Source organism: Somniosus microcephalus, chromosome 7 (genome assembly GCF_052327205.1).
Source record: "Somniosus microcephalus isolate GS21.2 chromosome 7, FLI_Smic_1.0, whole genome shotgun sequence".
In the NCBI taxonomy this organism is placed as follows: Eukaryota; Metazoa; Chordata; class Chondrichthyes; order Squaliformes; family Somniosidae; genus Somniosus; species Somniosus microcephalus.
The window spans coordinates 41,618,530-42,771,962 of record NC_140993.1 but is presented as its reverse complement, the minus strand read 5'-3'; the positions used below and the strand labels follow the sequence as shown (position 1 = coordinate 42,771,962).

Genomic DNA, 1,153,433 nt, shown 5'->3' with positions numbered 1-1,153,433 from the left:
GAGGGTGACGTTCACCGGCGATGCCCCCAGGACCCACAAACAATGTCGTAAAAAATACAACGATCTGACCAGGATTGTGAAGGTGAGTAGCCTTTCCAGTCTCCTCCTCATTCTTGCATGTACACCTGACATGATGGGCAAAGGGAGCTGAAAGTCCTATTGGCCAGCCCTCAGCCAGCAGCATTGGGGCAGTCATGAGCATCACATGGCCATTCGGCACTCTACACTTTGTCCAAGCTATTCCACCATGGGAGGCAGTGCACACTACATCAGGGCTTCACTCTGTCCACGCTATTCCACCATGGGAGGCAGTGCACACTACATCAGGGCTTCACTGCGCACTTACAGCCCGTCCTTTCTCTTGCAGGCTAAAGTAGCGTTTAATCAGCAGGCGAGTGCCAGGGGTGGCCGCGCCAAGCTGCAGAAGCTCACCCGGCTGGAGGAGCGCGTGTGTGTGCTCATGGGAGCCCGTGTGATTGTCCCCACAGCGTGCGGAGTATCCGACCGTCCACTGCCCGGCAATGGTAAGGACCTCGCCTTTTGGCCCTCTCGCGTCGCACTGGCCCATCCGAGCTACCTCCTTTGCCACTGTCCCACCAATGCGCTGAATGCCACCAGTCCTAACTCCCTCACTGACGCCGTCTCCTCACTCTGAAGCTACTCTTGTGCATTCCTGCTTTCAGCTGGTGACGACCAGGACCCTGAAGCTGCCAGTGACAGCACCTCCGACCAGGAGGAGGAGGAGGAGCAAGCCGGACCTTCGGGGGAACAGTCACATCCCGCAGGAGAGGAGGAAATGCTTGACACCTCCTCACTGGACGAGTGCCTGGAGGAACTGTCGCAGGGCAATGCAGCTTCTGGGACCAGTGGCGTCCAGCCACTCAGCAGCCGTGCGCGTGGCCCGCGGCCTTCCCCCCAAAGGGGGGAAGGATCAGAGAGGAGTGCTGCTGATCGGCACACTCGCCGCCACCAACGCGGCAAGGGTCCCCTAGTTCGGCCCCCTCCTCCCCAGCGGGAGAGTCGCGACTCCAGTCCGGACACCTTCACCTCGGAGGAGGTGCGGAAGCTGGATAAGATGGCCGAGGATTCGGACCGGCGCCACACGGAGCTCATGAGCGTGGTGGGGCGCATGCCTGAGGCCATCGAGTCGCTGGCGACCAGTGTGCACGAGTTCGGGGCAGCAACTGCCGCGAGTGGCCGCATGCTGACTGATGCCGTCAAGACCCTGGCGGCTGTGATGCGCGCGCACACCAGGACCACAGGGGCACTCACTGCTGCCACACGCGCTGTCTCAGGCAGGCATCGCCAGGGCAGCCGCCGCACTGGACCATCCCAGCAAGCCGCCCCTTGGCTGATTGTTGCGGATCCTGCAGTGCGGGCCCGGCCGAGTGCCACCGCGCCACAGCACCAGCCAGCGCATCCCAGACGCCAGCTGGCCCACATTGCGCCATCCGTCGCCGCCATTCCCCCACTGGGGCATCAAGGGCAAGCGGCTGCAGCTGATGGTGACCAGGCTCAGGTGCGCCACTCAGCAGACGGCCCCTCGAGGCCCAAACGCCGTGTAGGCCGCCCCCCAGCGGCATCTGGCGGAAGGGCATCTGAGCCTCAGGCGCCTTCCCCCAGCCTCGCAGCAGCCACTGGGCAGAGCTTGCGAAGGAGCAGCAGGCCGGGCAGGGGAGGCAAAAGGCTGGGCAAGGTCTCGCCCTTGCGGGCCACTCAGTAGAGGGTGTGGGCAGCTTTCCTTTTATATGGCGGTGGCCATCTTTATTTTGCCCATGGTTGTGTTATTGGAGGGCTTATTTTTTGCGTTAGGCCGACGTTGAGGCCCGGTTTGAAGAAAGGTGGAGTGACTCCTCCCCAGTTTGTGGGAGTGAGTCGTTTGTTGGGCTTTTTGTGGGGCCCGTTTATTGTTTTTGGGGATTCATGTGGGAAGGGCTTTTCATTTTTGTGTAATAAAAAATTATCTTTATTCATGCAGTCTCCATGGTTGTTCTTCTTAGTGTTTGTTGCCTTCGCCGGCTGAGGGCTTGCGGAGCGGCTGCATTCATCTTCCCTCATGGCCCCTGGCCATTCCCTGACAGGGGGCTTAGAAGTACCGTGTAATAAGGTGGCGTCGTGCGGCCCTTGGCCCTGGTCGCTCCCTCCTGGGAACGTACTCCTGCTCCTCCTCCTCCTCCTCCTCATGCTCCTCCTGCTCCTCCTCCTGAGGTGCTGGTCCAACGTCAGGTGGCAGTGCCTGAGTCCTGCGGATAGCCAGGTTGTGTAGCATGCAGCAAACCACCACAAATTGGGAGACCCGGTCCGGCGAATACTGGAGAGCTCCTCCGGAGTGATCAAGGCAGCGGAACCACTGCTTGAGGACCCCAATAGTTAGCTCGATGATGTTGCGGGTGGTTTGATGGCTCTCGTTGTAGGCCTCTTCAGCAGCGGTCCTGGGCGCGCGGAGCGGGGTCATGAGCCAGGTGCACAAAGGATAGCCTTTGTCCCCGAGTAGCCATCCTCTTGGGGGAGGCTGTGCCTGGAACATGTCATGCACAGTACTCTGCCGCAGGATAAAGGCATCGTGGCTGCTGCCTGGGAAGCTGGCATTGACTGCCATGATGCGCTGCTTGTGGTCACAGACCAGCTGCACATTCAGAGAATGGTAGCCCTTCCTGTTGCGATACTGCTCGCCATGCTCCAGAGGGGCCCGCAAAGCCACATGCGTACAGTCAATGGCGCCCTGCACCAAGGGGAATTCCCCGAGTCTGGAAAATCCCAATGCGCGCTGATGCTGGCTCTCCAGGGCCATGGGGAAGGAGATGAATTGGCTTCTCCTTCTGAACAGTGCTTCGGTCACCTGGCGGATGCAGCGATGCGCGCCGTACTGGGAGATGTTTGCTATGTCCCCAGCAGCGTATTGGAAGGAGCCGGTGGCATAGAAGTTCAATGCCACCGTCACCTTCACTTCCACCGACAGAGACGTCCTGCGCCTGAGCTTTGGCCGCAGATCTCGGCGAAGCAGGTGGCAGATCTCTGCAATCACCTCCTTTCGGAATCGGAGCCTTTTAACACATCGCGCGGCACTCATGTTTAGGTAGGAGCGCTGCTGGCGGTATAGCCTGACTGGGTAAGGCCTACGTGGCCGACGCCTGTAGCCCCCTCTGCCTCTAGCCAGGGCTGCCCCTCTCACAATGCGTCTGCGAGCCCTACGGACATGGAGCTGCAGCTCCGCGTTGGCACCCCATGCAACCCCCATCAAATCCTGGCAAACACTCTAATTTCCAAAAGGCCACTTGCAGCGCTCTGGCCTGAGTCCAAAAATACCTGGCTCTTGCTGCTTGAAACCAGTTAGCTATCCTCCTTGTTGTGTCTCCAGAAATGCGTTGCACAAGAGTGTTTTCTGAAAAAAGGCTGGCCTTTATACTGGAGAGTACGTCCCCTTTAATTTGCGCCCCCCGGGGCCCGCGCTGGTTGTATTGCGTTCCTTTTTCCAAACGCTCCGGCCGTCAGCCGCACAATGGGGCGGTCCGACTGAAGTTTGGAATCGGGGCGCACAAAGGGCGTTGCACGAGGATGTGACGTCATTTTCTGCGCGCGCATCCGGGCGGGCGCTAAACTTTGCGCCGGCGCTAACGGGCAACTTAATTTGGGGCGGGGCGCAAACTGCGCTGCGCCTGGGCGCTACACGCATAGCGCCCGAAAATCACTTCTCTTAAGGCGCTAACTGCTGGCGCAAGCGACTGAAAATCTAGCCCCCTGTTCTTTACGCACGGGAAATTGCCGACCCAAGTTTGAGTCCCAAACTTGTCAGTCTGTTAGGAGCGTGGGGATTCGTTACAAGCTCCATAAAACAATACCAGGAATCCCTGAAACTAGGGAATTGGCATTCAAAATTGCACTGCACGGCCTGCTATGACAAAACAGGACAAGATTATCAGCCAATTTTAAATTTAAAATACCTCCTAACTATTAGACTGCACAGCCCTATAAAGTTACAATTAATCCAGCTGCACCATTACCCAAAAGGTCACAGCATCCATTGTCAGAGAAAGCAGAAAAAGGAATTGAGCCAGTGATGGAATCATTGTTAAAACAGGGAGTTAACGCCGGATAGAATAAAGGTCGTTTGCAACATATCGTTGCCAAAAACTAAAAGAGAAATGAAGCATTTTCTAGGAATGACTGGCTATTGTAGACAATGGATATTGAACTATTCAGAAATAACCAGACATGAGCATGACAAATTTGGAAAATTCGCGGTTACCTGACTTCCTCGGGAACCCAGATTAAAAATGCACAAGAAGTGCAAAATCTTTTACTAGCTATTCAGAGACGTAAACAGATTGCAATTATTAAGTGCCAAGCGCACACGGGGCATTTGGACAAGGTTGCGCTTGGAAACGCTGCTGCAGATAGCGCTGCTAAGTCAGTAGCTATATCAAGTACTGAACGATAAGTTTCAGCCTTCCCTGTTAGGGAAAAGCCAGAGATACCGCAGCCCCCGTCCTTAGATGATGTGCTGACCCATCAAGATAGGGCCAGTTCTGATGAAGTAAAGGAATGGGTTGTTAATCATTGTTTTAAAAAACACTGACAGCTTATGGGTTCATCATGACGGCCGCATGGTGGCACCCAAATCATTACTATCACCAATTGCCCGATGTGTTCATAAATTCACCCATGCGGGCAAAGGGGGGATGGCGGACTATATCCTCAAGACCTGGTATGCACCAGGAATCTCAAAGTTGGCAAAACAAATATGTGAAAATTGTACTATCTGCCAGACCATGAATGCAGGGAAAATAAAGAAGGTACAGTCCGCATCCCACCCAAACCCCATGGGCCCTTTTGTACACTTGCAAATGGATTTTATTGAACTACCTGTGTGTATGAGCTTTAAATATGTATTAGTTATTATTGATATGTTTTCAAGATGGATTGAAGCTTTTCCTTGCAGAAAGAATGACGCTACCACTGTTGCTAAATGTTTATTGAAGGACATTGTACCTCGCTTTGGGTCCCATTTTACGGGAACAGTGATTAAGGAACTATGCAAAGCCTTACAGATTAGCCAGCACCTCCATTGCAGTTATCATCCACAGTCGGCTGAACTAGTGGAAAGATATAACGGGATGCTGAAAAACAAGCTTGCAAAACTGTGTAAAGAAACTGGACTTAAATGGGTTGATTTGTTACCCATAGCTTTAATGACAATGCGGTCTGCTACCAACAGAACTACAGGATTGTCGCCTCACGAGATCGTCATGGGAAGACCACAAAGATTGCCTTTTTCGGCACCTTTAACAGCTAAACAAATGGACATTCATAAAATGGAGGAAGATATGTTGAGTTATTGCATTGCACTAACCAAATGCATTTCTAGTTTCCATCAACAGGTGAAGGAAGCCCAGGTCGATCCCGCTGAAGGAAAGTGCCATACTTTCGAGCCAGGAGATAACGTCTATATAAAAATCTTCAAGCAAAAGAATAGCCTTCAACCCAGATTTGAGGGACCCTTCCAAGTACTCCTGACCACAAACACCGCTGTAAAAGTAAAGGAGCGACCAACATGACGCGTCCCATTGTAAGAAGGCATCAGTCGAAGATAATACACTGCCAAGATGAACTGGATTTGGACTTTAACAAGACTGTTCTCTTTGTCAACGATAATTGAAACTGCCATATTGATTTACCCAGATCCCCTGAAGGGCAAACCATGCATAGAAGAATGTGTACTTTTAAACAGTGATTTATTTTATATTATATGCTATAACGAGACTATGAAGGTTCAGCTTCAGGATCACACTATGCAGGTACCCCCGTATCAACCCCTGAGTCTTAGGATTAGGCAGGATAAGATAGTAGAAGATAGATGGAGTAAGTGCAAATGTAACTACACTTTGACTAAAACTACTACTAAACCACCGGGCGCAGTCGAATGGCCCTATTGGGGACGGTGGAACCTGTCCACAGTACAAAATTTGACTAGTAAAAAAAAATCTGGAAAAGAGAACAAGGAATAGGAATGATGCACCAGATATGGAACAAATTTGAAGCCTATAATAACACCTATTTCATCTGTGGGCATAGAGCATACCCTTGGTTACCACAAAATTGGACTGGGTCATGTTATTTGGGATATGTAGTGCCCTATATACATCATATTTCATCTTTGGATAGCCACCCTGGGACACGAGTAAAACGAGCCATTACAGAAACTGAAAGGTTCTTTACTATAGCATTTCCCTGGTATGGAACAGGGAAGCTAGCAAGAGAATCTATAAACATGGCAGCAGTGTTGGAACAAATAGCCAATGATACTGCTGATGCTCTTAGTGATGTAAACGCAGAAATGGTGGCTATGCGCACTGTTGCTTTACAAAACCGCATGGCTCTGGACTATTTGTTGGCAAAAGAAGGGGGCACATGTGCAATCATAAAAACCGAATGTTGCACCTATATCCCAGATAGCTCAGAAAATATCACCAACCTGGTAAACCACATAAAGGAGGCTGTAGAGAAACTACGTCAACCTGAACCATGGTCCATGTGGGATTGGATTTCAGGATGGGGAGGAGCACTAGGAAAGCAAATTTTGGAAGCCTTAATCGCAATTGTGATGATAATAATTTTAATTAGTTTATTGATTTGTTGTTTAAAATTATTGTGTACAAAAGTCCTTTCCTTATTAACGTCAACTCCTCCAGTACCAATGATGTCTGAATATGAGGATATTAAGGGTGAGACCTTTGATGTAGAGTTTCTTAAACTTAGCGAAATAGATTGTCCTTAGAAAGGACAAAAGGGGGGAATGAGGAAATCTACATGATATAAGGGGTTAATTTCAAGTGCTTGCTGGGTAAAAGTTTTCAGACTTGACACTGGGCAAGTGTTGATGTGTAACTAGAGCTATTGCACGTACTCGAACTACAGCCAAGAACAGATGTCTGCCCACCTAATGAGAATGTAGAAGTGAAATAATGAGTTCCTTTGATGTACCAATGACCTGATAACTTGTGACCGTAAGCAAAGCTAGCCTCCCAATATATGATTAAAGAGGACCTCCGGTTACACGATTCATGCCCTGTTATAGATTAACGGTTGACTTATGTGTCCAGGATCCTTCTGTCAATATGTTATTTCTACCTGATGATTAATCTAAAATGTATCCTGATAGAGGAACAAAGGAATGTCAATCAAACTTGTTTGTTACACTGTATAAATATGGAACGCTTACGCTGTATCATTGGAATAGTAGCCTCACCCCTTGAGTAGAGGTGCTGATTCCCCTTGCAAGAAGTGAAATAAAAGGCCTGTCCGTCTGACGAATCCAAGTGTGTATTGAGTCATTACCCAGAGCTAAGAAGTAAGGCACTTCTACACCCTGCCAGTCAACCAAAGATCCATCCTTAGCCCCTTCCTGTTCCTCATCTACATGTTGCCAATCGGTGACATCATCCGCAGACATTTTCCATTTAGGTGCCAGCTGTGGCTCATTGGTGGAACTCTTGCCTCCGAGTCAGAAGATTGTGGGCTCATAGTGGCACTCCAGGGACTTGAGTACAAAATCTAGGCCGGCACTCCAGTGCAGTACTGAAGTTCAGGGAGGGAACTCCAGAGCTCGGGGCCTACAGCAGAAGGCACAGCCGCTAAAGGTGGGGCAAAGGGAGTGGGGGATGCACAAGATTCCAGAGTTGAAAAAATTGCAGAGTTCTTGGAGTATTGTAGGGGTGGAAGAGATTACAGAGATAGGGAGGGGCGAGTCCATAGAGAAATTTGAACATGATAATGAGAATTTTAAAATTAAGGCATAGGTGGACCTGGAGGCATTGTTGGACAGCAAGTGCAGGAGTGATGGGTGAGGAGGTCATGGTGTGGGTTAGAATACGGGCAGCAGAGTTTTGGATGAAGTCAAGTTTATGGAGGGTGGAAGATGGGAGGTCAGCCAGGAGAACATTGGAATAGTCGAATCTGGAGGTAACAGAGGCATGGATGAGGGTCGCAGCATCAGATAAGCTGAAGCAGGGGCAGAGAAGGGCAATGTTATGGAGATGATAGTGTAAGTGCAGGGTTCCCAAAATTCCCACACTCCCCCAAATTATGGATCAAGGGGCCCTGTTTGGACAGGTTATTAAAACCAGGGTACCCAAAATGGCTTCTGCAGCCTTGTGACCAAACCGACAGGATTTTTAAAGCAAGGTTCTGCAGACAAGCAGGCCCGGAGACTAAACTTAAAATGCAGGAATCTGTGAAAAAGGACTCTCTGGAGCCAGTCAGACAAAGTAAACACAGAATACGCATTCATTCGACTTGGAACAAATCAAGCTAGAATGGGCCTAGAATCAAGGCCATTAGGTTTCTGCATATTTAATCGGTAACAGCTCACAGTAGCCATCAAGTCAGGATGGGGACAATTAAGTCTTATCCATGACAAACAACCAGGACGTCGGGGCCATTAGACCCGGAGACAACCACTCCAAAAGTCGTTAAAGTAAATGGTTGTAATCATTTAAACAAGCTCGCCAAAAGTAAGACAATGGACTGACCTGATTTGGCGCGCAGATAAGGAGTTGACGAACGGGTATAATTGTAGGCCCATCAGTGGTAATGTGTGCACGCTTCGCTTCGCTCCCTGATCTCTTGCTTGTGGCCTCGGCCTGCTGCCGCTTGTACTGGCACCCTGGCCTCATGGTGGGCTCTCTTCTCGCTCCCCGCGCCGCTCAACAACCAAGGACGCACATTACACCGGGGCCAAACGCGGGAGGAGAACGAGACCCGAGTTCAAAACCACACAGGACACACAGGCCACAAATGGGCAGACGAGATGAGACGAGACGAAACGAGACGAAGAAGGTAAACCGATAAAAGCAGAGAAGGGCAACGAAAGACGCAGTGGGAAAATCCAAACGCCTAGTTATAAGCTGGCGTTTGGTGAATAAGTTGGCGTTGCATGCATGAACAGTGCGAATAAGCAGGCGTTCGAAGAGTGGGTGGCAGCGCCCATGACGAATAAACTAGCGTTCGAAGCATGGGTAGTAAAATCTTTCAGATGATAAAGACCGCCAATCGACTCCGACCGTAACATTACCGCCGACGACCGCCCGAGGGAGAAGAAGAAGAAAACCCATCGCGACGAGACGACGACGGTAGCTGAGGAAAAAGGAGGGTGCTTCGCATCAACAACTTCAGCACCGCGCCCTGAGACCACGTGGCGACGGGGTACCCCAAAGGACAGCGGGAGCGGACCTCAAAACTCATAACCGTTAAAGCAACAGGTTTTGGATCGGTGAGCATGAATTCCTGGCCCCTCATAGCTTAATCTAGTTAGGTATAGGGGGTGGGATAAGGATAAGGGGATTGTTTAATGTAGTTGTTTTCCCTCAATGTGCCGTGTGTTCCCCATTCCCATATAAGTGTAATTGTTTATGCCTGTAATTTTCATATCAGTAATTTTCATCAGATTTTTTTATTCTGCTTTTAATAAAATTTTGGTTTTCTTGCACCAAACCACTTGTCTACTCGATTTTCTGTATCGCCGCCTGTACCTAAGTCCGGTGTCTAGAACCCAGGGGTGTGGGAGCGATTCGAACCACTCAAAGGGGACAGTCAGAGGCAAAGCTGGCTGGGCACGACACACTACCCCCTACAATAGTAGGCAGACTTTGTGATAGCGAGGATATGGGGTCGGATGCTCAGCTCAGGGTAAAATAGGATGCTGAGGTTGTGGCCAGTCTGAGACAGTGGCCAGGGAGGGAGATGGAATCGGTGGTGAGTTTGTGGTGTATATATGTGTGTATATATAAATAGAAATTGGGTGAGAGCAAGACTAGGCTCAGCTGTGGATGCTTTCTGTGTTCAAATAGCCTGTCAACTTCCACTATCTAAGGCTCACACATTGAGAAATGGCAATTTAAGCAAGGTACCAGAGGGCTACATGCACCCCTAATACCATATCCCAGGATGTCAATACCTTCAGGAGAAGAAGGGATTAAAAAGTGAGAAAAATGGCAAAAGAAAATACCAGGCAGGGTACAAAGTATTTGAAGAAATAGCCTATATTCTTGTCAAATCTCTCATTTGTCACTGGACATGGAGTAACATGCAATTAGAACAAAGTCCTCCAACCCCCTCAATGCCTATACAGTTGCCAGTCTGAGATCAGTATCTGTAACAACCTGCTTACCTTATAATTGGCATCCATCAATGGTCAGAGGCTTTTAAGGGCTCAGTTTGTGTTGGTTCAGCCGCTGTTCATGACCACCAGTAATTTTCACTGGGGATCTTTGGATCTCCTGCATTAAGTGTGATAGGAACCCTGGAGAAACATCCGTTTATACCATTCCCACCGTTCTTCTGCCAAAGTTACGATGGATATTCAGGGAATCGCTGTGGAAGTTCTAGCCCATAATATGTTCTTATGTTTTTTATAAAACAGAAAACAGAGGTTTGGGAAAAAGATAAAACTAGAGATCGAATGCAGAGAACAAAAGAGGAGAAATGCAGAGAACTAAGAAAGAAAGCAAAAAGTTGAGAGATACAGAAACGGTCAGGCAGATAGAACTGGGCAAACTGAGGCAGACAGCAACAGAAACAATTAGACATGCAGTTAGTCAACAGATAGGGACAGATGGATAGATGAAAAGGAGGACACAGACTGAAAGAGATAAAATAGAAAGAAAGACATGAATTTACAAAATACATGATCACATCTTGCAGGAATATCTCAAAGTGCATCAGATACAATAAATCACTTTGAAGAGCAGTAACTATAGCTATGTAGGCAAATTCAACAGCTCTTTTGCGTAAAGCAATGCCCCACAAACAGCAATGAGATTAATGACAAGTTAATGACAGTTCTGGTCTCCATGTTATAAAAAGGATAGAGAGGCACTGGAGCAGGTGCCATAAAGATTTACTAGAATGATACCAGAACTGAGAGGTTATACCTATCAGGAGAGATTGAACAGGCTGGGGCTCTTTTCTCTTTAAAAGAGAAGACTGAGCGGTAGGTCTTTTAAGCTTATGAAAGGATTCGATAGGGTAGACATAGCGAGGATGTTTCCTCTTGCGGATGAGACCAGAACTAGGGGCCATAAATATAAAATAGTCACCAATAAATCCAATAGGGAATTCAGGAGAAACCTCATTACCGAGAGAGTGGAATGCGCTATCACAAGTAGTTCAGGCGAATAGCATAGATGCATTTAAGTGGAAGCTCGATAAACACATGAGGGAGAAAGGAAAATATGGATACATTGGCCCAGAAATTCGGGTCTCCACGGGTGAGTACACGCTGGGTACTCACCCATAGGCCCAATGGAAGTGCCGGTTTTGTGCATGCACTGCACATGCGCGGGAAACTGGGACTTCTGTTCCCTTGAAAGAAGGGGTTCAGAGGTGGAACGCGTGCGCCAGAGAGGCAGCGCGTGCGCATTGAACTTACGTTTTGTTTCCAGGTTTTTTCGAGAGGGTAAGTCTCCAGGAGTTACACATATAAAAAGCAGGCGCAAGGCCTGCTTTTAACAAGGTAAGTGGTGAATTAATTAAAATTAAAACATTTTTTCCACAGGTTTATTATTTTTAAATACTTTAAATAAAGGTAAGTTTATTTTTAGCCCCGTTAGAAAATGTAATTCATTTTTTCAAAAATTTAAATTATTGTTTAAAATAGTTATTTCATATAATTTATAGTTATTTTAAAAATGTGATTTTTTTTTTAATTTAGTGATTTTTGGGGCTTATAGTATTTATGGTTTTGACAGCTCTTCCTGTCAATTTTATGAATGGGCATTTCCCTGCTACCATTGGCTCTCCATGGCCCACGTGATCTCAGGGGACGCATTGAACTAACGGCGCCCCTGGGATACGCAAGCACTGCGCGCCGGCAGTTGGAGCAGGCCCAGGATCGGAATCCCACGCGGGCCCACAGCTCAATGGCCGGCACGCTAGGTAAGTGCAGGTCGGAGGCTTGCACCCGCGGGAAGCCCCCGACCCGAATTTCTGGGCCATTATTGGGGTTCAATGAAGAAGGGTGGGAGGGGGCTCGCGTGGACCCATTGGGCCTGTTTTTGTGCTATAAATACTTTGTAACTTCGTAATTATTTCAGTGTTGGTTGAACAACTAGAGGACATCAGGTAGACAGAGTATTGATTTAATGTCTCATTTGAAGGATAGCACCTCCAACAGCACTTCTTTAATATTGCACGAAAGTGTCAACATGCATTGCATGCTCTAGTCCTGGAGCAGGCAACGCTTTCTGACTCAGCAGCTAGAATTCTACCAGCCTTAGCCAAGCTGGCAGAGACACCACTGAGACAGAGTCATAGATATAGAGAGAGATAAAGAGCCAAAGAAGATAAGAACATAAGAAGTAGGAGCAGGAGTAGGCCATACGGCCCCTCGGGCCTGCTCCGCCATTCAATAGGATCATGGCTGATCCGAACTTAGACTCACGTCCACTTCCCTGCCTTCTCCCCGTAACCCCTTATTCCCTTATCAGCTAGGAAACTGTCTATCTCTGTTTTAAATTTATTTAATGTCGCAGCTTCCACAGCTCTCTGAGGTAGCAAATTCTATAGATTTACTACCCTCTGAGTGAAGAAGTTTCTCCTCATCTCAGTTTTGAAAGGGCAGCCCCTTATTCTAAGATTATGCCCCCAAGTTCTAGTCTCACCCATCAGTGGAAACATCCTCACTGCATCCACCCGATCAAGCCCCCTCACAATCTTATATGTTTCGATAAGATCGCCTCTCATTCTTCTGAATTCCAATGAGTAGAGGCCCAACCTACTCAACCTTTCCTCATAAGTCAACCCCCTCATCTCCAGAATCAACCGAGTGAACCTTCTCTGAACTGCCTCGAGTGCAAGTATATCTTTTCTTAAATATGGAAACCAAAACTGTACGCAGCATTCCAGGTGTGGCCTCACCAGTACCCTGTATAACTGCAGCAAGACTTCCCTGCTTTTATATTCCATCCCCCTTGCAATAAAAGCCAAGATTCCATTGGCCTTCCTGATCACCTGCTGTACCTGCATACTAACCTTCTGTGTTTCATGCACCAGGACCCCCAGATCCCTTTGTACTGCAGCACTTTGCAGTTTCTCTCCATTTAGATAATAACTTGCTCTTTGATTTTTTCTGCCAAAGTGCATAACCTCACACTTACCAACATTATATTCCATCTGCCAAATTTTTGCCCACTCACTTAGCCTGTCTATGTCCTTTTGCAGGTTTTTTATGTCCTCCTCACTCACTGCTTTCCCTCCCATCTTTGTATCGTCGGCAAACTTGGATACGTTGCACTCGGTCCCTTCCTCCAAATCGTTAATATAGATTGTAAAGAGTTGGGGTCCCAGGACTGGCCCCTGCGGAACACCACTAGTTACTGATTGCCAACCCGAGAATGAACCATTTATCCCAACTCTTTGTTTTCTGTTAGATAGCCAATCTTCCACCCATGCCAGTATATTGCCTCCAATCCCGTGATTTGTTATCTTGTGCAGTAATCTTTTGTGTGGCACCTTGTCAAATGCCTTTTGGAAGTCCAAATACACCACATCCACTGGTTCCCCTTTATCCACCCTGTTTGTTACGTCCTCAAAGAATTCGAGCACATTTGTCAAACATGACTTCCCCTTCGTAAAACCATGCTGACTCTGTCCGATTAAATTATGCTTATTCAAATGTCCTGTTACTGCTTCCTTAATAATGGACTCCAACATTTTACCAACCACAGATTTTAGGCTAACTGGCCTATAGTTTCCAGCCTTTTGTCTGCCTCCCTTTTTAAATAAGGGTGTTACATTAGCAGTTTTCCAATCTGCTGGGACCTTTCCTGAATCCAGGGAGTTTTGGAAAATTACCACCAATGCATCCACAATCCCTACCGCTACTTCTCTCCAGACCCGAGTGTAATGATATCAGCAAATAGTGATGTTATTTGCCTGTTCGATTATGATGCCTTAATAGCATGTTTGCATGTATTGATTACTTATGCCTGACCAGCAGAGGTCATGTGAGAGACAAGCAGTTTGGTTGAGTTTCAGTTTCGTTCTAGATGCATCACAAGCATCTTGTCTCCTGTGAAAGCTGTATAAAAGAGTTGAACAAGCTTTAGATTAAAAGTCATTCTCTTTCATAAATGTCTCGTCATTGAACTCACAAAGAAATTAATACATGGTGTCAGAAGTGATTGAAAGAGATGAAGAGGAAAAATCTGAAGTTAAATCAGCTCTCCACAGATTAGCAAGCCAAAAGAGAACATCGTTACTTACCATTAGAGAATAGCTAACGAAGTGAAAAATGGAAGGTTTACTCCCACCGGTGACGCTTCAGTTGACAGGTAATGTGGCTGAAAATTGGAGGAGATTCAAACAACGTGTAGAGTTGTATTTAGCGGCAATCGGAGCTGACGAGAAAAGTGATAATAAGAAATCGTCAGTGTTCTTACATGTCGTGGGTGATGAAGCGCTGGAGGTGTATAATAACTTCACATTCGCTGCTAATGGAGACAAAATGAAGCTAGATAAAATAATGGAACAGTTTGAGGCCTACTGCATACGTAAACATAATGTGACGTTTGAGAGGCACAGATTTTTCACATGTGTACAGAAAACGGGTGAGACTATTGATCAGTGAGTGACTGAACTGAGAAACAGAAGCAAATCATGTGAATTTGGGGGACTGACAGACTCGCTGATAAAAGACAGACTGGTGTGTGGTATTCCAGATAATGGTCTAAGGGAAAGACTGCTAAGAGAGCAAGATCTAGACCTGGAAAAAGCCATAGCACTGTGTAGGGCTACAGAGACTGTGAAGTTGCAGGCAAAGGAGCTGTTCAGTGACAGTAGCTGCAACGTGGATGCAGTGAGAAAGAACGGATACAAACCGTTCAACAAAAAGAGCGCCAATGTGAAAAAAGAGGCGTGGCCAGCGAACGAAAATGAAAGGGACAATCGAAAGACATGTAGTCGATGCGGTACACAGCATCCACCAAAAAAGTGTCCAGCATATGGTAAAACATGCAATAGTTGCAACAAAAACAACCATTATGCCCGTTGCTGCAAGAGCCAAGTGCAACAAAGCAAGGTCCATGCAGTAGATGAAAGCGACATAGAGGAGTTCTATGTAGATGTTGTGTCTGAAAACAAAAAAGAAGAAAGAGACTGGATGTTGACACTAAAATTGAATGACATACACATTCCATTTAAATTGGATATTGGAGCACAAGTTAATGTGATATCAGAGACTGATTTTAAGAAAATTAGAGCCAGACCAAAGATACATGGAATCAAAGTGAAAGTGACAGGATACTCAGGTACTGATATACCAGTGAAAGGAAGATGCATTGTCAAAGTAACACACAAGGACAGAGAGCACACGCTAGCATTAATCGTGGTGCCAAAGGATGTGCAAGCCATACTAGGTTTAAAAGCCTGTGAGAGACTGAACCTGGTAAAGAGGTTTTTTGTCTGTTTTTTGTTTTTCATACAGACCCCAGCATCTGCAACATTTTGCCCCTTGTGACCCCACCTCATTGTTCTTTGATGTAATGTTTTCCTGACTGATCTGTTTGGACACTATTCACACCTTTGATTGCTGTGATTAGCTCTCTGCCGAGGTGTGATAAATGGCAGTTAGAAAGATTACCTGTAATCATCTGGCATTATTCTCTGACTATATAATCTGTGTCTATAGGCATCTCTCCACTTCACCTGATGAAGGAGCAGTGCTCCGAAAGCTTGTGATTTCAAATAAAGCTGTTGGACTATAACCTGGTGTTGTGTGACTTCTTACATTTGTACACCCCAGTCCAACTCTGGCATCTCCACACCCTGGTAAAGAGAGCCCTCGTTGTGGAAAGCGAAGGAGAGACAGTCTATGATGAACTCATGAAAGAGTACAAAGACCTATTTAAGGGTCTAGGCTGCATTCCAGGAGAACACACGATCAGAGTAGATAAAAGTATGACACCGGTCATACATCCATGCAGAAAAGTTCCGTTTGCTCTTCAAAAGCAACTGAAGGCAGAGTTGGACAGGATGGAAAGCCTGAACGTGATTCAGAAGATAGATGAGCCAACTGAGTGGGTGAGTTCCCTCGTCGTAGTGGACAAAAAGAATGGAAAGCTCAGAATTTGCCTGGATCCAAGAGATCTAAACAGAGCAATAAAGAGAGAGCACTTCAAGCTTCCTACACGTGAGGAAATCATGGCACAGTTTGCAAATGCAAAATATTTCAGCAAGTTAGATGCATCATCAGGATTTGGGCAGATGAAGCTGGATGAAGCAAGTTCAAGACTGTGCACGTTCAACAGTCCATTTGGCAGATACAGATTCCTAAGGTTACCATTTGGCATTGCCTCAGCTCCTGAAGTGTATCACAAAACAATCCATATGATCTATGAGCACCTGGAGGGAGTTGATACATCAATGGATGACATCATAGTATGAGGAACCACGAGAACTGAGCATGACGAGAGACTGAAAAAAGTGCTGGAAGCAACAAGGAAAACAAACCTGAAGCTGAATAGAGAGAAATGCCAGCTCGGGGTGACAGAACTGACATTCGTGGGAGATATCCTTAGCAGTGAGGGCATCTGACCAGATCCCAGAAAGGTGTCCGCCATTGAGAATATGCCAAGGCCACAATGCAAAAAGGACGTGCAGAGGTTTAATGGAATGATCAACTACATGGGTAAATTCATATCCAACCTCTCAGAAAAGATGGCGCCACTGAGAAGACTAACTGAAAAAGAACATAGAATGGGAATGGAATCATGAGCATGAGAAGTCATGGAACGATCTAAAGAAACTGCTCACAGAGGAACCAGTTCTGAGGTTTTATGACCCAGCGAGACCCATCAAGATATCATCAGATGCATCACAGAGTGGGCTCGGTGCCGTTCTTCTGCAACAATATGACTACTGGCAACCTATTGCATATGCATCACGCTCAATGACAGACGTGGAGACGCGATATGCTCAAATAGAAAAGGAGCTGCTCAGCATCACATACGCCTGTGAAAGATTTCACCAGTATGTGGCAGGACAAGCAATCAGTGTAGAGACTGACCATAAGCCCTTGATTGCATTGTTCCAAAAGCCACTAAATAGCTGTCCGCTTAGAATACAAAGAATGATGATCAGGCTGCAACGCTATACACTGAATGTTGCGTACACACCGGGTAAGCTGATGTATACAGCAGACACGTTGTCCAGAGCTGTTGACCCAAGTGAGCCCGCAAACACCACAATGGATGAAAAAGTGAACGCCTACGTGGACATGATCACAAGTGCACTGCCCATAGCAGATGCAAAAATGGAGCTCATAAAGACTGAGACAAACAAAGATGAAACAATAAGACGACTGAGGAAAAGCATCTTGGATGGATGGCCCAACATGAAGCAAGACTGCTCACCTGACATGGCAGAGTACTGGAACTGCAGGGCGGAACTATCAGTGGTCGAAGACATCATCTACAAAGGAAGTAAAATAGTTATCCCAAAGAGTCTGAGAAAAGAGATGTTTAAAAAGATCCATGGAGGACATCTGGGAATCGAAAAGTGTAAGAAAAGAGCACGAGAGGTGATGTACTGGCTACGAGTCAACCAAGATGTGACAAATGAGGTGTCAAACTGCACAATATGCCTGAAATATCGAGCAAGCAATCCGGTAGAACCACTAAAGCCACACCCAGCGCCAGACAGACCTTACCAGAAGGTAGGCGCTGACCTATTCGTATGTCAAGGGAAGGACTATCTTGTAGTCACAGACCATTACTCCCTGTATCCAGAGGTTAGTAGACTGTACACCACCACTGCAGATGCTGTGATAACATGTATGAAAGCCATATTCTCCAGACATGGCGTGGCAAGCGAGGTCTTCACAGACAACGGACCCCAGTTTTACAATGCAAGTTTCCGACACTTTGCCAAAGAGTGGGACTTTGTCCACACAACGTCAAGACCTCACTTTCCACAGTCCAATGGTCTAGTGGAAAAATCGGTCCAGACAGTGAAAAGACTGATGCACAAGGCAAAAGACAGTGGAACTGACTTCTACCAGAGCATGCTTGTATACCGCACAACGCCGCTCGAGTGTGGTATGTCACCAGCCCAACTCCTGATGGGACGTCGGCTAAGGTCAAACCTACCCATCCCGGAGAACCTCTTGAAAACGAAAGAGGGGGAGAAAGTGAGGAAGTTCAAAGAGCAACAGAAAGAAAAGCAAAAGTACTACTATGACAGAGGAACACAAAACCTACCTGAACTCCACACTGGTGACCAAGTAAGGTTCAAAGACAAAACAAACACATGGACTCAGAAGGGAACTGTCCTGAGTGAAGTTCAACCAAGATCATACACCATTCAGACAGATGAGGGTGCTGTTCTGAGAAGAAATCGTCGAGATCTTCTCATGGGACCAGCCACAGCAGGTCAAGAGACTGATACTGTTGAACAACCTGATCACACAGCTGAGAACCAATCATCTGAGGCAACAACTCAGATTCAAGGACAATCAATCAGAAAATCCTCAAGACACGTGAAGCCTCCTGAGAGGCTCATTGAGCAAATTTAAGGACTATTGTTATTGAAGGAAGTAATGTTATCTTATTCTTTCTTCAAGTTCTAGTGTATTGACATATTTCATGTGAACACACAAAGCAAGGTTAAAAAACCTTGATCATGATAATGATAATGTAAGTTCATTAAGTGTTACAGTTAAAATGCAGATTAATACAAAGAAAACATGTTGTTAGTTAAAAGTAATATACTTTTGTTTTAAGAAAGGGAGATGTAATGATATCAGCAAATAGTGATGTTATTTGCCTGTTCAATTATGATGCCTTAATAGCATGTTTGCATGTATTGATTACTTATGCCTGACCAGCAGAGGTCATGTGAGAGACAAGCAGTTTGGTTGAGTTTCAGTTTCGTTCTAGATGCATCACAAGTGATGTAAGAAAAGGAGTCTTACACATCAAGTAACTTTAAGGTAAGCTTTAAGCAACTTACAAACACACTATATACAAGAGAGGTCTTTACCATGCCTCTGGTAGAAGCCTCTTACAATACTGAACAGTCCAGTATTTATACCAGTCCAACAGGAAGTGACATATGACAGGAAGTGAGGTATGTACACAGTTCATAGTTCATAGTTCACAGTTCACAGGAAGTGATGACATAACTTCCCGGAAGCTATTATTGTTATCACATTCTTCCCTCCTGCAGGATTAGGAGGCTGTGGTCTACCTTTTGTTCCGCAGCCGCCGAACGAGGAAGAGTCGCACCCGTTTGGGTTCCCGTCGTAGAGGGTCGCTGGTCCGCTTACATGCGGTTGGCCATTGGTCAGAGTCTGTGTGGCCTGGATTACCCTGTGAAGGGTCGGGGAGATCATGGCTCCGTGTACGAGCCCCAATAGGTTCAAAGTCGGACTGCCTCTGTTCAGAGGGAGGTGCAGAGCTGGTCTGTGGCGGATCAGTACTTTCATGCGCGGTACTGGGAGGGTCGCAACTTTGAGTACGGGGTTCTACCGGCACCAAGCTAGTTGGTGTCCGATCAGGATCCTGGAGAGGGGTACCCGATAGGTCCCAAGAGTTTCCTGGTGAAATGCCATCACCCGATGTCCCACTAGGTCCTGGTGGGCAGGGAGCCAGATCCCGTAATGATACGGTAGATTCTCGGCCGTCGGAATATCGTATGTTTGCATAGGTGGGGTTGGCATCGGTTAGTTCGACTTCGTCTACGAGAGGGTCATTTTTAGACGTCCGAACGTATCTTCGGAGTAATACAGGTCCAGGAGTAGTTAGTCATGATGGGAGTGATGTCCCATGAGATGAGCGACGCTGGAATCCAAAGAACCGCTCATGAGGTGTAGTATTTGTGGCTGTAGAAAGCAGGGACCGTATAGAGTGCAATGCATCCAGAAGCACTGTTTCCCATTGCTGGTCTGGTAGGCCCCGAGATCTTAAAGCGAGACGTACGGAATTCCAGATGATACCGTTATACCTCTCTACCTGCCCATTTCCGATGGTATGGTATGGTGTTGTTTTGCTTGTAGCAATTCCCCGTTCTGAGAGGTAGTCCTTGAGTTCCCTTGACATAAAGGATGGACCCCGATCTGAATGAATATAAGCCGGCATGCCACAGAGAGAAAATACCTGCTCAAGGCAGCAGATTACTGTGGACGCCAGCATATTGGAGCAGGGGAAGGCAAACGGAAAACGTGAATATTCGTCGATCATGGTGAGCAAATATGTGTTCCGAGTTGAAGAGGGCACTGGGCCCTTAAAATCGATGCTAAGTCGTTGCATCGGTTGGGTTGCATGTATGAGTATACCATCTGAGGGGCGGAAGAACTGAGGTTTTAATTCCGCACAAAGCCGGCATTCTGAGCATATTTTCTTTACATCTCCAGTGGAAAAAGGGAGATTCCGTGATCGTACGAAATGTAGCATGCGCGTAACGCCAGGATGACACAATCCATTGTGGACATCCATGAGAGTCGACGACGACATAGTGGAGCAGAATGCCCGTGTGAGGGTGTCCGGGGCCACATTCTCCTTGCCTGGCCGATAGAGAATGGTATAACCAAAAGAGGCCAGTTCCATCCTCCAAAGTTGTATTTTATTATTCTTAATTTTGGTTCGTTTTCGATTATCGAGCATGAAGGCGACTGATCGTTGGTCCGTGATTAATGTAAAGTGCTGGCGAGCTAGAAAATGGTTCCACTTCCGTACTGCCTCTATGATGGCTGTGGCTTCCTTCTCAACCGGAGGATAATGTAGCTCGGCACCTTGTAAGGTCCTGGACATAAATGCTACAGGACGACCTTCCTGATTCAGAGTAGCCGAGATCGCCACCTCCGAGGCATCACATTCAACCACGAAAGGGAGATTCTCATCGATGGAGTGAAGAGCCGCTTTCTCCAACTGTTTTTTGAGAAGGTTAAAGGCTGCAACAGCTGCTGTTCCCAGTGAAAATGATCTAGCATGCAGCAAGGGTTGGATTTTGTCCGAAAAATGAGGAATCCATTTAGCGTAGTATGCAAACAGACCGAGAGCCCGACGTAAAGAAGCCGGATTCTTAGGTGACGGGAGCTCTTGGAGCGGGCGAAGTCTTTCTGGGTCTGGCTTAATGATACCATTGCCTACGCAGTAGCCAAGGATGTTGATGGTTGGTTGCGACTCAACAGATTTGGATTCATTCAGGGTTAAGTTACGGCGATGGAGGGCATCCCGAAATTTTTGGAGGTTGGCGTCGTGTTCCTGTTGATCGTGACCTGCAATGGTAATGTTATCAAGATAGGGAAAAGTATCCCTTAGGTTTTCCTGTTTAACCAGGCCATCCATTGCCCGTTGGAAGACAGCCACTCCATTAGTAACCCCGAATGGGAGGCGACGAAATTGGTACAGCCGTCCATTAGCCTCAAAGGCCGTGTACTGCTTATCTGAGACCTTCAAGGGTACTTGATGATAGGCACTTTTTAAGTCGTAAGTTGAGAACACTTTGTATTCGGCCAGTTTATTAACCATATCATCAATGCATGGCAATGGGTAGGCGTCCAAGTCGGTATATTGATTGATGGTTTGTGAATAATCAATGCATAGTCATTGTTTGTGAGGTTTTAGAGGGTTCTTGACAATGACGACTTGAGCCCGTCAGGGCGATGAACATGGTTCGATGATATCCTCTGCTAGAAGTCGAGAGATTTCAGCCTCAATAAAAGATTGGTCTTCCTGATTAAAGCGCCGTGATTTCGTTATTATTGGTTTGCATCGAGGCGGAATACTGGCAAATAATGAGGGTTCATCCAGTGAAGCTGCTGATAATGCACAAAACGGTAATTTAGACGGTATATTAGAAATAGTAAGACCAGGTTTGGATCCGCCGAACTCAATAGTGAGTTTCTTATGCTGTTTCTGAAAATCCAGCCCTAAGAGGAGATCACTACATAAGTCCTTGAGTACCGAAAGTCGGGTGGAGGGATACATGCGACCATTAAGTGTCATATCAACAATACAAAAGCCGGAGATTCTGGTATTCAGTGATGACTGAGCCATCGCAATTGCCTGGTCCGATGGGAAGACATGTAGTTTCAATTTCGCAACAATCTGTTCCTTAATGAAACTATCAGTACTTCCTGAGTCAATTAAGGCATCTAAGGTATGCCCTTTAATTGAAACTTTTGTAGCTGCATGAGACAGGTTCTGTGGGCAAGCGGCTGTAATTGGTGTCGTTGCACAGAGAGTGGCTAAAACTCTCGGTGTGCTTCTTCGGGAGAGAGCTCGAGAGAAAGCTTGATAGGTCCTAGCTGGAGCATCCTGATAGGCCCTAATTGGGGCAGTTCGGTAGGCCTTAGCTGGATTGGCCCTCGTAGAGGCCCTTGATAGGCAAACTTTAGCAAAGTGTCCTTTTTTTTTGCAATAACTGCAGATTGCATTGCGAGCAGGGCAGGTTTTCCTAGGGTGAAAAGCATCTCCATAAAAGAAGCATTCCCTCCTAGATTGCCAAGAGGCTGCTAAAGTGGGGTCATCCTCCTCTTCATCAGAATTATCAGAATTAGATTCCCCCATGATAGGGTTCACGTGAGACCGCTTGAATTGTCTGGTTGCAGTTACAGCAGCAGATCGAGATCTGGGCAGCTGATAGAGGTCTGCATTTCTCTTTGCCAAATCCAGAGAACAAGCTAGGTCAAAAGCTTTTTGTAGCTCAAGTGTTTTACTTTCTAGTAGACGCTGGCGTATAAATAGAGAGGCAATCCCGCAGATGAAAGCATCACGAATCATTTCTTCGCGGTACAGCTCAGCTGAGGCTGCCTGAAAGTTACAATCTATGCTGAGCCTGCGAAGTTCTATAAGGAATTCGCTAATTGATTCCCCTGGCCCTTGTTGGGCTGTGGCCAGTAGATGTCTAGCATAGACCTCATTTGGAGCCTTGGCATACAGTTTCTTAAGTGCCCGAATCACCTCATCGTAATTATCCCATTCATCAACATATTCGAACACTTTTGGGGTCACATAGTTGATAAGTATCCTCAATCTAGTAGGAGCATCCGCTTCACATTCATCCAGAAAATTCTCAAAGGTACGGTACCAATGCTTCCATACCCTGCCAGCTGCTGGTGTATTCGGGTCCAAGTCCAGACGAATAGGTCTAAGGATTCTCTCCATGATGGGTGGTTCCCTGGATCCTTAACTCCGAGTTTGTCCGAAGGTCTAGTATTTGTGAGTGTAAATATTAAGTTGCTTAAATTGATGTAAGAAAAGGAGTCTTACACATCAAGTAACTTTAAGGTAAGCTTTCAGCAACTTACAAACACACTATATACAAGAGAGGTCTTTACCATGCCTCTGGTAGAAGCCTCTTACAATACTGAACAGTCCAGTATTTATACCAGTCCAACAGGAAGTGACATATGACAGGAAGTGAGGTATGTACACAGTTCATAGTTCATAGTTCACAGTTCACAGGAAGTGATGACATAACTTCCCGGAAGTTATTATTGTTATCACAATAAGCATCTTGTCTCCTGTAAAAGCTGTATAAAAGAGTTGAACAAGCTTTAGATTAAAAGTCATTCTCTTTCATAAATGTCTTGTCATTGAACTCACAAAGAAATTAATACACCTAGGATGTAAGCCATCAGGTCCAGGGGATTTATCCGCCTTTAGTCCCATTATCTTACCGAGTATCACCTCCTTAGTGATTTTAATCGTGTTTAGCTCCTCCCCCCCTATAGCCCCCTGTTTGTCCAGTGTTGGGATATTTTTAGTGTCCTCTACTGTAAAGACTGATACAAAATATTTTTTCAGCGTTTTTGCCATCTCCGTGTTCCCCACCACTAATTTGCCGGTCTCGTCCTCTAAGGGACCAACATTCACTTTAGCCACCCTTTTTCTTTTTATATAACTGTAGAAACTCTTGCTATCTGTTTTTATATTTTTTGCTAGTTTACTTTCATAAGCTATCTTCCCATTCTTAATTAATCTTTTAGTTATTCTTTACTGGCTTTTCAATGCTTCCCAATCTTCTATCCTCCCACTAGATTTGGCTACTTTATATGCCCTTGTTTTCATTCGGATACTATCCTTTATTACTTTACTTAGCCATGGATGGCTGTCTTTTCTTTTATGCCCCTTTTTCCTCACTGGAATATATTTTTCTTGAAAGTTGTGAAATATCTCCTTGAATGTACACAACTGCTCATGTACCGTCTTACACTTTAATCTATTTTCCCAGTCCACTTTAGTCAACTCTGCTCTCATACCTTCATAGTTTCCTTTATTTAAGCTTAGTACGCTGGTTTGAGATCCAACACTCTCACCCTCCAACTGAATTCGGAATTCAACCATGTTATGGTCACTCATTCCAAGGGGATCCTTTACTAGGACATTTTTTATTAATCCTGTCTCATTACATCGGACCAGATCTAAGATTGCCTGCCCCCTGGTTGGTTCAGTTCAAGGAACCCATCCCTAATGCACTCTATGAACTCTACCTCAAGGCTGCCCTGCCCAATTTGATTTGTCCAGTCAATATGAAAGTTAAAATCCCCCATGATTATAGCTGTTCCCTTATTACAAGCCCCAACTATTTCCTGATTTATACTCCGACCAACAGAGTTGCAACTGTTAGGAGGCCTATAGATTATGCCCACTAGTGACTTTTTCCCCTTATTATTCCTTATCTCCACCCAAACTGTTTCACTATCCTGATCCTTTGACCCTTTGACCCAATATCATTTCTCACTATTGCAGTGATTCCATCCTTTATTAACATAGCCACCCCACCTCCCTTTCCTTCCTATCTGTCCTTCCTAATTGTCAAATGCCCCTGGATGTTTAGTTCCCAGTCATGGTCACCTTGCAGCCATGTTTCTGTAATGGCCACCAGATCATACTCATGTGTATTTATTTGTACCGTCAACTCATCTATTTTGTTACGAATGCTGCGTGCATTCAGATAAAGAACTTTTAAATATGTTTTGTGACAATTTATTCCTGCTTTTGCCCCCTTTACTACTCTACCTTTATCTTTATACATTCAGTCCCTTCCTGACACTCTCTGGCTTTTAATTCCCCCACTGCTACCTTGCTCCATTGCCTTCTCCGCTGACATTTTTATTTTTCGCTCTCTTGAAACCTCCCCCCCACTAATTAGTTTAAAGCCCTCTCTACAGCCCTAGTTATTCGATTCACCAGGATTCTAGTCCCAGCACTGGCCAAGTGAAGTCCGTCCCTACGGAACAGCTCTCTCCCATCCCAGTACTGGTGCCAGTGTCCCAAGAAGCAAAACCCATTTCTCCCACACCAGTCTTTGAGCCACGCATTTAACTCTCTGATTTTATTTACCCTAGCCAAATTTGCTCGTGGCTCAGGTAGTAATCCAGAGATTATTACCCTTGTGGTTCTGCTTTTTAATTTGGCCCCTAGCTACTCATACACCCTCAGCAGAACCTCTTTCGTTGTCCTATCTATGTCGTTGGTACCAACATGGACCACGACAACTGGATCCTCCCCCTCCCACTCCATGTTTCTCTCCAGCCCAAAAGAGATGTCCTTAACCCTGGCACCGGGCAGGCAACACAGCCTTCAGGACTCTCGCTCTTGGCTGCAAAGAACTCTATCTATCCCCCTAATGATACTATCCCCTACCACTACAACATTTCTTTTTACTCCCCCCACTTGAATGGCCCCTCGTTCCACGGTGCTGTGGCCAGGTTGCTCATCCTCCCTGCAGTCACTGTCCCTGTCCTCACAGGGAGTAAGAGCCTCGAACCTGTTGGACAAGAGCAAGGGCTGCAGCTCCTCCAACACTACCTCCTTGATCCCCGTACCTGCCTCACTCATAGTCACACCCTCCTGTCCCTGACCACGGAATACATCTGAATTAGTTAATCTAATTGGTGTGACTGCTTCCTGGAACACAGAGTCCAGGTAACTCTCCCCCTCCCTGATGTGTCACAGTGTTTGAAGCTCGGACTCCAGCTCATCAACATGGAGCTGGAGTTCCTCAAGCAGCCAACACTTACTGCAAGTGTGATCACCGTGAACATCAATGGTGTCCACCAGCTCCCACATATTGCAGCAGTAACACATCACCTGCTCTGCCATTCTATGTAATTAATTAAATTTATTATTATTATTTTTAAATACCCTCTACCCCAATTCTAGATGATGAATATCACACCTCTATTTAATTGAACTTACCAACTTATAGAGGTTTAAAAGGGAAGGAAAAGTACTCACCAACCAGCCAATCACCTACCAGCTAGGCTGTGATGTCACTTTGGAATTCTGACCTCCCTTTGGAATGTTGCCTGTGGAACCTGTTTAGGCTGCCTTGCCTCGCTGCTCCGACTCGACACCCGCTGCTGCTCCCGGCTGCCTCGACTGGGCCTCGCCTCGCTGCTCCGCCTCCGCGATGTCTGCTAATCCTGAGACTGGCAGGAAAAACAAGACAAAAACAAAACAAAAACAGCACCTCACACCCCACTTACCCTAACTTTCTCACTTACCCAAACTCTCAAAAGGCACTCTCTGCTGCTAGAGAGACAGACTGAGAAAAACAAAGGAAAACTTGGAGAAATAGGCAAACAGAGAAAAAAGAAAGACTTGCATTTATATACTGTAGCACCTTTCACAACCACCGGACATCCCAAAGCGCTTTACAGCCAATGAAGTACTTTTTGAAGTGTGGTCACTGTTGTAATGTAGGAAATGCGGCAGCCAATTTGCGCACAGCAAGCTCCCACAAACAGCAATGTGATAATGACCAGGTAACCTGTTTTTTAGTGCTGTAGATTGAGGGATAAATATTGGCTAGGACACTGGGGATAACTCCCCGCTCTTCTTCAAAATAGTGCCATGGGGTCTCTTACGTCCACCTGAGAGGTTTAACATCTCTTCCAATAGACAGCACCTCCGACAGTGCAGCACTCCCTCAGCACTGCGCTGGAGTGTCAGCTGGGTCTCTGGAGTGTGACTTGAACCACAATCTTCTGACTCAGAGGTGAGAGTGCTACCAACTGAGCCACTGGCTGACACATAAAAGCACATAAAAGGTGAGAGAACTAAACTGGGGGCGAAAGCAACAAAGGAGGTGAAATTCTTTCTGTCAAGAATTTTAGTGTAAAAGTCAGGAATGAGTACAAGATGGGAAATCTCACTACTCACACTGATAAAGTTATTGGAATTTTATCATCAAAGAGAAGACTGGAGAACAGTGTCAGGAGAAAGGTGAAAAAACAGCAGGGTGAAAGGAATGAGAAAAACTAAAACAAGAGAACAAGTCACCAACAACGTCAGCTCCAGCAGTGACACCTGAGACTCATTACCAATCAGTAATAAACTACTGCTAAACAGATAAGGCCTGAAAACGGGCAAGGGCATCGCGCAGCGCTATGTGCCCACGGTCATTCAGAGTGGTGCAGGCAGCATGCAAAATTCGTGCTGCCTACTCATTCTAATGATTGCAGCGCTGATCTCAGTGCAAAACGTGCTGCTGATTGGCTTGGCGCTGAACAGGGGGCCAATATTGGGTGCAGTCTACTGGCCAATCAAGTTTGGCATAGGCTCCCTGCCCTAGTTAAAGGGGAGGAGCTTTTTTGCAGAAGCAGCTCATTGTGATTGTGAACAGAGCCATGGCCCAACAGCCAAGGGAAAGGGCAAGGAGATTTTCGGATGCGGCACTAGAGGCCTTGGTCCTTGGGGTACAAAGATATCGTGAGGTCCTCCACCCACAGCGGGGCAGGAGGCCTTCAAGCTGAACACCAGAAGGCTGTGGGAGGAGATCGCTGAAGCCGTCATTGCGGCGAGTGTTGTCCCCAGGATCTGGACCCTGTGCCGCAAAATGTTTAATGACCTCACACAAGTGGTCAAGGTCAGTGAATGCATCATCAAGTATCCCACTGTCTGCACCAAAAGCCTCACACACTGCTCAATGCACCACACCCCCATCACTCACCTACCAACAATCTCTACCAAATTACCATTCATACCTCACAATCATAGCTTCACTTCACCCTCACACAATTACCACTGCTGCAAGACTCACATTGTACGCCTTGCACACACTGCCAGCTATTCAACCATGGCAGGCACATCACTCAAACACATTGCACCACACTCACTGATACACTTCCCTTTCTCTTACAGGCAAAGGTGGCTCACAACCACCAGGAGCATGAGCAGACGACTGGAGGGGAAGCCACACTTCAGAACCTCAGGGAGCTAGAGAAAACAGTTCTCAACATAATTGGAAGGACAGTCACAGAGTTCAAGGTGAGCAGTGAAGTTGAAAGCATTGCTGATGATGGCGGTATGCTTATACCTAATCCTTCTTCTCACATCCCACTTCCCCCTCATCCGACAATCTCTTCTCACTTACAAGCTGCTGATGGTGTACACATGGATATCTTGCTTTCCCCCCCTCCCCTCACCACAATCCAATCCTTGTGCATTTCTCCTTTCAGATACCCAAGAACTGGCAGCAGCCCAGCCTGCCCCTGCAGTGATGGAGGAGGACAGTGATAGAGAAGAAGACACACCATCACTGCATCTGACATTTGCAGGCACCAGCTCAGAAACTGGCACTGCGCCTACTTTAGAGGGTAGTATAGAGGCGGGATCTGCTCAGGGTGAGTCACCGGGCACGAGTGGGCTGCAGCCAGGCCAGGAGGAAAGGCTAGCTCGAGTGCTAGCTCCCCGGAGGCCGAGAACTGCACAGACTCAGATGATGACCTCAGTGGAGGGTGATGGGCATGCACACAGAAATGCTTGGTGCAATGGCAAGCCGGCCAGAGAGCCTCTTGTCAGTGTCAAGCAGCATGGAGGACTCTGGCTCCAACATTGCACGGGGCTTTGCATGGAGCCTGGAGTCCATGATTTCCAGGCTAGAAAGCAAGGGCAACTCCACGAGAGACCTTGTGGACTCAGCCATGATGCTGTGTGTGACGGGCTATGTCACAGCTTCCATTGCAGCACAGGCGGAAGCGATCCAATGTCTCAGTGCTGCAGTGGAAGCTGTGACATAGTGATTTACCAGTGTGATAAGGGGCTTGCAAGGTCTCACAGCACTCCAGCAATCTGTCCCCAAACAGATGGCTAGGAATGTTGAGCAGACCATCGGGGTGCTCAAGCAACAGTTCCGCTGCCTTGACCGCACGGGAGGAGCCCTCCGGTACACACCGGAGCGGGTGTCCCATTCCGTGGTGGTCTGCTGCATCCTCCACAACGTGGCCATCATGAGGGTGCAGCCATTGCCACCACGGGTTCTGGGGCCACCTCAGGAGGAGGATGAAGACGAGGAGGATGGGAAGGAAGGGAGGAGGCAGGCAGCAGAACCCCGTGTGACGATGGACGGCAAACTGGGAGATGTTAGCTCTGTCACCTGTTCCAGACTGGAAAGATCCGGTGGAGAAAAAAATGGAGGGCCACAGTGACCTTGAGGGCCACTGGGAGAGCCATCATCACCCTGCTCTGAGGTTGCAGGTCTGGTTGCAGGAGGTAGCAGAGTTCTATGATCACCTCCTTGGTGAAGCGGAGGCTCCTAATACACTGCTCCTGGCTTAGGTGCATGTAGGAGAAGGTGCTCCCTTAAGACCTTAGGTGAGTAAGGCCACCTGCTGAGAGCCCTTCGGCTACTCCTCCTTCTCCCTCTGCGAGCATCTTGCCCTCTTCTTCACTGCCTCCGCTTCAGCTCCCTGTCATACTCAAGCGCAATGGGGACCGGGTGGAAGGAGAGCCAGGGAGAAGCAGGCCCCGGGATGTCGGTACCACGGCGGCTGAAGGTTGTCGGGCAGGAGTGCGGGAAAGGCGGAGCGAGGCGAGAGCGGACCCTATTGTGATGGCACCGATGAAGATGGCTGCCGTCCTTGCGGGCTCCGTGCGTACCAGGCAGCTAAGTGTCCTTTGCTGCTTGGTGCGCTCGGCTCGTTAAGAAAAAAGCATTTCACTGACTGGATTTCACGTGTTGTATTTGGTTATGTGACAAATAAAATTGAAATTGAAATTGAAATTGACTGCAAGTAGATCCCCCATGACTGTGAGCAAGTTGTGTGAGCAGAACCCTATAAATGAGAAACAAGGCGTTCTCCACCTGCAGCAGCACTCCCTGTCACCTCAGCAACTCTAAACAACTCTCGAAAGCTCCAAACAGTAGCACAGAGCCAGCTGAACTGAAAAAGCAAGTCAGCTGCAAGTTGTTGATGATCCCTTTAAATAGCACTGCTGGGGGGTCCGTTCTGCTGCTGAATGCATGGTCAGCTGGTCGTGATTAAGAGAGGGCATTAAATGGAGCGGCGGCATTGAAAATGGCAGATTGTGTGTCAAATCAGCGCTGAACACTCATTGGCATCACGATTTGCCTCATCTAAATGTCTGCAGCGAGCGCAGGCAAGGGCAGCGCTGCCAACCTGCCCAAAATGGCGGCTGCCGCGGGATCCATCGGAAGTGGGCGGCCGCCATTTTTTCTTCCAAACCACCCTTACCATCCTGCGATAAAGGTTCCAATTTAATGGCCACACGGGCAGGGAAAGTAACAGGTATTCCATGAGATTGAGAGACTCAATTACAACTTTGACAAAGGCTCATCATTTTTCATCTCCTGTTATTAAGTTCGTTCAGACAAGTGAAACAGCTGCTCAGTGCCAGCCCGTGATGAGATTTTTTTTTATTATCATATCACAGGTATAACTTCTGCAGTGATAAGTTGTGCGTAGCAGGTTATTTCATGATCCAGAAATAATGGTGACTGCATGACCTTGGGTTATCAGGAGTCATGACCATCGGCAGTATTTTTTTTCTGGAACTGGCTGTTATAAATGAAATAACTGTCGAGGGACAAATGACGGGAGAAATCAGCTCGGGAGACTCACATATTTTAAACGGGTTAACGACTTTGTTCAAATTGCAGAGACAATTACCAAATGATAGAGTCGGGATTTTGATAGAGTAGTTAGGGAGAAGCTGTTTCCACTGGCAGGAGGGTCAGTAACCAGAAGGCCACAGATTTAAAATAATTGGCAAAAAAGCCTTGGGGTAGATGAGAAGTTTTTTTACTCAGCAAGTTGTTATGATCTGGAATGAACTGCCTGAAAAGGCGGTAGAAGCAGATTCAGTCGTAACTTTCAAAAGGGAATTGGATCTCGACTTAAAAAAGGAAAAATTTGCAGGGTTATGGGGAAACAGCGGAGAAGTAGGACTAATTGGGAGCTCTTTCAGAGATCCGGCACACGCACAAGGGGTCAAATGGCCTTCTGTGCTGAATGATTCTACAAGAATTTATGCAAAAAATATTGCACTAAAAATAGGGCAGAGAGGAAATTAAATCCTCAGATTTTTTTGTGCTTTCCATTTGGAAAGTGCCATCTTGAACATTGATTGTGCAATAATCAGAATGGCCTGGATTTTGCGGTCAGCGGTGAACGAACGGCACCAGCCATTCATTACACTTACACTTGCCCAGACTTTCTATGTGCTATTGCACTGGACATTGTCGTTATTTGAAGTCAAGAACAGCACAACACCCTCTTCAGGGCATCTGGAACCTGTGTGAACAGGGCAAGCAACTGCGGATCTCCTTACCCAATCAGATTGAAGAATTATTATTGAGACAAGGGGCTCGATTTTCATCGGGCTTTTGAGGCGGGATTGGAGGCGTGTGGGGGGTTAAAATCATGAAATCAGGGGGGCACAAACCCATCCCGCCCCCAACCCGCCTCCATGCCCATTTCACAGGAGACGTGTACCCGACCTATGCTGGGAGCTGGCTCCCCGAGGCGGGAAGGGGATTAGTGCCAATTAACTGCCTGTTAACAGGTAGTTAACAGGCAGTTTTTGACCTAATCCCTATTTTTAGCCCTGAAGTGAGGGCTGCCCGACGGCCCCAAACCACACCAAGTTAGTGAGGCGGACCGTCGGGCTGAAGGACTTGGAGGGTTCAAGATGTCCAGTGTTCAGGTGAGTGATGGGTGCATGAGTGCAGAGGTAAGTGTGTTTGGTGTGTGTAAAGTGTTTAAATAAGTTTTACTTACCTTTACTTACTAATGCAGGCTTCCTTCCTTCAGATCTCGGGAGTGCCTCATCTCACCGGCACAGAAAGCAGAATGGCCGCGAGCTGTCAAAAGTTGCAGCCTCTGCTTTCTGGTCTGGAGAGATTTCTAAATCAGCCTGAGAGGAAAGAATTAACTTAGAGTACAGATTGTCAGTGTTTGACAGCTTCAAAGAGCTGTCAAACGCTGATATTTCATCTGTCAAAAGCTCTTGACAGATGAAATGTCTGTCTGTGACGTCACCTGTTGCTGGGTGGCACATAATTGGCCTGCTGAGCCCGCTGGGCGGGCTCAACAAGATCAATCAAGGGAAAATCGAGTGGGTTGGCCACAACTCGATGAAGCTGGGATTACAACCCCGAAAGTGGGAGTCCTGCCTCCTACTCGCCTCCATTGATAAAATCCAGCCCAAGCAGTCTAAACCAGGAAGTGTAAATTAGAATAGTTAAGTCAATGCCAAATTATGTACAGAAAGCAAAGTAAAGAAAGAGAAAGGAAGATTGGGATTAAGAGAGAGAGATAAAAGAGACAGAAAGAAAAGTAAAAAACTCAATTTTTTTTATTTTTTTCATATCTCCAATAATAATTAAAATATGAAGGAATGAGACCCTCTAAGAATTTTATACATTTCAATGAGGTCACCTCTCATTCTTCTAAACTCCAGAAAATATAGGCCCATTATACTCAATGGGCTAAAAATTCGGGCGGCTTTACACCACCCATTATGGCGAAATGTAGCAAATAAACGGCGGCCGGTGATGTTTCACCAGCTAGTGGCGGGTCCTGCACTGTCTGCCATTTTTCCGAGGTCCGGCAGCGCTGCTGGTAAGAGCGATGGCCCTGCAAATAATTACGGCGAGGTGATGTCAGTCGGCGTGCAATGCTGACTTACCATCACCTCGGCGAACTTGGACCTTAAAGCTGAGTTCAGCGCTGGGTCCTAAGCTCGCCATGGATACCCAACATTCAGCAGACTCACAGACTCACACATCCTCCAGGTAAGTTTGCATTTAAGATTTTGGACTGGGTTTTTTTTTATTTTATTGAAGTAGTGGCTTGCTGCAATACATAATAAAAGTTTTTTAATTGTGCAGGGAGTGCTGCTCGACACTTGCAAGGCCTCAGATGGTAAAGGAAGGCTTCTGAGAAGACAGAAAATGATGCAAATACTTAGCAGGTCAACCAACATTCATGGCGAGAGAAACAAAGTTCAAGTCTCAGGCATGATGCTGCCTGACCTGCTGAGTATTTCCAGCATTTTATGCTTTTATTTTAGATTTACAGCACCCGCTCGCAGAGGAAAGAGGAAGACGCAGAAGAGGAAGACACAGAAGAGGAAGACACCGAAGAAGAGGAAGCAGAAGAGGAGGAAGCAGAAGGGGAAGAAAGGAAGGATGCAACCCAGACAACCCCTTTCTGACTGGGATATCCGGGATGCAATCATCCACCTGTGGTACCAGTGACCACAACCACAATACCCCTTTCAATATTTGTCCCACACCTTCCCTTCCCTCTGTTACCAACCATCTTGACCACAATGCTGAAATGAAAGCCACCACAAAGCAAACTTTCCAATCCAACTTTATACATATATCCATCCAATATGACATCAAGAAATCAACTCATCACCATTATGCATTCTCTAAGTGATTGTCTTGTGTGTGCCTTTGCATCCTACTGATGTCATGCAGTGCTACCCCAGTGGCTGCAGCATGGCTGGTGGAAGACTGCTGACTTTCAGTAGGGGACACTACAAATGGCCTTGCTGGTCGAGTGATAGTGTTTCTTCTTCTTCTGTTTCTTTACTTTCCTCTCTCCCTTTTTGGCCAACCACTGGCCGGGCAGGCTGCATTTTTTGGGTGTGTGAAATGAGGACGGCACAAGGGTGGAGTTGTGGTGAGGGGAGGGGGGGAAAGTAAGAGGTGCATGCCAGAAGGAGGATAAAGTATGAGGATACCAGCATCTTGTATCCTTTCAGCCCTGCCGCTGACCAAGGGTTCAGCCATTCCCCTGCCAAGAATGGCCAGCACTGTCTCCTCCAAGGGGATGAGGGGAAGCTAGGAATGGGAGGTGTGCCTCGTGATTGGTGCAGATTGTTGGTAGGTGAGTGATTTGGTGGGGTGGGCGAGTCGGGGGAGCCATGCACTGAGAAGCGTCTGAGGTCATGAAGCTTCTTTGGTCACTGGAGCCAGTGGGTGGGAGCGACACTGCTGACAGTGACAGCCTCGGTGATGTGGTTCCACATGAAGTCCGGGTATAATTCTGGTAAATCTACTCTGCACTCCCTCCAAGGCCAATATATCCTTCCTAAGGTGTGGTACCCAGAACTGCTCACAGTACTCCAGGTGTGGTCTAAGCAGGGTTTTGTATAGCTGCAGCATAACTTCTACCCCCTTGTATTCTCGTCCTCTAGATATAAAGGCCAGTATAGCCTTTTTGACTATATTCTGTCCAGGACATTTTAATGATCTATGGACCTGGACCCCCAAGTCTCTTTGGACATTCACTGTTTTTAGCCTTTCACCATTTAGAAAGTACCCTGTGCTATCCTTTTTAGGTCCAAAGTGGATGACCTCACATTTGCCTACATGGAAATCCATTTGCCACAGTTTTGCCCATTCACTTAATCTATTGATAGCCCTTTGTAATTTTATGCTTCCATTTACACTGCCTACAATGCCACCTATCTTTGTGTCATTGGCAAATTTGGATATATGACTTCCTATGCCATCATCTAAGTCATTAATAAACACTGTGAATAGTTGAAGCTCCAACATAGATCCCTGTGCGACACCACTAGTCGCCTCCTGCCAATTTGAGTACCTACCCATTATCCCTACTGCCTGTCTCCTGCCGCTCAGCCAATTTCCTAACCAGCTCAATAATTTGCTCTCAATTCCATGGGCTTCTACCTTAGTTAACAGTTTCTTATTTGGGACTTTATCAAATTACTTCTGGAAGTCCATATAAATAACATCCATAGACAGTCCCCTGTCCACTACTTTAGTCACCTCCTCAAATAATTCAATCAGGTTTGTCAGGCATGGCCTACCTTTCACAAATCCCTGCTGGCTCTCTCTGATCAACTGAAAATTTTCGAGGTGTACAGTCACCCTATCCTTAATTATAGACTCTAGCAATTTCCTGACAACAGATGTTAGGCTAACTGGTCTATAATTCCCTGGTTTCCCTCTCTAACCATTTTTAAATATTGGAGTGACATACGCAATTTTCCAATCTAAAGGAACGGTTCCTGAATTGAGAGAACTTTGGAAGAATATAGTTAGGGCATCTGCAATGTGCTCACCTACTTCCTTCAAAATCCTGGGATGGAAACCATCTGACCCTGGGGATTTGTCACTCTTTAGTGCTATTGTTTTCTTCATTACTGTTATATTACTATTGTAAAAGAGGATATAACCAAGATCTAGCTTTCTGGGAACAAACAAACTTTACCAATCATAAGGGTAAACCCATAAAACATAAGTCATTGTGGGAAGGCATTCTCCGTTCGAGAATGGAGAAACAGAATTGTCAGGTGATTCATGTAAACGGGCATACCACTGGGACAGTACACTCAAAAGGAAACAGTCTTGCAGACGAACAAGCGAAACGTTCAGTCTGCATGACACTCCCTCGAAAGGGGCCTGCCAATATTAGTGTAATCACTAGGGCAGAACAGGCAGCTAATCAGGATGAGGAACTGATTCAGCTATTAGACCCAACAAAACAGAATCCACCAGGATATCCACCAAAGTGCATTTACTCGGAAACCCCTATGGGTATTGTGCTAGTTAAGTTGCCCAAGGGAAACCGAGAAGTACCCCCGAGACACAAACGAGAACAGCTTGTAAAAGAAGCTCATGAGGGCATAGGTCAAGCACACTGTGGTGCCAGAACAACATTCTGCAAATTGACTCCCTTATATTGGTGGCCAGGCATGCGTGGCAAATTGTGAGCCATGCTATTTAACCATTAAGTCATCACTAATTAAGCCACCACCATTGGCTCCTGTGAAAGTTGATGAGCCAATGGGAAAATTCTTTATTGATTTTATTGGACCACTCCCCCCGTCTTTGGGATACAGACATGTTCTCGTTTGTGTAGATGGATGCACTTCCTTCTGCTGGCTGGTCCCCACAAAAACTGTTTCGGAAAACGCACTTGCCAATGCTATTACTGACATAATTACTGTAGCTGGTGCACCCAAAATCTTTGTCTCCAAGGTCTTCAAAGACTACTGCAAACAAAGGGGGATTGGGTTAGAGCACAGCACGCCATGTCATCCGCAATCAGCGAGGCTGGTGGAATGTAAAAACCAGGAAGTAAAAAAGCTATTGGTCAAACTGTTGAGAATCAGGGGAAATAAGTGGACCGCCATCATTCCGGAGATGCAGCTATCACTTAATAATGTACCCGCATCTGTATCAGGGACAGTGTCCCCTAAAACTCCATATTATCTGATGTATGGGGTTGAGATGCATAAACTGCTTACCCATGGTTTTTTTATTGCCTCTACACTCTCTGATTCCTTGACCTGACAGTGACAGTTAGATTTCAAAAAAGAAGTAACAGGGGAGATTCATCGAATTGATCAGAGGATAAGGGAGGCAAATAGGCAGAAAAAATTGAAAAATAAAGCATGGCAACCCATAGTAGGAGAATGGGTACAGGAAAAGAAGTTTGAGCAAAAACCTGGTTTAAGACCTGTTATAAATCTCATCATTCATCAAGAAACTGCTCATGAAATGACGCTGGACGGGCAGCTGGTGGCGCCGTCCAAGGAGTATAAATACTCGGGCGTGGGCCCAGCTTTCCAGGGACATTTTGTAAGACAAGGAACTAGTGAAGTACAACTAGACCTCCATGTTCTGAAACAAGTTGATTAAAGCCTTGCTTTATGCTCAAACCAAGTGGGTAGTGAGTTTTATTACGTCAAGACTGAAGTGGAAAAGCCTGTTCAAATACATTCTGTTATGAACGAAAGAACAGTTAAAATACACATTAATCAGCCGAATGGCAAGCATATTCTTAAAACTGCCTCCATAGACAATCTCAAAAGATGTCCTGCGGGATACCGAAATGGAGGTAATACAAAGGTGCAGTCGTACACTGTGGGCTGGATTTTCATTCAGGAGTCGGGTTGGAGGCGGGACTACAACTTTCGGGGTTATAGTCCCACCTCCATCGAGATGCGGCCAATCCACGCGATTTTAACTTGATTGACCTTGTTGAGCCCGCCCAGCGGGCTCAGCAGGCCAATTAAGGGCCACCTGGCAACAGGTGATGTCACACATTGAAATTTCATCTGTCAAGACGTTTTGACAGATGAAATATCAGTGTTTCACAGCTGTTTGAAGCTGTCAAACACTGACAGTCTTATTTCTAACATGAGCCCTTCTCCACAGACTCAGTTAGAAACCTCTCCTGCACAGACAGCTGCAGGCTGTCACTTTTGACAGTTCGCGGCCATTCTGCTTTCTGTGCCAGTGAGATGAGGGACTCCCCCGAACCTAAAAGAAGGAAGGCTGAAAAGGTAATTTACACTTCTTTAATCACTTTAGACACACCAAACACACTTACCTTTGCATTCATGCACACATCACTCACCTGAACATCAACATCTCGACCCCTCCAAGCCCTTCAACCTGACGGCCCGACTCTTCCAACTTGCCGTGGTTTGGAGCCATCGGGAATCCCACAGTTCAAGCTTAAAAATAGGGATTAGGTCAAAAAATTGGCACTAATCACTTACCGCCTCAGGAAGACGGGTCCCAGTGCGGGGCGGGTACCCGGCTCCTTTGAAACTGGCATGGAGGTGGGTTGGGGGCAGGATGGGGTCGGGACCCCCGATTTCGGGAATTTAACCCCCCGCACGCCTCCAATCCCGACTCCACGTCACACTGAAAATTGAGCCCTGTCTTTCAAGACCCAGCTTGGAGCACGACACAGGAAATGGATGCGATCGAACTACTGACGACGGTCAGCCAGATAGTGTCGCCGACTCCTCCACACTATGCTTGGCAATGCCTCAGGAATTGGATTCGCAAAAAGCCACAACCAAAACAAGTAAAGATCAATGAGTTACTGCAACAAAGGAGGAAAACATTGCGGATGGAGAAGGAATCAACTGAGCTCCTGGCAAGACCTTGATGAAAACAAGAATCTGTCCTCACGCTGAATCAATGGAACAGCGTGTCAAGCTTCAGCCAGTTCCAAATGACATCTCCTTGGCGCATATGAATAACTCACCTCTACGGAACGTACATGTGCCAATTGGACATTCTAAGTACACGTTGTTTCGCTAATTCCATGATAATGGCCCAGAAATTCGGCTCTCCCCGGGTGAGTACGCACGGGGTACTCACCCGTAGGCCGAATGGAATTGCCGGTTTCCTGCATGCACTGCGCATGCGCGGGAAACCGGCACTTCCGATCCTCTGAACGAAGAGGTTCAGAGGTCCAACGCGCGCGCAGGTTTTTGTTTTTTTTACAGGTTTTCCCGGGAGGGTAAGCCTGCAGGATTTACACATTTAAAAAGCAGGCGTAAGGCCTGCTTTTTGCAAGGTAAGTGGTCAATTAATTAAAATTAAAACATTTATTCCACAGGTTTATTATTTTTAAATACTTTAAAGCAAGGTAAGTTTATTTTTAGCCCCGTTATAATATAAAATTATTTTCTTCAAAAATTTAAATTATTGTTTAAAATAGTTATTTAATGTAATTTATAGTTTATTTAAAAAGTGTGATTTAAAAAAAAAATTATTTGAAGGTTTACTGCTATTTTGGGCCGGTAGTATTTATAAGTTTTGACAGGTCTACCTGTCAATCTTATGAATGGGCTTTTCCCTCCTCCGATTGGCTGCCCATGGCTCACGTGATCCCAGGGGACGCATCGCACTAACATCCCCTGGGACACGCAAGCACAGCGCGCCGGCAGCTGGGCCAGGCTCCGGAGCGGAATTCCACGGGGCCCTACAGCTCAACTGCTGGCGCGCAAGGTAAGTGCAGGTCGGGGGCTTGCACCCGCGGGAAGCTCCCGACCCGAATTTCTGGGCCACTTTACATATCATCCTTTTAATTTGTGTTCAATTTAAAATAAGGCAAAACATTGTCCTGTGATGACTTAAAAGGAATTTTCATGTAGCACATGATTAGGCACTTGTGAATCTCGTGAAATTAATGTGCTATTGTAACCTTATTAGTGACATTGACCAAACTCTGTCTTGATGCTCGAGTTCATTTTTTGGTCAAGAGGGGGGTGTGAAGGAATAAGCCATAGAACCTATTCAGAAAAATACACCATTCTATGAAAGAATTCTGGCCTTATTAATACATGACACACTGGGTCTGGAAATCTAGAAACCTAACTATGAAAAAGCTGTGATAGCATTCTGGCTACAGAGATAAGATAGTTGTTGACACTGAATCAATAACCTTATTGAAACAGAAGGTTAAAGGCTCCTGACAGTCTGAACCTTTGGGAACAAGACAATAGTTCACCCTGTACAAGGTGCTCTAATTTACATCTCGTAAAGAAGCACAAACATCTGCCTTCATAAAAATGATGCCAAGTAAAACGCACCTGCTGTTACACCGTTTTTTATGATAAATTTAGAACACCTAGAGGAGAGACATGGTTCTGTAGTGCTACCAGCTGAGGTGACTAAGAATTGCAGGGTTCAGCAGAAAAATAACTAGAGATAATTAGCTTACATCAGCAGAAAACCTTAAAGGAAATACCATTGGAAAAGGGTATAAATATTGAACTCTCAAATGGGATAGTAGACTCACTTTAAAGGGGCAAAGCGATTCTCAACTTCAGAGATGGCTCTGTAAGTCTCCAACTCTTTGTACCTCGGGGATCAAAGATGCTGCATTTGATTTTGGTGGATATCCTGTAGAAAACTAAGAACTGTAAAACTGTAGCAAAGTTAAGGTTTGAGAGTAGGTTCTCTGATAATAGTATTGTAAGCTTTCTTTTTTTGGAACTGTTAATGTTGCGATTGACTCACCAACTGTAAATGATATGTTGGTTCTTTAATAAACCTATATATATTTAGAATTGTCTCACATAATACTTCTGTATCAAACTCGCGAACTCAATCCCTGTACACTCTTTGGTGAGGAGTTGCAGAATTCTGGGGGAGTTTTCCAGACCCTCATAATATCCGGAAAGTTACAGTCTAGCTAAACTTATTAAAAGTGCTGTCTGGAGGACAGTAACATTTTCAGGTTGTTCCTTTCCTTTAGGGAGAGATAGTCTGGACCTTTAGACCCAATTAAGCGTCGTTAGGATTCGGCTACCTCAAACTTTAGTTGAAAGTGAACGTCTGAGGAATACACCTGATCCGGGGTAGCCCTAAAGGGGCAAGGACTAGTAATTATCCCTTCAGGAGGTGCTGTCTTTCGGATGAGAAGTTAAACTGAGGCCCCGTTTGCCCTCTCATTCGGACATAAAAGATCCCATGGCACTAGTCGAAGCAGAGCAGGGGAATTCTTCCCGGTGTCCTGCATAATATATCTCCCTCAACCAACATCACTGAAAGAGATCATCTGGTAATTATCACATGGCTGTTTGTGGGACCTTGCTGTGTGCAAATTGGCTGCTGCATTTCCTACACTACAATTCAAAATTACTTAATTGGCTGTAAAGTGCTTTTGGGCATCCTGAGGTCATGAAAGGCGTGATAGAATTCCAAGTCTGTCTTTCTGTCCTTTTTTCTTTATCCTCAATCCCCCTTCTCTTGAGATGCATCAATTGTTTCTTGAACACATTTATATTGTTTGCTTCATTGACCTTCGCTTAGTGCCTTACTCCACAAATCTGTGACCTTTGTGTAAAAACTTCCAACTGATTTCCTTTTTGCCATTTCCTGCTCTCGCCCTGAACTAGACAATTTCATTCACTTTGCCTCCAATTTCCACCCTTCCCTCACCTTCACATGGTCCATCTCTGACTCTTCCCTTCCCTTCCTCGACTTCACTGTCTCCATTTCTGGGGATAGGTTATTGAAATGAAGAGTAGATTGCCTTTCAAAAGCTAGGCTTTATTAACCTTAAAAAACCAGCAAGTACATGTTGAGCACCCAGTCTCAACCAAACTGTAGAAAACTGAATTTAAGATAGCCACCACAGGTCACATGGAATCAACTAACCAATAAGTTTACAGCATATATCTCAAGGCAGGAAAACAGGCAACCAATTACAATGCTTCTTATAAAACAAGAATAATCACCACATTCACCCCTCCTTTTAAAATATACTTCAACCTAGGTAGCCTTTACAGTTTACAATTAGTTATTTATGACTAGAGCAATACATGTATAATGCCTTCAACAATTTTAAAATTTTACTATTAAATTATTAATTATTTTAAAAGTCCATTTTTAATCGGTCGACCGGATATCTTGTTCATGTTGACCTTCTTAGCCTTGGTGGAGTTCCTTGCCCTCCCACACCAGGAGACACAGAAATATCTTCTGCAGTGAGGCTATCAATATCCCGATTATCAACGGTTTCCGGATTGGAAGTCCCATTAGAAGGTAGACTGGGAGGGTCATGAACATCCATCGGGGGCAGACTAAGAGAATTGTAAGTGCCTGCAATAGGATTGGAAATGTTCGTAGTATCTGTGACGACATCAACATTATCTGAATTATGGCTATTGTTAATGTCCTCAGGAGAGGGCTGGCCACCACAAGGAGCTAAGTCTTTAACTGAAACCGTACTTTCTTTCCCATCTTGGAATCGAATGTGAGCATATTGGGAATTTGCCTCCAATAGCTCCACCTCCTCCACTAAAGGATCATACTTTGACAGTCTAACATGGCATCGGAGCAGCACAGGTCCCTGCATAGTAAGCCATGAAGGTACCGAATATCCCGTAGTGGATCTCCGCGGATAGTTGAAGAGCCTTTCATGGGGGGTCACATTAGTAGCCGTTGAAAGCAATGATCTAATGGAATGCAGGGCATCAGGCAGTACCATTTCCCACTGTGTATTCTTAAGGTTCCGGGATGTCAAAGCCAACATAACTGCCTTCCAGATCACCCAATTGTATCATTCGCACTGTCCATTACCCTGGGGATTATACGGGGTAGTTCTGCTAGTAGAAATTCCCCGACTCTGGAGGTATTCCTTCAACTGGGAAGACATAAAAGAACTTCCCTGATCCAAATGGATATACGCAGGCATCCCAAAGATGACAAAAAGTTGAGTCAGACATTTAATAACTGTAGCAGCTGATGCATCTGCACAAGGAAAAGCAAAAGGGAACCTTGAAAACTCATCCACAACAGTAAATATATACCGATTCTGAGTCGTTGAAGGAAGAGGCCCCTTAAAATCAACGCTCAGGCGTTCAAAAGGAGAAGTAGCCTTTATAAGATGAGCTCGTTGAGGCTTAAAGAAATTCGGTTTACACCGGGCGCAGACAGAGCATGACGAAGTCATCCGCTTGACGTCTTCAACTGAAAAGGGCAAATTCTTACTGCGTACGAAGTGTATCATCCTCGTAACACCAGGATGGCACAAAGCATTATGAAGATTAATAAGCGTATCTCCGTGAAGCACAGAACAATAAGCCCTCGACAGCGCATCAGCGGCAACATTATCCTTCCCCAGACGATAGACTATATCGAAATGGTAGCATGCCAACTCGATCCTCCATCTCATTATTTTATCATTCTTAATCTTTCCGAAATGTTTGACATCAAACATGAAGGACACAGATTTTTGGTCAGTTACTAACGTAAAATGTCGCCCAGATAAATAATGTCTCCATTTACGCAGTGCTTCTACTATTGCGTACGCCTCTTTCTCTATTGATGAATGTCTCTGCTCACTATTGCTCAGAGTACGTGAGAAAAAGGCCACAGGTCTTCCATTTTGGTTTAGGGTAGCCCCAATTGCAAAATCGGAAGCGTCCGTCTCAATCACAAAGGGAACCTGCTCATCAATAGAATGCACAACTGCTCCAAGGATATCCTTTTTAAGATTATCAAAACACATCCTGGCCTCCCATGATAGAGGATATGTCGTAACCTGAATAAGGGGCCGGATCTTCTGCGAGAAGTTTGCAATCCAATTAGAATAATAAGAAAACAGTCCAACAACTCGTTGCAAGGCCTTAGAATTAGTAGGGCAAGGTAAATCAATCAGTGGTCGCAGCCATCCTGGATCTGGTTTAATCTTGTTTCCCGAGATAATATACCCCAGTAAATTTACCTCGGTGGTCGAAAAGATACACTTCTCTTTATTTAAAGTTAAGCCAACTTTTTCCACAACTTGAAGGAATCTTTCTAGGTTAAAATCGTGCTCCACCCTTGATTTGCCACACACCGTGATGTCATCTAAATACGAGAAGGTGTCAGAGAGAGAGTTATCACTTATAAAAGCATCCATTGCCCGTTGAAAACAGGCGACACCGTTAGTAACACCGAATGGTACTCGGCAAAACTGGTACAGCTTTCCGCCAGTTTCAAAGGCCGTATATGGTTTGTCCCTCTTAGCGATAGGAATCTGATGATAAGCACTCTTTAGATCAATAGTGCTAAAAACCTTATATTGAGATACTTTATTGATAAGCTCATCAATCTTAGGCAGGGGGTACGCATCTAATTGAGTATACCTGTTAATAGTTTGAGAGTAGTCTATCACCATTCGTTTCTTATGTCTCTCATTAGTGGTGACAACTACCTGTGCCCGCCAGGGTGAAAAACTAGGTTCAATGATTCCTTCCAATAAAAGACGTTGAACTTCAGAATTAATAAATTCTTTATCCTGACTGCTATACCTTCTTGACTTGGTAGCAATTGGCTTACAATCCGGCATCAAATAGGAAAAAAGTGATAATGGAGAAATGAATAAAGAAGTTAATCCACAAATAGACAAAGGTGGCTTGGTTCCTCCGAAAGAAAGACTGAGGGACTCATGTAATTGAAGCACATCATGACCAATCAAAATGTCCGCACAGAGATTAGGCAGAACAGATAGGCGTATATCAGTATATGTATTACCTAGGAGAATTAATTTCACAAGGCAACAACCAGCTACTTGTGAGGTGAGAGTCGTCTGAGCCATACACACCTGATAGGAAACAGGCGAAATTTTCAAACGCTTCTCCCTCACAAACTGAAGACTTATAAGGCTCTCAGTACTGCCCGTATCTATAAGGGCCTTCACTTCTAACCCATTAACTTGGGCCATAACTATAGCTTTGTTTAGGCCATGGGAAAAGGCGGCAGAAACTGATGCAATAAACGCCCTATCTAAAGACTGAATGGTCGCAGAGGAGGCAACCGATTTGCAAACACGTGCGTAATGACCTCCCTTGCCGCATTTACTACACACAGCCTCCCGGGCAGGGCACTTCAGACGGGGGTGCCGGGCGTTCCCGCAAAAATAACACTTCTGAATCCTAGAGGCAACAGCTGCCGAAGTAGAAACTGTTTCGGAATCTGGCAAACCACTCCTATTAAATCCACGTAACTCCCTTTCATCCGGAACTGCCGAAACCACGGTCACAGGCCGATCAAAAAGAGCATAAGAATCCGAACTTCTCTGAGCCAAATCCAATGTAGAGGCTTGCTCAAAAGCACTCTTAAGATCCAAGATCTTATTTTCTAATAACCGCTGACGAATTGATCTAGACAGTAATCCATTAATAAATGCATTCCGTACCAACTCTTCCCTATGTTCTTCTGCAGACATGGCCTTATAATTACAGTTAGCACCAAGGCGCCGGAGTGCTTGTAAATAAGCATCCAAGGATTCTCCCGCCTGCTGCCTACGGGCAGATAAAAGGTGATGTGCAAATACCTCATTTTTGGGTTTAACAAAAATTTTTTCCAACGTAGCAATAGCCAACTCATAAGTTTCACAGTCCAAAATATACTTATACACATCCGGAGCAATGTAGTTGATTAGTATATCCAACTTATTTAGAGATTGCTGATCCAACACACCCAAAAAGTTTTTAAATGTACGATACCAATGTTTCCATTGATCATCCACTCCTGCAGAATTAGGGTCAGCATTAAATCATTCTGGTCGAAGATATCGTTCCATTATAGCAAAAGGTTAATAAATTGAAATGAAGAGTAGATTGCCTTTCAAAAGCTAGGCTTTATTAACCTTAAAAAACCAGCAAGTACATGTTGAGCACCCAGTCTCAACCAAACTGTAGAAAACTGAATTTAAGATGGCCACCACAGGTCACATGGAATCAACTAACCAATAAGTTTACAGCATATATCTCAAGGCAGGAAAACAGGCAACCAATTACAATGCTTCTTATATAACAAGAATAATCACCACAGTTATTGACCAACATTCACTACAAGCCCACTGACTCCCACAGCTACCTGGACTACACTTCCTCCAACCCCGCCTCCTGTAAGGACTCTATTCCATTCTCCCAGTTTCTCCGTCTCCGCCGCATCTGCTCCGATGATGCCACCTTCCACACCAGTGCTTCCGACATGTCTTCCTTTTTCCTCAACCGAGGATTCCCCTCTACTGTGGTTGACACGGCCCTCGACCGTGTCCGTTCTATCTCCCGCACTTCTGCCCTCACCCCTGCCCCTCCCTCCCGGAACCACGATAGGGTTCCCCTTGTCCTCACCTTTCACCCCACCAGCCTGCACATTCAACGGATCATCCTCCGCCATTTCCGCCACCTCCAAAGTGATCCCACCACCAAACACATCTTCCCCTCCCCTCCCCTTTCAGCATTCCATAAGGACCGCTCCCTCCGAGACACCCTAGCCCACTCCTCTATCACCCCCAGCACCCCTTCCCCTTCCCGTGCAAGCACAGGAGATGTAACACCTGCCCTTATACCTCCCCCCTTCCCACTGTCCAGGGCCCCAAACACCCCTTCCAGGTGAAACAGCGATTTACTTGTACTTCTTGCAATCTACTATACTGTATTCGCTGCTCACGATGTGGTCTCCTCTACATTGGGGAGACCAAACGCAGATTGGGTGGTCGCTTTGCGGAACACCTCCGTTCAGTCCGTAAGGGTGACCCCGAGCTTCCGGTCGCCTGTCATTTTAATTCACCGCCCCATTCCCACTCGGACCTCACCGTCCTCGGCCTCTTACATTGTTCCACGGAAGCTCACCGTAAACTCAAGGAACAGCACCTCATCTTCCGATTAGGCACTTTACATCCTTCCGGAATCAATATCGAGTTCAACAATTTCAGATCATAACCTCGGCCCCTATTACATTTTTACTTATATTTTTTATCCACACCGTTGTTTTGCCCTCTCTCCCCCTTTCTTTCTTTTTTTTTCTCTCTCCCACATGGCAGCTGCCTCCCATTCTGCCAGCGCAGTTCACAACTAAGCTAGCGCTGTCTTTTGTCTCCACTAGTCCTATCACCATCTCGTCTCATTTTGAATACCTCTTAATGTCTCTTCTCTTTTGTTCTCTCCCAGCCTGGCCTCTTAATCTAGTTCATTTCCCTGTGCCTCTTTAGTCTTGACAAAGGGTTTGACCCGAAACGTTGACTCTATTTTCTCTCCACGGATGTTGCCTGGTCTGCTGAGTTTTTCCAGCATTTTCTGTTGTTATTTCCTTTTTTATTAATTGGCTAAAAAGTACTTTGGGACAACCTGAGAATGCAATATAAATGCTTTCTTTACTCCTTCCTCATTTTTATCTTGCACCTCTTAGTTAATGAACTCTTTATCATAGTGGACAATTTGCTTGAACCACCTTTGTCAATTCCCTTCATAATCTTGAAAAAATTCTAGGTTACCTTGTAGCTTCCTCTTTCCCAAGGAAAAAAGCCCAGTATCTTTAATCTTTTGCAGTAACTTAGATCACTAAGTATAAGTTATCAGGTACTCCGACTAAACCTTTAGCCATCAGATAGAAACAGAAACATATAAAAATAGGAGCAGGAGTAGGCCATTCGGCCCTTCGAGCCTGCTCTGCCATTCAACATGATCATGGCTGATCCTCTATCTCAATACCATATTCCCGCTCTCTCCCCATACCCCTTGATGCCTTTTGTGTCTAGAAAACTACCTATCTCCTTCTTAAATATATTCAGTGACTTGGCCTCCACAGCCTACTGTGGTAGAGAATTCCACAGGTTCACCACCCTCTGAGTGAAGATATTTCTCATCTCAGTCCTAAATGTCCTACCCCGTATCCTGAGACTGTGACCCCTCGTTCTAGACCCCCCAGCCAGGGGAAACATCCTCCCTGCATCCAGTCTGTCTAGCCCGATCAGAATTTTATACATTTCAATGAGATCCCCTCTCATTCTTCTAAACTCTAGTGAATACAGGCCTAGTCGATCCAATCTCTCCTCATATGACAGTCCTGCCATCCCAGGAATCAGTCTGGTGAACCTTTGCTGCACTCCCTTTATGGCAAGTATATCCTTTCTTAGGTAAGGAGACCAAAACTGCACACAGTACTCCAGGTGTGGTCTCACCAAGGTCCTGTATAACTGTAGTGAGGCATCCTTGCTCTTGTACTCAAATCCTCTTGCAATGAAGGCCAACATACCATTTGCCTTCCTAACTGCTTGCTGCACCTGCATGTTTGCCTTCAGTGACTGGTGTACAAGGACACCCAGGTCCCTCTGTACATCAACATTTCCCAATCTATCACCATTTAAATAATACTTGTTTTTCCTACCAAAGTGGATAACTTCACATTTATCCACGTTATACTGCATCTGCCATGTATTTGCCCACCCACTCAACTTGTCTAAATTGCCTTGAAGCCTCTTTGCATCCTCCTCATAACTCACAATCTCACCTAGATTTGTGTCGTCAGCAAACGTGGAAATATTACATTTGGCTCCCTCATCCAAATCATTGATATATATTGTGAATAGCTGGCACCCAAGCACTGATTCCTGCAGTACCCCACTAGTCACCGCCTGCCACCCTGAAAAAGACCCATTTATTCCTACTCTCTGTTTCCTGTCTGTTAATCAATTTTCAATCCATGCCAGTATATTACCCCCAATCCCATGTGCTTTAATTTTGCACACTAACCTCTTAGGTGGGACTTTATCAAAGGCCTTCTGAAAATCCAAATACACCACAACCACTTATCTATTCTACCAGTTACATCCTCAATAAACTCTTGTAGGTTTGTCAAACACTATTTCCCTTTCATAAATCCATGTTGACTTTGTCTTATCCCGTTGATATTTTCTAAGTGTCCTGTTATCACATCCTTTATAAGACGCTAGCATTTTCCCTACTACAGGTAGACTATCCTTTATCCGAACTTCCGAAAACCGAAAACCTCTAAAAACCGAAACTTTTTTCGTTCAGCGTAAGTCGTGCGCACGACCCCGACCCCCGCCGACCCCCACCCCCGACCCCCCGCCGACCCCCCCGCCGACGCCGACCCACGCCCCCAACCTCCACCCCTGACCCCCCGCCGACCCCCACCCCCGCCGACCCCCCCGCCGACCCCGACCCCCGCCGACCCCCACCCGGACCCCCCGCCGACCCCCCGCCGAACCCCCCACCCGCCGACCCCCACCCCCGACCCCCCGCCAACCCCCCCGCCAACCCCGACCCCCGCCGACCCCCACCCCGACCCCCCGCCGACCCCCCGCCGACCCCCCCGCCCGCCGACCCCCACCCCCGACCCCCCGCCGACCCCCCGCCAACCCCCTCGCCCGCTGACCCCCACCCCCGACCCCCCGCCGACCCCCCGCCGACCCCGACCCCCGCCGACCCCCACCCCACGCCGACCCCCCCGCCGACCCCCCGCCGACCCACCCCCACCGCCGACCCCCACCCCCTGCCGACCCCCACCCCCGACAAATTTCCCAGTCTTATAAAATACCTTCTGAAATCCGAAATTTTCCGAAAACCGAAACACGGCTGGTCCCGAGGTTTTCGGATAAAGGATAGTCTACCTGTACTGATGTTAGGCTAACCAGTCTGTAGTTCCCTGTTTTCTCTCTCCCTCCTTTTTTAAATAGTGAGGTTACATTTGCCACCCTCCAATCGGCAGATACTGTTCCATAATCTATAGAATTTTGGAAGATGACAACCAATACATCCACTGTTTCCATGGCTACCTCTTTTAGTACTCTGGGATGCAGATTATCAGGCCCTGGGGATTTATCAGCTTTCAGTCCCATTAATTCCTCCAGCACTTTTTTTACTAATACTAATTTATTTTAATTCCTCCTTTTCACTGGACCCTTGGGCCTAGAAATTCACTTTGGGGCGGCCAGCTCGCTCGCGCCCAAAAGTTAGCGCTGGACGGGGAGCCATTAGCGATCGTCAGATATTCAGTGTTTGCGCCCCAATTCGGAACCGGGCGCTATACCAGGGTGTGCCCGCCTCCGCTTGGGACGCTGACACTGAATTTCAGCGCTCTTGGTGCCGCTGCGCCAGCCGCTGCGGAGCGGCAGGCTGCGGTACTGCAGGCCTCCTCCTTCTCTTAAGGGGGAGCTGCCTGCAACGGGGAGATCGCCGCTGGAGAGTGCCGGCAAATGAGCCCGGCACCACGGAGAAGTGCTGGGTTCGCGGAAAGCAGCCGGCAATGCCGCCTGGGGGGGGGTGGAGGAGGCCGGGGAAGGAGGTGCGGGCAGGCGGCCGCCGAAAAAGCGGCCGGCCGCACCTTCCCCTTTAAAGCACCCCACTAAGGCTACAGCACGGCCCCGTTTTCTGGTCGCTGTTTGCGGCCGCTTTGGAGGAGGCGGCCGCTACTAAATATGGGGATCGGGCCGGTTTCGGGGCGGAACTGGGGCACTGCGCACACCGATGACGTCATCGGTGCCGGCGCAGCGCTAACGGCTACCGCCGCCAATACCGCTGCGCTGAATATCAGCGCAAACTCATTTTTGGCGCAGGAGCCCTCTTTAGGCGGTAACTGGCCGCAAAGCTGGCAGCACCTTAATGAATTTCTAGGCCTTGGTTCCCTAGCATTTCTGGAAAGTTATTTGTGTCCTCTTCCGTGAAGACAGAACCAAAGTATTTGTTTAATTGCTCTGCCATTTCCTGTTCCCCATTATAAATTCTCCCGTTTCTGGCTGTAAGGGACCTACATTTGTCTTCACTAATCTTTTTCTTTTTACATACTTGTAGAAGTTTTTACAGTTCGCTTTTATGTTCCTTGCAAGTTTACTCTCATACTCTATTTTTCCCCTCTTAATCAATCTCTTGGTCCTTTTTTGCTGAATTCTATACTACTCCCAATCCTCAGGCTTGCTACTTTTCCTGGCAACTTTATATGACTCCTCTTTGGATCTAATACTATCCTTAATTTCATTTGTTAGCCACAAAAGCTTTTCCTTTTGTGTTTTTGCGCCAGAAAGGAATGTATAACTGTTGCAATTCATGCATTCGTTCTTTAAACGTTAGCCATTGCCTATCCACCATCATGCCTTTTAATGAAGCTCCCCTATCTATCATAGCCAACTCACTCCTCATACCTTCGTAGTTTCCTTTGTTTAGATTTAGGACCCTAGTTTCGGATTGGTATGTTCTTTTTCACCTACCCACATGCAGACACTCCTGGCTAAATATAAACATTTAAAATGAAATTGCAAGCACGTCGAATGGCTCAGTGGGTAACATAGAAACATAGAAACATAGAAGATAGGAGCAGGAGTAGGCCATTCGGCCCCTCGAGCCTGTTCCACCATACAATGCGATCATGGCTGATCATCCAAATTCAGTACCCTGTCCCTGCTTTCTCCCCATATCCCTTGATCCCCTTAGCCTTAAGAAATATATCTAACTCCTTCTTGAATATATTTAATGAATTGGCCTCAACTGTCTTCTGTGGTAGAGAATTCCACAGGTTCATCACTCTCTGGGTGAAGAAATTCCTCCTCATCTCAGTCCTAAATGGCTTACCCCTTATCCTTAGACTGTGACCCCTGGTTCTGGACTCCCCCGCCATCGGGAACAGCCTTCCTGCATCTAGTCTGTCTAGTCCTGTTCGAATGTTATAAGTTTCAATGAGACCCCCTCTCATTCTTCTAAACTCTAGCGAATATAAGGCTAATCGACCCAATCTCTCTTCATATGTCATTCCTGCCATCCCAGGTATCAGTCTGGTGAATCTTCGCTGCACTCCCTCCACGGCAAGAGCATCCTTCCTCAGATAAGGCGACCAAAACTGCACACAATACTCAAGGTGTGGTCTCACCAAGGCCCTGTACAACTGCAGCAAGACATCCTTGCTCTTGTACTCGAATCCTCTCACTACGAAGGCCTTCTTAACCGCCTGCTGCACCTGCATGCGTACCTTCAGCTCCACCCTACATGGCTCTGAACTACAAAGGCCAGACATGTCCTATATTTGACTCTTGGTCTGTGTTGTATGATCTGTTCAGAGCCAGGGCAGCACTGGTGTGCTACAATTGGTCTCAGTGTCCCTCGGTTACGAAATCAGCAAGAATTCCTATTCCTGATCAAATTCCAATGACCCAATGCTGGAAAGCATGTGAGAACATTAAGTGACAGCACCAACCCACTCCTTCTCCCATTCCCAATCGTGCTGGCACACCTATTCCCATTGCCAGCACTTCCTGTCAGAGAGAACTAGGAGCTACAGATAAGGTCTGAAGTTATTCAAGTGAATATTAAGGCCAGAGTGCCTAGTTGAAAGATAAGGCACTATTCAGCGAAGTTGGCTTCATAATTGGACACCCACGCTCACATGTAAAGAATAGGGACTTGGGAGAGGCGGAAGAGAACTTACACTGCCCACTGAACCAAACCTTTGCTTGACTCACTGAACGAGCAAAATAAGAAGAGAGAGGTGAACCAGCAATAATGTCGAGGTTATAATATATTTTGTTCCAGCCATAAAATTTTCTGTTCGAGGACTGTTGCTAGGAACCAGAGTCTCTTAATTCGTTCACCTTTTTCTCAGCATAGTTAAATGTTTTCCAGAGTCCCCATCTATGTTCATGGAATGGCAGTTACTTAGGTAGATTACCTTCAATATATACTGCAAATATATTCAAAAATTGATGCAATATCAGAAATGTTTAAAATCATATTTCTGGTAAACTTTTGCAATCCGTTTCATGAACAAAAATGATTTTTCATATGCTACATTTCTCTGGCAAGGATTTTATTAAATTGAAGAATCTATGTGAAGGGTCAAACCCCATAGTGCAGAACACCATTCACCTTTTCCTCATTTTGGAAAGTATGGATGAACAGCCTGTATCTTGTAGAAGTGAGGTATACCTAATTTAAAATGGTGTTTCTCTGGTTTTCCTGTTTGAACCACCATAGCCAATCAAGATTTTCCCTCAATAGTGATCCTTTTCACACTTTTCAACTTGCTAAGTTGCCTGTAAATTGCATAAATAGTGGACTCTTTCTAAATCTAGGAAAAGTTTGGAGAAGTACCAGAACAACAGCATCCTTCACCCATTGGGATCTCAGTGTGTTGATACAGGGACTGTAACATTACCAGCCACCATCATTGGAATGGGAAGGGGGTGGGGAGGGGGGGGAAACACATTCAACTAATTTACTGAGGACACCAAGAGCTTGGCAGGAGATCATGGATAGCTTGAACTCCAGCTCCAACATCATGGACTAGGAGAAGGTCTGTGTGAAGTTCTACAACCTAAAGAAAGTAAGTAAATTCCCATCTATCTGAAAAGGATTTATTTGGCAGTGCCATTTACAATTGTTAATCAAAATGGCAGCCTTCCGAACACGCTCGGGGTGGGGGAAATCTACCCAAGTGTCTCTCTAAATATGGGACAAATGCTTATTTGGTTGTTGTACTATAAAGTGACAGTCAGTACAATTTATGAATGAATTATACAAAATTTGAAATACTATAATGTGCAGCTGAACAAATTGGCTCTACAAACATTGAATAATGAATGTATTTTTTTGCTGTGCAACAAGTACCCTTACAAAATAAGAAATTAATATTCACACCTACAAATGTCGGAACATGCTCAATTAGCCTTGTTTTTATAAAAACTGTTCTGTCTCAAGGACAAACTATCACAAAAAAAGGGCCACGAAAGCAACAGCTTGTGCAGTCTGCAAGGAGAAAGTCTTAATGGCCCACGAAAGCCAAATTGTACTTTTGCCATTTAAAGTGTGGCGCTAAAAGAGGTCGGGCAACATGATAAACCAGTACTACATCAAACAAGTGTTATGCTGAGCACTATATGTTGCATCAGTGCCTTCATGCACCCATCTCCTGCATCCTAGACCCCATTCCCACTAAACCACTGACCACCCAACTTCCCTCCCTGGGCCCAAGCTATCAGACATTGTAAACATTTTCCTCTCCTCGGGTACTGTCCCTTTCCCTTTAAAATCTGTCGTCATCACCCCTACTTCAAAAAACACACCCTCGACCCCTCTTTTCTTGCAAACTACTACCCCATGTCCAATCTTCCTTATCTCTTCAAAGATCTTAAATGTGTTGTCCCCTCCCAAATGCAAGTCCAACTTTCCTGCAATTCCATGTTTGAATCTCTTCAATCAGGTTTTCATCCATGCACAGCATTGAAATGTCCCTAATTAAAGTCACAAATAATATAGTCTTTGACCATGGTGCAATTTTCCTCTTTGACCATTCTTTTTTTAAATTTGTTTATGGGATGTGGGCGTCGCTGGCAAGGCCAGCATTCATTGCCCATCCCTAATTGCCCTTGAGAAGGGGGTGGTGAGCCACCTTCTTGAACCGCTGCAGTCATTGTGGTGAAGGTACTCCCACAGCGCTGTTAGGTAGGGAGTTCCAGGATTTTGACCCAGCAATGATGAAGGATCGGCAAAGGATGGTGTGTGACTTGGAGGGGAACTTGGAAGTGGTGGTGTTCCCATGCGCCTGCTGCCCTTGTCCTTCTAGGTGGAAGAGGTCGTGGGTTTGGGAGGTGCTGCCGAAGAAGCCTTGGTGAGTTGCTGCTGTGTATCTTGTAGATGGTACACACTGCAGCCACAGTACGCTGGTGGTGGAGGGAGTGAATGTTTAAGGTGGTGGATGGGGTGCCAATCAAGCAGACTGCTTTGTCCTGGATGGTGTCGAGCTCCTTGAGTGTTGTTGGAGCTGCACTCATCCAGGCAAGTGGAGAGTATTCCATCACACTCCTGACTTGTGCCTTGTAGATGGTGGAAAGGCTTTGGGGAGTCAGGAGGTGAGACACTCACCACAGAATACCCAGCCTCTGACCTGCTCTTGTTGCCACAGTATTTATGTGGTTAGTCCAGTTAAGTTTCTGGTCAATGGTGATCCCCAGGATGTTGATGGTGGGGGATTCGGCAATGGTAATGACATTGAATGCAGCCAGCAACATGGTTGACCACACTATCCTCCTCCAATGAATCTTCTCCAATTTCCAGCTCAGTGGGTTTCCTCTCACTTAGTTCCTCTGTTAGCTATCTAATCATAGCCAGAGCATCTCCTGCAATGGCTTCTCCTCCCATCCCATACCATTACATCCACTGTCTCCCAAGGATCTATTCTAGATCATTTCCGCTTCCTCATCGACATGCTGCCTCTTGGTGATATTATCCAAAGACATGTAGTTAGCTTCCACATGAACAACTCCCAGATCGACCCCTCCACCACCTCTTTCGGTCCATCCACTGCCTCTGTACTGTCACACTGCTTGTTCAACATCCAGTCTTGGATGAGCCACAATTTCCTCCAATTAAACATCAGAAAGACTGAAGGCATCATCTTTGATCCCTCCACACACACCCCCTCCGCCCCCCCCCCCACCCCAAACTTGTACCCTTGCACTGATTCCATCCCCTTTCTCAGCCATTGTCTCAGCTTAACCAGACAGTTTGCAACCTCGGTGTCCTACTTGACCCGGAGCTGAGCTTTGGATCTCATATCCTCTCCTTCACAAAGACTGCTGAATACCACCTCCATAACATTGCCCACCTCTGTCTGTTGCGTCCGTGTATAATAAGACACAGACTGCGGAGAATGGTACAACAGGTGTTTACTCAACGTGGCTCACACTGCAACTGCCTGTACAGATTACTACTCAGTGCTATATACAGGTGTGGTCACTGCCGGTACTACAGTATACATGAGCTGTAAAAAGTAGTTCCCCCCTTAAAGGTATATACATTACACTGTCCCTGCCTCAGCCCATCTGCTGAAACATTTTTCCATACCTTTGTCACCTACAGATTACTATTTTAATGTTCTCCTCACTGGTCTTACATCCTCTGTAAACATCAGCTCATCCAAAACTCTGCTGCCCGTATCTTATCTCTCACTGTCCCGATAGTTGGGATCCATCACTCAGGGTCTTCATCCTCCCTATCTCTTTAATCTCCTCCAGCCCTACAACCATCAACCCCCCCAACTCTCCACTCCTCTGACTGTTGAGGGTGTTGTTCTGTTTTTGACTTCAAATGGCCTAAACCCATTGGATTAAAACCATTCTATAAGTAGCCATGGAAGATCACATCAATCATCACTGAAAGAGCCTTTGTCCCTCTGCAGAAGGGATTGACCTCCCTACTGAAAGTCCTTTAGGGGGCTGGATATGCTTTCTAATTTCAATCTGACATCCAGAGCCATTTCATAAAATACTAATTATGTTATAAAGTATTTGCAGCATTTTTCAGCCTCGGATCTAAAAGTAGTCACCAACTTTGTAGTAAGCTTAGATCCACACTCATATGGTACCCAAACAAATTTCAGAGAGGAGTAAACAGCCTTGCATGACAAGTTGCGTGACACAGTCTGAGGATAAGGGGTAAGCCATTTAGGACAGAAATGAGGAGGAATTTCTTCACCCAGAGAGTGGTGAACCTGTGGAATTCTCTACCACAGAAGGCAGTTGAGGCCAGTTCATTAAATATATTCAAGAAGGAGTTGGATATATTTCTTAAGGCTAAAGGGATCAAGGGGTTTGGGGAGAAAGCAGGGACAGGGACTGAGTTTGGATGACCAGCCATGATGGTCAGGGATTCGGCGATGGTAATGCCCCAGATGGCTGTGGAGGCTCAGTCATTGAGCATATTCAAGACAGAGATCGATAAATTTTTGGATATTAAGGGAATCAAGGGATATGGGGATAGTGCAGGAAGGTGGATTTGAGGTAGAAGATTAGCCATGATATTGAATGGCGAAGCAGGCTCGAATTGTTGAATGGCCTACTCCTGCTCCTATTTCTTATGTTCAGAGTCTGATGGCTGATGTCTCAGCTTCCATTGTAACACAAGCAGAAGCCGCCAAACGGAGTGCAGCAGTGGAAGCTCAGAATTCTGTCATACAAGCTCAGACTGCTGCTATCGTGGCTCCGTTTACCAGTGTGGAAAGGGGCTGGCCGAGTGTCACAGCAGTCTAGCAATCTGTCCTCCAGCCAATGGCTAGGAACGCTGAGATGCCGGCCCGTGGCAGTGGCAGTGGCTCCGTGGAGCACAAGCTTGTTGTCCTCTCTCAGGATGACAGCATTCGTCCTATCACCACTGCCTCTCCGCCAGTGCACTTGCTGTTGCCTGTGAGCCAGCCAGCCAAGACTGTTGCTGCCCATGCTGAGGTGGTGCAGTCTGAAGTCAGGCCTTCTAGGCTCAGAGCTGCTCGAGGTCATCCTGCAAGACCATCTGCAGTCTCCCCATGAAAGTCAGCAGCCTTCCACCAGCCGTGCTGCAACAATTGAAGTAGTACTTTGTAGGAGCACTAGGACAGGCAAAGGCACACGCAAGACCAGCACTAAGGGAATACACAAGGGGGATTTGTTTATTTTTTATGTAATATTGGATGGATTGATGTATAATGTTGGAGTGGAATGTTTCTTTTGTGGTGGCTTTTATTTCAGCACTGTGTCCAAGAGGATGCTGTGATGGTCAGTAACAGAGGGAAGGTAAGGTGTGGGACTATTGTTGAATGGGGAATTGGGGTTGTGTTCACTGGTACCGCAGTCAGATGATTCGATCACGAACAGTCCAGACAGAAAGGGGCTGTCTGGGTTGCCTCCTCCTTCCTGCTTCCTCCTCCTCCTCTTCCGCCTCCTCCTCCTCTGCTTCCTCCTCCTCCTCCTCAGCTGGTCGCCGTATGCCTGGTGGTAAGGGCTGTGCCTCATGATGGTGAGGTTGTGCAGCATGCAGCAGACCATGATGAATCTTGAGATACGCTCTGCTGAGTACAGCAGGGCTCCTCCGGAGCGGTCCATGCAGCGGAAGTGTTGTCGAAGGACGCCAATGGTCTGCTCTATCAGATTCCGTGTGGCAGAATGGCTTTCATTGTACGCATGTGACCCACATGTGGTTGGGTTGCGGAGCGGAGTCATGAGCCAGGTGGTCAGCAGATAGCCCTGGTCACCCAGTAGCCATCCTCTGGCTTGTCGTGGTAGCTCAAAGACTGAGGGAACAGCAGACTGGCGCAGAATAAAAGCATCATGACTGCTGCCAGGATACCGGGCATTCACCATCATGATGTGCTGAGCATGGTCGTACACCAACTGCGCATTCAGCGAGTGGTAACCTTTGTGGTTGCAGTGCATCTCAGCATTTATATGCGGCACCCGCAAAGCCACATGCGTGCAGTCGATGGCGCCCTGCACCACGGGGAAGCCCACTATCCTGGCAAAGCCATGTGCACGCTCCTCCTGCTTCATTATTAATGATCTGGACTTGGGTATTCAGGGCATAATTTCAAAGTTTGCAGAGGAAACGAAACTCAGAAATGTAGTGAACAGTGAGGAGCATAATAATAGACTTCAGGAGGACATAGGCAGATTGGAGAAATGAGCAGATGAAATTTAACACAGACAAGTTTGAAGTGATACATTTTGATAGGAAGAATGAGGAGAGACAATATGAACTAAATGGTACAATTGTAAAGGTGGTGCAGAAACAGAGACCTGGGAGTGTATGTATACAAATCTTTGAAGGTGGCAGGACAAATTGAGAAGGCTGTTAAAAAAGCATACGGGATTCTTGGCTTTAATAATTGAGGAATAGAGTACAAAAGCAAGGAAGTTACTCTAAACCTTTATAAAACATTGGTTAGGCCTCAGCCGGAATATTGTGTTCAATTCTGGGCACCACACTTTAGGAAGGATGTCAAGGCCTTGGAGAAGGTGCAGAAGGGATTTGCTAGAATGGTTCCAAGGATGAGGGACATCAGTTATTTGGAGACACTGGAGAAGCTGGGATTGTTCTCCTTTGAGCAGATTAGGTTAAGAGGCGATTTGACAGGTGTTCAAAATCATGAATGGTTTTGATGGAGTAAATAAGGAGAAACTGTTTCCAATGGCAGAAGAGTCGGTAACCATAGGACACAGATTTAAGGTGATTGGCAAAAGAACCATGAGCAAAGAACCAAAAGACACGAGGAAACATTTTTTTACACAGAGAGTTGTGATCTGGAATGCAATGCCTGAAAGGGTGGTGGACGCAAATTCAATAGTAACATTCAAAAGAGAATTGGATCAATACTTGAAGGGAAAAAATTTACAGGGCTATTGGGAAAGAGCAGGGGAGTAGGATTAATTGGATAGTTCTACCAAAGAGCCAGCAGCAGACACGATGGGCCAAATGGCCTTCCTTCTGTGCTGTATCATTCTATAAATCTATGATCTATGGTGTGACAATGTATATTATCACCTTTTAGCTGTTTTAACACATACTTCATTGAGATAGGCAGCACAATCACAGTGTTACATTTCCTATCAAAGTTAGAAGTGTCACGTTCTCCAAGAGAAAACACTGGCAGCATGTTCATTCTTTGACTGCTGTCATCAAGGCCCTATTGTTATTGGAAACAGCAAGGGATGTTACATTGTGTGTGATAAAATACACACAGATAACCAAGCACCTACAATAGCACTGAGCTATTCAAGATGGATAGGTACCTAATCCATATGATTTTCAGTGTTCTGCTGTTAAATAAGGTTTTAGAATGTTTAAAAAATTTAAGAGTGCCTGACAGCATGTTCTAAAATAGAAGGCAGCAGGACATTTCAACGTATTGTTTCTTTCTGAAGTACCTGTAAACCTAATGAGCTCCTGGGAAAGAGACCATGAGAAAATGTGGTTTTGTTGTAAAGGTTTAAGACTGAACAGTGAAATCAAAGTGTGACAGCATTGAAGGTTAGAGCCAAAATATGTACTCATAATGTGGTACACATGATGACGAACCTTTATAAAATACTGGTCCGACCTCAACTGGTGTATTATGTCCAATGCTGGGCACCGCACTTTAGGAAGGATTTGAAGGCTTAGAGAGGGTGCAGAAAAGATTTACGAAAATTATTTCAGGGATGATGGACTTCAGTTACGTGGATAGACTGGAGAAGCTGGGATTTTCTCCTTAAGGCAGAGAAGGTTGAGAGGAGATTTGATAGAGGTGTTCAACATCATGAGGGGTCTAGACAGAGTAGATAGAGAGAAACTGTTCCCATTGGCAGAAGGGTTGAGAACCAGAGGACACAGATTTAAGGTGATTGTCAGAAGAACCAAATGCGACATGAGGAAAAACTTGTTTACGCAGCGAGTGGTTATGATCTGGAATGCACTGCCTGAAAGGATGGTGGAGGCAGATTCAATCGTGGCTTTCAAAAGGGAATTGGATAAGTACCTGAAGGAAAAAACATTTTCAGGGCTACGGGGAAAGGGCGGGGGAGTGGGACTAGCTGAAGTGCTCTTGCAGAGAGCCGGCATGGGCTTGGCGGGCCGAACGGCCTCCTTCTGAGCTGTAACCATTCTATGATTCTATGATAATTCAGGTTCTCCACAACTTGAGTTCCTAATCCCAGCTAGATAACTGTGCGCCTATTGTGAGGGAGGGAATGGTAGCACACTGGTTATAGTTACTGGACCATTAATGCAGAGTCCTGGATGAATGATCTGGAGATGTGAAGTCAAATCCCACCAGAAACAGCTGGGGAATTTAACTTCAGTTAATTAATTGAATAAAAAGCTAGTATCAGTTGGTGACCATGTAACTATCAGATTGTTGTATAAAACCCATCTGGTTCACTAATTTCCTTTAGGGAAGGGAATCTGCCATTCTCACCTGGTCTGGCCTGTACCTGACTCCTAGATCCACCAGTAATGCGGTTGACTTTTAACTGCTCTCTGAAATGGCTTACCAGACTGCTACAACAAAGTCACTGTGGGAGTACCTTCACCACACAGACTGCAGTGCACTCATTCCAAGGGGATCCTTTACTAGGACATTTTTAATTAATCCTGTCTCATTACACAGGACCAAATCTAAGGTTGCTTGCCCCCCTGGTTGGTTCATTTACATACTGCTCAAGAAACCCATCCCTAATACACTCAATGAACTCATCCTCAAGGCTGCCCTGCCCAATTTGATTTGTCCAGTTAATATGATAGTTAAAATCCCCCATAATTATAGCTGTTCCCTTATTACAAGCCTCAACTATTTCCTGATTAATACTCCGTCCAACAGAGTTGCAACTGTTCGGAGGCCTATAGACTATGCCCACTAGTGTTTTTTCCCCTTATTAATCCTTATCTCCACCCAAACTGTTTCACTATCCTGATCCTTTGACCCAATATCATTTCTCTGTATTACAGTGATTCCTTCCTTTATTAACATAGCCACCCCACCTCCCCTTCCTTCCTGCCTGTCCTTCCTGATTGTTAAATAACCTGATATGTTTAATTCCCAGTCATGGTCACACTGCAGCCATGTTTCTGTGATGGCCACAAGATCATACCCATATGTAGTTATTTGTGCCGTTAACTCGTCCATTTTGTTACGGATGCTACGTGCATTCAGATAAAGAACTTTCAAATATGTTTTGTGACACTTAGTTCCTGCTTTTTCCCCTTTTACTACTTTACCTTTTACTCCATACCTTCTGTCCATTCCTGACACGCTCTGGTTTTTAATTCCCCCACTGCTACCTAAGTCTATGACCTTCTCCATTGTCATTTTTATTATTTGCTCTCTAGAAACCTCCCCCCCACTAATTAGTTTAAAGCCCTCTCTACAGCCCTAGTTATATGATTCGCCAGGATTCTAGTCCCAGCACTGGCCAAGTGAAGTCCGTCCCAACGGAACAGCTCCCTCCTGTCCCAGTACTGGTGCCAGTGTCCCAAGAAGCAAAACCCATTTTTCCCACACCAGTCTTTGAGCCACGCATTTAACTCTCTAATTTTATTTATCCTAGCCAAATTCGCTCGTGGCTCAGGTAATAATCCAGAGATTATTACCCTTGAGGTTCTGTTTTTTAATTTGACCCCTAGCTGCTCATACTCCTTTAACAGAACCTTCTTCCTTGTCCCATTTGTCCTGCTTTTTGTGGACAGGACATACCTGGGTAGTTTTCCACATTGTTGGGTAGATTCCAGTGTTGTAGCTGTACCGGAACAGCTTGGTTAGAGGCGTGGCTAGTTTTGGAGCACAAGTCTTCAGCACGACAGCCAGGATGTTGTCAGGGCCCACAGCCTTTGCTGTATCCAGTGCGCTCAGCCGTTTCTTGATATCACGTGGAGTGAATCAAATTGGCTGAAGGCTGACTTCTGTGATGCTGGGAACCTCAGGAGGAGGCCGTGATGGATCATCCACTCGGCACTTCTGGCTGAAGATTGTTGCAAATGCTTCAGCCTTGTCTTTTACACTCACGTACTGGGCTCTACTGAGGATGGGGATATTCATGGAGCCGCCTCCTCCCATTAGTTGTTTAATTGTCCACCACCATTCAGGACTGGATGTGGCAGGACTGCAGAGCTTTGATCTGATCCATTGATTGTGGGATCGCTTAGCTCTGTCTATAGCATGCTGCTTCTGCTGTTTAGCATGCATGCAGTCCTGTGTTGCAGCTTCCCCAGGTTAGCACCTCATTTTTAGGTACACCTGGTGCTGCACCTGGCATGCTCTTCTGTGCTCCTCATTGAACCAGGGTTGGCCCACTGACTTGATGATAATGGTACTGTGAGGGATATGCCGGGCCATGAGGTTACAGATTGTGGTGGAATACAATTCTGCTGCTGCTGATGGCCCATAGCGCCTCATGGATGCCCAGCTTTGAGCTGCTAGATCTGTTCTGAATCTATCCCATTTAGCTCAATGGTAGTGCCAAACAACATGATGGAGGGTGTCCTCAGTGTGAGGATGGGATTTCGTCTCCACAAGGACTGTGTGGTGGCCACTGCTACCAATGCTGTCATAGGCATATGCATTTGCGACAGGACGAGGTCAAGTAGGCTTTTCCCTCGTGTTGGTTCTCTCACCACCTGCCGCAGTCCTAGTCTGGCAGCTATGTCCTTCAGGACTCAGCCAGCTCGGTCAGTAGTGGTGCTACCGAGCCACTCTTGGTGATGGTCATTGAAGTCACCCACCCAGAGTACATTCTGTGCCCTTGCTACTCTCGGTGCTTCTTCCAATGGCGTTCAACCTGAAGGAGTACTGATTCATCAGCTGAGGGAGGGCAGTAGGTGGTAATCAGCAGGAGGTGTCCTTGCCCATGCTTGACCTGAAGTCATGAAACTTCATGGGGTCCGGAGTCAATGTTGAGATCTTCCAGGGGCACTCCCTCCCGACTCTGTACCACTGTACCACCACCTCTGGTGGTTCTGTCCTTCCGCTGGAACAGGACATACCCAGGGATGGTGATGGAGGAGTTTGGGACATTGGCTGAAAGGTATGATTCTGAGAGTATGAATATGTCAGGCTGTTGCTTGACTAGTCTGTATGAGCGCTCTCCTAATTTTGGCACAATTCCCCCAAATGTTAATGAGGAGTGCTTTGCAGGGTCGACTAGTCTGGATGTGCCGTTGTCATGTCTGAATCCGATGCCATGTGGTCCCTCCAGTTTTATTCTTACTATTGTTTTTCGTAGTGGTTGTGTACTGAGAGTCAACCACATTGCTGTGGATCTGGAGTCATATATAGGCCAGACCAGGTAAAGACAGAGGATTTCCTTCCCTAAAGGACATTAGTGATTCAGATGGATTTTTACAACAATCCAATAGTTTCATGGTCACCATTACTGATACTAGCTTTTTATTCCAGATTTATTGAATTTAAATTCCCCAGCTGCCATGGTGGGATTTAAACTCACGTCTCTGGATCATTACTCCAGGCCTTTGGATTACTAGGCCAGTAACATAACCACTATGCTACCTTTCCCTTAATACCTGCTCACATTGCCGTTTGTACTTTTGCCTGGAGGGCTGCCTACCTCCCCCGCCCCCACCCCCACCCCCTTGGTGCATGCTCTTTCCCCTGTTATGCCATCATTAGTTGATCTTCCTGCACACCTAGCCAGTTGAATGAGCTGCTATAAGCAGAATGCACCTCCCCATTAAGAGGTGCAGACTGCCTTTAATTAGTACAGGCTAGCTTTAATTGGTGCTAGCCTCACACAAACTTGGGCCTCCAGCTGAGTGTTCAGCCACTCAGCAGCATGTTCAATGCTGGGCTGAACGCTGCAATCATGGAAATGACCAGGCAGCACAAAGTTTGCATGCTGCCTGCATTCTTCTGAGCGGGTGCGGGTTGATCGCACATCATGATCCCCGGGCCCATTTTTGGGGGCGAGCACATTTCTAGGCCCTTGTTTACTGTTAAATAGACTGTTTGCTGTAAGTCCCGCCCCACCTCCAACTCATTGGCTGGCACAGTGATGTCAATAGACACTCTGGAATTTTGTATTAATGAAGATCAGGAATGTCACTGTGCGAGAATGAAACACTTTTTCTACTTTTCACACCTAATGTCTACATCACACATTCCCAGGCCAGACATAACATGGAGCCAAGTGCAGAGTCAAGCATATTTTCTCCAATAACGTGCCTTCTCTCAGTCCCAGAATAGCACCTCCTACAATGTGACATTTTCATTTCCAATACCAGCTAAAATTGTAGCCTCTCCTATTGAGACTATCACAATGCGTTAAATTGTGTGCTGTTTGGGAGGGGGTTATGCTATGGGTATTTTTTGCACTATGAGATTATTTCCACTAGGAAGGATGCTGAGACTGCTCACATACATTTTGCTTAAGGCCCTTACAAACAGCACACTTTCTTTCAATCAGTCTGGCCTAAAGTCAAATCCAAGTCCCACATTTAGGGGACAATTTTGACTTACCCCCTTCTCCTTATTTTCACAGATTCTCCTTTAGATTTTTCTCTTTTATTATTCTTATAGTCCTTATAGGCCATCTTTTTTATTTTAATTGTTTTTTAACTCTTTCTTTATTCATGGCATCCTGAAACTACTGGCAGATGCATGCATCCTAAACCTTTAAGTAACGACCTGGGGTAACATGTGCACAAATCATTGAAGGTGGCAGGGCAGGTTGAGAAAGTGGTTAAAAAAAGCATACAGGATCCTGGACTTCATAAATAGAGTCATAGGGCAGGAATTTAACTCAGGAATCGGGTTGGAGGCGGGACTACAACTTTCAGGGTTGTAGTCCCGCCTCCATCGAGATGCGGCCAATCCACGCGACTTTAACTTGATTGACCTTGTTGAGCCCGCCCAGTGGGCTCAGCAGGCCAATTAAGGGCCACCCGGCAACAGGTGACATCACAGACTGAAATTTCATCTGTCAAGAGCTTTTGACAGATGAAATATCAGTGTTTCACAGCTGTTTGAAGCTGTCAAACACTGACAATCTTACTTCTAACCTGAGTCCTTCTCCACAAACTCAGTTAGAAATCTCTCCTGCACAGTAAGCTGTCACTTTTGACAGTTCGCAGCCATTCTGCTTTCTGTGCCGGTGAGATGAGGGACTCCCAGAACCTAAAGGAAGGAAGGAAGGCTGAAAATGTAAGAAAAGGTATGTAAAACTTATTTAATCACTTTAGACACACCAAACACACTTACCTTTGCACTCATGCACGCATCACTCACCTCAACACCGACATCTCGACCCCTCCAAGTCCTTCAACCCAACAGCCCACCTCCTCTAACTTGCCGTGGTTTGGAGCCATCGGGAATCCCACACTTCAACATCAAAAATAGGGATTAGGCTAAAAACTGCCTGCTAACTACCTGTTAACAGGCAGTTAATTGGCACTAATCCCTTCCCGTCTCGGGTAGGCGGGTCCCAGTGCGGGGCGGGTACCCGCCTCCTTTGAAACTGGCATGGAGGCGGGTTTGGGTGCGGGAAGGGGTCGGGACCCCTGATTTCGGGATTTTAACCCCCCCCCCCCCCACGCCTCCAATCCCGACTCCATGGCACAATGAAAATCCTGCCCATAGAGTACAAAGCAAGGAATTTATGATGAACCTATATAAACACTGATTTGGGCTCAACTGGAGTATTGTGTCCAATTCTGGGCACCGCACTTTAGGAAGGATGTGAAGGCCTTAGAGAGGGTGCAGAAAAGATTTACGAGAATGATTCCAGGGATGTGGGACTTCAGTTATGTGGATAGACTGGAGAAGCTGGATTTGTTCTCCTTGGAGCAGAGAAGTTTGAGAGGAGATTTGATAGAGGTATTCAAAATCATGATTGGTCTAGACAGAGTAGATAGAGAGAAACTGTTCCCATTGGCAGAAGGGTCGAGAACCAGAGGACACAGATTTAAGGTGATTGGCAAAAGAACCAAAGGCGACATGAGGAAAAACTTTTTTACGCAGCGAGTGGTTAGGGTCTGGAATGCCCTGCCTGAAAGGGTGATGGAGGCAGACTCAATCATGGCTTTCAAAAGGGAATTGGATAAGTACCTGAAGGAAAAAAAATTGCAGGGCTAAGGAGAAAGGGAGAAAGAGAAAGGAGAGTGGGACCAGCTGAAGTGCTCTTGCAGAAAGCCGGCACAGGCTCAACGGGTCGAATGGCCTACTTTTGTGCTGTAAGCATTCTATGATTCTATAATTCTAATTAAAAACAGAGGAGGTCCCAAGGTCAGTCCCTGGGCATTTCACTCAAACTTTGCCCCTATCTCAACATCACTTCCCAAACAATTAACCGTTGCATTCTAACCTTCAACTCACTTTTTGGGAGTAGAAGCCCATATGCATTTCCGCAAGTTTTCAACATTCATCTTACCGGTAAAATATGTAAATAGGGGACCTGTGCTTGTATTAGGACCCTTTTAGGAAATGTGGTGCCTGGGACCTTTTGATTCATTCATTCTTAAGCTTGCCCTGAAAGACATAGTGCAAACATTCAGGAAGCAGGCTGCAGCAGTGATATTTGAAAAGATCCCTGCCTCCATTATGGTAAGTCTCTGCTTTGGCTGAGTTCGGGAGGTTTTTTGTGTGTGCAGAGCTGTTGGAGAGCTGACTTTTGGCTGCAGCTGCCCTGTTTTATTGGAAAAGATAGGAATATATCTGGGATTATCATTGAGGCTGCCAGAGCAGCGGCAAGAGGAGAAGCCAGCATGGCAGCACAGACCTGTGGAGGATCAAAGAAGAGGGCAAAGGAGGTAAGGGCAAAGGAGGCCTTGCAACACACAGGTGTTTTGACACAGGATGTCTTACCTCAACATGACAGAGAGCAGTGTATGAGGAGGCTGCGACTTAACGGGCGAGTCGTCACTGACCAATGTCAGCTGTTGCAGTAGGCTCGAGGGACCATATGGGTTTCTGCTCCTAATTCTTATGTTCTTATGTTATTAATATATATTATTAATGCTATATAAATGCAAGTCTTTCTTTAATTAGAGTCAAACACCAGGGCACGCAAAGCACTGTAAAGGTTACGGTGGCATTTAACATTAAGCATGTGCATTAGAAGGTGTTTGGAAATTGGGTTGAGCAAGGACTACTGTTTGGAAAAGAAGGAAGACTCTACCACAGTAGGACCCTGTAAAAATATCATAAAAATAGTAAACAAAGCACTGGGGTTCATTTCCAGAGGGAGAGAATTGAAAAGCAGAGAAGTTATGTTAAACTTGTATAGAACCTTGGTTAGTCAACACTTAAGAGTTCTGGTCTCCATGTTATAAAAAGGATATAGAGGCACTGTAGAAGGTGCACAAAATATTTACTAGGATGATACCAGAACTAAGAGGTTATTAGGAAAGTTTGAACAGGCTGGGGCAGTTTTGTCTAGAAAAGAGAAGACTGAAAGGTGGAACTAGGGGCCATAAATATGATTGTCACAATAAATCAAATAGGGAATTCAGGAAAAACTTCTTTACCCAGCGAGTGATTAGAAGGTTGAACTCACTATCAGAAGGAGTAGTTCAAGTGAATAGCATAGATGAATTTAAGGGAAACCTAGGTAAACACTTGAAGGAAAAAGGAATAGAAGGATATGTTGATGGGGTTAGATGAAAAAGGTTGAGGAGGCTCGTGTGGAGCATAAACACCTCAATTCACCTGTTGGGCTCAATGACCTGTTTCTGTGCTGTAAATACTATGTAATATTATGGTCATTGCCTGGCACTTGTGTGGCACGAACATTTCTTGCCACTAATCAGCCCAAGCCTGGGTGTTGTCCAGGTCTTGCTGCATGCAGGCATGGACTGCTTTATTCCATATAGAGCTGAACACTTTGCAATCAGCGAAGAGCCCTACCTCTGGCCTTATGATGGAGGGAAGCTCATTGATAAAGCAGCTGTAGTTGGGCCGAGGACACTGCCCTGAGGAACTCCTGGAGCGATGTCCTGGGGCTGAGATGATTGGCCTCCAACAACCACAACCATCTTCCTTTGTGTTAGGTATAACTTCAGCCAGTGGAGAGTTTTCCCCATGATCCCCATTGACTTCAGTTTTACTATGGCTCCTTGGTGGCACACTCAGTCTAATGTTGCGTCGATGTCAAGGGCAGTTACTCTTACTATTGGTTCTGCTTTATCACCATTTTTTAAATATAGGTGGCACCTTGGCTAGTTTCCAACCTAATGGGAGCTATTGGCTGTTCATTGACGCCCTCATACTGCAGGTTAGCACCCCGAACATGGATTGTCACATTTTTCTTTTGCATGCTGAAATCTGCTTGGTTTAAATTTAGTTGGGTGAAGATACATAATAGCTATGTATAGTTCTTGGAGTCAAGAAAGGAGTTAGGGAGAAAAAGGCTCAATTCAAAACCTTCAAGACTTTGAAGAGGTGACTTCCTAATTAAATCTGGCTCTCTTCTTTGCTAACTTTTATGAATGTCAGCAACTAATTTATGATACAATTAGTGTCTGCTGTTTGTCGTACCTTAGCAAACCTAAGCCTATAAATCCTAAAACAATTAATTAAATAAATAAATCTCCACATACAATGATGTCAACCTTTGGATTTCAAACCCATCGCAGAGGTGTTCCAAGAAAACTCAAAGACTGATTGTGTCACTATCAGGAACCATTTAAAAATCAAACTGCTGTAAAGAAATACGATGTCAATTCTTTTGCTTTACTGCTTCAGTTTCTGTTTTTTAATGCTTTGTTAAACCATGAGTGCTAATGATGTAGGGTTAAAAAATTTTAAATGTTAGATATATGCAGCTGGGTTAGTTAGCATCTGAAAAGCAAAATATAGAAAAGTTTTGGGGATAAATCTTTCATCAGACCGCATCAGGAGATTGACTTAGGAACTGATAGTAAGACAGAGCTGAATTAACATTCACAGTCGATGCTTAATCATTCCAAGGTTCATAATAGCATTACCACTGATAACAATTCAGCTCCCTAATAACCTGAGCAATTCCTTCTAGCCTCTAATGCACCCTCATTATTCATACAAAATAATGGGAAGAACAAAGAAAAATGATCTTAATGTTAATTATAATTCTTTGCAACTGATGTATAAAAGGTGCCTGATAGCAATACCCCTTCCGTAAACATTAATCAATGTGTGGGACTAATTAAGGGTAGGCCAGCTTTGCTGAAGAACAGGACAATAGGTCAAGTCTTTCAATCAAGTCTGTCCTCCCATATTATTTTGACTCATTGATATTCTTTTTAAGAAGAATATTGAAAAAAATATCTTATAGCTTTTTGATTTTCTCAATAAAAATGGACAGTCAGGCATATATGTCAATAATAGACATGGAATGAAGCTGAGCATTAAAGAATCACTCAACCGTTACATATGTGTCTTGAAGTTGATTACTGCTATTAAATTATGTAAAATGTTTTAATTATTTATGGATATATTTACTGTTGGATTTTCATACGGAACACGAGGGGATGACCCATCTTGTTTCAAACCATTAAATTTCTGTATTATATTGAGTAAGTTTTTCAAGGCTGCATACCCCCGGTATGGTCTGGCATGCAGCCTGAAGAGGTCGTAAAATCGAGCAAGGAGGGTTGCTGTACACTTTCAGTGGCTCAGTGGGTAGCACTCTTGCCTTTGAGGTCAGAAGGTTGTGGGTTCAAAGTCCCACTCCTGAGACTAAGCTGACATCCCCAGTGCAGCACTGAGAGATTGTTGGATGAGATGTTACACTGAGGCCCTGTCTGCTCTCTCAAGTGGATATGAAAGATCCCAGGGCACTATTTTGAAGAAGAGCAGAGGAGCTCTTCCCCAGAGTCCTGGTCAATATTTATCCCCCCAAGCAACACCATAAAAATCAGACTATGTGGTCATTATCACATTGCCGTTAGTGGGACCTTGTGTGCAAATTGGCTGTCGCATTTCCTACATTACAACAGTGACTACACTTCAAAAGTACCTCATTGGCTGTAAAGTGCTTTGGGACATCCTGAGGTTGTGAAAGGGTCGATCTAAATACAAGTCTTTCTTTCTTGCAATTTTATGAGGTTCAATTTGTGAAAATTGGGCGTTGTGCGACTGATATGCATGAGCCTTGTACTAATATGCAAATGAGGAATTTTTGGTCACAGATCAAATGATACAAGCTTAGCAAACCACCACCTATACCCTTACCCATATAGACTAGATGCATCATTGCTTGACAAGCCGAGGCCTGCTCAGTAGGCTTTTCTAAAGGTGGTGCTTTGCTTTCTTGGCTGCATTTGGAAATTATTATATTTGTTTTACTGCTACCATTTAGAACATTTTGTGTGTCATTGTACATATATCTTGAGGCATCCCTGGTGCTGACCCTTTGCAAACTTTTGCTGTGCTGCACTTCTTAAGCTGCGGAAATCCAAGTACCACTTAAGAAACAAAAACAGAAGTGCAGGAAACACTCAGCAGGTCGGGCAGCATCTGGGGAAGAGAGAAATGCCAGGTTGAGGTTTCAGGTCAATGACCCTTTCATCAGAACTTCTGAGAGTTCTGACTAAAGGTCATTGGCCTGAAACATTAACCTTATATTTTTCTCTTCACCGATGTTGCCTGGCTTGAGTGTTTCCAATATTTTCTGTTAATATTTCAGATTTCCAGCATCCGCAGTATTTTGCTTTTATATACTATTAAATACTGGATGAAGTATCTGTCGACTGGCGAAAAGCAACAATGTTGAACTATAAAAACTACCCAGATCAATCATTATAAAAATGTTTCAAACGACAGCAGTTAAAAACAGTCAAAAAGCCACTGTAGAGCGAAGCTACAAAGGAAGCGCTGTTGGTCATTGCTGCATTGACTGGTTTTTTTTTGTGAATCGAAGAAATGCAATAAAAAAAAGTTATTCTTAATCTCCCTCTATATTTATCTGCCTTTGTGCTTTATCTTTAAAAAAAAACACTGTCCAGAGGGAGGAATATAATGTTCTGCTTTTCGGTTTTGCTTTCACTTTAGTGTAATAGTCACGTCAGAATGTTAAGGTTGCTGGCTGTGTTGTCCTCAGCTCATTTATATGCAGTTCGTGCCGAATTAGAAAGGCATGAATGGCACTCGGATGGAGATACAAGAATTAAAAATATCATTACCGGTCGTTGCCTTCACTCAGAACGGCTCCAAAACTAATGCATCAACGTGTTAAAACAGATCAGCTTGAAAGTTACTACTGACAATATAACTTTACCAAGTAGATGGGGGTGGGGGGCAACAGTCTGAAATTTATTGTTAAAAGTGCAGGTAGAGGTTCTGTGCCGGCAAACAGAAAAGCCAGCTTTGAGAAACTAGAGGCAGTCAGCTGGAGAAGTGAGGCGGAGCTCGTTAGTTTCGTCGCCAGTGAGAGGCGCTGTGCTGTTTTCAACCAAAAGACACACACATTTTATATGTAAATATTTAATAATGGTGCTGATCAATTATTGTGTCTGCAAAGTATAGGCTGTTGTAGTCCTGTTAACTCGTGCGCATCTAGTTTGTACACATCTATTGTGCACCGATTTGTTTAGCCTAAAAAAGAGAATTGTAACTGAATAAAATGAATGATCGGGAAAGTCCTCCCGAGTTCCTGCCATAAAGGTCATGATAACAGCCTGGGAGTTGTGGGACCAAATGCATCTGTTTCCTGCTGATTGCCAATCCAGTCCTGAAACAAGGGCTGCTGTTTTTGTTTGGCCATAATTATAAACATATTGTTGACCCAATATTGGCTCCCCTTATTAAAATATCCCACGCCAACCTTTTGCGAAGTCCAAAACGGGACAAGGAGCTGGGGCCATGCCCTGAGTTCTTAAATTTGAATCGCTGCTGATGAAAACGTATTGAAAATGTTCATTTTAATAATCAGTGACTCCATATCACGAGACTCAGAAGTTGAAAAGTAGTCAATTATTTTCAAAATGAGAATCTGCATTTTAGATATTTCAACAGAACGCATTCCGCCCAAAATGTACCTGGTGGGAGCCCTGTGCTGGTCGCATTGTTCAGTAAAGATTGTTCGATCAAAGTTAAAGGGAGTAGGTGCATGTTGTATCTATGCTTTAATGCGTTCAATCAAGCATGTCTTGTTCAGTAAAGTACCTGTTAAACTGTTCTCCTGAAGTCCGTGTTTTATTGAGGCGCGGACTTTACAGTGGTGACGAGTAAGTTTGAACTCACCTGCAGTGTGGCATCATCTCACGGGGATCTCGCCTGAAAGGAAGGTCCTGGAAGGTCGTAGTCTGAGCAACGGGCGTCGACCGAGGGCAACTGCCCAAAGAATCCATCGGTGTTTGGAGAATTGCAGGAGAGACTGTGGTTCCAGCAAATCGTGCTGGTAGCAGGTAGCGCGGTGACCCTTCGGGACTGCGGCGGGCTCAAGCTCGATCGAGCAGCTCTACAAATCGGGCCGCGCAGCGTCGCCAGGAAAAAGAAAACAAGAGAGAGAGGGTGGAGTGCACAGGGCTCGGTGCTCGAGAACAGGACAGCGAAGAGAAACTAAACGGGGGGGAAGGAAAGCGAGACGCGCCGAAGCTGTGGGTCGCCGCCATTACCCCGTAGAACGCTAGGAGCAGCGTGGCAGTAAGGGGAAGAAGCAAAAGCGTGGGAGGCGCCATTTTATCCCATTGGGGAAGAAGCAAAAGCGCGGGAGGCGCCATTTTAAATCGCCCAAGATGCCGAAAAGTGGCAGTATCACTGCTTTCGACAACGAGGTAGAAGACTGGACCACATATGTAGAAAGAATCAAAGTGTACTGCAAGGCAAATGAGGTGGCCGATGGAAAGAGGGCGTCGGTATTATTTAATCTGATGGGTGCGAATACGTACGGCCTATTGCGGAATTTAATTACCCCTGCTAAACCAATGGAGAAAAGTTTTGAGGAGATTGTTCATATCTTACAGGAACACCTAAGCCCTACACCACTGCTGATAGCAGAAAGATTCAAGTTCCATAAAAGAAACCAGCACAAAGATGAGAGCAATGCTGACTATCTTACGGAACTACGCAAGTTATCGAAGCACTGCCAGTTCGGAGCAGGACTGGCAGACACCTTACGGAATAAGTTTGTCTGCGGGCTCCAGAGTGAAGGAACCCAGAAACGACTACTTTCAAAAAAGGACCTGACGCTAGAACAGGCTTTCAGCGTGGCAGTATCCTATGAAGCAGCAGCACGGGGAGCTGCGGAAATACAACAGAAATCACAAGAATACAGCGCTAACGAAATGGCGTATGGAGCCAAAAAGTGCTATCGCTGCGGCAGAACAACCCATGAGCAGAAGGACTGCTGGTTTAAAGACAAAATATGCAGGCAATGCGGGAAAATGGGACATATAGCAAAAGTCTGCAGGTCGGGAAAGAAGACCAACATGACAAGAACTACTAAGGAACAGTACAGGAAAGTAAAGAAACTGACAGATAGTAGTTCAGAAGATCAGGAGAGTGATAAGGACTCCGGGAGCAGGCGACTAAGTTGTTTAAAGTTACACAACGTGATCGCAAAAGAAGATCACCGAACCATTTGGGTCACCCTCATGATAGCAGGGTCCCCAGTGAAGATGGAATTGGACACAGGATCAGCCCTAACTGTCATGAATCGACGAGACTATGAGCGGCTATTCTCACACATACCCTTAAAGGACACGTCCATTGTATTGAAGACATACACGGAGCAAAAGGTCTACCCCAGAGGAAAAATAAGGGTGCCAGTTGAATATAACGGAAAGGAAACACAGAAACTATACATGTATATACTATGAGATGGGGGACCACCATTATTGGGACGTGAATGGATCCGAAGACTACAATTGGATTGGCATTCCATTCTGGCACTAACTGTGACTGACAAAAAAGATGATGACGTCGCACCTGGACGCCTGTCACAAATTCTATCTGACGCGGAAGAGGTGTTCCAACAAGGACTTGGGACTCTAGAAGGAGTAAAGGCAACCATAAAGATTGAGGATAACGCAACCCCAAAATTTTTCAAGGCCAGACCGGTGCCATACGCGATACGCCCAGCTGTGGAAGCTGAACTGGAGAGTCTGGAGCGTTCGGTGGACTGGAGCGAGTGGGCCACACCCATCGTTCCTGTAATGAAGAAAGCATTGAGCAGCATGCCTGGGGAGCCAAGGAAGGTTCGCATCTGTGGGGACTTCAAGGTGACTGTGAACCCAGTCCTGCACACAGTACAGTATCCGCTTCCGCAGATAGAAGATATTTTCGCCTCACTATCTGGAGGGAAACGTTTTACAAAGATTGACCTGGCTCAAGCGTATCTACAAATGGACGTGGAAGAAGCATCTGGGAAATACCTCACGATAAACACTCACAAAGGCCTTTACCAGTACAATCGACTGGTATTTGGGGTAGCATCGGCCCCGGCTATGTGGCAGAGGGCAATGGAACAAGTCCTGCAAGGGATCCCGGGGACCCAGTGTTATTTGGACGACATCCTGGTTACGGGCGAAAATGACAATGAACACTTTGCCAACTTGGAACAGGTGCTCACGAGATTGCAGGAATATGGGCTACGAGCCAACCGTCCCAAATGCGAGTTCTTCAGGAGACAAATCTCGTATTGTGGCCACATGATTGATGAGGAAGGGTTGCATAAGTCGCCGGACAAGATTGAGGCTGTAGTCAAGGCTCCAGCACCAGAAAATGTGTCGCAACTGAGGTCGTTCCTGGGGTTGGTGAACTACTACCATAAGTTCTTGCCGAATTTATCTACAATTCTGCACCCACTGAACGCCCTCCTTCAAACTGGTGTAACATGGAAATGGAGTGATGAGTGTAAGCGTGCCTTTCAGGAATGTAAATGCCAAATCACTTCAAAAGAAGTATTGGCCCACTACAACCCAACACTACCGATTCGGTCGGCATGTGATGCGTCACCTTACGGCATTGGAGCGGTGCTGTCACACAAATTCCGTGATGGTTCAAAGAGGCCTATAGCCTTTGCATCGCGCTCGCTAACCTCAGCCGATCGTAACTATGCCCAGATTGACAGGTGTAATGATATCAGCAAATAGAGATGGTATTTGCTTGTTCGATTATGATGCCTTAATAGCATGTTTGCATGTATTGATTGCTTGTGCCTGACCAGCAGAGGGCATGTGACCAAGAGAAGCAAGGCAGTTAGTTTTAGTTTCAGTTTCGTTCTAGATGCAACACAAGCATCGTGTCTCCTGTAAAAGCTGTATAAAAGAGTTGAACAAGCTTTAGATTAAAAGTCATTCTCTTTCATAAATGTCTCGTCATTGAACCCACAAAGAAATCAATACATGGTGTCAGAAGAGGATTGAAAGAGATGAAGAGAAAAAATCTGAAGTTAAATCAGCTCTCCACAAATTAGCAAGCCAAAAGAGAACATCGTTACTTACCATTAGAGAATAGCTAATGAAGTGAAAAATGGAAGGTTTACTCTCACCGGCGACGCTTCAGTTGACAGGTAATGTGGCTGAAAATTGGAGGAGATTCAAACAACGTTTAGAGTTGTATTTAGCGGCAATCGGAGCGGACGAGAAAAGTAATAAAAAGAAATCGTCACTGTTCTTACATGTCGTGGGTGATGAAGCGCTGGAGGTGTATAATAACTTCACATTCGCTGTTGATGGAGACAAAATGAAGCTAGATAAAATAATGGAACAGTTTGAGGCCTACTGCATACCTAAACGTAACGTGACGTTTGAGAGGCACAGATTTTTCACATGTGTACAGAAAACAGGTGAGACTATTGATCAGTATGTGACTGAACTGAGAAACAGAAGCAAATCGTGTGAATTTGGGGGACTGACAGACTCGCTGATAAAAGACAGACTGGTGTGTGGTATTCCGAATAATGGTCTAAGGGAAAGACTGCTAAGAGAGCAAGATCTAGACCTGGGAAAAGCCATAGCACTGTGTAGGGCTACAGAGACTGTGAAGTTGCAGGCAAAGGAGCTGTTCAGTGACAATAGCTGCAACGTGGATGCAGTGAGAATGAACGGATACAAACCGTTTAACAAAAAGAGCGCCAATGTGAAAAAAGAGGCGTGGCCAGCGAACGAAAATGAAAGGGACAATCGAAAGACATGTAGTCGATGCGGTACACAGCATACACCAAGAAAGTGTCCAGTATATGGTAAAAAATGCAATAGTTGCAACAAAAACAACCATTATGCCCGTTGCTGTAAGAACCAAGCACAACAAAGCAAGGTCCATGCAGTAGATGAAAGCGGGATAGGGGAGTTCAATGTGGATGTTGTGTCTGAAAACAAAAAAGAAGAAAGAGACTGGATGTTGACACTAAAAGTGAATGACATACATATTCCATTTAAATTGGATACTGGAGCACAAGTTAATGTGATATCAGAGACTGATTTTAAGAAAATTAGACCCAGACCAAAGATACATGGAATGAAAGTGAAAGTGACAGGATACTCAGGTATTGATATACCAGTGAAAGGAAGATACATTGTCAAAGTAACACACAAGGACAGAGAGCACACGTTAGCATTAATCGTGGTGCCAAAGGATGTGCAAGCCATACTAGGTTTAAAAGCCTGTGAGAGACTGAACCTGGTAAAGAGAGTCCTCGTTGTGGAAAGCGAAGGAGAGACAGTCTATGATGAACTGAATGTTGCGTACACACCGGGTAAGCTGATGTATACAGCAGACACGTTGTCCAGAGCTGTTGGCCCAGGAGAGCCCGCAAACACAGTGAAAAGACTGATGTACAAGGCAAAAGACAGTGGAACTGACTTCTACCAGAGCATGCTTGTATACCGCACAACGCCACTCGAGTGTGCTTTGTCACCAGCCCAACTCCTTATGAGACGTCGGCTAAGGTCAAACCTACCCATCCCGGAGAACCTCCTGAAAACAAAAGAGGGGGAGAAAGTGAGGAAGTTCAAAGAACAACAGAAAGAAAAGCAAAAGTACTACTATGACAGAGGAACACAAAACCTACCTGAACTCCACACTGGTGACCAAGTAAGGTTCAAAGACAAAACAAACACATGGACTCAGAAGGGAACTGTCCTGAGTGAAGTTCAACCAAGATCATACACCATTCAGACAGATGAGGGTGCTGTTCTGAGAAGAAATCATCGAGATCTTCTCATGGGACCAGCCACAGCAGGTCAAGAGACTGATACTGTTGAACAACCTGATCACACAGCTGAGAACACATCATCTGAGGCAACAACTCAGATTCAAGGACAATCAATCAGAAAATCCTCAAGACACGTGAAGCCTCCTGAGAGACTCATTGAGCAAATTTAAGGACTATTGTTATAGAAGGAAGTAATGTTATCTTATTCTTTCTTCAAGTTCTAGTGTATTGACATATTTCATGTGAACACACAAAGCAAGGTTAAAAAACCTTGATCATGATAATGATAATGTAAGTTCATTAAGAGTTACAGTTAAAATGCAGATTAATACAAAGAAAACATGTTGTTAGTTAAAAGTAAAATACTTTTGTTTTAAGAAAAGGAGATGTAATGATATCAGCAAATAGAGATGGTATTTGCCTGTTCGATTATGATGCCTTAATAGCATGTTTGCATGTATTGATTGCTTGTGCCTGACCAGCAGAGGGCATGTGACCGAGAGAAGCAAGGCAGTTAGTTTTAGTTTCAGTTTCGTTCTAGATGCAACACAAGCATCGTGTCTCCTGTAAAAGCTGTATAAAAGAGTTGAACAAGCTTTAGATTAAAAGTCATTCTCTTTCATAAATGTCTCGTCATTGAACCCACAAAGAAATCAATACAACAGGGAGGCCCTCAGCCTGGTGTGGGGGGTGAAGAAGTTCAATCACTATCTGCACGGGCAGAAATTCACCCTACTGACTGATCATCAACCCCTGGTCTCAATTTTTAACCCAAAGAAGGGCGTTCCGGTGATAACGGCGCAACGGCTGCAAAGATGGTCACTTTTTCTAGGGGCACATCAGTATGACATAGAGTACAAAGGTACGAAACAACATGGAAACGCTGATGGGCTGTCGCGCCTACCATTGCCTATGGCAGAAGAAGCACCTGCAGTGGACCCTGTGGAGATATTCCATGCGACCATAGTCGAATGTTTGCCTGTTACAAACGCAAGTATTGAGAAGGAAACCCGAAATGACCCGACACTCTCTCGGGTCTATGATTTGACGGTGAAGGGATGGCCAGCATATGGCGACTCACTGTTGCCAGCATCCTCGCAAAGGAGGGAACAGCTGTTAGTGTGCCGGGGAACCTTGATATGTGGATCCCGAGTGGTAATTCCACCCAAGTTGAGAGATAGAGTACTCAATGAGCTTCACGAGGGTCATCTGGGAGGGGTAAAAATGAAGAGCCTAGCCAGGGCGTTTGTGTGGTGGCTGGGAATCGATAAAGAAATCGAGGATATGACCAAGAGATGCACAGGATGCCAGAAGGTCCAAAACGCTCCACCACAGGCCCCGCTACATCCATGGGAGTGGCCCTCATCTCCATGGCAACGGGTACACATTGATTTCGCTGGTCCATTTATGGACTCAATGTTTCTAATCGCTGTGGACGCCCATTCGAAATGGCCAGAGGTCATTAAAATGTCCTCCACCACCACGGAGAAAACTATTGCAGTCCTAAGGACCACCTTCGCCAGGAATGGGTTGCCAGAACAGATCTGTTCCGACAATGGCCCACAGTTTGTGTCTGAGGATTTCCGGAGGTTCCTGAAGAATAATGGGGTGAAACATTACACATCTGCCCCATATCATCCAGCCACAAATGGATTGGCTGAGAGGTTTGTTCAGACCTTTAAAAAAGCCATAAAGGCAATGTATAATGATGACATACCACTGCAACACAAGGTGGATAACTTCCTGTTTGCTTACACATGCGACACATGCAGTAACCAACCAAACTCCAGCCGTACTGTTTTTCAACCGGAGACTAAGATGTCGCTTGGATTTGCTCAAACCAAACATAAGACGAGATGTTGAGGATAAGCAGTTCCAGCACATAAATGAGAAGCCAACCAGGAGCTTCAAGATAGGGCAACCAGTCTTGGCCCGCGACTACCGAACAGAAAAATGGCAGCCAGGCACGATATGCACACAGCAGGGACCACTAATGTACACAGTGGACGTTGGAGAGAGCATCGTGAGACGCCATGCTGACCAGATTCTAGAGTCACAGGAACAAGCCAAACCTGTACCACAAGCATGTGCACCTGGTAATGAGCCCGAAGTACAGATTGCGTCTACCTCAGAAGCAGGGGTATTGGAAGCTGACGAACCAACCAATGACAATGAGCCAGAATTGACTCCACCGCCAGAACAGGATACTCGAGAAAGGCACTATCCAGTCCGGATCAGGAAGCCTCCTCAAAGACTGAACTTATAAATGACTATTTCAGTTGATGTATATATTACTGAGAAAATTGTAATTGTAATTAGTTATTATTTAGTTGTTAAATGAATGTTATGTACTGTTTATCTAAAAGGGGAGGAATTGTTGTGTATGTACCTTTAAGGGAATAACTGGTCTTAGACTGCAGTACTGGCAGTGACCACCCCTGTATAAAAGACCCTAGCAGGCTTCTGTAGTTTCAGTTTCAAGCTGCCTCTTGTTCAGTAAAGTACCTGTTAAACTGTTCTCCTGAAGTCCGTGTATTATTGAGGTGCGGACTTTACAGTAGATACGTCGAATTAAATCAGAGTCAGGCAGACAGGCTTCTAACTGTGATCTTTACTTTATTTGTAAAATGGCTGACTGCAGCTTTCCCGGGTAATTCCCATAATGCAATGCACATTACATTACCGTATTAACTGGTGTTAAAGTCACACATTACATTACCGTATTAACTGGTGTCAAACTCGCAATCAATACACAACAGTGCAATACTGAATAACGTGGCAAGTTTTGATCTAACCACACTTAACCATTTGTGGACTGTATCAAACTAAAAGAAAAAAACAGAAAATGCTGGAAAAACTCAGCAGGCCAGGCAACATCCGTGGAGAGAGAAATAGAGTCAACGTTTCAAGTCGAAACCCTTCGTCAGGACTGAAAAAGCACAGGAAATGAAACAGATTAAAAGGCCAGTTTGGGGGCTGGAAAATGGGGATGAGAGAACAAAAGAGAAGTGAAGAGACATTAAGAGGTATTCAAAATGAGACGAGATGGTGATAGGACTAGTGGAGAGACAAAAGACGGCTCTAGATTAGGTGTGAAATGCGCTGGCAGAAAGAGAGACAGCTGCCATGTGGGAGAGAGAGAAAGGGGGAAGGGCACAAAACAAAGGTGTGGATAAAAAATATAAGTAAAAATGTAATAGGGGCCGAGGTTATGATCTGAAATTGTTGAACTCAATATTGAGTCCGGAAGGCTGTAAAGTGCCTAATCGGAAGATGAGGTGCTGTTCCTCGAGCTTACACTGGGTTTCCGTGGAACAATACAAGAGGCCAAGGACGGTGAGGTCTGAGTGGGAATGGGGCGGTGAATTAAAATGACAGGCGACCGGAAGCTCAGGGTCACCCTTACGGACTGAATGGAGGTGTTCCGCAAAGCGGTCACCCAATCTGCGTTTGGTCTCCCCAATGAAGACCACATCATGAGCAGCGAATACAGTATACTAGATTGCAAGAAGTACACGTAAATCGCTGTTTCACCTGGAAGGGGTGTTTGGGGCCCTGGACAGTGGGAAGGGGGGAGGTATAAGGGCAGGTGTTGCATCTCCTGCGCTTGCATGGGAAGGTGCCGGGCGAAGGGGAATTTTGCTATCGTAAAAGAAAAGAACTATCTGTATACTTAACAGTTAACACCTCAACATAAGGGATACCTTGTGATGAAAGATGTCTATAGCTCATAAATGCCAGTGTGCATAATACTGTAACATTGAAACACAATTTAAATTCTGAAAAAACAGCTGATACTGATATGCAAGCCTACCTAAGGAACAAAATACAGAACACTAAAATAACACACTCCGCAGTGCATCACAGTAAAGGTTCAGGAGGTTCAAGGTTTTGAAGAGCAAGCTGAGCATTGATACCAGGAAATAATTTTGAACACTCTGGGCAATCAACAACCGGAACAGGTTGGCAAGAGTGGTTGAGGCCAGGACACTTCACTCGATCAAGAAACAAATAGATGCTGTAATGGGCTGACATTCTGGGCGGTCGAGCACAAATGCTTTCTTCATCCAAATCTACCTTATGAAAAAAATTGTCCTTGTGACACAAAATGCAATCAATTACACTGAAGTCTCCATCTGAAATCAGACCACTGAAGTTATACAATATGTTTCATGGAAAGATATAAAATGTGAAAACAGTGTATTTTATTTCTCTGTTTGTAATTATAATTCAGTCTTCATTTTATTGCGTTCCCCCCCACCTCCCTTCCACTGTTTAGGTAAGTGTTCTTTCTTCTTAGACCCCTGCTGGTGATGTTCATTCACTTGTACCATTCCAAACCCAATCCATTTTCTAAATCTAACTTTTCAAAAACAACTTGAAAACAAATCACAATTATTAACAGAGGTGAATTCGTATAAAGTCAACATTAGCTTAGGAACGACCACTGCTGATGTTACTAAACGAACACTTAATACGCTCATATTAAATTCCTCGCTCCACTATTTGAACAGAGGTGTTACCCATTTATCTTAAGTAGGTCAACACCTCCAGGAAAATCAGTGAGCGAGAAATTTGATACAATCATGCTAAGCATTTATATGATGACATCAATCACAGTCACTTCCAGCTGTTGTTTTTAACAATACAGAATAGGATTGGGGGCTCTCCTGATGGCTTAGTGGGTGATTGAGCAGTGCCATACAGATCAGGAAGGTGCTGGGTTTGATCATGAGGCCCTGCTGATTTAGTCGATCTCCTTTTGAATAATTGGCATCAGTGTCCCTGGGCTAGACGGAGAAAAAACATCCTGCATTCTCTGTCCTGATCACTGTCCAGTAACCCCCGCTGCGTTTTTCTGTACAAGATGACAGCCAAGAAATTTGTTGGCGCCGCACCTGTTTTACAGACATAAAATGGATGTCTAAGCACTGCACCTGCTATCTGTTCTTCATAGGAAGAGTCATGGTTCAGAGTGGCCAGGGGAAGCAATGGAGTCAGTTGCTAGGGAACAGAGTTTGTGGTGGGGCCTGTCTTCCCAATATTTAATTGAATGAAATTTCTGCTCATCTAGCACTGGATGTCGGACAAGCAGCATGACAAATCAGAGGCAGTGAAGGGATCAGTTTAGGTGTTGGTGAGATACAGCTGGGTGTCGTCCACATACATGTGAAACTTGACATTGTGTTTTCAGATGATGTCGCCGAGAGGCAGTATATAGATAAGAAATGGGAGGGGGCCAAGGTAGATCCTTGGGGGGGTGCTCCAGGGGTAACAGTGTGGGCACAGGAGCGGGAAAATAAGCCATTGCAGGTGATTCTCTGGCTATGTGGATAGATAGGAATGGAACCTAGGCAAGGGCAGTACCACCCAGCTGGACAACGGAGAAGAGGCATTGGAGAAGGGTGGTGTGGTCAATCGTGTCAAAAGTTGCAGACAGGTGGAACAGGATGAGGAGGGATAGTAAAGCATGGTCACAGTCACAAAGGATGCCATTTGTGACTTTCAAAAGGGTCATTTCAGTGCTGTGGCGGGGGCAGAAACCTGTTTGGAAGGTTTCAAGCATGGAGTTAAGGGAAAGGCGAGCACGGACTTGGGTGACAACACTTTCAAGGACTTTGGAGAGGAAAGCGGGGTTGGTGAACATCAGCCCCATCAAAAGTTCCTTAACCTATTAAGGCATAATTACCAAATTAATTCATTCCCCAATTGAAGAATTCTGGGGACATTGTGTGTGTGTTTGAGACACCTTCAATTCAAACAGACATTGCTGCTTTGAAGAAAGTGACCAGAATGAGAGCAGAACTATCAGCAACAATAACTGGCATTGATATAGCACCTTTAACATAGGTAAACATCCCAAGACATTTCACAGATGTGTAAGGAAAAATATAGATGGCAAGCCAAAGAAGGAGGTCGTAGGATGGGTGCCCAAAAACATGCTGAAAGTGGTTAAGAAGGGTCTTTAATGAGGTGGAGGGGTTCAGGGAGAGCATTCTAGAGCATGGAGCCTAGGCTGCTGAAGACATTGTTGCCAATGGTGGGATGAAGGAATGTACAAAATGCCACTGTCAAAGGAATTGAGAGTTAAGGAGGTTACAGAGATAAGGAAGAGTGAGGTCAAGAAGGAATTTAAATATAAGGATGAAAATGTTTAATTTGAGAAGTTGGAGACTGGGAGCCAATGTATATCTGCAAGGGCAGGGGTGATGAGTGAGCGAACTTGGTGTGGGACAGGATATGGGCAGCAGAGTTTTGGATGAGCTGACGTTTACAAAGGTTGAAGGATGAGAAATTTGCCAGGAGAACATTGGAGTCATTGAGGCTGGAAATGACAAACACATGGATGGGGGTTTCAGCAGCAGGTGGGCTGAGGCAGAGATAGGTGATTTTATGGGGGTGGAAATAGACAGTTTTTGTGATAAAGACGATATGGGGTTGGAAGCCTGGATTAGGGTTAAACAAGCCCCCAATGTTCTGAGCAGCCTGCTTGAGCCCGAGACAGTGGCTGGAGAGAAAGATGGAGGCAGTGGTGAGAGTATGAAAATCAAAGTTCAACTTTTTCATGCAAGAGTTTAGACTAGAAGGGCTTTGACTGATAGTAAAGGATATGTATAACATACTCTCAAATAAAGCAATTAATGGTGTGTTGATCAGGCCCTTCATAAAAGAGTTTTGTGAATAACTGGTTATGATTGGGGTTGAGAGTTTAAAAATACCAGTATAGATAAAAAAAATTGAATGCTTTGTGGAACATGATGGATCCTCCGTTGTAGACACTGTGGCCATGAAATTCGATGATGGCCATTCGCCTGTTTACAACAACAAAATCTTGCATTTAAATAGTGCCTTGAACATAGCAAAACATCCCAAGAAGTTTCACCTGAACGGTTATCAGACAAAAATTTGACACCGAGCCATATAAGGAGATATTAGGACAGATGACCAAAAGCCTGGACAAAGAGGTAGGTTTTAACATAGAAACATAGAAGATAGGAGCAGGAGTAGGCCATTCGGCCCCTCGAGCCTGCTCCGTCATTCAATGCGATCATGGCTGATCATCCAAATTCAGTACCCTGTCCCTGCTTTCTCCCCATATCCCTTGATCCCTTTAGCCTCAAGAAATATATCCAACTCCTTCTTGAATATATTTAATGAATTGGCCTCAACTGCCCTGTGTGGCAGAGAATTCCACAGGTTCACCACTCTCTGGATGAAGAAATTCCTCCTAATCTCAGTTCTAAATGGCTTACCCCTTATCCTTAGACTGTGACCCCTGGTTCTGGACTCCCCCGCCATCGGGAACATTCTTCATGCATCTAGTCTATCTAGTCCTGTTAGAATTTTATAAGTTTCAATGAGATCCCCTCTCATTCTTCTAAACTCAAGCGAATATAAGCCTAATCGACCCAATCTCTCCTCATATGTCATTCCTGCCATCCCAGGTATCAGTCTGGTGAATCTTTGCTGCACTCTCTCCATGGCAAGAACATCCTTCCTCAGATAAGGCGACCAAAACTGCACACAATACTCAAGGTGTGGTCTCACCAAGGCCCTGTACAACTGCAGCAAGACATCCTTGCTCCTGTACTCAAATCCTCTCACTATGAAGGCCAACATACCATTTGCCTTCTTAACCGCCTGCTGCACCTGCATGCTTACCTTCAGCGACTGGTGCTCAAGGACACCCAGGTCTCGTTGCACTTCCCCTTCTCCCAATCTATTGCCATTCAGATAATAATCTGTCTTCCTGTTTTTGCCACCAATCTCGCATTTATCCACATTATACAGCATTTGCATTCATGTGCCCAATCACCCAACCTGTCCTGTTTCTCTGCATCCTCCTCACAGCACACAAGCCCACTCAGCTTTGTGTCATCTGCAAACTTGGAGATATTACATCTAGTTCCCTCGTCTAGATAATTTATATATATTGTGAATAGCTGGGGTCCTAGCACCGATCTCTGCAGTACCCCACTAGTCACTGCCTGCCACTCGGAAAAAGACCCGTTTATTCCAACTCTTTGCTTCCTGTCTGCCAACCAGTTCTCTATCCAAGACAGTACCTTACCCCCAATACCATGTGCTTTAACTTTACACGCTAATCTCTTATGCGGGACCTTATCGAAAGCCTTCTGAAAGTCCAAATACACCACATCCACTGGTTCTCTCTTAGCTATTCTACCAGTTACATCCTCAAAAAATTCCAGTAGATTAGTCATGCATGATTTACCTTTTGTAAATCCATGTTGATTTTCTCTGATCCTGTCACTGTTTTCCAAGTGCTCTGCTATTACATCTTTTATAATGGACTCTAGCATTTTCCCTACTACCGATGTCAGGCTTACCAGTCTATAATTCCCCGTTTACTCTCTACCACCCTTTTTAAATAGTGGGGTTACATTAGCTATCCTCCAATTCATGGGAACTGTTCCAGTGTCTATAGAATTTTGGAAGATGACCAGCAATGCATCTACTATTTTTAGGGCGTCTTCATAAGTACCCTAGGATGTAGATTATCAGGCCCTGGGGATTTATCGGCCTTCAACCGCATCAATTGTCCTAACACCATTTCCCTACAAACACTGATTTCATTCAATTCCTCCCTCTCATTAGATCCTATGTTCCCCGACATCTCTGGGAGGTTATTTGTGTCCTCCTTTGTGAAGACAGAACCAAAGTATGTATTTAATTGGTCATCCATTTCTTTGTTCCCCATTATAAATTCCCCTGATTCTGACTGCAAGGGACCTACGCTTGACTTCACCGATCTTTTTCTCTTCTCATATCCATAGAAGCTTTTACAGTCAGTTTTTATGTTCCGAGCAAGCTTACTCTCATAACCTATTTTCCCCCTCTTAATTAATCCCTTTGTCCTCCTTTGCTGAATCCTAAACTGCTCCCAATCCTCAGATTTGCTGCTTTTTCTGGCCAAATTATATGTCCTCTCCTTGAATCTTATGATATCACTAATTTCCCTTGTTAGCCACGGTTGAGTCACCGTTTTTGTTTTATTTTTATGCCAAACAGGGATGAACAAATTCTGTAGTTCATCCATGCGATCTTTAAATGTTTGCCATTGCCTATCCACCGTCAACCCTTTAAGTAACGTTCCCCAATCCATCCTAGCCAAGTTGTGCCTCATACCATCGCAGTTTCCTTTATTTAAATTCAGGACCCTAGTCTCTGAGTCAACTAATTCACTCTCCATTTTAATGAAGAATTCTATCATATTATGATCGCTCCGCCCCAAGGGGCCTCGCACAACAAGTTTGCTAATTAATCCTTTCTCATTACATAATGTAGGGGATGGCGTGTGCTGGTGTTTGGCGCATACGCCCAGTCAGTTATGCCCCTGACTGTTATGTGAGCGGTTCGAATCGTTCCCACACCCCTGGGTTCTAGACACCGGACTTAGGTACAGGGCGGCGGTACAGAGAAGACTCGAGTAGACAGGTGGTTGGATGTAAACAAAACCAAGATTTTATTGAAGAGGAAAAACTGATACAACCTTATGGAAAATTACTAATGTACACTTCTACAGGCGAAAATACAAAAGAAGAATATATATACTTATACAGGGAATGGGGAACACACGGCACATCGAGGGAAAACAACTATCTTAACAATCCCCTTATCTTTATCCCACCCCCTATACCTAACTAGGTTAAGCTATGAGGGGTCAGAACTTCATGCTCACCAATCAAAAGGGTTTCTTGGACTCAAAACAGTGGTTGGGTTCGGGGTTCGCTCTTGGTGCTCTCTGGAGCCTGCCGTCGGCACGTGGCCTCCGAGCGCTGCAAGGGCGTTGTCCAGGTTTGAGTACCCCAAAGTTAAAGTCTCTGTTTGGGTACTTTACCTTGCAGGGGTGATTCTTCGTCGCCAGCCGACAGTTTGAGTTGGTGTGCAGATATTCGAAGGTCGGCTGAGGCTGAAGGCCCAATAATTCGAAGCCTCCCCTCAGTTCATCTCCTCAGTTGGTCTTCTTCGGCTGGTCTTCCTCAGATGGCCCTCCCTCCGGTGGTCTTCCCTCCTCCCCTCGGCGCGTCCCCCCTCGCCTGGCCTGAATTGTCCGTGTCCGCCCGACCCGGTGCCGGGACGATTCCAGATGGAGTGGGGAAAGGCATGGGCAAAGGCCAGGGGGTAAGCGCGGGACGGGGAAGAGCGGCAGCCATGAGGCGAGGGGCCGAAGAGCAGAGAGAGCAGCAACACCAGGACAGCACAGCACACCACACCGATTGCTACCCGGGTGCCTTCAATTATACCCTTCTCGAAAACCCTTATTTGCGCGCCAAATCAGGTTAGTACTTTGTCTTAATTTTGGCGGGCTATTTTAAATAATGGTAGCAATCCATACTAACTGTTTTTTTAGATGGCCGGTAATCGCATCTACCGGCCCGATAATTGACTTGTATTGTCATGAAAGTTCCTTGATGGGCCTGTCCAGCCTCGATGGCTCTGTTAATCTGTTTCCGATAATATATGTAGCCTGCTTGATGGCCTTAACTATAGGCCTAAACTGAATTTAGATTTGTCTCCAATTCGGTCTAATGCATAATTCAGAGTCCTGTCTGGTTCCAAAATATAAAGTCTCTCTTCACAGAAACCTGCAGCTTGGGTTTCGATCCACAAGCTGTCTGTGTTGCAGAGTCCATTTTAAAATCCCACAGGCTTTCTGCCACGAGGCACGGACGCCATCTTGGGTACCCGTTTTGATTTAAAATATCCACGCAGGGTCCCGTTTATTAATGACAGCCTTCGGGGAAATGTAGAAATTTTGCAAATCTTACATTCCGCCCTGTGATACTAAAACTTGCTTGAAATATCATACTTTTAAGGTGACCAAAATTTTTCTGACCCTCCGTAGTCAACCTTCACCTGTAATTAGCTATCTAATATACCCACGACACATGCTCTTCCCATTCCGCGAAAATGTAGTGTACATCAGCATACAGAGAGTAAAATTACAGACTTTACACGCACATCCAAGCATGGAGGGGTCCAACACCCCTGCACCACTTGGTACACATCTCTTTATTAAACCGCGTCACAAAAAAACAACAAAAGAAAAACCTTTATTAAAAATAACAAATACAGAGAAACGACAATCCTTTACTTATAATACAGGGAAAAAACTTAAACCAGTGTATCTCACTCCACCTTTACATAATGTTCCTTCCAAATCCTCTGGTTTCGGAATTCTGACCACCGACCATTTCCCTTACACTGGATACAAACTAAATACAACACTATCCCTAACTGGCAAACCACGAGAATGTGGGAAGCCAGTCTGATCCACGAAGGGACCTCTATATTACTGAAAATGTTCCACCAGGGTGGAGTCACAATATCCCATATCTTAGTCCCTATCTCCATGGTTTTCTGTTCGAGAGTTTAAAAATGCTTCTGTGAAACTATAACGGCTTTGAGTATTTTGGTAAGGTTTTCAGGGAGAGGGGGAATTTCGTAGCCAAAGTGTGCTACGTACTTTTGCAAATTCGTAAAATTCTCCTTCACAGTGAGGTGAACAGTGGAGGGTTCAGGAATGGGGACAATTCACTCCTGGGCCACTTGAACTTCTGCCTCAGGTTTAAAACAGAAACTGCTGTCACTAACCGGACACCAGCTATGCTGTCCATGCTGGTAGTGGGGCGCTCTGGTGTTGACACAATATGTCCCACCTCCTATATATGCTACCTGCGGGGGAATATGGCCTTGTGCCATTGCCTCCATGGTACAATTTATAGGCTTCGCGTCAGCAGCTCTGAACCCACACTGCGGTTTTGAAAAGGCGTTCAAGTGCTGGGGACACAGGATTATGTGCGCTCCCCGACTCCGGCACCCTGAGAGGTCAGTAGCTGTCATAGCATGCTCCCACTTAATGACGTAAGGCGGGATCGCTGTGAAACGAATGTGTGTACCCCCTTGAATGACCCCAATGTTCTCCACCCTGTATACCGGTGCGGGTCGGGCTGTCCTCCCCATGACCAGCATCCTAACTACTACTCCCGTGATAGTGTGGTTGGACAGTTCACAATCCACAGGGACTGGATAGGCTTCGGAGGCTAGCCGGAGTTGGCACGGGCTCAATGCATTCTCAAAAGGGTGAAGGGCTGCGAGGTGCTTGTTGCTAATCCAGGAGGGGACCAAACCTTGTTTTAAATGCCCCGTACAACACGCACACTTCATTCTGTGCAGCCTGGTCAGAAGCATTCCTGTCCTCCCTTATGAGAGCATTTACCATCTTTGCGTGCTTTTCCAACTCGGCTATGATCTCCTTTAAATGGTCCGTCATGGCCTGGTCCTCATGCAACTTCGAGCCCACTACCTTGTTTCATCAAGTAATATCCTTTTTAACTGTGTTTTTAAACCGTTTATCTGGGTCTGCAGCACTATGTCATCCAAGCTGTTGATGACAGGGGACCCAGTATTAAACGCAGTAAAAACATCATTCCATACTCCCCTTCTTTGCCTCCCTGCATTACCCAAAAATCCTCGGTGTGTGGTGTAGCGTTCGGTCTTGTCCACATGGGCAAAATCGAACTCGTAAAACTTCTTGAACATGTCCTTTAATAGGGCCTGGTATAACTGCTCTGTTTCTGTGGGGCACCACTCCGGTAAATGTACCTCGGTGAGATTTAAAATCACGGAGGCTACCGCGTAGTGTACCCCCTGGTACAGCATCTGATCGGTGGGGACTAGTACCAACCCATTCCCTGGTCCCTTGGTGGTGGTGGGGCAATATTCCCTGGATAACCTCGCCACCTGCGCCGTGGGCGGTGGCTTACGGGGGCGGGTTACCAGCTCAGTGGCGTTGACTGGGATCTGGGAATATGGGACCGCACACACCTTCCGGCTGGTATCCCAACTTATCCCCTTCCCGGTGTCGTGCCACTGCCGGTGGAACATAATGGATATGCCTGCGGGGCAGACCATCTCTGACCCTCACATACAGATGTAAATCCCTTGATCTGGTTCCCACCACTTGTCCCAATACACGCCTAGTCCTCCATGTGTCCCGGTAATCGTCTGATGGGTGTTGTTTCCCAACCATTCCCACTCGACTTCGGGGTTCCTCATGTCCTTACTCAACTTTCTGAGCCACCACCACCTATCCAGTGGAATGTGTCCTTTACACGTCAGACATATTCGCTTTCCAACGGTGACGCTGACCCTCGTGGTAACGACTCGTACCCTGGGGCACAGGAGGGAGGCTTCCCCCTACGTGAATCTGGTTTGGCTGGAGTACAGAGACGAATTGGACCCCAGCCATCCTGGCCACCTTCCCTCGTGGACATAAACGGCGGTCTCCTCCGCATCCCGTTCACCGTTCCCATCGATCGCTGGGGGCGCCTTGTCTCCCGAACACCCGTAGATGTGGGAGTCTTGGACGTCGCCCCTCCTCTCCACACTCATCCCAATCAGGGCGAATAGGATTGCGATCCATTCCATTCCGAAAATCTCTCTGCAAAAAGATGTAAAAGAACATGCAGCCAGGTCCCCATGAGATTCTCTGGCTTGGTGAAGCATGGTCGGGTCCCGTGACCTCGACCCAAATATACCCTCTTAACAGACTACTTAACTTAAAACTACCCATCACCTTATTTAGTTTAAAGTATAAACACCCAAACTTAAGCGAAATAATTACACTTTACTTAAAACTTAAACTTAAACTAAAACTATATACATGCGCCGCCCGTCTCCGGGCGGCCAGGCTAATCCCTGGTCGGACTGCGGCTCACCGCTACCCCTGGCGTGACCGCACCGTCCTTGACTGTTGGTCCCTCGCAGCCCGTGGCTGCTGGCTGAGGACCTGTGTCCTTGGACCTTTCCCTGACTCGAGGGGCGGCCCTTGGTAACTGGAGGGCTGGTGACCATGGCTTTCTCTGCTGGGGCGTCCGTGGGGACCTTCTAGGGGCTTTGACGGGTGGGGCTTTCTTGGCCGCTGGGCCTTTAACCCGAACCGCTGTTCCCCCAGGCTTGACCCCTCCCAGACCTGCGCTGGGGGCAGGTAACTTTTCACAGCCTGCTGCCGCGAGCTGAGAGACTCCGCCCCCAGGTCCCATGGCTGGGTCCGGGGCGGGGTTTTCGACCTCAGGTCCCTCCCCCTCGTCTGGATCCCAGAAGAGTGGGGGAGTGTCCTAATTGATGGGCGGGATGGTCCCTCCCTTCAAGCAAGCCACAGCGCCTGCCTCTGCAGTCTGTGAACTCGCTCCTGCTGCAGGCTGAGGATCTTTATCCTCAGACCTTTTTCCAACTGGCTGCTTTCCCCTTTCAGGTGTAAACAGCTTACACTGGTTGATGTGAAACCATTTTGTACGCCGGGGCACCTTCACTGCGTATACCATGGGGCTGGCTTTATCTACAATACTGTAGGGCCCCATGTACAATGGTTCCAAACTACCTACTCGGGCATAATTCCTCACCATAACCTGATCTCCTACCTCCCACTCATGGTGCTTTCTCAGTTCGAGCAGCAATCGGTTACTCCGATGCTGCCTTCCCATGTTCCCAGCCACCTGCTCATGGACCTGCTTCAGGTGCTCAAAGAGGTTTCGGGCGAACCTGTCCCGGTTTACCTCCCTGAGCTGACTCTCCGTGAGCACCGGGGCTAGTACATGGGTGGGGGTCCGCATAACTCTGCCAGTCATTTGCTCGTACGGGGAATAGTCCGTGCTTTTAGACTGGCTGGCCCAAATCCCCATCAAAACCAACGGTAGGACTTCGGCCCACTTACAGGGCGACTCCACCGTTTCCTTTCTTAACCTTTCTTTCAGGGTCCGATTCATGCGTTCTACAATCCCCGATGACTGGGGGTTGTGGGCCACGTGCCATTTCCCTTCAATGCCTAGCAGCATGAGGGTGTTCTGCATCACCTGTCCGGTGAAGTGATTCCCTTGGTCGGACTCCACATACTGTGGTAGCCCCCACCTCGAGAACACTTCCCGGACCAGGATCCTGGCAGTATCCAGAGCTGTGGCAGTTTTACAGGGAAAGGCCTCTACCCACTTGGTAAACACGTCCACCAGGACTAGGCAGTACTTATAGCCTCCCTGGGCGGTGGGCAGGGGCCCGATGCAGTCGACTTGTATCGACTGCCATGGTCCCTCTACCCTCCTGAAGTGTCCCATAGGGACTTTCCTTTTGTGGGGGTCAGGGTTCTTCGCAACACACACAAGACAGCCTGCACAGAACTCGTAGACATCGTCCCTGAGTCCCGGCCACCATCCCGCCTGTTCCACCCATTGCCAGGTGGTCTCAGGCCCGGGGTGTCCTGCTCCTGGACTCTCACGGGCCAGTTGAAGGAATTCCCTCCGGTGCTGCTGCGGCACAACCCACTGTTCCCCCCGGAACAGCATACCCTCTTTAACGGAGAGAGTCGCTGTGCCATACGGACATTCTATCTCCTTTCCCTCAGCTATGGCGCCGAGGACTGCTTTAAGGACAGGGTCTTGGGCTTGAACCGTCTTAAGGTCCGGGGCTAACGCTACCCCTACACTCCCTTGGGTCCCGTCCCTAGCTCTGACCGCCATCATGGGTCTGGACCCAAATGGGTCCCAGAAAGTGCCTGTGCAGGCACCCTCCTTGGCGAGCAAGTCAGCCTGCTGGTTGCCCTGGCTGCGGGGTTCTGTGGAGGAATGAGCCTTCACCTTGTGGATGAAAACCTCCCCTTCCTCCCCCACTGCTGCCAGGATCTTTTCCAGCAGGGGTTTTACTGTGAGGGGTCTCCCATCAGCAGAGGTATATCTGCGGCAGGACCAGATGGCCAGGTACTCCGTACACGAATTGCACATGAACATGCTGTCCAAGCAAATCGTGTAGGGGGTGGGGAAGATTTCGGGGTGTGTAACGACGTACACTACCGTGGACAGTTCAGCCTACTGGGCGCTCATGGTGCTGGGGATCTTAATCGCCAGGGCAATGTTTGCCGCTGGGTCGTAAACTCCACACCCCGTGAGACGCTCGCCAGCAGATACCGTGCTGGAACCGTCCACATAGATTTTGCGGCCTGTGGGATGTATCCCAGCCCGTAAACCTAAGGTTGCTTCCCAAACTCCTTCAATGGAACACCGGTGGGCTGTTCCAGGATATACCATGTTGGCTGCGATCTTTGGCTCACAGAGACCCTTCACCTTCAGATCCATCTGTGAGAGGAGCAAGGTCCAGCGGGCAATGCGAGCACTGCTCACTGTCTCATCCTTGATCCTCCCATCCAGAAGCATCTGGGTGGGTGGGTGATGGGTGAGGAGGGTGATGGGAGAGGTGCCTGTGAAGATCAATGATCTTTTCACAGCCCAATGTGTGGCCAAAAGATGCTGCTCACAATTGGAATAGCTCCTTTCCACATCTGTGAGTATCCTGGAGGAGTAGACCACCGGCCGCAGCCGGCCGTGCCGCTCTTGGAGCAGCACAGCGCTGAGGCTGACCCGCTGGCTGCTACCTCCAGGAAAAACTCTTTCCCCCCATCTATGGCCCCTAAAGCTGGCGCGGTCTGCAAGTCCTTCTTGAGCCTGACAAATGCTGCCTGGCAACCCTCATCCCAAAGCCACTCCACTCCCTTGTGTAGGAGTCGGAGCAGAGGGGCTGCGGTGGCTGCATAGTCCTCAATGAAGTCTCTACAGCACCCGGTTAGCCCTAGGAACGACCTCACACCAGTTACTGTGTTAGGGACCGGTAGTTCTTGTACTGCCTCCCTCCTAGCCTTATCTATGGCCCTTTCTCCAGCGTGCACAGTCAGACCGAGGAATTTCAGCTGCTGCTGGCCGATCTGCACTTTCTTGGGATTTACCTTGAAACCCTTCTGTCCTAACAGCTCCAGCAGTTCGGCCAATAGTGGGCCATGCTCCTCCTTCGAATCAGTGAACAGGAGCAGGTCATCCACATATTGAACCAACTGCCTGGGCTGGCTAAAATCCTTCAAACTGTCGGCCATGCACTGATGGAAAATGCTGGGGCTGTTGTGGAAGCCCTGTGGCAAACAGTTCCACGTGTACTGTTGCCCTTTAAACGTAAAGACAAACTTGTACTGATCCTCCCTCCTTACAGGGATGGACCAAAACCCATTTGAAATATCCAGCACCGTGAAAGTGGTCGCGGATGCTGGAATACTCCCGATGAGGTCAGCAACTGCTGCTACTGTGGGTGCGCAGGCTGGGATGTTGCTATTGAGCACCCGATAGTCTACCGTGGCCCTCCAGGAATTGTCCGGCTTTCTGACCGGCCATAATGGAGAATTCACGTGGGTAGCTATTGGTCTCAGAACTCCCTGCTGCACTAACGAGGACATGGCTGCTTCCATGTCCGGTTCTGCTTCCCTGGGGAAGTTATACTGTTTCTGTGGTCGGGCCATGGGGTCCCCGTCTACGCTGACCTCAAACCCTGTGACCCTCCCGCAGTCGTGTTTGTGAGTGGCAATGTGGCCAGGTGGGCCTGCACAAATGCCTGGAACTCTGGTGGGGTGTTGCTGACCATGAGTCCGAGGTTATAATCCTCTTTGGGCTTCATGGTGCAGAGGGTCCCCTTCCCTTCCTTTCCCGGGATTACTACAACTTCTCCGTTCTTTACTTTGCCTGCCCCCCAAAGGCAGTGATTCCTCAAATCTACTAGGATCCCGTGGCCTACAATAAAGTCGGCTCCCAGGACCCCTCTTCCATCCTCCACGTCCCATTTCATCAGGACACAAGTCCACTTGGAGCAGAGCGGCCCTATCCGAATGGCGAGCGGGATGTAAACCGAGCCAGCCTGTTCCCTACCCGTGAACCCCGATAGACTGTATGGGACCCCGCTGGAGAGAGGCGAGGTGGTGGGGTTAGCTGAGTAGATCATGGTGCGCGATGCCCCCGTGTCCAACAGGTAGGTCCCTGTCACCTTTTCCATCTCCATCTCCCAAAGGGGTCTCCTCCACTCATCATATCGGAGCGAACACAGATAAGCAGGCTGCGCTGGCTCTAGTCACGGCTGTGGGTTGGATAGGGCTGACGGGGTGAGAGCACCGGTGGCGGCTGCTGCTCTCCCCTGGCCAGTCAGGAAGGACCTCATGGTGTCCAAAAGTGACTCGACCTCTGCGGAAGGGGTCCCTACCCCCACCATTTGGGCTGGGACTGTGGGATGCTTTCCCTTGTTATCCTTCCAAGGGAATTTGCACTCCTTCCGCCAGTGACCATCCTTCCCACACCCGTAACAATTGGTCTTGGTGTTGGGGGGTTAATCCCTTCCTGGTGCCACTCCTTTCTACTCTGTACTCCTGGTTTTATCTCATGCACCTTCCCCTTGGTTGGATGTGCATCAGCTCCCCTACCGTTCTTGTAAGCCAGAGTGAGCTGCCTAATTACCGTGAGTTCCGTGGTCTGGGGATCTTTGGCGTCGAACCAGGCTTCTGCCTTGGCCCGGACCTGTGGTAAGCTGTTCGCCACCAGGCAACGGAGCCAATGCATCAGGGAATCCCCGTTCAGGAACGTCCGGCCTGGCATCCCTGGGCAAGCTTTCCGGTACACCGGCCACAGCCGGTCCGCAAAAGCCTGCGGGGTTTCGCCAGAAAGCTGGATCGTCTTCTCCAAGCGGGAGAAGGGACTTCCCTCATCCATCCCCGTGGCCTCTAGAACCGCATCTCTAAACTCCTCATACCCGCTCTGCCCCCTTTTACACTCGTCAGAGAGGGATTGGAGGAGATTACTCTCCAGGGAGAATAACAGCATTTTGGCCTCCTCAGCGTCATCGCAGTCGTTGACGCTGGTGGTCTGCTCTATTTCCCTGAAGTGGATCGAGGGGTCTCCCTTTGCGGAAAGCTTCGGGACATGGCTGACCATGACCCTGAGCTGTTGGGTGTTGAAGGGTAATATGAACTGGTTTTGGAGGGGTCCTTCAATGTCGCCATTGGTGGGTGGGCCGAACCTCCGATGCCGCGCTGGGCACATCGGTCCTGGCTCCGGCCTCTCGGGCGGGGTTTGCTCTACCTCCGCCTCCACCTCTGGCTCCATTTCAGGTTCCACCCCCGGTTCCACCCCCTCTTGCTGCCAAACCTCGCTGAAACTTGGCGCTACCAGTGGCGGCTGTGAGGTCTCCTCTCTCTCAACCGGGTCGTCCCTGGGCACCACCGGTGATGCTGGAACTGTCCTCCCCTCATTCCCCATAAAATCTGCCTGGCCTGCCTTTGGGCTTATGAGGCATACCATGCCTTTTGCCTTCCGGAGGGCCCGGTTCAGATTTTCTATCCTCTCTCTACAGGAGCCGTGGTCTGCCTCCTCAAACCCCTGTTCACTTGCTAGCTTGTAAGCGGCTTTTACCTCCTGTACTTTCTCTTCCTGTTCCGTAATCTGCCTTGCCAAGCGGGCATTTTTCTCCCCCAACCTTAACTCATTTCCCTTGGCCTCGGTGATTGGCACCGTAGGTATTCCAACTGGGCCTTGTGTTCTCCTACTAAATGCACTCTCTCTTGGTTCAAAACCTGCAAAGCTACTAATAACTTCTCCCCTGCGAGAGCCTTATCCTGGATCTCCAGGGCTGACTCCCTTAACTCGACTGCCTGTGCTGCAACGAGCCCGTCCAAGAGCTGGACCTGCTTTTTAAAGCACATCAGCCAAACTGCCTTCTCTAAGGACTTCTTGTGTTCCTTTCCCTCTGTCCACTTAGCTGTTGCATCTATCGGATGGTGATCCACTTCTTAGTGATATTCACCTTGCTAAACACATAATCAGAAATCCTTTCCTCCATCACGGTTCGCTCATCCGAACCATTGTCTACTGTATCGCAACCTTGTTGTTGGTGTCCTGCCGCGGTCACCATTTCTGTAGGGGGTGGTGTGTGGTGGTGTTTGCTGCGTACACCCAGTCAGTTATGCCTCTGACTGTTTTGTGAGCGGTTCGAATCGCTCCCACTTAGGTACAAGGCGGTGGTACAGAGAAGACTCGAGTAGACAGGTGGTTGGATGTAAACAAAACCAAGATTTTATTGAAGAGGAAAAACTGATACAACCTTATGGAAAATTACTAGTGTACACTTCTACAGGCGAAAATACAAAAGAAGAATAACTGTACTTATACAGGGAATGGGGAACACACGGCACATCGAGGGAAAACAACTATCTTAACAATCCCCTTATCTTTATCCCACCCCCTATACCTAACTAGATTAAGCTATGAGGGGCCAGAACTTCATGCTCACCAATCAAAAGGGTTTGTTGGACTCAAAACAGCGGTTGGGTTCGGGGTTCGCTCTTGGTGCTCTCTGGAGCCTGGCATCATCACGTGGTCTCCGAGCGCTGCAAGGGCATTGCCCAGGTTCGAGTACCCCAAAGTTAAAGTCTCTGTTTGGGTACTTTACCTTGCAGGGATGATTCTTCGTCGCCAGCCGACAGTTTGAGCTGGTGTGCAGATATTCGAAGGTCGGCTGAGGCTGAAGGCCCGATAATTCGAAGCCTCCCCTCAGTTCGTCTCCTCAGTTGGTCTTCTTCAGCTGGTCTTCCTCAGGTGGCCTTCCCTCCGGTGGTCTTCCCTCCTCCCCTCGTCGCGTCCTGCCTCGCCTGGCCTGAATTGTCATTGTCCGCCTGACCCGGTGCCGGGGCGATGCCAGATGGAGTGGGGAAAGGCACGGGCAAAGGCCAGGGGGTAAGCGCGGGATGGGGAAAGAGCGGCAGTCACGAGGGCGAGGGGCCGAAGAGCAGAGAGAGCAGTAGCACCAGAACAGCACAGCACACTACACCGATTGCTACCCGGGGGCCTTTAATTATACCCTTCTCGAAAACTCTTATCTGCGCGCCAAATCAGGTTAGCTCTTTGTCTTAATTTTGGCGGGCTATTTTAAATAATGGTAGCAATCCATACTAACTGTTTTTTTAGATGGCCGGTAATTGCATCTACCAGCCCGATAATTGACTTGTATTGTCATGAAAGTTCCTTGATGGGCCTGTCCAGCCTTGATGGCTCTGTTAATCTGTTTCCGATAATATATGTAGACTGCTTGATGGCCTTAACTATAGGCCTAAACTGAATTTAGATTTGTCTCCAATTCGGTCTAATGCATAATTCAGAGTCCTGTCTGGTTCCAAAATACAAAGTCTCTCTTCACAGGAACCTGCAGCTTGGGTTTCGATCCACAAGCTGTCTGCGTTGCAGAGTCCATTTTAAAATCCCACAGGTTTTCTGCCACACGGCATGGACGCCATCTTGGGTACCCCTTTTGATTTAAAATGTCCACGCAGGGTCCCGTTTATTAATAACAGCCTTCGGGGAAATGTAGAAATTTTGCAAATCTTACATTAATACCAAGTCTAAGATGACCTGTTCTCTAGTTGGTTCCTTGACATATTGGTCCAGGAAACCATCCCGTATATACGCTAGGAATTCCTCCTCCACAGTATTGTTACTAATTTGGTTAGCCCAATCTATATGTAGATTAAAGTCACCCATGTGCCCTTATTGCATGCATCTTTAATTTCCCGTTTAATGCCATCCCCAACCTCAGCATTACTGTTTGGGGGTCTGTATACAACTCCCACTAACGTTTTCTGCCCCATGGTATTTCTCAGCTCTGCCCATACAGATTCCACATCATCAGAGCTAATATCCTTCCTTACAATTGTGTTAATCTCCTCTTTAACTAGCAATGCTACCCCACCTCATTTACCTTTTTTCCTGCCCTTCCTGAATATTGAATACCCCTGGATGTTGAATTCCCAGTCTTGGTCACCCTGGAGCCATGTCTCCGTAATCCTAATTATATCATATCTGTTTACATCTATTTGTGCAGCTAATTCATCCACCTTATTACGAATGCTCCTCGCATTAAGACACAAAGCCTTCAGGCTTGATTTTTTAACACTCTTATTCCTTTTAGAATTCTTATTTACTGTGGCCCTGTTTGATTTAAACCCTTGATTTTTCTGCCTTCCACTTTTGCTTTTCTCCTTCCTGTCTTTTGTTTCTATCATTGCTTCCCTTTCCTCTGTCTCCTTGCACAGGTTCCCAACCCCCTGCCATTTTAGTTTAAACCCTCCCCAACAGCACTAGCAAACACTGCCCCTAAGACATCAGTTCCGGTCCTGCCCAGGTTTCCAACTGTCCAGTTTGTACTGGTCCCACCTCCCCCTGAACTGGTTCCAATGTCCCAGGAATTTGAAACTCTCCAACTTGCACCATTCCTCTAGCCATGTATTCATCTGAAATATCCTTCTATTTCTACTCTGACTAGCACGTGGCACTGATAGCAATCCTGAGATTACTACCTCCTAACTCCCTATATTCAGCTTTTAGGACCTCATCCCATTTTTTACCTATATCATTGGTACCTATATGCACCATGACAACTGGCTGTTCACCCTCCCCCTCCAGAATGCCCTGCAGCCACCCCGAGACATCCTTGACCCTTGCACCAGAGAGGCAACATACCATCCTGGAGTCTCGTTTGCGGCCACAGAAACGCCTATCTATTCCCCTTACAATAGAATCCCCTATCGCTATAGCTCTCCTACTCTTTTTCCTCCTGTCCTGTGCAGCAGGACCATCCATGGTGCCAGGAAGTTGGCTGCTGCTGCCTTCCCCCGATAAGCCATCTCCCTCAACAATATCCAAAGTGGTATATCTGTTTGAAAGGGGGATGGCCACAGGGGGCCCCTGCACTACCTGCCTGCGCCTACTACTCTGCCTGGTGGTCAACCATTCTCTTCCTGTGCAGCCTTTACCTGCGGTGTGACCAACTCCCTAAATGTGTTATCCACGATGTCCTCAGCATCCCGAATGCTCCAGAATGTATCCATTCGCAGCTCCAGCGCTGCAATGCGGTCTGTCAGTAGCTGCAGCTGGATACACTTCTGGCACACATGGTTGTCAGGGACACAGGAAGTGTCCTTGATTTCCCACATAGTGTAGGAGGAGCATGCCACAGGGCTGACCTGTGCTGCCATGACTTACCCTTTAATTAATTCAAATTAAGTTAAATTAAGGAGCATCTTAAAGGAGGAGAGAGAGGTGGAGATGTTTAGGGAGAGAATTCCAGCGCTTAGGGCCTAGGCAACTGAAGGCACTGCCATCAATGGTGAAGCAATTAAAATTGGGGAAACGCAAGAGGACAGAATTGGAAGAGTGCAGAGGTCTCAATGGCTTGAAGAGCTGGAGGAGGCTACAGAGATAGGGAGGGACGAGGCCATGGGGGGATTTGAAATCAAGGACAAGAACTTTAAAATCGAGACATTGCCAGAGCAGGAGCCAATGTCGGTCAGCGAGCACAGGGCCAGCTGCATCTTCATAGGAATGGTTCAGCCCAGCAACACATTTCTTAAAGAAATTCAGCTTGTAACAGTGAATTTATTTTTCTGGTTAAATTAGTAGTGACAGATCTTGTTTATACTACAGTGCTGAAAAAGATTAGAGCCAAGGATATCCAATCTATGTCATTGCGTGAAAAGAAAAGTTTAACATCTGTCCAATACATGTCACTCATTCTCACTGAACACTGCAGGAAGAAAGATATATGTTATCTCCCTGCTTTAGTTAAAAAAAGCATGCAACCTCAGATGAAAGAACTACAGAGTAACGATAATGGGAGACTTAATTTATCCTAATGTAGACTGGGGTAGTAACAGTGTAAAGGGTATAAAGAGGTGGAGGATATCCTGAAATGTGTACAACAGACCTTTCTTGATCAGTGTGTTTCCAGCCCAATGAGGAAGGAAGCAGTGCTGGATCTAGTTCTGGGGAATCAAGTGGGACATGTTTCATTTGGAGAGCATTTGGGGAACAGTGATCATAATATCATCAGGGTTAGAATAATTATGGATAAGGACAAAGGACAATCAAGGGTAAAAATACTTAACCAGAGGAGGGCTAACTTCAGTGAGTTGAAAAGGGCTCTGGCCCAGGTGGATTGGAATCAAAAATTGGTAGGCAAAACAGTAATTGAAGAATGGGAGGCCTTCAAAGGTGAGTTGGTTTGGGTACAAAGCACACACATTCCCACCAGGGGGAAAGGAAGTGCATCCAAAGCTACAGCTCCCTGGATGACTAAAGATATAGAGGTTAAAATGAGACAGAAAAGGAGGTTTAGGGCAATTGGAAGGTTCATAATACAGGAAACTCTTTTTTATCCGGCACCGACGGGACCGGCGTGGTGCCGGTAGATCAAAAAGTCTGGATTACAGAGAGGTATACTTACCAAGGTAAGACAGCCCCTACACGGCCACAGGTGCAGGATCCCCAGTTACACGGCACTTGTGCAGGAGTCCCTGATGCACGGCCACAGATCCAGGGACCCCGGTTACACGGCCACTAATATATAGTAAAACTTACCTGAACCTACTCCTTAATTTTGCCAGTTAAGAGAGATTTCCGGATAATTTAGGTGCCGGTTAAAAGAGTTTCCTGTACAGTAGAGAACCAAGCTGAATTTAGAAAGTACAGAGGAGATCTAAAAAAGGAAATAAGAGGGGCAACGAGAGTGTATGAGAATAGATTGAGAGTAGAGTAGACGAGACCTTTATTCCCTAGAGTTTAGAAGAATGAGAGGTGATCTCATTGAAACATATAAAATTCTTAAGGAGCTTGACAGGTTGGATGCTGGATGCTTCCCCTGGCTGGGGAGTCTATAAATAGCAGTCACAGTCTCACAATAAGGGGTCAGCCATTTAGGACTGAGATGAGGGGAAATGTCTTCACACAAAGGGATGTGGGAATCTTTGGAATTTTCTACCTGTGGAGGCTCAGTCGTTGAGTATATGCAAGATAGAGATCAATAGATTTTTGGATACTAAGGAAACCAAGGGATATGGGGATAGTGCGGGAAGGTGGAATTGAGGTAGAAGAATGATCTTACTGAATGGTCTACTCCTGCTCTTATTTTTTATGTTCTTACGATTAACGGCTAACATAAAAAGGAATTCAAAAGTCTTTAATAAATACTTAAATAGGAAAAGGGTAGCTGTCATAAATCACAACTTCTACAAGAAGTAACTCAGGAAGTACTACTGAACGGCCAGCTGAGGGCGCCGTCCGAGGAGTATAAATACTCGGGCGTGGGCCCAACTTGGCCAGAGACAATCTGGAAACAGGAAGCTAGTGACTACTAACTAGACCTCCATGTTTTGTTACAAGTCGATTAAAGCCTTGCTTTATGTACAACCAAGTGCGTAGTGAGTCTTTATTACGTCAATTTAATCGACTTGTTATCGTCTCCATGCCTTGGGTGATTCGGAACAACCAGCTGCAACTCGAACCGCAGAAAAGGACTTGGGCAAGAAACTGATCCATCATGGAAAAACTCCTTAGACCCGCGCGTCTCGACCTGGACCCGAATGCACCTGCGGCAGCAAAGGTATGGAAGCATTGGTTTCGTACCTTTAGCAACATTCTTGAAGAATGTGGGGTGGATGCCCCTAATAAGTTACGAATGCTTATTAACTACGTATCCCCTCATGTGTATGATTATATTGAGGACTGTCTAGACTACGACGCTGCTATCCAAATTTTACAGCAGCTATATGTCAAGTCCCCGAATGAAATCTTTGCTTGACACCTACTGGCCACAACTCGGCAGCAGCCTGGGGAATCACTCGAAGAATTCCTCCAGAAACTTCGCAGGCTCAGCAAAGATTGTAACCTTAAAGCGGTTACAGCTGAACAGTATCAAGAGGAACTAATCCGCGATTCCTTTATCAATGGGATTGCGCTCCCTTTTATACATCAGCGCCTGCTGGAAAATAAAACCCTCAATTTACGGGCTGCTTATGACCAGGTGTATTCCCTGGACTTGGCCAAGAAGAATGCAAACACTTATCTCCCACCACGTGCACGGGCGGCAGCTATCACCTTTAATAAGTCTTTCGATAGGTCTCGGGTGGTGCCCCCGCTGATGATGACTCTACTCTAACGGACGATGACCCTACCCTAGAGGCCTTTGCTGATGACGACCCCGCCCTAGCAGCATCCTGGCAATCAGGAAGAAAATGTTTCTTTTGTGGAGGTACGTTCCATTACAGAAAATTTTGCCCGGCTCGTAATGCGACCTGCAATCATTGCAGCAAGAAAGGACACTTTTCCAAGGTATGCCAGTCATGGGCCTCTGCTAACAAGAAAGGCCACTCCTCTAAAGTATACCGGTCGAGAGCTCCTGTTAGCTTCACAGCTGCTATCTATGGAGCTGCTCCTCCCCCACGATCCACTGCTAAGGCTACAGCTGCCGAAGGAAAAATTACCCCTCCTCCCATCACAGCTGTTTTTCCCCAAAGTTTGTCCCATGCAGCCACGAAGGTTTCAGTAAATGGGCACACTCTAAGCGTGCTAATCAACTCCTGCAGCTCTGACAGCTTCATTAGTAAGCGGGCTGTCAGCAGGTTAAAACTGTGCATTTATCCCTCGGACAGGGAGATTGCAATGGCTCTGACGACTCTGACCACCAATTTTTCTGGCTTCTGTCTTGTCAACCTCATCCTCAATGGTCGCACGTATCCCTCCACCCGGTTCGGAGTACTCGAAAACTTATGTAGCGATGTGCTTCTGGGACAGGACTTCCAGAAGCAGCACAAAAGACTCACTTTTGAGTTTGGAGGGTCGAAGCCGGAGCTTACCATTTCTAAGGTGCCCTTTTGTGCATTCTCGGCGGTCTTACTTGGTGAGCCCTCCCTGTTTGCCAATCTCTCCCCCCGCTGTAAACCCATAGCCACCAAATCGCGGTGCTTTAGCCAAGATGACCGAGCATTTATCGAGGCAGAAATCTCTCACCATTTAGCTGACGGTATTATCGCGCCGTGTTCATTTCCCTGGCGGGCTCAAGTCGTCGTTGTGAAAAACCGTTTAAAACAACATAAGAGACGTCTGTGTATTGATTTTTCGCAGACTATTAATCAATATACTGATCTGGATGCCTACCCGCTACCACGCATAGATGACATGGTCAACAACCTTGCTAAATACAAGGTATTTTCAACCTTCGATTTAAAGAGCACGTACCATCAGGTATCGCTGAAAGACTCTGACAAAAAGTATACGGCCGTTGAGGCCAATGGTCGGCTTTATCAGGTTCGTCGCCTTCCATTTGGGGTCACCAATGGGGTGGCCATCTTCCAACGGGCAATGGATGGCCTAGTCCGGCAAGAGAACTTGACGGATACCTTTCCGTATTTAGACAATATCACTATTGCCGGCCATGATCAAAAGGAGCATGACGCCAATCTTCAGAGATTTTTTGACGTTCTCCATCGTCGCCACTTAACGTTAAACGAATCCAAATCGGTGAAATCGGTGCCATCAGTGAATATTCTCGGCTACTGGGTGGGCAACGGTGTTATTAAAATGGGCCCAGAGCGACTTCATCCACTTCAGGAGCTCCCTCCCGCTACAAATCTCGGCACTCTTCGTCGGGCACTTGGCATGTTTGCTTGTTACGCAAAGTGGATACCTCACTTCTCCGATAAAATACAGCCCCTGCTTCATGCAAAGTCTTTTCCATTGGAAGCAACGGCTATTTCTGCCTTCAACCTCCTCAAACGACAGCTGGAGAAAGCCACGCTTCGCTCCATTGACGAAAACCTTCATTTTGTGGTCGAACGCGATGCATCGGAGGTGGCGATCTCGGCTACCTTGAATCAAGGTGGTCGACCCGTGGCATTCCTACACAGAACCTTACAGGGTAGCGAGCTCCATTACGCCCCACCCCCCCCCCGTCGAGAAGGAGGCTACAGCCATCATCGAGGCTGTACACGCCAATGGAGTCATTTTCTTGCTCGGCATCATTTCACACTCATAACTGACCAGCACTCCGTGGCCTTCATGTTGGGTAACCGGAAGCGCACAAAAATCAAAAATAATAAAATTCAACTCTGGAGGATGGAGCTGGCCGCCTTTGGATATACTATCCGTTACCAACCCAGCAAACAGAATGTGGCCCCTGTAGGGGGTGGTGTGGGGTGGTGCGTACGCCCAGTCAGTTATGCCTCTGACTGTTTTATGAGCGGTTCGAATCGCTCCCACGCCCCTGGGTTCTAGACACCGGACTTAGGTACAAGGCGGCGATACAGAAAAGACTTGAGTAGACAGGTGGTTGGATGTAAGCAAAACCAAGATTTTTATTGAAGAAGAAATTAACACAATCTTATGAAAAGCTACCAGCATAAACTTTTACAGGCAAAATACAAAATAACTGTACTTATTCAGGGAATGGGGAACACACGGCACATCGAGTGAAAACAAACTATCTTAACAATCCCCTTATCCTTATCCCACCCCCTATACCGAACTAGATTAAGCTATGAGGGATCAGAATTCATGCTCACCAATCCAAAAGATCTGCTGAATTCAAAACAACGGTGGGGTTTGGGGTTCGCTCTTTGTGCTCTCTGGAGCCTGCCATCGTCACGTGGCCTCGGGGTGCTGCAAGGGCATTGTCCAGGTACAAGTACCCCAAAGTTAAAGTCTCTGCTTGGGTACTTTACCTCGCAGGGATGATGGTTCCTCTTCCTCGGCCGGCAGTTGGAGTTTGCATGAAGATAGTCGCAGGTCAGCTGGACTGAAGGCCCAATTATTCAAAGCTTTTCTTCAATCGTCTTTCCATTCATCTTCTTCACCACCTTGCCTCATCGCGTCCCACCTCGCCTGGCCTGGTTTGTCCGTGTCCGCCTGGCGCGAGGCTGGGCGTCCCTGATGGAATGGGGAAGGCACGGGCAGTGGCCGGGCGGTAAGCACGGGACGGGGGAAGAGCAGTAGCCATGAGGGTGAGGGGCTGGGGCCGGAGCAAAGGCAGAGAGCAGAGAGAGAAGGTTGCCAGTGGGCCTACAATTATACTCCTTCGGATGGCCCTTATCTGTACGCCAAATCAGGTTAGTTCTTTGTCCCAATCTTGGCTATTAGCAATCTACACTAACTGTTTTTAGATGGCCGGTAATCGCATCTACTGGCCTGATAATTGACTTGTTTTGTTATTATTACATCTTAATGGGCCTGTCCAGCCTCGATGGCTTCCTTAAGCTGTTCCCGATTATTTATGCAAACTGCTTGATGGCCTTAAGTATAGGCCTAACTGGGTTTTGATCTGTCTCCGATTTGGCCTAATACATAATTCTAAGTCCTGTCTGGTTTTCAAAATGCAAAGTCTCTCTTCACAGAAACTGTAGCTTTGGTTTCGATTTCTCGTACAAGCAGCCTCTGCTGCAGAGTCCAAGGTTTTAAAATCTCACAGGCTTTCTGCCACGAGGCGCGGACGCCATCTTGGGTACCCTTTGTCATTAAAATGTCCATGCAGGGTCCCTTTTCTTATTAATAACCTTTGGGGCAATGTAGAAATTTTGCAAATCTTACACTCCCCCCTGTGATACTAAAACTTGCTTGAAGTATCATACTTTTACCAGGTGAGCAAAATTTTTCTGACCCTCCATAGTCAACCTTCCCCTGTAATTACCTATCTAATATACCCACAACACATGCACTTCCCATTCTGCAAAACTGTAGTGTGCATCAGCATACAGAGAGTAAAATTACAGGGCTAGATTTTCAGTATAGGCAGTTTTGGGGCGCTAACCTTAGCGCCCGCCCGAAGTTAGCGCCCGCCCCAAAGTAGCGCCCCGTTGCCGGGAATTCAGTGGCTTCGCCCTAAGAGGTTGGTGGAGCGCTAAAAGAGGCGTTCCACTACTCTCTTTAGGCGCTAAGCCGGCGGTCCAGAGGGATAGCGCCCAGGCGGGGCGCAGCACGGGTGCGGTCATTTTTGCACTGACAGCAGACCCCGTGGTGCCGACCAGCTCTTAAAGGGGGAAGGGACGAATTGGTCTGCTGCCACGCCCTGCACACTGCAGCCTTGCAAAGAGGCCTCAACACTACTGCTCAGCCCCAGGGAGTCATGGCAACGCCAGAGAAGGCCCGTCAGCGTGCCCTGCGCTTCTCAGAGGGTGATCTGGACATCATGCTCACAGCTCTGGAGGTGAGGCGCAAGATCTTGTTTCCAGACAGTGGGAGGAATCCAACCCACCACGACTACACCAAAGCCTGGAAGCAGATCGCCCAGAGGGTGACGTTCACCGGCGAGGCCCCCAGGACCCACACACAATGCCGTAAGAAGTACAACGATCTGACCAGGATTGTGAGGGTGAGTAGCCTTTCCAGTCTCCTCCTCATTCTTGCATGTACACCTGACATGATGGGCAAAGGGACCTGAAAGTCCTTTTGGCCAGCCCTCAGCCAGCAGCATTGGGACAGTCATGAGCATCAAATGGCCATTCGGCACTCTACACTTTGGCCAAGCTATTCCACCATGGGAGGCAGTGCACACTACATCAGGGCTTCACTCTGTCCAAGCTATTCCACCATGGGAGGCAGTGCACACTACATCAGGGCTTCACTCTGTCCAAGCTATTCCACCATGGGAGGCAGTGCACACTACATCAGGGCTTCACTCTGTCCAAGCTATTCCACCATGGGAGGCAGTGCACACTACATCAGGGCTTCACTCTGTCCAAGCTATTCCACCATGGGAGGCAGTGCTCACTACATCAGGGCTTCACTCTGTCCAAGCTATTCCACCATGGGAGGCAGTGCACACTACATCAGGGCTTCACTCTGTCCAAGCTATTCCACCATGGGAGGCAGTGCTCACTACATCAGGGCTTCACTCTGTCCAAGCTATTCCACCATGGGAGGCAGTGCACACTACATCAGGGCTTCACTGCGCACTTACAGCCCGTCCTTTCTCTTGCAGGCTAAAGTAGCGTTTAATCGCCAGGCCCGTGCCAGGGGTGGCCGCGCCAAGCTGCAGAAGCTCACTCGGCTGGAGGAGCGCGTGTGTGTGCTCATGGGAGCACGTGTGATTGTCCCCACAGCGTGCGGTGTATCCGACCCTCCACTGCCCGGCAATGGTAAGGACCTCGCCTTTTGGCCCTCTCGCGTCGCACTGGCCCATCCGAGCTACCTCCTTTGCCACTGTCCCACCAATGCGCTGAATCCCACCAGTCCTAACTCCCTCGCTGACGCCGTCTCCTCACTCTGAAGCTACTCTTGTGCATTCCTGCTTTCAGCTGGTGATGACCAGGACCCTGAGGCTGCCAGTGACAGCACCTCCAACCAGGAGGAGGAGGAGGAGCAAGCCGGACCTTCGGGGGAACAGTCACGTCCCGCAGGAGAGGAGGAAATGCTCGACACCTCCTCACTGGACGAGTGCCTGGAGGAACTGTCGCAGGGCAATGCAGCTTCTGGGACCAGTGGCGTCCAGCCACCCAGCAGCCGTGCGCGTGGCCCGCGGCCTTCCCCCCAAAGGGGGGAAGGATCAGAGGGGAGTGCTGCTGCTCGGCACACTCGCCGTCACCAACGCGGCAAGGGTCCCCTAGTTCGGCCCCCTCCTCCCCAGCGGGAGAGTCGCGACTCCAGTCCGGACACCTTCACTTCGGAGGAGGTGCGGAAGCTCGATCAGATGGCCGACGACTCGGACCAGCGCCACACGGAGCTCATGAGCGTGGTGGGGCGCATGCCTGAGGCCATCGAGTCGCTGGCGACCAGTGTGCGCGAGTTCGGGGCAGCAACTGCCGCGACTGGCCGCATGCTAACTGATGCCGTCAAGACCCTGGCGGATGTGATGCACGCGCACACCAGGACCACAGGGCCACTCACTGCTGCCACACGCGCTGTCTCAGGCAGGCATCGCCAGGGCAGGCGCCGCGCTGGACCATCCCAGCAAGCCGGCCGTCGGCTGATTGCTGCGGATCCTGCAGTGCGGGCCCGGCCGAGTGCCACCGCACCACAGCACCAGCCAGCGCATCCCAGACGCCAGCTGGCCCACATTGCACCATCCGTCGCCGCCATTCCCCCTCTGGGGCGTCAAGGGCAAGCGGCTGCAGCTGATGGTGGCCAGGCTCAGGCGCGCCACTCAGGAGACGGCCCCTCGAGGCCCAAACGCCGTGTAGGCCGCCCCCCAGCGGCATCTGGCGGAAGGGCATCTGAGCCTCAGGCGCCTTCCCCCAGCCTCGCAGCAGCCACTGGGCAGAGCTTGCGAAGGAGCAGCAGGCAGGGCAGGGGAGGCAAAATGCTGGCCAAGGTCTCGCCCTCGCGGGCCACTCAGTAGAGGGTGTGGCCAGCTTTCCTTTAATATGGCGGTGGCCATCTTTATTTTGCCCATGGTTGTGCTTTTGGAGGGCTTTTTTTTTGCGTTAGGCCGACGTTGAGGCCCGGTTTCAATAAAGGTGGAGTGGCTCCTCCCCAGTTTGTGGGAGTGAGTCGTTTGTTGGGCTTTTTGTGGGGCCCGTTTATTGTTTTTGGGGATTCATGTGGGAAGGGCTTTTCATTTTTGTTTAATAAAAAATTATCTTTATTCATGCAGTCTCCATGGTTGTTCTTCTTAGTGTTTGTTGGCTTCGCCGGCTGAGGGCTTGCGGAGCGGCTGCATTCATCTTCCCTCATGGCCCCTGGCCATTCCCTGACAGGGGGCTTAGAAGTACCGTGTAATAAGGTGGCGTCGTGCGGCCCTTGGCCCTGGTCGCTCCCTCCTGGGAACGTACTCCTGCTCCTCCTCCTCCTCCTCCTCCTCCTCCTCATGCTCCTCCTGCTCCTCCTCCTGAGGTGCTGGTCCAACGTCAGGTGGCAGTGCCTGAGTCCTGCGGATAGCCAGGTTGTGTAGCATGCAGCAAACCACCACAAATTGGGAGACCCGGTCCGGCGAATACTGGAGAGCTCCTCCGGAGCGATCAAGGCAGCGGAACCGCTGCTTGAGGACCCCAATAGTTAGCTCGATGATGTTGCGGGTGGTTTGATGGCTCTCGTTGTAGGCCTCTTCAGCAGCGGTCCTGGGCGCGCGGAGCGGGGTCATGAGCCAGGTGCACAAAGGATAGCCTTTGTCCCCGAGTAGCCATCCTCTTGGGGGAGGCTGTGCCTGGAACATGTCATGCACAGTACTCTGCCGCAGGATAAAGGCATCGTGGCTGCTGCCTGGGAAGCTGGCATTGACTGCCATGATGCGCTGCTTGTGGTCACAGACCAGCTGCACATTCAGAGAATGGTAGCCCTTCCTGTTGCGATACTGCTCGCCATGCTCCAGAGGGGCCCGCAAAGCCACATGCGTACAGTCAATGGCGCCCTGCACCAAGGGGAATTCCCCGAGTCTGGAAAATCCCAATGCGCGCTGATGCTGGCTCTCCAGGGCCATGGGGAAGGAGATGAATTGGCTTCTCCTTCTGAACAGTGCTTCGGTCACCTGGCGGATGCAGCGATGCGCGCCGTACTGGGAGATGTTTGCTATGTCCCCAGCAGCGTATTGGAAGGAGCCGGTGGCATAGAAGTTCAATGCCACTGTCACCTTCACTTCCACCGACAGAGACGTCCTGCACCTGAGCTTTGGCCGCAGATCTCGGCGAAGCAGGTGGCAGATCTCTGCAATCACCCCCTTCCGGAATCGGAGCCTTTTAACACATCGCGCGGCACTCATGTTTAGGTAGGAGCGCTGCTGGCGGTATAGCCTGACTGGGTAAGGCCTACGTGGCCGACGCCTGTAGCCCCCTCTGCCTCTAGCCAGGGCTGCCCCTCTCACAATACGTCTGCGAGCCCTACGGACATGGAGCTGCAGCTCCGCGTTGGCACCCCATGCAACCCCCATCAAATCCTGGCAAACACTCTAATTTCCAAATGGCCACTTGCAGCGCTGTTGCCTGAGTCCAAAAATACCTGGCTCTTGCTGCTTGAAACCAGTTAGCTATCCTCCTTGTTGTGTCTCCAGAAATGCGTTGCACAAGACTGTTTTCTGAAATAATGGATGGCCTTTATACTGGAGAGGACGTTCCCTTTAATTAGCGCCCCCCGGGGCCCGCGCTGGTTGTGTTGCGTTCCTTTTTCCAAACGCTCCGGCCGCCCGCCGCGCAATGGGGCGGTCCGACTGAAGTTTGCAATCGGGGCGGCCAAAGGGCGTTGCACGAGGATGTGACGTCATTTTCTGCGCGCGCATCCGGGCGGGCGCTAAACTTTGCGCCGGCGCTAACGGGCAACTTAATTTGGGGCGGGGCGCAAACTGCGCTGCGCCCGGGCGCTACACGCATAGCGCCCGGAAATCACTTCTCTTAAGGCGCTAACTGCTGGCGCAAGCAACTGAAAATCTAGCCCACAGACTTTACACACATCCAAGCATGGAGGGGGTCCAACACCCCTGCACCACTTGATACACACACATCTTTATAAAACGCATCGCAAAAAAAAACAGAAAAACCTTTATTAAAAATAACAAACACAAAAAAACAACAACCTTTAATCAAAAATACAGGGAAAAAGACTTAAACAGGTGTATCTCCCTCCACCTTTACATAATGTTCCTTCCAGATCCTCTGGTTTTGGAATTCTGACCACTGACATTTTCCCTTACATTGAATGCAAACTAAATACAACACTATCCCTAACTGGCAAACCACGAGAATGTGGGAAGCCAGTTTGATCCACAAAGGGACCTCTATGTTATTGAAAATGTCCCACCAGGGTGGAATTACAATATCCAATATCTTAGTCCCTATCTCTACTGTTTACCGCTCTGGAGTTTAAAAATGTTTCTGCGAAATTATAACGGCTTTGAGTATTTTGGTAAGGTGTTCAGGGAGAGGGGGAATTTCGTAGCTAAAGTGGGCTACGTACTTTTGCAAATCCATAAAATTCTCCTTCACAGTGAGGTGAACAGTGGAGGGTTCAGGAATGGGGACAATTCGCACCTGGGCCACTTGAACTTCTGCCTTGGGTTTAAAACAGAAGCTGCTTTTACTAACCGGACACCAGCTATGCTGTCCATACTGGTAGTGGGATGCGCCGGTGGTGACACAATATGTCCCACCTCCTATATATGCTACCTGCGGGGGAACATGGCCTTGTGCCATTGCCTCCATGGTACAATTTATAGGTTTTGTGCCAGCAGCTCTGAACCCACACTGCGGTTTTGAATAGGCATTCAAGTGCTGGGGACACAGGATTATGTGTGCTCCCTGGCTTCGGCACCCTAAGAGGTTAGTACCTGACATAGCGTGCTCCCTCTTAATGACGTAAGGTGGGACCGCTGTGAAACAAATGTGTGCACCCCCTTCAATGACTCCAATGTACTCCACCCTGTATACCAGTGCGGGTCGGGCTGTCCGACCCATGACCGGCATCCTAACTACTACTCCCATGATTGTGTGGTTGAACCGCCCACAATCCACGGGGACTGGATAGGCTCGGAGGCTAGCCGGAGTTGGCACGGGCTTAATGCATTCTCAAAAGGGTGAAGGGCTGTGAGGTGCTTGTTGCTAATCCAGGAGAGGACCAAACCCTGTTTAAAATCCTCCAGATTACTGCGGCCCTCGCCCAGTAACCACGCCCCGTATAACACGCACACCTCATTCTGCGCAGCCTGGTCAGAAGCATTTCTGTCCTCCCTTATGAGAGCATTTACCGTCTTTGCATGCTTTTCCAACTCGGCTATGATTTCCGTTAAATGGACCGTCATGGTCTGGTTCTCATGCAACTCCGAGCCCACTACCTTGTTCTCATCCAGTAGTATTTTCTTTAACTGTGTTTTTAAGCCGTTTATCTGGGTCTGTAGCTCTATGTCATCTAAACTGTTGATGACAGAGGACCCAGTATTAAACGCAGTAAAAACATCATTCCATACTCCCCTTCTTTGCCTCCCTGCAGTACCCAAAAATTCTTGGTGTGTGGTGTAGAGTTCGGTCTTGTCCACGTGGGCAAAATTGAACTCGTAAAACTTCATGAACATGTCCTTTAATAGGGCCTGGTAGAGCTGCTCTGTTTCTTTGAGGCACCACTCCGGTAAATGTACCTCAGTGAGATTTAAAATCACGGAGGCTACCGCGTAGTGTACCCCCTAGTACAGCATCTGATCGGTGGGGACTAGTACCAACCCATTCCCTGGTCCCTTGGTGGCGGTGGGGCAACCTTCGCTGGATAACCTCGCCGCCTGCGCCGTGGGCAGGGGCTTACGGGGGCGGGTTACCAGCTCAGTGGGATTGACTGGGATTGGAGAGTATGGGACCGCACACGCCTTCAGGCTGGTATCCCACTTCATCCCCTCCCCGGCGTCTTGCCACTGCCGGTGGAAAAAGATGGATATGCCTGCGGGGCAGACCTCCTCTGACCCCCACATACAGATATAAATCCCTTGGTCCGGTTCCCACCACTTGTCCCAACACACACTTAATGCTGCATGAGTCCCTGTAATCGTCCGGTGGGTGTTGTTCCCCAACCGTTCCCACTTGACTTCGGGGTTCCTCATGTCCTTGTTCAGCTTTCTGAGCCACCACCACCTATCCAGAGGAATGTGTCCTTTACACGTCAAACATATTCGCTTTCCAACGGTGACGCTGACCCTCGTGGTAACGACCCGTACCCTGGGGCACAGGAGGGAGGTCTCCCCGTACGTGAATCCGGTTTGGCTGGAGTACTGAGATGAATTGGACCCCAGCCATCCTGGCCACCTTCCCTCGTGGAAGTAGATGGCGGTCTCCTCCGCATCCCGTTCACCGCTTCCATCGATCGCTGTGGGCGCCTTGTCTCCCGAGCACCCATAGATGTGGGAGTCCTGGACGTCGCCTCGTCTTTTGACGCTCATCCCAATCAGGGCGAATAGGATCACGACCCCCTTCATCCTGAAAGTCTTTCTGCAAAAAATACAAAACATGCAGCCAGGTCCCCAAGAGATTCTCTGGCTTGGTGAAGCATGGTCGGGTCCCACGACCTCGACCCCAAATATACACACTGTTAGCAGATTACTTACTTAAAACTACCCATCACCTTATTTTAACCTAAACTAAAACACCCAAGCCTAAGCTAAATAATTAAACTTAACAATAAACACTAACCAAAACTTAAACTAAAACTATATACATCCGCCGCCCGTCTCCGGGCGGACAGGCTAATCCCTAGTTGGGCTGCAGCACACCGCTACCCCTGGCGTGACCGCACCGTCCTCCACTGTTGGTCCCTCACAGCTCGAGGCTGCTGGCTGAGGACCTCTGTCCTTGGACCTTTCCCTGGCTCGAGGGGCAGCCCTTGGTAACTGGAGGGCTGGTGACCATGGCTTTCTCAGCTGGGGCGTCCGTGGGGACCTTCTGGGGAGTTTGACGGGTGGGGCTTTCTTGGCCGCTGGGCCTTCAACCCAAAGCGCAGCTCCCTCAGGCTTGGCCTCTCCTGACCCCGGGCCAGGGGCAGGTAACTTTTCACAGCCTGCTGCTGCGAGCTGAGAGTCTCCGCCCCCAGGTCCCATGGCTGGGTCCGGGGCGGGGTTTTCGACCTCAGGTCCCTCCCTCGCTATACCTGGGTTAGGAGCGGGGTTTTCGCCCTCAGGTCCCTCCCCCTCATCTGGATCCCAGAAGAGTGGGGGAGTGTCCCAATCGATGGGCTGGCTGGTCCCTCCCTTTAAGCAAGCCACAGTGCCTGCCTGTGCAGCCTGTGAACTCGCTCCTGCTGCAGGCTGAGGATCTTTATCCTCAGCCCTTTTCCCAACTGGCTGTTTTCCCTTTCAGGTGTAAACAGCTTACACTGGTTGATATGAAACCATTTTGTACGCCGGGGCATCTTCACGGCATATACCATGGGGCTGGCTTTATCTACAATGCTGTAGGGCCCCATGTACAATGGCTCCAAATTCCCCACTCGGGCATAGTTTCTCACCATGACCTGATCTCCTACCTCCCACTCGTGGTGCTTTCTGGGTTCGAGCAGCAATCGGTTACTCCGATGCTGCCTTCCCATGTTCCCAGCCATCTGCTCATGGACCTGCTTCAGGTGCTCAAAGAGGTTTCGGGCGAACCTGTCCCGGTTGACCTCCTGAGCTGACCCTCCGTGAGCACCGGGGCTAGTACATGGGTGGGGGTCCGCATAACCCTGCCAGTCATTAGCTCGTACGGGGAATACCCCGTGCTTTTAGACTGGCTGGCCCGGATCCCCATCAAAACCAACGGTAGGACCTCGGCCCATTTACAGGGCGAGTCAACCGTCTCCTCTCTTAACCTTTCCTTAAGGGTCCGATTCACACGTTCCACAATCCCTGATGACTGCGGGTTGTGGGCCACGTGCCATTTCCCTTCAATGCCCAACAGCATAAGGGTGTTCTGCATCACCTGTCCGGTGAAGTGACTCCCTTGGTCGGACTCCACAAACTGTGGTAGTCCCCACCGCGAGAACACTTCCCGGACCAGGAAGCTGGCAGTACCCAGAGCTGTGGCTGTTCTGCAGGGAAAGGCCTCTACCCACTTGGTAAACACGTCCACCAGGACTAGGCAGTACTTATAGCCTCCCTGGGCGGTGGGCAGGGGCCCGATGTAGTCGACCTGTATCGACTGCCATGGTCCCTCTACCCTCCTGACGTGTCCCATAGGTACCTTCCTTTTGTGGGGGTCGGGGTTATTCACAGTGCACACAAGACAGCCTGCATAGAACTCGCGGACATTGTCCCTGAGTCCCGGCCACCATCCCGTCTGTTCCACCCGCTGCCAGGTGTTCTCATGCCCGGGGTGTCCCGCTTCTGGACCCTCATGGGCCAGTGGAAGGAATTCCCTCCAGTGCTGCTGCGGCACAACCCACTGTTCCCCCCGGAACAGCATGCCCTCTTTAACGGAGAGAGTCGCTGTGCCGTACGGACCTTCTATTCCCTTTCCCTCAGCAACTGCGCTGAGGACTGCTTTTAGGACGGGGTCTTGGGCTTGGACCATCTTAAGGTCCGGGGCAAACGCTACCCCTACACTCCCTTGGGTCCCGTCCCTACCTCTGATCGCCACCATGGGTCTGGACCCAAATGGGTCCCAGAAAGTGCCTGTGCAGGCACCCTCCTTGGCGAGCAAGTCAGCCTGCTGATTGCCTTGGCCGCAGGGTTCTGTGGAGGAATGGGCCTTCACCTTGTGGATGAAAGCCTCCCCTTCCTCCCCCACTGCTGCCAGGATCTTTTCCAGCAGGGGCTTTACTGTGAGGGGTCTCCCGTCAGCGGAGGTGCATCCGCGGCGGGACCAGATGGCCAGGTAGTCCGTACATGAATTGCATGTGAACATGCTGTCCGAGCAAATCGTGTAGGGGATGGGGAAGATTTTGGGGTGTGTAACAACGTACACCACCGTGGACAGTTCAGCCTGCTGGGCGCTGATGGTGCTGGGGAGCTTAATCGCCAGGACAATGTTTGCCGCTGGGTCGTAAACTCCACACCCCGTGAGACGCTCGCCAGCAGATACCGTGCTGGATCCGTCTACATAGATCTCGCGGCCTGTGGGATGTATCCCGGCCCGTAAACCTATGTTTACTTCCCAAACCCCTTCAATGGAACACTGGTGGGCTGTTCCAGGATATACCATGTTGGCTGCAGCTTTGGCTCACAGAGACCCTTCACCTTCAGATCCATCTGTGAGAGCAGCAAGGTCCAGCAGGCAATGCGGGCACTACTCATTGTCCCATCCTTGATCCTCCCATCCAGAAGCATCTGGGTGGGTGTGTGATGGGTGAGGAGGGTGATGTGAGAGGTGCCTGTGAAGATCAATGATCTTTTCACAGCCCAATGTGTTAAGTCTGTGTGTTATAGTGAGAATTACTACACAGACCACAAGAGTAAATTCAACAGGTCTTTACTGGTTGGAGGTCGGACTATACTGAACACAATATTATTACACTGTGCTTATATACCAGTGTGCTCACCACCGGTATTACGTATACAGCAGCCAAAGAAAGTAGTACCTTTCTTAAGGTGGACCAGGCTTAAGTTCTCTTAAGGTGGAACAGGTTACATACACCACAATCCTCCCTTTTTAGCTTAACAGTCATATCCCCAAATAAACATAACATATATACATATATAACTTCAGGTATAACAGTTCAAAGGTTCAGTCTCTCAGGAGGCTTTCTGATTTGGCTTGGATAACGCCTTTCAGTGGTCTCTGATTCTTGTTGTTGAGGTGCCTCCTCTAGTTGGTTGCCAATGTATTGGGTGTCATCATCATCAAATACATTCTCGGCCGAGGTAGATGCTTCAGGTTCATGAACGTCTTCCACAGCTGCCTCTGTCACAACCATGGGTTCGACCCTTGCTCTCGACTCTACCAGTTGATCCGCATGACGCCTTATCACATTATGACCAATATCTACGGTGTACATCAGAGGTCCTTGTCTGGCCCGGATTGTTCCGGACTGCCATTTGTCGTTTCCATAGCCCCTTGCCATCACTGGTTGTCCTACGTCGAAAGTTCGAGTGGTCTTGCTGTTAGTATGCCAAAACTGTTTGTTTTCCACTTCCCTCCGCACATTTGGTTTTAACAAGTCCAACTTGGACCGCAACCTCCTGTTATAAAACATCACAGCAGGACTTTGGTTAGTCACGGCATGATCGGTGTTTCTATATGACATCAGGAACTTATCGACCTTGTGTTGCAGCGGAATCTGATCATCATTCATGGCCTTAATAGCCTTTTTGAATGTCTGGACAAATCTTTCAGCCAACCCGTTTGTCGCCGGATGATATGGGGCAGAGGTATAATGTTTAACTCCATTCTTCTTTAAGAATTGTTGGAATTCTTCCGATACAAACTGTGGTCCGTTGTCCGAACAGATCTGTTCTGGCAATCCGTTCCTTGCGAATATTGTTCTTAACACCGCAATTGTCTTTTCTGAAGTAGTGGTATTCATCTTGATGACTTCTGGCCATTTGGAATGTGCGTCCACCGCGATTAGGAACATGGAGTCCATGAATGGACCAGCAAAGTCAATGTGTACGCGTTGCCATGGGGCTGAAGGCCATTCCCATGGGTGTAGCGGTGCTATCGGAGGTGCATTTTGCACTTTTTGACACCCAGCGCAGCTTTTCGTTAACTCTTCAATCTGTTGGTCAATACCCGGCCACCATACATAAGCCCTAGCAAGACTTTTCATTTTAACTCCCCCCAGATGACCTTCATGTAGTTCTTTTAAAACTCTTTCCCTTAACTTGGGAGGAATAATCACTCTTGTCCCGTACATCAAAGTACCATGGCAGACGGACAGCTGGTCTCGCCTTGCCGAGAATGCCGGTAACAGAGGATCACCCCGTGTTGGCCATCCTTTCACTGTCACCTCGTAGACTCTGGACAGTGTCGGGTCGTTCCTGGTTTCTCTTTCAATACTTGCGTTGGTGACCGGTAAACACTCGATAATGGTCGAATGAAATAACTCAACAGGGTCAACTTCCGTCGTGTCTTCATCTTCAGGTAGTGGCAGGCGCGACAGGCCATCAGCATTGCCATGCTGTTTCGTACCTTTGAATTCTATCTGATATTGATGTGCCCCTAAGAAAAGAGACCATCTCTGGAGACGCTGTGCTGTCATCACCGAAACACCCTTCTTAGGGTTAAAAATGGACACCAACGGTTGATGGTCCGTCAGAAGTGTGAATTTTTGGCCCTGTAGGTAACGATTAAACTTCTTCACTCCCCATACAAGGCTAAGGGCCTCCCTATCGATCTGCGCATAGTTGCGCTCAGCGGAGGTCAATGATCTGGATGCAAACGCGACTGGCCTTTCCATGCCATTTGGCAATTTATGTGAGAGTACTGCCCCAATACCATATGGAGAAGCATCACAAGCCAACCGAATAGGCAGTGTCGGGTTGAAGTGAGCCAACACTTCCTCTGAGGTGATCAATTCTTTGCTTTTGCGAAATGCCTTCTTACAGTTTTCACCCCAGTCCCATGGTACCCCTTTCTGTAAAAGAGCGTTCAACGGATGCAGCACCGTGGATAGATTTGGCAGAAATTTATGGTAATAGTTAATTAATCCTAGAAACGACCTCAACTGAGAGACATTCTCCGGAGCGGGAGCCTTTACAACTGCCTCTATCTTGTCAGGAGACTTATGAAGCCCCTCCCGGTCAATGACATGACCACAGTACGAGATCCGCTTCTGGAAGAACTCACATTTCTGCCGATTTACTCTAAGTCCATACTCTTTCAGTCTGTTGAGCACCAGTTCCAAGTTAGCGAGATGCTGTTCATCACCATCACCTGTGATCAGAATGTCGTCCAGGTAACATTATGTGCCTGGAATTCCCTGTAAGACCTGCTCCATGGCCCTCTGCCAAATTGCTGGAGCCGATGCCACACCAAAAACCAGCCTATTGTACCGGTACAACCCTCGATGCGTGTTGATCGTGAGGTATTGGCGTGACTCTTCTTCAACCTCCATCTGCAAGTACGCCTGCGCCAGGTCTATCTTGGTGAAGTGTTTCCCGCCAGACAGTGAAGCGAAAATATCCTCAATCCGTGGAAGCGGATACTGCACCGTGTGAAGCACCGGATTAACGGTGATCTTGAAATCTCCACAGATGTGAACCTTCCCTGGATCTCCTGGCTTATTGTTCGCAGGACGTTTCATAACGGGAACAATGGGCATAGCCCACTCACTCCAATCTACTTTAGACAGTACCCCTGAACGTTCTAGTGCTTCCAGCTCCGCTTCAACCGCAGGTCGTATTGCATAGGGTACCGGTCTGGCTTTAAAAAATTTTGGTTGTGCATGTTCATCAATCTTGATGTTTGCCGTAATTCCTCTCAGTGTTCCCAGTCCTGGCTGGAACACCTCTTTAGCCTCATCCAATATTCTGGACAATCGTTTAGGTTTGACAGCTGTTTCCCCGGAATCTACCGTTAGTGCTTTCAAGGAGTGCCAGTCCATATTCATTTTCCTAATCCACTCCCGTCCTAGTAGTGGTGGACCTCCTTCAGGTAGCACATATAAGTCCATTACTTGGCTTCCTTCGCCCTTGTGGACCACTTCTACCTCTAATTGTCCGATGGGGTACACTCTTTGCCCCGTGTACGTTTTCAATATAATCTCCGTATCCTGTAAGGGAATATGTTGGAATAACCTTCTGTAATCTTTCTTATTCATGACCGTCAATGCCGATCCAGTGTCCAATTCCATTTTTACTTGGACTCCTGCTATCTTAAGAGTGACCCAAATTGTCTGGAGGTCTGTATCCTTAACAACGTTGTGTATTCTTAAGCTATCCAGTTCATTACTGCTAGCGTCTGAATCTGACTTCTGTTCGGTCAAACTGTTCTTTGTCACCTTGTGTACCTTTGCATATTTTCCTTGTGGTGACTTTTTATTGCTGGTCTTCCTGCCTGACCGGCATACTTTAGCTATGTGGCCAAGCCTGCCACACGTTCTGCATTCTTGGTTTTTAAACCAACACTGGTTCTGATCGTGCGTTGTCTTTCCACAACGATAACATTTGACAGAACTCAAACCCAATTTGTTTGTACCGAGTTCCGGTGGCCGTAGCTGCATTACTGCCGTGCCTCTCACTGCGGCCTCGTGTGCTCCTGCCATAGTGACCGCCTTCTCGAGAGACAGCTCATTCTCCTCGAGCAGTCGCCTTTGTGTATCCTGTTTAAATAAACCACACACAAATCTATCTCAAAGTGCCTCTGTCAGTCCCGTTCCAAACCGACAATATTTTGCTAGCTTACGTAATTCCATCAAATATTCAGCATTGCTTTCATTTTGCAGCTGTCTTCTATCGTAAAATTTAAATCGTTCCGCTAGCATCAGCGGCGTGGGGCTAAGATGATTTTTTAGGACAGTAACAATCTGTTCGAACGTCTTATCCGCCGGTTCATCTGGTGATAACAGGTGTTTCAATTGCCCGTATGTCTTCGCACCCATTAAGTTTAGTAATGTTAGTGCTTTATCTGTCTCAGGAATTTTATTTGCCTTACAATAGTTTTGTATGCGTTCTACATACATAGCCCAGTCTGCTATATCACTGTCGAAGGCATTAATGTTCCCATGTTTAGGCATCGTAGCAATTTATCGTATTTTTAATGTTATCTAAGATGGCGGCTTCCCGCTCTTGCCGTCGTCCTCCGCCCACAAAATGGCGGTTTTCCCGCACTTGGCGGTCTTCACCCGTCCCCCGACGCTGTCTCCGCTTCACCGCGGCTCTCGCGCCTTCAGTTTCCCCAGACGCTGCGCCTTTAGCCCGAATGCGGCCCTTATCTCCGGTCGCGATCGATGTCCCGCGCTGCGCCTCTCGCTCGAAAGCGGCCCGGCCCTTATCTCTGGTCGCGATCGACCTCACCGCCCTTATTCCTCCGTCTTCCCAGCCCCGTCTGTACAGCCAACGCGGTTGGCTTTCTGTCACGTCGCTGCCCGGCTTACCCACCACGAGGTAGTAGAAGAAGCTGACAGTCGCTGATGGAGGCTTCGAGGTCAGGATGTCTTCTGCACTCCGGTTGCTCGATGCCTGCCGCCCGACGTGTCTTCCCGTAGGTGATGAGGGTGGAAACCTCTCTTCGACGTCCTGTCTGTGGACGAAGTCGCCGTGGAAATTACTGCAGCAGGGTAAGAATCGGACTCGTCGCCACTGTTAAGTCTGTGTGTTATAGTGAGAATTACTACACAGACCACAAGAGTAAATTCAACAGGTCTTTACTGGTTGGAGGTCGGACTATACTGAATACAATATTATTACACTGTGCTTATATACCGGTGTGGTCACCACCGGTATTACGTATACAGCAGCCAAAGAAAGTAGTACCTTTCTTAAGGTGGACCAGGCTTAAGTTCTCTTAAGGTGGAACAGGTTACATACACCACACAATGTGTGGCCAAAAGATGCCGCTCACAGTTGGAATAGCTCCTTTCCACTTCAGTGAGTATCCTGGAGGAGTAGACCACCGGCCGCAGCCGGCCGTGCCGCAGCCGGCCGTGCCGCTCATGGAGCAGCACAGTGCTCAGGCTGTCCCCGCTGGCTGCTACCTCCAGGAAAAACTCTTTCCCCCCATCTATGGCCCCTAGAGCTGGTGCGGTCTGCAAGTCTTTCTTGAGCCTGACAAATGCTGCCTGGCAACCCTCATCCCAAAGCCACTCCACTCCCTTGTGTAGGAGTCGGAGCAGAGGGGCTGCGGTGGCTGCATAGTCCTCAATAAAGTCTCTACAGTACCCGGTTAGCCCTAGAAACGACCTCATACCCGTTACTGTGTTAGGGACCGGTAGTTCTTGTACCGCCTCGATCCTAGCCTTATCTATGGCCCTTTCTCCAGTGCACACGGTCAGGCCCAGGAATTTCACCTCCTGCTGGCCAATCTGCGCTTTCTTGGGATTTACCTTGAAACCCTTCTGCCCTAACAGCTCCAGCGGTTCGGCCAATAGCGGGCCATGCTCCTCTTTTGAATCAGTGAACAGGAGCAGGTCATCCACATATTGAACCAACTGTCTGGGCTGGCTAAAATCCTTTAAACTGTTGGCCATGCACTGATGGAAAATGCTGGGGCTGTTGTGGAAGCCCTGAGGCAAACAGTTCCACGTGTACTGTTGCCCTTTACACGTAAAGGCAAACTTGTACTGATCCTCCCTCCTTACAGGGATGGACCAAAACCCATTTGAAATATCCAGCACCGTGAAAGTGGTCGCGGATGCTGGAATACTCCCAATGAGGTCGGCAACTGCTGCTACTGTGGGTGCGCAGGCTGGGATGTTACTATTGAGCACTCGATAGTCCACCGTGGCCCTCCAGGAATTGTCCGGCTTTCTAACCGGCCAGAATGGAGAATTCACGTGGGTAGCTATCGGTCTCCGAACTCCCTGCTGCACTAACGAGGACATGGCTGCTTCCATGTCCGGTTCTGCTTCCCTGGGGAAGTTATACTGTTTCTGTGGTCGGGCCATGGGGTCCCCGTTTACGCTGACCTCAAACCCTGTGACCCTCCCGCAGTCGTGTTTGTGAGTGGCAAATGTGGCCAGGTGGGCCTGCACAAATGCCTGGAACTCTGGTGGGGTGTTGCTGACCATGAGCCCGAGGTTATAATCCTCTCTGGGCTTCATGGTGTAGAGGGTCCCCTTCCCTTCCTTTCCCGGGATTACTACTGCTTCTCCGTTCTTTACTCTACCTGCCCCCCAAAGGCAGTGATTCCTTAAATCCACTAGGATCCCGTGGCCTACGATAAAATCGGCCCCCAGGACCCCTCTTCCACCCTCCATGTCCCATTTCATCAGGACACACATCCACTTGGAGCAGAGCGGTCCTAACCGAATGGCGAGCGGGATGGAAAACGAGCCAGCCTGTTCCCTACCCGTGAACCCCGATAGACTGTATGGGACCCCGCTGAAGAGAGGTGAGGTGGTGGGGTTAGCTGAATAGACCACGGTGCATGATGCCCCCGTGTCTAACAGATAGGTCTTCGTCACCTTCTCCACCTCCATCTCCAAAAGGGGTCTTTTCCACTCATCATACCGGAGAGAACACAGATAAACAGGCTGCGCTGGCTCTAGTCACGGCTGTGGGTTGGATGGGGCTGACGGGGTGAGAGCACCGGTGGCGGCTGCTACTCTCCCATGGCCAGTCAGTAAGGACCTCATGGCGTCCAACAGTGACTCGACCTCTGCGGAAGGGGTCCCTGCCCCCGCCTTTTGGGCTGGGGCTGTGGGATGCTTTCCCTTGTTATCTTTCCAAGGGTTTTTGCACTCCTTCCGCCAGTGACCATCCTTCCCACACCTGTAACAATTGGTCTTGGTGTTGGGGGGGTTACTCCCTTCCTGGTGCCACTCTTTCCTACCCGGCCCGGGTTTTACCTCATGCACCTTTCCCTTGGGTGGGTGTGCATCGGCTAACCCTACCATTTTTGTAAGCCAGAGTGAGCAGCCTAATTACCATAAATTCGGTGGTCTAGGGATTTTTGGGATCGAACCAGGCTTCTGCCTTTGCCCGGGCCTCTGGCAAGCTGTTTGCCACCAGGCAACCGAGCCAATGCGTCAGGGAATCCCTGGTCAGGAACGCCCGGCCCGGCGTCCCCGGGCAGGCCCTCCGGTACACCGGCCACAGCCGGTCCGCAAAAGCCTGCGGGGTTTCCCCTGAGAGCTGGATCGTCTTCTCCACACGGGAGAAAGGACTTCCTTCATCCATCCCCATGGCCTCCAGAACCACGTCTCTAAGCTCCTCATACCCGCACTGCCCCCTTTTGCACTCGTCAGAGAAGGATTGGAGGAGACTACTCTCCAGGGAGAATAGCAGCATTTTGGTCTTCTCAGCGTCATCGCAGTCGTTGACGCTGGCTGTCTGCTCTACTTCCCTGAAGTGGATCGAGGGGTCTCCCTTCTCGGAGAGCCTCGGGAGATGGTTGACCATAGCCCTAAGCTGTTGGGTGTTAAAGGGTAATACAAACTGGTTTTGGAGGGGTCCCTCAATGTCGCCCTTGGCGGCTGGGCCAAACCTCCGATGCCGTGCTGGGCACAACGGACCCGGCTCCGACCTCTCGGGTGGGGTTTGGTCTACCTCCGCCTCCGCCACTGGCTCCACTCTGGGCTGCACCCCACCTTGCTGCCAAACCTCACTGAAACTTGGCGCTACGGGTGGTGGTCGTAAGGTCTCCTCTCTGAACCGGGTCGTCCCTAGACACGACCGGTGACGTTGGAACTGTCCTCCCCTCGTTCCCCATAAAATCTGCCTGGCCTGCCTTTGGGCTTATGAGGCATAACATGCCTTTTGCCTTCCGGAGGGCCCGGCTCAGATTTTCTATCCTCTCTTTACAGGGGCCGTGGTCTGCCTCCTCAAACCCCTGTTCGCTCGCTAGCTTATACGCTGCCTTTACCTCCTGTACTTTCTCTTCCTGTTCCCTAATCTGCCTTGCCAAGCGGGCATTTTTCTCCCGCAACATTAACTCATTTCCCTTGGCCTCGGTGACTTGGCCCCATAGGTATTCCAACTGGGCCTTGTGTTCTCCCACTAAATGCACTCTCTCCTGATTCAGAGCCTGCAAAGCTACTCATAACTTTTCCCCTGCAAGAGTCTTATCCTGGATCTCCAGGGCTGACTCCCTTAACTCGACTGCCTGTGCTGCAACGAGCCTGTCCAAAAGCTGGACCTACTTTTTAAAACACATCAGCCAAACTGCCTTCTCTAAGGACTTCTTGTGTTCCTTTCCCTCTGTCCACTTAGCTGCTGCATCTACCGGACGCCCAGACTTTAATAGAGTGGTGATCCACTACTTAGTGATATTCACCTTGCTAAACACATAATCAGAAATCCTTTCCTCGATCATGGTTCGCTCATCCGAACCATTGTCTACTGCATCGCAACCATGTTGCCGGTGTCCTGCCGTGGTTGCCGTTTCTGTAGGGGGTGGTGTGGGGTGGCGCGTACGCCCAGTCAGTTATGCCTCTGACTGTTTTATGAGCGGTTCGAATCGCTCCCACGCCCCTGGGTTCTAGACACCGGACTTAGGTACAAGGCGGCGATACAGAAAAGATTCGAGTAGACAGGTGGTTGGATGTAAGCAAAACCAAGATTTTTATTGAAGAAGAAATTAACACAATCTTATGAAAAGTTACCAGCATAAACTTTTGCAGGCAAAATACAAAATAACTATACTTATTCAGGGAATGGGGAACACACGGCACATCGAGGGAAAACAAACTATCTTAACAATCCCCTTATCCTTATCCCACCCCCTATACCTAACTAGATTAAGCTATGAGGGGTCAGAATTCATGCTCACCAATCCAAAAGATCTGTTGAATTCAAAACAGCGGTGGGGTTTGGGGTTCGCTCTTTTTGCTCTCTGGAGCCTGCCGTCATCACGTGGCCTCGGGATGCTGCAAGGGCATTGTCCAGGTACAAGTACCCCAAAATTAAAGACTCTGCTTGGGTACTTTACCTCGCAGGGATGATGGTTCCTCTTCCTCGGCCGGCAGTTGGAGTTTGCATGAAGATAGTCGCAGGTCAGCTGGACTGAAGGCCCGATTATTCGAAGCTTTTCTTCAATCGTCTTCCCATTCATCTTCTTCACCACCTCGCCTCGTCGCGTCCCACCTCACCTGGTCTGGTTTGTCCGTGTCCGCCTGGCGCGAGGCCGGGCGTCCCTGATGGAATGGGGAAGGCACGGGCAGTGGCCGGGCGGTAAGTGTGGGACGGGGGAAGAGCAGTAGCCACGAGGGCGAGGGGCCGGGGCTGGAGCAAAGGCAGAGAGCAGAGAGAGAAGGTTGCCAGTGGGCCTACAATTATACTCCTTCGGATGGCCCTTATCTGCACGCCAAATCAGGTTAGTTCTTTGTCCCAATCTTGGCGGGCTATTTTAAATAATGGTAGCAATCTACAATAACTGTTTTTAGATGGCCGGTAATAGCATCTACTGGCCTGATAATTGACTTGTTTTGTTATTAATACATCTTAATGGGCCTGTCCAGCCTCGATGGCTTCCTTAAGCTGTCCCCGATTATTGATGCAGCTGCTTGATGGCCTTAACTATAGGCCTAACTGGGTTTAGATTTGTCTCCAATTTGATCTAATACATAATTCAAAGTCCTGTCTGGTTTTCAAAATGCAAAGTCTCTCTTCACAGAAACTGCAGCTTTGGTTTTGATTTCTCCACAAGCTGCCTGTGCCACAGAGTCCAATGTTTTAAAATCTCACAGGCTTTCTGCCATGAGGTGCGGACGCCATCTTGGGTACCCTTTTTCATTAAAATGTCCACGCAGGGTCCCTTTTCTTATTAATAACCTTTGGGGAAATGTAGAAATTTTGCGAATCTTACACCCCAGATACCTTCACACGGGCAATTTGCTCTTCAATGTCAACGTTGACTCTGGCGGATCTGCATATCGACTTATGCCATCCTGGCGTTACCCGTATGCTGCACTTTGTGTGCTCCAAAAATCTACCATTCTCAACGGAGGATGGAAAGAAAACATGCTCCTCCTCGAAACATAGAAGATAGGAGCAGGAGTAGGCCATTCGGCCCTTCGAGCCTGCTCCGCCATTCAATGAGATCATGGCTGATCACCCAAACCCTAGCACCCGGTCCCTACACCGACAACCATCCCACCCAAGCCCTATCCCCGTAACCCCGTAACCCCACGTATTTAATCCCCCCTAACACTAAGGGCCAATTTTTATCATGGCCAATCAACCTAACCCGCACATCTTTGGACTGTGGGAGGAAACCGGAGCACCCGGAGGAAACCCACGCAAACACGGGGAGAATGTGCAAACTCCACACAGACAGTCACCCGAGGCCGGATTTGAACCCAGGTCCCTGGCGCTGTGAGGTAACAGTGCTAACCACTATGCCACTGTGCTGCCCTGTAGGATTTGTGCAGAATTGAAACCACAATTCTTCCGCCCATCAGATGACTTTCTCATACATGCAATGCAGCCTATGCAAAGGCTCAGCATAGACTTTAAAGGGCCATTGCCTGCGTCGACGTGGAACACCTACCTACTTACGACGGTAGATGAGTATTCACGCTTTCCCTTTGCCTTCCCCTGTCCTAATATGCTTACCTCTATGGTAATTAAATGCCTCGATCAGGTCCTTTCCCTTTGCGGGACGGCCAATTTTATCCACACGGATCGGGTCCCTCCTTTATGTCGAGTGAACTTAAAAGTTATCTCTCCCAATGGGGAATTGTCTCGAGTAAGACGACACCATATCACCCAATCGGCAATGGACAGGTTGAATGATACAATGCCATCGTCTGGAACGCTGTCCGTCTGGCACTGAGGTCACGCAACCTACCAGACTAGCAGTGGGAAACTGTGCTCTCTGACGTGTTACACTCTATCAGGTCTCTTCTCTCCACATCCACTAATGTCACACCTCATGAGCGATTCTTCAAGTTTCGGCGTCGCTCTACACATGGGACATCTCTACCGTCATGGTTGGGGGCTCCAGGCCCTGTGCTACTCCGGAGGTTCGTCTGGTCTGCCAAGAACGACCCTCTCGTTGACGAGGTGGAGTTAATGGAGGTAAACCCCACGTATGCGCACGTGCAGTACCCCGATGGCTGGGAGTCCACCGTCTCGCTCAGAGATCTGGCTCCCTGCCCAACCGGTCACACGGGCCCGAATGATGAAGGATCCCACGACGATGATGTCAACACTCCGCACCCCTATGAAGATGACGCCCTACCTGGGACATCGAGGGATCTGCCGGCAGTGCTACCGGATCAACTCAGGGAGCCGAACGCTCCCCGTAAGATGGCCACCCGAAATCAGGACGCCGGACAATCTCTGGCTACGACCCAGGATGAGGCCAGCTCTGCGCCTGTGGGGACCCGCACCCAGAGTCATGATATTCCCAGGCCTCCACAGGATGATCAAGACAACGCAGACTCCACCGACTTACCGGTGCAGGCCAAGCGACCCAGGGACCAGGAGACGGTCCAGGGAGACGTGCCTTCCGGTCACAAGCAGAAAGCTAAACGACTACGGCTATTTTTGGTCCGCCTAGTCCGTTAAAGGAAGACTGGACTTCCAAACCTTTTAGGGAGGAAGAATGTCATAAATCGCAACTTCTACAAGAAGTAACTCAGGAAGTACTGCTGAACGGCCAGCTGAGGGCGCCATCCGAGGAGTATAAATACTCGGGCGTGGGCCCAACTTGGCCAGAGACAATCTGGAAACAGGAAGCTAGTGACTACTAACTAGACCTCCATGTTTTGTTACAAGTTGATTAAAGCCTTGCTTTATGTACAACCAAGTGCGTAGTGAGTCTTTATTACGTCAGTAGCCAAATGAAGTGTGGGGCCGATTAGAGACCAAAAAGACCTTCTTGTAGAGGCATGTAGAGGGCATAGCTGAGGTACTAAATTTGTACTTTGCATCTGTCTTCACTAGTGAAGAGGATGCTGCCAATGTAGCAGTAAAGGAGGAGGCAATAGCAATATTGGATAGGATAAAAATAGATAAAGAGGATTTACTTTAAAGGTTGTCAGTCCTCAAATTAGAATAGTCACCCAGTCTGGATGGAATGCCTCCTAGATTACTGAAATAAGTAAGGGTGGAAATTGCAGAGGCTCGGGCCATAATCTTCCAATCCTCCTTGGATTTGGGGGTGGTGCCAGAGAACTGGAGGTTTGCAAATGCTTCACCCCTGTTTAAAAAAGGGGAGAGGGATAAACCCGGCAACTATAAGCTAATCAGCCTAACGTCAGTGGTGGAGGAACTTTTAGAGACAATAATCCAGGACAAAATTAGTCGGCATTTGGAAAAATATGGGCTAATAAACGAAAGTCAGCTCAGATTTGTTAAAGGCAAATCGTGTTTGACTAACTTGATCGAGTTCTTTGATAAAGTAATGGAGAGGGTTGATGAGGGTAGTGCGGTTGATGTTGTGTAATGGACTTTCAAAAGGCATTTGACAAAGTACCACATAATAGACATTTTAGCAAAATTAAAACTCATGGGATTAAATGGACAGTGCAGCATGTGTACAAAATTGGCTAAGGGACAGAAAGGAGAGAGCAGTGATGAACGGTTGTTTTTCAGACTGGAGAGAAGTATAAAGTGGTGTTTCCCAGGGGTCGGTATTACGACCACGATTCCTTTAGATATATATTAATGACCTAGATTTGTGTATACAACAACAACAACAAAAACGGTTATTTATATAGCGCCTTTAACGTAGTAAAATGTCCCAAGGCGCTGCACAGGAGTGGTATAAAACAAAATTTGACACTGAGCCACACAAGGAGGTATTAGGATAGATGACCAAAAGCGTCTTAAAGGAGGAAATAGAGGTAGAGAGGCAGAGAGGCTTAGGGAGGGAATTCCAGAGCTTAGGGCCTTGGCAGCTGAAGGCACGGCCATCAATGGTTGAGCAATTATAATCAGGGATGTTTAAGAGCACAGATATCTCAGAGGGTTGTGATGCTGGAGGAGATTACAGATAGGGAGGGGCGAGGCCATGGGGAGATTTGAAAATAAGGATGAGAATTTTAAAATCAAGGTGTTGCTTGACCAGAAGCCAATGTAGCTCAACGAGCACCAGCGGCGATGGGCACCATTCCCTCTGAGCTGCACAACTGTGCAGCCGCACAGCTCTCTGCTGGGCCAATGCTGCCCGGGACCGGCTTTTTCAAAGTTAAGTTTCGCGCATGCGTGAAACTATGAATGGGCCACGCAGCCCCTTAAAGGAGCCCCGCACCCAAAAAAAAATTACGCGGAACATTGATGATGGGTGAACAGGACTTGGTGCGAGTTAGGACATGAGCAGTCGAGTTTTATGGAGGGTAGAATGTGGGAGGCCGGCCAGGAGAGCATTGGATTAGTCAAGTCGAGAGACCTGGGGGTTTTGTGTGCACATATCTTTGAAGTTGGCAGGACAAGGCTGTTAAAAAAATGCATACTGGATCCTTGGCTTTATTAATAGAGGAATAGAGTACAAAAGCAAGGAAGTTATGCTAAACATTTATAAAACACTGGTTAGGTCTCAGCTGGAGTATTGTGTTCAATTCTCGGCACCACACTTCAGGAAGCATGTCAAGGCCTTGGAGAGGGTGCAGAAGAGATTTAGTAGGATGGTTCCAGGGATGAGGGACTTTAGTTATGTGAAGAGACTGGAGAAGCTGGGGTTGTTCTCCTTAGAACAGAGAAGGTTAAGAGGAGATTTGATAGAGGTGTTCTAAATCATGAATGGTTTTGATCGAGTAAATAAGAAGAAACTGTTTCCAGTGGTAGAAGGGTCGGTAACCAGAGGGCACAGATTTAAGGTGATTGGCAAAAGAACCAGAGGCGCCATGAGGAAACATTTTTTGTACACAGCGAGTTGTTGTGATCTAGGATACACTGCCTGAAAGGGAGGTGGAAGCACATTCAATTGTAGCATTCAATGGAGAATTGAATAAATACTTGAAGGGAAGAAAATTAGAGAGCTATGTGGAAAGAGCAGGGGAGTGGGATTAATTGAATAGCTCTACCAAAGAGCTGACACCGACACAATGGGCCGAATGGCCTCCTTCTGAGCTGTATCTTTCTATGATTGTATGATTCTATGAACCTCCCTTGCCAGCTGAATGGCTCCAAAGAAAGTAAAATGTGACAAGTGAAGTAAAGTAAAAAGATTAGTTTGGAGTGTAAGTGATTATATACAGTGCAGAAAGGTACATTTCAGAGACTTGAAAATTCTGACTCAATTTGATACAATATTATTTAATGCAAAAAAAAAATCTAATGTGGTATTGGAATTGACAATGAATGTTCCTTGATGTGATTATAAAGGTTCAGTCGTCTCAATAGACTGCATTGCTGATCGAGTATGCTGACATAGTACAGTGTTAGTATGCTTATTACAGCAATAACTGCAGCAGTGGATGCACAGGAAATATAGAAGAATTTTAAATGTAATTTTCCATTTGTATGGGTTGACTGTTTTTACTTAGAACCTAGTCAGATTCGGATATAGCTCTTTTGGTTTATATCTCCTTTTTCTCTATGTTTTGCCCCCAAACCTGTTTTTCTATCTTTGTCTTTATTATTATATAAAGAATCCAAGTTGAGGATTTGAGGCCCATAGCGTAGGATACCACCTAGCTTGGAAAGAGTAGGAGATGAGACGAGAAAAATGAAGATTAGGTGACAGAAATCTTGGGTTTTCAAAGCTTGTAGAGTTTAGGAAGAAAGAAAGACTAAGGGAAAGAAGGCGTTCCAGAGTTTTGAGGTACTGAGAAAGGCTGAATTGGAGCCGTGACTCAGTGGCCGCACTCTATTTTCAGATGAGGCGTTAAACTGAGGACCTGTCTGTGCTCTCAGATGGACGTAAAAGATTCCATGGCACTATTCTGAAGAGCAGGGGAGTTCTCCCCGGCGTCCTGGCAATGTTTATCCCTCAACCAACATCAATAAAACAAATGAAATGGTCATTTATTTCTTTGCTGTTCTGTGGGATCTTGCAGTGCACAAACTGGCTGTTGCATTTCCTACTATACAACAGTGACTACACTTCAAAAGTACTTCATTGGCTGCAAAGTGCTTTTGGGTATTATGAGGTCATGAAAGGCGCTGTATAAATGCAAAGCTTTCTTTTTTGGGGAAAGAGTCAATGCAATTAATTGATTAATTAATTTAATACAAGTATTAAAGTTCTCATTTATGCTTGTAAGCTAAAATGTGTTTTATGCGTATGACGTTACTGGTTAATTGCACTTCATGGTCATTGTAAGTTATGCAATTATGTATTCCATTATTATTTTTAATAAGCAGGTTCCTGTTGATGTAACTGCAAAGGGAAGGAGATCTGTTAGATGGAAGCAGAAGAGTGGTATTTAAACCCTCTTTGGAACAATTAAGAGCTGCTACAAGATAGGTCAAGACACTGTATTGTGAGGCTAGGGGAGACATTAGGGAGATGAAGCACAATCAATGGTATGTAACTACACAAAAATTATCCAAAGTCATGCTCATAAAAGCTCCTCTGGGCCAGTAGCAATGACTGGGAATGTCCTCCAACAAACTGATGTAGGCTTTTTCAGTACCCAGAGACAACACTATACTGAGTTGCCATCTGACCCAATAGGCTGTAGTAAGGGCTCAACCTCATGGAGGTTGGAAAAGACAATGGATTGTGTTGCACGGGAAGAAGGTATAATGAACCACTTCAATGATGGGAAGTGGACTCTGCACTATGTTACCCAGCTAACGGTAGTGCAGCAAGTGTGGATAGTATTGATACCAAATTCCAAAAAGCTGCTTTAGGTAAGAAAAAAAAGTAATGGCCTTGAAGTACACTGGTTTGGAGCTGCCATTCGAGTGGCCAGGATCACATCGGACAAAGAAAGAACCTGCATTTATATTGCACCTGATCGTACTGCACTGAAATCTGAGCCTAGATTGTTATCTTAAATCCTGGAGTGGTGCTTGAGTCCATATCCTGGCTCAGAAGCAACTCTGCTACAAACTGAACTAAGCTGATACATAAGGTAGCATACCCTTAGAATTCCACAGAAAAGTTTTGGTTTCTGGCCACATGAACAGGTTATTCTAGTGAGGCCAAAAACTACTGAACAATCGTGCTGGTACCAGTAATCCTTAAAATGGTCCAGCAAGTTATCACGGCATATGCTTCACAGGTTCAAGGAATAATTAGAAAGGAAAAGGCTGGATTTTGCTGCTGTTGTTAATCTGTACGACAGATTGTAGATTGCAGAGGATCAGGGGAAACTCACTGACAATGCCTCCATTGATTTTTATAAGCCTTTCAATCTAATGCCACATGTGGCCCTCATAAAGAGACTGAAAGCGATAAGAGCACATGGCCAAATCTTAGATTTTATTTGGAATGTGTAGTCCAATTCCAAGATCGATGAAAGGCTCACTGAACCTATCTCTCTCAAGCGAGAGGAGTGAGGTAAGGTCATCCACTGTCACCCATCCTATTCCATATCTTCATCAATGATGTGTTAGGTGGCATTGTAAGAAACAGGCTTGGACTGTATGTTCAAGACATTTCTGAAAGAATTGCAGCACTCATTTTCACAGATGACATTGTGTTTCTGTTAGACTCACCAGGGGATCCAATTTGCTCCACTAACCATTTTAAACAATGGACTAACCAGTGAAATATAAAGACTTGCATTTATATAGCACCTTTCACGACCTCAGGACGTCCCAGAGCGCTTTACAGCCAATGAAGTACTTTTTGAAGTGTAGTCACTCTTGTAATGTAGGAAATATGGTGGTAAGTGACCCGATTTGAAGTTTTATGGCTTTGCACAACTCAAAAGGGGATCTCATAGGTATTGATTGGAAGGTACAAGGGGCATCTATCCCAGTTGTTGACTCAGATCAAATCCCGGTGGCTGGGTGGATGCCAGGACCATTCTAGCTGTTAGAGGCTTGCAGGGTTATATGGAGTCGAGTGGAAAGAATTCAAACTACCAGTAACAGCCCTACCACTCCAAGGTCTATTAGTGAGCCATTAGTTGCTGGTCAACCAACAGCATACTGAAACATCACAGACCTGCCTATTTCAAGTATCAGCTTTCTGAGTGCCACAGAGGATAGACTTGGTTCCAAATTTTCATCAGTAATTATGTCATTTTGGAGCCACCTTAACCCCAAAGAGGCCTTGGACTTACCTACCCTCGGCCAAGAAAGATAGTGACGTTGGTTGTTAGACAACTGACAAGCACAGGTTTGCACCCTTGCTAGCACACAACAGTTACCAGGAGCCCCAATGAGCTAAGATGATTGAGTCATTTGACACGATCCTGCAGACCACAATAATGACACACCATACACCATGGAAGGAGAGCTCCACCAATTGAAAGCCCAGATGTTCAGTAGCATCTGCTTGCCTTTTTGTAACCCAATCACAGTAGACACCAAGACTTGGATATATGACTACATATTCTCATAACTGGCTTCTAGGTCTCAGATCTACATAAGGCAGCTTGTGATGTGTCAACCACCTTGATGTTCCAGATATACAAGTGCATTGTCACAGAACAGGTTTGTTTGTCATTGACTATTTAATCCAGGTCTTCATGCGAGGAGAAATAGAAAGGGTGAAACAATCCAATTCCTTGTTCTGATGAGTTCCCATCCTCAGCTGTGCTGCTCAGTAGAGCCACCAAGAGGAGATTGCTTCCTTAAGGGAGGGCAAGGAAATGACAGGGAGAATTATCATCTGTGTCTTCTCACAAAAATTCTAGTCGCTGGTTCAAGGCCGGAACAGACTTGGTGGCAGTGCCCATCCACCTTTTCCATATTGGAGGCGTGCCAAGGGATCAGAAAGGGAGAAATAGAAGCAAGTCCAGAGGTGAATAAAATGGGTCTCAAAGGAAAAAATGTGTAATAACATATCCAATCGTTAATTTTGTCAACAAGTTCAAAATGTATGACTTAGCAGAACAAAAAAAAACTTTAATAAACAGCCTACTTATATTATTCGTGACATAGTATAATTGTTGAATAGATTTATCTCTACTACATTCAGCTGATTGTCATGTGAGAGGCATAATGCTCTGTGAATTTTGGTTGCCTATTTTTCATCCTTCGCTTTGTGACTGTCATGTGAAACATAAATGGAATGAAGTTTGATGATTGGATCAGAGTAGTCTTCGAGTTGTTCACTTTTTTTTTGCAAATGTAAATGGAATGTGCATCATTAGGTTAGCTTCTTCTTGCTTTGCCTGGGACAATACAATGGTCACTTCTCATGGATGTTGGTAAGAAGAACAGAAGAAAGTTTAGAATGGGAAAAGGCTACTCGGCACAACAAGGCCGTTCATTCCAAGGTCCATAATTAACCTGAGTCGTTGATTCTTCTCCATCTTGAAAGCCCTCGTGTGATCTATTAATAGCTCTATAACATTTTATCCCCTTTCTTGATTGGTACTGATCAGTTCCTTTTTTAAATGTATTGATTGACCCAGGATTATGACCCCAAATTTCCTGTAGCAGGGCAATGATGTTAGTTAGACTTGCCCTTGCCTGTTGAACGTCAATGATATTTTGCACAGCAAGTTGCTGGAAGTGCGAGATGGAAATGTCGCAGCGCCCCCTACAGGGCATCCTGGATCTAGATGAACAGAACAAGCAACTATGTATCTCTTTAACCAATTACATTGAAGCATTGTGAACTTAACAGCGCAAGAACTGAGAAGGAAGTGTAAGTTAGAATGAGTTGAATTCAATGTCAAATCAGGTACAGAAAGAGAAATAAAGAGGGGAAAACAAAGATTGGATTAAGAGAGAGAAAAAGAGACAGAAAGAATAAGTAAAATTTTTTTAAATTAAATTAAATAAACCTCCAACAATTAAAACCTGAAGAAACAAGGCTCCACACTTGTAATCTTTAATTTTCAGCACCAGAGAGATTGACTGGCAGTAATTAACACTTGTCACATCATTAAAAGGTACTTAGACTGAAACTCTACTTCCTTCTGTGTCGGCCCCTGGAAAAAGCTCTCTCCCAATTCACTTACAACTGCACTTTCAAAATCCCAACTGTCTAGCCTCCATTCAACATGACATCTCTGCAGCTACCGATCTGCTCAACCACACCCTCACCTCCTCTTTGATGCCCTAGTCCCCATTAAAACTGTAGTGTATGTAACCGTCTACCTTTAAGAGACTATGTATGTAACCGTTCACCTTTAAGAGAACTATTTTAGGTGTGGCACTACTTGTTTGGCTTCTGTATACGGTAATACCGACGGTGACCACACCGGTATATAAGTGCTGTGGCATGACTTATTGGGCAGATTCGCCCTGACCTTCGAATAGTAAAGTCCTGTTGTATGTTACTCCTGAAGTCTGTGTCGTAATTAACTGCACAACCCACAGACTTTACAGTGGCGACGAGTCCGATCGTACCCTGCGGCAACAATAATTTCAAAGCAACGAAAGAGCGTCGAAAAGAGGCAACCGCCCTCGTCATTCGGCTGGGAGAAAACTCAAGGCTGCAGCAATAGAAAGGAGGAAGACCTTAGCGACAAAAACTTCCATCAGCAACAGGCACTGACTGTCCCTTCTGCCACGGTGACTGTGAGTAAGGGAAAGTGAAAAGAATAGCCGGAGGATAAGGGCTGGGCACTCGACCACGGTCGAGGGGGAAAAGGAGCCAGACAAAAAGTCGGGTCCAACGGCGTCGTGAGAGACCGCGACCGGCAGGAAAAGCCGGGCGGTGACCGAAGCCACGAAGCGCTGCGACCGGGAGCGTAGGCGCGGGAAGAGAGAAACTCAGTCGCAGCCGGGGAGAGAAGCACCGGACTGCGAGAGGGCTGGGAGGCGCGATTGGGGTCCGAGCGAGCGGGAGAGGCAGAGCCGACCAAGAGAGACTGCGCGAGAGCCAGTCCAGCGGCTGAACTGTCCTCCGTCAACGGGGTGTACCCAGCGCCGGTAGAGCCGAGCGAGCGGGAGAGAGACAGAGCCGAGCAAGGGGAACTGTGCGAGAGCCAGCCCAGCGGCTGAACCTGTTCGCCGTCAACGGGGTACCCAGAGCCGGTCGCCCTGCCATAAAATTTAAAAAAAAGGGAAAGCCTTGAAGCCGACGCGCAGGCTGTGAACCTGAAAGCCAGCGGCCGTCGCCCGTGGGGAAAGTGTACCCCTCCCGCCAGGGAAGAAACGCGGGAAGCTGCCATTAGGCGGGGAAGAAGACAGAAGCGGGAAACCGCCATTGAAGTGGGCGGGGAGAGAAGATAAGAGCGGGAAACCGCCATTTTCGCGGGAAAACCGCCATCTTAGAAAAGAAAAGAAATAATAATTTAAAGAAATACTTGTGTTGTTCCCAAAAAGAGGAAGATGCCTAAGCGTGGTAACATCAACGATTTTAATTCCGAAGTAGAAGACTGGGCCACGTACGTGGAACGCATTGAGATCTATTGTGAGGCCAATAAAATAGAAGATGACAAAGCTATAACCTTGCTGAACTCGATGGGCGCAAAGACATACGGGCTCTTGAAGCATCTACTAGCACCAGCTAAACCGGCGGATCAGACTTTCGATGATATTGTGGCTGTCCTGAAGGACCACTTGAACCCTACACCGTTGATGTTGGCTGAACGATTCAAATTCTATGCGAGAACGCAACGGAAAGACGAAAGCAACGCGGAATACTTGGTTGAGCTGCGGAGGCTAGCGAAAGACTGTCAGTTTAGGGACAACCTGGAAGAGGCACTGAGAGACAAATTCGTGTGCGGAATGTTGAAGGAAGAAACACAAAAACGACTGCTTGAAGAGAACGATCTTCCACTTGATAAGGCTGTCCTTATCGCAGCATCAAGCGAAGCCGCAGTGAAAGGAACTGCGGAAATGCAGCTAAAGGCAGCGGCACTCAGGGTACAACAAATTACTTCGGGTACAACGAAATGCTATCGTTGTGGAAAGACAACACACGACCAGAACCAATGCTGGTTTAAAAACCAAGAATGTAGGAAATATGGCAAGCTTGGTCACATAGCTAAGGTATGCCGGTCAGGGAAGAAGACCAACAATAATGAGTCACCACAAAAGTGGTACAGAAAGGTACATGAGGTGACTAGGAAGAGTCCGGAGGAACAGAAGTCGGACTCACACTCCAACTGCAAAGGACTGGATAGTTTGAGAGTTCACAATGTGAGTAATGAAGCTGACCGACAAACTATCTGGATCACACTACAGATTGCAAAAGTCCAAGTGAAAATGGAAGTGGACACCGGATCGGCGCTGACGGTCATGAATAAGCATGACTATAAAAAGTTATTCAAGCATATTCCACTACGGGATACGGAACTAGTACTACAGACATACACGGGGCACAAAGTATTCCCCATCGGAAAGATAGAAGTCAAGGTGAGATACAAGGATAAAGATTACCAAAGGATGGACCTGTATGTGTTGCCTGAGGGAGATCCACCACTTCTGGGACGGGAGTGGATCCGGAAAATAAAGATAGACTGGGATTCACTAAACACCATGACGGTGGATTCCGGAAAGGAAGATGTCAAACCTGAACGGTTGTCCAGAATATTGGACGAAGCTAAAGAGGTATTCCAGCAAGGACTGGGAACACTGCGAGGAATTAAAGCAAAGGTTAAGATTGCAGAACATGCAAGCCCAAAATTTTTCAAAGCCAGATCGGTACCTTATGCGATACGACCAGCTGTGGAGGCAGAACTGGAAGAACTTGAACGATCAGGGGTACTGTCAAAAGTGGACTGGAGTGAGTGGGCCACGCCCATTGTTCCCGTCATGAAGTCTTCACCAAGTAATAAGCCAGGGGGACCGGGGAAGGTCCGCATCTGCGGAGACTTCAAGATCAGAGTGAATCCGGTGCTTCACACGGTACAATACCCGCTTCCGCAGATTGAAGATATCTTTGCTTCGTTGGCTGGAGGGAAACACTTCACCAAGATAGACCTGGCTCAGGCATACTTACAAATGGAAGTCGAGGAAGAGTCACGCCAGTACCTCACCATCAACACACACAGAGGATTGTATCGTTATAATAGACTGGTTTTTGGGGTAGCTTCGGCTCCAGCAATTTGGCAGAGGGCCATGGAGCAGGTATTACAAGGAATTCCAAGCACGCAGTGCTACTTAGACGATATCCTAATTACGGGAGAAGACGAGGAAGAACACCTCACAAATTTGAAACTGGTGCTCACCAGGTTGAAGGAATATGGCCTTCGAGTTAATTGCAAGAAGTGTGAGTTTTTCCAAAAACGGATCTCGTACTGCAGTCATGTCATTGACCGAGAGGGGCTGCACAAGTCACCTGACAAGATAGAAGCTGTCGTGAAGGCCCCCGCTCCAGAAAACGTATCACAGTTAAGATCATTCTTGGGGTTGATTAATTATTATCACAAGTTTCTGCCAAATCTATCCACGGTGCTGCATCCGCTGAATGCTCTGTTGCGGAAAGAAATACCATGGAAGTGGAGTGAGGAATGTAAAAAGGCTTTTCGCAGAAGCAAGGAGTTGATTACCTCTGAAGAAGTGTTGGCTCATTTCAACCCAACGTTACCCCTTCGTCTAGCTTGTGATGCTTCCCCTTATGGAATTGGAGCAGTACGTTCACACAAGTTACCAAATGGCTCGGAAAGGCCAGTGGCATTCGCGTCCCGATCATTGACCTCCGCGGAGCGAAATTATGCTCAAATAGATAGGGAGGCCCTCAGCCTTGTGTGGGGCGTGAAGAAATTCAATCATTACCTGCAAGGTAAGAAGTTCACATTACTGACAGACCACCAGCCGTTGGTGTCCATATTCAACCCAAACAAGGCCGTTTCCACCATGACAGCACAAAGGTTACAAAGGTGGTCCGTGTTACTTGGGGCACACCAATATGACATCGAATACAAAAGGTCCAAACAGCATGGAAATGCTGATGGGTTATCGCACTTGCCATTGCCGATAGTAGAAGAAGCGACTACATTGGACCCGATAGAGATGTTCCACTCATCCATAGTGGAGTGTCTACCAATAACAAATTCGATGATCGAAAACGAAACAAGAAATGACCCGACTCTTTCACAAGTCTATGATTTAACGGTGGAGGGATGGCCAGCACAGGGCGAACCAACACTGCAAGCATTTTCACAGAGGAAAGAACAGCAGTCAGTGTGTAGAGGAACCCTGATGTGTGGATCTAGAGTGGTGATTCCACCCAAACTTCAAAAGAAGGTGTTAAAGGAGCTGCACGAGGGACATCTGGGTGGAGTGAAGATGAAGAACCTAGCAAGAGCATTTGTATGGTGGCCAGGCATCGATGTAGACATCGAAGAAATCACTAAGAACTGCCTAGGATGTCAGAAGGTTCAGAACGCGCCACCACAGGCTCCGCTGCATCCATGGGAGTGGCCCTCATCTCCTTGGCAAAGGGTACACATCGACTTTGCTGGTCCATTTATGGACTCAATGTTCCTAATAGCGGTGGATGCACACTCCAAGTGGCTGGAGGTAATAAAGATGACCACCACCACCACGGAAAAAACCATCACAGTGTTAAGGACTATGTTTGCTAGGAATGGCCTGCCGGAACAGATCTGTTCTGATAATGGACCGCAATTTGTGTCCGAAGAATTCAAGAAATTCTTAAAGAGCAATGGGGTTAAGCACTACACGTCAGCCCCATACCATCCCGCCTCCAATGGATTGGCTGAAAGGTTTGTCCAGACCTTCAAGAAGGCCATCAAGGCCATGGGTAATGAAGACATTAATTTACAACATAAGGTGGATAGCTTCTTGTTGGCGTACAGGAATGCAACACATGCGGTCACAAATCAAACTCCCGCCATGATGTTTTTTAATAGACGACTAAGATGCCGGCTGGATTTGCTGAAGCCAAACGTCAGAAGGGACGTAGAGAACCGGCAATTCCAGGGCATGAATGAAAGGGCCACTAGATCTTTTCAGATAGGTCAACAAGTTTTGGCCTGGGACTACCGTACCGAGAAATGGCAGCCTGGAACTATTGGAAAAAGGCTAGGGCCGTTGATGTATACGGTGGATCTTGGGGACAGTATAATAAGGCGCCATGTTGACCAGATCATAGGGTCAGCCACAACTGGCCAACCTACTTCACCACCTTACCCGGTTACTGTTGAAACCGAGATACCCAGAACACCTACCTCCGATCTGGTAATACTGGAATCAGAGGAACCTGACACTGTCTTTCAAGCCGAATCGACTTTGTCAGAAGCACCTACTACCCCGCCAGGAATGACGACACCACTGAGGCGTTATCCGGACAGAGTCTGGAAACCTCCAGAGAGACTGAATCTGTGAACTGTCTTGCATAAAGTTGTATATATGTTATAATGTATGTTTAATGGGAAATACGTATGTTGTAAGCTAAAAAGGGAGGATTGTAGTGTATGTAACCGTCTACCTTTAAGAGACTATGTATGTAACCGTTCACCTTTAAGAGAACTATTTTAGGTGTGGCGCTACTTGTTTGGCTTCTGTATACGGTAATACCGACGGTGACCACACCGGTATATAAGTGCTGTGGCATGACTTATTGGGCAGATTCGCCCTGACCTTCGAATAGTAAAGTCCTGTTGTATGTTACTCCTGAAGTCTGTGTCGTAATTAACTGCACAACCCACAGACTTTACAAAAACCATTACCCTCTCTCTCTTCTGGTTGGCAAGATGTAACGAGTGGTGTGCCACAGGGATCAGTGCTGGGGCCTCAACTTTTTACAATTTATATAAATGACTTGGATGAAGGTATGGTTGCTAAATTGACACAAAGATAGGCAGGAAAGTAAGTTGTGAAGAGGACATAAGGAGGCTACAAAGGGATATAGATAGGTTAAGTGAGTGGGCAAAGATCTGGCAAATGGAGTAAAATGTGGGAAAATGTGAAATTGTCCATTTTGGCAGGAAGAATAAAAATGAAGCATATTATCTAAATGGTGAGAGATTGCAGAGCTCTGAGATGCAGAGGGAGCTGGGTGTCCTCGTGCATGAATCGCAAAAGGTTAGTATGCAGGTACAGCAAGTAATTAGGAAAGCTAATAGAATGTTATTGTTTATTGCGGGGGAATTGAATGCAAAAGTAGGGAGGTATGCTTCAGCTTTACAGGACATTGGTGAGACCACATCTGGAGTACTGTGTACTGTATTGGTCTCCTTATTTAAGGAAGAACGTAAATGCATTGGAAGCAGTTCTGAGAAGGTTCACTAGACTAATACCTGGAATGGGCGGGTTGTCTTATGAGGAAAGGTTGGGCAGGCTAGGCTTGTATCCGCTGGAGTTTAGAAGAGTAAGAGGTGACTTGATTGAAACATATAAGATCCTGAGGGGTCTGGACAGGGTGGATGTGGAGATTATGTTTCCTCTTTTGGGAGAATCTAGAACTAGGGGTCACCGTTTAAAAATAAGGGGTCGCCCATTTAAGACAGAGATGAGGAGAATTTTTTCTCACAGAGGGTCGTGAATATTTGTAAGGCAGAGGTAGATAGATTCTTGATAAGCAAGGGGGTGAAAGGTTATCGGGGGTAGGCGGGAATGTGGAGCAATCAGATCAGCCATGATCTTATTGAATGGCAGAGCAGGCTCGAGGGTCCGAGTGGCCTACTCCTGCTCCTAATTCGTATGTTCGTATGTACCCTCCATAAACTTAAGCTCATCCAAAACTCTGCTGCCTGTGTCCTAACTCGTACCAAGTCCCGTTCACCTATCACCCCTGTGCTCGCTGACCTACATTGACTCCTGGTTAAGCAATAGCTCGATTTTAAAATTCTCATCCTTGCTTTCAAATCCCTCCATGGCCTCGTCCCTCCCTATCTCTGTAACCTCCCCCAGCCCTACAACCCTTTGAGATATTTGTGATTCTCCAATTCTGGCCTCTTGCGCATCCCCGATTTTAATCGCTCCACCATTGGCAGCCGTGCTTTCAGTTGCCAAGTCTTCTGGCTCTGGAATTCCCTCCCTAAACCTCTCCGCCTCACACTCCTTCCTCCTTTAAGACATTCCTTAAAACCTACCTCTTTGACCAAGCTCTGCCCTAATACCTCTATCTGCCCTAATGTGGCTCGGTGTCAAATTTTGTTTGATAACGCTCCTGCGACGCGCCTTGGGACATTTTACTGTGTTAAAGGCGCTATATAAATGCAAGTGTTGTTGTTGAAATGACTTGACTTAACTATCTGTGGCGAGCTTGCTTCGTATCTACCGTGCAAGTACAGGAACTACATCAATAGCAAAATACTGCGGATGCTGGAAATCTGAAATAACAACAGAAAAAGCTGGAAACACTCAGCAGGCCAGGCAGCATCCGTGGAGAGAGAAACAGAGTTAACATTTCAGGTCTGGGACCCTTCATCAGAACTGGAAAAAGCTGGAAATGTAACAGATATTAAGCGGGTGCAGAGACGGGGGGGGAGTGGGTTTAGGAGGGGAGAAAGGAATTGAAAGAACATACTGTGAAAATGTTGCAAATGGGAGTGGCAAAATCATACAGCATGAAAAATGGGGACAGGGTTAATTATCTGAAATTGTTGAACTCGATGTTGAGTCCGGAAGGCTGTAAAGTGCCTAATCGAAAGATGAGGTGCTGTTCCTCGAGCTTACGTTGAGCTTCATTGGAACAATGTAATAGGCCGAGGACAGAGAGATCAGAGTGGGACTGAAGCGGAGAATTAAAGTGACAGGCGACCGGAAGCTCAGGGTTAACCTTACGGACTGAACGGAGGTGTTCTGCAAAGCGGTCGCCCAATCTGCGTTTGGTCTCCCCAATGTAGAGGAGACCACATCGTGAGCAGTGAATACAGTATACTAAATTGCAAGAAGTACAAGTAAATCGCTGTTTCACCTGGAAGGGGTGTTTGGGGCCCTGGACAGTGGGAAGGGAGGAGGTAAAAGGGCAGGTGTTGCATCTCCTGCGTTTGCACGGGAAGGTGCCAGGTGAAGGAGAAGGGCTGTTGGGGGTGATTAAGGAGTGGACCAGGGTGTCGCGGAGGGTGTGGTCCCTTCGGAATGCTGAAAGGGGAGGTGAGGGAAAGATGTGTTTGGTGGTGGGGTCACGCTGGAGGTGGCAGAAATGGCAGAGGATGATCCGTTGAATGTGGAGGCTTGTGGGGTGAAAGGTGAAGACAAGGGGAACCCTATCATGGTTCTGGGAGGGAGGGGAAGGGGTGAGAGCAGCAGTGCGGGAAATGGAACGGACACGGTCAAGGGCCGTGTCAACCACTGTAGAGGGGAATCCTCGGTTGAGGAAAAAGGAAGACCGAGGATTCCGCTCTACTGTGGTTGACACGGCCCTTGACCGTGTCCGTTCCATTTCCCGCACTTCTGCTCTCACCCCTTCCCCTCCCTCCCAGAACCACGATAGGGTTCCCCTTGTCCTCACCTTTCACCCCACCAGCCTCCACATTCAACGGATCATCCTCTGCCATTTCCGCCACCTCCAACGTGATCCCACCACCAAACACATCTTCCCCTCACCTCTCCTTTCAGCATTCCGAAGGGACCGCTCCCTCCGCGACACCCTGGTCTGTAGTGTATGTACCCGTCTACCTTTAAGGAAACTATTGTATGTAACCGTTCACCTTTAAGAGAACTACTTTAGGGGTGGCACTACTTGTTTGGCTTCTGTATACTGTAATACCGACAGTGACCACACCAGTATATAAGTGTTGTGGCAGGATTGCTGGGGCAGATTCGCCCTGACCTTCGAATAGTAAAGACCTGTTTGTTTGTTACTCCTAAAGACTGTGTCGTTATTAACAGTACAACCCACAGACTTTACAGTGGCGACGAGTCCGATCGTACCCTGTGGCAAGACTACCAAAGCAACTAAAGAACGTCGAAGAGAGGCAACCGCCCTCGTCGTTATGCTGGGAGAAAACACGAGGCTGCAGCAATAGAAAGGAAGAAGACTTTAGCAACAAAAGCTTCCAGCAGCAACAGGCACTGACTACCCTTCTACCATGGTGCGGAGTGAGCCGATCAGCAGGAAACAAGGCGGCCGCGGAGACTGTGAGTAGGGGAAAGTGTAACGAAATCCGGAGGATAAGGGCTGTGCACTCGACCACAGTCGAGGGGGAGCAGAGCTGGTCAGGAAGTCGGGTCCAACGGCGTCGTGAGATAGCCGGACCGCGATCGGCGGGAAAAGCCGGGCAGCGACCGAAGCCACGAAGCGCTGAGACCGGGAGCAGGCGCGGGAAGAGAGAAACTCAGCCGCAGCCGGGGAGGGAAGCACCGGACTGCGTGAGGGCTGGGAGGCGAACGGGAGCCGAGCGTGTGGGAGAGGCAGAGCCGACCAAAGGAGGCTGCGCGAGAGCCAGTCCAGCGGCTGAACTGTTCTCCACCAACGGGGTACCCAGCGCTGGTAGAGCCGAACGTGGGGGAGAGAGAGACAGAGCCGAGCAAGGGGAGAGAGACTGCGCGAGAGCCAGTCCAGCGGCTGAACTGTTCTCCGTGAACGGGGTGTACCCAGCGCCGGTAGAGCCGTGCGAGCGGGAGAGAGAGACAGAGCCGAGCAAGGGGAGAGAGACTGCGCGAGAGCCAGTCCAGCGGCTGAACTGTTATCCGTGAACGGGGTGTACCCAGCGCCGGTAGAGCCGTGCGAGCGGGAGAGAAAGACAGAGCCGAGTAAGGGGAGCTGTGCAGAAGCCAGCCAGCGGCTGAACCTGTCCACTGTGGGGAAAGCGTACCCCTTCCACCAGGGAAGAAACGCGGGAAGCCGCCATTAGGCGGAGAAGACGACAGAAGCGGGAAACCGCCATTGAAGTGGGCGGAGAGAGAAGGAAAGAGCGGGAAACCACCATTTTCGTGGGAAAAACCGCCATCTTAGAAATAAACAAATAAATAAGAATACTTAAAGAAATACTTGTGCTGCTCCCAAGGAAAGAAAGATGCCTAAGCGAGGGAATATTAACTATTTTAATTCTGAGATAGAAGACTGGGCCACATACGTGGAACGCATAGAGATTTATTGTGAAGCCAACAAAATAGAGGAAGATGACAAGGCGATAACATTGCTAAACTCGATGGGGGCAAAAACATACGGGCTCTTGAAGCATCTAATAGCACCAGATAAACCGGCGGATCAGACTTTCGAAGAGATTGTGGCTGTGCTGAAGGACCACTTGAACTCCACACCGTTGATGCTGGCTGAACGTTTCAAATTCTATGCAAGAACGCAGAGGAAAGACGAAAGTAACGCGGAATACTTGGTCGAACTGCGTAGGCTGGCGAAATACTGCCAGTTCGGAGGGAATCTGACAGAGGCACTGCGAGACAAGTTCGTATGTGGATTGTCCAAAGAAGGGACGCAAAAGCGACTACTGGAAGAGAACGACCTCACACTAGACAGGGCTGTTCTTATAGCTGCATCGCACGAAGCCGCAGCGAAAGGAACGGCAGAAATGCAGCTGAAGGCGGCAGCACTCGGGGTGGACCAAATTACCTCGAATACAACAAAATGCTATCGTTGTGGGAAGGCAACGCACGACCAGAATCAATGCTGGTTTAAGAACCAAGAATGTAGGAAATGTGGCAAACTGGGTCACATCGCAAAGGTATGCCGGTCAGGGAAGAAGACCAACAACCAAAGGAAGCCACCACAAGAAAAGTACAGCAAGGTACACAAGGTGGCTGAGAAGAGTTCAGACGAACAGAATTCAGACTCAGACCCAAACAACCAGGAGCTGGGTAGTCTGAGAATTCACAATGTGGGGAGGGAAGCTGATCTACAAACTATCTGGGTCATGCTAAGAATAGCTGGAGTCCAAGTAAGAATGGAGTTGGACACTGTATCAGCTCTATCAGTCATCAATCGAAGGGACTACCACCGGCTATTCTCTCACATACCCTTAAGGAATACCAAGTTCGTATTACAGACATACACGGGGCATAAAGTATACCCCATGGGGAAGATAAGAGTCAAGGTGAGAGAGGGGTAAAGAACACCCAAGAATGAACTTGTACGTATTACCTGAGGGAGGACCACCACTTCTAGGACGGGAGTGGATTAAGAAAATAGACATGGAATGGCACTATCTAAAAGCCATCACGAGTGAGGACTCGGTACGAGCAATCAGCTCAGATTCTGGAACGGATGACGAGAAGACTAACTCAAATATGGAAGACAAGGCTGAAATGGACTTGCCGACTATGGTGGAGAAAACGAAGACAGGCATAAAGGCTTATGCTACCGAGAAGGATAAAGCTTCAGAGCAGAACTCCAGGTTGACAGAGAATTCTGAGCCTGTCCAAGTTAAGGACTTATCCACGACGGAAGAACACAGAGCCCGGACTCAAACGTATCGCAAAATACAACAATAATTAGAACAGTTGAGTTACCGTCTCGTACAAGAGATGAAAACAATGGAACAATTCTGGGACACCGAATGGGAGAACCTGGAAAGACAACAGAGGCAGCTAGCTCAAGCTGAGAGCGACCATAGGGCCATCATGGCTAAGTATCGATCACATCTCCCTGATGCTGTTCAAGAGTTAGAATATTTGCAGAACGAAACAAGTGAAGAGGAATCTTCAGGCAGCCAGGATTTTATCCCAGTTCCTCTCTACGACTCCTTACAAGCAGAGTGTAAGAAGTTGAAAGAACAGTATGAACAGGCCCAGGCTACAATTCTGGAGGGGGTTAACTCGGCAACCTCCGAAAAGCTAGTTTTAGTGAAAGCATATGAGCAACTAAAGGTTGAACATGAGCAAGAAGTCCAAAGGATGCAGGAAATGTTTGAGGAGCTCCAGGCCAAGACAGACTCATCGGTAGAGATTCCATCCATCGATGAAAAATTGGAGGTGGAAGACATGGCAGAACATGGAATCCAAGAGGTTCAAGAACTCATAAAAGTACTGAAGGAAACCCAAGACAAATATGAGGCGGAAATGACCAGGGTTCAACAACTTGAAGAACATAGTCAACTGGGAATCCGGGCAGTGGAAGGAAAGGCAACTGGAAGAGAAACAGAGACTGGAAGAATGGCCCCTGAACTGGAGCTAGAGAGCATCAAGGCGCAACTTCTTCGAGTGCTTAAAACCCAAGCACCAGAGGGAAAGGTGGATGAAATAGAGAAGAAGCTGATCCACAGTGTCCCCGGGGAAGAGTTAACGACCAGCCAACTCCTTCACAGGCAGAGTGACAAGACTCCACAAGGGGAACACAAGCTTCAGGCTTCAAAGGGAAGGAATTCAGAGCTTCCAAAAGGGATGGAGATAGCTGAGGTGGCAACACAGCTTTTACAAGGATGCCAAAAGGACGCTGAATTACGTCAAATTGAACAGAAGAATGGGGAAACAGCTACTCCAGTAGAAGGAGTAAATAGCCGGATAACGCAATCCCCGATGGAAGGGAAGGTATTGAACTCACAAATGAGGACAGTAGTGAAGGAATGGCAGACAACCCAGGAAGAGCGTGATGAATATGAATGTATGAGGAAGTCTTTTCAAGAAAGATGTCTAGGGAAGGAACCACAGTTGGCTAACGTCCAGATGGGTAAGGAGGAAGTAGAAGGCCCTCTCGCTGGCCTAACTCAGGACGACCCCGAATATTACCATGACCTGTTGAGTGACACTGAATATTACGAGGATCTGGTCTGCCCAGTTTGTGAGGAAAACTCCCAAAGTGCTGAAATCAGGATGAAACACTTAAGGTCTAAGGAACATAGAGAGTTGGTGGCGCTACAGCTGGCAGCCGAGAAAGGAGCCCCGAGAGTCTCAAAAAGGCAGAAAAGAAAAAGAAGAGGCAGAAGACAATAACTATCTAAAATATTATCACTTCTACCAGCTCAGGAGGGGACCTACGAAAGGAGCTAAATTAGTTGAAAAGTGGGAAATTATCAAGACAGCCAGTTGGTTATAAAAGTCGGCACTGCCGGTTCAACAGGACGAAAGTTCAAGCTGTTACGTCAAGGAAAAGGCTATGGAGGAGTCACACTATCCATGTGAACCGGCTACACCAAAGAGATGTTGTTCGGACCAAGTCAAGATCGGAGACTGAATCTGTGAACTGTTCCCGCAGAGACTGACTTTGTGAACTGTTTCCCACCGAGATAATATCTGTAAAGTGTTTTATATGAAATTGAAGATATGTATGTTAATGGGACTCTGTAAGTAATAAGCTAAAAAGGGAGGATTGTAGTGTATGTACCCGTCTACCTTTAAGGAAACTATTGTATGTAACCGTTCACCTTTAAGAGAACTACTTTAGGGGTGGCACTACTTGTTTGGCTTCTGTATACTGTAATACCGACAGTGACCACACCAGTATATAAGTGTTGTGGCAGGATTGCTGGGGCAGATTCGCCCTGACCTTCGAATAGTAAAGACCTGTTTGTTTGTTACTCCTTAAGTCTGTGTCGTTATTAACAGTACAACCCACAGACTTTACATGGTCCACTCCTCAATCACCCCCAACAGCCCTTCTCCTTCACCTGGCACCTTCCCGTGCAAACGCAAGAGATGCAGCACATGCCCTTTTACCTCCTCCCTTCCCACTGTCCAGGGCCCCAAACACCCCTTCCAGGTGAAACAGCGATTTACTTGTACTTCTTGCAATTTAGTATACTGTATTCACTGCTCACGATGTGGTCTCCTCTACATTGGGGAGACCAAACGTAGATTGGGAGATCGCTTTGCGGAACACCTCCATTCAGTCCGTAAGGGTGACCCTGAGCTTCCGGTCGCCTGTCACTTTAATTCTCCGCTTCACTCCCACTCTGATCTCTCTGTCCTCGGCCTATTACATTGTTCCAATGAAGCTTAACGTAAGCTCGAGGAACAGCACCTCATCTTTCGATTAGGCACTTTACAGCCTTCTGGACTCAATATCGAGTTCAACAATTTCAGATAATAATCCCTGCCCCCATTTTTCATGCAGTATGGTTTTGCCATTCCCATTTGCAACAATTTCACAGTATGTTCTTTCAATTCCTTCCTCCCCTCCTAACCACCCCGCCCCCCCACCGTCTCTGCACCTGCTTAATACCTGTTACATCTCCAGCTTTTTCCAGTTCTGATGAAGGGTCCCAGACCTGAAACGTTAACTCTGTTTCTCTCTCCACGGATGCTGCCTGGCCTGCTGAGTATTTCCAGCGTTTTCTGTTGTTATTACAGGAACTTCATGCCACCTTATTCATTTGATTGGGGAGCCAGATAGCGAGCTGTCGTTTTCGCAAAGCTAACGGCAGAATGGCGCATCTCTGAAAGCAACTTTTCGATTTCCGTGTTTAATCGCCCAACTGCCCGCGCCTGAAGCTGCTGTGGCTTTTGCGCATAAATAACGGCGAGTGCTATTACCCTTGCCATTGTTTTGACACTAAGAGGTAAAAATGGAAACCTGCTGGTGACAGCGCCGGCCAAGGCTGAGAGAGTGCAGGCAGCACTGGTATTTTGGTGCTGCCTGCTGATTAACATCAGCGGGGCATTGATTTTGTGGTGTAACGCGCTCTTTCCAACGCTAAGCTCAGCAGGAAGCCGAAGGTCGCATCTGTCTCCCGCTTGCAGTGAAGGAGAACAGGGAAGAAAGGAGCGAACCAGTAGGCCATGTACGGAACAGTTGCCATACTAGCTATAAAAAATATTACCTGCCACCTGTTGTTTGTTGATTTTTTAATAGTTCATGAAATTAATGCACCTGCGTTCTCTGTAACACTAATCGCTCCCCAATGGTTACTCTTGAAAGTGTTTAAATGTGCAGTAATCGTGCCAGCTTTTACTGGGTCTTGCATACTCGACACAAAATAATTATTTGATAAATAATTGGTTATGGAGTTTTGAATAATTTAACGATAATTCCTTAAAATCTTATGCAGTTGAGTCCAGATTTGCTAGGGGGTGAGGTTCTGGTGAGGCTATCATCATCATAAAGATAAAAGAGATCTTACCAGAGATGATCATCAAACGTTTCAATGGAGTTCTAGGCAATCTGATGCTCTTTAGGAAATCTTGTTTTTTTTATTTGCTGGGAATCCACCGAGGGATTTCTAGTTTTTTGCAGGTGTTCAGTTCTGAAATAAAAGCTTGTTCCACAAGGTTTCACCCATTGATTTACTGACTCATAAACAGTGTAGGCCTCTCGGAAAGCTGCCAGAAATGCAACTCCCTCCCACCTCCCCCCTGCCACTGATGGGCAAAAAATTAAAGTATAAAAGAAGAACCTTGGCAAAGGAGGTGTTTGAAGTTCCAGTATCCATCTGAGGTGTTTTCCATCTGTCAGCCTCCATCCTCGTTTACAATCTGCCAAGTCCTGACAGACTCCTTATGGCCATTAATGCTGCTGAAGCGCTTTTAGCGGCTGCGTGCATGGGCAATTTTAGAGAGGGCGGCAACAGGAGCAGCGAAATCCAAAATGTACGAGCGGGCGTCAACTTGGCGCTGCACGTCGATTAACGTCACGCTCCGACTCACTACAATACTTTCGGTGAGCGCAGGCAACGGCAGCACTGCCAACCTGCCGAAAATGATGCCCGCCGCGGGACCCGCTGGCAGCCGCCATTTTCTTCCCCCAAATCGAGCAGTAATGGCCGACGTTAAACTCCCGAATTTTTAGCCCTAAATTTTGGGCCATTATATATTTTTTCTGTTAATATATTCCACATGTACACTATTTTGTGGAAATGAATTATCTTCCAGTGACCTGAGTTGTTGCTATAACCTTTCTAATTCTCTCCTTTTCCCACATTTGTTCTCTTTCTCTCATACTTATAACATATTTCTGTATATCGTCTGATGTCTGTGAGCCATGGCATCAGAGAATTGCATGTAAAAATATATGTAACTGGAGAACATTCTGTGGCACTAATAGAAGTCAGAAGAAAAACTATTTTACAAGAATAAGAATGCTATAATATGTAAAACAAAATGTGTCAAAGTAGTCTTCTACTAAAGTGTTGGTTTTGCCTTGCTGTTAAGACATTGTGTAAATTCCGGTCATTAATAATCTGTTGATATTGTGAATTTGGTACTTTGTGTTGCTGGAGAGTTTGTATATTCTAAATGACTACTTTTGTTTATAATTCTTTTCAAATGTGACAGAAATTTGCAATAAACATCTGAAGTGTGACAGACAGGGAGTGTTGGGCACATAAATAAAGTTTTTATAATGCATAACTAGATGATGGGCAATTCAGTAGACTAACATAAGAACATAAGAAATAAGAGCAGGAGTAGGCCATTCGGCCCCTCGAGCCTGCTCCGCCATTCAATAGGATCATGGCTGATCTGATCTTGGCCTCAACTCCACTTTCCTGCCCGCTTCCCATAACCTTGACTCCCCTGTAGCTCAAATATCTGTCTATCGCAGCCTTGAATATATTCACTGACTTAGCCTTCACAGCTCCCTGGGATAGAGAATTCCAAAGATTCACAACCCTCTGAGGGAAGAAATTCCTCCTCATCTCTGTCTTAAATGGGCGACCCCTTATCCTGAAACTATGCCCCTTAGTTCTAGATTCACCCACGAGGGGAAACATCCTCTCAGCATCTACCCTGTCAAGCCCCCTCAGAATCTTACATGTTTCAATAAGATCACCTCTCATTCTTCTAAACTCCAATGGGTATAGGCCCAACCTGCTCAACCTTTCCTCAGAAGACAACCCTTTCTACATACCTAGACTACATTTCTCTTTTAAATTTTCTCTGAACCGAGTCTTACTATAAGTATGGGATATGTTCTTTTATCTAACTGCGTACTTTCATTTGAAAGGCCAGTCTTGTGCAGATGGGAGGGAAGCACCTAACCATATTTCTGCATATTATAAATTAGACCAGCTCAGAAGAGCCTTCCCTTTCAGCAAGATGTGAGATTGTCTCTGCGTGTCTCTATCAATCTAGATTCAGAGATCATTTGGCTGGACCTATTTTTAGTGTGGCATTTTTCTGGATTTCTGATATGTGCACTGAGGGCGCGATCTTGCCAGCCCTGGGGAGGCGGGTATGGAGGCGGGACTGCCGGGAAAATGGCAGTATTTGGGGACGGATGCCCAACCCACCCCCAACCCGCCTCCATGCCATCTTGCCAGCTAGTTAACAGGCAGAAAATAGGATTATCACCATTTTGTCCTCACAAGTGTGGGCTTCCCGAAGGCTCCGAAACCCGCCAGGTCAGCGAGGCGACAGGGGGGTGGGGGGGCTGCAAAAGTGTGCTGTGAAGGTAAGTGATGGGTGCAAGTGTGGAGAGGTGAGCATCTGAGGTAAGTGCAAAGTGTTAGTAAAAGTGTACTTACCTTTGTTTCTTCCTGCAGGCTTCAAGATTTGGGGATGCGGAGAGTCTCGCACCTCCACGTTGGAGATGACAGATGGCCGTTGCATTCTCCAATGCAACAACCATCTCATTTCTGCAGAAGAAAGAAGTTTGATGAGGTCTTGAATTCAAGACGTCATCAAACTACAGAGAATGTCAGTGTTGGACAGCTTCACAGAGCTGTCAAATGATGATATATTCATCTGTCAAATATTTTTGTCAGATGAAACATCATACGTTGACATTCTCTGCAATTGGCTTTCCCTTAATTGGCCTGCTAAGCCCGCTGAGCGGGCTTAACAAGGTCAATCAAGGGAAAATAGCATGGGTTGGCCAGAAGTCGGTGGAGGCGGGACTAAAACCCGACAAGTGGGAGTCCCGCCTCCAAAAGCTCCCCATTGGGAAAAGCACCCCTGAGTGTTAATTTGGAAAAATCTACCCCATTTCCCCCAAATCCTTCTAACAGACTGGCTTTTAGACACTGAAATTTGGGTCCAAACAGATAGGTCAGAACATTTCAGAATCTATAAGGAACCATTTTTAACTCCTCAAACTACAAAGTCCATTTATTATCATGCATCTGTACGTTATGATCTGTTTATTATCACACAGATTGCCTGACCAGTTTTTGCACATGCATGCACATTATTGTAATCCAAAAAGTGGGAAAATGCACCAAAAATATTGTAAAAAATATGGGGGAAAAATTCGGTATCGCCCCATATGGGGCGCCATTACTGGCGGTGCGCAAAGTTCAGCGCCTGGTGCTAATTATCGCCTCCGACAGCAAACTTGGTTTCAATCGCTCCTGGAGGTGATTGGAGCACTAAATCAGGTGCTACACAACTCTCTTAAGGCGCTAAGACAGAGGGCGGGCGCAGCGCAGGTGCTGTCAGTTAGCGATTGAACACAGACACACTGGTGCTGGTCAGTTCTTAAAGGGGAGGGTCGATCTTGCTCTGCAGCCACACCCTGCTCACTGGAGCCTTGAATCTCGGCCTGGGCAGACCTGTGGCTAAATCTAGCAGCCAGACACTATGGAAAGGGCCAGGGAGCGAGCACAGCGCTTCTGCGAGCAGGCTTTGGAGGCTCTGGTTCGTGGGGTGGAGCGCAGAAGATCCATTCTGTACCCAAAGGGTGACAGGAGGCCTTTGCCACGCGAGTACAGAAGAGTATGGAGGGAGGTGGCTCAGAGAGCGTCCTCAAGCAGCATAGTGCCTAGGACCCATGTGCAATGTAGGAAAAAGTTCAACGACCTCACTCGGGTCATCAGGGTGAGTGCCTTTTTTTCAAAACCTCTTTATCCCTCCATCTCAACCTCACTTTAAGGCCAGAGGATCTTGAAAGCCCCAATGCCCAACACTCATCCAACACCTATGGCCCTTTCATCAAACACACATGCACATTCCACACTTTGCATACAGTAAGGGCTATTCAACCATGGGATGCATTTCAGGCAAGGTCATGGCTGCATATTTACTCAGACACCGTCCTTTTTCTTGCAGGCCAAGCTGTCTCATAATAGGAGACAGCAGCAACGGACCGGTGGAAGGCAGCCTCAGCTTCAACCCCTCAGCGATTTTGAGGAGCGCGTCCACAGGATTGTGGCAAGCCGGGTGATTGGTCCCATCGCCACTGGAGACGCCGACCCCGTTCTGGATAGCAATGGTAAGGTCATTAGCTTTTTGTCCTCTCTCCTTCCACTTGTTCCTCACAACAGCAGCCTTTGACACTTCCAATCCAAATCACTAAATCGCTGCACTCATGCCTCCCTTGCTGCCACCCTGTCCTCATGCTAAAGCCACTCTTGTACCTCCCTGCTTTCAGATGGTGATTCACCAGGTGAGGAGACGGGCCCTCAAGCTGCCAATGAGAGTGAAGCTGAAGGCGAGGAGGAAGAGGAAGCCGGACCATCAGCGCCACCCTCTACTGAGGCAGCCCATGCCCATACTGGGGACACGCCTTCCCTGGAGGGGAGCAGGGGGGAATGGTCTGATGAGGGTGAAGCTCCAGAACCCAGCGGGCTGCTGCAACATGAGGGGGGTAGGGAAGCTCGGGGGCCTTCTCCCCGGAGGGAGAGTATGGCCTCGAGTCCTGCTGCACTGGACATAGGCGAGGAGCGGGTCCTTGCTGAAATGAGCGCCCAGGCAGAGCAACGGCACACTGAGCTCATGGCTGCAGTGGCAAGGTTGCCCGAATCCATTGAATCACTGGCAAGGAGTGTGGAGCACTTTGCTGTAGCACAGGCGGCTGCCACGCAAATGCTAAGTGCGGCAATGCAGTCAGTGGCTGGTCTCATGCAGACGCAGATTGAGGCCACGCGAGCACTGACTGCTGCCACCCTCGCTGGATCGGGCAGATTTCCCCGGGGCGCAGCAGGCCAGCAATCTGTGCTCCATCAGATTGCTCCGGATGCTGAAGTGCTGCCCCGTGGGAGTGCCAGTGTGTCAGTCAAGCAGGGAGTTGCTGTCCTCTCTCAAGATGACAGCATTCCTGCTGCCACCACTGGCACTTCTCCACTGCAATTGCCACCACCTGTAGGACAGACTGCTGCCGCCCATGCAGAGTTGGTGCAGTCAGCAGTCGGGCCCTCCAGGCCCAGAGCTGGTCCAGGCCGTCCCTCAAGGACATCCGCAGTCTCAGTTTCTGACACCCAGCAGCCTTCCCCCAATCTTGCTCCAGCCAATGGGGTCCCATTACGGAGGAGCTGCAGGGTGGGAAGGGGGGAATTTCGCAAGGGAAGCAGATCACCCTCGAAGGGCAAAAAGTAGGAGGTGTGGCAAAATGTTTTTCATTGTTTTATTGAAGGCCGACATTCGTGGTCAAATTTTTGTTACTGTTTTGGACATTGCCTCCAGGTTGTGAGAGCCAGTTATGTGAATGACTGCTTTTTTATCTGTTTCTTTCTATTACTTTGTCATGCGGAAATGAGATGCACAGAGTTTGTGAAATAAAGAAGTGTCTGTATTCAAAATGTACATGTTTGGTCTTTGCACTCATTGTTGCCTTGACCGGCTTAGGGGTTGCGGGATGGTTTCATTCAGGTTGTTTGAATGGCAGAAGCCATTCCCTCAGAGGGGGCCTGGAAGCGACTTGCTATGAGCCTTTGACGGACGGCCCTTCCACTTTGTGCCTCCCTCCTGCCTGGTGCTGCTGATGATCATCCTCCTCATCTTCCTCCTCCTCCTCCTCCTCCTCCTCCTCTGCTGGTGCTCCAATGCCTGGTGGCATTGGCTGGGTCCTGAGGATTGCAAGGTTATGCAGCATGCAGCACACAACAACGAAGTGGGAGGCTCGCTCAGGCGAGTACTGCAGGGCTCCTCTAGAATGGTCCAGACAGCGGAACCGTTGGTTGAGCACGCCGATTGTGTGCTCAACGATGTTCCTGGTAGTTTGATGGTTCTCGTTGTATCGTAGCTCAGCAGGGGTGCTGGGCGTACGGAGCGGTGTCATCAGCCAGGTGCACAGAGGATATCCCTTGTCCCTGAGAAGCCAACCTCCTGGGTGATGCGGTGCCTGGAAAAGGTCTGCCACAGAAGTCTGGCGCAGGATGAAGGCATCGTGGCTGCTGCCTGGAAAGTGGGTATTGACAGCGAGTGTTAGCCGTCTGTGGTCACAGACCAACTGGACGTTTAAGGAACGGAAGCCCTTTCGGTTGCGGAAATCCTCGGCATTCTCTTGCGGCGCCCGCAAAGCCACATGCATGCAGTCAATGGCGCCCTGCACCATGGGGAAGCCCACTATCATTGCAAAGCCCATTGCACGTTCTTGCTGCTTGTGTGGGGTCATGGGGAAAGAGATGTACTCTCGTCTCCTTTTAAAGAGGGCATATGTTGCGTGATGGATGCAGAAATGCACCGCAAACTGGGAGATATTGGCGATGTCCCCAGTAGCTGATTGAAATGAGCCGGTGGCATAAAAGTTGAGAGCCACTGTTATCTTCACTGCCACTGACAGTGACGTCCTGCTCCTCAGTTGAGGCTGCAGATCTGGCTGAAGTAGGTGGCAGAGCTCAGTGACCACCTCCTTGCTGAATCGCAGCCTTCGCAAACACTGCTCCTCAGACATATTAATGTAGGAGAACTGTTGGCGAAAAACCCTGGGAGGGTAAGGTCTCCTATACCGAGGCCTGTTGGCCCTCCTCCGTTTGGCCATGATTGCCACTCTCTCTCTGCGTCTCTGTGCCCTCTGAATGTGATGGAGAAGGACGACGTTCCCATCCATTGCAGCCCCCATGGTATCTGAGCAATCAAAGTTATGAAGGTCAAAAAGCAAACTACCTGCAAAGTTATGGTCAGAAGCCAAAACTACCTCAGACAGCATTGACTCAATGCAGAAGTCTCTCTTTCTCTCTTTGTCTCTCTCCAAATCTCTCTCTCTCTCTCAGAACGAGTGGTGCAAAAATGGCTACCACACAAAAGCCAGGAAGGGGCCCCCTTTCAATAGCGCCCCCCCAGCCCCACAGCGACTGGGAAGCTTTCCAGTCAACCTGTCGTTGGTAGCGCCAGGCGGAAAGGAGGGGGGGCGCCACTGAATTTCCGGTCCGGGGCACCCCAGGGGCGTTGCATTCTCGAATGACATCAAGATCTGCGTGTGCAGGAGATCGGGCGTTATTGTTTAGCGCCGCCGCAAAATGTCCGGTCAATTTCGCGAGAGGCGCAGATATCGCCGCGCCCGGGTGCCAGTTGGTTTGCGCCCCACTTAGCGCCCTCTTAAGGCGCTAACGGGTGGCGCTACCAACTGAATTTTTCCCCCTATATACTTTCTGGAGAAGCTCCCTAGGAAAAAAATCCCATTAATTGATGTCCATTATACCTACTTCTAAAAAGTACCACTACACTACAGCCTAGCAATTCATACTGTTGTTTTCTTTGCAGTAGAAATCTACAATCAATCTTCATCACACGCGGAGACTGGAGGTGCAACCTTCTTCTTCTTCTTAGGCAGTCCCTCGGAACCAAGGATGACTTGCTTCCACATTAAAAATGAATTCGCAGGTGACTGATGAGTCCAATGTGGGACCTACAGTCTCTGTCACAGGTGGGGCAGACGGTGGTTGAAGGGGCGGGTGGGTCGGGTGCTTGGGTTGACGTGCCCTCCTTGCGCTTCCGCTTGCTCCCAGCGAAGAGACTCGAGGTGTTCGGCGCCTTCACTGCTCCTCCACTTTGTGCGGTCTTGGGCCAGGGATTCCCAGGTGTTGGTGGGGATGTTACACTTTTTCAAGGAGGCTTTGAGGGTGTCCTTGAAGCGTTTCTTCTGCCCACCTGGGGCTCTCTTGCCGTGCCGGAGCTCCGAGTAGAGCGCTTGTTTTGGGAGTCTCGTATCGGGCATGCGGACAATGTGACCCGTAAGGTGCAACCTCACATCTTACATGGCGGCCATCAAGGAGCCTTTAAGTCAGGAGAGTGTTCATTGCCTGGGGGTTGTTGATGTTGGTGGAGTTGACAATGCTCGCTGCTTGTGAAATGATAATGTGCAGACGTTCTTTGTACCAATGACTGGCAGTTCAATCAGGTTCAATGCAGTGCTTTTCTGCAATTGCTAAACACAGGTTCCTGTCTTTGCTGCTGTAAGATGCTTAACAATGTACTTGTGCATATAATGTGCCATTTTCCATTGCGGCAGCGAAGCTCCAAGCTCAAGGGGAGGAAAAGGAAAAACCCTGCATCTTAGCACAGCAAATCTTACCTCAACACTCAGTGTAGCATGCATCAGCTCAGACACAGGCACTCCAGAGAGAAGTGCTGAATTCCAACAGAGAACAGTGTGAGTCACACACCATGGCTGAAGATGTGCAGACTGAAAAAGGGTTGACGAATATTGCTCTGAGGCGCCTCGTGGCTATGGGCCCAGCAGCTTTGTGATTCTGTTCACACGGGGACACAAATGAAAAGGGGGACCTTTCACGAACTGAACAAGAGTCTCGCCTTAAGGCACAGATTTATTAACCATCTGATCACTATTGGAGAGCAAGGTTCCTCAGATCTGCGAACTGCAATGAATTAACATGGAACGGCATTAGCTTTGACAATGAATACAGCCAACATTGTTGCAGAATCTCTCAGGGATGCCATTGAAATTGGCGAGGTGCTAGATATCTAAAATCCAGAGCATGCTGTAGTCTATACCTTCAGATTCATTGCGCCTGCTTATTCCCAGGAGCAAACTTTCGAGAGTGGGTAAAATGTAGCCTAAACTCCATTAATGCCAACTCGCTAATTTACTGCACACTAAGGCATCATTAACAGATACAGCAAAGCACAGAGATAATTAACCCCATTAATGTCATTTTGTGCTGCAATATGGATACTTTTGTGCTGTGGACTAATATGTACTTGGAATTGGGCCGACGAGACTTATTGGGCCAGAAATTCCAGAACGGGGCTTGCAGCGCGTGCAAGCCCCGTATTTGCACTTACCCCGCGCTCCTGCCGATCAGCTCCAGGGACGCCTGCACTTGCAGAAACTGAAAGAAGAATCCCGGGCAGCGTATGACGTCACGCCGCCCAGGAGTGCAGCCAGCGCGGATCCAGGAGCGTGCGGTGTAAGTGAGACACGCCCCTTGAGGTCTCAGTTTCACTGGACACGCCCCCAATGTTTCTGTCAAGCTGCTTTGCTTTTTTACATGCAAAGCAGCAGTTTAAATAGGTTTTTGGAAGTTTTTTGAAGATTTTGGTAACTTTTATAAACTTTTTAAAATGTTTACATTATTTTGAGTAATCTGAAGTAGTTTTAAAGAGAATTAAAGCAATTTAAAGACTTTTAAAAGCCCTAAAAGAATTTTTTTAATTCCATTTATTTATTTAGCAATGTCGTCGTCATACGTGTCTTCACACTGTTCCCTTTGGGGAACTGTATGAAGTGGTGGAAGGATTTATGGCCGTGATTAACGCTCATTCCGTGACCGTAACCATCTTTGAACCAGCCATTAGGGCGGTTAGTCCTATGGCGGGAGGGTTTTACGGGCTCCCACAAGCTATACAAGGAGGGGGGGCCACCCACACCCACGGACGCAAATATCCCACTGGATGTCAACCCAGAATTTAGAGCCGGAGCTCCGACTCCACTTGCCGGGACTGTCTGGAGCGGGGTTCGAAACCCTACCCTGATCTGGCCCAGCGGCGGGGATCCTACCGCTATGACAAACGCCCAATCCAATTAGCAACGTGAAATGGCAGCATAGGGCTCCAGTCACGGGGAGGGAAAAGGCGCAGGAAACGTATGGGTGTCACCTTTTGTGCGGAGTGGGCCTTTTGCGTAGCAGTAAGCATCCCCGCCGCTGGGCCAGAAGGAGTAGGGTTTTGAACTCCACTCCAGACAGTCCCGGCAAGTGGAGTCGGAGCTCCAACTTTAAATTCTGGGTGGACATCCAGCGGGATACTTGCGTCCGTGGGTGTTGGTGGCCCCCCCCCTCAGATGGGTTGTGGGAGCCCGTAAAACCCTCCCGCCATAGGACTAACCACCCTAATGGCTGGTTCAAAGATGGTTACGGTCACGGAATGAGCGTAATCACGGCCATAAATCCTTCCACCACTTCATACAGTTCCCCAAAGGGAACAGTGTGAGGATACGTCCGATGATGACCTCTTGCGCAATGCACCTCCTTGGACCCTCAGTCGCAGATGCGAGGGGGCAAGTCGTGCAAGTGTTAAATTTTTTATTTTATTGACATGTAAAATGTTGGCCCAATAATTCCCTTCCAAATGCGCTAGTACGGTCGGGGTACTTACGCATCTGGCCGGATGAAATGCCGGTTTTCAGCATGCACAGTGCATGTGGGGAAAACCGGCATTTCCTGTCCTCTGAACGAAGGGGTTCAGAGGCAGAACGCGTGCGACTGCACATGCAGCTCGTGCGCAATATAATTCGCCGCTTTCATTAATGCTTTCAGTGAGGTCCAGTCATTACAACTTACACATGAAAAAGCATGGGTACAGTTGCTACAGAGGCAGCGGAGGAAGATATTTCTTATCGTGGAGCTTCTGAAAGTATGTATGTCTGTATATATTCCTTTGCGTGTTATGTATATATTCCTTTACTTATGTGTATGAATGTATTATTTAATTATGACTTTCAGAGAAAGTAACTTATTGGAAAATCATAATTAAAAACATACATTCATAGTAAAGGAATATAAAACATACATACATATACGTAAAGGAATATATGTGAACATACATACATAACTCATTCTCACATTCCATTCACACAGCCACAATTGCTCCTTCTACCTACCGTTCTGAAAACCCTTTTAAAAAAAAAAAAATTTTAACTTTAAAACTTACTTAAAATTTCTTAAAATAACTTCCCTCCCTTTCCCAAACAAAAATATTGCATTTCAAAAGCTCCACGATAAAATATATCTTCCTCCGCAGCCAATGAACCACTTTACACTTGCTTTTTTTCAGTGTAACTTCTAAGGACTTAACCTCACGGATTTCATGAATGAAATCCACGAAGTTCACTGCGCAAGCGCTGCCTGTGCAGTCGCACGCGCTCGAGGTCTGGAAATGCCGGCGTTCCCCGCATGCGCTGTTCATGCTGAACGCCGGCATTTCCAACGGCCAGAAGTGTGAGTAAGCCGACCGTACTCACGCTTCTGGCCTGGAATTTCTGGCCCATTGTACTTTGAACCCTTGATGCTGACAGGGAGAGGAGACTTTCAGCCTATCAGTCTGGGTGGATTCGAGTCACAGAGGTGCATGGAGAGTCTGCTAACCCCCATTAACTACCAAGTCCCCTCCTCAATATTAACTATTTCTAATACTAGCTGTTCACTTAATAATAGATTTGATCCAACATATATTAAGAAAAATTACAGTTGTCTGACTATAATTAGTGTATCTTGTCAGAGTTAAAAAAATAAATCAAATTCTAATAATAAATATAAAATACCACAACTTTTAGAGGCAGACAGAAATAATATACATTTATTACAAGATGTGATAATCTTTTCTTTTAATGGTGTTTGTCCACACATTTTGTAGCCTGGCCAATATACTTCATAAAAGTAAAAAGGCAAAATACTGCTGATGCTGGAAATCTGGGGGGAAAAGCTCGGTTGCTTTGTGCCTCCCGTTAGTGCCCTCTTAGGGCGCTAATGGGGCACAAAGCAACTAGCCAACGCCAACGCCTCCCGCGAAATTCAGCGGGAGGTTAGTGGCGGCGGTAACCGTTAGCGCCCCGCGGCACTGTGCTGCCGGTGATGACGTCATCGCCATGCGCAGTGCCCCACTTCTTCGGTAGCACCCCCTGACTTACCGCCGGACGCTATGTTCGACTGGGTCAGGGGGAGCCTACCCGCGGCTGGAGCGGCGCTATTTAAAGACTAGGTGCCGGGCGGCCATTTTTGTTGCTGGTCACCTGCCAGCACCTGCCCCCATTGCCATCCCCGGCCTCCTGACCTGCCCCCCGCGGAGTGCTGACTGCGTTCCATTAGCCTGGCACTTCTCTTGAGTGCCGGGCTCTATTGCCGGCACTCTGATCCCCGGTGGCCCAGCTGGGCCCTGGGTCGCACTGCGCAAGGCCCCTCCCCTTTTAGAAGGGGAGGAAGGCCTGCAATACTGTGCCATATAGCGCCGCGATATTCCCTCGCAGCGCCCCAAGACAGAGGTGGGGCGCTTCCAGTAGCGCCCTGCTTCCCTCTTGGGGCGCTCCCACTCAATTTCGGCCGTGTGGGTTCTACTTTTTCCAGGGCGCTAAAAGTAGCACCCCGGTGAAGTTAGCGCCCCAAAGTGGGCGTGACTCAATTTCTCCCCCCTGAAATATAAGCAGAAAATACTGGAAGTGCTCAACAGACCAGGCAGCATCTGTGGCGAGAGAAACATAGTTAATGTCCGTGATTTTGCCGGCGCTCAGAGGGCGGGTTTCGATGCGGGTCAGAAGTTAAAATATTTTGATTGACGGTGGGGTCCAATCCCGCCATCAATGTGCCTCCATGCAACTTTGCCAAGTGTCGGCTCTGGGAGTCCTGCTCAGACCGGCCACCAAGCAGCGGGAGAGGCACTTAAGGCAGTTAACAGCTTGTTAACTGCCTACATTATCCGACTTTAGCAGGCTCTTCCCATTTTAGGACATTTTCAGTGTGTTCCACGCCATTCGCAAAACACACCAACTGATTGTGCCGGGTTCAGCAACTACCTGAATTCTTGACAGCTGCACCTGCAGCATAAAAGCGGACCTGCAACATGGCTGAGTTTCAGATGGCAGAACTTTGTTTTTTGAGGTGTTGGAAAACTTTTTGCAGATCTATTGAGCTTGTAAGTGGCTAAGCTGAGATCCATATGCACTGTGAAACTCCTTGGAAAACCCTCTCCCCACATTGCCTGAGTGCTTATAACATCTATTCCTCAACTGACATATATACCAGCGGAATGGGAACCATTTATATCCTCTCATCCTGGTCCTCAGAATCGGAGGAAGAGCAGCCCCAGGAACAGCAGAACCCGGCACAAAAGCAGCACCAACAACAGGAGTGCCAACCTCCTCCTCACCCACCTGATGCTGCACAGGGCAGAGGGTGTCAGCGCAGGGCTGCACCGCGCCGCAGGAGATACCCCCAACACAGGGATGACAGGCAGAGATGAACTTCCTCAACATGACTGAGCAGCAGTGCCAAAGGAGGCTGAGACTTTCGGGAGAGGTAGTCGCTGACATCTGCGCAATGCTGCACCAACACCTGGAGCCCAGAGGAGCGGGTGGGCACTCCTTACGAGTGGCTGTCAAAGTCACCACCACCCTCAACTTTTTTGCTTCAGGGTCCTTCCAGGGATCATCAGCAGACATCAGTGGCATCTCCCAGTTGGCCGCACACACTTGCAACACGTAGGTTACCGATGCATTCTTTGCAAAGGCGCACAATTGTATCCACTTCTCCACGGATGAAGCAAGTGTAACCGTGCATGCGGTTGGCTTTGCAAATATTGCAAGCTTGCCAAGGGTGCAGGGCATCATAGATTGCACACCTGAGGCTATTAGGGCACTCCATCACAACCAGGCTGTTTTTGGCAACTGCAAGGGCTTCCACTCCCTTAACGTCCAGCTGCTGTGTAACCACAGGAAGAACATTATGCATGTTTGCGCCAAGTTCCCTGGCAGTTGCCATGACTCGTTCATCCTGCGGCAGTCTACTGTGCCTCAGCTCTTCAATCCGCCAACCCAACTTTGTGGATGATCACTTGTAGACAAGGGCTATCCCCTGAAGACTTGGCTAATGATGCCGTTGAGGAGGCCATCAAACGAAGCTGAGGAGCACTACAATGTGAGCCACATTTCCACCAGAAGTATCATCGAGCAAACCATCGGCTTGCTCAAAATGTGATTCAGATGCCTCGACAGATCAGGTGGAGCCCTACAGTACTCACCAGCCAGGGTCTCCAGAATCATCGTAGTCTGCTGTGCCCTGCACAACATCGCAGAGTAGCGTGGCTTACCGCTGCCTGAGGAACAAGTGGCTCAGCGCACAGCCTCCTCCTCCTCAGAGGAGAAGTAGGAGGAGGAAGACCTTGCAGAGGCGGATGTGCCAATTCCACCAGCATGCGAGCCCATTGCTGGCCGTGATGCAAGGGATGCACTAAACCATGCCAGATTCACTTAAGTTTATGAAGTAAACACATGTGGCTGCCACCTTCTTAACACACCATACACAATCTGTACAAAAAACTGTGGGTTCCTATCACTTTCGCCACCATCATTACAGATGAAAGGTGCCCTGACACCTCACTGTAACACTTCCATTTCTGGGCACACGTAGGCCAACTCTTTGAATGTTTGCTATTGCATTTTTTTATTGCAATTGAAATACCGATCATAATTTTAAATATGTATTACATCAAAATACCCAAGTGACTACCCTTGTGACTAATTGTGTGGTAACTTTCCCTTACACATGCTTCTACATGGTGCTTCCCCTGTGGCTTCAGCAGATGTTGAGGCACCTTGCTCACTTTCATGCTGCTCCTGCTTCGACACCTTTGGCAGGTGTCCTCTGGGTTTGCGCCTGGGAGGGTTCGGCAACAGTCTGCTCCTCCTGCGGCTGTGTAGGGGCTGAGACGGCCATCTCAGTTGGGTGATGAATCTGGGGCTCTGACCGAGGGCTCCGCGGTCGCTTGGAGAGGAGCCCACACTTCCTGTTGTCGACCACCAACATCCCTCTCATGGGTCGCCTGCACTTCACTGCTAGCAAGTGGCTGGAGAGCACCTTGCTGCACATCAGTGGGGCCATGAGAACCCATCTCTGTGCTGGCAGTCCTCATAATGGGGACGTCCATGTACCGCTGTTGTCTCTCCTCAATAGCTGCCCATCTATCCTCCATAGCAGACCATCTATTTAGAAGAGTCACCATGCTCTGTTGAGTCTGGCAAGTTATGTCCTCCAAGGAGGTTGCCACTCTCTTTATGCTGTCACGGTCATGCGCTATTGCCTCCAACATGGCATTGCTTATGTTTGAGATGGACACCTCCATTCTCTGCACACTTGCAGTTACCGTGGATGCAAAACCTGTCAGAGACTCCTTCACTTGTTGCTGAAGTTCCAGCACCGCTCTCTTTCTGGATGGCCCCAGAGGCACAGGGTCCACATGCAGCTGAGCAGAGCTGCGGCCTCTGACGAGGATTCTCCACTGCTGTCCCTGTCTCCATCATCTGCTGCTGCTCACTTGTGAGCTGTGATGCACCAGGTGACAACACTAATCTATCTCGCAAATGACCCACCAAGGTGTGCGACTCTGCACTGGTGCTGGGTGCACTCAATTCTGCTGACACTGCGCCCTCAGAGGTTGCAGATTCCGCTGAGGAGTCTTCCAGCTCTTCCTCCTGGACAGTGGTGAGGGGGGCTGTTGATGGTCCTGTGGGGGAGTAAAAGCATGAGTTAGGCATGTGATATTGACCTAGCAGACACATCCATTGTGCAGATGATCAGAACTCAATCTGTATGAACATCAGATGCCATATCAATCACTCATGCAATCTAAATGAGAGGGTTGCAAATCTATTCTGCCATCAGCTTGCTCTACTGCGCCCGTCTGACGGTCGCCCACTTCCAGACCTCAGCACCTCCGACGATGTCAAGAGCAGCCTCCTCAGCGGTGATCAAGTGGGCAATCGAAGGTGGGCCTCCTCCTGTCCTGCCCCTCTCCCTCTTATTGTGGGCTCTCTTTTCCTGCAATGAGGGACAAGTGGTGTTTGAGTGAGAATGTTGGAGTGAGTGTAGAGAATCCATAGCATCGATGCTTAGAGGGAGACAAAGATGGAGTGAGGTGCCAATACCAAGGGCCTTCCCTGTGCGTTGTCAGTTGTTGTCATTACATAACAGCGATAGTGAGTGTGAGGGGTGTATAGTAGAATAATAAAGTGATTCTGTACATAGAGAGAGAGAGGGATGGTTAAGGGTGCAAGGGATGTAAGGGTAAAGAGGGATGTGCAGGAGTAGGTTGACACTGTAGAGTGCTGGTGATGAGAGAAGATGGGGAGCAGATTGAAGGTAAGTATGATGTTATACTCACTTTAGCTGTACGTAGCAGGTCATTGAACCTTTTCCTGCGCTGAATCCAGGTGCGACCACACAAAGACCTGGCGCTCCCCTCTTCAGCAATTTGCAGCCAGGCTGCCTTGGTTTGCTGAGGAGGCTTCCTCCATCCATTTGAGGGGAACAGGACCTCTTGGCACCCTCTCACTCCCTCCACAAGAGCATGGAGGGAGACATCATCGAATCTTGGAGATGCCTTGGGTCTTGCAGCAGTCGTTTTCAGAAGTGCCACACCAAGAAGAAGCAGGAAAGGATCAATCAAAAACAAGACGGCATGGGCCCCTTAAATGCAGCTGGCTGAGATACATCAGCAGGGGCGAGCAGCAGGCCCAAACCCAATGATTGGGCCGGGTAGCGCGCACGACGAGCTTTTTCAGCCCACTTAAGCAAAAATCTTAATTCCAGGGCAGCTGAAACCGGCAGCGGGACCGGAACCCGCCAAACATCAAAGCCGCCTCCAACCCAGCTCCACTCGGAAAATCACGGCCAACGTTTCAGGTCTGTGACCCTTCGTCAGAAGTGGAAAAATGTTACAGATGTAACAGGTTTTAGGCAAGTGCAGGGGCAAGGAAAGGGGGAGGAGTGGAAAGAACAAAAGGGAAGGTCTGTGACAGGGTGGAAGGCAGGAGAGATTAAATGACAAAAAGGATGATAGGGCGAGGCAAAAGGAGGTGGTAATGGGACAAGCAAAGAAACAAAAGATGGATCTAGAGGAACTGTAAATGGCAGCAGCGGAATCATTACCAGCACTTGCTGTCCAAAAAAATGGGAGCAGCGGTTATGATCTGAAATGGTTGAACTCGATGTTGAGTCCAGAAGGGTGTAAAGTGCCGAACTGAAAGATGAGCTGCTGTTCCTCGATCTTCCGTTGAGCTTCATTGGAACAGTGTAAGAGGCCGAGGACAGAGAGATCAGAGTGGAAGTGGGGCGAAGCATTTAAATGGCGAGCGACTGAAAGCTCAGGGTCACGCTTGCAGACTGAACGGAGGTGTTCCGCAAAGCGATTGCCTAATCTGCATTTGGTCTTCCCAATGTAGAGGAGACCGCATCGTGAGCAGCGAATACAGTATACTAATTTGAAAGAATTACAAGCAAATCACTGTTTCACCTGGAAGGAGTGTTTGGGAGCCCTGAATAGTGGGAAGTTACATCATAAGAGTTACCACTTTGGGCACAAATTGCGCTCAAAATTACGTTGGTTTTCCTACTTAAATTTTTTGCTTATGTTTTCATTCATATGGTCGAGCATAAAATCTTCGTGAACCAGTGCAATCAAGCAATGTTTTAGAACATAATTTAAAAAACCAATTTGCATTAAAAAATAGTAATTGAAAAGAGTGGCAACCTGGTGCAGTTTTATTAATACAGCTGAAAATGGGTTTATCACAAATTATAAGCATTTTAAGTGTCTAGTCCACCACATGAGCATAACCCAATTTTAATTTTAAAATTACTTTAACAAACTATACAGAACCATTTATTTATTTCATTAGTATGCAGTACTCAGTTTCTGAGTAAATTAAATATTTAAAACCTTTTAAAAAGTGTCTGTTGGTGTCCCTGTGCCAAAAAAAAACCTTAATTTTCAGAGCCTCCTTGAAGGCCCGCAATTAGCGAAAACTCGGCATAGTGATTAATTCAATCTGGGGACATTACCAGTTTTGTGGGCGGGGCTGGCTTCCAACACAATTGTCCGGAATTTGCGGTCAGCGGCGAAGCGATGGTGATCACCGCTGACCTCGAAGAAAGCTGCCCACAAAGATCTCGTGATCTCTGTGGTGAAAACTTTAGCTTTCTTGACATTAATTGGATTGTAGCGCTGTCAAAAGGGGATCTCCAGCATACAGCAGCAGTGATGTCATCAAGCTGTCTAAGCAGCCAATCACATTGAAGAATTCTCACAGACAGCAAACCAGGAAATAAAATGCAATTTAATTTTTTTTAACAGAGAGTGAAATAAATATTGCAACATACACATGGGGTTAGGTAGAAGTTGAAATATTATAAACACATTTTTTTTTAAATTATTCTTTTAAAAATTTAGTAATTTTTATCATAATGGAGAAATTTGACATTTCACAAATATAAAATTAGTTTTTCAGGGCCAGAACTGTTGTTCAGCATTAGTTATTACTCAGTATGCCATTAAAAACCCAGTTACACCTCAGTGAACATGGCTTAACATTTTATGGGATTTTTAATAGAGATATTAGAGCGGAAAAAGGGGAAGTTTTCATTAGTTCAATTGATTTCAGTGATTGCTGGCTATGGGGAGTTCCACAGCGCAGCCTTTGGTGGAGCAGGAAATGACTGCCTGCAAGTTCAGGATTTCCGTGTTTATCTGTGCATGTGCTAAATCCTGAAGTTACAGTCAGTTTCAGAGGGGTAATGACGGCGAATTCTGACAGTTTCGCCATCAGTGCCTCCATAAAATCCTGGCCAATGTTTTTCAAACTAGCGCAAAAGATCACAGAAACTCAATTTGTGCTGGACATAATTTGCACTTGACATTCCTTGATCTTTTTGCGATGATTCGGCCAATTGAAGGTGAAGACTGTAGTGTATGTAACCGTCTACCTTTAAGAGACTATTGTATGTAACCGTTCACCTTTAAGAGAACTATTTTAGGTGTGGCACTACTTGTTTGGCTTCTGTATACGGTAATACCGACGGTGACCACACCGGTATATAAGTGCTGTGGCATGATTTATAGGGCAGATTCGCCCTGACCTTCGAATAGTAAAGTCCTGTTTGTTTGTTACTCCTGAAGTCTGTGTCGTTATTAACTGCACAACCCACAGACTTTACAGTGGCGACGAGTCCGATCGTACCCTGCGGCAAGACTACCAAAGCAACTAAAGAGCGTCGAAGAGAGGCAACCGCCCTCGTCGTTCTGCTGGGAGAAAACACGAGGCTGCAGCAATAGAAAGGAGGAAGACTTTAGCAACAAAAGCTTCCATCAGCAACAGGCACTGACTGTCCCTTCTGCCACGGTGCGGAGTGAGCCGATCAGCAGGAAGCAAGGCGGCCACGGAGACTGTGAGTAAGGGAAAGTGTAAAGAATATCCGGAGGATAAGGGCTGTGCACTCGACCACGGTTGAGGGGGAAAGGAGCCGGACGGAAAGTCGGGTCCAACGGCGTCGTGAGACAGCCAGACCACGATCGGCGGGAAAGCCGGGCAGCGACCGAAGCCACGAAGCGCTGAGACCGGGAGCGTAGGCGCGGGAAGAGAGAAACTCAGCCGCAGCCGGGGAGGGAAGCACCGGACTGCGAGAGGGCTGGGAGGCAAATGGGAACCGAGCGTGCGGGAGAAACAGAGCCGACCAAGGGAGACTGCGCGAGAGCCAGTCCAGCGGCTGAACTGTTCTCCGCCAACGGGAGTACCCAGCGCCGGTAGAGCCGAGCGGGCGGGAGAGAGAGAGACAGAGCCGAGCAAGGGGAGAGAGACTGCGCGAGAGCCAGTCCAGCGGCTGAACTGTTCTCCGTCAACGGGGTGTACCCAGAGCCGGTAGAGCCGTGTGAGCGGGAGAGAGAGACAGAGCCGAGTAAGGGGAACTGTGCGAGAGCCAGCCCAGCGGCTGAACCTGTCCGCTGTGGGGAAAGCGTACCCCTCCCACCAGGGAAGAAATGCGGGAAGCCGCCATTAGGCGGAGAAGACGACAGACGCGGGAAACCGCCATTGAAGGGGCGGGGAGAGAAGGAAAGAGCGGGAAACCGCCATTTTCGCGGGAAAAGCCGCCATCTTAGAAAATAAAAAAAATAAAAATAATTTAAAGAAATACTTGTGTTGTTCCCAAGGAAAGGAAGATGCCTGAGCGTGGGGACATCAACGATTTTAATTCTGAGATAGAAGACTGGACCACGTACGTGGAACGTATTGAGATACATTGTAAGGCTAATAAAATAGCAAAGGATGAAAAAGCTTTAACCTTACTTAACATAATGGGTGCGAAAACATTCGGGTTGTTGAAGCATCTTCTCTCACCAGCTAAACCGGCGGATCAGACTTTTGATGATATTGTACCAGTGCTGAAGGATCACTTGAACCCCGCACCGTTGATGTTGGCTGAACGATTCAAATTCTATGCAAGAACGCAACGGAAAGACGAAAGCAACGCGGAATACTTGGTCGAACTGCGTAGGCTAGCGAAACACTGTCAGTTCGGAGGGAATCTGACAGAGGCACTGCGAGACAAGTTCGTATGCGGATTGTCCAAGGAAGGGACGCAAAAGCGACTACTCGAAGAGAACGATCTTCCACTGGATAAGGCTGTCCTTATAGCAGCATCAAACGAAGCCGCAGCGAAAGGAACTGCGGAAATGCAGCTAAAGGCAGCGGCACTCGGTGTGGACCAAATTACCTCGAGTATAACAAAATGCTATCGCTGTGGGAAGACAACACACGATCAGAACCAATGCTGGTTTAAGAACCAGGAATGTAGGAAATGTGGCAAACTGGGTCACATCGCTAAGGTATGCCGGTCAGGGAAGAAGACCAACAACCAAAGGAAACCATCACAGGAAAAGTACAACAAGGTACACAAGGTGGCTGAGAAGAGTTCAGATGAACAGAATTCAGACTCAGACCCAAACGGCCAGGAGCTGGGTAGTCTGAGAATTCATAATGTGAGTAAGGAAGCTGACCTACAAACTATCTGGGTCATGCTAAAAATAGCTGGAGTCCAAGTGAAAATGGAGTTGGACACTGGATCAGCTGTATCAGTCATAAATCGAAGGGATTACCACAGGCTATTCTCACATATACCCTTAAGAGATACCAAGTTCGTATTGCAGACATACACGGGGCATAAAGTATACCCCATGGGAAAGATAAGAGTCAAGGTGAGAGATAGGGGTAAAGAACACCCAAGAATGAACTTATACGTACTACCTGAGGGAGGACCACCACTTCTAGGACGGGAGTGGATCAAGAAAATAGACATGGAATGGCACTACCTACAAGCAATGACGAGTGAGGACTCGGTGCAGACAAGCAGCTCAGACTCTGAGCCGGAAGACGATAAGTCCAGCCCAAGTATGAAAAACAAGGTTAACATGAACTCACTGACTAAGGTTGGAAAAACGATGGCGTGTATAAAGACAGAGAATTCTGAGTCTGTTCAAGTTACAGACATATGCATTACGGAGGAACACCGGGCTCGAACTCAATGTTATCTCAAAGTACGACAACAATTAGAACAATTGAGTTACCGTCTCGTACAAGAGATGAAAACAATGAAAAAGTTCTATGACACCGAATGGGAGAGTCTGGAAAGACAACAGAACCTGCTGGCTCAAGCAGAGAGCGACCATAGAGCCATCGTGACCAATTACCGATCACATCTCCCTTATGATGTTCAGGAGTTAGAATATTTGCATGATCTAGAGATACAGCATAAAGGCAAACCACGCTACACTGAGGATTTTGTCCTGCAATTGGAGACGGAGCTAGTGCAGGCAAGGTTAAGAGAAGCTGAATCGCAATGTGCACTTAAAGAGATGCAGAAAAAAATCTTGGACATAGAAAAGAGAAACGCTTCTTTACCTGATGAGAATAATGTGGCCATGTTGCAAGAGGAGCTTATAGGGGCGAAACTGAAAGAAGCTAAGCAAAGGATGTTGGAACTTGAAACACAGAACCAAATCAGCAGTAACCAGCTATGTCGAGCAGAGAAGGAGTGCAATGGTCTACAGGAGAAGGTGCAATATCTCTCAGCCCAGAATAAGGGACTACTCACTCAGTTAAATGAAAGTAAAGGGAAAATGGCTGAGATAGACTGCAAGAATAAAGAAGATTTGATGGCAGTGAGACTTCGAGAGGCAGATAGCATAGCAGCCTTGGCTGAACTCCAACAGAAAATTGCGAAAGAAGCAAATGAAGAGGAATCTTCAGGAAGCCAGGATTTTATTCCAGTTCTTCTCTACGACTCCTTACAAGCAGAGTGTGAGAAGTTGAAAGAACAGTATGAACAGGCCCAGGCTATAATTCTGGAGGGGGTTAACTCGGCAACCTCCGAAAAGCTAGTTTCAGTAGAAGCATATGAGCAACTAAAGGTTGAACATGAGCAAGAAGTCCAAAGGCTGCAGGAAATTCTTGATGAGCTCAAGGCCAAGACAGACTCATCGGTAGAAGTTCCATCCATAGATGAGAAATTAGAGGTGAAAGACATGGCAGAACATGAAAGACAAAATGTCCAAGAACTCATAAAAATATTGAAGGAAACCCAAGACAAATATGAGGCGGCAATGACCGAGGTTCAACAACTTGAAGAACAGATTCAACTGGGAATCCTTTCAGTGGAAGAAAAGGAAACTGTAAAAAACACAGAGACTGTAAGAATGGCCCCTGAACATGAGCTAGAGAGCATCAAGGCGCAACGTCTCCGAGCGCTGAAAGCCAAAGTACAAGAGGAAAAGAAGGTGAAAGTATTGGAGGAAAAGGTGGATGAAATGGAGAAGACTCTGATCCACAGTGTTCCCATGGAAGAGTTAACGGTCAGCCAACTCCTTCATATGCTGAGGGACAAGACTCTGCAATGGGAACAATCTGAACACGAGCTTCAATCTTCAAAGGGAAGGAGTTCGGAGCTCTCAAAAGTTATGGAAATAGCTGAGTTTGCAACACAGATTTTACTGGGATGCCAAAAGTACGCTGAATCACGTCTATGTGAACAACAGAATGTTGAAACAGCTGCTCCAGTAGAAGGATTGAATAGCCCGATCAATCAATCCCCGATGGAAGGGGAAGTATTGAAATCACAAATGAGGTCCTTAGTGAAGGATTTGCAGGAAACCCAGGAAGAGCGGGATGACTATGAACGCATGAAGAAGTCCCTTCAGGAAAGATGTCTAGGGAGGGAACAACAGTCGGCTAACGTCCAGTTGGGTAAGGAAGAAGTAGCAGGCCCTCTCGCTAGACTAGCTCAGGATGACACCGAATATTACCATGACCTGTTGAGTGACACAGAATATTACGAGGACTTGGTCTGCCCAGCTTGTGATGAAAACTCCCAAAGTGCAGAAATCAGGATGAAGCACTTAAAGTCTAAGGAACATAGGGAGATGGTGGCGCTACAGCTGGCAGCTGAGAAGGGAGCCCCGAGAGTCTCCAAGAAGCAAAAAAGGAAAAGACGAAGCCGAAGATGATAACCATCTAAATCATTATCACTTCTAATGGGAAAGTAGGGAAAAATTACTAAGGCAGTCCAGCTGTTTGTAAAAGTCAGCATTGCTGGTTCAGCAGGACGGAAGTTCAAGCTGTTACGTCAAGGGAAAGACTATTGGATGAGTCACGCTAGCAATGTGAACTGGCTACACCACAGAGATGTTGTTCGGACCGAGTCAAGACCAGAGACTGAATCTGTGAACTGTTCCCACAGAGACTGAACCTGTGAACTGTTTTCCGCAGAGACTATATCTGTAAATTGTTTTACATGAAGTTGAATATATGTTATGTTTAATGGGGAATACGTATGTTGTAAGCTAAAAAGGGAGGATTGTAGTGTATGTAACCGTCTACCTTTAAGAGACTATTGTATGTAACCGTTCACCTTTAAGAGAACTATTTTAGGTGTGGCACTACTTGTTTGGCTTCTGTATACGGTAATACCGACGGTGACCACACCGGTATATAAGTGCTGTGGCATGATTTATAGGGCAGATTCGCCCTGACCTTCGAATAGTAAAGTCCTGTTTGTTTGTTACTCCTGAAGTCTGTGTCGTTATTAACTGCACAACCCACAGACTTTACAAAGACAGGGCTTTGATTTAACGTCTCATCCTAAAGCTGGCTTTTCCAAACAGTGCAGCACTCTCTCAGAAGAAGCACTACAGTGTCTGCCTAGATTTTGTGCTCAAGTAACTGGAGTGGGACTTGAACCCACAACTTTCTGACTGAGAGGCGAGAGTGTTACCCACTGAGCCACATTCCACCCCAATATGCTTTACAGTCAATGAAAACATTCTGATTCATAGACAAGGGGGTCAGAGGGGACGTTTCCAGATTTTTTCTTCTAAATTCAGTTTTGTAGCCTCTCCCAGGAGATTACATGGTTGCTGGTATATGAGGGTGTTGTGAGTAATGATGCTTAAAGCATCACAACTTTGTGGGGCAGGCTCGATGGACCTTTTCCTGTTTCTTGAATGTCTTTGCACCAATATCTGATTTTTTTTGTATTTGTCGTTAGGATGTGGGCAACACTGGCAAGGCATTATCTATTGACCATCTGTAGTTGGGCCTGCAGGCATTAAGTGTCCTCATATGTCCAGATAGTGTGGGACTGGAGTCAAATGGAGGCCAGACCAGGTAGGGGTGGCAGGTCCCTTCCCTGAAAGATACTGGTCCAGAAATTCAGCTCTCCACAGGTGAGTACGCACGGGGTACTCACCCGTAGGCCGAATGGAAATGCCGGTTTCCTGCATACACTGCGCATGCGCGGGAAACCGGCACTTCCGATCCTCTGAACGAAGGGGTTCAGAGGTCGAACGTGCGCGCAGGGGAGGCTGCGTGTGCGCTTTGAACTTAGGTTTTTTTTGCAGGTTTTCACGCGAGGTTAAGCCTGCAGGATTTACACTTTTAAAAAGCAGGCGTAAGGCCTGCTTTTTACAAGGTAAGTGGTCAATTAATTAAAATTTAAAAAAATTTCCACAGGTTTATTATTTTTAAATACTTTAAAGCAAGGTAAGTTTATTTTTAGCCCCGTTTGTTTATAAAATAATTTTTTGCAAAAATTTAAATTATTGTTTAAAATAGTTAATGTAATTTATAGTTTATTTAAAAAGTGTGATTTTTAAAAAAATGTATTTGAAGGTTTACTGCTATTTTGGGGCCCATAGTATTCATAAGTTTTGACAGGTCTTCCTGTCAATCTTATGAATGGGCTTTTCCCTCCTCCGATTGGCTGCCCATGGCTCACGTGATCCCAGGGGACGCATCGCACTAACTATGCCTCTGGGACACGCAAGCACAGCGTGCCGGCAGCTGGGTCAGGCCCCAGAGCGGAATTCCACGGGGCCCTAGAGCTCAACTGCCAGCGCGCAAGGTAAGTGCAGGTCGGGGGCTTGCACCCGCGGGAAGCCCCCAACCCGAATTTCTGGGCCACTTAGATTTTTTAGCAGCTTTCATTTTTTCTAATGCTAGCACAGAAATAACAAGATTTATTGAAATCAGTTTCCTCATTTTCCATGTTGAAACTTGAACAAATTGAAAAGTAGGGAAGTTATGCTAAATCTGTATCAAACCTTGGTTAGACCACACAAACTGCATACAGTTCTGGTCGCCATATTATAAAAAAGATATCAAGTCACTGGAGCGGGTGCAGAGAAGATTTACAAGGATGATACCAGAAATGCGATGGTATACATATCAGGAAAGGATGAACAGGCTGGGTCTCTTTTCACTTGAAAAAAGAAGGCTGAGGAGTGTACGGATAACCGTAGCTGTCATAAAGACAGCGGGGTTTGATTGACAGCTGGTTGACGGCTGACGTCATATCCGGGGGCGGGACCCGACGCCATCTTGGCCATGCTTCAGGTACTGTACTAGGAGACACAGAGTCAGGACTGAATAAATGGCACTCCACTACAACTGCTTGGGAGACTCGTAATTACATTATTAAGATAACATTACTTGGTACCAGGATTTATAGAACTCACGATAAGGACATACTACAACAATGGAAGGAATAAAACCTCCAGCTAGTCTGCAACTAGAAGGAAATGTGGATGAAAATTGCCGTGTCTTCAAGCAACGCTTTCTTCTCTACCTCACAGCGATTGACGCTTCGACTAGCTCTGGAACACGTAAAGTAGCTTTGTTGCTAACAGTGGCTGGCTCGCAGGCAATCGAGCTGTTTAATACATTTACGTTTGCAGCCAAAGATGATAAAAATGATCTGGACAAGGTGATAGAACGGTTCGACAAATACTGCACTCCAAAAAAGAATGAAATGTATGAGAGATTCGTGTTTCGCTCTCGCATGCAAAAGCAAGGAGAATCCTTTGATGTTTTTTTGACGGACTTGAAAATAAAAGCACAAACATGCAACTTTAGGGACCTGAAGGAATCGATGATACGTGATCAAGTCATTTTTGGAATACTCGACAAGAAGGTGAGGGAGAGAATGCTTAGAGACAATGACCTAAATTTGGATGCAGCAGTGAAAATATGTCATGCCAGTGAACTCTCAGCCATGCACACGAAAACTTTCAAAGGGAGCAGCACAGCAGCGGGCGGGAACGCCCTGGGGCTGAAAAACCTGCCGGTGGATGTGGTACACAAAAGGGACACAAGAGGGCCCACGGAGTTCAAGACGATGACGCCTTACGAATGCAGACGGTGCGGTAATAAACACGTAGCCAGACACTGTCCTGCTTATGGGAAGAACTGTGAAAAATGTAAAGGCAGGAATCACTTTGCCAAGATGTGTTTTTGGGAAGAGAAAACTGAAGGTAAAAAGACAGTGCATGCTATTGTGACTGAAGAGACAGGAGCAGAGACTTTGTTAGTTGGAATGGTGCAAAATGAGTCAACACAGGGCAAAAATGCTAATGAAGTGCACTCTGTAGGACCAAAGACTGAAGATTGGATAGCTCCCTTGCTGGTAAATGGCACCATTGTTCCCTTTAAGCTAGATACAGGTGCTAAGGCAAACCTCATAAGTTGGAGTGATGCACGGAATCTCAAAGTGCAACCTAAATTACTGAACAAGACAATGTCTTTGAAGGCATATAATGGACAAAGCATTGAAACAAAAGGAATGTGTAGGCTGAATGTTAAGGTAAAAAATCACATTCACCCTTTGACCTTTGTTATAGTGCCTGAAGGACATGAGTCACTGTTGGGGGATAAGGCCTGTGTGGATTTGGGCTTGGTAAAACGAGTCTATACTATCAATGAACTGAACTGTGTGCAGAGTGCCCCCCAAGATAGTACAAATCTGACTCATGAGACTATAGCACACAAATATGCAGATGTATTTCAGGGTTTCGGAGCACTGCCCTTTACATACCCCATCAAACTGAGAGAGGATGCACAACCTGTGATTCATGCACCCAGGAGAGTTCCAGTGGCTCTCCGTGAAAAACTGAGGAAAGAGCTAGACCGCATGGAGGGACTAGCTGTCATAAAGAAGATTGAGGAACCGACTGACTGGGTAAATTCCATGGTCTGCATCAATTCAAAGAAAACTGATAAATTGCATGACTGCATGGATCCCAAGGACCTTAAGGCCAATATCAAAAGAGAGCACTACCAAATTCCAAAGAGAGAGGAAATAGTCAGCGAAATGACAGAAGCGAAAGTCTTCTCCAAGATGGACGCCTCGCATGGTTTCTGGCAGTTGAAACTTGATGAAGAAAGTGCTAAGCTGTGCACTTTTAACACCCCGTTTGGTCGATACTCCTACCAGCGTCTGCCCTTTGGTATTAGCTCCGCCCCAGAAATCTTTCACAGAGCAATGGAGCAAATCATCGAGGGCCTGGAGGGAGTGCGGGTGTACGTGGATGATCTGGTAGTATGGGGCTCCACTCAGGGGGAGCACGACACCAGACTGGAGAAAACACTTCAGAAAATACAGCAGTATGGACTCAAACTAAATAAAGACAAATGTCAGTTCGGTGTCAATGAAATCACATTCCTCGGAGACAAGATCTCTACAGAGGGGATTCAGCCAGACAAGTCAAAGGTAAAGGCTATACATGACATGGAGAAACCAAAGGACAAGAAAGGGGCTCAGCGGGCCCTTGGCATGGTTAACTACCGAGGAAAATTCATTCCAAATCTAGCAGTGAAAACTGTTCATCTGAGAAAACTGCTGCACCAAGAGACAGAGTTCCAATGGGGACATGAACATGAGAGAGAATGGAAGGGGCTGCTACACATTTTAGCAATTGAACCCCTACTGAAGTTCTTCTGCCCTAAAAAGAAGACGAAAGTGTCCACAGATGCCTCTAAGAATGGATTAGAGGCTGTCCTTCTACAAGAAGATGAAGGAGAATGGCGACCAGTGGTGTATGCATCACGCTCCATGACGGCTACAGAGTGCCGATACGCGCAAATCGAGGAGTGCCTTGGCTTGGCATTTGGGTGTGAAAAATTTCATACCTACATCTGTGGTCTTCCTAAGGTTATCCTAGAAATGGAACATAAGCCACTGCTAGGGATCGCAAAGAAGAATCTGTGTGACATGTCACCACAGATACAATGCTTAATGATGAGACTTCAATGTTACGATTTTGAGCTAACATATGTGCCAGGGACACAAATGTTCATTGCAGCCACACTATCCAGGGCTGCGCCTTACGCCACACAAAACAGTGAATCAGAAGAGGATGTGGCTCTTCATGTGGATATGGTCTACGCAGCATTGCCCGCCACACAGGAACAACTATCAGTGATAGTCACAGAGAATTCAAAGGACCCAGTCCTGAGTAAAGTAATGAGAAATCTTCAAGAGGGCTGGAAGAAAGGGTCATGTAAACAATATTATCACATTCAGTCTGAGCTCTCTGTGGTCAATGGACTACTGCTTAAGTGTGACAGGATAGTAGTGCCCACCTCTATACGACGAGAAATGCTCAACATATTTCACTATGAAGGAAAAGACTATTTGTTAGTTATTGATTATTATTCCAATTATCCGGAGATGGCTCTCTTGTCCAGTACCACATCAAGAGCTGTGATAACTCACGTGAAGTCAATCTTTGCCAGGCAGGGCATCCCTCTAACCCTGGTCTCTGATAACGGCCCTCCCTATGCCAGTCATGAGTTTCAGTCATTTGCTTCAGAGTATGAGTTTAATCATGTAACCTCCAGTCCGCTCTATCCTCAGGCTAATGGAAAAGCGGAGAAGGGGGTACAGATTGTGAAAAGACTATTAAAGAAAGCAGCACACAGCAACACTGACCCATATCTGGCCTTGATGTCGTACAGGGCAGGCCCGCTAGCAAGTGGCAAGTCTCCAGCTGAGCTCTTACTGGGTCGGAAAATCCGTACACGACTTCCCAGTTATGTCACACGTGACCACAGAGATGAGGTGTGGGCAGACAAGGCTCGGAAACTACAACAGAAACAAAAAACACTTCATGACTGCACAGCCACTACACTAGTGCCTCTACAGAAGAAGGATATAGTTCGCATTGAAGGGCCTGAGTCATGGCCTAAAAGAGCCACCGTTCTACAACAGGTCGCCTCCAGGTCATACAGTGTCATGACAGAGAACGGCAATGTGTTTCGCAGAAACAGGAGGCACCTACTGAAAACCACAGAGGCCTTTCAGCCTCAGGAGGACAGAGAAGATGACGAGATGAGGGAAATGCCACAAAGAGACGAGATGAGGGAAATGCCACAAAGTGATGAAGGACACAGTAGTGATAATGTGACAAGGGACATGTGTGGTACAGACATGAACTTAAGGGATAAAACTGGGGTGGTTCAGCAAACACCCGTTCAGCCACGCAGGTCACAGCGCACCAGAAAGCCTGTAGTTAAACTTGACCTGTAGACAGGGATTGATAAGACTGTAAACAGTTAATGGACTCCTGGGTGTGGGTAAGGTTTATACCTACCTGCAATTAGTTCAACGGTGTAGTTACACTGACTGTTTCTATATGATGTTAACAAGTGTTCTATATGTTATGTTATGTTATGTTGTTACTGTGTTATGTCTTCTTTGAAGGGGGAAGATGTACGGATAACCGTAGCTGTTGTAAAGGCAGCGGGGTTTGATTGACAGCTGGTTGACGGCTGACATCATATCCGGGGGCAGGACCCGACGCTATCTTGGCCATGCTTGAGGTACTGTACTAGGAGACACAGAGTCAGGACTGAATAAATGGCACTCGACTACAACTGCTTGGGAGACTCGTAATTACGTTATTAAGATAACATTACAAGGAGTGACCTAATAGAGGTCTATAAAATTATGAAATGTTTTGATAGAGTGGATACAGAGAGAGTGTTTCCACTTGTGGTGAAGAGCATAACTAGAGGCCATCAATATAAGATAGTCACCAAGAAATCCAACAGGGAATTCAGAAGAAACTTCTTTACCCAAAGAATGGTGAGAATGTGGAGCTCGCTACCACGGGGAGTAGTTGACGTGAATAGTATCGATGCATTTAAGGGGAGGCTGGATAAACATATGAGGGAGAAGGGAATAGAGGGTTACACTGATAGATTTAGATGAGAAAAGATGGGAGGAGGCTCGCGTGAAACATAAACACCGGCATGGACTGGTTGGGCCGAATGGCCTGTTTCTGTGCCGTATATCCTATGCAATCCTATATATGTCATTCTAATGACTTCTAGGTTGCTAGGCCAGTACAATAAACACTAGGCTACTATACCTTTAGTATTGAACTGTACCTCATCCTGTCCTCATGTGATGCCCATGCACATGCACTTTCTTAAAAGAAAAGAAGTAAGACCTGCATTTAATAGCACCTTTCGCAACCTCAGGATGTCCCAAAGCACCCTACAAACCAATGAAGTACTTTTGAAGTGTAGTCACTGTTGTAATGTAAGGCAGTGAATAACAATCAGGAGCTGGAATCTCACTGATATTTTTCTGCTCCCTAGCCCAAAGGCCTGTGGCCAATTGCCGTACGCCTACCACTGAGATCAGCTAACTCAGCAAAGACCAGAGAACTTCTTGCTTTGTATGGTTCGGCTCCACATTGATCAATCATTCAGCAACTGAACTCATTAGAGTAGTTGACTGATTACTGATTACAGTTACTTTTCTTCCTTGAAAAGCACTTTGGCCTCCTGTTCTTTTCGGATGCAGATTTTGTGTGATGGATGACACAATAACATGTCATCAATTAATTCTGTAGGTGACTCAGTAATGAAGTAATTCCCTATCTTACAGTGACCTATCACACACTCTATACCAAAAAGATCATTATTCTATTTTTGTCCTGATTAGACAGTACAGTGATCGGTCCCAGTTACAGTGAAGCATGAAGCCGTCACTGCAACCAGGTTGTACATAGTAAGTTTTCACATGGTTCATTGTTTGCAATTGACTGCTTATGCTGATCCATGTCTGACTCACACTGCAGTGATAAATACATCAAAAAAGTGACCTTATATGCACAAAAGAGTGCTGTTTTTAACAGTGTAACTTGAGAATCGCTGTTCATTGAAGATGATGTTTCAAACAAGAACAAGTATCAGCAAAGAATTGTGATGATGACTTGTCGGTAATTATACATTTCATTGTCAAAACCTCAACACAGTTGGTATATGTCACTTTTCAAAACTACGATGCAAAGAACATTGAGAAGAATTCCCTTTATTTACTAAAAATGGACAAAAATAATTCTAGCCTTAACAAGACAGTAGTTGATGTAAGAATTGATTAACTTAAGAATTTGAGGAACAATTAAAGGCCATTAGGACCAATGAGCCCATCCCTTTTTTATAGATCTCATCTATACCTTTTCTCTCAATCCCCTTTCTCTCCAGAAACACATAAAACTGCCTCGAACTTATTTCTGCTGTCCACTTAAAAGTATTCTAAAAAGTCTAATAGTTTTTGCATCAAAACCTTCTGCCTAGCTTCTTACTCCTGACTCCCTAAAAACATTTTCCCTTCCACATTTTATTTCAAGAAACCAAACATTACAAACAAATAAAAGATGACACGGGAATATTTTGCATCATACTCTGTGAACAATGTGTGTCCTTTCAAAGGGAATAATGTACTTTTTATGATTTCTGACCAGAACTGTATATAGTACTTCAGATTAGATCTGAGCAACAACTTACATAGCAATAATATGACCTCTTTTGATTTGTGCTCTACACCTTTGTTAATATAACTCAGTACTTATGTACCTACTTGACCACGTTCTCACCAATCTACCTGTCGCAGATGCATCTGTCCATAACAGTATTGGTAGGAGTGACCACCACCCAGTCCTTGTGGAGACGAAGTCCTGTCTTCACACTGTGTTGTGTGGCACTACCACCGTGCTAAAAGGGGTAGATTCAGAACAAACCTAGCAGCTCAAATCTGGGTATCTATGAGGCGCTGTGGACCATCAGCAGCAGCAGAATTGTATTCCACCACAATCTGTAACCTCATGGCCCGGCATATCCCCCATTACCATCATGCCAGGAGACCAACCCTGGTTCAATGTGGAGTGTCGAAGAGCATGCTAGGAGCAGCACCAGGCGTACCTAAAAATGAGGTGCCAACCTGGTGAACACAGGGCTACATACATGCTAAAGAGCGGAAACAGCATGCTACTGACAGAGCTAAGCGATCCCACAACCAACGGATCAGATCAAAGCTCTGCAGTCCTGCTACATCCAGTCGTGAATGGTGGTGGACAAGTAAACAACTAACGAGAGGAGGAGGCTCCATGAACATCCCCATCCTTAATGATGGCGGAGCCCAGCACATAAGTGCAAAAGACAAGGCTGAAGCTTTTGCAACCATCTTCAGCCAGAAATGCCCAGAGGATGATTCATATCGGCCTCCTCCTGATGTCCCCACCACTACAAAACCAGTCTTCAGCCAATTCGATTCAGTCCATGTGCTCTCTAGAAATGGCTGAGTGCACTGGATACAGCAAAGGCTAAGGGGCCCGATAACATCCCGGCTGTAGTGCTCCAGAACAAGTTGCGCCTCTAGCCAAGCTGTTCCAGTACAGTTACAACACTGGCATCTACCCGACAATGTGGTAAATTGCCCAAGTATGTCCTGTCCACAAAAAAGGACAAATCCAATCCACCCAATTACCGTCCCATCAGTCTACTCTCAATCATCAGCAAAGTGATGGAAGGTGTCATCGACTTTGCTATCAAACGGCACTTACTCAGCAATAACCTGCTCACCAATGCTCAGTTTGGGTTCCGCCAGAACCACTCGGCTCCAGACCTCATTACAGCCTTGGTCCAAACATGGAAAAAAGACCTGAATTCCAGAGGTGAGGTGAGAGTGACTGCCCTTGACATCAAGGCAGCATTTGACCGAGTGTAGCATCAAGGAGCCCTAGTATAATTGAAGTCAATGGGAATCAGGGGGAAAACTCTCCACTAGCTGGAGTCATACCTATTGACGTAATAAAACTACGCACTTGGTTTGAGTATAAAGCAAGGCTTTAATCATCTTGTTTCAGAACATGGAGGTCTAGTTGTACTTCACTAGTTCCTTGTCTTACAAAATGTCCCTTGAAAGCTGGGCCCACGCCCGAGTATTTATACTCCTTGGACGGCGCCACCAGCTGGCCGTCCAGCATTATTTCACGAGTAGTTTTTTGATGAATGATGAGGTTTATAACATTCTTCCTGCCTAAAAGATTTGGAAGTCCGACGACTTCCTCTTAGCGGATTAGGCGGACCACGAATAGCCGCAGTCTGTTAGATTTTTGTTTATGGCTAGAAGGCACGTCTCCCTGGACGGTGTCTTGGTCCCTGGGCCGCTTGATCCGTACCGGTGGATCGACAGGGCCCGTGTTGCTCTGATCGACCCGAGGGAGGCTGGGGAGATCGTGACTCAGAACTGGCTTCATCCTGTTGGATAGCCGGGGATTGACCGGCGTCCTGGCCTCGGGTGGCCATCCCACGGGGAGCGCGCGGCTCCCTGAGTGGATCCAGCGGGGCAGCTGGCAGATCTCTCACTGTCCCAGGTAGGGCGTCATCTTCAGGGGAGCGCAGAGTGTCGGCATCATCCCTGTGGGTCCCTCTATCGGTTGGGTCCATGGAACCGGGTGGACAGGGAGTCAGGTCCCGGAGCGAAACGGTGGACTCCTGGCCATCAGGGTACCGCACGTGTGCATATGTGGGGTTGATGTCTGTGAGTTCTACCTCGTCGACGAGTGGATCATTTTAAGATGATCAGACAAATCTTCGGAGCAGCACGGGGCCGGGAGCTGCCAACCATGACGGTAGAGACGTCCCATGGGTGGAGCGACGCTGGAAGCTGAAGAATCGCTCGTGAGGTGTGACATTGGTAGATGTAGAAAGGAGAGACCTGATGGAATGCAACACATCAGGGAGCATAGTTTCCCACTGCTGGTCTGGTAGGTTGCGTGACCTCAGCGCAAGATGAACGGCGTTCCAAATGATAGCGTTGTATCTCTCAACCTGTCCGTTACCGATGGGATGGTACAGTGTCATTTTACTTGTGGCGATTCCCCGTTGGGAGATAACTTTTGAGTTCGCTTGACATGAAGGAGGGACCCCGATCAGAGTGGATGAAATTGGCCATACTGCAAAGGGAAAAGATTTGATCAAGGCATTTGATCACTGTGGAAGTAAGCATATTGGGACAGGGGAAAGCAAAGGGAAAGCATGAATATTCGTCCACCGTAGTCAGTAAGTAGGTGTTTCGCGTTGAGGAAGGCAATGGCCCTTTGAAGTCAATGCTGAGTCGCTGCATAGGCTGCATAGCGTGTATGAGTGAGCCATCCGATGGACGGAAGAATTGCGGTTTTAATTCCGCACAAATTCTACAGGAGGAGCACGTTCTTTTCACATCTTCCATAGAAAATGGGAGATTTTTAGATCACACAAAGTGCAACATACGGGTAAGGCCAGGATGGCATAAGTCAGTATGAAAATCCGCCAGAGTCAAAGTTGACATAGAAGAGCAGAATGCCCGCGTGAGGGTATCCGGGGCCACATTCTCTTTGCCGGGTCGATAATGTATGGTGTATCCAAAGGCGGCCAACTCCATCCTCCACATTTGTATTTTGTTATTCTTGATCTTAGTGCGTTTCCAGTTATCCAGCATAAAGGCCACGGAGCACTGATTGGTTATAAGTTTGAACTGGCGACGAGCGAGAAAATGACTCCATTTACGTACAGCTTCGATGATGGCCGTAGCCTCCTTCTCGACAGGAGCTCGCTACCCTGCAAAGTTCTGGACAGAAATGCAACGGGTTGACCACCTTGATTCAAGGTAGCAGAGATCGCCACATCCGATGCATCGCACTCGGCCACGAAAGGAAGATTTTCATCAATGGAATGAAGCGTGGCTTTTTCCAGTTGTCGCTTGAGGAGGTTGAAAGCTGAAATAGCCATTGCCTCTAATGGAAATGACTTTGCATGAAGCAGGGGCTGGATCTTGTCGGAGAAGTGGGGTATCCATTTCGCATAATAGGCGAACATGCTGAGTGCCCGACGAAGAGAGCCGAGATTCGTAGGAGGAGGGAGCTCCTGAAGCGGACAAAGTCGCTCCGGGTCTGGTTTGATGACACCGTTGCCCACCCAGTAGCCAAGGATGTTGACTGATGGTACTGATTTCACAGATTTGGACTCATTTAAGGTTAAGTTGCGACGATGGAGAACGTCAAAAAATTTCTGGAGGTTGGCATCATGCTCCTTCTGGTCATGACCAGCAATGGTGATATTATCCAGATATGGAAAAGTGTCCGTTAAGTTCTCCTGTTTGACTAGGCTATCCATTGCGCATTGAAAGACGGCCAACCAATTGGTGACCCCACGTGGAAGGCGACAAAACTGGTAAAGCCGACCATTGGCCTCAAAGGCCGTATACTTTTTGTCAGAGTCCTTTAACGGCACTTCGTGATAGGCGCTCTTTAAATCAAAGTTGAAAATACCTTGTAGTTGGCAAGGTTATTGATCATGTCATCGATGCGTGGTAGTGGGTAGGCATCCAGGTCGGTATACTGGTTAATAGTTTGCGAGTAATCGATGCAAAGACGTTTCTTGTGTTGCTTCAGAGGATTTTTAACAACGATGACTTGAGCCCGCCAAGAAGATGAAAATGGCTCAATGATACCGTCAGCTAGAAGGCGAGAGATTTCTGTCTCGATAAAGGATTGATCATCTTGGCTGAAACGTCGTGATTTAGTGACTATGGGCTTACACCCGGGGGAAAGATTGGCAAACAAGGAGGGCTCGTCAAGCGAAGCCGCCGAAAGCACACAAAAGGGTACTTTGGAAATAGTAAGCTCCGGCTTTGACCCTCCAAACTCGAAAGTGAGCCTTTTGTGTTGTTTCTGGAAATCCTGTCCCAGGAGCACATCACTGCATAGATTCTTGAGCACCCCGAGCCGGGTGGAGAAATAAGTGCGGCCATTGAGAATAAGGTCGACAAGACAAAAGCCGGAAGAATTGGTGGTCAGTGTCATCAGAGCCATTGCAATTTCCCTGTCCGAGGGGTAAATACGCAGTTTTAACTTACTGACAGCCCGCTCACTAATGAAGCTGTCAGAGCTGCATGAGTCAATTAGTGCACTCAAAATGTGTCCATTTACCGAAACCTTCATGGCTGCATGGGACAGACTTTGGGGAAAAACAGCTGTGATGGGAGGAGGGGCAGTTTTACCCTTGACAGCTGTAACCTTAGTAGTGGTTCTTGGGGGAGGAGCAGTTTTATAGATAGTAGCTGCAAAACTAACAGGAGCTCTCGACCGGTATACCTTAGAAAAGTGGCCTTTCTTACTAACAGCGGCTCTTGACTGGCATACCTTAGAAAAGTGACCTTTCTTGCTGCAATGATTGCAGGTCGCGTTACGAGCAGGACAAAATTTCCTATAATGGAACGCACCTCCACAGAAGAAACACTTCCTTCCAGATTGCCAAGATGCCGCTAGGGCGGGGTCGTCATCAGTGTAGGTTTCTAGGGTAGGGTTGTCATCAGCCGGGTTGGAGTCATCATCCGTGAGGGCTTCCGCCCGAGGCCTATCGAAAGAGTCACTAAAAGTGATAGCAGCAGTCCGTGCACGTGGTGAAAGATAGGTGTCTGCATTCCTCTTTGCTAAGTCCAGAGAACATGCCTGGTCATAGGCAGCCTGTAACTTGAGGGTTTTATTCTCCAACAGACACTGACATATGACGGGAGACGCAATCCCATTAATAAAGGAATCACGAATTAACTCCTCCTGGTACTGCTCAGCTGTAACAGCTTTAAGATTACAATCCTTGCTGAGCCTGCGAAGTTTCTGAAGAAATTCGTCAAGTGATTCCCCGGGTTGTTGTCGAGTTGTGGCCAGTAGATGCCGAGCAAAAATTTCATTTGGGGACTTGACATATAGCTGCTGTAGTATTTGGATAGCGGTGTCATAGTCTACACAGTCTTCGATATAATCAAACACATGAGGGGATACATAATTAGCAAGCATTCGTAACTTATTAGGAACATTCTCACCACGCTCCTCAAGGAAGTTACTAAATGTACGATACCAGTGTTTCCATACCTTAGCGACTGTAAATGAATTCGGGTCCAGGTTGAGACGGGCGGGTCTGAGTAGTTTCTCCATGATGGATCGATTACTTGTCTGAGTTCCCTTCTACGGTTCGAGTCGTAGCTGGCTGTTCCCGAATCACCCAAAGCGTGGAGTCGATATCAAGTTGATTAAATTGACGTAATAAAATTCACTACACACTTAGTTTGAGCATAAAGCAAGGCTTTAATCAACTTGTTTCAGAATATGGAGGTCTAGTTGTACATCACTAGTCCCTTGTCTTACAAAATGTCCCTGGCAAGCTGGGCCCACGCCCGAGTCTTTATACTCCTTGGACGGTGCCACCAGCTGGCCGTCCAGCATTATTTCACGAGTAGTTTCTTGATGAATGATGAGATTTATAACACCTAGCACAAAGGAAGATGGTTGGGGTTGTTGGAGGTTAATCATCTCAGCCCCAGGACATCGCTGCAAGAGTTCCTCAGGACAGTGTCCTATACCCAACCATCTTTAGCTGCTTCATCAATGACCTTCCCTCCATCATAAGGTCAGAAGTGGGATTTTCGCTGATGATTGCATAGTATTCAGTTTCATTCGCAACTCCTTAGATATTGAAGCTGTCCATGCCCGCATGCTGCAAGACCTGGAGAATATTCAGGCTTCGGTTGATAAGTGGCAGGTAACATTCGCGCCACACAAGTGCCAGACAATGACTATCTCCAACAGGAGAGTCTAACCACTGCCCCTTGACATTCAACAGCATTACCATTGCCGAATCCCCCACCATCAACATACTGGGGGTCACCATTGACCAGAAACTTAACTGGACGAGCCACATAACTGCTGTGACAAGAGCCGGTCAGGGACTATGTATTCTGCGGCGAGTGTCTCACCTCCTGACTCACCAAAGCCTTTCCACCATCTACAAGGCACAAGTCAGGAGTGTGATGGAATACTCTCCACTTGCCTAGATGAGTGCAGCTCCAACAACACTCAAGAAGCTCGACACCATCCAGGACAAAGCAGCCCGCTTGCTTGGCACCCCATCCACCACCTTAAACATTCACTCCCTCCATCACTGGTGCACTGTGGCTGCAGTCTGTACATAATAAGAACATAAGAAATAAGAGCAGTAGTAGGCCATATGGCCCCTCGAGGCTGCTCCACCATTCAATAAGATCATGGCTGATCATCAACCTCAACTCTACTTTCCCACCTGATTTCCATATCCCTAAAAGATACACTGCAACAACTCACCAAGGCTTCTTCGACAGCACCTCCCAAACCCGCGACTTCTACCACCTAGAAGGACAAGAGCAGTAGGTGCATTGGAACACCATCACTTCCAAGTTTCCCTTCGAGTCACACACCATCCTGACTTGGAAATATATCGCCATACATTCATCGTCGCTGGGTCAAAATCCTGGAACTCCCTCCCTAACAACACTATGGGAGTACCTTCACCACACAGACTGCAGTGTTTCAAGAAGACAGCGCACCACCACCTTCTCAAAGGCAATTAGGGATGGGCAATAAATGCGGCATTTGCCAGTGACACCCACATCCCATATACGAATAAAATAAATGTTCTTCACTTTACCAAATATCGTGTTGACAGTTTCATGGATTTATCAACAACAAATCTTGAAATCTTTCCTGATCATTAGATTGGACATTGAACTACATCTGCTGCTCTTGGCATAGTTATCTAAACAGATCGCAATCTTCTTAAGTTGGTCACATTGCTCTCCTTCCTATTTCAGTATCATCTGAAAAGTTAAAGGGGTAGAAATTGGCAGGCGTAGCACCCATTTTTTGGGTGTAGTACTGGCGCAATACTGACCAGTTGAACAGTGGGATGACTTGTGCCCAAGCTGTGCAGGTGTTCAGCCCGCTGTTAAATTTGTCGGGGCCATTTTTTAGATGTTCCAGGCAGCCGACTTCAACTGGCCCTTTGCGCATGGTAGTCAGAGGCCTTACACATGTTGAAAATGCCCAGTGCCAAATTGGGCTAGGTTGAGTGGTGCAGGCACTGGGCGCTATGCTCGGGTTTCCAGGCATCCCTGCAGGCCTAGCAAGTTGCCACTATGGAAAAGGTAAGTAAAAATGTATTTTTATTTATTAGGAAAACAGCTGAGACAACTGAATGGAGGGTCTCAATCACAGTAATCTCCAAGAGGGCATTGGGGGATATAGGAGAGAAATTGAAGAGAGATGCTGGTTGAGGCAGGATGGAGCCTGGTGTGAGATTGGGAATAGGGGAAGGGGGAGAGCAGCTGAGTCAAGCTTAGTGGTAAAGCATCCATGAGCTCCTTGCACGCTATTAGAAGTGAGGGTGTACATAAGAACATAAGAAATAAGAGCAGGAGCAGGCCATTCGGCCCTTCACGCCTGCTCCGCCATTCAATGAGATCATGGCTGATCTTCTGCCTCAATTCCATTCACCGGCCTTATCGCCATATCCATTGATGCCCTTACTACTCAGAAATCTATTAACTTCTGTTCTGAATATACCCAATGACTGAGCCTCCACAGACCTCTGGGGTAGAGAATTACAAAGTTTCACCACCCTCTGTGTGAAGAAATGTCTTCTCATCTCAGTCCTAAATGGCCTACCCTTTATCCTGAGGCTGTGGCCCATGGTTCTAGACTCCCCAGCCAAGGGAAACATTCTCCCAGCATCCACCCTAACAAGCCTGTAATAATTTTGTATGCTTCAATGAGATCCCCGCTCATTCTTCTGAATTCAAGAGAATACAGGCCTAGTTTACTCAATCTCTTCTCATACGACAGTCCCGCCATCCCAGGAATCAATCTCGTGAACCTTCATTGCACTCCCTCTATATCCTTCCTTAGGTAAGGAGACCAAAATTGTACACAGTACTCCAGGTGTGGTCTCACCAAGGTCCTATATAATTGGAGTAAGACTTCTTTACTCCTGTACTCAAATCCTCTTGTAATGAAGGCCAGCATACCATTTGCCTTCCTAATGGCTTGCTGCACCTGCACATTCACTTTCAGTGACTCATGTACAAGGACACCCAGGTCCTTTTGAGCATCTGCATTCCCCAATCTTTCACCATTTAGGAAATACTCTGCCTTTCTGTTTTTTCTACCAAAGTGGATAACTTCACATTTATCCACATTATAATCCATCTGCCATGTTCTCGCCCATTCACTGAGTCTGTCGAGATCCCCTTGAAGCCTCTTCACATCCTCTTCGCAACTGACACTGCCACCAGCTTTGTGTCATCAGCAAATTTGGAAATGTTACATTTAGTTCCCTCATCCAAATCATTGATATAGATTGTGAATAGCTGGGGCCCAAGCACCGATCCTTGTAGTACCCCACTAGTCACAGCCTGCCATCCTGAAAAAGACTTGTTTATCCCTACTCTTTGTTTTCTGTCTGTTAACCAATTCTAAATTCTAAAGGAGTCTTGCAAATAAGGTGGATGAACTGAAGTTGTTGTTGAACACATGGGAGTACGATATTGTTGCTATCACGGAGACATGGTTGAGGGAGGGTCAGGACTGGCAGCTCAATATTCCGGGGTATAGAATCTTCAGGTGAGACAGAGGGGGGTGTAAAAGGGGAGGGGGTGTTGCAATATTAATTAAGGAGTCAATTACTGCTGTAAGGAGGGACGATATATTAGCGGGTTCCTCTAATGAGGCCATATGGGTAGAACTTAAAAACAAAAAGGGGGCAAGCACTTTGCTGGGAGTGTACTATAGGCCCCCAAACAGTCAGGGGGAGATAGAGGAACAGATATGTAGGCAAATCTCAGAGAAGTGCGAAAATAATAGGGTAATAATAGTGGGGGATTTCAACTTCCCCAATATAAATTGGGATAGTCAGAGTGTGAAAGGCTTAGAGGGTGCAGAATTCTTAAAGTGCATCCAGGAGAGCTTTTTGAGCCAACATGTAGAAAGTCCTACAAGAGAGGGGGCGGTACTGGACCTAATTCTGGGGAATGTAGCCGGGCAAGTGGTGGAAGTATCAGTAGGAGAGCATTTTGGCGACAGTGACCATAATTCGGTGAGATTTAAGGTGGTCATGGAAAAAGACAAAGACGGCCCGGAAACAAGGGTTCTAAATTGGGGGAAGGCCAATTTTAATATGATAAGGCAGGATCTGGCCAAAGTGGACTGGGAGCAGCTACTTATAGGAAAATCCACATCAAAACAGTGGGAGACTTTCAGAAGGGAAATAGAGAGAGTACAGCGCCAACATGTTCCTGTAAAGGTCAAGGGTGGGACCAACAAGCAAAGGGAACCTTGGATGACAAGGGATATACAAAAATGCATTAGAAATAAAAGGGGGGCTTTTGGCAGTTACAAAAGACTAAAGACGGAAGAAGCCCTAGAGGAGTATAAAAAGTGCAGGGGCATACTTAAAAAAGAAATTAGGAGGGCGAGGAGGGGCCATGAAATAACACTGGCGAGCAAAATAAAGGAAAATCCTAAGATGTTTTATAAGTATATTAAGGGCAAGAGGATAACCAGGGAAAGGGTAGGGCCCATTAGGGACCAAAGTGGCAATCTGTGTGTAGAGCCAGATGATGTAGGCGGGGTTTTAAATGAATTTTTTGCATCTGTGTTCACTATGGAGAAAGACGATGCAGACATAGAAATTGGGCAAGGGGACTGTGACATACTTGAACATATTAGCATCGAGAGGGAGGAGGTGCTAGCAGTTTTAGCAGGCCAAAAAGTGGATAAATCCCCAGGCCCGGACGAGATGTATCCCAGGCTGCTGTGGGAGGCAAAGGAGGAGATTGCAGGGGCTCTGACACAAATTTTCAGAACCTCTCTGGCCACAGGGGATGTACCAGAGGACTGGAGAACAGCTAATGTAGTACCATTATACAAGAAGGGTAGCAGGGATAAACCAGGGAATTACAGGCCAGTGAGCCTAACATCTGTGGTAGGGAAATTATTGGAAAAAATTCTGAGGGACAAAATTAGTCTCCACTTGGAGAGGCAAGGATTAATCGGGGATAGTCAGCATGGCTTTGTCAAGGGTAAATCATGTCTGACAAATCTGATTGAATTTTTCGAGGGGGTGACTAGGGGGGTGGATGAGGGAAATGCTGTGGATGTGGTTTACATGGACTTCAGTAAAGCCTTTGACAAAGTCCCGCATAGGAGACTGGTCAAGAAGGTAAGAGCCCATGGGATCCAGGGTGCCTTGGCGCGTTGGATCCTAAACTGGCTGAGTGGCAGGAGGCAGAGGGTGATGGTCGAAGGTTGCTTTTGTGACTGGAAGCCTGTGTCCAGTGGGGTACCTCAGGGATCGGTGCTGGGTCCCTTGTTGTTTGTGATCTACATAAATGATTTGGATGAGAATGTAAAAGGTATGATCAGCAAGTTCGCAGATGACACGAAAATTGGTGGGGTGGTCAATTGCGAGGAGGAAAGCCTCAGGCTACAGGACGATATAAACGGGTTGGTCAGATGGGCGGAAAAGTGGCAAATGGAATTTAACCCTGAAAAGTGCGAGGTGATGCATTTTGGACGGACAAATAAGGCAAGGGAATACACAATGAGTGGTAGGACCCTAGGAAGTACAGAGGGTCAGAGGGACCTTGGTGTACATGTACATAGATCCCTGAAGGCAGCGGAACAGGTAGATAAGGTGGTTAAAAAGGCATATGGGATACTTGCCTTCATTAGCCGAGGCATAGAATATAAGAGCAGGGAGGTTATGATGGAGCTGTACAAAACGCTGGTGAGGCCACAGCTGGAGTACTGTGTGCAGTTCTGGTCGCCTCACTATAGGAAGGATGTGATTGCTTTGGAGAGGGTGCAGAGAAGATTCACCAGGATGTTACCTGGGATGGAGCGCCTCAGCTATGAAGAAAGACTAAACAGGCTGGGGTTGTTTTCCTTGGAGCAAAGAAGGCTGAGGGGGGACCTGATTGAGGTATACAAAATGATGAGGGGCATAGATAGGGTAGACAAAGAGGAACTTTTCCCCTTAGTAGGGGGGTCAATAACAAGGGGGCATAGATTCAGGGTAAGGGGCAGGAGATTTAGAGGGGATTTGAGGAGGAACTTTTTCACCCAGAGGGTGGTTGGAATGTGGAACTCAATGCCCAAAAGGATGGTAGAGGCAGGAACCCTCACAACATTCAAGAAGCATTTGGATGAGCACTTGGAATGCCATTGCATACAAGGCTATGGACCAAATGCTGGAAAATGGGATTAGACTGGACAGGGATGGATGGGCGGCGCAGACACGATGGGCCGAAGGGCCTCTTTCTGTGCTGTAAAACTCTATGACTCTATGACTCTATGACTCTAAATCCATGCTAGTATATTACCCCCAATTCCATGTGCCCTAATTTTGTTCACCAACCTCTTGTGTGGGACCTTATCGAAGGCCTTCTGAAAATCCAAATACACCACATCTACCGGTTCCCCTTTGCCTCCTCCACTAGTTACATCCTCAAAGAACTCCAATAGGTTTGTCAAACAGGACTTCCCTTTTATAAATCCATGTTGACTCTGCCCATTCTTACTATTAGTTTCTAAGTGCCCAGTTATTGCATCCTTTATAATAGATTCCAGCATTTTCCCAACTATTGATGTGAGGCTAACAGGTCTGTAGTTCCCCGTTTTCTCTCTCCCTCCTTTCTTCAATAGCAGGGTTATATTTGCTATCCTCCAATTTGTAGGCAACAGAGAGGAGTTTAAGGAGACGGTTGGTAGTTAGAAAATAAGGCAGGGATTATCTTTACTTTCCCGGATTTTCCTGGAATTGTGAATGGTTTTGGCACAGAAATGAGGCCAAATAGCACTTGGTGTGGCCCAGCTAGATCTGGTGATGGATGGCAAAACCAATTGTGCATCAGATGCGCTTAAATCTACGCCCCTTGGACCTGAGGAGGTGAAGATGGGGCGCCATAGTAAAAGGTTCAACTAGAAATTGGTTTGCCCCCAAAAACGGGCCCAGGGATGGTGATGCAAGATCAACCCGGGCCCATTCAGAGGAATGCAGGCAGCACGTGAACCTTGTGCTGCCTGCTGATTTCCATGATAGTAGTGCATTCAGTGCTGGGCTGAATGCCAAAGAGTGCCTGAACACTCAGCAGGGGGCACAGGTTCGTGCGAGGCGAGCACCATGGAAAGCTACCCTGCACTACTTAAAGGCAGTCTGCACCTCTTAAAGGGGAGGTGCATTCTGCCTGCAGCAGATCATTGAACTGGCTGGGGAAGAGAGTGAAGAACAATCAATGTTGGCACAACAGTGCAGAGAGCATGCACCAAGGTTCTCGGATGCAGCGCTGGATGCCTTGGTGCAGGAGGTGGATAAGAGGAGAGAGATCCTCTTTCCACAGGGGGCCAGGAGGCCCTTCAGGCAACAGTGCAAAGTGTAGGGGGACAGATAGCCACTGTGGTGAATGCCAGCAGTGTAGCCCCGAGGACGTGGACACAGTGCAGGAAGAAGTTTAATGACCTCACATGAGTGGTCAGGGTCAGTGAATTCATCTTCAAATGCCATATCCCATTATCTACACCAGTAGCCTCACACACTGCTCAATGCAGCACACCCCCATCACTCACCTACCAACAATCTCTACCAAACACGACTCGTACCTCACGTTCATAGTTTCACCTCACCCTCACACACTTACCACTGCTGGCCTCGCACCCACATCTCACAGTGTGCATACACTATCAGCTATTCAACCATGACAGGCACATCACCCAAACCCATTACACCACACTCAATGACACACTTCCCTTCCTCTTTCAGAACAATATGGCTCACAATTGGATCCAGCAGCGGCTACCCGAAGGGGTACAGGCACACCTGCATAACCTTACATCCATGGAGGAGTTGTTGCTGGCCATTCCTGGGAGGGCAATCACTGAGCCTGTGGCCAGCGGTGGGGCTGAGCAATCTAAGATGATGGTATCCTCACACCTAATCCTCCTTCTCACATCCCACTTCCTCCTCATCCCACAATCTCTTCTGATTTACTAGCTGCCCATGCTGTAAGCATGCAACTCTTGCTTTACCCCTCACCTCACCACAACCCTACCATGTGCCTTTCTCATTTCAGATAAACAAGAAATGCAAACTGCCCAGCCAGTGGTGCAAGAACAAGAGGCAGAGGAGCGTGATGAAGAAGAAGAAACACCGTCACTCGATTGGACATTCATAGCCACTAGCTCAGATCCTGGCACTGCGTGGAGTTTAGAGGGTAGCTTTGAGGTGGGATCTGCACGTGGTGAGTCACCGAGCATGAATAGGCTACAGCCAGGGCAGGGAAAAACCTAGTGCAGGTGCCAGCTCTCTGGAGGACAAGGTCACACATGAGTTCTGCTGCAGAGGGCTCAGATGAGGACTTCGATGGGGTGGCCTACAGAAGAACACTAATGGATATGCACAACGAAATGTTTGGTGCATTGACAGGCCTGCCAGAAAGCCTGAGTGCAATGTGAAGGAGCATGGAGGAGTCCGGCATCAACCTTGCACAGGGATTTGCACAGAGCTGGGTACCCATGATTCCCAGCATGGAAGGGGTGGGCAGACCCATTAACGCACTTGTGGACCCAACCATGATGCAGCATCTGATGGCTGATGTCTCAGCTTCCATTGCAGCACAAACAGAAGGCACCCAATGTCTCAGTTCTGCTGTTGAAGCTCAGATTTCTGTCATGCAAGCTCAGACTGCTCAGAAAGCTGCCATCGTGACTGGGTTTACCAGTGTTGAATGTGGCTTGCAGGGTGTCACTGCAGTCCAGCAATCTGTCCTTCAACAGATCGCTAGTGTTGTGTATGTACCTTTAAGAGAGAACTGTTTTACAGCTCCTGTATACTGTAGTACCGGCAGTGACCACACCTGTATATAAAGCCAGAGCAGGCTTCTGTACTTCAGTCGTGAGCCTACTCTACTCTAGTAAACACCTGTTGATTGTTAAGTTACAGCCTCCGTGTAGTTCTTGGGGAAACATCCTACTTAAAGAATCACGTATCTAACGGTGGCGACGAGGTTGATTCGAATCTGCCTGCAACTCTGCATTTCCCAGCAAGGAGTCGCTCCGGGAGGATGGTGGAAGAAAGTCGAGGCCAGAAGCATGGGCGTCGACCACGACCAACGACCCAGTCATCCGGCAGCAACTGAACATCGCAGGAGTGGCTGTTGAGAGCCACGATGATCCAGCAACAGACTGGCAACAGGTGCAGCGCACACCCTTCCCGGACAGCGGCGGGGGGAGCCGACCGACGGTGTAGAAAAGCCGAGCAGCGTCGACGGGGTAAGAGAGAGGGTGACGCGCACAGGGCACGGCCGGGGGTTAAAGAACCGAGCGGCGTCAAGGAAAAACAAGCAGAGAGAGAGAGAGGGTAAAGCAGCAGTCGGGTTTAGGACCGAGCGACGGCAGCGGGAAAGGCGCACAGGAGAACGCGCAGAGCACAGCCAGGGCTCAAGGGCTGAACCGCGTCCACGGGGAGAAGAAGGGAGAGCGCGGGACACGCAATTGAGCCGCGGAGAAGAAGGGAGAGCGCGGGAGACGCCATTTTTTTTTGAAGCTGCAGCGGAGAAGATGGGCGAGCGCGGGAAGGAAGGAAAGCGCGGGAGACGCCATTTTGTTCCAGCGGAGAAGAAGGGAGAGCGCGGGAGACGCCATTTAGACAGTTAAATTACACCCAGGGATGGCGAAGAATGGCAGTATCACGGCGTTCGACAATGAAGTCGAAGATTGGGCGACATATGTGGAACGCATTGAGGTGTACCGCAGGGCGAATGAAGTGCCAGATGCTAGGAAAGCACTGGTTTTGTTAAATTCCATGGGTGCAAAAACTTATGGCTTACTGCGAAACCTGATAACCCCAGAGAAGCCCGTGGAGAAGAATTTCGAAAGTATACTAGCAATCCTACAGGACCATTTAAGCCCCACACCGCTGCTGATAGCAGGAAGATTTAAGTTCCACAAAAGGAACCAGCATAAAGACGAAAGCAATGCTGAGTACTTAATAGAACTGCGCAAGTTATTGAAACACTGCCAGTTTGGAGCGGGACTATCAGATACGTTAAGGGACAAGTTTGTGTGTGGGCTTCAAAGTGAAGGAACCCAGAAACGGCTTTTATCAGAATAGGATCTTATGCTGGACAAGGCTTTCAGCATGGCAGGATCACATGAAGCAGCCGCACGGGGCGCTGCAGAGATACAACGGAGACCGCAAGAATACGGCACCAATGAAATGTCATATGGAGCAGGGAAGTGTTATCGCTGCGGCAGAACAACACACGATCAGAAGGATTGTTGGTTCAAGGACCAAGTGTGCAGACAGTGTGGAAAACAGGACACATAGCAAGAGTCTGCAGGTCAGGGAAGAAAACCAACAGCAAGAAATCTCCACAGGAGAAGTACAAAAAGGTACATAAGGTGATGGACAGTAGTTCAGACGAACAGGGAAATGATACAGACTCCGGAAGCAAGGAGCTGGGTTGTCTGAAACTACATAAGGTAACCAAAATGGAGGATCACCAGACTATTTGGGTCACACTCAAGATAGACGGAGTCCAAGTGAAAATGGAATTGGACACTGGATCAGCCCTAACAGTCATAAACCAAAGGGACTACAAGCGGCTATTTCCACATATACCCTTGAAAGCTACAGAGATTGTCTTGAAGACGTACACGGGGCAAAAAGTCTACCCCAAAGGAAAAATAAGGGTGAAAGTGATATACAAAGGCCAGGAAATACCTAAAATGGACCTATATGTATTGCCAGATGGAGGACCACCACTACTAGGACATGAATGGATCCGGAAGATACAATTAGATTGGCATTCCATACAGGCACTGAAGGTTGAGGCCAAAAAGGATGATGACGCCACACCTGGACGACTGTCAAAAATGCTAACTGACACACAAGAAGTGTTCCAGGAGGGACTCGGAACACTAAAAGGCATAACAGCAACGATTAAAATAGAGGAAAATGCAAGTCCAAAGTTTTTTAAGGCCAGACCGGTGCCTTATGCGATCCGACCAGCCGTTGAAGCAGAGCTGGAAGGGTTGGAACATTCAGGAGTACTGTCCAAAGTAGACTGGAGTGAGTGGGCTACACCCATCGTCCCTGTAATGAAGAGGTCGTTGAGTAATACGCCTGGGGAACCAAAGAAGCTCCGCATCTGTGCGGATTTTAAGGTGACAGTGAACCCAGTCCTTCACACGGTACAATAACCGCTTCCACAGATTGAGGATATTTTCCCCTCGCTATCTGGAGGTAAACGCTTCACCAAAATTGATCTGGCCCAGGCGTACTTGCAAATGGGGGTAGAAGAAGCCTCGAAACAATACCTCACGATCAACACTCATAAAGGTCTCTATCAATACAACCGACTGGTGTTCGGGGTAGCATCGGCTCTGGCTATTTGGCAAAGGGCAATGGATCAAGTCCTGCAAGGGATTCCAGGGACCCAGTGTTATTTCGACGACATCCTGGTCACGGGCGAAAATGACAGTGATCACCTCGCCAACCTGGAGTAGGTGCTCACTAGATTAAAGGAATATGGGCTACGAGCTAATCGCCACAAGTGCGAGTTTTTCCAGAAGCAGATCTCGTATTGTGGCCACATTATTGATGAAGAAGGGTTACATAAATCTCCTGAAAAGATTGAGGCAGTAGTCAAGGCTCCAGCACCGGAAAATGTGTCACAACTGAGGTCGTTCCTCAGGCTGGTAAACTACTACCATAAGTTCTTACCAAATTTGTCTACAGTACTACACCCACTGAATACCCTACTGCAAACGGGGGTACCATGGAAGTGGAATGACGAATGTAAACGAGCTTTCCAGAAGTGCAAAGAATTGATCACATCAAAAGAGGTGTTGGCCCATTTCAACCCAGCACTACCAATTCGGTTGGCATGTGATGCATCACCCTATGGTATTGGAGCGGTGCTGTCGCACAAATTCCCAGACAGGTTGGAGAGGCCAGTAAGCCTTTGTGTCTCGGTCACTAACCTCAGCCGAGCGCAACTACGCCCAGATCGACAGGGAGGCCCTCAGCCTAGTATGGGGAGTAAAAAAATTCAACCACTATCTGCATGGGCAGAAGTTCACCTTGCTGACTGACTACCAACCACTTGTCTCCATCTTTAATCCAAAGAAGGGCGTTCCGGTGATGACTGCACAACAGTTACAAAGATGGTCCCTTTTTCTAGGGGCGAACCAATATGAAATAGAATATAAAGGCACGAAACAGCATGGAAACGCTGATGGGCTATCACGCTTGCCACTGCCTACTGTGGAGGAAGCATCAGCAGTGGACCCTATCGAGATATTTTATTTGTCAATAATTGAACACTTGCCAGTAACTAACGCGGATATAGAGAAGGAGACCCGCAAAGATCCGACACTGTCTCGGGTATATGATTTGACGGTGAGGGGATGGCCAACACATGGCGACTCACTGTTGCCAGCATTCTCATCCAGAAGAGAACAGCTGTCAGTATGCCAGGGGACAGTGATGTGTGGATCCCGAGTGGTAATTCCATCCAAATTAAGGGAGAGAGTGCTCAATGAGCTTCACGAAGGTCATCTGGGAGGGGTAAAAATGAAAAGCCATGCTAGGGCTTGTGTGTGGTCGCCGGGGATTGATCAACAAATCGAGGACCTAACCAAGAGCTGCTCAGGATGCCAGAAGGTCCAAAATGCACCACCACATGCCCCTCTACACCCATGGGAGTGGCCCTCCTCTCCATGGCAACGGGTGCATATTGATTTTGCTGGTCCATTCATGGACTCAATGTTCTTAACAGCAGTGGCTGCGCACTCGAAATGGCCTGAGGTGATAAAAATGTCCTCAACCACTACAGAGAAAACGATTGCAGTCCTACAGACCATATTTGCCAGGGACGGCTTGCCAGAGCAGATTTGCTCTGATAATGGACCACAGTTTGTGTCCGAAGAGTTTCGGAAATTTATGAGAAGAAATGGGGTAAGGCATTACCCATCCGCCCCGTATCATCCAGCCACAAATGGATTGGCTGAGAGGTTCGTACAAACCTTTAAAAAGGCGATAAAGGCCATGTGCAAGTGCGGTGGCATAGTGGTTAGCACTGTTGCCTCACAGTGCCAGGGACCCGGGTTCGAATCCGGCCTCGGGTGACTGTCTGTGTGGAGTTTGCACATTCTCCCCGTGTTTGCGTGGGTTTCCTCCGGGTGCTCCGGTTTCCTCCCACAGTCCAAAGATGTGCAGGTTAGGTTGATTGGCTATGATAAATTGACCCTTAGTGTTAGGGGGATTAAATACGTGGGGTTACGGGGATAGGGTGGGATATGTGTTGGTGTAGGGGTTACGGGGATCGGGTGGGATATGTGTCGATGCAGGCTCGATGGGCCGAAATGGCCTCTATTTGCACTGTGGGGTTTCTGTGATTTCTGTGATTCTGTGATGTGCAATGATGAAATTCCACTACAGCATAAGGTGGACAATTTCCTGTTAGCCTACAGAAATACGACACATGCAGTTACCAACCAGACCCCGGCCATGATGTTCTTTAACCGAAGGTTGAGATCTCGTCTGGATTTGCTCAGACCAAATGTGCGAAGATATGTTGAGGATAAACAATTCCAGCACATCAATGAGAAGCCGCCAAGGAGCTTCAATGTAGGACAACCAGTCTTGGCCCGTGACTACCGAACAGAGAAATGGCAACCCGGAACGATATGCACACGGCAGGGGCCATTAATGTACACAGTGGATGTTGGGGAGAACATTGTGAGATGCCACATCGACCAGATCTTAGCGTCACAGGAACGAGTCAACCCCATGTCTCGCGTACCTGTGGATGAACCCGACATACCGGTAGCATCTACCTCAGAAACAGTAGCAGTGGAAACTGATGAACTAACCGACGAAAGGGGGCCAGAATCGCCTCCGCACCAAGAACAAGGACCTCAGGGAAGGCGCTATCCAGAAAGGATCAGGAAGCCGCCCCAAAGACTGAATTTATAAATGGACTATTTTCAGTAATGTTGCATGTTAAAAATGTTAATTGTTAAATGAATGTTATGGTACTGTTAATCTAAAAGGGGAGGAATTGTTGTGTATGTACCTTTAAGAGAGAACTGTTTTACAGCTCCTGTATACTGTAGTACCGGCAGTGACCACACCTGTATATAAAGCCGGAGCAGGCTTCTGTACTTCAGTCGTGAGACTACTCTACTCTAGTAAACACCTGTTGATTGTTAAGCTACAGCCTCCGTGTAGTTCTTGGGGAAACATCCTATTTAATGAATCACGGATCTAACAGCTAGGAATACTGAGGCGCCTCCCCGGGGGAGTGGCAGTGGTTCTGTGGAGCAAGAACCTGCTCTCCTCTCTCAGGATGACAGCATTCGTCCTCCCACCACTGCTGCTCTTCCAGTGCTCTTGCTGTTGCCTGTCAGCCAGCCAGTCCAGACTGCTGCCGCCCATGCCGAGGTGGTGCTGTCCACAGCCGGGCCTTCTAGGCCCAGAAGTGCTCAAGGTCATCACGCAAGGCCATCTGCAGTCTCCCCCATTGAAAGTCAGCAGCCTTCCACCAGCCATGCTGTAATCACTGGGGTAGCACATTGTAGGAGCACTAGGACAGGGAAAGGTACACGCAAGGCAGGCAATAAGGGAACGCACAAGGGCGATTAGTTGACTTTGTTATGTAATATTGGATGGATTGATGGATAAAGTTTGATTGGAATGTTTCTTTCCTGGTGGCTTTTATTTCAGCATTGTGGCCAAGAGGACACTGTGATGGTCAGCAACAGAGGGAAGGTAAGGTGTGGGACTATTGTTGAACAGGGAATTGGCAATGTGTTTACTCGTACCACTGTTGGATGAGTCAATCACGGACATCCCATGCATAAAGGAGCTGTCTGGGTTGCCTCCTCCCTTCCTCTTCCTCCTCTTCCGCTACCTCTTCCTCCTCCCCCTCTTCCATTCCTCCTCCTCGTCCTCTTCGTCCTCCTCCTCCTCCTCCTCAGCTGGTCACAGTATGCCTAGCAAGGGCTGTGCCCCCCACGATGGCGAGGTTGTGGAGCAGGCAGCAGACCACGACCGATTTTAAGATGAGTTCTGGTGAGTGCTGCAGGGCTCCTCCAGAGCGGGCCAGGCAGCAGTAACGTTGTTGAAGGATGCCAATGGTCTGCTCTATCAGATTCCGTATGGCAGCATGGCTCTCGTTGTACGTATGCTGCCCACGTGTGGTTGGGTTGTGGAGTGGAGTCATGAGCCAGGTGGTCAGCAGATTGCCCTTGTCACCCAGTAGCCATGCTCTGGTTTATCTTGGCAGCTAAAAGACTGCAGGAACAGCAGACAGGCGCAGAATAAAAGTATCTGACTGCTGCCAGGATAACATTCACCATTGTGATGTGCTGAACATGGTTGATGTCGCGATGTGCCTACTCTACATACTTCTGGCTCCCAGCACCGACACTAACACCCTCACCAAGGTGATGTTTGGCACGGCAGCAGTAGAAGCGCGCGCGCACGGCGCAGATGCCATTTTCATCAAAACACGGCACCCGTAGCACTAAAAGATTGGGTGCTATGAAATGAATTTCTAGCCCAGTAGGTTTTGCTGGCAACAAGGGGATCAAAGATGGATGTGAGAGAGTATTTGAGAAGATCAATGGCTGCAGAACTACTGGAGGGCCAAAGGCTAGGCATTTGGGATTAAGAAAGTGCAATTTTAGAATTGTTTCCTGGATTTATTTTTAACTGGCTTAGTTTGAATTCTAAATCCTTATGTCACCTTGTTTTTGATTTCCCTACTGGAGAGGAGTCATTCCCTTGCTATCCTGTCAATTTCCTTCATGACTTTAAACATCTCTATCCTACATGACAGTCTCAGCCGTGGCTCCGTTAGTAGCACCCTTGCCTTTGAGATAAGAAGGTTGTGGGTTCAGAGTCCCACTCTGGAGACTTGCGTCCAAAAATCTAGGCTGGCACTCCAGTGCAATACTGGTGGAGTGCTGCACTGTCGGAGGTGCTGTCTTTTGAATGAGATGTTAAATGGAGACCGTGTCTGCTCTATCGGGTGGATGTAAAAGATCACATGGCTCTATTTCAAAGAAAGACAGGGGGATCCTGGCTTATATTTATCCCTCAATCAACATCACTAAAACAGATTATTTGGTCATTATCACATTGCTGTTTGTGGGAGCTTGTTGTGTGCAACTTGGCTGCTGCATTTCCTGCATTACAACAGTGACTACACTTCATTGGCTTCATAAAGCGCTTTGTGATGTCCTGAGGTCGTGAAAGGTGCTATATAAATGCAAGCTTCTCTTTTTATGCTAAAGCTACTCATTGTTCTATAGATCATCTGGATTAGAGGTTGATGTAAATTTGGTTGTGTATGGTTAGCACAGGACTAGGAGTGTATTGTGGTGCTATGTAACAAAGAGGAAAAATGCATTCAGATGGGGAGTTGATTTATTGTCTGCACTTGCACTTTGATCTAACTTGGCCCTTCTCTGTTGTTAGACTGCCCAGTGGCACACCATGTTACTCAATAGATAATACATGGACATGAAGCGGTACAAATGTGTTCCATTGCAATAATTATTATATTTAATTTATGCTCCCTTATTGTGGAATGCAGGAGCACAGGGAGAGTTGTCACACTGATGCCTCTGATGAGACAGCTCAATGAGCAGACGCACTGATCGAGTTGAAAATGTATTTATACAGTTGCACCACATGCTTTGTTCATCTTTCAGGCTTTGCCAAGCATTATCCATCAACGTAAAGCCTCTCTGAGGTTTTGTGCTCCATATTGAGAGAGTATCAAATGCAATGCCTGGGGCTCATTCTCCAGTAACTATTCCAACATAATACAGATGGACCCCACCGTATTTAACTTCTACATGTTCTTCTAAATGTATTGTTGGTAATTCTCAGGCAATAGGAAGAAATAGACAAACATAAAGCTTTATCCTCCTACGCATCTTCTCATTGTCCAGCTGGGTGGGACTGCTCTCGCCTGGTTCCATTCCTATCTGTCCAGTCGATGGCTTCTCTTCCCGCTCCCTCACTGTTACTTCTGAAGTTCCCCAAGGATCTATCCTTCACCCCACCCCCCTCCTATTTCTCATCTACATGCTGCACCTCAGCAACAGAACGCCAGGTTCCACGACACCCAGCTCTACCTCACCACCACCTCTCTTGACCTCACTGCCTTTGATTTGCCACGCTGCTTGTCTGACTGGATGAGCAGAAATTTCCTCCAATTAAATATTGGGAAGACCAAAGCCATTGTCTTTGGACCCTGCCACAAACTCCGTTCCCTAGCCACCGACTCCATCCCTCTCCCTGGCCACTGACTGAGGCTGAACCAGACTGTTCGCAACCTTGGTGTACCATTTGACCCTGAGCTCAGCTGTGGACCCCATATCCTCACCATCACTTAGACTGCCTACTTCCACCTCCATAACATCACCCAGCTCTGCCCCTGCCTCAGCTCCTCTGTTGCTGAAACCCTCATCAATGCCTTTGTAACCTTTAGACTTGACTATTTCAATGAGCTCCTGGTTGGCCTCCCACATTGCACCCTCCATAAACTTGAGCTCATCCAAAACTCTGCTGCCCGTATCCTAACTCGCACCAAGTCCCATTCACACGGCACCCCTGTGCCCGCTGACTTACATTGGCTTCCGGTCCGGCAACGCCTCAGTTTTAAAACTCTCATCCTTGTTTTCAAATTCCTTTATGGCCTCACCCATCCCTATCTCTGTAACCTGCTCCAGCCCTAGAATCCTCCGCGTTCCCTGTGCTTCTCCAATTCTGGCCTGTTAGACATCATGATTTTCTTCAATCCATCATTGGCGGCTGTGCCTTCAGCTGCCTAGGCTCTAAGCTCTGGAATTCCCTCCCTAAACCTCTCCGCCTCTCCTCCTTGAAAACATTTCTTAAAACCTACTTCTTTGACCAAGCTTTTGGTTACCTGTCCTAATATCTCCTTGGTGTCAAATTTTGTTTGATAATCGCTCCTGTGAAGCACCTTGGGATGTTTTACTACATTAAAGATGTTATATAAATGCAAGTTGTTGTTGTTGTTATAGTACCCTACTATACTATTTTCCCAAAATAATTTTTAAAAGCACTACCAAAATCCGTCTTCATGTGCTTCATTATTTTCTCTGATGAATTGAAGGGCATGGCATCTTGAACTCGATTTTCGATACCTTTGTAAACTGCTCAAATGTTTTCCATCTCTGAAGATTGTCTTTCTACAGATCTTTTTCACCAAGGAAAAGAACTTGTATCACCATGGTTACAGTGAAGATGTAAGTTTATAAGCTTATACCCAATCCTCATTCATACATAAATATTGCCTAGTTACACTGTTCAAGACACAGAAATCTGTTTTGGAACAGGAACATCTGTTAACAAAAGAGTGCTTTCATCTCACCAGTGAGAGATAAACATTTTATGTTATCTCTGGATGGAGTTGCCAAGAGAGTCTTCAGCCATCAATCTATTCCATACCACCAATGTTCCCTTTAAGATGCGTGGCCGCGCAGCGCTCTGAAGGTCCCGCGTAGCCAGGGAGCCGGCTTTTAAATAGAAAGAACGCACACGTGCAGAATTTTGAATGGCCCGTGCAGCCCGTTAAAGAGGCCACGCGGGCCAAACAAAAAAAAAAAAAGAGGAAACATTGCTTACCACCCTTCAGCAAGGTTGCTCCCTTGCGAACAGGACCTTTTTAAACCATGACCATAGGGTGGATTTGAACTCAAGGTGGGAATTGGGTGGGTGGGGGGTTGACGGGGTGAGCAGCAAGCCCCTAAAATATTGTCAATGTGAGGCCCGGACCTCTTTATCACCTAGGGTCACGTTAAAATTTGAAGGATGCGAGCGATTCCGATCGCCTACAGAATGGGGCAGCCCACCCATCTGTCACACACAATTTCTGTCGTGATTCCCAATGCCTACTTAAAGCGGGGAATCACCTCTTAAAGCGAGGTTGTATCCCATGCTTGCATTTCTTACAGAACTACTGTGGAAGTCTTGTTGGCTGCAGAGGTGAGTCCCCCACCCACGAGCATGTCAAAGGTCCTCACATGAGGAACAGCAGCTGTTCACAAGATCTGCTGTGGCCACTAGGGGAGCACCTCTTAAGAGTAGGAGAGTTAGACACATTAGGCCAGAAATTCAGGTCTCCACAGGTGCGTACGCGTTGGGTACTCACCCGTAGGCCCAACAAAAGTGCCAGTTTCGTGAATGCACTGCGCATGTGCGGGAAACCGGAACTTCCGTTCCCTTAAAGGAAGGGGTTCAGAGGTCGAACACGTGCGCTGGAGAGGCAGCACGTGTGCCTGGAACTTACGTTTTTTTTGCAGGCTTCTCCGGGAGGGTAAGTCTCCAGCAGTTACACTTTTAAAAAGCAGGCGCAAGGCCTGCTTTTAACAAGGTAAGTGGTGAAGTAATGAAAATTAAAACATTTTTTCCACAGGTTTATTATTTTTAAATAATTTAAAGAAAGGTAAGTATATTTTTAGCCCCGTTAGACAATGTCATTATTTTTTTCAAAAATTTAAATTATTGTATAAAATAGTTATTTTATGTACTTTATCGTTATTTTTAAAATGTGATTTAAAAAAAAAATGTATTTGAAGTTTTAGTTATGTTTTGGGGCTTATAGTATTTACAGTTTTGACAGCTCTTCCTGTCAATTTTATGAATGGGCATTCCCTGCTACCATTGGCTCTCCATGGCCCACATGATCCCAGGGGACGCTTCGAACTAACTGCGCCCCTGGGATACGCAAGCACTGCGCGCCAGCAGTTGGAGGAGACCCAGGATCGGAATCCCACGTGGGCCCACAGCATAACGGCCGGCACGCAAGGTAAGTGCAGGTCGGAGGCTTGCACCCGTGGGAAGCCCTCGACCCGAATTTCTGGGCCAATGTTGCACTACTTCCTCTACTTTGGCAGCAGCATGGCTCTCATCAATAAGACTCATCACAGCTTTCTCCTTACACCTCTGATCCCTTTTCTTCAAATACCTAACCCTCTTCCACCCCTCCCATCTCTCATGTAAAGTCTTTGTTATCTCATGCCCTTCCAATCCCATGGTGATTTATTCACTCAAATCTCCCCACTTACATGTAAATTCCAGGGCTATTAAAGCACGTCAGAGGCTGGGTCTTCTGTGGCAAGTGGGTCCCTCCACTGACGCACCATGGCTGCAGTGTGTACTGTCTACAGGTTACACTGCAAGTCACCAAGGCTTCTTTGGCAGCACCTCCCAAACCCACGACCTCCACCACCTAGAAGAACAAGGGCAGCATGTGCATGGGAACACCATCATACCCAAGTTCCCCTCTGTGTCTCACATCATTCTGACTTGGACATATATCACCATTTCTTTATCGTCGCTGGGTCAAAGTCCTGGAACTCCCTACCTAATAGCATTGTGGGAGCACCTTCACCAAACAGCCTGCAACGGTTCAAGATGAAGGCCCGCCATCTTCTTCTCAAGGACAAAAGGGATGGGCAGGCCTTGCCAGTGACGGAATGGGCAATAAATGCTGGCCTTGGCAGCGACACCCACGTCCCATGAATGAATAAGTAAAAAAAAACACGCAAATTCCGAGAATTTAAAAAAAGTTCATCTGCATTAGCTTTGGTATATCTAAAAGCTTAATGGTATTGAAAATGCCTGTACATAGGATTACATAGGATATACAGCACAGAAATAGGCCATTCGGCCCAACCAGTCCATGCCGGCGTTTATGATCCACATGAGCCCCCTCCCGTCTTTCCTCATCTAAATCTATCAGCATAACCCTCTATTCCCTTTTCTCTCATATGCTTGTCCAGCCTCCCTTTAAATGCATCTATACTATTTGCTTCAACCACTCCCTGCGGTCGCGAGTTCCACATTTTCACCACGATTTGGGTAAAGAGGTTTCTTCTGAATTCCCTATTGAATTTCTTGGTGACTATCTTATATACACGGCCTCTAGTTTTGCTCTTCCCCACAAGTGGAAACATTCTCTCTGTATCCACGCAATCAAAATCTTTCATAATTTTATAACCTCTATTAGGTCACCCCTCAGACTTCTTTTATCAAGAGAAAAGAGACCCAGCCTGTTCATCCTTTCCTGACATGTATACCCTCACATTTCTGGTATCATCCTTGTAAATCTTCTCGGCACCCTCTCCAGTGTTTCTATATCCTTTTTATAATATGGCGACCAGAACTGTACACAGTACTCTAAGTGTGGTCTCACAAATGTTCGATACAGGTTTAGCATAACTTCCCTACTTTTCAATTCTATACCTCTAGAAATAAACCCTAGTGCTTGGTTTGCTTTTATTATGGCCTTGCTAACCTGTGTCGCAAATTACAGTGATTTGTGTATTTTGTACTCCGGGATTCCTCTACCCCACCTAGACTCGCACCCTCTAAGTAATAAGTGACCTCCCTCTTCTTCCTACCAAAATGTAATACCGCACACTTATCTGTGTTGAGCATCATTTGCCAATTATTTGCCCATTTTGCAAGTTTATTAATGTCCTCCTGTAATTTGTTGCAGTCCTCCTCAGTATTGACTATCCCCCTCCCCAATTTGGTGTTATCCGCAAATTTAGAAATTGTGTTTTTGATTCCAAAGTCTAAATCGTTAATGTAAATTGTGAACAGCGGTGGTCCCAGCACTGATCCTTGTGGAACACCACTACCCACCTTCTGCCACTGTGAATAGCTACCCTTTACTCCTACTGTCTGCTTTCTGTCCTGAAGCCAGCCAGCAATCCACTCTGCTACTTGTCCCCGACTCCGCATTCTCAGACCTTGTTCATCAGTCTACAATGGGGTACCTTATCGAAGGCCTTTTGAAAATCTAGATAAATTACATCTACTGCATTACCATTTCTACTCTCTCTGTTACCTCTTTGAGTTTGATTAGTTTATTTAATATATCCCCTTTTTAATTTTAAATGCACTTATCTCATTACTAATCTCATCATCCAATGTCATGTCCACCTGTTCTATCTCCCTGGTAAATACTGAAGCAAAATAATTATTTAATATTTCTGCCATCTCTCTATCATTACCTGCAGTATGATCCTGTCTATCCCTTAATGGCCCTATTCCCAACCCAACCTTTCTTTTTTTATTGATGTGCCTGTAAAATATTTTACTATTTTGTTTAGCAACACTGGACACCACGGACAACGGACAAAAAGGCATTCCTGCTATCTAGCATTGTTATGGTGAAACCAACAGAAAATATGTCTGCTAAAGTATTTTTATGATTTGAATATCATTTTAATATGCCCTCCCATATGTGGGTGGATCTCACTAAGAAATCCAATTAGTGTAAAAATGGGTGGGGAGGAGGTAGAGCATGTCCTTTGCTCATTTGCCACCCCTGCCCAGTTCCATCATGGGGAAGTAAGGAAATCTGGGCAGGGTATGCAGTGCAATTTCCCTTTGCACTTTGTCCTCCACACTTCAAGATTTAACTTAGTGCTGCCATATTGCTGCATTGTTCTATCATTAGTTTTTCTGACAGGTTCTATTTCCAGTTGTTCTTCAAAATCTTTACTCATTGGGAGGAAGCTCCTGTGAAATAGAGATATTTGACATAGCTACTAGATGCTTCAGGAAAGGAGTTCCTCAGCTTCAGTTAGGGGACTAGAAATCATTTTTGGATGGACGAAGAGCATTTCACTTAAACGTATCTGCTGGAATCTCTATCCTCCAGGTGGTGTTCCATGCATCGTTTCTAGTAGGGGTATACTGCTGGAAGGCTTAGTATTGTCCCTGTTCTAACCATTTGTGGCAGCCTTTTTCGATCCCTGTCAAGCTGGATAGCATCTGTTTCAAAGATTGTAGCTTGAAGCGAATTGTAGTAGGAGCTGTCTCCTCTAATTACATTTTCCTGCCCTTTCCCTGTATCATTTTGTATTCTTCCTTCTCAAAAACTTACCCAAGTTCTTTACAAACTATGTTACTGTATCTGCCTCAAAAGCCATTTTAAGTAAAGTATTCTTTGCTCAAATAACCCTCTTCACAAAAAAAATCATCTAACTTCATTCTTCTGGTGATAATGCTGAGTTTACGCCCCTTGTTACAGATTCGCCAACCCCTGGAAAGTCTTCCATGCTACACCTCTCAAAAAAATTCACCAGCTTGAAAACCTTTATTAAATGCCCCCTTTTAGCCTTCTCTATTCCAGTGAGAGAAAAACACTTCCAAGGTATTCATCACAACTGTAACCTTTTGTTCCTGCTTTCATTCTAATGAATCTGTGCTGTACCCTTCTCATGGCTCTATTATGCTTGCTATAAAGGAGAGTCAAATGAGAAAAATATATAAATAGGTGAAGGAAAGACATATTAAATACATCGGCCTAGAAATTCATTGTAGCCACTTTTGGGGCGGTAAAGTGGGGCGGCCGCTAAAGTTTGCGCCCGCCGCCAAATCGAGGCCACTTCTCCGATATTCATTAGCTTCGCCCTAAGAGTGCGCTCGAGCGCTAAAACTGGTGCTGGACGCCTCTCTTTGGGCGCTAAGCCGGAGGTGCTGATCGATAGCGCCGAGGCCGGGCGCAGCACAGGTGCGGCCATCTCGTGATTGACAGCAGACACCCTGGCGCCGTCCAGCTCTTAAGGGGGAAGGGTCGACTGTGTCTGCTGCCACGCCCTGGATAGTGGAGCCCTCCAGCTAGGCCTGAACACTGCTGCTGGACCCAAATAGCGCCTGAAGCCATGCAGAAGGCCCGTGAACGTGCGCAGCGCTTCTCAGAGCTTGATCTGAGTGTGCTGGTTGGTGCTGTGGAGAAGAGGCGCCATGTTTTGTACCCGGACAATGGCAAGAAGGCGCCGTTCCGCGTCTACAGGAGAGCCTGGAGGCATGTCGCCAGTAAGCTGTCAGCCAACAGCGAGGTCCCCAGGAGCGGTGTCCAATGCCGCAAAAAGTTTAATGACCTCACTCGCATTGTCAGGGTGAGTATCCTTTCCAGTGACCTCCTCATCCTTGCATGTGCACCTCACATTATGGGCAAAGGGACCTGAAAGCCCGAATGGCCAGCCCTCATCCAGCAGCGATGGGACAGGCATGAACATCAATTGCACATTCTGCACTTAACACACTGGCCAAACTATTCCACCATGGGAGGCAGTGCACACAAGATCAGGGCGACACACTGGCCAGGCTATTCCACCATGGGAGGCAGTGCACACAAGATCAGGGCGACACACTGGCCAGGCTATTCCACCATGGGAGGCAGTGCACACAAGATCAGGGTGACACACTGGCCAGGCTATTCCACCATGGGAGGCAGTGCACACAAGATCAGGGCGACACACTGGCCAGGCTATTCCACCATGGGAGGCAGTGCACACAAGATCAGGGTGACACACTAGCCAGGCTATTACACCATGGGAGGCAGTGCACACAAGATCAGGGCAACACACTGTACTTAGAGGCCGTCCTTTCTCTTGCAGGCCAAGCTGGCGAATAATAGGAAGAGCCGGACTGCGACCAGGGGAGGCCGACCCCATATCCAGCCACGCACCGAGCTGCAACATCGCGTGGAGTGCATCATTGGTGGCCGGGTGATTGGGCCCGTTGCATGTGGAGATGCCGACCCTGTTCTGGCCAGCAATGGTAAGGACATCACCTTTTGGACCTCTCTCGTCCCACTTGCGCATCAGATCTACATCCTTTGCCACTGTCCGACCAATGCGCTGAATGCCACCACTCATGCATCCCTTGCTGACGCCCTCTCCTCACTCTAAAGCTACTCTTGTGCCTTCCTGCTTTCAGATGGTGAGGAGGAGGTCCCTGAACCTGCCAGTGACAGCCCCTCAGAAGAGGAGCAGGAGGAGGAGCAAGAGGAAGGCAGCCCATCAGGGGAACCCTCAGCCGCGGCCACCCAGGCCAATGTAGGGGACACATCTTCCCTGGAGGGGAGCGTGGCGGAAGTGTCGAAGGGGAGGGGAGCTCATGGGACCTGCGGCCTGCAGAAACGCGGGAGGGGGGTGGAAGCTCGGCGGCCTTCTCCCCAGAGGGGGGATGCGTCGGAGGGGAGTCCAATTGCTGGGCCCAGCGGCGTCCAGCAACGCAGGAAGGGTCGGCCAGCTCAGCGGCCTTCTCCCCAGAGGGAGAGTCCGGCCTCCAGTCCGGAGATGGTCTTCGTCGAGGAGATGGAACGCCTCGAGGACTTGTCCGCGGACTCGGAGCGCCGGCACACGGAGCTCATGGCGGCAGTGGCACGGTTGCCTGAGGCCATCAAGTCCCTCTCTCGGAGTGTGACCAAGTTCAGGCCCTCAGAGGCCACCAGTCGGGCGGAATTCCGGGCAGATCAGGCAGCGAGTCGGGCGGAATTCGGGGCAGCTCTGGCAGCGAGTCGGGCGGAATTCGGGGCAGATCAGGCAGCGAGTCGGGCGGAATTCGGGGCAGCTCTGGCAGCGACTGGCCAGGTGATCAGTGGTGCCGTCCAGTCACTGGCTGCTCTGATGCGGTCAGTGAACAGGTCAACACGGGCACTCACTGCTGCCACACTCGCTGTGTCAGCCAGGCATCGCCAGGGCACCCGGCGCGCTGCAGCAGCACAGCGGTCTGTCCCTCGGCAGATTGGTGCGCATGCTGCAGTGCTGGCCCGGACGAGTGCCAGTGTCTCAGGCGACCAGCGAGCGCCTGCCATCCGCCAGCTTGCCCCCATTCCTCCAGCCGCCACTGCCACTCCCCCAGTGGAGCTGCCAGGAGCTGCTGCAGCGACTGATGCTGGCCAGCCACAGCTGCAGCATTCAACAGCCGCCCGCTCGACGGCCAGACCTCGACTAGGCCGACCCCCAAGGGCATCTGCCGTCACGACATGTGCCCCTCAGGAGCCTGCCCCCAGCCTTGCAGCAGCCAATGGCCTTACTTTGAGGAGGAGCAGCAGGGCGGGCAGGGGCCACACAAAGATGGCCAAGGCATCGCCCTAGCGGGCCAAATAGTCGAATGTGTGGCCAGTTGTGTTTGTTTCTTGAGGCCGAGAATTGGATGTTTGTTTTTTGAAGGCCGATGATGTGATGTTTTTTTTTTACGAAGGCCGAGAATGACGGCCATTTTAGTTGCACTATTTTGTTAATCCTCTCCAGGTTGTGGGAGCGAGTAATGTGTTTCAGTGTTTTTTGGGGGTTTCGTCTGTTTTTGGCTTTCATGTGGGAAGGGACCTGAGTTTGAACAATAAAGCATTTTATTTATTAACATTGTCCATGTTTGATCTTTGAAGTGTTTGTTGCCTTAACCGGCTGAGGGCTTGCGGAGCAGCTGCAATCATGTTCTTTCATTGGCACAAGCCATTCCCTGACAGGGGGCCTAGAAGTGACGTTCAATAAGCCGCCGACGGGCGGCCCTTGGACCTTGTGCCTCCCTCCTGGGCTGGTACTCCTCGTCCTCCTCCTCCTCATGCTCCTCCTCCTGAGGTGGTGGTCCAACGTGAGGTGGCAGTGCCTGAGTCCTGCGGATAGCCAGGTTGTGCAGCATGCAGCAAACGACGACGAATTGGGAGACTCGATCCTGCGAATACTGGAGGGCTCCCCCGGAGCGATTGAGACAGCGGAACCGTTGCTTGAGGACGCCGATTGTTTGTTCTATGATGTTCCTAGTCGCTTGATGGCTCTCGTTGTATGCCTCTTCAGCAGGGGTCGTGGGCGCGCGGAGCGGGGTCATGAGCCAGGTACACAAAGGATAGCCTTTGTCCCCGATAAGCCATCCTCTTGGGGGAGGCTGTGCCTGGAACATGTCAGCCACAGTTGTCTGTCGCAGGATAAAGGCATCGTGGCTGCTGCCTGGAAAGCGGGCATTGACAGCTAGGATGCGCTGCCTGTGGTCACACACCAGCTGTACATTGAGGGAATGGTAGCCCTTCCGGTTGCGGCAATCCTCGGCATGCTCAAGAGGTGCCCGCAAAGCCACATGCGTGCAGTCAATGGCGCCCTGCACCATGGGGAAGCCCGCTACTCTTGCAAATCCCACTGCACGCTGCTGCTGCTTGTCCAGGGTCATGGGGAAGGAGATGAATTGATGTCTCCTTCTGAAAAGGGCTTCGGTCACCTGGCAGATGCAGCAATGCACGGCGAACTGAGAGATGTTAGCGATGTCCCCAGTAGCGGATTGGAAGGAGCCGGTGGCATAGAAGTTGAGAGCCACCGTCACCTTCACTGCCACCGACAGAGACGTCCTGCACATCAGCTGTGGCTGCAGATCTCTGTGAAGCAGCCGGCAGATGTCTGCAACCACCTCCCTTCTGAATCGCAGCCTCCTAACACACATCGCGGCAGACATGGTCAGATAGGAGGTCTGCTGGCGGTATACCCTGGGTGGGTAAGGCCTCAGTTGGCGACGCCTGTTGCCCCCTCTGCGTCTAGCCAGGGCTGCCACCCTCTCACGGCGTCTGTAAGCCCTTCTGGCATAAGGCTGAAAGTCAGCGTTGGCACCCAATGCAGCCCCCATTATATGCTGGCAAACACTGAGCTCTCAATGAAGGCAAAGATAATTGCTAAGCTCTGGCCTGAGCCAAAAATACCTGTCCTAGTGTTGGTCCAAACCATTAAGCTCTCCTCCTTGGTCTCTGTCCAAAAAACCGTTGCACAAGAGTGAATGCTGCAAAATGGCGGCCCTTTATAGTGCAGGGTAAGTGCCCTTTAATTAGCACTCCCCGCGGCCCGGCTCGGCTGTGTACCGTACCACTTCACAGTCGTTAGGGCCGCCCGGCGCACAATGGGCCGGCGCGAGTGAAGTTCCGGTTTGGGGCGCACAAAGGGCGTTGCACGAGGAAATGACGTCATGATCTGCGCGCGCAGCAGGGCGCGCGCTAAGACTTTGCGCCGGCGCTAAATGTGTACTGAAGTTGGGGCGAGGCGCAGATCGCGCTGCGCCCAGGCGCTAAGCGCCTAGCGCTCGAGATCTACTCCTCCTAAGGCGCTAACGGCTGGCGCGCCCAACTGAATTTCTAGGCCATTAACTCCACAAGTATGAAGTATAGCTAGCCAGAACAATAGCCACAAAAGGAAACACATCTCAAAGCCAAAACAAATTCACAACAATGAATAACACACAAATGGGATGAGAATTGTATGAGACCGTGAAAATAATTGAGGCAGAAATTCCGATCCCTACGGGTGTGTACGCGCTGTGTACACACCCATAGGGACACCGGAAATGCCGGTTTCAGGCATGCACTGTGCATGCGCTGGAAACCGGCATTTCTGATCTGTCAAGAAAGCTCTTGACAGATCGGACGCCTGCCCTAGAGCAGGGCCTCTGTGGGCGGATAGTTCCGTTTTCTGGAGACCCTCCGCCCGCAGAAAACACTTACAATTCTTGCGCCTGTAAAAGGTCTTCCCGTCAAATCTATGAATGGAGATTCCCTGCTCTGATTGGCTCCCCATGGCCCACGTGATCCCAGGGACGCTGCGAACTACCTGCGCCCCTGGGATAGGTGTGGCAGTTTGAAGAGACACAGCAGTGGAACTCTGCGCCTCCCAGGAGCCCTCCGGTCCAGGCGGAGATTTTTCCAAATCGCCTCCTCCGCCCGCGGGAGGGCTGCGAACGGAATTTCTGGGCCATTGTCAAGCAACACTCTATTTCAGCTTTACGCTTCTTGGCCCAGAAATTCGGGTCGGAGGCTTCCCGGGGGTGCAAGCCTCCGACCTACACTTACCTAGCGCGCCGGCCGTTGTGCTGTGGGCCCGCATGGGATTCCAATCCTGGGCCTGTTCCAGCTGCCGGCGCACAGTGCTTGCGTATCTCAGGGGCGCAGTTAGTTCAAAGCGTCCCCTGGGATCACGTGGGCCATGGAGAGCCAATGGTAGCAGGGAAGCTGTATTCATAGATTTGACAGGAAGAGCTGTCAAATCTATGAATACAATTCAGCCCCAAAACATAACTAAAACTTCAAATAATTTTTTTTTAATCACATTTTTAAAATAATTATAAATTACATAAAATAACTATTTTAAACAATAATTTAAATTTTTGAAAAAATTAATTACAGTTTCTAACGGGGCTAAAAATAAACTTACCTTTCTTTAAAGTATTTATTAAAAATAATAAACCGGTGGAAAAAATGTTTTAATTTTACTTAATTCACCATTTACTTTGTTAAAAGCAGGCCTTGTGACTGCTTTTTACAAACATTGCTCCTAGAGACTTACCCTCCCAGAGAAATCTGCAAAAAAAACGGAAGTTCCAGGCGTACTCGCTGCCTCTCCGACACACGCGTTCGACCTGTGAACCCCTTCCTTTAAGGGAACGGAAGTTCCGGTTTCCCACACATGCGCAGTGCATGCACGAAACCGGCACTTTCATTGGGCCTACGCGTGAGTACCCAGCGCGTACTGGCCCGTGGGGACCCGAAGTTCTGGCCCATTAAGATTGTACAGTGGCGGAGCCACCAAAGGACTCAGAGCAGTTGTACATAATTCCTTTAACAGCATTGTAGTTATAACCTGTGTCTGTACCTTTAATTACTCTGTTTAACTGTACTATGTCTAGTTACCTTTACAGCGCGGTTTTAACGTGATGACATCATGCCGTTAGTCACGTGACCCCCCAATGGCGGGAAGAACGTGATGATGTCATGACGTCAACCAACGGACCAGCCCAGCAGTCCTCGTGGAGTCTCCAGAGAGAACAGACCTACTATCAACGTGTTCCAGCAGTTTCCAGTCTAAACCAGTTTAAACCAGTTTTGTTTCATTAAAGTTCTTTGTTTTAATTGCCTGAGTTGAACTCAGTCTTTTCGCTAGGAACCTCCGTTCCTACAGTACCAAGGTAAACGACCTACACAAACTGGAGCAATGCAATTATTACATACATAGGATTACATAGGATATACGGCACAGAAACAGGCCATTCGGCCCAGCCAGTCCATGCTCCACTCGAGCCTGCTCCTGTCTTTCCTCATCTACATTTTTCCTCATAGCCCTCTATTCCCTTCTCCCTCATATGCTTGTCCAACCTCCCCTTAAATGCATCCATACTTTTCGCTTCAACCACTCCCTGTGGTAGCGAGTTCCACATTCTCGCCACTCTTTGGGTAAAGAAGTTTCTTCTGAATTCCCTATTGGATTTCTTGGTGACTATCTTATATTGACGGCCTCTAGTTATGTTTCTCCCCACAAGTGGAAACATTCTCTCTGTATCCACTCTATCAAAACCTTTCATAATTTTAAAGACCACTATTAGGCCAACACTCAGCCTTCTTTTTTCAAGGGAAGAGACCCAGCCTTTCCTGATATGTATACCCTATGCACCTGAAATTAGCAGTATCACTACAAAATGACAAATAGAGTTGAGAACATAATGAGATATGTGACAGAACAAATAATACATTGTGTAAGAAATGTATTCATTTATCTGTTTCATTTTTCTGTATAATCTGTTCATAACGTTTCCATTTATGTGTTTGTATCAAAGCCCACTGAAGAACCAATAACATTTAAATCAGCAATCTTCAGTGGGAAGAGTAACAAAATGATGCTGATAGTTAAACATTTAAATACTACTGTACTTGAGGTGGTACATTGAGAGGAGGTACCAATGTAAAGATACTTCACTGCTAAAGTTAGGAACGTCGATTGTGTTGCTTTTTGGACTGGGAGGCAGTCGATCAGCATTCAGTAACCTTGTTGTTGGCATTACAGAATCACAGAATCACAGAATCACAGAAACCCCACAGTGCAGATAGAGGCCATTTCGGCCCATCGAGCCTGCACCGACACATATCCCACCCGATCCCCGTAACCCCTACACCAACACATATCCCACCCTATCCTTGTAACCCCACGTATTTAATCCCCCTTACACTAAGGGTCAATTTATCATAGCCAATCAACCTAACCCGCACATCTTTGGACTGTGGGAGGAAACCGGAGCACCCGGAGAAAACCCACGCAAACACGGGGAGAATGTGCAAACTCCACACAGACAGTCGCCCGAGGCCGGATTCGAACCCGGGTCTCTGGCGCTGTGAGGCAACAGTGCTAACCACTATGCCACCGTGCTGCCTTGATTAGTTGTGCTTGATCAAATAACAGAGAGGACCATGAGTAGGTTGACATCTTCATCTCCAAATATTATTGAAGATCTTCAGAAGCTCCTGAGATGCCGCTTTAATTCCAGGAACCCCTTCTGGTTAGTGGCCGAAACTCTCAAAACCTCAAAATTCTCACGTAAAGGCAAGTGGAGAGGGATGTGCAAAACCAGCAGGGTCAAGAATCAGGACAAGATCATGAATCCCATGGATCAACCACCCGGCTTCACCATGCCATGTAAACTATGGGTTACTGCGAACTGCACTAGTACTTCATGCGGGTACCGCAACCATCTGCTACATAAATGGAAGATGAAGCCCATTGTGTAACTGTGGAGAGGCTATCCAAACCATGGAGCTTTGTGTGAACCATTGCTTGCTAAGATCATTCCGTGGTGGAAATGCTTCTATTCACCCCATATCACCAGAGGCCGAGAGTAGATGACAAACTTGGAGGTCGCCATTTAATGTTGCTTTTCAAGCTGCCAGATGAAAGAAAGAAGAATGGTAAACTGAAGCCCTCATTATTTGTGATTTTTATTTGCACAATGTTTTACTACTCTGCATGTTATATTAACCTATATAGCATGCAGTGATCGTTAATACAAGGAAAGGTATGATTAAAGAAAAAAATAACCAGAAACAAGGTTTGGTGGATCCATTCTCTTTGGTGGTATGGCTCCTCTTCTTTTTTCATTCTCTTTTTCGAGAATGGCCTAAAAATTCGGTTGATTTGTGCCTCCCATTAGCACCCTAAAGGCGCTAATGGGGCGCAAAGCAACTAGCGCCTGGACATGGCGCCACCAACACCTCCCGCGAAATTCAGCGGGAGGTTAGTGGCAGTGGTAACCGTTAGCGGGCACTACGCCACCGGCAATGACATCACCGCCGTGCGTGGCGCCCCACTCGTGCCCCGACCGCGATCTTCGGTAGCACCCCCTGACTTACCGCCGGACGCTATGTCCGACGGGGTCAGGGGGGCCTACCTGTGGTCGGGGCGGCGCTAATGAAAGGGAAAGTGCCGGGCGGCCATTTTTGTTGCTGGGCGCCTGCCAGCACCTGCCCCCTCTGCCGTCCCCGGCCTCCTCTGCAGCCCCCCCGCGGGGTGCCGGCTACGCTCCATGAACCCGGCACTTCTCTTGAGTGCCGGGCTCTTTTGCCAGCACTCCAATCCCTGGAGGCTCAGCTGGGCCCCGGGTTGCACTGCGCTCGGCCCCTCCCTTTTAATAAGTGGAGGAAGGCCTGCAGTACCGCGGTGTGACGTGCCGCGGGGCGTGGCGCTGCGGCAAGTAGCACTGTAGTATTCACTTGCACACCCCAAGAGGGAGGTGGGGCACTTCCAGTGGTGCCCCACCTTCCTCTTGGGATGCTACCAGAGAATTTCAGGCACGGGGGCGCTTATTTTTTCAGGATGCTAATTTTGTGCCCCGCCGAAGTTAGCGCCCCAAAGGGGGTGTGACTCAATTTTGCCCCCAATGACTTTTAGGGACAGGGCACCTTCATCTTTGTATTGCTGTCTAGAACTTCCTGATGGGCGATTTCATCCTTACCACCATACCCTTTAAATTACTTATTCTTTAAGACCCTCCTTAAAACCCATCTCCTTGACCAAGTCTTTGGTTTCTGCTTTTGAAAATACTGGCAATTTTTGGCCAATTTTAGAAAGGCATGTCAACATCAATAGCAGTGGGTAATTTTTCACCCAAGTCCATAATTTCCCTATTCTTTTAATGAATGTTCTCATTAAAACATAGCTTATAATTTGGTATGGTTTGATGTCATTTTACTTTAGTCATTGCCAGCACTCAGCAATTTAGTTTTTAACAAAGGTCAAGTGGTTAATTTTCAGTCATTAATCTGTTTAACTAATATAATTACGTTGGATGACTGTGCACCATTGACAATTTGCAGTCATAAATGCACCATATATAGGGGGAGAAATTCGGTATCGCCCCGTCTGGGGCGCTAGTATTGGCGGTACGCAAAGTTTAGCGCCAGGCGCAATTTATCGCCACCTCAAGTGATATTGGGTTGCAGCGCCCCTGAAGGTGATTGCGGCGCTAATTCAGGCACTGCACGGTACTCTTAAGGCGCTAACCCGGCGGCGCTACTCAATTTCTCGGCGGCCAGGCACAGCGCAGGTGCTGTCAATAATTGATTTCCCTGAGACACGTTGGCGCCGGCCAGCTCTTAAAGGGGCGGGTCAATTAACATCAGCAGCCACACTCTGCGCCTTGTAGGCCTCAAAATCGGCGGTGACCTACCTGTGGCGTTCAAAACTTCCAAGACATGGAGAGGGTCAGGCAGAGAGCGGAGCGCTTTAGCGATGGGGCATTGGATGCTCTGGTTGGCGCAGTGGAGCACCGGCCAGCTGTGCTGTACCCCGAGAATGGCAGGAGGCCTCATCAGAGCGAATACCGCAAAGCTTGGAGGGATGTTTCCCAAAGAGTCACCTCCAGCAGCATGGTGCCCAGGACTCCTGTGCAATGCAGGAAGAAGTTCAACGACCTCACTCGGGTCATTAGGGTGAGTGCCTTTTTCACAATCATCTTCATCCCTCCATCTGCACCTGACTTTATGGCCAGAGGGTGCGCGAAGCCCCAATGGCCATCTGCCAGCCAGCACCCATGGTCCTTTCTGGAAACACATACGCACATTCAGCTCAATGCATAATGTAAGGGCTATTCTACCATGTAATGTCAGCTCAGGGCAGCATGTTTCATCACTTCCCGTCCTTTCTCCTGCAGGCCAAGCTGGCCAGGAACCGTAGGGAGCAGCTTCGTACCAGAGGAGGCCGGCCTCACCTGCAGACCCTCACAGACCTCGAGGAGCGAGTCCACCAGATTGTTGGAAGCCGGATGAGTGGTCCTGTCACCTCTGGAGCTGCCGACCCCATTGTCCACTTGTTCCCCCCACCAGCATGCTTTTTCACTTTGGACCCAAGTCAGTGCATTGCAGCACTCATGCATCCCTTGCTGCCACCCTGTCCTTTCACTAAAGCCACTCTTCAACCTCCCTGCTTTCAGATGCTGCATCACCAGCTTGAGAGCCGGGCCCTCAAGCTGCCACTGTCACTGACTCTGGAGGCGACGAGCAGGAGGAATCCGGACCATCCCTACCACCCTCAGGCGAGCCAGCCCATCTGCAGACTGGAGAGACTACTTCCCTGGAGGGGACCGGGGGGGAATGCTCTGAGGAGGAACCAACTCCAGGAACCAGCGGGCTGCAGCAATGCAAGGGGGGTAGGGAAGCTCGGGGGCCGTCTCCCCGGAGGGCGAGTCAGGCCGCGAGTGCTGCTGCACAGAGCGCAGGAGAGGTGCGTGCCCTCGCAGAAATGAGCGCCCAGGCTGGGCTGAGGCACACTGAGCTCATGGCTGCAGTGGCAAGGATGCCTGAATCCATCGAGACACAGGCAAGGAGTCTCCAAGACTTTGGCGCAGCACAGGCAAGGAGTGCGCAGGACTTCGGGAAAGCACTGGAAAGGACTGTCCAGGGCTTCGGGACAGCACTGGAAAGGACTGTCCAGGGCTTCACCGAAGCACTGGCACCTGCCACGCAACTGCTGAGTGCTGCCACGCAGTCACTCACTGGTCTCATGCAGACGCAGATTGAAGCCACGCGACCACTGACTGCTGCCACCCTCGCTGGATCAGGCAGGATTACCCGGGGCCCTTGCAAGCACCACAGCAGGCCAGCAATCTGTGGACCATCCGATTGCTGCGCATGCTGCGGTGCTGCCCCGTCAGAGTGCCAGTGTGTCGGCCGACCAGGGAGCTGCTGTCCGCTCTCAGGATGACAGCATTCCTGATGCCACCGCTGGCACGTCTCCACTGCAGCTGCCACCACCTGCAGGACAGACTGCTTCCACCCATGCACAGTTAGAGCAGTCAGCAGCTGGGCCCTCCAGGCCCAGAGGTCGTCCAGGCCGTCCCTCAGGGGCATCTGCACTTTCGGACAGTCAGCAGGCCTCCCCCAGCCTTGCTCCAGCCACTGGGGTCCCATTACGGAGGAGCTGCAGGGAGGGAAGGGGCCAATCTCACAAGAGAAGCAGATCACCATCAAGGGGGAAAGAGTAGAAGGTGCTGCTGAAACGCCTTATTTGTAGAAATCAAGGCCGAGGATGCTGGTCTGAATGTTAGTTATGTTTTGGACAGTCTCCCAGGTGTGCGAGCCACTTATGTGTCAGTGTGTTAGTTTTGCTTTCTGTTGTCATTGCTTTGTCTTGTTGGATGGAAGCACATTTTGTACAATAAACAACTTTCTTTATTTACAATGGCCACGTCTGCTATTTACATGCATTTTGCCCTTCACAGGCTTTGGGGTATCAGAACAGTTCCATTCCTGTTCTTGGAATGGCAGCAAGCATTCCGTGAGAGGGGCCTAGAAGCGACTTCTGATCAGCCTCTGATGGACGGCCCTTCCAGTTTGTGCCTCCCTCCCATCTTGGTCCTCCTCCTCCTCCTCTGCTGGTGCTTCAATGTCTGGTGGCATTGGCTGGGTTCGTAGGATAGCGAGGTTATGCAGCATGCAACATACAACCACGAAGTGGGAGACTCGCTCAGGCAAGTACTACAGGGCTCCTCCGGAATGGTCCAGACAGCGGAACCGCTGCTTCAGCACGCCGATTGTGTGCTCCACAATGTTCCTCGTCGCCTGATGGCTCGCATTGTAGCGTTCTTCAGCAGGGGTGCTGGGCGAACGGAGCGAGGTCATCAGCCACGAGCACAGAGGATAGCCCTTGTCCCCGAGAAGCCAGCCTCCTGGGTGAGCTGGGGCCTCGAAAAGGTCTGCAACAGAAGTCTGGCGCAGGATGAAGGCGCCATGGCTGCTGCCTGGGAACTGCGCATTCACTGCGAGGATCAGCTGTCGGTGGTCACAGACCAGCTGGACATTCAAGGAATGGAACCCCTTGCGGTTGCGGAACTCCTCCGGATTCAATACAGGCGCCCGCAAAGCCATGTGCGGGCAGTCAATGGCACCCTGCACCATGGGGAAGTCCGCTATTGCTGCGAAGCCCTCTGCACGCTCCCGCTGCTTGTCCGGGGTCATTGGGAAGGAGATGTACTGCCGCCTCCTTCTAAGCAGGGCATCAGTCACTTGATGGATGCAGCAATGCACCGCAAACTGCGAGATGTTGGCTATGTCCCCAGTTGCGGCCTGAAAGGAGCCGCTTGCGTAGAAGTTTAGGGCAACAGTCATCTTCACAGCCACCGACAGAGATGTCCTGCACCTTATCTGAGGCTGCAGATCTGGCTGAAGCAGGTGGCACAGCTCAGTCACCACCTCCTTTCTAAAGCGCAGCCTTCTGATACACTGCTCCTCCGACATATTCATGTAGGAAAACTGCTGTCGGAAAACCCTGGTAGCGGAAGGTCTGGTGTGGCGACGTCTGTTGGCCCTCCTCCGTCTGGCCATGCCTGCCCCTCTCTCCCTGCGTCTCTGTGCCCTTTCCAGATGATTCAGCAGCAGGACGTTCCACTCCAAAACAGCCCCCATAATAAGTGCGCACAGAAAGTTTCCCCATTTGAAATGCTCACCAACAGCAAGGTGATGGTCAGAAGGCTGAAGTTCTTCTACCAGCGCTGGCTCAGTGGTGAAATGGCTCTCAGTGGGGAAATGGCTCTCAGTGTGCAGCTCAGCAACTCTCTGTAACTCTCGAAGAAGTTGTGCTCCAAAAATGGCTGCCACTTTTATACCACAGCAGTCCCCTTTAAAGAACGCCCCCCAGCCCGACAGCGACTGGGGAACGTTCCAGGTAAGCTGTCTTTATTAGCGCCAGGCGGAACGGAGGGGGGCGCCACTGAATTTCCAGTCCGGGGCGCCCAAAAGGCATCATGAAATGACATCATGATCTGCCTGCGCCCGTGAGCGGGCGCTAAGATTTAGCGCCGGCGCTAAATGTCCGCTCAATATGGGAAGAGGTGCAGCGTTCGCTGCGCCCGGGCGCTAGTTGATTAGCGCCCCACTTCTCGGCCTCTTTAGACGCTAATGGATGGCGCAACCAACCGAATTTCTCTCCAATAGTGTTTTAGCACTTTGGTAGAAGTGCATAGAAACATAGAAACATAGGCCTAGAAATTCAGTAAGGCGCTGCCAGCTTTGCGGCCAGTTACCGCCCAAAGAGGGCTTCTGCGCCAATAGAGGAGTTTGCGCTGATATTCAGCGCAGCGGTAATGGCGGCGGTAGCCGTTAGCGCTGCGCCGGCACCGACGACGTCATCGGTGTGCGCGGTGCCCCGCTACCGGCCCGACCCCCATATTGAGTTGCGGCCGCCTCTTCCGCAGCGGCCGCAAACAGCGATCAGAAAACGGGGCCGTACTGTAGCCTTAGTGGGGCGCTTTAAGGTGGAGGTGCGGCCGGCCGCTTTTTCGGCGGCTGCCTGCCCGCACCTCCTTCCCCGGCCTCCTCCACCACCCCCCCCCCCGCAGCATTGCCGGCTGCTTTCCGCGAACCCGGCACTTCTCCGTGGTGCCGGGCTCATTTGCCGGCACTATCCAGCGGCGATCTCCCCGTTGCAGGCACCTCCCCCTTAAGAGAAGGAGGAGGCCTGCAGTACCGCAGCCTGCCGCTCCGCAGCGGGTGGCGCAGCGGCGCCTAGAGCGCTGAAATTCAGTTTCAGCGCCCCAAGCGGGGGCGGGCACACCCTGGAATAGCGCCCAGTTCCGACTTGGGGCACAAAAACTGAATATCTGACGGTCGCAACTGGCTCCGCGCTCAGCGCTAACTTTTCGGCGCACGCCAGCTGGTGGGCCCAAAGTGAATTTCTAGGCCATAGAAGATAGGAGCAGGAGTAGGACATTCGGCCCCTTGAGCCTGTTCTGCCATTCAATGAGGTCATGGCTGATCATCCAAACTCAGTACCCTCTCCCTGCCTTCTCCCCATATCCCTTGATCCCTTTAGCCTTAAGAAATATATCTAACTCCTTCTTGAATATATTTAATGAATTGGCCTCAACTGCCTTCTGTGGTAGAGAATTCCATAGGTTCACGACTCTCTGGGTGAAGAAATTCCACCTCATCTCTGTCCCAAATGGCTTACCACTTATCTTTAGGCTGTGACCTGGTTCTGGACTCCCCCACCATCGGGAACATCCTTCCTGCATCTAGTCTGTCTAATCCTGTTAGAATTCTATAAATTTCAATGAGATCCCCTCTCATTCTTCTAAACTCCGGCGAGTATAAGCCCATTCGACCCAATCTCTCCTCATATGTCATTCCTGCCATCCCAGGTATCAGTCTGGTGAATCTTCGCTGCACTCCTTCCATGGCAAGAACATCCTTCCTCAGATAAGGCGACCAAAACAGCACACAATACTCAAGGTGTGGTCTCACCAAGGCCCTGTACAACTGCAGCAAGACATCCTTGTTCCTGTACTCAAATCCTCTCGCTATGAAGGCCAACATACCATTTGCCTTCTTAACCGCCTGCTGCACCTGCATGCTTACCTTCAGTGACTGGTGCACAAGGACACCTAGGTCTCTTTGCACTTCCCCTTCTCCCAATCTATTGCCGTTCAGATAATAATCTGCCTTCCTGTTTTTGCCACCAAAGTGGATAACCTCGCATTTATCCACATTATACTGCATCTGCCATGCTTCTGCCCAATCACCCAACCTGTCCAAATCATACTGGAGTTTCTCGGCATCCTCCTCACAGCACACACGCCCACCCAGCTTTGTATTGTCTGCAAACTTGGAGATATTACATCTAGTTCCCTCGTCTAGATCATTAATATATATTATGAATAGCTGGGGTCCTAGGACCGATCCCTGCGGTACCCCACTTGTCACTGCCTGCCACTCAGAAAAAGACCCGTTTATTCCAACTCTTTGCTTCCTGTCTGCCAACCAGTTCTCTATCCAAGTCAATACCTTGCCCCCAATCTCATGTGTCTTAAGTTTACGCGCTAATCTCTTATGCGGGGCCTTATCGAAAGCCTTCTGAAAGTCCAAATACACCATATCCACTGGTTCACCCTTATCTATTCTACCAGTTACAACCTCAAAAAATTCCAGAAGATTAGTCAAGCACGATTTACCTTTTGTAAATCCATGTTGACTTTGTCTGATCCTGTCACTGTTTTCCAAGTGCTCTGCTATTACATCTTTTATAATGGACTCTCGCATTTTCCCCACTACTGATGTCAGGCTTACCGGTCTATAATTCCTCATTTTCTCTCTATCAACTTTTTTGAACAGTGGGGTAACATTAGCTACCCTCCAATCCATGGGAACTGTTCCAGAGTCTATAGAATTTTGGAAGATGACCAGCAATGCATCTACTATTTCTAGGGTCACTTCCTTAAGTACCCTAGGATGTAGATTATCAGGCCCTGGTGATTTATCGGCCTTCAATCCCATCAATTTCCCGAACACCATTTCCCTACAAATCCTTATTTCTATCAGTTCCTCCCTTTCATTAGAACCTATGTTCCCCGATATCTCTGGGAGGTTATTTGTGTCCTCCTCTGTGAAGACAGAACCAAAGTATGTATTTAATTGGTTCGCCATTTCTTTGTTCCCCATTATAAATTCCCCTGATTCTGACTGCAAGGGACCTACGCTTGACTTCACCAATCTTTTTCTCTTCACATATTTATAAAAGCTTTTACAGTCAGTTTTTATGTTCCCTACAAGCTTACTCTCATACTCTATTTCCCCCCTCTTAATTAATCCCTTTGTCCTCCTTTGCTGAATCCTAAACTGCTCCCAATCCTCAGGTTTACTGCTTTTTCTGGCCAATTTATATGTCCTCTCCTTGGATCTTATGCTATCCCTAATTTCCTTTGTTAGCCACGGTTGATTCACATTTTTTATTTTATTTTTATGCCAAACAGGGATGAACAAATTCTGTAGTTCATCCATGTGATCCTTGAATGTTTGCCATTGCCTATCCACCATCAACCCTTTGAGTAACATTCCCCAATCAATCCTACCCAACTCGCGCCTCAAACCATCGTAGTTTCCTTTATTTAAATTCAGACCCTAGTCTCTGAGTCAACTACTTCACTCTCCATCTTAATGAAGAATTCTATCATATTATGATCGCTCCGCCCCAAGGGGCCTCGCACAACAAGATTGCTAATGAATCCTTTCTCATTACATAATACCCAGTCTAAGATGGCCTGGACTCTAGTTCGTTTCTCGACATATTGGTCCAGGAAACCATCCCGTATACACTCCAGGAATTCCTCCTCCACAGTATTGTTACTAATTTGGTTAGCCCAATCTATATGTAGATTAAAGTCACCCATGATAACTGCTGTGCCCTTATTGCACGCATCTCTAATTTCCAGCTTAATGCCATCCCCAACCTCCGCATTACTGTTTGGGGGTCTGTATACCACTCCCACTAATGTTTTCTGCCCCTTGGTATTTCTCAGTTCTACCCATACAGATTCCACATCATCAGAGCTAATATCCTTCTTTACAATTGTGTTAATCCCCTCTTTAACCAGCAATGCTACCCCACCTCCTTTTCCTTTTTGCCTGTCTTTCCTGAATATTGACTACTCCTGGATGTTGAGTTCCCAGCCTTGGTCACCCTGGAGCCATGTTTCCGTAATCCCAATCATATCATATTCCTTTACCTCTATTTGCGCAACTAATTCATCCACCTTATTACAAATGCTCCTCGCATTAAGACATAAAGGCCTAGAAATTCAGTTGGGCGCGCCAGCCGCTAGCGCCTTAGGAGGAGTAGATCTCGAGCGCTAGGCGCTTATCGCCCGGGCGCAGCGCGATCTGCGCCTCTCCCCAACTTCAGCACACACTTAGCGCCGGCGCAAAGTCTTAGCGCGCACCCTGCTGCGCGCGCAGATCATGACGTCATTTAATAGTGCAATGCCCTTTGTGCGCCCCAAACTTCACTCGCGCCGGCCCATTGTGCGCCAGGCGGCCCGAGCAACTGTGAAGTGGAACGGTACACAGGCCAGCCGGGCCGCGGGGAGCGCTAATTAAAGGGAACTTACCCAGCAGTATAAAGTCCAGCCATTTTGCAGCATTCACTCTTGTGCAACAGTTTTATGGACAGAGACCAAGGAGGAGAGTTTACTGGTTTGGACCAACACTTGGACAGGTATTTTTGGCTCAGGCCAGAGCTTACCAATTATCTTTGCCTTCATTCAGAGCTCAGTGTTTGCCAGCATATAATGGGGGCTGCATTGGGTGGCAACGCTGAATTTCAGCCTTATGCCAGAAGGGCTTACAGACGCCGTGAGAGAGTGGCAGCCCTGGCTAGACGCAGAGGGGGCAACAGGCGTCGCCAACTGAGGCCTTACCCACGCAGGGTATACCACCAGCAGACCTCCTATCTGACCATGTCTGCCGCGATGTGTGTTAGGAGGCTGCGATTCCGAAGGGAGGTGGTTGCAGACATCTGCCAGCTGCTTCAGAGGGATCTGCAGCCACAGCTGATGCGCAGGACGTCTCTGTCGGTGGCAGTGAAGGTGACGGTGGCTCTCAGCTTCTATGCCACCGGCTCCTTCCAATCCGCTACTGGGGACATCGCTAACATCTCCCAGTTCGCCGTGCATTGCTGCATCCGCCAGGTGACCGAAGCCCTTTTCAGAAGGAGACATCAATTCATCTCCTTCCCCATGACCCTGGACAAGCAGCAGCAGCGTGTAGTGGGGTTTGCAAGAATAGCGGGCTTCCCCATGGTGCAGGGCGCCATTGACTGCACGCATGTGGCTTTGCGGGCACCTCTTGAGCATGCCGAGGAGTACTGCAACTGGAAGGGCTACCATTCCCTCAATGTACAGCTGGTGTGTGACCACAGGCAGCGCATCCTAGCTGTCAATGCCCGCTTTCCAGGCAGCAGCCACGATGCCTTTATCCTGCGACAGACAACTGTGGCTGACATGTTCCAGGCACAGCCTCCCCCAAGAGGATGGCTTATCGGGGACAAAGGCTATCCTTTGTGTACCTGGCTCATAACCCCGCTCCGCGCGCCCACGACCCCTGTTGAAGAGGCATACAACGAGAGCCATCAAGCGACGAGGAACCTCATAGAACAAACAATCGGCGTGCTCAAGCAACGGTTCCGCTGTCTCGATCGCTCCGGGGGAGCCCTCCAGTATTCAAAGGATCGAGTCTCCCAATTCGTCGTCGTTTGCTGCATGCTGCACAACCTGGCTATCCGCAGGACTCAGGCACTGCCACCTCACGTTGGACCACCACCTCAGGAGGAGGAGCAGGAGGAGCATGAGGACGACGAGGACGAGGAGTACCAGCCCAGGAGGAAGGCACAAGGTCCAAGGGCCGCCCGTCGGCGGCTTATTGAACGTCACTTCTAGGCCCCCTGTCAGGGAATGGCTTGTGCCAATGATAGAACATGATTGCAGCCGCTCCGCAAGCCCTCAGCCGGTTAAGGCAACAAACACTTCAAAGATCAAACATGGACAATGTGAATAAATAAAATGCTTTATTGTACAAACTCTGGGCCCTTCCCACATGAAAACCAAAAACAGACGAAACCCCCAAAAAACACTCAAACACATTACTCGCTCCCACAACCTGGAGAGGATTAACAAAATTGGGCAACTAAAATGGCCGTCATTCTCGGCCTTTGTCAAAAACAAACATCACATCATCGGCCTTCAAAAAACAAACATCCAATTCTCGGCCTCAAGAAACAAACACAAATGGCCACACATTCGACTATTTGGCCCGCTAGGGCGATGCCTTGGCCATCTTTGGGTGGCCCCTGCCCGCCCTGCTGCTCCGCCTCAAAGTAAGGCCATTGGCTGCTGCAAGGCTGGGGGCAGGCTCCTGAGGGGCACATGTCGTGACGGCAGATGCCCTTGGGGGTCGGCCTAGTCGAGGTCTGGGCGTCGAGCGGCCGGCTGTTGATTGCTGCAGCTGTGGCTGGCCAGCATCAGTCGCTGCAGCAGCTCCTGGCAGCTCCACTGGGGGACTGGCAGTGGCGGCTGGAGGAATGGCGGCAAGCTGGCGGATGGCAGGCGCTCGCTGGTCGCCTGAGACACTGGCACTCGCCCGGGCCAGCACTGCAGCATGCGCACCAATCTGCCGAGGGACAGACCGCTGTGCTGCTGCAGCGTGCCGGGTGCCCTGGCGATGCCTGGCTGACACAGCGAGTGTGGCAGCAGTGAGTGCCCGTGTTGACCTGTTCACTGACCGCATCAGAGCAGCCAGTGACTGGACGGCACCACTGATCACCTGGCCAGTCGCTGACAGATCTGCCCGGTATTCCGCCCGACTGGTGGCCTCTGAGGGCCCGAACTCGGCCACACTCCGAGAGAGGGAATCGATGGACTCAGGCAACCGTGCCACTGCTGCCATGAGCTCCATGTGCCGGCGCTCCGAGTCCGCGGACAAGTCTTCGAGGCGTTCCATCTCCTCGGCGAAGAGCATCTCCTGACTGGAGGCCGGACTCTCCCTCTGGGGAGAAGGCTGCCGAGCTGGCCGATCCTTCCTGCGTTGCTGGAGGCCGCTGGGCCCAGCAATTGGACTCCCCTCCGACGCATCCCCCCTCTGGGGAGAAGGCCGCCGAGCTTCCACCCCCCTCCCGCCTTTCTGCAGCACGCAGGTCCCAGGAGCTCCCCTCCCCTTCGACACTTCCGCCACGCTGCCCTCCAGGGAAGACGTGTCCCCTACATTGGCCTGGGTGGCCGCGGCTGAGGGTTTCGCTGATGGGCCGCCTTCCTCTTGCTCCTCCTCCTGCTCCTCCTCGGAGGGTCTGTCACTGGCAAGTTGAGGGACCTCCTCTTGACCATCTGAAAGCAGGAAGGCACAAGAGTAGCTTTAGAGTGAGGAGAGGGCGTCAGTGCGGGATGCATGAGTGGTGGCATTCAGCGCATTGGTCGGACAGTGGCAAAGGATGTAGATCTGATGCGCAAGTGGGACGAGAGAGGTGCAAAAGGTGATGTCCTTACCATTGCTGCCCAGAACAGGGTCGGCATCTCCACATGCAACGGGCCCAATCACCCGGCCACCGATGAGGCACTCCACGCAATGTTGCAGGTCGGTGAGTGGCTGGATATGGGGTCGGCCTCCCCCGGTCGCAGTCCGGCTCTTGCGATTATTCGCCAGCTTGGCCTGCAAGAGAAAGGACGGCCTCTAACTACAGTGTGTCACCGTGATCTTGTGTGCACTGCCTCCCATGGTGGAATAGCCTGGCCAGTGTGTCGCCATAATCTGGTGTGCACTGCCTCCCATGGTGGAATAGCCTGGCCAGTGTGTCGCCATGATCTGGTGTGCAATGCCTCCCATGGTGGAATATCCTGGCCAGTGTGTCGCCATGATCTGGTGTGCACTGCCTCCCATGGTGGAATAGCCTGGCCAGTGTGTCGCCATGATCTGGTGTGCAATGCCTCCCATGGTGGAATAGCTTGGCCAGTGTGTTAAGTGCAGAATGTGCAATTGATGCTCATGCCTGTCCCATAGCTGCTGGATGAAGGCTGGCCATTAGAGCTTTCAGGTCCCTTTGCCCATAATGTGAGGTGCACATGCAAGGATGAGGAGGTCATTGGAAAGGGTACTCACCCTGACAATGCGTGTGAGGTCATTTAACTTTTTGCGGCATTGGGCACCGGTCCTGGGGACGTCGCTGTTGGCTGACAGCTTGCTGGCGACATGCCTCCAGGCTCTCCTGTAGACGCGGACCGTCGCCTTCTTGCCATTGTCCGGGTACAAAACATGGCGCCTCTTCTCCACAGCAGCAAGCAGCACACTCAGATAACGCTCTGAGAAGCGCTGCGCACGTTCACGGGCCTTCTCCATGTCTTCAGGCGCTATTTGGGTCCAGCAGCAGTGTTCAGGCCGAGCTGGAGGGCTCCACTATCCAGGGCGTGGCAGCAGACACAGTCGACCCTTCCCCCTTAAGAGCTGGCCAGCGCCAGGGTGTCTGCTGTCAATCACGAGATGGTCGCACCTGCGCTGCGCCCGGCCTTGGCGCTATCGATCACCACCTCCGGCTTAGCGCCCAAAGAGAGGCGTCCAGCAGCAGTTTTAGCGCTCGCCCGAACTTGTAGGGCGAAGCTAATGAATATCGGAGAAGTGGCATCGATTTGGCGGCAGCCGCAAACTTTAGCGGACGCCCCACTTTAGCGCCCCAAAAGTGGCGTCAATGAATTTCTAGGCCAAAGCCTTCAGGCTTGTTTTTTTAACAGTCTTAGACCTTTTAGAATTATTATTTACTGTGGCCATGTTTGATTTAAACCCTTGCTTTCTCTGACTGCCACCTTTGCTTTTCTCCTTCCTGTCTTTTGCTTCTATCCTTGTTTCCCTTTCCTCTGTCTCCCTGCTCAGGTTCCCGACCCCCTGCCATTTTAGTTTAAACCCTCCCCCAGAGCACTAGCAAACACTCCCCCTAGGACATCGGTCCTGGTCCTGCCCAGGTGCAAACTGTCCAGTTTGTACTGGTCCCACCTCCACCAGAACCGGTTCCAATGTCCCAGGAATTTGAATCCCTCCCCCTTGCACCATTCCTCTAGCAATGTATTCATCTGAAATATCCTTCTATTTCTACTCTGACTAGCACGTGGCACCGGTAGCAATCCTGAGATTACTACCTTTGAGGTCCTATTTTTTAATTTACCTCCTAACTCCCGATATTCAGCTTTTAGGACCTCATCCCATTTTTTACCTATATCGTTGGTGCCTATATGCACCACGACAACTGGCTGTTCACCCTCCCCTTCCAAAATGCTCTGCAGCCGCTCTGAGGCAAGTAATTTGGTCAATGACCAGGGGGAGTAGATTTAAATTAATTATGAATAGTCAGCATGGATTTCAAAATGGGAAAATCTTGCTTGACCAACCTTACTGAATTTTTTGAAGAGGTAACAGCAAGAGTAGACAATGGTAATGCAGTCGATGTAATTTATCTAGATTTTCAAAAGGCCTTCGATATGGTACCCCATAATAGACTAATGAGCAAGGTCAGAGAATGTGGAGTCAGGGGACAAGTAGCAGATGCTTTGCTAGCTGGCTTCAAGAGAGAAAGCAGTGAGTAGGGATAAAAGGTAGCTATTCACAGTGGCAGAAGGTGGGTAGTGGTGTTCCACGAGGATCAGTGCTGGGACCACTGCTGTTCACAATTTGCATTAAGGATTTAGACTTTGGAATCAAAAACACAATTTCTAAATTTGCGGATGACACCAAATTGGCGGGGGGGATAGTCTATATTGAGGTGGACTGCAACAAATTACAGGAGGACATTAATAAACTTGCAGAATGGACAAATAATTGGCAAAAGAAGTTCAACACAGACAAATGTGAGGTATTACATTTTGGTAGGAAGAATACGGAAGTCACTTATTACTCGGAGGGTGAGAGTCTAGGTGGAGTAGAGGAACAAAGGGATCTCAGAGTACAAATACACAAATCATTAAAAGTTGCGCCACATGTTAGCAAGGCCATTAAAAATGCAAACCAAGCACTAGGGTTTATTTCTAGAGGGATAGAATTGAAAAGTAGAGAAGTTATGCTAAACCTGTATCGAACCTTGGTTAGACCACACTTGGAGTACTGCGTACAGTTCTGGTCGCCATATTATAAAAAGGATATAGAGGCACCAGAGAAGGTGCAGAGAAGATTTACAAGAATGATACCAGAAATGTGAGGGTATATATATCAGGGAAGGATGAACAGGCTGGGTCTCTTTTCTCTTAAAAAAAGAAGGCTAAGGGGTGACCTAATAGAGGTTATAAAATTATGAAAGATTTTGATAGAGTGGATACAGAGAGAATATTTCCACTTGTGGGGAAGAGCATAACTAGAGGCCATCAATATAAGATAGTCACCAAGAAATCCAATAGGGAATTCAGAAGAAACTTCTTTACCCAAAGAGTGGTGAGAATGTGGAACTCGCTACCACAGGGTGATGGGATAATTACAAGTCCTAGCCCTGTTCAGGCTACCCCAGATCAGGCGTATTCCCCAGACGTTCACCTTCAACTTAAGTTAGAGATAGCCGAATTCTATTAGATGCTTAAATGGGTCTAAAGGTTCAGGCTAACTCTCCCTAAAGGAAAGGAACGACTGAAGATGTTACCGTCCTCCAGATAGCACTTTTAATAACTTTAACTTGAGTGTAACCTTCCGGATATTATGAGGGTCCAGAATACCCCCCAGAATTCTGCAACTCCTTACAAAGAAGTGTACAGAAATTGGGTTCGCGAGTTTATACAGAAATACTCTTTGAGACAATTCTAAAAATATATAGTTTTATTTATGGAGCCGACATTCATTTAACAGCTGTTGAATCAGTCGCAACATTAACAATTCAAAATACAAATAGCTTACATTTCTTATTTCTCAGAGATCCTTATTCTCAAATCTTTACTTCGTTACATTTCTACATTTCTTACTTATTTCTAAATCCAGATTATCCACCAAAATCAATTACTTTGATTACCCAAGACTCAAAGTTAAAAACTTACAGATGGTGCCTGTAAAGTTGAGAAATGCTTGGCCCGTTCAGCGAGTTCTGACTTTCTGTTTGAAAAGCTCTTATTTTAATACACTTTTTGCAGTGGTTTATTCTTTGAAGTTCTCTGCTGATGTCAGCTAATTGTCTTTATTGATACCTCTGTTGAATGCGTTCTATCTTACTGTCAATTCAACTATTGCATGCATAATTATGTCTCTACCTTTAGGTGTTTCAAAAACCATCATAAAAACAATATGACAGCAATGGTTTCTGTTTGATGCCATTCTTATAAAATTCTTTCATTCAATTCTTAATATTGGCTTAACTGGTTTTTAGCAGACATTGTGACTCCGTCGTGTTCCAAGTTCAATACAAAAACAATGGCCTCGATTTTAACTCAGCTGTGCGCTATTGGCGTGTTCCCCAAATTTCGTGTTTCCCACACGAATCTAAATGCATGTGGGAGATTGATGCAATTTTAACTCAATTGGCCAATTGATTTCCAACGTGTGGGAAGCCTTTGCAAATGGGTTTCTCATGACTGAAAGTCCCCTCCGATGACATCATCATTGCTGCTGCATTGAAGGTCCACAGCAAGCCTTGTTTATTCTGCAGACTGCCAAGCTTTCTCCATTTGATGGCACAGGAATCTGTAGGAACAATGGCCAGCGGGAGGCCAAGAGCAGCTCCTAAGTTCGACAAAGCAGCACTACAGGCATTGGTGGATGGGGCTAGGGCCCACAGGACGGTCCTGTTCCCTTCATCAGTGAGGAATAGGCCTCCCAGTCAGACCAAGGCTGTGTGGATACAGGTGGCTGGGGAGGTCAACTCCTTGGGGGTCACACGGCGCACCTGGATGCAGTGCAGGAAAAGATTCCATGACCTTCAACGCACTGGAAAAGTAAGTATGAAGTTCCCATCACCCTCAATCTGATCCCCATTGCCTTTCCTCACCAGCACTCAGCTTTAGCAATCTCTTCCTCCACATCCCACTTGACACTCACATCCATGCACCCTTACCCATTCCCTCTCTCTCTATGCTCACATTCACATAATTATTCCACCATGCAGCCCTCACACTCCCTATCAGTCTGATGCTTTGAACACAACTGACAACACACAGGGAGGGCCCTTGGTCTTGCAACCTCACTCCATCTTTGTCTCCTTCTAAGTATCTATGCTATGCAATTCTCACTCAACCTCCACTTGTCTCCCTCATTGCAGGAAAAGAGAGCTCACAATAAAAGGGAAAGAGCCAGGACAGGAGGAGGCCCACCATCATTAGCCCAGCTCACCCCCTGGGAGGAAGCCATCCTGGAAATTATCGGGGTTGAAAAAGATGCGCACGTTGGGGACGGACAGATGGGTGCATCACAGCAAGCTGGTGACAGAATAGTTTTCCATCTCTCTCATTGACATTGCATGAGTCGCTGATAATGATTCTGAAGCTATAACAGATGGGCTTATGATCATCTGCAATATGTAATGTGCATGTAACCTTGACCTCACATCTCTAACTCTTTCCTTTACTCCCCCACAGGACCATCGAGAGCCCTCATCCCCACTGTCCAGGAGGAAGAGCCTGAGCTTCCAAACACCTCAGAGGAATCTGCAACCTCTGAGGGCGCAGTGTCAGCAGAAATAAGCGCACCCAGCACCAACGCAGGCACTCACACTTCGGGGGGACCTTCGGGACATAGAGTAGTGTTGTCACCTGGTGTATCACAGCTCACAAGTGAGCATCAGCAGATTGTGGAGGCAGGGACAGCAGTGGAGAGTCTTCGTCGGAGGGCGCAGGATTCTGCCAGCTCGGCTCAGCTGCATGGCGACCCTCTGCCTCTGGGTCCATCCATAAGATCAGAGGTGATGGAACTCCATGCACAGATGCAGGAGTCTCTGGCAGGTTTTGTCTCTAGGGTCGCTGCAAGTGTGGAGCAAATGGAAGAGTTCATAGCAAACATGAGCAGAGCCTTTGTGGAGTCATTGGCACATGAACGGAAAGGATGGCTACCTACGTGGAAATGATTGCTGCCTCCGTGGTAAGGCTGGCTATGGTAGAGGAGAGGAGGGCTATGGCCATGGAGGAGGTTAGTCGCCAGGGTATGGAAAACATGGTGAGTGTTCAGAATAGAATGACATCTCTTGAGGAGCGATGGGCATCTATTGAACATAGAAACCAAACCTTCATGGAAGTCCTTCTGAGTAGGACTGCCATTGCAGATACGGGTCCCCATGGCCCCCCTGATGTGCAGCAAAGTGCTCTCCAGCCACTTGCAGGCGCGGAGGGGGAGCTGACCCATGAGAGGGAAGTTGGTGGCAGACCTCAAGGAAGTGGGGGTTCCTCTCCAGGCGCTCACACTTCCATTGCACTGCAGAGCCCTCGGTCAGAGCCCTACCGGAGTCCACACCCAAGTGAGATAGACGTCTCAACCCCTGCACAGCCACAGGAGCAGAGACTGTTGATGAGCCCTCACAGGCTCGCCACCCCAGAGGACGCCCGCCAAAGGTGTCGAGACAGGAGCAGCAGGAAAGTGAGCAAGGGGCCTCCACATCTGCTGAAGCCACAGGGAAACCACTACGTAGGAGCACGTGGAAGAGGAAAATAAAGCACAAGTAGTCTCAAGGGTAGTCACTTGGGTGAAATTTTATGCATTGTTAAAAAAAGCCATCAGATGAATTCTGTCAATAAAACGTCTGATGGCTACTACTGTATTTGTGGCGTGTGTCATTTCGCGAATGGGACTTTCACATTGAGGGCTTAGGATTACTTGCAATTGTCAGTATGCTGGACAAAAATACTAGGAATCCGCAGTGTCTTGGCCATTGTCGATGCTCAGGTAAGAAGCTGCAAGGCAAAAGTGCTTGATTGGCTAGGCTAAGCAAATCTGGCCAGGATGACTGCATTCCTTGCATCCCGGGCAGCAATGTTCTGGCGTAATGCTGCCGCTGGTTGTTGGTCCTCTGCAGGATGGTCGTTTTTGCCTTCCTCCTCCTCCTCCTCCTCATCATTATCATCATCTGAGGAGGGTATGTGAGGAGCCACTTGGTCCTCAGGAATCTGCAAGCCACAACGCTGTGCCATGTTGTGAAGTGCAGAGCAAACCACAACGATTCTGGAGACCCTGGCTGCTGAGTACTGTAGGGCTCCACCTGATCTATCCAGGCATCTGAAGCGCACCTTCAGCAAACCGATGGTTTGCTCGATAATGGATCTGGTGGACATGTGGCTGGTGTTGTAGCGTTCCTCAGCTTCGTTGGCTGGCCTCCTCAACGGCGTCATTAGCCAAGTCCTCAGGGGATAGCCCTTGTCTCCAAGTAGCCATCCGTGAAGTTGGTCTGGCGGCCTGAATAGCGGAGGCACACTAGACTGGCGCAGTATGAAGGAGTCATGGCAACTGCCAGGGTACATGGCACAAACATGCAAAATCTCCTTCTTGAGGTCACACACCAGCTGAACGTTAAGGGAGTGGAAGCACTTGCGGTTGACAAAAATACCTGGATTGCGATGGGGTGCCCTAAGGGCCACATATGTGCAGTCAACGATGCCCTGCACCCTTGGAAAGTCTGCCAGATGAGCTAATCCAACCGCTCGCGCTGTCACACTTGCGCGATCCTTGGTGAAATGGATGTGATTGTGCGCGAGGGCAAAGAGGGCATCAGTTACCTGCGTGATGCAAGTGTGTGCGGCCGCCTAGGAAATGCCGCTAATGTCTGCTGATGATCCCTGGAATGAGTCTGAGGCAAAAAAGTTGAGTGCGGTGGTGACTTTGATGGCCACTGGTACGGAGTGTCCACCTGGTCCTCTGGGCTGCAGGTCTTGCTGTAGCATTGCGCAGATGTCAGTCACTACCTCTCGCGAAAGTCGGAGCCGCCTTTGGCACTGCTGCTCAGTCATGTTGAGGTAGCTGACCCTGTGTCTGTAGACCCTGTTTGGGGGGTATCTCCTGCACCGACAGGCTTCCAGGCGCTGGCCCCTTCTGGCATGTGCTGCCTCAGGTGGGTGAGCAGCAGCCTGTCGCTCCTGCTGCTGCTGCTGTTGCTGCTGTTGTTCCTGGTTCTGCTGCTGCCGCGCAGGTGCTCGAGCTCCTCTAATGCCCAGAAGGGAAGGAAAAAAATGGCTCCCATTCTTCTGGCATATGCCTCCGTTGAGGAAGCGCTGAGTAAAGGTGGCGAGAGGGGTTTCCCAGGAGTTCACACTGGAGATGTGTGTGAGGCTCCAACCTTCCACAGGTATGGTTAAGCCTGGTAAAAGTTGCCCCAGTCCTGAGACAAAAGATCCTGTCACCTGCAAATGATGGCTGATCAAATCTCCTCTTTACTGGTTGACCTGCAGCTGATAGTCAGCAAGCCAATAGTGCTCCCACCAGGTTTCACAGTCATGATTCCCACCAGGCGTGTTTTACATGGGAAAAGGGTTAAAAGTGGCATTATAGAGGCCATTTAGTGGTGATTAAGGGCCTTAAAGACCAGTCCCGCCTGTTGGATGCGGGACAGATTTGGGACCATCAGACACGCCTGAGTAAAAATGGCTTGGAGTCGGGAACCAGGCGGGAGGGGTCCCGCCTGCCAGTTTTTGCGATTTTAACCCCCCCCCGGCACACCTCCAAGCTCGCCTCCATGGCTCAGTTAAAATCGAGGCCAATGTAATTGCTTGGTGCATCTATTGAAGTCATATCTTCAAAGTGTGCTTGTTGGTATCATATTTACTATGTCTAAATTAAAACCACTTTAACTGAGTGTTTACTTGTTTTCTAGCTATCTCAATTGGTTGCATATTTAATCTTGTTTCCTGTCTTCCAAGTTTAACATAAAAACTATTTGACCAGCAGGTGTTTCTTTTACTTAATGTCATCTTTTCAAAGGCACATGCCTCTTTTAATGTTTGTGTTTCTGTTCAACGTGTTAGCTTATGACACCTTAAACTGGGTCTTCCATTGTGTTATTCCCAAACTCCAGACCCTCTGGAATCACCAAACTGCCATTTCAATAGGGTAATTGTTTTAGTATATTAAACTAATTCCCATTTCAAAGCTTGTTTGGTTTTTACAACTTTGTTATCAAACCATCCCATCTCAGAAGACTGTTTTCTGTTTGCAGCCTGTGTCTCCGAGGCTTTAGGTTTTTAAACCCAGTACATCATGTATTAATAATGTCAAAAATCATAGGATGGTGTATTTTTCTAAAATATGGCGTATTCCCTCACCAGGGAGTGGTTGAAGCAATTAGCATAGATGCATTTAAGGGGAGGCTGGACAAACGTATGAGGGAGAAGAGAATAGAGGGTTATTCTGATAGATTTAGATGAGGAAAGACGGGAGGAAGCTCACGTGGAGCATGGACTGTTTGGGCCGAATGGCCTGTTTCTGTGCTGTATATCCTATGTAAGCCTATGTAATTGGTAGAAGGATTAGAGGGGAGTTGAGGAGAAACTTTTTCACCCAGAGGGTGGTGGGGGTCTGGAACTCACTGCCTGAAAGGGTGGGGGAGGCAGGAACCTTCATCACATTTAAAAATTATTTGGATATGCAGTTGAAGTGCTGTAACCAATGGGGCTACGGAGAAAGAGCTGGAAAGTGGGATTAGGCTGGATAACTCTTTGGACTGAATGGCCTCCTTCTGTGCGCCTCCTTCCATTTGCCGACCCATTATTCATACCTATCAACTTTAGCTAGGTCGCTGTCAATCCAAATATATCCAACCTCTTATGCCCCTCAAAACCCTCAAGCTCCACTACTACCACCCAAAATTAGTACAAAAACACGTAGCAATATTATGATGACCCATGGTAACTCCCTGAAGGGAATGAATTATGCTGAGAGATAGTTCCATGGGCCATGTAGCTCTCCAGTACCTCTTCCAAGTGGCTATTCTCTTTGTGTGGGCTTAAGCAGTATGTATGCAGGGAACAGCACCAACTGCTGTACATGGCCTTCTTTGACCTTACAAAGACCTTCGACACTGTCAACTGTGAGGGATTACGGAGTGTCCTCCTCAAATTCGGCTGCCCTCAAAAGTTTGTCACCATCCTCCACATGCTTCACGACGACATGCAAGCCGTGATCCTGACTAATGGTTCCACCACAGACCCAATTCACGTATGGACCGGGGTCAAGCAAGGCTGTGTCATCGCACCAACGCTCTTCTCGATCTTCCTTGCTGCAATGCTCCATCTCACCCTCAGTAAGCTCCCCACTGGAGTGGAGCTAATTTACAGAACAAACGGGAAACTGTTCAACCTCCGTCGCCTCCAGTCCAGATCCAAGGTCGTCCCATCCTCTGTCGTCGAATTACAGTATGCAGACGACGCTTGCGTCTACGCTCACTCGGAGGTCGAACTCCAAACCATCATCAACACCTTCACCGAAGCGTACAAGAGCACGGGCCTTACACTAAACATCCATAAGAAAAAGGTTCACTACCAACCTGCCCCCAACACACAGTACTGCCCCCGATTATCAAAATCCATGACGAGGCCTTGGACAACGTGGACCACTTCCATACATAGAAACATAGAAACATAGAAGATAGGAACAGGAGTAGGCCATTCGGCCCTTCGAGCCTGCTCCGCCATTCAATGAGATCATGGCTGATCATCCAAATTCAGTACACTGTGATGCGCTATCAACAATACCAAAGACTACGAAATGGACTTATATGAAGTAGGCTTTTATTGACTAAGAACTAGAGCATGCCTCTGCTAGTGAATCCATCCTAAGAGCTCCCGGGGGAAGGGTGGTGAGTCATCTTTATACCCGGGCTTAGGGGTGGAGCCAGGGGCTGAGACATGCCTGGACTTGTACAGTGTTAACAGTGGTTTACCACATTCACCCCTCGTTTAAAAAAAGAGTCCGGCGGGGTGAAGTGTTTCAAAAGTTCGTATACGAAAGTCTCTCCGGGGGTCTTGTCTGCCATAATGATCTTCGTGGTGCCGGTTGTGGCAGTTCTTTGCCCGCGGCCGCTTCTCGCATGGGACGGAGCACTGGCATGTCGTCCTCTCGGGGTAGGGATGGCACCGGCATGTCGTCAGTTCGTGGTAGACACCCCGGTGGTGCGTCGTGGATAGTGGTGGTGGGTGGAGGTAGTGGATGGTGATCGATGGTGTTTCGGGTGGTACCTGAGGGTGCGAGGTCTCGAATTGAGACTGTGTCCTCCCGCCCGTCAGGATACGCCACGTAGGCGTACTGTGGGTTGGCGTGGAGGAGGTGAACCTTTTCGACCAGGGGGTCCGTCTTATGGCTCCTCACGTGTTTCCTGAGCAGGACGGGTCCCGGAGACGTCAGCCATGGCGGTAGTGATGTCCCCGAGGTGGATTTCCTGGGGAAGACGAACATCTTCTCGTGAGGGGTGGCGTTTGTGGCAGTACAGAGCAGTGATCGTATGGAGTGGAGCACATCGGGGAAGACATCTTGCCAGCGGGAGATTGGGAGGCCCTTGGATTTTAGGGCGAGCATGGCGGTCTTCCACACCGTTGCGTTCTCCCTCTCTACCTGTCCGTTACCCCGGGGGTTGTAGCTGGTAGTCCTGCTCGTGGCTATGCCCTTCTCGAGCAGGTACTGGCGCAGCTCGTCGCTCATGAACGACGAGCCCCTGTCGCTGTGGATGTAATTGGGGAAGCCAAATATGGCGAACAGGTCGTGGAGGCACCTGATGACTGTGGCGCTGGTCATGTCTGGGCAGGGGATGGCGAAGGGGAAACGGGAGTACTCGTCAATAATATTGAGGAAGTACGTGTTGCGGTCAGAGGAGGGAAGGGGCCCCTTGAAATCAACGCTGAGACGTTCAAAGGGGTGGGTGGCTTTAATCAGGTGTGCCCTGTCTGGCCTATAAAAATGCGGTTTGCATTCGGCACAGACCTGGCAGTTCCTGGTCATGGTCCTGACCTCCTCGATGGAGTAAGGCAGGTTGCGAGCTTTAATAAAGTGGAAGAACCTGGTGACCCCCGGGTGGCAGAGATCATTGTGGAGGGTCCGTAGCCTATCGACTTGTGCGTTGGCACATGTCCCACGGGATAGGGCATCTGGGGGCTCATTAAGATTCCCGGGCCGGTATAAGATATCGTAGTTGTAGGTGGATAACTCGATCCTCCACCGCAATATCTTATCATTTTTGATTTTCCCCCTTTGTCTGTTGTTAAACATAAATGCTACTGACCGTTGGTCAGTGAGCAGGGTGAAACGTTTACCGGCCAGGTAATGCCTCCAGTGCCATACAGCCTCCACTATCGCCTGGGCCTCCTTCTCGACTGAGGAGTGTCGAATTTCGGGGCCCTGGAGGGTCCGTGAAAAGAAGGCCACGGGTCTCCCCGCCTGGTTAAGGGTTGCGGCTAGGGCGAAGTCGGATGCATCGCTCTCCACTTGGAAAGGGATGGACTCATCCACTGCGTGCATTGTGGCCTTCGCAATGTCCTCTTTTATGAGGGTGAAGGCCGCACGGGCCTCTGCCGTCAGGGGGAAGGAGGTTGACTTGATGAGGGGCCAGGCTTTGTCCGCATAGTTGGGCACCCACTGGGCGAAGTAAGAGAAGAGCCCTAGGCATCTCTTCAGGGCTTTTAGGCAGTGGGGGGGGGCGGAGGTAGTTCCAGGAGGGGGCGCATTCGGTCGGGGTCGGGGCCGATGACTCCGTTTTCCACCACGCAGCCAAGAATAGCGAGGCGCGCGGTGCGGAACATACATTTTTCTCTGTTGTATGTCAGATTCAGCCGTTGGGCCGTACGGAGGAATTTTTCTAGGTTGGCGTCGTGGTCCTGCCGGTCATGGCCGCAGATGGTGACGTTGTCTAGATAGGGGAAGGTGGCCTGCAGCGCGTTCTGGTCAACCATCCGGTCCATCTCCCTTTGGAAGACCGAGACCCCGTTGGTGACGCCGAAGGGGACTCGGAGGAAGTGGTAGAGGCGACCGTCAGCCTCGAAGGCCGTGTACTGGCGCTCCTCAGGCCTGATGGGGAGCTGGTGGTATGCCGACTTCAGATCAATCGTCGAGAATACCCGGTATTGTGCTATCTGGTTGACCATGTCAGATATGCGGGGAAGTGGGTATGCGTCTAATTGCGTGTATCGATTGATCTTCTGGCTGTAATCAATAACCAGGCGCTGTTTTTCGCCGGTCTTTACTACCACCACTTGGGCTCGCCATGGGCTGGTGCTGCCCTCGATAATCCCTTCCCTCAGGAGTCTTTGTACTTCTGATTTAATAAAGCTCCTATCCCCGGCACTGTACCGCCTGCTTTTAGTAGCAATTGGCTTGCAGTCTTTGGCGAGGTTAGCGAACAACGGGGGGGGGGGTTTGACCTTCAGGGTGGACAGGCTGCATACTTTGAGCGGCACCGTGTTTAAATTCTGCTGGCTGCAGACTGTAAGTGGGGGCAGGGGCCCGCCATATGCCATCGTGACGCTCTCCAGATGGCACTGGAAGTCTAATCCTAGCAGTACGGGAGCGCAGAGCTGTGGCAGGATGAGGAATTTAAACTCTCTGTACTCCACGCCGTTCACTGTCAGAGTCGCTACACAGTAGCCGCCGACGTCTGCCGTATGGGACTTTGAGGCCATAAAGACCTGGTGGCGTGTGCGCATAACCGATAGGGAGTAGCGTCGCACCGTGTCGGGGTGGATGAAGCTCTCCGTGCTTCCGCAGTCGAAAAGGCAATTTGTGGCATGGCCATTTACCTTTACGTTCATCATGGACCTGGCTAGTTGATGGGGCCTAGATTGGTTCAGGGTGATGGAGGTCATCGTCGAGGTCGGTGGGTCGCTGTAGTATTCGCCCGCGCCAAGGGCCTGGTCCCGAGATGGTGTCCAAGATGGCGGCTCCCCCTCGGCTGGTGGTGTCCAAAATGGCGGCCCGCACGGCTCACACGTGGTTGGTGGGGTCCAAAATGGCGGCCTGTACGGTTCACACGCGGCGCTGCTGGAATTGGGGGTCGATTTCGCCTTGCACACTCTCGCATAGTGGCTTTTCTTGCCGCATTTGGAGCAGGTCGCGTCCTTTGCTGGGCATTGCTGTCTGGGGTGCTTGGCCTGGCCGCAGAAGTAGCATTTCTGGCCTCTGGTCATTGCAGCTGTAGTTGGGCTGCTGGCGGCTTGTGGCCTTATCGGGTCCCAAGATGGCTGCTCCCGTGGCATCCACGTGGCCATCCGGTCAGGGGGGTAGGCGTCCATGTTCTGGAGGGCCACGTCTAACGAGTTAGCGAGGGCCACCGTCTTCTGCAGGTCTTCTGTTCCAGCAGCCTCTACCGAGTATAGTTGGACCTGATGCCAGCTACGTAGGCGTCTCGGATCAGGTCTTCCGTGCATTCCTTGGCCGTCACCACTTTGCAATTACAGTCCCGGCCGAGGACTCTCAGTGCCAGTAAATATTCAGCGCCCGATTCCCCGGGGCGCTGTTTTCGGGTAGCCAGGAGGTGTCTGGCGTCGACTTCGTTAACAGGCCTCACGTATTGTTCCTTTAGCGTCGCGATGGCGGCCGCGTAAGTAGTGGCGTCTCGGATGATCGAGTAGGCTCGGTGGCTCACCCGTAAGTTCAAGACAAGCCGTTTCGCGTCATCTGTAGTGACAGTAGTGCTGGAGGCCTCCAGGAAGGCTTCGAAACAGCTCAGCCAGTGTTCAAAGTTATTGGCTGCATCTGCTGCTTGAGGATCCAGGTCTAAACGTTCCGGCTTCAAGATTTGCTCCATGTTGAAAATTAGTCAATAAAATTGATGCGCTATCAACAATACCAAAGACTACGAAATGAACTTATATGAAGTAGGCTTTTATTGACTAAGAACTAGAGCATGCCTCTGCTAGTGAATCCATCCTAAGAGCTCCTGGGGGAAGGATGGTGAGTCACCTTTATACGCGGGCTTAGGGGTGGAGCCAGGGGCTGAGACATGCCTGGACTTGTACAGGGTTAACAGTGGTTTACCACACAGGCATGTACAGGTTAACAGTGGTTTACCACACACTGTCCCTGCCTTCTCCCCATATCCCTTGATCCCTTTAGCCTTGAGAAATATATCCAACACTTTCTTGAATATGTTTAAAGAACTGGCCTCCACCGCCCTCTGTGGCAGAGAATTCCACAGGTTTACCACTCTCTGGGTGAAGAAATTCCTCCTCATTTAAGTCCTAAATGGCTTACCCCTTATCCTTAGACTATGACCCCTGGTTCTGGACTCCCCGGCCATCAGAAACATCCTTCCTGCATCTAGTCTGTCCAGGCCTGACAGAATTTTATAGGTTTCGATGAGATCCCCTCTCAATCTTCTAAACTCCAGTGAGTATAAGCCCAATCGACACAATCTCTCCTCATATGTCATTCCTGCCATCCCAGGTATCAGCCTGGTGAATCTTCGCTGCACTCCTTCCATGGCAAGAACATCCTTCCTCAAGTAAGGTGACCAAAATTGCACACAATACTCAAGGTGCGGTCTCACCAAGGCCCTGTACAATTGTAGCAAGACATCCTTGTTCCTGTACTCGAACCCTCTTGCTACGAAGGCCAAAATACCATTTGCCTTCTTAACCGCCTGCTGCACCTGCATGCTTACCTTCAGTGACTGGTGCACAAGAACACCCAGGTCTCTTTGCACTTCCCCTTCTCCCAATCTATTGCCATTCAAATAATAATCTGCCTTCCTGTTTTTGCCACCAAAGTGGATAACCTCACATTTATCCACATTATAGTGCATTTGCCATGTTTCTGCCCAATCACCCAACCTGTCCAAATCATACTGGAGTTTCACGACATCCTCCTCACAGCATACCCTCCCACCCAGCTTTGTGTCGTCTGCAAATTTGGAGATATTACATCCAATTCCCTCGTCCAGATCATTTATATATATTGTGAACAGCTGGGGTCCTAGGACCGATCCTTGCGGTACCCAACTAGTCACTGCCTGCCACTCGGAAAACGATCCATTTATTCCAACTCTTTGCTTTCTGTCCACCAACCAGTTCTCTATCCAAGTCAATACCTTGCCCCCAATCCCATGTGCCTGAATTTTGCACGCTAATCTCTTATGCGGGACCTTATCGAAAGCCTTCTGAAAGTCCAAATACACCACATCCACTGGTTCACCCTTATCTATTCTACCAGTTACATCCTCAAAAAATTCCAGTAGATTAGTCAAGCATGATTTACCTTTTGTAAATCCATGTTGACTTCGTCCGATCCTGTCACTGCTTTCCAAGTGCTCTGCTATTACATCTTTTATAATGGACTCTAGCATTTTCCCCACTACCGATGTCAGGCTTACCGGTCGAGAATCCCCCGCTTTTTCTCTACCACCTTTTTTGAATAGTGGGGTAACATTAGCTACCCTCCAATCCATGGGTACTGTTCCAGAGTCTATCGAGTTCTGGAAGATGATCAGCAATGCATCTACTATTTCTCGGGCCACTTCCTTAAGTACCCTGGGATGTAGATTATCAGGCCCTGGGGATTTATCGGCCTTCAGTCCTATAGTAATTTGGGATGTAATGTTTAAGTTATCCACCAGATGGAGCTAAAGGTTACGGTATCACATTCACCAGTGTTTAAGGTAATGTCCTGGTACACCAGTTAGTATGGTAATGTGGCATTGCATTATGGGTATGACTCAGAGGAGAATCCTCCATCTTGGCTCGGGCCGTTAGAAATACTGTCTTTTGCTTGCAGCCTGTAAGAGATATCTCTCTGCTACACCGTGTAATAAACAGTTGGGTTTTGTTCCTTAAGATCTCGCTTATCTCAGTTTCGGACCTTACCACTCGGATATCACAAGTCCCATCAATTTTCCTAACACCATTTCCTTACAAATACTGATTTACTCAGTTCCACCCTTTCATCAGACCCTATGTTCCCCGGCATCTCTGGGAGGTTATTTGTGTCCTCCTTTGTGAAGACAGAACCAAAATATGTATTTAGTTGGTCAGCCATTTCTTTGTTCCCCATTATAAATTCCCCTGATTCTGACTGCAAGGGACCTACGCTTGACTTCACCAATCTTTTTCTCTTCACTTATCTATAAAAGCTTTTACAGTCAGTTTTTATGTTCCCTGAAAGCTTACTCTCATGTTCTATTTTCCCTTTCTTAATTAATCCCTTTGTCCTCCTTTGTTGAATCCTAAACTGCTCCCAATCCTCAGGATTATTGCTTTTTCTGGCCAATTTATATGTCCTCTCCTTGGATCTTATGCGATCCCTAATTTCCCTTGTTAGCCATGGTAGAGTCACCATTTTTGTTTTATTTTTATGCCAAACTGGGATGAACAAATTCTGTAGCTCATCCATTCGGTCTTTGAATGTTTGCCATTGCCTATCCACCGTCATAGGTCCAAGACTGCACAAAGTGGAGAAGAAGCATCTGGGAAGGCGCCAAATACCTCGAGTCTCTTCGCTGGGAGCAAGCAGAAGCCAAGCGCACGCAGCGCAAGGAGCGCACGTCAACCCAAGCACCCCACCCACCCGCCCCTTCAACCACCATCTGCCCCACCTGTGACAGAGACTGTAGGCCCCACATTGGACTCATCAGTCACCCGCGAACTCATTTTTAATGTGGAAGCAAGTCATCCTCGGTTCCAAGGGACTGCCTAAGAGATGTATGAGCTACAGTGGGGAGCATCAAAACTGAGCCAAACCCTGTCCTTACCCAGCATCCATGCATGAACATTACTGGCTTGCAGCAGTCACTGAATAAGGATCTAAAACTGAAAATCTGGATGATTTTCCCCTCCAAGCTCCGGGGACATTGTGGGTAATGCGATTGTGGAAATGAAAATCAGTTGGGGTATGTAATGGGTGACTGATCTTACATTGCCCATTTTATACTATTGGTTGTGTTCAATTGTGATGCCTTCAACAATCTCCTGGACTGCGATCAGCTATCTCAGGTAAGACCAAGAATTGAACCTGGGATTTTCCTGTGGTGCACTTACCCCTGAACCCTTCGGGAGCTATACATCTATTTCATTTCATCTTTTGTGAAAAGCTTTTCAATTCCCTCTTCATTTTCATTTCTTTGTTCCGCAAGTATATTTAGAAAAAATGAAGCCCAATCTTCTTGCACCTTTTCTAACTAGAATTTAACCATCCCTAGTAAACAGTTCGCAACTTCCCCCACAAACCATCAACAACCTTTAACATGCTCATTGTCTCTAGATGTTCTCTCCAATCATAAATTAAAGGCAAAATTCTACTCACCATTTTATTAGTCCATTTCAATAGTGTTACTAGCTTGGATAACAGTAAATTTACATTTCTATTTTGCAAGCTCTTACCTATTTTCCTTTTGAGGCCTCAGGTTACCCGTTATCTAGATTAATTGCTTCAATATGGACAAATAGTGCCATTTAATAAATGGCCTACCATCTACCATATTGTCATTGACCTTAGCCCTCATTAAACACAAGACCACACAATTTAGCTTATCCCTTTCATAAGCCTCTATATCCACTTACCTAATTGTGAAATCCCTCTCAACATTTGCTTGTCCTGTCTGAACCCCCGTTAGTCATTTTGGTGAGGTATAATATTTCAACCTTTCTACTGTCATTTAGCAAAATGTAACCTGTTTTTCTTCTTCTTAACCTTTTCCACAGCTTTAAGATTGTTTAACATTTACATTCACTTAAATAAACGCTCATCAGCTCACATTTTCAGTACAATTTATTTCTTTTTCCTTCCATGTGCCTAATCAATTTGCATTTAATGCAAATCAATTAACTCCTTTAAAATGAGCCAAATTAATATCTAATTAAGAACAAGATTGCAGGTTAGAAGAGATAAGTTAGATAAACGGCTGATGCAATCCTGTAATTTTAGCGTCACTATCCAGTCATTTCCTGTATGCATCAACATGAAAGTGGCAGTTAAGCGCTGGAGTCAAATTCCAATCTAAACCCAAAAGATGGGATATCACCTCCAAGAGGCCATCTCACAGAGCTTGGGCTCCACACCAGTGGAACATAGCTCCAATCCTTTATAATGAAATACTAAAGGGAGCATTACTCCCCATGCTGCTGGGATCACACAGTGCCATTCCTGGAATGCAGTTTGACAAGCACAGGATGTAATTTGAATTTAGTTTGTAATTTTAAGTTCCTATATTGCAAATTTGGTTATTACCATCAGGGATCAGGGAGAAATGTCAAAAGCTTTATCTTCTTTGAAGTTTTAATATCCCACTTTCTTCTTCTTCTTAGGCAGTCCCTCGGAACCGAGGATGACTTGCTTCCACACTAAAAATTAGTTCTCAGGTGACTGATGAGTCCAATGCGGGACCTACAGGGCAGGATTTTCATTGGGCCATGGAGGCGGTATTGGAAGGGGATTAGTGCCAATCAACTGCCTGTTAACAGGTAGTTAACAGGCAGTTTTTAGCCTAATCCCTATTTCATTGTTGAAATGTGGGATTCCCGACGGCTCCAAACCACGCCAAGTTAGCGAGGCAGGCCGTCGGGTTGAAGGGCTTGGAGGGGTTGAGGTGTCTGGTGTTCAGGTGAGTGATCGGTGCATGAGTGCAGAGGTAAGTGTGTTTGGTGTGTTTAAAGTGTTTAAAGAAGTTGTACTTACATTTACATACCTTTACAGCCTTCCTTCCTTCAGGTCTCGGGAGTCCCTCATCTCACCGGCACAGAAAGCAGAGTGGCCGCGATCTGTCAAAAGTTCCAGCATTCATCTTTCTGTTCCGGGGAGATCTCTAAATCATCCTGAGAGGAAGGAATTAACTTAGAATACAGATTGTCAGTGTTTGACAGCATCAAACAGCTGTCGAACACTGATATTTCATCTGTCAAAAGGTCTTGACAGATGAAATATCAATCTGTGATGTCACCTGTTGCTGGGTGGCCCTTAATTGGCCTGCTGAGCCCACTAGGCGGGCTCAACAAGGTCAATCAAGCCAAAATCGCGTGGGTTGGCTAGAACTCGATGGAGGCGGGACTACAACCTCGAAAGTTGTAGTCCTGCCTCCTACCCGACTCCTCAATGAAAATCCAGCCCACAGTCTCTGTCACAGGTGGGGTAGACGGTGGTTGAAGGGGCGGGTGGGTGGGGTGCTTGGGTTGACTAAAGGGCGAAAGATGCCCGTGCATGAATTCTTTTGACGTGGGGTGGCCGTTGCACACCAGCTACCACACGGGCTTGGCAGAGCAAGGTCTTGGTCCAATGGCAAGGGGATCCAAGACGATCATTACAACAGTGACTACACTCCAAAAGCACTTCATTGGCTGTAAAGCGCTTTTGAGATGTCCGGTGATCATGAAAGGCGCTATATAAATGCAAGTCTTTCCTTCAAGTCTTTCTTTCTTTGCCTATATAACAACAGTGAGTGCACTTCAATAGGTATTTCATTGCTTCCAAGGTGTGTTATGATGTTTAGAGGATGTGATAAGCCATCTGGTAAATGTGAGTTTTTCTTTCTTTCCTTCCCTCCTTAAACAGCTCATCTGGTAGAGCAGAGGACTATACTGAAACATAAAACAGAACTATTCACTGATTCAATTCTGGCTTGAAGTGGTTACAAATGTTTTCTGTTGTATTATCGGAGATGCCATAGTTCAGAACAGATATTAAACTGCGGCCTGTCTGTCTGTTCCTGTGGTTCAGGTGGATGTTAAAGATCTCAATGCACTTTTAGAAGAAAATCAGGGAGCTCGCAATGAATTTGCTAAAGATAAGTCATGTTCGACAAATTTAATCGTTTTTTTTAAGAAGTGACTGATTGTCTTGATGAAAAGAGTGCTGTAGATAATAGTGTATACAGATTTTCAGCAGGCGTTTGAGAAGATGCCTAAGAGGAGCTTTGCTACAAAAATTCATGAACATGGCTTGAGAGGAAATGTAGCAGCATCGATCGAAAGTTGGTTGACTGACAGGACACAAAGGATTAGGGCTAATGAGTGCTGCTCAGGTGCAAGAAGTGTTGGACGTGGTGTACGCCTGGGATCAGTGCTGGGTCTGTTTTATTACAAGAGCAAAATTTGTTAATGACACAAAATTAAGCAGTTTGGCAAACGGCTGGGGTGACTTTAAAATACTTGAAAAGGATACAGATAGAATTCCAGAATAGACTGGTGGAAGATGCAATTTTATGTAGAGAAGTTAAGTAATGTATTTTTGGGGGGATGGGGAAATCAAGGAATCAAGGCATATAACTCAATGGAAGACGCTGAAGGGGATGAGGAACAGAGACACTCGTGTGTAGGAAAGGCTGATATTTAAAGATATTTAGTACATGAGAATCATATATGTATAACCAAGTGTAACCATTGACCAAATAATATTACCCATAATTACTCCTGAGTAACTAAAAAGCTAAGACTTGTTCAGAATGCAGCTGCGGAGACAGCCAAACGCAGTTTTGACTAAGCTTTGATAACAAGCAGCTACAGGCTGCCAGTGAAGGTCAAATCATTAAATTGCTAAGAAAAACATATTATAATGCTGAATAGAACTTAGAATTCGCATAACAAAACTAATTGCAACAATATTTAAAGGGTAATTCGTATAAATTCCAATAAAATGCGAGAGATCATGGAAGTTAAGGTATTTATCTGGTAGATTAAAGTGAGATAGTCTGGATACCTCTAGACAAGTGAGACAGCAGAATGATATGGGCCCTTGGTATAAAGGCCTTGTACCAGGGAGGCTATGAAATGAAAGAGATATGGTAAATTCCAATGGGATGAAAAGCTATACACAAGATAACACGACAGCCGAACAGAGATAATGGAAATATACTGGAAAAGGAGTGGCCAGGTTACTAGCCTTAACCTGAGTGGTATTTTGACCATTAGAACCAATTTAAAAAAGGTGATGTTTTTAAAGATCATATATGGACACTGGCCAAACGAACTGTTGATAAGGAATGGGTTAAAACCTCAATACTCAAAGAACAGCTTCACACAGAGATTTGCTGCGAAGGAAAGGGACAGACTTACGACGACGTTGCTCGTGTCCGAAGGGCTCCAGAGACCAAGGGCTGCGAGCTATTCGTTTTATTATCGCCTAATGTTAAGTATTAACTACACTGTAAGCTTAATAAATCTGATCTATTGCTCAAACATATTGGCTGCTGTCTATTTGTGTCTTGTCCTAAAACTCTGAGTGGCCACTTGACTGACTCACACATGGATGCAAGTGATTGCAAATAGGTAAAGCCATAAAAAATAGCAATAGTATTTTGGGTTTTGATGACAGGGTACAAGAAAAATGACATAATAATACAATTGTAGAAAGCGATGGTTAGTCCACAGTTTGCGCAGTATGCAGTTTTAGGTGCCCCATTATAGAAAGGCTATTAAAGCCACAGAAAGCATACAGTGTAGAATCGCCAGGACAATAACAGAGCTGTGAAACCACAGTTAAAAGGTGAGAAGAATAAAGAGGAAAATCTACAAATGTGGTATGAGAACAGAAAATGCTGAAAATACACAGATGATCAGTTGGTATCTGTAATGAGAAGAAACAGGCTGTGACATTTCGGGACTGCAACCCTTCATCAGACTGATGAAGGGAACACACTGAAAATGTCAGAACCTGTCCTTTCTCATTAAAAGGAGATACTTGAGATCCTGAGACTATTTCCACAAGAACAGAGAAAGATAATGAGGTGCCTCAATGAATCCGAGACTCAACGTTAACGGAGCAAAGCAAGGCTTTTATTAACTCAGAAAGTAATACACAGTGGAGAAGTGTCTCTCATCCAGAGATCTGCTGTACTGCCTGTGAGACACGCTGGGGCTTGCTTAAGTAGGGGCCAGGTATGGGCGGAGCCCTACACACAATACAATACAGGTAAGGAAATGAAACTGAAACTAAACTCCCCTGCTTGTCACAGTCACAGGCACAATCAAACACAGAGAATACAGAGTGCCTGATGAATGGCATATTTCATCACATTCACCCCTTCTACAGATTTAGTCTGTTCGGGGGTTTGGTAGTCCTCTGTGACCGACGTAGCTGTTGTGGTGCCACGGGTGTCGGCTGGGTGTCCCCGGTGGCCTCCTGGGTCTCTGCCGGGGGCGCCGCCAGGGTTGTTGAAGGGGTAGTTGGCGGGGGCACCGTTGGTCGATGTTCTTCCGGGGGTGATGAAAGGATAGTGGGTGGGTAAGAGTTGCTGTGATCGTTGTTGCTGTTGTTGTTGTGGTTGTTGTCGTTACCGGCTGGGGCGACATCTTTTATGGACACGGTGTCCTCCCTTCCGTCGGCATGCCGGACATACGCGTATTGGGGGTTGGCGTGGAGTAGGTGCACTGACTCCACGAGAGGGTCCGTCTTGTGGCCCCTCACATGCCTTCGTGCAAATACCGGACCTGGGCTGGAGAGCCATGACGGCATGGATACGCCTGAGGTGGATTTCCGGGGAAAGATAAACATTCGTTCATGAGGTGTGGCATTAGTGGCAGTACACAATAGCGACCGTATCGAATGGAGCACATCTGGGAGGACTTCCTGCCAGTGGGAGATAGGGAGGCCCTTGGTCCTTAGAGCTAGAGTGACTGCTTTCCATACTGTCCCGTTCTCTCGCTCCACCTGGCCGTTACCCTGGGGGTTGTAGCTGGTGGTACGGCTCGTGGCGATCCCCCTGGACAGCATGTACTGGCGTAGCTCTTCACTCATGAAGGACGCCCCCCTATCCGTATGGATGTAGCTCGGCATACCGAACAGGCAGAACAGGCTGTTGAGGCATTTAATGACCGTGGCGCTGCTCATGTCTGGGCAGGGGAAGGCGAATGGGAAACAGGAGTATTCGTCCACAATGTTCAGGAAGTAAACATTGCAGTCGAGTGACGGGAGGGGGCCCTTGAAATCTAAGCTGAGCCGCTCAAAGGGCCGTGTAGCTTTGATTAAGTGGGCTCTATCTGGGCGGTAGAACCGAGGCTTGCACTCAGCGCAAGTGCGGCAGTTCCTGGTCAGAGGCCGAACTTCCTCAATCGAGTAGGGTAAGTTGCGGGACTTTATGAAGTGGAACAGCCGTGTGACCCCTGGGTGGCAGAGGTCGTTGTGGAGGGTCTGTAGCCGATCCCCGGTGGCGCTGGCACACATCCCTCGTGAGAGGGTGTCGGGGGATTCGTTAAGGGCCCCTGGCCGGTAAATGATGTCATACTCGAAGGTGGAGAGCTCGATCCGCCACCTGAGAATCTTATCATTTTTAATCTTCCCCTTCTGTTTATTATTAAACATAAACGCTACCGACCGCTGGTCGGTAAGTAGGGTGAAGCGTTTGCCGGCTAGGTAGTGGCGCCAGTGGCGCACTGCCTCCACGATGGCTTGGGCCTCCTTTTCCACGGCGGAGTGTCTGATCTCGGGCCCTTGGAGGGTCCTCGAGAAGAAAGCTACGGGCCGCCCCGCCTGGTTGAGGGTGGCCGCCAAGGCAAAGTCAGACGCATCACTTTCCACTTGAAAGGGAGTGTTCTCGTCCACTGCCTGTAGCGTGGCCCGTTCAATATCCCGCTTAATGCTTTTGAAGGCGGCGTGGGCCTCAGCAGAGAGCGGAAAAGAGGATGCTTTCAAGAGGGGGCGGGCTTTGTCGGAGTAGTTGGGGACCCATTGGGCATAATAAGAAAATAACCCCAGACACCTTTTCAGGGCTTTGGGAGTGTTGGGCAGGGGCAGCTCCCGTAGGGGGCGCAATTGGTCGGGGTCTGGTCCGATTTCCCCATTCTCCACCACGCTGCCTAGTATGCAGAGGCGCGTGGTGTTGAAAACGCACTTGTCCTCGTTGTAAGTGAGGTTGAGTTTTTGTGCGGTTTTCAGGAACCTCTCGAGGTTCGAGTCGTGATCCTGCTGGTTGTGACCGCAGATGGTGACGTTGTCGAGGTAGGGGAAGGTTGCCTGCAAGTGGTGGTCATCAACCATGCGGTCCATCTCCCTCTGGAAGACCGAGACCCCATTCTTCACCCCAAAAGGGACTCTGAGGAATTGGTAGAGGCGTCCGTTCGCCTCGAAGGCGGTGTACGGGCGGTCCTCTGGTCTGATAGGGAGCTGGTGGTACGCTGACTTGAGGTCGATGGTGGAGAACACCCGGTATTGGGCAATTTGGTTCACCATTTCTGATATGCGGGGTAGCGGGTAGGCGTCTAGTTGGGTGTACATGTTGATCGTTTGGCTATAGTCGATCACCATCCGTTTCTTCTCGCTACCCCTCACCACCACCACTTGGGCGCGCCACGGGCTGTTGCTGCGTTCAATAACGCGCTCCCTCAGCAGCCTGTCCACCTCGGTCGCGATAAACCGCCTGTCCTCCCAGCTGTACCTCCTGCTTTTGGTCGCTATTGGCCGGCAGTTGGGAGTAAGGTTCGCGAATAGCGAAGGCAGCTTTACCTTCAGGGTAGCCAGACCGCACACTGTGAGGGGCGGCTGGGACCCACCGTAATTGAGCGTGATGCTTTGGTGGTGGCACTGGAAATCCAGGCCCAAGATCACGCTCACACATAGACTCTTCATGATTAGTAATTTAAAATTATCGTATACAGTTCTGTTAACGGACAATTGTACCGCGCAGTAACCCATAATGGTCGATGTCTGGGTTTTATCAGCCATAGAGATGGTGCCCCGAGCAGGGACCACCGTTAGAGAGAGTTGTTGTGCTAGTTCAGGGTGGATAAAACTCTCCGTGCTTCCACTATCAATTAAACATTTAACCCCGCACCCGTTTACCTCGATGTCCACCATTGATTTGGATAGCGGGTGCGGTCTGGTCTGGTCCACTGTGACCGATGCCACTGTAGGGCCCTGATCGAGACAAGATGGCGTCCACACTGTCTGCTCACAAGATGGCGGACCCCACGAAGTCGGGCAAGATGGCGTCCAAGATGGCCGCTCCCACGGCGCACACGCGGCGGTGGCGGGTTTTCCAGCGGGGTTCCCTCTGCTCACCTTCCCGAAGTGCCCCTTCTTACCGCACTTAAAGCAGGTGGTGCCTTTCGCCGGGTACAGGTTTCTGGTGTGCTTCGGCTGCCCACAGAAGTAGCAGTTGGGGCCCCGACGCGTCGCGGCTGTCGTAGGGCTTCTGGGGGGAGAGCGGGGCCCCGACGGTGTCGGGCTGCCGGGCGGGGAAGATGCCTTCCAAGATGGCGGCGCCCTTGGTGCACACGTGGCGGAGTGGGCGGCGCGGGCTGAAGAGTAGGCGTCCGAGTTTCTCTGGGCCACATCCAGGGATCGCGCTGTGTCCACAGCCTGTTTCAGGTCCAATCCCGTTTTTTCCAGTAGTCTCTGCCGGATGTAAGTGGAGCTGAGGCCTGTGATAAAGGCATCACGAACAAGCTCGTCAGTGTACACTGCGGCTTTTACATCTTGGCACTTGCAGTCTTTGCCAAGCGTTTTCAGGGTGACTAGGAACTCATCCAGCGATTCCCCAGGTCGCTGTGTGCGAGTAGCGAGCAGATGCCTAGCGTACACCTCGTTCGTAGGCTGCTGGTAATGCGCCTTTAGGATGTCGCAGGCGGCCGGGTACGTGTCGGCGTCTTGGATGAGGGGGTAAACCCGGTGGCTTACCCAATTCCGCAGGATTCCGAGTTTCATACTTTCAGCGTCCGTAGCGTCTGTGATGGCTGCGGAATTGTCCAGGTAGAATTCCATACACTTAAACCAGTGTCTGAATCGTGCCGATGCGTCCGAAGCATGCGGGTCCAAATCCAAACGTTCGGGTTTCAAGAGTTTATCCATTGCGTTGAAAATTGAGTTAATAAAATTGAGGTGCCTCAATGAATCCGAGACTCAACGTTAACGGAGCAAAGCAAGGCTTTTATTAACTCAGAAAGTAATACACAGTGGAGAAGTGTCTCTCATCCAGAGATCTGCTGTACTGCCTGTGAGACACGCTGGGGCCTGCTTAAGTAGGGGCCAGGTATGGGCGGAGCCCTACACACAATACAATACAGGTAAGGAAATGAAACTGAAACTAAACTCCCCTGCTTGTCACAGTCACAGGCACAATCAAACACAGAGAATACAGAGTGCCTGATGAATGGCATATTTCATCACAGATAACAGGAAATGTAATGGAGGTTTTTAAAAAATTGAAGCATTTTAAACAGGGTGAACAAGAAAAAACTATTTCCTCTGGTTGGGAATTCAGTGACAAATGGTCATCAATTTCTAATTTTCATTATGAGAATGAGGAGACCGGTTCGGAGAAATGTCCTTATGCAGAGGATTGTTAGAGCGTGTTTTACAGAGACCATTGTATCCTTCGAGGGCAAAGCAGATATGCGGAAGGTACAAGGCTACGGCAGGGGGCATGACAGTGCAATTCATTTTGGACTGCTGTAGAAAAGAGCAGGCACAGGCATAAAAGGGCAAATGGCTTCCTTCTGTGCTGTGAAACTCTATGATTCTCCCACAGTCCGAGCCAATGTTACTTTCTGAACCAACGCCACTAAAAACAGATTAATTGGCCATTCATCGTATTAATGTTTGTCGAGTCTAATGTGTTTTCCGCCATCACAAAAGTAACTGGCCTAGAAATTCAGTCTGGACACTTTTGGGGCGCTAAAGTCGGGCGCTCGCTAAAGTTAGCGCCCGCCGGAAAGTGTAGGCCACATCGCCGAAATTCAGTAGAGTTGGCCCTAAGTTTGGCCGAGCGCTGAAACTGGCATTGAAATGCTGTGTTCCGGCGCTAAGCCGGCGATGCGGCCTAATAACGCCGAAGCCGGGCGCAGCGCAGGTGCGGTCATGTTTTGATTGACAGCAGACACCCTGACGCCGGCCAGCTCTTAAAGGGGGAAGGGTCAACTTTGACTGCTGCCACGCCCTGCATACTGGAGCTCTGCAGCTAGGCCTCAGCACTACTGGTGTGCCAAAATAGCACCTGGAGCAATGGAGAGGGCCCGTGAGCGAGCGCAGCGCTTCTCAGAGCATGCTCTGAGTGTGCTCATTCATGGTGTGGAGAAGAGAAGAGAGATCCTGTGCCCGGACAGTGGCAGGAAGGCTCCCAGGGGCCAGTACAGGAGAGCCTGGGGCAAAATCGCCCGCAGGGTGTCATCCACCTGTGATGTCCCCAGGAGTGCGGACCAATGCCGCAAGAAGTTCAACGACCTCACTCGGATGGTGAAGGTGAGTACCCTTTCCAGTGTCCCCCTCATCCTTGCATGTGCACCTCACATTATGGGCAAAGGGACCTCAAAGGCCTAATGGGCAGCCCTCCTCCCGCAGCAATGGCACTTGCATGTTCATCAATAGCACTTTCTGCACTTAACACACTGGCCAAGCTATTCGACCATGGGAGGCAGTGCACCCAGCAACAGGGCACCACACTGGCCAAGCTATTCGACCATGGGAGGCAGTGCACCCAGCAACAGGGCACCACACTGGCCAAGCTATTCCACCATGGGAGGCAGTGCACCCAGCAACAGGGCACCACACTGGCCAAGCTATTCCACCATGGGAGGCAGTGCACACAGCGACAGGGCACCACACTGTACTTAGAGGCCGTCCTTTCTCTTGCAGGCCAAGCTGGCGAGCAATGTAAGGAGCCAGGCTGTCACTGGTGGAGACCGTCCCGAGTACCAGGCGCTCACTGATCTGGAGGAGAGCGTGGCACGACTCATGCGTGGCCGGGTGACTGGCCCTGTCGCGATCGGCGAGGCGGACCCTGTACTGGTACCCACTGGTAAGGACATGACCGGTTGCACCTCTCTCGTTGCCCTCGCGCTTCAGATCTACATCCTTTCCCACTGACCGACAAATGCGCATAATGCACCACTCAGGCCTCCCTCGCTGACGGCCTGTCCTCACTCTAAAGCTACTCTTGTGCCTTCCTGCTTTCAGCTGGTGAGGAGGAGGTGGTCCCTGAAGCGCAGAGAGCCAGGCCCTTGGAGGAGGAGGACGTCGAGGACCAGGAGGAAGGCGGCACATCGGGGGAACCCTCCTCCGCGCCAGGGGATGGCAATGGAGGGGAGACGTCTGGCCTGCAGGAGAGCCAGGGGGAGGTGTTGGAGGGGAGGGCTGAAGCTGGTCCCAGTAGGGTGGACGCACGCGGGAAGGCTCCGGCAGCACGCCAGCCTTCTCCCCAGAGGGGTGAGGTGTTGGAGGGGAGGGCCGAAGCTGGTCCCAGTAGGGTGGACGCACGCGGGAAGGGTCCGGCAGCACGCCGGCCTTCTCCCCAGAGGGGGGAGGTGTTGGAGGGGAGGGCAGAACCTGACCCAAGTGGGGTCGACGCACGCGGGAAGGGTCGGCCAGCCCGGCGGCCTTCTCTCCGGAGGGAGAGTCCGCCCTCCAGTCCGGACACGGTCCTCGCCCAGGAGGTGCGCGTCCTCGATGAGATGTCGGCGGCGTCTGAGCGGCGCCACCAAGAGTTCATGGGGGTGGTCGAACAGATGCCTCACGCCATTGAGTCCCTGGCTCAGAGTGTGGTGGCTTTCGGGGAATCACAGGCTAGGGGGTTCGAACAACTCACGGCAGCGCACGACAGGGGTGTCCAGCAACTGGCCGCAGCGCACGACAGGGGTGTGCAGCAACTCGCGGCAGCGCAGGACGCGGGTGTGCAGCAGCTGGCCGCGGCGCACGACAGGGGTGTGCAGCAACTCGCGGCAGCGCAGGACGCGGGTGTGCAGCAACTGGCGGCAGCGCAGGACGCGACTCACGAGATGAGTGGTGCCGTCCACACACTGGCAGAGCTGATGCGGGCACATACCAGGGCAGTTCGGGCACTCACTTCTGCCACACTCACTGTGGCACGGAGGCATCACCATGGCACCCGCCGCCCTGCTGCAGCACAGCGGTCTGGCCTCCCCCAGATTGCTGCGCTTGCTACACTGCCAGCCCGGCCGAGTGCCAGTGTCTCTGGCGAGCAGCGCGCACCTGCCATCAGCCAGCTTGCCCCCAATGGTGCTGCCGACACTGCCACTCCCCCAGCCAAGGTGCGACGAGCTGCTGCTAAGACTGATGCTGCCCAGCCACAGCTGCAGCAGTCAGCAGCCGGCCCCTCCCGGGCCAGGCCTCGTCTAGGCCGACCCCCAAGGGCATCTGCCGACACGCTTTGTGGCCCTCATGAGCCTTCCCCCAGCCTCGCCACACCCGCAGGGCCCAGGTTGAGGCGGAGCAGCAGGTCGGCCAGGGGCCGGAGAAGCCTATCTAAGGACTCGCCCTCTCGGCACACCCATTAGAGTGTGGTGAGAGCGGTTTCTTTTATATTGGGGGGCTTGTGTTGTGGGGGGCATTATTTTGTTAAGGCCGAGGATCAAGGCATTTTTTGTTTTCATGGGGGTGTCTCTGTTGTGGGGGGGGGGCTTATTTTTGTAAGGCCGCTGTTGAAGGCCTTTTGGATGGGCAAGTTTTGTTAGTCCTCCCCAGGTTTTGGGAGTGACAGATGTTTTTGACTGTTTTTTGGGGGTCTTGTCTGTTTTTCTGTTTCATGTGGGAAGGGCCCTGAGTTTGTGAAATAAAGCTTTTGATTTATTCAGCATGTCCAGGTGTCATGTTTGAAGTGGTTGTTGCGTTAACCGGCTGAGGGCTTGCGGAGCGGCTGCCTCAGGTGCGTTCATTGCCACAGGCCATTCCCTGACAGGGGGCCTAGAAGTGTCGATCAATAAGCCCCCGGCGGACGGCCCTTGGCCCTTGTCGCTCCCTCCTGGGCTGGTCCTCCTCCTCCTCCTCCTCCTCCTGCTCATCCTCCTGAGGTGGTGGTGCAATGCCAGGTGGCAGTGCCTGAGTCCTGCGGATAGCCAGGTTGTGCAGCATGCAGCACACGACGATGAACTGGGAGACTCTATCCGGCGAATACTGAAGAGATCCTCCGGAACGATCCAGGCAGCGGAACCGTTGCTTGAGGACGCCTATCGTTGGCTCGATGATGTTCCTTGTGGCTTGATGGCTTTCGTTGTATGCCTCCTCCGCTGGGGTCCTGGGCACGCGGAGCAGGGTCATGAGCCATGTACACAAAGGGTAGCCCTTGTCCCCGAAAAGCCATCCCCTTGGTGGAGGCTGTGCCTCGAACATGTCAGCCACAGTCGTCTGGCGCAGGATAAATGCATCGTGGCTGCTTCCTGGGAAGCGGGCATTGACAGCTAGGATGCGCTGCCTGTGGTCACACACCAGCTGTACATTTAGGGAATGGTAGCCCTTTCGGTTGCGGTAGTCCTCGGCATTGTGGATAGGTGCCCGCATAGCCACATGCGTGCAGTCAATGGCGCCCTGCACCATGGGGAAGCCCGCGATCCTGCCAAGTCCGACTGCACGCTGCTCCTGCCTCTGTCGGGTCATGGGGAAGGAGATGAATTGGTGTCTCCTCGCGTAAAGTGCATCGGTGACCTGCCGGATGCAGCGATGCGCAGCGAGCTGGGAGATGTTCGCTATGTCCGCAGCAGCGGCTTGGAAGGAGCCGCTTGCATAAAAGTTCAGAGCCACCGTGACCTTCACTTCCACCGAGAGAGACGTCCTGCACATCAGCTGTGGACGCAGATCTGTGTGAAGCAGCTGGCAGATCTCTGCAACCACCTCCCTTCTGAAGCGCAGCCTCTTCACACAATGCGCCGCAGTCATGGTGAGATAGGACACCTGCTGCCGGTATTGCCTGAGTGGGTAAGGCCTACGTTGCCGACGCCTGATGGCCCCTCTGCGTCTAGGCATGGCTGGCCCTCTCTCACAGTGTCTGCGAGCCCTTCACACATAATGCTGCAACTGAGGGTTGGCCCCCCATACAGCCCCCATAATAAAGTTGAGAACAGATAAATCACAATGAATCAAATGTCAAAGCACTGGCCAGAAGCCAAAAATACCTCTCCTATGTTGTCCCAAATCTGTAACCTCTGTCCCTTGGTCTCTGTCCAGAAATCCAAAGCAATAAAGTCATTGCAGCAAAATGGCTGGGCTTTATAGGTCAGTGTAAGTGCCCTTTAATTTGCGCTCCCCGAGGCCCACAGGGCCTCTTTTGCGTTCCACCTCACAGTTCTTAGCAGCGCCACGCCCACATTGGGTGGGCGCCACTGAATTTCCGATTTGGGGCGCACAAACAGCGTTGCGCGACGATATGACGTCATAAGCTGCGCGCGCACCTGAGCGGGCGCAAACACTTTGCGCCGGCGCTAAATGTCAACTGAATTTGGGCATCGGTGCAGATCGGACTGCGTTCAGGCGCTAAGTGTCTAGCGCCGGAAATATAGCCCTTTTATGGCGTTAGCGGCTGGCGCAACCCACTGAATTTCCCCCCCACTGTACTTTAAAGTCTTGCGCTGTTTCTCCCTCAGGAGATTATATAAGTTCTGCAGAGTCCATGTTAGCGAGTAGTCTATTAGAAACAATGAGCAATGGACCTTTTCTCATTCCGTGTTTTCTTATATCCTTTATCAACCTTCCAAGATGATTACATTGTCCAACAATTTACGCATCGCTTTGTGTAAGATATTAAAATGTTTGTAGCTAATTATTGCTTGCTTAATTATTGCCAGTACATGGGAATTATGTTAATAAGTATATCTCCTTTGTGCTATCTTAACATCAACACAATTCCACGAAAGGTTAAGTGTTATGTCACCTCAGTTAAAATATGTTGTTGATAGCAGCCCAATGATATGTAGTATGTTGGTGTGTTAACCATCCAGTTGTAAGAAACAGGTTCATATTTGCACCTACTTTAACAACATTTTCTCATTCTCAACCAAGAGAATGTGCTGAGAGTAGGAATGGACTTTCCCAAAGAAACAAAGGGAAAAAGAATCTGAGTCTACTCAAACCACTTATCGTACATCTTGTACCCAACCAGTTAGGTCCAAAGTTTCCTGATGAATACTTCCGCTGAAACAATGGCATAAGTCCGCCACAATGCTGATTTTTGGTGCAAAAAGATTGAGACATTTTTTGACACTATGCTTGAATTTCCTTGATCTTTGGTGCCGATTCAATGAAACCCATGCTGAAACCCTCCGCTACTCATTAACATAGCTCCACTAAATGGGCATAAAGTTACACCTAAAATTTTAGGTGCAGCAGTAGCTAAAGTCATATTTTTAATGTTTTATGATGATTTTCTAAGAAATTATGTTTTTATTTCTCCTCACTGAGACCTACGGTCTTTTTTTCTGGATCTTTGAATGCATTCTTATAAAATCAGAATGAGTTATATTAAAATTTGAACAGCTTCCATGACTGTATTTTCTTAAACATGTGTGCCTAATGTGAATAACGGATGGTTTGATGGCTTCAAACCTTTAATCTTCAAACATAAAAGAAAGAATATGGTGGAAGTTCCATGCTTTCCTTGGGCGTATGCTAATGGGCCAGAATTTACTGTAGCTGGCGCCCGCTGTTTGTTAGGCTTGTCCTCGTTTGGTAGTGATTAAGACTGATCACACCGTCCAAAATGGTACTTTGACTGAAATGGACAAGCCCTAACTTACTATGGCAAGTTTAGTTTGCATCTACCATGCAAGTACAGGAACTTCACGCTATTCAATGCATTTGAATGGTGAATCGGGCAGTGAGGTGTTGTTTTCGCAAAGTTATCGGTGGAGCAGCGCATCTGGATTTTTGTGTTTAACTATGCATCTACACTCGCCTGAAGTTACTGTGCGATTTGCACATTAATGACAGTAAGCGCCGTTAACCTCACTGTAATGATCAGTAACCTGTCATTCTGGAATGGTACACTAGGTGGTGCTGTATGTATATAAGAGTGGGCTACCCACAAGGCAGCAGTTAAGATGGAGGCCTCTACAGATACTGTACCTAGTCCACATGTGCTCAATAAAGTGTCTAGCAAAAGCTAGCTGTTCTTAATAAAAACGACTAGTTATTAATGAACATAACATGGTACCAGGATTGGTAAGATCTGCTGAATATTGTGCAACGTGACATGGAGAATTTGAAGCCACCAGAGCGTTTGAAACTCACAGGAAATATCGACTACAATTGGCAGACTTTTAAACAACAATTCGAACTCTCCATTGCTGCCATCGGGTACGGTACGAAGCCAGACGCAAGGAAAATAGTGTTGCTGCTCACGGTTGCAGGCCCACAGGCAATAGAGGTATTTAATACATTTGTATTTAATCCAGAGGAGAACAGAGAAAAATTAGAAGATGTGCTAAAGAAATTTGATACACATTGTTCTCCCAAAAAGAATGAGACCTATGAAAGGTACGTGTTCTGTTCTCGGACACAGCGGCAAAATGAAACTTTTGATAGCTTTTTGACTGATCTGAAACTGAAAGCACAGACATGTAATTTCTGAGCTGAAAGCATCCATGATTCGTGACCAAATTGTGTTTGGTATTCATGATAAAAAGGTCAGGGAACGTCTGTTGAGAGAAACCGAACTAACATTGGAAAATGCTGTGAAAATATGCCAAGCCAGCGAGCTAGCTCAAAAGCACGCGAAGACTTTCAGTGAAATCAATAATGATGCGATTGTAATGAGTGATAATGCTGCTGTCGGTGCTGTGTCCTACAAGGGGAAGAAATGTGGGCAGAACAGAAATGAAAAGCAATCGGAGGATGACATTTTTAATTGTAAACGCTGTGGTTACAAACACCAGTTAAGACAATGCCCAGCGTTTGGAAAAATGTGCACAAAGTGTAATGGAAAGAATCACTTTGCCAAACAATGCTTTTCAAAAGTAAAAACAAAGAAAGGGCAACGAGTTAATGTGATTGAGGACACTGATTTAAGTGAGACATGTTTTGTAGGAATGGTGTCATGTGACAATATCAAAAAGGATACAGAAAATGTGCAGCCCTCAGGAATTAACAATGCTGAACATAAAGTTAATGCAGTAAAAGAGGACAAATGGATGATCCCACTGCAGGTAAATGGAGCATTAGTTACATTGAAACTAGACACTGGGGCAAAAGCAAACTTAATCAGTATGAGTGACATTAACAATATGAAAGAAAAGCCCAAAATACAGAAAAAGTCAGTACTACTGAAGGACTATAATGGACAGAAAATAGATAGCTTAGGTGCATGCAGACTTAAAGTGACAGTCAAAGACAAAGTGCATCATCTCATGTTTTCTGTTGTGGCTGAAGGACTTGATTCACTACTGGGTGACAAAGCTTGTGAGGACTTAGAACTGGTCAAGAGAGTCTACCGTATAAACTGTGCCATAAGCAGACCAGATGACTCGGTGGATTCTGTAGTGAATAATTTCCAGGATGTGTTAAAAGGATTTGGAGTTCTACCATTCACTTACAAGATCCAGCTAAAGGAGGATGCTCAGCCAGTGGTACATGCTCCACGAAGAGTTCCAGCACCCCTGCGTGACCGGCTCAAGAATGAACTGGACAGAATGACCACACTAGGAGTCATCAGGAAAGTCGAAGAGCCAACAGACTGGGTTAACTCCATGGTATGTGTAAAGAAAAAGAACAATGATCTAAGAATATGCATGGATCCAAAGGACTTAAATGCAAACATAAAACGTGAACACTACCAGATTCCCAAGCGAGAAGAAATCACCAGTGAAATGTCAGGTGCCAGATAATTTACAAAGCTCGATGCCTCACAAGGATTTTGGCAACTAAAACTGGATGAAGAGAGCATCAAATACTGTACCTTCAACACACCATTTGGCAGGTATTGTTTCCTCAGAATGCCTTTTGGGATAATATCTGCATCTGAAATCTTTCATAGAGCGATGGAACACATAATTGAAGGTCTGGAAGGAGTTCGGGTCTATGTTGATGACATCATCATCTGGGGCTCCACACTGAAAGAACACAATGAGAGACTGACTAAAGTGCTACAGAGCATACGCCGGAATGGACTGAAGCTCAACAAAGCCAAGTGTCAGTTTGGCATCCAGGAAGTCACTTTCCTAGGAGATAATCTATCTGGTAAAGGAATAGAGCCAGATATGGAAAAAGTAAACGCCATACTCAAAATGCCCCGACCCACTGACAAAAAAGGAGTGCTACGCATCATGGGGATGATAAACTTCATTGGAAAGTTCATTCCTAACTTGTCAGCCAAGACAGCCTGTCTGCGAGACCTGCTACATAAAACAAATGAGTTCGCATGGACAGAAAGACATGAACAAGAGTGAATAAACCTCAAAACAGTGCTGACAACCACACCTGTACTCACCTTCTTTGACCCAACAAAAAGAATCAAAGTGTCAACGGATGCATCAAAAGATGGCCTAGGTGCGGTCTTGCTACAAGCAGAGGGTGAAGATTGGAAGCCTGTTGCCTATGCCTCCAGGTCTATGACTGATACTGAGTGTCGATACGCCCAGATTGAAAAGGAATGTCTAGGCTTGGTAGTTGGACTAGAAAAGTTTCATGGCTACATATATGGACTTCCCACCTTCACAGTTGAGACAGACCACAGCCCACTGTTTGCCATCATAAAAAACAACCTGAATGAGATGTCTCCAAGGATTCAATGACTCATGATGAAGCTGCAAAGATATGACTTTGAACTGATCTACACACCAGGCAAATACATAGTGTTAGCAGATGCACTATCCCGAGCACCCACAATGAGTCATGTGAGCTTTACTGAAGAAGACGTGGATGTTCATGTGTGTATTGTCACTGCTGCGCTGCCCGTGTCAGACACAAAATCAAAGCAAATAGCAGAAGAAACAGTAAAAGATACAGTATTACAAACAGTAATAGAGAACATTCGTCATGGTTGGCCAAAAGGTTCCTGTCCAAAATATTTTCACATAAGGTCAGAATTGAGTGTCGCAAGTGGACTATTAATAAAACAGAACAGAATAGTCATTCCACAGGCTCTACGTCAAGACATGCTCAAAAGGATTCATGAGGTACACCTCGGAATTGAAAAATGCAAAAGGAGAGCAAGAGACACTTTATTGGCCTGGCATAAATAAGGACATTGAGAACATGATAGGCAAATGTGAGACATGTCAGAAACACCAAAACAAACAAGCAAAGGAACCAATGATAGTAGCTGACATACCAACAGCACCATGGCAAAAGGTTGGTATGGACCTTTTTCATTTAAATGGTAAAGACTATCTAATAGTGATTGACTACTATTCTAACTATCCTGAGATGGCGCTGCTGTCAAGCACCACAGCAAGCAGTGTCATAATGCATGTGAAATCCATCTTCGCCAGACATGGAATTCCCAGGATTGCCGTTAGCGACAATGGTCCGTGCTTCAACTGTAAGGAGTGGCAACAGTTTGCAGCACATTATGACTTTCAACACATCACATCCAGTCCTTTGTATGCTCAGTCGAATGGTAAGGCAGAGAAAGGTGTTCAAGTTCTCAAGCAGCTACTGAACAAAGCGACAGAAAGCAAGTCTGATCCTTATCTCGCCCTGCTGAGCTACCGAGCCTCACCTTTAGACTCTGGTTCTTCACCTGCTGAACTCCTAATGGGTCGCAAGTTGCGTACCACACTACCCTGCTGTGCAAAAGAAAAGCAGAGTAAGGAACTGAGACAGAGACTTCAACTGTTAAAGCGGAAACAGAAATCATACTATGACAAGTCATCCAAAACTCTGAAACCATTGACAAGGGATGATGTTGTCAGGATTGAAGATCCAGATGCATGGAACAGGAAAGCTACAGTTCTTGAGGAAGTAGGACCAAGGTCATACACTGTTAGAACTGAGGAAGGACAGATTCTCAGGAGGAACCGCCGTTCCCTCCTAAAAACACAAGAGACTATCAAAGAGCAAATCGATGACAATGCCGCAACTGAATCTTGTCACTCACCACCAGAACAATCTAACACAAATACACATACAGGCTCTCATGAAAACAAATCAGACTTACCTGTGCTGAGAAGATCCACACGTGAAGTAAAAAAGCCTGATAGACTTAATCTTTGAGTACAAAGAAAACTACATTGAAAATGTATTGACTGTTGAAGACGTTTATGTTGTTATGATTGATTGATATTGATTGATACTGATTTTGTTTAACCTCAAAGAAAGGGGGATGTAATGATCAGTAACCTGTCATTCTGGAATGGTACACTAGGTGGTGCTGTATGTATATAAGAGTGGGCTACCCACGATGCACTAGGCTACCCACAAGGCAGCAGTCAAGATGGAGGCCTCTACAGATACTGTACCTAGTCCACATGTGCTCAATAAAGTGTCTAGCAAAAGCTAGCTGTTCTTAATAAAAACGACTAGTTATTAATGAACATAACACTCACCATTACTTTGACAGTAGATTCTGGCCAACTGATATTCTCAGGAAACTTCGGTTTAAGTAGCCAACAGGAAGGTTGGCATAAATGTTGGTATTGCTTGATGGTTATGCTGTTTGAGGAATATCCAGATCTACACATCAGTTGTCTGATCTTGTAATATTTGCACAAGAACCTAAAGATCAGTGAAAAATAATTTTATAATGGGAACTTCAATAAAATTGGTGAGGTTGTCTATAAATGACCAGTTGGGAAATATTGAAGGACAGTCAAGTCAACTCCTGATGGACCCATCCACAGCAAGCCAATGCACACTGAAGCCATCCTCTTTCAAAAAATCATTGTTACCATCTTCAACTTCAAGCTTGAGGTCTTTGTTTATCGAAATTTTGCAAAATATGCAAAGTTGAATGTGAATGATACCATCCTTCGATGGGTGGATTCAGCAGAAAATCAAGGGTGGACAGCATTAAGTTCCTCGGAGTCCACATCACGGAAGACCTCTCCTGGTCCCTCAATACCTCCTCTCTGGTGAAGAAGGCCCAGCAGCGCCTATATTTCCTAAGGAGGCTGAAGGGATGTAACCTGTCACCCCTGATCCTCTCTAACTTTTACCGCTGCACAATAGAGAGCATCCTGATGAACTGTATCACAGTATGGTATGGCAGCTGTAGCTACTATGACCAGAAAGCCCTGCAGCGGGTAGTCAAAACTGCCCAACGCATTACCGGCACCTGGCTACCGACCATAGAGCACATATACCAGAAACGCTGTTTATGGAGGTCACGGACCATCATCAAAGACCCTACCCACCCCAGCCACAGTCTGTTCACCCTCCTGCCATCTGGGAGACGCTACAGCTTCTTTCCCAGGGCTGTCATCCTACTGAACTCCACAAATAAACTCTAAAGCCTGCACATCTGCCAATGCACTTTATTATGGTTATGTTTATGTTAATGTATTACAAGCCAAATGCATGTTGAATGTTTAAATGTCTTAATCTAAATGTACACTCTCGGGAGCCGCAAGCCTACATTTCATTGTACTGCACTTGTGCACTAACAATGACAATAAAAGTTGATTATGATTATGATTATGAACATAAGAAATAGGAGCAAGAATAGGCCACTTGGCCCCTCGAGCCTGCTCCGCCATTCAATAAGATCATGGCTGATCTTGGGCTCAAAGCCACTTCCCCGCCCACTCCCTATAACTCTTCACTCCCTTATCTTGTAAAAATCTGTCTATCTCCACCTTAAATGTATTTAATGACCCAGCCTCCACGGCTCTCTGGGGCAGAGAATTCCACAGATTTACGGCCCTCTGAGAGAAGAAATTCCTCCTCATCTCAGTTCTAAAAGGGCGACCCTTTATTTTATAACTGTGCCCCCTAGTTCTAGATTTGCCCACGAGGGGAAACATCCTCTCTGCATCTACCTTGTCGAGCCCCCTCAGTATCTTATATGTTTCAATAAGATCACCTCTCATTCTTCTAAATTCCAATGAGTATAGGACCAACCTGCTTGACCTTTCTTCATAAGTCAACCCTCTCATCTCTGGAATTAACCTAGTGAATCGTCTCTGAACTGCTTCCAATGCAAGTATATCCTTCCTTAAGTAAGGAGACCAAAACTGTACGCAGTACTCAAGGTGTGGTCTCACCAATACCCTGTAGCAGGACTTCCCGGCTTTTATACTCCAACCCCCTTGCAATAAAGGCCAACATTCCATTTGCCTTTTTGATTACTTGCTACACCTGCATGCTAACTTTTTGTGTTTCATGCACAAGGATCCCTGGGTCCCTCTGAACTGTAGCATTTTGTAATCTCTCCCATTTAAATAGTAATTCGCTTTTTTACTTTTCCTGCCAGTGGATAACCTCGCACTTTCCCATATTATACTCCATCTGCCAAATGTTTGCCCACTCACTTAGCCTGTCTATATCCCTTTGCAGATTCTTTGAGTCCTCTGCACAACTTGCTTTCGCACCCATCTTTGTATCGTCTGCAAACTTGGCTACATTACACTCAGTCCCTTCATCCAAGTCAGTAATGCAGATTGTAAATAGTTGAGGCCCCAGCACCGATCCTTGTGGCACCCCACTAGTTATCGTTTGCCAACCGGAAAATGACCCATTTATCCCAACTCTCTGCTTTCTGTTAGTTAGCCAATTCTCTATCCATGCTAATATATTACCCCCAACTCCGTAAGCTGTTATCTTATGCAGTAACCTTTTATGTGGCACCTATCGAATGCCTTCTGGAAATCCAAATACACCACATCCACTGGCTCACCCTTATCCACCCTGCTCGTTACATCCTCAAAGAACTCCAGGAAATTTGTTAAACATGATTTCCCTTTCATAAAACCATTTTCAGAAATGCAAAATATCTGAAGTTAAAAAAAATGATGCAAATGTGTAATATTTTCATCAGCATGCAAAAAAGGGCAAAATAAGTTTTGGGTGCGACCCTCCAATAAAACTGGCAAAATCAAACTTGAGAAGCCCCCTTTAATCAGTTTAATATCACATCAGGACAGGGCCTATACAACACAGAGGGAGAGGAGGGGGGAGAAAAATAGGCAGAATTCAACAATTCAAATCTGTTAACTACAGCTAATTAGTTTCATAGTCTAGTAGGAACAGATTTTAGAATTGTGGAAAGGATTGTAAAGTAATGTACTGTACAAAGGTCAAATCAACTCTGCGCTAGCGATTGCTTTTCGTGACCCGCGTGGATGGCTTGTCAACACGTATGTTGACAGGCTGCAAGTTCCGGATTTCGCGCATGCTTGTGATGGATTTCAAAATCCGTGTCATTGAGATTGGGTAGAATTGCATAGAAAGACAAAAATAAAAAGGTAGAATGAGAAAGGGGGTGGGGGGGCGGGCAGAGGTAGAAATGGCAAGCCACAGGGAAGATCGATTCATGCTTACCTGCACTAAATCTCTTGCAATCACTGATATTAAGCATTTGAAATATAGAAGCATAGAAACATAGAAGATAGGAGCAGGAGTAGACCATTCGGCCCCTCGAGCCTGTTCCACCATTTAATGGCTGATCATCCAAATTCAGTACCCTGTCCCTGCTTTCTCCCCATATCCCTTGATCCCTTTAGCCTTAAGAAATATATCTAACCCCTTCTTGAATATATTTAATGAATTGGCCTCAACTGCCTTCTGTGGTAGAGAATTCCACAAGTTCACCACTCTCTGGGTGAAGAAATTCCTCCTCATCTCAGTCCTAAATGGCTTATCCCTTATCCTTAGACTGTGACCCCCTGGTTCTGGACGCCCCCGCCATCGGGAATAACCTTCCTGCATCTAGTCTGTCTAGTCCTGTTAGAATTTTATAAGTTTCAATGAGATCCCCTCTCATTCTTCTAAACTCTAGCGAATATAAGCCTAATCGACCCAAACTCTCTTCATACGTCATTCCTGCCATCCCAGGTATCAGTCTGGTGAAACCATAGAAAAGGATAAGAGCAGCAATGTCACTGGAATACCAGCACCTCAAAGTTCCCCTCTTTGTCACACACCATCCTGATTTGGACTGTTCCTTCATTGTCACTGGGTCCATATCCTGGAATTCCCTACCAAACACCACTGTGCAAGCACCATCACCACAAGGACTGCAGCAGTTCAAGGAGAAGACCCACCACCATCTTCTCAAGGCAACTATGGATGGATATTAAATGCGGCCTTTCCATTATTTCCCACATCCTGAGAACAAATAAAAAGTTACAGATGTTTGCAAATAACCTGGGAATTAACTGGCTGAATAGAATGGGCCGGATTTTCTGATTGGCGGCTTCCTGCGTGCGGATGCCTCCAACTGGAAAAAATCTACAAACTTACCTGCTGGCTCTGTAGCTCCCGACACTTCCGATCCTGGGCCTCTCCTGGTCCGCGCGCGTCAAAGCCCAGGTATCCCAGGGGCGCATGCAGTTCGCAAGCGTCCCTGGGATCACGTGGGCCATGGGGAACCAATCAAAAAAGGGAATCCCCCTTCACACTTTTGACAGGTCTCTCCGCATAGATCTGACAAAAGTATGAATGGGGATCACATTTAAAAACATAGTTAAACATTAATTTTTTTTAAATCACATATTTAAAATTAGTTAAAATTACATTAAATTAAATATTTTAAACAAAAATGTAATTTTTTGAAAAAAATAATTAAAGTTTTTTACAGGACTAAAAATAAACGTAACTTTTTTTAAAGTATTTTTAAATTATAAATGAGTGGAAAATTTTTTTTTTAAATTTTTTTAAATTCTCATGCTGGTAAAAGCAGGCCTCACACTTGCTTTTACCAGGCGTAAGACTTTTAAAGGTTTTCAGCAGGCGGAGGTTGTACAGAAAGCGGAACTCTCTGCCCGCAGAGGCCCTTTTCCCGGGCAGGCGGAGGATGACAGATTGGAATTGCCGGGGTTTTAGCGCATGCGCTTCACATGCCTGAAACAGGCACTTGCGAGGCCCCTACGGGAGCGTACACACCTCGCACACACCCGCGGGGGTCGAAATATCCAAGCCCAATGTCTTTTGGAGCTCCTTTTAGCCAATGAGGGATCACATTTTATTGCTGTAAGTAATGGAGGACAGAGTGGGGGAGGCACAGAGAAACAGGCCAGTTGAAGATTTTAAAAGCCAACTCATATAATATAAGTAATAAATAATAATCATGTAAAACTAAAGTTAAAATATTTCTTCAAATATGAACAACATTGCTTTTTTGAGACATTTCTGGAAATTAATCTTTTGATTTTCCCCAAAATGTATTTCTTATTGATTTACTTCATCCTCCTTCCTATTCTTTTTTTCAAATTGGGGCGTGCCCAACACTTACGGGCCTTGATCCTGTGCTTAGATTTTTCAGTTTAAAACAGGAAGCCGATAATTAGAATTTGTGAGTACCTGGCACAAGCAAAGTGACTTGTAAACCACTGTTCCACACCCTTTGCACTAAATTTGCCACAACATTTAAAAAAAGTTATGAATCAAAAGAAAAAAGCAGAGCGTATTAGAATTGGAAAAAAAAACGTACAAAATCAGCAAAGCTTCTGTAAAAAAACTATCAAAAACAAATAACTAGAATTCAAAGAAAAGAAAGTTATGTTTCAAAATCTTGTACAGGTAGACTATCCTTTATCCGAAAACCTCGGGACCAGCCGTGTTTCGGTTTTCGGAAAATTTCGGATTTCAGAAGGTATTTTATAAGACTGGGAAATTTGTTGGGGTCGGGGTCGGCGGGGGGGTCGGGGGTGGGGGTCGGCGGGGGTCGGCATTGGCGGGGGGGTCGGCGGGGGGGTCAGCGGGGGTCGGGGTCGGCGGGGGGGTCGGCGGGGGGTCGGGGGTGGGGGTCGGCGGGGGTCGGCGGGGGGTCGGGGGCGGGGTCGGCGTCGTGCGCACGACTTACGCTGAACGAAAAAACTTTCGGTTTTTAGAGGTTTTCGGTTTTCGGAAGTTCGGATAAAGGATAGTCTACCTGTACACTATTAGCATAGTCGGTTGAGGATATATTCACGAAAGGAAGATCCTTCTGTTTTAAATGCAGAACACAAAGCAATTGCTCCTCACTGGAATTAAATCCTTTATCCTGTAATTTAGAAACTCGGAGGTATATTTTCCTTTATTCACTAATGTTAGTGAAAAAAAGTGAATATCAGTGAAATTACTGTGCAACCACAGACAGACAGGATTGCTACAACCATTAGTACGATAGCAAAATACTGCAGATGCTGGACCATGTTTGGATCTGTGCAGCTATAAGTTCCAATCATCTTAATTGAAAGTGGATTAATGGAACAGAAATTACTGTAAACCCTCATTGGTATTGACCTTCTACTCAAACTGGCTTGTGCATTAACATTAACAAATAATGGAAAATAATTTACAGCATGGAAACATGTGCTTGAATGACATCTAAACCACCTGATACTACTTCTTTGTCTGTAATATACCCTCACGTCCATTATTCCAGATTTATTATTCACCCTATTTAGTGCTGGCAATACCTTTCAGAACTGAATCAAGGCGCTGGTAATGTTGGTAACCCTCAAAATAAAATCAAAGACATCACTAGAAATACATCTAAAGGGCTCAAATTAATCAAAAATGATTATAAAATGTGCTTTAATTCATTGCATTTAAGATTAAATTACAGTTGTTTAACGGGGACTATCAAATCCATTGTGGGTAGATATGGGTAAATGAATTCAGGTTTTGAATCAAACTGTTATCTAGCCTGTGTTTCAACTGAACCCTTTCAAACCAGTTGTCATCTCCATTGATAGCACTTGAAAAAGTTCTTCTCACTTTCAGAACAGTAAAATTCTTTCTTCAATCCAAATTTAACACATCAAAGCACCACTTCCACTAACTAATGATATATTGCAATTAACACTAACCTCCCCCACCGAAAAGATAATCATATTGGCCTGGATTTTGTGGTCAGTGGCAAAGGAACGACGCTCGCTGTTCATTATGCTTACATCTGTCCAAAGGCTTCGAGCTGGATTTTGCCAGCGCTCAGGGGGCGGGTTTGGAGGCGGGTCTGCTGTCAAAATAGCAATGATTGACAGCGGGTTTCCTACCCGCCTCCACGCGAGTCTCCCAGGTGTTGGGTTTGTCTGCGAAGAACTGACCTGACACCAAGCGGCGGGGGAGACAATTGAGATCATTAAATGGCTTGTTAAGAGCCAATTTAATGTTATTTTGAGGCTTCCTTCCAATTTTACGTGCTCCCTCATGGGTTACCTGCTGCTTGGGGAACACGCCAGCTCACCCTGGCGTGAGTGGAGTCTGCTTTGATGTATCTGAGAAGCTGACAGCTGCAGATGTGGTGTAAAGGATGCCATGTTGCAGATGTTCAGTTTCAGAGCTCAGAAACTGTTGGTTACTGCATTCATAAGACATTTAGAGATTTCTTTAGCTTGCAAGTGTTTAGAGCCAACTGTTTGTCCAGTGCCACCTCATTGGAACAACCTCTCTCACTATTGACGGATCGGTTCTGTCATCTCACCTGCAGCTGCCATTTATTGCAGCTACATCGGTGCCCTTGAAACTATCTCACCTTGCTCCTCTGAATCCTCCCATGATCAGCCCCAACAACAACATCACCAGGCACACCAACATCACCACAACATCACCAAACTTCTCTGCCAACACCTGATGCTGCACAGGACACAGGGCATCAGCCCCTGACAACATTGCTGCCCGCGAGGCCAGCAGTGGCACCACCATGGCCAGATTTACTTCACTTGACGCTGTAAACCCTGGCTGCCACATGATGCGCCAGGTTGACACCATCCCACACCAGCACCGTAAAGCATCCCTTTAATGTCCAAGCCATTCCATGCACACTCATCACTATAGCGGGGCGGGGCGGGGTGGGGTGGGGGGAGGAGTTATGTCTCAACATTCACTGGAACTCAGTAAGACACTTCTCAAGGTGCACACAGATCTGTCCAATAAGGGGCAGTGTTGGAAAAATAGATTTCACTGTATGACAACACATTGCCAGAAACTTCACATGGACATTGGCTAAACCTCTCAAGTGCCTACCCTTGTGTGTTGTTCGTTGGTATGATTGGACTAGGATGAGGGTGAGTGTGAGATGGGGAAGTGATAATGTAGATAGAGAGGGATGGGTGGAGGTGCAAGGTAAGTTGGTGTAAGGATGTGCAGGAGTAGGGTAGGGAAGGCAGAGTGATGGGGATGTGTTGAGTGGCAAGCAGGGTGAGTTTGAGTGTGGCTTTGCAGTAACGTTTCGTAATCCACTGAAATCATAGAAAGGCTTGCGCCACTGCAGCCAAGGAATCCTGACGACATCCCTGCTTGTGTCCTCCTGTGAAATGTGCAACCTGGCTGCGTTGGTGTCCTGGGGAGGTCTCTTCCGCCCTTGGAAGGGAAGAGAACCTACCTGCTTGCTGTGACTCCCTCCATAACATCCTTACTCACACTAACATACCTTGCATGTCCAGCCATCCCTCTCTCTCTAGCTACAAACACACGTCCCCAACTGACTAGCCACCCCTCACACTACCCTCATCCTTATGTAGTCATACCAACTAACAACACACAAGGAGGCCACTTGGCTTTGGCACCCCACTCCACCACAGTCTACATTTAAAGATCTAACCCATCCATTCCTTATACAGGAAACTTCGCGATATCCGGCACCGACGGGACCGGCGTGATGCCGATCTATGAAAACTTCCGGACAGACCAGCGCTAATGTTGAAGGATACGGAGGTTTTCATCTCCGTATCTGACAACAAACACTGTTGCTTAGCAACAGCTTGTAAACAGTCGGCCCGTACCTTGGAAGCATCTCTGTAGCTTAGCAACAGCTTCAGAGAGGCTTTCCAGAGACTGACTGTTTAAAAAAATGCTAGGAGAAGAAAAAAAAGAAAAAAAACCGAACAAAACAGCTGCTGATTTCTGCCATTAGATCGAGGTTTCCGGACATACAATCTCCGGATAAACCAAAGTTTCCTGTACCCATTCCATCAGTCTCACTCAACCTTCTCTACTTTCCCTCCTTGCAGGAAAAGAGAGCCCACAATAAGAGGGAGAGGGAGAGAACTGGAGGTGGAACACTATCATTCGTGATCCTAACAACAGCAGAGGTTGTTTCGGGAAGTCACCGAGCAGCTAGAGGTGGGAGACGGAGAGAGGGGGACATCTCAACAGCCTGGTAACAGAATCACATATCATACAGCTACATGGTATACATCTGCTACTCATATGGGGACTGATGTCAACAGCCAGTGAATGGTGATAATGTGCATAATGGTATCTACACCCATTTTTCATGACATATCTAACTCATCACTTTACTTTCCCACAGGTCCTTCAAGAGCTCCCCCCCCACCCCCTCCCACCAACTGTCCAGGAGGAAGAGGAAGACGACTCCTCAGAGGAGCCTCCAGCCTCTGAGGGCGCACCATCACCAGAAATAAGTGCACCCAGCACCAGCGCAGATATGCACACCTCAGTGGGTTCCACACAAGATAATGTAGTTTGGTCACCTGGTGTCTCACAAGTCACAAGTGATCAAGAGCAGATGGTGGAGACAGGGATAGCAGTGGAGACTCCTCACCAGAGGGCACAGGACGCTCCCAGCTCTGCTCAGCTGCATGCAGACGCTGAGCCTCGGGGGCCATCCAGAAAGTGGGCGTTCCTGGAGGTGCAGCAAGAAGTGCAGGAGGCTTTGACAGGTTTTGAGAGTGCGATGTCTGCAAATGTGCAGAAAATGGAGGAGTCCATCTCCAACATGAGTACCACCATGTCGCAGGCAATGGTGACTGTAGGCTCTTCCATAGATAGGATGGACCCTGCATGGAGCAGCTAATGCATCACTCACAGGAGCACATGGACTGTATGGTCTCTATGGAGAATAGATGGCTATCTATGGAGAATAGATGGCTCAAGGAGGGATGTCAATGTAGACATGGGTCCTCATGGCCCACTAATGTGCAGCAAAGTGCCCTCCAGCCCCTTGCTAGCAGGGAAGTGTGGGTGGCCCATGAGAGAGATAATGGTGAGAGGGTACATGGAAGTGGGGGCTCCTCTCAAAGCGCTCACACTTCTCTCCTGTTGCCATCCCTTCAGTCATAGCCCCAGATGCCTCCTAGGACTGTCAAGGTTGCTGTCACGGGGCCGTGTAGACACGGGGCCGTGCTGTCCGGGCGAGGTAGGTTCTGGACCCAAGTGCAGACAGACGAGGCGAGAAGCAGGTATGCAGTCTTAAATAAAGGTACTTTACTAGAATCACACAGGTAAACAGTACAAACATAGGAGCTCAAGACAAGCTACCACATAGGCAAATGGCTAGTCAAGATAGGAACTCAAGACAAGCTACCATGAGGCAACCGGCTTGTCAAGACTGAGCTCAAGACCAGCTACCGCAGGGCAACCGGCTTGTCGAGATAAGAACTCAAGACAAGCTACCGTGAGGCAACCGGCTTGTCAAAACTGAGCTCAAGACAAGCTACCACAGGGCAACCAGCTTGTCCAAACTGAGCACCTTATCAAGACTGAGCAACTTGTCAGCACCTTGTCAAGACCAAGAACAAAGGGAAGAACCACAGAACTTAAATACAAGCAGAAACATAACACAGATAAACAGTTATAGACATAGGAGCTCAAGACAAGCAACCACTAAGGCAACCAGCTTGTCAAGGCAAGCTACCACATAGGCAACAGGCTTGTTGAGGCTGAGCAACTAGTCGAGACTGAGCACCTAGTCGAGACTGAGCACCTAGTCGAGACTGAGCACCTAGTCGAGACTGAGCACCTAGTCGAGACTAACTCCCTTGTCAGGACTGAGCCCAGAGGGAAGAAACCACAGAACTTAAATACAAGCAAAAACAGGTGAAACCAATAAGCCAGGTAAAAGGCAGTTAAGTAATAAACAGGAGAAACAAGTAACAATTAACAAAGGGAAACCAACCAGTGAAGGTGCCATCTAGAGGTGACAGAAGGAACTGACTGGCACCCTCACACTCATTCTGGACCTTGCTCTCTGTGGAGCAGGTTGTGCTGCAGCAGCTGTGTGGGAAGTGGTGGTCGCCTTGACCTGGGAGTGGAGGGGAAGGAGAGACCCCAGGCCACCACCACCATCAACCACCATCAACCAACTTTATCCACCGAGGTGCCTGGGAAGAGAGGAGGAGGGGGAAAAAGGAGGCCAGCATCTACAGCTGGAGAGGCTTTTACATCCCTGCCTCCCCAATTTGGCCACCAGTCCAGGAGAGGGAGAGAGGAGAGGAGCGGCCTTCAACACCCACTACTTGGAAGGAGGGTAGGAGCAACTTTTCTATTTGAACTTCTGCAGGGGGGTGTCATTCGTGCATTCCCCAAAGACTTTGTATTGTGGGTAGGGAGAGGAAAGAAGACCGGGCCGGAAGACCAAGGGGTGTCAAAAGCCCCTTCCATTGCCTGGCCTGGGTTAGCTGGAGCTGCCCAGGTGAAGCCTTCATCACGAAGACCTGGTGTGGGGCTGAGCCTGGGCTTTTCTCCAGCTTCCCAGGCGAAGACATCTTCTCCCCCTGCCTGAAGACCATCCGCAGAGACTTTATTTATTTTTCCATCGGGGAGTGCACCCCCTGCCGACACCCACCCACCGTCTACCATCCTTGAGTGGGGACCCTGCCTTTGCGGCCCCCCCTCCTTCCCAACCCCCCCTCTCTCTCTCTCTTTGTCCTCTCTCTGCCTCTCCAAAAGGCACCTCCCTTCTTCTTATTTATTTTTACCAATTGAGCAGAGGGAAGGAAGGGCCCCCTCCCAATTTATTCCATCAAGGGGAGAGGTGGCCCAGTACATTCACACTCCCTCTGCTCAGGACTCTTTTTCCGAGGCCATTAAAAACCTCCAGGCCTGCGACAAAGTTGGGGTGTGTGTAGCTCTTTTTTAAGAACCACCCCATGATGGCCAGTACTTCTTCGGCGGTGACGGGGCCAGCGATGACCTATGCGACGGCGACGGCCAAAGCCTCGGCTGCTCCCGCTGCTGCTGCTGCCCCGTTGCCGTTCCGGCTAATGACCATGAAGCTCGGGGTGAAGAGCTACACCCACCCCAACATGACTATTGAGGCGTGCGTGAAGGCTATGGCCGGGGTTGTCGGCCCTCCGGCCATAGTCGCCGCCTCAAAAATGTACGGGAAGGCTGTCTTCTTCCTGGAGTCCGAGCGGGCGGTGGCCCTGGCCATCGCCCAGGGGCTCACCGTGGGCGGGACTTTCCTGCCGGTGGACCCGCTGGAGGCCACCGCGCAGAGGGTTGTCCTGTTGAATGTCCCGCCCTATATCGCCGGTGAGCTCCTCCTCCCCCACCTTCGTCAACTTGGGGAGGTGAGGTCGGGGATTTCCCCGATCCCGCTCGGGCTCTGGGAAAGCAGCCTTCGCCATGTCTTCTCCTTCCGGCGCCAGGCCTTTGTCCAGCTGGCGCGGGAGGGGGAGACGGACGGGGCTTTCACGGTCCTCCACGGGGGGACCCCGTACCGCGTCTTTTGGACCACGGACGGCGTGCGGTGCCACGCCTGTAGGGAGGTGGGGCACGTTCGGAAAAACTGCCCCACCTCCAAAGCCGCCAGGGTGACTGGCGCGACCAAGGCTGGCGCCGCCGCCGCTCCTCCCTCCGGGTCTAGCCGCGCCCCCTCCCGAACAAAAGCTAACGGGGCGCGGTCGTCGTCGGAGGCCAACGTCATCCAGGCCTCCGGCAGGGGGGAGGAGGGAGGTCCGGTCGGAAGGAAGGCGCTGGGAAAAAACAAACACCGTAGGGTGGGTCCCCCCGTGGAGGGCGGACCCTTTGATATGGACCCCCTGACACCCGAGAGCATCGCGGCATTGTTCGTGGAGTGCGGAGCTGGGGGGGACCCCGTGCCTGAGCCCGTGGCCGCGACCGCCGAGGCGGGAGCACCAGAATCTGCGGCCGGGCTTGGGTCCGGGGGACCCAAAGAACTCGCTCCTCTGGAGGGAGCAGGGGAGGCCCCTGAAGACATGGAGGCCTCCCTCTACCCCTCCGCACTCAAGCGAAGGCGCGACTCCCGGGACGAGGGGGGGGACCGGGAGGTGGAAGGTCCCTCTGGTCAGGGGGAGTCGTCGCCCGCCGCGGGCGCTGCGCCCCACCCCACCGCTATCACCATCGCGAGCGAATGGCAGGGGTCGCCTGTCCCCGGGGAGGCTGAGGCAGAAGCGTCTGCCAAGCTCGTGCCTCCCAGGGACGGGGACGAGACCCTGCCCGTGGGGGGGGCCGCGGGACAACCCGCGGCGGGGATTGATCCTCTATTGGTGGCATTACCCCTCGACGGGTCGGGCGGCCAGGGGACCGGGCCGGGCGAGTCATCCGACGATGAGCTCGCCCAGAGCGGCCCGGACCTTTCCCAGGTGCTGCTCGACTTCGTCGAGGTTTGTGGGAAAATCACCCCATCTGCTGGGTCGGAGGCCGGTGGCGTGGCGGGGGAGGGCCCTCTGTCTGTGTCTCCGGCGCCGGGCGACTTGGAGAAGATCGGTTACACGTGTACTCCCGTCTCTCCGGTCTCTCCGGTCGTTCCGGCGCCTGGGGCGGAGGGGGTCTCCGGACCGCCGCCGCCTTCTGGCCCGGCCCCCTAGAGGAGCCCGGGGGGGAATCCTCCGCTACCGATCCTGGGGGTGGGATCCGGGCGGAGGCGGGGCCGGCTGTCGCGGCCGAGCCGCCCGATGCGCACTGCGTGGCGGACGGTTCGGCCGCCGGTGGCGACCCCCCGGAGGAGGACGGGGACTCGGTGGTGGGGGCGGAGGAAGACTTAGAATCCATCGCCGATGAGGCGATGGATGACCTCGCGCCCCTCGCCGGGACCCCCCTCGTTCTTCCTTCCCATCAGGGAGCTCCGGGAATTTGTGGCCACGAGCCAGGGTCGCTGCAGGACCCAGCGGGCCCTCGACAGATGGTCGGGGCTGGCGCTGCTCATCGGGTCGGCCCGCGTCGCCTATAAGACCATGGGTGCGGACGCGGGCGTGAGCCCGTCCGAGCTGCGTCGGTTCCGGACACTCTTCACCGGGCTGCTAAGGGAGTGGCGGTTGACTAGCGGCTGCCCTCCCTTCCCCCGTTAGGTTTAAGTAGGGGTTGGTTGTGCTTCTGAAATGAAGATAACCATAGCCAGCCTCAACGTCAACGGCAGCAGGGAAGCTAGCCGTAGATTTAATAACTTTTCGGTCCTTCGGGACGGGAAGTATGCGGTGTGCTTCCTGCAAGAAACCCACACCGTTCCGGGAGACGAGGCCACGTGGCTCCTGGAGTGGCAAGGAGGGGTCAACATGAGTCACCTCTCCAGTGTTTCCAGTGGGGTGGCTATCTTGTTGGCCCCGCATTTTCAGCCGGAGATCTTGGGGGTCAAGGAGCTGGTGCCGGGCCGCTTGCTCCAGGTCACTGTTCGCCTGGGGGGTGTGCCGCTCCATCTAGTGAGCGTGTACGCCCCTCGGGCCGGTGCACAGCAAGCGCGCTTCTTTGAAGAAGTGTCCACTCTTTTGGGCTCCATCGACGCGGGCGAGTGCGTCATCCTCGGGGGGGATTTTAATTGTACCCTCGAGGCGAGGGACCGCACGGGTACCCAGCCAAGCCCGGCGTTGGTGGGGAAGTTGAGGGACCTGGTCGGGTCCCTCGACTTGGTGGACGTCTGGCGTAATCTCCATCCCGACTCCAGCGCCTTCACTTTTGTGAGGTCTGGGGGAGGAGCGTCCAGGATCGACCGCCTCTACATTTCCCGGGCATACGTCTCCTGCGTTCCGACGGCTTCCATGCGGCCGGTGCCGTGCACGGACCACCACCTGATGTGGGCGGAGCTCGTGCCGCTGCGCGCCGGGGGGGGGTCCGCGTACTGGCACTTTAACAACCTGCTGCTGGAGGACGCGCGGTTCCGGGATTCGTTCGGTCGGTTCTGGGCCGGCTGGAGAAGGAAGCAGGGGGGCTTCCCCTCCTTGAGGCTATGGTGGGATGTGGGCAAGGCTCACATCCGTCTCTTCTGTCAGGAGTACGCGAAGGGGTCGACCAAGAGGCGGGAGGCCCGGGTCGGGCAGTTGGAGAAGGAGGTGCTCGACCTGGAGTCCCATCTCGGTCAAGTCGCCGAGGACCCGGCCCTGCGGCTGGTGTACGAAGAGAAGAAGGGCGCGCTGAAGGACCTGCAGCTCGTCGGGTCCCAAAGCGCGTACGTGAGGTCGCGGATCCAGTTCCTGCGGGACCTGGACCGCGGCTCCCCCTTCTTCTACTCGCTGGAAAAAAGACGGGGGGTCCGTAAGCAGCTTTTGGAGCTGCTGGCCGACGACGGATCTCTGGTCTCGGATCCAGAGGGAATCCGCGCGGAGACCCGCGCCTATTACGGGGCTCTGTTCTCTCCGGATCCGTCCAGCGAGGACGCGTGCAGAGTTTTGTGGGAGGACCTGCCGAAGGTTGGCCTGGAGGGCGCCGAAAAATTGGACGCTCCTCTGAGTTTGGAGGAGCTGTCCGGCGCCCTCCGCCAGCTCTCTAGGGGGAAGTCCCCGGGGCTGGACGGGCTGACCGTGGAGTTCCACAGGGCGTTCTGGGGCGTCCTGGGGGGCGACTACGTGCGGGTCCTGGGGGAATGTTTGGCGACCGGGGAGATGCCCCTCTCGTGGCGCAGAGCGGTGATTGTCCTGCTGCCTAAGAGGGGTGATCTCCGCCTCCTTAAGAACTGGCGCCCAGTCTCCCTCCTCAGCACGGATTACAAAATCTTTGCCAGGGCCATGTCTGTTCGCCTTGGCACCGTGCTGGCCCATATGATCCATCCCGACCAGTCCTACACGGTCCCAGGCCGGACCATTCATGATAACATCCATCTGGTCCGGGACCTGGTCCATCATTCCCAGAGGGCTGGTCTGTCGGTCGCCTTCCTTTCCCTGGATCAGGAGAAGGCGTTCGACAGGGTGGATCACGAGTATCTTTTCGGGACTCTGCGCGCTTTCGGGTTCGGGACGCATTTTGTCGCCCGGATCCGACTTCTGTACGCTGCCGCGGAGTGTCTGATTAAAGTTAACGGGTCCTTGACGGCGCCCCTTCGCTTCGGGAGGGGGGTGCGTCAGGGATGCCCCATGTCCGGCCAGTTATATGCCATTTGCGTGGAGCCTTTCCTGCGCCTCTTGCGGAAGAGGTTGGCGGGATTGGCTCTGCAAGGGCCGGGCGTGGAGGTGGTCCTCTCGGCTTACGCCGATGACGTGCTCCTCATGGTCACAGATCCCGTTGACTTGCGGAGGATGCGGGAATGCCAGCAGATTTACTCGGACGCATCCTCCGCCAGGATCAACTGGGGGAAATGTTCTGGACTCCTGGTGGGTCAGTGGCAGGTGGACTCTCTGCCGGAGGAGTTCAGGCCCTTCGCCTGGAGTACAACGCACCTCCTCTACTTGGGAGTCTACCTCAGCCCGGCCGAGGACGCCTGGCCGGCGAACTGGCACGAGCTGGAGGCCAAAGTCACCGCTCGCTTAGGACGCTGGACAGGATTGCTCCGAGTGTTGTCCTACAGGGGTCGGGCGTTGGTCATAAACCAACTGGTGGCCGCCATGTTGTGGTACCGGTTGGTTACTCTGATCCCCCCCCCTGCGTTTGTCGCCAAGATACAGAAGAAGCTCGTCGACTTCTTCTGGAACAACAGGATACACTGGGTCGCTGCCGCGGTTCTGAGTCTCCCGCTTAGGGAGGGCGGTCAGGCGTTGGTGTGCCTCCGCACCCAGGCTGCGACTTTCCGTCTTCAGACGCTGCAGAGATACCTGTACGTCGAGAATCCTCCAAGATGGTGTGCGCTGGCGACGTATTTTTTCCGCCAGCTGCACGGCCTCAATTACGACACGCAGCTCCTGTTTTTGGAGGTGAGCGGCAGGCGTGAGAGCCTGCGGGAGCTGCCTGTCTTTTACCAGGAACTACTATGGGTTTGGAATTACGTCGCCTCCAGGCGGAGCTCTCCCCCGTCAGGAGCGGCGGCTGTCCTCCGGGAGCCGCTGTTCAGGAATCCGCACCTCCACGTCCGCGAGTTCGGGTGGCTGGCGGAGCGCAGGGCTGTGCCTGGCAGGGTGACTAGAGTCGGGGACCTACTCGATGGCGGAGGAGCGGGCTGGATGGCGCCAGAGGAGCTGGCGCGACGCATGTCGTGGGACAACGTCCGGCTCGCGGTCAATGCCATCGGGGCGGTGAAAGCGATGTTGCCCCCCGGCGCCACGAGGTGTGTCGAGGCGGCTCGGGCACGTGGGGAGATCCCGTCCGAGCTTACTCCCGTTCGGGCGGAATTCCTTATCGGCGCCTTGCCCCGAAACTCCCCTCGGGGATCGGTGCCTCACAACCTGAGCCGTCTCGAGGAAATACCCTCCGTGCTTTTTCATTCTGCGCGGAGGGGTTTCTTGTACGGGCTGCTCTTGCACACCTTCCACTTTGCCATCTTCGCCTGCCGTCCGGACACGCCGTGGCGTGCCGTTTTACCTCCGGACGGAGGCGGAGGTCCCCAATGGGGGGCTCTCTATGCGGGAGTCCTCCCTTGTTCTATTGGGGACTTGGCCTGGAGAGTGTTGCACAGAGCAGTTCCGTGCAATAGATTTTTAAATAGGTTTACGGACTCCCAGACCGCCTGTTTGTTTTGCGGTCTGGAGGAGTCCGTATTTCACGTATATATGGGGTGTGAGAGGTTGCAGCCCCTCTTCCATTTTTTGAGGGGGCTGCTCCTCAAATTTTGGTTGCACTTCAGTCCCACGCTCCTGATCTACGGTCACCCCATGCGGAGGGGAGCGGGCAGGTTGGAGGACCTCCTCGTGGGCCTGCTCCTGGGCCTGGCCAAGAAAGCCATTAATTGGTCCAGGCAGCGGGCGGTCGAGGGGGTCGTCCGACCGGATTGCCTCCCCCTCTTCCGTGGCCATGTTCGCGCCCGGGTGGCCCTAGAGATGGAGCACGCGGTGTCCGCCGGCGCGCTCGAGTTTTTTCGTGACCGGTGGGCGCCGCGGGGACTGGAGTGCATAATTAGTTTAGACAACCAAATTTTAATTTGATTGGTGAAGGTTTATTTAAAGGGTTATTGGATTTTAGTTACAGTTTATTTGTTAACTTGTTTTGGTTGCACAAAAGAGGAACCAGTGAAGGTGCCATCTAGGGGTTAGTGAAGGAACTGACCGGCACCCTCACAAGGACAGAAATGGCCAAGTCGGCCCCTGCACAATCGCAGGAGAAGCAGACTTTGGCGGGGCCATCAGATGCTCCAAACCCCAGAGGAGGTCCGCCAAGAGTGTCTAAGCAGCACTGAAGTGAGCAGGCTGCCTCTACCTCTGCTGAAGCCACAGGGGTAGCACCTCGTAGAAGCACGCGTAAGAGAATGATGAAACACAAGTAGATTCACAAGGGTAGCCACTTGGGTGTTTTATTCAATGTTTCTGTAAAGTTTACGTTACTGTGATGCCACACATAAAAATCTTTATTTTCACCACTTTCCTTGGACAAATTTGTGTGCACCTTTGGAAGTGGCTTAGTGAGTTGGAGTGAATGGTGACACATAATGTTACCTCTAGCAATGGTGGTCAGTGTGAAAGGAATGGCTTGGTCATTGTAGGGATGCTTTATGGTGTTGCTGTGGGGTGGTGCCAACCTGGCGCAGCATGTGGCAGCCATATGGGTATACTGCGTAAAGTTAAGTAAATCTGGCCATGATGAGCCCATCCCTGGCCTCCCGGGCAGCAAGTTGCTTAGGTGTGATGGGATCTGGACTGCAGGTTCCTCCTGCTCTTCCTCCTCCTCATCTTCCAGCTGATGCTCCTCCTCCTCTGAAGAGGCTGTGCGTTCAGTGCCTTGCTCCTCATGCAGTGCTAATCCTCACTGCTGCGCTGTGTTGTGCAGGGTGCAGCAGACCACGACGATTCTGGAGACCCTGGCTGCTGCGTACTGAAGGGCTCCTCCAGATCTGTCAAGGCATCTGAAGTGCATTTCCAGTATGCCTATTGTCTGCTCTATGACACATCTGGTGGAGATGTGGCTTTCATTTTTTGTCTCCTGGGGCTCAGTATTTGGCCTCCTCAAGGGTGTCATGAGCCACGTCTTCAGTGGATAGCCCTTGTTTCTAAGCAGCCAGCCGGAAAGTCTGTTGGAGGAACGAAGAGCTGAAGGAGGGTGGACTGGCACAGGATGAAAGAGTCATGGCAGCTGCCAGGGAATTTGGCGCACACATGCATGATGATCTTCCTATGGTTGCAGGCGAGGTGCACATTGAGGGAGTGGAAGCCCTTGCGGTTCACAAACACTCCTGGGTTATGATGGGGTCCCCTTATGGCCACATGTGTGCAATCGATGGCACCCTGCACCCGTGGGAAGCAAGCCAGAGCGGCAAAGCTGAGCGCATGCTCACTAACACTGGCTTCATCAGTGGCAAAGTTGATATTATTGGCTGACTTGTCAAACAGGACATTGGTGACCTGTGTGATGCATCTGTGGGTGGCTGACTGTGAGATGCCGCAAATGTCTGCTGCAGATCCCTGGAAAGAGCCTGAAGCGAAGAGGATGAGGGCGCTGGTGACTTTGACAGCTACTGGTAAGGTGTGTCCAGCCATTCCTCTGGGCTGCAGGCCTTGTTCCAGCAATCTGCAAATGTCTGCGACGACCTGGTGCGATAGCCTGAGTCTCCTTTGGCACTGCTGCTCAGTCATGTTGAGGAAGCTCATCCTCTGCCTGTACACCCTGTGTTGGGGGTGCGGCCTCCAGCATGATGCAGCCCTGCGCTGATGCCCTCTGTCCTGTGCAACATCAGGTGGTTGAGGAAAAGGTTGGTGGCATTGTTGCTGGTGCTGCTGGAGTTGGGGCTCATCATGGTCCGTTTCTGAGGACCAAGGTGAGAAAGTATAAACAGCAACCTTGCTGATGGAATAGATGGCAGGTCAAGTAGAAATGACAGAAGCGATCTGTCAGTGGTGTGATAGGTTTGAACAATGAGGTGAGACTGGATGGCGACTTTGCTGCAAACACTTGCAGCCTTTAGAAAACTAAATGTGTAATGGCAATGCAGTCAGCAACAGCTTCTGCCTGAGGAAAGTGATCAGCTGTAAGGTGGGAGTTTTTATTGTGCTTTCCATGCTGTGCACTAATCAGCTGGATCAATGGCCACTCAACTTCTGCCTCAGGTTGACAGACGTGGTTCCCGAGCTGCGTGTTTCCCGTGGTCATCCAGGGAAAGTTGAATGGTAGGGTTAAAAAGACTCCTAAAGGTCTGACAAATGCCTGATAATGATTTAAATTAGCTCAACCGTCTGTGCTGTTCGGGTCGCTGCCACGCCGGCAAACACACCCGAGGGAAAGGTGCGTAGGGGCCAGATGATGGCGGGTTTCCGACCTGCTCCAAGATATTACAAATTTCCCACCTGACCCACCTCCGATCGCATCCGCACAGACCCCAGAAAATTCCGGCCGCAGAGTCTAAACCAGGAAGTATAAATTAGAATATTTAATTCAATGTAAAATCATGTACAAAAAGCAAAATAAAGAGAGAGAAAGAAAGAAGGGATTAGGAGATAGAGATAAAAGCAACAGAAAGAAAAATAAAAAATGTTTTTATTTTAATGTTAATTTTGAATTTCCAACAATAATTAAATTCTGAAGGAATGAGACTCCACACTTGTAAAATTAAATTTTCAGGGCCAGAGAGGTTGTTTTGGCAGTAATTAATACTTATCATGCCATTAAAAATTCACTTACACCTGAATGCACCAGCCCCAACTTTTTCTGACATGTTTAATGGGTAACTAATGGGTAAGTACTGCACCTTCATGCTCTTCATGTGTTTTAATGCCAAATCTCTCGGTGAGGTACCAGTGTAGCGAAGCTTGTGAAGGAGCAGGGCAAATTGGACAACAACTTCTGGATTTCTGCGTTTAACTGCATATATGCGGATGCCAGAAGTTGCTGTCCGATTTACTCCATAATAACGGTGAGTGTTGATAGCTTCACCAGTATTCCTATCGCAAAATCTGGACCATGATATTCCACCAGAACTCCCCTGAACCTCATGGATCAGTAAATTCTAGGCATCCTGATTTGTATTTTCTAGAGCTCGAGTCAACAACTTGAGGCTTTCCCCAACAGATGTTTCAAGCTCTGAGATTCTCTGCATGACACAACATGTTCCACTTGATAGCTCCAAGCGTCCCCTTACAAGCCTTGTGTGACTAGTCCATGCTATTTCATTTGAATACTCACCAATTTGAAACAGGATCTCATATTGTTCTGTACCACTTGCCGTTTTTTAATCGCTTCAGTGATTTCATTATTTTATTAACAAGAACTTTCAGAAGAACAACAGTTGTGCAAGATTTCATAATTTCCAATAGAAACCTGTACTACAGCATAATGGTCAGCTGAGGAACTGCGAGTTTCAGCAGCAGATTGCCAAGAAGCCTAAAGCATATATATCCAGTAACAGTTTTGCGAGTTGATGTATAAAGATAATAATTTCAGCACTTCTGTGCCCCCAGTGGGGAACTGTGCTCGGCGTGAGTACAGTAACATAAGAACATAAGAAACAGGAGCAGGAGTAGGCCAATCAGCTCCTCGAGCCTGCTCCGCCATTCAATACGATCATGGCTGATCCAATCTTCGCCTCAACACCACTTTCCCGCTCTCTCCCCATACCCTTCGACTCCCTTGTAGTTCAAATGTCTGTCAATCTCCGCCTTGAATATATTCAATGACTCCTCCTCCACAGCTCTCTGGGGTAGAAAATTCCAAAGATTCACGACCCTCTGAGACAAGAAATTCCTCCTCATCTCCGTCTTAAATGGGCGACCCCTTATTCCGAAACTATGCCCCCTAGTTCTAGATACCCCCACTAGGGGAAACATCCTCTCAGCATCTACCCTGTCAATCCCCCCTCAGAATCTTATATGTTTCAATAAGATCACCTCTCATTCTTCTAAACTCCAATGAATATAGGCCGAACCTGTTCAACCTTTCGTCATACATCAACTCCTTCATCCCAGGAATCAACCTAGTGAACCTTCTCTGCACTGCCTCCAATGCAAGTATATCCTTCCTAAAATATGGAGACCAAAACTGTACGCAGTACTCCAGGTGCGGTCTCACCAGCGCCCTGTAAAGTTGCATCAAAACTTCCCTACTTTTATACTCCATACCCCTTGCAATAAAGACCAACATTCCTTTAGCCTTCCTAATTACTTGCTGTACCTGCATGCTAACTTTTTGTGTTTCATGTACTAGGGCCCCCAGATCCCTTTGTACCGCAGCATTTTGTAGTCTCACCCTATTTAAATAATAATTTGCTTTTTCATTCTTCCTTCCAAAGTGGATAACCTCACATTTTCCCACATTATACTCCATCTGACAAATTTTTGCCCACTCACTTAACCTATTGATATCCCTTTGCAGACTCTTTGTGTCCTCTTCACAACTTGCTAACCCACCTATCTTTGTATCATCAGCAAATTTGGCTACAGTACACTTAGTCCCTTCATCCAAGTCATTAATATAGATTGTAAATAGTTGAGGCCCCAGCACTGATCTCTGTGACACCCCTCTAGTTAGATTGCCAACTGGAAAATGACCCATTTATCCTGACTCTCTGTTTTCTGTTAGTTAGCTAATCCCCTATCCATGCCAATAGATTACCCCCAACCCCGTGCGCTCTTATCTTGCACAGTAACCTTTTATGTGGCACCTTATCCCAGGGTCTTAAACAAAGTGGCTGCAGAGATAGTGGATGCATTGGTTGCAATATACCAAAATTCCCTGGACTCTGGAGCGGTCCCAGCGGATTGGAAAATCGCAAATGTAACACCCCTATTTAAGAAAGGAGGCAGACAGAAAGCAGGAAACTATAGACCAGTTAGCCTAACGTCTGTCATTGGGAAAATGCTGGAGTCCTTCATTAAGGAAGCAGTAGCAGGGCATTTGGAAAATCATACTGCAGTCAGGCAGAGTCAGCATGGTTTTATGAAAGGGAAATCATGTTTAACAAATTTCCTGGAGTTCTTTGAGGATGTAACGAGCAGGGTGGACAAAGGTGAGCCAGTGGATGTGGTGTATTTGGATTTCCAGAAGGCATTCGAGAAGGTGCCACATAAAAGGTGCCACACATAAGATAAGAGCTTACGGAATTGGAGGTAATATATTAGCATGGATAGAGAATTGGCTAACTAACAGAAAGCAGAGAGTTGGGATAAATGGGTCATTTTCCGGTTGGCAAACAGTAACCAGTGGGGTGCCACAGGGATTGGTGCTGGGGCCTCAACTATTTACAATCTACATTAATAACTTGGATGAAGGGACTGAGTGTAATGTAGCCAAGTTTGCAGATGATACAAAGATGGGTGGGAAAGCAAGTTGTGCAGAGGACACAAAGAATCTGCAAAGGGATATAGACAGGCTAAGTGAGTGGGCAAACATTTGGCAGATGGAGTATAATGTGGGAAAGTGCAAGGTTATACACTTTGGCAGGAAAAATAAAAAAGCAAATTATTATTTAAATGGAGAGAGATTACAAAATGCTACAGTTCAGAGGGACCCAGGGGTCCTTGTGCATGAAACACAAAAAGTTAGCATGCAGGTACAGCAAGTAATCAAAAAGGCAAATGGAATGTTGGCCTTTATTTCAAGGGGGTTGGAGTATAAAAAGAGGGAAATCCTGCTACAACTGTACAGGGTATTGGTGAGACCACACCTTGAGTACTGCGTACAGTTTTGGTCTCCTTATTTAAGGAAGGATATACTTGCATTAGAGGCAGTTCAAAGACGATTCACTAGGTTAATTCCAGAGATGAGGGGGTTGACTTATGAGGAAAGGTTGAGCAGGCTGGGCCTATACTCATTGGAATTTAGAGAGGTGATCTTATTGAAACATATAAGATACTGAGGAGGCTCAACAAGGTAGGTGCAGAGAGGATGTTTCCCCTCGTGGATAAATCTAGAACTCGGGGGCACAGTTTTATAATAAAGGGTCGCCCTTTTAGAACTGAGATGAGGAGGAATTTCTTCCCTCAGAGGGTAATAATTTTGTGGAATTCTCTGCCCCAGAGAGCTGTGGAGGCTGGGTCATTAAATACATTTAAGGTGGAGATAGACAGATTTTTGCAAGATAAGGGAGTGAAGGGTTATGGGGAGCGGGCGGGGAAGTGGCTTTGAGCCCAAGATCAGCCATGATCTTATTGAATGGTGGAGCAGGCTCGAGGGGCCAAGTGGCCTATTCCTGCTCCTAGTTCTTATGTTCTTATGTTATCGAATGCATTCTGGAAATCCAAGTACACTACATCTACTGGTTCTCCTTTATCCACCCTGTTTGTTACATCCTCAAAGAACTCTAGCAAATTTGTCAAACACGATTTCCCTTTCATAAAACCATGTTGACTCTGCTTGATTGTCTTATGATTTTCTAAATGTCCTGCTATTACTTCCTTAAGAATGGATTCCAGCATTTTCCCAATGACAGGCGTTAGGCTAACTGGCCTATAGTTTCCTGCCTTCTGTCTTCCTCCTTTCTTGAATAGTGGCGTTACATTTGCGGTTTTACAATCCGCTGGGACCTCTCCAGAATCCAGGGAATTTTGGTAGATTACAACCAATGCATCCACTATCTCTGCAGCCACTTCTTTTAAGGCCCTAGGATGCAGGCCATCAGGTCATGGGGACTTGTTGGCCTTTAGCCCCATTAGTTTGCCTCGTACTTTTTCTCTAGTGATAGTGATTGTTTTAAGTTCCTCCCTCCCTATAGCCCCTTGATTATCTATTACTATTGGGATGCTTTTAGTGTCTTCTACCGTGAAGACCGATCCAAAATAATTGTTTAGCGTCTCTGCCATTTCTCTATTTCCCATTATTAATTCCCCAGTCTCATCCTCTAAGGGACCAATGTTTACTTTAGCTACTCTCTTCCTTTTTATATACCTGTAAAAGCTCTTACTGTCTGTTTTTATATTATTTGCTAGTTTACTCTCATACTCTACCTTCTCCCTCTTTATAATTTTTTTAGTCATCCTTTGCTGGTTTCTAAAATTTTCCCAATCCTCTGGCCTACCACTAATCTTCACAACATTGTATGCCTTTTCTTTCAATTTGATACCATCCTTAACTTCCTTAGTTAGCCATGGATGTTGCATTCTTCTCGTAGAGCCTTTCTTTCTCACTGGAATACACCTTTGCTGAGATTTATGAACTATCTCCTTAAATGTCTGCCACTGCTGATCTACCGTCTTACCCTTTAATCTATTTTCCCAGTCCACTTTAGGCATGTTGAGACTACAATCTGGTACCCCTGCCTTAGACCGGTACTCTCTTCGAGTGTAACATCCCTGCTGGAAGCATGGGATTGCTGAATTTACCCTGTAGTCAACATAAGTAATTGAAGAGCTTCTGGCATTGATTGGGCGTAATTTTGACTCTGTGCGATAGCGAAAAATGCGTGATAGTGAATCAGCAGCCTGTTTTACATCTCTCCCCATGTTTATTTCCATTGATGTCTTCTTGAACCACTGCAGTCCTTGTGTGATGTTTCTCCCATGTTGGTGATAAGTAGGGAATTGCAGGATTTTGACCCTGCACTGGCTATCTATGTCCAAGTCAGTTTGGTGTATGACTTACAGGGGACAGGGGAACTTGAAGGTGAAGGTGCTCCCAAGATATTACCGCTCTTTTCCTTCAGGGTTGTAGAAGTCACAGGGCTCATGTAAAATGGCCATAATGCAATGCACATTACATTACCGTATTTACTGGTGTCAAACTCGCACATTACATTCCGTATTGACTGGTGTCAAACTCGCAATCAATACACGACATCCCCCTTTTCCTTGGAAACAAACTTGCAGTTTACAAACAGTTGCTTACAATAACACTGCATTAACTTATTTGGTTTATAAACTTTTTACAAACTTGTGTCTTACCACACAACTAAATAATTCCCAGGTTTAAACATTTAACATCACCCATGCAGTTCTCGCACAGTTTATGTTGTGACATAATCAGACAGTCTTTTCGGTTTTCTTTTAACCCTTTGAGGTCTGGCTGTATTGGGTATGTCTGACATGTTGGTGTCAGTGGGTATTGCCTGTGTCACAGTGGTATGTGTGTCAGGGTCTACTATACTGTCCTCAGTCCCTTGTGTTTCCTCCTGCTCATGGAGTGTCTCCTTTGGTCCATTGGTTCTGTATTTCTTCACAAACGTAGTGTTTCTCGAGTAGCGTGCTCCGTCTGGAGATTCTACTACTACTTGACTCCCTGTTTTACTCAAAACTTTGTGGGGTGTGGCATTAAAAGGAGTGGTGAACTTGTCCACTTTGTCCTGCCGTACCAGCACCGTGTCACCAACTTCCACCTCTGAGTATTGTGTTCTCCGCTGTTCATCTGCGTACAGTTTGGACTTGCCTTTTTGTTCTGCATCCCGGTCACGTACTTCTAGGTCTGCGCGTGACTCTGTGATGTCTGGCAGCTTTCCTCTCATTTTCCGTTTAAAGAGCAGCTCTGCTGGGCTCTTTCCTGTCGTGGCATGGTCAATGCTCCTGTACACAGTCACATATTTTCTAAGTTCACGTTTCCAATCTAGTCCTTCTGACTGAGCAATTCTGATTCTCTTCATTAGTGATGCATTCTGGCGCTCGACTTCTCCGTTAGCCTGAGCCCATTTTGCTGTCGTTTTCAGGTGTTTGATCCCGTTGTTTTCACAGTATTCTTTGAATAATTCAGATCTGAATTGGGGACCATTATCAGATTTGCAGGTGATTGGCAAACCATGACGGCTGAAGATTGACTCTAAACTATCAATAACCTTCTCTGTTGTTGTGGAGGTCATGATGTCGTATTCATAGTAGCGACTATAATAATCAACTACCACAAGAATGGAGTGGTTGGATGGCAAGGGTCCCAGTAAGTCTATAGCTACATCCTGCCAGGGGCCCTCCGGTAATGGTGTTGGTCTCAACGGTTCAGGTGGGTCGGGTCTGGCTACTATCTGACAGCCGTGGCACACTTTACAGTATTTTTCAGCTGCCTTGTCCATGGCAGGCCACCAAACCTTGGTTTTGAGATGGTGCTTTGTTCCAACTATTCCCAAGTGTCCTTCATGAGCTAACACCAAGGGCTCGTGCGTGTAACACTGTGGGTAGCACGATGCGTGTTCCCCGAAGAACTAGGTACCCCACTACGCACAGCTTGTTTGCAATTGCTGCATAAGCTTTACAGTTCTCAAAATGTCCGTTTGTGATTGCCTTCCGTACCTCAATCAGCCCTGGGTCAGTAGCAAAGGCTTCCTCCACCTCCCTAGTAGCGAGTGCTTTTGGTGTTGCACTCACAGCTACAAATCTCACGTATTCATCTGAGCCATGAGAATGTCTCTCCTGTTTTGCTGTCTCCCCCAGCAATCGTGACAGTGGGTCTGCAATGTTTTGCTTGCCTGGAATGTGTATGACCTTAAAATCATACGGCTGTAATCTAAGTACCCATCTCTCTATACGGGCACAGGGTTTAGAGTGTAGGACGTATATCACTTGTAATGGCTTATGGTCAGTTACCAAGTTAAATTTTCGGTCATACACATATGGATGCAGCCTCTCACAAGCCCATACAAGAGCTAAGGCCTCTCTCTCTGTTTGAGAGTATTTCCTCTCACAGTCTGTTAAACTACGACTTACATAGCATATTGCACCTCTTGTCCCTGTTGGTCCTGAACGAGTACTGCGCCTAAACCTACAGGACTGGCATCTGCTATCACCTTGGTTGGTGCGTCCTTATCAAAATATGCTAAAGTGCCGGCTCTGGCCAACTCTTCCTTGAGTGCACTGAATGACTGTCTCTGTTGTGTTCCAAATTTAAATGGTGTGTCTTTTCTCATCAGGCGTCGCAGTGGCTCTGATAGCGCTGCAAACTGCGGGATGAATCTGCTACTGTACCCAACGAGTCCCAAGAAACTCCTCACCTCTGTAGCATTCTCTGGTTCCCGAGCTTCTGCCACCGCTCGCACTCTCTCTGCTGTTGGTCCGATACCCTTTTCAGATAACAGGATTCCCATGAAAATCAATCGGTCCATGTTGAATTGTCACTTCTCTGAGTTTAGTGTCAGTCCACTTTCCATTAGTCTGGTCATGACAGCGTGCAGGCGTCTGTCGTGCATTTCCTGGTCATGTGCATGCACGATAATGTCGTCTGAGATGTTTTCAACACCCTCTATTCCAGCTAAGGCATTAGCTATCTCGTGCTGATATTGCGCACTAGCTGAAGATACACCGAATATCAGCCTCTTGTACCTGTATACTCTGTTATGTACTGCAAACGTCGTGATTTCTCGTGACTCAGGAGTCAGTTCTAGCTGGTGATAACCCCATTTCAGATCTAGCTTACTAAACACCGTCGAGCCGTTCATACCTTGGAGTATCTCATCAACGGTGGGGATTGGATATCGTTCCCTCACTGTAGTGGCGCTTCTTAGTTTCCAAACAGGCAGCCACTGAGCTGTGGGGCTGTTAACAACGAGTAGACGCGTGTCGAAATAAAACGTTCCCAAACGTAGCTTTGTCTTTTAAACTGTTTACTATAACACTTCACAAACGGAATTACAAAGCAAACACGTATAAACGAACACGGTCAAAAACTGTATTGCTCCAAACCTCACAACTTCTGCCTCCTTCAGCCACGTGGAGTTTAAACTGTAAAATGGCTGCATACCATGTGTGGCTTAGGGACTGTACCATTGTGGCAAGAATGAAGGGGGTGTCTCGGACTATACTACTGGAGCAAGAAAATAGGGGGTTTCTTAATACAATAAGTCAATCAGGTAAATTAACTGTATTATGCTATTTAACCAATATTTTAAAGTATTTTCTTAAGCTTTTATGGCTCTTACACTCACTATTGCCTGGTTTGCTTGTCTCATGTCTAGGCATAACCTTACATCCTTATCCGCTTTTGGTACAATAACCACAGGATTTACCCATGGGGTGGGACCAGTTACAGGTTCGATAACGTCCATGTCCTTCAATTGTTTTATTTTGGCCTCGACTGCCCCCCTTAAGTTGAATGGTATACGCCTGAGTGGCTGGGCCACAGGCTTCACTTGTGGGTCGATATACAAACTGATCTGTTTTGTGTTCAGCCTTCCTACTCCCTGGAACACCTTTGGATTCCGCTGTTCTAGCAGCTGTCTTACATCTACCACAGCGGAGACATCTGCGCCTATTTGTAAAACTCCCAGTTTCATGGCTGTCTCCCTTCCGAGCAATGGCTCTCCATGGCCTTTAACCACAATGAACTCCGCCTGCTCAGTTCTCTTACCTATTGTAATCCCACATGTGAATACACCTTTAACTGACAGTGGTCGGCTAGAAGCATAAGAGAATAACTTTCTCTCTGTCTTAGGGACATGTGACTGACACTTAATGTGTCCTGACTTTAATCTTTCCCATGTATTCTCATCTATCACATTATTAGTTGCACCCGAATCAATTAACATTCTCAGGTTTACTCCCCCCACACAAAAGGTAAGTCTTTCTGTCACGTTATTTCCAGTAACAGCAAATGCAAAGTCATTTTGTTCCTCTACATTGTTCACACTGTGTTTCTTTGTACCCTTTGTGCGGCATATTTTGGAGAAATGATCCTTACCCTTGCACTTATGACATGTTTGTCCGCGTGCTGGGCATTTCGGATCTCTGCCCATGTGGTCTGTGTGTCCACATCTGTAACATTTCCTTTCGTTCCTATCACCATTTCCCTTTGGTTTCTCTGTCGAGCTTTTCGCATAATACCCTCTTTTCTGTGTAACACGACGAACAGTATCTGTCTCCGCCTTCTCTGTACATGACATGGCTGACATCTGCTCCTCAACGTTGTCACATTGTGAGGCCAATTGTAACGTGCGGGCGAGTGTTAGACCTTGCCCTTCCTCTAGCAATTTCCTCCGCACATAGGCTGACGTGCACCTACTCATGATAGCGTCTCTTATTTGATTATCCGCATCCCCCCCCAAAAGCACAGTCTTTAGCAGCCTGCCGCAAGTGAGTAGCAAATTGTTGCACAGTCTCACCTGTCTTCTGGGACAACTTATGAAAAGTCTGTCTAGCAAATGCTGTGTTGACTTGGGGCACGAAGTAGTGATTCAAAGCACTAACCGCCGCCGTGTAGTCTGCTGGTTCTCCTGTGTCCGGTAGAGTCAAAAAGATATCCTGGACATCTGGTCCTGCTAGATGCAGAAGTAGAGCTCTTCTCCTCTGCTTTGTGGCAGCTGTAGAGGTATCGTCGATAATGAGTCCTTTGCCGTCGGCATAAAGCTCAAAAGACGTTAACCACCTCGTCCATCTTGGACCCAACGTGGCTGGCTCGGTGAAGCATGCAAAATTTTGAATGCCGGTCTTCTCCATCCTAGCTAACTAAAACTTGGGCAACTACCTATTTAAAATGATTCCGTTCGTTATCCTCATCACCAATGTTGTATGAATGCATTAAAGCATAGAATCAGGCAGACAGACTTCTAACTGCGATGTTCTCTTTATATTGTGTAAAATGGCCGACTGCCGTTTGCCCCGGTAATTCCCATAATACAATGCACATTACATTACCGTATTTACTGGTGTCAAACTCGCACATTACATTACCGTATTGACTGGTGTCAAACTCGCAATCAATACACGGCAATGCTCTTGATCACTATTCGTTGACCCTGTTTGAAAGCACAGCTATGTGGATGATCAGGCTCAGTTTTGATGCTCCCCATAATCAGCATGCAATGTGCAGGCTTGCACAGATAGTGTTAGATCCGTGTGTTAATGGAGACACGGAATGCAGGAGTTGATTTAACAAGTGTTTACTGAACAAAGTCTGGAGATGAACTAACTACACAAGACGCTATACAGGCTTATATACCCGAGTGGTCACTACTGGTACTACAGTATACAGGGGCTTCAAAAACATAGTTCCTCTTAAAGTTACATACACTACAATTCCTCCCCTTTTAGATAAATAGTACATAACATTTTAAGTAATCATTAAATAACATTTTTACAAGAACAATAATATACACATTTGCTGAAGTTAATCAATTACAAATTCAGTCTCTCTGGAGGCTTCCTGACTCGGTCCGGATAACGCCTCGGTGGTGTAGTAGTTTCTTTTGGCAAGGTCGATTCGGCTTCAATGCCAGGGTCGGGTGCATCTGGTTCCAGTATCACCGGATCGGAGGTAGATACTATGGGTATATCTGCTTCATCACTAGGCGTATAGAGTTGTGGTGTAGGTTGTCCTTTTTCGGATGACTCTATGATCTGGTCAGCGTGGCGCCTTATTATGCTTTCTGCAATGTCCACGGTATACATCAGCGGTCCTAGTCGTGTGCAAATAGTTCCAGGCTGTCATTTCTTGGTACGGTAGTCCCGGGCCAAAACTGGTTGACCTATCTGGAAGGTTCTAGTTGGCCTTTCATTCATGCTTTGAAATTGCCGGTTCTCTACGTACCTTCTGACGTTTGGCCTGACCAAATCCAGCCGGCATCTTAGGCTTCTATTGAAAAACATCATGGCGGGGGTTTGGTTTGTAACCACACGTGTTGCATTCCTGTACGCAAACAAGAAGTTATCTACCTTATGTTGTAGATTTATGTCTTCATTACCCATGGCCTTTATGGTCTTCTTGAAGGTCTGGACAAACCTTTCAGCCAATCCATTGGTGGCGGGATGGTATGGGGCGGATGTGTAGTGCTTAACTCCATTGTTTTTTAAGAACTTCCTGAATTCTTCGGATACAAATTGCGGTCCATTATCAGAACAGATCTGTTCAGGCAGCCCATTCCTGGCGAATATGGTCCTTAATACTGTGATGGTTTTTTCCGTGGTGGTGGAGGACATCTTTATTACCTCCGGCCACTTGGAGTGTGCATCCACCGCGATTAAGAACATTGAGTCCATAAATGGACCAAAGTCGATATGTACCCTTTGCCATGGAGATGAGGGCCACTCCCATGGATGTAGAGGGGCTTGTGGTGGGGCGTTTTGGACCTTCTGGCATCCTAGACAGCTCTTGGTCATTTCTTCGATGTCTCCATCGATACCTGGCCACCTCACAAACGCTCTGGCTAAGTTCTTCATTTTCACTCCACCCAGATGCCCCTCGTGAAGCTCGTTTAGCACTCTATCCTTGAGTTTGGGTGGAATCACCACTCTGGATCCACACATCAAGGTTCCTCGGCACACTGACAGCTGTTCTCTTCTTTGCGAGAATGCTGGCAACAGTGGTTCGCCATGTGCTGGCCATCCCTTCACCGTTAAATCGTAGACTCGAGAGAGAGTCGGGTCATTTCGCGTTTCCTTTTCAATGGTAGAATTTGTCACCGGTAGACATTCCACTATGGTCGAGTGGAACATCTCCACTGGGTCCACTGTAGGCGCCTCTTCCACCGTTGGCAATGGTAGGCGTGATAACCCGTCAGCATTCCCATGCTGTTTTGTTCCTTTGTATTCTATGTCATATTGGTGTGCCCCTAGGAAAAGGGAGCCTTTGCGCTGTCATAATGGGAACGCACTTTTTAGGGTTGAATATGGAGACGAGGGGTTGATCGTCAGTCAACAAGGTAAATTTTTGTCCGTGTAGGTAATGGTTGAATTTCTTCACCCCCCACACCAGGCTGAGTGCCTCCCTGTCGATCTGGGCATAGTTACGCTCAGCTGAGTTCAATGAGCGTGACGCAAAAGCTATCGGCCGCTCCGAGCCATCAGGGAATCTATGCGATAATACCACTCCCACGCCATAAGGGGATGCATCGCACGCCAGTCTGATTGGCAGTGATGGGTTGTAATGAGCCAACACTTCCCTGGACGTGATCAAGCCTTTGCATTTATGGAAGGCACGTTTACAGTCTTCGCTCCATTTCCAAACTACTCCCATTTGTAGCAGTGCGTTAAGAGGGTGCAGAACCGTCGACAAGTTTGGTAAAAATTTATGATAGTAATTTACTAATCCCAGGAACGACCTTAATTGTGAGACATTTTCAGGCGCTGGGGCCTTTACGACTGCTTCAATTTTTTCAGGTGACTTATGCAACCCTTCTTCGTTAATGACATGGCCAAAATATGATATTTGTTTCTGGAAAAATTCGCACTTGGGTCGATTTGCTCGTAGGCCCCGTTCTCTCAGCCTCGTGAGCACCTGCTCCAAGTTGGCAAGGTGCTCGTTGTTGTTTTCTCCTGTTACAAGGATGTCGTCTAGGTAGCATTGAGTCCCCGGAATCCCTTGCAGGACTTGCTCCATAGCTCTTTGGCGGATAGCCGGAGCTGATGCCACTCCGAAAACCAGTCGATTGTACTGGTACAGGCCTTTGTGTGTGTTTATCGTGAGATACCTTTTAGAGGCCTCCTCAACCTCCATCTGTAGATATGCCTGTGCTAAGTCAATTTTGGTGAAACATTTCCCTCCGGATAGTGAGGCGAAAATATCTTCTATCCTCGGGATACTGTACCGTGTGAAGAACTGGGTTTACAGTCACCTTGAAGTCCCCACAGATGCAAACTTTTCTCTGTTCTTCAGATTTATCATTATTCAACGTTTTCTTCATGACCGGGACGATGGGTGTTGCCCACTCGCTCCAATCTACCTTGGATAACACGCCTGCTTTTTCCAAATTCTCCAGTTCTGCCTCGACGGCTGGACAAATTGCGTATGGCACCGGCCTTGCCTTAAAAAACTTGGGAATTGCCGCATCTTCCACTTTTATTGAGGCGGTGGCGCCTTTCAGGGTTCCTAGTTCCTGTTGAAACACTTCTTTGGCGTTAGCCAAGATTTCTTTTAATTGTCCAGGTATGACGTCATCATCGTTTTTTCTCTTACTGGTCACCGTCAGTGCCTGAATGGAGTGCCAGTCTAAACTTATCTTTCTGATCCATTCACGTCCCAACAACGGTGGACCACCATCTTGCAGAACGTATAAATACAACTTCTGTATTTCCTTGCCGTTGTATACAACAGGCACCCTTATTTTCCCTCTGGGGTATACTTTCTGCCCCGTATATGTCTTCAAGATAATGGATGTGTCTTTCAAAGGTATATGCGGAAATAGCTGCTCGTAATCCCGTCGACTCATGACGGTCAGAGCTGATCCTGTACCTAGCTCCATTTTGACTGGGGACCCCGCTATCGTGAGGGTAACCCAAATGGTCTGGTAATCTTATTTGACAATTACATTATGTAATTTGAGACAGCTTAGTCTCTTGTTTCCGGAGTTGCTATCGCTCTTCTGGTCTTCGGAGCTACTGTCCGTCATCATTTGTACCTTTCTGTACTTTTGCTTATTGACCTTTTTACTGTCAGCGGATTTGTTTCCAGATCTGCATACACGTGCAATGTGTCCCATCTTTCCGCATTGCCTGCATGCTTTGTCCTTGAACCAGCAGTGCTTCTGGTCATGGGTGGATCTGCCGCAGCGATAACATCTCTCGAAACCCCGTGTCATTTCATGGGTGCCAAAGTCCTGTGGCTTTTGCTGTATCTCTGCAGCTCCTCTTGCTGCTGCTTCGTATGATACAGCCACACTGAAAGCCTTGTCCAGTGTCAAATCTTTCTCAGAAAGTAGTCTTTTCTGTGTTCCTTCGCTTAGGAGACCGCAGACGAATTTGTCTCGTAGAGAATCTGCCAGTCCTACCCCGAATTGGCAGTGCTTTGACAGCTTTTGTAATTCGGTGAGGTAATCAGCGTTACTTTCATTCTTGTGCTGATTCCTCCTGAAGAATTTGAATCGTTCCGCTATCAGCAGCGGTGTTGGGTTTAAGTGCTCCTGTAAGGTATCAACAATCTCCTTAAAATTCTTGTCCATCGGTTTGGCTGGAGTGATCAAGTTTCGTAACAGCCCGTATGTCCTTGCGCCCATCAGATTTAGAAGTACCGATGCCTTTTTATCATCCGCTACTTCATTCGCCTTGCAATATACCTCCACTCTTTCCACATATGTGGTCCAATCTTCTATATCACTATCGAAAGCAGTAATATTGCCAGTCTTCGGCATCTTGAAAATCTAAAATGGCGCTTCCCGCGCTTTTCTTTCTTCCCCGCCGAGTTAAGATGGCACCTCCCGCGCTTTCCCGCCGCTGCTGCCAATGCTGTTCCCGTTGCGACCTGCAGCTTTTCGCGGTATTTCTATTTTTTTTAATATATCGCTTCAATAGTTTCTCCGTTACTTGGAGAACCGTTCCCGTCGTGGAGCGGACCCTCTGGGACTTTCCCCTCCCTCTGCTCGGTCCGAACGCCGACCTGCTTTGCAGCACCGGCCGCGCCCTGAGTGCTCCACCCTCTCTCTCTCTTTGCTTCTGCTTCCCGACTCGCTGCGCGGCCCCGTTGCAGAGCCACCCGATCGAGCTCTAGCCCGCCGCAGCCCAGGAAGGATCAGTGCACTACCTGCCACCAGCCCGTTTAGCTGGTGAAACCACAGTTTTTTTTTCTTGCTTCTGGCTTCGACCTTCGTCTGAGGAATCGATCTCCTTGAGGTGCTGCCGAATTGCAAGTAAGTTCGTTTCTAACTCGTCGCCACTGTTAGATCCGTGTGTTAATGGAGACACGGAATGCAGGAGTTGATTTAACAAGTGTTTACTGAACAAAGTCTGGAGGTGAACTAACTACACAAGACACTATACAGGCTTATATACCCGAGTGGTCACTACTGGTACTACAGTATACAGGGGCTTCAAATACATAGTTCCTCTTAAAGGTACATACACTACAGGTAGACTCGCCAGTTGGATAAAGTTTTAAAAGTCCTCATTCCATTATCAGCTCACTCTACTGTGCTCTGGCTCCAGCCCTCTTTTTAGGGGTATAGTTTTAAATGTGGTATTTCACTGCAACCACCAATATTGAGATACCACTGCCTCCACAGCATTTTCTTGCAAGGAATCCTGGAAAATTATCTGCACATTCTATGGAGATATGAAGATCCGATTCTTGAGGCAGAAAAGTAGAGTGGGATCTCACAGGGTAGTTTTGGTTTGCATGCAATTGCCAACACTTAAAAAAAAACAAAATTGCCACTTTTTAAATGAAGACGGTGCCTCTTTTGTTACACTTTTGCTTTCCACCTTAGAATGGAGGGGCTGTTTGACACCTTCAGCAGCTGTATTCTTTATTATTAAGCTATAAAACTCATGATTGATGCGCGTATGAATGAACTAATTCGTGACGTTGTGATCCAAATTTTTACAGTCAACATGATCACACGACGTCAGTCAATGTAACTCACGTCTCCTTCTGCAAACAGTGAGGCTCCTGCTGGCTATTTCTGAATGCCTCTGAGAACACACAGTAAGTGTGCAACATAATAATGTGAAATAATATCAACATAATGCTTTAAAAATAAAAGATTTGCCAGCATGCATTACTTTTAAAACATTCCCCCCCCCCCGAAATTACCAATTATGCATTTGTGCAGTGAATCATACACAATCAAAAAAACAACATAATTCATTCCCCTGTCTGACACCCACCCACAAACAACCAGGCAGAACGAGCGATTTGCCGGCTGCGCTTTGCGTTCTGGGTGTTGTAGTCCCCCGCGCTGCGCAGTCTCCGTGCGGTTCCTGCCGACTCCGCGCGGCCTGAACTACAACTCCCGGCAGGCACCGCGGCACGTCATGCGGGCCTTTTACACGTGACGTTTTGGGAATTGCTGCTAGTTGTCTCTGCGTTCTGACAGCACCGAGTCGCTGCAGGGGTAGGTGGTTGTTTTATATTATACACATTTACTGCAACAGAAAACAAACCTCGACATGCATATATATATATATAATAAAGTAACTATAAATATTTATTGCATAACTGGTTCCAGGGGCTCATACTGGAAGGGGGTTACCAGCTATCTTTAAATCCTCTTGTTATCAGGCACAATCAATAATTTTTCCTCCTTATTTACAAAAAAGCAAAAGATGCAACTTGATGCTTTTATTTGTAAATTTTGCGTTTTGTTGGTCTCTCTCGTTTGGATTGCATCCCCCGCTTGCTGTGTGTGGAAATGGGGTGGGGAATACAAACAGAAACTGATAATCGGGTGCTTTATGTGTAGTGATACTTTGTCCACGCCTTGTGTTTGAAAAGAAACATTTTGTATAAAAGCGAAAGTTATGATTTACTATAGTGTTCCTGTTATCCTGGAAGTGTTTTATTGCAGCTATTCTGTCCACAAGTACTGGAAGTGATTGATGTCGATTGTTTGGAGTAATAGTTCAACATTTGTGTGTTCAAGGGCTGCAGCACAATTGAGAGGTTTGGCAGATTACTGTGAAAGTAAATCTGGATTGCTGCTAGTCCGACAGTCTGTAAAAATGTTTAAAGGGCATTGGACCTGTTGAACCTCCTCTTCTACAACAGATCATCTACAGTTAGTTTACACTTATGGATTTTCCCTAACTTACTTCTGATAAAGCTGAAAATGTAAAATATTTCAGAATAAAGAATTCTGAAACTTTCAACACTGGAAAGTTATATCCCACATAGCATTCCTATGATTCCCAACAAGATTGAATTACTGTGCTTCTAGCTTACTGGGCCATCCATCGACTTCCTTATCCATTTTCCCTTTTTTAACTAGATATTTGTTGTGCTGGTCTTTAGGGGAGTTCATTCATGTAACATTTAATTACTTTTAGGTATGTGTGTTTACATATAAAAGTAATTGTGTGTGTGTGTATATACAAATGGTGCGTCACAATACAGATATTGCATATGCAAACCAACTTTTCTTTTAAAAAAAAAGAAAACCAGCCACTTAAAACTGGGAAACTAAAACTTTCCAATCGCCACAGTTCAAACTATTGCCCTCTGGTTGACCTGAAAGTGTATTTACTCTGACAACAATTCGGCTATGTGGTCTTAAAGAGAAAGTGCTTCATCTTAGCAGCACTATAGTACATTACATAACATTCCTACAAAAGCAAAATACTGCGGATGCTGGAAATCTGAAATGAAAACAGAAAATTCTGGAGATACTCAGCAGGTCAGGCAGCATCTGTGGAGAGAGAAACAGAGTTAACGTTTCAGGTCAATGAGTTCGGGCGAGTTCTGACGAAGGGTCATTGACCTGAAACGTTAACTCTGTTTCTCTCTCTCTCCACAGATGCTGCCTGACCTGCTGAGTATTTCCAGCATTTTCTGTTTTTATTACATAACATTCCTGTCCTTTTTAAAACCATGTGACCCGCATTAAACAGTGCCATGGAGTTTTGCTAGCAGTATAATAAAAGGGACATGACAAGTGCACATTTATGCCCATCGAGGTTTTAAGTGTCCCATTTTCCTCCATTTAAAAATTTCTGTAATTGATCTGAGAGGAAGATACGTAAAATACTTCCTAATTAACTTCAGTTATACTCAAAAGCATACAGAACAATTTACATTTCTGTAACACTCATCGTGTACAGAGAAATCTCAGAATGCTTCATAACGTGTAATGAGTGGACACCGAATGAAAGGGAAATGAAAGCACAGTCAAAGCAGAGTAAATTATGAGGGTGGGACCATAGTGTCTGAATGGCTACCGAAAGTGGGAGGGAAAGAAAGAAATTCAATCACTTAAGAAATACATATTGATGTAGGCTTTAGAACGTCTAAATTCTAATTGATCTTTGCAGTCACATAAGGAAACGAAAGAAAGCTAATTGACCTGTTATTTGCCAGACCATTGATAGCAAGACCCCAGAGCAATTACATCTTGTAGTCTTAAAGCTCATGGAATTGAAGGCAAATTATTGACCTGGTAAGGAGATTGGGTAGGCGGTGGAAGATAGATAATGGGTATGTACTCAAATTGGAAGGAAGTGATTAGTGGTGTCCCACAAGGATCTGTGCTGGGTCCTCAATTATTCACTATATTTATTAATGACTTGGACAACACAAGAGAGAGCCATATATCCAAGCTTATCGATGACACAAAGATTGGTGGCATAGTAAGTAGTGTAGACGGGAGCATAAAATTACAAAGAGACATTGATAGATTAAGTGAGTGGGCAAAACTGTGGTAGATGGATTTCAATGCAGGTCATCCATTTTGGACCAAAAAAGGATAGGTCAGAGTATTTTTTAAATGGGGTAAAGTTAGTAGCAGTGGAGGTCCAAAGAGATTTAGGGATCCGTGCACACAGTTCACTAAAATGTAGTGGTCAGGTACAAAATATAATCAAAAAGGCTAATAGAATGTTAGCTTTTATATCTAGCGGGCTAGAACATAAAGGGGAGGAAGATTTGCTCCAGCTATACAGATATGGAGATCGGTCGGGAAAGTGGAGTTGAGATCGAGGATCAGCCATGATCTTATTGAATGGTGGAGCAGGCTCGAGGGGCTGTATGGCCTACTCCTGCTGCTATTTCTTATGTTCTTGTACAAAACCCTGGTTAGACCTGGTTAAAGTACTGTGTTCAGTTCTGGGCACCGCACTTTAGAAAGGATATATTGTCCTCGGAAGAAGTACAGCGCAGATTCACAAGAATGTTACTTAAACTCCAAGGTTTAAATTATGAGGAGAGATTACATAAACTAGGCTTGCATTCCCCTGGAATATAGAAGGTTAAGGGGTGAGTTGATTGAGCTTTTTCGGATTTTGAAAGGAATTGATAGGGTAGCTAGAGAGAAACTTTTTTCGCTGGTGGGGGAGTCAAGGTCAAGGGGGCATCAGAGCCAGAGCATTCAGGAGAGAAGTTAGGAAACACTTCTTTACACAAAGGGTGGTAGAAGTGTGGAACTCTATCCCACAAAAAGAAGTAGATGCTAGCTCAATCAATAATTTTAAATCAGAGATCGATGGAATTTTGATGGCCTGGGGCATTAAGGGATATGGAGCCAAGGCAGCTGAATCGAATTATGAAACAGATCAGCCATGATCTCAGTGAATGGCGGTAACAGGCTCGAGGGGCTGAATGGCCGACTCCTATACTTTGTTTCTAAATGGGCATACACCACCACTTTAGTAGCAGAATAACAGAGTCATCCTCGTGTTCATCTAATAAAACAGTGTATCCTTAGTGGGCAGCATTATGGGAGATTCACACGTGTAATCAAAATGGTAGATATAGGGCATGTCTGTGTCCGTCACACTTCAGCTTTTATGCTTGCAGATTTCAGTGCTGCACTTAAAAAAAAAAAAAAGAGACCAAAAGTACTAAGAAAGAGAGCTAGTCATTTGGAATGTACTGCAGAGGGATTCAAGGAGCTATGTTCTAGATAAAGAAGCAGAACCTCCATGACAGTAATCTCTGGATTCTTCTCAGTGCCACCTTCTGGACCAGACAGGGGGAGAGAGATTAGGATTGTCGATGCATTTTTGGAAGGATGGTGTAGAAGAGAGGATTTTCGATGCCTGGAACCACCTTTGGCTCAGGGAAGACTATGCTGACAGTATGGCCTTCACCTAAACCTCAGCTTAAAGGGTATGAGTTAGTAGTCATTGCAGAGAGCTGGCTACAAGCTGGGCATGATTGGGAGCCAAATATTCAGAAAGGACAGGGAAATTGGGAAAGGAGGCGGCGTAATGATATAATAAAAAGCACTATTACAGCAGTCGAAAGAAGGGACATCCGTAAGGGTGAGCAGGCAGTAGAAACGCATCGGGTAGAATTAAGAAACAGCAAAGGATACAAGATTCTGGTGGGAGTTGTCTGCAGACCTGACAGTAGTGAGGTAGAAGCGGGATGCATAAATATGGAGATCAGAGAAGCATGTAGCAAAAGCAAAATGGTTAGTTACAATGGGGGAGTTTTAATTTTCACAGACTGGGAGAAGCAGAACAACACAAGTTGTAAAGGCAGCAAATTTCTAGAGTGTATTCGGGACAGTTTCCTGGAATAACAGGTTTTAAAACCAATAAGGAAACAGGCCATACTAGAATTAGTTAACATTCTGATGGTTAGGGAACATTTGCTTACAGTGATCATAACATGATTGAAATTAATGTTAAGTTTGAGAGGAAGAAGGGAGACTCTCAAAGCAAGGTTTGAAACTTAAGTCTGACTTCAAAGGAATGAGACATAAACTGACCGCAGTAAACTAGGCTGAACTATTAATGGGTAAACCTACAGAGAAATGGTGCAAGGTAGTCAAAGAAGTATTTGGTGCGATACAAGACCAGTACATACCCCTAAAAGGCAGATGCACCACTTGTGTAGTTAGGTAACCATAGTCAACAAATGAGATAAGAGACAGTATCAAGCTAAAAGAGGCTTCAACAAAGGCAAAATAACGTGGAAACCCAGTGGACTGGGAGAGCTATAAAATAAAGGGATGCAAAAAAAGTAGTGAGCTGCAAAAAGGGCAGATGAAAAAACCTGCAAACGATATCAAGGCTAACGGTAAAGGTTTTTATAAATATATTAAAAGTAAATAGATAAGGGAAATGTGGGCCCATTAAAGACGGGCACAAGTGATACTGTAATCGACAAAATAAGAAAAGGGCAGACTTGTTCACCTTGTGTTGTTCTGCTGCTCCTAGTCTATGTGAAAATGAAACTCCTCCATTACAACTAGCCATTTTGCTTTTGTTACAATCTTCTCTGATCTCCGGGTTTATGCATCCCACTGCTACATCACTACTGTCAGGAGGTTTGCAGACAACTCCCATATTACAGGAAAGATGGGATTGCACTAGAGAGGGTACAGAGGAGATTTATGAGGATGTTGCCAGGACTGGAGAATTTTAGCTATGAGGAAAGATTGGCTAGGCTGGGGTTGTTTTCTTTGGAACGGAGGAGGCTAAGGGGAGATTTAATTGAGGTGTATAAAATTATGAAGGGCCTAGATAGAGTGGACAGGAATGACCTATTTCCCTTAGCAGAGAGTTCAGTAACTAGTGGGCACAGATTTAAAGTAATTGGTAGAATGTTTTTCACCCAGAGGGTGGTGGGAGTCTGGAACTCACTGCCTGAAAGGGTGGTAGAGGCAGAAATCCTCATCACATTTAAAAAGTACTTGGATATGCACTTGAAGTGCTGTAACCTACAGGGCTACGGACCAAGAGCTGGAAAGTGGGATTAGGCTGGATAGCTCTTCACAGATATGATGGGCCAAATGGCCTCCTTCGGTGCTGTAAATTTCAAAGATTCTATCTGAGTACTATACATCCATCTTTGTAGTAGAAGAAGAGGATAAAATGTCAGCAGCAAAAGGGAACCCAAAAATAAATCCAGGGGAGGATCCTATTGGATTTAATACAAGTTTAAAAAAAATAAATTGTAATGGAGAAAATAATGTGACTTAAGATAGACAGACCTCCAGGATCTAATGGTTTCCACCCCAGGGTATTTAAAAAAAAAAAAAAAAAGTAGGTGAGGAAATTGCAGATGCGTTGGTCATAATCTTCCAAAGCACTCTAGACACAAGAAGTATGCCTTTGGATTGGAAAATAGTAATTATCACTCCATTATTTAGGGACAAAGAAACCAGGTAATGACAGACCTGTCAGTTTAACCATTTGTGAGAAAGTTATGGGAATCTATCATCTGGGAAAGAGCACCTGAACACTTGGACTAATATGAGTTGAGCAAAGCGAGTTGGCATGCATTTTTGAAGGGTAGACCTGTCTGACTAATCTAGTTGAATTTTTTGAGGACGTTACTAGCATGGATTTTTAAAAATGTATTCATTCACCGGATGTGCGCATCACTGGCAAGGTCAGCATTTATTGCCCATCCCTAATTGCCCTTGAGAAGGTGGTGGTGAGCCGCCGCCTTGAACTGCTGCAGTCCATGTGGTGAAGGTACTCGCACAGTGCTGTTAGGGAGGGGGTTCCAGGATTTTGACTCGGCGACGATGAAGGATCGATGATATATTTCCAAGTCAGGATGGGACCCGGGTTCGAATCCAGCCTCGGGCGACTGTCTGTGTGGAGTTTGCACATTCTCCCCGTGTTTGCGTGGGTTTACTCCGGGTGCTCCGGTTTCCTCCCACAGTCCAAAGATGTGCGGGTTAGGTTGATTGGCTATGATAAATTGACCCTTAGTGTTAGGGGGATTAAATACGTGGGGTTACGGGGATAGGGTGGGATATGTGTTGGTGTAGGGGTTACGGGGATCGGGTGGGATATGTGTCGGTGCAGGCTCGATGGGCCGAAATGGCCTCTATCTGCACTGTGTGGTTTCTGTGATTTCTGTATGTAACTTGGAGGGGAACTTGCAGGTGATGGTGTCCTGTGCGCCTGCTGCCCTTGTCCTTCTGTGTGGTAGAACTTCTTGAGTGTTGTTGGAGCTGCATTCATCCAGGCAAGTGGAGAGTATTCCATCACATTCCTGACTTGTACCCTGTAGATGGTGGAAAGGCTTTGGGGAGTCAGGGGTTTGCAGAATACTCAGCCGCTGACCTGCTCTTGTAGCCACAGCATTTATGTGGCTGGTCCAGTTACGTTTCTGGTCAATGGTGACCCCCAGGATGTTGATGGTAGGGGAGTGGAAGATGGTAATGCCATTGAATGTCATGGGGAGGTGGTTAGACTCTCTTGTTGGAGATGGTCATTACCTGATCGGGTTGATAGGGAGTCTCTATGGATATTGTCTATATGGCCTTCCAGCAGGCATGTGATAAAGTACTGCACAAGATATAATTAGCAAAAATAAGAGCGCATGGAATTGGAGATAACCTTGTGATAAGGGTCAGTAATTGGTTGGGAGGGAGTAGACAATGAGAGTAAGGATAAAAGGTTTTCATACACCGGGTAGTGGAAATCTGGAACTCGCTTCCCAAAGGGCTGTGGATGCTAGGTCACTTTAAATTTTCAAGACTGAGATCAATAGATTTTTGTTAGGTAAGGGTGTCAAAGAATAAAGTTTTTTGTCTGCTTCCTCACCCACTCCCTCTCCAAACCTGGCCATGTTAACATGGATGTGACTGAAAAGATTCAACCTTGCCTGGGGATGTATGCCAGCTGTTTTTATTTCCCTCAGTTTTCCTGCTCTGCTGAAGGTACTGAGCCATGCTCCTAAATGACTCCTCAGACGTGATGAACTTTCTGCAAATTTACACAAGTTGCCATTTTAAAACAAATGATCCTTGATAATGATTGTAGCTAGCCTCTTGGACTGTAATGAGCAACACATTCCTGCCCTCGCCCATACTCAGTCCACACTCACTGGATAATGATCATAAGCGAAAATCGTGCTTGACGAATCTACTGGAATTTTTTGAGGATGTAACTGGTAAAATAGATAAGGGAGAACCAGTGGATGTGGTGTATCTGGACTTTCAGAAGGCCTTCGATAAGGTCCCGCATAAGAGATTAGCGTGTAAAGTTAAGGCACATGGGATTGGGGGCAAGGTATTGACTTGGATAGAGAACTGGTTGGCAGACAGAAAGCAAAGAGTTGGAATAAACGGGTCTTTTTCCGAATGGCAGGCAGTGACTAGTGGGGTACCGCAGGGATTGGTCCTTGGACCCCAGCTATTCACAATATATATTAATGATCTATACAAGGGAACTAGATGCAATATCTCCAAGTTTGCAGATGACACAAAGCTGGGTGGGCGTGTGTGCTGTGAGGAGGATGCCGAGAAACTCCAGGATGATTTGGATAGGTTGGGTGATTGGGCAGAAGCATGGCAGATGCAATATAACGTGGATTAAATGTGAGGTTATCCACTTTGGTGGTAAAAACAGGAAGGCAGATTATTATCTGAATGGCAGTAGATTGGGAGAAGGGGAAGTGCAATGAGACCTGGGTGTCCTTGTGCACCAGTCGCTGAAGGTAAGCATGCAGGTGCAGCAGGCAGTTAAGAAGGCAAATGGTATGTTGGCCTTCGTAGCGAGAGGGTTTGAGTACAGGAACAAGGATGTCTTGCTGCAGTTGTACAGGGCCTTGGTGAGACCACATCTTGAGTATTGTGTGCAGTTTTGGTCGCCTTATCTGAGGAAGGATGTTCTTGCCATGGAAAGAGTTCAGTGAAGATTCACCAGGCTGATACCTGGGATGGCAGGAATGACGTATGAGGAGAGATTGGGTCGATTGGGCTTATACTCGCTGGAGTTTAGAAGAATGAGAGGGGATCTCATTGAAACTTATAAAATTCTGACAGGACTGGACAGACTAGATGCAGGAAGGATGTTCCCGATGGTCGGGGAGTCCAGAACCAGGGGTCATAGTCTAAGGATAAGGGGTAAGCCATTTAGGACAGAAATGAGGAGGAATTTCTTCACCCAGAGAGTGGCGAACCTGTGGAATTCTCTACCACAGAAGGCAGTGGTGGCCAATTCATTAAATATATTCGAGAAGGAGTTGGATATATTTCTTAAGGCTAAAGGGATCAAGGGATATGGGGAGAAAGCAGGGACAGGGTACGGAATTTGGATGATCAGCCATGATCGCATTGAATGGCGGAGCAGACTCGAGGGGCCAAATGGCCTACTCCTGCTCCTATCTTCTATGTTTCTAAGCAGCGACCCTAGCAGAGCGTCTCCTCCCCACCTCCCTACTTCAGGGACATTGAAGCCAGTGGCAGTGCTGCTATGGTAGTTGACACTACTTAAACAAACATTTTTGAAAGAATGAAAAGGTCACCTCAACAGAAATCTGAGTGACCATTTGAGATTTTTAAATACTTGCTTTTGGGAATACAATATATTTAAGTGTTTCAAACATTCACACTGAAGGGAGTAGAACCTGAAGTTTTGCCATTCTGAGGAGCATCAAAGCTTTAACTAAGGGATCAAGATACACCTGACATTGCAGTTCCATTAGCTATCCTCTCGCATTTGTTTGGTTTCACATCAAATGTAGAATACAAATGCTGTGTTTCCCATGTATAAGCAATGTGTTTAGAGAATGGCAGACAGAATTAGCTAGAATATTTAATGTCACATCAATAAAATCATAGCGATCATATAATCATGGGAGACGGAGATATGTTGGTTTTACTGTGAAGACAGTAATGGAATATGTTGCTGAGAGCTGACATCTACAACACGAATAAGATCAAAGTACATGATACAGGGCCTTTAATTTTTTTTAAGGAAAATATCGGACCAGTAAAATCCTTTGACAGATCAATTTATGAGTGTAATACCCACTGGAAATGTTATGTACGCTAAGTATGGTTATCAATCTTTAACTTAGACACTGTATTATCATTGTTATAAATCCCTGGGTTAAAGTTGCCCATGTGAAGGTACGGCAAGAACTTTTAAGGACACAATGTGACTAAGAGCAGACTTTCCATAATTCTGCACCAGTATCGACTGTTGCAGACAGTGAGGCTGCGCAGTCTCCAGGCAGAAACCCCAGGAGGAAGGGGTGGAGTCGGGTTTTTCAAGCGGGAAGAAAGGAGCGACTGGAAGAAAAGAGGGCAGGAGCTCTGAAAAGAGGGCTCAGGAGGCAAATGGCTGCCGCATCCCGTCCCGGGCTTCCAAACTCGGCCGCCGCCCTTCGTATTAGTAGCTCTGCATCCAGAACTCAAAGTGGGATTCAGTGATTGTGAAGAGAATTCAATGAAGGGGTTCGGAGTCATAAGTCTTGCAGACATTATACATACCATGAGCTCCAACTTAAGCGCGCCAACGAAAGAGTGCACTCGAATTTGGACACAGGGACAGATTCTCCTTTGAATCCATATAAATGGAGAATGTATGTTTATTATGTCTAGATTCATTCTAATGTATGCAAATGTCTAATTTAGGTCATTGACCCGTAATCTTCTTATACTGTCTGACGTTAAAACTATAAAGTAAGATAATTAGAATTAAGCCATTGTCGTAGTGATCTCCTTACTGGACTACAGAATACTGTCTACAACAGAGACCACATCTCACATATATCTAGAGAACCGTGAAGGGGTTACATGAAAATGAAGGAACATGGCATTAAAAGGAATGTAGCCGCATGGCTAGATGATAGAATGGTAGATTAAGGATAAATGGATATTTTGGGGAATTGCATGGTTTGGGTTGTGGTGTGCCCTCTCGTCCTGTGTTGGGACCTTTTTCGTTTTCCACTTTTGTAAATGATTTGGACATAGGTGTAGAAGAAATTATATCAAAGTTTGCTGACAGTGCTAAATTAGGGGACATGGCAAACAGTGATGGGAGTTTGCAGGAGGACCTAGACAGGTTAGTGGATTGGACCGATAGATGGCAGGTGCTGTTCAATATAGAGAAACATTAAGTCGTACAATTTTGGGCGGAAAGTATTGGTGAGCAAAGGGATCTCGAGTGCAGTTGCATCCATTTTCTAAAGGTAGAAGTGAAGGTAGGAAATACCCTAAAAAGCAAACTGGAATTCAGGGGTTCATGGATCAGGGTATTGAAAATAAAAACAAGGGTAGGTCACAGTTCAATTATGGCATACAGCTCTGGACACCTCATTATAGGACGGGCAGTAGAGCCATGGATAGGGCACAGCAAAGATTTATTGGAAGGAGATGAGGAATGGTAAGTTAAAGTTATCAGGAAAGGCTCACAACATTGGGATTTTTTTTTTGCTGGAACCGAGAAGGTTAAGGAGGAGGAATTTTATAGAGGGTTTTTAAACTTATGAAAGGTTTTGAGAGGATAAATGCTGCAAGATTGTTTCCAATCGGTAAGTAGGCAACATAGACAATAGAAGAAGGAAAAATGGATTTTTTCCCGAGGTTGATTATAATATTGAATGCTTTACCACAAGTGGCTATTGAGACCGAGACTTTAACATGATTTAAAAGGAGAATGGATGAGTATTTTAAAAGTAATATAAAAAGTTTTGGGGAAAGGACATGGAAATGGGATTAGAGTGGACAGTTCCAGAGCTAGAACAGGCATGATGGGCTGAATGGTCTCCTGTACTGTAAATTGTGTGATTCTATCGGTCAATGGTCCTTCAACCTTCTCTTGTTGTTCTTCCAAAGCTCCAAATAGGCTATTTTTCATGTTCATTCCCATCCTTGTTATGTTAAAATTGAAAGTCACTGCATAATTTCCTCCTATAACTCATTCTCCAATCGGACTTCAAACTGCGCAATGTCTTGCCTGCCTCAGTCTTCCCTTCCTTCAATAGTCTTGGGGCTTTTAAAACACTATCTTGGCATCACCCATTCATTGCTATTTGATTCCTCATTTACATCACATAGGTTCCTAAATTTAAAAAGAAGCTGGTTTCACTGCGCCTTTATAGTTGAATACTGCCACTGTCTTCAAGGAGGTATCTCTGTGCGTGATTCTATGCCATTCATCTCATGCAATTTGGCAGAATTACCACTACCCTTACAAATTGTGTCTGTGAAGTCAGCCTTATTAAAATGCTCAGAGAGTCAACAGGTGAAAGGCAAGTGAGAGTAGCATATGGCTGTTGAAAATAATGATGAGAACTCCCCAGAACGTCTATGTGGCTTCCTAACTCTCTTCATTTTTGAAGACTGTACGACAGCTGACGGTGATATGTGGATCACAAAGGAGGTTGTGTTATTATTTCAAGTATTAAGGCCACTAGAGCTGAAGATCCAACTGCTTCTAAAGTGGAGCCAGAAGCAAGCAATGAGCTGGATGATATTGGATCTGACCTGCTGCGTGTTGCTGCAAACAATGCTCAAGAATATTTTGCATATTTGTGATTTGTTGGAAAAATTGCCTGAAAAATTACTGATGATGTCACAGAAGATTTATTAATTACATGTCTTAGTTTGACACCTTCACAGCCCTAGGGAACAGTAAACCACAACATCAAAGTTCAAAACAGACTTTTCCCTAATAAACAACATGCTGGCAGTGGCAGGGAATCAACTTTATTCATTTGGATGTAATGTTTGAGGCCTTGATTTCTCCACAGGAGCAAAAATAAATTACTATATTGCATTCAAGTTTTAAACTTGTTATAGACTCCATTTGAACCAAAACTAAACTTGATTTGCATTCATAACTAAATTTTGTATTGAATTTACAGTATTACTAAGTATAGGGGTGAGAAATTATTGGCTGCCGTATGCAATTTTTGCATCAGTATAACATGATTTCCATGCTACACTGATGGAAAATGGCAGTATAAATGGGGAAACAAATCTTCAATCTGTCACTTTGTCAAATTCAGGTGAGCACTGTGCATTCACATCGATAGGTCTCCTTTCACTTTACGCTGCTGGTCACATTTGCACTGTGATGTGAAGTGAGCTTTAAAAGCTTCCAGTTTTTTAGTGTTAGGAAAGAGCTTAATTTCTTTTATCCATTCACGGGATGTGGGCTTCACTGGCAAGGCCAGCATTTATTGCCCATCCCTAATTGCCCTTAACTGAGTGGCTTGCTAGACCATTTCAGAGGGCAGCCAAGAGTCAGTTACATTGCTGTGGGTCTGGAATCGCATATCGGCCAGACCGGGTAAGCGTGGCAGATTTCCTTCCCTAAAGGACATTAGTGAACCAGATGGGTTTTTACGGCAATCCTGTAGTTTCATGGTCACCTTTTTATTCCAGATTAATTAACTGCATTTAAATTCCCCAACTGGTGGGTTTTGAACTCATGTCTCCGGATCATTATTCCAGGTCTCTGGATTACTTGTCCAGTGACATAGCCACTATGCTGCCGTTCCTTTGTTTTCGAATTGGAATATGTTCAAAACTATGAAAGTGACTTTCATTTGTCATTAAATACTTTGGTAAAAGGTTAGAATGCCACTTCGAGGACGGTCTTGAGTTTAAAAAAAAGTTTTTAAAAATTAGCTGCTACTGCACTTTGAAGAAAGAAAATGGACAAAAGGAAGGAAATGGTTTGAAAGGGTTGGAAGATGCCTTAAAAATGTTGTCTCCCAACAAGCATATGATGTTTCATTCGTGTAGTGGTTATAACTTTTCATTAAGAAACCTCGGTATCAGGCCAATACCGTAATACAGGGCACAACCAATAGTAGGTCAGGAGATAATGTAAATCAAGTATACACTACCCCCCCCCCCCCCCCCCCCAACACTGCCTCTGTGTTGTCAGAAATCCAGTCCTTGATCAGCTCCAATTTTGTCCAGTAAATGTTGGGAAGACCAAAGCTGTTATATCGAACCCTCACTAAAAACTCTACGCTTGCCACCGATTCCATCCCCCTCCCCGACCATTGGCTGTGGTTGAACCAGACTCTTAGCAATTTTAGCGATTTATTGACCCTGAGCTGAACGTCAGACCTTGTATCCTCTCCACCTCCGTAACATCACCCACCCCTGCCTCAGCCCACCTGCTGCTGATACTCTCATCTGTGGCTTTGACACCAGACTCGACTATTCCAGTGCTCTCCTAGCTGACCTCCATACTCCACCCTCCATAAACTTGCTGCTTGCATCCTATCCTGCAAGAAGTCCCACTTACCCACCACCCCTGTGTTCGCTCACCTGCATTGGCTCCGAGTCCCCCATCACCCCAGATTCAATCTCTTAATGGCTTCTCGCTTTTCTTTCTCTACAGCTGTCAAACCACCACAAACTCTGCATCCTCCATTCTGGGCTCTTGTGCACCCTGAAATTGCTTTGCCCCCATCGTCGGCAACTTCAGCCTCCAGGCCCTAAGCTCTGGATTTCCCTCCCTAAACATCTCTGCATCTCTACCTCCCTCACTTCCTTTAAGACCCTCCTTAATACCCACCTCTTTGACCAAGCTTTTTGTCACCCCTCCGAATACCTCCATTAATTAACAGCCACTTGGACAAGCATGGACTAATAAAGGAGATTAGCGCATTGTGTTTGACTAACTTGATTGAGTTTTTTGATGAGGTAACAGGATGATATTGTTTACATAGACTTTCAAAAAGACGTTTGATAAAGTACTACATAATAGGCTTGCCAGCAAAATTGAAGTTAAAAGGGGCAGCAGCAGCATGGATACAAAATTGGATATGGGATAGAAAACAGAGTTGTGATGAAAGGCTGTTTTTCAGACTGGAGGTGGCCATACAGTGGTGTCCCCAGGGTTCAGTACCACTGCTGTTTTTTGATATACATTAATGACTGGGACTTGGGGGGGGGGGGGTACAGAGCACAATGTTGAAATTTGCAGATGATACGAAACTTGGAAGTGCAGTAAACCGTGAGGAAGATAGTAAAAGACTTCAAAAGGACATAGACAGGCTGGTGGAATGGTTGGACATATGGCAGATGAAATTCAACGCAGAAAAGTGTGAGGTGATAGATTTTGGCAGGAAGAATGAGGAGAGACAATACAGGCTAAATGGTACAATTTTAAAGGGGGTGCAGGAAGAGCGAGACCTGGGGGTGTTTGTGCACAAATCTTTGAAGGTGGTAGGACAGGTTAATAAAGCATACAGGATCCTGGGCTTTATAAACAGAGGCAGAGAGTACAAAAGCCAGGAAGTTATGCTAAACCTATATAAAACATGAGTTCGGCCCCAGATGGAGCATTGTGTCCAATTCAGGGCACAACACTTTAGGAAGGACATGAAGACTTTTGAGAGGGTACAGAAGAGATTTACTAGAATGGTTCCAGGGATGAGGGATTATAGTTATGTGGATAGACTGGGGAAGCTAGGATTGTTCTCCTTAGAACAGAGAAGGCTAAGAGGACATTTGATAGAGGTGTTTAAAATTTGGAAGGGTTTAGATAGAGTAAATAAAGACAAACTGTTTCCAATGGCTGAAGGATCGATAACGAAGGGGCAGAAGAACCAGAGGCGATGTGTGGAAAAACTTTTTTATGCAACGAGTGGTTAGGATATGGAATGCACTGCCTGATCGGGAGGTGGAAACAGATTCAGTCGTAACTTTCAAAATGGAATGGGATAAATATTTGAAGGAGAAATAATTACAGGGATATGGAGAAAGAGCGGGGGAGTAGGACGAACTGGCTTGCTCTGCAAAAGTGCCGGCGCAGACTCGATGGGCCGAATGGCCTCCTCCTGTGCTGTACTATTCTATGATTCTATAAAGGCAATTTGTTGTTGTGGTTAGGTGATGCGAAGCTTGCAAATGCTGTATGTTGTGGGCGGGAGATGAGGAATTCTGTGATTCTGAGTTCCTTGAAAAAGAAAGAGTAGGAGGCATTTCAAAGATTTTAGTAAGGGTTTCAGCGACGAGGAAGTGGTTGTTAAGAGGATCAGTGACCACTGTAGTATTGATAAATTCAAAATGAGAAGAGTTGTGAGAAGGAGTTGGATGATAAAATGATTCTTGTCCTCTCCAGGAGTGTGGGGAGAAGAATGCCAGAAGAGCATCCACAGAGGTGGGAGCAGTATTCAAGTTTTGGATAGATTTGAGACTTAGAGAGAGTTGAGAGTTGCTACTGAGAAAATAGCATTTGGCACAAAAACAAGGCAACCAAACTTCTTAGAGGTAGCTTCAGCAATGGAGGTGATGGTTTGGTGTTTGTTTAGAAACATAGAAGATAGGAGTAGGCCATTCGGCCCCTCGAGCCTACTCCGCCATTCAATGAGATCATGACTGATCATCCAAATTCAGTACCCTGTCCCTACCTTCTCCCCATATCCCTTTAGCCTTAAGAAATATATTTAACTCCTTCTTGAATATATTTAATGAATTGGCCTCAACTGCCTTCTGTGGCAGAGAATTCCACAGGTTCACCACTCTCTGGGTGAAGAAATTCCTCCTCATTTCTGTCCTAAATGGCTTACCCCTTATCCTTAGACTGTGACCCCTGGTTCTGGACTCCCCCACCATCGGAAACATCCTTCCTGCAGCTAGTCTGTCCAGTCCTGTTTGTGTCAGTAGCAGCAAGTGACGTGCATTCCCCTGCCTGAAAATTTTCTGCATCATGCTTCACTGCCTTTTTCTTAATAAAAGTGTGATCCCTGTATGAACAAAGGCTTCTTTTAATCATATTTCCATTCCTCAGTCATTTCTGCAATCATGTGAGGTTTAAATTTTTGGTGAAGGGAGAGTATTCCGTAACTTTCCATTTGATTTTTTTCCCACTGAGTGAAAAATGAATGCTTGCTCTGATTTTTTTAATGAAGTAATGTTGTATATTAAATATATACATTTGGATCAGGGAGAGTCCTTAAAGATCTAATCAAATCTGAATTGCGTGCTTATCTTCTCGCCTAATAAAAAGAAAGAACTTGCATTTATATAGCATCCTTCACAACCTCAGGATGTCCCAAAAGCATTTTACAACCAATGAAGTACTTTTGAAGTGTAGTCACTGTTGTAATGTTGGAAATGCAGCAGCCAATTTGTGCACAGCAAGGTCCCACAAACAACAATGTGATAATGATTACCAGAATCTGTTTTAGTGATGTTGATTGAGGGATAAATATTGACCAGGATATCGGGGCGAACTCCCCGGTTTTTCTTTGAATAGTGTCATGGGATCTTTTATGTCTACCTGAGAGGGCAGACGGGGCCTCTATTTTGCGTTTCATTGAAAAGACGGCACCTCGGACAGGCAGCATTCCCTCCGTACTGCACTGAAGTTTCACCTTACATTATGTTCTCCAGTCTCCTGGCGTGGGACTTGAATCCTCGACCTTCTGACCCAGGAGCGAGCTCGCTACTAATTAACACTCTTGTATACTGTGCTTCGCAATAAATGCTCTCCTCAGGATATTCTTTGATTTATATGAAGTGGGGTGGTTGGGGAGAAGTAGACCTAATGTGAATGTTTGTCGGAATTAATCTTAGATTCACTCAATCATATTCCAATTGTAACTTTGTTTGTCTGCATCTTGCCACATTTCCTGCCCTCTTCAGGGGATGGATGTACGTGAATCTCGTGTAACTCTGGCCCCACAAGTTTCATTTGCCCACCGAATTCAGGGGGCGGGGGGGGCAGAAGTTGGCTTCCAGCAAAGTAACTTGGCAACGTGAAAGGAACAGCACTGTTTATCTCATTGTGATGCTGCGCAAAATGTTCCTGTATTGGAGAAAACTTAATTGAAATGGTAAAAAGATGCATTTTGCTTGCACATGATTAAGATTTTACATATGTTGGCTGATATTTTGCGACTGACCAGTAGATGTGTCTACTGAAAATGAAGAACTTAAAAAAAAAAAAAAAAAAAAAAAAAAAAAATTCACACATTGAATGTGATACATTACTGACTTTGAACCATTTGGGGAGTCGTAAGCTGTGTGTGTATATATGTATATAAATAATCTAGAACAACATTGCTTATGATCTCAGGGATGGAATGGGGCAAATATTCCTCTCGTTGCACATGCATTGTGCTGGATGTGGAGACCAGTGCTCCGGCAGGGTGGAGTGAGTGGCGGGCCAGGACCAAGAGCGGCAGGAATGGCTAAAAAGGCTAAAGCTCTTAGTAGGTGGGGGCTGGGAGTGAGCAGTGGGCAAGGTGAGAAGTCCCTGAGAGTGTCGGAAGATTGCGAAGTAGATCAAACCTTGGGTTAGAGTGGCAGGCCCATGCCAGTTGCAGAAATAAATCTGCCGCCCACCTGCACCTATGTAAACTTGAGCTCATCCAAAACTCGGCTGCCCGTGTCCTAACTCGCACCAAGTCCCGTTCGCCCATCTCCCCTGTGCCCGCTGACCTACGTTGGTTCCCGGTTAAGCAGCGCCTCGATTTCAAAATTCTCCTCCTTTAAGATGCTCCTTAAAACCTACCTCTTTGACCAAGCTTTTGGTCATCTGCCCTAATTTATCCTTATGTCAAATCTCCTCTGCACCCCCTCCAATGCAATCACAATTCACAATTCAAATCGCTTTATTGGCATGATAAGTTACATCTTATGTTGCCAAAGCATCAAAATACATTTATGGTTGAGCACATAAACGCAGTTCTATTCATACAGTGTATAAACAGGTATATCCCTGAGTGTATAAATATACATTCGCATTGTTTATATATATTCTTTTCTTATCCAATCACATCCTTCCTTTAAAAAAAACAGCTGAGTACTGATCATTCGGGGTCAGAGAGGGGAAGGTCAGAGGGGATAGTGAAAACGTGGCAGGGGGTGAGATTGGAGAAGGGATGGGGGTCAGAGGAAAATGGAGGGGAAGAAGGTTCCGGAGGGGCATTGGTGTCCAAAAGTTGTTGAAGCTTGCGATCCTTGATATCTGAAAGGAAGAAAAAAAGTTTTTTGTTAAAACGTTGGATGAGGCGAAGGATGAAATGGACAGCTTTGAAATAGTGAGTCGGTGCTGCTGAAGAGCGAGGTCGAGAGTGTGCATGTGGCGGCACATGGCGTTGAGCGTGGATCTCGGGATTCGGCGAGAGCAGTAGTTTGAGGAACGCTGAATATCTTGAGATATCTGTAATCCTGGGTGGATCCGAAACCACTTCCCCTCCCTCCCCAGAACCACGACAAGGTTCCCCTTGTCTTCACCTTTCACCCCACCTGCCTCCACATTCAACGGATAATCCTCCGTCATTTCCGCCACCTTCAGTGTGATCCCACCACCAAACACATCTTTCTCTTACACCCCCCGCCCCCACCACCTCCCTTTCAGCATTCCAAGGGACTGCTCCCTCCAACACCCCTTCCCTTTCCCGCAGCACATTCCCGTGTACGTGCAGGAGATGCAACACCTGCCCTTTTACCTCCTCCCTTCCCACTGTCCAGGGCCCCAAACACTCCTTCCAGGTGAAACAGCGATTTACTTGTTGTACTTGTCATTTAGTATACTGTACTCGCTGCTCACGATGCGGTCTCCTCTACATTGGGGAGAGCAAATGCAGATTGGGTGATTGCTTTGTGGAACACCTCTGTTCAGTCAACAAGCATGACCCCGAGCTTCCGGTCGCCTGCCACTTTTATTCTCTGATCTCTCCATCCTTGACGTCTTGCACTGTTCCAACGAAGCTCAACGCAAGCTCGAGGAACATCTTTCGATGAGGCACTTTACAGCCTTCTGGACTCAACATTGAGTTCAACAATTTCAGACTATAACCTCTGCCCCTAAATTTTTTTATTTTTTCCCTTTTTTTTTCTCACATGGCAGCTGTTGCTGATTCTGCCAGTGCCATTTACACCTCATCTCGAGTCATCTTTTGTTTCTTAACTTGTCCCATTACCATCTCCTTTTGCCTTGCACCATCATCCCTTTTTATCTCTCCTGCCTTCCAGCCTATCACAGACCTTCTCTTTGTTCTTTCCTTCCCCTCCTCCCTGTCACTGCCCCTACACTTGCTTAAAAACCTGTTACTTCTCTAACCTTTTCCAGTTCTGACGAAGGGTAATCGACCCAAAACATTGGCCCAGAAATTCGGGTCGGAGGCTTCCCGCGTGTGCAAGCCTCCGACCTGCACTTATCTTGCGCGCCAGCCGTTAAGCTGTGGGCCCGCATGGGATTCCGATCCTGGGCCTCCTCCAACTGCCGACGCGCAGTGCTTGCATATCCCAGGGGCGCAGTTAGTTCGATGCGTCCCCTGGGATCACATGGGCCATGGAGAGCCAATGGTAGCAGGGAATGCTTCATTCATAAGTTTGACAGGAAGAGCTGTCAAACCTATAGATACTATAAGCCCCAAAACATTAAAAAAAAAATTATTTGAAGTTTTAGTGATCAAATTTTTAAAATAACTATAAATTACATGAAATAACTATTTTAAACAATAATTTAAATTTGAAAAAATTAATTACATTTTCTAATGGGGCTAAAAATAAACTTACCTTTCTTTAAAGTATTTAAAAATAATAAACCTGTGGAAAAAATGTTTTAATTTTAATTAATTCACCATTTACCTTGTTAAAAGCAGGCCTTGCGCCTGCTTTTTAAAAGTGTAACTGCTGGAGACGTACCCTCCCGGAATAACCTGGAAAAAAAACATAAGTTCAATGCGCACGCGCTGCCTCTCCGGCGCATTCATTCCACCTCTGAACCCCTTCTTTCAGGGGAACGGAAGTGCCGGTTTCCCGCGCGTGTGCAGTGCATGCATGAAACCGGCACTTTCGTTGGGCCTATGCGTGAGTACCCCGTGCGTATTCACGCGTTGGGACCCGAATTTCTGGGCCATTAACTCTGTTTCTCTCTCCGTGGTGCTGCTTGACCTGCTGAGTGTTTCCAGCATTTTCTGTTTTGTATTTCCAGCATCCGCAGTATTTTGCTATTGAATAAATGTTGCGTGTCTATTGGTGCCATGCCTCGAGCGCCCCCATTGTTTTATAGCACTCGCCAGCCTCTGCAGATTTGCAGTAACGATGAGAGCACTCTGGGAGGGCATGAGATCTTGGAGTACTCTGTTATCCTGTTATTTACTTGTGTAGGTGTAATAGGAGCTGACATGAATCAACTGAGTGGCCTGCAGGTGGCGCTGTCCAGGGAGAGTATAAATACTAGGGCACGGGTCCAGCTTGCACAGGACATTCTTAACGGGAACTGTTGTGTTGGTACCTTTCTACCTCGACACAATTAGAACTCAGAACCCAGAGATTCAAACATGAAGTGCTTTATTCAGGAAGGAAAGGGAAGTTCTGGAGAGTTCCGAACAAAGAGAGCTAAACTTAACCAAGAGAACACCCAACCATTTATCTGCTGTGACAGCGCCACCACAGGTGGGAGGAGAACACACAATACATAACATATTCCTCTCCTCTTAAATGAAAGGTCCACATTATTCCTCAACAGGTAAGTTACTTTCAATGCACTCAACTAACCAAGGGTAGAGGTAGACTGCCTCAAACCCTGACTTTACCCTGGGGTTTATTCTGCCCCAGTCTTGTGGGTAAGTCACTAAGCCTACAGATCCAAGCGTCTTGGAGGCCGCCGCTCTCTGACAGGATACCGGCGGTCATCGCTGGCTTCCACAGCAGTAGGCATTGACACAGGCCTGGATGGAGAAGGTGCCTGTGTCAGTTGAAAGTCAGGAATTTGCACAGGTGGAACAGTCTCAATGACTTCCTGTGTTGGAGAAGAGCACTGTGGCAAAAGATGATGGTTTGCGGTATCATCTGGAAACAGTTCAGGCCAACCAGCCGTTGGAGCCTCTGTGGCTGTCTCTGCTCCTAGCAACAGTTGATCTGTGTGTCTTCTCCAGACGATGTCCTCGGCAGTCTCAACCGTGTAAGACACAGGGCCCGTCTGCGCGATCACCGTAGCAGGAACCCATTTCGGTCCAGTGTTGTAGTTTCGAGCTAGGACGTGCTCTCCAGTGTGAAACCGTCTCTGTTTGGCTCTTTTCTCTCTCTTTTCAACTTGAGCTTGTTGACAATGGACAACCTGTTCTGCCCTTGGAGGTTTGAGTAAGTCAAAACTTGTCCGCAACTGCCTCTTCATCATGAGCGAAGCGGGGGAAGTTTTGGTTGTGGCATGCGGCTCGTTCCTGGAGGACAACAGGAAGCTGTTCAGACATTGGTGGATTGAGCCCTGACCTTGCGATGCCTTCAAGGCGTGCTTCAAAGTTTGCACGAACCTTTCTGCCAGGCCATTAGTAGAGGGATGATAGGGCGCAGACCTGATGTGTTGGACACCATTCACATGCAGGAAGGTTGCAAACTCCTGTGATACAAATTGTGGACCGTTGTCACTTACAAGTTGTTCCGGTGAGCCATAACGGCTGAACATCTCACCAAGTTTCTCAATTGTTTTCTCTGCCGTGGTAGACCTCATCACAGTGACCTCCGGCCGCGTGCTACGAGCGTCCACAACCACCATAAACATCTTCTCTTCGAAAGGACCGGCGAAGTCCACATGTACTTCTTGCCATTTCCTTCATCCGAACTATCCCACTGTGGCCTGTATGAAGTTGTTGCAGTATAGGTTCCCTCAGAGGTGGCGGAATGATGACACGGCGTCCCCAAAGAAGACAACCTGCCTGGACGGAGAGCTCATTTCTTTATGAAACGTAAGGTTTCAAACTAGGAGAATCTCCTATAGCTCTCCCTCGAATGACATTGTCCATTACCTCAGACAGGACTGGATCGTTGCGGGTGTACCTTCGCATCTGAATTGCCGTGACAGGTGCTCCCTCCACTTGTCTAAAGTAGAAGATGTCTATCTGACGAAGCTCTGGGGGAGTAACAGGCAAGGGTAGCCTCGAGAGACCGTCTGCGTTGCCGTGTAAGTCTGATTTGCGATATTTGATGTCGTATGTGTGTCCTGACAACAGTAAAGCCCACCTTTGCATCCTGCTTGCAGCAAGAGACGGAATTCCGGTGTGGGGCCCGAAGATTGAAGTCAATGGACGGTGGTCCGTCAGGAGTGTGAACCTTCTCCCAAACAAGTACTGATGAAATTTTTGAATTCCAAAAACGATTCCCAAGGCCTCGCGCTCAATCTGTGCATAGTTACTCTCGGCCTTGTTCAAGGTGCGTGATGCGAAGGCGATAGGTTTCTCTTCACCCAAAGGCATGATGTGGGATATGACTGCTCCCACACCATATGGTGATGCATCACATGCTAGCTGCACGGGTAGCTTTGGGTCGAAGTGTGTCAGGACCTCCGACTTCAGCAATGCTTTCTTTGCTTGGGCGAAAGCTTCGTTGCACAGTTCAGTCCATTTCCATGTTTTGCCTTGACATAGCAGCTGATGTAACGGCTTCAGCAATGTTGCTAAGTCTGGAATAAACTTCCCATAGTAGTTAAGTAGCCCCAGAAATGAACGTAACTGGCTCACATTCTGGGGTGCTGGGGCCTCCACGATCGCCTTGACCTTTGCCGGCGCCTTATGCAGGCCAGTAGCGTCAATCACATGCCCCAGGTACTCAACTGAAGACTGAAAGAATTCACATTTGTCTTTACGAACTCTGTGTCCGTACTCTTTCAATCGTTGTAGTGTCGCATCCAAGTTCAGAAGATGATCCTCCTCATTTGTCCCAGTGACAAGGATGTCGTCCAGGTAGCACTGGACTCCTGGCAGTCCACTCAAAATCTGATCCATTGCCCTTTGGAATAGAGCAGGGGCCGACGTAATTCCAAACGGAAGGCGGCAGTACCTGTATAACCCCTTGTGTGTCACAATTGTCAGCAGCTCCTTTGATTTGTCATCGACATGCATTTGTAGATAAGCCTGGCATAAGTCTATTTTGCTGAACTTTTGCCCTCCGGCCAGGCCCGTAAAAAGATCACCGGGTTAATAGTCACTTTAAAATCCCCGCAGATTCGAACAGATCCATCCTTTTTCAGGACAGGAACAATGGGTGTGGCCCATTTGCTCACGCTCACAGGCTCCAGGACTCCATTCTCGACTAAGGCCTCCAAGTTAGCCTCAACCTTTGGCCTAATTGCATAGGGTACAGGTCGGGCTTTGTGAAACTTCGGCTTGCTGTCAGGTTTAATGTCCAGTCTCACGCTGATCTCTTTCATGCTCCCAAGTTCCCCATTGAAGAGTTCTGCATGTTTGTTTAACACTGCAGTCAGACCTGACTCCCCTTTTGACAGCATGTGGACTGCAGGCCAGTCCAGCATGATTTTCTCTAGCCACGCACGTCCCAGTAGCGATGGGTAATTTCCCTTTACCACATATAGTGGCAGTTTCGCAGTCTGTCCGTTCAATTTAACTGTCACCTCAATGGTGCCTCTCATGGCCACAGGTTTGCCGGTATACGTCTTTAGCACAATGTTTGTTGGCTGAAGGGTAAGATGCTTTAGCATTTTGTTGCAGACAGTGTCTGAAACAAGGGACGCAGCCGCGCCTGTGTCCACCTCCATCCGCACTGATTGTCCCTTCACCAGTAGTGACACCCAGTAGTCATTTGAACCACCTGCAACCGTCAGTATGTGCACCTCTTCCTCCTCAGAGGTGTCGTTCCCCTCTGTTTTGCTTGTTCCATCATACTGCACTGAATGAACACTCTTTTTCCTCTCTCATCCAAATACAGACATTTTGCTTTCATGCTTCCCAGCTCTGGCTGTTGTTTTTTCACCTCTACAGGCACGTTCAATGTGACCCTTTTTGCCACAATTTCGGCATTCCAGCTCCGTACACCAGCAGTCATTAGCGTTGTTAGATCCGTGTGTTAATGGAGACACGGAATGCAGGAGTTGATTTAACAAGTGTGAGGTGAACTAACTACATAAGACGCTACACAGGCTTATATACCCGAGTGGTCACTACTGGTACTACAGTATACAGGGGCTTCAAAAACATAGTTCCTCTTAAAGGTACATACACTACAATTTCTCCCCTTTTAGATAAATAGTGCATAACATTTTAAGTAATTATTAAATAACATTTTTACAAGAACAATAATATACACATTTGCTGAAGTTAATCAATTACAAATTCAGTCTCTCTGGAGAGTTCCTGACTCGGTCCGGATAACGCCTCGGTGGTGTAGTAGGTTCTTTTGGCAAGGTCGATTCGGCTTCAATGCCAGTGTCGGGTTCATCTGGTTCCAGTATCACCGGATCGGAGGTAGATACTATGGGTATCTCTGCTTCATCACTAGGCGTATAGAGTTGTGGTGTAGGTTGTCCTTTTTCGGATGACTCTATGATCTGGTCAGCATGGTGCCTTATTATGCTTTCTCCAATGTCCACGGTATACATCAGCGGTCCTAGTCGTGTGCAAATAGTTCCAGGCTGCCATTTATCGGTACGGTAGTCCCGGGCCAAAACTGGTTGACCTATCTGGAAGGTTCTAGTTGGCCTTTCATTCATGCTTTGAAATTGCCGGTTCTCTACATCCCTTCTGACGTTTGGCTTGACCAAATCCCGCCGGCATCTTAGTCTTCTGTTGAAAAACATCATGGCGGGGGTTTGGTTTGTAATCACGTGTTGCATTCCTGTACGCAAACAAGAAGTTATCTACCTTATGTTGTAGATTTATGTCTTCATTACCCATGGCCTTTATGGCCTTCTTGAAGGTCTGGACAAACCTTTCAGCCAATCCATTGGTGGCGGGATGGTATGGGGCGGATGTGTAGTGCTTAACTCCATTGTTTTTTAAGAACTTCCTGAATTCTTCGGATACAAATTGCGGTCCATTATCAGAACAGACCTGTTCAGGCAGCCCATTCCTGGCGAATATGGTCCTTAATACTGTGATGGTTTTTTCCGTGGTGGTGGAGGACATCTTTATTACCTCCGGTCACTTGGAGTGTGCATCCATCGTGATTAAGAACATTGAGTCCATAAGTGGACCAGCAAAGTCGATATGTACCCTTTGCCATGGAGATGAGGGCCACTCCCATGGATGTAGAGGGGCTTGTGGTGGGGCATTTTGGACCTTCTGGCATCCTAGACAGCTCTTAGTCATTTCTTTGATGTCTCCATCGGTACCTGGCCACCACACAAACGCTCTGGCTAAGTTCTTCATTTTCACTCCACCCAGATGCCCCTCGTGAAGCTCCTTTAGCACTCTATCCTTGAGTTTGGGTGGAATCACCACTCTGGATCCACACATCAAGGTTCCTCGGCACACTGACAGCTGTTCTCTTCTTTGTGAGAATGCTGGCAACAGTGGTTCGCCATGTGCTGGCCGTCCCTTCACCGTTAAATCGTAGACTCGTGAGAGTCGGGTCGTTTCGCGTTTCCTTTTCAATGCTAGAATTTGTCACCGGTAGACATTCCACTATGGTCGAGTGGAACATCTCCACTGGGTCCACTGTCGGCGCCTCTTCCACCGTTGGCAACGGTAGGCGCGATAACCCGTCAGCATTCCCATGCTGTTTTGATCCTTTGTATTCTATGTCATATTGGTGTGCCCCTAGGAAAAGGGACCACCTCTGCAGCCTTTGCGCTGTCATAATGGGAACGCCCTTTTTAGGGTTGAATATGGAGACGAGGGGTTGATCGTCAGTCAACAAGGTAAATTTTTGTCCGTGTAGGTAATGGTTGAATTTCCTCACCCCCCCCCCCCCCCCCACACCAGGCTGAGTGCCTCCCTGTCGATCTGGGCATAGTTACGCTCAGCTGAGTTCAATGAGCGTGACGCAAAAGCTATCGGCCGCTCCGAGCCATCAGGGAATCTATGCGATAATACCGCTTCCACGCCGTAAGGGGATGCATCGGACGCCAGTCTGATTGGCAGTGATGGGTTGTAATGAGCCAACACTTCCTTGGACGTGATCAAGCCTTTGCATTTATGGAAGGCACGTTTACAGTCTTCGCTCCATATCCAAACTACACCCGTTTGTAGCAGTGCGTTAAGCGGGTGCAGAACCGTCGACAAGTTTGGTAAAAATTTATGATAGTCATTTACTAATCCCAGGAATGACCTTAATTGTGAGACATTTTCAGGCGCTGGGGCCTTTACGACCGCTTCAATTTTTTCAGGTGACTTATGCAACCCTTCTTCGTTAATGACATGGCCACAATATGATATTTGTTTCTGGAAAAATTCGCACTTAGGGCGATTTGCTCGTAGGCCCCGTTCTCTCAGCCTCGTGAGCACCTGCTCCAAGTTGGCATGGTGCTCGTTGTTGTTTTCTCCTGTTACAAGGATGTCGTCTAGGTAGCATTGAGTCCCCGGAATCCCTTGCAGGACTTGCTCCATAGCTCTTTGCCAGATAGCTGGAGCTGATGCCTCTCCGAAAACCAGTCGATTGTACTGGTACAGGCCTTTGTGTGTGTTTATCGTGAGATACTTTTTAGAGGCCTCCTCAACCTCCATCTGTAGATATGCCTGTGCTAAGTCAATTTTGGTGAAACGTTTCCCTCCGGATAGTGAGGTGAAAATATCTTCTATCCTCGGAAGAGGATACTGTACCGTGTGAAGAACCGGGTTCACAGTCACCTTGAAGTCCCCACAGATGCGAACTTTTCTCTGTTCTTCAGATTTATCATTATTCAACGTTTTCTTCATGACCGGGACGATGGGTGTTGCCCACTCGCTCCAATCTACCTTGGATAACACGCCTGCTTTTTCCAAATTCTCCAGCTCTGCCTCGACAGCTGGACGAATTGCGTATGGCACCGGCCTTGCCTTAAAAAACTTGGGAATTGCCGCATCTTCCACTTTTATTGAGGCGGTGGCGCCTTTCAGGGTTCCTAGTTCCTGTTGAAACACTTCTTTGGCGTTAGCCAAGATTTCTTTTAATCGTACAGGTATGACGTCATCATCGTTTTTTTTCTTACTGGTCACCGTCGGTGCCTGAATAGAGTGCCAGTCTAAACGTATCTTTCTGATCCATTCACGTCCCAACAACGGTGGACCACCATCTTGCAGAATGTATAAATACAACTTCTGTATTTCCTTGCCGTTGTATACAACAGGCACCCTTATTTTCCCTCTGGGGTATACTTTCTGCCCCGTATATGTCTTCAAGATAATGTATGTGTCTTTCAAAGGTATATGCGGAAATAGCTGCTCGTAATCCCGTCGACTCATGACGGTCAGAGCTGATCCTGTATCTAGCTCCATTTTGACTGGGGACCCCGCTATCGTGAGGGTAACCCAAATGGTCTGGTAATCTTCTTTGACAATTACATTATGTAATTTGAGACAGCTTAGTCTCTTGTTTCCGGAGTCGTTATCGCTCTTCTGGTCTTCGGAGCTACTGTCCGTCATCATTTGTACCTTTCTGTACTTTTCCTTATTGACCTTTTTACTGTCAGTGGATTTCTTTCCAGATCTGCATACACGTGCAATGTGTCCCATCTTTCCGCATTGCCTGCATGCTTCGTCCTTGAACCAACAGTCCTCCTGGTCATGGGTGGATCTGCCGCAGCGATAACATCTCTCGAAACCCCATGTCATTTCATGGGTGCCAAAGTCCTGTGGCTTTTGCTATATCTCTGCAGCTCCTCTTGCTGCTGCTTCGTATGATACAGCCACACTGAAAGCCTTGTCCAGTGTTAAATCTTTCTCAGAAAGTAGTCTTTTCTGTGTTCCTTCGCTTAGGAGACCGCAGACGAATTTGTCTCATAGAGAATCTGCCAGTCCTGCCCCGAATTGGCAGTGCTTTGACAGCTTTCGTAATTCAGTGAGGTAATCAGCGTTACTTTCATTCTTGTGCTGATTCCTCCTGAAGAATTTGAATCGTTCCGCTATCAGCAGCGGTGTTGGGTTTAAGTGCTCCTGTAAGGTATCAACAATCTCATTAAAATTCTTGTACATCGGTTTGGCTGGAGTGATCAAGTTTCGTAACAGCCCGTATGTCCTTGCGCCCATCAGATTTAGAAGTACCGATGCCTTTTTATCATCCGCTACTTCATTCGCCTTGCAATATACCTCCACTCTTTCCACATATGTGGTCCAATCTTCTATATCACTATCGAAAGCAGTAATATTGCCAGTCTTTGGCATCTTGAAAATCTAAAATGGCGCTTCCCGCGCTTTTCCTCCATCCCCGATGGATCAAAATGGCGCCTCCCGCACTTTTCTTTCTTCCCCGCCGAGTTAAGATGGCGCTTCCCGCCGCTGCCGCTGCTGCCAACGCTGTTCTCCACGGTTCCCGTTGCGACCTGCAGCTTTTCGCGGTATTTCTATTTTTTTTTTTATATATCGCTTCAATAGTTTCTCCGTTACTTGAAGAACCGTTCCCGTCGTGGAGCGGACCCTCTGGGACTTTCCCCTCCCTCTGCTCGGTCCGAACGCCGACCTGCTTTGCAGCACCGGCCGCGCCCTGAGTGCTCCACCCTCTCTCTTTGCTTCTGATTCCCGACTCGCTGCCCGGCCCCGTTGCAGAGCCACCCGATCGAGCTCTAGCCCGCCGCAGCCCAGGAAGGATCAGTGCACTACCTGCCACCAGCCCGTTTAGCTGGGGAAACCACAGACTGGAGACCAAGCCTGGCCCTCGTTTTCGAGTTTCTTAGAGTTATTTTTTTTCCTCTTGCTTCTGGCTTCGACCTTCATCTGAGGAATCGATCCCCTTGAGGTGATGCCGAATTGCAGGTAAGTTCGTTTCTAACTCGTCACCACTGTTAGATCCATGTGTTAATGGAGACACGGAATGCAGGAGTTGATTTAACAAGTGTTTACTGAATAAAGTCTGGAGGTGAACTAACTACACAAGATGCTACACAGGCTTATATACCCGAGTGGTCACTACTGGTACTACAGTATACAGGGGCTTCAAAATCATAGTTCCTCTTAAAGGTACATACACTACAAGCGTGATGGCCCGTTTTCCCACAACGGTAACATGTGCCGTTCTGCGCACCTTTCGGCTCAGACGACACCTTGTGAACTCTCCCTGTTGAACTCAACTGGTGAGCCTCCTTTTCCGCCATCTCCATGGAGACACTAACATCAATGGCCTTTTCAAGAGTAAGGTTGTCCTCAGTAAGAAGGCGCTTCTGTGTGGCTGCACTTTGCAGACCACACACAAGTCTGTCTCTAATGGTGTAATTCAGCACCTCCTTGAACTGGCAGTGTTCTGACAACCTTTTTAAAGCAGCAATAAACATCGTCACTGATTCCCCCTCTTGATTCCGTTTGTGAAATCTAAATCTCTCAGCAATAACCAGAGGTTTTGGTGAAAAATGTGCTCCAAGAATTTCCACTAGTTGCTTATATGTTTTAGTTCCTGGCTTATCTGGCTGCACAAGGCTGCGAAGTAAATTGAATGTTTTCGGCCCCATTACACTCAAAAAGGTAGGCACGACCTTTTCGTTTGCCACCGCATTCGCCAATACAAAATAGTCAAAACGTTCCGTATAAGCGCTCCATTGCTCCACATTTTCATCAAAATCACCGATGTTTCCTAATATAGTAGCCATCTCATATTTCAAATTAAAATTTCTGTTTACTCACTGCACCCGTAATGTTAATGTGATGCTGCAATCTCTGTTTTGAGTGTATTGTAGTCGAAAACAAGAAAGTTCCCACAACGCAGATTCATCCGATCCTCGTCGCCACTTTGTTGTGTCGGTACCTTCTACCGAGACACAATTAGAACTCAGAACCCAGAGATTCAAACATGAAGTGCTTTATTCAGGAAGGAAAGGGAAGTTCTGGAGAGTTCCGAACAAAGAGAGCTAAACTTAACCAAGAGAACACCCAACCATTTATCTGCTGTGACAGCGCCACCACAGGTGGGAGGAGACCACACAATACATAACAGGAACTAGTGCAGGACAGAACCACACCTCCATGTTGTAAAACAGTTGATTTAAAGCTTTGTTTAACGCTTAGACCAAGTGCCTAGTAGTTTTCTTACGTCAGCAGCCATCCATGAGGGGTGGGGGACAATGAGAATTTAGTGTGCATGTTTGTTTGGATCCTTGCTCAAGTCACAGCTCAGCTGGGAACATCTGACCGGGCAGTGAGTGTTGGAGAAAGTCCGTTCAGAACTTGGGGGTGGGAGGGGATGTTCATAAGATGTGGCTGTGTCAGGCAATGTGAGGGTAAGTTGTGGGGCGAGGTGTTGGAGCGCTTGGAAGATAGGACGAGTAAGTTATGATTTTTTTTAATGTGTATTTTATTTTTAGGGGGTTATAGTGGGTGTGAGAAGAACTATTGTGGTACCTGTATGTCAAAAGTTTGAGAGTAAGATTTTTGTGAGGTAAGTGGAAATTGAGTATCAATTAGCAACCAGAAGAACGGAATGCATACAGAAATACCCAATTAGAAGGCAGAAAAACAGAACATGCTTCGCAATTGAGGAACAGAACTGATATATTTACAGAAATGGAAATGTAATTATATAGATGTATTTTTAAATCAGTCCCTTCTTAAAAAAGAAACACAGCAAAAACTGCATATAAGTAAGAGTGTTTTGTGCTCCAACGTACACCACGGCCTAGCTGGTTATTCTGGTTATGGTTATCGTGAGATCTCTGCACTCCTCCAGTTCTGACCTCTTGCGCACCCTGATTTTCATCGCTCCACCATTTCTCCTCATCTCAGTCCTAAATGGCCGGTCCCTTATCCTGAGACTTTGACCCCTAGTTCTAGACTCTCCAGGCAGGGGAAACAACCTCTCAGCATCTACCCTGTCAGTCCCCCTCAGAATCTTATATGTTTCATAGAAACATAGAAGATAGGAGCAGGAGTAGGCCATTCGGCCCCTCGAGCCTGCTCCGCCATTCAATGAGATCATGGCTGATCATTCAAATTCAGTACCCTGTCCCTGCCTTCTCCCCATATCCCTTGATCCCTTTAGCCTCAAGAAATATATCCAACTCTTTCTTGAATATATTTAATGGACTGGCCTCCACTGCCTTCTGTGGCAGAGAATTCCACAGGTTCACCACTCTCTGGGTGAAGAAATTCCTCCTCATTTCAGTCCTAAATGTCCTACCCCTTATCCTTAGACTATGACCCCTGGTTCTGGACTCCCTGACCATCGGGAACATCCTTCCAGCATCTAGTCTGTCCAGGCCTGACAGAATTTTATAGGTTTCGATGAGATCACCCCTCATTCTTCTAAACCCCAGAGAGTATAGGCCCAATCTACTCAATCCCTCCTCATAGGACAGCCCTCTCATCCCAGGGACCAATCTGGTGAAGCCTTGGAGAGGGTGCAATGAAGCAAGTATATTTTTCCATGAGTAAGAAAAACTCTGCACAGTACTCCAGGTGTGGTCTCACCAAAGCCCTGTACAATTGTAGCAAGACTTCCTTACTCTCGTACGCCAACCCCCTTGCAATAAAGGCCAACATGCCATTTGCCTTCCTAATTGCTTGCTGTACCTGCTTGTTAACTTTCTATGATTCGTGTACATGGGCCCCCAAATCCCTCTGAATACCAACACTTACTAGTATCTCATCTTTTAAAAATATATTCTGCTTTTCCATTCTTCCAGTCAAAGTTGATTATTTCATACTACTGTAATACAAAAGCAAAATACTGTGGATGCTGGAGATCTGAAATAAAAACAGAAACTTGATAATTTCACACTTCCCCACATTTTACTCCATCTGCCACCGCCTTGCCCGATCACTTAACTGGTCTTTATTCCTTTGCAGACTCTTTGGCCTAGATTTTCAGTGTGCCGTGAGGCGGGCTTTTAGGCGTGCGGGGGGCTAAAATCCCAAATTCGGGGGTCCCGACACCATCCCGCCCAAAACCCGCCTCCACATAAGTTTCAAAGGAGGCGGGTACCCGCCCCACACTGGGACCCGCTGACCCGAGGCGGGAAGGGATTAGTGCCAATTAACTGCCTGTTAACAGGTAGTTAACAGGCAGTTTTTAGCCTAATCCCTATTTTGAGGGGTGTCGTGTGGGATTCCCGACGGCTAGAGGTCAGGTTAGAGCAGGCGGGCCGTCGGGTTGAAGGACTTGGAGGGTCGCGATGTCGGTGTTCAGGTGAGTGATGGGTGCATGAGTGCAAAGGTAAGTGTGTTTGGTGTGTCAAAAGTGTGTAAAGAAGTTTAAATTACCTGTACTTACCTTAACAGCCTTTCTTCCTCCAGGCGTCAGGAGTCCATCATTCAGCTGGCACTGAAAGCAGAATGGCCGCGATCTGTCAAAAGTGACAGCCTTCAGCTTTCAGTGCCAGTGTGAGTTCTATCTGAGTCTGCGTAGAAGGACTCGGGTTAGAAGTCAGACTGTCAGTGTTTGACAGCTTCAAACAGCTGTGAAACAGAGATTTCATCTGTCAACACCTCTTGACAGATGAAATTTCAGTCTGTGACGTCACCTGTTGCCGGGTGGCCCTTAATTGGTCTGCTGAGCCCGCTGGGCGGGCGCAATAAGGTCAATCAAGGGAAAATTGCATGGATTGGCTGGACGTCGATGGAGGCGGGACTAAAACCTGAAAGTTGTGGTCCCGCCTCCTTCCCGACTGCTGAATGAAAATCCAGCCCTTTGTGTTCTCCTCGCAACTTACTTTCCCACCTAGCTTTGTATCATCAGCAATCTTGGATATATTTACACTCGTTCCCCTTATCTAAGTCATTGTATCCTTTGGATGCAAGTCACCACCTCAGGTATACAACACACGACTGAAACTGCTTAACTACAATTTATCTAACATTGACAGCTCTGGTTGTTCCAGCTCTTTCAATTACATTCCCTGGTTGAAATGGCCAGTAAAGTTCCAGAACATGTTTCTTGCTTTAAGAATGCTTTACACATCAGGGGAATATACTTAAAATAAAAACAGAAAATGCTGGAGATACTCAGCAGGTCAGGCAGCATCTGTGAAGAGAGAAACAGTGCTAACGTTTCAGGTCGATGACCTTTCGCCAGAACTGGAAAAAAGCAGGAAATGGAACAGATTTTTACAAGTGTGGGAGCTGGGAAAGGGGGGAAGGGGATGAAAGAACAAAAGGGAAGGTCTGTGATAGGATAGAAGGCAGGAGAGATTAAGAGACAGTGAGAGACATTCAAGATAAAAGGAGATGGTAATAGGACAGGTTAAGAAACAAAAGATGGCTCTAGATGAAGTGTAAATTGCGCTGGCAGAATGAAAGACAGCTGCCATGTGGGAGAGAAGAAAGGGAATATAGTTTGTCGCTCGTGTATTATTTAATCCTTGCATTCATAAGCTCCATAGGCCATAATCTCAGCTTCATGCTTGTGCTGTATAACAAACAGCTTTCAGGGCAGGTATGACTAAACATGCTAGCAGCAGATGATGATGATAAATGACTAATGATACATAATTTACCCAGGTCCACACAGGGAATTGCATAGTGTGTTCTAACTTAATTCACAGTGCAGGTGCACCTCACTTGTTCCCTTTGTGCTGTGTGACAATAGGGTACAGCACATGTCGTTTTAATCTCTGCCAGCAAGCGATCAATTATTTGTAATGTGTTATGTTTGCTAAAGTTGATATCACCCGCCTTGTGTTCACTGCACCAATATTGGAGCAGTATTACAAAAAATTTAGATCTCGTCTTTAATACGTAAAAATGTTCAAGGTCATTCATAGAAGTGTAATAAGACAAAAACCCGAAGGCGATATTATTTGGGAGGTGTGACGACCAGTTTGGTCAAAGAGGTAGATTTAAGGAGGGAGGGGGAGGGGAAGCGTCAGAGCGAAGTAAGGAGGGAATTCCAAAGCTTAGGACCAAGGTGGCTGAGGGCCGGGTCCTCCGTGTTGGTGAGAAGCGATTTCAGGATGCCCAAGAAGCTGGCACTGGAGGAATACAGAGTTCACTGAGCGTTGTAGGGCTGTAGAAGGTGAACAGATAGGAAGGAGACAAGTCCGATTGCGGTAATTACAGAGGAGTCTCCCTGCTGTCTGCCACAGGGAAAGTCATCACAAGAATCCTCCTTCTCCCAGTGGCTGAAGAGCTCCTCCCAGAGTCACAATAAGGATTCCGCCCACTAAGGGGCACAATGGATATGATCTTCACCGCACATCAACTACAAGAGAAATGCAGGGAACAGCACCAACCGCTGTACCTGGCCGCCTTTGACCTCACAAAGGCCTTCGACACCGTCAACCGTGAGAGATTATGGAGTGTCCTCCTCAAATTCGGCTTCCCTCAGAAGTTTGTCACCGTCCTCCGCCTGCTTCATGACGACATGCAAGCCGTGATCCTGACCAACGGATCCACCACAGACCCAATTCATGTTCGGACCGGGGTCAAGCAAGGCTGTGTCATCGCACCAACGCTCTTCTCGATCTTCCTGGCTGCAATGCTCCATCTAGCCCTCAGTAAGTTCCCTGCTGCAGTGGAGCTAATCTGCAGAACAAACGGGAAACTGTTCAACCTCCGTCGCCTCCAGTCCAGATCCAAGGTCGTCCCATCCTCTATCATCAAATTACAGTATGCAGACGACGCTTGCGTCTGCGCACACTGAGGCCGAACTCCAGACCATCGTCAACACCTTCACCGAAGCGTACGAGAGCACGGGCCTTACACTAAACATCCGTAAGACAAAGGTCCTCTACCAACCTATCCCCGCCACACAGTACTGCTCCCCGATTATCAAAATCCACGACAAGGCCTTGAACAACGTGGGCCACTTTCAGGAGCCTACTGTCAACAAGGGCAGACGTCTATGACAAAGTTCACCACCACCTTCAGTGTGCCAGTGCTGCCTTCGGTTGCCTGAGGAAGAGCGTGTTTGAAGACCAGGTCATCAAACCCGGCACCAAGCTCATGGTCTACAGAGCAGTAGTAATACCTGCTCTCCTGTATGCCTCAGAGACATGGACCATGTACAGCAGTCACCTCAAAGCACTGGAGAGGTACCACCAACGCTGCTGCTGCAAGATCCTGCAAATCCATTGGCAGGATAGGTGCACCAACGTCAGTGTTCTCGCTTAGGCCAACATCCCCAGCATCGAAGCTTTGACCAAGCTCGATCAGCTCCGATGGATGGGCCACATCGTCTGCATGCCCAATACGAGACTCCAAAAACAAGCGTTCTACTCGGAGCTCCGACAGGGCAAGAGAGCCCCAGGTGGGCAGAGGAATTGCTTCAAGGACACCCTCAAAGCCTCCTTGGAAAAAGTGTAACATCCCCACCGACGCCTGGGAATCCCTGGCCCAAGACCACACAAAGTGGAGGAGAAGCATCTGGGAAGGCGCCGAACACCTCGAGTCTCTTCGCCGGGAGCAAGCGGAAGCCAAGTGCCAACAGCGGAAGGAGCGCACGTCAACCCAAGCACCCCACCCGCCCCTTCAACCACCATCTGCCCCACCTGTGACAGAGACTGTAGGTCCCGCATTGGACTCATCAGTCACCTGAAAACTCATTCTTAGCGTGGAAGCAAGTCATTCTCGGTTCAGAGGGACTGCTTAAGATGATGATGATTTGGAGTGTAGTCACTGTTGTAATGTGGGAAATGCGGCAGCCAATTTGCGCACAGCAAGCTCCCACGAACAGCAATGTGATAATGACCAGATAATCTGTTTTTGTTATGTTGATTGAGGGATAAATATTGTCCAGGCCACTGGGGATAACTCCCCTCTTCTTCGAAATAGTGCCATGGACTGAGAGAGCAGACGGGGCCTCGGTTTAACGTCTCGTCCGAAAGATGCACTGGAGTGTCGGCCTAGATTTATGTGCTCAAGTCCCTAGAGTGGGACTTGAACCCACTTCCTTCATGACTCAGAGGCAGGTGTGCTACCCACTGAACCACAGCTAACACTTGGACAGTTGAGAGATTTAAGGATGACCCCCCTAACTGGAGTGTATTGTTCATTGGAGAATGCACGGATGGCCCACCATGTTCTTCTATACCTCTGAATAGCTTCATCACCTGTTCGTCTATACATCTTTTCCTTTGATGAAAAGGCAGATTTTTGAAGATCACAATAAACCATTAATGATCCATGAAACAAGCTTGGTAATGTTTACACCTTCTCAGTGTAAGGGCTCGCGACACCCAGTAAAAAAATTAGATTACATTTCGCATCTGTCCCATCATTCCTGAAGACATGCAAGGAGCATCTCCCATTAGAACAAAGCAAGCTCTCTGGTGATCTAGCTGATGTGTAATTAATGCACCCACAGAACAAAAGAAGTTCTTGTGTGAATTTTCCAACATAATTAACTTTACCGTGACTATAAATATATAAATCTCTGTTTCTAACATGTCTAGTGTCAGTTATTTTACTTATTAAAATAAGTAACTTTGAGAAATTGGGTGGCATAGTGGCTTAAGTACTAGTCATTCATCTGAGACTGGTTGGATGAAACTCTCTTCTCGCTGTTTCTTGTGAGCATGCTAAGCAAAGGTCTTTTGGGTTTCAACCCAGTTCCTAGTGCACATTAACCCCGTCACAAGACTGCCTTTAATTTGGTGATCTTTGCGTGGCCATTGAATGGCTAACGTGGAAATGGATGGGGTCACAGCTGCAGAAGACGGTGCTCTTCTGAGATTGGAGCTGAGGCAGATTTGAGGTAACGTTACTCTCCATGTAATTGTTGCACTTTGGCGTGGGAGCGCTTGATGCTGGCAATGGATGCCCAAAATGGCAAGTTTTCAATTCCCTTATGTTGCTGAGCTCAAAGGCCACGAGATAAAAAGAACTGGTATATAAAAATGTACCAGTAGATATTAACGATTCCAAACTAGAAAAATAATTAAGATGGATAGCTAACGAATAACAGAAGCTGTTGTGATGCAACTTAGTGCCTGTGAGCTAACCCAAAACTTTGTCAGGGTGGACAGAGCTGGAAGATATGGAGGAGCAGGGAGGAGAAAAAATAAAGCTACGAGAGAAATTGGGGAAATACAAGAACAAGTAATATGGGGGAATACAACCCTCAGCAAAATGGATCAAAGAATACGATATTTAAAATAACAGACAGCGACCCATAAAGTTGGCTTCAAGATTAGTACCAGTTCAGCAGAGGAAAATTGCAAAACTCTGCACAACGGACCCTTTCTCCCATTTTCAGAATTCTCGTTCTACTTGGACCCGTCACTTTGGCCCCTTACCCTCTCCATCTTTTCATTGGGAACTGCCGGTATGACATCGACCGTCTCAATTTTTCTACTTCGCTCACTCATTCTAACCTACCTCCCTCTGAACTTGCACCACTATGTTCTTTAAGGTTGAACCCTAACATTGTTATTAAACCCACTGACAAGGGTGGCGCTGTTGATGTTTGGGAAACCAACTTCGACCCTGCAGAGACTGAACTCTCTTGATATCTCCTCCTACCTCCCCCTGGACCATGACCCCACCACCGACAATCTAGCCATCATTTCCCAGACTGTCACTGACTTTATTTCCTCTGGAGATCTTTCCTCCACAGCCTCCAACCTCATAGTCTCCCAATCCCGCACAGTCCACTTCTGTGCCCTTTCCAAGATCCACAAACAGGACTGCCCTGGTAGACCCATCGTTTCAGCCCGTTCTTGCCCCATGGGAAAGATTTCTTCCTATCTTGACTCTTTTATTTCTCCCCTTGTCCAGTCTTTTCCCACCTATGTCCGCAACACTTCCGACGCCCTCTGCCACTAAGAGTTTCCTGGCCCTAACCATCTCCTTTTCACCATGGATGTTCAGTCCCTCTACACCTCCACCCCCCACCAGGACGACCTGCGGGCCCTTCGCTTCTTCTTTGAATGGAAGCCCAACCAGTCCCGATCCTCCTCCACCCTCCTCCGCCTGGCTGAATTTGTTCTCCTATTGAACAACTTCTTTGAATCCGCTCACTTCCTCCAAATAAAAGGTGCCGCTATGGGAACCCGCATGAGTCTTGGCTATGCTTGCCTTTTTGTGGTATATGTAGAACACTCTTTATTCCAGTCCTACTCATGTCCCCCCCTCACCTCCTAGATGACTTTTTCGAAGCCATTTCTTGCTCTTGCCCCGAATTGGAAAATTTCATCAACTTTGATTTCAATTTCCACCCTGCCCTCACCTTCACATGATTCTTCACATGGTCCAACTCCGACTCTTCCCTTCCCTTCCTCGGCTTCTCTATCTCCATTTCTGGGGATAGGCTGTCGACCAATATCCACTATAATAAGCCCACCGACTCCCACAGCTACCTTGACTACACTTCGTTCCACGCCACTTCCTGTAAGAACACTATTTCATTCTCTCAGTTTCTTCATCTCTGTCACATCTGTTCTGCCGATGCCACCTTCCATACCAGTGCTTCCGATATGTCTTCCTTTTTTCCTCAACTGAGGATTCACCTTGATCATGTTTGACAGGGCCCTCGACCGTGACTGTCCTATTTCCCCCACTTCTGCTCTCGCCCCTTCCCCTCCCTTCCAGAACCACGATAGGGTTCCCCTTGACTTCACCTTCCACCTCACCAGCCTCCACATTGAACACCTCATCCTCCAGCATGATGCTACCACCAAACACATTTTCCCCTCCCCTCCCCTTTCAGCGTTCTGAAGGGACTGCTCCCTCCGCGACACCCTGGCCCACTATTCAATCACCCCCAACACCCCCTCCCCTCCCCACATTACCTTGCCATGCACGTGCAGGAGATGCAACATTTGCCCTTTTACCTCCTCCCTTCCCACCGCTGTTGTGTCCGTGTGTTGATAGAGACACTGAAGACAGGAGTTGGTTTCACAGGTGTTTACTAAACAAAGTCTGGAGGGGAACTAACTGATACAACACAATATACAGGCTTATGTAGCCCGAGTGGCTATTACTGGCATTACAGTACACCTGGGGCTCTTAAAGGCACATACACCACAATTCCTCCCCTTTTAGCCAACCAGTACATAATATTTTAAGTAATCATTAATTACATGTTACAAGAAAAATAATCGACACATTGCTGCAGTTAATTAATTATAAGTCAGTCTCTCTGGAGGCTTCCTGACTCAGTCCGGATAATGCCTCGGTGGTGCAGTAGTTTCTGGTGGTGTAGTAGGTTCTTTTGGCAAGGCTGATTCAGCTTGAATGCCAGTGTCGGGTTCATCGGGTTCCAGTATCACCGGATCGGAGGTAGATATGGGTATCTCTACTTCATCGTTAGGCGTATAGAGTTGTGGTGTAGGTTGTCCCTTTTCGGATGACTCTATGATTTGGTCAGCATGGCGCCTTATTATGCTTTCTCCGATGTCCATTGTATACATCAGCGGTCCTAGTCGTGTGCAGATAGTTCCAGGCTGCCATTTCTCAGTACGGTAGTCCCGGGCCAAAACTTGTTGACCTATCTGGAAGGTTCTAGTTGGCCTTTCATTCATGCCTTGAAATTGCCGGGTCTCCACGTCCCTTCTGATGTTTGGCTTGATCAAATCCAGCCGGCATCTTAGGCTTCTATTGAAGAACATCATGGCGGGAGTTTGGTTTGTAACCATATGTGTTGCATTCCTGTATGCAAACAAGAAGTTATCTACCTTATGCTGAAGTTTTATGTCTTCATTACCCATGGCCTTTATGGCCTTCTTGAAGGTCTGGACAAACCTTTCAGCCAATCCATTGGTGGCGGGATGGTATGGGGCGGACGTGTAGTGCTTAACCCCATTGTTTTTTTAAGAACTTCCTGAATTCTTCGGATACAAATTGCGGTCCATTATCAGAACAGATCTGTTCCGGCAGCCCATTCCTGGCAAATATGGTCCTTAATACTGTGATGGTTTTTTCCGTGGTGGTGGAGGACATCTTTATTACCTCCGGCCACTTGGCGTGTGCATCAACCGCGATTAAGAACATTGAGTCCATAAATGGACCAGCAAAGTCGATGTGTACCCTTTGCCAGGGAGATGAGGGCCACTCCCATGGATGGAGAGGGGCTTGTGGTGGAGCGTTTTGGAACTTCTGGCATCCTAGGCAGCTCTTGGTCATTTCTTCGATGTCTCCATCGATACCTGGCCACCATACAAACGCCCTGGCTAGGTTCTTCATTTTCACTCCACCCAGATGCCCCTCGTGAAGCTCCTTTAGAACTTTATCCTGGAGTTTGGGTGGAATCACCACTCTGGATCCACACAGCAAGGTTCCTCGGCACACTGACAGCTGTTCTCTTCTTTGCGAGAATGCTGGCAACAGTGGTTCGCCATGTGCTGGCCATCCCTTCACTGTTAAATTGTAGACTCGTGAGAGAGTCGGGTCATTTCTAGTTTCCCTTTCAATGGCAGAATTTTTTCTGGTAGACATTCGACTATGGTAGAGTGGAAAATCTCCACTGGGTCTACGGTAGGTGCTTCTTCTACCGTAGGCAACGGTAGGCGCGATAACCCGTCAGCATTCCCATGCTGTTTTGATCCTTTGTATTCTATGTTGTATTGGTGTGCCCCTAGAAAAAGGGACCACCTCTGTAGCCTTTGCGCTGTCATAATGGGAACACCCTTTTTAGGGTTGAATATGGAGATGAGGGGTTGATGGTCAGTCAACAAGGTAAATTTTTGTCCGTGTAGGTAATGGTTGAATTTCTTCACTCCCCATACCAGGTTGAGTGCTTCCCTGTCGATTTGGGCATAGTTACGCTCAGCTGAGTTCAATGAGCGTGACGCAAAAGCTATCGGCCGTTCCGAGCCATCAGGGAATTTATGCGATAATACCGCTCCTACGCCGTAAGGGGATGCATCGCACGCCGGTCTGATTGGCAGTGATGGGTTGTAATGAGCCAAAACTTCTTTGGACGTGATTAAGTCTTTGCATTTATGGAAGGCACGTTTACATTCTTCGCTCCATTTCCAAATTACTCCTGTTTGTAGCAGTTCATTAAGAGGGTGTAGAAGAGTTGACAAGTTCGGTAAAAATTTATGATAGTAATTTATTAATCCCAGGAACGACCTTAATTGTGAAACATTTTCAGGTGCTGGGGCTTTTATGACCGCTTCAATTTTTTCAGGTGACTTATGCAACCCTTCCTTATTAATTATGTGGCCACAATATGATATTTGATTTTGGAAAAATTCGCACTTGGGGCTATTTGCTCGTAGGCCCCGTTCTCTCAGCCTAGTGAGCACCTGCTCCAAATTGGCAAGATGCTCGTTGTCGTTTTCTCCTGTTACAAGGATGTCGTCTAGGTAGCATTGAGTCCCCGGAATCCCTTGGAGGACTTGCTCCATAGCTCTTTGCCAGATAGCTGGAGCGGATGCTACTCCGAAAACCAGTCGATTGTACTGGTACAGACCTTTGTGTGTATTTATCGTGAGATTTTTTTAGAGGCCTCTTCAACCTCCACTTGTAGATATGCCTGTGCCAAGTCAATTTTGGTGAAACGTTTCCTTCTGGATAGTGAGGCGAAAATATCTTCTATCCTCGGAAGAGGATACTGTACCGTGTGAAGGACCGGGTTTACAGTCACCTTGAAGTCTCCACAGATGCAAATTTTTCTCTGTTCTTCAGATTTATCATTATTCAATGCTTTCTTCATGACTGGGACGATGGGTGTTGCCCACTCGCTCCAATCTATTTTGGATAATACGCCTGCCTTTTCCAAATTCTCCAGCTCTGCCTCGACTGCTGGACGAATTGCGTATGGCACCGGTCTTGCCTTAAAAAACTTGGGAATTGCTGCATCTTCCACTTTTATTGAGGCGGTGATGCCTTTCAAGGTTCCTAGTTTCTCTTGAAACACTTCTTTGGCGTTGGCCAAGATGTCTTTTAATCGTTCAGGTATGACGTCATCATCGTTTTTTTTCTTACTGGTCACCGTCAGTGCCTGAATGGAGTGCCAGTCTAAACGTATTTTCCTGATCCATTCACATCCCAACAGCGGTGGACCACCATCTTGTAGAATGTATAAATACAACTTTTGTATTTCCTTGCCGTTGTATACAACAGGCACCCTTATTTTTCCTTTGGGGTATACTTTCTGCCCCGTATATGTTTTCAAGATAATGGATGTGTCTTTTAAAGGTATATGCGGAAATAGCCGCTCGTAATCCCGTCGATTTATGACGGTCAGAGCTGATCCTGTATCTAGCTCCATTTTAACTGGGGACCCTGCTATCGTGAGGGTAACCCAAATGGTCTGGTAATCATCTTTGGCAATTACATTATGTAATTTGAGACAGCTTAGTCTCTTGTTTTCGGAGTCGCTATCGCTCTTCTGGTCTTCGGAGCTACTGTCCGTCATCATTTGTACCTTTCTGTACTTTTCTTTATTGATTTTGTTTTTCCTGTCTGTGGATTTTTTTTGTCCAGATCGGCATACCCGTGCAATGTGTCCCATCTTTCCGCATTGCCTGCATGCTTTGTCCTTGAACCAGCAGTCCCTCTGGTCATGGGTGGATCTGCCGCAGCGATAACATCTCTCGAAACCCTGTGTCATTTCATGGGTGCCGAAGTCCTGTGTCTTTTGTTGTATCTCTGCAGCTCCTCTTGCAGCTGCTTCGTATGATACAGCCATACTGAAAGCCTTGTCCAGTGTTAAATCGTTTTCAGAAAGCAGCCTTTTCTGTGTTCCTTCACTTAGGAGACCGCAGACGAATGTGTCTCGAAGATAATCTGCTAGTCCTGCCCCGAATTGGCAGTGTTTTGATAGCTTTCTTAATTTGGTGAGGTAATCAGCGTTACTTTCATTCTTGTGTTGATTTCTCTTGAAGAATTTGAATCGTTCCGCTATCAGCAGCGGTGTTGGGTTTAAGTGCTCCTGTAGGGTATCAACAATTTCTTTAACATTCTTGTCCTTTGTTTTGGCTGGAGTGATTAAATTTCGTAACAGCCCGTATGTCTTTGCGCCCATTAGATTTAGCAGTACTGAAGCTTTTTTTTCATCTTCTATTCCATTTGCGGTGCAATATACCTCCACTCTTTCTACATATGTGGCTCAATCCTCTATCTCGTTATCAAAAGCATCAATATTGCCAGACTTGGGCATCCTAGAAAAAAAAATTGCGCTTCGCGCGCTTTTCTTTCTTTTCTGCAGAAAAGATATGGCGCTTTCCCGCCGCTGCTGCCGATGACAACGCTGTTTCCCGCGGTTTCCGTTCTTTTTATTTATTTATTTACAGTTGGAGACTCGTTCCCACCGGACTCTCTCTCTAGGTCTAAACGCCGACCTGCTTGCAGCGCCGGCCATCTCCCGAGTGCTCCCTCCCCGTCTGTTACTGCTTGCCTCCGCTTTCGCTGGTTGGCCTAGCTGCAGAGCCAGCCGCCGGAGCCCCAGCCCGACGCCCAGGAAGGATTATTGCAGTACCTGCCACCAGCTTGGCTAGCTGGTGAAACCACAGCTTTTTCTTTTTCTTGATTTTTCTTCAACTTTGGACGCCAGAGGAATCGATGTCCTTGAGGTGCTGCCGAATTGCAGGTAAGTCCGTTTCCAATTCGTTGCCACTGTTGTGTCCGTGTGTTGATAGAGACACTGAAGACAGGAGTTGGTTTCACAGGTGTTTACTAAACAAGGTCTGGAGGGGAACTACCTGATACAACACAATATACAGGCTTATATAGCCCAAGTGGCCATTACCGGCATTACAGTACACAGCGGGCTCTTAAAGGCACATACACCACAACCGCCCCAGGTCCCAAACACTCCTCCTTCCAAGTGAAACAGCGATTTACTTGTATTTCTTTCAGTTTAGTATACTGCATTCACTGCTCACAATGTGGTCTCCTCTACATTGGGGAAACCAAACGCAGGTTGGGTGACCGCTTTGTGGAACACCTCTCGTCAGTCAGCAAGCATGACCCTGAGCTTCCAGTCGCCTGTCACTTTAATTCTCCCCTCCACTCCCACTCTGTCCTCAGCCTCTTCCACTGTTCTAATGAAGCTCAACTGAAGGTCAAGGAACAGCACCTCTTGATTAAGCAATTTACAGCCTCCGGACCTAATGTTGGGTTCAACAATTTCAGATCCTAACCACCACGTCCATTTTTTTCGGATGGCAGCTGTTGGTAATGATTCTACTATTGCCGTTTACATCTTCTCTAGACCTATCTTTTGTTTCTTTGCTAGTCCCATTACCATCCCCTTTCACTTTGCACCATCATCCCATTTGTCATTTAATCTCTCCTGCCTTCCACATTGTCACAGACCTTCCCTTTTGTTCTTTCCTCCCCTCCCCCCAATTCCCGGTCTCTCTGCTTGCTTATAACCTGTTACATCTCTAATGTTCTCCAGTTCTGACGAAAGGTCATCGACCTGAAACGTTAACTCTGTTTCTCTCTCCACAGATGCCGCCTGACCTGCTGAGGTATTTCCAGCATTTTCTGTTTTTATTTCAGATTTCCAGCATCTGCATTATTTTGCTTTTTGAATGAAAATGATGGCTTTGTTGGATAGGTTAAAGCTTGTAAGTCTTTCCTTTCACAGGGATTGGACGCCTCTTCTCTTCAGTATCTATAGCTTGTGAAGGTGACTAATTGAGCAGCTATCTTTTTTGTTTAATTTCTGCAGTCGAGAGCACTTTGTCCCACAGTTTTGAATTTTTTTTTATTCGTTCATGGGGTGTGGGCGTCGCTGGCACAGCCAGCATTTATTGCCCTTGAGAAGGTGTGTGAATTTAGCAGTGTGGAAATATGAAAAGCCCTTTTGTGTGGCTGTTTAGAGATGTTTCATTGTGCATGGACTCCTGAGGTATTTCATCTTTTTTATGCTGCTGCTCTCTTGGAGATAATTTCCGTTTGACACAGTGTAGCACATCCCCTTCAGATTCCCACTTAAGTAATTATGTATTCCCCTTGTTCAGTGCTTTGTTCTATAAATGCCAGTGTTTTGCTGCATTCATTTTGTTTGATGTTTATTATGTGAAAAAGAGAGGCTCACATCACTGTAAGCACCATCAGACAGATAAGTTATCTGCAAAGTCCTCCTTTAACAGCCAGCAAATAATTAGTTTCTTCCTTTTTTTATTTCAGGACTCTAATGTGGGGCCCTGCAATCCTCCTCCACCTTGTGTAATAAATGATCAGATTGGCCCAGAAATTCGGGTTGGGGGCTTCCCGTGGTTGCAAGCCTCCGACCTGCACTTACCTAGCGCGCCGGCCATTGAGCTGTGGGCCCCTGTGGAATTGCGATCCTGGGCCGCCTCCAACTGCCGACGCGCAGTGCTTGCGTATCCCAGGGGCGCAGTTAGTTCGATGCATCCCCTGGGATCACGTGGGCCATGGAGAGCCAATGGTAGCAGGGAATGCTTCATTCATAAGTTTGACAGGCCTGTCAAACTTATAAATACAATAAGCCCCAAAACATCACTAAATCTACAAATAAATTTGTTAAAAATCACATTTTTTAAATAAACTATAAATTATATTAAATAACTTTAAACAATAATTTAAATTTTTGAAAAAAATAATTTTATTTTCTAACTGGGCTAAAAATAAACTTACCTTGCTTTAAAGTATTTAAAAATAATAAACCTGTGGAAAAAAATGTTTTAATTTTAATTAATTCACCACTTACCTTGTAAAAAGGAGGCCTTGCGACTGCTTTTTACATGTCTAACTTCTGGAGACTTACCTTCCCGGGAAAACCTGCAAAAAAAAACGTGCGTTCAATGTGCACGCGCAGCCTCTCCTGCGCACGCGTTCGACCTCTGAACCCCTTCTTTCAGGGGAACGGAAGTGCCGGTTTCCCGGGCATGCGCAGTGCATGCATGAAACCGGCACTTCCATTGGGCCTACGGGTGAGTACCCCGTGCATACTCACCTGTGGAGACCCAAATTTCTGGGCCATTATCTGTTTTTAAGTTTTGGTTGAGGGATAAATGTTGCCCAGGACACCAGGAGAACTGCCCTGCTCCACTTTGAATAGCGCCATGGGAGTCTTTTGATCTCCGAGAGGGCAGACGGGGCCTCTGTTTAAGATCTCACCTGAAAGGCAGCTCCTCCGACAGTGCAGCACTCCCTCAGTACTGCACTGAAGTGCCAGCTGAGATTTTGCGCTCCAGTCTCTGGAATGGGGGTTTGTTTGAGCCCGCACCTTCTGACTTCGAGGCGAGAGAGCTACCAATGAGCCAAGGCTGACAACTACACGGTGTAGTGTTAAATATTTGAAATACAAAATTGCTGTACTCGCTCCTATTCCTGAGGAAATCATGGATATTGCCTGTCTGTTAGACGTTCTGATTGTCTGACAGTTTATAGAGTTCAGACCCGTGGAACAGACAACACAAAACCCGATGAATCTGTGAAACTTCTTTTACTTAAAAATCAGCAAGAGGTTACAAGTAATTTCCAGAATACAAACTCTACTCAATTCATGTAATTATCGCAAGCAAGCATCTAAAATCATTTACTTTAAGCTCCGGTGATTTTAAGCAAAACCACATACCTTACTATTCACTAGATGAGAGATCAATTCAACGATGATAGACATATGGCTAACTTTAACTGGCAACTGACCAGGTTGCCATCGACTATCGCCCTGAATGTTTTGAAACAGTACCTTTTATACCCCAAAATTTGGCAACCCTCCCACTGCGTCCGTGTCCCTAACTATACGGCATAATGATCGGCCGTTGTTTCCCAGACCCTCTTATCACTAGTCCGTTAGGCAACTGTGGGCCTTCAAGGCTCGGTACATTCCATAGTCTGAAGATGTTTCTGTTGTTGCTCTGATTTCACAGTCAATAGTCTGTTCCCACAGAACTTCAATGAGCTTGTTTTCCATATCTATTGAAAGACAATTGGCAGCTTTTACAGCTTACAAGTCAAACAGTTTATTTTGCAATGTTCTCACAACAACCAGTCTTTGTCCTCGCGAAGCTTGATGGTAAAATTTGGTCAACTTTTACAGCAAATAGTGTGTTCTACAACTGTTTGAACTAGAGAGAGATCTTTTATATGATGAGCTGGCAATCAATAAAATGCTCTTTTTGAAAGAACATACATGGCTGCCATGTAAGCTTTTGCTCAAACTGTAGAATTAAAAGAAATTATAGCCATTTGGACAGGGGCAGTACATTATATCCATTTTCATGCACGAGTCTCGATGGTGAGTAGCAGCAGGCTATTTAAATATGGGGAGGATCAGAGCGGAGCTCGATCTGATCCTTGTCTGACACCCACCCCCATACACTTTCCAGTCGGGATTTCTCCATAGCAATCGGGAGCAGGGACCGTCGTCGGTGTTGGCACACCCCTGCCCTCCCAACATCTCGGGAATGCTCAGGTCAGTTGTAGCAACACCAGATGGATTGGGGATTGAAGTTGAAAACTTCTGGACTGCATGATTTGATGTTTCCACAGTATATGTGTGTGTTTTCTTTGTTGCACACAGATGTTCTAGTTTATTTCAGATGCAAAACATTTTTAAAAGAACAGTTAGAGTTTGTGGCGTTGAAGGTACACAACTTCACTCTCTCAGCAGAATAATAACACTGGGCATTACATGGTATAATATTATGCTACTCATGCGGTGTATCATCCAACTTAAATGTGAGCCATGGAAGATCCAAATACATACATACGCTAGCTGGGGGGGCCCGGCGTTGCCAGGGCAGTTTAGAGGGCCGCGCGGTTGACGGCTGGCCGCTGCCGCTCCCCCGCTCTGTGTCTCAGGCCGCGCGGTTGACGGCCGGCCGCTGCCGCTCCCCCGCTCTGTGTCTCGGGCCGAGCGGTTGTCAGGCCCGGCCCGAGTGACCCCAACTCGCCTCCCGCTCCGGCGGGCCGCCGCAGCTGGTAAAAGCAGGGGGAAAAAATGGCGGCAACGTTTCGGGAGGCTGCAGCATTAGGTCTCGCCCATGACGCACCGATTGGTCAACCATCAGGTCACTGAACTGTAGGATTGGTCAACTATCACGTCACTCAAAGCTAATGAGCAGTAGGATTGGTCAACCGCTAATGAGCGGATTTTTGAATGTTTTTTGTATACTGTCCGAACAATTTTTGTCTGACCAAGAAGTAAATACACGTATGACACTCCCCTAATCATCAGCTTTCTTTTGATATAACATATGTCTATCTCTATAGATGAAATATACCTATCTATGTCTATCTCTATCACGAAACTGAGAAATGTAGTATTTGTAATAAGGTTCATAACATAAATGATTTAAATTTGTACAATATAATTTTCATTTGTTTGAAATGCCCCTGATTGTTTTCTGTTGGACACTTGTACCTGTCTGGGAATCCTTGAGCTCATGGGGCTTCCCAGAACTATCACTGCCAGCGAATCATAGAATAGTACAGCACAGAAGGAGGCCATTCGGCCCATTGAGTCTGCACTGGCTCTTTCGATGAGCAGTCCAGTCAGTCACACTCCCCCGCTCTTTCCCCATATTCCTGCAGTTTTATCTCCTTCAAGTATTTATCCAGTTCTCTTTTGAAGGCTATTATTGAATCTTTATCCACCACCCTATTAGGCAGTGCATTCCAAATCCTACCCACTTGTTGCGTTAAAAGAAAGTTTTTCCTCATGTCGCCTCTGGTTCTTTTGACAATCACCTTCAATCTGTACTCTCTGGTTATCGACCCTTCAGCCATTGGAAACAGTTTCCCTTTATTTGCTCTATTTAAACCTTTCATAGTTTTAAACACCACTATCAAATCTCCTCTTCGCCTTTCTCTGCTCGAAGGAGAAAGTCCAGCTTCTCCAGTCTATCCATGTAACTTTAATCCCTCATCCCTGGAACCATTCTAGTAAATCTCTTCTGTACGCCATCCAAAGCCAACATCCTTCCTAAAGGGTGGTGTCCAGAATTGGACACTAGGAGTACTTAATTGGCTGTAAAGTGCTTTGGGACATGCTAACGTTGTTTGTGAAAGGCACTACAGAAATATAAATCTTTTCTTTTACATCCACCTGAGAGGTCAGATGCGGCCTCGGTTTAATGTCTCATCGGAAAGGTGGTGTTTCTGACAGCACAGTGCTCCCTCAGTATTGCACTGGGAGTGTCGGGCTAGATCATGTGATCATAATCTCCGGTTTGGGACTTGAACCCATGACCTTCTGACTCGGAGGCAAGAGTGCTACCCACTGAGCCACAATGGTAGTGAACAAGTTTGAAGGCTACAAGTTACATTGGGCCAGAAATTCGGGTCGGGGGCTTCCCGCGGGTGCAAGCCTCCGACCTGCACTTAACTTGCGGCCGTTGTGCTGTGGGCCCCTGTGGGATTCCGATCCTGGGCCTGCTCCAACTGTCGGGGCGCAGTGCTTGCGTATCCCAGGGGCGCAGTTAGTTCGACGCGTCCCCTGGGATCACGTGGGCCATGCAGAGCCAATGGTAGCAGGGAATGCTTCATTCATAAGTTTGACAGGAAGACTTGTCAAATTTATGAATACAATTCAGCCCCAAAACATCACTAAAACTTCAAATAGTTTTTTTTTTTAATCACATTTTTACAATAACTATAAATTACATGAAATAACTATATTAAACAATAATTTAAATTTTTGAAAAATTTCATTACACTTTCTAACGGGGCTAAAAATAAACTTACCTTTCTTTAAAGTATTTAAAAATGATAAACCTGTGGGGAAAAAAATGTTTTAATTTTACTTAATTCACCACTTGCCTTGTTAAAAGCAGGCCTTGCGACTGCTTTTTACAAGCGCAGCTGCTAGAGACTTACCCTCCCGGAGAAACCTGCAAAAAAAACGGAAGTTCCAGGCGAACGCGCTGCCTCTCTGGTGCATGCGTTCAACCTGTGAACCCCTTCCTTTAAGGGAACGGAAGTTTCGGTTTCCCGCGCATGCACGAAACCGGCACTTTCGTTGGGCCTACAGGTGAGTACCCAGTGCGTACTCACCCGTGGAGACTCGAAATTCTGGGCCATTCTGTATCCGTGCATTCAATCGAGCACTCCCTTTGATTGACAGCAACACTGGCTATTCACCAGCATGCCAGAACTTGATGTTTGTCAGCCCTACTACCACAATCCTGTCTAATGATAGAGCAATATTAAAAGAGTAGTGAAAGTACCTACAATGTGCTTATTTTTAAATAAGGCATCTGATGGGCCTTCAATAACCACAAAACTAGAAGTTATAGACTTAAACAAGTTGGCTTTTAATCACTAAGATCAGAGCTAACATCTCAACACGCCGACTGGTTCACAGGAATGAGTCATACAGATCCTGGGATCTTTATGTAAGAGAAGTCGGGGCGGAGCCAAGAGCCAAGACCGGGAACCTCCCAGGTTAGTCGGGAAAGTGGAAGTGAAACTATACACAGTGGGGGAGGGTAATATACATGAGTGCAAAACGAATACAGGATCAAGACAAACAGATTTCATTACATTCACCCCTTCTATAGATTTAGTCCATCGGGGTGATGTTTCTTAAAAGTTGGTATAAGTGAGTCTGTCAGGAGGTTTTGAAGTTCTCAGTGATCGGCGCAAAGCCGGTTGGGGTGCCTCTAGGGGAGTAGATTCTGGTTCCTCTGCTGTCCGGGCCTCCGCAGTGTCTTCCAGGTTATCTGCAGTGTCCTCCAGGTTAAAGTTGGGTATTGATACCTCTGGGCGTCCTGTCTCTTTGTAGTGTAGGTCTTCATCGGGTAGTCTCCCATCGTTCTCTCCGCTCCCCGAGGGAGCGAGGTCTTTTATGGAAACAGTGTCCTCTCGCCCGTCAGAGTATTCGATATAGGCGTACTGAGGGTTTGCATGGAGGAGCTGTACCTTTTCCACAAGGGGGTCCGTTTTATGGCCTCTCACGTGCTTCCGCAATAGTACTGTCCCCGGAGACGTCAGCCACGCGGGTAGAGATATGCCCAAGGTGGATTTCCGGGGGAAAACGAACATCTTTTCGTGAGGGGTAGCGTTAGTGGCAGTACATAACAGACCTTATGGAGTGGAGCACGTCTGGGAGGACTTCCTGCCAGCGGGAGGTCGGAAGGCCTTTTAACTTTAAGGCTAACGTGACAGCCTTCCAAACAGTAGCATTCTCCCTTTCCACTTGCCCATTACCCCGGGGGTTGTAGCTAGTGGTTCTGCTAGTGGTTACCCCCTTCGAGAGCAAGAACTGGCGCAGCTCGTCACTCATGAATGACGTCCCCCTATCGCTGTGTATGTAGTTCGGCATGCCAAACATGCAGAATAGATTACAGAGACACTTGATGACCGTGGCACTGGTCATGTCTGGGCAGGGAATGGCGAAGGGGAAGCGGGAATATTCATCAATGATATTGAGGAAGTATACGTTACGGTCGGCGGAGGGAAGGGGTCCCTTGAAGTCCAGACTTAGGCGCTCGAATGGCCGTGTGGCTTTGATAAGGTGTGCACGGTCAGGCCTGTAGAAACGAGGCTTGCATTCCGCACAGATGCGGCAGGCTCTGGTCATTGCCTTGACCTCCTCGATGGAGTGGGGCAGATTGCGGGACTTTATAAAATGGTATAGTTGGGTGACCCCTGGGTGACAGAGGTCGTTGTGGAGACCCTGTAATTTGTCCGTATGAATGCTGGCACACATTCCCCGCGATAGGGTGTCTGGGGGTTCATTAAGTGCTCCCGGCCTGTACACAATATCATAGTCGAATGTGGATAGTTTGATCCTCCACCTGAGTATTTTGTCATTCTTGATTTTCCCCCTTTGTTATTAAACATGGAAGCCACCGACCGCTGGTCGGTGAGCAGGGTGAAACGTTTGCCGGCTAGGTAGTGTCTCCAGTGCCACACTGCCTCCACTATAGCCTGTGCCTCCTTCTCGACAGAAGAGTGCCTGATTTCAGGTCCCTGAAGGGTTCGGGAGAAGAAGGCCACAGGTCTCCCAGCCTGATTGAGGGTCGCAGCTAAGGCAAAGTCTGACGCATCGCTTTCGACTTGAAAGGGAATGCATTCGTCCACTGCACACACTGCAGCCCTTTCAATGTCCTGTTTAATACTGGTGAAAGCCTCCCGAGCTTCAGCTGATAGTGGGAAGGACGTCGATTTAATGAGGGGTCAGGCCTTATCAGAGTAATTGGGCACCCATTGGGCATAATACGAAAAAAATCCCAGGCACCTTTTTAAAGCTTTGGGATTGTGTGGCAGGGGCAGTTCCTTTAGGGGGCGTAATCGGTCAGGGTCCGGCCCAATTACCCCATCTTCCACCACACAGCCGAGGATACAGAGATGGGTTGTGTTGAAGACACATTTGTCTTCGTTGTAGATTAGATTCAGCTTTAGGGCAGTTTTTAAAAATCTCGCAAGATTTAGATCGTGGTCTTGCTGGTTGTGCCCGCAGATAGTGACATTGTCCAGATAGGGGTAGGTAGCTTGTAGTTTATTCTCGTCAACCATGCGGTCCATCTCACGTTGGAAGACCGAGACCCCATTTGTTACGCCGAAGGGCACTCTGAGAAAATGGTAGAGGCACCTGTTCGCCTCGAAGGCGGTGTATGGGCGGTCCTCCGTTCTAATGGGGAGCTGGTGATACGCTGATTTGAGGTCGATAGTCGAGAAGAATCGGTATTGCGCGATCTGGTTGACCATTTCTGATATGTGGGGTAAAGGGTAGGCGTCCAGCTGGGTATAAATATGAACAGTCTGGCTGTAGCCAATTACCATCCGTTTCTTTTCACTATTTTTAACTATGACTACTTGGGCACGCCACGGGCTGGTACTGCATTCAATAATGCCTTCCCGCAGGAGTCTGTCCACTTCCGCCTTGATAAAGTGTCTGTCTTCCAGACTGTACCGTCTACTTTTGGTCGCTATGGGCCTACAGTTCGGAGCGAGATTAGCGAATAAAGAGGGCGGGCTGATTTTTAAGGTTGATAGGCCACAGACTGTGAGTGGCGGCTGGGACCCGCCATATGCTAGCGTGACACTTTCGTGGTGGCACTGGAAGTCCAGGCCCAAGATTACATTAACACAGAGTTCTGGCATCATGAGTTTAAAATCCTTGTAGTCCGTGCCTTTTACAGTCAGTGTTACCACACAGTAGCCCAAAATGTCCGAAGTGTGGGGCTTAGCAGCCATAGCGATTCTGCTCCGTGTAGGGGTTACCGTTAATGAGTGCCGCCGTACCAGGCTAGGGTGGATAAAACTCTCGGTACTCCCACAGTCAATTAAACATTTCGTTAAATTCCCGTTTACCTGTATGTCCATCATGGATTTTGTCAACGGATGTGGCCTGGATTGATCCACCGTGATCGAAGCCACTGTTGGGCCCTGGGCGGCCGTTGAGTCGGGAAAAGATGGCGGCCCGCACGGCATGCACGAGGCGGTGACGGAGTTGGAAATCTGATTCCCCCTGCAGACTTTGCTAAAATGCCCCTTTTTCTTACATTTGAAGCATGTAGCGTCCTTCGCTGGGCATCGTTGTCTGGGGTGCTTGGCCTGGCCGCAGAAGTAGCATTTCGGGCCTCGAGACATTGCCGCTGTAGTAGGACTCCTGGGTGAACTTCTGTGTGGGGACTCCGGCGGCGTAGAGCTGGTCTGAGACCTGGATGGGGAAGATGGCTGATTCCAAGATGGCGGCCCCCTCGGCGCGCACGAGGCGGTGAGGGCCTTATGGCTGGAAGAATAAGAGTCAGAGTTTCTCTGGGCTACGTCCAGCGATCGCGCAGTGGCCACTGCCTTTTTTAAGTCCAGGACCTCCTTCTCCAGCAGTCTCTGCCGGATATAATTCGATTTGAGGCCCGTGATGAAGGAATCGTGGACCAATTCGTCAGAGTACGCGTTGGCCATCACGGCCTTGCAGTTACAGTCCCGGACCAGGTCCTTTCGGCCCTGTAAGAAATCGTCCATTGATTCCTCTGGTCGCTGCCTGCGTGTAGCCAGCAGATGTCTGGCGTACACTTCGTTTACCGGCCTCTGGTATTGGGCCTTCAGTATAGTGATGGCCTCCGTGTAAGAGGTGGCGTCCCAGATGAACGAATAAATCCGATGACTTACGCGAGTAGTCAGTAGACTCAGCTTATCTACCTCGCTAGCGGATGAGGCCCCCGCGAAGAGTTCGAAGCATTTGAGCCAGTGTCCAAATTGATTTGATGCTTCAGCAGAATGTGGATCCAAGTCCAGACGCTCTGGTTTTAGGAGTCGATCCATCCTAGTATTCTTTAGTGATTAAAATTGATGGGCCTTCAATAACCACAAAAACTATAAGTTATAGACTTAAACAAGTTGGCTTTTAATCACTAAGATCAGAGCTAACATCTCAACACGCCGACTGGTTCACAGGAATGAGTCATACAGATCCTGGGATCTTTATGTAAGAGAAGTCAGGGGCGGAGCCACGAGCCAAGACCTGGAACCTCCCAGGTTAGTCGGGAAAGAGGAAGTGAAACTATACACAGTGGGGGAGGGTAATATACATGAGTGCAAAACGAATACAGGACCAAGACAAACAGATTTCATTACAGCATCAAAACAAGGTCAGGTATGAACTCTTCAACCTTTTCTGAGGTATAACCCAGGAGCCCGTTTGGCCTTTTCCAATTGCAATTCTGCTTGCTGTTCCTATATATCTTGGTTTCAGCACTCCACTGAGATATTTGTTATTTAGAAACACAAGAACAGGAATAGACTATTTAACCTTGTGAGCTTGCTCTGCTAATTTATTGAGCTATGGCAGCTCTATCTTTTTAATTCCAATTTCCTGCCTTTTCTCTAAATCCCCAACACCCTTCATTTATTAGTAAGGGTCCATGTCCCTTTTATGTACTTTGCATCCCTACTCTTCTGAGGCCCTCTTTAGGTATACTTAAATTCTGTTTTTCCCAAAATGTATTTCACGTTTATCTACCGGAAACTGCATTTGTCACACATCTGCCCACTCCCTTAACCTATGTCTTCCTGCAGTTTCCTGCTTCCTCAAGATATCTCAGAATTGTACATTAATGTGTATTGCCTTGTTTGCCCCACTTGTCTCCGTGCCTACTGGGTTGATTTTTTTAAATTGTATGCCAGCAATTGAATGATCTGGAGTTAGAAATTGGACAGGGTGTGTATGTTTTCAGAGACTGAGTGATGATAGGAACCAAAGCCTCATTATGGAGTGCTGCTTATATTTTGTTTAAATATAAATGAATATCAGTTTTTCATATAGTGCAGATTTTCCATTTTTACTTTTTTTAGCCAAGTTGTATCTGGGTAAGGACTGTTTTGTTGAATTTGTGGTCTGCCGTTTGAGCATAAGTGACAAGGGTGACATTTGTTACGACCTACCAATTTAAACTGTTGAATACTGCACACTGAAACCCGCGTTATGATTCCTCTGTAATCTCCTCTTGATAAGGATTCACAGAGATAACGACTGCAACGATATAATTGCACTCTGAGCATTTTTAGGGCGAGCCTTTGAGCAGGGTGGGAGTGGGATGCGGTGGTCTGATCATGGTATCATCTGGCTGTGCTGTTCCACTAATGAAGGGTGTCGGAGAATAAATCCGAAGCAGCTGCATTTACAGACATCCATTTCACAAGACACTGACAGCTTGAATGTTGTCAGTGTTTGGATTAGACTCACTATCTTGTTTGACAGACAGACAGCTCAGACTAGTGATGCCAGTCGTTCTTATTTATAAACATTTCGTGTTGGTATCAAAAAAAAAATAGGAATACTGCAGTTTCGGAAGCTTGTGTAAGCTTCGCTACGAAGATACTGATGGTCAGTGTACAGATCGGCAGGTGTTCCTAACCCCGTGATCCTTCCCTGACAGCGCTGCACATCCCACATTCCTTCATGGGCCCTGGCTGATTTGTCCCTTCACAATTGGAGCATTCCGAGGGACTGCCTCCCTGGATGAAGTCGGCTAACTGAACACAGACTGGGGATTATTTAACTTCAAAGGCATCAGGGAGAGTTTCATTCTCGGTTTAAGGCTGAGCTAAGTAACTAGAGAAGCCATTGGGGAGCTCTTTTTCAGTTATGGCCTTGCTCGATAGCCAACAATGAGTTATTTACAATATTAAAGAAAATTCTGTCGTATAAAGAACAATGAGAAACTTGTATTTAACAGGAGGGTTTTACTTGTGAGTGACTTTGGCACCCAGAGATCCAATTGGGGAGTGAGCAGAAAATACCTGGTTTAATTATTTTACTCCGTACATATCCGAGCCACATGAATCAGAAGGGTGTGATCTCAAGCCCAATATCAGGGGCTTGAGCACGTAACCTAGGCTGGCATTTCAGTGCAGTACTGAGGGAGTGCTGCATTGGCAGATGGGCCGTCTTTTGGATGATAAACCGAGCCCCTGTTTGACTGCTCAGGTGGACGTAAATGATCACGTCATATCCTTTGAAGAAGGAAAAGAGGAGATCTCCTGGTGTCCTAGCAAACATTTATCTGGTCATTTATCCCACTGGTTGTTTGTGGGACCATACAGTATGCAAATTGGCTGCTGCGTTTGCTTACATAAGTGACTACACTTCATAAGTGCTTCACAGCTAATGAATCATAAATACATTTGTTCATTCGTTATTTAGGGTCAACCACAAATTGTGAGACTGGAGTCCCATATAGGCAAGACTGGGTTCCAGGTTTCATTTCCCTGAAGGACATTCATGAACCATTTTGGTTTTTATGCAATCTGGGAGCTAGCAAGGAATTACTAGATTTATTGATACAAAAAGAAAATACTGCAGTTGCTGGAAATCTGAAATAAAAACAGAAAATGCTGGAGATACTCAGCAGGTCAGGCAGCATCTGTGAAGAGAGAAACAGAGTTAACGTTTCAGGTCGATGACCTTTCATCAGAACTGGGAAAAAAGCAGGAAATGGAACAGATTTTTAAGCAAGTGTGGGAGCTGGGAAAGGGGGGAGGGGATGAAAGAACAAAAGGGAAGGTCTGTGATAGGATAGAAGGCAGGAGAGATTAAGAGACATTGAGAGATATTTAAGGTAAAAGGAGATGGTAATGGGACAGGTTAAGAAACAAAAGATAGCTCTAGATGAAGTGTAAATTGCGCTGGCAGAATGAAAGACATGACTAGATTTATTGAATTCAGCTTCAGAACTTTTCATGAGGTTCAAATCCCACCATGACATTTGGGTTGCTGGGCCAGTACCATAACCGCAAGGCTACCATACCCTAGGCTTATAAGAGCGAGGAGCAATTAAAAACAAAATATGGACATGTTTCCTGTGTCGTCTTGTGCTGTATATAATCCCCTTCCAAGAAGGTGGGTTGGGCCCTCATCCCAGTTTATTTGATTGCTCTTCTATAACTAATCACTGGGAGTTGTACTAGAGCAGTTGGTTGATTTATCCCACTGATTTAATATCTTTACCCAATTCCCCCTACCCCCATCCTGGGAAAGCAGTTGCCTTGATCAAAATATTCCCCTCTCATGCTGTGGCTGAGATCAGGAGCTTGCATGAGGAGGACTGCAGTCACAAATTGGTGACCCACCAGAAATGGTGCCAACCTACAGAACCGACAGAAGCTGACACTGAAGGGATAATTACTAGTCCTAGCCCCTTTCGGGCTACCCCAGATCAGGCGTATTCCCCAGACGTTCACCTTCAACTGAAGTTTGAGGTAGCCGAATCCTAAAGACGCTTAATTGAGTCTAAAGGTCCAGACTATCTCTCCCTAAAGGAAAGGAACGACCTGAAGATGTTACTGTCCTCCAGATAGCAATTTTAATAAGTTTAGCTAGACTGTAACCTTCCGGATATTATGAGGGTCCGGAAAACTCCCCCAGAATTCTGTAACTCCTCACCAAAGAGTGTACAGGGATTGAGTTCGTGAGTTTGATACAGAAGTACTATGTGAGACAATTCTAAAAATATACAGATTTATTAACAAACTAACATGTAGTTTACAGCTAGTGATTCAATCGCAACTTTAACAGTTCCAAAAACAGAAATCTTACAATTCTTATCATCAGAGATCCTTATTCTCATATCTTAACTTCGTTACATTTTTACATTTTTCAGTCTTATTCCAGGATATCCACCAAAATCAAATACCATTGATACCCGAGACTCAGAGTTAAAGACTTACAGAACCTGCCTCTGAAGCCTGAGAATCGCTTTGCCCCTTTCCAGCGAATCTATCTTCCCATTTGAAAGTTCTATATTTATACCCTTTTTTCAGTGGTATATACTTTGAACGAGAGGGGATCTCATTGAAACTTATAAAATTCTAACAGGGTTAGACAGACTAGATGCAGGAAGGATGTTCCCGATGGCGGGGGAGTCCAGAACCAGGGGTCACAGTCTAAGGATAAGGGGTAAGCCATTTAGGACAGAGATGAGGAGGAATTTCTTCACCCAGAGAGTGGTGAACCTGTGGAATTCTCTACCACAGAAGGCAGTAGAGGCCAATTCATTAAATATATTCAAGAAGGAGTTGGATATATTTCTTAAGGCTAAAGGGATCAAGGGATATGGGGAGAAAGTTTGGGTGGAGGTAAGGAATAATAAGGGGAAAAAAACACTTGTGGGCGTAGTCTATAGGCCTCCGAACAGTTGCAACTCTGTTGGACGGAGTATCAATCAGGAAATAGTTGAGGCTTGTAATAAGGGAACATCTATAATTATGGGGGATTTTAACTATCATATTAATTGGACAAATCAAATTGGGCAGGGCTGCCTTGAGGATGAGTTCATTGAGTGTATTAGGGATGGGCTTCTTGAGCAGTATGTAACTGAACTGACCAGGGGGCAAGCAACCTTAGATCTGGTCCTGTGTAACGAGACAGGATTAATTAAAAATGTCCTAGTAAAGGATCTCCTTGGAATGAGTGACCATAACATGATTGAATTCCATATTCAATTAGAGGGTGAGAAGGTTGGATCTCAAACAAGCGTGCTAAGCTTGAATAAAGGAGACTATGAAGGTATGAGAGCGGAATTGAGTAGAGTGGATGGGGAAAATAGATTAAAGGGTAAGACGATACATGATCAGTGGTGTACATTTAAGGAGTTATTTTACAACTTCCAAAAAATATATATTCCACGGAGAAGAAAAGGGTGTAAAAGAAAAGACAGCCATCCGTGGCTAAGTAAAGAAATTAAGGATAGTATTCAACTAAAAACAAGGGCATATAAGGTAGCCAAATCTAGTGGGAGGATAGAGGATTGGGAAAACTTTAAAAGACAGCAAAAAATAACAAAAAGATTGATTAAGAAAGGGAAGATAGATTATGAAAGTAAATTAGCAAAAAATATAAAAACAGATAGTAAGAGTTTTTATAGTTATATAAAAAGAAAAAGGGTGGCTGAAGTAAATGTTGGTCCCTTAGAGGATGAGACCGGGAAATTAATGGTGGGAAATATGGAGATGGCAAAAACACAATGAATATTTTATATCAGTCTTTACAGTAGAAGACACTAGGAATATCCCAACACTGGACAAACAGGGGGCTATGGGGGGGAGGAGCTAAACACGATCAAAATCACTAAGGAAGTGGTACTCGGTAAAATAATGGGACTCAAGGCGGATAAATCACCTGGACCTGATGGCTTACATCCTAGGGTCTTGAGGGAAGCGGCGGTAGGGATTGTGGATGCATTGGTAATAATTTTCCAAAACTCCCTGGACTCGGCAAAGGTCCCGGCAGACTGGAAAACTGCTAATGTAACACCCTTATTTAAAAAGGGCAGTAGACAGAAGGCTGGAAACTATAGACCTGTTAGCCTAACATCTGTGGTAGGTAAAATTTTGGAGTCCATTATTAAGGAGACAGTAACAGGACATTTGGATAATCATAATTTAATAGGACAAAGTCAGCATGGTTTTATGAAGGGGAAGTCATGTTTGACAAATTTGCTGGAGTACTTTGAGGAAGTAACGTATAGGGTGGATAAAGGGGAACCAGTGGACGTAGTGTATTTAGACTTCCAAAAGGCATTTGACAAGGTGCCACACAAAAGATTATTGCTTAAGATAAAAAATCACGGGATTGGGGGTAATATTCTGGCATGGATAGACGATTGGCTATCTAACAGAAGGCAGAGAGTTGGGATAAATGGTTCATTCTCAGACTGGCAATCAGTAACTAGTGGTGTTCCGCAGGGGTCAGTGCTGGGTCCCCAACTCTCTACAATCTATATTAACGATTTGGAGGAGGGGACCGAGTGTAACATATCAAAGTTTGCAGATGATACTAAGATGGGAGGGAAAGTAGTGAGTGAGGAGGACATAAAAAACCTGCAAGGGGACATAGACAGGCTAAGTAAGTGGGCAGAGATTTGGCAGATGGAATACAATACTGGAAAGTGTGAGGTTATGCACTTTGGTAGGAAAAATCGTAGAGCAAGTTATTATCTTAATGGCAAGAAACTGGAAAGTACTGAAGTACAAAGGGATCTGGGGGTCCTGGTGCACGAAACTCAAAAGGTTAGTATGCAGGTGCAGCAAGTGATTAAGAAGGCCAATGGAATGTTGGCTTTCATTGCTAGGGGGATAGAATATAAAAATAGGGAGGTATTGCTTCAGTTGTACAAGGTATTGGTGAGACTGCACCTGGAATACTGTGTACAGTTTTGGTGTCCATATTTAAGAAAGGACATACTTGCTCTCGAGTCAGTACAAAGAAGGTTCACTCGGTTAATCCCAGGGATGAGGGGATGGACATATGAGGAGAGGTTGAGTAGATTGGGACTCTACTCATTGGAGTTCAGAAGAATGAGAGGCGATCTTATTGAAACATATAAGATTGTGAAGGGGTTGAATCGGGTGGATGCGGGGAAGATGTTCCCGATGATGGGTGAAACTAGAACTAGGGGGCATAGTCTTAGAATAAGGGGCTGCTCTTTCAAAACTGAGATGAGGAGGAACTACTTCACTCAGGGTGGTAGGTCCATGGAACATGCTGCCCCAAAAAGCTGTAGAAGCTACATCATTACATAAATTTAAAACAGAAATAGACAGTTTCCTAGAAGTAAAGGGAATTAAGGGTTACGGGGAGCGGGCAAGAATTTGGACATGAGCCTAGGTTCGGATCGGTCATGGCCCTGTGGGTAGCGGAGCGGGCCCAGGGGCCGTGTAGCCTGATCCTGCTCCTATATCGTGTGTCTAATTCTGTTAGATTCAGGAGATGGTTCTGTGATAGTGGATTGGCGGTTAGAATCAGATCAGCCATGATCTTACTGAATGGCGGAGCAGGCTCGAGGGGCCGAGTGGCCTACTCCTGCTCCTATTTCTTATGTTCTTAAAGCAGGGACAGGGTACTGAATTTGGATGATCAGCCATGATCGCATTGAATGGCGGAGCAGGCTCGAGGGGCCGAATGGCCTACTCCTGCTCCTATCTTCTATGTTTCTATGACTGTAGGCTTACTTATTTATAACAATTATATTATTGAAAAAGATATCTAAATAATATGTTTTAATGCATTTGACATTGATATAAAGAACATAACTTGTAAAGCACTCCTCGAGCATGAAGGTGTCTCAATATACTTCTACATTTAAGGAGGAAAAAGCGTATCAGTTTGCAATGTACTTTTTTTTTTAATGACCGGGTAAAATGAAACCACCTTGCAATTCTCCCTCCCCCTCCCTGTTGTTTTTAAACAGTCTTCTGTTGTTCCGTTGAGTAGTAAAGAATTCAGTCTTATGGTTACGATCACTTTGGTTTTTATGTTACAGTAGGAAAAATAATCTAAAAGCAGAGTGTTATTTCTTCAGAGTATAACGCAGTTTACAAGTGGAGTTTCGTCAGCAGTTCTGAGTGTAGGCATGCACTCAAAAAGGTTTCTCTTTCTCTCAACTTAACACAAAAGCTTCTTTCTTTGTACACTATTCTCTATCAAACTGGAAGTGGCCTTGCCTTATTTGGTAGTCTCCAGTCAAATGCACCGTCCTTCAGCCGATTATTACGCACAGAAGTTTTCATTTATAAGACATAAAAGACGTAGGAGCAGGAGTAGGTCATTTGGCCCCTCGAGCCTGCTCCACCATTCAATAAGATCATGGCTGATCTGATCTTGGCCTCAACTCCATTTCCCTGCCCGCTCCCCATAACCCTTGACTCCCTCCATTCAAAAATCTCTACTTCCACCTTAAATATATTCAATGACCCAGCCTCCACAGCTCTCTGGGGAAGAGAATTCCAAAGATTCACAACCCTCAGAGAAGAAATTCCTTCTCATTTCCGATTTAAATGGGTGTCCCCTTATTCTGAAATTATTCCCCCTAGTTCTAGATTCCCCCACGAGGGGAAACATCCTCTCTGCATCTACCTTGTTAAGCTCCTTTCTCATATCAACATTCGGTAGTTTACATTCAATGGGCTGCCCTTCAACTGATTTGTACTTCAGCATCCCCTTGCGTAGGTTGCAATGGTATGTGGTGGGATGTTTACAGTATGGCAATACTATAAACATCCCAATGCCTCACTTCAATCTTGAACGCTGACTGTTGCATCTGACTACGCATCTCTCTCTTTCTAATGATGCCAACCACCCTTTTTTCCTCTATATTGAACATGAACACCTTTTCAGAAGCCGAATTAACCGAGTTCCATATGCCAACACTCCCTCGCCAAGATTTAGTTGCAGGTTTTCCTTTTGGCCTGCGTGTTTCCAGGAGAGTTGGTGTTGGGAATTGTGTGTCTTTTGTGAATCCCTCAGGCTCTACACTAATGATGCTGATGCACTCATTCGGTGGGTGGACACAGTGTATTATCTTACTGATTTGCAGCTCACCAGCGTGGTGCACTCGGAAGCATTTTCCTGGAGAGGGAGAATTTGGTGGGTAAGTGGATTCAGTTCACTCTCGCCCACCTCGTGGAAATTACAGTGCCACTGTCAGAAGCCTGTCTGTGTAGATTGTGGACCAGAAAGACGTACAGCCTGGGGGAAAGAGTGGAAGAAAAGGCCAACCAAAGGAGGGAAACAAAACACAAAAGTGACTGCACCACCCTCTCTCTTTTTTGCAGTGTGTATTTGCTAATATCGCAAATAGAACATGTTTTACTCCATCTCTGCTGAAAGATTTCATGTAAAGGAACTCTGAGCAGTTTCCACATTAGATCTATTTCAGAAAATGTCAAGCAGACCTTAGGCTGCTCTCCTGCGAAACCAGGGCAGGGCCCGTGTGATCGCGCACACACACAAGCTCTGGTGCGCGCAAACCATTCTGGGACTACTAGGGTGATGTTCGAAGAGCAGCCAGGCACTAAGGGGGACAGCTTGTTGCACAAGAGCACGACCTGGTGGCATGTGTGCAGAGCCAAATTCTGGGGTGACCTCAGAACACAGGATTTTCTGCAGCAATTGCTGTCGAAACACTGCTGATTGACAAGCACGTGAAAGGATGTCCTTTTTGTTTTCTGTTTTTTTTTTACCTTGTATTTAAATCCACCTTTGGTTGTAAATTATCAGATAATACATTTGGCATTTACAGAGAAGCATGATAGAGTGACAGAATGATGCAGCAAAGAAGGCGGCCATTTGGCCCATCGTGTCTGTGTCAGCTCTTTGAAAGAACTGTTCAATTAGTCCCACTCCCCTGCTCTTTCCTCATATTCCTGCAATTTTTTCCTCCAAGTATTTATCCAATTTTCTCTTTTGAAAGTTATTATTGAATCTGCTTCCACCAACCTTTCAGGCAGTGGGTTCCAGATCATAACTCGCTGTGTAAACATTTTTTCCTCATGTTGACACTCTTTTTGCCAATTGTCTTAAATCTGTGTCTGATAAGTGAATCTTGTCAATTGGCCTGGGATGGCCCTGGAGACTGATCCGGAGGGGGTCCAGAATTGATGGTGTGCAGGGGAGGAGGTGGTTGAGGCAGGCGGGTGGGGTGGGATGCGGTTTGATGCTGTGCTTGTCTGCTGAGTTGCGCGTCTGGAGGATGTTTTTGTTTCATCAGTTGTTTCATATGATGGGAAACGCTTAAAATGGGATGTCGAGATTGGCTATCCATTCGATGGCCTCAGATGCCAAGTGGAGAAATGAGGTGCCTCCCGCAACAGATCTCAGTGGGCAGGTTGATGGGATGTGTTCCGTGGTCTGGCACCCATGGCGACAGTCGCACTTCGGGTCGTCCCTTATCTTCCACTTGTGGAGCAGGTGGCCGCATCGTCCATGCCCTGTGCGGATTTGGTTGCGCGCTGTCCACTGTGAGAGGGAGGTCGAAGCCAGGGACCTCTGCTGTGATGAGTCCCATGATTCCGTCCATCTGGATAGTGGGTCGATACCAGCTGCATGAATATTAGCTTCTGTTTCCCAGAATGGCCGGCGTGATTTTAAGCGCTTTCATGGTGGGTTTTTCAAGTCTTCATGAATGGGGAGGTCACTGTTGCTCAAGATTTTTTTCATCTGACGGAGCATGGTGGCGTCGCGGCGAGTGGCAGGCGGGGCAGTGTGGGACAGCACTGGGGGCCACTCAGTTGGATTGGACTTGAGCAACATGGTGGTGTTTAGCTGCATGTTCACGATCTTTGTGTGGTGGCTGCAGGAACATAAGGCAGAGCAGTATTCTGCAGCAGAGTAGACTAGGGCCACTGTTGCAGTGCAAAGTGTTTCAGCAGTGAGTGAAAGATAGCATCCTCACAGGAATGGTGTGGGAGGAGCTAATGAGCCAGTGTCAGGCAGCTGAACTAACATCAGTAGGAAGAGAATAAAACCAGTGGTAGGCAAGGGTATTAAGTGTTACAGAAGCAAGGCGGGTGGATGGAGTTAAGATACAGATCAGCCATGACCTAATTGAATGGCGTAACAAGCTTGAGGGGATGAATGGCCTCCTTTTCCTATCTTCCTATGCACAATGGAACCTAAAAATCAATCAAGGGAAGGAACTTGGTGGATTTAATATAAGTAAACAGAAATGGTAATGGAGAAAATAATAGAACTTCAGAGAGAGAAACCTCTAGGACCTGATACTTTCCACTGCAGGGTACAAAGAAAGACAGACTTACATTTATATAGCGCCTTTCACGACCATCGGACGTCTCAAAGTGCTTTACAGTCAGTGAAGTACTTTTGAAGTGGAGTCACTGTTGTATTGTGCGAAACGTGGAATTTGCGCATAGCAAGCTCCCACAAACAGCAATGTGATAATGACCAGATAATCTATTTTTCTTGTTATATTGATTGTGGGATAAATATTGGCCAGGACACCATTGATAACTCCCCTGGTCATCTTCGAAATAGTGCCATGGGATCTTTTACATCCACCTGAGAGAGCAGACGGGGTCTCGGTTTAACATCTCATCCGAAAGACTGCTCCTCCGACAGTGCGGCACTCCCTCAGCAGTGCACTGGAGTCTCAGCCTAGATTTATGTGCTCAAGTCCCTGGAGTGGGACTTGAACCCACAACCGTCTGACTCAGAGGCGAGTGTGCTACCCGCTGAGCCACAGCTGACAGTTTATTAAAAGAAACAGCTGAGGATATTGCAGATACATTGGTTATAATTTTCAAATGCTCTAGTTTGAGGCATTGCACCTTTGCATTGGAAAATTGCAAATGACACTCCATTATATAAGAAGGGAGGGAGAGAGTAACCAGGTAACTATAGACCATGATCTACTTGAATGGCGGAACAGGCTCGAGCGGCTGAATGGCTCACTCCTGTCGTTATGTCTTGTCAGTTTAACATCAGTTGTAGGAAGTTACTGGAACCTATCATCAGAGACCGAGTGACTGAGCACTTCGACTTGTATCAGTTGATAAGAGAGTCCGCATGGATTTGTGAAAAGTAGGTCATGTCTGATTAATCTAGCTGAATTTTTGTGGGGGTCACTAGCATGATGGATAGGGGAGTGTCTATGCATGTTGTCCATATGGAATTCCAGTTTCACAAGAGATTATTAGCAAAAGTGAAGTGATGCTTCTGTTTGACAGAGCCTTTGTCAGACCCCATCTGTAGTAGCATTGGAGGGAGTATAGCACAAATGACATAGAATTTATAGCACAGAAACAGGCCATACAGTCCAACTGGTGTATGCCGCTGTTTATGCTCCACACTCGCCTCCTTCCACCCTACTTCATCTAACCCCATCAGCATATCCTTCTATTACTTTCTCTAGTACTTGTCTAGCTTCCCTTTAAATGCATCTATGCTCTTCGCCTCAGCTACTCCATGTGGTAGCAAGTTCTACATTCTAACCACTCTCTGGGTTAAGAAGTTTCTCCAGAATTCCTTATTGGATTTATTAGTGGCTATCTCCTATTTATGACCCCTAGTTTTAGACGACTCCTCCCCCCCAAAAAAAACCCATGTGGAAACACCTTCTCTACGTCTACCCTATCAAACTCTTTCAATTAGGTCACCACATCATTCTCTCTTTCTAGAGAAAAGCACCCCAACCTGTTCAAACTTTCCTGATAGTTTTAACCTCTCAGTTCTGGTATCATTCTTGTAAATCTCTCGCACCTTCTTCACACCCTCTATATCCTTTTTGTAATATGGAGACCAGAACTGTTCACAGTACTGTAAATGTGGCCTAATCAAGATTGTATATAAGCTTAACATAAATTCTCTGATTTTCAATTCTATTTCTCCAGAAATGAACCCCAGTGCTTTGTTCGCATTTTTATGGCCTTGTTAACCTGTGTGCTACTTTTAATGAAATGTGGATCTGTACCCCTAGATCCCATTCAGACTCTTATTTTCCAAGGAGTATGTGGCCTCTATTCCTGCTACCAAAATGTACTACCTCACATTAGTAAATAGTGAAATTCATTTGCCATTTACACACCCATTCTGCAAGTTTATTAACGTTTTCAGATTCACCAAAATGATACCAGGACTTCAGGGATTACATTATAAGGATAGGTTGCATAATCTTGGTTTGTACTCCCCTAAGTTTAGAAGATTGAGGGGTGATCTAATCGAGGTGTTTATAAAGTGATAAAGGGATTCAATAGAATAGATACAGAGAAACTATTTCCTCTGGTGGGGGAATCCAGAACAGGATGGCATAATCTTAATGGCCTAGTTCTAATTTTTAGGAGTGAAATCAGGAAGCACTTTTTCACAAAAAGGGTAGTGGAAATCTCTCTTTCTCCCCCGCCCCCCACTCAGATTGAACTAAACAGAAGTTTGATAAAATTATATACTTGGGTAGTTTAATAACAGGTGGCTGATCTAAACAAAGACCTGCAATGGAGGACAGCAGGGGAAGTTTCTGTGTAATGGTAGTATCCAGCTGGTGTTCAGTAGAATGTTCGTGTTATGTATTGTACAGGTGTGAAAACTGAACAATGAATGCTGATGTAAGAAGGAGACTGTTTATTTGAGTTATGGTGCACTAGATGTGTAATTTCCCACCACCGTGGGAGCTCCATCAGCACTAGGACTGCAACAGTTCAAGGAGAAGACACACCATCTCCACTTCAGGGCAACTAGGGCAATAAATGTGGCTTTGCTGACATCACCCATATCTCAAGAACAAAATATATTTACGGGCAAGAAGAGTGATTAAGGAGAGGGTCCTTAAACCAGCAGAAGGAGAGATATGCGGAGACTGATTGTGATGAGAAAAATAAGGTACTGTTGGTAGCTTATTAGGGCGTCCCAAGAAAAGCTTTGGGTTTGTAACTGACTGGCAAAATTAAGAGTAATGGGTTGCGAGGCCATAACGTAGCTGGATGTAGGTTGGAATGGGCATCGGGGGCTGATTAATGTGCAGACATTGGAAAGTCTGAAGTGCACTGGTCAGCAACCTCTATATAGAGTGGAGAAGGCTCATAGAACAGCTGATTCTGCATGCATTATACACAAGTTTGGGAGAAGATGATGATTAAAAACAAATCCATGGGAGAAGTATCTCAAAGATCAAATCTTTCAGCCTATCTCTTTCCATTCTGTTTTGTGCTGATCACTTTGATAGATGGCAATCCAGGGAACTGAATTCTCCCCCCCCCATTTACACCTGAGGAAATCGAGCATTCTTTCAGCTTTTAACACCTAAGGGTTAATTTTAAACTAACCTTCATTGACTTCACTGGAAAGTAAAATCGGGCTGGGTGTAAAACCAATATTGCTCCTGATCCGTCAGTTTCCTGACTGGGTTAGATTAAAATTACCCTCTAGTATCTGTTGCATGTAATGCAGCGCTGGAACTTCTGCACAATTGAGGACATTCTAAAATTCAGCTTCGGAACAACTTTGCTGCGGCAGTGAAGTGAGTTTTTAGTTTCCCCAGATGGTTAACTTTCATTTATAAAAAAAAAAAAAATCATTCTTCAGGATGTTGGCATCGCTGGCAAGACTGGCATTTGTTGCCCGTCCTCAGTTACGCTTCAGAAGGTAATAGTGGCCTTTTGGATAAATGTGGTTCTTAGTTCAAGGCCAAGAATTGGGCCCACTTTTTTTTATTCCCCCCCCCCCCCCCCCGACCCCGCACCGCCCTCTTCTCCTGCAGTTACTGACTCGTACTGGGGAATAGTTTCAGGGATGCAAGCAACTCATTGGTACCTTAGCCAAGAGCCATTCTTCTCGTATGGGGCTAGTTGGTAGAGGAGGGAGGGGGTGTGTCACAGCAGAGCCAGTCCAGTCCTTAGTTGTACATTCATGCCTTTGTACGCTTTTCAATGGGAGACAATGAATTGTGCTCACATGCAGTTACCTGGGCTCGTCCCTGACCCCCCCACCCCCCATCTTCCCAGCTGAGGAGTTCTAATTAAAAAGGCAGAGGTAAGTATCTTTGCAAATATTTCTGCCATTACTTTTACTAAAAAAAACACTTGGTGACAACAATAGCACTTTATTATGACATATATACTGCAGCTCAGGTATGTGAGGAAAGAAATCCAACCAGTCTGTTTAAATAGCCAGATGTAGGACATTGTAAATGGCTTCCATTAATTCTGATGCTGTCAATTAGGAATTCCCACCTTGAAGAAGTTCTGCTCCTCTCTCCGACGGGATTTCCGTCTGTCTCTTTTACCTTGTTCGTCTTCATTGCTTTCTGTTTCCCTTCTCGTGTTTGATCAGATATCTACCAAAACTCGCTTTCACAGTCGCATCTCTTTCCTCAGCAACTGTCTCCGACTTATTCCACGTGGATTCCAACTGAAATTCCACCCTTCATATTTTGGATCCACCCAGGATTACAGATATCTCCGAGATATTCAGCATTCCTCGAACCACTGCTCTCGCCGTATCCTGAGATCCACGCTCAACGCCATGCGCCGTCACATGAACACTCTCGACCTCTCTCTTCAGCAGCACCGACTCACTCTATCTCAAAGCTTGTCCTGATCCGCAGTTCCATTTCATCCTTCGCCTCATCTGGCGCTTTAACAAAAAACTTTTTTTCTTCTTTTCAGGTGTCAAGGATTGTAAGCTTCAACAACTCTTGGACACCAATGCCCCTTCGGAACCACCTTCCCCATCACTTTCCTCTGACCCCATCCCTTCTTCCAATCTCACTCCCTGCTGTGTTTTCACTATTCCCCTCTAACCTTCCCCTTTCTGACCTGAATGATCAGTCTTCAGCAATGGCCTGAGCTTCATCCCCTTACGCCCCCATCTCAATGAATTTTGAGTTCGGCACGACGCTGAGCTCTTTTTCCGTCGCCTTTGTCTCCATGCCCACTTCTTTGGCCAGGAGTCTTCCCCCCCGCACAGCTGACCCTTTCTCCCATTTTCAGAATTCTCATTCTACTTGGATCCCTCCCTCTGGCCTCTTAACCTCTCTAGAACTTTTCATTGCAAACTGCCGGCGTGACATCGGCCATCTCAATTTCTCTGTTCCCCTTACCCACTCCAACCTACCTCCCTCTGAACTTGCAGCACTCCATTCTCTCAGATCCAACCCCGACATTGTCATTAAATCTGCTGACGAGGGTGGCGCTGTTGTTGTTTGGCGAACTGACCTCTACCTAGCGGAGGCTGAAGGCCAACTCTCCGACACCACCTCCTACCTCGCCCTAGACCATGACCCCACTACTGAACATCAAGCCATCATTTCCAAGACTGCCGCTGACCTCATCTCCACTGGAGATCTTCCCTCCACAGCCGCCAACCTCATAGTCCCCCAACTCTGCACAGCCCGCTTTGACCTCCTTCCCAAGATCCACAAACAGGACTGCCCCGGTAAACCCATCGTTTCAGCCTGTTCTTGCCCCACAGAACTTATCTCTTCCTATCTCGACTCTATTTTTTCTCCCCTTGTCCAGTCTCTTCCCATCTACATCCGCGACTCTTCGGATGCCCTCCGCCACTTTAACAGTTTCCCGTTTCCATGCCAAAACCGTCTCCTTTTCACCATGGATGTACAATTCCTCTACACTTGCATCCCCCACCACGATGGCCTGAGGGCGCTCCGCGTCTTCCTTGAACAGAGGCCCAACCAGTCCCCACCCACCACCACCCTCCTCTGTCTGGCTGAACTTTTTCTCACGTTGAACAACTTCTCCTTTAACTCCACTCACTTTATTCAAATTAAAGGTGTTGCTATGGGAACCTGCATGGGTCCTAGCTATGCCTGCCTTTTTGTGGGATATGTGGAACAATCTTTGTTCCAGTCCTACTCGGGTCCCCTCCCTCACTTCTTTTTCCGGTACATTGATGACTGTATCGGTGCAGTTTCCTGCTCTCATCCTGAACTAGAACATTTCATTCACTTTGCTTCCAATTTCCACCCTTCCCTCACCTTCACATGGTCCATGTCCGACTCTTCCCTTCTCTTCCTTGACTTGTCTGTCTCCATCTCTGGGGATAGGCTATTGACAAACATTCACTATAAGCCCACTGAATCCCACAGCTACCTAGACTACACTTCCTCCCACCCCGCCTCCTGTAAGGACTCTATTCCATTCTCCCAGTTTCTCCGTCTCCGCTGCATCTGCTCTGACGATGCCACCTTCCATACTCGTGCTTCCGCCATGTCTTTCTTTTTCCTTAACCGAGGATTCTCCTCTACCGTGGTTGACATGGCCCTTGACCGTGTCTGTTCTATTTCCCACACTTCTGCTCTCACCCCTTCCCCTCCCTCCCAGAACCACGATAGGGTTTTCCTTGTCCTCGCCTTTCATTCCACCAGCCTCCACATTCAACGGATCATCCTCTGCCATTTCCGCTAACTCCAGTGTGATCCCACCACTAGACACATCTTCCCCTCACCTCCCCTTTCAGCATTCCGAAGGGACTGCTCCCTCCATGATACACTGGTCCACTCCTCTATCACACCCAACACCCCTTCCCCTTCGCCCGGCACCTTCCTGTGCAAGCACAGGAGATGCAACACATGCCCTTTTACCTCTTCCCTTCCCATTGTCCAGGGCCCCAAACACTCCTTCCAGGTGAAACAGCGATTTACTTGTACTTCTTGCAATTTATTATATTGTATTCGCTGCTCACGATGCGATCTCCCCTACATTGGGGAGATCAAACGCAGATTGGGTGACAGCTTTGCGGAACACCTCCATTCAGTCCGTAAGGGGGACTCTGAGCTTCCGGTCACCTGTCACTTTAATTCTCTGCTTCACTCCCACTCTGACCTCTCAATCCTCGGCCTCTTTCACTGTTCCAATGAAGCTCAAGTAAGCTCGAGGAACAGCACCTCATCTTTTGATTAGGCACTTTACAGCCTTCTGCACTCGACATCGAGTTCAACAATTTCTGACCATAACCTCTGCCCCCATCAGTTTTTTTCTCTCTCGCATGGCAGCTGATGATCATTCTGCCATTGCCATTTACACTTCATCTAGAGTCATCTTCTGTTTCTTAACTTGCCCTGTTACCATCTCCTTTTGCCTTGCACCATCATCCCTTTTGTCTCTTAATCTCTCCTGCCTTCCATCCTATCACAGACCTCCCCTTTTGTTCTTTCCTCCCCTCTTTCCCCCCCCCCCCCCCCCACCTCCCTGCTTGCTTAAAAACCTGTTACATCTCCAACTTTTTCCAGTTCGGACAAAGGGTCATCGACCTAAAGCTCTGCTTCTCTCTCTGCAGATGCTGCCTGACCTGCTGACTATTTCCAGCATTTTTAGTTTTTATTTCAGATTTCCAGCATCTGCAATATTTTGCTTTTGAAATAAGGATTGCTGTTCTGTTGTGTCATTTGTTTTGGATGAAACACGATGGAAATTTTCCATCAGCGTCGCTGGTCTCAGACTGACAGCTGGATCGATGACTTGGGTATTTTCAGTACATGGTTGACGGACTGCACTGCCACTACTGCATGCAATTCCTAAGAAAATGAGAGCATTGCCACTTCATGGCATGTTTGATAATCTAGCCATTTGATTTTGGAAGTCTTTTCTCCTTCTCTCCACTGCATGAGGCCTTAAGGAAAAATAATGTTATAATGTAAAGTACTTGTTATGAAATAGTAAATTGTCGGCCGTTATCTTATTCAATTTAGTTATTGCAGGAATCATGTTGGATTAAGTGTGATATCACTGTCCTAATTACTGTACACTCAAAGTCATGTAGTGGTGGGATTGCAATGGGTTGAGCAGTCAGTCAATGCTTTTCAGTCAATCCCACACACCTTGTTGCCTGACATAATTTTGAAGTCTATGCTGGCTGCAGCACCGAGACAACATTCGGATTGTACGATTTTCCAGACCGGTCACATTTAGCAGAATGTGTGCAGAAATATTTCTGCTGTACTAGGTTGGTGCGTTAATGGCACTAACCCAAGATTCCTCTGGCCCTTACTGCTCCATTTATGAAAGCTACGGATTTCATTTATAATATCTCCCTCTACAAACCTTTCTTGTGGATTTGGAATGACCGTTGTCCCTTTCTCTACAGATGCAGGGTAGGGTGAAATTATAGTGATTGTTGTTAACTGTTTTTCTCCTGAAGGGGGCTGATGCGGGAAGGGTAAGTGGATGCTTTGAAATCTGTTACATGCCGCTCAGCGCATGACATTCACCCTCTGGTTAGAATTAGCAGTGTGGATCCTCTTCCTGGAGGATGGTGCCATAATTATCCGCTCACAAACCCTACAATGTACATCTGCAGACGAAGGGATAGATTAATGCCAGGCTGACAGTGAGGGTACACCACCATCGGTCCCCAACTACAATAAGAGTGATCCTCGAAACGATGCACTCATGTCTGGCTTTGTTGCTCCCATTCCCGCATATCTACCTGGTTCCTGGAGCATGTAAACCTACTGTATAAACACATACTTTTTTAACAGGCTTTTTGTAAGTGCGTTGGAGCAGGATGGTGTGGTCGAACATTTCAAAGGCTGCAGAAAAGACGAAGAGGGATAGTGCGCCACGGTCACAGAAAATCTCATTTGTGACTTTGGTTAGGGCCGTTTCGGTTCTGTGCATGGGGTGGAAACCTGACTGGAGAAATTCAAACATGGAGTTGCAGGAAAAATGGGCGTAGATTTGGAAGCGAAAACACGTTTAAAAAAAAAAAAAAAAAAAAAACTTGAGAGGAAAACAATATTGAAGAAGGACTGGTCGTTTGTAACGACAGCGGCATATTTTGGCGGCGATGGGTGATGACAGCTGTTTCGAAAGGGGTGGGGGGGAGAAGAGTATCTGTGGATTGGGAACTATTTATGATGTCAACTGTCTTGGGAAGGCCAGGAAGGGAAGTTGGCTGGATAGTAGTGGGAATGGGATCAAGGGAGGTGAATTGCATGGACGAGATCAGTTTGGAGAGAGCTTGAGAGGCGATGGGATAGAAACTAGAGAGAGATGTGGGGTCAGGTGTAGACAGATTGAGCCTCGAGGGTGAGAGGGTATGGCTTAGTGTGAAATGGGGAAAAGAGGAAGCAGCAGAGGCAGCTAAACGTGCATGTTACTTTGTTCAGAAGCCATTTTGTTATTGCTCGTAGCGCTAGTACAATGGTCTATGAGCCATCCCATTTGGTTTGCTCATATTCCCAGGTGCAAATGCTCTGTTATTGAGGGCAGATATTGACTATCGGCAGCTGACCCGTGGAGCGTGCTCGCTGCCTTGCCGATAGTGCCGATGGTGGGTCTGGTCCATTATGAGGGCTGGGCCTCTCTAATCCAGTTGCCATGCACCAGGTGGGCGGCCCGCTGCAGCTCACAGGCGTCAGGTCGGCATAATATCAGGCGCCTTGGAGGCCGGCATCAAGGTAGGTTTGGGGAGGGGCCAGTATGTTGCGGGTGGGAAGAACCCGGTGCAACAGCGGCCAATATTATTTGTCTGGAGCCCAGAGGAGCACTTCTGCTGCCCTTGGCCCCACAAAATAGCCCACAACCTACCACCTTGACTTCCCTTCGGCTGGGCTGCCAATGAACCTGGACAGAGCCTGCACAGCACTTGCTCCGGCCAATTGTGTCGCACCGTTGCAATTGGGATCCTCCGTGCATCATAGGGTCCTGATTTCTACCAGCTGAATCAGATGGGCAATCCAGCCACCCAGCGGCAGGTCCTTCCAAAGATGGTGTTGACCGAATTAGGAGCGGGAACAGTGATGTTTCCGACTGGCGCTGTCAATGAATTCTCCCCTTTGGAGTTTACCGGAAATCCTAATGTATTGCTGCTTTTACAGGTGGTCATTGAACACTCTGGCTGAATATATAACCTGATTTTGCCCAAAGGCACGTTTTTCTTGTGGCTTTAAGAGTTGATGGATTGTACTTGGGTTACAGAATTAGTCTGGATTGTGCAATAATGTCTCAAGTTAAACTTGTTGTTAGCAATTTTGTAATCTGAAGGACAGTATTTAATACTGAGAAACCTAGGAATTACTCCACTTAATCCTTTGAAGGCTCCAATAGTTACACCGAAATAAATGAGTTTCACATTCCATAGATTCCTGTGAATGGCTGGTATACAGAACTCCCATCGTAGGGGTAAGCCATTTAGGACTGAGATGAGGAGGAATTTCTTCACCCAGAGAGTGGTGAACCTGTGGAATTCTCTACCACAGAAGGCAGTTGAGGCCAATTCATTAAATATATTCAAGAAGGCGTTAGATATATTTCTTAAGGCTAAGGGGATCAAGGGATATGGGGACAGAGTACTGAATTTGGATGATCAGCCATGATCTCATTAAATGGCAGAACAGGCTCGAGGGGCCGAATGACCACCTCCTGCTCCTATCTTCTATGTTTCTATGTTCGAGGTACTTAAGACAAAGCAGGTGAACTACACATTTCTGATAGCTGAGTCCCAACTATTCAATGTGTCCCAATTGTTGAGGTTGTGTGCGCGGTAAAACCAGCACCTTCTATTGTCCCTCCAGCAAGGGACTGGAGATGCCTTGGAAAATTGGAGAGAGTAACTTTATTACCATTCTTGTGGAGCCCTAGCAACAAATTAGAGGTGACCGTATAAAAACTGTAGGCTCCTATTTGCAAAGGAAGAACCAGACAGACATAAGTGAACTGTGGCTGGAAAGGAAGCATACTAACATTAGAATTTAATGAGCTATATTGCATTTCATAGGAGTAGAAACTCAGGTGTTAAGCTTGACTACAGCTTCCCACATCATGTGCTGCAACTGGGAAAGCTCCAAGGATTTAACTGCATAGTGAGAAAAATGTCAAGATAGATTACAAAAGGTGAGCCAGCACAGAAACAACATTATTTCTGGAGCGAATAAGATGCATAGCTGAGAGTGTGGGAGGATACCAGTAATTTAGAACAGGAGTTTTCAAACCAGATTTTGTACCTTCAACTCCAGTGGGACCATACAAATGTCACGAGGTCTTTTGATTACTGGGCCTCAGTCTTTCGATCAACTCCTCATACCCATATGAGTTGACTAAATAGTATCTAGTTGCTGCAGTTTCCCCGGGAATCGGGGATTAATTTAAATGGGTTGAAGTATCCTGGCAGCCGTCCATACAATTGTCGTTTGTGTGGTGCTGAATGAACAGCTCCTGGTGAGCTCGGGTCTGTTGTCAAGAACATCCTGTTTCCACAATCTCCTTACATCACACCTTGGTTGAAGGTCAGCTCTTCTGGATCATAGATTTTACTGCTGGAAACCCATACTGGCACTGAAGAAAGGGCATATTTCATGCAAACAGAACTCCTATTTTACTGACGAAAGGTCATCGACCTGAAACGTTAACTCTGTTTCTCTCTTCACAGATGCTGCCTGACCTGCTGAGTTTCTCCAGCATTTTCTGTTACTCCTGTTTTACTGATCTCCCTAGTTTTAATTGTAGCTGTTCATTGTTGTATGACAGTTTTATGTTTTGTTTTCAAAAAGTATTATTGCATCCACAGAAAACACATTCTTTCAAACCACTTTGTGTTTGGATCATTAATGTACATTTAGGACTTAATCAATCACTTGTTCTCTGGATGCTTTATTTCACCAATTGGTAACCAGATCACTGGTGACAAAAATGTTTTAAGGGTATATTTTAGCAAAAGGCCTTTACATTGGATTTATCTTCAAGTATCTGAGTGAGTAATGCTCCGTTTTGGCTAGCTCTAAAATATCTACCCTTGCAGTATGATATATTAAGATGGTAAAAGAAATAACATTACTTTTTTTTCTTGATGTTAGACACCCTATCTTCACATACTTGGCGATAAGACTATTACTGGGCCTTGCGCTCTATTACTGTTGCAGGCTGAGTATAACTTTCATTCTGAATAGCTCCCCTAAGTGAATTTTCCACAACTTTAATGATAGAAAATTAAACTCCAAACTGAAATTAAGAGAAAAAGCACCATGCATACACAACAATACATTTCTAATGCCGACAAGAAGCTAAACAATGGGGCAGGAAGGACCTGCAATAGGGCTGCAGGAGATCACAGCCCAGCAGAATAAAAGGCTGGAAGTAGAAGGTAAGGGGATGTGAGCTCCTGTACTTTCCAGCAGAGCCATTGCTAGGAAATAAAAGGCTCTGACATTTTTTAGTCTGGAACATAATAATTGAAGCAAATGTACGTTTAACAAATTTATAAGATTTGCAATAAAAATTAGCCTCGCTTTGCTCAAACTGGAGGGTCTGTTTTCAAGATTTGGAGTTGGAGATCGTAGTCTTGATTGTTAGAAAGTCTGATTACAAGAAATAACCAAATCAATTACTGAAACCAAGAATCAAATGTACAACATGCATTTTTTTTAAAAAGAAAGTCAAGATGTGACTGATTCTACAATCTGGCTGCTGCATAGCATCTTAGGCAGCCCATTTAGCGGGGCAGAATTGCTTGTTATTTGGATATGGTTAGCTTCTCAAATTGAGATGTGCTCTTTCTGTTGGAGTGTTTTGAAGTACCTGAGCCTTCCCAGTGGTTTTCTGTAGACTGGAAACCAAATGGAAAAATGGATTACTCCCCAACCTCTCCCGCCCTACCATTCCCTTCGATCTGATGGTGCTAAGATTTTTTTTGGTATTGCACATGGGTAAATTTCTACTTTCATAGGTGGAGGCTCTTGCATTGATTTTTGTTTTCAGGGTTATTTGAAATGTAATTGTTTCTGTGGTGTCCAGCATTGCACGCACAGCTTAAAAAAAACAGAATTCAGATCCACCAGATGTCGATCACAGGAAAATCTATGCAACACAGAAGAACATGTCCGCACTAAAGCTAATAGTGCTGTGTTCGTCCTATGAGAGAACAGAGAAAAAACAGGTGGGCTGTGCCCTGACCTACTCTCCTCACACTACAGCTTTGATGGCCGTCGGAAAAATCTGCAGCTAGGATCACACTGCTCTTCTGCCTGAAGGAAAGGTGGGGGGGGGGGTTGACGCTTCTTAATGGGCAACTGTGCCCTTATCGTCTTGCACAGTGGCACGCTTTATGCTGAATTGGGTCCAGGTCAATCCAATTACATTTTATTTTCCATGCCCATTCCAACCATCTTGACTGGGCTGCTGACCTGTTGAATTGATCCTGACAATATTAACAACGGCAACTGTTAAGGGAAAGAATTGCCTGATGCACGCTGAAATATTTATCTGGTCATTACCTGTCGTGCTGTAGCAGGGACTATATTTTAAATTCTCACTGTGGTGAAAGATTTCTCTTGTGCTCTGCTGCATGGAGTGGGCATTGATTTTTTTTTTTAAAAGCAGTATATTCTTCAGCTCACCCATTCATCTCAATATGTCTAATGTGTCCACCTCTGTGGACAGAACAAAAGTGACGCCTACAATAAAATGGTACTCGCATTAGCTTGGCACAGCACAAATATATACCTACGTGCTGTGCCATATGACTGAGCGCAGTGGTAACATCAAAGAAAAAAATTGTCAACACAAACTAAATACTACCTTCTACTGTGAACATATATAGCTTTCTGATACTATTGCACACTCGTTCTATCTTCTAACAATACTACAAATTAAAGAAAAGAAAGGCAAGAGCTTGCATTTATATAGTGCCCTTTTTATGTCCTTGGGGCATCACAAAGTGCTTCAGTCAGTGTGGTGATTATTCTTGTTTTATAAGAAGCATTGTAATTGGTTGCCTGTTTTCCTGCCTTGAAATATATGCTGTAAACTTATTGGTTAGTTGATTCCATGTGACCTGTGGTGGCCATCTTAAATTCAGTTCTCTACAGTTTGGTTGAGACTGGGTGCTTAACATGTACTGCTGGTTTTTTAAGGTTAATAAAGCCTAGCTTTTGAAAGGCAAGCTACTCTTTATTTCAGTCAGTGAAGTACTTAATAATTTTAGTCATTGTTCTGGGTAAACGCAGCAGCTAATTTGTGAGGTAAATGATTAGATAATCTGCCTTAATGGTGTTGGATGAGGGATAAATGTTTGCCTGGAAACCAGGCGAGCTTTCCTACTCTTATTCAAATAGTGTCATGGGATTGTCTCCGTCTACCTGAATGGGAAGATGGGGCCTCGGTTTAACATCTCCTCCGAAAGACGGCACCTCCTACATTGTCGCCCTCCCTCAGTACTCTGCTGGAGTGGCAGCCCAAATCGTGTCTTCCAATGCCTGGAGTGGGGCCTGAACCCACAACCTGCTGCCTCAGTTTGGATAATGGGCTACTACTGTATTTCTGAATATTATTTCTGGTACACTTTAATCAGAATGAGAAACAAGACCGTTATAAATGTAACGACATTTTCAACACAAAAAAGACTATCTGGAGTGAACAAAGTAGATACTTCATCGAGCTTTCTTTTCTCTTGGTCTCTACTGAAAAGCTGAGTTAGCTGCGATGTCTTGTACTTCAGCCCAGATTTATAGGAGAAACCTGTTAAAATCACTTTATTAACATTGCATGGAGAATTTACAACATTTTAACTGCAAGTGTTTGTTTTTAAACCTGTGATCTGTAAAACAAAAACATTCTATCCTGTAAACAATATGAAGAGTTCATTGCTGCGTTTAGCAGCCTGCCCAAATTTTGTTTCAAGAAAGATTCGAGGTTGATGCAGGAAAGTGGTCAACATTTACCTGTTGACGGTCTAGAAATAAACCTGTTTTTAAGTTTAGTTGTCAAAGCTTTTAACAGTCAGTACTCTGTATATTCTCAACACCATTTTTATTTAATAGTAACTTTCAAAGGGGAATTGGATAAATACTTGATCGGGAGAAAATTGTGGGACTAATTGGAAAGCTCGTTCAAAGAACCAGCATAGACACAATGGGCCGAATGGCCTCCTTCTGTGCTGTATCATTCTATGATTTCTATGGAAGTGGACATATTGTAAAGAAATATTAGATGCATTGTTGCTGTTCGGTTGGCAGACTAAAGCTTTCTTTGTATTATGGTGCAGTGCTCTAAGGTAAATGGCCTTGGTGACCCTGAGCTTATGGAGGGAGGAAAAAAAAATCAGTCGGGGTTCTCATTCCTGTTCGCTATCAACTGAGAGCAGGTTCGGCCTCGACTGTGACACCTCCATGGCTTAGTGGCCAGCCAATAATTACGATCTGAACACGAATGGAAAAAAAAGACCACTTCAACAAGCTGCTAGTGGCTGAAAGCAGCCATGAAACTGTGCCCCAGCAAGATGCACAACCTTCAGAAGAGGAGAGGAAAATTTACAACAAAACTTGAAACCTAAAGCTATCAAATCGGTTGTCAGCAGCCTGTTCCTAAAAAAAAATTCAACTGAGTCCAATTGATTGCCATCACCAGGTCTAATTAACTTGGTAACTGCCATGCCTTGGGTAGAGTTTGTCCTAATCAGGATTGCGCTGATTGTCTTGAGAACTGATTACTTGCAGAAGTAAAACACTTCATTCTAATGAAAGCTGACTTCTTTGTGACCATCCTTGGCACTGCTGGCATTTAGCAAATATGTATCTTAGAATCTTAAAATATATATTTTTTTAATGCTTCTTCAGTTCAAACATATTAATTACTGACTACTGTAATTTCAATCAGTTATTGACGGTTAATAGTGAGCCCAAATGGGATGGTGTGTCAGTCATACAGGCATCACTGACGAAGGAAAAACTAAAATGATAAGTACTGATGAACCCTGTGGTGTATTAATGCACTGTGTTGTGCCAAATTAAAATGTAGATTTTCATAATAGAATTTCATCACAGAGGGAAAGAATACTGAAAAATCGACCTGAGTTGTGATGCATCCTCAATAGAGCATTACATGCACATTTTAATAAAAATATTATCAATAAATAGATTTTGTTATTGCTGGTTCATTTTAAAATTAAATCCAGTGCATTGTATTTCTTGTTCTTGATCTACCGAGAAGGGTACATTTGCAGCTCCTGTGGTTGAAGGTTGTGTACCATGTGAATATGATATGAAAGACAACAACAACAACATGCATTCATGTAGCACCTTTTAACCTAGTAAAACGTCCCAAGGCGCTTCACTGGAGCGTTTACAGGAAAAATGCTTCTATAGTGTGTACAACGGAAAATGAGCTGCTCTCGCGTACTTTTGAATGTCGATCGATATCCACTTGATCACTACTAAAAGACGTACGCAGTGGACAAATGTTCAATGACTCGGTCATGAAAGATTGACTGTGATATTGTAATCCTCCTCCTCCACATCACAGTAAGTTTACTAATCCAGCTTCAGATACAAATATTTAGCTCCTTGACTTGGCTATCACAAGCTATCATCCCTGGAGCAAACAAATGCCTGAAAAATCTGGTGGAGGGATGAAAATTTCAGTCCTCATATCTGTCTGCAACTTCCAGTGTTGCACAAAGCCAATATCTGCCCAATTTGCCTCCTCAGTATTCTGTATATGTTTATACACTAAGCAGTGGAATATTTCAGCCATGCTGGGCAGGTAGCAAAGAAACCCCTGTCTTGTTTTGTGACTCGGAACAGACCACTGAATGGATGAATTTCTATTTTACAGCAGAGTCTAACTTCTTTATGGGTTTTTGACTGGAGCAGCATCACGAAAGTGGCTAAATCAGACCACAGTCTTTACGGCAGAAACACCGGAGTGATGATTGGATCCATTGATGGGCACTGAGGTTTCTCTGTTAGATGGGCCTCTCTCACCTGTACTTTTTTGGTGAGATGCACATCGATGGAATTCCAGTGTAGAAACTTCACACACAACTTGCCAGTGGACCTCTCTCCCAGACTCAAATTGTGAAATTGACTTCAATAAATCGGGCAACTTACGGCGTTGATCATGAATGTTTTAAAACCTCAACTGGTTCACTTGTCCCTCAGGGAAGGGAGTCCCCTACCTGGTCCAGTCCCATACTGTGTTTGGCTCTCAATCCCCTTTGAAGCGACCTAGCAAGTCACTTGGTTGTAAAAGTTATCGCTAGTCAAGGCAACGAGGGCAACAAATCTGGCCTTGCCAGCGTCGCTCACATCCCGAGAGCAAACTTTTTTAAAACAAAAAGGAGCAAGATTCCTCTTTGGAAAAATAGCCCATTGCTTGTTTTTCTTCATGATTAATGGCTCACCGACTACAATGTGTTTAGAAAATTCGGGTTTCACAGCCGCAGCTTTCTGAATTTGGTCAACTCAATTAATTATGAAGAAAAAATGCATTCCCCAATTTTTCATTAAAAGAACGTTGGGCCCTTCAAGGTGCTTTGACCTCTCAAATGGAGCCAGAGTTTCAAGGCCACATGTAGGTGTCAAATGTTGTCATCTGATGCTCCTGTGAAGTGCTTTTGGATGTTTTTACTATATTAAAGACTCAATATAAATACAAGTTGTTGTGTAGGAAAGTGACCTATCTTCCCCTAGTTTCATCAGTATTTCTCTTCCACTCCCATATTGCTTACTGAAATTGTGAAGTTAATTAAGTTTAATGAAGATTGAGGTAAATGTGTTTTTTTTTTTTGCCAGGGGCTTTCTGTTTGTATTTTTGTTTTCTTGGACTTGTATTCAGCTTTTTGTTCCCCTTCCCTCTACCCTGTCTACATTTCAGCCCTGCTCTTAAAATAAATGTCATCTGGCAGTGATAAATATCATCGTGCAAATGCCAGTCGAAACTGGACTGATACTTGGCTAATAGCATCATCTAATTTTCCCTGTGAAAGTGTTCTAACTTTGTCCCCTCCCCTCTACCTTTTCATGTTTCTGGCTAACTTTCAAAAGTATTGTCACCAGAAATGAGACATGACAACATTTCAGTGGTAAAATAATCCATGTGTTATGTGGAGGAAATGACAAAATCTCAGTGGACAGGAGCTGTATTATACTGGAGTGAAAGAGCATTTATGCTCTCTTCAGTGACCTATTGGTTCATAGCATTTCAACTGGATAGCCACTGAATGATGCAGAGATGCGTTCGTTTTATAAAACAATTGCTCAAGGGCTTTTGATTTCTGGGAATTATGAGCACAATACAACTATAACAGAGTGCCCTTTTCAGTACAAATTACATGAACAGCACACACTTTTTCCTGGCAATAAGTGCATTTTCATAGAGCAGCAAAACCAATTTTCTTTGCTTTGTCTCTTTGTAGCACTTTGCATAGAAAACACTAGATGCAGATCTTGAATTTCCTTGATTGGATATGACGGGTGTCTTTTGTATTCCCCTGAGACACCTGATTCACTGATTCAGTTGCACTCTGGTTCACCAGCTGAGTGTTTCTGGAATGGGGTGGGGGGGGGGGGGGGCGGCGGGGGGCGGGGAAGAGATCCGGTGATTCTGTTTTTAATTTTTACATAAATGATAAATTTCCAAAGAATCGACTGTTTCTGAGCTTCTTTCCAGCCAATTTAAACTCCGTGGGCACAATAGCTGCATATTTGCAGTACTCTGCTGCCTCATTTTGTGGCTGTGCTTTGCCCAGTTGGCCATTATTCACGTGTGAGCCTGAATATTGGATGTCAAAGTTGAGCCTGGTTCTGGCTTCGCCCAATGCCCGCACACACACTTTCCAGCACCGTACAGTGAATAGTGATCTGGTGTGTCCTGTTCAGAAGCACCGAGACCAGTTCCAATCCTGTCGCCACCATGACTCCAATCAGCTAACTCTGCACAGACTGGCTCACATCGGAGAGGGTGTCTGAAGCCTTTGGAGTGATAGTTAGGTCAAGATAACTTCTGTGTATTATGAGAAACCGAAAAGGACTGCCATGTAAAAATGCACAGTTTAGCACAGCAGTCATGAGCTACAGGAAACTTTCAATTTACTGGCACCTAAATAACCGGAAATCTCGGTTAACCGGCAAAATTCAGGAGTAGGTTTTACTTCATATTGTATTTGCCTTCCTCCGTCTGTTGCTGTGCAAGGGTGTGGCTGCAGCTGTTGCTAAGCTACAGAGACGCTTGGAACTTGTGGCCATTGTTCTACACTTGTTGCTAAGCAACAGGGTTTGTTGCTTTATACGGAGCTGTCAGCTCTCCCTATCTTTTACTATAGCGTTCGGTTATCCGGAAGTTTTGATGAACCGGCACCACGTCGGTCCCGTCCGTGCCGGATAAAAAAAAGTTTCCTGTATTTGATATTTTCTACATAGCTGGAGATAGTTAAGTTGAGCAACTATTGTAAAATCTATGTTGTCATTGCTACTATTCCCTTATTCTTTATGGTTTAATAAATTTGTTTGGCAGTTAAAACCTGAGTCACAGTCTAGTGTAGTGTTATCTTCCTGCCCTTTGAAGGCAGGGAAGGCCATGTGAAGGCACATGATAAAATCAGTAAGCCACAGTGAAGAGGCTTCTTTGTTTGATCGCCGAGTTGCCTATGAATTTACCTAGATGTCTAACAAAGTAAGATCGCTCGCTGGGGAATGGAGGCTCGGCGACAGTGACACTGAATTCAAAAAATAATCTGTAGATACGAGTGAAAACATTCGCCAAAAGGTCAAAGGGCTGCGACCCTTATGATCTGAACGCTTTGGGCCAGAATTTCCTCTTGTGCTTGGGCGTAAAGGATTGCCTGGGTGAAGTGGAAAGAGGTAAATACCAGAGCCTCCTCGATTTAAATCCACTCATTTAAATAGGTGAAAAACCGGGTGGGCTCTATTCTGATCAAGTGATCCTCCCCTGCCCAACTCCTCTGCCCATGTGATTCTTTTTACCCAAAGTTCAATAAGAAGAAATTCTGTCCTCTTCTTTTGCTTTCTATCCTTGCAGAGTGTATAGACCTGGAAATTAGCCATTATACTAGATTAATCGTGTACTTGTGTTGTATTCCCAAACTTGGATAGACAGAAAATATTACATGCATTATTAGACAAGCTAAAGCAATTATTTACACTTATTTTAAAAAAATCATAGAGTTGTATGATGCAGCAAATTAGACCGAGTACAAGACAGTTGGGTTTAATAATGTGTAGTTCGGAAGAACTCTATATTCCAATGCTATCCTGGCCAACCTCCCAACTTTCACCCTCCAACACTCGCACCAAGTCCCTTTCACCCATGAGCCCCTGTGCTTGCTTACTTACATTAGCTCCTGGTCCGGCAACGCCTCAATTTCAAAGTTCTCGTCCTTGTTTTGAAATTCCTCCATAGCCTCATCCTTCTCTATCTCTGTAACCTCCTCCAGCCCTACAACTCTCCGAGATCTCTGTGCTCCTCCAGTGGCCTTGTGCACATCCCTGATTTTTCATCGCTCCACCATTGGTGGCTGTGCCTTCAACTGGCAGGACCCTAAACTTTGGAATTCCCTCCTTAAACCTCTCGGGCGCTTTAGCTCTCTCCTGCTTTACCTCTCCCCCCTCCTTTAAGACGTTCCTTAAAACCTACCTCTTTGACTGAGCTTTTGGTTGACTGTCCTTATGCGGCTCGGTGTCAAACTTTGTTTGATAACGCTCCTCCCAAGTGCCTTGGGATGTTTTACTACATTAAAGGCGCTATATAAATGCAGCTTGTAGCCTTTTGCTATCTGTTTAAAAAGGAATCTTGCAGTGAAACAATGTTGTGAGATCTGGCACTGAATGTTAACAGCTTAACCTTCTCATGCCTGTTAATGAAAGACAGGGCAGTTTGCTTGATTGGCACTTCTGTCATCAGGCTCAATATCTGCCCTTGCCATCACTGGCTGCTTTATGTATGAGCCACAGGATGCACTGCAGCAATTCTCTCGCTTGCGCGTCCTGTACCACTGAGAAGGACGAGCACAATATCGTGGGAACACCACCACCTCCAAGTCACACACAATTATGACTTGGATGTATATCGCCATTCCTTCATCGTCACTGGGCCAATATTGTTTGCCCAACAGCATTGTGGGAGCGCCATCAGCACAAGGACTACAACAGTTCTAGGAGAAGGCCCACCACCTCATTCCGGCACAGGCATGATGGGCCGAATGGACTTCTTCTGTGCTACGTCATTCGATGATTCTAAAATTGTGTTCTCGGCGACTAGTGATGGGCAATACATTCTGCCTGGCAAGCATCTCCCAAGTCCCGAGAGCAAATATAAAATAAATAGTCTTGAGCCATATCCTTCAGTTAGGGAGATTCACGTGCACCCCATACTTTGAGCTCTTTTGTCTGAATGTCTTTTGAGAATCCAGCAAGAACTAAGGATCCTTCTTTAATCTACTTCTCTCTTTGAAAAAGGAAAGCAGACAAATTTTAATGACGTATTGCCAAATAAAACTGCAATGTAATTATCTTGTAGCTTTAGGACTGCCACTTTCGCACATTACCAGTTAGCCACTGCCACAGTGAAACCACATCTGAGCCTGCTGTTATACAGTCATGAAATTATATAAACAATTCTTGATTCTGAAATGAATGGATGGGGCCAATTTACAGACCCCGTCAATACCTGCAAAATGCAGGATCTGTCATTATGACTTTAACCTAACTGATCTAATTCAGAAGAACAAAAGCAGCAACCTGCATGTGAAATGAAAGACAAGAGCCCAGTCATTATTCTTTCAACACACTGAAAATAAATCGGCACAAATCTCATAACTTGTAATAGATTCTTCCTCTGACCATCTTTGGCTTGATGTCACCTAATTGCTGCTTCCTATTTGCCTTGCCATTGTCGCCTCTTTTTTTCCCCCAATTTTGGTGCTGCACTGCACCATGGGCCTTGTTGATCCACCTCACTTTCTCAACAGTAAACTTCAAACTGTTGATTGCACAATGTACTGGGCCGATGTAATGAGCATTTCTTCTGTAACCGCTGATTGATGGAAGCTTTAAGTGAATATTTAATGCGAGAAACCCAGCCGGCAGTAATTAGAGAACAGCGTTCAGGAAAACAGTCGTTGGGCCATAACCCCTGTTACTTTTAGTTAGGTAATTCAGCCCTTGGACACTGATTATTGAGAATTGTGCTGTGTACTGGCTGGTGAGCATCTGTCCTCCCTTAGCGCAGACCTCATTACCAGCTTCCACAATATTCAGACCAAACGCCAGCTGGTCTCTGTCGCCATTGTACAGTAATGCAGCAACAATATTTCAATTGATTCCATAAGCTAAGATCTGTCTGTTAATTATGATCTAGTTTTGGCTCGGTAGCTGTGTGAAACACACCATCCACTCGTATTGAGTCATAATAGTTCATGAAGGCATCCCAGCTGCAAACATATGATGATGCGAGAATGATGGCCAGGAAAAAAACAGGCTAGTCCACCGAGCCTGCTCCACATAGACATGATGCCTTAAGCATCATGATTCACAACACCCTCTACCCACCAACAGTCATGTCAGCTCTTGGGAGAGGCAAAAAAAAAAAAATTAAACAAAGCCAAGGCCAATCTAGGTGGGAAAATCTGGAAAATTGCTCCTCTACCTCCAGGAGACCACATTGACCACAATTTATATTACTTACTATTGCACCAACCTTTTGCATGCTGTGATCTCAGCCAGGAACTAGTCCAGCTCTCTAAGTTATTCAGTGAATCAGCAATCTCTACATGAGCAGGAAACTTGTTCCATAGGTCGTCTATCCTCTGGGGGCGGGGAGGGGAGGGGGGAAGAGAGAAGAATCCCCTGATATCTAACCAAGCTCTGCCCTTGCGTAACTTGTACACACATAACGTTTGTGTAATAATGATAATGTAAATATAATGAATATGCTACATTATCCCACTTAGGTGGGTTGTCTTGCTTGGTTTAAAAGTAATTTTCGAACTCCTCTCTCCTGTACTCTATCCTTCTCTTAGCCCTTTGTTGCCCGTCTATCTCTCTCTTTCACAACTGTGTTTTAAAAGCCTGACTCTGTTGTCCGCTTTTAGTCAAACTGTGTCTCAGATTCTGCCCTGGGAGAGGGGAATCTATCAGTCTAACTTGGCAATTACCCCTTCTGAATTCAAATGACTGGAGTTGTTGCAGCATCCATGAGTGTAAATAATCATGAGAATGTCAAGTGTTCTTTTGTCTCCAGCACACTGGTGTTCAGGCACCCTGTCTATAATAATTTATTTTGGGAGTCCTGCTGTTTTGTGAATTTGACCCTTAAGAGCTAGATTTAATGCAGTAGTATGTGGTGCTCCAACTACTATCCCAGCTATTTCTTTTTAACTATTATATCCCCCTTTTCCCCACCCTTTGAAGTCCTGAATCATACACCTGTGTGCAACAGGATAGACTGGAGACCTAAATCTTGGCTTCTATCTATTTCTGGCTAAGCTGACCAGACCTGGGGTCTCACTTGCCACATTCCACAAAAGCATAGCTGAGTTTGGAAACTTAGCTACGATCATGTTTTGGGATTTCTGACTATGCTACCATGGAAGGACTTTGGTGGGTAGAGGATGTTGTGAATCATAAGAACATAACAAGAAGCTAAGAAATAGGAGCAGGAGTAGACTATTTGGCCCCTCGAGCCTCCTCCGCCATTCAATAAGATCATGGCTGATCTGATCTTGGCCTCAACTCCACTTTCCCGCCCGTTCCCCATAACGCTTGACTCCCCTGTCGCTCAAATATATGTCTATCTCCGCCTTGAATATATTCAATGACTCCGCCACCACGGCTCTCTGGAGTAGAGAATTCCAAAGATTCACGACCCTCTGAGAGAAGAAATTCCTTCTCATCTCTGTTTTAAATGGGCGACCCCTTATTCTGAAACTTTGCCCCCTAGTTCTAGATACCCCCACGAGGGGAAACATCCTCTCTGCATCTACCCTGTCAAGCCCCCTCAGAATCTTGCATGTTTCAATAAGATCACCTCTCATTCTTCTAAACTCCAATGCGTATAGGCCCAACCTGCTCAACCAATCATGATGCTAGGAAAGGTAAAGATCACCCCGCATTCCTGCTCCTGCCTACTATCCAGTCGCTCCGGTTGTAAAGTATGATTGGATGTCAGATGAGAACAGAATTGGATTGAATATCCTGCTCTCTCACTGATTTGGACTCCCCATTTGGGCAGAGTATTGGGAGATCTGCCAGTGCCCACGGAGCAGTATCCCAGCATGAGTCATTGCCTTAAGTCAAGTAGGAGAGAAGAGTGTAAAGGAAAGAAGGAAAAGCAAATTAGGCTGCTTAATCATTGGATATTTTAAAATTCCGGATCATCTGATATCAGTGTGGGCGCTGATAATAAAATCCCTGTGGAACAAGTCCAAGATTCAGCAGCTGACTTTTTTATTTAATGGAAATTAGATTAGTATACCAGAAATAGTGGAAGCAGAATAAATTGTGCTTTCTGCATTACTCCCACATGACTATCAGAGATCTCCCATCTCTGATGATCAGATATTTCCTTTATTACCTAATTTTGAACAGATGCAGAAACAAACTATGGAAGAATTCAATGTCTTTCATACATTTTCTTGAAATGTCTCACTCATTGATACTGGAAACTTTTTTCATCGTGAATATATTGTGATATTTATTGCACGTTTCTTTTCTTGCTCAACTTCATTGTAGCATTCTGTCGCTAGTGCTGCTGCATTTCTCTGATTTTAGGATACAACCGTGTTTTTGAAACCGAGGAAGGTCATTTGATCCAACAAGCCCACCCCCTTTTAATAGATTTTGAGAGAACTTTGCTCACGTTTATCACCATATCCTTTGGTTCCTTCTCTCTCCAGAAGTGTATCTAATGTTCTCTTGAAATCCTTTATCAATTCTCATTGCACAGTGTCTTTATCCTTTTCTTTGCTGTTTCTCAGCACCTCCAAACGGTGGAACTTTTCATTTCTGACATTATTCCTTTTGTTCTACAGTTTTCAGACTGTTGTAGCTCAAGTGCAGCATCATCTAATCACAAATAACAACAGAAAACGCTGGAAAAACTCAGCAGGCCAGGCAGCATCCGTGGAGAGAGAAACAGAGTTAACGTTTCAGGTCGAACACCTTTCGTCTTTGACCTGAAACGTTAACTCTGTTTCTCTCTCCACGGATGCTGCCTGGCCTGCTGAGTTTTTCCAGCATTTTCTGTTGTTATTTCAGATTTCCAGCATCCGCAGTATTTTGCTATTGTATCATCTAACCACTGCTTCCTGATTTTCGTCCCCATCTAACTTAAGTTTACTTTCAGGTGCTAATGTAGAAGTGATGGGCCTGGAGTGCACTGCGGTTTGCTCTCCGAGTTTGCACATGGCTGACTGATTTTCTGAGGTTGGCCTAATTAAATATTCATTTAGGAACTTGCTAAAGGGTGGCGTCAGTAATTAATGCATGCCATTCGCTTTTAAAAGGGCTGACGCCAACAATTAAATGGACGTGACCAATTGAAGGTAAGTGGCCTCATGGGAGCAATACATATTTCAGCCCTTCCAAAGGCTGTATGGGATGAAGAAAAGTGCTGAATAAAATTGAAAGTAGAGTCAGTGACTAAATGGTGGAGTGGTGTAGCACTGCCCAAAGCGAATGGAAAAATATACCTTTTACTTTGGTTTCTCAAGTTGGAAAATTGTCTACTCTTTGGCCGCGAATTTAATTGCGCCAAGGAGGCGGTTCCGCTGTCAAAATCGCGAAGATTGACCGGGTAGGAAACCCGCTGTCAACCCGCCTCCACGCGAGTCTCACAGGTGTTGGGTCTGTCAGCGGAGAACTGACTCAAAACCAAGCGGTGGGGGATAGAATTCAACGACTTAAATGGCTTGTTAAGAGCCAGTTTAAGAGTATTTTGAGGCTTACTTGTAATTTTACCTTCTTCCCCACTGGTTACCCACTATTCGGGGAACACGCCAACTTAACCTAGTGTGTTTTGAGTCTGCTCTGATGTTTGTGAAAAGCTGACAGCTGCAGAAGTGGTGTCAAGGATGCCATGTTGCCGATGGTGAGTTTCAGAGCACAGAAAAAGTTGGTTACTGCATTTTTAATACATATAGAGATTTCTTTAGCTTACAAGTTTTTAAATTCAACTGTATGTCCAGAGCCACCTCATTGGGAGAATCTCTCTCGCCAGTGACAGATCGCTTCTGTCATCTCACCAGCTGCCATCTATTCCAGCAACAACGCAGCCAATGAAACAATCCGACCTTGCTCCTCCGACTCCTTCCATGATCAGCCACATCCCCAACCTCATCACCAACCTTCTCTGCCACCATGATCAACCCCATCACCAACCTTCTCCGCCATCACCTGATGCTCCACTGGACACAGGGCATCAGCTCCTGATAAAATTGCTGGCTGGAAGGCCAGCGATGGCATCACCATGGCCAGATTTTCTTCACTTGACACTGTAAACCCTGGCTGCCACATGATGCGCCAGGTTGATACCATCCCACACCAGCACCGTGAAGCATCCCTTTAATGTCCAAGCCATTCCATGCACACTCATCACTATAGTGTGGGGGCTGGGGGGGAAGTTATGACTGAACAATCACTGAAACTCAGTAAGACACGTCTCAAGGTGTGCTCAGATCTGTCCAATAAGGGGCACTTTTTGAAAAAGGCAGTTCACGCTATGACAACACATTACCAGAAACTTCGCATGGACATTGGCTAAACCTCTCAATGGCAATCGGGGGGAAAAACTCTCCACTGGCTGAAGTCATACCTAGCGCAAAGGAAGATGGTTGTGGTGATTGAACATCAATCATCACAGCCCCAGGACATCGCCGCAGGAGTTCCTCAGGGCAGTGTCCTCGGCCCAACCATCTTCAGCTGCTTCATTAATGACCTTCCCTTCAACATAAGGTCAGAAATGGGGATGTTCGCTGATGACTGCAGTGTTCAGTGCCATTCACAACTCCTCAGATAATGAAGCAGTCCATGCCCGCATGCAACAAGACCTGGACGACGTTCAGGCTTGGGCAGATAAGTGGCAGGTAACATTCGCGCCACAGAAGTGCCAGGCAATGACTATCTCCAACAAGTGAGAGTCTAAACAGTGTCCCTTGACATTCAATGGCATTACCATCACCAAATCCCCCACCATCAACATCCTGGGGGTCACCATTGACCAGAAACATAACTGGACCAGCCACATAAATACTGTGGCAACAAAAGCATGTCAGAGGCTGGGTATTCTGCGACGAGTGTCTCACCTCCTGACTCCCCAAAGCCTTTCTACCATCTACAAGGCACAAGTAAGGAGTGTGATGGAATACTCTCCACTTGCCTGGATGAGTGCAGCTCCAACAAGAAACTCGACATCATCCAGGACAAAGCAGCCCGCTTGATTGGAACCCCCTCTACCACCTTAAACATCCACTCCTTTCACCACCGGCATACAGTGGTTGTAGTGTGTTCAATCTACAAGATGTACTGCAGCAACTCACCAAGGCTTCTTCGGCAGCACCACCCAAACCCGTGACCTCTACCATCTAGAAGGACAAGGGCAGCAGATGCATGGGAACACCACCACCTCCAAGTTACACATCATCCTGACTTAGAAGTATATCGCCGATCCTTCATCGTCGCTGGGTTAAAATTCTGGAACTCCCTACCAAACGGCACTATGGTAGTACCTTCGCCACAAGGACTGCAGCGGTTCAGGAAGGCGGCTCACCACCACCTTCTCGAGGGCAATTAGGGATGGGCAATAATGCTGGCTTTGCCAGACACGCCCACATCCCATAAAAATGATTTTTTTTTAAAAGTGCCTACCCTTGTGTGTTGTTAGTTGGTATCCCTGCAGTAGGATGAGGGTGAGTGTGAGGGGTGGCTAGTGAGATGGGGAAGTGATAAAGTAGATCGAGGGGGTTGGGTGGAGGTGCAAGGTAAGTTGGTGTCCTGGGGAGGTCTCTTCCGCCCTTGGAGGGAAGAGAACCTCCTTGCATGCTGTGACTCCCTCCATAAGCATATGGAGGGAGTCACTGGAGAGCCTAGGTGCAAGGGTCCACCTTTGTGCAGTGATTGTTGGTGTTTGCAGCACCTCAATGCTGTCAAACACTGACAGAACAACTGTTAAACTCTATGCGGACGTGGTCCCTTTAAGGAAACCGGCTGATGACGCGTCATCAAATGATGTCATCAGACCCGCTTCCTGTTAATTGGCCGGTAAGCCCGGAGGGGGTGGGCTTAACAAGGCCAATCAGGGGAAAATTGCATCTGCAGAGCGGAGGCAGCTGGGGGCGGGACCGGAACCCGGAAACCAGCTGTCCTGCCCCCGTCCCACCACCTCAATTAAATTCGTGGCCTTCGTTTCCATGTCCTTTCTTGCTACTTTGTTCCATGAGACTTCTTTTGTACAATGCAACTAGTTCTAATATCTCTCCCAATACATCAGACCTCCATCCCTCAGAAGTGTGTTTACTGCTCTTTCCAAGAGATCGATCTTGAAGTTCCTCTTAATTGGAGTCACTTTCCCTGTAAATCGCCTCTGATACAGTAACTGATTTTGACGGCTCTGTTACTTAACGTGGTACTGCTTTCCCCAGTGCACTCTGTTTGCTAGCTTTTGTTTCCACACTCTCTTCTGCAGTATGTGGCGTCAAGCCAGAAGCTCACAAAGTAGGTCTATTTTTTTTCATTCCGTACAGAGATGCTGTCGTGAGTTTTGACCCTGGCAAAAATGGCAGGAAAAAAACATTGTTCATTTTGGAGTTCCCAGATTTGATGTCAACGCGATTTGATTAACTGGAGTGCCGCAGTTCTCGAGGCCACAAAACCCATGGTATAATGTCTAGCTCAAAGAGGGCGCACGTAATGTTCCGTCTTTTCATGTTCACATTAAAAGCTGTGTTGAGCAATGGCAACTTTTAGCTTCAGCTTGCTGTAATTCATGGTAATCTCCTGAAATTGCTGGGGGCAGTATCATGAATGAACCTTCCCCTCCCCTGATTGGTTGTACAGTGCTCACCTGATCCCAGCTGGCACATCGCACTAACTACACCGCTGGATCAGGTAAGCACTGCGCGCTGACATCTGAACCGGGCCTGTGACAGGAAATGCAAGCAGGCCCAGGCTTCAGATGTCAGCACGCAGGGTGAGTGCAGATCGGGGGCTTGCACGCGCGGCAAGCCCCCGACACCAAGTTCTGGGCCAATGTAGTGGCGATAACGGAAACCTGGCTCAAAAAAGGGGAGGATTGGATGCTTAATATTCCTGGGCACAATGTATTCAGGAAAGATAGGGAAGGAAAAAAAGGAGTGGTAGCAGTTTTGATTAAGAAAAGTATTACAATGCTAGAAAAAGAGAATGTCCTTGAGGGGTCAAAGACATAATCTACTTAGTTGGAGTTGAGAAACAATAGAGGAGCTATTACACTACTTGGTGTATTTTATAGGCCACCAAATAGTGGGAAGGAGATGGAGGAGCAGATTTGCAAAGAAATTACTGAGAGGTGCAAGAACAATAGAGTGATTGGCTATGATAAATTGACCCTTAGTGTTAGGGGGATTAATATACGTGGGGTTACGGGGATAGGGTGGGATATGTGTTGGTGTAGGGGTTACGGGGATCGGGTGGGATATGTGTCGGTGCAGGCTCGATGGGCCGAAATGGCCTCTATCTGCACTGTGGGGTTTCTGTGATTCTGTGATTTCTGTGAGTACCATGCACCTGACCGTAAGTAGCAGAGCCCTCGAAGTTGGTTACTGTATCAGAGGTATTGTATAAGGAAACAAGTGACTCCAGTTAAGAGGGCCTTCAAGATAGACCTTTATGAAAAGAGCAGAAACACACTTCTGGGGGATGGGGGTTTGATGTATTGGGAGCGACGTCCGAACTAGTTGCATTGTAGAAAGGAGTCTCATGGAACAAAGTAGCATTGAACTGAAGAGTAAATATAGAAAGGTCAGAAATCATATAGAACAGTGGCCTGTTCATCTTTAATTTGTATGAAGTAGGTCCTTTGCATCAAAAGAAAATGTAGCATGTTTTAATGAGTTTTCCATATAATGCCTTCAGCTGCTCGCAGTCATCTGAAATTTATGTATTTTTCCTCATCCACACTAATCATATCTTTCAAATCTGGCTTATCTTGATTATGAACTGGTGAGGGTTGCCCATTTCACAAATGTGACAACAGCTTATTGTATTAGAAGAGCACTCTCATCATAAACAGCCTTGCTCTCCTGCCAGCCCTGGGTCCAGTTGAGAGGGGTCAGGCATCAGAAAACCTAAAATGACATGTTATGTTTTTCCAGTATTAGTCACATAGTTTCGCAGTATATAACAAGGGTAGAAGAGACACACTGCATTTGTAAAAATGCATTACAAGGTGGATTTTATTCTCCTTTCTATTTCGTTTTTGGATGGTAAACGATCCAGTTTTCTCTGAATTGTGCACCAATTGTGGTTGAGCTACCAGATTTCTACAACACTTGACAGATGGCACAATAGGATCATAGCTCGTGTCCTCGCGTTCGCTTTGCTGATGCTGAAAATTCATCAAAGCTCTAATAATTAACCGCCCCCAAATCACTTGAGATGTGAAGAGAGAGGGGGAAATGGATTTCTGTTTTTTTTTTAAATAAGAAAAAACAAGACATTTGTTTTATGTTTTAGAAATTTCCAGACAGTGTATTCAAAAAAAATGAGACTGTCTGGTTCAAAAGTGGATTGGTTGCAGTCCCAGATTGTTCCCTTAATGATGGTTATTGGAAGGTCTGAAACTATATTCCTAAATATAACTCTTTGTTATTGTTTGATTGAGATTGGGAACCGAGCAGGGCAGGGGCTAGACGTGCCCCACTTACACTGTGTTGTACCATAGTACCGTCTGGTGCATTGTACTTGTTAGTGATTCACATTATGGATGAGGCATATTATCATAAAGAGTCACTGCACACACTGTCACGATTTTATGTCTTTGACATCTGGGAAGCTTTGTGCCCAGAAAATGAACGTTACAAATTGTGTCTTTTAAACACTTGTGCATGCACAGTTTGTGTGTGGCTTGTGTTCTGGAAACTTCGCTGCCAAGCAAAATCGAAATAATAACTGAAAATCCTGGAATTATGCAGGTGCATGGAGATCTAAAAGGACGGGCTAATGATGCTGGTTGAGAGCTTGACAATATTAAACACTCGAGCTGCCTCAGTGTAAAAGCTAGCATTTTCTGTACACTTGTCTTTTATCTGTTGTTTTCAGACAGGCCTGTAAAAGGTTGGTGCTGGTTTTTTGTATTAGCTGGTGGTTGATAAACCCAGTATGCAGCAATAGTCACGGATGTCTAGGATTTTAAAGTGGCTCGCTTGATCTAAGCTACCCTTTGTTGGTCCTTCCACTATGTTTAAAGCACATGCCCATTTTTTAGCTGATGAAACAGAGAATTGCGATGACAGCTACTCGAAGGTGGTACTGGTGGCTAGGTATGAGAACACGTGTTGACGCATGCAGAGCTTGGTGCTTACCAACCCCAGGTTACAGACTGAAGAAAACTTGAAAGACTTGCATTTAGCGCCTTTCACGACCACCGGACGTCTCAAAGCGCTTTACAGCCAATGAAGTACTTTTTGAAGTGGAGTCACTGTTGTAATGTGGGAAACGCGGCAGCCAATTTGCGCACAGCAAGCTCCCACAAACCGCAATGAGATAATGACCAGATAATCTGTTTGTGATGTTGGTTGAGGGATAAATATTGGCCAGGACACCGGGGATAACTCCCCTGCTCCTCTTCGAAATAGTGCCATGGGATCTTTTACGTCCACCTGAGAGAGCAGACGGGGCCTCGGTTTAACGTCTCAACCGAAAAACGGCAGCTCCGACAGTGCAGCACTCCCTCAGCACTGCACTGGAGTGTCAGCCTAGCTTATGTGCTCAAATCCCTGGAGTGGGACTTGAACCCACAGCCTTCTGACTCAGGCGAGCATCTACCAACTGAGCCACAACTGGGGTAACTAGTTGCTGCTGAAACACTCCACCTGCACTTGGTGGAACCACCACTCAATGGAATATGGTCTAGACACAAAAGGCATCAAGGGGTATGGGGAGAGAGCGGGAATATGGTATTGAGATAGAGGATCAGCCATGATCATATTGAATGGCCGAATGGCCTACACCTCCTATTTTTCTATGGTGTATATGCATGCTATGGTCAAATGGCAGTGCATTCAAACATTTTATGGTGAGCTAAACTGCTGTCCATCTTGCGCAGGCGCAAACTCATGCTTCTCAGTTGTCTGTGACAGTCACAGAGTTACTACATTTTGAAGTGGGTAGGGGGGTGGGTGGAGAGAGTCGGGGGGTGGGGAGGGGGGTCGGTGGAGAGAGAGAGGAGGTAAACGTGGTCAATGTGGCTCCATGATGGGCCAATGTGGCCTTGCCAGTGATGCACACAACCCGAGAATGAATTTAACGTAACAGAACTGCCCTAAGCTCTATGGCCCCCTCCCTGAAGCATTTCTGAATGCACTCCATATTGGGCAAACAGACACTCTACAAATGAGCATAGATTTCCAAGAATCCTGCTTTGGCAACTTTCAAACATGGTGATGGGTTTCTGCATGCCTCAGCCATCTGCATGATCAAAAACAAAGTATTCTTGGTTCTGGTGAGTCGTAACTCAAAATGTTAACCCAACCCATCCCTTCTCTTTTCTGATGCTGACAGACCCTGTCTTTTTTTTTTTGCATTCTCTGCTTTTATTACAGATTTCCAGGATTTATAATTTTTTCTTTCTACCATTGTAGATCATTGTGTGGGGAACAATAGATGTGAAAGGGCACTCTATTAGACCCCTTTGCTTTGTATAGCTGTATAGGGTAGCACTTGAATGTAGTTGGGCGGAACATATAAGAAAGGAACGCGAGTCGGCGGTTGAACCATGCAGGCCCACTGCCCAGAATCCTCAATTGTCCCACATTGAGGACATTTGAATACTCGGAAAGCGTGATGTCAAGTGTCACCCAGTTATCTTGCTGCCTATCAATTTGAACTTCATGCCTTGGTTAAACGTCAAAACCAGCAAAGGGGCCTTCCTGTTGCTTACGGAGGAAGGTCATTGCACTTTACCCATTGTTTGGCTGTTGTGTAAAACCAACCTGTTTATCTACTTCTGCCATGTTTGGTTTGGAGGATCCTGGTCTGAAGAATAGAAGAGAAGAGATAAGAGAACAGTAAGGGGGACTTTTCAGGCAGACAGTGGAAGCACTGGAGCACGAGCAGAGGGGAGAAACATAGAAACGTAGAAGATAGGAGCAGGAGTAGGCCATTCGGCCCCTCGAGCCTGCTCCGCCATTCAATGCGATCATGGCTGATCATCCAAATTCAGTACCCGGTCCCTGCTTTCTCCCCATACCCCTTGATCCCTTTAGCTTTAAGAAATATATCCAACTCCTTCTTGAATATATTTAATGAATTGGCCTCTACTGCTTTCTGTGGTAGAGAATTCCACAGGTTCACCACTCTCTGGGTGAAGAAATTCCTCCTCATTTCTGTCCTAAATGGCCTACCCCTTCTCCTTCATCCTGAGGGAGGTTGCAATACTGCTTGAAAGATAAAATTGAAGATATTTGGCTTCTGCTTTATGTCCCTATTTTCTACATGGATTTATCAGTGTTTTAATTGTTTAGACTGACCTTCCAAGGCTATGCTTATTAATGCAGCAACTTGCATTTATATAGCGCCTTTAACGTAGTAAAACATCCCAAGGAGCGTTATCAGATAAAATTTGACACCGAGCCCCCTAAGGAGATAATAGGGCAGATGAAAAGAGGTAGGTTTTGAGGATCATCTTAAAGGAGGAAAGAGTGGCGGAGAAGTTTAGGGAGGGAATTCTAGAGCTTAGGGCCCAGACAGCTGAAGTCACAGCTGCTAATGGTGGAGCGATTAAAATTGGGGATGCGCAAGAGGCTAGAATTGGAGGAGCGCAGATATCTCGGAAGGTTTTAGGGCTGGAGGAGGTTAGAGATATGGAGGGATTTGAAAACAAGGATGAGAATTTTAAAATCAAGGCGTTGCTTAATCGGAAACCAATGTAGGTCAGCGAGCGCAGGGGTGATGGGTGAACGGGACTTGGTGTGAGTTGGGAAACGGGCAGCAGAGTTTTGGATGAGTTAAAGTTTATGGAGAGTAGAAGCTGGGAGGCCAGCCAGCAGTGCACTGGAATAGTCAAGTCTAGAGGTAACAAAGGCATGGATGAGGCTTTGAGCAACCTTTTATTATTTGTCAATGTTTTCACACGATTTTGATTTGAGTTTTCACCACGAAAATTTTGCAACCGTAATTGTTTGCTTGCTTGATAAAGTAAGTTAAATCTTAACATTTTTGTCAACCTATGTTTTAAGCTCACTCAAGCTATGTTCATTTTTTTTTTAACAATGGCAAAGTTTGTGTCGCATGTTTTCATACCCTTTTGTACATGCATTTTATTTTTAACTGCTGCGTACAAAACTTTATAACCTGCTTTTTATTTTTTGTAGCTGGCTTTTATGCATTATTTTCTTTCTTTTTTTTGAAGAGTACATTGAGAGCTGTGTTATCGCAGTAAACAAGAGAGAGATTCCAGAGTCGGCCAACAAGCCAGAGCAGCTGGACGACAACATTTGATTGGATTGCCGAGGCCTATTTTTGTGCTTTGTGTACTACCTGTAGATACGATTTTTGCCACTAGCCTAGCCATGGTGGACATTTTGATGTGCTTTGACGTGAGACGTCAGGGAAACCGCAGTAGAATGCAAAGCATGCTGCCTGGGAAAAGATTAATCAGTTCCTCGCAACACACAGCCCATCCAAGCTACCAGAGCTTGTGCGTGTCAGTTTGCTGGTAGAGTAAAGTCCTGACTTTTTCTTAGAGTCGAAATTTCTGTCTCTGCTAATTTAACTGATAAAGTAAACCGAGCGAATAGGGGCATGTCCTGCTTTTTTTTTTTTTTTTACTTGTATTGACTTTTTTGCCTAAAATAGTGGATAGAATTTTTACCTCCATATTAAAGTTCATTGTGAAATATTACGTGGATGCAGAAGATTGTTTAAAAAAAATGGCAGAGATATTTTGGATTCATAGTATCAATCTGATGTGGTAAAGATCCATTGTGAGGCCCCTTTCTCTCTTCACTCCAGATAACCAAGCATGATCCCATACCTACCTTGTGATGAACTGGACAAATAGGATGCCCTGCTTTTTAATCGTTGCCTTGTATTTTCCTTTGCTTCAAATATTTACCTTATCCGAATCTCCTCACTCCTTAGTGTTAATTTTAAATTGAGGACCCCTCATCACTGACTCCCCAACCAAATCTTTCATAATTTTAAAAACCTCTTTTAAATCTTCTCTTCGCCTTCTCTGCTCCAATGGAAATAGTTCTAGTATCTGGCATCTCGCCCTATAACTTTAGTTCCTATTCCTGGTTGAAAGCACACTCGGGCTTTCAACATTGTAAGGACAGTCAAGAGAATTGCAGCAAAAGTCTCGACGTGAACCTAGTTTCTCTAAAGCTGACTGAAAGCCATGAATGCTTTAAAGTAGAGGAACTGAAAGATGTAGGACTAGAGTCTGTCAGGAACAAATGTGATGTACATCAAACCGGGGCTTCAAAAAAGCTGCTGTTAGTGCTTTGTAAACTTTGTGCACAATTTCTTTTGCAATAAAACATAACATTAACTGAAACATGGTGTTCCCCGTTATTGAGGCCAGTGCCGCACATTTGAAATGTCTGTGGTCCATATCACAGTGCCAGGAGGGTGAGGAGTAAGTCACCCACTCTCCCACGTTTCGTGTGATTCTCACAACTGGGGATTGGGATGCCACACTGACGGAGGGACCCACCTCCCCCAGAGCAGAGCTCCACACACAAGGCAAATTTACAATATGAGAAATGTGTGCACACAAGGATCATGTCAATTTGAGAGGGGGAGTGTACGCTCAAGGGGGAAGGCAGAAAAAATAGCTATGTTTCAGTGGAGGTGAACAGTGTGTGAGGCCAGGCAGCTTGCTTTGACACCCTGATCAGTAGTTCCTATTTTTCTTCGGGTGCCCAGTGTCGAGTTTTAAGTTATTCAGTGGTTTGGGCACCCCTCCTGAGCTGTGCTATGTATTCATGGTGCTGTTTTAAATGGTATCAAACATGTGTAATGGTTAAATGAACATCCTTCTAATGTTCATTGTACTTCTTTAGTCATCTTTATTTATGAAGTCTGTCTGCCCCATTCTATGTGGATGCATTATGTTGTTTTCCATTCTGTGTGGATTTTCAAGACCATGAAATTTCTGTGTCGGTGGGGAGCTGGGTTTCGGCCCTGTTTTCAGTTCCTAAATTTTGCCACATATGGTGGGGTGGGTGTGGGGTGCGGGAGAGGTTTGGGTACAGGGAACACCTGCCTTTTCCCAGCAGACGTAAGAAAATGATGGAAAAATGATGAAATGATGTGGTCTGTCATAAGTTCCGTCATTTCTGACTTCGCAAAAGTCCTCACAAAGGACATTTGTATAAAGCAACCGTGCTTATCAGGAACACCTAATCAAGGTGGACGTGGGTCTATTGAAGGGGCAGTACTGAAATTTGGATATGATTTGAGTTACTCTGGAATTACTGAGCTGATTTGAATTTTTTTTCTCTGACACTGAAGCCTTGGCTTTCACTTGGCCTGCATCTTTGAGTGGGTGGGGCCCCGAGGGAATTCTTTTTATAAAAACTTTTTGGTCTATTTTCGGGTGAGTGGGAGGTGACCACTGGTGCACTGTGCAGCCCCACAGGGCAGTAGCTGAACACTGAGGGCAAGGAGTGATGCACTGGCACAGAGGGTATGACTGCATGTGTGGCATGTGCCCAGCCCATCTCTTCCCTTTGTCAGCTCATTAAATTCCTTCTTGTGTTGTAGGGCTTTCTTAAGGAGTCATGGAGATGGCCATGACACTCAGCCACTGCTACCTCCTTCCACGTGGCTTGAGCGGCTGAGTGAGTTGATTTCTTGCCCTCCACCACACACACATTGAATCCCTCTGCCTGCCATTTAGCACCTATCCTAGCTACTACCTCCCTTCACATTTCTAGCTACCACTGATTGACTTTAAAACCTGCAGTAGAGCCAGGCCTTCACCTCACACCAGTTTTCCATTCCCCACTCCCTAGCCCACCTATATAATTGCTAGGTGGGACTTACCCTCTTTGCCAGCCCAGCAAGATACTAATTGGCTGAATCTGGGATTTCTGACCAGGAAAGTAGTGGCAGCTTAAAGTTCCCTGCCACCCTACTGCACTAATGGAGCAGCGAGCTTGGCGTGTCAGCTTGGCTTATTTGCTCATGTCCTAGAGTGGGGCTTCTTATCACAGCCTTCTGACTTTGAGGTGAGTATGCGACCAACTGAGCCAAACTGACGTTCTAATGCCTTGGTTACACAGCTCACTCTTGACAGCTTTGCCTCAAGTCAGGCGAACGACTCACCAAAGACGACGGAGTACTTCTGCAGACTTCAGTAAGGTGGCAGCAGCGTTAATGAGGAGCTGTGCATTTTAACTGAAAAATCTAACAAGAAGGAAAGTTTAAAAACCACAAATGTTGAACCCAATTAAATATTTTATAGGAGAATGCTGCATTTGTATGTTAACCCTTTTATCGCTTTACATTAAAAAAGAGCATTAGTTACCCCATCCAAATTAATTAATTGAAATAATGTTTTAATAGGATGTAAGTGAGGTTGCAACCCAAGTGCTGTTCTGATGCTAATCTTTGTATTATTTAAAATGCTGAGTCGTGACATTCCATTGATACTCTGCCTTCACCGTGGCTCAGTGGGTAGCACTCTCACCTCTGAGTCAGAAGGTCGTTGGTTCACGTCCCACTCCCGAGACTTGAGCACACAAATCAAATCAAATCAAATCAACTTTTATTGTCATTGTTAGTGCACAAGTGCAGTACAACGAAATGTAGGCTTGCGGCTCCCGAGAGTGTACAATTTGGATTAGGACACTTAAACATTTCAACATACATTTGTACATATATATTAGCATAAATATGACCATAATAAAGTGCATCGGCAGATGTGCAGGCTTTAGTGTTTATTTGTGGAGTTCAGTAGGATGACAGCCCTGGGAAAGAAGCAGTTCCTAAATCTGGTCGTACGGGTGCGAATGCATCTGTAGCGTCTTCCAGATGGTAGGAGGGCGAACAGACTGTGGCTGGGGTGGGTAGGGTCTTTGATGATGGACCGTGCCCTCCGTAGGCAGCGTTTCTGATATATATGTTCTATGGTCGGTAGCCGGGTGCCGGTAATGCGTTGGGCAGTTTTGACTACCCGCTGCAGGGCTTTCCAGTCATGGGAGCTACAGCTGCCGTACCATACTGTGATACAGTTTATCAGGATGCTCTCTATAGTGCAGCGGTAGAAGTTAGAGAGGATCGGGGGTGACAGATTACATCCCTTCAGCCTCCTCAAGAAATATAGGCGCTGCTGGGCCTTCTTCACCAGAGAGGAGGTGTTGAGGGACCAGGAGAGGTCTTCCGTGATGTGGACTCCGAGGAACTTAAATCCAAGCTGACACTCGAGTACAGTACTGAGGGAGCGCTGCACTGAGAGAGGTGCCTGATTTCGGATGAGATGTTAAACTGAGGCCCCATCTGCACTCTCAGGTGGGCGTAAACGATCCCATGGCACTATTTCGAAGAAGACCAGGGGAGTTATCCGCCGTGTCCTGGCCAATATTTATCCCTCAATGACCAGATCATCTGTTTTTATGATGTTGATTTTATCACATTGCTGTTTCTGGGTGCTTGCTGTGCGCAAATTGGCTGCCGCATTTCCTACATTACAACAGTGACTACACTTCAAAAGTACTTAATTGGTTGTGAAGTGCTTTAGGATGTCCTGAGGTTGTGAAAGGTGCTATATAAATGCAAGACTTTGTTTCTTTGTTTCTTCACTGAGCATCACATTATGTGACTTATTAGATAAAGTGGGACTCCCCCTTCCCCAACATTACGTGACAGGCTGTTGCGTGGGTCAAAATGTCCTCTGGAAGCCTTGTGCAGTACAGTAAGGTGAAAACAAGGGTAGGAGAAAAAGGTGGTAGAATTTCAAGTAGTGAATGTTTTGAATATCTTTTGTCTACAATGAATCTTCTTGTTTTTGAAAAACACCATTTTTTTTTTCTAGCACTTCCCTGTTGGGTGAGCTTTTGTAGTGATGTGTGCTGTCTCAGTCATCTCGAACATGTTCCTGTGTACTTGGGCGAAAACATATGGAGGTAGCAATTTCAAAGTTAGTTTTTAATTTAATGTTCTTACCTTGCCAGGAGAGCTTCAGGAAGCCTCTTTTAATGTTGTGCTCCCTGCTACTTAATGTCAGCAGCCATCAGTCCCACTTAAGTCCTGTTGGAATACTTAATGTGTATGTGGGTTGAGTAAGCTGCAGATTGGCTAAAGAATATCCAGGAGGCAAGTTTATTACTGATTTATTCTTCACATTTATTTTTTTGACCCTGTGAGGTTGCTTCTGGAAGGCTCTTTGAATTATCTGCTTGAGTCTTGTTGCAAATCTTTCTCTTGTCTGCTGGTCAAGCTAGCTAGGTGCAACTGTAATAAATCTTACATCTGCACGCACATTTACCTGAAACTTCAGGGCAAATCTAACCTGGCTAATTATCACCTCCTCCCAGTCATGGAAGAAGTAAATCAATATTGCCATCAAGTGATATCTACTCACCAATAATCGGCTTACTGATACCTGGGTTGGATTGTACCAGAACCACTCAACTTTGAGTTCATCACAGCATTAATAGAGTCGTAGATGCGAGAGCTGACGGTGGAAGGAGAGGTGAGAATAGCTTCCCCCAACATCAAGGCAGCATTCAAGCACCAAGGAGCCCTAGCAAAACTGAGAATCTGTGGGGGTGCGGGGGGGGAAACTCACAGTAGCTGGAGTCATTCCTGCCACAGGATGATGGTTATGATTGTCAATCAGCAATTACTGCAGCCCCAGGACATCACTGTCAGAGTTCCACAGGGCAACATCCTCTGCTGAACCATCTCCAGCTGCTTCAATGACCTTTCTGTCACAATGTCAGGAGTAGGCTGTTTATCAATGATTCCACATTGTTCAGCTCCATTCATATCTCCTCCAATAATGGAGTAGGCCATTGCAGCCTAAAACAGGACCTGGGTAACATTCAGGCTTGGGACGAGAAGTGGCAGGTAACATTTGCACCACATAAGTGCCAGGCAATGATCATTTTCAACAAAAAAAAAGGCCCAGTCACCTCCCAGTGGTACCCTCTAAGGTTCAAGACAGGAATACTTGCCACTTGAGTGGACGGGTGAAAAGGTAAAAACACTCGAGGCTGATACTGAGGCTTGATTGGCGCCCCTGCCACTGAACACCGCATCCACTCCCTCCACCACCAGAGTGCAATTTATAGGGTGCACTGCAACAATTCTTCTACTTATGTTGACAGCATCTCCCAGCCCTATAACCTTCAACACTAAGACGGACAAGAGCAGCAACGTCCTGGGTACACCAATCACCTCCAAGTTGCCCTTCATGTCACATGCCGTCCTGACCTTGATACATGTCATCATTCCTTTATCATTGTTAGGTCAAAATCCTGTTGTTTCCTACCTAACCTCATGTGGGATCACCAGTGGTTTAAGGAGAAGGCTGTCATCACCTCATGGCAACTGGGGATGGGCAATAAATGTGGCCTTGCCTGTGTTTCCCACATCCCAAGAACAAACTTTAAAAAAAACCTTTGCTGTCAACTTTTTGCATTATGGACTCCTACGTCCACATTTATAATGCAAACTGGCTATATAATGCCAACAGGCTGTAGTCGCACTCTTTCTTCCATTATTTGCAAAATAATTTAAGAACTGAGAAAGATCAGAGATGGGTTATCTTAGACTGCAATGCTCCAGCATGTTGAACTAGTTTTGTTAATGCATTTAGCATGGTTTTGTGACTCTAAATGTGTTCTTGTTCAAGTGTGAACACAGCATATTCAAATATCTCCTTACTGCTGGTGCAAAGTTTTTTTTTATTCGCTTATGGGATCTGGGTGTCGCTGGCAAGGCCAGCATTTATTGCCCATCCCTAATTGCCCTTGAGAAGGTGGTGGTGAGCTGCCTTCTTGAACCACTCCAGTCCGTGTGGTGAAGGTACTCCTACAGTGCTGTTAGGTAGGGAGTTCCAGGATTTTGCCCCAGCGACGATGAAGGATCGGCGATATACTTCTAAATCAGGATGGTGTGTGACTTGGAGGGGAACTTGGAGGTGGTGGTGTTCCCATGCGCCTGCTGCCCTTGTCCTTCTAGGTGGAAGAGGTCGCGGGTTTGGGAGGTGCTGCCGAAGAAGCCTTGGCGAGTTGCTGCAGTGCATCTTGTAGACGGTACACACTGCAGCCACGGTACACGGTGGTGGAGGGAGTGAATGTTTCAGGTGGTAGATGAGGTGCCCACGGCACTTCAGACAACAGCAGTGTTTTAAGGTAAATTGCACCAGTTGCATTGTATGGAATGGGGTGCTTTGATTTTGTGCTTAAAAACATAAAACAGTTAAAAGTGGTAACCTGCGTTTGTTACACACATCATTTGGAATAACCTGTTCATGCTACACCAACTGTCTTGTTACTGCTGATGTATAGGCTCTGAATCCAGCCGGTTCATTTAACTAGCCAGTTCAGGTAGCCCCTCAAAAAGCATTGAGGTAGTTTTCCTGACACCTCTGGAGGTAGCAGCACTGGAGGAATACAATGAATTAGTGGTTATTTATGGTAATAGTGTGCTCGAGCATTCACACAAAAAATCTTTCTCTTTCTCCTGCTGTTCTCTCATTATCCTGGTTTTTTCCCCCCCCTCTTTATTTGTTCCATCACCTTACCCTTTCAAGGCCCCTCCTTGTTCTCCACTCATTCAACCATTTGCTTTTTCTGTGCCCTCATCTCCTTCCCTGTTCCTGGGACTAGGGACAGGGTCACTGGCAAGGCTTGGAAGCTAAGCAGAGCCAGGCCTGGTTAGTACCTGGAGGGGTGACCATCAGGGAAGACCAGGTGCAGAAGGTCACGGAAGGAGCCCCGAGGAGGGGCGGTTGGTGAGAAGGTCACGGAAGGAGCCCCGGGAGGGGCGGCTGGTGAGCAGGCCCGGGCGTTGGGCTGAAGATTGTCGGACAGGAGGAATGGTGGAAATGGAATGACGGCGCGCACAGACGCAGCGGCTTTGCTTCTCCCAGGACGGTGCTATTTTACGTTTAATGTTAATGTTATTTGCACTGGACTCATGGGAGCTTGCAAGATCACATTTCGTTGTTCATGTACTTGTGCATTGTACAATGACAATAAAAAGTCGAATTATTATTATTATTATCATGCCTCTCTCATCACTTTCGCTTCTTTCTCCCTCCGTTCTCATTCACTCACGCATCTCTTGATCGTGTTTGCTGTCCTTTAGACTAACCTATCTCAAATATATTAGTCTTTTGAGCATTTCCTGTTTATCTCACTCATTTTTGTTGTCACACTTTGTTGATTGGCTTAAAATAAAACGCAGCAAATCGGAACTGAAGCGGTAAGAAATATATGAATCAAATGCAAAGAAAGCAGCTCGTAAACTACCAGTGAGAAACTGCTAAGGATTCCTGAAAACTAACGAGCTTCCCAACGGTGAACCAATTGAATAATTCAAAATGCTCTTTGAAAAACGTTTTCACCCACCATTTTTTCTCAATAACTGACATATTCAATGTCAAAAAGAAGGCTTTAAACAAAATAAAAACATAAAGATTTCACCATACGATAGCGAAATACTGCAGATGCTGGAAATCCAAAATAACAACAGAGAATGCTGGAAAAACTCAGCAGGTCAGGCAACATCCGTGGAGAGAAATTTGAGTTGACGTTTCGGGTCCTTATCTTGCCAGTACACTTCACACCTAATCTCAGCTGCCTTTTGTCTCCACGGGCCCATTACCATCTCATCTGGCTTCGCATACCTTTTATTGTCTCTCTTACTTCTTTTGTTCGATCGCAGCCCTGCCTTCGATCTTTTTTTCTCTTTCTAGTTTTGAAGAAGGGTTTCAACCCGAAACGTCAACTCAAATTTCTCTCCACGGATGTTGCCTGACCACCTGAGTTTTTCCAGCATTCTCTGTTGTTATTTAAGATTTCACCATAGCCTGATTAAATTTACTATTTGAATTGTGTTTTAGTACCTTTGGCCTCGGCCTTTCTCAGAAGCTGAAGATTCAACTGGACATGTGTTCCTCAGAACAGTTGAAGGGAATTGCCATCTCTGGATTCCCAGAATTTCCCAACATGCATTAACAGGTTTTTGAGTTTAACCAGATCGATATATTCCCCATATTATGTGAGGATTACGAGTTTATTTCCTTTTTCTAAAATAAAATTCAAAACAAACTGTAAATTGCATTCTCCAAGTTTTATTTTAGACAAGTTTCACATTTAACATCGCCTGTCTCCGCCCTTCCCTCAGCGCATCTGCTGCTGAAAACCTCATCCATGCCTTTGTTACCGCTAGACTTGACTATTCCAACACACTCCTGGCTGGCCTCCCACATTCCACCCTACGTAAACTTGAGGTCATCCAAAACTCGGCTGCCCGTGTCCTAACCCGCACCAAGTCCCATTCGCCCATCACCCCTGTGCTCGCTCCCAGTTAAGCAGCGCCTCGATTTCAAAATTCTCATCCTTGTTTTCAAATCCCTCCATGGCCTCGCCCCTCCCTATCTCTATAATCTCCTTCAGCCCCAACAACCCCGCCGAGATATCTGCACTCTTCCAATTCTGCCCTCTTGAGCATCCCTGATTATAATCGCTCAACCTTTGGTGGCTGTGCCTTCTGTTGCCTAGGCCCTAAGCTCTGGAATTCCCTGCCTAAACCTCTCTACCTCGCTACCTCTCTTTCCTCCTTTAAGACATTCCTTAAAACCTACCTCTTTGACCAAGCTTTTGGTCACCTGCCCTAATTTATCCTTATGTGGATCGGTGTCAAAATTTTTGTCTTTTAATACTCCTGCAGCGCCTTGGGACGTTTTACTACATTAAAGGTGCTATATAAATACAAGTTGTTGTTGTTAACATATCAATGACTGCTTTCCTATTGTGAACTGCTTCTATTGGGGACTCCATAATGCCTTCCCAATCCTCACAAACACCGAGACTGCTTTGCAGGCCTCATGACTGCCTCCAATGCTCCAGACCGCCTTCCAAGTGATCCAAGGATGTTCCCCAGTGCTGCCAGAAGCCCTTTCTGCAATGCTCCCTGATCTTGGAAACCCCCTTTAAACTATTGTTTGAACCTGCAACACTACCCCAGTTCTTCCAGACCCTAAAGCTCTTTCGCAGTGCCTACAAATCCCAGGGCTGTCCACAGTACTGACAAATCAGTCTCCCCAATAACACTTGGCATAATACAGGTTGAGCGCCCAAAATCCGGAGTTCCAGACTCTGGGACGATTGGTGGTAGGGTCATCCGGAATCCGTAAAATGTTCCGGAATCTGGACACCCTGTTTCCGCCGCCAGCCGTGCCCAGGCATTTCTGGACTCTGAACGTGTTTCTGATGTCCAAAGGCCGGAAATGCCCGAGCCCAGGCTGCGATATTTCCAGACTTCGGACATCAGAAACACGTCCGGAAAAACACGAAAACCGATTGGGCCTCGGTCCCGAGGTTGCCGGATTCAGGACGCTCAACCTGCACTCCCATTCTTGTAAAATTTCTCACTCGGTGTGAGTAACCAGAAAGAACAAGCTTGCATTTGTGTCGTGGCTATCATATCGTCAGCACGTGCTCAAAGCTCTTCACAGCTAATTAAGTACTTTTGAAAGGTAGTCACTGTTGTAATACAGGGAAATGCGTCAGCTAGTTTCACAACACAAGGTCTCGCAAACAGCATCGAGATAACTGACCAGTTAATCTCTGGCAATGATGTTGGTTGAGGGATAAATGTTGGCCCGAGCACCAGGAGATCTCCCCTTCTTCGAGTGTTGCCATGGGATCTTTCACATCCACCTAAGAGGGCAGATGGTGCCTCAGTTTAATCCTTCCTGAGAGATAACACCTCTGCCAAGGCTGACGCTGTCACAGGACATCATCCAGTATGTAAAAAAAACAATTTTTCAAATGAATTATGTGAATTGCTGCTTTTCCACATGATAAATTTCATTTAATTACATATTCTTGCTGTGACCTTGTAACATTTTTAATAAGCCAGCAAGTTTAGAACTCTGGGATTGTCATGGCAACACTCCTAATCCTTTGATGGGTACTTGTTTTTTTTTAAATTTGTTCATGGGATGTGGGCGTCGCAGGCAAGGCCAACATTTATTGCCCATCCCTAATTGCCCTCGAGAAGGTGGTGGTGAGCCGCCGCCTTGAACCGCTGCAGTCCATGTGGTGAAGGTACTCCCACAGTGCTGTTAGGGACAGGGTGCCAGGAATTTGACCCAGCGACGATGAAGGATTGGCGATATATTTCCAAGTCAGGATGGTGTGTAACTTGGAGGTGGTGGTGTTCCCATGCGCCTCTGCTGCCCTCATCCTTCTAGGTGGTAGAAGTTGCGGGTTTGGGAGGTGCTGCCGAAGAAGCCTTGCCGAGTTGCTGCAGTGCATCTTGTAGATGATGCACACTGCAGCCACGGTACACTGGTGGTGGAGGGAGTGAATGTTTAAGGTGGTGGATCAGGTGCCAATCAAGTGGGCTGCTTTGTCCTGGATGGTGTCGAGCTTCTTGAGTGTTGTTGGAGCTGCACTCATCCAGGCAAGTGGAGAGTATTCCATCACAATCCTGACTTGTTCCTTGTAGATGGTGGAAAGGCTTTGGGGAGTAAGGAGGTGAAACACTCGTCACAGAATACCAAGCCTCTGATCTGCTCTGTTGCTACAGTATTTATGTGGCTTGTCCAGTTAAGTTTTTGGTTAATAGTTACCCCCAGTATGTTGATGGTGGGGGATTTAGCGATTGTAATGCTGTTGAATGCCAAGGGGTGGTGGTTAGATTCTCGCTTGTTGGCGATAGTCATTGCCTGGCACTTGTATGGCGCAAATGTTGCTTGCCACTTATCAACCCAAGCCTGAATGTCGTCCAGGTCTTGCTGCATGCGGGCAAGGACAGCTTCAATATCTGAGGAGCTGCGAATCAAACTGAACATTGTGCAATCATAAGAACATAAGAAATAGGAGCAGGAGTAGGCCAATCGGCCCCTCGAGCTTGCTCCGCCATTTAATAAGATCATGGTTGATCTGATCCTAACCGCCAATCCACTATCACAGAACCATCTCCTGAATCTAACAGAATTAGACACACGAAACAGGAGCAGGATCAGGTTACACGGCCCCTGGGCCCGCTCCGCTACCCACAGGGCCATGACCGAGCCGAACCTAGACTCATGTCCAAATTCCTGCCCGCTCCCCGTAACCCTTAATTCCCTTTTCTTCTAGGGAACTGTCTATTTCTGTTTTAAATTTATGTAATGATGTAGCTTCGACAGCTTTTTGGGGCAGCATATTCCATGGACCTACCACCCTCTGAGTGAAGTAGTTCCTCCTCATCTCAGTTTTGAAAGAGCAGCCCCTTATTCTAAGACTATGCCCCCTAGTTCTAGTTTCACCCATCATCGGGAACATCCTCCCCGCATCCACCCGATCCAACCCCTTCACAATCTTATATGTTTCAATAAGATCGCCTCTCATTCTTCTGAACTCCAATGAGTAGAGTCCCAATCTACTCAACCTCTCCTCATACGTCCATCCCTTCATCCCCGGGATTAACCGAGTGAACCTTCTTTGTACTGACTCGAGAGCAAGTATGTCTTTTCTTAAGTATGGACACCAAAACTGTATGCAGTATTCCAGGTGTGGTCTCACCAATACCTTGTACAACTGAAGCAATACCTCCCTATTTTTATATTCTATCCCCCTAGCAATGAAAGCCAACATTCCATTGGCCTTCTTAATCACTTGCTGCACCTGCATACTAACCTTTTGAGTTTCGTGCACCAGGACCCCCAGATCCCTTTGTACTTCAGTACTTTCCATTAAGATAATAACTTACTCTACGATTTTTCCTGCCAAAGTGCATAACCTCACACTTTCCAGTATTGTATTCCATCTGCCAAATCTCTGCCCACTTACTTAGCTTGTCTATGTCCCCTTGCAGGTTTTTTATGTCCTCCTCACTCACTACTTTCCCTCCCATCTTAGTATCATCTGCAAACTTTGATATGTTACACTCGGTCCCCTCCTCCAAATCGTTAATATAGATTGTAAAGAGTTGGGGACCCAGCACTGACCCCTGCGGAACACCACTGGATCCCCACTTCTGACCTTATGATGCAGGGAAGGTCATTAATGAAGCAGCTGAAGATGGTTGGGCCGAGAACACTGCCCTGAGGAACTCCTGCAACAACGATTGACCTCCAACAACCACAACCATCTTCCTTTGTGCTAGGTATGACTCCAGCCAGTGGAGAGTTTTCCTCCGATCCCCATTAACTTCAATTTTACTAGGGCTCCTTGATGCCACACTTGGTCAAATGCTGCCTCGATGTCAAGGGCAGTCACTCTCACCTCACCTCTGGAATTTGTCTCTTTTGTCCGTGTTTGGACCAAAACTGTAATGGGATCTGGAGCCAAGTGGTCCTGGCGGTACCCAAACTGAGCATCGGTGAGTAAGTGCAGCTTGATAGCACTGTTGATGACTGATGGGGCGGTAATTGACCAGATTGGATTTGTCCTGCTTTTTGTGGACAGGACATACCTGGGCAGTTTTCTACATTGTCGGATAGATGCCAGTGTTGTAGTTGTACTGGAACAGCTTGGCTAAAGGCGCGGCTAGTTCTGGAGCACAAGTCTTCAGCACAATAGCCGGGATGTTGTCGAGCCCCATTGCCTTTGCTGTATCCAGTGCACTCAGCTGTTTATTGATATCACGTGGAGTGAATCGAATTGGCTGAAGACTGACTTCCGTGATGGTGGGGACCTCAGGAGGAGGCCGATATGGATCATCCACTCGGCATCTTCTGGCTGAAGATGGTTGCAAATGCTTCAGCCTTGTCTTTTGCACTCACGTGCTGGGCTCCGCCATCATTGGGGATATTCAAGAAGCCTTCTCCTCCTGTTAGTTGCTTAATTGTCCACCACCATTCATGATTGGATGTGGCAGGACTGCAGAGCTTTGATCTGATCCTTTGTGGGATTGATTAGTTCTGTCTATAGCAAGCTGCTTCTGCTATTTAGCATGCATGCAGCCCTGTGTTGCAGCTTCCCCAGGTTGGCACCTCATTTTTAGGTATGCCTGGTTCTGCTCCTGGCACGCTCTTCTGCACTCCTCATCGAACCAGGGTTGGTCCCCTGGCTTGATGATCATGGTCGAGTGAGGGATATGCCGGGCCATGAGGTTACAGATTGTGGTGCAATACAATTCTGCTGCTGCTGATGGCCCAGAGCGCATCATGGATGCCCAGTTTTGAGCTGGTAGATCTGTTCTGAATCTATCCCATCTAGCACGGTGGTAATGCCACACAACATGATGGAGGGCATCCTTTGTGTGAAGACTGGACTTCGTCTCCATAAGGACTGTGTGGTGGTCACTGCTACCAATGCTGTCATGAACAGATGCATCTGCGACAGGTAGATTGGTGAGGACGAGGTCAAGTAGGTTTTTCCCTCGTGTTGGTTCTCACCACATGCTGCAGGCCCAGTCTGGCAGCTATGTCCTTTAGGACTCGGCCTGCTCGGTTATTAGTGGTGCTACCGAGCCACTCTTGTTGGGACATTGAAGTCCCCCACCCAGAGTACAATCTGTGCCCTTGCTACTCTCAGTGCTTCTTCCAAGTGGTGTTCAACAGGGAGTACTGATTCAGCTGAGGGAGGGCGATAGCTGGTAATCAGCAGGAGGCTTCCTTGCCCATGCTTGACCTGAAACCATGATTGTTCATGAGTCAATGTTGAGGACTCCCAGGGCCACTCCCTCCCGACTGTACACCACAGTGCTGCCACCTCTGGTGCGTCTGCCCTGTCAGTGAGACAGGACATACCCGGGGATGGTGATGGAGGAGTCTGGGACATTGGCGGAAAGGTATGATTCTGTGAGTATGACTATGTCAGGCTGTTGCTTGACTCGCCTCTGGGACAGCTCTCCCAATTTTGGCACAAATCCCCAGATGTTGGTGAGGACTTTGCAGGGTCGACTGGGCTGGGTGTGCCGTTGTCGTGTCCGAAGTCGATGCCGGGTCGTCCGTCCGTTTTTTTAAATATTCTTACTGCTTTTCGTGGTTGTTTGTTACAACTGAGTGACTTGCTAAGTTGTTGCCAAGTTTAATATGATATTACTCGGTATTTTTCCAGAAGACTTTATTCGAAGTCCAGCTCTTTGGATAGTAAGCTCCAAGCCTCCTTTTCTTTTTAAAGAGAGACAGAAATATAGTAAGAAAAAGAGAAATGCATAATGTTGAGAGCGAAGTTTACTAATTGACTGACAATGTTAACGGGTTAATAGGGGTAGCAGCAGAATTATATAAATGCTGGTTCTGGGTTATCCATGGTGACTAATACAGCATCTGAACTGGAGCCATTTTACTTAAATAAACTTGTTTAATGATGAATGATACTGCACAGCTTCCCACCCCCACCTTATTTCCTGTCGATATCTGATCCACTTTGCAAGGTTCTGCGCTTCGATGGCTGAATAATCAGAGGTGCCAGCAAGTTTCAGTACAAAAGGTTGATGCTCAAGAGACACCTTTTACTGTTCCGATCTCATTTCTGAGCTGTCGGCTTCACAAACAACTGCTTATTCAGATCTATTTATTTTCCATTGAAGATGAAGATGAAAGCATGAGTGCCTGAATTAATCGCGGTGAATGTCTCTGCCTAGCTCGCTTCTTTTAATGTGAAGCGTGTAGGAGAGAGCGCTGGAGCCCAAGTACCTGGGTTGAAACACGCCTACCTCAATGAGTCGAACACTCAACGCGTTCTGTTCAAAAGCAAAAATACCGCGGATGCGGGAAATCTGAAATAAAAACTGGAAATACTCAGCAGGTCAGGCAGCATCTGTGAAGAGAAAAACAGAGTTAACGTTTCAGGCCGATGACCTGTCCTCAGAAGGATTGCAAATTCTGACGGAAGGTCATTGACCTGAAACGTTAACTCTGTTTCTCTCTCCGCAGATGCTGCCTGACCTGCCACGTTGTGTTCAAATTCACACCCACCCGAAAATGAGCAGGCTTGATTTTTACTCTCGATTACTGAATGATAAGGATTGTCATTTTCTCCATCGCCCTGTTACCCTTCAGTTTTTAGACCAGCCTGGTTTTCTAAAATGTGATCTGGACACCGAGTCTTTTTTAAAGTACTCCCCAGCCAGCAATGCCGCACACACACACACTCTTACAATGGAATCCTCCCACGTACTGAAATAAAGATGTAAGAAAAGCAAATCCCTGGAGTCAAGGCCATGATTTCACTGCCTCTCTACTGTTTTGTTGGACTTGGCAACCCGATGCCCAGTTTTGGTGGGTCATCAATTGATAAGGAAGCATGCACTTCAGGGCAAAGTTAATTGCATATAGAATTAAATCGAACGTTGCCACATGGACAGTGAGATGGTTGGAGGGTAGAAAGCACAGAGGTACGGGCAAAGGAAGCTTCTCAGACTGCAACGATGCAGGGTGATGTTCCACCGGGGTCTGTGCTGGCATTACTCTAATTTACTGTATTCGTAAATGATCTGGCCTTGGGAATTGAGGGTAGAATATCAAAACTTGCTGATATCAAATGGTGGGTGGGTGTAGGGGAAATTACAACAAAGATGATGGAAGAGTCAGGCTACTGGCAAATGCAAAATAACAACAGAAAATGCTGGAAAAACTCAGCAGGCCAGGCAACATCCGTGGGAAGAAATTATAGTCGACGTTTCAGGTGAACCCTTTTTCAAAACTGGAAAGGAAATGAAATATATCGAAGGCAGGGCTGCGATAGAACAAAATAAGTAAATTGACATTAAGAGGTATTCAAAACCAGACGAGATGGTAATAGGACAGTGGAGACAAAAGACGGCTCAGATTAGGTGTGAAGTGTACTGGCAGGATGTGAGACAGCTGCCATGTGGGAGAGAGAAAAAAAAGGAAAGGGGGGGGGAAGGTAAAACCCAAAACAAAAGGGTGGAAAAGAAATATAAGTAAAAATGTAATGGGGCCGAGGTTATGATCTGAAATTGTTGAACTCGATGTTGAGTCCAGAAGGCTGCAAAGTGCCTAATCGGAAGATGAGGTGCTGTTCCTCGAGTTTACGTTGAGCTTCCATGGAACAGTACAAGAGGCCAAGGATGGTGAGGTCCGAGTGGGAATGGAGCGGTGAATTAAAATGACAGGCGACCGGAAGCTCGGGGTCACCCTTGCAGACTGAACGGAGGTGGTCTGCAAAGCGGTCACCCAATCTGCGTTTGGTCTCCCCAATGTAGAGGAGACCACATCGTGAGCAGCGAATACAGTATACTAGATTGCAAGAAGTACAAGTAAATCGCTGTTTTACCTGGAAGGGGTGTTTGGGGCCCTGGACAGTGGGAAGGGGGGAGGTATGGGGCAGGTGTTACATCTCCTGCGCTTGCACGGGAAGGTGCCAGGCGAAGGGGAAGGGCTGTTGGGGGTGATAGAGGAGTGGACTAGGGTGTCTCGGAGGGAGCGGTCCCTATGGAATGCTGGGAGGGGAGGGGAAGATGCGTTTGGTGGTGGGATCACTTTGGAGGTAGCGGAAATGGCGGAGGATGATCCGTTGAATGTGGAGGCTGGTGGGGTGAAAGGTGAAGACAAGGGGAACCCTATCGTGGTTCCAGGAGGGAGGGGCAGGGGTGAGGGCAGAAGTGTGGGAGATAGAATGGACACGGTTGAGGGCCGTGTCAACCACGGTAGAGGGGAATCCTCGGTTGAGGAAAAAGGAAGACATGTCGGAAGCACTGGTGTGGAAGGTGACATCATCGGAGCGGAGACGGAGAAACTGGGAGAATGGAATAGAGTCCTTACAGGAGGCGGGGTGGGAGGAAGTGTAGTCCAGGTAGCTGTGGGAGTCAGTGGGCTTGTAGTGAATATTGGTCGATAACCTATCCCCAGAGATGGAGACGGAGAAGTCGAGGAAGGGAAGAGTCAGAGATGGACCATGTGAAGGTGAGGGAAGGGTGGAAATTGGAGGCAAAGTGAATGAAATTGTCTAGTTCGGGGCGAGAGCAGGAAACGGCACCGATACAGTCATCAATGTATCGGAAAAAGAGGTGAGGGACGGGACCTGAGTAGGACTGGAACAAAGAGTGTTCCACGTATCCCACGAAAAGGCAGGCATATCTAGGACCCATGCGGGTACCCATAGCAACACCTTTGATTTGGAGGAAATGAGTGGAGGTAAAGGAGAAGTTGTTCAATGTGAGAACAAGTTCAGCCAGGCAGAGGAGGGTGGTGGTGGATGGGGACTGGTTGGGCCTCTGTTCAAGGAAGAAGCGGAGCGCCCTCAGGCCATCCTGGTGAGGGATGGAGGTGTAGAGGGATTGTATGTCCATGGTGAAAAGGAAGCGGTTGGGCCAGGAAACTGGAGTCCGTTAAAGTGGCGGAGGGCGTCCGAAGAGTCGCGGATGTAGGTGGGAAGAGACTGGACAAGGGGAGAAAAGATAGAGTCGAGATAGGAAGAGATAAGTTCCGTGGGGCAAGAACAGGCTGAAACGATGGGTCTACCAGGGCAGTCCTGTTTGTGGATCTTGGGAAGGAGGTAGAAGCGGGCTGTGCGGGGTTGGGGGACTATGAGGTTGGTGGCTGTGGGAGGAAGATCTCCAAAGGAGATGAGGTCAGTGACAGCCTTGGAAACGGTGGTTTGATGTTCGGTAGTGGGGTCATGGTCCAAGTGGAGGTAGGAGGAGGTGTCGGAGAGTTGGCGTTCAGCCGCTAGGTAGAGGTCGGTGCGCCAAACAACAACAGCACCACCCTTGTCAGCAGGTTTAATGACAATGTCAGGGTTGGATCTAAGAGAATGGAGTGCTGCAAGTTCAGAGGGAAGTAGGTTGGAGTGAGTGAGGGGAGCAGGGAAATGGAGACGGCCGATGTCACGGTGGCAGTTAGCGATGAAAAAATCTAGAGTGGGTAAGAGGCCAGGGGGAGGGGTCCAGGTAGAATGGGAATTCTGCAAGCGGGAGAAAGGGTCAGCCGTGCGGGGGGAAGACTCCTGGCCAGAGAAGTGGGCACGGAGACGAAGGCAGCGGAAAAAGAGCTCAACATCGTGCCGAGCTCAAAATTCATTGAGGTAGGGGCGTAAGGGGATGAAGCTCAGGCCTTTGCTGAGGACTGATTGTTCGGGGTCAGAGAGGGGAAGGTCAGAGGGGATAGTGAAAACGCGGCAGGGGGTGAGATTGGGAGAAGGGGGGTCAGAGGAAAGTGAAGGGGAAGAAGGTTCCGGAGGGGCGTTGGTGTCCAAGAGTTGGTGAAGCTTGCGATCCTTGACATCGGAAAGGAAGAAAAAAAGTTTTTTGTTGAAGCGTCGGATGAGTCGAATGATGAAATGGAACTTTGGACCCAGACAGCTTTGAGATAGAGTGCGTCGGTGTTGCTGAAGAGAGAGATCGAGAGTGTTCATGTGGTGCCGCATGGTGTTGAGCGTGGATCTCAGGATGCGGCGAGAGCAGTAGTTCGAGGAACGATGAATATCTTGGAGATATTTGTAATCCTGGGTGGATCTGAAACACGAAGGGTGGAAGTTTAGTTGGAATCCACGTGGAATAAGTCGGAACCGGAGACAGTTGCTGAGGAAAATGATGTGGCTGTGAAACCGAGTCTTGGCAGATACCTGATCAAACACGAGAAGGGAAACTGAAAGCAATGAAGATGAACAAGGTTGAAGAGCCAAATGGTGACCCCGTCGAAGAGAAGAGCAGAATGTCTTCAAGGTAGGCATTCCTAGAAGAGGTGTGGCAGTGAACCAGACACTAGTACGATAGCAAAATACTGCAGATGCTGGAAATCCGAAATAACAGCAGAAAATGCTGGAAAAACTCAGCAGGCCAGGCAACATCCGTGGAGAGAAATTATAGTCGACGTTTCGGGTGAACCCTTTTTCAAGACTGGAAAGGAAATGAAATAGATCGAAGGCAGGGCTGCGATAGAACAGCCTTCCGGACTCCATATCGAGTTCAACAATTTCAGATCATAACCTCGGCCCCATTACATTTTTACTTGTATTTCTTTTCCACCCCTTTGTTTTGGGTTTTACCTCCCCCCCCCCCTCCCTTTTTTTTTCTCTCTCCCACATGGCAGCTGTCTCATCCTGCCAGTACACTTCACACCTAATCTGAGCTGTCTTTTGTCTCCACTAGTCCTATTACCATCTCGTCTGGTTTTGAATACCTCTTAATGTCTCTTTACTTCTTTTGTTCTATCGCAGCCCTGCCTTCGATCTATTTCATTTCCTTTCCAGTTTTGAAAAAGGGTTCACCCGAAACGTTGACTCTATTTTCTCTCCACGGATGTTGCCTGGCCTGCTGAGTTTTTCCAGCATTTTCTGTTTGTTATTTCGGATTTCCAGCATCTGCAGTATTTTGCTATCGTACTGGCAAATGCAGTTCAATTTAGAAAAATGTGAAGCCATGCATTGTGGAAGAATAGGGGAATACATTTTAAATGGTAAGATTTTAAATAGAGCAGAGGAGCAGAAGGATAATGGTCGTTAAAGCTGGCAGTGACTTGAGAATGAGGAATGTTAAATGGCATGGGGATCGAGCATGAGAATGAGATTAAACTCGGTGGGTGCTGTGGAGAAAACCACTGGCACAGACTTAATGGCCTGCTTCTATGCTGCAACATGCTATGATCTATTGGAGAGAAGTCACATTCAATTGGGGCCTACGCCCTGTCCATTCTTTTCTAACTCTGCAAACTTCAATGGAAAAAGAAAAGCAATCAGACAGGGGCCACCATGCAGTTCTAGTGGTCCCCTGAACTTACCATGAATAAAAGAAATCTGTATCCGCATTAATTTATTTTTGGTTTAATTGGCCATGGGGGAGGGCAGATTAGTTTATCTTGTAGATCCCTCTTTGTCTGACATACTGTCTGTTCTCCTTCTTTCAATGTAATTTCATCCTATCTCTTGCTAACTAGGCCAGCTCTCCTGTTCTTCTTGTCACTTTTCTTGCCCTGAAATGAGTCACAGCCTTCCTCCTCACATTCTTTTCTGTCCTTGTCCTTCACAGATTATGAATCCAATGATCTTTCTGCCTCTCCTCCCACTCAGCTCATTTACAATTATAAACAGTTTCTTGCTGTCAGCTCCTCTGTTCACCTCTTCCATATCTGCTGCGCTCCGCACCTAGAAAGATTCCCTGTCACTTCTCATTTTTACTTCCCAGAATGGTGCTGGAATTTTGCTTGAAGTGCTACTTGCTCTCGTCCACTGATGGGAATGTGGTCTCTGTTTTCCCCCTGTCATCCATACCAGTGCCAACCCCCTGATGGTGATTGCCATCCTGCCTGTCACTGCACTGCTCGAAATCAGCTCTTTGCTGCCAGCCCCTCCACTGCACCACAGTTCTCTCACAGTTGTATTTTTCCTGCAGTTCTGCCTTCTTCCCTTGGTTCAACATCTACACGTTCCACTATCTGTTTGTTTCTTTATTGAGCAGTATCTTCTCTCCAGTTGCTGGGGTCCCAGTTCTGAAGCTAGAGTGCACCAGTGTATCTTTTGCAGCGGCTGCGATGCCTCAGTGGGTATATAAGCCTCAATGACCTCGATGATGCTCAAGCCCAGGACAGACTGTCTTATGTGACCTGGTTATACAGTTTGAGGGTTAAATTCCAGAGGTCTACAGACATTTCTCTGCCAAGAGGAATTGGAATTAATAGCTCTAACCTCAATGCAGTCCTTTTGACCGCAGTCACACCCAAGGTCTGACAGCACTACAAACACCAAGGAAATAACTGCCCAGGGTTAAATATTAATAGATAGTCATGTTTTGTTGATAGTCCACAATTTTTGTATGATTATCTTCAGAGATCAGGGAAATGTTTTATAGAAACAGAAAAATAGGAGCAGGAGTAGGCCTTTCGAGCCTGCTCCGCCATTCAATATAATCATGGTTGATCCTCTATCTCCATACCAGATTCCCGCTCTCTCCCCATACCCCTTGATGCCTTTTGTGTCTAGATGTAAGATTATCTTCAGAGATCAGAGAAATGTTTTATATTTCCTCCCCTTGGAGGTTTTGTTCGTATTTGTTCACCTCTCGGGTGGTTAAATAGGTTGCAGAGAGTTTTTGACTCATCTCGTACTTTGTTTTGATTTATCTGCTTCTGAACATTGTGACATTCAGTGTTTTGTGCCACTCTCTGTATATTCACAAATCTCTGGGTACGAGTTTAATACATGAAGAACTGGAATGGGTTTCCAAGTTCGAAGACACTTTTGAAATCACTTCTTAAGGATCGGATCTGGTCAGAATGAAGAGAAGGCAGGTGGGTTTGTTCAAAGGGTTTCCCAATTGTGGGAATTCTGTCATTTATTTTACATCGCCAGCTGAGCATCTATTTCAAACAGACCTTTTTATAAAAAAAAAAATCATCCTGGCATTATATAATACATTGTGCATTGCATGATGCAATGCTCTTATCCTTAAGAAATAAGAGTATTCTTTATCACACTGAGCAATGCCAATGTGAGATATGGGGCTGGATTTTCATTCAGGAGTTGGGTAGGAGGCGGGTCTACAACTTTCGGGGTTGTAGTCCCGCCTCCATCGAGATGCGGCCAATCCACGCGATTTTAACTTGATTGACCTTGTTGAGCCCGCCCAGCGGGCTCAGCAGGCCAATGAAGGGCCACCCGGCAACAGGTGACGTCACAGATTGAAATGTCATCTGTCAAGAGCTTTTGACAGATGAAATATCAGTGTTTCACAGCTGTCTGAAGCTGTCAAACAGTGACAGTCTTACTTCTAACCTGAGTCCTTCTCCACAGACTCAGTTAGAAATCTCTCCTGCACAGAAAGTTGCAGGCTGTCACTTTTGACAGTTTGCAGCCATTCTGCTTTCTGTGCTGGTGAGATGAGGGACTCCCGGGACCTAAAGGAAGGAAGGCTGTAAAGGTAATTTAAATTTCTTTAATCACTTTAGACACACCAAACACACTTACCTTTACACTCATGCACACATCACTCACCTGAACACCGACATCTCGACCCCTCCAAGTCCTTCAACCCGACGGCCCGCTTCCTCTAACTTGGCGTGGTTTGGAGCCATTGGGAATCCCATACTTCAACCTTCAAAATAGGGATTAAGCTAAAAACTGCCTGTTAACTACCTGTTAACAGGCAGTTAATTGGCACTAATCCCTTCCCGCCTTGGGTAGGTGGGTCCCAGCGCGGGGCGGGTACCCGCCTCCTTTGAAACAGGCGTGGAGGCGGGTTTGGGTGCGGGATGGGGTCGTGACCCCTGATTTATGGATTTTAACCCCCCCCCCCCCCCCCACGCCTCCAATCACGACTCCACGGCCCAATGAAAATCCTGCCCATAATGTCAAATCCCTGATAACAACAACAACTTGTATTTATATAGTGTAGGAATGTCTCATTCCTATCCAAAAGACTGAGGTCCACTCAGGCGATCAAATAAACGAGGTTTAATGAAAACTAACAGTTTAATGGATAACTACAGGAGAACATCGAATATAGGTCTAGTCAGTTCGGAGGCTCCACGAGGACTGCTTGGGCGGTCCCGTGGCTTACGTCATGACGTTTTTCCCGCCGGTGGGGGATCACGTGATGAACGGCGTGACGTCATCGCGTTTACCCGCGCTATTAAAGTGATCGCACTCTGTACATGTAAACAGTGAAAACAAAGATACAGACTCAGGCTGTAGCTAACATATTATTAAAGGGAATTATATACAATTGATTGGAGTCCCTTGTGGCTCCGCCACAATAGCACCTTTAAAATAGTAAAATGTCCCAAGGTGCTTCACAGGAGTGTTATAAGACAAAAACTTGACACCGAGCCACATAAGGAGAAATTAGGGCAGGAGACCAAAAGCTTGGTCAAAGAGGTAGGTTTTAAGGAGCGCCTTAAAGGAGGAAAGGGAGGTAGCGAGGTCCATTACCCTCTTCCACTGCATCATGTAATCTACTGAAAGGAAATCTCTCATTGTCTTTACTCAGTATATTAAAGGTGCCCTCATTTTAAGTTGTGCATCTTGCTTGAAAGGCTTTGTGACCAATTAGAGAAGAATTTCTGCCACATGAGAACAGGAAGGTGATGGGGGAAAAGAAAGACGACAAATACTTTTTAATTTGAGTCTCTATCACAGGCCAGCCGTAGTGTCGTGCATTCCATGTTCATGTTGCGAGAGCAACGTGTGACAATTGTTTTGACAGTACCAGTTGTGTAGCAATAGCTAGGTTGATGAAGGTTGAGTTACAGTTGAGCTGGGTTGAGTAGAGTTTACAGGCAAGTATAACCTCCCCAGCTCATAATGTTGTGTCAGATCATATATTGGATGCCTAAATTACTGTATATTGTCTCCGTAATTTTTAATATGTGTACTTCAATTACTTGTTTGGATGCGGCTGTCCTCCTCATTAAAAGAGACGCTACTGCATTAGGCCAGCGTGTCTGCGACTGGATAATAATGCTTGCTTTCTTCTTTCCAGACTTCTGTGTCAGCTTTAGTAACCTTCTCGGGGTGGGGGGGTGGTTTATATCAGCAAGCATAATGGGGAATTGATGCCAAAACTTTCTGAATTTTTAAGAAGCTGTGTTTGACAGTGCTGAGGTGTGCAGTTCAGTACAGGTTATATTTTCGGAAGAACTAATACGATTTAACGGAGGTTCTGTGGGCCGTCCTTTTGCACATGAAATTGTGCAGTGACAAATTTGCTGACAACCAGATTATCAACTAGTTGTTCTTGTTTTGTCTATCGCTGCTGTGTGATGGTTAAGTGGGTGGCTCCTTCACTGTTGTCATCTTCAAGGTCAGGGAATTGGCTGACAAATTCTGAAAGGCAGTTGTGAAGATTACTTGACAAATAGCTGGTTGCGATCACACAGTGGGTAATTGTGGAAGGGAAATGTTGAGCTAATCGACAGATGCTGGGTAGCGTGTAAAGCACTGTGTTAATCGTTGGCCTTTTATCTTCAGGCCTGCCTCCAGGTGTGGCTGATGGGCCGCAACTCTTCTCTCTGCTGCAAGGGACCTACATGAAATTAATTTGGGCATGAAATCATAGAATCTTACATCGCCGAAGGTGGCCATTCGGCCCACTGTGCCTGTGCCGGCTCTTTGAAAGAGCTATCCAATTAGTCCCACTCCCCTGCTCTGTCCCCATAGCCCTGCAAATTTTTCCTTTTGAAGTACAGTATATATCCAATTCTCTTGTGAAAGTTATTGTTGAATCTGTTTCCACCACCATTTCACGCAGTGCATTCTAGAACATCGTAACTCGCTGCATGAATAAAATTCTCCTCATCTCCCCTCTTAATCCAGTCCTTAGTGGGCATGGATGTCTCTCATTTGGCACTAATTGGCACTCTTACTCAGAATTGTCCTAAGGTGGTTGGTGTGTAAATGGAAAAAAAATGTCACGCTGTTAGAGCCTGATTTGCAATTGGGCATGCGAAAGCTCATTTCTAAAAGGAAGATTGCAGCAGCTAACACATTCTCCACTAAGTTCATGATTCAGACACTCCATCCAGCCGGAGGAGTGAGCCTTTGGGGCAGTGGTAGCATTCCTGCCTCTGGGCCAGAAAGTGCAGGGTTCGAACCCCAGTCCAGACAGTCCCGACGCGTGGAGTCAGAAAAAAGTTCTTAATTGGCTTTGAATTCTGGGTTGACATCCAGCGGGATACTCGCATCCGGTGGGTGTGGGTGCCCATAAAACCCTCCCGCCGTATAGGACTAACCCCCCTGTTGGCCGGCATGAAGATGGTTACGGCCATGGAAGGAGCGTTAACACGGCCAGTCAGACTGTTAAATAGTCTGCAAATCCTTCCAAAGGGAACAGCGAGAAGACACGAAAAGAAGACCGACCAGACTGCAGAAGATTGCAAAATGGATTAAGTCTCCCTCCTTCAGCTGTATTCCATTGTTTAGACACGCTAGGTTTCTCTATCAGATGGAATTGTAGACTTATGAAAATATGGTTATAATTTTCTACTGTTAAGGGAGTCCGTTTTAACAATGTATGTGGCTTAGCAAGTTCTCCTGGTGTTCTGGCCAGCATTTATCCCTGAACCAATGCCGAAAACAGATGATCTGGTCAGTTATTTCACTGCTGTTTGTGGGAACCTGCTGTGTGCAAATTGGTGTTCCCTACATTGCAAGAGTGACTATAATTCAAAAGTAAAGCACTTTGGGACGTCCTGAGGTCATGAAAGATGTTGCGGAAATGCAAGTTTTAAAGCCGAGCCCAGTGCACTTACAGAAACAGTTTTCGCACTGAATGTAAAATAGGTGAACAGCGTGGTGCTGACTACAAAAGCAGCAAATCTAAAAGTGTCTCGGAAGTAACATCTACACTGGGTACACCATTTTTTTTTAAGGAAAAAAGCACATTGTGGGCCAGGAAACAGATTAAATGGCTGGCAAACAACACCATAGGTTGCAGCCTTACATTTATGTACTGCCTTTTGATGTGAATCATGCTCCCTGTAGCACATGCTGTGCCATCAGTTAAAGCAGCAAGGTCAAGACTTGAACCAGCAAAAAATTTCGATGACTAATTGAGTCCAAAGCGGGTGTGAAACACGGTCGGAATGCAGTTCTTGTGGTAATTAAAAGAGAAGGGCTTTAGAGCCACATGCAGCTTTTTAACCAACCCACTGGAAGCTGACCATGTAATACAGTGTGTGGGCACTTTGAGGGAGTGCCATTGAGTCATGCCTTTGGTTCTACTTCCATCAAATGCACTCAAGTATAAATGACTTGAACCCAACGGTTACAACGGTATCACAGATTTTTGTGTCTTGCAGTCTCCTGCTAGGCTAGGTGCCTCCCAGTGTCAGCCATGGCTCGGTTTGTAGCACACTTGCCTGTGTCAGAAGGTTGTGGGTTCAAGTCGTACCGCAGCAAGTTGAGTGCAAAAATTTAGTCTTGACACTCCAGGGCAGTACTGAGGGAGCACTGACAGAGTCTTTCTGATGAGACGTTAAACCGAGGCCTCGTCTGCTGTCTCAGGCGGAATTGAAAGATCCCATGGCACTATTTCGAAGAAGAGCAGGGGGAGTTCTCCCCGGTGTCCTGGCCAATATTTATTCCTCAACCAACACCACTAAAAACCGATTATATGGTCATTAACACATTGCTGTTAGTGGGGGCTTGCTGTGCCAAATTGGCTGCCACGTTTCCTGCATTACAGCAGTGAATATACTTCAAAAGTATTTAATTGGCTGTAAAGCACTTTGGGATGTCCTGAGGTAATGAAAGGCATTACATAAATGCAAGTCTGTCTTTCTTTCTCCTGTACTGACCCACTACATGTACAGAGTTTGTTCATGCATCCGCCTGCTCACGTCATTTTGGTGATGACATGCAGGCAGTTGGAGCTGACTCTGTGTCAGTCCACAGATCCTACTAATTATGGGCATAACTACATTACCATTAGTTCGTCATTCCCCCCCCCCCCCCCACCCCCTCGCTCCCCACTTGCTGTTCTGACATGTGAGTCACTCAGAAGTAGAGATTTACTTGTCTTTGGTAGAAGTAGGAGTCTTTCTTAGTCTCTCTGTTGGAAGGCTGGTTCCTCGGCATATAATTACCAGGATTTCAAAGCCCAGCTTTCTTACAGCATCCTATCCTCCTCTGACCTCCACGTATGTGCGCTAATGTTTTCTTAAGTACATACGCAGAGCAGGCAATTTTAGGTGGGCTGTTACTGATCGTCTTTAAGTGGCAGCAATGCGTGGTTCACATGAAGGTGGAAGAGATGCGTCTTCTGAAAGCTCGATCTGTGAATCAGGCCATTATGGCCACTTATTTGTAAATTAAGAGTGAGATTTGTAACCAAAATGATTTCAGACACCTTATAAATGCATTCAAATATTTGGAACTATGTGGCTTATTTCAGATTGATGCAAACCCAAATAATTGAGATTCGACAGGCCCAAATCAGACTCCAGTGAATCTCATTCACTTGTTAAGTCCAGTGCCTGCTTACAGCCGTTCGTCACTTTTTTATACCAATATGTTGGCAGCAGGTTTGTGGTTCTGTTTCCATCCCCCCCCCCCGCGACCCCCGGCACGTTGTACATTTTCAAACTGAGGTTGTCGTACTCTAAGGAATCTGTGCGGAGGGCCTCGAGGTCAGGTTTCTGTTCATCTCATCAGATTTCTAAATTTTCCTGGACTTGTTGACTTACTCGCACGTTATTTCTGGGTTGTTGTATACTCATCATTTTTTTTGTTGCAATGAAAGCCTCTTTTCCTTTAGCGAGCTAGCACTGTCATTTGAAGGTTAGTATCGGGGCCCCTGGGAGCGAGTCAATACTTGTAAAGGCTTGCTGAAAGTATGAGACTCTTTGAATTGTGTTTCCCCTTCCCTGCCCCGGTCAAAAGCTTGACAACTGTTGGTGTAAAGGAGATAAACTTGGTGCCTCTGTTGGGACCTGACAGTAGAGATCAAAGATGACAAAAAAAGGCACGGCCTCTGCTTCTTGAACTTCGAATGAGGATCAGTCGCAAAATAAAAAAATAAGTGGTTGCAGGCCTCGCATTGAGCGCCACTTTCACAGGCCTCCAGCACCAATACAAATGTACCTATAGTCGCTGTTTCCTCATCCCTGTACCATGAGAGATTGAGTAGAATGGGCTTATATTCTCTGGAGTTTAGAAGAATGTGAGGTGATCTCATTGAAACATATAAGATTCTGAGAGGGCTTGACAGGGGAGATGCTGAGAGGCTGTTTCCCCTGGCTGGGGAGTCTAGAACTAGAGGGATAGTCTCAGGATAAGGGGTCGGCCCTTTAGGACTGAGATGAGGAGGAATTTCTTCACTCAGATGGTTGTGAATCTCTGGAATTCTCTACCCCAGAGGGCGGTGGATGCTCAGTCGTTGAGTATATTCAAGACAGAGATCGATAGATTTTTGGATATTTAGGAATCAAGGGATATGGGGATAGTGCAGGAAAGTGGAGTTGAGGTTGAAGATCAGCCATGATCTTATCGAATGACAGAACAGGCTTGAATATGGCCTACTCCTGCTCCTATTTCTTATGTTATGTGTAAGTTGAGCTTTTAAATGGCTCCAGTTGGAAGATGATAAACATGGCACAGAGTGGTAGCTCTGTTACAAGTTTAGAAGGTGGCCTGAAGCAGCGCAGTCTGATGTTAAGAGCATTTTTTGCTTGGTGTGAGCACTTTACTGCATAAAAACTTTGCTTTAGGATCATAGAATCCTACAGCACAGAAGGAGGCCATTCAGCCCATTGGGTGCCTGTGCCGGGTGCCAAAGAAAGCTGAAATCAAATCCCTGCATGGTGCATGAGTGTTCAAGCTATGTGGAATGTTTGAAAGATCGACAACAGAGAAGGTTTTGGGGAGGGATAATCTAGAGAATGAGTTTTGAAATGGTTTAAAAGGTTAAATAGTGAAAAATTAATTTTTAGTAGTCAGCGAAAGGGAAGGCGAAAGCTAGGATTCATACTACAGTAGTAGTATAAAAGAGTTGAAAGCTGAAGAAATTCCTTCACGCAGAATGTTATTAGAATATGGTATCACAAGGGGCTGCTAAAGTTGAGACAATCAAAATGACTTCCCTCTCGCGATTTCTAAGCTCCAAAAAAGCCAACCTAAACGTTCTTCTTCCTCCTGCTCCTCTTCCCCATATCCTCATTGCAGTAAAATCACGAGACTCATCGCATCATCTCCCTCTCTAACTAGACGTTTCCCAAACTCTGGAACTTGTTTCCCTGATGCTTCCCTTGAAACTAACAGCAACTGTGGCTGATCTGTCGAAAGCTCAAGCCAGAAAAAGAAATTGGAACCCAACAAAGAACCACAGATTTTGAACGTAGTTCACTGCCAGTCTCTCTGTATCTACAACTAATACAGCAGTCAGTGGAAGAAATTGTGATTTTTGGCATGATTTGTTGTTAAATATTTTTTTAATATTAGATAATAAGATTGATCTCTTTTGTACACATTGCACACTCCCACCACACACACTCACTTTTCTCACCCCCTCAATCTCCCTCTCCGCCTTCATCTCTGCCTCCTCTCTTTCTCAATCTTCTCTCTTTCTCTCTTTTTCCTTTTTCTTGCTCTTTCTGGTGCGCTTTTACTTTTTTTCTCTCCCATTAATTTCTCCCTTTCTCTCGCTCCCCTCCTCTCAATCCATCTCTTTCACGCAGTCACTGGCATTAGCCCGTTCCGTTAACCCTGGGCAGCATCTGGTTGCGTTGCTGCCGCAGAGGTCGCAGCACATGCCAGGTCTGTGGCAACGGCGTTGCTTGCTTGATCAGCAGCCAGTTTGGTTAAAAGCCAAGTGTTGACGAGCTGAGATGGTGATACTTTTGGGGCAAACCACATTCACTCATACTGTAATTCATTCAAAAACAGAATGTTGGTGGTTCAGAATGGAAGGAAGCCGACTTGCTTTATTATGATCTGCATCTCTTACAACATGATTCATTGCTTGGGTAGGGTCAAAGGGTAACGCTTCAACAACAACATGCTTGACCACTGAATTCGAAGGTAACTCATGTCCGATCTTTCTCATTTCTTCAATCGTGTTACAAATATAACAATAACTTGCATTTATATAGGGCCTTTAACATAGTGAAAATGTCCCAAGGCACTTCACAGGAGCGATTATCAGACAAAATTTGGACACTGAGCCACGTGAAGGGATATTGGGACAGGTCAAAGAGGTAGGTTTTAAGGAGCAACTTAAAGGAGGAGGGAGAGGTAGCGATGCGGAGAGGTTTAGGGAGGGAATTCCAGAGTGTAGGGCCCAGGCAGCTGAAGGCACGGCCGCCAATGGTGGAGCGATGAAAATCAGGGATGCGCAAGAGGCCAGGATTGGAAGAGCGCAGAGATCTTGGCGGGTTGTAGGGCTGGAGGAGGATACAGAGATAGGGAGGGTCGAGGCCACGGAGGGATTTGAACACCATTTATGAAAAAAAGAGACGCAGACAGTTTATGAGGCACTGGCCAGCCTCATCTACAGGGTTTTCGTTCTAAGCTTGACAGCACCTTAACACTATCTTTTGACACCACTATTTCTTCCCTATCGTTGTGGGTTTGGCCCGTCACTGAGATTTGTCAGTTAAAAAAAAATCTTTAAAATGCATTTCCTTTCTGCTGCTCACTTCTTCATGGGGTTTACGGTATGTGAAGCACATTGAGTGCTGCACTGCTGTTCAGAGTTGTATGTAGGATATTGTGAAGCACAGCCTCATCACAGAATTTGATATGAGTTGCAATTTATTCTGGCCCACGCACGCAGTAGGGAGTTCAATATGCTCTTAATGTGATGCTGTGCTTTGCTGCTTTGTTCACCTGGAACTGCACCTCCTGTACAGTTTACAGTAAACCAGTCCAATTCACTACAAACGCAGCTAAACTCTGAACCGGTGCTTGGTGTCTTTACATGTAGGGAGGGGGTTGGTGACCCAGTCCCCAGACAGAGAGATAACATCGCCATTTTGTATCTGTACAACGCCAGCCAAATAGGATTTTCTTTTTGAAATAGCAAATTAGCTAAAGTGTCGACGGTAATTGTGATTTATTATTGCCATACTGTGAATAAAACTTTGAAACATTATCTTTCCTGTACCTGCCAATACTGCACCTGCCTCCTTTGTCATGGAGAAAAGTGTACTGCACATTTTGAGGTGCAATTAATTGCACATTAAATGTGATTTTAAGCAAATCAATCATGTAAGTAGTTTATTTCCTTGGGGCAACATAATCCAGCCCACATAGAAAGGACTAAATCGACCAGGTATCTACCTATAGGTCTAATAATACACAGGATATTTGGTCATTGCTTGTGCCAAATATCCCTGATCTCAAGTGAATGGTTATTTTGCAAGAGGCTGTTGACGAGCATATATAGTAAAATGATCACAGACAGAATCATTATTCAAACAAAGCACTAAGGGGGAGAAATTCAGTTGTGAGCGCCACCCGTTAGCGCCTTAAGAGGGCGATAAGTGGGGCGCTAACCAACTAGCGCCCGGGCGCGGCGATACCTGCGCCTCTCGTGAAATTGAACGGACATTTAGCGGCGGCTCTCCTGCGCAGATCTTGACGTCATTCCAGAGTGCAACGCCCTTGGGGCGCCCCGGATCGGAAATTCAGTGGCGCCCCCCTCCTTTTCGCCTGTCGCTACCAACGACAGGTTGGCTGGAACGCTTCCCTGTGGCTGGGGGGGGGGGGCGCTATTTAAAGGGGGCTCTTCCTGTCTTCTGTGTGGTAGCCATTTTTGGACCACTCGTTCTGAGAGAGAGATTTGCAGAGAGACAAAGGGAGAAAGAGAGGCTTCTGCATTGAGTCAACGCTGCCTGAGGTAGTTTTGGCTTCTGCCCATAACTTTGTAGTTGCTTTGCTTTTTCAACGGCATAACTTTGATTGCCCACATATTATGGGGGCTGCAATGGATGGGAACGTCGTGCTTCTCCATCACATTGAGAGGGCACAGAGACGCACAGAGAGAGTGGCAATCATGGCCAGGTGGAGGAGGGCCAACAGGTGTCGGTACAGGAGACCTTACCGTCCCAGGGTTTTTCGACAACAGTTCTCATACATCAATATATCTGAGGAGCAGTGTTTGCGAAGGCTGCGATTTAGCAAGGAGATGGTCACTGAGCTCTGTCACCTCCTCCAGCCAGATCTGCAACCTCAACTGAGGAGCAGGACGTCTCTGTCGGTGGCAGTGAAGATAACAGTGGCTCTCAACTTTTATGCCACTGGCTCCTTTCAATCTGCTACTGGGGACATTGCCAATATCTCCCAGTTCGCGGTGCATTGCTGCATCCGTCAAGTCACAAATGCCCTCTTTAAAAGGAGACGACCCCGGACAAGCAGCAAGAGCGCGCAGCGGGCTTTGCAAGAATAGCGGGCTTCCCCAAGGTGCAGGGTGCCATTGACTGCACGCATGTGGCTTTGCGGGCGCCGCAAGAGAATGCCGAGGATTTCCGCAACCGAAGGGGCTTCCATTCCTTGAACGTCCAGTTGGTCTGTGACCACAGACAGCTGATACTCGCTGTCAATGCCCACTTTCCAGGCAGCAGCCACGATGCCTTCATCCTGCACCAGACCTTTTCAAGGCCCCGCTTCACCCAGGAGGCTGGCTTCTCGGGGACAAGGGCTATCCTCTGTGCACCTGGCTGATGACCCTGCTCCGCTCGCCCAGTACCCCTGCAGAAGAACGATACAACGAGAGCCATCAAGCTACCAAGAACATCGTTGAGCACACAATCGGCGTGCTCAAGCAACGGTTCCGCTGTCTGGACCACTCTGGAGGAGCCCTGCAGTACTCGCCTGAGCGAGTCTCCCACTTCGTTGTTGTGTGCTGCATGTTGCATAACCTGGCAATCCTCAGGACCCAGCCAATGCCAGCGGGCCTTGGAGCACCAGCAGAGGAGGAGGAGGAGGAGGAGCAGCAGCACCAAGACGGGAGGGAGGCACAAAGTGCAAGGGCCGTCCATCAAAGGCTTATAGCAAGTTGCTTCTCGGCCCCCTCTAAGGAATGGCTTCTGCCATTCAAAGAACCTGAATGGAACCATGCCGCAACCCCTAAGCCGGTCAAGGCAACCATGACTGCCAAGAGCAAACCTGCACATTTTGAATAAAGACACTTCTTTATTTACAAAGCTGTGTATCCTTCCCGCATGACAAAGTAATAGAAAGAAACACACAAAGAAACAGTCAGTCACATAACTGGCTCTCACAACCTGGAGACAATGTCCAAAACAGTAACAAAAATATGACCACGATCCTCGGCCTTCAATAAAACAATGAACCACATTTTGCCACACCTCCTACTTTTTGCCCTTCGAGGGTGATCTGCTTCCCTTGCGAAATTGCCCCCTTCCCGCCCTGCAGCTCCTCCGCACTGGGACCCCAGTGGCTGGAGCAAGGCTGGGGGAAGGCTGCTGAGTGTCAGAAACTGAGACTGCAGATGCCCTTGAGGGACGGCCTGGACCAGCTCTGGGCCTGGAGGGCCCGGCTGCTGACTGCTCCAACTCTGCATGGGCGGCAGCAGTCTGTCCTACAGGTGGTGGCAACTTGGGTGGAGAAGTGACAGTGTTGGCAGCAGGAATGCTGTCATCCTGAGCGAGGATAGCAACTCCCCGCTCGACCGACGCACTGGCACTCCCACGGGGCAGCACTTCAGCATGCGGAGCAATCTGCTGGAGCACAGATTGCTGGCCTGCTGCGGCGCGGGGAGGGCCCCGGGGAAACCTGCCCGATCCAGCGAGGGTGACATCAGTTAGTGCTCGCGTGGCCTCAGTCTGCGCCTGCATGAGACTAGCCACTGACTGCATTGCAGCACTTAGCATTTGCGTGCCAGATGCCTGTACTGCACCAAAGTCCTGGACACTCCCTGCCAGTGACTCAATGGATTCGGGCATCCTTGCCACTGCAGCCATGAGCTCAGTGTGCCTTTGCTCCGCCTGGCCGCTCATTTCAGCGAGGAGCCGCACCTCTTCTGCGCTCACTGTAGCAGGACTTAAGGCCATACTCTCCCTCCGGGGAGAAGGCCCCCGAGCTTCCCTACCCGCCTCGCGTTGCTACAGCCTGCTGGGTCCTGGAGCTTCACCCTCATCTGACCAGCCCCCCCTGCTCCCCTCCAGGGAAGGCGTGTCCCCAGTATGGCCATGGGCTGCCTCGGCAGAGGGTTGCGCTGATGGTCCGGCTTCCTCTTCCTCCTCGCCTTCAGATTCACTCCCAGTGGCAGCTTGAGGGCCTGCCTGCTCACCTGGTGAATCAGCATCTGAAAGCAGGGAGGTACAGGAGTGGCTTTAGCGTGAGGACAGGGTGGCAGCAAGGGAGGCATGAGTCCAGTGATGTACTGATTTGGATCGAGAGTGTCAAAGGATGCTGTTGTGAGGAACAAGTGGAAGGAGAGAGGTCAAAAAGATGATGACCTTACCATTGCTGGCCAGAATGGGGTCGGCGTCTCCAGTGGCGACGGGGCCAAGCATCCGGCTTGCCACAATCCGGTAGACTCGCTGCTCCAGTTCGGTCAGGGCTTGAAGGTGAAGCCGGCCTCCCCCGGTCCGTTGCTGCTGTCTCCTATTATGCGCTAGCTTGCCCTGCAAGAAAAAGGACGGGGTCTGAGTAAAGATGCAGCCATGATCTTGGCTGAAATGCCTCCCATGGTCGAATAGCCCTTACTGTGTGCAAAGTGCTGAATGTGCGTGTGAGTTTCCTGAAAGGGCCATCCATAGGTGTTGGAGGAGTGCTGGGCATTGGGGCTTTCAAGACCCTTTGGCCATAAAGCGAGGTCGAGATGGAGGGATGAAGAGGTTTATGAAAAAGGCACTCACCCTGACGACCCAAGTGAGGTCGTTGAACTTCTTCCTGCATTGCACAGGGGTCCTAGGCACCATGCTGCTGGAGGTTACTCTGTGAGCCACCTCCCTCCAAGCTTTTCGGTACTCACTGGGCAGAGGCCCCCTGCCACACTCCGGGTAAAGGAGAGATCGCCTGCGCTCCACCGCGCCAACCAGAGCCTCCAAGGCCCCCTCGCTGAAATGCTGCGCTCGCTCCCTGCCCCCCTCCATGGTCCTTGGTTGCAGGATTTGGCAACCGGTCTGTCCAGGCCGAGATTCTGGGCTCCGATGCGCAGGGTGCGGCTGCAAGTCAAGATCGACCCTCCCCTTTAAGAGCTAACCAGCGCCAGTGTGTCTGTGTGCAATCGCTAACTGACAGCACCTGCGCTGCACCCGCCCTCTGAGTTAGCGCCTCGCTCCTCCGGCTTAGCGCCTTAAGGGAGTTGTTTAGCGCCTGATTTAGCGCTGCAATCAGCTCCAGGGACGAAACAGACCAATTTCGCAGTAGGTGGCGATAATTTGCGCCGGGCGCAAAACTTTGCGCTCGGCCGATAATTGCGCCCCAAATAGGGCGATACCGAATTTCTCCCCCTATGTCTTTGAGGGATGCATCAAGCACTTCCTTGTCCCCATGTGTAAATACATTGGCCAGGGCAGTAGTACTGTGCTGCAACTGACGCTCGAGCCCATGGCTCGGCAGTAGAATTATCCGCCAGGGTTCCTGTTCTCGATTGTTGTCCAGTGACAGCTGCAGCAAACTGCACCTGCATGGATGTTGGGTGAGGAAGAAGCTTCAGCTTGGCCGTGAAGTCTTCCGCAATTTCATTGTCGACCAACCCTTGCTATGCAGGCTGAAGTAAGAGAAATGAGCACTTGAGTAATGCACACGAGGATGGCTGGGCCACAAGGAATTGAATTCTAGCTTGAGTTGGCACTTTTAGGGAGGAGAGAAGAAACTCTGAGCGAACGTTTCTATTCTTTGCATTCATAGTTTCTTCACAAGGTACACCAAAACTGAAGTCCAGTTTCTTTCTGAAAGGCTAGATTAGGGTTGCAAAGGGGTGGAAAGTTTCCGGTAAATTTCCGGAAATTTTCCACGGGAAGTTTAGCTTGGGAATTTTGGGAATTTTGCCCAAAAAAGCACATGCTAGCATAATATTGGTTTTTTTGTATTTTCTTTTTTTTCCACAGGTCCTCTCTTAAAATTACTAACGGAGATGGAATCTTAATTATTAAGGAATTTCTTAATCAATATATGTTTATCTTCTTACTTGGCTTGTTTTAATAATTACAAGTTTTGTGTGTGACTGTGAACAAATGTGTCCTGATTGAGTGGATGAGCGATTAGCTCCCTCTATTTGTAACATTTGCATATCGAATTGTGATTGGCCTGCAGGCATCTGTAAGACTGCTGTGGTTTTTTTAAGATCCAGGTTAGGGGTCCTGAGGGAAGTCATTTTGTTTTCTGCTGATGTTGTGATGATGCAGTAAGTAAATCAGACTTTATACCAAATAAACCAGTTACTTGTTGAACTCTGTTGTCCTTCAATTTAAAATATACAAAATAATACACTATTGGTGATGTAGCGTCATGTGTGTACAGGTCATGCTTCCATCACATGGAGCATCAGCAAAAATGTACTCACCCTGTTGCAATCGTGCTGATCGACCGCAGTTCGACACAGAGATGAATGCCCTTTATTTCTCTGCATAGAACAATGCCACGTTTACCGTCGGATGTGTGGAAGGATTTTACCCCAGGCATTAAAGATGGAAAGACTGTGTACATGTGCAAACACTGTAGAAAGCCATATGTAAAGAATGCCACAAAGATGCAGCAGCATTTATCCAAATGCAACAACTTCACTCAAAGCTCACAGCAGTCAGCCCAGAGTTCCTCTGCTTCCATTCAAGAAGATGATGGTTCTCATTCAGCATCAGGCTCCTTATCATCAGCAACTCCTGGCCCACTTGGAAGGTTCTTTGATACAATGGATAACCATAGCCAGACGAATGCAGATGAGTGCCTTGCTCGAGCTGTATATGCAACAGGCTCACCCCTCATGCTCACAGCCAATGTGTACTGGAAGAGATTTTTCAATGTTATTCGCCCTGCATACTGTCCTCCCACCAGACATGCTTTGTCTACTTATTTGCTGGAGGCTGAGTATAACAGAGTCCAAGGAAAGCTCAAAGAAACGATAGCGATGGCAGACTGTGTTGCAGTTATCTCAGATGGGTGGTCAAATGTACGAGGGGAGGGCATCATAAACTACATCGTCTCCACTCCTCTCCCAGTGTTCTTCAAGAGCACAGACACGAAGGACAACAGACACACAGGCACATACATTGCTGATGAGCTGAAAGCGGTCATCAACGATCTTGGATCACAAAACGTCTTTGCAGTAGTTACTGACAATGCTGCGAATATGAAGGCTGCTTGGGCTCAAGTGGAGGAGGCCTACCCTCATATTACGTCTATTGGGTGTGCAGCTCATGGGCTTAACCTGCTCCTCAAGGACATCATGGGTTTGAGAACCATGGAAGCACTGTACAAGAGAGCCAAGCAAGTTGTTAAGTATGTCAGGGGAAAACAGGTAGTTGCAGCAACCTACAACTCCAAGCAAATGACAAAGAACAAGAACACCACACTGAAGCTGCCCAACAACACTAGATGGGGTGGTGGTGTCATAATGTACAACAGCCTTCTGGAGGGTAAGGAGTCGCTGCAAGAAATGGCAATATCCCAGTCTGGGGATATGGAAACCACCATCAAGAAAATATTGCTGGATGATGTGTTTTGGGAGAGAGTGGTTAGCAGCCTTAAACTACTCTCACCAGTAGCATCTGCAATTGCTCAGATTGAAGGAGATGACGCTGTCTTGTCAGATGTTCTCAGGCTTTTTACTGATTTAAAAGAACAAATCAGCATTGCCCTACCCACATCCCTGCTGCTCAAAGCAGAGGAGAAGGCAATTGTTCAATTCATACAGACGCGTCAAGAATTTTGTGTCAAGCCGATTCATGCTGCAGTATACATGCTGGACCCAAAGCATGTTGGGAGACCAATACTTTCTGGAGAACAGATCAACAGCGCTTAGTGTGATTTCTACCCTCTCACACCATCTCAATCTGGATGTGGGCAAAGTTCTGGGAAGTCTGGCAAAGTTCTCTACCAAGCAAGGTCTTTGGAATGGGGATGGGATATGGGAATCATGCAAGCATCTCAGTGCACATACCTGGTGGAAGGGACTTTGTGCATCTGAGGCCCTGTCACCTATTGCATCGGTGATACTCCAAATCCCACCTTCATCAGCGGCCTCTGAACGAAACTGGTCACTTTTTGGGAATACGCATACAAAGGTGCGCAACAGGCTGACTAACAAGAGAGTGGAGAAACTGGTGGCTATCCGGGCGAACCTACAACTTATTGAGCCAGATACAGAAGTGTCCACCACACAGCTAGACACTGACACAGAGGAGGAAATGGACACGTCAGAGCCAGAGTCAGAGAATCAGGAGGAGCAATGAGGAGTAGAAGACTCATGAGTAGTGTGGTGTATGTAACCTGTTCCACCTTAAGAGAACTTAAGCCTGTTCCACCTTAAGAGATGTACTACTTTCTCTGGCTGCTGTATACGTAATACCGGTGGTGACCACCGGTATATAAGCACTGTGTAGTAATATTGTATTTTAATATAGTCCTGACCTCCAACCAGTAAAGACCTGTTGAACTTTAATCTTGTAGTCCGTGTTAGTAATTACAACTAGAACACACAGACTTAACAGTGGCGACGAGTCCGATTTCTTACCCTGCGGCAGTTTATATCCACGGCGGCTTCGTCCACAGAACGGACGTCGAAGAGAGGCTTCCACCCTCATCACCCTGCTGGAAGACACGGCGCGCGGCAGACATCGAGAAACCAGAGTGCAGAAGACATCCTGAACTCGAAGCCTCCATCAGCGGCTGTCAGCTATCTTCTTTCTTCCTCGGTGGTGGGTAAGCCGGGCAGCGACGCGACCAGAAAGTCGGCCGCGTTGGCTGTATAGACGGGGAGGGAAGACGGAGGAATAAGGGCGGTGAGATCGCTCGCGACCGGAGGTAAGGGCCAGGCCGCATTCGGGCCGAAAGGCGCAGCGTGGGGACATCGATCGCGGCTGGTGATAAGGGCCGGGCCGCATTCGGGCTAAAAAGGCGCAGCGTCTGGGGCAACTGAAGGCGCGAGAGCCGCGGAGACAGCGTCGGGGGACGGGTGAAGACCGCCAAGCACGGGAAAACCGCCATTTTGTAGGCGCAGGACGAAGACAAGAGCGGGAAGCCGCCATGTTGGATAAAAATTAAAATAAATTAAATTGCAACGATGCCTAAACATGGGAACATTAATACCTTTGATAGCGACATCGAAGATTGGGCCATGTATGTAGAACGCATACAAAATTAGTGTAAAGCAAATAAAATTCCAGATGAAGAGAAAGCACTAACATTATTAAACTTAATGGGTGCGAAGACATACGGGCAATTGAAACACCTTTTATCACCAGATGAACCGGCGGATAAGACGTTCGAGGAGATTGTTACTGTCCTGAAAAATCATCTAAACCCCACGCCGCTGATGCTAGCAGAACGATTTAAATTTTACAGCAGAAGGCAGCTGAATGATGAAAGCAATGCTGAATATTTAATGGAATTGCGTAAGCTAGCAAAGTACTGTCAGTTTGGAACGAGACTGACAGAGGCGCTACGAGATAAATTTGTGTGTGGTTTATTAAAAGAAGATACACAAAAGCGACTGCTCAAGGAGAATGAGCTGACGCTTGAGAAAGCGATCACTATGGCAGCAGCACACGAAGCTGCAGCGAGAGGCACGGCAGTAATGCAGCTACGGTCACCGGAACTCAATACAAATAAATTGGGTTCGAGTACTGTAAAATGTTATCGTTGTGGAAAGACAACGCACGATCAGAACCAATGTTGGTTTAAAAACCAAGAATGCAGAACGTGTGGCAGGCTTGGCCACATAGCTAAAGTATGCCAGTCAGGAAAGAAGACCAGCAACAAAAAGTCACCGCAAGGAAAATACATAAAGGTACACAAGGTGACAAAGAACAGTTCGACCGAACAGAAGTCAGATTCAGACGCTAGCAGTAATGAACTGGGTAGCTTAAGAGTACACAACGTTGGTAAGGATGCAGATCTCCAGACAATTTGGGTCACCCTTCAGATAGCAGGAGTCCAAGTAAAGATGGAATTGGACACTGGATCGGCATTGACGGTCATGAATAAGAAAGATTACAAAAGGTTATTCCAACATATTCCCTTACGGGATACGGAGATTATATTGAAAACATACACGGGGCAAAGAGTGTACCCCATCGGAAAGATAGAGGTAAAAGTGGTCCACAAGGGCGAAGAAAGCCAAGTAATGGACTTATATGTGCTACCTGAAGGAGGTCCACCACTACTAGGACGGGAGTGGATTAGGAAAATGAATATGGACTGGCACTCCTTGAAGGCACTAACGGTAGATTCCGGGGAAACAGATGTCAAACCTAAACGATTGTCCAAAATATTGGATGATGCTAAAGAGGTGTTCCAGCAGGGACTGGGAACACTGAGAGGAATTACGGCAAACATCAAGATTGATGAACATGCACACCCAAACATTTTTAAAGCCAGACCGGTACCCTATGCAATACGACCTACTGTAGAAGCGGAACTGGAAGCGCTAGAACGTTCATGTGTACTGTCTAAGGTAGATTGGAGTGAGTGGGCTACGCCCATTGTTCCCGTTATGAAACGTCCTTCGAGCAACAAGCCAGGAGAACCAGGGAAGGTTCGCATCTGGAGATTTCAAAATCACCATTAATCCGGTGCTTCACACGGTGCAGTATCCGCTTCCGCGGATTGAGGATATTTTTGCTTCGTTGTCTGGCGGGAAACACTTCACCAAGATAGACCTGGCGCAGGCGTACTTGCAGATGGAGGTTGAAGAAGAGTCACGCCAATACCTCACGATCAACACGCATCGAGGTTTGTACCGGTACAATAGGCTGGTTTTTGGAGTGGCATCGGCTCCAGCAATTTGGCAGAGGGCCATGGAGCAGGTATTACAGGGAATTCCAGGCACGCAATGTTACCTGGACGATATTCTGATTACAGGTGATGGTGATGAAGAACACCTCGCAAACTTGGAACTGGTGCTCAACAGACTGAAAGAGTATGGACTTAGAGTTAATCGGCAGAAATGTGAGTTCTTCCAGAAGCGGATCTCGTACTGTGGTCATGTCATTGACCGGGAGGGGCTTCATAAGTCTCCTGACAAGATAGAGGCAGTTGTAAAGGCTCCCGCTCCGGATAATGTCTCTCAGTTGAGGTCGCTTCTAGGATTGATTAACTATTACCATAAATTTCTACCAAATCTATCCACGGTACTGCACCCGCTGAACGCTCTTTTACAGAAGGGGGTACCATGGGAATGGAGCGAAAACTGTAAGAAGGCATTTCGCAAAAGCAAAGAATTGATCACCTCAGAGGAAGTGTTGGCTCACTTCAACCCGACACTGCCTATTCGGTTGGCTTGTGATGCTTCTCCATATGGTATTGGGGCAGTACTCTCACACAAGTTGCCAAATGGCACGGAAAGGCCAGTCGCGTTTGCATCCAGATCATTGACCTCCGCTGAGCGCAACTATGCGCAGATCGATAGGGAGGCTCTCAGCCTTGTATGGGGAGTGAAGAAGTTTAATCATTACCTGCAGGGCCAAAAATTCACACTTCTGACAGACCATCAGCCGTTGGTATCCATTTTTAACCCTAAGAAGGGTGTTTCAGTGATGACAGCACAGCGTCTCCAGAGATGGTCCCTTTTCCTAGGGGCACATCAATATCAAATAGAATTCAAAGGTACGAAGCAGCATGGCAATGCTGATGGGCTGTCGCGCCTGCCACTACCTGAAGAAGAAGAAACGACGAAAGTTGACCCTGTTGAGTTATTTCATTCGACCGTCATCGAGTGTTTACCAGTCACCAATGCAAGTATTGAAAGAGAAACCAGGAACGACCCGACACTGTCCAGAGTCTACGAGGTGACAGTGAAAGGATGGCCAACACGTGGTGATCCTCTGTTACCGGCATTCTCGGCAAGGCGAGACCAGCTGTCCGTCTGCCATGGTACTTTGATGTACGGGACAAGAGTGATTATTCCTCCCAAGTTAAGGGAAAGAGTTCTAAAAGAACTGCATGAAGGTCATCTGGGGGGAGTTAAGATGAAAAGTCTTGCTAGGGCTTATGTATGGTGGCCGGGCATTGACCAACAGATAGAGGAGTTGACGAAAAGCTGCGCTGGGTGCCAAAAAGTGCAAAATGCACCTCCAATCGCACCACTACACCCATGGGAATGGCCTTCAGCCCCATGGCAACGCGTACATATTGACTTTGCTGGTCCATTCATGGACTCCATATTCCTAATTGCGGTGGACGCACATTCCAAATGGCCAGAAGTGATCAAGATGAATACCACTACTTCAGAAAAGACAATTGCGGTGTTAAGAACAATATTCGCAAGGAACGGATTGCCAGAACAGATCTGTTCGGACAACGGACCACAGTTCGTGTCGGAAGAATTCCAAAAATTCTTAAAGAAGAATGGGGTGAAACATTATACCTCTGCCCCATATCATCTGGCGACAAACGGGTTGGCCGAGAGATTTGTCCAAACATTCAAAAAGGCAATAAAGGCCATGAACGATGATCAGATTCCGCTACAGCACAAGGTGGACAATTTCCTAATGGCATATCGAAATGCCGCTCATGCAGTGACTAACCAAAGTCCTGCCATGATGTTTTATAACGGGAGGTTGCGGTCCAGGTTGGACTTGTTAAAACCAAATGTGCGGAGGGAAGTGGAAAACAAACCGTTCCGGCATATTAATAACAAGACCACTCGAAGTTTCGACGTAGGACAACCAGTGTTGGCAAGGGGCTATGGAAACGAAAAATGGCAGTCCGGAACAATTCGGGCCAGACAAGGACCTCTGATGTACACAGTAGATATTGGTAACAATGTGATAAGGCGTCATGCGGATCAACTGGTAGAATCGAGAGCAAGGGTCGAATCCATGGTTGCGACAGAGACAACTGTGGAAGACGTTAATGAACCTGAAGCATCTACCTCGGCAGGGAATGTACCTGAGGATGATAACACCCAATGCATGGGAGACCAACTAGAGGAGTCACCTCAGCAACAGGAATTAGAGACCACTGAAAGGCGTTATCCAAACCGAATCAGAAGGCCTCCTGAGAGACTGAACCTTTGAACTGTTTATACCTGAAGTTATATATGTTATGTTAAATGGGGATATGACTGTTAAGCTAAAAAGGGAGGATTGTGGTGTATGTAACCTGCTCCACCTTAAGAGATACCTTGTAAATGCCTAATGGCCTGTGGGAAAGGAGGGTGGCTGTCTGATGTTGCCGTGGGAACAACTTGACAGAACTTTGACTCCCCAGTCAAATTGGCCAACTGCTGTTTCCTCCCAACCACCCACCATATCCTGAATTGGAAAAGTCCATCTGCCAATGCCTCATGGAAGCGGCTTCTCATTCTGCTGCTCCTCATACTGTCTTTACTTCCCAATCACTAATAATCCAGCCATGCCCGATGAACGTCACTCTCAAAGGAAAGACGAGCCAGTTGTTTTAAAATTCCTGCCTCAAAGTTAGGAGTTTACCTGTTTTCACCCTGACACATTGTAGGGTTAGCATCCCTGCGCATTTCGATTGAGCTGCAAAGCAAGGTTAAAATCTGGATTGGTATCAAATTTGCTCGGATTTCCATGGGTAAGTGCAGGGAATTTAGTATAAAGGTTTATTTTATACCGTCGAGGATTCTGACCAGACCTTTGCTCCATAATGAGTTTTAAAGTAAGTGTCGGTCTGTATAAAATAATGTATACTCTTCTGAACCCTTGTTATTTGTGACTTTTTAAATACCTGCCTTTGAAGCCTATCATTTTAGAAACATAGAAACATAGAAGATAGGAGCAGGAGTAGGCCATTCGGCCCCTCGAGCCTGTTCCGCCATTTAATGAGATCATGGCTGATCATCCAAATTCAGTACCCTGTCCCTGCTTTCTCCCCATATCCCTTGATCCCATGACATTGAGCTTAGCAATGAGTTGATAAGTTGCTGGGTCCAGTATCATATCCTCCTTTACTTCAAATTTTCAAGGATGAAGTGGTGTGATTGATCTTCCTACTTTAAGCTTTCCTTTGTTTTTTTACTGCCTTTCATAGTTCAGAAGTGGGCAGTAGATTTCACTACATTTTATCTCCTTTTTACCATGTTTTATGAATATCATGCTGAAGGATGTTAGAGAAAGGGACACTTTTCATCTTGGGTATTCAATATTGGCATTAAGCACTCCAAGGTCACGTGTAACACAGTGAGTTGCAGAGTAATAACAATGTGCTCTCTCTCTCTCTCAGGCAGTCCCTCGGAACTGAGGATGACTTGCTTCCACATTAAAAATGAGTTCTCAGGTGACTGATGAGTCCAGTGCGGGACCTACAGTCTCTATCACAGGTGGAGCAGACGGTGGTTGAAGGGGTGGGTGGGTGGGGTGCTTGGGTTGACGTGTGCTCCTTGTGCTGCCTGCGCTTGGCTTCCGCTTGCTCCTGGCAAAGAGATTCGAGATGTTCGGCGCCTTCCCGGATGCTTCTCCTCCACTTTGTACGGTCTTGGGCCAGGGATTCCCAAGTGTCGGTGGGATGTTGCACTTTTTCAAGGAGGCTTTGAAGGTGTCCTTGAAGCGTTTCCTCTGCCCACCTGGGGCTCTCTGGTGCTATAACAATGGTCCATCTCGTCCATGCTTGAGGTATGTTTATTTTAACCCTATCCATCACGGGCATACCAACTTCATCTATCTTCAAAGCATCGCATTTGATTGCACTTACAACACATAAAATGTATGTAGGTAAAGGTTAAAATGGAATTTAAGAGCGATCCTCTAGCGTTGTCATCTTTTGCCGGATCTAAAACTGGATGGGGTGGGGTGGGGGGGGGAAGTTTTGAATGGAGTGGGGATTAATGGAGTTACTTCAAGTTTATTTTCTCCATTTTTTTCTCTTCATAAAATAGATCGGGACCAAGAAGCCCTTTTAACCCATTTAATCTCGCCTTTCCAGAATACCAACCCTGCTGATTTCCATTGCAGCATCTAATAGTTCTAAAATGATTTCACTACCCTAGCCTTGATCGTTTTACTCGGCAATTCATTCTAGTTGCTGATCATCTTCCGTGTAAAGAAATATTTTGATTGTATGTTCTAAACTTGTCGAATATCTGAATGGGTTTGAGTTCTTTGTCTCTGTCTATTAAAAATCTCACTGAAGAGTCTCGTTCATCAAGTTGTTGCTCATGGGTCTGACTTTGGGGATCAGCCAGTGTGTTCTCCTCTGTGAGCCTCCTCTGGTCAACAGTGCTCTGTGCTACATGGTTTTAGCTGATTAAACTCTAGCAGTACATCTGTTTACATTTGGGGGTCTCCATGACTTGGCTGTCAGCAATCTGCACCCAAGATCTCTGGACTTAAGTAATTTGGAGGAATGGGCATGTTATTACATGAGCAAACAGCAATTCAACTTGTATGAATTCTTCACGGTTTGGTGACTCTTGAGTATGTTGATCATTTTCTGCAACCTGCCAAAAGAAAAACAATTGACAACGGGGAATGATGTCCAGATATAATGGTTTCAGCAGTGGCATTTTCGCCTCTGAGTCAGAAGGCTGTGGATTCAATTCCCAATCTTGAGACTGAGCACATAATCTAGGCTGACACTTCAGTGCAGTACTGAGGGAGTGCTCTAATGTCGGAAGGTGCCTTCTTTTGGTTAAGATGATAAACCGAGGCCCCATCTCCCCTCTCGGGTGGACATAAATGATTCCATGGCACTATACGAAGAAGAGCAAAGGAGCTCTCCCCGGTGTCCTGACTGATATTTATCTCTCAATCAACCGCACTAAAACAGATTATCTGGTCATTATCCCATTGCTGTTTGTGGGACCTTGCTGTGTGCAAATTGATTGCCGCCTTGCCCTACATTACAACAGTGACTACACTCCAAAAGTACTACGTTAGCTGTCAAGTGCTTTGGGATGTCCTGAGGTTGTGAAAGGTGCCATATAAACTCTCTCTCTCTCTCTTTCTCTTTCTTGCTCTTTTTCTCTTTCTCATTTTTATTCCTGTGAATGTAATATTTTAATTACATTTCACAATGGTATAGCATACATGGATTTTACTAAAATCCAAGGCACTGCTCTCATTAAAAAGCAGCTACATCCTTCAACCCTACCAGCAGTCTTGAATATACAAATAATAAAGTAGCTGCCACAGACCATATCTCTCCAATCGCCCCTTATTCAGAAGTAATATTCCCTTCAAAAACTGCATTGTGCTCTAATTATTTCACCATTAACAGTTCCTGGTATTTGTCATATTACTCGGCTGTAATGCCTTTTACGACCTCTCAAATATTCTATTGATCATTAATGTTATTAATGTCTTTCATCAACACCTTTTGCAGCTTCCCCACAGCGAATATAATAAGAACAAGAGAAGGCCATTGGTTTCATCCCACTCTCTCCAACTAAACTCTGTTTTCTTAACATGTGTCTGATGAAGGTCTATTTACATCTTTTCTAGAAATGTTAAATTTTGTGATAGCTGGGACCTGCCCAAATATTGCAAAATGTATTTGATAGGAATTTTCAATTTGTAGTTCATAAATATGGTGTAAAGTTTGGCTCTTGATTGTCTAGCTAAAACCTGTCAACCTTGAAGTGGAGTTGCATTTAAGAAGCTAAGGAGGATCGAAAAGTTAAATCTGTGCACCATTAAATCTCCATACAGTGGAAGAGGCCAAAGATATAAATTGGTAAAAAGCAAGTCTCCCTCCTCCCACCTCCTCTCTCATCCCTCCCCCTCTCTCACTCATCCCTCCCTCTCACTCTCTATTCCCCTCTTTCACTTTATTCCCCTTTCTCAATTGTTGTGTATGTACCTTTAAGAGAATAACTGGTCTCAGACTGCAGTACCGGCAGTGACCACCCCTGTATAAAAGGCGCCAGTAAGCCTCTGTAGTTTCAGTTTCCCGATTTGACTTCATTCAGTAAAGACTTGTTTTGTTCAACTCCTGCTGTCCGTGTCTCAATCATACACGGACATAATACTGGCGACGAGCAGATACGAACTTACCTACAGTCTGCACCACCTCCTGGGATCCATTCCTGCAGCGAAGTGAGCAGAGATCGAGGCCAGAAGGAAGAAAGAAGCAGTAGAAACAGGCGTCGACCGTGGGCATCCGCCCCTGTGTTAGCGGAGTTGAAGATTGCTGGAGAAGCTGTCGAAAGCGGGGCCTGGTTCCTGTCGACGGTGCTTCAGCTAATCGGGCTGGTGGCAGGTAGTACACTGATCCTTCCTGGGCTGCGGCGGTCGCGAACTCGAGCGGGTGGCTTGCAACGGGGCCTAGCAGTGTTGTCGGGAAGAGGAGAGAGAGAGGGTGGAGCGCACAGGGCGCGGCCGGTGCTACGAAGCCGGGCTGCGTAAAGACCCGAGAAGAGGGAGGCAAGAGTCCCACAGGGTTGTTCCACGACGGGAAAATAATTTTAAAAAAGAAATATTAAACGCGCAGGAAACTGCGAGGAGCTACAGGTTGCAACGGAAACCGCGGAAAGCAGCGCTAGCAACAGCAGGGAAGAAGGCAAAGCGCGGGAGGCGCCATCTTAATCAGCGGGGAAGAAGGCACAGCGCGGGAGGCGCCATTTTGTTAAATCGGGGAAGAAGGCAAAGCACGGGAGGCGCCATTTTAGATTTTCAAGATGCCGAAGACTGGCTGTATCACTGCCTTTGACAATACAATAGAGGACTGGACCACGTATGTGGAAAGAGTCGAGGTATATTGCGAGGCAAACGAAATAGCCGATGAGAAAAAGGCATCGGTATTGCTAAACTTAATGGGCGCTAGAACGCACGGCCTATTGCGGGACCTGATTACTCCAGCCAAACCGAAGGCGAAGAGTTTTAACGAAATTGTTGCTGTCCTACAGGAACACCTAAACCCTGCACCGCTGTTGATAGCAGAAAGATTTAAATTCCACAGGAGAACTCAGCATAAAGATGAGAGCAATGCTGAGTACCTTACGGAACTACGCAAGCTATCAAAGCACTGCCAGTTCGGAGCAGGACTGGCAGATACCCTACAGGACAAATTTGCCTGTGGACTCCTGAGTGAAGGAATACAGAAGAAGTTACTCTCAGAGAAAGAGCTGACGCTAGATAAGGCTTTCAGCGTGGCAGTATCGTACGAAGCAGCAGCCAGGGGAGCTGCGGAAATTCAACAAAAGCCACAGGAATACGGCACCCACGAAATGACACGGGGATTTGCAAAATGTTATCGCTGCGGCAGAACTAACCATGACCAGAAGGACTGCTGGTCCAAGGACAAAATATGCAGGCAATGCGGAAAGATGGGACACATTGCACGAGTTTGCAGGACTGGGAAGAAGACCAGCGACAACAAAAAGGCTACTAAGGAACCGTACAAGAAAGTACAAAAGATGACGGACAGTAGTTCCGAAGATCAGATGAGCGATAGTGAATCCGGGAACAGGAGACTAAGCTGTCTCAAACTTCACAATGTAATCGCAAAAGAGGATCACCGAACCATTTGGGTCACCCTCACGATAGCAGGGTCCCAAGTTAAAATGGAATTGGATACAGGATCAGCGCTAACCGTCATGAATCGACGAGACTACGAGCAGCTATTCTCACACATACCCTTGAGAGAGACATCCATCGTCTTGACGACGTATACGGGGCAAAAAGTATACCCCAGAGGAAAAATAAGGGTGCCTGTCGAATACAACGGCAAGAAAATACGGAAATTGTATCTCTACATACTGCAAAATGGTGGACCACCGTTATTGGGACGTGAATGGATCAGGAAGATAAGCTTAGATTGGCACTCCATTCATGCAATGACGGTGGACGGTAAAAAAGATGAAGACGTCACTCCTGGACATTTGTCAACAATCTTAGCTAACGCCAAAGAGGTATTTCAACAAGAACTGGGCACTCTTAAAGGCGTAACTGCCTCGATAAAAATAGAAGAGAATGCAATTCCCAAGTTTTTCAAAGCAAGACCGGTATCATATGCAATTCGCCCAGCCGTCGAGGCAGAGCTGGAGAATCTGGAGAAGGCAGGCGTGTTGTCTAAGGTCGACTGGAGCAAGTGGGCGACACCCATCATTCCTGTCATGAAGAAAACGTTAAGCAATAAGTCTGAGGAGCCAAGGAAGGTTCGCATCCGTGGGGATTTCAAGGTGACGGTGAACCCAGTCCTTCACACAGTACATTATCCTCTTCCAAGGATAGAAGACATCTTCGCCTCACTGTCTGGAGGGAAGCGTTTTACAAAAATTGACCTGGCACAAGCATATTTGCAGATGGAGGTTGAAGAATCCTCTAGGAAGTATCTCACGATAAACACTCACAAAGGTCTTTACCAGTATCATCGATTGGTATTCGGAGTAGCATCGGCTCCGGCGATATGGCAAAGAGTGATGGAACAAGTCCTGGAAGGGATTCCGGGGACTCAGTGTTACTTGGACGACATCCTTGTGACAGGTGAAGATGACAGTGAACACCTTAACAACCTAGAACAGGTGCTCACTAGACTATGGGAACATGGGCTACGAGCCAACCGCCCCAAGTGCGAGTTTTTTAAGAAACAGATATCGTATTGTGGCCACGTGATTGATGAAGAGGGGTTACATAAGTCCCCTGACAAAATTGAAGCGGTTGTTAAGGCCCCAGCGCCTGAAAATGTGTCACAACTGAGGTCATTCCTCGGATTGGTGAATTACTACCATAAGTTTTTGCCGAATTTGTCGACAATTCTGCACCCACTGAACGCCCTGCTACGAACGGGAGTAGCATGGAAATGGAGCAATGACTGTAAGCGGGCCTTTCAGAAGAGTAAGGACTTAATCACTTCAAGAGAAGTATTGGCTCACTACAACCCAGCACTGCCGATCAGACTGGCGTGGGATGCGTCTCCCTACGGCATTGGGGCGGTACTGTCACACAAATTCCTTGATGGTTTAGAGAGGCCGATAGCTTTTGCGTCACGCTCGTTAACTTCTGCCGAGCGTAACTATGCCCAGATTGACAGAGAGGCCCTCAGCCTAGTGTGGGGGGTGAAGAAGTTCAATCACTACCTGCACGGTCAAAGATTTACTCTACTAACCGATCATCAACCTCTTGTCTCCATTTTCAACCCTCAGAAGGGCGTACCGATAATGACAGCGCAACGGCTGCAGAGGTGGTCCCTTTTCCTAGGGGCACACCAATATGACATCGAGTACAAAGGAACTAAACAGCATGGGAATGCTGATGGATTGTCATGCCTACCGTTGCCGACGGTGGAAGAAGACGACCTTGCAGTGGATCCAATGGAGTTATTCCACTCGACCATAGTCGAATGTCTCCCTGTGACGAATGCAAACATAGAAAAGGAAACACGGAATGACCCGACACTATCACGGGTCTATGATTTAACGGTGAAGGGATGGCCAGCACATGGCGAACCACTGCTGCCAGCATTCTCGCCGAGAAGAGAACAGCTGTCAGCGTGCAGAGGAACCTTGATGTGTGGATCCAGAGTAGTAATTCCACCTAAGTTGACGGATAGAGTGCTCAGTGAGCTTCATGAGGGTCATCTGGGTGGGGTAAAAATGAAGAACTTAGCCAGAGCATTTGTGTGGTGGCCGGGAATCGATAGAGAAATCGAAGAGATGACCAAGAGCTGTGCAGGATTGCAGAAGGTCCAAAACGCCCCACCACAAGCTCCTCTACATCCATGGGAGTGACCCTCATCTCCATGGCAAAGGGTGCACATTGATTTTGCTGGTCCCTTCATGGACTCGATGTTTTTAATTGCGGTGGATGCGCATTCAAAGTGGCCAGAGGTGATAAAAATGTCCTCAACCACCACGGAAAAAACTATCTCAGTTTTACGACCCATATTCGCCAGGAATGGGCTGCCTGAACAGATTTGCTCTGACAGTGGACCACAGTTTGTGTCTGAAGAGTTCCGGAGGTTCTTAAAGAACAATGGTGTTAAGCATTACACATCTGCCCCATATCATCCAGCCACTAACGGATTGGCCGAGAGGTTTGTTCAAACATTCAAGAAGGCTATCAAGGCAATGTGTAATGAAGATATACCCCTACAACACAAGGTGGACAACTTCTTGTTTGCCTACCGGAATGCGACACATGCGGTTACCAACCAAACTCCAGCCATGATGTTCTTCAATCGAAGACTACGATGCCGCTTGGATTTGGTTAAGCCAAACGTCAGAAGAGATGTGGAGAACAGGCAGTTTCAGAATATGAATGAAAGGCCCACCAGGAGTTTTAAGATCGGTCAACCAGTTTTGGCCCGGGACTACCGCACTGAGAAATGGCAGCCAGGAACGATTTGTACACGGCAAGGACTTCTCATGTATACCGTGGACGTTGGAGAGAGCATTGTAAGACGCCATGCTGACCAGATTCTAGAGTCACTGGAAAACGTCAACTCCACACCACGATCTGATACACCTGGCAATGAAATCGACGTACCAATTGCAGCTACCGCAGAATCGGTGATATTGGAAGCAGATGAACCAAACAACGACATTGATCCCGACTCAACCTTGCCAGAAGAACCTGATACCCCAAAGAGGCGTTATCCAGACAGAATCAGGAAGCCTCCTCAAAGACTGAACTTATAATTGCTTAAACTTAACCAATGTATCTACCAACAGTAATTGTGATTGTAATTAGTTATCATTTAGTTGTTAAATGAATGTTATGTACTGTTTATCTAAAAGGGGAGGAATTGTTGTGTATGTACCTTTAAGAGAATAACTGGTCTCAGACTGCAGTACCGGCAGTGACCACCCCTGTATAAAAGGCGCTAGTAAGCCTCTGTAGTTTCAGTTTCCCGATTGACTTCATTCAGTAAAGACTTGTTTTGTTCAACTCCTGCTGTCCGTGTCTCAATCATACACGGACATAATATCACTCTATCTATTCCCCTCTCTCACTCTCTCTCTTCCCCTCTCTCACTTCCCCTCTCTCACTCTCTTCCCCTCTCTCACTCTCTCTCTTCCCCTCTCTCACTCTCTCTCTTCCCCTCTCTCACTCTCTCTATTCCCCTCTCTCACTCTCTCTATTCCCCTCTCTCACTCTCTCTATTCCCCTCTCTCACTCTCTCTATTCCCCTCTCTCACTCTCTCTATTCCCCTCTCTCACTCTTTCTATTCCCCTCTCTCACTCTCTCTATTCCCCTCTCTCACTCTCTCTATTCCCCTCTCTCACTCTCTCTATTCCCCTCTCTCACTCTCTCTATTCCCCTCTCTCACTCTCTCTATTCCCCTCTCTCACTCTCTCTATTCCCCTCTCTCACTCTCTCTATTCCCCTCTCTCACTCTCTCTATTCCCCTCTCTCACTCTCTCTCTATTCCCCTCTCTCTATTCCCCTCTCTCACTCTCTCTCCTCCCCTCTCTCTCCATGTGTTCCTCCCTCTCTCTCTCCCTCTCTTTCTTTCTGTCCCCTCCCTCTCCTTTCTCCTCTCTCTCAATCCTCCCCCTTTTTATTTTATCAATACTACTATGATCATTGCTACTCTGCATTTTCCCATTTTTCCTGTTCCCTCTAAGCTGCAAATAGTCCACCCTGCATGCTCATCTTTCTCCCTAAATCCCTTTTGTTGAAATTGAGACTTATTGCTGCAACTGAACCTCTCCCAGAACCCCAAACTCCTCTTGTATATTTTTCAGGGTTTTGAAACCCATGCTGGACATTACACAATCACTTGTTCCTGATGTACCTCAGCATCTTCTCTGTTGATGTTTTCAACTTCGATGTCCCGCACTGTGGGCTTCCCCAGCTGTTCTTCACCATATTTTCTCAGTTTAAAAAAAGTGACTAGAATATTATGGTAACTACCTAAGAGGCTTACTACACATTTTTGGGGGGAAACAGTTCAAGATTTTCCCTGTACTCTAGGGCTGATGATATGAGTTGAACTTGTATGTGAATGCGAGTATGTAAATGAGATTATTGTTTCAAGTTTGAGGATTACACTGTCACTGTCTTATTACACAGTGCATTTCGAGCGAGAGAGAGAGAACACTGTGAGACATGGTAAGATGGTGAGGTTGCTCTATCCGAAAGGGATAGACTTGTTGGTTCTATTCTCCTATTCCTAATCCTAAACAAAATCTTCAGTTCTCTCCTCATCAGTTTAGTCTTCAGTTTTGAATCTTGGTTGTTTAAAAAATTAGCTTGCAGCAATCTAATTAATAAATAATACATTTTATTTTTTTTCTCTCTCTCACATGGCAGCTGTCTTCACTCTGTCAGTGCCATTTATACTTCATCCAGATCCATCTTTTGTTTCTTAACTTGTCCCATTACCATCTCCTTTTGCCTTGCACCATCATCCCTTTTGTCTCTTAATCTCTCCTGCCTTCCATCCTATCACAGACCTTCCCTTTTGTTCTTTCCTCCCCTCCCCCTTTCCCTGCCCCTACACTTGCTTAAAAACCTGTTCCATCTCCAGCCTTTTCCAGTTCTGACGAAGGGTCATCGACCTGAAACGTTAACTCTGTTTCTCTCTCCACAGATGCTGCCTGACCTGCTGAGTATTTCCAGCATTTTCTGTTTTTACTTCAGATTTCCAGCATCTGCAGTATTTTGATTTTGTAATTAATAAATAAATTCACTGTAGTCTTGAGGAAGAAGTACCTTTTGAATGATGTCTAATATCTCTCTTGACCTGTCTGTTTTCCAGCTGTCCTCAGAGGTGCACTCTTCAGACTTCCATTCACACAGCAGAAATGTCATATGGGGCTATCGATGGCAGCAGCTTCAGTGGACGGAATCCATTTGGAGGACCTTCCAGGCAAGGCTATCAGCCTTTAGGTAAATCTCACCGTTTGATAACCTTTCCATAACATCTCATGGACCTTTTCTGTTTGACAATGGAACCACAAGTGTCTGATACTGCAGACAAGCACTAAATGTGTCTGGAGCACTGGCAAGATGCATCATTTCTACCATAATCAGAATATTCAGTCGGTTCAACCTTGAAGAAAGTTCAAAGCTGCAATGCCCTACATCTGACACACTCACATTGCCGGGGAGCATCACTTTGTGGAAACATCATTTTTTCCTCACATCACTAATGTGGTCTCTTTAGAGTTTATTTTATGCACTTTCCTGCATTACACAAAACCATCCCTGCCTTCAGCAGCAGTGTGGCCTGCTGAGGAGGATTGGTAGCTTCCTGAGCTCCACCAGGGACAGCAGAACTAACAGCGGCTAATATAAACACACACCACAGAGTCAAAATGCCTTGGTATGTTCGGGCCATGGACGGGCTGAGTGTTCGGACTGCTCACATAGACCAGCAATTCTGTTTCCTGCTTGCTGACCTATATGAACCTTGCCTAGACATCAGGTAAGTTCTGCAGCCAGAAATAAACTCACAAACATTGGCCCAGAAATTAGGTTCGGGGGCTTGCCGCGCGTGCAAGCCCCCGATGTGCACTCACCCGGCGCGCCGACATCTGAAGCCTGGGCCTGCTTGGAATTCCTGTCACTGGCCCGGTTCAGATGTCGGCGTGCTGTGCTTACCTGATCCAGCGGCGTAGTTAGTTCGATGTGCCGGCTGGGATCAGGTGAGCACTGGGCAGCCAATCAGGGAAGGGGAAACTTCATTCATGAGTTTGATAGTAAGAACTGTCAAACTCATGAAAAGTACGGGCGCCCAAAAGACTAGTTTAACTTTAAATAAAATGTAAAAAAAATCCTAATAATTAAATAAACTATAAATAACTTTAAAAAAAACTATTTTAAACAATTAATCACATTCTTGAAAAAAATAATTTTTTCAAAAATCGGGTCTAAAACTACACTTGCCTTACTGTCAAGTCCTTAAAAACAATAAAGCTGTGGAAAAAATGTTATAATTTTAAGTAATAGACCACTTAACTTAAAGAATGAAGTCCTTACGTCTCCTTTTTACATTCGTAAAAAGGAGAGGCCCTTACACACGCGCAAACCTGTGGGGGAAAAAAAGGAATTTCAGCGCGCACGCGCAGACTCCTGCGCACACGCGTTCGTCCTCTGAACCCCTTGGTTCAGAGGACAGGAAATGCCGGTTTTCCGCGCATGCGCTGTGCATGCTGAAAACCAGCACTTCCATCGGGCCCACGCGTGAGTACCCTGTCCGTACTCACGCGTTGGGCCCGGAATTACTGGGCCATTATTTCAGTGAGCGAGTGGTCAATCTATGGAACAGGCTCCCCAGGGAAACGGTGGAAGCTGATACCGTTGTCGATTCATTCAAATGAAAATTAGATAGGTTTCTTTCAGAATATATTATTTTGGGCTACAGTGTTTGATTAATTAGAGACATAACATATAGTAAGTGTAGCGTTCTTTGGAGGAATGGGGCATTTCCTAGCTTCATGTTTAGGTCTGTTATAGACTTATTAATAGTGTTTGCCATGATTAGTCAACAACTCTAATATCGTTGTATTATGCGACTAACAGGATTAAGAAGGCGAACTAGATGGACCTTCATCTTTTTGCACCCAGCAATCTATGTTCCATTTTCTCTGCTGTGACTGTTATGGGATCCATTGTGCATTGTAAGTGGGTGGATTCCACAGGGCCAGTAACTCTCTTAAATATTACTGTGGAACATTTCTTGTATTAAATATTACTGTACAACATTTCTTGTATTATCAACCTCTGTAACCTAAATAATGTATTAGATCTGTTAAAATGGTTATAGGACAATGTCAGCAAACTACTCAGAGAGCCAGAATTGATTTTTAAAGGGTAGGTCATGTCTGACGAACGTGATTGAATTTTTTGAAGAGGTGACTAAAGTAAAAAGAAAGAAAGACTTGCATTTATGTAGCGCCTTTCATGACCACTGGACGTCTCAAAGTGCTTTACAGCCAATTAAGTACTTTTGGAGTGTAGTCACTGTTGTAATGTGGGAAGAGTTGACTAAAGTAGTGGACAGGAGAATGTCTATGGATGTTATTTATATGGACTTCCAGAAGGCATTCAGTAAAATCCCTCAGAAGAGACTGTTAGCTAAAGTTGAAGCTCAGGGAATTGAGGGCAAATTATTGACCTGGTTAGGAAATTGGCTGAGCGGCAGGAGACAGAGAGCAGGGATAATAGGCAAGTATTCTAATTGGCAGGATGTAACTAGTGGCATCTCGCAGAGATCTGTGTTGGGGCCTCAACTATTCACTATTTATTAACGACTTAGAGATGACGGGATAGAGAGCCACATAGCCAAGTTTGCCGATGACACAAAGATACATGGTATTGTAAGCAGTGTAGATGGAAGCATAAAATTACAAAGAGATATTAATAGATGAAGTGAATGGGCAAAACTGTGGCAAATGGATTTCAATGTAGGCAAATCTGAGGTCACCCACTTCGGGCCGAAACAGGATAGATCAGAGTACTTTCTAAATTATGAAAAGCTAGAAGCAATGGAGGTCAAAAGAGACTTATGGGTCCATGTACATAGATCATTAAAATGTTATGGACAGGTACAAAAATGCTAATGGAAAGCTGACCTTTATATCTAGAGGATTAAAATACAAGGGGATAGAAGTTATGCTGCAGCTATACAAAGCCCTGGTTAGACCACACCTGGAGTACTGTGAGCAGTTCTGGGCACCCCACCTTAGGAAGGATATATTGGCCTTGGAGGGAGCACAACGTAGATTTACTAGAATGATACCTGGACTGCAAGGGTTAAATTACGAGGAGAGAATACACAAACTTGGATTGTATTCCCTAGAATTTAGAAGTTTAAGGGCGGGGGTGATTTGATCAAAGTTTTCAAGATATTGAGGGGAACTGATAGGGTAGATAGAGCGAAGCTATTTCCGCTGGTTGGGGTATCTTGGACGAGGGGACATAGCCTAAAAATTAGAGCCAGGAGTGAAGTTAGGAAACACTTCTACACACAAAGGATGGTGGAAGTTTGGAACTCTCTTCCGCATTCAGCAGTTGATGCTGGGCCAATTGTTAATTTAAAATCTGAGATTGATAGATTTCTAGTAACCAAAGGTATTAAGGGACACTGGGCAAAGGCAGGTATGTGGAGTTCGGTTACAGATCAGCCATGATCTCATTGAATGGCGGAACAGGTTCGAGGGGCTAAATGGTCTACTCCTGTTCCTATGTTCCTATTGATAAATGTGACAAAGATAAAAGAGGGAGGCCATTTGATCATTTGTGTGTGTAATTTCAATACTTTTGGGACGCTAGCTTTGAAGCACTTTTACTTTTGTTCTTTCGCTTGTTCTTTAAAAAAATTTTTTTTTTTTTAATTTGAATGAATTATTTTGCTCAAGGCAATGGCTGTCCATGTTGGAGAATGGAACATTTTTCTCCACTTTGCACCCACTTTCGGTATCAGGCACTCCTGCATCAGGTATAGCATGGGTTAAATGCAGAGTATCGTACCTCTGGCCAACCACAACAATTCACCTAAACCCAAACCTCAGAGGAACACCTTCTTTGTAGTTCTTAATTGAGCTACACATTGTAAAATTTGAGGTGATTAGCAAAAAATAGAATACTACAGATATTGAAATCTTAAAAAAACAGAGAAATTAGCTGGAAACAGAACAGCTGCACAACGTCAGGACATGTTGAATCTGTAATCACTCCTTAATCTCTCTTTTAGCCAGTTCGATACCATTCATTGCGTGTGTCTCGCATTCTTTCTTCCAGTGTGTAAAACCTTGCACCTTTTCCGTTGTTTTCTTCCTATAAACTGTACTTCACACCTCTTGGTCACTAAGATTGAGACCATCCAATCAGCTGCCTCTGCCACTTCCCTCCCTTCCCGTAGCACACCGGGCCAAACTTCCTCTAAGGTTCCCCCTGCCCTCGCCCTGAACTTGCATCTTTCTCTAGTTTCTTTCCCATCTTGCCCTCTCTGAGCTCATCTTGTCCATGAGACTCACCTCCTGTTCCCTCGACCCTATTCCCACTAAACTGCTGACCACCCAACTTCCCTTCCTGGCTCCCATGTTAGCTGAGGTTCTCTCTCCTCAGGTACTGTCTCCCTCTCCTTCAAATCTGCTGTCATCACCCCTCTCAAAAAAAACAGTCCTTGACCTCTCTACCACCCCATATCGAACCTCCCTTTCCTCGCCAAAGTCCTTGAACGTGTTGTCACCTCCCAAACCTGTACCCATGTTTCGCAGAACTTCATGTTTGAATCACTCCAATCAGTTTTCCGCCCCTGCCACAGTACTGAAATGGCTCTTATCAAAGTCATAAATGACACCTTAAGTGACTGTGACAAAGGTAAACTATCCCTCCTCGTCCTTCTCAACCTGTTTGCAGCCTTTGGCACAGGTGACCACTCCATCCTCCTCCAACACCTCTCCACCATCGAGGAACAGCACTCGCCTGGTTCCATTCCTATCTATCTCACCTCTAGCTAGAGAATCACCTGCAATGGCTTTTTTCCCCACTCATGCACCATTACCTCTGCTGTCTCCCAAGGATCTATCCTTGGCCCCCTCCTATTTTGCATCTACATGTTGCCCCTTGGCGACATCATCCGAAAACACAGCATCAGTTTGCACATGTACACTGACAACACCCAGCTCTACCTCACCACCACCTCTCTCGACCCCTCCACTGTCTCTAAATTGTCAGACTGCTTTTCCGACATCCAGTACTGGATGAGCAGAAATTTCCTCCAACTAAATATTGGTAAAACTGAAGCCACTGTCTTTGGTCCCTGCTACAAACTCCTTTCCCTAGCCACCAACTCCATTCCTCTCCCTGGCAACTGTCTGAGGCTGAATCAGACTGTTTGTAATCTTGGTGTCATATTCGACCCTGAGATGAGCTTCCGACTACACATCTGCACCATCGCTAAGACTGCCTATTTCTGTCTCTGGAACATCGCTCGACTCCATCCCTGCCTTAGCTCATCTAATGCTGAAACCCTCATCCTTGCCTTTGGAAATGTGAGATTATTCACTTTGGTTGGAAGAATAGAAAAACAGAATATTTTTTAAATGGTGAGAAACTATTAAATGTTGGTGATCAGAGAAATTTAGGTGTCCGTGTACAGGAAACACACAGTTAGCATGTAGGTACAGCAAGCAATTAGAAAGGCAAATGGCATGTTGGCCTTTATTGCAAGGGGGTTGGAGTACGAGAGTAAAGAAGTCTTACTACAATTGTACAGAGCTTTGGTGAGACCACACCTGGAGTACCGTAGAGAGTTTTTGGTCTCTTTATCTGAGAAAAGACATAGATATTTTAGAGGCGGTGCAACAAAGGTTCACTAGATTGATCCCTGGGATGAGAGGGCTGTCCTATGAGGAGAGATTGTGTAGAATGGGCCTATACTCTCTGGAGTTTAGAAGAATGAGAGGTGATCTCATTGAAACATACAAGATTCTGAAGGGGATTGACAGGGTAGATGCTGAGAGGATGTTTCCCCTCATGGAGGAATCTAGAACTAGGGGGCATAATTTCCGAGATCTCTGCGCTTCTCTAATGCTGGCCTCTTGAGCATCCCCAATTTTAATTGCTCCACCATTGATGGCGGTGCCGTCTGCTGCCTAGGCCCTAAGCTCTGGAATTCCCTCCCTAAACCTCTCCGCCTCTCTACCTCTCTTTCCTCCTTTAAGACGCTCCTTAAAACCTACCTCTTCTGCCTGCATATCTCTTTATCTGGCTCGGCGTCAAATTTTGTGTTATAGCGCTCTTGTGAAGCACCTTGGAACTTTTTTTATGTTAAAGGAACTATATAAATGCAAGTTGTTGTTGTTCTCTGTATTAAATTTCATCTGCCATAGTTCTGCCCACATGCAGATTTTTAAATCTAGATTCTTCTGTAGTTTGTTGGTTCCCACATCAGACTAGACTGCCATCCTCTCTTTTACTACCCCCCCCCCCAACACACCCCTCAGTTTTGTATCATCTGAAAATGTGATCAAATTGCTTACTATTGCTGAATCTAGATTGTTTATTTAGACTAGAAACATCAGTCCCTGGGGCCCATTACTTCGTTCAGCTGGCATCACTCCACGAACACAGCAATTGCTGTTTAGTGTTTAATTAATTAATCAGATCTAAGGGGATAAAATTAAGATTAACTAATCAGAGGAAATTAACATTAAAAGGCTCCGAATTTTCAATAAATTAAAATCTGATATATATACTGTATAAATAATAAATAAGAGTTAAGTAAATAATAAAATAAAGGAGCTAATAATCAAACAAACAAGGAGCAGAGCAGAGTAAAAGAGCGGGAACCGGAGCAGTTTAAAAAGATGCCCTAGTTTTAATTTAACTTTAACTAAGTAATTACATAAATAAAACAAGGTTATATAGGGATGACAGTGCAAGTGGTGTGCCGCAACTGCAGTATGTAGGAGCTTGTGGAAAACATTGCGATCCCGGACAACCACATCTACAGTAAGTGTCTGCATCTTGAGGAACTTCAGCTCAGAGTTGTTGAGCTGGAGTCCGACGTGCAGACATTGTGGGCCATCAGGGACGGGGAGAGTTACCTGGACAGTTTGATCCAGGAGGCAGTCACATACCTTAGGTTAGGTAGTGGTACAGGTTTGGTTAATGGTCAGGGTTAGGAGGGTATGACTGTGGCTCAGGCAGGTTAGGGGACCCCCAGGTGCAGTGCTGGAGAAGCCTTGGCCTTTGCCCTATCCAACAGGTATGAGGTTCTTGCTGCCATTGTGGATGAGGGCAAAGTCTGCAGGGTGGATGAACAAACGGAACATGGCACCGTGGTACAGGACACCATTCAAGTGGGGGGAGTGAAAAGGAATGTAGAGAACAGTATAGTCGGGGATAGATACTGTTTTCTGCAGCTGTGACCGAGAGTTCCGAAGGTTGTGTTGCTTGCTCGGTGCCAGGGTTAAGGATGTCTCTTAAAAAGCTAGGTGGGAAAGTAAGCTGCGAGGAGGGACACAAAGAGCCTGCAAAGGGATATAGACAGGGCAGTAGGTGACAGATGGAGTTTAATGTGGGGAAATGTGAGGTTATTCACTTTGGTAGGAAGAATAGAAAAACAGAATATTTTTTAAATGGTGAGAAACTGTTAAATGTTGGTGTTCAGAGAGATTTAGGTGTTCTTGTATAGGAAACACGGAAAGCTAGCATGCAGCAAGCAATTAGGAAGGCAGATGGCATGTTGGCCTTTATAGCAAGGGGGTTGGCGGCAGGAGTAAGGAAGTCTTAGTACAATTGTACAGGGCTTTGGTGAGACCACACCTGGAGTACTGTGCACAGTTTTGGTCTCCTTATTTGGGAAAGGATATACATGCCTTAGAGGCGGTGCAACGAAGGTTCACTAGATTGATCCCTGGGATGAGAGGGTTGTCCTATGAGGAGAGATTGAGTAGGTTAGGCCTATATTCATTGGAGTTTAAAAGAATGAGAGGTGATCTCATTGAAACATATAAGATTCTGAAGGGGATTGACAGGGTAGATGCTGAGGGGTTGTTTCCCCTGGCTGGAGAGTCTAGAACTAGGGGGCATGGTCTCAGGATAAACAGTCGGCCATTTAAGACTGAGATGAGGAGGAACTTCTTCACTCAGAGGGTTGTGAATCTTTGGAATTCTCTACCCCAAAGGACTGTGGATGCTGAGTCTTTGAATATTGTCAAGGCTGAGATCGATAGATTCTTGGACTCTAGGGGCATCAAAGGATATGGGGATTGGGCGGGAAAGTGCAACTGAGGTCAAAGATCAGTCATGAACTTTTTGAATGGTGGTGCAGGCTCTAAGGGCCCTCTAGCCTACTCCTGCTCCTAATTCTTATGTTCTTATGTCTCCTCACGGCTGGAGCAGAGTGGGAGGGGTAGAATCCAGTTGTCGTGGTCAATGTAGGAACCAATGATATGGATAGAACTAGGAATGAAGTTCTGCTGAGGGAATTTGAGGAGCTAGGTTCGAAATTAAAATGCAGAACTTCTCTGGATTGTTACCTGAGCCACGCGCAATTTGGTATAGGGTCAAACAGATTAGAAGGTTAAATGCGTGGCTGAAAGAGTGGTATGTGAGACAGGGGTTTTGCTTGATGTGGGTAGTGGCACCAGTACTGGGGAAAGAGGGAACTGTTCCATTGGGATGGGCTCCACTTAAACTGGCTGGGACCAGTGTCTTGACGAATCGATTAACTTAAATAAATTAGTATTAGTAAAGAAATAGTACTGCAGAAATTAATGGGACTAAAAGTCGACAAATTCACTGGGCCTAATGGGCTACATCCCAGGGTTTTAAAAGAGGGAGCTACAGAGATAGTGGATGCATTGGTTTTGAACTTCCAGAATTCCCTAGATTCTAGAAGTATTGATAAGGCGGCACACAAGAGGTCTTTACACAAAATTAGGGCCTCATGGGATTGGGGGTAATATATTAGCATGAATTGAGGATTGGTTAACTGACAGAAACAGAGAGTAGGAATAAACCAGTCATTTTCGGGTCGACAAGCTGTAACCAGTGGAGTGCCTCAAGGATCAGTGCTTGGGCCTCAGTTATTTACAATCTATATCAATGACTTAGATGAAGGGACTTGGTGCAAGTTCGCTTATGATACAAAGTTAGGTGGGAAAGTAAGCTGTGAGGACGCGAAGAGGCTGCGAAGGGATATAGACAGGTTGAGTGAGTAGGCAAGAATGTGGCAGATGGAATATAATGTGGAGAAGTGTGAAGTTTCCACTTTGGTGGGAAAGCTAGAACAGCAGAATATATTTTATATGGTGAGAGACTGGAAAATGTTGGTATTCAGAGGGACCTTGTACACGAATCACAGAAAGTTAACATGCAGGTACAGCAAGCAATTAGGAGGGCAAATGGCACGTTAGCCTTGATTACAAAGGGATTGGAGTATAAGAGTAAAGAAGCCTTAGTACAATGATATAGGGCCTTGGTGCGACCACTCCTGGAGTACTGTATACAGTTTTGATCTCCTTACCTAAGGAAGGATATACTTGCCTTAGAAGGGAGTACAATGAAGGTTCACTAGACTGATTCCTGGGATGAGGTAATTGTCCTATGAGGAGAGATTGAGTAGCCGAGGCCTATATTTCCTAGAGTTTAGAAGAATGAGAGGTGATCTCACCGAAACATATAAAATTCTTAAAGGGCTTGACAGGGTGGATGCAGGGAGGATGTTTCCCCTGGCTGAGGAGTCTAGAACCAGGAGTCACAGCCTCAGAATAAGGCGTTGGCCATTTAGGACTGAGATGAGGAGAAATTTCTTCACTCAGGGTGGTGAATCTTTGGAATTCTCTACCCCAGAGGGCTGTGGAGGCTCAGTCATTGGGTATATTCAATACCGAGATCGATAGGTTTTTGGATATTAAGGGAATCAAGGGATATGGGGATAGTGCGGTAAAGTGGAGTTGAGGTAGAAGATCAGCCATGATCTTATTGAATGGCGGAGTAGGCTCGAAGGGCCGAATTGCCGACTCCTCCCATTTCTTAAGTTCTTATGTTCTCTTTGAGACAATTTCTTGTCTTTAACTTCAAAGTTACACCTGGTGTTTCCACTGCCTTGAGCTCTGGAAGTCTAGGTATATAGAACTTCCCACCGTTGGCCTTGAATGTTGCTTTCTCAATAAAGTCAAGGAGGTTGGTCAAGCAGGAACAACTGTTTGTGAAACCAAGTTGATTGCTATTTACTACGGTATTTTCATTGACTTGTATCCTCTCCTGCTTTCAATCTTGTTGTTAGTCTGTGCTTAGGGATCAAGGGTTCTTAGTAACCATAAAGGCGTGTAACAGAAACATAGAAGATAGGAGCAGGAGTAGGCCATTCGGCCCCTCGAGCCTGCTCCGCCATTTAATGAGATCATGGCTGATCATCCAAATTCAGTACCCTGTCCCTGCTTTCTCCCCATATCCCTTGATCCCTTTAGCCTTAAGAAATATATCTAACTCCTTCTTGAATATATTTAATGAATTGGCCTCAACTGCCTTGTGTGGTAGAGAATTCCACAGGTTCACCAGTCTCTGGGTGAAGAAATTCCTCCTCATCTCAGTCCTAAATGGCTTACCCCTTATCCTTAGACTGTGACCCCTCATATACATAAACCTTAATAGTTATTTCCATTTGTTTAACATCATAATAATACAGTGACATTGTAAATGAGGTTCAACTGTTTATTTTTCAACTACAAAAATTGATTTGAATACATTTTTACCTTGAAAACACTTTTGAGTGTCTAATATAATGTGTCCCAGGTAACCGTGTCCTATAAGGCGCAACTTTATTGATGAAGCAGTCATATCTAGGTGCCAGTATAACCTGTTGAGAGGTAGCTGGTCAGCTTAAGCTAGGGGTCAACTTTTCATGGATATGAAATGGCATTTACGATTTTTTGTGATCCAGAAGGATTTTATTTCATCATTTCTAGTTTCCTCTTGTATAATATAAAATAAAGCCATAAAATGCTGGAAGTACTCATGTAAAACGTGCGGAATTACCCCTCGCCTCATCCAACAGGTTATAGAGTTCAGACTTGAGACTTAAGAGAAATTACACCAGACACACGGGTTCTGTCTTTAACCTTTTATTGTTCCTTAGACAGATTCAAAACCCCAACCACTATTCGAGCAGCACACCAATAATATTACAGGAAATCTTACATACAACCACCCGCAAATGATCAGTCCAGCGTTGATTGTAGGTCCTCGTAGGCGAAAAGACTGGCCAGGCCCCTCCTTCCGACTGCAGCCTGATCCTCGTAGGTGAGATGACCGGTCAAACCACCTTCTTCTGACTGCAGTGCTGATATTCTTTAGCCACTGTGCTTTATACAGCTTTCCTTGTCTTCTGCAGTAAATCATTCATTCAGAGATAGTGAAATGTTCCTTTAATGTTGGCCTGAAGCTGTTTGAGCTGTCAAACGTTCACATTAACTCATCCTGTGTGGCTTATCCTTATCACAGCCCAAAATTGGTCATTCACTCCTAAAGTTTATAAAAGCAGCAGAAAACCACTTGGTTAGGTTCATGAGTTATGTCGTATTCTGCATTCCAAAACTTCAAAGGTTTGACTTCTCCCCTTTAACCTCCGAAAAGCTATCAGAGACACCATATCTGCAAAATCCAAGGAGGTTTGTTTCTCTCTCTTGTCTATCAAAGCAAATCTAATGTCCCTTATTTCACTTTGGGGAAAAAAAACTTGTGTCCTGGCAAAGCATTTCAATATATATCAAAATTAAGAATTAAGGGTCTGTGTATGCCTACACTCAGCAGGTCAGGCAGCATCTGTGGAGAGAGAAACAGAGTTAACATTTCAGGTTGAAAACTTTTTGTCTAGTTTCCTCTTGTTCACGGAATCATCAAAGTTGTTTGGTCAGCTCCCCTAAGGGCTGAGTGGATTATCCATTGTTGGAACATTTGCTGGAAGTTCCCATGTTCATGCTCGATGCTGAGTTTACTGGGGCAATGGTAATCAAAACAGGCTTCCCACTCCAAATCGCTATCCAGCGTCCTGAGCTGAAAAGTGCAGCTCTTGGGTGAGGACAGCATCAGGCTTGGCTGTGTTGCCTTCCACATCAAACAGTGCGCCAACACACATGGTCTAGGCTCGTACCTGAAGAATGACCAGTTGGGTGAGGTGCCAGGCAGCAGCTGGTGCTTTCAGAACTATGCCTAAGCATGAGCCAATGTTTTCAGAAGAGGGAGGGAGAACATTTTAAACAAGTTGCTATTCAAACCGAGTGTTTATTATTGGAAACCTATACAAATGATTTATATCGTCGGCAGCAAATGCACAGTGTTGTATTGACTCACCTGACAGACCAACTTAATGCTGCGCAGTGATGTTTGGCTATTTCTGCCCATGTGATTAGAAGTCAAGGTCATGTGTTAGGATTTCACAACTGTTTACACAAAAGGATATGAAATGTCCTAATACTCACGTTCACCACTCTTGCGCCTGTAAGTCGATCTCTCCAAAGGGACTGTGCTAATGTGAAACTCAGCGACTTTCCATCAACAGAGCAGGCAGTATCCAGGGCTCAAATGTAACCACTGCTTTCCCATGTTCTGTCCCATATACAGTACTACTTCCGGCCAACTGAACTCTACCTATTGTTTGTTCTTTCAAGGAAATCCAAATTTTTCTGTATTCATTATTGACAGTTAATAGTAGGATATATATTCCTAATAATTTCACCCATAAATTTCATTTGGAAAGATTTAGAAACATTACAGTGTTTTATTTTTGGAACAGTTGAACCTTTGTGCTCGGGCTTCATTCAGAAGAGCAGACATCGTCGTTTCCTTCGAGGTTTACAGCACAGATGGAGGCCATTGGGCCCATTCTGTCTTTGTCTCTTGCTCGAGCAATCTAAAAATAATCCACACGCCTTGTTCTCACTACGTATCTTCTTCTGCTTCAATTGTTTCTCTACCTTCCCTTAAAAGATGCAATGGTCTTTGCCGCAACTACTTGTTTGCAAGTACACTCTGGAACGAGTCACTCGTGAGCAAAATCATGATGGTGAAATATGACGCACAATACTTCTGGATTTTATTTCCACAAACAAAGACAAAGGTTTGCTAAACAATTTTGTGAAAACCGTGTCATTTTAAAGAAAGTTACTTACATCATTTATCGCAGAAAATGATTCAATACTTCAGATCATGTCATTGATATATGTAAGATATATGAAAACTTTAATGGTGGCAAAAGTTTATCTATATACATATAAATGACCGATCTGGCAATAATCAGTGAAAGGTAAGCCTCTGGCATTTCACATTTGTTGGTTTTCGACAAACCTGTTGGGTCAAAGAGTATATATCTTATGGTGGTGACAAAGATCGAGGATGAAACTGATCGGTCACTGGCTGTCAATCATTATGGCAGAATTTTTTTTAGTCGTTCCTGGGATGTGGGTAAGGCCAGCATTTATTGCCCATCCCTAGTTGCCCTTGAGAAGGTGATGGTGGTGCTGAGCCCCCTTCTTGAACCACTGCAGTCCATGTGGTGATGGTACTCCCACAGTGCTATTCGGGAGGGAGTTCCAGGATTTTGACCCAGCAATGATGAAGGATCGGCGATATATTTCCAAGTCCGGATGGTTTGTGACTTGGAGGGGAACTTGCAGGTGGTGCTCTTCCCATGCGCCTGCTGCCCTTATCCTTCTAGGTGGTAGAGGTTGCGGGTTTGGGAGGCGCTGTCGAAGAAGCCTTGGCGAGTTGCTGCAGTGCATCTTGTAGATGGTACACACTGCAGCCACGGTAAGCTGGTGGTGGAGGGAGTGAATGGTTGAGGTGGTGGATGTGTGCCCATCAAGCGGGCTGCTTTGTCCTGGATGGTGTCGAGATTGCTAAGTTCTGTTGCGGTCAGGACTGGTAACAGGACAGTTTAGTACCTACCTTTAAAACTGGGAGAGGAGAACAAAACAAAGAAAGAACTTGCTTTTATATTGCACCTTTCACAACCTCAGGACGCCGCAAACCACTTTACAACCAATTAAATACTTTGAGCAGTCACACTGTAATGTAGAGAAAGGTGGCAGCCAATTTGTGCACAACAAATTCCCACGAAGAGCAATGCGATAATGACTGGATAATTTGTTTTAGTAATGTTGTCTGAGGGATAAGTATTGGCCGGAACACCACGGGAACGCCTCTGTTCTTCAAGTAGTGCCATGGGATCTTTTACGTCCACCTTAGAGAGCAGACGGGACCTCGGTTTAACATCTCATCCGAAACACGCCACCTCAGACAATGCAGTACTGCACTGAATTATCAGCCTAAATTATTTTCTCAAGTCTCTGGAAAAGATCTCGAACCCATATGAGAGTGCTACCAACTGAGCTGAGGCTGACACTTTAAAGGACCATATCTATCAGCCCAGCTTCAATAAAAAGTAAAATGGTATCTTTCCTAACTCAGGCAGGAGGAGCACCTGTATTATCACATGGTTTAGTATGAGCATGCTCAGTTCGCACATAAGCACATAAGAAATAGGAGCAGGAGTAGGCCCTATCGCCATATCCCTTGATGCCCTTACTAGTCAGAAATTTATTGACTTCTGTTTTGAATATACCCAATGACTGAGCCTCCACAGCCTACTGGGGTAGAGAATTCCAAAGATTCACAACTTTCTGTGTGAAGAACTTTCTTCTCATCTCAGTCCTGAATGGCTTATCCTGAGGCTGTGGCCCCTGGTTCTAGACTCCCCAGCCAATTGAAATATTCTCCCAGCATCCACCCTATCAAGCCCTGTAATAATTTTGTATGCTTCAATGCGATACCCTCTCATTCTTCAGAATTCAAGAGAATACAGGCCTAGTTTACTTGATCTCTTCTCATACGACAGTCCCGCCATCCCAGGAATCAATCTCGTGAACCTGCGTTGCACTCCCTCTATGGCAAGTATATTCTTCCTTAGGTAAGGAGACTAAAATTGTACACAGTACTCCAGGTGTGGTCTCACCAAGGCCCTATATAATTGGAGTAAGACCTCTTTACTAGTGTACTCAAATCCTCTTGTAATGAAGGCCAGTATACCATTTGCCTTCCTAATGGCTTGCTGCACCTGCACATTCACTTTCAGTGACTCATGTACAAGGACACCCAGGTCCCTTTGAGCATCTGCATTCCCCAATCTTTCACCATTTAGGAAATACTTTGCCTTTCTGTTTTTTCTACCAAAGTGGATAACTTCACATTTATCCACATTATATTCCATCTGCCATGTTCTCGTCCACTCACTGAGCCTGTCGAGATCCCCCTGAAGCCTCTTCACATCCTCTTCACAACTGACACTGCCACCTAGCTTTGTATCATCAGCTAATTTGGAAATGTTACATTTAGTCCCCTCATCCAAATCATTGATATAGATTGTGAATAGCTGGGGCCCAAGCACCGATCCTTGTGGTACCCCACTAGTCACAGCCTGCCATCCTGAAAAAGACCCGTTTATCCCTACTCTTTGTTTTCTGTCTGTTAACCAAACCTCAATCCATGCTAGTATATTACCCCCAATTCCGTGTGCCCTAATTTTGTTCACCGACCTCTTGTGTGGGACCTTATCGAAGGCTTTCTGAAAATCCAAATACACCACATCTATCGGTTCCCCTTTGTCTACTCCACTAGTTACATCCTCAAAGAACTCCAATAGGTTTGTCAAACAGGATTTCCCTTTCATAAATCCATGTTGACTCTGCCCAATCTTACTATTAGTTTCTAAGTGCCCAGTTATTGCATTCTTTATAATAGATTCCAGCATTTTCCCAACTACTGATGTGAGGCTAACAGGTCTGTAGTTCCCCGTTTTCTCTCTCCCTCCTTTTTTAAATAGTGGGGTTACATTTGCTATCCTCCAATCTGCAGGAACCGTTCCAGAATCTATAGAATTTTGGAAGATGACAACCAATGCATCCACTATCCCAATGGCCACCTCTTTCAAAACCCTAGGATGTAGATCATCCGGTCCTTGGGATTTATCGACTTTTAGTCCCATTAATTTTGCTAGTACTGTGTTTTTACTAATAATAATTTCTTTAAGTTCCTCATTCTCGTCACATCCTTGGTTTTCTCGTATTTCTGGGAGGTTTTTGACATGGAGGAGCAAGTCATCCTGTCTCTGTCCTTCATTTGTTCTCCCCACATATATTACATTTTGGCGATGAGAATGGAATCCGAAAGCCATTTTTAGGGATCATGGAAGGATACAATGTTCAATCTTCATGTGGAAAAGTTTATGGTGAGTTTGTGACACCTAAACTGAATTTTTTGCAATGTTTTACTGTTAATGCTGATGCAGAATTGTCTGTGCTTCGCCTTGACGTGTATGTCTACATAGCAACAGCGGCGTTGATTCTCACAGGTACACGGGTAGCGTGCTGAGTCACTGTTCAACTGGATCGGGACAATCATGGCCGCACCTACGGGATTTATCGGAAGCCTCGGCATGTATGACCAAGCTCGCAAAACATTCAGTTATTATGTTGAGCGGATAGAGATGTTTTTAAGGCCAGTAACATTATTGAGACTGAAGGTGCAGATGAGAATGTTCAAGCTCAAAATAAAGTAATTTGTGAACGGAAGAAAGCAATTTTTCTAAAGGAGATCGGGCCAGATGTTTACGGAATGCTGACAAACCTACTCGCACCAGGGAAAGCAAAAGGTGCATCGTTTGAAGACATTGTTGAGAAACTCGAGAACCATTTCGACCCAAAGGCGTTAGAAATAGCAGAGAGCTATAAGTTTGGTACCAGAAACCAAAAACAAAGTGAAACCATCAGTGAGTACATTGTAGCTCTTAAGAACCTGTCTTTGCATCGTAACTTCGGCGCATTTTTGAATCGTGCGTTGCGTGATAAGTTTGTGTGTGGACTGGTGGATGAGCGCACACAGTCCAAGTTACTGAACACTATGAACCTAACACGATAGCAAAATACTGCGGATGCTGGAAATCCGAAATAACAACAGAAAACGCTGGAAAAACCCAGCAGGCCAGGCAACATCCGTGGAGAGAGAAACCGAGAAAAAAAAGGAAAAGGCACAAACCAAAAGTGTGGATAAAAAATATAAAAATATAATAGGGGCCGAGGTTATGATCTGAAATTGGTTTGTGCCTTTTCCTTTTTTCCCTCTCTCTCACATGGCAGCTGTCTCTCACTCTGCCAGCGCATTTCACACTTCATCTAGAGCCATTGTTTGTTTCTTTACCTGTCCTATTACTATCTCGTCTCACCTTGAATATCTCTTAATGTCTCTTCTTTCATCCCCTCCCCCATTTCCCAGCCCCCAAACTGCCTTTTAATCTGTTTCATTTCCTGCCTTTCTTTCTCAGTTCTGACGAAGGGTTTCGACGTGAAACGTTGACTCTTGTTTCTCTCTCCACGGATGTTGCCTGGCCTGCTGAGTTTTTCCAGCATTTTCTGTTAGGTTCATAGTAACGTTTGACACAGCATGCAAAATTGCCCTATCTATGGAGATGGCATCTAAGAATGCTAGGGAGCTCCGTCCAACTGGAGTGACTAGTGCAGCTGAGGTCTACAGTCACAAAGTCAAACCTAAGATTGTGAGACCAAGTCAAAAGCATGTCGGTGAGAGCAGTTCAGTGAATTATTATCGCTGCAATGGAAATCACTCTCCACAGTCCTGCCAGTGCAGAAATGTGAAGTGTTTTCACTGCCAGAAGCAAAGCCATATTTCAACAGCTTGCAGAACTAGATCTAAAGTAGGAAGTAAGAACCATTCTTGTGGCAATGCAAAGCAGCGACAACACAAGGGAGGAGTTCACAATGTTGAAGTGAACACACCTGATGCTGAAGAACTAGGCATCTACAGTATCTATGCCACTAGCGGCAACGCAAGCAGTCGCGAGAAAGACTTCCATACAAAACTTTTGGTCAATGACCAATATATTGATATGTGTATTGACACAGCAGCAGACTGCTCTTTCATGAGTAAGGACACATAGAGTAAGTTTAATCAAATACCACTTACAAAGAGTACCGTAGAGTTAAAAACCTACTCTGGAGAAATCCTAGAGACATGTGGACAAATTAAATGTACAGTTTAACACAATGGCTAGTCAGTAAACCTGCCTATTATTGTAGTGAGCCACAACAACAGGCCAACCCTCATGGGCAAAGACTGGTTGAGAAAGTTAAAACTAGACTGGAAAAACATCTTCGGTGTAAATGCTTCAAAGAAGCGACTCAACACAATGCTGAAGAAGTATAAAAGCATGTTCTCAGACAGTTATGAGGACATCACTGGGTATGACATGCATATCCGCATCAAGTCCAACGCGAAGCCTGTCTATTGTAAGGCAAGGCCGGTCCCCTATGCGTTGAAAAGTCAGGTGGAGGAAGAGCTAGAGAAGCTCGGAGAGAACGGAGTGCTAGTAAAAACTGACAAAAGTGAATGGGCTCCCCAATTGTAGTGCCCAAAGCAGACAAAATTTTATGCTTGTGCGGTGACTACAAAGTTACTATCAACCAAGTGGTTGACGATGAGTAGTACCCGTTACCTACATCACAAGATTTGTATGCAGCACTCTCCGGGTCAAAGGTTTTCTCCAAGCTTGACTTGTTGCACGCTTACGCTCAGCTGAATGTTGACAAGAAGAGTCAACAGCACCTCACCATCAACACACACAAGGGACTGTACTCATAAACCAAGCTGCCATATGGTGTAAATTCCTCCCCCACAATCTGCCAGGCTACGATGGATAAGATTTTACAAGGAATTCCAAGTTGCTTATGCAATCAAGCCGATGTGCTGATCACAACAAGCAGCGAGGAAGAAATCTAGAAGTGTTGAATATAGTGCTACAAAGGTTTAATTCCCACCGTGTCAAATTGAAAAGGAGCAAATGTGCTTTTGTGCAGCCTGAGGTTGTGTACTTTTGTGTGAAAGTTTATGCAAATGGCTTGCAACCAGTGCATGAAAACGTTGATGCTGTCAGCAATGCTCCAAAGCCACAGAACGTGTCTGAGTTAAGATCTTTCCTTGGAATGGTCTAGTACTACACACGTTTCTTACCCGAGTTAGTGACCATGTTAGCTCCATTGCACGAGCTCCTCGAGAAGAATGTCCAGTGGAAGTGGACAAAGGTGCAACAGGAAGCTTACGACGCTTGTAAGAGAAGTAAGCTTAAGTTAGCGTGTGATGCTTCTAGCTACGGTGTGGGAGCTGTCATAAGCCACGTAATGGATGATGACCAAGAGAAGCCAATCGCGTTCGCATCGCAAACCCTCAAAGAGTGAAAGAAACTACGCGCAAATTGAAAAGGAAGCACTCACCACAGTGTTTGGAATCAAGAAAATTCAACAGTTCCTGATCGGCAGAAAGTTTACCCTGATAACCGATCGCAAACCGCTCCTAGTAATATTGGGACTCAAATCTGCTATCACTGCAATGGCTGCATCAAGAATGCAATGTTGGGCAGTGTTGTTGTCACAATATGGTTACAGGATTGAATATCGCACTACAAAGCAAAATCCAATCACAGAAACCTTGTCCAGGTTGCCACATGAGGAATCTGTTGGGAGAGAGAGTGCGATTTTCACGCTAGGTGCAGTTGACAAAGACTTTCCTGTGAATGCAGCTAAGATTGCAAATGAGACTCAAAAGGACTCATTACTGAAAAGAGTGTATGAAAACACCTCGAATGGATGGACTGATCAGTGTATGGACACAGATTTGAAACCATTCCATGACCGTCGTACTGAATTGTCTTGTGGGGAAACAGAGTGGTGGTACCTACTTCTATGAGTTCGGAACCAGAACAAAATAGCCGGAAAATTGGTTCAACACCAAAACCTTTTTTAAGGAGATCAGGAAGGCTTCGCAAACCTGTTATTAAACTGAATGTGTAGTTCATATGTAGGATTTGTAATTCATTTAAAAGAAAAAAAAGCCAGGAGTTTTGTTATGTGGTGCATGTAATGCTGGGAAAGGTGAGACCATACTTTTGTTGTATTTGAGAGGAGAATACATACTATTTTTTAAGGGGGAAGCAGTGTTATGTATTATCACATGGTTTGGTATGAGCATGCTCAGTTTGCTCTGGCCTAGTAAAACAAGCACACAGACCAGCAACCCATCCAGTCTCTGCTTCATTTGTTCTACCCACATATATTGCGTATACCACTAACTTAAACAACCAGCATGGACATAAAGTGAGCAATCCTGCCTGAAGAACCTCCTCGATGACTGAGTATGTGACTGATAAAATAGATTATGGCACTCCCTCTGGTGGAGTTTTGCAAAGCAATTTTCAGGAAACACCAAAATAGGGAACATGGTTAATGGTGAACGACACAATAAGTGACTTCAGCAGCACATGGACAGATTAATACATTGGGTAGATGTCCGATGCAATTTAACGTGGAGAAGTGTGGGGCAATACATTTTGGGAGAAAGAATGAGAGGAAATATAGACTGATGAACAGTATAGCTTCAAAAGGAGTAGAAGAACAGAAAGACTCAGGTGTTCAGATCCCAAAATGTTTAAAAATGGGAGAGCAAGCTGTAAAAGGAAGGTCAATTAAAGTAGTGATGATGCTCAATTTAAGAAAACACAGGTAGACTATCCTTTATCCGAACTTCCGAAAACCGAAAGTTTTTTCGTTCAGCGTAAGTCGTGCGCACGACATGACCCGAGTGGTGCAAAACATGACAGGAGTGGTCCTCCGGGGCCCAGAACAAGAATTCCTGCAGATTGTCGACACGCCGGCCTTCGCTCTCGATGTTAAGTGTGACTGAGGGAGCTCTGCCTTTCCCTGTTAGCAGGGCAGAGGGTCACAGAGTTCCCTCCTGGGTAGGAGATTGCAGGCCGAGCCGGGCAGTGTGAAGGAGGTACCGGGAGAGTGAACCCAACAATACAGCGGCCTGTCCGATAGCTGCAGCGGCCTGTCCGATATTCTTTTCTTCCGCCCCCCCCCCCCGACCTGATTTGCGGGCCAGCTTAGCGTAGGAGTCAGTCGATATCCAGCTTTCCCACAACTGGCGACGACAGTCGAGCCCCAGACCCCCGCTAAGTAAAGGAATTCAGATACGGAGCAGGGGGAGCTGTAAACAGACTGTGAGCGGCAGCACAGAGAAGCAGGAAGGGGAATGAGACACGGAACAGTCGCAAGAGGTAGCCTGAACTTTTAAAATTTATATTAAATACAAATACTAATTACCAAATTAATTTAATGTTCAGAGTTTCCCAGTCTGAAATAATACCTTCTGAAATCCGAAAATTTCCGAAAACCGAAACACAGCTGGTCCCAAGGTTTTCGGATAAGGGATAGTCAACCTGTAGTTACTTTAAGATAAAAATTCTGCTCCTGTGTGCCAGTGGTGCAGGGAGCGCAAAACCATGGAAAGAGGTCTTGTGCTTGATCGGTGCTGTTAACTGCTGCTGGTCTCTTTGCCCAGGTGGTGGGGAAATGCAGGAAGAGGTTAGAATTTTTTTTTTTTGCCGAGGATTGTAAGGAGAAGTAAAGGCCACCAGAAAGATTGTTGGAAGCAGAATCCATCATAGCTTTTAAAGGGGAAGTGGTGAAATATTTGGTCAAAGAAAAAAAAATCCAGCATGGGAAATGATCAGGGGAATGGGATTAAGTGGAGAGCTCATTCAGAGAGCCAGCACAGATGTGATGGGCAGAATGGCCTCCTTTTGTGTCATAAAATTCGATGATCCTAAGCTTTTGAGTAGGTTCCAGATGAAAGACTTCTAATTTAAACTAAAGCTGAAGGAATGCAGGATAGAACGTGAGACTGAATATGATAACTGAATCATAAATTGGAAGCAGAGATGGAAATTTTCCTCTTTAGTGCTGTGAAATTGTGAACTTGTTCTTTATAAATGGCTTCATGTTTTTGCTACCCGTAGCACATGGAGGGCACCTTTCCCTAGAGTACATGTGAGGTTAAATATCATAAAGGGCTGGAGTATTAAAAGGAATCCCACAAGATTCAGTGCTTGGAACCTGATTGTTTCTAATCTGTGTTAATGAGCTGGATACTGAAACCTGGCTGTAAGATGGTTAAATTTGCTGATGACACAAAAGTAAGGACAGCAGTAGAGAATGAAGATGCAGCAAAAAATTTGCAAAAGGATTTCAAACAGTTGAGCAATTGGCAGACATGAGGCAAATGAATTATAGCATTAATAAATTTTAAGCTATTCTACAGAAATTGAAAAACTGTGGGACATAAATATATAATGAATGGAACTGAATTAGCACAAAGATACTTAAAAAAGGACAATACTCATACAGTATGGCAGATTGATTTAGAACAATGATAGAATGCTTGCATATATACACAGAACAGCAGGATAAAGTTAACAGAATTTATCACTAAGACTTAAAGCACTGCTCAGATAGCAGGATTTTTTCAGTATTGGTCAACACATGGCAAAAAAGCTATGTTTGTCTTGGTTAGTGCATTAATCCAATGAGGCAAAAAATGTCAGGGCTTATCGAAATACAATTGGATGAGATAATGGGAATATTAGGCTAGAGAATGAGACCATTTGTCCCAGTGTGTTTGTGCCTGTCCTAGAATCCTATTAGACCTATCTATTCTAATATTTATGTCACTTTGGCTCAGCTGGCAGCAATCTTTTGAGTCAGAAGGTTGTAGGCTCAAGTCCCACAAACTGAAGCGCATAATCTACGAAGCCATTGTCTTCAGCCCCTGCCACAAACTCCGTTCTCTAGACAGTGATTCCATTCCCCTCCCTGGCCAATGTCTGAGGCTGACCCAGACAGTTTGCAGCTTTGGCGTCCTGTTTGACCCTGAGCTGAGCTTTCGACCCCCCATATCCCCTCCATCACCAAGACCGATACTTCCACCTCCGAAATATCGCTCTCCTCCGCCCCCGACTGAGCCCGCCTGCTGCTCAGCCCCTCGTCCATGCTTTTGTTACCTCCAGACCTGACTATTTCATTGCTGACCTGGCCGGCCTACCTTCTGCCACCCTCCGTAAACTTGAGCTCATCCAAAACTCTGCTGCTCATATCCTGACACTTACCATCCCGTTCACCCATCACCCCTGTGCTTGCTGACCTGCCTTGGTCCCAGTCCAGCAATGCTTTGATTTAAAATTCTCATCCTGTGTTCAAATTCCTCCATGGCCTTGTCCCGCCCTGTTTCTGCGTTCCTCCAATTCTGGCCTCTGTGCATCCCCGATTTCCTTAGCCCCACCATTGGCGGCCGTGCCTTCAGCGGCCGAGGCCCTAAGCTCTGGAATTCCCTCCCTAAACCCCTCTGCCTCTCTATCTCTCTCACCTCCTTTAAGATGCTCCTTAAAGCGTACTGCTCTGACCAAGCCTTTGGTTACCTGTACCAATATCTCCTTATGTGGCTCGGTGTCAAATTTTGTTTGATAACGCTCCTGTGAATTCAGCACCTTGGGACGTTTTAGTATGTTAAAGGCACTTTATAAATTGTTGTTGTTGTTGATACTTCATTGCAGTTCTGAAGAAGTGCTGCATAGTCGGAAATGCCATTCTTCAATTGAGACACCACATGGCGGTTCTATCTGCATCCGGGTGGGCATAAAAGAATTCTTGATATTAGTTGACGAAGAGCAGTGACTTTTCCCGATGTCCTAGCCATCATTTCCTCCTCAGCCAATACCTAAACAGGTTATCTGGGCATTCATTAATTTCCTCTGTTTTTTGTCCTACATAACAACAGTGACTACACTACAAAAAGTAATTCATTCATTGTAAAGTGCTTTAGGACACTCTGCAGACATGATATGTAGCTATGTTCACGCAAGTTATTTTTCTTTGCTCTTTTGTCAGGAAAACATCCTTCTAACCTCTCCCTTGATTTGGCTAGTACTAGAGAGATAAACTTTGTTGATTTTCTCAGCCACTCCCTCACCACCACCTTTGGTGCCCTTGTGCCCAGCAAAACGTTTACTCTCTGGCCTATCAGTTGTTCCCCCGGCAGGGCCCAACTTCACTCCATCAAGTCCAAGGGGTGCAGACTTGAGTGTATTCGGAGCGCGACTGGTTTAGCCGTCCATCACCAGATCTGGCTGAACCGCATCAAATGCTATCGGGCCTCCGTCTCCTCCGCCAAAAACAGTCCACTACTCCAGGATCATCCCAGAGAGCAGGGATACTGGAGAGCCGCTACTGACCATGGAACCGTACCCTCGTCTTAGCACCTTCAGTGAAAAATGAAAATTCTTGAATTTAATTCAGTCCCTTTCTGGGATCTTTTAACTCACGATCGACCCCAAATGACTCCTAACAGGTGATGGTGATTGTATTCTGTGCCTTTCCTGCAGTACCTCTCACAGATATGCCACTTTGGATACTGTTGAGGGGGATGGCTTATCAGGGGAAGGCAGCAGCAGCCAACTTCCTGGCACCAGGGGTGGTTCTGCTGCACAGGACGGGAGGAAAAAGAGGGGTAGAGCTATAGTAATAGGGGATTCTATTGTAAGGGGAATAGATAGGCGTTTCTGCGGCCGCAAACGAGACTCCAGGATGGTGTGTTGTCTCCCTGGTGCAAGTGTCAAGGATGTCTCCGAGTGGCTGCAGAACATTTTGGAAGGGGAGGGTGAACAGCCAGTTGTCGTGGTGCATATAGGTACCAACGATATAGGTGAAAAACGGGATGAGGTCCTAAAAGCAGAATATAGGGAATTAGGAGGTAAATTAAAAAATAGGACCTCAAAGGTAGTAATCTCAGGATTGCTACCAGTGCCGCGTGCTAGTCAGAGTAGAAATAGAAGGATATTTCAGATGAGTACGTGGCTAGAGGAATGGTGCAAGGGGGAGGGATTCAAATTCCTGGGACATTGGAACCGATTCTGGGGGAGGTGGGACCAGTACTAACCGGACGGTTTGCACCTGGGTAGGACTGGGACCGATGTCCTAGGGGGAGTGTTTGCTTGTGCTCTGGGGGAGGGTTTAAACTAAAATGGCAGGGGGTTGGGAACCTGAGCAGGGAGACAGAGGAAAGGGAAACAAGGATAGAAGCAAAAGACAGGAAGGAGAAAAACAAAAGTGGCAGTCAGAGAAATCAAGGGTTTAAATCAAACATGGCCACAGTAAATAATAATTCTGAAAGGTGCAAGAGCATTAAAAAAACAAGCCCGATGGCTTTGTGTCTTAATGCGAGGAGCATTCGTAATATGGTGGATGAATTAGCTGCGCAAATAGAGGTAAACGAATACGATATGATTGGGATTACGGAAACATGGCTCCAGGGTGGCCAAGGCTGGGAACTCAACATCCAGGGGTATTCAATATTCAGGAAAGATAGGCAAAAGGGAAAAGGAGGTGGGGTAGCATTGATGGTTAAAGAGGGGATTAACACAATTGTAAGGAAGGATATTAGCTCTGATGATGTGGCATCTGTATGGGTAGAACTGAGAAATACCAAGGGGCAGAAAACGTTAGTGCGAGTGGTATATAGACCTCCAAACAGTAATGCGGAGGTTGGGGATGGCATTAAAAGGGAAATTAGAGAAGCGTGCAATAAGGGCACAGCAGTTATCATGGGTGACTTTAATCTACATATAGATTGGGCTAACCAAATTAGTAACAATACTGTGGAGGAGGAATTCCTGGAGTGTATACGGGATGGTTTCCTGGACCAATATGTCGAGGAACCAACTAAAGATCAGGCCATCTTAGACCGGGTATTATGTAATGAGAAAGGATTAATTAGCAATCTTGTGTGAGGCCCCTTAGGTCGGAGTGATCATATGATAGAATTCTTCATTAAGATGGAGAGTGAAGTAGTTGACTCAGAGACTAGGGTTGTGAATTTAAATAAAGGAAACTACGATGGTATGAGGCGCGAGTTGGGTAGGCTTGATTGGGGAATGTCACTCAAAGGGTTGATGGTGGATAGGCAATGGCAAACATTCAAAGATCGCATGGATGAACTACAGAATTTGTTCATCCCAGTTTGGCATAAAAATAAAACAAAAAAGGTGACTCTACCGTGGCTAACAAGGGAAATTAGGGATAGCATAAGATCCAGAGAGTGGTGAACCTGTGGAATTCTCTACCACAGAAGGCAGTAGAGGCCAATTCATTAAATATATTCAAGAAGGAGTTGGATATATTTCTTAAGGCTAAAGGGATCAAGGGATATGGAGAGAAGGCAGGGACAGGGTACTGAATTTGGATGATCAGCCATGATCGCATTGAATGGCGGAGCAGGCGTGAGGGGCTGAATGGCCTACTCCTGCTCCTATCTTCTATGTTTCTATGTTACCTTTTCTCCATATGGTTGCCATAGGTTACTGTTTTTGGTTCATTAACAATTCTGTGGAAAGTAGTCTTTGTCAGAATTCACTAAAGAGAAATGAGAAACTTATTGTCCAAATGCCATTAAGCACAATGTGTGGTGGCAGGGTCAGACTGACTTTTCTAACTGAAAGCACTTAACACTGGTGAGTTCTGCAATATTAACGAGTGAAAGATCATCACCACTCCTTGTTGTCAGGGAAAGTCAACTATTTGATCCATCAGAGCACTTGAGCAATAATTATTTTTGGGACAAGAGACTATTCCTTCACACAAAGATTGGGAGAATTCAGAAGAAAATGTTTCAAAACCTTGCTTTTCTGAAACATTGATGTCATATTGCTAAGGTCATTAAGAAAATATATGTAAGTGGGCTCTTTTGACATTAGAAAGAATGTGGAATTCTAGTCACTAGAGTTTAGAAGAATGAGAGGGGATCTCATTGAAACGTATGAAATTCTGACCGGGCTAGACAGACTGGATGCAGGGAGGATGTTTCCCCTGGCTGGGGAATCTAGAACCGGGGTCACAGTCTCAGAATAAGGGGTCGGCCATTTAGGACTGAGATGAGAAGAAATTTCTTCTCTCAAAGGGTGGTTAATGCATGGAATTCTCTAACCCAGAGGGCTGTGGAGGCTCAGTCATTGAGTATATTCAAGACAGCGATCTTATGTTCAATGTCTGCTGTCCCCTTACTGTGAGATTATACATTCGCACAAAAAGAAATATAAATGCATGGTTATAGAAAAAAATAGGAGCAGGAGTAGGCCATTCGGCCCTTCGAGCCTGCTCCGCCATTCAATATGATCATGGCTGATCCTCTATCTCAATACCGTATTCCCACACTCTCCCCATACCCCTTGATGCTTTTTGTGTCTAGAAATCTATCTACTTCTTAAATCTATTCAGTGATCCCCTCTCATTCGTCTAAACTCTAGAGAATATAGGCCTAGTCTACTCAATCTGTCCTCATATGACAATCCCCCCATCCCAGGAATCAGTCTGCTGAACTTTCGTTGCACTCCCTCTATGGCAAGGATATCCATCCTTAGGTCAGGAGACTAAAACTGTACACACTTACTCCAGGTGTGGTCTCACCAGGGCCCGATATAATTGCAGTAAGATGTCTTTACTCAGTTACTCAAATCCTCTTGTAATAAAGGCCAACATACCATTTGCTTTCCTAATTGCTTGCTGTACCTGCATGTTAACTTTCAGTGATTCGTGTACAAGGACACCCAGGTCCCTCTGAACACCAACATTTCCCAATTTCTCACCATTTAAAAAATACTCTGCTTTTCTATTTTTCCCACCAAAGTGGAGAACTTCACATTTCTCCACATTATATTCCATTTGCCATGTGCTTGCCCACTCACTTAGCCTGTCTGCATCCTCCTCACAACTTACATTCCCACCCAGCTTTGTATCATCAGCAAACTTGGATATATTACATTTGGCACCCCATCCACCGCCGTAAACATTCACTCCCTCCACCACCGGCGTACGGTGGCTGCAGTGTGTACCATCTACAAGATGCACTGCAGCAACTCGCCAAGTCTTCTTCGGCAGCACGTCACAAACCTTCGATGTCTTCCACTTAGTAGGACAAGGGCAGCAAGCGCAAGTTCCCATCCAAGTCACACACCATCCTGACTTGGAAATATATCACCGATCCTTCATCGTCGCTGGGTCAAAATCCTGGAACTCCCTCCCTAACAGCACTGTGGGAGTACCTTCACCACACGGACTGCAGCGGTTCAAGAAGGCAGCTCACCACCACCCTTCTCGAGGGCAATTAGCGATGGGTAACAAATGCTGGCCTTGCTAGCAATGCCCACATCCCATAAACAAATTTAAAAGAAAAACACATTTGGTCCCCTCATCCAAATCATTGATATAGTTTGTGAATAGCTGAGACCCAAGCCTTGATCCTTGTGGTACTCCACTAGTTACAGCCTGCCAACCTGAAAATGACCCGTTTATTGCTGCTCTCTGTTTCCTGTCTGTTAACCAATCCTCAATCCATGCTCGCCTATTACCCCCATTGGAGACATTGGACACACAGGTGGAGGGGGTGAAACATAGAAACATAGAAGATAGGAGCAGGAGTAGGCCATTCGGCCCCTCGAGCCTGCTCTGCCATTCAATGTGATCATGGCTGATCATCCAAATTCAGTACCCGGTCCCTGCTTTCTCCCCATACCCCTTGATCCTTTTAGCCTTAAGAAATATATCCAACTCCTTCTTGAATATATTTAATGAATTGGCCTCTACTGCCTTCTGTGGTAGAGAATTCCACAGGTTCACCACTTTCTGGGTGAAGAAATTCCTCCTCATTTCTGTCCTAAATGGCCTACCCCTTATCCTTAGACTGTGACCCCTGGTTCTGGACTCCCCGACCATCGGGAACATCCTTCCTGCATCTAGTCTGTCCAGTCCTGTCAGAATTTTAGAAGTTTCAATGAGATCCCCTCTCATTCTACTAAACTCCAGTGAGTACAAGCCCAATCGACCCAATCTCTTCTCGTACGTCATTTCTGCCATCCCAGGTATCAGTCTGGTGAATCTTTGCTGCACTCCCTCCATGGCAAGAACATCCTTCCTCAGATAAGGCAACCAAAACTGCACACAATACTCGAGATGTGGTCTCACCAAGGCCCTGTATAACTGCAGCAAGACACCCTTGTTCTTGTACTCAAACCCTCTCGCTATGAAGGCGAACATACCACTTGCCTTCTTAACCGCCTGCTGCACCTGCATGCTTACCTTCAGCGACTGGTGCACAAGGACACCCAGGTCTCGTTGCACTTCCCCTTCTCCCAATCTATTGCCATTCAGACAATAATCTGCCTTCCTGTTTCTGCCACCAAAGTGGATAACCTCGCATTTATCCACGTTATATTGCATCTGCCATGCTTTTGCCCAATCACCCAACCTGTCCAAATCATACTGGAGTTTCTCGGCATCCTCCTCACAGTGCACACGCCCACCCAACTTTGTGTCGCCTGCAAATTTGATGGTAGCACAAAACGTTAGCAAATTGACTTCAGTGGAACAGAAATTTGGGCAGAGTGTAAAACTGGCTGCCGTTTCGCTATCTATTGCCAACTTTGCGCAACTTTCCAAGACAAATTGCTCCCCCAACACTTTATTCCAGTACACACAACTGGCAGCAATCTGGCTCCAGATGTGTAGCTGTGGGCAGGAGTAGGTAAAGTATTCACACGGTGGAGCAGAAGACAGTCAGACGAGTTGCATGAAATTCAGTGGCGAAATATGCTGAGCTGGTGGCTTAGCGTATCCAGAAATGTGGGGTTGAACTGTGAAGTGCATTTGGGGGAAATGGTGTGTGAAGTGCATTTGTGGAAGCTATAATAGTGAGATCCTTAATGAGGTTGGGATAGAAAGAAAAAAGGGTGTGTGGAACGATGAGTATTGGGAGTGGAATAGAGTAGGCATTTGCGTAAATTGTTAACGCCTACGCAAGAAAAGATTCGGGCAAAGAATAACTGTAGATGCTGCTGACATTCCTGCGCACTGGCTCCTCCAGATTGAGCAGCCTTGCTGTACAAAGTGAAACTGTGATGGTTTCACCTGAAGCCCTACTTTGTGAGAGAAACAGCACCTTTTGCTAATTTTTTTGATTATCATAAGAATCATGCAGCACAGAAAGAGGATATTCTTCCATTGTACCTCAGTTAAATCTCCCCTTAACCTTCTCTGCTCTAAAGAGAACAATCCCAGTTTCGCTAGTCTCTCCAGAGTATGCAAATTCTTTAATGTTTCAGTCACAAAATTGGCACTAACTGCAATTCCCACACGGAACTCGCAGGTGGACAGCTGTGTGAACATAGGAACAGGAGTCGGCCATTTAGCCCCTTGAGCCTGTTCCGCCATTCAATGAGATCATGGCTGATCTGCGACCTAACTCCATGTGAAATGGAAAAATATCATATTGGTGCAGTTGGAGGTGTTCTGGGGCTGAAGCACTTTTTTTTTTGCCTTTCACGACCTCAGGACACCCCATAGTGCTTTTGAGCCAATGAAGTGTCGTCACTATTGTAGGAAACGCGGCAGCCAATTTGCACAGCAGAGTCCCATAAACAGCGATGCGATAATGACCAGATAATCTGTTCGCATGGTGTTGGTTGAGGGGTAAGTATTGTCCAAGACACTGAGGCTAACTCCCTTGCTCTTCTTCAAATAGTGCCATGAAATCTTTTCCCTGAGAGGGCAGACAGGGCCTCAGTTTAGTGTCTCATCCGAAGGACGCCACCTCTAAAAGTGCAGCACTCCTTTAGTACTGCACTGGAGTGTCTTGTGCAGCAACCTGTGCTCAAGGTTCTGACTCCGAGGTGAGAGTGCGACCAACTGAACCACTGGTCACTGGTCCCCAGTTACAGCTTTTTTCTTTTGTCACAACCTGGTTTCTATTGAATGAGACGCCACACTTCTAATTATTTACCACCTTGGCAAGAGAGATTGATTGGCAGTCATTCACAATTATCACATTGTTAAAAGGCTACTTACGCTGCTAATGACTAGACGTAATTTTTTGTGGCGAGTTTAATGGACAGTTAATGTGCAAATGCAGCAACGTCATCAAAATCACGGGGAGCTTAAGGATGAGATGCCGTTTTCATGAAGCTAATGAGTAAAACGGCACAAATCGTCTGGCAACTTGTAGTTGAGTGTCAGCTGTGGCTCAGTGGGTAGCACCCTCGCCTCTGAGTCAGAAGGTTGTGGGTTCAAGCCCCACTCCAGAGACTTGAGCACAAAAATCTAGGCTGACACTCCAGTGCAGCACTGAGGGAGCACTGCACTGTTGGAGGTGCTGTCTTTTGGATGAGATGTTAAACCGAGGCCCCGTCTGCGCTTTCAAGTAGACGTAAAAGATCCCATGGCACTATTTCGAAGAAGAGCAGGGGAGTTATCCCCGGTGTCCTGGCTCAATATTTATCCCTCAACCAACATAACAAAAACAGATTATCTTGTCATTGTCACATTGCTGTTTGTGGGAGCTTGCTGTGCGCAGATTGGCTGCCACATTTCCCACATTAAAACAGTGACTGTATTCCAAAAGTACTTCATTGGTTGTAAAGTGCTTTGAGACATCCGGTGGTCATGAACGGCGCTATATAAATGCAAGTCTTTCTTTCTAGGGATTTGCAATTCATGGGGTATCTCTTCCTTGTTACATGTTGACAGCGGATAGACAATGGCAAACATTCAAAGACTGAATGGATGAACTACAGAATTTGTTCATCCCAGTTTGGCATAAAAATAAAACAAAAAAGGTGACTCAACCATGGCTAACAAGGGAAATTAGGGATAGCATAAGATCCAAGGAGAGGATATAAAAATTGGCCAGAAAAAGCAATAATCCTGAGGATTGGGAGCAGTTTAGGATTCAACAAAGGAGGACAAAGGGATTAATTAAGAAGGGGAAAATAGAATATGAGAGTAAGCTTGCAGGGAACATAAAAACTGACTGTAAAAACTTTTATAGATATGTGAAGAGAAAAAGATTGGTGAAGTCAAGCATAGGTCCCTTGCAGTCAGAATCGGGAATTTATAATGGGGAACAAAGAAATGGCTGACCAACTAAATACATATTTTGGTTCTGTCTTCACAAAGGAGGACACAAATAACCTCCCAGAGATGTCGGGGAACATCGGGTCTGATGAAAGGCTGGAACTGAAAGAAATCAGTATTTGTAGGGAAATGGTGTTGGGAAAATTGATGGGACTGAAGGCCGATAAATCCCCAGGGCCTGATAATCTACATCCTAGGGTACTTAAGGAAGTGGCCCTAGAAATAGTAGATGCATTGCTGGTCATCTTCCAGAACTCGATAGACTCTGGAACAGTACCCATGGATTGGAGGGTAGCTAATGTTACCCCACTATTCAAAAAAGGTGGTAGAGAAAAAGCGGGGAATTATAGACCGGTAAGCCTGACATCGGTAGTGGGGAAAATGCTAGAGTCCATTATAAAAGATGTAATAGCAGAGCACTTGGAAAGCAGTGACAGGATCGAACAAAGTCAACATGGATTTACAAAAGGTAAATCATGCTTGACTAATCTACTGGAATTTTTTGAGGATGTAACTGGTAAAATAGATAAGGGAGAACCAGTGGATGTGGTGTAATTGGACTTTCAGAAGGCTTTCGATAAGGTCCCGCATAAGAGATTAGCGTGCAAAATTAAGGCACATGGGATTGGGGGCAAGGTATTGACTTGGATAGAGAACTGGTTGGCGGATAGAAAGCAGGGTTGGAATAAACGGGTCGTTTTCCAAGTGGCAGGCAGTGACTAGTGGGGTACCGCAAGGATCGGTCCTAGGACCCCAGCTGTTCACAATATATATTAATGATCTAGACGAGGGAACTGGATGTAATATCTCCAAATTTGCAGATGACACAAAGCTGGGTGGGAGGGTATGCTGTGAGGAGGATGTCGTGAAACTCCAGTACGATTTGGACAGGTTGGATGATTGGGCAGAAACATGGCAAATGCACTATAATGTGGATAAATGTGAGGTTATCCACTTTAGTGGCAAAAACAGGAAGGCAGATTATTATTTGAATGGCAATAGATTGGGAGAAGGGGAAGTGCAAAGAGACCTGGGTGTTCTTGTGCACCAGTTGCTGAAGGTAAGCATGCAGGTGCAGCAGGCGGTTAAGAAGGCAAATGGTATGTTGGCCTTCGTAGCAAGAGGGTTCGAGTACAGGAACAAGGATATCTTGCTGCAATTGTACAGGGCCTTGGTGAGACCGCACCTTGAGTATTGTGTGCAGCTTTGGTCACCTTATCTGAGGAAGGATGTTCTTGCCATGGAAGGAGTGCAGCGAAAATTCACCAGGCTGATACCTGGGATGGCAGGAATGACGTATGAGGAGAGATTGTGTCGATTGGGCTTATACTCACTGGAGTTTAGAAGATTGAGAGGGGATCTCATCGAAACCTATAAAATTCTGTCAGGCCTGGACAGACTAGATGCAGGAAGGATGTTTCTGATGGCCGGGGAGTCCAGAACCAGGGGTCATAGTCTAAGGATAAGGGGTAAGCCATTTAGGACTGAGATGAGGAGGAATTTCTTCACCCAGAGAGTGGTGAACCTGTGGAATTCTCTGCCACAGAGGGCAGTGGAGGCCAGTTCATTAAATATATTCAAGAATGAGTTGGATATATTTCTTGAGGCTAAAGGGATCAAGGGATATGGGGAGAAGGCAGGGACAGGGTACTGAATTTGGATCATCAACCATGATCTCATTGAATGGTGGAGGAGCCGAATGGCCTACTCCTGCTCCTATCTTCTATGTTTCTATGTTGCTGGCCAATTTGCACATTAATAACACCATTATTTTTTTCAGCAAAATCTGGCCTGGTATTAATGAGAAATGCTTCGAACTCCATGCTACTCCCTTAAGGCTTTGCACTCTTCAGGTGAACATTGATGTTCTTGAGCACTTTACCCACTACCGATGAATGTTGAACTGGTCTGTGGTTCCATGATTCATGTACCAAACCTTTGCGGAATATCAGGATAACATTTGCTTTTTTTTCTAGTCCTCTATTCACTTACACAAATTAGGGTTGTGGTCCCTAGAATTTAGAAGGTTAAGAGGTGATCTGATCGAAGTTTTCAGGATGTTAAGGGGAACAGATAGGGTAGATAGAGAGAAACTATTTCCGCTGGTTGGGGATTCTAGGACTAGGGGGCATCGTCTAAAATTTAGAGCCAGACCTTTCAGGAGTGAAATTAGGAAACACTTCTACACACAAAGGGTGGTAGAAGTTTGGAAAACTCTTCTGCAAATGGCAATTGATGCTAGATCAATTGTTAATTTTAAATTAGAGATTGATAACTTTTAGTTAAACAAAGGTATTAAGGGATATGGGCCAAAGGCGGGTATATGGAGTTAGGTCGCAGATCAGCCATGATCTCATTGAATGGTGGAGCAGGCAGGCTCAAGGGGCTGAATGGCCTACTCCTGTTCCTATGTTCCTAATAGAAGTTCTAAAAAAAATACCACGGCCACAATTGTTTTTTTGCTTACAATTAGAGGAACCTGAGGTGAATTCCTTCTCCGGCTACTGTGTAATTTCTTGAGGTACTTCATAATACAGTACCTGCTTTATGATTTCTATGGGTAGATTCCTGAGCTGAAATTCTCTGGATTTGGAATTTGATCTGTCTTCATTTGTCAAGACTAACATGAAGAATTCCTTTTATCTGTCATTTCCAGATCTTCTGGATGTGATCAAATCCTAATTGGGGAAAACTGGAATTTTCCACTGGAAAAGTATAACATTTTCCTTGAAGAAATGCTCTGAAATGAACCTCTATTGTGGGCTTAAACTTCATTATTAATTTGGGAGGATTGCTGTATTTTGAACTCCCAATAATGATCTATGCCAACAATTTTCTTGGCATTTCCGAGGCCCTGTCTGCCCCCTGAGGTGGACGTAAAGGATCTCACCTGCCCCCACCCCCACCATCACGCATTTAATCTCCTGAGGAAAAGGTTTTGCTTAAATATCCCCTGATCCTCGCACAGATTCTGAAATATTTTCCAATCCTCATATCTCTGCTGTTCAACCCTGATCTGCTGCCAGCCGTATAAGCATTAACCCATCCCAGACCGTAAGCATTACCCCTTCCCTGATCCCAAAAGACAAGAACCTCTGTCTTGTAATCGCAGCAGCAGCTGATTTTACTGTACAGACTAAAAGCTCAATGCCAACATACTTTTAATGCTCTTTAATGAGCTTACATTTTAGGGAAACTATCCTTGTAAACAGAGCTAGCGAAGAAAATAAGGAAGATATATATATACAGGAAACTTTCTGATATCCGGCACTGACGGGACCCAGCTGGTGCCGTAACATCAAAAGTGCCAGACATACCAGAGTTAATGTTTAAACATACGGAACTGAGAAGCTCCGTGTGAATCAACAAACCCTGTTGCTTAGCAACAGCTTCAAAACAGTCGGCTGCAGCTGCAAGCGTCTGTAGCTGAAGCTGTTGCTACAGCTACAGACCTTGCAGTGCTTGACTGGGGAAAGAAAAGCAACGAGAACTAAAAAAACATATAGAAAACAGCTCCTGATTTTTGCCGTTAGATCGAGTATTCCGGACATATAACCTCTGGATAAACCAAAGTTTCCTGTATAATATATATATAAACTCATTATGGAAATTATTCTTGTGTGTTAATGCGTCCTGCCCAGTCCCAACCAGGTGTAGGGATTGTATTTGTTGAGCATTTAGCAAATTACCATTTCATTGTTTCCTCTTGGTGCACTTTGATTCATGTGGGGTATAAAGTGAAGTAAATCTGTCATTTACTGCATCCGAGAACATTGTTTAGTCACCAAAATTAACTTGATTTTAATTTTAAGAGAAATTGGTCTGAGCTGTCCATCAATTTTTAAAATGCAAATCACTCAGAATCGGGGCGGGGGGGTTATCGAGCACAGGCTTTCAGCATTCATTTCACACTGTCAGTTTGATGGAGCAAGAACAGCACTTGGTAGTGCGACAATAGCATGACAACTAAATCAAATACGTATTAACATGTAGATTGCAGCAACTGTTACATCAGGCTGGTGGCGGTGTGAGACAATTATTTTATACTTAAGTGAAAAGGAGATAAATTCTCAGTGCTAGTGCCCTCCGTGAATGGAAACTGCTAATATTTATATTTAGGCTTCAGACTTTGGATTTCACTGCTAAAATTTTTACCTTGTCTTCTCTTCTTAGGCAGTCCCTCGGAACTGAGGATGACTTGCTTCCACACTAAAAATGAGCTCTCAGGTGACTGATGAGTCCAATGCGGGACCTACAGTCTCTGTCACAGGTGGGGCAGTCGGTGGTTGAAGGGGCGGGTGGGTGGGGTGCTTGGGTTGACGTGCACTCCTTGCGCTGCCTGCGCTTGGCTTCCGCTTGCTCCCGGCGAAGAGACTTGAGGTGTTTGGTGTCTTCCTGGATGCTTCCCCTCCACTTTGTGCGGCCTTGGGCCAGGGATTCCCAGGTGTCGGTGGGGATGTTGCACTTTTTCAAGGAGGCTTTGAGGGTGCCCTTGAAGTGTTTCCTCTGACCACCTGGGGCTCTTTTGCCGTGTCGGAGCTCCGAGTAGAGCGCTTATTTTGGGAGTTTCGTATCGGGCATGCGGACGATGTGGCCCATCCATCAGAGCTGATCGAGCGTGGTCAAAGCTTCGATGCTGGGGATGTTAGCCTGATCGAGAACACTGACGTTGGTGCGCCTATCCTTGTATTCATACACTTGCCATCAAACCTGAATCAAGTGCAGCAGTTATGGTCATGGAAGTGAAAAGGTGCTTGGCTGATGCTTTCACTGTGTTTTTGACACCAGCAGCTGCCATTCTCCATTCATTGTATTTTTTCCATTCATTTGTACTTTGGCCAAATGGTGCAGACGTTCGGAACGGGACCTTTAGGTTAAGCAGCTCAGTATCTGACTGCAGAAATTGGAAAGCAATTGTGCCGTATCTTCAGTGCACCTTGGCGGAGGTGGTTTAAGTGGTGCCATCGGCCCAACACTTGTGCTCCACCCTCAATATCTATAATGAAAGGCTTCATTTTTTTTTGACAACCTACACTATATCCAAACTAGAACAATTCATGAAGCTATGTAAAAATACAAGTCTCCAGTGGTGGTCTTGCCTCTCAGAGGAAGGTGTAGGGAACAACCTAGGTATTTCCTCATAAGGAAGGAAGGGGGGAAAAAATTGAAGCCACTCCCAATCCATGGGGTACAGTAGCATAGTGGTTATGTTACTGGACCAGTAATCCAGAGGGCTGGACTAATGAGCGGGAGACATGAGTTCATAATCCCACCATGGCAGCTGGGGAATTTAAATTCAATTAATTAAATAATCTGGATTTTAAAATAGCTAGTGGCCATGAAGCTACCGGGTTGTCATTAAAAGCCATCTGGTTCACTAATGTCCTTACCCGGTCTGGCCTATACGTGACTCCCCACCCACAGCAATGTGGTTGACTCTTAACTGCCCTCTGAAATGGCCTAGCAAGTCTCTCAGTTGTACACAACCGCTGTGACAAAGTTAACACTGTGGGAGTACCTTCACCACAAGGACAGTAGCGGTTGAAGAAGGCGATTCACCATCACCTTCTCAAGGGCAATTAGGGATGGACAATCAATGCCGGCCTTGCCAGCAACACCCACATCCCGTAAACGAATAAAAAAATTAATCCACCGCAATGTAATTTCAAGCAATTGTAAGGGGTTTTACTGTGTGGGTGTCTTGGGTTCGTCAGTTATGCCTCTGACTACCCCCTTTGAGCGGCTCGAATCGCTCGCCCCTTTTGAGTTCTGACCACCGGACTTATTTGCAGGTAGCGATATAGAAAATCAGCAGACCAGTGGTTTGGTGCAAAGAAAAACCAAGATTTTATTACCAGAGAATGATTCTATACAAAGGATAATATGGATGCAGTACACTTACACTTAACAGGGATGGGAAATAAAGGGCACATCGAGGGAAAATGACTAAAATTACAGTTTTAGCAATCCCCTTAACTCCCACCCTCTAAACCTTGCTAGGCTATCTTATGAGGGGTCAGAATTCCATGCTCAGCAGTCCGAGTCGTTTAAACAGACGAGAATCTTGCTTCTTTGCCCTGCTGCCTTTCGATGCCACGTGGTTTCAGTGCTGCACAGGGTACCGTCCAGGTGAAAATACCCCAGTAATAAAATAGTCTCTGGCAGGGTATTTCACCTCTCGGGACGGGCTCTTCTTCGTAGGTCCTCTTCCTGGGGTGGTGGCAGGCAGGGCGCGGGAGGTGAGGAGAGAGAGCGAGCATGGCTTCCTGAGGGGCTATAGTTATACTCCTCTCAGTAGCCCTTATCTCATGCGCTAAATCAGCTCATCCTTTGTCTGATTTGAGCGGGTTGGAATTGAACAAAAGGTGTCGATCTTGGCCCATCGACTTAGATGGCCGGTAATAGCTTCTAACGGTCCCATAACTGCTCTCCTGTGTTCAACAGATTCCTTGATGGGGCCAGCCTAAGCTGGATGGCTCCGCTGATCGTTTGGATCGTTTGAGTAAACAAGCTTGATGGCCTGTAAACGGGGGCCTGAATGTAACTGAGTTTCCTCCCAATACATAAATGTAAAAGTGCTGTCTGGTTTTGTGATCTCGCAGACATCAAAAATACCCAAGCTGTTAGCTTGTCACAGAGTCCACAATTGGAACTTACAGGCTTTTGGTCACGAGGTTGACCGCAGCCATTTTGTGTGCCCCTGGATTTTTAAAATCAGTCCAACCAGGGTCTCTTTTAATTAATTAATCTGCCGGGGGGGGTGGGATCTGCCTGAATTTTGCAAAACTTACACAATGGAATCGGGAACTGGCGAGGCCTGAATGCACATCAACCGCCTCCTCTTCCTGGTAGGGAAATTATCGCGGCAGAATAAAAGCAAAACTGAAGGAGAAAAATGTAAAAAGATAAAAGGGGCAGAGAGCAGAAGAAGAATGCGGTAATGATAAAGAATCCTGAACTACATTGCCACTTCATCATTTTCTTGATCTCCAAAATCACTGCACTGGCTCTTGCAATTACTGACAGAATGTGTGGTCATTGTTACATTAATGTGAAATTGTGTAACGAGAACCGAACCATGCTGACCAGTAAGGTCCAAGGTTCAATTCCTGGTCTCCAACAACACTTAAACGGATTATTTAGTAATTTATCAGCACAATTTGGCTGCCATGTTTGTCTGCACTAACAACAGTGGCTGCACGTCAAAAGAATTTATTGGCTGTGAAGTGCTTTCTGACGATGTGAAAGATGCCAGATAAATGAAAGTGCTTTTCTGCTTTATTTGAGAGTTAGCTGATCTGAGCCAGGGTTAGGAAAGCACTATAATTGTCCTTATTGCCTCTGGGATCAGGGCAAGTTGGCCAATGTTCCCAAAGTGATCGTGTCCTCACCTGAATAGTTATCTATCAGCCTCCTGCAGTCGAGGAGCATGTTGACACTTCACATAAATAGCCGCACGTGAAAGCCAATGCAAGCAGTCAACACTTTAGGACGAGAGGGGTGAAAATTGGAAGGCAATTAATAAATATCATCTAAAATCAGTGATTTATTTGTAAATTAGCAAGTTAAGTGACGCAACGGGAATAAGAAATTCTCTCCAAATCAATAGCAACATTAAAACGTCTGTGGAGAGGTGAAGTGGACTCTTGGGCATTATTATATTGGAGCTGTAAGTACTGAATGTTCTTTGCAGAACACAAAGTTTCCATCATCTAATTAGTTTACATTCACTCCTAACTTTACCCGGTAGGTTAAATGGAAAGCAGTATTAAATGTGTACATAATAAGATCAAACTACCATGGCCTAGACATTTGAGCACCATTTTAGAGGGTGCAGAGTACAATCCCTGTGCCTGAATGGTGAGGCCCAAAGCACCTTCATGTTGGGCATTGGGCCTCATTTCCACCGAGCCAGCGAGCGGCACTGTGTTACTGGTGAAGCGTAATTGAAGATTGGGCTGCTGCTGGGGTCACAGCGGCCCTCCGATAAGTGAGGAAGGGTGCGCGATCGGGCCTCGGGACGGGTGATCAGGTCTCGAGCCGGGAAGGGTGGTCGAAACGGGTTTGCGGGGGAGGCGGTAGGAGAGGGAGGGTGTGGTCCACGTTCTTTTAAAGTGTTGTCGGGAGGGGCACTCCTGCTCCATGTTTAGCTAAGTATGGGAACCTTCCTACAAGCTAGCGTCATGTTCTGCTGTGGAAGTTCAGCATGTGGCGAGTGAAACACTGTCATAAGAAATTCAAAAAGGAATTGGCTCGCCTAACGAGCTCACACTCAATAGATTTTGTAATGTAACTTCCTTGACAGGAGAAACAATCACTGAGTTTTAGAATTTAGTGATAATGCAAATAATGCATTAAGAAGCTCTAAAGGGAAAATACGAAACGATTACTAGAGAAGTCAACAAAAAACAATTAGGAAGGCAAACTGAAACAATGAAATTCAATTATCAAGGAACATAAAACAAAATAGTAAAATATTTTACAGGCGCATCAATAAAAAAAGGAAGGCCGGGATTGGAATAGGGCTACTAAGGGATGGACAGGATACCACTGAGGGATGGATAGGATCATCATCGGCGACCACTCAAATTTGAGTATGGTATGTCCTTCATCAGTCATCTACTTGTGGGTCTTCAGGTGGCTGTGGAGGCCAATCCGAGATCCACAGACTCTACTACAGTGTGGGCATGTAAGACTATTGTAGTGACTGGAGTATGGGTCTTCTTAAGTTGTTGTCTCTCCTTACGGCGCTGGCATTTATCCTCAGCGGCACGCTGGAGATTCTTTTCATGTAGTGTGGCACCGTTGTGGATGCATTTTCTCCAATTGCCTCTGTCCAGTGCGATTTCCTCCCAGTTATTAATATCGATATGGAACTTTTTAAGGATTACTTTGATGTTACCTTTGTAACGCTTCTTTTGACCACCAGGAGACCTCTGCCCGCCCTTCAACTGGGAGTACAGAACCTGTTTTGGGAGGCGTGAGTCTGACATGCGAATGACATGTCCAATCCATCGGAGTTGATGCTGCATGATGAGCGTAGTGATGCTGTAGATATTGGCCTCTTCAAGTATACTCCAGTTGGTACGCTTGTCCTCCCAGCTGACCCTCAAGATTTTGCGTAGAGAGCGTTGGTGGTATTGCTCTAAGGCTTTGAGATGTCTACTGTACGTAGTCCAGGTTTCAGCTCCATATAAAAGGGTGGGAAGGATGATGGCTTTGTATACAAGAATTTTAGTTTGGACTTTGAGGTCATGATTTTCAAAGACTCTCCTCCTCAGTTTAGAAAAGGCTGCACTTGCATAACTCAGGCGGTGATGGATTTCAGAATCAATGTCAGCTTTGGAGGAGGATAGGATAATACCACAGGCAGTGATAGAGATGGCAGAAATATTAAATAATTACTTTGCCTCAGTATTTACCACGGTGATGGAACAGGTGGACATGACATTGGATCATGAGATTAGTAATGAGATAAGTGCATTTAAAATAAAAAGAGGAGATATATTAAATAAACAAATCAAACTCAGAGGGAAAAAAACCCCTGGTCCGGATGGATTACATCTGCGCATTTTAAAAGAGATAGCAGAGGCATTACTGCACATATTTAATAAGAAAGGTGTAGTGCCAGAGGGCTGGCGGATAGCTAACGTAATAGTGATATTTAAGAAGGGAGATAGAACATGTTCAGGGAACTATAGACCAGTCAGCTTAACAGCGGCAGTAGGAACATTAATGGAATCCCTACTAAAGGTGAAAATAGAAGTACATCTAGAAGCCAAAAATATAGTAATGAATAGTCAGCATGGATTTCAAAAGGGAAAGCCTTGCTTGACCAACCTTAATGAATTTTTTGAAGAGGTAACAGAGAGAATAGACAAGGGTAATGCAGTAGATGTAATTTATCTAGATTTTCAAAAGGCCTTCTATGAGGTACCACATAATAGACCAATGAATAATGTCAGAGAATGCGGAGTCAGGGGACAAGTAGCAGAATGGATTGCTGGATGGTTTCAAGACAGAAAGCAGAGAGTAGGGGTAAAGGGTAGCTATTCACAGTGGCAGAAGGTGGGTAGTGGTGTTCCACAAGGATCAGTGCTGGGACCACTGTTGTTCACAATTTATATTAATGATTTAGACTTTGAAATCAAAAACACAATTTCTAAATTTGCAGATGGCACCAAACTGGGGATATAGTTAATACTGAGGAAGACTGCAACAAATTACAGGAAGACATTAATAAACTTGCAGAATGGGCATATAATTGGCAAATGAAATTCAGCACAGATAAATGTGAGGTATCAAATTTTGGTAGGAAGAATAGGGAGGTCACTTATCACTTGGAGGGTGCGAGTCTAGGTGGGGTAGAGGAACAAAGGGATCTCGGAGTACAAATACACAAATCACTAAAAGTAGCAACAAAGTTTAACAAGGCCATAAAAAAGCAAACCAGGCCCTAGGGTTTATTTCAAGAGGGATAGAATTGAAACGTAGTGAAGATATGCTAAACATGTATCGAACCTTGGTTAGACCACACTTGGAGTACTGTGTAGAATCCTGCGTCGCCATATTATAAAAAGGATATAGAGGCACTGGAGAGGTTGCAGAGAAGATTTACAAGGGTGATACCAGAAATGCGAGGGTATACATATCAGGAAAGGATGAGCAGGTTGGGTTTCTTTTTGCTTGAACAAAGAAGGCTGAGGGGTGACCTAATAGAGGCCTATAAAATTATGATCGGATTTGATAGAGTGGAGACAGAGAGAATGTTTCCATTTGTTGGGAAGAGCATAACTAGAGGCCATCAATATAAGGTGGTCACCAAGAAATCAAAGTGATTTCAGAAGGAACTTCTTTACCCAAAGAGTGGTGAGAATGTAGAACTCGCTACCACAGGGAGTAGTTGAGGCAAATAGTATAGATGCATTTAAGGGGAGGCTGGACAAGCATATGAGGGAAAAAGGAATAGAGGGTTATGCTGATAGTTAGATGAGGAAAGATGGGAGGAGGCTCATGTGGAGCATAAACGCTGGCATGGACTGGTTGGGGCGAATGACCTGTTTCTGTGCCGTATATCCTATGTAATCCTGTGCGAGAGATGCAGGATCCTAATTTGTATAAACCATTCTGGTCTTTAAATGTTCCTGACGTGCGCTCCTGCCGCCAGCACATGTACCTTATCCAATAAGCGGTGTTCTTCTGGCCAGAAATGCACACCATATTGTGAGTTTCGTAGGCCATTTAAAGCCCGAAAAACAAGCGCTGTGCGGCCAAATTTCTAGGTCTATGTCTTCAAATTTAAAATGCACCTCCCATCTCCCCAGAAAAGTTACCCAAAAGGAGAGAAATGTGATACACAAGTGTTAAAGTGAAAACCATTTGTTTGGGAGCTTGAGAATGATGAAAGCGATCTTATTTAAGCTGCTTGAAGTGGAAAACTTGTTCATTAGCCTCGTTCAGCTGGAACTCGTGTTCAGTGACCCTGCTGCCAGCCACCGACCTAACTTCAGCTCCCTTAAGATCTCTGGCACAATGTCACTTCAAGCATTTCAAAAATAACAAGGGGAAGGGGCATAGTATACAGTAGTACTACATTTTGCGAAGATTCGGTGTTCAAAATAAGGTGCATACTTTACACCATGATGTATTACAATCCAAAATTTATGGTGCATTTTTTGTAAATAAATACACTTTAAAGTGTAATTGTACAGTAGTCGTAGTTGATTATCCTTTGTTTTATAGCCTGTCATTCGGGTGATAAGTCTGTCATACCTCATTAACATTGTAGCTCTGTCTTTGGAGGCAGGACTGTAATGTAAAAGAACATGCTCCTGGAGGCACAGAACATCAGCTTGTGAGTTAGTTCCACATTCTGTCTTTGGAGGCAGAGCACTCAGGGTGGCAAACCTAAATGCTTCTTGCAGGCAGCGTGGATTCCAGAGCTGCCATTTTGTTTTCAGGGAACGTCCACGGCTGGAAATGTGAAGGCTCCAACTTTGTTCCAATTGTACTGCTGATGTTGCCAGTCTGCCCAGGGGTGTAAATCAGTTAAATTCAGAATGTCAGGATGCCTACTATGTTAGATAACCCCTTCCACCGGAAAGCAGTTCTGCAATACCAAACTGATGGTTGCTGCAGATAGCCTCTGACCCTCTTCCCACTTAAAAAAAAAAAAAAACTACTACTACAGTACTTCCATTGCCTCTCCATATAATCTTCATTCACTGGGAAAATTCTTCGGGATGGATTGCGGAAAGGGCGAATTACACTGCTAGAACCAAATGTGGGCTGGGCGTGGAAAAAAAAAAGGCCATTGACCCAGCTGAGCCTGCTTCTGCCAATGTGCCAAGCACAACATGCATTGTCACGTTCTGCCTCCAATTTGTATTTATTTAATGTTTTGCTACGATAAAGGCGCTACATTAAATGCAAGTTGTTGTGTCGAGGGAAGCAAATGTCTACATTTTAAAATCACCAAAAAAAAATGAGATCTCAAATTCTCCATGGTAATCGAGGGCAGAGGCTGCAACATCAGCTGCCCATACAGTACCGATAGTTCCGTTTCCTGGCCAGGATCTTCAAGCCATTGATGTGGGAGCTCTAACAGAAAGAACACATTGGTTATTGATGCGAGCATCAGTTTAGCTATAAGCATTGCTTGGGAATTGGGGCTGCTGGATTTGTGAAACTTTTGATCTTAAATGATAGCGATCCACATATGATATGACAGTATAAAATGAGAATGTTTTGCTGGTAAAATTGCAGTCTTTAAAAAGGGTTCACTATCTGATGTTGTTTCAAGCTAAAATTTAGTTTTGACACTCCCCATGGATTACAGTACTTGGCAGTTAAGGCCAACAGCAAATCTAACATGCTACACATTGACTATTTATAGGTGAAGTTTCAAGACAAATTTACTGACCAACATTGGTTGAATTTTAACAGCTGATTCAATGGATTAGCTGATGCGGAGGTGGTTGAAAACTTCTGCCTACATTTCTCCCCCACCTCCCTGCAAGGTGCTGATTATTGCTGGGATACAGTTTGATGGATTCCGGACATTCTCCATAAGCTTTTCCAATTGGAAATTCTTCATATGTGACCTTCAGCAGGCTATTAAACCACATAGGGCATCGCAACTGCCTAAAAGGCTGGTGGCAGCAGATTGAATAGTAACTTTCAAATGGGAATTGGATATATACTTGAAAAGGAAAAAAATTGCAGAGCTATGGGGAAAGAGCAGGGGAGTGGGACTAATTGGATAGCTCTTTCAAAGAGGCACAATGGGCCGAATGACCTCCTTGTGTGCTGTATGATTCTATGCATTTTTGCCATTAATTATTATAATCTATGCATCTTGCATGTACCCAGTGTAATATTGATGCCTTCAGGAAATTCACCAGGAATTTAAGCGACAGGCAATACATACGCCATAACTATGCAGAGAAGGGTAACATGAATAAATATCACCCCGGCCTCCCCAAATATGAACTACAGGAAACTTTGGTTTATCCGGAGGTTAACTGTCTGGAATGCTCGATCCACCGGCAAAATTCAGGAGTCGGTTCAGTAAGTTTTTTTTTCTTTTCGTTGCTTTTTTTTCACCAGTCAGGCTCTGCAAGGTCTAGCTAAAGCTGTTGCTTAGCTACAGAGATGCTTGCAAGCTACGGCCGACTGTTTAGAAGCTGTTGCTAAGCAACAGGGTTTGTTGCTAGATACGGAGCTCAAAAGCTCCGTATGTTTTAACATTACTGCTGGTTTGTCCGGCAGTTTTGATGGGATGGCAACAGCTCGGTCCCATCGGTGCCGGATATCACAAAGTTTCCTGTACTTCATTTGTATGATACAACTGTTGTATCTCCTGATATAGTTTAATATCTTTAACCTATTTAGCTACCCACATGAACATAGTGATCCGATTCCATTTGGAGTGTGGAGGCCAGGGATTGCCTAATCTACATTATTTTCACAAAGCTACCCACATGAACATCGTGATCTGATTCCATTTGGAATGTGGAGGCCAGGGTTTGCCTAATCTACATTATTTTCACAAAGCTACAGGAGTTGGCAGTGGTACAATGGCTCCACAGAATGGACGGCCTCCTTTCCTTTGTGACTGCTGTTGGAGGGGGGAGTCTATCTTGCCGAGCACTTCATGCCTGAAATACTCATTTTTTTTAAACGGTTTGGATTAAATCATTTTCTCTGCTGTGAAAGAAGACTCTAGGCAAATCAAAAGGATTTGCAACTTTGGCTGCTTCAATTCAGCTTGGGAATCACCAAACCACAATTCCTCGTTCCAAATTAATAATCAGACAGTCATTTTCAAAGAATGGAAAGTGCAGAGTATTACCATAATCTTTGGCCCATCCAATTTAGGTGCTCTTAGCTCGAACAGGAATTTTAGATCCAGGATGATTCTGATGATGATTTACAAATATTGTAAGAATTGTGCTTTTCTTGGAAGTAACCCTTCTACAGAACTGAGAGAAAAGGTAGGATTTTCCTGCCTTTTCTCTCAGTTCCGTAGAAGGGTTTCGACCCGAAATGTTGACTCTATTTCTCTCTCCACGGATGTTGCCTGGCCTGCTGAGTTTTTCCAGCATTTTCTGTTGTTGTTTTATATAAGAACATAAGAATTAGGAGCAGGAGTAGGCCATACAGCCCCTCGAGCCGGCTCTGCCATTCGGTAAGACCATGGCTGATCTTCGACCTCAAGTCCACTTTTCTGCCTGATCCCCATATCCCTTGATTCCTCTGGAGTCCAAAAATCTATCTAGCTCAGCATTGAATATACTCAACGACTGAGCATCCACAGCACTTTGGGACAGAGAATTCCAAGGATTCACAGCCCTCTGAATGAAGAAATTCCTCCTCATCGCTGTCTTAAAAGGCCTACCCCTTATCCTGAGACTATGCCCCCTAGTTCTAGATACTCCAGCCAAGGGAAACAAACTCTCCGCATTTACCCTGCCAATCAACACAAAGCTGGGGGGGAGGGTATGCTGTGAGGAGGATGTCGTCAAACTCCAGCACGATTTGGACAGGTTGGGTGATTGGGCAGAAACATGGCAAATGCACTATAATGTGGATAAATGTGAGGTTATCCTCTTTGGTGGCAAAAACAGGAAGGCAGATTATTATTTGAATGGTAATAGATTGGGAGAAGGGGAAGTGCAAAGAGACCTGGGTGTTCTTGTACACCAGTCGCTGAAGGTAAGCATGCAGGTGCAGCAGGCGGTTAAGAAGGCAAATGGTATGTTGGCCTTCGTAGCAAGAAGGTTCGAGTACAAGAACAAGGATGTCTTGCTGCAGTTGTACAGGGCCTTGGTCAGACCACACCTTGAGTATTGTGTGCAGTTTTGGTCGCCTTACCTGAGGAAGGACGTTCTTGCCATGGAAGGAGTGCAGCGAAGATTCACCAGGCTGATACCTGGGATGGCAGGAATGACGTATGAGGAGAGATTGTGTCGATTGGGCTTATACTCACTGGAGTTTAGAAGATTGAGAGGGGATCTCATCGAAACCTATAAAATTCTGTCAGGCCTGGACAGACTAGATGCAGGAAGGATGTTTCTGATGGCCGGGGAGTCCAGAACCAGGGGTCATAGTCTAAGGATAAGGGGTAAGCCATTTAGGACTGAGATGAGGAGGAATTTCTTCACCCAGAGAGTGGTGAACCTGTGGAATTCTCTGCCACAGAGGGCGGTGGAGGCCAGTTCATTAAGTATATTCAAGAAAGAGTTGGATATATTTCTTAAGGCTAAAGGGATCAAGGGATATGGGGAGAAGGCAGGGACCGGGTACTGAATTTGGATGATCAGCCATGAACTCATTGAATGGCGGAGCAGGCTCGAAGGGCCGACTCCTGCTCCTATCTTCTATGTATCTATGTATCCCCTTCAGAATGTTATGGGCAGGATTTTCATTGGGCCGTGGAGGCCGGATTGGAGGCATGTGGGGGGTTAAAATCCCGAATTCGGGGGCATGAACCCATCCCGCCCCAACCTGCCTCCATGCCAGTTTCAAAGTAGGCGGGTACCCGACCCGCACTGGGACCCGCCTCCCCGAGGCGGGACGGGGATTAGTGCCAATTAACTGCCTGTTAACAGGTAGTTAACAGGCAGTTTTTAGTCTAATCCCTATTTTCATCCCTGAAGTGTGGGATTCCCGACGGCTCCAAACCACGCCAAGTTAGCGAGGCGGGCCGTCGGGATGAAGGGCTTGGAGGGGTCAAGATGTCTGGTGTTCAGGTGAGTGATGGGTGCATGAGTGCAGAGGTAAGTGTGTTTGGTGTGTTTAAAGTGTTTAAAGAAGCTGTACTTGAATGTACTTACCTTTACAGCCTTCTTTCCTTCAGGTCTCGGGAGTCCCTCATCTCACCGGCACAGAAAGCAGAATGGCCGCGATCTGTCAAAAGTTCCAGCATTCTGCTTTCTGTTCTGTTGAGATCTCTAAATCATCCTGAGAGGAAGGAATTAACTTGGAGTACAGCTTGTCAGTGTTTGACTGCTTCAAACAGCTGTCAAACACTGATATTTCATCTGTCAAAAGCTCTTGACAGATGAAATATCAATCTGTGACATTACCTGTGTTAGATCCGTGTATTTTTGATGTAGTGTGTCCTTCAATAACTAGACACGAGACTGCAGGAACTGCAGGAACAATCAACAGGTATTTACTGGATGAGGGTTACTTTAAAACTAAACGTACAGATCCCTACTCAGGGTTTATATACAGGTGTGGTCACTGCCGGTACTACAGTATACAGGAGCTGTAAAAAGTAGTTCTCCCCTTAAAGGTACATACACTACAATTCCTCCCCTTTTAGATTGACAGTACCATAACATTCATTTAACAATTAACACTTTTAACATGCACATTAACTGAAAATAGTCCATTTATAAATTCAGTCTTTGGGGCGGCTTCCTGATCCTTTCTGGATAGCGCCTTTCCTGAATGTCTTGTTCTTGGTGCGGAGGCCCCTTGTCGTCAGTTGGTTCATCAGCTTCCGATGCTACTGCTCTGGGGTAGATGCTACCTGTATGTCGGGTTCATCACCAGGTGCGCGAGACATGGGGTTGACTCGTTCCTGTGACTCTAGGATCTGGTCGACATGGCGTCTCACAATGTTCTCCCCAATATCCACTGTGTACATTAGTGGCCCCTGCCATGTGCATATCGTTCCTGGTTGCCATTTCTCTGTTCGGTAGTCGCGGGCCAAGACTGGTTGCCCTACATTGAAGCTCCTTGTCGGCTTCTCATTGATGTGCTGGAATTGCTTATTCTCAACATCTCTTCGTACATTTGGTCTGAGCAAATCCAGACGAGATCTCAACCTTCGGCTAAAGAACATCATAGCCGGGGTCTGGTTGGTGACTGCATGTGTCGCATTTCTGTAGGCTAACAGGAAATTGTCCACCTTATGCTGCAGTGGAATGTCGTCATCGCACATGGCCCTTACTGCTTTCTTAAAGGTTTGTACGAACCTCTCAGCCAATCCATTTGTGGCTGGATGATACGGGGCGGATGTGTAATGCCTTACCCCATTCCTTTTCATGAATCTTCGAAACTCTTCGGACACAAACTGTGGTCCGTTATCAGAGCAAATCTGCTCTGGCAAGCCGTTCCTGGCAAATATGGTCCGTAGGACTGCAATAGTTTTCTCCGTGGTGGTGGACGACATTTTGATCACCTCAGGCCATTTCGAGTGCGCGTCCACGGCTATTAAAAACATTGAGTCCATGAATGGACCAGCAAAATCAATATGCACCCGTTGCCATGGAGATGAGGGCCACTCCCATGAGTGTAGAGGGGCATGTGGTGGTGCATTTTGGACCTTCTGGCATCCTGAGCAGCTCTTTGTCAGGTCCTTGATTTGCTGATCGATCCCCGGCAACCACACATAAGCCCTAGCAAGGCTTTTCATTTTCACCCCTCCCAGATGGCCTTCGTGAAGCTCATTGAGCACTCTCTCCCTTAACTTGGGTGGAATTACCACTTGGGATCCACACATCAAGGTCCCCTGGCATACTGACAGCTGTTCTCTTCTGGATGAGAATGCTGGCAACAGTGAGTCGCCATGAAATAACAACAGAAAATGCTGGAAAAACTCAGCAAGTCAGGCAACATCCGTGGAGAGAAATTTGAGTTGACGTTTCGGGTTTGACCCTTCTTCAAAACTGGAGAGAAAAGGAACTAGATCGAAGGCAGGGCTGCGATCGGACAAAAGAATAAAAGAACCAAAAGAAGTAAAAGAGATTAGAAGCTAGACGAGATGGTAATAGGCTGTGATTAGGTGTAAAGTGTACTGGCAGGGCAAAAGATAGCTGCCAGGTGTGAGAGAGAAACAAAAGGAAAGGGGGGGGGGAAAAGGAAAGGAGTGGAAAAATATAAGTGAAAATGAAATAGGGGCCGAGGTTATGATCTGAAATTGTTGAACTCGACATTGAGACCGGAAGGCTGCAGACTGCCTAATCGGAAGATGAGGTGCTGTTCCTCGAGTTTACGTTGAGCTCCGGTGGAACAATACAAGAGGCCAAGGACGGTGAGGTCCGAGTGGGAATGGAGCGGTGAATTGAAATGACAGGCGACCGGAAGCTCGGGGTCACCCTTACGGACTGAACGGAGGTGTTCCGCAAAGCGGTCACCCAATCTGCGTTTGGTCGCCATGTGTTGGCCATCCCTTCACCGTCAAGTCATATACCCGAGACAGTGTCGGGTCATTTCGGGTCTCCTTCTCTATATCAGCGTTAGTTACTGGCAAGCGTTCAATTATAGCCGAATGAAATATTTCGACAGGGTCCACTGCTGGTGCTTCCTCCGCAGTAGGCAGTGGCAGGCGTGATAGCCCATCAGCGTTTCCATGCTGTTTCGTGCCCTTATACTCGATTTCATATTGGTTCGCCCCTAGAAAAAGCGACCATCTTTGTAGCCGTTGCGCAGTCATCACCGGCACGCCCTTCTTTGGATTAAAGATGGAGACAAGTGGTTGGTGGTCCGTCAGCAAGGTGAACTTCTGCCCGTGCAGATAGTGGTTGAACTTTTTCACTCCTCACACTAGGCTGAGGGCCTCCCTGTCAATCTGGGCATAGTTACGCTCGGCTGAGGTTAGTGACCGAGACGCAAAGGCTGCCGGCTTCTCCGAGCCGTCCGGGAACTTGTGCGACAGCACCGCCCCAATGCCATAGGGTGATGCATCACACGCCAACTGAATTGGTAGTGCTGGGTTGAAATGAAACACCTCTTTTGATGTGATTAATTCTTTGCACTTCTGGAAAGCTCGTTTACATTCGTCATTCCACTTCCATGGTACCCCTGTTTGCAGTAGGGTGTTCAGTGGGTGTAGTACTGTAGACAAATTCGGCAAGATCTTATGGTAGTAGTTCACCAGCCCGAGGAACGACCTCAGTTGTGACAGATTTTCCGGTGCTGGAGCCTTGACTACTGCCTCAATCTTTTCAGGGGACTTATGTAACCCCTCTTCATCAATAACGTGGCCACAATATGAGATCTGCTTCTGGAAAAACTCGCATTTGTGGCGATTTGCTCGGAGGCCATATTCCTTCAATCTAGTGAGCACCTGCTCCAAGTTGGCAAGGTGAGCACTGTCATTTTCGCCCGTGACCAGGATGTCATCCAAATAACACTGGGTCCCTGGAATCCCTTGCAGGACTTGATCCATTGCACTTTGCCAAATAGCTGGAGCTGATGCTACTCCGAACAGCAGACGGTTGTATTGGTAGAGATCTTTGAGTGTTGATCGTGAGGTACTGTTTCGAGGCTTCTTCTACCTCCATTTGCAGGTACGCCTGGGCCAGAGCAATCTTAGTGAAGCGTTTCCCTCCAGATAGCGAGGCGAAAATATCTTCAATCCGCGGAAGCGGATATTGTACCGTGTGAAGGACTGGGTTCACTGTCACCTTAAGTCCCCACAGATGCGAACCTTCTTTGGTTCCCCAGGCGTATTACTCAACGACCTCTTCATTACAGGAACGATGGGTGTGGCCCACTCGCTCCAGTCCACTTTGGACAGTACTCCTGAACGTTCCAAACCTTCCAGCTCTGCTTCGACGCCTGGGTGGATCGCATAAGGCACCAGTCTGGCCTTAAAAAACTTTGGGCTTGCATTTTCCTCTATTTTGATCGTCGCTGTTATGCCTTTTAGTGTTCGAAGTCCCTCCTGGAACACTTCTTGTGTGTCAGTTAGCATTTTTGACAGTCGTCCAGGTGTGGCGTCGTCATCCTTTTTGGCATCTACAGTCAGTGCTTGTATGGAATGCCAATCTAGCTGTATCTTCCGGATCCATTCACGTCCTAGTAGTGGTGGTCCTCCATCTGGCAATACATATAGGTCAATTTTTGGTGTTTCCTTACCATTATATACAACGTTCACCCTTATTTTTCCTTTGGGGTAGACTTTTTGCCCTGTGTACGTCTTCAAGACAATCTCTGTATCTCTCAAGGGTATATGTGAGAATAGCCGCTTGTAGTCCCTTTTGGTTTATGACTGTTAGGGCTGATCCTGTGTCCAATTCCATTTTCACTTGGACTCCAGCTATCTTGAGCATGACCCAGATAGTTTGATGATCCTCCGTTTGGATCACCTTATGTAGTTTCAGACAACCCAGCTCCTTGCTTCCGGAGTCTGTATCACTTTTCTGTTCGTCTGAACTACTCTCCGTCACCTTATGTACCTTCTTGTACTTCTCCTGTGGAGATTTCTTGCTGCTGGTTTTCTTTCCCGACCTGCAGACTCTTGCTATGTGTCCTACTTTTCCACACTGTCTGCACACTTTGTCCTTAAACCAGCAATCATTATGGTTGTGTGTTGTTCTGCCGCAGCGATAACACTTCACTGTTCTGTATGACATTTCATTTGTGCCATATTCTTGCGGTCTCCGTTGTATCTCTGCAGCGCCCCGTGCGGTTGCTTCGTGTGATACTGGCATGCTGAAAGCCTTTTCCAGCGTAAGGTCCTTTTCAGATAAAAGCCATTTCTGGGTTCCTTCACTTTGAAGCCCACACACAAACTTGTCCCTTAAGGTATCTGCCAGTCCCGCTCCAAACTGGCAGTGTTTCGATAGCTTACGCAGTTCCGTTCAATACTCAGCATTACTTTCATCTTTATGCTGGTTCCTTTTGTGAAACTTAAATCTTTCTGCTATCAGCAGCGGTGTGGGGTTTAAGTGGTTCTGTAGGGTTGACACTATGTTTCCAAAATCCTTGTCCACTGGCTTCTCTGGGGTTAGTAGGTTTCGCAGTAAGCCATACGTTTTTGCACCCATGGAATTCAACAACACCAGCGCTTTCCTCTCCTCTGGCACTTCATTCGCCTTGCAGTACACTTCTATGCGTTCGACATATGTCGTCCAATCTTTGACTTCATTGTCGAACGCTGTGATACTGCCATTCTTCGGCATCCCTGGGTGTGGTTAGACTGGCTCAAAATAGCGTTTTCCCGCGCTTCCTTTCTTCTGCGCTGCGGCTCAAAATGGCGTTTTCCCGCGCTCTCCCTTCTTCTCCGCTGCAGCTCAAAATGGCGTTTTCCCACGCTGTCCGTTCTTCTCCGCTGCGGCTGCTCGGCCCTTGAATACCGGCTGCGCTCTGCGCATTTCCCTTTCTTCCCCGCTGACGCTGCTCGTCCCCTGAACACCGGCTGTGCTCTGCGCGTTTTCTTTCACGCCTCTCTCTCTTCTCCCATTGACGCCGTTCGGTCCTGAATACTGGCTGCGCCCTGTGCGCTCTACCCTCTCTCTTCTCCCGTCGACGCCGCTCGGTCCTGAACACCGGCTGCGCCCTGTGCGCTCTACCCTCTCTTTTCTCCCATCGATGCTGCTCGGCCTTTTCTGTGCCGTTGGTCGGCTCTAGCCGCCGCTGTCCGGGAAGGGTCTGCGCCGTACCTGTTGCCAGCCCGTTTCGCTGGACCACTGTGATTGGAGAACCAAGCCCAGCTCTCAACAGCCTCCCCTGCGATGCTCAATCTCTGCTGGATGACTGGGCGGTTGCTCGTGGTCGACGCCCGTGCTTCTGGCTTCAACTTTCTTCCACTGTTCTCCAGGAGTGAATCCCTGGGAGGTAATGCAGAGTTGCAGGTAGGTTCGAATCTGCCTCGTCGCCACTGTTAGATCCGTGTATTTTTGATGTAGTGTGTCCTTCAATAACTAGACACGAGACTGCAGGAACAATCAACAGGTATTTACTGGATGAGGGTTACTTTAAAACTAAACGTACAGATCCCTACTCAGGGTTTATATACAGGTGTGGTCACTGCCAGTACTACAGTATACAGGAGCTGTAAAAAGTAGTTCTCCCCTTTAAGGTACATACACTACAACCTGTTGCCGGGTGGCCCTTAATCGGCCTGCTGAGCCCGCTGGGCGGGCTCAACAAGGTCAATCAAGTCAAAATCGCGTGGGTTGGCTAGAACTCGATGGAGGCGGGACTACAACCTCGAAAGTTGTAGTCCCGCCTCCTACCTGACGACTCAATGAAAATCCAGCCCTATATGTTTCAGTGAGATTGCCTCTCATTCTTCTAAACTCTAGAGAGTATAGGCCCCATCTACTCGATCTCTCTTGTCATTGAGGCCTGGCCTCCAGAATATATCCCTATTTGGGTAATATTTTGGCAGATATTCATAATCAACCTGGTAAAAGGAGCCGAGGAATGTTGGCCTGAATATTACCATTGCGTTATTGGCGTTCAGTTAGCACAGTAATATCGCCTCCTTTTGCCAACCAATTTAACCACAGCATTAACCTGTTCACTTTACCACCTCCATTAAAATACAGGGCAAAAGAATTTGATAGGAATGCACTGAGTGTTGGTGCGTTTATACTGCTCAGTGTCATTACCATATTCCGCTCACGACATTCGAGTTCCCGGAGGGAGGGTACCAGTTGGTTTCTCTGGTTGTGCAAACTTGAGTTTGCATAAAGAAAATCGGGACACTGGATCGTGGCGAGGCAGAAAATTATACAGCAGTCAACATCTGATGAATGTCGGTGGTGCAAGCGAAATGAAGGCATGCTTTTGTAGGGATTTTTCTGCTGACCCCAACTAGATCCTTTTTTTGCAAAGCTTGTCTGGTGTGATTTCAGCAATCATTGGGTTTACTGTACCTGACGAAATTGTGCTGATGCTTTTCGAAGACACATTGCCCATTTCATGCTTTCCCCAAAGAGATAGTATTTTAGTAAATGGTTATCTTTATTCTCAATCACAGCATGGTGCATGCCTATTCAGTGTAATGTGAGGGGCAATCTGAGTAGTTGTAAACTCTCCTAGGTGCCATTTTCAAATTATTCTATATAAGAAAAATGAACAAATGCAGCTGCTACCTCCAGACATTTGCAACTGGCCCTAACAGTGCATAACATGCTGTATGCTTACTGTATATTTTGTTGAGGCTGATATTGATGTTATTGTATGCTTGACTTCTCCAATTACACTCTGCTGTACATGTTATGTAGGAATTAACCTCTGTAATGCTCTCTTCACCTCAAAACACACAACAAAAAATGAAATGGTAAAATTAAGATTCTAAGCAAAGCCATCCTGCCTCTGCAATAAAAAACTGAAAATGCTGGAAGGGTGCATGACCCTTTTTCAGAACTAAAACCTGGAAGAGAATCATGCCCCTTTGTAAGGTGGGTGAGATTAGAAAAAGAAGAGGGGGCTCATCGCAATGCTTTCTCTTTTTAACAGCGGGTGTATATGTGCTCAGCTAACTCGTTCTGTGCTTCATCCAAGTTCTTCCTCTCGGGTAGGAGGATGGCAGCTGTGTGTCACGGTCAGGATCTGGTATCTGAGGTAGCTCTCGAGCTCGGTGAGCTCGCACACCAGATGGGGCAGCTTCATGCTGCAGTGCTTCTGCTGCAGTGGCAGGGGTAGCTTGGCCCTGTCTGCAGTCATGGAGGAGGGGCAGACTGATAGCTGTGGAAGTGGAACCAACTAGAGAGCACCAACATTGAAGACCTGTTCCAGCCTTCCCTTCCTCCTAGCCACTCTGGCTGCAGGTCTGTGGATTGTCCGGGCCCATGACAGAATTGGCAGGGTGAACACGATTCCCCTCCATGTATGCGCTGTGTCTTCTGGCAGCCTTTCCAGGGAGGCTGCCGTACTGTAGCTGAGAGCCTTTATTACAGCATGAACAATCACGATAGATCCCAAGACCGGCAACAAGACCTCAGTTTACAAGGGGCTGCACAACAAATGGCGCCAGAGCTGCCACTCACTCCAAGGATGCCTGCATGCTTTCAACACTGCATCGGCGCCTCACACATGCAGCTTGTGGGCTCTTCCTCACTTATTGCTATGGTGTGCAAGCTGCTAGACATATCATCCAATGGCCGCAACAGTCTATGTGAAAGCACTCTTCTTTTGCATACAGGGCCATGATGATTTGGACTCCATGCCAATGCAGCTACTGGAGAAGGTGCCCTCATCCTCCAATGAGGGACTGTCTCTCCCTCCTGCTCCTGCTCTTCAGCGCTCAGTGGCTCCACCTCAGTTTTCTCCTCGTACTCTCTTTATATCTCTCCGAGTGGATGTAACTGGGCTGCTGCATGCCAAATCTTGGAATTATGAAGGGTGCTAGATGAGTTTCTTTTTTAGATTCCCTGGAAGTTCCAGCCTCTGAATGTTTTGCCAGTCCTGTGAAGATGTAAAGAGGGACAAACATAAGGGCAAATTAATAATTAGGTTAATGCGTACTAATGGGCTTCATCTGCTGGGGGAGGCCCAGAAAGATGACATTTTCAGACACTTTGACCAGGACTGGGAGGGAGGGAATGAATAGAAGAGAACAACAAACCTTGAGTGGGAACATGCTAACCTTTTGCCACCTCTCTCAAGTTTCATATTTTGGAGCTCTATTGCCCTTTCCTTAAATGGGATGACTTCCGGAAATGTGGCTGGTCTCCGTCCAATAGCTGTGTGGCCTGTCTCCTGTTAAACATAGAAACATAGAAGATAGGAGCAGGAGTAGGCCATTCGGCCCCTCGAGCCTGCTCCGCCATTCAATGCGATCATGGCTGATCATCCAAATTCAGTACCCAGTCCCTGCTTTCTCCCCATACCCCTTGATCCCTTTAGCCTTAAGAAATATATCCAATTCCTTCTTGAATATATTTAATGTATTGGCCCCTACTGCCTTCTGTGGTAGAGAATTCCACAGGTTCACCACTCTCTGGGTGAAGAAATTCCTCCTCATTTTTGTCCTAAATGGCCTACCCCTTATCCTTAGACTGTGACCCCTGGTTCTGGACTCCCCAACCATCGGGAACATCCTTCCTGCATCTAGTCTGTCTAGTCCTGTCAGAATTTTATAAGTTTCAATGAGATCCCCTCTCAATCTCCTAAACTCCAGTGAGTACAAGCCTAATCGACTCAATCTCTCCTCATACTTCATTCCTGCCATCCCAGGTATCAGCCTGGTGAATTTTTGCTGAACTCCTTCCATGGCAAGAACATCCTTCCTCAGATAAGGCGACCAAAACTGCACACACTACTCAAGATGTGGTCTCACCAAGGCCCTGTATAACTGCAGCAAGACATCCTTGTTCCTGTACTCAGACCCTCTCGCTACGAAGGCCAACATGCCATTTGCCTTCTTAACCGCCTGCTACACCTGCATGCTTACCTTCAGCGACTGGTGCACAAGGACACCCAGGTCTCGTTGCACTTTCTCCTAATACTTCCTCTTCCTGCAGTGATGCAATTGACTTCCACAACACTGTATCAAGACCTTCGACAACATGTTTTCCCTTTGCATTCGGAAATCATTGCAGTTACTGTGAAGGTAGTGCTGCTTCACTGATCTTTCATGCATCAGATCCTTGAATGTACTTGTGTGGAGTGAGCGATACTTATGCCTAATGAGCCAATCCTTATTGTGCACGAGACTGCACCATCATTACATAATGTGTTTTAGCTCGCTCATTAGCTTGAGTGTTTGGAAGCACGAGGTAGTTGCCACGTGGCTCACAAGCTATTTGTGTAAGGGTTTACACTATCTCCCCTCCTGGTGAGGTCAGTACACTTCTTTCGGCATGGCACACATGTCCTTGGCATGACGCTGGTCCTCTTTGGCCTCCGCCACCTCATGCCATGCCCTGCGTGCCATGGCCTCCTGTGCTTTACCTCCTTCAGCAGCTGTAAAATGGCCTTGTGATCTCAACAGCAGTCAGTTTTCCTCTGGAGCAGCTGGACAGCAGCGCCCCTAAACTGGTGGAGAAAAGCCTACTTCATAAGGGCCTACGCTAGACGGCCAGCTAAACCAGGCGGTAGGCCTCTTTGGCACACAAATCGGGGTCCTACGATGTGCATCGGACTCTGATTGCCAGTTTAGTACACTACTCGGCGGAGCATGCACTGTGCACGCTCCGCAGTACTTGCAGTATCAGCTGGCTTTGCAGCCCAAGAGGAGCACAGCGGGAACATTTTAGTTTATTTTTGTGGGCCCAGGAAGAGCAGGAGTGCCGCTGCTGCCATGGGTTCTTGCACCCCGCCCCCCTCCCTCCCCCCCCTGCTTGAGAGAGTGGCCCCCCCCACCTACCTTCCGGCACAGAGACCGGCTGGGCTGCCCTATATGGCAGCAGTCTGGAGCCAGCGGGCTGCCCTGGGGGGGTGGGGGGGGGGGGGGTGTTACTCATTTTCTGCCTGCAGTCGTCGGCCCTATGGTAACGAGGCCTGGCTCTCGAACTGAACCTTTCCTCCCACTGGGACAGTCCAGCTGCCACAAAATCTTAATACAAAAGCAAAATACTGCTGATGCTGGAAATCTGAAATAAAAACAGAAAATGCTGGAAATACTCAGCAGGCCAGGCAGCATCTGTGGAGAGAGAAACAGAGTTAACATTTCAGGTCGATGACCTTTTGTCAGAACTGTTTCTCTCTCCACAGATGCTGCCTGGCCTGCTGAGTATTTCCAGCATTTTCTGTTTTTATGCCACAAAATCTTGTTCCTTTTACTTTGCCACTTCAAAAAAAAAAAAAAGATCTTCTGGCCAAAATTACTTCAGGATATGTATCTACAAGTTGAACATTTCCACACTGCTCTCCCAGGCTCAGAATTCCCTGCTCCCTGCAGAGCCTCTCCCAACCCTCCAAGATGTTCCGGCCTCTTTAAGCAGCCACAGTACTTTAACACCTTCAATTTCCTAGGCCGTTCCTGACTCACCAAATAGCGGACCTTTGCACCCCACTCACTTGATGCTCACTACATGCAAATTAATCCCAACAGGACATTGTATTATTCCACGCACGGCACTCATTCCCAGGGACCCCAGGACAATTGGTCCTGCTATTTCAGAAGTTAGCATCGTGCTTGGTTGGAATTGCGCAGTAGACCAAACACCAGCGAGGCCGCAAGGAGGAGTTAAAGTGGTGCTATGGTGAGGCCAAGCTTACACTTATTGATAGAATCGAGGTGTTGCAAAATGAATGCCTAATCGCTGTTTGGTCTCTCCTATGTCAAGGAGCCTGCACCATGAGCAATAAGTATGCTGGATTAAAGGAAGGACACATACATTGTTTTCTCACACAGATGTTGTGTTTGGGTGCCTGGATAATGGTGAGGGAAGAGGTCAATGGGGAAGTGTTGCATCATCTTTTGGGCCTATAACAAAAATGTTATCAAGTCAAATAAAGATTAGTTGAAGTATCCAGATGGCGTTGTGTTCATCAGTAATGATCTTTCCCTATAGCTAATTTACATTTAAAATGTATTAAAACTTCTGCCTAATCCGATTACACCGCTGTACATGCTCATTAATCTTCCCCTTTTCTGGTAATTTTACAAAAGATAATTTACGAAGTCATCTTGCAATACATTAGGAGAATTGTAATATCCAAAGACATGCTGCACACTTGGGATTTGCAACAAACAATTAGATTATCCGCAGGTGTCTCGGAAATTATTTTTTTGAATACAATCTCTTGTGTAGAGTAGTAATCTTTGCCGATGTGTTGAATGTAAATAAGGTGTACAGGGGGAAATGGGCTTTGAAAGATTGTGGTTCCTTTTCTTCCTAATTACTGTTTTTAACTTGCACAGCCTTGCCAGGTGTGTGTAATCTTTTTGTAATTATTCTTTCCCATGCACAGCTTTGAACACTGGCAAAATGGCACCAAACACTTCAATAATAATTACTATAATTTGACCCACCCCACCCCCCCTCAAAATAAGGAAGATTTAAAGGGCCAATATGTTTCAACTGCAGTACAAAAGAAATTAGCTGCATCATCAATGCAAACAGGGCGATGAACATGACAAAATAAGGAAAAACAAAGACTTGTATTTATATAGCGCCTTTAACGTAGTAAAACGTCCCAAGGTGCTTCACAGGAGTATTATAAGACAAAAAAATTTGACACCGAGCCACATAAGGAGAAATTAGGGCAGGTGACCAAAAGCTTCGTTAAAGAGGTAGGTTTGAAGGAGTGTCTTAAAGGAGGAAAGAGAGGTAGCGAGGCGAAATGGTTTCGGCAGGGAAGTCCAGAGCTTAGGGCCTCGGCAACAGAAGGCACAGCCACCAATGGTTGAGCGATTATAATCAGGGATGCTCAAGAGGGCAGAATTAGAGGAGCGCAGATATCTCGGGGTGGGGGGGGGGTTGTGGGGCTGAATGAGATTACAGAGGTAGGGAGGGGTGAGGCCATGGAGGGATTTGAAAACAAGGATGAGAATTTTGAAATCGAGGACAGTTTATTGCTGTGGCTTTTTTTGGCCGGGAAATGTCTTTTTGTTCTTCAAATGTGTGTCTTCTTGAAATTGCTATGCAGAGTTTTTTTTCCTATGTTTTAGCTGAGATTAAGGCTTTTTTTTTAAGCTGTTTTTCTTGTAACATACTACATAGTTGGCCTTGCATCAATATATCCTGTGTTGTGTTTAGCAGTACCAACCCTCCAGGGATGTCCTGGAATCTCTAGCAATTAGAGATTCATCTCCCGGGTTGCTGTGCTAACACCCCGAGAGAAAGATCATTGCGGCATTTAAAAAAAAGTGTGTTTTTCTTTTTTTTTAACACTTTGTTCATTAGTTATAAAAATATTGGCAACCTTACTTTGGTGTGAAATCACCTGAAGTGCACTTTGACTAACCTGCTCGAGGTAAGGCATTTGCACAGTACGAGTGCTGCCAAATGCAGACATGTAGCTCTCTTGCTAAAACTTCTGTCCAATCCAATTACCCTACTGCACATGTGGGGAGACAGAGGCTGGTGTTAGTTTTGTCAATGTGGAGAGCTGATCCCACGTGTCTTTACTGTTTGGCTGTCCACGTGAAAATGGAGCTAAACGTGCTTACGAGATGATCGGCTTGCCAGTCCAATCGGCCAAAAAATAGGAGAGAGCGCATGGACATTGCTTTCCTAAAACAAGTGTACTTCCATTGCAGTGTATCTGCAGTGAAGCAAATTAAGTTTAAGAAGAGGTGAATGGGGGCAGTTGTTATATCTGCTTCTGGCTGCAACGGAAAGTTCAAAGTATATTTTTTGGGAGACTTGGGAACTTAACAAGATGATGAATCTTAAAATAGAGCGATGTCCGACCTGTCTGTTCTCTAACATTAAAATGTGTGTCAGCCGTGGCTCAGTGGACAGCACACTCGCTGTTGTCGGTTCAAGTCCCACGCCAGGGACTTGAGCACAAAAAATTAGGCTGATACTCCAGTGCAGTGCTGAGGGAGTGCCGCACTGTTACAGGAGCCATCTTTCGGATGAGACGTTAAACTGAGGCCCCGTCTGCTCTCTCAGGTGGACGTAAAAGATCCCATGACACTATTTCGAAGAAGAGCAGGGGAGTTATCCCCGGTGTCCTGGCCAATATTTATCCCTCAATCAATATAACAAGAAAAACAGATTATCTGGTCATTATCACATTGCTGTTTATGGGAGCTTGCTGTGTGCAAATTGGCTGCCGCGTTTCCCATATTAAAACAGTGACTACACTTTAAAAGTACTTCATTGGCTGTAAAGCGCTTTGGGACATCTGGTGGTCTTGAAAGGCGCTATATAAATGCAAGTCTTTAACATTAAAATGCAACCAGTGTTTGGACGTCAGTGTGTGGAGATCTGTGCATGTGTAAGCACATATACAGATAGCTTTTTTTTTACTAAGCCAGAGAGAGTGAGGAGTGTGTGCAGTGCAACACTGGTCTGTTCTCAGCAGCTACTTTTCTTCTATTTTCATTGTAGTGTAATTGAAAGGATTTGCTGCTGCTGTGCTTCCATCCATCTGTGTGCACCCGTATATTTATCAGTAATGGAAACCGGCAACTTTCCGAATCCATCATGTGGTGGCAAGCAGAGATTAGGCATCTTCATAAATAGGGGGGGGAGCAGGTGATCCCAATTCACCCGTGCAAGCGTCTCTGGCTCTCCAAACAGCAGCAGTGACTCATTTAGAATGGGGGTTGAGCAGATTTAAGGGAGAAAGACTCAAAAACATTTTTAAATTGTAAAACGTTTCACTGAAAAGGTAATACATAAAAATTACATTTTCTACACGGCAAATGGTAATTGTTTAAAATAAACAAATTCCAATCTCCCCTCGGTGGCTCTGTGGATAAATGCATTGTATAGTGTTAGCGTTACAGTGCTAGCCATGGCTCACTCCTGAGACCTGAGCCCCAAAATCTAGGCTGACACTGCAGTACAATGCTGAGGGAGTGCTGCACTGTTGGAGATGCCGTCTTTCGGATGAGGCATTAAACTGAGGCCCCCCTGTCTGCGCTGTCAGGTGGACATAAAAGAACCCTTGGCACCAATGCTCCTCGTAATTTTTATTTTTGGCACTGTGCGGCTCCTTTAACGGGCTGCGTGGTCCATTCAAAAGTCCGCGCGTGCTCTCTTTTGTCCAATTTAAAAGCCGGCTCACCAGGCCCCCTTGAGCTCTGCGCGGCCATGCAGCTTAAAGGGAACATTGCTTGGCACTATTTCGAAGAAATATTTATCCTTCAACCACTGTCAGTATAAAAAAAAAAGTAGATTATCTGGTCATTATCACATTGATGTTTGTGGGTAAATTGCTGTGCGTAAATTGATTGCCGGTTTTCCTATATCACAGCCGTGACAACACTTTGAAAGTACTTCATTGGCTGTAAATTGCTTTGAGGCCGTGAAAGGCGTTACATTGCAAGTCTGTCACCCAATCTGCATTTGTTCTCCCCAATGTAGAGGAGACCACATCGTGAGCAGCGAATACAGTGTACTAAATTGCAAGAAGTACAAGTAAATCGTTGTTTCACCTGGAAGGGGTGTTTGGGGCCCTGGACAGTGGGAAGGGGGGAGGTATAAGGGCATGTGTTGCATCTCCTGCGCTTACACGGGAAGGTGCCGGGCGAAGGGGTGGTTGAGGAGTGGACTATGGTGTCGCGGAGGGAGCGGTCCCGATGGAATGCTGAAAGGGGAGGTGAGGGGAAGATGCGTTTGGTGGTGGGATTACGCCGGAGGTGGTGGAAATGGCAGAGGATGATCCGTTGAATGTGGAGGCTGGTGGGGTGAAAGGTGAGGACAAGAGGAACAAGCTCCATTCTTTATTTGGTAAATACCCTCCCCCCCCCCCATTTTGTTAAGTTCTGTCTCGTTTAATGAAAAAGAAAAATCTGCAGATGCTGGAAATCAAAAATAAAAATAAACAATGCTCTCAGTACACAGGAGAGCAGTCATTATTTGTGAAAAGGAAGGAAGAGGTTGCAATGTTTCAGGTGTGTTCTCATAAACAGCAGCAAAAACTATCAAACATATTTTTTAGACATAGTGTTAGTCGTGGCTCACTCGTGGGTTCAAGCCCCAAATCTAGGCTGACACTCCATTGCAACCGCACTGTTGGGGATGCTGTCTTTCAGATGAGGCAATAAACCGAGGCCCCGCCTGCCCTGCCAGGTGGATGTAAAAGCGAGTTGTTGTGATCTGGAATGTACTGGGTGGTGGAAGCAGATTCAATAGTAACTTTCAAAAGGCAATTGGATAAATACATGAAGGCCAAAGAGGTAGGTTTTAAGGAGTGTCAAAAGGAGTAGAGAGAGGCGGAGAGGTAGAGGGGCATTGATGTAGATGGGCGGGTCACATTGTCCGCATGCCCGATACGAGACTCCCAAAACAAGCGCTCTACTCGGAGCTCCGGCACGGCAAGAGAGCCCCAGGTGGGCAGAGGAAACGCTTCAAGGACACCCTCAAAGCCTCCTTGAAAAAGTGTAACATCCCCATCGACACCTGGGAATCCCTGGCCCAAGTCTGCACAAAGTGGAGGAGAAGCATCCGAGAAGGCGCCGAACACCTCGAGTCTCTTCGCCGGGAGCAAGCGGAAGCCAAGTGCAAGGAGCGCACGTCAACCTGAGCACCCCACCCACCCACCCCTTCAAACACCGTCTGCCCCACCTGTGACAGAGATTGTAGGTCCCACATTGGACTCATCAGTCACCTGAGAACTCATTTTTAATGTGGAAGCAAGTCATCCTCGGTTCCGAGAGACTGCCTAAGAAGAAGAAGAAGGCTAAAGGGGCACAGTTTCAGAGCTGCTAACTGACTTGCTGTGCATTTCCAACATTTTCTGTTTTTATTTTTTGTCGTCTTTTGCTCTGGTAGCTATCTAAATCAGACGCAGTACACGAGATCTTAAAAAAGCCTCCTGTAGGCGCAAACCGATTTCATTACTTTTGTCACAAAGTTTATTGTTACAGTTTCCTTGGCAACAAGCTTGAGAGAGAGTCAAGCGCACCATTTTCAAATACTTACAGCCTTTATGATTAGTTCTGTTATAAATATGACAGATTGTTGCCATTTGAATGAGGCTGGCTGTCATGATTTTAGAAGGAGCCTTCAGCAGCAGGCCAGGCACGTTAAAACAATGGACCAGACACACAACTGTCCTCAGAGTGTGTTGAACAGAACAAACTGACATTTTCTTTGAAAGGCAAGTAGATTTTAGCTGGTTCTTTCAGCCTGCAAGGAGACAAGAAAGATGGAGACTATGTAGTAAACACTATTGGTGGATCTATGGATTAGATTGCATCCTTTTCTTTTCCATGTTGAGGAATTCCTGCTGTAATGATATTATTACATATTTGCTTGTTCATTCTTTAGTACATTTGCCGAATAGTTTAAAACGTGAATGCAATCCGATGTGAGGTTGCAACACTTATTTGAGGATTGGCGATAGGCCCTGTGCAGGCACAAGAATAATTCCAGTAGTTTAAAAATAATTGACAGACCAGAGTTTATTGTTCATTGTCCTGGGCACATTACTGAACATTTACCGAGGTAGCAAGTCTAGTGAAGACACTCTCAAAGGTATAGGGAGTTGCAGCGAGTGTACAGCACAGAAACAGGCCGTTAGCCCAACTGGCCTAAAACTGCGTTAATGCTCCCCACGGGCCTCCTCCTACCCTACTTCATCTAACCCTCTTAGCATCTCCTTCGATTCCATTCTCCCTCATCTGCTTATTTAGCTTCCCCCTAAATACATCTGTGCTCTTTGCCTCAACTACTCCTTGTGACAGCGGGTTTCACATTCTCACCACTCTTTGGGTAAAGAGGTTTCTCCTGAATTCCCGATTGGATTTATTTGTGACTATCTTATATTTATGACCTCTGGTTTTGGACTCCCCCACAAGTGGAAACATTTTCTCGATGTCTACCCTATCAAACCCTTTCATAATCTCTTATCAGGTCACCCCTCAGCCTTCTCTTTTCTAGAGAAAAGAGCCCCAGCCTGTTCAGCCTTTCCTGATAAGGATGATACCAGAACTGAGAGGATATACTTGTGAATCTTTTTTCACCTTCTCCAATGCCTCAATATCCTTTTTATAATATGGGGACCGGAACTGTACAGAATTCGCCTCGGAGATCCAAGATATGAGGGCTGTTATAAATCTCATCATCATGAAGAAACAACTCATGAAATAACACTGGACGGCCAGCTGGTGGCGCCGTCCAAGGAGTATAAATACTCGGGCGTGGGCCCAGCTTGCCCAGGGACATTTTGTAAGACAGGAACTAGTGTAGTACAACTAGATCTCCATGTTCTGAAACAAGTTGATTAAAGCCTTGCTTTATACTGAACAGAGTGCGTAGTGAGTTTTATTACGTCAATGGCTTTAAAAAATCGAGAGTAAAGATCCAAAAATGTAACGATAAAATCAACCGGAAAAGTAACCTGAGTGGCAGTGGAGGAAACTGCGGTCGGTCTCCGGCTGTGGAGGTATGGTGGTGGGGGGTGGGGCGGAAGTAAATTAGCTAGGATTCACACTGCTGACTGCTGGAAATGTTAACGTATGTGAGGCTTGAGTAAGTATTGGGATTAGGCTGTGCTGCCTGACAACCTGCTGAACACTGTCCACCCACACATGACGAATGGCTATTTGGGCAAGGTACAGGACTGACATTCGTGAAACCATACACGACAATGAGTTGGCATTTCTGGAAGAGGGGAGTAAATTGGTAAGAGCAAAATAATCTTCTACAGCTATTAATGTAAATCTCCAGTTTGAATTACTAATGGAATAATTTGAAATTCTGACCTGAGAGATATCTTGTTAAAATCCTGAATGCCTTCATTTTTACAATGATGTTAATGTCGTTCCCCATTCTTAATGAACTGTTACTTAATAATGTCATGAGCTAAATCTTAGTTATGCTCCTTTTATTTTCTGGCACCTCTCACAACATCATTAAGTGCAATAGTTCGGAGAAAAAGAAGGGACTAGCATGCTAAGTTTTATGCTGTGGATTCTGGACTTTTGTATTCTAGTTTTTAATAAAGGAGCTGGTTAGCTGTTGCAATTTAAGAAGTATGCAGCGAACTCATTTTAAACATGTCCTCTATCTCGCTCCTTTTCCCCACACTCCCATATAATGACCCGGAACTTCCTGCTTGGAATTTGGACCCAAAATGCCCATTCTATCGATGTCAGATTGTGCTTAAATTTACTGCTAATCTGATTAGCATATATCCGAACGTAAAATGGGCATAAACCGGCGAACTTGGCCAACGTGGTTTGTACAAAATTGGAACTGAACCAATCAAGGACTATAAAAGTGGGAGAGAAAAAATCCTTCAGAGTGAGGCTGGGAAGTACAAGGTAAGTAGCATACAGCTCTCTGTCATAAACACTTTTAATTAATTATTTAAATTGAGAGCCTCCATTGTCTCAAATCTCTCCCTTCTCACAGATGACTGAGTCGCAGGAGAAGGCTGCCAGGAAAAGAGCCGTCAGCTTCGCAGAAGACGACCCACAGGCCATCCGTGTTGAGACCGAGGGAAAGCTGGACCGGCCCCGCCCCTCAGTTCCCCCACACCCCAGCGTGGTCAGTGGGTGGGTGCGGACAGAGGTGGCAGAGGCGCTGAGTGTTATATCAATAGTGCCCAGGATGGCGGAGCAAATTCAATGACCTGATCAGAGCAGGGAAGGTAAGGCACTCGCCATGCCCTCCCTTTCTTGCTTGGCCACTGGCTCCGAGGCAGAGCTAGTTGATCAGTGACCTTGCGGCAAAATCCCCGGAAAGAAACAGCCCATTTGCATTTTCAATTGTTCCACACATTCGAATGACTGCAAGTATACATTTTTCTCCATATTTGGCTTTGCAGGGCAAAATGTAGCAAAACACCTCTGCGAGGGCTAGGTTGGTGGGGTGGGGTGGTGGTCCCACACCGCTGGTCGCTGATCCTCCACAAGGAGAAGGTGGGAATTTGCTGGACTTCCGCACCATTGTGGCCATGGTGATGACCGAGGTGGCCATGTGAGTACCTGTCCACTTACTATCTCTCACTGCTCCAGGACAAGGACCCAGGCTTCCCTACCCATCCCTCTTATGGGGCATCTCAGCACTGGCAAAGGAAAGCCTCTGTATTTTCTTCCCACCCGTCATTCAAGATGCTGGTCGGCGGTGGTGGAGGAGGGGACGACAGTGGGGGAGATGGAGGGGGGAGCAGCTTCCAGAGGAGCTGACGAACACAGACTCTGGCTTTGTCGTGTAACATTTCCCCATTGAGCTGCCAGATAACAGGGCAATGGAAAGCCAGAGCCATACAACTCTGCTCTTTGCTGGGCATGCACATCCACCCACCCCCGTTCAGGCTCCCAAGCAGAATCAGAGTTATCAGTCTCGAGCAGGTATCAGTGTGGACAAATTGCACCAGGACGAGCGAGTGCCTCAACGCCAGCTCTCCAGCATTGCAATCCAGTTTCGGGGAGCGGGGAGAATCTGAGGAGGTGGATGAAGCCGCCACCTGTGCAGAGTGGTTGGCTTGACGGAGGCCATGGGCTGCTGAGTCAGTGGAGTCTGATTTGGCGGCTACAGGCCTGAAGAGGCTGGTGGAGCACCAGACGGGCATGAGGGCTCTCGGCTCCATCAGCTGCAACGCAGCGCTTCTTGCGGGTATGACCTCTGAGTCTGCTGTCATGCTGAGCACCAACATCACGCAGGTGATGTTAGAGCTGCAAGAACACGGAGCAGGTCCCCTAACATAGGACAGTGAAGGAACACGGAGCAGGTCCCCTAACATAGGACAGTGAAGGAGCAGTCCACCTTGATGGAATCTCGGACTTCTGTTTGTTGTGTCGGTACCTTTCTACCTAGACACAATTAGAACTCAGAACCCAGAGATTCAAACGTGAAGTGCTTTATTCAGGAAGGAAAGGAAAGTTCTGGAGAGTTCCGAACAAAGAGAGCTAAACTTAACCAAGAGAACACCCAACCATTTATCTGCTGTGACAGTGCCACCACAGGTGGGAGGAGAACACACAATACATAACATATTCCCCCCCTCTTAAATGAAAGGTCCACATTATTCCTCAACAGGTAAGTTACTTTCAATGCACTCAACTAACCAAGGGTAGAGGTAGACTGCCTCAAACCCTGACTTTACCCTGGGGTTTATTCTGCCCCAGTCTTGTGGGTAAGTCACTAAGCCTACAGATCCAAGCATCTTGGAGGCCGCCGCTCTCTGACAGGATACCGGCGGTCATCGCTGGCTTCCACAGCAGTAGGCATTGACACAGGCCTGGATGGAGAAGGTGCCTGTGTCAGTTGAAAGTCAGGAATTTGCACAGGTGGAACAGTCTCTTTGACTTCCTGTGTTGGAGAAGAGCACTGTGGCAAAGGATGCTGGTTTGCGGTATCATCCGGAAACAGTTCAGGCCAACCAGCCGTTGGAGCCTCTGTGGCTGTCTCTGCTCCTAGCAACAGTTGATCTGTGTGTCTTTTCCAGACGACGCCCTCGGCAGTCTCAACCGTGTAAGACACAGGGCCTGTCTGCGCGATCACCGTAGCAGGAACCCATTTCAGTCCAGTGTTGTAGTTTCGAGCTAGGACGTACTCTCCAGGGTGAAACCGTCTCTCCTTGGCTCTTTTCTCTCTCTTTTTCAACTTGAGCTTGTTGTTGACAATGGACAACCTGTTCTGCCCTTGGAGGTTTGAGTAAGTCAAAACTTGTCCGCAACTGCCTCTTCATCATGAGCGAAGTGGGGGAAGTTTTTGTTGTGGCATGCGGCTCGTTCCTGTAGGACAACAGGAAGCTGTTCAGACGTTGGTGGATTGAGCCCTGACCTTGCGATGCCTTCAAGGCGTGCTTCAAAGTTTGCACAAACCTTTCTGCCAGGCCATTAGTAGAGGGATGATAGGGCGCAGACCTGATGTGTTGGACACCATTCACATGCAGGAAGGTTGCAAACTCCTGTGATACAAATTGTGGACCGTTGTCACTTACAAGTTGTTCCGGTGAGCCATAACGGCTGAACATCTCACCAAGTTTCTCAATTGTTTTCTCTGCCGTGGTAGACCTCATCACAGTGACCTCCGGCCACTTGCTACGAGCGTCCACAACCACCATAAACATCTTCTCTTCGAAAGGACCGGCGAAGTCCACATGTACTTGCTGCCACACTTCTGCAGGCCAATCCCAGGGGTGTAGGGTTGCCAGCTGTGGAACATTCCGGACCCTTTGACATGGGGAACGTGTTTTGGCTTTCTCCTCAATATTTCCATCGAAACCTGGCCACCAGAAGTAGCTTCTTGCCATTTCCTTCATCCGAACCATCCCACTGTGGCCTGTATGAAGTTGTTGCAGTATAGGTTCCCTTAGAGGTGGCGGAATGATGACACGGCGTCCCCAAAGAAGACAACCTGCCTGGACGGAGAGCTCATTTCTTTTTGAAATGTAAGGTTTCAAACTAGGAGAATCTCCTATAGCTCTCCCTCGAATGACATCGTCTATTACCTCAGACAGGACTGGATCGTTGCGGGTGTACCTTCGCACCTGAACTGCCGTGACAGGTGCTCCCTCCACTTGTCTAAAGTAGAAGATGCCTATCTGACGAGGCTCTGAGGGAGTAACAGGCAAGGGTAGCCTCAAGAGACCGTCTGCGTTGCCGTGCAAGTCTGATTTGCGATATTTGATGTCGTATGTGTGTCCTGACAACAGTAAAGCCCACCTTTGCATCCTGCTTGCAGCGAGAGATGGCATTCCGGTGTGGGGCCCGAAGATTGAAGTCAATGGACGGTGGTCCGTCACGAGTGTGAACCTTCTCCCAAACAGGTACTGATGAAATTTTCGAATTCCAAAAACGATTCCCAAGGCCTCGCGCTCAATCTGTGCATAGTTACTCTCGGCCTTGTTCAAGGTGCGTGATGTGAAGGCGATAGGTTTCTCTTCACCAGAAGGCATGATGCGGGATATGACTGCTCCCACACCATATGGTGATGCATCACGTGCTAGCTGCACGGGTAGCTTTGGGTCGAAGTGTGTCAGGACCTCCGACTTCAGCGATGCTTTCTTTGCTTGGGCAAAAGCTTCGTTGCACAGTTCAGTCCATTTCCATGTTTTGCCTTGATATAGCAACTGATGTAACGGCTTCAGCAATGTTGCTAAGTCTGGAATAAACTTCCCATAGTAGTTAAGTAGCCCCAGAAATGAACGTAACTGGCTCACATTCTGGGGTGCTGGGGCCTCCACGATCGCCTTGACCTTTGCCGGCGCCTTATGCAGGCCAGTAGTGTCAATCACATGCCCCAGGTACTCAACTGAAGACTGAAAGAATTCACAATTGTCTTTACGAACTCTGAGTCCGTACTCTTTCAGTCGTTGTAGTATCGCATCCAAGTTCAGAAGATGATCCTCATTTGTCCCAGTGACAAGGATGTCGTCCAGGTAGCACTGGACTCCTGGCAGTCCACTCAAAATCTGATCCATTGCCCTTTGGAATAGAGCAGGGGCCGACGTAATTCCAAACGGAAGGCGGCAGTACCTGTATAACCCCTTGTGTGTCACAATTGTCAGCAGCTGCTTTGATTTGTCGTCGACATGCATTTGTAGATAAGCCTGGCATAAGTCTATTTTGCTGAACTTTTGCCCTCCGGCCAGGCCCGTAAAAAGATCATCAATGAGGGGAAGAGGGTACTGTTCCGCAGACAGCACCAGGTTAATAGTCACTTTAAAATCCCCGCAGATTCGAACAGATCCATCCTTTTTCAGGACAGGAACAATGGGTGTGGCCCATTTGCTCATGCTCACAGGCTCCAGGACTCCATTCTCGACTAAGGCCTCCAAGTTAGCCTCAACTTTTGGCCTAATTGCATAGGGTACAGGTCGGGCTTTGTGAAACTTCGGCTTGCTGTCAGGTTTAATGTCCAGTCTCACGCTGATCTCTTTCATGCTCCCAAGTTCCCCATTGAAGAGTTCTGCATGTTTGTTTAACACTGCAGTCAGACCTGACTCCCCTTTTGACATCATGCGGACTGCAGGCCAGTCCAGCGTGATTTTCTCTAGCCACGCACGTCCCAGTAGCGATTGGTAATTTCCCTTTACCACATATAGTGGCAGTTTCGCAGTCTGTCCGTTCAATTTAACTGTCACCTCAATGGCGCCTCTCATAGCCACAGGTTCGCCAGTATACGTCTTTAGCACAATGTTTGTTGGTTGAAGGGTAAGATGCTTTCGCATTTTGTTGTAGACAGTGTCTGAAACGAGGGACACAGCCACGCCTGTGTCCACCTCCATCCGCACTGATTGTCCCTCCACCAGTGGTGACACCCAGTAGCCATTTGAACCACCTGCAACCGTCAGTATGTGCACCTCTTCCTCCTCAGAGGTGTCGCTCCCCTCTGTTTTGCTTGTTCCATCATACTTCACTGAATGAATACTCTTTTTCCTCTCTCGTCCAAATACAGACATTTTGCTTTCATGCTTCCCAGCTCTGGCTGTTCTTTTTTTTAACCTCTACAGGCACGTTCAATGTGACCCTTTTTGCCACAATTTCGGCATTCCAGCTCCGTACACCAGCAGTCATTAGCGTGATGGCCCGTTTTCCCACAACGGTAACATGTGCCGTTCCACGCACCTTTAGGCTCAGACGACACCTTGTGAACTCTCCCTGTTGAACTCAATTGGTGAGCCTCCTTTTCTGCCATCTCCATGGAGACACTAACTTCAATGGCCTTTTCAAGAGTAAGGTTGTCCCCAGTAAGAAGGCGCTTCTGTGTGGCTGCACTTTGCAGACCACACACAAGTCTGTCTCTAATGGTGTCATTCAGCACCTCCTTGAACTCGCAGTGTTTTGACAATCTTTTTAAAGCAGCAATAAACATCGTCACTGATTCCCCCTCCTCTTGATTTCGTTTGTGAAATCTAAATCTCTCAGCAATAACCAGAGGTTTTGGTGAAAAATGTGCTCCAAGAATTTCCACTAGTTGCTTATATGTTTTAGTTCCTGGCTTATCTGGCTGCATAAGGCTGCAAAGTAAATTGAATGTCTTCGGCCCCATTACACTCAAAAAGGTAGGCACGACCTTTTCGTTTGCCACCGCATTCGCCAATACAAAATAGTGAAAATGTTCCGTATAAGCGCTCCATTGCTCCACATTTTCTTCAAAATCACCGATGTTTCCTAATACAGTAGCCATCTCACGTTTCAAATTAAAATTTCTGTTTACTCACTGCACCCGTAATGTTAATGTGATGCTGCAATCTCTGTTCCGAGTGTTTTGTAGTCGAAAACAAGAAAGTTCCCACAACGCAGATTCATCCAATCCTCGTCGCCACTTTGTTGTGTTGGTACCTTTCTACCTAGACACAATTAGAATTCAGAACCCAGAGATTCAAACATGAAGTGCTTTATTCAGGAAGGAAGGGAAAGTTCTGGAGAGTTCTGAACAAAGAGAGCTAAACTTAACCAAGAGAACACCCAACCATTTATCTGCTGTGACAGCGCCACCACAGGTGGAAGGAGAACACACAATACATAACACTGTTCTTGAGGCTTTGGGTGAAAGACTGAGGGTGCACTGAATCGTGGCTTCCAGTCTCTTACTGAGGCCTTGCAGGATCTGATGGCTGTCACCGTGCCAGTCGTCAGGCTGCTGACTAGGGCTGCAGATCAAGACCACAGTGGACGGGCATCTGGTGCGGTCCGTATGCCCGTTGCTGCGACTTCTCCAGTTGGCAGTCCCAGCCCGGGCTCCGGCCTTCCAACTGCAGGCACCGTGCCATCTGTACACGCAAGGTTGCGCAAGGCAGCTCCGGATGTCCCTCCTGGGATGCAAGCAGCTGTCATCGTGGACCGACCACGGGCACATGACTCATCAGCCCAGCACCTTTCCACCACGCCCCACCTTTCTGGTCCTGAGTTTACTGGGACACGGCAGAGGGGAACAGCTGGCTGAAGGGCTCATCTAGGTGCCAGGGCCAAGCAGAGTGCCTTGAGGGAGTAGGGCGAGTTTTGTTCCGGTTTCTCCTACCTCCTCTTTCTCCTCCTCTTGTCAGCAAGATAAGGAAGCTGCCTGGCTGGAAGATTGTGACTCACTGGGCTTATTCAACGACTGCCTTATTTTTGAACTGTTACTGCTACGAAGTAAAACATTTTTGATTCCGAGGTTAAATCTTCAAAAAGTTGTAGCAATTGCTAAATTTTACATTAGTTTAACTCAGGTTTCCAACAGTTCCTAATGTTTCCAACAGTTCCTAACGTCGATTAATGTTCATTACAAGTTTATTTTTTTATAAAAGATGTTCACATTTCTAAAGAGTTTAATATTGCCATAAAACACTGTCTGTAATTATAATATGTTTCTCAAGGACTAGTTAAGGTCCTTTGGAGTCCCTGTGATTTGTTGAAATGTCTAAGTATAGTTTAACTTTTTCAGGCGCCATTTGAATTGATTTGTTGCAATTTGCACTTAAAGTTTACCAATCATATGAAACATATTTTGTAATAAAACAGTCTTTAAAGTTGAAGAGAAACGTGTCTGCCTCTTTCTTCCTCTGGCTGTGACCTCTGCAGAGGGTGCTTGTTGGGTAAAAGCCTGTGCTGCAAGCCCTTCCCTCTTGACGCGATCCCTCCTGCGGACATGCGTCCCGTCCCTTGGCTCTGGCTCCCGCAGTCCAGGACCTTCTGCTTCAGTTGGCTCCTCCAAGAGTATGTCAAGATTCAGACTTTGGCATGGCATATTTGCGCAGGGCACCGCACACGCCGTCTATCCTTCCTACCCGCTCTCTGGGGAGTATTGGAGGACACACCCCCAGGACCTGTCCAAGTAAGCGACATGGCTCTTCAGCATCTCGGTGGTCCTCTCAACCACCTGCCTGGTGGAGGCATGCACCTGATTGCACCGCTCCTCTGCCTGGGTCTGTGGGAAGCGAAAAGGCGTCATCAGCCACAGCAGCAAGGGATAAGCCTCTTCACCGATTATCCGTCCTTCCGCTGGGCCCCCATCCCCAATGTGTGTGATGACTGAGCTGAGCACAATGAATGTACCATGACAGGCCCCCGTCTGCCGCGTGCTCGCATGCAATATGTGCAGCCAAGCGTCACAGACCATTAGCATATTGTAATGAAATCTGTTTGTCTTGATCCTGTATTCGTTTTGCACTCATGTATATTACCCTCCCCCACTGTGTATAGTTTCACTTCCTCTTTCCCGACTAACCTGGGAGGTTCCAGGTCTTGGCTCTTGGCTCCGCCCCTGACTTCTCTTACATAAAGATCCCAGGATCTGTATGACTCATTCCTGTGAACCAGTCGGCGTGTTGAGATGTTAGCTCTGATCTTAGTGATTAAAAGCCAACTTGATTAAGTCTATAACTTCTAGTTTTGTGGTTATTGAAGGCCCATCACATATTGAGGGGGCGGTAGCCCTTTCTGTTAATCCAGCTACGTGGGTTGTGAAGGGGAGCCTTTAGGGTGACGGGTGTTCCATTGATTGTCCCTGCACTCTGAGAGACGCCAGCAATCCCGTAGAAACTTAATGCCCCGCTGCCTTTGCGCCACTGCAGAAATGCCACATCTGATGAACTTCCCAACCCACCGAACAGGATGCCGATTACCTGCTGAATGCAGGCCCTCGTTGCCCCTTGACTAATCCTACACAGGTCCCCTCCCCATGGATTTCTGGAGGGATCCAGACCCTGTAAAAGCTGAGAGCTGTGGTCACCTTCATTCTGCAGTCAGGGCTCTGCTGCATGTGGACCAGGGTTTGAAGTCACCACGGAGCAAGTTGCAGAGTTGGCTGAAGGCCTCCATTCTAAAGCTCAGTCATCGCACAGTCAGCTGCTCGGACATCACCTGGAATGTCAGTTGAGGCCGATACATTTTTTGGACCGGGAACTTGCGTACTCGCTGGTGGCGCTTCACTCTCTGGGCCTCCTGTCTCTGGCTCTAAGAACATAAGAATTAGGAGCAGGAGTAGCCCATACAGCCCCTCAAACCTGACCCGCCATTCAATAAGATCATGGCTGATTTTGACCTCAACTCCACCTTCCCGCCCTATCTCAATATCCCTTAATTCCCCGAGAGTCCAAAAGTCTATCTATCTCAGCCTTGAATATACTCGATGATTCAGCATCCACAGCACTTTGGGGTAGAGAATTCCAAAGATTCACAACCCACTGAGTGAAGAAATTCCTCCTCATCTAAGTCTTAAATGGCCGACCCCGTATCCTGAGACTATGCCCCCCTAGTCCTGGACTCTCCAGTAAGAGGAAACAACATCTCCGAAACAGTCCCCCTCAGAATCTTGTATGTTTCAATGAGATCACCTCTCATTCTTCTAAACTCCAGAGAGTAGAGGCCCAATCTACTCAATCTCTCCTCATAGGACAACCCTCTCATCCCAGGGATCAATCTAGTGAACCTTTGTTGCACTGCCTCTAAGGCAAGTATATCCTTCCTCAGATAAGGAGACCAAAACTGTGCACAGTACTCCAGGTGTGGTCTCACCAAAGCCTTGTATAATTGTAGTAAGATTTCCTTTCTCTTGTACTCCAATCCTCTTGCAATAAAGGCCAACATGCCATTTGCCTTCCTAATTGCTAGCTGTACCTGCATGCTAAGTTTCTGTGTTTCCCATACGAGGACACCTAAAACTCTTTGAAGATTCTCTTCCTCCTGTACCTCCGCTTTGGGGGGGATATGTGGTACTGACCCATTCAGCCCAAGATGGCTCCAAATTTGTGCTGCTTTAGCTCGGTGGCACTCCAATTGGCCTCATCACCCATGAAGTGAGTGTCACCCATGATTCCTGCTCCTCATTGTTATCAATACCTTGGCTGAGGTGCAACTTACTGATGCCCAGGCTTGAAAGTGACGATTCCATGGTGAAATAGCCTGCCAGTACTCACTGTAGAAGGGTAACTTGAGTGAGGTGCCTGTGTGAGGCTTTTGGCATTAGCAAACCATACTGCAGTATGAGACAACACATTCAGGAAAAGAAGAACGAGTGTTGAGGGGGAGAAGTATTGGGTTTGAGTTGGTGAGCAATTAACTGGGTCAGTGCTGACATTGGAGACTTTGGCATTCAGCTTTAAGTATTAACATAATCTGTAAAGTTTTTCCTTGCTGTAGCAGAGTATGGGGCTTACAAACTTGTCTCCCAGTGATCATAGAACTAGTCAGATTGTAAATTTTACTTATTAGCTGCCATATGTTCATTAAACACTGCTCTTGTGCCCTGTCTATTACTGGAAAATACATCAAGGTTTTCTTGAGTCTAATCCTCTTCATGCAAGCCTTTGATTTGTAAGGATTTGACTTTATCATTAGTGCCCACAAGGATGCTTTTAGGCATTTTGAAGTATGTTGAGTAATTAAGACCAAGTACGCTGTGCAATGGGACATGTACTGATTTTAAATACCGCAGTTAAATCCACTGTAGCCAATTTCAGCTAGATTGCAAAAATGTCTCTTGAGATGAGTGTCTGAAATATTTTGAATGCTACTGAGCACTCTTAACAATAATAACGTGAGATAAAAAGGAAAATACAAGTGCTGGAAATCTGAAATAAAAACCAAAAAATGCTGGAAATGCTCAGCAGGCCAGCCAGTGTCTGAAAGATGAAAAGCAGTGGACCTTTCAAGGGAACAAATACATTTTCTTCGTGCCTTTGTGGAGCTATCAACCTCATGCATGGGTCTGTTCCATGGGCACCCCTGTACTTTGAACTAAATGCTGTTATTCAAATGCATGTCTTGATAGTGAAGTTGGGGTCCTATTTGTCCGCAGGGCTTGTCACAGTGGAGCCAGCCTCCACACATGCGTTTCAAACAGGGCTGACAGGAAAGTGGAAACTTGGGATGATTTTTCCTCTCCTTACCTCACGGACCCTGTGGCTAAAGTCATAGTGCTTTTAGTATTCTCCTGTCTCCTGATCAGCGAACTGAAAACAAATCCAGGTTAATTCTTGGATTGTCCTCGACTGTATTGCTCAGCTGTTCCGTGTGCGACGTGACTTAAGACTGGGAACTGAACAAAAGGAGGATGGTGGGTGATTTTAATGCATTGAACCAGCTTGTTAATATATTTAGTTCCTTTCTCGAAAAGAAATGACTGTAGAGCATAATTACAAGACAGACAAAGGAGATGACAGCTTAAAAAAAAAAGATTTCTTTGGAACAAATTTTATATGCAAGGAAGAGGAACGTAAGCTTAAACCAACAAGGTTGCTAATGATGTGATTAAACAAAACCAGAAGAACTGTATTAAAAGTCACTTTTGTCGAAAGAGACTATTATTCACCATGGCATTACAGAACGACATTATGCCTATGCATCCTCTATTTACATATGCGCTGCATTCTAGCAGATGGGGCTTATACATTTAGTAATTTTGCCATCTGCAGTGTTCTGGAATGTGAAAAATGGCGATAAGGATTGTTCTCGTCTTGTCGCTCTCAGTTTGTTACATTGCGTGTTCCTTCAATTCTTCAATGCATTTCATTTAAAAAGTCAGATTTCCTTTGCGGTGAAGCTTTCATTTTCACACGCAGGTTACTGTTGGAACAATTTAACATCACTTCATATTTAACTAAAATATTTAACTAATTGATGGTAAAACAGGGAATTATATAGTAAGTTTAAAAATTCATGTTAAAATGGTGGGTAATTCTCTTTTGAGTTTCTCTTTCATCAATACTGCTACAATTATTGATGCTCTGAACTTTCTCCTTTTGCTCCTCTTAGCTTTGACTAACCTGCCATGCACGCTCTTCCACCTACCAATATCCTCACTGTGTTGAAATCAAGAATGAGCACGTTGTCTTCGTATGTAACTTATCCGTTGCCAGGACTTCAGAAGTCTGGAATTCCTTACCTCGCACATTCTTTTTCCTTCATAAATAGAATCATACAGCACAGAAGGAGGCCATTCAGTCCATTGTGTCTGTGTCGGCTCTTGAAAGAGCTCTCCAATTTGTCCCACTCCCCTGCTCTTTCCCCATAGCCCTGCAAATTTCTCCTTTTCAAGTATGTAATAGCTTCTGAACATCAACTATATTGCCAGCTCTTGTCCTGCCCAATTTGAAAAGTGTAGCCACCACATCCCACTGGGTCCCCAAATACAGTATTATGGCTTTGCACAGCTCGGGAAGGTATCCTGAAGATATTGTTGGGAAGCTACAAGGAGTGTCTATCCCTGTCTGGGTTTGCATTGGTTTCCAACTTCAGTTTTGTGGGACCATGCTCAGAAAGGGCGAAAGGTGCTTTGTTTCAATGGCCGCATTGTCTCAATACAGGTTTAATTTGTGATAAACAGCGGTCCTTTATGCTTCAGAACTCCTGGGCCTTCAATGGAAGGGCAGAGAAATGTGAGGCAATGCATTTTGGGAGGAAAAATAAAGAATGGGAGTATATACACAATGAAAAGATGCTGGAGGGTGCAGGGGAACATAGGGGCCTAGGGGTTAAGGTATATAAGTCCCTTAAAGTGCAAATGCAGGTAGGTATAAAGCCATAAAAAACGGCCAGCAGCATTTTGGGCTTTACATAAAGGGGCATTGAGTACAAGAGTAAAGTAGGCCACAGTCAGAGTATCGTGTGCATTATAGAAAGAACATTAAAGTAATAAACCACATACAGCACAGATATCACCAGGATGATGCCAAGAGTGAAGAACCACAGATGTGAGGAGAGACTTGAGATACCGGGACTAAAAGGCTAAAAAGAGCTTAAATAGAAGTTCCTAAAATGCTGAGAGGTTTTGATAATGTGAATAGAAAAAGCCTATTTCCTTTGGTTGGGAGTCAATGATGTGGGGGGGTCATCAATTTAAAATGTAAGCATTGAGGTTGAGAGAAATCTTTATACACAGAGATTTCTGGAATGTGAAATGCTTTGACATAGGAAGAGTTGAGGCAGGGACCGTTGCAATTTTTAGGACAATTCGATGAACATTTGAAGCACAGGAATATGAGGAGATAGCAGGGCAGTGGGAAGTTTTCAATTGCTCCAGAAAAGAGCTGGCAGAGAGACAATGGGTCGAATGGCTTCCTGCTGTGCTGTAAACATTTATGGTTCTATGTGCCCAGGATCAATCTACAAAGTAAATTTGTGGTACAAAAGGAAAATGGCTGTAGAGAAGGAAGTTACACCAACCTGTCAGTCCATATCCTGGATGGGGAATCGGCCTTTTAGCAGGTGCACGTCTTTTAAAACCTTTCCTCATATCTAGACCTAAATTAAGCTGTTGGTGATTGATAAGCTTGATATATGGCATTGGCTGATGTCTTACAAGTTCTGTGCTGAAGGGCTGATGTCGTCATATGGCTGATGAGGAAATTCTTGAGGCTTTGGATGGCAGCTGCTGGAAGCACTGCCTGCAGGGTAGGTTTGAGATGAAACGCTCATAACATGCACATACAGGGTCCGATGCCTATGAAGATTGGGCTGAAGCAATGCACCTCAAACCTAATAACCCCTCAGTTAAAAAGAAAATATGCAAATTTGAAATAAGCGAGAAAATAATTAGAAATAGAAGGCTGATCAAAAAGTCAAAGTTGTTAGATTTTTATCTGATTTTCGAGGTTTAACCAACCTGCTGTGCATTTCCAATAGTTTATTTTAACTACCATTCAGTAGTAGATCAATTTATGTCCTTCCTGAATGTGCATGTAAGGACATTTTCATGTAAAATACAGGAATTCCTGAAATGTGTGACCCTCATTAATGCGGGGGTTGCCTGCTTCTGGGTTGTTTACAGCTACAACTCTCGCAATGGGAATCGGACATTTCTGTCAGTGAGTAACCAAGCTGTACAAACAAGGAGGATCCCAGGTTCCTTCTCTGGTCTGCGCAGAGTTAGCAAATTGTATTCGATGCGACAGTGGGGCTGCTACCCCATTCAGCTCACTGCCCCTTAGATTGAGAGGGGCAAATTAGCTAGGATTCCTGCTCCTGGTCAATACCTGGTGACCACGCACCTTGGGTGTGGAGAGGATTGGTCTTGATTCTGATGACCCTCTACTGACGCTTACTGTTGAGGCTTACCTGTGAATAATGGCCACTTAGACTAGGTGCAAGAGAGCATCATACCCCCAAGGAGCTGTGCCCTTGAAGGAGTCAGCAACATTAGGACAGCAGGGAGAAGAGATGAGCAGAAACAAAAACAGAGCTATGCAAAAGAATGAAGGTGTTAACGGTGACTAATACTGAAATTATAAAACGAAGTACTTCTGTTAATAGAAGCAATTTTCAGTTCTCTTCGATATATACTTGGTCTTTTGAACTTGTAGTACAGTGTGGCTGGGATCCAGAGTAGTACAGTGTGGCTGGGATCCAGAGCACTGCCTTTAGGGTTATGTTGAGTAATTAGTTTGGTCACTGAACCACTAGCTGTTAGAACTTTAAAATCTAGTGTTTGCGTTGTACCTAAAATGTTTATGCCATCTGCCTAGCAAAAACTCAATGTACAATTGCGTAAATCTTTCTTCAGATTTAGCACAGAACGATTTTGTTGGATTTAACCAGACAAACTTTTCACGATTGATTGGAGTAATTTACCCGATTCCTTCTGGGTTGAAATCCTGGATATCCCTCCCAAACACCACTAAGAGGAACATCAGCAGAGCCGCTGTAGCGGTTCAAGGAGAAGGCTCACCACCACCACCTTCTCAGAGCAACTAGGGGTTAACAAGGTGATGGGCAATAAATGCTGGCCTTGCCAGCGACGCCCGCACCCTGTGAACGAATTAAAAGGGAATAATGCAGCCTTGCCAGCATCATCTACATCGTGAGAACAAATAAAAGAGAAAAGGGATACAGCGGTATGAACAGAGAGTGGGTATGTAGGATTGAGATCTGTCAAAAACGGATAGTTACGGGACTATCCTTATTTGGGGATTCATTACATCTAATCTTTACAGTAAATTCAGCAGTGTTGTCAGATTTACTGTTGATGGATTGGATTAGCTCCTGGAAAAGTTAAGAACAGCCGTGGAATACCACGCATGGAATTGAGAAAGAGCTATAAATTCCCCACGATATGAGTTTTCCAGTGTGCAGGTGATACAGTGATGTGAAAGCATCTGACTGAGGCACAGGTATTTATGGACATCAGGCACAGGCATATATGAAATGATTTCACAAATACTGCAACTTGATCATTAAACCAGCATTAAATCTTAAACGGAATCAGCTTCACCTGCACCCACAAACATAAGTGGCTCATTCAGATTCTGCTTATTGTTCTCATTCAGAGTGGGATTCGGGCAGCCAAATAAGAGATCGTCTACCATTGCCACACAGGCAGTCCTTGTGGCAGTGTGCTTTTTAAATCTGTTCATAAGCTTTAATATCCGATTCATCTATTCTAATTGATTAATCATCTCTGCTGTGGTAACTTTTACCAGTGCCCTATGGAGGGCTTTAATCCTTTGATTTTATTTACGGTATCTCCCAAGCATGGGGAGATCAAAGGAAGAGAATGAGCAGTTTGTCACTTTCCTGAAAATTGGTTAATGATGAGATAACGTTAGTGAATCACTTGCAGATGTTAAGGATTGTGTTCCAGATGTCTCTTAATATTCTTTGCACTTTGCCTTGTTGAAGCCTGTTCTTCTCTTAACTCAATACAAATGAACCTCATTTGCAAGAACCTGCTGGGACTACCCTTAATAGCCCTTATTATTGGAGATTCATATTATCTAGACCTTCCATTAAATCGAGCAGTGCTTTCCAATTTGCTCCTCATGGATTGGACTCTGTAATCTCGTGTAGTATGTGTTTGTGTGTCTTGTGATGGTATTACGTGAGTTAAAGAGATTTGTGAACTGATGTCTGAAAGGATTGTGCAGGCGTACTTTGTTTGACTTAAGCCCAAAGTGAGCGATTCCTACTCCTCTTTTCATGCCCTCTCCAATTTGTTTTACATACTTTATTTATGTTGCGAAATTGTAGTTCTGAAATATGGCAGAGCTGTTGGTATTATACATTTACTCCATTTACATTCTGGGGAAGAATGGGACCTTAAGCAGCAATATTGAAGTATGCAAATATGAATTTGTTTCTTATTGTGGACTTTCCTCAATGTATAAATAATGGAGTTGTAGTCTTTTGTTTTTAACTTTTTAAATATAATTTTTAAAAGTTGTCATTTCAAAGATAGAAATACATCACAAATCATATACTGTAGCAATCGCATAACTGAAGATACCAGTATCACTGTTATAACAGGAAATAAGTCTTAATTCAGGGGTGATGTCAGGTAGTGGAAATCTGGAACTCTCTCAAATAGCTGTTGAGGCTTGGTCAATTGAAAATTTCAAAGCTGAGATTGATACATTTTTGGTCGGTGAGGATATTAAGGGATACGGAACCAAGGTGGGTAAATGGAGCTAAGATACACATCAGTCATGATCTAATTGAATAGCGGAACAGGCTCGAGGGGCTGAATGGCCCACTACTGTCTCCATGTTCCTACTGATTTTACAGAGACTCTGGCCTAGATTTTCAGTGTGCCGTGAGGCGGGCTTTTAGGCGTGCGGGGGCTAAAATCCCGAATTCGGGGGTCCCGCCCAAAACCCGCCTCCACGCAAGTTTCAAAGGAGGCGGGTACCCGCCCCACACTGGGACCCGCCGACCCGAGGCAGGAAGGGATTAGTGCCAATTAACTGCCTGTTAACAGGTAATTAACAGGCAGCTTTTAGCCTAATCCCTATTTTGAGGGGTGTCGTGTGGGATTCCCGACGGCTCCAAACCATGCCAGGTTAGAGCAGGCGGGCCGTCGGGTTGAAGGACTTGGAGGGGTCGCGATGTCGGTGTTCAGGTGAGTGATGGGTGCATGAGTGCAAAGGTAAGTGTGTTTGGTGTGTCTAAAGTGTGTAAAGAAGTTTAAATTACCTGTACTTACCTTAACAGCCTTTCTTCCTCTAGGCTTTGGGAGTCCATCATTCAGCCGGCACTGAAAGCAGAATGGCTGCGATCTGTCAAAAGTGACAGCCTTCAGCTTTCAGTGCCGATGTGAGTTCAAACTGAGTCTGCGTAGAAGGACTCAGGTTAGAAGTCAGACTGTCAGTGTTTGACAGCTTCAAACAGCTGTGAAACACTGATATTTCATCTGTCAACACCTCTTGACAGATGAAATTTCAGTCTGTGACGTCACCTGTTGCCGGGTGGCCCTTAATTGGCCTGCTGAGCCCGCTGGGCAGGCTCAACAAGGTCAATCAAGGGAAAATCGCGCGGATTGGCCGGACGTCGATGGAGCGGGACTAAAACCCAAAAGTTGTAGTCGCGCCTCCTTCCCAACTGCTGAATGAAAATCCAGCCCACTAGTGGATTGTACACATTGAGGCTTTGAGGTTGAGTTCACAACAGTTCAGGAGGAGAGAATAATCGTGTTCGTGCACAAATATGTAAGAAAACAAACTGATATTTGTATCTCATACAGTTGACATGATTCCTTTATACGATTCACTGCATGTAGAGACTTTGAAATATTTCTCTGGTGGCCCCTATTGTACTTTAACACCTCCACTCACGCACTCGTTAGTCAAGTAACAACCAACGTTTTGTCTTGATGCTGCCAATTTTGAGGTGAGAAAGTTCTGAAGGCTGCTGTTAAAAAGCCATTGTAACATTGGAAGGTAGCAGCAAAATGCACACGTTCTTTGTTAAACCTTGGATTGATGTTTCAGTGCACAATAAATTGTGTGTATAGTTGAAAATGAACCTTACTATCTCTTGCTAGATCCCTCCCATTTCATTCTGTGACTTTGGTGTTGATTCCTGATGCTCATACTAAAGGAATCAAGGGATCTGGGAATAGGGCAGGAAAGTGGAGTCGAGGTAGAATTTCAGCCATGATCCTATTGAATGGTGGAGCAGGCTCGATGGGCCAAATGGCCTACTCAAGCTCCTATTTCTTATGTACTGTTGTGAGAGATCACTGGAGAAAAGAGCAGCAGTTGGCGGAGACAAGAGGAGTAACACAAAGGAAACAGTAGGAGAGAGATAAACAATGATGAAACAAAAGATGGTAACAAGGACAGACAGAGAGAGAAAGAGAGCAAGAGAGGGAGAGAAAGTAAAAGACAGTGAAAGAGGAGAAGATCACTGAGCAGCTGTTGCGATCTTGCATCCTAGCCTTTTCTAAAATGGGGTTGTACCTTTGGAGGAATCGTTCCCCAACCCCCAAATGTGCAACATTAGCTCAATACCAGATACATAGATGACTGCTACATTCCACGATCCAACCTATCCTTGAGCGATATGCTTATGGGAGATAAAAACAGAAAATGCTGGAAAAACTCAGCAGGTCAGGCAACATCCGTGGAGAGAAATTTGAGTTGACATTTCGGGTTGGACCCTTCTTCAAAACTGGAAAGAAAAGAAACTAGATCGGAGGCAGGGCTGCGATCGATAAAAGAAACAAAAGAAGTAAAAGAGATTAGAAGCTAGACGAGATGGTAATAGGCTGGGATTAGGTGTAAAGTGTACTGGCAGGGCAAAAGATAGCTGCCAGGTGTGAGAGAGAAACAAAAGGAAAGGGGGGGGGGGGAAAAGGAGTGGAACAATTACAAGAGAAAATGAAATGGGGGCCGAGCTTATGATCTGAAATTGTTGAACTCGATATTGAGTCCGGAAGGCTGCAGACTGCCTAATCGGAAGATGAGGTGCTGTTCCTCGAGTTTACGTTGAGCTTCCGTGGAACAATACAAGAGGCCAAGGACGGTGAGGTCCGAGTGGGAATGGAGCGGTGAATTAAAATGACAGGCGACCGGAAGCTCGGGGTCACCCTTACGGACTGAACGGAGGTGTTCCGCAAAGCGGTCACCCAATCTGCGTTTGGTCTCCCCAATGTAGAGGAGACCGCATCGTGAGCAGCGAATACAGTATACTAGATTGCGAGAAGTACAAGTAAATCGCTGTTTCACCTGGAAGGGGTGTTTGGGGCCCTGGACAGTGGGAAGGGGGGAGGTATAGGGGCAGGTGTTACATCTCCGCTTGCACGGGAAGGTGCCAGGCGAAGAAGAAGGGCTGTTTGGGGTGATAGAGGAGTGGACTTGCAGCACTCCATTCTCTTAGATCCAACCCTGACATTGTCATTAAACCCGCTGACAAGGGTGGTGCTGTTGTTGTTTGGCGTACTGACCTCTACCTAGCGGAAGCTGAACGCCAACTCTCCGACACCTCCTCCTACCTCCACCTGGACCATGACCCCACTACCGAACATCAAACCACCGTTTCCAAGACTGTCACTGACCTCATCTCCTCTGGAGATCTTCCCCCTGCTGCCACCAACCTCATAGTTCCCCAACCCCGCACAGCCCGCTTCTACCTCCTTCCCAAGATCCACAAACAGGACTGCCCTGGTAGACCCATCGTTTCAGCCTGTTCTTGCCCTACAGAACTTATCTCTTCCTATCTTGACTCGATCTTTTCTCCCCTTGTCCAGTCTCTTCCCACCTACATCCGCGACTCTTCGGACGCCCTCTGCCACTTTAACAGTTTCCAGTTTCCTGGCCCCAACCGCTTCCTTTTCACCATGGACGTACAATCCCTCTACACCTCCATCCCCCACCCGGATGGCCTGAGGGCGCTCCGCTTCTTCCTTGAACAGAGGCCCGACCAGTCCCCATCCACCACGACCCTCCTCCGCCTGGCTGAACTTGTTCTCACATTGAACAACTTCTCCTTTAACTCCACTCATTTCCTCCAAATCAAAGGTGTTGCCATGGGTACCCGCATGGGTCCTAGCTATGCCTGCCTTTTCGTGGGCTATGTGGAACAATCTTTGTTCCAGTCCTACTCGGGTCCCCTCCCTCACCTCTTTTTCCGATACATTGATGACTGTATCGGTGCCGTTTCCTGCCCTCGCCCCGAACTTGACAATTTCATTCACTTTGCCTCCAATTTCCACCCTTCCCTCACCTTCACATGGTCCATCTCTGACTCTTCCCTTCCCTTCCTCGACTTCTCCGTCTCCATCTCTGGGGATAGGTTATCGACCAATATTTACTACAAGCCCACTGACTCCCACAGCTACCTGGACTACACTTCCTCCCACCCCGCTTCCTGTAAGGACTCTATTCCATTCTCCCAGTTTCTCCGCCTCCGCCGTATCTGCTCCGACGACGCCACCTTCCACACCAGTGCTTCAGACATGTCTTCCTTTTTCCGCAACCGAGGATTCCCCTCTACTGTGGTTGACACTGCCCTCAACCGTGTCAGTTCTATCTCCCGCACTTCTGCCCTCACCCCTGCCCCTCCCTCCCGGAACCACGATAGGGTTCCCCTTGTCCTCACCTTTCACCCCACCAGCCTCCACATTCAACGGATCATCCTCCGGCATTTCCGCTACCTCCAAAGTGATCCCACCACCAAACGTATCTTCCCCTCCCCTCCCCTTTCAGCATTCCGCAGGGACTGCTCCCTCCGAGACACCCTAGTCCACTCCTCTATCACCCCAAACAGCCCTTCCTCTTCGCCTGGCACCTTCCCGTGCAAGCGGAGGAGATGTAACACCTGCCCCTATACCTCCCCCCTTCCCACTGTCCAGGGCCCCAAACACCCCTTCCAGGTGAAACAGCGATTTACTTGTACTTCTCGCAATCTAGTATACTGTATTCGCTGCTCACGATGCGGTCTCCTCTACATTGGGGAGACCAAACGCAGATTGGGTGACCGCTTTGCGGAACACCTCCGTTCAGTCCGTAAGGGTGACCCCGAGCTTCCGGTCGCCTGTCATTTTAATTCACCACTCCATTCCCACTCGGACCTCACCGTCCTTTGGCCTCTTGTATTGTTCCACGGAAGCTTAACGTAAACTCGAGGAACAGCACCTCATCTTCCGATTAGGCAGTCTGCGGCCTTCCGGACTCAATATCGAGTTCAACAATTTCAGATCATAAGCTCGGCCCCCATTTCATTTTCTCTTGTAATTGTTCCACTCCTTTCCCCACCCCCCCCCTTTCCTTTTGTTTCTCTCTCACACCTGGCAGCTATCTTTTGCCCTGCCAGTACCCTTTACACCTAATCCCAGCCTATTACCATCTCGTCTAGCTTCTAATCTCTTTTACTTCTTTTGTTTCTTTTATTCTTTTGTCCGATCGCAGCCCTGCCTCCGATCTAGTTTCTTTTCTTTCCAGTTTTGAAGAAGGGTCCAACCCGAAACGTCAACTCAAATTTCTCTCCACGGATGTTGCCTGACCTGCTGAGTTTTTCCAGCATTTTCTGTTGTTATTTCGGATTTCCAACATCTGCAGTATTTTGCTATCGTACTAAAGTTTCAAGTTGATGACCTTTCATCAGAACGAGAAAAAGTTGGAGATGTCACAGGTTTTAAGCAATTACAGAGGCAGGGAAAGGGGGAGGGGAGGAAAGAACTTAAGGGAAGGTCTGTGATAAGGTGGAAGGTAGGAGAGATTAAATGACAGAAGGGATGATGGCGCAAGGCAAAAGGGGATGGCAATTAGAAAAGTAAAGAAACAAAAGATGGGTCTAGAGGAGGTGTAAATAGGAATAGCAGAATCATTACCAACAGCTGCTGCCTGAAAAAATGGGGGCAGTGGTTTTGATCTGAAATTGCTCATTGGAGAGAGGGATTGCGAGTCCTGGCTTTGACTACCTGTTGTAGCAGATTTTGATTGTCTTTTTTGTGTCATATTTGCTTGGGCAGGATTTCCAACATTGACTGCAATTTTCTTGTCTAATGCTTGGGTTTACAGTTAGGTTAAAATGTTCCAGGGAAGAACATCTGTGAATGGGCAAATCCAAAACAAATGAAGTTCCTTTTTCTCGAAAGGTTTCATCAAAAGGATGTATCTAAAGTCCTTTTGGCTCAGTTGCTACATCTGGTGTATCACCAAGCTGTGAAGACCGAAGGCCAAGAAGACCCCATGATTGACCGCTGACGATCTCACCTGGCCAGCAGTTGGGGTACTACATTGCACCTTGGCACTCCAGTGATGGGGAGGAGAAAATCCTACTCTAGATCGATGTCTAGTCAGTGCTGCGGTTATGTGTGGGCATCAGGAAAGGTAGGATCAGATTCAGACCTGATGCCCCTATGTTCAAAAAACCTTTCAGCATTCTACATAGGCGCACAATAATTGCCACTTGGACAAAGTAAAAGAAAGAAAGACTTGTATTTATGTAGCGTCTTTCACGACCTCAGGATGTTCCAAAGAGCTTTACAGCCAATGAAGTCGTTTTGAAGTGTAGTCGCTGGTGTCATGTAGGAAATGCGACAGTTAATTGGTGCACAAACAACAATGTGATAATGACCAGATAATCTGTTGTAGTGATGTTGGTTGCGGGATAAATATTGACCAGAACACCAGGGAGAACTACCTTGCTCCTCTTCAAAATAGTGCCATGGGATCTTTTACGTCCACCAGAGAGGGAAGTCGGAGCTTTGGTTTAACGCCTCAGCCGAAATACGGCATCTCCAGCAGTGCCACACTCGCTCAGTACTGTGCTGGAGTGTTAGTCTAGATTTTGCACTCCAGTCTCTGGAGTGGGACTTGAACCCACAAACATTGAGTCAGAGGCGAGAGTGCTACTAACTGATTCACGGCTGGCACATTCCATGAGCCAGGGGATTCTGGAGAAGGGGTTTGGTATATGGGGAATTATAGACCGGTAAGCCTGACATCGGTAGTGGGGAAAATGCTAGAGTCCATTATAAAAGATGTAATAGCAGAGCACTTGGAAAACAGTGACCGGATCGGACAAAGTCAACATGGATTTACAAAAGGTAACTCGTGCTTGACTAATCTACTGGAATTTTTTGAGGATGTAACTGGTAGAAAAATAAGGGAGAACCAGTGGATGTGGTGTATTTGGACTTTCCGAAGGCTTTCGATAAGGTCCCGCATAAGAGATTAGCGTGCAAAGTTAAAGCACATGGGATTGGGGGTAAGGTACTGACTTGGATAGAGAACTGGTTGGTAGACAGAAAGCAAAGAGTTGGAATAAACGGGTCTTTTTCCAAGTGGCAGGCAGTGACTAGTGGGGTACCGCAGGAATCGGTGCTCGGACCCCAGCTATTCACAACATACATTTATGATCTAGACGAGGGAACTAGATGTAATATCTTCAAGTTTGCAGACGACACAAAGCTGGGAGGGTGTGTGTGCTGTGAGGAGAATGCCGAGAAACTCCAGTATGACTTGGACAGGTTGGGTGATATGGCAGATGCAGTATAATGTGGATAAATGCAAGGTTATCCACTTTGTGGCAAAAACAGGAAGGCAGATTATTATCTGAACGGCAATAGATTGGGAGAAGGGGAAGTGCAACGAGACCTGGGTGTCCTTGTGCACCAGTCGCTGAAGGTAAGCATGTAGGTGCAGCAGGCGGTTAAGAAGGCAAATGGTATGTTGGCCTTCATAGCGAGAGGATTCGAGTACAGGAACAAGGATGTCTTGCTGCAGTTGTACAGGGCCTTGGTGAGACCACATCTTGAGTGTTGTGTGCTGTTTTGGTCGCCTTATCTGAGGAAGGATGTTCTTTCCATGGAGGGAGTGCAGCGAAGATTCACCAGACTGATACCTGGGAAGGCATGAATGACGTATGAGGAGAGATTGGGTCGATTGGGCTTATATTCGCTGGAGTTTAGAAGAATGAGAGGGGATCTCATTGAAACTTATAAAATTCTAACAGGACTAGACAGACTAGATGCAGGAAGGATGTTCCCGATGGCCGGGGAGTCCAGAACCAGGGGTTACAGTCTAAAGATAAGGGGTAAGCCATTTAGGACAGAGATGAGGAGGAATTTCTTCACCCAGAGAGTGGTGAATCTGTGGAATTCTCTACCACAGAAGGCAGTTGAGGCCAATTCATTAAATATATTCAAGAAGGAGTTAGATATATTTCTTAAGGCTAAAGGGATCAAGGGATATGGGGAGAAAGGGACAGGGTACTGAATTTGGATGATCAACCATGATCTCAGTAAATGGTGGAGCAGGCTCGAGGGGCTGAATGGCCTACTCCTGCTCCTATCTTCAATGTTTCTATATCCTTTAGTTCATTCATTCCCATTTTTTGGCCCTTTTGAGTTTTAATTCCTTCTTTAACTTTTTTTCCCATCTGCCTCAGGACATCCCAAAGAAAGCCAATGAAATACTTTTGAAGTGTAGTCATTGTTGTAATGTAGCAATTGCGGCCACCGACTCCATCCCTTTACCTGGCAACTGTCTGAGGCTGAACCAGACTGTTTGCAACCTTGGTGTCGTATTTGATCCCGAGATGAGCTTCCGATCATATATCCGCCCCATTACCAAGGCCATCTACTTCCACCTCTGTAACATCGCCCTATTCCATCTCTGCTTCAGCTCATCTGCTGCTGAAACCTTCATCCATGCCTTTGTTACCTCTAGACTTGACTATTCCAACGCTCTCATGGCCGGCCTCCCATCTTCCACCTTGAGTTGATCCAAAACTCTGCTGGCCCTATCCTAACTTGCACCCAAGTCCTGTTCACCCATCATACCTGTGCTCGCTGACCTACATTGGCTCCTGGTCTGGCAACGCTTGAATTTTAAAATTGTCATCCTTGGTTTTCAGATCCCTCCATGGCCTCGCCCCTCCCTATCTCTGTAATCTCCTCCAGTCCTACAACCCTCCAAGATCTCTGTGCTCCTCCAATTCTGGCCTCTTGCACATCCCTGATTTTAATCGCTGCACCATTGGTGGCTGTGCCTTCAGCTGCCTAGGCCCCAAGCTCTGGAATTCCTTCGCTAAACCTCTTCGCCTCTAACTTTCTCTCCTTTAAGACGCTCCTTAAAACCTATTTCTTTGACTTTGCTTTTGATCATCTGTCCTAATGGCCCAGAAATTCGGGCCCCCACGGGTGAGTACACGCTGGGTACTCACGCGTAGGCCCAACGAAAGTGCCGGTTTCGTGCATGCGCGGGAAACCGGAACTTCCGTTCCCTTGAAAGAAGGGTTTGACAGGCGGAATGCATGAGTCGGAGAGGCAGCGTGTGCGCATCGAACTTACTTTTTTTTGCCGGTTTCTCCAGGAGCGTAAGTCTCCAGCAGTTACACTTTTAAAAAGCAGGCGCAAGGCCTGCTTTTAACAATGTAAGTGGTGAATTAGTTAAAGTTAAAACATTTTTTCCACAGGCTTATTATTTTTAAATACTTTAAAGAAAGGTAAATTTATTTTTAGCCCTGTTAGAAAATGAAATTAATTTTTCGAAAATGTAATTAATTTTTCAAAAATGTAAATTATTGTTTAAAATAGTTATTTCATGTAATTTATAGTTAGTTTAAAAATCTGATTTAAAAAAAAAATTATTTGAAGTTTTAGCGATGTTTTGGGGCTTATAGTCATAGGTTTGACAGGTCTTCCTGTCAAATTTATGAATGAAGCATTCCCTGCTACTATTGGCTCTCCATGGCCCACATGATCCCAGGGGATGCTTCGAACTAACTGCGCCCCTGGGATATGTAAGCACTGCGCGCCGGCAGTTGGAGGAGGCCCAGGATCGGAATCCCACGAGGGCCCACAGCACAACGGCAGGCGTGCAAGGTAAGTGCAGGTCGGAGGCTTGCACCTGCGGGAAGCCTCCAACCCGAATTTCTGGGCCAATATCTCCTTATGTGGCTGGTTGTCAAATTTTGTTTGATAGCCTTGGGACGTTTAACTACTTTAGAGGTGCTATATAAATACAAGTTGTTGTTGTTCACTGTCTCTGATAGCTCAATATGATGTGGTAATCACATTTAATGTTAAACTATAGCTTCAACCCTGCTGCTGGATCCAGAAATTCAACAGAACCTTGTTTACATTGGAACTGCAATTTTATGCTGCTAATCTGTAAATAAGCATAGCAGTTATACTTCTCTTCAAGCTGCTATAAAGAGCTTTCTTTCTATTGTGCTGAGAAGACAGAGCCGTTTTGTTTCTCACTTGCAAAGCGGGAGATAAAGAAAATGACTTGATAAATAATGCAGTCTGAGGCCACCTTTTGCTTTACTCCAGCTCGGCACAAAGAATTGCTCTGTGCCAATAAATTTTACATCCTCACACATTTGAAATCCACAGAATGAAAGAGTAAATGTTAGTGAAGACATGAAATAAAATCGGAAAATGCGGGAAACCTGCAACAGGCCTGTCGGCATCTTAAAAAGAGAGAGAAGGCAGATGAACACATCCTTTGGCTACTTTTCATTAATGTTAGCATTATCAGGCAGGAGGACCCCCCCACCCCCCATTACAAGGCAGAGCAATAGAAGAAGGTGACTGACATTATGGCCTGGAGTTTCTTAGATAGTTTTGTGGTAACTATGGCGTATGAGCGGTGTTGCGCTGTTTTTTCTTCCCAAGGAAATTCTTGCCTAACTTATGCCGGTTTTATGCCGAAACATTGGCAGGCAGTAATTTCCTCAATCACTTGCGTCACTTCCAAGATACGTCCACCAAAATCCTCTTCTGCTATTCATTTACGGAACTCCACATTGCCATTCCAAAAGACCACCTCATGCCAATTCCCTGGATTCACGCGAATAATGCTCCGGCCTGGATTTAAACCCACAAGATCCAGCGCGACTCAAAGTCACCTGATGTCGGCGCAACTGAGATTCCTGGAGTTTGATAACGATATTCTTCGTAATTTTATTTTGAATGATCTTACTGAGATACTTAACCACACAGACTGCAGCGGTTCAAGAAGGCGGCTCACTTTCTCGAGGGCATTTAGGGATGGGCAATAGATGCTGGCCTTGCCAGCGACGCTCATATCCCAGTAACGCATAAAAAGAAACTCCTGTCAGTCTTAGTGCACCTGAACATTTTCAGACCTTTGCCCCTCCCCCATACATTCAAAAATAGCTAAAATGGCCTTCCCAGTGTGCATGCCCCTGTTCTGCACAGTACTGGAAGAGGAGCAGCAGAAGTAAGAGGCGCTGAGAGTGATATGCCATGGTAGAAGGTACTGACGGAGCAAAACTATTAGCAGAACAACACAATAGGCCCATTATCATGAACAGGAGGACAACGGAAAGACTTTCATTTTTGTGTCTCTCGGAAAGAAAATAAATCTGATGGTGAACAGTATGCCAGAGAGGGACAAAACTTCTGGCATAAAGAAAGACTTGCATTTATATAATGCCTTCATGACCTCAGGACGTCCCAAAGCGCTTTACAGCCAATGAAATACTTTTGAAGTGTAACCACTGTTGTAATGTCGGAAACACAGCAGCCATTTTGCGCACAGCAAGGTCTCACAAACAGCAATGTGATCATGACCAGATCATCTGTTTTGGTGTTGTTGGTTGAGGGATAAATATTGGCCAGGACACCAGGGAGAAACTCACCTGCTCTTCTTCGAATAGTGCCATCAGATTTTTTACATGATCTGAGAGGGCAGATGAGGCCTTGTCATATGAAAGACTGCACCTCCAGTCGTGCAGCACTTCTTCAGTACTATCTGCTTAAATTAATGCCGCAGCAACTTCTAGGCTCATTGCATTGGAGAGGGGCAAGAGAAACATAGTCTCATTGTTCTTTGTTTCCATTCTCGTGTGTCCATTGCACTTGCAAAATGGCGATCCAATTTCAAAGGTCCTGCCGGACAACAGAACTGAAAGATAATCTGTAAGCATATAAGGCAACTGTACACACAAGTAGGTTTGGCATCCCACCCTCAAAACCCCAGATTAAGCGCCAAAGTGCGTTTACAGAAACAGTTCCATGCCCCAGAGTCCAGCCGCCATGGAAGACACCCAGATTATATTACTGGGAGGTTTGACAGTACTGGGAGCAACAGAAAAGCAACTTGAGCGATGTTTTTACGTCCCAGTTTGCAACTTAGTTCTAGTTGCCACACTTTCCTTAATGGGCAGGGAAGATTAGCATGAGCTGGTGGGCAGAGACTGATTTATTGGCCACGATGGTTTGCCCCTAGCCAGAAACCATGACTGCCCCACCACTCGTTGTGATGTTGCCCAGAGGAGTTTCTGGACAAAACAAACTGTCTTAAGTCAATCTCAGATCCTCAGGAAGCAGAAACTTTAGCTTTATTGTGCCAAAGTCAGGGCTGCCATCAGATATTGGGCATCAAATTAAATGCAGCAAGAAAGAAAAAGATTGGGGAATAAATAGAACCCACAGCATTGGAGCTGGCTATGGGCTGCTGCAAATACAACCAGTGGTTAATAAGAAATATGTGTATCTTTGAAAAATAAAACTTTTAATGCAATATTAGAAGAAAATTGCAAATTTACATTTCATGTTTCCATCCACTGCCTCAGCTTTGTGATAAGTTGGAATTCACTTTTAATCTCGTCGCTCAGCCTGGCTTCCAAAGGAATGGTTTGGCTTTAATGAACTCGGAGATTTACTTAAAACCTTTTCTATGATTAACTTTAATCAGAATCCTGCAAGTGGATTAATAAATCCCGGTCTTTCGAATGGTAGAGTGAAGGAAGATGCGAAAGGATAAGCACATCAGTCATTTCTGAATGTAAAATGCCTTGCGGAAGTTAATCATTAAAGCCCTCGCTAATTCCTTTGTAGGTGCAAATTGAAGTATTGCAAGAGCCGTGGCATTTTGCTGACTGCATCAACCAGCATTTGCCAGCTTTGTCCCTTCCACAGTCGCCCGTAATGCTTGGAGACTCGGGGGATTAATTTAGTTCCTCCGCACTCAATTACTTTAGTAGCTCTTATCTCTGAACATGCACCGAGCACTGATTGGGGTACTGCTATCTTTTCTGAGGAGAGTAGGCTTCAGTCTCTTCCTACCTATTTACAGCCAAGTTGTTAACATGACAGATGTCTGATTATCGATGCCATCCCTTGGCATTACCTCTTTGACAAGCAGCCATTTTTGTGGTAGCAGGTAACAGGCTCGTAATAAGAGGCAGTGAAAGTGCCATTCTGGAGCATCAGGGTCCCAGTTGGGCTGGCTGATTTGACTAAACAATGGACGTGTTTCTGCCGAGGTGAGTTCAATTGCTTGCTCGTCAATCCTTGGCGTCGACATTATTGTCTTTCTGCAAAAAAAGCCACTTTTTTTTAATGGCACATATAAACCTATATCTGCTTGCAAAAACACAGGCTTTGTTTGTTGGCGACAAGGAGTAAGTTCAGACTCAATTTTTGCGGCCATTCATAGTCAATGGGTGGACATCTGAACCAAAAATGTAATGTGGCGCAAACATATAAATGCTAATGACAGAGCAATACAAAAACTTACCCCTCCCTTTCCTGCTAATGGGTTCCTTGAACTAACAGTGATGCAGTCTCTATTACCAAAGTGACTGTAGTGCGGCCTGTAGCTATCAGAGGAGTAGGTCTGTAGCTATCACAGTAAAACACCAAGAAACTATAATCTGTTGAATTGGTGCAAGCAGGCCTAAAGAACAGAGGTGTGCTAAAAATTAAACTTTGATAGTGTGCAGGAAGATGTTCAAAGGGACCGAGAACTATTTGGATTGAAGACAAAAAAGAAGCTTGAGAGGCTTGGTACTGGAGTGGCGTGAATCTCAGTAAAGTGAAGCAGAGGCCTAGTGCTCCAAATATGTTGAAGAATGTTGTTGACTTTTGATTCTCAAGAGTGTCCACTAGTAATTGTTCTGAATACCACTTCAGAGTAGGATCGGAACTGCTTTCTTAATGCTTGCGCCTCACAGTTCTGATTACAGATTAAGGGTTCTGCAGCGTGTATGTCTTTAATGCTGTAAGAGGCCACTGAAGTGATATCAGAAGCTGCAGACACCACTTCATCACTGAGCGCTTTGTTGTCAGTCAGGCATGAGCACGACACCATTGTGAGTGTGGAAAACACGGGGTTTACATCACTAACCGGACTCTGGAATCTGAGCTGTATTAGATTGTAGGTTAATCAACCACGGTAGGCACCGTGTCTGAACCCAATCATGTTCCCACCTGAAATCCCGACATATACTTTCCAGCAAGAATCACTTGATGGTGACCAGGAGCAGAACTTTACTGATTTCACTTTCCACCCCCCCCACACCATCCCACTCAATTTTAGTCAGTCAAAAGAACCAGAGCCGACATGAGGAAAATAAGTTTTACGCAGCGAGTTTTATGATCTCGAACTCACTGCCTGAAAGGGGTGGTGGAAGCAAATTTAATAGCAACCTTAGAAAGAGAATTGGATAAATAGTTGAAGGGGAAAATTTGCAGGGGCTATGGGGAAAGAGCAGAGTTGTGGCACTAAGTGGGTTGTGGCTCTACTTGCGTGATGGGTCAAATGGCCTCTTTCTGTGCTGTATCATTCTATGATTCTATCAAGGAACCCCACCCACGGGGTGAGACTTAGCTAATCCAGTGCAGATGAGGCTTCTAGCCTACGACCTTCCTGGTCTGTCTGGCTCAGTTTCAGACTAGGCCATGCACTTAGCAACTCACCTATCAGCTGAGTGTTTTCAGATATTTAACATGGCAACTGTACCACACTCATAATTTGTAGGATCTTGCAGGCTAATGCACAACAGGCACCAAAAAGGACAAGAAGGTTGAGCCTCCCTCTAAAGGCCAAAAGGCCCGTTTCACATTGTATGATTCTATTATTCTTGGATAATCTAATCAGAAGTAATTGCTGCAGCTCAGTTCCCCACCAGTTCTTGGGCTCCGGCACTTCCAAAGCAGATATCTGCACCAAATTATTCTTTTTATCGAGGTAATTGTATGGTGCTGATTGCGTAGCAATGTACAAGATTTGTAATGACAAGTGTGTGTTGTAGAAATCACATCATGAAAATAATACTGCCGATTTGAAGGGAGTGTTAATTTTTTTTCAGTACTGTGCTTATGTGCTATTCCTGATTTTCATTTATTTTTGTGTGTGGGAAAGTTTTTAGCGTCCTGTAGTGTTAACCTTTTGAACATCAGTTGTTTTGGAACAATTTCTATCATTCAGTATTTGCAACAAATAAAAGTTTTCACAAAGATAAGTGCAAATGAGGGAGACCAACTGCCCGTTCAGTGCATCCTTCCGTAGAAATCTACAGTCTCTCTCTATCAGAGTATCGGACTACGTCGAGATTTTGCCTCCACTATTTTACCAGGAAGACCAGGGGGGTCGGGAAACCCGGCAGTGAAAGGGAGGTGGGAGCTGCCTACTGCACAAGCTAAGTGTCTTTTTCAGCACCCAGCCCCAACGGTCAGCTTCCCCTACCCTCCACCGCCCTCCCCAACCTTCCACCGCCCTCCCCAAACCCTCCCGATTGCCGACCTCTTTCTCCCCCCCCCCCGCCCCGATGGCTGCCTCTTTCCCCTTCCGATTGCAGCCTCTATCCCTCATCCAGATGGCGGCCTCTCTCCCTCCTGCGAATTGCTGGGGACCGTCCCCAAGGGTTCCCCAGCTGCAGCCTCCATTTGGACGGCTGTCGGGCGGGAAACGGAACAAAAAAAAAGTTACTGAGGTCCTGCCGTTAAGCTTGGCCATGCCAGTTTCTTCAGCCGTTTTTCAGCCTCCCTGTACCCGCCCCACCTCCCCGTAAATATTGGGCCTGTATATTTTCTGTGACATAATAAAACCGTTTTTTATTTAGTTTTAGCTTTATATAGTGCCTCCTTTAATTCACTCATAATTAAAGAGTTAACCGCCTATTGCATTCAAAATCCCAGCCTAACCCTCAATCAATACAAATGTTGCACGAACAGATCAATTTAGTCTCCAAGCAGATACCTTGAGGTAGAAGCCTGGTTATGCAATTCAAAACGCAAACAAATATGTGATTTGTTCCTTTATATGTGTGATTGGCAGCTTCTTTTTAGTTCAGTTGACAGTTATTCAAACCAACAAAGCGCCAGTAGTTGTATCAAGGGTATTTAATTAGCTTAGGATGTTCAAATCAGAGAGTTGGTTTGGAACAACGAGGAGAAAAGTCGGAATGAAATTCATAGATTTGTGTTGGATAAGTGTATCAAGGGATGCGGAGCAAAGGCAGGTAAATGGAGTTGAGGTTACAGATCAGCCATGATCTAATCGAACAGCGGAACTAGCTTGAGAGGCTGATGTTTCTCATGTAACTCATGTTTCTATTTATTTTTTCCCTTTTGAAGTTGTGAGGAGACCCTTGGAGGTTCAGGATAGGTCGAGTAGCAAAAGAAATTTAAGGGAGGGTTTCTGTTTTATTATCTGGGGGAAATTTAAAAAACTTAATTCGATATCAGCGGCATGAAGATAACCTTAAGGCCATCGGGTGCTAAGACTCACCCATGCAAATACAGGAAACTTTGTGCTATCCGGCACCCACGGGACCGAGCTGCTGCCGTTGCCTCAAAACTTCCGTACTCTCCAGAGTTAATGTTGAGAGATACGGAGATTCTTATCTCCGTATTTGACAACAAACACTGTTGCTTAGCAACAGCTTCTAAACACTCGGGTGTGGCCCTAAAGCTCTGTAGCTGAAGCTGTTGCTATAGCTACAGACCTTGCACAGCTTGACTGTTCAAACAAAGCAAAAAAAAAAAAAACCAAAAAGAATAAAAAAAGGCTGCTGATTTTTGCCAGTGGCTCCAGATTGCCGGATAGCTCACCTCCGGATAGCACAAAGTTTCCTGTAGTCTAAAATATGAAAGCTGAAATAACTACAGTAAGAAGGGCAAAAAAGACCCAAAATGTCACATTTTCATCTGTATATAGGGCATTGCACATAGCATTAGCCAGTAATATACTGAAAGATTGATGTGATGTTGCAAATCGGATGAGAACTACACCGCTGCTGGGAACACATTCCAAAGTGATTGATACAGAGGAACATTAAAATTTCCTATTTGTCATTTATAGGCCAGCTCAATATTAATTCCAGTAGTTTGGGGTTTACATATTTATTGCTAGGACCTCTTGTCTGTAAAGGGGAGTTTTCTTTGTTATATATGTGTGTGTGCAGTATGTATAATGTCATTGGCCCAGAAATTCGGGTCGGGGGCCCGCGTGGGATTCCGATCCTGGGCCTCCTCCAACTGCCGGCGCACAGTGCTTGCGTATCCCAGGGGCGCAGTTAGTTCGATGCATCCCCTGGGATCACGTGGGCCATGGGGAGCCAATCGGAGCAGGGAATGCTCCATTCATAAGTTTGACAGGAAGAGCTGTCAAACCTATAAATACTATAAGCTCCAAAACATCACTAAATCTTCAAATAATTTTTAAAATAAACTATAAATTACATGAAATAACTATTTTAAACAATAATTTAAATTTTTGAAAAAAATAATTACATTTTCTAACGGGGATAAAAATAAACTTACCTTTCTTTGATGTATTTAAAAATAATAAACCTGTGGAAAAAATGTTTTAATTTTAATTAATTCACCACTTACCTTGTAAAAAGCAGGCCTTGCGCCTGCTTTTTACATGTCTAACTTCTGGAGACTTACCCTCCCGGGAAAACCTGGGGAAAAAACGGAAGTTCGATGCGCACGCGCAGCCTCTCCTGCGCACGCGTTCGAACTCTGAACCCCTTCTTTCAGGGGAACGGAAGTGCCGGTTTCCCGCGCATGCACATAACCGGCACTTTCGTTGGGCTTACGGGTGAGTACCCCGTTCGCACTCACCCGTGGAGACCCGAATTTCTGGGCCATTGTAATAAAGACCATAGCAGCCTACTGCAAATGTGAGGGTGTATTCTTTCACTTCTCGAGGATGATCCTGTGGCATCTAACCCACTGCAGCACTTCGTATCTTAATGCTATATTTCCATCATTAACTGATTTTGCCCGATGGACCCCTCTGACCAATTTATCCTAACATTGAGTAAGGATGTGCACTAGCTATGCTAGGAAGTCTTTATATAAATGTACAAGAGGAGGCAATCATTACTTCAATCAAATTACAGTCCAGTCCATTAAGTTAATGAGACCTTGATGACCCATTTTGCACCTGTCCAAAGAAAGGCCAAGATCTTTATCTGCTGCAGATATAACTAAATATAAAGTGGTTTGTATGAAAATGGGCCAGAAAAGGTTCCAATTCATAATTATCAAACAGTTAGGTTCACATCGATCGCAGGACAGAACCAGTATCGAAAGCAATTTGAAGAAGGTTTCGGTTTGTTATCCTGGGCATGTTATTAAACTTACTTCGATATCAAGGCATGTGTAAATGCTCTTGTGGACTCACTTATGAGAGTAGTCTGAAACAGAGGGCTGGATTTTATCAGTGGTGACGCGTTGGGGGTGGGACTGCTGCTTGTCGGGTTTCAGTCCCGCCCCCCAATGACATCCGGCCAACCCATGCTATTTTCCCTTGATTGACCTTGTTAAGCCCGCCAATTAAGGGAAAGCCAGTGACAGAGGGCGTATGTCGTTACATCTGTCAAAAATTTTTGAGAAGCTGTCAAACACTGACAATCTCTGTTCAAAGGTAAGCCCTTGGACTGAAGACTTATCAAACCCCTCTCAGCAGAAATCAGATGGCTCCTGCATTGGAGAATGCAGCAGCCATTCTGTCATCTCTGCCGCTACGATGAGGCATCATTCCGTTCCCCAAGGGTTGAAGCCTGCAGAAAGAAACAAAGGTAAGTAAACTTTTTCTAACACTATTCACTCACCTCTCATACTTACCTGTCCACACTTGCGCCCATCACGCACCTCCACAGCGCACTTTTCGACCCCCCCTCACCCCCGCAGTCCCACTGCTCGCGTCGCTGACCCTGGCGAGGTTTGCAGCCATCGGGCAGCCCGCACTTGTGTGGGTAAGATGGGGATAAGCCACTTAACTGCCTGTTAACTACCTGTTAACAGACAGTTAAGTGGCTGTAATCCCCTTCCCGCCTCGAGGAGATGGGTCCCTGCGCGACTCGGGGACCCGCCTCCCGGGAAGATGGCACGGAGGTGGGTTGGGAGCGGGATAGCCAGGAATATCTGTTAATTCCTCCTGATCACACACTGAACTCAGTAATGGGATTAAAGAAATATTTTTCATGCAGGTCAGTTTAATACCTGTATGGTTCTCGGGTGGGGTGGGGTGAGGGTGGGCGGTATGCGGTGCGGCCGCCTGTTATATACTAACCATTGGGTGGGATGTATCACAGGCGCCCGATCAGCAACCATCATTTTCCGCCCACTCCCAATGGTGTAAGAAAACTACGAGGCACTTGGTCTAAGTGTTAAACAAAGCTTTAATCGACTGTTTTACAACATGGAGGTCCAGTTGTGTCCTTCACTAGTTCCTGTTAAGAATGTCCTGCGCAAGCTGGGCCCGTGCCCGAGTATTTATACTCTCCCTGGACAGCGCCACCCGTAGGCCGCTCAGTATTATTTCATAAGTCTTTCTTTCATGAATGACTGATTCATGACACCCAATGTGACAATTGGCCCCCTATGTCAATCTAAGATTCCAATAAAATTAGCTCTGACTAATGTTACTATAATGGAAAAAAGTTTGGCTGAAGTCTGGGTTCCAATTAACATAAATAAGTCCAGAGCGAGAACAGGCCACTTGGCCCATCAAGTCTGTTCCATCCTGAGCCCATGTATAACTATTCTATCATGGAGTTCTCTCACTGCCTACATTAAATCCCCACTTTAAGAAACACTAATAATGAGTTTACACCACAGCTCCACTCACAGTTCATTTGTGCCATGTCGCTGCACCTTTTGATCCCTTCCTGTGGGGGAAAAAAACCAAACCTGTCTATTAATATCTCAATCACCCTCAATCGCTTAAGAAATATCAGTTCAGCCCTTAAACCCATTTCATCTCATCTTACTGTATCCCCAAAACTGCAGCTAGTGTTTCTTAAATGAGTGGTTAAATTAATGTAACCAACGACTCTTGCAGCCTATTGGAGAAAGGAAGCTTTGATCTTCCTTGGGTGGACTTGAATGAGGTAAATGGACAATGTTCTAACCCACTGCACCACCTAGTTTCTCAGGCTTTATTTCCATCACTAACTGATTTTGCCCGGTGTACCTCCCTGACCAATTTATCCTAACATTAAGTAATGATGTGCGCTAGCTTTGCTAGGAAGTCTTTATATAAATGTACAAGAGGAGGCAATCATTACTTCAGTCAAATTACAGTCCAGTCCATTAAGTTAATGAGACCTCGATGACCCATTTTGCACCTGTCCAAAGAAAGGCCAAGATCTTTATCTGCTGCAGATAACTAAATATAAAGTAGTTTGTATGAAAATGGGTCAGAAAAGGCTCCAATTCATAATTACCAAACAGTTATGTTACATCAATTCCCATTTCATAATTGATGGTTAATTGCATTTAATTTGACTTCTAAATTTTATATTTTGCAAATGCCGCCTACCCTTTTGCTTCACTGTGCAAAATATTAGAGAAAAAAATTGAAAATACAAAATATATAGAAAGCTGATTGCAGCGAGACAGAAGATTACAATTGCAAAATTATTGCACGAATCATGGCCTAATTGTGTAGGCCTACTGTGCACAACCTGATTTGATTTTGACCGATTACATACTTTGTTGCTGGGATGTGAGTCTGATTGCTTTATAGTTCATGAGACACAACTTCCAGTTACATTCTCAGGGAGCAGAGCAGTAACACTGGAGTTCTGTGCGACTTTCTCAGTCCTACGAAGATGTCCCTCCAGTTCTGATGAGGGCCACAACCAAACTGTTAACTTAGCATCCACTTTCAGATGCTGATTGAGCTGCTGCACATTGCCAACAGTCGGTGCTTTTGTTTTACAATCTTACCAGTGCTATGTAGGGCTGTTGCTGAAAATCACCTCACAGCAAGGTTTGATTTGTTGACACCTTTATCACTGACACCACAATTTTTCCCCACTACTTTAATCTTCAGTTTCATCCTTGTACAAGGATCTGTCTGTGATTTTCCCCAGTAATTCTGGAGCCATGCAGCGTAATTGTCTATGTGTCTATGGGAGATGTTCTCAATTATACAGCAGGTGATAGTCCATATAGCTAGTTACATTAGGTACAGCTGCCTGCTGTGATTTGTAGATTATGTTCTTTAGAACTGCAGAAAATTACACTACACATCTGCAGAATTACTAATAAGAGAGAGTCTGCGAGTGTGAATCCTGGTATAATGTAATAACTTGATGTGTGCTGGAATATATACACAAGGTGCTCATTTTCATTTCACTGTGTGTTTTTATCATACATAGTGTGCAGAATGCACATCCCAGAAGCCTTCTGATAGTGCTCGATCTCAGTTTAACGAACGTGTTTCAGAAAAACAATTAGAATCTCTTGCTTTTAATCCTAAAAGCAGAGCTCTCAGCATTTGTCAAGCTAACCATATGTCTATTCTTTTTCACGAGTAGGTGTTAAGTGCTTCATCAAACTACTAAATATTTTCTTCTATATATGGATTTATTTGGACGAACCCCCTGCGATCACTCCCATCTCTGCTCCCCGATCTCCTTCCGAACCCTCGCGATCACCCCCACCTCTGCCCCGATCTCTTTCCGGCTCCCTGCGATCACCCCCCGACCCTCCCAGCCGTGCTGTACCCCTCCTGCGATCTCTAACCTGAGCAGCAGAAAAGCTACCTGCTCCTGGGTTGTGGCCTGTTCTGCAGTGTTTCCTGCCCGTCACGGAGCCAAGCCTGTCAAATCAGGCTGGCTTTCGGGCAGGGATCCTATTGGGGGAAAAAAACTACGACCAAAACTCCCCCGCCCGCCCCCCTCAGACTTGGAAATCCCACCCCAGTAAAGATCAGGGCCATTGTTTCCCCATTTAATACCATCAGTGCACTCCAAAAGTTATTCGTCATATGAAGCACTTTGAGATATTTTGATATTGATAAGATGTAATATAAATGCAAATATTTCCTTAAAGAAGTCAGGGATAAGAAAAAGCCCATCAAAATTCATCCCTTTATTATGTTAACTCTTTCATCATGGCATTTAATTGTATTGTGAATAACCAAATGTTTTGACCTCTTTTTTAAACTGCACTACTAGCTAGCTTTTTAAATTCCTTTCCCCTAACCCTTCCACCCTCACCTCCAACAGCTAAAGTGAGCAACTCATGGACTTCTTTGTTATTAAGATTAAGACCATCTGCTGAGAACTCTCTATGCTTCCGTCCTTCCCCTTGCCTACCAAGCCAAACCTGGGTCCACCCACCCTATCCTTGATCCTGCTTCTTTCTCTATTTTCTCTCCCATCTCCTGTCACGCCTTCTCCAAGTCCACCTTCTGCAATTGTATGCTCATTCCTACTAAACTGTTTACCATCCACCTTTGCTTTCTGGCTCCAATGCTAGCTCATAATATATATGGTTCCTTCTCTTCATGTACTATCACCCTCCCTTTCAAAACCACTATCAATCACCCCCTCCTTAAAAATACCCACCCTCGACCCCCCCTTGTCTTTGTTACCTACTGCTCCATCTCCAACTTGCCCTTGCTTGGTTCCACACTTATCTATCCAGCCATAGCCCCTGCATCCCTACCTCTAGAGTCCCACAAACATCTATCTGCATCTAGCCTTGGATAAGCCACAATTTCCAACATTTAAACATTGGGAAGACCGAAGGCATCATCTTCGGCTTCTGTCATGAAATCCGCACTCGCCACTGATTCCATTCCCGTTCCTGAACGTTGTCCCAGGCTGAACCAGACTCTTTGCAGCCTCGGAAACCTATTTCAACCTGAGCTGAACTTCCAACCTCGTATCCTCTCCATCACAAGGGCTGTCTACTTCCACCTCTGTAATATCGCCCGCCTCTGCCCTGCCTCAGCCCATCTTTCGCTGAAGCCCTCATCCATTCCTTTTGTCAGCTCCATGCTCAGCTATTCCATTGCTCTCATGGCCAGCCTCAACTGTGCAGCCCATATCCTATCCTGCTCACCCATCACCCCTGCCTTATTGACTGACATTGGTTCCCAATTCCCCCAATGCATCCAATTTAAAATGATCATCCTCATGTTTATATTCCTTCATGGTCTCACTCATCCTTATCTCTTAACATTCTCCTGCCCTACAACCCTCCCTTCCCACTCCTGAGCTTCTTGTTCCTTGACTCTGGCCATTTGTGTGACCCCCCATTCATTTGCCCCACCATTAGAGGCAGTCACTGCAGCCATCTAGGCACTACACTCATTGCTTGAGCCACACCACATCTTCACCTCTCCTCCATTAAGACCACCCTTAAAACCCGTCTCTTTGACCAAGCTTTTGGCCACCCCTACTAGTATCTCCTTTTCCTCAGCTTTTCTTTCTGATTACATCTCTGTAAGGCATGCTGGGGTGCTTTTTTATGTTATAGGTGCTATATAAATGCAAGTTGTTTTATGTTTCCCGATCAGCCTGATCACTGCCTTCAAATTTCTGTGTGCCCAGAACCCTCGTCTGCTGATCGTACTTACAGCTCTGCTTTCTTTTCCTACGCTGATGAGTGATCTCCATGTCCCTGCTCTCCCCGCCCGCTCGCTCATATATCTTCTGCTCCCACCGGACTTCCTTCATTCAAGTCTTGGCAGTCGGGTGCTGTCCTTACTGCCACGCTTGATTATTCCTTGCTTTAGGGACATTATTGTTATAGGAAGTAATTCCTGAAGAAATTCAGCAATGCTGTTTGCTCTCCTGCTGCTTTAGAAGCTATTGCATTTGATAGCAGGCTGGTTCCTGTAGCAGGCAGGTCCACTTCAAAACAACCCTGCAGACAGGTGTTTTAAAGTGACCCTGACTTGAGCAGAGCTCAGTCTTGCTTCCAATAGTAAACTACCTGTGTTGTACCATTATTGTTTTTGCCAATGTGTTGTAAATTGAAAATGAGATGTTCTTTGCTGTGCTCTGAAAAGAATAATGTTGCCTTTGTGTGGGGGAATCTGAGACAAATATAGAAATACTGTCTGGAGATAGCTGCTTGTTTCAAGAGGAAGCGGCCTGTCGCTGTTAATGGGGCTTCAAGCAACCAAGATCAAATCAGATCAAGTTTCTTGGCTGGTCCCTCCGGCTGCTAAAATAAGTGTGCAAATTTGCCAATGGTGGTACAGTAGATGGAAATTATTGTCTATGATTACTGCAACCATTAAAGGCATGTCACGTCAGACTGACATTTCAATAGGTTGTGTTTAAGACCTGGCTTATTAAACAATTCTCTAGCCAGTGAAGCGGCTACTATCTACATTCCATCCTGAGTGATGGAAATAATTAGTATAATTTTAATATAATTACTGGCCAATTGAGGGAGAATCAAGGGAACATGCGAATGTTAAAAGACTGCTTTTGATCTGGAGTATCAATAGCCTGCTCATTTTCCATCCTTTTCGTTTTCCCTTGTTTCACCATTGGCAGTGCTGCCAAGGTCCGAAGCTCTGGAATTCCCTCCCTAAACCTTTCTGCCTCTCTACCTCTCTTTCCTCCTTTAAGATGCTCCTTAAAACCTACCTGTTTGACCAAGCTTTTGGCCATCTGCCCTAATATCTCCTTATGTGATTCGGTGTAAAATTTTGTTTGATCGCGCCCCGTGAAGCGCCTTAGGATGTTTTATTACGTTAAAGGCGCTATGTAAATGCAAGTTGTTGTTGTTTATTTCTACATCATGGCATTGAGATGGAACTCCATGGGACGAAAACAAGCCTCAGTTGAAGAAAGAACTTGCATTTATGCAGCACCTTTCACATCCTCAGGATGTCGCAAAATGCTTCACACTCTTGTCTTGCAGACAAGTGTGGCAGCCAACTTGCATGCAGCAAGGTCCCACAACCAGCAATGAAATGAATGACCATTTAATCTGTCTTATTTGGTGCTGTTGGCTGAGGGATAAATGTTGGCCAGGACACTTGGAGAACTCCCCTCCTCTTCCTTGAATAATGCCGTGGGATCGTTTTACATCCAGAAAGATGGCCCCACCTTACAGTACTCCCTCAGCACTGCACTGCTCTATCAACCTCGATTATGTACTCAGGTTTCAAGAGTGGGACTTGAACCCACGATCTTGTGACCAAGAGGGGAGAGTGCTACCAGCGAGCCAAGCTAACGCTTGTTAAAAGAACTCAAGATTGTCTTATTTTTGAGACAGTTTAAAATATTGTGTAATTAAGTATTTGAATTGATGATTATTCTGCTGTATTACTTTAGCTTCTGTCTAATTATAAATACCTTGCACATAAAATCCACTTCCGAATTTTAGGTTGAAAGATGCATTCTGACACGCATGTTATTTTCCACACTTTGGACATGACAGTAGTGTTGGTCGAGCAGCTCCTCTGGTGTGAAATATCATTACTCCCACTCATAGTATTCAAAAATGTCATAGTTTCGGATCACAGGACACATGGGTCTGCCTATGGATACTGGGGTGAACATGGAGAGAGAGAGGGAGACGGACTGAATTGTAACCGTTCCAATCAGAGACTGTTTTGCTGGGGCCTGTACCTTCCCCAGTAACTGGGAAGGTCTGTACAGATCAGCAGCAGCAAAACAGCTTGGCTGGCCTGTATGGGTTGGCATGGACACAAGTGCTTTAGACGCTGAGCCCCCAGCAGGCAAAATGGATGACCATGTCTGACGGTAAGCTGCTTTGTATTTAGGTTGTCAACAGGTCAACCTTTGGTTGATTTTGGCAAATCCCGCCTTTGATGTCACCAGCACCACTTTGCTTAGTTTGTTGCCAAATTTGAATATAAATGCCCTGTAAGAAATTATGTGAACCCCTGGGTGGTGTATCATTGTACATCAGTTTTTCTTTCTCCTTATTTGAAATGCTGCTTTTAGCTTCATCTTCAGTAAACCTGTAAAAAGAAAGAACTTGCATTTATATAGCGCCTTTCATAACCATAGGACGTCCCAAAGCGCTTTACAGCCAATTAAGTCATTTTTGAAGTGCAGTCAATGTTGTAATGTAAGAAACGTGACAGCCAATTTACGCACAGCAAGATCCCACAAAAAGCAATGTGATAATCACCAGATAATCTGTTTTTAGCTGTTGGTTGAGGGGTAAATATTGGCCAGGACAACTGGGAGAATTTCTCTGTTCTTCTTCAAAGTAGTGCCATGGGATCTTTTACGTCCTCTTGAGAGGGCAGACGGAACCTCGTTTTAACATCCCATCCGAAAGATGTCGCCTCCGACAGTGCAGCACTCCCTCAGTACTGTGCTGGAGTGTCAGCCTAGGTTTTTGTGCCCAATTCTCTGGAGTGGGGCTTGAACCCACAACCTTCTGACTCCGAGGTGAGAGTGCTGCCCACTGAGCCACAGCTAACCGGTGTACCGTGGCTGCAGTGTGTACCACCTACAAGGTGCACTGCAGCAACTTCCAAACCCGCGACGACTTCCACCTAGAAGGACAAGGGCAGCAGGCGCATGGGAACACCAGCACCTCCAAGTTCCCCTCCCAAGTCGCACACCATCCTGACTTGGAAATATATTGCCGATCCTTCATCGTCACTGGGTCAAAATCCTGGAATTCCCTCCTTAACAGCACTGTGGGAGTACCTTCACCACATGGACTGCAGCGGTTCAAGAAGGCGGCACACCACGACCTTCTCAAGGGTAATTAAGGATGGGCAATAAATGCTGGCCTTGCCAGCAACGCCCACATCCCAGGAACGAATTTAAAAAACGTTAAAGCTCAATCATTTAGCAGCTGATCCTGTGACCAAACCCTACGCATGTAACCTTTCTCGGTCTCAGCCGGTCATTTGCATCAGCCATTTGAGAAGCTAATAAGCTAAGAGTCAAGAAGCATTTGATGAGCACTTAAACGCCATAGCATACAAGGCTACGGACCAAGTGCTGGAAAATGGGATTAGAATAGACAGGGCTTGATGGCTGGCGCGGACACGATGGGCCGAAGGGCCTCTTTCTGTGCTGTATATGGGCTCGATTTTCAATGGTCCGTGGAGGCGTGTGGGGGGGTTAAAATCGCAAAAACTGGCGTGCGGGACACCCCCCGCCTGGTTCCCGACTCCGAGCAATTTTAACTCAGTCGTGTCTGATGGTCCTGACTCCGTCCTGCATCCAACAGGTGGGACTGGTCGTTAAGGCCCTTAACAAGCACTAAATGGCCTCTATAATCCTGTTTTGAAAGGCCCTTGTGAATTTAACCCTTTTCCCACATGAAACATGCCTGGTGGGAAACACGATGGTGAAACCTGGCGGGAGCACTATTGGATTGCTGACTATCAACTGCAGGTCAACCATTGAAGAGGAGATTTGATCAGCCATCATTTGCAGGTGGCAGGACTTAGTGGTCTCAGGTCTGGGGCAACTTTTAGAAGGCTTAACCACACCTGTGGTAGGTTGGAGCCTGACACCCATCTCCAGTGTGACCTCCTGGGAAACCCCTCTCGCCACCTTCACTGAGCGCTTCCTCAACTGAGGCATATACCAGAAGCATGGGAGCCATTTACTTCCTTCCCATCTGGGCATTAGAGGAGCTCGAGCACCAGCCACGGCACCAGCAGAACCAGGAACAACAGCAGCAGCAGCAACAGGAGCGCCAGGCTGCTCACCCACCTCAAGCTGCACAGGCCAGAAGGGGCCAGCGCCTGGAAGCTCGTCGGCGCAGGAGATACCCCCCCAAACAAGGTCTACAGACACAGAGTCAGCTACCACAACATGTTTGAGCAGCAGTGCCAAAGGCGGCTCCGACTTTCACGAGAGGTAGTGACTGACACCTGCGCAATGCTACAGCAAGACCTGTTGCCCAGAGGACCAGGTGGACAAGCATTATCGGTGGCCGTCAAAGTCACCACCACACTCAACTTTTTTGCTTCAGGCTCATTCCAGGGATCAGCAGCAGACATCAGCGGCATCTCCCAGGCGGCCGCACACACTTGCAAAACGCAGGTAACCTTTGCCCTCGCGCACAATCACATCCATTTCACCAAGGATCGAGCAAGTGTCACGGCGCGAACGGTTGGATTAGCTAATCTGGCAGGCTTTCCAAGGGTGCAGGTCGTCGTTGACTGCACACATGTGGCCCTTAAGGCACCCCATCGCAATCCAGGTATTTTTGTCAACCGCAAGGGCTTCCACTCCCTTAACGTTCAGCTGGTGTGTGACCACAAGAAGGAAATTTTGCATGTTTGTGCCAATTACCCTGGCAGTTGCCATGACTCCTTCATACTGTGCCAGTCTAGTGTGCCTCCGCTATTCAGTCCACCAGACCAACTTAACGGATGGCTACTTGGAGACAAGGGCTATCCCCTGAAGACTTGGCTAATGACGTCGTTGAGGAGCTCATCAAATGAAGCTGAGGAGAGCTACAACTCCAGCCACATGTCCACCAGAGCCATAATCGAGCAAACCATCGGTTTGCTGAAGATGCGCTTCAGATGCCTGGATAGATCAGGTGGAGCCATGCAGTACTCAGCAGCCAGCGTCTCCAGAATCGTCGTGGTTTGCTGTGCACGTCACAACACGGCACAGCATCGTGGCTTGCAGTTTCCTGAGGACCAAGTGGCTCATCACATATCCTCCTCAGATGAGGAGGAGTGCGAAAACGAACATCCTGCAGAGGCCCATCAACCAGCGGCAGCATTACGTGAGAACATTGCTGCCCGGGATGCAAGGAACGCACTCATCCTGGCCAGATTTGGTTAGCCTAGTCAATCAAACACTTTTGCCTCGCAGCTTCTTACCAGAGCATTGACAATGGCCAAGAACCAGAGGATTCCTAGCACTCTGACCACCATACTGACAGTTGCAAGTATTCCTAAGCCCTCAATGTGGAAGTCCCAATAGCGAAATGAGAGATGCCACAACTGCAACATTTGCCATCAGAATTTTTATGTACAATTACGAAGTGATGGCATTTTTACAGTAAACACAAAATTGCACCCAAGTGACTACCCTTGTGACTATTTGTGCAGAATTTTCTGCTTACGCGTGCTCCTACGTGGTTCCTCCCCTGTGGCTTCAGCAGATGTGGAGGCCCCTTGCTCACTTTGCTGCTGCTCCTGTCTCGACCCCTTTGGCGGGCGTCCTCTGTGGTTGCGAGCCTGTGAGGGCTCATCAACAGTCTGCTGTTCCTGCGGCTGTGCAGGGGTTGAGACGCCTATCTCACTTGGGTGTGGATGCCGGTGGGCTCTGACCGAGGGCTCTGCAGTGGCATGGAAGTGTGAGCACTTCGAGAGGAGCCCCCACTTCCTTGAGGTCTGCCACCAACCTCCCTCTCATGGGTCAAGTCCCCCTCAGCGCCTGCAAGTGGCTGGGGACCGATATCTGCAATGGCAGTCCTACTCAGAAGGTCTGGTTTCTCTGTTCAATAGATGCCCATCGCTCCTCAAGAGATGTCATTCTATTCTGAACAATGGCCATGTTTTCCATACCCTGGCGACTAAGCTCCTCCATGGCCGTAGCCATCCTCTCCTCTACCGTAGCCATCCTCTCCTCTACGGTAGCCAGCCTTACCACAGAGGTAGCCATTCTTTCCGTGGTGATGCGTTCATGCGCCAATGACTCCACAAAGGCTCTGGTCATGTTCGCTATGGACTCCTCCATTAGGACTCTCCGCTGCTGTCCCTGTCTCCACAATCTGCTGATGCTCACTTGTGAGCTGTGATACACCAAGTGACAACACTACTCTAGGTCCCGAAGGTCCCACCGAGGTGTGAGTGTCTGCGCTGATGCTGGGTGCGCAGAATTCTGGTGACGCTGCACCCTCAGAGGTTGCAGCTATCTCTGAGGAGTCTGGCTGCTCAGCCTCTTCTTCCTGGCTAGGGGGAACGGATGCTTGTGATGGTCCTGTGGGGGAGTAAAGGCAAGAGTCAGATATGTGATGCCAAGGCTACATGCACATTGCTTTTTGCAGATGCTCGTAAGTCCATCTGTTAGAGCTTCACAATCATTATCAGCGACTCATGCAATGTCAAAGAGAGAGATGGGAAACTTTTCTGTCACCAGCTTGCTGTGTTGCACCCTTCTGTCCGTCCCCCACTTGCACATCCTCCTCGATTCCCACTATTTCCAGTACCGCCTCCTCCCAGGGGGTCAGGTGGGCTATTGAGGCTGTCCCTCCTCCTGTCCTCGCTGGCTCGCTCTCTTTTGTTGTGAGCTCTCTTTTCCTGCAATGAGGGAGGCGAGTGGAGGTTGAGTGAGAATGAAGGAGTGAGTGTAGAGATTGCATAGCATAGATACTTAGAAGGAGACAAAGATGGAGTGAGGTTGCAAGACCAAGGGCCCTCCCTGTGTGTTGTCAGTTGTGTTCAAAGCATCACAGTGATAGGGTGTGTGAGGGCTGTATGGTTGAATAGTTATGTGAATGTGAGCATAGAGAGAGAGGGAATGGGTAAGGGTGCATGGATGTCAGTGTCAAGTGGGATGTGGAGGAAGAGATTGCTAAAGCTGAGTGCTGGTGAGGAAAGGCAATGGGGATCAGATTGAGGGTGATGGGAAATTCAAACTCACTTTTCCAGTGCGCTGAAGGTCATGAAATCTTTTCCGGCACTGAATCCACGTTCTTCGTGTGACTCCCAAGAAGTTGACCTCCTCAGCCACCTGCATCCACACTGCCTTAGTCTGCTTGGGAGGCCTCTTCCTCCCTGATGAAGGGAAGAGCACCTCCCTGTTGGCCCTAGCCCCATCCACCAATGCCTGCAGGGCCACCTCGTCGAAGCGAGGAGCTGATCTGGGCCTCCCGCTTGTCATCCTTGTTGAAGGTCTCTCTCACACCAAACGGAGGAAGCTTGGCAGCCTGCAGAAGAAGCAAGTCTTGCTGTAGACCTTCAATGCAGCAGCAATGATGATGTCATCAGAGGTTCAGTCATGAAAAACCCATTTGCCAAGGATTCCCACACGTTGGAAATCAATTGGACAATAAAGTTAAAATTGCATCAATCTCCCACATCCATTTAGATTCGGGTGGATAACACGAAATGCGGATAACACGACGCCTTCCCGTACCCGAGTTAAAATCCAGCCCAAGACTCTATAACTCCCCTGTTGGTGGGCTGCAGGGTTTGAATGCTGAATTTACAAACCTGAAGGTGTCTGCTGATTGGAATCATTTATTAAAACAGCAGTCATTACTCCCTGTGACTCCACACACAATGGGGTCGACTTTAACTCATGTGCGGGGAATTGTCGGGTTCCCCGAATTTAGTGTTTCCCACACGAATTTAAATGGGTCTGTGAGATTGATGCAATTTTAACTCAATTGGCCAATTGATTTCCAACTTGTGGGAACCCTTGGCAATTGAGTATTTCCAGTCAGAATGTCGCAGAACATGACGTCATTGCTGCTGCTTTTAAGATCCACAGCAAGCCTTGCTTCTTCTGCAGGCTTCCAAACTTCACCATTGAGATGGCACAGGAGCCTGCAGGAGCAACGGCCAGCGGGAGGGCAAGAGCTGCCCCAAAATTTGATGAGGCTTCACTCCAGGCATTGCTGGATAGTGCTAGGGCCCACAGGGAGGTCCTGTTCCCTTCTTCAGGGAGGAAGAGGCCTCCCAGTCAGACCAAGACTGTGTGGATGCAGGTGGCTGGGGAAGTCAACTCCTTGGGGCTCACACGGCGCACCTGGATGCAGTGCAGGAAAAGATTCCATGACCTTCATCGCACTGTATGAAGTTTCCATCACCCTCAATCTGATCCCCATTGCCTTTCCTCACCAGCACTCAGCTTTAGCAATCTCTTCCTCCACATCCCACTTGACACTCACATCCATGCACCCTTACCCATTCCCTCTCTCTCTATGCTTGCATTCACATAACTATTCCACCATGCAGCCCTCTCACTCTGATGCTTTAAACACAGCTGACCACACACAGGGAGGGCCCTTGGTCTTGCAACCTCACTCCATCTTTGTCTCCTTCTAAGTATCTATGCTATGCAATCTCTGCACTCACTCCTTCATTCTCACTCAATCTCCACTTGTCTCCCTCATTGCAGGAAAAGAGAGCTCACAACAGGAGAGAGCGAGCCAGGGCAGGAGGAGGGCTGCCCTCATTAGCCCAGCTCACCCCCTGGGAGGAAGCCGTCCTGGAGATTGTCGGGGCTGACAGAGATGCGGAAGTTGGGGAAGGACAGACAGGTGCATCCCCGCAAGCTGATGACAGAATAGTTTTCCATCTCTCTCATTGGCATTGCATGAGTCGCTGATAATGATTCTGAAGCTACATCATATGGACTTATGATCATCTGCAAAAATGCAATGTGCATGTAACCTTGGCATCACATCTCTAACTTTTTCCTTGACTCCCCCACAGGACCATCGAGAGCCCCCGTCCCCAGTGTGCAGGAGGAAGAGCCTGAGATGCCAGACTCCTCAGAGAAATCTGCAACCTCTGAGGGCACAGCGTCAGCAGAAATAAGCGCACCCAGCACCAGCGCAGACACTCACCTCGGTGGGACCTTCGGGACATAGAGTAGAGTTGTCACCTGGTGTATCACAGCTCACAAGTGAGCATCAGCAGATTGTGGAGACAGGGACAGCAGTGGAGAGTCCGCGTCGGAGGGCGCAGGACTCTGCCAGCTCGGCTCAGCTGCATGTCGAACCTTTGCCTCTGGGTCCATCCGTAAGATCAGAGGTGATGGAACTCCAGGCACAGATGCAGGAGTCTCTGGCAGGTTTTGTCTCCAGGGTCGCTGCGAATGTGGAGCGAATGGAGGAGTCCATAGCGAACATGAGCAGAGCCTTTGTGGAGTCATTGGCGCATGAATGCATCAACACGGAAAGGATGGCTACCTACATGGAAATGATTGCTGCCTCTGTGGTAAGGCTGGCTACCGTAGAGGAGAGGAGGGCTACGGTAGAGGAGAGGAGGGCTACGGCCATGGAGGAGGTTCGTCGCCAGGGTATGGAAAACCTGGTTAGTGTTCAGAATAGAATGACATCTCTTGAGGAGCGATGGGCATCTATTGAACAGAGAAACCAGACCTTCATGGAAGTCCTTCTGAGTAGGACTGCCATTGCAGATACGGGTCCCCATGGCCCCCCTGATGTGCAGCAAGGTGCTCTCAAGCCACTTGCAGGCACTGAGGGGGACCTGATCCATTAGAGGGAGGTTGGTGGCAGAGCTCAATGAAGTGGGGGCTCCTCTCCAAGCGCTCACACTTCCATGCCACTGCAGAGCCCTCGGTCAGAGTCCCGCCAGAGTCCACACCCAACTGAGATAGACGTCTCAACTCCTGCACAGCCGCAGGAACAGCAAACTGCTGACGAGCCCTCACAGGCTCGCCACCCCAGAGGACGCCCGCCAAAGGTGTCGAGACAGGAGCAGCAGGAAAGTGAACATGGGGCCTCCACATCTGCTGAAGCCACAGGGGAACCACTACGTAGGAGCATGCGTAAGAGGAAAATAAAGCACAAATAGTCACAAGGGTAGTCACTTGGGTGAAATGTTGTGTATTTTGTAAAAATGCCATCAGTTTGTTTTGCATAAAAATTCTGATGGCAACTGCTGCAGTTCTGGCGTGTGTAATTTCGCGAATGGGGCTGGAGGTCCTGTAATGCCAAGAAGGGAAGGAAAAAAAGGCCTGCCATGCTTCTGGTGGATGCCTCAGTTGAGGAAGCGCTGAGTGAGGGTGGCGAGAGGGGTTTCGCAGGAGGTCACACTGGAGAAGTGTGTGAGGCTCCAACCTTCCACAGGTGTGGTTAAGCCTGGTAAAAGTTGCCCCAGGCCTGAGACAACAAAGTTCTGCCACCTGCAAATGATGACTGATCAAATATCCACTTTAATGGTTGACCTGCAGCTGATAGTCAGCAAGCCAAGAGTGCTCCCGCCAGGTTTCACAGGCGTGATCTCCACCAGGCGTGTTTTACGTGGGAAAAGGGTTAAACAGGCAAGGGCCTGTTAAAATGGGATTATAAAGGCCAATGAGTGCTGTTTAAGGGCCCTAAAGACCAGTCCCGCCTGCTAGAGGCGGAACTGATTCGGGACCATCAGACATGCCTGGGTTAAAATGGCTAGGTGTCGGGAACCAGGCGGGGGGGGGGTCCCGACCCCCAGGTTTAGCGATTTTAACCCCTCACACGCCTCAAAGCCTGCCTGACGGCTGAGTTAAAATTAAGCTCAATCAGTTTAGACTTTATTTGCACTTGTTGAGTAATTTGCAGCTCGTCATGTTAATGGCTGAGTTGCTGCTTGACACAGGGCTGTCAATAAGATGATGTGTCCTTGTTCTATTGTGCTCGAGGTGCCTAATCCTGGAAGGTCACAATGTTCTGACAGGGAGACAAGGCTCTTGTTCTTGACTTGGAGGGCAGTCAGCATCTCAATGTCAAAGTATCATATCCTTTTCCTGCACCAGTTAAGATTAGAAAATTCAGCACAGACCATGGAACAAACACGGGACCTTTGTGATCTATCTGGTTCAGTTCGACATTGGGCATTGCACTTGCCACCTGAAACATGATGGGAGCATTAGAATATAGCTTAGTGCCACACTGGGTAATCAAGGGTGCTGTTGACATGGCCCCTTTAAGATACCTTTCAACGTACTGGCTTATTTTGGTGCAAAAAGTGACATCAGCTGCAGAATGGCGCATAATGGGTAATAGATTAATTTACTGACCTCTAATTGATCTTTTGCCTGCTGCCATATATTCATACAGGTAGACTATCCTTTATCCGAAAACCTTGGGACCAGCTGTGTTTCGGTTTTCGGAATTTTTCGGATTTCAGAAGGTTTCCATCTCCGTATCTGACAACAAACACTGTTGCTTAGCAACAGCTTGTAAACACTCGGGCCCTGCCTTGGAAGCGTCTCTGAAGCTGTTGCTAAGCTACAGAGACTCTTTCCACAGCCTGACTGTTTAAAAAAATGCTAGGGGAAGTAAAAAAATGCTAGGGGAAGAAAAAAAACCTAACAAAACGGCTGCTGATTTCTGCCGTTAGATCGAGGTTTCCGGCTCCCCCTGCTCCGTATCTGAATTCCTTGACTTAGCGGGGGTCTGGGGCTCGACTGCCGCCGCCAGTTGTGGGAAAGCCGGATATCGGCTGACTCCTACACTAAGCTGGCCCGCAAATCAGGTCGGGGTGGGTGGGGGGGGGGGGGGGGAAGAAAAGACTATCGGACAGGCCGCTGCAGCTATCGGACGGGCCGCTGTATTGGGTTCACTCTCCCGGTACCTCCTTCACACTGCCCGGCTCGGCCTGCAATCTCCTACCCAGGAGGGAACTCAGTGACCCTCTGCCCTGCTCAGCGTAAGTCGTGCGCCACTCTGGTCATGTCGTGCGCACGACTTACGCTGAACGAAAAAACCTTTGGCGTGTGCCAAGTTCAATGTTCCCTTCAAGCTGCAGTTCCCGCGCAGCCAGCTCACCGGCTTTTAATTAGGAAAAACCATGGGCCGAGCAGCCCTTTGAAGAGCCCGTGCACCCCCCCCAGAAAAAAAATTGAAGGGACCATTGACCGAGTTAACTGATTGCGTCTGAGATAACAGCGGAGAAACATAAGTTGGTTTCTGTATCGCCGGTTTCGGAAGGGCAAAATCAGCCATGGTTTCTGTTACTAACCATGAGCCATGAGAGAGAGTGCAAATATGTGGGCATCGAGTAAGATGGGGTGAACTCAACCGTGATGTCACCACAGTTGAATAATCTGTCAACTCTCACCATCTATACTCAGAAAAATAGCTGCTTGGGCAAGGTATGGAAGAGTACCCTAGAGCCTGTTCTTTCAGGACAGGCAGTGAGGATAGTGAAACAAAAGTAAACTGAAGGGACAAGAAGCACAGTTCTTTGTAACTTTGAAGAACAATTTAAACTCTTTGGGGGAAAAATTCGGTTGGTTTGCGCCTCCCGTTAGCGCCTTAAGAGGGCGCTAATGGGGCACAAAGCAACTAGCGCCCGTGCGCGGCGATGTTTGCGACGCTCACGAAATTGACAACATATTGCAGCGGCACTAAACACTCCGCCACGATATCCTGCGCCCGCAGATCGTGACGTCCGTCGAGCGTGCAACGCCCCGGTAGCGCCCCGGACCAGATGTTGAGTGGTGCCCCCGTCTTACCGCCTGCCGCTAGCAATGACGGGTTGAGGGGAGCGTTTTGCAGTCGGGAAGGGACTGGGGGAGCGCTTTTTAAAGGCGACCACTTCCTGCCTTTTTTTGTCAGTGAAATTTTTGCACCACACATTCTGAGTGAGAGGGAGAGAGAGACTTCTGGAGATTTTCAAAGCTGTGCTGAGGAGTTCTGGGTACTGAGCAGCACTTTGCAGGTTCTTTTTGATTTGATCTTCCTTGCATCAATTTAGAAGAGATAACGGGGGCTGTACTCTGAGCTCTTTCCCTTGGCCTCTCCATTGTTCTTTCCAACAGATTTGATGTACAGGTCTCTCCAGGCTGAGATTCAAGGCTGCAATGAGCAGGGTGTGGATGGAGAGCAAGATCGACCCTCCCCTTTAAGAACTGGCCGGCACCAGTGTGTCTGTGTTCCATTGCTGACTGATGTCACATGAGCTTCGCCAGTGCTCTGAGGTAGCGCCTCGCTCCTCGGCATTAGCGCCTTAAGAGAGGTGTGTGGCGCCTGATTTAGCGCTCCAATCACCTCCGGGGCGATAGAAGCCAAGTTTGCAGTCGGAGGCGATAATTAGCGCCAGGCGCAAAACTTTGCGCCCGGCCGATAATTGCGCCCCAAACAGGGCGATACTGAATTTCTCCACCTCAATCTTTAAAAACAGTTGCTTTCCTAGCAACTTTCTGGTCAGCTTAATGCCATGTCCTAATTCTCTCGAGCTCTACGCCTCGTATACAATTGACGCTTACTTCACAGACATTTGAAGCCTTGGGCTAGCCCCTGAGAATTCCATGATCTCGTCCACAGTATATGCTGAGTGAAGTGTGTTTTACTGAATCTCCAGCACAAGGTTTCCTTGGCTTCTGCTATTGAAGCCCAAGTTACTGAGATTGGGGAAAGATCTTGCATTACACAGTTATAAATGATTGAATCTGTGGTTACTACAAGCGCTCCAGAGGAGCCAAGAATCCTGTTCGAATTCAAACATGGATTTCAACATAGTGGAAAATAAGACCATTCTCTTGCCCAAGTGTTTTGATGACTGGGAATATCAAATTGCCTCGTCTGACCTGTGGACGCATCAAGGACATAGTATTACTCAATAAATGTTTGCTGCACTCAGATCATGGATTTAGTTTCCATTTTAGAGGATTGCACTGTCCTGCTCTGTCATTGAGCTGTCGGTTGCTGCACATATGGAGTGTGGCGGATGCAGTGTTAATTTTTCCCCAAAAAGGGGATCTTTTCTGACCTTGCAGCCTGGCTAAGAAGTGGAAAACCACATTGGCCCAGAAATTCGGGTCAGGGGCTTCCCGCGGGTGCAAGCCCCCGACCTGCACTTACCTTGCGCGCCGGCAGTTGAGCTGTAGGGCCCCGTGGGATTCCGATCTGGGGCCTGGTCCAGCTGCTGGCACGCAATGCTTGCGTATCCCAGGGGCGCAGTTAGTTCGAAGCGTCCCCTGGGATCACGTGGGCCATGGGCAGCCAATCGGAGCAGGGAATGCTCCATTCATAAGTCTTGACAGGAAGTGCTGTCAAGACTTATAAATACTACGGCCCCAAAATAGCACTAAACCTTCAAATAAATTTTTAAAAACATCACATTTTTAAAATAAACTATAAATTACATGAAATAACTATTTTAAACAATTTAAATTTTTGAAAAAAATAATTTTATATTCTAACGGGGCTAAAAAATAAACTTACCTTGCTTTAAAGTATTTAAAAATAATAAACCTGTGGAAAAAATGTTTTAATTTTAGTTAATTCACCACTTACCTTGTAAAAAGCAGACCCCTTTGTTCAGAGGAACGGAAGTGCCGGTTTCCCACGCGTGCGCAGTGCATGCAGGAAACCGGCACTTCCATTGGGCCTACGGGTGAGTGCCACGTGCGCACTCACCCGTGGAGACCCGAATTTCTGGGCCAATGTATAAAGCTGAAATTTACCATTAGTTAATCCTCATGGGAACTCACAACTAAACTCTGGCAGCCTGAAGGAAATCTTTTAGCTACAGTTCTCGGTAGTTGTACCAATTCTTACCTTTGGTCCAGAAAGTTATGAGCTCAAGGTTCTCCTGAGGGCTTGTACCTCCAGCCTACGAATCTTCCTTAATATAGGAGGATAACTGCAGGAGCTGACCTATGCTCCCGCAGTATAATAAGCTATGCAAAATTAATGTTAAATCTTAGGAATGGATAAGAAATTGCCCGAAGGGTACCGATTTGAGAAGCTATGCTGGGGTGGGGGCTGGTACTGAGTGGGGTGCCCTAGAAAGTGTTTCTGGGACCACTGCAGTTTCTCATGACTTAGATTCAGAAACTCAAGCAAATTGGTCAAATTTGCAGACAACAGCAAACCAGGCCGGGCAGTGCAATTAAAGGAGGTGGCCCATAAATTACAAAATGAGTGAAACAAATATTTGAATGGACGAACAATTAAATTTAATGCAGGCAAATTAGGAAGGAAAATGTGTGACACACCACTGCATGAATGGACTTGAAGTTGATGAAGTTGAAAGAGAGTGAGGAGTCCTAGTAGATTCACTGCTAAACATGTCCAACCAATGCAGCGCAGCAATCATTGAAACCAATGAAATGCTGAATTGCCAAGACAGTAAAGTCAGTCGAAGCCATGCTCAAACTGTATAGTGCTCTGGTAAGACCACAACTTGAGTACTGTGTCTAGTTCTGGCCACTGAGACGTGAGGGAGACATTCAATTGCTGGAGGTAGTGTGGAGAAGAGCCAGCCGACTGATCCATAGATTCAGAGGTTTGATTTATGAGAGAAGATTGGAGAACCCTGGGCTTTCCCGCCTTGAATTTTTTTCTGATTATATCTCGGTGCAGCGCATTGGGATGTTTTTCTATGTTAAAGGTGCTATATAAATGCAAGTTGTTGTTAAAAGGATGTATCTCAGGGGTGGTCTTAAAGAAATGTGTAAGATAGTAAATGGTATGGAAAAGGAACCTAGGAATAGCTGGTTGCAGAATGACCATGGTCTACCTTGTTCGCCTTCTACCATCCTGGTAGTCGCTTAATGCAATGATGATGGAGTTGATGACTAATCATGGCAATCAATCTTCTTCAATTAGTCTACAACAGCCCCAGTGATGGAAAACTATAGGACCAGTGTTTTATAAAGTGGCAGAATTAACTCACTATTCCAGCTCAATATTGACCTTTTAATACATCCCAATATTTGATTTGTCTTACTGCTACCGTGCATTGTTGCGATAGCTGCAATCTGTTGTCAGTCAGCACCCCCAGATCTTCTTCCTTTCCATATATATTATTTTCTTCCATTTAAATAATAATCCCTTCCTGGATTTTTTGTCCCCAGGTGAAGCACTTTGCATTTCTCTACATTGAATTTCATCTGCCATTTGTCTGCCCAATTATCTAGTATTTTTTCTTATTAGTTCCTGGGTTGTGGGTGTCGCTGGCAAGGCCAGCATTTATTGGCCATCCCTAATTGCCCTTGAGAAGGTGGTGGTGAGCCGCCGCCTTGAACCGCTGCAGTCCATGTGGTGAAGGTACTTCCACAGTGCTGTTAGGGAGGGAGTTCCAGGATTTTGACCCAGCGACGATGAAGGAACGGCGATATACTTCCAAGTCAGGATGGTGTGTGACTTGGAAGGGAACTTGGAGGTGATGGTGTTCCCATGCGCATGCTGCCCTTGTCCTAGGTGGAAGAGGTCGCGGATTTGGGAGGTGCTGCCAAAGAAGCCTTGGCGAGTTGCTGCAGTGCATCTTGTAGATGGTACACACTGCAGCCACGGTGTGCCGGTGGTGGAGGGAGTGAACGTTTAAGGTGGTGGATGGGGTGCTAATCAAGTGGGCTGCTTTGTCCTGAATGGTGTTGAGCTTCTTCAGTGTTGTTGGCTCAAATGGCTCAGTATGCTGAAATCCCCCTGTAACCTATCCTGTTCAGCTTTGCAATCTACCACCTTCATTCGTTTTGTATCTTTTGCGCTTGTGACTCCTGGCTCCAGATCACTTATAGAGTCATAGAGTTTTACAGCACAGAAAGAGGCCCTTCGGCCCATCGTGTCTGCGCCGCCCATCCATCCCTGTCCAGTCTAATCCCATTTTCCAGCATTTGGTCCATAGCCTTGTATGCAATGGCATTTCAAGTGCTCATCCAAATGCTTCTTGAATGTTGTGAGGGTTCCTGCCTCTACCACCCTTTTAGGCATTGAGTTCCACATTCCAACCACCCTCTGGGTGAAAACGTTCCTCCTCAAATCCCCTCTAAATCTCCTGCCCCTTACCCTGAATCTATGCCCCCTTGTTATTGACCCCCCTACTAAGGGGAAAAGTTCCTCTTTGTCTACCCTATCTATGCCCCTCATCATTTTGTACACCTCAATCAGGTCCCCCCTCAGCCTTCTTTGCTCCAAGGAAAACAACCCCAGCCTGTTTAGTCTTTCTTCATAGCTGAGGCGCTCCATCCCAGGTAACATCCTGGTGAATCTTCTCTGCACCCTCTCCAAAGCAATCACATCCTTCCTATAGTGAGGCGACCAGAACTGCACACAGTACTCCAGCTGTGGCCTCACCAACGTTTTGTACAGCTCCATCATAACCTCCCTGCTCTTATATTCTATGCCTCGGCTAATGAAGGCAAGTATCCCATATGCCTTTTTAACCACCTTATCTACTTGTTCCGCTGCCTTCAGAGATCTATGTACATGTACACCGAGGTCCCTCTGACCCTCTGTACTTCCTAGGGTCCTACCACTCATTGTGTATTCCCTTGCCTTATTTGTCCGTCCAAAATGCATCACCTCGCACTTTTCAGGGTTAAATTCCATTTGCCACTTTTCCGCCCATCTGACCAACCCGTCTATATCGTCCTGTAGCCTGAGGCTTTCCCCCTTGCAATTTACCACCCCACCAATTTTCGTGTCATCTGCAAACTTACTGATCATCCCTTTTACATTCTCATCCAAATCATTTATGTAGATCACAAACAACAAGGGACCCAGCACCGATCCCTGAGGTACCCCACTGGACACAGGCTTCCAGTCACAAAAGCAACCTTCGACCATCACCCTCTGCCTCCTGCCACTCAGCCAGTTTAGGATCCAACGCGCCAAGGCACCCTGGATCCCATGGGCTCTTACCTTCTTGACCAGTCTCCTATGCGGGACTTTGTCAAAAGCTTTACTGAAGTCCATGTAAACCACATCCACAGCATTTCCCTCATCCACCCCCCTAGTCACCCCCTCGAAAAATTCAATCAGATTTGTCAGACATGATTTACCCTTGACAAAGCCATGCTGACTATCCCCGATTAATCCTTGCCTCTCCAAGTGGAGACTAATTTTGTCCCTCAGAATTTTTTCCAATAATTTCCCTACCACAGATGTTAGGCTCACTGGCCTGTAATTCCCTGGTTTATCCCTGCTACCCTTCTTGTATAATGGTACTACATTAGCTGTTCTCCAGTCCTCTGGTACATCCCCTGTGGCCAGAGAGGTTCTGAAAATTTGTGTCAGAGCCCCTGCAATCTCCTCCTTTGCCTCCCACAGCAACCTGGGATACATCTCGTCCGGGCCTGGGGATTTATCGACTTTTTGGCCTGCTAAAACCGCTAGCACCTCCTCCCTCTCGATGCTAATATGTTCAAGTATGTCACAATCCCCTTGCCCGATTTCTATGTCTGCATCGTCTTTCTCCATAGTGAACACAGATGCAAAAAATTCATTTAAAACCCCGCCTACATCATCTGGTTCTACACACAGATTGCCACTTTGGTCCCTAATGGGCCCTACCCTTTCCCTGGTTATCCTCTTGCCCTTAATATACTTATAAAACATCTTAGGATTTTCCTTTATTTTGCTCGCCAGTGTTATTTCATGGCCCCTCCTCACCCTCCTAATTTCTTTTTTAAGTATGCCCCTGCACTTTTTATACTCCTCTAGGGCTTCTTCCGTCTTTAGTCTTTTGTAACTGCCAAAAGCCCCCCTTTTATTTCTAATGCATTTTTGTATCTCCCTTGTCATCCAAGGTTCCCTTTGCTTGTTGGTCCCACCCTTGACCTTTACAGGAACATGTTGGCGCTGTACTCTCTCTATTTCCCTTCTGAAAGTCTCCCACTGTTTTGATGTAGATTTTCCTATAAGTAGCTGCTCCCAGTCCACTTTGGCCAGATCCTGCCTTATCATATTAAAATCGGCCTTCCCCCAATTTAGAACCCTTATTTCCGGGCCGTCTTTGTCTTTTTCCATGACCACCTTAAATTTCACCGAATTATGGTCACTGTCGCCAAAATGTTCTCCTACTGACACTTCCACCACTTGCCCGGCTACATTCCCCATAATTAGGTCCAGTACCGCCCCCTCTCTTGTAGGACTTTCTACATGTTGGCTCAAAAAGCTCTCCTGGATGCACTTTAAGAATTCTGCACCCTCTAAGCCTTTCACACTCTGACTATCCCAATTTATATTGGGGAAGTTGAAATCCCCCACTATTATTACCCTATTATTTTCACACTTCTCTGAGATTTGCCTACATATCTGTTCCTCTATCTCCCCCTGACTGTTTGGGGGCCTATAGTACACTCCCAGCAAAGTGCTTTCCCCCTTTTTGTTTTTAAGTTCTACCCATATGGCCTCATTTGAGGAACCCGCTAATATATCATCCCTCCTTACAGCAGTAATTGACTCCTTAATTAATATCGCAACACCCCCTCCCCTTTTACACCCCCCTCTGTCTCGCCTGAAGATTCTATACCCCGGAATATTGAGCTGCCAGTCCTGACCCTCCCTCAACCATGTCTCCGTGATGGCAACAATATCGTATTAAACAAAACAGGTCCCTTAACCGACCCCTGCGGAACCCCAGTGGTAACATGCCCCAGCGTGATGACATTCTCTGTATGGTCTCTTCATTCTATTGATAATCTTTAATAAGAGTTTCCACAACTTTATTCACAGTGGATGAGAAACTCATTGGTTTGTAGTTTCCTGGGTCAGTTTAGTTACCCTTTGTAAAAAACAAAAAACAAAAATAGGAGTAACATCTGCCTGTTTTGAGTCTCCAGGCACCTCTCCAGTACTCAGTGATCTCTGGAAGATCTGTGGCAGAGTTCCTTCAGGTTTTCCCCCTTAGTCCCTTAAGGATCCACTGATTCAATTTATCCGACCCCTGAGATTTATTTACCTTAAGTTTCCACAGCTGTTTGGAAACTATGTGGATAGTAATGTATAATAGTGTCACAGCTTGTCTCTGCAACACCCTTTAGTTCCTTTCCAGAACACGTAAGCTACAGGAAACTTTGTGCTATCCGGCACCGACGGGACCGAGCTGTTGCCGTTCCCTCAAAACTGCCGAACACACCAGCGTTAATGTTGAAGCATACGGAGCTTTTCATCTCCGTATCTGACAACAAACACTGTTGCTTAGCAACAGCTTCTAAACAGTTGGCCCGTACCTTGGAAGCGTCTCTGTAGCTTAGCAACAGCTTCAGAGAGACTTTCCAGAGCCTGACTGTTGGGGGAAAAAAAAGCCACGAGAAGAAAAAAAACCTAACAAAACGGCTCCTGATTTTTGCCGGTGGCTCGAGCTTGCCGGACACTTAGCCTCCGGATAACACAAAGTTTCCTGTACTTGTCTCCTCTTTAGTAAAAAGTGAGGGAAAAAAAACGTATTTAACGTTTCTGCAGCCGTCCTTTAGCTTCAGCTGCAATGATTCCACCTGATCTCTAACACTAACCATGCCTCGTCCTTTTGCTCTCTGCAAGACCTACCTGGTGTCACATTTTATTTGTCAGACTCCTTGCATTGATGAAAGCACAGCTCCACTGCTTTTTGCCTTTCCCATTTGAAACATTAACATTTTTAGTTTCTTTTCTGGCCACCATTGGATTTAGACTTATATTTATATTTTCACTGGTACGCCTTAAAGTTTTGCTGTAATTGCTGTGGAACCTCTTTCACGTCCACCTCAACCACCTCTGCATCTAGCTTAAAGATAAACCCAGAAAATTACTAAGCCAAAATTGCAAGTCTTGGACAAGAGGACACGGACTCAAACTGGTCTGAAGCAACTTCAGGAATGTTATCAATAATAAGTTCTTCACCCAAAGAGTGATCAGTACTTGACTACCAGATAGAGTAGTGGAGACAAGAACCCTGGAATTATTAAGAAACAATTAGATGTTGCAATTTGGGTTTTTCTGAATGGATAAACTAAGATGGGTCAAATGACCTTCCCCATCCATAGTTATCTTGTGAACTAATCGTGAAATGACTGCCATTCTTTCTCTTTTTAATATATTTTTGACACTGAAGTGTGACGGTACCTCTCTGAATTTTTCTACTGATAGGTTTTTCAGTAACGCAGCTCAGGCTTCAGATAATATTGGTAAAGCGCATGAACTTCACTTTTGCCGTTGATGTTGTCCTTTGAACCTTGTCATAGGACCCAGTGCGGAATAGCATTGCGGACAGTGATGGAGGGAGGAATTGAAAAGGTAGGGGCTACTCACACTCGCAATCCTACAATCTGGTTCTGTTAGGGAGGGACTTTTCCCTGGCTGTTAGTGTTGTGTATGTACCTTTAAGGGAATAACTGGTCTTAGACTGCAGTACCGGCAGTGACCACCCCTGTATAAAAGGCCCTAGCAGGCTTCTGTAGTGTGGTATCTTGAGGTGGCCATAGATGGAGATGGACACAGGTTAACTTCATAACATGGTTTAATCAACTCTTGCACATAAAAGCTTCTGCCATGAGGCAGCCAAAACAAAGAGTACAACAGTACAGATCAGACTTAACTCAGGAGAGCAATTGCCACAGCACCACCTGGTGGATCAGGTTACACATAACCTCCCAGGTTACTACACTCCTCCCCCCCTTAAGATTGCCGTATGCAATTCTTAAACAATAACCCTTACTAGGTACTACGTTTTAACTAACCAGTATGCTCTAACCACGGTTAACCCCTGACTAATTTAACAGGTTTGTATAAGTCTTTCTGGTTGCTTGCGAATCCTTTGTGAACGTCTTAATTCCACTTGTGGTGGATTCTCAGATTCATTCGCACTTGAGATTGGAGTAGTCTCTGATGTTGGTTTTACTCTGTCCCGCTGTGGCCTGGCAGTACCAGTGTCCACTGGCACCTTATAAGCCGTGCTGGGTCCTGGAACAGCCTCCTCTACTGCCCTTTGTTCCATCTGAGGCAGTTCCCCCTGCTGCCGGCTGAAAAGCTGATCCACATGCCGACGAACCCCTCGACCATCCCCTAGTAACACGGAGTATGACACAGGTCCTGTAATGTCCTGGATTAGTCCTGGTATCCATTTAGGTCCATAACCGAAGTTCCGGGTGTACACAGAGTCCCCTATGGCGAAATGGCGAGCTTTAGTATGTTTGTCATGGTACGCTTTTTGGTTTGTTTGTTTTGTCTCAACCTTGCTTTTGAGATCTGGGTGTATCAGGTCTAACGTGCACCGCAACTTTCTCCCCATCATCAACTCAGCCGGAGAAAGCCCCGTGGTAGCTTGGGGTGTTATACGATAACTAAACAAGGCTCTATTGAGCTTGGTCTCCAGGGTGTCACCTGAGCTCTTCCTCATGAGCTCCTTAAAAGTCTGCACGGCTCGCTCAGCTAACCCATTTGAGGCTGGGTGATATGGAGCCGAGGTGACGTGTGATTCCATTCCTTACCATGAATTCTTTGCTCCCTTCACTAACAAAACACTGTGCATTGTCGGATACAATCATTTCTGGAATACCATGCGTGCTGAAGCTGTTCCTGAGACAATTCAGTGTGGCATCAGTCGTTGCAGAGCTCACTGGATAAACGTCGATCCACTTTGAGCGTCTACCAGCACCAAAAACATTTTGCCCCTAAAAGGTCCCGCATAGTCTATGTGAATTCTCCTCCAGGGTTTGCTGGGCCACTCCCAGGGATGGCGTGGTGCCCCGGCAGGTGCTTTCCTCTGTTCCTGACATATAGTGCATGACTTTACCTTTGACTCAATTTCAGCATCCAAGTTAGGCCACCACAGGTAGTTCCTAGCCAGTCCTTTCATCCTAGTCATTCCTGGGTGCGATTGATGCAACTGTTCCATCAAAGTAGAGCGTCCCCGCTCTGGGACTATGATGCGTGCTCCCCATAGCACACATCCATCTTGGACACTTAGCTCGTGCTGTCTCTGTCTGTACGGCGCGAACTCCGGTCCCTCACGGTGATCTGGCCAGCCTTTTAACACATACTCACGGACCCTTGACAGAACGGGGTCCTTGGCTGTCCAGCCCTGGATTTGCGCTGAAGTCATCAGGGGACTGATCTCCTGGTCCAGCATCAGGACGTGCTCCTCAGGGGAAGTACTGCGAGGAGATTTTGAGAGGGGCAGGCGGCTGAGAGCATCCGCGTTCCCGTTTTCCTTGCCGGCTCTGTACGTGATCACATATTCATAGGCTCTTAGTATTACTGCCCATCTCATTATTCTCTGTGATGCCATTTGAGGCACCGCTTTCATCTCATTCAGTAAGCTAATAAGAGGCTTGTGGTCAGTACTGATTACAAACTTCCTCCCATATATGTACTTATGGAATTTCTTTACTCCAAATATAATGGCCAACCCCTCTTTATCAAGCTGTGAATAGTTCTTTTCTGCAGCTGTGAGCGTGCGTGAAACAAACCCGATGTCCTCCCAGGTTACTACATGTAGTTTCAGTTTCAAGCTGCCTCTTGTTCAGTAAAGTACCTGTTAACTGTTCTCCCGAAGTCCGTGTATTATTGAGGCGCGGACTTTAGTTAGCCTGGTTCAATACAATATACATACATTGATTGCTTTACAGCATGAAAATGAAGTTGTTTATCCCTAGCCATCACATGCCTGCTGTTCCCAGACATAATAAGGAGATGGACAGGGGACATTCACTTTTATAATACAGACCAACAGCGATGGTAAGAGCAGTGTTCTAATATCTCATTTATAATGTGGAACTGAAGCAAAAGTGGTTCTTCTAACTATTCTGAATTTTCCCCATTTATACCGGAAAGTGGATACAGAGATCAGAAGTATTGGGAAAAAAAAGTGCGTGCACACGATTCAAATGTCATGAATTTTGAGCTATTGTTCCAATATCACAAATTGAGCCGTGGAAGATCCCTGAAGTCAGGGGAAGACCCACCCACCCCCCCCCACACCCTCTCCCCCACGTGATGAGAAAAGTGGCTTGAGATCTCAGCCCATATGTGGCCAGGACAAAATGATGTTGTTGACAACGAGCATCAGCGATCATGTAATCTTGCTGCGTGTATTGTCAACGCGCATGAGGTGCTGTTGCTTGCCCCCAGAACCACGTACATTGCCTCATTTATAGTACTGTAATGTTTCCACAGGCAGGACTGTAATACAAACGTGCTTTTACATTGCTGATGTGCCATAGACTCCCGATGCATGGATCTTGTGCAGTTAACGGCACTGCAGAACATGAACTTATTTGTGTCCATTTAGTCCATGGCAATGGAAACCCATTTTGGACCAGCTATCAGTAATCTGACCTCTATCCTTAGATTTTCGAAATGCGCAAATTGACTCAGAGCATCAGGGCATTGGCTTCCTGATTTAAAACTGCATCGTGACCGGCTCAGCAAGTGTTCCCTTCGGCACTTTTTTTTATAGATGGAAAAGCAATTTAGTGTCTCATTCGTCTGCTCTCTGGCCTGTTGGAAGGGGCTTTGTCATATACAGGAGAGCATGTGGTAATTTTCCTAATTGGTCTCCAAAGAGCCCGCAGGAGAATGGAGGCACAGAATAGTATAGAAACATGGTGCAGGGGACACACACGGTACGCTTAGCATTGCTCTCGAAATCCTGGAGAAAGTATGCAAGTGCCTTAAGTGGAGTAAGAATGAGGATTCTGGAAATAAGTCTGTTTACAGTCTTCTTGATAAACTATTCTGGCAGTTTTTAATTTCAGTTACTTATATGAGATTGGATATCACTTTGAGTCCCATTGTGTTCAATTATTTAAATACCTACTGGTATGAAAAGCTATTTTGTGGCTCTTTAGCCATGTTCTACCAGAGAATGTGCCTCCACCTATTTCACCCTGTTCTTCACACATTATTAGTTACAATACCGAGGGACAAATTTTATCTTTATACTGTGAAAGTAGTGTGCACTGAGGGGACCAGTCTCCCCCTTGCTGGGCCCTTGTAAAACTTCTCTGAAATCAGCATTAAAACAAGATACAAATAGACACAGTAATTGGCAATGAGCTAAGAGTATTCTTCCCTCTTTTTTATCCTTCAGCTTCTAATGCCATGGATGCCAGGCCCTACCGTAGCTTACATAGGTGGCCATTCATCATGTGTGAGCCTAAATAATGAATGCACTGTCTCATCGGGGTCATTGAATAGTCATTCTGGAAAGGAACCCTGTAAGATCAGAGCCTAGGAGTACTGAATCCAGTTGTAGAGCCCCTGCTGAGATTGGCTAACTCCGTGCAGACCAGGATTCAAACCTGGAACTTTCCCAAGGAAGTTATGATGAGCCTTTATAAAACACAGATTCGGCCTCAACTGGAGTATTGTGTCCAATTCTGGGCACTGCACTTTAGGAAGGATATGAAGGCCCTCGAGAGGGTGCAGAAAAGATTTATGAGAATGGTTCCAGGGATGACTTCAGTTACGTGGATAGACTGGAGAAGCTGGGGTTGTTCTCCATACAGCACAGAAGGTTGACAGGAATAAAAACAGAAAATGCTGGAAATACTCAGCAGGTCAGGCAGCATCTGTGAAGAGAGAAACAGAGTTAACGTTTCAGGTCGATGACCTTTCGTCAGAACTGGAAAAAAGCAGGAAATGGAACAGATTTTTAAGCAAGTGTGGGAGCTGGGAAAGGAGGGAGGGGATGAAAGAACAAAAGGTCTGTGATAGGATAGAAGGCAGGAGAGGTTAAGAGACAGTGAGAGATATTATGAGATATTCAAGGCAAACGGAGATGGTAATGGGACAGTTAAGTAACAAAAGATGGCTCTAGATGAAGTGTAAATTGCGCTGGCAGAATGAAAGACAGCTGCCATGTGGGAGAGAAGAAAAGAAAACACAAAAAAAATGTGGAAAATATATATATATATATATATGATAGGGGCCGAGGTTATGATCTGAAATTTTTGAACTCTATGTTGAGTCCGGAAGGCTGTAAAGTGCCTAATCAAAAGATGAGGTGCTGTTCCTCGAGCTTACACTGAGCTTCCGTGGAACAATGCAAGAGGCCGAGGACGGTGCGGTCTGAGTGGGAGTGGAGCGGAGAATTAAAGTAACAGGCAACCGGAAGCTCGGGGTCCCCCTTACGGACTGAACGGAGGTGTTCCACAAAGCGGTCACCCAATCTGCGTTTGGTCTCCCCACTGTAGAGGAGACCGCATCGTGAGCAGCGAATACAGTATACTAGATTGTAAGAAGTACAAGTAAATCACTGTTTCACCTGGAAGGGTTGTTTGGGGCCCTGGACAGTGAGAAGGGGAGAGGTAGAAGGGCATGTGTTGCATCTCCTGCGCTTGCATGGGAAGGTGCTGGGCGAAGGGGTGTTGGGGGTGGTTGAGGAGTGGACTATGGTGTCGCAGAGGGAGCGGTCCCTTCGGAATGCTGAAAGGGGAGGTGAGGCGAAGATGTGTTTGGTGGCGGAAATGGCAGAGGATGATCCGTTGAATCTGGAGGCTGGTGGGGTGAAAGGTGAGGAAAAGGGGAACCCTATCGTGGTTCCAGGAGGGGTGAGGGCAGAAGTGCGGGAGATAGAACGGACACGGTCAAGGGCCATGTCAACCACAATAGAGGGGAATCCTCAGTTGAGGAAAAAGGAAGACATGTCAGAAGCACTGGTATGGAAGGTGGCATCGTCAGAGCAGATGCGGTGGAGATGGAGAAACTGGGAGAATGGAATAGAGTCCTTACAGGAAGCTGGGTGGGAGGAAGTGTAGTCCAGGTAGCTGTGGGAGTCAGTGGGTTTGTAGTGAATGTTTGTCAATAACCTATCCCCAGAGATGGAGACGGAGAAGTCGAGGAAGGGAAGGGTAGAGTCAGAGATTGACCATGTGAAGGTGAGGAAAGGGTGGAAATTGGAAGTAAAGTGAATGAAATTTTCCTCCTGCCTCCCTGCGGATACAGGACATCTCTCCTCCATTCCACCTCTTCCACCAAGGCCTCCAGTGCATTATCAGAAAACCATGGTGCTCGCCCTCTACCATGGCCAGCCATTCTTCACTCTTTCACAGGACAGATTCACTTCTGAAATGACTCCCAGCACCTATTCCAGCCACAATGCAGCTCCCCTTTAAAAGCTGCAGGCAGCCTTTAAGCAGTGCTAGGCACTCACGATATCGGTCCTCCTGCTGTGGTGCGTGCAATCATTTAAAACAGCAGGCAGCATGAATTTGAATTGCTGTCTGTATCTCACTGACCGGGGGTGGGTTAATCGCATGTCGCGATCCCTGCACCGGCTTTCAGGGGTCATCCAATTTAAACCCCCCCCTTGTTTGTACAGTCCTTCCTTATAACTTAGACCCCTAGCACTAGATATCAAACTTGTGGCTCTTCTCTGCATTAGTTCTAATGCTTTAATATCTATCTCCCTTATTTCTCGGTGACCAGAACTGTATGTAGTACTCAAGATGTGGTCTGATCAATGCCTTGAAAAGTTTGATCAGAAGTTCTGACTTGTACTTGACTGCTTTGGTTATGTAGTTTCAACATTCCTTTTGTTTTGTTGATTCTGCTCTGCATTGGTTAGACCTGTTGAACTTTGAATCTACCAAGACGCGTTGGAGGGGGGCTGCTCCTTTTAGAGAGAGTTCCTCGGGGAATATTCCAACGGCAGGAATAACCACTTAACTGAAAAAATTTCCACCACGCTCAAAACTGGGGAAGTCCCTCCCTTTCACAACAACATAGAACAACAACAACTTGATTTATATAGCGCCTTTAATGTAGTAAAGCATCCCAAGGCGCTTCACAGGAGCGTTATCAAAATTCGACACCGAGCCACATGAGATATCTGGGCAGATGACCAAAAGCTTGGTCGAAGAGGTAGGTTTTAAGGAACGTCTTAAAGGATGAAAGAGAGTTGGAGAGATTTAGGCAGGGAATTCCAGAGCTTAGGGCCTCGGCAGCTGAAGACATGGCCGCCAGTAGTGGAGTGATTAAGTCGGGGATGCGCAAGAGGGCAGAATTGGAGGAGCGCAGATATCTTGAAGGATTTTAGGGCTGGAGGTGGTTACAGAGATAGGGAGGGGCAAGGCCATGGAGAGATTTGAAAACAAAGATAAGAATTTTAACAATGAGGCATTGCTCAACCGGGAGCTAATATAGGTCAGCAAGCACATGGGTGATGGGTGAACGGGATTTGGTGCGAGTTACGACATGGGCAGCAGAGTTTTTGATGTGCTTAAGTTTTCATAGGGTAGAACGTGAGAGGCCAGCCAGGAGTGCATTGGAATAATCAAATCTAGAACAAAGGCATGGATGAGGGTTTCGGCAGCAGATGAGCTGAGATGGGGCAGAGTCGGGCAATGTTACGGAGGTGGAATTAGGCAGACTTGGTGATGGCGCGAATATGTGATCGGAAGCTCATCTCGGGGTTAAATACAACACCAAGGTTGTGAACAGTCTGGTTCAGCATCAGACAGTTGCCAGTGAGAGGGATGGAGTCGGTGGCTAGGGAACGGAGTTTGTGTCGTGGACCGAAGTCAATGACTTTGGTCTTCCCAATATTTAGTTGGAGGACATTTCTGCTCATCCAGTACTGATATCCATGGTGTGGAGATGCCGGAGTTGGACTGGGGTGGACAAATGTAAAAAGTCACACAACACCAGGTTATAGCCCAACAGCTTTATTTGAAATCACAAGCTTTCGGAGCGCTGCTCCTTCTTCAGGTGAAGTGGAGAAATGCATAAAGACACAGCTTATATAGTCAGAGAATCATGTCAGATGTTTACAGGTAACCTTTCCAACTGCCATTAATCACACCTCGGCAGAGAGATAATCACAGCAGTCAAAGGTGTGAATGGTGTCCAAACAGGTCAGTCAGGGAAACATTACATCAAAGAACAATGAGGTGGGGTCACAAGGGGTCAAATATTGCAGATGCTGGGGTCTGTACGAAAAACAAAAAAACAGACAAAAAACTTTTTTTTTTTTGGCTGGAAATCACAGCAGGTCCAGTCAGACAAGGAATGTGACCAATCGGAGAGTGTGGAGAGGTCGAGCGAGATGGTGGTGAGGTACAGCTGGGTGTCGTCAGCGTACGTGTGGAACTTGACGTTGTGTTTTCGGATGATGTCGCCGAGGGGCAGCATGTAGATGAGAAATAGGAGGGGGCCAAGGATAGATCCTTAGGGGACGCCAGAGGTACTGGTACAGGAGTGGGAAGAGAAGCCATTGCAGGTGATTCTCTGGCTACAACTGGATAGATAAGAATGGAACCGGATGAGTGCAGTCCCACCGAGCTAGAGGACGATGGAGAGGCATTGGAGGAGGATGGTGTGGTCAACCGTGTCGAAGGTTGCAGACGGGTCGAGAAGGATGAGGAGGGATAGTGTACCACGGTCACAGTCACATAGGATGTCATTTGTCATTTTTAAAACCAAGCTTGAAATGACCTGATCATTACTACTTGACTTATTTCATCTTCAGCTCTTTTCAGCCTTTGTGGTGTCCTGCATTATGGGTCTTGGCCTTTCACCTTTTTCAACAGAGGAAACCCCCATGTGATGCTTCATTTATCTTGATTTGCTTGCTGTCTTTGCGCCATAATTAATGAAACGTTTAGTTTACAGAAGTGCAGTTTCAGAATCTGACTGGCTGTCTCCAATTAATGGCACTGTTTACAGCTCCAGACGGGCAGCTTGCTTGCATATTCTGCCAAGGGGCAGTAAACAATTATGTTTCACAGGGATCTGTCCCGGGTCCCCCTGCTGTTTATGCTATGTGTGACATATCCCAGTTAACATGAGTCAGTGCCTTCAGGAGGAGACTGGGGAAAAGATGCTTCGTAAAAAAACACACACTTGAAATTAGACTCTTTCTAGCCCAGACTGAACGGTGTCTGTCAAAAATGTATCAACTGAAACCATAGAGATGGGGAACTGAATGATTAAAAGTGAAGAGCTTGGAGGAGGTTTTGGCAGCGTCCATTACGCCATAGATGATAGAGGAGACACAACTCTTTGAGCTGAAACTTGTCAGTGCTTTGGCGAAGAAAAGGGGGGATGCATGAGAAATGTAGCTGGTAATGCAGGCTTCAATGGAAGTATTACAAATAGTGATGATTATTGATTCTTAGCATGGAATTTACAGTAAGCTGTACCGTACAAGCCAGCTGACTTCTACAGTTAATTAGCGGTTTGCTGAAATGGTGTTTTAAGAGTTTAACAAGTAAGTTCAGTGGAGCTCTGATCATAGTATCTGATGCATATGCATGTAAGATAATCTTTGGTCATCCGTATGGTTTTGGTAAGGCTACTTGTTGCCGATATGACACAATTCTAGAGCACTGCTTTAAACGTTCTGGTGATTATGCCATCCCTCATGCTGCTCCTCCTCTCCGTATCCTCACTGTTGAAATGATGGCCCATTATAGTCCCTTATTGTAATACAGTTTTTTCCAGGACCTCAGAATTGTGCAACCCCTTTCCTTGCTTAGTCTCCCCTTTACACACTCTATAGGCTTGTAAAACTCAACCTCGAAATCACCTTGCCACAACTAAAGGGTTAAGCTTATGCTCTGCTAGTCTTCAGGGGTCCTATATATAAGTCTCAGTCTGGTGTGATTCCACACGGAGACACTACAAGTATAACAAGTGTACAATCTGGGAAATGTCCCACTTATGCAGTAGAGGGCAAGGTTGTGTCATATCGTGGAGGATTACTTGTTTGTTATTGATTTATCTGACTTGGGAGTAATAGTACAGTGTTGAAGATGCTCTGGCTACATTGGATGGGTAAGAACGGAACCAAACAAGTGAAGTCCCGCTGAGCCGGACAACAGAGGAAAAACGTTGGGACCAGGAGGATGGTGTGGTCCAAGACTACAGAGAGGCTGAGAAGGATGAGGAGGGATAGTGCACCATGGTCACAGAGGATGTAATTTGTGACTTTGATTCGACCCGTTTCAGTGCTGTGCCGGGGCAGAAACCTGATTGGGGAGATTCAAACATGGATTTGCGGGAAAGCTGGGCATGGATTTGGGAGGCATCAAGTTCAAGAACTTTGGAGAGGAAAGGGAGGTTAGACAATGCGTGGTAGTTTGCAAGGACATAAACATTCTGTAACTGTAGAGGTAGTGCTGCATGTGCTGCCTTCTGCAGTCACATTGTGTGAAAGGTCAGGACGTACATGATTGCGCCAATTTGATTTTTGCGACCTAGAGGCACTTTGCTCTTCACATTGGGTGTCTCGTTAAATGCTTGTGACAGTCACCCAACGTCTCTACAGGAGTAGCTTAAGTTAGTCACACACTAGAGTATCAAACATTCTAATAATTTAAATTTATTCAGCTTATTTGGATTTTTGCAGTTTTTTGGTTTTCCGGCAGATGTTAGCGCATCAATAGGTAACTGGTGTTATCAACAATACCAAAGACTACGAGATGGACTTAAATGAAGTAGGCTTTTATTGACTAAGAACTAGAGCATGCCTCTGCTAGTGAATCCATCCTAAGAGCTCCCGGGGGAAGGGTGGTGAGTCACCTTTATACCCGGGCTTAGGGGTGGAGCCAGGGGCTGAGACATGCCTGGACTTATACAGGGCTAACAGTGGTTTACCACACAGGCATGTACAGGTTAACAGTGGTTTACCACATTCACCCCTCGTTTAAAAAAGAGTCCGGCGGGGTGAAGTGTTTCAAAAGTTCGTATACGAAAGTCTCTCCGGGGGTCTTGTCTGCCGTAATGATCTTCGTGGTGCCGGTTGCGGCGGTTCTTTGCCCGCGGCCGCTTCTAGCGTGGGACGGAGCACTGGCGTGTCGTCCCCTCGGGGTAGGGATGGCACCGGCATGTCGTCAGTTCGTGGTAGACACCCCGGTGGTGGGTGGAGGTAGTGGATGGTGATCGATGGTGTTTCGGGTGGTACCTGAGGGTGCGAGGTCTCGAATTGAGACTGTGTCCTCCCGCCCGTCAGGATACGCCACGTAGGCGTACTGTGGGTTGGTGTGGAGGAGGTGAACCTTTTCGACAAGGGGGGACCGTCTTATGGCTCCTCACGTGTTTCCTGAGCAGGACGGGTCCCGGCGACGTCAGCCATGGCGGTAGTGATGTCCCCGAGGTGGATTTCCTGGGGAAGACGAACATCTTCTCGTGAGGGGTGGCATTTGTGGCAGTACAGAGCAGTGATCGTATGGAGTGGAGCGCATCGGGAAGGACATCTTGCCAGCGGGAGATTGGGAGGCCCTTGGACTTTAGGGCGAGCATGGCGGTCTTCCACACCGTTGCGTTCTCCCTCTCTACCTGTCCGTTACCCCGGGGGTTGTAGCTGGTAGTCCTGCTCGTGGCTATGCCCTTCTCGAGCAGGTACTGGCGCAGCTCGTCGCTCATGAACGACGAGCCCCTGTCGCTGTGGATGTAGTTGCGGAAGCCAAATATGGCGAACAGGTCGTGGAGGCACCTGATGACTGTGGCGCTGGTCATGTCCGGGCAGGGGATGGCGAAGGGGAAACGGGAGTACTCGTCAATAATATTGAGGAAGTACGTGTTGCGGTCAGAGGAGGGAAGGGGCCCTTGAAATCGACGCTGAGACGTTCGAAGGGGCGGGTGGCTTTAATCAGGTGTGCCCTGTCTGGCCTATAAAAATGCGGTTTGCATTCGGCGCAGACCTGGCAGTTCCTGGTCATGGTCCTGACCTCCTCGATGGAGTAAGGCAGGTTGCGAGCTTTAATAAAGTGGAAGAACCTGGTGACCCCCGGGTGGCAGAGATCATTGTGGAGGGTCCGTAGCCTATCGACTTGTGCGTTGGCACATGTCCCACGGGATAGGGCGTCTGGGGGCTCATTAAGTTTCCCGGGCCGGTATAAGATATCGTAGTTGTAGGTGGATAACTCGATCCTCCACCGCAATATCTTATCATTTTTGATTTTCCCCCTTTGTCTGTTGTTAAACATAAATGCTACTGACCGTTGGTCAGTGAGCAGGGTGAAACGTTTACCGGCCAGGTAATGTCTCCAGTGCCGTACAGCCTCCACTATCGCCTGGGCCTCCTTCTCGACTGAGGAGTGTCGAATTTCGGGGCCCTGGAGGGTCCGTGAAAAGAAGGCCACGGGTCTCCCCGCCTGGTTAAGGGTTGCGGCTAGGGCGAAGTCGGATGCATCGCTCTCCACTTGGAAAGGGATGGACTCATCCACTGCGTGCATTGTGGCCTTCGCAATGTCCTCTTTTATGAGGGTGAAGGCCGCACGGGCCTCTGCCGTCAGGGGGAAGGAGGTTGACTTGATGAGGGGCCGGGCTTTGTCCGCATAGTTGGGCACCCACTGGGCGAAGTAAGAGAAGAACCCTAGGCATCTCTTCAGGGCTTTTAGGCAGTGGGGGGGGGGGGGGGGGTAGTTCCAGGAGGGGGCGCATTCGGTCGGGGTCGGGGCCGATGACTCCGTTTTCCACCACGCAGCCAAGAATAGCGAGGCGCGCGGTGCGGAACATACATTTTTCTCTGTTGTATGTCAGATTCAGCCGTTGGGCCGTACGGAGGAATTTTTCTAGGATGGCGTCGTGGTCCTGCCGGTCATGGCCGCAGATGGTGACGTTGTCTAGATAGGGGAAGGTGGCCTGCAGCGCGTTCTGGTCAACCATCCGGTCCATCTCCCTTTGGAAGACCGAGACCCCGTTGGTGACGCCGAAGGGGACTCGGAGGAAGTGGTAGAGGCGACCGTCAGCCTCGAAGGCCGTGTACTGGCGGTCCTCAGGCCTGATGGGGTGCTGGTGGTATACCGACTTCAGATCAATCGTCGAGAATACCCGGTATTGTGCTATCTGGTTGACCATGTCAGATATGCGGGGAAGTGGGTATGCGTCTAATTGCGTGTATCGATTGATTGTCTGGCTGTAATCAATAACCAGGCGCTGTTTTTCGCCAGTCTTTACTACCACCACTTGGGCTCGCCATGGGCTGGTGCTGTCCTCGATAATCCCTTCCCTCAGGAGTCTTTGTACTTCTGATTTAATAAAGCTCCCATCCCCGGCACTGTACCGCCTGCTTTTAGTAGCAATTGGCTTGCAGTCTTTGGCGAGGTTAGCGAACAACGGGGGGGGGGTTGACCTTCAGGGTGGACAGGCTGCATACTTTGCGCGGCGCCGTGTTTAAATTCTGCTGGCTGCAGACTGTAAGTGGGGGCAGGGGCCCGCCATATGCCATCGTGACGCTCTCCAGATGGCACTGGAAGTCTAATCCTAGCAGTACGGGAGCGCAGAGCTGTGGCAGGACGAGGAATTTAAACTCTCTGTACTCCACGCCGTTCACTGTCAGAGTCGCTACACAGTAGCCGCCGACGTCCGCCGTATGGGACTTTGAGGCCATAAAGACCTGGTGGCGTGTGCGCATAACCGATAGGGAGTAGCGTCGCACCGTGTCGGGGTGGATGAAGCTCTCCGTGCTTCCGCAGTCGAAAAGGCAATTTGTGGCATGGCCATTTACCTTTACGTTCATCATGGACCTGGCTAGTTGATGGGGCCTAGATTGGTCCAGGGTGATGGAGGCCATCGTCGAGGTCGGTGGGTCGCTGTAGTATTCGCCCGCGCCGAGGGCCTGGTCCCGAGATGGTGTCCAATATGGCGGCTCCCCCTCGGCTGATGGTGTCCAAAATGGCGGCCCGCACGGCTCACACGTGGTTGGTGGGGTCCAAAATGGCGGCCTGTACGGTTCACACGTGGCGCTGCTGGAATTGGGGGTCGATTTCGCCTTGCACACTCTCGCGTAGTGGCCTTTCTTGCCGCATTTGGAGCAGGTCGCGTCCTTTGCTGGGCATTGCTGTCTGGGGTGCTTGGCCTGGCCGCAGAAGTAGCATTTCTGGCCTCTGGTCATTGCAGCTGTAGTTGGGCTGCTGGCGGCTTGTGGCCTTACCGGGTCCCAAGATGGCTGCTCCCGTGGCATCCACGTGGCCATCCGGTCAGGGGGGTAGGCGTCCATGTTCTGGAGGGCCACCGTCTTCTGCAGGTCGAGCCCCCTCTGTTCCAGCAGCCTCTGCCGAGTATAGTTGGACCTGATGCCGGCTACGTAGGCGTCTCGGATCAGGTCTTCCATGCATTCCTTGGCCGTCACCGCTTTGCAATTACAGTCCCGGCCGAGGACTCTCAGTGCTAGTAAATATTCAGCGCCCGATTCCCCGGGGCGCTGTTTTCGGGTAGCCAGGAGGTGTCTGGCGTAGACCTCGTTAACAGGCCTCACGTATTGTTCCTTTAGCGTCGCGATGGCGGCCGCGTAAGTAGTGGCGTCTCGGATGATCGAGTAGACTCGGTGGCTCACCCGTGAGTTCAAGACGAGCCGTTTCGCGTCATCTGTAGTGACAGTAGTGCTGGAGGCCTCCAGGAAGGCTTCGAAACAGCTCAGCCAGTGTTCAAAGTTATTGGCTGCATCTGCTGCTTGAGGATCCAGGTCTAAACGTTCCGGCTTCAAGATTTGCTCCATGTTGAAAATGAGTCAATAAAATTGATGCGCTATCAACCATACCAAAGACTACGAGATGGACTTAAATGAAGTAGGCTTTTATTGACTAAGAACTAGAGCATGCCTCTGCTAGTGAATCCATCCTAAGAGCTCCCGGGGGAAGAGTGGTGAGTCACCTTTATACCCGGGCTTAGGGGTGGAGCCAGGGGCTGAGACATGCCTGGACTTGTACAGGGTTAACAGTGGTTTACCACACAGGCATGTACAGGTTAACAGTGGTTTACCACACCTATAAACCTCCACAAAAGATCATACTAGGTGGCCTTCTTAGGCCAAGCATACAGAATTAAAGAGAAGCTGCATGCTTTAGATTGTATGATAACGCCCAATCAAGAGTGGGTTACTCCCAAACCTTTCAAAGAGGTATTTACAGGAATCTCTCTTTTAACCGGCACCTAAATTAACCGGAAATCTGTTAACCGGCAAAATTCAGGAGTAGGTTCAGGTAAGTTTTACTTCATATTAGTGGCAGTTCCTGGATCTGTGGCTGTGTAACTGGGGTTCGTGCACTTGTTGCTAAGCAACAGGGACGCTTGGTCTGTGGCTGGAGTTCCTGCACATGTTGCTAAGCAACAGGGAAGCCTGGATTTGTTGCTGTGTACGGAGCTCTTGTACTTTTTAAGCTATACCTCTCTGTAATCCGGACTTTTTGATAAACCGGCACCACGCCGGTCCCGTTGGTGCCGGGTAATAAAGAGTTTCCTGTATTGGTCTAGCAAAAGACATTCGCTTTAAACAGGGACCCAGCAGTACTCAGAACTTTGCTGATGAAGCTATTCTGGTTCTGAAACATTACCTACTTTATGGGGTTTTCTTCATTCTTCTTCCGCCACGGACCACAATCCCAAACATTTGTTTCCACAGACCCTGATGGATTTTACTTTTGGGGGCCGGGGGTTAGTGTTGTGTATTTAGTTTTAGTGTAGCCTCGGATCAAAATGAACTCGGACAATGGCACAGATACTGGAGCTATATACAGCATGGGCATAACAAACCTTGTGTCACGTTTCTTGACTGCAATGTCATGATGACACTTCTGTGTGCGCTCACTACATAGTTTGCACAGATCCTGTCAAACTCGGCCACATTTCTATGGTATGTGGAGGATGCACACGGTTTGAAGAATGAAGGTGACCCTAAAGAGATAGGTAATCAATCTAAGAATCATAAAATAGTAGAGCACAGAAGGAGGCCATTCGGCCCATCGAGTCTACGCCGGCTCTTTCGAAAAGCAATCCAGTTAGTCCCACTCCCCCGCTCTTTAGATAGATGTTAAACACCTCTATCAAATCTCCTCTCAACCGTCTCTGCTCTAAGGAGAACAACCCCAGCTTCTGCAGTCTATCCACATAACTGTAATCCCTTATCCCTGGAACCATTCTGGTAAATCGCTTCTGTACCCTCCTTCCTAAAGTGTGGTGCCCAGAATTGGACACAATGGACCAGAAATTCGGGTCGGAGGCTTCCCGCGGGTGCAAGCCCCCGACCTGCACTTACCTAGCGCGCCGTCCTTTGTGCTGTGGACCCGCGTGGGATTACGATCCTGGGTCTCCTCCAGCTGCCGGCGCGCAGTGCTTGCGTATCCCAGGGGCGCAGTTAGTTTGAAGCGTCCCCTGGGATCACGTGGGCCATGGAGAGCTAATCGTAGCAGGGAATTTCTATTCATAGTTCTATGAATAGAAATCGGCCCCAAAACCTAACTAAAACTTCAAATAAAAATTTTTTTTTAAATCACATTTTAAAAATAACTATAAATTACCTAAAATAACTATTTTAAACAATAATTTACATTTTTGAAAAAATTAATTACAGTTTTTAACGGGGCTAAAAATAAACTTACCTTTCTTTAAAGTATTTAAAAATAATAAACCTGTGAAAAAAATGATTTAATTTTACTTAATTCAGGGCAGCCTTGAGGAAGAGTTCATAGAGTGCATTAGGGACGGGTTCCTTGAGCAGTATGTTACTGAACCAACCAGGGGGCAGGCAGTCTTAGATCTGGTCCTGTGTAATGAGACAGGATTAATAAAAAATGTCCTAATAAAGGATCCCCTTGGAATGAGTGACCATAACATGGTTGAATTCCAAATTCAGTTGGAGGGTGAGAGAGTTGGATCTCAAACCAGCGTACTAAGCTTAAATAAAGGAGACTATGAAGGTATGAGAGCAGAGTTGACTAAAGTGGACTGGGAAAATAGATTAAGGTGTATGACAGTACATGAGCTGTGGTGTACATTCAAGGAGCTATTTCACAACTTTCAAGAAAAATATATTCCACTGAAGAAAAAGGGGCGTAAAAGACAAGACAGCCATCCGTGGCTAAGTAAAGTAATGAAGGATAGTATCCGACTGAAAACAAGGGCATATAAAGTAGCCAAATCTAGTGGGAGGATAGAAGATTGGGAAGCATTTAAAAGCCAGCAAAGAATAACTAAAAGATTAATTAAGAAAGGGAAGATAGATTATGAAAGTAAACTAGCAAAAAATATAAAAACAGATAGCAAGAGTTTCTACAGTTATATAAAAAGAAAAAGGGTGGCTAAAGTGAATGTTGGTCCCTTAGAGGACGAGACCGGGAAATTAGTAGTGGGGAACATGGAGATGGCAAAAACACTGAACAAATATTTTGTATCAGTCTTTACAGTAGAGGACACTAAAAATATCCCAACACTGGACAAACGGGGCTATGGGGGGGAGGAGCTAAACACGATTAAAATCACTAAGGAGATGGTACTCGGTAAGATAATGGGACTAAAGGCAGATAAATCCCCTGCACCTGATGGCTTACATCCTAGGGTCTGGAGAGAAGTAGCAGTAGGGATTGCGGATGCATTGGTGGTAATTTTCCAAAACTCCCTGGATTCAGGAAAGGTCCCAGCAGATTGGAAAACTGCTCATGTAACGCCCTTATTTAAAAAGGGAGGTAGACAAAAGGCTGGAAACTATAGACCAGTTAGCCTAACATCTGTGGTTGGTAAAATGTTGGAGTCCATTATTAAGGAAGCAGTAACAGGACATTTGGATAATCATAATTTAATCAGACAGAGTCAGCATGGTTTTATGAAGGGGAAGTCGTGTTTGACAAATTTGCTCGAATTCTTTGAGGACGTGACAAACAGGTTGGATAAAGGGGAACCAGTGGATGTGGTGTATTTGGACTTCCAAAAGGCATTTGACAAGGTGCCACACAAAAGATTACTGCACAAGATAAAAAATCACGGGATTGGGGGTAATATACTGGCATGGGTGGAAGATTGGCTATCTAACAGAAAACAGAGAGTTGGGATAAATGGTTCATTCTCGGGTTGGCAATCAGTAACTAGTGGTGTTCCACAGGGGTTGGTGCTGGGACCCCAACTCTTTACAATCTACAGGAAACTTTGTGCTATCCGGCACCGACGGGACCGAGCTGTTGCCTTCCCATCAAAACTGCCGGACAAACCAGCGCTAATGTTGAAACATACAGAGATTTTGAGCTCCGTATCTGGCAACAAACCCTGTTGCTTACAGCTTCTAAACAGTCGACCGTACCTTGCAAGCGTCTCTGTAGCTTAGCAACAGCTTTACCGAGACCTTGCAGAGCCTGACTGGTGAAAAAAAAGCAACGAAAAGAAAAAAAACCTAACAAAACGGCTCCTGATTTTTGCCAGTGGCTCGAGCATTCCGGACAGTTAACCTCCGGATGAACCAAAGTTTCCTGTATATTAACGATTTGGAGGAGGGGACCAAGTGCAACATATCCAAGTTTGCCGACGATACAAAGATGGGAGGGAAAGCAGTGAGTGAGGAGGACATAAAAAACCTGCAAAAGGACATAGACAGGCTAAGTGAGTGGACAGAAATTTGGCAGATGAAATATAATGTTGGAAAGTGTGAGGTTATGCACTTTGGCAGAAAAAAATCAAAGAGCAAGTTATTATCTAAATGGAGAGAAACTGCAAAGTGCTACAGTACAAAGGGATCTGGGGGTCCTGGTGCATGAAACACAGAAGGTTAATATGCAGGTACAGCAGGTGATCAGGAAGGCCAATGGAATCTTGGTTTTTATTGCAAGGGGGATGGAGTATAGAAGCAGGGAGGTCTTGCTTCAGTTATACAGGGTACTGGTGAGGCCACACCTGGAATACTGCGTACAGTTTTGGTTTCCATATTTAAGAAAAGATATACTTGCTCTCGAGGCAGTTCAGAGAAGGTTCACTCGGTTGATTCCGGAGATGAGGGGGTTGACATGAGGAAAGGTTGAGTAGGTTGGGCCTCTACTCATTGGAATTCAGAAGAATGAGAGGCGATCTTATCGAAACATGTAAGATTGTGAGGGGGCTTGATCGGGTGGATGCGGTGAGGATGTTTCCACTGATGGGTGAGACTAGAACTAGGGGGCATAATCTTAGAATAAGGGGCTGCCCTTTCAAAACTGAGATAAGGAGAAACTTCTTCACTCAGGGTAGTAAATCTATGGAATTTGCTACGTCAGAGAGCTGTGGAAGCTGCGACATTAAATAAATTTAAAACGGAGATAGACAGTTTCCTGGCTGATAAGGGAATTAGGGGTTATGGGGAGCGGGCAGGGAAGTGGACGTGAGTCTAGGTTCAGATCAGCCATGATCCTGTTGAGTGGCGGAGCAGGCCCGAGGGGCCGTATGGCCTACTGCTGCTCCTCCTACTTATGTTCTTATGTACAAGGACACCCAGGTCCCTCTGAACACCAACATTTCCCAATCTCTCCCCATTTAGAAAATACTGTACTCTGCTTTTCTATTTTTCCTACCAAAGTGGATAACTTCACATTTCTCCACATTATATTTTGCCATGTTCTTGCCCACTCACATAGATTGTCGTCTTCTTCTTAGGCAGTCCCTCAGAACCGAGGATGACTTGCTTCCACATTAAAAATGAGTTCGCAGGTGACTGATGAGTCCAATGCGGGACCTACAGTCTCTGTCATAGTTAGGGCAGACCGTGGTTGAAGGGGCGGGCGGGCGGGTGGGGTGCTTGGGTTGATTTGCGCTGCCTGCGCTTGGCTTCCGCTTGCTCCCGGCGAAGAGACTCGAGGTGTTCGGCGCCTTCCTGGATGCTTCTCCTCCACTTTGTGCGGTCTTGGGCCAGGGATTCCCAGGAGTCGATGGGGATGTTACACTTTTTCAAGGAGGCTTGGAGGGTGTCCTTGAAGTGTTTCCTCTGCCCACCTGGGGCTCTCTTGCCGTGCCGGAGCTCCGAGTAGAGCGCTTGTTTTGGGAGTCTCGTATCGGGCAGGCAGACAATGTGACCCGTCCATCGGAGCTGATTGAGCGTGGTCAAAGATTCGATGCTGGGGATGTTGGCCTGAGCAAGAACACTGACGTTGGTGCGCCTATCCTGCCAATGGATTTGCAGGATCTTGCGGAGGCAGCGTTGGTGGTACCTCTCCAGTGCTTTGAGGTGCCTGCTGTACATGGTCCATGTCTCTGAGGCATACAGCAGGGCAGGTATCACTGCTGCTCTGTAGACCATGAACTTAGTGCTGGGTTTGAGGTCCTGGTCTTCAAACACACTCTTCCTCAGGCGACCGAAGGCTGCACTGGCACACTGAAGGCAGTGTTGGACTTCGTCGTTGATGTCTGCCCTTGTTGACAGTAGGCTCCCGAGGTATGGAAAGTGGTCCACGTTGTCCAGGGCCTTGTCATGGATTTAATAATCGGGGGCCTGTACTGTGTGGCGGGGGCAGGCTGGTCGAGGACCTTTGTCTTCCGGATGTTTAGTGTAAGGCCCATGCTCTCGTACGCTTCGGTGAAGGTGTTAACGATGGTTTGGAGTTTGACCTCCGAGTGAGCGCAATTACAGAGGAGTTTCCCTGCTGTCTGCCACAGGGTAAGTCATCGCAAAAATCCTCCTCAATTGACTCCTCACAGTGGCCGACGAGCTCCTCCCAGAGTCACAATGCGGATTCTGCCCACTAAGGGGCACAATGGTCATGATCTTCACCGTGCATCAATTACAAGAGAAATGCAGGGAACAGCACCAACCGCTCTACATGGCTGCCTTTGATCTCACAAAGGCCTTCGACACTGTCAACCGTGAGGGATTATGGAGTGTCCTCCTGAAATTCGGCTGCCCTCAAAAGTTTGTCACCATCCTCCGCCTGCTTCACGACGACAGGCAAGCCGTGATCCTGACCAACGGTTCCACCACAGACCCAATTCACGTACAAACTGGAGTCAAACAAGGCTGTGTCATCGCACCAATGCTCTTCTCGATCTTCCTTGCTGCAATGCTCCATCTCACCCTCAGTAAGCTCCCCACTGGAGTGGAGCTAATTTACAGAACAAACAGGAAACTGTTCAACCTCTGTCACCTCCAGTCCAGATCCAAGGTCGTTCAATCCTCTGTCGTCGAATTACAGTATGCAGATGATGCTTGCGTCTGCTTGCCTATATCCCCTTGAAGTCTTCTTGTAACCTCCTCACAACTTACATTCCCACCCAGCTTTGTATCATCAGCATACTTGAATATTATGGCCCAGAAATTCGGGTCGGGGTCTTCCCACAGGTGTAAGCCCCCGACCTGCACTTACCTTGCGCGCCGGCAGTTGAGCTGTAGGGCCCCGTGGAATTCCGATCCGGGGCCTGGCCCAGCTGCCGGCGCGCAGTGCTTGCGTATCCCAGGGGCGCAGTTAGTTCGATGCGTCCCCTGGGATCACGTGGGCCATGGGCAGCCAATCGGAGGAGGGACAAGCCCATTCCTAAGTCTTGACAGGAAGAGCTGTCAAGACTTATAAATACTACGGCCCCAAAATAGCAGTAAACCTTCAAATAAAATTTTTTTTAAATCACATTTTTTAAATAAACTATAAATTACATTAAATAACTATTTAAAAAAAATAATTTAAATTTTTGAAAATAGTTATTTTATATTCTAACGGGGCTAAAAATAAACTTAGCTTGCTTTAAAGTATTTAAAAATAATAAACCTCTGGAAAAAAATGTTTTAATTTTAATTAATTGACCACTTACCTTGTAAAAAGCAGGCCTTACGCCTGCTTTTTAAATTTCTAAATTCTAAAGACTTAGCCTCATGGAAAAACCTGTATAAAAAAAAAAACGTAAGTTCAAAGCGCACGCGCAGACTCCCCTGCGCACGCGCAGACTCCCCTGCGCACGCGTTCGACCTCTGAACCCCTTTGTTCAGAGGAACGGAAGTGCCGGTTTCCCGCGCATGCGCAGTGCATGCACGAAATCGGCACTTCCATCGAGCTTACGGGTGAGTACCCAGCGCGTACTCACCCATAGAGACCCGAATTTCTGGGCCATTACATTTGGTCCCCTCATCCAAATCATTGCTATAGATTGTGAATAGCTGAGGCCCACTAGTTACAGCCTGCCAACCCGAAAATGACCCGTTTATTCCTACTCTCTGTTTTCTGTCCGTTAACCAACCCTCAATCTATGCTTGTATATTATCCCAAATCACATGAGCCATAATTTAATAACCTCTTGTGTGGCACCTTATCGGATGCCTTCTGAAAGCCCAAATACACTACATCCACTTGTTCCCGCTTATCTATTCTGCTAGTTAGAACCTCAAAAAACTCTTAACAGATTCGTCAAACACGATTTCCCTTTCATAAGTTCGTGTTGACTGTGCCCAATCCTATTATTATTTTCTAAGTGCCCTGTTACCACGTCCTTAATAATAGATTCTTGCATTTTCCCTGCTACTGATGTCATTAATTGGTTCATATTAGGAGAGGAGGATAGAAATTTGAAGCAAAAATTAAATCTCTGGCAGATGGCCTGTGTTTTTTCAGGTATGTCACCAGGGACTATTAAAGACTAGAGCAGTAGTTGACTGTATAGTTGGAATCCCCAATAGTGTAAAATCATTTCAGGATAATTGAACATGAACTTAGTTGTTTCGGATGGTATTGTTGTGCTCTGACATGCTGTGAACGGGAAGTATTCACTTTTGTGTGTGCCGTTCTACACACGAGTTGCCAACCATAGCCATCCCATTTCTAGGAGGCGGTGAGCAGAGGGTAAGCGAAGATCAGAAAATAATGAGGAGGGTGAGAAAAATCAGTTGACATATGCCACTGTCATGTACCTTTATGGGAACTGGTTGCAGAGTGGTATTAACCGAGGCCTGGGAACCATTCACCAGCGAGCAGTCAGAGTTGAGGTAGATAAGAACATAAGAAATAGGAGCAGGAGTAGGCCATTCGGCCCTTCGAGCCGGCTCCGCCATTCAATGAGATCGTGGCTGATCTTCTGCCTCAATTCCATTCACCAGCCTTATCGCCATAGCCCTTGATGCCCTTACTAGTCAGAAACCTATCGACTTCTGTTTTGAATATACCCAATGACTGAGCCTCCACAGCCCTCTGGGGTAGAGAATTCGAAAGATTCACCACCCTCTGTGTGAAGAAATGTCTTCTCATCTCAGTCCTGAATGGCCTACCCTTTATCCTGAGGCTGTGGCCCCTGGTTCTAGACTCCCCAGCCAAGGGAAACATTCTCCCAGCATCCACCCTATCAAGCCCTGTAATAATTTTGTATGCTTCAATGAGATCCCCTCTCATTCTTCTGAATTCAAGTGAATACAGGCCTAGTTTACTCAATCTCATTTCATACGACAGTCCCTCCATCCCAGGAATCAATCTCGTGAACCTTCGTTGCACTCCCTCTATGGCAAGCATATCCTTCCTTAGGTAAGGAGACCAAAATTGTACACAGTACTCCAGGTGTGTTCTCACCAAGGCCCTATATAATTGGAGTAAGACTTCTGAACTCCTGTACTCAAATTCTCTTGTAATGAAGGCCAGCATACCATTTGCCTTCCTAATGGCTTGCTGCACATTCACTTTCAGTGACTCATGTACAAGAACACCCAGATCCCTTTGAGCATCTACATTCCCCAATCTTTCACCATTTAGGTATGTAATGTCTGATGTAATAAGAACAGGCCATTAGGCCCAATAAGCCTGTTCTTATTTGATGGATCAATACCTCAATCCCTTTAGAACCTATCAGATTGTCTCCAAACCATTTATAATGCCCATTTCATAAGGAAAACATAAGGGATGGTGATAATTGCAGCAGCAAATGGGAAGAAAATACATACGGTTATTCCTCTCTCCTCGAAAAAAAAAATGTAGACGTTGCTGGTGATTAGAGGTTGCCTCTTAAGTACACTTAGACTTCTGCTGAGCAGTGAACATCACATCATATTAATTTACATATACAAAAACCTTCAAGGAGGGCCTGCATATGCTTCTTGGCAGGGTGCTGTAATAATCCTAGCATGGACTCTGCAGCCGATGGGATAATTTGCAATTAATTTTAACTAGGCTATGATGAAGCATACTGCTGTCATTCTTTGACACTCTGAAAAATGACAGTGACATCCAAGGATTGATGGCAACACGCCGGAAAATAGGGAAAGCAGAAAATTCCTCCCTCTCCTAGCTTTTAGCTCTATTAGATCAACAACCTTTGATGAGAGCGACTTGGCCTTGGTGTCACATCCTCATTTTCTCTCACTGCAGGAGGTTAACGACTGATTTTGAGAAAATCAGAATGGGACCTTATTTCAATAATTTAATCATTGAGATGCAAGGCTTCTATCATATACAATAGGATTAAAAAGATCAGACAAAATAATATGCTTGGGAATTATTTCAAATGCAAATTCTATGCACCAGTTGTTTTGTTATCAAACAAGTTATATTTTATGCCTACTTTCCCTCCCCCGCGCCCAACTCTCTTGAAGGCACTGTCCCCAGCTACAGTGCATTTCTACCAGTGCTGCCTGGCCTATTGTAATTCACTCCAGTGACTGTTTATCAAGTCTGAGTCTAGGCTGTGAGTGGTGCCAACTATATCAGTCTCTGTTGCCGTCACAGCCAAGCCCAAACTTGTCCTTACACATCAGCACTTTCCAATAGGAGTCGTTGAATAATGATCAGGAGTGGGAAGGCTGGCTGATTTTCCCATTGCCCCTCCTTAATCTAGGGCTTTTTCATGAACTGGTACAACCTCCGCTGCTGCCCTGACTGCTGTCAGCGAACTCGCCATAGTTCAGTGATCAAACATGGTGAATTTACTCTTGTAGCCATGTCGAAGACCTTTTATCAAGAAATCCTTCTTGAAATCATCATGTTCACCTTCAATAAATTCTGCCAGGGCAACTTGGATTATGGCGAGAGCACTGGCTGCTGCAGATTGATTAGATTATTTGTAAAACAAAAGCTCATTTTTAAAAACAATACATTAGAAAAGGAAAATAATGGAGACCCGGAAGTCACCACAGCCAATAAAAGCAATGTATGTTTTTTTTTTAATTCATTGATGGGATGTGGGCGTCGCTGGCTGGCTAGACCTGCATTTAGTGCCCATCCCTAATTGCCCTTGAGAAGATGGTGGTGAGCCGCCGCCTTGAACTGCTGCAGTCCATATGGTGTAGGTACACCCACAATGCTGTTAGGAAGGGAGTTCCAGGATTTTGGCCCAGCGACAGTGAAGGATCGGCGATACAGGTCCAAGTCAGGATGGTGTGTGGCTTGGAGGGGAACTTGTAGGTGGTGATGTTCCCATGCGTCTGCTGCCCTTGTCCTTCTAAGTGGTAGAGGTCGCGGGTTTGGAAGGTGCTGTTGAAGGAGCTTTGGCGAGTTGCTGCAGTGTATCTTGTAGATGGAGCGTAAACAGTAGAGTGTCTTAGAGCTGTTGTCTGACCCCTGGGAATGGGTTTCCGAGCCAGTGGAATGCAGCCTGACCTTGGTGGGGGGAGGTTGGGCTGAAATCTGGAGGGGTAGTGAGCAAGGCTGTTACATGGAAACCGGAGGGGCGCACGTGCTCCTCCCGGCCCCACAAAAATAAGAAGGAACTTAACCAGAGGGATCCTCTTTGGCCAGTCCGCCAGCTGATGCTGATCAGAGTGTGCAGTTATTTCCGTTTATGCCATTTTTTTCCAGTTTCCACCGATCATCTACCTACATTATGGCTGGAAATCGAGAGAACCCCACAGAAATTCTACCCCATGGTTTTTCTTTTAAGTTTGTCTAACGCATGTCTCTCTGTCTGTGACACATGCAAGTTTCACACTAAGTCTAAAGAAAGAAAGCAAGTCATTTTGAATGTACAGTGGAACACCTCCAGCCGTTGGCCATACTTTATTAGTCTATTGAAGCTTTCTATTTTGAACACTTTTTATTAGGCCCTTAATCAAAGAAGCTAGTTACCAAAGAAAAACGCAAAGCTGCATACAATCAGGAGATTTGACAGCTTTCTAGTCAGCTGTGATATGATTCAGGTAAGAGTGGACTGTGTTGATTGATGCTTTTAACAGGGAAATGTAGATCATAGAAGTCTAGCTTTAGAAGCATTAATATTTAATGTCTCATGAAACTGAAGCATGAACTGCAGGAGGCAGGGTTAATAGAAGAAATAGAGAATTTTAAAGAAAAACCTTTAATTATCTAGTTGGTTGTATATAACTTGCTGCATATGTTCCATAACTAATGGTTTGCATTAAAAGCAAATAAACATTTTAAATTTCAGTTTAATCAGCATCACAGAGCTCATTCTCTTAAGTAGCCTGATTTCTTTTCCCCAGTGAATGATACTGTAGTCCATATCAAGATTAACGTTATTGACACTTGCAGCATAATCAGTCGTCTGGCTAAAGCTGTGTCGGTCACACTCCGTCTCGCGGGGTAAGTGCGCGGCTCCGGTGACCAAAATCAGATGAAATATATATTCTGGCTCCCGAGAGGGGTATGGAGGAGAGAAAGGGGGATGATTCTGAGTATTCCGAAATTGAGGGGCAGGGTGAGAAAGAGGGTACTTGGTGTTGTCCATTGATGAATGGGATGGGCTTGTTGGGCCCAGTTATTTTCCTGCTTCTACAAATACTTGTGTTGCAAAGGTTCCATGTGGAATTTCATATTGTCATCATGTACTTTCCAGCAGCTGCATTGGAAGAGAGTGAAGAATTTGACCAACTTGATCAGTGTCCACTTATTGGAGTCCCTGATGCACCTCACCTGTATTTTGGCAGCTAGTCCCCGAAATGAACAGCTGGAGGATCAATTAAAGCTGCTTAATGGCCTGATTTGGAATGTCAGATGCTGTAATGTTTATCTAATTGACATAACTGTTTGCTAAATAGTATCAAAATGCGTTTAATTATAAAATTACACTAAGATGCACCCCAATGTACCGCAGCTGGCTTACTAATGTCATGCCTCAGGGAGCTGAGAGCATCACGACACAGATGAGTTGCTGCTCAGAGGAAGCGTGCATGTCGCACGTAAGGGAATGAGCAGAAACTTTTAGTGTGTAATTTATTTGGCGGGTGTTCAGCCTCTAATTTCTTTCTGAATATTTCTTTGTTGGTGCCCCAGGCCATATACCACCTCGAACCAGGAAGACAGGTGGCTTGTTCCCAGCTCTCATATTGCCACCCGAATCACTCAGAGCCTACCATTAGGAGGCACAACAAGGGTGGCACAGTGGAGCATTCTATCTCTAATTCCCTGTCCTTCACTCTGGATAGGCTCATGGGCCTTGATATTAACGGGAGAGCGGGAAGGGTGCGGGGGAGCCAGGGCGGGGATGTTAAGATCATTTAAATAATGACTCCCGCCCGACACCCAGCCAGATTGACTGTCTGGCCGGCAGGTGGGTGTAGGAATTTAGCGGCAGGAGGCCGCAGCCGGGGACACATGAGGACGGTCCTTGGCAGTCAGTGGAAGGAGGGCTTTGCACGAGATCGCGGATCGGTGGAGGTTCCAGTGAGATCGCGGGGAGGCCGGGACTGCGGAGGCCCAAGGACCCCTTGACAGGCCTGGGGGGAGCACTCCTGCACCTTCTGGACCGCAAGGACTTTTAAAAGGAGCAGTTCTTTAATACTTACCTTGGTGAGTGGGCGCCTCCCGCCTTGGATCTGCTGCTGAGGGGCTGACCATGCAGGACTTCCCCCTGACGTTCAGTTAATTCTACGACGCGGCGCCGGTGATGTCGTCGGGCTGCGAATTTTGGATGTTAACTAGGCCGCCACCTGCCTTTTGGGGAGCTTTGATGGCCTAATTTGGGGAAGGAAAATTTAAACAGCCAGGAAGGCAGCTGGTTGGAGATGGGAGGTAGAATTTTTAAATTTTAACCCCTCCCATGCACCGTTCCTTCTGGGTGGGGGAAGGTGGGGTTTAAAATCAGGGGTATCGTCTTGGCCTGGTTAATCCCCACAGCACACAGCGAAGGTTATGAATTGAGCGGAATGGGAGATTGAACCTTCTACCCAATATTCTGAAGCAGCATTTCTTTTTGGTACTCCACTGTGCAGCCCATGTTGGAATATTTGCTTTTTGAGTTTAAGAACACTTTTTCAAAGGACAGACTAAGTATTAGCTTTGACTGTGGAGATGGAAGGATAGTATACATTTTTCTTTGAAGGCAGCCAAAAGCTCTTATCGTTCCCATGCAGCAAGACATATTGATTTTTGGCATCACTTGATCTGCTTTTACTTGTGAAATTTTCCTAGGGCAGTGGGTTTCAACTAATCTGCCATTACTATAGTTAAAGAAATAATAAGGAAACAAATAACAAAGTAAATAGTGAGAAAGGTGCTGAAAAAGGAATAAAAATCTATTCTGAAGTTTAAGGGAGAAAATTTACTCTGTTTAAAACTAGCAAAAATGTGACATGGGAAATGATCATTTGGCCCGTCAAACTCTTTGAATCCACATATCATGTACAATTTACAATATAGTGAACTCTACCAAACTCGCTCATTTTCATAAGAAGACAATCTACCACTCGAGTTCCAATGATACATTTTTAGAAAGAGAAGAGGTTAAGAATATTGGGGCAGATTTTGCGGTACCTATGGAGTACACCGCTGGCATCCGAATAAAATACGAGCTTAACTAATGGGGACCCTCCTTCGCGGACTTGCTGTTTGAAGCTGCGTACTCGAGGACAGCGTAATGGCCCACGGATCCCAGGGGTGCGTATGCAGAAGCATACCTGGGATCCCGTGGGTCTGGTGCGCCAATCAATGGAAACGCCGCGTTTCCACTTAGTGTTGACAGATAGGCCCACTGTATTGACAGATATGTGGGAACCATTACATCAGGCTTTTAGGAGAAGGCAGGGTGCAGACTGGCCCCTGACACGCTGAATGTTGCATGATATAAGATGTAAATACATAGGTTTAACATTTTGTTCATTTATTTGGGATTTAGCATCGGTTGAATTCAGTCCGTCACAACCACATGAGGTACAGAGAACTGAACAGTGGCACTTAGATTGCCCCACACAAAAAAAAACTGATGAAGTGACAGCACCAAGCTTCAACATCAGGATTTCAATAATATAGAGATTAAATGTGTAGACACTAAAATAAACAAACAAAAAAAGCTCTATATTTAAGAAGGAGATAGCTAGATTTCTAGACAAAAAAGGGGTATGGGGAGAGAGCGGGAATATGGTATTGAGATAGAGGATTGGCCATGATCATATTGAATGGCGGAGCAGGCTAGAAGGGCTGAATGGCCTACTCCTCCTATTTTTCTATGTTTCTTCTCAATTTTGCGAAGCTCACGGCTAAATTATTCAAACGGAGCTCAAGTACAGTACTTCCATCTGTTGTAATGTACCAATGTCACATTCATGCGAGCTAAAACGTGCCGAACGATGCTTTGGATCTTTTGAGGTATTCCCATACCCTGATGCAAACAGGCCCTGTGCCTATTTGCATCAGCCGTAAAATTTTTGTACGTAATTGCTGGGCAGTTGGTGGGCAATTAGCTCAACTCTGCATCAGCAATGAGGATTTCCCCACCGGTGCGAATCATCTGTCAAGTTGTTACTTGACAGATCACAAGTTGAGGATTTAGCGCATGCAGAGAGTATGCCGTCATACCCACCGCAAATTCTGGCCCATTATAAAAAGATGGAATATGGTTGAGAACTTAAAGGGAAAAGGCAAATTGTCGGTCTGACAATCCATTCCTGAAACTAGAATCATTGAACAGTACAGCACAGAAGGAGGTAATTCGGCCCATCAAGTCTGCGCCGGCTCTTTTGAAGAGCAATCCAGTTAGTCCCGCTCTTTCCCCATGTCCCTTTAATTTTTTCTCCTTCAAGTATTAATCCAATTCCCTTTTAAAGGCTACTATTGAATCTGTATCCACCACCCTATCAGGCAGTGCATTCCAAATCCTAACCACTCGCTGCGTAAAAAAGTTTTTCCTCATGTAGCCTCTGGTTCTTTTAAATTTGTGCTCTCTGATTATCAACCCTTCAGCCATTGGAAACAGTTTCTCTTTATTCACTCTATCTAAATCCTTCATGATTTTAAACACCTCTATCAAATCTCCTCTTAGCCTTCCCTGCTCTAAGGAGAACAACCCCCAGCTTCTCCAGTCTATCCATGTAACTATAATCCCCGTCCTTGGACTCATTTTAGTAAATCTCTTCTGTACCCTCTCCAAAGCCTTCACGTCCTTTCAGAATTGGACACAATACTCCAGCTGGGGCCGAACTCGTGTTTTATATAGGTTTAGCATAACTTCCCAGCTTTTGTACTCTCTGCCTCTATTTATAAAGCCCAGGATCCCGTATGCTTTATTAACAGCTTTGTTAACCTGTCCTGCCACCTTCAAAGATTTGCGCACAAGCACCTCCAGGTCTCTCTGTTCATGCACCCCCTTTAAGATTGTATAATATAGCTTGTATGGTCTCTCCTCATTCTTACTACCAAAACATATCACTTCACACTTTTCTGCACTGAATTTCATCTGCCATATGCCCAACCATTCCATCAGCCTGCCTATGTCCTTTTGAAGTCTTATTACTATCTTCCTCACTGTTTACTACACTTCCAAGTTTCTTGTCATCTGCAAATTTTGAAATTGTGCCCTGTACCCCCAAGTTCAAGTCATTAATGTTTATCAAAAATAGCAGAGGTCCCAGTACTGAACCCTGGGCAACCAACACCACTGTATACCTCCTTCCAATCCGAAAAACAGCCATTCACCACAGCTCTCCCTTTTCCATCCGTTAGCTAATTTTGTATCAATGCTGCTACTGCCCCTTTTATCCCATGGGCTTCAATTTTGCTAGCAAGCCTATTATATAGCACTTTATTATCAGTAAACGCCTTTTGAAAGTCCATATATGCAACACCAACCGCACTGCCCTCATCCACCCTCTCTGTTACCTCATCAAAAAACTCAATCAAGTTAGTCAGACACAATTTTCCCTTAACAAATCCGTGCTGGCTCTCCTTTATTAGTCTATACTTGACCAAGTGGCTGTTAATTTCCTCCCGGATTATTGTATCTAAAAGCTTCCCCACCACCAACGTAAAACTGACTGGCCTGAAATTGCCAGGTTTGTGCGTCTCCCCTTTTTTGAACAAGGGTGTAACATTTGCTGTACTCCAGCCCTCTGGCACCACCCCTAAGGAAGATTGGAAGATTATGGTCAGCACCTCCGCAATTTCTACCCGTATTTCCCTCAGCAACATAGAATGCATTCCATCCGGACCGGGTGACTTATCCACTTTAAGTACTGCCAGCCTTTCTAGTACCTCCTCTTTATCTATCTTTATCTCATCCAGTATCGCGATAATCTACTTGTTAACCGTAGCTTTGGCAAAGTCCTGTTCCTTAGTAAACACCGATGCAAAGTACTCATTTAGTACCTCAGTTGCCCTCCCATTCCCCCTTGTGGGAATGTACCTAGACTGTACCCGAACCAGCTCCTCTTTAATGGCCGCCCATTGCTCCATTACATTTCTGCCTGTCAATCATTAACTCCAATTTACCCGGGCCAGATCGCTCCTCAATTCAAGGTTAATCCAAAACTCTTCCAATTTTACTGTTACTTTTCAATGGTTGTAACATGTTCAAAACAAGGAAGAACCAAGTTTGAAAGAAGGGAAAACTCATTGTTTCAGAGAAAAATTCAATGCCAAAGTATTGGCTGTGGCCAAGTATTGAGCGCATTCATTGTTTGTGTATATGTCTGAAATCTCCTCTAGCTCATAGGTCCCATAACTGGCTGGTGCCATTTCTACCCCTGTTTTCTCTTCATAGGAGTTGCTAATGAGTTTTGATATTGAAAGGTGATATTAAGATGGGGCAGAGAAGTTTAGTATATAGAAAATAAGGAAACAGTAAATGAGTGTACAGGTCACCCAATAGATGCTCGGTTTATTTCTGTGCTCATTGGCTCGCCGAGCCGCACCAGCGTGCACAAGTAATGTTCTTCACTGCTGATGGCAGTTTTTGCAGCAGGTGAGACATTGCCTTTCGCCAGGAGCACTACTAAGTTTTCCTTAACTGCTGTGACACTTCATCTTCATTGTGGTATATAACATGTCTCTACACATATGACAGTGCAATCATGAGGGCAGCTGCAAATACACTGCTACCTATTCTTGGAGCAAGGATGTCAGGCATGTGATGTTTGACTTAAGAGCCTCCCCACAGACAACAGTCAAGTCTGTTTTAGTCACGTTTCGCTCTGAGGTTGCAACGCATTCTGAGCACTCGCCATATCTACACCCTGAAAAGTTGTATCGAAAACTTTGGGTAGTCTGTGTAATCTTCCAGTTTGGAGCTAATATATGTGACATCTTCATTATAATAGTGAGATTCAGCTGTTATAGATTTTCTCTCTTTCCCAAAATATTGACTACTCACACATCACACTATACATTTCCACTTCCAAGCAGTGATAGCACTAACATTCTCACTATGACTAGAACATAAAAACATAAATAGGAGCCTGGAGTTGGCCATTTGGCCCTTTTGAGCCTGCTCCGCCATTCAACAAGATCATGGCTGATCATCTTCCTCAACTCCACCTTCCCACACTATCCCCATGTCCCTTAATTTCCTTAGTTCCCAAAAATTTATTGACCTCTGTCTTGAATATACTCAACGACTGAGTATCCACTGCTCTCTGGGGTAGAGAATTCAAAAAATTCACAACCCTTTGTGTGAAGAAATTTCTCCTAATCTCAGTCCTAAATGGTCGACCCCTAATTCTGAGACAGTGACCCCGTGTTCTAGATTTCCCAGCCAGGGGAAACATTTTCTCAGCATTAACCCTGTCAAGCCCCTTAAGAATTTTATATGTTTCAATGAGATCACCTCTCATTCTTCTAAACTCTAGGGAATATAGGCCTAGTCTACTCAATCTCTCCCCATAGGGCAATCCCCTCATCCCAGGAACCAGTCTAGTGAACCTTCATTGCACTCCCTCTAAGGCAAGTATGTCTTTCCTTAGGTAAGGAGACCAGAACTGTACACAGTACTCCAGGTGTGGCTTCAGCAATCCCTGTACAATTGTAGTAAGACTTCTTTACTCTTATACGTGGATCCCTTTGTAACAAAAGCTAACATGTTAGGGAAATTGATGGGATTGAGGGCCGATAAATCCCCAGGGCCTGATAATCTACATCCTAGGATACTTAAGGAAGTGGCCCTAGAAATAGTAGATGCATTGCTGGTCATCTTCCAAAATTTGATAGACTCTGGAACAGTACCCATGGATTGGCGGGTAGCTAATTTTACCCCACTGTTCAAAAAGGGTGGTAGCGAGAAAACGGGGAATTACAGACCGGTAAGCCTGACATCGGTAGTGGGGAAAATGCTAGAATCCATTATAAAGGATGTAATAGTAGAGCACTTGGAAAAAAGTGACCAGATCGGACAAAGTCAACATGGATTTACAAAAGGTAAGTCGTGCTTGACTAATCTACTGGAATCTTTTGAGGATGTAACTGGTAAAATAGATAAGGGAGAACCAGTGGATGTGGTGTATTTGGACTTTCCAAAGGCTTTCGATAAGGTCCCGCATAAGAGATTAGCGTGCAAAGTTAAAGCACATGGGATTGGGGGCAAGGTATTGACTTGGATAGAGAACTGGTTGGCAGACAGAAAGCAAAGAGTTGGAATAAACAGCTCTTTTTCTGAGTGGCAGGCAGTGACTAGTGGAGTACTGCAGGGATCGGTCCTTGGACCCCAGCTATTCACAATATATATTAATGATCTGGACGAGGGAACTTGATGTAATATCTCCAAGTTTGCAGACGACACAAAGCTGGGTGGGTGTGTGTGCTGTGAGGAGGATGCCGAGAAACTCCAGTATGATTTGGACAGGTTGGGTGATTGGGCAGAAGCATGGCAGATGCAATATAACATGGATAAATGCGAGGTTATCCACTTTGGTGTCAAAAACAGGAAGGCAGATTATTATCTGAATGGCAATAGATTGTGAGAAGGGGAAGTGCAATGCGACCTGGGCGTCCTTATGCACCAGTCGTTGAAAGTAAGCATGCAGGTGCAGCAGGCGGTTAAGAAGGCAAATGGTATGTTGGCCTTCGTAGCGAGAGGGTTTGAGTACAGGAACAAGGATGTCTTGCTGCAGTTGTACAGGGCCTTGGTGAGACCACACCTTGAGTATTGTGTGCAGTTTTGGTTGCCTTATCTGAGGAAGGATGTTCTTGCCATGGAAGGAGTGCAGCGAAGATTCACTAGGCTGATACCTGGGATGGCAGGGATGATGTATGAGGAGAGATTGGGTCGATTGGGCTTGTACTCGCTGGAGTTTAGAAGAATGAGAGGGGATCTCATCGAAACGTATAAAATTTTAACAGGACTAGACAGACTAGATGCAGGAAGGATTTTCCCGATGGTCGGGGAGTCCAGAACCAGGGGTCATAGTCTAAGGATAAGGGGTAAGCCATTTAGGACAGAGATGAGGAGGAATTTCTTCATCCAGAGAGTGGTGAACCTGTGGAATTCTCTACCAAAGAAGGCAGTAGAGGCCAGTTCATTAAATATATTCAAGAAGGAGTTAGATATATTTCTTAAGGCTAAGGGGATCAAGGGATATGGGGAAAAAGCAGGGACAGGGTACTGAATTTGGATGATCAGCCATGATCTCATTGAATGGTGGAGCAGGCTCGAGGGGCCGAATGGCCTACTCCTGCTCCTATCTTCTATGTTTCTATACCATTTGCTTTCCTAATTGCTTGCTGTACCTGCATGTTAACTTTCTGTAATTCATGTACAAGGACACCCAGGTGCCTCTGAGTGCAAACATTTCCCAGTCTCTCACCATTCAAAAAATATTCTGCTTTTTTGTTTTTCCTACCAAGGTGGATAACTTCACATTTCCCCACATTGTATTCCATTTGCCATGTTCTTGCCCACTCAGTCAACCAGTCTATGTCTCTCTGCAGCCTCTTTGCGTCCTCCTCACAGCTTACTTTCCCACCTGACTTTGTATCATCAGCAAACTTGGATACGTTACACTCAGTCCCTTCATTCAAGTCATTAATATAGATTGTAAATAGCTGGGGCCCAAGCACTGATCCTTGCGGTACCCCACTAGTTACAGCCTGCCAACCCGAAAAAGTCCTGTGTATTCCTACTCTCTCTTTTCTGTCCATTAACCAATCCTCAATCCATGCTAATATATTACCCCAATCCCATGAGTCCTAATTTTGTGTAATAACCTCTTGTCTGGCACCTTATCGAATGCTTTTTGAAAATCCAAGTGCACTACTTCCACTGGTTCCCCCTTATCCATCCTATTAGTTACATCTTCAAAAAACTGTAACAGATTTGTCAAACATGATTTCTTTTTCAGAAAAGCATGTTGACTCTGCTTAATCATATAATGATTTTCTAAGTGCCCTGTTATCACGCCCCTAATAATAGATTCTATCATTTTGCCTACCACTGATGGGCTAACTGGCCTATAGTTTTTTCGCTTCCTCCTTTTTTAAGTAGTGGCGTCATGTTTGCTGCTTGCCAATCCTTGGGGACTGGTCTAGAATCTATGGAATTCTGGAAGATTAATACCAGTGCATCCACTATCTCTGCAGCTACCTCTTTTAAAACCCTAGGATGTAGGTCGTCAGGTCCAATGGATTTGTCGCCACTTAGTCCCATTAATTTTCCAGTACTATGTCTTTACTTATACTAATTCCTTTAAGTTCCTTATTTTCTCTAGACCCTTGGTTCCCCATTGTTGCTGGAATGGTTTTTGTGTCTTCTACCGTGAAGACAGATATGATGCGCTATCAATTACTACAAAAGACTGGAAGTTGAGTGAGTAACAAACAGGCTTTTATTACCAAAGAACAGAGCATGCCTCTCATGGTTGCCTGGTATCCAAAAGGGCAGGGGGCTGCCGAGCAATCACCTTTATACCTGGCCATGAGGGTGGAGCCAGGGGCGGAGTCAGCTGAGGCATGCACAGACAAGTACAACAATGTGCAAGAGTGAACAACAAACAGTGAACAACAGTGAACAACAATACTAACAACAGTGGTTTACCACATTCACCCCTTGTTTAGAATTGAGTCCGGCGGGGTGAAGTGCACTAAAAGTTCATGTACTGAAGTCTATCAGGAGGCCTTGTAAGCCGTCCTGAGCGTCGCAGCAGCGGCGGTGATGGTGCAGCATCCAACGTTGAACCCGGTGTCTCGTTCAGAGGAGGTGTAGCCGGTGGCGGGCCCTGGGGCTGCTGCATGCCGTCTACAGGGGTCGGAGCGCGGGTAATGGGAGGTAGCGATGGTGGTCTCTCAGAGGCACCCGAAGGTGCAAGGTCTGCGGGGACTGTGTCCTGGGGGTAGGCATGAGTAGCGGTGGGTGGCGAAGAGGGTGTTTCAGGAGCGCCCGCAGGTGCGAGGTCTCGAATGGAGACTGTGTCCTCCCGCCCGACCGGGTACACCACGTAAGCATACTGCGGGTTGGCGTGGAGGAGGCTCACCCTCTCGACCAGGGGGTCCGCCTTATGGGTCCTCACGTGCTTCCGCAGTAGGACGGGTCCTGGAGAAGTCAGCCATGTTGGTAGCGAAATCCCCGACGTGGACTTCCTGGGGAAGGAGAACATTCTCTCGTGAGGAGTGGCATTGGTGGCTGTACAGAGCAGCGACCGAATGGAATGGAGCGCCGCAGGGAGGACCTCCTACCAGCGGGAGGTCGGAAGGCCCTTAGATTTTAAGTTTAAAAGGACTGCCTTCCAGACCGTCGCACTCTCCCTTTCCACCTGGCCGTTCCCCCGGGGGTTGTAGCTGGTGGTCCTGCTTGTAGCAATGCCTCTCACGAGCAGGTACTGCCGAAGTTCGTCGCTCATAAAGGATGAGCCCCTGTCGCTATGGATATAGCTAGGGAAACCGAACAAGGCGAAGAGGTCATTCAGACATTTAATGACCGTGGTACTGGTCATGTCCGAGCAAGGGATGGCAAACGGGAAACGGGAGTACTCATCAATTATATTGAGGAAGTACACATTGCGGTCAGAGGAGGGGAGGGGCCCTTTAAAATCAATGCTCAGCCGCTCGAAGGGGTGCGTGGCTTTGATCAGGCTCGCTCTGTCTGGCCTATAAAAATGCGGCTTGCACTCGGCACAGATCTGGCAGTTCCTGGTCATGGTCCTGACCTCCTCGATGGAGTAGGGCAGGTTACGGGATTTGATAAAATGGAAGAACCTGGTGACCCCCGGGTGGCAGAGGTCATTGTGGAGGGTCTGTAGTGTATCAACCTGCGCGTTGGCGCACGTACCACGTGATAGGGCATCTGGGGGCTCATTGAGTTTCCCGGGCCGGTACAAGATATCGTAATTGTAGGTGGAGAGTTCGATTCTCCACCTTAAGATCTTGTCATTCTTGATTTTGCCCCGCTGCTTATTATGAAACATAAAAGCCACTGAACGCTGGTCAGTGAGCAGGGTAAATCATTTTCCGGCCAGGTAATGCTGCCAATGTCGCACGCTTCCACAATGGCCTGGGCCTCCTTTTCGACAGAGGAGTGTCGAATCTCGGGGCCCTGGAGGGTCCTTGAGAAAAAGGCCACAGGTCTCCCCGCCTGGTTAAGGGTTGCAGCTAGGGCAAAGTCGGATGCGTCGCTCTCCACTTGAAAAGGGAGGGACTCATCCACAGCGTGCATTGTGGCCTTCGCAATGTCTCCTTTTATGAGAGTGAAGGCTGCACAGGCCTCTGCTGTCAGGGGGAAGGAGGCGGACTTGATGAGGGGTCGGGCTTTATCCGCATAGTTGGGCACCCACTGAGCATAGTAAGAGAAAAACCCCAGGCATCTCTTCAGTGCTTTCTGGCAGTGGGGGAGGGGGAGCTCCATAAGGGGGCGCATTCTATCGGGGTCTGGGCCGATGACTCCGTTCTCCACTACGCAGCCAAGAATAACAAGGCGCGTAGTACGAAACATACATTTGTCTTTGTTGTATGTGAGATTCAGCCGCTGGGCCGTCCGGAGGAATTTCTCTAGGTTAACGTCGTGGTCCTGCTGGTCGTGGCCGCAGATGGTGACGTTGTCTAGATATGGGAAAGTGGCCTGGAGCGCGTTCTGGTCAACCATCCGGTCCATCTCCCGTTGGAAGACAGAAACTCCGTTGGTGATGCCGAAGGGAACTCTGAGAAAGTGATAGAGCCGACCGTCAGCTTCAAAAGCTGTGTACTGGCGGTCCTCAGCCCTGATGGGGAGCTGGTGGTAGGCCGACTTCAGAACAATCGTCGAGAACACCCGGTATTGTGCTATCTGATTGACCATGTCAGATATGCGGGGGAGTGGATATGCATCCAGCTGGGTGTAGCGGTTGATCGTCTGGCTGTAGTCAATAACTAGGCGCTGTTTGCCGCCAGCCTTCACCACCACCACTTGTGCTCGCCATGGGCTATTGCTGCTCTCGATAATCCCTTCCTTCAGGAGTCTCGCTACTTCGGATTTAATGAAATCCCTATCCCCGGCACTGTAACGCCTACTTTTGGTAGCGATGGGCTTACAGTCGCGAGTGAGGTTAGCGAACAAGGAGGGGGGGGTGAGAATTTAAGGGTGGAGAGGCTGCAAATGGCGCGCGGCGGGCGATTTAAAAACTGCTGGCTGCAGACTGTGAGAGGGGGGAGGGGTCCACCGTACGCTAAAGTGACACTTAAGGTGGCACTGAAAATCCAACCCCAGTAGGACGGCAGCGCAGAGATGGGGCAGGACCAGAAGTTTAAAATTTTTGTATTCAGTACCCCACACTGAAAGAGTCACCATACAGTAGCCACCGACGTCCGCTGACTGGGCTTTGGAAGCCATAGAGATGCGATGACGCGTCGGCAGGACCGGGAGAGAGTAACTGCGCACCGTGTCGGGGTGTATAAAACTCTCCGTGCTCCCGCTGTCAAAAAGGCAGGTAGTGGCGCGGCCGTTTACCGTAATGTCCATCATGGACCTGGACAGTTGATGCGGGAGAGATTGATCCAGCGTCACGGAAGCCAGCATATGTTCAAGCGCGTCGATGCGGTCGTCCGATGAGGCGGTGGTGGAGTCCGGGTCCCCCGTAACCGAAGTCGGAGGCGTCCAAGATGGCGGACAAAATGGCGGCGCCCACGGTCCCGATCCCCACGCGGCTGGGGGAGCCCAAGATGGCGGACAAGATGGCTGCGCCCACGGTTCGCACGTGGCGCTGCTGGCGTTAGCGGTCTTCCCTTTGCAGGCGCTAACGTAGTGACCTTTCTTCCCGCAGCCGGAGCAGGTAGCATTCTTCGCGGGGCAGCGTGCTCTAGGGTGTTTAGCTTGGCCACAAAAATAGCATTTTTGTGCCTTGGACATCGCTGCAGCAGTCGGAGGTGGCGGTCCCATGGCCCAAGATTGCGGCGTCCACGGCGCGGGGCGATTAGGGGAGAAAGCGTCCATATTTCTGTGGGCCGCGTCGAGCGAGAGCGCGAGGGACACTGCCTTTGTCAAGTCTATTTCACCCTTCTCCAGCAGCCTCTGCCGGGAGTAGTCGGACCGTAGACCCGCAACAAAAGTGTCTCGTATCAGCCCCTCTGCATGTGCCGCGGCCGATACTTCCTTGCAGTCGCAGCCGCGTCCGAGTACCCGCAGTGCCCGTAGGAAGGCCTCCACCGATTCCCCGGGCTGCTGTCTGCGAGATCTTAAAAGGTGCCTGGCATAGACCGTGTTAACCGGGCGTGCATACTGCCCTTTCAGTAGGTCGATAGCCGCCGCGTAGGTCGTCGCATCTTGGATTAAAGTATAGACTTGGTGGCTCACCTTCGAGGCCAGGATTTTCAGTTTATTTTCATCGAGAGTCACGGTTGAGGCTTCCAGATACGCCTCAAAGCAACGCAGCCATTGTGCGAATTTAGTCGATGAACCTGCTTCTTGGGGGTCTAGGTCCAGGCATGTTGGTCTGAGGGCTCGCAGCAGCGCCTGCTGCTCAGCGTTTTGCGCCATCGGTTGATCAGCATTCGGAGCCAACATTTAACTTTGGTAATAAAATTGATGCGCTATCAATTACTACAAAAGACTGGAAGTTGAGTGAGTAACAAACAGGCTTTTATTACCAAAGATCAGAGCATGCCTCTCGTGGTTGCCTGGTATCCAAAAGGGCAGGGGGCTGCCGAGCAGTCACCTTTATACCCGGCCATGAGGGTGGAGCCAGGGGCGGAGTCAGCTGAGGCATGCACAGACAAGTACAACAATGTGCAAGAGTGAACAACAAACAGTGAACAACAATACTAACAACAGTGGTTTACCACAAGATACAAAGTATTTTTTTTAATGTTCTGCCATTTCCTTATTGCCTATTATAATTTCTCCTGTGTCTGCCTCTAATGGGCCCACGTTTACTTTCACTAATCTCTTCCTATGTACAGACCTATAGAAACATTTACAATCTGTTTTTATGTCTCTTGCTAATTTACTTTCATATTTTTTTCTCTTTCCTTATCAATTTCTTGGTCCTCCTTTGCTGAATTCTAAAATCCTCCCAGTCCTCAGCCTTACTACTCTTTTTGGCAGCATTATAAGCCTCTTCCTTTGATCTAATACTCTCTATAACTTCCCTTGTTAGCCACGGTTGGACCACTTTTCCTGTGAGGTTTTTGTGCCTTAAAGGAATGTATATTTGTTGTAAATTAGGTATGAATTCTATAAATGCGAGCCATTGCTTGTCTACCATCATACCCTTTAATGTAGTTTCCTAATCTACCTTAGCCAACTCGCCTCATACCTACGTAGTTTGCTTTGTTTAGATTTAAGACCCTAGTTTCGGGCTTAACTAAATCACTTTCAAACTCAATGTAAAATTCTATCATATTATGGTCACTCTTCCCTAAAGGCCCCTTTACTACAAGGTTAGTAATTAACCCTTTCTCATTGCACAATACTAGGTCTAAAGTAGCCTGTTCCCAAGTTGGTTCCTCAAAATACTGATCTAGAAAACTATCTTGTATACATTCCATGAATTCGTCCTCCACACTATTACTGCAAATTTGGTTTGCCCAGTTTACATGTAGATTCAAGGCCCTCCACATGCGCCTCTAATTTCCTGATTTATATACTCTGCCCTACATTACAACTATTGTTTGGGAGCCTATAAACAACTCCCACCAATGTTTTCTGCCCCTTGCTGTTTCTTGGTTCCACCCAAACTGATTCTACTTCTTGATTTTCCGAGTCAAGATCCTTTCTCTCTACTGCCTTTATCCCATCCTTTATTATCAGGGCTACCCCTCCTCCTTTTCCATTTTCTCTTCTAAAAGTTAAGTATCCTGAAATATTTAGTTCCCAACCTTGGTCACTTTGCAACCACATCTCCGTAATGGCTATGATATCAAACCTATTAATTTTTACCTGTGCTGTTAATTCATCTATTTTGTTGTGAATGCTTCGTGCATTCTGGCATAGTACCTTTAGCTTTGACTTTTTTCTATTTTTCCTTGATGTCACCTTGGTAACTGATGCTCTATTACCTTTGTTATATTCTGTCCGTTCCTGACCCACTCTGCTTATTTTTACCCAAAACTCTGCTCTGCTCTAGAGCCTTGACCTTTCCTTTGCTACTTTAAAATTTACTCTTTCCTGAATCCTCCTCTCCCCGCCACCCCCCCCTGCCTCATTAGTTTAAAGCCCTGTCTACTACCCTAGTTATTCGATTCTGGTTCCAGCCCGGTTTAAGTGGAGCCTATCCCAATGGAACAGCTCCCTCTTTCCCCAGTACTAGTCCCAGTGGCCAATGAAACGAAACCCCTGCCACCCACACCACTCTTTCAGCCACGCATTTATCCTCCTGCTTATCCCTATGCCAATTAGCTAGTAGCTCAGGTAACAATCCAGAGATTATTACCTTTGAGGTTCTGCTTTTTAATTTGGACCCCCAACTCCTCAAATTCCCTCAGCAGAACTTCATTCCTAGTTTTACCTATGTCGTTGGTTCCCACGTGGATCACGACAACTGGATTTTCCCTTCCCACTTCAAGTTCTTCTCCAGCTGCGAGGTGATGTCTTTACCCCTGGCACCGGGCAGGCAACACAACCTTCGGTACTCCCTGTCGCGGCTGCAGAGAACAGTATCTATCCCTAGAAGGGATCATTCAGTGAAATACGCATTGTTCATACCTCTGTGCAAATTTGATGGCCTGATGTTTCCCCCGTGGGCGTGACCCAGACGTTTGACCCAAAAACACGCCCAAAGCCACACCCATTTTGCCCATGTCAAGTTACAGCAATGTATCCTCCCAATCTCATTAGAATACGGCCGAACTTAAAATTGTCGTAAATCAGCTTAAACATTTGAGGCCCAAGGAAAGCGCTGAACCCACACCATTAATTTCTTCTCTAAGTATGAAAATTTAATTTCAAATCATTTAACCATCGTTCCTGCACATAAGGCACAGCATGTTCAAGAACCTGCAATCGGAGAAGCTATTCCATTTTTAATGTGACTTAAACTTACGCCATAAAAATACATTCAAAGAAACAGAAAATCCAGAGCAAGTCTCAGTAAAAATAAATTTTAAAAAACGCTCGAAAAATTGTAATAAGATGCCAGAAGGGGTACAGAAGGATCCAGAGACGTGAGTTCAAATCCCACCACGGCAGCTGGTGAATTTAAATTCAGTTAATTAAATAAACCTGGAATAAAAAGCTAGTAACCATGAAACTACCGGAGTGTCGCAAAAACCCATCTGGTTCACTCATGTCCTTTAAGGAAGGAAATCTGCCGCCCTTACCTGGTCTGGCCTATATGTGACTCCAGACCCACAGTAATGTGGTTGACTCGTAAACTGCCCTCTGAAGTGGCCTAGCAAGCCACTCAGTTGTATAAGGTGGCTCACAGCCACTTTCTCGAGGGCAATAAATGCTGGCCTTGCCAGAGACGCCTACATCCCATGAATGAATTTAAAAAAAATGACTTTTTCTTTCTCGAACAAGCACGATTGCAGGATGATCATGATTGAGAGTTGTGGACTTGGCCAGTGTTGTGGGTGGAGATTCATTCTGGCGGAGGGTTTGATGGACGGCCGTAAACGATCGTGGAGACTTGGGCATATTGTAGTTGCGCACGCTAACTCACTTATGCCCAAAATTTTGTGATCTTTTAAGCCACATAATTGTTTTGTATCCAGATTACGCGTGTCTCTGGATGCAAATGTGGCGGAAACGCCAGGCCATTGAATTTAATGCTGAGTTGTGGGCAATTTTGTGCTATGGGCCGGTGGCCATCAGTAAGAACTGGGCTAAAATACTGAAACTCATGGCACTAAAGCCCTTAAAGCCACAGAGAGCGAACACTTTCATTCCAGCATTCTGGGTGGCATTGTAACTCATGCCTAGATGTGAAAGGACAATCTGCCACCCAAGTCAATTTGTTTTCTTTGAGAGAAAAATGCTTTAATTAGATATTATTAAAGATTTAAAAACCCTTCTAGAAATATGTGAGGGTTTTGTGATAACTGTAGTTTGTTTTATTGGATCTATTAATATTTACACCAGAGATCTGTAAAAACGTGATTGAAAGGCATAGCTACATTGCATTCTTATCAATTGTTAATCACTCAGAATGCTTTCTTGAGAGATTTGTTGGGACCTGATGCTCCTTCACAAGTGTTTGCATGGTGGATCGGGAATTCTTTGGTATGATTGAACAGTAATACAAGAAAAAGCTTATACATTTAAACAGACATTTTATAGCCCGCATCATTGTCACCTGTTTGCTTCATCTCCCTTTGTTTTAGTTCTTCCAGCTCAGGCTGGACATTACCCATCCTAATTACTACTGCAGTAAGCAAAAGGCCATCATATATGTGTACATTGAGCACTTTATTTTACCGTGATAATTTTCTTTTCCCGAGAGTGAAAAGACACCAAACATACCAGGATAGGTATGGAAACAATGAAGCTGTTGTGGCATTTTATGAAATATAGTACAGATAGAGTAGCCAGGCAAAGCAAATTTCTTTGTATGAATTGGGAACCTCTCATTCTTTCATCTCAGGATCAAAAGCCTCACGCCAGTAAATCCCAACATTTTTCTTGGTTTTTCCCCCCCAAAGCTGCCAGTAAAGTGAAAGAGAAAATTAGAAAAGATAAGAGGAGAAACATAGAAGATAGGAGCAGGAGTAGGCCATTCGGCCCTTCGAGCCTGCTCCGCCATTCAATGAGATCATGGCTGATCATCCAAATTCAGTACCCTGTCCCTGACTTCTCCCCATATCCCTTGATCCCTTTAGGCTTAAGAAATATATCCAACTCCTTCTTGAATATATTTAATGAACTGGCCTCCACCGCCCTCTGTGGCAGAGAATTCCACAGGTTCACCACTCTCTGGGTGAAGAATTTCCTCCTCATTTCAGTCCTAAATGGCTTACCCCTTATCCTTAGACTATGACCCCTGGTTGTGGACTCCCCGGCCATCATAAACATCCTTCCTGCATCTAGTCTGTCCAGGCCTGACAGAATTTTATAGGTTTCGATGAGATCCCCTCTCAATCCAATCGACACAATCTCTCCTCATACCGTCATTCCTGCCATCCCAGGTATCAGCCTGGTGAATCTTCGCTGTACTCCTTCCATGGCAAGAACGTCCTTCCTCGGGTAAGGCGACCAAAACTGCACACAATACTCAAGGTGGGAGAGGAAAGAATATTTTAACCTTTAGCAAAGCATTTTATGCTCCAACAATTTTGCGTAGAGAAATTCTCCTAACCTCTTCTTGCAGTTTATGGTCATTTTAAATTGATAACCCCCTCATCAATGACTGAGTGTATTTGGATTTCCAGAAGGCATTCGACAAGGTGCCACGTAAAAGGTTACTGCATAAGATAAGAGCTCACGGTGTTGGGGATAATATGTTAGATTGGATAGAGGATTGGCTAACTAACAGAAAACAGAGAGTCGGGATAAATGGGTGATTTTCAGGATGGCAATCTGTAACTAGTGGGGCCTCAACTATTTTCAATCTATATTAATGAGATAGATGAAGGAAGCGAGTGTATGGTAGCCAAATTTGCAGATGATACAAAGATAGGTGGGAAAGCAAGTTGCGAGGAGGACATAGAGTCTGCAAAGTGATATAGATAGGTTAAGTGAGTGGGCAAGAATTTGGCAAATGAAGTATAATGTGGGAAAATGTGAAGTTATCCACTTTGGTAGGAAGAATAGAAAAGAAAAATATTATTTAAATGGAGAAAGACTACAGAATGCTGTGGTACAGAGGGATTTGGGTGTCCTCGTGCATGAAACACAAAAAGTTAACATGTAGGTACAGCAAGTAATTAGGAAGGCAAATGGAATGTTGGCCTTTATTTCAAGAGGATAGAGTATAAAAGTAGGGAAGTCTTGCTACAACTGTACATGGTGCTGGTGAGACCACACCTGGAGTACTGCGTACAGTTTTGGTCCCCTTATTTAAGGAGGGATATATAGGTTGATTCCTGGGATGGAAGAGTTGTCTTATGAGGAAAGGTTGAGCAAGTTGGGCCTATACTCATTGGAGTTTAGAAGAATGAGAAGTGATCTTATTGAAACATATAAGATTCTGAGGGGGTTGGACAGGGTAGATGCTGAGAGGATGTTTCTTCTCGTGGGGGAACCTAGAGCGAGGGGGCATAGCCTCAGAATAAGGGGTCGCCCATTTAAGATGGAGATGAGGAGCAATTTCTTCTCTGAGGGTCGTGAATCTTTGGAATTCTTTACCCCAGCGAGCTGTGGAAACTGAGTCATTGAATATATTCAAGGCTGAGATGGACAGATTTTTGAGCAACAGGGGAGTCAAGGCCAAGTGGTGTTGAGGCCAAAATCAGATCAGTCATGATCTTATTAAATGGCGGAGTAGGCTCAAGGGGCCGAATGGCCTATTCCTGCTCCTATTTCTTATGTTCCCCAACCAGAGGAAACAGTCTCTCTCTAGGCACTCTAGCAAAACCCATCATCATTTTCAAAATCTCTATTACATTTCCTCTTATGCTTCTCTGCTCCAGTGGGAATAGTCTCAGTATCTCAAATCTCTCCGAACAATCTTGGTGAATCTACACTATACGCTCTCAGTGGTTTTAATGTTCTGATTCTGTATCCTGCCACCAACATGTACAGGCATCTGAGAGGGCTCGCTGAAAAGGTTGCGTGATCTGTCACCGAGAACAGCATCATGAAGGTGGATTCTATCCACGCCATTTGAGCTGGGTCCTGCATCTGAATTGCTTAGTGATCAGTGGGAGGGCAGACTTGATGGTGTCAGATAGAATCTGCAGACCCTGAGAGATGGTGCCCCAAAGATCTCAGAATCTGGGTTCCATTGTTTGCTTCAAATGGTCCCCAACGTCTGAAGGCCAGTGTTTAAAGCTTTCAGTTTAGATGCACTGACTGGTCGGCAAGTCTCTCTATTGGGGTAATGAATTCCTTGAATGGTCTTCTTGGTGCTTCCACTTGCTCCGGGTAGTGCTGCATTAATTAAAATTCTTATTGGATATTGGCACGGGGGATGGCCTTGAACTTTGCTGTGACCCCTGCTATCTATCTCGGGTCGTCTGAGAAGATGCCCAGTGCCTCCATTTAGGGACTAATTTCGACCACTGCAGAAGTTTCTGCCCTCCCCAACGTATCTACATATTTAGTTAACTGACTGCACAATTTATGGCAGGTTCAACGCCATTACCACTTGGAAAATTCATTCTCCACCTCAGTTCCAACGGCACAACAGTGCCATTAGAGCTTCAGATCCTAAGCATCACCGGAATACCTCGCATTAGTAATTCCAGCAGCTTTATCAGTCACAACTTTTTCCAGATACAAAAAAAAATCAATGTGTTACCACATTAGCTGTTGAGAGTCCTAGTGCCAAAATCTCAATTCTGCATGTTATAATAAGGTTGGTAATTATCATAGATATCATTTAAAAGAACAAATGCATGATTTAAATAAAAAATGATATGGGCACAAGTAATTAAAGTTTTATAAATGGTTTTAATTATAACTAAGTTTTATTAACAAGCTGTCGACTACAAGTCTTTGTTGGTGATGTTATTGCACGAATACTTAATGCGCTTGTATCAAGTTCCTCTCTGCTGTTTTATTGGAGGCAACCCATTTAAAACAAATGGCTCCATTTAAATATAAGAGAATCTGAGGAATTTGATTTGAATAGACTAAATGAGATTATATCAGAGACAGTAGTCCACTGTACAGCGTGTTAATCATGTGGTAAATTTTGTTTTTGTTCTACCTCCCAAACAGCATCACAGATTGATCCCAATGAAATTCAAGAGGTGTTTCAGGAGCTTACAGCAAACATCTTCCGCATTAACACAAATGGTGAGTTTCCCTTTTGTGCTCCTTTGTGTTACTTAATTATGTGATGGTTGTGTCGTTCTCGTCTAATGGGAAAGCGGGCTGCTGAAGGTCTAGTGAGGACCTTGTGATGCCATTTACAATCCTGGATCAGCTACAGGCAGGCTATTAAAATGGGTGTCCAGGAATCACCACCCCCCTCAAATCCAGGCAGAAGGCTGTTTATGCAAATTAGGTTCCTTTCAAAGCGAAATGGCAGAGCATGCACGACACAAACCAGTCCCGTTTCTTCAGCTGTGGAGGGGCCTTAAAGGGATCGTAGAAAGCATCTCCAAAACGCTAAGTATTTTTTTAACGATATGTGGAAGTGGTTCAGGCCTCCCGACTGCGGCATTGTGTGGGCACCACGGGCACATCACCAATGCCGCGCCTGTTCAGCACCAAACTGACCATTTTACCCATTAGCTTTCACATTTTCTCATAGTTCCTTCTATTTGCAGTCTTGTTGGTGTCCTTGCACTGTGGGCTTAGGCCCTTCATCTCGCTTTCTCAATTTAAAATGAACATTAACAGCCTCTTCATCAATTGTATCAACTGCACTAATTTCCGTTTCCAGTTATCACTGTGTGTAGAAGAGCTGAACCAGTAAGTAGACGTGAATGTTGTAGCAAATGACGATGTTAGTGTCAAGTGCGACAACTGCAAGTTAAACCAACCATTCTGTCCCCTCGCTTGATTGTAAATTATTTTTGGTGGGATTGCAATGGTGAATGTGACATGAAGAATGTTCCGGAACATACAGGAAAATTAATTGGCGGACGCATCTATCTACAAATATCAATATTCCAGTCTGTACCAAAAATACTATTTTAAGTTTGTGTTTTGAACTTTTACAGCAATTTATTCCAGGCACGTGGGATTAAAAGATGCTCGTGTGGTGTAATTGTCATTTTTTAAATATTTACTGGGAGTTTTAAGATTCTGTATATAGAATTAAAGACTTGAGTTCAGTTTTTTTTAATCATGGTTAGAATTCAGTCTGTGCGGAACTGTCAGTAAATGAGGTGCCGTCTCTTCTGAAAAACTGTCACAAAATGGCTGAACAGACATTTTTTTTTCAGGGACACACATATTTGGGAGCAATACAGAGCTGAATTAATAATATTGCTTTTGGGGCTTCTGCCACTGCTGTAGCAGTTGCCACACCATTTCTTTTGAATTTCTGACAAAAGCACAGTATCCGTGATGGAGGGGAGGTAATTACTTCTGGCACTGTAGTCTATGAAGTGATGTGGGGGAGGTGATGCATCACTGTAGACTGGAAATGTTTAAATTGGTTGGATGCCACTATAAATTGCCATGTACCTCAGGTGTTTCTTTGCTTCCACGGCTCTCTGGGCTGTGCAGTGGGTGGTGGATTAAATCAGAACTGTTTTTACTGCTATTTAGACTCTAAGGCAAATGCAATTGCAAGAAGAAGCTATGGTGGTCAGCATAAAATGAAGCCTTTAAGCTCGCTGTTTGTTGAAGATTAAAAATGAGTAAGATTGAAAGTGTTCTTGGCATATAATGGACCAGCACCTAACTATTAAAAGTGCCATAACATCAGGTCAGTCAGATTCTGAAAGAGAATGAGAGGTGTATTCCATCTGAAATATTGGATTTCTCTGTCAATTCTGAACAAGCAATACAACTATAACTTGTCTTTATTTACAGATGCTGACTGAAATTTCTTTCCATTTATGTTTCAGACTTCCAGCATTTGTAGTTTTTGTCCTTTCCATCTCACTGATAGGCTTGCTTTGCATTTAAGCATTTTATGCTTTTGTATTTTTCTTTTTACCTGCAAAACTATGTTAATCTTCATAACACATTACTTAAGTAGCATCTGATCTCTGCCATTGTATAAATGCACTGGCAGCCTCTAGTGACAGATAAAGTGAAGTACCACGTCATTCTGTCTGTGAAGTACAATGTTATTCCTCCTGTTCTATTTCAGGTTTGATCTCTCAAAAGGCATAGGAGCGTAGGAACAGGAGTAGGCCATTGAGCCCCTCGAGCCTGTTCCGCCATTCAATGAGATCATGGCTGATCTGCAACCCAACTCCATATACCTGCCTTTGGCCCATATCCCTTAATACCTTTGGTTAACAAATAGCAACCAATCTCTGATTTAAAATTAACAATTCACAGAATCACAGAAACCCCACAGCGCAGATAGAGGCCATTTCGGCCCATCGAGCCTGCACCGACACATATCCCACCCGATCCCGTAACCCCTACACCAACACATATCCCACCCTATCCCCGTAACCCCACGTATTTAATCCCCCTAACACTAAGGGTCAATTTATCATAGCCAATCAACCTAACCCGCACATCTTTGGACTGTGGGAGGAAACCGAAGCACCCGGAGGAAACCCACGCAAACACGGGGAGAATGTGCAAACTCCACACAGACAGTCACCCGAGGCCGGATTCGAACCCGGGTCCCTGGCGCTGTGAGGCAACAGTGCTAACCACTATGCCACCGTGCATCAATTGCCATTTGCAGAAGAGAGTTCCAAACTGCTACCACCCTTTGTGTGTAGAAATGTTTCCTAATTTCACTCCTGAAAGGTCTGGTTCTAATTTTTAGATGATGCCCCCTAGTCCTAGAATCCCCAACCAGCGGAAATAGTTTCTCTCTATCTACCCCCCTTAATATCTTGAAAATGTCAATCAGATCATCCCTTAACCTAAATTCTAGGGAATACAACCCTAATTTGTGTAATCTCTCCTTATAACTTAAACCTTGAAGCCCAGGTATCACTCTGGTAAACCTACGCTGCACTCCCTCCAAGGTCAATATATCCTCCCTAGTGGTGCCCAGAACTGCTCTCAGTACTCCAGCTGTGGTCTAACCAGGGTTTTGTACAGCTGCAGCATAACTTCTACCCCCTTGTATTCTAGTCCACTAGATAATAAAGCCCAGCATTCCATTCCATTCCAGAGCATAAGGGGAGATAGGAGAGAAAGTAAAGAAAGATGTGAGTTCAGGGCTAGAGCAGGGGGGAACCTTAGAAGAGGTTTCGGCCAGTGGGCTAGGGGAAGGAAGGGAAGCAGCAGAGACAGCTGAATGGATGGTGCCAATTTTAGTGTCGAAGTCCATGAGTTCCTCACACTAGTTGTTGGAGGTGAGGGTGGAGGAGGCAGGGGAGAGGGGTTTAAGAAGATTGTATGTAGTGGAGAAAATAAGCCAGGGGTTATCTTTGCAATCCATGATGATACTGGATTAGAACAGTTTCGGCAGAGGAACGCAGGACCCGATAGTGCTTTATGTGGTCCAGCCAGATCTGGCGATGGATGGCTAAACCAGTTGTCCGCCATAAACGTTCAAGTCTACGTTCCTTGGACTGAAGGCAGTGGAGATGAGGGCCATGAGGGGGAACAACCAGGGTGAGAGAGAGAGAGAGCAATGGTTTTAACGGGGCCAAGGGCATCAAAGGTGGAGGTGAGGGTGTGATTGAGCAGTTCGGTAGATGCAGAAATGTTGTGGTGAATGGAGGGCGATTCTGTCTCCCTGACAGACCCCACCTATCCAGAAAGCTGGCTGATCTTGCGCTGTGTGCGCCAAACTGACAAGCTGCAGCGGAACTGTCGTTTGCAGCCACAGCTCGCCAGTAAATTTTAAACGAGGCCCAAACCTGAAAATGGTTTGGTTCTTCCGACTGTGGCCTTGACCGGGCGCACCACCAATTTTGCCCCTGTTTTGGGCCAGACTTGAAAATCTCCCCCATGGTTTGGAAAAAACAAAGGGCGAAGATAATAAGGAATTCTTTAGTTTTGAAGGCTTGGGGGAAGAAATGAGCAGAGAACAGTGAAAAGAGTATTGATTTCAACACAGTGAGGATGCAAGAAGGAGAAAATGTGCATGTCATTGTAATTTTTGACAATTAAAAAGGAGGAACAAAAGCAGCAGCAAATCAATTTAGCATTTGTAATATTACATGCTTTCTTGCCTGCCCACTTGCATTTGCATCCACTTTGTGGCATGGCTGGGACATCCCTGAAGACAGCGACCACAGTACAACTGAATCCAATTGTGATATGGGATTCAGAAATTCCCAAGACGAGGAGCTAGATATATAACTTTAAACGGACTAGCTTCAATAAATAAGTAAAGAACTCAAATATGTTGATTGTGGGAGGTTGTTCAACAATGTAGAGGAAAATGGGAATGATGCTGAGCATACAGGTTAAATACATACCTGAGAATCAACAAGCTCAGTCTAAACGAATGTGAATCTGAATGAAAATTATATAAATCAAAAAGTGAAATACAGAGGGAAAAGGGGAAGAGATTCACTCAAACTAATATAAGAATATGTAGAAACATCTTAAAAGTAGGCCTCATTTCCTGCATTTCTGCCCTCACCCCTTCCCTTCCCTCCCAGAACCATGATAGGGTTCTCTTTGTCCTCAGCTTCCACCCCACCAGCCTCCACATTCAACGGAACATCTTCCGCCACCTCCAGCGCAATGCCACCACCAAACACATCTTCCCCTTCCCTCCTCTCCCCTTTCAGAATTCCAAAGGGACTGTTCCCTCCACGACTACCTGGTCCACTCTTCAATCGCCCCCAACACCCGCTCCCTTCGCCCGGCACCTTCCTGTGCAAGTGCAGGAGATGCAACTCCTGCCCTTTCACCTCCTCTCTTCCCATTGTCCAGGGCCCCAAACACTCCTTCCAGGTGAAACAGCGATTTACTTGTACTTCTTTCAGTTTAGTATACTGTATTCACTGCTCACGGTTCTCTCTACATTGGGGAGACCAAACGCAGATTGGGTGACCGCTTTGCGGAACACCTCCGTTTAGTCCGTAAGCGTGACCCCCGACCTTCCGGTCACTTATTATTTTAATTCTCCGTCCCACTCTCATTCTGACCTTGACCTCCACGCTGTTTCAGTGAAGCTCGAGGAACAGCACCTCATCTTTCGGTTCGGCACTTCCCAACAACCTCCCAGCCTCAACATGGAGTTCAACAATTTCAGGTCAGAACCGCTGCTCCCATTTTTTCGGACAGCAGGTGCTGGTAATGATTCTGCCGTTGCCATTTACAGCTCCTCTAGACCCATCTACAAGATGCACTGCAGCAACTCGCCAAGGCTCCTTCGGCAGCACCTCCCAAACCCACGGTCTCTACCACCTAGAAGGACAAGGGCAGCAGGCGCATGGGAACACCACCACCTCCAAGTTCCCCTCCAAGTCACACACCATCCTGACTTGGAAATATATTGCCGATCCTTCATCATCGCAGGGTCAAAATCCTGCAACTCCTTCCCGAACAGCACTGTGGGAGCACCTTCACCACACGGACTGCAGCGGTTCAAGAAGGCGGCTCACCACCACCTTCTTGAGGGCAATTAGGGATGGGCAATAAATGCTGGCGTTGCCAGTGACGCCCACATCCCATGAACGAATAAAAAAAACTCTTGATTTACTTTGTTTTGCCTTGCCCCATCATCCCATTTGTCATTAATCACAGACCTTCCCTTTTGTTCTTTCCTCCCCTCCCCCTTTCCCTGCCTCTGTACTTGCTTAAAACCTGTTACATCTCTTAACATTTTCCAGTTCTGACAAAGGGTCATCGACCTGAAACGTTAACTCTGTTTCCCTCTCCACAGATGCTGCCTGACCTGCTGAGTTTTTCCAGCATTTTCTGTTTATATTTCATATTTCCAGCATCCGCAGTATTTTGCCTTTGTGTTAAAAGTAGGCCATTCAGCCCCTCAAGCCTGTTCCACCATTCAATTAGATCATGGCTGATCTATATCTTAACTCCATTAACGCACCTTGGGTCCGTAACCCTTAAAAACCCTTGCCCAATAAACGTTATCAATTTTAGTTTTGAGTTTTTCAATTGACCGAGCCTCAACAGCCTTTTGGGGAGAGAGTTCCAGATTTACACTGCCCTTTGTGTGAAGAAATGCTTCCTGACATCACCCCTGAACTGCCTCGCCCCTAATTTTGAGGTTATGCCCCCTTTGTTCCGGAGTCCCTCACCAGAGGAACCAGTTTGTCTTGATCTCCCCTATCAAATCCCTTAATCACCTTAAACACCTCAATTAAATCATCTTTAAACAAGCAGTACTGTAATATGACTATATTCGAAAGACACAGAGGCCTAGAAATTCAGTGGCCTGCGCCACCAGTTTGCGCCCAAAGAGGGCTTTTGCGCCACTGTGCAAACCTACCGCGATATTTAGCGGGGCGCTAATGGCGGCGTTAGCCAGTAGCGCTGCGCCGCCACCGATGACGTCATCGGTGTGCGCAGCGCCCCGCTGGCCATATTTGGTTGCTGCCGCCTCCCCCGCGCCGGCCGCAAACAGCGACCGGTACACGGGGCCTACCTGTGCCGGTAGTGGGGCGAGTTAAGGTGGAGGTGCGGCCGGCCGCTTTTTCGGCGGCCGCCTGCCCGCACCTCCATCCCTGGTCTCCTTCACCACCCCCCGGCGGCATTGCCGGCTGTTTCCAGAGAGCCCGGCACTTCTCCTTGGTGCCGGGCTCATTTGCCGGCACTCGCGAGCGGGGATCGCGCTGTTGCAGGCACCTCCCCCTTAAGACTGAGAGGAAGGCCTGCAGTACTGCAGGCTGCCGTGCCGCAGCGGGTGGCGCTGCGGCACTTTGCACGCCGATATTCAGTTTCAGCGCCCCAAGCGGGACGCCGAAACCCTTGTTTAGCGGCCGGCTTCCACTTGGGGCGCTGAAACTGAATATCCCGCTGGCGCAAGTGGCTCCGCGCGCAGCGGTAATTCCGGCGCCCAGGCGAGCTGGGCGCCCCAACTGAATTTCTAGGCCTGAGTTCCTTTCCACTGGAATAATGAGACACAGGCAGTGAAATTTTGAGGATTTGGATAATGATGTTAGCTAGGATGCATTATGGATTGGGAGATGGATGTTATTTTTTAAAAAATCCCTTCTTGGCTGGTAATAGGAATGTTAAAGCAAGGCAGTTCAATTCTATATAAATACTCCCTGATCACCAATTTTAATTGAGCAAAACTAGAATATTCATCCATCTCCACTTTTCAACCTTTGCCTTCTGCCCTCCATCTTCTACGGTTAGCAATATTACTGTTGGTTATCAGATTGGAAATGCAAAATCTCTTGCTTTCAAATTTATTGCATCAATAAATCTTTCCTGGATCATGCAAAAATAAAAATGCTGCGTTTTCTTGGAAGAATCTGACCTTTCAATAGGCCAATGCTTCAACCTCTCATTCTCATTAATCCTCACCTTTTCCTTTGCAGTGACTTCCTTAGAGAAGAGTTTGCAAGCTCTGGGGACACCTAATGACACACAAGAGCTTAGAGATGGACTGTGAGTCACTTTTTGATATAGATTTTTATGAAAAGACTAATGGCTTTGTCTGCTGTTGTGCTCGAGCTGCGTTGTGTAATTTTATATCTGTGAATAATGGACACATACAAAATGGTCATCGATTCACCACTGTAAAACTGGACTGAGAAAGATCATCAGATGTAACTGAGATTTCCTAATCTCATCATAATGTGAAACCTCAAACTAATTTTGTCTTTTTTTGTCAAGGACGTTTAGCTATGGAGCTGAGGGTTGAAATAGAGGACAATCTATTCTTGAATATAGAAATGCTGCTTATTTTAATATGTTCAAACTGATTATGCTTGGGGCAGGCTGACAAAATGCAATTACCTCATAATAAAGATGAATGAATTGTTCTATAGGTTAGGCCAAGGGAAGTAACTTTTTATTACTATTCATTTATTTTGGTTTGCTGCAAATGTTCTTATCAAAACTGAGAGAGTGGAAATTGAATTATTTTTCTCTTCCACTTCTGCCAATTATTGACGGTGAATAGTACTCAGTGAATAAGATTGGTATGGGCCAGATACAGTGGCAACCTAGCTCCTTCATGTTATCCTCGACCCCTCAACATACATGGGAAATACCAAAAGCAAAAGAAATAGTATTGACCTATAGTCGTGGATGACCTCAGGCCATGGCCCTAGGGTGTACCTAAGGGCCGCTGCCAGCGAGGCAACCTTCAAATTTCGTCTGATCTTCGGGCGAGCTGCTCCTGGAGGCGTGATGGGCAGCGGCAACTCGCCTCTGCTATGAAAACAAGGCCTGATGTCCAATTTCGGGCCTCCGGCTTCTGGCACGTGCTTGCAGCATTTTGTCGATTTTGGGCCCCAAAAATGGGCTGCAAACCAACTTCGACCTGGCTGTGTCCCTACAATGTGCTTTGAAATGTAACCTAAGATGAGAACACCCTGCTCCACCGCTGTGATCGTTCTGTTGCTAGATATCTGTGTGGCTTCCCTTCACAAGATTGTCAATTTAATGCTGGTTTGTAAAAATTATGGGAAGTTTTATGCTGGATTCTACTCAGAATTGGGATCAGATTGCTTACATTCTGGGATTCTTTCAAATGGCAGAGAAGCGCTTTTCATCCCATCATTGAATTGGATTTGAAATCAAGGTTTTGGACTTTAAAGGACACTATTCTGACTTAGCACCACTCCAGTTTTTCCTTTTATGAATTGCCAATATGTTTCAAGTGTATGCAATATCCTTGCTGCCTCAAACAATGCAAATTATGTTATACTTTGAATCTGTCCTTTTATTAAATGTACAGGAGACCACATTTATAATAACCAGGGGGGCGATTTTGCCAATGGGGGCGCGTTGGAGTCAGGGCTGCTGCTTGTCGGGTTTTAGTCCCGCCTCCAGCGACGTCCGGCCAACCCATGCTGTTTTCCCTTGATTGACCTTGTTAAGCCTGCCCAGCAGGTTTAGCCAGCCAATTAAGGGGAAGCCAGTAACGGAGAACGTCAACGTATGACGTTTCATCTGTCAAAAAACTTTGACAGATGAATTGCCATCGTTTGACAGCTCTGTGAAGCTGTCAAACACTGACATTCTCTGTAGTTTGATGAGTCCTTGTATTCGAGACTATCAAACCCCTTTTGTGAGCAGAAATTAGATGGCTGTTGCATCGCAGAATGCAGCAGCCATCTGTCATCTCTGCTGGTCAGATGCGAGACTCTCCGCATCGCCGACGGTTGAAGCCTGCAGGAAGAAACAAAGGTAAGTAAACATTTTCTATCACTTTACACTCATCTCACATACTCACCTCTCCACACTTGCACCCATCACTTACCTTCACAGCGCGCTTTTGCACCCATCCGACCCCCGCAGTCCCACTGCTCGCCTTGCTGACCCTGGCGGGGTTCCCCGATGTCGGGAAGCCCGCGCCTCAGCTGGAAAAATGGGGATAATCCTCTTAACTGCCTGTTAACTACCTGCCACCCACCTCCCGGGAAGAGGGCACGGAGGCGGGTTGGGTACCCGCCCCCAGATTCTGCCATTTTCCCAGCAGTCCCGCCTCCAAACCTGCCTCCCCAGGGCTGGCAAGATCATGCCCCTGGATTCTATATCTTTGTTGGGCAAAAATAAATATGAAGAAAAGTTTCAGATCTTATTGTAGATGTCTCATTCTTTGGCCTTTAGGCTTGAAAAACACAATCTCCACACTAACATATATAAAAAAAAACATCAAATGTCTCACACTTGGTTTTGCTGTGCTCAAAAGTTTGTTGTAAAGATTATTTTGCTATGTTTTCTCTCCAGTGTTTTTCCCCGCCCCTCTGCTGGTGACACTGCCCCATGCTCGAGTACAGCTCTGTGGGAACTGAACACGCTCCATTCTCTCAGACAAATGGGAATTCTTCCATGTGTGGTGAATTTTGTCAGGATAATTGAGCCTTCATAACTGAGCTTTGACTCTTCTTACAAAATGTCCTCACACACTCATTTACCAGGACGGTCACTGGATATTAATCAAAAGAAGGAACCTTGCTGGTCTGGCTACCTGCCTGTTCCATGTGAATCAGTTTGACGCTGACGCATTCCTGGTCTGTGTAACTCGATGTCACATTACCACACTTCCCGATCAGCGTAACTCAGTTGCACGCTGGCGCTCCCCCATCCCGTATAACTTTGTTTCGCACGGGGCAGTAAATTTACCGATTGAGTCGATTGGGCATCGTGGCAAATTTTTTTTCCACGTATTGCTGCAGGAAACAAATAACAAATGCGAATTCAAATGAGCCCAGCAGCTTCGAAACTGAAGCAGAAAGCCTCGAGTTGTCTGTAACCCATTCGTGGAGTTGTGACACCGTCAGAACGCCGAGATTGAACAGTGCCTTGCAACTCCATGCCAAACATCCATTATTATCTATTTTAGAGGTAGTTGTTAATTAACACCTGATTATGACCAATGCTTTTAGGTTTGTGTTTGAAATTAATTGTTTAATGCGGCCTTCTGAGGCTAAGTCTGATAAGCAGAGCCTCCCTATGGATATCTTGTTTTCTTGTAGATAAAAGTGAATGTGCTGATTAAAGGTTTAATTGTTCTGCTAATTCCCCCCCCTCCCCCCGCTGCCGCCACCAAATACAATTAAATTCATCTGGGGAAAAAGTAATAAAATTATAGTTTAAAAAAAAATGATTGTGGAGTTTTTCCAGAATCTGTTTAACCTTTCAGTTGATGGCTATAGTTCTGGTGTGACCATATTTGAAAAAGCAAGGGCAGCAAACACACTTTAAGGGACCCTAAAACAGGTCTTGCAAAGTAAATCTCTAATTGTCCTCAATTCTGACCAATTCAGGAAACAGCAGTGCTTGCTCTAGATGTGCTGTACATTTAGTTTATTGGTGCTGAGTCAGGTTTTTCAGTTGGATTGTTGGCTTAAGCGCAATGGTTTTTTGGATCTGGCACTATGTCTGTTGGGCTGAGCTTAGCTTGGTTCACCTCGGAAGGATTCATCCTAAATGTACTATTATTCTTTTACATTGGTATCGGATTAATGTGTGCTTTGCTCCTGACATCTATTATTGCCTTCCAGCTGTGTCAGACTGGGTTTCTTTATCGCAGTGCACTTTCTGGTTCCTAGCATCAGCCGACACTTGCTCCAGCTATTACTGTACTGACTGGCATCATTTCTTCCCTTACTTTGTGAACCAGTAACTTTTCTTGTCTTCCCCATCCCATATTTTTGGGACTGTTCTCCAGTTGAAATTGTGCTCCTGCGAACAGACAATGACATTTTGCAGCACGCAGCGAGACTGTAGCACTTGCAGGCTGCTCAGTGTGCATCCTGGCTGCATTGTTGTTTCTTCAGCTACTTTCGTTGACTGTCAATACAGACTTTGAAATTAGTATGGTCACTGGGCTCAAGGCTGAGTTAACAGGAGCAAGATTTTCAGCTTAGCAGATGAGATTTAAAAAGCAGGGTTGAAATAAGGAGAAAAAAATGTTAGATTTCTGAATTTCATTTGGTCGAGGCACTCAGTTTTATGTCTTTTGATCATATTAGAAGCCAATGAATGTCTACTTCCTCATTTTATTATCAGTGTTCCTTCAGCTGCTGCACTGTTACATAATGCAGGAGTATTTTTCTATCTCTTCATTATCTTTTGTGAAGTAGGGGGTGTTCCTAAGAAGATTTGTTTTCCCTCATGGTTCCTTAGCTTAACTCTGCTATTCATATGCATGAAGAACATAAGAAATAGGAGCAGGAATAGGCCACTTGGCCCCTCAAGCCTGCTCCGCCATTCACTAAGATCATGACTTATCTTGCCTGCCTGCTCCCCATAACCCTTCACTCCCTTATCTTGCAAAAATCTGTCTATGTATTTAATGACCCAGCCTCCACAGCTCTCTGGGGCAGAGAATTCCACAGATTTACGACCCTCGGAGAAGAAATTCCTTCTCATCTCAGTTCTAAAAGGGCGACCCTTTATTCTGAAACTATGCCCCCGAGTTCTAGATTTCCCCACGAGGGGAAACATCCTCTCTGCATCTACCTTGTCGAGCCCCCTCAGTATCTTATATGTTTCAATAAGATCACCTCTCATTCTTCTAAATTCCAATGAGTATAGGCCCAGCCTGCTCGACCTTTCTTCATAAGTCAACCCCCTCATCTCGGGAATCAACCGAGTGAATCGTCTCTGCACTGCCTCCAATGCAAGTATATCCTTAAATAAGGAGACCAAAACTGTACGCAGTACTCAAGGTGTGGTCTCACCAATACCCTGTACAGTTGTAGCAAGAAGGGCCACTCAAGGTGGGTACTGCACGGCAACCAGGAGCTGTGGAATTGTAGCTCAGCAAGTATCAGCACCTTCAGTAGTATAAATCTGGAGCTCTTTCCCCGCCCCCCACCCCAAAAAAAACTGTGGCGATTTCTGTTAGTCAAGGGTATCGGGATATGGAGCAAAGGCATGAAAATGGAGTTAAGCTGTAGATCAGCCATTATCTAATTGAATGGTGGAGCAGGCTCCAGGGGCTGAATGGCCTACTCCTGCTCCTCATGTTCCTATGTTCAGGAGAGGAGGAAGTGTAAAAAGGTAACAATAAAGTCATCTGGGTCTCGGTCCGTTGTGTACAGAAGTTTAAGTGCAGACTTGAACTTGCTAGCTGAACTAGCATTGCCGAATTGTGGATTGAATTATGGATTAAATAATGGAAAACCTGTGGCTACTTTTAACTGCTGCAGTAGTGGTGATGTGATGTAACTGCAGATTAGGTTTGTGTTGTTACAAACCACAGTGCAGCATGCTAGCAGGAGAGGCAAATGTAGATCAGATTTGCTTTATTGAAAACCTGCCCTGGTGAAGCCTACAGACCATTTGCCTTCCTGACTAAACTGCATACCATTTTCATTCCGCTTCACTTGGCATGTATTTTTTTTTCTGTAGCATAGTTTATATTGCATTTCAAAGCTGGATCACTTCCTAAGACTTCAGATAAAAACAGAATTGGCCATCAAGGGACTGGATGATATCCATGGAGCTGCAGAGAACAGGAAATATCCCAGATCCTAACCACTTGCTGCGTAAAAAGGTTTTTCCTGATGTCGCCTTTGGTTCTTTTGCCAATCACCTTGAATCTGTGTCCTCTGGTTCTCGACCCTCCCTCCAATGGGAACAGTTTCTCTCTATCTACTCTGTCTAGACCCCTCATGATTTTCAATACCTCTATCAAATCAACTCCAACCTTCTCTGTTCCAAGGAGAAACAACCCCAGCTCCTCTAGTCTATCCACGTAACCAAAGTCCCTCATCTCTGGAATCAGTCTCGTAAATCTTCCTAAAGTGCAGTGCCCAGAATTGGACACAATACTCCAGTTGAGGCTGAACCAGTGTTTTATAAAGGTTCATCATAACTTCCTTGCTTTTGTACTCTATGCCTCTATTTATGAAGCCCAGTATCCCATAGCTTTTTTAACCGCTTTCTCAACCTGCCCTGCCACCTTCAACGATTTGTGCACATATACCCCCAGGTCTCTCTGTTCATGCACCCACTTTAGGATTGTACCCTTTCGTTTATATTACCTCTCCTCGTTCTTCCTACCAAAATGTATAACTTTGCACTTTTCTGCATTAAATTTCATCTGTCACGTGTCTGCCCATTTCACCAGCCTGCCTGTGTCTTCTTGAAGCCTATCACTATCCCCCTCACTGTTCACTATACTTCCAAGTTGTGTGTCATCTGCAAACTTTGAAATTGTGCCCAAGTCCAAGTCATTAATACATGTCAAGAAAAGCAGTGATCCTAGTTTCGTGGGGAACCCCACTGTATACCTTCCTCCAGTCCGAAAAACAACCATTCCCCACTACTCTCTGTTTCCTGTCGCTTAGCCAATTTCGTATCCATGCTGCCACTGTCCATTTATTTCATGGGCTTCAACCTTGCTGGCAAGGCTATTATGTGGCATATAAAAAGCACCTTTTGGAAGTCCATGTACACCATGTTAACCGCACTGCCCTCTCTGTTACCTCATCAAAAAACTCGATCAAGTTAGCCAAACATGATTTGTCCTTAACAAATCCGTGCTGTTTATCCTGAATGAATCCATACTTGTCCAAGTGACTGTTAACTTTGTCCCTGATTATCGTTTCTAAAAGCTTCCCCACTACCGAGGTTAAACTGACTGGCCTGTAGTTGCTGGGTTTATCCTTGCACCCTTTTTTGAACAAGGGTGTAACATTTGCAATTCTCCAGTCCTTTGGCACCACCCCAAAATCTAAGGAGGATTGGAAGATTATGGCCAGTACCTCTGCGATTTCCTCTTTAACGTCCCTCAGCATCCTAGGATGCATCACATCTGGTCCTGCTTTAAGTACAGACAGCCTTTCTAGTACCTCCTCTTTATCAATTTTTATCTTATCCAGTATCTCCACTATCTCCTCTTTCACTATGACTTTGGCAGCATCTTTTTCCTTGGTGAAGACAGATGCAAAGTACTCATTTAGTACCTCAGCCATGCCCTTTGTCTCCATGTGTAGGTCTCCTTTTTTGGTCCCTAATCAGCCTCACCCCTCCTCCTACACCCTGTTTATTATTTATATGCCTGTAGAAGACATTTGAATTGCCTTTTATGTTCATTGATTGAGATTGATTGCTATGCTTAGTTAACAAATCTATTATCATTGTATCATGCAATAACCAGGATGGTAGCTGGTGAACTAGATGGAATATAAGAAGTAAGAACAGGAGCAGGCCATACGGCCCCTCAAGCCTGCTCCACCATTCAATAAGATCATGGCTGACCAACGACCTGAACTCCACTTTCTCGCCCGATCTCCATATCCCTTGATTCCCCTAGAGTCCAAAAACCTTGGTCTTTTTTCACCTAGCAATTCCTATGTACATGCTGTACGTGACTGTGCTGTAACCTGACAGCGGGATCAAATGGCAGGAGGTAAGGTGTTTGCCTCATACTCTGCCACCATTTACACTGGTGCAAAAGCAATCTCAATACATTGTAATTCCAAATTGGACTTAGTAAGTTTTAATAATGCTTTGGTACCAGTTTTTGAAGGTTACATTCATTTATATCTGCATCTTCTTACCATCATAGGCTCATTACCATCACCAGGACTACACTATCATGAGCTAACAGCACAGGATTGAGAGCCTCAATGTGATACCATGTTGTCCTCTGTGCAAGAACCTAATACGAAGCCCTAAAAAATAATAAATAGATGAGAACAGTGCGATCCAAGGTAATTGAATTGAGGGTTCTTAATAACATCATAAACTAAGAGAGAAGCCTTAGTTTGTGATGTTATTAAGATTGTTCGAGCCTCCCAATTTAAATTTTTGTCATAAAATATAAAACGCATAATGAAAAAGGTCTTTCAATTCATAATTCCTTGTAATGGCCCATGTAAAACTTGCACCATCAAAACTCTTCCCAATGTGTCTTGTAGGTTGTGTGAAGTGAATAACCACAAGTAGAATTTCCTAAGAGAGAGAACATTGATATTTCTCCCTGACCCCTGAATGCAATAGAACCTTGTATCTGTCAGACTTTACGACTATCATATCCATTGTTATATAACATTCTGCATTTTCCATTAAGAAAGCCTCTTGTTTTTGTGTAACAATACACAGATCTTTAAAAGCAGGACTGTAGGTGATAAAAGTCCTAAAAATGGAAAATAGGATTTGGGTTTTTTTATATACTGAATACAAAACAAGGAGACAATGGTGAATCTGTGCAAGACATTTGTTAACCCATAGTTAGCGTACTGTGTGCCATTTTGGGAACCTCATTAAAGAGATATCGGAGCCATGGATGCATTAGGTTGATATTAAGGGTGAGAGGATATAGTTATAATAGACTTGAACAACTAGGACTGTATTCACTAGAAGAGGTTAAAGGGTTATCCAATAGAAATGTTCAAAGTTTTGGAAGCTTTTAGAGGGTAAGTAGTAAAATGTTATTTCTACTAGTCAGTGTTTTGGTAACAAGGGGGCACAAACTTGGAATTATTACTAAAAGAATAAGGGGGGAGGTTAGAAGAAATATTTTCACACAAAGCATTATTAGAATAAGGAATACATTCACTCGGCTTTAATGGCCACTTGTGGTAATCACAGCATTGAAAAATAATTAGATAAACCCTTGAAGAGGAAAAATATCATAGGCTTTGGGGGAAGAGCAGGAAACATGATTGAAGTAGATAGCTCCAACATAGAGCAGAACCATGATGGGAAGAATGACCTCTGTCCATATTTTGGCAATAAGAATTGAGGTTTATATTCAATGAGAGGGCATTCATGTATTTTATTTCTATTGACAATATTATGCACTAGTAATTGACGACTGAGTATCACCTGATAAAGTTACCGAGTAGAATCACAACTGTGAGCCTTTTCATCATGATTAGCAACACAGAGCACACCAGCTCCGTGTCTCTGTCATGCCAGCTGTCGTAGACAGAAAGAAAAGAGATCGCCAAACTGAACCCCACCCCAGCGAACTCTATTGTGAAAAGATAAAGAGAGTTCGAAGTGATTTTGTAGATGTACTCTCATCTTCAGGTCAGCTTCAGCTGTTTCAGAATCACTGCCAGATATATTTTACTCTGCATGTAAATCATCTGAACCCCTTAATTAGATTACTGCTTTGTGATTATTGCCAGGTATCCATCATTCTCTATTGAACCGTTCAATTTGATCGCTGCCTTGTAACTAATTCCAGGAACCCTTTCTCTGTTTGAACCTCTTGATTAGATTACTGCTGTGTAATCACTTCCAGTAACCAGTTTTCTCTATTTGAACCTGTCAATTAGATCACTGCCCTGTAATGCTCTATTCGGGATGGTTTCTTAGAACAATACATTGTGGAACCAACTAGGGAGAAGGCTATTTTAGATCTGGTAATGTGTAATGAGATAGGATTAATTAATGATCTCATAGTAAAGGATCCTCTAGGGAAGAGTGATCATAGCATGATATAATTTCAAATTCAGTTTGAGGGTGAGAAACTTGGGTCTGAAACTGGTGTCCTAAACTTAAACAAAGGCAATTACAAAGGTATGAAGACAGAGTTAATTCCTGAGATGATATATTTGCGCTACAGGGTGTGAGCCAGACAGAGTGAATACACACGCTGAAGATGGGCTGCTGAATTTTTAGTGTTTTTAGTGTTTAAAGTGGGGAAAAAAAAGGTTCATTTCAAGTTTAAAAAGGTTTTAAAGTTAAATTTAGTTCTAGTTAAGTTAGTTTAGTTTGTTTAGTTAAGTTTAAGTTTAGTTTAGTCTAGATTAAGTAAGGAAGGAAAAGACCACCAAAGAGACCACCAAAGGAAAAAAAAACTAGAGGAAATTAGAAAAAAAAAAGCCAAAGAAAAAAAAGAAATAAGGGAAAAAAAAAAAAATATACAAACCAAAGAACAGCGGCCGCACGGGGCCACAGCAGCAGCAGAAGCAAGGTGACTCGGCCGCATCGGGAACCGAGGCGCGAAGGCCGCACGGAGACGCAGCGGCAGCTGGAGCGAGGAGACTCGGGGAGGCCGCTTCGGGAAACGAGGCGAATCGGGGAGGCCGCACGGAGACGCAGCGGCAGCCGGAACGAGGTGACTCGGGGAGCCCGAGCGGCGAACGAGACACGGCCCGATCGGCGGCCGCAGTCCAGCACCCGAGCGACGACCGCAGTCCAGCACCCGAGCGACGGCCGCAGTCCAGCACCCGAGCGACGACCGCAGTCCAGCACCCGAACGGCGAACGAGGCACAGCCCGAGCGGCGGCTGGGCTAGAAAGCCCGGGAAAGGCCCGAGGAGCCAGGCCCAGAGACCTCTGAGGAGAAGGGGAGCAACCAGAAGGCTTCCAGAAGCAAACCAAGACTGTGAGTACAGGGCCCAGGGAGGGAGACTGAAGCCAGGGAAAGGCCCGAGGAGCCAGGCCGAGACAGAGGCACAGAGACCTCTGAGGGGGAGGGGAACAGCCCGAAGGCACCGGGAAACAGCGGCTCACAGACCCAGACCTGAGAAGGGTGAACCCAGAAGCCGAGGCCCAGGGACCACGGGGTCGGAGAGGGGGATCGGGAAAGTTCGCGAACAGGGAGAGGGAAACACCAAACCCGGGGCCCCAGAAAAGTTTATTCTAAGATCAACAATACTTTACCAAAAATGAGCGAATCAGAAGATCCACAACAGCCCCGCTTCCAGATTCCCCCCAACACCGCAAAAAAAGCTATAAAAGCGATCAAGCATGAGCAGATGAGAGAAAAACCAGAAACACTTTTTGCTGACTGTTACAACAATGGGACAAAAAGTAACCTCATTTTCTACTCAGATCAGCCAGTGGCTTGGATCACAGCAATAAAATCACACTATACCAATGTTAAGCTAGAAAATACCGCAAATGGGTCCATAATGAAAATTAACACACCAGGAGACAGTTCAACCACGACTGTCAACGCGTACAATACCGGAACAATATTAGTGCAAGGCAACCTCGACAAATTTGCAACGGCCTTCAGGACACTGAAAAAATTAACTAAGGGGGGAAGGAACAGCCCCAGAGTGGCCCGCACTCCCCCCAACATTGACAACTTACCAGGAGAAAATCTGCCTGGTCAGGAGGTGAACGAGCCACACAGTTCAAACGAGACACTAACCCCGGGGAACCACAGCCACACGATACAACTGACAAACCCCAGCATAACTACCAGGGAGGAAGCCACACATAGTCCCCCTACCATTCCCAGCTCACCAAGAGAAGAGCAGCATAGCCAGGAAGTGAGTGAGCCCTCCAGGGCCGACCAGCCTAGCCAGGAAGTGAGTGAGCCTTCCAGGGCCGACCAGACACATACCCCGGGATCACACAGCCAGATACAACCAAAAGATAAATTTAATCAATTAGAGATAGAGATGGTTAAACTTAGAGAGGACTTCCTCAAAATGAATGACGATCAAAATCAGGAGAGGGAGAGACACAAGAGAGAGCTGAAGCTACTTGATAACCAGGTGAATCTACTTAGGAATCAGGTGAAAGAGCTGCAGGAAAAAGAGAGCCATAGAGGAGAGATAACACCATTAGACCAGCAACCAGAGGCTAGAGATAAGACAAGACAGAGCCGGACAGAACGGCTGCACTCCCACACGGAACAAAAGCAACAGACACACAATACAAGGGGTGCCACACAGACCGACCAGCATACTGATTCGCAATCTTCCCCCACCACCGTGGAACCACAAGCGGGCCGCTCACAAGAGGTACGCACACACCAGACACCCCAGCCCAGCACACACACTATGAGTCCAAGCGAAAGCCACCAGACAGTAAACACAAACAAGGCTGACGTCGTAATACTCATAGACTCAAATGGGAAATTTCTATGGGAGAAAAAGCTATTCCCTAGAAGTAAAGTAGAAAAGATCTGGTGCCCAACAACAAACAGAGCCATGGGATGGCTGACCAAAGCCAGATTAGGCTCCCCCCAACACATAATAATACACACGGGCACAAATGACCTAAAGACCCAACAGAAAGAAGTAGCAACATCGCTCAGAGCAATGATTAGGAAAGCAAGCAGTACATTTCCAAACACTAGAATCACTGTTTCCACAATATTGCCGAGAACAGACTTCAACAACAACACAATTCATGAGATAAATGCCAGCATAGCAAGAGACTGCGAATCAAACCACAACGTACACCTGGCCCAACACCCCACCCTCGATGAGGAATGTCTTTACGACCACGTCCACATCCAAAGGCAAAGAATATCGATCTTTGCTAAAGCCCTGAAGGACGTCGCTTTTAACCGGGTCCATACCCAGACTCCAAGAGGACCCCCCCCCCGACCACCAGAGATCAGCGGGGTACATATCAGGAACACTACAAGGACCACCAACACACCAACCGAGACCAGAGAGGATCCCCATGCAAAACAACAATATCAGACCTGCACCACTCCTGTCCCACAGGGGAATAGGACCGCTCCCAGCCAGACAGAGGGAGAGATGCACAGGACGTACGCAATACCTCAGACAGAAACAATCCATTAAGAGACAATAAGCAGATGTGCAGCAGCATCTACTTCCGCCTTATGGATCAAGGACTAATTAATAGAAAGAACTGTAACCAAATTGTATTAACTTTTATGGACAACTGATGTGATCTTTTTTTTCCCACACTTAGACACGACAAACACGTACCACTCTTTAACCTATCATAGTAAAAGATCAAACTTAACATGAAATCCTTATATATTTCGACCTGGAATATCCAAGGTCTACGCTCTTCACTGCGAGAAGTGAAAAGTAGGACCCCAGAGTTCATAGATGAAACTAAAGACCTAGATATTATCATTTTACAGGAAACTTGGTATAAAGGAAAAGGACACACTGGCTGTCCCCAAGGGTACACTGAGCTGGTGGTCCCCTCCAATAAATTACCAAGTGTAACCCAAGGCAGAGACTCCGGAGGCATACTGATCTGGTTTAAAACAGAACTTAAGAATTACATCAAATTTATAAAAAAGGGCGAAAACCATATGTGGCTCAAACTTGAGAGGGAGATTATCTCAAACACCCAAGATGTTTACATTTGCGCACTTTATATCCCTCCAATCGATTCCCCGTACTTTAAAGAGGACACCTTCTCCAACATGGAGGGGGAAATTATCCAATACCAGGCCCAGGGGAACGTGTTGATCTGTGGGGACCTCAATTCAAGAACGGGCGAAGAACCAGACTTCACCAATAATCAGGGAAACAATTACGTTTTCGGGAATAACCACTTTGACATCCCTTCCCTTCCATACAGGCATAACTGCGACAAGCAGTCAAATACCAACGGAAAACAGCTACTACAGCTCTGTCGAAACCTGGGTCTGTACATTGTCAATGGTAGGTTCATAGGAGACCTCCTCGGAAGATCGACCTATTGCTCACCTCTTGGCTGCAGCACAGTAGACTATATGATTACAGACTTAGACCCATCCTCTTTCAGAGCATTCACAGTCAAACCACAAACAACACTGTCAGATCACAATCAAATTACTATGTTCCTCAAAAAGACAGAAACAAACAACATAGAAACACAACCCAGTAAACTGTACAACACCAAAAAATCGTACAGATGGGCCAAAAACGACACGGAAAAATACCAGAAAACAATTAGCAATGCATCAACTCAAGCTCTCTTAGACACCTTTCTGGATAACATATACACTCACAATAAAGAAGGCGTAAACCGGGCAGTTAGTAAACTAAACAATATTTTTGATAATTTGGCAACAAATGCAAACTTGAAAGCTCGCAAGAACAAACCCAAAACAAAAAACTATGAAAAATGGTTTGACCGAGATTGCCATAACATGAGGAAAAAACTTAGAAAAATATCAAACCAAAAACACAGACATCCAGAAAACGAGGAACTACGCCTTACTTATTGTCAGACACTAACACAATACAGAAACACACTCGGAACCAAAAAAGAGCAATATATTAAGAATACACTCAGCTCCATGGAGGAATCCATTGATTCCAATTGTTTCTGGGAAAACTTGAAAACACTACACAAAAAGCAACACGACGATTTGGCCATTCAAAATGGGGACACATGGGTAAACCACTTTGAAAAATTATACCAGAAAAACACACTAAGACCAGAGCAACACCAAATATGCAAAAAACTGGAAAAGCTAGAAATGGCCATAAAAGATAACCAAAACCCGCTGGACGCCATAATAACAGAAAAAGAACTTCTTGAAAAACTCAAGGACCTGCGACCAGGAAAAGCCTGCGGGACAGACGGCATACTAAACGAGATGATTAAACACACAGACAACAAAATGAAACTGGCTATCCTAAAACTCTTCAACTTGGTTCTGAGTGTCGGTTATTTCCCTGATATCTGGAACAAAGGACTCATAACGCCCATATACAAAAGTGGGGACAAAATCGACCCAAACAACTATCGAGGCATCTGTGTAAACAGTAACCTGGGGAAGGTATTCTGTAGCATCATAAACAAAAGACTTATAAACTTCCTTGAGGAGCACAATGTCTTGAGTAAAAGCCAAATTGGATTCCTGCCAAACTATAGAACATCCGATCATATCTTCACCCTACAGACCCTAATTGACAAACACGTTCACCATAACAAAAGCAAAATCTACACATGCTTTGTAGATTTCCAGAAGGCTTTCGACTCCATCTGGCATGACGGTTTATTCCTGAAACTTATCGAAAGCGGGGTAGGAGGGAAAACATATGATGTAATTAAATCAATGTATACAAACAACAAATGTGCAGTTAAAATTGGAGACAAACAAACAAAATACTTCCCACAGGGGCGGGGGGTGACGCAGGGCTCGCCAATCTCACCGACACTCTTTAATATTTACATAAATGGATTGGCAAAACTACTTGAACAATCTACAGCACCCGGCCTCACCCTATATGAATCCAAGGTTAAATTCCTCCTCTATGCAGACGACCTGGTTCTGCTGTCACCTACTAAAGAGGGGCTACAGCAAAACCTGGACCTGCTGGAGTCGTACTGCCAGACTTGGGCCCTGACAATAAATCCCCAAAAAACCAAAGTCCTTGTGTTCCAGCAAAGATCCAAACATCAGGGACCCAAAATAAATTTCACAGTAGGAACAACCAAAATTGAACAAACCACTAACTACACATACTTGGGCTTAAAAATCAGTTCTACGGGAAACTTCAAACTGGCTGTGAATGAACTGAAAGAGAAAGCAAGAAGGGCTTTCTATGCCATCAAAAAATCAATCCAAATAGAAATCCCAATTAGCATTTGGCTCAAAATTTTCAAATCAGTAATTGAACCAATTGCACTCTATGGCAGTGAGGTATGGGGACCGCTAACTCAACAAGAATTTGCAAAATGGGACAAACACCCAATTGAGATCCTACATGCAGAATTCTGTAAAAGTATCCTCCGGACTCAAAGGAAAACAGTAAACAATGCATGCAGGGCGGAACTAGGCCAATATCCATTAATAATCACTATCCAAAAAAGAGCCACCAAATTTTGGAATCACCTACAAATGAGCAATCCCCAATGCTATCACTACGACGCCCTGAAATGCCAAGAGCTGACCATAAAGAAGAATACCCTCAGTCAACTAGTCCTGGGACTCAGTGAAGTAACTACTAACAATACTAACAATAACCAGCCCCAGGACAGTGACAGGGTAACACAAAGAATTCGACCCAACACAATCGTCGCTAAGCAAAAGGAAAAATATCTGACATATTGGGCAGAAACAACAAAAACCCAAAGCAAACTCAATTGCTACTTGGCCCTAAACAGACAATACAACATAGCTGATTACCTGACCATGGTAAATGATAACAAACTGAGAAGAACCTTGACAAGGTACAGACTTAGCGAACATAGCCTAGCGATCGAAAAAGGCAGACCAGGCTACCAAGAGAAGACAGGATATGCTCTCACTGCAGTCAGGGAGTAGTGGAGACAGAGATGCACTTCCTCACAGCCTGCGGAAAATATCAGGGCATCAGGGAGAATTTCTACCAAAAATTCTCACAAATATGCCCTGATTTCAGAAATCTGAATGACAACCAAAAACTCCCATTCCTACTGGGAGAGGAGAGAAGCTGTATAACACTGGCGGCACACTATGTTACTGCTTGCCATGAACAGAGGGACAACCAGTAAACTAAGAAAAGAATATATATAAACAATGCGAATGTATATTTATACACTCAGGGATATACCTGTTTATACACTGTATGAATAGAACTGCGTTTATGTGCTAAACCATAAATGTATTTTGATGCTTTGGCAACATAAGATGTAACTTATCATGCCAATAAAGCGATTTGAATTGTGAATTGTGAATTGAGTCGAGGGTTATGGGGAGCGGGTGGAAAAGTGGTGTTGAGGCCAAGATCAGATCAGCCAAAATCTTATTGAATGGCGGGGAAGGTTCGAGGGGCCGAATGGCCTACTCCTGCTCCTATTTCTTATGTTCTTATAATCACTCTGTTGTGTCTGTTAACCTCCATAGAAACGGAGTCTCTAGATTAATTACTGCCTCGTAACCATTCTCAGACATTCGTTATTGTTCTCTATGTTAATCACTGAACCTCTCGGTTAGCTTACAGTCTCCTAGTTCCTCTTCGATATCCATTATTTTCTATATAACCTATTCATAAAATTCTGATTTGTGAATTATTATTATTTTTCAGTTACAACCATTAAAATTTTCACTGTTTTGTACCGTTCATTTAGCACGTTATAAATATTAGTTCCTCTTGGAAATAAAATTGTTTATAGCTCAGAATATATATGGAAATTATAACTGCAAAACTGATCCTTTAAATGAACCAAAATAATGTAGCTTTATCCATGTGTTGCCACAAACACAAATATTGCAGGATGTTAGATGGGTGGAAATTGTTTATCCACCAACATCTGTTCATCTGCCCGTGTAATATCATCAATCTATTGCTGCAGTCATCTGTGTGAAGGATTATGATATTTTAGTTCCTGTGCAGTTTAGTGGAATTGACGAATGGAACTATTAGTAGAAATTATATCACGAAACCAGCAGCAGTAATTGACAAATGTATTAGGCAGGCGCAAGACTAAACTTTTACCACCACCATTGCAGTGGAATTTGATATTCGGATCGAATGATAGCCAGTGGATTAGTGAGAAGCGGAGTCAAATTGAGGCTGTGGACCACTGACGTTTAATGATCCAGCTGGTAGGAATTTTTTATGAAGGTTTAGGAGCTTAGCTAGTAAATTAACCTGTAACTCATGGTCCATAATCTTAAGCATTGCAAGAACTGGTTGCTACACGTTGTTTATGCTAATCCACTCTTTGGTGAACTCCCCGTAGTGCAATTAGCCACTATGAATCTGCACTAATCACACTGCAATTTAGAGTCTCAGCGCTTCAGATCAAATCCACAAAGCGGTTTCTGAATGTCAGCGTGAAGTCTTCCCAGACTAATTTCTGTCAAGAAAGTACTTAGAAAAGAGTTCAAGATAGCTTTCCATTAATGTGCTTGTGTCATTTATAACTAAACCTGAGAGAGGTTGAGATACAAAGCAAGGGGCTGGGATCTTCTGCCCTACCTCTCGCTGTTTTTTTAGGGAAATGTTCCGTTAATTACCCATCCATTTGTAATGCCCGTATCAGCACCCGACTCCACCCCTTGCCTCAGCTCATCTGCTGCTGAAATCCTCATCCATGCCTTTGTTGCTTCTAGACTTGACTATTCCATCGCACTCCCGGTCGGCCTCCCATCACCCCACCCTACATAAACTTGAGCTAATCCAAAACTCTGCTGCCCGTATCCTAACTCGCACCAAGTCCTGTTCACCCATCACCCCTGTGCTCGCTGACCTACATTAGCTCCCAGTCTGCCAGCGCCTCAATTTTAAAATTCTCATCCTTTGTTTTTAAAATCCCTACATGGCCTTGCCCCTCCCTACCTCTGTAACGTCCCCCAGCCCTACAACCCTCCAAGCCCTCTGTGCTCCTCCAATTCTGGCTTCTTGCGCATCCTGACTTTAATCGCTCCGCCATTGGCGACCATGCCTTCAGTTGCCTGAGCCCTATGCTCTGGAATTCCCTCCATAAACACCTCTACCTCTACCTACTGCATTAAGACACTCCTTAAAACTTACCTCTTTGACCAAGCTTTTGGTCATCTGTTCTAATATCCCCTTGTGTGGATCGGTGTCAAATTTTGTTTGATAACGCTGCTTTGAAGCGCCTTGGGGTGTTTTGCTACGTTAAAGGCGCTATATAAATGCAAGTTGTTGTTGTGATACATAGAAGTTTCAACAGGATGCAGGCCTTGTTGGCCCAGCCAGTCTGTGTCAGCATTTACCCTCCACGTGAACAAATAGTTTTAATTGCATTTATCCACCCTGTTCCCATATCCCATCAACTCCTTCTCCTTCATCTGCCTATTCAATCTAATCTTGAATGTTGACATAGTTTCTGCCTCACTGACCCTGGAAGTGAATTTCACAGCCTCAACTTTCTATGTGAAAGAGATACTCCTGCCCTCTGTTTTAAACAACACTCAAGAAGCTCGACACCATCCAGGACAAAGCAGCCCGCTTGATCGGCACCCCATCCACCATCTTAAACATTCACTCCCTCCACCACTGGCGTACCGTGGCTGCAGTGTGTGCCATCTACAAGATGCACTGCAGCAACTCTCCAAGGCTTCTTCGGCAGCACCTCCCATACTGCATTGTACCCTTTCTAACCCCTTACTATCAGGCCTATAGTGTGGAGCCGAATACTGCACACACACTCTAACTGACGAGTAAAACCGGGCAGGTTGTAAGACTGCCGTTGCACCTGATCCCGTCAGTGTCCTCCCTCCCCAGCCCCAGTGTTGGAAATTCTGATAAAGGGTCAGCATCCAAAATGTTAACCTGTTATTTCTCTTTCTGATACTGACAACCCTATGATGTTTTTCCAACATTTTATGCTTTTTAGTTCACCAGAACTCTATCAAGTGTTGCTTTTTTTTTTATAAAGTAGTTTCAAAAATAATCAAAATAGTGCCGAGTTCAGTGCATTTAAAAAAAGAATGCTCAACTGTTGAGTTCACCTCTTGCCAGTCCCTCCATCCGTTCTGCATATCTGCAATGAAGATGCCACCTGACATTTTCCTGGAAGCAACGTTTATGTATTTTCTGTCTTTAAGTGGATTAAAGCTACAGTGCCCCCTATCATTATTTATTGCAGCAACACTGCCTTCTGAAGTGTACAGAGCTTGTTTTGAAACCCACAAATGAGCATTGAACAGTGACTAATTTTCAAAGACTGAAAAACAGGAATGGATGACAGTTTTAAGATCAAACGAAGTTGGGGGCGGAGAGGAACTTAGTATTGTTTCGACTTTTCAAAATGGGAGACTTGTGACTTTTTTGGTAAATTTATAAAAACAATCCCCTCTGCCAATGGCATAGTGGGTAACTAGTCAGCCATACAGATCAGATCAGAGCATAGGAATAGGCCATTCAGCCCCTCGAGCCTGCTCTGCCATTCAGTGAGATCAAGGCTGATTTGTACCTCAATTCCATTTACCCACCTTTGCTCCATATTCCTTGATGTCCTTATCCTAGATATGTTAGAAGATCCTAGGATTGATTTCTGCTCTGTATTGAGTTACCTAATCTGGGATGCCAGTCTTTCTGGTAAACTACCAGGGTTTTTGAGGAAAAAAAGGCCTCTTTGTCAAGACCGACTGGCACTCACTGCTCCCCGATGGTTTGCACCGCTAATTTCCTCCCCTCCCACCATGTGGGTGGCATGGTCGTGCTGCTGCTGAGGAGCGTGCCTGCCCACTTTATAGAAATATCTCTGATCTTAGGAATTCACATAGGGTCACGGACACCTGGAGCTAGCGGATTGAAGTCCCTATGAAACTTGGTTACACCAGTCGAGCGAGATTGTGGATTTTTCAGGCCCATGTGTCGGACCTGTATGTAATGCCCTCCGTTTTTCATTAGCCTGGTGGTACTCATTATCTAGACTAACACGTGAGGGATGGCCACGTGGGTGAGCACATTGGGATCGGACAGAATCTATGGAAATGCACCACAGGAAGAGTCAGTGCCTTCAGAAAGAGGAGAAAAATCTCGAAGCATTCTGCTGTGCTACAAAATAGCGCCAGCTTACATAATCTCCCTCAGACATTTAATGGTGTAAGGGAGTACTGTATCCCTGACATGGATTGTACCTTTCATAATTTAAACACTCTCTATTTTTCAACTTCTTGCCCTAATCACTGAAATAAGCACACTTGCAAAGTCTTTGTAAATGTTGGTGGTCTTAAATCACCATGGACAAACAACCAGGCAGATGTACTGATCGTTGGGCTGCTGCTAACACATTGCAACTTGGAGAGACAGATCGCAGCTTTGCACCCATGAATCTCCATGCAGCTGGAGCCGACCTTGGTTGAATCAGAAAGGTGTAAAATCTGTGGTGTGCGCAAACTGGGCATCAATGTTGTACGTCTCGTAGCGGCTGGTTAAGGGAGCAGCATCAGAAGGAGCCTAGAATCTGGCCATTGGCAAGCATTTCAGGAGGATAATCGTGTTCTACGAGGGGCAAGGCAGGGAACACTTCGAGGAAGGGAGACATAAACAAAATCCCTGGGACAAAAACAGAAAAAAAAAATCAACTGCACGCAATTAAAATTGGAACAAGATAGAGAGCTTTCTTTAACAAAAGATTACTAATTTTCCCATTCATTACTAGGCAGAAGTAGAAAGAGATTAGAGAGGGTGAGACTGATTATAAGAAAATACGTTTGTTAGGGAGTTTAGCTGATGGCATCCCAGTGATTCATTGTCCTTTTGAATCCTGAAATCAGACTATTTTCACGGCAATCACTCCATCCATCTATTAGTTTTAGAATATAAGAGGAGCAGGAGTAGGCCATTCGGCCCTTCGAGCCTGCTCCGACATTCAGTGAGATCATGGCTGATCTTCTGCCTCAATTCCATTCACCGGCCTTATCGCCATATCCCTTGATGCCCTTACTAGTCATAAATCTATCGACTTCTGTTTTGAATATACCCAATGACTGAGCCTCCACAGCCCTCTGGGGTAGAGAATTCCAAAAATTCACCACCCTCTGTGAAGACATTTCTTCTCATCTCAGTCCTGAATGGCTGACCCTTTATCCTGAGGCTGTGGCCCCCTGGTTCTAGACTCCCCAGCCAAGGGAAACATTCTCCCAGCATCCACCCTATCAAGCAAAAGGATTATTTTCCTACTTCAATTAACCCTTCCCTGCTGCATGCTGGGAATTGTCCCCCAGGTGAGCGTGATCAGGCCCTCACCTGTTATGTACACTTTCCTGAAAAGGACACTTGAGCGCAATCCTGTGCTGATCATTTCTTGTGATGTCATAAACCCAGGTGTGTGGACCAATTGTAGCAACCTTACCTGCTGCACTCGGTGAGGTCAGCCAGCTCAGCGCAAATTGCCAACCTTCTTGTTCAGTATGTCCGTTCCATGTTAGGCGGTGCACTCACCAACTGAGCCACTAAAGAGTTGGGCCTATTTTTTGTTTGGGCCTGTTGTTGCCATCTGGAAAAACACTTTTTTTTTGTCCTTGCATAATAATCACCACAAGATGACCAGCATCGATCTTCATTCAATTACTGGAAAATAACAGTGCTCTGTATATTATAATCATTTAAGCCTTGTTTATGGAATATAATTGTTCAAAGATTCTACTCTTTATTAGTCTGAACAATGTCATATGTTAGAAAATGCTCTGCTCTGTTTCCTGTCAATTGAAATCAAGCTCTCAAATGTTTGAGATGCTTAGCCAAAGGTGTGAGTTTATCTGGCATCTGTTCTGGCTCTGTTTTCAGTGTATTTAACAGCTCTGCTTTATTTGAATTATTTCTGCCTGTGAACCTAAAAAAATAAAACTAAATCATTTTCAACAAAACTGATCTGAAATTGAGTCGGGGCTTTTATTCAGCAGAAGGTTTTTCAACAGGTTCTTTGGCGATCTTAAATAACTGGCAGCCAACTGTAAATTACAACGGTGATTGTGAACAGGCTATTTGACTGAAGGAGGGTCATTATTGCCAATTCCGATCTTGTTCACGTGCACTTTCTGACAGAAGTCACTAGATAGTTGTCATAAGCCGGAACCAGTCTGACTCTTCTTCCTCCGTCCCACAGCCCAGAGGTGCCAGGGCCGATTGTAACGCCTCGAGCTGCCTCACCAACAGAGATCAACTAACTCAGGACAGGCTAGGGCTCAAATCTGCGATCACCTTCACCTTTATGGCTCAGCAGAACACGGCATTGCATTCACAGCCAAGCAATCAGGGGAGCTCGATCATAACTTTTTGAGTCCAGAGACCCTGATACTTGATTATCCATTAATATGCTTTTGTTAAAACTTCTAGCAAACTATAGTTGGCACCAGGTAAGGGGGCTGTTTTGTGCCTCATAATTGTCCCTAATTTTGCACTAAATTGTCAATCCCACTCTAGATGGTGCAATAGGGAGTGCTTCTGGCATTAAAGCTGATGTTCATTTGCTTGGGCAGGGTAGAGGTAGATTTAAATTGTATGTTATACCTGACCTAGGAACGTCCTGTGACTGGACGCTTCTGGGGTTGCAGCTAAGGCCTATTTGGGTAGAGTAAAGGAAACTGTCTTCTGTCTTATTGAACCAAGCTATATCTGACCTGGAAGTGCTCCACGCTGACACTGGATACCCAAAGTGGGAAAGTGTTCCATTTCCAGTGCTAACAGCCCTCACCCTGAGCACAAAATTCACCAAGAAATAGAAACTGTTTAGCCAATAGCTATTCTTTAAATTGTAATTTCACTGAATGTTTAAAAGAATCATGCAGTGAATGTTTAAAAGATCATGCAGTCTATTTGATAAGCATTGTAATTATGCGTTAAAACATGTTAGAAGACTTAACATATATTCGACAATATAATACTGCACTTCTTCATATTTAAATTCTAACTATGTTATATGAAACCTGAAGCTTTGGTCTCCACCTGAATAACATAATTGCTTCACCTTTATTGATCATGTAGTTACAGGTTGATATAGCTACCAAATGAGTCACACATTCAAAATGCATACAAGTTTACTATGAAGCTCAATGTAAGCTCGAGGAACAGCACCTCATCTTTCGATTAGGCACTTTACAGCCTTTTGGACTCAACATCGAGTTCAACAATTTCAGACCATAACCTCTGTCCCCATCGCTTTTTTAATCTCTCTCTCACATGGCAGCTGTTGATCATCCTACCATTGCCATTTACACTTCATCTAGAGCCATCATTTGTTTCTTAACTTGTCCCATTACCATCTCCTTTTGCCTTGCACCATCATTCCTTTTGTCTCTTAATCTCTCCTGCCTTCCATCCAATCACAGACCTTCCCTTTTGTTCTTTCCTCCTCTCACCCCTCTCCCTGCCCCTACACTGGCTTAAAAACCTGCTTCAACTCCAATTTTTTCCAGTTCTGACGAAGGGTCATCGACCTGAAACATTAACTCTGTTTCTCTCTCTACAGATGCTGCCTGACCTGCTGAGTATTTCCAGCATTTTCAGTTTTTATTTTACTAGTTATGTGGAGCATAATTACAGAGCATAACGGGCTACAAAAGTGGTTTTAAAACCTTACAGTGTGGGGTCCCCTTGAAAATGCTGATACAATCTTGGGGTCCCTCTACACACTGTGGAAACTCTTGCAAGTATAGTCACACTCCCTTGGAGTCCTCTGTGCGGACCTCAGAAAGGTACAGGCTGGACTTCCAAAGTTCCACTGGAAATACATCAGGGTGGGACTTTTGTCCACTGGCGAATTTTGCAGCGTTCGTGTCATTACATTAATGAGGGTGTGCTCCCAGCACTGTTAGTGCTATCTATTGGGAGCTTTCTACAAGGGTGAGGAAAGGAGAGTTGAATATGGCACCGCTACAGCACTTAAGAACATAAGAACATAAGAAATAGGAGCAGGAGTAGGCCAATCGGCCCCTCGAGCCTGCTCCGCCATTCAATAAGATCATGGCTGATCTGATCCTAACCGCCAGTCCACTATCACAGAACCATCTCCTGAATCTAACAGAATTAGACACATGAAATAGGAGCAGGATCAGGCTACACGGCCCCTGGGCCCGCACCGCTACCCACAGGGCCATGTCCGATCCGAACCTAGACTCATGTCCAAATTCCTGCCCGCTCCCCGTAACCCTTAATTCCCTTTACTTCTAGGAAACTGTCTATTTCTGTTTTAAATTTATGTAATGATGTAGCTTCTACAGCTTTTTGGGGCAGCATATTCCATGGACCTACCACCCTCTGAGTGAAGTAGTTCCTCCTCATCTCAGTTTTGAAAGAGCAGCCCCTTATTCTAAGACTATGCCCCCTAGTTCTAGTTTCACCCATCATCGGGAACCTCCCCGCATCCACCCGATCCAACCCCTTCACAATCTTATATGTTTCAATAAGATCGCCTCTCATTCTTCTGAACTCCAATGAGTAGATCTAATCTACTCAACCTCTCCTCATATGTCCATCCCCTCATCCCCGGGATTAACCGAGTGAACCTTCTTTGTACTGACTCGAGAGCAAGTATGTCCTTTCTTAAGTATGGACACCAAAACTGTACGCAGTATTCCAGGTGCGGTCTCACCAATACCTTGTACAACTGAAGCAATACCTCCCTATTTTTATATTCTATCCCCCTAGCAATGAAAGCCAACATTCCATTGGCCTTCTTAATCACTTGCTGCACCTGCATACTAACCTTTTGAGTTTCGTGCACCAGGACCCCCAGATCCCTTTGTACTTCAGTACTTTCCAGTTTCTTGCCATTAAGATAATAACTTGCTCTACGATTTTTCCTGCCAAAGTGCATAACCTCACACTTTCCAGTATTGTATTCCATCTGCCAAATCTCTGCCCACTTACTTAGCTTGTCTATGTCCCCTTGCAGGTTTTTTATGTCCTCCTCACTCACTACTTTCCCTCCCATCTTAGTATCATCTGCAAACTTTGATATGTTACACTCGGTCCCCTCCTCCAAATCGTTAATATAGATTGTAAAGAGTTGGGGACCCAGCACTGACCCCTGCGGAACACCACTAGTTACTGATTGCCAGTCTGAGAATGAACCATTTATCCCAACTCTCTGCCTTCTGTTAGATAGCCAATCGTCGATCCATGCCAGAATATTACCCCCAATCCCGTGATTTTTTATCTTAAGCAATAATCTTTTGTGTGGCACCTTGTCAAATGCCTTTTGGAAGTCTAAATACACTACGTCCACTGGTTCCCCTTTATCCACCCTATATGTTACTTCCTCAAAGAACTCCAGCAAATTTGTCAAACATGACTTCCCCTTCATAAAACCATGCTGACTTTGTCCTATTAAATTATGATTATCCAAATGTCCTGTTACTGTCTCCTTAATAATGGACTCCAAAATTTTACCTACCACGGATGTTAGGCTAACCGGTCTATAGTTTCCAGCCTTCTGTCTACTGCCCTTTTTAAATAAGGGTGTTACATTAGCAGTTTTCCAGTCTGCCAGGACCTTTGCCGAGTCCAGGGAGTTTTGGAAAATTATTACCAATGCATCCACAATCCCTACCGCCACTTCCCTCAAGACCCTAGGATGTAAGCCATCAGGTGCAGGTGATTTATCCGCCTTGAGTCCCATTATTTTACCGAGTACCACTTCCTTAGTGATTTTGATCGTGTTTAGCTCCTCCCCCCCCTTTAGCCCCCTGTTTGTCCAGTGTTGGGATATTCTTAGTGTCTTCTACTGTAAAGACTGATATAAAATATTCATTCAGTGTTTTTGCCATCTCCATATTTCCCACCATTAATTTCCCGGTCTCATCCTCTAAGGGACCAACATTTACTTTAGCCACCCTTTTTCTTTTTAAATAAGTATAAAAACTCTGGCTGCAGTGGCTTAAAATAGCAGGTCACTACTGTGGAATCATGGAGCAAAGATATTGAACAGTGCCATAAAGAAGGGTGTGCAAGTGTGGTGGAGCAGGGCACTGAGTCTTCAAGTTCTTTGACTCCCTTGTAGTGATATATTGTCTCAAATAAAGGAAAGTAGTGAGTAGTTTCTTGTGGGTGTGGGGGGGGGATGCGGATTTGAGGCCAACAATAGCAAAGGTCTAGGAAAAGTGGACGGAGGTGATCTTGGCAGTCAGTGCAACCTCCCCCAACCCCTGCAGGACAACTCAAGTTCAGTAACCTCACCAAGGCAGCTACAGCCTGAAGCAGGTCCCTTTAGGTCTTGGATGCCCTGAGATGAGGACTATCTCAAAAAAAAAAAAAAACTCCTGCAGGAACTCAACAGTTATCCACCTCCCACCTTCCTGCTACTGAAAGAGCACCAAGGAGATAAAGAACAATGCGATTGAAAGGAAAAACCATACAGGCACCAAGAGGAAGAATGGTGGAAAGAGGAAGGAGCCACTGAGATTTTCTTTAACCATTATAAAGTTAGTTGCACTGCAGTTACCTATTTAGTGTTCATGACCGGGTTGGAGTGTGCCTTGGACAACTTGTCATAAATAGTAGAAACTTGTTTGTAACAGACAAGTGTCTATATATAAGTGAATTAGTGGGTTGGAAAATGAAGGATACAGATAGAGGAGTGTTGTTGCAATGTTTAGTTCTAGTTATGAGATCTATTTGTATCAGATGGATTAGAAAGTCTCTTGCAGCTTGCAAGAAATCGTCCTCTGCATCCTCTTCCAACAGCCCTTGCAGACTTTCCCTTCCTCCCTCGAGGCATCCATCAGGAGGCGTTGTTGTAATATGAAGTTATGTAATATGCAGCACACCACCACAGTCCTTGAAATCCCCAGCTGAGCTGTATTCTAAAGCACCTTCAGAATGCCAGTGGGGTGCTCCTAATGGCAGTGTGGACCTTGCTGTAGCAGTGATCAGATGAAGTGGTAAGCAAATACACAGATATAACCAGCTATGACTATTGAGGGTAGTCTTGAGCTCCTAGAATCCACTGGACACATCTTTTTGGTCAAAAGAGTTGTGGATTGCCTTCGAAATAAAGGAATTATGACAATTGGCAGAGAATCAAGCATTAAACTGCATGATTTGGTGTTTTTGGTTGAGAAACTACATTGAGTGAGCGTAATCTTTAGTTGATGGGGGTGTGAAAGGGGGCACATGTGACCACGTGATTGTACTGTAGGACACAGTAAATTGCAGTGCTTTCTCATGCTGGTGTTATATATCCATGGAGAAGCAGATATACTGAGCAGCTCTTGCAAGTGATGCATCTGTGACTTGCTTGGTGTATCTGTACACAGCTCATTGGGAAATATTGCTAACGGCCCCAGACGCAGCCTTTTAGGTGGGAAATTTAGGACAGTTGTGCTCTTTACAGCCCACAGTGTTGTCTACCAAAAGGAAAAGAGCACCATCATTGCAGGAAATATGTTCTTTGCAGCCACTAACAGCGCAGTGCCTGTGGTGGAGGTAATTCCCTGCTCCAGATGGCGTGATCAATTCGTAGCTTTCCGAGTGAAGCATAATTTCCTCAAACACTGTCTGTGGCGCAGATGGAAATAGGAGGACCTTTTAGGTGGGTTCGAGGGTAGGATGGAGCAGATGCCTCTAATGCTGCTGAATGATCATACCCTGTCTACATTCGCCGTTTTCCAAGAAACAGAGATGGAGGGGTATTCCAAAAAAAAAGTAACCCATTACCTCCTTTGTACAATGTGTGAGGGGATTAAGCTTGAAGTCCCAGATTATTCTTGGAAAAAGTTGGCAAAAATGTAGAGGAGCAAAGCAGTCAGAGTGATTCAATATTTAACGTCACTAGTTTTGTAAATTGACTTCCACCTTTGGGCTGGTGCCAAGCAACACAGGAGATGACCCTTATATACGGACATTCTCAGCATTAAGTGGAACCGAGGCGCAAACCTCAGGAAATTCAATGTTTGCTGTCATTACGTTATTTACATTGAATTTTAACGCAATGTAAATGGGCAACTCTTGCCATTGCTGTCGCTTCTAGCTGGAAAGACCTGAAATCAGGTGGTTAACAGAAAATCCAGCCCTCGGTGTCGGCTATCCAAAGGAAACAATACTATCGCTGCAGAAAATGTTTTTTTTATTAGCATGCAACAGCCTAAACAACATGCTAGTAAGCGAGCAAATGAAGAATTAGAGAAATAGGAAGACCTGCCAGATTTCCTAAGGTCCATGGATCCCTGTTTGAAAAACTGTGCTACAGTGTGACCACCTGACTCACAGTCCACTTCAGAGATGAGAAGCAGCGGTAATCCCTGATGTGAAAGAAAAGGATTATACATTCGATTTTTCAGAAGCAGAGTTTCACACGATTTAGAATGGCTAGAGGTGGAATTGGTTTGTAAGCAAACTATTACAGCTTAACATTTCTAAAGAAAAACAATAAGGTGCAATTGCTCTTTAACAGACCTGTCAAAATATTTGCTAAAGCTGCATTTTCTGCAGCATGTATTCAGTAGATCTTGTGCTTTCTTTTATGTCGTGGAGTGTGTATTTGGATAAACACCTTCACACCACAAACCATGGGAACATTTTCCAATGAATAGGACCTACACAATATGATTGCAATTCTATTTGAATTGTTCACAATGCTTAGTACATGGGATGACCTTTTTAGCACAATCTGGGTCAATTACATAAAATTATTTTCCCCTCTTTATTTTGCATTCTTGGTTTCTGTTTGCCTTGAGTTTCATCTTCCATTAGTGTGGAATGTAGGTCAATTTTCTTTCATCTTTCCTGACATTTTCTCCAGTTCAAAAGGAAAGTGTGTGTGTGGCCCGGGGAACCCTGTGGTCTTAGACAGAACCTTGCAGGTCTTTTTAGTAGTCCTGTGAATTTTTGGTCTTCTGCCATCTCGAGATGTATATGCCAGTGCTTTAATTCCTGATGATGGTCTAGGATCTTGATGTTATGATGAAGGCAATGGCATTGAGGAAGCAGCTGAAAATGGTCAAGCTGAGGCTACTGTCCTGCAGTGATGTCCTGGGGCTGTGATGACCGACTGCCAAAAACATTACTATCTTCCTTTGTGTCACGTATGACTCCAGCCATTTGGAAGTTTTACTTTTGACTCCTATTGATCTCAGTTTTGTTCGTGCTCCTTGGTGACTTACTCAGTCGCATGCTGTCTGGATGTGAAGGGCAATTATTTTCACTTGTTCTTTGACATTCAGCTCCTGTGTCCATGCTTGGGTCAAGGCTAAGATAGGTCTGGAGCCGCGTGGGTCTGACAGAAACTGAACTAAGCATTGGCAAACAGGTTTTTGGTGAGCAGGTGTCGCTTGATGGCAATATTGATGATTCCTTCCATCAGTTTGTTGATGATTAGGAGAAAGCTAATAGAGTGGTAATTGGCTGGCTAGATTTATCCTGCTTTTTATGGCTAGGGCACATCTGGGCAATTTTCTATATTACCATGTACACGTTAGTACAATAATTGTACTGGAACACTATATCTGAAGGTGGCTACTTCTGGTGCACAGACCTTCAGTGCTACGGCCAGGATGTTTTCAGGGTCCATGGTGTTCAGTGTACTCATCCACTTGTTAATGTCACATAGAGTGAACCGAATTGGCTGGACATTGGCACCTATGCTGGTGGAGGCCTCGGGAGGGACTTGAGTGGGATCATTCACTTAGCACTTTTGTCTGAAGGTGTTCAGCATTGTCTCTTCCACTCATGCACTGAACTCCACCATAGTTGAGGATGGGGATGTTCACGGAGCCTCCTCCTGTTGCTTACCTGATTGCCCACTACCATTCTCACTTGAAGGTAGATGAGTTACAGAGCTTTGCTCTGCTCCTTTCATTGTGGGATTGCTGAGCTGTGTCTATAGCCTATGAGGATGACATATTTGCAGCTCAGGAGGAAAGTTCAGTGGAGCAGTCACCACAGGGGTGTTGATAAATAGAAATGAGCAGGAAAGGTTGTAGGCAAGAGGTAAGAGATGGATGGACTTTGGATAACAAGCTGACTGAACATTTATAGTGAAGCCTGAAAGCTTTGACATTGAATAACTGTGAAAGAACTGAAGGGAAAATGGACTTTTTGAAGGAAATAACATTTTCTACATTGGTTTAAACAGATTAATTAAGAATAAATTGTATCATTGACAGTGATACTACTCATTTCCTAATTACAACAGTGATTACACTTCAAAAGTACTTCATTGGCTGTAAAGCGCTTTGAGACCTCCGATGGTCGTGAAAAGCGCTATAAAAATGTAAGTCTTTCTTTCTTGGTGTCTTCAAATCATTGTTTTCAGATCCTTCTATGGCCTCAACCCTCCCTATCTCTGAAATCTCCTCCAGCCCCAAAACCTCCCGAGATATCTGCACTCCTCTAATTCTGGCCTCTTGAGCATCCCTGATTATAATCGCTCCACCACTGGTGGCCGTGCCTTCAGTTGCCTAGGCCCTAAGCTCTGGAATTCCCTGCCTAAACCTCTCCGCCTCGCTACCTCTCTTTCCTCCTTTAAGACGCTCCTTAAAACCTACCTCTTCATCTGCCCTAATATCTCTTTATGTGGCTCGGTGTCAGATTTTGTCTTACAATACCCCTGTGAAGCGCCTGGGGACGTTTTACTACGTTAAGTTGTTGTTGTGTCTGAAGAAGTATGACGTCAAGGGAAGAATGGCTCTGACTGTAGTTAAAATGCATTTCAAAAGAATACATTTATGTTTTTGCTACACAGAGACTAGGGCAATTCTTGCCTAACCCACCACCACCACACCTCCCCCACCCAGCAGTGGATTTCTGTGGAACAGCATGTTCACCACAAACCATGTGTGACTGAATGATATCTGCATATCAAATAGAAATTAACTGGGTTGTGGGTCCCATCAAGAGGCTTTGGGGGAGAAATTCGATATCGCCCCGTTTGGGGCGCAATTACCGGCCGGCACAAAGTTTAGCGCCTGGCGCTAATTATCGCCTCTGACTGCAAACTTGGCTTCTGTCGCCCCTGGAGGTGATTGGAGCGCTAAGTCAGGCGCTACTCACCTCTCAAGGCGCAAAGGCCGAGGAGCGAGGCGCTAACTCAGAGCGCATGCGAAGCTCATGTGATGTCAGTCAGCAATGGAACACAGACACACTGGTGCCGGCCAGTTCTTAAAGGGGAGGGTCGATCTTGCTCTCCATCCACACCCTGCTCATTGCAGCCTTGAATCTCAGCCTGGAGAGACCTGTTCATCAAATCTGCTGGGAAGAACAATGGAGTGGCCCGGGGATAGAGCTCAGAGCGCAGCCCCCACAATCTCTTCTAAATCGATGCAAGAAAAGTCAAATCAAAATGAACCTGCAAAGTGCTGTTCAGTACCCAAAACTCCTTCACACAGCGTTGAATCTCTCCAGAAGTCTCTCTCTCAGAATGCGTGGTGCAAAAATGTCGCCGACAAAAAAAGTCAGGAAGCGACCGCCTTTAAATAGCGCTCCCCCAGTCCCTTTCCGATTACAAAATGCTCCCCTCTACCTGTCGTTGCTAGCGGCAGGCGGAAAGGCAGGGAGCGCCGCTCAATATCCGGTCTGGGGCGTTGCACGCTCGACGGATGTTACGATCTGCAGGCGCAGGAGATCGTCTCAGTCGTGTTTAGCACCGCCACAATATGTCTGGTCAATTTTGTGAATGGTGCAAACATCGCTGCGCCTGGGCGCTAGTTGCTTTGCACCCCGCTAACAGGAGGCGCAAAGCAACCAAATTTTTCCCCCTTTATTCCTTACACTACGTGCCTACCTTTTCCTGAATTCTATATGGCTAATTTTCATGGCCCGAGTACCCGGGAATGCCTGTAGTAATGATGGAGTGAACCGGGAATATGGGTAAAGATTCGTAATGCCATGATTGTGCTCCAAGAGCGCTGTGCACAAAGTTCCTGACCTGATTTTTGAAGCTTCTCTTACCAATTAGGAACATAGGAATCGCTAGATAAAAGAAGACCATCTATTTCACCTTCATCACCCTGGCAGTCGTATGATACAACAATAATGGACTTGTGACAAATCATAGCAATCAATTTCTATCAATTAGTCACAACAGACCACTGCACATGAGGGAACATTGCCATGCATATTTAATCTGCGACCCGATTCCCTGGTCTCACAAGCTGTTCTCTTAAAAGCAGACACTGAATCATAGAATGGTTACAGCACGGAAGAAGTCCATTCGGCCCATCAAGCCTGTGCCAGCTCGCAGCAAGAGCACCTCAGCTAGTCACACTCCTCCACCCTTTCCCATCGCCTTACAAATTGTTTTCTTTCAGGTACTTATCCAACTCCCTTTTGAAAGCTGTGATTGAGTCTCCCTCCACCACCCTTTCAGGCAGTGCATTCCAGATCCTAACCACTCGCTGCGTAAAACAGTTTTTTCTCGCGTCGCCTTTGGCTCTTTTGCCAATCACCTTAAATCTGTGTCCTCTGGTTCTCGACCCCTCTGACAATGGGAACAGTTTCTCTCTATCTACTCTGTCCAGACACCCTCATGATTTTGAACATCTCTATCAAATCTCCTCTTAATCTTCTCTGCTCTAAAGTGAACAACCCCAGCTTCTCCAATCTATCCACGTAACGGAAGCCGCTCATCCCTGGAATCATTCTCGTTAATCTTTTCTGCACCCTCTTTAAGGTCTTCACATCCTTCCTAAAGTGCGGTGCCCAGAATTGGAAGCAATATTCCAGTTGAGGCTGAACCAGTGTTTTATACAAGCTCATCATAATTTCCATGCTTATGTACTCTATACCTCTATTCATGAAGCCCAGGATCCCGTAAGCTTTTTTAACTGCTTTCTCAACCTGCCCTGCCACCTTCAACGATTTGTGCACATATACCCCTAGGTCTCTTTGTTCATGCACACTCTTTAGGATTGTACCCTTTAGTTTATATGTCCTCTCCTCATTCTTTCTACCAAAATGTATCACTTCGCATTTTTCTGCGTTAAATTTCATCTGCCACGTGTCCGCCCATTCCGCCAGCCTACCTATGTCCTCCTGAAACCTATCACTATCTTCCTCAATGTTCACTATACTTCCAAGTTTTCTGTCATCTGCAAATATTGAAATTGTGTCCTGTACACCCACATCCAAGAAATTAATATATATCAAGAAAAGCAGTGGGCCTAGTACCGACCCCCGGGGAACACACACCCTTTTCCAGTCTGAAAAACAACCATTCACCACTACTCTCTGTTTCCTGTCACTTAGCCAATTTTGTATCCATGCTGCCACTGCCCCTTTTATTCCATGGGTTTCAACTTTGCTGGCAAGCCTATTATGTGGCACTTTGTCGAACGCCTTTTGTAAATCCATGTATTCCACTTTAACCGCATTGCCCTCATCAACCCTCTCTGTTACCTCATCAAAAAACTTGATCAAGTTGGTTAAACACGATTTGCCTTCACAGAAACCCCACAGTGCAGATAGAGGCCATTTCGGCCCATCGAGCCTGCACCGACACATATCCCACCCGATCCCTGTAACCCCTACACCAACACATGTTCCACCCTATCCCCACGTATTTAATCCCCCTAACACTAAGGGTCAATTTATCATAGCCAATCAACCTAACCGCACATCTTTGGACTGTGGGAGGAAACCGGAGCACCCGGAGGAAACCCACGCAAACACGGGGAGAATGTGCAAACTCCACACAGACGGTCACCCGAGGCCGGATTCGAACCCGGGTCCCTGGCGCTGTGAGGCAACAGTGCTAACCACTATGCCACTGTGCTACCTTTAACAAATCCGTGCTGGCTTTCCTTAATTAATCCACACTTGTCCAAGTGGCTGTTAATTTTGTCCCTGATTATTGTTTCTAAAAGCTTCCCCACTACCATTAAACTGACTTGGCCTATAGTTGCTGGGTTTATCTTTACACTGTAGGAATGGTCAAATTCCTATCTAGAGATTGAGTTCGACGCAGGCAATCAACCAAAAAGGTTTTTAATGTCAAACTAACGAGATTAAACAGATTGATGCAAGAGAACTATGAATACAGGTCTTAACAGGTCGGAGGCTCCACGAGGACTGCCAGGACGGTCCCGTGGATGGCGTCATGACGTCATCACGTTTTTCCCGTGTTTGGGTGATCACGTGATTAGCGGCATGACGTCATCGCGTTTGCCCGCGCTCTTAACGGGACCGCGCACTGTACATGCAAACAGTATATACAATGGTACAGATTTAATCTGTAGCTAACACATCGTTAAAGGGAATTATGTCCAGTTGTTCAGAGTCCCTCAGTGGCTCTGCCACATGCGCCCCCCCAGAATTGTCTTTAACGGAAAAAGTCAAACGGTGAGGGGGTCTGACAAGCCTGTCAGAACGACTCCTGTATTTTCGAAGCGGAAGCTGTTGGACGGCGGGCGGTCTGGCGGGTGGTTTCACTTGTTCTGGCGTGACGACAGTGGGCGGCCGACCTTGTCTCGGTGGCTGTGCGGTCTCGATGAACGGTCAAGGTCCAGGTGTGCTGGCTTCAAACGGTCGACCGAAATGTGGTCCGGTTTACCACCGACATCCACCTTGAAGGTTTTGTCTCCTGCCTCTAACACGCGGAAAGGACCAGTGTATGGGGCCTTGAGCGGATCCCGGTGAGCATCGTGGCGGATGAACACATAGTCGGCTTGTTTCAGCTCCGCTGGAACGTGAGAGCCCTGAAACCCGTGATGCGATGTGGGAACCGGCGCGAAACATCTGGCTGCTTCCTGGTGGCTGATAAGCTGGCGTGAGGCGGACCATGGCTCCGTTGGTGTTGGCAGGAAATCCCCTGGCACTCGCAGCGGCTGACCATAAACGAGCTCTGCCGCGGAAGAGTGAAGATCTTCCTTGGGGGCCGTGCGAAGGCCCAACATGACCCACGGCAGCTTGTCTGCCCATCCAGCATCTTGGAGGCTGACCCTCAGTGCGGCCTTAAGCGATCTGTGAAAACGTTCGCACAGACCGTTCGCTTGTGGGTGGTAGGCTGTGGTGCGGTGTAACTTGACACCGAGTCGTTGAGCCACCGCATTCCAGAGTTCGGAGGAAAACTGTGGTCCCCGGTCCGAAGAGATGTCAGCAGGCACTCCAAAACGGGCGACCCATGAAGAGATGAACGCCCTGGCCACGTCTGCCGAAGTAGTAGATGACAGGGGAACCGCCTCCGGCCATCTGGTGGTGCGATCTACTATGGTCAGGATGTGCATAAAACCATGGGAAGGTGGAAGTGGTCCTACCAGGTCCACATTAACGTGGTCAAACCGTCGCTCAGGAACTGCAAAGGTGGCCAATGGAGCCTTGATGTGGCGCTGTACCTTGGACTTTTGGCAGACCACGCAGGTGTTGGCCCAGTCGCGGACATCTTTATGCATGCCCCGCCAAACGAACTTAGATGACATTAGCTTCTGAGAAGCCTTCATTCCTGGGTGTGACAACCCATGTATGGCGTCAAACACCTTGCGGCGCCAGGCGACTGGCACAATAGGGCGAGGGTCCCGAACGGAGACGTCACACAGCAATGTGGTACCAGCCGAATGAAACCTGACGTCGGCCAACTGGAGGCTAGTGGTGTTGGTGCGGTAAGTCTGCACTTCTGGATCTGAGACTTGGTCTGCTGCCATGAGGGTGTAGTCGATGCCCAGCTGGACCGCATGCACGGTTGCGCGGGAGGGGCAATCTGCCACCAGGTTGTCTTTACCGGCCACGTGCTGAATATCTGTGGTAAATTCGGAGATTTATGTCAGCTGACGTCGTTGTCGAGGTGACCATGGTTCGACAGTCTTGGCCATGGCAAAGGTCAGTGGCTTATGGTCGACGAAGGCGGTGAAAGGACATCCAACAAGAACCGGAAATGGCGGATGGCCAGAAAAAGGGCTAGTAACTCCCTGTTGAAAGTACTGTACGCCCACTCGTTACGCCGCAGTTGACGGCTGAAGAATGCCGATGGCTGAAGAATGCCAACGGCTGCCACGTCCCGTTCACCCACTGCTCCTGAACGGCGCCGATTGCGTAATCTGACGCGTCGGTGGTGAGGGCGATGGTGGCTCCTGGTAGCGGGTGCGCCAGCATGGTCGTGTTGGCTAAAGCGCTCTTGGTGTCGGTGAATGCCCGGTCCATGTCACCCGTCCAGCCTACTGGATCCTTGCCAGACTTGCCCTTGAGGGCCTCGTACAGGGGCTGCATGTGCAGTGCTGCCTTAGGCACAAAACGGTGGTAAAAGTTTACCATGCCAAGGAATTCCTGCAGGGCCTTTATGTTCTGCGGGCTAAGAAGATTTACAGACCCAGATGAACTTTTCAGGACCTTTCAGAGTTGCAGTGCTCCAATTTAGCAGGGAGTTTATCTGAGAGCTGTGTCACCTGCTGGAAGACGACCTGAAGTTATGGACCTGATCATCTGTTCATCAGTGCCAGTTAAAATCACAATGGCATCCAATTTCTGTGCTACTCAAGGATTTCAGGGACCATTGGTGACATTGCATGCAGCAATGCAGAAAGAAAGAATGGATGATCCATCTCGGCCTCCTCCTACGCTCCCACCATCACAGAAGCCAGTCTTCAGCCAATTTGATTCACTCCACGTGATATCAAGAAACGGCTGAGAGCACTGGATACAGCAAAGGCTATGGGCCCAGACAACATTCCGTGCTGAAGACTTGTGCTCCAGAACTAGCCACACCTCTAGCCAAGCTGTTCCATTAAAGCTACAACACTGGCATCGACCCAACAAGGTGGAAAATTGCCCAGATATGCCCTGTCCACAAATTGCAGAACAAATCCAACCCAGCCAGTTACCGCCTACTCTCGATCATCAGCAAAGTGATGGAAGGTGTCATCGACAGCGCTATCAAGCGGCACTTACTCACCAATAACCTGCTCACTGATGCTCAATTTGAGTTCCACCAGGACCACTCGGCTGCAGACCTCCTTAAAGCCTTGGTCCAAACTTGGACAAAAGAGCTGAATCCCAGAGGTGAGGCGAGAGTGATTGCCCTTGACATCAAGGCAGCATTTGACCGAGTGTATCATCAAGGAGCCCTAGTAAAATTGAAGTCAATTGGAATCGGGGGAAAACTCTCCACTGGCTGGAGTCATACCTACCACAAACGAATGTTGTAGTTGTTGGAGGCCAATCATCTCATCCCCAGGACATCTTCTCATTTCAACTTTCCCTCCAACATAAGGTCGGATGTGGGAATGTTTGCTGATGATTGCACAGTGTTCAGTTCCATTTGCAACTCCTCAGACAATGAAGCAGCCTGTACCTGAATGGAGCAAGACCTGGACAACATTCAGGCTTCGGTTGATAAGTGGGAAGTAACATTCACGCCACATAAGTGCCAGGCAATGACCAACAAGAGAGTGTCTAACCACCTCCCCATGACATTCAATGGGATTACCACTGTTGAATCCCCCACCATCAACATCCTGAGGGGCATCATTGACCAGACACTTAACTGGACATAAACACTGGCTACAAGAGCAGGTCAGAGGCTGGGTATTCTGCTGCAAGTGACTCACCTCCTGACTCCCCAAAGCCTTTCCACCTTGTAGATCAAGGCACAAGTCAGGAGTGTGATGGGATACTCTCCACTTGCCTGGATGAGTGCAGCTCCAACAACACTCAAGCTTGACACCATCCAGAACAAAGCAGCCTGCTTGATTGGCACCCCATCCACCACCTTATTGTGGTCTCAACAAAGCCCTACATAATTGCAGCAAGACTTCCTTACTCTTACCTGCATTGAAATCTATCTGCCACAATTTTGCCCACTCACTTCATCTAGTATTGTCTCTTTGTAATTTTATGCTCCCGTCTACTACTTATTATGCCACCAAGATTTTTGTCATTGGCATACTTGGATATATGGCTCTCTATTGTGTTATTTAAGTCATTAATAAATATAATGAATAGTTGAGGCCCCAGGTTGAGGTCGGATTTATCGGAGGGAGTTATCCGATTTCGGGGGGTTAGCGAGGCAGGAACACGTAATCCAGCAGGCAAGTGGAAAGGCACTTATCTCCTGGATCCAGCAGTCCTCGCCTTCCTTTAGCTTCCTGGTTATCCGTAGCCTGGGAAACCCGGCCGCCCACAGTTAAATTTTAAATGGAGCTTCAACCCGAGGCACGGAGCCGCATTGAAATATTTAAAGTGCCTTCAGCAAGCAGGATGGTTGTCTGCCTCCCGTCCCACCTCTGTTAAAACCAGAAGTGGGTGTGTTTGGATGCAGGTTGGGATGGGGATTCAGATTTTTAACATCCCAAACCCCCCCCCCCTTTTTTTAGGGTTATTTTCATTTGCAGTATTACCCCCATCTGTTTTTAAAGGGCCCATATTACCCTTAACTATCCTTTTCTTCCACTGTAATTGTAAAAACGTTTGGGGGGAAAAATTCGGTCGTGCCCCCTTTGGGACGCTAACTTCGCGCGGGCGGTGCTTTTAGCGCCCCGAAAAGTTAGCGCCCCTGCACCGTAAATTGAATGGTAGCGCCCCAAGCAGGAGGCGGGGTGCTACTGGAAGCGCTCCCCCTCCTTCCTGGGGCGCTACCATTCAATATTGCGGTGCAACAGCGCCACGCGCGTATTACAGGCCACCCTCCCCTGATTAAAGGGAGGGGCCTAGCGCAGCACGCACCGGGGCCCTGCTGACCACTGGGGGAATGGGGTGCCTGGAAAACAGCCTGGCCCTCGAGGAGTGCCGGGCTGACTGATCACGGCCGGCACCCCGCACGATGAGGCGAGAGGGCGCAGGTGTTGGCAGGCGGCCGCCCGCCCGGCACCTGCCCTTTAATTTGCAGTGTCGCGGCCGCAAAAGCGCCACTCTGACCCTGTTGGACATATCATCTGGTGGTAGGTCAGGGGGCGCAACTGAAGTTTGCGAGCGGGGTGCTGCGCACGGCAATGACGTCATCGCCAGAGGTGCAGGGCGCTACCGGCTACCGCCGCCACTGCTAACCTCCTGCTGAGTTTCGTGGGAGGCGTTAGTGGTGTTGCCCCCAGGCGCTAGGGGCTTTGCACCCCCGGGGGGGCGCTAACGAGAGGCGCAAAGCAACCAATTTTTTCCCCCTTTGTGTTAATCTTGATATCCCTCGCAAGTTTCTTTTTGTAATGCCTTTTTGCAGCTCTTGGATTGACACTATTCTTTGTACTTTGATGTATATACTCTTTCCTTTAGTTTTATGTTATCTGTCACCTCTTACCAAATAAAAGAGCCACGTAAAAAATCAGGGCTGTTTTATTTGGTAAGTGGAGCTCTCTCCCCTTAGGGGTATATATTGGTCCTGAATTAAGCTAAATGATATATTGAACACCTCTCACTGTTCATCTGTAGTTTCACCCGATAACAGTTTTGATCAGTTTGCTGTCGTCAGTCTCTGTCTCATCCTGTTAAAGTTAGCCTTACCATTTCTGGAATCTTAGTAATTGCGTTAAGTTTCTCCTTTTCCAACCTATCATTGAGTTCAATCATATTATGATCACTGTTAGATAAATGTTCCCTTACTGTTAGATTATTAACTAAGTTTGGTTCATTACTAAATCTAGTATGACCTGCTCTTGCATTGGTTCCAGAACATATTGCACTCGAACACATCATGTGAATACTGCCCAAAATTGCAAGTGAGGTTTAAGTAAAGAAAGCCTTTTAGGAGCGTGAGGAACTAATGAGATCCAGAATAGGTGATCAGGGCCATAAAACATACAAAACTGTCCCAGCAATTTTATTTTATCACTAGTAAAACTGCTATAGAAGCATTGAGTACTGCTGCCAAAATCCTCATCCCTTGATATGGATCCAGCTTTAACACTTGGGTCTGCTCGCTTCCTATTGTTTCACGTAAGTACAGCTCTCAACAGTGCCAGCCAGTAAACAGAGACTCTTTATCCATTTTCAGCTACTTTCACCATTGGTGTCACTTTTATCACCAGTAAAACTGGTAGAGAAGCATTGAGAAGTGCACATTTCAAGTTGAGCACTGCTGCCAAAATCCTTATCCCTGGCAGCCAAGCCTGCCTGAGTGTTGATGTGTACCTTGACTTTAAAGATGACGTTAAGGGTAGGTATTCCAAGTCTGCACCCACATTATGGTACCTTGCCTGAGATTTTCAGATACACATTGGCAGTGGAAAAGGTGGCTGGAGACTCAAATTCTACCCCTGGATAGGTATGCAAAAATCCACACTAGTGGAGGAAAGATCCCCATCTAGATTGAGGTCCCCACATTGATCAGTTGAATTGATTGCTGGGTAAGGCGAAGAGACAGTCGTCTATCTAAGGTGCGTTTATGACTATTGATGTAACTGCTCCAAGGTTTTTAGCACACGCATCAGAAAGCTGTTTTACTATAAGAGGTTGAGGTAATGTAATTGGAGTCATTGGATACTTGCCATGTTTTGTTTTTGAGATGCCATTATACTGGAAATACTACACGCATACTTCGCTCAAGAGTTTGATGCCTTTATATCTATTTTGGTACCCAAAGATGGTGCAAACAATAAATTTTATGAGTTGATGCATTAAGACAGCATCGAAATTCCTGTTGAATGCGTTTTTGCAATTCCATCCAGCCCCAGCAATTGCCATTCAATCTTTCTCTGCAGCTGCTTGTAAATCTGACACTGAATGCAGGTTTCAGCATTTAGATATGAGGAGAGTTCTGTGTTACTATACACAGCAAAATGTGGCAGAGAATCCATTCAGCGGTTCTTTCCTACAGACTTAAAACTTTAGCTGAACCTGTTGCCAAAAAAAAGCTTTGTTAGCAGACTGCATTCTGTGACACCACGAGTTGGCAGAGGGAGAAGTAACCAAGATTGTACTTCTGCGGCAGATACTGTGTGACCTAGTTTTAAGCTTGTTGGATGATATGGATCCAGTTTTAACACGTGGGTCTGCTCACTTCTTATTGCTCCCAGTAAGTGCAAATCTCAACAGTGCCACCCATTAAACAGAGACATGGGGGAAAAATTCAGTATCGCCCCTTTTGGGGCGCCATTATCGGCTGTGTGCAAAGTTTAGCGTCTGGCGCTAATCATCGCCTCCGACGGCAAACTTGGCTTTTATCGCCCCTGGAGGTGATTGGAGCGCTAAATCAGGCACTTCACAACTGTCTTAAGGCGCATAACCGAGGAGTGAGGCGCTACCTCAGAGTGCTGGCGAAGCAAAGAAGGGCAAATCAAAATGAACCTGCAAAGTGCTGCTCAGTACCCAAAACTCCTTCACACAGCATTGAATCTCTCCAGAAGTCTCTCTCTCTCTCTCTCTCAGAATGCGTGGTGCAAAAATGTCCCCAACAAAAAAAGGCAGGAAGCGGTCACCTTTAAATAGCGCTCCCCCAGTCCCTTACTGCAAAACGCTCCCCTCAACCTGTCGTTGCTAGGCGGTAAGGCAGGGGGCACCACTCAATATCCGGCCCGGGGCGTTGCGCACTCAACTGACGTCACGATCTACCGACGCAGGGAATCGTGGCGGTAGTGTTTTGCGCCGCCGCAAAATGTCCAGTTAATTTCGCGAGCGGCGCAAACATCGTCTCGCCCGGGCGCTAGATGCTTTGCGCCCCATTAGCGCCCTCTTAAGGCACTAACGGGAGGCGCAAACAACTGAATTTTTCCCCCTCTTTACCACTTTCCTCCTATTTTGTAATGGGGGAAATGCCCAGAATACGCAGAGGATAAAGAATGAAAAGAAAGATGGATTTCTTTTTCTTCCCATTAGCTGCACTCAACACAATTCTGTGTAGGTTTGTGTCATAAGAACATAAGAAATAAGAGCAGGAGTAGGCCATTTGGCCCCTCGAGCCTGCTCCGCCATTTAATGAGATCATGGCAGATCTGATCTTGGGCTCAGCTCCATTTCCATGCCCGCTCCCCATAACACTTGTTGTGCAGCCTGGGCTCTCAAATGTGGATGTCTGTTTGGTTGGGTGTCACTATTGGTGAATGCTTACTTTCCTGGGCATTGCATTGGCTTAGAACACTTGTCTTTTCACATTTGGAGCTTAGGTTTGCATCCAGTTCAGACGTGTAAGGGAGAGGTTTCCCCTCTCTACTGCCTGTTGGGTTTTAAAATGAAATGTGAATGAACAGCTTCAAACCGGTTCCAACAAAAATAAAGTCCATAATTTTGACACAACTTGGGTCTGTTGGTTTACAAGTAATTTTACTGCAAGCTCAAATAAAAGAATGGGACAAGAAAGGGGCTTCCATGATTACTTAATGCATTGCCTGGTGTGGCACTGAGCCTTACTGATCAGAAATATTCCAGGATAGATGCCCAATCGGCACTGAATTAGCTGATCTTAGGTGGGGCCGTGGCAAGGACAGTACAATTGGCTTCAGTAGCCTCGGAGTAGAGAGGGAATGTGTGTGTGTGTGTACATTGGGTGAGAAAGAATTGGGGGTCAACTGTCATGCTGCCTGTAGATCAATAGCCTGCAGACAGTTGCTGTCCAGGCTGATGTGAAGCTTGCAGTTTTTGCACAAGGTACTCGAGGGCTGCCAGGCAACAGTTTCAGCAAAGGTGGGAAGAAAAGGAAAGGAATGTCAGTATGATGGGGAGCCAGTGGAATTTAACTTCTTGATTTGCTCACTTTTGAGTTCAGCCTATTCAGCACTCTCCTATTAGAGACCTGAAGACAGGTCATGCAGGTAAGGGAGGAACTGCTGTATAAAGAGTGCAGGAAGCAAAAGGTGCATGATGCAGGACTAAACTGAAAAGGAATAGTAATTGTTCCTCTGTTGGATTGACAAACCCACCTGAGATATGTAGAGGCTAACTGAAGCTTAAAAAAAAGTTGAGGAATGCTTAACATTTAAAAGGATGTAATCTGCCCTACTGTCAAAATGATACGCCAATAAAAAGCATTTGTTTAATTAAAATGACCAATAAATTAGGGGGTCCTAACCAGTGAGGGAATGTCTGTTCTCTGTTTGATTCTCATGAACTCATTGCTACCAACAAGGTGGGGGGGTTGGCGGAAGAAGCAACTGTCCGAACGGTGTATTTAGTCAGCTGACAGCAGTATGGACCACATTAGATGACCGTATTTGTCAATTGAAGGCACATTGTCATATTATGAACACATGACTATTTTCTTTCCAGTCATTGCCCATATTTAAACCCAAGGGCTTCATAAATCATTACAGTGTATTAAACTAATTGCAGTGACACAAAGCCGTGTTATAGGTTCACGTCTGAACATAATATTGTAGTATTATATGTTTAATTACAATTGATATATGGAGCTGAAGTTCACTGTAATGAATGAAACATTTTCTAATCCTTACTGTTGAATGCCAATGGAGACATTTTCCAAGATACCTACCTTTGGTTGGGCGGTTGAAGCATTTTATTGACTGCCACCTTGCCTGTCATTTTCCACATTTAACTCTGGTAACCTTGATAGCCGACAGCTCTCCTTGTGTTCCTCAACTTGCACTAATTAGAGTTTGAGGCAAATGCAATAATTGGATTCCCTGTGAAGCAAGCAGGAATTTTATCAACATTCTATACTGTGATTGACCTGCGCTGGGGTGCAGCATTGCAGGTAAAAAAAATATGCATCCAATGAACAATTATTGGACTTTACAAGAAAGAGGTTGTTGATAATGAGTGAGCGAGAGCCTGAAAAAGGAGGGGAAAGAGTGGAAAATGTCAAAAAAGAGGGACGGACGGTATGGGAAAGACAAGAGCACGAGTGTGTGAAGGAGCAAGTGAAAGATTTCAAGCAAACAGCTTGAAATCAAGTACATTGATGGACAAAGCTTCAAAATGTCTTGCATGGCTTACTTGTGGCTACAGTGTGAGAGTATCAGAGTGTAGGAGTAAAGTAGACTGCATTTAAAAAAAGTACTGCGGATGCTGGAAATCTGAACTAAAAAGCGAAATAGCTCTGAAACGTTAACGTTGTTTCTCTCTCCTGCTGGGCCTGACCTGCTGAGAATTTCCAGCACCTTCTGTTTTTATTGCATTTAAAACTTGATCTTTGTCAGTGTACAATTTCTTTTGTCAATCCTTGAGTGTTGAAAGGTTGGCCACCCTCCCACCAGAAAGTACATTGAGCCCACGGCAAACACATTCCGTTTCAGATGGTTCGAGCTCTCGGACAAGGTGACTACCATCCCATCATTCTGTGTTGGATTGAAGCCCAGGTCCGATATTAAAGATATATTTTTCCAATCTACTGCAAATCTCAGTCCCTCTGCACCATCTGTTGCCTAATTTTCTCCTGGGTTGCTCTGTGTAGAGCCTAAACTGAAGGGCAGGAACACACAAAGAGCAAACCTGGATACTTTGTCGTTTTGTCCTGAATTCCAAAGTTTTGATAGGCTGTGATATAATTTGCTAAACATAGTTTCACAGTTTCCATGTATATGTGCTTAGTATTTGCTCAGACAACCTGAAGTGCCAAAAAATACTTCAAGTGGGTTCTAAGAACATGCTTGCACTACTGGACTAAGCACTGTGTTGAAACAACTGATTAACAGGAACATAGGCCATTCAGCCCCTCGGGCCTTCTCCGTCATTCAGTTAGATCATGGCTGATTTGTATCGCAACTCCACTTTCTCGCCTTTGGTCCATATCCCTTGATATCCTTGCCCAACAAATATATATCTATTTCAGTCCTGAAAGCTCCAGTTGTCATCGGACTCTCTCAGGGTCGGATGGGGGGTGGGGGTTCAACCCCACGTCCACACCTGGTATCCCTGGTTGCACCTGGAATTCCGTTTGCATGGTGCAACACAGGCCAGAGATCAAGAATTCCCTCTGATGTCAAGGACTGTATTTGAGGTGGACGAAGGTTTGACCCTAAACAAGCCCCTTAAAATCTTGGAGCAAAGACCGGAGCCCAGCGTAATTGGATTCCCGGACTTACACCGGGAGTGTACTGATGTGGGCCAAAAGAGTTTCAGGGGCCATAGATTCATATTTTCAAGGGCTATGATGAAGACATCTTGCTCTTCGGTAGATATAAAATGGAAGACAAAGATACTCCATCTGCATGAGCCAGGCAGGTTACTGTTTACAAATTAGTTGAGTAAGAATATTTCCTTTGGCAGGGGCAACATTTTTAAAGCATTAATATATGCAGCTTGTCAGATGGAAATGTATTTTCTGTTGGTGTCCATATATGAAAACAGCCTAGGGGAAAAGTGCTAAAGCAAACGTAACTCTTGGAGGCCATTAGCCTATTGTCTAACCAGCTGCGAAGACCGTTCATATTCTGTTTGCTTGACTAAGAATTGGCTTTATATCAAAGAAGATTTATGAGATAAATATTCCAGTGCCAGCTGGATGGGGCACATGTAACTCACCTATTCTACCTACCCCATTCTGAAACACCATGGACTGCACACCAAAGAAGGAATAGGCTCAGTTGATTTTATCAAAAAAACTCTTGCACTTTAAAAAGCTGATAGAGGCAACTTTGTCAAAAGGGTAGATTAACCCCTTATGGACTGGTTCCAGTTCTTTGATGTAAGTATTGTGCTGTTTACTATCATAGCCATGTTTTTAGCATAAGATCATAATGTAGGAACGGAAGTTCCTATCTGAATAAGGTATTCGACTCGATGAATCAAATCAACAGGTTTTAATGAACAACGAAGTTAACAGGGAAACTACAGGAGAAACGGTACACAGGTCTAATCAGCTTGCTGGGCACTCAACGACTACTTGAAGATTCTGGAAGCTGACGTCATCGCGTTCTTCGTGCTACTGGTGGTCACGTGATCGGCGTCATGACGTCATCGCGTGGAGTACAGGAAAACACAATACAGTACAGTTAACAGGCAGTTTAAAGGTGCAGTCCGCGGCTGCACTACACTGTAGTTAAAGGGATTATTACTAATTGTTCTGAGACCCTTGGTGGCTCCGCCACAGGCGCCCCCCCAGAATCCACTTTAACGGACATTGTCAACCGAGTAGGAGGTTTAATGGTCCTGGCCGAACGGCGACGAAACTCAGGCAGCGGAAACGGGGCGTTAGTAGAAGAACCAGTGCCGGATTGCGGCAGAAGCGGCGTCTCGGGCGAGGCAGAAACGGTAGTCAGAGGTGCAGGCGCGTCTGAGACTGAATCAGGCTGTTCGACGGTGGGCTGGTCTGGCGGTCGGCTGCGGCGAGGCGGTTGGGCAGCCACGACAGGCTCACTCCGATCTAGGTGGGCTGGTTTGAGCCGGTCGATAGAGATGGTATCGGACTTTCCACCGACTTCGACTGTGGAAAAACTTTTCCCCTGATGAGATGACATGAAAAGGTCCGGTATACGGCGGCTTGAGCGGGTCTCTGTGACCGTCCTGTCTAATAAAGACATAGTCCGAACTCATGAGCTCTGTCGGGACGTGAGGCCTCTGCAGGTCATGCTGCGAGGTTAGGATGGGCAGGAAATTCCTAGCCGCCTCCTGATGTAGCAGGAGCTGTTGAGCTGCAGACCATGGTTCGGTGTGTGGAGGGAGAAAGTCACCTGGCACTCTGAGTGTCTGGCCATAAACCAGCTCAGCCGATGAAGACTGAAGATCCTCCTTTGGGGCTGTCCGGAGGCCCAGCATCACCCATGGGAGCCTGTCCACCCAGTTGGGTCCCCTCAAGCTGGCACGGAGGGACGCTTTGAGAGACCGATGGAACCTTTCGCACAGACCATTCGCCTGCGGATGGTACACGGTGGTACGGTGCAGCTTGGTACCCAGGCCTTGTGCCATTGCGTTCCACAGCTCTGATGTGAATTGCGGACCGCGGTCCAAGGAGATGTCCGATGGCACCCCGAACCTAGCCACCCACGGCGAAAGAAACGCCCTGGCGACGTCTGCTGCGGTGGTAGCGGCCAAGGGAATCGCCTCTGGCCACCTGGTGGTCCGGTCTATCACCAGGAGGTGTGTGAATCCACGTGACCCGGGAAGGGGACCTACTAAATCCACGTGAACGTGGTCGAAACGGCGCTCAGGCACTGGGAAGTTGGCAACCGGAGCCTTGACGTGACGGTGGACTTTGGATTTTTGACAATCGACGCAATTGTTTGTCCAGTCCCGGACGTCCAAATGCATGCCTTGCCAAACAAATTTGCGGGACAGTAGCCGTTGAGACGCCCGCATCCCCGGGTGAGATAACCCGTGGATTGCCTGGAATACTTTCTTGCGCCATTCGACCGGCACAATGGGCCGGGGCACTCCCATGGATGTGTCGCACAAGAGCGTGGTTCCTGCCGCTTGAAACGGCACGTCTGCAACCTGCCAACTGGAAGGCGTGGTCCTAAACGCTTGTACCTCTGGGTCTGCCAGTTGATCCTCTGCCAGTCCGACGAAATCAATGCCCAGGTGGACTGCCTGTACTGGAACCCGGGAAAGGCAATCTGCCACGAAATTATCTTTGCCGGACACGTGCCGCAAATCCGTTGTGAATTTGGATATAAACGTGAGGTGGCGCTGCTGCCGAGCTGACCAAGGTTCCGCTGTTTTGGCCATGGTGAAGGTGAGCGGCTTGTGGTCCACGAATGCAGTGAACGGACGGCCTTCTAGAAGGAAACGGAAATGCCGGATGGCCAAAAACAGGGCTAGCAACTCTCTGTCAAAAGTGCTATACTTTCGCTCGTTCTTGCGCAGTTGGCGGCTGAAAAAGGCTAACGGCTGCCAACCCCCGTCGACCCACTGCTCTTGAAGTGCTCCGATGGCGTAGTCGGAGGCATCCGTAGTGAGGGCAACAGTCGCGCCCGGGAGTGGGTGTGCTAGCATAGTTGCATCCGCCAACGCCGCCTTGGTATCGCGGAACGCCTGGTCCATTTGCGGTGTCCAAGTGAGAACATCCTTGCCCGACTTTCCTTTCAGTGCTTCGTACAGAGGTTGCATTAACCGGGCCGCCTTGGGGACGAAATGATGATAATTTACCATCCCCAAGAACTCTTGCAGGGGTTTGACTGTGTGAGGCCGCGGGAATGCGGTAACTGCCTCTACCTTGGTGGCTAGCGGGACGGCGCCTTCTGGGGTAATCCTGTGTCCCAGGAAATCAATACTGGATACTCCAAACGTGCATTTGGCCGGATTGACAATAAGGCCGTGTTGGCTGAGCCGGGCGAAAAGTGTATGTAAATGGGCCATGTGAGCTGTCGTATCCTTGCTGGCTATTAGGATGTCGTCCAAATATACAAAAATGAATGGCAGGTCCCGTAAGACAGAGTCCATCAACCGCTGGAATGCTTGAGCTGCGTTTTTCAGACCGAATGGCATGCGGAGGAACTCAGAGGTTGAACGGAGTGATGACTGCCGTTTTGGGGACGTCTGGAGGGTGCACCGGAACTTGGTGATATCCACAAACGAGATCCACTTTAGAAAATATAGAGTTGCCAGCCAGATGTGCCGAAAAATCTTGGATGTGGGGAATAGGATACCTGTCCGGTGTCGTGGCGTCGTTTAAGCATCTGCAATCCCCGCAAGGTCGCCATCCGCCGCCTGGTTTGGGTACTATATGCAGTGGGGAGGACCAAGGGCTGTCTGAACGCCGGATGATCCCGAGGCGCTCCATGGTCTGGAACTCGGCCTTTGCGGCTGCCAGCTTGCCGGCTTCTAATCGCCGCGCTCGAGTGTAAACGGGTGCTCCGGTCGTGGAGATATGGTGCTCCACCCCGTGCCATGTGCCTGCAGCCGAAAAAGTAGGCCTGGTGAGCTCCGGGAATTCACCGAGCAGGCGCGTAAACCCGTCTTGCAACGGAACCGCACAGGCCACCGACCAGGACACGGCGGTGCTGCGGTGGCAGGGCACTGCGTGGAAAGTGGACGCATTAATGAGTCGGCAGTGTTGGACGTCGACCAGCAGACCGTTGGCACAGAAAAAATCAGCCCCCAGGATGGCCTGTGAGACCTTAGCTGTAATAAAGTCGCAGACAAAACGCTGACCGGCGAAGGTTAAGTTTACCGTCCGTTTACCGAACGTACGCATGGCAGCGCCGTTTATTGCCACGAGGGAAGGCCCCTGGCCGCCGGATAGTAGGTCCAGCTTTGAAGCTGGCAGGATGCTGCACTGTGAACCAGTGTTGCACCGGAATCGTCGGCCCGTAATGGAATCCGTAACGTAAATGAGTTTGCCCGCTGAGCCTGCCGCCATAGCTAACTTGCCATGCTTTTCAGACCTTGTCGTCCGTCCGGGAGGACGCGGGCTTGTTGGAGTTTTTTTTTCTTGAGGGAAACTGCAAGGAGGCCGGCAGCATCGAGCTTTGGCGCCAAAACGGGCGTGGTGCGCACACCATCCTGCTGGGGGAGGGCTGGGCTTCGCTCGCATGGGGGGAAAGGCGCCTCGTGGCTGCACAACATTGCTGAGTAACAGTAAATATCTTGTCTGCCTCTGCAGCGAGTTCAGCACCGTCTGTGATGGCAGTGTTGGCCAAGGCCGCCTGAACAGGTTCGGGTAGCTGGCAGAGGAAAAGCTCACGGAATAAAAAACATTGGGGTTCCGCGCCCAACAGCGTGAGCATTTGACTCATCAGCTCTGACGGTTTTGAGCCCCCGAGGCCGGGCATGGAAATAAGCTTGCGTGCCCGCTCCGACTTATTAAGATCAAATACCTGTAGCAAACGGGCTTTAAGCGCTTCGTACTTGCCCTCCTTGGGCTTCCAAGGATGCTGACGACCCGCTAGGCCCTGGCACTGTCGAGAGCGGCAACCACATAATAATAACGGGTCGAATCCGCTGTGACCTCCCGGAGAGCGAACTGTGCTTCTGCTTGGAAAAACCATGCTGCTGGCTGCTGTTCCCAGAACTGCGGCAGTTTAAGGGCGACGGCGTTTGTGTTCATCCCCAACGAAAGTTGTCCGACGAGATTGGGGTCACCAATGTAGGAACGGAGGTTCCTATCTGAATAAGGTATTCGACTCGATGAATCAAATCAACAGGTTTTAATGAACAACGAAGTTAACAGGGAAACTACAGGAGAAACGATACACAGGTCTAATCAGCTTGCTGGGCACTCGACGACTACTGGAAGATTCTGGAAGCTGACGTCATCGCGTTCTTCGCGCCATTGGTGGTCACGTGATCGGCGTCATGACGCCATCACGAGTGCAGGAAAACACAATACAGTACAGTTAACAGGCAGTTTAAAGGTGCAGTCCGCGACTGCACTACACTGTAGTTAAAGGGATTATTACTAATTGTTCTGAGACCCTTGGTGGCTCCGCCACAATAACATAATAAATAGGAACCGGAGTAGGCCATATGGCTCCTCGAGCCTGCTCTGCCATTCAATAAGATCATGGCTGAACTTTTACATCAACTCCACTTTCCCGCCCTATCCCTATCTCTCTTGATTCTCTTAGTGCTCAAGAATCTATCGATCTCAGTCTTGAATATACTCAATGACTGAGCATCCACAGCGCTCTGGGGTAGAGAATTCCAAAGATCTACAACCCTCTGAGTGAAGAAATTTCTCCATGTCTCAGTCCTAAATGGCCAATCGCTTATCCTGAGACTATGACCCCTAGTTCTAGACTCTCCAGCCAAGGGAAACAGCCTCTCAGCATCTAGCCTGTCAATCCCCCTCAGAATTTTATATGTTTCAATGAGATCACCTCTCAATCTTCTAAACTCCAGAGAGTATAGGCCCATTCTACTCAATCTCTCCTCATAGGAGAGCCCCCTCATCCCAGGAATCAAACTAAAGCTTTGTTGCAACCCCTCTAATGCAAGTATATCCTTCCTCCAGGTACTCCAGGTGTGGTCTTACCAAAGCTTTGTATAATTGCAGCAAGACTACCTTACTCATATACTCCAACCCCCTTGCAATAAAGGCTAACATAACATCTGCCTTCCTAATTGCTTGCTGTACCTGTTTGTTAACTTTCTGTGATTTGTGTACAAGGACACCCAAATCTCTCAATACCAACATTTCCCAATCTCTCAACTTAAAAAAAAAAATTAAAAAAAAATATTCTGCTTTTACATTCTTCCTACCAAAGTGGATAATTTCACACTTCTCCACATTATATTCCATCTGCTATGTTCTTGCCCACTCGCTTAACCTGTCTATATCCCTTTGCAGCCTCTTTGTGTCCTCCTCACTGCTTATTTTCCCACCAAGCTTTGTACTGCAAAATACTTGGATATATTACACTCAGTCCCTTCATCTAAGTCATTGATATAAATTGTAAATAGCTGAGGCCCAAGCACTGATCTTTGCAGCACTCCAATAGTTGCACCCTGCCATCCCATAAATGACCCATTTATTCCTACTCTCTGTTTTCTGTCCTTTAAGCAATCCTCAATCCATGCTAATATATTAACCCCAATCCCATGAGCCCTAATCTTGTGTAACATTCTCTTGTGTGATACCTTATCGAATGCCTTCTGAAAATCCAAATGTACTACATCCACTGGTTTCCCCTTATCTACCCTGTTAATTACACCCTCAAAAAACTCTAATCGATTTGTCAAACATGATTTCTCTTTCATAAAACCGTGTTGACTCTGCCTGATCATATTGTAATTTTCCAAGTGTCCTATTTCTTTAACTAAATGTGGAACAGTCGTGTAGCCTACATAAAGTATTCAACAGCATGATATTTTCTGCCATCTGAGGTGACAGAAGGTGCCGTGGGCATCCGACATATTTTCCAGTGAACAATTAACTGCAATTGGGGTTAATTGTTAGACCTCGGCTATACAATCCCAAATAATTCAAAAATAAAGAAAATATTTAAGTATTTTCACATCCTCAGGGCATCACAAATGTTTATTTTTGAAGTGTAATCACTGTAGTTATTATGTAGATAAATGTGACGGCCAAATTTGCACGAAGCAAGATCTTGCAAAACGCAGTGTGATAAATGACCAATTAATCTGTCTTTGGTGGTCCTGGTTGAAGGAGAAATATTGATAAGGACTCTCAAAAATGGGCCACAACCAATTTCCACCCTATCATTTTGTCACAACCACGTTTACATTTGCCTATGGAGGCAGCAGTGCAATATAAGTCAGTTGGGGTATGTGGCTCCAGAGTCAGGTATTATGATCTGAATTAAAAACAGAAAATACTGGAAATACTCAGCAGGTCAGGCAGCATCTGTAGAGAGAGAAACAGAGTTTACCGTTTCAGGTCGATGACCCTTCGTCAGAACTGGAAAAAGTTGGAGATATAACAGGTTTTTAAGCAAGTATTTATTCTCTGGCACTTAAAGGAAAGAACCGCTAGTAGCAAAACAAATGGTTGCTGTCAGTCATACATACCAGCAATTGGTTTTTATATTGCTCGCCTGTATAGACCTTCTCCAATATTAGGGGCAAAAGTTTGAGACCACAATGGTGAAGCTTTAGCAAATGCACATGCCCAGCATTACCACTGGTTTCTGAATCTGCCCCGCAGTATAAATGGGATGAATTTGAAATCCAGGTATAAGGATCACAGTTGAGTCACATAAGATGAGGCGACCTGCTTGCCATTTTGTCTAACCCGAAGCGCTCTCTTTGGAGACAGATTGGCGACGGTGTTTATCATTCATTCATTATTTACTTACCAAACACTGACCAAAGGTGTAGTTGCCTACTGAGTTACGGTACTCTATGGATCTTGCTTTAAGCAGTAAATGTCTTAAGTTCTGAAAGCAATGACACTGACGTACCAACCTCCTTTCCTGCAGTTCGATTTCTCTTTTAGACAACGATGTTGCTGTTTTTTACTGGGCCACATCTCTGTTTAAAGGCTGTACACAATGAGGTAAATTCACAGAGGCCACGCTTGAAGAGGGAGTGGCTTGGAGATAGGACTACGGTGTTGTTGGGCCAATTCTTTGACTCTTGGTCTCTTGCAGTACGGTACTTGCTGGCAATGTGGGATTGGTGCATTTACCAGAATGTTCATTCAGCTACAAGAAAAGTTAGAAGTATTGTGGCCTGCTCGACAGCCCATTGGGTTTGAGTACAGGAACAAGCATGTCTTGCTGCAGTTGTACAGGGCCTTGGTGAGACCACACCTTGAGTATTGTGTGCAGTTTTGGTCGCCTTATCTGAGGAAGGATGTTCTTGCCATGGAAGGAGTGCAGCGAAGATTCACCAGGCTGATACCTGGGATGGCAGGAATGACGTATGAGGAGAGATTGGGTCGATTGGGCTTGTACTCGCTGGAGTTTAGAGGAATGAGAGGGGATCTCATTGAAACTTATAAAATTCTAACAGGACTAGACAGACTAGATGCAGGAAGGATGTTCCCGATGGTCGGGGAGTCCAGAACCAGGGGTTACAGCCTAAGGATAAGGGGTAAGCCATTTAGGGCAGAGATGAGGAGGAATTTCTTTACCCAGAGAGTGGTGAACCTGTGGAATTCTCTACCACAGAAGGCAGTCGAGGCCAATTCATTAAATATATTCAAGAAGGAGTTGGATATATTTCTTAAGGCTAAAGGGATCAAGGGATATGGAGAGAAAGCAGGGACAGGGTACTGAATTTGGATGATCAGCCATGATCGCATTGAATGGCGGAGCAGGCTCGAGGGGCTGAATGGCCTACTCCTGCTCCTATCTTCTATGTTTTTATGTTTCTCTGGTGTGTCTTTGCATAACCATTATGCATATACAATGGAAAAGAAAGACTTGCATTTATACAGTGCCTTTCACGACCTCAAGACGTTCAAAATGCTTTACAGCCAATCAAGTACTTTAGAAGTGAAGTCATTTTTGTAATGTAGGAAACGCAGCAGTCAATTTGCACATAGTAAGGTCCCACAAACACTAATGTGATAATGACCAGTAAATCTTTTTTTTTAGTGTGTTGCAGAACTCCCCCTGCTTGCCTTCGAAATAGTGCTGTTGGATCTTTTACGCCCATCTGAGGGGATAGAAGGGACCTTGGATAAACATCTCATCTGAAAGATGGCACCTCTGACAGTGCCATACTCCCTTAATACTGCACTGGAGTGTCCACCTAGATTTTGTGCTCAAGTTTCTGGACTCAGTGGTGAGAGTGCTAGCACTGAACCACGGTTGACAATGACTGAATGAATGATAAGTTAATTAAAGCAGAAATGAGGGATGCAGTGGAATAGACACTGAGTTCGAATTCAGCCCAGATTGATTGAATGAGACCCTTCTCTAAGGCACACATATGAAGTGAACAGTTTCAGACCAGATCCTGGGGCTGGATTTTGCCAATGGGGAGCTTTTGGAGGTTTCAGTCCTGCCTCCATCAACTTCTGGCCAGCCCGTGCTATTTTCCCTTGATTGACCTTGTTAGGCCCACCCAGTGGGCTTAGCAGGCCAATTAAGAGAAAGCTGGTTACAGAGAACGTCAATGTATGACGTTTCATCTGTCAAAAATTTTTGACAGATGAATTGTCATCGTTTGACAGCTTTGTGAAGCTGTCAAACACTGACATTCTATGTTGTTTGATGAGTTCTTGAATACAAGAACTCATCAAACCTCTTTCTTTTGCAGAAATTAGATGGTTGTTGCATTGGAGAATGCAACGGCTATCTGTCATCTCTGCCGCGAAGGTGTGAGACTCTCTGCATACCCACCGATTGAAGCCTGCAGGAAGAAACAAAGGTAAGTACACTTTTTCTATCACTTTCCACTTACCTCAAATACTTACCTCTTCACACTTACACCCATCACTTACCTTCACAGCGTACATTTGCACCCCGCAGACCCACTACTCGCCTTGGTGACCCTGGCGGGTTTCGGAGCCGTGACCCTGGCGGGTTTCGGAGCCTTCGGGAAGCCTGCGTTTGTGTGGGCAAAATGGGGATAATCCTCTTATCTGCCTGTTAACAGGCAGATAAATGGCTGTAATCCCTTCCTGCCTCCAAGGAGACGGGACCCGGCACGGGGTGGCTACCTGCCTCCTGGCAAGATGGCACGGAGGCGGGTTGGGCACCCGCCCCCAGATTCTGCCATTTTCCCGGCAGTCCCGCCTCCAAACCCTTGTGACTATGGAGCGAGCTACAGAGTGAGTGCAATGGTATGTTATCCTGGGCCTATTCTAGCTTTTGCCTCTGCTTTTCCCTGGCCACTTTCTGGAGTCCCATGGTCCCCTTCTCTCAATCCAAGTGCTGTTGCTGATGCTGTCTCTCCACATCCACCCACCTGACAGTCCCAATGATCTGCCTTTCCCTGCCAACCTAACTAGGGGCAAAGTTCCAACTAGTACACAGATCAGCTGAATTACAATCAACATGTGCTCCATTCACTGAGACTTTACAGAAGAATGTGCTTACTGTATTGGTGGGTGGAGCAGGTTGACTGCAACACCAGCAAGTATGTACTCTCTCAGTTCCTCCACAGTCAAGACTTGGGTGGGGACAGAGGGGGTTGGCACTCAAGCAGTTGAGAGAGTCAGCAGCTACAAAGCTCAAGTGGGAAGAGAGAGGTCATGGCAACCAGTTTTAGTCTTGCAATCCCACTTTTTGGCAGCTTTTCTCAATGAAGAAATCTATCAGCATTTGAAAGTGAAAAGATAAGTTAATGCCTTGAGTGGAAACCCCTTGGTGGTTGTAGTATTTTCTGTTTCTAATTTTAGATTGTCTCTCTTTCTTAATTTCTACTCTGATATCCCTCACCTTGGTGAGGGCAAAATTCACACAGAAGAAAATGTTTTCAGAAAAAGATTTAAGATTTTGTACCTGAGGGTAAATTGCACTACATTACTGTGTGAAATTCACTTAAAGACAAGGGTATGCAGTCTCCGAGCAGAAATTACTTCTTGCAACAACAAGTGAAGTGGGGGAAATGTGAATGAATTTGATTGCATTGTGTAACGATTATATTGTATGAATTGATATTAAACTTGACGCAACTAATGGCATACAAGCAGTTGAAGCGATCTATTCAAAAGCAATTGAAAAGCATGTGGTTTCTGCATTGAGGGAAATTGGTCTATTGTAACTGTGGCAATGAGATTTTTTTTTAAATCCTTTTATATAACAAAATGTACAAAGGCTAGTGGGAACAAGTAGAAATCAGTAAATCCTCCCGGAAGCAAGAACAACATATAAATGTTGGCTTTGTGTAAATTGGGCTGTAACCGAGGTTAAGGTTGTGTTGTCCGGGTAACACACCAGGAATTTATCTTCACTTCACAGGAAAGAAAGTACTGGGTAAATAGAAGCACTAATCTTTCCATTTTATCCATGTAATTGGAATATCAACACACATTTTATCTTATGGGCTGTTTTCTCTGGTGGGATGATTGCCTCTGGGTTAGCGATATTAACACTGTAGGAACATTTGCTCTGATAACTATACCTAATGCAACCGTAAACTCTTTCTTCCTCACCCCTGTTGTGTGTATGCACGGGACAGACTAATGGTGCCAAGGTAATATGGAGCCTCAACAACAGAAGCCTTTGAACAAAGCTTGATGAGAAATGACGAGATTGTGTCTATGCTTGGGGGAGGTGGAGGGTTAAGGTGGGAAATATGTTCTCTCAATTCCTTTTACTAGTATTTGCTAAATTCAGCCTAAAATTGGCTCACTCCTGAATCTGCACTTCCACAGACTGATGATTTACAGGAGATTTTGTTGTAATCGAATGTGCAGTGGCATTGCTTCCAGAATTCCCGTGCAGTAGTGCATCTGTACTGCTTGCTTTCACCACCACCTCTGTATTTTACCTTTTTTTCTGCTGTTTTATTGTAAAGCAGTGAGACAACTGACCCTTTCTCCCGCTTGCAGAATTCCCATTCTACCTGGACCCCTCCCCCTGGCCTCTTACCCTCTCTAGATCTTTTCATCGCTAACTGCCGACGTGACATCGGCCGTCTCCATTTCTCTGCTCCCCTCACTCACTCCAACCTACCTCCCTCTGAACTTGCAGCACTCCATTCTCTTAGATCCAACCCTGACATTGTCATTAAACCCGCTGACAAGGGTGGTGCTGTTGTTGTTTGGCGTACTGACCTCTACCTAGCGGAAGCTGAACGCCAACTCTCCGACACCACCTCCTACCTCCACCTGGACCATGACCCCACTACCGAACATCAAACCACCGTTTCCAAGACTGTCACTGACCTCATCTCCTCTGGAGATCTTCCCCCCGCTGCCACCAACCTCATAGTTCCCCAACCCCGCACAGCCCGCTTCTACCTCCTTCCCAAGATCCACAAACAGGACTGCCCTGGTAGACCCATCGTTTCAGCCTGTTCTTGCCCTACGGAACTTATCTCTTCCTATCTTGACTCTATCTTTTCTCCCCTTGTCCAGTCTCTTCCCACCTACATCCGCGACTCTTCGGACGCCCTCCGCCACTTTAACAGTTTCCAGTTTCCTGGCCCCAACCGCTTCCTTTTCACCATGGACGTACAATCCCTCTACACCTCCATCCCCCACCCGGATGGCCTGAGGGCACTCCGCTTCTTCCTTGAACAGAGGCCCGACCAGTCCCCATCCACCACGACCCTCCTCCGCCTGGCTGAACTTGTTCTCACATTGAACAACTTCTCCTTTAACTCCACTCATTTCCTCCAAATCAAAGGCGTTGCCATGGGTACCCGCATGGGTCCTAGCTATGCCTGCCTTTTCGTGGGCTATGTGGAACAATCTTTGTTCCAGTCCTACTCGGGTCCCCTCCCTCACCTCTTTTTCCGATACATTGATGACTGTATCGGTGCCGTTTCCTGCTCTCGCCCCGAACTTGACAATTTCATTCACTTTGCCTCCAATTTCCACCCTTCCCTCACCTTCACATGGTCCATCTCTGACTCTTCCCTTCCCTTCCTCGACTTCTCCGTCTCCATCTCTGGGGATAGGTTATCGACCAATATTTACTACAAGCCCACTGACTCCCACAGCTACCTGGACTACACTTCCTCCCACCCCGCTTCCTGTAAGGACTCTATTCCATTCTCCCAGTTTCTCCGCCTCCGCCGTATCTGCTCCGACGATGCCAACTTCCACACCAGTGCTTCAGACATGTCTTCCTTTTTCCGCAACCGAGGATTCCCCTCTACCGTGGTGGACACTGCCCTCGACCGTGTCAGTTCTATCTCCCGCACCTCTGCCCTCACCCCTGCCCCTCCCTCCCGGAACCACGATAGGGTTCCCCTTGTCCTCACCTTTCACCCCACCAGCCTCCACATTCAACGGATCATCCTCCGGCATTTCCGCTACCTCCAAAGTGATCCCACCACCAAACGTATCTTCCCCTCCCCTCCCCTTTCAGCATTCCGCAGGGACCGCTCTCTCCGAGACACCCTAGTCCACTCCTCTATCACCCAAACAGCCCTTCCCCTTCGCCTGGCACCTTCCCGTGCAAGCGGAGGAGGTGTAACACCTGCCCCTATACCTCCCCCCTCCCCACTGTCCAGGGCCCCAAACACCCCTTCCAGGTGAAACAGCGATTTACTTGTACTTCTCGCAATCTAGTATACTGTATTCGCTGCTCACGATGCGGTCTCCTCTACATTGGGGAGACCAAACGCAGATTGGGTGACCGCTTTGCGGAACACCTCCGTTCAGTCCGTAAGGGTGACCCCGAGCTTCCGGTCGCCTGTCATTTCAATTCACCGCTCCATTCCCACTCGGACCTCACCGTCCTTGGCCTCTTGTACTGTTCCACGGAAGCTCAACGTAAACTCGAGGAACAGCACCTCATCTTCCGATTAGGCACTCTGCAGCCTTCCGGTCTCAATATCGAGTTCAACAATTTCAGATCATAACCTCGGCCCCTATTTCATTTTTACTTATATTTTTCCACTCCTTTCCTCCCCCCCCTTTCCTTTTGTTTCTCTCTCACACCTGGCAGCTATCTTTTGCCCTGCCAGTACACTTTACACCTAATCCCAGCCTATTACCATCTCGTCTAGCTTCTAATCTCTTTTACTTCTTTTGGTTCTTTTATTCTTTTGTCCGATCGCAGCCCTGCCTTCGATCTAGTTCCTTTTCTCTCCAGTTTTGAAGAAGGGTCAAACCCGAAACGTCAACTCAAATTTCTCTCCACGGATGTTGCCTGACCTGCTGAGTTTTTCCAGCATTTTCTGTTGTTATTTCGGATTTCCAACATCTGCAGTATTTTGCTATCAGACATTGTTCTTTACATGAGAAGTGCTACAGAAATTTAAGAAGTGGTAGAGGTGATAGTGATAGTAAATAGCGGAGCAGGCTCAAAGGGCCAAATGGCCTACTCCTGCTCCTATTTCTTATGTTCTAAATAGTAATAGTATGACTCAAGTTTGCACCCAATAGTGAAAATTTAAAACGAGGCTACGGCTCATTCGATAAAGGCAGTGTGAAGCTGAGACATACAGACAAGTAAGGTCCTGCTTTCAGCCTCTGGTGTGTGCTGCGTTAGTTATTCTCAGCCAGAATGGTGCTCGGTAGTGTTACAACTGGTCCATTGTGCTTGTGGTGGAGGGAGGAAATATTAGCTCCGATTGCTATCCAATGACCACTGTTGGTTAGTGTGAGTTTGTGGGTCATAGAGTCATAGAGTTTTACAGCACAGAAAGAGGCCCTTCGGCCCATCGTGTCTGCGCCGCCCATCCATCCCTGTCCAGTCTAATCCCATTTTCCAGCATTTGGTCCATAGCCTTGTATGCAATGGCATTTCAAGTGCTCATCCAAATGCTTCTTGAATGTTGTGAGGGTTCCTGCCTCTACCACCCTTTCAGGCATTGAGTTCCACATTCCAACCACCCTCTGGGTGAAAAAGTTCCTCCTCAAATCCCCTCTAAATCTCCTGCCCCTTACCCTGAATCTATGCCCCCTTGTTATTGACCCCCCTACTAAGGGGAAAAGTTCCTCTTTGTCTACCCTATCTATGCCCCTCATCATTTTGTACACCTCAATCAGGTCCCCCCTCAGCCTTCTTTGCTCCAAGGAAAACAACCCCAGCCTGTCCAGCCTCTCTTCATAGCTGAGGCGCTCCATCCCAGGTAACATCCTGGTGAATCTTCTCTGCACCCTCTCCAAAGCAATCACATCCTTCCTATAGTGAGGCGACCAGAACTGCACACAGTACTCCAGCTGTGGCCTCACCAGCGTTTTGTACAGTTCCATCATAACCTCCCTGCTCTTATATTCTATGCCTCGGCTAATGAAGGCAAGTATCCCATATGCCTTTTTAACCACCTTATCTACCTGTTCCGCTGCCTTCAGGGATCTATGTACATGTACACCAAGGTCCCTCTGACCCTCTGTACTTCCTAGGGTCCTACCACTCATTGTGTATTCCCTTGCCTTATTTGTCCGTCCAAAATGCATCACCTCGCACTTTTCAGGGTTAAATTCCATTTGCCACTTTTCCGCCCATCTGACCAACCCGTTTATATCGTCCTGTAGCCTGAGGCTTTCCTCCTCACAATTTACCACCCCACCAATTTTCGTGTCATCTGCGAACTTACTGATCATACCTTTTACATTCTCATCCAAATCATTTATGTAGATCACAAACAACAAGGGACCCAGCACCGATCCCTGAGGTACCCCACTGGACACAGGCTTCCAGTCACAAAAGCAACCTTCGACCATCACCCTCTGCCTCCTGCCACTCAGACAGTTTATGATCCAACGCGCCAAGGCACCCTGGATCCCATGGGCTCTTACCTTCTTGACCAGTCTCCTATGCGGGACTTTGTCAAAAGCTTTACTGAAGTCCATGTAAACCACATCCACAGTATTAGGTGAGAACAGGAAGGGTCTCGGCTAGTCATCTGGGTCAAATAGTTTGCTGCTACTCCTGATGTAGGCTCACACATGAAAAGCATCCACTTGGGGAAGATATCTGAGGGCGGTTAACAACTGTGGAACCGCACTTCTAGGAGAGTAATGGAGAAAATTGGGGCAAAAGAGGACCGCTAGATTTGCGCTGTTCATTTTTGCTGTTGAAGGGATGTGGAAATTGGGCGGGCTTTCTGTGCTGTGTTCAGTTTTGATATCTTATCAGTTGGGCAGGGATTTAATTACAGACATGTTTGGGAATTTTGTCACGTGAGTAACGGTGCAATGTCTCAGTACCTTGAATAAGAAAATACAGAACAAGAAAATGCCTTTCGGCCCTTTGAGCCAACTAACGACCATACAGTTGGCAATGTTGGGGTTTTGTGAATGTATTCAACCTCCTGAGAGAATGAATAACCACAGGTATTCCTTCGATAATAAAACCTCTGCTATTTTTTTTTGCAGAGTACACATATTATTCAACAACTCCACGGTATTAGTCTAATGCTGCAATCTAGATTAATCAACAGTCAGGGTAAATGTCTATAGTTCAGCATTCGGTATCAATTATGATGCCTCTCTGCCTGCACACTTTTAAGTCTCCAAAATTGTAGCTGTGTGTATGAAGAGTGATTCTAAGCACATTATGTATAGGGTGATGCACAACTTGGAGCATGGTACAAGGCAATATTGGCATGTCGTATGATGCTATCGTTAGAGAAAGCAAAGCTTAAGCACCCAATTAAATTCACCTCAACTCTTGAGATGTGCTGGAACAGATTCTCCACTCAAGACTGTATTATTCTTTATTGTATGTAAAACTTAAATGGTTTCTGCCTTTACAAGGCGATTCATATGCATGTCTTCTTCTCTTCTTAGGCAGTCCCTTGGAACCGAGGATGACTTGCTTCCACACTAAAAATGAGTTCTCAGGTGACTGATGAGTCCAATGCGGGACCGACAGTCTCTGTCACAGGTGGGGCAGACGGTGGTTGAAGGGGCGGGTGGGTGGGGTGCTTGGGTTGACGTGCGCTCCTTCCGCTGTTTACGCTTGGCTTCCGCTTGCTCCCGGCGAAGAGACTCGGGGTGTTCGGCGCCTTCTCGGATGCTTCTCCTCCACTTTGTGCGGTCTTGGGCCAGGGATTCCCAGGTCGGTGGGGATGTTGCAGTTTTTCAAGGAGGCTTTGAGGGTGTCCTTGAAGCGTTTCCTCTGCCCCCTGGAGCTCTCCTGCCGTATGACTGTACCAGGAACTGAAAGGCATTTGTTGGGCAAGAAGTGACATTAGGATTTACTGTCCAGGCTCATTTTAAAAAATTAAGACATTTAGGTGACGAGCAAAAACCCCATACCATGTTTAATAAGAGTAGGACAGGAAAGGAGATAAATCGAGCAGGTGGTGTGCAGCGATATTGGGATTTATTTTTCTGCCTGATATATAGCGATAATAATCTTCTTTCTATCATGCTGTTTCATGTTGAGTTTTGTATCGTCTCCCTTATGCAATTGCTTCACATGGCTTTACAACTCACTCACTTATAACTCACTTGTTAACTGGCCGCTAGTGTTCTCGGTTACGACAGGGAGTCCCTGATGTGACACCATGACTGGTTAGTGAAGCACGGTGCTTCAGAAGCCCTTCAGGACCACTAATACCGCATATGTGACACAATCTGACAAGTCACAGATTCGTCTGTGCTCTACAGATTGTCCATCTCCCCATGATGTAAACGTGGCTCTCGTGAAAAGCATTTGATTCATTTTGCATCTCTGCAGTCTGGTCTGTAATTTGTGCAAGTTTTTGCACTGTAAGATGGAGAGCATGTTAAAGTACTAGGTAACAAACTTACACTTTAATATGGGTCTATTAGGTCATTAAAGAACTGAATCTGTTCATTCAGACACTGGAGCCATTAGTGTTAGAATCCAAGTGAGCCAGAATTTAAAATCAATTCTTACAGTTTAATATTTAACCCTGGTAGGATATTCTCAGAATGTGGCTCTCTCCTGGGAAATGATGTAACGAGCCAATCAATTTTACTCTATCTTTTTGGCGGAGCATTGATTTTTTTTTCTGTTACTTATCAGGTATCAGATGTTACTGTTGGAAAATGGAGCGCGCTCTCTATTTTTACACCCAGAGTCAGCATCAAGCTGATCAGGTATAGCACAGGTTAGTTTCAGAGTAAAGGTCCCTCACTCAGACATTGCGACTTAGCCCCTACATCAAAAGACTACCTCCTCCTGCATCAATGTGAAGTTCCCATTTCCCATTGCACGCTCTCAGAGTACATCCCTCGGCTTAATGTCAATTTGTGCTAAGTGTTACGCCTCTCAGTGCGATGGACCCGCACTTACTTGAGAGCAAGTTGAGACGGCTTTAAGCATTGCATTCAGGACCCTGCTTGAATAAAGGAGACTATGAAGGTATGAGAGCGGAATTAATTAGAGTGGACTGGGAAAATAGATTAAAGGGTAAGACGGTACATGACCAGTGGTGTACATTTAAGGAGTTATTTTACAACTTCCAAAAAAAATATATTCCACTGAGGAAAAAAGGGTGTAAAAGAAAAGATAGCCATCCGTGGCTAAGTAAAGTAATTAAGGATAGTATCCGACTAAAAACAAGGGCATATAAGGTAGCCAAATCTAGTGGGAGGATGGAAGATTGGGAAGTCTTTAAAAGACAGCAAAAAATAACAAAAAGATTGATTAAGAAAGGGAAGGTAGATTATGAAAGTAAATTAGCAAAAAATATAAAAACAGATAGTAAAAGTTTCTATAGTTATATAAAAAGAAAAAGGGTGGCTAAAGTAAATGTTGGTCCCTTAGAGGATGAGACCGGGATATTAATGGTGGGAAACATGGAGATGGCAAAAACACTGAACAATTATTTTGTATCAGTCTTTACAGTAGAGGACACTAAGAATATCCCAACACTGGACAAACAGGGGGCTCTAGGGGGGGAGGAACTAAATACGATTAAAATCACTAAGGAAGTGGTACTTGGTAAAATAATGGGACTCAAGGCGGATAAATCCCCTGGACCTGATGGCTTGCATCCCAGGGTCTTGAGGGAAGTAGCGGTAGGGATTGTGGATGCATTGGTAATAATTTTCCAAAACTCACTGGACTCAGCAAAGGTCCCGGCAGATTGGAAAACTGCTAATGTAACACCCTTATTTAAAAAGGGTAGTAGGCAGAAGGCTGGAAACTATAGACCTGTTAGCCTAACATCTGTGGTTGGTAAAATGTTAGAGCCCATTATTAAGGAGACAGTAACGGGACATTTGGATAAACATAATTTAATAGGGCAAACTCAGCATGGTTTCATGAAGGGGAAGTCATGTTTAACAAATTTGCTTGAGTTTTTTGAGGAAGTAACATACAGGGTGGATAAAGGGGAACCAGTGGACGTAGTGTATTTAGACTTCCAAAAGGCATTTGACAAGGTGCCACACAAAAGATTATTGCTCAAGATAAAAAATCACGGGATTGGGGGTAATATTCTGGCGTGGGTGGAGGATTGGCTCTCTAACAGAAAGCAGAGAGTTGGGATAAATGGTTCGTTCTCAGATTGGCAACCAGTAACTAGTGGTGTTCCGCAGGGGTCAGTGCTGGGTCCCCAACTCTTTACAATCTATATTAATGATTTGGAGGAGGGGACCGAGTGTAACATATCAAAGTTTGCAGATGATACAAAGATGGGAGGGAAAGTAGTGAGTGAGGAGGACATAAAAAAACCTGCAAAGGGACATAGACAGGCTAAGTAAGTGGGCAGAGATTTGGCAGATGGAATACAATACTGGAAAGTGTGAGGTTATGCACTTTGGCAGGAAAAATCATAGAGCAAGTTATTATCTTAATGGCAAGAAACTGGAAAGTACTGTAGTACAAAGGGATCTGGGGGTCCTGGTGCACGAAACTCAAAAAGTTAGTATGCAGGTGCAGCAAGTGATTAAGAAGGCCAATGGAATGTTGGCTTTTATTGCTAGGGGGTTGGAATATAAAAACAGGGAGGTATTGCTGCAGTTGTACAAGGTATTGGTGAGGCCGCACCTGGAATACTGCATACAGTTTTGGTGTCCATACTTAAGAAAAGACATACTTGCTCTCGAGTCAGTACAAAGAAGGTTCACTCGGTTAATCCCGGGGATGAGGGGGTGGTCATATGAGGAGAGGTTGAGTAGATTGGGACTCTACTCATTGGAGTTCAGAAGAATGAGACGCGATCTTATTGAAACATATAAGATTGTGAAGGGGCTTGATCGGGTGGATGCGGTGAGGATGTTCCCAATGATGGGTGAAACTAGAACTAGGGGGCATAATCTTAAAATAAGGGGCTGCTCATTCAAAACTGAGATGAGGAGAAACTTCTTCACTCAGAGGGTGGTAGGTTTGTGGAATTTGCTGCCCCAGAAAGCTGTGGAAGCTACATCATTAAATAAATTTAAAACAGAAATAGATAGTTTCCTAGAAGTAAAGGGAATAAAGGGTTACGGGGAGCGGGCAGGAAATTGGACATGAGTCTGGGTTCGGAATGGTCATGGCCCTGTGGGTAGTGGAGCGGGCCCAGGGGCCGTGTAGCCTTGTTCTGCTCCTACTGTGTTCTAATTCTGTTAGATTTCAGGAGATGGTTTTATTCCTGTTCCTGGCTGGGGTGGAGATCGCCTTTACAGAAGGTAAGTACTGTAGAAAATATAGGGACAGAGTGATCTCCTGGAAGAATTTCGATCGCCTAGATGGGTCGGAGAGGAATTTCCCAGATTTTTTTCTCCCAAATTGGCCATTGGGTCTTTATCTGGTTTTTCGCCTCTCCCGGGAGATCACATGGGTTCGGGTGGATGCAGAGTGATAGAAGATTTGAGGTTAGGATCAGATCAGCCATGATCTTATTGAATGGTGGAGCAGGCTCGAGGGGCCGATTGGCCTACTCTTGCTCCTATTTCTTATGTTCTTATGACCCTTATAACTCAAATTTCCCATCTCCTCCGCCTGGGCTGGATTTGAACCTGGGTTCCAGAAGCTGAAAGTTCAGTGTTCCTTCCCGTCTCCTGAATTCCTGGATTTATACAAGCCATTAATTATTTCGAAACGGTGTTAGCATTGGCTGAGGCAGTAGGCGTTAATTCACAATGTGTTTTCATTTTCCCTTCCAGTTTCCTCACCGGCTCCCCGCAGGTGTTAATCTATCTGGGGTGCAATTCTGTGGGCACTGGCTGCTCTCCAGTATTTCGTCCAAGTGCCCAAAATACTTGTTTGAGGCTAATGAGTGATTTAGCCATCGGGCGCTTCACAGATAAGCCTGATCCTCTCTTCCCGACACCCACATTTGCAGTTTCTATCAGGTATCATTTGATAGAGATTAGAAGTGAGAAGCCCAGCTGATTTTACTTTCCTTTTTCTTCTCCCTACCCTAAGAGCTCTTCTAACACCTCCCCACATGTGACCAGCTAAACCAGCACAAGCTAAAGGTGTGCTTTCATTGTATGAATTAGATGATATCAAACGTGGTACGTGAACCGTTTAGGATCTCCTTTCAAAGATGAGAGGAAAACAGTAGAAATTGTGCAGCCGCACAGTGTGACATGTGTTTTTTTAAAAAGGATTTGACAGGTAAAACTTATCTACTGATATTGAAAATTCCAGCATGTTTTATACTGAATTGAGGACTTTCAGTACATTAAATTGTGGGACGTAGTTCTCTGTTGCATTAGAAAACATGTTAACTTATTCATTAACACAAAAGCAAAATACTGCGGATGCTGGAAATCTGAAATAAAAACAGAAAATGCTGGAAATACTCAGCAGGTCAGGCAGCATCTGTGGCGAGAGAAACAGAGTTAACGTTTCAGATCGATGACCCTTCGTCAGAACGTTCTCTGTTTCTCTTTCCACAGATGCTGCCTGACCTGCTGAGTATTTCCAGCATCTTCTGTTTTTATTTTTAACTTATTCATTGCTATTCCACTAGAGCACAGTGAGAAAAACCTAGCATTGTAGTTACCTAATGAGCATTGTAAAGAACACAAGAGTTTTTCGGAACAAGAGAAGTCCATTGGGACCAACAAGCCCATCCCTTCTTCATGGATCAGCACCATCTACTGACCACCTTACCACGTCGCTCAATCCCATCTCTCTCAAGAAATGCATCCATTTGTCTATCGAACCCACTTATAATGTCTGCTTCAATGGCCTCATTCCACAAGATAAAGATGACGTGATTAAGGACTCTGGGATGTTTTTCTCCCCAAACAATGAATGAGCTAAAATGGGTTGAATGGCTTCCCTCATCTGTTACCTTGTGAACACGGGTATTCTTGATTGATATAGATCCACCTGGCATTCCCTTCTTGCTCCTAATGTTCCAGTATATTCAATTAGATTGTTGTAATGGAATCTTGAATTTTCTCTCAAAGCTATTATTGTTGTAAAGCACATGATATACACCAATCTTCTGATTTATTACTGGCCAGGCAAACCCTACTTTGCCATGAACATAAATTTATCCTGAAGCCACCATCAGTCTGCCTTACTGCTCGAGTGTATATAGCCTACACTTAGCGATCTGTAACAGCGATGTTAGCTTAAAAAAAAAAACCTTTCTACTTTAAATTCAGCAGTGGTGCAAAATCAGCAACAATAGTTCAATTATTTTGGCCAATATATCGATCTCCCTCGTAAGCTTTAATACTCTTCACTGGCTGCACGATGCGTCGAAGATGAGGAACGGGATTTTTTTCTGGAGCGCATCCCTCAATATAATACCAGCTCTAATTGTTACAAATGCTTGAGGGCTGAGAATTTAGAACTAGGGATAGGACTAACAGATCGTTAATAGTAACTTTCACTGTGTGCATTAGATTGAACTGAGAGGGATGGGACTAGCAGACAAAGAACATTAATGGTAGGAACATTTAATATGTGCAATAAGTTTAAGAAACAGAGAGATTATTAATGTTGGGAGCTCGAGATGCAACCGCTGACAAAATGATAGTAAGGCCATTGGAGGGTTGCCCACGCAATGTTCCGCCCGAGGCCATCGCTCAATGCTCATTGAATAAATACGTTCCCAACCTGCACCCCACCAAATACTGTAACACTCTGGGAGGAGGGGTTGGAGCACCGCAAGGAACCAGCGCAAAATGGGCGTTGTAGTTGGAGTGCACGCCTAAAGGCGTCAGCTCAAGGCTAGATCAAAATTGGACCTCGGGCCTCATCTGCATTAAACCAGCAAGCTGCAGATGCCAATTGGGCATCCTGATGCAGCTCGTCGATTGGCGCCTTAAGAAATACGTCTGGCTCTGATGGTGTTTAAACCAGTTAACTGGATTTAAAGGAACGGCACCATATCAAAACTAGGCCCAAATCCCTAATTTTTGTCTCAGTGGTTCTGTCAATCAGTCAGAGCAGGATTTCAAAAACAGCATGGCCGAACAGGGCTTTTTTTTAAATAAGAGCACAGCAAGTGGACTGCTATTAAAAATATGGGTAGGGGACTGCAGTACAGATTATTGTGTGGAATATTTTTCAATCGTTCACATTTTATTGGTTAAAGGCTAGATAGATTAAAAACTCTCTCACAGCAATGTTGTTTGATTGATATGGTTTGTGCATGACTGACAGTTCCTATTAAAATGTTAAAATCTTGGAAGAACTGTTTTTTCCAGGAGAGAGAAAAAAAATTCTCTTCTGTTTAAATCAAAGATTCAGTTTTAAAATTTCAGGGAGGGAACTAATCCATTTGAAGCTCCTGAACAAAAAGAAAAATCAATTCAAAACTTCCAAAGAAACAGTTCGAAATGATGTAGAATCCCATAGTGGTAAGAAATTCACGGAAAAGGCTGCCCCTTCCTGCCACCCCCCCCCCCGCCCCAAACCGGCCCCTTGCCCCATTCCAGCAACGAGGAGCCCAGAACCAGATTAAGGCAAGCAGTCCGCCCAAACGGGTGTTCCGTGCAGCTGTCCGGATTCGGGCTGGTGCAGTGTCAGGCAGCCCGAAGGCCGCCCGCTGACAAGCCGAGGACGGTTGCGATTATGGAGAGAAGGAGCCCCGGGGTAGCAGCAGCCTGGATTGTTTCCGTGGGGCCTGGCGGGGCAGACTTACTCCTCCTCGTCCCCATGAAAATAATTTAAAACATAAGCTTTGCTACGGCCTCTTCGCCGTGCCGCCATTAAGACTTAACGGCGCGCGCTCTGACCAGTGCTGACCTAAAATGGAACTCTGGGTCCTGTGCATGTCATAGGACTTGGGTTCCCAAACCTTCGGGATTGCCCTGGAGTGGCTAGGCATTAAAGATCAATCTCCTGGATACTGCTGCAAGTAACACGGGAAGAAAATCATCAGGACATTAAAAAAAAATTGTTTTTTTTTCTTTGAATACTTTTGTTCATTATTTATTAAACATACATAGAAACATAGAAGATAGGAGCAGGAGTAGGCCATTCAACGAGATCATGGCTGATCATCCAAACCCTAGCACCCGGTCCCTACACCGACAGCCATCCCACACAAGCCCTATCCCCGTAACCCTGTAACCCCACGTATTTAATCCCCCTAACACTAAGGGCCAATTTTTTATCATGGCCAATCAACCTAACCTGCACATCTTTGGACTGTGGGAGGAAACCAGAGCACCCGGAGAAAACCCACGCAAACACGGGGAGAATGTGCAAACTCCACACACAGTCACCCGAGGCTGGATTTGAACCCGGGTCCCTGGCGCTGTGAGGCAACAGTGCTAACCACTATGCCACCGTGCTGGTCAAGGATCATCCAATTGGATAACAAAGATTCTGTTCACTTTCCAATTGGCGTGGGAAGGAGGGGGTGGGGCGCGTGAGGTTGGACGTGTCGGGCGACCAATGGCGGAACGTTGGGGTGGGGCAGTTGGAGGTGGGTGGTTATGTGACGTGACCTCCATGAATATGTCCGACCAGAGCTGACAGTCTTACATAGGACTGCAATTTACATATTAAAAGGGGCCTACTGACTGAAACGGGTGGGCATTTTTCTGTGAGTGTGACTGTGTCAGGCTGTTGCTTGACTTGTCTGTGGGACAGCTCTCCCAATTTTGGCACAGTTCCCCAGATGTTAGTGAGGAGGACTTTGCAGGGTCGACTGGGTTGTCAGTGTCTTTGTCGTGTCTGACAAAGCATGGAAGACGGATTTTTAAAAATTGTACGGGAGAGGACTGTTTTTAAAAAAAAAAAAGCATGCAAGAGGGATATAAAAAGCGCACAGGAGAGGGATTAAAAACTGGGATAACGATTTTAAGATAAAAACATGGGAGAATGATTAAATAAATAGAAGATGGCTTTAGAAAAATAAGCATAGGGAGAGGACTTTTATTAAAGCAGCACTAGAAAGGGACTTAAAAAAAATTGTTGGGTTTAAAAAAATTGTTGGGTTTAAAAAAAAGTATGAGAGGAATTTATTTAAAAAATGCAAGGGAGATTTTTAGAAACAAATCTCACACAAAGGATAGGTGTTAAGACAAAGATAATAGTGCACAAACAAGGGAGAGTGATTCTTTAAATAAAAGCAATTAGGGGGATTTTTAAAATAAAAAGCAAGAGGAAGAATCATATTTGTTGAGAGACAGAGACATGATGGAGGAGTTTGTCCTATGAGGAGAGATTGAGTAGACTCGGCCTATATTCTCTGGAGTTTAGAAGAATGAGAGGTGATCTCATTAAAACATACAAAATTCTTACAGGGCTTAACAGGGTAGATGCAGGGATAGGATGTTTCCCCTGGCTGGGGCACCTAGAACCAGGGGTCATAGTCTCCGAATAAGGGGTCGGCCATTCAGGACTGAGATGAGGAGAAATTTCTTCACTCAGAGGGTGGTGAATCTTTGGAATTCTCTACCCCAGAGGGCTGTGGAGGCTCAGTCGTTGAGTATATTCAAGATGGAGATCAATAGATTTTTGAATATTAAGGGAATCAAGGGATATGGAGAAAGTGCAGGAAAGTGGAGATGAGGTCGAAAATCAGCCACGATCTTCTTGAATGGCGGAACAGGCTCGAGGGGCCAAATGGCCTACTCCTGCTCCTATTTCTTATGTTCTTATGAATGATAGGTTCCTTTATCCTGGGCAGTAAGTTAAACTGAGAGGAATAGGACTGAGAGACAGAGTGTAGTAATGACAGAAACCTTTACTGTGTGATGTAAATTATATGGAGCGGAATAGAATGCAGGGAAGCTGTGTTAATTTGAGGTTTTTTTTACAGTGTGCAGTACAGCACAATGTCGGTTATTTAAAATATGTGAACATATAATCACAATTTAAAGAATAAAAGAAAAGGTCAGGTTCAGAGAACTGCCAGAAATAAATCATTGATATTCTGTCCACTTGTGGCTTCTAAAGCGGTGAAGTTCAATCTTTCTCGGTCTATTCTGCCAATAACACCAAGGTAGCTATATCTGGAATTGAAATATACAATATGCATTGCTGGTATTTCAGCCTGTGCAATAAAGAGCCTGCAGTTTGACATTCTTTTGACTATTTTCCTTCAGTTGTCAGCTACAGTTAAAATCTGGCTCCCTGGAGTGTATTGAGCGCGGAATAGCTCCCTCTGCTCCACATATTCACGGCACTTTTGTTTCCTCCTTTGTAAGAAATTGAATCCAGTCCGTGGTGCAGCCTATTCTGGAAAGGAGAGAGACTTTATTCCCTGCAGTGAGGCTAGCAAAAGAAATGATAAATGGTGACCGGTGGGAGGAGTGGGTCAGTGTGAGTTTGGGAGGCAGCGGGGTTGGGGATGCTGGGGAGGGGGGAGTTAAGAAATGTAATCAGAAATTGATGTGAATCAGCTTGCAAAGTATATGATGAGACAAAAGTAATAACACTACTCCAAAGGGCTGTACAGTTTATGGTATCATATTTGTGTGAGAAATTATAGTTTGGGGAGCAAAATAATAACAATTTGACAGTTTCAAATTGAAATTGTTATTCATATGGGCCAGAAGGTCAGGCAGATAGCTTTATCCAAAACCCAAGGCTGTGGTGGATTGAATGTTCTTTGAATTTAAATTAACAAGCGAGAGTATTCTGAGCGGACAAATCAAACGGGGCTACAAACCTTTGCTACAGCGTTCACGTGTGGCAAAAAAAAATGTATACTATGTAGCTCGCCTAATAGTTAAGTGGATAGTGGTACTAAATGGTTATGGTACTGAGTCCAGATCCCACCAGGACAAATTGTGACATTTAATTCAATACATCTGGTCATTTATCTGCTGCAAAAGCACCAGGGGAAAATGACCATGAAAACTGCTGTATAAACTCCACTGATTCCTTCACGGAAGCAAATTTTCAACCCCTACCTGGTCTGGCCTGTACATGACTTTCGTCCCACAATATGTCGTTGATTGTTAATGGTCTCTGAAATGACGTAGAATGCCACTCAGTTGTTTAAAAAAAAAAGAAACAGTTGAAAGAAGGCGGCTCACCATCACTTTCTCGGGGCAGCTAGGAATGGGCAATAAATGTGGCATTGCCATTTAGGGTTGCCAACTCTGGTTTGGCATATTCCTGGAGATCTGATCATGTGACATTTGATCACATGACATTTGCCCACTGATTGCAATTGCATTTGTATTTACTATAGTTGAGTGTCTTAAGTATCTCCAAACCCAGAATTAAATATTTGATTTTTTTGTTTTATAGTGAGATGAATAACATAATTTATAAATCAAAGAACACAAAAGAGTAGAAAGATTTAATGATAAGTCATTTTTAATTAAACATTACTTATGTGATGTTTCTACAGTCGACAGCAATGAGAAACATCAAGTAAATACCACTGCTTCAACAAAAACATATAAGTAACTTTGAACTAAAGTTTTTGTACAATTCCATGACTTTAAAAAATACACAGCAAGTTCTAAAATATTAAATAAAACCAAAACTAACCCTAATTCAATTCACTGACTCCCACACCGCTGAAGCCCAGCTTCAGGGAGGTGAGACTCAGTCCTCAGGGAGAAGCACCAAAGCTGCTCAACTGACGTAATAAAACACATTATACAACAGTGCACATCACAGGCCGCCATGAACTCTCCCTCCCTCCTGTTTGTGTTTCTCTCTCTCCCTCTCCAAGTTTGTGTTTCTCTCGCTCTCCCTCCCACTTGTTTTTCTCTCTCCCTCCCTCAGTTTGTGTTTCTCTCTCTCTTCCTCCCTCAGTTTGTGTTTCTCTCTCTCTTCCTCCCTCAGTTTGTGTTTCTTTCTCTCTCTCTCTCTCTCCATCCATCCCCCAGTTTGTGTTTCTTCCTCTCCCTCCCCCAGTTTGTGCTTCTCTTTCTCCCTCCCCCAGTTTGTGTTTCTCTCTCTCTTTTCCTCCCTCAGTTTGTGTTTCTTTCTCTCTCTCTCCCTCCCCAGTTTGTGTTTCTCTCTCTCCCTCCCCCAGTTTGTGTTTCTCTCGCCTATTCCAGTAGACTCCCGCTGAAAGTGGGAGGGTTGGGAACCCGATTGCCAGTGTCACTCATGTCCTGAGAACAAATGAATGAAATAAGGCATACTGATCAGAAAGTACCAGGTTCAATCTCCAGTCTGTGCCAGGACACTAGAAAGACCACAACAGTTGCCCTCCACGTCCTTATGCTAGCCACTCCAGATTCTCTATGCATGCTAGGATGTCAAATGGGAACAGGATCAGTCTCAGCTGTCCCCACGATCAATCAGCCTACCAGCATTCATTTTCTAGGCTCACATAATGAAGCATGCCACTTGGTTGAGATATTAGAGGGTTGCCAGGAGAGGTGAAATCATACCCTGGAAAGACTTGTATTTATGCTGTCTTATCATGACTCTTAGAAGTATCTCAAAACACCACATCTAATTACTTTGAAATGCAGCAATTGTTTCACATGTAGCAAGATCCCACAAACAACAGAGATCAGTTGGTCTAATTTTTGAGGGTGTTGCTTGAGGGGAGGAGTGTTGACACTTGGAGAATTCCTGCTATTCTTTGCAGAGTGTCACAAGATCTTTAACAATCCACCTGAATCACTGGGAGAGGCAGAGAAGTCCTTGGTTTCTTGCCTCATCTGAAAGAGCAGCAACATTGCAGCAATCCTTCATTGCTGCCCCTGAATTGTGAGTGCCCCCAGTTGAGCCAAGCTTACACCGATGTACTGCAGCAGGAGTGAATGCCAAAGGGAGGAAAAGGGGGAGGGATTTGGCCGACGACCATACAATGCACATAAAACACCATTCACTGTGCAAGCAAAGGGGACACCATTGAGAATTGGGCAAAGCAACAATGCCATCGTCAGTGAAGTCCATCAACTGCTCTGCAATAGTGCATGCAATCAGTTAATTTTATTTTGAAGATCTTTTTTTCTTGCAGTAGACAAACAGGAGTGGTAGTTACCAGTGATATTAAGTAATAAAACCATCACCTCTTCCAACATATGCATGAGGTCATTTTTAATCTTCTGTACAAATTGATTCTGGGACAAAATAAATTAATAATGCATTTCCCATTTGTAATGTAGCTGTAATTTATAAGTGTTGATTCCATGAGTGCATTAAAATTGCCAAGTGCTAATGTGTTCTTTGCCTCTTACCTCTTTGAACTATTTGTTGAATGTGAAAATGATATGCTGTGCTTTTTCAGTCTTTCTGGAGTCACCAGGATATGGTACTTGTGCAATTATATTTCATGCTGCACTCTGTTCACAATGGCAGCAGATTCCTCCTATCTCACCCCCTACCAACTTGTACCAGCTAACTCGAAATGCCTTTTGAACATAAGAACAGAAGAAATAAGAGCAGGAGTAGGCCATATGGCTCCTTGAGCCTGCTCCACCATTCAATATGATCATGGCTGATCATCGACCTCAACTCCACTTTCCCGCCCCATCTCCGTATCCCTTGATTCCCCTAGAGTCCAAAAATCTATCTATCTCAGCCTTGAATATACTCTGGAGTAAAGAATTCCAAAGATTCACAACCCTCTGAGTGAAGAAATTTCACCTCATCTCAGTCTTAAATGGCCGACCCCTTATCCTGAGACTATGCCCCCTGGTTCTCGACTCTCCCGCTAGGGGAAACAAACTCTCAGCATCTACCCTGTCAATCCCCTTCAGAATCTTGTATGTTTCAATGAGATCACCTCTCATTCTTCTAAACTCCAGAGAGTATCGGCCCATTCTACACAATCTCTCATCACAGGACAGCCCTCTCATCCCAGGGATCAATCTTTTGCCTCATTGACTCCAAGTATCATGTCCTGGGATGAGTCTTTCCCAGTGACTTTGTGACCCTCCGCACCATCTTCCTCCATTGGTTCCTGTGACCTTTCACCACTTTTTTTTCCAACTAAGGAATTACAGAAGGACCTACAATATTTGCAAGTGGGCAGAATCAAGGCAGATGGAATTCAATGCAGATAAGTGCGTGGTCTTGCACTGTGGAAGAAAAATGGGAGACATGCTTCTTGAATGAATGGTGTCGAATTAGCTGGGGTAGAGGCTGAGCAAGATCTGTAGCAATTAACAAAACAGAATGCTGAGCTATATTGCCAAAACTACAAACTTCTTGATCAAATTGCATTCAGGAGCATTATCAAATAAAAATTGACATGGAGCCACATAAGGAGAAATTAGGACGGGTGACTTGGTCAAAGAGGCAGGGTTTAAGGAGCATCTTAAAGAGGAAGAGAGGTGAAGAGGTTTAGGAAAGGAATTCCAGAGCTTAGGGCCTAGGCAGCTAAAGGCACAGCCGCCAATGGTGGAGTGATTAAAATGAATGATGCGCAAATGGCCAGAATTGGAGGAGCGCAGAGATCTCAGAGCGTTGTAGGGCTACAGGAGGTTACAGAGATAGGGCGGCCATGGAGGGATTTGAAAACAAGGATGAGAATTTTAAAATTGAGGCATTGCTGGACTGAGAGCCCAATGTAGGTCAACGAGCACAGGGGGTGATGGGTGAACAGTTAATTCAGTTAATTAAATAAATCTGAAATAAAAAGCTAGTATCAGTAATGCTGACCAAGAAACTACCAGATTGTCGGAAACACCCGTCTTGTTCACTAATCTCCTTTAGGGAAGGAAATCTGCTGTCCTTACCTGGTCTGGCCGAAATATGACTCCAGACCCACAGCAATGTGGTTGACTCTTAACTGCCCTCTGAAATGGCCGAGCAAGCCACTCAGTTGTAACAAACCGCTATGAAAAACAATAAGAAGAATAAAACCGGATGGACCACCCGGCATCGATCTAGGCACCGGCTACGGACAGGGCAATGGCACACCCAGCCCCGTCGACCCTGCAAAGTCCTCCTCACAAACATCTGGGGACTTGTGCCAAAATTGGGAGAGCTGTCCCACAGACTAGTCAAGCAACAGCCTGACACAGTCATACTCACAGAATCATACCTTTCTGCCAATGCCCCAGACTCCTCTATCACCATCGCTGGGCATGTCCTGTCCCACGGGCAGGACAGACCCACCAGAGGTGGTGGCACAGTGGGCGAGAGTGGCCCTGGAAGTCCTCATCATTGATTCCAGACCCCATGATGTCTCATAGCATCAGGTCAAGCATGGGCAAGGAAACCTCCTGCTGATTACTATCGACCGCCCTCCCTCAGCTGATGAATCAGTACTCCTCCATGTTGAACACCACTTGGAAGAAGCACTGAGGGTAGCAAGGGCACAGAATGTACTCGGGGTGGGAGACTTCAATGTCCATCACCAAGAGTGGCTCGACAGTACCACTACTGACTGATCTGGGCGAGTCCTGAAGGACGTAGCTGCCAGACAGGGCCTGCAGTAGGTGGTGAGTGAACCAACACGAGGGAAAAACCTACTTAACCTCGTCCTCACCAATCTACTCATCGCAGATGCATCTGTCCATGACAGTATTGGTAGCAGTGACCACCGCACAGTCCTTGTGGAGACAAAGTCCCGTCTTCACACTGAGGACACCCTCCGTCGTGTTGTGTGGCACTACCACCATGCTAAATGGAATAGATTCAGAACAGATCTAGCAGCTCAAAACTGGGCATCCATGAGGCGCTCTAGTCAAGCTGTTCCAGTCCAGCTACAACACTGGCAACTACCCGACAATGTGGAAAACTGCCCAGTTTCTTTCCACAAAAAAACGGACAAATTCAATCCGGCCGATTCCCGCCGCATCAGTCTACTCTCAATCATCAGCAAAGTGATGGAAGGTGTCGTCGACAGTGCTATCGAACAGCACTTACTCACCAATAACCTGCTCACCGATGCTCAGTTTGGGTTCCGCCAGGATCACTTGGCTCCAGACTTCGTTACAGCCTTGGTCCAAACATGGACATAAGAGCTGAATTCCAGAGGTGAGGTGAGAGTGACTGCCCTTGACATTAAGGGAGCATTTGAAGTCAGTGGGAATCAGAGGAAAGATTCCCCACTGGCTGGAGTCATACCTAGCACAAAGAAGATGGTTGTGGTTATTGAAGGCCAATCATCTCAACCTCAGGACATCGCTGCAGGAGTTTCTTAGGGCAGTGATGTAGGCCCAACCATCTTCAGCTGCTTCATCAATGACCTTCTTTCCATCATAAGGTCAGAAGTGGCGATGTTCGCTGATGACTGCACAGTGTTCAGTTCCATTCACAACTCCTCATAATGAAGCAGTCCATGCCCGCATGCAGCAAGACCTGGACGATATTCAGGCTTGGGCTGCTAAATGGTAAGTAACATTCGCGCCACACAAGTGCCAGGCAATGATTTTCTCCAACAAGAGAGATTCTAACTAATGGCAGTACCATTGTCGCATCCTCCACCATCAACATCCTGGGGGGGTCACCATTGACCAGAAACTTAACTGGACCAGCCACATAAATACTGTGGCAACAAGAGCAGGTCAGAGGCTTGGTATTCTGCAGTGAGTGTCTCATCTCCTGACTCCCCAAAGCCTTTCCACCATCTACAAGGCACAAGTAAGGAGTGTGATGGAATACTCTCCACTTGCTTGGATGAATGCAGCTCCAACAACACTCAAGAAGCGCGACACCATCCAAGACAAAGCAGCTCAATTGATTGGCACCCCATCCACCACCTTAAACATTCACTCCCTCCACCACCGGTGCACCATAGTTGGAGTGTGTACCATCAACAAGATGCACTGCAGCAACTCGCCAAGGCTTCTTCGGCTTTATCTTCCAAAACCACAACCTCTACCACTTAGAAGATCAAGGGCAGCAGATGCATGGGAACACCAGCACCTCCAAGTTCCCCTCCAAATCACACATCATCCTGACTTGGAAATATAGCGCCGTTCCTTCACAGTCGATGTGTCAAAAACCTGGGACTCCCTCCCGAACAGCACTATGGGAGTACCTTCACTACGCAACTGCAGCGGTTCAAGAAGGCGTCTCACCACCATCTTCTCAAGGGCAATTAGAGCTGGGCCATAAATGCTGGCCTTGCCAGCGACGCCCACATCTCAGGAACGATTACAATAAAACAGGACTTGGCGTGCGTTAGGATACGAGCAGCAGAGTTTTGGATGAGTTCAAGTTTACGGAGGGTGGGAAATCGGAGACCGGCCAGGAGAGTGTTGGAATAGTCAAGTCTAGAGGTCACAAAGGTAAGGATGAGGGTTTCAGCAGCAGATGAGCCGAGGCATGGGTGGAGCCGAGTGATGTTGCGGAATGGAAATAGATGGTATTGGAGATGGAGCGGATATGTGGTCGGAAGCTCATCTCAGGATCAACTAGGATGCCAAGGTTCTGAACGGTCTGGTTCAGCCACAGACAGTGACCAGGAAGAGGGATGTTTATTATTTTTGACCTTTGGAAAACAAGTTTAATGTCCAGTGGATTAACATTTTAACCACCCTGCTGATTACCACCTCCCTGCTGATTACCACCTATCGCCTTCCCTCAGCTGATGAATTAATACTCCTCCATGTTGAACACCACTTGGAAGAAGCACTGAGAGTAGCAAGGGCACAGAATGTACTCTGGGTGGGGCACTTCAATGTCCATCACCAAGAGTAGCTCGGTAGCACCACTACTTTGAGACTAGAACTAGGGGGCATAATCTTAGAATAAGGGGCTGCCGTCTCAAAACTGAGATGAGGAGAAACTTCTTCACTCAGAGGGTGGTGAATGTATGGAATTTGCTACCTCAGAGAGCTATGGAAGTTGCGACATTAAATAAATTTAAAACGGAGATAGACAGTTTCCTAGCTGATAAGGGAATTAGGGGTTACGGGGAGCGGTCAGGGAAGTGGACGTGAGTCTAGGTTCGGATCAGCCATGATCCTATTGAATGGTGGAGCAGGCCCGAGGGGCTGTATGGCCTACTCCTGCTCCTACTTCTTATGTACTTCTGACCAATGTAGGAGAATCTTGAAGGATATAACTGCCAGACTGGGCCTGCAGCAGGTGATGAGAGAACCAACACGAGGGAAAAACCTACTTGACCTCGTCCTCAGCAGTCTACCTTTAGCAGATGCATCTGTCCATAACAGTATTGATAGAAGTGACCACCGCACAGTCCTTGTGGAGACGAAGTCCTGTCTTCACACTGAGGACACCCTCCATCGTGTTGTGTGGCACTACCACCGTGCTAAATGGAATAGATTCAGAACAGATCGAGCAGCTCAAAACTGGGCATCCATGAGACGCTGTGGGCCATCAGCAGCAGAATTGTATTCCACCACAATCTGTAACCCCATAGCCTGGCATATCTCTCACTCTACCATTACCATCAAGCCAGGCGACCAACCGTGGCTCAAAGAAGAGTGTAGAAGATCATGCCAGGAGCAGCACCAGGTTTCCTAAAAATGCGGTGCCAACCTGAGGAAGCTGCAACACAGGACTACATGCATGCTAAACAAAGGAAGCAGCATGCTAAGCGATCCCAAAACCAACGGATCAGATCAAAGCTCTGCAGTCCTGCCACATCCAGTCATGAATGGTAGTGGACCATTAAACAGCTGACTGGAGGAAGAGGCTCCATGAACATCCCCATTCTCAATGATGGCAGAGCCCAGCACGCGAGTGCAAAAGACAAGGCTGAAGTGTTTGCAACCATCTTCAGCCAGAAGTGCCGAGTGGCTGATCCATCTTGGCCTCCTCCTGAGGTCCCCGCCACCACAGAAGCTAGTCTTCAGCCAATTCGATTCACTCCACGTGTTATCAAGAAATAGCTGCGCGCACTGGATACAGCAAAGGCTATGGGCCCTGACAATATCCCGGCTGCCGTGTTGAAGACTTGTGCTCCAGAACTAGCTGCGCCTCTAGCCAAGCTGTTCCAGTAGAGCTACAATACAGGTACAACACTGGCATCTATCCGACAATGTGGAAAACTGCCCAGGTATGTCATGTCTAGAAAAAGCAGGATAAAAGCAATCTGGCCAACTACTGCCCCATCAGTCTACCCTCGGTAATCAGCAAAATGCTGGAAGGTGTCATCGACAGTGCTATCAAGTGACACTTACTCACCAATAATCTGCTCACCGAAGCTCAGTTTGGGTTCCGCCAGAATCTCTCAGCTGCAGACCTCATTACATCCTTAGTTTAAACATGGACCAAAGAGCTGAATTCTAGAGGCAAGGTGAGAGTGGCTGCCCTTGACGTCAAAGCAGTATTTGGCAGAGAGTAGCATCAAGGGAGCCCTAATATAATTGAAGTCAATGGGAATCGGGGGGGAAAACGCTCCACTGGCTGGAGTTATACCTAGCACAAAGGAAGATGGTTATGGTTGTTGGAGGTCAATCATCTTGGCCCCAGAACATCGCTGGGGGTCACCATTGACCAGAAGCCTAACTGGACCAGCCACATAAATACTGTGGCTACAAGAACAGGTCAGAGGCTAGGTATTCTGCGGCGAGTGATTCATCTCCTGACTCCCCAAAGCCTTTCCACCATCTACAAGGCACAAGTCAGGAGTGTGATGGAATACTCTCCACTGGCCAGGCTGAGTGCAGCTCCAACAACGCTCAAGAAACTCAACACCATCAACAAAGCAGCCCGCTTGATTGGCACCCCATCCACCACCTTAACCATTCATTCCCTCCATCATCGGCGCACCGTGGCTGCAGTGTGTACCATCTACAAGATGCTCTGCAACAACTTGACAAGGCGTCTTCAACAGCACCTCCCAAACCCGCGACCTCTACCACCTAGAAGGACAAGGGCAGCAGGCGCATGGGAACACCACCACCTCCAACTTCCCCTCCAAGTCACAGACCATCCTGACTTGGAAATATATCATAGCAAAATACTGCGGGTGCTGGAAATCTGAAATAACGTGGATGCTGGAAATCTGAAATGACCTCCCCTTTGTTCTTTCCTCCCCTCCTCCCTGCCCCTGCTTACAAATCTCTCTTCCCTAACCTTTTCCAGTTCTGACGAAGGGTTCTCGACCCGAAACATTGACTCTGTTTCTCTCTCCTCGATGCTGCCTGACCTGCTGAGTGTTTCCAGCATTTTCTGTTGTTATTTTGGAAATATATCGCTGTGCTTCATCAACGCACTATTGGAGTACCTTCACCACGTTGACTGCAGCAGTCAAGAAGGTGGCTCACTACCACCTTCTCGAGGGCAGTTAGGGATGGGCAATAAATGCTGGCCCTGCCAGCGACGCTCACATCCCAGAAACAAATAGAATCCCCTCCCCTCTCCATCACTCATGTGAATACACTTTGTTTCCAATATCCAACATTTAAATGTAATTTTCCCAGGTCTTTCTGTGGAAAATTATCATACATTCATGAAATGTGACACACACACCCAGTTACATATATATTTTGCTGTCTGTGACAATATACTAAATGCGAACTGTAACAGATCACTTTATTTTCAAAATGTTGCTGAGCAATGCCACAGGAGACCATTTGTATTTACAGAAATAAATGAATGGTGGGACAGATCTGGAGGTGCAAGTTTTGTGAATGGACTGTTAATGTGGGTGTGATGTGCTACATATATTTTGTTGTATTTGACTCCACCATGTGATTTTTAATGAAAATTTTGACAGTAAACGGAGTCTTCTGCTTTCTTTCTGGAAGCATAAATAAAATGAAAATGGTCCATTACTGAACACATCCGAGGCTTCAGATGGTAATTGTACTGAGTACGCTGATTGATAATCTGTCATCCTCTGTCTAAGCTGTGGATATTGTAAGGGGTCGTTTTAACGAGCTTATGGTGTGCTAAATCGGTTTTGATTTTCGCACTACTCGTGAGCGGTTTCGAAGCGCTCCCCCCCCTCATGGTTCTAGACACTGGGCTTATTGCCAGACAACCTTTGTGTGTTGGCCCAACTCGTGACTCGGAAGACAAATGGTCAGATGAGACAGATTGAGTTTTAAATCAAAACGATCTTTATTTTTGAAAGAGAATGTACACAGAGAAAAATGGCAAGAATAAATGCAGACGAAAAATAACGTTTCTCACAGAGGACTAAATTATACACTGAGAAAAATAACTTTAAAGCATATAAACAGTTCTAAAATAGCGATAAGCTAAAAGCGGGGGTGAGGGAAGCGCACGGACACATCGAGGGATAAATCACACTCCTGACTTACAAATACCCTTAACGTTACAAACCCTCCCGTTACTGAATATACCTCAATTATGTCAGTTAGGTAGAGTTGGGCCTTTATGCTCACCAGAATTTCAAAACCCTTCTGGACCATGGTCTTCTTGTTACGTCTGGAATTTCCGATCTTCCTTATGGGACCGGCTCCTGGACCCTGTTACTTGGTGTCGTTCGGGACCTCCGACCTTCCTTATGGGGCCGGCTCCTGGACTCGCTCTCCTGTACAAACTTTGGAAGTCCTCCGAAATCCTCAAGCCGTTTTCTGTTCCGCACGGTCCTCGAACTCCTGATGGTAACTGGACTTGGACTTCACGGTGTGAACCGTCTCCGGAGGAGTCTTCCTTACTCTGGTCGAATCTTAGACTGACTTGCTGACGATTTACCTGAACGGTTATACTCTTTTCTGGCCCTAATCTTGGTGCCAAATCAACCGTTTTCCTTTGTTAAGTTGCTTTAACAAAAGCAAGCACATTAATTTTAACTGCTCGCAAATCGAACTAATGGGAATCCGATTAGTGTCCCTTCGTTTGTGTGTGCTCAGCAGTTTCTGAGATCGGTTACCGCTTTGCCATAATGGGAATCCGATTAGTGTCCCTCCGTTTGTGTGTGCTCAGCGGTTTCTGAGATCGGTTACCGCTCTGCCAGCGATTAGCGCACCTCCAGGTGCTAATAGTATTGTTTACTGCTGTAACCACATTACAATATCAAAAACAGTAAGGTTCTGGATTCTTCTAATCGATGATGACTCAGACTGCTGTTAGGTACTGTGTTGTGTGTGTGTCCTTTTGAACTGGGCCATGAGAACTGCCAACTCCATTCTGTGTTCTCACAATGTGGCCACTTCAGGGGCCCTACCCGTATACTGTATTTCATGGATTTTTGCGAATCCTACAATATCTAATTTCATTTAAAAAAATTCCAATTGCTCTCTCTTGCGAGATCATCAAATGCATGTTGCATGAACCCCACCATAGTTAAATATCGTATAAAGTGGAATTAAGATTGTATCTCAACATTTTTTTCCAAAATCCAGTGCTCTACATAACCCAGATGTCACGACATTTGGTTCATTTCTGCTCTTGTGAAAGAACAAGCCATGAAAATGATTAAACACAAGTAACAAGGAGCCAAGGGATATGGGGATAGCGCGGGAAGGTGGAGTTGAGGTCGAAGATTAGTCATGATCTTACTGAATGGCGGAGCAGGCTCGAATGGGCGACTTCTGCTCCTGTTTCTTATGTTCCAACACGCGGTTGCCAGCGTACCTTAACAGAGGTTGCAAATGGAAATGCCATACTGGTGAAGTTTTTCTGAGGTTGAAATTGAAGCACACTGTTTTTACAGACTGGGGAGCTCATGTTCTTATTCGATGCAGGGCTGGGTACCCAAGACTGAACGTTTGTCACTGTGATTGTAAAACAAAAGAAAGCAAGAAAAAGAAGGTATATTGCATGATTACCTATAAAGTACATGTTCAGCAATTATTTAAAAAAATGTAACCAGTACATAGCTAGGTTTTTAAACTCTACCTTCTGCTCTCGTGTAGTTGGCAATATTGTCTCCTTTTTACTACCACGCAAGTGTCTACACTTCCTTGCATTCCTCACATTGGTGCGTCACGTACAGTATTCTGATGTTCAAAACTTCATGCAAGTAATAATGCATGACTCCTTCTGCCGCTGTCCGAAGCACATGCTTGTGAGTATGCCTAAAGCATTTTCTATTGAGGTAAATCTGAATCAGAGCTAATACGTTTCCAGGGACTGCTGATGCTTTTGTACTGTGGTGTGCAGACTCATTATTTAGAGAATGATCCATGTAATGTTCCCCATAATTTTATGGGTCTACAATTCTGCCACCCGTGGTGGCAGTTGGACTTGGCAACTGGGGGCGTTGTCATAAAGACATAACCTTAACTGCACACATAACAGAACACGGCCCTATAGAAGTAGCTAAGGTTATTTTGTCAACCAGGTTGCCTTCTATACAATTTTGAAAATTTTCTTTTCACCCCTGCTTTCCTGAAGGCATTTATTCATGTCATACAGATGCATGAATGTCAGCAATCTCTTGTGTCCATTCCTTGCATGTGAGCCTGAAGAGTGTGTGTTGCCAGGCTACTCGACTCAGGAAGTCTTCACAGCTGAGCTAACCCTGTTCTCATCCAATATTCACAAGCAAGACACTTTTATGCGCAAATCATTGGATGGACAACCTGGCTGATTCATTTTATGCCCGTTTTCAACCCAGGGCCTATTGTAGTATCCCTATTGTTGCCGTAGCTAATTCAGTGCACACTGGGGATTGAAAAATGGGCCTTCCTTGTCTCTGTGGCTCAGTGTCACACTAGATAGTGCGTTTATCCAGTGGGGAAGCTGCAGATATCCTACATGCTCTTGAAGAAGACAGGTATGCACAGATCTACGAACAATGATGGACAGTTAAAGAGCCTTTGGTCCATCAAGCCTGTCCCACACAATTGCGATACCTTGTGTATCACAACATATACACTCCCACCCAATACCATGTGATCTCCTGGGAGAGGTAAAAATCCAGATTAAAAAACCCAGGCCAACTTGGGCATAAACATCTGGGAACTTCCTCTCCAACCCTTCTAGGCGATCGAAACTGGTCCAGGTGATCAGTCTGGTCTTGAATTCCTTGCAGTACCTACCTTCTGTAAGAGGTGATCTCCGCTCCAACCAGAAACAAATCCAGCTCTCGCTTGAAGGAATTCAGTGAATCAACATCGACCGCACGAGCCGGCAGCCTGTTCCAGCGTCCACTATTCTCTGGGAAAAGAACCACCTCCTGACATCTAACCCAGATCTTGGCTTAGACAACTTAAATTTGTGAACCCTGGTCCTCTCTAACCTATTTAATTGAAACAAACTGTCAGCTGAAACACAATCTATTCCCTTCATTATCTTATAAACTTCAGTCAGATCACCTCAAATTCTACACTTCTCTAAAGTGTAGACTCCCCAACTCTTTTAGCCTATCGTGATAACTAAGATGCTTTCGACTGGGAATTAGTTTAATGGTCCTCCTCTGCACCCTCTCTAAAAGTCAATGGGGGAAAAATTCAGTTGTTTGCGCCTCCCGTTAGCGCCTTAAGAGGGCGCTGATGGGGCACAAAGCAACTAGCGCCCAGGCGCGGCGATGTTTGTGCCGCTCGCGAAATTAACTAGACATTTTGCGGCAGCGCTAAATACTACCGCCACAATCTCCTGCGCCGGCAGATTGTGACGTAATTCGAGTGCGCAACGCCCCGTTAGCACCCCGGACCGGATATTGAGTGGCGCCCCCTGCCTTATTGCCTGCCGCTAGCAACGACAGGTTGAGGGGAGCGTTATGCTGTCAGAAAGGGACTAGGGGAGCGCTATTTAAAGGCGACTGCTTCCTGCCTTTTTTTGTCGGTGACATTTTTGCACCACGCATTCTGAGAGCGAGAGAGAGACTTCTGGAGAGATTCAACGCTGTGTGAAGGAGTTTTGAGTACTGAGCAGCACTTTGCAGGTTTATTTAGATTTGCCCTTCCTTGCTTCGCCAGCGCTCTGAGGTAGCGCTTCGCTCCTCGGCCTTTGCGCCTTAAGACAGGTGTGAAGCGCCTGATTTAGCACTCCAATCACCTCCAGGGGCGATAAAAGCCAAGTTTGCTGTCAGAGGCGATAATCAGCGCCAGGCGCTAAACTCTGCACACGGCCGATAATGGCGCCCCAAATGGCTTTTGCAATAAGGAGCATTAGGGGTGCATCTGTTAACTGATGGGGGAGTTCTGAGAGGGTTACAGCTTTGTTTGCCACACTAGCATTCAACAGCGTTAAGTTTCACAGAGTTCATTGAAGTTTGTCACCTAAAAAGGAAAAACTATATAAAGATATCCGACAGAAAAACCTTGTAGGCCTTTGAGGTTTGTTTTCACAAAGTATCTTAAAAACTGTCTAAAAGGCTGAGGAGTAGGTGAAAATCCTTTGAATTTATTACTGATAGCTGTAGAATCTATCACACTGAAGAGTGCTGCCTCTTACCATTAACACAACACATCAGGTGCATTTAAGTTCCTGATGGGCTGTAATGCAAATGCCTTTCCCTTTGATTGCCCTCCCAGCTATTGCCCAACATAAGCAGGACAGCATGACAATAAAATGGTGCACAGCATCCACTGACAGACAGCACTATTAGGAGGCAAACCGTTGAACTGCCAGGTTCATTTAAATGTGAGAATGATACTATTCCTTCCTTAGTCTCTCGTAATCTTCCCTCTATCCATCTTCCCCATGATGAATTTTGATGATTCTTCTTTCGAATTAAGCTCCTTGAAGTGTGAGAGCTCAATTACTTGAACGCTTGCTTTCCGCTGCTGAAATATTATCATTTCAAAGCATGTTTAAAATATTTAAAGGTCTTTACACCCATCTTTTTGTTAATATTTAAAGGGTTTTGTCCTCTAAACATTTTTTCTTCTTTGGTGAGATCAGAGTGGCACATTAAGAGATGAGAACACTGCTGTGAAAAGAGCATTACAGTGGGATTGTCATCTTAATGTCGACTCCGCAGATGCCACACTTATAGTAGCCATGCGTGTTAAAAAGAAAAAGTATTTGATTGCATTGGGACTAAGCCGTACAGAAAGTCCCTGTTTGATCGGTGCCGGGTTAACTGACCTCCGGTGTGGCAGCAGTTGGGAATCTGCAGTCGGCTGCAGAGGGGGAAATCAGCCCAGGTCCCCATTCCTGCTGGAAAGTGGGATATCGGATGAGGGCAGGAACATACGCAACAACAACAACAGCAACATCGTGGGATCATGCTCGGCTGCAATAGTCTTCTCCAGTGGACTAGCTTGCCGACATTTCACGCTGAGGCTCACACTTCAACAACAACAATGAGTCAATGAGACAGATCACCAACAACGATGAGTCAGCCTACAGGGAGGAGGTCCAGCATCTTGTGAAGTGGTGCGCCGATAACAACCTGGCCCTTAACATCAAGAAAACCAAAGAAATCATTGTGGACTTCAGGAAGTCTAAAGGTGGAAGTCACACCCCCATCCACATCAATGGGGCTGTGGTGGAAAGGGTGGACAGCTTTAAGTTCCTCGGAGTCCACATCACGGAAGACCTCTCCTGGTCCCTCAATACCTCCTCTCTGGTGAAGAAGGCCCAGCAGCGCCTATATTTCCTAAGGAGGCTGAAGGGATGTAACCTGTCACCCCTGATCCTCTCTAACTTTTACCGCTGCACAATAGAGAGCATCCTGACGAACTGTATCACAGTATGGTATGGCAGCTGTCGCTACTATGACCGGAAAGCCCTGCAGCGGGTAGTCAAAACTGCCCAACGCATTACCGGCACCCGGCTACCGACCATAGAGCACATATACCAGAAACGCTGTTTACGGAGGTCACGGTCCATCATCAAAGACCCTACCCACCCCAGCCACAGTCTGTTCGCCCTCCTGCCATCTGGGAGACGCTACAGATGCATTCGCACCCGTACGACCAGATTTAGGAACAGCTTCTTTCGCAGGGCTGTCATCCTACTGAACTCCACAAATAAACTCTAAAGCCTGCACATCTGCCAATGCACTTTATTATGGTTATGTTTATGTTAATGTATTACAAGCCAAATGTATGTTGAATGTTCAATTGTCTTAATCTAAATGTACACTCTCGGGAGCCGCAAGCCTACATTTCGTTGTACTGCACTTGTGCACTAACAATGACAAAAGTTGATTTGATTTGAAGAATAGCTGCTTGGGTGAGGTGCGAGAGGTGTACGGATACCTGCGGAGTCGAATGCCCGCTGCGGGTTGATGGCATCAGGAGAAGAGCAGCGAAAAGGAGGAGAAGATTGGAGAAAGGAGTATTTATCGCTTTGTTTGCTTTCCTTTCCTGCCTATTGGGCCAAGAGAGCTTGCAATCTTTGCATGATTCTGACAGCACAACAGCAACTATAACAACAGCAATTTAATCATTAATGTAGAAAAAGTGCCCAAGGTGATTCAGAGAGACATAAGGGAAAATAGGCACTAAGTGAAAGATGGAGCTATTAGGAGTAACCAAAAACTTGGTCAAAGAGGACTTAAAGGAGGAAAGGGGAGAGGCCGAGGGGGTTCAGTGAGTGTGGCGGGAGCAAGAGGGATTAAGGAAATAGTTGGTACTGGCGGAAAAAAGCTGGGGACTATCTTTGCTCTGCAGGCTGATCGTAGATTCGTGGGTGGTTTTGGCCGAATACGTGTTCTTGATCTGGTTCAGCTAGATCTGATGATGGATGGCTAAGCCAGTTGTGCTCCAAATACGTTCAAGTCTGCATCCCTTTGTTAGAGGAGGGGTAAATGGCTGTGTTCTTATCATTTATTCCTCAGATCAATAGGGTTCGCAACATTGTATGTCAGATGTCACAGAATTAATAAGTATGCAATAATTAAACATACACTTAACAGCAGTACTTACAACAAAACCTTGCGTGTTTCAGCCGGAGGACTCGAGCGCATGAAGTCTCTGTTCTCAACACCCATTTTTTAAATACCTTTTGTCACCCCTCCAATGTGACAACCCACATGTTTCTGCATTACTTAATACAACTCCATATAAGGTGAATTTTAATGAGCTTCTTCCCTTGACTCTTATCAATAAGTACAGTTTTAACGAGTTATTTTGCCGTAGACTGGTACAACTCTCCAACTTTGTTATTAGTGGGCTTATTCACTATAAGCCCACTGACTCCCACAGCTACCTGGACTACAGTTCCTTCCACCCCGCTTCCTGTAAGGACACTCTTCCATTCTCCCGGTTTCTCCATCTCCGCCGCATCTGCTCTGAAGATGCCACCTTCCATACTAGTGCTTCCGATACGTCTTCCTTTTTCCTCAACCGAGGATTCCCCTCTACTGTGGTTGACATAGCCCTTGACCATGTCTGTTCTATTTCCCGCACTTCTGCTCTCACCCCTTCCCCTCCCTCCTGGAACCACGATAGAGTTCCCCTTGTCCTCACCTTTCACCCCACCAGCCTCCACATTCAACGGATCATCCTCTGCCATTTCCACCACCTCCAGCGTGATCCCACCACCAAACACACCTTCCCCTCACCTCCCCTTTCAGCATTCTGAAGGGACCACTCCCTCCGCGACACCCTGATCCACTCCTCTGACACCCCTAACAACCCGTCCCCTTCGCCCGGCACCTTCCCGTGCAAGCGCAGGAGATGCAACACCTGCCCTTTTACCTCCTCCCTTCCCACTGTCCAGGGCCCCAAACACTCCTTCCAGGTGAAACAGCGATTTACTTAAACTTCTTGCAATTTAGTATACTGTATTCGCTGCTCACGATGCGGTCTCCTCTCCAATGGGGAGACCAAACGCAGATTGGGTGACAGCTTTGCGGAACACCTCCGTTCAGTCCTTAAAGGGGACCCTGAGCTTCCGGTCGCCTGTCACTTTAATTCTCCGCTCCACTCCCACTCAGACCTCACTGTCCTCGGCCTATTACACTGTTCCAATGAAGCTCAACATAAGCTCGAGGAACAGCACCTCGTCTTTCGATTAGGCACTTTATAGCCTTCTGGACTCAACATAGAGTTCAACAATTTCAGACCATAACCTTTGTCCCTATCCTTTTTTTTCCATTCATTTTATTTTACTTTTTTTTTCTCTCTCCCACATGGCAGCTGTCTTTCATTCTGCCTGTGCCATTTACACTTCATCTCGAGTCATCTTTTGTTTCTTAACTTGTCCCATTACCATCTCCTTTTGCCTCGCACCATCATCCCTTTTGTCTTTTAATCTCTCCTGCCTTCCATCCTATCACAGACCTTCCCTTTTGTTCTTTCCTCCCCTCCCCCCTTTCCCTGCCCCTGCACTTGCTTAAAAATCTGTTCCATCTCCAGCTTTTCCAGTTCTGACGAAGGGTCATCGACCTGAAACGTTAACTCTGTTTCTCTCTCCACAGATGCTGCCTGACCTGCTGAGTATTTCCAGCATTTTCTGTTTTTATTTCTTATTTTATCGATAGTTTCACGCTTCTTACAATTCTACCAAGTGAAACTGCTAATTATAAATCTGTACCATTTCATCCCAATCTCCTGCTTCTGAAAGGGATGATGTAGTCGCAGATGTTCCCTTCTGCGGAACTTGTTAGCAACTAATTAAAGCTCTTTGGAATGTCTTTTAATTAAGTTTATTGTCTAAACTGACCATTGCTTTAAGGTCAGTCTTAATTCAACAGTTCAGTAGTCACTGCATCTAAATTGACTAGTACTTCATTTAACAGGCAAAAGCTAAATGTTACTATAATATAAAGAGAAATCAATAGCAGTATAACATTTGATGACCTGTGGACAGTCTGATTAATCCTTTCCTTACGCCTTGGACTTGAGGAACCGAAGCTGGGGCCATACCAGAATTATCAAGCAGAATGGAAGAGAGTAAATATTTTCTGCTGATAAGGATATGAAGAATGGAGATAGGAGTGTCGTTGAGCAACTTTACAGCTGAAAGAGTATTGCAGTGGATGGAAGGCCATATCCTAGGCAGTTGGGAATTTGAAAATACAGTTGTAAATGATTGGAGGAGAGGTTTTTTTTCCAGGAACAGATGGCAAAGGAAGTGGTATAGGAAAGCAGTCGGGGGACGTGGGATACTAGGAATTGGTCAGAGATGGCTTTTCCAGTGTTCTGAAGTGTGGAAGTAGAGAAGTCACAAGGGATGGCAAGGTTGAGGGGGTGGCCACAAATATGGGTAGGAGAGTTAAGGGAGCACAGGAGGGTAGTGAACTTAGAGGAGAGAGGGCAAGGGGAGATGAGATGTAGATTGAAATCCCCAAGGAAGAGGAGTCGCTCAATGTAGGGGCTGAGGGAGTAAAGTAGAAAAGATATCTCGGGGCGAAACTTGGGGTGGACTTGGGGGCATGGTAGACAATGATGATATTAAAGTCATCCGTGCAATAAAACTGGTCTTGTCTGAATAATTGAGCTGTAAGCTTAGACGTCTCCGATTCTGACGAAGTGTCCTCGACCCGAATGTTGACTCTGTTTCTCTCTCCTCGATGCTGCCTGACCTGCTGAGCGTTTCCAGCATTTTATGTTGTTATTTCAGCTTTCCAGCATCCGCAGTATTTTGCTATTGCATAATTCTACTTGTCTGACTTTGGAGATCGGAGAGAAATGTTACAGAACTTTCTGTTGGGAGATGAAGTTGGGCCAGATCCACGATATGATAGATTTTTAAATGGTTTGTGGAAGGAGTGGGCTTGAACAGGCTGACTGGTCTTTTCTCATTTTGTTCTTTTCTCTGATTTCATGCACATACGTGGAGTTAAGTCAACTTTTTGATGGACTGTGTGAAAGGGCCTTTGGGACTCTTGGTGGGGGAGGGGGGAGTTTTAACTGCCAGCAGGTTTCTGGCGTGAACTTGCTGGTTTCAGTTAAGTTCCCGCCTGCCTGTGACAACATGAGGCCATGACGATTTTAACTGTTGAGCCTCATTAACATGCCGTCAGCTGACTGGTGGGCCTTTGGGTGCCTGCACTCCTGCTCCTCCTGGGCCCACAAAGGAAAGTTTAAAAAAAAAACTTACCTTGAATAGCCCCCTTCTGCTTCCGATCCGTTTCTGACTTGCGTCGGAGTTAAAATAGCGGTCAAGGTCCACTGGCGTCATCGGACCATGTGCTGCATATTTAAAGAAGGAACCCTGCCAGCTTTGCATCATGTGTATTCCTGGTTGTGGTACTAGCTGAAGGACTATACGAATATGCCACCCAGTCTCTGAATCTAAACCTAGTCATGGTGCATGCAGTGAAAAATCAGCTTTTATCACTGGAATTGCCACTGGCCCATATCAACTAATCAAATTGTTTGATTGGTAAGACTGAAGGCTGTCCGAACCAATCAAATCCTTTTTAACAGTGGGACTGAAGCGTATTATGAGCATTCAGTTGATTGGAGGGTTGGACTTGAGGTTGTAAGAATCAAATCAGAATTTCTTTTCTCTTATAGAAATGTAGAATGATACAGCACAGAGGGAGGCCATTCAGCCCATCCTGCTATGCCAGCTCTTTGAAAGAGCTATCCAATTAATCCCACTTCCATGCTCTTTCCCCATAGCCCTGCAATTTTTTCCACTTCAAGCATTTATCCGATTCTCTTTTAAAAGTTATTATTAATATATATCAAAAGAGACCCTGGGGAACACCAATGCACACTTCCCTCCAGTCTGAAAAACAACCGTTCACCGTTACTCTCTGTTTTCTGTCCCTTAGCCAAATTTGAATTAACGCACCCACTGCCCTTTTAATCCCATGGGCTTCAATTTTGCTAACAATTTTATTATGTGGTACTTTGTCATATGTCTTTTGAAAGTCCACATAAGCAATGTCAACCGCACTACCCTCATCAATCCTATCCGTTTGTTCATCAAAGAACTCGATCAAGTTAGTCAAACACAAATTGCCTTTAACAAATCCATGCTGGCTTTCATTTATTAAACCATATTTTTCCAAGTGCCAACTAATTTTTCCAGCGTTAATGTCTCTAAAAGTTTCCGCGCCACCGACATGAGGCTGACTGGCCTGTAGTTGCCAGGTTTATCCCTCTCCCCTTTTTTGAACAGGGATGATGTAACATTAGTTGCACACAAACTTGAGGCAGAAAAAATTTAAATAAGCTGATAGCTTTTGAGAGTCACAGTTACAGGTGTTTATTTAGGGCCGGATATTCTGATCCCTACGGGTGGGTACGTGGTGTGTACACACCCGTAGGGACATCGGAAATGCCGGTTTCAGGCATGCCAAGCGCATGCACTGAAAACCGGTATTTCCGATATGTCAAGAATGGTCTTGACAGATCGAACGCCTGCCCTGGAGAAGGGCCTCTGCGGGAGGAGAGTTCCGCTTTCTGCAGAACCTCAGCCCGCAGAAAACCCTTAGAAATCTTACGCCTGGTAAAAACAGGTGTAAGGCCTGCTTTTACCAGCATAAGAGTAGAAAAAAAGTTTAAAATTTTTTTTTCACTCATTTATCATTTAAAAATACTTTTTAAAAAAAAAGTAAGTTTATTTTTAGCCCCGTAAAAAACTTGAATTTTTTTTCAAAAAATTAAATTTTTGTTTAAAATATTTAATTTACTGTAATTTCAACTCATTTTCAAAATGTGATTTAAAAAAATATATATTTAATGTTTTGGGGTGATCTCCATTCATCTATCTGACAGGTCTATCTGTCAAGTGTATGAAGGGAGATTCCCTTCTCCTAATGGCTCTCCATGGCCCACGTGATCCCAGGGACGCCTGCGAACCGCCTGCGCCTCTGGGATACGTGGGCCCTGCACATTTCGAGTTTGGAGAGGCCCAGGAGCGGAAGTATACGCACCTCGGGAACCCTCGGGCAAGTCCATAGATTTTTTCCAGATCAGAGGCCTCCGCACGCAGGAAGCCTTCGATCGGAAAATCCGGCCCTTAGTGTTTAGCCCTGAAGAAGTTAGGTATAACACATACACTGCTAAGATGCAACTTTTGACAGCATTCCTTTTTCTGCAGAGGAGCTTTATGGGGCATGCCTGGCGGTTGTCTTAGATGAAATGTTATTTTCTGGTTGCTGCTACTGTTTTGAGATAAGGAGGAAGTAATTATATTGATTACCCTGTCCAAATGACCAGGGTTTAGAAATAAAATTAGCACTTGGGTCGTAGCAATGAGAAGCTTTATTTAATTGTTTTCAACTTGCACTGAGATTTATACTCTGAATTACAATAGGGTCCAAAATGCCAGAAAATGCAACAAGTAAGGTGTCAAAGATCCAAATTTCCAGAGGAAGGGACTCACGCCCTATAAAGTAAATGTCCTTCAGCTTTCACAGCCCTTCAATAATTTCTAAATCTGCTACTGTTGTTAATTCTACTATTTTATGCTGCAACCAAAGTGATCATAGTGATCATGAGGGTCTACCTGCAGCTTAAGTCATAGAGACATAACAGCACAGAAGGAGGCCATTCAGCCCATCGAGTCCGTGCTGGCTCTCAGTAGAGCAATCCAATCAGTCCCATTCCCCTGCTCTATCCCCATAGCCCTGTAAGTTTATTTCCCTCAAGTGTCTATCCAGTCTCCCCTTGAAAACAGTGAGTGTCTCCGCTTCCACTACTTCCGTCGGCAGCGAGTTCCCGGTCCTCACCACTCGGTGCGTAAAAAGTTTTTCCTCACATCCCCCCTGTATCTCTTGCCCAAAACCTTAAATCTTTGTACCCTAGTCCTTGTACCATCAACTAGTGGGAACAGCCTTTCCCCGTCTAGCCTATCCAAACCCATCATAATCTTGTACACCTCTATCAAATCACCCCTCAACCTCCTTTGCTCTAATGAAAACAAATCCAGCTTCTCCAACCTGTCCTTGTAGCTAAGATCCCCCATCCCCGGAACCATTCTGGTAAATCTCCTCGGCACCCTCTAAAGTGCCTTCACATCCTTCCTAAAGTGTGGTGACCAGAACTGGACGCAATACTCCAGTTGTGGCCTAGCCAGCACTTTATAAAGGTTCAGCATAACTTCTCTACTTTTGTACTCAATACCTCTATTTATGAAGCCCAAGATCCCATATGCTTCGCTAACCACTCTCTCAATATGTCCCGCCACCGTCAGGGACCTATGCACATTAACTCTCAGGTCCCTCTGTCCCTGCACACTCTTTTAAACTGTGCCATGAAGTGTATATTGCCTCTCCCTGTTCCTTCTGCCAAAATGCATCACCTCACACTTCTCTGTATTAAATTCCATCTGCCACTTGTCTGCCCATTCTGCTAGCCTTTCTATGTCCTGTTGCAGTTGATTGATTTCATCCTCACTGTTTGTCACACCCCCAAGTTTGGTGTCATCGACAAATTTAGAAATTCTACTCTGTATTCCAATATCCAGATCATATATATCAAAAAAGCAATGGCCCCAGCACGACCCTTGGGGAACACCACTGTCTACCATCCTCCAGTCTGAAAAGCAGCCATTTACCACAACTCACTGTTTTCTGTCCTTAAGCCAATTCGTTATCCAAGCTGACACTGACCCACCTATTCCATGAGCCTCAATTTTGTTAACCAGCCTTCTATGTGGCACTTTGTCAAACGCCTTCCTAATATCCATGTAGACAACATCCATTGCATTCCCTTCATCAATCCTCTCTGTTACTTCATCAAAAAATTCAATTAGATTAGTCAAACACGATATGCCTTTTACAAATCCGTGTTGGCTCTCCTTAATTAGCTTAAACCTCTCCAAGTGCCTGTTAATTTTTTCCTTGATTATTGTTTCTAAAACTTTACCCACCACTGATGTTAAACTGACCGGCCTGTAGTTACTAGGATCGTCCTTGCATCCTTTATTGAACACTGGCGTCACATTTGCCACTTTCCAATCCTCAGGCACCACCCCCGCATCTAGGGAAGATTGGAAAATTATGGCAAGCCTTTCTGCTATCTCGTCCCGCAATTCCCTTAGTAACCTGGGATGCAAGCCATCTGGACAGGGCGACTTATGCACTCTAAGCTTACCCAATCTTTCTAGTACATCCTGTCTATCAATTTTCACCCCTTCCATTGTTTCTACCTTCTCCACTTCTACTGATATTTTGTCAGCATCCGCCTCCTTAGTAAACACCGTTACAAAGTACTCATTGAGTATTCTGGCCTTGCCCTGCGCCTCTAAGCATATATCACCTTCTTTGTCCCTAATAGGCTCCACTCCGTCTCTTACTACCTGCTTACATGCCAGTAGAAGATTTTTGGGCTCCCTTTTATGTTAACTGTCATTCTACTCTCACATTCTCTCTTTGCCAATCTTATTTTCACCTTCACTTCCCCTCTCAACTTATTGTATTTGGTCTGGTTCTGCCTTGTAGAATTCACCTGTCATTCATCATACACCCTCTTTTTTGTTTCATTATCTTCTCAATCTCCCTTGTGACAACTCTTGTTTTATTGCACTTTCAGTCTAACTCCATAACATCATGTTTTGCAAGGTTTATATTCAGGACTGCTTTGAGCTGTCGGTTTTTATGAATCTATTGCTGCGTGCAAATTGGCAACCCCGTTTCCGACATTACAACAGTGACTACACGTCAAAAGTATTTTGTTCATTGCAAAGCGCTTTGGGTCGTCCTGAGGTCGTGAAAGGAGCTTTTTTTTGGTCAGCTTTTGCCAGTTTTCCCGTTTGGCACGTATGATTGTAAATGGTACTGAGGCTATCTGAAAGTTTGAAAGCCAACTTCTTCCAGAAGCCAAGAAGGATTGAAAGATAAGGGAGGTGCTTTCCACAACAGCTGTTCCAAATCCTGACTCATGTTTTGTCCCGATTACTTCAAGGTGCAGTCAGGAGCTAAATGTTACCACAGAAGAAATAAGCTACATAAATACTTCGGAGAACTGACTGAGCTGTTGTTGAAAGTTGGCATCTCTAGGGCTTGATGGAAAACACAAATTAATGTTATTATTGATTTTCTGTGCCTGGACTAAACAAAGTGAGGCACAATCATATTGGTATTGCTACATTAAGTTTATAATAGATGCTTTTGCTGCTGAAATATTTTTCTGCCTGACTATATCCATACATCATTGTGTGTGTCATGTTAAATTGAGTCATAAATATGAGTACATTTGTAAGATGAACACTGTTTATTGTAAGCTTCTTACCTGGTTAGTTTATTTGTAGAAGCTCCTGCTTAATTATATCCCCGTACGGTTCTGCCAATACTATTGTCAGTAAAGGTACTGCCCAGTGTAGCATTCAAAAATACAGTCCGGGAGGTACCAGGTTCAACATTGTTCTGCGCTGCGATTGCCGATCTCAGCTAGGAGAGCAATTGGTGCATTACAATTGGCCCAAGCACCACTGGGCTAGAGATGAAAATCAGCCTAAAGTTCCACTCTTAATCATTGGAGTTCAGAAGAATGAGCGGCGATCTTATTGAAACATATAAGATTGTGAAGGGGCTTGATCGGGTGGATGCGGTGAGGATGTTCTCAATGATGGGTGAAACTAGAACTAGGGGGCATAATCTTAGAATAAGGGGCTGCTCTTTCAAAACTGAGATGAGGAGAAACTCCTTCACTCAGAGGGTAGTAGGTCTGTGGAATTTGCTGCCCCAAAAAGCTGTGGAAGCTACATCGTTAAATAAATTTAAAACAGAAATAGACAGTTTCCTAGAAGTAAAGGGAATTAGGGGTTATGGGGAGCGGGCAGGAAATTGGACGAGTCTAGGTTCGGATCGGTCATGGCCCTGTGGGTGGCGGAGCGGGTCCAGGGGCAGTGTAGCCTGGTCCTGCTCCTACTTCTTGTGTTCTAATTCTGTGTTAGATTTCAGGAGATGGTTCTATTCACAGGGATTAGTGGAGACCTCAGGAACAGGCTGCCAGCTAGGAGTCCTTCAAGAGTAAATTGGGCCTGTTCCTGGCTGGGGTGGAGATCATCTTTTACAGAAGGTAAGTACTGCAGGAAATACAGGGACAGAGTGATCTCCTGGATGAGTTTCGATCACCTAGATGGGTCGGAGAGGAATTTCCCAGATTTTTTCTCCCAAATTGGCCATTGGGTTTTTATCTGGTTTTTTGCCTCTCCCGGGAGATCACATGGGTTCGGGTGGGATGGAGAGTGGAAGTAGATTTGAGGTTAGGATCAGATCAGCCATGATCTTATTGAATGGCGGAGCAGGCTCGAGGGGCCGATTGGCCTACTCCTGCTCCTATTTCTTATGTTCTTATCATGTATCCCTGCTGAAAAGTGTGAGAGTAAGGATATTGGCCTGGAATTTGCGGTGGGTAACGATGGCAAACTACCAGCGTTCGCTGTCATTATCCCTCTGAAACTGACTGTAACTTCAGGATTTAGCGCATGCGTATCTAAACGCGGAAATCCTGAAGTTGCTGTCAGTAATTCACTGCTCCGACACTGGCTGCGTTGAGCCCCCTGCGCCCCCATAGTCAGCAATTTAGTGAAATCAGTGAAACTGAGGAAAACATGGGCTTTTCCGCAGTAGTATCACTGTTAAATACCTCATTAAATGTTAAGCCTTGTTGGAATAGGGGTTTTAACAGCATATTGACTGCTAAACAAATGTCATGGCCCTGAAAATCTAATTTTTAAATTGGTTAGAGTGTAACATTTCTCCATTATGATGATACTTGCAATTTTTAAAAAGCGTAATTTAAAAAAAAAAAAAGTTTCACAGAAATCACAGAAACCCCACAGTGCAGATAGATATTTCAGGTTCTACCTTTATAAAAAAAAAAAAAAAAAAAAAAAATGTTTTTTTCATTGATGGGATGTGGGCGTCGCTGGCTAGGCCTGCATTTAGTGCCCATCCCTAATTGCCCTTGAGAAGATGGTGGTGAGCCGCCTTCTTGAACTGCTGCAGTCCATATGGTGTAGGTACACCCACAATACTGTTAGGAAGGGAGTTCCAGGATTTTGGCCCAGCGACAGTGAAGGAACGGCGATACAGGTCCAAGTCAGGATGGTGTGTGGCTTGGAGGGGAACTTGTAGGTGGTGATGTTCCCATGCGTCTGCTGCCCTTGTCCTTCTAAGCGGTAGAGGTCGCGGGTTTGGAAGGTGCTGTTGAAGGAGCCTTGGCGAGTTGCTGCAGTGCAGTGTGAGAGCTCCAATCTTTGTTTCATTCTCTGTAACATTTTAAAAAAGTCTGGATAAAAGCAGCTTCTCATTTCCTGGTGTGCGAATTCTGCAATGTGATTGGCTGCTCAGTCAGCTTGTTGACGTCATGGCAGCATCGCACTAGGGGTTCCCCATTACAGAGCGCTGAAATCAATTGAACGTCGAAAAAGGCAAACTTCTCGCCAACGGCGAGTGCTTTTGCTTTGCTGCTGATGACAGATTGCGGGCCAATAATGTGCGAGAGTAGGATTGGACTCAGCTGTAATAAAGGTGCCTGAAGTATTTACATAACACACACACACACACACACACACACACACACACACACACACACACACACACACACACACACCTTTCCCCATTCTGTTTATCTAGGGAATACAAAAATGTAGTTATTCAGGTTATTGTAGGGCTTTGTTTTCAGTTATTTTTAATTTCCCCCGCCAGTTCAGTTTTTATTTAAAAATATTTAGGTGAAGGTCAGTGTAAACAAAAGTTTCGTTTTTTTTTGTTAATTATACAGGTGAAAATCAAAGGGGAATTAATTATTACAAAAAACCCTGCAATCTCTCTGACTGTGTTTTCTAGTTCTACATTATTTATGTTGTATCGGTATTTTCCACATTTTCTTAATGATTTGTAGTAAGGATATTGGAAAGCTCTACTGACCACCTCAGCTAAAGAAAACTGCATTTACTTTATGCTTTTCACCTCTTCAGGAGGTCCAAGCACTTAATAGCTGAAAGGTTACTGTTGATCTGTAGTCACCGCCTGCAAGCACAGCAGCCAATTTGTGCACAGCATGCTCCCAGAAACAGCGATGAACTGAATGACCAGTTCCTCTGTTTCTGATGGTGCTGATTGGGGAAGGAATATATGCCAGGGCACTATGAGACTTCCCTGCTGCTCTTCAAACATTGCCATTAGATCTTCTATGCCCACCTGAACAGGCAGGCAGCACCGAGGGTTAATGTTGCATCTGAAAGCTGGTACCTATTGACAAGGCAGCACTCCCTCAGTGCAACACTGAAGTGTCGGCCTAGATTATATGCTGAAGTACTAGAGTGAGGCTTCAATCCACACCCGTCTGACCTCAGAGGGAAGTGTGTAACCAAATGAGCTAATCTGACACTTAACACCGCCACAACAACAACTTGTATTTATATAGTGCCTTTAACATAGTAAAATGTCCCAAGGTGCTTCACAAGAGTATTAAAAGACAAAAAAAAAATTAACACCGAGCCACATAAAGAGAAATTAGTACGATAGCAAAATACTGCAGATGTTGGAAATCCGAAATAACAACAGAAAATGCTGGAAAAACTCAGCAGGTCAGGCAACATCCGTGGAGAGAAATTTGAGTTGACGTTTCGGGCCGAACCCCCCTTCAAAACTGGAAAGAAAAGAAAATAGATCGAAGGCAGGGCTGCGATCGGACAAAAGAAGTGAAAGAAACAAAAGAAGTAAAAGAGCTAGACAAGATGGTAATAGGCTGAGATTAGGTGTAAAGCGTACTGACAGGAGATAGCTTCAAGGTGTGAGAGAGAAACAAAAGGAAAGGGGGGGGGGAAAGGAGTGGAAAAATTACAAGAAAAAATGTGTAATAGGGGCCGAGGTTATGATCTGAAATTGTTGAACTCGATATTGAGTCCGGAAGGCTGCAGAGTGCCTAATCGGAAGATGAGGTGCTGTTCCTCGAGTTTACGTTGAGCTTCCGTGGAACAATACAAGAGGCCAAGGACGGTGAGGTCACCTCTACATTGGGGAGACCAAACGCAGATTGGGTGACCGCTTTGCGGAACACCTCCATTCAGTCCGTAAGGGTGACCCCGAGCTTCCGGTCGCCTGTCATTTTAATTCACCGCTCCATTCCCACTCGGACCTCAATTTTCATTGAGCCGTGGAGGCGGGCTTGGAGGCGTGCGGGGGGTTAAAATTGCAGAAACTGGCGGGCGGGACCCCCCCCCCCCACCCCCAACCTGCCTGGTTCCCGACTCCGAGCAATTTTAATTCAGCCGTGTCTGATGGTCCTGACTCTGTCCCTCATCCAACAGGCGGGACTGGTCGTTAAGGCCCATAACAACCACAAAATGGTCTCTATAATCCTATTTTGATAGGACCGTGCGAATTTAACCCTTTTCACATATGAAATACACCTGGTGGAAAACACGAATGTGAAACCTGGCGGGATCACTATTGGATTGCTGACTATCAACTGCAGGTCAGACATTCAAGAAGAGATTTGATCAGCCATGATTTGCAGGTGGCAGGACTTAGTGGTCTCAGGTCTGGGGCAACTTTTACAAGGCTTAACCACACCTGTGGAAGGTTGGAGCCTCTCACCCATCTCCAGTGTGACCTCCTGGGAAACCCCTCTTGCCACCTTCACTCAGTGCTTCCTCAACGGAGGCATATACCAGAAGCATGGGAGCCATTTATTTCCTTCCCATCTGGGCATTAGAGGAGCTCGAGCACCAGCCGCAGCAGCAGCAGAACCAGGAACAACAGCAGCACCAGCAACAGCAGCAGGAACACCAGGCTGCTGCTCACCCACCTGACGCTGCACAGGCCAGAAGGGGCCAGCACCTGGAAGTGGCTGGAGAGCACCTTGCTGCACATCAGGGGGGCCATGGGGACCCGTACCTGCAATGGCAGTCCTACTCAGAAGGACTTCCATGAAGGTCTGGTTTCTCTGTTCAATAGATGCCCATCGCTCCTCAAGAGATGTCATTCTATTCTGAACAATGACCATGTTTTCCATACCCTGGCGACTAACCTCCTCCATGGCCATAGCCCTCCTCTCCTCTACCGTAGCCATCCTCTCCTCTACGGTAGCCAGCCTTACCACGGAGGCAGCAATCCTTTCCACGGAGGTAGCCATCCTTTCCGTGGTGATGCGTTCGTGCGCCAGTGACTCCACAAAGGCTCTGCTCATGTTCGCTATGGACTCCTCCATTCGCTCCACACTCGCAGCGACCCTAGAGACAAAACCTGCCAGAGACTCCTGCATCTGTGCCTGGAGTTCCATCACCTCTGATCTTATGGATGGACCCAGAGGCAGAGGGTCGACATGCTGCTGAGCCGAGCTGGCAGAGTCCTGCGCCCTCCGACGCGGACTCTCCACTGCTGTCCCTGTCTCCACAATCTGCTGATGCTCACTTGTGAGCTGTGATACACCAGGTGACAACACTACTCTATGTCCCGAAAGTCCCACCAAGGTGTGAGTGTCTGCGCTGGTGCTGGGTGCGCTGAATTCTGCTGACGCTGCACCCTCAGAGGTTGCAGCTTCCTCTGAGGAGACTGGAGGCTCAGCCTCTTCTTCCTGGCTAAGGGGGATGGATGCTTGTGATGGTCCTGTGGGGGAGTAAAGGGAAAGAGTCAGAGATGTGATGCAAAGGCTACATGCACATAGCTTTTTGCAGATGCTCAGAAGTCCATCTGTTACAGCTTCACAATCATTATCAGCGACTCATGCAATGTCAAAGAGAGAGATGGGAAACCTTTCTGTCACCAGCTTGCTGTGTTACACCCGTCTGTCCGTCCCCCATGCGCGAATCATCCTCTATTCCTATAATTTCCAGGACGGCCTCCTCCCAGGGGGTCAGGTGGGCTATTGAGGCTGTCCCTCCTCCTGTCCTGGCTCGCTCTCTTTTGTTGTGAGCTCTCTTTTCCTGCAATGAGGGAGACAAGTGGAGGTTGAGTGAGAATGAAGGAGTGAGTGTAGAGATTGCATAGCATAGATACTTAGAAGGAGACAAAGATGGAGTGAGGTTGCAAGACCAAGGGCCCTCCCTGTGTGTTGTCAGTTGTGTTCAAAGCGTCAGAGTGATGGGGAGTGTGAGGGCTGCATGGTTGAATAGTTATGTGAATGTGAGCATAGAGAGAGAGGGAATGGGTAAGGGTGCATGGATGTCAGTGTCAAGTGGGATGTGGAGGAAGGGATTGCTAAAGCTGAGTGCTGGTGAGGAGAGGCAATGGGGATCAGATTGAGGGTGATGGGAAATTCATACTCACTTTTCCAGTGCGCTGAAGGTCATGAAATCTTTTCCTGCACTGTATCCAGGTTCTGCGGGTGACTCCAAAGGAGTTGACCTCCTCAGCCACCTGCATCCACACTGCCTTGGTCTGAGTGGGAGGCCTCTTCCTCCCTGATGAAGGGAACAGGACCTCCCTGTTGGCCCTAGCTCCATCCACTAATGCCTGCAGTGCCACCTCGTCAAAGTGAGGAGCTGATCTGGCCCTCCCGCTTGTCATATTTGCTGCAGCTCCCTCACACTGCACAGTCAAGAAGCTTGGAAGTCTGCAGAAGAAGCAAGGCTTGCTGTGGACCTTAAATGCAGCAGCAATGATGACGCCATCGGAGGGGACTTTCAGTCATGAAAAACCCATTTGCAAAGGCTTCCCACACGTTGGAAATCAATTGGCCAATTGAGTTAAAATTGCATCAATCTCCCACGTCTATTTAGATTCGTGTGGGGAGCATGAAATTCGGATAATACGACACCATCCCGCACCTGAGTTAAAACCCCCCCCAAAGTGTCTGTCTTACAAGACAGCCAAGAAATTCCCAGAAACCATGGAGACCCAGCACTGCCAGGTCATCACAGTTTACCAGCTTACGCCAGGAGACTGGTGGAACCCCTGAGGAATTTCCGAGTAAAGCTCCTGCTACTCTTTCCTAGCAATGTGCTTTGACCATGAAAGTAGGGGGAGCAACCAACACTTCTCAACTGTTGACATTTCCCGTGCCGCTGGGCCATTCTGAGTGTGATACCCAATTTAATACCATTGATAAATTGGTGGCAGTTTTATGCTAGGTATTGGAATAATTCTGCCCAAATTAATTTCAATATGTATGCTAGGTTTCTAGTAACCTCTCTTGAAAGTGAGCTATTAAGGCTACCATGAAATTTAATAAGATGCGTCAGTAATTTAACAATGCTCAATTCCTTATACGGAGATTTTTCTTCCCACTTTTTTTCTGCAAGTTTTAGCTTCTCCTCAAGGCATTGACTCCTTGCTGGATACGGGTCCACATGCAGAATTTGCCTTCCGGAACTTCGTCCAAGTGGCCATTCTTCATCTGTGATCTAAACCACAAGTATTGGTAGCCCGTTCAGCCACTGGGTGCAACACAGCCAGGGCTGATACTGTCCTCACCCAGCAGGATCTAGAGTGAGAACTCCTGATTTTACCCTCTCTGACGCCAATTGTAGAACCCCCAGAAGCCCTAGCGGACACCAGCTGAGATCACCAGAGTCAGCACAAACTAGGGATCAACCTGGGAAATTATTGGCCTGTATGACCTTTGCCCATTGCCTCAACTAACTGAGCCATTCGGGGAATCCACATGCACATTTACAATCTCCGGTTCCTTATACCTAGCTGATGCAGATCTATATTTTGCTGTTGTGAAGGTGCTCCAGCAAATACACTTTAGCCAGTTTCTACCGCAATATGAGAAAGACTTTAGAAGTGACATTGTTTTTGTTTTAAAAGAAGAGCAGTTCATTGTAACTCAAACATTAAGTAGTAAATATTGGGTTACCATGATTGTGAGTGGGATTGATTGACATTTATCTATCCCGTTCAGACATTTAAAAAATTGTTCTCAAGTATGGGTAATGCTGGCAAAGCAACATTTATCGCCCATTGCCTTGAAAAGATAGCAGACCTTTACTTGATCCACTGTTGCCCTTCTGGCTTTAAGTGGAGGATTTTGACCTAGCAACACTTCAGGATGATGTGCGACTTGGAGGAGAATTTGATAGTGATGCTAGCCTCATGGTATTGCTGCTGCTGTTCTTTTCAATGGTAGAGGTTCTGGGGCTGGGCGGTTCTGTCAGAGTAATCTGGTGAATTGTTGCAGTGTATCCTCTGTTAGTACATACCCAGCCACAGTGCCAGTATGGAGAGAGTGGATATTGAGTCCACTGGCAGGTGCATCGATCAAGCAAACTGCTTTGTCCCAGGTTATGTTGAGCTTCTTGAGTGTCGTTGCAAATGCAACAATCCAGGTGAATAGTGACTATTCAATCTCAGTCATGACTCGAGCCTTGTGATGGTGGGGAGACTTTGAGGGGTCAGGAGGTGAGTTACTTGTTCCATAGAGTACCCAGCCTTTGCCCTCCTTTATTAGCCATGGTGTTAATATGATTGGTCCAGTTAAGCTTTGGTTTTTGGTGATGCCCCCAAGATGTTGTTGACTTTGGGGGAATTTGAAGATGGTGGTGCTTTTGAAGATCAGGGGAGGTGGCTGGACTTTATACAGCTAGTCATTTATTCAGTACACATTCTCTAGGTACAGTATCTGTAGAGATGCAGATGTGTGCTCCTGTGTGCAGGCTGCCATCTTGACTGTTGCCTTGTGGGTAGCCTAGTGCCTCATGGGTAATGTAGTCTTAATATCATACAGCTGGGTAGTGTAGTCTTATACATACAGCTATTATACAGCTCTATGGCTCCACCTAGTGTCCACTATAGAATGACATGTTATTGATCGTTACAGCTGGACTTTATTTGCTAAGAGATGGTCATTGCTTAGCAGTTACTTGGCATGAATATTACCTGCCATTTATCAGCTCAAGCCTAGATGTTGTTCAGGTCCCACTACAAGTTAGCATGGACTATTTCACTATCAGATGAGCTGTGAATTGAGTTGAACACTGTGGCATTGTCAGCGAACGGACTGAATCCTCACTTTGTGCAATTGATTGTGACGCAGAAGTACTGGGGCTGCAATAATTGGCCTCCGACAACCACAGCCATGTGAACAGAACCAGGAAAATATCTATTTGGAATAAGACCTGTGCATATGAAATAAAATAGGAACATTCATATTTCCTTGGATACATTTTATGTCACACCATTCTTTTCCTGATGATTCATGCATTCAGTTGATAAATTTTAGAGTGCTCTTCCTTGGGTGTTCTGTGGAGGAGCACAGTCAAGCTTTCTTTAGGTTAAAATTTCCTTCCCATTTTAAATATCCTCGCTACAGCAACCTGCTAGCAGTTGATGATGACCTGCAAAGGAACTAGTAGAATCATTATTAAAACTGGAGACATTATTCTAATGGACAATTTTTACTGCTAAAGCACCAGAGATGTTAACGTGTTTGGCAAATGGATCTTTGAGACATTTAGATAAAGTAGGTGGAAGTTATCTGTGAAGTGAAATGTCCACATTCCTTTATAAAATACACCATAGATTCCCTACCTAATCGCTCTGCACTTTCGAATGGTTCATTTAGGACTGAGCATATCTTCCAAATGGGCTATTTGAAATTGCTCTTTCACATAATTCCCATTAAAATTATCTCTGGCTAAGTCTCCTTTTTGGTTGCAAATCATGCCTAACTATGATTTTTTTAAGCAGCTGATATTGCACAGCATAACCTTGGATGGTGAAAATCATTATTATTTAATTGAAATAAGAGGCTGTTTGAGTTTTCACAGCAGGGAGCTGGCTTAAAATGCTGTCATCTTGACATCCAGTTAAAGCATCTTGTCAATATTTAATATAAAAACAGAAAATGCTGGAAATACTCAGCAGGTCAGGCAGTATTTGTCAAATATTTCATTTTCTATTAGCACCACTCCCTGTATTTTGCCTACATTACAACAGTGACTATCCCTCAGATGTACTTCATTGGCTGTGAAGTGCTTTGGGACTTCCTGAGGACATGAAAAGAGGTATATAAGCACACGTTTAAAAAAAAAAAAATCTTTTATCCTTGGTGATTGGGAAGAACCAGGGTGAATAGAGGAGGACTGAGGGGTCAGTTTAAAAAAAAAACACAATTTTCTGGAGTTCAGTCCATTTCAGGTACAATCCCCACCACTTATCACGGGCCGCTGACTATGTTGGGCAAATGATGCTAATCATTGCCATTTCCACTGAAGTCGATTACAGAGGCCTCACTTACAATGCATTAAGTTGGCTGTCTATTTTGGGAAATTCAAATAAGCTTTTCCAACCTAGTTACCATACTGTATTTGTAATTAAGTCCCTCCATGGATCATTCTGTGTCTGGTTTTGTTTTCCGGGTCTCAGCAGGTTTTATTAAATTAGACTTGGCGGGCATCACGGTTGTAGAGTTCACTCATAATCCGGTAGATGTAGGAGGCTGTGTTTCCTCGGATGTTGGAGATGGACACAGTGATCAGTTCTGGAAGGACATGGTCACAAACAGGGCAGTGCCTGCTCACTTTGGAGAGAACCTCACCTTCTGTGAAGGGCCAAAACTTAAACAAACGGACGTGGCGTGCTGCGCGAGCGACTGTGCACGCCCCATTCGCTGTACCCCAGCCCTCCATTAGCGAGGAAGGTCTTCGTCCCTGTAAAAGATGATACACCGTCCAACGCTGATAGGCTAATTGTGTTAACACCAACGCGCCCGGTATAAGCGGTGGAGACTGTAACTTGAAAAAGGAATTGAGCTCTGATGTTCAGTAAAATAGCTGAGGGATATGAAAAGGTTCCAATTAAGGTTCAAGTAACAGAGGAAGTTATGAATGAGAGGAAATGCAATCTACTGCTATTATTTTCAAGTTACTTAATTTAAACTACAGGTAGACTATCCTTTATCCGAAAACCTCGGGACCAGCCCTGTTTCGGTTTTTGGAAAATTTCGGATTTCAGAAGGTATTTTATAAGACTGGGAAATTTGTCGGGGGTGGGGGTCGGCGGGGGGGTCGGGGTCGGCGGGGGGTGGGGGTCGGCGGGGGTCGGCGTCGGCGGGGGGGTCGGGGTCGTGCGCACGACTTACGCTGAATGAAAAAACTTTCGGTTTTTAGAGGTTTTCGGTTTTCGGAAGTTCGGATAAAGGATAGGCTACCTGTACTGGATAAGTTGAATTGCAATATAGAAGCTTCTGGTACAATTTTAATGCAATTGCTTAATTCAAATGACTGTATAATTCAATTATTTCTTTTTGGATTAAAAAAATAACTGAGTTATCAAGAATAGACTGTAGGGTACAATTTTTTTTATATTGGGTTAATATACCTGTGGAACAAGTTACCAAGCTAGGCCATTGAATCAAAAGGCAATTTAGATGTGTTTCTGCAGATAGAGCAGGGGTGGGAGTTGGTGAGTAGGTGATGATGGGGCTTATTAGTCCAACGTCCCTGTTGTGTTTCTGAATTTTTGACTATTTAACTTATTTTGGGTCATTTGTATTGAACTATTGTGATTAAGTTAAATTTAGCTCAACGGAGATTATGAACATAATTTACAGCATCTGGATATGCAGATTAAGGATCAACACACATGAGGAATTAGGCCCAGCTGAAACATCTACCCAGGATGATATTTGTCGCATACCACACCAGGTTGAGACAATGAAATGCGATAATGTGTCCCAGGGAGGAGATTGGGTGATTATGTTAGTATGGCTCCATTCAGCAGGGACTGCTGCTGGAGAACTTCCCTCCATATGCATGAAGGAGGGGGTGGCAGTAGCCAGTTTGGTTGGCAGCTCAACTAGCCCATCCCTGGGCAAGGAAAGGGATTTCTGCATTGTTCTACAAAGCAATGTTAAAGCACTAGAAGGAAGCTTCTTATTTAAGCCGTTTTTGCTTCCCACAACTTGAAGTCAGTTGTGTGGAACTACAGTGGTATTAACAACAACAACAACTTGTATTTATATAACGCCTTTAAAGTAGTAAAGCGTCCCAAGGTGCTTCACAGGAGTATTACAAGACAAAAAATTTGCCACCGTGCCACATAAGGAAAAATTAGGGCAAATGACCAAAAGCTTGGTCAAAGAGGTAGGTTTTAAGGAGAGCCATAAAAGAGGAAAGAGAGGTAGGGAGGCAGAGAGGTTTAGGCAGAGAATTCCAGAGCTTAGGGCAACAGAAGACACAGCCACCAATGGTTGAGCGATTATAATGCTCAAGTGGTTGGGGGGGGTGGGGGGATTGTGGGGCTGAAGGAGGTTACAGAGATAGGGAGGGGCGAGGCCATGGAGGGATTTGAAAACAAAGATGAGAATTTTGAAATCAAGGCGTTGCTTAACCGGGAGCCAATGTAGGTCAGCGAGCATACTGTAATATGTCTCTGTTTCCACACAGCTGGCTTCAAACCCTATGAAATAAAAAAATAAATTTAGCTCTAATTTATGGAGCATATATAAAACTACTAATTAAAGTGTGCATGATGTTCCTTTAGAGAAGATACAGGAAACTTTGTGCTATCCGGCACCGACGGGACCGTGCTGTTGCCGTTCCCTCAAAACTGCCGGACACTCCAGCGCTAATGTTGAAAGATACGGAAGCTTCTGAGCTCCGTATCTGTCAACAAACCCTATTGCTTAGCAACAGCTTCTAAACAGTCCAAGTGTCTCTGTAGCTTAGCAACAGCTTCAGCAGACCTTGCAGAGCTTGACTATTGAGGAAAAAAGCAACAAGAAAAAAACCTAACGAAAACGGCACCTGATTTTTGCCGATGGCTCGAGCCTCCGGATAACACAAAGTTTCCTGTAGTTTTATCTGAGAGTGTTACATAACATCAACTTAAATAGGGGCCAACTTATAGGAACTGTGGGCGAAGTTCCGTGGGGGAAATTCCGTGGGGGAAGATACATGGGGGTTCTCCTGCTTGTCCGCTGCAACTTTGGCGCAAGAGGCGCAGAAAATAGGAAGATAGAAACAGAGTAGATCACTCGGCCCCTTTAGCCCATTTGATCATGGCAGTGCCTTTGGAAGAAGAGGAGAGAAACGGAAGGGTTGGGGGGTAGAAGTAGGCTGGGTAGCTATTTTATTTCAATTCAATTCAATTCAATTTTATTTGTCATATATGCAGCAGACGTGTGTACTGCACAATGAAATGTTGATTTTTACGAGTCCTCCCAACATTGAGCAGCAATGTTAGCTTTCTATTGTCATTGGTCTTTTAATTTACATTTTATGAAGAGCAAATAGCTGGAAGAACTAGTAGAGGGATCTCCTATATTTAGTACAATGTAATCTGCTTGAGCTTCAGAGCTGGGCAATGTAATACAAAACAAAAGCAGAGGTTTGCAAGGGCAGGATTGGTTGGCAGAATCAGACAACTTAAAACAGTATTTTTTGCCATAAAAGATGCCGTTGATCTAATAGTTACCATAGATTAGGAGGCGTTATGTATTGAAGACGCCAGAGAGTATCCACGTTCTAGCATTTTATATCATGTCGTTTACTACTTGTACTGCTTTAGAGTAATAGTTGGTCCACCAGAGCTATACTATCAGCTCCAAGTTGTTCTCTGGCTGGAGATTTAACTTTAATTGCCAAATTGTTGTTTAGAGAGCTAGCAGGACAGGCAGCTTTCGGCTATCATCCCTCAAACTCAATGTTTGCCTCAAACTGGTTTCAGTTATACTGCAGCCGGTATGAAGCCAAGACCACCTTGTGAATACAGTCTCACACCACTTGCCCAAATTCAATTCCGGTGATTTCACACCGAAGTTACGTTACACAGTTTGCATTGATGTGAGCCAGAGCCACGTTACGTCAATGGAAAATGTGGAAGGGACTGGGCAAACAGTACGATTGGAAGCAGTTTCATGCCCTTAATGTAAGGCAACATTTGGGGGAACGCTCCTAATCCATCCAAAGTGAAATGAAAGGGTCTCCACATTGTTCACCATTTCAGTTTTTAAATTCAAATTATTTATTTCAACATTAACAGGGGAGTGCAGAAATTACCTTTCAAAGTACTTCTTACAGGAGAATTTCCCCATACCACTGAGAAAAGGGGAATCCACAGCACTTCCATTAAAACTATCGAATTTAATAACCTCGCCACAGATTACTGTGTAGGTGTTTCACTTTTATGGGAGTACTCTCAAGTCAGAAAGCTGTAGTAAGCTACCTACGGGAAATATTTCCTATGAGACACTGTGCTTCATTTATCCTTCATTTCAAGGCCACAGTTCACCATCGTCACCATGCCTCACGGTCCTGCAGCCGCCACACAAAGATTGGGAACGTGTAGCTAAACCCCGCCATGAGGACGATGTCGGGGATGCTCAAGTCCACTCCAACTGAGTGGCTCCCGGTGCTGTCCCACATTGCTCCGCCTGACATTTGCCGCAACGCCAAAAAAACCATGAGCGCAACATCGACTTCCCCATTCACGAAGACTTGGAAAAACCCCACCATGAAAGTGCTTAAAATCACACTGGGCATTCTGGGAAACAGCAGCCAATATTCATGCAGCTGGTATCCACCCACTATCCAGATGGGCAGAATCCTGGGACGCATGAAACATAAAGAACCGACACCTTATCACTAACCCAACACTGGCTTCGACCTCCCTCGAAGACAGTGAACAGCACTCAACCGAATCTGCACAGGGCATGGTCGATGCTCCACCAGTGGAAGATGAGGGACGACCTGAAGTACGACTGTGGCCATGGGTGCCAGACCGTGGAACACATCTCATCAACCTGCCTAAGATCTGTTGAGGGATGCACCTCATTTCTCCATTCGGTAACTCAGAAGGTCATCAAATGGATAGCCAAACTAGACATCCCATTGTAAGACAGTTTAGGCAGATGGCCCATTCTAGGCCTCTGTCAATGCTAGTTTGTTTCTGGTTGGCAAGAGGTGCTTTCATAGCTACCTTGACTGACGTATTTTCCTGTGGCTCCTCCTGGATTTCCTGGGTGAGATTAGGAACTCTCAGTGCATGGAATTCCAGGCCAGAGACCAAAATCTTCTCTCTCCAGGGTGTAGTATAGCAGCATGATCCACTGCTGGTTAGCTTTTCAGTGCAATTTGTAAACAACGATTAACTGTGCACAGGTCAACTTGTGAATAATGAAAAAGTTGAGAAGTGCCAAAGAAAATTGCATCTATTAATTAATAAAAGTTGTGTAAGTTATTTAAAAAAAAAAGTATATATCCAATGAAATCAACTAGTTAACACTTCTTGCCCCTGTGTACACTGTACTGCAGTGTAAAAAGGGTGCCTTCAGTTTAATGGTGTTTCCATGGTTTCTGATAGAGCAGCTGCAGATCCCAATGTAAATGAAAAGATTGACTTCCATCATTTCTAAAGTTCTGCCCTTTTTTTATACCATGCACAGCACGTGTGATAATGCTGAGAAATTGGATTTGTTTCAATTTTGGAGCCCAGTGACAGCTTCAAGGTCAGGCATGGCTTGACGCAGATCTAATACACAGCTCTACTTATGCTAGTCTGACAAGATACCTCAACATCAGACTCAGTTGGCCATCCCTTGCTGTGCTGACATGACAGTTCCCGTAACCTTCTGCTGACTTGCTGATTTCCTGATCAGGAAAATCTGAAAAGTACTGACCTTGCCGTTTTCGCCATTATAACTCTTGTAATCCGACAACAGTGAAACTAGGAAATGTAAATGCTGCTTTCCCATCACCTTCTCTAGTTTCGTCTTTCTTAAAAAAAAAAAAAAAAAAAAAAAAAAAAATTGTTGGATTATGCGCGTTTTTATTGTGTGTTCGTCATTCACTGACAAATGAAAGCTTTTCCATTTCAGGCACGATGTGCATGCATGCCAGTCTAGGAAACTTCCAGAAGCTGATGAACAGCTTCAAAGAAGATTACCGTGCCCCCCCCACTTCAAAAGAAATCAAAACAGTCTCGAATATAGGCCTGTGACTAAGGCTACTGCTTTATGATGATTGAATCAGTTCAGTTCTGCTTTTATTACATGGGACTCCAGGATTTTCAGTGAAAACAGAAAGCTGAAGGTCTTGCCTGTGAGATGAAAATAAGTAGTTACATTAAGAGCGCAGTGGATTACTGTAAGTTCAATTACAGCTATACCAAAATATATACATCATTTGTATTGTAGGGGAAAAATAAAGTTCATTTTTAATTTACAGTGGCAGATCCAGTAATCTATGAAGGTGGAGTGAGCAATGAGCCTTCTGACCTCGAACTTGTTGCCTCTCGATTAGTCAGGTGGGATCTTTAATGCCCACTTGAATTCCTGGAGTAGGCAAATGGGGCGTTGCTTTGACCTCTCATCCAACAATGCAGTATTCCTTTGTGTCAGCTGAGATTATATACTGAAGTTCTGCAGTTGGGTTTGAATCTGCAACGTTCTGCTTTAGAGATGAGAGTGCTATGAAACTGAGATAAGCCAAACAAAAAAAATGGCCCTATGATTGATTGAAAAACAGCTCTGAAGAATATTCTTTCAGCCAATGGACACCCAGAAGTCTTCTGTGTTCTTCTTCAGCACGTTTAAAGGGGAAGCGCTACTGTTGTACAAGTAGCATCCCTCAGCCACCTTTCTTGAAAAAAGAAGGCTGAGGGGTGACCTAATAGAGGTCTTTAAAATTATGAAAAATTTTGATAGAGTGGATACAGAGAGAATGTTTCCACTTGTGGGGAAGAGCATAACTAGAGGCCATCAATATAAGATAGTCACCAAGAAACCCAATAGGGAATTCAGAAGAAACATCTTTACCCAAAGACTGGTGAGAATGTGGAACTCGCTACCACAAGGAGTGGTTGAAGCGAATAGTATAGATGCATTTAAGGGGAGGCTAGACAAGCATATGAGGGAGAAGGGAATAGAGGGTTATGCTGATAGATTTAGATGAGGAAAGGCGGGAGGAGGCTCGAGTGGAGCATAAACGCCGGCATGGACTGGTTGGGCCGAAATGGCCTGTTTCTGTGCCGTATAGCCTATGTAAGTTAACTTGTTAATGATCTGATTGCAGTCTGATGAATTAATTTATCACAGGCAATCTAAGAGTTAAAAAAGATATGTTAAGCATATTTTATTCGTTGAATGATAAACAATTACATGGTGTCATGCATAGTTTTGGCTTCTGAGCTGACTATAATATTAAAATATATCACCATTGCTTTTCTGAGGCTGATCTAAAAAGGACTAATCACAACATTGAAAAGAGATAAGGCCCTTCTTAATAAGTCATTGGCACAAACTTTTACATATTCCAACCTCAGAATGGGTTTGAAAGTATTGTTGGAGTTATAGAGGGGGAATTCTATATTACGTGTGGCCAATGGCTCATGTGTTGTTGGCTAACATTGCTTGATCCTATCTCCGTACAAAGCGAGGGAATGTATTGCATTCTATAACACTGCATTCCATTCTACAACCCTGAATTCCACCTTTCACCATTGTATTACATCCTATCCCACTATCATTCTCACTGTAATGTACTGAAAAATAAATTCTGTGCTAGAAAGTAGCAACCTCATCAAAACAAAGTTGACTCGCCTAGAATCTAAGTCATAGAACCATACTATCTTACAGCACAGAAGGAGGCTGTTTGGTCCATCGCACCTGTGCAGGATCTGTGAAAGCGCTATCCAGTTAGTCTGTTGCATTAGTATTTACTTTGAAAGTTCAGTGACGTACAGGCTTGTAATTTCAGTTATATACCCAACTTCCTTCACTTGTGTTTCAGAGAGGAAATATAACATAAGTCCACGAAGGAGAAATCCAATCGTTGAAGTCACATTATTTTCTCGGGGGAGGGGGGAGTTTGGGGAATGTCATATTTTGAGACTTTAATTGGTGCATTTTCCAGTATTTTGGAATCGACAATGAATGTGGCCATTGCTTTTTTTTTAATCTATGAAGGGATTTCCACTCAATTTTAGTGATGTCTCTTTGCCATTTGGGAATTAATTACTTTTAAAAATATACTTTAGTTCTCCTTTCTCCCAGTAGTAGCACAAGATCTATTGCTGGGAGGGAAAGAGAAGAGCTAATTAATTTTCTTTGTCAAAGAAAAATAATAACTAGTGGCAAATAGGTCACTTTTGACGACCAAAGATTTATCCCAGTCAGAGCTGTAGGCATCAAACATAAAAATGTGCACACTCCTTCGAACTGCACCAGCTGCGGCATTTCTGGAAGGGCGGGGAGGAGGGAGGTCCAGGAGTGTGCTTTCCTTTAAAATGTTGAATTTTTTCAATTAAGAACGATGCATAGTTTAAAACTATTCTATACTTCGCAATTGATTGGTTGACGAGACACTTAGGTTTTCAAATAATCCAGTCATGCAGCAGCTGTAATTGATGTGCGATCTTGCAAGAATTCCTACCCACCATGTGTAGTGGCCAGAATCACTTACAGTAGCAACGGCGAAAGAGACACTTAATGGGCAACCGTCACGTCCTTACGGGCATTAATGCTCACATGGACTAGGCTTTCTGAAGAGTGACTGCCCACATGAAACTAGTTTCCCACAAGATATACCCAAAATCTGCAGGTGCAAATCGATGTACATCAGAAAGTGTGATGTAAGTAAACAGCGGGTTTGTCAGTATCTGGAAGAGAAATGATGGACTGGTGCTTGGGGTGGTGCCCTGGCCGCCATTTCGTCGAGGACGACGTCCAACACCGCCTTCAGTGTGCCAGTGCAGCCTTCGGTCGCCTGAGGAAGAGCGTGTTTGAAGACCAGGACCTCAAACCCGGCACTAAGCTCATGGTCTACAGGGCAGCAGTGATACCTGCCCTGCTGTATGCCTCAGAGACATGGACCATGTACAGCAGGCACCTCAAAGCACTGGAGAGGTACCACCAACGCTGCCTCCACAAGATCCTGCAAATCGATTGGCAGGATAGGCGCACCAACGTCAGTGTTCTTACTCAGGCCAACATCCCCAGCATCGAAGCTCTGACCACGCTCAATCAGCTCCGATGGACGGGTCACATTGTCCGCATGCCCGATACGAGACTCCCAAAACAAGCGCTCTACTCGGAGCTCCGGCACGGCAAGAGAGCCCCAGGTGGGTAGAGGAAACGCTTCAAGGACACCCTCAAAGCCTCCTTGAAAAAGTGCAACATCCCCACCGACACCTGGGAATCACTGGCCCAAGACCGCACAAAGTGGAGGAGAAGCATCCGGGAAGGCGCCGAACACCTCGAGTCTCTTTGCCGGGAGCAAGTGGAACCCCAGCACAAGGAGCGCAATGAGCGCACGTCAACCCAAGCACCCCACCCACCCGCCCCTTCAACCACCGTCTGCCCCGCCTGTGACAGAGACTGTAGTTCCCGCATTGGACTAATCAGCCACCTGCGAGCTCATTTTTAATGTGGAAGCAAGTCATCCTCGGTTCCGAGGGACGGCCTAAGAAGAAGAATAGAAGCATAGAAACATCGAAGATAGGAGCAGGAGTAGGCCATTCGGCCCCTCGAGCCTGCTCCGCCATTCAATGAGATTATGGCTGATCATCCAAACTCGGAACCCTGTCCCTACCTTCTCCCCATATCCCTTGATCTCTTTAGCCTTAAGAAATATATCTAACTCCTTCTTGAATATATTTAATGAATTGGCCTCCACTGCCTTCTGTGGTAGAGAATTCCACAGGTTCACCACTCTCTGGGTGAAGAAATTCCTCCTCATCTCTGTCCTAAATGGCTTACCCCTTATCTTTAGACTGTGACCCCTGGTTCTGGACTCCCCGACCATCGGGAACATCCTTCCTGCATCTAGTCTGTCCAGGCCTGTTAGAATTTTATAAGTTTCAATGAGATCCCCTCTCATCTAAACTCCAGCGAGTATAAGCCCAATCGACCCAATCTCTCCTCATACGTCATTCCTGCCATCCCAGGTATCAGTCTGGTGAATCTTCGCTGCACTCCCCCCCATGGCAAAAACATCCTTCCTCAGATAAGGCGACCAAAACTGCACACAATACTCAAGGTGTGGTCTCACCAAGGCCCTGTACAACTGCAGCAGGACATCCTTGCTCCTGTACTCAAATCCTCTCGTTATGAAGGCCAACATACCATTTGCCTTCTTAACCGCCTGCTGCACCTGCATGCTTACCTTCAGCGACTGGTGCACAAGGACACCCAGGTCTCGTTGCACTTCCCCTTCTCCCAATCTATTGCCGTTCAGATAATAATCTGCCATCCTGTTTTTGCCACCAAAGTGGATAACCTCGCATTTATCCACATTATACTGGATCTGCCATGCATCTGCCCAATCACCCAACCTGTCCAAATCATCCTGGAGTTTCTCGGCATCCTCCTCACAGCACACACGCCCACCCAGCTTTGTTCATCTGCAAACTTATCCCTCAACCAACTTCACAAAAAAACAGATCATCTGCTCATTATTACTATTTATGGGACATGGTATGTGCAAATTGGCTGCCGCGTTTCCTACATTACAATAGTGCTTACACGTCAAAAGTACTCCATTGGCTGTAAAGTGCTTTGGGAAGTCCTGAGGTCATGAATGGCGCTATACAAGTGCAAGTCTTTCTTTCTAACCTTCCTTTCATGTAACAAAATGTCAACCTTTCACTTTCAGATGATTGTGCTTTTTCTGGTTTTATTTCAGTATTCACAGGTTGTCTTTTTCTCTCTGCCACTGTATATCATTGTGCTAATTTGTGAACCATTTCAGATTTTTATTCTGGACGTATTTCAGAAGCCTCACTTAAGGCCTGCTATTTAGGTGGTTATAGCAAATGGGTGCCATTATGGCAAACTGTATTCTTGCGTTTAAGATGAAAGCTTTCGGTTTGGTATCTAATTGAGGAAAGATGCAGGTGATTGAAACTGCATTTGCTGTAAGATCAAACAGGTTCTTTTTTACAGAAGGAGGAGGCTGTCGCGACACATTCACCAGTGTGGTTGCTTGGCATGACTGATGTGGTAAATGGAATTCCTGTTGCAGCCGCTGACTTCCTTCTGTTTTATTTTTTTTCTTTATTTTGGTGAGTGGAGCATGCTTGGGATGACAGGTGACTTTGGACTTGTGGTTCCCAAAGTGATCCACCACGGAGAGGTTTCCTCACAACACGTCTGGGTCTGTTGTAAACTAATTGATAGAGATTGATTGTCCTCATTAGTCAACAACTCCATTCTCATTGTACATTGCGATTACCAGGATGGTAGAAGGGGAACTGGATGGAACAGGAGTAGGCCATTTAGCCCCTCGAGCTTGTTCCGTCATTCAATGAGATTATGGGACCCGCCTTTGCCCCATATCCCTTAATACCTTTGGTTAAAAAAATCTATCAATCTTGGATTTAAAATTAACAATTGACCTAGCTTTACTGCCGTTTGCGGAAGAGAGTTCCAAATTTTGACCACTCTGTGTGTAGGAGTGTTTCCTAACTTCACTCCTGAAAGATCTGGCTCTAATTTTTAGGCTATGTGTCCTAGTCCTCAACCAGCGTAAATAGTTTCTCTCTATCTACCCTATCAGTTCCTCTTAATCTCTTGAAAACTTCCATCAAATCACCCCGTAACCTTCAAAATTGCAGGGAATACAACCTTAGTTTGTATAATCTCTCCTCATAATTTAACCCTTGGAGTTCAGATATCATTCTGGTAAATCTACACTGCACTTCCTCCAAGGCCAGTATCTCATTCCTAAGGTGTGGTGCCCAGAACTGAACACTACTCCAGGTGTGGTCTAGGGCTTTGTATAGCTGTAGCATAACTTCCAACCCCTTGTATTCTAGTTGTTGTATCCGTGTGTTAATAGAGACAGGGAAGGCAGGAGTTGGTTTCACAGGTGTTTACTGAACAAGTCTGGAGGTGAACTAACAGATACAAGACAATATACAGGCTTATATAGCCCGAGTAGCCATTACCGGCATTACAGTACACAGGGGGCTCTTAAAGGCACATACACCACAATTCCTCCCCTTTTAGACAACCAGTACATAATATTTTAAGTAATCATTAATTAACATATTACAAGAACAATAATCTACACATTGCTGCAGTTAATCAATGATAAGTCAGTCTCTCTGGAGGCTTCCTGGCTCGGTCCGGATAATGCCTCGGTGGTGCAGTAGTTTCTGGTGGTGTAGCAGGTTCTTTTGGCAAGGCTGATTCGGCTTGAATGCCAGTGTCGAGTTCATCTTGTTCCAGTATCACCGGATCGGAGGTAGATACTATGGGTATCTCTACTTCATCATTAGGCGTATAGAGTTGTGGTGTAGGTTGTCCCTTTTCGGATGACTATGATCTGGTCAGCATGGCGCCTTATTATGCTTTCTCCAATGTCCACGGTATACATCAACGGTCCTAGTCGTGTGCAAATAGTTCCAGGCTGCCATTTCTCAGTACGGTAGTCCCGGGCCAAAACTTGTTGACCTATCTGGAAGGTTCTAGTTGGCCTTTCATTCATGCCTTGAAATTGTCGGTTCTCCACGTCCCTTCTGATGTTTGGCTTGATCAAATCCAGCCGGCATCTTAGGCTTCTATTGAAGAACATCATGGCGGGAGTTTGGTTTGTAACCGCATGTGTTGCATTCCTGTATGCAAACAAGAAGTTATCTACCTTATGCTGAAGTTTTATGTCTTCATTACCCATGGCCTTTATGGCCTTCTTGAAGGTCTGGACAAACCTTTCAGCCAATCCATTGGTGGCGGGATGGTATGGGGCGGATGTGTAGTGCTTAACCCCATTGTTTTTTAAGAACTTCCTGAATTCTTCGGACACAAATTGCGGTCCATTATCAGAACAGATCTGTTCAGGCAGCCCATTCCTGGCAAATGTGGTCCTTAATACTGTGATGGTTTTTTCCGTGGTGGTGGAGGACATCTTTATTACCTCCGGCCACTTGGAGTGTGCATCAACCGCGATTAAGAACATTGAGTCCATAAATGGACCAGCAAAGTCGATGTGTACCCTTTGCCATGGAGATGAGGGCCACTCCCATGGATGTAGAGGGGGTTGTGGTGGGGCGTTTTGGACCTTCTGGCATCCTAGGCAGCTCTTGGTCATTTCTTCGATGTCTCCATCGATACCTGGCCACCACACAAACGCTCTGGCTAGGTTCTTCATTTTCACTCCACCCAGATGCCCCTCGTGAAGCTCCTTTAGCACTTTATCCTGGAGTTTAGGTGGAATCACCACTCTGGATCCACACATCAAGGTTCCTCGGCACACTGACAGCTGTTCTCTTTGCGAGAATGCTGGCAACAGTGGTTTGCCATGTGCTGGCCATCCCTTCACCGTTAAATCGTAGACTCGTGAGAGAGTCGGGTCATTTCTCGTTTCCTTTTCAATGGCAGAATTTGTTACTGGTAGACATTCCACTATGGTTGAGTGGAACATCTCCACTGGGTCTACTGTAGGTGCCTCTTCTACCGTTGGCAATGGTAGGCGCGATAAACCGTCAGCATTCCCATGCTGTTTTGATCCTTTGTATTTTATGTCATATTGGTGTGCCCCTAGGAAAAGGGACCACCTCTGTAGCATTTGCGCTGTCATAATGGGAACACCCTTTTTAGGGTTGAATATGGAGACGAGCGGTTGATGGTCAGTCAACAAGGTAAATTTTTGTCCGTGTAGGTAATGGTTGAATTTCTTCACTCCCCATACCAGGCTGAGTGCTTCCCTGTCGATCTGGGCATAGTTACGCTCAGCTGAGTTCAATGAGCGTGACGCAAAAGCTATCGGCCGCTCCGAGCCATCAGGGAATCTATGCGATAATACCGCTCCTACGCCGTATGGGGATGCAGCGCATGCCAGTCTGATTGGCAGTGATGGGTTGTAATGAGCCAAAACTTCCTTGGACGTGATCAAGCCTTTGCATTTATGGAAGGCACGTTTACAGTCTTCACTCCATTTCCAAATTACTCCTGTTTGTAGCAGTTCGTTAAGAGAGTGCAGAAGAGTTGACAAGTTCGGTAAAAATTTATGATAGTAATTTATTAATCCCAGGAACGACTTAATTGTGAGACATTTTCAGGTGCTGGGGCTTTTATGACCGCTTCAATTTTTTCAGGTGACTTATGCAACCCTTCCTCATTAATTATGTGGCCACAATGTGATATTTGTTTCTGGAAAAATTCGCACTTGGGGCGATTTGCTCATAGGCCCCGTTCTCTCAGCCTAGTGAGCACCTGCTCCAAATTGGCAAGGTGCTCGTTGTCGTTTTCTCCTGTCACAAGGATGTCGTCTAGGTAGCATTGAGTCCCCGGAATCCCTTGCAGGACTTGCTCCATAGCTCTTTGCCAGATAGCTGGAGCTGATGCTACTCCGAAAACCAGTCGATTGTAATGGTACAGGCCTTTGTGTGTATTTATCGTGAGATACTTTTTAGAGGCCTCTTCAACCTCCATCTGTAGATATGCCTGTGCCAAGTCAATTTTGGTGAAACGTTTCCCTCAGGATAGTGAGGCGAAAATATCTTCTATCCTCGGAAGAGGATACTGTACTGTGTGAAGGACCGGGTTTACAGTCACCTTGAAGTCTCCACAGATGCGAATTTTTCTCTGTTCTTCAGATTTATCATTATTCAACGTTTTCTTCATGACCGGGACGATGGGTGTTGCCCACTCGTTCCAATCTATCTTGGATAATACGCCTGCCTTTTCCAAATTCTCCAGCTCTGCCTCGACTGCTGGACGAATTGCGTATGGCACCGGCCTTGCCTTAAAAAACTTGGGAATTGCCGCATCTTGCACTTTTATTGAGGCGGTGATGCCTTTCAAGGTTCCTAGTTTCTCTTGAAACAATTCCTTGGCGTTGGCCAAGATGTCTTTTAATCGTTCAGGTATGACGTCATCATCATTCTTTTTCTTACTGGTCACCGTCAGTGCCTGAATGGAGTGCCAGTCTAAACGTATCTTCCTGATCCATTCACGTCCCAACAGCGGTGGACCACCATCTTGCAGAACGTATAAATACAACTTCTGTATTTCCTTGCCGTTGTATACAACAGGCACCCTTATTTTCCCTTTGGGGTATACTTTCTGCCCCGTATATGTTTTCAAGATAATGGATGTGTCTTTCAAAGGTATATGCGGAAATAGCCGCTCGTAATCCCGTCGACTTATGACGGTCAGAGCTGATCCTGTATCTAGCTCCATTTTCACTGGGGACCCCGCTATCGTGAGGGTAACCCAAATGGTCTGGTAATCTTCTTTGGCAATTACATTATGTAATTTGAGACAGCTTAGTCTCTTGTTTCCGGAGTTGCTATCGCTCTTCTGGTCTTCGGAGCTACTGTCCGTCATCATTTGTATCTTTCTGTACTTTTCCTTATTGATTTTTTTCCTGTCCGTGGATTTTTTGTGTCCAGATCGGCATACACGTGCAATGTGTCCAATCTTTCCGCATTGCATGCATGCTTTGTCCTTGAACCAGCAGTCCCTCTGGTCATGGGTGGATCTGCCGCAGCGATAACATCTCTCTCAACCCTGTGTCATTTCATGGGTGCCGAAGTCCTGTGTCTTTTGCTGTATCTCTGCAGCTCCTCTTGCAGCTGCTTCGCATGATACAGCCATACTGAAGGCCTTGTCCAGTGTTAAATCTTTTTCAGAAAGTAGCCTTTTCTGTGTTCCTTCACTCAGGAGACCGCAGACGAATTTGTCTCGAAGAGAAACTGCCAGTCCTGCCCCGAATTGGCAGTGCTTTGATAGCTTCCTTAATTCGGTGAGGTAATCAGCGTTACTTTCATTCTTGTGCTGATTCCTCTTCAAGAATTTGAATCGTTCCGCTATCAGCAGCGGTGTTGGGTTTAAGTGCTCCTGTAGGGTATCAACAGTCTCCTTAAAATTCTTGTCCTTTAGTTTGGCTGGAGTGATTAAGTTTCGTAACAGCCCGTATGTCCTTGCGCCCATTAGATTTAGAAGTACTGATGCCTTTTTATCATTTTCTATTCCATTTGCTGTGCAATATGCCTCCACTCTTTCCACATATATGGTCCAATCCTCTATATCGTTATCGAAAGCATTAATATTGCCAGCCTTAGGCATCCTGAAAAAAAAATGGCGCTTCCCGTGCTTTCCTTTCTTCCCTGCAGAAAAAAATGGCGCTTCCCGCGCTTTCCCGCCGCTGCTGCTGCTGACAACGCTGTTTTCCGCGGTTTTTATTTACAGGTGGAGACTCGTTCCCGCCGGACTCTCTGGGACTTTTCCCCCCCTCTGCTTGGTCCGAACGCCGACCTGCTTTGCAGCGCCGGCCGTCTCCCGAGTGCTCCCCCCCTCTGTCTCTGTTTGCCTCCACCTTCGCTGCTCGGCCCCGCTGCAGAGCCAGCCGATGGAGCTCCAGCCTGCCGCCCAGGAAGGATTATTGCAGTACCTGCCACCAGCTCGGCTAGCTGGTGAAACCACAGTTTTTTTTATTTATTTTTTATTTTTCTTCCTTGCTTTTCTTCGACTTTCGTCTGAGGAATCGATCTCCTTGAGGTGCTGCCGAATTGCAGGTAAGTCCGTTTCCACTTCGTCGCCACTGTTGTATCCGTATGTTAATAGAGACACGGAAGGCAGGAGTTGGTTTCACAGGTGTTTACTGAACAAAGTCTGGAGGTGAACTAACAGATACAAGACAATATACAGGCTTATATAGCCCGAGTGGCCATTACCGGCATTACAGTACACAGGGAGCTCTTAAAGGCACATACACCACACTAGTCCTCTAGATATAAAGGCTAGCATTCCATTAGCCTTTTTGATTATTTTTTGTACCTGTCCATTACATTTTATGATCTATGTACATGGACCTCTTTGGATGTCCACTGTTTCTAGCTTTTCACTATTTAGAAAGTACTCTGATTATCCTTTTTAGGTCCAAAGTGGATGCCCTCACACTTGCCTATTTTGAAATCCATTTGCCACAGTTTTGCCCATTCACTTAATAATCTATTAATATCACATAGTAATTTTATGCTTCCATCTACACTACTTAAAAATGTTGCTTATCTTTGTGTCTTCTGCAAACTTGGATGTGTGGCTCTCTATCACATCATCTAAGTTGTTAATAAATACGGTGAATAGTTGAGGCCCCAACACAGATCCTTGTGGGACACCACCAGTAACATCCTGCCAATTAGAGTACCTGCCCATTATTCCTACTCTCTCTCAGTTTCCCAACCAGGTCAATAATTTGCCTTCAATTTCTTGAGCTTCAACTTCAGCTAATTTGATGGTCTTTTTCCATCTAGATATTCCTATTGCTATGAGAGAAAAGTGATTTACTGCAGTAAAAACAAGTAACAAAATCACAGTGCAATATCTCTATTCTGCCCACAGCTGCAAAGCAAGGTTCGCTCTGTTCATTGACACATTCCAGACAAACAATAGATTCACACAGTATTTCACAGTTAGTTTTGCAGTTGAACTACCTGTGCATCTAAGACAAAGATTCTCAGACAGAGCCTGGGGACAAGGCCAAGCTAGAAGACTCTCAAAAGCTGAATAACTTTTTTCAAAAGCCGACAGTTCAAAATTGGCCCTGAACACAGTCCTCGTTGCATCTCAAGACAAGGTTTTAAACTGAAATTGTTAGAAGCTTACAATACAAAGCATTCCATTTTGTTCTTGCAGAGAAAAATCCTAAAGTACACAAAAGTACAACTTGCAACAGTGGTGCTTTTAGAAATGAGTGAAGGGGGCTGAGAATGCTGAAGGTGGGAGATTTTGTTTTTAGGAGAAGAGGGTTCCAAGAGCACGTTTCCCTGGAAAATACTGATTTTTGTCACTTTATTTGGTGAGCATTCTGGCATTTTGAAGCCTACTGTAATTCTCCTTTTCAGACCTGATCGAGAGTATGAAGATTTGACTATTTGAAATAAGCAATTATTATTTTCAAGTTAGCTTCAGAAGGGATAAAGGTGAGACAATTTTACTCGTGTTCCAGTGAAGGGTAACATCTGAACATTGACCGCTCTTCTGCTTTTAGACATTAATCAACCTTCTGTACTTTTAAAACATTTTCTGTTTTCAAAAACTTGAAATACACAAGGCTAGAAATTACAGGTGTTGATAATAGTGGATAAAGGCTAAGAGAATTATAGAATGATACAGCACAGAAGGAGCTCATTCAGCTCAACATGCCTGTGCCGGCTCTTTGAAAGAGCTGTCCAATTAGTCCCACTCCCTTGCTCTTTCTACATAACCCTGCAACTTTTTCCTTTTCAAGTATTTAACCAATTCTGTTTTGAAAGTTACAATTGAATGTTCAACATGTTGGTATGACATCCCTCTGAAACCATCCGCTGAAATTGGTGATTGGCACCCCACCCACCACCTTAAACATTCACTCCCTCCACCACCGGTGTACCGTGGCTGCAGTGTGTACCATCTACAAGACGTACTGCAGCAACTCGCCAAGGTTTCTTCTGCAGCACCTCCCAAACCCGCGACCTCTTCCACCTAGAAGGACAAGGGCAGCAGGAGCATGGGAACACCACCACCTCCAAGTCGCACACCATCCTGACTTGGAAATATATTGCCGATCCTTCATCATCGCTGGGTCAAATTCCTGGAACTCCCTCCGTAACAGCACTGTGGGAGTACCTTCACCGCACGGACTGCAGCGGTTCAAGAAGGCGGCTCACCACCACCTTCTCGAGGGCAACTGGGGATGGGCAATAAATGCTAACCTTGCCAGCGATGCCCACATCCCATAAACGAATTAAAAAAAAATTAAAATAAACAGTTCTGCATCAAATGTGTGCACAACCAACTGTGGGATTGATGTGCCTCAATGAATCCAAGACTCGACGTTAACGGAGCAAAGCAAGGCTTTTATTAACTAAGAAAGTAATACACAGTGGAGAAGTGTCTCCCATCCAAAAATCTGCTGCACTGCCTGTGAGACAGTGCAGCCTGCTTAAGTAGTGGCCAGGTATGGGCGGAGCCCTACACACAATACAGTACAGGTGGGGGAAATGAAACTGAAACTAAACTAAACACAGAGAATACAGTGCCTGAGAACAGAGAGAATACAGTGCCTGATGAACGGCATATTTCATCACAGGGACAAAGTAAGATTTATTCTGAAAGGCTCCAGTCTACCTTCCAGCTGACGCAGGGTTATTGGAATGACAGTGTGGAAGGCGGCCATTTGGCCCATCTGTCTGTGCTTGTGCTAGCTCTTCAACTGGACTACCTACTGTAATGTCTTTCCCAGTATTCCTTTTCAAGTTGTTAGGGAATGGACTTCTTACTTATAAACGTGTAAGTTAGTCCACAAGATAATAGGGTTCAAAGGCATTTATTTGCTTTCATAGGAATTAAGCATACATTGATAACTATTGTTACCAACAATTACACATATACAATGATAACCAATACTAAGGGAATTCACCACGTCACAGGTTTCGAGCTCGAGGGAATCGGCTAGGCAAGCCTTGTCGAATTCTGAAGAACTTGTTCTAACACCCCTCTAGTTTTTTCCTCTAGTGCATTTTCAAAAGTTATCGAAGGCTTACCTCATCCCGTTAAAAGAAATTATGCTTAGGGCCTCTGCTAGCTCCTTGCTACCATTTGGGCTTGGCGACCTTTCTCTCTTTATTTCCATTCACTTTTTTTAATACCAGTTTGATACAATAATCTGCCTCGAACAGCATTCAGTTCCACCCGCCAACCAGCCTGGTTTTGGCAGGCTTCAATCCCGCCTTCAAACTGTTCTAATTGGTTGATACCGACAACCTCCAATCCCAGTGAAAAATCAGATTCTTCTTGTGAAATGCTAACAAGCTGACAGATGGGTTGACGTGCTTGAAGAGAGATGGAGAAAAAGGTTAGGTGCATTTCCAGAGATATGCTACTGTCAACCAGCTACCAGGTAATTAGTATTATTAATATATTATACTGAAATTTAAATAGTGTCTTATCACATCAATATGCCTGAAAGTGCTTCATGCAAAGAGTTCCTTTTGGAGTGCAGTAGCGTTTGTTGTGCGCCAGCAATGTCCCACTAGCAGCAATGAGTTTTGACGAAGGGCCTTCGACCTGAAATGTTAACTCTGTTTCTCTCTCCACTGATGCTGCCTGACCTGCTGAGTATTTCCAGCATTTTCAGTTTTTATTTCAGATTTGCAGCGCCCGCAGTATCTTGCTTTTGTATGAGATAAATATGTTTTTTTCTGGTGATGGTAGACGAAGAAATGTTGACCAAGATAACTAGGACAACTCGCTGTTCTTCAAATAGTGCCATAGGATCTTTAGCATCCAACTTGGTTTAACATCGATTTGTTGAGAGCAGTTTTTACAATTCCACATAAATGAAGAAAGGAACAGGTCAAAAAAATTCAAAAGTTTTGTATTTATTTTTAACACTGGGAACAATGGAAAGTAACTTCCACAATTCTGTGGAAAAACAAGTTTGTTTTTACACTTTTTATTTCAATCCTCATGCTGATGTACAGGCCAGACTTCCAGAAGCAGACTGCCTGACTGGCTTCCCCCAGGCACTGATACGCAGAGGGTTCTCCAGTGCCTACCTTGGTAAGTCCTCTTCCCAGTGTGCATTGAGATACATGGACCCGTTTTGATCTCACTCTGTGCTAAGTTTTCTGATCTCAGTCCCGATAGAGGTAATGGTCCTTCTATTGGCCCCAACATACCTGAATTATGGAGGGGGAAAAGACAGATAGGCTTCATTTACTGGATCTCTACACATGAAGATGCTGGACTCAAACATGAAGAAAGTCTACTTTGATGAGGTGCCTAAGGGCTGCGGTGGTTGTGGAACTATACCCAAACTTGAGTCAGTACTTTTATAGAAGGGGAACAAAAAGAAAGTAGAATCTTACCGAACAGAACGTGGCCATTCGGTCCATCATGCCTGTTCCAGCTCTCTGAAAGAGCTTCCAATTAGCGCCTCTCCCATGCTCTTTCCTCACAGCCTTGCACATTTTTCCTCTTTAAAAAGTGACCCAATTCCCTTTTGAAAGTTATGTGAATATATTTTCCTCTGTCAGGTGACAATGAACAGGTTGGAATGAGTATAAAATGGGTTTCCCTGCTTTATATTTTGTCCAACTTTCTTGCTAACCTGGGGAAAACAAACCCTTCTTTAAAATTTGTTGTGTTTGACCGTCGTTTTCTGCTTCACTGGTTTTCTTGCTTAACTGGATTTTTAAAAGAAGGGAGCGAGTAAATTTTTAATCTGTAGTATCCCCGTCAGTTTTATTGTGTCAGCTGCAGTGACAGGTCTGGGCAGGATAATTACCGAGTACAGCCGTACAATGCAATCTGTCAGTTTAATTCAGTTCTTTTTGTCTGTGACGCCCCTTCTGCCAGAAAGGAACAAATACACATGCTGTGCTTCCTTATATTTTTGGCTTGAAGCTATTTCTCACGTAATTCCCCATTGCATTTGGGTCTTTTAATTTACATATCTGTACTGCAAAACGGTCATAACAAGTTTAGGTGTATTTTATGACCCACCAGAATCTCCCCCCCCCCCCCCCCCCCTCTCGTTTTGAAGTATTACAGAGTGATCCTTGTAGGCAGCTTTTTCTCTGCTACTTTTCTCCCCTTTCCTTTGCCAGGTTGGCTCAGTTGATAGTAACGCAATTTCTCAGCCTATGCCAGGACTTGAATGTATAATTGCAGGTTGACACTCCAGTGTAGCACTGAATGAGCACTGCATTGTTGGAGGTGCTAGGTTTTTCATAGAATGGGGCAGCACAGAAGGAGGCCATTCGGCCCATCGTGCCTGTGCCGGCTCCTCGGTAGAATAAAGGAGCATTACATAGTAATACATAGTATTTACAGCACAGAAACTGGCCATTCAGCCCAACAGGTCCATGCCTGTGTTTATGCTACACACGAGCCTCCTCCCCCGCAAATAGAAACATCTTCTCTACGTTTACCCTCTTAAACCTTTCATAGTCTTAAATACCTCAATCGGGCCACCCCTTAGTCTTCTCTTTTCTAGAGAAAAGTGCACCAGCCTGTAAAAAAGTCGGATTATATATTATATATACCGAGCACCCCCAAGATAAGCTTGCCTAAAAATATAAATATATATAAGCACAAGAGTCCCCAATTGATACCCACCACTTGAATACAATTAACAACCTGTTCAATCTTTCCTGATAGGTACAACTTCTCAGTTCTGGTATCATTCAAGTAAATCTTTTTTGCATCTTCTCCAGTGCCTGTCTATCCTTTTTAAAATATGGAAATCAGAATTATTCACAGTACTCCAAGTGCGGTCTAACCAAGTTCTATACAAGTTTAACATAACATCTCTGCTTTTCAATTCAATCCCTCTAGTAATGACCTCCAGTGCTTTGTTAGACACTTATTTTGCAAGGAGTATGTGGCCTCCTTATTCTTCCTTGGAACAGGAGTAGGCCATTCAGCCCCTCGAGCCTGTTCCACCATTCAATAAGAGAGACCATGGCTGATCTGTATCCTCACTTCATCCACCCGCCTCGGCTTCATTTGCTTTAATACCCTTGGCTAGCAAAAATCTATTGATCTCATATTCTTAATTGAGCGAGCACCTACTGCTACACCCCAGATAACGGACTGAAAATCCTGCCTGTTACTTTTTTTTTATTGATCTGTAATAGCCTTCAGTTCCGAGCATGGGGTTATACCTAAAGCAGTCAACTATTCCATATCTTTTCGAGGAATGCTGCCTGACCTGCTGAGTTTCCCGCATGTTTTCAATTTTGGTTTCAGATTTCTAATGTGTGCAGTCATTTGCTTTTTGAACAGAAAGCCCTATTGATTTTTTTTTTATGCTACCAAAGTTATCCCTTGCCTCCACATGGGCAATTGTGATGGCAGCCAAGTGCTGGAGTTTCCAGCATTTTTGAAAAACAGGGGAATCAAGGGTTATGGGGAGCAGGCAGGCAAGTGGAGTTGAGGGCCAACATCAGATTAGCCATGATCTTATTGAATGGCGGAGCAGGCTCGAGGGGCTGAATGGCCTACTCCTGCTCCTATTTCTTATAGAAACATAGAAGATAGGAGCAGGAGTAGGCCATTCGGCCCCTCGAGCCTGCTCCGCCATTCGGTGCGATCATGGCTGATCATCCAAGTTCAGTACCCGGTCCCTGCTTTCTCCCCATACCCCTTGATCCCTTTAGCCTTAAGAAATATATCCAACTCCTTCTTGAATATATTTAATGAATTGGCCTCTACTGCCTTCTGTGGTAGAGAATTCCACAGGTTCACCACTTTCTGGGTGAAGAAATTCCTCCTCATTTCTGTCCTAAAAGGCCTACCCCTTATCCTTAGACTGTGACCCCTGGTTCTGGATTCCCCGACCATCGGGAACATCCTCCCTGCATCTAGCCTGTCCAGTCCTGCCAGAATTTTATAAGTTTCAATGAGATCCCCTCTCATTCTTCTAAACTCCAGCGAGTACGTCATTCCTGCCATCCCATTATGTTCTTATGGGACAGGTAGATGCTCATGATGTGCCCATGATGGCAAATGAGGCCCCCTCCCCTCAAACTTCAGCGGGGTCAGAACTGCAGAGCACCAGCAAGCTCATGTCCCATGCATTTTCGGGGACTTTGTTTCTTACTTGGAGCGTAAAAAAAAAATTAGTATTTCTAAGATGATATGAATTTGCACATGAGGTATGAAGGGACCTTCACTCTTGGAAATACAAACGGATAGAATTTCATATATCAGAGTAAAAAATTCCACTGCTAAGATAATGTGCCTCTCGGGGTGTGTGATGAGATTTGTTCCTCACTGTTGGAAACAGTTATTGAACTGGTTCAAGGAGTCGATGGATATGTATATTGGAGTTGGTACTAACCTTTATTAAATGGAATAGAATAAGTTCTCCTGCAAGCTTTGTGATTTTCATACAGGCTGTGCAATTTTCTGTTCTAGCAGAAAGGTTGTCTTTAAGTGACTTAGCCTTGGAAACTCAATCTGAATGAAAAGCACTGGAGGCGAGCAGACTGAAAAGCGCCATTTGAAGAATTTCCCAGACTTTACCTCATTATATGTGTGGTTAGCAGCTTAACAGCTTTATTATAGGGGCTTAACAGCTTTATTATAGGTACATTCTGTTAATTGAGCACTAATTGTAATGCATCTCAAATTGCAGAAAATACACCAAGTAATTCTTTCCTGCAAATGTCCTTTTAAATAAAAAAGGCAGTTTCACAAAAGAAGTACTTATATTTGAATGCGCATTCAATGCGGTCTTGTGTTGTGTAGTAAGAGTACATAACTGGCTTACCCCTCTCTTTGACTCAAGTGAAATTTCAGCTCCCTAAATCTAATCATTTCATTTGAGTCAATTCGGCACTGGAACATCTCAGATGTAATCTATTTCTCTGCTGTAGTCCGTGAATGACGCTCTCCCTTATGTTATGAGCACTCCATTGCTTCCCCGTGGCCTTATTTCATTTGTTTAATTAAAGTTAATGTACGGTTCTCTTAAATGTTGAAAATGAAAACAAAACTGTAATGCCTTCATCATTACATAGCCTCAAATCCCAAGGGCCAGATTTTCAGTGTGCCGTGAGGCGGGCTTTTAGGCGTGCGGGGGGCAAAAATCCCGAATTCGGGGGTCCCGACACCATCCCGCCCAAAACCCACCTCCACGTAAGTTTCAAAGGAGGCGGGTACCCGCCCCACACTGGGACCCGCCGAACCGAGGCGGGAAGGGATTAGTGGTTAACAGGCAGTTTTTAGCCTAATCCCTATTTTGAGGGGTGTCGTGTGGGATTCCCGACAGCTCCAAACCACGCCAGGTTAGAGCAGGCGGGCCGTCGGGTTGAAGGACTTGGAGGGGTCGCGATGTCGGTGTTCAGGTGAGTGATGGGTGCATGAGTGCAAAGGTAAGTGTGTTTGGTGTGTCTAAAGTGTGTAAAGAAGTTTAAATTACCTGTACTTACCTTAACAGCCTTTCTTCCTCTAGGCGTCGGGAGTCCATCACTCAGCCGGCACTGAAAGCTGAATGGCTGCGATCTGTCAAAAGTGACAGCCTTCAGCTTTCAGTGCCGGTGAGAGTTCTAACTGAGTCTGCGTAGAAGGACTCAGGTTAGAAGTCAGACTGTCAGTGTTTGACAGCTTCAAACAGCTGTGAAACACTGATATTTCATCTGTCAACACCTCTTGACAGATGAAATTTCAGTCTGTGACGTCACCTGTTGCTGGGTGGCCCTTAATTGGCCTCGGCGGGCTCAACAAGGTCAATCAAGGGAAAATCGCGTGGATTGGCCGGACGTCGATGGAGGCGGGCCTAAAACCTGAAAGTTGTAGTCCCGCCTCCTTCCTGACTGCTGAATGAAAATCCAGCCCCAAGTAAATTTTTTTAAAATTCATTCATGGGATGTGGGCATCGCTGACATTTACTGCCCATCCCTAATTGCCCTTGAGAAGGTGGTGGTGAGCCACTTTCTTGAACCACTGCAGCTTTTCCCAGCGATTTGGTACAACTGAGTGGCTTGCTAGGCCATTTCAGAGGGCAGTTAAGAGTGAACCACATTGCTGTAGGTCTGGAGTCACATATAGCCAGATTGGGTAAGGGTGGCAGATTTCTTTCTGTAAAGGACATTAGTTAACCAGATGGGTTTTTCATAGAATGGTTACAGCGCAGAAGGAGTCCATTCATCCCGCCAAGCCCATGCCGGCTCTCTGCAAGAGCACTTCAGCTAGTCCCACTCCCCCACCCTTTCCCCGTAGCCCTGCAAATGTTTTTCCTTCAGGTACTTATCCAATTCCCTTTTGAAAGCCATGATTGAGTCTGCCTCCACCACCCTTTCAGGCAATACAACTCAGATCCTAACCACATGCTGCATAAAAAAGTTTTTCTTCATGTCGCCTTTGGTTCTTTTGCCAATCAACTTAAATCTGCCCCCTTTGGCTCTCGAGCCTTAACATAGAAACATAGAAGATAGGAACAGGAGTAGGCCATTCGGCCCTTCGAGCCTGCTCCGCCATTCAACGAGATCATGGCTGATCATCCAAACCCTAGCACCCGGTCCCTACACCGACAGCCATCCCACCCAAGCCCTATCCCCGTAACCCCATAACCCCACGTATTTAATCCCCTCTAACACTAAGGGCCAATTTTTTATCATGGCCAATCAACCTAACCCGCACATCTTTGGACTGTGGGAGGAAACCGGAGCACCCGGAGGAAACCCACGCAAACACGGGGAGAATGTGCAAACTCCTTCTGCCAATGGGAACAGTTTCTCTCTCTCTACTCTGTCCAGACCCCTCATGATTTTCAATACCTCTATCAAATCTCCTCTCAACCTTCTCTGCTGTAAGGAGAACAACCCCAGCTTCTCCAGTCTATCCATGTAACTGAAGTCCCTCATCCCTGTAATCATTTTTGTAAATCTTTTCTGTACCCTTCACATCCTTCCTAAAGTGTGGTGCCCAGAATTGAACATAATACTTCAGTTGAGGCTGAACCAATGTTTTATAAAGGTTCATCATAACTTCCTTGCTTTTGTTATCTATGGGCTGGATTTTCAATGGGCTTTGGAGGTGTGTGGGGGGATAAAATCCCGAAATCAGGGGGCACGAACCCATTCCGCCCCCAACCCTGCTCCATGCAGTTTCAAAGGAGGCGGGTACCCGACCCGCACTGGGACCCGAGGCGGGAAGGGGATTAGTGCCAAATAGCCTAATCCCTATTTTCATTGTTTAAATGTGGGATTCCCGACGGCTCCAAACCACGCCAAGTTAGCGAGGTGGGCCGTCAGGATGAAGGGCTTGGAGGGGTCGAGATGTCCGGTGTTCAGGTGAGTGATGGGTGCATGAGTGCAGAGGTAAGTGTGTTTGGTGTGTGTAAAGTGTTTAAAGAAGTTGTACTTACATTTACTTACCTTTACAACCTTCCTTCCTTCAGGCCTCAGGAGCCCCTCATCTCACCGGCACAGAAAGCAGAATGGCCGCGATCTGTCAAAAGTTCCAGCATTCAGCTTTCTGTTCCGGGGAGATCTCTAAATCTTCCTGAGAGGAAGGAATTAACCTGGAGTACAGATTGTCAGTGTTTGACAGCTTCAAACAGCTGTGAAACGCTGATATTTCATCTGTCAAAAATTCTTGACAGATGAAATATCAAACTGTGACGTCACCTGATGCTGGGTGGCCCTTAATTGACCTGCTGAGCCCCCTGGGGAGCACCACTGTGTACCTCCCTCCAGTTCGATAAACAACCGTTCACCACTACTCTGTTTCCTGTCACTTAGCCAATTTCGTATCCATGCTGCCACTGTCCCTTTTATTCCATGGGCTTCAACTTTGCTGGCAAACCTATTATGTGGCACTTTATCAAGCGCCTTTTGGAAGTCCATGTACACCACATCAACCTCATTACCCTTATCAACCCTCTCTGTTACCTCATCAAAAAAACTCAATCAAGTTAGATAAACACAATTTGCCTTTAACAAATTCGTGCTGGCTTTCCTTAATTAATCCACACTTGTTCAAGTGACTGTTCATTTTGTCCCTGATTATTGTTTCTAAAAGCTTCCCCACTACTGACGTCAAACTGACTGGCCTATAGTTGCTGGGTTTATCCTTACACCCTTTTTTGAACAAGTGTGTAACATTTGCAATTCTCCAGTCCTCTGGCAGCACCCCCGTATCTAAGGAGGATTGGAAGATTATGGCGAGTACCTCCACGATTTCCTCCTTAACCCCCCTCAGCATCCTAGGATACATCCCATCTGGTCCTGATGACTTTTCAACTTTAAGTATAGACAGCCTTTCTAGTACCTCCTCTTTATCAATTTTTATCTCATAGAAACATAGAAACATAGAAGATAGGAGCAGGAGTAGGCCATTCGGCCCCTCGAGCCTGTTCCGCCATTTAATGAGAGCATGGCTGATCGTCCAAATTCAGCACCCGGTCCCTGCTTTCTCCCCATATCCCTTGATCCCTTTAGCCTTAAGAAATATATCTAACTCCTTCTTGAATATATTAATGAATTGGCCTCAACTGCCTTATGTGGTAGAGAATTCCACAGGTTCACCACTCTCTGGGTGAAGAAATTCCTCCTCATCCCACTCCTAAATGGCTTACCCCTTATCCTTAGACTGTGACCCCTGGTTCTGGACTCCCCCAAAATCGGGAACATCCTACCTGCATCTAGTCTGTCTAGTCCTGTTAGAATTTTATAAGTTTCAATGAGATTCCCTCTCATTCTTCTAAACTCCAGCGAATATAAGCCTTATCGGCCCAATCTCTCCTCATACGTCATTCCTGCCATCCCAGGCATCAGCCTGGTGAATCTTCACTGCACTCTCTCCATGGCAAGAACATCCTTCCTCAGATAAGGCGACCAAAACTGCACACAATACTCAAGGTGTGGTCTGACCAAGGTCCTGTACAACTGCAGCAAGACATCCTTGCTTCTGTACTCGAATCCTCTTGCTATGAAAGCCAACATACCATTTGCCTTCTTAACCGCCTGCTGCACCTGCATGCTTACCTTCAGCGACTGGTGCATAAGGACACACAGGTCTCGTTGCACTTCCCCTTTTCCCAATCTATTGCCATTCAGATAATAATCTGTCTGACTGTTTTTGCCACCAAAGTGGATAACCTCGCATTTATCCACATTGGGCAGATGCATGGCAAATGCAGTATAATCACCCAACCTGTCCAAATCATATTGGAGTTTCTCTGCATCCTCCTCAGAGCACACACGCCCACCCAGCTTTGTGTCATCTGCAAACTTGGAGATATTACATCTAGTTCCCTCGTCTAGATCATTTATATATATTATGAATAGCTGGGGTCCTAGCACTGATCCTTGCGGTACCCCACTAGTCACTGCCTGCCACTCAGAAAAAGACCCATTTATTCCAACTCTTTGCTTCCTGTCTGCCAACCAGTTCTCTATCCAAGACAGTACCTTACCCCCAATCCCGTGTGCTTTAACTTTACACGCTAATCTCTTATGCGGGACCTTATCGAAAGCCTTCTGAAAGTCCAAATACACCACATCCACTGGTTCTCCCTTATCTATTCTACCAGTTACATCCTCAAAAAATTCAAGTAGATTAGTCAAGTACGATTTACCTTTTGTAAATCCATGTTGACTTTGTCCGATCCGGTCACTTTTTTCCAAGTGCTCTGCTATTACATCCTTTATAATGGACTCTAGCATTTTCCCCACTACCGATGTCAGACTTAGTGGTCTATAATTCCCCGGTTTCTCTCTACCACCTATTTTAAATAGTGGGGTTACATTAGCTATCCTCCAATCCATGGGAACTGTTCCAGAGTCTATAGAATTTTGGAAGATGACCAGCAATGCATCTAATATTTCTAGGGCCACTTCCTTAAGTACCCTAGGATGTAGATTATCATGCCCTGGGGATTTATCGGCCTTCAATCCCATCAATTTCCCTACAAATACTGATTTCATTCAATTCCTCCCTCTCATTAGACCTTATGTTCCGCGACATCTCTGGGAGGTTATTTGTGTCCTCCTTTGTGAAGACAGAACCAAAGTATGTATTTAATTGGTCTGCTATTTCTTTGTTCCCCATTATAAATTCCCCCGATTCTGACTGCAAGGGACCTACACTTGACTTCACCAATCTTTTTCTTTTCAAATATCTATAGAAGCTTTTACAGTCAGTTTTTATGTTCCTCGCAAGCTTACTCTCATACTCTATTTTCCCCCTCTTAATTAATCAAGTATCTCCACTACCTCCTCTTTCACTGACTTTGGCAGCATTTTCTTCCTTGGTGAAGACAGATGCAAAGTACTTGTTTAGCACCTCAGCCATGCTCTCTGCCTCCATTTTGGTCCCTAATCGGCCCCACCCCTCCTTACTCCCGTTTATTAATTATATGCCTATAGAAGACTTTTGAATTCCCTTTTATGTTAGCTGCCAATCTATTCTCATACTCTCTCTTTGCCCCTCTTATTTTCTTTTTCACTTCCCCTCAGAACTTTCTATATTTCAACCTGATTCTCACTTGTATTCTCAGCCTGACATCTGTCATACGGCTCTTTTTCTGTTTCATCTTACTCTCTCTCACTTTTGTCATCCAGGAAACTCTGGCTTTAGTTGCCCTACCTTTCCCCCTTGTGGGAATGTACCTCGACTGTACCCGAACCATCTCTTTAAAGGCAGCCTGTCCTTTTCTATAGCTAATCTAAACATTATGATACTATGATCACTGTTTCCTAAATGTTCCCATACTGACACTTGCTCCACTTGACCCATCTCATTCCCCAGAACCAGATCCAGCAATGTCTCCTTCCTCGTTGGGCCGGAAACGTACTGATCAAGAAAGTTCTCCTGAACACACTTCAGAAATTCTTCCCACTCTCTGCCCTTTACACTATTACTATCTCAGTCTATATTAGAATAATTGAAGTCCCCCATTATTACTACACTATAGCTCTTGCACCTCGCTCTAATTTCCACCAGTTGGTGGCCTATAGAATACACCTAGTAGTGTAATGGTACCTCTATTATTTCTTAACTCTAACCAAATAGATTCTGCCCTTGATCCAGGACATCCTCTCTCTCCAGCACTGTAAGATTCTCGTTAACCAATACTGCCACCCCACCTCCTTTCTTTCCTGAACACCTTATATTTAAGGCCCAATCCTGCCCTTTTTTGAGCCAGGTCTCCATTATCACCACAACATCATATTCCCATTAGGCTATTTGCGCCTGCAGCTCACCAACCTTATTTACCACGCTTCGTGCGTTTACACACATGCACTGTAAATCTATCTTAGACCGTCTTGTATTCTCTCTTAGTCTGACCATACCTAGTACCTTACTATTTCTTACTCTAGTGCTATCTGTCTCTCCCCATCCTTTGTGCACCTTGTTTCTTCTTTCTAATGCTACATCCTGGTGCCCATCCCTCTGCCAAATTAGTTTAAACATTCCCCAACAGCACCAGCAAACCCACCCCCGCACAGCAATCCGGTAGTTTCATGGTCACCATTACTGATACTAGCTTTTTATTCCAGATTTACTTAATTAACTGAATTTAAATTCCACAGCTCGCGTGGTGGGATTTGAACTCATGTCAGCGGATCCAGGCTTCTGGATTACTAGTCCAGTAACATAACCACTATGCTACCGGTCCTGATGACCAGACTTAATGTTCTATGGCTACTTTCAGTCATGTAACATCAGCTCACCCTAATTTCTTTACCCAGGGAGCAGTTGAGATGAATAACATCGATACATTTAAGGGAAAATGATAACTACACGAGGGAGAAAGGAATTGAAAGATAATCTGATAGGGTTAGATGAAGTAGGGTGGTTGGAGGCTTGTAAACACCAGCATAGACCTGTTGGGTTGAATGACCTGTTTCTGTGTAATTCTCTGTCTATGTAATTGTATTGAAACATATAGAAACAGGAACTGGCAAATTTAAGACTGGTTGGGCCAGAATTTGCATTCACTGTTATTACCCCATTGAAACTGACCGCAACTTCAGGATGTAGCACATGCGCATCTAAACACGGAAATCCTGAAGTTGCGGTCAGTCATTCACTGCTCTGACACAGGTTGTGCTGTGGCCCCCACCCCAAAGGCAGCAATCAATGTAATCAGTAAAATTGACACAAACTTGGCCTTTTCCGTGGTAATATAGCTGCTAAATATACCTTAAATCTTAAGCCTTGTTGGATTAGGTGTTACTGGGGTTTTAACAACCTAGTGACTGCTAAACAAACGTTATGGCCCATAAATTTTAATTTTGCGGTGTGTCAGGTTTCTCCATTATGATTAAAAAGTACAATTTCTAAGAAACTTTAAAATAAAATTATATTTTTTAAAGTTTGTTCATGATATTTCAGGTTCTACCTTATCCCCATGTGAGAGCCCCAATCTTTGTTTTGCTCGCTTAACATTTTTTAAAAGTCCGGATAAAAGCAGCTTCTCATTTTCTGGTTCCCTGCCTGTGAGCATTCTGCAAGGCGATTGGCTGTTTTGAAAGCTTGTTGACGTCCCGTCAGATCGCACTAGGGAATTCCACCACAGAGCATTGTAATCAATTACGTGTCGAAAAAATCAAACTTTTCGCCACACAGATCTCTGTGGGCAGCTTTCTTCGGGGTCAGCGGCGAACACCTTTGCTTCGCCGCTGACTGCAAATTCCTGACCGTTATATTTTGGCATAAATTCAGGCATTTGTTTTTTAGGGGGAGGTTAATTTTGGTTGTATTTTCTGAAGAACAGACCAATGAACTAAACATTCAACTTAACATTGGGAAGACCAAAGCCGTTGTCTTTGGTCCCTGCCACAAAGTCTGCTTCCTTCCCACCTACTCCATCCCTCTCCCTGGCAACAGACCGTTCGCAACCTTGGTGTCATATTTGACTCCGAGATGAGCTACCGATCACATATCCGTTCCACCACAAAGACCGCCTACTTCTACCTCTGTAACATCGCCTGACTGTGCCCTGGCCTGAGCTCATCTGCTGCTGAAACCCTCACATATGCCTTTGTGACCTCTAGACTTGTCTAATCCAACGCACTCCTGGCCGGCCTCCCATCTTCCATCCTCCATAAACTTAAGCTCATCCAAAACTCTGCTGCCCCATCCTAACTCGCAGCAAGTCCCATTCACCCATCACCTCTGTGCTCTCTGACCTACATTGACTCCTGGTCTGCCTCGATTTTAAAATTCTCATCCTTGCTTTCAAATTCCTCCGTGGCATGGCCCATCCCTATCTTTGTAGCCTTCTCCAGCCCTACAGCCCTCCGAGATCTCTGCGTTCCTCTAATTCTGGCCTCATGCACATCCCCGATTTTAATTGCTCCACTATTGTCAGCCAAGGCCCTAAGCTCTCGACTTCCCTCCCTAAACCATTCTGCCTCTCTACCTCTCTCTCCTTCTTGAAGAAGCTCGTTAAAACCTACCTCATCTGTCCTATACTTCATTTTGTGGTTCGGTGTCAAGTTTGGTAATGCTCCTGTGAAGAGCTTTGGGACGTCTTACTGTATTAAAGGCGCTGTATAAATGCAAATTGTTTTTGAACAATTCTCAACATATTATTTCGGTTCGATATGCAAAAATGCATTTTCTTTTATACCAAGAATTTCTGAATGGGAAAGGATTGACAAGGTAGGTACATGTTGCTCTATTTAATAAATGTATGCATAGCTGTAAAGTTGTCTTAGCTGAGCAGTGTCCCTTCTGCTTTGGGTACCTTCACGTCCAGGCTGGTCCAGTGACATCAGTAATGGGGAGAGAGTCCATGTGTCCTGGAGTTTACAGGGGCTTCCACTCTGTCCATTGCTTGTCATTGGAGCTGTGGCTTCAGACTGACTCGAGAGCAGATTTCAAGCAGTCTACCCCAGGAAAATACACTACCAGTTTGGTACGTAGGGTACAGTCAGTACAATCACATCACTTTCCCCATATCCTGAGCTGCAATTCTCATAACATGGAGTTTTCTAAGATTCTTGCTATCATGGTTGATTCTTCCTATTCACACCCCTTCAGTCTATGAGCTATGGGGATGGGAAGGGATATCATTTGTCTCCGGGTCATCCATGGCATTGTCTGAAGCATAGCTAGGCAAAGGAAAGACATTCACGAGCTAGAATTTGATTTTTCTGCCTTACTCAGAATATAAAGAGGAGGAGGTAGATTATAATTCTAGTTCTCTCCCCCAATGATTCTTTAGGTTTACGTGGTGAATAGATAAACCATAATGATTGATTAGGGCCCAGTTTCCATCCTCAGTCCATGCTGAATCAGCTGATCCGGGCCAAGGCAGAATTAGGGCCACTACTGTTGACCTTAGTGCCCCTGGATTAGGTAGAAGAAAATCAACCAGGTTCTTGCTCTTGGATATTGTTCAGTGAAGCTACCACAAGCTTGTATGGACGCAGCCTGAGGGTGATTCAGGGGTAATGCCCCCGACAGTAGAAGAGTCTGGGAACGCTCACTGTTAAGGCTCACATGTAAACAATGGCCACTCAATCCAGCTACCAGAGTGTGCCCAAGGAATCATACCCGAGAAAGGAATGGACACTTTCAGGACAGGAGGGGCAGTGAGAAGAGAGGGAATTTTTTTCCCCAAGGAGTAGACTTAAAAACACAGCTTAAAAGAGAACAGTACGATCAATCTCATGTCACTGTGCAGTTTACATCAATCTCAGCTACTGTCTTGCTTGTGGAAATGTAAAATTTGCAAGTTTATTGGCAATAAAGATATATATTGAAGGATCCTTTTTCATTCTTGTCGATTTTTGAAGCACAAAAAATAGATCAAATATTTACAGCCTGTCAGTTAAATCTCAGGCTCATGTTTTGTGCTTTAAATCTGACGGTTGGAAGCAGTCCGCCGGAGCAGACACTTCAGGTGGAATCTCCTCCCCCCATTTGTCCTCTGATATTCTGGATGGGGTCAGAGGTTCTAAATCATATCACCTGAGAGGGTTCTACACAGTGGAGGCAGCTTTCCGCTGGACTTCTCTCGCACGTCCGCCGTAACTTCGGAGGTAGAGCTGCAGAAAACCCGGGAATGCGCCGTTTATCGGCGCTCTTCTGCTGAAGTTACGGGAGACGAGCGAGGGAGCCCGGCAGAAATTCACCCCCGATATGTCTGCGCCCAGCCATTTTAAAATTACATGAGTGTTTTGGAGTGGTAGGGAGCCCAGAATTGCTGTGCGTTCTTTTCAGCAAATGTACAGGAGATGGTTATTTATTTCATGACATGATGGTGTTTTTCGTATGCGAACAAAATTGCACATTACCACGTGATAAACAGGGAACGGAAGATTATACATTATAACAGTGACTACACTTCCAAAAGTACTTCATTGGCTGTAAAGCCCTTTGGGACGTCTGGTGGTTGTGAAAGGCTCTATATAAATGCAAGTCTTCCTTAAGGAAGTGAAAAGTAGGGAAAAAGAAAGCAGAGCAGTGGATATGCAGTGACACTAATAGATAGTCAAATGGCTATCAGTGACCTACAAGCAATCTCTTACAGTTAAGTATATCTATAAATCATTAAAAGTAAATTTGGCCAAATTGCTACTTAATTCTAACTTGGAACGGAAGATCTCACCACAATTACTGGGGACTGCTAGTCCTCCTCTGCTGCTGTGTTTAACTCTTTAAAGTGGCATTGTTTCCCTGTGTAATATCAGTCAGTGCACTCCAAAAGTTATTCATCATGTGAATCTCTGAAATGTTTGGCTAAAGTGATAAGCTATATAAATGCAAAAAGAAATCAAGGATGAGAAACAAGCCCATCAAATCTTATCCTATTAGGCCATTATCTCTCTCAATATGGCATCTAATCATAATGTGAATAACTAAATGTTTTAGCCGCTGCATTGTGTGGTAGGTTTCTTTTCTCTACTACCAGATGTCTCGTAAACTCCTCCAAACCATGCCCCCTCTCTCCTCCCCTCCAGCAAGTGTGAGGAGTTCACGGACTTCTTTACAACTAAGAATGAGACCATCCATTCAGCTATCTCTGCTACTTCGCCTCCTCCCTCTTGCCCAATGAGTCAAACCTCCCACCAGCAGCACTCTGCCCTTGTCTTGATCTTGTGCTTCTCTCATATCTCCCCTTATACCCTGTCTGAGCTCATCTTGTCCATGAAGCCGGCGTCCTGCTCCCTTGACCCTATTCCCACTTAGCTGCTACCCACCCAATTTCCTGGACCCCATACTAGCTGACATTGTAAATGGTTCCCTCGCCATGGATACTGTCCCTCTCCTTTTCAAAACCACCATCATCACCCCCTCCCTCCTCATCCTCCACATTAAATTCTTACATAACAACAGTGATGACACTTCAAAATTGCTTCTTCGGTTGTAAAGCACTTTGGGACATCCTGAGTTTGTGAAAGGCGCTATATAAATGCAAGTCTTTCTTTTCTTTTTACCTCATCAAAAACTCAGCTGCCCGTATCCTATCCGGTACCAAGTTGTTGCTTACCTACATTGGCTCCCGGTCCACCAAAGGCTTCAGTTTAAAATTCTCAGCCTTCATGGCCTTGACCGTCTCTAACTCTGTGAGGCTCCAGCTCTAGAACCCACACAGAACTGTGGAGACAAAGGCCTAGAAATTTGTGTTTGCCACGAAAGTTGCCAGTGTCACCGGCAACTGGAGTTACCGGCCGCTGAAAATGGGCGCAACGCTTAGAAGAATAAATTTGTCTGGGGGGAGCTGGAGATTGGTGGTGCAGCGCTAACCTTTCGTGCAACACCCTCCTGGTGGCGTTAGTGGAGACTTCCGAGGCGTAGTTCCTGTCTAGAGTCGGTGTTTGAGCTTCGGACAGCCTCTGGGAGCGAGGCTGTGGAGCTCGCAAGGAATTGTGGGCAATTAAAAGGGCTATGAATTGAAGGGGCTATGCGCTCTGAACGAATACAAATTAAAATGCAGTGAAAAAAATTCAGTTTTCAGCCCTTACTGTCTTTCAAAAGAAAAAAATTAACCTTAAAAAGAATTCCCAAATGTCATTATTCAGCTCTTAAAGCTGAATTCCCTTCAGAACCTCAAAAAATGGGAAAACTGCTTCAGCACTAACACAAATGGCTCAGCAAGCCAGTGAAGGGGCACCCAGGGTATCGCACGCAGCACTCCAGCTTTGTGCAGGGGGTCAACGCTGCAAGAGAGATCCTCTACCTACAGTGGCCAGGAGGACCTTCAGAAAGGATGATGTGGGAGTACATCACTAAGGCTGTCACTGCCAGCAGTGTCGCCCCACCACCTGGCTCCAGTGCCCAAAGAAGCTTCATGATCTCAGACCACTGGTGAATGTATCTTCAAAAGCCGTCTCCTATCAACTGCATCACCAGCCTCACACACTGCTCAATGCACGACCCCCCACCCCCAATCACTCACCTACCAATAATTTGCACCAATCACAAGGCACATCTCCAGTTCCTAGCCCCCTTGGAGGAAACAGTACTGGCCATTGTTGGCAGGGGCATGGCTGAGCCCTTGACCAGGGGTGGGGCTGAAAGGATAAAAGATGCTGGTATCCTCACTGACATGAATCTTGTCATTCATGTGAAAATGACTTATGTAATAATACTGGGCAGCCTGCTGATGGCGCTGTCTAGGGAGAGTATAAATACTCGGGCATGGGCCCAGCTTGCTCAGGACATTCTTTAACAGGAACTAGTGAAGGACACAACTAGATCTCCATGTTGAAAAACAGTTGATTAAAGCCTTGTTTAATACTCAGACCAAGTGCTGAGTAGTTTTCTTACGTCACTCATACGTTATCCTCCTTCTAGGATGCACCTCTTGCTTTCCCACCCTCCTGTCACCACAACTTCACCCTTGTGCCTTCCTCATTTCACACACCCAAGAAATGCAGCCTGCCCAGCCAGTGGTTGACCAAGAAGGGGGAGAGGAGGGAGAAGAAGAAACCCTGTCACTTGGTTTGACACTCCCAGCCACCAAATCCTCAAGGTCGAACAGCAAGGCCATTTTCAGTGTCCACCACTGAAAGTCAGCAGCCTTCCACCAGCCATGCTGCAGTCACTGGGGTAGCACTGCGTGACATCAGTAGGATAGTCAACGGCACACTAAGAGAATGCATAAGAGTCATGAGTTGATTTCTTGATGTCATATTGAATGAATAGATGCACGGTGGCATAGTGGTTAGCACTGTTGCCTCACAGCGCCAGGGACCCGGGTTCAAATCCGGCCTCGGGTGACTGTCTGTGTGGAGTTTGCACATTCTCCCCGTGTTTGCGTGGGTTTCCTCCGGGTGCTCCGGTTTCCTCCCACAGTCCAAAGATGTGCGGGTTAGGTTGATTGGCCATGATAAAAAATTGGCCCTTAGTGTTAGGGGGGATTAAATACGTGGGGTTACGGGGATAGGGCTTGGGTGGGATGGCTGTCGGTGTAGGGACCGGGTGCTAGGGTTTGGATGATCAGCCATGATCTCGTTGAATGGCAGAGCAGGCTCGAAGGGCCGAATGGCCTACTCCTGCTCCTATCTTCTATGTTTCTATAAAGTTGGATTGGAATGTTTGCTTTGTGGTTGCTTTTATCTCAGCATTGTGCCCAAGAGGACGTTGTGGTCAGTAACAGTGTCTCACCTCGACTCCCCAAAGCCTTTCCACCATCTACAAGGCACAAGTCAGGAGTGTGATGGAATACTCTCCACTTGCCTGGATGAGTGCAGCTCCAACAACACTCAAGAAGCTCGACAGCATCCAAGACAAAGCAGCCCACTTGAATGGCACCCCATCCACCGCCTTAAACATTCACTCCCTCCACCACCGGCGTACCGTAGCTGCAGTGTGTATCATCTACAAGATGCATTGCAGCAACTCGCCAAGGCATCTTCGGCAACACCTCCCAAACCCGCGACTTCTTCCACCTAGATGGACAAGGGCAGCAGGCGCATGGGAACACCACCACCTCCAAGTTCCCATCCAAGTTACACACCATCCTGACTTGGAAGTATATCTTTGTTCCTTCATCGTTGCTGGATCAAAGTCCTGGAACTCCCTCCCTAACAGCACTGTGGGAGTACCTTCACCATACGGACTTCAGTGGTTCAAGAAGGCAGCTCACCACCACCTTCTCAGGGGAACTAGGGATAGGCAATGAATGCTGGCCTTGCCAGTGATGTCCACATTCCATGAATGAATATTTAAAAAAATAGGGAAGCTAAGGTGTGGGACAAATGTGGGAAGGAGAATTGGGGTTGTGGTTACTGGTACCGCAGACAGATGCTTCCATCCTGGATATCCCGGCCAGAAAGGGGCTGTCTGGGTTGCATTCTTCCTTCTGCTTCCTCCTCTTTGGCTTCTTACTCTTCTGTGTCTTCCTCTTCCCTCTGCGAGCGGATGCTGTAAATCTGAAATGACAGCGTAAAATTCTGGAAATACTCAGCTGGTCAGGCAGCATCTCGACTTGAGACGTGAACTCTGTTTCTCGCTCCACAGATGTTGCCTGACCTGCTGAGTATTTGCAGCATTTTCCGTCTTCTCAGAGGCCTTCCTTTACCATCTGAGGCCTTGCAAGTGTCCAGCAGCACTCCCATCACACTTAAAAAAAACTTTTAACAACTATTGCAGCAAGTCACTATTTCAATAAAATAAAAAAAACAGTCCAAAAGCTTAAATCCAAACTTAACTGAAAGATGTGTGTGTCCCTTTAAGAGGTGCTGGCATCACCACTGTCAGCCTGCTTGCATGGCAGATTTACCTGGCGTGCTTAGGACCCAGCGCTGAATTCAGCGTGAGGGTCGAAGTTCGGAGTGGTGATAAGTCGGCGTTGCACGCCGATTGACATCACCACGTCACTTTTTTTTCCAGGGAGCTGCCAGTTACTGGCAGCGCAAAGAGTGGGAGGAAAATGGCAAATGCCACGGGACCCGCCACCGGCTGGCAAAAGAGTGGCGGCTGCCATTTTTTTTGCCATTTGATGGCGCTACAGAGTTGCGGTAAGTAGATGAATTTCTAGCCCAAAGTGCCTTTATGGAGTTAGACATGATAACAAAGGTGGACTGGGATTCTCCACTAATTATGGAGAGATTCCCCATTATAACTCTGAGAATTAGTTGGCAATTCCGATGAATTCATTATTAATTCTTTAAAGAGGTTCTTCATTATAAGAGATTATTCTTGGGTCCATTATGAATAGCTATTAGTTGTACTGTATTTTATATGTAATGTGCAGAGAGTTTTTTCTAACTAATTTTCCACTTTTATTCCCTTTCTCCCTTGCGTCCCTCCTCTCCTCAAGACGTTAACGCTTGGCTTGGGTGATTGCATGATACTAGCAATCCAGTGCATATCATCCAAGAGGCTGTTCTTCATGCACGAGCCTAGACACTAAGTGCAGGGAGGTTGTTCTACTGTGAGGGTATCTAAGCTATGTGTGGTGCTGTTCTCACAACTACAACGTGCATTTACATAGCGCCTTTAACATGATAAAACGTCCCACGGTGCTTCGCAGGAGCGTAATCAAACAAAATTTGACACTGAGCCACATAGAATCATAGAATGGTTACGGCACAGAAGGAGGCCATTTGGCCCATTGAGCCCATGCCGGAGGAGATGAGATATTAGGAGAATTCCAAAGCTTGGGGCCTGGGGTAGCACGGCTGCCAAAGGCGGAGCAATAAAAATTGTGGATGCACAAGAGGCCAGAATTGGAGGAGCGCTAAGATCTCGTCAGGGTTGTGGAACTGGAGGAGATTACAGAGATAGGCAGGGGTGAGGCGGTGGAGGGATTTGAAAACGGGGATGAGAATTTTAAAATCAAGGTGTTGCCAGACAGGCAGCCAATATAGGTCAGCGAGCACGGGGTGATGGGTGAACGGGACGTGCTGCGAGTTAGGACACGGGCAGCAGTGTTTTAGATGAGCTTGAGTTTACGGAGGGTGCAAGGTGGGAGGCAAGCCCGGAGAGCTTTGGAATAGTCGAGTCTAGAGGTAACAAATGCATGGATTTGAGCAGCAGATGAGCTGAGGTGGGGGCGGAGACGGGCGATGTTACGGAGGTGGAAGTAGGCGGTCTTGGTGATGGAGAGGATATGGGGTCGGACGCATATTCACACATTCACACTTGCACTCTCCAACAGAAGCCATTGGATCGTGTTCAGGAGTGCTAACTATAGTTCATTTCTCATGGCGAGATTAGTTTATCTTGCCACCTTTTCAGTTAACTGTTCCTTTCTGTATTATTTTCCACCCCAGCAAACAGATGGTCAAACTGTGCCAGAGTGTTGCTGTGCGATAATAGTTTGATTTAAAAAAAATAAATGGAAGTGACTCTAGCTGATTTGCCCTTCCTATTTCTCCCTCTGTCTTCCTAGCTGCCGCCTTGGCTGGATCAGGTGTCTCTTTAGCCTATGGGAGGAGGCTGGCCTTACTTGGTGCCCCAGCTTGCTGGGTCGCCCATGACCTCATCGGTAAATAAGCTGCCAACAGACGATGCTTGCAGGGCTGCTGAGAACAAACCCTAATATAAACAAAGCTTTGGTGGCGCTTCATTATTCAATAACACAATTTAACTCCATTTAGTTGCTGCAATTAGCTCATGCACACAGTAGTAGTTTAAAATATGTTATTTGAATGTTTATGTTATGGTGTTGGATGGGACTGCAGAGGAAGTTGATAATTGGCTTTAGCAGGATATCTGTCCTTAATTTTTCACAAGTGATGAAAACACAATTACAGCAGTGACACTTATAAGTATTCATAAAGTGGATAATGATGTTGAATATACTGCAGAGTCAATGTTTAATTAACTCTTGATTCAAGTCACACAGTGTTCGACACAGTGGCAGGCAAAGCAGAAGCGTCTGGGCTTGGAGCGCCTGGGCAAAATAGCTATATTGAAAAGCCTGCTCTGGTAGTTTTGTGCCTACATTACAACAGCGACTACACTTCAAAAGCACTTCATTGGCTGTAAAGTGCTACATAGCGTGTGCTCTTTGAATAAGAAAAGGTTCCAGTTTATTCTAGGAATAGTAATTAGCCTTATAGATCACTTATACCACGAAGTTTTGGCTTTGCATTGACACAAATTGTGTAGTGTAGTTGCGGCCGATTTTAAGTGCCCCTGCTTGATGTAAACTGGGCAGCAGTGGCCTGAAAATGGTGTTGGCTCACTTACTGCTCCAGTTATGCTGGTGCTCCAGCAGCTGCCATTTTGGTAGGGCAGCCTATTTCAGGCGTGAGGCCACTTGTCATATTCAAGTCAGAAACCAATGACCCACATGGAACCCTGATTGTAAACTTGAGGTACTAAAGGGCCGAGTGTGTGCGGCGCACGATCTACCGATGTTGAGTGGCCCTAACCAAAGATCCTTAAAAGGGCTGCTGGAGACTGCTCAGAAAAGGGCTAAAGTATTTTATTTAACCTTTATCGTTGTGCAGCCAGGAGGAGCAGCACTGCACAAAAAACCTCTGGCCCCTGTGAGCCACACCTTTGGGGTTACTGGGAAGTAGATGTAAAAGATGCCATGGCACTCTTTGATAAGCGTTCTCCTGGCCTCTTGGACAAGATATTTCCCTGAACCAACACCCCAAAAACAGAATTTAAAAAAGAACCTGCAAATACTGGTAATCTGAAGCAGAAACAGAAAATGTTGCAAACATTCAGCTTCTGTGCAGAGAGGCAACGTTATGGTTTTGGGTGTCAACCCTTCTTCAGAACTGAAAAATGAAAGATGAATAAAAATTTTAATATAATCGAAAAGAAAAGGGGAGGGAAGAAAAATCAAAGAATGTGGAAGTATTGAAGGAAGTATATCTCACTGGTTTCAATGAAAAACAGGAGGTTGCTAAATGACCTTGTGATAAATCCTGAAAGTGGAACAAGGAACTCAGAGGCTAGATGTTAGAATTAACACGAGTACTTTATTAACAACTGGGAAACACATTTACAGACAGCCTGCATCAGCATCCTGGCATTCCACCTTGTGCTGACCTATACAGGAAGCAAACCTCTGACCTTAACAGGAAGCAAACCTCTGACCTTAGTAGCAGCATTGGCTACAGCACCACCTGGTGGATAACCTTAATCATAACATCCCAGATTACTTTTGACCTTTATTAAATTACCTTTACATCAGACAATGAAAGAAACCATTAAAGACATTCGAGAAAGCAAAGAAAAAAGCAAGTGAACAGCTAAGGCAGTGAAAAGCAACCAAAGGAAGAGATTAGTAGATCAGAGACAAAAACAGAAGCAAAAAACTGCGGATGCTGGAAACCTGAAATATAAACAGAAAATGCTGGCAATACTCAGCAGGTCAGGCAGCATCTGTGGAGAGAGAAACAGAGTTAACGTTTCAGGTCGATGACCCTTCGTCAGAACTGGGAGTAGATCAGAGACAGATTGAAAACAGAGAGTCTGCAAATTGAAACACAAAATGCTGGTAAAGCATGATCGGGTGTGCGAACGTTAAAGGGCAAAAAAAGCTTGCAGCACCAAGGACGCAGACTTTCTCCTCCATCGCTGTGTCCTGTGACGAAGGGTCTCCAGCCCCCACGGCCTGTCAGGTGGATGTAAATGATCCCACAGCACTATTCAAAGAAGAGCAAGGGGAGTTTTCCAGGTGTCACGGAAAATATTTATCCTTCAACCAACACCTAAAATCAGATAACCTGGTCATTTATTTCATTGCTGTTTGTGGGACCTTGTTTGCAAATTGGCTGCCGTATTCCTACATTGCAATAGCGACTATATAAGGGCAAATATATAAGGGCAAGGCTGGATGGCATCTATTTTAATGCATGGAGTCTTGCAAATAAGGTGGATGAACTGAAGGTGTTGATAAACACATGGGAGTATGATATTGTTGCTATCACGGAGACATGGTTGAGGGAGGGGCAAGACTGGCAGCTCAATATTCCGGGGTACAGAGTCTTCAGGCGAGACAGAGGGGGAGGTATAAGAGGAGGGGGTGTCGCAATATTAATTAAGGAGTCAATTACTGCAGTAAGGAGGGATGATATATTAGCAGGTTCCTCTAATGAGGCCATATGGGTGGAGCTTAAAAACAAAAAGGGGGCAAGCACTTTGCTGGGAGTGTACTATAGGCCTCCAAACAGTCAGGGGGAGATAGAGGAACAGATATGTAGGCAAATCTCAGAGAAATGTGCAAATAATAGGGTAATAATAATGGGGGATTTCAACTTCCCCAATATTAACTGGGATAGTCAGAGTGTGAAAGGCTCAGAGGGTGTAGAATTCTTAAAGTGCATCCAGGAGAGCTTTTTGAGCCAGCATGTAGAAAGTCCTACAAGAGAGGGGGCGGTACTGGACCTAATTCTAGGGAATGTGGCCGGCCAAGTGGAAAAAGTGCTAGTAGGTGAGCACTTTGGTGATAGTGACCATAATATGGTAAGATTTAAGGTGGTCATGGAAAAGGACAGGGATGGGCCGGAAATAAAGGTTCTAAATTGGGGGAAGGCCGATTTTAATAGGATAAGGCAGGATCTGGCCAAAATGGACTGGGGTCAGCTACTTGTAGGAAAATCCGCATCGGAGCAATGGGAGGCTTTCAGAAGGGAGATTGAGATCATACAATGGCAACATGTTCCCGTAAAGGTCAAGAGTGGTTCCAAAAATCACAGGGAACCTTGGATGTCAGGGGATATACGTGAATGGATTAGGAAAAAAAGGAGGGCTTTTGGTAGATACAAAAGGCTAAAGACGGAGGAAGCCCTAGAGGAGTACAAAAAGTGCAGGGGGATACTTAAAAAAGAAATTAGAAGATCAAGGAGGGGCCATGAAATAACACTGGCGAGCAAAATAAAGGAAAATCCTAAGATGTTCTATAAGTATATTAAGGGTAAGAGGATAACTAGGGAAAAAATAGGGCCCATTAGGGACAAAAGTGGCAATCTGTGTGTGGAGCCGGAAGATGTAGGAGGGGTTCTAAATGAATTTTTTGCATCTGTTTTCACTATGGAGAAGGACGATGTAGACATAGAAATAGGGCGGGGGGACTGTGATATGCTCGAACATATTAACATCGAAAGGGAGGAGGTATTGGCGGTTTTAGCTGGCCTAAAAATGGATAAATCCCCAGGCCCGGATGAAATGTATCCCAGGCTGCTGTGTGAGGCAAAGGAAGAGATTGCGGGGGCTCTAACACATATATTCAGGACCTCTCTGGCCACAGTGGATGTGCCAGAGGACTGGAGAACCGCTAATGTAGTACCATTATTCAAGAAGGGTAGTAGGGAAAAACCGGGGAACTACAGGCCAGTGAGCCTAACATCAGTGGTAGGAAAATTATTGGAAAAAATTCTGAGGGACAAAATTTGTCTCCACTTGGAGAGGCAAGGATTAATCAGGGATAGTCAGCATGGCTTTGTCAAGGGAAGATCATGTCTGACTAATTTGATTGACTTTTTTGAGGGGGTGACTAGGTGTGTGGATGAGGGTAACGCAGTGGATGTGGTATACATGGATTTCAGTAAGGCCTTCGATAAAGTCCCGCACAGGAGACTGGTCAAGAAGGTAAGAGCCCATGGAACCCAGGGTGCCTTGGCACGTTGGATACAAAACTGGCTTAGTGGCAGAAGGCAGAGGGTGATGGTCGAAGGTTGTTTTTGTGACTGGAAGCCTGTGGCCAGTGGGGTACCACAGGGATCGGTGCTGGGTCCCTTGCTGTTTGTGGTCTACATTAATGACTTGGATATGAATGTAAAAGGTATGATCAGTAAGTTCGCGGATGATACAAAAATTGGTAGGTTGGTAAATAGCGAGGAGGGTAGCCTCAGTCTACAGGACGATATAGATGGGTTGGTCAGATGGGCGGAACAGTGGCAAATGGAATTTAACCCGGAAAAATGCGAGGTGATGCACTTTGGGGGGACTAACAAGGCAAGGGAATACACAATGAATGGAAAGACCCTAGGCAAGACGGAGGGTCAGAGGGATCTGGGTGTGCAAGTACACAGATCCCTGAAGGCGGCGGAACAGGTGGATAAGGTGGTAAAAAAGGCATATGGGATACTTGCCTTCATTAGCCGAGGCATTGAATATAAGAGCAAGGAGGTTATGATGGAGCTGTATAAAACACTGGTTAGGCCACAGCTGGAATACTGTGTGCAGTTCTGGTCGCCACACTACAGGAAGGATGTGATCGCGTTAGAGAGGGTGCAGAGGAGGTTCACCAGGGTGTTACCAGGGCTGGAGCGCTTCAGCTATGAAGAGAGACTGGGCAGATTGGGTTTGTTTTCCTTGGAGCAGAGGAGGCTGAGGGGGGACATGATTGAGGTGTACAAAATTATGAGGGGCATAGATAGGATGGATGCTGAGGAGCTTTTTCCCTTAGTAGAGGGGTCAATAACTAGGGGGCATAGATTCAAGGTAAAGGGCGGGAGGTTTAGAGGGGATTTGAGAAAGAACTTTTTCACCCAGAGGGTGGTTGGAGTCTGGAACTCACTGCCTGAAAGGGTTGTGGAGGCAGAAACCCTCACAACATTTAAGAAGCATTTGGATGAGCACTTGAAATGCCATAGCATACAAGGCTACGGACCAAATGCTGGAATATGGGATTAGATTAGACAGGGCTTGATGGCCGGCGCGGACACGATGGGCCGAAGGGCCTCTATCCGTGCTGTATTACTCTATGACTCTATGACTGTACTACTTAATTGGCTGTAAAACACTTGGGCCGTCCTGAGGTTGTGAAAGGCACTATATGAATGCAAGTTATTTCTTCTGTCTACACTATTCCAACAAAGCTCAACACAAACTCCAGGAGAAGCACCGTATCCTGTTCCTGGGCACTCCTCAAGCCCTTGGGCCTGAATATTGACGTTAGTAACTTCAGACCTTAACTACAGCCTCCACCTTCCTTATAGCTAATGAGTCTGTGGTTTGACCTACAAAGTCTCTTCATTAGGGAGAGTCGGGCAGTTTTGACACTTGGACCATCACGCAGCTATGATGGTGTTACTGGTGATAGAAACGGACTCAACTGTGCCAGTATCTTCTATGCCCTTTTCCACTTCCATCCCCAGATGGACTGCCTGGCTGTGTGTGTTGCGCGCATAGGGGCTTTTTCTAGTGCGATTTTATCAAGAACCGCAGTCTTAGCATTGGCTAATAACTTTACCGCAATATTGTACCCCAGAGTGATTGAATACTGATCAGAACTCAGGATTTTTCACACCTGCATGAGCTCCTGATTTTTATTTTGCTATAGTACCAGCTGGCAAGTGGAGGTCGGGCACTTACCCACAAATATGTGGGGGGGTGGGGTGCGGTGAGAATTGAGCCATTTCATTTGCTCTGTGGATGCTCGGGTAGTCCCATTTCCTAGCTATATCCCCTTGCTTTATCTCCGAAGCCCAAGAAAATGAAAGTGATTTGCAATGAATGCCCGACGTAGCAAGGTCCCATAACTGGGCTGGTCCAGAATCAATACTGTTGAGGGTGTAGATTAAGTTGCCTTCAAGTGGCCCTTGACATTAAGAGCAAGAGAATCGAGGCGGGTAAATGATTAAGATACCGTGTCCCACCTCCTGACTCCCCAAAGCCTTCCCACCATCTACAAGGCACAAGTCAGGAGTGTGATGGAATACTCTCCACTTGCCTGGGTGAGTGCAGCTCCAACAACACTCAAGAAGCTCGACACCATCCAGGACAAAGCAGCCCGCTTGATTGGCACCCCATCCACCACCTTAAACATTCACTCCCTCCACCACCGGCGCACCGTGGCTGCAGTGTGTATCATCTACAAGATGCACTGCAGCAACTCGCCAAGGCTTCTTCGGCAGCACCTCCCAAACAAGCGACCCCTACCACCTAGGGCAGCAGGCGCATGGGAACACCATCACCTCCAAGTTCCCCTCCAAGTCACACACCATCCTGACTTGGAAATATATCACCATTCCTTCATTGTCACTGGGTCAAAATCCTGGAACTCCCTCCCTAACAGCACTGTGGGAGTACCTCCACCACACAGATTGCAGTGGTTCAAGAAGGCAGCTCACCACCACCTTCTCGAGGGCAACTAGGGATGGGCAATAAATGCTGGCCTTGCCGGCGACGCCCACATCCCATAAAAAACGAATAAAAAAAAAAGCCATGATCTAATTGAATATCAGAACAGGCTAGAGGGACTAAGTAGCCAGCTCCTGTTCCTATGTTCCTATATTGTAGTGCCACTGATCTTGTGCCCCAGCCAAGAACTGGTAAAACCTCCAAACAATGGCAGATGAGGCCTAGGACGCAGGCACGTAACCATCTGCAGGGGAGGCAACTGTTCCTCCGTACATTGAGTAATTTTTTTTTTGAAACTGCACTACAATCTAGTTTCTATTCATTAAATTATTTGCAGCCTAGATTCTATTTTAGCTAAAATTCCAGTTTGTATAATTCATAATGATCCCTGGTCTAATTTAATATCAGCTTTGCTGTTTGCAATTAAGAAACTACTCCTGTTTCCTAACTCCAGTTTATGTAATTAATTGCCAACTCTGATCTGTTTAATGGAAAGAGAAACCCTGATCTCTGCATTTAATTGTGTTTAACTGAAGGAGAATCTACCCTTTAAGGGCAGGTAAAACATTGGCCCAGATGTTGCTGCAGCAGTGCATCTCACGGCGTCTGCTGTTAGTTAGACTTGCCCTCGCACGTTTAGGGCTTTTAATGTTTTGCGTGGCAAGTTGCTGAAAGTGTGAGCTAATAACGGCGCAATGCCGGAAACCGGGCATCTGAGACTTGAGAGAACAGGGAAAGCAACTGTGTATCTCATTAACCAATCATATTGAAGGATTGTGAAATTAACAGTGCAAGGACTGAGAAGGAGGGTGAATCAGAGCGGGTGAATTCAATGTCAAATCAGCTACAGCAAGAATAATGAGAGGGAATGAAAAATTGGATTAAAAGAGAAAAAAAGACAGAAAGGAAAAGTAACAATTTTTTTTTAAATTACATTTTACATTTTTAAAATCTCCAACAATTAAAAGCTGAAGGAATGAGACTCCACACTTGAACTAGTTAATTTTCAGTGTCAGCGTGTTTGATTGGCAGTGATCAACACTTACCACATTGTTAAAAGTGCTTATGCTGCAAAGCAAGACTTAACTTTCTGTGGTGAGTTTAGTTCGTATCTACCGTGCAAATACAGCAACTTCACGCATTGAATGCATTTCAATGGTGAGGCAGACAGCGAGATGGCGTTTTCGCGAGCCTAATGGCGGGGCAGCAGAACCTTTGGAAATTTGCATTTATACATGCATCTGGTCCTTGTTATGTTCATAAAGAAATAGACATTATCATTATGAACAGCTAGCTTGAGCTAGTCACTTTATTCAGCCATGTGGACTTCGTGTGCAGGCATCCATCTTGACTACTGCCTTGTGGGTAGCCTGGTGCATCGTGGGCAGCCCACTCTTATATACATACAGCTCCGCCTAGTGTACCATTCTAGAATGACATGTTACTGATCATTACAGTCCTCACTTGAAGTTGCTGTGCCATTTGTGCATAAATAATGTTGAGCGTCATTTGCCTCACCATTATTTTAAAAGCAAAAATGCTGCAAATAGAAGCAGTTTAGTCATGAATCCTGGGGCACTGAGTGGTTCAGTGGGTTAGACATTTTCAGATTTTCCTCTTCAATGCATGGATGCAAGAGTTTCTTCTGCTGGATCACCTATTGCAAATTCAGGCAAAAGTTGCCCACGATTGTTCCTTATTTTATTTTTTATGGACTGAATATCATGGATGCCGGATGCAATTAGTGCTCTCAGTGGGCACAGCTGTTATGCTCGGGCGCTGAAGGGGACAACCTGTGCCCGGCTTTTCAACCGTGGGGCATGTGTTCAGATCAGACTGACGAGTTGAAAGTCACTCCTCTCTACTGGCTGTGAGGGTATAAAATAAAACATGAAGGGGGAGAAATTCGGTATCGCCCCATTTGGGGCGCAATTATCGGCCGGGCGCAAAGATTAGCGCCTGGCGTTAATTATCGCCTCCGACTGCAAACTTGGCTTTTATCGCCCCTGGAGGTGACTGGAGCACTAAATCAGGCGCTTCACATCTGTCTTAAGGCGCAAAGGCCAAGGAGCGAGGCGCTAACTCACAGCGCTGGCGAAGCTCATGTGATGTCATTCAGCAATGGAACACAGACACACTGGCACTGGCCAATTCTTAAAGGGGAGTTCTGATGAATGGTCATCGACCTGAAACGTTGGCCCCGATTTTCTGCCAGCCGTCGGGCAGGTTTTCATGCGGGCGGGGGCCAAAAATCGCCGAAATAGAGGGTCGCGACCCCGCCCACCTGATTCCCTGCCCCATCCGACTTTCGGACCGCCGTTTCTCCGCGACTCGAATCAATCCCGCCCACCGCTGGCAGGACTGGCTGTCGGGACCCTGATCACCAATTATTGGCATGTTTAATGCCATTTTAGGGTGCCCTTGCGATTTTCAGGGGTTCCCCATGCTAAACACGCCTGCGGGGAACCCCGCTGATGAAACCTGGCGTGAAGCTTGCCGGTTTGCTTGTTCTCAGCTGCAGGTTATTCGGGAAAGCTGCGATTTAAAGGGACAGCATTTGTATGTTGAAGGACCTTGTTGTTGCAGGTTTGGGGCTACTTCTTCAAGGCTTAGGCACAGCTGTGGAAGGTTGGAGCCTCACACACTTCTCCAATGTGATCTCCTAGGAAGCCCCTCTCACCACCCTCACTCAGCACTTCCTCAGCGGAGGCATCTACCAGAAGCATGGGACGCCTTTTCTTCCTTCCCTTCTTGCCATTAGAGGATCTCCAGCAGCAGAACCAGGAACAGCAGGATGAGCACCAGGCTGCTGCTCACTCACCTGAAGCTGCACAGACCAGAAGGGGCCAGCGCTTGGAAGTGACTTGAGAGCACCTTGCTGCGCTTCAGGGGGCCATGGGGACCCGTATCTGCACTGGCATTCCTACTCAGAAGGACTTCCATGAAGGTCTGGTTTCTCTGTTCAATAGATGGCCAACGCTCCTCAAGAGATGTCATTCTCTTACGAGCACTCACCATGTTTTCTGTACCCTGGCGAATTATCTCCTCCATGGAGGTTGCCAGCCTTTCCATGGTGATGCGTTCCTGCGCCAATGACTCCACAAAGGCTCTGCTCATGGTCGCTATGGACTCCTCCATTCGCTCCGCACTTGCAGCGACCCTGGAGACAAAACCTGCCAGAGACTCCTGCATCAGTGCATGGAGATCCATCACCTCTTGCGGATCGAGCCAGAGGCAGAGGGTCGACATGCAGCGCAGCTGAGCTGAGCTGGCAGAGTCCTGCGCCCTCCGACGAGGACTCTCCACTGCTGTCCCTGTCTCCAGAATCTGCTGATGCTCACTTGTGAGCTGTGAAACACCAGGTGACAACACTACTCTATGTCCCGAAGGTCCCCCCGAAGTGTGAGTGCCTGCGCTGGTGCTAGGTGCGTTTACTTCTGCTGACGCTGCACCCTCAGAGGTTGGAGTTTCCTCTGAGGAGTCTGGCTGCACAGCTTCTTCCTCCTCTACAGTGGGGACGGGGGCTCTGGATGGTCCTGTGGGGGAGTAGAGGAAAGAGTTAGAGATGTGATGCCAAGGTTACATGCACATTCAAGTTGACATCTGCTGACACCTGCATCCATGCAGCCTTGGTCTCAGTGGGAGGCCCCTTCCTGCCTGACCTAGGGACGAGGACCTCCCTGTGGGCCCTAACCTCATCCAATAATGCCTGCAGTGAAGCTTCGTCGAATTTGGAGGCAGCTCGGGGTCTGGCACTGGCCACACCTGCTGCAGGCTCCTCTGCCATCCTGTATGGTTCGTTTGGAAGCCAACAGAGGAAGCAATGCTTGCTGTGGGCCTTGAAAGCACCACGAATGATGACATCATACTGTGGGGCTTCCTGACTGGAAATGGACAATTAGCAAGGCTGCCCACACGCTGGAAATTAATTGGCCACTTGAGGGAAAATTGCGTGCAGCTGGCTGACACTTTTTTTTGTGTGTCAGAACCCCACATTTGGGGGAACCCGACCATTTCCCACACAATCCACAAAATCGGGCCCGTTAACTCTGTTTCTTTCTTCACAGATGCTGCTTGACCTGCTGAGTTTCTTCAGCATTTTCTGTTTTTATCTTAAAGGGGAGGGTTTATCTTGGTCTCCATCCACATCCTGTTCATTGCAGCCTGAGTCTCGGCCAGGAGAGTCCTGTACATCAAATCTGCTGGAAAGAACAATGGAGAGACCCAGGGAAAGAGCTCAGAGTGCAGCCCCCACAGTCTCTTCTAAATAGATACAAGGAAGGGCAAATCAAAATGAACCTGCAAGGTGCTGCTCAGTATGCAAAACTCCTTCACACAGTGTAGAATCTCTCCAGAAGTCTCTCTCTCTCTCTCTCTCTCTCACAATGCATGGTGCAAAAATGTCACCAACAAAAAAAGGCAGGAAGCGGTCGCCTTTAAATAGCGCTCCCCCAGTCCCTTCCTGACTGCAAAATGCTCCCCTGAACCTGTCGTTGCTAGCGGCAGGCAGGGGGGCGCCACTCAATTTCCAGTCCGGGGCGTTGCGCACTCGACTGACGTCACGATCTACCGGCGCAGGAGATCGTGGCGGTAGTGTTTAGCACCGCCACAAAATGTCCGGTCAATTTCGCGAGAGGCGCAGGTATCGGCATGCCCGGGCGCTAATTGGTTTGCGCCCCACTTAGCGTCCTCTTAAGGCGCTAACAGGTGGCGCTACCAACTGAATTTTTCCCCTAAAATATTTTGGGTAGAAGTTCGAGCCCATAGCCTAGTGGCCACAGTATGACACTACTCCTAATTTGACCCTAGGTTAGCAATTTTACTTGAAGATAGTGGTTAGATTGGAATCTCATCCCGATTTTAATCGCTCTACTATTGGCGGCCGTGCTTCCAGCTGGCAAGGCCCTAAGTTCTGGAATTCCCTCCTTAAACCTCCCTGCCTCTCTTTCCACCTTTAAGATGCTCCTTATAACCTAACTCTTTGACCAAGCTTTTGGTCATCTGCCCTTGTATGTGGCTCGGTGTCAAACTTTGTCACCTTGGGACGTTTTACTACGTTAAAAGTGCTATATAAATACAAGTTGTTGTTTGAAAATAGAAAAGCATTACATTGGCGCAGTAGGTGGTGCTGTTCCGAGATGGTCTTGTTGAGGCCTGAGGATGAAGCTTGCGAGGCCCAGAGCCACCGGCACAAACACTCAGTACGTATCGGAAAATGGCGGGTGGCACAGGATCTCACAAATGTGACCCTGCTTCTAAAGGAAGCTTCACTCTGCATCTGTATTGTATGTGGCCTGGAAGTGTTTGACGCTGACACTGGAGACCCAAAGTGAAGTGTGTCCCATTGCCCTGCACTAATATCTCTCACGTTGATGACCACAAAATTCATACTAATATGAGCAAATTCATGAAGTAATGCCCTATGTGGTGACACCCATCTCCTTTTCCATAAAGCAATGATCACTCTGCCAGTGCTCCTGAACCTTTTTGAGTCCTTTTCAGTTCTATCTGGATATAAAATGAACTGAATGAAGCAGGAGATTATGATTTGGACTGTCTGCTCCTTTGGATTGACAGGATCCTCACCCGGAGGTCAGCCTGAATGACAGGTCTGGCTTCCAGTCGAGCGGGGAACACTCCTGAGCAGACCGTAGCTGCAGCCACAGGTAAGTCGCCTGCTGCTGCTAGTGGGAGTGCTGTGGAGTGGTCTGATTCCCGACTCTGGGGGTGGAGGGTCCGATCCCCGACCCTGATTGGGGGGGATCTGACAGTGGGGAGCTCGGGTGGCCAGTGAAAGCAATTACTTTCTCCCTGAAGCTGTCCTCGCCTCCCTTCAGCTGCCAGGTTTCCAGAGGCCTGGGAAACCCTGCTAGCCACGGTTAAACCTACAAATAAAGGTTAAATCAGAGGCAGCCAGCCTCATTAAAATACCTAATTTGCCAACCCGCCTCCTAGTACCGGCTTTGGCTGCCCGCTCCTAGTCCTGCCTCCATTAGGCCCGGAATTGGGCGGGTTGGGGTCGGGTTTGAGATTTTTATAGTTTTAACATCTCATCCGACCTCAACCCACCCATTTTTGGGAGTTAAAATTCAGCCCTAATTGTCAATCACAATTAGTGTGCCCTTTAAGCTGCGCGGCTGAGCAGGGATCCCGCACAACTGGCTTGTCGGCATTTCAATACAAAAACCGCCCATGCACGGTATTTTGAATGGCCCGTGCAGCCCCCAAAAATTTAGACGGAACATTGATCACAACTTCTGGCAGTTAAGTTCAACCTGGATAAATCAGGGATGTTATTAATGGCAGAATCCCAATTAATTATACAGGAAACTCTTTTTTATCCGGCACCAATGGGACCGGTGTGGTGCCGGTTGGTCAAAAAGTCCAGATTACAGAGAGGTATACTTACTGAGGTACGAGAGCCCCGTACACGGCCACAGATCCAGGCGTCCCTGTTGCATGGCAACAGGTGCAGGAACCCCGGTTACACGGCCACAGATCCAGGAACCCCGGTTACACGACCACTAATATGAAGTAAAACTTACCTGAACCTACTCCTGAATTTTGCCGGTTAAGAGAGATTTCCGGTTATTTAGGTGCTGGTAAAAAGAGAGTTTCCTGTATTAACAAATTAGCTCCCCTGCTCTAACCTAAGATTTACTTCGATACTGAACACACATTTTATCACGGATAATATATAATAGCGTGGGAGGACAGAAATAATATTCAGAGTTACTGGAATTCATATAAGGCCAACAAGATCCATATCAGCCTTCTGGGAAAGATGGGCTACCCTATAACTAGGGCAAGAGTTTGGTTGGGGGAAGTGTTTACATAGAAACATAGAAGATAGGAGCAGGAGTAGGCCATTCGGCCCCTCGAGCCTGCTCCGCCATTCAATGAGATCATGGCTGATCATCCAAACTCAGTACCCTGTCCCTGCCTTCTCCCCATATCCCTTGATCCCTTTAGCCTTAAGAAATATATCCAACTCCTACTTGAATATATTTAATGAATTGGCCTCTACTGCCTTCTGTGGTAGAGAATTCCACAGGTTCACCACTCTCTGTGGAATTCTCTACAGGGTATCATCATTTAGATGCTGGCGTTGCCTTAGAAAGTTTTTATGCATCATTGTGAGGCTTAGGCAGCAAGTCAAGCTACACACAGTAAGTGTAGGAATGTGCAGGGTGTTACTATCTACACTTGAATCCCAAGCCCAAACCCAGCAGACGAGCAGTGCAACTACCTTTTTATGTTTAAACTATGGGGCTGTTCTTTCTTCCCTGGCAAGGATTGGGAGCAATGTGGGGCCCACTGCTGTGCCGGGATTTTCTGCAGGCCCTCGTGTAAATGGAGAGGGCAGATGTAGGACGCTGTTGGAGACGTTTTATTGGGCGCTTGAGTCCAAGTCCTGGCACTGCCTAGGCCTTAAGGGCAGCAATAATGTTAGAGGTAGGTCAAAGGGAAGCCCCATGGGATACTCCGAAGATCTTTGTATTTTATAAAGGTAATGGGCAGGATAACGTTGTTCACAGCAAACTCATTTTACGGTTTAGATTTGATTACTTATTAAAAATGCACTTTTAGCCTATATTTGACCTGACACTCTTGAGTTCACTAAAGTAGACTGACAGGGGAGTGGGGGGGAGGAAATTGCATGTCAGCATGTAAGGTATGTGGCCATATAAATGGAGGTGAAGTTTCCTCAACTTTTACCAAAGCTCTAGAGATTACAATGCATTGTTCAGCCTTTACCAAAAAGTGATTGTAACAAAGAACAGTGCCTGACAAAATAAGTGTGGAGGCGAGAAGCAGAGGATGGAGTAGGACTGCACCTAAACACCCTGTTTGACGTCAGGAGAAGTGAAGTAGAATGAGGCACTTTGCAGCCTGCTGGACTCAACATTGAATTCAACAATTTCAGATAATTATCCCTGCCCCCATTTTTCATGCAGTATGATTTTTGCCATTCCCATTTGCAACATTTTATCTTTCCTGCCTCTTACAAAAGTACAGGGTGTTCTTTCTATTCCTTCCTCCCCTCCTAACCCATCCCCCCTCCCCCCCCCCCCCGTCTCTGCACCTGCTTAATATCTGTTACATCTCCGGCTTTTTCCAGTTCTGATGAAGGGTCCCAGACCTGAAACGTTAACTCTGTTTCTCTCTCCACGGATGCTGCCTGGCCTGCTGAGTATTTCCAGCATTTTCTGTTGTTATTTTAGAATGAGGTAGATGTGTGAGGTGAGTTGCCCTGTTTGCTGACGCAGGCCACCTCCCCAAAGGCCAACAGTGACACATGCCTGGCAGGAGTTAATGGTCAGGGTCAATGCTGTATGCGCTACCCATAAGAATTAGGAGCAGCTGCAAAAGAAGCACGGAATCAAGTTCTCCCGAACAGTAATATTTACCAGGTGACCCGTTTATTCCACTAAGTTACAGCCTGCCAACCCGAAAATGACCCGTTTATGCCTACTCTCTGTTTTTTGTCCATTAACCAATCCTCAATCCATGCTACTATATTACCCCCAACCCCGAGAGCCCTAATCTTGTGTAACAATCTCTTGTGAGGCACCTAATCGAATGCCTTCTGAAAATCCAAATATACTGCATCCACTGGTTCCCCTTTATCTACCCTGCTAATTACACCCTCAAATCATAAATTTGTCAAACACGATTTCCCTTTCATAAAACCATGTTGACTCTGCCGAATCATATTTTCCAAGCACCTTGTTACCACGTTCTTAATAATAGACTGTAGCATTTTCTCTACTACAGATGTCTTTGCAGCTGATGGCACATTGGAACTGGCTTTCGTTGTGATTGAGTAAAAGATTTTGAAGCCATGCCACACAATTGCAATACAAGGGATAATTGTGAGCCCTTTTTAATTAGCATTAAAACAAACTTCATAACTGTATTTACCTGCTGCTGAAATAGTGCTACACAATGTAGTCAAAAGGTTATACTTTGCTGCTATTTGTTAAATAATTGCCTTAGATAATAGACACACTGTTGAGGTATGTGTGGAATTCATAGGTATGTGGGTCACACATCCAGTTAATGAGCAAACAGGAATAACCTGTATAATTTTTATTTTGCCTCTGCCTCTGAGAGATTATGTGAGAAAAGTTAATCCACTATTTATATTTTGGCTATTATTGGGACCCATTAATGGTTGGTGTGGATCATTCAATTAACTGAACTATGTAAATTCTTAATTCTTTGAACCACCTCATTTCAATTCTTTGCTGCTGGTGAACAGATAATGTTTTTATTGGCAGGAAACACAACATCTTTTCAAGGGAAATTCTCAACTTTTTGGCGAGTCCACGATCCCTGGAATAGTTTGCTTTAGAAAATCCTGTTTAAGGGAATCATACTTGCCTCCAAGCAAAGCAAAATCCTCAGCAGCTCGCAGTTGTGTTTTGGATTTCAGTTGGATTTGATTTCCCAGCCAAATTTCTCTCGTTTCCTAAGATGTGTTTTGATGCTGGGGTAGAGATCCACGGACACTGACCCCCCCCCCCCCCGCCCCTTATGGTATCTTACTCAAGTAGCCAGTCTCCAATGTGAGGACGGGCTGTTTGATTGCGGGGGAGCCATCACTGTTGATCATAGAATCATGGAAGTTTACGGCACAGAAGGAGGCCATTCGGCCCATCATGTCTGTGCCGGCCAAAAAAGAGCTAGCCAGCCTATACCAACTTTCAACTCTTGGTCCATACGACATGGTTACGGCACTTCAAGTGCATATCCAAGTACTTTTAAATGTGATGAGGGTTTCTGCCTCTACCACCCTTTCAGGCAGTGAGTTCCAGACCCTCACCATCCTCTGGGTGAAAAAATGTCTCCTCAACTCCCCTCGAAACCTCCTACCAATTCTTTTAAATCTGCCCCCACATCTGAAATTAAATCAGAAAATGCTGGAAACACGCATCAGGTCAGGTAGCATCTGTCGAGGGGGAAACATAATTAACATTTCAGGTTGATGACCTTTCATTAGAAGATGTTAGAGATTTAAACATTTTTAAGCAAGTGCAGAGCGGAAACGTTGGTCCTCGATCTTGATAGGGGCGGGTTGTGTCAGCGGGGCGGGGGGGACGCACTCTCGGTCAAGAAGCCTGGAAGACCAGGACCCCACAGCGTGCGTAGTTTTTTGTTTCTGTAGGTTCTCCACATGGAAGTCAGCCTGATGGACAGGCTTGGCTTCCAGTTGGGCGGTGAGCATTCGGAGCAGGCCGCAGCCTGCAGCTGCTACTGGGAGCATGCGGGGCCCGATCTTCGACTCGGGATGTGGGAGTTTCTGATCCTGGGGGTGGGGTTCGATCCCCGACTCCGGGGGTAGGGGAGTCAAATTCCCAATCCGGTGCCGGTCTGATCCCTGACCCCGGGGTGGGGTCTTTGTATGGGGCGGGAGGGGGAGCTTGGGAGGGCCAGGGGGAAGCACTCCTGCTCCTATTGGCCCAGAAGCAGTGCTGTAAAGGTACTCACCTTCTCACCGAAGCTGTCCTCGCCTCCCTTCAGCTGCCAGGTATCCCGAGGCCTGGGAAGCACGGCCAGCCAGGCTTAAATCTGCAAAAGCATGTTAAATCTGTGGCTCCCAGCCTTATTAATATATTTAAATTGCCAACCTGCCTCCTGGGAGCGGGTTGGCTGCCCACCCATTGTCCTGCCAATGTTAAACCCGGAAGTGGGCGGGATGCGTTCGGGTTTGAGATTTTTAAAATTTTAACATCTCACTCGACCCCAACCCACCCGTTTTTGGGGGTTAAGATTCAGCCCATTAACTCTGTTTCTCTCGCCACAGATGCCGCCTGAGCTGCTGAGTGTTTCTAGCATTTTCTGGTTTTATTTCCTATTTCCAGCACCTGCAGTACTTTGCTACAGTTGAGCGGAATCCTGTCCTTATCAGTTGTCCATGTACATGCTCTTTTCAGCGGGGATCGCTTGGCACAAGAATCGAAACCCTGGCTGACTTTACATTTTCCACCCTAGCCTGGCTGCCTGATGTAGCCCAAACAAGATCATCTACCTCATCAAAGATCAGAGATTAAGCTTGGGACTTTCTGCATGGCTCATTACATTAACTTTTAATTCTTTTTTCTAAAGGCAGACATGACGAGTGACACAATCTATCACTGCTCATGTCTGTTTACCTGGTAAAATTACATGCATGGCACATTATCAGGATAATGAGGGGCATTTAAACGTCTCCTGCTGTCTGTCTGTGTGGGGGAATAAATCATGATTGTTGTCCAGAGATCGCTGCTGGAAGGTGAGTCTGTAAGTTAGGCGAGGATATTTTGTGCAGATGCATTCGGTTATGAGAGTTATTTTGTTCATGGTACATGCCTACAAACACCAATGAGAAGGTTTCCCAATTACATTTAGTAACATAGGAACATTAGTGTAATGGAGCCACCTGGTGGACTACTGAATATATATAATAATAATAAAGCATTAGGCAGTACAGTTTGTCATAAACCGCAACTTCGACAAGAAGTAACTCAGGAAGTACTACTGGACGGCCAGCTGAGGGCGCCGTCCGAGGAGTATAAATACTCGGCCGTGGGCCCAACTTGGCCAGAGACAATCTGGAAACAGGAAGCTAGTGACTACTAACTAGACCTCCATGTTTTGTTACAAGTTGATTAAAGCCTTGCTTTATGTTCAACCAAGTGCATAGTGAGTCTTTATTACCTCACAGTTCTTACTGGAACTCATGTTGTGCTGTTGTGTATATATGCAGTGTCTCAAGATATCACAGAATTGGCAATGAGGATGCGATTGCAGATTCCCTAGCTGAAATTTTTGTTGGAGAATAATCCTGCCAACCGACGGAGGGACTGTTAGAGGTTCTTTGTTTTGCAGAAAAACTTAAAAATCCGAGGTAAATTTTGAGCATATGTGGCTGAACTGTTGACGTTGCCAGAGTCCAGATGGCCGCACCTATGGGAATAATAGGGCACTTGGGTGAGTTCCATCGTGACCAAGAGACTTTCGGAGTGTATGTGGAGCGGCTAGAAATGTTTTTCACTGCGAATAGTATTGTCGAAGTCCCCAATGATGTAAACCATAACCGGGTGGTTTTAGAAATGAAACGGCCTATTTTTTTGACTGAAGCAGGCCCTGAGGTGTATGAAACCCTGAAAAATTAGCTTGTTCCCGCCAAGCCAAAGGACACGCCACTGAAAGAGATCCTAACCAAGTTAGAACGGCACTACAGTCCTGAGCCCCTGGAAATTGCTGAAAGTTATCGTTTTGGAACACGTCATTTCGGAAACTTTCAGAACCAAACTTCGTGTGACCGCTTTGTTTGTGGGTTGAAAAATGAACGTATCAGAAGTAAATTGTTGACAACCCCTAACTTGACTTTTGACTTAGTTTGTCAGACAGCTATGTTGATTGATATGGCCGACCAATACTCCCGAGAGTTCTGCGCCATTTCCAGTCATCAGACAACCAAGCTGCAGGCTAAAAGTAAAAGGCAGTTGGACCCCAAGGCCTCAGCATCTGGCCAAGGTAACAGTGCATTGAAGTTGTGCTATCGGTGCCTGGGATAACACATCGCTCAAAGCTGTCCATATGTGAAGGCAGAGTGTTTCTACCGCAAGAAAACTGGGCATCTGGCGAAGGCGTGCCGGCACAAGAGTAAATCGACTGGCAATGCTAGAGGTAGAAATCGGCAGACACTACATACCGTTGAAGAGAAGCAGCAGGACGAGGAGTTTCTGGAGATTCACATCATCAGGAGCACGAAGGTATCTAACAGCCTAGTCACGAGGTATCGTCATCCAAGTAGATGTCGCAGGAACCAGGATACCCATGGAAATCAACACTGGTGCATCCGTGAGCTTAGTACCGGAATCACTGCATCGCAACAAGTTGCGTGATTATTGACTAGAGAAATCGAAGGTGGAGCTGCGAGGCTACTCAGGAGAGCAAATCCCTGTAGTAGGAAGTGTCACCATACCAGTGAAATACAAGGATCAGTGTCAGAACTTGCCTCTCATAGTAGTGGCAGGAGTCAAGCCTGTCTTGATAGGTAGAAATTGGTTGGGATCACTGAAGCTGGATTGGAATGAGATTTTTCGTGTGGAAGTGAAATTTGCATCAAAATGATGTCATCAAGCAGTATCCGAAGGTGTACAGCAACGGGCAGTCCGATCCAACACTTCAAGGCGAGTGGCAAAGTGCAGAAGGATGTAAGACCAGTTTGCTGCAAACCACATCCCGTACTTTGCACACTCGAGGAGAAAGTTGAGCAAGGACTCATAAGACTAGAAACTGAGAACATTATCTCTAAGGTAGATCTGAGTAATTGGGCTACACCCATTGTCATTGTACCTAAGTCAGATGGCAAGGTAAGTTTGTGTGGTGATTATAAGGTAACTGTAAACCAGGTTCTAGAGTATAATCTACCCAATACGTTGCCAAATGTGGGAGATTTGTTCACAATGCTGACAGGTGGCCAGATCTTTTCGAAGTTAGATCTAACAAACACCTACCTGCAACTTGAGTTGGACGAAGAGTCATGTTTAACTATAAATACTCACTGAGGCCTATATCAGTTCAGTAGGCTACCATTTGAAGTGTCTTCTGCTCCCGACATATTCCAGGGGGTGATGAACCAAATTTTGCAAGGGATTGAAGGGATAGTGTATTACTTGGATGACATACTCATTTCAGCACCAAACAGGCAAATCCATGATGAGGTGTTGAATGAAGTGCTCAAACGGCTAGAGAAGCATGGAGTACGAGTGACAGCTCACAAGTGTGAGTTGTTTCAAAACTCAGTGGAGCATTAGGGCAGAGCAGACAAAGATGGCTTACATCCAACCAAGGGAAAGCTGGATGCAATCCGAAATGCACCCACTCCCAAGAATGTCTCTGAACTTCGATCATTTTTGGGTCTTTTGAATTATTACGGGAAGTTCCTCCCAAACTTGGCTACATTGTTACATCCACTCAATGAGCTGTTGAGAAAACAGGCCCCTTGGAAGTGGTCATAAGAATGCGATACAGCATTTAAAGAGTGTAAAAGCCAGTTAGTAGAGAGTACCATGTTAGTTCACGATGATGTAACGAAGGAGATCAAGCTAGCATGTGACGCCTCTCCGTATGGAGTTGGAGGACTAATCTCTTGTACTAGTTAGTGGGGAGGAGAAATCAATTGCTTTTGTTTCATGCACTTTCAGTGCCAGTGAGCGGAATTATGCGCAGATCGAAAGGGAAGCTTTGTCATTGATTTTTGGGGTCAAGAAGTTTCACAAATATTTCTTTGGTCGTAAGTTTACCAAAGTTACTGACCATAAGCCCATGACAGCAGTCCTCCATCCAACGTCCCCAGTTCCAACCTTAGCTGCAGCCCGAATGCAGAGATGGGCTTTGATTTTGTCAGCGTATACATACGACATTGAGTACAGATGATCAGCTGATCACAGTAATGCTGATGCTATGTCCAGGTTGCCATCCCCATCACAAGTTACACCCAATAAGGAAGAAGTGTTCTATTTCTCATACATTGATGAGCTGCCAGTCACAGCTGAAAAGATTGGTAGGGCAACCAAACGTGACCCAATTATGTCAAAGGTGTATGATTACAAAGTAAATGGATGGCCAAACCAGGTATCAGCGGAAAATATGCATCCATACTTTGTTCGTAGCAATGAATTGTCAGTGGATAAAGATTGTATCATGTGCGGAGCAAGAGTGGTTATCTCAAATAGGTTCAGGCCTAAATTGTTAGGAGAACTTCATGGCCAGTACCTGGGAATGTGCTTGACCAAGAGCTTTGCACGCAGTTACTTAAGGTGGCCAGATAAAGAGATAGAGTACATTGTCAGTCAGTGTACATAGTACAACATGTCAATCGGTGTGCAAAAAACCACCATCAGTACCATTACAGCCATGGAAATGCACAGCAATTGTTCATAGTGATAGTAATTTGAAGTGGGTAGATGTGTTTCCAATGCGAATAATAACAACAAGCAAAACACTAGACAATTTGCGAAGATTGTTTTCTTCATATGGCCTCCCAGAAGAAATTGTGTCTGATAATGGGCCGCAATTTTGTTCAGAAGAGTTCACACAGTTCATGAGCAGAAACGGTGTGAAACATATCAAAGTTCCACCATACCACCCTGCTTCAAATGGTGCAGCAGAGTGCACAGTACAAATTGTCAAACATGCCCTCATCAAGCAAATGTTGGATCCAAATCAAAAAGAAACGTCAGTTGTTGTTGGACCACAAACTGGCAAATTTTCTGATTACTTATAAAACGACAGCCACAAACCAGGTTCTCGTTGTTAAAGCCAAACTTGGCACAGTCCGTAGAAGCAAAGCAATCAAGGCAGAAAGAGAGTCATGATAAAGGTAGAGTTAGAGAGAGAAGTATGAAGTTGAACCAGAGAGTTAGAGTGAAGAACCATCACCATAAATGGTTAAAGTGGTTACCAGGAAGAGTATGAAGATATGTGGCCCTCGCACATATTTGGTCAAGATGTTTGATCATGGAAAGGTTAGGTTTGTTCACGTTGATCATATCTTACCTACAGCTATGGAAGGAGTTGAAAGCTGGGATGATTCAATTTATTCTGATGAGTCAGATAGTCTTGTTACAAGTAGAGTACCAGTAGCAAATCCTACATCAGACGTACCAGAAACAAGTCCAAGCCAAAGTCAGAATTTAAGTCTGAGCCCGAATCAGGCAGACAAACAGTCTGAAAGTATAGAGAGTCCAAATGTAGATCAAGGTCAGCCCTTAGGGGAAAAATTATCTGCAGGCTCAGCCTAGAATGAGTCGAAGTCCTGCAACAAGATCTGAAAGTTCTGTTCAAGGAAGAAAGTATCCTCTTCGAAACAGAAAACCAGTGATTAAGTTTAATCTGTAAATGTGGAAAATAAGTTCATATCTTTTGTTTGTGTTACAGAATTCTAGAGTAGAATTTGGAAACATAAAATGGGTTCCATTTGAGAAATGTACACCAAGAATTGTGTCTACCATGCAAGTCATGTACAATGATTATTTGCTATGATTAACTTTTTCAATAAGGAGGAAGAAGTGTAATAGAGCCACCTGGTGGACTACTGATTAATTTAATAATAAAGCCATATGCAGTACAGTTCTTACTGGAAGCCATGTTGTGCTGTTGTGTAAAAAAATGCTGTGTCTCAAAATATTACAATTATTAGGAACAGGAGTAGGCCATTCAGTCCCTCGAGCTTGATCTGCCTTTCAGTTAGATCATAACTGATCTGTACCTTAACTCCATTTACCCATTTTTGCTCCATGTCGAGCAAAAATCTATTAAACTCAGTCTTAAAAGCTCCAATTGCCCCAGTATCTACAGCCTTTTTGAGGAAGGAAATTCCAGATTTCAACTACCATTTCGTTTAAAAAATGCTTCCTAAATGGCCTAGCTCTAATTTTAAGGTGCTGTCCCATTATTCTTGATTCCCCCACCAGAGCAAATATTGAATCTCTATTGAATCCTTTTAACATTTTAAGCACCTCGATCAGATCAACCCTCAATCTTCTGTACTTAAGGGAATACAGGAGGATTTCAAGGATGACAGTATCAATCCAAAGGGACTTTGTTGCTGTATGGCAGAGCTTCTGGGCTGCATCAGTAATCACAACACACTGGATGTGGCTGATATCGTAATAAACAGCCATTAATAACAATCTACACATTAACATCCCCTTTGAACTTTCTACTGAATTGTGATGGTGAAGCAGCGATAAAACAATGATGTTAAGATCTCATGTACCTCAGATATTGGCTTGTTAATTAAGTTTCACATTGCCCAGGGATATTTTAACAGTAACCCGAGAATATTTTTATTATTAAATGCATACAATTTTATTAAGAAGCATAGTGGGATGGATCAAAGAATGGTATTTCCAAATCTTCACATTTTCATCAACTTACTGATTTTTTAATTTTTTATTATTCATTAATGGGATGTGGGTGTCGGCCAGCATTTATTGCCCATCCCTAATTACCCTTGCGAAGGTGATGGGGGAGCCACCTTCTTGAACCGCTGTAGTCCGTGTGGTGAAGGTACTCCCACAGTACTACTAGGGGGAGAACTCCAGGATTTTGACCCAGCGACGATGAAGGAACAGCGATATATTTCCAAGTCAGGATGGTGTGTAACTTGGAGGGGAACTTAAGGTGATGGTTTTCCCATGCGCCTGCTGCTCTTGTCCATGTAGTTGGTAGAAGTCGCGCGTTTGAGAGGTGCTGCTGAAAAAGCCTTGGTGAGCTGTTGAAGTGCATCTTGTAGACGGTGCGCTGGTGGTGGAGGGAATGAATATTTAAGGTGGTGGATGAGGTGCCAATCAAGAGGGCTGCTTTGTCCTGGATGGTGTCGAGCTTCTTGAGTGGTGTTGGGGCTGCACTCATCCAGGCAAGTGGAGAGTATTCCATCACACTCCTGACTTGTGCCTTGTAGATGGTGGAAGAGCTTTGGGGAATAAGGAGGTGAGACACTCGTCGCAGAATACTCAGCCTCTGATATGCTCTTGTTGCCATAGTATTTATGTGGCTGTTCCAGTTAAGTTTCTGGTCAGTGGTTGCCCCCAGGATGTTGATGGTGGGGGATTCGGCGATGGTAATGCCATTGAATGTCAAGGGTCGGTGGTTAGACTCTCGCTTGTTGGAGATGGTCATTGCCTGGCCCTTGTGTGGCATGAATGTTACTTGCCACTTATCAGCCCAAGTCTGAATGTCATCCAGGTCTTGTTGCATGCGGGCATGGACTGCTTCATTATCTGAGGAGTTGCGAATGAAACTGAATCATCAGCGAGCATCCCCACTTCTGACCTTATGATGGAGGGAATGTCATTGATGAAACAGCTGAAGATGGTTGGGCCCAGGACACTGCCCTGAGGAACTCCTGCAGCGATGTCCTGGGGCTGAGATGATTGGCCTTCGACAATCACAACCTTCGTTTCTGGTAGGTATGACTCCAGCCAGTGGAGAGTTTGCCCCCTGATTCCCATTGCCTTCAATTTTACTAGGGCTCCTTGATGCCACACTCAGTCAAATGCTGCCTTGCTGTCAAGGGCAGTCGCTCTCACCTCACCTCTGGAATTCAGCTCTTTTTTTCCATGATTGGACAATGAGGTCGGGAGCAGAGTGGTCTTGGCGGAACCCAACCTGAGCATCGGTGAGCAGATTATTGGTGAGTAAGTGCCACTTGATAGCACTGTCGATGACACTTTCCATCACTTTGCTGATGATTGAGAGTAGACTGATGGGGAAGTAATTGTCCGGATTAGATTTGTCCTGCTTTTTGCTGACAGGACATACCTGGGCAGTTTTCCACATTATCTGGTAGATACCAGTGTGGTAGCTGTACTGGAGCAGCTTGGCTAGAGGCATGGCTAGTTCTGGAGCACAATCATTCAGCACGACAGCTGGGATGTTGTCGGGGCCGAGACAACATTTATTGACATAAAATTGCCCTCTGCCCTCTGCCTTTTGAACTTGATCTGCAAGTTGAAGCGTTTTGGTATTTTACAGGTGTTAGCCAAGTGCACAATTGTGAAACAAGCAGAATGATTTGAGTTCTCCTGGACTCTGTCTCTATTTCTTCAATTTTGGATTCCTTTCCTTGGCTTGAGCTAACGTTTCTTGATCTAACACCCATAATCCTGAAACCGCAGAAGGAACCAAGCATAGTGATTGCCTTAAAAAGACAGATTAATGTCTTGCCTGATTGAGGTAAGTAATATATATATAATGTGGAAAGCGTGAGCACGATGGGCTTTTCTTCTTTCAATCTTTCTTATAATCTCTATTTAATATATCATTATTAAATCTTGGTAATGGTCTTTAAAATCAACCTTGACTCACACTTTGAGACATTTTGGAGCGACGTAATAAGTCATTATATAAACTCAAGTCTTTCTTTTCTTTCAATAACAGTGTTGGCTGTCCTGCCAGCAGGTAAGATCTCGCCACAATATTTTTTCTGCGACCTTTATTCAACCTGAGCTTTGTCCCTTTCAAACTGAAATAAATCCTGATAGTTCAAGTTAACCTATGCAGCACTGCGACTGAACTATCAGACTGGTTGTTCAGTGGGAGTACATGGAATACGCTGACCTCACGTTTGCAGTACACCAATCTTTTATTCATTTGGACCAGTTGAAAAATCACGACGGCAGAAAGCACGAGCCAGTCAGGGTCTCTTTTCCCTGTTCAAAATCCCCAAGGTGAATAGAAAAGCTAACATCAGAAAATATCATCTGAGCGTGTGATTTTTCTGTGAGGGATCTACTGACCTCCTTCAAGGAACAGTGAACTTCTGCTTACTTAGCCTGTGTCAAAATACATAACATTACTTCACAGCATATTAGTGATTGTCTCATCCATGAACTGTATCACTTCACGACTCAGTACAGTTGAACTACAGGCCTGACAGAGTGGAGTCCCTGAGTATTGAGTGTTCCTCTGTTTAAATAGACTTGTTGAACTGGCTATAGGGTTGCCACCTACCTGGTTTTACACCCGCACAGTTGCTTTTTTTTTTGAAAAATAATTGACCCTGGTTGTGGTTGAAAGTTCCACCATCAATACAGCAGCTGAAATAAGAACATAAGAACATAAGAAATAGGAGCAGGAGTAGGCCAATCGGCCCCTCGAGCCTGCTCCGCCATTCAATAAGGTCATGGCTGATCTGATCCTAACCGCCAATCCACTATCACAGAACCATCTCCTGAATCTAACAGAATTAGACACACGAAATAGGAGCAGGATCAGGCTACACGGCCCCTGGGCCCGCTCCGCTACCCACAGGGCCATGACCGATCCGAACCTAGACTCATGTCTAACTGATGTGTCCTGCATGAACACTCAATAACTGATTAGACCTGGTAGACTGAAAAGCATAGGGAAGATCAGGAGTGCCCAAGCTTAATCGGGTCATGTCGTGGTTATGTTACCGGACTAGTAATCCAGAGGCCTGGACTAAAAATGCAGGGAAAGCAAATTGAAATCCCACTGTGGCAGTTAGAGAATTGAATTCAGTTTTATACTAGAAAAGGAAAAAAATTGCAGGGCTGTGGGGAAAGAGCAGGGGAGTGGGACTAATTGGATAATTCACAATAGGCCGCATGGACTCCTTCTGTGCTGTATCGTTCTATGAATTGTTCTGCTGGGCAGCCTCGGTGCACACCAACTTTATGGCCCTCTGCTAAATTTTAAATCCATGTTCCCATTGATTTGCATCTCTCAATGTACCAGCAGATCCTGATGTCTGATTTAGTATCAATGAACAAATCATTAAGTAGCAATTATCTTTTCTTTTTCGCACAATGAAAGTGTCCTGACACATTTGTCAACAGGGAGTGTTATATAAATGCAATTTATTGAAATAAAAAGTGCAAATAGAGCTGAATTGCCTGGGCTTCATGGATTTCCAGGGCTGCAAGCCATGCACAGCTCACTGGTCATAATTTGCATACCCAGGTGTACAAGTTGCACAAACCATTAGGGTCTGGGGAGATCTTTGTAACAATAAAGGTGTTTAAAGCTGGATATACAGAAAGACAGTAGCAGTATTTCCAAAATGAGGCCAACATTATGGTACTATTTAATCATGCCAAAAAAAATCCATCTCAGATGAATGGTGTAGTGTATGTACCTTGAAGAAGGAACTATATTCTGCAGCCCCTGTATACTACAGTACCAGTAGTGACCACCCCTGTATATAAGCCTGTGTAGTAACTTTGTATAGTAGTTCCAGTTTTGTCTCCATTCAGTAAACACCTGTTATAACCAACTCCTGCAGTCCGTGTCTCAATTACACACGGACGTTACAAATGGTTACTAAGCTTGATATGTTACTGATTGGGATTTTTTAAATATAAATCTCTGGGATGTGGGCGTCGCTGGCAAGGCCAGCATTTATTGCCCATCCCTATTTGTTAGATCCGATGAGCAGCAATATTCTGGTCAATAGCAATCTTGTGTGCAAAATGTCTGACTTTGCGATGTCGGGAATACGATCCAGGAGAACCAGCCTGTACATGTCGTGCATGTTGTGTATGTACCTTTAAGGGGAGAACTACTTTTTACAGCTCCTGTATACTGTAGTACCGGCAGTGACCACACCTGTATATAAACCCTGAGTAGGGATCTGTACTGTTAGTTTTTAGAGTAACCCTCATCCAGTAAACACCTGTTGATTGTTCCTCTGCAGTCTCTGTCGATTTATTGAAGGACACCATACATCAAGATTCATGGATTTAACAGTGGCGACGAGTGGATTCAAACCTACCTGCAACTCTGCATCACCTCCCAGCGATTCGCTCCTGGAGAGCAGTGAAAGGGGAAGGCCGAGTCCAGAAGTGCAGGCGTCGACCATCCAGCGAGGACTTGAACATCGCAGAGGAGGCTGTGGAGAGCTGGGCTTGGTTCTCCAGTCGCGACGATCCAGCGCAGCGGGCTGGCAGCAGGTACGGCGCAGACCCTTCCCGGACAGCGGCGGCGGGAGCCGACCGACGCCACAGAAAAAGGCCGAGCAGCGTCGACGGGGTAAGAGAGAGGGTAAAGCGCACAGGGCACAGCCGAGGTTGAAGACCGAGCGGCGTCAACGAGAGAGGGTAAAGCGCACAGGGCGCAGCCGGGGTTCAGGACCGAGCGGCGTCAACGAGAGAGGTGCGCAGGAAAATGCGCAGAGCGCAGCCAGTGTTCAAGGGCCGAGCAGCGTCCGCGGAGAAGAAGAGAGATGCCTTTTTTTTTAGCCGCAGCAGAGAAGAAGGGAAAGCGCGGTAGACGCCATTTTGAGCCAGCGGAGAAGAAGGGAGAGCGCGGGAGACGCCATTTTGAGCCGGTCTAACCACACCGAAAAATAAAAACAATTTAAAAATGCCGAAGAGTGGCAGTATCACAGCGTTTGACAATGAAGTCGAAGATTGGACGACATATGTCGAACGCATTGAAGTGTACTGCAAGGCGAATGAAGTGCCAGATGACAAGAAAGCGCTGGTATTGTTGAATTCAATGGGTGCAAAAATGTATGGCTTACTGCGAAACCCAGTAACCCCAGAGAAACCAGCGGAAAAGAATTTTGAAAACATAGTGTCAATCCTATGGGACCACTTAAACCCCACACCGCTGCTGATAGCAGAAAGATTTAAGTTTCACAAAAGGAACCAGCATAAAGATGAAAGTAATGCTGAGTATTTAACGGAACTGCGCAAGCTATCGAAACACTGCCAGTTTGGAACGGGACTAGCAGATACTTTAAGGGACAAGTTCGTGTGTGGGCTTCAAAGTGAAGGAACCCAGAAACGGCTTCTATCAGAAAAGGATCTTACGCTGGACAAGGCTTTCAGCATGGCAGTATCACACGAAGCAGCAGCACGGGGCGCGGCTGAGATACAACGGAGACCGCAAGAATATGGCACAAATGAAATGGCATACGGAACAGTGAAGTGCTATCGCTGCGGCAGAACAACACACGACCATAAGGATTGCTGGTTCAAGGACCAAGTGTGCAGACAGTGTGGAAAAGTAGGACACATAGCAAGAGTCTGCAGGTCGGAAAAGAAAACCAGCAGCAAGAAATCTCCGCAGGAGAAGTACAAGAAGATACATAAGGTGATGGAGAGTAGTTCAGACGAACAGAAAAGGGATACAGACTCCGGAAGCAAGGAGCTGGGTTGTCTGAAACTACATAATGTGATCAAAACGGAGGATCACCAAACTATCTGGGTCATGCTCAAGATAGCCAGAGTCCAAGTGAAAATGGAATTGGACACAGGATCAGCCCTAACAGTCATAAACCAAAGGGACTACAAGCGGCTATTCTCACATATACCCTTGAGAGATACAGAGATCGTCTTGAAGACATACACGGGGCAAAAAGTCTACCCCAAAGGAAAAATAAGGGTGAACGTTATATATAATGGCAAGGAAACACCAAAAATGGACCTATATGTATTGCCAGAGGGGGGACCACCACTACTAGGACGTGAATGGATCCGGAAGTTACAGCTAGATTGGCATTCCATACAAGCACTGACTGTAGATGCCAAAAAGGATGACGACATCACACCTGGACGACTGTCAAAAATGCTAACTGACGCACAAGAAGTGTTCCAGGAGGAACTCGGAACACTAAAAGGCATAACAGCGACGATCAAAATAGAGGAAAATGCAAGCCCAAAGTTTTTTAAGGGCAGACCAGTGCCTTATGCGACCCGCCCAGCCGTCGAAGCAGAGCTGGAAGGTTTGGAACGTTCAGAAGTACTGTCCAAAGTGGACTGGAGCGAGTGGGCTACACCCATCGTTCCTGTAATGAAGAGGTCATTGAGTAATACGCCTGGGGAACCAAAGAAGGTTCGCATCTGTGGGGACTTTAAGGTGACAGTGAACCCAGTCCTTCACACGGTACAATATCCGCTTCCGCGGATTGAAGATATTTTCGCCTCGCTATCTGGAGGGAAACGCTTCACTAAGATTGATCTGGCCCAGTCGTACCTGCAACTGGAGGTAGAAGAAGCCTCGAAACAGTACCTCACGATCAACACTCATAAAGGTCTCTACCAATACAACCGGCTGGTGTTCGGGGTAGCATCAGCTCTGGCTATTTGGCAAAGGGCAATGGATCAAGTCCTGCAAGGGATTCCAGGGACCCAGTGTTATTTGGATGACATCCTGGTCACGGGCAAAAATGACAGTGATTACCTCGCCAACCTGGAGCAGGTGCTCACTAGATTGAAGGAATATGAGCTCCGAGCTAATTGCCACAAATGCGAGTTTTTCCAGAAGCAGATCTCGTATTGTGGCCATGTTATTGATGAAGAGGGGTTACATAAGTCCCCTGAAAAGATTGAGGCAGTAGTCAAGGCTCCAGCACCGGAAAATGTGTCGCAACTGAGGTCGTTCCTCGGGCTGGTGAACTACTACCATAAGTTCTTGCCAAATTTGTCTACCGTACTACACCCACTGAACACCCTACTGCAAACGGGGGTGCCATGGAAGTGGAATGACGAATGTAAACGAGCTTTCCAGAAGAGCAAAGAATTGATCACATCAAAAGAGGTGTTGGCTCATTTCAACCCAGCACTACCAATTAGGTTGGCGTGTGATGCATCACCCTATGGCATTGGAGCGGTGCTGTCGCACAAATTCTCGGACGGCTCAGAGAGGCCAATAGCCTTTGCGTCACGATCACTAACCTCAGCCGAGCGTAACTACGCCCAGATTGACAGGGAGGCCCTCAGCCTAGTGTGGGGAGTGAAAAAGTTCAACCACTATCTGCACGGGCAGAAGTTCATCTTGCTGACTGACCACCAACCACTTGTCTCCATCTTTAATCCAAAGAAGGGCGTTCCGGTGATGACTGCGCAACGGCTACAAAGATGGTCCCTTTTTCTAGGGACGAACCAATATGAAATCGAGTATCAGGGCACGAAACAGCATGGATACGCTGATGGGCTATCACGCCTGCCACTGCCTACTGCGGAGGAAGCACCAGCAGTGAACCCTGTCGAAATATTTCATTCGACTATAATTGAACGCTTGCCTGTAACTAACGCTGATATAGAGAAGGAGACCCGAAATGACCCAACACTGTCTCGGGTATATGACTTGACGGTGAAGGGATGGCCAACACATGGCGACTCACTGTTGCCAGCATTCTCATCCAGAAGAGAACAGCTGTCAGTATGCCAGGGGACCTTGATGTGTGGATCCCGAGTGGTAATTCCACCCAAGTTAAGGGAGAGAGTGCTCAATGAGCTTCACGAAGGCCATCTGGGAGGGGTGAAAATGAAAAGCCTTGCTAGGGCTTATGTGTGGTGGCCGGGGATCGATCAGCAAATCGAGGACCTGACAAAGAGCTGCTCAGGATGCCAGAAGGTCCAAAATGCACCACCACATGCCCCTCTACACCCATGGGAGTGGCCCTCATCTCCATGGCAACGGGTGCATATTGATTTTGCTGGTCCATTCATGGACTCAATGTTTTTAATAGCCGTGGATGCGCACTCGAAATGGCCTGAGGTGATCAAAATGTCCTCCACCACCATGGAGAAAACTATTGCAGTCCTACGGACCATATTTGCCAGGAACAGCTTGCCAGAGCAGATTTGCTCTGATAACGGACCACAGTTTGTGTCCGAGGAGTTTCGGAAATTTATGAAGAGGAATGGGGTAAAGCATTACACATCCGCCCCGTATCATCCAGCCACAAATGGATTGGCTGAGAGGTTCGTACAAACCTTTAAGAAAGCAATAAGGGCCATGTGCGATGACGACATTCCACTGCAGCACAAGGTGGACAATTTCCTGTTAGCCTACAGAAATGCGACACATGCAGTCACCAACCAGACCCCGGCCATGATGTTCTTTAACCGAAGGTTGAGATCTCGTATGGATTTGCTCAGACCAAATGTACGAAGAGATGTTGAGAATAAGCAATTCCAGCACATCAATGAGAAGCCGACAAGGAGCTTCAATGTAGGGCAACCAGTCTTGGCCCGCGACTACCGAACAGAGAAATGGCAACCAGGAATGATATGCACACGGCAGGGGCCACTAATGTACACAGTGGATGTTGGGGAGAACATTGTGAGATGCCATGTTGACCAGATCCTAGAGTCACAGGAATGAGTCAACCCCATGTCTCGCGTACCTGGTGATGAACCCGACATACAGGTAGCATCTACCCCAGAAACAGTAGCATCGGAAGCTGATGAACCAACCAACGACAGGGGGCCAGAATCGCCTCCGCACCAAGAGCAAGACACTCAGGAAAGGCGCTATCCAGAAAGGACCAGGAAGCCGCCCCAAAGACTGAATTTATAAATGGACTATTTTCAGTTAATGTTGCATGTTAAAAGCGTTAACTGTTAAATGAATGTTATGGTATTGTTAATCTAAAAGGGGAGGAATTGTTGTGTATGTACCTTTAAGGGGAGAACTACTTTTTACAGCTCTTGTATACTGTAGTACCGGCAGTGACCACACCACAGGGAACATAAAAACTGACTGTAAAAGCTTTTATAGATATGTAAAGAGAAAAAGATTGGTGAAGTCAAGCGTAGGTCCCTTGCAGTCAGAATCGGGGGAATTTATAATGGGGAGCAAAGAAATGGCAGACCAACTAAATACATATTTTGGTTCTGTCTTCACAAAGGAGGACACAAATAACCTCCCAGAAATACCACGGAACATAGGGTCTGATGAAAGGGTGGAACTGAAAGAAATCAGTATTTGTAGGGAAATAGTGTTAGGAAAATTGATGGGACTGAAGGCCGATAAATCCCCAGGGCCTGATAATCTACATCCCAGGGTACTTAAGGAAGTGGCCCTGGAAATAGTAGATGCATTGCTGGTCATCTTCCAGAACTCGATAGACTCTGGAACAGTACCCATGGATTGGAGGGTAGCTAATGTTACCCCACTATTCAAAAAAGGTGGCAGAGAAAAAGCGGGGAATTATAGACCGGTAAGCCTGACATCGGTAGTGGGGAAAATGCTGGAGTCCATTATAAAAGATGTAATAGCAGAGCACTTGGAAAGCAGTGACAGGATCGGACAAAGTCAACATGGATTTACAAAAGGTAAATCGTGCTTGACTAATCTACTGGAATTTTTTGAGGATGTAACTGGTAAAATAGATAAGGGAGAACCAGTGGATGTGGTGTATTTGGACTTTCAGAAGGCTTTCGATAAGGTCCCGCATAAGAGATTAGTGTGCAAAATTAAGGCACATGGGATTGGGGGCAAGGTATTGACTTGGATAGAGAACTGGCTGGTGGACAGAAAGCAAAGAGTTGGAATAAACGGGTCATTTTCCGAGTGGCAGGCAGTGACTAGTGGGGTACCGCAAGGATCGGTCCGAGGACCCCAGCTATTCACAATATATATTAATGATCTGGACAAGGGAATTGGATGTAATATCTCCAAATTTGCAGATGACACAAAGCTGGGTGGGAGGGTATGCTGTGAGGAGGATGTCATGAAACTCCAGTACGATTTGGACAGGTTGGGTGATTGGGCAGAAACTATAATGTGGATAAATGTGAGGTTATCCACTTTGGTGGCAAAAACAGGAAGGCAGATTATTATTTGAATGGCAATAGATTGGGAGAAGGGGAAGTGCAAAGAGACCTGGGTGTTCTTGTGCACCAGTCGCTGAAGGTAAGCATGCAGGTGCAGCAGGCGGTTAAGAAGGCAATTGGTATGTTGGCCTTCGTAGCAAGAGGGTTCGAGTACAAGAACAAGGATGTCTTGCTGCAGTTGTACAGGGCCTTGGTGAGACCGCACCTTGAGTATTGTGTGCAGTTTTGGTCACCTTATCTGAGGAAGGACATTCTTGCCATGGAGGGAGTGCAGCGAAGATTCAACAGGCTGATACCTGGGATGGCAGGAATGACATACGAGGAGAGATTGTGTCAATTGGGCTTATACTCACTGCAGTTTAGAAGATTGAGAGGGGATCTCATCGAAACCTATAAAATTCTGTCAGGTCTGGACAGACTAGATGCAGAAAGGATGTTTCTGATGGCCGGGGAGTCCAGAACCAGGGGTCATAGTCTAAGGATAAGGGGTAAGCCATTTAGGACTGAAATGAGGAGGAATTTCTTCACCCAGAGAGTGGTGAACCTGTGGAATTCTCTGCCACAGAGGGCGGTGGAGGCCAGTTCATACAATATATTCAAGAAAGATTTGGATACATTTCTTGAGGCTAAAGGGATCAAGGGATATGGGGAGAAGGCAGGGACAGGGTACTGAATTTGGATGATCAGCCATGATCTCATTGAATGGCGGAGCAGGCTCGAAGGGCCGAATGGCCTACTCCTGCTCCTATCTTCTATGTTTCTGTATATAAACCCTGAGTAGGGATCTGTACTGTTAGTTTTTAGAGTAACCCTCATCCAGTAAACACCTGTTGATTGTTCCTCTGCAGTCTCTGTCAATTTATTGAAGGACACCATACATCAAGATTCACGGATTTAACAGTGCAAAGGACCAGTGATAAAAATATTTCTTTATCAAACTGAAAGGAGTGAGAGGTTTCATTTTAGTGAGTTAAGGCACTACATTCTGTGTCTTTATATTTGGTCAGAAAAAAAAATAATATCTAGGGATGGGCAATAAACGCTGGCCTTTCCAGCGATGCCCACATCCCATGAACAAATTAAAAAAAAATTCTCACAATGGGGACACTTTTATCCCGCAAAAATGGGGTGGGTTTGAGTCGGGTGAGATGCAAAAATGTTAAAAATTTCAAACCCAAATCCAACCCGCCTCAAGCCCGCTCACTTCCCGTTTTAATGGAGACGGGACAAGGGGAAGGCGACCAACCTGCTCCCAGGAGGTGGGTTGATTATTTAAATATTATGAGGCTGCGTGCCTCAGACTTAATCAACATTTAAAATTTAACCATGTCTGGACGGGTTTCCCGGACCTCGGGGAGCGCGGCAGCTAAAGGGAGACAAGGACTTCTGGATCCAGCAGGCAAGTGTCTTTCCACTTACCTGCTGGATCCAGCGTACCTGCTTCAGCTACCCCCCCCCCGCCCCTTCACCGGATCGGACACCACCCTGAGCCATGATCGCCACCCCCACCCCCACCTACAAGAAAGATAACCTGTTAAATGCCTATGAGGCCTGGTCAGTATTAGAATTGATAGAGGTGTTCAAATTCATGAGGGGTCTGGGCAGAGTAGCTAGAAGGAAACTGTTCCCATTGGCAGAGGGGTTGAGAACCAGAGGACGCAAAATTAAGGTGATTGGCAAAAGAACCAAAGGCGACATAAGAAAAAACTTTTTTACTCAGCGAATGGTTATGATCTGGAATGCACTGCCTGAAAGGGTGGTGGAGGCAGATTCAATCACGGCTTTCAAAAGGGAGTTGGATAAGTATCTGAAAAAAATAAATTTGCAGAGCTACGGGGAAAGGGCGGGGAAGTGGGACTAGCTGAAGCACTCTTGCAGAGAGCCGGCACGGGTTCGATGGGCCGAATGGCCACCTTCCGTGCTGTAAGCATTCTATGATTCTTTTTGATAGCTTTTAGAAAACACATGGTCATTCAATGGAAGAGTACATCATGGACATTGTCAACTTTTTGTACAATTTGTTAAAGTTCAATTTGGGAATCCCTGGATCGGTGCTAACATTTAAATTACTAGATTGTGCTAAGGTGTCTCCTATGGACAGACAACTAGTTCTAACTGTTGTCCATTTCTTGGAAAAGGAGACTCTGTTGGATCAGGCGTCTGCTGCCTCAAAAAAATTCCTGGCGAAACAGTCATTCCCTTCAGCCTTAACGGAACAAATGAGGCCTTCTGCTGTGACATAAAGAATAGATGGTTACCAGGTTTCGAAATATTCTAGATACCGGATGCAGGTGTCACTGTAAGGGAAGGATTAAAGTCAGACAGAATGATGAGGAAAGCACGTACAGCAAATCCGGTTATATCAACAGAAGACGAAATTGATAAGTAATAATGGGTGAATAAATTCCAGGAATGCCCAAGGAAAAGTCAATAGATGCTTTAGATGTAACTCTAAGAATCATTATGCGGCGAATTGCCCAGAGCGAAGACGCAGGGTCTTTGAAGTGACACATGAAGAAAGTAGTTCTGAGGCAGAGGATGAAGATAATGATAAATATAAACGAATTAAACTGGTCACAAGGAGTTTTAATCCTGTGATGAATATATTAGTTGCAGACTCCTTTAATTGTGTGATATTAGTGCATGTACTTCATTGTATGCGTGGTAAATTGGTTAAAATGTTATCTTGATTCACTAAGTAGTGATGATTGACGCAAAGTTAAGGAATATAAAAGTACTACATGCTTTAGGTTTGGTGATGAAAACAGCTTTCGGTCACTCGAGAGTGGTAATCCATGTAAGATAGCTGGAATAAGCCATTTTACAAGTACGGGTGTAGTCTCCAGTGAGATACCTATGCTTTTGAGTAAAACTTCCGTGAAAAATGCACAAATGAAACTTGACATGGAACATGATAAGGCAATTTATTTGGGAAATTGATTGATCTGCAGTTTAGCCAGTTAGTGTATCCCCTTAACAAAACATGATGTTTCTCATCAGAGGGATAGGCAAATATTAATGGCAATAAGGTTAAGAGAGAAAAAAAACAAATTGTCTTAAAAGTTATACAGACAATTTGCACACCAATTTACTCACCAATTTGTCAACGTTTAAAAATCCTGCTAAAAGATGCAGGTGTAGTTGATGAGGAGTATACAAGTACAAGGCTCATAAAAGAGACAAGTAAGAAGTGTGAAATCTGTAAGAAGTATAGATGGACGCCCCCGCGTTCTATTGCAAGTCTTCCATTGGCACGTGACTTTAACAAGGTAGTTGCCATGGATCTAAAAGTACGGGACAAAGACAGAAATGTTTTCATCATACATTTTATTGACCTGGCTATGAGCTGTACTGAAGGCCTACCCGCCCGCCCGCCCACCAGCAGCCTCTCAATCTGGCTGGCTGCGGCCAGGAAACGGAGACACAAAATGTTAATCAGGTCCTGCTGTTAAATTCAGCAGGACTTGAGGGAAACACGCTCTTCCAGGTTTTCCGACCTCAAAACAACGCTCCCTGCCCGCCTCCGAGCCAATATCAGGGCCAATGAATTACTTTATAAGTGCAGTGATTGTTGGTTCGCAAAGCAAACCACCACTCTGTGCCATCAATGAGATAAATTGCCAGTGAATCTATATTTTTTTCGGGTGGTATTGGTTGAGGGAGCAGTGTTGTCCAGGACACTGAGAACTCTCTCGGCACTTTTTCAAATAATGCCATGGGATTTGTAATGTCTACGTAAACAGGCAGATTGGATCTTGGTTAAACATTTCATCCGAAGAATCAGATAACTGTGAAATACAATTACAAAATAAAATTGATAAACCTATTTTTTGTTGTAACTTTCAGTTTTTTAATATAAAGGTCTTAATTACTAATGTTTTGCAGTTTGAAAGTGTTTCAGTTTACTGTTCAGTATTCACTTTTGCTTTTAATTATGGATATTCGTGCAGTATTTGTGTGTTTAAAAACCACTAGAAAAGTATTTTTTAAGTGTATGTAAAATGTTACTCTCTATGCTGAGGTGGGGCCTGACATCCTCTTCCTGAACCCCACCTACCTTTAGGCACGTTTTTTCTTCATTGCAGAGGATGCAACCTCAACTGCAGTGGTCAATTGTAATTGTACCATGCCGTGTGATCGAATCTGTTTGTAAAATTACAGCCTGCGACCAAAGATGTGAAAAGAAACATTTAGACTGGCACCAAACTGGTTGAAATGGTGAGACTGTCTCTGAGTAGCAGACTCATTAAGAATGAACAGCCATATCTTTACACCTTTAGATAGCTGAATTCAGTTCTGATCACCTCTCCATCAGTTCAAACATTAACTCTTCTCCCCCTCCAACTCTTTTAAGATGATGCTCTCCTTCCACTGCACCCCTTCCAAGGTGGTACTCTTTCCTTCCTCACAGAGCTCATGATACTCTTTCCCTCCACCCACCCCTCAGTTCGTGCTGGCACTCTCACTCTCTACACTTTCTGTTAATGTTGGCACTTTTCTTCCCTGGAAGAACTGTTCTCAGCTTTTCCCCTTTTCTCCCCAAAGCCCATTCCCTCTCCTCTTCATTACCATCCATTCTCTCCTTCCCTCTATTACCATCCGTGTATCTCTCCTCTTCATCATCATCCATTTCCTCTTTGCTTCATCTTCCCCCTTCCCTATCTCCGTTATTGCCATCAATTTTCTCCTTTCACTGCCATCTGCTCTGCCTTTCAATGTTAAAAATCCCATTCTTTTACTGGCATCCATTCTCCCCTTCCCCCCTCTTTCACTGCCATCCATTCTCCTTCCTCTCCACCATTTATTCTTCCTCTTCCCTTCCCTTCTTGTGCTATCCATTCTGCACCTCTCCCCTTGCAATCTCATCATCATCTATTATCCTCCATCCTTGTCATCCATTACTACTCCTGCCTCCCATTCCCTCTCACTTTGCCATCCATTCACCCCTTGCTCTTTCCCTCATTTTGTCATTCTGCCACTCCTCCCTTCCCTTGCCTGCTCCTACCTGACTCCAATGGCTGATGCACCAGACAGGTCTTGCTCCTCCTCACAACACTGCTCCAGTGCTAATAGCCCAGATTGCTGTTTCTGTAAACTTTTAAGTGGGAATTTCCATTCTTGTGAGGCACCTCACTATAGAGAGGCAGTAATGCCAGGAGCATGCTGAGAGGAGGAGCGGGATCTGCCTGGTACATTAACCGCAGGGCTTAGGTACGAGCAGGACTGGGGGCAGGAAAGGTGGGGGAACGGTAGGGTCCTGGGATGAATTATTTATCAGCAAACGCTGAGCCAGTTAGCCACCACCAAAACATTGACCATCACCATTTCATGCTGACAGTTGCCATGTATATAAATTAGTAGCAAAAACTCATTTTGAATCAGTTGGAAATTCTGATGGGGGTAATTGCATGTTGCTATGAAAAGATTAGTAAATGGGCTGAATGCCTTCCCTTATCTATGCTTATATTTGTAATCTTTAATGTCAGATTATCACTTAGAGTGGTGTGGCGCTCCTAATTTACAAATGGCACAGATAATATTCCAGCAGTATTATAAAGGCCAGAAAGCCCGATGTATGATCTTGTACACTTCTCGAGCTGCAGTTTTATATCCCAGCCAGTGGACCTTTTTACCCCACATCTTAACTATGAGAGGGGATCTCATTGAAGCATACACAATTATTACAGGGCTTGATAGGGTGGATGCTGGGAGAATGTTTCCCTTGGCTGGGGATTCTAGAACCAGGGGCCACAGCCTCAGGATAAAGGGTAAGCCATTCAGGACTGAGATGGGAAGAAATTTCTTCACACAGAGGGTGGTGAATCTTTGAAATTCTCTACCCCAGAGGGCTGTGGAGGCTCAGTCATTGGGTATATTCAAAACAGAAGTTGATAGATTCCTGACGAGTAAAGGCATCAAGGGATATGGCGATAGGGCCGGTGAATGGAGTTGAGGCAGAAGATCAGCCATGATCTCATTGAATGGTGGAGTAGGCTCGAAGGGCCGAATGGCCTACTCCTCCTATTTCTTATGTTTATGTTCTTATGTTAAAATCAAGACTCATTGCACCATCTCCTACTCTATCTCAATCTTTTCCAGAACCTCAAAGTTATGAAACTGCTTTTTTCCCTTCACAATGGACTATTGCCCTTGACCCATTGCCTTGGTTTCATAATGAAAAAAATCAGTCTGACCACAGATGCTACTCATTACTACAATCGCCCTGCTCCCCTGGTATCTTAGCAGCAAAGGTATCTATATAAGAAATAGAAGCGGGAGTAGGCCGTTCGGCCTTTTGAGCCTGCTCCGCCATTCAATAAGATCATGGCTGATCTTCTACCTCAACTCCACCTTCCCGCACTATCCCCATATCCCTTGATTCCCTTAGTATCCAAAAATCTATCAATCTGTATCTTGAAAATACTAAATGACTGAGCATCCACAACTCTCTGGGATAGAGAATTCCAAAGATTCACAACCCTTTGGGCGATGATATTTCTCCTCATTTCAGTCCTAAATGGCCGACCCCTTATTCTGAGACTGTGACCCCTGGTTCTAGACTCCCCAGTCAAGGGAAACATCCTCCCTGCATCCACCCTGTCAAGCCCCTTAAGAATTTTATGTTTCAATGAGATCAACTCTCATTCTTCTAAACTCTTGAGAATATAGGCCTAGTCGACTCAATCTCTTCTCACAGGACAATCCTCTCATCCCAGGAATCAGTCCAGTGAACCTTCATTGCACTTCCTTAGGTAAGGAGACCAAAACTGTATACAATACTCCAGGTGTGGTCTCACCAAAGTCCTATAGAATTGTAGTAAGACTTCTTTACTCTTATACACTAATCCTTTGTAATAAAGGCTAACATAACATTTGCTTTCCTAATTGCTTGCTGTAGCTGCATGTTAACTTTCTGTGATTCATGTACAAGGACACCCAGGTCCCTCTGAATACCAACATTTCCCAGTCTCTCACCATTTAAAAAATATTCTGCTTTTCTATTTTTCCTACCAAAGTGAATAACTTCACACTTCTCCACATTATATTCCATCTGCCATGTCATTGCCCAATCGCTTAACCTGTCTAAATTCCTTTGCAGCTTCCTTGCATCCTCTTTACAGCTTACTTTCCCACCTAACTTTGTATCATCAGCAAACTTGGATACATTACTCTCGGTCCCCTCATCTAAGTCATTGATATAGATTGTAAATATCCGAGGGCCAAGCACTGATCCTTGCAGCACCCATATGTCTCCCACTTCTGCCTGTTCATCTTGTTACTCCTGCTGCTGCAGTCTTCAGTTACAATTCTCCCTCTGCAGTCCCTGGTCTCCTTGTTAGCATAACTGCAGAGTGTGTAAGAGTGACTCCCCAGTGCTGTGCTTCCAGCAGGGAGCCCCATTCGCAGGGAGCATCAGAAAGAGAAGAGTGCTACGACCTGTGTTCCCAAAGAGTCGGCATTCCTGCTGGGAGTGTGGGATCATGAAATAATTCCCTTCCATTCATTTCCTTGTGACAAGTTCCTGCCACGTGTCAGCAGCCTAATCTGTGTGCGCTAACTGAGAAAGATCTTAAGTTAACATTGCTCAAGGAGAGAATCACAGCTACTGGGAGCTCAAGTGCCTATTCTCTAATTAGAATCATCATGGATTTGGTACTTTGACCTCTTGCTACAGTGTTCCACAATTCCGTTTCAGGAACATCTAATGTTGTTTAATACCTTTGGCAGCTTAGTTTTCTTTCAGTCCCTGTTGATTTTACTCAAGTACCATAGTGCCACAAGGTTGTTCGATCTGTTGCTTACAGTACATTGTGTATGACTTAATTTTGTGTTGTAACTTTCAGTTCTTTTTTTAATATAAACATCTTAATTGTCAATAATGGGAAAATAAGCAAATAACTGGGATTTATCTTTCAATAAAATTTCCAATGATGGCTGAGCTAGTCAAGACATTGAGCCACATGGACCAGGAATGTCTCAGGTTTGATTCCCCCATCTGAACTGAGTTAGCTTATCTCAGCTCGGGTGCTGCGACTGACCTCAGTGTCCCTGAGTTGGGAAAGGAAAATCTGTCACTTCTAATGTGCCTAGCAACCCCGAAGTTTGTTTGCGTGAATATAGCTGAGATACCATCCCGTCCTACATTTGAACAGTCTATCAATATTCAATGTCTAGGCTCAAACATCACCACTTATGACCAGCGCCTGTGGAACTATACCCTACCAATGAATCAGTACCTTCTGTAGTCCAGGTAGCTGTGGGAGTCAGTGGGCTTCTAGTGGATGTTGGTTGATAGCCTAGCCCCAGAAATGAAGACAGATTCTTCCCTTCCCTGCCTCGACTTCTCTGTCTCCATTTCTGGGGATAGGCTATCGACCAACATCCACTAGAAGCCCACTGACTCCCACAGCTACCTGGATTACACTTCCTCCCACCCTGCTTCCTGTAAGGACTCTATTCCATTCTCCCAGTTTCTCCGCCTCTGACGATGCCACCTTCCATACTAGTCTTCCTTTTTTCTCAACCGAGGATTCCCCTCTACCGTGGTTGACGTGGCCCTCGACCGTGTCCGTTCCATTTCCCGCACTTCTACTCTCACCCCTTCCCCTCCCTCCAGGAACCACGATAGGGTTCCCCTTGTCCCCACCTTTCACCCCACCAGCCTCCACATTCAACGGATCATCCTCCGCCATTTCCGCCACCTCCAGCGTGAGCCCACCACCAAACACATTTCCCCCCCCCCCCCCCCCTTTCAGCATTCCGAAGGGACCGCTCCCTCCGCGACACCCTGGTCCACTCCTCTATCACCCCCAACACCCCTTCCCCTTCGCCCGGCACCTTCCCATGCAAGCGCAGGAGATGCAACATCAGCCCTTTTACCTCCTCCCTTCCCACTGTTCAAGGCCCCAAACACTCCTTCCAGGTGAAACAGCGATTTACTTGTTGTATTTACAATTTAGTATACTGTATTCGCTGCTCACTGTAAAGTCTGTGGGTTGTTTAGTTAATTAATGCACAGACTCCAAGAGTAACTTAAAACAGGACTTTACTATTCGAAGGTCAGGGCGAATCTGCCCAATAACTCCTGACACAGCACTTATATACCGGTGTGGTCACCGTCGGTATTACAGTATACAGAAGCCAACAAAGTAGTGCAACACCTAAAGTAGTTCTCTTAAAGGTGGACGGTTACATACAATAGTTCTCTTAAAGGTAGACGGGTACATACACTACAATCCTCCCTTTTTAGCTTACAACATACTGATTCCCCATTAAACATACATTATAACATATATACAACTTGATGCAAGACAGTTCACAGATTCAGTCTCTCTGGAGGTTTCCGGACTCTGTCCGGATAACGCCTCGGTGGTGTCGTAACTCCCGGCGGGGTAGCAGGTGCTTCTGGCAAGGTCGATTCGGCTTGAAGGACAGTGTCAGGTTCATCTGATTCCAGTATTACCAGATCGGAGGTAGGTGTTCTGGGTATCTCTGTCTCAACATTAACCGTGTAAGGTGGTGGAGTAGATTGGCCATTTGTGGCTGACCCTATGATCTGGTCAACATGGCGCCTTATTATACTGTCCCCAATGTCCACCGTATACATCAACGGCCCTAGCCTTTTTCCAATAGTTCCAGGCTGCCATTTCTTGGTACGGTAGTCCCGGGCCAAAACTTGTTGACCTATCTGAAAAGATCTAGTTGGCCTTTCATTCATGCCCTGGAATTGCCGGTTCTCTACGTCCCTTCTGACGTTTGGCTTAAGCAAATCCAGCCGGCATCTTAGTCGTCTATTAAAAAACATCATGGCGGGAGTTTGATTTGTGACCGCATGTGTTGCATTCCTGTACGCCAACAAGAAGCTATCCACCTTATGTTGTAAGTTAATGGCTTCATTACCCATGGCCTTTATGGCCTTCTTGAAGGTCTGGACAAACCTTTCAGCCAATCCATTGGAGGCGGGATGGTATGGGGCTGACGTGTAGTGCTTAACCCCATTGCTCTTTAAGAATTTCTTGAATTCTTCGGACACAAATTGCGGTCCATTATCAGAACAGATCTGTTCCGGCAGCCCATTCCTAGCAAACATGGTCCTTAACACTGTGGTTTTTTCCGTGGTGGTGGTGGACATCTTTATTACCTCCGGCCACTTGGAGTGTGCATCCACCGCTATTAGAAACATTGAGTCCATAAATGGACCAGCAAAGTCGATGTGTACCCTTTGCCAAGGAGATGAGGGCCACTCCCATGGATGCAGAGGAGCCTGTGGTGGCGCGTTTTGGACCTTCTGGCATCCTAGACAGCTCTTAGTGATTTCTTCGATGTCCCCATCAATGCCTGGCCACCACACAAACGCTCTTGCTAGGTTCTTCATTTTCACTCCACCCAGATGTCCCTCGTGCAGCTCCTTTAACACCTTCTGTTGAAGTTTGGGTGGAATCACCACTCTAGATCCACACATCAGGGTTCCTCGACACACTGACAGCTGTTCTTTTCTCTGCGAAAATGCTGACAGTGTTGGTTCGCCCTGTGCTGGCCATCCCTCCACCGTTAAATCATAGACTCGTGAGAGAGTCGGGTCATTTCTTGTTTCGTTTTCGATCATCGAATTTGTTACTGGTAGACATTCCACTATGGATGAGTGGAACATCTCTACCGGGTCCACTGTAGTCGCTTCTTCTACTATCGGCAATGGCAAGCGCGATAACCCATCAGCATTTCCATGCTGTTTGGACCTTTTGTATTCAATGTCATATTGGTGTGCCCCAAGTAACACGGACCACCTCTGTAACCTTTGTGCTGTCATGGTGGAAACGGCCTTGTTAGGGTTGAATATGGACACCAACGGCTGGTGGTCTGTCAGTAATGTGAACTTCTTGCCCTGCAGGTAATGATTGAATTTCTTTACGCCCCACACAAGGCTGAGGGCCTCCCTATCTATTTGAGCATAATTTCGCTCCGCGGAGGTCAATGATCGGGACGCGAATGCCACTGGCCTTTCCGAGCCATTTGGTAACTTGTGTGAAAGTACTGCTCCAATTCCATAGGGGGAAACATCACAAGCTAGACGAAGAGGTAACGTTGGGTTGAAATGAGCCAACACTTCTTCAGAGGTAATCAACGCCTTGCTTCTGCGAAAGGCCTTTTTACATTCCTCACTCCACTTCCATGGTACTTCTTTCCGCAACAGAGCATTCAGCGGATGCAGCACCGTGGATAGATTCGGCAGAAATTTGTGATAATTAATCAACCCCAAGAATGATCTTAACTGTGATACGTTTTCCGGAGCGGGGGCCTTCACGACAGCTTCTATCTTGTCAGGTGACTTGTGCAGCCCCTCTCGGTCAATGACATGACTGCAGTACGAGATCCGTTTTTGGAAGAACTCACATTTCTTGCGATTAACTCGAAGGCCATATTCCTTCAACCTAGTGAGCACCAGTTTCAAATTTGTGAGGTGTTCTTCCTCGTCTTCTCCCGTAATCAGGATATCGTCTAAGTAACACTGCATGCTTGGAATTCCTTGTAATACCTGCTCCATGGCCCTCTGCCAAATTGCTGGAGCCGAAGCTACCCCAAAAACCAGTCTATTATAACGATACAAGCCTCTGTGTGTGTTGATGGTGAGGTACTGACGCGACTCTTCCTCGACTTCCATTTGTAAGTATGCCTGTGCCAGGTCTATCTTGGTGAAGTGTTTCCCTCCAGCCAACGAAGCAAAGATATCTTCAATCCGCGGAAGCGGGTATTGTACCGTGTGAAGCACCAGATTCACTGTGATCTTGAAGTCTCCGCAGATGCGGACCTCCCCCGGTCCCCCTGGCTTGTCACTTGGTGAAGACTTCATGACGGGAACAATGGGCGTGGCCCACTCACTCCAGTCCACTTTTGACAGTACCCCTGATCGTTCAAGTTCTTCCAGTTCTGCCTCCACAGCAGGTCGTATCGCGTAAGGTACCGATCTGGCTTTGAAAAATTTTGGGCTTGCATGTTCTGCAATCTTAACCTTTGCTTTAATTCCTCGCAGTGTTCCCAGTCCTTGCTGGAATACCTCTTTAGCTTCGTCTAATATTCTGGACAACCGTTCAGGTTTGACATCTTCCTTTCCGGAATCTACCGTCATGGTGTTTAGTGAATGCCAGTCTATCTTTATTTTCCTGATCCACTCCCGTCCCAGAAGTGGTGGACCTCCCTCAGGCAACACATACAGGTCCATCCTTTGGTGCTCTTTGTCCTTGTATCTCACCTTGACTTCTATCTTTCCAATGGGGTATACTTTGTGCCCCGTGTATGTCTTCAATACTAGTTCCGTATCCCGTAGGGGAATATGCTTGAATAACTTTTTATAATCATGCTTATTCATGACCGTCAACGCCGATCCGGTGTCCACTTCCATTTTCACTTGGACTTTTGCAATCTGTAGTGTGATCCAGATAGCTTGTCGGTCAGCTTCATTACTCACATTGTGAATTCTCAGACTGTCCAGTTCCTTGCAGTTGGAGTGTGAGTCCGAATTCTGTTCTTCCAGACTCCTCCTAGTCACCTCATGTACCTTTCTGTACCTCTTTTGTGGTGACTCATTATTGTTGGTCTTCTTTCCTGACCGGCATACCTTAGCTATGTGACCGAGCTTGCCACATTTCCTACATTCCTGGTTTTTAAACCAGCATTGGTTCTGGTCGTGTGTTGTCTTCCCACAACGATAGCATTTCGTTGTACCCGAAGTAATTTGCTGCACCCTGAGTGCCGCTGCCTTTAGCTGCATTTCCGCCGTTCCTTTCGCTGCGGCTTCGTTCGATGCAGCAATAAGGACAGCCTTCTCAAGTGTAAGATCGTTCTCTTCGAGTAGTCGCTTTTGCGTTCCTTCCTTTGACAACCCGCACATGAACTTGTCTCGCAATGCCTCTGTCAGATTCCCTCCAAACTGGCAGTGTTTCGCTAGTCTACGCAGTTCGACCAAGTATTCTGCGTTGCTTTCGTCTTTCCTTTGCGTTCTCGCATAGAATTTGGATCGTTCCACTAACATCAGTGGTGCGGGGTTAAAATGATCCTTCAGGACAGCAACAATATCATCGAAAGTCTGATCCGCCGGTTTAGCTGGTGCTAGTAGATGCTTCAAGAGCCCGTATGTCTTCGCGCCCATCGAGTTTAGCAAGGTTATAGCTTTGTCATCTTCTTCTATTTTATTGGCCTCACCATAGATCTCAATGCGTTCCACATACGTGGCCCAGTCTTCTACCTCGGAGTTAAAATCGTTGATGTTACCACGCTTAGGCATCTTCCCCTCTTCCTGATAACACCACGGATTATTTCTTTAAATTTTCTTTTTTTTTTCAAGATGGCGGTTCCCGCGAAAATGGCGGTTTCCCGCGCTTATCTTCTCTCCCCGCCCACTTCAATGGCGGTTCCCCGCTTCTGTCTTCTCCGCCTAATGGCGGTTTCCCACGTTTCTTCCCCTGGCGGGAGGGGTACACTTTCCCCACGGGCGACGGCCGCTGGCTTTCAGGTTCACAGCCTGCGCGTCGGCTTCAGTGCTTTCCCTTTTCTCGGCAGGGCAACCGGCGCTGGGTACACCCCGTTGATGGCGAACAGTTTCAGCCGCTGGGCTGGCTCTCGCTCAGTCTCCCTTGCTCGGGCTCTGTCTCTCTCCCGCTCGCTCGGCTCTACCGGCGCTGGGTACACCCCGTTGACGGAGAACAGTTTCAGCCGCTGGACTGGCTCTCGCTCAGTCTCCCTTGGTCGGCTCTGCCTCTCCCGCTCGCTCGGCTCCCAATCGCGCCTCCCAGCCCTCTCGCAGTCCGGTGCTTCCCTCCCCGGCTGCGGCTGAGTTTATCTCTTCCTGCGCCTACGTTCCCGGTCGCAGCGCTTCGTGGCTTCGGTCGCAGCCCGGCCTTTTTCGCCGGTCGCGGTCTAGCTCTCTCACGACGCCGTTGCGTCCCTAGCCTGTCTGTACCGTGGCTTCCTTGCTCCACGCTGCCCCAGTCTCAGCGCCTCTGGACCCGACTTCTGTCCGGCTCCTTTCCCCCTCGACCGTGGTCGAGTGCACCGCCCTTATCCTCCGGTTATTCTTTTTACTTTCCCTTACTCACAGTCATCGTGGCCGCCTTGCTTCTCGTGCTGACCGGCTCACTCCTCACCGTGGCAGAAGGGACAGTCAGTGCCTGTTGCTGATGGAAGTCTTTGCCTCTAAATTCTTCCTCCTTTCTAGTTCTGCAGCCTCGAGTTTTCTCCCAGCAGAACGACGAGGGCGGTTGCCTCTTCTCGACGCTCGTTAACTGCTTCGGATGTATTGTTGCCGCAGGGTACGATCGGACTCGTCGCCACTGTAAAGTCTGTGGGTTGTTTAGTTAATTAATGCACAAACTCCAAGAGTAACTTAAAACAGGACTTTACTATTCGAAGGTCAGGGCGAATCTGCCCAATAACTCCTGACACAGCACTTATATACCGGTGTGGTCACCGTCGGTATTACAGTATACAGAAGCCAACAAAGTAGTGCAACACCTAAAGTAGTTCTCTTAAAGGTGGACGGTTACATACAATAGTTCTCTTAAAGGTAGACGGGTACATACACTACACTCACGATGCGGCCTCCCCTACAGTGGGGAGACCAAATGCAGATTGGGTGACCGCTTTGTGGAACACCACCATTCAGTCCGCAAGCGTGACCCCGAGCTTCCGGTCGCCTGTCACTTGAATTCTCCCCTCCACTCCCACTCTGATCTCTCCACCCTCGGCCTCTTACACTGTTCCAATGAAGCTCAGCGTAAGCTCTAGGTACAGCACTTCATCTTTCAATTAGGCACTTTACAGCCTTCTGGACTTAACATCGGGTTCAACAATTTCAGACTATAACCTCAGCTCCTGTATTTCTTTATATATTTTTTCTCTCTTGTTCCCTCACATAGTAGCTGTTGATGTTGCTGCCATCATCATTCACACATCATCTAGAGCCATCTTATGTTTCTCAACTTGTCCCATTACCTCTCCTTTTGCCTTGCACCGTCATCCCTGTTGTCAGTCAATCTCTCCTGCCTTCCACCCTATCACAGACCTTCCCTTTGTTCTTTCTTCCCCTCCTCCCTGCCCCTGCTTAAAAATCTCTCTTCTCTAACCTTTTCCAGTTCTGACGAAGGGTTCGACCCGAAACGTTCACTCTGTTTCTCTCTCCTCGATGCTGCCTGACCTGCTGAGTGTTTCCAGCACTTTCTGTTGTTTTTTCAGATTTCCAGCATCTGCAGTATTTTGCTTTTGTATTAGTAATCCAGAGGCCTGGCCTAATGATCCGGAGATATGAGTTCAAATCCCACAGCTGCCGTTAATTAAATAAATCTAGAATAAAAAGCTAGTATCAGTAATGGTGACCATAAAACTACCGGATTGTCATAGAAACCCATCTGGTTCACTATTGTCCTTTAGGAAGGAAATCTGCCGCCCTTACCCGGTCTGGCCCATATGTGGCCTATATTGACCCACAGCAATGTGGTTGACTCTTAACTGCCCCCTGAAACGGCCTAGCAAGCCACTCAGTTGTATCAAAACCACTAGGAAAACCTTCAGCGGTTCAATAAGGCGATTCACCACCACCTTCTCGAGGGCAATTAGGGATGGGCAATAAATGCTGGTCTTGCCAGTGACGTCCACATCCCATGACCGAATAAAAAAAACACAGGAGCTGAGCAATGCAGATCAGGAGGCTTTGGTCCCCAATGTTTTTGTAATTTGTTCTCGGAATATGGAAAAGGCCGGCCAAGGCATTTATAACCCATCTCTAGTTGGTCTGAAGGAGCGAATGTTTGTACAACTGGCTTGTTAGACATGTTCAGAGGACATTAAGAGTCAACTACATAATGTAGGCTTGAGTCAGGGCCGATACAGGTGGCAGGTTCTGTTTCTTGAAGAGGATTAGTAAACCAGTTGGACTTTACAGCAGTTTTCATGGTCAGTTTTTCCTGGAGCTGTCCCACAAACTAACAGATATAATGAGATTTGATCACACAACCTTTGAGTTGCAAGTCCAGTACCATAACTCTTGTCCCAGGCTTCATGTTGTTCATATTATTCATTAATAATTGGGAGGAGAGAATATCAAATTTGTTGATGCAAAGCTGTGTGGTTAAAAGACCAATATAAGAGAGATAAGAGGCTAGCAACCCAAGATATCTGGATAATTAATGAATGGATGGAAAGACAATGGAATAAGATTTTCAATTTACAGCGGAAGAATGTAAGGTACAGTAATGTGGAAATCCATTGGCAAAATGAAAAAAGGTAAACAATTCAGCAATGTCTAGTGATAGTCCATGAAAATATCCAATTGATACAACACTCCTTGCAGCAAAGCTGATCAAGTATTGGGATGCATGTGGAACGTGCTTGATTATAAGCTTTTTAAATGTATAACTCAATTGGTATGACCACCTTTGAATCGCTGTGTTCAATTGTGAGCATTTTGCCTTCAGAATTACATTGCTGCATTGGCAAAGGTTCAGAGAAGAGTGAAAAAGATTATTTCCGGACTTTAAACACTAAGTTGTGAAGATAGGCTGGCTGAATTAAATTTGTTCTCATTGGAGAAAATACGATTGAGAGGGACGTGATCCAGATCTTTAAATTGCTGAGAGGCATGGATAATGTAGATGTAAGCAGGTTATTTAAGTTAAACTGTGATTGCAGAATGAGAGGACATGAGCACAAAATTGGCATGCCTCAAGCAAGACTCGAGATTAGAAGCAAAGTAATTTTTACTACTTCGAATAATGTACATATGGAGCAGAGTGCTACATTAATTAAATTCTTCAGAAAGTAACTAGACAAAATATCTGGTTATGAAAGGAGGAACTTAAGGTTACATGAGTAAGGATAGTTGAACTGTTATTCACAGGCAGTCTGTGACCTGGAGCACAGTAGTGGTGTTTAGTTGCTAAGCTGGAGATTTATTTAACTTGCCCTGTCTCATTAAGGCCACTGCTCAACTATACATTGTGGAAAGTTGCATAATTTAGTGGGTGAACCTCCTAGTCATGTTGATGTCACCGAGGAACATTTCTCTAGATTACTTGCAAGTCCCTGGCTCCAACCCCTTGGTGGAGTGTAGACAAGTTGTTAAGGCCAAATGACCAAGCAAGAAATGACTTCTTTTCAGATTCAGGGGGAAAAAAATTCAGAAGGCTTGCCATCATTCTCTGTATTCCCAGTGCTAATAAACAGTGAACCCTATTTATCTTGAGGTCCAGTAGGTTAATTTTATAACTTGGGACCCATATTCCCTCCCTATGTTTCCTGTTGTGTTGTGTTCCCATCCCTTTTCTGCTCTTTCCCCTAGCCCCCTCCCAACCATTCCTGCCATGTGTGCCTCAAGGCCCTTTCCTCCTGTGCTCCTGCAAGCCCTTCGTAGGTGATGTGCCTTCAATAACTCAAAGACAAGGATTTTAAAGGATTCAACTAAAGGCTTTTAATCACTAAGAACATAGCAGCATAGCAGGTCTTCCCACATCGAGTTCATCTGGTAGTGAGTGACTCATACAGCTCTTGAGACCTTTATATGGCAAAAGACAGGGGCGTAGCCAATACACACAATAGGAACAAAAGGGTGTGGTTCACACAATACAAGCAGGTAAAATACAAGCAGGTCTGATGAAGGCATATTTCATCACATTCACCCCTTCTACAGATTAAGTCTGTCCGGGGGTGTGATAGTCCTTCCTGAACGTCGCAACAGTACCTCGGGTTCCGACCGGGAGTCCGTGGTGCCCTCCTGGGCATACCCATGTGCCGGGGGTGTTGCAGGTACTTCTGGGGGTGGTGAGGATACCTCTGGGGATGGTGGAGGTTCTTCTGGGGGTGGTGGTGATGGGTCGTCGTCGTCGCTTCCTGCTGAGGCGAGGTCCTTTATGGACACGGTGTCTTCACGCCCGTCGGCATGCTTGACGTACGCGTACTGTGGGTTTGCGTGGAGTAGGTGTACTGCCTCCACGAGGGGATCCGTTTTGTGGCCCCTCACATGCTTCCGTAACAGGACTGTCCCTGGGGTGGAGAGCCACGAGGGTAGGGATACTCCTGAGGTTGATTTGCAGGGAAAAACAAACATCTTCTCGTGAGGAGTGGCGTTAGTAGCAGTACACAGTAGCGACCTTATCGAGTGGAGTACGTCTGGGAGGACCTCCTGCCAGCGGGAGGTGGGGAGGCCTTTAGACCTTAGTGCTAAGGTGACCGCCTTCCACACTGTCGCGTTCTCCCTCTCCACTTGCCCATTACCCCGGGGGTTATAACTAGTGGTCCGACTCGTGGCTATCCCCTTCGACAGCAGGTATTGGCGCAGTTCATCGCTCATGAACGACGCCCCCCTGTCAGTGTGGATGTAGTTAGGCATGCTGAACGTGCAAAACAGGTTGCCGAGGCACTTGATGACCGTGGCACTGGTCATATCTGGGCAGGGGTAGGCGAATGGGAAGCGGGAGTATTCGTCCACAATGTTGAGAAAGTACACATTGCGGTCGGTGGAGGGGAGTGGTCCCTTGAAATCTAAGCTCAGGCGCTCGAATGGCCGTGTAGCTTTGATCAGGTGGGCTCGGTCGGGTCTGAAAAAACGGGGCTTGCATTCCGCACAGGTGCGGCAGTCCCTGGTCATAGACCGGACCTCCTCGATGGAATAGGGCAGGTTACGGGATTTTATAAAGTGGAATAGCCGGGTGACCCCCGGGTGGCAGAGGCCATTCTGGAGGCCCTGTAGCCTGTCCCCCTGGATGCTGGCACACATCCCTCGTGATAGGGCGTCGGGGGATTCGTTGAGGGCCCCCGGCCTATATATTATGTCGTACTCAAACGTGGAGAGTTCGATCCGCCACCTGAGAATTTTGTCGTTCTTGATCTTCCCCCTCTGTTTGTTGTTAAACATGAAGGCTACCGACCGCTGGTCGGTAAGCAGGGTGAAGCGTTTGCCGGCTAGGTAGTGCCTCCAGTGCCGCACTGCCTCCACTATGGCCTGGGCCTCCTTCTCTACCGAGGAGTGTCTGATCTCGGGCCCTTGGAGGGTTCTTGAGAAAAAGGCTACGGGCCGCCCATCCTGGTTGAGGGTGGCTGCTAAAGCGAAGTCGGACGCATCGCTTTCGACCTGGGAAGGGATGTTTTCGTCCACTGCCCGCAGCGCGGCCTTCTCAATGTCGTGTTTATTGCTCTTGAAGGCGGCGTGGGCCTCGGCTGTGAGCGGGAAGGACGTTGATTTCAGGAGGGGACGGGCCTTGTCGGAATAATTGGGGACCCATTGGGCGTAATAGGAGAAGAACCCCAGGCACCTTTTCAGGGCCTTGGGAGTGTTTGGTAGGGGTAGCTCCCGTAGGGGGCGCAATCGGTCGGGGTCCGGACCAATTTCCCCGTTTTCCACCACGCAGCCCAGGATACAGAGGCGCGTGGTGCTAAAGACACACTTATCCTCATTGTAGGTGAGATTGAGTCTGAGGGCGGTTTTCAGAAATCTCGCGAGGTTCGAGTCGTGGTCTTGCTGGTCGTGGCCGCAGATGGTGACGTTGTCTAGGTATGGGTAGGTGGCTGTTAACTGGTTCTCATCGACCATGCGGTCCATCTCCCGCTGGAAGACCGAGACCCCGTTCGTTACCCCAAAGGGGACTCTGAGGAAGTGGTAGAGACGTCCGTTCGACTCGAAGGCGGTGTATGGACGGTCCTCCGGCCTAATGGGGAGCTGGTGGTATGCCGATTTTAGGTCGATGGTGGAAAACACCCGGTATTGCACGATTTGGTTAACCATATCCGCTATGCGGGGCAGAGGGTAGGCGTCTAGCTGGGTGTATAGATTAACCGTCTGGCTATAATCTATCACCATCCGCTTCTTTTCGCTACCCTTAACTACTATTACCTGGACGCGCCACGGGCTGGTACTGCATTCGATGATACCCTCCCGCTTGAGTCTTTCTACTTCCGACGCAATGAACCGTCTATCCTCCCAGCTGTACCGCCTACTCTTGGTCGCTATGGGTCGGCAGTTGGGTGCGAGGTTGGTGAACAGAGAGGGCGGCTTGACCTTCAGGGTAGCCAGACCGCACACTATGAGGGGCGGCTGGGACCCACCGTAGGTAAGCGTGATACTTTGGTGGTGGCACTGGAAGTCCAGACCCAAGATCACGCTCACACAGAGATCTGGCATTATCAATAGTTTAAAATCTCTGTAATCATTGCCTTTTACCGACAACATAACCGCGCAGAAACCTGTAATTTTTGAGGTATGAGTCTTATCGGCCATGGCGATTTTGCCCTGTGTGGGGACTATCGTTAGAGAAAGTCGTTTTACCAGGCTAGGGTGAATAAAGCTTTCGGTGCTCCCGCAGTCAATCAAGCATTTAACCTTGTTCCCGTTTACCTCTGTGTCCATCATCGATTTAGACAACGGATGTGGCCTGGATTGATCCACTGTGATCGAGGCCACCAGTGGGTCCTGGAGGTCCGTGTAGTCGGGGCAAGATGGTGGACTCCATGAGGGTGGACAAGATGGCTTCCAAGATGGCCGCTCCCACGGCGCGCACGCGGCAGTGGTGGAGTTGGAGGCGGGGTTCCCTCTGCAGACTTTGCTGAAGTGTCCTTTCTTCCCGCATTTAAAACAGGTGGTGCCCTTTGCTGGGCACAGATGCCTGGAGTGTTTGTCCTGACCGCAGAAGTAGCATTTCGGGCCCCGATGCATCGCGGCAGTAGTGGGGCTCCTGGGTGGAGGCTGGGGCTCCGATGGTGCTGGGCTGGCCTGAGACCTGGGAGGTGAAGATGGCTTCCAAGATGGCGGCCCCCACGGTGCGCACGAGGCGGAGTGGGCCGCGTGGCCTGGGGAACAGGATTCAGAGTTCCTCTGGGCCATATCCAGCGATCGCGCTATATCTATGGCCTGTTTTAAGTCCAGTCCCTCCTTTTCAAACAGTCTCTGCCGAATATAATTTGAACTGAGGCCCGCAATAAGGGAGTCTTGGATCAGCTCCTCCGTGTACACGATGGCAGACACGGCCTTACAGTTACAGTCTCTGCCCAGTACTTTTAGGTTTAGTATAAAGTCCTCTAGTGACTCACCATGCCGCTGCGTGCGAGTAGTCAGAAGATGCCTGGCGTACACCACGTTTATTGGCCGCGCGTAGTGGGCCTTCAGGATGGTGCAGGCCTCCTCGTAGCTGGTGGCATCTTGGATGAGAGGGGAGACCCGATGGCTCACCCAGTTTCGCAGGATTCCCAGTTTCATGTCTCCGGTAGCGGTTTCGGCTGCGGCTATGGCAGTGGATGAGTTTGCAATGAAAAATTCGAAGCATTGGAACCAGTGTCCGAACTGTGTGGCTGCGTCTGAGGCATGGGGGTCCAGATCCAAGCGCTCTGGTTTCAGGAGTCGATCCATCTTGGTGTTTTAGTGATTAAAATTGATGTGCCTTCAATAACTCAAAGACAAGGATTTTAAAGGATTCAACTAAAGGCTTTTAATCACTAAGAACATAGCAGCATAGCAGGTCTTCCCACATCGAGTTCATCTGGTAGTGAGTGACTCATACAGCTCCTGAGACCTTTATATGGCAAAAGACAGGGGCGTAGCCAATACACACAATAGGAACAAAAGGGTGTGGTTCACACAATACAAGCAGGTAAAATACAAGCAGGTCTGATGAAGGCATATTTCATCACAGTAGGAACATAAGGAACAGGAGTAGGCCATTCAGCCCCTCAAGCCTGCTCTGCTTTTCAGTTAGATCATGGCTGATCTGTACCTCAAATCTTTTTTTTACCTGCCTTTGTTCCATTTCCCTGGATACCCTAACCTAACAAAAAAGTATTGATCTCCATCTTGAAAGCTTCAATTGAGCCAACATGCACAGCTTTTTGGGGCAGAGAGAACCAGATTTCTAATGCCCTTTGTGTGAAGAAGTGCTATTTCACTCCTAAATGGCCTGGCTAGAGGAATAGTTTCTCTTTATCTACACCATCGAATACTTTTAATCATTTAAATACCTCAATTAGGTCACCTCCTCAACCTTTTAAATCTTTTAAAGGGGAATGCAAGCCAGGTTTATGCAACCCACTCTCATAATTTACCCTTTAAGCCCTGCTATCATTCTGGTGAAAACCAAGCTGTACCCCTTCCAAGGCCAATGTATCTTTCCTTACGTTCAGTATCCACAGCCACACTTCAGACCCTAGACCGTAGTTGAGCAACACCATGAGAAGTCAACCAGCATATATGAAAGTAGATAGGTATAATTCATGAAATGCTCCATTTATAGTAATTGTTGAGTAGTTTGTGGATTTGTAACTCTTACAGTTAGATCATTTACAGTCATGGAAAAGGCGTTTGCAGTTGTTTTTGCACGCAGTTTTAAATTTGAGGTGTTGGGGACCGAGCGCCAATGTAGATCAGTGAGGAGGGGGCTAATGGGGACGCAGAACTTGGTGTGAGATAGGATGCAACCGACAGTTTTGGATAAGCTGAAGTTTACAGAGAATGGAGAATAACAGGCTGGCCAAGAGAACATTGGAATAGTCAAGTCTGGAGGTGTCAGGCATGAATGAAGGTTTCAGCGGCAGATGGACTGAGGTCAGTGGTGGTGATGTTACAGAGATGGAAGTAAAGTCTTTGGAATGAAGAGTATATGAGGTCTATAAGCTCAGCTTGGGATAAACTAGCTTGTTGAGTTGTGACCAGTGTGATTCAGCCTTAGACAGTGCCAGAATGGTGGATAGAGTCAGTGGACAGGGTATGGAGGATGAGGTGGAGTAGATGTAATTGTAGCTCATTCGAGATTGGATGTCAGGCAAGTATTCTCACAGCAGGCAGTGGAGGGGTCAAGAAAGGTGGTGGAGAGGTATAGCTGGTGTCATCAATGTATGTATGGAAGCTGACACTATATCTGCAGATGATGTCGCCGAGTATGTTGATGAGGAACAGGTAAAGGATGGATCCTTGGGGGACTCCCGAGGTGACAGTATTGTGGTGGGAAGAGAATCCATTGGTAGCAGTGTCCTGGTCACAAGGATAGATAAAAGTCCAAGCAGAGCTGAACAGATGAATAGTGACATTGGAGGAGGAGGATGTATTTGACCATGTCAAAGGCTGCACAGGTCAAGGTGGGTTAATGCATCAGTCACAGAGAATGTCGTTTGTGACTTTGACTAAGGTTGTTTTGGTGTTGTTGGAGGAGCAGAAATCTGACTGGAGAGATTGAAATGGAGAGTTGCGGGAGAAAATGGAAAGCGATCAGCGAGTAGACAGTACTTTCGAGGACTTTGGAGCGACAAGTGAGGTTGGACATTGGGCAGTAGTTTGCAAGGACAGATGGACTGTGTTGATTTATTTTGAGAAGAGTTGATGACAATGGTTCGGAGAGGGACAGTGCCTGAGGAGAAAGAATCATTTATAATGTTAGCTAACATGGGGGCCACAAATGGAGGATGGATGGTTATCAGAAATGGGGTTGAGGGAGCAGGAGGTAGGTCACTTGGTTAGATGAGGTTGGAGAGGGCATAGAAGAAATTGGGCAAGAAATAGACCAGGGTTCAGGAATAGGACGAGGGGAGAATCTTTGGTGGGGGGGGGTTCTTCATTCTTTGTGGGCAAGGGAAAGGTGGAAAGCAGCAGAAGCAGTTGAATGGATGGTCTCTACCTTGGTGACAAAGAAATCCATGAGCTTCTCATGCTTGTTAGAGGTGAGGGTGGAGGGTGAGGGAAGATGTGTTTCAGGAGGTGGTTGGTAACGGAGAAAAGAAGCTCTCCAGGATTATCCTAGGATAATGGGTGGGTTTTGGCAGAGAGGAGTGAGGCCCAGTAGATCTTGATGTTGTCCAAACAGATCTGGAGATGGATGGCTAAACCAGTTGTGTGCTAGACACGTTCAAGTCTGCAACCCTTGCCATTGAGAGAACAAAGATGGGGGGTTGTACTGGGGGAACAACCAGGATGGGAGACAGTTAAGGTTTTACTGAGGAAAATTATTTAATTTGTTTCTTCCAAAATTGCTTTGCTGATTAAGCACAAATTTTATGACTTCGAGCATTCTGTTTAGTTTTTGACGTGGAAAAAGCCCGGCTTTGCGCAGAGCTGATGTTAGCCAAACATCTTGACTTGAATTATGGAGGCAACAACCAAATTCAAAAATGGTCTAAGTATCATCTTTAAATCATCGTTTCAGGAGAGCAGATTGAAGTTTTCCGCAAAAGTAAAAGTATTCCCACTTAAATCTCAATGATGACTCTGTGTCCTAAACGTTGTTCTTTCCACTGTTATTTCAGCTGTTTTATTTCATACACAGCCTTTATTTTATTTATTGTTTCCTCCTCCCTTCTGTTTTGCCAAAGGCATACAACACAGCAGGAGACGAATAAAACCATCAGCTGTTCCACAAAGTATATTAAGCAGCTTTCGGAAATAGTGCGTGGATCATCCAGGGTAAGTGCAGCTGAAATGTAACAATAACTTCAAATATTATGCAAACGAGTCCTGAAACCAAAATGTAATTGCCAGAAAATTAAAACCAGGAAGATTTGCATATAAAATATGATTACTTCTCGCCCTGGCTGTTATCCATTTTTAGCTAATACAGTCATTACACTTTTGCATCCTGAATTATTAATCGATTTTAAATGCAGGTTTTATTAATTCATTAATAATGAAATCCCATTTAATATGTAAATTCTGCCACTTGTTTTCCTGGCTGGCGCGCCAGAGTTTTTGAGCAGTTTTTTTTGTGTGTTAATTTAGCAATGCAGCTCAGGCGACCAATGCTGCTGCTTTGCTTCTAATTGAACCGGCTTATCCAAGTCATGGAAAATGGACAGAATTGTGCCTTTCGATTGCCAAAACACTGGCAAGAATCTCCCAGAACCTTAGCTTACAAGACTTCTGGAATTTGACTTCTTCTGTTAACATAAGCCATCGGCCCCAATTATAAACGGTTGCTGAATGCAACCCCCAAAACCAATATTGAAATCGTGGAATCCAGTGTAATAAAAATGGAATTTGACTAATGTACGGGCCTGAAATTGCTGGGAACTCGCGCCGTAGCGATGATGCGTTAACGGCCTGACCCATTATTAATACGGAAAAGCCCCAGCAAATGCCGGAGTAAGCGAGAGACGCCATATGTCTGGACAAAGACAGCCACCATGTGTTGCGTTGCACCGTGATTTGCTGGGACACTTGCTCCACTCTGGCAATAGGCTCACCTAAGCCAATAAAAATCTGTTCTCCTCACCCAGCCCGCCTTTGCAGTCAATGGCGATCGCCAATTTGCGTCGCTATTCACCATTAATCATGCCGCAGTCACTTAAGACGGGCAAATAATGGTGGTTTCTGTCTTTGTCCAAACACACGAGCCACCAGCTGCTGTCTGGCCACCATGGCCGCTGCCACCGTGCCTCCTTCTGGGAGGGCACCAGCCTTGGACATGGGCATCTCGTCTGACGAGTCAAGTTTAAGCCCTTCCTGCAGGGCAAAATTGTGCAGTGCGCAATCTTTGCCACTACTTCAGGGGCATATTGTAGTGGCATTATGAACCCTTGTTCTCATGGTGCGTCAACTCCTTCAAGAAATGGGATTCCTCCTCCACTTTGTGCATGCTCCCGCGTGTTATGAATTACTGCAGGGGCAATCGGGGAAGAATTTAGAGGGGTAGAAATTGGTCTTGGGCGGTCGCGCTAAACAGGTGGTATTGAATTGGCTACTCGTAATATGCCCTGCCTGATAGTCAGTTCCATTGACTTAAATAGAACTGAATATTGGGTGGGGCGTATAATGGGTGGCTGGTGCGTTACCGCCCATTTAGCGCTCAAGACCAATTTCTTCCCCATGGTGTCTTGCTTTGTGTGAGGTAGAGGCGTCGATCTGACGGGCTTCTTTTCTGACATTGTACAGGAAACTTTGTGCTATCCGGAAGTTGAATGTCTGTCAACTTTGATCTAACGGCAGAAATCAGCAGCCGTTTTGGTTAGGTGTTTTTTTTTCTCCTAGCATTCTTTTCACAGGCAGGCTCTGGAAAGCGTCTTTGTCGCTTAGCAACAGCTTCAGAGACGCTTCCAAGCTACTGGGCCGAGTGTTTACAAGCTGTTGCTGAGCAACAGTGTTTGTGGTCAGACACGGCAGGCTCTAGAAAGCGTCTCTGTATCTTAGCAACAGCTTCAGAGACGCTTCCAAGCCATGGGCCGAGTGTTTACAAGCTGTTGCTGAGCAACAGTGTTTGTGGTCAGATACTGCGATGAAAAGCTCCTATCTGATAACATTGACGCTGGTCTATCTGGAGCTTTTTAAAAAACGGCAGTAGCTCGGTCCCATGGGTGCCAGATAGCACAAAGTTTCCTGTAATATATTCTTCAGCAGAGACTGAAGCTGTCAAATTCATCAACTGACCACCATCGAAGTGTTGCTTCCCATGGCAACAGACTTTGATGACTCGCTTGCTTTTAGATTCTAGCTTGAGCAAACAAACAGATCAGATCATACAATCCACCATTGAAGGACGACTCATTTGCATCTCAAGCCATTCAAAAAACAATCACAGAGACAGACAACAGTTAGTTTTCTACTACTTACAATGGATTTGCATGTTCTGAATTTAAGCCCTGAGAATGCTTACCTTGCTTTCCCTGGTCAGATTGTTGTATTTCTTTTCTTACACTAGTCTCCTGAGCATTGGACGACTGAGGTGGCAAACCTCCGCCGCACCATCCGGCTGACCTTTCGGGGAGCCCTTGCCCTTGCAGTCCCCAGCAGCCGGTCTCGCCGACGCTCCACCTCATCCAAGAGGTCCTCGTCCCCAAAATTTGATCGCCTCCTTTGCTGTTCTTCCTGCCACATTTCTGTGGAAAAGGGAATATGCAGACCCTGGAGATTACTTGAAACCACCTTTTACAAAGTTGTTTTTTTAAGTGAAATTAACAATTTAAAGATGATGTAAGGTGATTTCAGAAGTTGCAGCTCACTTAACTCTCAGTACCATGCCTCAATCTGAGTTATGGCGCCTGTTCTCAGCTTTTCATAGTGCCATGCGATTGGTCTGAGGGGTAAACCATTGGCCGCACCATCCATGAGGCCTCTGATTTGTCATTGACCTTGCTACACCGTTAACGGATCAATGTTCCAGCAATTTTTGGCACAAATATAGTGTGATATGAATGGGGGAGCTAAAACATCCAATTAATGGTGTTTACCGCGAAACATGTTGTTCCAGCAAATTCAGTCCCCTCTTTTGGACTCGGCGGCCCTCGATTTCCCGCCTATTCACTTCAAGGGATGGAAAAGCGCTGGCCAGTGAGCGCAGAAGTGGGCAACCCGGCCATTCAGTCACTGCAAGCCAACAGCCCATATTGACCCATAATTTATGGTCAATGGTGCAAGATTTTGGTGCTAAAAAATTCACAGTCGTCCGTCAGCATCTGAAAGTGCAAAGGGTTAATAGCTTGACGAGTGACCCCAATGCTGAGAAAAAGGCTCGCCCAAGCATCAACCCATCTCTTCTCCTTCAGCTGCTGACTGACCTACCTGCTGTGTACTTCCAAAGCTACCTCTTTTATTTCTGGTTATTTCAGCCTTCACATATTTTCTCTTTTTATCTCTAACATGCTAATGGCCTCTGAGCGAGCATGGCTAGTTACAAATTAGCCAGCCTCGCAGTACGGGTGATTTCAGTTATCGGGCAGGTACATGGACTGTTTAATGAATATTTCTATTTCGTCTGCAGCGCGAATGGTTACAGCTGGATAGGCTTAAGAACCAGCTCTCGGACTCTATTCAGCGCTACGGAGGGTTGCAGAAGGTAAACAGTCAAATGTTCATAATATCTTTTGATTGCTTATTAACGTTTCAAACATGTCATTTTCCACGCTTTTCTTGCAGCTTTGCTGATTTCTGACCTCGCCGTTTAACCTCCTGCCATGCATCAATTGTATCAAGGGTTTAATTGCGCTGGATTGCAATGAATAGTTGCCCCTCTTTGATGCAGTTCTTCGTGACTGCATTCATCAAGCAGTGTCAACCATTGAAACCTGTAGGCCATTAAAAATGAACAGCTGTATAGAGGCTGCCATCAGACCCAATGATTCCTCTTATCCCCTCAGCTTCCCTCTTCTTCTGGACAAAATAAAAAGATTATTTTTGCACCCCAATCTATCACATGTAAACATTACTCTTCAACATCTAAACACTGACAATAGTAGCTTGTTTCAAAAAGTAAGGAAGATTTTGAAAGCAACTAAACAATTAATGAAAGCCGCGGGTAGGTGACAAGGTGATTAGATGTTCATGTATGCATTTCATTAATGCAGTTGGAGTATGAAATTGCCTTTGTGCATCTGTCTTTATTTCAGATTTCTAGCCTTCACATATTTTCTCTTTATATCACGCTGATGCTGTCTGAGCGAGCACGGCTAGTTACAAATTATGAGGTCTTTAAGATTATGAAAGGGTTTGATAGGGCAGACGTAGAGAAGATGTTCCCACTTGCGGGGGAGGCTAGAACGAGAGGCCATGAATATAAGATAGTCACGAATGAATCCAGTAAGGAATTCAGGAGAAACTACTTTACCCAGAGAGTGGTTAGAATGTGGAACTCGCTACCACATAGAGTAGTTGAAGCGAATAGCATAGATCCATATAAGGGGAAACTAGATAAACACGAGGGAGAAAGGAATAGAAGAATATGTTGATGGGGTTAGATGAAGTAGGGTGGGAGGAGGTTTGTGTGGAGCATAAACACTGGCGTGGACCTGTTGGGCTGAATGGCCTGTTTCTGTGCTGTAGGCCAGAACTTCGGGTCCCCACGGGTGAGTACGCGCTGGGTACTCATGCATAGGCCCAACGAAAGTGCCGGTTTCATGCATGCACTGCGCATGCGCGGGAAACCGGAACTTCCGTTCCCTTAAAGGAAGGGGTTCACAGGTCGAACGTGTGCTCCGGAGAGGCAGCGCGTACGCCTGCAACTTCCGTTTTTTTTTGCAGCTTTCTCCGGGAGGGTAAGTCTCCAGCAGCTATGCTTCTAAAAAGCAGTCGCAAGGCCTGCTTTTAACAAGGTAAGTGGTGAATTAAGTAAAATTAAAACATTTTTTCCACAGGTTTATTATTTTTAAATACTTTAAAGAAAGGTAAGTTTATTTTTAGCCCTGTTAGAAACTGTAATTAATTTTTTCAAAAATTTTAATTATTTTTTAAAATATTTATTTTATGTAATTTATAGTTATTTTAAAAATGTGATTTTAAAAAAAAATTATTTGAAGTTTTAGTTATGTTTTGGGGCTGAATTGTATTCATAGATTTGACAGCTCTTCCTGTCAAATCTATGAATACAGATTCCCTGCTACCATTGGCTCTCCATGGCCCACGTGATCCCAGGGGACGCTTCGAACTAACTGTGCCCCTGGGATACGCAAGCACTGTGCGCCGGCAGTTGGAGGAGGCCCAGGATCGGAATCCCCCGCGGGCCCACAGCGCAACGGCCGGCGCGCTAGGTAAGTGCAGGTCGGGGGCTTGCACCCTCGGGAAGCCCCCGACCCGAACTCCTGGGCCACGATGTTTCTTTTTATTTAAATTTGTTTTTTTAACATGTCCTTTTTCTCATCTTCGTTAAAGCCAATGATGAGACATCACCTTCAGGAGAGGTGGGGAGAAAAAGGAAAGAGGTTTGAATCATAGAATGGTTGCAGCACAGAAGGATGCCATTCGGCCCGTCGAGCCTGTGCCAGCTCTCCGCAAGAGCACTTCAGCTAGTCCCACTCCCCTTTCCTCATAGTCCTGCAAATGTTTTTCCTTCAGGTATTAATCCAACTCCCTTTTGAAAGCCACGATTGAGTCTGCCTCCACCACCCGCTCAGGCAGTGCATTCCTGATCCTAACCACTCACTGAGTAAAAAGGTTTTTCCTGATGTCGCCTTTGGTTCTTCCACCAATCACCTTAAATCTGTGTCCCCTGGTTCTCGACTCTTCCACCAATGGGAACAGTTTCTCTCTATCTACTCTGTCTAGACCCCTTATGATTTTGAACACCCCTATCAAATCGCCTCTCAACCGTCTCTCTGCTCTAAGGAGAACAACCCCAGCTTCTCCAGTCTATCCACATAACTGAAGTCCCTCATCCCTGGAACCATTCTTGTAAATCTTTTCTGCACCCTCTCTAAGGCCGTCACATCCTTGCTAAAGTGTGGTGCCCAGAATTGGACACAATACTCCAGTTGAGGCCGAACCAGTGTTTTATAAAGGCTCATCATAACTTCTTTGCTTTTTTACTCTATGCCTCTATTTATGAAGCCCAGGATCCCGTAGCTTTTTTAACTGCTTTCTCAACCTGCCCTGCCACCTTCAATGATTTGTGCACATATACCCCCAGGTGTCTCTGTTCATGCACCCCCTTTAGGATTGTACCCTTAAGTTTATGTTGCCTCTCCTAATTCTTCCTACCAAAATGTATCACTTCGCACTTTTCTGCATTAAATTTCATCTGCCACGTGTCTGCCTATTCCATCAGCCTGTCTATGTCCTCTTGAAGTCTATCACTATCCTCCTCACTGTTCACTATACTTTTAAGTTTTGTGTCATCTGCAGATTTTGAAACTGTGCCTGTGTACACCTAAGTCTAAGTCATTAATATATATCAAGAGAAGCAGTGGTCTTAGTACCGACCCCTGGGGAACCCCACTGTATACCTTCCTTCAGTCCAATAAACAACCGTTCAACACTACTGGCTGTAAAAGTAGATAAGTCAGCAGGACTGGATGGGATGCATCCTAGGATGCGAAAGGAAGTAAAGATTGAAATTGTGGAGGTACTGGTCATAATCTTCTAATCCTCCTTGGATATGGGGGTGGTGCCAGAGGTTTCCTGTCACTTCGTCAATTCCGTATCCATGCAGCCACTGCCCCTTTTATTCCATGGGCTTCAACTTTGCTGACAAGCCTATTATGTGGCACTTTATCAAGTGCCTTTTGGAAGTCCATGTGCACCATGTCAACCGCATTGCCCTCATCAACACTCTCTGTTACTTCATCAAAAAACACAATCAAGTTAGTTAAACACGATTTACCTTTAACAAATCCGTGCTGGCTTTCCTTAATTAATCCACACTTGTCCAAGTGACTGTTAATTTTGTCCTGGATTATTGTTTTTAAAAGCTTCCCCACTACCAAGGTTAAACTGACTGGCCTGTAGTTACTGGGTTTATCCTTAGACACTTTTTTGAACAAGGGTGTAACATTTGCAATTCTCAAGTCCTCTGGCAGCACCCTCGTATCCAAGGAGGATTAGATTATGACCAGTACCTCCACAATTTCAACCTTTACTTCCTTCAGCATCCTAGGATGCATCCCATCCGGTCCTGCTGACTTATCTACTTTAAGCACAGCCAGCCTTTCTAGTACCTCCTCTTTATCAATTTTTATCTCATCCAGTATCTCAACTACCTCCTCTTTCACTATAACTTAGGCAGCATCTTCTTCCTTGCCAAAGACAGATGCAAAGTACTTGTTTAGTACTTCAGTCATGCCCTCTGCCTTCATGCGTATATCTCCATTTTGGTCCCTAATCGGCCCCACCCCTCCTCTTACTACCCATTGGAGGGAAAGTGTAAGCAATATTTTTCTAAACTGCAATACAATTTTTAGACTCTTAAAACTCTAATCACTGTTTCCTTATATACATTGGGCCTGAATTTGCAGCCAGAGTCTTCCTGTCTCCGAACCGCAAGCAAAGTACGAACCTACATGATGGTCCCGGAAGTCCGTAGACTCGCACTGCTGGGTCTGTACGCGTACGCATACGTAAAGGCCCACGTATACCAGGGGCGCATGCGGTTCGCAAGCGCCCCTGGGATCATGTGGGCCAGGCCAACCAATCAAAAAGAAGGATCCCCATTATGCTCATGGGGATTTCATTTGCATACGGAATCTCCATAAGCAGGAATAGGAATCCCCATAAAACACAATTACACGCCAGTTAAATAAAAATAAATCATTACATGTTCAAAATGAATTAAAATACAATTAAATTAAAAATTTTAAACAAAAAATTGATGTTTTGAAAAATAAATGTAAACGTTTTAAAGGTGCTAAAAATAACCGATAACTAATTTTAAAGCTTTTTTATGTTTATTATAAAAAAATTATTTTACTATTTATTTAAGCTCTTACGCTGTTTAAAAAAACAAGGCCTTACGCCTGCTTTTACCAGGCATAAGAGTTTCACAGGCGTTTGCTGGGCAGTAGTTGGGCAAATAGCCCAACTCTCGGCCAGCGAATATCCATTTCCCGGGCTGCGGATGATCTGAGTTCCGGGTTTTCGTGCATACGCAGCACATGCGGAAACCTGGAATTTGCGGGCCACTTACGGCCACCGTACGCACTGCATACGCGGTTATAGGCCCCGGAGAATCTGGGCCTTTGTCTTCTAACATACAAGACAAGGCCTCCAGGCCCTCAAACCCACCCCATCCAGAAATGGGGGCACCATTGATCCACCCCCTGACCACACAATATCCTGGGAGAGGCAAAGAAACAGAGAAAAGATTTAATATAATTGGCAAAGGAACCAGAGGGAAATGAAGAGAATTGTTTTTATGCAGCGAGTTGTTATGATCTAGAATGCACTGCCTGAAAGGGTGGTGGAAACAGATTCAATAGTAACTTTCAAAAGGGAATTGGATAAAAACTTGAGAAAGAAAAATTGCAGGGCTATGGGGAAAGAATTGTGTAATGGGACTAATTTGTTTGCTCTTTCGAAGTGCTGGCAGAGGCACGATGGGCCAAATGGCCCTCTTCTGTGCTCTATGTTTCTATGATAGCTTAGAACAAATATGTTTACAAGAAGTACCCTTCTCCAGATCATTTAAGAATAGCATGACCAGAACAAGCTCTTGCAGAAATCCACTTGCCCAAACCAAACTTTTTCCACAAGGAGGTGATTACGTTATCAGGTAACATGGGCTGCACGTCTTGACAGGTAACTATGTTGCCGCAGACAAAATCTTCTGAACCTGCACGTGGTTTGAAACAATACTGTATAATTTAGTATCAAGCTTGTTTAATCTGCCTTTTTGTCTGGACACTGACGCATAGAATCAGGGATACCTCAAAGTACAGAACCCTCAAAATAGAGTAGGGATCCATTTGTGATTGTCATATAATAACTACTAATGCAACGAACATTATATTCTTCATTTTGGCACATAAAGCAACAGATAGTTTAGAACTTGACTGAATCTTTTTTACCATTAGATTTCTTGGCAAAATTTAGCCCACAGTAAAATCATAAAACCAATCCCTTGGCAGAAGACAAAATGGTCTTTCCATTTCTAGGTAATTTTATATTACTTGTATCATCCATTTATTGTCTATAGTGCTGACTAATGTATTTTAATCAAATGTACTGTATTTTCCTATAATTGGTTCATTCGTACCATCTTTCATTGTACTTCATTTATTTCTTAACTGTATCTAATGGAATTATTACTCATTCGCTTGTTAGGAGAATTCCATTGGAGTCTCAGCTTAATCAGTTCACCTGTTTTCTTTCAAATACAGTAGCTTGTATTTACCTTCGTGCCATAAAGAATGATAACTATTGCACTTAGTGATGAAGTGCTTCCCCACACAGCAGCAATCGAAATTTGTCAAAATTGTGCAGGCCTTGTCAATTCAGATTTCAATTTGAGGCTCAACAATAATTATTGATTCCCCTGCCCCCGTTCCACGACGCAATAAAATACGAGTTGCATTAGAAACTTGTTTCTGGAAGTGTGACTGAAATGGTCAGGATCTAACAGTTTTTGCCTCGGTCAAGGTTAAGACTGATTTGAAATTTAATATGTGTCGTGCAGAAGCATTACTCAGAGACTGGAAAATGGTGCAGTGCTATTTTGTATCTTGATGTACTGTAGAGTGGGCCACTGATACTGTACACATAAGAACATAAGAAAAGTCACAGATGAGAAAAGACTACGTGGCCATCAAAACGCATCCCTCTCTGGCCCTAACACACACGGCACGGCATTCAACTGTGTTCTAAATATCCTCAATAATTTTGCCTCTGCTACTCTGCAGGACACATTTTCATCAGTCTTTCAGTAAATACGTCTTTCCTGCCCACATAGCGGCAGAGAGAGAAAGAAAGAGCGAAAGAGTAAATTTCATTGACATAGCATCTTTCAATTTCTCAGGAAGCGCATCACAGCCAATGCATTACTTCTGAAGTGTTGTTATTGTAGAAAAATGTACAATTTACACACAGCAAGATCCAATTGAGAGCAATGGGATAAATGACAAGAAAATCTATTTTGGTGGTGTTAGTTGAGGGATAAATATTGGCCAGGGCACCAGGACTGTTTCTGTTTTCTATCCAGTCCTATGTTCTGCTGTGGATTACCATGGCTTCTATTTTGTTTTATTACCTAGGAATCTAGTTGCAGGACGAAGGCCTAAAGTGCATGATACAATGAACATAGAAAACTGTAGGGAAGAAGAGGAAGTAAATCAAGTAGTGGTTAGATGATACCAAGCTTGGTGTACAAAAGCCTATAGATTATAGATGGGTAACGGGATTAATGGCCCGGAATTTGCGGTCAGAGGCGTACCTTCCTTCAGGCTCCTGGGCTTCGGACACTTTGGGTCCTGGATCTCCAAGTGTACGCCTGCATAAAGGCCCATGGATCCCAGGGACGCGGGCGGTTCCTGGGATCACGTGGGCCAGGTCCTCCAATCAAAAAGGAGAATTCCTTATATGCTTATGGGGATTCCATTTACGAACGGAATCCCCATAAGCAGGTGAGGAATCCCCAAATAATTAAATCATTTATACAACTGGAATAAAAATAAATGATCCCATTTTCAAATTAAATTAAAAGTCCCTTCAATACAGCATATACAATAAAAAAAAAAAATATTTTTTGAAAAATAATTTTAAGCATTTTATTCCGGGCCAAAATTTACACAAACTAGCTTTAAATGTTTGTGCAATATTTTTTATTTTTGAATGTTTAAGTTAAGATTTATAGTAATCCTGACCAGGTGTAAGGGTTTCATGGGCATTTGCTGGGCAGTAGTTGGGCAAATAGCTAAGTCTGTGCCAGCGAAAGTGATTTTTGGGTCGAGGCAAACCTTGACATCGCAAGTTCCAGGTTTTCCTGGAACTTGTGGGGCCTCTCTGATGGCTTATGATGGCGTACGCTGTCGCCGTCATCGAGAGCGCAAAATCCAGACCAATATAGAGGGCAATGGTTATGTTGAAGAAAGTTTACTTATTTTGAAGGGCAATGTAAAGTGGTTGTTATTAACTTGCAGAATAGCAGTACTTAAGCATTTATTCCTCACAGTTTTTTTCCCCTGCAAATTGTGAAATGTGTTTGATGCTTTCTTAGTGTGATGTAAGTGCAAAATATTAATGAGACAAGGATGAAAAATATACTAATTTCTCGGTGATTTAAATTTTGTTACCCAATTGGGCAAGTCTATAGTTAGTTTTGGTAAAAGAAAGACTTGCACTTCTCTCACACCCTATCACATCTTTCAAAAGTTTCAAAGCATTTTGTATACGATGACTTACTTTTGGAGGTCACTGACTTATTACGTAGGCAAATGTGGCAGTTATTTTGCACATGTCCCATGAATAGTTGTGAGATAAATGAGCAGTTAATTTGTTTTTGGTGGTGTTAGTTGAGGAAAGAATGTTGGGGCAGAACATATGGAGAGCTCACTGCTCTTCACCGATTATTATTTGTTTATGGGATGTGGGCGTCGCTGGCAAGGCCAGCATTTATTGCCCATCCCTAATTGCCCTTGAGAAGGTGGTGGTGAGCCGCCTCCTTGAACCACTGCAGTCCGTGTGGTGAAGGTACTCCCACAGTGTTGTTAGGGAGGGAGTGCCAGGATTTTGACCCAGCGACGATGAAGGATCGGTGATATACTTCTAAGTCAGGATGGTGTGTGACTTGGAGAGGAACTTGCAAGTGGTGGTGTTCCCATGTGCCTGCTGCCCTTGTCCTTCTAGGTGGAAGAGATTGTGGGTTTGGGAGGTGCTGCCGAAGAAGCCTTGGTGAGTTGCTGCAGTGCATCTTGTAGATGGTACACTGCAGCCACGGTACGCCAGTGGTGGAGGGAGTGAATGTTTACGGTGGTGGATGGGGTGCCAATCAAGTGGGCTGCTTTGTCCTGGGTGGTGTCGAGCTTCCTGATTAATGCCTGTCCTGAATCACCAAACAAAGTAGATGGGGTTGAACATCTCATCCTCTGACTCAACCAGTTAATTTCAAAAGCTTCCATCCTATTGTGTGCCTTTCTGGTGAGCTTATTCTCCCTCAACCACCATCAGCGAAGGACCTTGCTGTGCGCAGATTGTATTTTACCTACATAACGACAGCGACTATACTTCAAAAGCAAAATATTGACTGTTAGGTTCTTTGGAATGGCCTGAGGAAGAGATATGATGCTATATAAATGGGCAGGGGCTGCCAAAAGTGTGGTGGAAGCAGGATTCAACAGTAACTTTCAAATGGGAATTGGATATAAGCTTGAAAAGGAAAGATTCGTAGGGCTGTGGGGAAGGAGCAGGGGTGTGGGCTGGTTGGATAGCTTTTTCAAAGAACCGGCACAAGCACGATGGGCTGAATGAGTTTATGAATGCATTTTTTAATCCATTGATTCACAAAGAGTGTCCTACCAATTGAATCAAGCTTTCACCGACATTCCTTGAAAAAGATAAGAATTACTCAATGATCAGTCTTTTACTTGGAGAAAATAAATATTACTTTAGTGTATTGCCTAGTGGATATCAGACCAATGTTTAATGCACATGAGGTGGATTAAAGTTTAGACAAGAAGTGAGTTTTCAGATTACAATCACTTGGCTAAGATATGTATATTACATAGGATTACATAGGATATACGGCACAGAAACAGGCCATTCGACCCAACCAGTCCATGCTGGCGATTATGCTCCACTCGAGCTTCCTCCCATCTTTCCTCATCTAAATCTATCAGCATAACCCTCTATTCCCTTCTCCCTCATATGTTTGCCTAGCCTCCCCTTAAATGCATCTATACTCTTCGCTTCAACCACTCCCTGTAGTAGCGAGTTCCACATTCTCACCACTCTCTGGGTAAAGAAGTTTCTTCTGAATTCTCCATCGGATTTCTTGGTGACTATCTTATAATGATGATGGCCTCTAGTTATGCTCTTCCCCACAGGTGGAAACATTCTCTCTGTATCTACTCTATCAAATCCTTTCATAATTTTTTAGACCTCTATTAGATCACCCCTTAGCCTTTTTTCAAGAAAAAAGAGACCCAGCCTGTTCATCCTTTCCCGATATGTATACCCTCGCATTTCTGGAGTTGTTGGATGTGGGCATCATTCACTGAAGATTTCCAGCGATTTTTGAGACCAGTTCATTTTGTGCGTGTACATTAAGTTACAACAATCAGCAGTGGAGCTGGGAGAAGTACCAATGGTCTTGGGGATAGTAGTGATGATCTTGGGAGAATGAAGTGGAAACGGGAGCCCAGGACTTGAAATTAGAGAATGTACTGGAAATACTACAGCCCAATCTAATTTTGTTCTTCCCTTCAGTCATTTTTGGTTGCATCTCATTCAGATGAAAGGATTAATGCTCTTTCTGCCAATTTCTAAACAGTGTGCAATTCAACACATTGCTACCACAATTAACAGCTAGATGGATTATTTTATGATGCTTAAGTGGTATGAAATATTTGAGCATTGTCTATCCCATCTGTCATTTTTCATGTGCACTTATCTATGACAATGTTGTCAAAATGAATCATCAATAAAATCACACCTATTTGCTCCACAAAAGACCAGCATTTTATGATTAAAGTTCATTTCAGCACCAATATTGTTTTATTCAAAGAATACGAACATGCGAATTAGGAGCAGGAGTAGGCCATTTGGCCCCTCGAGCCTGCTCCACCATTCAATAAGATCATGGCTAATTTGATTACTCTACATTCCCACCTACCCCCGATAACCTTTCACCCCATTGCTCATCAAGAATCTATCTACCTCTGCCTTAAAAATATTCAAAGACTCCGCTTCCACCGCCCTCTGAGGAAGAGAGTTCCAAAGACTCACGACCCTCTGTGAGAAAAAAGTCCTCCTCATCTCTGTCTTAAATGGGCGACCCCTTATTTTTACAGCCGTCACTCAGACATGGTGACTTAAGGAAAGATTTCCTTAGGTCGCCATGTGTGATTGACGCCATAAAAATCACAGGAGTATTTAGTATGGCATTCTTTAGAGAACAGGTTTATGATTTTGCCCAATGTAGCAATGAGAAAATCTTACAATGTTGCTAACACATAACAACTAGAAGTAATCTCTCCTTGGTGAGTTAACAAATGCACAGGAATTTACGACATAATGAGTTAGTGGGAGTGGTATATAGACCTCCAAACAGTAATGCAGAGGTTGGGGATGGCATTAAAAGGGAAATTAGAGAAGCGTGCAATAAGGGCACAGCAGCCATCATGGGTGACTTTAATCTACATATAGATTGGGATAACCAAATTAGTAACAATACTGTGGAGGAGGAATTCCTGGAGTGTTTAAGGGATGGTTTCCTGGACCAATATGTCGAGGAATCAACCAGAGATCAGGCCATCTTAGACTGGGTATTATGTAACAAGAAAGGATTAATTAGCAATCTTGTTGTACGAGGCCCCTTGGGTCAGAGCGATCATAATATGATCGAATTCTTCATTAAGATGGAGAATGAAGTAGTTGACTCAGAGACTAGGGTCCTAAATTTAAATAAAGGAAACTACGATGGTCTGAGGCGTGAGTTGGGTAGGATTGATTGGGGAATGTCACTCAAAGGGTTGACGGTGGATAGCCAATGGCAAACATTCAAAGACCGCATGGATGAACTACAGAATTTGTTCATCCCAGTTTGGCATAAAAATAAAACAAAAAAGGTGACTCAACCGTGGCTAACAAGGGAAATTAGGGATAGCATAAGATCCAAGGAGAGGACATAAAAATTGGCCAGAAAAAGCAGTAAACCTGAGGATTGGGAGCAGTTTAGAATTCAACAAAGGAGGACAAAGGGATTAATTAAGAAAGGGAAAATAGAATATGAGAGTAAGCTTTCAGGGAACATAAAAACTGACTGTAAAAGCTTTTATAGATATGTGAAGAGAAAAAGATTGATGAAGTCAAGCGCAGGTCCCTTGCAGTCAGAATCAGGGGAATTTATAATGGGGAACAAAGAAATGGCTGACCAATTAAATACATATTTTGGTTCTGTCTTCACAAAGGAGGACACAAATAACCTCCCAGAGATGTTGGGGACCATAGGGTCTGATGAAAGGGAGGAACTGAAAGAAATCAGTATTTGTAGGGAAATGGTGTTAGGGAAATTGATGGGATTGAAGGCCGATAAATCCCAAGGGCCTGATAATCTACATCCTAGGGTACTTAAGGAAGTGGCCCTAGAAATAGTTGATGCTTTGCTGATCATCTTCCAGCATTCAATGGAATCTGGAACAGTACCCATGGATTGGAGGGTAGCTAATGTTACCCCACTATTCAAAAAAGGTGGTAGAGAGAAAACGGGGAATTACAGACCGGTAAGCCTGACATCGGTAGTGGGAAAATGCTAGAGTCCATTATAAAAGATGTAATAGCAGAGCACTTGGAAAACAGTGACCGGATCGGACAAAGCCAACATGGATTTACAAAAGATAAATCATGCTTGACTAATCTACTGGAATTTTTTGAGGATGTAACTGGTAAAATAGATAAGGGAGAACCAGTGGATGTGGTGTATTTGGACTTTCAGAAGGCTTTCGATAAGGTCCCGCATAAGAGATTAGCGTGTAAAGTTAAGGCACATGGGCCTAGAAAGTCAGTATAGCCACTTTTGTGGCGGTAAAGTCGGGCGGCCGCTAAAGTTTGCGCCCGCCGGAAAGTGGAGGCCACTTCGCCGATATTCAGTAGCTTTGGCCAAGGAGTTTGCTCGAGCGCTAAAACTGGCGTTGCACGGCTATCTTTAGGCGCTAAGCCGGCGGTGCAGACTGATACCGCCGAGGCCGGGCGCAGCGCAGGTGCGGTCATGTTTTGATTGACAGCAGACACCCTGGCGCCGGCCAGCTCTTAAAGGGGGAAGGGTCGACTTGGTCTGCTGCCACGCCCTGGATACTGCAGCCCTCCAGCTAGGCCTAAACACTGCTGCTGGAGAGAAATAGCGCCAGGAAGGATGCAGAGGGCCCGTGAACGAGCGCAGCACTTCTCTGCCCATGATTTAAAGGTGCTGGTTAGGGCTTTGGAGAAGAGAAGCCATATCTTGTTCCCGGACAGTGGCAAGAAGCCTCCCAAGAGGGTGTACAGGAGAGCCTGGAGGGATATCGCCCAGAGGGTCACAGCCACCTGCGATGTCCCCAGGACTGGTGTCCAATGCCGGAAAAAGTTTAACGACCTCACTCGGATTGTCAGGGTGAGTACCCTTTCCAGTGTCCTCCTCATCCTTGCATGTGCACCTCACATTATGGGCAAAGGGACCTGAAAGGCCTAATGGCCAGCCCTCATCCAGCAGCTATGGCACTGGCATGAACATCAATTGCACTTTCTGCACTTTACACACTGGCCAAGCTATTCGACCATGGGAGGCAGTGCACACAACAACAGGGCACCACACTGTACTTAGAGGCCGTCCTTTCTCTTGCAGGCCAAGCTGGCCCAGAATCTGAAGAGCCGGACTGTCACCGGGGGAGGCCGTGCCCAGTTCCAGCAGCTCAGTGACCTGGAGGAGCGCGTGGGTCGACTCATGGGTGCCCGGGTGATTGGCCCCGTTGCAATTGGAGATGCCGACCCTGTGCTGGGCCCCAATGGTAAGGACATGACCATTTGGACCTCTCTCATTCCCCTTGCGCTTCAGATCTACATCCTTTGCCACTGTCCGACCAATGCGCAGAATGCCACCACTCATGCCTCCCTCGCTGACGCCCTGTCCTCACTCTAAAGCTACTCTTGTGCCTTCCTGCTTTCAGCTGGTGAGGAGGAGGTCCCTGAAGCTGCGAGTGTCAGTCCCTCGGAAGAGGAGGACGAGGAGGAGCAAGAGGAAGGCGGCACATCGGGGGAACCCTCATCCGCGCCAGGGGATGGCAATGGAGGGGACACGTCTTCCCTGGAGGAGAGCCAGGGGGAAGTGTTGCAGGGGGGTGTAGCTCCTGTGCCCAGTGGCGTCCAGCCACGCAGGAAGGGTCGGGCAGCACGGCTGCCTTCTCCCCAGAGGGGGGAAGTGTTGCAGGGGAGTGTAGCTCCTGGGCCCAGTGGCGTCCAGCCATGCGGGAAGGGTCGGGCAGCACGGCTGCCTTCTCCCCAGAGGGGGGAAGTGTTGCAGGGGAGTGTAGCTCCTGGGCCCAGTGGCGTCCAGCCACGCGGGAAGGGTCGGGCAGCACGGCTGCCTTCTCCCCAGAGGGGGGAAGTGTTGCAGGGGAGTGTAGCTCCTGGGCCCAGTGGCGTCCAGCCACGCGGGAAGGGTCGGGCAGCTCGGCTGCCTTCTCCCCAGAGGGGGGAAGTGTTGCAGGGGAGTGTAGTTGCTGGGCCCAGTGGCGTCCAGCCACGCGGGAAGGGTCGGCCAGCTCGGCGGCCTTCTCCCCAGAGGGAGAGTCCGGCCTCCAGTCCGGAGACGGTCCTCGCCCAGGAAGTGCGCCTCCTTGATCAAATGTCCGCGGACTCGGATCGTCGGCACACCGAGTTCATGGGGGCTGTGGCACGGTTGCCTGAGGCCATCGAGTCCCTGGCTCATAGTGTGTCCGATTTCGGGGCCTCACAGGCCAGGGGTTTCGAACAACTCGCGGCAGCACAGGCCAGGGGTCTCGAACAATTCGGGGCATCACAGGACGCGAGTCGGGCCGAATTCGGGGCATCACAGGACGCGAGTCGGGCCGAATTGAGGGCAGCACAGGTCGCGAGTCGGGACGAATTCAGGGCAGCACAGGACGCGAGTCGGGACGAATTCAGGGCAGCACAGGCAGCGAGTGGACAGTTGATCAGTGGTGCCGTGCAGTCACTGGCTGGTCTGATGCGGGCACAGACCAGGGCAGTACGGGCACTCACTGCTGCCACACTCGCTGTGTCAGGCAGGCATCGCCAGGGCACCTGCCGCGCTGCAGCAGCACAGCGGTCTGGCCTTCACCAGATTGCTGCGCTTGCTGCAGCGCCAGCCCGTCCGAGTGCCAGTGTCTCAGGCGAGCAGCGAGCGCCTGGCATCAGCCAGCTTGCCCCCATTGCTGCAGCCGCCACTGCCACTCCCCCAGCGAAGCTGCGACGAGCTGCTGGAGGGACTGATGCTGCCCAGCCACAGCTGCAGCAGTCAGCAGCCGGCCCCTCGAGGGCCAGAGCTCGTCTAGGCCGACCCCCAAGGGCATCTGCCGTCACGCAATGTGCCCCTCAGGAGCCTTCCCCCAGCCTTGCAGCACCCGCAGGGCCCAGGTTGAGGCGGAGCAGCAGGTCGGCCAGGGGCCGGAAAAGCCTGGACAAGGACTCGCCCTCTCGGCACACAAAGTAGAGTGTGTTGGCAAATGTTTTTTTATATGGGGGTGGTTGTCTTGTCTATGGGGGGGGGTTCTTTTGGTAAGGCCGAGGATGAAGGCCATTTGGATGGACAAGTTTTGTTATTCCTCCCCAGGTTGTGGGAGTGAGATATGTATTTGAGTGTTTTTTGGGGGTGTTGTCTGTTTTTCGGTTTCATGTGGGAAGGGCCCCAAGTTTGTTCAATAAAGCTTTTTCTTTATTCAGCTTGTCCATGTGTGATGCTTCAAGTGGTTGTTGCGTTAACCGGCTGAGGGCTTGCGGAGCGGCTGCATTCATGTGCATTCATTGCCGCAAGCCATTCCCTGACAGGGGGCCTAGAAGTGTCGTTCAATAAGCCGCCGACGGACGGCCCTTGGACCTTGTGGCTCCCTCCTGGGCTGGTACTCCTCCTCCTCCTCCTCCTCATGGTCCTCCTGCTCGTCCTCCTGAGGTGGTGGTCCAACGTGAGGTGGCAGTGCCTGAGTCCTGCGGATAGCCAGGTTGTGCAGCATGCAGCAAACGACGACGAACTGGGAGACTCTATCCGGCGAATACTGCAGAGATCCGCCGGAGCGATCCAGGCAGCGGAACCGTTGCTTGAGGACGCCAATCGTTTGCTCTATGATGTTCCTTGCGGCTTGATGGCTTTCGTTGTATGCCTCCTCAGCAGGGGTCCTGGGCGCGCGGAGCGGGGTCATGAGCCATGTACACAAAGGATAGCCTTTGTCCCCGATAAGCCATCCTCTTGGGGGAGGCTGTGCCTGGAACATGTCAGCCACAGTAGTCTGTCGCAGGATAAATGCATCGTGGCTGCTGCCTGGAAAGCGGGCATTGACAGCTAGGATGCGCTGCCTGTGGTCACACACCAGCTGTACATTGAGGGAATGGTAGCCCTTCCGGTTGCGGTAATCCTCGGCATTGTCGATAGGTGCCCGCAAAGCCACATGCGTGCAGTCAATGGCGCCCTGCACCATGGGGAAGTCGGCGATCCTCGCAAATCCGACTGCACGCTGCTCCTGCCTCTCTAGGGTCATGGGGAAGGAGATGAATTGGTGTCTCCTTGTGAAAAGGGCATCGGTGACCTGCCGGATGCAGCGATGCACGGCGAACTGGGAGATGTTAGCTATGTCCCCAGCAGCGGCTTGGAAGGAGCCGCTTGCATAAAAGTTCAGAGCCACCGTGACCTTCACTTCCACCGACAGAGACGTCCTGCACATCAGCTGTGGATGCAGATCTCTGTGAAGCAGCTGGCAGATCTCTGCAACCACCTCCCTTCTGAAGCGCAGCCTCTTAACACACTGCGCGGCAGTCATGGTGAGATAGGACACCTGCTGGCGGTATTCCCTGAGTGGGTAAGGCCTACGTTGCCGACGCCTGATGCCCCCTCTGCGTCTAGGCATGGCTGCCCCTCTCACACAGCGTCTGCGAGCCCTTCGCACATAATGCTGGAACTGAGGGTTGGAACCCCATGCAGCCCCCATAATATACTTGCAAACAGTGAAATCACAATGAATCAAATTTCCAAGCTCTGGCCAGAAGCCAAAAATACCTCTCCTATGTTGGGCCAAATCAGTAAGGTGTCTTCCTTGGTCTCTGTCCAGAAATCCGTTGCACTAAAGTCATTGCAGCAAAATGGCTGGCCTTTATAGTTCAGTCTAAGTGCCCTTTAATTAGCGCTCCCCGAGGCCCGCAGGGCCTCTGCTGCGTTCCACTTCACAGTTCTTAACACCGCCACGCCCACATTGGGCGGGCGCGACTGAAGTTCCGGTTTGGGGCGCACAAAGGGCGTTGCACGACGAAATGATGTCATAAGTTGCGCGCGCAGTATTTGGATGATCAGCCATGATCGCATTAAATGGCAGAGCAGGCTCGAGGGGCCGAATGGCCTACTCCTGCTCCTATCTTCTATGTTTCTATGAGTAAGAAAAGATCATGAGGTCCATCAGTGCTTATCTGTTAGATGGTGCAAGCTCGTACACTAACCTCTCGAACCAATAGTTATACTAACTCCTAAGGGAGGCAAAAAAATTCGGAAAAAAACCCATGACCAAGTTCTGGCAAAACTCTGGGAAATTCTTCTGCAACTCCCTCAAGCAATTGCCTTGAGACCATGGTTACCCATGATATGCCGAGAGGAGGAAAAATAGGTAGAGCTGCAGGACCTCTTGGTGCATCCTATACTTGATACGAAGCATCACTTCTCAATGGGTCCCAATGCCCTTATGAGCATAAGGCCATACAGTGCTAGTATTTATTGTGCCAGTCCAAATGTTCACAGACATCCTGCTCAACTTTATTTCACAACCTGCAATAGCCATGTCTGCCAAAAAATTATCCATCACCCTCTTGAAATTTGTGACATCCCCCACTTGTACTGCTTCTACATATTCATCACCTTCTGCTTGAAGAAGTTATATCTCAACTGTTTGTTCACCACAATTTCTTGTCTGTGCTTGGATCCATGTTCCATTATCCTGGATCTTATGTTTAATATTGAACATACTATTGAACATAATAGAGTTTGTCTATTCCCTTTAGGATATTAAGTACCTTCCCTTATAGCCGAGGTATCCAATTCCATTCATTAACTTAGTTGCCCTTTTTTGGGCTCCCTCCAGCATCTCTCCCGTATGGTATGGTGCCCAAGGTGAGGGCAGGCTAGTGCTTTATACAAACTAATGCTCGCGTCCTGGGACTTCGTGCTCAATCTGTGCACCTTAATATCCAGTTTGCCCTTTTCACATTTGTGCTGATGGTTTAAGAGTTTTCCCCACTAAATCCCCACAAATCCTTCTCTTGTAATGTTTCCTGTAGACTCTTCCTATTGATTTTGTGCGCTCGCTGTTTGTTTTCTTTCTGCAGTTTCATGGGCCCAGAAATTTGGGTCGGGGGCTTCCCGCGGGTGTAAGCCCCCGACCTGCACTTAGCTTGCGCGCCGGCCGTTGAGCTGTGGGCCCCCGTGGAATTCCGATCCTGGGCCTGCTCCAACTGCCGGCGCGCAGTGCTTGCGTATCCCAGGGGCGCAGTTACTTCGATGCGTCCCCTGGGATCATGTGGGCCATGGAGAGCCGATCGGAGCAGGGAATGCCCATTCAACCTGTCAAACCTTATAAATACTATGGGCCCCAAAACATCACTAAATCTTCAAATACATTTTTTTTTAAATCACATTTTTTAAATAAACTATAAATTACATGAAATAACTATTTTAAACAATTAAAATTTTTGAAAAAAATATTGTAATTTTATTTTCTAACGGGGCTAAAAATAAACTTACCTTGCTTTAAAGTATTTAAAAATAATAAAACTGTGGAAAAAATGTTTTAATTTTAATTAATTCACCATTTACCTTGTAAAAAGCAGGCCTTACGCCTGCTTTTTATATATGTAACTTCTGGAGACTTACCCTCCCGGGAAAACCTGTAAAAGAAAACCTAAGTTCGATGTGCACGCGCAGCCTCTCCTGCGCACGCGTTCGAACTCTGAACCCCTTCTTTCAGGGGAACGGAAGTGCCGGTTTCCCGCGCATGCGCAGTGCATGCAGGAAACCAGCACTTCCATTGGGCTTACAGGTGAGTACCCCGTGCGTACTCACCCGTGGAGACCCGAAGTTCTGGGCCCATGACTTTTCATTTTTCCACATTAAAGAATATCTCACAATTTTTTGGTCCAACCTTCCAATCTGTACAGATCTCTCTGAAACTAGTCTACTTGTTGCTCTTATAGAGTCATAATGGCACAGAAGGAGGCCATTCGGCCCATCGAGTCCATGTTGGCTCTCTGTAGAGCAATCCAGTCAGTCCCATTCCCCCGCTCTATCCCCGTAGCCCTGCAAGTTTATTTCCCTCAAGTGCCTATCCAGTCACCCCTTGAAAGCATTGAGTGTCTCCGCTTCCATCACTTCCGTCAGCAGCGAGTTCCAGGTCCTCACTACTCGCTGCGTAAAAAAAATTATCCTCACGTTCCCCCCTGTATCTCTTGCCCAAAACCTTAAATCTATGTCCCCTAGTCCTTGTACCATCAACTAGTGGGAACAGCCTTTCCCCGTCTCGCCTATCCAAACCTGTCATAATCTTGTACACCTCTCTCAAATCACCCCTCAACCTTCTTTGCTCTAATGAAAACAAATCCAGCTTCTCCAACCGATCCTTATAGCTAAGATCCCCCATCCCCGGAACCATTCTGGTAAATCTCCTCTGCACCCTCTCAAGGGCCTTCATATCCTTCCTAAAGTGTGGTGACCAGAACTGGACGCAATACTCCAGTTGTGGCCTAACCAGTGCTTTATAAAGGTTCAGCATAACTTCTCTACTTTTGTACTCAATATCTGTTTATGAAGCCCAAGATCCCATATGGTTTGCTAACCACTCTCTCAGTATGTCCTGCCACCTTCAGGGACTAATGCACATTAACTCCCAGGTCCCTCTGTCCCTGCACACTCTTTAAAACTGTGCCATTAAGTGTATATTGCCTCTCCCTGTTCCTTCTGCCAAAATACATCACCTCACACTTCTCTGTATTAAATTCCATCTGCCACTTGTCTGCCCATTCTGCTAGCCTTTCTATGTCCTGTTGCAGTCGATTGATATCATCCTCACTGTTTGCCACATCCCCACGTTTGGTGTCATTGGCAAATTTAGAAATTCTACTCTGTATTCCAATATCCAGGTCATTCATATATATCAAAAAAGCAGTGGCTCCAGCACTGACCCTTGGGGAACACCACTGTCTACCATCCTCCAGTCTGAAAAGCAGCCATTTACCACAACTCGCTGTTTTCTGTCCTTAAGCCAATTCCTTATCCAAGGTGCCACAGACCCACCTATTCCATGAGCATCAATTTTGTTAACCAGCCTTCTATGTGGTACTTTGTCAAACACCTTCCTAAAATCCATGTCGACAACATCCATTGCAATCCCTTCATCTATCATCCCTGTTACTTCATCAAAAAATTCAATTAGATTAGTCAAACACGATCTGCCTTTTACAAATCCGTGTTGGCTTTCCTTAATTAGCTTATACCTCTCCAAGTGCCCATTAATTTTTTTCTTGACTATTGTTTCTAAAACTTTACCCACCACTGATGTTAAACTGACTGGCCTGTAGTTACTAGGATTGTCCTTACACCCTTTCTTGAACAACGGAGTCACATTTGCCATTTTCCAATCCTCATGCACCTCTCCCGCATCTAGGGAAGATTGGAAAATTATGGCAAGCTCTTCCGCTATCTCTTCCCCCAATTCCCTTAGCAACATGGGATGCAAGCCATCTGGATCAGGCGACTTATCCACTCTTAAGCATACCCATCCTTTTTAGTACATCCTGTCTATCAATTTTCACCCCTTCCATTGCTTCTACCTTTTCCACTTCTACTGATATTTTGTCAGCATCCACCTCCTTAGTAAACACCGATACAATGTACTCATTGAATATTCTACCTTGCACTGTGCCTCTAAGCATATATCACCTTCTTTGTCTCTAATAGGCCCCATCCCGACATAGAAACATAGAAGATAGGAGCAGGAGTAGGCCATTCGGCCCCTCGAGCCTGTTCCGCCATTTAATGAGATCATGGCTGATCATCCAAATTCAGTACCCTGTCCCTGCTTTCTCCCCATATCCCTTGATCCCTTTAGCCTTAAGAAATATATCTAACTCTTTCTTGAATATATTTAATGAATTGGCCTCAACTGCCATCTGTGGTAGAGAATTCCACAGGTTCACCACTCTCTGGGTGAAGAAATTCCTCCTCATCTCAGTCCTAAATGGCTTACCCCTTATCCTTAGACTATGACCCCTGGTTCTGGACTCCCCGGCCATCGGGAACATCCTTCCTGCATCTAGTCTGTCTAGTCCTGTTAGAATTTTATAAGTTTCAATGAGATCCCCTCTCATTCTTCTAAACTCCAGCGAATACAAGCCCAATCGACCCAATCTCTCTTCATACATCATTCCTGCCATCCCACGTATCAGTCTGGTGAATCTTCCCTCCATAGCAAGAACATCCTTCCTAAGATAAGGCGACTAAAACTGCACACAATACTCAAGGTGTGGTCTGACCAAGGCCCTGTACAACTGCAGCAAGACATCCTTGCTCCTGTACTCGAATCCTCTCGTTATGAAGGCCAACATACCATTTGCCTTCTTAACCGCCTGCTGCACCTGCATGCTTACTTTCAGCGACTGGTGCACAAGGACACCCAGGTCTCGTTGCACTTCCCCTTTTCCCAATCTATTGCCGTTCAGATAATAATCTGCCTTCCTGTTTTTGCCACCAAAGTGGATAACCTCGCATTTATCCACATTATCATGCATCTGCCCAATCACCCAACCTGTCCAAATCATACTGGAGTTTCTCGGCATCCTCCTCACAGCACACACGCCCACCCAGCTTTGTGTCGTCTGCAAACTTGGAGATATTACATCTAGTTCCCTCGTCTAGGTCATTAATATATAATGTGAATAACTGGGGTCCTAGCACCGATCCCTGCGGTACCCCACTAGTCACTGTCTGCCACTTGGAAAAAGACCCGTTTATTCCAATTCTTTGCTTCCTGTCTGCCAACCAGTTCTCTATCCAAGTCAGTACCTTACCCCCAATCTCATGTGCTTTAACTTTGCATGCTAATTTCTTATGCAGGACCTTATCGAAAGCCTTCTGATAGTCCAAATACACCACATCCACTGGTTCTCCCTTATCTATTCTACCAGTTACATCCTCAAAAAATTCCAGTAGATTAGTCAAGCATGATTTACCTTTTGTAAATCCATGTTGACTTTGTCCGATCCGGTCACTGTTTTCCAAGTGCTCTGCTATTACATCTTTTATAATGGACTCCAGCATTTTCCCCACTACCAATGTCAGGCTTACCGGTCTATAATTCCCCGTTTTCTGTCTACCTCCTTTTTTAAATAGTGGGGTTACATTAGCTACCCTCCAATCCATCGGAACTGTTCCAGAGTCTATAGAATTTTGGAAGATGACCAGCAATGCATCTACTATTTCTAGGGCCACTTCCTTAAGCTCTGGGGATTTATCGGCCTTCAATCCCGTCAATTTCCCTAACACCATTTCCCTACAAATACTGATTTCATTCAATACCTCCCTCTCATTAGACGCTATGTTCCCCGACATATCTGGGAGGTTATTTGTGTACTTTTTGAAGAGAGAACCAAAGTATGTATTTAATTGGTCTGCCATTTCTTTGTTCCCCATTATAAATTCCCCTGATTCTGACTGCAAGGGACCTACGCTTGACTTCACCAAACTTTTTCTCTTCACATATCTATAGACGCTTTTACAGTCAGTTTTTATGTTCCCTGCAAGCTTACTCTCATACTCTATTTTCCCTCTCTTAATTAATCCCATTGTCCTCCTTTGTTGAATCCTAAACTGCTCCCAATCCTCAGGTTTGCTGCTTTCTCTGGCCAATTTATATGTCCTCTCCTTGGATCTTATGCTATCCCTAATTTCCCTTGTTTGCCACGGTTGAGTCACCTTTTTTGTTTTATTTTTACGCCAAACAGGGATGAACAAATTCTGTAGTTCTTGCATGCGATCTTTAAATGTTTGCCATTGCCTATCCACCGTCAACCCTTTAAATAATGTTCCCCAATCCATCCTAGCCAACTCGCACCTCATTCCATCATAGTTTCCTTTATTTAAATTCAGGACCCTAGTGTCTGAGTCAACTGCTTCACTCTCCATCTCAGTGAAGAATTCTATCATATTATGATCGCTCCTCCCCAAGGGGCCTCGCACAACAAGATTGTTAATTAATCCTTTCTCATTACATAATACCCAGTCTAAGATGGCCTGATCTCTAGTTGGTTCCTCAACATATTGGTCCAGGAAATCATCCCGTATACACTCTTACTACCCGCTTACTGTTTATGTTTACATGCCGGTAGAAGATTTTTGTGTTCCCTTTTATGTTAACCGCCATTCTATTCTCATATTCTCTCTTTGCCAATCTTATTTTCATCTTCACTTCCCCTCTCAACTTACTGTATTTGGTCTGGCTCTCCCTTGAAGAATTCACCTGACATTCATCATACACTCTATTCTTTTGTTTCGTCATCTTCTGAATCTCCCTCATCATCCAAGGAGCTCTTGCTTTGGTTCCCTTACCCTTCCCTCTTGTTGGAATGTACCTAGCCTGTATTTGGAACATCTCCTCCTTAAAGATCACCCATTGTCCCGTTTCAGTTTTTCCTGTCAGTCTTTGGTTCCACTTTACCCTGGCTAGATCCTTTTGCATCCCATTGAAGATATCCCTATTCCAGTTTAGAAGTTCCACTCTAGATTGTGCCTTGCTCCTCTCCATTGCTAAGCTAAATCTTATGATATGATGATCACTCGTACCCAAGTTTTCTCCCACAGACACTTGGTCGACCTGGCCCACCTCATTCCCCAGCACCAGATCCAGCAATGCCTCCTTCCTAGTTGGGCCAAGAACATACTGGACAAGGAAATTCTCCTGAACACATTTCAGAAATTCCTCCCTCTCCTTTCCCTTTACCCTAGCATTGTCCCAGTTGATATTTGGGTAATTAAAGCCCCCCAATATCACCACTCTATAGCTCTTGCATGTCTCTGCGATTTCCCTGCAGATTTGCTCTTCTACCTCCCTCTTACTATTTGAAGGCCTGTAGAATACCCCCAATAGCGTGATCAAACCCTTTTTGCTCCTCAACTCTAACCAAATGGATTCTGTCCTTGTCCCCTCAAGAACATCCTCCCTTTCCAACACTACAATGTTTTCCTTAATCAGCACTGCCACCCCACCTCCCTTTTTTCCTTCCTTATCTTTTCTGAACGCCTTGTACCCTTGAATATTAAGTGCCCTGTCCTCACCATTTTTAAGCTACGTTTCCGTTATTGCCATAGCATCATATTGCCACACGGCTAATTGTGCTTGTAGCTCACCAACCTTATTCGCCACACTTTGTGTGTTTACGTACATGCATTCTAAACTCATTTTTGAATTTTTCTTCTATTTACTATAGTGCTCTATTCCACTATCTGATTTTATATTGTCGGCAAATTGAAGACCTTTGTTTCATGCTCCAATATAAATTGAAAAAAACAATAGCCCCAGTCACAGCTTTCTATATTGGTACAGCTACCTTAACAACTACCCTTTGCTTCTTCTGACTGAACCAGTTTGTTATCACTTAAGAAGCTTCCCTCCTACTGCAAGCCTTTTTTTTTTATCTTGGAAAGTAATTTCCTGTGTGATACTTTCTCAAAGGCTTTGCTAAAGTCTAGGTTTATTAATTCTATTGAGTTCCCCACATCAACTAACTGTTATATCCTCAAAGGATGCATCATAGACATGTTTAGCATGATCTACCACCTATGAATCCATGTTGATTACTTTTTATGTTTCTTGTGATGCCTCACTATTCGGATAATTCCTGTTACTTTACCCACCATTAATGCCAAGTTCACAGGCCTACAGTTCTTAGGCTTTTATTCTGTTGTTTTTTTAAATTATATAAACTGCCACTACATTTGCCTCCCTACAGCACCTTGGTATTCAGTAATTCTCTTATATTGTCTGTTAGGATGTGACTGATTTGCCATCTCTCTTAATGCTGTAATATGATACCTGTCGGGGTTACTTGCCTTGCTGTCATTTAGTATTCTTTCTGGGTAATTTTTACATCTCATCAGCTTTTTTTCTTCATCTTGCCCTTTAAATTCTAATTGTGTATGGGGACGGCAATCCTCAGACTCATTTGTAAATGCTGGCACAAAGACGTCTTTAAGCACTTTCTCCATTCCTTGATCATTTGTTATCATGGCCCCCACCCCACTCTGCGATCCCTCAGGGCTTCACTGTTTCCTTTGTCAACTGTTTTCCTTGGATGTATTTAAATAAACCTTTCACATTTTTAAAATATTTGCTGCAGTCCCAATATTCTTATATATCATGGGGCCTCCTAATCAATTTCTTTACTTCTTTTACCTTTTTATATATTAATTCCTATCTTTAATTATACATGTATTTTAATCGAAGACCTTTTATCCCTTTTCCTCCGTGTTACTTCTCTTGTTGCACACTTCAGTTTCCTGCCTGCTCTAACGCATTTATTACTTAGTGGAATATATTTGTTTGTTAGTCTCCTAATTATGTCTCTGTACATATCTCATGTAACAGAATATGCAATTCATGATTCTTAGTTCCTTCCTCAGCCGCTTGCAACTTGCCTTTCTGAAACCAAAGGGCTTTTCTGCACTTTTTTCTTTTCCCACTTCAATCTTAATTTAAGCTCCACCATATTGTGCTCATTCTTATTTAGCCATTCTCTGATTTTGACCATGTCTGCCATTCCTTGACTGTTAGCAAGTCTACTATTGTTCCAACCCCATTATAGTTTCTATGACTGTGAGTCATGTAACAGCCCATAATCAATAGTAATTCACTTTTTGCTTCCCAGTGTAATCTTCCCAATTAGTGCCAGGCAAATTGAAATTCCGACATGGTCATATTAACTTCTTTAGCGTGCCCTATATAATAACAACAGAAAGTGCTGGAAACACTCAGCAGGTCAGGCAGCATCGAGGAGAGAGAAACAGTCAACATTTTGGGTCGAACCCCTCGTCAGAACTGGAAAAGGTTAGAGAAGAGAGATTTTTAAGCAGAGGCAGGGAGGAGGGGAGGAAAAAACAAAGGGAAGGTCTGTGATAGGATGGAAGGCAGGAGAGATTGACTGACAACAGGGATGATGGTGCAAGGCTAAATAAGCGAGAAGTTAAGAAACAAAAGATGGCTCTAGATGAGGTGTGAATGATGATGGCAGCAACATTAACAGCTACCATGTGAGGAAACAAGAGAAAAAAAATAAAGAAAGAAATACAGGGGCCAATTTATAGGCTGAAATTTTTGAACTCGATGTTAAGTCCAGAAGGCTGTAAAGTGCCTAATTGAAAGATGAGGTGCTGTTCCTCGAGCTTACGTTAAGCTTCGTTGGAACAGTGTAAGAGGCCGAGGATGGAGAGATCAGAGTGGGAGTGGAGGGAAGAATTAAAGTGACAGGCGACCGGAATCTCTGGGTCATGCTTGCGGACTGAACGGAGGTGTTCCGCAAAGCGGTCACCCAATCTGAATTTGGTCTTCCCAGTGTAGAGGAGACCGCATCGTGAGCAGCGAATACAGTATACTAAATTGCAAGAAATACAAGTAAATCACTGTTTCACCTGGAAGGAGTGTTTGGGGCCCTGGACAGTGGGAAGGGAAGAGGTAGAAGGACATGTGTTGCATCTCCTGCGCTTGCATGGGAAGATGCCGGGTGAAGGGGAAGGGGTGATGGAGGTGATAGAGGAGTAGACCAGCGTGTCGCAGAGAGAGCGGCCCTATCTATATCTCTGTCTGATTTGGTGGTCTAAAACACAATCTTATAACACAGTCCTATAAGCTATTCATCTCAGTTACCATCTTTAAAATAGATAGACCTTCCATTTACCCTTCTATCCCTTCAGAACAATCTGTAAGCCTCCTAATTGTTCTGTGGTACTAATTATTTTTGCAATTTCACTCTACAATTATTCAATGTTAGAATCATATGGACAGCAAAGGGGATCAGATTTAAAAAAAAAGCTTTTTCCCTCCTCTCCAGAAGATTGCAGCTCTTTCCCGGGTCCATGGGTTCTCATAACTCTCCAAGAGCTACATTGTCACATCTCATTTCCAAGCCTTGATGGTGAGTGTTGGCGGGCTATTCAGCTGTGGAGCACATCACAATTGACCCCAATTCTCTCTTTACCCAAAGTCCATACTTGTTCAGTTTCTAATGTAGGACACTGAACAGCAATGAGGAGAGGAAACCTGGCTGCATTTGACTCTCCCTAGCCCAGTAGCTGGGGGAAATTGGAGCAATGCTGGTTAATAGCTGCTTAGACCAGAGATTGAACTGGAGACTTTTACTGGTCAGTATCTCAATGTGTTCACTTTGTGCAATGCATTTAATACCTAAGTCATCTAAGGAGCTTTTTGTTCTTTAAGTTCTTTATTTATTTTTGGAGGTTTGTGCGATTTGATATAAAGACTAAGGTACATAAACCTGCCACACACAATCTCTGACTTCATTTTCTCTTTTCACAGAAGGTTGCCGAGAGGTCCAGAGCATTGCTTCCTGCAACACAGAAAAATAGACAGGTACGTGAATGTGCTTGCTTTGCAGTTGCACATCTGGCAAACCCAAGTGAAGCATGGCACTACACAAATGGAATGGTTTCCGCTCACACCATAAGCTCCGTTCTTAAATCAGTGACTATGTTCCTCAGCTCCTTGTCATTTACTGTAAGTGACTCCATTAGCAGAAAGGTGATCCTGGAGAGGGCTGTGAGGGCTCTGAAATGGAAAGCTGATTGCATTGAGCTATTTCTGCAACTCATTTCTAGCAGTCAGAGTTACAACAGCTTCCATCCTCTTAAAACCACTGCAGCTAACTATCCCGTGACAACAAAATGGTGTCCCTGGGCTTTCATAACCTTCACAAGCTGCATTGCTACGTTAAATCTGTTGTGCTTTTTGCGGAGTGGTAAGAAATGTTTATCTTCTAGTCAGTTGTGGGTTTTTTTTTTGGCAGTGCCTATCCTTGACTGATTTGGAGAATAAATGAGCTGTAGCTTTCTATAGCTTTTAGCTAAAGGAATTGCCAGAATGCTTACCAATAAAATTTGTCTTGTCCATAGCAATTTCAATGATCATTTTTTTAAAAATTAGATACTTTAAATACTACTTTTTTTGTTTCCATGCTTCCACTGATCATTTTAGTTACTGCATTGCTACAAGAAGTGCATGATGGGATAGCATGCCCTGCTACTGTGATTTCTTCCAAAAAATATCTGAGAGAGAAAATGGATCAATTTTACATGGATATATTTGTTAAATTCATTTGTTAACTACACTGTGAGGGTATGGCTAGCATGGAGATGAGTCAGCCTCCAAGACGGGTACTCCTGACTTCATTTACTTTGGCCGGCCTTGTGAGGTCATTAAACTGTTTTGCCACTATGTTGGTGTATGCGCAGCGGTGGGGATGGTACGGACTGCCTGAGCCAACTGCCTCCATGCTGCCTGCCCCGCCCTCTACTGGAGCTTCCTGTTTTGGGTGCCAAAAAACTGGTCTCTCCTTGCCCATATTTTTGCCAGTAGAACATCTAGAGAAGTGTCTGAAAATCTGGCGGCTCTTGCCGCAACTGAAGACATTGACTTTCCCTCATCTATAATACCAGACCTCTGTTGACTGTCTCTCCGTCTTCCTCAATTTCAAGTGTTTCTGGCCCTTTGAGCAGCTGTAGCCTTTTAGGTGCTGTAGCCTCACCGCACTTCCCTCTCTCCCAGTGGTAGCATCTTGCAGCAACACCCAACTAAGGCATCAGTCTAATGTCACCACACATCTTGCTCCCTGTAGTTCAACACATTCAACAGTAGTTAGAAAGTATCAGCTGTTTGTCAAAAATGCTGGTATTCAGTGACGTTTGTCTTGAATGCAGCACAAAAAGTAATTTAAGGTGTGCTGTTATTTAACATGCTATGCAGCAAAAAAGTAAGCACTGAATCTTGGGCCATCCTTCCCGTAAATATATTGGCCCAGATCTTGCTGGAGCCGGAAATCATGCGGCGTACGCCATTAGTTAAACTTTTTCCTGCACCCTTCAGCTTCAATTTTTTTGGCAGCATACCTTTCTGGAAGTGAGAGCTGATAATGCTGTGGTGAGGGCAGCGGGGTGTCTGGGATCTTAGTGAATGGCGGGACCAACAGTGTATCTCCTTAACCGATGAGATTTAAGGATTGAGAAAGAAACAGAGGAACGACGGAGGAGGGTGAATTAGAGTGGGTGAATTAATCAGGGACAGAAATAGAAACAAAGAGAGGGTAAGAAAGATTGGATTAAGAGAGAGAGAGAGAAAAAAGACACAAAAGGAAAGTAAGAAAAAAATTAAAATTTGACATTTAAAAAAGTCTCGAATAATTTATTACACGCGGGAACGAGATTGAACGGTTTAAATTGTTGTCTTTCTGGGCAAGAGAGGTTGATTGGTATTGCATTAACAATTATCATGTCGTTAAAAGGGTACGTAAGCACTTAAACTCACAGCAGAATATTAAGACTGGTGATTAATAGGCAATTAATGTGCAAATCCATCAAGTTCTTGAAAAATAACAGGGAGGCGAAGGGCGAGTTGCAAATGGTGAGTGGCGTAAATCGACCATCAAATCGTGGAGATTCGCAACTGATGGCGAATCTCTTAGTCCCTTGAATTTGCTGGTCGATTTGTGCATCAATAACAGCGTACGTCATCAACACACCGTTAATTTTCCAGCAAGATTCGGTCCATTAAGTTTCCAGACTGGATTTTGGCCAAGGCCTTTGTTTGTCATCCATTGTTTTGAACTTAAGTGGTGACAGGATTGGTTATGCTCATAGTAATGGAGTGGAAATGAGTTACTGGCAATAAGTCAGACTCTGTGGGCTAGATTTTGCGGGGGGGTGTGGTCAACGGAGCGATCGGTGGTGGGTCGGATGGGAAAGTGTTTTTTTTCCCCAGCGGGTCGGGACCCCACTGTGAACCTGCCACCACGCACCTTTCCCCGATGTCGGGTCCATCAGCACTGAGCAGACCCGACGCAGCGGCGGGGGAGGCAATTAAAATCATTAGTGGCTTGTTTACAGCCACTTAACAATGGTTTTTTCCTCCCAGGTTTTTGGATTTGACAGGTCGCCCACCGGTTTCCCGCTGTGCCTAGACCTCGTCTGTGAAGCTGAGGTGGGAGGTCAGTGGCCATTACATCAGCTGATGAGTTGATAGCTTCACATGTCAAGTCAAAGCTCCCAGCTGATTGAGAAATGTTCCCTTAACTACTAGCTTCTCCAAACTGCATTTCCACAACAGATTTAGGATTCTGCAAGTCTTTACACAAGTCTCCATCCAGTCTGACTTCATTACCTCTCGCACCATTGGCAGATCACTTCTGTCATCAACACTTCACCTGCCATCTATTCCATCAGCATGGGTGCCCTTGAAACTCTCTCACCTTGGTCCTCAGAATCCCATCATGATCAGCCCCAACACCAGCAGCACCAGGCATGCCAGCAGCACCAAAAACCACATCAACCTTCTCCGCAATCACCTGATGCTGTACAGGACAGAGGGCATCAGCACCCAACCACATTGCTGCCCAGGAGGTCAGCGATGGCCTCGCCATGGCCAGATTTACTTCACTTGATGCTGTAAACCCTGGCTGCCACATGATGCGCTAGGTTGGCACCACCCCACACCAACACCATAAAGCATCCCTACAATGTCCAAGCCATTCTTTTGACACTCATCACCATTGTGGGGGGGGATACCGTTATGTCTCACCATTCACTGCAACTCACTAAGCCACTTCCAAAGGTGCACACAAATCTGTCCAAGAACGCAAAGTGTTGAAAATAAAGGTTTCAATGTTTGACACCACATTAACAGAAACTTTACATGAACATTGCGTAAAACACCCAACTGCCTTCCCTTGTGTGTTAGTTGGTATGATTGGACTAGGATGAGGGTGAGTGTGAGGGGTGGCTAGTGAGATGGGGAAGTGATAATGTAGATAGAGAGGGATGGGTGGAGGTGCAAGGTAAGTTGGTGTGAGTAAGGATGTGCAGGAGTAGGGTAGGCAAGGCAGAGTGATGGGGATGTGATGAGAGGCACAGCAGGATGCGGCTGAATGTGGCTTTCTACTAATGTTTCATGATCTACTGAGATCATTGAAACTTTTGCGGCACTGCACCCAGGTCCTCCTGACCACATCCCTGCTTGTGTCCTCCTCTGCAATGTGCAACCAGGCTGTGTTGATCTCCTAGGGAGGTCTCTTCCGCCCATGGGAATGGAAGAGGACCTCCCTGCGTGCTGTGACTCCCTCCATAAGCATATGGAAGGAGTCATGGGAGAGCTTGGGTACAGCTGTGTGCCTCTGTGCAGTGATTGTCAGTGTTTGCAGCACCTCAATGCTGTAGAACACTGACAGGACAAATGTCAAATTAAAGTTGGCCATGGTCCCTTTAAGGAAACCGGCTGATGACACATCATCAAATTACATCACCAGACCTGCTTCCTCTAATTAGCCCGGGAAATGCGCTGGGTGGGCTTAACAAGCCCAAACAACAGAAAATCATTTCACAGAGTGGGATGGAGCAAAATCGCAGCCTTGACTATTCAATAACGCAGAAGAGGGAAAAAATGATAGAGTTAATGGTATGGTTTTTGATACAGCCTCGAAACTAAGACCTTTTGAAACACTCGTTGGCACACAAAATCCAGAGTCAACCCCGTGGAGGTTTGATTCGTATCAGTAAACCAAGGAGAGGAATTCTATTCACAAATTCACAGAAATTAACATGCAGGTACAGCAAGCAATTAGGAAGGCAAATGCTATGTTAGCCTTTATTGCAAGGGGGTTGGAGTATAATGGTAAGGAAGTCTTGCTGCAATTATATAGGGCTTTGGTGAGACCACATTGTGCACAGTTTTGGTGGTCTTATCTAAAGAAGGATATACTTGCCTTCGAGGGGGTGCAATGAATATCCTGCCACGATCTTATTGAATGGTGGAGCAGGTTCGATGTGTTGTATGGCTCACTCCTGATCCTATTTCTTATGTTCTTATGTTCATTTGCACAAAACAGGCAGTGGTCCTTCTTTGTTGTTTTTGAGCAAGAGAATTTAAAAAGAGAAATTGAAGGGGGGAAAAAAATAATTCTTTGGCTATGGCTAACACTCAAAGAAGTAAATTGTTCAAAGTGCAATGGTTATCTTCTGTTACTCCAGAGATATTTCCTTTTCCCTCTTTTTATCTTCCCTCTTTTAAGTCACATGTCCTCTGTGCAGCGATATCACGTGCTGATGGGAACAGCTTATGAAAGAAATTCTGTGTTGCTGTTTTAGTCACTGTCCTTGTTGCTGCATTCGATAATCTTTGACTTGTGTGTCACATTTCCAATTTTTATCTTGGGTTCAAGACCACTCCCATATGAGACCCCTCACCCCCTCTGATCACCGTGCGCCATTCCCCACCTAATATATGGTCAGTTCTATCAAAGTCAGGGATCAAACAGAGCTCCGAGTTATGTCCCATTCCCTCACATGATCCTCCACATCTTGAAAAGGTGGTGGAATAATGACATCACTACACTACAGCTTAGGCCATAAAGTGATAAATACATTTACTAAATGGATAAGTAAACAGAAACAAAAGAAAGACTTGAAAGAAAGCATTTCTATAGCACTTTTCGCAACCTCACAACAACCCAAAGCACCTGACATCAGTAGTAGGGAAAATGCTGGAATCTACTATTAAGAATGTGGTAATAGGGTACTTAGAAAATAATAATAGGATTGGGCAGAGTCAACATGGATTTATGAACGGGAAATCGTGTTTGACAAACGAGAGTTTTTTGAGGCTGTCACTACCAGAATAGATAAGGGGGAACCAGTGGATGTGGTGTATTTGGATTTTCAGAAGGCATTCGATAAGGCGCCACACAAGAGGTTATTAAACAAAATTAGGGCTCATGGGATTGAGGGTAATATACTAGCATGTATTGAGGATTGGTTAACGGACAGAAAACAGAGAGTAGGAATGAACAGGCCATTTTCGGGTTGGCAGACTGTAACTAGTGGAGTGCCACAAGGATCAGTGCTTGGGCCTCAGCTACTCACAATCTACATCAATGATTTGGATGAGGGGACCAAATGTAATATATCCAAGTTTGCTGATGATACAAAGCTAGGTGGGAATGTAAGTTGTGAGGAGGATGCAAGGAGGCTTCAAAGGGATATAGACAGGCTAAGTGAGTGGGCAAGGACATGGCAAATGGAATATAATGTGGAGAAATGTGAAGTTATCCACTTTGGTAGGAAAAATAGAAAAGCAGAGTATTTTTTAAATGGTGAGAGATTGGGAAATGTTGGTGTTCAGAGGGACCTGGGTGTCCTTGTACACGAATCACTGAAAGTTAACATGCAGGTACAGCAAGCAATTAGGAAAGTAAATGGTATGTTGGCCTTTATTACAAGAGGATCAGATTAAAGATGTCTTACTGCAATTATATAGGGCCCTGGTTAGACCACACCTGGAGTATTGTGTACAGTTTTGGTCTCCTTACCTAAGGAAGGATTTACTTGCCATAGAGGAAGTGCAACAAAGGTTCACCAGATGGGGGATTGTCCTATGAGGACAGATTGAGTAGACTAGGCCTATATTCTCCAGAGTTTAGAAGAATGAGAGGTGATCTCATTGAAACATACAAAATTCTTACAGGGTAGATGCAGGGAGGATGATTCCTCTGGCTGGGGAGTTTAGAACCGGGGGTCACAGTCTCACAATAAGGGGTCAGCCATTTAGGACTGAGATGAGGAGGAATTTTTTCACTAAGAGGGTGGTGAATCTTTGGAATTCTCTACCCCAGAGGGCTGTGGAGGCTCAGTCATTGAGTATATTCAAGACCGAGATCGATAGATTTTTGGATGTTAAGGAAATCGATGGATATGGGGATAGTGCAGGAAAGTGGTGATGAGGTAGAAGATCAGCCATGATCTTATTGAATGGCGGAGCAGGCTTGAAGTGCCAAGTGGCCTACTCCTGCTCCTATTTCTTATTCTCTTTACAGCCATTGCAGTACCTTTGAAGTGTAATCAATGTTGTAACTATGGCTCACTAATTGCAGTAGTTGCAGCCTTAATTATCTTTCCTCGGAAGATGGAAAGTAGCAAACAGTTTTGCTGGCTATGCTAAACTGCAATGTAAACTGGACCGGACACAAGATCCATGAATAGTAATCTCTATATGGTACTTTGTTGCTGAGTGTCCATGGAGTCTTTCTAGCTTATCTCTCTCACTGGCTTAAGTTGGGTTACACAGCGTGAACAAGACAGACTGAAGAATAGTTTTCGCAAAGAAATGGCAGGGACCAATAATATTTTAGATGAGTGCCTTTTAAACTTGAAAAGACCTGTCAAGGCAAGTAAAACAGTTTTTTTTATTCGTTCCTGGGATGTGTGCGTTGCTGGCAGTGCCAGCATTTATTGCCCATCCCTAATTGCCCTTGAGAAGGTGGTGGTGAGCCGCCGCCTTGAACCGCTGCAGTCATGTGGTGAAGGTACTCCCACAGCGCTGTTAGGGAGGGAGTTCCAGGATTTTGACCCAGCGACGATGAAGGATCGGTGATATACTTCCAAGTCAGGATGGTGTGTGACTTGTAGGGGAACTTGAAGGTGGTGGTGTTCCCATGTGCCTGCTGCCCTTGTCCTTCTAGCTGGTAGAGATCGTGGGTTTGGGAGGTGCTGCCGAAGAAGCCTTGGCGAGTTGCTGCAGTGCATCTTGTAGATGGTACACACTGCAGCCAAGGTGCGCTGGTGGTGGAGGGAGTGAATGCTTAAGGTGGTAGATTGGGTACCAATCAAGTGGGCTGCTTTGTCTTGGATGGTGTCGAGCTTCTTGAGTGTTGTTGGAGCTGCACTCATCCAGGCAGGTGGAGAGTATTCCATCACACTCCTTACTTGTGCCTTGTAGATGGTGGAAAGGCTTTGGGGAGTCAGGAGGTGAGACACTCACTGCAGAATACCCAGCCTCCGACCTGCTCTTGTTGCCACAGTATTTATGTGGCTGGTCCAGTTAAGTTTTTCGTCAATGGTGATCCACAGGATATTGATGGTGAGGGATTTGGCGATGGTAATGTCGTTGAATATCAAGTGGCAGTGGTTAGACTCTCGCTTGTTGGAGATAGTCATTGCCTGGCACTTGTGTGGCGCGAATGTTACCTGCCACTTATCAGCCCAAACCTGAATGTTGTCCAGGTCTTGCTGCATGCAGGCACAGACTGCTTTATTATCTGAGGAGTTGCGAATGGCACTGAACACTGTGCAATCATCAGCGAACATCCCCCATTTCTGACCTTATGATGGAGGGAAGGTCATTGATGAAGCAGCTGAAGATGGTAGGGCCTAGGACACTGCCCTGAGTAACTCCTGCAGCGATGTCCTGGGGCTGTGATGATTGACCTCCAACCACCACATATATAAGATACATGTATTTGAATTGAGCAATTTGGTCCTCTCCCTGAAACATCTGGCCAGATACAAGGCGGGTGAGTGAATTTCTGCGCAAGCTTTCCCACTCAAATGCTGTAACTTTGGCCGTTGAAAGCCTGGGAAAACAGCAAAAGAGTGTGTATCCTGCACTTAGAGCTACCTTAAGTCCAATGATCCAGCTACACATTGTTATACATAGCAATATGATTTCACCTCCCCCCGCCCCACCCCTGCCCCCAGGTTCACTTCAGGGTGTGGTGAGGAGGGGGAGAGCTGAGCAAATATACTTCACAAATTAGTGTCTGAAAGAGAAAGATTGGTTCCTTGTTCAGATGGGAACCTTCAGCCAGAACAGAATGGTCAAACTGGTTAATCCCCTTTCTAGGACCGACAAAACAGAAGGGAAGGGGGATAATCACAGCTGATTGCACAGCTAGTCAAGAGAAATTAGCATTGCTGTCCTTAAAAGGAGCTGCTCAAGCCAATCTGGTGCGTTTAATTTCAAGCACTGAACAAGAGCCTGCACCACAGCATAATTGGAGAAAATCATTGCAGAGTTATGTTTTGTATAAAAATATCTTGAAGTTGAGATGCTTGGATTGGAAGTATATTGGTGCTGGGGACATAGAGTAACACAGTACTTGAGGTACTACCTGAACGGCACTTAATGTAATTTATATCAACAGGAATAGATTCTAAATTAAGTAACCTAGGTGAACAACCAAGGCCAATAGCGCAGGACATCACCAAGGTTGAAAAGAGCAGGAGAGAAGACGAAGAACATCAATTACAGAAACAAGTTTAACACAGGATGATGGACGTGGATACAGATCGTCAGGAAGGATGGGGAGGACAGGAAAGTTGGCTGAGGTTACCTTTAACATAAAGAAGAGGAGGGAGTTTAGGTGGTTGACCCAGCACTGCAGAAAAGCTATGATGTAAAATTCTCTGGCTATATATGTTTAATGAGAAAAGCACCCAGACGATCTTTGGGGCTTGCTACCAAACTGAAATTAGAACAACTCAGCACTTTATGTGATGTTAAAGAGCGAGTGAGAACAGGGAAAGAGCACTGACCGGAAACTTCAGCTCGCCCAACATAAACTGAAAATACAACAGAAAATGCTGGAAAAACTCAGCAGGCCAGGCAACATCTGTGGAGAGAGAAACAGAGTTAACGTTTCAGGTCGAAGACCCTTCGTCAGAACTGAGAAAAAAGCAGGAAATGAAACAGATTAAAAAGCAAGTTTGGGGGCTGGGAAATGGGGGAGGGGATGAAAGAACAAAAGGGAAGGTCTGAGAGGTGAAGAGACATTAAGAGATATTCAAGCTGAGATGAGATGGTAATAGGACAGGTAAAGAAAGGATGGCTCTAGATGAAGTGTGAAATGCGCTGGCAGAATGAAAGACAGCTGCCATGTGGGAGAGAGAAAAAAAAGGAAAAGGCACAAACCAAAAGTGCGGATAAAATATATATAAAAATATGATAGGGGCTGAGGTTATGATCTGAAATTGTTGAACTCGATATTGAGTCCGGAAGGCTGTAAATTGCCTAATCGGAAGATGAGGATCTGAACTGATAAACTGAAGATGCTCAAGTGTGAAGGTCCCTGGGTTTATCAATGTCACACATGACTGCTTTCTGACTCAGTCAGCCATGAGAGGCATCCCTCTCCCAGCCTTGGTTCTTGGGAGTGGTCCAGGCACTATTCAGGGAGCAGGTGTGATAGTGAACCCAATGTGATAACCTTCAATCTAACCTGGGAAGTAAGAAACCAAATCCCAGGATGTAATTTCAGATAGACAACCATCAAGGTGAATGCTGAGCCTAGTAACGTCAATGGGAGGGGATTCTTAAAAAAACGTCATGCTGGAAATATCGCACAACTGCAGCAAAGTTAAGAGAGCAAAAATGCCCAGAAATAGATCAACAGAGGAATTGAAAGGAACATTAAAAAAACAACTTACCAAGCGATAGGGAGATTATAGAGTTTGACCACTGAGCACAGGATGATCCAGATCATATACAGATTAGGGATGCTAAGAGAATTTGAAAGGCACATAGCAGCAGATACAAAGTTCTTTGAATACTATACCAGCCTATTAGAGGGCAATTGGGAGGAACTTAAAACCCCTAGAGCCCCATATAGAATTATAAATGAGAATGAGCAGAATATAGTAAACAAGGAAAATGGCTTCTTGGAGGCTTTGATCAGAGAGGACACCAACAGTATGTCACCCAACATGAAACACATCATGCATGCTCTGGATTTTGACATTAGTGAGGCAGAGTATCTCGACAAGGAGGAGATTTTTGAAACATTCCTATATGGGGGCGATTTTAACCCTACTCACTCAGCAGAAACCTGGCCGGTGGGCAGTTAAAATCACCCTGGCTCTTACCTGTTAGAAAGCCACCATGATCGTAGTATCTGCAATTTTAACCTGCTCTGCTGAGCAGGCAGCGAGGACACACGCCCGGAGCCAACAGGGCCTTTCTTTACGTATGCATGTTGCGGCCCAATGACATCATTGAGACCCGACTGTAATTTTAACTTGGGTCTGAGCGGAGGATCCACCTGGAGTTCAAAACAGGGCCAGAATCATTGAACAGTAGACGGATTCAAACGGACTGGCAACAGGTAAAGGTAGGTCTCGTTTTCATGAAGGGCAACAGAGCCCTACCTGGGAATATCAAGACCCATTACCCTGAAAACAGTTGAATTGATAATCAGAATCAAATTGGAAGAGCATCGATTTGAAAATGACTTCATGAATCGCAGCCAACATGTCCTCAAAAGGGGTATCTCTTGCCCGACCAAGCTCACGTGAGAATCAAGGTAAGACGCAGATATGGAACTGGTTAAAGGGAAGAAAGCAGAGCGTAGTCATAAGCGGTGCTCAGTAAAAATCTGGGGAACTGTTCAATGGAGTGCCCCTAGGAGTCAGTGCTGGGGCCTCTCCTGTTCTCGGCGTACATAAATGACCTGTATGTGTACTCTAAATTCAAGGTAATTAAACTTTCAGTTGACACCAAGCTATGAACTTAGCAGAGACAGCCAAGATCTTACAAAGAGAGTTTGACAGCATGTACATTTGGCCTAATCGGGGTGAATGAAGTTTAATAAAGACAAATGCAAAATATTGCATATTGGGGGTAAAAGTAGGAGGCCGATGTAATCTATGGGTGGGATCAATCTTGCCAAGTGGAAATTGAAAGAGGCCCAGTGGTGGTAGTTGACATTTTGCTCATTGTGTCCACACAGAGTGGGTTGGCAATAAACAAAACAAATAAGATCTTGGATTATATCAGTTGAGTTCAAATCCATGGAAGCCATGGTGCTGCAGCACAAAGCTATAGTCAGGTGACACCTGGAGTATGGCATACAGTCTGGTTACCATGACATCCTGCTCCTCGAGAAAAGATCAGAAAGGACAGCAACAAGACTGATTCCCAGTGTTTGAGGAATGACTTGTGAGGGACGACTTGATAGGCTAGGCTCTTCAGCCACAAAGAAAAATCATATATTCAGTAGAGACCTAATGTATGATATTTACTGTATTGGGATAAGAAACTAAGCCCAAAACAGTACTTTCAGATGTGCCAGAATATCAGAACAATGGAGCACAATTTCAGCATTGAATACAATACTGAGAAACATTTCTTTACAGTGAGAGTTGCCAGGAAGGGTGAGTGAAGCCTTCAGATCAGATTCAGATGCTATAATGGGAAGATGGAAGGGTTGGAAAGACATGATTAAATGAGCTCAAAGGCATTGCTGACCCACACTTATCTTGTGAAGAAGTAGCAGTAAGGTGACCCAAGCTTAGGTTTTAAAAGTATAAAGATTTTAGGAAGGAGGACTGTGAGCAGTAAGGAGTTCTGCGGCTTTGAGGTCCTGGGAAAGAGTGATTTAGAGTAGGAGACAGTTCAGTAAATCTTGATTTCAACACAGTGAGGAAATAGGGACTATGTAGAGCAGGTGGGAGGAATGAGAGAGCAGTATTCAAAAGCATGAGATATATATGCATATTATCAATTTTTGCAAACTCATTCCATCCCGTCGTTCCACCAACACACACACACACTTACACATGTTGGCATGGTTACAGCTTGCGGCAACTGGCTTTGTGCCATTAGCACATTGTAATTTACGAGGCTGCTTTTCCCCCTGGACCAACCACTGTTGGTTGTTGATGATTTTACTTTGATTTTGCTGTGTAGTTTCTCTGGAGTCGAGGTGTCAAAAAAGTGTTGGCAGAAAACAGATTTAGTGCATAACCTGCAAGTGCGCTCCCTTTGAGGGTCACACTCGGGCCCGGTTCCATCATGTGAATTTTTTCTACTTTATTACTCAGGGAGCTGTTGGCAGTTATTGCATCAACTGCTCTGATCTTTCAAAGAGGTAGCAATGTACACCTTTATAAAAGCCTGCCTTTCTGTGTCACTGCGGAAGAACCATCTCATTTAACATGAGCTGGTAGTATCGACAGGTTGACCATTTGCAGATTTTAGTCCCTTCTGGTCAAACACTCTCTGGTAAGCTGTGCTGCAGTGAGATGAAGTGCCGTAGATAAAGCATGGGTTCTTGGATTCAGTTGAGGGAACAGGGGTTAGGGGGAGGAGGTTTCAGTTAAGTGGGAATATGCCACAATAATCTGTTCAGCTTGCTTATATTCATTATGATGCCATTAACAAGGACATGGAAATGTTGAGTCACATTAATTAAAACAACACATTCGTTGTATTTAGCAACTTGTAGGCCGAGGAATTGCAATCAAGTTGTGCTCCTTAATTCACACTTAGGAGTGCTCTATGACCTACATTGGCTCCTGGTCCAGCAGTGCCTCGATTTTAAAATTCTCATCCTTGTTTTCAAATCCCTCCATAGCCTCATTATCTCTGTAACCTTCTCCTGCCCTACAATCTTCCAAGATCCCTGCGCTCCTCCAATTCTGGCCTCTTGCGCATCCCTGATTTTAATCGCTCCGCTATTGCCAACGTGCCTTCAGCTGCCTAAGCCCTAAGCTCTGGAATTCCCTCCCAATACCTCTCCGCCTCTCTACCTCTCTCTCCTCCTTTAAGATCCTCCTTAAAACCTACCTCTTTCACCTGTCCTAATATCTCCTTATGTGGCTCGATGTCAAATTTTGTTTGATAATTTCTCCTGTGAGGTGCCTTGGGATGTTTTACTACATTAAAGGTGCTATATAAATGCAAGTTGTTTAAAATTTGAAACAGCCCCGGTACCACATCCAGATATAAGACCAACTGATAACTATATCTGCTGGTAACGTCCTCCACAGTCAGACAGGCGAAGGGGGGCACTTGGCACATGCCTGGTGAGTGCAGCATTTGACTGGGAAACCTTCAAGAGCATTGATACACAGGTACTATGGACATCCAGGGTTCAGTAAGTAATGGTCCTACTATATATATTTTATTTTACGTTGAGAGTAAGCTGCTGTGCTTGTTCACTTCAGTCACATAGGCAAATCGATGTTCTACAGCGTTTGTATTAACAACTTTCGCAGATAGGAGTAGAAAAGTTTACTTTTGTTGAAAAACGCACATTATTGCGGATGACAGATTACTTGACACAGGTTCGAGCTGCTGAAAAGTAACCGACTTCTGCATATAGCCATTTTGGAATCTGTTCAGCATGGTGAAAGTGAATTTCTGTTAATCCCTGTTCTTTGATGAATAGAACCCATGGGTTTATTTTAGAAAGCCTTTGTGTCATTACAAGTAATCTTCATGCATGCAGTACATAAACAATTAACCAAACTTGCTCTAGCATTAGGTGACTGAAGTATATGCATATTTAATATTGTTACATACTCAAAGGAATATGCACACATCCATATTTATGAATAATAGGAGATTGTAATAAAATGTTGTCTAAGAAAAGATATCCCGATTTTCTTTCTATACATGATTTAAGAGTGGCTGCTGTCAGGGATTTTACATCTATAATAGCCACTTGCTCATGATTGACAAGACATTATTCCAACCTTTAAACCTTTTGAACTTTATGTGGTCAGAATCATTTTTAAAGGACTTGCTTTTGACATAAAGGTTTTGGAAAGTTCGGAAATATATGGCTGAATGGAGCTGTATTCTCCATTTTGTTTGGTTGGGACCTCAGTGCACCAGGATTTGCTGTTTATTTTTAAATTTGTTCCTGGGATGTGGGCGTTGCTGGCAAGTCTAGCATTTATTGCCCATCCCTAATTGCCCTTGAGAAGGTGGTGGTGAGCCACCTTCTTGAACCGCTGCAGGCCGTGTGGTGAAAGTACTCCCACAGTGCTGTTAGGGAGGGAGTTCCAGGATTTTGACCCACTGACGAGGAAGGAACGGCGATATATTTCCAAGTCAGGATGGTGTGAGACTTGGAGGGGAGGGGACCTAGACTCTCTCTGCCTCTTTCGCTCGGTGCAGCATGGCACTGCACTGAATATGCATTTTGGTACTGGGGCATTCAGACAAAATTTCCTCAGAAAGGGATAGAGGCAGATGCAGGCACAGTCTCATCACCTCACGTGAGATGTCCTAGATTTTCTACCGAGTAACTGAGAACAGACAGAATATCTGTGAGGAACAACAGCATGTGCACAGTGTGAGAGTTTTATGCAGTACTTCATCTTTAGCAAAACTTGTAGCCAAGTATGGGCAGAGAGGCAGTTCTAAGCCTGCGTGTGTTATATATTTAACCCTTTGAGGGTTTCATCAACGTTCGCAGGTTTAGAAAGCTTTTGGTGCTGCTCAGCAGACATCAGCTGGTCCTCCCTGTTGAGGACTGCAATATAGATTTCCAATAGAGCAGTTGTCCAAGACAATCTTGCTTGGGCTGCTGAAGAACCTCACAGTAGTTTTAGGATGTACTACGTAAAAAGTATGTATGTGCTTTAATTCGTCAGTTTGAGAAAATGCATGCGACATACAGATTGAAGATACTCTGATCTTTTTATACAATGTTATTACCTTTGCTACATTGAGCCTTGTACTAATAATACAATGCTTAATGTGTCCCTAATAAAGCTGTAGCTGTAATTAGACCTTCAGTTTTTAGTGGCTCACGAGGACGCGTGTATATTATTCATCATATGTTTAATGAGTGTAATTTGCATCTTTTTAAAGGCACAGTAGAATTATTGATTCAGTGCCTTAAAAACAAATTTCCCTTCTACCTTCTAGTTTTGTGTCTTAACTCATTGGCCTAGAAATTGGATGGTGTGGGCCTAATTTTGCGGGCACTAAATGGGCGCCTAAGCCTTCAATATGGTGGGTAAGAAGCATTCGCTCATTACAAACCGGAAATGCGTTGCCCGCCATATTGGTAAAGGCCAAAAAATAGGGGTCCAGAGTCCACACTTGAAACACGTGTTAGGCCCTTTGCATATTCAAATTAAGGACCTAATGCCTGTTTGAAGGCCCCTCTGCAGTATTAGGTTGAATGCAGCTGGCACCGGGTCAGCTGTGTTCAGGAAAACCAGTTGTACATGCGACCTAATAGGCAGTCCGTCCTTAAAGGGATCGCTGCAGGCTCCAACCAGCAAGGTAAGTGTTTAAAATATACACCCCTGAATGTGGAGCAGGGAGGGTGTGCTCTTCCCCTCGGCTCCACATTCAAACCAAGCGGGCCGCTGCTGCCTACTGCTCCCCGCCCTTCTCCACCACCACCCTCCAGAATTGCTGCCACTACCCTCCCTCCCAATCACAGCCTTCCTCCCTCCCGATCAGAGCTGCACTCCCTCCCGATCACAGCTACCCTCCCTCCCGATCACAGCTACCCACCCACCGGTGAAGGGATAATTACTAGTCCTAGCCCTTAGATTAGGCGTATTCCCCAGACGTTCACCTTCAACTAAAGTTAGAGATAGCCGAATTCTGTAAGACGCTTAATTGGGCCTAAAGGTCCAGGCTATCTCTCCCTAAAGGAAAGGAACGACTGAAGATGTTACCATCCTCCGGATAGCACTTTTAATAAGTTTAACCAGACTGTAACCTTCCGGATATTATGAGGGTCCGGAGAACCCCCGCCCAGAATTCTGCAACTCCTTGCAAAAGAGTGTACAGAAATTGAGTTCACGAGTTTGATACAGAAATACTCTGTGAGACAATTCTAAAATATATTGCTTTATTTAAGAGCCGACATACAGTTAACAGCTTGTGAGTCAATCGCAACTTTAACAGTTCATAAACAAATAGCTTACATTTCTTATCCTCAGAGATTCTTTTTCTCAAATCTTAACTTCGTACATTTTTACATTTCTTATTCTTAATTCTAATCCAGAATATGCACCAAAGTACCTTGATCCCCGAGACTCAGTGTTAAAAACTTAGAGTTGAGAGAATCGCTTTGCCCCTTTCCAGCGACTTCTGACTGTCTATCTGAAAAGCTCTATTTTTATACCTTTTTTTAGTGGTTTATCCTTTGAAGTTTTCTGCTGATGTAAGCTAATTATCTAGTCATCTTCCTGTTGACTTTTCTCTATACTTATTGCCAATTCAACTGTTAGCTTGCAGACTTCTGTCTGTTGTTTAGGTGTTTCAAAAACTTACCATAGAACACAATATGACAGTAGTATTTATTTGATGCCATTCTTATCGAAGGACTGACATTCAATTCTAAAACCACCTTAACTGGTTACAACCACAGACACCCATCTCTGTGGTGTTCCAAGTTCAATACAAACACCATGTGATTGCTTGGTGCATCTATTGAAGTCATATCTTCAAAGTGTTCTGTTGGTATCATATTTACAACATGTAAATTAAAGACACTTCAACTAGGGTGTTTGTTTTCCTAGCCATCTTAGTTGGTTATATTATATCGTGTTTCCTGTTTCATTTGATGTTACTTTTACAAAGGCACATGGTTTTTTAATATTCTGTGTTCCTGTTCGAAGTCTCAGTTTTTAACACTTTACTTGGGTCATTCCATTGTGTTTCTCCCAAACTCCAGAACTTCTGGAAGCGCCAAACTGCTATTTCAATAGGGCCATTGTTTTAGTATTTTTAACCAATTCCCATTTCAAAAGCTTGTGGTGTTTACAACTTTTGTGTTATCAAACCATCCCATCTCAGAAGCCTGTTTGCACAGCTTGTGTCATTGAGACTTTAGATTTTTAAACCCAGTACATCATGTATTAATAAAATCAGAATTCTGTTCATATGATGGTGTATTTTCTGAAATATGGCTTATTCCTTCACACCGGATCACCGGTATCCTCCCTCCTGGCCGTCCCCCTTCCCAGTCCCCTTTAAGCACTAACCTGAGGGCCACTGCTGACGTTGCAGCAGCCTGATCTTCAAGTCCTGTTCTACAGCGAGTTAATGGACACCCATTAGTTGTCTGCAGATCGCCGGCTTGATGATGATGAGGCCTGAGGCCCAATATTACGTGCATCTTGGACCTATCCATTCAAGAGCAGGAAACGCTGTCTGCACCCCCTGGGAGCCTGTTTTTGGGGACGCTCGAATTTCTAGGCCCCAACGTCTAGATAATGGAGGGTAGGTCAATCTCATGTACCTCAATTCTGCGCTGCTTATAGAAGGGATCATTTTACCCATTTGCACTTCCAGTGTGGAACTTCACCCACTGAGAGTGTATCTCAGGAATTCAAGCAGAAGTCCCCCATATTATTCCATCAATTGATGACCAAAAATCATAGAGTTGCGCGCAGCCATGTTCTGATATGTGCAAAGCTCCACATCAGCACTGTGCATTTGTAAAATTATCCCTAGAATTTCAATATTTCAAATTTTCCAGTTCTCATTATACTGAATTTGTGATATGCATTTAGCTTAATAGAGAACATCTTCATTATTAAAATGGCTACTAATCAAAATCTTTCCTTGCTGTTTACCAAAATGGGTGCTCAACATCCTTGTTTTTTGTCCCTTATTTCCAATAATTTTATTCAACCATTGAATGCTGATGCATTATTGGAGAAATTGCTTTGGGGTATAGTTTTATTGGGACAGGGAACCAAGACTCGTGAATTAATATTAATTCCCATCCAGGAGCTGGGCCCCGGAGTCAGCGAGCTGCCGGCGCTGCGGACTCTCGACCTTTCCAACAACCAGCTCACGGAGATTCCTTGCGAGCTCGCTGACTGTCCCAAGCTGAAAGAAATAAACTTCAAAGGAAACAAATTAAAAGATAAACGACTAGAAAAAATGGTGAATGGATGCCAGACCAAATCCATCTTGGACTATCTGAGGTCAGGGGGCCGTGGCAAGGGGAAAGGGAAAATGGACAGTGCGGAGAAGAATGAGCTGAAGGAGAAGGCCAGGAAGATAAAGAAAGCTGTGAAGAAGGACGATGATGGTGAATCGGATGGGATGGAAGACCTGAACAAATTGGTGGTGCGAGTGCTGCACGTTTCTGAACGTCCTTCCATGCTGGTGAAAGTCACTCTCAGTACCAAGGATGTCAGGCCTTATATTGTGTGCTGCATTGTAGAAGGAATGAACCTGCGACCGGGCAATGCACTGAAACGATTCCTCGTAGCTCAGACCAAATTACACGATGATGTCTGTCAGAGGAGAACGTTGGCAACTATTGCAACTCATGATCTACATTTGGTGAAGGGACCTTTGCTGTATGATGCCAGACCCTCCCATTCCTTGAAGTACCAGACCACAAAGAAGGTTTAAGATAAAGATTTTTCCTAGCAGATAAGGGAATTAGGGGTTACGGGGAGAGGGCAGGGAAGTGGACATGAGTCTAGATTCAGATCAGCCATGATCCTATTGAATGGCGGAGCAGGCCCGAGGGGCCGTATGGCCTACTCCTGCTCCTATTTCTTATGTTCTTATTGAGAAGGATATAAGTGGAAGGAGAGCCAGGGAGAAGCAGGCCCCGGGACGTCGGTACCACGGCGGCTGAAGATTGTCGGGCAGGAGTGCGGCAAAGGCAGAGCGAGGCGAGAGCGGACCCTATTGTGATGGCGCCGATGAAGATGGCTGCCGTCCTTGCGGGCTCCGTGCGTACCAGGCAGCTAAGTGTCCTTTGCTGCTTGGTGCGCTCGGCTCGTTAAGAAAAAAGCATTTCACTGACTGGATTTCACTTGTTGTATTTGGTTATGTGACAAATAAAATTGAAATTGAATTGAAAAAAATTGAATTGAATAATATTCATGTAGTTGAAGGGACAAAGACTACTGAAGCACCCCTAGATATCAATTGTACATGTTTAATTAAATTAAAGTTCCTTAGAAAGCAACTCACATCAGGTTTTACTCATTCATGGTTTAAATATTAGTTTCAGCAAAAGTTGATGGCAAGAAGAGACTGAGCAGTCCAGTACCTTAGAACAGAGTTTAGAATTCAGTGCTGACAGATAAGATGACATTCTCCTTCCACTCCTGACTGTCAAGGACTCGGATGAAATAAGATTGTGTTAATCCAAACCTATTTCATGGTAGATGCAGGCAGACCTACAAAGTGTCAATTATTAGGAGTGACAATCTGCATATGTGACCTATTGTGATCATATCATTCTGAGAAGGAAGCACAGCTTCATATTTCAAATAGATTTGCAATCAATTTTTCTTGCCAATCATAAATGTCACTCCTATCATTTTCCTGAAATGTTCCCTGGCAGGTGAAAGAAGGCTGACACAGCTAGTTTTACCTTTCATTGAGGTTGTTTTTCCATCTTTTGATTTTTCTTTTACCATTTTGTATGATTAAATGTCCTTTTTAAATGCAGAATCCAAGCATGAACTTTTGCTAGTTGGGCCTTCACTGTAGCAGACACAGGCCTTTTTGAGAAAGCAAAGTGAATGGTCAAGGCTCAGAGTAAGACCGACAGAAATGCAACTCAAGATCAAGAAATAGTAATTTTGCGATGGCCATCTTGAGTTTTAAAATCCAGTAGAATATAGAAAGAAAGGAAAACTGAGGGCAGTGAGAAATGTCTCAGTTGTGTGGTGCCGGTAAAGAATGAATTAAAGTAGTACAACAATTTGCATTTACATAGCGCCTTTAACATAGTAAAACATCCCAAGTAGATTAATGCAGATTCAAGAAGGATGGAGGGAGGGGAAAGTGTATGCAGGGTGATGTATTTGGAGCTCCTGGGTCCTGGCAGTTACCGCACAAAGTTGAGGAGAAGCATCCGGGAAGGCACCGAACACCTCGAGTCTTCGCCGGGAGCAAGCAGAAGCCAAGCGCAGGCAGCGGAAGGAGCGCACATCAACCCAAGCACCCCAACCACCGTCTGCCCCACCTGTGACGGAGACTGTAGGTCCCACATTGGACTCATCAGTCACCTGAGAACTCATTTTTAGTGTGGAAGCAAGTCATCCTTGGTTCCGAGGGACTGCCTAAGAAGATTTGGAGCGTAGAATGAGCAAGGGAGGAAAGTTCACTTACTGTAATAGAAAGAAAGAAAAACTTGCATTTATATAGCGCCTTTCACAACCAGAGGTTGTCCCAAAGCGTCTTACAGCCAATCAAGTACTTTGAGGTGTAGTCACTATAATAGTGTCAATAAATCAGAGAAAGGGAGAGAAGAAAGGATACAATGAAGTTAGAGATTAGTGGTCAAAGAGGAATTGCCCATCATAGGACAAGTTTTTTTCTTCTATTCCGTTCAGGAATACAAAGCAATGTCAGAAATATCTCATCAGATTTGGAAGCAGCATTTAAGTCGTGGATAAATTTGGTGCCTGATAAGGGAAAGGAAGTGTTTGGCACGAAATGAAATTGAGCTATTTAGAGGCGGTTTACAGCACACATGTACAGGAACTGACATGCACATGATCCACAAAGAACCAAATGTGATTCAACTGTCTGCTTTCCCCCCCAGTGCGTGCTATAATTTCACCTCTAGGCAGCGCATGTTTCCACAGTGTAATCTTTCACACTTTCCCACCTTGAAAAATATGGTTCATATTTTATTATTTTAAAATCAGCACAGCAGTAATTGAGACAGATAACAGCAGTGACTTCTCACCTTTTAATACAAACTAGGATAAATGCAGGCAATTCGCTCACATTTGGCATTGTTACGGCTTTTATGTGTATCTTAGCGTCAGCTCCTACAGATAGGTGCTGTAAACTGGGTAAATGATATGGCCACGGTACCAGGGAAGCTGATCATTGATGAGAGAAACTGTGCTGGCGATGGAGGGACCAGAGAGGTAAATGAAATACTCTCCTGTCTCCAAGGGTGCACACCACCAGTAGAAGTAGCCCACAGGTTCTGTTTAATACCTGTACAATACGTGCACTCATATTAGATTTACACAATATATTCTGATAGCCAATAAAAATACATGGCAGATTATTCAGGATCTGTAAAAAGAAAGGACAGGTTATATTCTACTGTTACTGAATTGAGCAATTGTATCAAATGTCCTGCTCTGATATTGAAAAGTTTGAAAGAGAAAGTTTGAATCAAAGGATTCATTTTAATTGCTATGGGGCAGCAGACCAGCTGCCCATTTTACACCCTGCCCATTGGAAAGGAAAGTTGTGCAGGGTGTAAAACCAACCCACCCCGCCTGTTTCCGGCCCGGAGGGAACAGTGAAAATTGACCCCATGTGCTTTTTGAATGGGTGTTATGATTTCTCCCAGATATCACTCTGTGTTCTTTGACAAGGACCACTCCCATAAGCGAGCCCTCAGTCCCTAGAACCAACCTTTGACTGTGGTAATTTAGCATTGCCCAGGTTCAAACTCTTGTTGTTGTAATTTGTTCACTGGAAATGTCACAAGTCTGCTTGAGTTCTAGTCTTGATTGGAAGAAGAATATCCACTCCATGGGTGTGATTTTAACCTAACTCGCCGGGCGGGAAGCCCACAGGATCGGGTGCAACGCTGGTTTTACAGCCTGCCCAATATTACTCTCTATTGACTTCAATGGTTAGACCACACTTGGCTGTGTGCATTTCTGGTCTTCATAGTACCAAAACGATATTGAAGTTCTAGAGCAATTACAGAAAAGATTTACAAGGATTTTACCAGAAGTGAGAGGATGCAACTGTCAGGAAAAACTGAGCAGGCTGGGCTCTTTTCTCTGGAAGAGAGAAGATTAAGAGAAGACCTGGGTGAATTCTTTAAAGCTATGAAGGGGTTCAATAGAGTGAACATGGAGAAACTGTTTCCACTTGTAGGTGTATCCAGAACAAGGGGGCATAAATATATGATGGCCACTAACCGATCAAATAAAAAAAAAATAGATGAATTTCTTTACAGAGTGTGATGAGAATGTGGAAACTGCTACCACATGGAATGAAAAAGAAAGACTTGCATTTATATAGCGCCTTTCACGACCACCGGACGTCTCAAAGTGCTTTACAGCCAACGAAGTACTTTTCGAGTGTAGTCACTGTTGTAATGTAGGGATGGTTGAAGCATTGATGCATTTGAGGGGAGGCTTGATGCACACCTGAGGGAGAAGGGAATAAAGGGATCCTGGGACAGGGTGGGAAGAACGAGAGGAGGCTCATTTGGAGTATAAACACTGGCATAGAGAGTTAGGTTGAATGGCCTGTTTCTGTGCTGTAGATTCTGTGTAATTCTATAAGACTCCAGAGCTCTGGGAGGACCCTGGACGAAGTTCCTAATTATTCAACAGGTTGAGGAGTTTCAGAATCAATGGTCAACATCCATTGTAATCACAGTGTCATCAACCAGAAAATTCACCAGGGCAGCTGATTACAGTTTCAATTCATGCTACATTGACGGATACAATTAAACCACTTAGGGGGTAACTTTAACCTAACGCAGCCGGCGGGAAAGTGATGGGATCAGATTGGACACCATTTTACACCCCGTCCGATTTTATTTTCCATTGAAACCAGTGAATAGTAAAATTGGGCAGGGTGTAAAATCGTGCAGGGAGTAAAACGGGCGGCCAATCCAATCCTGGTAAATTTCCCACTGAGCGGGTTAAGTTAAAATTACCCCCTCAAATGTTTTGTACATTTGTTGCATCGAGCAGAGTGTTACAGGTCTTGTTCATAACATTATCTGGATCATTTAACGTAAACCATAGCAATTCAAACAGATTTTAATGCAGCAATTTTACTCCTAGTATCTGCCCCAGTTCACCTCCATGTGGAATATTGCATATACAGGAAACTCTCTTTTTACCGGCACCTAAATAACCGGAAATCTCTCTTAACCGGCAAAATTCAGGAGTAGGTTCAGGTAAGTTTTACTTCATATTAGTGGCCGTGTAACCGGGGTGGATCTGTGGCCGTGTAACCGGGGTTCCTGCACCTGTTGCCATGCAACAGGGACTCCTGGATCTGTGGCCGTGTAACCGGGGTTCCTGCACCTGTTGCCATGCAACAGGGACGCCTGGATTTGTGGCCGTGTACGGGGCTCTCGTACTTTAGTAAGTATACCTCTCTGTAATCCGGACTTTTTGATCAACCGGCAGCACGCCGGTCCCGTCGGTGCCGGATAAAAAAGAGTTTCCTGTAATTAAATAAACTGTATTGACCCTGGTGCCATAGGCACCTGGTGCCCTGAGGTTTCTAATGAAAGCTGAGCTATCAGACAGGAATTATGTAGTGATGAGATGAAAATAAATAACTTTGCTGCTTTGCAGTCAATCCCTGTGTGCCAGTCGCCCTCTGGTACCATTCCGAAGTTGCCAATCTTTAGCCAAGACGGAGACTAGTGACAGGCTATTTGACTGTGGGGGCATGACAGCCAAGCCCAGTCCTGTCCTCACCTGATGTCCACTCACGCACTTTTCCAGCAAGTGTTACTGGACTGCATTCAGAAGTGGGGAAATCTGGCTGATTTTTTTTTCCCCCTCCCCCAGTCCGGGAGCACGAAGACCAGTTGTAGCATCCGAACACTTGCTAAAATCAACTCCCTCAGCAGGGACTGTGAATTAAACCAAACCTTATGGTCTGTAATGCTCAGTTACACACTGCCTTTAGCGACTGAACCATCAGGAAGATCATTAGGGACCTTTTCGTACATCTGTTTTTGGAGGTTGTAAGTAAAATGTTACAAAATGAATTTGAGCTCTAATCCTGGATGCCAAGAGTTACTTCAATTGTTGTACAGTCTTAGAGACAAATGGATCAGTCAACTAACCACCAATATTACATTCGTCAAAAATCTAAGTAACATAAGTCATGTACATCTGGGAGGATGATGTTAAATCAGAGTAACAGTCTTCATTATAGCTAGAGCGGCGATTTTACAACATATGTGACTCTTTAATAACGATGAACAGTGGGTCACTGAGGAAAGTAGTGCTTTTTAATCTATCTTCCCAGTTTTCCCCGTTCTCTGCTGAAGGTGCTGGCTCATGCTGAGGTTCCATGGATGCTGGAAGCCCTCTAATTTCTCGTGCAAGTGGCCATTCGGAATAGCTGTTGGCGAGCCTGGGAGTCATCACAACAGAGCCCGATTCCTGCCCCCAGCTGGTATTCATGCATGCGCACTTTCCAGCTGGATTCAATGCATAGTGATCAGGCGCGGCAACCAGGTTTATTTTCGTACTTGCTAGGCCAGGGGCGCTGGGGTTAATTGTGGTGCCGACTGCGGCTCCTGGCTCAGATCAGCTAACGCAGCACGGAGCAAGGGGACCAAATCTGCAACCACTATTTTCTGTACGGCTGGTTTCCACTCTTGGCAATGCACTGACCAACGAAGGCATCGGGAGCACAAAAAAAAAACCTGGCAGGACATTGCAGTGATCTAAGGCCATTTGTAGTCCAACTAAAAGTGGAATTTACTCAGGCGAGTAATTGCGGCCCTGAACCTGAATCTAAGCACGGTGTGGCTTGTATTATTGGAATGTGCTGTCATTGTTGATTTGGTCAGTGTAGTCAAACACTTCTAGCATATGCTTTCTTTTGCTACTGCTATCACAAGTTTTGAAGAACAACGCCAGAGAAATCTATACAAGCTGGATTTTATCATTCCCAAATGATGAGTCGTTCTTATCTGGAGTGCATGTTATACTTTTGAAGCCAAATCATTTAAATTAAGTGTCACAACAAGCCTGGTGTTATTGTGGAGGCTCCATGCACAACAAAAGAAACCCTGGAAGCTCTGACTGTTTGTCGGAGTTTGATTCAAACACACAGTTGCTGCTTTCTTTCTGGAGCCACTAGAAAGCTCAGTGAGGTGCGGCGGTAAACAGAGGAGAACAGATGGCTGGGAGCAGGCAACACTCAAGGGACGAGGATGACACCACAAACCGTGAATGCAAAGCTCTAGCAGCTTACACTGTCATCCTAACACACTCTCAGCTGTGTTTTCCTTGCTTGGAAACACTCCCGTCCACGACCCCGAGCTTTTCCATTCAGCATTTGATAAAGGTTTCAATGCACTTTTTTTTAAGCCCACTAAGCACTGCCATTGTGTCCATCAACTCGGTCGCATGATAGAGGAAGATTAACAAGGTTTTATATTGGACTCCTGCTAAAAAGCCTGTACGTGGAGACATCAGGTAAGATCAGGATCAGCTCTGATGGTGTTTGCGGTCCACTATGCTGTCAGCGTCCAATATATAGGCTCACGTTTGAAGAATAGTCACTTGGACCAAGCACTGGAGGGCTGCTGGTGCCTGTGAGTCTGTAACCTAGCCATGAGTCAATATCTTTTGGACAGTAGGGAGGAATGGGGGAGGCATTGGCAGAAAACACACACAGACAGTTCAGTTGTTGCCACACTTTTTTTTTCTGAAATTGAATTCCCATCGCTCACTCTTTCGCTGCCTTCTGCTACTATTCTCTTTTTTCTATTTCTTTCCTCAGCCATGCTATCCTGTTGTTCCTCCTGTATGTCTTTGCTCTGATTTTTCTTTCAAACAACTTGCATTCATATAGTGCCTTGAATGTAATAAAACATCGCAAGGGGCTTCACGGGAACGTAATCAGGCAAATATTTACACCGTGTCAAATAAGGAGCATTAGGACAGGTGACGAGGTAAGTTTTAAGGAGCGTCTTAAAGGAGGCGAGAGAGGCGGAGAGGTTTAGGGAGGTAATTCCAGAGTTTAGGGCCTAGACTGGTGAAGACATGGCCGCCAATAGTGGGGCGAAGGAGTGGTGGGGGAGAATTGCAGTGTTTTCAGAGGGTTGTAGGGCTGGAGGAGGTTACAGAGATGGGGAGGGGCAAGGCCATGGAAAGATTTGAACACGAGGATGAGAATTTAAAAATTGGGAGCCAATGTAGTTTAGCGAGCACAAGGGTGATGGGTGGATGGGACGGTGTGAGTCTGGATGAGTTTTCTCTGGCTTATTCACAGAATCACAGAAACCCCACAGTGCAGATAGAGGCCATTTCGGCCCATCGAGCCTGCACCGACACATATCCCACCCAATCCCCGTAACCCCTACACCAATACATATCCCACCCAATCCCCGTAACCCCTACACCAACACATATCCCACCCTATCCCTGTAACCCCACATATTTAATCCCCCTAACACTAAGGGTCAATTTATCATAGCCAATCAACCTAACCCTTCAATTTCTTCTTTCTCTGCCTGTTCTTCCTGGAACGTAGGAATTTTTACAAACCGAAAAGAACCGTTAAACTCAAGAAGCCTATACCTTATTTCAGAGTCTAACCCCACTTACCCACCTTACACCATAGACACAAACAGAAACGTGTGTAGACAGTTATATTGTTCACTTCCATGGGCTTTTCTGGTTACCAAATCCATAATGCTTTCATATGAAAAGAAATATCACAGTATCTTTGTGGCTTTTTCCCTAGCTGATGATTTTCATTCTCTCTGCTGTTTACAGGCTTGCTCTTTCCATCCCTATCTTGCTACTCTTGCTCTCTGGCTATTTTCTCAGTTTCTGCTGATTCTTTCCGTGCTGTGCTGTGAATTGTTCCATAGAATTACCTAGAGTCTACCACACACAAACAGGCCATTCAGCCCAACTGGTCTATGTTGGTGTTTATGCTCCACACGAACCTCCTCCCACCTCTCTTCATCTAACCCTATCAGCATAACTTTTTGTTTCATTCTCCCTCAGAGTCAGATTGTCTATCCCTGGTAGGAAAATGCCCAGAGGTATTTTACAGGATCTTATCAGTGTTCACAAAGAACACACTGGCTGTAAATGTTAGTCAGCTTGGATTTTGAAGCAATGTCATGCCTCACTAATCTATGAGAAGTCTTTGAGAAAGTAGATGAAGACAGTAGAAACACAGAAAAATAGGAGCAGGAGTAGGCCATTCGGCCCCTCGAGCATTCAATATGATCATAGCTGATCCTCTATCTCAATACCATATTCCCGCTCTCTCCCCATACCCCTTGATGCCTTTTGCGTCTAGAAATCTATCTATTTCTTAAATATCCGGTGGATATAGTTTACTGGTGCTTCTAGAAAACATTTAGTAAAGTTTCACATTGAGGCAATTAAAAAAGATTAACCCTTGAAATTAATAACAGCTCAGCTAGCTGAATTGTAAACCAGGAAGCAGAAAGTGTCGATGAACAGAAAAGGTTGGCTTGGAGGCAGTGACTTCTGGATTTCTGCGGCTATCTGTTCTGAGACTTTTGTGCAGAAGCTGGTCAACAAAATCCAAAGGAGAGTGGTAATCATAACTGAATTCGCCAGAAGGGAAGGAGACTTGAAATGGCAGGTCACCATCAGGCAAGAAATTCAACGGTATTTTGATACCAATAATGGTGTATTTGTTTTTGAGACCAAAGTTGAGGTTCTTTGAACACACAGTAATTCGCCCAGACCTCCCTTCCCCTTAAAAGATAGAGATGGCAGCCAGGCTGCTGTGTGATGTTACAGAGAAGCTTCTGTGACATCATAACAGTTATGATGGCGAGTTATATTGTCGTATATTTATTTTACTATTTAATGCATTTAATTTCAAAGGAATTACCTTTGATAGAATACCAAAGAACAGCTCAAGGAACTAGTTCTAAACAGTACACCACCTGACATCACAGAGCTTGGCATTGTGCTCTGAGACACCCAAACTCCAACAGTGGAACTCTGCAGCATAAATAAACAGAATTATAGGGCCTTGAGAAGACACTGCCAAAACGGAGGTAAGAACCTCCCAAACAGTAGCCGTTTTCCCCACTTTTTGTAATAAGAGTGGCATCGTGGTTATGTTACTGGACGAGAAATCCAGAGGCCTGGACTAATGATCCAGAGACGTGAGTTCAAATCCTGAGGAATTTAAATTCAGTTAATTAAATAAATCTGGAATGAAAAGCTAGCATCAGTAATGGTGACCATGAAACTATCGGATTGTCGTAAAAACCCAATGGCCTAGAAATTGGGTATAGCCCCGCTTGAGGCGTTAGAACTGGCGATGCGCAAAGTTTATAGCCAGACGAAACTTATCGCCGCCTGGCGCGATATTGGGTTGCATCGCCCCCAAAGGGGATTGAGGCGCTAAATCAGCCGTTGCACGGTGCTCTTAAGGCGCAAAAGTCAGGCGCTACTCAATATCGACGCGGACGGGCGCAGCACAGGTGAACTCAATTACGGGAAAGCACGAGACCTACAGGCGCCGGCCGGCTCTTAAAGGGGTGGGTCAGTCAGCCTGAGCTTCAACACCCAACAGGCCTCAGATTCGGCGCTCGCCCTTGTCTGGCGTTAGAAACTTGTGCATTATGGAGAAGGTTAGGCAGAGAGCAGAGCGCTTCAGCACTGAGGCTCTGGACCACTTGGTGGCTGCAGTTGAACACCGTCGAGAGGTCCTGTATCCGGATAATGGCAAGAGGCCAAATCAGAAGGCTTATCGACGATCTTGGAGGGAGGTTGCTGTGAGGGTGAATTCCAGCAGCATGGCGACCAGGACCCCTGTTCAGTGCAGGAAGAAATTCAACGACCTCACACGGATCGTTAGGGTGAGTGATGGTTTACCAAACTTGTGCTTCCCTCCATCTGCAGCTGACTTCGGGCACCCTGCTGCAATGATGCGCCAATGGCCATCTGTCAGTATGCACCCATGGCCCTTTCTGGCCACACACATGGACAGATGTCTCAAGGCCTCATGTAAGGGCTCTTGCACCATGGGGGGCACGCTTGGTCCAGCAACTGGTTCATCCTCAGAGCCACCCCCTGGAGGGGAGAGGGGGTGGCTCTGAGGATGAACCAGTTGCTGGACCAAGCGGCATGGAGCAACGCAGGGGGGATAGGCAAGTTCGGCCACCGTCTCCCCGCAGGGCAAGGCAGGTCGTCATGACTGCTGCACAGAGTGCAGATGAGGTCCGTCGCCCTCCAAACAAGCTCCCATTCCGATGCCAGTTGGTCAAAAGGCTTTTAGGTGTAGTGGTGCAAGTGCTTCGGACAGGGTTGAAGGTACCAAGTACTGTAAAGCTCAAATCCCAGAACTCCGCTCCACATTAGCTCGCCAACTCTCTCTAGCAGCGAGCGCAATGAGCAGGCCAAGTGGCAGAAGATTCTGCAGTAGAGCTGTCCCCTTTAAATAGCGCCCCCCTACTCCGAGAAGGGCCTGTTAGCCCTCCCTGGAACTGTCACTAATAGCGCTGGGCGCTAAGGCTCCGGGCGCCACCCAATATGCGCTCAGGCGCTCCTAAAAGGCGTTGCACACTGAAATGACGTCATGAGCTGCTTGCGCTCACGGGCGCGTGCAAACACTTAGCGCAGGCGCTAAATGTATAGTCAATATCTGAGTTGGCGCTATCTTCATAGCATCCGCCCCAACATAGCGCTTTGCCCCAATTCATGGTCTCTTTAGGCGCTCAGCGCCGGCGCTACCAACCCAATTTCTAGGCCAATGTCTTTTAGGGTAGGAAATCTGCCGTCCTTACCTGGTCTGGCCTATATGTGACTCCAGAACCACAGCAATGTGGTTGACTCTTAACTGCCCACTGAAATGGCCTAGCAAGCCACTCAGTTGTAACAAGCCGCTAACAAACTAATAAGAATAAAACCGGACTAACCACCCGACATCGATCTCGGTACCGGCTATGGACACGACAACGGCACACCCAACGCAGTCGACCCTGCAAAGTCCTCACCAACATCTGGGGACTTGTGCCAAAATTGGGAGAGCTGTCCCACAGACGAGTCAAACAACAGCCTGACATAGTCATACTCGCAGAATCATGCCTTTCAGCCAATGTCCAAACTCCTACATCACCATCCCTGGGTATGTCCTATCTCACCGGCAGGAGAGATCCACCAGGGGTGGTGGCACAGTGGTATACAGTCAGGAAGGAGTGGCCCTGGGAGTCCTCAACATTGACTCCGGACTCCATGAAGTCTCATGGCTTCAGGTCAAGCATGGGCAAGGAAACCTCCTGCTGATTACCACCTACCGCCCTCCCTCAGCTGATGAATCAGTACTCCTCCATGTTGAACACCACTTGGAAGAAGCACTGAGAGTAGCAAGGGCACAAAATGTACTCTGGGTGGGGGACTTCAATGTCCATCACCAAGAGTGGCTCGGTAGCACCACTGCTGACCGAGCTGGCCATGTCCTGAAGGACATAGCTGCCAGTCTGGGCCTGCGACAGGTGGTGAGAGAACCAACACAAGGGAAAAACCTACTTGACCGATGCATCTGTTCATGAAAACATTGGTAGCAGTGACCACCGCACAGTCATTGTGGAGACGAGTCCCGTCTTTACACTGAGGGCACCCTCTATCATGTTGGTGTGGCACTACACCCGTGCTAAATGAGACAGATTCAGAACAGATCTAGCAGCTCAAAAGTGGGCATCCATGAGGCGCTGTGAGCCATCAGCATCAGCAGAATTGTATTCCACCACAATCTAACCTCATGGCCCAGCATATCCCTCACACTACCATTACTATTAAGCCAGGGGACCAACCCTGGTTCAATAAGGAGTGTAGAAGAGCATGCCAGGAGCAACACCAGGCGTACCTAAAAATGCAGTGCCAACCTGGGGAAGCTGCAACACAGGATAACATGCATGCTAAAAAGCCGAAGCAGCATGCTATAGACAGAGCTAAGCGATCCCACAATCAACAGATCAGATCAAGGTTCTGCAGTCCTGCCACATCCAGTTGGGAATGATGGTGGACCATTAAACTACTAACAAGGGGAGGAGGATCCATGAATATCCCCATCCTCAATGATGTTGGAGCCCAGCACGTGAGTGCAAAAGACAAAGCTGAAGCGTTTGCAATGATCTTCAGCCAAAAGTGCCGAGTGGATGATCCATATCGGCCTCCTCCTGAGGTCCCCACCATATCAGAAGCCAGTCTTCAGCTGATTCGATTCGCTCCACGTAATATCAAGAAATGGCTGAGCGCACTGAATACAGCAAAGGCTGTGGGCCCCGACAACATCCTGGCTATCGTGCTGAAGACTTGTGCTCCAGAACTAGCTGCACCTCTAGCCAAGCTGTTCCAGTACAGCTATAACACTGGCATCCATCCAACAATGTTCAAAACTGCCCAGGTATGTCCTGTCCACAAAAAGCAGGACAAATTCAATCCGGCCAATTACCGTCCCATCAGTCTACTCTCAATCATCAACAAAGTGATGGAAGGTGCCGTCGACAGTGATATCAAGCAGCACTTACTCACCAATAACCTGCTCACCGATGCCCAGTTTGGTTTCCGCCAGGACCACTTGGCTCCAGACCTCATTACAGTCTTGTTCCAAAAATGGACAAAAGAGCTGAATTCCAGAGGTGAGGTGAGAGTGACTACCCTTGACATCAAGGCAGCATTTAACTGAGTATGGCATCAAGGAACCCCAGTAAAATTGAAGTCAATGGGAATCAGGAAAACTATCCACTGGCTGGAGTCATACCTAGCACAAAGGAAGATGGTTGTGGTGGTTGAAGGTCAATCATCACAGCCCCAGGACATCACTGCAGGAATTCCTCAGTACAGTGTCCTAGGCCCAACCATCTTCAGCTGCTTTATCAATGACCTTCCCTCCATCATAAAGTCAGAAATGGGTATGATCGCTGATGACTGCACAGTGTTCAGTGCCATTCACAACTCCTCAGAAAGTGAAGCAGTCCATGCCCGCATGCAGCAAGACCTGGATGACATTCAGGCTTGGGCTGATAAGTGACAGGTAACATTTGCGCAATACAAGTGCAAGTCAATGACTGTCTCCAACAAGCGAGAGTCTAACCAGCGCCTTTTGACATTCAACGGCATTGCCATCACCGAATCCCCCACCATCAATAGCCTGGGGATCATCATTGACCAGAAACTTAACTGGACCAGCCACATAAATACTGCAGCAACAAGACCCTGTCAGAGGCTGGATATTCTGCGGCGAGTATCTCACCTCCTGACCCCCCAAAGCCTTTCCACCAACTACAAGGCACAAGTCAAGAGTGTGATGGAATACTCTCCACTTGCCTGGATGAGTGCAGCTCCAACAGCACTCGAGAAGCTTGACACCATCCAAGACAAAGCAGCCCACTTGATTGGCACCCCATCCACCACCTTAAACATTCACTCTCTCCACCACCGGTGTACCTTGGCTGCAGTGTGTACCATCTACAAGATGCACTGCAGCAACTCGCCATGGCTCCTTCGGCAGCACCTCCCAAACTCGCGACCTCTTCCAACTAGAAGGACAAGGGCAGCAGGCGCATGGGAACACCACCATCTCCAAGTTCCCCTCCAAGTCACACACCATCCCGACTTGGAAGTAAATCGCCGTTCCTTCATCGTCGCTGGGTCAAAATCCTGGAACTCTCTCCCTAACAGCACTGTGGGAGTACCTTCACCACACAGACTGCAGCGGTTCAAGAAGGTGACTCGGCACCACCTTCTCATGGGCAACTAGGGATGGGCAATAAATGCCAGCGACACCCACATCCCATGAATGAATAAAAATTGGCACCACAAGTATATGTACCTGTGTTCTGACACCAGTATTCCTTCAAAGCATCTGACTTGGATCAGTACATTTTGTTTCCATTTCTTTTTTAAGTGTTTTATAAATTAATTCCTTGAATAAACAGCAACTCTCTTCTTGACATGACAATATTCTGTTTAACATTTCCAGCACCACAGATAAAGGAAGTCACTTGACACAGACCTGCTTTCAGCTGTCATTATTTTTGCTCTTTTTTTCCCTCTCTCAATGGAAGCATTTGCTCATTTTCAGTAAGCTTACAGATAGAAGCAGAGATTTTTCTATTGGTAGGACAGTATTGACCTCACCAGCTGCTGTCATCAATAAAACTCTTAGGGGGAAAAATTCGGTATCGCCCCATTTGGGGCGCCATTATTGGCGGTGCGCAAAGTTTAGCGCCTGGCGCTAATTATTGCCTCCAACAGCAAACTTGGCTTTTATCGCCCCTGGAGATGATTGGAGCGCTAAACCAGGTGCTACACACCTCTCTTAAGGCGCCAAGGCCGAGGAGCGAGGCGCTACCTCAGAGGGCGGGCGAAGCTCATGTGATGTCAGTCAGCAATGGAACACAGACACACTGGCGCCGGCCAGTTCTTAAAGGGGAGGGTCGATCTTGCTCTCCATCCACAGCCTGCTCATTGCAGCCTTGAATCTCAGCCTGGAGAGACCTGTACATCAAACCTGCTGGAAAGAACAATGGAGAGACCCAGGGAAATATCTCACAGTGCAGCCCCCACAGTCTCTTCTAAATCAATACAAGGAAGGGCAAATCAAAATGAACCTGCAAAGTGCTGCTCAGTACCCTAAACTCCTTCACACAGCGTTGTATCTCTCCAGAAGTCTCTCTCTCTCAGAATGCGTGGTGCAAAAATGTCACCAACAAAAAAAGGCAGTAAGTGGTCACCTTTAAATAGCGCTCCCCCAGTCCCTTCCCGACTGCAAAACGTTCCCCTCAACCTGTCGTTGCTAGCGGCAGGCGGTAAGGCAGGGGGCGCCACTCAATATCCGGTCCGGGGCATTGCACACTCGACTGACGTCACGATCTGCCGGCGTAGGAGATCGTGGCAGTAGTGTTTAGTGCCGCCGCAAAATGTCTAGTTAATTTCGCGAGAGGCGCAGATATCGCCACGCCCGGGTGCTAATTGCTTTGCGCCCCACTTAGCGCCCTCTTAAGACGTTAACGGGAGGCGCAACCAACTGAATTTTTCCCCCTTAGGATGTGTAGGGCCAGCACATTACTGCCCATCCCTAGCAACTTGATACGACTGAGTGGCTTGCTGGGCCCCTTCAGAGGACAGTTAAGAGTCACCACGTCAGTGTGGGACTGGAGTCACACAGGCCAGGCCGGGTAAGAACAGAACGTAAGAACATAAACGTGAGCAGGAGTAGGCCAGTCGGCCCCTCGAGCCTGCTCTGCCATTCAATAAGATCATGGCTGATCCAATCTTGGCCTCAACACTACTTTCCCGCTCTCTCCCCATACCCCTTGACTCCCTTGTAGTTCTGATGTGTGTTAATCTCCGCCTTGAATATATTCAATGACTCCTCCTCCACAGCTCTCTGGGGTAGAGAAGGTGGGCAGGTTTCCTTCCCTAAAGGACATTAGTGAACCAGTTGGATTTCTTTGACAATCCGACAACTACATGGTCACTTTTACTGAGGCCAGCTTTTTATTTCCAGATTTTTTTTTTTTACTGAATTGGTGGGATTTGATCTCGCATTCTCTGGACTATTATAGTCTAGACCTCTGGATTACCAGCCCAGTAAAATCACCACACTGATACCGTACCCGCGCTTGATATAATTATTCTCCCACATATTTATGTGAATTATGTGGAAATAGGGCCATTTCAGTCTATATAGCTCATCCCAGGGGCTCTCCAAATGCTCATGCCCACACTGTGGACTTCATGTATTGCAGAATGTTTCCCCAGTTTGCTGTCGGAGGGCATTGCCTGTATGTCTGAGGGGGCGAGCGAGCTACTTCTTGTATTTTTTTAAACCTAAAAAGAAAGCTTGCCTGTGCAGCTGGCACCCTGTCCTCCTGCTGGCATATTCTGCTGCCGTACTCTGTTGACAGAGGGGGTGATAGAGTTACTGTGGTAGGGAACAAGGCTGGCGTCTAACTGCAGCAGGATGATTTACATCAGTTATGCAACTGAGCAGACAGATAGCAAATGAAATTTAACAATGAAAATACAAAGTATTGGACCTTGTCACAAAATATGCATCCTATGTATGCAATCAATGGAATTAAACTGCAACATTGAGATTTAGAAAGGGACTGGGGAATAATAAGACATATCACTAACAATATCCAGACTATGTAGCAAAACAATTTAAAAAGCTGAAATATTTGGACAGAACAGTAGAGCTTATGGGGCAATTTTGACTTTGACAAGAGTAGAGAAAATCACGAAGTCTAGTTTAGAAAAAAGGTGGTTAAGTGGGAGGACCTAATCAATGGAAATAAAATATTAAGTGGTATAGATCACAAAGAAAAATACTGATAAGAAAGTCAAACCACCTTCACCCCATCAGAGCATCTAACTGCCTCTCTTCTACCACTTTGTACCTCCATCCCCTTGTCCTGTAATCTTAATTTAACTTGAAACAACGTCCGGATTAACACTTTCAGTTTCACTTGGTAATTTAGAAAGTCCCCTCCAATTTGTATCCTTTCAAGGCTGAGGAGCTAGAGATTTTAATAGCCTATTCTGATAACTCAGACCGTAACACATTATGCATCAGCCTTATGACTCTTCATTGCACTGCTTCCAGGATAGAAGCTTACCCTGCTCCTCAGTGACCAGAACTGAACACTGCACAAGATGTAGCCTGAACAGTGCACTACAGAGCTTCAGCTTGACAGCATCAGATTTATGGTCTACTGATTTCATAATATAGATCAGCATTCTGTTTGCTTTGGTTATTACTGTTCCACAATGACTGGCCGTGTTATGTATAAAGTGTACTATCGCACCCACATCAGTGTCGCCCTCTCGCCTAGCTAGTTTGACACCAGTCATTGAATATGCCCCAGTGTTTCTTCCATTGTGTAACGACTAAGAATTACTTGCATTAAATTTAATCTTCCCTAGTTCTGCCCACTTGCAATTTTGTCTAGGTTCTTCTGTAGTTTCTTGGCTGCTTTGTTAGACTTGACTGGCCCCTCCAGCTTGCATTGGGTTTCTGAATCTACCTTGTTTATTTAGATATAGATAGAAACAGTACAGGCTCCAACATGCACCCTTAAAGGAAACTCATTCGGTAACTTTTCCCAGCACCCGATCACTCCCCTGCTAGTGCTTCCTGCCTTTTAGCCAACTCCAATTTTGACCTGGCATACCCACTATGTTAAGCTTGTGAAGCAGTAGGCTTTCTAAATGTACGGTACATCAGAATGCTTTCCAACTTCTGTTTAGGAAGGCGCGACCTCAAATAAGGCAAGAAGGTTGGTAAAAAAAAATTTTAGGAAGTGATGTTGCAAGTAGAAATTTGTAAGTCCTTTTACATCTTAAACGCCCAGAAATTTTGATCAATGCCAATATTCAGTCCCTTATTGGTTACCAGTTTTAACCATGGATGGTACCAGGCACTCTCCAAGGGAAAGGAGAGAAAATCACAGGGAGAATGAATAAATTTCAAAATTTCTTCTGTTAGCCACTTTTTTTCTTATGAATTGTAAACCAAAATTGAGATGGATTCTCTTCTTTTTTCCTTAAATCTAAAGTTGTTTCAAACAACAGTGAGGGGTTGACCGATATTTAAGATTCTTTTTGCTCAGTGTCTATTTTAGATTATGGATTGCTCTGTGTTTATATTAGATTATGGATTGCTAATTGACATTGTCTGCTTGAATATAAATAGCCATTCTTTGTCAGATTAAATATGCTTTTGATGGAAAATTGCCTGCATGGACAAATGGCATCTCCTCGTGAGTATTATTTGATTTGTCTGGGTCCTTTGATAATTATATTTTGTAACTTCATCAAATGTCAGCTAATCAACCAATTGCATTATTAGGAGAGTTTGTAAAGGTTAACCTTGTTATGACAAAAACATTTTTACCTTGTACATATTATATATAATAGAATAAGCATGCAAGGGGTTAAAATGGGTTTGCACAGAGCATTTCTCAAATGAGAAGACAGTCAGTTCAGGTCCAGTTGAGCTGACTATGGCATCTTAATCTATGTGAAATAATAAGTCTGAAGACAATCATAAGTTCCAGGTATCAATTAGCCGGCAGCATCTTCGCCATTGTCAGTGATTGCATTGAGTCAATATTGATGATGAACTATTTGTTCTGATGCGTTAATGAGCGATGCAATTGTTGGCTGCCTTTGTGTCAGGACATCTGCAGGGGTGTTCACAAGCGACCTGTCCCAGATCAAAGGGTGGGCCCCAGCGTGGTATACTCTTTGATTGAGATCTGTTTCTGAGACCTTTTCAGATGAGGGCAGAGTCATCGATTGGCTGGAGCTCTTTATAATGGACAGCCTGTGGCCAGAGATTTCCTCTGGAGATCTTCCCCCTGCTGCCACCAACCTCATAGTTCCCCAACCCCGCACAGCCCGCTTCTACCTCCTTCCCAAGATCCACAAACAGGACTGCCCTGGTAGACCCATCGTTTCAGCCTGTTCTTGCCCTACAGAACTTATCTCTTCCTATCTTGACTCTATCTTTTCTCCCCTTGTCCAGTCTCTTCCCACCTACATCCGCGACTCTTCGGACGCCCTCCGCCACTTTAACAGTTTCCAGTTTCCTGGCCCCAACCGCTTCCTTTTCACCATGGACGTACAATCCCTCTACACCTCCATCCCCCACCCGGATGGCCTGAGGGCGCTCCGCTTCTTCCTTGAACAGAGGCCCAACCAGTCCCCATCCACCACGACCCTCCTCCGCCTGGCTGAACTTGTTCTCACATTGAACAACTTCTCCTTTAACTCCACTCATTTCCTCCAAATCAAAGGTGTTGCCATGGGTACCCGCATGGGTCCTAGCTATGCCTGCCTTTTCGTGGGCTATGTGGAACAATCTTTGTTCCAGTCCTACTCGGGTCCCCTCCCTCACCTCTTTTTCCGATACATTGATGACTGTATCGGTGCCGTTTCCTGCTCTCGCCCCGAACTTGACAATTTCATTCACTTTGCCTCCAATTTCCACCCTTCCCTCACCTTCACATGGTCCATCTCGGACTCTTCCCTTCCCTTCCTCGACTTCTCCGTCTCCAACTCTGGGGATAGGTTATCGACCAATATTTACTACAAGCCCACTGACTCCCACAGCTACCTGGACTACACTTCCTCCCACCCCGCTTCCTGTAAGGACTCTATTCCATTCTCCCAGTTTCTCCGCCTCCGCTGTATCTGCTCCGACGACGCCACCTTCCACACCAGTGCTTCAGACATGTCTTCCTTTTTCCGCAACCGAGGATTCCCCTCTACTGTGGTTGACACTGCCCTCAACCGTGTCAGTTCTATCTCCCGCACTTCTGCCCTCACCCCTGCCCCTCCCTCCCGGAACCACGATAGGGTTCCCCTTGTCCTCACCTTTCACCCCACCAGCCTCCACATTCAACGGATCATCCTCCGGCATTTCCGCTACCTCCAAAGTGATCCCACCACCAAACGTATCTTCCCCTCCCCTCCCCTTTCAGCATTCCGCAGGGACCGCTCCCTCCGAGACACCCTAGTCCACTCCTCTATCACCCCAAACAGCCCTTCCTCTTCGCCTGGCACCTTCCCGTGCAAGCGGAGGAGATGTAACACCTGCCCCTATACCTCCCCCCTTCCCACTGTCCAGGGCCCCAAACACCCCTTCCAGGTGAAACAGCGATTTACTTGTACTTCTCGCAATCTAGTATACTGTATTCGCTGCTCACGATGCGGTCTCCTCTACATTGGGGAGACCAAACGCAGATTGGGTGACCGCTTTGCGGAACACCTCCGTTCAGTCCGTAAGGGTGACCCCGAGCTTCCGGTCGCCTGTCATTTTAATTCATCGCTCCATTCCCACTCGGACCTCACCGTCCTTGGCCTCTTGTATTGTTCCACGGAAGCTCAACGTAAACTCGAGGAACAGCACCTCATCTTCCGATTAGGCAGTCTGCAGCCTTCCGGACTCAATATCGAGTTCAACAATTTCAGATCATAAGCTCGGCCCCCATTTCATTTTCTCTTGTAATTGTTCCACTCCTTTTCCCCCCCCCCCCTTTCCTTTTGTTTCTCTCTCACACCTGGCAGCTATCTTTTGCCCTGCCAGTACACTTTACACCTAATCCCAGCCTATTACCATCTCGTCTAGCTTCTAATCTCTTTTACTTCTTTTGTTTCTTTTATTCTTTTGTCCGATCGCAGCCCTGCCTCCGATCTAGTTTCTTTTCTTTCCAGTTTTGAAGAAGGGTCCAACCCGAAACGTCAACTCAAATTTCTCTCCACGGATGTTGCCTGACCTGCTGAGTTTTTCCAGCATTTTCTGTTGTTATTTCCTCTTACAGATTTATGATGTCACCTCACAACCAGGCTTCAGTGGGCAGCCAGCCAGTGTGTTAAGTTTCAGGTTATTTGGTTTTAAAGTCTGTGCCAGCCTACCCAGAGAGCTAGGCAAGAGTGAGTTTACAGTAATTGCACTTCTGTTTAAGGTCCATGTTTAGAAAGGAAGCATGTTATATAAATAATCAAGGAGAGTAGAGAAATGTATATCATAGAATCATAGAAGGATACAGTACAGAAGGAGCCCATTCAGCCCATCGTGCCTGCGCCGGCTGTTTGGTAGAGCTATCCAATTTGTAAAGGGGTAGGTCATGTCTAACGAACCTAATTGAATTTTTTGAGTAAGGAACTAAATTAGTAGACAGGGAATGTCTATGGATGGAGTTTATATGGACTTCCAGAAAACATTTGATAAGGTTGCACGTAAGAGACTGTTAACTAAAATTAAAGCTCATGGAATTGAAGGCAAATTATTGACCTGGTCAGGCGGTCGAAGACAGAGAGTAATAGGTATGTACTCTAATTGGAGGAAAGTGATTAGTGTCACTAGTCACAAGGATCTGTGCCGTGGCCTCAACTATTCACTATATTAATGACTTCAGAATAGAGAGCCTTATATCCAAGTTTGTTGACGACACAAATATTGGTAAGTAATGTAGAAGGGAGCATAAAATTACAAAGAGACATTGATGGATTAAGTGAGTGGGCGAAACTGCAGCAGATGGATTTCAATGCAAGTAAATGTGAGGTAATCTATTTTGAACCAAAAAATGAAAGATTCGAGAATTATTTAAATGGTGAAAAGCTAGGAACAGTCGAGGTCCAAAGAGATTTGGGATTCATGTACACAGATCACTAAAATGTCAGGAACAAAAAATAGTCAAAAAGGCTAATGAAATGTTAGCCTTTATAACTAGAGGGCTAGAATATAAAGGGGAGGGAGTTTTGTTACAGCTATACAAAACCCTGGTTAGACCATATCTGGAGTACTGTGTACAGTTCTAGGCACTGCACCTTAGAAAAGATATATTGACCTTGGAATGAGTGCAGTTCATTTCACCAGAATGTTACCAGGGCTCCAAGGGTTACATTATGAGGAGAGATTACATAAACTAGGCTTGTATTCCCTGGAATATAGAGGTTAAAAGTTGATTTAATTGAGGTTTTATAGGATTTTGAAAGGAATTGATAGGGTAGCGAGAAACTTTTTCCGCTGGTTGGGGAGTCTAGGACGAGGGTGCATAGTCTAAAAATTAGAGCCAGGCCGTTCAGGACTGAAATTAGGAAACACTACTACACGCAAAGGGTGGTAGAAGTTTGGAAGTCTCTTCTGCAAATCGCAATTGATGCGAGGTCAATTGTTAATTTTAAACCTGAGATTAATAGATTTTTGCTAAGCAAAGGTATTAAGGGATATGGGGCAAAGGCGGCTATATGGAGTTAGGCCACAGATCAACCATGATCTCATTGAATGGTGGAACAGGCTTGAGGGGCTAAATAGCCTACTCCTGTTCCTATGGTGGGTAAGTCTAGGACAAGAAGACACAATGTTAAAATCAGAGCTAGGCCATTCAGGAGAGAAGTTAGGAAACTTCTTCACGTAAAGGGAGGTAGAAGTATGGAACTTTCTCCCACAAAAAGCAGTAGATTCTTGTTCAATTCATGATTTAAAATCAGAGATCGATAGATTTTTGCTAGCTAAGGGTATAAAGGGATATGGAGCCAAGGCAGGTGGATGGAGTTAAGATACAGATCAGCCATGATCTCACTGAATGATTGAACTGGCTCGAGGGGCTGAATGGCCTACTCCTGTTCCTATATTCCTATGTAACAAAGCCGCGGATGAATGTTTCAGCAGCAGATCATAGAATGGTTACGGCATGGAAGAAGGCCATTTGGCCCGTTGAGCCCATGCCAGCTCTCTGCAAGAGCACTTCAGCTAGTCCCACTCCCCCGCCCTTTCCCCATGGCCCTGCAAATTTTTTTCCTTCAGGTACTTATACAACTCCCTTTTGAAAGCCATGATTGAATCTGCCTCCACCACCCTTTCGGGCATTGCATTCCAGATCCTAACCATTCGCTGAGTAAAATAGTTTATCCTCATGTCGCCTCTGGTTCTTCTGCCAGTCACCTTAAGATGAGCTGAGGCAGGGACAGAAACGGGTTGGTCTTGGTGATGGAGAGGATATGGGGTCGGAAGCTCAGCTCAGGGTCAAGCTTAGGATGCCAAGGTTATGAGGCACATCCTGAAGTGATGAAAGATGCTATATAACTGCCAGATCTTTTGTTTGCTTTTAATTCTTCAAGAATGGGACGTTTTACCGCTAAACATAAGCATTTCTGAAAACCTGAAAGGAGAATGATTTTTCTTTGAAGGTTCTCGAGGAATTGGGAGTTTTGCTTTGCCGTGTGCTATCAGAATATTAAGCAGTTAAAAGAAATACATTTTAGGGTTGTGCTGCGCATTATATAGCTCTTGTCTTTTACCTCTGGTACCTGGGTTTGTGTCCAATCCAGACTTATGGGAAGCAAGCCTTCTCTGTCTGCTGGCTGTAAGACTCGTATGTGATATGAGTTTGGACAGTCGGAATCCAGTTCCTTGTGGACATGCAGCTATGGCACATAACTGTTCTAATTCAGGACTAATTAGTAAAAGCATTCACAGAGACCACAAGATGGCTGTTATATCCCATGTGGACTGCTATATATACAGTTTAAATCTAAAATACTGTGCAACCCCGGTCGAATGTGTGACATTTCACTGTTTGAATAGACTGACTAAGTTGTGTCAGCTTAGCTGATTTGATAGTATTCTCAGGGAGTGCTGCATTGATGGAGGTGCTATCCTTCAGATGAAACAATGGCCCAGAAATTCGGGTCTCCACGGCTGAGTACGCACGGGTACTCACCCGTAGGCCCAATGGAAGTGCCGGTTTCGTGCCTGCACTGCGCATGCGCGGGAAACCGGAACTTCCATTCCCTTAAAGGAAAGGGTTTAGAGGTCGAATGCATGCGCCAGAGAGGCAGCACGTGCACATGGAACTTACGTTTTTTTTGCAACTTTCTCCGGGAGGGTAAGTCTCCAGGAGTTACACATGTAAAAAGCAGGCACAAGGCCTGCTTTTAACAAGTTAAGTGGTGAATTAATTAAAATTAAAACATTTTTTCCACAGGTTTATTATTTTTAAATACTTTAAAGAAAGGTAAGTTTATTTTTAGCCCCTTAGAAAATGTAATTAATTTTTTCAAAAATTTAAGTTATTGTTTGAAATAGTTATTTTATGTAATTTATAGTTATTTTAAAAATGTGACTTTTTAAAACATTTATTTGAAGTTTTAGTGATGTTTTGGGGCTTATAGTATTTATAGTTTTGACAGCTCTTCCTGTCAATTTTATGAATGGGCATTCCCTGCTACCATTGGCTCTCCATGGCCCACGTGATCCATGGGGACGCATCGAACTAACTGCGCCCCTGGGATACGCAAGCACTGCGCGCCGGCAGTTGGAAGAGGCCCAGGATCGGAATCCCACGCGGGCCCACAGCTCAACGGTCGGCGCGCAGGGTAAGTGCAGGTCGGGGGCTTACACCCGCGGGAAGCCTCCGACCCGAATTTCTGGGCCATTATTTATTCTTGTGCTTCAGAAAACATTAACGATCCCATGGTACTACTCAGAGTAAAGCAAAGAGTTCTCTCAGTATCCTGGCCAATGTTTCCAAGCCACTGAAATAAGTTAAGTGATCATTCATTTCCTGTCTGTTGATGGTGACCTGCAATATTTTCATTCTCCATTCATAAAATCGCCCCATTCAACCATCTGGATTCGACTTTACTCAAGGATGTTCAAAATAAGGTTGAAAATTGTCACAACATTTTTTTTAAATGGAATTAAACCTAAAAAAAATCTCTCATTTTAGTTTGTTATGCCCCAAGCTGCCACAGTGATTATTGATTGAGAGAGCTTCAAGAACATGCTCTGGCTGAGTCATATTAGGCAGTGTTCCATCTCTAGAAACTTTGACACTTTCCAACAAAGTGGCAAAAACTGACGGTGATTCACCTGCCGTGGTGATTCATAGCAGACCAGATGAGAGAGGGCCTCTTTCGAGCACTTTCTTATTTGCAGCTACATTAAATGCAACCCTGTTGATTACTTGCGAAATCACCTGTCAGTTACCAGCGCAGATGCTATGGGCAGCCCTGGAAAACAAATTTCTCCAGGCAGGTGGAAAATTACAGCATTCAGTACGGTGGGGTTTTGGCATTTAAAAATCAACTGCTGCATCTGCCCGATCAGTACAAGCAAATTCAGCTGTACTTGTGTGTATGTAAATTGTTCAGTGGCATGCTTCTGTACTCACCGTACATAAAAGCTTTGAAATTTTAGTACAAAAGGAAGCAGTTTGGCCATGCTTGCCTGTGTTGAATTTAGTCCCCCTCATTTTACACACCCATTTTATTGCTTTTCACCCAAACAGATCTCATTTTCCTACTTTTTTCCCCATATATTTTTATGTTCTTATTTAAGTATTTGTCCCGGTTTTTCAGGCATCACATCTCAGATGTCACGCTTCCTGTGTCTCGTTTTCTTGCATGCAAATTTCTGTGTGACACTTGCACTTGATTGGGTTAGAACGTTGTACTCATGAAACACTGGCAAATCACAGCTTAGCGTGTGTACGCTCCTACCAACGAACAGCTAACAATGGGTTCAAGACAGCGGCTCACCACCACCTTCTCAAGGGCAACTAGGGATGGGCAATAAATGCTGGCCTTGCCAGCGACGCCCACATCCCATGAATGACCACAAAAAAAAGGAAACTACCAAATAGGAACTTAGAAAACTAGGAATTAAAAACGAGCACTTTCAAGCAGATATTAGTAGCAAAGAGCAGGAGAAAAAGCAATGGAAATGCTCTAAATAGTTTTTGAAAGTTCTTCTAGCTGCTGTCTTCTTTTGTCAGTAACCCAACATAGTACTAAAAACAAGATTCATATGTAAAGAAAGAATTAGCATTTATGTAGTATCGTTCATGATCTCAGAATGTCCCAACGCATTTCACAGCCAATGAAGTAGTTTTGAAGTGTTGTCACTGTCGTAATATAGGGAAACTAGCTGGGGGGGCCCGGCGTTGCCAGGGCAGTTTAGAGGGCTGCGCGGTTGACGGCCGGCTGCTGCCGCTCCCCCGCTCTGTGTCTCGGGCCGCGCGGTTGTGAGGCCCGGCCCGAGTGACCCCAACTCACCTCCCGCTCCGGCGGGCCGACGCAGCTGCCCCGCTCGCTGTTGAGGAAAGTCAGGGGAAAAAATGGCGGCGACGTTTTTGGGAGGCTGCAGGATTAGGTCCCGCCCGTGACGCACCGATTGGTCAACCATCAGGTCACTGAACTGTAGGATTGGTCAACCATCACGTCACTCAACGCTAATGAGCGGTAGGATTGGTCAACCGCTAATGAGCGGATCTTTGAACGTTTTTTATATACTGTCTGAACAATTTTTGTCTGACCAAAAAGTAAATATACCTATGACACTCCCCTGATCATCAGCTTTCTTTTGATATAACATATGTGTAGGTACGCTCTATAACTTTTGAGTGTATAGCGGACAGACAGACAGACAAACCAACTGCTTTATAAGATGTAGGCAGCCAGTTTGTGCACAGCAAAATCCCACAATCAGCAATGAGATAAATGGCCAGATGATTCCGTTTTGAGGATGTTGGTTGAACGATAAATGTTGGACAGTGCACTGGAGGATCTCCGCTGTTGTTCTTCAGAAAGTGCCATGGGATCCTTTATCTCCACCTGAGAGGACAAATGGGGCCTTGGTTTAACATCTCATTCGAAAGTTGGGTGAGACATTAAACTCTTTACAACATAATAAACATATGGAAAAAATACATTGTAACAAATTCAGTAAACGTAGCCAGAAACTGAGCCGCTCCCGCTCTGCTGCCATAACTTCACCAGATTTGTGGCGGAGACCCTATTTATGCCAGACTACCAACAAAGTTACAGCGGCAGAGTAGGAGCAGCTCCAAGGAAATTCCAAGCCCTTGTCTTTCTTGGTCATCATTTACAGGAAACTCTTTGGTATCTGGCACCGACGGGACCGGGATGGTGCTGGTTGATTAAAAATTCCGGATGACGGAGAGGGTTATCTACCGAGGCTTTTTTTAACAAACAAAAATAAAAAAATCAAGAAATGTGCAGTATAGAGTAATTGGGTACTCACCTACAGAATGTTGTGTTAAATGGATGGCGGAAGATGCTTGATTAAGTACAGCACTGCCAGTTGAGGGTAATCTATAACTCTTTAATTACTTAACAGTAAAACAAAACTTATACAGTAAACAGAAAAATGGCAGATCAGAAGAGACTACCAGCAGCGCGGGAGAGTCAGACTCCTGTTATTGAGGTGTTCGGACTTCCGACAGCGCCAAGAAGCCGAGTAGTGGCAGTTTGGAGAACTACCCCCACTGACTAACTCAGCCACCGCGAGAGACTTGGACTCGGACTCGGCAACATTTCTGGTTATTGAGGTGTTGTTTTTGGAGTATGAATTTTGCCGGTTAATAGAGAATTCTGGATATTTAGGTGCCGTTTAAACGAGAGTTTCCTGTATCAAGTGGCAACAGGTTATGTTATGATCTGGAATGCACTGCCTGAGAGGGCGGTGGAAGCAAATTCAATGGTAACTTTCAAAAGGGAATTTGAAAAATATTTCAAAGGGAAAATTGCAGGGCTATGGGAAAAGAGCAGGTGACTGGGACTAAATTGGATAGCTCTTTCAAAGAGCCGGCACAGGCGTGATGGGCTGCATGGCCTCCTTCTGTGCTGTAAAATTCTATGATTCTATGATTTAGCTTTTGCACTGTTTCTTCCCCCTCCAGGTAGCCATTCTTCATGTCTGAGCCTCAACAGAGAGTGAGCGTGGGTACTTTGTTCATGTAAAAAAAAATGTAGGCATCACAGCTGCACATTTTCCAACATTGGGTAGCCATTAGGAGTGGGAAACCTGACTAAATTTCCTCTTCCCCCATGGGCTGAGAAGAATTCCTACCCGGGTATCACCACCCCAGCTAAAATCAGCGAACTCGTTATAGAGTTCGGCCCATCGTGTCCGCGCCGGCCATCAAGCCCTGTCTATTCTAATCCCATTTTCCAGCACTTATAGGTCAGGGATCCAAGCTAATACCTTCTTGGTCCTGCATGGGTCAGTTTCAGATTGGGCATTGCACTTACACCAATTGAGTCATAGAGGGAGTGCTTGCCCTCTTGCCCTGGACCTCATTGTTCCTCCTGTATTAGCACTTCATAAGTACACTGTCCAATGACTTCAGGCCAGCTGTAGGATTGTAGGATTGTCTTTTCAGTCCATCTATATAGTTATAGCGGTTATTGAAAGCTACTATCAAAAGCAGCAATTAAATTAGTTCAAGACCAGAAACAATGAATTAAACTTATATGGCCCCAAAACTAGCAATCTGTCTTACCCCTGCAACTATACATCTATTCTTTCCTTCTCCCATCCGCAAATCGCACTCTTCCTCTGCTAAAGGAACTGTTTCATGCTGGTGCATGGTTCCACAGCTGTCAGCAAGCCTCTGCTACCTCAGAAGGTTGCCATTTTAGATCTGGACCTTAATGAGTGTCGGTAGCCTATTTGAGTATTTATATAGTATATATATGTATTGAGTATTACAGCTGGCATCAGTCATATTCTTGCTCAACATCCACACACACACACACACACTTTCCAGAGGGAATCACTGGATAGCTGGAAACTTAACTGGACCAGCCACATAAATACAGTGGCAACAAGAGCAGGTCAGAGGCTGGGTATTCTGCGGTGAGTGTCTCACCTCCTGACTCCCCAAAGCCTTTCCACCATCTACAAGGCACAAGTCAGGAGTGTGATGGAATACTTTCCACTTGCCTGGATGAATACAGCTCCACCAACATTCAAGAAGCTCGACACCATCCAAGACAAAGCAGCCCGCTTGATTGGCACCCCATCCACCACCTTAAACATTCACTCCCTCCGCCACTGGTGCACCGTGGCTGCAGTGTGTACCATCTACAAGATGCACTGCAGCAACACGCCAAGGCTTCTTCGGCAGCACCTTTCAAACCCGCGACCTCTTCCACCTATAAGGACAAGGGCAGTAGGCGCATGGGAACAACACCACCTCTGTGGTCCCCTCCAAGTCACACACCATCCTGACTTAGAGGTATATCGCTGTTGCTTCATCGTCGCTGGGTCAAAATCCTGGAACACTCTACCTAACAGCACTGTGGGTGTACCTTCACCATACACCACCTTCTCAAGGGCAATTAGGGATAGGCAATAAATGCTGGCCTTGCCAGCGATGCCCACATTCCGTGAATGAATAAAATAAATAGCAATCAGGAATAGTAAACATGGCTGATTTTTTTGCTCTCCCGAGTCCAGGACCCTACAGCAGCCTTACTGCTACCCTGACCCAGTTCAGCTAACTCAGCCCAGATCAGGGACCAAACCTAGAACCATCCATGCAGTACCACACCTGGCAGTATATTTAACCACTCAGGAAGCTCATGTGCCATACAGAATCTCTTTTCTTCAAATATATATATCTGAAATATCCAAGTTGAACTGTGGTCCAAACAGTTTGGATATGTAAGTTATCCTATCACAGTTCCACATTGGCAAGTTGTACTTGGACAAGAAACAAAGAAGCTATGATTAATTGAATGTTTCTATTAATTTACTATATTTCTTTAAGTATAGACTGTTAGAAGATGCATTTATTTATGATTAGATGCTTTATCTATTCATCAAAATCAATAAGCTTCCAGAAACGTTCAGGTCAAGCGTTCACAGATTTATTGAGTATATAGTACATGCAATAGTACTTAAGCATACACTTAATCATATCATACTTACAGTCAGACCTGATAATTGTGGGATTCAACATGTTACAGTTCTGAACTCTGTATTCAGGTGGATCTAAATCTTTGAATCCAATTTCTCGTTATAATTTGCTACTTTTTATACCTTTAATTTCTTATCTACATTGAATTACATCGAGTCTACAGCACAGAAACAGGCCATTCGGCCCAACTGGTCTATGCCTGCATATATGCTCCGAGAGCCTCCTCCCACCCCTCTTCATCTAATCCTGTCAGCATATCCTTCTATTCCTTTCTCCCTCATATGCTTATCTAGCTTCCCCTTAAATGCATCTATGCTATTTGCCTCAACTTGTAGTAGCTTGTTCCACATTCCTACCACTCTTTGGGTTATAACACTCCTGTGAAGCACCTTGGGATGTTTTACTACTTTAAAAGTGCTATATAAATACATGAAGGTTCTCCTGAATTCCCTGTTGAATTTATTGGTGACTATCTTATATTTATGGCCTCTAGTTCTGGTCGCTCCCAAAATTGGAAACATTTATTAAAAAAAAAAAAAAAAAAATGTTATTCATTGATGGGATGTGGGCGTCACTGGCTTAGGCCTGCATTTAGTGCCCATCCCTAATTGCCCTTGAGAAGATGGTGGTGAGCCGCCTTCTTGAACCGCTGCAGTCCATATGGTGTAGGTACACCCACAATGCTGTTAGGAAGGGAGTTCCAGGATTTTGGCCCAGCGACAGTGAAGGAACGGCGATACAGGTCCAAGTCAGGATGGTGTGTGGCTTGGAGGGGAACTTGTAGGTGGTGATGTTCCCATGCGTCTGCTGCCCTTGTCCTTCTAAGTGGTAGAGGTCGCGGGTTTGGAAGGTGCTGTTGAAGGAGCTTTGGCGAGTTGCTGCAGTGCATCTTGTAGATGGTACACACTGCAGCCACAGTGCGCCGGTGGTGGAGGGAGTGAATGTTGAAGGTGGTGGATGGAGTGCCAATCAAGCGGGGTGCTTTATCCTGAATGGTGTCGAGCTTCTTGAGTGTTGTTGGAGCTGCACTCATCCAGGCAAGTGGAGAGTATTCCATCACACTCCTGACTTGTGCCTTGTAGATGGTGGAAAGGCTTTGGGGAGTCAGGAGGTGAGACACTCGCCGCAGAATTCCCAGCCTCTGGCCTGCTCTTGTAGCCACAGCATTTATATGGCTGGTCCAGTTCAGTTTCTGATCAATGGTAACCCCCAGGATGTTGATAGTGGGGGATTCAGCAATGGTAATGCCATTGAATGTCAAGGGGAGATGGTTAGAGTCTCGCTTGTTGGAGATGGTCATTGCCTGGCACTTGTGTGGTGTGAATGTTACTTGCCACTTGTCAGCCCAAGTCTGAATGTTGTCCAGGTCTTGCTGCATATGGACACGGACTGCGTCAGTATCTGACGAGTCTCGAATGGTGCTGAACAGTGTGCAATCATCAGCGAACATCCCCACTTCTGACCTTATGATGGAGGGAAGGTCATTGATGAAACAGCTGAAGATGGTTGGGCCTAGGACACTGCCCTGAGGAACTCCTGCAGTGATGTCATGTGATTGAGATGAATGACTTCCAACAACCACAGCCAACTTCCACGTCTACTCTATCAAATCCTTTCATTATTGTAACGTCCGTGTGTAATTGAGACACGGACAGCAGGAGTTGGTTATAACAGGTGTTCACTGAATGGAGACAAAACTGGAACTACTATACAAAGTTACTGCACAGGCTTATATACAGGGGTGGTCACTACTGGTACTGCAGTATACAGGGGCTGCAGAATATAGTTCCTTCTTCAAAGTACATACACTACAATTCCTCCCCTTTTAGTTAAACAGTACATAACATTCGATTAATAATTAAATAACATATTTACAATTACAGTTGCTATATACGTTAGCTGAAGTTAAACAATTATAAATTCAGTCTTTGAGGAGGCTTCCTGATTCTGTCCGGATAACGCCTCTTTGGGGTATCAGGTTTTTCTGGCAAAGTTGATTCGGGATCAACGTCATTGTTTGGTTCGTCTGCTTCCAATATCACCGATTCTGAGGTAGATGCAATTGGTACTTCGGTTTCATCACCAGGTGTATCGGATCGTGGTGTGGATTTGAAGTTTTCCAGTGACTCTAGAATCTGGTCAGCATGGCGTCTTACAATGCTCTCTCCAACGTCCACGGTATACATTAGAGGTCCTTGCCGTGTGCAGATCGTTCCTGGCTGCCATTTCTCTGTGCGGTAGTCCCGGGCCAAAACTGGTTGACTTATCTTAAAACTCCTGGTTGGCCTTTCATTCATATTCTGAAACTGCCTGTTCTCCGCATCTCTTCTGATGTTTGGCTTAACCAAATCCAAGCGGCATCTTAGTCTTCGATTGAAGAACATCATGGCTGGAGTTTGGTTGGTAACCGCATGTGTCGCATTCCGGTAGGCAAACAAGAAGTTATCCACCTTGTGTTGTAGGGGTATGTCTTCATTACACATAGCCTTGATAGCCTTCTTGAATGTTTGAACGAACCTCTCAGCCAATCCATTGGTGGCTGGATGATATGGGGCGGATATGTAATGCTTAACATCATTGTTCTTTAAGAACCTCCGGAACTCTTCAGACATAAACTGTGGTCCATTGTCGGAGCAAATCTGTTCAGGCAGCCCATTTCTGGCAAATATGGTTCGTAAGACTGTGATGGTTTTTTCTGTGGTGGTTGAGGACATTTTTATTACCTCTGGCCACTTTGAATATGCATCCACCGCAATTAAAAACATCGAGTCCATAAATGGACCAGCAAAATCAATGTGTACCCTTTGCCATGGAGATGAGGGCCACTCCCATGGATGTAGAGGGGCTTGTGGTGGGGCGTTTTGGACCTTCTGGCATCCTGTACAGCTCTTGGTCATCTCTTCGATTTCTCTATCGATTCCCAGCCACCACACAAATGCTCTGGCTAAGTTCTTCATTTTTACCCCTCCCAGATGACCCTCATGAAGCTCATTGAGCACTCTATCCTTCAATTTGGGTGGAATTACTACTCTGGATCCACACATCAAGGTTCCTCGGCACACTGACAGCTGTTCTCTTCTCGGCGAGAATGCTGGCAACAGTGGTTCGCCACGTGCTGGCCATCCCTTCACCATTAAATCATAGACCCTGGAGAGTGTCGGGACATTTCGTGTTTCCTTTTCTATGTTTGCATTCGTCACAGGTAGACATTCGACTATGGTCGAGTGGAATATCTCCACAGGATCCACTGCAGGTGCTTCTTCCACCGTCGGCAACGGTAGGCGCGACAATCCATCAGCATTCCCATGCTGTTTAGTTCCTTTGTACTCGATGTCATATTGGTGTGCCCCTAGGAAAAGGGACCACCTCTGTAGCCGTTGTGCTGTCATTATCGGGACGCCCTTCTTAGGGTTGAAAATGGAGACAAGAGGTTGATGATCAGTTAGTAGAGTAAATTTCTGTCCGTGCAGGTAGTGATTGAACTTCTTCACCCCCCACACCAGGCTGAGGGCCTCTCTGTCAATCTGGGCGTAGTTACGCTCGGCTGCAGTTAACGAGCGTGACGCAAAAGCTATCGGCCTCTCTGAACCATCAAGGGATATATGTGACAGTACCGCTCCAATGCCGTAGGGAGACGCATCACATGCCAGTCTTATCGTTAGTGATGGGTTGTAGTGAGCTAATACTTCTCTTGAAGTGATCAGGCCTTTACACTTCTGAAAGGCCCGCTTACATTCATCGCTCCATTTCCATGCTACTCCAGTTTGTAGCAGGGCGTTCAGTGGGTGCAGAATTGTGGACAAATTCGGCAAAAACTTATGGTAGTAATTCACCAATCCGAGTAATGACCTCAGTTGCGACACATTTTCAGGCGCTGGAGCCTTAACTACCGCTTCAATTTTGTCAGGGGACTTATGTAACCCCTCTTCATCAATCACGTGGCCACAATACGATATTTGTTTCTTAAAAAACTCGCACTTGGGGCGATTGGCTCGTAGCCCATGTTCTCTTAGTCTAGTGAGCACCTGCTCTAGGTTGGCAAGGTGTTCACTGTCATTTTCACCCGTCACTAGGATGTCATCCAAGTAACACTGAGTCCCCGGAATCCCTTGCAGGACTTGTTCCATCGCTCTTTGCCATATAGCCGGAGCTGATGCAACTCCGAATACAAGTCGATTATACTGGTAAAGACCTTTGTGAGTGTTTATCGTGAGATATTTCCTAGAGGATTCTTCAACCTCCATCTGCAAATATGCTTGCGCTAGGTCAATTTTTGTAAAACGTTTCCCTCCAGATAGTGAGGCGAAAATATCTTCTATCCTCGGAAGAGGATACTGTACTGTGTGAAGGACTGGGTTCACAGTCACCTTGAAGTCCCCACAGATGCGAACCTTCCTTGGCTCCTCAGACTTATTTAACGTTTTCTTCATGACAGGAACGATGGGTGTCGCCCACTCGCTCCAGTCTACCTTAGTTAGCACGCCTGCATTCTCCAGATTCTCCAGCTCTGCCTCGACGGCTGGGCGAATTGCATACGGTACCGGTCTTGCTTTGAAAAACTTGGGAATTGCATTCTCTTCTATTTTTATCGTAGCGGTTACGCCTTTAAGAGTTCCCAGTTCTTGTTGAAATACCTCTTTGGCCTTAGCTAAGATTTTTGACAATCGTCCAGGTGTGACGTCGTCATCCTTTTTACCAGCCACAGTCAGTGCCTGAATGGAGTGCCAGTCTAAACTTATCTTCCTGATCCATTCACGTCCCAATAACGGTGGTCCACCATCTTGCAGTATGTACAGATACAATTTCTGTATTTCCTTGCCGTTGTATTCGACAGGCACCCTTATTTTCCCTCTGGGGTATACTTTCTGCCCTGTATATGTCTTCAAGACAATGGATGTGTCTTTCAAGGGTATGTGTGAGCATAGCCGCTTGTAGCCTCGTCGATTCATGACGGTCAGGGCTGATCCTGTATCCAATTCCATTTTGACTTGGGACCCTGCTCTCGTGAGGGTGACCCAAATGGTTCGGTGATCCTCTTTTGTGATTACGTTGTGTAGATTGAGACAGCTTAGTCTCTTGTTCCCAGATTCACTATCGCTCTTCTGGTCTTCCGAACTACTGTCCGTCATCTTTTGTACTTTCCTGTACTTTTCCTTAGTAGTCTTTTTGTTGTCGTTAGTCTTCTTCCCGGACCTGCAAACTCGTGCAATGTGTCCCATCTTTCCGCATTGCCTGCATGTTTTGTCCTTGGACCAGCAGTCCTTCTGGTCATGGGTTGTTCTGCCGCAGCGATAACATTTTTCAAATCCCCGTGTCATTTCATGGGTGCCGTATTCCTGTGGCTTTTGCTGTATTTCTGCAGCTCCCCTTGCTGCTGCTTCGTACGATACTGCCACGCTGAAAGCCTTATCTAGCGTCAGCTCTTTCTCTGAGAGTAACCTCTTCTGGGTTCCTTCACTCAGGAGTCCACAGACAAATTTGTCCCGTAGGGTATCTGCCAGTCCTGCTCCGAACTGGGAGTGCTTTGATAGCTTGCGTAGTTCCGTAAGGTAATCAGCATTCACAGAATCACAGAAACCCCACAATGCAGATAGAGGCCATTTCGGCCCATCGACCCTGCACCGACACATATCCCACCCGATCCCCGTAACCCCTACACCAACACATATCCCACCCTATCCCCGTAACCCCACGTATTTAATCCCCCTAACACTAAGGGTCAATTTATCATAGCCAATCAACCTAACCCGCACATCTTTGGACTGTGGGAGGAAACCGGAGCACCCGGAGGAAACCCACGCAAACACGGGGAGAATGCGCAAACTCCACACAGACAGTCACCCGAGGCTGGATTCGAACCCGGGTCCCTGGCGCTGTGAGGCAGCATTGCTCTCATCTTTATGCTGATTTCTCTTGTGGAATTTAAATCTTTCTGCTATCAGCAGCGGTGTAGGATTTAGGTGTTCCTGTAGGATATCAACAATTTCGTTAAAACTCTTCTCCATTGGTTTGACTGGAGTGATCAGGTTCCGCAATAGGCCGTACGTTCTTGCGCCCATTAAGTTTATTAGTACCGATGCCTTTTTCTCATCGGCTACTTCATTTGCCTTGCAATATACTTCGACTCTTTCCACATACGTGGTCCAGTCTTCTATTGCATTATCGAAGGCAGTGATATTGCCAGCCTTCGGCATCTTGGAGATCTAAAATGGCGCCTCCTGCGCTTTGCCTTCTTTCCCGCTGGATTAAGATGGCGCGTCCCGCGCTTTCTGTCTTCTCCGCTGCTGCTAGCGCTGTTGCTGACGTTTTTATGCCTTGATGGCGACACCCTATGGTCTTCGCGCACTTCCCCCCGCGCTGCTGCCAACGCCGCGGTCCCCGTGGCAAACTGCAGCTCCTCACGGCTTTCTGCGATTCTAATGTCTTTTATTTTAATTACTGTTCCCGTCGTCAGAGCAGACCCTATGGGACACTTTCCTCCCTCTTCTCGGGTCTGTACACTGCCCGGCTTCGTAGCACCGGCCGTGCCCTGTGTGCTCCACCCTCTCTCTCTCTCTCTCTCTCTCTCTCTCTCTCTCTTCCCGACAACGCTGCTCGGCCCCGTTGAAAAGCCACTCGATCGAGCTCTAGCACGCCGCAGCCCAGGAAGGATCAGTGTACTTCCTGCCACCAGCCCGATTAGCTGGAACACCATAGACTGGATAACCAAGCCCAGCTCTTGACAGCCTCTCCTGCAAATCTTCAAATCCGATGAATCAGAGGGCGGTTGCCCACGGTCGACGCCCGTTTCTTCTGTTTGTTTTTTTTTCTTTTTGGATTTCTTCCTTCTGGCCTCGACCTCTAACAACTTCGCTTCAGGGATGGATCCACGTGAGGTGGTGCAGAACTGTAGGTAAGTTCGGATCTGTTCGCCGCCAGTGTAACGTCCGTGTGTAATTGAGACACGGACTGCAGGAGTTGGTTATAACAGGTGTTTACTGAATGGAGACAAAACTGGAACTACTATACAAAGTTACTACACAGGCTTATCTACCGGGGTGGTCACTACTGGTACTGCAGTATACAGGGGCTGCAGAATATAGTTCCTTCTTCAAAGTACATACATTACAATTATCTTGATGACCTCTATCAGGTCACCCCTCACCCTTCTCTTTTCTAGCGAACCCCAGCCTCTTCAGTCGTGCCTGACAGTTATAACTTCTCAGTTCTGGTATCATCCTTCTCTAAATGCCCATATATTGTAGGCTCAGCATAACCTTCTCATTCAACAGATCATCCTCCGCCATTTCCCCCACCTCCAGCGTGATCCCATCACCAAACCTGAAACGTTAACTCTGTTTCTCTCTCCATGGATGCTGCTGAGTTTTTCCAGCATTTTCTGTTGTTGTTTCAGATTTCCAACATCCGCAGTATTTTGCTTTTGTATTTGTGCTTCCTATTTTTTGGCGCTTTAGAATGTGTGGAAAGTTGACCGGGTTACCTGACTATCAATATTTAGGCCCCTGGGCCTTAATTGGCTGTAATAAAAATATTTTGGAACAGTTTATCACAGAATCACAGAAACCCCACAGTGCAGATAGAGGCCATTTCGGCCCATCGAGCCTGCACCGACACATATCCCACCCGATCCCCGTAACCCCTACACCAACACATATCCCACCCTATCCCCGTAACCCCACGTATTTAATCCCCCTAACACTAAGGGTCAATTTATCATAGCCAATCAACCTAACCCGCACATCTTTGGACTGTGGGAGGAAACCGGAGCACCCGGAGGAAACCCACGCAAACACGGGGAGAATGTGCAAACTCCACACAGACAGTCACCCGAGGCCGGATTCGAACCCGGGTCCCTGGCGCTGTGAGGCAACAGTGCTAACCACTATGCCACCGTGTAGTTCCCAGTGGATAAACACAGATCCTAAGAGGCAAAATAAAAATAGGCGCGACTAAGGTGAAAAAGAAGACTGAGAGCAGGAGTGTCCACCTTGGCTCAGTGGTAGCACTCTCACCTTCTGAATCAGAAGTTTGGGGGTTCAAGTCCCACTTCAGAGACTTGGGCACATAGGCCTGGAGTTTCTGCTCAATTGTGCGGTTTTTTTTTGGCGTAATTTGCCTGATAGCGGCGTAACCGACACAAAAGAACGTGGAATTATTTATTAAGCACAAATTGTGTTCAGCGCAACTCGAGTTCCCACGATCTTTTGCGCTAGTTTTAAAAACTAGAAGAAGGCCCTGCCCACAAAACAGGCCACGACCCCCAGGGTGAATTCACCACCATTGGGAGTTTCCGCTAATTGCGCTCGTTTGCGGCCCTTCGAGGAGGCTCCAAAAATTAAGCTGGTTCTTTTGGGTGCAAGAACACTAATAAGTACGTTTTGAAAGGTTTTGAATGACTTTTTTTGAATTTACTAGTGAACTGACTACTGTATGCCAATCTAACTAGAAAGTAGTTTTTAGATTTTTTAAAGTTATTTTCATTTAAAATTAGGTTACTCACAGGTGGTGGATTGACACTGTGAGTTAAATGCTTATTTTTTGTGCTAAACCTATTTTCAGCTGTATTAATCTAGCTTTACTAAGTTACCGCTCCATAAATATATCAAGGAATATTTTTTTAAAGCAAATTTTTTTTTTTAAATTACGTTTTGAAGTGCTGCCCAATTGTGCTGGTTCATGGCAGATTTTGCGTTTGGCGATATGCAAATTGAGTTTGAGAAGAAACTTGGGGGGAAAGAAGCACTTTTCAAAACGGGCGCAATTTGTGTTGGAATTCTCCCCCGCAATCTAGGCTGGCAGGTCACTGCAGTACCGAGGGAGCACAGCACTGTCGGAGGAGTCGTCTTTTCAGATGAGTCGTTAAACCGAGGCACCGTCTGCCCTCTCGGGTGGATGTTAAAGATCCCCATGGCACTGTTCGAAGGAAAACAGGGGAGTTGTCCTAGTGTCTTGGTCAACATGAATCCTTAAGTCAACATCTAAAACATTATCTGTTCATTTATTTTCATTGCTGTTTGTGGGACCTCGCTGTGCGGAAAGCAGCTGCCGCATACCTTACATTACAACAGTGATTATACTTCAAAAGTACTTCATTGGCTGTAAAGCGCTTTGGGGTGTCCTAAGGTCATGAAAGTCACTCGAGAAATGCAAGTAAGTCTTTCTTTCTCAGAAGTACTTTTCCTTAATTTAGAATCATAGACGGTTACAGCACAGCAGTTAGCCACTCAGAGCATTGCATCCGTGCTGGCTCTTTGGCTGCAGCAATCTTAAACTAATCCCACTGCCCTGCTCTCTCCCCAGTGCCCTGCTCTCTCCCCACTGCCCTGCTCTCTCCCCACTGCCCTGCTCTCTCTCCCCACTGCCCTGCTCTCTCCCCACTGCCCTGCTCTCTCTCCCCCACTGCCCTGCACTCTCTCCCACTGCCCTGCTCTCTCCCCAGTGCCCTGCTCTCTCTCCCCATTGCCCTGCTCTCTCCCCACTGCCCTGCTCTCTCCCCACTGCCCTGCTCTCTCCCCAGTGCCCTCTCTCTCCCCAGTGCCCTCTCTCTCCCCAGTGCCCTGCTCTCTCCCCAGTGCCCTGCTCTCTCCCCAGTGCCCTGCTCTCTCCCCAGTGCCCTGCTCTCTCCCCAGTGCCCTGCTCTCTCCCCACTGCCCTGCTCTCTCCCCAGTGCCCTGCTCTCTCCCACTGCCCTGCTCTCTCCCCAGTGCCCTGCTCTCTCTCCAGTGCCCCCTCTCTCCCCACTGCCCTGCTCTCTCTCCCACTGCCCTGCTCTCTCTCCCCACTGCCCTGCACTCTCTCCCACTGCCCTGCTCTCAATTCAATTCAATTCAATTCAATTCAAATCGCTTTATTGGCATGACAAGGTACATCTTATGTTGCCAAAGCATCGAAAAACATTTATGGTTGAACACAAACGCAGATCTATCCATACAGTGTATAAACAGATATATCCCTGAGTATATAAATATACATTCATATAATTTGTATATACTCTTCTTAGATTTAATGGTTGTCCCTCTGTTTATGGCAAGCTGTAACATAGTGTGCCGCTAAGGTTACACAATTTGTCTGTTCCCCTAGTAGGTATGGGAGTTTTTGGCCATCTCTCCCCCCTGCCCTGCTCTCTCTCTTCCACTGCCCTGCTCTCTCACCCACTGCCCTGCTCTCTCCCCACTGCCCTGCTCTCTCCCCACTGCCCTGCTCTCTCACCCACTGCCCTGCTCTCTCCCCACTGCCCTGCTCTCTCTCCCACTGCCCTGCTCTCTCTCCCACTGCCCTGCTCTCTCTCCCACTGCCCTGCTCTCTCTCCCACTGCCCTGCTCTCTCTTCCACTGCCCTGCTCTCTCCCCACTGCCCTGCTCTCTCACCCACTGCCCTGCTCTCTCCCCACTGCCCTGCTCTCTCTCCCACTGCCCTGCTCTCTCTCCCACTGCCCTGCTCTCTCTCCCACTGCCCTGCTCTCTCTCCCACTGCCCTGCTCTCTCTCCCACTGCCCTGCTCTCTCTCCCAATGCCCTGCTCTCTCTCCCACTGCCCTGCTCTCTCTCCCCACTGCCCTGCTCTCTCTCCCACTGCCCTGCTCTCTCTCCCACTGCCCTGCTCTCTCTCCCACTGCCCTGCTCTCTCTCCCCACTGCCCTGCTCTCTCTCCCACTGCCCTGCTCTCTCTCCCACTGCCCTGCTCTCTCTCCCACTGCCCTGCTCTCTCTTCCACTGCCCTGCTCTCTCACCCACTGCCCTGCTCTCTCCCCACTGCCCTGCTCTCTCCCCACTGCCCTGCTCTCTCCCCACTGCCCTGCTCTCTCTCCCACTGCCCTGCTCTCTCTCCCACTGCCCTGCTCTCTCCCCACTGCCCTGCTCTCTCTCCCACTGCCCTGCTCTCTCTCCCCACTGCCCTGCTCTCTCTCCCACTGCCCTGCTCTCTCCCCACTGCCCTGCTCTCTCTCCCACTGCCCTGCTCTCTCTCCCCACTGCCCTGCTCTCTCTCCCCACTGCCCTGCTCTCTCTCCCCACTGCCCTGCTCTCTCTCCCCACTGCCCTGCTCTCTCTCCCCACTGCCCTGCTCTCTCTCCCACTGCCCTGCTCTCTCTCCCACTGCCCTGCTCTCTCTCCCACTGCCCTGCTCTCTCTCCCACTGCCCTGCTCTCTCTCCCACTGCCCTGCTCTCTCTCCCACTGCCCTGCTCTCTCTCCCACTGCCCTGCTCTCTCTCCCACTGCCCTGCTCTCTCTCCCACTGCCCTGCTCTCTCTCCCCACTGCCCTGCTCTCTCACCCACTGCCCTGCTCTCTCACCCACTGCCCTGCTCTCTCCCCACTGCCCTGCTCTCTCACCCACTGCCCTGCTCTCTCTCCCCACTGCCCTGCTCTCTCCCCACTGCCCTGCTCTCTCTCCCACTGCCCTGCTCTCTCTCCCACTGCCCTGCTCTCTCTCCCACTGCCCTGCTCTCTCTCCCACTGCCCTGCTCTCTCTCCCACTGCCCTGCTCTCTCTCCCACTGCCTGCTCTCTCTCCCACTGCCCTGCTCTCTCTCCCACTGCCCTGCTCTCTCACCCACTGCCCTGCTCTCTCTCCCCACTGCCCTGCTCTCTCTCCCACTGCCCTGCTCTCTCTCCACTGCCCTGCTCTCTCTTCCACTGCCCTGCTCTCTCACCCACTGCCCTGCTCTCTCTCCCACTGCCCTGCTCTCTCTCCACTGCCCTGCTCTCTCTCCCCACTGCCCTGCTCTCTCTCCCCACTGCCCTGCTCTCTCTCCCCACTGCCCTGCTCTCTCTCCCCACTGCCCTGCTCTCTCTCCCCACTGCCCTGCTCTCTCCCCACTGCCCTGCTCTCTCTCCCCACTGCCCTGCTCTCTCTCCCACTGCCCTGCTCTCTCTTCCACTGCCCTGCTCTCTCACCCACTGCCCTGCTCTCTCCCCACTGCCCTGCTCTCTCCCCACTGCCCTGCTCTCTCCCCACTGCCCTGCTCTCTCCCCACTGCCCTGCTCTCTCCCCACTGCCCTGCTCTCTCCCCACTGCCCTGCTCTCTCACCCACTGCCCTGCTCTCTCCCCACTGCCCTGCTCTCTCTCCCACTGCCCTGCTCTCTCTCCCACTGCCCTGCTCTCTCTTCCACTGCCCTGCTCTCTCTCCACTGCCCTGCTCTCTCACCCACTGCCCTGCTCTCTCCCCACTGCCCTGCTCTCTCACCCACTGCCCTGCTCTCTCCCCACTGCCCTGCTCTCTCTCCCACTGCCCTGCTCTCTCTCCCACTGCCCTGCTCTCTCTCCCACTGCCCTGCTCTCTCTCCCACTGCCCTGCTCTCTCTCCCACTGCCCTGCTCTCTCCCCACTGCCCTGCTCTCTCTCCCCACTGCCCTGCTCTCTCTCCCACTGCCCTGCTCTCTCTCCCACTGCCCTGCTCTCTCTCCCACTGCCCTGCTCTCTCTCCCACTGCCCTGCTCTCTCTCCCACTGCCCTGCTCTCTCTCCCCACTGCCCTGCTCTCTCTCCCACTGCCCTGCTCTCTCACCCACTGCCCTGCTCTCTCTCCCACTGCCCTGCTCTCTCTCCCCACTGCCCTGCTCTCTCTCCCCACTGCCCTGCTCTCTCTCCCACTGCCCTGCTCTCTCTCCCACTGCCCTGCTCTCTCTCCCACTGCCCTGCTCTCTCCCCACTGCCCTGCTCTCTCTCCCCACTGCCCTGCTCTCTCCCCACTGCCCTGCTCTCTCTCCCCACTGCCCTGCTCTCTCTCTCCCGCTGCCCTGCTCTCTCTCCCACTGCCCTGCTCTCTCCCCACTGCCCTGCTCTCTCACCCACTGCCCTGCTCTCTCCCCACTGCCCTGCTCTCTCCCCACTGCCCTGCTCTCTCTCCCCACTGCCCTGCTCTCTCTCCCCACTGCCCTGCTCTCTCCCCCACTGCCCTGCTCTCTCCCCACTGCCCTGCTCTCTCCCCACTGCCCTGCTCTCTCCCCACTGCCCTGCTCTCTCCCCACTGCCCTGCTCTCTCCCCACTGCCCTGCTCTCTCTCCCACTGCCCTGCTCTCTCCCACTGCCCTGCTCTCTCCCCACTGCCCTGCTCTCTCCCCACTGCCCTGCTCTCTCCCCACTGCCCTGCTCTCTCTCCCCACTGCCCTGCTCTCTCTCCCACTGCCCTGCTCTCTCACCCACTGCCCTGCTCTCTCCCCACTGCCCTGCTCTCTCCCCACTGCCCTGCTCTCTCCCCACTGCCCTGCTCTCTCCCCACTGCCCTGCTCTCTCCCCCACTGCCCTGCTCTCTCCCACTGCCCTGCTCTCTCCCCACTGCCCTGCTCTCTCCCCACTGCCCTGCTCTCTCTCCCACTGCCCTGCTCTCTCCCCCACTGCCCTGCTCTCTCTCCCCACTGCCCTGCTCTCTCCCCCACTGCCCTGCTCTCTCTCCCACTGCCCTGCTCTCTCCCACTGCCCTGCTCTCTCCCCACTGCCCTGCTCTCTCCCCACTGCCCTGCTCTCTCCCCACTGCCCTGCTCTCTCTCCCCACTGCCCTGCTCTCTCTCCCCACTGCCCTGCTCTCTCTCCCACTGCCCTGCTCTCTCTCCCCACTGCCCTGCTCTCTCCCCACTGCCCTGCTCTCTCTCCCCACTGCCCTGCTCTCTCTCCCCACTGCCCTGCTCTCTCTCCCCACTGCCCTGCTCTCTCCCCACTGCCCTGCTCTCTCCCCACTGCCCTGCTCTCTCCCCACTGCCCTGCTCTCTCCCCCACTGCCCTGCTCTCTCCCCACTGCCCTGCTCTCTCCCCACTGCCCTGCTCTCTCCCCACTGCCCTGCTCTCTCCCCACTGCCCTGCTCTCTCCCCACTGCCCTGCTCTCTCCCCCACTGCCCTGCTCTCTCTCCCCCACTCTCCCCCCGCCCCTCTCTCCCCCCCTCCTCTCTCCCCCACTGCCCCTGCCTCTCTCCCCCCACTGCCCTGCTCTCTCCCCACTGCCCTGCTCTCTCCCCCTCCTGCCCTGCTCTCTCTCCCCACTGCCCTGCTCTCTCCCCACTGCCCTGCTCTCTCCCCTGCCCTGCTCTCTCTCCCACTGCCCTGCTCTCTCCCCACTGCCCTGCTCTCTCCCCCACTGCCCTGCTCTCTCTCCCCACTGCCCTGCTCTCTCTCCCACTGCCCTGCTCTCTCTCCCCACTGCCCTGCTCTCTCCCCACTGCCCTGCTCTCTCTCCCCACTGCCCTGCTCTCTCCCCACTGCCCTGCTCTCTCCCCACTGCCCTGCTCTCTCTCCCCACTGCCCTGCTCTCTCTCCCCACTGCCCTGCTCTCTCCCCACTGCCCTGCTCTCTCTCCCCACTGCCCTGCTCTCTCCCCACTGCCCTGCTCTCTCCCCACTGCCCTGCTCTCTCTCCCCACTGCCCTGCTCTCTCCCCACTGCCCTGCTCTCTCCCCACTGCCCTGCTCTCTCCCCACTGCCCTGCTCTCTCCCCCACTGCCCTGCTCTCTCCCCACTGCCCTGCTCTCTCCCCACTGCCCTGCTCTCTCTCCCCACTGCCCTGCTCTCTCCCCCACTGCCCTGCTCTCTCCCCCACTGCCCTGCTCTCTCCCCACTGCCCTGCTCTCTCCCCCACTGCCCTGCTCTCTCCCCACTGCCCTGCTCTCTCCCCACTGCCCTGCTCTCTCCCCACTGCCCTGCTCTCTCTCCCCACTGCCCTGCTCTCTCCCCACTGCCCTGCTCTCTCCCCCACTGCCCTGCTCTCTCCCCCACTGCCCTGCTCTCTCCCCCACTGCCCTGCTCTCTCCCCACTGCCCTGCTCTCTCCCCACTGCCCTGCTCTCTCCCCACTGCCCTGCTCTCTCTCCCACTGCCCTGCTCTCTCTCCCCACTGCCCTGCTCTCTCTCCCACTGCCCTGCTCTCTCCCCACTGCCCTGCTCTCTCTCCCCACTGCCCTGCTCTCTCTCCCACTGCCCTCTCCCCACTGCCCTGCTCTCTCTCCCACTGCCCTGCTCTCTCCCACTGCCCTGCTCTCTCCCACTGCCCTGCTCTCTCTCCCACTGCCCTGCTCTCTCCCACTGCCTGCTCTCTCTCCCACTGCCCTGCTCTCTCTCCCACTGCCCTGCTCTCTCCCCACTGCCCTGCTCTCTCCCCACTGCCCTGCTCTCTCCCCACTGCCTGCTCTCTCCCACTGCCCTGCTCTCTCCCCACTGCCCTGCTCTCTCTCCCACTGCCCTGCTCTCTCTCCCCACTGCCCTGCTCTCTCCCCCACTGCCCTGCTCTCTCTCCCCACTGCCCTGCTCTCTCCCTCCCCCCACTGCCCTGCTCTCTCTCCCCACTGCCCTGCTCTCTCCCCCACTGCCCTGCTCTCTCTCCCCACTGCCCTGCTCTCTCCCCCACTGCCCTGCTCTCTCTCCCACTTCCCTGCTCTCTCCCCACTGCCCTGCTCTCTCCCCACTGCCCTGCTCTCTCCCCCACTGCCCTGCTCTCTCCCCACTGCCCTGCTCTCTCCCCCACTGCCTGCTCTCTCCCCCACTGCCCTGCTCTCTCTCCCCACTGCCCTGCTCTCTCCCACTGCCCTGCTCTCTCTCCCCACTGCCCTGCTCTCTCCCCACTGCCCTGCTCTCTCTCCCCACTGCCCTGCTCTCTCCCCACTGCCCTGCTCTCTCCCCACTGCCCTGCTCTCTCTCCCCACTGCCCTGCTCTCTCCCACTGCCCTGCTCTCTCACCCACTGCCCTGCTCTCTCACCCACTGCCCTGCTCTCTCCCCACTGCCCTGCTCTCTCCCCACTGCCCTGCTCTCTCCCCCACTGCCCTGCTCTCTCCCCCACTGCCCTGCTCTCATCTCCTCCCCACTGCCCTGTATTTTCTATGCTTCAAAACACTTATCTAATTTTCCATTGAAGGACTCCCGTGCTCCAACAACTCTCTGTGTGATGAATTTTCTCCTAATTTCTCTGCTCACTCTCAATGACAATAACGAACTGATGACCCCTTGTTGCTGACCCCACCTAGAAAATATAGCTTTCCGTATTTATTTGGTCAAAAATCTTCATAATGTTAAAAAATCTCTATTAAATCCGCTGTTACAACTATTTCCTCTACGGATGCAGTTAGCCTGCAGGAGAATGGTGGCCGACTTCAAATGTTAAAACAGGTTCCCTGCAGAAGCAGTTAGCATTGATCCATTCAAATGCGAAATAGATAGATTGCTTTTAGAAAATAATAAGCTGGTAATTGTAGCATGCTGGGGAGGAAAAGGTGATTTTGGACCTAAGGTTCCCAAAGCTCTCCACCACTGGGGTTTTCTTTGCGTCATGCCTGGGTCTGTTTAGACTAATTGGTAGAGATTGATTGCTGTGATTAGGCAACAACTCCATTCGCATTGTATCATGTGACTACCAGGATGGTAGAAGACGACCGAGATGGACCTTGGTCTTTCTTTCGTCTCGCAATTCCTATGTTAGTATGTTCAACTAGGCATGTGACACTCAGAGGTTATTTTGCCATCTCTCTCCCAGGATCTCGTCTGCATTGTGCACCTTTAAAGGAATGTGGAACTCTGTCTCTTCCCCACTTCTCCCCTTTCTCCTGTGGCCGACAATGTATGTGGGGAATGTGACATCACGATCAAAATGACTGTAGTGTATGTGCTTTAAGTCAGAACTACTTTTTACAGCTCCTGTATACTGTAGTACCGGCAGTGACCACACCGGTATATAAGCTGTGCGCATGCCTCTGTACCCCAGTCTAGAGATTACCCTCCTCCAGTAAAGACCTGTTATTTGTTTATGTACAGCATCCGTGTAATTATTTATCCACTGAACCACGGATCTAACAGTGGCGACGAGTGTTGATGCGAATCTACCTGCAACATAAAAAATAAAAAAAATAGTCGAGTCCAGGAACACGGGCGTAGACTGCGAGCAACCGCCCAGCAGTCAGGCAGAGATCCAACTTCGCTGGGGAGGCTGTGGAGAGCCAGGCTTGGTTCCCCAGCCACAACGAGCAGTAAGAGACCAACGACAGGTTCAGAGCAGACCCTTCCTGAGCAGCGGCGGCTGGAGCCGACCGACGGCAGAGAGAGAGAGCCGAGCAGCGTCGACGGGGTAAGAAAGAGGGTGAAGAGAGCAGGGCGCAGCCGGGGGTTGATCACCGAGCGGCGTCGAGGAAAAATACTGCAAACCGGAGAGAGAGAGGGTAAGAAACAGCCGGGTTCTAGACTGAGTGGCGTCGACAAATATCAAGAGAAGAACACGCAAAGCACAGCCAGGGATCACGGGCTGATCAGGGTCCGTGGGGCGAAGCAAGGGGAGATGCCATTGAGCCACGGAGAAGCAGGGAGAGCGCGGGAGACACCATTGAGCCGCGGAGAAGAAGGAAGAGCACGGGAGACGCCATTTTGCGAAGCCGCAGCGGAGAAGACAGGCGAGCGCCGGAAGGAAGGAAAGCGCGGGAGACGCCATTTTGTGCCAGCGGAGAAGAAGGGGAAGCGCGGGAGGCGCCATTGGTGATAGTTAATGCACAACCAAGGATGCCGAAGAGTGGCAGTATCTCTACGTTCGACAATGAAGTCGAAGATTGGGCGCCATATGTGGAACGTATTGAGGTGTACTGCAGGGCGAATGAAGTGCCAGATGCTAATAAAGCACTGGTTCTGTTAAATTCCATGGGTGCAAAAACTTATGGGTTACTGCGAAATCTAATAACCCCAGAGAAGCCGGTAAACAAGAATTTTGAAAGCATCGTAGAAATCCTACAGGACCACTTAAACCCCACACCACTGCTGATAGCAGAATGATTTAAGTTCCATAAAAGGAACCAACACAAAGACGAAAGCAATGCTGAGTACCTAACGGAACTGCGCAAGCTATCGAAATACTGCCAGTTTGGAGCGGGACTAGCAGACACGTTAAGGGACAAGTTTGTGTGTGGGCTACAAAGTGAAGGAACCCAGAAACGGCTTCTATCAGAAAAGAACCTTACGCTGGACAAAGCTTTCAGTATGGCAGTATCACACGAAGCAGCCGCAAGGGGCGCTGCAGAGATACAACGGAGTCCGCAAGCATACGGCACCAACGAAATGACCTATGGAACAGGGAAGTGCTATCGCTGCGGCAGAACAACACATGACCAGAAAGATTGTTGATTCAAGGACCAAGTGTGCAGACAGTGTGGGAAAGCAGGACACATAGCAAGAGTCTGCAGGTCTGGGAAGAAAACCAACAGTAAGAAATCTCCACAGGAGAAGTACAAAAAGGTACACCAGGTGATGGACAGTGGTTCAGACGAACAGAAAAGTGACACAGACTCCGGAAGCAAGGAGCTGGGTTGTCTGAAACTACATAATGTAACCGAAATGGAGGATCACCAGACTATCTGGGTTACACTCAAGATAGACGGAGTCCAAGTGGAAATGGAATTGGACACAGGGTCAGCTCTAACAGTCATAAATGAAAGAGACTACAAGCGGCTATTTTCACACATACCCTTGAAAGCTACAGAGATTGTCTTGAAGACGTATACGGGGCAAAAAGTCTACCCCAAAGGAAAAATAAGGGTGAAAGTGATATATAAAGGTCAGGAAATACCTAAAATGGATATATATGTATTGCCAAATGGAGGACCACCACTGCTAGGACGTGAATGGATCCAGAAGATACATTTAGATTGGCATTCCATACAGGCACTGAAGGTGGAGGCCAAAAAGGATGACGACGTCACACCTGGACGACTGTCAAAAATGCTAACTGACGCTAAAGAAGTGTTCCAGGAGGGACTAGGAACACTAAAAGGAATAACAGCAACAATTAAAATAGAGGATAATGCAAGCCCAAAGTTTCTGAAGGCCAGACCAGTGACTTATGCGATCAGACCAGCGGTTGAAGCAGAGCTGGAAGGGTTGGAACGTTCAGGAGTACTGTCCAAAGTGGACTGGAGCGAGTGGGCTACACCCATCGTTCCTGTAATGAAGAGGTCGTTGAGTAATACGCCTGGGGAACCAAAGAAGGTCCGCATCTGTGGGGATTTTAAGGTGACAGTGAACCCAGTCCTTCACACGGTACAATACCCGCTTCCACGAATTGAGGATATTTTCGCCTTGCTATCTGGTGGTAAACGCTTCACCAAAATTCATCTAGCCCAGGCGTACTTGCAAATGGAGGTAGAAGAAGCTTCGAAACATTACCTTACGATCAACACCCATAACGGTCTCTATCAATACAACTGGCTGGTGTTTGGAGTAGCCTCGGCTCTGGCTATCTGGCAAAGGGCGATGGATCAGGTCCTGCAAGGGATTCCAGGGACCCAGTGTTATTTGGACGACATCTTGGTCACGGGCGAAAATGATGGTGATCACCTCGCTAATTTGGAGAAGGTGCTCGCCAGATTAAAGGAATATGGGCTACGAGCTAATCGCCACAAGTGCGAGTTTTTCCAGAAACAGATCTCGTATTGCGGCCACGTCATCGATGAAGAGGGGTTACATAAGTCCCTTGACAAGATAGAGGCAGTAGTCAAGGCTCCAGCACCGGAAAATGTGTCACAACTGAGGTCGTTCCTCGGGCTGGTAAACTATTACCACAAGTTCTTACCAAATTTGTCTACGGTATTACACCCGCTGAACACTCTACTGCAAACAGGGGTACCATGGAAGTGGGATGACGAACGTAGACGAGCTTTCCAGAAGTGTAAAGAATTGATCACATCAAAAGAGGTGTTGGCCCATTTCAACCCAGCACTACCAATTCGTTTGGCATGTGATGCATCACCCTACGGCATTGGAGCGGTGCTGTCGCACAAATTCCCAGAGGGGTTGGAGAGGCCAGTAGCCTTTGCGTCTCAGTCACTAACCTCAGCCGAGCGCAACTACGCCCAGATTGACAGGGAGGCCCTCAGCCTAGTATGGGGAGTAAAGAAATTCAACCACTATCTGCATGGACAGAAGTTCACCTTGCTGACTGACCACCAACCACTTGTCTCCATCTTTAATCCTAAGAAGGGCGTGTCAGTAATGACTGCACAGCGGTTACAAAGATGGTCCCTGTTTCTAGGGGCGAATCAATATGAAATAGAATATAAAGGCACGAGACAGCATGGGAACGCTGATGGGCTATCGTGCTTGCCACTGCCTACTGTGGAGGAAGCACCAGCAGTGGACCCTATCGAGATATTTTATTCGTCGATAATTGAACGATTGCCAGTAACAAACACGGATATAGAGAAGGAGACCCGCAATGATCCGACGCTGTCACGGGTATATGAATTGACGGTGAGGGGATGGCCAACACATGGCGACTCACTGTTGCCAGCATTCTCATCCAGAAGAGAACAGCTGTCAGTATGCCAGGGGACAGTGATGTGTGGATCCAGAGTGGTGATTCCACCCAAGTTAAGGGAGAGAGTGCTAAATGAGCTACATGAAGGTCATCTGGGGGGAGTGAAAATGAAAAGCCTAGCTAGGGCTTATGTGTGGTGGCCGGGAATCGATCAACAAATCGAAGACCTAACTAAGAGCTGCTTAGGATGCCAGAAGGTCCAAAATGCACCACCACATGCCCCTCTACACCCATGGGAGTGGCCCTCCTCTCCATGGCAACGGGTGCACATTGATTTCGCTGGTCCATTCATGGACTCAATGTTCTTAATATCAGTGGATGCTCATTCAAAGTGGCCTGAGGTGATAAAGATGTCTTCAACCACTACAGAGAAAACGATTGCAGTCCTACGGACCATATTTGCCAGAAACGGGTTGCCAGAGCAGATCTGCTCTGATAATGGACCACAGTTTGTGTCCGACGAGTTCCAAAAATTCATGAAAAGGAATGGGGTAAGGCATTACACATCCGCCCCGTATCATCCAGCCACCAATGGATTGGCTGAGAGGTTCGTACAAACCTTTAAGAAGGCGATAAAGGCCATGTGCGATGAGGAAATTCCACTACAGCATAAGATGGACAATTTCTTATTAGCCTACCGAAACGCGACACATGCAGTTACCAACCAGACCCCGGCCATGATGTTCTTTAACCGAAGGTTGAGATCTCGTCTGGACTTGCTCAGACCAAATGTGCGAAGAAATGTTGAGGACAAACAATTCCAGCACATCAACGAGAAGCCGACAAGGAGCTTCAATGTAGGGCAACCAGTCTTGGCCCGGGATTATCGAACAGAGAAGTGGCAACCCGGAACGATATGTAAAAGGCAGGGGCCATTAATGTACACAGTGGATGTCGGGGAGAACATTGTGAGACGCCACGTCGATCAGATCTTAGCATCACAGGAATGCGTCAACCCCATGTCTCGAGTACCTGGGGATGAACCCGACATACCGGTCGTATCTACTTCAGACCCAGTAGCAGTGGAACCCGATGAACTACCCGATGAAAGGGGGTCAGAATCGCCTCTGCACCAAGAACAAGAACCTCCGGAAAGGCGCTATCCCGAAAGGGTCAGGAAGCCGCCCCAAAGACTGAATCTATAAATGGACTTTTGTTATTGAATGTACATGTAAAAATGTAATTGTTATTTGAATATTAAGGGGGTATTATTAATCTAAAAAGGGAGGAATTGTAGTGTATGTGCTTTTAAGTCAGAACTACTTTTTACAGCTCCTGTATATTGTAGTACCGGCAGTGACCACACCGGTATATAAGCTGTGCGCATGCCTCTGTACCCCAGTCTAGAGATTACCCTCCTCCAGTAAAGACCTGTTATTTGTTTATGTACAGCATCCGTGTAATTATTTATCCACTGAACCACGGATCTAACAATGACCATCACCATTCTGTGGTGTTTTTTTAAAAATATCTGTTTGGTGTTCTGTTTCGTTTTATTGCTTGGTCGTTTCTGTTTAATCTGTAAAAGATCACAAATAATTTTGTTTCTGAACATAATAGCAGCATTTCTATCTGTTAAATTTACAGAGAAGGAGGAGCAGGAGTAGGCCATTTGGCCCCTTGCGCCTGCTCCGCTATTCAATGCAATCATGGCTGATCATCCAAATTCAGTACCCTGTCGTGCTTTCTCCCCATATCCCTTGATCCCCTTAGCCTTAAGAAATATATCCAACTCCTTCTTGAATATATTTAATGATTTGGCCTCAACTTTCTTCTGTGGTAGAGAATTCCACAGGTTCACCACTCTCTGGGTGAAGAAATTCCTTCTCATCTCTGTCCTAAATGGCTTACCTCTTATCCTTAGGCTGTGACCCCTGGTTCTGGACTCCCCCGCCATCGGGAACATCCTTCCTGCATCTAGTCTGTCTAGTCCTGTTAGAATTTTATAAGTTTCAATGAGATCCCCTCTCATTTTTTTAAACTCTAGCGAATATAAGCCTAATCGACCCAATCTCTCTTCATACGTCATTCCTGCCATCCCAGGTATTAGTCTGGTGAATCTTCGCTGCACTCCCTCCATGGCAAGAACATCCTTCCTCAGATAAGGTGACCAAAACTGCACACAATACTCAAGGTGTGGTCTCACCAAGGCCTTGTACAACTGCAGCAAGACACCCTTGCTCCTGTCCTCGAATCCTCTCGCTATGAAGGCCAGCATACCATTTGCCTTCTTAACCGCCTGCTGCACCTGTATGCTTACCTTCAGCGACTGGTGCACAAGGACACCCAGGTCTCGTTGCACTTCCCCTTTTCCGAATCTATTGCCGTTCAGATAATAATCTGCCTTCCTGTTTTTGCCACCAAAATGGAGAACCTCGCATTTTTGTAAATCCATGTTGACTTTGTCTGATCCTGTCACTGTTTTCCAAGTGCTCTGCCGTTACATCTTTTATAATGGACTCTAGCATTTTCCCCACTACCGATGTCAGGCTTACCGGTCTATAATTCCCCGTTTTTTCTCTACCACCTTTTTTAAATAGTGGGGTTACATTAGCTACCCTCCAACCCATGGGAACTGTTCCAGAGTCTATAGAATTTTGGTAGATGACCAGCAATGCATCTACTATTTCTAGTGCCACTTCCTTAAATACCCGAGGATATAGATTATCAGGCCCTGGGGATTTATCGGCCTTCAATCCTGTCAATTTCCCTACCACCATTTCCCTACAAATACTGATTTCATTCAGTTCCTCCCTCTCATTAGACCCTATGTTCCCCGACATCTCTGGGAGTTTATTTGTGTCCTCCTTTGTGAAGACAGAACCAAAGTATGTATTTAATTGGTCTGCCATGTCTTTGTTCCCCATTATAAATTCCCCTGATTCTGACTGCAAGGGACCTACGCTTGACTTTACCAATCCTTTTCTCTTCACATAGCTATAGAAGCTTTTACAGTCAGTTGTTATGTTCCCTGCAAGCTTACTCTCATGCTCTATTTTCCCCCTCTTAATTAATCCCTTTGTCCTCCTTTGCTGAATCCTAAACTGGTCCCAATCCTCAGGTTTGCTGCTTTTTCTGGCCAATTTATATGTCCTCTCCTTGGGTCTTATGCTATCCCTAATTTCCCTTGTTAGCCAATGTTGAGTCACCTTTTTTGTTTTATTTTTATGCCAAACAGGGATGAACAAATTCTGTAGTTCATCCATGCGATTTTTAAATGTTTGCCATTGCCTTTTCACTGTCAATCCATCCTAGCCAACTCGCGCCTCATACCATCGTAGTTTCCTTTATTTAAATTCAGTACCAAAGTCTCTGAATCAACTACTTTACTCTCCATCTTAATGAAGAATTCCATCATATTATGATCGCTCCTCCCCATGGGGCCTCGCACAACAAGATTGCTAATTAATCCTTTCTCATTACATAATACCCAGTCTAAGATGGCCTGATCTCTTGTTGGTTCCTCAACATATTGATCCAGGAAACCATCCCGTATACACTCTAGGAAGTCCTCTTCCACAGTATTGTTACTAATTTGTATGTAGATCAATGCAATAAGGCTGTTGTCAAGCAAATCGTAAATCACGTTCAATAAAGAACAACCCCACTTAGGCCTGTGCATGCAGTTAATCATTACTTACACCCAACTGGGCAAATTTGCCAGCTTTAGACACTACTTCATAGAATCACACAGCACAGAAGGCGGCCATTCGGCTCATTGTGCCTATGCCGGCTCTTTGAATGAGCTATCCATTAATCCCACTCACCGGCTATTTCCCCGTAGCTCTGCAAATGTCTCCTTTTCAACTATATAGCCAATTGCCTTTTGAAAGTTACTATTGAATCTGCTTCCACCAGCCTTTCAGGCAGTGCATTCCAGATCACAACTTGCAATTGATACCTTTTGACAAATGGAGCTGGTTATAAGGGATAATTCTGCAATGTGCTTGAAGGGAGCGCAGGTCGGAGATGGACCGACAAAACTGTAGCCTTTATTCTCCTACGTATGCTCCCTGTGAAAGCAGCGCCCTCTTGGGAAACGCGGAATTCACCCGATAGTCTTTGCAGAGCTAAAACAACCTCTATTCACCTTTTTGAAACATGCAAGTTATGATTAGTTGGATTTTTGACTTTATTTTCTTCCCAGAAAGGATATTGGGATTGAGTTATGTAGAAGTGTTGTATTTTAAAACAAATTGAATTTCACACTTTAGTTTTATTTTTAAAAAAAGACGGCCTAGCCTGCAGGCATTGAAGATTTGCTTTAAAGACAGACGGGTCAGTTTGTGGAATAACACAGCTCACCGTTTGTTTCAAACTGGTACATTAGGATCAATGGCCTTATGCCAGGCGCATTAGCCAGAATGGCCCCCATTCATTTTGAGACCAGCAGGAGATCTTTATTTTATACCGAAAGGTGGAAGGAGAGGGAGCTGTGCATTTGTTTTCATTGACAGGCCAACTGGGACATCATTAACAGGGAGAAAGTCAACATCACAACCCTCTTCTGGCCCGGAATACAGAAAAAAGGACAAAGGGATACATAGGCCGGCAGCTTGTACATAGGCAGAGATTGTGAGATGGTAGTCATGGAGTCCTAAAATGGAATCTGAACTGCAACCACGTCACTTTCTGCAGTTAGATGTTATCTGGAAAAAAAGGTAATGCCAAAAGTAAGTAGGTCATCCCGTGAAAGGGACAGGGTGCGTGGTTAATTATTTTTCCACATTTTTCAAGGAGATTAAATGAGGTAAATGGAATTTCCTTTGATGGTTACTCTGTATGTACCCTAGCTGTCTATAAAATAAAGCAGCTTAACAGTCCATCTCTTGTCTCAGTTAGTGTTTCATTCCACCTTCAACCAGATTGTAGAAGCGCACATGAGGACACGTGTGAACGACACAATATCCAGTTCCCATCATAAGGGAGTCCTACTGTTACATCCTTGGGTTATGCTACCATACAATTAGATCTGCTCGATACGGGCACCCTCTTGAATGCTTAAGGAAGTACCCAACGCTGCTGTATCCGAGAAACTAACCAAGACAGACATAAAACCTGTAACAACATTTTACAAAAATCATACTTTATTGATAAGCGATGCAATGTGTGTTATTGTGGCGGTTTTGGCTTGTCATAATGTCAATGATAAGGGCATCTTTTGCAAGGCTCTGTCATTATTTAAGTTTTGGAACTAAAAGATGACACGGAATTCTCCTTATTGCAGATTGCCAAGAACCCCTTTACAGAGATCAGCGATGAGGACGAGTTCCTTGGCAGAGGGTCCAGCAAATGGCAGGCCGCGGTTGAAGCTCCAGATCTGGCTCAGGCCCAGAGCCAGGCTTTCCTTTCGGAGGTCACAGAGGATGAAGTGGAATCCGTAAAACAAAGAGAGGAGGCAATATTACAGATTGAGGTGAGCGACCGCACCTGAGATGTTTGGCCACTGTTGGCTATTGCAGAATTTGCATTTAACAACTGTCATAGCCACAACCAACACTAGGTAGGGCAAGAGGTGGGATGATGGCTTGGGTTCCGACATTTGTCATGCTGCCATTGAACGTTCATTGGAAGCATTAATGACCCAGAGGTCAGCAGGGAGACATAGACTACCACTTCAAAATTCAGACTCTCGGGGCGTGATTTTAACCCTACCCGCCCGGCGGAAACCTCCCTGGGTGATTTCCTCGCCGATTTCCTGCCGACTTCACGCCAGTCCTGATTTTAACAAGCTCCTCTAAGCAGGCGGCAAAGGCACCCACAAGGACCTTGTTTAAATATGCAGATTGGGCTCCGATTACATCATCAGGCCCCGATTGCAATTTTAACTCTGGCCTGCGTGGGGAAGCCTTTCCAGGCACGGGAAGACAACGAGAAGACGATCCGGAACTAGAAGATGCCGTTTAAGGAAAGTTGAGCCCTCCTCTGTCCCAAGGCTCCTACCCGCCTTCCTTCCCTTCCCTTCGGCAAGACCCTCCCGAAAACCCCCTCCTCGTGACTTGCCTTCTCACCGACGAACATTCCTTTAGTGCTGGCGGCCTCCTGCTCCCTGAGTCCCGCCCTGCCGGCCAGCTACCGCTTTCCACCCGTAACCGGTGGCCTGCAAATGAGGCCTAGCGGATAAGATCACCCAGGTCTCACGCTGCCAACTTCAGGCACATTTGCTTGCCCCTCCCCCCACCCACCCGAATCCCATTCCCAGTTAAAATTCCCACTTCAGTGTGAGGTTTAGAGAAATTTCTTGGCACTTCAGGCTGCCCTTAAACTGAATCTCCAGAATCTGATGGAAGATTCCCCAAGTCCTATTTTTTTTAAAGTGTTATAAACTACAAGGATTACCTCGTGACAAACTTATGGCAAGACTCCAAATATAGCGCCACTCTCCCCAGCTCATATCGTACAGACTATCGGCATATTTAGTGAGAGTCCAGGCTTTTTTGAAAAATGCATGGAAAGCCATTTTTTTTTTTGTTGACAGCATAGTAAGAGGAAACAAGAATTGCCTCTGGGAGCCAAAAAAAAGTCATGTGCTATCATGAACTGGTACATGCTGGTGACAGCAGTGTAACATTAGAAATATTTATAGCGGGAAAGCTGATCAACTACAGGAAACTTTGGTTTATCCGGAGGTTGTATGTCCGGAATACTCGATCTAACGGCAAAAATCAGGAGCCGTTTTCAATAAGTTTTTTTTAGATCTCGTTCTTTTTTTTTCCCAGTCAGGCACTGCAAGGTCTGCAGCTACAGCAACAGCTTCAGCTAGAGACGCTTGCAGCTGCAGCCGACTCTTTAGAAGCTGTTGCTAAGCAACAGTGTTTGTTGTCAGATACGGAGATGAAAACCTCCGTATGCTTCAACATTAACTTTGTATGTCCGGCAGTTTTGATAGATCGGCAACACGCCGGTCCCCTTGGTGCCGGATATCACAAAGTTTCCTGTAACTCACAACAACAACAACTTGCATTTATATAGCGTAGTAAATCGCCCCAAAGCACTTCACAGGAGCGTCATCAGGTAAAATCACCAGCAGCAAAATCATGGATTATGGTTTCTTCATGACTGGAGAATGCACAGTGCAATATGGCTATTTACACATGTTATATACTTTAAATGGATCGTTTTTACAGTAGTTTGTTCCTGCCTTTATAAAGGTACAGCATCGGGACCCTTCTGACTCCTGATTTATTTAATCTATTCTATAAATTATATGGAAGTGATTGGAATCGTCTTTTGGTTTCTTCAACTGTGCTGTTAGAAACTGAGATGCTTCATGCTGATGCATTCCTTTGCTTTGCACCTTTGCTGGTGATGTATTTATATATCTGGGACCACTGAATGGAAATCTCAAGCCAAGAGGAAATTATGGGACAATGTCTAGGTTCATGTCGATATAAAGTAGCTCTTGGGCATTTGACATCAGCCATTTAAATACTCATTGGCTGTGATGCTGCATGGCTTGGCAGCAAAACTCTGACAGTGATCAGAAGAGACGCAGTAAGTTTCCTCTGTGCGTTAGGCGCGGTTTCAGCATGTTTACACTGTCAGGACACATAGCAAACAGACAGCTCTTCCCTAATTCTCCTTGACTATAGCCTGGATAAGTATTCGGAAAGCACTATTATATTCCTTTTCTAACCCAAAAATGCAGAGTGCTTTTTGGTGTAATGCATCATTCTGTTACTTCTGCCGGCCAACATCATCTTCTCTCCCTCCCTCTCTCTCTCTCAATTTTATATACTACTGTAGAGGCATTTGGATGAGGCATTAATCCGAGGCCCCTTCTGCCCTCTCGGATGCCGTAAAAGATTTTAGGAGAGTTTCCCCGGTGTTTTTGCAATCATTTATTCCTTAACCAATGGCACCATAAACGGATTATCTTGTCATTTTCTCATTGTTGGTTGTGGGACCTTGCTGTGTGCAAATTGGCTGTCGCGTTACTTACATTACAACAGCCACTCCACTTCACAAGTATTTTATTGGCTCTGAAGCGCTTTGGGAAAAACTGAAGTCGTGAAAGGCATTATATAAATGCAAGACCTTTCTTTACTATACCAATTGCTCCTATGAACTTTCCTATCTTAATCCTCTTCGCTCCAAACTTGTCATCCTACACAATCTTCAGCCTCTCTGCATCCTCACTAACTCACTCTTTCCTAGAACCTTAAAACTAAGGAAATTTTGCCCCATCCTGTCCTCTAATCTACTAGCTTGATGTCACCTAAACAATGCTACTTGCTTTATTTTGTCTATTCTTTTCAACCTTGATAGTTCTCGATCTTTACTTAAGTTCCTCAATAATAAAAGAATAAATACTGGTTCAAATCAAAAATTCATCAGAAAAATGACTTAAAACAACAAGATCATTAACTCAATCGGTTATCCTTGGGGCTGTTTAAAAATTGTAATTACAGTATTTTTCTCCTTCTGCTGATCTACTATTTCTTTCAGTATTTTGGTCTAATCAGTGAATACTGATCGCGTTAGGGGCAAGGCCAGCATTTATTACCCAACCCTAATTGCCCTTGAGAACCGCTGTTCTTTGTAACAATTGAGTGGCTTGCTAGGCCGTTTCAGAGGACAGTTAAGAATCAACCACATTGCTGTGGGCCTGGAGTCACATATAGGCCAGACCAGGTATGGACAGCAGATTTCCTTCCCTAAAGGACATTAGTGAACCAGATGGGTTTGTACAACAATCCAGTAGATACTAGCTTTTTATTCCAGATTTATTTAATTAACTGAATTTAAATTCCCCAGCTGCCGCGATGGGATTTGAATTCATTTCTCTGGATTACTAGTCCAGTGACATTACCAATACGCCACCGTTCCATGTGTATGCAAAACATTACTCTCTATGCTGAGGTGGGGCCTGACATCCTCTTCCTGAACCCCACCTACCTTGAGGCACATTTTTTCTTCATTGCAGAGGATGCAACCTCAACCAGCTGCCGTGGGATTTGAACGCATGTCCCCGGATGATTAGCCCAGGCCTCTAGATTACTAGTCGAGTAACATAACCACTATGCTACTGTTCCCGATTAAATTTAACTTCAGTGGGAATGCAAGTCTGGAAATTAGGCTGTGTGATATTATCATTGTATTTATGCCAGACTCCTCGGTCCAGTATTTTAACACAGGCAGATTTATTTCTCCACTAAAATAGCAGAGAGATGAAGTTAATATATTAAGTGCGATGTTGCAACCTATAGTTAATAACTCCGTGATCTTGCCACTTTTAACCGTGGAAGTGTTAAATTATTTTTATTTGCACTGTCGGCCTCACTAACTAATTCTCCCAAATGATATCATCAGCGTTTACTGTATAAATATTTAAGAGTGCTGGACAAAAAAATACAAAAGGAATAGAATCTCAGCTGAGAAGGTGATATTAAGTTAAAGCAGCGAGAAATATATCAAACCTAACAGCAACAACAACCTGCATTTATATAGCAGCTTTTACGCAGTAAAAAGGAAATAACAAAGGGATGGAGAATGAAGGTGGTGAGTGAAATAGAACTTCCAGCTGAATGGGGGGAAGAAAAATAAGAGTGAACTGTTTTTCTTTTCTCTGACTAATAGAGCTTAAAGAAAAAAATGGGCACTGAAGTCAATATACGGCACACTGAATTTAAGGGCACGACAACTACTTCAGCAGCCCTAGGCTAGGCAAGGGGAACGTTTAGCCAAGCTCCCTGATCCTGACCCCTGCCGGATAGTTTGTGCCTGTGGATGTAAATGCGGGTGGAATTGGGCCGACCTGCACTGCCCTCCATGGTGGAATGATCTGCCAGCACGCATTGTTTTGGCTGCCACCTGAAGAAAATTGAAGCTGTGTCGCCACGATCTCTTCTCACAGCTTGGCAGCCTTTGCTGTTTGCAGCGGATACTAGCCACGGGCAGAATGGAAAGCATGAAGTAATGAACCACAACACCTAGAACGCCGTTCGTGCACCTGCAAATTGCGTGAACTAAACTACGCACAATCGTTAATTAGTCCTCCAATTCAACGCGACCAATTGGAACCCGTTTTTAAACTGGGCCTCGTTGATGAGATTTGTTCTTTATAGACTAAAGAAAGATATTTATCCAGTATCGACATCCCTACAGATGACTAAACGGTTAGATTTACCCACGCTTTTTATTATTGGTTTCTAATTTTGCACCAGTAGGAGTATATCCCAATACCAGCCAAGCACAACTCATTTGTTGTCATTAGTTATTGTATCACAAGGAGGAAGATCACAGACCAACTTCACACACATGAGCAGCACTGTCTTATTGTAACAGATATTGATCAGAGAGTGGCAAAATAATACCAGTACTCTGATAACTAGATTGAAGCATGGAGAAAGACTGATTGCAGTCCTTGCCCTTTTCTCACGATCTAAACACAGTAAAGGTCATAAATCCAGAGTGCCCTCCAGTCACTAATCAGCCTTCTGTTCTCCGCCAAGCCTGTTTTAGTTTGGTAAATAGCTTAAATGGCAGTCTATGTATTAGAAGGTCAGATAGCCTGTCTTGACCAACAACTCAGTCCCAACATTTGAACTGGCAGGCTAGACACAGCAAATACAGTTCAGTAACTTTGCAAAGCAATTAAAGTAAACATAAAATAAGAAAGAAAGACTTAGATTTATATAGCGCCTTTCACGACCTCAGGGCATCCCAAAGCACTTTACAGCCAATGACGTATTTTTGAATTGTAGTCACTGTTGTAATGTCAGAAACAGGGCATCCAATTTGTGCACAGCAAGCTCCCACAATCAGCAAAGTGATAATGACATTCCAATGTGATAGTGATGATTTCAAGGATCTGCAGATCTAGCCATTTTTCAAGGTGATCTTCTACGTAACCTGTACTCTGTTGTGCACCTTATACCGTGAACCTCATTATTCACCTCACTTGTTAATGGGTTTGTGACCCATTAATGAAGGTTTGAAACTGAAATTTGAGAAAAGCACTCAAAGATAAATCTGATACTTTGTGTGAGTACGTGTGTAATTCAGTCTGTCCTTTTTCCAAGAATCTTTTAAAACTCCAAGCTTTTTAAAAAAAAATGATTTTAAGAGGGAGAGCGAGGGGACAGTGATCATGAGAGGGAGGGAGAGTGAGGACAGCGATCGGGAGAGAGAGAGTGAGGAGAGGGAGGAGAGGGAGCGGGAGGATTGGGAGAGGGAGAGGAAGGACAGCGATCGGGAGAGAGAGAGTGAGGATCGGGAGAAGAGAGTGAGGAGCGGGAGAGTGAGGACAGCAATCGGGAGAGGGAGAGTGAGGAGAAGGAGAGGGAGGATCAGGAGAAGGCGAGGGAGGACAGCGATAGGGAGAGGGAGAATGAGGACAGTGATCGGGAGAGGTAGGGTGTAGTGATCGGGAGAGGTTGGGAGCAGCGATCGGGAGAGGGATGGGACAGTGTTCGGGAGAGGGATGGGACAGTGATCGGGAGAGGGAGGGGCCATCGGGAGAGGTAGGGTGTAGTGATCGGGAGAGGTTGGGAGCAGCGATTGGGAGAGGGATGGGACAGTGTTCGGGAAAGGGATGGGACAGTGTTCGGGAGAGGGATGGGACAGTGATCGGGAGAGGGAGGGACAGTGATCGGGAGAGGGAGGGACAGTGATCGGGAGAGGGAGGGGACAGTGATCGGAAGAGGGAGGGGCAGTGATCGGGAGAGGAGGGGACGTGATCGGGAGAGGGAGGGACAGTGATCGGGAGAGGGAGGGACAGTGATCGGGAGAGGGAGGGGCAGTGATCGGGAGAGGGAGTGACACTGATCGGGAGAGGGAGGGGCAGTGATCGGGAGAGGGAGGGGCAGTGATCGGGAGAGGGAGGGGCAGTGATCGGGAGAGGGAGGGACAGTGATCGGGAGAGAGAGGGGCAGTGATCGGGAGAGGGAGGGACAGTGATCGGGAGAGGGAGGGGACAGTGATCGGGAGAGAGAGGGACAGTGATCGGGAGAGGGAGGGGCAGTGATCGGGAGAGGGAGGGTCAGTGATCGGGAGAAGGAGGGACAGTGATCGGGAGAGGGAGGGACTGATCGGGAGAGGGAGGGGCAGCGATCGGGAGAGGGATGGGGCAGCGATCGGGAGAGTGATGGGCAGTGATCGGGAGAGCGAGGGTGGGTGATTGGGAGGAGATCGAGCAAGGGCCAGCAAAGATTATTGATACTGCAGTAGAGTTGGGTGTCCAAAACGGAAAAAAGAACCTTTCCCCAAACTTAGCTTTTTGTTGGTGGCTTCCAGCGGTTTTCTCTGGTTAGGTCACATGCAGCACAGTTTTACAAAGGGGGCTTCAAACAGGCATTAAGCTCCCTATTTGCTTATGCAAAGTGACTAATACCTGTTTCAGGTGCCAATCCTGGACGCTAATTTTTCTGCTACAACCAATATGGCGGGTGGCGCACTTCCAGCACATAATGAGCGTGCTTGCCTTGTCTGCCTTATTGGACATTTAGGTGCCCATTTTGATCCTGAAAATGAGTGCGGTGCCATCGAATGTCATGGGGAATATGTTTATATTTAATTGGATCCATAAAATTAATTTGGGTTGGTGGTGAGAGAATGTACAGAGAATGTGTAACAAGGAAATGTGGGATATAATATATCTAATCATGAGTGTGGTCTGCATCTGGCCAATGAAATTATGATCAGTCTCGCAAATCAGATATAGATCAAATTCCATGACTTTTGGTCATATATTCCATTGTCACCATACAGCACGTGAACAATTAAAGAGAAAATGCTAAAAGTTCAATGTAAATCGCTGTACAGCTTGTGGATGGTTTCAGTGACGGCACTGCACTTATTTTGTTTTCTTGCTGCCATCTGCCCTTAATTGTGACGCCATTGCCCTGAAATAAGCAGAAGACTACATGGAGATGACCTCTTCATGTGTTATGAAGTATGATAATCAGATGGCTTGGATATTACATTTCTTATTCTGTTTCCTCCTTAGGGCACTTATGCAAAATGATGCTTTCAAATAAGAAAGGACAAAAAAAGAATAGTAGCTCACTTAGGGGCAGAAAACGTTAGTGGGAGTGGTATATAGACCTCCAAACAGTAATGCGGAGGTTGGGGATGGCATTAAAAGGGAAATTAGAGAAGCGTGTAATAAGGGCACAGCAGTCATCATGGGTGACTTTAACCTACATATAGATTGGGCTAACCAAATTAGTAACAATACCGTGGAGGAGGAATTCCTGGAGTGATTACGGGATGGTTTCCTGGACCAATATGTCGAGGAACCAACTAGAGATCAGGCCATCTTAGACTGGGTATTATGTAATGAGAAAGGATTAATTAGCAATCTTGTTGTACGAGGCCGCTTGGGTCGGAGCGATCATAATATGATAGAATTCTTCATTAAGATGGAGAGTGAAGTAGTTGACTCAGAGACTTCGGTCCTGAATTTAAATAAAGGAAACTACGATGGTATGAGGCGCGAGTTGGGTAGGATTGATTGGGGAATGGCACTCAAAGGGTTGACGGTGGATAGGCAATGGCAAACATTCAAAGACCGCATGGATGAACTACAGAATTTGTTCATCCCAGTTTGGCATAAAAATAAAACAAAAAAGGTGACTCAACCGTGGCTAACAAGGGAAATTAGGGATAGCATAAGATCCAAGGAGAGGACATATAAATTGGCCAGAAAAAGCAGTAAACCTGAGGATTGGGAGCAGTTTAGGATTCAACAAAGGAGGACAAAGGGATTAATTAAGAAAGGGAAAATAGAATATGAGAGTAAGCTTGCAGGGAACATAAAAACTGACTGTAAAAGCTTTTATAGATATGGGAAGAGAAAAGGATTGGTGAAGTCAAGCGTAGGTCCCTTGCAGTCAGAATCGGGGGAATTTATAATAGGGAACAAAGACATGGCAGACCAATTAAATACATATTTTGGTTCTGTCTTCACAAAGGAGGACACAAATAACCTCCCAGTGATGTCGGGGAACATAGGGTCTGATGAAAGGGAGGAACTGAAAGAAATCAGTATTTGTAGGGAAATGGTGTTAGGGAAATTGACGGGATTGAAGGCTGATAAATCCCCAGGGCCTGATAATCTACATCCTAGGGTACTTAAGAAAGTGGCCCTAGAAATAGTAGATGCATTGCTGATCATCTTCCAACATTCAATGGAATCTGGAACAGTACCCGTGGATTGGAGGGTAGCTAATGTTACCCCACTATTCAAAAAAGGTGGTAGAGAGAAAACGGGGAATTACAGACCGGTAAGCCTGACATCGGTAGTGGGGAAAATGCTAGAGTCCATTATAAAAGATGTAATAGCAGAGCACTTGGAAAACAGTGACAGGATCGGACAAAGTCAACATGGATTTACAAAAGGTAAATCGTGCTTAACTAATCTACTGGAATTTTTTGAGGATGTAACTGGTAAAATAGATAAGGGAGAACCAGTGGATGTGGTGTATTTGGACTTTCAAAAGGCTTTCGATAAGGTCCTGCATAAGAGATTAGCGTGTAAAGTTAAGGCACATGGGATTGGGGGCAAGGTATTGACTTGGATAGAGAACTGTTGGCAAACAGAAAGCAAAGAGTTGGAATAAACGGGTCTTTTTCCGAGTGGCAGGCAGTGACTAGTGGGGTACCGCAGGGATCGGTCCTTGGACCCCAGCTAGTCACAATATATATAAATGATCTAGACAAGGGAACTAGATGTAATATCTCCAAGTTTGCAGATGACACAAAGCTAGGTGGGCGTGTGTGCTGTGAGGAGGATGCCGGGAAACTCCAGGATGATTTGGACAGGTTGGGTGATTGGGCAGAAGCATGGCAGATGCAATATAATGTGGATAAATGTGAGGTTATCCACTTTGGTGTCAAAAACAGGAAGGCAGTTTATTATCTGAATGGATTGGGAGAAGCGGCAGTGCAACAAGACCTGGGTATCCTTCTGCACCAGTCGCTGAAGGTAAGCATGCTGGTGCAGCAGGCAGTTAAAAAGGCAAATGGTATGTTGGCCTTCGTAGCAAGAGGGTTTGCGTACAGGAAGAAGGGTGTCATGCTGCAGTTGTACAGGGCCTTGGTGAGACCACACCTTGAGTATTGTGTGCAGTTTTGGTCGCCTTATCTGAGGAAGGATGTTCTTGCCATGGAGGGAGTTCAGCGAAGATTCACCAGGCTGATACCTGGGATGGCAGGAATGACATATGAGGAAAGATTGGGTTGACTGGGCTTATACTCGCTGGCGTTTAGAAGAATGAGAGGGGATCTCATTGAAACTTACAAAATTCTGACAGGACTGGACAGACTGGATGCAGGAAGGATGTTCCCGATGGTCGGGGAGTCCAGAACCAGGGGTCACAGTCTAAGGATAAGGGGTAAGCCATTTAGGACAGAGATGAGGAGGAATTTCTTCACCCAGAGAGTGGTGAACCTGTGGAATTCTCTACCACAGAAGGCCGTAGAGGCCAATTCATTAAATATATTCAAGAAGGAGTTGGATATATTTCTTAAGGCTAAAGGGATCAAGGGATATGGGAAGAAAGCAGGGACAGGGTACTGAATTTGGATGATCAGCCATGATCGCATTGAATGGCGGAGCAGGCTCGAGGGCCCGAGTGGCCTACTCCTGCTCCTATCTTCTATGTTTCTATGTTTTAGATCATTTTTATGACTCCTAACTTGGAATTGAACACCTCAAAATTACTGATGACTTGATGAATGAGGAATGTCACCCAAATCCAGTAGGCTCAGTTAGGCCATTATGAACAAGTTTGTCAACACCAGCCTCCTGTGTTGCTCCATATTAGAACATCACTACTGTTTGAGAGTTTGCATTCCTGGAAATGTGTTTGAATTTACTTCTATTTTTGCATGGGTCTCCGATTAAATACTCAGAGTAGGAAAGGGCCACCGCGCATTTTAAGCTCTCATACTTCATTGAAAAACAGCCCTCTGCTGGCAGGGAACAATCTCTTGTTGTTTCTCAAATCACAAAAAGGGTGTTTGTCACTTTACCAGGTGCGTAGATTCACAGGTGTGTTAGCAAACAAAATTTGACACCGAGCAACCGAAGGACATATTAGGACAGATGAAAAGAGGCAGGTTTTAAGGCGTGACTTCAAGCAGGAGAGGTAGGTAGAGAGGTGGAGAGGTTTAGGGCCTAGGCAGCTGAAAGCACGACTGCTGAAAGAAATGAGTGCTGCCGTGAAGGCACCTTCATCTATTTAGATAATGCAATCTAAAGATGAGTTTCATTATTAGCTTCATAATCTTCTTTGCTATAATACTTGTTGATTGATTGTCTTTACATTTTTTTAATAACATTTGTTGTTCAGTTCACTTGTGGAGTACTGTTGCCATTAATTTTCAACTCCCTATCTTCCATTTGTGGCTATTTGCCAGTTGTAATTTATGTTCCCACAGCCACAATTCTGAAGGTGGACGTCCTTTTTAAAAAATTCATTAATGGGATGTGGGTGTCGGCCAGCATCATATTCCCCATCCCTGGTTGGCCTTGAGAAGGTGGTGGTGAGCCGCCTTCTTGAACCGCTGCAGTCCATGCGGTGTAGGTACTCCCACAGTGCTGTTAGGGAGGGAGTTCTAGGATTTTGACCCGACAACAATGAAGGAAACATAGAAACATAGAAAAATAGGAGCAGGAGTAGGCCATTCAGCCCTTCGAGCCTGCTCCGCCATTCAATATGATCATGGCTGAACCTCTATCTCAATGCCATATTCCTGCGCTCTCCCCATACCCCTTGATGCCTTTTGTGTCTAGAAATCTATCTATCTCCTCCTTAAATATACTCAGTGACTTGGCCTCCACAGCCTTCTGTAGTAGAGAATTCCACAGGTTCACCACCCTCTGAGTGAAGAAATTTCTGCTCATCTCAGTCCTAACTGTCCTACCCCATATCCTGAAACTGTGACCCCTCGTTCTAGACCCCCCAGCCAGGGGAAACATCCTCCCTGCATCGAGTCTGTCTAGCCCTGTCAGAATTTTATACATTTCAAGATCCCCTCTCATTCTTCTAAACTCTAGTGAATACAGGCCTAGTCAACCCCATCTCTCCTCATTCGACAGTCCTGCCGTCCCAGGAATCAGCCTGGTGAACCTGCAATATAGTTCAAGTCAGGATGGTGTGTGATTTGGAGGGGAACTTGGAGACAGTGTTGTTCTCATGCGCCTGTTGCCCTTGTCCTTCTAGGTGGTAGAAGTCGCGGGTTTGGGAGGTGCCGTCGAAGAATCCTTGGCGAATTGTTGCATTGCATCTTGTAGCTGGTACACACTGCAGCCACGTTGCACCGGTGGTGGAGGGAGTGAATGCCTCCTGCTGGGTAAACCTGCCTCTTTGCTGGTTATGGATAAGGATCTGAGGAGGCTTTAGAGGCTGTCTTGTACCTGCCTTTACCAAATCACCCATGTGCACAGACCAAGGCATAACTACCTAGACATGCCTAAGGAGTTGTGCTTTCACCTGCAATTCACCATGGAGATATTCGCAGAAATATGGCATCTCCTGGAGCCAGTCCTTCAGACAAGGTCCAGGATAGGCATGGCTCTGCCAGTGGCTATGAGGCTGACCACTGCCTTGAACTTTGATGTGAATCGTTCTGTTCAAGCAACAGCATGTTCCACATTTCACAAGCATCAATGAACTGGTGCGTAATGGAGGTTTACTTGGTAGGGCTAACTCCTCCACTACTCGCTTCATTTCTGATGGGCGACACAAAGAAAAGTTAAATTTTAAATTCCCTGAAGGGAGTTGAATAGGTCGTAGGGTGACCAAATAAAACCTAAGATTTGGGGAAAAAAACCTCCACTTCTTGGCTGCCCGAGGTGCGTTGCAGTCGGCATCAGCAGCCCGTCACATCCATTTCTGACCAACGCTACTCCCAGGCACCAGAGTAGTTCAGCCATGCATGAAAATAACATTGAACACTCATTTTAATCTATTTCTAGCCAAATGTTCCTGTCTCCTTGGCCATTTTGGCTGTTTGTGTTCTAAGAATATTTTTTGCCCTTTAAACACCTTCATTCGTTTGGGAGTAGTGTTTACTAGTAACCGTGGTTATGTTTCATGAGTCGGACTCTTTCTTTTAAAGCTTTGAAACATGTATCTCAAAATGACCCTAGACTTTTGAAGGCGCCTTTTGATGCGCTATCAATTACTCATAAAAGACTGAGAGTTAAGAGAGTAACTAAAGGCTTTTATTAACAAAAGAATGAAGGTCTGCCTCGAGTGGTCGACCGGTCCAGAAATACAAAGGGCTGGGGAGCAGTCACCTTTATACTAGGACTTGTGGGAGGAGTCAGCCGAGGCATGTCCAGGCATGTACACAGTGGAATACAAACAGTGGTTTGCCACACCTTTACCCTAGGATGTTGATCTGAGCCAACATATAAAGAGATCAGATGCTAAGCGGGCAGAAACATCATCTTGTCTCAGGATGGAATATGAAACCTTCTCCTTTAAGTCCCAGCAGTATTAACACAGTGAAAACATAGCGTCAGTTTCCACAAGTACGCTGACCTCACCACCACCTCTCTCGACCCCTCCACTGACTCTAAATTGTCAGACTGCTTGTCCAACATCCAGTTCTGGATGAGCAGAAATTTCCTCCAACTAAATACTGGGAAGACCAAAGCCAGTGTTTTCGGTCCCCGCCATAAGCTCTGTTCCCTAGCCACCGACTCCATCCCTCTCCCTGGCAACTGCATGAGGCTGAACCAAACTGTTCACAACCTTGGTGCCATATTTGACCCAGAGATGAACTTCCGACCACATCTCTGCGCCATCACCAAGACCGCCTATTTGCAGCTCTGTAACATCGCCCAGCTCTGCCCCTGCCTCAGCTCGTCTGCTGCTGAACCCCTCATCCATGCCTTAGTTACCTCTAGACTTGACTGTTGCAACGCACTCCGGGCCGGCCTCCCATCTTCTACCCTGCGTAAACTTGAGGTCATCCAAAACTCGGCTGCCCGTGTCCTAAGTCGCACCAAGTCCCGTTCACCCATCACCCCTGTGCTTACATTGGCTCCTGGTCTGGCAATGCCTCAATTTTAAAATTTTCATCCTTGTTTTCAAATCCCTCCTTGACCTCGTCCCTTCCTATCTCTGTAATCTCCTCCAGCCCTACAACCCTCCGGGATATCTGCGGTCCTCCAATTCTGGCCTCTTGAGCATCCCCGATTTTAATCGCTCCACCATTGGTGGCCATGCCTTCAGCTGCCACGTCCTAAGCTCTGGAATTCCCTCCCTAAACCTCTCTGCCTCTCTTTCCACCTTTAAGATGCTCCTTAAAACCTTTGACTAAGCTTTTGGTCATCTGCCCTAATATCTCCTTATGTGGCTCGGTGTCAAATTTTGTTTGATAACACTCCTGCGAAGCGCCTTGGGATGTTTTACTACGTTAAAGGTGCTAGAAAATACAAGTTGTTGTTGTTGTTAACATGTGCTGGTGTTTGCTGGAATGGAGTGATGTGGAGGTAGGAATGGTTGAAGTGAGGTTTTTTATTAGTGCTAATGGGTGTTGCAAAGAATATCTGTCCAGCCAACAACGGCGATTACAGCACTGAAGTGACTTAGGGGGTGATTTTGCCAATGGGGACGTGATGGAGGTGGGACTGCTGCTTGTCGATTTTAGTCCCACCTCCATCGACGTCCGGCTAAGCCCAGCGGGCTTAGCAAGCCAATTAAGGGAAAGCCGGTTACTGGTTACGTCAACGAGTGACGTTTTATCTGTCAAGAGCCTTTGACAGATGAATTGTCATCGTTTGACAGCTCTGTGAAGCTGTCAAACACTGACAATCTGTCTTCTAAGTTGAGACCTGGGACACAGACTCATGAAGAGATCACTCCTGACAAGAAAGCAGAAAGCTAATGCATTTGAGAATGCAGCGGCCATTCTGCTTTCTCTGCCGAGATGAGGGACTCCCGAGACCTGAAGTGTTGAAGCCTGGAGGAAGAAGCAAAGGTAAGTAAAGTTTTTAAAACACTTAAGACTCACCTCACACACTTAACTCTGCACACATGCACCCATCACTCACCTGCGCACTGGACATCTCGGGCTTGCCTCACTGACACTGGCGAGGTTCGGAGCTGTCGGGAAGCCCATACTTTAGGGCTCAAAATAAGGATTATCCAAAAAACTGCCTGTTAACTACCTGTTAACAAGCAGTTAATTGGCACTAATCCCCTTCCCACCTCGAGCGGGCGGCTCCCAGCGCGGGTCGGGTACCCTCCTCCTGGGAAGATGGCACGGAGGCGGGTTGGGGATGGGATGGGTACCCGCCCCCAGATTCTGCTGTTTTCCCGGCAGTCCCACCTCCCCAGGGCTGGCAAAATCGCCCCCTAAGAGTTTGAGGCCAGTCTTTACTGGAAATAACTATTAAAAAATTCAGGTGTCCCAATATTCGGCTGCACAATGCATTTCCACTGCACTTCACTATCACTGTACGATTTCCCGTAATGGTTTTCCCTTAAAGTTGACCATAAACTGACTGCCCAAAGAACTTGACATTGAACCCCCGCCTCCTATGCTAGTCCCTTCAGCTGTGTGGCCATTGTCATTCTTCAATTAGGGGTCTCTCTATTTTGTGTTTCAGATTTACCCTTCCATGTGGCCTTTTCCACCCGGTACCATCCCGGCACTTGCCAAATGTGCACGTCAGATAGTAGGAGATGAGAAAAAAAGATGCGCATTGCTCTGACTGTAACTGTGCACTATGGAAGCCACTTTGAAGAGAAATGCACTTTTTATATATTTTGCACTTCTTTATGATGCTAAGAACTGGATCCCTGGTGAAGATGTAGAAACAGAAGCTGGGTGACTTGGCATAGAGTCATAGAGTTATACAGCACGGATAGAGGCCCTTCGGCCCATCGTGTCCGCGCCGGCCATCACGCCCTGTCTAATCTAATCCCATATTCCAGCATTTGGTCCGTAGCCTTGTATGCTATGGCATTTCAAGTGCTCATCCAAATGCTTCTTGAATGTTGAGAGGGTTCCAGCCTCCACAACCCTTTCGGGCAGTGAGTTCCAGACTCCAACCACCCTCTGGGTGAAAAAGTTCTTTCTCAAATCCCCTCTAAACCTCCTGCCCTTTACCTTGAATCTATGCCCCCTAGCTATTGACCCTTCTACTAAGGGAAAAAGCTCCTTAGTATCCATCCTATCTATGCCCCTCATAATTTTGTACACCTCAATCATGTCCCCCCTCAGCCTCCTCTGCTCCAAGGAAAACAAACCCAATCTGCCCAGTCTCTCTTCATAGCTGAAGCGTTCCAGCCCTGGTAGCATCCTGGTGAATCTCCTCTGCACCCTCTCCAAAGCTATCACATCCTTCCTGTAGTGTGGCGACCAGAACTGCACACAGTATTCCAGCTGTGGCCTAACCAGTGTTTTATACAGCTCCATCATAACCTCCTTGCTCTTGCCTTCATTAGCCGAGGCATAGAATATAAGTATCCCATATGCCTTTTTTACCACCTTATCCACCTGTTCCGCCACCTTCAGGGATCTGTGTACTTGCACACCCAGATCCCTCTGACCCTCCGTCTTGCCTAGGGTCTTACCATTCATTGTGTATTCCCTTGCCTTGTTAGTCCCCCCAAAGTGCACCACCTCGCACTTTTCCGGGTTAAATTCCATTTGCCACTGTTCCACCCATCTGACCAACCCATCGATATCGTCCTGCAGACTGAGACTACCCTCCTCGCTATTTACCACCCTACCAATTTTTGTATCATCCGCGAACTTACTGATCATACCTTTTACATTCATATCCAAGTCATTAATATAGACCACAAACAGCAAGGGACCCAGCACCGATCCCTGTGGTACCCCACTGGCCACAGGCCTCCAGTCACAAAAACAACCTTCGATCATCACCCTCTGCCTTCTGCCACTAAGCCAGTTTTGTATCCAACGTGCCAAGGCACCCTGGATTCCATGGGCTCTTACCTTCTTGACCAGTCTCCTGTGCGGGACTTTATCGAAGGCCTTACTGAAATCCATGTATACCACATCCACTGCGTTACCCTCATCCACACACCTAGTCACCCCCTCAAAAAATTCAATCAAATTAGTCAGACATGATCTTCCCTTGACAAAGCCATGTTGACTATCCCTGATTAATCCTTGCCTCTCCAAGTGGAGACTGATTTTGTCCCTCAGAATTTTTTCCAAAAAGGAACTTGAGTGATCAGAGTTACCAATGATAGGATAAGGAAAGAGAACACCATGCAGGCTGTAACAGCATATTACAGGGGATATATTATGGTATTATATGGATTATGGTAATATATTATGTGATATATATTACAGCATGAGAAGTTATACCTATTAAAAAAGACTGAACAGGCTGGGGCTTTTTTCCTCTAGAAAAGAGAAGGCTGAGGGGTGACGTAATAGAAGTCTTTAAAATTATGAAGGGGTTTGATATGGTAGACGTAGAGAAAATGTTTCCACTTGTGGGGGTCTCCAAAACTAGGGGTCATAATTATAAGATAGTCATTAATACATCCAGTGAAAAATTCAGGAGAAACTTCTTTACCCAGAGAATGTGGAACTTGCTACCATGTGGAGCAGTTGAAGTGAATAGCATAGATGCATTTCAGGGGAAACTGAGTAAGTAAAGGAGGGAGAAAGGAATAGAAGGATATGCTGATAGGGTTAGATGAAGTAGGGTGGGGGGAGGCTCGTGTGGCATAGATCAGTTGGGCCGAATAGCCTGTTTCTGTGCTGTAAGTTCTATGTAATGTTGTGGTTTGAGAGTTCTGGTGGCCAAGACGTGTGTGCTATTAGGTTCAAGACCAGTATCCTTGGAAGGTGGTGGAATTTTTTTTTAATGAATGGGCATTACATGGTCCGAGTTGTGTCTTTCAGCCAGTGTTCCAATGCTCAGGTCAAGTTGTGAGCCTGCGATTCCATTCTTGTTGCTCGAAGCAGCCAGTGAATTGATCGTACGCAGTGCACATTGTTTCAAAGTTCCTCCTGCTATTAAACTGCAAAATCTTAGGGGCTCTTCAGTGGGGCAAAAAAAAAATGATGCCTTGTTGCTGAGAATAAGAATCAGCACAGCCAGAAATTGGCTTGGTGTGGAGTAGTAGTAATCAATACATTGGTGGTTTTTTTTCAGATTTCCAGCGTCTGCAGTTTGTGTTGTTGTAGCAGTAATCAATAGCTGTTAGCAGGCTACAGGAAAGTGTGATGAAATGCTACATTAAAGTACCTGCAGAATAAATGCCATTGGCATTCAAGCCAAAGAAAGGGGAAAGCTCTTCAAAAATGTGCTCAGTGCTGTAAAGAGATTTTATTAAGGTGACTTCCTTGTTGACAGCAAGTGCAATAAAGGGACAGGACTTATGGGAAGCTGAGGCCTGAGAAGAATGCCTTGTGCTAAATTAAAGATTGTGGCTGGCAAATGAGCTGCTTTTCGCTTGTGCTCAGACCCGTAAGGTCTTGTCCATGCGTGCCTGTAGGTGTAATTTTTCTATATAACTTATCAACGAGTTGATGAACAATATTCAAAAGAAAATGCATTCCCCTCTTATTTTCTGTCCTCTTCCCCCTTGAAAATATAGACTGGCGCTGCGATATAGCCCCGTGGTGTGTCAGCTGCTGTTTATTTAAAAGAATCTAGGGAAGAGATAGCAGATTTACCTCTCAAATTTAATAATTCATTAGAAAAAGGTGTAGTGCCAGAGGACTGGCAGATAACTAACATAATAATACATATATTTAAGAAGGAAGATAGAACATATCCAGGGAACGAAAGACCAGTCAATTTAACCTCGGTGGTAGGAAAAATAATGGAATCCCTACTAAAGGAGAAAATAGAAGAACATCTGCAAGCCAAAAATATAATAATAAATAGTCAGCATGAATTTCAAAAGGAAAATCTTGCTTGGCCAACCTCATTGAATTTTTTGAAGAGGTAACGGCGAGAATAGATGAGGGTAATGTAGTAGATGTAATTTATCTAGATTTTCAAAAGGTCTTTGATAAGGTACCACTTAATAGACTAATGAAGAAGGTCAGAGAACGTGGAGTCGGGGGACAAATCACAGAATGGATAGCTAGCTGGCTACAAGACAGAAAGCAGAGAGTTGGGGTAAAGCATAGCTATTCACAGTGGCAGAAGGTGGGCAGTGGTGGTCCATATAAGATAGTCACCAAGAAATCCAATAGGGAATTCAGAAGAAACTTCTTTACCAAGAGAGCGGTGAGAATGTGGAACTCGCTACCACAGGGAGTAGTTGAGGTAGATAGTATGGATGCATTTAAGGGGAGGCTGGACAAACATATGAGGGAGAATGGAATAGAGAGTTATGATGATAGAGTTAGATGAGGAAAGACGGGAGGAGGCTTGCTGGAGCATGGACTAGTTGGGCCGAATGGCCTGTTTCTGTGTCATATATCCTGTGTAAATGACATTTCTGTAGGTGTGAGCCAGCATGCAATTCCCTAAAGGGGAAAGGGCTTCAGCAAAGCTGACCCTGATCTTGTCCACCCAGACACAATTTCCATTAGGAAAAACTGGTTATAAATAAGGAACAGGAAAAATCCTGATTTTTTTTTCTCTGTCCAGGGGTGCTGAGGCAGGTTGTACTGCTCCTACCACTATCTCAGCAGAGAGCTGACAGAGCACAGGCCGGGGATGTTCCTGCTTGGGATGGTTCAGTATCACAATCTGCAATATTGATTATAATTTTAACAATGTTACTCAGTGTTTTTCATTGTTGATATTCGATCATTTTGTTGTTCCGAACACCTCAAAGTACAACTGGAAAGTTTCACATTGAAGCGTAACAATGATGGCCATTCGGGTGTCCAACCCTCCCGGATTTCCCGGGAGTCTCCCGGATCTGAGTGAATCAGTACCTGTTGAAGTAGCAATTTGCGTCATTTACGCAAGGTATGAAATCAAAATATGCTATGATCTACACACCGCTGTCAACATCATACAAGTCCAAGATGTGAGATTTTCAGTTACGAGACGTATACCTGAGGGGTGACCTCACGCCAGTAACGTAAACATGGTTAAAAGTGACAAGCTGTGTCTGTCACATGGGCCAACAAGGAACAGCCAACTGGCACCAGTCATGAAATATGAGTATTACCTATTCTTCCTTCCTCTGTGTAGCACTTTGCATTTCACTATATACCGTTGTTTTTGTTCACCTACAGTATTTACTCAATGCTTTCTGTAAATTCTGCCCCTCCTAGTTTGGTACCATCTTCAAATGTGACCACTTTTGATTGAGTTTCTGAACACAGATAATTTATGCAAATTGAAACCAGTAGTGGTCCCAACACCAAGGATTGCGGAGCCCCACTCAGTACGCCACACCCCAACTCCCCCCGCCCCAACCACAACTCCAACATAACTGCTTTATCGAGTATATGTGGTCTCCTACTCTTCAGCCATTCCTAAGGTTTACCCTGAATCCACAGTTTTGATTTTAACCAATAACTTCTCATGTGGAACTTTGTCAAAAGCCTTTTGGAAGTTGAAGTGCACCATGTCATAGGGCTTATCACAGTCCACTTGGGTTTTCGCTTCTCCGAAGGAGTCGAGGAGGTTGGTCAGGCAGGATTGGGTCGATTGGGCTTGTACTCGCTGGAATTTAGAAGAATGAGAGGGGATCTCATTGAAACTTATAAAATTCTGCCAGGACTGGACAGACTAGATGCAGGAAGGATGTTCCCGATGGTCGGGGAGTCCAGAACCAGGGGTCACAGTCTAAGGATAAGGGGTAGGCCATTTAGGACAGAAATTAGGAGGAATTTCTTCACCCAGAGAGTGGTGAACCTGTGGAATTCTCTACCACAGAAGGCAGTAGAGGCCAATACATTAAATATATTCAAGAAGGAGTTGGATATATTTCTTAAGGCTAAAGGGATCAAGGGGTATGGGGAGAAAGCAGGGACCGGGTACTGAAGTTGGATGATCAGCCATGATCGCATTGAATGGCGGAGCAGCCTCGAGGGGCCGAATGGCCTACTCCTGCTCCTATCTTCCATGTTTCTATGTTTCCCTTCTCAGAATCTGTGTTGATTGTCATTTACAAGGCAATTATTGTACAGTTAATACTCAGGTTTACTCATGATAATCAATTCCATTATTTTACATGGAATGGAAGTAAGACTAATGGGTCTGTAGTTGCCTTTGTCTATTTTGTTACCCTTTTTGAATATGAGCACCACATTAGCCTGTTTCCAATTTACCAGTACCTCCCTAACTTCTGTTGATCCCCTTGTAATGATTGCCAGTACCTCTCAAATCTCTTCTAGTCTCTCTCAGCACTCTGGAATTAATTCTGTCTATCTTGTGAATTTATTCATTTTGAGCCTTGTTAGCCTTTCCTGAACTTCCATCTTATTTCTATAAAAAGAGATTGATTTTACTTGGGATACCTTTGTCTGAGGAGAACAAGTTGCTTATGCCTTCCCTTGTGAATACTTGGCAGAGGGAATCATTCAGAATGTTTACCATTTTGCGCTCATCTTTGATTTTGAACCTATTTGCATCTTTTGTGGTTTTCACCTTTTCTCTGACTGTCCACTTTCTGTTGTAGAACTGAAAGAATTTTTAAGTGTTATGTTTAACCTCAGCGGCAATGTTTTTTTCTTAGTCCGTTCTCTATTGCTCCAGTCACACTTTTAACGTGTTTCTGGATTTTCTTATATTCACCTCAGTGAACACGTTCCTCTATCTTTCTGCAGTATTTATAGAGGCCGTATTTCCTCCTTAGCTCACTGTTAAGTTGCTTATCAATTCATTCAGAGTCACATATGTTTAGTCCAAGCTTGTGGTTTTTAATATATATTTATCCTGCATGCTGAGCATTCTATTTGGTACAAAAGCAAAATATTGGGGATGCTGAAAATCTGAAATAAAACCAGAAAATGCTGGAAAAAATCAGCAGGTCAGGCAGCATCTGTGGAGCGAGAAAAAGAGTTAATGGCCCCGACATTGACTGGGGTAGGTTGCCTAGGCGGTCGGGAGGAATTTTGGTCGAGAAACCCATAATGCTGTGGAGTTTTAGTGAGCCTTTTTTTTTTTAAACAGGAGCCCCACCAGGAAGCCAGCCTGATTGACGGGCTTGGCTCCCTGTTGGGTAGGGAATGCTCTGGAGGAGGCCACTGCCACAGGAGCAGGGAGAAGATAAGCTTGGGGGGCTGGGGAGAAGCACTCCTGCTCCTCATGACCCACAAGCAGTGCTGTAAAGGCAATTACCTTTTCCCTAAAGCTATCCCGAGGCCTGGGAAACCTGGCCAGCCAGGGTAACACCTGGAAGACAGGTTAAATCTGAGGCACGCAGCCTCATTATAATATTTAATGGCGAACCCATTGACGGGCACGTGGCAGATGAAATTTAACGCAGAAAAGTGCAAAGTGATACATTTTGGTAGGAGGAATGAGGAGAGGCAATATAAACTAAAGGGTACAATTCTAAAGGGGGTGCATGAACAGAGAGACCTGGGGGTAAATATTGAGTATTGTGATCAATTCTGGGCACCGCACTTTAGGAAGGATGTGAAAGCCTTAGAGAGGGTGCAGAAAAGATTTACAAGAATGGTTCCAGGAATGAGGGACTTCAGTTACGTGGATACACTGGAGAAACTGGGGTTGTTCTCCTTAGAGCAGAGAAGGTTGAGAGGAGATTTGATAGAGGTGTTCAAAATCATGAGGGGTCTAGACAGAGTAGATGGAGAGAAACTGTTCCCATTGGTGGAAGGGTCGCAAACCAGAGGACACAGATTTAAGGTGATTGGCAGAAGAACCAAAGGCGACATGAGGAAAAACCTTTGTACGCTGCGAGTGGTTAGGATCTGGAATTCACTGCCTGATAGGATGGTGGAGGCAGATTCAATCGTGGCTTTCAAAAGAGAATTGGACAAGTACCTGAAGGAAACAGTTTGCAGGGCTACGGGGAAAGGGCAGGGGAGTGGGACTAGCTGAAGGTGCTCTTGCAGAAAGCTGACACGGGCTTGATGGGCTGAATGGCCGCCTTCTGTGCTGTAACCATTCTATGATTCTAACCTGCCTCCTGGGAGTGGGTTGGTTGTCCGCACCCTGCCCCGCCTCTGTTAAACCTGGAAGGAGGTGGTTTGGGTTTGAGATTTTCAAAATTTTTACATCTTGCCCAACCCCAGCTCACCTGTTTTTGGGGGTTAAAAATACCCCCAATGTTTCAGGTCGATGACCTTTCGTCAGAACTGGTCATCGACCTGAAATGTTAACTCTTTTTTTTCACTCCACAGATGCTGCCTGACCTGCTGAGTGTTTCCAGCGTTTCCTGTTATTATACCTTGGTACTTGTGTGTCAGTCTTCAGTTTCCTGTGTGCCTAATTTTTATTTTCAGTAAAGACCCGAGTTCCCATCCATTTTCATTCTCTCTTTTTCACATTATCCTTCTATGAGCAATCACAGGAGGTGTGCACTGAAGAGCATAACCGTGACAGTTTTCAGAAGTCTTTTCCAATGTGACTCAGATGACTCGCCCTTTATTTTGACATTCAAAAAAGGTACTTGATCCTGGGACTTAGGTGGAAAAATTGGGTGGTGCCCATTTTGGGATGCCAACGTTGCCAGTGCCCCAAAAAAGTTAGCGCCCCCCCCCCCAACGTAAATTCAGTAGTAGCGCCCCAAGCAGGAGGTGAGGTGCTACTGGAAAGCACTCCACCTCCTGCTTGGGGCGGTGCTGCTGAATTTCACGGTGCTGTGTCATTGCAGGCCTCCTCCCCTGATTAAAGAGGAGGGGCCTAGCGCTGCACACACCCCGGGGCCCTGCTGGGCCACCGGGGAGCAGGGTGCCGTGAAAACAGCCCGGCACTCGCGATCGTGGCCGGCACCCCGCATAAAAAATTGAACGGGGGCAGGTGCTGGCCGTCAGCCAAAATAAAAATGACCGCCCGACACCTGCCCTTTAAGTAGCGCCGCCTCCGCTGCAAAAATGCCCCCTGATCCTATTGGACATATTGTCTGGCAATAGGTCGCGGAGCAAGTGGAGTTTGCGGCTGCGCACTGCGATAACATCATTTCCAGAGGCGCAGGGTGTTATCGGCTACTGCCGCCGCTAACCTCCCGCTGAATTTCGCAGGAGGCGTTAGCGGCGCCGGGCGCTGGGGGATTTGCGCCCCATTAGCGTTTCTCGGGTGCGCTAACGAGAGGTGCAATCCAGCCCAATTTTTCCCCCTTAGTTTCCCTTCTAAAGAGAAGGGATTATGCAGCCAATGGCACAATGCCCTATTTACAGATCATATCAATATGCCAATTTTCTACTACGATTGTGGTGAAAGATGTGACTTAACATTGAGTATGTAATCTTCCTGTTTCATCTTCAAGCATGTTTTGTGATAGAGCCCTGTTTTCCTGCTTATAGAATCATACAGCACAGAAGAGGGCCATTTGGCCCATCGCGCCTGTGCCAGTTCTTTGAAAGAACTCTAAAAACTCGCTAAACCTCTTTGCCTCTCTACCTCTCTTTCCTCCTTTAAAACGCTCCTTAAAACCTACCTTTTCAACTAAGCTTTGGGTCATCTGCCCTAATATCTCCTTATATGATTTGGCATCAGATTTTGTTTTATAATGCTCCTGTGAAGCACCTTGGGATGTTTTACTATGTTAAAGGTGCTATAAGGTTGAACTATCCAATTAGTTCCACTCCCCTGCTCTTTCCTCATAGCCCTGCAAATGTCTCCTTTTCAAATATATATCCAGTTCCCTTTTGGAAGTTACGATTGAATCTGCTTTCACCACCCTTTCGGGCAGCGCGTTCCAGATCGCAACTTGCAGTTGATACCTTGGACAAATGGAGCTGCTTATAAGGGTTAATTCTGCAATGTGCTTGAAGGGAGCACGAGTCAGAGGTGGACCTACAAAACCTTAGCCTTTATTCTCCAACATATCAAAACCCCTTAAAATTTTTAACACCTCTGTTAATTCTCCCCTTAACCTTCTCTGCTCTAAAGAGAAAAATCCCAGCTTCTCTAATCTCTCCACATAAGTGAAGTCCCTCATCCCTGGTACCATTCAAGTAAATCTCCTCTGCACCCTCTCCAAGGCCTTGACATTCCTCTCCCTAATTACTGAATATCCTATATCTACAACATTTTTATTCTGCTTTTAGATCTGATGTAATGAGACTCAGCTAATTCTTCCTCTTCACTGCATCTGGAAACTGAGCATTCCCATGTGAAGGAAGAGAAAAATTCCCCCCCTAAAATGTTTCCCACCTCTATGGTGGGTGACGTAAGAAAACTACTAGGCACTTGGTCTAAGCGTTAAACAAAGCTTTAATCAACTGTTTTACAACATGGAGGCCTAGTTGTGTCCTTCACTTGTTCCTGTTAAGAATGTTCTGCGCAAGCTGGGCCCGTGCCCGAGTATTTATACTCTCCCTGGACTGCGCGTAGGCTGCTCAGTATTATTTCATAAGTCTTTCTTTCATGAATGACTGATTCATGTCAGTGGGTATCCAAGGATAGGACAGTATGGGAGTCTTATTATTTTAAACAGAATATCAGCTATGATAGTGTAGTGGTTATGTTACTGAAGTAGTAATCCAGAGGCCTGGACTAATAATCCAGATAATGTGTGTTCAATTCTCACCATGGCAGTTTGAGAATTTGGATTCGGTTTAAAAAACATGGTGGTATCGGTAAAAGTGACCGCAAAGCTGTTGGACTGTCATAAAAACGTAACTGGTTCACTAATGTCCGATTTGTGACTCCAGTCCCTGACCAAGATGGTTGCCTCTCAACTGCCTTCTGGAAGTGACCGAGCAAGCATTCAGTTGTAGCAAACCACTCCACCGGACTACAGCGGTTCAAGAAGGTGGTCACCACCACCTTTCTCAGGGCTACTAAGGATTGGCAATAAACGTAGTATTGCCAGATCCCTGAGAGTGAATTTTTTTTTTAAAAGCATGTCCTGACCTGAAAGAAGATTAAACATGGCCAATTTAATTTTTTTGCCATTAGGATCGAAATACTTCAATTCTACTATTTTCTTGTTGCAAATTTTGTATTCATCTGTCTTAGGTTCTTTGCAGAATGCTTGCTTTTAAAATCCTGGTCCTCCTTTTCAAATCCTTCTACAATCTCACGCCATGCCATCTCAGGAAATTACTCCAATCCTGTGTGCCAACATGCATCCTCCTCCCTTCTGTCTATGCTCTGCTGTCAGTACCAAAGCCTTCAAACACCATGCAAACAAATTATCTGGTCCTTACCACATTGCTGTTTGTGAGACTTTGATGTGCATAAATTGGCTCTAAAGTGATTTGGGACGCCCTGAGGTCGTGAATGGCACTATATAAATGCAAGTTCATTTTCTTTTAATAATGAGAGAATATAATATTTGATGATGATTCAAAGTTGTGTTGGTAAATGACCAGTATAATAGAGAGAAAGAGATAGCAACCAAAGATCTTGTATTGTGTAATGAGACAGGGCTAATTAGTAATCTCATAATAAAGGATCCTCTGGGGTAGAGTGATCATAATATGATAGAATTTCACATTGAGTTTGCTAGTGAAATACTTAAGTCCAAAACCAGAATCTTAAACTTAAATAAAGCAATTACATTGGTATGAGGGGCAAGTTGGCTAAGGTAGATTGGTAAATTAGATTAAAAGGTATGACAGTAGATAAGCAGTGGCAAACATTTAAAGAAATATTCCAAATTTCTCAATGAATATACATTCCATTGAGAAATAAAAACTCCACGGGAAAAGTGATCCATCGTGGCTAACTAAAGATGTTAAGGATAGTATTAGATTAAAATTGGTGGCTTATAATGCTGTGAAGAATAGTAAGCCTGAGGATTAGGAGAGCTTTAGAAATCAGCAAAGGATGACCAAAAAAATTGATAAAAAGGGAGAAAATAGAATGAGAGTAAACTAGCAAGAAATATAAAAACAGATTGTAAGAGCTTCTACAAGTACGTAAAAAGGAAGAGTGTAGCAAAAGGAAGCATTGGTCCCTTAGAGGCTGAAATTATAATGGAAAATAAAGAAATGGCAGAGACTTTAAACAAATATTTTGTATCTGTCTTCACTGTAGAAGACACAAACAGTAAAACAAAAATAGTCAGAACCAAGGGGCTATTGAGAATAAAGAACTTAAAGTAATTAAGATCAGTGGAGAAAAAGGAAAAAGTGGTTGAGAAACTAATTGGACTAAAAGCTAAAAAAATCCCCAGGACCTGATGGCCTACATCCTAGGGGTCTAAAAGAGGTGGCTGCAGATACAGTGGATGCATTGGTTGAGATCTTCCAAAATTCCCTAGATTCTAGCAAGCCCCAGTGGATTGCAAAGTAGCAAATATAACCCCTCTATTCAAGAAAGGCGGGAGAAAGAAAACAGGGAACTACAGGCCAGTTAACCTGATATCAGATGTCGGCAAAATGCTGCAATCCATTATTAAGGAAGTGGTAACAGGGCATTTAGAAAATCATAATATGGTTAGGCAGAGTCAACATGGTTTTATATAGGATATCCAGCACAGAAACAGGCCAGTCGGCCCAGCCAGTTTATGCTTCACTCGAGCCTCCTCCTGTCTTTCTTCATCTAACTCTATCAGCATAACCCTCTATCCCTTCTCTCTCATATGCTTATCTAACCGCCCCTTAAAAGCATCTATACTATTTGCTTCAACCACTCCCTGTGGTAGTGAGTTCCACATTTTCACTGTGTAAAGAAGTTTCTTCTGAATTCCCTATTTAATTTATTGATGACTATCTTATATTGATGGCCTCTAGTTTTGCTGTTCCCCACAAGTGGAAATGCTCTCTCTCTACCTACTCTATCAAAACCTTTCATGATTTTAAAGACCTTTATTAGGTCAAGAGAAAAGAGATCCAGCCTGTTCATTCTTTCCTGATAGGAACACCCTAGCATTTCTGGTATCATCCTTGTAAATCTTCTCTGCACCCTCTCCAGTGCCTCTATATCCTTTTTATAATATGGCGACCAGAATTGTACGCAGTATTCCAAGTGTGGTCTAACCAAGGTTTGATACAAGTTTAGCATAACTTCTCTCTTTTTCAATTCTATCCCTCTAGAAACAAACCCTAGTGCTTGGTTTGCTTTTTTATGGCCTTGTTAACCTGTGTCGCTACTTTTAGTGATTTGTGTATTTGTACTCTGAGATCCCTTTGCTCCCCTATCCCATTTAGATTCTTATTTTCCAAGTAATAAGTGGACTCCTATTTTTCTTACCAAATTGTAATGCCTCACATTTATCTGTGTTGAATTTCATTTACCAATTATATGCCCATTCTGCAAGTTTATTAATGTCTTCTTGTAATTTGTTGCAGTCCTCCTCAGTATTGACTGCCCCCCCCCCCCCAAATTTGGTGTCATCCGAAAATTTAGAAATTGTGTTTTTGCTTCCAAAGTCTAAATCGTTAATGTAAATTGTGAACAACAGTGGTCCCAGCACTGATCCTTGTGGAACACCACTTCCCACCTTCTACCACTGTGAATAGCTACCCTTTACCCCTACTCTCTGCTTTCTGTCTTGAAGCCAGCTAGCTATTCATTCTGCTACTTGTCCCCTGACTCCACATTCTCTGACCTTATTCGTTAGTCTATTATGTGGTACCTTATCAAAGGTTTTTTGAAAAACTAGATAAATTACATCTACTGTGTTACCCTTGTCTACTCTCCCTGTTACCTCTTCAAAAAATCCAATGAGGTTGGTCAAGCAAGGCTGTCCCTTTTGAAATCCATGCTGATTATTTATTATTATGTTGTTGGTTTCTAGATGTTCTTCCATTTTCTCCTTTAGTAGAGATTCCATTATTTTTCCTACCATTGATATTAAGCTGACTGGTCTATAGTTCCCTGGACATGTTCTATCTCCCTGCTTAAATATAGGTATTACATTAGCTATATGCCTTTTTCTAATGAGTAATGCCTCTGCTATTGCTTCCCTAGATTCTTTTAAATTGTGTGGATGTAATCCGTCTGGACCAAGGGTTTTATCCTCTTTGAGTTTCATTAGTTTATTTAATATATGTTTGTGTTTTATTTTAAACTAGCTGGAGGGAGCCCGGCTTTGCCAGGGCTGTTTTGGGCCAGGCGGTTTAAATCGAGTGCCAGGCTTTGGGGCCTCTCTGTGTCCCTCTGTGAATCTGGTGCCGGGCAACATTTTAAATCGAGTCCCAGGCTTTTGGGCCCTGTCTGTGTCCCTTTGTGAATCTGCTGCCGGGCAACATTTCTACCTTTTTAATACCTTGAAAGATGAAAGTGAAAGTACTTATAAAACGTTTTTGGTAAATCTTATGTTATTTTTAAAAGAGAAACTAACTTTTTCAAAGCTGGATGATCAAAGGGCTTTCAGGCCCTGTCTCTCTCTCCCTGTGTGAATCTGCTGCCGGGCAACATTTCTACCTTTTTAATACCTTGAAAGATGAAAGTGAAAGTACTTATAAAACATTTTTGGTAAATTTTATGTTATTTTTAAAAGAGATACTAACTTTTTCAAAGCTGGATGATCAAAGTAGTTTGAGCTGGAAGCTGAAGTAATGGCAGTGAAACAATGGCTGCCAGATCCCTGAGATGAAAACGTCTGCCATCTCTTTATCGCTGCCTGTGGTATTATCCTGTCCATCCCTTAGTGGCCTTATTTCCATCCCGACATTACTTTTTTTAAATTTACGTGCTTGTAAAAAATGTACTATTTTGATTTATGTTCCTTGATAATTTAAGTTCATAGTTTCTGTTTGCCTTCTTAATTATTTTTTTGACTTCTCTCCTAATCTCTACATATTCTCCCTTATCATGCTCTCCCCTGCTGTCTATGGACTTAATGCATGCCTCTTTCCTTACCCTCAATTTTTCCCTTATGGCTTTATTCATCCATGGTATCTCATTAGCGTTTAGCTTGTTCTTGTTTTTTAGCGGAATATATACTTCCTGGACTCTGTTGAACACTGTTTTAAATGTTTCCCATTGCTGTTCTATATCACTGTTTGCCAATATTGTTGTCCATTTTATTTTCCCAAGCTCTATTCTCAGCCCCTCAACATCAGTTTTTTGCCAATCTATTATCCTGGTCTTTGTCATACTTATTAGAGGAAAAATTCAGTTGTTTGCGCCTCCCATTAGCGCCTTAAGAGGGCGCCAATTTGGGCGCAAAGCAACTAGAGGCCGGGTGTGGCGATGTTTGTGCCGCTCGCGAAATTAACTAAACATTTTGCGGCAGCACTAAACACGTCCACCACAATCTCCTGCGTCAGCAGATCATGACGTCATTCGAGTGCGCAACGCCCCGTTAGCGCCCCGGACCGGATATTAAGTGGTGCCCCCTGCCTTACCGCCTGCCGCTAGCAACGACAGGTTGAGGGGAGCGTTATGCTGTCAGAAACGGACTAGGGGAACGCTATTTAAAGGCAACCGCTTCCTGCCATTTTTTGTCGGTGACATTTTTGCACCACGCAGTCAGAGAGAGAGAGAGAGAGACTTCTGGAAAGATTCAACGCTGTGTGAAGGAGTTTTGAGTACTGAGCAGCACTTTGCAGGTTTATTTTGATTTGCCCTTCCTTGCTTCGCCAGCACTCTGAGGTAGCGCCTCGCTCCTCGGCCTTTGCACCTTAAGAGAGGTGCGAAGCGCCTGATTTAGCGCTCCAATCACCTGCAGGGATGATAAAAGCCAAGTTTGCTGTCGGAGGCAATAATTAGCGCCAGGCGCTGAACTTTGCGCACGGCTGATAACGGCGCCCCAAATGGGGCGATACTGAATTTTTCCCCCATTATCTTTAAGCGTATTATACTATGGTCACTATGCCCTACTTTTACTTCTCTTATCTGCTCTTATTCATTCCCCTTTCCTAGATACAATAGTGAATCCTCCCTTTTATGGGAGGATATTATGAAAGGGAGATGTTTTATGAAACGGATATCATGTTTAACAAATTTATTAGAGTTTTTTTTGAGGATGTAACTAGCCATGTAGATAAAGGGGAATGGGTGGATGTAGTATATTTGGATTTCCAAAAGGCATTCAATAACGTGCCACATAAAAAGTTGTTACACAAGATAAGGGCTCATGGGGATGGGGGTAATATATTAGCGTGGACAGAGGATTGCTTAACAGACAGAAAACAGAGGGTAGGGATAAATGGGTCATTTTCCAGTTGGCAGGCTGTAACTTAGTGTGGTGCTGCAAGGATCAGTGCTTGGGCCTTAGCTATTTTCAATTTATATTAATGACATAGATGAAGGGACCAAGTAAAATGTATCCAAGTTTGCTGATGATACAAAGCTAGGTCGGAAAGCAAGCTGTGAGGAGAACACAAAGGGCTGGATTTTACCAGCCCTGAGGAGGTGGGTTTGGAGGCAGGACTGCTGGGAATTTTTTTTTAAATGGGAGCGAGTCCCAAACCTGCTCCCAACCCACCTCCAACCAATCTTCCCGGGAGTCGCGTCCCCGATTTGTGCAGGGACCCAACTCCGAGTGGCGGGAAGAGGATTATAGCCACTTAACTGCCTGTTAACAGGCAGTTAAGAGGCTTTTTCCCATTTTGCGACTTCTGCTGTGGGTTTCCCGACGTCGGGGAACTCCGCCAGGGTAAGTGAGGCGGCTGTGGGTCTGTTATGTTTGTGTACAGATGACAGCTGCAGAAGAGGTGTGAAGGATGCAATGGGACACTGGTGAGTATCAGAGGCAAGGAAATGTTGGGGAAGTCATTTTTATTGTGTATAGATTTTTCTGTAGGTCACAAGCTTTGAAGTATTTGTGTGGCCTCACCTCATTGGGAGAAGTGACAGATCGCTTCTGTACCCTCACCTACAGCTGCCATCTGTTTTATCCTAAGGAGTCATTGGAGTGCCTTGGTGCAAGGGCTCACCTTTATACAGTGATTGTCTCAATGCTGTCAAACACTGTCAAATCATCTGTTAAAAGTAGTTGGTTCATGTCCCTTTAAGAAAACTGGCAGATGAAGCGTCATCAACTGACGTCATCTGACACTGGCTTTCCCTTACTTGGCCGGCAAGCCCGCAGGGCGGGCTTAACAAGGCCAATCAGGGGAAAATAGCATCTGTGCGTCAGACGTCGTTGGGGGCGGGACTAGTACCCGGAAGGCAGCAGTCCCGCCCCCAACTCGTCTCGGTAAGTAAAAGCCAGCCCAAAGAGTCTGTAAAGGGATATAGACATGTTAAGTGAGTGGCCAATAAGGTGGCAGATGGTGTATAAAGTGGGGAAATGTGAGGTTATTCACTTTGGTAGGAAGGATAGGAAAGCAAAATATTTTTTAAATAGTGAGAAACTATTAAATGTTGGTATTCAGAGAGATTTAGGTGTTCTCGTACAGGAAACAGAGAGATAGCATGCAGGTACAACAAGCAATTAGGAAAGCAAATTGCATGTTGGCCTTTATTGCAAGGGCCTTTATTGGCGTGCAAGAGTAAGGAAGTTTTGCTACAATTGTACAGGGCTTCTGAGAGACCACACCTGGAGTACTGTGCACAGTTTTGGTCTCCTTATCTGAGGAAGGATATACTTGCCTTAGATGCGGTGCAACGAAGGTTCACTGGATTGATCCCTAGGATGAGGGTTGTCCAATGAGGAGAGATTGAGTAGATTGGGCCTATACTTTCTGGAGTTCAGAAGAATGAGAGGTGATCTCAGTGAAACATGTAAGATTCTGAGTGGGCTTGATAGGGTATATGCTGAGGAGTTGTTTCTCCTGGCTGGAGAGTCTAGAACTGATCAATACATATGAAAAGTTCATCATTGATTAGAATAGCTCATAATAACAGAGATTCTTTTTCCACAGAAGCATATTAAATTGAATCCAGAGTGGGGATTGTCTCAGGATAAGGGGTTGGCCATTTAGGACTGAGATGAGGAGGAATTTCTTCACTGAGGGTTGTGAATATTTGGAATTTGCTACCCCAAATGGCTGTGGATGCTGAGTCGTTGAGTATATTCAAGGCTGAGATAGATAGATTTTCGGACTCTAGCGAAATCGAGGGATATGGAGATCGGGCTGGAAAGTGGAAGAGGTTGAAGATCAACCATGATCTTATTGAATGGCGGAGCAGGCTCTAGGGGTCGTATGGCCTACTCCTGCTCCTAGTTCTTATCTGGATAATTAATGGATGGGTGGGAAGACAAAGGAGTAAGATTTTCAATTTACTGTGGAGCAATGCCTCTACACTCTAGAGCTCTCTTCCAAAGCCCTCTTCCCTTGCCACCTCGGTCTCTACCTTGAACAACCTCCTCAAAGCCCAACACCTTCAACTATGTTGTCAGTCACTTTCTATTACATCTGTCCCACTTCCTACTCAACGTCTCCAACATCCTCTAAATGTCTCCTTGGGATGATCACTACATAAAAAGCACTATATAAGTGTAAATGATTTGTGTACAATAATCCTACAAGTCTTCAACTGAAAACATAGAAACATAAAAGATAGGAGCAGGAGTAGGCCATTCGGCCCCTCGAGCCTGCTCCGCCATTCAATGAGATCACGGCTGATCATCCAAATTCAGTACCCTGTCCCTGCCTTCTCCCCATATCCCTTGATCCCCTTAGCCTTAAGAAATATACCCAACTCCTTCTTGAATATATTTAATGAATTGGCCTCCACTGCCTTCTGTGGTAGAGAATTCCACAGGTTCACCACTCTCTGGGTGAAGAAATTTCTCCTCATCTCTGTCCTAAATGGCTTACCCCTTATCCTTAGACTGTGACCCCTGGTTCTGGACTCCCCGGCCATCGGGAACATCCTTCCTGCATCCAGTCTGTCCAGTCCTGTTAGAATTTTATAAGTTTCAATGAGATCCCCTCTCATTCTTCTAAAATCCAGCGAGTATAAGCCCAATCGACCCAATCTCTCCTCATACGTCATTCCTGCCATCCCAGGTATCAGTCTGGTGAATCTTTGCTGCACTCCCTCCATGGCAAGAACATCCTTCCTCAGATAAGGCGACCAAAACTGCACACAATACTCAAGGTGTGGTCTCACCAAGGCCCTGTACAACTGCAGCAAGACATCCTTGTTCTTGTACTCGAAGCCTCTCGTTACGAAGGCCAACATACCATTTGTCTTCTTAACCGCCTGCTGCACCTGCATGCTTACCTCCAGCGACTGGTGCACAAGGACACCCAGGTCTCGTTGCACTTCCCCTTCTCCCAATCTATTGCCGTTCAGATAATAATCTGTCTTCCTGTTTTTGCCACCAAAGTGGATAACCTCGCATTTATCCACATTATACTGCATCTGCCATGCTTCTGCCCAATCACCCAACCTGCCCAAATCATCCTGGAATTTCTCGGCATCCTCCTCACAGCACACACGCCCACCCAGCTTTGTGTCATCTGCAAACTTGGAGATATTACATCTAGTTCCCTCGTCTAGATCATTTATATATATTGTGAATAACTGGGGTCCTAGGACCAATCCCTGCGATACTCCACTAGTCACTGCCTGCCACTCGGAAAAAGAGACGTTTATTCCAACTCTTTGCTTCCTGTCTGCCAACCAGTTCTTTATCCAAGTCAGTACCTTGCCCCCAATCCCATGTGCCTTAACTTTACACGCTAATCTCTTATGCAGGACCTTATCGAAAGCCAAATATACCACATCCACTGGTTCTCCCTTATCTATTCTACCAGTTACATCCTCAAAAAATTGCAGTCGATTAGTCAAGCACAATTTACCTTTTGTAAATCCATGTTGACTTTGTCCGATCCTGTCACTGTTTTCCAAGTGCTCTGCTATTACACCTTTTATAAAAAGCATGGAAGGGATATGTTTCCTTTAAATTCTGTGGGGAGAAAAATAAACAATGTCATTATTAGCTTAATGTTATGAAAAAATAATGGAAATTATCTTTATTAACATGATGGAAAATACTTTGTTCTGTTACTTCAGGAATCGTATCCACCATTCAGATGTCCTTTCATCATAGCAGTGGATTCAATGTAATATGCTTCTGTGGAAATGAACCTCTGTTATTTTGAGCTATTCTAATCAGTGATGAACTTTTATATGTATTGAAAGAAAATTACTGTTTAACTATAGCTATTAGCTATTTATTGCTCTGTCTTTGAATTAGAAATTAAGCAGAAGTAACTATGAAGCATAATAATTATAATAGGTCAGATCATTTTTAGGATACAAATCAATACAACCATCTTGTGTCATTATCGGCACACTCGGAGTACTGCTAGCTTCTTGATGGACTAAAATGCACACAGGTTTCAGCCTTACTGTTGCTCAGGTTGAATTTAGTGAATTAAAATGGCAGCTTATTTTCCCCTCAACAACCCTTAACTTTCTATAAGTCCCAGGCCTGCCAAAGATTCAGAAACCACTCCTGCATATGGCAAGGCTCTTTCAGCACTCCTCTCGCACGGTGCATTGTGGCACTTTATCACAAGTGTTTTAAAAGGTTTGACAACTATTTTAGTAGTGTTAACATCTGTTAGGTCTTGACATTTGGGCTTGTCCTCATACTTAAAGGTTGTGTTATAAATCTCATCATCATAAAGAAACTACTCATGAAATAACGCTGGACGGCCAGCTGGTGGCGCCGTCCAAGGAGTATAAATACTCGGGCGTGGGCCTAGCTTGCCCAGGGACATTTTGTAAGACAGGAACTAGTGAAGGACAACTAGACCTCCATATTCTGAAACAAGTTGATTAAAGCCTTCCTTTATACTCAAACCAAGTGCGTAGTGAGTATTTTTACGTCAGGTTGGATGTTGGTATTTCCAAATGTCAAGCCTTCCAAATGAGTGCATTGTCAGCCCCCCTGCCATTAAAGCTATTTAGATTGACATTCATGAATAGGCAAGTGGCCAATCTTGCAAGCAGACTCTGAATGTAGGTCTTGCATCATCATTTTATGTGTACTGAAGTGTGTGAGCAACATTCAATTTGTGTGAATTTTGTCATGATACGTATTCGCTCTTCACAAGAATGAATAGGCAGAGTTTCACCATGAGCAAATGGGTTGGTGAACGCTTCAAAGCAACAAGAAAACAAAGTGGCAAAATGCAAAAGGCTAAGACACGGGCTCCGATGTTTGCTTGGTGCAGTGAAGAGAGCGGAGGGGGAGGATATCCGAATGGGTTTCCTGGACGTCCTGCAGGATTTAACCACAGGACGCTTTTTAATTTTTTTTGGTAGGTTTCCCACCCACTTGGCTGCCTGTTGATGATTTTCTTCATTTTGTCCAACAGGCAGATATGCTTGATGTGAATCAGATTATCAAGGATCTAGCATTACTGGTGCATGAACAGGGGGATAACATTGGTGAGTATTAAACTACTGTTTGAACAACATTATTACTCTTCCTGCCCCCACTGGCTTTATTTTAATTCATTTTAATTTAACTGGAAGCATGTTTTCTCTCACCCCAATGTTCCAACGCACTGGTTGTGCTTCAGACCGGCTCTTTGAAAGAGCTATCCAATTAGCCTCACAGCGCCAGGGACCGGGTTTAAATCCGGCCTCGGGTGACTGTCTGTGTGGAGTTTGCACATTCTCCCCGTGTTTGTGTGGGTTTCCTCCGGGTGCTCCGGTTTCCTCCCACAGTCCAAAGATGTGCGGGTTAGGTTGATTGGCCATGATAAAAATTGACCCTTAGTGTTAGGGGGGATTAAATACGTGGGGTTACGGGGTTACGTGGATAGGGCTTGGGTGGGATGGCTGTCGGTGTAGGGACCGGGTGCTAGGGTTTGGATGATCAGCCATGATCTCGTTGAATGGCGGAGCAGGCTCGAAGGGCCGAATGGCCTACTCCTGCTCCTATCTTCTATGTCTATGTCTATGTCTATGTCTAGTCCCACTCCCCTGATTATTTCCCATTGCCCTGCGATTTCCTTTTCATGTGTATATCCAAATGCCTTTTGAAAGTTACAGTCGAATCTGCTTCCACCACCCTTTCAGGCAATATATTCCAGATCATCATAACTCGCTGTGTAAAAAAGAAAATCTCCTCATCTCCCCCTTTTGGTTCTTTTGCCAATTATCTTAAAAATAATTGAAATCATTTACATGAGGGTAAATATTCACCTTCACCACCTGGGTGGTAATCTGGATCACCCACCTGTTGTACAATCTGCTTGATTTTCATCCTCTGGATTCTACAAAGGTTGGTCGACCTGCTCCACCGGATTAGCGTCCAGGTGTTGAAGGTGAAAAATGACCTGCAATGTTCTCTTGCATCTTCAGGACCATTGTGGGAGCACCATCACCACAAGGACTGCATCAATTCTAGGAAAAGGCCAACCACCACCACCTTAAGGCAACCATCTTGAGAGTTAGGTTTCAGTGTGCAGTAGAGTGGGTTTTGTCTCTGGATCAGAACGTTTTGTTTGGTTGCTATTAATATGACTTTTTGGGAGTTAAATCACTTAGCATGCAGGTACAGCAAGTAATCAAAAAGGCAAATGGAATGTTGGCCTTTATTACAAGGGGGTTGGAGTATAAAAGCAGGGAAGTCCTGCTACAATTGTACAGGGTATTGGTGAGACCACACCTTGAGTACTGCATATTGTTTTGGTCTCCTTATTTAAGGAAGGATATACTTGGAGGCAGTTCAGAGACGATTCACTAGGTTGATTCCTGAGATGAGGGGCTGACTTATGAAGAAAGGTTGAGTAGGTTGGGCCTATACTCATTGGAATTTAGAAGAATGAGAGGTGATCTTATTGAAACATATAAAATAATGAGGGGGCTTGACAAGGTAGATGCAGAGAGGATGTTTCCCCTTGTGGGTAAATCAAGAATTCAGGGTTTAGTTTCAGAATAAAGGGTTGTCCTTTTAGAACTGAGATGAGGAGGAATTTCTTCTCTCAGAGATTCGTAAATCTGTGGAATTCTCTGCCCAGAGAGCTGTGGAGGCTGGGTCATTAAATACATTTAAGGTGGAGATAGACAGATTTTTGCAAGATAGGGAGTGAAGGGTTATGGGGAGTGGGCAGGGAAGTGGCTTTGAGCCCAAGATCAGCCATGATCTTATTGAATGGCGGAGCAGACTCAAGGGGCCAAGTGGCCTATTCCTGCTCCTATTTCTTATGTTCTTATTATCTATCCCTCCCTTACAAAATTGGTGTTGGGCTGAAAAAATTTTAAAAACACAAATTGGTCACTTAACAGCATGGCTTAAATCTGCATTGATTTTCTTGATTTTAAACATTGATTAAGCTTTGCACCTAAACCACTTCAAAAGAAGCTAAATTAGAATTTAGAAACAAAGATTAATCTTTGTTGTAAAATAAAAATAGAAAATGCTAGAAATACTCAGCAGGTCAGGCAGCATCTGTGGAGAGAGAAACAAAGTTAACATTTCAGGTCAATGATCTTTCATCTGTTTTTATTGCAGATTTCCAGCACCTGCAGTATTTTGCTTTTGTATTAATGTTTGTTGATTGGTCAATGGAAGAACAAAAAAGGTAGACAGGCGCAACCCTATGACAAAGTGGCATAGAGTAATGTGACATCAGTTATTTTTCTCCTGAAACAAAATAAGATCGATAGATTTTTTGTTAACCAAGGGTAGCAACCGATGTTCCCAGTAAGCTGCACTTTGATCTGCGCGGCCTGTTTCTTTTATTGCGCGGTCCCTTTAAATTTCTGCGCATGCGCGGCATTTACGGTGTAAAAAGCCGGTGAGCGGCTTGCGCAGATCCTTGCAGATTACCGCATGGCCACACACCTCGGTGGGGACATTGGTAGCAGCGGACATGGCGCAAAGGTTCTATGGAGTTGAGGTACTGATCAGCTAATTGAATGGTGGAACAAGCTCGAGGTACTGAATGGCCTATTCGTGTTCATATGTCCCACTCGCAGTCTGAACTAACACTAAAGACCCAAAGTTAACTGCATACACTGTTCTTCATTTAACTAGAGAAGACAAGATAAAGAGCAACCAGCTAATTCTGTTTATCTCATGCTTGAAGGAAAGTATAATTCTGAGGACAAATGCTATCCATGGTAATTACGCACAGATTTATTCCCATCCAGTTAGGGATTTTATTTTTTAAAAGCGTTTCCTTTTGAATAATTCCATTTACATGGTTATTTTATGGAATGCAGAATCCCTTCAGTTCAGTAAACAAGCATAAGAGGACATGTTGGGATGACATAAGCCAAGAGGTATCTGCTTGAAGTGTATCCACTCCTGCTGACTCATATTACGTATTGAGAATAGTCTGTGTTTCTTCAGTCTTTGCCAAATCACAGAAAATACTGAGACATCAATGAACAGGAGAAGATGGCCATCAAGGGACAGTCTGTTTGCCCCATCCTTTGGTTATTCAACAGGATAAATACAGACCACTGAGGAGGAGACCTATGAAAATTTATTTTTTTTAATGTATATTTGTTGTCATTAGCAAGGTGAGGCAGACTGGAGATTTCCAGTCTGAGGAATCAGTGTGAGCTCAGGTAGTCCAAGGTCAGGTATAGCATAGATTAGCTGCACAACAAAGTGTTTTGTACTCTACCAAACAGGATGTGTTTGCCACCCCTATTAGAAAGAATAGTAATTCAGCTCACAGACATCTATTTTGAGCCAGAAAATGTACGGCCCGGAATCGAAAATTGAGTGGGGTGGAGGCACATTGGTTGCTCCATTGATGGCCAAGGCCCGCTTGCTGCAATATCCAGGCGGGCTTGTAATTGAGCGAGTAGCCTGCCTGCCTTTCTGATGGCGATCTGCATAAAACAATCTCTTGACCTCTCCCTTTGCTCTAAAAGTTATGTTCCCAATACTGATTCATTGACTAGTGGAAATAATCTCCCCTATTTACCTCATCAAAACCCTTCATTATTTTGAACACCTCTATCAGATCTTAATTTAACCTTCTCGGCTCTACTGAAACGAGCCCCAATTTCTTTAGTCTCTCCTCATAATGAAAGCTGTTCATCCCTGGTATTATCTTAGTGAATCTTTTCTGTACCTTCTTTGTGGTTGTATCATGAAACATCTTATTTACTCACGATAAATAAAAGCACCAGGTGAAGAAATTTCTGAATCCCAACAACCATGCCTCCATCACTCATCACTCTCGTTTACTGCTTCGCTTTCTTATTGGGATTGCAATCTTCCAACTTGAGGCAATGTAATTATACAACTTGTTGTCTTGTCTTTTTCTGAAGCATTGTAAATCACACCATATTTTTTGTACCATCTTAATCTTTAACTTACAGATAGCATTGAAGCCAACATCGAGAGGGCAGCTTCAAATGTTGATGCCGCTAATGAGCAGCTAGCGAAAGCAAGTCAGCACCAGGTAAGTCTGCATTTAAATCTTGCTGAAAGACATTCCTGACTCTGAATTGGACTGACCTGGACACCGCTCAATTTTCTCAACTACTTCCTGTAAGGAAACCTCTTAAACTCAATTAAATGATTCCTCGTGATTCAGGCTCGAGCGTATTGTCCAAATGCAAGTTTATTACTCAGACAGTAATAGTAAAATAACTATTACGGTTATACAATAGACTCAATACAACCTGGTTTCCTGCAGACCCAAGGTGATCAAGCTTGGCCTCTGTAGGTGTTGGACTTCCAACCGTCCCGTGAGCTCTAACTGCAAGAAGGACCTGTTCTGTTGTATCTTTCTTTTGTCATCTGTCACATGTTCGAAAACCTTCCAGGCATCCTTAAAGTACCTTCCCCCTTTAATGTGAGTCATATCACATGATGCCCGGAATGTATATTGAAACAAGGTTCCTTCTCGCCAAACCTCCAGACTTGACATAATAGCCATCTCGATGGGTGAACTGTTAATCATTTTAACCTGACATCCTGTCTTAACATTACAAAAGGAACGGGATGACCTAGACAATCCCAGATAGTTAATGTGACACTGCATGGGTGCTTCCATTGTTCTGGCCAATACCTAATACTCGCACCTCACATAGGATGTAGCCAACCTGTCTGCTAGTTGCTACTTCCATTGTCCCGACTAATCTCCAATATTAGCATATCCTAATCGGACAATAACCTAGAGATATGATGGGACACCTGACACAGAAGCAAGTTCTAACACTTCCCCTTTGGATCGGCTCAGACCTGGGTCCTGAGGGTAGGCCCGCTTCAGGTTTCTTAAGCCTAGGCATATTGAAGCCCGAAAAGTTATTGTAGAAAATTGGAGAAAGAATTGTAATCCAGCTGTGGCCTTAAATAGGCAAAGAGAAAGTAAATGTGAATCCTATGTCTGAACACAACTGACCCTTGACATGTTTAAGCTTATGGCAGTGACGCCTATGTCAAAGTTCATCTAAATATTACCAATGATGCTAATGGCAATAATATAAGAGGTGGCTCGTGTACCAGTAACTGTTAGTAAAACTAGGATTTTTCAGAACCGAGGTAATCCTAGCAATCGTATTGCACTCTTGGGGGTAATTTTAACTTTGAATAAAGTTGTAAAATGGGTGATATCGAATTGACCTCTCATTATACAGCTGCTTGACTTTCCCTCCCATTGACTTCAGTGGGCAAGGAAATCAAGCGTGGTGTATAATCAGCGGCCAATTCAATATCGCGCATTTTACCCCAATGCCCAAAGTTAAAATAGCCCCATGATATCTGTTATAACTTTTCCATTCCTGCATCCTTTGTTGTTTTATGTATCCTTTATTCACTTCTATCAGAACTGGTTGTAATAAATTATTTCCTTGAGTTTGCAAATAAGCTTAAGAATTCAGTGGAAGGACCCATTTGTAGTCTGCGTTACGAGAATGTGTACATCCTCTTTTTTTCTCAGTCAATCATCAGTAAATCCCCCTAAAAATTATAAATTTAATTTTTTTTTACATTTTCCAAATAGTTCGTATAAAATGAAAAACGTTCATATATGTGTCTATTTTCAAATATGCATTCCAGTGTTCTGTGTGTTATGACAATAATACATTATAGAATGGGAAAACTGATACTGAAAATACAGTAGACTTTTTTTCGGGCTTTGTGTATTTATGGCATAGTAGGCAATGTATACACTATACTTGTCGACTGAACTGCGTAGGACTTCAGTGATGAGGAAATCTTCAGAATAGAACCCATCCTTTCATTCTGTGCTAGAGAACGTTGGAACACTGGTATACCACTTCACTATGAGGACATCATTAATACGTGGTATAATCTTTACTGAAATATTTCAGATTCTTTGCCTCCACTCAAGAACAACAACAACTTGCATATATATATAGCGTCTTTAACATAGTAAAACTTCCCAGGGCGTTTCACAGGAGTGTTATCAGCTAAAATCTGAAACTGATGCACATGAGATATTAGTGCAGGTGACCAAAAGCTTGGTCAAGAGGTAGGTTTTTAAGGATCGTCTTAAAGGAGGAGAGAGAGGTAGCGAGGTGGAGACGTTTAGGGGGGGAATTTCAGAGCTTAGGTCTAGACCGATGAAGGCACGGCCGCCACTGGTGGGCTGAAGGATATCGGGGTTGCACAATAGACCAGAATTGGAGGAACACACAGTTATTGAAGACATTTATTGGAGAGTTGTAGGGCATGAGGAGGTTACAGAGGTGGGCAAGGCCTTGGAGGGAGGGTCATCCATGCTATCTTCCTTGTTCATGAAGGTGGAACCGTGCAACTTTTGGAGGGAGGTCACTTATCAGTTGGAGGGTGGGAGTCTAGGTGGGGTAGAGGAACAAAGGGATCTCGGAGTACAAATACACAAATCACTAAAAGTTGCGACACAGGCTAGCAAGGCCACAAAAAAATCAAACCAAGCACTAGGGTTTATTTCTAGAGGGATAGAATTTAAAAGTAGCGAAGTTATGCTAAATTTGTATCCAACCTTGGTTAGACCACACTTAGAGAACTGCGTGCAGTTCTGGTCGCCATATTATAAAAAGGATATAGAGGCACTGGAGAGGGTGCAGAGAAGATTTACAAGGATGATACCAGAAATGTGAGGGTATACATATCAGAAAAGGATGAACAGGCTGGGTCTCTTTTCTCTTGAAAAAAGAAGGCTGAGGGGTGACCTAATAGAGGTTATAAAATTATGAAGAACTTGGTAGAGTGGATACAGAGAGAATGTTTCCACTTGTGGAGAAGAGCATAACTAGAGGCCATCATTATAAGATAGTCATCCAGAAATCCAATAGGGAATTCAGCAGAAACTTCTTTTCCCAAAGAGGGTTGAGAATGTGGAACTCGCTACCACAGGGAGTGGTTGAAGTGAATAGCATGGATACATTTAAGGAGAGGCTAGACAAGTATATGAGGGAGAAGAAAATAGAGGGTTATGCTGATAGATTTAGATGAGGAAAGACAGGAGGAGGCATGGACTGGTTGGGCCGAATGGCCTGTTTCTGCGCCGTATATCCTATGTAATCCTATGTCTTATTTGAAAAGGCCCATCCAAATGCTTCTGGCATCCAGCAGAAGTAGTGTTGGACGATTGCTACAGGTGTAGAAATGGTTGGGGGCCCAGCGGTATGGGGTCCCACCCAATGTTCTGACACACCTGTTGGAGTTATACTAGAACACAACTCAAGAGAATATCCTGCCCTTGGTGCCTTAACCCCATGTGCCACCCAGTCACACTGAAGTCGCTTTTACTTACAAGATGGAACAAACAAAAACCTTTCCAAGCAGAGCCTGGGATTATTCCAAGTGCTTCTTTGAAACTGGCATGTTAGAACTGTTTGTTCAGCATTTAGAAATTGTGCAGTTCTCAAGCACAATGAAGCTATAGTTTGAAACTGGAATAGGACGGTGGCATAGTGGTTAGCACTGTTGCCTCACAGCGCCAGGGACCCGGGTTCAAATCCGGCCTCGGGTGACTGTCTGTGTGGAGTTTGCATATTCTCCCCGTGTTTGCGTGGGTTTTCTCCGGGTGCTCCGGTTTCCTCCCACAGTCCAAAGATGTGCGGGTTAGGTTGATTGGCTATGATAAATTGACCCTTAGTGTTAGGGGGATTAAATACGTGGGGTTATGGGGATAGGGTGGGATATGTGTTGGTGTAGGGGTTACGGGGATCGGGTGGGATATGTGTCGGTGCAGGCTCGATGGGCCGAAATGGCCTCTATCTGCACTGTGGGGTTTCTGTGATTCTGTGATTCTGTGACTACCAAAGCCCATAGTCGTACTGAAGATAAGCTATTTGTTAAGAGGCATTTTCAAACCACTGAAGTCTGATTCTATTGTGCCTGCGGAATATAGTGGTGTTTTCTGCTCCATTTCAAAAGTTGTTTGGGTCAAAATGTGACACATTATTAGAACTAGTAAAGTGGAAAAAGGACAAAGGAGAAGGAATGCAATGCAGTGATTGAACTTGTTGACTGTTTGACCCCTGATGAGAAGGCTTTATGTTTGAGACGTAATCGTTAAACAGTCATACCTTAACCTGCTGCATCATCCATGTGATTCCATATGTGAAATTGAACTATATCAATTGTCAGACAGTCTAAAGCAGATTGACAGGAATTTGTGCCTGCGTCTACACAGTGTCCCTTCCATTTCCCGCACTTCTGCTCTCACCCCTTCCCCTCCCTCCCAGAACCACGATAGGGTTCCCCTTGTCCTCACCTTTCACCCCACCAGCCTCCACATTCAACGGATCATCCTCTGCCATTTCCGCCACCTCTAACATGATCCCACTACCAAACACATCTTTCCCTCCCCTCCCCTTTCAGCATTCCGAAGGGACCGCTCCCTCCGCTTCACCCTGGTCCACTCCTCTATCACATCCAACACCCCTTCCCGTGCAAGCACATGAGATGCAACACCTGCCCTTTTACCTCCTCCCTTCCCACTGTCCAGGGCCCCAAACACTCCTTCCAGGTGAAACAGCGATTTACTTGTACTACTTGCAATTTAGTATACTGTATTCGCTGCTCAGGATGCGGTCTCCTGTACATTGGGGAGACCAAACTCAAATTGGGTGACCACTTTGCGGAACACCTCCGTTCAGTCCATAAGCATGACCCCGAGCTTCCGGTCGCCTGTCACTTTAATTCTCCGCTCCACTCTCACTCTGATATCTCCGTCCTTGGCTTCTTACACTGTTTCAACAAAACTCAGTGTAAGCTCGAGGAACAGCACCTCAACTTTTGATTAGGCACTTTACAGCCTTCTGGACTCAACATCGAGTTCAACAATTTCAGACTATAATCTCGACCCCTATATTTTTTTTTATTTTTTATCTTTTTTCTTTTTTTTCTCTCACATGACAGCTGTTGATGATTCTGCCATTGCCATTTATACCTCATCTAGAGTCATCTTTTGTTTCTAACTTGTCCCATTACCATCTCCTTTTGCTTTGCACCATCATCCCTTTACTCTTTTAATCTCTCCTGCCTTCCAGTCCATCACAACCTTCCCTTTGTTCTTTCCTCCCCTCCTCCCTTTCCCTGCCCCTACACTTGATTAAAAATCTGTTACTTCTCTAACCTTTTCCAGTTCTGACGAATGATCATAGCCCTGAAACATTAACTCTCTTACTCTCACCATGATGCTGCCTGATCTGCTGCGTGTTTCCAGCATTTTCTATTGTTACTACACAATGTCCCGACTGGCTGTCTGTACTTAAAGTTGATAAATCACCAGGACCGGATGGGATGCTGAGGGAAGTTAAGGAGGAAATCACTGATGGACTGGCCAAAATCTTCCAATCCTCCTTAGATACAGTGGGGCGGTGCCAGAGGACTGGACAATTGCAAATGTTACACCGTTGTTCCAGAAAGGGTGCAAGGATAAATCAAGCAACTACAGGCCAGTCAGTTTAACTTCAGTAGTGGGGAATCTTTTGGAAACGATAATCGGGGACAAAGTTAACTGTCCCTTGGACAAGTGTGGATTAATTAAGGAAATCCAGCATGGATTTGTAAAAGGCAAATCGTGTTTAACTAACTTGATCGAGTTTCTTGATGAGGGTCGATGAGGACAATGCGGTTGACATGGTGTACATGGACTTCCAAAAGGCGTTTGATAAAGTGCCACATAATAGGCTTACCAGCAAAGCTGAAGCCCATGGAATAAAAGGGACAGTGGCAGCATGGACATAGAAACATAGAAGATAGGAGCAGGAGTAGGCCATTCGGCCCTTCGAGCCTGCTCCGCCATTCAACGAGATCATGGCTGATCATCCAAACCCTAGCACCCGGTCCCTACACTGACAGCCATCCCACCCAAGCCCTATCCCCGTAACCCCACGTATTTAATCCCCCCTATGAAACTGGCTAAGTGACAGAAAACAGAGAGTAGTGGTGAACGTTTTTTTTTTGGACTGGAGAAAGGTGTTTCCCAGGGGTCGTTACTAGGACCACTGCTTTTCTTGATATATATTAGTGACTTGGACTTGGGTGTATAGGGCACAATTTCAAAATTTGCAGATGAACACAAAACTTGGAAGTATAGTGAGGAGTTTAGTGATAGACCTCAAGAAGACACAGACAGGCTGGTGAAATGGGCAGACATGTGGCAGATGAAATTTAAAGCAGAAAAGTGCGAAGTGATACATTTTGGTAGGAAGAACAAGGAGAGGCAATATAAACTAAATGGTACAATCCTAAAGAGGGTGCATGAACAGAGAGACCTGGGGGTATATGTGCACAAATCATTGAAGATGGCAGGGCAGGTTGAGACAGCAGTTAAAAAATCATACGGGATCCTGGGCTTTACAAATAGAGGCATAGAGTACAAAGGCAAGGAAGTTATGATGAACCTGTATAAAACACTGGTTCAGCCTCAACTGGAGTATTGCGTCCAATCCTGGGTGTTAGATCCGTGGTTCAGTGGATAAATAATTACACGGATGCTGTACATAAACAAATAACAGGTCTTTACTGGAGGAGGGTAATCTCTAGACTGGGGTACAGAGGCATGCGCACAGCTTATATACCGGTGTGGTCACTGCCGGTACTTACAGTATACAGGAGCTGTAAAAAGTAGTTCTGACTTAAAGCACATACACTACAATTCCTCCCTTTTTAGATTAATGATACCCCCTTAATATTCAAATAACAATTACATTTTTACATGTACATTCAATAACAAAAGTCCATTTATAGATTCAGTCTTTGGGGCTGCTTCCTGACCCTTTCGGGATAGCGCCTTTCCGGAGGTTCTTGTTCTTGGTGCAGAGGCGATTCTGACCCCCTTTCATCGGGTGGTTCATCGGGTTCCACTGCTACTGGGTCTGAAGTAGATACTACCGGTATGTCGGGTTCATCCCCAGGTACTCGAGACATGGGGTTGACGCCTTCCTGTGATGCTAAGATCTGATCGACGTGGCGTCTCACAATGTTCTCCCCGACATCCACTGTGTACATTAATGGCCCCTGCCTTGTACATATCGTTCTGGGTTGCCACTTCTCTGTTCGATAGTCCCGGGCCAAGACTGGTTGCCCTACATTGAAGCTCCTTGTCGGCTTCTCGTTGATGTGCTGGAATTGTTTGTCCTCAACCTTTCTTCGCACATTTGGTCTGAGCAAGTCCAGACGAGATCTCAACCTTCGGTTAAAGAACATCATGGCCGGGGTCTGGTTGGTAACTGCATGTGTCGCGTTTCGGTAGGCTAATAAGAAATTGTCCATCTTATGCTGTAGTGGAATTTCCTCATCGCACATGGCCTTTATCGCCTTCTTAAAGGTTTGTACGAACCTCTCAGCCAATCCATTGGTGGCTGGATGATACGGGGTGGATGTGTAATGCCTTACCCCATTCCTTTTCATGAATTTTTGGAACTCGTCGGACACAAACTGTGGTCCATTATCAGAGCAGATCTGCTCTGGCAACCCGTTTCTGGCAAATATGGTCCGTAGGACTGCAATCGTTTTCTCTGTAGTGGTTGAAGACATCTTTATCACCTCAGGCCACTTTGAATGAGCATCCACTGATATTAAGAACATTGAGTCCATGAATGGACCAGCGAAATCAATGTGCACCCGTTGCCATGGAGAGGAGGGCCACTCCCATGGGTGTAGAGGGGCATGTGGTGGTGCATTTTGGACCTTCTGGCATCCTAAGCAGCTCTTAGTTAGGTCTTCGATTTGTTGATCGATTCCCGGCCACCACACATAAGCCCTAGCTAGGCTTTTCATTTTCACTCCCCCCAGATGACCTTCATGTAGCTCATTTAGCACTCTCTCCCTTAACTTGGGTGGAATCACCACTCTGGATCCACACATCACTGTCCCCTGGCATACTGACAGCTGTTCTCTTCTGGATGAGAATGCTGGCAACAGTGAGTCGCCATGTGTTGGCCATCCCCTCACCGTCAATTCATATACCCGTGACAGCGTCGTATCATTGCGGGTCTCCTCTATATCCGCGTTTGTTACTGGCAATCGTTCAATTATCGACGAATAAAATATCTCGATAGGGTCCACTGCTGGTGCTTCCTCCACAGTAGGCAGTGGCAGGCGTGATAGCCCATCAGCGTTTCCATGCTGTTTCATGCCTTTATATTCTATTTCATATTGATTCACCCCTAGAAACAGGGACCATCTTTGTAACCGCTGTGCAGTCATTACTGGCACGCCCTTCTTAGGGTTAAAGATGGAGACAAGTGGTTGGTGGTCAGTCAGCAAGGTGAACTTCTGTCCATGCAGATAGTGGTTGAATTTTTTTTACTCCCCATACTAGGCTGAGGGCTCCCTGTCAATCTGGGCGTAGTTGTGCTCGGCTGAGGTTAGTGACCGAGACGCAAAGGCTACTGGCCTCTCCAACCCGTCTGGGAATTTGTGCGACAGCACCGCTCCAATACCATAGGGTGATGCATCACATGCCAAATGAATTGGTAGTGCTGGGTTGAAATGGGCCAACACCTCTTTTGATGTGATCAATTCTTTACACTTCTGGAAAGCTCGTCTACATTCGTCATCCCACTTCCATGGTACCCCTGTTTGCAGTAGGGTGTTCAGCGGGTGTAATACCGTAGACAAATTTGGTAAGAACTTGTGGTAATAGTTTACCAGCCCGAGGAACGACCTCAGTTGTGACACATTTTCCAGTGCTGGAGCCTTGACTACTGCCTCTATCTTGTCAGGGGACTTATGTAACCCCTCTTCATCGATGATGTGGCCGCAATACGAGATCTGTTTTTGGAAAAAGTCGCACTTGTGGCGATTAGCTCGTAGCCCATATTCCTTTAATCTGGCGAGCACCTTCTCCAAGTTAGCGAGGTGATCACCGTCATTTTCGCCCGTGACCAAGATGTCGTCCAAATAACACTGGGTCCCTGGAATCCCTTGCAGGACCTGATCCATCACCCTTTGCCAGATAGCCGGAGCCGAGGCTACTCCAAACACCAGCCGGTTGTATTGATAGAGACCTTTATGGGTGTTGATCGTAAGGTAATGTTTCGAAGCTTCTTCTACCTCCATTTGCAAGTACGCCTGGGCTAGATCAATTTTGGTGAAGCGTTTACCACCAGATAGCGAGGCGAAAATATCCTCAATTCGTGGAAGCGGATATTGCACCATGTGAAGGACTGGGTTCACTCACCTTAAAATCCCCACAGATGCGGACCTTCTTTGGTTCCCCAGGCGTATTACTCAACGACCTCTTCATTACAGGAACGATGGGTGTAGCCCACTCACTCCAGTCTACTTTGGACAGTACTCCTGAACGTTCCAACCCTTCCAGCTCTGCTTCGACGGCTGGTCTGATCGCATAAGGCACTGGTCTGGCCTTCAGAAACTTTGGGCTTGCATTATCCTCTATTTTAATTGTTGCTGTTATTCCTTTTAGTGTTCCTAGTCCCTCCTGGAACACTTCTTTTGCGTCAGTTAGCATTTTTGACAGTCGTCCAGGTGTGACGTCGTCATCCTTTTTGGCCTCCACCTTCAGTGCCTGTATGGAATGCCAATCTAAATGTATCTTCCGGATCCATTCACATCCTAGCAGTGGTGGTCCTCCATTTGGCAATACATATATCCATTTTAGGTATTTCCTGACCTTTATATGTCACTTTCACCCTTATTTTTCCTTTGGGGTAGACTTTTTGCCCCGTATACGTCTTCAAGACAATCTCTGTAGCTTTCAAGGGTATGTGTGAAAATAGCCGCTTGTAGTCTCTTTGATTTCTGACTGTTAGAGCTGACCCTGTGTCCAATTCCATTTCCACTTGGACTCTGTCTATCTTGAGTGTAACCCAGATAGTCTGGTGATCCTCCATTTCGGTTACATTATGTAGTTTCAGACAACCCAGCTCCTTGCTTCTGGAGTCTGTGTCATTTTTTTGTTCGTCTGAACCACTGTCCATCTGGTGTACCTTTTTGTACTTCTCCTGTGGAGATTTCTTACTGTTGGTTTTCTTCCCAGACCTGCAGACTCTTGCTATGTGTCCTGCTTTCCCACACTGTCTGCACACTTGGTCCTTGAACCAACAATCTTTCTGGTCATGTGTTGTTCTGCCGCAGCGATAGCATTTCCCTGTTCCATAGGGCATTTCGTTGGTGCCATATTCTTGCGGTCTCCGTTGTATCTCTGCAGCACCCCTTGCGGCTGCTTCGTGTGATACAGGTAGACTACCCTTTATCCGGACTTCCGAAAACCGAAACCCTCTAAAAACCGAAGGTTTTTTCGGTCAGCGTAAGTCGTGCGCACGACATGACCAGAGTGGCGCACGACTTACAGGCCTAGCTGGATAAGGGATAGTGTAGCATTTTTCCGCACTTCTGAAAACCGAAATCGCTCAGTGTAAGTGTACCAGCCTTTATCCGCACATCCGAAACCAGAAAACCTCTGAAAGCCGAAAGTGGCGCAAAGCATGACCCGACGCTGCCGGATAAGGGATAGTGTATCCTTTATCCGCACTCCCGAAAACCGAAGTGTTTTCGCGCACCTTCCGAAATCCGAAATTTTCCTAAAACCGAAACACGGCTGGTCCCGAGGTTTTCGGATAAAGGATAGTCTACCTGTACTGCCATACTGAAAGCTTTGTCCAGCGTAAGGTCCTTTTCTGATAGAAGCCGTTTCTGGGTTCCTTCACTTTGTAGCCCACACACAAACTTGTCCCTTAACATGTTTGCTAGTCCCGCTCCAAACTGGCAGTATTTCGATAGCTTGCGCAGTTCCGTTAGGTACTCAGCATGCTTTCGTCTTTGTGTTGGTTCCTTTTATGGAACTTAAATCGTTCTGCTATCAGCAGCGGTGTGGGGTTTAAGTGGTCCTGTAGGATTTCTACTATGCTTTCAAAATTCTTGTTTACCGGCTTCTCTGGGGTTATTAGATTTCGCAGTAACCCATAAGTTTTTGCACCCATGGAATTTAACAGAACCAGTGCTTTATTAGCCTCTGGCACTTCATTCGCCCTGCAGTACACCTCAATACGTTCCACATATGTCGCCCAATCTTCGACTTCATTGTCGAACGTAGAGATACTGCCACTCTTCGGCATCCTTGGTTGTGCGTTAACTATCACCAATGGCGCCTCCCGCGCTTCCCCTTCTTCTCCGCTGGCACAAAATGGCGTCTCCCGCGCTTTCCTTCCTTCCCGCGCTCGCCCGTCTTCTCCGCTGCGGCTTCGCAAAATGGCGTCTCCCGTGCTCTTCCTTCTTCTCCGCGGCTCAATGGCGCCTCCCGCGCTCTCCCTGCTTCTCCGCGGCTCAATGGCGTCTCCTGCGCTCTCCCTGCTTCTCCGCGGCTCAATGGCGTCTCCCCTTGTTTCGCCCCGCGGACCCTGATCAGCCCGTGATCCCTGGCTGTGCTCTGCGCGTTCTTCTCTTGATATTTGTCGATGCCGCTCAGTCTAGAACCCGGCTGTTTCTTACCCTCTCTCCGGTTTGCAGTATTTTTCCTCGACGCCGCTCGGTGATCAACCCCCGGCTGCGCCCTGCTCTCTTCACCCTCTTTCTTACCCCGTCGACGCTGCCCGGCTCTCTCTCTCTGCCGTCGGTCGGCTCCAGCCGCCGCTGCTCGGGAAGGGTCTGCTCTGGACCTGTCGTCGGTCTCTTACTGCTCGTTGTGGCTGGGGAACCAAGCCCGGCTCTCCACAGCCTCCCCAGCGAAGTTGGATCTCTGCCTGACTGCTGGGCGGTTGCTCGCGGTCGACGCCCGTGTTCCTGGACTCGACTTTTTTTTTTCATGTTGCAGGTAGATTCGCATCAACACTCGTCGCCACTGTTAGATCCGTGGTTCAGTGGATAAATAATTACACGGATGCTGTACATAAACAAATAACAGGTCTCTACTGGAGGAGGGTAATCTCTAGACTGGGGTACAGAGGCATGCGCACAGCTTATATACCGGTGTGGTCACTGCCGGTACTACAGTATACAGGAGCTGTAAAAAGCAGTTCTGACTTAAAGCACATACACTTCACTGGGCACTGCACTTTAGGAAGGATGTGAAGGCCTTAGAGAGGGTGCAGAAAAGATTTTCGAGAATGATCCCAGGGATGAGGGACTTCAGTTACATGGATAGACTGGAGAAGCTGGGGTTTTTCTCTTTAGAGCAGAGAAGGTTGAGAGGAGATTTGATAGAAGTGTTCAAAATCATGAGGTATCTAGACAGAGTAGATAGAGAGAAACTGTTCCCATTGGCAAAAGGGTCGAGAACCAGAGGATACAGACTTAAGGTGATTGGCAAAAGAACCAAAGGTGACATGATGACAAACTTTTTTACGCAGCAAGGGGTTAGGATCTGGAATGCACTGCCTGAAAGGGTGGTGGAGGCAGACTCAATCATGGCTTTCAAAAGGCAATTGGATAAGTACCTGAAGGAAAAAAAATTGCAAGGCTACGGAGAAAGGGCGCGGGGGAGTGGGACTAGCTGAAGTGCCCTTGCAGTGAGCCGGGACGGGCTGAATGGCCTCCTTAGAAACATAGAAGATAGGAGCAGGAGTAGGCCATTCGGCCCCTCGAGCCCGCTCCGCCATTCAATGCGATCATGGCTGATCATCCAAATTCAGTACCCTGTCCCTGCTTTCTCCCCATACCCCTTGATCCCTTCTGTACTGTAACCATTCTATGATTCTACTGAAGGACCATCGATAATGAGTATCCTATAAAAAGTGAAACATAGGAAATACTAAATATGACGGGATTGAAGGTGAAATAATTTGGAGATATACCATTAGAAATATGGGGAGAAAGACTTGTTCTGGTCACGACGTATAGCAACTTTTAAATGCACTTACATGCTTATTATTCACTGCATATAACAAACAAAGCAGTCCCACTGTGGTGTACAAATTAGTGCTGTTCCAGCATTAATCACTTGGCAGATATAAACCTTTTAAAAACATAAATTCTCTTGCTGCTTGTGAACTGTGCTGTACATCAAATGAACACTATTCAAACAGCTACACCTTTTTTGATTACAGGTGATTTTACTTTTTGGAAATACAATACAGTAATTGGTTTAGGCTTTCTCCACATTTAACTATAAATTGTTCTTCAAGTGTTGAAGGGATGTTTTGTGTGTTTTTAGAAGAGCAATTCTAGCTGTGTCTTCTGACAATGGGGTAGAAAAGCTCTCTGTTATTACCATGCCTTAAAAACTGAATTACCGGAATGATTTTCTCCATTCTGTTCAAAGGAAAGGCTGGTAATTGTTTGAAATACAGAAATCAACAGAGGTCTCATGGGGATAAACTGAATCTTGGGCAGGAGTGGAAGATGGGCGATTGCGAATTGGCAGCCTGCTTTGCTCTCTCCATACCAGAAAATAAAATTTGGCAGAATGTAAAAGGAGCTGTTAATTCGCTATCATCAACTTTGCAGCCCAGGGTGAATTTCAAGCCCCAGGTACTTCAAACTTCTGACTGGCAACATCATCAAATAATTACAGAGGTGTCTCATTGCCAACCGATAGGAGCATGAAGGACTGGATCAGTGCATTGTACCACAGGGGAGAATGCCTTTCACATAATGTGAAGCAGTTGCTCATATTAGCTCAAGAATGTGTGGTGTCTCACTCATTCGCTCACTCACTCACATACACACGTCATTATTTTTCTTTCTTTCTTCGGGAATGTGGGCAAAGCTGACAAGGCCACATTTAATGATCGCCTTATCTGAGGAAGGATGTTCTTGCCATGGAGGGAGTGCAGCGAAGCTTCACCAAACTGATACCTGGGATGGCAGGCACGACGTATGAGGAGAGATTGGGTCGATTGGGCTTATATTCGCTGGAGTTTAGAAGAATGAGAGGGGATCTCATTGACACTTATAAAATTCTAACAGGACTAGACAGACTAGATGCAGGAAGGATGTTCCCAATGGCAGGGGAGTCCAGAACCAGGGGTCACAGTCTAAAGATAAGTGGTAAGCCATTTAGGACTGAGATGAGGAGGAATTTCTTCACCCAGAGAGTGGTGAACCTGTGGAATTCTCTGCCACAGAAGGCAGTTGAGGCCAATTCATTAAATATATTCAAGAAGGAGTTAGATATATTTCTTAAGGCTAAAGGGATCAAGGGATATGGGGAGAAAGCAGGGACAGGGTACTGAATTTGGATGATCAGCCATGATCTCATTAAATGTCAGAGCAGGCTCGAGGGGCTGAATGGCCTACTCCTGCTCCTATCTTCTATGTTTCTATACTTTGAATTGTTATTGTTTACAGTTAAATAGGAAAACTTGTAACAATTTGGGAAGCAAAGAAAGGGTTGGAGCACCATTTTCTTTGATGTACAGGCCGTGAGGCAAAACTGAGGCGTTACATTGCTACTTCTGGCAGGAGAGTGTAATTAGCATGACACGTTTACACAGGGAGGCCGCAATTTTGCCGGCGTTCAGCGGACGGGATGGGTGGCGGGGTCAGCTGTGAAATTTAAAATGATTGACAGCAGGTCGGGAACCAGCTGTCAAAATGCACACAACTGCATTTCATGATGTCGGGTTTGCCAGCGCTGAGCAGACCCGACAGGCAGCGGCGGGGGATCCAATTCAAATCATTAGTGGCTTGTTTACAGCCACTTAACAATGCTTTTTTCCCCAACTTTTTGAATTTGACAGGGTGCCCACCAGTTTCCCGCTGTGCCAAGACCTCGTCTGTGAAGCTGAGGTGGGAGGTCACTTGCCATTGAATCAGCTGATGAGTTGACAGCTTCAGATGTCAACTCAAAGCTCCCAGCTGATTGAGAAATGTTCCCTTAGCCATTAGCTTCTCTAAATTGCATTTCCACGACAGATTCAGGATGCTGCATGTCTTTACACAAGTCTCCATTCAGTCTGACCTCATTACCTCTCCCACCATTGACATCGCTTCTGTCATCTCTACTTCACCTGCCATCTATTCCATCAGCATGGAATACTTTATACTCTCTCACCTTGGTCCTCAGAATCTGACCATGATCAGTCCAACACCAGCATCACCAGGCACAACAGCAGCCCCAATAACCATGCCAACCTTCTCCGCAATCATTTGATGCTGCACAGAACACAGGGCATCAGCACCCAACCACATTGCTGTCCAGGACGTCAGGGATGGTCTCACCATGGCCACATTTACTTCATTTGATGCTGTACACCCTGGCTGCCACATGATGCGCCAGATTGGTATCACCCCACACCAGCACCATAAAGCATCCCTACAATGCCCAAGCCATTTCTTTCATACTCATCAGCATTGTGGGGGGGTACCGTTATGTCTCACCATTCACTGCAACTCATTAAGCCACTTCCAAAGGTGCACACAAATGTGTCCAAGAACGCGAAGTGTTGAAAATAAAAATTTCAATGTTTGATAGCACGTTAACAGAAACTTCACATGAACATTGGCTAAAACAAACACGTGCCTACCCGAGTGTGCTGTTAGTTGGTATGGTTGCACTAGGATGAGGGGTGGCTAGCGAGATGGGGAAGTGATAATGTAGATAGAGAGGGATGGGTGGAGGTGCAAGGTAAGTTGATGTGAGTAAGGATGTGCAGAGTAGGGTAGGGAAGGCAGAGTGATGGGGATGTGATCAGTGGCACAGCGGGATGACATTGAGTGTGGCTTTGCAGTAATGTTTCGTGATCTACTGAGATCATTGAAAGGTTTGCGCCTCTGCAGCCTGCTCCTCCTGACCACATCCCTGCTGGTGCCCTCCTGTGCAATGTGCAACCAGGCTGCGTTGGTCTCCTGGGGAGGTGTCTTCCGCCCATTGGAAGGGAAGAGGACCTCCCTGCGCGCTGTGACTCCCTCCATAAGCATATGGAGGGAGTCCTGGGAGAGCCTGGGTGCAGCCGTGCACCTCTGTGCAGTGCTTGTCAGTGTTGGCAGCACCTAAATGCTGTAGAACACTGACAGCACAAATGTCAAAGTAAATTTGCGCATGGTCCCTTTAAGGAAACCGGCTGATGACGTGTAATCAAATGACATCATCAGACATCATCATTGGCCAGGAAACGCGCTGGGCGGGCTTAACGAGCCCAATCAGGGGAAAGTCATGTCGGTGACTGGGATGGAGCCAGCAGCGAGGCTGCGACCCACCACGGACCTGCCGAGATAGGGAAAATCGTGGCTGCAGTTTCCATTATAACTGTGGTTACAGGAATTTGTACTGGTAAAAAGTTAAAGGATGTGTGACAAAGCCATGATAATGGGAAGTAACGTTTTATAGACGGAAATTGGATACAGACCTAAGATTTTTAATATAGGTATGAAGTGTTTTGATAAATAATGAGAATTCCATATGTTACAAACTGTTTCCACTGAGGCAGGAGGGACGGTAACCAGAGGACACAGATTTGAGATAATTGGCAAAAGAACCAGGGGGAGGTGAGGAGAGTTTTTTTTAAGCAGCGAGTTGTTATGATCTGGAATGCACTGTCTGAAAGGGTGGTGGAAGCAGATTCAATTGTAACTTTCAAAAGGGAATTCCTTGAAAACGGAAAATTTGCAGGCTATAAAAGAAAGAAAAATTTGCTTTTATAAGCAGGGCTTTCGGGAAAGAGCAGGGGAGTGGGACTAATTGGATAGCTCTTCCAAAGAGCTGGCACAGTGTCACAATAGTGTCAGCTGTGGCTCAGTTGGTAGCACCCTCGCCTCTGAGTCAGAAGGTTGTGGGTTCAAGTCCCACTCCAGAGACTTGAGCACATAAAGCTAGGCTGACACTCCAGTGCAGTACTGAGGGAGCGCTGCACTGTTGGAGATGCTGTCTTTTGGATGAGAATTATACCAAGGCCCCGTCTGCTCTCTCAAGTAGACATAAAAGATCCCATAGCACTATTTTGAAGAAGAGCAGGGAAGTTATCCCTGGTGTCCTGGCCGATATTTATCCCTCGATCAACATCACTCAATCTGATTATCTGGTCATTATCACATTTCTGTTTGTGGGAGCTTGCTGTGCGCGTATTGGCTGTAAAGCACTGTGGGACGTCCGGTGGTCGTGAAATGCGCTATATAAATGCAAGTCTTTCTTTCACAGACACGATGGGCTGAATGGCCTTTTTCTGTGCTGTATGATTGAATATGGGGGTGAAATTTGTCGCGGGCACGAGTGTGAAACGGCCGTTGCGCACAGACACTCCGATCGAACTTTTCCATGGAAAAGAAAATCGGAAGCAGTTTAAACCGGGCTGCCTATGAGCTATCGCCAGCTTTGCGCTACCGCCAAACCAAATTTTACGCCCACAATGCCAGATAATTATAGGTGTATTAACGATCAATCTGTATGTGCATCTCCCTTGATTAAAGAAAGAAATAACTTCCATGCATATAGCACCTTTAACATTCTCAGGACTTCCCAAAGTGCTTCACAGCCAAAGGAGTATTTTTGAAGTGTGTTCGCCATTGTTATGTAGGTAAGCATGGCAGCCAGTTTGCGCACAGGAAGGTCCTACAAGCAGCAATGAGATAAATGCCCAGGTAATCTAATTTGGTAGTGATGGTTGAGGGATAATTATTGGCTGGTTCACCAGTTGAATCCCCTTGCTCTTCTTCGAACAGGATCATGGGATCTTTTGCATCGCATGGTCAAAGATCAAATCGGACCTCTGTTTAATGCCTCGTCCGAAAGACGGCACCTTTGACCATGCAGCATTCCCTCAGTGCTACACTGAAGTTATAAAATAAGACTACTCCTGGTGTATGGTCTTCATTCTTGGAATTCAGCTGGGCCTGGATCATGTTCTGAGAGATCACATGAGGGAGCGGCGACTCTTTACCATGTTTACGCTGTTGGTGCATTGTGACATTGAGTAGCGTCGGGCAGCATCACCCACACATGCCATCCTGTATGTATTGGAGTGGCAGTTATTTTTCCCCAGCCTGCAACAGTATTCTCCCACTCCCAAAGCATTTGGACGGTACCTGCTCACCGTAATCTCTTTCATGGCAAATGTATCGAGGGTAAGTTTTCACCTTCACCGTCTGGGTGGTAATCTGGTAGATTGGATTGCCTGCCAGCTTTTCATCCCATTGAAATCTATGTGATGAAAACAGGATGGATTTTACAAGAGGTGGGTGATCCACTCCGCTAGATTATCACCCAGGCGGTGATCGTGAAAGTTGCTTCCACAGTGTTGAAAAAATAAGTTCATATATTTGGTAACTACTTTTTTTGCTGTTATCAACATTCTGTTTACATCCTCTAGAATTTTAAAGGTCTAACTAATTTTTTTAATGCCTATTAAGCTCCCAGTAGTGTACTCCACAGATGAGTTGTGTGCAAGCATGCCACTTACTTCTCTTTTTCTTGACATATGATTAATAAAACAAGATGTATTTGAAGACATTAAAGATTTTGCACTTCAGTGCTCCTGGCACATGCTGCGAGCGCATATCAGGAAACTGCTTCTACCAAGCCCTGGTTTGCTGATCATTAATTTTAAAGGATATAAAAATCGCAGATTGCGAGATGGAGGTTCCCAGCCAGTTGCTGCAGCACACTCTTTTACGGTGTTTTATTTTTACATTTCGAACCAATTTTTTCAGTAAAAGTAGCACAAAAATAAAAAGCTGACCACAGGTGTTGAAATAATTCTGTTGTGTTCCCTACAACGTAATAGTGTGACCCTCTGTTTATACAGAGACTAAATTTTCTTGCGAGATATTTTCACTTCACCATCCAGTCCCCTTTAATGAAACATTTGAAAAACAGAGGAGCAGAGTTGCTGCCATATTTATTTTTTTCATAAATAGCTCGCATTTGCTTTGCTAGGTTGTGCTACATAAATGCAAGGCTTTTTAACGTTGAGTGACTTACTAACATGATACGACCAAACATAGATTCAGGCATAGGCCATAAATGTAGACATAAATACCGCCCATTTTTCTTGTGAAACCTAGGTGAAGGACGAAGGGTGGTAGTGCAGAACACCACCATAGCTGAAAAGAATGGAAGAGATGGCGAGCTAGTTCAAGAAGCTGTGATTCAGTGATGTCAAATTTGGGGTCTTAAAAGCCTATAGATTGCGTCAAGAAGGGAAGACTGAGGGAAGTAAGGACTTTCTCACTTTGAGATCCACAAAAAGGCATAAACATAAGAGATGGTGTTCTCTTGAGGTTCTGGAATCACAGCTCCATTTTGTTATTATCGGACTTGCCTTCTTCTTTCAATTTATTATGGGCCAGAAATTCGGGTCGGAGGCTTCCCGCGGGTGCAAGCCCCTGACCTGCACTTACCTAGCGCGCCTGCCATTGTGCTGTGGGCCTGCATGGGATTCCGATCCTGGGCCTGCTCCAGCTGCCGGCACGCAGTGCTTGCGTATCCCAGGGGGCAGTTAGTTCAGAGCATCCCCTGGGATGACGTGGGCCATGGAGAGCCAATCGTAGCAGGGAATCTCTATTCATAGATTTGACAGGAAGACCTGTCAAATCTATGAATAGAGATCGGCACCAAAACCTAACTAAAATTTCAAATAATTTTTATTAAAAATCACATTTTTAAAATAACTATAAATTACATAAAATAACTATTTTAAACAATAATTTAAATTTTTGAAAAAGGTAATTACAGTTTTTAACAGGGCTAAAAATAAACTTACCTTTAAAGTATTTAAAAATAATAAACCTGTGGAAAAAATGTTTTAATTTTACTTAATTCACCACTTACCTTGTTAAAAGCAGGTCTTGCGACTGCTTTTTAAAAGCGTAGCTGCTGGAGACTTACCCTCCCAGAGAAACCTATAAAAGAAACGGAAGTTCCAGGCGTACACGCTGCCTCTCCGGCGCACGCGTTCGACCTGTGAACCCCTTCCTTCAAGGGAACAGAAGTTCCAGTTTCCAGCGCATGCGCAGTGCATGCACAAAACCAGCACTTTCGTTGGCCCTACGTGTGAGTACCCAGCGCGTACTCACCTGTGGGGACCCGAATTTCTGGCCCATTAATATTTGTAGAGTTTGCAATAAGTGACTGAACATTGCCTTGACGCTGGGGTGGGGGGGGATTTTAACCTAACTGGCTTGGCGGGAAACTGACGGGAGCGGGTGCAACGCTTGTTTTACACCCCGCCCGATTTTGCTCCCTATTTAAACCAACGGCGAGTAATATCGGGCGGGGGTGTAAATCCAGCGTTCCACCCGATCCCAGCGGTTGCCCGCCAGGCGAGTTGAGTTAAAATTGCCCCCCCCCTCCCCCATACCTCCACAAATGAAGCAGAACTAACAGAGAAATGAATGAATGCAACAGAGCAGTGACCAAACGCTGCCTCAGCTCTAGGAATCAGAGCCCTGAGATACGATGAATGAAGAAGAAAGCAAATGTTTTATCCCTTCATCCTACATGTTTCCAAAATGCTGATGCTGCTCAACTTCAGCAGATACTTAGACCATAGTATTTATGTTGATGTAAAAGATCAATTGGGGTTAATTAAATTTGAAACACATGGGTTTAATAAAATGGACCTCCACTGCACACTTTCCTGATAGGTTAATAAACTTTCCTGGCAGTGTGCTACAAAGTTTCCTGGCAGTGTTTTATATTTTTAATTAAGATTAGAAATTAGTTAGTGGCTTACAAGTCCCTATATATTGACTGGCTTTTCCTTCATTATCTTGGTACATGCAATCCAACAGAATAGGAAAGAATACAAATCTAGGCCAGAATTGACTTTAATGTCAATGGGCTTGAAAGTATTTGGTCATTTTCAAAGTTTACCTCTCTTATTGTTGCTGAAATGAATATTTGAACCCGCCATTTAGGGTGGAGCTTAAGCCTATTTCAGCAAGGTTGATGTCGATGTGTGATAGCACTGGTTGGATGCTGCAGTCTGATATTGTGCTATTTTCAGCAGTGATTGTGTTCCCACCAGTGGTGTAACCTTTGCTCCTGGAATTACTCTTTAGAAAGTATTGGGGCTAAATTTCCTCAGGGATTTTCCCACTAGTTTGCTGGCATTTTGGCAGAAGAGCTGCAGAAGCTCTGGAAAAAACAGACGGGTGGGAGAGCCCCCTGGGGAAATTCACCCCCGATATTTTGTCTCAACTATTCTCCCCTCCTCTCATGATAGCATTGACTTAACTGGTACAGTTCAATGTGGCCTGCCCACCCCAAGCATCCATACTTCAGGAATGAATATTGGCAGGATGCTCTACCATGGGGTGAGTCACACCTCAGCTCAATCCTGTCCTCACCCGGAATTGCACTTGTTCCTGTAGGAGTCAGCAATCAGAAGTACAGGACCCTTGCAAATTTCCACCTTCCTCGCTCAGGCGGAATGGGGATAATTTAACACTCCTATCACCACCACCTCAGTTGAGATCAGCCAGCTCAACCAGCATCGCTAAAACAGATGATCTGGTCATTATCCCATTGCTGATTGTGGGAGCTTGCTGTGCGCAAATTGGCTGCCGCGTTTCCTACACTACAACAGCGACTACACTGCAAAAGTACTTCATTGGCTTCAAAGCACTTTAGGACGTCCCAAGGTCATGAAAGCTGCAATATAAATGCACATCTGTCTTTCTTTTCTTTCATCACAGACAGGGGAACAGGCTTCGGAGCATCCTTTTCAGTATAGCTTGGTGCCACGTTGTATTTGCCGACTGAACCCTCAGGGAGCTACTTCTGGCATAGCCTTCAATTAACTATTAATTATCAGAACAGGCTTAATGAGACTTCAGTACAGCTTGGCCACATCAGGCATCCACTGTTCCTTTCAAAGCATCTCTCAACAATGCCAACAAAGACTTGGCCTGTCTTCTGTGCCATGACGGTGTGTTAAAAGATTGCAGGCTTGTATTCGATATTCTCAGGTTCAGCACCGCAACTCATTTCCATAAATGGATTTCATGTCCCTTCGATCAGGAGTATACTCTCACTACCCAATATCTAGTTATACAATATCAGAAGCTGGGGGTCTTTTAAAACCCTTTATTGTGTGTACTAGTTTCTGTGATCCTGCACGTGCTGCATGTGCATTTTTCCTACCTTCTGGAAGGCAGCCTGATAATCACTCTGATGACACAAGGCCAATTGTAATCCAATAAACTGGTTTATTTTATAAAGAAGACATCTTTTAAAAGACAATAACACAGTTTTCAGTTATCTTCAATCTGTTACCTATCACTCCTCATAACATCTAAAATAATATATTACACAAATGTTGCCCTTGATATGGGCTTAGCTTCACTTTATTAATAGGCGTTTGCTGAAATGACTGACGTTAGTTATAGAAAAATTGGATTCTCTGACTGTTTCAAAACTGCAGCTTACTGCAGACTCAGTCTTCCATAGAGATAAAGGTGATTTTGGACCCTTTTCCATCTCTTTGTATTGAGGATTAGCTCATCACACTACCAATCAAAACTGCCACCATCTTCTTGGTCTGGGTTCCATGGCAGCGTGGAATGAGCGTATGCATGCTGCTTGCCAAATAAGACCCATTTCATGGGCACAGCACGATCAATTTTCGAGGCCAAATTGTCTACAGAAGCAGGCTTGTTGATCTAGGAAGTATTCAGGGTGTAGGGCTTTGATCTAGGCACAAACTAAACTGTACATGATCAAAGCATTAACAGTTGTGTGAGAACCTACTCATCAGTGCTCTGTGCAATAATTAAGCATCATTGTCTCTTTAATAATGGATAATTGACAGCTCTGACTTCATAGTCTTTTGGACTGATTAAGTACAGGAAAATCCATCCATAATCTTTAGTTCTGGCTAAACATGTGGGCCCAGAAATTCGGGTCGGGGGCTTTCCGCGGGTGCAAGCCCCCGACCTGCACTTAGCTTGCGCGCCGGCCGTTGAGCTGTGGGCCCGCGTGGGATTCCGATCCTGGGCCTCCTCCAACTGCCGGCGCGCAGTGCTTGTGTATCCCACGGGCGCAGTTAGTTCGATGCGTCCCCTTGGATCACGTGGGCCATGGAGAGCCAATAGTAGCAGGGAATGCTTCATTCATAAGTTTGACAGGAAGAGCTGTCAAACCTATAAATACTATAAGCCCCAAAACATCACTAAAACTTAAAATAATTTTTTTTTAAATCACATTTTAAAAATAACTATAAATTACATGAAATAACTATATTAAACAATAATTTAAATTTTTGAAAAAATTAATTACATTTTCTAATGGGGCTAAAAATAAACTTACCTTTCTTTAAAGTATTTAAAAATAATAAACCTGTGGAAAAAATGTTTTAATTTTAATTAATTCACCACTTACCTTGTTAAAAGCAGGCCTTGTGCCTGCTTTTTAAAAGTGTAACTGCTGGAAACGTACCCTCCCGGAGAAACCTGCAAAAAAAATGTAAGTTCGATGCGCACGCGCTGCCTCTCCGGCACACGCATTCCACCTGTCAACCCCTTCTTTCAGGGGAACGGAAGTGCCGGTTTCCCGCGCATGCGCAGTGCATGCACGAAACCGGCACTTTCGTTGGGCCTACGCGTGAGTACCCAGCGCGTACTCACGCGTTGGGACCCGAATGTCTGGGCCCACGCGAACTCCATAGATGAACTGAGATTTGCATCATTTCGGTACAACATTGCTACATGAAGGTCTATAACAGACACTTATCCAAAATCCATGCTGCTCCACCAAAGGGTGTAAGAAGTATATGTTTATAATAAAGGATACTTAAACTAATTCAATGTTTATTACATATGCATATATGAAAACAAGAATGGGAAAAGTCCATCAAGCCCTTCCCATCCAGCCATGGTGCAATCAAATGCACTATTAACCTAGCACCTAAATATGCACTCTCCAATCACAACAAATAAAGAAACCTGTAGCCACTCAGGAATACCTCTAGCAACTTGCTCTCCTGTTTCTTGCTGCTTCTGCATTATTTAACCTCCAAATAAATCTAACCAAATATATTTTAGCCTGCGAGCATTGGTCTGATAGGTCGGAAGAGTCTGAGGATAGCAAAATACTGCGGATGCTGGAAATCCGAAATAACAACAGGAAATGCTGGAAAAACTGAGCAGGCCAGGCAGCATCGGTGGAGAGAGAAACAGAATTAACATTTCAGGTCGATGACCTTTCGTCAGAACTGGAAAAAAAGCAGGAAATGGAAAGCAAGTTTGGGGGCTGGGAAAAGGGGGAGGGGATGAAAGAACAAAAGGGAAGGTCAGTGATAGGATAAGAAAGCAGGAGAGATTAAGAGACATTGGGCCAGAAATTCGGGTCACCACGGGTGAGTACGCGCTGGGTACTCACGCATACATAAGAACATAAGAACATAAGAAATAGGAGCAGGAGTAGGCCAATCGGCCCCTCGAGCCTGCTCCGCCATTCAATAAGATCATGGCTGATCTGATCCTAACCGCCAATCCACTATCACAGAACCATCTCCTGCATCTAACAGAATTAGACACACGAAATAGGAGCAGGATCAGGCTACACGGCCCCTAGGCCCGCTCCGCTACCCACAGGGCCATGACCGATCCAAACCTAGACTCATGTCCAAATTCCTGCCCGCTCCCCGTAACCCTTAATTCCCTTTACTTCTAGGAAACTGTCTATTTCTGTTTTAAATTTATGTAATGATGTAGCTTCTACAGTTTTTTGGGGCAGCATATTTCATGGACCTACCACCCTCTGAGTGAAGTAGTTCCTCCTCATCTCAGTTTTGAAAGAGCAGCCCCTTATTCTAAGACTATGCCCCTAGTTCTAGTTTCACCCATCATCGGGAACATCTTCCCTGCATCCACCCGATCCAACCCCTTCACAATCTTATATGTTTCAATAAGATCGCCTCTCATTCTTCTGAACTCCAATGAGTAGAGTCCCAATCTACTCAACCTCTCCTCATATGTCCATCCCCTCATCCCCGGGATTAACCGAGTGAACCTTCTTTGTACTGACTCGAGAGCAAGTATGTCCTTTCTTAAGTATGGACACCAAAACTGTACGCAGTATTCCAGGTGCGGTCTCACCAATACCTTGTACAACTGAAGCAATACCTCCCTATTTTTATATTCTATCCCCCTAGCAATGAAAGCCAACATTCCATTGGCCTTCTTAATCACTTGCTGCACCTGCATACTAACCTTTTGAGTTTCGTGCACCAGGACCCCCAGATCCCTTTGTACTTCAGTACTTTCCAGTTTCTTGCCATTAAGATAATAACTTCGCGGGAAACCGGATCTTCCGTTCCCTTGAAGGAAGGGGTTCACAGGTCGAACGCGTGCGCCTGGAACTTCCGTTTTTTTTACAGGTTTCCCTGGGAGGGTAAGTCTCCAGCAGCTGCGCGTTTAAAACGCAGTCGCAAGGCCTGCTTTTAACAAGGTAAGTGGTGAATTAAGTAAAATTTAAACTATTTTTCCATAACAATTATTATTTTTAAATGATTTAAAGAAAGGTACATTTATTTTTAGCCCCGTTAAAAACTGTAATTAATTTTTTCAAAAATTTAAATTATTGTTTAAAATACTTATTTTATGTAATTTATAGTTATTTTAAAAATGTGATTTAAAAAAAAAAATTATTTGGAGTTTTAGTTAGGTTTTGGGGCCGATTTCTATTCATGTCAAATCTATGAATAGAGATTCCCTGCTACGATTGGCTCTCCATGGCCCATGTGATCCAGGGTATGCTTTGAGCTAACTGCGCCCCTGGGATACGCAAGCACTGCGCACCGGCAGCTGGAGCAGGCCCAGGATCGGAATCCCACGCGGGTCCACAGCACAACAGCCGGCGCGCCAGGTAAGTGCAGGTTGGGGGCTTGCACCCGTGGCAAGCCTCCGACCCGAATTTCTGGCCCATTAAGAGATATTCAAGGCAAGGGGAGGTGTCTGAGGAACCTGATTCATATCCCATGTGATATCCAGCGATCAATACCAATTAAAAAAATTTTTTATTCGTTTATGGGATGTGGGCGTTGCTGGCAAGGCCAGCATTTATTTATTGCCCATCCCTAGTTACCCTTGAGAAGGTGGTGGTGAGCCACCTTCTTGAACCACTGTAGTCCGTGTGGTGAAGCTACTCCCACAGTGCTGTTAGGGAGGGAGTTCCAGGATTTTGACCCAGCGACGATGAAGGATCGGCGATATATTTCTAAGTCAGGATGGTGTGTGACTTGGAGGGGAACTTGGAGGTGGTGGTGTTCCCATGCGCCTGCTGCCCTTGTCCTTCTAGGTGGAAGAGGTCGCGGGTTTGGGAGGTGCTGCTGAAGAAGCCGAATTGTCGATCATTTTAATCCTAGCATGCTATTCCAAACATGGCAGAAATAAGGACACAGGTTTCAGTTGATGGAAACATTCTTTTTGCTGTGAACACAAAAATGTTGGGGGAAAACCCAAACGGTAATCGGTGGCTCTTGTTTTGGATGATAGGCAAGTCACTCAGACTCTTGGAACTTTCCCAGCCTTAGGTGGTGATCAGATATCAGACCCTCTAACTAACAGTTGTCCCACATATTTGTGGGAAAGTAGGAAGTGGGAGCTCAACATAGCAAGGTGCTCATTAGGAGTAAAACCAAACAAGATAGGATAGCTCTATTCCGCCTCCCCAGGGTTTCTACGAACAAAGCACCCCAATCCCAAGTTGATAAACACTACTGTAGTGGCGCTTCTTAGTTTCCAAACAGGCAGCCACTGAGCTGTGGGGTTTTTAACAACGAGTAGACGCGTGTCGAAATAAAACGTTCCCAAACGTAGCTTTGTCTTTTAAACTGTTTACTATAACACGTAACAAACGGAATTACAAAGCAAACACGTATAAACGAACACGGTCAAAAACTGTACTGCTCCAAACCTCACAGCTTCTGCCTCCTTCAACCACATGCAGTTTAAACTGTAAAATGGCTGCACCCATGTGTGGCTTAGGGACTGTTCCATTATGGCAAGAATGAAGGGGGTGTCTCGGACTATACTACTGGAGCAAGAAAATAGGGGGTTTCTTAATACAATAAGTCGGTCAGGTAAATTAACTGTATTATGCCATTTAACCACTATTTTAAAGTATTTTCTTAAGCTTTTATGGCTCTTACAACTGCTAAACTAGTCATATAAACCCATGACACCAGACTTATTATATCATTGCACACTCCTAGTAATACCATTTAAGAAAAATGGGCAACAGCTGCAAAAACATGTAAACTTCTTGAAGTAAAACGAATGTAATTTAAACGTTCCCTGATTCACGTTCTGTCAGGGTACACGAACAGTGCACTCAACTGATTTTGTGTCTGATTCAATTGACATTCACAGGAAGGAAGTGGGAACATTCATTTCCTTAGCTTTTTCATATCAGATCACCATCACCAGTGTCAAATTCAATTTAAAATTCACAAGAGTCTCAAAGATATAAATGGATACTTAAAAATGTTGTAACTATCCAAACCCTTAAATGTTGAGTTTCCAATGGTGAGTTTAAATCTCAAAGCAAAAATGATGACTTGAGAAGAACATTGTCAGTTCTTGAGTAAATAAAAATTCTGTGTGGTTTTAATATTATGAAATAGGACAGAACAATTCAGATCTGTAGAACACTTATTAATTGTAACACTGGGTGGAAGGAGTTAATGGCAGCATCTTATTTGGTCAATGCAAAAATAATACCACAACCATCAAATAATCAATTGAATCCATAAATACATGGATTTTTTTTTTTTGAAAGGTCTTCACTGTTTGGCAAGTGGGATTTAGAAAGAGAGAAAGATTAGCTTTTGTACAGCGCCTTTCACCACAGGACATCTCAAAAAGCTTTACAGCCAGTGAAGTACTTTTGAAGTGTAGTCACTGTTGTAATGTAGGAAACGCGGCAGCCAATTTGCGCACAGCAAGCTCCCACAACCAGCAATGTGATAATGACCAGATAATCTGCTTTGGTGGTTTTGGCCTTCAACCACCGGAAGTTAGTCCTGAATAAATAAAATACAGCGTCACCAGTGCCTGGAATTTCTTGGGTGCAATCAAGTCAAACACGCGGCCTAAACAATCACGGAATTTTGGGTGCGATTTACATACAAAACGCCCGAATCTCCTCAATCTATTGAGCCCGCCACCCGAGCGCATCTCCACATCATAATACCAGCCCCCTCCCCCAAGTTACAGAACCTTATATGCAAGTTTCCTGCAGTTGCCCTCTCTTCAAATTTTGACCAGATTTTCAGGAGCAGCAGGAAAGAAGGTCTTTTTTCCGGTGTTTTGAGCATTTGTTTTCATTGTTTACCTTCACTGACACGTGCTCTGTATTCTCTCTCTCTCTTTGAATGGATTTTTATGGCATCAGTATAAGTCGCAGTTAAAATTGGGAAAGCTTCCCCGGTGGCAGGTTCTTAAACATTTGTGCCGAACGTGCATCAGTGATGGTTGAATGAGTTGAAACTTTAACGTTCATATTTAAAGAAGAAATATATGGGGTGAGTTCAGCACTTTCCTTGGGCCCTGATTGCTTACGCTGATTCCTGCTGATTTATGCCCAGTTCCCATTCGCGCGTATTCTAAAGAGATTCGCAGGAAACTTGAGTGTAACTTGACATTGGCAGAATGGGCGCATTTTTGAGTCTACCAGGTTGCGCCCACAGAGAAAATTCCAGGACCAGATCCATTTAGCACACTTAGGGGTAATTATAGCCACCTCCTGACATGAATCAACTGAGCGGCCTGCGGGTGACGCTGTCCAGGGAGAGTATAAATACTCGGGCACGGGCCCAGCTTGCGCAGGACATTCTTAACAGGAACTAGTGAAGGACACAACTAGACCTCCATGTTGTAAAACAGTTGATTAAAGCTTTGTTTAACGCTTAGACCAAGTGCCTAGTAGTTTTCTTACATCACCTCCCTTTTGTTTTCTTTGTACAGAGAATATCAAATCAGCAAGTGCAATTAGGGATGGGCATTAAATGCTGGCCTTGCCAGCGATGCCCACATCCCATAAGCACATTTTTTTAAAAATTGTTCCTGGACCAGATTTAATTAATGCAGCTGTGGTAGCTCTTTATTTTATCTAGCTGCAGTGGGTAAGGAAAGCACTAAGGAGCCAATCCAAAAAAAAGAAATCACTTGCTTCGCTGGTTTTAGGGACACTTCTGTCCAAATTCCTTCATTAGAAATAGGCAGCTCTCTTCCTCTCACACCCCCCACCCCATCATTTCTATTATTTTGCTAGGAGATTAACCATGGCATCACTGGAAGTTTACTACTAATATAATTAAAACAGTATGGCCTAGAAATTGAGTTGACGCCGCGCCAGGGCTTTAGCGCCGGAAATTTAGCGCCGGCGCTAATTCCCTTGCGCGCGCCAAAAATTCAGTAGCGCCGCGCCCAGACGGCTGCCGGCGCTACTGGCAGGCGTGAGTGCCTCCCAATGGGCGCTGAGTGCCGCATTGCGGCGCTAATCCGGCGCTGCGGCACCCGATGCGGTGCGGCAGGCTGGGGAAGTGCAGGCCTCCTCCTCCCGTTAAGGAGGCGCTGCCTTCACCCGATCGCTGGCCGTTTGATTTTTTCAAAAATGAGCCCGGCACCTCGGACAAGTGCCGGCCTTGCAGGCCAGACGCATCTGTTCCGCGGGGGGGGGGGGTTGGAGGAGTCCGGGGAGGGAGGTGCGGGCAGGCGGCCGGCGGGAAAGCGGCCGGCCGCCGCGCGACCTTAATGCGCCGGCGCTAACTTGTGTAAGACTCGGTTGCCAGAGTCTTAGTTGCGGCTGCCACGGGCGAGGCGGCCGCAACTGAATTTCGGCGTTCGGGCGCGTTGCCACGGCAACCGGGACGCTGCGCACACTGATGATGTCATCGGTGCCGGCGCAGCGCAACCGGCTAACGCCGATGGCAGCGCCGAAGTGAATTTCAGAAACGGCTATCATTGCGGCGCTAGGCCCTCTAGCGCCGCAAAATGGGCGCTAACCCTACTGAATTTTCAGCCCTATGTGTTCCATCTATCATGCTTCAGTATTGAGCAAACTATATGCGCATTTCTGTCACACTTTCACCTCATTTGCTCAGATTTAATGGACCCAAAAATCCACAGGACTTTGGGCCGCAATCCCAGTGTACGTCTGCCAAAAAGTGCAGTGAACTGGCCAGAATTTGGTCTAGGACCTGGATATGCTCTTCCCGGCTTTAGCTGGCAGCTTTCCCAGGACTTATTTGAGGTGGACCCTCTGTCTGTCCCAAGCATTGCCGCAAATGTCAGGGGAGACTGGGTCAGGCGAGGGAATTCCCAGCCTGGGCAGAACGAGGGACCCAGCTGGATCATGGCCTGGGTCGCCAGTCCCTCGTCCAAAAGAACTGCCAGCATTTTCATGTTAACCATTGTTGATGGCATGTCTATAATTTTTCTGTCATTTGCTTCAGATTTTCTCATTTTTCAAAATTTATATTTAATCTTGTTCAAAAAATGGAGAGGCTAGAGAAGCTGGCATTGTTCTCCTTAGAGCAGAGAAGGTCAAGGGCAATATTCCCTTTCAGCTGCGTGGCCGCGCGGGAGGTCCCGCACAGCCGGCTCACCAGCTTTTAAATGGAAAAAACACGCATGCGCTGAATTTTGAATCGGCCGCGCAGCCCGTTAAAGGGGCCGCACGGCCCCCAAAAAATAGAGGGAACATTGGTTGAGGGGAAATTTAATAGAGGCGTTCAAAATCATGAAGGATCTTGACAGAGTAAATAAGGAGAAGCTGTTTGCACCGGCAGAAGGGTCGGTAACCAGAGGACACAGATTTAAGATAATAAAGGTGAGTTGAAGAGAATTTTTTTTACACGACGAGTTATTATGATCTGCAGTGCACTGCCTGAAAGGCTATTGGAAGTAAATTCAGTAGTAACTTTCAAAAGGGAATTAGATAAATACTTGAAGGGGAGAAAATCGCACGGCTATTGGGAAAGAACTGGGAGCCAGCACAGGCATGATGGGCCGAATGGTCTCCTTCTGTAAGACTCTATGACCTAGAAATTCGGTGGCATCCACTTTTGGGCACCTTACCCGCAGAGTTATAACAGCCTGCGGTCAAATGGGGAGATCTGAATAGCTCTGGAGTTTGGGCCTTGGACCTCATTATCATGTTGAGGGCGCAGCTGTAGGAGCCTGAACAGATTCGTGTGGCAATTTTCAGGTAATTGAGTGGTTTAGATCGCGGGGGCCTGAAGGAGGAATGGCTCGGCCTTGGAATCCGATCGGAGGGCTGTCCGGGGTCGGATAGGGAGATCGCGGGGGTCTGAAGGAGGAACGGCTGGGCCTCGGAATCCGATTGGAGGGCTGTCGGGGGTCAGGTAGGAAGGTCGTGGTGGTCTGGAGTATTGTTGGGGGGTCAGGTGTGCTGTCGGGGGTTAGTAGGAAGTCGAGGCCGTGAGGGAGATTGGTTGGGGTGGGGGGCGTGGCCTGGAGGTTAGAGTCGGGGGTGAGGTCAGAGATCTCGGGACCAGGAGCGGCGGTGATTATGGTAATAACTAGCTTTTTAAAAATTCCATGCTATTTAGCGTTGGTTTTCCCGGCGGCAATCTGCACTGGTGCTGGCTGCCTCAAGCACAAACCAAAGTTGCAAGAGGAAGCAGAAGCAGGCGCTAAGCCCTTATTTGCATATGTTAACAGCCTAGTGCCTGCTTCCGACGTGGGTAAAGGACGCCTCTTGTTTGGCCTTGACCAAGATGGCATCCGTCGTGGCACCAGAAGTGTGCGTGTGCAGTGCGGATGCCATTTTAGATATAAAATGGCACCCGTAGCACCGAAAAACCGGGTGCTGCGGAGCCGAATTTCTTCTACTTTGATTCTATGAAAGAACAATATTTACTTCAGTGATAAAAACAGCTTATACTGAGCTGTCTATCTCGAGTCAGCTAGAGTAAGACGATACAGTAAGTCTTGATTTCCACACAATGCAGATGGAAGGAGGAAAAAGAGCTTTAAAGGAGCAAGAGAGGAAGTTTAACGGCGTCCTCGGGCAAGTGCGGATTTTTTTCCAGATATGCCATCAGTATCTGTGCTTGCTTTCCTTTCCCCTGAAATATTTTCTCTTCAGTTTCCTTTAGTTAACACGCAATAAAAACAAAGAATGTGGTGTCAGCAAGGTACTGTAACTTGACTTTTATTTTACCCATGAGAAGCAGTTGAACAACTCACTTGTGAAATGAAAGATAGATCTTACTGTGAGCCGTGTCTCACTGTGTATTGTGAGATGAGATGGGATTGTGCCTTGAGTTGCAAATCTCCTATTACTGTTTTGTTATTTTTAAAATATCTAATATGTTTCTACTAAGAGGAACAAAAAATGGTCATGCCATGCCATCTGTGTTGTCATTCCTCTTGCGTGTGGCAATTAGAAAGATAATGCGGGGGAATTTTAACACCCAAGAACGGACGGATTGGAGTCGAGTGGGAAGTAAATATAGAAGAATATTGAACTAGGTGGCAAAGTAATGATCTTAACAATCTCCGTACTCAGTCATCTCATAGTTCAGTCATTGATGAAATAAAGTCAGCATGTGTGTCAGAGATATTTGTAATTCTGTCACCAGCCATCTGCGCGTTCTCTGTCTCTCCATCTCCGATTGAGAGGGATGCAAATGTGCCACTTATCTCCAGGGCCGCCTCCTCTGCATCTGTTAGCTGCTCAATTTGTGGCCGCCCACCTTCAGTCCTCTCCCTCTCCCTTGCATTTTGCGCTGTCTTTTCCTACAAGGAGTGGAAAAGCAGACCTGTAAGTGACTGAAGGTCACGTATTCACCTGATGGAAGCAGTGCATTCGGTGAGGGTGACAATCAGACAGATGCATCACATTACGTAAGGATTGGGGTGAGTGGCAGCGGCGGATGAATACATGGGGAGATGAGGAAGTGCATAGAAAGTGAAGGCAGGGTGCTGCTGAAACTTAATTGGGTGTGAGGAGTGATGTGATGGAGTACGCTTGGCAAGACAGAGTGAGAGCAGGGGCGGGGAGGGTGGTTAAATCACAGGATGTAGGCGAACCAGCAAATGTACTCACTTTTTCTGACCTGCTTCGGTCATTAAACTGCTTCCTGCACGGCATCCAAGACTGGGGGCACAATGCTCCTGCTGCTCACCACCTCGGCCACCTTAAACCACGCGTTCTTAGTGACAGGCGTTGCTGAGGAAAAGTATTCACCCCGCGCCTGACTGCACCCAGCAGAAATTCGAGGGAAGCACCATTGTATCTGGGTGCTGGCCTTGCTCTTTGCGAATCCAGATTCCATTTCTGCATTGGCCTTTTAAATAGTGGGTACGCATCACACCCACTGCGCTGCTTGGAGAGGCGAAACCCGATGTCAAAATGTATTGCCGCAACACACGGAAATCGGAGAATCAAACTCGCTGACTTGACTTCCGGGTTTCGCACCCCCCTCACTCGGAAGCCGCCTTTACATTAATATCGGGGCCAGTTTTTCTGCAAGGAGATTGGGTGGCACACTATGTTACAACCTTTATAGCTGGAGAATAATATTATGGCAGTGATACACTTTGGCCTAGAAATTCGGTGCCAAGCTCGCCTGGGCGCCGGAATTACCGCTGCGATCGGAGCCGTTGCGCCCGCCGGAAATTCAGTTTGAGCGCCCCAAGAGGGACGCGGGACGCTGCTTGAGGCGCCCCGCGTCCCTCTTAGGGCGCTGGAACTGAATATCGCAGCGCAACGTGCCGCAGCGCCACACGCTGCGGCACGGTGCGCTGCGGTACTGCAGGCCTTCCTCCCCTTCTTAAGGGGGAGGGGCCTGCACCAGCGCGATGACCGATCACGAGTGCCGGCAAAAGAGCCCGGCACCGAGGAGAAGTGCCGGGCTCTCGGGACACAGCCGGCACTGCCCGGGGGGGAGGATCAGGAGGCCGTGGACGGAGCTGCTGGCAAGCGGCCACCGAAAAAAATGGCCGCCCCGCACCTCCACCTTAATTTGCGCCACTACCGCCACAGGTAGGCCCCGTGAACCGGGCGCGATTTGCGACCGGCGTTACAGAGGCGGGCGCGACCAAATATGGCGATCGGGGCGCTGCGCACACCGATTGACGTCATCGGTGGCGGCGCAGCGCTACAGGCTAACGCCGCCATTAGTGCCCCGCTAAATATCGCGGGAGGCGTGGCCAGTGGCGCTAAAGCCACTGAGTGCCCTCTTTAGGCGCTAACTGGCGGCGCAGCCCACCGAATTTCTAGGCCTTTGTCTTTTCCCCTGCCCTTCTAAACCTTGGTTCTCTCCTGATCTCTGAGCCTTCAACTCCTCATTCAACCAAGGCTTCTCAACTAAACAAAGAGCACCTCCTGACTGACCTTTGACCCCCCCCCCCTCCCCCAATTCCAGGAAACAACACTGCCCATGACATACTCAGACTATTGTATGTATTTCTGGCAAAAAGAGAGGATCACTGCAGAGGTCGAAAGGTGAACCGACAGCATATAGGAAGAGAGCGATACTGCGGCTAGATAGAAAACAGACAGCGTGCGTGGAAGAAAGAGACACACTGTAGGCAGAGAAAGCTGACAGCACACTACAGAGATGACGGACAGTACAGACAGAAAGGGGTAGAGTTAACAACACATAGAGAGACTGCCGATAAATAGAGAGCTGAGAGCATTTGGAGAGAGAGGGACAGTGAAGAGAGAGATGGTGGTGTGCAGAGCTCGGGGGATGTTACAAAGAGGGAGAGTTCAGAGCAGAGAAGGGATTAAGACCAAAACCGTGGATCTCAGTGAGACTGCTACATAGATAATATTTTCAAAAAGAGGGACACTTGACAGCAGATAGGATGAGAGGGACGCGGCACAGAAAGAGAGAGCTGTCTGCATATAGGGAGAGAGGAACACTGAGGAAAAAAGAGAAAACTGTCAGTACACAGGAAAAGAAGCCGTGCAGACAAAAACAGCTGAAAGCATTTGGAGAGAGATGGTGGTGTACAGAGCTCAGGGGATGTTACATAGAGGGAGAGTTCAGAGCAGAGAAGGGATTAAGACAAAAATCGTGGCTCTCTGAGACTGCTACACAGATAATATTTTCTAACAGATACTGTATATATTTAGGACTATATTTATTTCAGGCAGATGCTAGGGGTATAGTTATATTTTGAAAAGAAAACATTTCTCATGGATTTTGCCCATTAATTAATTGAAAGTTTGAGAAGAGGACATTCGGCCCACCTTACTCATTCCTGTTGTTCAAGGTGTCTTCTCTTTTTGATGAGTCTCTTACAATTATGGGAGAAGATTTAAAAAGGACAGAAATAGCACATAAAGAAGAACTCCCCTCCTCTGCCATGCAAGTGAAAGCAATCTGAGCAGTTGCAAACCAAAAACAAATTCAAATAATCACACATTTCAGTGTAGTATTGAACTATTCAGAACCTTTTGTAGTGAATTCATATTTGCCATGAAAACAGCTCACCATAGCCAGAATTTCACTATATTAGGAAGACAATAAGAACCTAACAATTTTTAGGAAGAGGTTTAACGAGTCTGCCGTTTCTTAATTGATCTCTACCCTAACTACCTGCTTTTGTGCCATATTTCTTCATCTCTCCTCTCACTGGAAAAGCATCTAGTCACCTCCTTAACCTGAGGCTAAATAAAGCACCCCTACTGTCTCCCCAGCTGAGATCAGCTAACTCGGCACAGACTGGGAATTGAATCTGCAACGTTCCTGGCTTGTTTTTATCAGTACCACACCAGGAAGTATACTTGCCAACTGTTAATGCTTGCAATTGATGCGTGTGTTATTAAATTTAGGATGCTAAATAGCGGGGAATGGAAGTGTGGCCTTAATACAGTTGGCGGTGCTGACCTGGGAGTAGGATCATGGCAGACGGCCTATATATTTTCTGGCCCAATCTCGCATGTGACGTGGGACTCGCTTGGCTACTCTGACTGGCTACAAAGTGGAGAAATTGTGTTCCTTGCCCAGCAGGGTTATTCCTCATTGTGACCAGCACGCATCCGCAGAAAAGGAATGCATTTTAAAAAAAAGTTCATCTCACACCTCACTACTAACAAACGACCCACTGCAACATGTGGAACACTATTTCCTTCATCAACCGAGCTTATGTTTGTACCTGGCTGGTTGTGAAGGCGGAGATTGAAGAGTGGCGTTTTAGTCCCTGACAGTAGTAATAGGAACCATTATTCTTAAAACACATTACAGCTCTGTGTCACAACACAACTGCTACCACCACCCGCTTCCGATTCACTGATTTACTGCCACATGTGAAAGGATATGATTCATGTCAGAGGAGAAAGATTTGCCGTGAAATTAGCTGGATATCAAAATAAACAAAACTCGAGGTGTGGCTCCACTCTCGTGCTGTCAGCTCTTGGATGTACAGCTTAACTCTTTAAAGAAGGATGGAAGTGAGTGATACGATTGATAAATATTTACCTTAAGACAGATGGCAGCTCCATCTTTTAAAGTAATTAATTGTTGACATAATCCCACGTAATCCTAGTTACAGAGCTTCCCCGTGCAGCCTTATGTTCATCCATTTCAGAGGAGCTTCAAGTCTAGTTTCAGTAGCTTTAGTCTGTTTGAAGACTGATTGCAGATTATCTTCTGCTTCCTTTTAGTCTTCACTCAGAATTTGGAATACTTTATCAAACAGTGACTTGAATTTTTTTTCAAAATTGTATGTAACCTGACTAATTGTATGGCCTTATCACATCTCTCGCCACTTCACACACCGTGAATTGCTTTGAAGTATGCACTGCAAAATCCCACAAACAGCAATGAGACAAATGGCCAGTTAATCTGTTTCTGGTGGAGTTGGTTGAGGGCACACTATTGGCCAGGAGAACTTCTGCTTTTCTTTGAATAGTGCCATGGGATCTTTAGTAATCACCTGAACTACTGGGCCTTGTTTAACATCTCAAATGAAGGATGATTCATTCAGCAATGCGGCAGTTGCCTAGTACTGTGACATTTGCCGAGTACTGCACTGAAGTGTCAGCCAAGTTTACATGATCAAGTCCTGGTGTGGGGATATAACCTGTGGACGTTTGACTCCGAGGCAAGAGTTCTACCAATTGACCTGAAAGCGAACTACACGACTGCACTGGAAGGGGATTCACCTCAACCCTTCATCTGCACTATGAGGCCAGTAATTATAGTGTTCTGGGGCATAGCTTTAAAGTAGGATTACCTCAAAACTGAATTCCCAATAATAATTAACAAGCATTCGCCTTGGTTTACGAATTCAAAGTCCCAGAATTTACCCGCTCTCTTACTTCATGGTCTACGCAACAATTTTGCATGTTAAAAGCAAATGATTTAAAATTATTGTACCTCACTTCAGTATATGGGTCAGAGAGTAGACAAGGGTAATGCAGTAGATGTAATTTATCTAGAATTTCAAAAGGCCTTTGATAAGGTACCCCATAATAGACTAATGAATAAGGTCAGAAAATGCAGAGTCAGGGGACAAGTAGCAGAATGGATTGCTAGCTGGGTTCAAGACAGAAAGCAGAGAGTGGGATTAAAGGGTAGCTATTCACAGTGGCAGAAGGTGGGTAGTGGTGTTCCACAAGGATCAGTGCTGGGACCACTGCTGTTCACAATTTACATTAACGACTTAGACTTTGGAATCAAAACCACAATTTCTAAATTTGCGGATGATACCAAATTGGTGGAGATAGTCAATACTGAGGAGTGTAAGAAGTCACACAAGACCAGGTTATAGTCCAACAGCTTTATTTGAAATCACAAGCCCTTCACCTGATGAAGGAGCAGCGCTCCGAAAGCTTGTGATTTCAAATAAAGCTGTTGAACTATAACCTGGTGTTGTGTGACTTCTTACATTTGTCCACCCCAGTCCAACACCGGCATCTCCACACCAATACTGAGGAGGACTGCAACAAATTACAGGAGGACATTAATAAACTTGCAGAATGGGCAAATAATTGGCAAAGTGAAGTTCAACACAGATAAGTGTGAGGTATTACATTTTGGTAGGAAGAATACGGAAGTCACTTATTACTTGGAGGGTGGGAGTCTAGGTGGGGTAGAGGAACAAAGGGATCTCGGAGTACAAATACACAAATCACTAAAAGTTGTGCCAGAGGTTAGCAAGGCCATAAAAAATGCAAACCAAGCACTAGGGTTTATTTCTAGAGGGATAGAATTGAAAAGTAGGGAAGTTATGCTAAACCTGTATTGAACCTTGGCTGGATCACACTTAGAGTACTGCATGCAGTTCTGGTCACCATATTATAAAAAGGATATAAAGGCACTGGAGAGGGTGTAGAGAAGATTTGCAAGGATGATACCAGAAATACGAGGGTATACATATCAGGAAAGGATGAACAGGCTGGGTCTCCTTTCTCTTGAAAAAAGAAGGCTGAGGGGTGACCTAATAGAGGTCTTTAAAATTATAAAATATTTTGATAGAGTGGATAAAGAGAGAATGTTTCCACGAGAGGCCATCAATATAAGATAGTCACCAAGAAATCCAATTGGGAATTCAGAAGAAAATTCTTTACCCAAAGAGTGGTGAGAATGTGGAAATCGCTACCACAGGGAGTGGTTGAAGCGAATAGTAGGGATGCATTTAAGGGGAAGCTGGATAAACATATGAGGGAGAAGAGAATAGAGGGTTATGCTGATAGATTTAGATGAGGCAAGACGGGAGGAGACTCAAGTAGAGCATAAACACCGGTATGGACCACCGGTTGGGCCAAATGGCCTGTTTCTGTGTCGTATATCCTATGTAATGTAATCCTATGATTTGAAACATGTCAATCTCTCTCCACATTTGTGCCACATTTGTTCTCCATTGTCTCTTTGCCCTTGTGTATTCTGTCAGGCCTGGACAGACTAGATGCTGGAAGGATGTTCCCGATGGTCGGGGAGTCCAGAACCAGGGGTCATAGTCTAAGGATAAGGGGTAGGACATTTAGGACTGAAATGAGGAGGAATTTCTTCACCCAGAGAGTGGTGAACCTGTGGAATTCTCTGCCACAGAGGGCGGTGGAGGCCAGTTCATTAAATATATTCAAGAAAGAGTTGGATATATTTCTTAAGGCTAAAGGGATCAAGGGATATGGGGAGAAGGCAGGGACAGGGTACTGAATTTGGATGATCAGCCATGATCTCATTGAATGGCGGAGCAGGCTCGAAGGGCCGAATGGCCTACTCCTGCTCCTATCTTCTATGTTTCTGTGACTGAGCCCAAGACAGAGGGCCTAATTTTTCCTAACTTTTGCTCCCAGTGAACGCCCAATCCCTGGGTGAAAATGATTGGATAAAAGGAGCAGAGACTTGTTACATAGGGAGAAGGGGAATATGGGGCTGGGCTCGAGCATGCAATAGGCGCTGGCCCATTGGCCATATGTAAATAATGAAGCAGGCAATATCCCTGCTGCATTGTACATGAGTCACCTGCAAAGCCGTGTGGGAGCTTGTACCGGGACCCTCCTCAAGTCTGAGAGCCAGGTTGCATTAGGTGAGGGGATGGAGAGAATAGCGTCAACTTGAACGATGGATGGAAGAAGAGTGTCAAGGTAAAATGAAGGGACAAGGGGACAAAGTGCCAATGTGGATTGCAAAGGTTGGAGGGGGAGTGAGCGTCTCAGTAATGGAGTTGGATAGTGTACCATGTATCTGAAAAAGGGGTGTGCAAAAAATAACTTCTCCCCCAAGTCACTTACAATGGCACTTTCGGACTCACAACTATCTAGCCTTTAGCCCTCCATTCGTCACAATACTTATGTCAGTACCAATCTTTTCAATCACACACTTACTTTAAAGAGACAAGCCAGGTTAGCAACTAAGCATTACAATCAGTTTTCATTGAATGGAAATCCCCAATTTTATAACTTGCATCTACCTAAGGAAGAGGACATATAAATCTATCCAAGGAGAGGACATATAAATTGGCCAGAAAAAGCAGTAAACCTGAGGATTGGGAGCAGTTTAGGATTCAACAAAGGAGGACAAAGGGATTAATTAAGAAAGGGAAAATAGAATATGAGAGTAAGCTTTCAGGGAACATAAAAACTGACTGTAAAAGCTTTTATAGATATGTGAAGAGAAAAAGATTGGTGAAGTCAAGAGTAGGTCCCTTACAGTCAGAATCAGGGGAATTTATAATGGGGAACAAAGAAACGACAGACCAATTAAATATATATTTTGGTTCTGTCTTCACAAAGGAGGACACAAATAACCTCCCAGAGATGTCGGGGAACTAGGGTCTGATGAAAGGGAGGAACTGAAAGAAATCAGTATTTGTAGGGAAATGGTGTTGGGGAAATTGATGGGATTGAAGGCTGATAAATCCCCAGGGCCTGATAATCTACATCCTAGGGTACTTAAGGAAGTGGCCCTAGAAATAGTTGATGCTTTGCTGATCATCTTCCAGCATTCGATGGAATCTGGAACAGTACCCATGGATTGGAGGGTAGCTAATGTTGCCCCACTATTCAAAAAAGGTGGTAGAGAGAAAACGGGGAATTACAGACCGGTAAGCCTGACATCGGTAGTGGGGAAAATGCTAGAGTCCATTATAAAAGATGTAATAGCAGAGCACTTGGAAAACAGTGACAGGATCGGACAAAGTCAACATGGATTTACAAAAGGTAAATCGTGCTTGACTAATCTGCTGGAATTTTTTGAGGATGTAACTGGTAAAATAGATAAGGGAGAACCAGTGGATGTGGTGTATTTGGACTTTCAGAAGGCTTTCGATAAGGTCCCGCATAAGAGATTAGCATGTTAAGTTAAGGCACATGGGATTGGGGGCAAGGTATTGACTTGGATAGAGAACTGGTTGGCAGACAGAAAGCAAAGAGTTGGAATAAACAGGTCTTTTTCTGAGTGGCAGGCAGTGACTAGTGGGCTACCGCAGGGATCGGTCCTTGGACCCCAGCTATTCACAATATATATTAATGATCTAGACAAGGGAACTAGATGTAATATCTCCAAATTTACAGACGACACAAAGCTGGGTGGGCATGTGTGCTGTGAGGAGGATGCCGAGAAACTCCAGGATGATCTTGGACAGGTTGGGTGATTGGGCAAAAGCATGGCAGATGCAATATAATGTGGATAAATGTGAGGTTATCCACTTTGGTGTCAAAAACAGGAAGGCAGATTATTATCTGAATGGCAATAGATTGGGAGAAGGGGAAGTGCAACGAGACCTGGGTGTCCTTGTGCACCAGTCGCTGAAGGTAAGCATGCAGGTGCAGCAGGCGGTTAAGAAGGCAAATGGCATGTTGGCCTTCGTAGCGAGAGGGTTTGAGTACAGGAACTAGGATGTCTTGCTGCAGTTATACAGGGCCTTGGTGAGACCACATCTTGAGTATTGTGTGCAGCTTTGGTCACCTTATCTGAGGAAGGATGCTCTTGCCATGGAAGGAGTTCAGCGAAGATTCACCAGGCTGATACCTGGGATGGCAGGAATGACGTATGAGGACAGATTGGGTTGATTGGGCTTGTACTCGGTGGAGTTTAGAAGAATGAGAGGGGATCTCATTGAAACTTATAAAATTCTGACAGGACTGGACAGACTAGATGCAGGAAGGATGTTCCCGATGGTCGGCGAGTCCAGAACCAGGGGTCACAGTCTAAGGATAAGGGGTAGGCCATTTAGGACAGAAATGAGGAGGAATTTCTTCACCCAGAGAGTGGTGAACCTGTAGGCAGTAGAGGCCATTACATTAAATATGTTCAAGAAGGAGTTGGATATATTTCTTAAGGCTAAAGGGATCAAGGGGTATGGGGAGAAAGCAGGGACCGGGTACTGAATTTGGATGATCAGCCATGATCGCATTGAATGGCGGAGCAGGTTCGAGGGGCCGAATGGCTTACTCCTGCTCCTATCTTCTATGTTTCTAATATCCTATCCAAAGGATAACCTGTCCAACATTGCCACATACCCTCAGTGCTTTGCTGGTGTGTCAGCCTAGATATTGGCCCAAATTTTCCTGTGGCAGGGCAACTATCGCTATTAGTTAAAGTTGCCCTTGCTCGTTTAATGTCGGCGATATTTTGCTCTGCAAGTTGCTGGAAGTGCGAGATAGAAATGGCGTGGCGCCCTCTACAGGGCATCTGGGCTCTGAGTGCAGGGCAAGCAACTGTGTTTCTCCTTAACCAATCAGATTAAAGCATTGTGAAATTAACTGCACAAGGACTGAGAAGGAAGTGTAAGTTGGAATGGTGAATTCAATGTCAAATCGGGTACAGAAAGAGAAATAAAAAAAGATTGGATTAAGAGAGAGTGAAAAAAGAGACAAAGAATAAGTTAAAAATAAACATTAATTTAAGAAAAAACTCCAACAATTGAAAGCTGAAGGAATGAGACTCCACGCTTGTAATAGTTAATTTTCAGTGGCAGAGTGGTTGACTAGCAGTAATTAACACTCATCACATTGTTAAAAGAGTACTTAGAATTGAAATGACTTGACTTAACTTTCCGTGGCGAGTTTGCTTCATATCTTCTACCCAAGTACAGGAACTTAACGCTACTCAATGCATTTGAATGGGGAGCCGGGCAGCACAATGCCGTTTTTGCGACACTAATGGCGGAGTGGCGCATCTCCGACAACAGCTTCTCGATTTCTGCATTTAATCGCGCATCTGCCCTCACCTGAAGTTGCTGTGGCACTAAGTTGGGAGGCACACTAAGTGGTGCACATGGGAGCAGGAAGTTACAAATGGATATAGACAGCCTTAGTGAGTGTGAAAACTATGGCAGATGGAGTTTGAAGTGGGTAAGTGTAAGGTCATTCAATCTGGATCCAAGCAAGACAAATCAAAACATTTTCTCAATGATGAGAGACTAGGAGCTGTGGAGGAGTAAAGGGATTTAAGAGTCCATGTACAGAAATAAGGAAAACCTAGTGCACAGGTACAAAAAGTAATCAAAAAGGCTAATGGAATACAAAAATGAGGAAGTGATGCTTCAGTTCTATAGCCTTGGTCAGACCCCATCTGGAGTACTACGTTCAGTTTTGGGCTCTGCTCCTCAGGAAGGATATATTGACCTTGGAGTGGGTATAGCGCTGATTCTCCAGAATGGTACCGGGGATGAAAAGGGTTAAAATATGAGGAAAGCCGCATAAACTTGGTTTGTAGAAGGTTGAGGGGTGATCTAATTGACATGGTTAAAATGATTGAGGGATGCACTTTTTCACACAAAGGGTAGTTGAAATCTGGAACTTGCTCCCCAAAAAGATCTGGGTCAATTGAAACGCTCTAGACTGAGATCAATAGATTCGTGTCAGGTACGGGTAATCAAGGTGATATGGAGAGAAGGTGGGTAAATGGAGTTGAGGTACAGATCAGCGAAGAAGGGCTGAATGGCCTACTGCTGTTCCTATGCAACACTCCTGCGTACAGCTTGATAAAATAACAAACTTAACATTTTATTTTTGTAAACTGCTTGACATCGTAACAGGGGGAGACAGATGTGGAATAACTCATCCACGAGATGAGAGGTTTTATATCCATGGCATTTAAATGCAATCTATCAAGTTGTTGTTTGTATTCTGTCTCTCCGGTCTATGACTTGCAGAAAGCTATAAGAGGAGAGCATTCATCCCATTCTGCATTCATATCAGGTTAGTTTAATCATTTAAAAGTTCCTTGTAACAGGCCTAGTCTCTCTCACTCTGTAATGCAAGCTGTCACCAAGTGACTTGCCAGCTTCAAACCCCAAATGCAACACGTTAGCCAACAGCACGGAGAGCCCACAGCAACTGGCAACACAGAATATTGCTGCGTGCTTTGTTGTAGTCATTTTTGAAGTTGAAATTTAGGTTTTTTTTATTTCAAAGTACTTTAATAGAGATGGCAATCTGACTGCATAATTGGAGAGGGGCATGAGGGCCATAGGCTGAATCAGATGCAACAGTTTGCCATCTGATTGAGGGAGGGGAAGCAACTGAACAGATTTGAAGGAAGAGAGACACTTTGTTTCCAGAGCCCTGTCAGTTCAATCATTTCACCAATGCAATAACAGCAGAAAATGCTGGAAACACTCAGCAGGTCAGGCAGCATCCATGGAGAGAGAAACTGTTTCTCTCTCCATGGATGCTGCCTGGCCTGCTGAGTGTTTCCAGCATTTTCTGTGGTTATTTCAGATTTCCAGCATCCGCAGTATTTTGCTATTGGATTTCACTAATGCGTATTGATATTAAATGAAACAAATGCTAATGGCTAGTTTGTAGTGTTTTAGATACAGGTAGACTACCCTTTATCCGGACTTCCGAAAACCGAAACCCTCTAAAAACCGAAGGTTTTTTCGGTCAGCGTAAGTCGTGCGCACGACATGACCAGAGTGGCGCACGACTTACAGGCCTGGCCAGATAAGGGATAGTGTAGCATTTTTCCGCACTTCTGAAAACCGAAATCGCTCAGCGTAAGTGTACCAGCCTTTATCTGCACATCCGAAACCAGAAAACCTCTGAAAGCCGAAAGTGGAGCAAAGCATGACTTCTGAAAACCGAAATGCGCACGACCACGACCCCCGCCGACCCCGACCCCCCGGCCGAACCCGACCCCCACCGACCCCCGACCCCCCCGCCGTACCCCACCCCCGCCGAACCCCACCCAATTTCGGATAAGAGATAGTGTACCATCCTTTATCCGCACATCCGAAACCAGAAAACCTCTGAAAGCCGCAAGTGGCGCAAAGCATGACCCGACGCTGCCGATGCTTGACCCACGCAGGTGTTATGCTGCTCTGTGTGATATTTGCTGCTCTCTTAGATATTTGCTGCTCTCTTAGATATTTGCTGCTCTCTTAGATATTTGCTGCTCTCTTAGATATTTGCAGCTCTCTTAGATATTTGCAGCTCTCTTAGATATTTGCTGCTCTCTTAGATATTTGCTGGCTTTTAACAATTTGTGAAAATGCTAAAAAGAGCTGCAGATACCCCAATGGGTAACAATGAGAAGCAGAGAAGGAAGCATCGCTCATTATCGATATCGCAGAAAGTGGAGTTATTGCAGAAGCTTGACCGTGGTGTGTCTGTGCGACATCTTACTGAAGAATATGGTGTGGGAAGTACCACCGTATATGACTTAAAGAAACAGAAAGACAAGTTGTTGAAATTTTACACTGACAGTGATGACCATAAACTAATGAAAATTAGGAAAACATTGCATAGGGCAAAAAATGAAGATCTTGACCGTGTGCTGATTGAGTGGATTCGACAACGCAGAGGTGAACGTGTGCCACTGACTGGTTTGATGGTCATGAAGCAAGCTAGAATATACCATGAAGAACTGAACATTGAAGTTGAGTGTGAATATTCAGAAGGTTGGCTGCATAAATTTAAGAAGCGTCATGGTATAAGATATCTGAAAATCTATGGTGAAAAAGTTTCTGCTGATCATGAAGCAGCTGAAAATTACATAGATGAGTTTGCAAAAATAATATCGGATGAAAACCTCGGTCCTGAACAAATTTACAATGCTGATGAAACAGCTCTGTTCTGGCGCTACGTTCCTAGAAAAACATTAGCAACGGCTGATGAGAGTGCACCAGCAGGTTTTAAGGATGCTAAGGACATGTTGACTGTTCTTGGGTGTGCCAATGCTGCAGGCACACACAAGTTAAAGTTGGTAGTGATTGGAAAAAGCCAACATCCGAGATGTTTGAAAGGTGTATGCAATTTACCTGTGCATTATTATGCGAGCAGGAAAGCATGGGTAACCAGAGGAATATTTTCTCACTGGTTCAATAACCACTTCGTACCAGCGACACGAGCTCATTGCAGGCAAGTTGGACTGGAAGAAAACTGCAAAATTTTATTGTTCCTGGACAACTGCTCCGCACATCCCCCTCCTGAACTTCTTGTGAAAAGTTATGTTTTCGGCATTAACTTTCCCCCTAATGTGACATCTTTAATACAGCCTTGTGACCAAGGAATTTTACGCTCCATGAAGAGCAAGTATAAAGACGTTTTTTTGAACTCTATGCTTGATGCAATCAACAGAGGCGAAGGAATCCAAAGCTTCCTGAAAGAATTCAATGTTAAGGATGCCATTTATGCAGTTGCTAATGCTTGGAACAATGTTGACAAACCAACATTAACAAATGCTTGGCACAGACTTTGGCCTTCAACGATGTTTCATGAAGATGGACCTGCAGATGACGAGTTTGAAGGATTTCCTGTCAGTCAGGAGAAGATGATGATATCAAACCTCCTCACTTACGCCAAAGGTTTATCATCCGAAAGTGTAAATACGTTAGAGGAAGCTGACATCGAAGAAGTGCTGAACATTGACAATGATGCACCTGTTGTGAATTCATTGAGTGAAGGGGAAATTGCTGAAATGGTGTTAAATAAAGACAAACATGAGGACAGTAGTGATGATGATGATGACATTGTGAACACAGGTGAAAAAATCCCCATAGACGATATGGTGACAATGTGTGATCAGTTAATTGCTGGCCTTGAAAAACTTGCATTTATCAGTGAGCAAGAGATTATGCAAGTTTACTCAATTAAAGAGAGACTGCTTAGACAGAAACCAATGTTAATGAGACAGATGACACTGGAAGAAGTCTTTAAAAAGGCCGTCTGTCGTAGTCATGCTTCATCACTTGAGAATCCTGTTCCTGGCCCATCTTCAGATGTCCAACTCCAACCTGATGACAATGATGCCAACACTGATGTACCCTCTTCTCCAAGATCCTCAAGCCAGGTGTAATGTACCTTTATTGCATGTTTATGTACAGGTATTTAGCTTAGTTTGTACCTGTACATGTTTGAAGTTTTACTGAATGTTTTCCTTACAAATAAACTGTACTACAGTATTTATCCCTGTAACTACAGTATTTATAGTCGTTATTTATCCCACCCTTTCGGATAAGGGATAGTGTATCCTTTATCCGCACTCCCGAAAACCGAATTACCTCTGAAAACCGAAGTGTTTTCGCGCACCTTCCGAAATCCGAAATTTTCCTAAAACCGAAACACGGTTGGTCCCGAGGTTTTCGGATAAAGGATAGTCTACCTGATTTCCAGCATCCGCTGTATTTTGCTATTGGATTTCACTAATGCGTATTGATATTAAATGAAACAAATGCTAATGGCTAGTTTGTAGTGTTTTAGACACTGGGTCGGAATTGCCCCTGTTTCAGTACTTGATTTCTTGTTATATTGCAAAATGCTACGGTCTTGGGTGGAATTGCCTGATAGAAATGTGAGGCAGGCTGCCCAACTGACCCAGTGGTTAAAGGGACTACTCATTGTAATACTGAACCATAAAGATAAGGATGGTCCCAGGTTTCATTTGCGGTTGGTGTTGAGCTTAAGCTGATCTCAACCTGGCCAACAGTTGAAGTGGGCCACTCAAGTTGGGGTGCTTCAATTTGCCTCATAAGAACATAATAAACAGGAGCAGGAGTAGGCCAATTGGCCCCTCGAGCCTGCTCCGCCATTCAATAAGATCATGACTGATCCAATCCTGGCCTCAACACCACTTTCCCGCTCTCTCCCCATATCCCTGGACTCCCTTGTAGTTCAAATATCTGTCTATCTCTACCTGGAATATATTCAATGACTCCGCCTCCACAGCTCTCTGGGGTAGAGAATTCCAAAGATTCACGACCCTCTGAGAGAAGAAATTCCTCCTCGTCTCCGTCTTAAATGGGCGACCCCTTATTCTGAAACTATGCCCCCTAGTTCTAGATACCTCCACTAGGGGAAACATCCTCTCAGCATCCACCCTGTCAATCCCCCTCAGAATCTTATATGTTTCAATAAGATCATCTCTCATTCTTCTAAACTCCAATGAGTATAGGCCCAACCTGCTCAACCTTTCGTCATACGTCAACCCCTTCATCCCAGGAATCAACCTAGTGAACCTTCTCTGCACTGCCTCCAATGCAAGTATATCCTTCCTTAAATATGGAGACCAAAACTGTACGCAGTACTCCAGGTGCAGTCTCACCAGTGCCCTGTAAAGTTACATCAAAACTTCCCTACTTTTATACTCCATCCCCCTTGCAATAAAGGCCAACATTCCATTAGCCTTCCTAATTACTTGCTGTACCTGCATGCTAACATTTTGTGTTTCATGTACTAGGACCCCCAGATCCCTTCGTACCGCAGCATTGTGTAGTCTCTCTCCATTTAAATGATCATTTGCTTTTTCATTCTTCCTTCCAAAGTGGATAACCTCACATTTTCCCACATTATACTCCAGCTGCCAATTTTTTGCCCACTCACTTAACCTATTGATATCCCTTTGCAGACTCTCTGGGCTCGAATTTCCGAGGGCCGTGGAGGCAGGAATGGAGGCATGTGGAGTGTTAAAATTGCAAAAAGTGCTGGCAACCCGTGGAACAATGCCTCAGCATGAATCAGCATCTTCAGGAGAGAAGATGGAAGGGGGTAAATTTATGGGGCGCACATGACACCTTTATGTCTACTTCTTCACTCAGAGGGTGGTGAACCTGTGGAATTCTCTACCACAGAAGGCAGTGGAGGCCAAGTCACGGAATATATTTAAGAAGGAGATAGATAGATTTCTAGACACAAAAGGCGTCAAGCGGTATGGGGAGAGAGCGGGAATATGGTATTGAGATAGAGGATCAGCCATGATCATATTGAATGGCGGAGCAGGCTCGAAAGGCCGAATGGCCTACTCCTCCTATTTTTCTATGTTTCTTGGTCGATGACCTTTTATCAGAAATAAAATGAATGATTCTGTTTTTGATGGTGTTGGTTGAGGGAGAATAGTGCCATAGGATCTTTTTGCATCCATTTGAACAGGCAGCCGGGGTCCACATTAATGCGTGGTTTGAAAGCTGATCAATCTGAGAGTGCAACACTCCCTCAATTGCTGCACTGAGTTGTCAGCCTAGATTATTTGCTCAAATTCTGGAATGGAGTTGGAATCTCTAACTTTTTCACTCAGGTAACGGTGTCACCAACTGAGCCAAGCTGACACTTATAGCACAGTCAGCTGCAATTTTTCAGTACATAAGTAGAAATTTCACCTCTGACAAAAGCTATCCAGTGTGCTTCTAAATCATCATAGTATATATGTTATCAATGTGTTTGCTCTTTGGACCAAAGGATTTAGAATCTGTTTTGTGCCTTTTTAACAGATGTCCTAAATAACATTTACTGTGCTGAATCCTGAGGTTCTGGGGATTTCAATCTGCCCCGTGTGTGCTTTGAAAAACTCACGCTGCATCTTGAACTTTTTAAGTAAGCTACCTCGAACTGCTTGAAGGATGAATAAATATCTATTATTCAAATTGCAGTGGTCCTTAAGAGTAATGTGCCATTACCATGACATTAAAACATCAGGGATCATCAGTGAACAAGATGAGGCACCGAGCCCCATCCAGCTTTACACAGAACATTGCATGAATGGTAAAAGATCCATTAAAAATTCTCACCAGAAAAGTAGGCCTCAACGCACTCAACAGAACATGTTGTTCTCAGAACCATCATTATCAAATAATTCATGTAACTTAAAAAAGAAAGACATCGTGATGTTCTTCTGAAATCCATGATAATCCCAAATGCTAAAAAGAATGACCTGGTTAGTGTCTCTCAGTCATCTCATTACTATATTCTGCTATCTCTGCATTGCTCTTTTCTGATTGTGACTGTGGTGCACTATTGCTCCTTATCCTCTGCTTCATCTCCTTTGACTTTCAGCAAAGTCAACCACGTCATTCTCCTGCATCACCTTGCTTCTATGGTTCACCTCTGTCACTTTGCCCTCCCTTTTCCATTCTTGTCTGTCCCAGTGTAGCCAGCACATCTCCTCTAATGGCTCCTCTAATTCACAGGAAATCTCTCTAACTTAATATTGCCAAGACCAAAGCTCTGCTGTTCAGCTCTTGCCAAAAGTTCAGCAACCATACCCCTGATTCCATCCCCTTTCCTGGCTGAACCCAATGGTGTGCAGCCTTGGTGTCCTGTTTGACCCTGAGCTACCCTTCAACCCTCACATTATATCCTTAACCAAGACCACCTATTTTCTCTTCTGTTTCCGTCCTTGCCTCAGCCCTGCTTCTGCTAAAATCCTAATTCTGCAGAAACCCTTTGTCCCCCTCCAGGTCCGACTTCTCCACCATTTTCCTAAATTTTCCTAAAACTCTGCCGACCCCATCCTATGTCACGTTAAGTCTTGTTCCCCTGTCACTCTTGTCCTCATCTCCATTGGCTCCCAAAGCATTGAACTCAGAATCATGTCTTGCTCTAAATCCATCTATGGCCTCGCCCCTCCCTATAACTTCAATCTATTTCAGTCCTATATGCCAGTGCACTCTCTCTAGCTGTGTTTGCACTGCCCTACTCTCCACTGAGCTTTTAGTGGCAGAGCCTTCAGTTATCTGTTCCTACACTCGGGAATATTCTCCCTACACAATTCTACTTTGTTGCCTCTCTCCCCTCTTTCTAAGGTATTTCAAAATCTACCTCTAAACCTACCTTCTCTGACTCTTCTCCCACCATCCGGTTTCACCTCTGCAAAGCATTTTGGACATTTTACTATGTTAAAAGCACTGTACAACTGTAAGTTATTGTTGGTCAATGTGTTTCAATCATCTCTTGTTACCATTTCCTGCTGTTTGTATGTTGATTAGCATCTGTCAATCACCTCTTGTTACCATATTCTGCTACCTACATAGTTGTTGTGGAAAGAAACCACAGGTAGGCTGCGATATGAGAGAAACTTTATTACAAGCATGCAGGGGAGAGCCTTCAGCGTACTGAAGTCTCTCAAATTTACAATGGTTGTGCCAGCTTATTTATACATAATTACCGGTTACGTAGGCTTTGGCAGCTGCTTCCCGCTATCTCAACTGTCCCAGACCCAAGGTCCTTACTTCTGCCTTTCTGCAGTTTTGTTTATCTTATCCGGCCTCCAGCTACCATTATCTTTGGTCATTGTTCCTGATTCAAGGTTTCGTGAAGAATCTTTATTACAACTACTGCTACTGTTAAATTCAGACACTATACTTTGGTCTGATTTTGGTCAAGCTTCCCATCATGCCTTGCAGTTACAGTAATATTTTAATAGCATGGCTTCTAACGCAACTATAATATACATGTAAAGGTTATCCAAACCTACAGGTTACCCTATCAGTCCCTCCTGTTGGCCCCTGGTCAGACCTCGTCTGATCCAGGTAGGACATACCTAAATCCCCAAATTCTCTACCTGCTGGATTGCCCAGGGATCCAACTGGACTCTCGCAAGTGTCAAATCCATAAATTACATGGCCCTCTTACAGCTTCACCGATGTCCTAGTGACATTGGCTGTGCTTAGGACCCAGTCGGACAGATTTATATAGTATACGTGTCCCACTTTTCCCCAGTCTCTGAGAGTGGCACCTTGGCTACTGACACCGGGGTGTATCCCCTATTTGACTTCATCACCATTTGCACCGCTTGGGATATCATCCATTTTTGATGGCAACAGATGCATATACTGATGATAAGGACGAGCGTGGAGGCGATGGCGGCTGCCATTCTACCTATGTCCCACCAGTTAGGCTGTCTTTGGCCTTCTCCTACTGGGCCTATGGCTGAAGCTCCCTGCCTTTTAGCTTCTAGCCGTTCTTTTGGTCAAGTCCACCTCCACTCTTCCCCGTGAGGGCCTGTTTACTCCATGCAATGTATTCCATTGTGGTTTTCAAGGCCTGTTCCACCGCCACCCTAGCAGCCCTCCCTGGTGTATCATCCACACTCAGCTCGTCATCCCACCATGGGCTGAAGACCAGGCCGGCGAGGGTTCTGCCTGGTAGATGGAAATCTCCCAAGGTGAGAGAGTCTGAAACTTGAAGGCAAAACGTATGATTATTTGCACATACCAATCCTCCGTAGAGGTAGTTCTTCTCGTCGGTCAGAAAACACCACTGAGTCGGAGATGCCTGAATTGCCCTAAAGGCTCCTTACAGAGGCTCTACCATCACCACCACTGCTGAGCCCTCACCTATCGATTTCAGGGTGTTACAGGTACACAATATGTAGTGCTCCGACTCAGTATAGTACTCATCCGCGGTCATAAGGAGGGTGCCATTCTTGCCAGGTGCTACGTATCTGCTGGTACACACCCAGTACGCCGATTCGTCTCTGACCACTCCCAGAGACTCTACTTTACATTCTCCCTGATATGTCCCATTCTTGTGGCCCTGTGGCATCATCATTAGAAATCTAAATGCATCCGCTGGCCCCCCACCTGCTGGACGGCTTACCAAGAGCTCCTGTCTATCTTCCTCCCAGTTAATCAGATTAAGACTGCTGACTTCCTTCAGTGCATGCCGGGGCACCGTTCCAAACCTGATGTCTTCAATGTCTGATTCAACACTATCAATCAAGTCCCGAGCCAGCATGTCACATGCTCGGCCCTTGGACTGTAAATCAGTCACCTTTATTACGGCTTTCACTAGGTCCTCCATACCTCTCTGTAACCCGGTTCCCTGCACTTCTACTGCCATAAGCGCATACTCCATTCCCTGAGCTGTGAACCGCAGGCCCTTGGCACTTTCCTGCACCACCCAGGAGGCATAGCTATACAGGCCCGTGATATGCCATGAATTTAGGACCGAGTTGGCACTTCCAAACAAGCCCCCCACTTCCCCTAATATACTCCGTCTCCGCCACCCCTTGGGGGCCCCTACTTCGGGGGCTATGCGGTCCTTATAATCACTAAGTAATCGCTGCAATTTATGCTTCGCCCAAGTAATTGATGCTGGGTGATCACCACAATTGGCCTCCAACACTGGCACTCTACTGCTCAGGTTATAGGTTATTTCTAAAGTGACTATAGTTACATCATGTAACGGTGCCTTCGGGCCCCCCCGATCCTGATCATGCCATCCGTTGGAGGTGGCACCGTGGTGGAACATCGCGACGGCTTTTGGTTTCCACATGTTGTTAAATCAAAGCATCTTATATCAGTACATCCCAACCGCTTCAGAACATCGCTACACAATTCTTGGCAATATTGTCCCTCAAGTCCTGGTTCCCAAATGAATGGGGGTAATTTAGTTCACCCTGCTATAATGTTCGCGGTACTGATGACCACACCCATCGTTTTTCCGCGCTGCCCCTTGCGCGACGAGCAGGAGTATAACCAACGTCCCAGTCCCGTGTCATCATATATGCCGGTGACCGTTACATCTCCATCAGTATCCACGCTAGTTTGTAGTTGTGTATAATTGTCACTTCTGGGTCCGATAACAGTGATCCAGACTGAGTTGAAGGAGTCTGCTTGAATGGTGCAGGGATGGACCTCAAGTTCATCTGACCAACCGCCCTGGGCGCCATATCCTGATCTTTCCCGTTGTGATGGGCAGGGAGGCCGTTCCAATCGGACTGGTTGTCCGGGGGCGGACAGTTCATGGTTGCTGCCACAGATAGGGTCCCAGTATCCTTGTCCCATATTACATTTGGGATTTATTTTCCATACCTTGGTCGTATGGGTACGTGCGGTGACCCGGTCCATGATCCATATATTGGGTTTCTTTACCCATTCCCCTTTTCCTCCCTGTGGCAGTTGCATGTATTGTCCTGGATGCAAACAAGTACTTTTATCGATGTGCACGGTGGGCGCCTCCCACGCTACTGTAATCGTCAGGTGGGTGATCACCATCACGGCCGTCCACCAGGCCGCCATTGTGAGATAGGTTTATCTGAAACAAAGTAATTAAGAGATCTGCTGCTAGCTTTCCTGTTGGTAGAAACAAAATGTGAGACATGAGGCTTAACCTGGGACCAATGTTTCCACCTTACCCCCCTTTTGTATGTCCAAACACACACATGTATTGCTGGATATTAGGACCGTGTAAGGCCCAGACCACCGAGGCGCCAGTCCCGGTTTGGACGGCACCCCTTTTACCATTACCATGTCTCCCACTTTTGGGAGCTCTGATGACTCGGGTTCAGGCCCGCGCCCGTGTCGATCTGCCGCTTCTTGCTGCTGCTTTACTTCCACTTTCATCCCTTGAAGCTGTTTACATAGCTCCGATACATACCGTGTAATTCTATCCCTGTTTCACTACACTCTTCTATCACCCCTTCAGGTAATCTCATAGATTCCCAGGTCATTAATTCATATGGAGTCAGTCCTATTGTCCGGTTGGGGGTTGCCCGTAACCTCATTAATATGGTCGGGAGGACATCCACCCAGTTCTTACCCGTGCTTCCAATCGCTTCTACTATAGCCGTTTTCAGGGTTCTATTCGTACGCTCCACCATTCCGGAACTCTTGAGTGTGGTAAGGTATGTGGAACCTCTGCTTTACCCCCAATTACTGATATGCCCTCTTCATGACCCTACCCGTAAAGTGTGTCCCCTGGCCTGAATCTATTTGTAGGGGGACTCCCCCACCGGGGTATCACCTCCTCTGCCAAGATTCTTGCGGTCATGTCGGCGGTGCAATTTCTGTTGGGAAGGCCTCTACCGCTAGTTTACACTAAGGTTCTTCTTCCATTAATATGCCGCCTGCAGGGTTTAATCCACCGTCCTTAACAATATGTACGGCCTTATCTTTTGGGATAAGTACCACTTCCCTCGCTGCTCTTCGGCTATCTGATACTGCTCGTAACCTTCCAGTATTAAGTAGGATATTGTTTATGGGGTTTGTGGGTTTCCTCCTTGATCATGACGGGTGTCATATCGACGCTCCCGCAATCCTGTTTGTGTCTAACCCATACCTCTGGAAATTGTGAACACACAAGCCCAAAGACGCCCTCAGCCGTCCAATCCAAATTCCATGTAACCCTTCATTTAAACTTCAATTTCAGTTCCTCTAACAGGTACCAGTGTGTTTAACTCTATTCTGATTGTTTCATTAATTAGATAGTTTCTCGGTGGAGTATGTGTCAATGCAGGGACACAAATGTCTCCAAGAGAAAGCTATCAATTTACTATTCGTAACTACACTTTTCTGACTTTCACTAGAAAGCTAGGAAAATTCTCATTTGGCAGTGTAATTTTCAGGTTTCTATCTTACACCCTCAATCGCTTCCTCTCTCCATTTTACACATCCCATTAATTACCATTCATATCTCATTCATGAGCCCTGGAGGAACTTTACTGTCCAGTACAATATTTAAGATAGAAAACATAGATCAAACGTTCTCACTTGGTCCAAGTTATTAACACTTTTTATTTATCATTATTTTAGAGGATCTTTTATTTTCCCAAAAGTAACCCAATATGTAGTGCCTGAGTCCATTTTGTCATTTCAAAATTATCCCCAAATCCAAACAGCAGTATTGTTGAACTGACAGGTTTTGTCAATGTTCAATTTCATTTCAATCAATTTATCTTATCAATTCCAATTTCAGAAACAAGTGATTCCCAGGCTGGGTGGTTTACACGGTGTTTTAACATTAGAGACAGAAGTGCTACAATTAGTTTACAAGGTAACTTTCATATAACAAAAGAAAGCAGAGAATCCATTGTGGCTCTGTTTAAGAGCCCAAGGAGTTAATTTATCAAATCATAATTTTCCTTTCGTCACTGTGGGGAAATATGAACTTAAAATGAAGAAACTTAAATTTAATAATGTCCAATATCTTTAAATTTCATTCAGCAATACTAAAGTTGTTGCTTGGTGAACTTAAACAGCTGTCAGTGGAAAGGGTTAACTCCTTTGTAGGTTTTTAAAGAAGGTGGAGCGAAACATTGTCAGGCGCACGCAATTGCATCATTTCATGTAAATTTATTTTTAAAAACTTTCCCGAATGAAAAAGACTTTCACACTTTAACTGAACATGAACAGAAGAGATAAAACAAAACAAAATAGCACATGTTTGCAGAAAACAGTACATTATGTCATATTTCTTCTTGTCCTTTCTTCAGATGCCTTTCCAAATGACTGTAAAAACATTGAATACAACTGGAGAAAAATTAGTTTTTCACATTTAAACAAATTGCTTTGGAAGATTTCACCATAGCAACCGTGACTCCAAGGTTAAATCTTAGACTGAAAATTAATCTTTTGTTAAACAAACTTTTTGTTTTTCTCAGTTTTTCCACACCAGCTTAACTTAAATTGTAGTTTGAAGTTTTGTTTCAATTCTTATTCGCACATTCTTAAAACTTCCAAAATCCAAGACAAGACAAAAGGATTAAATGTTTTTTTTAACACAGAGAAGAGCTAAAACACACAACAGACATTTTTTTTTTTTTTAAGGGCAGACTTTCAGACAAAAGGAATACTGTAACTTCTTAAACATCCATAGTCAGGAAAACTTTCACACTTTAACACACACTTTCACACAAACTAATTTTCCAGCATTTTTTAAGGTTCCTTTCACTCAGCAATCTTGTGTTTTATTTGTCTCAGCACAGATGTTAATAACTTCCATGTCAGTAAAACTTTAGGTTTCTCTTTCTTTTTTTTCTTTAAATTGGCGTCTCAGCAGCTTTCCCTAGCTTTCCAAATCCCTGTTTTTTTTCTTCCTTTACTGAGTTTGCAGATTGGTTAGCCTGCAAATTAGATCTTTTGTTAGGGTGGCTATCTGACACCTGGCTTCCTCCAAGACTCTGCAGTGCAGAGTCTGCCTGAACCACGTTTACACTCTGCTGCTACATGATCGCAGCAGATGAGGCAACTTGACACTGCAGAAGCTCCATCTGATTTTGTTGTTCTGACATTTTATCATCCTGCGTAAGGATAACATCATCATCTCGCTCCCATTCTGCTGCCTCTCTTTGGAAATCATCCCAATCAACCTCCTCACTATCATTCCGTCCACTTTGCACTGACCTTGCCTTCATTACAGTGGCACACTTGGCACCTACCTTTTTTAATTGTTCCACTAACTCCTCTTTTTCCTTCTCCCGTGTGGCTCCAATCTTACACATTTTTCAGGTGAACCTGACAAAGAACCACTACAGTTTTCTCCTCCTCATTCTTGCTCTCCTTACTCCACCATTCTTTCTGTCGGTCGGGAACCCATTCAGGATCCCAGCCTTCCTTTCCCATTTGTTTTATTACCTTGTCATGTTTATTTAACAAATACTCCGTTATGGATCCCTGAGGACCTGACTTTCCCTAGGCCATCTTACCTACTTAACTCTTTTGAAATCATGGGGGTCTTCTACCCCCAGAGAGACACCCGTTAAGCTCTCTCCCTTGGCCCTCACCTGGCCATCGGCGACCACAACCACTTTGCAATGTTGCCCTCTCTCTCTCTCTCTCTCTCTCTCCCTCTCTCTCTCTCACACATGACAGCCGTTCTGACTCGTATTGTTCGAGATCCCTGATAGTCCGAGGGACTGCTCCATGCCCACAGACCTAACTACTGGGTGGTATAAATTAACGTATTCACCCCACTTTGTCTGTTGGTCCCGGAACAGTGCCCTTGTTTCGGTACTAGCAGCGGATCCTGCCGATTATGCCAAGTAGAAAGAAACCACGCGGAGTCACGGGTAGGCTGCGCTATGAGAGAAACTTTATTACAAGCATGCAAGGAAGAGCCTTCAGCGTACCGAAGTCTCTCAAATTTACAATGGTCGTGGCAGTTTATTTATACATAATCAACCATTAATTACCAGTTACGTAGGCTTTGGCAGCTGCTTCCCGCTATCTCAACTGTCCCGGACCCAAGGTCCTTACTTCTGCCTTTCTGCAGTTTTGTTTATCTTATCCAGCCTCCAGTTACCATTATCTTTGTATTGTTCCTGATTCAAGGTTTCGTAAAGAATCTTTATTACAACTACTGCTACTGTTAAATGCAGACACTACGCCTTGCTCTGATTTTGGTCAAGCTTCCCATCATGCCTTGCAGTTACAGTAACATTTTAATAGCATGGCTTCTAACGCAACTATAATATACATGTAAAGGTTATCCAAACCTACAGGTTACCCTATCAATGCTCATCGTCCTGTTACCATATTCTACTATGTGTACAGTAATCATTGTCTCTCACACCCCTTGCTACTGTATTCTTCTACACGTACACAGATTAATGTCTCTCACTCACCCCTTGTTACCACAGTCTGCTATTGAATAGACCAGCATCTCTCAATCATCCCTTCTTACCATATTCTGTTAGTTGTTCACTGCTCAGAGTCTTCCATTTGCCAAGTTACCAGATTCATGATGTCATGTAAGGGGAAGTTCTACGCAAAATGTCTACACCCAGGTTGCCTCTGACTACCATATTCTGATATGATGGTCAGATGCAACCTGGAACAAGACGTTTTTGTGTAGAATTTCCCCTTAATTGATAACATGGCTGAAAAAAGGCATGGTTTGGGTAGCACCCCTCATCACGTCAGAGCACGTTCCTCACAAAAATGCTTGTTCAACAGTAGCTCGTAGTTTAAAAACCTGCAGAGGGTGAAATTGGTCTTGGGCGGTCACGCAAGACGGGCGATAGTGAATCGCCGGCTCGCTTTATACCTTGCCCCATTTTCTTTTCCATTGACTTCAACACGGTGTAAAGTGAGCTGCCGATTCGCTATCACCCATTTTGCATGACTACCCAAGACGCATTTCACATCCACAGAGTTGCTTTGCTCTGAGGCAAAGGCGGAAGTGAATAGTCAGAATCTTTATTCAACATTTGATGTAGAAGTGACAATATATTGACAAAATGTTCTTTTTACATATCTGAGAAATTAGAAGGGAGGATTTGGTGCAATGTGCAACCTTCTTGCCTCTGTATAACGTCAGCCATTTTCAATCACCTTATGGAATTTTTAAGGAAGCCTATTGATATAAGCTACATTTCTGAGAACCCCTTGCAAACTATCCAGTTAGTAATGCTTAGGAGTGCATGTATACATACCCAAAAAGATTTTAACATGTTCATCTACTTGTTTGGTTGGGAAATCCAACCAAGAGGTAGGAAATCTGATATTTGATTCACAAGTAAATGCACCTTTGGCCAGATCATAGTAACGCTTTCTGCTTACAGCAAGCAGGTATAATGGCGCATTTGAGATTTATATTGTGATGGGTGAATTTCATAGAAGGTGACAACATGGGAGCAACAGCTTATGCTTGATCGTACACATGTTCAGTTGTTCGAAAGACACAATCTGGCATGTACAGAGTTGTTTCCTGTTCCTGACCATAAGTTTGTGGCTGTGGACTTTCCCCAATGTCAAGGCTAAGTCTTTGCAGGGCAGCAATGTAAATGAGAGCTCTGTAATCCTCTGGGCAGGAATATTCAATGTCTTGTGGCAGTTCTGCTGCTATGTTAGCAGAAGGAGAAACCCCTCTGGAGGTTAATCTTCAAATTTCCAGAGGATCATGTGTCACCTTATTTAGTTACATGTGGCAGCAATGGTATGCTATTTAACTAAGCAGTGGTGTTCATGCCCTCATTTAGTATTGTAAAGATTCTATTCACACACTCAAATTATTATGATGATGAGAGAAGAGGCTGGGAATTTGATTTTAAATGTCCTTGACTTTGTGGCCTAAATCCTTAAGTGCGGTTTGATTTTTTGCTTAACATTTGGTGGGTTTCAAGGACTATGAATGATTTTCCAGAGTTGATTTTTGACTGCCTCTCACTGTATAACAGCCACTGTACAGAAAAACTGGCTTAACATAAAAGCGGAAACAAATAAACATGGAATGCAAAGAGGCTCTTAAGCCCATTTGGCCTGTCCTTCCACTTTGATTTACTCGAATCATGGACTCAACTTCAGTGATTTAATCAGCTGAGAAAAGGTAACCAAGAAGGCATGCCAGCGCCTGTTCTTCCTCAGGAGACTGAAGAAATTTGGAATGGCCCCCCAGATTCTCACCAACTTCTACCGGTGCACCATCGAGAGTATCCTGTCCGGCTGCATCACTACCTGGTATGGCAACTGCACCATCAAAGACCGCAAGGCTCTACAGATGGTGGTGAAAGCTGCACAACATACTATAGGAATTAAACTACCTGCTGTGCAGGATATCTACCCCGAGAGGCGCCGGGGGAAGGCCCTGAGAATCATCAAAGACGCGAGCCACCCCAGTCACAACCTCTTTGCCCTGCTCCTGTCCAGTAAGAGATACGGAAGCATACGGTCTCGTACCAGCAGGTTTCAAAACAGCTTCTACCCCCAGGCCATAAGACTCATGAACGAATAATTTATTTTTATTTATTATTGTTGTTTTTATTTATTATTACTGTATTTCTATTAGTATTTTTATCAGTGCTATGCCATATTTATTCCAATGTTGGGAGGACTCGTAAAAATCAACATTTCATTGTGCAGTACACACGTTTGCTGCATATATAACAAATAAAAAAATTGAATTGAATTGGTTCTGCAAGCCTTCCTCCTGAACAATTCCCCAACCTCCCCAAAAAAGTCTTCAGAATAGCTATGTGACCTTCCATTCTACATCATTCATCCTTGTCAAGTTACATTCCTTTCCATGACAGTTCCAAAGATCCACAAATCAAGAACCATCAGGTACCACATAGCGGTTAATTATTTTTAGCTATATTATATCCTTAGAACCTTAATGCTGTTCTTAAGGTATTTATTCAGCTCTATTTTTAAAAAAAAAAATCTTTTTATTTTGGAATTTATTCTACATCTGCATTAACGTACTATCATGTTGTTGGGGGGGAGGCGAGTGAGAGGAGATACCTTTTAATCTCAAGCCTTGCTTGAAGGTTGTGAGCATCATGAGATCCAAATTTGGACTGGACAATGGCAGGCGGTTAGGAAATTTTTTTAAGGTTTAATGGGCGCAAAATTTGGTTTTAAGATGAAAATAAATTTTTTCTCACACGTGCAGTGACTGCTGTGTAATGATGTGGAGGCATTCATTATTAAAGTTTTCAGTTCATTGGTGTCAGCCTTGGCTCAGTGGGTAGCATTCTTGCCTTTGAGTCAGAAGGCTGTGAGTTCAAGTGCCACTCCAAAGACTTGAGCATATAATTCAGGCTGACACTTCAGTGCAGTGCTGAGGGAGTGCTGCACTGTCACAGGTGCCGTCTTTCGGATGAGATGTTAAACCAAGGCCCCGTCTGCGCTCTCAGGTGAATGTAAAAGATCCCGTGGCACTATTTCAAAGAAGAGCAGGAGAGTTCTCCCCAGTGTCCTGACTAATATTTATCCCTCAACCAACTTCACTAAAACAGATTATCTGGTCATTTATTTAATTGCTGCTTGTGGGACCTTGTGTGTAAATTGGCTGCCCCGCTTCCTACATTACAACAGTGACTCCACTTCAAAATCACTTCATTGGCTGTACAGCACTTTGCGACGTTCTGAAGTCGTGAAAGGTCACATTTTTCCTTTTAATTAGCAAAGCAACCTTAGAGCTGAGACCCAATTCCCACCCTTGTCTCAACTCTGTCCTGCCCTTGTCTGATTTTGGACGTGGTAAACTCCAGTAAAGATGTGCATCTCCTCACATCATTGAAGACTGGTTGTCGTCCTTTCTATAACTTTTAAGACAAAAGTGAGAGAATTTTTACTGAGCAAATTTACTGCTTGAACCTTTGTTTATGAAGCAGAAGATTTCATTTGAAAACATCAATTTTAACATGAAAAGATGTCAGAATTTTTTTTCCCAGTCATCTTCCAAATCTTCTCGAAGTCCCGTAGCCTGAGGCTTCCGTATGAAGCAGCAATTAAAAAAAGGAGCTTTACTGCCTTTGTGATTTTCACCATTAAAATATTTGAAGTAGATCTACAGAAGTTTGTTAATGAGCAGAGCAGCCTAATCTATTCCAATTACAAAAGCAATCCGAGCGATATTGAACAGCTCAAGAAAAGAAAAGTGGAAAATTAATTGGAAATGAGCAGATGATTTCCATTTTTTTTTTAGAAATGTTTAGAGCAAACCTGCACACTTGGCTCGATGGCTCAGTGGTTCAATGCAATTTGTGGTTTGTTCCTGTGTAACACCGATCAGAGGGCCCTGGGCAACGATCCCGCTAAACTGCGCCACTGCGCAACGGTCTGGAGGTCCTGTGCAGGCCGCTAACGGCTTTTACAGGGAAGAAACCACGCATGCGCAAAAATTTGAATGGGCCAGTTAAAGGGACCGGGAACATTGGTACAGGGTTCAAGCCTTGCGATAGCTTTCAGTATCTCTGGGTTTAGGAGGGAAAAAAATCAACTAGGTTTCTAATCAGTGTCCCTGCTGGAAAATGCACACTTGTGGACGCTGGGCAAGGAGGGCATGTTGCCAACACTCAGGCCGGAATTTTCTGGAGGGTCAGCGGGCAGGATTGGTGGCGGGTCGGGTGGGAATTTTTTTTTTTTTTTATAGCGGTTTGGGATCTTGGTGTCATCCCGCCAAAGGCGCGTCTGTGATCTCGGATCGGACCTGACCCACAGAGGCGATTAAAACAATTATTGGCTTGTAGACAGACCTTTAATAATGGTTTTAATCGTACCTCTTAACTTTAACTGCTCGCCCACAGGGTCCACGCTGCTCCTGGACCACGTCTGTTAACCTGAGGCAGGAGTTGAATGGTCATTGAATCAGCTGATTAGATGACAGCTTGAAATGTACTATAAAAGCTCCCACCTCACAGCTGTTCACTTTTCAAGCTCAGAAGCTGTTGCTTACTCCATTTGTAACACAGATTGAGCTTTATGCAGGCTGCAAGTGTTTGGAGCAAACTCTCCATCCAGTTTCACCTCATTGGAACAACCTCTCTCACCATTGACAAATTGCTTCTGTCATCTCAACTTCACCTGCCATCTATTCCATCAGCATGGGTACCATTTATACTGTGTCACCTTGTTCCTCAGAATCTGACCACGATGAGCCCCAACACCAGCAACAGCAGGCACACCAGCAGCACCAACAACAACACCAAACTTCTCCGCAATCACCTGATGCTGCACAGGACAGAGGGCACCAGCACCCGACCACATTGCTGCCCGGGAGGTCAGGGATGCCCTCACCATGGCCAGATTTACTTCACTTGATGCTGTACACCCTGGCTGCCACATGATGCGTCAGGTTGGCACCATCCCACACCAACACCATAAAGCATCCCTACAATACCCAAGCCATTCCTTTCACACTCATGACCTTTGCGGGGGCTACCGTTATGCCTCACCATGCACTGCAACTCACTGAGCCACTTCCAAAGGTGCACACAAATCTGTCCAAGAATGCAATGTGTTGAAAATAAAGGTTTCAATATTTGACACCACATTAATAGAAACTTTAATTGAACATTGGATAAAACACCCAAGTGGCTACCCTTGTGTATTGTTAGTTCGTATGTTTGGACTAGGAAGAGGGGTGAGTTGTGAGATGGCGATGTGATAATGCAGATAGAGAGAGAAGGATGGGTGGAGGTGCAAGGTAAGTAAGAATGTGCAGGAGTATGGTAGGGAAGACATAGTGATGGGGATGTGATGAGAGGCACAGCAGGATGAAGGTAAATGTCGCTTTGTACTGATGTTTCATGATCTACTGAGATCATTGAAAGGTTTGCGGCACTGCACCCAGGTCCTCCTGACCATATCCCTGCTTGTGCCCTCCTCTGCAATCTGCAACCAGGCTGTTGTGGTGTCCTGGGGAGGACTCTTCCGCCCATCGGAAAGGAAGAGGACCTCCCTGTGCGCTGTGACTCCCTCCATAAGCATATGGAGGGAGTCCTAGGAGAACCTGGGCGCAGCCCTGCACCTCTGTGCAGTGCTTGTCAGTGTTGGCAGCACCTAAATGCTGTAGAACATTGACAGCACAACTGTCAAAATAAATTTGCGCATGGTCCCTTTAAGGAATCCGGCTGATGACGAGTCATCAAATGACATCATTAGACCCGCTTCCTCTCATTGGCCAGGAAACGCGCTGGGCGGGCTTAACAAGCCCAATCAGGGGAACGTCATGTCGGTGACTGGGATGGAGCCAGCAGCGAGGCTGCGACCCACCACGGACCTGCCGAGATAGGGAAAATCGTGGCCACAGTTTCCATTATAACTGTGGTTACAGGAATTTGTACTGGTAAAAAGTTGAAGGATGTGTGACAAAGCCATGATAATGGGAAGTAACGTTTTATCGACGGAAATTGGATACAGACCTAAGATTTTTAATATATTATAGGTATGAAATGTTTTGATAAATAATGAGAATTCCATATGTTACAAACTGTTTCCACTGAGGCAGGAGGGACGGTAACCAGAGGACACAGATTTAAGATAATTGGCAAAAGAACCGGGGGAGGTGAGGAGAATTTTTTTTAAGCAGCGAGTTGTTATGATCAGAAATGCACTGTCTGAAAGGGTGGTGGAAGCAGATTCAATTGTAACTTTCAAAAGGGAATTCCTTGTAAACGGAAAATTTTAAGGCTAAGGTGACCAGTGTCCCTTTAAGGAAACCGGCTCAAGACGCGTCAAGAATGGCATCACCAGACCCGCTCCATCCAGTTGGGCCGGGAAACATGCTGGGCGGGCTTACTAAGCCTCATTCAGGTAAGTTTATTTTCGGCAGCGGGATGGAGCCAGCAGCAGGGCTGTGACCCGCCGCCGACACGGGCCGCACCGGACCCGCCAAGATGAGCAAAATCTCGGCCTCGGTGTTTCTGTTCACATATCAAGCCAGGTGAGGTACTGGAGGGCTGCTGATCACCATAGCAACATGCTCCAGCATGAGTCAGTACTTCTAGGAAATGAGAGGAGTATATTGGAGAAAGTAACAACCTGACAATGCAGGCTGATGGAGAGACCACTTTCAGATTGAGAAAACAAGGTGAAAGGCTAAGACCTATGGTGGACAATGTCAGCAAGGTTGAAAAGAGTAGGAGAGAACAAGGATGAAATTCCTCCTGTCAATAAGTTTAGCTAAAAAGTCAGCACGAGTACAAAATATCATTTCTCTTATTGTACAGATGCAATTTTTTTTTGTTGGTGTATTTATCAACCGGAGAAATTTCATGCTCTTGCTGAGGTAATTAAGAAGTAGTGTTTAGAACTTGGGTTTTAAAATGCTGTCGATTCTACAGACTGCGGAGGACGAGGTGTTTCACAGTTTTGGGAAAGAACAGATTTGAGTGGGAGATGGTGTGATGTGTCTTGATTTCAACATATGAGGATTCAAGCAGGAGAAAAAGCACCGAGGACAAGACATTTGGAGCCTGAGAAACAAGAAAATAAAATTCAGAGGATCACTGGCCATGGTTGTATCACCCAAGTAGAAACAAGAAAGGTTGTGACAGAGAGGTCAAAGGATAATGGTGAGAGAAGCTAAGGGGTGAGAGAAGTGTAATCCCTCGGATGACACATACATGCCAACCTGGAAAACTGGCAAAACCTGGACAACAGTTTTAAAAAAAAAAAGCTGACGGCCCCTAAAAAGCTGACAATTTGAGAAAGATCCTGAAAACAATTAGTTATATGGGCTTTGTAACTTACACCTAACATTCCTAAACCTGCATTGGAGAAATCAAACCAAAAGTACATGAAAACATGAATGGGACGTCCAGATGTTGAAGGCACACAATCGGGGCTGCATTTCCGAGGAGAACAGAGTCTTGGGGACACGATCCCCGAAGTATTTCTGATACTTTGCAGAAGTTATCAGTGGAGACTGGCTTTCAGAGTTAAAGCCGAGATTGGTGCGTTGATGTGCAGTTTAACATTATGCTTGCAAGCCTGCTAATAATCAAAGGTAGAGACTGACCTGTAAGACAGCTGAATAACTTCCTTTCTGATTTTTCAGGCTCTGCCCAAAGGGATTAATTGACACATTTTACAAACAGCTGCACACTGAGCTAAGGCAGCACAATGCAGCAGAGCCCAAATTTATCTGAAGTAATTGGCAAGATTAATAGCCATGTCCTCTAAATCTCAGCTACCTTTCAGTGTGGTGACAAGGGGGCTGTTTTCAGTTTAAAGCCGGGTATTGTTGCTAAATAGACATTCCAGTATTGCAGTTTTTCCACCAAATCACATTGTGCTCGATGTTAAGTTGGGCCGCCCTGTGTGAACGGGATGGTCGCGGTCTGAAAATGGCATTGGATCGCTCTGTTTATGCCATGCTCCAGCTGCCGCCATCTTGGAAGGGCTCTTCCGATGGGAAGGTGGCATGCCCAGCTGTTGGGAGCAGTAAGCCTTTTTAATATGCAAATTGGGGTTCTCTGACACACACAGGACCCCAGTTACAATTTTGAGGGACAAATGGGCAGTAATTTCAAAAAGCAGCCCAATTTTTTTAAATTTAATTTGTTTCTTTGTATGCCCTGGAGGAGCAAGAGTCCTCCACAAGAATACTGCGGCGTTCTGTCGACCCAGCCTCATGTCCCATCTGCTGTCAGTTCATCCCAACATCCCCATCAGATGATGTAATCTGGGCCCGACTTTAATTTTAACCCAAGGCCTGCATGGGGAAGCAGCCTCCTCACCAGCCCAACTGGGCAGCAAGCAGATCCCAGGCCAGAAGAGGCCCAGAAAGGAAAATCATTTAAATTTTGTTTTTGTTTCCTTGTGGGCCAGGACCCACAAGAAAACTTTGGGCATCCCCTACCCCGGGCTTCTCTCAATTACCACAGTGCCCTACCGATGCCCCTCCTTAGCGCTTACCTGATTGCCGGGGACCATTTCTCCTGGTCCCTGGCAGCAATGTTCCTGCTGTCTGAAATCCCCCTCTCACCTGCTAGTGGTTCCTACTCAATTTGGGTGGGAGACTGACCTGGCTCATGCAGATGAATCCCAGGAGTTAAAATCTCCCCGGTCTCATGCTGCGCAGGGCCGGACAGTTTCTAGGCTGGACTCTCTGACCATCAAGTTGCCATCTGCTGACAAATGTGAGTTCTTTCTAGCTTGTAACTTCGGTTCTCCTTCAGATGTAAGGAACATCTAGAGTGAGTTGACTTTGCAAGATTTATTGGCAGAAAGTGAGAATTTTTTTGTTGATTTAACGATCCAACAAAATATTGACTATATGTAAATGTGTTGGAAGAACATTATATTTTCCAATTCGTCAACAAGATTTAATCAAGTGAACAAAGAGTTCAATCATAGGGATCATGTAAACCAGGTTATAAACTCGTGGGGATTAACAAAATCAGCTTGAAGCTCCTTTATGAAAGGAAAGGAAACCCCCTGGTAAGATTGACTTGTTAGACCAGAAAAAAGTTTCTTACTGTGGGAATATAGCCTATTAATAGCATGTAAATTCAAAATTGGATGACTGAGTGGTTTCTAATGCCACTGCAACATGGTTGGAATCCATCCCAGACTTGCAGGATTCAATTCTCCCTCTGCCAGTCATAATTGTAAGAAGGACTTCCATGTCTATAGTGCTGTTTATGTAGTAAATATACCAAGATGCTTAACAAAGGAGGAAGGAACAGATGTATTAGTGGTATAGTTGGGGAACAAAGGCACGGCCAAAGAGTTACCTTTTGAGGAAGTTTTGAAAGTGGGGACAGAAGTAGCCAGTTGTGCAAAATCCAGAACGTAATGTATTGATAGCTGGCAACTCTACCATCAAAGATTGAATAAAGAGAGAGAGGATGCACAGGTTTACCTTCTATTGGCAAAGCTCTTTCCCTGAGACTCAAAGGCCCCGATTTTAACTGCCCCCACCTGGCGGAAAACGGGCGGGGAGGGCTGGTTAAAATAACGGGAGTCAGTTACCCCCCACTGATCCGACTTCCTTCCCACCGTGTCCCCATATTAGCCTGCTCTTTTGAGCAGGTGAGCGGGACACCCACAGTAAGGAAGCGGGGTCCTGTTTTAAATATGCAGATCTGGTTCGATGATGTCATCAGGACCCAATCTGCAATATCAATCAGAGGCCTGAGTGGGGAGTGAGCGGAGAGGCCAATATTAGCTCCCCCTGTCCGGCAAAACCTACTGGCAGCTGGATCCTGGGCCAGAAGAGGCCCAGCAGATAAGCTTAAAATTTACTTTCCATGTTTTCTTGTGGACCAGAAGGTGTGCCCCTCTGGACCTCATACGGAAGCCTTGAACTGGGCTACCCACCCCTCCCAATCATGGCAAGAAGTACTCCAGCCCTAATCGCAGCAGGACCACACCCCCCACCTTTCCACCCCCAACCCCGACTACTGCCTTCTTGCTTCCCACCCAGCCCTGATCTCCAGCCTTCCCCCTTCCCAATCTCCAGCCTCCCACTCCCCCGATCTTGAACTTCCTCACTCTTCCCCTCCTGATCGCAAGCCTCACCCACCCCCTTTCGATCGTGGCCTAGAGCTAATGCTCCCCTCCAAGTGCTGAGGTCCGTCCCACGTTAAGATCAGCACGGCCTCCACATCCTCGGCCTTACATGCTTCCCGCACCCTCCCCAGTTCCCCGTTAAGATCAAGCCCAAAGAGTTTTTTCTAATCCATCGCACAAGACACAACATCAGAATTTCACTTTGAACGTAGTTAAGAATGTTAAGTTCCATTTCAGTTGCTGTCAAAAGTATATCAGAAACTTTAGGTTAAATTCTTTGTTCTATTTCCAGTTAATAAATGAAATCCTTTGTGAGTTAAAGTGAATGAAACAGGTATGCAACCAGAGAAAGTCAGTCAACAGCGGAAACAAAAACAGATTAACATTTTGGGTGGGACCCTCCTGAGAACTCATTAGAAACTTTAACCTATTTTTTCTCCTGTAGATGCTCATTTATCTACTGTACACTATAAATAGGAGCACAGAATCCAGGAGTAAAATGGTGATGATAAATGTCTCCATGCCAATAGTTAGGCCACAGAGCACTATTTGGACACCTCACTATATAGAAAGGACATTAAAGCCATAGAGAGGATTCAGCATAGATTCACCAGGATGATGACAGGGATGGATGTCTATAGAGGCTTGAACTACTGGGACTATTTTCACCGGAGCAGGGAAAGCTAAGAGGAGATTTTATAGAGGGTTTTTTAAAATTATAAAGTTTTAATGAACTGAGTAGATTATTTCCTCTGCTTGGAGTGTCAGTGATGAGTGGGTCATCAATTTAAAATCAGAATGAAGAGGATGAGGTGAGAGGTTGGGAGAAATGTCTTTATACAGAGAGTTGCTGGCACATAGAAGGGACCATTATCTTTTAAGGGGAAGGTGGACAAATATTTGAAGCAGAGAAAGTGACTGATCTATGAGCAGAGAAATGAGACTAGTTCTGCATTGCTCTAGAATTTGATTAAGACCCGAGATTTCTCTTGGTCTCAGCCAACATTTCTCTCAACCAGTACTATCAAGAAACGGACTAAGAGGGACATTGTTGGTGTAGAATGGCTCCCTATGTAACAACATTAATTTCAAAAGTAATTCATTGAATTTGAGTTGCTCTGGTGTGATAAGATTCTGTATAAATCCAAGTATCGGATTTATTTTTAGAATGACTTTTGCAGATTGTACTTAATTGAAAGTTATGTCTCCATTTTAAAAATGATCCAATTAATTTACCCCTGATTTGGCTGGTAACCAGGGTAATACAGAGCTCTCTGGTGGCTCAGTTAATGTAGCATTTGGCCACAGTGCCCCAGAATTGGGTGGGGGGAGGGGAAATCAGCCAAGATTTCTGATTCCTATCCAGTGACCATTGCTGGAAGTGTTCATGTGTAGGCTTTGGGTAAGGCCAGATAGGTTGAATAGCCTGCTTGACACTGTCCATGGTCACTTGAGTCATTTAGGAGGACAACCCCTCCATGGCCTCGTCCCCTCCCTATCTCTGTACCCTCCTCCTGTCCTACAAACCTCCAAGAGCTCGGCGTTCCTCCAATTCTGGCCTCTTGTGCATTCCCAACTTCCTTCACCCCACCATTAGCAGCCGTGCCTTCAGCTGCCTTTGCTCCAATCTCTGGAATTCCCTCCCGAAATCGCTCTGCCTCTCCGCCTCTCTCTCCTTTAAGATGCTCCTTAAAACCTACCACTGTGACCAAGCTGTCGTAATGTCTCCTCCTTTGGCTTGATGTCACTTTTTGTCTGATTATGCTCCTGTGAAGCAGCTTGGGATGTTTTACTACGTTAAAGGCGCTATATAAATGCAAATTCTTCTTGTAGAACCAAAACCCAGTAAGGAATTAGTGCCTTCAGGTGGGGAAGGGAAGGGATCAAATTGGTGTAGGAAATAAAGTAAAAGGCTAGAATTATTTGAGTATCTGGATTATGTTAGTTTTTAAAATCTAAACATATGTGGGAGCTGGATGGTGTTGGGTGGCACTGTTGCTTCATACACTCGCTTTCATCTCTGGCTTCCAATCCAGCCCAGATGGATGGATGGATGAAAGTCTCTCTTCTCTGCTGGCCGTAAGAATTCTACACACAGTGCGTATAGTCAGTTTCACCTAATATCAAGCTCACAGCTCAAAGGGGCCCGTAACTTGGCACTATTTGTCACTAAATTAGCAATTTTACCGCAGGAGGGCGAGTGCAGTTAAAATAAATCTTCTTCGTCTGTTAATAGTTCAGGTGTTGCCAATTGGCTGCGTTGAGATAAATCTGGCTGTGTCTGTCATATGCTGATGTCTTTCAGGCACCTTTCAGACCCAATTTAATAGATGTCTCCTGTAATGTTAAACGAATAGTGTCCATCTATAGCCCATAAATGGCCACTGAGAAATGTTCTTGTTTTGTTGAATTATATAAAATCTACCCTCCTTCTCAAGTCATGGTATTATATGGAATAAATGGTATGTTACAGGTTATATAGTATTTGCAGATAAATATATCTGGCACAATTCAGTTCATTTGGGTTGTCTCACTCACCAACAATGCTGAGGTCATTTTTTGTGGTGGAACTAGGTTTTAGGGAGCAGGGCCTCAGTTCGCTCTGGGTCCGAGTGGTGCGTGATCCCTTTGGGCACTTTGCGTGGCATTGGGTTGCTGGTTTCTGTTAGTTTATCAGAAGTTCTGGGCTCATAGAAACATAGAAGACTACCATAACTCCACCCTTTCAAAATCTGAAACATAGAAGATAGGCGCAGGAGTAGGCCATTTGGCCCCTTGAGCCTGCTCCGCCATTTAATGAGATCATGGCTGATCATCCAAATTCAGTACAACAACAGAAAATGCTGGAAAAATTCAGCAAGTCAGGCAACATCCGTGGAGAGAAATTTGAGTTGACGTTTCGGGTCGAACCCTTCTTCAAAACTGGAAAGAAAAGAAACTAGATCGAAGGCAGGGCTGCGATCGGACAAAAGAATAAAAGAAACAAAAGAAGTAAAAGAGACCCGAAACATCAACTCAAATTTCTCTCCACGGATGTTGCCTGACTTGCTGAGTTTTTCCAGCATTTTCTGTTGTTATTTCGGATTTCCAACATCTGCAGTATTTTGCTATCATCCAAATTCAGTACCCTGTCTCTGCCTTCTCCCCATATCCCTTGATCCCTTTAGCCTTAAGAAATATATCTAACTCCTTCTTGAATATATTTAATGAATTGGCCTCAACTGCCTTCTGTGGTAGAGAATTCCGCAGGTTCACCAGTCTCTGGGTGAAGAAATTCCTCCTCATCTCTGCCCTAAATGGCTTACCCCTTATCCTTAGACTGTGACCCCTGGTTCTGGACTCCCCCGCCATCGGGAACATCCTTCCTGCATCAAGTCTGTCTAGTCCTGTTAGAATTTTATAAGTTTCAATGAGATCCCCTCTCATTCTTCTAAACTCCAGCGAGTACAAGCCCAGTCGACCCAATCTCTCCTCATACGTCATTCCTGCCATCCCAGGTATCAGGCTCACTTTGGCGCTCAGATTTTGAAAGGGTGGAGTTATGGTAGTGGCTTAGCAAATTGTACCATCAAAGAAGGACAGCTCACACCTCCTGATCCTTCTCCAGCTCTGGCTTTCACGTTGTTTATTGTGATTGGTAAGTACCCCACAGGTGCTTTTTTTCAAAACTTTACCGCGAGAGGTGTCGGGCACACCACATCTATGGGGAAAAAAAACTTCTCACTGCTAGAACCTACACACAACAGAAGAGGGTTTTTGCCCCTGCTGATGGCAGACTGCATAGGCACAGAATAGAGGAACAAAGCTTTGATCTTCTTGGGTTCCTGATCTCAGCCAAGGCATTGTGGAGAACGTCTAGATTGCAGTGGGAAATAAAAATCAGAGGGAAGAATTTTCGCTAGACAGCCGCTGCATACCACGAAGTAGTTAACGAAAGACAATATGGAAGAATGGCTGCTGGAGGTGGCCTGGTAACAACTACCTGAAAAGATGGCAAATAGAGAGATTACATTCTCATGAAAGAAGAAAATCCCAAATCTCGCCTCTCCCATTCAGATGAATGCTTGAGTATCCATTAAAAGACGTATTTGCTCTTACTCAACTTGTAAATAAATGAAAGGAATAGCATTTGTTAAGTAACAGAATGCACTAAGTGTGTATCTTATACCTGATGTCAGATTCAACTTTCTCCAATTGTAACAGATAGGTAAACAGTGCACTTACTTATATATATTAATATTGCTATTTCCAAAGAATGAAATCCAGCTATTTAAGGGTTAGTTGTTGAGTGAAGCCAGGTACTGAGGTTGTTCTCCCTCTTACCCCACTGAACATCAGATTATGTGTTTTTCCAATAGTTATTGACAGTAATCTTCAGAAGTTCTATAGAAATTATGGGACTGACTATTGGCACCAGTAATGGGTACCTGTGGTTCAAGATTGCAATATCGCCTCTGGGTTGACTCTGTGGTTCATGATATCATCTGAACCACTTGATAAGTTTACTGTACGGTACTCATTATTCTATATGTAATATGTTTTACGATTTAAAAAAAAAATGAAATAACTGATACCTTCTACACTCCTAGTGCTGCTGTTTTAAATATGTATGATGAAACAGACTACAGATCGGCATTCACACTCCCCTACAGTTTGATCGCATTTCACATGAGGACAGACTAGGGAAACCAGTTGAATTACTCAGACAATTCTAACAAGAAAAAACTTTTAAAATTACCCTCCATCTGGAGCTTTTGACACTGCAGTAAAACTAAATCATAGTTTCACTATTCTATTCCCAACAAAGTCATGGATCTTGCTGCCTCTGTCTTTTTCCTGCCACTCAATATACAGTAGCCCAGAGACATTGTTATCACAGTCACTAGATATTTTTTGCTGTGGCAACTGAGTTATATTGCTCCTTCTGTTATCTGAAGTATGTAGTAATGGCCCCTGACTTCAGCTTTGGCCACAATAATACCCCATTAGTCTTCTGAATCCTGGGGGCAATATTTCTCCTTCAATGCTTGGAAACATGGGGATTCATTATTTTCAATAGATTGCTGCTTAGAAAATAAAATGAACATTTATCTGGGTGACAGTAGAACAACGGGAAGGTTAACGTCGCAAGAGATAGTTGTCACAAGAGAGTTTTTGCTTCATGTACTGTAGTTTGTAAACTCTCTGTTCAGGTTAATTATAGTGCTTTACAAATTCAGAATGAATGTGACCTCTTTACCATATTAAAACATTCTTCACAATACAGATCTTTATTCAGAAGGCATCATATATACTGAACCCAACTTGTATGTCAGTAGATGAGATGTACAATTCTGACTGCGCACACAAAATGTTCTCAACACTTGATAACAATGACGAGCATTTACTTCATTTAATGTCTAAAAATTAACACGTCTCCTAATTTCTATGCAGAAAATGCTGGAAATACTCAGCGGGGAAGGCAGCATCAGTGGAGAAAGAAACAGAATCTGACAAAAGGTTATTGACCTGAAACGTTAACTCTGTTTCTCTTGCCACAGATGCTGCCTGACCTGCTGAGTATTTCCAGCATTTTCTGGTTTTATTTCAGATTTCCAGCATTTTGCTTTTGTGTTAAAATTTCCATTCAGTTGTATCTAATGCCAAAGCACTCAGCTTGTAGTCCTACTTACGTTATTTTGATAAACGTAGGGTCTCTATGGGGTCAAGATGACATACCTGCCAAGGGTATATTGGAACTGAATCAATCTACTCTGGCAGGCTCAGTAATCTGATAATTGAGCCAGGCAGATTTTCAGTACTGCAAGTCACTGTTTATGGTTGACCAGCCATCTTGGCTGGAATCTATGATGGCAGACCTGTTACTGGGAGCTGGGATAAGCGCAAGATAAAATTACAAACCATCCTGGATAGGGTGGCCCAAACAGGACAAACAGCAGGAATCTTACCAGTACTCTGCTTGGATGGGTCAAATGTCCAAAGCTGTCCTTTTTGGTTCTCATTAGCACTTGGTTACTTTTGGCATTAACTCGGCATCAATCTCCCTGGTCAGGTGCGCAATCTCAGCATCCAGTTCAAGCCTGAGCTTCGTTTTTTTTTTGGAAACAGATCCACTCTACCACCATACCATATTCTCTGTAACGTTGCCTCTTTACAGCCCTACCCTTCCATCCCATCTTTGCCTTCATCACCTTTAGAATTGACTCTAATGCTCTCCTCAACAGACATCCAAGCTTCACTTTTCACAGAACTCTTTTGCCCATTTCCTCTCCCGCTTAAAGAACCTGTCATGGTTTGCGATTCTGTGGCCATTTTTTCTGTGTAAAAGACTTTTGACAGTCCCATGCTGGGTTAGCCATCTATATGCAGATGAGAGGCGATTTTAGAGTGGGATGGGCTATTGTTTTGAAGAATTCCTAAGTAAGTGGCCCATTTGTTAGCAATCAGACGACATCTAGCACCTTGGTATTGACAGATTTCTTTGATCTCTTCCAGTCTTTGAAGGAAAGGCTGTGAGCGGAGTAAAGCAGCTGAAAAACCATCAAAGAAGTCTAGGCAGCACAGAGACTGAGAGAGAAAAATGACCTTCACACTGTTGATGGGACAGATAGCAGAGTGTGCTGCTGATAACTAATCATGCTGTCTTGGACATATATCACCATTCCTTCATTGTCACTGTGTCTTCATTGGCTATAAAGCACTTTGGGATGTCCTAAGGTCATGAAAGGCGCTATATAAATGCAAGTCTTTCTGTGTCACAATTCACTACCTAAGTGCATTGTGGGAGCACCTTCACCACACAGACTGCAGTAGCTGAAGACGAAGGGCAGGATTTTCATTGGGCTATGGAGGTGGGATTGGAGGCGTGTGGAGGGTTAAAATCACGAAATCGGGGGACACGAACCCATCCCACCCCCAACCCGCCTCCATGCCAGTTTCAAAGGAGGCGGATACCCGACCTGTGCTAGGAGCCACCTCCCCGAGGCGGGAAGGGGATTAGTGCCAATTAACTGCCTGTTAACAGGTAGTTAACAAGCAGTTTTTAGCCTGATCCCTATTTTTATTCCTAAAGTGTGGGATTCCCGACGGCTCCAAACCACGCCAAGTTAGCGAGGCGGACCATTGGGTTGGAGGGTTCGAGTGATGGTGCATCACTGGCGCCCGCTGGGCGGGCTCAACAAGGTCAATCAAGGCTCAACAAGGTGAATCAAGTGAAAATCGCGTGGGTTGGCCACAACTCGATGGAGGCGGGACTACAACCCCAAAAGTTGTAGTCCCGCCGCCTACACACCTCCAGTATCAAAATCCAGCCCGAAGGCTCACCACCACCTTCTCAAGGGAAACGAAGGATGGGCAATAAATTTTGGCCTTGCCAGTGATGCCCACATCCCTAGAATGATTTTTAAAAAACAGATTTTCTTTTAAGATTGGTGCTAAGACATGTTGATAGAGCAGTATAGAAAGAGAGTATGACGCATTTTATGTCCTCACAACACCCCAAAGCACTTTACAAACAATTAATTACTTTTAAAGTGTAGTCACTGTTGTAATACACTTCAGAAAAATCGCACCAACGCTCTTTTCGAGCTTCCTTGCTGCAATGCTCCATTTCACCCTCAGTAAACTCCCCGCTGGAGTGGAGCTAATTTACCCCCCCGATTATCAAAATCCACGACAAGGCCTTGGACAACGTGGACCACTTTCCATACCTCGGGAGCCTACTGCCAACAAGGGCAGACGTCGATGACGAAGTCCAACACCGCCTTCAGTTTGCCAGTGCAGCCTTCGGTCGCCTGAGCAAGAGAGTGTTTGAAGACCAGGACCTCAAACCCGGCACCAAGCTCATGGTCTACAGAGCAGTAGTAATACCCGCCCTCCTGTGTGCCTCAGAGGCATGGACAATGTACAGCAGTCACCTCAAAACACTGGAGGGGTACCACCAACGCTGCCTCCGCAAGATCCTGCAAATCTATTGGCAGGATAGGTGCACCAACATCAGTGTTCTCACTCAGGCCAACATCCCCAGCATCGAAGCTTTGACCACGCTCGATCAGCTCCGATGGACGGGTCACATCGTCCGCATGCCCGATACGAGACTCCCAAAACAAGCGCTCTACTCGGAGCTCCGACACAGCAAGAGAGCCCCAGGTGGGCAGAGGAAACGCTTCACGGACACCCTCAAAGCCTCCTTGAAAAAGTGCAACATTCCCCACCGACACCTGGGAATCCCTGGCCCAAGACCGCACAAAGTGGAGGAGAAGCATCCTTGAGTCTCTTTGCCAGGAGCAAGCGGAAGCCAAGCGCAAGGAGCGCACGGCAACCCAAGCACCCCACCCATCCGCCCCTTCAACCACCATCTGCCCCACCTGCAACAGAGACTGTAGGTCCCGCATTGGACTCATCAGTCACCTGAGAACTCATTTTTAGTATGGAAGCAAGTGATCCTCGGTTCCAAGGGACTGCCTAAGAAGACACTTCAGAAAAATCCAATTTACACACAAGGTCCCACAAACGGTAATGAGATAGATGACCAGCTAATCTTTTTTTTAAGTGGTTGAGGAATAAATGTTGGCCAGGATACAAGGAAAAGCCCCTGACTCTTTTTTTTCAATAGTGCCGTGGGATTTTTCACATCCACCTAAGCAGATAAATGGTTTAAAGTCTCATCCAAAAGATGGCACTTCCAACAGTGCAGCATCCCAACAGCCCTGCAATGAAGTGTCAGCCTAGATTATGTGTTCAAGTCTCATGAGCAGGACCTCAACTCATGACCTCCTGACTCAGAAGCAAAGTGCTACTGCCGAACCAAAGCTGACGCTTGTCATTGAACAGCGCTACACCGTACATGGGTTATCTGAAATTGGCAAGTATTCCATTCTTCAAAGCAGTACAATAGCAGAGGGTGATTTATTTCATGTTTAGTCAGCAACTGTGGCAAATTTCTGAAACAAGTTTACAAGATTGGGTAAATTGTTCACTGTGGTAAAGAGTTCTCAAAGTAGCTGATGCAAGTTCAAAATGAGGCAATTGAGAAGGGAAGTGAGTGGTGTTCCTGGTGAGAAGGGGCAGTTAGGTGAGATATCGATCTCGAAAAGCGACAGTGTGGTTGGATCTTAATGGCCTTTTCCTGTTCCTAAAAATCCTTGTGCACCGGCGAGTTCTAAAATTGAGTTGATAAAACTGATCTTTACAAAATAAATAGGGCAGATTGCATTTCCGTGGCATTCATCAATGAAAAGCACTTGTCACCAAATGCATCCTTGCTTCATGTAGTCATTAGGCTCTGTTGCTTCATATCTGTAACCTGTGTCAGGAAGTTCAGGAATCAAATCTATATTTTGATCCACAGGAGGTAGATGTAATTTATGCTTATTTGGAAGATATGAATCTTGATAATTAATTTTAAAAGTAATTTTCACTTTTGCCTAATCTTATTTAAAAGGTAATGTAATATCCAATTTGGCTGTAAGAAAACCTCTGGATATTACCTGTGGAAGTTAGCATCAGTTCAATCATTAATTGCAATGCATTCTATGAACATTAGTCTTGTTGCTTCTTATTAATTCACATAACACAAGTTGATTATGATGAAACTGGAGTTATAAAGAATCACAGTGTAGGCTTTTAGCACATTAGAAATCTGTGGACTTCATTCATTTTTTGACATTGAACATGAAAAATAACTTTAATGTAAATTTATGTCAAAGACCTTTTTAGGTTATTCTCATCAGTATTAATTCAAGGTATTTAGATCCTCCACAAAGAAACATTCTATCTTACTTTGTCAACATTTATCAAAGGTTGAATGGAAATATGTGTTCAAAATCTGCAGTATTGCATTTTCCCCAAAGTATTTGGATTAAGGGTGGGCATTTTTGGTCTCCATATTTAAGGAAGGATATACTTGCATTGGAGACAGTGCAGAGAAGGTTCACTAGGTTGATTCCTGGGATGAAGGGGTTGACAGATGTGGAAAGGTTGAGCAGGTTGGGCCTATACTCATTGGAGTTTAGAAGAATGAGCGATATTATTGAAACATAAGATCCTGAGGGGGATTGACAGGGTGGATGCTGAGAGGATGTTTTCCCTAGTGGGGGTATCTAGAACTAAGGAGCATAGTTTCAGAATAAGGGGTCGCCCATTTAAGACGGAGACGAGGAGGAATTTCTTCTCTCAGAGGGTCGTGAATCTTTGGAATTCTCTGCCCCAGAAAGCTGTGGAGGCGGAGTCATTGAATATATTCAAGGCGGAGATTGACAGACATTTGAACTACAAGGGAGTGAAGGGGTATGGGGAGAGAGCGGGAAAGTGGTGTTGAGGCCAGGATTGGATCAGCCATGATCTTATTAATACTATTGCTTTAGTATTACTGTTGTAAGCAGATTTTGCTCACTCTGGTGACCCTTTTTATTTGGACCGATGATGACGTGGATTAGTAGCACCCCAGAATGCTGTGGGGCAGTGCGATATTCATGCTCTCAACAGCAGCCATTTGTTTGCCAATTGGCCTGCTCCTGCTCCTGATGTTCTTATGTTCTTGAGATAATTATAGTGTAATATATAATTACTGCACCTACTAACCTCAACAATGAATATTCATAAATTAGTACATGTCAAAGTGTGAGGGAGGTCAGGTGACCTGTTCCCAGCCCTCTGTTGGTGTTGCTTTAAGCCAGTTGCGTCTAGGTGCATGAAGTGAAGTTGGCACAGTGAGCACCTCTTCCTGCAGATTGCTCCTCTTCCTCCTCCAACCAGCCAAGAAGTGCCCGATTGGCTTCTTCACAGTGCCCGTGGCTGCCCTTGGCAGTTTAATCATGAGCCCACATACCGCTTTCTGTGGTGCCTTGCACACTATTTTGTTTCTATAAAGTATCTGTATGGTTTTTTTAATGTTAGTTACAAAGAAGCTTACACATTATAAGCAGAAATAAAAACAGAAAATGCTGGAAATAATCAGCAGGGCCAGGCAGCGTCTGTGGAGAGAGAAACAGAGTTAACGTTTCAGGTCGATGAAAGGTCATCTGTCTGACCTGCTGAGTATTTCCAGCATTTTCTGTTTTTTTGTTTTTGATTTGTAGCATCCGCAGTATTTTGCTTTAGCATTAGTGTTATAAGCAGATTTTGGCTCACTCTGTTGACCCCTTTTTTTTGGACCGATGATAGCATGGATTAGTAGCATCTCAGAATGCTGTGGGGCAGTGCGATATTCATGCGCTCAACAGCAGCCACTTGTTTGCCGAAGAGAATACGAGGAATATGTGCGCGAGTTGGTTATTGGAGTTTGATCTTGGCGGACAGGTGCATTTTCTATTTAGGTGGTTTTTGCCTAATTTTTCATGGGTTGTGTAAGACTTTTTGGAGGGTCTGCTGCACAGCAGCCTTGAGTTATGTTTTATAAGGGTTTCGACCTGAAACGTTGACTCTATTTCTCTCTCCACGGATGTTGCCTGGCCTGCTGAGTTTTTCCAGCATTTTCTGTTGTTATTTATGTTTTATACTATTGGCATTCCACGATGCTTCAGAGAAGTAAGGCCAGAGTTGCTATGGTAACGCCTGTCTATTTTAAAGGTGGAAAAGGATTTGTGTGTGATTATCAGTCATTCCCTGCAAGTATTCAGACAACATGAAGCTGTTATCAGCAATCCTAATCAAATACTGCAATGCTTTTCAAGAACATTGGATTAGAACTTGAAACAGGTCACTTTAACTTTGTATAAGTCATCGGTAAGACTGCATTCAGAATAATATATGTCATTTTCAATAAACTACCTTCAAAGGGCAGCAGAGTTGCATCGAAGGGAAGACAGAGAGGAGCAAAAGGGATGATTCATTACCTGCAGTTCTAAATTATGAAGAAAGACTCACAGTTCAGATTTCTTTTCAATTGGGGAAAAAAAAGAAACAAAGCATGATCCAGGTCCTTAAAATGATGAGTGACGTGGATAATGTGCGTAAAAAAAGATGATTTAATGCAAACAAAGAGCACAGATCCAAAGGACATGATCGTTGAACTAGCAAATCTCGGGCAAGACTAAAGAGCGATGAATTTTTTTCTTTGTTTTTGGGTGGTAGGCGTCGCTGGCAATTCTGGCATTTATTGCCTATTCCCAGTTGCTCTTGAGAAGGTGGTGGTGGGTCCTCTTCTTGAACGGCTGCAATCTGTGCGGGGAAGTTGCTCCCACAATTCTGTTAGGTAGGGATTGCCCGGATTTTGACCCAGTGATGATGAAGGAAAGGCGATTATATGCCCACACGCGACAAAAACAACGTGTATTTACATATCATCTTTGACGTAGTTAAATGTCCCAAGGCACTTCAAAGAGGCGGAATCAGACTAAAAATGAAGGAGATATTAGGAGGGGTAACTAAAAGCTTGGTTAAAGAAGTTTGGCCTAGAAATTCAGTTGGGCGCGCCAGCCGTTAGTGCCTTAGGGGGAGTAGATCTCGAGCGCTAGGCGCTTATCGCCCGGGCGCAGCGCGATCTGCGCCTCTCCCCAACTTCAGGACACATTTAGCGCCGGCGCAAAGTCTTAGCGCGCGCCCTGCTGCGCGCGCAGATCATGACGTCATTTAATAGTGCAACGCCCTTTGTGCGCCCCAAACCGGAACTTCACTCGCGCCAGGCGGCCAGAGCGACTGTGAAGTGGAACGGTACACAGGCCAGCCGGGCCGGGGGGAGCGCTAATTAAAGGGCACTTACCCAGCAGTATAAAGGCCAGCCATTTTGCAGCATTCACTCTTGTGCAATGGTTTTTTGGACAGAGACCAAGGAGGAGAGTTTACTGCTTTGGACCAACACTTGGACAGGTATTTTTGGCTCAGGTTAGAGCTTACCAATTATCTTTGCCTTCATTCAGAGCTCAGTGTTTGCCAGCGTATAATGGGGGCTGCATTGGGTGGCAACGCAGAATTTCAGCCTTATGCCAGAAGGGCTTACAGACGCCGTGAGAGAGTGGCAGCCCTGGCTAGACGCAGAGGGGGCAACAGGCGTCGCCAACTGAGGCCTTACCCACGCAGGGTATACCGCCCGCAGACCTCCTATCTGACCATGTCTGCCGCGATGTGTGTTAGGAGGCTGCGATTCCGAAGGGAGGTGGTTGCAGACATCTGCCGGCTGCTTCAGAGAGATCTGCAGCCACAGCTGATGTGCAGGACGCCTCTGTCGGTGGCAGTGAAGGTGACGGTGGCTCTCAACTTCTATGCCACCGGCTCCTTCCAATCCGCTACTGGGGACATCGCTAACATCTCCCAGTTCGCCGTGCATTGCTGCATCCGCCAGGTGACCGAAGCCCTTTTCAGAAGGAGACACCAATTCATCTCCTTCCCCATGACCCTGGACAAGCAGCAGCAGTGTGCAGTGGGGTTTGCAAGAATAGCGGGCTTCCCCATGGTGCAGGGCGCCATTGACTGCACACATGTGGCTTTGCGGGCACCTCTTGAGCATGCCAAGGAGTACCGCAACCGGAAGGGCTACCATTCCCTCAATGTACAGCTGGTGTGTGACCACAGGCAGCGCATCCTAGCTGTCAATGCCCGCTTTCCAGGCAGCAGCCACGATGCCTTTATCCTGCGACAGACAACTGTGGCTGACATGTTCCAGGCACAGCCTCCCCCAAGAGGATGGCTTATCGGGGACAAAGGCTATCCTTTGTGTACCTGGCTCATGACCCCGCTCCGCGCGCCCACGACCCCTGCTGAAGAGGCATACAACGAGAGCCATCAAGCGATGAGGAACCTCATAGAACAAACAATCGGCGTGCTCAAGCAACGGTTCCGCTGTCTCGATCGCTCCGGGGGAGCCCTCCAGTATTCGCAGGATCGAGTCTCCCAATTCATCGTCGTTTGCTGCATGCTGCACAACCTGGCTATCCGCAGGACTCAGGCACTGCCACCTCACGTTGGACCACCACCTCAGGAGGAGGAGCATGAGGACGACGAGGACGAGGAGTACCAGCCCAGGAGGGACGCACAAGGTCCAAGGGCCGCCCGTCGTCGGCTTATTGAACGTCACTTCTAGGCCCCCTGTCAGGGAATGGCTTGTGCCAATGATAGAACATGATTGCAGCCGCTCCGCAAGCCCTCAGCCGGTTAAGGCAACAAACACTTCAAAGATCAAACATGGACAATGTGAATAAATAAAATGCTTTATTGTACAAACTCTGGGCCCTTCCCACATGAAAACCAAAAACAGATGAAACCCCCCAAAAAACACTCAAACACATTACTCGCTCCCACAACCTGGGGAGGATTAACAAAATAGGGCAACTAAAATGGCCGTCATTCTCGGCCTTCGTCCAAAACAAACATCACATCATCGGCCTTCAAAAAACAAACATCCAATTCTCGGCCTCAAGAAACAAACACAAATGGCCACACATTCGACTATTTGGCCCGCTAGGGCGATGCCTTGGCCATCTTTGGGTGGCCCCTGCCTGCCCTGCTGCTCCGCCTCAAAGTAAGGCCATTGGCTGCTGCAAGGCTGGGGGCAGGCTCCTGAGGGGCACATGTCGTGACGGCAGATGCCCTTGGGGGTCGGCCTAGTCGAGGTCTGGCCGTCGAGCGGCCGGCTGTTGATTGCTGCAGCTATGGCTGGCCAGCATCAGTCGCTGCAGCAGCTCCTGGCAGCTCCACTGGGGGAGTGGCAGTGGCGGCTGGAGGAATGGCGGCAAGCTGGCGGATGGCAGGCGCTCGCTGGTCGCCTGAGACACTGGCACTCGCCCGGGCCAGCACTGCAGCATTCGCACCAATCTGCCGAGGGACAGACCGATGTGCTGCTGCAGCGCGCCGGGTGCCCTGGCGATGCCTGGCTGACACCGCGAGTGTGGCAGCAGTGAGTGCCCGTGTTGACCTGTTCACTGACCGCAGCAGAGCAGCCAGTGACTGGACAGCACCACTAATCACCTGGCCAGTCGCTGACAGATCTGCCCGGTATTCCGCCCGACTGGTGGCCTCTAAGGGCCCGAACTCGGCCACACTCCGAGAGAGCGAATCGATGGACTCAGGCAACCGTGCCACTGCCGCCATTAGCTCCGTGTGCTGGCGCTCCGAGTCCACGGACAAGTCTTCGAGGCGTTCCATCTCCTCGGCGAAGAGCATCTCCTGACTGGAGGCCGGACTCTCCCTCTGGGGAGAAGGCCGCCGAGCTGGCCGACCCTTCCTGCGTTGCTGGAGGCCGCTGGGCCCAGCAATTGGACTCCCCTCCGACGCATCCCCCCTCTGGGGAGAAGGCCGCCGAGCTTCCACCCCCCTCCCGCCTTTCTGCAGCACGCAGGTCCCAGGAGCTCCCCTCCCCTTCGACACTTCCTCCACGCTGCCCTCCAGGGAAGACGTGTCCCCTACATTGGCCTGGGTGGCCGCGGCTGAGGGTTCCCCTGATGGGCCGCCTTCCTCTTGCTCCTCCTCCTGCTCCTCCTCGGAGGGTCTGTCACTGGCAAGTTGAGGGACCTCCTCTTGACCATCTGAAAGCAGGAAGGCACAAGAGTAGCTTTAGAGTGAGGAGAGGGCGTCAGTGCGGGATGCATGAGTGGTGGCATTCAGCGCATTGGTCGGACAGTGGCAAAGGATGTAGATCTGATGCGCAAGTGGGACGAGAGAGGTGCAAAAGGTGATGTCCTTACCATTGCTGCCCAGAACAGGGTCGGCATCTCCACATGCAACGGGCCCAATCACCCGGCCACCCATGAGGTGCTCCACGCGATGTTGCAGGTCGGTGAGTGGCTGGATATGGGGTCGTCCTCCCCCGGTCGCAGTCCGGCTCTTGCGATTATTCGCCAGCTTGGCCTGCAAGAGAAAGGACGGCCTCTAAGTACAGTGTGTCGCCGTGATCTTGTGTGCACTGCCTCCCATGGTGGAATAGCCTGGCCAGTGTGTCGCCATGATCTGGTGTGCAATGCCTCCCATGGTGGAATAGCCTGGCCAGTGTGTCGCCATGATCTGGTGTGCAATGCCTCCCATGGTGGAATAGCCTGGCCAGTGTGTCGCCATGATCTGGTGTGCACTGCCTCCCATGGTGAAATAGCCTGGCCAGTGTGTCGCCATGATCTGGTGTGCACTGCCTCCCATGGTGGAATAGCCTGGCCAGTGTGTCGCCATGATCTGGTGTGCAATGCCTCCCATGGTGGAATAGCTTGGCCAGTGTGTTCAGTGCAGAATGTGCAATTGATGCTCATGCCTGTGCCATAGCTGCTGGATGAAGGCTGGCCATTGGAGCTTTCAGGTCCCTTTGCACATAATGTGAGGTGCACATGCAAGGATGAGGAGGTCATTGGAAAGGGTACTCACCCTGACAATGCGTGTGAGGTCATTTAACTTTTTGCGGCATTGGGCACCGGTCCTGGGGACGTCGCTGTTGGCTGACAGCTTGCTGGCGACATGCCTCCAGGCTCTCCTGTAGACGCGGACCGTCGCCTTCTTGCCATTGTCCGGGTACAAAACATGGCGCCTCTTCTCCACAGCAGCAAGCAGCACACTCAGATCACGCTCTGAGAAGCGCTGCGCACGTTCACGGGCCTTCTCCATGTCTTCAGGCGCTATTTGGGTCCAGCAGCAGTGTTCAGGCCTAGCTGGAGGGCTCCACTATCCAGGGCGTGGCAGCAGACACAGTCGACCCTTCCCCCTTAAGAGCTGGCCGGCGCCAGGGTGTCTGCTGTCAGTCACGAGATGGCTGCACCTGCGCTGCGCCCGGCCTCGGCGCTATCGATCACCACCTCCGGCTTAGCGCCCAAAGAGAGGCGTCCAGCAGCAGTTTTAGCGCTCGCCCGAACTAGTAGGGCGAAGCTAATGAATATTGGAGAAGTGGCCTAGATTTGGCGGCGGCCGCAAACTTTCGCGGACGCCCCACTTTAGCGCCCCAAAAGTGGCGTCAATGAATTTCTCGGCCTAAGTTTTTAAGGAGGATCTTAAAGAGGAACAGGTGGAAAAGCAGAGAGGTTTAGGGAGGGAATTCCAGAGCTTGAGGCCTAGACGGCTGAAGGCACAACTGCCTCACCGGACCCGCCGAGTATGGGGAAATCGCGGCCCAAGAGTTGGGCACATATCCACATTAGAATGAGATTGACAGGGGTGATGAAATAATCTGTGAAGCACAGCGGTTTATATGCTGATCAAATCATGAATGAATAATTTGTGGGACAAAACTAGCTGTAATTGTGGGTTGTGGGGTTGGATCGATAGGCTGTAATTTAGCTTGATCCTCTTTTGGATTTTAGAGAAATTTCTCAGGAACTTCTCTTTACTTATGCTTGGTTATCTCTGTTGGAATTTGGCCTTATTCCAGGTGCTCTTTTCTTGTGCCCAGCATACAAGTCCACTTCTATCAACAGGTCCTTGTTTGCTGTTAACCAAAACATGGGCTTATGCAATGAATTAACCTGTGACACTGGACCACAACTAACCCTTTTATCGATGAATGTACACCGGAAATAATGCAGCATACCACCGTACACTCCGTAGCCCTCCAAAAATAATGGAAAAGAACACACTAACAGACCACATGATTCAGGCTAAAACATGTTTATTAAAAGGCCGAAATAAAACGGAAGCAAAACGGATTAATTAGCACTGGTACCATACTTGATTTCTCACCATGCTTGAGAACAGTTTCAGAACAAAAGTCTCAAAGTTGCAGTGATTCTTGTAATCTTTGGCCATACATCTGTGAAGAAAATATTTTCTGGGAGGAAGATAACCCAGAGGAATAGAAATTAGTATGCGTCATGCCTGATTTTGGTGTGTAAAACAGGCGCAATGCATACCAATCTAGCAGGGAACTAAAGAGCACAGGTGGTTTGTTTGCTTTGCTTCCCCTTTGATGTCAAGCTGATACAGAAGGAAAATAAATCTTTATAATGGAACAGAGCTGTCAATCTTAGAATACGGACAAGCAATTCACACGCCTTCAGGACAAAACAAAACGCAGTCTTTCTCACAGAACCCCTGCTGGGATAATTGCAAAGGCCATAGGCTGTAAATGTAGGTCGATAGCAGCCCAGTGATCATATTTATTATTTCTGTCACCTGGGGGATTTGGCATCCGCTAGCCTTTGTTAAGCAATATGACGAGCTCGGTATCAAATGACATGAGTCAGCCGAAACCTCGATGTTGGGCAGTGTACAGGTAATTCACATAAATAGGGATGAATTATTTCTTTTGGGGAGTGCTGATCACTTGTATATTCCACACCGTCCCCATACTGTTAAACATAGCCAATAGTCCCAGAAACTATATACATTGGACCATGTAAAACAATTCTCACAAACTAGAATGCTACAAATTATTCTTATGCCTGTGTGTATATATTTAGTGAGAGAGAGATTCTTTTAATCTGTAACAAGTCATTGGGTCTGTCGGTGCTTTCATCAGGCAATTGAATGGGTTAAGAAGAGTCCCTGGTTGGAATTAATGGCTGTCATAGTACCAGCTCTATTACTTTCTTGTATTTCATTATAGTTTTCACATTTGTGGTACATTAGGTTTCGCCAAAGACCTATTACTTAGTTGGTGAATAAAGATATTGTGCCGTTGTTGTGTACCTGAGTGTTAACTTGCCTTAGTTGATAGCACCGTTACCTCTGAGCTAGAGGTTTGTGCGACAAGGCCCCAGCCCAGGATCTGAGCACAGAACCTAGGCTGACACTTCAGTGACGTACAAAGGCTGCCATTGTCAGAGATGCCATCCTTAGGTGAGGTGCCCTGCCTGCCTTGGCTTTTTTCTCTTATGTTTTCCTGAGCCTTATGATGTGGAGGCACCTCGTTGTTGTTATTAAGACATTCAGTAGTTTTTCATCAGCAGCACAAGCCATGATCGCACCCCGACCCTTTGCCTATCCCTAACACGGTTGGTTTGTGAATTTGGGGCAAGGTATTCTCATGCGTTTCTGATGACAGAACTTAAAAAAAAAAAAAAAAAATTCCACGAAACTTGCTGCATATATTCTTACTGCAGGTTGTCAATTAAAATGCACCTCGAATGGCTGCTAAAGATTGTCCAGCCTGACTTTTGGGAAAAAAATCTATGAAACAGCTGTGTAAAAAAAAAAGCAGAAATAATGGCAAGAGAGAATCGAAAGGATTGTTTTGCCCGGTACTAGTACTGGAACAGTTTCTGCTAAATTGTTGGATTATTTTCTGTGCTGCACTTCTGATTTGCCTCTCTGTTAGATAAGATAACACTGGCAAGTGGTTTGAAGTGATCTTAAAACCACTCAGTGGGGTCCCATATAAATCTATGGCCAGCAGGCCTACCAATTTTCCAGCACTTGACGAGAATCTCACATGGAAGATCACAATCTCCTGTTTAGCTGCTCGAGGATTATGATTTACTGCGTGTCACTCTCAGCATTCCTCTTGCTGGAGAGCAAAAGGAAACAAATAAGCGCTCATTGTGATATCGAATTCATAGAGATAGTGAAAACTGTAAGCTGTATAATTTCAGTCGGAGGCTTGCACTGTCACTGTGGATAATGCTGCCTCTGCTGTTGTCTCTGGCATTATTTCACTGTGCAATGAGAGGAAGCAACAGAAACATTCTTCGACAACACCTCCCAAACCCACGACCTCTACCGCCTAGAAGAACAAGGGCAGCAGGCACATGAGAACTCCACCACCGCCAAGTTCCCCTCCAAGCCACACACCATCCGGACTAGGAAATATATCGCCGTTCCTTCATTGTCACTGGGTGAAAATCCTGGAACTCCCTCCCTAACAGCACCGTGGGAGCACCTTCACCACACGGACTGCAGCGGTTCAAGAATGTGCCTCTAGGGCAATTAGGGATGGGCAATAAATGCTGGGCTTGCCAGTGACGCCCACATCCTGTGAATGAATGAAATTTAAAAAAAATACAAATGGACTGTGGAGAAAGAAAGGGAATTGCAGAAAAATGGTGCCAGAGAAAGAGTGAAGAAAATAAAGAGGAGAGGAGAGAAGAATACTGAACACAGGAACAGGAGTAGGCCATTTAGCCCCTCGAACCTGTCCCGCCATTCAATGAGATCATGGCTGATCTGTGACCTAACTCCATATACCTGCAGTTGCCACATACTCCTTAATATCTTTGTTTAACAAATCTCAGATTTTAAATTAACAATTGGCCTAGCATCAACTGCCATTTGCAGAAGATAGTTCCAAACTGTACCACCCTTTGCGAGTAGAAGTGTTTCGTAACTTCACTCCTGAAAGGCCGGCTCTAATTTTTAGATTATGTCCCCTAGTCCTAGACTCCCCAACCAGCGGAAATAGTTTCTCTCTATCTATCCTAACAGTTCCCCTTAATATTCTTGAAAACTTCGATCAAATCACCCCTTAAGCTTCTAAATTCTAGGGAATACAATCCTAGTTTGTGTAATCTCTCCTCGTAATTTAACCTTTGGTGTCTCTCAGCCCCTCCCTCAGAGAGAGAGCCATTTTCTAACCCATATAATAGTTGCAGCTGACCAGTTTTAGGCATGAGTGGGCCCTCAGGTATGTGACATGTGATAGTAATCTTAGACCCAGGATTTGTCCAGTATTGACAGTGTTGATCACCCCTCAGTCGTCCTGTCGGTCTCTGTTTCACGTGAAAGTGGTAGCGCACATAGATCAGGAAGCCAGGGACTGACTGTAATGTGAATGTGCTGCTCTGTTTCTGCGAATCATTTCAGTCAGTGACCAATTCCCAACTGAATGTGGAAGGTTAAGCCAACATCAAGAAACAATTTTTTTTTGTTTTATTTTCAGAACTTTACCTGCTGGCAAAATATCAGTGTGAGTTGTAAGCAGTCAGCTCAAACCATCAATTATATGCTGCTAGGTCAAAACAAAATGGTCTTGGGTTCAGTTGGCAGACTAAAACAATAAGCTGCTCAATTGCCAGCCCATGGTGAAGCCTTAAGCAGTTGTAAGAAAATAGTTCATTCTGCTAACGTTTTCATCAGGTCTCCTTGTTTGAATTTGTTGCTGCACCTCACAATAGACCAGTATCAAGTTGGAAATTGTGTACTGTAATTTTTTTTGATACATGTCTGAGATTAGAATTCTTCCAATATTGAAATTTGACTTCTGGAGGTTTCATTTCAGCAGTGCACTGGTAACACATCAAGCCATGTGTTTAAAATGGGTCAACATCTGCACTAAAATAACACACAATGGAATTTTGTGTGAACAAGTGAATTAGGACAATCACAGAGGGACTTAAACCCCTTGGCCCAGAAATTCGGGTCGGGGGCTTCCTGCGGGTGCAAGCCCCCGACCTACACTTACCTAGCGCGCCGGCAGTTGACCTCTTGGCCTGTGTGGAATTCCTCTCCGAGGCCTGTCCCAGAGGCCGGCGCGCTATGCTGGCGTGTCCCAGGGGCGTAGTTAGTGCGAAGCGTCCCCTGGGATCACGTGATCAACAGGTAGCCAATCGGAGCAGGGAATGCTCCATTCATAAGTCTTGACAGATAGACCTGTCAAAACGTAGAAATGCTGAGGCTGTAAAACTCTACTTTACCTTCAAATAAATTTTTAAAAAAATCACACTTTGTAAATAAACTATAAATGACATTAAATAACCATTTTAAACAAAAATTAAAATTTTTGAAAAAAATAATTTTATAAAAAAACGGGGCTAAAAATAAACTTACCTTGCTTTAAAGTATTTAAAAGTAAAAAACCTGTGGAAAAAATATTTTATTTTAAATAATTGACCACTTACCTTTGAAAATGAAGTCCTTACGGCTGCTTTTTACATTTCTAAAATGTACAGACTTACCCGCACGTTAAAACCTGAAAAAAAAAAGGAAGTTCAACGTGCACGCGCAGACTCCCGCGCGCACGCGTTCGACCTCTGAACCCCTTGGTTCAGAGGATCGGAAGTGCCGGTTTCCCGTGCATGCAAGATTCCGGCACTTCCATCGGGTCCACGCGTGAGTACTCTGTCCGTACTCATGCGTTGGGACCCGAATTTCTGGGCCAAGTTTGTTCAGACTAGATTCAACAATCTGTTAAATACAGCTGCTCTCTGCAGCTCAGTCACTCGTCGTTCTGTCTATACGCTCTCGTCTTTCTGGCCAGCTCCATTACCCTGTCCATTTGTTCATTGTCGATTCTTCCAGTAACTCTGTGGTTCTATCAAGCTCTCTTTCTAGTTGCAGCCCATGCTTCCATCACTTCATCTAGACCCATCACTTCATCTAGACCTATCCCTGCCCATTCCTCTGACTCAGGTCTCTGAAATTCCCATCCTAAACCACTCTCCCTCTCCGCCTTGCTCACTTCCTTTCAGACCATCACTACAATCTACCTCTTCAATAAAGTTTTTGTCACCCCTCCTAATGTCTTATTCTTTGGTACAGCATCCATTTTCCTCATGGCTCTGTGAAGTGCCTTGGAATGGTTTTCTGTGTTATATATAGATACAAATTGTTGGTGTTATCTATCTCCTACTCCATCATTACCAAAACACTAGTTAACTGTTTGCTTTTCTTTCCTTTGTATCCCAGTGAAATGCATGGATTAATATAGTAGTGTAAAATGTTGTTAATTAGTTAACAAAATTGTGAATGTTGGCAGTGATGCCACTATGTTTTCACTTCTAACAATCTGATTAATAACAACAACTTGTATTTATATAGTGCCTTTAACATAGTAAAAAATCCCAATGCGCTTCACAGGAGCATTATCAGAGGCAATTTCGCACTAAGCCACATAAGGAGATATTAGGACAGGAGATAGGTACGTTTTAAGGAGCGTCTTGAAGTAAAGAGAGGTGGAGAGGTTTAGGGAGGAAATTGCAGAGCTTAGGGCCTAGAGAGTTGAAGGTGTGGCCACCAATAGTGGGGTGTAAAAAATCGAAAATGCACAAGAAGCCAGAATCGGAGGAACGCAGAGTTCTCAGGAGGTTGTAGGGCTGGAGACGGTTACAGAGCTAGGGAGGGATGAGGCCATGGAAGGACTTGAATACAAGGATGAGAATTCTAAATTCGAGCCGTTGCTGGACCAGAAGCCAATGTAGGTTAGTGAGCACAGGGGTGTGATGCATGACCGGGACTTGGTGAGTTAAGATATGGGCAGCAGCTTTTTGGATGAGCTGAAATTTGCAGAAGATACAAAACTTGGCAAACTAGTAGCTAGTGATGGGGATAGTTATAGACTTCAGGATGACATAGAGAAGATGATGAAATGGGCAGAAGCATAGCAGATGGAATTCATTGCGGAGTAGTGTGAAGTGATACACTTTGGAAGGACAATATACTATAAAATAGTATGATTTTGAAAAGTGCAGATAAGCAGAGAGATGTTGCTGTCCATATACATAAATCCTTAAAGGATTTTAAGTGTAGTCACATAATGTAGGTGACAGTGCAGGAGCGGGAAGAGAAGCCATTGCAGGAGATTCTCTGGCTACGACAGGACAGATAAGAATGGAACCAGGTGATGGTCGTCCCAGTCAGCTGGACAGTGGAGAAGGATGGTGTGATCAACCGTATCAAAGGCTGCAAACAGGTCAAGAAGGATGAGAAGGGATAGTGCACCACGGTCTCAGTCACATAGGATGTCATTTGTAACGTTGTTAAGAACCGTTTCAGTGCTGGGGCAGGAACATGATTGGAGACATTTGATCATTGAGTTGCAGAAAAGATGGGCATGGAATTGGCAGCAATATGTGCAAGGACTACAGAGAGAGAAAAGAGATTGGACATGGGGCGGTTGTCTGCAAGGGCAGTGGGGCCATTGGTGATTTTTTTTGAGGAGGGCGGTGTGACAGCAGATCTGAAAGGGAGGTGGACTGTACCAGAGGAGAAGGAACCATTAATAATAACAGCTAACCTGGGGACCAGGAAGGGAAGTTGGGTGGTCAGCAGTTTAGTGGGAATAGGTTCGAGAGAGCAGGAGGTGGTTCACGTGAACAAGATTAGCTGAGAGAGAACTATTATCCCATTGTTTGCATTTAATTAATTAGTTTATTTTGAATGCCATCCTCTTGTATGGTCCCTTTTAACAGTCCATTATGACATGGGAATACTGATAGCAGGCCATCCTGTTTAAAATCCACCTCCCCACCCCTCTAGCCAAAGCAAAATCAATCAACAATTAGGCATTCTTCCTTTTCCTGCTTCCTGTTCTATGTGTGTATCCAATTGCTCTGACATACTGCCCTTGACTGTTCATAGAGAGTGCCCTATAATTGTTCGTATTATTTTTAAAAAGGACATGCTCCTTCTTAGGCAGTCCCTCGGAACCGAGGATGACTTGCTTCCACATTAAAAATGAGTTCTCAGGTGACTGATGAGTGCAATGCGAGACCTACAGTCTCTTGTCACAGGTGGGGCAGACGGTGGTTGAAGGGGCGGGTCGGTGGGGTGCTTGGGTTGACGTGCGCTCCTTGTGCTTGGCTTCCGCTTGCCCCCGGCGAAGAGACTCGAGGTGTTCGGCGCCTTCCCGGATGCTTCTCCTCCACTTTGTGCGGTTTTGGGCCAAGGATTCCCATGTGTCAGTGGGGATGTTGCACTATTTCAGGGAGGCATTGAGGGTGTCCTTGAAGCGTTTCCTCTGCCCACCTGGGGCTCTCTTACCATGCCGGAGCTCCGAGTAGAGCGCTTGTTTTGGGAGTCTCGTATCGGGCACGCGGATGATGTGACCCGTCCATCGGAGCTGATCGAGCATGGTCAAAGCTTCGATGCTGAGGATGTTGGCCTGAGCGAGAACACTGATGTTGGTGCGCCTATCCTGCTAATGGATTTGCAGGATCTTGCGGAGGCAGCATTGGTGGTATCTCTCCAGTGCTTTGAGGTGCCTGCTATACATGGTCCATGTCTCTGAGGCATACAGCAGGGCGGGTATCACTGCTGCTCTGTAGACCATGAGCTAAGTGCTGGATTTGAGGTCCTGGTCTTCCAACACTCTCTTCCTCAGGCGACCGAAGGCTGCACTGACACACTGAAGGCGGTGTTGGACTTCATCATCGACGTCTGCCCTTGTTGACAGTAGGCTCCCGAGGTATGGAAAGTGGTCCACGTTGTCCAAGGCCTTGTCGTGGATTTTGATAATCGGGGGGCAGTACTGTGTGGCGGGGGCAGGTTGGTGGAGGACCTTTGTCTTACGGATGTTTCGTGTAAGGCCCATGCTCTCGTACGCTTCGGTGAAGATGTTGACGATGGTTTGGAGTTTGACCTCCGAGTGAGCGCAGACGCAAGCGTCGTCTGCTTACTGTAATTCAACGACAGAGGATGGGACGACCTTGGATCTGGACTGGAGGCGACAGAGGTTGAACAGTTTCCTGTTTGTTCTGTAAATTAGCTCCACTCCAGCGGGGAGCTTACTGAGGGTGAGATGGAGCATTGCAGCAAGGAAGATAGAGAAGAGCGTTGGTGCGATGACACAGCCTTGCTTGACCCCGGTTCGTACGTGAATTGGGTCTGTGGTGGAACCGTTGGTCAGGATTACGGCTTGCATGTCGTCGTGAAGCAGTTGGAGGATGGTGACAATCTTTTGAGGGCAGCCGAATTTGAGGAGGACACTCCATAATCCCTCACGGTTGACAGTGTCGAAGTCCTTTGTGAGATCAAAGAAGGCCATGTACAGCGGTTGGTGCTGTTCCCTGCATTTCTCTTGTAATTGACGTGCGGTGAAGATCATGTCCATTGTGCTCCTTAGTGGGTGGAATCCGCATTGCGACTCTGGAAGGAGCTCTTCGGCCACTGGGAGAAGGCGATTGAGGAGGATTCTTGCAATGACTTTCCCTGTGGCAGACGGCAGGGAAACTCCTCTGTAATTACCACAATCAGACTTGTCACCTTTCTTGAAGATGGTCACAATTTCGGCATCTCTGAGATCCCCTGGCATGTTCTCCTCCTTCCAGATAAGAGAAATTAGTTCATAAATGAGTTCAAAAAATCCCAGTAGTGCTTCTCCGCCATGCTTTAGTGCCTCGGCGGGGATTCCATCTGCTCCTGAGGCTTTGTTGTTCTTCAGTTGTCGGATGGCCTTTTCAACCTCATGCTGAGCTGGGGTTGTGCTGAGATGGTGGCGGGTAGCATGCTGCAGGATGGAGTTGAGGATACTCGTGTCGAAGACAGAGTCTCAGTTAAGGAGATGTTCCAGCAAACATCAGCTCAAAATTCACAGGACGTAGACTTGCCTGACACAATAGATGGTACGTTGCTTTTGAATCTCAGTTGTACACAAGGACAAAACTTTGCACATTGGAAATGCTGCACAGACCTCAGAAATGCAACAGTTTTCCAGGTTTTTGGCATAATTCCTTCAATTACCTGCTACAAGATTTGAAGCCAACGTTGTGTCTAATATGACACTGGTCAAAATAGAATTGTGACATCTTTTTGCAGATTAGGTTTTCCTGGGATATAGTCCGCTCCACTCACCACCTCAAACAATTGGATCCATTGGTGAGCACCCCAAGTGTAGTATTATGGCTTTTCTTGGCTCAAACAGGGATCTGGAAGGTATTGGAAGATACAAAGGACATCTGCCCTTATTGTTGACTCATAACAGTATCTGAGGTTTCTGGTGAATGCCAGCTTTCTCTTGAACAAATCTCTTCTGGAAAGGACCTGGTTGAAGAAGTTGGGGACAAGTAAGCCCGGAACGTTGTATTGTACTTGGATGTCTCTAACCTCCAAATGGCTGGCATGTCCTATTTCGTTCAGGCTAATGGGAATAGCATTGGACTCAATGCTATTGGGACAACTATAAGTGTCCCCATAGACAGAGGGCAAGAGTAATTAAACACCAGGCAACCTGTCAAATGAAAAATAGCTACCAGTCAAGTTACATGGTAATTTGTAAGGTTCTATCAGACACGGACAGAAATACATCACCACGCATAAGAATTTCCAAATCAAGCCACTGGAAAAATTTGCCTGATTTTCCCTTTCATGGAAGGAGCTTGGCATGTCGGAGTGGTCCTAGCTGGTCAAGAGGCAGGAAATTTACTGGTACTCTTAACTGGCAAGCTGTGTGGTTTTAGCTGGTTAAGCTCCAGTAGTTTTCCTGTATTCGGAAGTCCTTAAGGCTTGACTTTAACCAACCTGCGCTAAGTTATCTGGCATTGTATCCATTATAAATGACAAGTCTGCATCCCATGTTCTTTATGATTAACTTTTGCTGCCTGATATCTAGTCATACTCAGGACTGTAACAGTGAAAAATAAATTGTCAGAGAAGACCCTCGGAATGCACAAAATAAATGGATGCAAGAGGTAATTAGACGTATTTCTGGAAATTGAACAGGTTGAAGGATATGGTTAGAAGGTGGGGTTGTATCTGAGCTTGTTGGGCCTAATGGACATTTCTTGTCACTGGAAATTCTTATTGGAGCTAATTGTAGAGTCCCAGAACTCACTTTTTATACAACCATTTAGTAACAGACTGGGTTTGTTGCTGTAATAATTCAAGATACATGTTGTGTAGGAGTCACACAATTCATTTTGTGAACATGCAACACTGTTCCATCACCGACTCAACCTCTTCCCTGATGTGGCCCCTAACTAAACTGTCGTAGAGCCTTCATTACAGCCTAAACTGCTGGAATGAAAGTAACCTAAACAAAATTAGTTTGTATATTTGCAACACAGTTCTTGGTAACCACAACACCATAGAATTGACTATAATTTAGCACTCAATTGGTAGCTGTCTCAAAAGGCCACCAAGATAGGTTGATATCATACTAGTGCAAAGGGAATACTTATTTGAGGTTCGGGTTAAAACACACTGCTGGATCGGTGTACAGGGAGCTTTATTCTGCACCAAAATCTATGTTGTATCTGACCTGAGAATGGTTAATATTGATGATACGCTTATCAATTACTCCATAAAAGGCGATGAATTAGGGAAGTAATGAAAAGGTTTTTATTAACTAAAGAACAGAGCATGCCTCTCGTGGCCAACTGGTTCCAAGAAGGAAGTGGGTTGCCGAAACACCCACCTTTATACCTGGTCATGTGGGCGGAGCCAGCTGAGGCATGCATTGGTACACAGCGCCAACCAGAGGTAACAATATGCAATAACGATAACAGTAGGATACAATAACAGTGGTTTACCACATTCACCCCTTGTTTAAAATTTAGTCTCGCGGGGTGAAGTGTACTACAAGTTCGTGTAGGTAAGTCTATCAGGAGGCCTTGTATGACGTCCTGATCGTCGTGGTGGCGGCGGCGGTGGTGCAGTATCCAACGTTGAATCTGGTGTCTGGGTGGTCAACGAAGGGTCCTGGGGCTCTGGCATGCCGTCTACAGGGGTTGGGTTGGGAGAAGTGGTGGGGGATAACGGTGGTAATTCAGGGGCACCCGAGGGTGCGAGGTCTCGTATGGAGACCGTGTCCTCCCGCCCGTCTGGGTATGCCACATAGGCATACTGGGGGTTGGCGTGTAGGAGGTTCACCCTCTCGACCAGGGGGTCCGTTTTATGGGTCCTCACGTGCCTCCGCAGTAGGACGGGCCCAGGAGAAGTCAGCCATGTCGGTAGCGAGGTTCCCGATGTGGACTTCCTGGGGAAAACGAACATTTGCTCATGAGGGGTGGCATTAGTGGCAGTACAAAGCAGTGACCGGATGGAGTGGAGCGCCGCAGGGAGGACCTCCTGCCAGCGAGAGGTCGGAAGGCCCTTAGATTTTAAGGCTAAGAGGACGGCCTTCCAAACCGTCGCGTTCTCTCTTTCCACCTGGCTGTTCCCCCGGGGGTTGTGGCTGGTGGTCCTGCTCGTAGCAATACCTCTCGCGAGCAGGTACTGTCGAAGTTCGTCGCTCATGAAAGATGAGCCCCTGTCGCTATGTATATAGCTAGGGAACCCGAACAGGGCGAAGAGGTCATTCAGACATTTGATGACCGTGGTACTGGTCATGTCTGGGCAAGGGATGGCGAACGGGAAACGGGAGTACTCATCAATTATGTTGAAGAAGTACACGTTGCGGTCAGAGGAGGGGAGGGGCCCTTTAAAATCGACGCTCAGGCGCTCGAAGGGGCGACTGGCCTTGATCAGGCTTGCTCTGTCTGGCCTATAAAAATGCGGTTTGCACTCGGCACAGATTTGGCAGTTCCTGGTCATGGTCCTGACCTCCTCGATGGAGTAGGGCAGGTTACGGGATTTGATGAAATGGAAGAACCTGGTGACCCCCGGGTGGCAGAGGTCATAGTGGAGGGACTGCAGTCTATTAACCTGCGCGTTGGCGCATGTACCACGTGATAGGGCATCTGGGGGCTCATTGAGTTTCCCGGGCCGGTACAAGATATCGTAATTGTAGGTGGAGAGTTCAATTCTCCACCTCAAGATCTTGTTGTTCTTGATTTTGCCCCTCTGCTTATTATTGAACATAAAAGCAACTGAACGCTGGTCAGTGAGAAGGGTAAACCGTTTTCCAGCCAGGTAATGCCTCCAGTGACGCACCGCTTCCACAATAGCCTGGGCCTCCTTTTCGACAGAGGAGTGTCGAATCTCGGGGCCCTGGAGGGTCCTTGAGAAAAAGGCCACGGGTCTCCCCGCCTGGTTAAGGGTCGCAGCTAGGGCGAAGTCGGATGCATCGCTCTCCACTTGGAAGGGGATGGACTCATCCACTGCGTGCATTGTGGCCTTCGCAATATCGCTCTTGATAAGAGTGAAGGCTGCACATGCCTCTGGTGTCAGGGGGAAGGAGGTGGATTTGATGAGGGGTCTGGCTTTGTCCGCATAGTGGGGCACCCACTGAGCATAGTAAGAGAAAAACCCCAGTGCTTTTTGGCAGTGGGGGAGGGGGAGCTCCATAAGGGGGCGCATTCTGTCGGGGTCGGGGCCGATGACTCCGTTCTCCACTACGCAGCCGAGAATGGCAAGGCGTTTGGTGCGAAACATACATTTCTCCTTATTGTACGTTAGGTTCAGCCGCTGGGCCGTACGGAGGAATTTTTCTAGATTAACGTCATGGTCCTGCTGGTCATGGCCGCAGATGATGACGTTATCCAGGTAGGGAAAGGTGGCCTGCAGCGCGTTCTGGTCAACCATCCGGTTGGAAGACCGAAACCCTGTTGGTGACGCCGAAGGGAACCCTAAGGAAGTGGTAGAGGCGGCCGTTCGCCTCGAAGGCAGTATACTGGCGGTCCTCATGGCGGATGGGGAGTTGGTGGTATGCTGACTTAAGGTGAATGGTGGAGAATACTCTGTATTGCGCAATCTGATTGACCATATCAGATATGCGAGGAAGGGGGTATGCGTCCAGCTGAGTGTACCGGTTTATGGTTTGGCTGTAGTCAATGACCAGGCGGCGTTTATCGGTGGTTTTAACGACTACAACCTGGGCTCGCCAGGGGCTGGTGCTCCCTTCGATAATGCCCTCCTTCAGGAGCCGCTCCACCTCAGAGCTAATAAAAGCTCTGTCCCCGGCACTGTACCGCCTGCTCTTGGTAGCGATGGGTTTACAGTCGCGGGTGAGGTTAGCGAACAAGGGAGGGGGGGGGACTTTGAGTGTGGAAAGGCTGCAAGTGGTGTGCGGCGGGCGATTTAAAAGGTGTTGGTTGCAGACTGTGAGTGGGGGGAGGGGTCCACCGTATGCTAATGTGACACTTTTAAGGTGGCACTGAAAATCCAACCCTAGCAGCACGGCAGCGCAAAGACGGGGCAGGACAAGAAGTTTAAAATTTTTATATTCTGTGCCCCTCACCGAAAGGGTCACCACACAGTAGCCGCCGACGTCCATTGAATGGGACTTAGACGCCATAGAAATCCGATGGCGCGTTGGCAGGACCGTGAGGGAGTGGCTACGTACCGTGTCGGGGTGAATAAAACTCTCTGTGCTCCCGCTGTCAAATAGGCAAGTGGTGGCGCGGCCGTTTACCGTGATGTCCATCATGGACCTGGACAGATGATGAGGCAGGGCTTGATCCAGCGTAACGGAGGCCAGTGTATGGCTTAGTGAGTCGATATGGTCATCCGACGAGACGGTTGTCGAGTCCGGAGACAAGATGGCGGTTGAGTGCGGCGGACAAAATGGCGGCGGCCATGATTCAGGTCCCCACGCGGCCGGAGGTGCACAAAATGGCGGATAAGATGGCTGCCCCCACGGTTCGCACGCGGCGCTGCTGGCGTTCGCGGGTTTCCCCCTGCAGGCATTGGCGTAATGGCCTTTCTTCCCGCAGCCCGAGCAGGTAGCGGTCTTAGCCGGGCAGCGCGCTCTAGGGTGTTTTAACTGGCCACAGAAATAGCATTTTTGGGCCTGGTTATGGGGCATCGCTGCAGTTGGTACTGGGGGCGGCGGTCCCGGTTGATTTCGGGACATCGCTGCAGCAGTTGGTACCGGGGGCGGCGGTCCCATGTCCCAAGGTCGCGATGGCCATGGCGCGGCGCCGTTACGTGAGTATGCTTCGAGGTTTCGGTGGGCCGCATCTAACGAGAGCGCAAGGGCTACGGCCGTCTTCAGGTCGAGCTCCTTGCTTTCGAGCAGTCTCTGCCGGGAGTAGTCGGACTGGAGGCCCCTAACAAAGGCATCACAGGTAAGTCCCTCCGCGTGCCCCGCAGCCGTTACCTCCTTACAGTCGCAGTCCCTGCAGAGTGTCTGTAACGCCTGTAAAAATGCCTCTACCGATTCCCCCGGTTGCTGCCTGCGGGATCCCAAGAGGTGTCTGGCGTAAATCGTGTTCACTGGGCGTGTGTATTGCCCTTTTAGTAGTTCGAGGGCTGCCGTGTACGTAGTAGCATCCCGGATGAGTGTATATACTTGAGGGCTCACCTGGGCGGTCAAAACTTTTAGTTTGTTCTCCTCCGATGTCACGGCGGAGGCTTCTAGGAAGGATGCAAAGCAGCTCAGCCAGTGTTCGAAATTGGTCGAGGTCCAGGCATGCTGGTCTGAGGGCTCGCAGCAACGCCTGCTGTTGTTGCTGTTCAGGTGTCGACATTTTACTTTTAGTTAATAAAATTGATACGCTTATCAATTACTCCATAAAAGGCGATGAATTAGGGAAGTAATGAAAAGGTTTTTATTAACTAAAGAACAGAGCATGCCTCTCGTGGCCAACTGGTTCCAAGAAGGAAGTGGGTTGCCGAAACACCAACCTTTATACCTGGTCATGTGGGCGGAGCCAGCTGAGGCATGCATTGGTACACAGCGCCAACCAGAGGTAACAATATGCAATAACGATAACAGTAGGATACAATAACAGTGGTTTACCACAATTGACACTGGGTGCAAAAAGAGAGGAAGAAAAGTCCATTCCCCAGCATTGACATTCATCAACTTGATAGAATGTTTAATGTTCCTTCAAAGAGGAAAAGAACATAAGAAATAGGAGCAGGAGTATGCCATTTGGCCCTTCGAGCCTGCTCCGCCATTCAATAAGATCATGGCTGATCTTCTACCTCATCTCCACTTCCCTGCACTTTCCCCATATCCCTTGATTCCCTTAATATTCAAAAATCTATCGATCTCTGTCTTGAATATACTCAATGACTGAGCCTCCACAGCCCTCTGGGGTAGAGAATTCCAAAGATTCACCACCCTCTTAGTGAAGAAATTTCTCCTCATCTCAGTCCTAAATGGCCGGCCCCTTATTCTGAGACTGTGAGCCCTAGTTCTAGACTCCCCAGCCAGGGGAAACATCCTCCCTGCATCTACCCTGTCAAGCCCTGTAAGAATTTTGTATGTTTCAATGAGATGCCCTCTCATTCTTCTAAACTCTAGAGAATATAGGCCTAGTCTACTCAATCTCTCCTCATAGGACAATCCCCCCCATCCCAGGAACCAGTCTGGTGAACCTTTGTTGCACTCCCTCTATGGCAAGTATATCCTTCCTTAGGTAAGGAGACCAAAACTGTACACAATACTCCAGCAAGCCAAGCATAGCCTAAAAATCAATCACGTACATTGAAGAAAGAACTTTTTATTTATTCGTATTATGGGATGTGGGCATCACTGGCAAGACCAGCATTTATTGCCCATCCCTAATTGCCCTTGAGAAGATGGTGGTGAGCTGCCTTTTTGAACCGCTGCAGTCCATGTGGTGAAGGTACTCCCACAGTGCTGTTAGGTAGGGAGTTCCAAGATTTTGACCCAGCAACAATGAAGGATCGGCCAAATACTTCTAAGTCAGGATGGTGTGCGACTTGGAGGTGGTGGTGTTCCCATGAGCCTGCTACCCTTGTCCTTCTAGGTGGAAGAGGTCGCGGGTTTGGGAGGTGTTGCCGAAGAAGCCTTGGCGAGTTGCTGCAGTGCATCTTGTAGATGGTACACACTGCAGCCACAGTGTGCCGGTGGTGGAGGGAGTGAATGTTTAAGGTGGTGGATGGAGTGCCAATCAAGCGGGTTGCTTTGTCCTGGATGGTGTCGAGCTTCTTGAGTGTTGTTGGAGCTGCACTCATCCAGGCAAGTGGAGAGTATTCCATCACACTCCTGACTTGTGCCTTGTAGATGGTGGAAAGGCTTTGGGGAGTCAGGAGGTGAGACACTCGCTGCAGAATACCCAGCCTCTGACCTGCTCTTGTTGCCACAGTATTTATGTGGCTGGTCCAGTTAAGTTTCTGGTCAATGGTGACCCCCCAGGATGTTGATGGTGGGGAATTTGGCGATGGTAATGCCGTTGAATGTCAAGGGGAGGTGGTTAGACTCTCACTTGTTGGAGATAGTCATTGCCTGGCACTTCTGTGGTGCAAATGTTACCTGCCACTTCTCAGCCCAAACCTGAACGTCGTCCAGGTATTGTTGCATATGGGCATGGACTGCTTCGTTATCTGAGGAGTTGCAATTATATAGGGCCTTTCATGAACTCAGGATGTCCCAAAGTGCTTCACAGCCAATGAAGAGTTCCTAACTATTGATTAGATGACCATTTAGCACAGTAAGTTCGGACTGAAGCATTTATAAAGCAATAGTCCGATTCCTGAATCAACAGGAGCAATCAAAGGAATTCACTTTGTATCAAGTCTATATGGATCTTGAAAATTAAACTGAAGAGTGACATAATCATAGTGGCCAGACTTGCCTTTGTCAGTTCCTATATTCTTATGATTCTAGCGTTTGTATTAGTAGATGTCACCAGTGTGTGCATTTTGAATTTACAAAAACTGAACTAAAATTAGCACTTTAGAGGTTGGAAAAGATACTGTAACTTTTAATAGCATTTCATTGCAGGCTGACATGTAGTTCAGATGTAAGTGAGATGAGGAGGTGTAGGAATCTGAAGTTATGTCCTTATAAAAATCTAATACCGCTGGAAAACTAATTACACAGTTCAGATGTGTGATATTTTAAACTAAAGAATATGACCTTTAGTTTAATAGTTAATGTAGAAGACTTGTTTAATGTGCAGCCCAGTGGATTTTATCTGGAGATTCATGTCTGGTGCTGTACTCCATGAATACTTCTGCATTGTAAGCATTTTATCTTACTGATAATTCCAAACTTATTACTAAGAGTAAAATTTCCAGGAGAGAAATGCTTCTTTTATAAAAACTAACTCCAACCCCTGCTCCAGATTTTTCTCCATCCTCTCCTGAAGGTGCTAGCCCACCATTGTGGTGTCGTTCAGTCACTGTTGGCCAGCCTCAGCCACTTTACCCGTGAGCTATGACCTAAGCTAATGCTTGTGAGCAAGCTATTTGACTGCGGAGCCCGACACTGTTCCCATACAATGTCCTCATTGGTGCAGACCCAGAAATAGATAGAAATCTGGGATTGCTGGCTGATATTTCCCTGCTCTAATCCAGGGCACAAAGACCAATTATAGCATGCCCACAATGACCGCAGCTGACATACATTTTGGAAGTGTGGCAGACAGTGTGACCTTGTACTTTATGTTTGCAGGACTTCTAATATCTGACCGATGTGTCTCCCATGGCATTGACCACAGTGCATTGGAGGATGCATTGAAGTCAATGGAAGCAAAAGTAAAAATCAGGGGAGCTGTAAAACGGGCTGCCGCTTCACTATCATCCGTTTTACACAATCGCACAAAGTCAAAATCTACCCGATTGTTTTATTCCTTGTAACGTGGAATATATTATCAGGGCCATTGATTTGCAGTGATTAAGTAAGTCAAGTTGCTTTCTTATTACAAAGTATTGTGGGAGTGTTAATTGGTATTTTCAGGCTTGAATGATATGACTATGTGCATATTTGCAAGAAAATTGGTTGTTTGGTAAGGAGAGATAGATTAGACAGGACAGTGAAGAAATGTCTAGTTTTCCTGGTATATTCTAGGTGTTGAGACTAAAAGAAAGGTTGGTTAAAAATAAGAAATTCATGTAAAATAAAGTAACAAATGATTTTGAAATTGAAAGAAACAACAAGTTGATTGAAACACAAGATGAGATTGAATCTTGGAACCATTTTATATTATTGTCGCGTTTAATGAATAGAGGGAACAGGAGTTAAAGTAAATGAATGCGACATATATAAAATAACGTTAACATGTATTTACATGTGTAATAAGCGCATTTAGTGGCTGGGAATAAATCCTGCTTCGCTGCCAGATGGACAACGGGGACACATTTCCATCCACCCATCTGTAAATCCAGGCAAACAGTCATTTGAACACTGGGGCTGGCAGCTGTGCCTTGGCCTAATTGGCCCAATGTTCCATTTGTACCTTGTGGGTGCTCCTATAACATTGTGCTGCACTACAAATGGCAGTCGTGCTCTCTTTGATTGCCATTTGGATATGGCATTGTGGAGCCCCCTTGAGTGCCACGGTGTACTGACTGCTGGCCGTACAATAAGCAGAACTTGGATCGGATGTCCTCCTGGAGCCCACCTTCATAAACAATGCTATGGAAGGGGACAAGTCGAAGAAGCATGCCCCAACACCTGAATATCCTATGACTGCCAGAAAGGTGTGGTCATTTTTATCTCTCCACTCCCACCGTGCTGAAATGATGAGTGGGGGTGGAGGATTTTGTTAAGTCTGTGTGTTCCAGTTGTATTAAGATTAATTACTGACACAGACTACAAGAATAAAGTTCAACAGGTCTTTACTAGTTGGAGGTCAGGACTATACTAAATACAATATCACTACACAGTACTTATATACCGGTGGTCACCACTGGTATTACGTATACAGCAGCCAGAGAAAGTAGTACATCTCTTAAGGTGGAACAGGCTTAAGTTCTCTTAAGGTGGAACAGGTTACATACACCACAATCCTCCCTTTTTAGCTTAACAGTCATATCCCCATTTAACATAACATAATAACATATATACATATATAACTTCAGGTATAAACAGTTCAAAGGTTCAGTCTCTCAGGAGGCCTTCTGATTCGGTTTGGATAACGCCTTTCAGTGGTCTCTGATTCTTGTTGCTGAGGTGACTCTTCTTGTTGGTTTCCTATGTATTGGACGTCATCATCAGGTACAGTCCCTGCCGAGGTAGATGCTTCAGGTTCATTAACGTCTTCCACAGTTGTCTCTGTTGCAACCATGGGTTCGACCCTTGCTCTTGATTCTACCAGTTGATCCGCATGACGCCTTATCACATTGTTACCAATATCTACTGTGTACATCAGAGGTCCTTGTCTGGCCCGAATTGTTCCGGACTGCCATTTTTCGTTTCCATAGCCCCTTGCCAACACTGGTTGTCCTACGTCGAAACTTCGAGTGGACTTGTTATTAATATGCCGGAACTGTTTGTTTTCCACTTCCCTCCGCACATTTGGTTTTAACAAGTCCAACCTGGACCGCAACCTCCTGTTATAAAACATCATGGCAGGACTTTGGTTAGTCACTGCATGAGCGGTGTTTCGATATGCCATTAGGAAATTGTCCACCTTGTGTTGTAACGGAATCTGATCATCGTTCATGGCCTTTATTGCCTTTTTGAATGTTTGGACAAATCTCTCGGCCAACCCGTTTGTCGCCTGATGACATGGGGCAGAGGTATAATGTTTCACCCCATTCTTCTTTAAGAATTTTTGGAATTCTTCCGACACGAACTGTGGTCCGTTGTCCGAACAGATCTGTTCTGGCAATCCGTTCCTTGCGAATATTGTTCTTAACACCGCAATTGTCTTTTCTGAAGTAGTGGTATTCATCTTGATCACTTCTGGCCATTTGGAATGTGCGTCCACCGCAATTAGGAACATGGAGTCCATGAATGGACCAGCAAAGTCAATATGTACGCGTTGCCATGGGGCTGAAGGCCATTCCCATGGGTGTAGCGGTGCGATCGGAGGTGCATTTTGCACTTTTTGGCACCCAGCGCAGCTTTTTGTCAACTCCTCTATCTGTTGGTCAATGCCCGGCCACCATACATAAGCCCTAGCAAGACTTTTCATCTTAACTCCCCCCAGATGACCTTCATGCAGTTCCTTTAGAACTCTTTCCCGTAACTTGGGAGGAATAATCACTCTTGTCCCGTACATCAAAGTACCATGGCAGACGGGCAGCTGGTCTCGCCTTGCCGAGAATGCCGGTAACAGAGGATCACCATGTGTTGGCCATCCCTTCACTGTCACCTCGTAAACTCGGGACAGTGTCGGGTCGTTCCTGGTTTCTCTTTCAATACTTGCATTGGTGACTGGTAAACACTCGATGATGGTCGAATGAAATAACTCAACAGGGTCAACTTTCGTCGTCTCTTCTGCTTCAGGTAGTGGCAGGCGCGACAGCCCATCAGCATTGCCATGCTGCTTTGTACCTTTGAATTCTATTTTGATATTGATGTGCCCCTAGGAAAAGGGACCATCTCTGGAGTCGCTGTGCTGTCATCACCGAAACACCCTTCTTAGGGTTAAAAATGGATACCAACGGCTGATGGTCTGTCAGAAGTGTGAATTTTTGGCCCTGCAGGTAATGATTAAACTTCTTCACTCCCCATACAAGGCTGAGAGCCTCCCTATCGATATGCGCATAGTTGCGCTCAGCGGAGGTCAATGATCTGGATGCAAACGCGACTGGCCTTTCCGTGCCATTTGGCAACTTGTGTGAGAGTACTGCCCCAATACCATATGGAGAAGCATCACAAGCCAACCGAATAGGCAGTGTCGGGTTGAAGTGAGCCAACACTTCCTCTGAGGTGATCAATTCTTTGCTTTTGCGAAATGCCTTCTTACAGTTTTTGCTCCATTCCCATGGTACCCCCTTCTGTAAAAGAGCGTTCAGCGGGTGCAGTACCGTGGATAGATTCGGTAGAAACTTATGGTAATAGTTAATCAATCCCAGAAACGACCTCAACTCAGAGACATTATCCGGAGCGGGAGCCTTTACAACTGCCTCTATCTTGTCAGGAGACTTATGAAGCCCCTCCCGGTCAATGACATGACCACAGTACGAGATCCGCTTCTGAAAGAACTCACATTTCTGCCGATTAACTCTAAGTCCATACTCCTTCAGTCTGTTGAGCACCAGTTCCAAGTTTGCGAGGTGTTCTTCATCACCATCACCTGTAATCAGAATATCGTCCAGGTAACATTGTGTGCCTGGAATTCCCTGTAATACCTGCTCCATGGCCCTCTGCCAAATTGCCGGAGCCGATGCCACTCCAAAAACCAGCCTATTATACCGGTACAAACCTCTATGCGTGTTGATCGTGAGGTACTGGCGTGACTCTTCTTCAACCTCCATCTGCAAGTACGCCTGCGCCAGGTCTATCTTGGTGAAGTGTTTCCCACCAGACAACGAAGCAAAAATATCCTCAATCTGCGGAAGCGGATACTGCACCGCGTGAAGCACCGGATTAACGGTGATTTTGAAATCTCCACAGATGCGAACCTTCCCTGGTTCTCCTGGCTTGTTGCTCGAAGGACGTTTCATAACGGGAACAATGGGCGTAGCCCACTCACTCCAATCTACCTTAGACAGTACACCTGAACGTTCTAGCGCTTCCAGTTCCGCTTCTACAGTAGGTCGTATTGCATAGGGTACCGGTCTGGCTTTGAAAAATTTTGGTTGTGCATGTTCATCAATCTTGATGTTTGCCGTAATTCCTTTCAGTGTTCCCAGTCCTTGCTGGATCACCTCTTTAGCATCATCCAATATTCTGGACAATCGTTTAGGTTTGACATCTGTTTCCCCGGAATCTACCGTTTGTGCTTTTAAGGAGTGCCAGTCCATATTCATTTTCCTAATCCACTCCCGTCCCAGTAGTGCTGGACCTCCTTCAGGTAGCACATATAAGTCCATTACTTGGCTTTCTTCGCCCTTGTGGACCACTTTTACCTCTATCTTTCCGATGGGGTACACTCTTTGCCCCGTGTATGTTTTCAATATAATCTCCGTATCCCGTAGGGGAATATGTTGGAATAACCTTTTGTAATCTTTCTTATTCATGACCGTCAATGCCGATCCAGTGTCCAATTCCATCTTTACTTGGACTCCTGCTATCTGAAGAGTGACCCAAATTGTCTGGAGATCTGCATCCTTACCAACGTTGTGTACTCTTAAGCTACCCAATTCATTACTGCTAGCGTCTGAATCTGACTTCTGTTCGTTCGAACTGGTCTTTGTCACCTTGTGCACCTTTATGTATTTTCCTTGCGGTGACTTTTTGTTGCTGGTCTTCTTTCCTGACCGGCATACTTTAGCTATGTGGCCAAGCCTGCCACACGTTCTGCATTCTTGGTTTTTAAACCAACACTGGTTCTGATCGTGTGTTGTCTTTCCACAACGATAACATTTTACAGTACTCAAACCCAATTTATTTGTACTGAGTTCCGGTGACCGTAGCTGCATTACTGCCGTGCCTCTCGCTGCGGCTTCGTGTGCTGCTGCCATAGTGACCGCTTTCTTAAGCGTCAGCTCATTCTCCTCGAGCAGTCGCCTTTGTGTATCTTCTTTTAATAATCCACACACAAATTTATCTCTTAGCGCGTCTGTTAGTCCCGTTCCAAACTGACAGTACTTTGCTAGCTTACGCAATTCCATTAAATATTCAGCATTGCTTTCATCCTTCAGCTGCCTTCTGCTGTAAAATTTAAATCGTTCCGCTAGCATCAGCGGTGTGGGGTTTAGATGATTTTTCAGGACAGTAACAATCTCCTCGAACGTCTTATCCGCCGGTTCATCTGGTGATAAAAGGTGTTTCAATTGCCCGTATGTCTTCGCACCCATTAAGTTTAATAAAGTTAGTGCTTTCTCTGCATCTGGGATTTTATTTGCTTTACAATAATTTTGTATGCGTTCTACATACATGGCCCAATCTTCGATGTCGCTATCAAAGGTATTAATGTTCCCATGTTTAGGCATCGTTGCAATTTATTTTATCCCAAGATGGCGGCTTCCCGCTCTTGTCTTCGTCCTCCGCCTACAAAATGGCGGTTTTCCCGCGCTTGGCGGTCTTCACCCACTGGCTGCAATGGCGTTTGGCGTGCCGCTGCTGCTCCCTTTCCCAGCGGTTAGTAACTCCCCCGACGCTGTCTCCGCTTCACCGCGGCTCCCTCGGGCATTCGCGCTTCCCCGATGTCGCGCCTCGCAGCCCTTCTTGCAGCCCGGTTATTAGCACCGGCTGCGTTCACCTTCACCGCGGCTCTCGCGCCTTCAGTCGCCCCAGACGCTGCGCCTTTTTGGCCCGAAAGCGGCCCGGCCCTTATCACCAGCCGCGATCGATGTCCCCGCGCTGCGCCTTTCGGCCCGAATGCGGCCCGGCCCTTATCTCCGGTCGCGATCGATCTCACCGCCCTTATTCCTCCGTCCTCCTCCCCCCGTCTGTACAGCCAACGCGGCCGACTTTCTGCTTGCGTCGCTGACCAGCTTACCCACCACCGAGGTAGAAAGAAGATAGCTGACTGCTGCTGATGGAGGCTTCGAGTTCAGGATGTCTTCTGCACTCCGGGTTCTCGATGCCTGCCGCGCGACGTGTCTTCCAGCAGGGTGATGAGGGTGGATGCCTCTCTTCGACGCCCGTTCTGTGGACGAAGCCGCCGTGGATATAAACTGCCGCAGGGTAAGAATCGGACTCGTCGCCACTGTTAAGTCTGTGTGTTCCAGTTGTATTAAGATTAATTACTGACACAGACTACAAGAATAAAGTTCAACAGGTCTTTACTAGTTGGAGGTCAGGACTATACTAAATACAATATCACTACACAGTACTTATATACCGGTGGTCACCACCGGTATTACGTATACAGCAGCCAGAGAAAGTAGTACATCTCTTAAGGTGGAACAGGCTTAAGTTCTCTTAAGGTGGAACAGGTGACATACACCACAGATTTTAATCCTCAAAAATGGGTGGGATTGGGTGGGGTGGGAGGTTAAAAATCATTAATAACAGGAATCTAATCCATCTCAAACGTCCCAAGGACTAGACAGACTAGATGCAGGAAGGATGTTCCCGATGGCGGGGGAGTCCAGAACCAGGGATCACAGTCCAAGGATAAGGGGTAAGCCATTTAGGACTGAGATGAGGAATTTCTTCACCCAGAGAATGGTGAACCTGTGGAATTCTCTACCACAGAAGGCAGTTGAGGCCAATTCATTAAATATATTCAAGAAGGAGTTAGATATATTTCTTAAGGCTAAAGGGATCAAGGGATATGGGGAGAAAGCAGGGACAGGGTACTGAATTTGGATGATCAGCCATGATCTCATTAAATGGCCGAACAGGCTCGAGGGGCCGAATGGCCTACTCTTGCTCCTATCATCTATGCACACCCCTCGTCCACCCACTTCTGGTTTTGCAGAGGTGGACGAGGGGCGTGCGGCCAATCGGCTCTCAGGAGGCAGGTCAGTCATTGAAAGCTTTTAAGGAGGCGGCGTGCTTCTATTTTTACTGGGTTTTCTATTTTTAACCCATGTTGGCCTGGCTTCCAGGGCCTCGGAGAAATCCGGCAGATGCAAGGAGGGGAGAAGGGCTGGATCCGTCAGGCAAGTGCCTTTACAGCACCGCTTGTGGACAAGGAGGAGCAGGCGTGTTTCCTCCCAGCCCAACATGCTTACCCTGTAAACACCCTCCCCCCCCCCCCAACCTCCACGATTTCCCCTCGACATCCCCACCATCAGTGGCTCCCTCCATCACCGACCCCCTCCATCACCGACCCCCCAATCTCTCCCACAATCGCCAACTCTCCCCAACCCCCGCGCAGTCTTTGGCCCCCCTCGCAATCACCCCCAACCACGCTATACCTATTCCCCCGCCCCCCCCCCCCCCCCCCCGATCTCTACCCCAATCACAAAAATGACCTGATCCCCGGTTGCGGAGTTAGAACATCACAACATTTGAGAAAACCCGTACTTCCAGGTTTCCCGACCACATCTCTTCTCCCACTACCCCCCCCCCCCACCCCACCAGCACCAAAACCCCACACCAGTGAATATTGGGGCCGATGTCCCTGAAAACCCAGGAGTTTCAGGGCTAGTAAATGCATATCTATATAATTATAAAAAGCTTGCATATGGCACCCAATTCCTGTCCACAGCATTACTTCCATAAAGCTATATTCATAACGGGAACTTCTGATATAAACATATATGATAAAATTAAATGTGTAAACATTTTATAATGTAAAAACAATGTGTCAATAATGATCAAGTCGAATCAGTCAATAGGATTTTTTTTTAAATTATCTACTTTTTTTACCTCAGTATCTGAAATTTCTATGTCCAAAATAATGTTTTAAACCAAGTACAAAAAAATCAGATTTACATATTCCAACAATAACAATTAAAATTATATCCATTAAATTGTCTTGTTTCTTAATAACTTCATTAAGATTTTACTTGGAGCTCTCAGCCTCTTCCAAAAGTCTGGGCTTGATATTTTTCCTTCGGCCAGTGACTGCAGTTTCAAGGCAGATCCTGCAATCCATATCAGTAGCATTTAAGCTAGCACAATGATGGAATACATCTGCCTTGATCTCTAACAAAGTTTATTTGATGTTTATTTTATTTAAAAACAAAAGCTAGAAAACAAATTTCAAAACCTTTATTCAGTTGTGTAATTTATTTGTTTTTCTGTGTATGTGTCTGTGTGAAAGAAAGAATAACAAACATGACGGACTTTACTGATGACAGCTTGTTGTAGCTTTAGTTGGTGTATGAATTATAAATACCCTTTAAACGTCAGAAAGCATACTAAGCTGCGAGATAGACAGAAACACAAGTTAAAAGTGTTGTTTTCTCGTTCTAATGTGTTATTTTTATTTAAAAAAACACAAATGAATTGAATTTAGAAAGGAAACATAAAACATCTACCTATCCTGTGTATTTTGTTGATAGTTAAAATATGTTAACATTCTAATCAACATTCTGACCATCTCCAACAAGAGAGAGTCAAACTACCTACCCTTGACATTCAATGGCATTACCATCGCCGAATCCCCCACCATCAACAATCTGGGGCTGCCAATGACCAGAAACTCAACTGGACCAGCCACGTAAATGCTGTGGCTACTAGAGCAGGTCAAAGGCTGGGTATTCTGTGGCAAGTGGATCACCTCCTGACCCTCTCAACTACCTACAAGGCACAAGTCAGGAGTGTGATGAAATACTCTCCACTTGCCTGGATGGGTGAAGCTGCAACAACACTCCAGGAGCTCAACACTATCCAGGACAAAGCAGCCCAACCACCACCTTAAACATTCACTCCCTCCACCACCTGCACAAAGTGGCTGCAGTGTGTACCATCTACAGAATGCACTGTAGTATTTCGCCAAGGCTTCTTCAACAACACCTCCACCAGCTAGAAGGACAAGGGCAGCAGGAGCATGGGAACCCCATCACCTCCAAGATTTTCCTCCAATTCACACACCATCCTAACTTGGACATGTATCACAGTTCCTTCATCGTCGCCAGGACAAAATCCTGGAACTCCCTACTGAACAGCATTGTGGGAGTACCTTTCCCACATGGACTGTAGCGTTGAAGAAGTAGGCTCACCACCACAACCTTCTCGAGGACAACTAGGATGGACAATAAATGTTGGCCTTGCAGCAACGTCCACATCCTGAGAATGAATATATTAAAAAAGACATAAAGAAATAAATAGAGAGACACAGATATCTTTCCAGGAACCAATCATAAGGTGCCAAATTTAATATTTGCAGAGAGCCCTTCGAACATTAGAAACTGTTGCTGCCAAACCTGTAGATGGAAGGAGTGACATTTATAAAAGTGTATCTTGACATGTCCTGTGACTGTTCATTAGACTCAAAGATGAAGGATCCTTAACTGTGTTCTGGAGCTAAAAGGATGCGGGCTAGAGCTTGGTGTGGTTCCCATGAAGAGCAGCCAATCAAGAGGAACCAAGGCGTTTGCAGAATAAATTTTCAACAAAGCCTAACTGAATAATTCAAGATCCAGCCAAGTCATCCAAAATAAGCCTCAGGCTTGTGGCTCAGGAATCGGGCTCCCTGAGAAAACATTTCCCAAGGTTTTACAACACTGCAAAACGAACTTCATGAGTAAGAATAAACATGTTATTCATAATTGCTTACTCTCCATGGATTCCATTTGTTACAGATAAATCTTTTACAGTATAATTTTTCAACTGGAGAAAAATTCAAAATGGTAGCTCAAGCCAACTTCACAAAATTATGGAAACAATTTCATTTGTAGGACCTGATATATCCTTAGTAGTTCTTCATTGGTAATTTACGAACTCGCCTTTCTCATATTGGATTTTTTTCATTCCATTCAGTTCTCATTTGTTGCCGCTTTATGAAGACACAATTTGAGTCAAGCAGAGCCAAGCGAAAAATCATATGATAAGGTGTGATGCTTGAAGTGTGACGTGAGGTGTAATAGGTACAGATGTGATCTACACATAGATGTATATGAATGATATCCTGTATCAAGGGTATAGTGTCACTGATAGTTTGTGTAAGGAGCTGTTGGAATTGAAGTAAGCAGGTTTCAGCATAAAAATAAACAAAGTTTATACTGACTGTTGAAGGTGCTGAGAATGAAGCACGGAGGCATTTTGGAACTATATCCTCTGGACAGGCTTAATAGTACTGTCTTCTCATGCTATGGACGTGAATAAAGTAATCAATATTCTGAGCATTGAACCTATTCATCTCAGAATTTATTGATTAGCAAGTACACAGTCAGGAGGCAGTGCTGTGTTACAACCTGAACCCGATCAGCTTCAGACTTAACTTTGCCTGTTAGTCAATCACACATTCTAATTACTCTTTGTACAAGGAATTGAATTTCAATGCCCAAGGCACACTGCTAGTATCTCATGTTTGTATTATAAATCTTCACAGTTTCATTAAAGGGAGTGTTGCAATTGTTTGATTACCTGTTACTGGCACTTGCCAAGTAAGAGTTTCCTATCTCGGTCTCAGAAAAGCATGCTTTCCTCTAATGCACCAGCGTGACTTTCCCTTTTTCAAACCAGCCAGCCTTTTTGGTCTCGCTGAGACTGTGCATTAGTTCTCAGTTCTTGGCTGTTCTGTACTGTAGACTTGTCCCTATAGAGCATCTGGGTTGAAACTGTTTCAGCCTCATTTCACACAGGATTTTTATAGCTAGCACATAGAGGAGACTTCAGTATCCATTTTGAACATAGATCCCCAGGGGGGAAAGGGGCAATGTTTTAAATTCATCAGGGGTGGATTTTCCTGGGTCGGCACTCAATCAGCTCCCATTTTTCAGGTGAATTAACGCAACTTAGATCGCCGCTGACATAGACCATTACAGAATGGCGCCGGTGGGTCACAGAATGGCATCACTGACATAGACCATTACAGAATGGCGCTGGTGGGTCACAGAATGGCGTCGCTGACATAGACCATTACAGAATGGCGCCAGTGGGTCACAGAATGGCGTCACTGACATACACCATCACAGAATGGCGCCGGTGGGTCACAGAATGGCGTCACTGACATAGACCATTACAGAATGGTGCCGGTGGGTCACAGAATGGCGTCGCTGACATAGACCATTACAGAATGGCACCGGTGGGTCACAGAATGGCGTTGATGACATAGACCATTACAGAATGGCGTTGGTGGGTCACAGAATGGCGCCGGTGGGTCACAGAATGGCATCGCTGACGTAGACCATTACAGAATGGTGTCGGTGGGTCACAGAATGGTGATGCTGGGTCACAGAATGGCGCCGGTGGGCCACAGAATGGCGCTGGTGGGTCACAGAATGGTGATGCTGGGTCACAGAATGGCGCCAGTGGGTCACAGAATGGCGCCGGTGGGTCACAGAATGGCGCCGGTGGGTCACAGAATGGCGCCGGTGGGTCACAGAGTGGGGATGGTGGGTCACAGAGTGGCGATGCTGGGTCACAGAATGGCGATGGTGGGTCACAGAGTGGGGATGGTGGGTCACAGAATGGCGATGCTGGGTCACAGAATGGCGATGGTGGGTCACAGAATGGCGATGGTGGGTCACAGAATGGCGATGGTGGGTCACAGAATGGCGATGGTGGGTCACAGAATGGCGATGGTGGGTCACAGAATGGCGATGGTGGGTCACAGAATGGCGATGGTGGGTCACAGAATGGCGAGGGTGGGTCACAGAATGGCGCCGGTGGGTCACAGAGTGGCGATGCTGGGTCACAGAATGGCGCCGGTGGGTCACAGAATGGCGACGGTGGGTCACAGAATGGCGACGGTGGGTCACAGAATGGCGATACTGGGTCACAGAATGGCGCCAGTGGGTCACAGAATGGCGATGCTGGGTCACAGAATGGCGCCGGTGGGTCACAGAATGGCGATGGTGGGTCACAGAATGGCGCCAGTGGGTCACAGAGTGGCGATGCTGGGTCACAGAGTGGCGATGCTGGGTCACAGAGTGGCGATGCTGGGTCACAGAATGGCCATGCTGGGTCACAGAATGGCGCCGGTGGGTCACAGAATGGCGATGCTGGGTCACAGAATGGCGCCAGTGGGTCACAGAATGGCGATGCTGGGTCACAGAGTGGCGATGCTGGGTCACAGAGTGGCGATGGTGGGTCACAGAATGGCGATGCTGGGTCACAGAATGGCGATGGTGGGTCACAGAGTGGCGATGGTGGGTCACAGAATGGCGCTGGTGGGTCACAGAATGGCGATGCTGGGTCACAGAGTGGCGATGCTGGGTCACAGAATGGCGATGCTGGGTCACAGAATGGCGATGGTGGGTCACAGAATGGCGATGGTGGGTCACAGAATGGCGATGCTGGGTCACAGAGTGGCGATGCTGGGTCACAGTGGTAATGGTGGGTCACAGAATGGCGCCAGTGGGTCACAGTGGTAATGGTGGACTCAGGCTCAGTAAAGTGATCGCTCAGCTTCTTTTTACAATAAACCTCAAAGCTCTCGCTGTCGATCAGTTGAGCATTTTCTAGTTATTATTTAAGCCTCGTTAAGCAAGTTAATTTTATGGCATCAGAATATCACGTCGTAGCAACAAAAAGGCTCTAAAACACCCAGTGGATATTAGCTTAACAATAACTTATGATTTGAAAATCCCCTTGGAGCCACGTAAAACATTTACAGGTGGAAATGACAGCAACTCTGGCATTTACAGTACTGTTTCCTTTTCAAAATATATAGATTTCATGGGGGAAAAATTGGGTTGCTAACGGGGTGGGGGGACGCAAAGCCCCTAGCGCCTGGGCACGGTGCCGCTAACGCCTCCCATGAAATTCAGTGGGAAGGTAGCAGTGGCGGTAGCTAATGTCATTAGCAGTGGCAGCGCCCCAGCCGCAAACTTCAGTTGCGCGCCCTGACCTATCGCCAGATGATATGTCCGCCAGGGTCAGGGTGGCGTTTTTGCAGCCGCGGCAGAGCAAGTTAAAGGGCAGGTGTCGGGCGGCCATTTTTTTTGGCCACCTGCCCCCTTCCCCTATTTTATTCGGGGTGCCGGCCGCGATCGCTCAGCCTGGCACTCCTCTTGCCGCGCCCTGGTGCGTGCAGCACTAGGCCCCTCCCCTTTAATCAGGGTAGGGGGGCCTGTAATACTGCAACGCTGTTGCATGTAGTGCCACGATATTCACTTGTAGCGCCCCAGGAAGGAGGGGGAGCGCTTCCAATAGCGCCCCACCTCCTGCATGGGGCGCTACCACTGAATTTATAGCGCAGGGGTGCTAACTTTTTCCCCCCATATCTCTAATAGGATGCTACTCTCACATAGTTGGTTCCTATCAGAGTTTGCATTCTTTGTTACTAAAATACAATCATTTCAAATCTCGTTTAATCCCTTGTGCCTGATAATTTATAAAATTAATGGACTAGCCGTAGGAAGAAACCACAGAAACCATATGTTGAATTATCCGAGTAGCTTCGATGAAAATCCAGTAAGAGTTATTTTTTCAGCAGTGAAAGAGCTAATACTCATTGTACATAGTAATAATATTCAGTGGGTGTGGCTAGGGGAAAAACCTCTTAAATATTCCGAAATGCCAGCTTCCTTAAATGGTTACTTACAAAAGCGGACACAATCCCCGGCACCATGGATCTATATCGGACATTGGCTGCGCAGCTTCTGACTGTGTGGCTACCTCTTTAAAGAGTAGGCGCAGCAATGCACTGTTAGAAAGAGTATCAATGGCTTATTAAGTATATAAAACAGCAAGTTAACATACAGGAGTTGCAGGAGCTTGCACTGAGCTCCACGGGACTGCAGGTCACTGGCGCCCGCACCCACACGCACGCCCGCCCGCATACACCCGCGCACACACCCACACGTGCGCACATCCACATCCACACGCGCACACCCACCCCCACCCCCACACATGCACACACACATGCGCACACCCACCCCCACACATGCACGTACTCACACACACACCCACCCACCCACACGAGAGACAGAGAGAGAGAACAAAGGGAGGTCATGTAAACGTGCGTCCCTCATCACACTGACTTGGCAGCTGTGATCGCTGTGGCGTATTCAAATGTGTTGTCCAGTAAATGTTGCTGCAGATTTGCCACTGGAGGACTGGGGAGCGCAAGAGTCCAACCTGTGGCCTTCAGGGCCAAAAGTGCTGTTGCAGGAAGATCCGGGCCAATAAATTTTAAGGCGATACGTGTGTGAGTTGCTGATTGCAGCTGTGCTTGCAAAAGGGATACCATGGATTTCCTCCAGGAAAGGTGATATTGCACTGTGCTGCTCACAGTGACCTCCAGGGCAGCAACTTACTCGTGGATATTACACAATCTCCAAGCACTATGCAAAAACCATAGACGTTGCAATCAGCCATTAATTTTACTACTCTGACACAATAATCTGTCATGTTGTACTATTTATGCATTGTCACAAAAATGCCACAGCCTTTCATCATAATATTGCAGGATAATTTGCATTGGCAAGACAAAGTAATGGGAGGAATGGCAAGTGATGGCATCAGAGCTGGGGCCAAATTAACCATGTGTTGAATTACAGTGTCAGCTTTGTGGTTCTGTCATATTCATCCGGGCATTTTCTGCATTTTGAAACCGAGAGAGGAAAGGAGCAAGCAAGCAAGGAATGGACTGATGTAGGAAAGGATTGTGCAGATGGCATTGGCTCCTGTGACCATATTGCAGGTGTTTTAGAAATGATCCATGTTTGAAGTATTACGGCAATCAGCAAAGGGTGAATCACAATCTATGAAAACATTATCATTCATGATGGCCAAGCAGTGAATTATAGTGTTGAATATAGTAAATACTTGGGACAAAAAACATGCATCTTATTCACGGATGTTTCTCGAACTGTGAGGAATGGAACTTTGGGCAATGAGGTAGCTACAACATGAATGGGGAAACCATAATACTAGTCCTTGGTATCTGAATTCAGGTTTCTACTTTGATGGCACGTTTTGCTTGTTAGTTACCAAATGATGAGAGAGAAACTGGTTTATGAGTCAGGGCTTTGAGGAAGGAGGCAGGGGTCAATTTTGCATGACTGAGATGTGGCCCCTTGTGGGTCAAATAAGGAGCAGCATTGATGGATAGCCCCACGCTTTACTGATCTGCCCTGACAGCCAAGGAGGACAGTGTGGGTTGGGAATGGAAATATTAGACCAGAAATTCGGGTCGGGGTCTTCCCGCGGGTGCAAGCCCCCGACCTACACTTACCTAGCGCGCCGGCAGTTGAGGCCTGGGCCTGCGTGGATTTCCTGTCTGTGGCCCGGTCCAGCTCCCGGCGCGTTGTGCTTGCGTGATCCAGCAGTGTAGTTAGTGCGATGCGTCGGCTGGGATCACGTGAGCACTGGGCAACCAATCGGAGGAGGGAAAAGTCCATTCATGAGTTTGACAGAAAGAACTCATGAAAACTCCGGGCGCCCAAAACAGTACTTAACCTTAAAATAAATTTGAAAAAAATCACACTATTTAAATCAACTATAAATAACATTAAATAACTATTTTAAACAATAATTTAAATTTTTGAAAAAAATAATTTTATAAAAAATTGGGGCTAAAAATACACTTACCTTACTGTAAAGTATTTAAAAATAATAAACCTGTGGAAAAAATGTTCTAATTTTAATTAATTGACCACTTACTTTTTAAAATGAAGTCCTTACGCCTGGTTTTTAGATGTGCAAAAAGTAGAGGCCTTCACGCACGGGCAAACGTGTAAAAAAAAAGGAAGTTCAACGCGCACGCGCAGACTCCTGCGCGCACGCGTTCGACCTCTGAACCCCTTGGTTCAGAGGATCGGAAATGCCGGTTTCCCGCGCATGCGTAGTGCATGCAAGAAACCGGCACTTCCATCGGGTCCACGTGTGAGTACTCCGTCCGTACTCACGCGTTGGGACCTGAATTTCTGGGCCAATAAAATAAAATGCATGCAAGCTGTGGCACTGATTGCAAAATATGGAAATTATGATGAAAAGGTAGTTTATTGGCTGAATCTTGAAGTGGCCCATAATTAAGCTTTCTATTTTCCCTTAACACTATTCCTTAATACAGAGTTCCTTTTATTTCAAGTTAGCAGAATGGCATCAAAGTATAATTAAATTATAGTCAGTAAGATGTGATGCATCGATGTAGCTTCTAACAGAATTAAATCATCCCCAGGTGCAATATTGATGTTTCCAACTCTCCTGAACAAAGTGGAGCAGAGAACTAGAGAATACATATAAAAAAAATTAAGAAGCCTCAAGCGGTACTTTAGAGTAGGAAGATTTTTTTCTCCACACCAGTTGTAACTGTGTGTGGAATAAATAATTTTGAAGCTGTTACAAATTCCAAGTATGAACTAGATATTCTCTTGGATTCAGTGCAAACTGAATATAAGCAGACTGCATGTTCACTACAATTAGAGGTACTACCCAATATCAAGTTGTACAATAGCGTGTCATAGGTCATAGATATGTACTGGATATTACTTGCGCATTCCCCATTTGTGTTTCAACGCTCTTTCAGCAGGTGGATTGAGGAGCACTTTGGTGCGATGAGGCAAATTGTAAACTAACAAAACTAATTTATTTTAAATGAAATACACAAATGAACAGAATTTTCACAGCAAGTTTTATCTATTTCCTAAAACCTCCTTGTAACATCAAAAATAATAAATTATGCATAGTTGCTCCTTAGCATCGCTGACTAACTGCCACTAACTTTCCCTGTTATGGGCCACAGAGTCAGCTGTGGCTCAGCAGGTAGCACACTCGCCTCTGAGTCAGAAGGTTGTGGGTTCAAGACTCACTCCGGGGACTTGAGCACATAAAGCTAGGCTGACACTCCAGTACAGTGCTGAGGGAGTGCTGCACTGTCGGAGGTGCTGTCTTTCGGATGAGACATTAAACCGAGGCCCCGTCTGCTCTCTCAGGTGGACGTAAAAGATCACGTGGCACTATTTCGAAGAAGAGCAGGGGAGTTATCCCTGGTGTCCAGGACAATAATTATCCCTCAATCAACAGTAGATTATCAAAAATAGATTATCTGGTTATTGTCACATTGCTGTTTGTGGGAGCTTGCTGTGCGCAGATTGGCTGCCACGTTTCCCACATGACAACAGTGACTACACTCCAAAAGCACTTTGTTGGCTGTAAAGCGCTTTGAGACGTACGGTGGTCATGAAAGGCGCTATATAAATGCAAGTCTTTCTTTCACGTGTTCAAGCCTCAACCTAGAGTCTCCTGCAGCCTTCCTGTGGTTGTAGAGGAAGATAGACCTTCTCCCTCACACTATGCCAAACTCAGAGTTGCCGCAAATTGTCTCTTTTCCACAGAGAGAGAAAGGAAGTAAAAAGCCTAACATTTCACCCTTTCCCTCAGCTCTCTGTGAAGCTGTGAATCAAGGCCAGTGTATGAGGCATGGCAATTATGTTAGCAGACTTGCTAGATCATCTGTTGTGATCAATGAATTAAACCAATCCAACATTATAGGTGCAGCCTTCTCAGGAATGTACTGATGACTCCACACCATTGAATCAAACTGATGTGACATTGTGATATTCTGTTAACCAATTCATCTGGTACCCCAGCTAAAGGTCTGAATTAACATCCCCAATAACTTGCCTGTTCCTGGGAGCCAACACCATGTGAACTAAATTTAATTTCATAGCAACTTCATAATATAAATTAACCTTCAAATCTCAAAATGTGATGCATGTCTAAACAGTCAATATCTGACTTTAACATTTTTATAAAAGAGCTGGGTGAAAATCTGGTTAGGTACAGGTTTGAGGGTAACAGGAATAATAAGTACAAATAAATGAGAATGCTGTATGGAGTACAGTGCTTCTTGAATTAATAGGACCATTTCAAATTGGTAGTTATATGAGGGGCCAGTTTTCATGTGTGTGCACAGATAGGAAAATGTGGAAAGTTATTCAATCAGTGAAGACATCATGGCCCTATCCTTGCTCAATATCCATACCCGTGCACTTTCCGGTAAGAGTCAGCGGATAGTGATACGGAACTGAAACACCTGCTGACTCTCTTCCCCCAGACTCAGCAATTTAAGACTTCCCTCTGCTTTCCAACAGCTTTGAGCTTAACTAAGAGCCTTTCATGTGTAACTTTGTCAAATGACTTTTGGAAGTCTAGGTAAACCAGTTTGTCGGGCTTTCCACTAAAACATTTGGTTTGTCGCTTCAACAAGGAGGTTGATTAAGCAGGAACCTCCCCTTCAGCTGGCTGCTGTTTACTAGGTTATTATTGCACAGATAATCCTTAAGTTTTCTCCTATTAATTCATTTCATCGCTTTACATGAAACTGAAGTAAGACTAATCGGTCTGTGGTTGCCTCTGTCTGTAGTGTCAACCTATCTGAATATGGGCATGAAGTTAGCCTGTATCCAGTGTCTAATAACACCCTCATAAATATGGTTACAAAATGCTGCCTCAAACCAGGAGACTATTCACTGGAACTAAAACTTGCAAATTTTAGTTTTAATTAGGAATAACTTACAATTCTAAAAGAATTAAGCTTGTTTTGGGTGAATACTCAAGCATCATAAATCCGTTGCAGGGTTTAATAATGGATTATTACCTTGACTTAAATATTAGTTCTGTTTGAATTATTTTGAATGTCTTTGGTCAGATGGTGCGCTGAGTTCTTACAGCCACAGAAACACGTCACCATGTTTTAAGAATGTCAAAACCAAGCTGTGGAGAAACGTACACCTGTAGAATTTCTCTGTGCCAGATATGGAGTGCGCCATAAGGATGTATCCCACTTGCCTAAGTCGCGAGACCTTGGGTGAGATTGATAAAGGTGCACATTGATAAACTTTAGTCATCAGCAAAAGTGTAATTGATATTAAAATGAACACTTGACAGTGAAAGACGAATGGTGCAGGGTTTGCTCTTTGCAAGTAGTGTGGGCAACAGAAAATAGTTATCGCTGTTTTCATTGCCATTTGCTCTTGTTTGGGTAACCCGAATATTTAAACATTCCACCGTTCAAGTGTGTTAATGTTTATAATGAATGATACATCTGGTGGACAGGATCTAACTCAGCAGCATGAAAAATAAATTTAAATTTAAAGTTTTGATGAAAAGAAATTGTTATAAAAAGAAAATAGCCATCTTTTGATATAAAAAGAAAACATGAGGCTGGAGTCTGCTGGGCGTAACTGTGAATGCAACTCAAACTATGTCTGAAAGAAAAACGTACAAATGAACAACACAATGAAAAGGATTTTTGGAAGACCTGCCACCACTCCGCGGCCTGATGTAAGGATGAATGCAGGTTTGAGTCCAACTCGGTTCTCAATCTGAGCTGGGTCAAGTGGCAGTAGTTGTAAACTGCCTGATATTTCTATCTCTCCTTTATCATTACATGGCCCGTAATTTGCGGTCAGCGGTGAAGTAAAGGCGCTCGCTGCTGACCTCGAAGAAAGCTGCCCACAGAGATCTTACAACCTCCGTGGCGAAAGCTTGAGGTTTCTTGACATGTAATTGATTGTAGCGCTGTGAATAGGGGATTCCTAGAGCGATGCAGCCATGACGTCATCAAGCTGCCTAAGCAGCCAATCACGTTGAAGAATTCTCTCAGACAGCAAACCAGGAAATAAAAAGCAGCTTTATCCTCACTTTTAAAAATGTTACAGAGAGCAAAATAAAGATTGGGACCTTCACATGGTGTAAGATTTGGATCACAGGTCACACACACATTACCCAAAGGGTTTTAGGAGTTTGTAAAGCTTTTTATTAGAGCTACAGTTAAAAGCATGATCAGATATTACATGTGGTTAAGATAAGTATATTAGGCATACAACCCGTGACAGATGAGGGTGATCTACGGCCCTGCAATGGAACGAAACAACTGGATGGACGGTGAGGCAGTATGGTGGTCTCGGATTGGGTGGATTCCTACAGTCTGCTGCAGCGGTCACTTCTGTTGGGTCATCCCTTGAGCTGTTGGAGGTGTTAAGCCGTCAGCCACCTCAGAGGCTAAACTTGACCAAGGTGTTAGGCCGTAGCCACCTCTGGGAAGCCTTCGCCTCTGACTACCTGCTTTCCTCTCTCGGTCGTCTGCTCTTATACCTTATTTCGTTGGGCTGGTGGATACCTGGTGTCAATCATTTTTACCCATCCTATTATCCAATTACAAGGGAGAGGCTACCTATGACAGCCTCCTCCCAGCCTCATGAGGTCACTTTCCTCTTTATCTCTGTTCTAACGGTCTTGTTGCCCTTTCGTAGACAGCTTGATTATCCTACAGCTCCTTGCTGCTTCTCTTATCAGGCCTAGCTATGCCCACTTGAAGGCCTGTTTTTGTGTTCTGACCTCGTAATTCAGCTCTCTGTACAGCTATTTCTCTGACATGACTGGAATCTTTCTGTGTCATTAAGTTAGGCAAACTGCTGATCTAGGGAACCCGTAACAGATTATTATTACTTTTAATCCACAATTTCTTACAATGGGGATAAGGTAGAAGCTGAAATATCATGAACAAACTTAAAACATTTTTTTAAATGTATTTTTTATCATAATGGGAAAATTTGACATTGCACAAATATAAAAATTAGTTTCTCAGCGTCAGAACGGTTGTTTAGCAGTCAATATGCTGTTAAAATCCCAGTTACACCTATTCCAACACGGTTTAACATTTAATGAGGTGTTTAACAGCGATATCAGCACGGAAAAGCTCAAGTTTTCATCAGTTTCACTGATTGCTGGCTATGTGGCCAGGGGTGGGTGGCGGGGGGTGGGTGGTGGGATCCATAGCGCAGCCTGTGTCAGAGCAGTGAATGACTAACCGCAACTTCAGGATTTCTGCGTTTAGATGCGCATGGGCCAAATAAGCGTATTTTTAAAAACAAGGCTGATAGAAGGTCCAGCCACTGTTACTCTGTATCCATTGCTATTCATTTTATATGGAGAATTTGGATTTTGGAAGTACACAGAGGGGATGACAGTCGATATCTTGTCTTTTTATGAGTTCTCGACGTAGTTGCGATACATTTTGTCGAATCATCTCCCTTGTCCCTTTTAAATTGTGCAAATACTGGAAAGCACCAAGTGTTCTGGCATAACAACAGAAAACGCTGGAAAAACTCAGCAGGCCAGGCAACATCCGTGGAGAGAGAAACAGAGTTAACGTTTCAGGTCGAAACCCTTCTTCAGAACTGAGAAAAAAAAGGCAGGAAATGAAACAGATTAAAAGGCCAGTTTGGGGGCTGGGAAATGGGGGAGGGGATGAAAGAACAAAAGGGAAGGTCTGGGAGGTGAAGAGACATTAAGAGATATTCAAGACGAGACGAGATGGTAATAGGACAGGTAAAGAGACAAAAGATGGCTCTAGATGAAGTGTGAAATGCGCTGGCAGAGTGAGAGATAACTGCCATGTGGGAGAGAAAAAAAGGAAAAGGCACAAATCAAAGGTGTGGATAAAAAATATATAAAAATATGATAGAGGCCGAGGTTATGATCTGAAATTGTTGAACTCGATATGGAGTCCGGAAGGCTGTAAAGTGCCTAATCAGAGGATGAGGTGCTGTTCCTTGAAGTGTTCTGGCATTCTCCTCTTCCACATTGTAGGGCTCATTCCATGTCACTGACAGAAACAAAGAAACCGTGATTTGCGTGCAAGTTTGCACATGCATAGCTGTTTAAATGTTGCAACTGGTGACTTTCTTTTTTACTCGCTGCAAATCCTTTCTAATGTCAGGGGAAAACCTCATACAGGTTAGAAATAACTCAAACCACCAGGCTGATCTATGCTCAGCCCATCCACAGCCAGAAAAAAGCAGTCACGGTTGGTGATATACGATTAGGCACAGCTGGCTCCAAAGAAGCTCTGAAAAGCCAGCTGTTTCCCTGCTCCTTCTGAGACTCTGGAGCCATTTCTTCCACCGAACAGCAGTCCTGTTTGTGCTGAGGTTGCTTTCAGTGGCAGTGCTATCAGTTGAAAGGTCGTATTGCATTCCTTCTCCCCATTGCATTGTGGTATGTGTACAGTAAACACTGAACAATCAACACAAATCCACCCGCCTGTTAATATTGCCGTATTAATATAGCTAATTTATCTTTAAATTTGTATTTTGCATTATAAATCAATATATTCATAAATATGTCAGCCTTTTTCTATATCCGAGATTAAAAAGAGAATGACCGCGAATTTGGAGAGCACCAGCCGTTAAGGCCGGTTTTGTTGAAAAAATGGCGGCCACCTTGCTTCCACCCTCTTCTGGCGCGGAACACAGCGGCTGCCATTTTGGAGAGGTCAGCAGCGCTGCCATTGCCTGCGCTTGCCTCTCCCGTATAAATGTGATGCCAATTGGTGTGCCTGAATTGAGATACGACCAGTGTTTCCGCTAAGGTGCGTGGCCGCACAGTAATCTCAAAGGTCCCGCGCAGCCCGCTCACCGGCTTTTACATTGTAAATACCGCACATGCACAGAAATTTAAAGGGACTGCACATTAAAAGAAACGGGCCATGCAGAACAAAGCGCAGCTTACAGGGAACATTGCGCGTGACTGCGATTTAGGGCATCGCCGCACTCCATACTGCCCCCTCATAACCATGCACACGTGCGTGCAGCAGTTGTGCAGAGATGCTGTCTGCACTTTTTAAAGGGACACACACATCTTTCAGGTAAGTTTTGATTTTGGAGTGTTTTTTTTTACATTTTATTGGAGTTGTGGCTTGGTGCGGTGCAATACATTTAAAAGGTTGTTGAAGTGTGCAGGGCGTGCTGCTGGACGCTTGCAAGGCTTTGGATGTTAAAGGAAGGCCTCTGAGAAGACCACTTGCTCACAGTCCCAAGGGCTCTAGCTGCAGTCCCCCTTGGGCTGCAACATCACATGGAGATGAGGCAGAGAGAGTAAAGTGGACAAACTGCTCGCAGAGGGAAGAGGAAGAAGCAGCAGAGGAGGAAGCGGCAGGAAGGAGGCAACCCAGACAGCCCCTTTCTGGCCGGGATATCCGGGATGGAATCATCCACCTGTGGTACCAGTGACCACAACCCCAATTTTCCTTTCCACACTTGTCCCACACTTTACCTTTCCTCTGTTACTGACCTTCACAGCGTCCTCTTGGCCACGATGCTGAAATAAAAGCCACCACAAAGCAAACTTTCCAATCCAACTTTATCCATATATGCACCCAATATTACATCAAAAAATCAATGAATCACCCTTGTGCATTCCCTCAGTGACTGTCTTGCATGTATCCTAGTGATGTCACGCAGTGCTACCCCAGTGGCTGCAGCATGGCTGGTGGAAGGCTGCTGACTTTCAGTGGGGGAGACTGCAGATGGCCTTGCAGGACGACCTCAAGGTGCTGGTGGCTGGGAGTGTGAAATCGAGTGACGGTGTTTCTTCTTCACTCTCCTCTCCCCGTCTTCTTGGTCAACCACTGCCTGGGCAGGCTGGATTTCTTGGGTGTCTGAACTGGGGAATGCACAAGGGTAGAGTCGTGGTGGGGCGTACCTCCAGAGCATGCCTCCCACCCGAAACCTACCTGCTGGCTCCTGGGCTTCGGAGACTTCGGGTCCTAGGCCTGCAGGTGTATGCCTGCGTAAAGATCCATGTATCCCAGGTAGGCAGATGGTTCAGGAGCGTCCCTGAGATTACATGGGCCAGGTCCTCTGATCAGAAAGGAGGATTCCTAATATGCTTATAGGGATTCCATTTACGAATGGAATCCCCAAATAATTAAATAATTTATACAACTGGAATAAAAATAAATGTTCCCATGTTCACATTTAATTAAAAGTCCCTTTAATGAAGTATTTACAATAAAAATTTAATTCTTTGAAAATTAATTTTAAATCTGGGCCAAAATTTACATAAACTAATTTTAAATGTGTATGGATGATTTTTTCATAGAAAATAGAATCATAAAATGGTTACAGCATGGAAGAAGGTCATTTGGCCTGTCGAGCCCATGCCGGCACTCTGCAAGAGCACTTCAGCTAGTCCCACTCCCCTGCCCTTTCCCCGTAGCCCTGCAAATTTCTTTCCTTCAGATACTTATCCAACTCCCTTTTGAAAGCCATGATTGAATCTGCCTCCACCAGCCTTTCCGGCAGTGCATTCCAGATCATAACCACTTGCTGCGTAAAAAAGTTTTTTCTTACATCGCCTTTGGTTCTTTTGCCAATCACCTTAAATCTTTTTCCTCTGGTTCTCGACCCTTCTGCCAATGGGAACAGTTTCCCTCTATCTACTCTGTCCAGACCCCTCATGATTTTGAACACCTCTATCAAATCTCCTTTCAACCTTCTCTGCTCCAAGGAGAAAAACCCCAGCTTCTCCAGTCTATCAACGTAACTGAAGTCCCTCATTCCTGGAATCATTCTCGTAAATCTTCTCTGCACCCTCTCTAAGGCCTTCACATCCTTTCTAAAGTGTGGTGCCCAGAATTGGACACAGTACTCCAGTTGGGGACCGAACCAGTGTTTTATACGGGTTCATCATCATTTCCACACTTTTGTACTCCTTACCTCAATTATGAAGCCCAGGATCCCGTAAGCTTTTTTAACTGCTTTCTCAACCTGCCCTGCCACCTTCAACGATTTGTACACATATACCCCCAGGTCTCTCTGTTCGTGCACCCACTTCAGGATTGTACCATCTAGTTTATATTTCCTCTCCTCATTCTTTCTACTAAAATGTATCACTTCACACTTTTCTATGTTAAATTTCATCTGCCACATGTCCGCCCATTTCACCAGCCTATCTATGTCTTCCTGAAGTCTATCACTCTCTTCCTCACTGTTCACTCTACATCCAAGTTTTGTATCAACTGCCAATTTTGAAATTGTGCCCTGTACACCCACGTCCAAGTCATTAATATATACAGGGTATCAAGAAAAGCAGTGGTCCTAGAACCGACCCCTGGGGAACACCGCTCTATACCGTCCTCCAGTCCGAAAAACAACCGTTCACCGCTACTCTGTTTCCTACCACTTAGCCAATTCTGTATCCATGCTGCCACTGTCCCTTTTATTCCGTGGCAAGCCTATTATGTGGCACTTTGTCAAACGCCTTTTGGAAATCAATGTACACCACGTCAAACGCATTACCCTCATCAACCCTCTCTGTTACCTCATCAAAGAACTCAATCAAGTTAGTTAAACACGATTTTCCTTTAACAAATCCGTGCTGGCCTTCCTTTATTAATCCACACTTGTCCAAGTGACTGTTAATTTTGTCCCTGATTACTGTTTCTAAAAGCTTCCCCACTACCGAGGTCAAACTAACTGGCCTGCAGTTGCTGCATTTATCTTTACACCCTTTTTTGAACAATGGTGTAACAGAAGGAGTTAGATATATTTCTTAAGGCTAAAGGGATATGGGGAGAAAGCAGGGACAGGGTACTGAATTTGGATGATCAGCCATGATCTCATTAAATGGCAGAACAGGCTCGAGGGGCCGAATGCCTACTCCTGCTCCTATCTTCTATGTTTTTATGTTAACATTTGCAATTTTCCAGTCCTCTGGCACCACCCCCGTATCTAAGGAGGATTGGAAGATTATGGCCAGTACCTCCGCGATTTCCTCCGTCAATTCCCTCAGCATGGGCCCAGAAATTCGGGTCCCAACGCGTGAGTACGCATGGGGTACTCACGCGTGGACCAGATGGAAGTGCCGGTTCCTTGCATGCACTACGCATGCGCGGGAAACCGGCACTTCCGATCCTCTGAACGAAGGGGTTCAGAGGTCGAACGCGTGCGCGCGGGAGTCTGCGCGTGCGCTTTGAACTTATGTTTTTTTTACAGGTTTTTCCGTGAGGGAATCTTTAGATTTTAGAAATGTAAAAACCAGGCGTAAGGACTGCATTTTAAAAGGTAAGTGGTCAATTAATTAAAATTAAAACATTTGTTCCACAGGTTTGTTATTTTTAAATACTTTAAAGCAAGGTAAGTTTATTTTTAGCCCCGTTTTTTTATAAAATTATTTTTTTCAAAAATTTAAATTATTGTTTAAAATAGTTATTTAATATAATTTATAGTTTATTTAAAACGTGTGATTTTTAAAAAAAAAAATTATTTGAAGGTTAACTACTGTTTTGGGCCCTCAGCATTCATACGTTTTGACAGGTCTTTCTGTCAATCTTATGAATGGAGCTGCCCATGGCTCACGTGATCCCAGGGGACGCATCGCACTAACTACACCCCGGGACACGCCAGCGCAGCGCGCCGGCCTCTGGGCCAGGCCCTGGAGAGGAATTCTACGCAGGCCCAGAGCTCAACTGCCGGCGCGCTAGGTAAGTGTAGGTTGGGGGCTTGCACCCGCGGGAAGCCCCCGACCCGAATTTCTGGGCCATGATAGTAGGATCACTGTCCCCTAAATGTTCACCGACTGACACTTGCTCCACTTGACCTACCTCACTACCCAGAATCAGATCCAGCAATGCCTCCTTCCTCATTGGGCCAGAAACATACTGATCAAGAAAGTTCTCCTGAACACAGTTCAGAAATTCTTCCCCTTTTCTGCCCTTTACATGATTACGATCCCAGTCTATATTAGGACACTTGAAGTCCCCCATTATTACTATCTATAATTCTTGCACCTCTCTGTAATTTCTCTGCAAATTTGCCCCTCCATATCTTTCCCACTATTTGGTGGTCTATAGAATACACCTAGTAGTGTAATGGCAGCTCTATTATTTCTTAACTCTAACCATATAGATTCTGTCCTTGACCCCTCCAGGACATCCTCCCTCTCCAGTACTGTAACATTCTCCTTCACCAATACTGCCACACCACCTCCTATCTTTCCTGAACACTTTATAACCAGAAATATTTAAGAACTTTTTTGAGCCAGTTCTCAGTTATTGCCACAACATCATATTCCCTTTTAGCTATTTGTGCCTGCAGCTCACTTACCTTGTTTATTACGCTTCGTGCGTTCACATACATACACTGTAAACCCATCTTAGACCATCCTGTATTCTCTCTTCGATTGACCCCACCTAATACCTAATTATTTCTTACTTTAGTGCTCTCTGCCTCTCCCAATCCTTTGAGCACTTTATTTCCCCTTTTTAATGTTACATCCTGGTGCCCATCCCCCTGCCAAATTAGTTTAAACCCTCACCAACAGCACTAGCAAACCCCCCCCACGAGGACATTGGTTCCAGCCTTGTTGAGGTACAACCCATCCGGCCTGTACAAGTCCCACCTCCTGCAGAACCAGTCCCAATGCCCCAGAAATCTAAAGCCCTCCCTCCTGCACCATGGAAGAAGCACTGAGAGTAGCAAGGGCACAGAATGTACTCTGGGTGGGGGATTTCAATGTCCATCACCAAGAGTGGCTCGGTAGCACCACTACTGACCGAGCTGGCCGAGTCCTGAAGGACATAGCTGCCAGTCTGGGCCTGCGACAAGCGGAGAGAGAAACAACACGAGGGGAAAAACCTACTTGACCTCGTCCTCACCAATCTACCTGTCGCAGATGCATCTGTCCATAACAGTATTGGTAGCAGTGACCAACGCACAGTCATCGTGGAGACGAAGTCCCGTCTTCACACTGAGGACTCCCTACATCTTGCTGTGTGGCACTACCACCGTGCTAAATGAGACAGATTCAGAACAGATCTAGCAGCTCAAAACTGGGCATCCATGAGGTGCCGTGGGCCATCAGCAGCAGCAGAATTGTATTCCACCACAATCTGTAACCTCATGGCCTGGCATATCCCTCACTCTACCATTACCATCAATCCAGGGGACCAACCCTGGTTCAATAAGGAGTGTAGAAGAGCATGCCAGGAGCAGCACCAGGCATACCTAAAAATGAGGTGCCAACCTGGGGAAGCTGCAACACAGGACTACATGCATGCCAAAAAGCGGAAGCAGCATGCTATAGACAGGGCTAAGCGATCCCACAATCAACGAATCAGATCAAAGCTCTGCAGTCCTGCCACATCCAGTCGTGAATGGTGGTGGACCATTAAACAACTAACGGGAGGAGGAGGCTCTATGAATATCCCCATCCTCAATGATGGTGGAGCCCAGCACATGAGTGCAAAAGACCAGGGCTGAAGCGTTTGCGACCATCTTCAGCCAGAAGTGCAGAGTGGATGATCCATGTCGGCCTCCTCCTGAGATCCCCACCGTCACAGAAGCCAGTCTTCAGCCAATTCGATTCATTCCACGTGATATCAAGAAACGGCTGAGCGCACTGGATACAGCAAAGGCTATGGCTCCGACAACATCCTAGCTATCGTGCTGAAGACTTGTGCTCCAGAACTAGCCACGCCTCTAGCCAAGCTGTTCCAGTACAGCTACAACACTGGCACCTATCTGACAATGTGGAAAACTGCCCAGGTATGTCCTGTCCACAAAAAGCAGGACAAATCCAACCTGGCCAATTACCGCCCCATCAGTCTACTCTCAATCATCAGCAAAGTGATGGAAGGTGTCATCAAAAGAGCTATCAAGCGGCATTTACTCACCAATAACCTGCTCACTGATGCCCAGTTTGGGTTCCGCCAGGACCACTCGGCTCCCAACCTCATTACAGCCTTGGTCCAAACATGGACAAAGGAGCTGAATCCTAGAGGTGAGGTGAGAGTACCTGCCCTTGACATCAAGGCAGCATTTGACCGAGTGTGGCATCAAGGAGCCCTAGTAAAACTGAAGTCAATGGGAATCGGGGGGGGAAACGCTCCACTGACTGGAGTCATACCTAGCACAAAGGAAGATGGTTGTCGTGGTTGAAAGTCAACCATCACAGCCCCAGGACATCGCTGCAGGAGTTCCTCAGGGCAGTGTCCTAGGCCCAACCATCTTCAGCTGCTTCGTCAATGACCTTCCCTCCAACATAAGGTCAGAAATGGGGATGTTCGCTGATGACTGCACAGTGTTCAGTGCCATTCACAACTCCTCAGATAATGAAGCAGTCCATGCCCCCAGACCTGGATGACGTTCAGGCTTGGGCTGATAAGTGGCAGGTAACATTCGTGCCACAGAAGTGCCAGGCAATGACTATCTCCAACAAGCGAGAGTCTAACTACCTCCTTTGACATTCAATGGCATTACCATCGCCGAATCCCCCATTATTAACATCCTGGGGGTCACCATTGACCAGAAACTTAACTGGACCAGCCACACACATACTGTGACAACAAGAGCAGATCAGAGGCTAGGTATTCTGCGGCGAGTGTCTCACCTGACTCCCCAAAGCCTTTCCACCATCTACAAGGCACAAGTAAGGAGTGTGATGGAATACTCTCCACTTGCCTGGACGAGTGCAGCTCCAACAACACTCAAGAAGCTCGACACCACCCAGGACAAAGCAGCCCGCTTGATTGGCACCCCATCCACCATCTTAAACATTCACTCCCCCCACCACTGGCGTACCGTGGCTGCAGTGTGTACCATCTACAAGATGCACTGCAGCAACTCGCCAAGGCTTCTTCGGCAGCACCTCCCAAACCTGCGACCTCTTCCACCTAGAAGAACAAGGGCAGCAGGCGCATGGGAACACCACCACCTCCAAGTTCCCCTCCAAGTCACACACCATCCTGACTTAGAAGTATATCACCGATCCTTCATCGTCGCTGGGTCAAAATCCTGGAACTCCCTACCTAACAGCACTGTGGGAGTACCATCACCACATGGACTGCAGCGGTTCAAGAAGGCGGCTCACCACCACCTTCTCAAGGGCAACTAGGGATGGGCAATAAATGCTGGCCTTGCCAGCGACGCCCAGATCCAATAAACACTTTTTTTTAAATCGCCAAAATCTGAGTGCCATTCAAGGCACAGCAGCAGCTCCTTAAATCTGGTTCTGCGCCAGATATTACAGGAAGGATTGAAGGGATAATTACTGGTCCTAGCCCCTTTAGGGCTACACCGGATCAGGCGTATTCCTCAGACGTTCACTTTCAACTAAAGTTTGAGGTAGCCGAATCCTAAAGACACTTAATTGGGTCTAAAGGTCTGGACTATCTCTCCCTAAAGGAAAGGAAAATCTGAAAATGTTACCGTCCTCCAGATAGCACTTTTAATAAGTTTAGCTGGACTGTAACATTCCGGATATTATGAGGGTCTGGAACATAAAGAACATAACAACATAAGAAATAGGAGCAGGAGTAGGCCAGTCGGCCCCTCGAGCCTGCTCCGCCATTCAATAAGATCATGGCTGATCTGATCCTAACCGCCAATCTACTATCACAGAACCATCTCCTGAATCTAACAGAATTAGACACACGAACTAGGAGCAGGATCAGGCTACACGGCCCCTGGGCCCACTCCGCTACCCACAGGGCCATGACCGATCCGAACCTAGACTCATGTCCAAATTCCTGCCCGCTCCCCGTAACCCTTAATTCCCTTTACTTCTAGGAAACTGTCTATTTCTGTTTTAAATTTATGTAATGATGTAGCTTCTACAGCTTTTTGGGGCAGCATATTCCATGGACCTACCACCCTCTGAGTGAAGTAGTTCCTCCTCATCTCAGTTTTGAAAGAGCAGCCCCTTATTCTAAGACTATGCCCCCTAGTTCTAGTTTCACCCATCATCGGGAACATCTTCCCCGCATCCACCCGATCCAACCCCTTCACAATCTTATATGTTTCAATAAGATCGCCTCTCATTCTTCTGAACTCCAATGAGTAGAGTCCCAATCTACTCAACCTCTCCTCATACGTCCATCCCTTCATCCCCGGGATTAACCGAGTGAACCTTCTTTGTACTGACTCGAGAGCAAGTATGTCTTTTCTTAAGTATGGACACCAAAACTGTATGCAGTATTCCAGGTGCGGTCTCACCAATACCTTGTACAACTGAAGCAATACCTCCCTATTTTTATATTCTATCCCCCTAGCAATGAAAGCCAACATTCCATTGGCCTTCTTAATCACTTGCTGCACCTGCATACTAACCTTTTGAGTTTCGTGCACCAGGACCCCCAGATCCCTTTGTACTTCAGTACTTTCCAGTTTCTTGCCATTAAGATAATAACTTGCTCTACGATTTTTCCTGCCAAAGTGCATAACCTCACACTTTCCAGTATTGCCAGTCTGAGAATGAACCATTTATCCCAACTCTCTGCCTTCTGTTAGATAGCCAATCCTCTATCCATGCCAGAATATTACCCCCAATCCTGTGATTTTTTATCTTAAGCAATAATCTTTTGTGTGGCACCTTGTCAAATGCCTTTTGGAAGTCTAAATACACTACGTCCACTGGTTCCCCTTTATCCACCCAATATGTTACTTCCTCAAAGAACTCCAGCAAATTTGTCAAACATGACTTCCCCTTCATAAAACCATGCTGACTTTGTCCTATTAAATTATGATTATCCAAATGTCCTGTTACTGTCTCCTTAATAATGGACTCCAAAATTTTACCTACCACAGATGTTAGGCTAACCGGTCTATAGTTTCCAGCCTTCTGTCTACTGCCCTTTTTAAATTAGGGTGTTACATTAGCAGTTTTCCAGAATTCTGCAACTCCTCACCAAAGAGTGTACAGAAATTGAGTTTGCGAGTTTGATACAGAAGTCTTATGTGAGACAATTCTAAAAATGTATAGATTTATTAAAGAACCGACATGTAATTTACAGTTGGTGAGTCAATCGCAACATTAACAGTTCCAAAAAGAGAAAGCTTACAATCCTATTTTCAGAGAACCTTACTCTGAAATCTTAACTTCACTACAGTTTTATAGTTCTTAAAGTTCTATTCAGGATATCCACCAAAATCAAATACATTTGATCCCCGAGGTACAAAGAGTTGGAGACTTACAGAGCTGCCTCTGAAGCCGAGAATCGCTTTGCCCCTTTAAAGCAAGTCTGCTATCCCATTTGAGGGTTCAATATTTATACCCTTTTCCAGTGGTATTTCCTTTAAGGTATTCTGCTGATGTAAGCTAATTATCTCTAGTCATTTTTCTGCTGACCCCTGCAATTCTTACAGTCACCTCAGCTGGTAGCATTACAGAAATATGCCTCTTTAGGTGTTCTAAGTTTACCATAAAAAACGGTGTTACGGCAGGTGTATTTTTACTTGATGTCATTTTTACGCAGGCAGATGTTTCTTACTTTTTATGTGCGTCTTTACGAAGTGTAAATTAGGACACCTTGTCCAGGGTGAACCATTGTTTCATTCCAAAAGGTTTAGCCTACCAGAGCCTTTAACCTTCTGTTTCAATAAGGTTATTGATTCACTGTCAACAACTATCTTATCTCTGTAGCCAGAATACTTTCACAGCTTTTTCATCGTTCGGTTTCTAGATTTCCAGACCCAGTGTGTCATGTTTTAATAAGACCAGAATTCTTTCATAGAATGGTGTATTTTTCTGAATAGATTATGTGGCTTATTCCTTCACAGGATGTGATTGCACCGGAGAGCGTGCAGAGGAGATTTACAAGGATGTTGCCCGGGCTGGGGAATTTTAGCTATGAGGAAAGATTGGCTAGGCTGGGGTTGTTTTCTTTGGAACAGAGGAGGCTGAGGGGAGATTTAATTGAGGTGTATAAAATTATGAGGGGCCTCGATAGAGTGGATAGGAAGGACCTATTTCCCTTAGCAGAAGGGTCAATAACCAGTGGGCATAGATTTAAAGTAATTGATAGGTTTAGAGGGGATTTGAGGAGAATTTTTTTCACCCAGAGGGTGGTGGGGGTTTGGAACTCACTGACTGAAAGGGTGGTAGAGACAGAAACCCTCATTGCATTTAAAAAGTACTTGGATATGCACTTGAAGTGCCGTAACTTACAAGGCTACGGACCAAGAGCTGGAAAGTGGGATTGGGGTGGATAGCTCTTTGTTGGCCGGCACGGATAAGATGGGCCAAACGGCCTCCTCCTGTGCTGTAAATTTCTATGATTCTATGATCCTCACCCCACCCCCATCTCCCTGTGACATGCACACACCCAGCACATGGTCTAATCCATGCGGGGAGTGCGAAGAGTTATTTCAATGTTTAAGCAGATCTCACGAGGTCTGCACCCCTCACATCTAATGTACGATGCACTTGCATATGCGTCCCATCCAGAAAATCAGCTCTGACTTCCATGGAGAGTAAAATCACGAGTGGCTAACTCAGTTTCCTGCCGGGCGGGTTAAGTTAAAATTACCCCTAGTGCTTTGGATGAAACTTAGGAAAGATGGAAAAGGAGTTTAAAGGCAATTCAGTGACTTGAATATTCCTATATAATCTATGAGGGAACTTATTTTAATAACACAGATACTATGAACATGGTAATGTTTTCTGCGATAAACGATGTAAATAGTTAATAGTTTAATAGGCAAGAAAAATACTGAAATAATGGCTTTACTTTTCTTTGGGAAGTTATTTTAAAAAGCTAAAGTCAAAGGGAAACATTTTCTCTGCTGTCGTATTGAAATTGTAAACAGGTTCTTTATACTTGTGTTTATGCTTTTGGTAGAATTAACAAACTGAGGGGATCTTTTGTCCAAGTGTTTCCAGTTGTTTGTCAGGTAAACATTGTCTTACTGCTCAGGCATACATATCATATCATGAAACTTGGATGGGAAAAGAAGAGAGGGAAAGGCAGCAAGGAAGACTATGTTAACACACAAAGATTGGATGAAGCCCGTTACAAAATAGACTATACTATGACTCAATTACTGTCTTTTCTATAATTCAGGCACCACTTATTCCTGTTCCACAGGCACTACTTACTCCAGGTGTTGTCATGCTTAGCTAGAAGTTTAGGACTCGCGTAATACATTATCCGATTTAGAGGGAAATGTACTGTCATCCGAGCTATCTACCAGCACAGGCAGCATCAATAAGAGGCAACAAAATTGTGTAAGTAATGGCTCGCTGCAAATCTTGGGACTTTAGCGATCAATCTTTTGAAGCCCAATATATACAGAGCTGTCAGCATTGGATAAATGCGAGGTATGAGATTTTCAGTCATCAGGTATACACCTGAGGCATCAGCTAACAGCAAAAACATGAACATGGTTAAGGGCTACAAGTCAAGTCTGTCACATGAGACAGACAAGTGGCATAAATATATTTATCCTCTACTCTATTATCCTCATCTCCCTGTCTTTCTCTTCCTTTGCTCTGTCTCCTTTATTTCTTTGTGTCCATTTTTCCGTATTTCTCTTTCTTTCTCCAAAATTCACCTGGCTGTGTGACCTGCAAATGTTTTTTTCCTGCTTTCTCAGGCACCCCAGTGAGTGAAAGGTGGAGAAATAATGGGAGTTAGTAACTCATGTAGGCATGAGATTGTGACCCTGAAGCAGAAGAATGGGAGATTGCGATCTTGCACGTGATACTCCCACCAATTATACAAGTGTTGGTAGGCTTGTAAATGGATTGGAACAATTGAAATCACTTTAGAGTGGGTGTTCCTGTTCCATTTTCAAGAGTTGCTATCATAATTTCCTGTTAAATAACCAGTAGTTCCTTATTGCTTATTATGGGCAGTTACTTTTAACTCACTAGACTGGTGGCATTGAATGGCCCAGATTTTGTGGTCAGCGGCGAAGGAACAGCACTCGCCATTCATCACGCTGACAGCTGCCCACAGAATTTTCACGGGCTTTTGAACGGCAACTTACAATCCCTAGAGATCTTTTTCAGCGTAGCACCATCTACAGGGGATATGTGGCGTGTGTAAGCAGGTAAAGCAACAGCGTGGCTCTTCAACCAATCAGATTGATGAATCCTCACAGAGACACGCAGGGCTGGATTTTAACTCAGGTGCAGGATGGTGTCATGTTATCCGAATTTTGTGTATCCCACACGAATCTAAATGGATGTGGGAGACTGATGCAATTTTAACTTAAGTGGCCAATTGATTTCCAACATGTGGGAAGCCTTTGCAAATGGGTTTTTCATGACTGAAAGTCCCCTCCAATGACGTCATCATTGCTGCTGCATTTAAGGTCCACAGCAAGCCTTGCTTCTTCTGCAGACTGCCAAGCTTCTTGACTGTGCAGTGTGAGGGAGCTGCAGCAAAAATGACAAGCGGGAGGGCCAGATCAGCTCCTCGCTTTGACGAGGTGGCACTGCAGGCATTAGTCGATGGGGCTAGGGCCAACAGGGAGATGCTCTTCCCTTCATCAGGGAGGAAGAGGCCTCCCACTCAGACCAAGGCTGTGTGGATGCAGGTGGCTGAGGAGGTCAGCTCCTTGGGAGTCACTCGCAGAACCTGGATACAGTGCAGGAAAAGATTTCATGACCTTCAGCGCACTGGAAAAGTGAGTATGAATTTCCCATCACCCTCAATCTGATCCCCATTGCCTTTCCTCACCAGCAGTTAGCATTAGCAATCACATTCACATAACTATTCCACCATGCAGCCCTCACACTCCCTATCACTCTGATGCTTTGAACACAACTTAACAACACACAGGGAGGGCCCTTGGTCTTGCAACCTCACTCCATCTTTGTCTCCTTCTAAGTATCTATGCTATGCAATCTCTACACTCACTCCTTCATTCTCACTCAACCTCCGCTTGTCTCCCTCATTGCAGGAAAAGAGAGCTCACAACAAGAGAGAGCGAGCCAGGACAGGAGGAGGGACAGCCTCATTAGCCCGCCTGACCCCCTGGGAGGAGGCCGTCCTGGAAATCATGGGCATTGAGGATGATTCACACGTGGGGGACGGACAGACGGGTGCAACACAGCAAGCTGGTGACAGAAAAGTTTCCCATCTCTCTCTTTGACATTGCATGAGTCGCTGATAATGATTGTGAAGCTGTAACAGATGGACTTATGAGCATCTGCAAAAAGCTATGTGCATGTAGCCTTTGCATCACATCTCTGACTCTTTCCTTTACTTCCCCACAGGACCATCACAAGCATTCGTCCCCCTTAGCCAGGAAGAAGAGGCTGAGCAGCCAGACTCCTCAGAGGAAGCTGCAACCTCTGAGGGTGCATCGTCAACAGAATTCAGCACACCCAGCACCAGCGCAGACACTCACACCTCAGTGGGATCTTCAGGACATAGAGTAGTGTTGTCACCTGGTGTATCACAGCTCACAAGTGAGCATCAGCAGATTGTGGAGACAGGGACAGCAGTGGAGAGTCCTAGTCGGAGGGCGCAGGACTCTGCCAGCTCGGCTCAGCAGCATGTCGACCCTCTACCTCTGGGTCCATCCATAAGATCAGAGGTGATGGAACTCCAGGCACAGATGCAGGAGTCTCTGGCAGGTTTTATCTCTAGGGTCGCTGCAAGTGTGGAGCGAATGGAGGAGTCCATAGCGAACATGAGCAGAGCCTTTGTGGAGTCATTGGCGCATGAACGCATCACCATGGAAAGGATGGCTACCTCCGTGGAAACGATTGCTACCTCAGTGGTAAGGCTGGCTACCGTACAGGAGAGGATGGCTACGGCCATGGAGGAGCTTAGTCGCCAGGGTATGGAAAACATGGTCATTGTTCAGAATAGAATGACATTTCTTGAGGAGTGATGGGCATCTATTGAACAGAGAAACCAGACCTTCATGGAAGTCCTTCTGAGTAGGAATGTCATTGCAGATACGGGTCCCCATGGCCCCCCTGATGTGCAGTAAGGTGCTCTCCAGCCACTTGCAGGCACTGAGGGGGCCCTGACCCATGAGAGGGAGGTTGGTGGCATACCTCAAGGAAGTGGGGGCTCCTCTCCAAGCGCTCACACTTCCATGCCACTGCAGAGCCCTCGGTCAGAGCCCCACCGGAGTACACACCCAAGTGAGATAGACGTCACAACCCCTGCACAGCCGCAGGAGCAGCAGACTGTTGACGAGCCCTCACAAGCTCGCAACCCCAGAGGACACCCACCAAAGGTGTCGAGACAGGAGCAGCAGGAAAGTGAGCAAGGGGCCTCCACATCTGCTGAAGCCACAGGGGAAGCACTACGTAGGAGCACACATAAGAGGAAGATAAAGCACAAGTAGTCACAAGGGTAGTCACTTGGGTGGAATTTTGTGTTTAGTGTAAAAATGCCATCACGTCGTAATTGTACATCAAAATTCTGATGGCAAATGTTGCAGTTGTGCCGTCTGTCATTTCGCGATTGGGACTTCCACATTGAGGCCTTCGGAATACTGGCAACTGTCAGTATGGTGGTCGGAGTGTTAGGACTCCTCTGGTTCTTGGCCATTGTCAATGCTCTAGTAAGAAGCTGTGAGGCAAAAGTGTTTGATTGTCTAGGCTAAGCAAATCTGGCCAGGATGAGTGTGTTCCTTGCATCCCAGGCAGCAATGTTCTCGCGTAATGCTGCCGCTGGTAGATGGGCCTCTGCAGAATGTTCGTTTTCGTATGTGAGGAGCCACTTGGTCCTCAGGAATCTGCAAGCCACAACGCTGTGCCATGTTATGAAGTTCACAGCAAACCACGATGATTCTGGAGACCCTGGCTGCTGAGTACTGCAGGGCTCCACCTGATCTATCCAGGCACCTGAAGCGCATCTTCAGCAAACCGATTGTTTGGTCAATTATGGCTCTGGTGGACATGTGGCTGGAGTTCTAGCTCTCCTCAGCTTCATTGGATGGTCTCCTCAACGGCGTCATCAGCCACGTCCTCAGGGGATAGCCCTTGTCTCCAAGTTGCCATCCGTTAAGTTGGGCTGGCGGACTGAATAGCGGAGGCACACTAGACTGGCACAGTATGAAGGAGTCATGGCAACTGCCAGGGAACATGGGACAAACATGCAAAATTTCCTTCTTGTGGTCACACACCAGCTGAACGAGAAGGGAGTGGAAGCCCTTGCAGTTGACAAAAATACCTGGATTGTGATGGGGTGCCTTAAGGGCCACATCTATGCAGTTAACGACGCCCTGCTCCCTTGGAAAGCCTGCCAGATGAGCTAATCCAACTGCTTACGCCGTGACACTTGCTCGATCCTTGGTGAAATGGAAGTGATTGTGCACGAGGGCAAAGAGGGCATCGCTTACCTGCATGATGCAAGTGTGTGCGGCCGCCTAGGAGATGCCGCTGATGTCTGCTGCTGATCCCTGGAATGAGCCTGAGGCAGAAAAGTTGAGTGCGGTGGTGACTTTGATAAGTGACTGGTAAGGAGTGTCCACCTGGTCCTCTGGCCAGCAGGTCTTGCTGTTGCATTGCGCAGATGTCAGTCACTACCTCTCGCGAAAGTCGGATCGTCTTTGGCACTGCTGCTCGGACATGTTGAGGTAGCTGACCCTGCGTCTGTAGACCCTGTTTGGGGGGTATCTCCTGCGCCGGCTGGCTTCCAGGCGCTGGCTCCTTCTGGCCTGTGCAGCCTCAGGTGGGTGAGCAGCAGCCTGGCGCTGCTGCTGCTGTTGCTGGTGCTGCTGTTGTTCCTGGTTCTGCTGGTGCCGCGGCTGGTGCTCAAGCTCCTCTCATGCCCAGATGGGAAGGAAATAAATGGCTTCCATGCTTCTGGTATATGCCTCCATTGAGGAAGCTCTGAGTGAAGGTGGCGAGAGGGGTTTCCCAGGAGGCCACACTGGAGGCTCCAACCTTCCACAGGTGTGGTTAAGCCTTCTAAAAGTTGCCCCAGGCCTGAGACCACTAAGTCCTGCCACCTGCGAATGATAGCTGATCAAATCTCCTCTTTAAAGGTTGACCTGCAGTTGATAGTCAGCAATCCAATAGTGCTGCCGCCAGGTTTCACATTCGTGTTTCCCACCATGTTTACGTGGGAAAAGGGTTAAATTTGCAAGGGCCTTTAAAATAGGATTATAGAGGCCATTGAGTGGTTATTAAGGGCCTTAAAGACCAGTCCCGCCTGTTGGATGCGGGACCATCAGACACGCCTGAGTTAAAATTGCTCAGAGTCGGGAACCAGGCGAGGGGGTCCTGCCCCCCAGTTTTTGCAATTTTGACCCCCCGCACACCTCCAAGCCCGACTCCACGGCTCAATGAAAATTGAGCCCGCAGAGTCTAAACCAGGACGTATAAATTAGAATATTTAATCCATTGTAAAATCATGTACAGAAAGCAAAATAAAGAGAGGGAAAGAAAGATGGGAATATGAGAGAGAGAGTTAAAAGACACAGAAAGAAAAAGTAAAAAGGATTTTTTTTAAATCACCAACACTATTTAAATTTTGAAGGAATGAGACTCCACACTTGTAAAATTAAATTTTCAGTGCCCAAGAGGTTGTTTGGCAGTAATTATGACTTATCACGTGGTTAAAATTTCACTTACACCTGAATGCACCAACCCTAATTATCTGTCTTGTTTAGCGGTTAAGTACAGCAACTTCACGCCCTTACATGGATTTCAATGCTGAGTCTAGTGGCGAGGTATTGTTATAGCGCAGCCAATGAAGGAGCAGGGTAACTCAGACAGCAACTTCCGGATTTCCGCTTTTAACTCTGGAAGTTGCTGTCCTATTTATTCCATACTAATGGTGATCGCTGTTAACTTCACTGTTATTCTCAACACAAAATCCGGGCCAATGTCTTTCTTGTCACAACCTGTTTGGCAAGCATATTGAATTAGTTTACCCTTCTGTCCAATGGCTCTGATTTCCCCAGCAAACCTCGATGGGAATATCACGTGCGTCGGTACTCTTGCTGTGCCCGGTCGCAAAGCTGGTAGCCCCCCGGAGGCGCCCCCTTTATAGCCTCCCAGAGGTGCTAACGGTTGGCGCAAAGGAGAAGAATTTCTAGCCCTAGGTTCTTTTAAAAAGTGACAAGCATATTCCGTAAGAACTGTGCCCCTTTAAGTAGGCCAAATACATGTGTCTGTAGATTGTGCATTTGTAAATAATGGGAATACAAAGATACAGTTCATGTAATAGGAACGATGGAAATGTTTTATTCGCCTTGATTACTTACCATAGGGCTGCATGCATTAAATAAATTGACTTCAAAGTTAACTTATGTATTAGCATCTTTTCCCAGAATACATGTTGAGACACATCCTATTTATTCAGCTCCTAGTTGCAATTTAGGCAAACATACAAAAGCGAGTAAGTGATTTGCTGCTGATTGTAGTCTCTCTCTAGGTCAAATAACTTAACAGCAACCAAGATCCCAAACGAGGTTCAGTGTGTAGAGGATATATAATAGGGACCAGCGAGCTGCACGCTTTGTTCTATATATTTTCTTCCCTTGTCTGCTGAAGACACTAACTCATTTCAGGATACATTTCTACAGATGCCAGTATTCCCCCTCTATTTCACCCAAGCAATCATTCTTCCGAGTGTGGCTCTTGACAGTGACCATTGGCAAGATATTCAACCATTGGGGTACGACAGCTAAATCTAGTCCTGTTCTCATCTGACATCCTCACACGTGCACTTGCCAGTAGGTGTCGCTGGACAGCAATTAAGTGCTTAGTTTTTTTCGGCCTCCTTAGCCCAGAAGTTTTCCCCCCCAAGTGTTTTGCTGCTAATTTACTAATTCTGTCGCTGTGCAAGCTGGGTTGCAAAACAAAATACACACCACAGCACACAGGAGGCAACACTTTATTAGCTCCTGCATGGAATACTGAGGATTTACTGTTGTATAACAATGGCTACAATAAACTGTAATACATGAATACATTTGCTCAACGCATGTTCGCGAAAGATAAAATGAGGGATGTCAGGCAGCATCTGTGCAGAGAGAAACAAAATTAACGTTTCAAGTTGATGACCTTTCATCAGAACTGGGTTTTCAGAACCCTTTTAAAGTGAAGAGAAAGAAGGGAGAAGTTTAGAAAGGAGTTGCAGAAAATAGGGTCAAGACAGTTGAAGGCAGCGCCATCAGTTGTGAACTGAAGGGAAAGGGGAATGGCACAGAAGGCCAGAGGTAGGGTAAAGTACAGAGCCATTGTAGATCAGTAAGGACAAGGGTGAAGTACAAGAAATTGAGTCTAGAATTATCATAGGTGTGGATAAGAGTATCGGCAATGGTAGGACTGAAATGGAGGTGGACATGGATGGTGTTTGAAGGTGGAAATAATTGATCTTAGTGATGGATAGGATATGGGATTTGAAGCTCAGCTCTCGGTCAAATAGAACCCAAGGTTGTACAAAACCTGATTCAGCCTCAATGGGATGAATTTTAACCCCCAAAAACGGGTGGGTTGGGGTCAGGTCAGATGTAAAAAAATTTAAAATCTCAAACCTGACCCCAACTGGGTTTAACGGAGGTAGGTTGGCAATTTAAATATTTTAAACAGGCTGGCAGCCTCTGATTTAACCTGCTTTGCAGCTTTAACTGTGGTTGACCGGGTTTCCCAGACCTCCGTAAACCCGACAGCTGAAGGGAGGCGAGGACAGTTTTGGGGAGAAGGTAAGTGCCTTTACAGCACTGTTTGTGCACCAGGAAGAGCAGGAGTGCTTTTCCCGGCCCCCCCAAGCTCCCTCCCCATCAGACCCCCGGAGTCGGGGATTGGACCTCCCTTGTTCGGGGATTGGAACCCCCGGGATCGTGGATCGGAACCCCCTCCCGGGGTCAACGATCGGACGCTCCCCGGGATTAAGTCGCCTCCCCAGGATTGAACCCCTCCTCCCCCCCCGGGTTCATGGATCGGAACCCCCGGGATCGGACTTCACCCTGGGATCCCAGTAGCAGGAGCAAGCTCCCTACCTGCCCCTGCGGCCTGCTCCGGAGTCCTCCCTGCTTGACTGGAAGCCAAGCCTGTTGAGCACCCCCCACGTCCCCTGTCAACATCTGGACCAATGTTGCTGGAACCCAAAATCTTTTCTTGGGGCATTTAGTGCACTTGGGGCAATTTACAGCACTTTATGTAGCATATGATATATTATCTTTTAATTGAAATGTGGCCTGCAGACACAGTCAAACTGATTACCGGAGAAACTTAATTAACCTGAATTAAATAGTTTTCACTTTGACCTTTAACAATATATTGGCACTGAATACTGATGAAAGAAATGCTGCTTGAATGTCATTATAAGGATATAGGCCTAGAAATTCAGTATAGCCACTTTTGGGGCGGTAAAGTCGGGCGGGCGCTAAAGTTTGCGCCCGCCGGAAAGTGGAGGCCACTTCGCCGATATTCAGTAGCTTTGGCCAAGGAGTTTGCTCGAGCGCTAAAACTGGCATTGCACCCCTATCTTTAGGCGCTAAGCCGGCGGTGCAGACTGATACCGCCGAGGCCGGGCGCAGCGCAGGTGCGTTCATGTTTTGATTGACAGCAGACACCCTGGCGCCGGCCAGCTCTTAAAGGGGGAAGGGTCGACTTGGTCTGCTGCCACGCCCTGGATACTGCAGCCCTCCAGCTAGGCCTAAACACTGCTGCTGGAGAGAAATAGCGCCAGCAAGGATGCAGAGGGCCCGTGAGCGAGCGCAGCGCTTCTCTGCCCATGATTTAAAGGTGCTGGTTAGGGCTTTGGAGAGGAGAAGAGATATCTTGTTCCCGGACAGTGGCAAGAAGGCTCCCAAGAGGCTGTACAGGAGAGCCTGGAGGGAAATCGGCCAGAGGGTCACAGCCAACAGCGATGTCCCCAGGACTGGTGACCAATGCCGGAAAAAGTTTAACGACCTCACTCGGTTGGTATGGGTGAGTACCCTTTCCAGTGTCCTCCTCATCCTTGCATGTGCACCTCACACTATGGGCAAAGGGACCTCAAAGGCCTAATGGCCAGCCCTCCTCCAGCAGCTATGGCACTGGCATTAACATCAATAGCACTTTCTGCACTTTACACACTGGCCAAGCTATTCGACCATGGGAGGCAGTGCACACAACAACAGGGCACCACACTGGCCAAGCTATTCCACCATGGGAGGCAGTGCACACAACAACAGGGCACCACACTGGCCAAGCTATTCCACCATGGGAGGCAGTGCACACAACAACAGGGCACCACACTGTACTTAGAAGCCGTCCTTTCTCTTGCAGGCCAAGCTGGCCGAGAATCTGAAGAGCCGGACTGTCACCGGGGGAGGCCGTGCCCAGTTCCAGGAGCTCAGTGACCTGGAGGAGCGCGTGGGTCGACTCATGGGTGCCCGGGTGATTGGCCCCGTTGCAATTGGAGATGCCGACCCTGTGCTGGGCCCCAATGGTAAGGACATGACCGTTTGGACCTCTCTCGTTCCCCTTGCGCTTCAGATCTACATCCTTTGCCACTGTCCGACCAATGCGCAGAATGCTACCACTCATGCCTCCCTCGCTGACGCCCTGTCCTCACTCTAAAGCTACTCTTGTGCCTTCCTGCTTTCAGCTGGTGAGGAGGAGGTCCCTGAAGCTGCGAGTGTCAGTCCCTCGGAAGAGGAGGACGACGAGGAGCAAGAGGAAGGCAGCACATCGGGGGAACCCTCATCCGCGCCAGGGGATGGCAATGGAGGGGACACGTCTTGCCTGGAGGAGAGCCAGGGGGAAGTGTTGCAGGGGGGTGTAGCTCCTGTGCCCAGTGGCGTCCAGCCACGCGGGAAGGGTCGGGCAGCACGGCTGCCTTCTCCCCAGAGGGGGGAAGTGTTGCAGGGGAGTGCAGTTGCTGGGCCCAGTGGCGTCCAGCCACGCGGGAAGGGTCAGCCAGCTCGGCGGCCTTCTCCCCAGAGGGAGAGTCCGGCCTCCAGTCCGGAGACGGTCCTCGCCCAGGAGGTGCGCCTCCTTGATCAAATGTCCGCGGACTCGGATCGTCGCCACACCGAGTTCATGGGTGTTGTGGCACGGTTGCCTGAGGCCATTGAGTCCCTGGCTCAGTGTGGCCGATTTCGGGGCCTCACAGGCCAGGGGTTTCGACCAACTCGCGGCAGCACAGGCCAGGGGTCTCGAACAATTCGGGGCATCACAGGACGCGAGTCGGGCAGAATTCAGGGCATCACAGGACGCGAGTCGGTCCGAATTCAGGGCAGCACAGGCAGCGAGTGGAGAGTTGACGAGTGGTGCCGTGCAGTCACTGGCTGGTCTGATGCGGGCACAGACCAGGGCAGTACGGGCACTCACTGCTGCCACACTCGCTGTGTCACGCACGCATCGCCAGGGCACCCGCTGCGCTGCTGCAGCACAGCGGTCTGGCCTTCACCAGATTGCTGCGCTTGCTGCAGTGCCAGCCCGGCCGACTGCCAGTGTCTCTGGCGACCAGCGAGCGCCTGGCATCAGCCAGCTTGCCCCCATTGCTGCAGCCGCCACTTCCACTCCCCCAGCAAAGCTGCGACGAGCTGCTGGAGAGACTGATGCTGCCCAGCCACAGCTGCAGCAGTCAGCAGCCGGCCCCTCCAGGGCCGGAGCTCGTCTAGGCCGACCCCCAAGGGCATCTGCCGTCACGCATTGTGCCCCTCAGGAGCCTTCCCCCAGCCTTGCAACACCCACAGGGCCCAGGTTGAGGCGGAGCAGCAGGTCGGCCAGGGGCCGGAAAAGCCTGGACAAGGACTCGCCCTCTCGGCACACAAAGTAGAGTGTGTTGCCAAATGTTTTTTTATATGGGGGTGTTTGTGTTCTGTATGGGGGGGTTTGTCTTGGTAAGGCCGAGGATGAAGGCCATTTGGATGGACAAGTTTTGTTATTCCTCCCCAGGTTGTGGGAGTGAGATATGTTTTTGACTTTTTTGGGTTTCATGTGGGAAGGGCCCTGAGTTTGTTCAATAAAGCTTTTTCTTTATTCAGCTTGTCCATGTGTGATGTTTCAAGTGGTTGTTGCGTTAACCGGCTGAGGGCTTGCGGAGCGGCTGCATTCATGTGCCTTCATTGCCACAAGCCATTCCCTGACGGGGGGCCTAGAAGTGTCGTTCAATAAGCCGCCGACGGACGGCCCTTGGACCTTGTGGCTCCCTCCTGGGCTGGTACTCCTCCTCCTCCTCCTCCTCCTCCTCCTCCTCATGGTCCTCCTGCTCGTCCTCCTGAGGTGGTGGTCCAACGTGAGGTGGCAGTGCCTGAGTCCTGCGGATAGCCAGGTTGTGCAGCATGCAGCAAACGACGACGAACTGGGAGACTCTATCCGGCGAATACTGTAGAGATCCGCCGGAACGATCCAGGCAGCGGAACCGTTGCTTGAGGACGCCAATTGTTTGCTCTATGATGATAGCAAAATACTGCAGATGTTGGAAATCCAAAATAACAACAGAAAATGCTGGAAAAACTCAGCAGGTCAGGCAACATCCGTGGAGAGAAATTTGAGTTGACGTTTCGGGTTTGACCCTTCTTCAAAACTGGAGAGAAAAGGAACTAGATCGAAGGCAGGGCTGCGATCGGACAAAAGAATAAAAGAACCAAAAGAAGTAAAAGAGATTAGAAGCTAGACGAGATGGTAATAGGCTGGGATTAGGTGTGAAGTGTACTGGCAGGGCAAAAGATAGCTGCCAGGTGTGAGAGAGAAACAAAAGGAAAGGGGGGGGGAGGAAAGGAGTGGAAAAATATAAGTAAAAATGAAATAGGGGCCGAGGTTATGATCTGAAATTGTTGAACTCGATATTGAGACCGGAAGGCTGCAGAGTGCCTAATCGGAAGATGAGGTGCTGTTCCTCGAGTTTACGTTGAGCTTCCGTGGAACAGTACAAGAGGCCAAGGACGGTGAGGTCCGAGTGGGAATGGAGCGGTGAATTGAAATGACAGGCGACCGGAAGCTCGGGGTTACCCTTACGGACTGAACGGAGGTGTTCCGCAAAGCGGTCACCCAATCTGCGTTTGGTCTCCCCAATGTAGAGGAGACCGCATCGTGAGCAGCGAATACAGTATACTAGATTGCGAGAAGTACAAGTAAATCGCTGTTTCACCTGGAAGGGGTGTTTGGGGCCCTGGACAGTGGGGTGGGGGGAGGTATAGGGGCAGGTGTTACATCTCCTCCGCTTGCACGGGAAGGTGCCAGGCGAAGGGGAAGGGCTGTTGGGGGTGATAGAGGAGTGGACTAGGGTGTCTCGGAGAGAGCGGTCCCTGCGGAATGCTGAAAGGGGAGGGGAGGGGAAGATACGTTTGGTGGTGGGATCACTTTGGAGGTAGCGGAAATGCCGGAGGATGATCCGTTGAATGTGGAGGCTGGTGGGGTGAAAGGTGAGGACAAGGGGAACCCTATCGTGGTTCCGGGAGGGAGGGGCAGGGGTGCGGGAGATAGAACTGACACGGTCAAGGGCAGTGTCAACCACGGTAGAGGGGAATCCTCGGTTGCGGAAAAAGGAAGACATGTCTGAAGCACTGGTGTGGAAGGTGGCATCGTCGGAGCAGATATGGCGGAGGCGGAGAAACTGGGAGAATGGAATAGAGTCCTTACAGGAAGCGGGGTGGGAGGAAGTGTAGTCCAGGTAGCTGTGGGAGTCAGTGGGCTTGTAGTAAATATTGGTCGATAACCTATCCCCAGAGATGGAGACGGAGAAGTCGAGGAAGGGAAGGGAAGAGTCAGAGATGGACCATGTGAAGGTGAGGGAAGGGTGGAAATTGGAGGCAATTGCTGCTGCTGCCCTGCCAGTACACTTTACACCTAATCCCAGCCTATTACCATCTCGTCTAGCTTCTAATCTCTTTTACTTCTTTTGGTTCTTTTATTCTTTTGTCCGATCGCAGCCCTGCCTTCGATCTAGTTCCTTTTCTCTCCAGTTTTGAAGAAGGGTCAAACCCGAAACGTCAACTCAAATTTCTCTCCACGGATGTTGCCTGACCTGCTGAGTTTTTCCAGCATTTTCTGTTGTTAGTTTGCTCTATGATGTTCCTTGTGGCTTGATGGCTTTCGTTGTATGCCTCCTCAGCAGGGGTCCTGGGCGCGCGGAGCGGGGTCATGAGCCATGTAAACAAAGGATAGCCTTTGTCCCTGATAAGCCATCCTCTTGGGGGAGGCTGTGCCTGGAACATGTCAGCCACAGTAGTCTGGCACAGGATAAATGCATCGTGGCTGCTGCCTGGAAAGCGGGCATTGACAGATAGGATGCGCTGCCTGTGGTCACACACCAGCTGTACATTGAGGGAACGGTAGCCCTTCCGGTTGCGGTAATCCTCGGCATTGTCGATAGGTGCCCGCATAGCCACATGCGTGCAGTCAATGGCGCCCTGCACCATGGGGAAGTCGGCGATCCTCGCAAATCCGACTGCACGCTGCTCCTGCCTCTCTAGGGTCATGGGGAAGGAGATGAATTGGTGTCTCCTTGCGAAAAGGGCATCGGTGACCTGCCGGATGCAGCGATGCACGGCGAACTGGGAGATGTTCGCTATGTCCCCAGCAGCGGCTTGGAAGGAGCCGCTTGCATAAAAGTTCAGAGCCACCGTGACCTTCACTTCCACCGACAGAGACGTCCTGCACATCAGCTGTGGACGCAGATCTCTGTGAAGCAGCTGGCAGATCTCTGCAACCACCTCCCTTCTGAAGCGCAGCCTCTTAACACAATGCGCGGCAGTCATGGTGAGATAGGACACCTGCTGGCGGTATTCCCTGAGTGGGTAAGGCCTACGTTGCCGACGCCTGATGGCCCCTCTGCGTCTAGGCATGGTTGCCCCTCTCACACAGCGTCTGCGAGCCCTTCGCACATAATGCTGGAACTGAGGGTTGGAACCCCATGCAGCCCCCATAATATACTTGCAAACAGTGAAATCACAATGAGTCAAATTTCCAAGCTCTGGCCAGAAGCCAAAAATACCTCTCCTATGTTGGCCCAAATCAGTAAGGTCTCTTCCTTGGTCTCTGTCCAGAAATCCGTAGCACTAAAGTCATTGCAGCAAAATGGCTGGCCTTTATAGTTCAGTCTAAGTGCCCTTTAATTAGCGCTCCCCGAGGCCCGCAGGGCCTCTGCTGCGTTCCACTTCACAGTTCTTAACAGCGCCACGCCCACATTGGGCGGGCGCCACTGAAGTTCCGGTTTGGGGCGCACAAACGGCGTTGCACGATGAAATGACGTCATAAGCTGCACGCGCAGCTGAGCGCGCGCAAACACTTTGCGCCGGCGCTAAATGTCAACTGAAGTTGGGCGTAGGCGCAGATCGGTCTGCGCCTGGGCGCTAAGTGCCTAGCGCTCGAAACCTACTCCTCTTATGGCGCTAACGGCTGGCGAACGCAACTGAATTTCTAGGCCATACTTTCTCATCAGGTTGTTTTAAAGTTGTAATTTTGTAATAGTGTCTATTCTTTGTTGGCCTAGCAATTCGATGCTGTGCCCATTTTACAGGTGTAAAACAGGTGCCAAATCATCCAATATGGCGGGCGGCATCTGTGCCTGGTGTGCGCTGCCTGCCATATTGCTATAGGCATCCAAAGAGGCGTCCAGGTCTCACGCCTGAAACAGGCGTTGGGTCCTTTGCATATGTAAGTGAGAGGCCTAACGCCAGTTTGATGCCTCCGTTAACAAATTGGTTTGACCTCAACGCAGCCGACACCTGAAAACCAGGTCTATATGCGGCCTAACCAGCGGTTCTTAACGGGACCACTGCAGGCCACCACCAAAAAGGTAAGTTTTAAAAAATTACTTACCAGAGTGTGGATCCAGGAGGTGCGGGAATGCTCTTTCCGGCTCCACATTAAAACCACGGGCTGCTGCCGGCCACCGCTTGCCACCAGCCTCCCCCCACCCTTTGAGCATATGGCCTGTTAACTTGGAGCTACCTTGACCCCAAAGAGACACTGCCAGCTTCATGCCAAGGCGATTCAGTGACTAGTTGGTCATGCGACAAGTGACGAGCATGGGCTTGAGCCCTTGCTTGGAATGCGTGTTGAAGTGATGAATTGATTTAATATTTTTTTGCCTGAAATTGAAATTTTGACGAGCTGAATGCACAAGCTTAAGATCCCAAGAAATTAAAATGTAAATTAATTTTTTCTGATCTCCCGGGATGCTTAATAACAATCCAACTTTATAGGAATAACATTTGTTAACAAACTACGTTCAACTTCTGCTGGAGTGAGATTGCGACCAAAGCCCCAATTTTAATCCCCAGCACTCGACAAGAATGTTAAAATCACGGCAGCGCATTACTAACCCTCGTCACGCCACATTTGTGCCCTGTGCCATTTTATCGGGCACGTTTTGGACACTGTCGGAGGCAGGTGAAAGCTTCATTGAGATCCAAAAGTCAGATATTCCAGTATTGCCACACCTACAAATATAAACAGGACAAATTCATAAGATCTAACCACACTGGAAAAGTATAAATAGGCTGTAATTTGTTTCTTTATTTTAAGGACTGTTTGCTGTTTATTTGTGAGCTCAGTATACATGATCTTTAAGGTGGGTCATCATAATTTATACTTGGAGAGGGCAAGCGAGGCAACCTAGAAATTCTTGAGTTTTCTTCAAGAAGGCAGCTCACCATCACCTTCTCAAGGGCAATTAGGGATGGGCAATAAATGCTGGCCTTGCCAGTGATGCCCACATCCTGTGAACAAATACATTTTCTTAAGGCTAAGGGGATCAAGGGATATGGGGAGAAAGCAGGGACAGGGTACTGAATTTGGATGATCAGCCATGATCGCATTGAATGGCGGAACAGGCTCAAGGGGCCGAATGGCCTACTCCTGCTTCTATCTTCTATGTTTCTATAGCTACAAAGTATTCTTAATGTGTGTGTAAATCTAGGGACTGAAATTGCACTAAATATGAAACAAAAACTCTCATACTGCAGAACAGAATACAGAATGCAAAGGAAGCTCCACACTTAGTCAATTGTACATCTGGAATTCCTCCATTAAAATAGATTCTCTTTCCAGAACATTAACTGAAGGATTCGAAGCCAGCTTTGAAGAGGGTAAAAATCTTCTAAGAGTTGTGGTCTTTCCTATAAGATCCTACTGGTTTCATGTGAATTTTCCAGGATTACTGAGCCTTTAATTTAATGGAAAATCCTGCAGGATATTTTGGTGAGAGTGGCTGACAATTTGATGGCTATCAACTGAAGATCTTTGAAAGTCACAAATGAAAAATTACAAACAAGATGCTGATCGAATATTACAAAAGTGGTCTAAGAGGCCAGTCAGTTCACAGTCCCTATGCCTATGGTACATGACGTCTTTATTTCTTTAATTTCTTTTAGAAAAGAGCTCGGAAGATGAAATGCTGCTTTATTCTGGCAGGTTCGATTATTTTGTCCGTCATCATCATAATTATCGTGGTTTCAGTGAAGCACTGAACTTGGCACAACACACCTACAGGTAAGGGCTTTGTTTATTCCATTTAATAATGGAACTTACTCAATTGTAAAGGTACATAAAAATGTAAGCTATAATTTACAATTGCCATTATGGTTCCTGTCTATAGCCGTATTTTATTTTAATAATGATTTCAGTGAGCCTTTGGAACTAGGGATTTCAGTTTTGGTTCTTGTGTATGAGAGGACAAGGGAAGAAACCTCTTCAGTAGAATATCATGGCAGTAAAGCTGTGCTGTTCAAGTGTTGCACTTGACCATATTATGTCGCAGATCTTTCAATTATTGTTTAGTGTCCTTTGTGTAAAATCATACTACAAACATGGTAATTAGAGCAGGCATGATAAATCACTTAAGATGCCAACTTTTGGTGGTATTTTGTGCATGGAATTAGCAAAGTAATTGTTCATGACCCCCCCCCCACATAAAGCAGCAGATTTGTCCCCAGATGCGCAGTAGACCTGGAATGGGCCTCATCTGCTTTGGACCAGCGGGCTGCGGCCGGAAACTGAACAGTCAGATTCATCATTGGATAAAAAAACAGAAATTGGAGCAATGATTCAATCGGTACATAGGAAGATAGGAACAGGAGCAAATCATTCAGTCCCTCGAGCCTGTTCCGCTATTCAATTAGATCATGGCTGATGTACCTGAATTCCATTTGCTCCATAATCCCTTACCCAACAAAAATCGATCGATCTCAGTCTCGAAAATGTAAATTGACCCACCATCCACAGCCTTTTGGGGGAGAGAGTTCCAGATTTCCACTACCCTTTGTGTGAAAAAGTGCTTCCTGATTTACTCCTAAATGGCCTAACTCTAATTTTAAGATTATGCCCTCTTGTCCTGGATTCCTCCAGCAGAGGAAACAATTTCTCTGAATCTACCGTACTGAATCCCTTTATCAGTTTAAAGACCTCGATTTGATCACCTCTCAACCTTCTAAACTCAAGGGAATACAAGCTACGTTTATGCAACCTGCCCTCATAATTTAACCTATTAAGCCCGGGTATCATTCTGGTGAATCTGCACTGTATCCCCTCCAAGGCCAATATATTTTTCCTGAGGTTTGGTGCCCAAAACGAACATGATACTCCAGATGAGGTCTCACCAAGGCTCTATATAACTGAAGCATAATTTCCTCCCCTTTGTATTCCAGCCTTCTTGAGAAAAAGGCCAACATTTCATTAACCATTTTGATTACTTTTTTGTACCTGTGCATTAGCGTTTAGTGATTTCTGTGCAAGGACGCTTAGTGCTATCTGCAAACTTGAATATCCGTCATTCATATATATGGTAGAAAGCTGAGGTCCCAGCACAGATCCCTGGAGAACACATCCTTCCAATCAGAGAACCTTCCCTTTATCCCTACTCTCTGTCTCCTACCAATTTTTGACCCATGTCAGAAGGTTACCCCCAAGTCCATGCACTCTTGGTTTTACTAATAACTAGTCAGGCATGATTTGCCTTTCACAAATATATGCTGACTCTCTTTGATCAGTTGATACTTGTCCAAGTGATCAATCACGCTGCCCCTGATGATAGCTTTCCCACAATTGTTAAACTGACAGAGCTGCGGTTACATCATTTCTCCCTCTCTCCCATCTTAAATAATGGGAACATTTGCAAGTTTCCAATCCAAATTCAAACTACCATGGTGGGATTTGAATTTACATTATCTGGATTAATAGTCCAGGCCTCTGGATTACTAGTCTTGTAACATAACCACTACACTACCAGGTAAAGTTGTTTAGCAGGCTGCCCTCAATCATCATTGCAAACAGTTTAAAGTGGCACTAGTGAAGGCATGCAACCACCTCACCCAACTCCTTGACTTATCTTGCCTGTGGTTCATGATCTGTGAGACCAGGAAGAAGAGTGAGACAAATGGGAAAGAGAAGAGTTTCCTACTGACACAAAACAAGACAGACATTAACAGACTCAAACTTCAATACATGCACACAAACTGACATCAGGTAGCTGTGACTCTCTAATGTCTTCGCCACGTCTATCATGAGGAGACAGGAAGGCTAGCAACTAATGGGACTTCGTATTAAATATGGTTGAGAACTGCAATAAAAAGACATAATTTGTGCCACTCATAATTTATAAATGATGCAATTAAAATAACTTAGTACAGTGTTTGCCCTATAACCATAGCACATTTCACCTGTACATATATAAACTACCATTTTCTTGAGTCAGAAATATATACCTGAGGAATATCTATTATATCTATAATATAGTAATCTTATATATGCACACACTGCTTGTCTATAAAACCTTACATCCTATTGTCATATTTTCTCACACTTTTACGTCAACTTTCCCATTATAAATTCCTATATCCACAATATGGAAACTGCCTATGTAAACTTTTTGTGCTGTAATTACACCCTCAATTCAATTCAATTCAGTTTTATTTGTCATATATGCAGCAGATGTGTGTACTGCACAATGAAATGTTGATTTTTTACGAGTCCTCCCAACATTGGAATAAATATGGCATAACAATGATACAAATACTAATAGAAAGACAGTAATAATAAATAAAACAACAGTAATAAATAATAATAAATTAATCGTTCATGAGTCTTATGGCCTGGGGGTAGAAGCTGTTTCAAAACCTGTTGGTACGAGACCATATGCTTCAGTATCTCTTACCGGATGGGAGCAGGGCGAAGAGGTTGTGGCTGGGGTGACTCGCGTCTTTAATGATTCTCAGGGCCTTCCCCCGGCACCTCTCGGGGTAGATATCCTGCACAGCAGTGGTGGTGCTGTAGTGCCGCAGTCTTGCAGCTCCGCAGCCTGTACTCTAGAGCTCTTACACTCCAATCTACTAGCTTCTCTGTTTCCCATATAAATTCTGCTTTAACTATAAATAATATCAAATCAAAGAAGAAAAATGAGGACACAATGGGCCGGATCTTGCTGGAGTGGGGCAACTCACAGCACGCGCCGGTAGTTAGACCTTTTCCTGCACCCTTCAGCTTGAAAATATTTTGCACCACAACTTGCTGCAAGTGCGAGCTGATAACGGACAATGGGGCACCCGGGACCTTAGTGAATGGCAGGACCAACAGTGTATCTCCTTAACCAATGAGATTGAAGGATTGAGAAATAAACAAAAGAACAATGGAGAAGGAGGATGAATTAGAGTGGGTGAATTAGAGTCAAATCAAGAACAGAAAGGGAAAGAAAGATTGGATTAAGAAAGAGAGATAAAAAGAGACAGAAAGGAAAAGGAAGAAATTAAACAAAAATAACATTTGTTTTAAAAACCTCTAAGAACAATTCCCTACTTGAAGGAATGAGACACCACAATTTAAATTGTTCAATTTCTGGGCCAGAGAGGTTGATTGGCACTGCATTAACAATTAGCATGTAGTTAAATGAGTACTTACATGCTTATTTATCAGATTTAACTTTCTCTGGTGAGTTTAATAGGCAAGAATGTGCAAATCCAGCAAGTTCTTAAAAATAACAGGGAGGCTAAGGGCGAGATGCTGTTTGTACGAAGCAAACAGCAGAGCGGCGTAAATCAACTAGCAAGTTCTGGAGAGCTGCAACTCACAGCATATCTCTTAATCCCCTGAATTTGCTGGCTGATTTGCACATTAATAACAGCATGCATCGTTAACGTTAAATGAAGTTCAACGTAAGCTCGAGGAACAGCACCTCATCTTTTGATTAGGCACTTTACAGCCTTCTGGACTCAACATTGAGTTCAACAATTTCAGACTATAAACCCCCCCAGTTTTTTTAGGCGGCAGCTGTTGATGATTCTGCCATCCCCATTTGCGACATTTTCTCTCTCCTGAGTTCAATCCTAGCACAGACTGTTCCTTTAGTTCTTTCCTCCCCTCCCCCTGCCTCTGCACCTGCTTAAAACCTGTTCCATCTCCAGCTTTTACCAGTTCTGACGAAGGGTCACAGACCTGAAACATTGACTCTGTTTCTCTCTCCACGGATGTTGCCTGGCCTGCTGAGTGTTTCCAGCATTTTCTGTTGTTATTTCAGATTTCCAGCATCCGCAGTATTTTGCTATTGCCTCGTTAATGCACTGTTAAGTTTCCAGCAAGATCCGGCCCAGTATATGACTTCAAAATGAGGACTTAATATGTATAAATTTTATATTATACATCTACCTATATCTTCTTGACTGGGTTTTTCTTTTTGTGTTTGTATTGAACAAGATTTTCTTTTCCTGCTGCTTCTGCTCAGCCTCCTGCTTTCTTTTCACTTTGTTTCTTAATTGAAGTGCTTTGTTCTCCCCAGTTTTACTCTGTATTGGCTGAAAGCTGGTGCTTGCAGAAAGCAGTGGCCTCTACAGCGTAAATTGGGGTTTCCCTTATCTCCGAGATCGTCTGACTCCAGCAGGCACTCGGAACCCCAACCAGAAAAATAAACAGATGTGTTAAAAAAAAAACAGTGGAACCGCAAAAACTGCCCGGTTTGATGGAATAGCATTCGGGCTCTGGTTCCTCCCTAGAATATGGGAAGCCTACCATAGTAAGGAATAGCAGTGAGAGGCTGGGAGTTGTAATCTAATTACATGCCTCTGTTTTATTTTCAGGCTTTTCCAGTTTTATCCTTTGCGCTCCTGGTTTTGCAACAGCAGAAAGAGAATAAGTCAAATGGAATAATGCAAAGCCCAACAATGCAAACAATTATTCTCTCATTGTCAATGCAAGAGCAGATTGTACAGTTTCCTGGTGGCGTATGCCTTTACACTAATAAGTGTCATGAATTGCAGACAACTTCAGGTTGGAATTTATTAGGTAGATTTTTTTTTTATCGCAAATGACATAGTAATAAAGTTTAAAATTATTAAATGTTTTGGTGGTTCTTGTGATTTTATTTTCCTACTTCCGAGATATTTTCCAGTTCTTGATTTTTTCTTTTAATCGATGCAACCCCAAGTTAAGGGACGGTGGTTAAAATCAGTAGAAAAGACAATGAGGTAAGTAGGTGATGCCAAAGTTACCCCAGTACAGATTCCAGGGCAACACCACTTGTCTCATCCTGCCAATCAGAGAACCTTCCCTTTATCCCTTACTCTCTGTCTCCAACCTTCGAGCCAATTATCAACCCATGTCACAAGGTTACCTCCAATTCTGTGTGCTTTCATTGGATATAATTCCCACATTACAACAGTGACTCCACTTCAAAAAAGTACTTCATTGGCTGTAAAGCGCTTTGAGATGTCTGGTGGTCGTGAAAGGCACTATATAAATGCAAGTCTTATTTATTTATTTATAATAGAATTAGTGGGTGATAGTAGGAGTAAGTTAGTTGTATAATTGGTCAGTCATAGGAAACAAAAGGTGTTGCTCAATAATAGTTGGATAGCTGTGACCAGAAAAGTATCCCAGAGGTCAATAAAAGTTCAATGTTAAGATTTACAAAACATATTGGGGTAGAATTTGCAGTCGGAGGCACACCTCCGGAGTACACCTCCCACCCGCGAAACAAATCCGAACCTACCTCCAGACATCGCGGCTGCAGAGAGTTCCACTCTCGGGCCTCCAGGCAGAAATTAGTGTGAAGGCCCACGGATCCCAGGGATGCAGGCGGTTCGGAAGCATCTCTGGGATCACGTGGGCCCGGTCCTCCAATCACAAAGGAGGATTCCCTTGCAATCATTTATTTACGGAGGGATTCCCCATATGACATGCAATGGAATCCCCAAATAATTAGACAATTTACGCAATTCTAAATAAATATAAATGTACTGAATTTCAATTTTATTCATAAAAACCCTTCATTGCACCAACCTCAATTTATTTTTTTAAGAACGTAAGAAATAGGAGCAGGAGTCGGCCATTCGGCCCCTTGCACCTGCTCCGCCAGTCAATAAGATCATGGCTGATCTGAACTTGGCCTCAATGCCACTTTCCCGCCCACTCCCCATAACCCTTCACTCCCCTGTAGCTCAAATATCTGTCTCTCTCAACCTTGAATATATTCAATGACTCCGCCTCCACAGCTCTCTGGGGTAGAGAATTCCAAAGATTCACGACCCTCTGAGAGAAGAAATTCCTCCTCATCTCTGTCTTAAATGGGTGACCCCTTATTCTGAAACTATGCCCCCTAGTTCCAGATATCCCCACGAGGGGAAACATCCTCTCAGCATCTACCCTGTCAAGCCCTCTCAGAATCATATATGTTTCAATAAGATCACCTCTCATTCTTCTAAACTCCAATGAGTATAGGTCCAACCTGCTCAACCTTTCCTCATAAGACAACCCCTTCATCCCAGGAATCAACCTAGTGAACCTTCTCTGAACTGCCTCCAATGCAAGTATATCCCTCCTTAAATAAGGAGACCAAAATTGTACACAGTACTCCAGGTGTGATCTCACCAATGCTCTGTACAGTTGTAGCAAGACTTCCCTACTTTTATACTCCATCCCCCTTGCAATAAAGGCCAACAATCCATTTGCCTTCCTAATTACTTGCTGTACCTGCATGCTAACCTTTTGTGTTTCATGTACGAGGACACCCAGATCCCTCTGTACCGCAGCATTCTGTAGTCTCTCCCCATTTAAATAATATTAAGCTTTTCTATTCCTACCAAAGTGGATAACCTCACATTTTCCCACATAATAGTCCATCTGCCAAATTTTTGTCCACTTACTTAACCTATCCATATCCCTTTGCAGACTCTTTGGCCGTGATCTTTATGGAGGAGGCGGGTTGAGGGTGGGCCCGCTGCTCGGCAGCTTTCGGACCCGCTCCCAGATGTCGCCTCCCAGCAGTTACTATTTTAGTTTGATTGGCCTCATTACGGCCAACGTGCGGGTCCCTCCAGGAATTTGGTTGCAGAGCGTCAGATTCTCGCCTCTGATGACAGGTTGTTTCAGGTAAAAATTTAAAGGGGCCATGTCCCCTTTGCAAAAGCATTAGGTTTTTCCTCTTAAAGGTGCTGGCTGCTGTAGGAATGGCAGCCCCAAAAACTAAGGCTGCACCCAGGTTCAGTGAGGGCTCCCTCCATGCTCTTGTGGTGGGAGTTAGAGGACGTCAGGAGGTCCATTTCCTTGGAAACGGAAGGAGGAGGCCTCCTCAGCAAACCAAGGCAGCTTGGCTGCAAATTTCTGAGGCGGTGAGTTCGAGGTCTGTGTACAGACGCACATGGGTTCAGTGTCGAAAAAGGTTTAATGATTTGCTGAGATCACCTAAAGTGTAGCCTCTGTGTTCTGGGAAATGGAAGTTCAAGAGTGAGAGCTCAGGGCGAATTCCATTTAGAATGTTGGTGGTGACACTGAGCGCAAACCACCATTTATTGGACAGATGATGCCTGGGGTTTTAAGAATGTTGGACTTATATTCATCTCCATGTGCCAGCCTCCTGTGGTTGAAGCGTTAGCTTACGCGAATCTGGCATGGATGAGTGCATCCCTTGCCTGCCGGCCATCAATGTGTTCCCCTGCTGCTGGATTGGCCAGATGCGGACCCGCAAGGCGTCGCTCCCCGTCCTCCTCCTCGTCCGCTTCCTCATCCTCTTCCTCTTTCTCCGAAGAGGCTGTGTGCTGAGCCACATGTTCATCCGGCAGCACTAAGCCGCGCTGCTGTGCGATGTTGTGCAGGGCACAGCAGACCACGACGATTCCGAATACCCTGGCTGGTGCGTACTGCAAGGCTCCTCCCGATCTGTCAGGGCATCGAAAGCGCATTTTGAGCAAGCCGACAGTTTGCTTGATGATGCTTCTGGTGGATATGTGGCTCACATTGTACCGCTCCTCAGCATCGTTTGATGGCCTCCTCATCGGTGTCATAAGCCACCTTTACAGGGGATAGCCCTTGTCACCAAGAAGCCATCCAGAAAGTTGGGTTGGCGGATGGAAGGGCTGAGGCACCGTAAACTGGCGCAGAATGAAGGAGTCATGGCAACTGCCAGGGTACATAGAAGATAGGAGCAGGAGTAGGCCATTCGGCCCCTCGAGCCTGCTCTGCCATTCAATGAGATCATGGCTGATCATCCAAATTCAGTACCCTGTCCCTGCTTTCTCCCCATATCCCTTGATCCCTTTAGCCTTAAGAAATATATCCAACTCCTTCTTGAATATACTTAATGAATTGGCTTCTACTGCCTTCTGTGGTAGAGAATTCCACAGGTTCACCACTCTGGGTGAAGAAATTCCTCCTCATCTCTGTCCTAAATGGCTTACCCCTTATCCTTAGACTGTGCCCCCTGGTTCTGGACTCCCCGACCATCGGGAACATCCTTCCTGCATCTAGACTGTCCAGTCCTGTCAGAATTTTATAAGTTTCAATGAGATCCCCTTTCATTCTTCTAAACTCAAGCGAGTATAAGCCCAATCGACCCAATCTCTCCTCATACGTCATTCCTGCCATCCCAGGTATCAGCCTGGTGAATCTTCGCTGCACTCCCTCCATGGCAAGAACATCCTTCCTCAGATAAGACGACCAAAACTGCGCACAATACTCAAGATGTGGTCTCACCAAGGCCCTGTACAACTGCAGCGAGACATCCTTGTTCCTGTACTCAAACCCTCTTGCTACAAAGGCCAACATACCATTTGCCTTCTTAACCGCCTGCTGCACCTGCATGCTTACCTTCAGCGACTGGTGCACAAGGACAGCCAGGTATCGTTGCACTTCCCCCTTCTCCCAATCTATTGCCATTCAGATAATAATCTGCCTTCCTGTTTTTGACACCAAAGTGGATAACCTCGCATTTATCCATGTTATATTGCATCTGCCATGCTTCTGCCCAATCACCCAACCTGTCCAAATCATACTGGAGTTTCTCGGCATCCTCCTCACAGCACACACGCCCACCCAGCTTTGTGTCGTCTGCAAACTTGGAGATATTACATCTAGTTCCCTCGTCTAGATCATTAATATATATTGTGAATAGCTGGGCACTTGGCGCAAACATGCGTGATGATCTTCCAGTAGTTACACACCAGCTGGACGTTCACGGAGTGGAATCAATTGCGGTTGACAAATACAGCTGGGTTGTGATAGGGGGCCACTAATGGCTACATGTGTACTGTCTATGATACCCTGCACCATTGGCAAGCCTGCCATATTGGCAAAGCCAACCGCGCACGCCGTCACACTTGGGTCATCCGTGGAGAAGTGGATGTAATTGTGCGCCTTTGCAAAGAGGACATCGGCGGCCGACTGGGAGATGCCACTGATGTCTGCAGCTGATCCCTGGAGGGAGCCCGAAGCAAAGAAGTTGAGTGCGGTAGTGACTTTGACAGCAACTGGTAAGGAGTGTTCACATGCTCTTCTGGGCTCCAGGTGTTGGTGCTGCTGTTGTGGCTGGTTGTGGTGCTGCAGCAGCTGCTCTTCCTCCGAATCTGACGACCAGGAGGAGAGGATGTAAATGGTCCCCGTCCCGTTGCTATAGATTTCAGTTGAGGCAAGAAGCTTGCAAGCGCACACTCAAAGTGGCCTGAAATTATTCCAGTCAGGTCACACTGCAGATGGCTGTCAGCTTGCCCAGTCACAAGGTCAGTAGAGTTGCAAAATCTTATCCCAAACCTCCAACAACAAAGTTGTTGCATTTGAATGTCAGCCATGTTACAGGAGCACTTTTAAAGTGCTGCAACAATGACTACATATCATGTCCTCCAGCAACTTGTCTCCTTGCAGCTGGCCTGTTTCTGAAAAGACAGGAAACAGGAGCCAGAGGAACGAAAATGGGAAACCACTATAAAAATAGGATTAGCAAGGCAGTTAACTGCCTTAACTACCTGACCCACCGGTTCCAGTCAGGTCAGTTTGGGAGCGGCTGACCCGACATGAAAATCGCGTGGGGAGCGGGATGGAGGCGGGTTGGCAGTCTGAAGCTATTTTTTCTGATTTTCACTATTAAAATTGAGCCCTTTGTGTCCTCCTCACAACTACTTATCTTTGTATCATCAGCAAATTTGGCTACAGTACACTCGGTCGCTTCATCCAAGTAATTTGGATAAATTTTAAGCATCTTAATCCGGGCCAATATTTGCATAAACTAATTTAAAGTGCATGTGCATCATTTTTGATTTTTAAATGTTTAATTTAAGGCTTATATATACCCTTACACTGATGAAAGCAGGCCCTTTGCCTGCTTTTACCAGCCATAAGAGTTTGCTGGGCAGTTGTTGGGCAAATAGCCCAACTCTGCACCAGCAATCCATGCAGTTCAGATGATCTTCAAGGCATACCTTGACAGGTCGCAAGTTCCAGATTTCGCGCCGGAAACCCGGAAGTTGCGAGGCTTTTCAAATGGATTCCGATGGTGTACCCTGAGAGTACGCGGTCAGGGAGACCACAATTTCAGGGCCAATGTGGGAAAGAATGGTTTTCAGAAGAAATGGATGAAACTGCAGACAGCCAGTACTGAGTAAGTGAGACAATAGTTAATAATTTGGCTTATTTGTCTCCGACATGTTACACTCAAGCCTGCAAACTCAGTGATGCCCTGGGTTTCAGAGGAATGGAAATGCTTCATGTGTGTGACTCACTATGTCTGGCTACACACACTTTTCACTTAGTTCCTGGTGTAAGTCTACTGGCTCCAATAGTGCAGAGTGGGAGACGTCACGCTTGCATGGTAACTAGACTGACCAAAGATAATATATTTGAGGTACTATAATGCACAGTTAGATACTTCTCCTTTAGAAGCTCTAACCAGAAGCACACAAAGACCCAGGGAAACTCAAAAATGTAGCTATTATATGCTAGGGCTAGATTTATACCAATAACAATGTAAATCCAGGACCAAATTGGTGGAATAATAAGGAATTAACGGAAAATACAAACACACCACAATTGGGTAGGTGAATCAGAAAATAATGTACTGCTGAGAAATGTAAGGTAGCACATATTGCTTCTAAAAGTAACAAATCTGACAGCAAATGGGAGGCTATATTATTAAATAAGGTGAGTTAGGAAAAAGTTGTATAGTGGTTAACTAAAAATTTAAAATATACTGCCGCAGTATAGGGCAGCAGTTACAAAGGCATGATAGTGTGTGTGACGCGATCAATAAGCACAAGGACATGGTACTGATGCACTGTGAAGAATTCGTGCGATAACACGTCCTGGCTCTGCACTGGGATGAGGAATACAGGAAAACCATTCGGGGAGGCGTGTACACTTGTAATCAAGGCCTCCTGATTGTTCACCCATTTTAATTACCAAATGGAAAATCTGGTGGGCTCCCTCACTGCCCAGTTTTCCTATACTCGTTGCATCCGAGCAATCCAGTATGTCGAGACACAGGACCGGGAAAGCCTACGACATTTTTAAAAATTCATTCACAGGATGTGGGTGTCACTGGCAAGGCCAACATTTATTGCCCATCCTTAACAAATGGCCTAGCTAGCCACTCAAGGGCAATTAAGAGTCAACCACATTGATGTGGACTTGGAGTCACATGTAGGCCAGACCGGGTAAGGATGGCAGATTTCCATCCCTAAAGGACATTAGTGAACCAACTGGGTTTTTACAACAATTCGGTAGTTATTTATTTAATTAACTGAATTTAAATTCCCCAGTTGCCGTGGTGGGATGTGAACTCTTATCTCCGGATTATTCGTCCAGGCCTCTGGCGATTACTAGTCCAGTAACATTGCCACTATGCTAACATTTCCATGTTGAGTTGCGCAGTATCATGTTGAGTTGTGGTGGCCATACTTGTTGAAAGAAATTGAGACCTTACAGCTTGTTGAATTAAATGAAGGTCTCTGCTGTTGATCTGGGGGGTTAAGGATTGTTACAGAAATTTCAGCCCACGGAATCTAATAAAGACTTAGCTTAATTGGAGAAATGGAAATTGCACTGCTGGTTGTCTTCCCCACTGAGGATAAAGCTCTCGGGAGAAGATTTCCTTTGTGCACATTTGTAAACAATGCAATTACAGTGAAATCTGTAGAAATGGACACGCCCCAAAAACTGGCACATTGACAATCCCAAATAATTTATTGTAATAGATACAAGCTGCACCTTGAAGCCATGAATACTTGCAAATTACAAACGACAGACAAAGTCCGTTTACATCTTAAAACACGGGTCACGCGGATAAGTGCGAGGCGGCAGTGGGTAAAAGTAACGGCTTTTGTGGAATGGAGATCGCTTTACCCAGCATCCATAGTGGCCGAGAAACGGTTCTGGGATTAAATGCTTGTGCTGCTCTGTCCCAGGGATAGAGCGGTTGCTCTGCCGCTATGGATGCTGTGTAAAGAACTCCACATTCCACAAAAGCTGGGAACTGCACCGTGCAACATCACACCTCACTCCACAGTTTCCAGGACGCGGGGGGGGGGGGGGGGGTTCCTATCTCGAGCGTTGCCACTAGCAACTGGGCGATGAGCGACTTAGAATTCCCGCGGCCGTGTGCCAACATGAAAAACAGACATTTATGTGAGGTACTGTAAATAATGACTAACTGTTAGCCTGGCATCAAGTTTCAGGATAACGTTAAAATCGTTGGGGGAGGGCCTGAAATCACAGGCAGGTGGGGTGCGGGGTGCCCTGTAATTGTGGGGGGTGGGGTGCTATTGGGAGAGATGGAGAATGGGAGCCCCTGGGGGCTGGGGGAGAGATAGGCCGCCATTTTCTCAGCAGTGTCAGGATGGTGGCATGAGAGCTGCTTTCCAGTCCCACTCCCAGCTGCAGCCGCTCTATCAAAGGGATTTTCCCTTGATTGGCCTGGTTAAGCCCGCCCTGTGGGCTTCCCGGCCAATTAACAGGACGCGGATCTGATAACATCATCAGCCGGTTTCCTTAAAGGGACCACAGCCACATTGAGTTTTGACAGTTGTTCTGTCCGTGTTTGACAGCATTGAGGTGCGGCAAACACTGACAAGCACTGCACAAAGGTGGACACTTTCAGCCAGGCTCTCCCATGACTCCCTCCATATACGGACACCAACACAGCCTGGTTGCCCAATGCACAGGAGGGTAAAAGCAGGGATGTTGTCAGGGGTCCCTGGCTGCTGTGCCACCAACCTTTCAATGATCTCAGTGGATCAAGAAATGTTACTGCAAAGCCACACTCAAACTCACC

General features: G+C 46.3%; 1 protein-coding gene and 1 pseudogene across 1 annotated transcript; both read left to right on the top strand.

Annotated features, from left to right (window-relative positions):
- Positions 1 to 304,789: 304,789 nt before the first annotated feature.
- On the top strand, positions 304,790 to 1,145,243 carry tsnare1 (T-SNARE Domain Containing 1). The gene is made up of 12 exons (XM_085992448.1): positions 304,790 to 304,885; positions 457,746 to 457,876; positions 631,101 to 631,178; positions 638,450 to 638,519; positions 843,886 to 843,976; positions 847,263 to 847,337; positions 874,195 to 874,248; positions 947,883 to 948,071; positions 983,840 to 983,912; positions 987,816 to 987,898; positions 1,140,292 to 1,140,409; positions 1,144,981 to 1,145,243. Exons 2-11 carry the CDS (start codon positions 457,792 to 457,794, stop codon positions 1,140,385 to 1,140,387), a joined length of 894 nt encoding a protein of 297 aa, XP_085848574.1. The 5' UTR covers positions 304,790 to 304,885; positions 457,746 to 457,791; the 3' UTR covers positions 1,140,388 to 1,140,409; positions 1,144,981 to 1,145,243.
- Positions 892,048 to 892,989, top strand: LOC147114618 (leucine-rich repeat-containing protein 47 pseudogene; annotated as a pseudogene).
- Positions 1,145,244 to 1,153,433: the final 8,190 nt, after the last annotated feature.

Excerpts from the sequence above, each read along its gene's own strand:
- tsnare1 (XM_085992448.1), top strand. The coding sequence starts at position 457,792 with ATGTCATATGGGGCTATCGATGGCAGCAGCTTCAGTGGACGGAATCCA. Across the intron at positions 847,338-874,194 it reads GCTACGGAGGGTTGCAGAAG|AAGGTTGCCGAGAGGTCCAG; the intron begins GTAAACAGTCAA and ends CTCTTTTCACAG. Across the intron at positions 948,072-983,839 it reads AGGCAATATTACAGATTGAG|GCAGATATGCTTGATGTGAA; the intron begins GTGAGCGACCGC and ends TTTGTCCAACAG.